The sequence below is a fragment of the Lissotriton vulgaris genome, chromosome 11 (assembly GCF_964263255.1).
Source record: "Lissotriton vulgaris chromosome 11, aLisVul1.2, whole genome shotgun sequence".
NCBI classification, from domain to species: domain Eukaryota; kingdom Metazoa; phylum Chordata; class Amphibia; order Caudata; family Salamandridae; genus Lissotriton; species Lissotriton vulgaris.
In genome coordinates, this window is record NC_141699.1 from 1,065,726,978 (window position 1) to 1,066,749,706 (window position 1,022,729).

At 45.6% G+C, this 1,022,729-nt stretch overlaps 3 protein-coding genes across 8 annotated transcripts in view; 1 reads left to right on the plus strand and 2 right to left on the minus strand.

The window, feature by feature from the left end:
• The first annotated feature begins 59,140 nt into the window (after positions 1 to 59,140).
• CLCN2 (chloride voltage-gated channel 2) lies at positions 59,141 to 591,183 on the plus strand. Of its 3 annotated transcripts, none has more exons than XM_086944441.1 (24): positions 59,141 to 59,498; positions 255,851 to 256,007; positions 332,052 to 332,183; positions 378,536 to 378,664; positions 386,255 to 386,388; positions 387,800 to 387,877; positions 399,318 to 399,396; positions 412,569 to 412,694; positions 413,647 to 413,731; positions 418,074 to 418,175; positions 419,123 to 419,207; positions 423,285 to 423,440; positions 467,148 to 467,217; positions 477,973 to 478,083; positions 480,688 to 480,901; positions 494,932 to 495,065; positions 527,159 to 527,343; positions 528,508 to 528,622; positions 539,422 to 539,492; positions 541,070 to 541,135; positions 546,443 to 546,481; positions 571,079 to 571,183; positions 585,637 to 585,723; positions 588,995 to 591,183. In XM_086944441.1, the coding sequence occupies exons 1-24, from the start codon at positions 59,448 to 59,450 to the stop codon at positions 589,187 to 589,189; spliced, it is 2,706 nt and encodes a 901-aa protein (XP_086800567.1). In that variant the 5' UTR covers positions 59,141 to 59,447; the 3' UTR covers positions 589,190 to 591,183. The 3 variants fall into 3 exon arrangements, with proteins under 3 accessions (XP_086800567.1, XP_086800569.1, XP_086800568.1); XM_086944442.1 differs by having other exon boundaries at positions 59,177 to 59,498; positions 541,073 to 541,135; XM_086944443.1 differs by lacking the exon at positions 541,070 to 541,135 and having other exon boundaries at positions 59,165 to 59,498.
• A 6,442-nt stretch (positions 591,184 to 597,625) lies between these two features.
• Positions 597,626 to 650,999, minus strand: LOC147684088 (heat shock protein beta-7-like). Its single transcript, XM_086944444.1, has 3 exons — positions 650,334 to 650,999; positions 599,282 to 599,430; positions 597,626 to 597,970 (listed from the first exon to the last, which is right to left on the minus strand). The coding sequence occupies exons 1-3, from the start codon at positions 650,515 to 650,517 to the stop codon at positions 597,797 to 597,799; spliced, it is 507 nt and encodes a 168-aa protein (XP_086800570.1). The 5' UTR covers positions 650,518 to 650,999; the 3' UTR covers positions 597,626 to 597,796.
• An 88,803-nt stretch (positions 651,000 to 739,802) lies between these two features.
• Positions 739,803 to 1,022,729, minus strand: part of FAM131A (family with sequence similarity 131 member A) — a 469,936-nt gene continuing 187,009 nt past the window's right edge. For 2 of the 4 annotated variants that reach the window (XM_086944446.1, XM_086944445.1), the window contains exons 2-6: positions 996,791 to 996,930; positions 854,630 to 854,723; positions 849,708 to 849,890; positions 786,942 to 787,070; positions 739,803 to 747,663 (exon numbers count right to left, since the gene is read on the minus strand). In XM_086944446.1, the coding sequence (XP_086800572.1) occupies positions 747,161 to 747,663; positions 786,942 to 787,070; positions 849,708 to 849,890; positions 854,630 to 854,699 (885 nt within the window). In that variant the 5' untranslated portion in view covers positions 854,700 to 854,723; positions 996,791 to 996,930 and the 3' untranslated portion in view covers positions 739,803 to 747,160. Of the gene's footprint in view, positions 747,664 to 786,941; positions 787,071 to 849,707; positions 849,891 to 854,629; positions 854,724 to 910,567; positions 911,810 to 996,790; positions 996,931 to 1,022,729 lie in introns of those variants that run through there. The other 2 variants (XM_086944448.1, XM_086944447.1) reach the window with 2 other exon arrangements.

The following is a 1,022,729-nucleotide window of genomic DNA, read 5'->3' on the forward strand; positions in this document are numbered from 1 at the left end:
ATCCTGCTCGACCTCTATGCAGCCTTCGACACTGTCTCCTGTAACAGGCTCATCAGCAGACTCCATGAGATTGGCATACAAGGATCCACTCTCAAAAAGATCTGTTCCTTCCTGAAGTGAAGAATCCAAAGGGTTAGGCTTCCACCCTTCACATCAGAGACCAAGAAATTGATATGCGGATTCCCACAGGGATTGTCCCTCACCCATGGTACCACTCGCCAACATCTTCTGATCACAAGACATCACCGTCATCTTCTACGCTGATGACACCCAACTCATTCTCTCCCTGATGGACAAAAAAACCACCACCAGAACCAACTACACCAACTGCATGACCATGGTAGCAGACTGGATGCGAACCAACTGCCTGGAGCTCAACTCCAAGAAGATGGAAGTACTGGCCTTCAACAACAAGACCTCCCTATGCGACTCCACCTGGTGGCCATCAAAGCTAGGACCAATACCCACAGACCATGCAAGAAATCTAGGGATCACCCTAGATTACAAGCTCAACATGACGGCTCAAGTCAACGCAGTGGGCACCTCCTGCTTCCACATCCTATGCGTGAATAATCTTCAAATGATTGCCTCAGAGCACCAGACAGACCCACACGCAAGCACTCATCACAAGAAGGCTGGACTACAGCAACCCTCTCTATAATCAAGTCTCCAAACAACTCATACACAGACTCCAGGCCATCCAGAACACCGTTGCAAGAATCATACTCGACCTCACACTTGGCACCCACATCACACCGCAGTCAGGAAGCTTTACTGGCACCCCATTCGCAATTGCAGCCAACTCAAACTTTTGCAGCACACATACAAAGCCCTACACAGCACAGGGCCAGAATACCTGAACAGCCCAATACACTTTCACCAACCCACCAGACACCTACCCTCTGTCTCACTCTCACTCGCACACACTCCCCGCATCCACAGAAGCAAAACTAGAGGTCGCTCATTCTCCTACATCGCACCCAAGACATGGAACAACCTCCCTCACCCATCAGAGACTCCTCCTCACTTCTTGAGTGCTGCGAGAAGCTGAAGACCTGGCTCTTCATACAATCACCATGGTTACCATAAACCTGCACACCTGCCCAAGCGCCTGGATACCCTCTTGCGTGATTAGTGCGCTATACAAATCAACTTAACGCCCTCTGCTGGTCCCATTCGGTCATAGTTGAGATGAGGATTGGGATGAGAGAGACGGTGAGGGGGAGAAACAGGTACTGAGAGGAAGCAAGTTTTATTTTTCTACAGCCCTGTTTCTTTGGAATCACTTGGGGTGGGGATGGTGATTGATTGCTGGTCGTCCATCCCCGCTTCCGTGTATGGGGGGCAGGAAGTGGGAGCTGTAGGATCAAGGTAGATGATCTCAGCTTTCCCTCATTGCATTGGAGTTGGGACATGCTCTTTTTAGGTCTGGCCTAACAGCACAGCTGTCGCCAGACGTAATGTGATCAACCTAAATGAGTGCTTTCAGGAGTACTACAGAGAGGGGCTTTGTCTCTGGTAACATGTTGGTAGTCAGGAGTACATGTTGAGGAAGACAGAGAGCCACTGCCTCAGGATGTGTGTCAGCCCATATATTCCATATGGGGGTGTGGTCGCTTCTAGACCTTCCTTCTTGGAGGTGCCAGTGGTCTCAGGGAGAGCCCGCAAGCAGACCACTGTTAGATGGGAACCTTTTGAGGGTCCTCAAACTCATGGCTTGATCAAGGGCCAAAAATCAGACTGTAGGCTATACAGACAGTACTGGCAGCAGAACAACTGATCAACCCTTCATCAATCGTATTTAGCAATTTTGTGTAAACCAATGTCTGTCGACATTTAAGTAAGGTTTGCCCCTTGGAATGATCCAATCTCTTGAGTGGTCACATTATTGTGAATGGCGCTTCACCACTTTTCTCCTTTCTGCAGGAACGAATCAACAACCTCAATCCGCTCTTAACCTACGTCATAATCCGTCGACAGCATCCTCATATCCCCCACTAGTGGAGGGCGTCTGAGGTGAGGCAGACCCCTTGGGTGCAGTCTGTCCTGGCCGACCCCTGCTCACAGAGTCAGCAGAGGCTGAGAGGGAGTAGTTACAGCTGCCACAGGAGCATCCTCTGTGTTGGGGGGTAAAAGGACTCCTATATCCTTCTTGACATCCCAGAACAACAGAAAGTACAACTGAGGCCTTCCCTCTTCCGACATATGCCTTAAGAGATCATGAAAAAACAACAGTTGATGGACAGAATGCAGAACAATGTCATACATTCACCCCAGTACAGAGATCTGGGCCTAAATCCATCGTTTTGTGCTCACCACACCACCCCAGTTCAGACATGGCCATATTCAAATCAGCTTTGACCCTGTGCCTCATGGGAACAGTCCAGCCCGAACTGCCAAGCCTTGTCTTCCCTGGACGGGAATCAAGCATCCTAGGACCGTTTTCTGGCTATCAGCCATCTTTAGCCAGGATAGCTTGACTCCAGTGGCGTGGAGAGCACAGGACTCCCGTCTGAGCATACTCGTCCCACTTGGGGTGACAAATGCAAAAACAACAGTTGATGGACAGAATGCAGAACAATGTCATACATTCACCCCAGTGCAGAGATCTAGGCCTAAATCCATTGTTTCTTTGCTAACCACACCACCCCAGTTCAGACATGGCCATATGCAAATCAGCCTTGACCCAGTGCCTCATGGGAACTGTCCAGCCCGGACTGCCAAGCCATGTCTTCCCTGGACTGGAATCAAGCATCCTAGAACTGGTTTCTGGCTATCAGCCGTCTTCAGCCAGGATAGCTTGACTCTAGTGGCGTGGAGAGCACGGGACTCACGTCTGAGCATACCCGTCCCACTCGGGGTGACCAATGCAAAAACAACAGTTGATGGACAGAATGCAGAACAATGTCATACATTCACCCCAGTACAGAGATCTGGGCATAAGTCCATCATTTTTTTCCTCACCACACCACCCCAGTTCAGACATGGCCATATGCAAATCAGCCTTGACCCTGTGCCTCATGGGAACAGTCCAGCCCGAACTGCCAAGCCATGTCTTCCCTGGATCGGAATCAAGCATCTTAACAGCGGTTTCTGGCTATCAGCCGTCTTCAGCCAGGATAGCGTGACTCCAGTGGTGTGGAGTGCATGGGGCTCATGTCTGAGCATACCCTCCCACTCGGGGTGACAAATGCAAAAACAACAGTTGATGGACAGAATGCAGAAAAATTTCATACATTCACCCCAGCACATTACCAAAAGAAATATTGCATTGCTTAAAAAGCAATCACAGACATGGTGGTCTACTGACCCCAGCAGGCCACCATCCCTGTGATTTTAGCCAATCATAATGGGTCAGAAATTGCGACCTGCCTCATGAATATTGATGAGGCAGGTCCATTTGTGACCCACTGCAAATCGCTAAGTGTCAAACACACTGTTGCATATCACAGTTTGAAATTTCCTAATAGCGAATTGCTAAAATTCGCTATTTGGAAATCACAAACATGCAATGTCAAACATCTGTCCCTTACCTTGGCAGAGATTGCAAGTCAGTTGCCCATCATAGTTGCATCACAGCTCGAAGTTTACCCCCTGGTGCATTGCGCACTTTCGCACTACATTTCTGACACCACCAGAAATCTTCATCCAGGTCCAGCAATTGTCCACTGTGCAGACGGCAACAAAGATCAGCCTGAATCTGCAAGCATGTGTGTTGATCTGATAAGCTCACAACACAGAAAACTGCTGGTATTGGTGACACAGGCCAACCTCACCAGCAGCCACAACACCCACAATTGTATCACTCTGCTGTACCACACAGAGCCTTGACAACTTTAACCCCTTCACTGCGGCGGCTATTCCGCCGCAGTGCTAAGGGGGCGGGGAGGAAGAGCGGCGGGCGCATGCTGGTGACGGAACCGCTCCGTCACCATCGTCGGTTGTGCTGTGCTTATGACGGAGCGGTTCCGTCATGGCCCCGCCCGCTCAATAGATCGCTCAGCGCAGGCGTGGAAATTCGCGCCGCGTATGAGCGGCGAGCGTGTCATAATGGAATCGCTCTGTCATCAGCACAGCGCCACCGCAGCTGATGACGGAGTGGTTCCGTCATCAGCATACAAGGGGTTAAGTGAAGGAGGAAGCCAAGCAGAAGCAAGATCTGAGGAGGGATTAAAAAACAAGGCTGTGTGCAGCCAAAACTGCACCCCACATTATTGTGCCATGTGTGCTCCTGGTCCCAAATGATCAGATTCACCTTGCCTGAGGAGGGGAATGAATGAGGTAATGGAGCTGGGTCTAGACTGGTGGGGTACAAGCGCCCCTTGTGTACAGTGCCCTAAGGCGTCCCCCTATCATAAACAACAAAGGTCCTAGTTGTTGTTTGGATAAACACGCAAATGATTTATAGACTAGAATCCGTACAATAAATTAAATTCCTATGCCCAGCCGGCTAAGGAATATTTATTAGATCAGGAATATAGTGACCCTAGAGGGGTCATACACACACATTAGATGGGGCACAATCCTGCACCTATCCAAGGAGGAAGAAACATAAATTGAGGAAAGAATGGAAATTAGAGAAAAGAATATCAGGCAAGAACGTTGGAGCCAATTGCTGCTTGCAGAAGGTTACATAATATGGCAAGCTTTCACACACAGTATCTACAATTAAGTAAACACAATGGTACTATTGCAGAACTGTTTAACGGTCGACGTTTCGATCCCCTGGCTCCTAATAAACCGGGATCATCATCAGGACTATTAGATTAATTGCCTGCTTGTGAAATTGAGCCTGACCGCGGTGGAGACAAGGAGTCGGTCTGGCAAGGACAGCGATTCCTTGCTGTCAGGGGTTGGCGTGTTGAGGTCTCTAACCACATGCAGGGGGACCTCCGGCAGATTGCAGTGACCTTGCAAGAGTGAGCTCTTCCAATTGTGGTGCGACAGTACAGCCGTACTCTCAGAACGTCTCTAGTGTTGCGGGGATGGTTTCTTGGAGTAAATTAGGCATATTGGCCTCGGTATCTTAATCCTTGGAGAGCCACATTGTGGCGGTTCCCTCTAGGGCTAAACTTCTCTCTGGTCGCGTTGTGATGAAAGGATGATGACACAATGGTCTCTCCTTGGCAGTGCGTGTGGTTGGGGGTGCGTCCCCCTAGTATCTCATTTTAGTCGGGATAACCCTAGCTTTTTCCCTAATCAGCAAGGAACTGCAGAAGCACAACACAAAGAAAACAAAAAAATATATACATGCCCCAATCTATGTGGAAATTGCAAAAAACACAGTTGATGGACAGAATGTAGAACAATGTCTTACATTCACCCCAGTACAAGGATCTGGGGCTAAATCCATCGTTTTTTTGAACTCCACACCACCCTGGGTTAGACACTGGCTATATGCAAATCAGCCTTGACCCTGTGCCTCATGGGAACAGTCCAGTCCATCTCATTGCTGCACTATTGAGCTGCCTTCATGCCTTATGCTAACAGTGTAGCGGAAAAACTCCACATGTCATGCATGTCTGTAACTGGCAACGCGGTGTCTATGGCTGGTCAGTCTCTGGCACATGCATCAGGGTAGGCTTTTGCGATTCCTTAATTGCGATTATTAAGGAATAGCAATTAAGGAATAACAAAAGCGTATGCATGTAGGCATAGCTATACAAATAGTGATTCCTAAACATTCCTTAATTGCGACTCGCAAATTGCGAGTCGCAATTAAGGAATGCCTTCCCATTCATTCCTATGAGCCTACAGGAATGAATTGGAGATTGCATTCGCAATTTGCGAGTACCAGTCGGTACTCGCAAATTGCTCATGCAATTTCAAGGGGGCAAGGGTGTCAAAATGACACCCTGTTTCACCCCTGAAATTGATCTGTGCACAAATGTTGCGCACCCATGTGTGTGTGTAAGCTACGACTTTGCACTTTAGTGCATTTTTCAAAGTTGAGGCAAATTACCATGAAGTTCAACTTCATGGTAAATTGCGCCCCCTAGTAGCGAAATCGCTACTTCAAAGTGGATCTTGCATTGCATTTAAGGAATGGCAAAATGGGATTCCTTGAATGCAATCGCAATTAGAGAACTCGCAATTAATTGTGAATTCTCAAATTGTGAGTGCCTTGACCCTTCATGCATCGCAAATGCCCTTTTTGCGGGCGCAAATGGACGACTTTTGCGAATCGCACAGTTTGCGCTCACAAAAATGGTTGATGTATGTACCTGTATTAAGTATGGGCGGAAAATCCGTTTCGCTCGCGGATTTTGCGGATTTTCGGTAAATTCGCAATCCGCGAGATTCGCGAATCTCCCGCAAAATCCGCAAATCCGCGAGCAGCGGATTTTATGGCTTGCTCGCACTGTTCGCGTGAGTTCGCGGCTTCCCAGTACAACTTCGCGCCCCGCGAATAAGCGCTAAATTGCAGAAAAACGATCTTAGCAAAACTGAAACTACTTACCAGGTTCAAAAGTTCAGGCTCATCATTAGTAGCCATTTCCTGTAGTGCTTCCTGAGGGGCCCCTCCAGAGTTCAGTTGCCTACTTGCAACTATTATGTGACCCTGCTCTGAACCTCAGAATAGTTACACATATGCCACAAAGGTCCTGAATTACAGCTAAGGGAGACAAGCAGGAGCCAGGCTGGAAGTTCAAATCCATTAATCAGCCCCTAATTCATTATTGTCAGTTGGGGCAGGGCAGGTGTTGTAACTAATTTTGCAACAATGAAAGCACTTAGCAAGTGCAAAAGATCACTAATCAGGAAGCACTAAGGAAGCAGGTGCCAGCTAAAAAAATATTCTGTGACACATTAATCAGCCCCAAATTAATTCAGGTCACTTGAGGCAGGGAAGGTGTGCTTTGCTTTGCCACAATAATGTACACTGACTGGACAACCAGAGGGTGCTGTGATGAAACAGAGGGTGGCATGGGTGGGCCAGAGGGTGGCATGAGTAGTCAGAGAGTGGCAGTGGTGACAGAGAGTGGCAGTGATGAAGAAGAGTGTCCCAAACAGGCTGGACACGTAGAAACAACAAGTTCGCAAAACTTGCGACCCGACAGGTAAGTTCGCGTTTGCGAAATTGTACAAAACCCTCGCGAACTGGCAGAAACCCGCGCGAACACAAAAAAAAAGAAAATCCGCAAATTCGCGAGAATTCGCGGATTTTGCGAATTGCGAGTTCGCAAATCCGCAAAATTCGCGAACGCGAGATTCGCAAAATTCGCCCATGCTTAACCTGTATGTGAATTACACTCACCTAACAGTAAACAGTATACATACAGATCGCATTAGCTCTGTGAGGCTGTAAAGCTGACTCCAGCCAGACCTAAAAGTGCCAAGCAAAAGAAACAAGAGTGATAATAATACCAGTTTAACTCAGTGCATGAACGTCATTTTGGGGTCTCCAAATGTCACAGCTGCAACTCCTGGCTTGTCCCTTGCAACCCCTGTCACTGCATTGCGACACCTAGCCTCAGAGGTAGCAAAATAAGTGTAAGGAAGAACACGGGGCAGCTCGTCCTTATGGACATAGGTTGGGGTTCCAATCTCCTTGTTTTTGTCAATTTTTTATTGCACTAATAGTGAATAGTAATATATTATTCACTATAAGTGCAATAAAAAAATGAGTACAATTAGCTGGAATATCATCCTCCCTGGTAGAAGAGGTAAGAAATAAATGCACGTTGTGTGCATGCAGGTGACAGTTTTTTATCTGAGAGAGAGAGAGTATGTGTGATTCTGGGAAACAACACTTACAACGCAACTTTTACAACGCACTACCTTTACAATGAAACTTTTACAACGCAACACCCATTACAACGCATGCCATTACAACACAACCATTACAACGAATGTCACTACAACGCATACCACTACAACGCATGTCATTACAACACAGTCATTACACCGCATACCATTACAACGCATACCTGCACTATCTAACACTTACCCTACTGTTGCACCCCCTGGAGTTAGAATAGTACTTTTTACCCCTACACTATCCAATACTTACCAAACATGCAATGCAATGGTATGCGTTGTAATCGTATGCGTTTAAAAGTAGTATGCGTTGTAGTGGAATGCATTGTAAAGGTAGTTTCAAAGAATTCGTTGTAATGGCATACGTTGTAATGGAATGCGTTGTAATGGATGTTGCGGTGTAAAAAATGCGTTGTGAAGGTATCCGTTGTAAAAGTATGCGTTGTAATGGAATGCGTTGTAAAAGTATGCGCTGTAATGACATACATCCGTGATTCTGTGTGTAGGTGTAAGCATGTGTATGTGAGTGAAAGTAAAGGTCAAATGATGTAAGATGTCACTTCTGTTTCCCCTGGCCTTTTGGTGATTGATGTTCTTGACCCAGTAATCTATTAATAAGTGGCAGGCCAAACATTGTGCAGTTACTCTCACCAGGACAAATCCTTTCCAGACACCCCTACTCAGCCCCTGCTGTGGTTTCTCCTTCACGCTGTCAAATAAACCAACTTCCAGTTGACAGCAGGAGGCAGGGTGACCATACGACCTCTCTAGTTTCTACTCTGAAATGGAGTCAGAAAAGGTCACTGGGACTCATATGAATGCAGATGAGCTTCAAGGAGCTACAAGTCTGTCTTGTAAAGTTATTCATCCTACTGTTGACAACTGATTGTTCTTCAATTCAGACAAACACCCCTTTGGAAACCTCAACCACATGGAATAGCCCTGTGAATTTACAAGGCTGGAAAAAGAGTGGACTTTTCCGCACACAGAACTGCAGGGCCAAAAGTAAAATGGGATGTTTGGGTCAATTCACAAAGGTATGTAGGAGAACATTCAGTAGTGCTAAAGGAGCACAACTGGACCTGCTCTTAATGCTTTTGAAAATTGGTCAAAATATCTAAAATGAGAATGAAATAGAAATATTTATATAGAATGAATGCAAATAGAAAGAACTGGGTCCGTCTTGGGCTTTTATTAGATGGATTTGGGCATCCCAGGGCTCAGAAACTTTTTAAAGCATGGGCAAAGTGGGCTCCAGCCCTTTAGGGGGGGGCTCTGATAGAGCCAGCTCCGTCCTGATGAGTCTTGCCCTGATGAACTTAATTCATTCTTAAACTTATTATTTTAAATAGCCGTTTTCTTCAATTTATTTTTAACATGAGTAGTGTTTGAGAGTCTATTGCAAAAGCCACTTTGATGGACAGAATGCAGAACAATGTCATACATTCACCCCAGTACAGAGATCTGGGCCCAAATCCATTGTTTTTTGCACTCCACACCACCCCAGTTCAGACATGGCCATATGCAAATCAGTCTCTTCCTGTGCCTCATGGGAACAGTCCAGCCCGAACTGCCAAGCCATGCCTTCCATGGACAGGAAACAAGCTTCGGAGGACCAGTTTCTGGCATTCCAGCCGTCTTCAGCCCGGCTTGCTTGAATCCAGTGGTGTGGAGAGCATGGGACTCACGTCTGAGCATACCCATCCCAGTCGGGTGACAAATGCAAAAACCACAGTTGATGGACAGAATGCAGAACAATGTCATACATTCACCCCAGTACAGAGATTGCAGACATTTTGTTGAGAAATGTGTTTATGGTTCATGGAAAATCCATAAAAAATGGTTTCTTTTAGATCACAACAGGACCTCACATATGAGAAATTGAAGGGTGTCATAGAGATTATTTGCATTCATATGAGTGAGCTGCTGCTGTATTACAATATTGAAAACACACCTCACGGTCCTTGAAGACTCGATGTAAACACATTTAGCAATTCAACGAGTGCGACTGTGCTCTGTCAGTGACCTGGCCAAAGGCAGCATGAAAAACGTGAAATTGAATCATAAATTTAAAGCTGTTCTAAATAGGGGCTCGAAAAATACATTTAGCACAGGGTCCCGAAATCCTAAAGATGTCCCTGCTAGGGCTGATTCTCATAGGGCATGAAATGTGACTCGGTAATAGCCACATTCTCTTTAATGACTTTGTGAATCAGCGCAATTGTGTTCAATTTTTAGGCGGGCAGATTTATATAGCTCAAACTCGACCCGAAGGTATTGGAGCGCTTTACACGAGCACCAGTTAAGTTACACAGGGACACATTCATTTTTTTGGTAGGCACGAGGAAATTAGGGGGCATATTATCAAGACAGGTGATGAAATTATCGCTGTTTTAGCGGCATAAAACTGCCACAAAAACTGCGATAATTGGCTTGATAATATGCTCTATGGAATTCCAATTGAAGCCCGTGTTAGATGTGAAGGACATCTAACATGGGCTTCAATTGGAATTCCATAGAGCATATTATCAAGCCAACTATCGCCGTTTTAGTGGCAGTTTTATGCCGCTAAAACTGAGATAATTTTATCGCCTGTCTTGATAATATGCCCCTAAGTGATTGAACCTTGGTTTCCCAGCTCCAAAGTCGGCAGTCTAGTCGTACGATCACATCCACTTCCCCCAAAACAGCTACCTGCCGTTGTACTTTACAGAAAGGGACCTATCCAACAGGGCTAATGTCAGAGGCGATTAGGTTAAGTTGGTTGTAGATTACGGCAGGCTGTAGATTCTCAATAGGGCTTACCTTCTTGAATACAATTCTCCCACGATTCGGGGAGAAGGCTACCTACCAACAGGGGGTTTGAGATAAGAGAGTACGTATATACACTTTAATATTTTTCATTTTTTTTTTTTTTTTCACTAAGTCACTCTTTAGTTGTTTAACAAAATTTGACAGGGGTATAGTAGTGATTGTCCACGCCCTTACTCTCTAGTTGATGTTCTTGTATACTTACCAACAGATACTGAGAATCACAGACCAGTTTTAGAACCAGCATCAGCCCAAAAGTGTATAAACTTTTCTGCTTTAGATGTTGCTAATAAGGATATGACATTGGCGCCTAAGTTGGAGCCGTTTGGTGCCAGTGAGTAAAACAAAGCAGCTCTACTCCGCCAAGATCAGGACCTGAGCTCAGACGAGCTTTAATTACAGACTGATGATGTGTTTTGAAGCTGTTTTTATTGCAAGCTGGGAACAAACACCATTAGAGCACTGAGGTCCAGTGGGGGATGCATTTAACAGGTCAGCACACCTCACCCTAGACTTCTGAGAACACAGTTGTGGAAAGTGGATTATTATGGGCTGTCTCAGAGCATTCACTAACTCTGGCTGAGCAGCAGTAATGCTCTTGAACTGTATACAAGAGCTGTGCTAGGACGAGTTCCACAAGAAATGTTATCAAGTCAATAAAACACAGTGCAAGTTTTGTTTGTGAATTTATTACTGTAGTTTGAGCTCTGTTTCTGACAACGACCACACCGTACTTCAATGAATATTTATGATTTAGCGATTTATAAAGCACGAACAAATGCCTAAAGGCATCAAGGCGCTAATATTAACTCCAAATAACTGACATCCATAATGTTAAATGTATGTTTGTTGATAAGTTCATAGTCATATAATAAAAAATAAAATAAAAAGGTGATAAAAAATCAAAGACACAGTGCTCTCAATGATTGTCTATCGAACACCTACTAAAACTGCATACACTTGACCTGGCCCTCATGCCAACCATGTTGGAATTATCAGGTGGTAACAGAAAACCACCCAGGAAAATGAAGTTAACACATCTTGGCAATCATTACGAGCTGTCCGGTGAATGGTATCATATTTATTGCACCAGATAAAATCTGACTCTGCCCAGTGAGAATTGACATTTGTGACCCTTTTGGGGAATAACATGCAGATTTTGTTGCTTATACTCTGGTTACCAAGTTTCAGAGGTCAGGTTGAGGGTTAGTATTAACCCCTTTGGTGCGGGGGTTAATCCCCCGCTGTGCTGGGGGGGAGGGGGGCGCGCACAACGCCCCCATGCTCATGACGAGCTGAGCTCGTCACAGGTGTATTGCCTCCCGTGGAACGCCCAGCACAGCGGGGGGAATTCTCACCGCACCTGAGCATTCCACGGGCCATGACGAGCTGAGCTCGTCATGAGCACCGGAGCGCTGTGGCTCATGACGAGCTCAGCTCGTCATGAGTGTCCAAGGTGTTAAAACTCCATGCTTACCCTCTTTCTGGCACGTTTACTCCAGCTAGTACCTCTGTTCAAGCAGTTTACTCTCGTGCTTAGATCCTGCTGCCTCCCTGGATACCAGGAGCCAGCACAGAGTCCAAAGAGATAACCACGCATCCACCTCTTACTGATGTTTGCCACAAGGACCTCCTACGTACTATGAACATTACACTAATCGTAGATGCTGTGCTGCTGGGGAACAGCATAATAATCAATCAATCAACCAATCAATCAGTAGATTTGTAGAGTGCTACTTGTCACTAATGAGGGTATCCAGGCTCTGGAAGGGTCCCGATGATTAGCCGAGGGATGTATGACGTTACAACGCATACATTTACATCACAGTACATTACATGGCGATTTTTACAACGCAAGTCGTTGTGTTGGAGGGCACTGGACTTAGGAGTAGTATAATTTACTCTTCCAACTCCAGTCTACATACAGTAGGGAAGGTGTTGGATAGTAAATTATACTATTCCTTGTCCTAGAGCGTCATCGAGCGCAAGTCGTTGTAACGACTTGCGTTGTGAAAACCATAATGTAATAGCATTGCGATGTAATCCCCGCGTTGTAAATGATGTTTCCCTTAGCCGAGTAGCCAGGTCTTCAGGGACTATTGGAACTCTGGAAGAGTCGGGGAGGTCCATAGTGCTCTGGCACAGCAGTCACAGTGGTGCACGCCCTCTGTGCAACAAGATCGATTTCCTGCACGAGCTCTCCTGTGTTAGAGTCGAGTCCACCTTGCAGGTCCACCTGTCTGCACACCTCTTTCACCAGAGGTGGCCACCCCAACAGAAGATGGGAAGACTATATGCACACAGCATGGCATGTCGGCCTTGCAGAACAGCAGTACCAGTTCTTTAAGAGAACAGAATTCATAAACCCAGAAGAATTTAAGCAATACTTGGAGCAACAGAAAGAGAAAACATTGAACATTATACCTACAAAAAAAGAGACAATGAAGTAACAGACACAACAGCTACAAGGAGAACAAATCAGATAGGTTTCGCTACAAGGTCGATGAGGAACATAAATTTAGTAGCACCTTCAGGATCATGCCAGAGGAGGCCAGACAGTAAACAAGCATTTGCAATGCAATAGGTCTCGCATTTGTAATGTTTAAAGTTGTTGGTATTGTAAATGGCAATGTTTTTTGCATGGTCTGGTCTGTTGTGCACCTTCACACCCAATGAAAAGCCCCCCACCCGAGAGCATGGTCTGGTTGGTGGTGCACTGGTGCACTCAGACCCCATGTAAAGGCCCTTCCCCGTCAGAGAGCATGGTCTGGTCTGTTGTGCACCATCAGAATCCATGTGAAGCCCCCGCCCCCCCCACCTGAGAGCATGACGTGGTCTCTTGTACACACTATGCCCCATGTTAAGCCCCCTCCCCCATCTGAGAGAAATATAATGTGGATATTAACGTTCACCCCAACGGGGTCTCTTGGCGCTGAATAACAGATGTTTATTGCTAAAAAAAAAGCTAATAAAAGCGCCACTTGTGAGAAGTGTCTATCACCTACGTCTAGGCCTCCGGATTCAAAGCTCCTTGTGGCGCAGAATGAAAAAGCAAGTGGGTGATCAGGTGCCTTAGTCTGTGGATAGATCCTGCTATGCCCCTTCCCCTCTTAGCAGTGGGTGCTCTCAGAACTGGGTCCACGAGGCCTGTAGGGACCCCCGATAAACACACACATATGGTTACACATTACCTATTTACTTATGACAGCGCTGAGGAGGGAGAAAGAAAGAGGACGGATCAAGAGACGGTATTCTATGGTGTAAGTAATAGTGAGGCAGGAAGCAGGAGACTGAGGAGTACGGGGTTTAGAGTGCACTAGAGGAAAGAAGGTAGCCAGCAAGAGAAAGGGTAGGGAGCAAAAGATAGAGCTAGATAGCATGAGACATGGGTAGGGTGCAAAAGACACTAGTATGGAGAGTAATAAAGAGGTAGAGGGTAAGAGAGCAAGGTACACTGGGGTAGCAAGAAGCAAAGTGTGGGTAAGAGACGAAGTGGTAGAGAGTAAGAGCTAGAGGGAGGGACGAGAACGGTCTATCCGAAGCTGTATATAATGCCCCTTCTGTCGTTACACTCTGTGTCCTGCAAACCATTGAGGCAGAGGAACTCCTGGAAAGAGGAGACGGGACAGGTGGGCACCACACTTCGCTTTTGGGGGGAGGCTGGTTTACTTAACTCTGGCCTGCAGCCTGAGGGCTCTTCACCAAGGAGAGCATGTGAGCACTGTGGGAATACATCCAGCTGAACTTGGGGCATTTGGGGAGGTGTGGGGAGAGGGTACTAGGCACCCACGGGAGCCCGCCAAAACCTCCCACAAGATCGGGTGCAAATCTCCCCATGCGAGGAGCCAGGCCTGCGCCGCCTGTTGGAATCTGAAGCCAGTCCAGGTGTTGGCCATGTTTGCCTGCGTCCTCACATGTTGCGACCTGTAACATGACCCACGCACCACACGACCATGAGGCCCTTCAGGAAACTTTCGTCAGAGGGGCTTGACAAAAAAAACTGAAACAGAAAGCGCGTGCCCCTGAAGTGGATACTGCCACCCCCCCAAAAAAAACAAGCAGGGAAGGGAAGTAGCGCTGCGGTACTCACTAGGTCCTTGGGGGTGCTGAGGCGCTTCAGCTGGTCCAGGGGCAGCAGCTGGTTGGAATCCCCTGCTACATGGCGGCAGGCTGATAATGGCGAGCTACCAATGCTTGTGAGCCTGCTGCAGTAGTGTTACGAGCACCCTGCGGGCAATTTATCAATCAAAGTGATAGGCATTGAAAGGCAATGAGGGAAGGAACGCATGTAGAGCGTGCAGTGCATAAAACCAAGGAACATCGCTCAGCAGCAGAATACGGAAGAAAAGCGTGCAGTTATATTTTCAAGTGAACACAGTGTTTATTATTAATGTAGCACAATAGTGCTCAAAGGACTACCATAATTACAGCACTAACTGCTGATTAGATATAACACATTTAGATCTGCAGTTTTAGTGGTCGGGATTTTTCCTGGAGAATGCGTGACTTATTTACTACATAATGTTTACAAGGTAAAACAGGCTGCTTGGTTCCTTAGTTACACCAAGCGCAGAAGCCTCACCACCAATCAGACAGCCGGATTCTAGTGTCCATTTTAGACGCTTATGTCGCTGCCTGGGATAGGTTTAGGTACTCGTGAGAGGGCGGGCTGCAGAGATCTTCTCCTATGTTTATTAGCTTCGCGCCTTTAGAGCCTGGCTTGGGATTGGCTAGATGCATATCTGCAGGTTGTTCATTGACTCAAGGGTCCCGGGCACTAGAAGGGGTCTATTACTGCATCTCCAGTGGGCGGTTATCGATGCTCGCTCTTTGGAAGGCGCATGCCCGGGCCTGCAAGCCTCAGTAGACCTGGCCCTTGCTCTACAGGCAGCCGGAGGGCACGTTTAGCCGCGTGAACCTCTGCGGCCAGTGGGCACACAGTTCAAGCTCCGCCCGCAGCGCCTTCCCTGACGCCATCCGCTGCCATTGAGGAGGATCCTCCCCCCGCAGACCGGGTGAGTGGGGGATTCTCAATTTGTGCCAATGAAGACACAGTATCAATGTCTATTTCTTGAGTGGACCCGCTCCATCGATGGGCTGAAAGTTAAACTGCATGCTGGTTTGCCTGCGGGACAGGAGATGTGCGCAGGCTGAAAGTGAAACTGAATGCTGGTTTGCCTGCGGGACAGGAGATGTGCGCATGCCTGTACGTGCGCGTCCACAGGCACCAATCGGTGGTTGACCTGGTCTGTACAACTTGGCAGGCAAAACGACAACAATAGATCTCGCTGGCGACAGCGCTATCGCGCTGCATCACCAGTGAGACCTAAAAAGGAATGAAATTCAGAATAAAATCCAGGCAGCAACTATGAAGAGCATTGCAGCAAATGCATAAACTCCCGACAGAGGAGAGATTGGCTTTTGGAGCCCGTGAAGCTGCTCCAGGTGATGAGATCTGGGAGTGGTACGATGGAGCCCGAACGGCAATCGAGTCGCTAAATCTGCTATAAATTGAAGGCATCATACTGGAAAATGAGGGCGGCCAAGGCAAAAAACATTACAATAATCCACCAAGGATCAAACAACAGCCGGAATCACAGAAATTCACAGTAATCAAAACTCTGGAGGAAGAAATAGAAGAATACTTTTCAGACCTTTCCGGTGGACAAAACAAAATAGAAAAACTTTTGAAGAACAGTGAGACAGACCCTGGTCATAGGTAAAGCCTGGGTTGTGGATTGACCACTGTTGATGAGAAAGTGGCTTAGATTGGGAGGCCAGAAGCTGGTAGGCAAAACAGAAGAAGGGCCATCAACAATCATGACCTCAGTCTTTTCTGAATTCAGTTACAGGCAATTGTTGTCCATCCATTTCTATACAGCAGGCGGCAAAGGAAACTTGATTTGGACCAGTTGTAAGTTCCCGTCCAATCACAAATTGAGTTGCATATCATCTGCATAAGGCATAAAAAGAGGTCAAAAGCCTTTATAACTCTAGCAAGTGAAGCAACATGGAGACTGAAGAAAGTAGGTCTGAGTGAGGAGTTCTGTAGGACTCCGCGGCTCAGAGACTTCAGCGAAGACTGAACCAGGGACAAAGTAAAAGCTTCAGAATGAGCAAATAGAAAAATAAAGAGCCAAACACTTTGTATCTGATTCAAGCCTCACATAGGGCCCAATTCACAGAACTAACTTAAGACAAAATCCTAAACGTACTATTTTTGGTATTCACAGAAGGCATTTAGTAGGTGTAAAATTAGGATGTTGTCTTAAGTTTGACTCAAGACAAATTTAAGACACACTTAAGACAGACTTTAGACAAACTTAAGAAAAACTTAAGACAAACTTAAGATATACTTAAGTTAGAATTTTATCTTAATTTTGTCTTAAGTCTGTCTTAAGTCTGTCTTAAGTTTGTCTTTAGTCAAACTTAAGACAAAATCCTAACTTTACTACTACTAAATGCCTTCTGTGAATACCAAAAGTAGTAAGTTGAGTATTTTGCCTTAAGTTAGTTCTTTGAATCGACCCCATAGACAATAAAGAAGGACTTTGTTAGACTGACACAGCATCAAACGAACAGAGAAGCAATGTTGCCCTTGTCCATAATCAATCTTAGCTGATTCAGAACAGATGCAAACATAATCTCTGTGCCTTGTAATGGAAGCCTGCATGAGTGGGGTCAATCAATTAATTAATAAGGAGTTTGTATAGCCTGTCTACTCACCAGTGAGGGTCTCAAGGTGCTGAGGGGGTTGGAAGGGGGCTGCTGATTCGTCTGGGCGTGGAGGTTCAGTCAAAGAGCCAGTTTTTGAGGGCCTCCCTGAATTGGGTCAAGAAGTTAACAAGATTACAAGCGTTTATAAATGAAGAGAATTAACAGTTGACTTCCATCTCTGCCAGCTGGGTGTCAAAAGAAAGCATGGAGATAGACCAGTGCTTGCAGGGCAAAAGTCACGTCACCAGAAAGGATTTTCAGTGAAGGAGCAACGAGTTCCTTCTTCATTCAGAGGGAACTAAGTACAGAAAATGAACAAAACGGACACTGCTATGCGGTGAATGCCCTTAACGCGATGGAATGTGGGTACTTAGCAAGGGTTATGTGGTTATTTATGGTTACACTGATGTTTAGACTGAGAAAATCATTTATTGAGAAATGTAAAGTCTCATACAAACATGTTGATGAGAGTGGAGTGAATGGTCAACAATCACCAAAGGTAGGTGTTCTAGAATGTTGCTTTGTTTGATGATGTCAGCTGGGGGTTTGAGATGCATTGTGACATCACTCACCAGCTGTCTCTATTAAGAAAAGCACTAGACAGGGATACATTTAGTCTCCTCTGCTCTTTCTCTTGGCTCTGGAGCCAATATTTATTGTCAACTGATACAACCATTATGGGATGCGGTTTGGCTACGGACACAGTGGCGTAACGAAAGTTTAAGGGGCCCCCCTGCCACGTACATGGAGGGGCCCCCACTCCGGATTTAATCCGGAGCTCTTTGCCCTGAGTATTGTGCTGACGGGGCCCCCTGCAGCTCGGGCCCCCTCACACCGCGGGGGCTGCGGGGGCCTGTGTTACGCCCCAGTTCGGATAGAGATGGCTGCCATTTGAGTGAGCTCCATTGCAGCAACGGCGGAGAATCAGGGCATTTCCACCAGAGAGCTCACTGGAAACACTAGGACAGCAGAAAATGCAGGGAGGGCCTTTTTCTCATTCAACCGCTCACCATTGATTCTGCTTCTCCTTCAATTTCGGTAATTACTTTTAGCTGACATCGGGCTCGCTAACGGATTGTCACACCAGCCATTTTGTTTAATAAATGGGGATGATTCCTCACAGTATTAGTCCTTAAAATTATGTATATTTTCAAGGAATTTCACATATCACTCCAGGTAATGGATTCTTCATAATTTAAACACAGTTCTGACATTTACTTAACAATATTCTTTCAGTCAGGAGTCTTTTGTCTGGTATTCATTTGACTTTCATTCAACTTTCACCTTATGGGGAAAACTAAAAATTTGAAATTGCATATGCCTGTTTCACCTACTACTTCCAACTCCTCTGCAGTTGATACTTTTAACTCTTTCCCTGCTTTGGATACCGTCATGGAGGGTCCTACAAGTGCACTCCAGGATTCTTATTCTTCTTATGCAGCAAATGGCATTCCAACTAAGGGTGGGCGTAGATCGCGAAGTAGCACTACGCGAAGTGCACTTCGCACTACGCGAACTTCACCTGGCACTACGCGAGCTGCGTAGTAGCATGTTCGCACTGTGCAAGATGCGTTTTCAATGATTGCACAGTGCGGACAAGCATCCGGCACTGTGCAATCATTGAAAATGGCATCTTGCACAGTGCGAGCTGTAGTTTTCTGCTGCTCGAGTAGATTTTTACTCGAGCCGCAGCTTTCTCAACGCGAACTGGTAGTTTCTCATTGGGAGCGGTCGCGAGCATGTGCAACCACTCGCAATGAGAAACCTGACCTCTCCGCATTGAGAATCTCGACGAGAAGTCATTTTGCTTGCTCGCGGTCGCGAACATGATGTTGAGGACCGCGAACAAGCAAAAAATTACCGCTGCACTACGCTACACTGCACTACGCGTGTTCGCACTGTGCTAAGTGCATCTCGCGTAGTGCGAAGTTGCGCAAACTTCGCAAACTACGCAAGCGTAGCTAGTGCTTCGCCCAGGGTTAATTTCAACCATTACTACTAAAATGGCCTCTAGAGGCAATTAAACAAATATATCCAAAATAAAACAGCAAAAAGGCCCTCTATCATGCATTAATATGTAAATGTAAATGTAAATGTAGATGTATTTGTAAAGCGCACTGATACCCCGGCAAGCAGTGTGTCCTGGCGCTGTACTCATACTGCTAGGGAACCCGTCCTGGCTTTTCCCCGTGAAATGTCCACTCCTGGGCATCCCCGGGGTGCAACCAGGCATCCCCAGCGCTGTAGGGGGCCGTTGTGGAGGCTAAGCAAGCTATTGCCCAGAGTTGCAGCGTGGGACTCATGCTCAGAGTAGACACCGAGGCGAGAAATCAGGTCCGAGGAATTATGAGCCCAAGAACCGCCAATATCAGCCGATATCAGCCGAGGCGGGATTTGAACCCTGGTCCCGACCAGACCTCTGTACCAGGGACTGCCGCTCTAAGCAGTGAGCCACACTCCTCCACATAATAATACCCCGCTTCTATTTCAGGGGACCTTTTGCTTGAAGAAATACGAGCCCTTAAACCCCATATGGAAGAAACTAATAAAAAGCTCCAGCTTTTGGATGATAAGTGATCACTTATGGATGACAGGGTTACATGAGTGGGACAAAATCTCCAACCTGAGATGACGCTCTTGGAAAAGAACATTGACGATTTGGAAAATCAAAATAGAAGAAACAACCTTTGTATTTATGGTCTGGCGGGAGGGACAGAAGAGCCAGACCCCATCTCTTTCTTTCATACCCTTTATTAAATATACAACGGGTGCACAGACTTGGTCATTCATCTTGTCGTCCATCTTCTTCTTCGAAACCAAGAGGAGTCATCATTTTCTTTCTAGAGTACATTGAACTTCTTAAAGTTAATTAGGCAGCCAAGGCAAAAGGTCATATTTCATGGTCTGGATCTAACCTTCTTTGCTCAAGATGTCTAGGTTCTCGTGGAGTAGTTCGGAGTGGGGTACAGTGTGGTTGATTGGGGTAGAATGGAGTGTGGTGGATTGGGATGGATTGGAGGAGTGTAGGTTGGGTGGGGTAGATTGGTGTGGGGTAGATTGGAGTAGGTTGGGTGGGGTAGATTGGGATAGATTGGGGTGGGGTAGAGTGTAGTGGAGAAGATGGGTTAAATTGGAGTGGGATACAATGGAGTGGGGAAGATTGGAGTACATTGGGGTGGGGTAGATTAGACTGAGGTAGATTGGAATGGGGCAAGCTGGATAGGGATATATTGGAGTACATTGAACTTCTTAAAGTTAATAAGGCAGCCAAGGCAAAAGGTCATATTTCATGGTCTGGATCTAACCTTCTTTGCTCAAGATGTCTAGGTTCTCGTGGAGTAGTTCGGAGTGGGGTACAGTGTGGTTTATTGGGCTAGAATGGAGTGTGGTGGATTGGGATGGATTGGAGGAGGGTAGGTTGGGTGGGGTAGATTGGTGTGGGGTAGATTGGAGTAGGTTGGGTGGGGTAGATTGGGATAGATTGGGGTGGGGTAGAGTGTAGCGGAGAAGATTGGGTTAAATTGGAGTGGGATACAATGGAGTGGGGAAGATTGGAGTACATTGGGGTGGGGTAGATTAGACTGAGGTAGATTGGAATGGGGCAAGCTGGATAGGGATATATTGGAGTGGGGTAGATCGAGGTAGGTTTGGTGTGGTAGATTGGGGCGAGGTAGATCGGGGTATATTGTGGCAAGATAGATTGGGGCAGATTTGGGTGGGTTGATTGTAGATGGAGGTGGGGTAGAATGTGGTGGGGGAGATTGGGGTGGGAAGATTGGAGTGGGGTAGATTGGGCGGTGTAGATTGGGGTGTACTGAGGTAGATTGGGGTGTGGTAGATGGGGTGGTGTTGGTTGGGGTACAATGAGTGGGGTACATTGGAGTAGGGTATAGAGTGGTAAATTGGAGTGGGGTTGGGAGGGATAGATTGGATTGGGGTAGGTTGGGGTTGATTGGAGTAGGGCAGATTGTGGTGGATTGGAAAAGGGTAGGGTCTAGAGTGGGTTAGACTGGGTGGGGTAGATTGGAGTGGGATAGATTGGGGTAGATTGGAGTGAAGTAGATTGAAGAAAATTGGAGTGAGGCAGCTTGGGTAGATTAGAATAAATTGAAGTGGTGTAGATTAAAGTGATGTAGATTTTAGTGGCATAGTTTGGAGTGGGATAGATTGGAGTGTTGTAGATTAGGGTAAAACGGAGTGGGGTAGATTGGAGTGGGGTAGGTTGGGTGGGGTAGAGTGGAGTGGAATGAATTGGAGTTTGATATATTGATGTGGAAAAGATTGGGTAAATTGGAGTGGGGTAAATTGAGTCGATTGGAGTAAAATAGAAAGGTGAATATTTTAGTGGGGTAGATTGGGGTAACTTGGAGTGGGGTAGATTTGAGTGGGGTAGGCTAGGTGGGTTAGATTGGAGTGGGATAGATTAGAGTACGATATATTGGTGTGGGATAGATTGGGGCAGATTGGACTTGGGCAGGGTGAGGTAGATTGAAGTGGGGTAGATTGGGTCGATTGGTGTAAATTGGAATGGAATAGATGTTAGTGGGGTAGATAGGGGTAAATTGGAGTGGGGTTGTTTGGAGTGGGATAGATGGGGTAGACTAGAGCAGGCTATATTGGGTGCAGTAGATTGGGGTTGGTTGGTTGGGTTTGATATGGGTAGAGTGGGGCAGATTGAAGTGGGGTGGAGTAGGGTGGAGTGCGATATGATGAAGAAGGGGAGCAGTAGCTCGTGGAGGAAAGTGGAGCAATAGTGCCATGAAGATGGAGGAGCAGTGGCGCCATGATGAAGTGGGAACATTATTGCGATGAAGTGTATGTTTCTCTCTATTATCAATAACTTTGTAGTTAATTTGTCTTGAAAAGTGAAAAAAACACTTAAATGGTCCCGGAAACATTCACCCCATGATTGCAGGTACACAAAGAAAAACCCAACTATCCAGTTCCAAATGCTTGGGAGCTATTTTAAGTGTGGGTATTTTGTTAATAAAACGTATTAATTTAGTGTAATATTTTGACTTTGCAGAAAATTTGTGTTGCTCCAGGTGAACATCTGCAATATTGACAAATTCTGTTTCACTGCTTATCACGTTAATTTCTTATTAGTCCGTAACTGCATAGTCCAGAAAGCCATTCCAGTGTTTATGTGCATGCCTGTAATGAATGTACAATGGAATCCCGCATGAGTTTAGTACGCATGCCTTTATCCCGCTGGCATTAGAACGAGCGCATCGTTAGCACGCAAGTCGTTATAACAACTTGCCTTAGAGGGACGCTGGACTTTGGAATAGGGTCATTTACTATTCCAAATTCAGTCTGCGTAAAAGTAGGGAAGGTGTTGGACTTTAAATCCAACACTATTCCACCATTGTGCCCCCTCTAAAGCAAGTTGTTGTAATGACTTGCGTGCTGAAGGAATGCGTGCTAACGACACGTTTCCTGCCCGTAATGCAGTGGGCTCTAGTTGCCGATTTGAGCTGGTTTCTCCTTTTTGATTGTCTTTTAGCCTCACCAGCAATAGGTTTGAAAGTTGCCAGTAGACAGTTCAGCGTACATGGGCAGTCGGTCCTGTTTTTCAGGGCAGTGCGACTGGTACGGCCGCACTGGGTGCAGACCTGGGGGGGGGGGCTGCTGACCTCGGGGAGGGCACTGTGTTTAGCAATAACTTGTGATTTAAAACACCTTCAGCAGAGTTCCTTGTGCATCCAGTTTTCAGGAAGCATCACAAATGTCAAAGTAGCTCTTGTGATTAATGTTCCTGCTAGGGAGAGAGATCAGAGTTTTGTCTAGGGGCAGTTGTGACTCACCGTATACTAGGGCAGAGGGTTAATATGACTGCTGCAAAGAACAGATCTGTTTTCATGTGGATAGCTGAGTGTATTACTGCTTTTGTCACAGAGATCCTTTCATTACTGCAGTTCATAAGATACAACCCTAATATAGAACAGTGACTGTCACAAACTTTCATCAAAGAGCTGCATGCAAACGCTTAAAATAGATTAGGACGTTCTGTTTTTTCCCCCTAAGTCTTTCATTATCTCTTCCTAATGTTGCTGAAAAGTGTTTCTTTGTGTAGATATACATTCTTCTAAAGTCAGCCTTAAACTTAAATGCTTTATAACAAATTAATTGCATGTGAGAGAGGGTTATGGAGAGATGAGGGGCACTTTTGCCGAGGGAATTCAAGGAGATGGTCATGGGGGCGAAGGGGGCAAAAATGATTGTCACAACAGGTGCCACCAGCGCTAAAGCCGGCCCTGTTTCAAAATCACTTTCACTTTAAAATTGTTTCAGATTAGGGCTTTATATACTGTTCTGTGCAAATTTGCTGTAGCTCATGTTTTGCCTGCAAAACATTGCAGCTTCTTCTGCTTCCACGTGAGAAGGGGAAGCAACGACAGCTATTGAGAAGGAGGGTGTGGAGGGTTGAGGGAAGCAATATGGAATACTGAGTCAGTGGCATTTGTTTGTTTGTTAATGTGAAAGTAATAAGAAAGGAACCTGACTCGTATGGAGTGCTTAAACACAATTAAAGGACGGCAGGGTTGGGGGAGGTAAAACGGAAATAAAGCCACACAGATGGGGAAAGGAGCGAGTGAAAAGACAAGCACTTTTGTGGAGTGCGTAAACACAATTTAAAATGTTGCTCCAAAAAACGGTTCAGTGGATGGACACAAGTACTTGGTCCATGCTCTAAGGGGAGGGCCAAACACCGGAAGAGGCGTGACACACGCATGTCATGGCAAACTGCAACGAATGATATGAGAGTGATGTTGCAGGTAAAAAATGGTAAGCCTGTCGGCGGGCTGTAGCCCACTAACTGTAAACAACATGTCTCGGCTAGACAGCGCATGCGCTGTCTAGCCGAGACATAAAAATGTTAATGGAGGTTACCAAGTTAAAAGCGATGGTTGCCATCCTCACAAAACAGGATCAACAAGCTAATGTGCTTAGTAAGAAAGGTGCACATCACTCGTGTGCAGCCCAAGAGGTATTGCTCACAAGATAGAGTTGTCTATGTACATGCAGCGCTAGAGGGAGTGGGACACGCTGCTCACACTCTGTAGCAAATATATCACCGCTACTACCTTCAATTGTCATTAACTTTTGGGATCCTATGATACAAATTTAGATGTTGACTTGGCGGGACTCAACTGTGAGTAACAGAGTCTTGGCCCCCAGATTAAGGGGCTTACTGATCGCAAAACACAGTTTGGTAGATGTTCAGGGAAGGGAGTACAAGAAGCTCATCTGAGATACCCACTCCGACCAGCCAGGGAATTAGGCGGGACCGCAATGAGTAGTTGTGAAGTTGAGTCTTGTTCTGTATTTATGGTGAATGTAGCTAAAACCTCCTCCCAGAGTGGAGAGAATGAAGATTCCCTGATTAACAAATATATCCATTGGATATGCACAGTCCGCAAGTCCAATTCGTTGATTTGATTTGATATTTTGTAGGGAAGGCACATTCCCCAGTCGACTACCAGTGCAAACCTTTTGGACTATATTGAATTAGGGTTAAAAAGTGGGAAACTGGTTGATGGGCTCATTGGGATGGCCATATGTACAAGCTCGCCTGCAAACTCTCTGATACAATTTAAGTGCAATCGATCACTGGACCTCACGTGCACTAATCAACATAATATTACATGTAGGGCATTCACAAGCTCCTCCCTAGCATGGGATTCAGGGTGAAACACAGGTTGACTGGCTGGACAGAATAAGTGCAGAAGCCATTAATCAATTTAGCACGCATGTTCAGCTTTGCGTAAAAGAGCATTCACAACAATACAAGGTATAGGGCACCAGGGTGAAGTGACTCTATTAGGTACAGATGCGAGGGTGCACATAAGTCGTGCATGCGTTCAAGCTGAAACCCCAATCGAGACCTTGAATATCTTTCTGGAACTTAGCAGATATACAATCGAAAGTAGGAGTACCAGAATGAGGGTCCTAGATATATCAGTAAGAGATATGCATTTTCCAAGAGATATGAAGCACAACACCGATTTTCAGACCAGTTAGCCTTTTACACCAGCTCAAACAATGATAAAAATGGCATGCTTTAAAAAAAGATTTTTGGGGGGGAGTTTTATATAGCACGAACTAGACCCGAGACATGGGGTATCAGAGCGCTTTACATGAGCACCAGTTGCGTTACAGACGAACACATTCGTTTTTGTTAGGCACTGGGAGATTAAGCGATTTGCCCAGAATTATAGGATTTTGAGCTTCGTTCCCGGTTCCCCAGCTTCGAGGTCGACCACTCTAGCCATCCTCGCCCGAATTAAACTGCAAATTCAAACAATTAAATATAAATTAAATATAAACTCCAGAGACATCTTAGGTGTCACTAGGAACCCCCCCCCCCCACCCTTTAGGGGACATATATTTAATATGTATAATTTTTGTAACTCTAGAGGGAAGAGGGGAATCCAAAACGTTAAGCAAAATGAACTACATAGGTACATATAATCTGAACCAGGACCCAACATTATTACAGGTGGCTTTAATACCACTTTTTTAACCCCTGGATTGTAATGAAATGTCGATTACACTTGAGGGCGTTGAGAGATTGGGCCATACCCACCTCACGCAATAAAAAAACAGGCCACCTCTGATCTCCAGTTGATTTCCTTAACATTGGTACACAGGAAGTCGTCGTACAATGAACATTGGTGGTAGCCATACCTTCAACAAGAGTAACGGCACAAGCAGAATTGACTATATCCTGTTGATGTGATCGATATTAAGGTAACAGATAGATGGGACAGCGACCATCATGCCTTGCACTTTTCTATGAAGGACATTACCAGGGTTGGGCATGGACCGGGTAGTAAGTCGATAACCTGGAATTTACGGGTCTTGAGCAACAAACAATCCAGTAAATGGGCACTAGTAGAATAACAATGAGAAGTGATAGGTAACATACATAGAGATCTGATTGCAGCCACTACCAAAGCCATTGCTGCATCCAACTCCAGGAACAGTCTTACAGGTAGATTCATCAAGCCTAAATCAGCTCGCAAAGGGCCACATTCTGAGAATCTGGCCCTTAGCGAGTGCTATTTTTGCATTTGGGATTCATCATCCCAAATGCAAAAATCGCAATTCTAGAAATTGCTAAATTGCGATGAATTGCATTTAAGGAATCTCAATTTGAGATTCCTTAAATGCAATTCATGAACAATTTTAAAATTGCGAATTCGCAATCTGGGGCCGCTATTTACCGCGAAGTCTAACTACGTGGTTAATAGCAAAAACTTAGAAAAATGCACTTTAGTGCATTTTTCTAAGTTGTATGTTACACACACACATGTCCTTTGGACATGTGTGTGCGCAACACCAGTGTACATTACCTTTCAGGGGTGCTACAGGGTGTCCTTTGGACACCCTGGCACCCTTGAAATTGCTTCCTTATTTGCGATTCGCTAATTACTAATCGCAAATAAGGCCCATAGGAATGAATGGGAAAGCCATTCCTTATTTGCGATTAGGAATTAGCGAATCGCAAATAAGGAAGCAGTATAAATCGCATAAAATATTGCGATTTCTACATGCATCCCGTTTTGCGAGTCTTTAATAGCGATTCCTTAAAATTCGCTATTAAGGACTCGCAAAACGTTACTTTGATGAATCTGAACGTTAATGCCTTGGTCTCCAAATATTCATATTTATTTGCCTCTTTAAGAAAGATCTTGCATAGAAACGCTGGACCCACCCCTAAAAATGCCAACATAAGCTGTACTTGGTTCATTAAGGAATGCAAAGGGGCTAGAAGCAATTTAGTTCAGGCAATAAAGAGTAAAGACCAGTTATGTGCAGTGGGGTAGCAAGGGGGGGCGGTCCGCCCCGCGGGACGTGTTCTGGGGCGGCAGCCTCCCCCCTTACCTGTGGACATTCCTGGAATCACCAGCATCACCCGAATCTCCCCCCGCTATTACCTGGGGTCCTCGCAGGAATTGCCAGCATCCCCCAGCTTTTACATGCCGCCGCAGGCGTAAAACTCAGGGACTGTCACGGGCGGGACATGGGCTAGCTACGGCACTGGTTATGAGTAAGAGAAACTAGGAAAGCATGCAAAACGTCTCAAGTAGTGGCTCAGAGGAGTGGTACGAGCAACATTGGCAAGACCTACTTATAGCAGCAAAAGCATCAATGGCAAATTGCTCTGGCATAAAGTGTCTAATTGGGAGCCATAATTAACAGAAAACAATTTATAATTTCCATCAACCAAGGATTTGGTACAATTCCTTTACTGAGCTGTAGAAATGCACTTAGTAGAACATCAGTCGAGAAGCAAACCAGGGACTGGGTGCGCTGTCTCAGAATGTGGAGCATCTTGTAATAGAGCCCAAAGACACTCTGCACGCAAATAAAACATTATACGACGTAAAGCGCCGGACCCCGATCGAGTACCCAGCGACTTTTTCCTAAGGGACACTGAGGGGCGGGCAATTTACATAAATCTTATAAACAATGCCTTATTGAGGGCACCACCATACCCAGTACTTGGGGATGTACGTTGTTACAACACATGCTTTTACCACGCATGCCTTTACAACGCAGGTTTTTCAACGCAAGTCGTTACAACCACTTGCGTTGGGGGGTGCTGGATAGTGAATAGTTTAATTTACTATTCCAACTCCAGTCCCCGTGGATAGTAGGGAAGGTGTTGGATAGTAAGTCAAACTATTACCTATCCTAGAGCGCCCCCCAGCGCAAGTCGTTGTAATGAAAAATCTGCGTTGTAAAGGTACTGCGTGGTAAAAGTTGCGTCGTAAAGGGTGTTTCCCGTATTTGGCATTGTGCTGAAATAATTTCATTATACAAGAAGGGGGTGGGATAATCCATTTTATTATAGACCCATTAGCCTGATCGACAGTCTACAAAACATTTTCTGTCGCCAAGTCCTTGATAAATTGCATTATTGGATGGAAGAGGGCAAAATTCTTTCAATCTTGCAGGCTGGCTTCAGAAAAAATATTAGTACTGTCGACCTGGTTTTTAGTTTTCTTACCATATATTGGAGTACCATGGTTCTCAGCATCGGTCATCTGAACATTGCTATTGTGGACTTAAAATGGCATTTGATCTGGTAGCACATTAAAAACTTTGGTTAGTTTTGGAGGGGATGCGGTACCCAGTAACATAATATCAACATTAATCCATTTACACAATATGAATGATGCCAGTTGCAGCGGGGCAGCTAGGGCGAATTGGCAGAACGCATCCCCATAAGAAAGGAGTGCGGCAGGGATGCCTTCTGGCCGCAACACTATTTTCCTTGTATCCAAATGATTCTTTTCCATTTTTAGATGTTTAGGTAAATGACTATCCAATGTTCACAGGTTAGTAAAGTCCCTGGATTACTCTTTGCAGACGATACTCTGCTGCTCTCAAAAACCCAAGAGCGACACAACTCTTAATATACAGTTTTTTCGTGCTCAGCACTGAGCGTGCATTGAGCGCGGATTGGAGATAAACTCTTCTAAAACAAAATATATGACCATCAGTCTGAACAAATCATATCCACAGAGTGCAGAGGGTTAATGTGCCTGCTACAAAGAACATGTACCTAGCAGATCACAGAACTGAGTGTGAGTAAACTATGAGTAGCACTATAAAAGAAATGTTTGTCAGAAAGGTGCTACAGAGAGATGAGTGCATTGTTGGTGAGTGGTAGTGAGGGAATTTATGGAGGAGGAGGAAACAGGGGATGGGCACCAAAAAAAGACTGTTGCGCCGTGTGTGACCAGTGCTAGGGCCAGCCCTGCCTGGGAGTGTAGGCCCTCCGCGAAGTTTGGTTCTAGTGGCTTCCCTGCTTCTGCCTATTACTGTTATTGTTTAAATTTGTAGTGTGCTACTGTTACCAAAAGGTGTCCTGGGGCTAATTGTCATCTGCTGCTGGAAAGCAAATGCGGAACATACAGAAGGGGGAGGAGAACCAGCCAAATGGGGTGACCAACAGAGAAGAGCCAGATTTTTATATCTTCCTAAAGGATAATAGATTCTTGGTGGAGCGAAGCAAGGGAGGGTGCAAGTTCCATAACGGTTCGTCTTGCACCAAAACAGCGAGACAAACAACTCATGCCTTCTTGAATTAGGGAACAAGAAGCAGAGTGGCACAGGCCAAGAGGAGCACACAGGTCCCACCCGTGTGCTCGGTGAGAAGAGATGAGAGGATGAGAAAGGACAGCAAGGGAGTGAGAGAATTTGATGGAAGATGTCACGGATGAGGAGAAATGTGAAGTGCCGAAGGGAAGTGCCGACACGCAAGAAGTGAGTGTAAGGGAAAGTTGAGGGCACAGAGGAGGGCTACTGTCAGACTGTGAGAGAAGATAGCTGAGAGATGATCTGTGACCTAAATAGTAATTTGGTGCGACATATGTGAGGGACAGCAGCGAGAGGGGAAGAGAGGGAGTACTGGGGTGGGTGCTGAGCAGTGATTAATTTGTAATAAAACATGTGCTAGGGACCTCACCCGTAGGACAGTGCAACTTTACCTACCCACCCATTGCCTTGCCAATGACAATACCTATGCAACTACCAACCATAACAATGTACAAGTGTGACTATTTCAAGCCCCCAAAGCTATAAGAATGGCATTGATGTCAGGAGTTTATCGTTTTTAATGTATATAGAATTGATAAACAGTTGTTCTGCGCACCTCTAAATTACACAGACAGAGCCACCATGTGGCAGACGGCCATAGTGCCAGTGTGCACCATTAGGTGCCAGTACGGAGCATCAGAAGCCACCTGCTCAAATTAAGCACTGGTGCTGAGGTGACAGGGGAGAGGGACATCGGTTCAAGAAGGTGTGAAAGAACAAAGGAGAGATGTGAAAGATGAATGGGAGGACTGGAGAGGTGTGAGATACAAATAGACAACAATTTGAATGGAAAGACTTGAGGTGAATGAGAAGTGCTGAGTGGCCAGGAAGGAGACAGGGCCAGAGAGGCCATGAGATAAGTGCTGGAGTAAGTTAGAGATGAGGGAAGTGAAAAGACAGAATCGCAAGAGGTGATTAAGGGTGAAGTGAGAAGTTGAATGGAGAGAGTGCAGGAGTTGTAAAAAGGGGTGAAAGAAAATGGCCTGCAAAGTGAGGCAGGGATTCGGGATTGGGAGAGGAGAGGAGAGAGGGATGGAAGGGAGGGGTGAGAGGAACGCGGCATGGGTAAATTGCTTAACTCTGCACAAGACCGCCAGGGTTTTAAGGGACCAGGGCCAGGTGAACTTCTAATGTGGCAGCACATATTCCTGCGGAGTGGAAGGCCCATCACAAGGTTGACTAGACATCTTTCTGATGTTAATTGCTGTATTTTGGTTATAAACTGGTCCTGATGGGGTGAAATCTTTCCCCAGTGTTACTGTGTGCAAAAAATGTCAAAATAATGAAGCAATTCTACCCGAAAATAACGAAGCATCACATAACATTATTTAAATTTTCTTCCCACACAATGTAGTCAAGCCTGTCGTGTAATTTGGTCCTCACATGCCTCGTAATTCCAGAAGCCCTATCTAGAGGTTTAGAAATGTTTGGCAGGAGGGGGTCCTTACGACTGAAAATATTGACAGGGGAGTCTTGGCACCTAAAAGTTTGAAGACCTCTGCCCTAGTGGGGAGTGGTTATTCACGATTTGCCAGTTGTTGGGGTGAATCAACATGTATCAAGAATATTGAGATAAGATACATGTGAAACCGCAGTATGTTGTTTTGCAAAGTACCTATTTAGTGCCTGGTGTATAAGAAGAAAGTTCACCAGCAGCAGGTCAACTGTACAAGGATCATGATAACAACGGCCCATCAGGAAATACAGGTGACTTTTGCATAACAGGACGTGTATTACTGAATGCTCATACACATGTCCTATATTGGTTTATCAATCAGTTTTTATTGCAATATTGATATGAATTTTATAAATGGTGTTTTAAACGTTTTAATTACACCTGCAGCCGGATATGAGGAATCTATCCCTAATGGTTTACCTGTATTTGTTATTTTTTACCTTTTATCATTGTAAATAACCGGAATAAAGATTTATGGCTGGCTGAAATTCCAACGCCCTACACGTCACCCTATGTGTCACCATCACCTCTGATGCCCCTAAGGATCTGCAAACGTTTGCCAGGGAAAGGCAGAGGCGCCCTCTTAATTCAATAGAAAGGAAAGAAGCAGAAGCCTTCTGCACCACCCCTACCCTCAGTGCCCACTGACGCTGAATGACAGCTGATGCGGGGACCACGCATGCTGACACGTGTACCGCACACTAGGGCTGTCGGCAAGTTACAGTTGATGACTGGGGAGGAAGATGGAGGAAGAATCCAAGAGCTACATAGAGGACCTGATTCACAAATTGCCTCCGCACTCTTGGTAGAGGCTCCGCAGTCATGGGGGAGAGTCTCCTCATTCGTGGCGGAGGCCCCGGACTCATGGGGAGAGTCTCCTCACTCGTGGTGGAGGCCCGCAGTTATTGGGGAGTCTCTGCACTCATGAAGGAGGCCCCGCAGTCGTGGGGAATCTCCGCACTTGGATAGAATGTCCGCAATGAGAATTCTCATTGCGGAGATTCCGCCCGAGTACGGAGACTCCCCAACAATTGCGGCGCCTCCACCACGAGGGCGGAGGCCCTTTGTGAATCAGGCCCAGAGTGTTTTGTATACCAGATACATCTGTGAATGGAGTCTTATTAGACTCTCTTGCCCAAGGAAGTGGAATTTCTTAGCAGGAGGCCTGAGCAGGGTTCGTGGAGTTCCACTACGCGGAACTCCGTGAAATGACATAAAAACTCTGCGGAGTTCCGCAAGCGGTGGAGTGCGGCATGAACTGCTGTCCGCGCTGATCTTCCTGCCGCTCGGGTAGAAACTCTATCCAAGCAGTAGCTTGCACTCGGCAACTTACCGTTGGTGAGCGAGAGCAGGGAAAAATTCTGCTGCGCTACTCAGAGCTGAGTTTTCTGCACTTTGCAAGCTCCGCGGAGTGCGGAATGCAGAAAACTCCTCAAACTCTGCAGACGAAGCGGAGTTCACCGCCCAGGCTGGCTTTACAGCTTTGTAGACTATTGTAGCAGGGCAGTACCAGATATTAAGCACCAGCTGTGTTGCTATTGTCAGGAGTTGGCCCTTAAGGAGAGGTTTAAATGACCTGCTGAGTTGGTCACAGGATATAGTGGTGTTCATGTTAGTGTTAAATGCAACTGGTCCTTGGTCCCTACCTCAGGTTTTTGTGAAATTCTATAAAGGTCTTTATAAAGATTCAAAATTGAAGAATATAGACCAATTAAAATTCATAAAGTTTCAGCTGATTGGTCTAGAGTGGATGCAGCTTGTTTCTTTAAAACCTGGTAAGTTAGCACGTCACATTGCAAGTACTGGAGACCGCATATTGTTTTGCAGGTATTTTAAATTATGCTTTTGTATAAGAGGGTCTCCCATGGACTAGGAAATGAAACAAAAATGTGACTAAGCAGAACCAGGATTAGAATCATAGATAACATTTTGGCCACGCAATTGTCTTAATAAATGTACAAATAAGATTTGTGAAATGGTTGACTGATAGATTATTTGGTCTACTCTCTTGGTTTGTTCAAGACAAAAAAATCAGATTCACTCCTGGATGAAACTGACAAATTGGTTTACTGAACATGTTTTTTATTTTAGGGCAAAAGGAAATACAAGAAAATAATGGTACTTTGGCTGCATCAGACATGGTGAAAGCATTTGATGCGCTGCCTTGAGGTATGGGACTCAACAGAATGTGGTGCAAAATACCTCAGAATGGTCCATTTAGTATAGCATGTTCCCAACATAGATATTTCTAAGTAACATTATGTTGACTAGATAAACTGGCAACACAACACTCATCAGGGGTTTCCTCTCTCACAGCAAAAATGTTACTTTGCAATGGAACCTTAATTAATTAAATTCTGGGCCATCAAAACCTACAAGGTAAAAGAGGGGATGGTGGAACAAACCCTAAGTTGTTTTATGAAAATAAACGCCTTCCCTTCTTGAAAAATGTTAATTTTTTCAAATACTGGATTGATGGCTCTATTGAACTCCTTTTCGTAATGGCTGTGCCTTGAAACAAATATTAGAAGACCACAGATGATGTGGTTATAGCCAAACTTTGTAAATGCAAATGTTGAAATGAACAGCCTTTCAACTGATAGCATAGCGTATCTAGGTGTATGTATGTATACTACTCCAGATAGAAAGAATTTACCTGAGCTGAAAATGTGTTAATTGTTAAATGAGATCGGTTTAAAAAAGTACTTTAGGTAAAGGATATAAAGAAGAAATGGGAACTAGATCAAATGTAAGATTTATCATTGATGGCTGATTATATTTTTGGGCATTAAGGATTGTAGGACTTTTACATTTTCCAATAAATTGATACAAGTCAGATTCATCAAAGGAAATTCGGCTCGCAAAGGGCCAGATTCTAAGAATCTGGCCCTTTGCGAGCACTATTTTTGCATTTGGGATTCATCATCCCAAATGCAAAAATCGCAATTATAGAAATTGCTAAATTGCGAAGAATTGCATTTAAGGAATCTTAATTTGAGATTCCTTAAATGCAATTCATGAACCATTTAAAATTTGCGAATTCGCAATCTGGGGCCGCTATTTACCGCAAAGTCTGACTACAAGGTAAATAGAGAAAACTTAGAAAAATGCACTTTAGTGCATTTTTCTAAGTTGTATGTTACACACACATGTCCTTTGGACATGTGTGTGCGCAACACCAGTGTACATTACCATTTCAGGGGTCCTACATGGTGTCCTTTGGACACCCTGGCACCCTTGAAATCACTTCCTTATTTGCGATTCGCTAATTGCTAATCGCAAATAAGGAATGACTCCCCATTCATTCCTATGGGCCTTAGGCGAATCGCAAATAAGGAAGCTGTAGGAATCGCAATATATATTGCGATTTCTACATGAATCCCGTTTTGCGAGTCTTTAATAGCGATTCCTTAATAATTGCTATTAAGGACTTGCAAAACATGACAATGATGAATCTGGGGGTTAGTTAGTTAAAGGTTTTACTATTAGTGCATCCGCACTTAGAGCAAGTCAAGAACTTTCTGAAAGACATGATGGTTCAAGAAGGGAAGAAATGGTTCTTGCGCTGTCAGGCAACATGTTCGAAGACCTTGTGATCACGGCATGGCGGAGCAACAATTTTTTCCCCTTTAAATTGTTAGCCCCCCCCATACCCCACTTCATTTACTTCCTGGCATTGCTTATCACATCCCCACAACAATGTGCATTGAATGATACATTCTAGCAACTGAAGTCTGCCATCAATAGGGGGGTTCATCCATTGTCCTCACAACAGTTGCAATGTTCCATTTCCAAGCTACAATGTTGCCACATTCCCACATTGTGTCGACCAGTAGCAGCCGGGGTCTCATACCAAAGTAAATGAGATACAGCCTCACCGATAGGCTGTCAGCGAGCCAGTAGGAGTCCAAGGGCAGTGGCTGAGTATCGTGTCACCTCTGGTCTTGGTATGGTTTTACTGCTACTGAAGATAAGAGAATCCATAATAAATAACTTTTACATGTGCGCAGCCTGTCTAAAGGGCCAGTACATGTTGGTCTTTCATCGATTCCTACAGTGGCGACAAGCTGGATGAGGGACTTGTGGACTTGGGCCAGGTCACAAGAAGCAAAAAGTACTTGAAATGTATGTGGCTCAACTGTATCTTATCAACTTCAGAGGGATGGGCAGGTGACTACACCTGGTGACCAATTTCCAGAGTAGAGGGTACCGCTAGGCGTGAGAAGGGGTAAGGAAGCTGCTGAATGGAAGAGCAACTTTTCAGAAGAATAATAGAAGGTGATGCCAGGTGGGAGTAAGAGTGCTGGAACACTGGAGAGAAGAACCCGCTGGAAGAAAGAGCTACTTCAGGAAAATGGACCTTGCAGTGTCCTGCACCCAATTCCACCCACCGGCGACAACGTTTGGATGCTAGTCGGGAGCCGTTGGAGGGGGCTGCAGTCCCACTTACTCTTACTACAGATTGTATTTGCACCAGGAGCGATGGGTGCCAATTGTGGAGAGGTACTGTATAAATGAATCAGTGTGCCCTTGCGGGTCTGATTAGGTGTGTCCGCTGAATGTTTCTTATGCATTGGGATACGCGTGGGATTGCGTAGTTTAAAATGCACTCCACTAGGTGGCCACAGTTTAAATTTGAAAAGTGCAAACAATTGTATTACTTTTTGTTGTGCATGGGTGCATCTGAGGGCTTGCTATCCTGGGTCTGGCTTGCATCTTGAATGAGCACCATGGGAGCCCACTTTTAATAAGCATGAGTGGACCTTAGGGTGATGTATCCAGAGTGCAGCCCTGCTCTAAGGCTGATGCATGTGATGTAAGGTCCAGATCTTGGAATGAGATGTATGCATTTGAGTATATTATAGACCAAAACATGCATAATAAAAGCAGATTCATCAGAGATAGGACGAGGAATATATGTACGTATGTAGATTAATGGATTTGTTAGAAGTGAACCTAGCTACAAAGCAGTAAGTGCTACAGAAAGCTGTGAGTAAAGGTGATGAGTGAAGAGGGGATGACTGTGTCTCTATAGTCAGGTTAAGGGTCCCTATCAGTTGGTGATCCTCATCCAGGGGTCTACACACAGTTCTTAATTTGCGCTGGTGTTTTCCAGTGCTCGGCACCGGCAGTCATTTGTTGACCCTGGCACTTATGACAACTTGCCGCATGATGGCGCTGTTTGTCCTCTTTTTGTGAGGCACACAGCAACAGTTGTTTAGTAATTCAATATACATTTAAATTACTGATGCTTCCACCCAAAGCTATAAGAATAGCTTGGGCGGCAGGTATTAGGCATTTTAATGTATATTTAAAGCCTGAATAGTCACACACGTGGGAGTGTACTTGTTACTAGTGTTGACACACTCACTGGCAGCATTGGCGGCGGCAGTGGGTGGTGCAAGCTTCTGTGTCATCCTCACAAGGGCCCTAGCACTTCTTGTTTTTACAAATTCAGCACTTGCTACATCTGGATGTGATGCTTCAAAGGGAGGGACTTGAGTTCCAACATGAAGGGAGCCCTGACAGTCTAGCCAGATTTGTATGGTGAGAGAGTTTTTGGTCCTAGCGGCACAGCAGGGGGCGGGTTGGTGTCTTGTTTCCTCTCCTTGCATTGTTTTGCCTTCAGCCTGATGGGGTTACTGCTGCGAGTGTCTCATGCCCGCGCTTGCCGGACACGGTGGCGCGCTCAGGGTACCACTTTGTAGGTGTTGCAACAGAGTTTGAGGGTGATGAGGGCTGGTAGAGGGAGCCAGTTCCGTTTTTTGACTGTGGATGAAGTTATGTCCAGTTTCATAGAGATATTTAAGTAGATACATAAATTATGCATTTTGGGGGGTGACTGGTGTGATTGTGGGATGCCAGCGAGCAGGGTGTTGCCTCTGTTGGGGTGACGTTGGCCCTACTATATTATACCTGATCTTAAGTCTGTCCCGATGCTACAAATGCTCTGGGCTAGCCTGGGGACTGCTGAAGAAGGGTGAGGAACTTAACTTACCTCCAATCGATGTCACTGTTGAAGGAGTTAAGTGTCACTGCCTTTGTGATGGAGGTTTAGCTAAGTAGGATCTTGACCCTTCAAGAGATGCTCCCAGTGGTACCTTGTTTACTGTCTAGAAACAAAAAGTGATTGTTTAACGAATACCTCTTACAGCCATTCTGGCCACGTTGGGGTATATATTTTATGCCCCCAAAACCTTTTTTTTAATGTTACAAGTAACATTATGGGTGCACTTGAACAATAAAGTAATCTGGGTCTGGCGGATTAATGCATCTACAAAAGGAGCCTGTGGACAGCATGGTCCTAGGTTCAAATCCCAGTGGGTCCACTCAGCCTTTAATCTTTCTGAGGTCCAAAAAAATAGCACAATTGAGTTGAGTAACAATTTATTATTCAGCACCAGGATACCCTTGGGTGAACGTGTGCTTTACAAATATGCGTTATGTTATAAAACTGTTATGATAGCAGTTTCAATACTTTAATCCGGGTCATGGATAATCCACAATTACCCTGAATGTTAATAGCATAGGGTCTCCTGTGTTTTGAATATGTGGCGAGGTCTTTACTCAAAGAAAATGCTTAAAAGGTGCAAGTGTTGGCCGAAATGTGTTATTAGCGAAGTTATGTTTGTTTTCTGGTAAGCCATTTGTAGGTCATGGTGGATGCATATTTGGGTTCCATTTAATTCTTGTGTGCCTTTTGTGTTGGCGTTTGATATAGTGCACGTTATTGAAATGTTTGACTAAACTTGGTACCTTTCAGTAGTCATTATATGTAAATGTGTCCTCATATTGAAATGCACAGTGTGATAGAATTATTGCAAATTGCTAATGATGCAACATTATGTTGTGTGTGCAGAATTTCTCTTGGAAGTGGGTGGACAAGGGTTCAAAAGATAGCCATTTCCCTGCCTGTGCAAGATTCCCATATTGAGAGGGCGAGCAGGGTTTGCAAGGATACATAGGGGCTGAAAATGGGTTAGATGGAATTCCGCTGTGCCTGATTGCAAGTGGGTAGGTTTTCAAAGGCCTCATTTATGAAAAGTGTTGCATCGCTGGGGGAAACCAGCGATGCAACACTTTTCAGTGCACCCTCCATGTGACACCACAGATGCGCCATTTTTACTGTACGGCCCTCCATGTCGCAAGGATTTACAGACACGTCAGTATTCCTGACGTGTCTGTAGGTGTAAAATTGGCGCATTGCTGGAGTGTGTCTGAAAACTGACGCAACTCCGGCAATGTGTCCTTTCACATGGGGCAAGCCCCATGTGAAAGGGCTTGCGTCAGTCTTATGCCTGCTGTGAGGCCGGCGTGAGATATTGACGCAGTAACGTCCCGGGAGTGGTGCAGTGAAATCTCACAGATTTCACTGTGCCCCTTCTACTAGGCTTTCTTGCGGGGGAAAGCCCACCCTGAGTACATTATACCTGATGCAGGTATAATGTAGCTCAGGGCTTTACAAAGTGACACATTTGCCCAGATGCATCACTTTGTAAATAGGGGGCAGTGTGGCCATATTTTTCACTGCCACTCCCGCTCCCGCGCAAGTGCATTTCTCGCAAGGCATGCACATTCGTGGGCGCGCGCGCATGCATAGATCACCCTGAGACGCAAGGAAGACAAGGATGGCAGCCCGAGGACACCGCAGTGAAGGTAAGTCTTTTTACTTTACACTTTATTGTACTTTAATACATTTTAAATATGGGGGTGGAGGCGGGCGGCGGGCCAACTCCGCTACCCCGTGGAATGTGCGGAGTTTTGCCTACTCTGCAGTCTCCGTGGAACGCAGAGTAGACAAAACTCAGCAAACTCCACGGGCGGAGCGGAGTCCTCCAGTCACGGTTAGTTACAACATATTTATTAATGTTAAATAAGAAAGGCTGATTTTTTTCCTTTAAGATGCAGCTACTTTTCCCAGAGTAATCTCCCTCATTATGAGCTGCTACCTCAACCAGACACCAAAGAGAGGCCTCACAAAAAGTTCGGCCGCCTGGCCCACAAAAACTTGTGACATGCCTGTTTGTAACCAATTATGTTCCACTGCTCTTATCTGGTGGGTCCACGTGGTGCAGGGGTTCAGTGGTAAGGGAAGATCTGGTGTGTCTGTGACTGGGTGTGGGGTAGTACCCATGTTAATGTTCGCCTGTTACCTGCTTGATGTTCCTTATTAAGTAGTAAGGTGTGTCCTGTGTGATGTCTTTCTGTTTCAGCCTGTCACTGGTTCTGTTGGTTCTGCAGGAAGTACGTGTTTCTGTGTTAGCCATTACGGTACGGGGTGGCAAGGTAGGGTGAGAGGTTTCAAAAAATATTGCACTTACCTGATCGCCGCGTTTCTCCTCCGTCTCTCCCACGTTGTCACTCTACTCCAGCTTGAAGAAGAAAGCTCCCAGGCTCCCCTGAGCCAATCACAATGCTGGAATGGAGCATTGTAAATGGACTGAGCATCGCGATTCGGCGCTCAGATGGGGAATGGGAGCCTGGCCATGTTCTCCGCCCAGGCTGTAATTCAGCCTGGGTGGAGAACATGCAAAGTGCTCATGGCGGTTTGGCTGGCTCAAAAGGGCCGACCAAACCATCATGCGCACTTTAGAGTGCAGCAACCACTCCTCCTCCCTCGACCGCGAGATTTGGATATCACCTTTTATCGACCTCAAGAGAGTTTTGAAACCGAAGCGATCGTTTACACGATTTAGGTTTCACCCAAATACATGGAGTTTACGACTTTCAGGACCTTAAGTCCTCTGATGAAGGGCTAATGCCCGAAATGCATTGGGCAAAACGTATGCTTTTGAAACATTTTATAAAGGAATAAAATGAATTTAAGAAAATAAATCGAAATTTCCACAAATACCATTTAAGATGTTTATTGTTCCACCAACGTGAAATCGTATTCGGAGTGCGCCGTGGAGACGACACTCCTGAGGGAAGTGCCGCACTTTGAACATGCAAAGTGCTCATGGCGGTTTGGCCGGCTCAAAAGGGCCGACCAAACCATCATGCGCACTTTAGAGTGCAGCAACCATTCCTCCTCCCTCGTCACAGGAGCCCGGCCCTGCCCAACCTGGCAGATACTAAAAATAAAATTATCATAACTTACGTTATCATCATTTTATTTTCTCTTTTACACTGCTCCACGGGCAGTGGGGCAACACCCCTCCGCCTTAGTGGAGGAGCCAACACTGGTTGTCATGTTTCTGATGCGCAACTGGTATCGTTTAGATGCCGCCGCAAGTCTCAAATCAGGAACAAGTGGTGGATGTGTTCATGTTAATGCTGGCACCTACAGGGAGATGTACACAATTTGCTCTCCCTCCTGTGTCTATGAGGCCAAGTACAGCCAGATCTCACCTGGCACTAATCTCTTTCCACACCACAATGACAGCAGTAATAACAGACACAGTCTGGACACAAATGTTGTTAGTGCACATTATACCTCCTTATGTTTATGTGTAGGTGTACATCGAGTGCAATGACTCCTACAGAGCTCCTTGTGGATGTGGCCGAAGGGAGTCTATAGGCCATGTGGGCCTGTGGCTGGGTTTTACGTCATCATTGGTCCTGATGGGAATTTAATTCTATTCAAGACACAGGTAACTGGAATAACCAACCTTCACGTCGAGCTTCCTGTCTTCAGGCATCTTTCTACGCAGACTGCGGACACTGACACTGACTCCTGCACCAGGCTCCGGGTTGGGTGGGACACTGACCTCCTGTCCCAGGGCGACAGGCTCTCTGCCGCCTTCTGAAACTCCACCCTTGCTCAAAATGAATTAAGAATGTGAACGATGAATGTCGGCACCATTTACAATGTAAAGTCTCTCTCTCTCTCTCTCTCTCTCTCTCTCCTTCTCTCTTATCTCTGTCTCTCCCTCCCTCTCCTTCTGTCTCTCTCTTTCTCTCTCTCTCTCTCTCTCTCTCCTTCTGTCTCTGTCTCTCTCTCTGTGTCTCTCTCTCTCTCCTTCTGTCTCTGTCTCTGTCTCTGTCTCTCTCTCTCTCTCCTTCTGTCTCTGTCTCTGTCTCTCTCTCTCTCTCTCTCTCCTTCTGTCTCTGTCTCTCTCTCTCCTTCTCCCTCTCTTCTCCAGGGCACAAGTCCTAAAAAAAGGGGGGGGGGGGGGGACTAACCTAGTTAGGCAGTATGCAAGTGACATCAAGGCACATGACATCATGACGTGTGACATCATGGTGCATGACTTTACATGTGGCATCACAGGAATTGACATCATAGGAAGTGGCATCACAAACCACAACATAATGATTATATTTGATGTAAAGTGCTCTGACACTCTGCTTTGGGATGAGTAGCGCTATACAAGAAAAAAAAGTGATACTTTCATTATTTCAACACCTCCTCAGGGGTAGTAGGCGCTATATAAATTACAATTATTTTGTCTACATACTGGGAGACACCAACACATCTGACATTCTTAGAGTGCATGCATATCTATTAAACAGAGCCTGAACAAGGTGAAAAGCTGCCTCTCTTAAGTATGCGTGAAGTGCTAACCTTTGTTTCCCCTCTGCTGCATTTGCTTCTAGGTGTGAGGCTCCTGACTGCTCCCAGCAGGAGACTCGAACAAAGGAGGCCTGATGACCCCTCAGATTCGGCCTTTGTTATGTGCCCAGCACGAGCCTGAACTAAGAAAGCCCCTGCACGTTGTTGCGGATCGAAAGCAGACAACGTGCAGATGCTTCTGAAAGTGTCCCGGTGTTTGGAAATGACACCGGAACGAGTTCAGCACATCATTTAGTGGGGTCTGTTAAAAGGGGTTCAAAGACAACCAGTAACCAAAGACCCCTTTATGTTGCCCGGCGGTGTCGCCTCTATGACCCACCAATATTAATCAATGAAGAAGCAGGCGCTGGAGACTGGAAGGCAGGAAACGAGGATTTTATTCTCTCCGGAGGAGAACACATCAATTCAGACAGCAAGTATCGTCACGAGGTGCTCTCTCCACATCTCTGAGGCCTGGCCTCTTATACTAGGGTTTATGACCTTTATTGCACGTAACACATTCTCGCAACACTTTGATATTTGAAAGAACATCCTCGGAATCTCCCCTTCAGGCCCGTTCCCACATACATTTACAGTTGAATTCCCCACCCCGGTCACAACAGGTGATGATTGTCGCGCAGCAGGGCATTCCGCCGATTCACGGAATGCGTAGAGTTGATCGGATCTCATAGGGTGGGGGCTTTGATCGGCTCGAGGGTCTTTTGATGGGGAGGGGAAGCTTCCTACTGTACGGGGTAATAAACAGTATCCGCAGGACCAGGTGGCGGCCTGGGAACAAGGAAGACAAACGGGGACACAGGGAAAGGGGGTTTGCATCAAAAGGATCTGAGACCATGAAAGGAATGAGGGGAGGTGTCGCGCTGGGAACAGGATGGGATTCTGTGGCGGAGCTGCGCTGAAGAGGGGTTTATGATCCAAGGCATGAGAGAGCGGGGGTTGTCAGCGTGCGGGGGGATGCTTGCGAGGTTAGGAGAGAGAGAGAGAGACGCGCTGGCTATCAGCGAGGGGCAGGGAGGCCATGGTGCTCAAAATGGCTTACGCGCACGAATGGGCTCGAAAGGGGCAAGATGGCGCCGATAATGTTGACGTTTGCAGTCTAATCTTTAACAGTCCTCCCTTTTCAACATATCTCAGCCAACTTGCTTACTCAATGTCAATCTTCATCAAATTCCTAACCTCGGCATCATATATTGCTCTCATATGTTCGTTTCCAAAGTCCACAGTCTTAGGGCAAATACAATTTACGCATAATGTACACAGAGGTGGCAGACATTGAATTCCTAAGCATAAACCGCATATTACAACTACAGGAATCAGGATAATGGTGAATAGTCTCCAGCCCCAGTTCTTAACGGTGCTCCAGAACCAACCACCAAGCGACCATTCTTCTTGTTCTTGGTGGACTTCTGAAGAGAGTCTATGAAGATGTTCGATGGCTTTGTACACTGAGGGTGAGTTGTCCGGTATGTACGTACAGCAGCTGGACCCAATAATGCGGCATGCTCCACCACGATCCGCAAGAACCACATCTAGGACAAGGCGGTTCTGGAGGGCCACCAAGCGGACCGCTTGAAGTTCAGCGGTGTTGTTAGCAAGGATACCAGCCGTGATGTTCATTGTTGTCTCAACTGCTTGAGTCAGATGTCGGATGGCACGGCTGTTTGCCATCGGGCCCCAGAGGGGGACAAGTCCCTTCATAGCATCGAGGAACTGCGCTCCTGTTGAGTCGGCTTGTTCAATGTCCTTGGCTCGTTTTTGTCTGTGATGATTTGCTGGTGCCACATAAGTCGGAGGAAGGATGAAGGAAATGAAACAAGTGCCCCCCCAGCCTTTGGGGAGCCAGGTGTAAGCCTTCGTGCCGCAGACGAAATACGTGTTTGGAGATGCCACAAAGGAAGGTGGGTCGGTGGAGTCCAGAGTTCTGGAAAACCGGCAAGCACTGCGGCCTACCAGCTGAGTCCCAAGCCCTTCCATGCACATGTGGCCGGTGACGTTGATGACTGACAGGGCCACAGTCAGAGTGGCAGCCGTTCGTTTTTGCAGGTAGGAGAAGGTGGTTCTGGTTGGATTATTGAACATTTGCATTTCAATTTGTTCTTTAGCAGGGATGTCCAAGTGCATTGTGTTGTTGGTGGTCTGCGGGCAGAAGTGTGTCTTTGTTCTGTTCCGCCAGACCCCGTGGTAGAAATGCGTTACGGTTTTGCTGGAGGTGGCATTGTCCTTAAAGCTTTCTTGCAGAAGCATCAGCCAAGCAAGACAGGAGCCGTGAACTGAGAAAGGTGAAGGGATGAATGGTATCGAGTGTCCAGTGGCGTGGGGTAGCAACCCACAGATCCAACAGTTGGTGGCATTGGTGGCAAGGTTGTGCTGGTGAAGTAGTTGTACGAAAGAGTTATTCCAAAATTCCTTTCGCCTCTCTCTGAGTTGGGGAGAGAGCGAGATCAGATAATGTTCCTTCATGGTGGTAGGCTGAGCAGTGGTCAGGAATGTTTCGTGAGCAGGTGCATTTTCTTCCACAATCCAGAGTGTGGTCATGAGGAGAAAGCAGAAAAGGATTGTGATGAAGAGCGCAATTGTCTTTGAGCTGTGGAGTCTGTCTGCTTTTGGGTTTCTGTGGTGGGTATTTCCTGTTGCCTCCATCATCTTCTTATTTGGCGCTTCCATCATCTTCTTATCTGGCGCTTCCATCATCTTCAAGGTGCTCGGTAGCGGGCAGAACCACAGACTTTGTTTTGCTTCTCTCCGGGTAACCCTTGGTAGTGTTTAGGTCACCGTTCTGAGATTTAACTTAGTCCGTGGTCTACTTAGCCGAAGCTCCCTCCTTTCGACGCAGGAAATACCCTTCTCTCGATGGCACAGTGGGATCAGAGAATTTTGAAAGTTCAAGTGTTTCGGTATCAGGATAGCAGGTTAGTGACGGTCGGTCCTTGTTCAGGAGCTCTTCTTGGTTGTCGATGTTTTCGGTCGAGGTCAGGGTCGAGGAGACCTTCTTACAGTGGTGTGCATGCAGCCAGTTGCATTTTCCCTCCACTCGAAGTGCTGTTCGGGTGGTGATGAGGACTTGCCAGGGGCCCGTCCACCGGGGTTCCAGACTCTTGGCACGCTGGAAGTTCCGGATCAGGACGAAATCCCCAGGCTGGATGGTGTGTCCGGGACCCCTGGAAGTGTCAGGGATGGCATGCAGCACCTGTTGATGGATAACAGACAGTGTTTTAGTCAACTGGCATAAGTAATCAGACATTAGGACGTCCGGGACGTCATGAATGGAAGTTGGTTTCGGTGCAGACCAGACATTCATAGGCCGGCCGAATACAACCTCGTATGGTGTCAAGTGGTGTTTGGTAAGGGTGGAACGCATTGAGAGCAATGCCAGGGGGAGTGCGTCTGGCCATTTCAGTCCTGTGGTAGCCACTATTTTGGCCAATTTTAGTTTCAGTGTGGCGTTATGCCGTTCAACTAGTCCAGCAGATTGGGGGTGGAAGACTGCGTGGAACTTTTGTTTTACACCCAACCCCTTCAAAATGAGTTGGATAACTTCGGCTACGAAGTGGGGGCCATTGTCGCTCCACAAAATTCGACAAAGGCCGTAACGGGGGAAAAACTCCTTTAACAGTACTTTTGCTGTGGCCATAGCAGTGTTGTCACGGGTTGGGTATGCTTCCACCCATTTGCTAAATGCGCATACCACAACAAGTACATATTTCAGGCCTTGACATCTGTCTAGTTGGATGTAGTCCATCTGCAGGACTTCAAACGGGTGATTTGGGACCCCAAACCCTCCCCGGGGTACTACAGTTCCTTTCCCGGGGTTGTGTTGCAGGCATATCAAGCATTGTTGGACCAGACGCTTGGCGGACTCTGTGATCTTATCATTGTGCCAAACTCTGGAGACAAGTTCAATCATGGGGGCTGATCCTATGTGGGCAGGGGAGTGTGCCATAGTCAGTATGGGAATCAGATACGAGTCAGGTAGCAACCATTTGTTTGTGTCTTTTGTCCGCCAGCAGCCTTCGTCATCTTTCAATCCCACCCGTGTCCATTCAGTCAGTTCGTGTTGTGTGCTAGCCATTTGAATGTCTCTAATAGTGTCCCTAGCGTCAGACCATTTTTCTGCTTGTGACCTGGTCACGTACATGCGTGTTGTCGTCCTATTTTCAGCTGTCGTTCGGGCAGTGATGTCGGCTAGTGCATTTCCCTGTCCAATAATGTCTGTCACCTTTTTGTGTGCCTGGCATTTGATGACTGCAAGCTTTTTGGGGAGAAGGACGGCTTCGATCAAGGCGGAGACTAGATCCCCGTGCAAAATGGGGGTGCCGTGTGAGGTCAAGAATCCCCTCTCCCTCCAAAGGAGCCCAAAATGGTGAACCACCCCGAAGGCATACTGGCTGTCGGTGTAAATGTTTGCTGTGGTTCCTGCTGCTAGAATACAGGCTCGTGTCAGGGCAATCAGTTCCGCTGCCTGGGCAGATCGTTGCGTTATGCGGGCTGTCTCGACTACAGTTCGAGCCGTGGTGACTGCATAGGCAGCTGAAGTGGTGCCATCGGGGAGTTTGATGCAAGAACCGTCCACCCACAGCTCTCCATCGGGGTCGGGAAAGGCCGTGTCTCTGAGGTCAACCCTACTTCTGGTCTGTTCGTCTGTGAGGGTCACACAGTCGTGTACAGGGTGCGCATTGGGATCGTTTTCTGGTAAGGGCAGCAGGGTTGCTGGGTTCAGTGTGGTGCATCTCTTCAGAGTGATGTGGGGTGCGAGCAGAGTCAGTTCGTATCCAGTCAGTCGTGCACTCGTCAGGTGTTGCGTTTTGGTTTGGTTTAGGAGGGTGTCAACTGCATGGGGTACCAGTACTGTGAGGGAATTCGAGAGCACGATCCCCTCACTCTGTCGGATAGAGATCGCAGCAGCTGCTACAGCTCGAAGGCAAGCAGGCAGGGCTCTGGCTACAGGATCAAGAGTGGCTGAGAAGTAAGCGCATGGTCGTTGCTTTGAGCCGATGGACTGGGTCAGGACAGATAAAGCGCACCCCTCCCTTTCGTGAGTGTAAAGGGAGAAGGGCTTTGTGTAATCGGGGGTACCCAACACAGGGGCCGAGCAAAGGGCATCTCGTAGTTGCACGAAGGAAGCCTGACACTCAGGGGTCCAAGGGAGTGGGAAAGGGATATCCTTAGCTAGCAGTGAAAGCAGTGGTTTTACTATGAGGCTAAAGTTGGGTAACCACTGTCGGCAGAAGGAGGTGAGGCCTAGTAGGGATCGGACCTGTTTCTGGGTCCTAGGGATGGGGGTGTCGAGAATGGTTTGGATCCGGTCAGGAGTCAGTTTCCTTCCGTCTTTGGACAAAAGGTGGCCTAGGTAAGTGACCTGGGGTTGGCAGAATTGCAACTTCTTCTTAGAGACCTTGTGGCCATTTTCTGCAAGGAAGTGCAGGAGTTGAATGGTGGCTGTGACAGCTAGTGGAGTGGTGTCGGCTGCCAAGAGGATGTCATCGACATATTGCACTAACACCACTCCATCGGGTAACTGGACTTGATCCAGTTGTCTCTTGAGGGCCTGGCTGTAGATGCTAGGGCTTTCTGTGTAGCCCTGGGGTGCTCGGCAGAACCTATATGAGCGGGCTTTTAGGGTGAAACCGAAGAGATATCGGCTGTCTGGGTGGATGGGGATGGAAAAGAATGCGTTTTTGAGGTCAATGACAGTGAAGGTGGTGGCAGTGGAGGGAATCAAAGTCAGGATGGTGGTAATGTCCGAGACCACAGGGTACTGGGGTACCACCACTTTGTTGATCTCTCGAAGGTCAATGATGAAGCGGTATGCTTTCTCATCTCCTTCTCCCTGTTTCTTAATGATGGGCAAGATTGGGCTGTTGCAAACGTTGCTAACCACTTCCTCTACCACTCCTGCGTCTATCAGTGATTGGATGATTTCTACCAATGCCTTCTCGCCCTCGGGCGATATCCGATATTGTGGAAGTTTTGGGAGTGTTGCATCTGGTCGAACAGTAATGTGCACTGGGTCGATCATCATGCGCCCTACATCCGAATCCGTTTTGGCCCACAGATACGGAGGCAGAGTGTCAAGCAGGGAAGTGTCAGCGTCGGTGATGGAAAACATGTGTCTGGGGGGGCAATGCCTAAGCAGAACGGGATTGTCGTAAAGGAAAACTCGGACTCCATCTTGGGAACATCTAATCGTTGCTCGGAAGTGTTTCAATAAGTCGAGTCCCATAATTGCGTCAGGGCTATTGGAGGAAAGCAAAAACGTGGTGTCAGTGGTGTTGTTTTCTAAGTCAAAGAGGATCGGGGCGGACAAAGGGTTAGTGGAGGGCGTTCCATCGAAACCTGTCGATGTTATTAGTGAGCCAGACAAGGGTGCCCTTGGAATCAGTCGTTTAGATGATGCACTACGTGTTGCGCCAGTGTCTACCAGGAATGGTGACTTTGTACCCAAGACCTTAGCAGTGACATAAGGGCCTTGCTGGTCAACATGGAGCTCGACTGGATCCCTCCCTTGCCCTAGGCAGTCCTATGCAAAGTCATGAACATCATCGTAGTCAGATTGCTGGCATTGGTTCTGTCGGGGTCGGTCAAATGTGTTTGGCCTACCTGATCTATCATTAGTTGCGTTGTTTGGGGGCCCTCGCTGTGGTCCCCTATTTCTTGGTTCACTTGCTGTATCCCTAGGATCTCTATTTCTGATGAGTTCCAAAAGAACTGGGCACTGAGATTTCCAGTGGCCCGTTCCTTTACAGAAAGCACACTGGTCCTCTCTGATGTCTGTACGTCCAATGTGGGGAGTCGAAGTACGGTCCTTGGGAGGTGCAGTTTTAGGGACGTTCATCTGATGGTTTCCCCGGTATTGGTCTCGTCCCATAGTCACCCCTTGCAGTTGAGCCATCATCACCCTCTCCTTTAAGTCTTTCTTCTTTCTCTCTGTTGTTCTATCGTTTTCGTTTTTCTGATGTTCATAATATTGGGCCATCTGGAGGATAGCCGTAGGTTTGGAGGCTGCCCAACTACTTTCGCTGGCCTGCAGTTTCTGCGAGACCTCCGGTGATAAACCATTAACGTAATTCTGGACAAACAGATGGTGTCCGGTTGCAGTGGTCAAGTCCTGGCCGCTGTAATCGGAGAACACCGTTTCAAACCGGGAGAAGTATTCCGATACATCCTCCTGAGGTTTCTGGCGACAGGCCGTTACTATCGACCAGTCCACTTTCTTTTCTGGGATCAGGGTTTTTAATTTCTGTACGATTTTATCCGGGAGGTCTAAAATGGCTTTCAAAGGCTTTTGTCCGGGTTCTCGTTGTCTGTCTATGCCATCGAGTTGTGACCAGTTATGTCCAAACAGCTCAGAGTGGTCGACTTTCCGGATTTGCTTCCACACATCAGCTGGTAGACATAACCCGAAAAACAAGTCGATGTCAGCCAGGGTCATAATCGTCGATCCTAGGGCTGTACCCAACTCAGTATAGAAGGCAGTGGGGTTTTTACGTAGGTCAGGCAGAGATTTCCGGAAGGTCAGAATCTCTTGCCGGTCCCATGGTTGGTAGACCCAATTGTACACTACCCTTCCCTTTGCATCTTTGTTGTTTGCGTCATCGTGAGTCCCTTCACCTCGTGGAGGAACCCAGTAAGGGGCAGCCTCTCGTATCGGCATCATGGTGTTAGATCGTTCAGTTTGTGGTTCGGTTGCTACGGATGTTGTGGATTCGATTTTCGGCTTTTGTTCAGTGAGGTGGCGGAAAACCTCAAGCGTACGCGTAAGGAGGTCCGTCACATCACTCTCACTCTCATCCCCGATATCGACCTTCCGGTACAGAGTCGTTAGGCTCTGGGGACCTTTTTCTTGATATCGGTCCTCGTATGCGTTTAAGACGTGATAACACAGTGTAACAGTAAAGTGTCGTCTGTGACTCCCTGTATAAGAATTAAACACATCCGTGACGGACTCTTCATCTTCCCTCTTTTCTACCAGTATCTTTGCTATCTTGTCGACCCCTGCTCGCTCATTTTTGCTTAGTCTGTATGTTTTTGCAGGACCAACCCTTCGGGCCTCTGGGTCGCCCAACGTTGTTGTTTGCGTAGCATCTAATACAAGGAGTTCAGCCGGCACAGAGGCCATGGGGGCTGAAGCCGTGGTGCTACTCTCGCTTGTACCTGGGGGTAGTGGGTGCTGTGCTAAGGGTTGGGAAGGGGCATATGGAGGGGGCATGTGGATGATCGGAGGACCTAGCAGCAGATCATCGTTGGTTCGCTGTTTCGAGTGTAATTCAGGGTAGAGCGTGGAGGGTGTTCTAACCAGACACTGGCTTGACGTTTCTATTTCTAGTTTCTGTTTGGTATCCTCTCTTTCTTTTATCTCTTTCTCTAGTTTCTGGGCCGCTAGGTGGGCTGCTTTACGCAGCTCTTTTCCCAACCTACTCTCAGTTCTCTTTTTACGTTGTTCAGCTTCTTTTCGCCACATGCCGAAGCTGTCAAGCATAGTGGGCGTCGTCTTGCTTTTACCAAGGGCTGTTTCTAGTGTGTTTATTTTATCGTCTTCAAAGGATCCTATCAGTGGCCACTGACTTTCTCGATCCTTTTTCGTATATTTATGCCACAGCTGGCTATAGGCTATAGCGATTAATCCATGCTTCATGAACATGTCCTTATTAGGGGTGCCTTCCAGCGGAGCCGGATGGTTCATCTCTAATAAGCGGTCCGGGCTAAACAGGCTACTAACCAGTGGGGAGAAGACAGGCATGACGGATCACAATGGGGATAATAGTCAGCACTACCTATCTTATCACTGCGTGCAAAGACTAGACAGAATATTTCTATTCTACGTTGTTTGCAGGCAGTGAATACCTCATGAACCAATCTTGAGCAATCAATGTTAGGTCAAAAATAAAAAATCAATATGGTCAATGGGGAGAATAAGTAGGCTCGCAAAGGTCCGCGTCACCTACCCTTTCACTATCTGCAAAGAGGGGACCTATTCTTCCCTGTTTGCAGACAGAGAATCTCCAGAAAACAATCTATAACAGTTAATCAATGGGGGAGGGGCAATTGTTCAGTGGGGGAGAAAGATAGGTCCGACGGATGCGTACCTATCCTTCACTGTTTATAAAGGGAGAGCCTGTTGTTTCTCCGTTTGCAGACAGTGAATCTCCAAATAAATTAACAAAAAGTAATACTAGTATTTTCTCATCAATTATCAATCACTTTCGCAATTCGTCGTGTTTACACGACCTTACCCGGACCGCATGGACAGTTTCTTGTCTTCCGAATCCAGCGCCCGATCGTCCTCTTCTCTTCGTACTCCTTGTGGCACTCCTGATGGTTCCCAGTCAGGACCGCAGATCACTCGAGAGAGGTCTGTTCGGAACCAGTGAAGTTCGGATGATCGGCTGTCAGACGAGGGTCTATCGGACAGGGTACCTTCCGATCGTTGCAGTCGTTCACTCTGTCGTCAGGACCTCTCCCACTGGATCCACGAGTCGCTGATGGGCCCCACGCTTGGGACGCCAATTGTTAAAAGGGGTTCAAAGACAACCAGTAACCAAAGACCCCTTTATGTTGCCCGGCGGTGTCGCCTCTATGACCCACCAATATTAATCAATGAAGAAGCAGGCGCTGGAGACTGGAAGGCAGGAAACGAGGATTTTATTCTCTCCGGAGGAGAACACATCAATTCAGACAGCAAGTATCGTCACGAGGTGCTCTCTCCACATCTCTGAGGCCTGGCCTCTTATACTAGGGTTTATGACCTTTATTGCACGTAACACATTCTCGCAACACTTTGATATTTGAAAGAACATCCTCGGAATCTCCCCTTCAGGCCCGTTCCCACATACATTTACAGTTGAATTCCCCACCCCGGTCACAACAGGTGATGATTGTCGCGCAGCAGGGCATTCCGCCGATTCACGGAATGCGTAGAGTTGATCGGATCTCATAGGGTGGGGGCTTTGATCGGCTCGAGGGTCTTTTGATGGGGAGGGGAAGCTTCCTACTGTACGGGGTAATAAACAGTATCCGCAGGACCAGGTGGCGGCCTGGGAACAAGGAAGACAAACGGGGACACAGGGAAAGGGGGTTTGCATCAAAAGGATCTGAGACCATGAAAGGAATGAGGGGAGGTGTCGCGCTGGGAACAGGATGGGATTCTGTGGCGGAGCTGCGCTGAAGAGGGGTTTATGATCCAAGGCATGAGAGAGCGGGGGTTGTCAGCGTGCGGGGGGGATGCTTGCGAGGTTAGGAGAGAGAGAGAGAGACGCGCTGGCTATCAGCGAGGGGCAGGGAGGCCATGGTGCTCAAAATGGCTGCCGCTTACGCGCACGAATGGGCTCGAAAGGGGCAAGATGGCGCCGATAATGTTGACGTTTGCAGTCTAATCTTTAACAGGTCCAACTTCTTGGCAGGGTGGACGGCGTTCACAGTGTGAAAATTGTGGGTGGACGCCTTCCACCCGCTTATACCCCCGACATGTGCCTTGCTCCTCTCTCTCCCTCTCTCTCTCGCCTTCTCTCTCTCACACACTTTCTCCATCTCTTCTCTCTCTCTTTCTTCCTCTCCCTCTGTCGTTGTCGCTACCCCCCTCACCCCCCCCCCACCCTGCTTTATGTTTTATCTGCCAGCATTTGGACAAGCGAACTGGAAACCATAATCAACCACAGCAAACATGTTCAAACAAGACCCACATTCCACCAATCACCTTGCAAGTGAGTGAAATAAAGAAATCCACCCTTCTTCGAGTGGCATGCCGGAGGTACCAGGGGCTGTGTTCTACCCCAAAGTAACATTCTGCATCACGCATTAGCAAAGTCAATAATTCCCTCATTTCAAGTGTGTGTGCAGAGCGACTGGCTTGCCAATGTTTGTTTGATTGGGATACTTCATAGCCAAAACCATTCAAACCACAAAACCCATGCAACTGTATATGCTTGAAAGGGTAGCAATAATGGACATTTTTTTTCAACCATTCCAATATGGCTGCCGATGCTTCTGCATGTCTGTGCTTGCAATGGCGGCCATCTTGGAATTGTTTTTTATCCTCTTACCATACCATGAAGCCACGAATGTATCCACATGCCTAGACATGTATCCACCACTATCATGGATTTATTTACAAGCTATATCAAAATAATTCCAGGGTAGCCACTGGTGTTTCCTCATGAGTTAACGTGTACGCTCAAGCAGAGGGGCCATCTTGTTCTTTTTTTGTTATACTTTGTTATTAATTTACCATGCCAAGATGGCCTACAGCCATTTTGCGATATTAAATTAAGAAATAAAATGTGTGTGGGGATGCTTCGCACTTACACAATGTGCGAGGCTGGAGCAGTGTGCACCTGCCAGACCTCGGCAAAAAATGTAAGCAAACAAGTAAGGAAGGTGGAGACAGGGGGCTTGTTGGCACGCAGAAACAGAGTGTGGTGGTGTGCATTTAATGGGTAAACAATGGACTAGGAAAAAAGTGTAAAGAAAAACATGAGTGTCAAAATACAAATGAAGCAAGCATTGGCAAAGCCAATTTGTATCGCTTATATGAGATCCAATGGCTTTGTTTGAGTAACTAGGAGTGGCGTGGTGTGGCATGGAATGGCATTGTATGACGTGGAGCTGCACTGTGTGGTGTGGCATGAAGTGGCATTGTTTGGCATGCACTAGCATTGTGTGGAATGGCATTGTGTGGCATGGAGTAGAATGGGGTGGCGTGGAGTGGAGTGGCATTATGTGGAGTGGAGTGGGGTAGAGTGCAGTGGAGTGTTGTTGTGTGGCGTGGAGTGGAATGACACTGTGTCACATGGCGTGGAGTGGTATTGTGCTGCCTGGCGTGGAGTGGAATGGCGTGGCATTGTATGGCGTCAAGTGAAGTGGCACTGTGTGGCATGGATTGGAGTGGAGTGGCATTGTGAGGCGTGGAGTCGAGTTGAGTAGAGTGGCATTGTGTGGTGAGGAGTGGAGGAGCATTTTATGGAGGGGTGTAGAATGACATTTTGTGGTGTGGAGTGGAGTGGAGGGGAGTGGAGTGCTGTTGTGTGGGTGGAGTGGAATGGCACTGTGTGGCGTGGAGTGAGATTGTGTTGCCTGGCATGGAGTGGCATTGTGTGGTGTCAAGTGGAGGGGCACTGTGTGGCGTGGATTGGAGTGGAGTGGCATTGTGTGGCGTGGACTGGAGGGGAATGTCATTGTATGGCACAGAATTAAGTGGCATTGTGTGGCGTGGAGTGGGTTGGCATTGAGTGGCATGGAGTGGCATTGTGTGGTGTGGCTAGAGTGTCATTGTATGGTTTGGAGTGGCATTAAGTGTCATGGAATTGAGTGATATTGCATGGAGTAGAGTGGCATTTTGCTGTGTGGAGTGGAGTGGCATTGAGTGGTGTGGAGTAGCATTGTGTGGAGTGGAGTGGAGTGTCACTGGATGGTGTGGAGTGGCATTGTGTAGCGTGGAGTGGCGTGGCATTGTGTGACATTGTATAGCGTGAAGTGGAGTGGCATTGTGTGTCATTGTGTAGAGTGGAGTGGCATTGTGGGATATGGAAAGTTGCCAAACACAGGGAGGGCCAGAGGAGGCTTAGAGACCTGCAGGATTTGATTCCCCTACTCAGAAACCAACAACACAAAAGAAAACCCCCCTGGGTCTACTAGATGAGGAAGAGTGCTACTGGAGTATCCCTTTTAAAGGACGGTTTTCCGCACCCACCCGAAGGTTGCATGCTTCATAATAGGGTAACCTCTTCGCATTATGAACCTAGTCATAATGCGGGCTACAACTCCCTCTCTGAGAGGAAGGAGCTTAGGGATGTTTTATTGTAGAAAGAGCTATACTAAATACCTTAGATGAGCTGAGTGTTATGAGGGGTGCAGAGCAAAGTGAGTGTGAAGTAAAACTAGCTCCAGGGTACAAAATAGACTTTATTGGGGTGCCCCTAGACCAGGATTAAAAACCAAGCTATAACAGGAAGTAACTCAACCTGCCATGGGGTGAAAAATAGGTTGACATGTTTCGGCCTAATACCCTAAACAGAGGGGTGGCGGCCTTCTTCAGGATCATATGGAAGCTACTGCAAGGTATGTTTAAACAACAGTGATAGAAAACAAAAAGCTAATTTGCCATCTAGAGAGGGGCTGACCTGATTGTCTGGCAGATCTGCGCAAAGTCCATCTTATGAAGGGTCATTGTGGAGCAGGCTGAGCTGTCCAGAGGCCTCAAGGAGAGCTGACTTCCTTGCTTCCCACACTTCAACTGGTCAGGAACGAGAAGTAAGACAGAGTTCTACCACTATGTCAGGCCCAGCCACTGAAGTTGTGCTTCTCAGGCAACCATTTTTAAAGTAACGGTGGGTCTCCACCTCTATGCTACAGCTACCAGGGAGGAATGGTGAAGTATTTGGACCCATTGAACTATCCCTACTTCCAGCACTGTTTCTATAATTGGAAAGCAGGGTCAGGCTGGGACAAAAAGTAGGTGATGCCGCAAAATAAAAGCGTTGGTCCCTATTTTCAAAGAAAGAGTCACTTCTATACAATAATCATACTCTAAGTAGGTAGTATGTCTTTTGTCCAGCCGGACAAGAATGTATTTTACAAATATATATATAATTAGTTTGTTGGCAACACTTAATGACAAGTGGGCACAGCCGTGACCCACGAAACAATGAGACAAAACAACGAAGTACAGAATGGACCAAGGGCAAAGTGAAATATGTCTGTACACTCCTATTTGAAAATTTCAACAGACTTAAATCATTCTCTCATGCACCATTGCACATTACAATATTGCATAATCATATTGCATATGGCGTTTTTTGGTGTTGACGACGACACCAAAAAACGCCATATGCAATATGATTATGCAATATTGTAATGTGCAATGGTGCATGAGAGAATGATTTAAAGGAGTGTACAGACGTATTTCACTTTGCCCTTTGGCCATTCTGTACTTCGTTGTTTTGTCTCATTGTTTCGTGGGTCACGGCTGTGCCCACTTGTCATTAAGTGTTGCCAACAAACTAATTTTATATATATTTGTAAAATAAATTCTTGTCCGGCTGGACAAAAGACATACTACCTACTTAGAGTATGATTATTGTATAAAAGTGAGTCTTCCTTTGAAAATAGGGACCAATGTTCTCTATAACATGATACTGCCCAAGGTCCCTATACTATACCTTTTGGGTTCCCTTGTTTCTTGTAACAGCAAAATAAAAGCGGCCTCCATTAGTGGAGCAAACAACTAAAAATACAATTGGTGATATGAGGGAAATCCACAGGGACAACCAGCCCACCTGAACATCAAACCAGCCCACCTGAACATCAAACCAGCCCACCTGGCCATCAAACTGGCCCACAACTGCTAAAAAAACTGCCTCAAACTGATCTGTCAGTCCAGTCCATCGGGCACTGCCTGGTTGTCCTATAGGCCAGTCCGAGCCAGCTGAAAACATTTGACTATCACTAGCCAGTTTAATGACAAAGGCCCCTAAACATTGGTGCCCTAAGGAATTGCTATGGTGGGGACTGACCATTGCTACCTCTGCCCCCCTGTTCAGAACAGTGAGGCCAATTGGGGCATTAATTGGTCTGGAACTGGACACCTTCAAATCTCAATTTACTGAACTCAGGTGGTACCATCGGGTTAAAGAAATATGTGACAATTTATAATGGAAACTCAGTTCTGAGCTTTCGTCCCACTGAGCTGTCCAGTCCTGCACTCAGAGACAGAGACCATGGATGAAAAGGATGCCCAGACTTTCAAAACAATATGGCTACAAGGTATACATTGTGACCCCCTCAGTTCCATTCGCTACAGAAGCGTAGCCAGGACGCCATTGGCCCCGGTGCACACATTGAAAATGACCCCGTTGACTGCTGTTGGGGTAGTCAAATACAGCGATTATCGGGTTTCAATGGGTCTCCCAGGGATTTGGACCCTGGTGCAACTGCACCTGCTGCACCAGTGGTAGCTACGCCTCTGATTAGCTGAGACCTTGCTTATAAATGGAGCTGAGTGGTGAAGTTTCCAAAGCTCGGCTTCATAGGACAGCATTGGCTATAGCGCCAACCTGACTGAGAATCTGTGACTAGAGCAGGGGTCTCCAAACCGGTCCTGGAGGGCAGGATCCATGCCAGAGTTTTAAAATAACTACATGTATCTCAATGGGGATATCCAAAAAATCTGGCATGGATCCGGCCCTCCAGGACCGGTTTGGAGACCCCTGGAGTAGAGTGTAAACACTAAAAATGTTGCATTATATCATGTCCCTGGTTCTGCTGATACCTATTGTTTATCGCTGTGTGCTCTGGGGCATAAACTGGTGGGACTCTGTTAAATAGGAGACCGGGCAGTTGGGGAAGAGGAACTGCAGGAAAGGCAGGGGCGAATTAGTGGGTGTTGGAAGGGCAGTGCAGGCGCCAAAAGGTGTAAAGAAGAGAACACCCAAACTCTTCTTACGGTTCAGTCGTGATAAAACCAAATTCCTTGTGCAGTGCACAGAAAGGGCCATAGGGTGGGTAAGAGAAGTGCGGAGGGCATGAAGAGCAGGGGCGTGACATCAGGTGGTGTTTGGGGCGTTACTCCTCCCTAATAAATGTCTTTTCTGGAAAGTAATTGGGTACAGAATGATGCTTTCAGTCGGATGCTTTGAGGTGTCTGTTGGACAACAGAAGGAATTTTTCCATAAACACAGAAAAAATCACACACACACCCTCTCCCTCTCTGCTTTAAAGTCTTCAAAAATGTTGGCTATTTTACAAAATATTATGTTTTCTCTCGCTTAGTACTCCTACCAACCTGCATTTGTCTCCCTTTCCACTTCTTCTTTAGCCCCTCTCATGAACACTGCTTGTCATATATTGTAATTTGAAATTATAAACCAGCCTGATTGTTGGAAAATCTCAAACACCCCCCCCCCCCCCCCCCCCCCACACACAAATGTTACTGACAAAGCTACTCCCCTGATGAAGCAATACAAAGTTGCCAAGTTTCACAGGTCTATGCCTGACTATATTTGGTCAGTCAAAGTTTTTTTCTCAGAATTCTGGGACTTGTAGTTTTATTTAACTTAGCATAAACAAGGTTTGCAAGTCCAAGAAATGTAAGATAAAAGAGGGCCTGGCCTAACTAGTCACGTATGGACCTGGAAACTTGGCAGTTATGGAGGTGGGGTGGTGAAGTAAAGAGAGGAACAGCAAGGGAGACCGGAGGGGCAGTATCTGAAAGGGCAGAGCAATGGCCAGGCTGAAGACGGCTGATAGCCAGAAACAGGTCCTTGGATGCTTGATTCCGGTCCAGGAAAGACATGGCTTGGTAGTTCGGACTGGACTGTTCCCATGAGGCACAGGGTCAAGGCTGATTTGCATACAGCCAGTGTCTAACCCAGGGTGGTGTGGAGTGCAAAAAAACGATGGATTTAGACCCAGATCTCTGTACTGGGGTAAATGTAAGACATTGTTCTGCATTCTGTCCATCAACTGTGTTTTTTGCTATTTTCACCCCATGACAGATCCGGCTCTATTCTCCACACAGCTCTGCCCTGATGCCCTTGATTAATTCCGAAACATAGATCGTTGTAAATACCATTTTCCTTTAATTTATTTCTAATATGGGAAATGTGTGGCTGTCTATTACAGACATTTTGAAGAGATCGGTTGTTTTTATGTTTTTCAGCACCATGCAAACTCCATTAAAAAAAATCTTTTTAGATCACAACAGGACCTCATGCATGAGAAACGGAAGTGGGTCAACGAGATATTTTGCAACAATGTCAGTCAGCTGCTGCTGTGTTACAATATTGAAGACACAAGGCACTATATCTGAATATTAGATGAAAACCCATTCAGAGTTTGGGCCAGTCTGCCTGAACATTGTCAGTGACCTGACCAAAGAGGCGTGAATGAGCTGAAACCGGATCATAAAATCACAGCTGTTCCACAGGGGCCCCTAAAATATGTCTGGCCCGGGGCCCTCAAAATCCTTTAGATCTCCCTTCACAGAAAGCGATGATGGTGCAGAGTTAAAAAGGGTGGGAGGGAGGGGTGGAAATGTTCGGGGTCTCTTAATTCCAAGCTCTATGCAAAAGTAACTTTTTTTGTTGCAGTTTTATCTAGCGCGAACTCGACCCGAAGGTGTCAAAGCGCTTTACATGAGCACCGGTTGTATTACAGACGGACAAATTCATATTTTTAGACAGGGGGAGATTAAGTGATTTGCCCAGGTTCACAGGAAGCTTGAGCCTCCTGGCAGATTCGAACCTGGCTCCCCAACTTCAAAGTTCGTGCGCTAGCCATTACGCCACATCCTCTCAAAGAAGTTCATTTTTTTTTACCCTTTCCAACCTGGTAGTTGTCGTTTTGTGTGCACCGTCGTAAGTTTGGGACTACAAGTGCCAGAATGCATTGAAAAAAAGTAAACTCTGGAGTTCCTCGCCGGTGGGTCATGAAAAGCGAAAGTTCTGGGTGACAGCGTGTGACAGCCCGGGAGAGGCTGCCACGTGGGTTCTACGCATGCAATGTGTGACACTTTGCCCCAGACCTGGCTTTGTAGTGCACAGCCCGGTGCATGCTGGGATTGCATGCTGATATGTGCACTGTGTCAAAGGACAAGTCCCAGAATGCCCCGTTCGTGTGGCTTAAAGGCCAGACCGGCTGCGGTGGCACGCATGGCATGGGGCACTTGACATCTGGGACAGGGTGCAGAGGTGTGCAGGAGGCGGGCCGAGGAGGGGGGCGGGACCCCGGGGAGGGGCAGGGGGACTGTGCCCAGCACAGCTGGGAGGTCCCGGGGCGGTGCTGCCCGGCCCCGGAGCCCCGCAGGCAGCAGAGAGTTGGATCCGGGAGCGGGAGAGAGGGAGCCGGGCAGAGCGCGGCCGGGAGGGAGGTGGGGACAGGGAGCCCAGGGAAGGAGGAGAGACGCTGCTACCGGAGCGAGAGGCTGGGCCTGGGCAGGACGGGAGCTGCAGCCGCCGGAGAGGGAGCCTGAGCCTGCGGAGGTGGACTGGCTGAGCCCGGCCAGAGGGAGCCGGACAGCACCGGGGGCAGAGAGGTGCCCAAGACCGGGAGAGGCATCACACCGAGGCGGGCGCACAGCTCAACATGTCCGGGGACGGGATGGAGCCGCGGGCGCTGCAGTACCAGCAGACCCTGGTAAGAGACCCCCAGCGCTGCTCGCACTTCTGCTGTTCGGGGACCCCAAACCAGCACTTCATGCACGTCTACTGGCAGAACCCGAGAATTATTAGCACCTGGTGCACGTCCACTGTCAAGAGAGCCTTGCAGCGGGCACAGCAGTCTCTCACTCCCAGCCCCCTGCACACCGGGCCCTGGGGTCTAGATACCACTGAGCAGCCCAACAGAATCGGCACTTAACACACACCAATTGTCAAGAGACCCCCAGCAGCAAGGATCACACCAGCCTCTCTCACCCAGCAACCTGCACGCCGGATCCTGGGGTGAAGATACCACTTAGCAGCACCACATAATCGGCACAACGGCACTTAACACACACCCATTGTCAAGAGACCCCCACCAGCAGACAACACACCAGCCTCTCTCACCCAGCCACCTGCACACCGGACCTCGGGTGAAGAGACCCCCAGCAGCTCCCACCTGCACACAGGACACCGGGTGCCAGGGGGCATGATAGCACCCCCCCCCCCCCCCCCCCCCGCCATATCGAGCACTTCGCAAACTTCCATTGCCAGGAAACCCTAGCAGCAAGCAAGCATCACACCAGCCTCTCTCACCCAACCCCCTGCACACCGGACCCTGGGGGTCAAGGGATGCCAGAGCAACTCCCCCAAATCAGCACTTCACAAACACCCACTGTCAAGAGACCCCCAGCAGCACCCTCACACCATCCTCCAGCACACAAGACCCTAGTGTGAAGAAGCACTTAGAAGGCACGACGCCAGCCTCTCACACCTAGCCTCCTGCACACCGGACCCTAGAGTCAAAAGACCACACAGCAGCACTTAGCACGTGTCCCTCGTGAAGAGACCCCTTGCAGCCCCCAAAGCATCCTCTCACACCCAGCCTCCTGCACACAGGACCTTGGTGTCGAGGGACGCCATAGCAGCACCCCAAAATCAACACTACACACAAACTCTGTGAAGGCACCACTAGCCGCAGATCCCTTACATCACCACAAAACCCCTTTACTCCCTAAACTCACACCAAATCATAAAAACTGCAAATCACCCGTTAAACTCATCACTCATTTGAGGGACCCTCCTGAGTAAAATAAAGAGTCCCTCATACTTAGTGCTGCCGAGACACTCCCGGGACAGGTCTCCCAGGTGAGTCCATGTCACCTGCCCACCTCAAACCCAGTCCTGGATTTCATTAACCAGGGCAGTGGCATCTGGGAGTTGAACCTTTTGAACCCATGCACCTGAAAACAGTGATTTGTAAAAGGGCCACCTTGGCCAACAACTTGGAAGGAAGTTGTGCCAGAAAACATGGCACCAAGTGGAACCCTAGCCTGGCAAATGCACAAAGGTAATCACTAACCCTGGGCGAAGTACTACGCTAGCGTAGTTTGCGAAGTTTGCGCTACTTCGCACTACGCGAATTGCACGTAACACAGTGCAAACACGCGTAGCGGTCATTTGTTTGCTTGCTTACAGTCCTCCACGTCATGTTGGCGACCGCGAGCGAGCAAAATGACATCCCGCTGATACTTTTTCCAGATTGCAAGCGTGGAAAATAAACTTCCCGGCGAGATTCTCAACGCAGGGAGGTCGGGTTTCTCATTGCGAGTGGTCGCCTATGCTCGTGACCGCTCGTGATGAGAAACTACCAGTCCGCGTTGAGAAAGCTGCCTCTCGAGAACAAATCTACTCAAGCGGCAGAAAACGACCGCTTGACTGTGCAAGATGCAGTTTGCACTGATTGCACAGTGCGGACAAGCATCCGGCACTGTGCAATCCGTGCGAACAGCATTTTGCACAGTGCACTACGCAGTTCGCGTAGCTCGCGAAGTGCACTTCGCGTAGCTACACGCAGCGCTACTACGTGAACTACGCCCTGGGTTAGTAATCACTCATGCTCAGATTCCTCAACCGTGTGACCTGTAAAGAACTCCTCCAAAGTAACCCCAAAAGTTAACACTTTACATGTAGTTTCCCCCAATAGAGCATACGTTCAACGGTATACCCCGTCAAAGATCCCCGCCAACATCCATATGCAACTACGTTCACCCTGCCACACAAACGTAACCACTTTGCACAAACCCAAACTAGCCCCCTAAACTTGGTGACATCCCACTCCTACTTCTAGAATATGACATAGTCATCCAGACCCAAGTGGCGTCATAGCGTCACCTCCTTAAAGCCAGTACCTTAAAACTGTCCCCTCATTGCAGCTCTGAGAGCCAAGGCACGTCCTGAAGGCTAACCAGTTAACCAACTTTATTTCACGTCACCTTGATGCCATACAGTGGAGAAGTGTGGCACAATGGTTAGAGCGGCAGACCTTGATGCAGAGTGCTGGCCAGGGACCAGGGTTCGATTCCCGCCTCGGCGGGATCGGGCTTAAATTCCTCTGACTGGATATTCTCGCCTCAGTGCTGAATCTAAGCATGGGCCCCACGCTGCAACTCTGGGCAATAGCTTGCTTAGTCTCCACAACGGCCCCCGATACACAAGGGATGCCTGGTTTCACCATGGGATGCCCAGGAGTGGACACCTCACAAGGAAAAGCCAGGAGGGGTTCCCTTGTGGTAGGAGTACAAGCGCCGGGATACTTACGGGTGACTGTTCGCGCTATACAAATACAACACACATTTACACATTTACATACTGTTTTCCAAACAACCCTCCCAGCCCCATTCATCATCCTGACCCATATCCCCCATTATAAGGGTGACCAGACCACTCCATGTCACCAGGACTCTGTTATTGGGAAATAGACTTATTTTACAATTTTTTTTTTTAAATGTGTTAGTTCAGATGATTCAGTTTAACTGAGCTGGACTACATCTCCCACAATGCACTAATTTTATAAGTGAGAGCATGGGATACTCTCCTGCGGTCAGGTAGCTGTCCTGCTAGTCTTCCATTCAACCATCTTCATTTTTGTTCAACTCCCCTCTGCCACAAAATAACACACATTTCCTTATAGAAACCTTTCTTCTCTCACCCTACTAAAAATCCTGTACAAATCCTCTCTAGATATTTGACCTTTGTGCACCATGACCCAGCACTCTGGATGTCCACCTCCCTGTACCATCAACATCTGAACGTTGCTCCTTCCAAACCCTTGTCCGTCATGTACCATGTCCACTACGCTCATACAAGGATGAATGGAATTTGAGAAGGTTGGGTTGTTATCTTCGTGGCCAAAAGCTTCAAAGAGAAGTCCAAATAGAAAGCCCTGAGGGTGGTGGAGAGAACCAGCATGGGAACAGGTCTTGTCTGTACTGGTTTCTGGAAGCCGGGTCCCAGTTCCGCGAAGTTCCCAGATTCATGCTTTCCAGACAATTTGATATGATTACCAATGTGATCTCCAGTGTGACCAGCTGTGGTTTCTTTGATGGGTTGTTTGATTTATAAATGAAGATTTTGTTCATGTCGCTTTAGTTGTAGTTTTCGCCCTTGCAGGGTACGAGCACGCAGTGAGATATGTATAATTTACATGCTTAAAAAGTTAAATCTCTGCTTACAAATTCCAAACTATAATTTACAAAAATAAAATCTATGAAAAATTCAGTGCTGAGATTCCATTTAAGACTGTCGGAATTTTGCAATGTTTGGGAATTTAACTGTAATCATTATAGTGGCCAAAAGGTGGAGAAATGTGTTTTCCCATAGGAGTGGTCAATGCAGAGGTTATGACCCATGTCATGGATTCATTAAAAGTCTTACATGAAAATCAGTGCAGTAATCTCGACCCAGAATTACTGATGCTAAATGGAACAGTAAAAACCTGTTGAAGTCTTTTGAGATTCAAACATTGCAATGAGGATTAAACATGGGAAGTGTTTGCTGTAGAGTTTCTGAATGATTTCCACTCATTCTGAATACTTTTGTCTGCACACATTCCACCTACTTTTGGGGTAATGTCTCTGGGGGAAACCCCCAAAGTTGTGAGTTTAAGTACAAAACCAGTATTTCGAATTTAGTTTGAATAAGGATGATCAGGAGACGCACATTGAGGGATAATGTCAAACATTTGTGAGAATTTACAAACCTTTTCAATGGCGTTCCAGTACTTCCTACAATTTTAAACTTGCGACATACCTGGGTGCTGATCAGAAGGGGGGAAAACGTGTTATTAGTAGGCTGCACACCACGCCAAGGACCAAAACTCAGAATGGTGTGGAAAGTGCGCACTTGGCGTTGTTGGTATTCGCAAAGACGTGTCCATGTGTGATTGCTGATGTTCAGTGTGAATCAGTCCTGATGGATCTACTGGGTGACTTCGCTGAGCACTTCAGCTGTCCACCTCTCCTAAAGGGAAGGTTTAATCTCTGGGCAGGGTGTTGAGAGCAGCATCTCTTGGTTGTGGGTGCTTTGCCTTCAGACGCTCATTCTTGGGTGTTGAGAGCAGCATCTCTTGGTTGTGGGTGCTTTGCCTTCAGGCACTCAGTTTTGGGTGTTGAGAGCAGCATCTCTTGGTTGTGGGTGCTCTGCCTTCAGACGCTCATTCTTGGGTGTTGAGAGCAGCATCTCTTGGTTGTGGGTGCTTTGCCTTCAGGCACTCAGTTTTGGGTGTTGAGAGCAGCATCTCTTGGTTGTGGGTGCTTTGCCTACAGACGCTCAGTGTTGGGTGTTGAGAGAAGCATCTCTTGGTTGTGGGTGCTTTGCCTTCAGACGCGCAGTCTTGGGTGTTGAGAGCCCTCAGCTCTTGGTTGTGGGTGCTCTGCCTTCAGGACGCTCAGTCTTGGGTGTTGAGAGCAACATCTCTTGGTTGTGGGTGCTTTGCCTTCAGACGCGCAGTCTTGGGTGTTGAAAGCAGCATCTCTTGGTTGTGGGTGCTTTGCCTTCAGACGCTCAGTGTTGGGTGTTGAGAGCCCTCAGCTCTTGGTTGTGGGTGCTTTGCCTTCAAACGCGCAGTCTTTGGTGTTGAGAGCCCTCAGCTCTTGGTTGTGGGTGCTTTGCCTTCAGACGCTCCGTCTTGGGTGTTGAGAGCCCTCAGCTCTTGGTTGTGGGTGCTCTGCCTTCAGGACGCTCAGTCTTGGGTGTTGAGAGCAACATCTCTTGGTTGTGGGTGCTTTGCCTTCAGACGCGCAGTCTTGGGTGTTGAGAGCAGCATCTCTTGGTTGTGGGTGCTTTGCCTTCAGACGCTCAGTGTTGGGTGTTGAGAGCCCTCAGCTCTTGGTTGTGGGTGCTTTGCCTTCAGACGCGCAGTCTTGGGTGTTGAGAGCCCTCAGCTCTTGGTTGTGGGTGCTTTGCCTTCAGACGCGCAGTCTTGGGTGTTGAGAGCCCTCAGCTCTTGGTTGTGGGTGCTTTGCCTTCAGACGTGCAGTCTTGGGTGTTGAGAGCCCTCAGCTCTTGGTTGTGGGTGCTTTGCCTTCAGACGCCCAGTCTTGGGTGTTGAGAGCCCTCAGCTCTTGGTTGTGGGTGCTTTGCCTTTAGACGCCCAGTCTTGGGTGTTGAGAGCCCTCAGCTCTTGGTTGTGGGTGCTTTGCCTTCAGATGCTCAGTCTTGGGTGTTGAGAGCCCTCGACTCTTGGTTGTGAGAGCTTTGCCTTCAGACGCTCCATCTTGGGTGTTGTGAGCCCTCAGCTCTTGGTTGTGGGTGCTTTGCCTTCAAACGCGTAGTCTTGGGTGTTGAGAGCCCTCAGCTCTTGGTTGTGGGTGCTTTGCCTTCAGACGCTCCCTCTTGGGTGTTGAGAGCCCTCAGCTCTTGGTTGTGGGTGCTTTGCCTTCAGACGCTCCATCTTGGGTGTTGAGAGCCCTCAGATCTTGGTTGTGGGTGCTTTGCCTTCAGACGCTCCATCTTGGGTGTTGAGAGCCCTCAGCTCTTGGTTGTGGGTGCTTTGCCTTCAGACGCTCCATCTTGGGGGCTCAGCCTACTGACTCCACAGCTGGGGGTCCAATGCACGGACCTCACTCCTCAGCTGCACATGTCAAGTACGGAGTCCTCACCCTCAGCTGGGAGTCTTGTATGCATGGGTTTCAAGCAAATCAGCTGGTGGTCCCCAGTTTAAGGTCTTTAAACACTATGCCTGGTTGTTGGGTCCAGGATTCATCAGACCCGGGTGTCTGGTCCGTAATCTTCAACTTATCAACACCGCTTCTAGGCAGTGGCATAACGGAAGTTTAGAGGGCGCCCCTGCAAGGTACAGAGAGGGGACCCCGCTCCGGATTTAATCCGGATCTCTCATTTCTGAGTGCTGTGCCTAGGGGCCCCCGCACCGCGGGTGCAGGTCTTCGCACCTCATTTACTGGTCTGGGCACATGGTCTTCAGATCCATCTGTTGTGTGTCTCTGGTGCACAGAGATTCATCAGCTCTGGGTCTCGGGTACACACAGATTCATCAGCTCTGGGTCTCGGGTACGCACAGATTCATCAGCTCTGGGTCTCGGGTATGCACATATTCAGTAGCTCTGAGTCTCGGGTACGCACAGATTCATCAGCTCTGGGTCTCGGGTACGCACAGGTTCATCAGCTCTGGGTCTCGGGTACGCACAGGTTCATCAGCTCTGGGTCTCGGGTACGCACAGATTCTTCAGCTCTGGGTCTCGGGTACGCACAGATTCATCAGCTCTGGGTCTCGGGTACACACAGATTGATCAGCTCTGGGTCTCGGGTACACACAGATTCTACAACTCTGGGTCTCTGGTACGCACAGATTCATCAGCTCTGGGTCTCTGGTACGCACAGATTCAACAGCTCTGGGTCTCGGGTACACAATGAATCATTACCTGTGGGTCTCGGGTACGCATGGATTCATCAGCTCTGGGTCTCGGGTATGCACAGATCCTTCAGCTCTGGGTCTCGGGTACACACAGATTCATCAGCTCTGGGTCTCGGGTACGCACAGATTCATCAGCTCTGGGTCTCGGGTACGCACAGATTCATCAGCTCTGGGTCTCAGGTACACACAGGTTCATCAGCTCTGGGTCTCGGGTACGCACAGATTCATCAGCTCTGGGTCTCTGGAACACACAGATTCATCAGCTCTGGGTCTCGGGTACGCACAGATTCTTCAGCTCTTGGTCTCGGGTACGCACAGATTCATCAGCTCTTGGTCTCGGTTCCACATGGATTCTTCAGCTCTGGGTCTCGGGTACACACAGATTGATCAGCGCTGGGTCTCGGGTACGCACAGATTCTTCAGCTCTGGGTCTCTGGTATGCACAGATTCATCAGCTCTGGGTCTCTGGTACGCACAGATTCAACAGCTCTGGCTCTCGAGTACACAATGAATCATTACCTGTGGGTCTCGGGTACGCACGGATTCATCAGCTCTGGGTCTCGGGTACGCACAGATTCATCAGCTCTGGGTCTCGGGTATGCACAGATTCATCAGCTCTGGGTCTCGGGTATGCACATATTTAGTAGCTCTGGGTCTCGGGTACACACAGATTCAACAGCTCTTGGTCTCGGGTATGCACAGATTTTTCAGCTCTGGGTCTCGGGTACGCACGGATTCATCCGCTCTGGGTCTCTGGTACACACAGATTCAGCAGCTCGGGGTCTCAGGTACACAATGAATCATTACCTGTGGGTCTCGGGTACGCACAGATTCTTCAGCTCTGGGTCTCGGGTATGCACAGATTTTTCAGCTCTGGGTCTCGGGTACGCACAGATTCATCAGCTCTGGGTCTCGGTTCCACATGGATTCTTCAGCTCTTGGTTTTGGGTACGCACAGATTCATCAGCTCTGGGTCTCGGGTACGCACAGATTCAACAGCTCTGGGTCTCTAGTACGCACAGATTCAACAGCTCTGGGTCTCTAGTACGCACAGATTCAACAGCTCTAGGTCTCGGGTACACAATGAATCATTACCTGTGGGTCTCGGGTACGCACGTATTCATTAGCTCTGGGTCTCGGGTACGCACAGATTCATCAGCTCTGGGTCTCGGGTACGCACAGATTCATCAGCTCTGGGTCTCTGCTATGCACATATTCAGTTGCTCTGGGTCTCGGGTACACACAGATTCATCAGCTCTGGTTTTCGGCTATGCACATATTCAGTTGCTCTGGGTCTCGGGTACACACAGATTCATCAGCTCTGGTTCTCGGGTACGCACAGATTCATCAGCTCTGGTTCTCGGGTACACACAGATTCATCAGCTCTGGGTCTCGGGTACGCACGGATTCATCAGCTCTGGGTCTCGGGTACGCACAGATTCATCAGCTCTGGGTCTCGGGTACACACAGATTCATCAGCTCTGGTTCTCGGGTACACACAGATTCATCAGCTCTGGGTCTCGGGTACGCACGGATTCATCAGCTCTGGGTCTCGGGTACGCACGGATTCATCAGCTCTGGGTCTCGGGTACGCACGGATTCATCTTCTCTGGGTCTCGGGTACACACAGATTCAACAGCTCTGGGTCTCGGGTATGCACAGATTCAACAGCTCAGGGTCTCGGGTACACAATGAATCATTACCTGTGGGTCTCGGGTACGCATGGATTCATCAGCTCTGGGTCTCGGGTACGCACGGATTCATCAGCTCTGGGTCTCGGGTACGCACGGATTCATCAGCTCTGGGTCTCGGGTACGCACGGATTCATCTTCTCTGGGTCTCGGGTACACACAGATTCAACAGCTCTGGGTCTCGGGTACACAATGAATCATTACCTGTGGGTCTTGGTCAAACTGTCTTGCCTCAGCTATGGGTCTCCATCGCTTTCTCAGCTCCTGTATTCAAGTGCATTTTCCTGATATTCTTAAGTTCACTCTAGATCTTGGGTGCCTGCTCTTTGCTTATTCGCTCTGGATATGTTACGCTTCATCTTTCCTCCGCTTTTGGTCTTGGAGGCCTAATGTCCACTTGCAGTGTTTCCCAGGTGCATGTTGTCAGGATTATCCGCTGTGGGTTTGTGACCTTGTGCTAGTCTGCTGTTGATAGGTAGATAGAAAGATTGATTTTATTGCACCATTACTTAAAATCATTGCAATACGCTGCTTGACTAATAAACTGATATTACCTTAAAAACACGTTATAGTCCAACTCATCATAAAACATGCGTTTAAAAGTAGTTTAGAAAAGTGCCCGGAACTGGTGGGCAGATGACCTTAAAGTTAAGAGATATATTCGGACTTCATCAAGATTATTGTCGCTGTCATAAAATGTGCAGCCATTTGCACCGAGTCACCTCTCGTGCACTCTCTCAGTGCATCTTGATATCTTGTCTGCTGTTCTTTCTCGGTATATGCTCTTCACACATCCACCACACATCTTGCGTGCAAGGCTCCATCACCTGTTGTGCCTTCAAGATTCATAATCTTTACTCATCCATTTTAGTCTTCACATCATAATCATGTGTTTACTCATCTGAGGATTTTTGAGACATTATCTTCCAGTTCACCTGTGCTTGGCCTTCACTTAGCTGACTTTATATATTGTATGGTCGTCTCTAATCCACTGTGGGTCTTATATGTAAGCCTGGGCGGTGAACTCCATCCCGTTTGCAGAGTTTTTCACACTCCGCAGAGCTTGCGGCGTTCTACAAAAACTCTGCACCGTGGAGCGGAGTTTTTTCCTCACTCACGCTCGCCAACAATAAGTAGGTGAGAGCGAGAAAAATCCACCGCTAGACCACCCCCCTGCGAAATTTCTCAATTCTCAATACGGGTGGTCGCGGATTGGTGCTACCGCTCGCATTGAGAAACCTTCTGTTCAAGTTGAGGAAGCCGCTGCTCGAACTTCTATTCGAGGAGCAGAAAGAAGCAGCGCCCTCTTGCACTGTGCAAGATGCCGTTCACACTGATTTTACAGCTCGGGGCAAACACCTGCCACTAAAAATCAGTGCTAACCGCTCGAGGTAACCCACTCTGCTGCTCACGGAACTCCATGGAGCTCTGCAACTTTTTTTGTCACTTTGCAGAACTCCATGAACTCCACTCAGTCTTACTTATATGCATGGTCTTAACTCATCTGATGTAGGCTTCAGATGCATGTCTACATCCAATGTGGCTCTTAGGTGCAGTGCGTGTCTTCCCATATCCGCTCTGGTCTTCAGAGCATGGTATTTACTCATCCGCTCTGTGTGTTGGGTGAATGTCCTAGATCATCTGTTCTTGTATTTATATAGCGCTTACTCCCCATGATTAGGTGTCTAAGCACTTTTTGGCGAGTGGCACTCTACTCCGGAACCCAAAAAGGATTTGTGGTGGGTTAGTATTGGGAAATATTTGTTAAATTGAGCGGTGGACGTGGAATCTTGTTGTTGAATTGAATCAGATAATAAAGGGATAGAAGATTGAAAAGTCTAGAAAAAGTTATTTGGGAGAACATAGTAGTAAGGTGAGACTTGGGATGAGTAAAAGGAGAGATGGAGGTGGAACGAGTCTCTAGAAAGTGAATCGGAAGATCATAGTAGGAAAATGAGTCCTGGATGAATCATAGGAGGGATACATGAAGGAAGAAATTGGAAAGGGTTGCTTGGGATGTCATGGTAGTAAAATAAGGTTTCAGGAGAGCCAAGGAGGGATAGAGTGGGAATGAGTCAGAGAGTGGAGGTAGAGGATATATTGAGAGAGGTATAAAGTGAGATGGTAGAGATTCAAGGTTTATTGTTTTCTCTCTTCTTCTCCTTCTAAAGTAGGAGCAAAGTGATACATTTATAGATACATAACTACATAGAAAGGGTATACATTGTATATATTTTTTTCTTCTTCTACCGTAGGAATAAAGTAATAAATATATAGGTACAGAACTACACAGAGAGGGTATACATGCATAAGGAAGATAGTATATTGAGAGATAAAGTTGTATTGTACAAACTTAACGGTAGCTGTACTTGAAGCTAATTTATTATTGTAATGTTATCCTTTCCTCAATATTTCAATAGTGAAGCACTTTTTGTGGTCTACCTTCATCTGATGTGGGTTTGTGGTGTTTAGCCTTTTCTCATCTGCCGTGTATCTTCACTGTAGCCCTTTATTCATGCACTGTGGATCTTGGGTGCATGGTTTTCACTTATCAGCTGTATTGCTTTGTGGCATGTTTTCACTCATTGGCAGTGCTTAATTTGCATAAAAAGCTAAATAAAATGTTTAAAAAACGAAATGCCAGGGCTCTCGTCAGGAGACCTCTGAAGCTTGCACCACACATTGCCCCCCTATGCTGCCAATGATAGTAACAACAACATTATGAATCCTCACACTTCTACAAGTGAGACAATTGAGACTATTTCTGGCCCCCAAGCTATAAGAATGGCTTGGGCTTCAGGTGATAGTCATTTTTAATGTATGCTGAATTAATGATTGACTGTTGTTGTGGTCATCACGAAATTAGCCAGATAGCGCCACCCTGTTGCAGACTGTTTCAAGAGCCGGATTAAGGGCTGGTGCTGAGCACCCAAAACCACTGGCTCAAATTAAGCACTGCTCATAGGCGTGATCTGTTGTTGTGGTCATCACGAAATTAGCCAGATAGCTCCACCCTGTTGCAGACTGTTTCAAGTGCCGGATTAAGGGCTGGTGCTGAGCACCTGAAACCACTGGCTCAAATTAAGCACTGCTCATAGGCGTGATCTTCACTCATCTGCAGTGGGTTTTGAGTTCAAGTTTTCACTCATTTGATCTGGATGTTCTGTCAATGGCTTTTATTTTTCTGGGGCTATTGGAAAATTATGTTCACTCGTGTTACCTATGTCCTGTTGGTGATCTATCTTTACTCACCATGATAACTCTTTAAAAAGCTACGTTTTTTTACCCAATTGCAGTCCATAGACTATCTGATCCAAAACAACCAATGCTCGTATGAATCTTTCAAACACTTTTAAGGGTGTCATCATAAATAAACCATAGATAAAAATGTATTAAGCTATAGTAAAGCAGAAAACTTGTATATCACCAGTACAACACGTGTTAGTACAGGAAAGGCATTTTAGAGTTGCAGTTTTAGGATGAGAGAGCCTAGGAAAAGGTAAACCCCTTCCTTAATCGCCACACTCCGAAGTGTGTGGCACCCAACAGTGACCTCCTGCAATAGCACTGAGTTAAAAGTGCTAACAATTATTGGTGAATCTTCACATTCTTGGATGCTTCTCAGGAGGAGCCTGATAGCTGGACTTACCTTGTGTTCTTGTTTACTATCTGGTAGCACCACAGATTAGGAAAAGATTAGGATTGAGTTGTCTTAATTAGCTGGTTTTTAAGTGGCATTGCTGTGGGATAAATTAAGCATGTCCATTGCGAGTGTGCATAGACTAGTACATGACCGCAGGGAAGAGATGTGGCATAGTGGCTGGAGCTGCTGACCTTGAAACCTCTAGGTTCAAATCTGTAACTCATCTTTTGACATTGTGTGATTCTGGACAAATCGCTTAATCTCCCTGTGCCTAGAAAAAGTTATCTATAAGTGTGAGAAAAGTAATACAAATGTGTAATTCTCGCTTGATGTACACAATCGTGTCACTACACCCCACATAATTAAAAGTACTCTATTGTTCCCCAGCAAAGATTATATATTTGTATATACAAGTATATACATCTACACGAAGACACTTGAATATATAGAGCGTCACTAGGTCTAGAGGCTTACTTGAGTTTAATGGTGCTTTACTGTGGGGTCCTGGAGATATAGTTACATATTACACAAGGTGCCCTGGGGGCGCAACAGACGTTTGCGTGCCCACGAGGCACTTTGGTATTACAGAAGGGCTGCGGACGCTTATACGTCCCATTGTGTAATACTGAAAGTGCTGGTGTACAGGCAGTGCCAGTGCTTCCTCAAGAGGGTGTTCCCTCATTTGCATGGGGCGTGTCCATATGCAAATGAGGCATCTCTTTGCCTCTGCACTCGCGCTGTATTATAGGCACAGGAGCAAAGGTAAAGAAGCTGTCAGTGGGGGCACTGACACTGCGCCACCTAAAATTTCTCTTGTCCCCCTTAAAAGTGCCGGAAGGCTGCCACCTGCATCCGCTCTGTATTTCACATTAATGCGCTGCCCAGGGCAGCACGAGTTTCCAGCTGCCCCGGGGGCAGCGCATACTATGTAACAGTGCGCACTTTCCCTGTTTGCGCCCGGCACCTGGAAAGTGTGCCTTATACATAATCTGGCCGCTGGTGTCCTAACAGCTCCAAAGGAGAACGTATCTTTTATACACACCTATCTGACGCCGTAGAACCCACCAACCCTATCCTAAACATCCATAGTGCCTAGAGACCATTCACCCCTAAATCGTTTCTGAGTGCGAACACTACACTAAAATGGGCGAGTCTAACCCCTGATGCGTGGTACTTGGCAGGGTTGAAATCGCTCCCGTGTTGCACGCACCACACACAGCCCAACAAACCTGCTCAACCCACCTCCAATGCTTCTGTACGTCGAGCGAATTTTCTATAACCTCCGACCTATTGTGCTGTAGTAACCTATTAAAAGAGTGCAAAGGTCAGTTTCTTCCTTCCTGGGAAGATCAGAGGTCAATTTCTCCCTCCTGGGTGACGTAAAGTAGGTGAGAGTCCCCTACAGGTTTGCTAATAATCTCGCTGCATGGTATTTATCGCAGTAAACCCTTAAGCTCCACTGGGGCATTCAACTGACCAACAGCTAATAGGCACAACAGGGCTTTATTAATTTTTAACTAATTAATCTAATGGAGGAGGCTGTGAACCTGACATCCAGGCAGACGACCACAAATCGTTTTAATTTGATCGCATACATTTTAACTAGTTTATTTAATTTTTATTTCTTTTCACTTGTTATTTTTTGTTTTTAAATCATAGAAAAATGCTATAGTTGAAAAACAAATCGTGCTTTTTAAAATGTATTGCGTTCTTTTTATTGTCGTCTTATATTGGGGGCGAAGACCGTTTCTTCTTGCTCAAAAATAGCTTTTTAGGCACCCGAAAAGTTCAGATTTGGCAATGAAAGAAGTTGTTTGTAGGCATTGTCTCTGTTTCACGGTTGCCAAGTAATGCAGCTAATCTTTGCTATACATTCCCCCTGCCTAGTACATTTTGTTTCAATTGGTGTGTAATATGTTCCTTTGCTCGATGGCCAGTTCTGTCCAGTTTCAGGAACAGCGTGCACATTTCACGATCTTTGCATGTTGTGTTTTCACACGTGGCTTCAAAGTCTCAGCGGGAGTCATCTGTTCAAAGTTTCTTTCTTCTCCGAGTCCCTGAATATTCATCAGAGACTTGTTTGTGAGATGGCTTCCCCGATGGGGTGTCTCTTTGCTGTCCAGTTTGACCTGTTAAGCCAGACATTAAATTGTTGCAGCCATGACCTGTTTCTCTGTCACTTTGACAAATGCTGGCAAAAGCTGCGATTGTCACAACTTTTTTTTTCTCATTAGTTTTTTTTTTTTTTTTTTTTTTTTTATTGAGATTTCTGAAAATTGCTCCTGCTTTCCCACTGATGGCATAGCTCATGGTAACTGAAGATCGATTCTGCTGTCCTGTTGATTATCGCACAGCTGATCGTGCAAAAGTTGTGCAAATGGTGATTACACTTTTCACTATTTGTTGCCTTCTGTGTTTGACATGGTGGGCAAATGATCAGAAGTCCCGGAAAATATACAAAGATGCACATTGAAGGGGAGGGGCAGCCATGGTGCTTTTAAAGGAGAAATATGGCCTACTAACGGTCACCATTGCAATTCCTGCTGTTTCTGGTGCCCTAAAAAGGTACCTTTTTAAATGCCACAAAGTAAAGTGCAGTATTTTTTCCATTATTTTATTTCAGCATTTCGGAGTGGGAATAACACAGTAAAATGCTTGTTTATCTTCATTCCGATGTGCAAAAAGCAAAATCGTTGGTATTTTCCCAGCTCAAATTCTGCCAGGTTTATGTGAAATGTGTCCGTTGGTGAAAAACTGTAGGGTATGCCAATGTCTGTGAACCTTGTAAACTTCAATTCAGGCACAATTTCCCACTCGAGTGGGGTCGGATTGGGAACCCATTGCAGCCCTAGCAAATTTTGTACGACCAGCCCCGGTAGAGTGCATAGTACCATCATGGCAACACTCCCCACCCCAAAGCACATAGCATGCATGCAAATCAGTACACACCACACAGATTTTGTTTTGGGAAAATTTGCCTCAGGTTTTTTACATACAACATTATGTAATATGGTGGGTTATCTTACGGGCGATCCAAGGGCAGGCCGCATTCTCGCCACCTGCCCGCCTAATGAGCCAAGCAGCACTGGGACGAACCACATCTGTGCTGCCCCTTCTAGTGATCCTCCTCCCGGATCACGTGACACCTGGTCCCTTATTACTCACGCCCCTTTCAGGGCGAAGAGTAGCAAGGCAAGCCCCCGGTTGTTCAGGCCCACAACCGCCGAAGGACTAACGGGGCGCCGACACGGTTTCCAGGAACCTCCCATGAGGCTCCTGGGCTCTGGCACACCTATGTGCTGTGCAGAGGTACCCTTCTGTACCCATTTGCTTCCAGATCTCCCTGTAACAAAAAAAGTACAAGAGTACAACATTCTCACCATACTTCCTACCACCATCCACGCCGAGTAAGCAGTAGGGTGGGAGACGGCGTGTCCCGCGAGGCAGCGGCTATGGCGTGTCTGGTGCGACAAAGAGGTCGTCAACGTGGTGATGGGGGACCTATATACCCCTCACCCCACCTCGCGCACTGGACATGACGTGGCACTGCCCAGGAAGGGGACACCACCAGAGTCCCTGCATCCTCAGGAGGAGGGGGGTTCCCGATGCCACTAGAGGGCCGCCATCTTGAGTGGCCTCCTGCGGTGGCCTCGGGCAGCCGCATAGTGAGTGCAGCGCGTAAGCATGACCACAACAAGGGGGGTTTTGAGGCAGCGGCGGCCGCTCCATTAGAGCGGGAGAGCACCACCAGCAAGTAAAACGATAATAAAACCGGTTTTAACCCCGTTTTCTTTTTAGCCCCTGACCTGCCCCCAAAGTCTGAGCCTTGGGAGCCGTGGTGGGCGCTCCCTTAACTGCGCATGAGGGTTTGACTTTGCTGGAGAGAGCAGGCACAGGCTCCCAGTCTGCCTGGGAGCACAAGTTGCCGGCGCTCAGGTCCATCCCGACGCTGCTTTCATGCTGCGGCAGTATTGGCCGCAGTGCAGTCTGGGAGCCTGTGCCCAGAAGAAGAGCCGAAGAGCACGATATGGCAGTGGATGCTCAGGGAAGTTATTAAAAGCAGTAACCCACTGAGCTATGCGCACAAAACGCTGTTCTGTGATCTGCTTGCTACACATCCTTTGCAGCAGGCATATTAACCCTCTGCGCTACCTTAGACAAGTCAAACCTACCACTCTGCTGACTCTACAGCAGGTGAAATGAAAGCAGTTGTTTGTATGCATTGTCTCTGTTTCACGGTTGCCAAGTAATGCAGCTAATCTTTGCTATACATTCCCCCTGCCTAGTACATTTTGTTTCAATTGGTGTGTAATATGTTCCTTTGCTCGATGGCCAGTTCTGTCCAGTTTCAGGAACAGCGTGCACATTTCACGATCTTTGCATGTTGTGTTTTCACACGTGGCTTCAAAGTCTTAGCGGGAGTCATTTGTTCAAAGTTTCTCTCTTCTCCGAGTCCCTGATTATTCATCAGAGACTTGTTTGTGAGATGGCTTCGCCGATGAGGTGTCTCTTTGCTGTCCAGTTTGACCTGTTAAGCCAAACATTACATTTTTGTAGCCATGACCTGCTACTTTGTCACTTTGGCAAATCATGGCAAAACGTGCAATTTTCAGAACTTTTTTTTTTCTCATTAGTTATTTAAAAAAAAAAAAAATTAAATTGACATTCCTGAAAATTTCTCCTGCTTTCCCACTGTAGGCAGAGCTCATGGTAACTGAAGATCGATTCTGCTGCACTGTTGATTATCGCACAGCTGATCGTGCAAAAGTTGTGCAAATGGTGATTACACGTTTCACTATTTGTTGCCTTCTGTGTTTGACATGGTGGGCAAATGATCAGAAGTCCCGGAAAATATACAAAGATGCACATAGAAGGGGAGGGGCAGCCATGGTGCTTTTAAAGGAGAAATATGGCCTACTATCGGCCACCATTGTAATTCCTGCTGTTTCTGGTGCCCTAAAAATGTACTCTTTAAATACCCACAATGTAAAGTGAAGTATTTTTTCCATTATTTTAGTTCTGCATTTCGGTGTGGGAAAAACACAGTAAAATGCTTGTTTATCTCCATTCCGATGTGCAAAAAGCTAAATCTTTGATATTTTCCCAGCTCAAATTCTGCCAGGTTTTGGGGAAATGTGTCTGTGGGAGAAAAACTGTAGGTTATGCCAATGTCTGTGAACATTTTTCTTGAGCGGGGCCGTACTCCCAAAGCGATTCAGAAAAGGGGGTGGTGATGGACAGAGTGTCTGAATTAAGCAGACCACTCCTACCCAGTCCAAAGATCAGGGCTTGATCCATCACCGTTTTTTAGCTCACTGCACCATCCCAGCTCAGAACCTGGCTACATGCAAATTAGTCTGTCCCTGGCCCAGTGCATCATGGGAACAGGGCAGACCAAACTACCGAGCCAATTCTTATACTGGGAAGGAAACAAGCTTCCGGGGACCGGTTTCTGGCATTACAGCCGTCTTCGGCCCGGCTTGCTTGAATCCTGATGGTGCAGTGAGCAAGGGACTCACATCTGAGTATACCCTTCCACGCTTATGGTGGACAAAAACGATTCAGAAAAGGGGGTGGTGATGGACAGAGTGTCTGAATTAAGCAGACCACTCCTACCCAGTCCAAAGATCAGGGCTTGATCCATCACCGTTTTTTAGCTCACTGCACCATCCCAGCTCAGAACCTGGCTACATGCAAATTAGTCTGTCCCTGGCCCAGTGCATCATGGGAACAGGGCAGACCAAACTACCAAGCCAATTTTTACACTGGGAAGGAAATAAGCTTCCGGGGACCGGTTTCTGTCCATCACCACCTCCTTTTCTGAATCGTACTCCCAAAGCAGCCCAGTCAGAATTTGTACGACCAACCCCGGTACAGTGCATAGTGAGTGCAGCGCATAGTGAGTGCAACGAGTAAGCGTGACCACTACAAGGGGGGGTTTGAGGCAGTGGTGGCCGCTCTATTAGAGTGGGGGAGTGAAGCCAACCCCCCCCCCCCCACCAGTTTTATTTTTATCCCCTGGACCCACCCCCAAGACTCTGAGTCTTGGGGGTAGGCCAGGGGGATGACACTGCTGGTGGGAGAGTGGTGGGGAATCCCTTCACTGTGTATGAGGGTTTGGCCGGCCGTCTTAGACCAGCCCCAGTGGCATTGCTGGAGCTGGAGGGGACAGGCACAGGCTCCCAGTCTTCCTGGGAGCACAAGTTGCTGACGCTCAGGCCAATCCCGACGCTGCTTTCATGCCGTGGCAGGATTGGCCCCAGTGCAGTCTCGGAGCCTCTGCCCAGAAGAGCACAATGCGGCAGATGGCAGTGGCGATGCACAGGGAAGTTGTTTTTAAAAGCAGTAACCCAGAGCAGTAACTCGCTGAGCTATGCGCACAAAATGCTGTTATGTGATCTGCTTGCTACATGTCCTTTGCAGCAGACATATTAACCCTCTGCGCTACCTTAGATGAGTTAAACCTACCACTCTGCTGTCCCTCCAGCAGGTATATTAATCAGCAAAGCTATCTTGACACTTTTATTTTTGCCTGAAAACTACTGGATACACAAGGAACTCTCCAGCGAGTCCTTTCAAAAGTGCTGCACTGCTACAAAAACGCCCCCAGTAACAAAACCAACCCCCCCCCACCCTTCCAGCTTCCTGGGGAAACGCCCAATGCCAGGTACCAGTTCCACCATGCACTTGAGAGCAAATCTAGATTACCCCAGGAAGTAAACTGTGTGCCTGTTGTCAGATTGGGACTGGTTTTGTAACCTTGCATTCCTACTCTGACCAAATTGAGTGAACATTGGTGTAACCCCTCATTGCACCCATCTTACATAGCAACATATTGAGCAGTTAGATGCTCATGAAACCTCAGTATCAGGTTCTGCAAGAAACAGGATATGCGTAATATTTGAATAGACTCCAAAGCGCTTACGGACAGGTACGCAGAGTCGAGGGGAAGAGAAGGTACTGGTGGGGTTGCAGTCACATTGTGGTGCCAATCACTAGTGTCTGTGAGTTTCACCCCAGCTACATTGATTCCACTAACTCTACTTACCACTGCATGGACACCACAACATTGTCTCCCTACACCTACATATCTCTTCCCAGTCAATCCTACATTGACCCTGTAAAGCTAAGCTGCGGGGTAGGGGTAGAATTAATGTTTCAGGCTTGGTAGGGGCTCGACTTGATGTTGAGGTTCATGCTAGGATAAAGTTTTCAAGCTGGGAGTGAGGTTGGGGTATTGCTTATTCAGAGAGGTGTTGTGGGCTAGATACTCCACAAAGTGAATACCTTCGGTCATTAAATCATTGTCCAATCAGCTCTTTTTCTTGAAAGGAAAATTACTTTCATTCCACTCGCACAACTCCATATTGTACATAAAAGTTCAGATCCACCAGAATGGACTGCATAATCTCTGGGTTATAATCAGAGTGTTAGGGAGCCCACCGGTATTGGGTAGAGGGTCCCAGTAGATACTGGACAGTTTGTGCAAGATAAATTGACCTTAGGGTACTGGGACACTGAAGAATGCTCTCTTCGCTCTCGGGCCATTTTTTGGGTCAATGTTGTATCCCAGTGGCCTGCGAGTTGCCCTTTCCATTGTTTACAGTCTGTGCACAGTACCAATATGGAGGTTCCATTGGCATTGGCTGTCCTCACCTGCCGCGACGGGGGCTACGCTACTCCTTCCCACCTACGTTGGTCTTCGGGGTGAGGTTGCGTTGACTCTGTCCTGGCAATGGTAGCGCCATTGCTGTCCCCTTGCGTCTGTCGCTAGAGGGCAGGTATGCCCTCAGAAGAAGGGAGCGTTGGAGCAGCCCGTGCCAATGAGCATCGATCGCATTCCATTACCCGTGATCGGAGACGGTGGATCCACTCTCCCAGCAAAGCAGGCTGAGGGAGTGAAGGAAACAAGGTAGCGGTGAGGGGAGTGGGTGGGGCGGTTCCATTTAAGGCTATGAATAAGCAGGCCGGTGCTTAGTGAAGGGTTGTAGTTGAGGAGCAGGGTCTTAAGGTGGAGTTGGAGGAAGCAGACAATATCTCTGACTGGGTGTGACGCCTAGGGGTGTACATTGTGACAAGGTGTTGTCGGAGGTGGCGGGTCTTTAGATGTTTCTTGCTGTGGGAAGAGGAGAGCTGGTTTTTGAGTGATGTTGCAGTTTGTGTTTGAGAAACTCATTTCCAAGGCCTCTCTGGTGCCAGAGGGGACTTTCTGTTGTGGTTGTTAATTCATGTCCCATGTGCATTGATTTGTTTATTTATGTTGATCTATCTAACTCTATTATTTATCACTTAAGATTTCGAATTCAGTGGATGTTTTTCTTTTTCTACTCAGCTGCTCCCAAATAAAACTTCAGCCATAAAATATTATTCGGAATCTACTTGGAAGGAAATGGTTGCATGAAAAATAAAGCAAGTGAATTGCGTAGAAGGGAAATACAAATAGATCTGTCAATTTTAAAACTACCCGCATCATGTGAAATTACCGATCTCCCATTTTTGAAGTGCCTCAGATTCTTTGCCACTCATTTGAGAAATTGTATTGAAAATAACATTGCCTGGGCACCATTTGTTAAAAAAAAGGTTTTCTTGGGGAAAGTGAACCTCCAAACATTCCTGTAAAGATCAGGCATGCTGGCACATGAAGCGGGTCGAATAATTGAGTACCCGATCAGAACCCAAGGCTTCTTGGCCAGATTGGTTTACCCATACTTTGTTTGCAGCATATGTTTCATGCTCCACTGCTGACCATGATGCCCCTTGGGCAATGCACCCACACTGTACAAAAACCTACCTCTGCCATGCCAACCCTACACAAGCAGGGCACACCTTTGCCCTGCCAGCAGCAATGAATGCTTTGTTAACTTCACTGTCTCCCCCACTCAGGCTCTCAGCACCCACCACACCGGGATCTTCTTCTGGACTTTTTGGCGGGCCCGACACTGCCCGCTCTTGAACACACAGTGTGGCTGACAGCATTGGGCATGGATGGCTCTGTGGTGTGCACTGCCACACTGAAGGTGTGATGGCAGAGCCATGCCCATCTGCAATAGAGCCTCATTGGTGCCACTAACCTAGTGTAATATACCATAACTTGTGCTGTGCAGTATTGGGTCTCTTGACGTTGAAATAACAAATGTTTGTTTCCTAACTCAATGGTGCACCTTCTATCATTCTTGGAAGGATGAGTGGCTTAGTGGGCCCGCCAGGATTTGAGCCTTTCACCATAAGGTCAAACAAGGATCCCTGGAGTGGATGCATTAGTCCATTGAGCCGCCAACCATAAGTTTCAAAATGTGAGCACTAGAATGGAAACAAGTTCCCCGCTCTGTCCTATCAAATCAGAAGTGCAACGAGGGACCAGAAGGAAGTCGCGAGAGCCGTTGTCCAATCCCTCTGTTTCAGCTGCAGCAAACATTGTTCTACCCACTAGAGAGCATGGATCTTCTGTAAGAATAGCGGTGGAGTTCCAGAAGACTGCTAAGATATCCAAAATGTTGACCTTAGTTGGAACTCCGGCGACCCCGTTCCAAGGAATTGTTTCCAGTTATAACCCCACTTCAAAGGCTCACTAATGGAAGCTAAATCAACGTTTTCACCAAATAGTAGGTTAGGCATCAATGATATGAAGAGATGGAATAGACACGTTTCAAATCACCAGTGTACCTGGAGACTTCTTCAGGAAAAAAGAGTGGATGGAGATCTCTGAGATTTCAACTGTTTTCTGCAAAACATGCCAGAAAAACATGCTCAACAATTGGAAAGGATGCCATCTCGCCTCACCTCCTTCAGCTTTAGGAACAACCTCCTTTCTAGAAGACAGAGCTTTATGATCAGGGCGTCAATGTATTAACCACTTTCACCTCCCTGAACCTGCCCAGGGTTGCAGGCTTTGTGAGGGCGACAAATCAAAATGCAATGTGTCATAATGGCATTGGAACTGTAGATACCTTTTCGAATGAGAGCTGACATCGATTCTATAAGCCTACGTGCTCTGCTAATGTCTCTTTCGCAATGCGCCACTGTTTTGGCATTGGAATCCCTGTCGACTTAAAGGGCGCGTGTTGCACAACCATCTCTTTGCCAACGTGAATACTGAAACTGAGCACTGCCTGTCCTTTAATGTGCTGAAACTTGTCGACGAAGCAGGACTCCTTGGAGGAAGATGCTATATGCTGTGCCTGAGTGATACCATCCAGCACCACCCGATGAGTTGGGTGGACCACATCATAGACGCTGTGCAAACGCCTCTCCACCACAAGCCAGCTACTTGTTTGGCCCATGGTCCTCCGCTTTGACTGTTCATGCAGAAGAAAAATGTGTGACTGTAACATAGACACATCAATATGTTGACTTGGCTCCTTCCCCACTGTCCAGCCTAGTCATCCTTTACTATAACTTTAGAGGAGGGCGTTACATTTACAAATGTGTCTTAAATAGACTTACTGAAGGAAGCTCTGAGGAAATGTGGAGTTGCGACAATCAATTGCTCATATTGTGCTGCGGCTTACTTTTTTTGCAGATTTATAAAGCGCAAACTCGACCCAAAGGTATTGGAGCGCTTTACATGAGCACCAGTTACGGTACACAAGGACACATTCATTTTTGTTAGGCACGGGGAGATTAAGTGATTGGCCCAGAATCACAGGATGTTGAGCGTCATTGCAGAGACTCTAACCTGGTCCCCAGTTCCAAAGTCTGCAGCTCTGGCTGTAGGGCAACATTCTCTCCCCTGGTGAAGGCAGTGGGCTAGGCCCTCGTTCACTCTCCGAGGATCATTGTTTAATTGTTTTCATTCTTTTTTCATCCAAACACGTGGTTCGAGGCCAGCTGAGATGCTTAAGCACCATGGCAATTCTTTTTCTGGAGTAGTTATTTATTATTGAAAGTCTTGGAGTTTTTCCAAAAACCGCTACAATTGACTCTATTTCTGTTTAAGCAATAGCAAAAATGTTGGAACCTCAATCGTTTTTTTTAAAAAACAGATCGTAGATTAAAGGCCATATTTAGAATTTGGTGGCTGGGATGCTCCATCAAAATATTACAGCTACTCCATCCACCCTATTGTATGCGTCATAGATTATAATGCACGTTATATCCTGTCTGCCATAATACGAGTGCCATAGGCTGTAATGCACATGTGTAATATCTCGTCTGCCATATTACAAGTGCCGTAGACTGTCATACACGTGTAATATCCTGTCTGCCGTATTGCAAGGGCCATAGATTGTGATACACCTGTATTATCCCGTCCACTCTTTTACAAGTCTTATGGGCTATAATGCACATGTAATATCCCGTCCACCCTATTACAAGCGTTGTAGGCTATAATGCACATGCAATATCCCGTCTGCATATTGCAAGTGCCATAGACTATAATGCACATGTAATATCCTGTCCACCCTATTACAAGTGTTGTAGGCTATAATGCATATGTAATATCCCGTCTGCCGCATTGCAAGTGCCATAGACTATAATGCACATGTAATATCCTGTCCACCCTATTACAAGTGTCCTAGGCTATAATGCACATGTAATATCCCATCCACCCTATTACAAGTGTCATAGGCTATAATGCACATGTAATATCCCATCCACCCTATTACAAGTGTCAAAGGCTATAATGCACATGTAATGACCTGTCCGCCCTATTACAAGTATCATAGGCTATAATGCACATGTAATGACCCGTCCACCCTATTACAAGTGTCCTAGGCTATAATGCACATGTAATATCCCATCCACCCTATTACAAGTGTCATACGTTATAATGCACATGTAATATCCTGTCTGCCGTATTGCAAGTGCCATAGACTGTGATACACCTGTAATATCCCGTCCACTCTTTTACAAGTCTTATAGGCTATAATGCACATGTAATATCCCGTCCACCCTATTACAAGCGTCGTAGGCTATAATGCACATGTAATATCCTGTCTGCCATATTGCAAGTGCCATAGACTATAATGCACATGTAATATCCTGTCCACCCTATTACAAGTGTCCTAGGCTATAATGCACATGTAATATCCCGTCCACCTTATTACAAGTGTCCTAGGCTATAATGCACATGTAATATCCCATCCACCCTATTACATGTCTCCTAGGCTATAATGCACATGTAAAATCCCATCCACCCTATTACAAGTGTCATAGGCTATAATGCACATGTAATGACCTGTCCACCCTATTACAAGTGTCATAGGCTATAATGCACATGTAATGACCCGTCCACCCTATTACAAGTGTCCTAGGCTATAATGCACATGTAATATCCCATCCACCCTATTACAAGTGTCATACGTTATAATGCAAATGTAATATCCTGTCTGCCGTATTGCAAGTGCCATAGACTGTGATACACCTGTAATATCCCGCCCACTCTTTTACAAGTCTTATAGGCTATAATGCACATGTAATATCCCGTCCACCCTATTACAAGCGTCATAGGCTATAATGCACATGTAATATCCTGTCTGCCATATTGCAAGTGCCATAGACTATAATGCACATGTAATATCCCGTTCACCCTATTACAAGCGTCATAGGCTATAATGCACATGTAATATCCTGTCTGCCATATTGCAAGTGCCATAGACTATAATGCACATGTAATATCCTGTCCACCCTATTACAAGTGTCCTAGGCTATAATGCACATGTAATATCCCTTCCACCCTATTACAAGTGTCCTAGGCTATAATGCACATGTAAAATCCCGTCTGCCATATTGCAGGTGCCATAGACTATAATGCACATGTAATATCCCATCTACCCTATTACAAGTGTCATAGGCTATAATGCACATGTAATATCCCGTCCACCTTATTACAAGTGTCCTAGGCTATAATGCACATGTAATATCCCATCCACCCTATTACATGTCTCCTAGGCTATAATGTGCATGTAAAATCCCATCCACCCTATTACAAGTGTCATAGGCTATAATGCACATGTAATGACCTGTCCACCCTATTACAAGTGTCATAGGCTATAATGCACATGTAATGACCCGTCCACCCTATTACAAGTGTCCTAGGCTATAATGCACATGTAAAATCCCATCCACCCTATTACAAGTGTCATAGGCTATAATGCACATGTAATGACCCGTCCACCCTATTACAAGTGTCATAGGTTATAATGCCCATGTAATATCCCGTCTGCCGTATCACAAGTGCCATAGACTATAATGCTCATGTAATATCCTTTCTTCTCTATTACAAGTGTCCTAGGCTATAATGCACATGTAAAATCCCATCCATCCTATTACAAGTGTCATAGGCTATAATGCACATGTAGTATCCCTTCTGCCGTATTACAAGTGCCATAGACTACAATGCACATGTAATATCCCGTCTGCCGTATTACAAGCGCCATCGTCTGTAACATACAGGTAATCTACCACATTTGTGATGGGGGATCTTGTCCTCCAAACTGTAACTGAGGCCCTAAGTCCTTCAAATCCGGTTGTAGGAAAGAGTGTTATCCGTTCTGTGTCTCTGGCGAAAGGAGGTGTTAAAAAAGGCCCAAGTTTCTGCTCTTAGTAACAGCTACTCCAGGGTGTGATTAGACCATGAAAGTGATTAATTTGTGGGAAAATATGAACTTGTCTTGAGAAATGGAACGAGCAGCATCTGTTAAAATGACTGCCCTCAGTCTGCTGACTAATGTACGTCCAAGTGGCACTAAATGTCCTAAGACGAGGTAGTCCACGGTATTATCTGGTTAGTTCTTATGTAGACGAGTTATTATGAAAAACAATGGTCCATAGGATTAATTTTCACTAACACAAATGTAAATATAGACTCCAATCAGTACTATATTGACCAGTTTATTCAGTGCCCAGCCGGGTCTGAAATTTTATTTCCAAATATAAACAATCTTAAAAGACCACCAAAGAGGTCTAATACGGCATTTGATAGGGTACAAGCCTGTACCTATCCAAAGTACACTCAAAAAAGATTTCGAGGGTAAGGAAGTAAAGCAAAGAAAAGGAGTAAAGAATATCAGGCAAAAAGAACATGGGAGCCAATTGTCCCTTGCAACAATAGCATATTCGCAAGGCAAGTTCAGACAAACAATTCATGTAACAGTGTCAACACAATGGAGAAGTTACAGAATTGTACAACGTGTCGACGGCGTTTCGATCCCCGGCTCCTAGTGAACTGGGATCATCATCAGGACATAAACAATGTATTGCCTGTATGTACTTTTTCAAAAAACAACCTGTTGAGAATGAAAGTTTACAGAAATGGGAGAAAAAGGAGAGAAATGGTAAATTCTGTTTAAATACAGCACTATTTTCAGGTACACTGCACAAAGTATTCATTTATGCCATGCCAGTTGTGATCATGTTGGTTTAACTTGCAAGCAAACCAGTGTTCCAATCTCATGCTTTTGGAAGGTGCGAGAAGTTTGAGGCCGAATCGAATTCTTAAACCGTGAGCCTTTAGACGCTATCGTGGTTGTGGCTACTTGTGTCGCTTTCAAAAGTGGCGCAGTGGTGATAAGTCATGTGAAGTACTTATTATTTCGAAAATATAACCAGGTGCGCTTAATACCGGTTTGCGACGTTTGGAGCTGTGGCTACTGTATCATCTGGTGATTTCGAGTTATGGTGACTGCGTACACATGCGTTACGTGAATGTAGACGAGACCAACTAACAGGTTGGAGTTAAACACCGGGATTTCGAATGAATCCAACTTTGAGCTCTAGTTCAAATACATTAAGCTACATCCGACAATTGTGCAAGTCCCACTGAGGCACTAGAATCTGGGAGGCCAGGAAACAGAATTTACATAACGAAATATTTCAATATCTAAAATTGTGATTGCAGCAGAATGCAAGACACAGGCCCCTGCGCTTTGATTCAGTGTGCCCTGGTCCGCCCCTGTGCCCAGAGTTCCACCAACAGGCTAACATTCTCCCTGCACCTGCATTCATCTAAAGCTGGTTAAGTTTCCCTCATAATCCTCTGAAAATGCCAAGAAATGCAGCAAATGGCTTTTAACAAACACATTCTCCACAGTAAATACGTATAAAACTGTGGCTGCATTCTATAGTGAGATAGGGAGATATTTGTTTTTACTCTATTTTAAATTTAATTTAGAATCCTGTGTATTTTATAATGTTTCTTTAAAACATGTCTCACCCCACAAAAAAAGTGCTCTACATACTGTACTAAAACTTGAATTGCTACATATGACTGTATCTAAAAAAAATATTAAGCCGTGTGGAAAGTCAAGCTTGCAGTGGGACTAAAAGAAGTTGAGATGTGCAGAGCAGTCAAGGTCAAGTCAAGGTCAGATAGGACCAGGTCCCCTTTTAAGGAACCGCGCAATATCACACATCTGCAACAGGCCTTGGGTGCAATGGCCTAGGGTTCAATCAATCAAACATTTGCAGAGAGCACAACTCACCCATGAGGGTCTCAAGGCGCTAAGGGGTTGGAGTGGGGGGAGCATGCTGCTACTGCTCAAACAGCCAGGTTTAAAGGAGACTCCTGAAGGTCAGCAGGTCCTGGGTCTGTCGCAGGTGGATGGGGAGGGTGTTCCATGTCTTGGCTGCGAGGTGGGACACTGATCTGCCGCCGGTGGCGTTCGGTGGATGCGTTGGACTGTGGCGGGGTCGGCGGAGCAAAGCTGGCAGTTCGGGGTGTAGAAGGGGAGTCCTTTGTTGAGGTATGTTGGTCCGGCGTTGTGGAGTGCTTTGTGAGCGTCAGTAAGGAGCTTGAAGGTGATCCTATTGTTGACGGGGAGCCAGTGCAGGTCTCTAGGATGAGGCACGCAGAGACGTTCTGTATGCAGTGGAGTCTTTTCTGGAGTTTGGCCGTGATTCCCGTGTATAGGGCTTTTCCGGAGTCCATCCTGCTGGGCCTGGGTGACCGTCCTTATGGTTTTGGAGGGGATCCATCTGTAGATCTTACGAAGCATGCGGAGGGTGTTGAAGCAGGAGGAGGAGACCTCGTTGACTTGCTGGGTCATTGATAGTGATGAGTCCAGGACGAAATCCAGGTTGCGTGCGTGGTCTGTGGGAGTCGTCCCAGGTGGAGGGGGTGGAGCCAAAGATGAGGACCTCCGTCTTGTCAGAGTTCAGCTTCAGGTGACTGTTCTTCATCCATTCAGCGTCGGCCTTCATTCCTTCGTGGAGATTGGTCTAGGCGGTGGCTGGGTTTTTGGTGAGGGAGAGGATCAGCTTGGTGTCGTTGGCATAAGGGATGATGTTGAGGTCATGCCATCAGATCTTGGTGGCTTCGGGTCGGAATGGAGGGTTGAAGAAATGCACACTTGACAAGGACTAAACATTGTATTTCTGAGTCCAGTGGGCTGTCAATCAAGTCCTTGTTATATATGGCTTGGCCTTTTACCCTGTATTAATTTAAAACACTACAGGCGGTGTCACGTGGACATAGAGGCTCATTTCGGGTGCATGTTTGTGCAGTGACCCCCCGCAGCTGTGGCTGGGCTGACATATCTTAAAAAAAAAAAAATGATGATAGTTTAATAAAGAGCCTTTTTTGTACTCTAGAAGCGTTGATGTGACATTTTCCTGGAAATGTTAATTTGAGATTTAAGTCTCTCCTACATGATTTTGATGGACTAATGTATGTATTCACTTATGGAGGGCTCCTCCGCTATAAACATTCATGTTAAAAAATTCTATATTGGGGTTCTTTGGCGACTGGCCAGTTAGTGGGTTTGATATCATGATATGTAATGCCATGAATGCAGCAGGTACAAGGTGTTCTTGCCTTAGTTGCTGGAATTTTGAATGTAGTACCCTCAGATTATGACCACATGTAAAGGGCCGTACTGAAAAATGCACGGGCGCACGAGGGAATCAGCCGTGCCGAGGCGTTTTGGATGCATTGTGGTCGTTTGATGAGCTTGGTCGGGGCTCCCGCATAGAGGGCTTTTCCGTAGTCGAGTCTGCTGCTGATGGGAGCCTGGGTGACTGTCTTTCTTGTTTCTGTCAGGATCCATCTGTAGATCTTGCGGACAATGCTGAGGGTGTTGAAGCAGGAGGAGGAGACGGCCTTGACTTGCTTGGTCATTGAGAGCTTTGAGTCGAGGATGAATCCCATGTTGCGTGCGTGGTCGGTGGGTGTCGCGGGCTACCCCCAGGGCCGTCGGCCACCAGGAGTCGTCCCAAGCTGAAAGGTTGGAGCCGAGGATGATGACCTCCGTCTTGTCCGAGTTCAGCTTCAGACGGCTGGTCTTCATCCAGTCTGTGACGGCCTTCATTCCTTCGTGGAGGTTGGCTTTGGCAGTGTTTGGGTCCTTGGTGAGGGAGAGGATCATCTGAGTGTCGTCGGCATAGGAGATTATGTTGAGGTCGTGCTGTCGAGCTACGTGTGCGAGCGGGCCATATAAATTTACACATCTGTACTTGAAGAGAACTCGTGCACAAACAAGTACTTTACAGATCATGATAGGAGGCTCTGAAAAAGGCCATGATATGGTAGGCACACACTATAGGGTATTTGTAGAACCTGGATGCCTACCAAGCATACACTTGATCAAGTTCCTTTGTGATGCAAACCTGTGCTTCCTGCACAACGGATGCATATCGTATGGGCCTGTGGCTGACCTAAAATCAATCTAATGGGTGCAATGGCATTCCCCCATGGGTCAGCAGTGAATGGAGCAGCAGAAATCTGGTGGGAGCCATATACGAGCCTCTGAATTGAGGAATGTCAGTACATACAAAGTGTTGGATCCCACACCCCAACAGTGGGCATAGTGCCCATATCGGCAACTCCCCCCCCCCCCCCCTTCATACAAGAAGTATGCCAACGTGGTGGGTTAACTTACGGGCGATCCAAGGGCAGGCAACGGTGACTAACCTTATATGCCCTTCCTGCCTGATGAGCCAAATTGCACCATGGCCAACCCAATCGGTGCTACCATTTATGTGGGGATTTTCCGCCTTCACATACCATGGACCACCAGTCCATAACTTTACTCATACCTTTTAGGAGCGGAGCGTTACAAGGCCAGCCCCCGGTTGCTCAGGCTTGCAGCCGCCCGAAGGACTAGCGGGCGCCAGCATTTTCTTCCTGGGTCCTGCCGTAAAGACTCCTGGGGTTTGGCATATGGCACCACTCTGTGCTCCTGAAATAGTACCCCTTTGTACCAATCAGCCTCCGGGTCACCCTGTAACTCCGCCTGCAACACAAATTAATACATTTAAAACATTCAATTCCTATGCCCGCCGGCACGCAGGGTAGGTGGTTGGGAGGGTGACAGCATGTCCAGTGGGGAGCAAAGAGGAAGGGCAAAGGGAGGGGGCAGGTAAAAATACCTGTCCCCAGCCCCACTGTGCACCAGAAGTGGTGCTGCACAGGCGCCGGACATAGGCGGGACTGCTGAGACAAAGAACCCTGGCAGCTGGTGCACGGGGACTTGCATATTGCTGCACTAAGGGGGCTGCCCTCTTAAGGGGCCCACTGCATGCGTCGTGGGCAGCCGCACCTGCTAAAGGTTCACACCAGCACCATCCATGTGATGACCAGGAGGGGGAATGCAGCTGAAACAAGTCTGTGACCCACTAGAGGACTTTGGAGTGTGCCCGCAGATGCAATACCAACCCAACAACATCCGATGGGAGCAAGTTGCAATAGTGAACACACCCAAGCCACACCAGATGATAAAAGCACTCTCATATAACATGATAAGACATAAAAACATGGACTTAAGACCTTGTTCCTAGGACATGTCAGCAGACCACCAGAAGGAAAATGGAAATGGTGTGTAAGAGACCTCGAAGAGATCTCAACATCAATCTGTAGGAACTGGGGGGAAGGCAGGCCCAGAAAAAATAATAAATCCTGGAATTCATTTTAGTTGCACACAACTGACTTAACCTCAATAGGAGGGTGAAGAGCTTTCCCAATCAAGGCACTTTTTGGAGAGCTTAAGTCAAAGTTCATAAATGTTTTCTTTTTAAAAAGATGTGCAGCCAGTTTGACCTGACGAGGTTGTGCCACCAGAGATGGGGCTAACTTTTAAAGAATTAAAGTTTAAGCTGAGTTGTAAACTGTGTCTGTATGTTGTATTAGAAGATAACAGAGGGCAACACACTTAGCATTGGAGCATCCCCAACACCCTTTTGGACTCTGCCTTGACCTTTCACCCACACACAAATCAATAAAAACAAACACAAGGTTCCAAACCCTCATATAACCGGTACAAACATTGGTAAAGCCAAGCCGTCCTGGCATCGGATGTCAGCCTTTTGGCTTTGTCAGCATTTGTTTTGTCAGGGTTTCTGCAAATCCTTATTGTTGGGGATGCTGCTGGGCCCTTGTCATTCTATTAAAAAAAAAAAAGAAAATTTAAAAAAAGGACAATTGCTAAAACAAAAATGTTTTAGTTCCTAGAACCACACATTGCCATAGTAGTCACTGGTACTGAAAGGAACTACTTTGTGTGTGGATGTGCTCATTGTGAAAGGGCAAATGCCATCATTCACTGTGAGGTTACCCAGTGGTTGAAGTGGCCCGGTCCATTGCCCCCATGCTGTATGCTGTAGTGCTTAGAAGAAAAATGTGAATGACACAATAACAGACTAGAGAATGAAGATTCAGTTGAAAGCCCCTGTAATTAAATATGCTGTACATATAATTTTATACAATTCTAACTTTGGGCCTAACACAAGACCTAAAGTGTCTCCTGTTAATCATGCCCGAACATGAGAAAAATTCAATTTTTGTTGTGGGCCATAACAGTTGCATAATCTCAAACGGTCCTGTGTCACCCCAGTGATTGTCAGCCACATCTCTTCAGCCAAAGGTAGAGAGCATGCTGGGACTTGTAGGCCCATGCATCAAAGGCAAAGCTTAAATGTAAGTTCTAGGATGTGTGCTGGAAAATAAGGAACGCAGTTAGGCTGAATGTCACTGTCCTGACATGGGTCAGTAGGCAGCTATGGGTTGTATAGTTGTATCATGGAGATGTGCCTTCTGAAGATGCATATTTAAGTGGTATGGTTGCATAGTTTAAGGGGAGTAACTCTTAGATTCCTCCATTGGCTGCTTGTGTGAACACAATAAGCGTCAGCCTGTGAGGCCCCACTTCCCCCTCAAAATGTTTGGTCATTACCAAACCACGAGCCCAGATCCAACATAATCAAGAGTCTAACAAAGGCGCTGTAGAGTCGGATGCACATTTATTACAGTGGAAATTTGGAACGCCTTCACCATCACTATTAGAGAGCATAGCAACTGTCATCAGACGTTTCCTAATCATCCGCAGACCAATCGTACTGAAGAGTGATAAATAGTGAACCAATCACAAAATTGCTTTAAGATGCACACTCCTGTGGCATTTAAACCTGTGTATAAATGTATTATGGTAACTTGTCAGGGTTGAGGCCCTTGCTCGCTCCAATTCTCCAACCCCCGAACTGTAAACCAGCTGTAAACTTTTCCCAAAGCATCCTCTCAGCATCATGTGGTACCCGACCCAAGAGATGCAGGCGGTAATACGGAGACCAGCCCAGCTAACCTCCTAGCAACAAGTCAACCTGGTGACGGAATGAGTTGCACAGGACTAGTTAAGGTGCAGGGTATGATGGGGAAGTACTCCCTGAGGTGTCCAGCACTGGTACACGGCTTCACGAGTCATGCTAGGTTTTCTGGATATCTAAGGACTATGTAAGTTATTCCCATCTTATCATTGTGAAGCTTAATGCAAAACCGTGCCCAACTGGTGGATCTAATGTTTTACCTGGTACCTCAAAGCCCTGCCCTTCCTGTGCACACTATACCCTGCATGTTACCTCAAAGCCCTGTCCTTTCGGAGCACATAATAGCCTACAGGTTGGTTCAAAGCCAGGTCCTACGTGCAAGCATCCTACGAGTTGGCTCAAAGCCCTGCGGTACTGTCGGATGGAATACTTTGGTAGTGGGCTCAAAGCCATGTCCTATGTGTAAGTATGCTACAGGTTGGCTCAAAACCGAGCCCTTTGTGTTTCTCTACCCCGCAGGTTGGCTCTAAGCCCTGTGCTGCTGTCGGATGTAATACCTTGTTAGTTGGCTCAAAGCCCTGTCGAAGTTGAAGTTAAAATACTTATAAAGCGCCCGGCTACCAGGCGGTTTCTTGGCGCTAGGGGTGCAAGCCCTGGATGGCAGAAGTGCAGGTGTTAGGGTGAGAAGGCTTGTGAGAAGAGGAAGGTCTTCACCGCCCTGCAGAACTCAGAATAGGAGGCGACAGACCTGATGGTGATAGGAAGGGTGTTCCAAAAAGTGGGGGCCAGGACAGAGAACTTCCTGCCCCCAGATTTTTTCTTCCGAAAGCGAGGTACAGAGAGAAGGAACTGGGAGGAGGAGCGCAGCTCTCTGCTGGGTGTGTAAATTTTAATTTCGGAGTTGATGAAGGCTGGAGCCGTCCCAGCGCAGGCCTGGAAGGTCGTGCAGCCCAACTTAAATAGAGCACGTTCTCTGATTGGGAGCCAGTGCAAGGCTTTAAGCAGAGGAGTGACGTGGTGTGATTTAGAAAGGCCATAAACGAGGCGAGCAGCTTGGTTTTGGACCAATTGAAGGCGCCAGAGGGCATAGACGGGAACACCATTCTACAAAATGTTGCCATAATCCAGGCGCGACAAGACAATGGCCATGAGAATGAGTTTCAGAGCCGTGAGGGAAAAAAAATGAGATATCTTACGGATAGTGCGGAGGATAAAAAAAACAAGATAAAACCACTGTGCTAATCTGGGAGTGCAGAGTGAGGTGTTGGTTAAGTGTTATCCCCAGAGTTTTAGATGAGGGGGGGGGTACCAAGGGAAGGGGGCCAAAACAATGAGGTCCAGGGACTGGAGCTGCCACCTGTTAATACCAGCTCAGTTTTGTCGGGGTTGAGCTTAAGGTGGTTGCAGTTCATCCAGTCCCTGATGAAGGTCATTACTGCTTGAAAGTTGTGAATGGAGTCAGGAGAGTGGGAGAGGTTGAAAATGAGCTGGAGGTCATCGGCATAGTTAAAGACTGTGACCGCCATCTTCTGTAAAGCAAAAATGAGGGGGGAAATGTATAAATTAAACAAAAGAGGGGAAAGGGAAGAGTCTTGAGGAACACCACAGGAAACCTTACGTGGGGGTGCAGAGAAGTCGGCCAGGTGGATGGCCTGAATGCGGTCCCTCAAGAAGGAAGTGAGCCAAGCCAAGGTGGGGTCCCTGATGCCGGCCGCCTCGACACGGCTGAGAAGGAAGGAATGATCAACCGTGTCGAAGGCGGCCGACAAATCAAGGAGGACCAGTGCTTGGGGCAACTTGGCATCCATCCCCCCTCTGAGCTTGTCCATGACCGAGATGACTACTTTTTCAGTGGAGTGCGACGGACGAAAGCCCGCCTGGCATGGGGCTAAACAGCCGTTGTTCTCGACAAATGTGCTAAAAACCTTGGTGACGTGGCACTCCAGGACTTTACCCAAAAATGGGAGGAGGGAAATGGGGCGATAGTTCGAGGGGGAGGAAGGATCAGCGCCGGGTTTCTTTAGAATGGGAACTATTATTGCTGATTTATGGGGGTCGGGAACTATGCCCTGCTTGAGAGAGTCATTGAGAAAGGTAAGAGGAGGCAGAGGACAAGCCAGAAAAATTTCTCTCAAAACATATGCAGGGCAGATGTCAGTGGGTGATCCTGACTTGACATGAGCAAGCAGGGTGAGAAAAAAGTTTCCCTAGTCAGGGGGGATATTTGATCCATCTGAAAGGCATTGGGCGGAGGCTGAGGGTCAGTAAAAGTGAGGGAGGGCGGTGGTATGTTAGACTTAATTACCGCGATTTTCTCAATAAAAAAATCGTTGAGAAAATCACAGAGGGATTGGGAAGGGGAGGGTTTCAGGGTGGCTCTATCTGAGGAAGTCAACTCATGGACAGTGGCAAAAATGTCCCTAGGTTGGTTTTCAGCCGAGAGAATTTTACAGGAAAAATAGTCGGTTTTAGCTAGAAGAATGGCTTTTTTACTATTCATTCAGGATAGATATGTATTTTGATTTTAGCGTCGGACAGTAGGTGCGCCTCCAAGCGTGCTCAACCCGACGCACTGTAAGTATTTTTGTCCCTGAGATCCGCATTGAACCATCTATTGGCGTCGTGGGGGCGTTTAATTCTGACACGCCTAAGCGGGCCACTTGATCACACGCTCTGGAGAGCCAGTTGTTGATAGCGTCCGCTTGGGATGACGGGGTTAGGTCTTCAAGGTTGGGGCAGGAGGCTAAAAGGGAAGAACAGAGGGAAGGCACGTCTACGTGATTCCAGTTGCAAGACCAAGTGTTCCTGGGAAAGGAAGGGGTTTTTTTTTAGACTTAGATCAAAGAAGAACGAGATCAGGAAACGGTCAGACCAGGAGCAGGGTGTGACAGTAGGGGGGGAAACCGGGATATTAAGTGACCAGATTTGATCCAGGATGTGACCTCGGACATGGGTGGGAGTGTGAACGTGTGACAGGAAATTTAAACTAAGGAGAAGTTCAGTAAAATCTTTCGACATGGAGTCCTCAGCGGGATGAGAGGGCCAAAAGTTGAAGTCCACAAGCACCAAGACAGATGAATTGTTGACTGCTAGGGTTGCCAGCAGGTCCTGGATGGCCGAGATGAAGTGCGGCATTTGCTGAGGAGGGCGATAGATTAGAACACAGGTGATAGGAGTTTGAAAGGAGGCAGATCGCACATCCAAACAGTCGACCGCCGTGATAGATGGAGGAGATAGCAGTTTGGAAATGGAGTCCTGAGCGGACAATCAGGGCGACACCGCCTCCTGTCTTCCCCGCGGACCGATCGGCGCGTAGAGCATAATAGGAGGAAGGGAGAGCAGCTAACACATTAGGCAAGAAGTCGAGGCAAAACCAGGTTTCTTTGAGGAACAGAAGGTCTGGTTTATAAGTGTCTAGGAAGACGAATAGTTTGAGATGGTGTTTAACTGCAGACCTGGTGTTGAGAAGAAAGGCTGAAATGGTGGGCGCGGGACAGGGTGGAAGAGGGGATCCTAGTGCAGTGGTAGCATGGGGGAGTGATGATGGCATGTTAGCAGGAAAAGAGGGAGTATGGTTGGCTCGACGAAGGCCAAGTTTAGCAACGTGGGCAAGAGTTGGGGCGCTCAGCGGCCAAAGGCCCTGGCATGAGCAAAGTTGTTCGGGAGAGTAAGTAAACAAATGGGCATAGTGGGGTGCCCTTTGCCCTGGCCTGCCGCGGATGGGCGCAGACGGGCTTGCCTTTGGCACGCCGCTGGCGCGCCTGCGTGCGTCCGCTGCGTGTGCGCATGGAGCGTCCCCTAAGTAGGTCAAGAGCACGGGGGATAGAGCGCTGACCTCTAAAGCCTATAGTGCCCCTCTCCAATATGGCGCCAGCAACCCCGTCAGCCCTCAGGATTCAAGCGGCACACAGCCGTGCCGGAACGGGGCTAGGGGAGCTGGCCGATGACAAGTGAGGCGAACAGTTTAGGTGAGCATCACAGCATACAGTTTAAAAATTAGCAGTTTTATGTGTGGACGTAATTCCCTTCATGGTAAGTCTATATGATGGTCAGAGCTCTCCTCACCTGTGCACATGATATCCATCCGGCAGGCTAGCTGTGAGCCCTTCCGCATAAGCGATCATGAGGTACTGTAAGCTAGATACAGGTTCTGGCCAACTTATAGGCATGATGCAATTGTATTCGCTCTAAACGAGGCTCCGCCTGTGGGCATTATTTTCTACGGTTAACCAAATACACTGTCCCACTGCAACACCTAGACATAATGCACTGCCATTCCTGATGACATGGGGGCCTGAAGACTAGGCAGCCGCCTTACACCTCTCCTCTCCCCAGCCCACCCCCCGCCCCCGTTCTTCACTGAGAAGCTTCTGCAGGATGCAAAATCCTTCTAGAACAGGGAGGGAAAGAGTTCCACAAACCCTCAAACACATTCATTGCACAATAGCTAAACGGTTTTCAATTACATTCCAAACAAGCATTGGTAAAGCCAGGCGTTCTGACCTTTGCAAGCATGCATTTAATTTTTAAACAAATGCAATAAAAGTGTGACCGCAACAAAATTATAATACCGCCGCCTCATGGTGGAATGCATGTTTGCCAAAAATAGAGCAAAAATGAACCATTGCAACAATAACTTGAATAAAAATGAAATGAAAGCAGAAATTGGCGTGCTAGCACTGAGCTGCACTACTTTTTAGGCACGTGTTCAACGGCAAAATGATATCGCTCGCAGTGAAGAGAGCCTATAGCTGAAGTAGGCTGTCTCCCTGCCCTGTCCTACAGGCTCTGTGCTGAAAGCAAATTGTGAATGGCACTTAGAATGCCTTTTAGTGGGAAATATGAGGCTGGAGAGACAACTAAAGCTGTTTCCAGGCCAGACCCAAAATAGAATAGTAAAATGTACAATCAGACTATCCCATATTCAATATTAAGATTACATGTTGCCAGATGTTCCCCTTCCTCTGATTTTGTTTAAGAATCACCTGCTCCCCAAAGAGCTTCCTATAACTTCACTCAAGTTCACCAAAGTTCACTCTAACACTTTGCTGCTCTCCTAGGGTGAATTTCTGCCCAGCAACCCTCTGTCCCCCTCATCCCTCCCCAGGTGGACCTAACCTGGGACTGGCAGCAGAGCAGACACAATCATCAACTTGTAAGTGCCATTCAGATACTGGGTCATGTCCTAGTCTCTCAGCCTCGGGGTGTTGCTCACAAATGTTGGTTATAGTCAACCAAAATTGGGAATCGCATATTAATTAATTAATTAATTATTGTGGGTTTGTAATGCGCTAGAATCGACTCCCGAAGGAGTATCTCTGCGCAGTAGACCACTGGGGAACCCGTCCTGGCTTTCCCTGTGAGATGGTCCATACTGGGTACATATCTATACAAATCTATACATATCTATACAAATTCCACATATATACCCTACTAAGTCTGTTTCATCCATTGCCGTCGCCAATGGCGCATGATCAGGGATCCTAGAAATTCGCAATGACCACTCCCTCAGCAGCGGAAGTAACATATCGACAGATCTACCGTTTCTCAATAGTTCTGCCAATTTAGCCTCCAAAAACCACAGAGCAGCCTTTTATCTCCCAGTTGCTGCTTTATCTGATAAAAGCGCATTCGCATCACTTTCCTTTCCCTCGAAATTGATACTTTTAGGAGATAATGAAGTTTTGAACAAAAAAAAATTAACCACAACTTGTAGAATTTGACCCATGATTTGCGGTGCAAACTGCACAACTTCCAGGAGTGCAGGTGTGTAGTGAATTCTTACCTGCTCTTGTTTGTAAACACACCAGAATGTGCTGCAGCTTGTTGTGGGGTCAAAAGTTGTTATGGGTGCCGGTCACACACCCCAACAAGCAAGTGGGTGCAACTCTGTCCATTTGCGGTGCGAATGGTGATGGAGAGGTCGCAACCCTAGTTGGAAAGTGTAACGTACAAGGGTGGAAAATGTAAGAGTCACATCTGACCCTCTAAGCAGTCAAGTGCAAGGTGTCGCTGAAGGCTGTGGTCTTTCTGCTTTAGGGTAGGTCGAAGGTTCCTTCTTTGTAGGGTCAGTATCTTTAATCTGAGCATCACTGTCCGGTGCCTCAAGAGGGGCCAAACGAGGTTAGCTTTGCTTGCCTAGAGGCATGACCACTGATTGCTTCTCCCATTGGTTTATGCCTCAAACCCCTAACCAAAGTCAACAAAAACGCCTCCCTCCCACCCATGGTGGAGATGCGCCACTCTGCAACGGGCGCCACTCTGCAACGGGCGCCATTCTGCAACGGGCGCCACTCTGCAACCGGCGCTACAGTGTAAGAGAACCAGCAACACAAGCAAGTGAGACTGAACCTGAGAGAATTGAACGTTCACCTCTGCATCCTGGAAAAAATTCTATAGATTCTTCATATATGGTAGAAACTAATTTTGGTCTCTAATCTATCTTAATGTACTATTAAAAGTCCTACTCTATTCTAAAAGAACTAGAACAGGCAGGGAGTGGCATGGGGGCCTGTTCTCCAGCACAGCCCACCACTCTGCCGGTGGTCCGGGTAACCAGCACAGCCCAGCACTCTGCTGGCCACCCAGGTCACTGGTACAGTCCAGCACTCTGCTGGTGGTCCCGGTCACCGGCACAGTCCAGCGCTCTGCTGGCCGCCCAGGTCACCGGCACAGACCAGCGCTCTCCTGGTGGTCATCTACCATTCATGGCACTCTTCTCAAACGCATGTCCCTCAGAAATAATGCTCAGTGACTTTGAGGATGCTATCAGTATCCGGGTGGCAGAGGGGTCCTGTGTCCAGCCCTCTCCACCCTACAGACCGCCGAGCTTGGTCGCTCATTGCACGTGAGTTCATCTGAAAGCCGTTCCCGGGGCTGCCTGTGGTTCCTCGCCTGGCCCTGTCTGGGCACCACCACAGGTGCCTTCTTACCTAAGCTCGCTGTGCAGGTGCCTTGGCATGGAGCCTAGCTCACACAGCTGCAGGTTGCCTGCCCACTAAAGTTCCCTGTGTTTCTTTGAAGCTATTCTTGGAAATTCGATGGGTGATGTAAGGTCTCACGGTTTTGCTCACGGTCTCAGAATGTTTTCAGAGAGGAGAACAGGACTTTCCCACTGATGGCTAAATTGAGATGCATATATCCGAAGCAAAACCAAGTACCTGTGGAGAAAAATAAAACAAAGACAATATTACTTATAGTCATGATACTTCTTGAGTTTTTTTCTGATATATAATATGTTCCCTGGTTCCTCTTGAGTAGGGTCACCCTTGTTTCTCCTGAACGCGACATTGAGTTGTGATGCAGACATTTATTTATAAGGGGTGTTCCTTCCAATCTCGGATGGATTCGTGTTTGAGGGAGGGACAAGATATCCTAGCGCCAAGGGACCCTCTCTCCTAGAACAAGCGCTTCTAAAACGTCATTAAAGTAACGCAGCATGGGCCGGAAACGCTTTCTTGGTATGTTCCCTCTTCTGTCTTTTTTTGGGACTCGCTTTACATTTCTGTAGATTTTTCCACATATTTCACACCATATCTGCAACTTCGGCTTTCAAAAGCATAAGGAGAACTTTAAAGTTAAAGTGAAGTTCAGAACATGCTGTTTGTGTATGTCAGGATAAAGTGCCCTGTGTGATTCTAGTGATACTGTATTGGTATGTTAATTAAAACAGTTTCTATTTTATCATAATTGGCAAAACAGCCTTTATTTTCGTTTTTCCATGCATTACATTTTAGTTACATTTACTACTTTTATTTACTTTTATGTTTAAAGATTACGATCATATTAAAGATATCTTTGACTTGACTTGACTTACTTTTATTTTGTTGCTGCATAGGACTTGAAAAGCACCCACACTTTCCCATCATACTGTTATCCATTTACTGTTATATTTTCCATATCCTCTGTTCTTCTCTTTGCTGGTGATTTACCAGCCCAGCTTTGTTGGTGCCTGATAAAGCCAGTATCCGCCCTTCTTTTCTTATTATAATATGGCGGATTGCTTTTTTTCTAGTGAATTGAGAGAATAAGTGTTCTGTTAAAGTGCTGTGCAGCAAAGTGATGCCAGTTCACAATTCATGTAACCCTTTTTGGCCATGGCCACCTTGCAGCATCAGTTGTCTTGGTCTGCTGTTATTATGTGTTTTGCTGTTGTTGGGTTGGGCGGAGCCGCGCATGGGCGTTTGGTAGGTTTTAGTTTCATGCAAGAGCGGTGCCTTACACAGTCAACATTGTATGATACCTGCCAATCAAAACCAAAATCTTACCGTGTGAGGAGGGAACAAGGCCTTGGAGGGGGTGGGGCCTCGTGCCAAGAAGCACCCCAAGCCCCCTCCTCCCAAAAAAAAGAAAAACAGTTTGCTGAGGCTGGTGCCAATGTCCTGTAGTGTTTTCACACCGCTTAATGGATGTCTTCTGTTCATAGCCTCTGAAAATGAGCCGGAAAACCAATATTTACGGTGATTTTCAGCTCGTCTTCCCTGCCACCATGTGATATCGGCTCCTCACCAGGTGACCACGAGATGGGAGCCGATATTGTGTGTCACGTGCAGTTATCGTTGCACCCACTGGGTTCACTCTGAAGGTGGCTTCCACGGTTTCACTTGGCACTGAACCCCACGTGGGATCTAAGCTTTAAATCAGTGGTTTCTTCTCACCTTTACAAGCAGAAATCCTACTCCAAATTGACAGACTCTTACTAAGGTGGTCTGTTTTCAGATCAAGTATAACGCAAGTTTGATTTTCTGCACCGTTCCTTCCAATCGCTGAGAATACTTTTTGGCGTCTGCATAATTTTATAACAGCTGAGTGGAAGCTGTTGACATTTCAAGTACCTTGGAGACTTCAAAACATAAACTGTCTATGAAAGACCCTTTCACTGAAGCACATCTCATGAACTGGGGGGATGAGAAAATACCTCCAAATAGTGGTCATCTATATGGCCAAAAGTGACCGTCATTTTCCTTATCCTAGCGGACTGGAATTCTACCTTTCTACATGTTGCGAGGAAGGGAGGAGGATCGCTTGCACCCCTCCAGAGGCGGCAGGGCTAATCTTCCTGATTCCGGCATCTTCAGCTGTTCCTGCATCTTCAGCTGTTCCTGCATCTTCAGCTGTTCCTGCATCTTCAGCTGTTCCTGCATCTTCGGCTGTTCCCCTATGGTCCACCTGTGTTAATATTATCTCCCCTTCTTCAAAACATGTATGTCAAAAGTTAGGGACTGATTACGATCTTGGAGATGAGATACTGCGTCACAAATGTGATGGACATCCCGTCCGCCATGATACTATTCCATTATATCCAATGGAACTTGTAATACGGTGGACGGGATATCCCTCACATTTGTTATGGCGTACCCCATCCGCCAAGATCGTAACCAGGCCTTTGTTCTTGATCGGAAACGGGCCAGTATAAGCATCATGCAATTTTGCAAACAAAAATATTTTGCGTACCCAGCAATCCAATACCTGCCCAAACTGACTTTAAGGATAAATAACAACGGGGTGACCCTGTATCCCTCAGAACCTGGGTATGGGTATGCAAACGAGAACAGTGGTTCTGGCCGGTGTACGCACTATTACTTCAGTAAAGAAATTATTTCTTTTGTATATTATTCGAGAACAATCATGATGGATATCTGTAGGTTTAAGGAACACATTGAAAGGACACAGATGCACAAATTGCTTGTTCTAGTCTTTTATATAAATTTAGGGCATTTATATACTCAAACGTCAGTGAACAAGGCTGTCAAAACAAGGTGAAACGTAAAGTGATATGTGCTAAAGTGACTTCCATGCTCAGTGGTGAAATATAGTGCATATATTATGTACAGGGTGATTAAAACTACAGTATATACAAGGGAAAAAAGGCAGAATAAGACGAGCCCAGATATTGTAACAACAACAATAACTCTGGTACGTATACAAATTATTTAATCATTTGCACCCGGAGCCTTGGTACAACTGGACCCTAGAAGATCGTCGACGTTTCAACCCTATCAAGGCCTAATTAAGCGGTCAAGGCAGGTCTTCATCAGGCCTGGTGTAGGGGAGGAGATGACGGCTCTCGAGCGACCACCTTTTAGTTGGGTCGGTGGGGGATCGAAACTCCAAGTGATGCGATCAGCCGTAGGGTTGTTGCCGACATGGAAGATCTGTTAGTGTAACACGACTTTCAAAAAGGAATCAATCGGGAATTGCATAACCGGCCGTGAGTCCCGGTAGTGCGCTGTTAACTCATTGGTGAGAAAAAGATGAGAACAAGTAATTTGTGCATCTGTGTCCTTTCAAAGTGTTCTTAAACCTACAGATATTATTCATGATTGTTCTTGAATATTATCCAAATGAAATGATTGCTTTTCTAAAGTAATAGTGCGTACACCCGACAGAACCACTGTTCTTGTTTGCAAACTGACTTGAAGACATTGACTGAGGCTTCATGTATCACACCTCAAGGTAGCATCAGTCATATCATTAAATATTTTCCTTCGAGAATGAGTTATGCTTGGGCTAATCTACCCTTAATGCAGGTCTGAAAATGTTTATTTCTTTCGAATGCCCTTGACCAAGCGCGCCAAACCCAAGATCCTGATATGACCCGTTGGGCGGCGTGCTCTTCTTTGAAGAAGTGGGGAAAACAGGCGTGCCACCCTGTAGTTATCAAAAGTGAATCTGAGAAAATACAAATATAATGTTTTAAAATTGGAAGGGTTGCTTTCCATGGTTTGAGGGTTTCTGGCTATTCTTTGATTACAGGCATACTTCTTTAGGGCAATCGCCTAATCTTAAATAAGATAATCTGGTGTAGTGCCACAGTCTAGACATATATGTGTGTACCACTAAGTGGCTCTTCAGGCTGTCACCTCACCTTTAGGCAAATTAAACACAGTAGTGTGAGTCTTGAAAATGTCTGCCAAGATTCTCCTATCAGGCCATTTTGTTATTGTAATTTGTATAGAAGATATTCATAACCCATCAAATTACCATGGATAGCAACAGAAGTTCTTATTATCCAAATCCAAATAAATTCATATACAAAATCCCCTGTATTTACTTTATAATTATTTTACGTCTTAAGATGAATACAGGTTTCACATCCGAGGTACTACTGCAAAGATTGTTCTAGTGTCTCTAATCAAGATATATATTACTGGTATCCCATTTCTAATACACATGCCAGGGAGGATTGTTTTGAGAAGCTGTCTTTCTAGTTAGTTCCGTAAAGAACAAAATGTGGGAAGTTTTTTGTTTGAATAGATGCTCAATCATTATAAGATATCTTTCTTCTTCCATTCCTTCACATGCACGCGCCCATATCAAATTTATCCTTGTGTAGAGCGTTTGGAAGTAATACACACAACACTCTAATCCCACACTCCAAAGAAATATTACTTAGTATACAGGCTGGTGTTATAGTGTAATACTAAGTTGAGCTCTGCCTGTTTTTTGCCCATCTGTCTTCAGTGCCTGATTCAACATTTTTCTATAACAATTAAAGAGAGGAGAGATGATTCCCCAGGAAATTTGGGAATACAAACCCTTATCTTTCCATTACTCTCTATGGCCCACATGCATCAACATTGCCATTTGCAAGTCCTTATTAGCGAAAAATAGGGAATTGCTAAGAAGGAATCGCAAATGGCTATGCATGAAGAAATTGCTAAATGAATTGCGATTTCTTAAAATTCCCTAATTGCGACTCGCAAATTGCGAATCTCAATTAAGGAATAGCTCCCCATTCATTCCTATGGGCCTAGAGGCCCATAGGAATGAATGGGAAGACATTCTCAATTTGTGATTTGCAATTAGCGAATCGCAAATTAAGAATGCGATTTTAAGGGTGCAGGGGTGTCCTGTTACACCCCTGAAATCAATCTGTGCACATATATTGTGCACACACATGCCCTAAGGGCATGTGTGTGCAAGACATGAAACTTTGGAAAAGGCACAAAAGTGCATTTTTCAAAGTTTTCGCAAATTACCAGGAGGTTCAACCTCCTGGTAATTTGCTCCCCCTAAGTGCGAATTCGCTAGTTTTTTAAAGTTTCATGCATTGCATTTAAGGAATCTCAATTTGAGATTCCTTAAATGCAATCGCAATTTAAGTAATCGCAATTTTGCAATTTCTTAAATTGCGAAAATAGCAAATTATAATACATCCTAAAAATTCAAATTGCATTCGCAAACGGCCGACTTTTGCGAATCGCACCATTTTCGAATGCAATTTGAAATGATGCATGTGCTCCTATGTGTTGTACCGGCTGAGTCTGCGCTTTTTAGGTCTCGGCGTCAACGCGCGGAAGCGCGTCTCCGCCGGAGATCTTTTGTCAGCGACTATGCTTCCCAGGAGACAGTCCTGGCCATGCGCATCCTTCCAGGCGATTTGTAACTGGAACGCGCGCTGTGGCCAGGCGCTGTCTCCTGGGAAGCGCAAGCACCACACACGCATGCGCATACACACACACACAAGCGCCCATGCACGCACGCACATACATACATACATACAGAGACACCACCCCTGACACATACACACACACGCGCGCGCGCACACACACAAGTGCACCGAGGCCCCCCCTCCCCCCTCCCCCCCCTCCCCCCCCACAGACACACACACGAGCGCTCATGCACGCACGCACCCACACATACAGCGAACCCACCCCCGCCGCTTTTCCAGCCACTAAAACTACTGAGCGTGTTTTTGTATATTTGACTCCAGGAGCAGAGTTTAACAATCACATGTATTTATCTATGTTTGCCCATGGCTGCTTGCTATTTTAAACAAGTCCTGATTGTTCTAGACAATACGTGTCCATACTTATTATATGCAGTACTGCATATTTAAATTAGTTAAGTAGCTAGTTCTTCCTTTTTTTGCCCCATAATGTGTACCGTACACAATCAAGTTTTCTTTAATTACACCACTAAACCCCAATAGAAATTTCAATATAAAATCAGAGGATTATAACTGTCTCACAACATGCCACCGGCTGCTTGGTGGACCATTTCACTTCTTACTTAGTGCCTCCATTCAGATGTATGAGCGATCGGTCATTACATATTCAACTATTTACCTCTTCCATGCATGTAATACAGAAAGCCATTCTTTTTTTGCATTTTGATTTTACTGTAATAGGCTTTAAAAAAAAGAATTGTCAGGAGAAGTCATTACCATTTCCACCAGTGCTTAATTTGTAAACAAAAATAAGTACCACGCGCGCACACACACAAGTGCACCGAGGCCCCCCCCACAGACACACACACGAGCGCTCATGCACGCACGCACCCACACATACAGCAAACCCACCCCCGCCGTCGCATGCATACACACACACACACACGTGCGCCGAGCATACCCCCCACCCCTCCCCTCCGCCGTCGCACCCCGCCCCCCACCCCTCCCCTCCCCTCCGCCGTCGCACACACACACACGCAGACATACAGGCATTCTCTCCCCCCCCCCCCCCGCCCCGCTCACCGGTCAAAGGCCCTCCGGACACGCAGACATACAGGCATTCTCTCCCCCCCCCCCTGCCCCGCTCCGCTCCGCTCACCGGTCAAAGGCCCTCCGGACTTGTGCATCCTCCGACCGCGGGGCTCTCCCTCGGTGCTCCTCCAGGCACTCCGTGGGCGCGGGCTTCACAAAATGGAAGTCCCGCCCCACGATAGGTTTCGTTTTCTCAGTCCCGCCCCACGATAGGTTTCGCATGCAGCTCGTCTGTCTGCTGGGCCGGTGTCGGCTCGGTTTGTATCCTCGTACTAAACACATTTTTTATCATAAATGTTTAACTTGCTGCAAAAGGGAAAGCTTGTTTGTTAATAGTGCACCCGTCAGCATTATGGAGCTAAACACATATTTTATCAAATTTTTACTTGCTGAAAAGGAGAATGTGTTTTGCAGTGCATTTATCAGACTCACGTCACGCCGCTTGCTGCGGGTCGGGGGCGCACCGGCTTTTGTTTTCCCAATCATGACCAAACTGGCAGTAATATTATTTTTAATGGTAAAACAGTTGATTTTAAAAGTTTGTCGAGCGCAGCCATGGCCATTGCAGAGAGTGGAGTGCCGTGCTGGTTTAATGGACCGACAAGCAACACGCAATGCGGCTTTAAACATATATAATAACCACGGGCATATTGGTATCAGAGATTATATTTAGTTAGACTAAAGGGACAGGTGTAGTGAGTGCAGAGTAGTGAGTGCAGAGTAGTGAGTGCAGAGTAGTGAGTGCAGAGTAGTGAGTGCAGAGTAGTGAGTGCAGAGTAGTGAGTGCAGAGTAGTGAGTGCAGAGTAGTGAGTGCAGAGTAGTGAGTGCAGAGTAGTGAGTGCAGAGTAGTGAGTGCTGAGTGCAGAGTAGTGAGTGCTGAGTGCAGAGTAGTGAGTGCTGAGTGCAGAGTAGTGAGTGCTGAGTGCAGAGTAGTGAGTGCTGAGTGCAGAGTAGTGAGTGCTGAGTGCAGAGTAGTGAGTGCTGAGTGCAGAGTAGTGAGTGCTGAGTGCAGAGTAGTGAGTGCTGAGTGCAGAGTAGTGAGTGCTGAGTGCAGAGTAGTGAGTGCTGAGTGCAGAGTAGTGAGTGCTGAGTGCAGAGTAGTAAGTGCTGAGTGCAGAGAGAGTGTGCAGAGAGAGTGTGCAGAGAGAGTGTGCAGAGAGAGTGTGCAGAGAGAGTGTGCAGAGTAGTGAGTAGAGAGTGTGCAGAGTAGTGAGTAGAGAGTGTGCAGAGTAGTGAGTAGAGAGTGTGCAGAGTAGTGAGTAGAGAGTGTGCAGAGTAGTGAGTAGAGAGTAGTGAGTGCAGAGTAGTGAGTAGTGAGTGCAGAGTAGTGAGTAGTGAGTAGTGAGTGCAGAGTAGTGAGTAGTGAGTGCAGAGTAGTGAGTAGTGAGTAGTGAGTGCAGAGTAGTGAGTAGTGAGTAGTGAGTGCAGAGTAGTGAGTAGTGAGTAGTGAGTGCAGAGTGAGTGTGCAGAGTAGTGAGTGCAGAGTGAGTGTGCAGAGTAGTGAGTGCAGAGTGAGTGTGCAGAGTAGTGAGTGCAGAGTGAGTGTGCAGAGCATTGGCAATGTTAATGACAATGCCATTTATTTTTGATTTAAAGAAAAAAAAATGTCATGAGCAATGCCAATAGCTCTACCTTTAATGATGCCGAGACCATTGGATTGCAAATGCTTGTTAGAAGGTTGTCACCTCGCCCAGTGCATTGCTAAGGAACTTTGCTTCAGTTTCCTCAAATGATGAACATGTAAAGCACCCCTTTCAAAAACCTAATAATTTCAAAATGTGTCACTGCTCTAAAACCCTTTCTGTTTAGCTACCCAAGTTTGAAAGGGCTGTGAGTGGACAGCAAGAAAGATTTTAAGCTTAGGAGTTGGTAATGACCTAATACTTTAGTCTCCAAAACATGCCAGGGGACCCCCATTGCAACCTTTCACCAGTAATCCTACGTGAGACCATGCTGCTTTTTTGAGGGGTCACCCCATTTTTGTGCTGCATTTTATTGTTGGTGTTTAGACTCTGCTTTCTGGGGAACTGCTGTCCAGCTTTTATTCAGACCCCACAGTTTTTCGCTATTTGCAAAAAAAACGAGAAATAGGCGCATTTTTGTAAAAATGCTGCGATTTTTGTAAAAGTGTCCCCAAAATATGTTTTATTTAAAACTGCAGTTCACCCTCTCTTTATTGGCTCTGTGCTACCAGTGAGCCAGTAAAGAGAGGTCAGCAACAGGCAAGCAGGCAGCAGAGCTGTTAAATGCCTCTGCTGCCTGCCTTTGCAATGTACCTAGCCCCCTCCTGAGCAATAGCCTGCCGCCTCACATGCTTGCGTGCCCCCTGCGGACTATCCCCTAACCTCCCACATGTCTCCTATTGTTAATTTTACCTACCCTCCACCTTCTCTGCTGCCACCCTCTCCCCACCCACCCTTCCACCCATGCTGCCCTGCACTCATAGGTTGTCTGATGCCATAAAGAGCAGGTTTTCTTATTGTAATCTGCTCTCTTTGACATCAGACACCCTCCGATTCCAGGCGCTGTGCTGCTGGAGACTGCAATGTTACAGACTGTGACATACCACAGTCTCCAGTAGTGACGGAGCACAAGCTTTCATTATTTTTTGCGGCGGGCACATTCTTTGCCCAATGCAAAAGTACTGCAAATTTTGAAGTTTTGGAACGCCAACTTTGCTTTTTTCTTTTTTGCTGTGAACTTTGCCACACAAAGCCGCAAAATCCTGGTGGTCTCCTTATTGTAGGTGTTTTGACCCTAAAACATGTCAAAATTGTCTAGTCCCTGATTTACATATTTAACTCTCCTGTAAGGCCATAGTATAAAGTATAGATTTTGCACCGTTAGCATGGAGAGTGACATGTCCGCTGTGATCTGCAGCACTTGTTGTGCCGTCCATTAGTGTCACATGAGGCTCATGGCTACAGACCTGTCGATGTTGCCTGACTCCCTGCATTTAAATCCACATCCTGGCCTGTCAAAAATGACCCTTTTGAAAAGGGGAAAACCTACATTTTAAATAGAGATCCTCCCTATTTAGACCTTGTAGTTCCCAAGGTAAGGTGCATGATATTTAAAAGTGGGGCATGTAGAAGTCGAATTGTACCATGGCCATGCAGTGATAACCTTGCAAATGTTGTTTTCCCTATGAAAGACTGTATCAGTCCTATGAGAAAAACTTAACTACATATTGAAATATTAATGTTATCTTGGGTTTGGGACAAGGTAGCTAAAGAGGTCCACCTCTGTTTAGAATATTCATCACAAATCTAAATCAATGGTGAATTTCGGTTTTTACTAAACATTTAGGGAAAAGTGACTTTGGAAAGTTACCTTTTTCATGCCTGATGCTGTTGGGGGGTGATTTACATGATCCGGTCAGTAGTTGCCCTGTCGATGTTTACCTTAGTAAGATGTTTAAACTATTCCAAGAGCAGAATAATGGGTTAGCCCTAGTAACACAGGATGTGTTGGGTCTGGGGCAGGTTATCGTTATAAGTTCAGTAAGTGCCTGGGCAGCTTCCAGAAACTTCATTAACTTAAAATGGACAGATGTGAAGCCTGCTGATTCATTGTTTAGTGAACCGGGAGACTTGAAAGAGGAGAAGCCGTTCTTTGTTTAGAGCCCAACTCCAGTATTTAACAAACAAGCTATATAATCCTATTTTAGTTGGCAGCTTATTATCGACCATAGTTGTGGGTAGCATTGACATTTCCTGATAGTATAGGGCAAATGTGGCTTTTTCATAATGTATGGTGGCAAATCTAGGCACAGTGATTACCAAATTTAAGATATTTTTATCTTGATGCTTTTTAATGGTTTGTAATAAATTAAATATTTTAGATTTAAAAAGAAGAGTGTACGTGTCACCCTACTGAGGTCGTGTTCATCTTAGCATGGCTCCTTTTTCCTTACATGTCTCGTGTCTTTCAATGCAGGATAACGCCTACCCTGCTTAATAAGCAGCAGCGTGCAATTGTCTTCTTGTTTAATCAAAACACCCATATACAGTTTCCTTCCCTTCTCGTTTAATCAAAACACCCACATACTGTTTCCTTCCTAGTATTTCTCTGCATTACTTAATTTAATTCGCATTACTGTAGACTCAAGTTTCAAATTTAAGTTTATTATATATAGAATATAACCAATATACCGTGAAGGTTTTTCACTTGTATCTTAAGCTGTCTGCATTATAGTACAGTGGTATTTGTTAATGTCATAATCTAGACACTGTATATATATCATTATATATTGAAAAAGGTACATATATGGTATGGGGAATCTATAAATCAAACCTGAAGCATTAGTTTAAATGGCCTCCACCAACATACTTTATAGGTCCTTATTCTAATTAACCAGCCTTGCAACACAAGAAAAGTGTTTTGCATTGTTTTGTTGACCAGCAGGTATGCAGAGGGGTGGAAGAAGTGAGTACCTGTCATGTTGTGTGAGATGAACAGAGTTGTGCAATTATGTGTTTTTCAAACTGAATACAGTGCTCCCTATGGACACATTTAAATAGTTATTAGTGTTTTACTGCCGGACTCTTCTTACTATTCTTATTAGAAAATAAAGACAAAAGCTTCAACTAATTTAGTTACTCTGGAAAAAGCTCAGGCCATGATATTTGTTTAAAAAAAAAAGTTGGTTTTCCAGTTATTTACATTATAGACTGCTTACAGAATTTTTAACGTTCTGAAGGGGTTACAAAGAAGCAGCGCTGTAGTAGTGTTGAGGTGTGTGTGTGTGTAAGTGTGTGTATATATATGTGTGTGTGTGTGTGTATATATATATATATATATCTATCGCACACAAAGGTTCAGATTTAGAAACAGATAATTCTTAATACGTTTTTTAAAAATTACAGAATGACAAAAATCTAATTAATAGAGACGCGGATATTCAATGTGAATATTTTTTGGTCAAAATAGCGCCAAAAAGCCCCAAGTGCTAACTGGGGATTTATGGTTGCACCAGACCGGAACAAAGTCACAAGTTCAGGACGACCACAATGGAGCATGGGCTGGCTACAGGGACCCAGTTAGAACCGCTGAACAAAGTACCTTTAGTCCTGGTTGTGGAGCGTTGCGTGGATCCGCATCAAAGATGGACCCCACATCTGAGTCATGCATCAGTTCACGATGCGGCACGGCTGCAGTATGAGGTCCTGTTGCATCATTGTTGAGTATCCCATTGATGGAGCTTGCAATGTGAAATCCAGCATTGGGGATGCCAGCGTGCAGCTGGCAATGAATCGGTTCCGAAGAGCTGTGAGGATGTGATGCAACGGCAGATGTCATTGTTGAGGTTGGAACGCGGGTCTTTGCAACTGGTCCAATCTACGCATCAGCAGTGATGCGTTGGTTCTGCTCAGGGATGTGCCGTTCAGCAGAGATGTCTCTTTCTGTTGGCAAGCCCCTCAGGCCCACTTCCCAGGATCCAGGACTGTGGTGGCACCACTTGGCAGGGTAGGCTCACAGGTGGCAGAGTCCAGGTGCAGGTGCAAGGTCGTTGGAAGCCTGTCATGTCAAGGCTTCAGATCAGGAGGCCAGCCATCCAACCCTTGGAGTCACTGAGTTCAAGAGATGCAGATTCAGTCCTTCTCACCCAGTCCAGAGGGCAGCAAGTAGTAGTTCAGCACAACAAAGCAGGAGTCCAGAAGGGTGCAGTCGAGCAGAGTGGCAGTCCTTCAGTAGCACAGCAGTCCTTTTTCCTGGCAGAATAGCCACAGGTCCAGAAGTCTATTCGAGTGGTTATGTCGGAGGTCCTTCTTTAATACACGTGTGCCTTTGAAGTGGGGAAAAGCCCCTAAAGGCATCCCTTTGAAGTGCACAGATGACTTACTCTGGGTCCAGACTTACTACAGGGGGTATGCAGCCCTTTGTGTGGGGACAGGGCAGTCTATTCTGGTGTTAGTGAAGTTGGGCCCAGCTCCTCCCTCCCATCCTGCCAGTGATGGCCCACTCAGCCACACCTAATATCCCATTGTGTGTGGCTTTCTAGGATGGATACACAAAGCTCAACTGCCAAGTACACCCACTCATGTGACCAGAGACAGATTGCAGTCACCAAATAGCTAAGGGAAAAAAACGCCAAGTTTCTAAAAGTGACATTTTCAGAATTGTAATTTAAAATCTGAAACCTAACTTAAGTTAGGATTTTAAATTAGGATTCAAGAAAACCTAAACCTGTACCAGTTATATCTTCCCATTTGGTAATTACTTATAAGATGGAATAAGGCAATCCCAATGTTGTACTATGGGAGAGTTAGGCATTACAATAATGAAAAACTGATTTAAGAGTTTTTCACTACCAGGACATGTAAAACTTAAAAGTACATGTTCAACTTTTAAAATACATTGCACCGTGCTCTCTGGGCTGTCCAGGGCCTTCCCTAGGGGTGACTTGTATGTATTAAAAAGGAAGGTTTGGGCCTGGCAAAAGGTTTATTTTTTTCAAGTTGAAATATGAGTTTAAACTACACACAGGCTCTGCAGTGGCAGGCCTAAGACTTTGTTAAAGGGTTACCTAAGTGGGTGGCACAATCAGTGGTGCAGAACCACTAGTAGCATTTAATTTACAGGCCCTGGGCACGTGTAGTGCACTGTACTAGGGACTTATAAGTATATTTAATATGCCAATTGGGTATGACCTGATGCTACTATGTTCAGAGTAGAGACCACATGCACTTTAGAAATGGTTGGCAGTGGTAAAGTGCTGAGTCCTAAGGCCGGCAAAAAGACATTCAGCAAAAAGAAGGCAGAGGAAGGCTAAAGCTTTGGGTGGAACCCTGCAAAAAGGACCCTGTCCAACACCCATTCATTTAGCACCACCACCTGCACCAATTAAGCACTGTGGGCGTTCTGTGACTGTTACGGCTATGTATACGTGTGTTTGTCTCCTTCTCTTTACAGTAGAGTGTATACTTCTACTTTGCTACAAGATTAACTCTGGCACGAAGCTCTTGGGTAGATCCACGTAAGACCAGCCACATGACAGAAGCAAATATTTTTATTGCACAGCAACAACAGCCTGACTGCTGCCCAGGTCTTTGTTTGTGGATAGAGCTTGTTGGGGGGGGGGGCGGGCCATAGGTCTAATTCCAGGGATAGGGCGGAGGAAGGTGGGGGGAGGGGTACCTGCCGCCCCTCGACTATATCCTCCTGGCATACCAATGCTTAGCTCCACTTATTTCCACTAGGGTCCGATTCCTGGAGCGCAGGGTGCTGGGAGGCAGAATAAAGCTGTCTGTACTAAGTGTATTAAAGGCTCACTGCGCTCCCAGGCCCCTCGATTACCAAATCAGACGGGCTATGGCAGCCAGCGGCATAGAAGGGGCCAGGGAGGGGGTGCTTCGGATATGTACCCCCTACCACCACTAATCCCCGACTGCCGCCCCATGTGCGGCTGGAGCGTGCTTAGCCCCCCGAGGCAACCCCTGGGGCCGCTGTCCAGCCGAGGGCCAGAGGAGCCTGCTGGACCATACCACCTGCAGCAGGTGCTCTGGGTGAACCAGACCGCACCAAACGGAGACGTATGGAGGGGGGTGACCAGTGGCGCCATGCCAACGGGATACCACTTTTGTAATTAGTGCGTTTTGATTTTACAAATTATTATTGGATTTATTTTCCATTAAATTCAAATTAGCTCTATCAGACTGCAAATTGCAGAATGCACTTAACTGTTACGTGGAAGTCCAAAACTGGGCACGAGGCCTGCTTCTTGGCGCTATACGTAGGTAGGTAAACTTGCCCGAACAGATAGCTTGCCTTAAGGGTCGCTGGACTAAAGCATCCACTGGACGGGACTATGTTTGACCTCGTGGTCGGTCAGAATTTGAAACGCAGATGGGGTTACGTGTCCTGTCAGGGCGGGGTTTCTCCAGTTGTAAAATATTTTCCACCTGATGAACCAAAAAAAAAATAGTGTCATTGCACGCGAGTGTAACACTTTTACGTCCCCATCTGTACATGTTGTCTAATTACGCAAGTGGGAATATCTTTGCATAAGTTTAAATGGGAATTACAGAGTTTTCATGGACTATTCCAGTAAACGGACACCGCTTTCTGTGACTAATCCTCTGAAAATTCCACAACTTGCCAGGATAGACTCCCAGATGGCAGAGTCCAGGTGAAAGGTTGTTGGAAGTCTGTTATGTCCCTTAGGCTTCAGAGAAGGTGGCCAACCAACTAGTCCTTGGAGTCCTTCTAGGTTCTGGATTCAAGAGATCCAAGTCCAGTCCTTCTCACCCAGTCAAGACAGCAGCCGACAGTAGGTCAGTACAGCAAATCTGGAGTCCAACAAAGTGGCAGTCCTTCATCAGCACAGCAGTCCTGCCTGGCAGAGTATCTACAGGTCCAGAAGTGTACTGAAGGGGAGGTGTCTGAGTTCCTTCTTTTATAGACAGTTGTGCCTTTGAAGTGGCGAGGAGCTTCTACGGCATGCCTTTGAAGTGCACAGATGACCTCATCTGGCTCCAGTCCGACTGACTACAGGGGATATGCAGCCCTTTGTGTGGAGACAGGACAAAACCTATTCAGTGTATGTGAAGATGGACCCAGCTGTTCCCTCCCATCCTGCCATGGGTGGCCCACTTAGTCACACCTAAGCTCCTATTGTGTGTTGCTATCTATGGTGGATACACAAAGCTCAACTGCAAACTACACCCAGTCATGTCACCAGAGACAGACTGCAGGCTTCAAATGGCAACAGCAAGAAAATTACAACTTTCTGAAAGTGGCATTTTCAGAATTGTAATTTATAATCTGACTTCAGCGTAAGTTAGCATTTTTAAATTTGGATTCCTGAAACGCCAAACTTGAACCAGTTTTCTTCCCATTTGGAAATTACACTTATAAGATGTAATAAAGGAATCCCAATGTTATCCTATGGGGGAGATAGTCCTTGCAATAGTAAAAAACTAATTTCAGTTTATACCACAGCATGTAAAACTTAAAAGTACATGGTCCACTTTTAAAATAAAGTGCACCCTGCCCTCTGACCTGCCAAGGGCCTACCCTCTAGGGGACTTATATGTATTAAAAAGGAAGGTTTGGGCCTGACAAACAAATTATTTTGTCAAATCTAAATGCCAGCTTAAACTTCACACACAGGCTCCGTAATGGTAGGCCTAAGCCGTTGTTAAATGGTTACCTAAGTGGGTGAGACAATCCGTGCTGCAGGCCCACTAGTTGCATTTAATTTAAATGCCCTGGGCACATGTAGTGCACTATACTAGGTACTTCTAAGTAAAATAAATATGCCAAATGGGTGTGAGCCGATGTTACTATATATATATATATATATATATATATATATATATATATATATATATATATATATGAGAGCACATGCACTTTAGCACTGGATAGTAGTGGTAAAGTGCTCATAGTCTTAAGGCAAACAAAAACACATTCCGCAAAAAAGAAGGCGGAGGAAGGCTAAAGGTTTGGGTGGGACCCTGCAAAAAGGACCCTGTCCAACACCCAGTCATGAAGAACGGGTGCAGTCACCCACCTCCGGCACCAATTAAGCACTGTGGGCGTTCTGCGAGTGTTACGGCTATCTATACGTATGTTATGTCTCCATCTCTTTACAGTAGCGTGTATACTTCTACTTTGTTACAAGATTAACTCTGGCACAAAGCTCTTGGGTAGATCCACATAAGACCAGCCACATGACAGAAACAAATATTTTTATTGCACAGCAACAACAGCCTGAGTGACTGCCCAGGTCTTTGTTTGTGGATAGAGCTTGTCAGGAGGGGAGGGGGGTGGGGGGCTAGTTCTAACTCCAGGAAGGAAGGGGGGGGGGGGGGGGAATACCTGCCTCCCCTCGACAATCCGGTCCTGTCATTCCAATACTTCACTTATCCAGTAGGGATCGATTCCTGGAGCGCAGGGTGCTGGGAGGCAGAATAAAGCTGTCTGTACTAAGTGTATTAAAGGCTCTTACCAGTTCAGACGGGCTCTGGCAGCCAGCGGCATAGAAGGGGCCAGGGAGGGGGCTGCTTCGGATATTTACCCCCCTACCACCACTAATCCCCGACTGCCGTCCCATGTGCGGCTGGAGCGTGCTTAGCCCCCCGAGGCAGCCCCTGGGGCCGCTGTCCAGCCCAGGCGCCAGAAAAGCTTGCTGGACCATACCACCTGCAGGTGCCCGGGGTGAACCAGACCGAACCAAACGGAGACGTATGGAGGGGGGTGACCAGGTGGCGCCATGCCAATGGGATACCACTTTTGTAATTAGTGCGTTTTGATTTTACAAATTATTATTGGATTTATTTTCCATTAAGTTCAAATTAGCTCTATCAGACTGCAAATTGCAGAATGCACTTAACTGTTACGTGGAAGTCCAAAACCGGGCACGATGCCTGCTTCTCGGCGCTATACGCAGGTAGTTCAACTTGCACGAACAGATAGCTTGCCTAATGGCTCGCTGGACTAAAGCATCCACTGGACGGGACTATGTTTCGTGTCGGTCAGAGTTTGAAACGCAGATGGGTTTACTTGGCCTGTCAGGGCGGGGTTTCTCCAATGGGAAAATATTTTCCACCTGGTGAACCAAAAAAAAAATAGTGTCATTGCACGCGAGTGTAACACTTTTACGTCCCCTTCTGTACATGTTGTATAATTACGCAAGTGGGAATATCTTTGCATGAGTTTAAATGGGAATTACTGAGTTTTCATGGACTATTCCTGTAAACGGACACATCTTTCTGTGACTAAACCTCTGAGAATTCCAACAGCGTTCGAACCTACGACCGGAACGATTTACAAGTTTTCTTTCCTTTTCTTATTTAAGTATCGGGCCATTGATGTCCGTGTAAGGGTGATAGCAGCGCCGAACAGACGCCAAACTGACATAACTCACCCTCTACATGGAAGAGGCAGCTGTTGGCAGATGTGTAACCCGAGTCTGCTCAAGAGAGTACAACTCCCCAAATTCATTGGCACTAGGGGCTGTGCAGTTCTGTGTGTAAGCCCAAAGCCACAATTCAACAGGCAACAGGCCAGACTCGGGAAAAGAGTTAAAATATTGGGGCATATTTACAATAACTGGCGCATCCCTGCATATCAGCAGGGATGCACCCGTTATTGTGCGCCGCAGCTCCGCCACCCTGGATGCGCCGCATTTACAATGCGTCGCACCATGGGGCAAAATCGCCACAGATGCGTGACGCATCTGTGCCGTAAAAGTGGCGCATTGCTGGAGTTGCGTTGCAAGCGCGACGCAGCTCCAGCAATGCTCTGGGGGCCCTATCTAGTTAATGCTGCGTCAATCCTTACGCCTGCTTCAAGCAGGCGCAGGGTTTTGACGCAGCAACGGCCTAAAAGTGACTGAGTGAAATCTTGTAGGTTTCACCCAGCCACTTTTAGGAGGCGTTCCTGCATCGGAACGCCCCCACCCTGCGCAGGAACGCCTACATGTGGCGCAGGGCTTTACAACGTGACGCATCTCCCAGATGCGTTGTAAGTACCCAACACCATGGAGCAGGATTTGCGCCGCCGCTGCATCACAAAAGTGACGCAACAGCGGCGTAAATGAGGCACAAGGGGCTTGTAAATCTGCCCCATTGTTATTTGGAATTTCGGGACATGTTCGTAAAACATAATTTAAGGGGTTCTCACAGTACTATGTTTTTATTTACAATGTTGAACTACTGGGGACGGTGCTCAATATTATGATGATGTGAATTTGAACATAGATTTGCAGAAGGCCAATGGTCTGACAACTCTAAGGATGCTGGACTGAGTCCACCGCTCCTCAACGAAGGAATCCGATTATTATGCTGTGGCCATCTGGTGTGTCATCAAATATTTGGGCCTACTGCTCCCTTCCATTGAGGTCAATCAAGGCCAATGTGCTGGAAGAATTTATGCAGCCTAGACCGGCATTTACAGAGCCACTTCTCCCTTTTAGTTAAGCACTCACTGACACGTTAATGGACACCTGGGCAAACCTTGCTCTTGCCTCCTGGTACATAGGGAAGTGGCCCGATGCCGCAGACCAGCCCCTGGAGACCTTGTCTTCCTGACCCAGCATCTAACACCTGAAAGCCTGGTTGCCCAGGCCTCCACAAGCAGACTCCATTTCATCTTCTTTCCTACAACTTCTCCTGCCCGAGAATCCAGATGAATGGAAATACCAAGAAAACAAGTATTTTCTTCTGCCAGCCTAGCCCTTTACTCTTGTCAATGCTATTTGCCTCCTTGTGAGATAATCACACTCATTTTGGGATGTGGACAGGGAGATCTTGCAATTGTCCCTGAAGAGTTTTGTACCAATTTAGAGCAGATCATTCAGGTTTGTCAGGGACCATCCAAGTATATGACTCATTCTGGACTGAAACCTACCTGACTGCTTGGGCAGGGCAGTGGATACGAGCATGGCGCGTCAGAGCTAGAAGAGGATAATACCCGCAAGCTTCACAGGTTGTTGATGACTGTGCCATTTGATGGCACCCTCCTCTTTGAAGATAAGGCAGACTCATCACAGGAGCACTTGAAAGACAGCAGGGCCACAGTGCGCTCTCTAGGCCTTTCTGTCCCCATGCAGCAGTAGCCCCATCAATGTTTCCCCTATTAAGGCTTCTGAAGGGATTTGGCCCACAGACCGTGTCAAAGCCCCAGCAACAGACCCTCCAGTCCCTTTGCTGACTGGGTTAGGTGATCTAGCCAACAATGTCCAGGCCAGCAATGGCTGCATCCTGTTCAGTCTCTTGTTGTTGTGCTTCCACTTCCGAGCTGCTTTAGTTTGTCCTCGGGAGCACATGGCCACCCTGTGGGAGGCAGGGTATGTTATCACCTCCAAGGGTGGCAGAGCATCGCATCTGACAAACAGGTGCTCCAAATCATTCAACCAGGATATGCCGTACAATTCTTGTCAGACCCACCGCATATCCCACCCTCCTCAGAGCAGTTTTAGGTGGGTCATTTGTCCTTTCAGTGAATGGAAGTCATGGCTCACTTGAACAAAGAAGCCATAGAAGGGATTCTGGTATTGGAAATAGGGACTGGATGTTAATCCTGCTATTTCTGTGTGCCAACAAGGTCAGTGTCTTCACCCTCTCAATTTCTTCCTGATAAAGTACAGATTTAAGATGCTCATGTTGGCCCTGGTTCTCTCTGCCCTGGAGCCAGGGGACTGGATAGTAGTGCTGGACCTACAGAACACTAATTTCCACATTCTCAGCCTGCACCCCAAGAGGCACTACCTATGGTTCAAGGTCGGCCAAGAGCATTTTCAGTTTTCTGTGTTTTCCTTTGGCCCCCATCAGTCCCCCCAGGGTGATCAGGAAATTGATGCCAAAAGTGCGGATATCAAAAAAACGATAAAGAAGTACTGGAACCTGGTGGCGAGTGACCTACAAATGGAGGAACAGCCACTCTTCGCATTCAAACGAGGACGGAATATCAAGGACGTAGTTGTTAGCGCCTTTCTCAATCCACCCAAACAACAAGACTTAAGAAGTATGTTGAATTTGCCTCCTGTGATTGGCAACCACAAATGTGGTAGTTGCAAGGTCTGCGATCTTTGCCAGGAAGGACCCAGCTTCACGCATAACCACAGAACATACAAATTGGCACAGTTCACGAATTGCAACAGTACACATGTGATATACACCATCACTTGCCCGTGTGGATTAATTTACGTGGGTCAAACTACCCAAAAAGTCAAACAAAGAATATTGCAGCATATGAGCCGAATTAGATGCAACACTATTGGGGCCCCATTAGTTGAGCATTATAACACCCTTAAACATAAGTATGACGAGATCAAGTGGAGGGTGGTGGAAAAGGTAACCATAGGCCCAAGGGGAGGTTCCACAGCAAAGGCAATGAGCTATAAAGAGTGCAAATGGATACATTCTTTGAACAGTGTTTCACAAGGGCTTAATGAGAGAGAAGAAACAGCGAGGCAAATGGGACAATTGTGAATTTCTGGCTATGAATTTATCTGTTGCCTTACCTCTAACCTTCAAATATCTCGCTGTATGTTTAGCAAACACAATGTACAAGGATCAGTTTGGCGTTTTATGTTTTTAAAATACTATGTACTTGGAACATGCTAACGTTAATTGTGACTTTGGTAATGCTGTGACTTTGCCATTGAGATATTTTGATAACGCTCTGGATCAGGTTGGCGTTTTATATTGTTCAAATACGCTAATTGTGACTTTGGTAGTGCTGTGACTTTGCCATTGAGATATGTTGTTAACACTCTGCGTCTCTTTTAGAAATATAGGCAGCAGTCCCAACACCGTTATTCAATACCCCCGAGGTCAGTTTAGCTTCCGGCGTTCTGATCACCTAGCAACCCGTAACTGACTCGGCATACCCACAACTTGTACGGACTGACGTCATTCTGACGCGTGCCGTGTCTTGCGCGTGGTTGCCATGCAACCGTAACGCTAACGTCCTCGAGGCAAACGAGGAAGTTTATAACTGCCGCCGTGTAGGACTCGTTCACAACTATTCGGCACTGCTCTGCCGAGCGGACGAGTTCTGATTCCCGATCTGACGACAGGAAACCACAAAATTTAAGTAAGCACTGCGAAAATATAGACCTACACGATTATCTAATTACGCTAGTGAGGTCTGGGCAACTGACGGATTTTTCCGTTTCATTATTACAGAAATCCTGCCCCGTAAGCAAGTGGGCTTAATTGATTGCAGACAGCTATATGGATACCTACATATGCAAATGGTGAGTGCTGCCCAGTGAACTGAGTGTGGTGATTTATCATGATTAGACACTCCCCATGATCTTCCTTTTTCAAAACATTAATGTTTTGTAAATGACATTAATTTGCAGATTGTTGGAAATAATGCACAACGATCGTGGTGACTAGAGACAACAGTCAACCTACAAATAGAAACATCCTTAAATATGGCCACAAGATACACAGAATAGGTGAGTGTAATACACCCGTGAGGTCTAATCCAATTCCTAGTATGGCCAATATTGAGCAATCAGTCCATTAATACTCATTTTTTGGATTATTCAAGATCAAGATTGTTGAAGACACCCACACAAAGTAAAATACATGGATGTCTGCTCGGTGAAGACCTGGTAATGATTTTAACCACCTTTTCCAATAAATGAATCCATGTGCAACACCTAAACCTGATGGTTTCATTCCTTTTAAACCAACAGGCGCAATAATCCTTTCCCAGTCCCCGTCCTGAAGAAGACCCGCCAGTGACCCACAAATTAGGTGTCCACAGGGTCGAAACGTCGACAGAACTTTCAAAGGACCAACCTACCTAGTCCAACACATTACAGCTAAATTGAAATAGCGTGTTGGTCCTTGAGTACTATTGAGATAGGAATTGGCCTTCTCTAACCTTTCCCCCAGTCTTTATAATCACTTTTTCACTTGTATATAGATTTTCACTTTTATATGTCACAATGTCACTATATGTCACACTCAGTCACTTCTTATATTGAATTGAATTGTTGCGCCGTATTTTGTATTTTAAGAAAAAGTAAAAATTTCTGCTCTTGATGTTCTAACGGAAGGCGTCAGTTGAAAAACTAAAAAGCAGAAAAATAATTGTTTAATTAAAAATCATGTTGACCCTTCCTCTATTGTTTGGTGTTGCACTTTAAAGATGACTAATGTAGCATACTTTTGAAATTATATCTTGTTTATTGCTGAAAGCATACGGATGATTTAAAGCAATTTTTCAGAAACCCGAAAGAACCACTGTTGATATTACTATTGTATTGCCCAGGTTCTCAGGGATACTGGGTTACCCCGTAAGAATTATTTTTTTTTTTTATTGGTCGCAGCACAGCTTCAGGGGTTGGGTACCCAGTCTTGCCCCTACCTCAACAACATACAGCTGACAGCCGCTCGCCACAACGAGTAGGGGTCCACCTTTAGATGATGATGGACTTCTTGATATCTTTGGGTTTCTCGATCAATTTGCTGACGTCACACCTGACTCAATTGCTGTGACGCCAGTTCATTGGAGCCGTTCTGGATATGGTGTAGTTTCGAACCTTCTCTCCGGTTCTGTGACTCCAGGACATTTGGGCTATGATGTGAATTGGGAGTGGCTCGGAAACCTTTTGTTCTCTTGGTCTCCTGCATCCTGCTTGTGGACCATGCCAAATCGCAGGAGGGCTCTGCAGTAGTATCTGGAGTCTCAGTGGGCTTGGCACCAGGGGAACCGGTCTAATTCAATCCAGGTTTAGGAGGAGACTGTAAAAGTTCTGCAGTTGTGGCAGTTTGACAGTAGTTCATCCAGCGGCAGACCTCTCTCCATACCTTATCCTGACCTGATGGTGGTGATGGGTAAGCATGGGCGAATTTTGCGAATTCGCGATCCGCAAAATTCGCGAATTTGTGCGAATTTGCGGATTTTTGGTTTTTTTGCATGTTCGCTGGTTTTTTTGCGTGTTCGCTGGTTTTTTTGCGTGTTCGCGAGGCTTTTTGCGTCTTCGCGAGCCGCTTGCATAGCGAGGTTACCCATGCAGTCGTTTATGGGAGAGGGAGGGAGAGAGAGATAGATAGATGGCTAGCTAGATAGAAAGAGAGAGAAAGAGAGAGGGAGAGAGAGAACGAGAGAAAGAAAGAGAGGCCGGATCTCTGAAGGGCCAGATTCCTGAGTTGCCCCTAAAGAACATACAGCTTTTTATTTTTAGCAAAATGCATATGAAAATTGTGCAGTAAAGGTCTCTTTTAGTTTAACCCCTCCTGACAACTCAAAATGGGTGTATTTGCCATCCTCTCCCTTCTTCCTGTTTTTTTTTTATATCTGTAAGTGCTTCCTGATGAGGTTTAATTCCTTGGACAGGTGCCTCATTGCCTACTTGTAACTATTCTCTGACCCTGCTTCAAGGGTCAGAGCAGGGTCAGAGAATAGTTGCAAGTAGGCAATGAGGCGCCAGGAAGCAATTAGCAGCAGGTGTCCAAGTTGAAGTTAATTTGTTTGTAACACTTTTGTAAAAGGTTACAAAGAAATTAGGTTCAACTTTTGCACCTGCTGCTGTAACCCTTGCTTGGCTGAAAATTCGTCCCCCCGTTGATTTGCGGATTTTACCGCGATTTCGCGAAATCGCGGAAAATCCGCGCGCGAAACGGATTTTACACCCACCCTTAGTGATGGGTGCATGACTGTTGGGTTGCAGAAGCCACATGAGACCGGTAGAGACCAGTGAACTCCTGTCTGTGGCAGAGACCACCTCCACTTCAATCTTTTGGCGTTGTGGGCTAGTTACTAGGCATTGAAGGCCTTCATAGCATCCATCAAAGAGAGGCTGGTACAGACCTCTTTGACAACACCATGTGGTACTGAAACAAGCTGAATGAAGTGGGGCTCTGGGCCCTGTGCCTCTGTAACTGGCTGAATTGTTAGTGCATCTACCTGTTTGAGACCCACCTGGGGGTCTTGGAAAGCCAGGAAAGATAAACTCCGCTTGCAACGCCTAGCTGATCATGAATGGCCGCTTCACCCAGAGGTGGCACAGGGTGTCTTTCATCAATATGGAGAGCCCTGGCTCGATCTCTTCACCACCGACAAGAACACGATGTTAACACTTTTGCGTGCTGGAGATCCCTGCATCCGGCAGAGAGTAGAGCATGGTACACCTGTATGCCTTTCCACCTCTGCCTTCCCATCCTGAGTCCTAGAGACTCGGAGCTGAGCCCGGATAGTGTATCATTTGGAACTTGTGGGCATAAACATCTGTCCTACAATTGGGCTGCCACTCCGGGAGGATCTTCTGTTGCAGCAGCAGGGCAGGGTCCTGCACCCAGGAGAGAGCATCTATGCATCCAGGCATGAAGATTGACTGCAACAGTTGACTGCTTTTGAACTCCCACCACAGGTCGTTGATGCCACCTTGGCGGCCAGGGGCCATCCATATAAATTTTGTCTTCTGGGTGCTGGGATTTGTTTGCACATTTTCATCACTTTGGACACAGAGGACAGAATGCAATTGTGCATATTGACAATATAAGGCAAAAAAGGATGACATTTCCTGATAAATCTTAAATTGCTGCAGTGATGTACATATGCTAGCACTGCAATGGTTATGTTCTCACGCAAATGTTGTGATTACGTAGCGCATTAAAAGCGCGCTTAGTAGCTAAATAAGGGTGCAAATGAACTAAAGGCAGCTTTATTTTTTCACTAGTGTTAACATGAAAGTTTGATAAATATCAAGAACATGAGTAGAAAGGAAATATGGATAAATAGAATTGGCAATGTAAGAATAAATAAATACCACAAACTTGGAAGATCCAACTTTCAATATAATGTATTTGTTTCACCGTCCAGCTTCAGGGGTATAGTCCCACCACTGCTAAAAATGTTACCTCCCACCAGTTTTCTGTGCCTCAGAGTATCTGTTTGCGTTGCTAATAACGTTAAACACATATTTAGGTAAGATACACTGTACAGTGCTTAATTTGTGAAACAAGAAAAGAAAAGTTCCAGGTCCCTCGTCAGGAGGCCACTGCAGCTTGCACCATCCATTGCCCATTCCAGCACCACCAAAGACAGAACTAACACAACTACTAACCATCACACTGTACAAGTGCGACAATTCAGACTATTCCAGGACCGTAATTTTTTTTAAATGGCTTGGGCAGCAGGTATTCGTCCTTTTTAATGTATATTGAATTAATAAACAACTGTTTTTGCATTCATCTCCAATTGAGAGAAACAGTACCACCATGTGGCAGACTGGCATAAGTGTCGGTGTCGAAAATGATGTGCCGGTGCTGAGCACCGGAAACCACCGGCTCACATTAAGCACTGGATGAAGGTGCAAATATTACTGAATTTTTCTTTTGAGTGACCGTGTATCACTTCCTCAGAACCTGTCTTCCCTATCTCTAAAGATATCCCTGTGTAATCCAAATTAAATTATTGAAACGCAAGTATCCCGGCTTTGCACCTTGTTGAAAACGTTAACACTTCTTCCTAATTTGGGATTGACTATCCTATGTTCACTTTGATACCGCACTTGTATCCTCTTCCATTGTGTAATATTTTAATTTACTTGTGTACTAATTTCTAAATCATTTAAGATTACCTGAAATGATTTATCAATTTACACCAAATTTACTGCTAACATTCTGCCCCCCACTCACCCACGCCTGTTACTTTATCTCACTGTCTTTCTTCCTGCAAACAGATGGTGGTGCCTGTCTGAGGTTCGGGTTAATGTAAATTGATTCTTGTATAGCGCACTACTCACCCGCAAGGGTCTCAAGGCGCTTGAATGAATACCGCTGTGGAACCCATCCTGGCTTTCCCTGTGAGGCGTCCACTCCTGGGCACCCCCAAGGTGGAGGCCAGGCATCCTTAGCGTTGTGGGGGCCGTTGTGGAGATTAAGCAAGCTATTGCCCAGAGTTGCAGGGTGGGACTCCATGATTGGAATAGGCACCGAGGCGAGAATTATCAGGTCCGTGGAATTTTGAGCCCAAGACCAGCTGAGGCGGGGAATTGAACCCTGGTCCCGGGCTAGATCTCTGCATCAGGGTCTGCCGCTCTAATACTTGAGCCACACTTCTCCAATCAAGACCTGATTTCAGAGATCAGGATATGATGGGGCAGTACTGACCAGCACACTGCACAGCTGGCTTTTGCATTTTCAAACTACACATATTAATAATCAGAGGCACATGTCAGAAGAGTGATTTGCCCAGAATCCCATGCGATCAATGGCTCCTTTGTTCTGCTCGGTCTTGGACACAAGTTCAAAGCTTGCATTCAAAGTTTTGTTGTATAAAGAGTTTCTTTTCATCCCATGACAACAAAATTATGATTAGTACAGTGAGACCTTTCTGCCTCTATTAATCAGTTGTCTCTGGACAAGAAACCATAAATCCAGCTAAGTTTTCCCAAGTAATTTGTTTTCTTAGAGGCTAATATTATTTTTGATGAATTAGTGGGACTGGAATGGATAAAGTCAACTGAAGATGGAGCAAACCTGATCTTTGTACTTGGGCTGCCTTGAAGGGATGTACTCTTCTGAGAGGTGATGATGAAGGTTGAGCATCTTCCTTTGTAGAGCTGGGGTGCACTGGACTCCCCAGTCCCTTTGGAAGAGTGGAGATCGAACAAACAAACCTGGTCTCTTGCCATGCAGCGTTGGGCACTCATCCGAAATCCACTCATCGAGTTCTGAAAGTGTAACACTTTGAAGAGAGAGCGGATGCACAAGGCCCTAAAACTAAAATCCTAAAATAAAACTATGGGGAAAGAGGTCTGTGTATAGCTCAGCAGTAGATGCACTCTGGATCCATTCAAGTCACCTCCTCTGACCTTGAAAGACCGCACTCCTTCCAAACACAATTCTGACCCTCTGAAGTGATGACTTTAGGTTTAGTAGGGCGACCACTCTTCACAGGTCCTCATGATTCTCTGTGGTGGATGAAGCGGGGAGTAGGAGGCCTGCTCGAAGGCTCACAATACTTAAAGCCAAGTGTGCAGTTAGAGGATCAGAAGTTTGCAAGACTTGTGTTTAGAAGGGCGTCTGGGCTTGGTGGCCATGATGGAGGGCAGTGATAGAAGATGCTCATGCTAAAGATAAAATGAACTGGTCATGATGGTCAACAAACTTCCTGTTGACTAGTACCCGAGCATCTAGCAGGGTGAGCAGTTGGTCAGATTTGGTCAAGTCTTGGCTCCTGATTGGACCACAGGTGTCAACCCTTCCACCCATGGGGCACATGCTGCTTGTGTGCCTTGGATACAGAAACCTGAGGAACCGGGGAGATCTGCAGACTGTTTCCATGTAGTTCTGACCCTACATCTATGTGGATCCAATAACTGGAGCCCCTCAATGTAGACCCAAGTGGTATTCTTTGTTTAGAGCCAGGTCACTGAATAATATGAGGACCTTTATCTGGCTCTTGAGTTCTGAGAGAACTTTGTTTGCAGTGTCTGCTGACCTCAAAGTCTGGGAGTCTGGGTACTCCGTATGGGTAGAATGCTCTTGTGAATTCTTGCGTCGTCATCTGCACCCCACCATACCACAAGGCAACCCTTTGTTGTGGCCCGGTCTCACAAAGACTCCCTGTAGGGCAAATAACAAGAAGTCTGGTGTTTATGCAGCCAGACATCCTATCAAGTGTGTGGTGTATTGCAATGCTTATATCCTGCACTATGTATGTGGCATTGACTCTTGGCCTCAAGCACACATTGAGTATTAGTTAGAGTACAGTTGTGGTTGTTTTCACCGGTTAGACAAACAGTATGGTATTTAGGCCTTTATCTAGAGTTTAGGGTTGCAAAGAGATGGGTTCTGGAGTTGAGACGTTGGGTGGTTGGCCAAAGACATGCCTAATCATCCTTGTCATTGGATTGCCTGACCACAAAGTTGGCGATCAAGCAAAGTGCCTTCTAGGTTTGTTTGTGGTGAGCCAACTGGAATGGGAGGTTGGGTGCAGCTGTCCTCCTCTATCAGGAATGTATATATTATAGGGTTTTGAAGGCGGCCTTGGTTTGGATGAAAACAGACTGCAGACCATTGTAGGAGCCAGAGATTGGGGGGCCTAATGACATCCAGCAGTTGGTCAAATTTGTGGTTGCTTTCACTGTAGTCCAGTTTCATGTTGATAACCAAGCATTTCTGTAGAGACCAGGCCTCAATATCTGGAACATGTTGCAAAACTTGCAGGTGTGGTGAATTGGATTATTTACTCAACCTGCAAGCAATGATCTCAACAATTGGGCAGGACCTAAAATTGATTTATTGAATAATTACCGTCTGTAATGTTCTCAAATGATATGGTTGGTTAGCTGGTGCTTCCGCTCTGAGAGTGTGTGTCACTCTCTTGCTGTGTCTGTGTGTTGTGTTACTTTCTGTATCCCTCTTTGTCTCTCTTTTTCTGTGTGTCCGTTTCTGCCACTAGATCACTATCAGCTAGATTCATGAAAGGAAATTGCGCTCGCAAAGGGCCAGATTCTGAGAATCTGGCCCTTTGTGAGCGCAATTATTGCATTTGGGATTCATCATCCCAAATGCAAAAATCGCTATTTGCGAAATCGCATATTTGCGAGGAATTGCATTTAAGGAATCTCTATTAGAGATTCCTTAAATGCAATTCATTAACCAATTTTAAATTGCGAATTCGCAATATTTGGCCGCTATTTACCACGAAGCCTGACTTCGTGGTAAATACCGAAAAAATAGATAAATGCACTTTAGTGCATTTTCCTCTGTTGCATGTTGCACACACACATGTCCTTTGGACATGTGTGTGTGCAACACCTGTGTAAAATTGCATTTCAGGGGTGCTACAGGGTGTCCTTTGGACACCCCTGGCACCCTTGAAATCGCTATCTTATTTGCGATTAGCAATTTGCTAATCGCAAATAAGAAATGTGTAGGAATCGCAATTTATTTTGCGATTCCTACATGAATCCCGTTTTGCAAGTCCTTAATAGCGATTCCTTAATAATCGCTATTAAGGACTCGCAAAACGCCTCTTTGATAAATCTAGCTGTATATCTGTCAGTATTTCTTTTTGTGTCTCTCTTTGTTTCTTTCTCTCTTCTGGGTGAAAGCCTTGTCTGTGGAAGAGCAGTGTTTAAGCTGGGCAGGGAGCTAAGCTTGGATGTCAACGTTTCTCCACAAAGTCATTTTATGCTGATGATGATAATTACATCTCAAAGGGATGGGTGATTGGATTGATGATTGGTGGTTGCGGGAGTCTTTAACATTCTGAAAGAGTTTATGGTGGTTTTCTTTATGGCTCATTGACCTTTTTAGTCCATGTGGAATATGGTGTTTCTATAAGTTTTGAAGGACTGACGAAGCATTATTGTGTAATTGTTTAGATCCTCATCATCGCTATTGAGAAAGGAACAGGAGTGGGTTGGTTGTTTTTGGGCTGTTTGATTGGTGTTCAACCATCTGTGGTGGTGAATCTTGCTGTAGCTCCACTTGGAGGTTTTTATGTCAGTTGCACTGGAATGTGGTAGTAATGATCATGTTTTCAAATATGGATGGGCAACTTCTTTTTGTGATAATCCTGGGTGAGATTCTTCAATTTAAACGACAATAAGATCATTGTAGAGAGTCAAGGAAGGTTCTGTAATGGTCACGAGGCGTAAATGAGGATAGGATAAGAAACCGAGACGTGCGTCTTGAAGATTGAATTTGGTGCAATAACAAAAATCTGCGGGAGATGGAGGCTATCAAATAATGCCATCTCTGCATTGGGAAGGAAAGAAGATTCTCCTGAAACACCCGGAACAGCTCTAGGATTTTTAGGATAATTGTTTCAGAAACTCAGATTAGGGGGGATGGTGATCCTAATGAATCTAATAATATTGGTATATATTTCTCTAGACGTTATTTTTTTGAGCGAATGTTAGGCGAAGATCGGGGAATGTTCTCCATTATAAACCAGGTTTCGATCATGAAGAGATGGTCCATGTTCAACCGCTGTCTTTGTAGAAGGGAAGAGATGACTTTTATATATGTCGATACAATGTGGTCTGGGAACGTTGAGGTGAGTTGGGTGTATTTGTTGAAGGATGTGTGGTATTAAGGGTCCGTTGATTGTTAAAACAATACTTTGATGAGGGATCAGCCAGATATATGTAATTATTCCATATCAATATTAATACGTTGCTAGGTTTATAGTAAAGACTGGATGGTGACTGCCACACACTTAATTGGCATCAACTTGAGCTCATGGTGGTTCAAAAATCATCTAGAGACTCAACCATTTTAATGGCCAACTATTCGTTGAAGGAGCCTGCTGGGGTGCTCGCAGGCCACAAGGCCCCTACCAGTGGCGTAACGATAATTGAGGGCGGCCCCCCTGCCAGGTACGTGGACGGGCCCCCTCCGGACTCTATTAGGAGCTCTCAGGCCGAAGTGCAGTGCTGAGGGGGCCCCCTCGAGCTTGAGTGCCCCCCGCACTGTGGGGGATGCGTGGGCCTGTGTTACGCCCCTGCCCCCTACCTAAAAATCTGGAGGTAACATTCGAAAGTGCACCTGGTATATCTATATCTACAATCCTGAATCAAAAGGTTTATTCTATAAAATATTATTGTTATTTTACTACCCGAAACTGATCTGGTCATAGCTGCAACAATCAATCACATGGTATTCTCTTTATTTTCTTTGGTCTTTAGTGCTTAAAACAATAAAATACCACTGCCAAGGCATAAAAACCAGGCTTCTTGATGCTGAGCTGCTCAAGGCATACCACTTGGGTCCCCAAGGTGTATCACCTGTGCTCCTAGAGGCCTGGCCCGCTCACAGCATATCACCCAGGCTGCTTAAGGCCTACCGCAAAAACAACAGTTGATGGACAGAATGCAGAACAATGTCATACATTGACCCCAGTACAGAGATCTGGGCCTAAATTCATCGTTTTTTTGCTCCCCATGCCATTCCAATTTGAACTCAGCCGTATGCAAATCAGCCTTGCTTAAGGCCTACCACCTGGCCTCTCAAGGCGTGCCGGTGCTCGTGGCGTTTGAATATAGTTAATTATATATGCATGTGCACTATTAGGACACCTTTTATGGTAACGGGTAATGAAGTACTTTGGTCTGCATAGGAGGAGCTGAGTGGTACTAGCTCAATCCTGCAGAACCAGCTTCTGATCCTGGCTTCGTGTTTCATGTTTTTGAACCAGAAATCCTGCAATTCTGGGCAGTTAACTATTACTCCCTTTGCCTTGAAGTCGAACTATACGCAACATTCAAATTTGCGGCATAGGCAAGTAAAAAAAAAAACAACAAAAAACATCTAGGGCAAAAACTTCTGTTATCGTCAACTTTGATGCCTAGTCGCTGAAGGATTCCCACTTTGCTGAATGTTTATTTCACCTGAGCAGCTCTTACACAAGGATTTTGGGAGTCCTAAGGCAAAATTACAGTTTGCTCTCCTTAGTAAAGGGCCATTTTTGAGGCCATTTGTTGCAATGTGACTCCCTCTTGTGGCCTGATGTGGTGTTGCAGTAAGACAGTTGCCTACAGTTGTCTTAAAATATACTGCCTCTCCGTTCACCGCAGCGATGCATCGTTCGTAACCCTGCAGACACCAGCATCCTCTTTCTAGTGATTATGACTCAATGCCACATCTCTCTTGCTTCTGCTTTTCCTTCTTGGTTGTTGCTTCTCTTCCCGGCCTGTGGTTGGTTGGTCGAATCTCTGCTACTAGTCATTTCATCTGCTGTGCTGTGATTCACCCTGTGTAACACCACTCCATGTGCTTGCTTCGTGTAGTTAGCTGTGCTATATATAGATCAAAATGCAAATTGAGTTCTGTTCTCCTAAATGCTAATATTTTTTTTCATCTTGGTACGAGATGTATCAGAATTGTAGGAATAGCACAAAAAAAACGACTCTGTAGAAGAACTTGAGCACCTTATATTGCTTCCTCCACCTAAGATTTGAGATGTCATCCAGATTTATAAAGCACAAACTTATCACCCCTAAGGGTATCCAGGCACTGGTGGCCACTGGGGAGTGTAAGTGAGCTATTGCCCAGAGTCACATGATGCTGAGCTGGGCTACCTCCGACTCCGGGTATCAAACCGCGAGCTCCGCGCTCCAGAGTCAGCCGCTCTGGCCGCTGTGACACACCTCTCCCATAAGAATGTATTTGCGTTATTCTCCCTCTAATTGTATCTTTACTCTATTCATACATTTAAAATGTTCATTCAGTTCCAGAGCTTGTTCAGTTCTGTGTCTTTCCATTGAGGGAGGAAATAGTTACTTTTTGACACCTCCTTGTTGTCCTTTGTCCCAAACACACAAGGGCACCCCAAGATTGGAAAAGTCACCGTAGTCTAGTTTCTGTCAATGCTTCTTACACCTCAGTTCTGTACATGAAAGCTAGTAGTGTCCATTGTAATTTAGTATCCTACCAATGAAGAGCACTCTACAGTATGAATTGCATAGTTTGCTATTTTGTTATTTTATACAGTGCACAAATGTGACCAGAGTGGTCATGAAGCTAGTTCTGATTCCTGTTTGATTAGTGACAACCCTGTACTTGGGAGAATGTGTATGGCCCATGTGGGAAGTGTGTATGTGGTATTTGTACATCACAATCCTAGCAAATAAGAGTGAAGCGCTGCATTGGGTGCAAGGTTTGGATACAGTCAACCAGTGATTTCTCGACTCGTACGGCATCATGATGCAATGTTCTTCGATGCGTTGCACGGGTTTAGGGTGGTCCTGATGGATCCAGGGATGTTGCTACAGATCCAAATGCTGGATCTCATGCATAAGGGCCAGTATTATAAGGGAATTGTTTGAAAGAGAAGGGACCAATGAATGGAGACATCTGATGGTCTGAAGGACGTCCATGTTGGATTGAAGGGGGCAGAGCCGTGCCAGATTATAAGAAGAACCGTTCATTCTGTAAACAATGCACATTTAGTCTTATTTCATCTAAGTATATCCGGAGCATCTTTGCAGCTATGTTTAGACTATGGCACCAGAAGACCTGTATTTTAAGCCTCGCTTCACCATTTAAGTAAATGTGTATTACCAAACGTATCACTATCTCCTTTAACTTAGTTCCCACATCTGGCAGCTTCTCAGAAGCAACGTGCACACATATGATGCCTACCTCATAAAGTAAAAGAATACCTTTCTTTGCGGAAGTTCAGTTTAATTATCACTCTTGTATCTCTAGCTCTAAAGCAAGACCACCCAACTAACTGATCTAAAGGAGAAACTACTGAAGATCTCCCATTTTTCCAGACTTGTTTTCATGGTCACAGCTGGACCATATTAGTTTCTTCAAGTGAATATTCAGTCGATGACTCTAGGAATCTGGCTCTTTATGTGATGTATCAATAGGTTGATACCCCGTGTAAGAGTCCAGGGGTTCCCTTAGTAGTGGACATGGGCTTGCTGCTCTGTTAGGGGTTAGTGTGGTTGAGCAGCCTTAGGCTTAACACATAGGAGTGCAAGACATTTTATAAAAATAGCAAGTATCTTTATATAGGCTTAGGCATCAGAGAAAAATCGTTCAGGTACGTTTTCAGATTATTTATTTATTTATTATTTTATTTTATCAATTTATAGGGCGCAACAGCTACCCAAAAAGGGTTTCCCGGCGCCTAGACACAGCAAGATTGAGGGCAGAAAAAAGAGGTGACTGTTAAAGTGGTTATTGTTCATACAGCCAGGTCTTTACAAGCTTTCTGAACCTACAATAGTTTTCTTCCTTCCGGATACAAGGGGGAAGCGTGTTCCAAAGGGAGGGTCCCAGATAGGCAAAAGATCTGCCACCTGTTCTTGCGCGTTTAAACCTTGGTATGCAGAAACGGGCTGCTGTCTGTGACCGAAGGTTTCTCTTGGGCGTATAGAGGCAGGCAAGAGATTGGAGATATTTAGGTGCTGTTCCTGCTTTTATTCTGAACATGTAGTTCAGGGCCTTGAAACGGATTCTGCTCTCGATCCTGAGCCAATGAAGATTCCGACGATGGTTCGAGACTCCAGAGTTCTTCGGAATATTGCAGAGGAGTCTGACCGCAGCATTTTGCGCTACCTGTAGTCGTCCGATCACAGATTTGTTTGCGCCCAAATAAAGGATGTTGCCGTAGTCAAGCCTTGATGTGATAAGGGCATTGACTACGGTCTTTTGCGTTGACACTGGCAGCATCCACAGGATCTTCCTCAACCATTTGGCTATGGTGAGACAAAGGCCGGTTACTTTGCTGGCCTGTTTGTTCATGGATAAGGCATTGTCCAGTATAAAGCCCAAATTTCGAGCATGGGACACCGGGGTAGGAAAAACGCCCATCTGGTCCGGCCAATGTGCAGGGTTCCAGAGAGCTTGGTCCTTTCCCAAAATCAGTATTTCCGTCTTGTCGCCGTTCAGTTTTAACTGGTTTGTTGTCATCCAGTTCAATATTTTTGATAATCCTTCCTTAAGTAACGAAGGAGAGTGGGGACAAGATTCAGATAGGGAAAAAATGATTTGGGTATCATCGGCGTAGTTCATAAGCGTTAGACCTAACTTTTCAACAAGATCGGCCAGAGGTTTAAGATAAATATTAAAAAATAGAGGGCTCAGGATGGACCCCTGAGGCACTCCATGTGATGCAGGTAGGGTATCTGACACGGCTAGTGTAGATGCGATCTGAAAGGTTCTATTTGCCAGGAAAGATTTGATCCAATCCAGAGCCTTTCCTCTTACACCATTTGAATATAGCTCTTTAGTGAGAGTTTCATGGGAGATGGTGTCGAACGCCGCACTTAGGTCCAATAACACTAGTGCGACAGTCTGGCCTTGGTCAAGCAGTTTTCTGATGTGTTCAGTGACACCTAATAGTGCGGTTTCAGTCGAGAAGCCAGCCCTGAAGCCAGATTGCGAAGGATGGAGTAGGGAGTTTTCTTCTGCAAAAGTGGCTAAAGTAGAGTGTACGTGTCTCTCAAGACATTTGGAAAAAGCTGGGAGCAGAGATATGGGCCTATAATTGGCCAGTATTTCTGGGTTGGCAGTTGGCTTTTTCAGAAGGGGTGTCACCATGGCATGCTTCCATAGCGCAGGGACAGTGGCGAGGTCGAGGGATGAGTTTAGGAGATTGGCAATGATTTCCAAACACTGGTCATCCAATTTTTTAATAATTTTGATAGGGATGGGGTCCCTAGGGGAGCTGGATTTGACAGTTTTTAGGATTTCTTTCAATTTCTCTGTTGAAAGAGCCGGCCAGGATTCCAGTAAATTTTCACCTAGAGAAGTGGGTTGAGTCAATATTGGGTCAGAAGTAGGGGGAAGGTCTGGATCCAAAATTTTTGTCTTAATGTCTGAGATAATTTTATCGATTTTCTCAGTAAAGAAGCATGCTAACGCCTGGCATTGTTGTGTGCTTAGTGGGGGTGCAGCAGCTGTGGTATGTGCGCCTGCCAAATCCTTGACTTTGGAAAAAAGAGTTTTAGGCATGTTAGTTGCTTTGATAATTGTTTTAGAGACAAAAGCAGCTCTTGCTTTTGTGCAGGCAGCGTGATAATGATTCCTGGCTTCATGATAGCATCTTTTAGCATTGGGGTCGTACTTTTTACGCCATTTGCGTTCTAGTACTTTACATTTTGACTTTTCAATTTTAAGGCTGTCATTAAACCATGGGGCCGGAGGGCGATGCCTACTCCCTTTGGTGCGAGTAGAAGGCAGACATTTGTTTGCTGCATTAGTTAGCTTGTTTTGTGTTTCAGTTGCTACGCAGTCCATGTTGGAGTTTAGGCTTGGAGGGTTTTGTTTTAGTGCTGCATTTAATGCATCAATGTCTACTGACTTCCAATTTTTTCTGTATGTGGCGTCCGTGTTTTGTTCCAAACTGGGGGAAGGTGGAAGGGTAATGCTAAAATTAATAAGATGGTGGTCGGACCAGCCGGAGGGTAAGGTGGCAATGCACGTAAGTTCCCTGATGTTGGATATTATAGGGTCCAACAGGTGGCCCGCTATGTGAGTGGGGCTAAAAATTTTTATAGACAAATTTAGTGCTGCTAAGTCTTCCAACAGATTAGAGCATGAGGGAATGGTGGAATCTTCTAGATGCAGATTTAGATCACCCAGCAAGGAAAAATTGCTTGATGACATATAGTAAGGAATAATAAGATTTGCAAAGTTTGATACCCATTTTGAAGGGTTGCCTGGAGGTCGATAAATCAGAAGGCCTGACATTGTAAAATTGGGGTTCAAAGCGATTTTAAAAAGACCCGCTTCACAGTCTAGAAGCGATACAGATTCCAAAGTGCATTTGAGTTCTCTGTTAAAGATGATAGCTATCCCACCCCCTACCTGTTTTTCCCTGTCTATTCTGACAATGGCATAGTTATCGGGGAGGGCAATAGCAACATCCGGGCCGGCGCGGTCATGCAGCCATGTCTCGGTTAAGAAAAGAGCACTAGGGCTTTTTTCGGTGAGGAGATTAAATATATACATTGTTTTGATTTTAAAAAGTGGACGTCGTGCAATTTCTGAGTTCAGCAATGTTATCCTACGGAAGGAAGAACACATTTTTCCAACAGGTACAGAACATGGACATACAAGACCAATCTCAGAGAATTAAGGTGAGTGGTAGGCAGGGTCCAAGGCAGCACCAGCAGTACACCACCTGCAGCATGAAGACGGGAAGTTGCAATGTGCAAAACAGCATTGGGTGCCCAGTAGGTTGCAATGGAGATCGGTCCTTGCAGAAAGTGACTGCAGGCTCTGACTAGGATGCCAGTCGGGCTGAACCAGGAAGTGGGCCCATGCCTTGAGATGCTCGGGACACCTTCGGTCCTCTTCACCTCGGCCTAGGGGTGACTGGTGCAGAGGTGTCTTTAGACATTGGGTTTTCTTACCGGAAGCAATCGCGGTAAAGGGGGCCTGGGTGCAAAGGCTGCAGGCCTGGAGGGGTGAACCCATGATGGACTCTGGCTCCGAAGGGCTGTCGAACCTGGGTGGCACTGTTTTCCAACTTCAGCACGGGCCATAGGCCAGAGGTGACCGGTGCAGTGGTTGCTTCAGGAATCAGGTTTTGGTGGTTCCGGAGGCCTCTGAGTCTCTTCTTTGGAGTTTCTCCTCAGCAGATCCGCAATTCTCGTGAGGTCTTGGTCTTTATTGAAAGCAGGCGGTCCTCACAGGGTTTTGGAGGCACACAGCTGCAGGACGAGACTTCTTTAGCGTAGAGTAGACAGAGAACGACAGTGAGGTCTGCGGGTTGGGGGCAAGTCAGGTTCTCTCTTCGTAAGTCATCAGGATCTGCTTCTCTGGTGCCAGGGGCTCCCCTAAATACTGAATTAGGGGAGTGTAGGGTAGTAGCCCATGGGCTTCTGACCCTTGGGGGTCACTAAGCCCCCTATACGCCCACTTTCTGTGGGAAGTGGCTTAACCCAGTCCCAGAATTCCTAGGCATGCCATCACAAAGAAGACTACATTTGAAAAATTGTGTTCACCTCATAGTAGCCCACCTAAGGGGTGGTACTAGCCTGGAGGTTGCAGGACTACCTGACTAGCTAATGTTCCCACTTGTCCAGCTGCCAAGGGGGCTCTGGACGGGGGGTGGTTTCCTCTCCTGTGAGGGGAGACAGATTTGCGATCCAAAGGTGGCGGCTTCTTTGAAGCTCGCCAGCCCAAGGAGGCTAATCAGCAGGTCATCCTTTGGGAGGGGGTGTTACACCCTCTTCCTGGACAGGCCTTTGTTCTGGACCTTCTTAGAGGAAAGGCTGCCACTCTAGGAGGCCAGAACAGTGTCTCTGGTGGCCGCATGGCAGAATGCAGTCAGCAAGCATACCACAGGCTGGTAGGCTTTTAGGGGGTACCTCTAAGGTGCCCTCTGGGTGCATGTATTGATAAATCCATCACTGGCATCAGCGTGGGTTTACCAATACGAGATGTTTGATACCAAACATCCCTATTTTTAGTTAAGCTATCCTCTAGCCGGGGAACTAGTTTTTACCAGTGTCCAGTGCATGTTTTAAAATGGCTTCCCTGGTCACTTGTGCTGGAAGTATCGGGCTGGCCAGCACGGGGGCTTATCTGCTCAAGGAGGTAAGCCTCCACATGTGATATTGAGCACCCTGCCTTAGAACTGTCAGGCCTACTGTAGGGTTGATTTACACTGCATGTAATATTTGTTTTGGACATGGCACTCGGGGGTGCGTGGCAGGTCATGTTTTTACTTTTGTCTGCACCAAGAGAAGAAGCCTGCAATGGGTGGCATGCATGTGCTGTGTGAGGGGCCCCTTTGGGTGGCACAATTCGTGCTGCAGCTCTTAGGGACCATCTTTAGTACCTCGGGCGCTAGGTGCCAGGGGTACCATTTACTATGGACTTACAGAGGATGCTAAAGGTTTTTGCCAATTCTGGGAACAATTGTACAGTTTTGGGAAAGAGCTCTGACACTGGGGATCTGGTTAGTAGGAACTCTGTGCAATTTCAGTTGAAATAACATCATGTACCCGGCAACATGTTTGGGTAACCATGTCAAAAAGGGGCACTTTCCTACAATTACAGTAGAAAGGCAGGTCGAATGGTGTGGGACATTGGAAAGGTGGCATCTGCTTAAATAAAATGAAATGGCAGTAGAACCCACAAGGGGGCAGAAAAAAAAGGAGACAAGAGGAGACTACAACACTAGGAGAGGTGGGCCATGAAGGTAACACCAGACTGTGGAATAGAAAGTTTGACATACATCAGGATTGTAAAGGACTAACACTCTCTGATTAGGAGTACAACTGAGCTAAGAAAATACTACACTATGAAAGACCGAAGTCCAGGGCGCGAAGGTGGAAGGAAGCCCTTATCAGCAGAACAGTAATAGTACAACATAATTAACCTTTGCTACATACTTAACAAGCCAATTGCAAAGGCAATGAAGTCAAAACACCCACAGAGAGAATTAGGCACAGCTATGAATTCAGGGTGTAACCTTACTAAACATACCAACTCCAGTATTTAAACCTTATTCCAGAGCCAGCAAGTTTTGTGTTTAATTAGAATTGGGTTAGGGCTTCCACTTTAAATTAAAGTCACATTTTTCCTTCTAATCCCTGAGAAGGACAGCCCAGAGCCATGGCTTAGTTGATGACTAAGACTCAACTTCCCTATGGGAGAGCTGGTAATTGGAGCTGAAAGGCAGCCTTCTAGGAAGAGAGTTGAAGTTCTATTGGGTGGATGTGCGAGGTGAAATTGGAATATGTGGACTTGGGGCTATCTCCATTGGAAGCAATTACCAAGGGACATGTTGTGGGCATTCTGGTGTCCTGTGGAACTCCCTTGGTATGCTGTTAAATATGTCCTCTAAACTACTTCTGAAATCTCTGCCTTCTGGTGAGCATGCACATACCGTGTAAATCCCAGTAAGCTCCGGGCCTTCATAAGGGAGTTTTTAGGTGTCGAGTTCCTACATTCTTGAAGCCGAAATCCCTGTTTTTGTATGATTTTGTTCAACCCAAGGCGGTTTTGATCATATAATGTGATCATTTTTATTTTACGTAATTAATATGAGAAAGCAGAAGGGTCTTAGGTTTGTCCCAAACCTGGCTCACGTCTAAATTCACCTCAGATAGTCACATAAAAATAACCAGTGCAGTCACATACAAATAACCAGTGCTTCTTTAAAGAACCCACAAGTTATAACTGTGAATATTAGTATCAGTCCAAATTAAGGTCTTTCTGTTCAAAGTAAATGAGATCAGTTAAAAAAAAAAACAATTGAAATTATTATTAGAACAAACAAGATACCTACATTTAAAGAAATGTAAAATAACAAGGTAACTTAAGCATCTAAAAACAAAAAAACTCTGGCTTTGGTTATAATGACCAAACCGCCCTTGTATAACAAAAATTTGGACCAAATGATAAAGTCCGGGACAAGATACTGATGAGATAAAACATGTTCAAAAGCATAATCAAGTGGAATCATAACACTTCCAGAAGAACATAGTAGATTAACCTGGACCCATCTCTGGGCTGTTCCTGAGCACTCTGGTTTCAGGCCGTTGAATGGCCCTAGTGGGATGAGACCTCGTCTCGGGCAAGGTTGAAGTAGAACAGAGTGATGCGACCTCTGGATGCAGAGCAGATCCTGGTGTATTGAAATTAGATTATGACCAATCGCTCATCTCTTTGAAGAAATTAGGAGACACATAGTCTTAATGGCACCAAATCAAGTTACCTGGAACCAACTGCCAAGGGATTCTTTGTTTGATTAAGACGTGTGCTTTTTCCCCGCACACAATCTCCATAGTGCAGTTTCTTTGTCAACAACCTACAGACCCACACTTTTGGGGTGGGTGTTTGTAGGATAACTAATCAGCAGAGCCTACCATTGAAGGGGAATTTAGATATATTGTATCTGAACACTACTGGGGGCATCCTATCTGAGGTTCAGGTTTAACTACAACTACTTAGAATTTTTTTTGTGCCAAGTCTTTCATATACTTGGCCGTTGACTCCTCTTGTCTTCAAAATAGCTCATGGCCACCTCAATCTGACTTGGTTGTGAGTTCTCGTTTGGGGCTGGGTTGACTCAATTGATAGAAGTTGCAATTATTTTTTGTTTGATGCTTGGTTCTCCAGGATCAACCTTGCCTCCATCAATCTAGTGATGTGTAGAATGGTGTCCTGAAAGGTTTGCGGAATAGAACTTGGAGCTAAGTGCCACTAGATCTTGGTTGCTGCACGGGCGCCAATAAGTCACTCAAGATCATTGGTTGGGAGTGATGGAGCCTTTAGCAGTTCAGTTGAGGAACGAGCCTCACTTTTCACCAAGTAGGGATTCAGGCATCAGCAAACCTCTGATTCCTGGAGTCATATAAGTTCTTGAGAAGAGATTAGTCTCAACAGCGACTTCAAGCAGTCACTCTTCCCATACTCCAGCATCCTATAGGGATACCGAAAGCCGCGAACAATTCAAAAATTAACTCTCAAGAGCCACCAATCAGGCTATCACCTTTTCTCGAACTGTTGGCTCTGTAGGAAAGAGAGGAGAAAATATCTTATAGGCTGATCCCACTTGATATATTTCAATAGAGTTCGCTACCCTGATAAAGAAACAAAATGGCCCGTAAGGAGCAGAAACCTGGTCAATATTGTCCCAAAAACAAAACATCGAAACTTAAGCTCCTCTACATTCACTCCTCAGTCTCAACTCAGAAAATATATGGGAAAGGAGTGAACTAAGAAATGGCAGAAAGAATGGGTGTATAGGAGACACCTTGGTTGTTTCTACACACATGAAATCAAGCACGACAAAATCCCTCTAAACATAAAGGAGGTACCTTCTCAAATAATAATCTCCATTTTTGGTGGAATTGTAACCACTTCATGTGTGATCTGGGTACTACCCTGAAGAACCATTGCTCAAGGAGTGAAGGTGCTTGCAATGCAGTCTAAATGGATGGAGGGCCATCACGTGGGTTATAAACCTGTATGAAAATGTGGCACATTTCAGGGTAGTTGCAAAGGCAGAGGGCCTTCCCACACCCAGCATTCAAGGCTCAGGACCTCAATACTGCAATATCCTGGGAGCTGTGTATGAGCCATGCACACTTTACCCTCTTCTCAACCATTAGAAACAGTTTGTTTTCTAGAATGATGGTACTTTGTTCTTCACTTGGAGCACGGAAGAGGGACCAGCTGGAATTTTAGCATAGTTCAAAACCGATTCCACGCCATCTATCCGGCTTATTCCTTGAGGAGATTGAAGCCTCCTGATACCAATGCAGTGCATTCAATATACCCCTTTAACGGTGTTTTGTGTTTTTTTAACCGCTGCAGCAATTCTGGCGCGGAGCAGTGGTTTAGCGGAGTGGGCGGGGCTGCGTCGGCCAACGGACGTTCGCAGAACTACAGAGGTAGTGCTTGCGACGGCCGTTGGACGGCGAGCACACGCAAGGGATTATGCGGCTAACAAAGAAGTACCTTAGCATAGGTGATGTGGGACACCCCTTGGAACTCCTTAAGTAGAATGCTTTAGTCACCTAAGAAAAGCCTCTATCTAGCACTAGACCAGGGCTAATTCCTGCCTCTCCTCAGGGTCACATGCAGGGCAGCTCATTTTAGGGAGTCATTCTAAACTATATTTCTGTCTCTTGGTGGAGGTGCACCACTTCCATTTACAACAGAAACCTAAGTTAACCGGCCTCCTTGTAATAGATCTATCCTGGGGCTTCCCCTATTTTCAGTGCTCCATTGTTCCTCACCTGGGATTGCGCTATATAAATACTACTATGTAAATGAAGTTCTGTTTTATAGTTGAGCTGGGTAGATTGGCTGGTAAATACCAGAGCATTGCTTCTTCCAAAATTGAGGGCAGTTGGCCAACCATGTATCTGTTGTGAGTGTCAGTGAGGACAGTGAGTGGGCCTCATGCTGAGGCATGTAATATGTAGGGGTGGGTGGAAATTGCATAGTCGCGATACGCAAAGCTCTGCAAAACGGTAAAAAATCTCTGCGGGCACGCAGAGTTCCGCGAACATGCGGAATTGCTTGTTTCCTGTTTGTGAACGCTGTTTGCGTGCTTGGGGGGGGGGGAATATCTTCTGAACACTCATTTTGAAAGCGCGAACAAACAAAAAATTCTGTGAAGCCGCAGATCGCAGAAATTTTGGCAATTCCGCGTTCTCCGCGGAACGCAAAATTACCCAAATTCCACGAGCGGATCGGATTTTTTTCACCCAGGCCTAGTAATAAGGGCACATTTTAGTTGGTCATGGTGATCTCTGATTAAAAAGGAGGAGAGAGCACACCGCTTCACATCCCAGCGCGCAGTTCACTCCGATGCATTATGGTAAATGCAGTGCCTGGTAATACTTACTTCCGGAAAAGTCTAGTTTTTACCATTGTTGGTGCAGCCTGTGCTGTGTATCTCTAGACACATGTTTTAGGATTGTTGTCCTTTTTCAGTAGAGAGTAATACGTTGTTGTAGAAGGGCTGAAAATGCTGCTCGGAGTCTTCTTGGGTCTCTGTACCACTCACGGTGCGCAGGCGCATTAACCAGAGCTCGTCAGCTCATCAGCTCAAGGGAGCCTTATCAAACAAAGGAGGAAGGAGCACACTGCCTCACATCCCAGCACTCTGTTCACTCAGATGCAATATGGTAAATGCAGTGCCTGGTAATACTTACTTCCGGAAAAGTCTAGTTTTTACCATTGTTGGTGCAGCCTGTGCTGTGTATCTCTAGACACATGTTTTATGATTGTTGTCCTTTTTCAGTAGAGAGTAATACGTTGTTGTAGAAGGGCTGAAAATGCTGCTCGGAGTCTTCTTGGGTCTCTGTACCACTCACGGTGCGCAGGCGCATTAACCAGAGCTCGTCAGCTCATCAGCTCAAGGGAGCCTTATCAAACAAAGGAGGAAGGAGCACACTGCCTCACATCCCAGCACTCTGTTCACTCAGATGCATTATGGTAAATGTAGTGCCTGGCAACACTTAAGTCAAAATCTTCAGTTTTCACTATTTAATGTGCAGACAGTGTTGTGCATCTCAAGACGTGTTTGGGATTATTGTCCTTCTTTAGTAAAGAGTAACACGTTGTTTTAGAAGTGCTGAAGCACTTTTCTGTTAAGTGTTTGACAAGTTCCCGAGTATATAACAAAAGTGATGGCTGGATTGTTTGAATTAATTTCAGTCACTGCCTGGTAATTACTCAAGGCTGCATCCCAATCCATCGTTATTTTGTACACCAAGCCACCTCCGTATGGACCACGCCATATGCAAATCAGTCTTCTCCCTGCTCCAATAGGAACAGTCCAGTCTGAACTGCCAGGCCGGGACCTCCGTAAACCGGAACACAAGCAACCTTGGACCGGTTTCACCCCGATTAAGGCTCTTCAGCCGGTTGTAGCTATGTTCCAGCGGCTTAGTGAGCACAATATAAGGAAGACATCAGTGAAAGGTCAAAGTGCAAGAGAAATAGTCAGGAATTACTTTATTATGATGCTGTATACTGAACAGGAGGCGTCAGCCATAACATTGTTTAACGATTCAATAAAATATTGCTCAAAAACACAATAAAACATCGTTCAAGGATACAAACAAATCTTTTCAGTGACACACGTGATCACTGTTCAGAAACAGGCAATGCCTAAACGCACTAACAAATAATTCTCAAAAATTGACAATAAAATCCTACAAAAAGACTAAAAAGTAAAGATATGCAAATACAAAAATAAAATATTGCTTAGCGAGAAAATAAATGCTACTTATAGCTGTATACCTTAAAACACTGATCAAAGTTCTAACCTTAATCCTGCTGAAAAACACAAATCACTGCAAAAAAAAAAATGTAAAATATTAACCCACTTAAAAATTCAAGTCAACACTGCACAATAATTGCATAGCTTCAAAAATGAAAAGTGCTATCTGAAAGTTTGAACAATACCACACTCATTAAAGACACAAACATGAATCAAATGCTCATTAAAACACTGATAAAGGTGCAAACGGTGCTCGAAGATTCACAAAAACAAGCAATAAAATAGGACTCCAAGACACAACAGATGAACAATCAAACAAAAATACCGCTATCAAAAGGCAACCATGAACACGGATTACAGATACTACCAAAAATACTTTTAATGGGTCCAAACAGTCCTTGGTCAGTGAAACAAACGGTAAAACTTCTTAAGAACTACCCGGATGCTGCTCACTGCTTAAAAAACGAAACAAAAAAAAACTAGAGTAGCTCAAAAATTAATATCCCACTGATCAGATATAAACAGTTAAGCACTAGTCAATGACACATACAGTAAATCACAGCTCAAAGGCCAATCACTGATCAGAGACTAAAACAAAGAAGACACAACTGTAAGAATTTAGGAATTCCCTTAACCGCAAGTGGTGAACCCCTTTTTTTGATGCTTGGGTCTCTTCACGCTTCCACCTTCACAACCTTTTCTCCACAACAGAGATCCAAGCCAAATTTGCTTCAATTTTTCACATGTTGTGAGTTGTAAAGGTGCCCACTGTTTGTGGTTTCCTTGGAGAGACCCCAAAAGATTGCCCGAACGTCGCAATTTTGACCCCCTCAAAACGGGGGCCAAGTGTGGTATATTGAGCTGTGTTTTATTTCTAACAATCACCGCAACAAACGTTTTGCTGTGCTAACATCATCTTCCTCACTTTTAAAAACATTCAGAGTTTCAATTGCTGTATTTGCAGTTTTTTAAGTCAAGGCCAAAATTTGCTATTTTTAAGATTTCTTCCCAATTGCAGTTTGTGAAGGAACACCTCTTCCAGACTCTTTTGGTCGTTGAGAGGGTTGTCCAAAAGCTCAAGATACCCAGAACCATCAACCAAGCTGTGGCTAATAATGATTTTTCATTGTCTTTTTACCATGCATCAGTTTTTAAGGTAAAATATATTGAATACAACATTTGTATTAAGGAAAGCGGTCAATTGTTTAAAGGTTCCCAAGAATCTGAGTTTAGCAATAGAAGTTATTCATACCACTCCGAATTTAGCTTTACCCATAATATTAGGATATTCTGATCGTGTTTAGATTGGCCAGTATAACATTTGGGAAATTCGGTATCCCTCCTTGGGGTATTTGATATAGTGTTAAGCACCCGGAGATGCAGCTGGTTGTCAAGAATACAGTCTATATCTGCCAAAATCCAACTACTTCCATGGTGTTGGGAGACTACCTGGGACATTTCTGGAACCTCCCCTCTTATGATGTGGCAAGACTAATTAAATTTGCCCATAGTGGTAGACATCCTGAGGTAGACCTTCTTAAATTCACTAAAAACATGTCCAAAAAGATGTGCCCTAACAAAACAGAATGTTAGCAAGCAGGCCACAAGTGTCACCAACACGTACTATTTTTACTTGCACCAGTGCAAACGAAACTGCTTTTATCTACATATATAAAAACGAAAGTATGTCTGTCTGTCTGTTTGTCCTTTATGCATTACTACACCATTCATCCGATCGCCATGAAACTTTGGCAAGTTGTTGAGTACACTCCCGCAAAGGTTTCTGTCAAATATTTTTTGAAAATCGACCCCCCAGGGCCCTCATAATCTTTCGAATACTGAAATAGACAGCGAATTTGCGAGCATCGTCGACAGTTATGCCCCCCAAACGGAAATCGATTGGTCAATCTACATCAGAAGCACGAAAGAAAAAGGCATTACGAGCTTAAGAAACAGACGAGCAACGGGAAACAAGATTAGAAGCTGTTCGAATACAAACTGCTCAAGCCCGTTCTTCTCAAACAAACAAGCAACAAGAATCAAGATTGGAAACAGATCGATTACGCCCTGCTCAAGCCCGTTCGAATGAAACAGGAGAGCAACGAGAATCAAGATTGGAAAACGATCAATTACGCACTGCTCAAGCTGGCTCAAATGAAACAGGAGAGCAAGCAGAATCAAGATTGGAAGCCAATCGAGGACACACTGCTCAAGCCACACTTAGAAATGTTTTAAAAAATAAAATGAATAAGTTTCAATAACAATGACACAATGTAAATTTAATTTTATCATAATGAATTTCCTTGAATTTCCTTTCACCTGAGATCGCAGCAACGCGCAACGGGTAAGCTAGTAAGTAATGAAGAAAAGATTATGGATGATGGTTATTCTTTGGGTAAATACTTTATTTGATTTTCCAGTTCAGATGGAGCAATTTCAAATGTAACATAGGGAAGTAAGAAATATTGTCTATGGAAGGTATCTATTCGTGCACAACCATGTCTTCCCTGGACTGGAAACAAGTATCCTGGGACCGGTTTCGGTTTCATAACCCTCATCAGCCAGGCTATCTTGAATCCAGTGGCAGAGAGAGCAAGGGACCCACGACTGGGCATACCTCACCAACTTAGGGTGAACAAAGCTATACCAAAGGGGATGATAGACCGAGCGTTTGAGCAAATCAAACACTCACCCCCAGTCAACTGATCTGGGTTTAATCCATCATCATTCTTTAGCTCACTCCACCACCCCAGTTCAGACATGGCCATATGCAAATCAGTCTGACCCTCTGCCTCATGGGAACAGTCCAGCCCGAACTTCCAAGCCATGTCTTCCCTGTACTGGAAACAAGCATCCTGGGACCGGTTTCGGGTTCATAACCCTCATCAGCCATGTCTGAACTGGGGTGGTGGAGTGAGCTAAAGAATGATGATGGATTAAACCCAGATCAATTGACTGGGGTGAGTTTTTGATTTGCTCAAACGCTCCGTCCATCATTCCCTTTGGTATCACCTGGGTACATGGGTAGCATATACTAGGGACTGACAAGGGTACCCCAGTATCCAATCTAATGTGTACCCAACATAAAAGTTTAGGGAGAAAGCAGATAGACTGGGGTCCTTATTAGCAGGATCCCAGTCAGACTAGTCAAAAGCCAGCTTAGCACCAGGCAAAAAGTGATGGTACACATGCAGAAGGATACTACTTTCCTACAGCGAGGTAGAGGTTTCTCCTTCCTAGCATGTAAGCTTTGGAGACCGCCATAAGCAAATCAGTCTTGACCCTAGCTTGAATACAATGGCACAGTGAGTAAGGGGTGGCATAGTGGGCAAAAGAACTGGGGGAGAATGCTTGCATTGTCAGCATTCCTTCCATCATTTGTTTGCTTTAACACTTTTTGCCCTAAGTGGGATGGGATGCCCAGACGTGGGTCCCTTGCTCACTGTGCCACTGGATTCAAGCTAGCCTGGCTGATTAAGGGTGACATACCCTGAAACCGGTCCGGTCCAGGGAAGACCTGGCTTGGCAGTTCAGTCTGGACTGTTCCAATGAGGCACAGGGTCAAGGCTGATTTGCATATGGCTGGGTCCAAACTGGGGTGGCGTAGTGGGCAAAAGAGCGATGGATTTAACCCAGATCTTTTGACCGTCCATCATTTATTTACTGTTATATATAAAGTGGTGTCGGGGCATTCTGTCGTTTTACATCCAGAAGCATTGTGGGACTTGTCATGCCATTATTTACTTTGCATACAGGGGCCATTGTAGAAACTGGCATGTTTTTTTTTTAATATGGAGACAATGTGCCTGTAAAATCTTTCTGCTTGGATCATATTTAACCTAGACCTTCTACACCACACTGAGCAACTGGGAAGAGGGCTGGGTGCACTATTTAGCTCCTTCCATGCTCGTGACGGAACCGCTCCGTCTAAAGCATCGGTTGAGCTGTGCTCATGACGGAGTGGTTCCGTCATGGCCCGCTCGGCAAGCCTGCGCGGCGCGAATTCTGCGCCTGCGCTGGACGTTCCATTGAGCGGGCGGGGCCATGACGGAACCGCTCCGTCATGAGCACATCTCAACCGAGGCTCGTGACGGAGCGGTTCCGTCACGAGCATGTGAGCGCCGCTCGGCCCCCCTCCCCCCTAGCGCTGCGGCGGAATTGCCGCCGCAGCGAAGGGGTTAAAGCTGGTGTTTCTTCCACTACCGGAATGTTGCTTCCCATTCTGTGGAGTGGGGCTGAGCTACGCATGTGTGGTGTCTTCATCTTTGCCATGCATTCTCCTCCTAGTGTGAGGTCCCCTACTGCTCAGTCAGAGTGACTGTGATGTGATTAGAATGCTGGTGTGTGCCTGGTTCGAGAGAGTGTCTGTTGAGTGTGTGGGCTGAGCTGCAAGGATGCTGCTCCAGGGGGGGGAGGGGCTTCCTTCATACCTGCTTTACCGGTAAGCTGAGACTCCTACCTTATGAATAAACCTGATCCTGTTTCACCTTACGACTGGCTACCTTGCATCTCCATGTACCACAATGGCGACGAGGCTTTCCAGGATTCGGATGGAGCCGAGCCATCCGAAGTTCCGAAAGCTCCTTAAAACCTTTTTGTTTCCCCAGGACCCCTAGACGCTGGTACTGTCTCTGGCATTCCTTGTTCTATAGCGCTGGGACGCTCTCGGGCAGCCATGCGCTTTATAAATCCAGTTTCATTTCATTCATTTCCTTGGTGCAGGCGCTGGTGCTTAGTATCGACAGCAAGATTTTCCAAAACTGGAATGTCGATTTGTCTCCATCTCTGTTCGCGCTCTATAAAAGCACTAAAAAAAAATTAACTAAATAAATTAAGTGACTGTAAGACCCACATTTATCCAACTGTGCTGTAAAATGCGCCTTTTAGCTTTAAATATTCCAAATATTTTCTTGGCGGGAGAAGCTCTCTCCCCAGCCCCCAGTGATGCGGATGGGTGTGGCTCGCTGCAGGGACACATACCCAGAGTCCACCTTGTGACCCCTGTGTGCATCACAAAATGTGCATTAAGCTGGCTCTGTGTGGGTCAGTGCAAGGCTTGTCTTTATACAGGTGCACATGAACTCTGGTTTACTTATGTCAATCAAGGAGTCACTTCCCTGCTGAGCGGGCACTTCAGTAGGGATAGTTCGACACCAGTCTTAGGGCAACACTCCAAGTGGCAGGCATTAAATTAATGGCAAAGAGCCAGAAATGTTCAATGTTGTCATTGTACTGGGAGCTCTCCAGTAGGGAAATGCTATTTTGCTTAGTTAGTTTGCCATCAGTGCAGCGCCAATTCCTGTTCCTCGCTGGTCCACATAAAGTTATTTTTTGCTGATCACCATATTCCAGCAAAATGGCTGAAATAATTCATGTTTCTCACTGTTATCTGCTGGTAACGAGTTTCCAGCCAACTCAGCATGATAAATTCGCATACCGTGAAGTTGGGTAAGAGTAACATCTTTTTATTACAGCTCCTAGGAACAACAGCGGTACCATAAGAAGCGCTATGTGGAAATACTACAAGGGAATATGTTTCCTGCCCCCTTATGCCCCCCTTTCTGTGGTTGGGGGTCATGATAACTCTATTCTTACTCTTTGACCCCCGGCTGCCCGCTCCTTTATCAAATTTATTTTCGGATCCCGTGTTTTGATTCCCTTCCGAGAGATGCCGACGCCTCTCTGCTGAGTTTGACATAAAAGCGCCTTTTTAAAGCACCAAACAAAAGTGGCATTGTGAGGTGTGGGCAGAGAGGGCGCTGGCGGCCGGGCGCTGGCAGCTGAGGGGCAGGCGGGTGGGCAGTCGGCAGACCAAGGCCTTTGTAGTGAGATAACATATGAGCAGTTTGTAGCGTCACCCACGGACCTGGGCTCCGCCGACCCTGCGTGACCCCTGGGCACGTGGGCGCTAGAGACGCGTAGGCGCTGCGCCCACGCTGGCAGCTGCGAACAGCTGGGAAACGGAGGAAGTTTGGGACTGAACTGGCGCATAATGGACGAATGATTTGCATGTTAGCAGAAGGAGAGAAAACGTATAGTGGAGAGAAAGGAGAGAGGAGGACAGACGTGGGAGAAGTGGGGAGGAGTAAAGAAGGGATTGGCACATGGGCAGAAAATAAGAAAATAAGAATAAAAAGTTTTGGTGGAGATGGATTTCTAGGCGCATTAACGGCATTTCTAGGCAAATTAACGTGCAGTTTTGATAGAAAGTATCGTTTTATGTAGTGCCTACTTTAAAATAAATTGAGTCTTGGCGCTAGCCATTTCCCTGGGAGCCCAGATAGCTTTTTTCTTGAGCTAATGTAGGTAAAAATCTACATTGTGCATCAAAACATACGGGCATGGCCGATAATTCCATGCCCCGAGAATTAAAGTAAAATTCCTAAGTGTATTTTTAATACCTTGCAGAGGCAACCTAGAAATTCACCACAACATAACTCTAAATGCCATTGTGGGAAGCATAGTTGCTGGGAAAAGTTAAACAGTCTCCCTGCACCCATCAAGGCCGAGAGGAAGAGATCTTGACGTCGCATGATATTCCGTCAATTCTTATGACTGTGTTTGAGGCATCACAATATCGGGGCTTCTCTCATGCGATCATCACAAACTGTGCAGCTTTGCGGCACTCGTAGTACAATGTCACTAACTCAACATAGTGTAGACGGTGGTGCATTCATTTCTTTTATAAAACTTTCGCATATTGATGATGGCCCTGCTTCTCCTCTCCTACTAATCCAACCACTTTCTACGTGACATCTTCCTTCCACGCTCCTCTTTGTGAATTCATGAAGCTAGAAGACTCCTGGGACTGGGACGGGAATCAACCGTTGCAACGCAAGCATTACAACGCATGCTTTTTCCCCGAATACCATTACAACAAAATGGTTTGCTGTAGGGGGTTTAAGGTGTTGGATTTAACTCCAACACCTTCCCTACTGTTCAAAGTTCAGCGAAGGGTTATGAGAGTGTTCAGAAATATGGAGGCGCTCAACAGGTAGTGGTCCGGGGGTAGTTTGTGAAGTTTAGGTGGTTGTTGCTTCTTGATCTGAGATAACCCTTGTCTCAGAGAAAAGAAGTGGAGAACATCTCAACCTTCTGTGTACGTAAATGCAATGTCAAGCGCACACAACCTGCATCAGTTTATAAATTGAGTTTGGTAGTCATTCAATGAAAAGGATAAGATCCAACTCCAATGTTTTTAACGTATTAGGTGTTTATTCATCCAATGTGAGTATTTGTTTCACAAGAAAACCAGTTGACACGTGTTTCGTCAAAACCGGGGTAAACCCGTGACTCTTCAGGGCTGAGGAGTAAAATGATGAGAGCTGTGTCGTCGGACCGGTGATATTTCCAACCCAGTCCTAATCGGGTGTGTACAAGGGAAGAGGTGTGGAGGAAGTGCTTCTAGTGCGTCTTGGTGGTGTAGGGAAGGGGGAAATTCCGCCGCCGGGTGAGTGGTCGGAGGGAGCAGGGAAGCAAATCCGCTTGCCCTCGCTTGTGAGCTTTTGGTCATTGTATCGAGGTGAGAGGAAGTCAGTGAACGTTCGGGTATCTAAGTATGGGGTTTAAGGTGTTGGATTTAACTCCAACACCTTCCCTACTGTTGCACAGACTGGAGTTGGAATAGTAGATTATACTATTCCAAACTCCAGCACACCCCAACAGCAAGTCGGGGAAAAAAATTGCATTGTAACGGCATGCGGGGTAAAAGCATGCGTTGTAACGTCACACAACCGACTGGGACTATATTCCATAGTAATTTCTTCATGTAATGTAATGAGATTTGTAAAACGCTACATATGTTCAAAAAGAGATTCTGGGTGCTGGATACCCAGTGAACAAAAGAGACAGGAGTTGAAAGCGTAATACAGAAGAGGCTTAAAGTCTAAGTCTGTTGAAAATCACAAGATTTAAGACTATTCATCAATCTTGAGCGGTCAGGTGTGGCACGGACGGTGGGAGGCAAGTGACTGCACAGTTTCGTCCTCCCACAGCGGCGTAGGTATCTTCTCTCATGGTATTGTGGTTCATGCTTTCACTGGTGGTAGGCCTGAATGCAGCTTCACTGTTGTTAGTTATGGTGTAAAGCAAGGAAGCATGTTTACTTGTAACTGTAAAGTTGGCGAAGGAAGCTTGCTATAGTGCTGCTCAGACTGTGAGTGTGGAAGATGCTTGCACTAGTGCTAGATGTGAATGAAGATTCACTGTTGAGTTCCTGGTGTGAATCACCAAAGGTCTCATGGTTCCAGGTGGTAAATAGATCTGTTTTGAGGATTTTCCCCTAAAATCAGCCTGGGAAATGGTGAGTTTTGGGAGCAGTTGAGGGCATTCCAAACATTGAGGTGCAAGAATGGAGAAAGAGCGTCCGCCCAAAGATTATTTATGAGGGATCTTGAGGAGACAGCGATGGTTAGAGTGAAGAGATGGAACAATAAGAAATCTGGAGATTGAGACCAGAAAGGCAGGGGCGGAACTTAAAAGGCGTTTGTGTAGGATTCATGAGATTTTGAGACGTGTTCTATTACATATGTGAAGCCAGTGATGCTGGCCGAGGCTAGCGTCTACCAAAGCAATGATCTCAGACAACTGATCTTGTTTGATGTTGTATAGAAAATGTTTACTGTGTTGCTAGGTGCTAGAAAGTGCCCAGCGATGAGAGGTCAAAAATAAAGGGATACTAAATACCTTAGAATTACTGCGAATATTTGTAACATCAACTAGTTGCAGCATACTTTAAGAACTCCTTATGTTACCGCTTCATAGTACAGACACGCGTCCTCATACACATTTTTCATTTTCTATGGCAAGTCACCTTGGTGGCCAATGCGCTGCCCATCTCTTCCCCGAGGAGTACCCTTAAAGTGAGTTGGTTCTTGGAGAAGCTTCTATCCCTAGTTGACTATATTGACCAGGGCTTGAACACAAATATTATACAAAACAAGCTCAAGTCGTACCATTGGCACTGAAATAGCAGAACCTAGGCAGCAAAACGTCCTCAAACATCCTCCATTCATAGATGTTTTAAGACGACCAATTGGGGATGGATGTCTGCTCAAAGACATAACTTATGGTAGGTCGCATTTTAATTTTGTAGATTTACTTAACTTAATTGAAAAAAATTCTCCCTATAGAGTTAAGGGTATTGAAAAGCGTCAGCGTGCTCCAGGGCTTTATCACCGAAATATGTGCAGTGTAGTTTGGCCACTTAGATCGCTAAAGAAGTTTTTTCTAAATCGACACAATTTCTTACCATTTTGAGTGTCTCAGATACCAGTTGTACCCCATCCTTTTTCTTTTTTTTTTTTCACCCCAAGGCTAAAATGTTTATCTTTAGACCATTATTTTCCGCATAATTATAGAACACCCACAAAGTTCTCTGTAGACCTAATGGAGCAAAGTCAAATAGAAATACATTATCTGCAAACATAAGAATATGCATATAATTTGGTCCTAATTGGGGAGAAAAAGTATTAAGAGGCGTAAATTTGATATGGAAAGTCAAATAAATGTATTCAAAATAATAATGGTTCCAGCAGGTAAGACCGTTATTGGCAGGGATAGTAGGAAAAAGACCTTTAGTGCCCGCCAACAAAACTTTACAGCGTGCCGATGGGTATAAGGAAACAATTAACTGTAATAAATTGTCCATAATACCTATTGCCGACAGTCTTAACCGTACTGTCGGAAAGTCCAACTGATCAAACGCTGTAGCCAGATCAATAAAGTTGAATATACAATTACTTATTTTAACCACATAATTATCTAAAATAGTCTATAATACATGCAATATTGTCCGTGACCAAGCAGTTCGATCTGAAGCCAGATTGTTCTAAGATGATAATGTTGGCCTCATAAGCCCAAGTTCTCCAGATGTTACAAAATACTTCTGGTGAAGATCTTTCCTGTGGCATTGAGTAAGGCAATTTCACGGTAGTTTCCTGAAAGGTTTTTTGCACCCCTTGGTATGGAGCGGCATAAGACTCCCTTTCCAAGATTTCAGGAGAGTACCTGTTGTAAGGCAATAAGTAAATGGACGTCTAATGGTTTTGGCCGTCAATTCTTGATACGGTTTGAACTCAACTATTGTAATTTCTTCTGGACCCATCGCAGTTGAGGCTCTGACTCTTTTTTTATAACTGCCAATCGGATTGCAGCTAGGGGACATATATAATTCCTCAGTTAGTTATTAAACAGAAACACTTGTGTCTCTGTGTTATTTTTTTTAGCTTGAAATGTATTCAACCCAAATTAAAACATGTATCACGTTGAAAGTAGCCTTCTTTTTAAAGCCACAGCTATGGGCAACCATATGCCAAAAAGTCAGTGGATTTTTTTCGAGCGCTGTTCGAGCGCAATTGAGATATAACTGTCGCTGCTTGTATGCTGAAGGATTTCTATTTGTATTTTCCGGAGTAATCTTGTTGTTTTTATACGGGCAGAAGAAAAAGATAAAAACTCTTTTCAAATTAGGCTGTTTATTTCTACTGATTATCGAACCTCTCAATATATTTCCCTTCTCACTCAGTACAAATTCTATATTTGCCCTTAGTTTTTGTGTGTGTTTAACCAGATTGCCCATGAACAACTAGATAGTGACTGGGACTCCCCTGATAGTGTCCTGCAATGTCATATCTAACGACACAACCACATTATTCTAATAAACAAGGTTACAAGGCGGTTCCAGTGTAGTCTACCATCTAATTGTTTGATACCTGCAAGGCTGGAGCCAGTGTTTAGAGACCAATCCAAATTTGTTTTAAGAGGCAGATTCAGGAGTGTTCAAAGAGAGGCGTGATCACAGTAGGGTGCATTTATGACGTTCATTTTCAAAACCAAATCAAATGTCGTGTAAGATACAATCAAATAATTGATGATGATAGAAGTTCCATGAGGGCCTTGCCTTGTCATCTAAAATGGAACGCCGGGGTCCTTTCATCCATTTAAATGTATTGCACCCAAGGCCCTCATCTAAGAAGGCTCCACGTTTACCCACTCTACTTGTTTATGGAAACTGGGTCTCTGGAATATTCCAGCTTTCCTCAATTTCTGTATTCTTCAAAAATTGCATAGATGAATTTATGATCTCGGCATTCAAATCGCTTGCAATAATAACCTAGGTAAGTTTCTCTCGTAGCTATTGACTTATTTCTGAAATCAAATGCAGCAACAACAGTGGAATTATTTTGTTTGCTGGGGAAATGCAACTTGAATGGAAGGAGGGAATGGCCTTGGGCTCTATTTGACAACAGAAAGATGATAAACCTTGAAGATTATTGTTGCAATATGAAATACTGTGGATTTTCTAATATAAATCAATCAATAATAGGATGGCAGTAACATAATAGGAATCAACTGCAAGATCATCCTATTTCCAAGTTTCTTGAAGACAAGTAATTGTTGAATTTTGAGACCTCAGATGCTTTATTTCCCAATTGTCAAGTCCCGCCATGTTCATTGAAAGAAGGTATATTTGTTTCGTTAAACAGACCGATGTGCTTGAGAGTAAGATCTATTCCTAATTAGTGCCACTGTAAGCCAGGACCATGAGAGGTCTGTGTTAGACTGCTGCAAATTTACTCTTGATCGTCCATTTTTATAGATGTCCCAACTTTGTCTAACTCTACTACAACTGGCAGGAGCAGATTTTGTAAGATAAGTAATTGGTCAAAGCGGTTACTGGATTCTTGTTCAAGAACATCAAGATCCGGTAACTCCACAGCCCGACTCTCTCTACACTTTCTTATAATCCATTACTGGCAATATTTCATTCCAATTTGTTCTGAAAAAATGCAGTGCCTAAGATAAGCTCATGAGAACTGCATCAAGAGCTTTTGTTGACGCCCAGGTCAATGCCTTAGTTTGCCGCGTAGAGCCGGTGAAAGCCGGGGGTGGTGGGGGGGTCTGGTGAAAGACCACGATGAGCTTAAAATCAGATCAATAGTCACATTCCCCCCCCCCCCAAAAAAAGTGCTGTCTCAGGGATGGTCGCCAGTGTATTGCAAAATGCGGAGGTGGCCCCATGCAGAAGGTGGCGGCTGACCCTAGAAACTTGTTTGTCTGTGTTGTTTCTTAAAGATAGTTTTAACTTGTTCGTTTTTTTTTTTATTTCAAATCGTTTTTATTGAAGTAAGAAAACAAAGCAAAAGACATTACATTAAATCTTCCATCAAAAGTGAATTAATACAGATGTTGTCAGACCAATACAGAAACTACAAATGATAGAAATAAAGAGAATAAAGAGAAGAATCACTCTTGCTTGTCACATGGTTATTGATCAAGTTGTTAAACACTTGACGTGTGGATGAATGGGGATAGTTCTGACATAGCAACTAGGATCACACCCATATATCCAAGGTACTACTACAAGGTCATATTGCTTCAAGGCGGTTCAAAGTGGAGGGATGAACTGTCTAGTGACTTCCATAATTTCTTATTGGATGGACACCACGTAGAGGACTGTAACGCCTGATTCGTGGCACCTCTCAGGAAAGACAGCCATTCCTGCCAAATTTTGAAATTTACTTCCTTAGCACATTTCCACTTGCACAAAATAACCTTACATGCCAGTGTCAACATTAAATCCAAAAGCTGGCGATCATGCTCATTTGTTAAACGCGGTTCCAACCCCCCTAGAATGACATATACAAATTCCTTTATTGGCTTTATCTTAAACACATGATGAATGCATACAAATATTTTCTCCCAATAATCTTCCAGCAGGGGACAGTTGAATAGCATGTGAGGAAGATCACCAGTCCCTGATTGGCAATTCCAGCACTCCGGAGAATCACGTAATTTGCATTTAAATAGCTTTTCCGGAGTCCAGAACGACCTATTTATGAGCATATACTTCGTCTGGAATAGGATGGGTGATACTTTGTGGGCAAGTGCTGACTTATGAATCAATTCCCAATCCCACTCTATTCCTGTGGAGTTAGGTTCCGCTTCCCATTTCGCTTCCACTTTTTTGTGAGATTTGCTGGGCAGTGGTAGCAACAGTTTATACACCTTGGAAACGAAGTGACCTGAGTGCATGATGCGTGGGAGATGTGTTATCAGCCACGGAGTGTAGGGTGTGAAATTACGGTTGGTTAATGTCGCCTTAACTTTTAGAAAATTATAGAAGTCTATCGGGGCTAGGTCAAACTTCGTTTGTAGGCTTGAGAACGGGATTGGTTCGCTGTTGTCATACAAGTCTCCGGCCAGGTTAATACCTTTTTCGGACCATGACTCCCAGAAGAGTTCCACACCCGTGTGTTTAAGGTAGGGGTTTCTCCATAATGACATGCATGATGATTTAGAGAATGTCAATTTGGTTTTATGCGTTTGGTCAAGTCTAAGTAGGGCCCTTCTGGTATTTAACAATATGTATCTGGAGTGAGGGGGGTGTGACAGATCCATGGTGATTAAAGACTCAAGAGGAGCCTTGCCCACTATTGATCTCTCAATGTCAATCCACACAGGAGTGTAAGTTGGTGATTTCATTAACCATTGAGCACCTTGCTTACACAGAAAGGCTGTCTGATAGTTTCTGAACGATGGTAGCCCCAGGCCACCTTTATCTTTTGCCAGTTGTAATTTCTTTAGAGATATCCTGGCTTTCTTGCCCCGCCACAGGAAGTTACCAAACAGCTGGTCTATTTTTAAGACAACATTATTAGAGAATGTCATAGGGAGCATACTGGCCATGTAGTTAACTAATGGTGTTGACATCATTTTGAGAGTTTCTGCCCTGCCCCACCATGAGAGAAACTTTGGGGACCAACTTTCTAGAAGAGTAGATACTTTTTTCAAAGTCGATTCTTCATTTATTTTTAGAGTGGAGACTAAATCCTTATCGAAGTCCAACCCCAGGTACTTAAAGCATTTGGGCTGCCATGTAAGACCAGAATCCCCCAAGATTCCCTTATCCCCTATGTTATTTAGCAGCTTGACCTCCGTCTTGTCTTTATTGAGCTTCTAGCCCGAAACCCTCAAAGTCTTCAATGTCCGACATGAGTGCAGACACTGCCTCATCCGCCCTTTCAGACAGGACAAGCACATCATCTGCATATGCTGTCAATTTAACCGTGCAGTCTCCAAAGGGTATACCTGCAATTTTAGGATCTTCCCTTATATGATGTAAGAATGGTTCAATTGCCAACAAAAATAACGAGGGTGATAAAGGGCACCCCTGCCTCGTACCTTGCTTTAAGCAAAAGGAAGATGAGAACGATCCACCAGCTCTAACTCGCGCCGAGGGGCAGCAATAAAGTGACATCACTAGCCGTGTAAATGTTTCCCCCAAATTAAATTTATTGAGGACTGCTTTGAGAAAGACCCAATCAACCTTATCGAAGGCCTTTTCGGCGTCTAACGTTATTGCTACTGTAGGGGTTTCTAGAAGTTTAGATTTCTCCAACACATGCGCCAAAATCCGTGTGTTATCACTGGACAACCTATGCTTTAGGAAGCCCGCTTGAGATGGATGGACTAATTGTGGGAGCACCTTTTGAAGACGTGCGGAAAGTATCATTGCTAGAATCTTACAGTCAATATTAATTAGCGAAATTGGCCTGTAGTTTTTTGGGAGCGATGGGTCTTTCCCTTCCTTCGGGAGTACTGCAATTGTTGCCTCCGCCAGGGTGCCTTTTACTTCACCAGAGCTATTTATTTCTTGGAATAGGTTTATCAAGGGCCCAGTTAACATAGTTGGGAATGTTTTATAGAATTTTGCTGTAAAGCCATCTGGGCCTGGTGCCTTCCCTGTTTTCAATTTTTTAATCGCGCTTTCCACTTCTTCAGTACTGATTGGGCCATTTAGACTAATCTGGTCTTCAGCGGTCAGCCTTGGGAGGTCACACTCATCCAAATAACTCTTAATTTTATCTTCCTCCACCTTTGTATTTTTTGCATACAGGTCCTCATAGAACACTCTAAATACCTCAGCTATCTTGTCTGGATCAGAATGTGAGTTCCCTGAGGCGTCCTTAAGGATGTTAATACAGTTTTTTTGCACTTTAAATTTCAAATATGAAGCGAGACTCTTTCCCGCTTTATTGGATTCGCAAATCTTAAACCTCTTTCCTTTGTCTAGCCAAACTCCCGCCCTTTCACTTATTAACTTATTGTGTTCATATTTCTTATTTGCCAGAGCATAAAGAGTCATATCGTCTCTTAACCTTAAATGCTTACTTTCAAGATCTCTAATTTCACTTTCAAGGGATTCTAATTTCGCGTTATAATTTTTATTCATGGCAGACCTAATCTTGATACATACTCCCCGTAATGTACTTTTCATAGCATCCCATCTAATAAGATCAGATGTGTCCCCTTCTTTATTAATTAGCAGGTAAGAGACAATGGCAGCTTGTATTGTAGATCTGTGTTGAGCGTCGCTTAATATCTCATCATTCAGGCGCCAAGACGTCTGACGGGGAGATGAATTGGCATTTGCAATGGACAGGGAAATACAAGAATGATCCGACATCACACGAGGCTCTATGTTGGTAGACTCTATTCTGGGTACCCCGTTCTGTGTTATGAGGATGTAGTCAATCCTGGAGTATGAGTCATGCGGTGTAGAATAAAAGGTATAATCCCTCCCTGTAGGATTCTGGAGCCTCCACGCATCCACTAAATGAAAGCGTTCACACAGATTATTGAAGGCTCTATGAGATTTGTTTGGTTTGAAAGGGCAGTGGGAGTCCCTATCTAGCGTTGCATCTTTTGGAAGATTAAAATCACCACCCACTATGTGAACAGCGTTATCTGGGATATTTTCCATATGTTTATTTAAACCCTCCCAAAACTTAAGGTCACTGGTGTTAGGGGCATATATGTTTGTAACATAAAATTCCGTATTTTCTTTGCTTAGTCTGGCCGTAACCCACCTCCCGTCCGAGCTAGCCTCATGAGATAAAACCTCCACCTTTGATTTCTTCGCGACAAGAATCGACACCCCATTCTTTTTGTGAACAGATTCTGCACCCACAACTTCGTTGTAAAACTTGTTCCTCAAGTGATAAAACAGCTTAGCTTCCAGCTTCGTCTCTTGTAGCAAAACAATATCGCCTTCGTTTTTTGAATGAGGAACCTAAAGCTGTACACAGGGGGTCTCCTCCACTATGGTGGTGGAGCGTCGCCCCATTGCTGCCACCCAGCAGAGGCACCAATGAAAAATGAAATAATAAAATCTTATCATTTTATTTTTACCTGTTGCCTCTGCTGGGTAGCCAAGACACAGGGCAGGGCCATCCTGGGCTTCAGGGAGGAGGAGTGAAGAGCACTGCTAAGTGCGCATGTCAGTTTGGTCGGCCTTCTTAGGACGGACAAACTGACATGAGCACTGAACATTTCTCCCACCTGAGCTGTGTTGCACAGCCGGGTGAAGAACACACAGGCTCCCGGGCCCTGTCTGAGCGGCAAACCAGGCTGCTCAGACCAATCCCAGTGCCTCTCTCGTGCTGTGTAATACCATTCCCAGCATGAGAGCAGTGTTGGGATTGGCAACTGGGAGCCTGTGCACTGTGCTCCAGTCGAGGATCTAGAGAGGAGCAAGACGGTAGACACAGCGTCAGGTAAGGGGTAATTTATTTTTAATGATTTTCTTTGTGTTTTTATTTTTGTACTCGCCCCGCACAGGTGCCCTGCCACGTGGCAGTGGGAGCAGCCGCCACTGGCTATATGGCTTTCAAAGGAAACATTAAATCTGCACCTCTATAAGCACACGACGGGCCGTGGTTGATCTTCCTCCTCCCAACTCCTTTCACGGGGTTCACTTCAGCATAATTGTACGGAGTTATTTATTTATTTATTTTCAGTGAAGTTTTTTTTTTTCATTAACACCACATCCACAAGGAACAAGGGTCTTAGGGAATGTTTACCGACCACAGAAACCAGATTCAATCCCCAGCTCAACTAGTCGATCTACAAAAAAATCTGGTGGTCCATACTAATATAGAAAAGAAAGGGAGCCTAAGTCAAGCGTGCCTTATAATAATAATAAAAATAATAATAATAATAATACGGCATTTTATAAAGCTCAAACAGCTACCTTACACGGAGGTGTCCCGGCGCTATAAGAACAGGCTTGACCATGAGGACCAGAATTAGGCGCCTAGCGCGGTTGGGTGAAAAGCCAGGTCTTCAGCATCTGCTTAAAGCAGGACTCGGAGGGGGCCTGCTGAAGCGCTGGGGGCAGGGTGTTCCACAGTGCCGCCACATTGGCCGAAAAAGTTCGTCCTCCCAGTCGAGCCCTTTTTGCTCGAGGAACTGCAAGCTGAACGTGGCAGTTGGAGTGGAGAGAGCGGGCCTGGATGTATCTCGGCAGCCGAGCTTTCAGGTAATTTGGGCGGTGCCATACAGAGATCTAAAGGCCAATGTGAGTGCCTTAAATTTGATTCTGCTGGCTACTGGTAACCAGTGAAGTGAAAAAAGGTGCGGAGAGACCGAATGCTTAAAAGGGATCCGCATTAACAGTCTCACAGCCGAATTCTGGACCAGTTGCAACCGCTGAATTAGGTACTTCGGTAGGCCCAGATATAGGCCGTTTGCGTAATCCAGCCTTGATGTCACTGTGGCATGGATTACTGTTTTTCGGCAGCCCTCTGGTAGAAGTCGCAGAATCTTCCGAAGATTCCTCAACTTGCACAGACAGCAAACGACTACTTGCTGGATGTGCGAGGCAAAGGACAAACTGTCGTCCCACCGCACCCCCAGATTTTTTGCCGTTTGGCTAGGCGAAAGGGCCTGTCCCATCTCCGACGGCCACCAAATCTCTGATGGTGGAGGGGAGCCTTTGCCAAAAAAGATCACTTCCGTATTGTTTGCATTAAGTTTTAATTTGTTTGTGTTCATCCAGCACACAACGTCTTGGAGACAGCCCTTGAAATTCGAAAAGGACGCCTCCGACACCTCTGAATACGGGAACACCAGTTGGGTGTCATCGGCATATGAGATTGCCTTGACCCCCCAATTGGCAATCAGCGTAAAAAGTGGAGCCAGGTAGATATTAAATAAAAGTGGGCTAAGTGCCGACCCCTGAGGGATGCCACAGCTGAGGACCTTAGGTGTTGAAGAGACGGTCCCCAGCGCCACCTTCTGTGTTCTCTGAGTCAGATACAACTGTATCCACCCCAGCGCCTGGTCCTGGATGCCTACCTCAGCCAGTCGCTTCAACAGCCTTGCGTGGTCGACCGTATCAAAAGCAGCTAACAGATCCAGGAGCATCAGCATCGCTGAGTCTCCTGAATCCATCGACCACCTCACTTACTCTGCAACCTCGATCAGCGCTGTCTCAGTGCTGAAACCGGGTCTAAAGCCTGATTGCGTCTCATGCAATATCCTATTTTCTTCAATGAATTTACGTAACTGGCGCTGGATTACTTTCTCAAACATTTTGCCCGGCGCTGCCAGCAGAGAAATCGGACGAAGATTACTAAGGTCCGTGGGATCCCCATTTGTTTTTTTCTTTAGCGGGAGGAGGGTGGCATGTTTCCATATCTTTTGGAACACCCCGGAGGAGATGGACATATTCCAGATATGCTGTATTGTAGGAGCCACAAAGTCAGCCAAGGTGCTCCAGAGCTTAGGTGGACAGGGGTCGTAAGGTGATCCTGACTTACAACGACTTAGTTCCTGCATAACCGCGCTTAGAGCTATCGGCTGGAATTGTGCCAAGGTTTCACCAGCCACCACTTTGGCAGCCAGATCCGTCTTCACCGTTCTCCTCTCTGGACCGAAGGACTCATAAACTCGCTTAATTTTGTCATCAAAGAAATCTGAAATGGTATCGCACAGTGTGGCCGATGGGGGGACCTCCCTCTCAATACACCTGGGTTTGAAAAAAGACTGTACCACCTTAAAGATTTCCTTACTCGAGTGTTTTGCCTGCTGAATTGATTCTGCAAAGAACTGTTTTTTTGCCTTTCTAACCGCCTTCTGCAGTTTTTTGGAGGCTTCCTTAAATCGGGCTTTTTCTAGAGTCCCGTAGTTTACCCTCCAAAGCCTCTCCAGCCTTTTTGCACGCTGCTTTCTCTACTCTAAGGTCCTGTGAGAACCAGGGAGCTGAAGGGGAGTCCCGCTTGGACATTGCGCGTTTTGCCGGTGCAATGGATGACACCATATTCCCGATCCAGTCATTAAACAGCTGTGCATCTAAGTTGACATTTGAGGTTAGAGTTGGTATATTCTGAGCCAGAACTGGGCCCATAGTGGCAGGGACTAGCTTCTTCCATTGTCTCTTCATAAAAGAGCACTTGCTTGTCGTAGGTCTATCAGCTGCTATATTTAATTTAAATGGAATAAGCGAGTGGTCTGACCAGACTAACGGCAATGGCGCTTCTGCCGTCACATTTTTAATATTGGAGAAAATTAAATCAAGCGTATGACCCGCTCTATGAGTAGGGCCATCGTTGATCAGTCTCAGATTGGCTGCATTTAAAGTGGCCCTCAGTGACTCTGCAGGGACGCAGTCCTCCTTATCCATATGGATGTTAAAATCCCCGACAACGAGGAATTGCGGATAGAGGAGGGAGCTCTGAACGATAATATCCATCAGAGTTGTCAGGTTGGGATCATCCCCACCAGGAGGACGATATATAACTAATCCCGCTAGGGATAGCTGAGGTCCCACCTGAAAGCAGAAGTGTAGCCCCTCCAGTCCCGGAATCCGGGTAGGAGCGGAGGATTCAAGTGTAAACTGCTCTTTAAATATAACAGCCACACCCCCTCCTCTTCTAGCGCTTGTCCGGTTAGAAAAACATTTTATACCCTGAGGGTACTGCCAGCGCGATGGCGGACATATTGTCCTCATTGAGCCAGGTCTCTGTTAAAAACAGAGCATCCCACTCATGACCTTCCAGTAGCAGCCAAATGTCATCTGCATGCTTGGCTAGAGATCTACAATTCAGAAGGCCAGCTCTGAAACCTCTGCTAATGGGTGGATTGGGTTTAGTATACCGCTCAACCCTCACATCGCCCAACGCTCCCATTGATTTCCAGCAAGCCTCACATGCCTCAGGGAGGGCGCTAGTCCATAATGTTAGTTAGGGTAGATCTATATAAAGACCAATATAGAGACCAGTACGGACTAACCAGATCTCCATCAACTGCCCCCTGTGGCCAGTGTCATCATATGGATATCTTGTTGTCCTTCTGCACTCAACACTCTTTATGCAAAAGGGAGTGATAGGGTACAAAATCCGTATGGATCTCTATAACCGGTGTGCGAAATCTCAATGTATAGACCACCAGATTTTTTTTGTAGATTGAGTATTTTTCTTGAAACAATTATTTTTAATGCCATTTTCTTTGATCTAAATACATCACATCTTTATCAGTTACCGTAATAAAAGAAGAGGCATCACATTCATTTTACATCATTGCATAAGGATGGATAACATTGAAATTAAATGAAAATGAAAAAGAAATTTCTAAAGCGCACTGCGGCCAAGCGGCTTCCTGGCGCTGAGGAGCACAACAGTATCTACAGAGGGTCCCATGAGAGGTTAGCCGGGAAATGCCTCAAGAAAAAGAAAAGTTTTAAGGGCTTTACGAAAGTGAGAAAAAATGGGGATAGAGCGGATGGAGAGAGGGAGATTGTTCCAAATCTGGGGGGCCAATACAGAAAATCGGGTGCCCCCGGTTCGGGATTTGCGGAAGCGGGGGACATGAAGGAGAGAAAGAGAAGAAGAGCGGAGAGATCGACTGGGAGCGTGGGAGGAGATTAGAGAGTTAATGAAGAGCGGGGCAGAACGAGCGTGCGCCCGGAAAGCCAGACAGGCTAATTTAAACCGGGACCTGAAGAGAACCGGGAGCCAATGGAGGGATTTGAGGGCCGGGGTGATGTGGGAGGATTTGGGAAGACGAAGGATAAGGCGGGCCGCCTGGTTTTGGATGGCCTGGAGACGGCGAGTTTCGTAGGTGGGGAAGCCTACGTACAGGCCGTTGCCATAATCCAGGCGGGATGTAATGAGGGCCGTGATAATGGTTTTAAGGGCATCAGTAGAAAAGAACCGGGAGATCTTGCGAATAAGGCGGAGGGAGGAAAAACAAGAAGACACAACGGAACTGATTTGGGCGTGGATGGAAAGATCATTGCTGATCTTGATGCCCAAAGTCCAGACTGAGGAGACAGGAGAGGGGGGAGGACCAAAAGAAAGGGGCCAGTGAGCAGAGGACCAGGGATTAGACGAGCCGCCAGTAAGGACGAGCTCCGTTTTATCGGGATTGAGCTTCAAATGGTTGAAGCTCATCCACTGAGAGATGAAAACAAGGGTAGAACAGAACTTAGGGAGAGAGTCAGCTGGGGAAGAGAGATCGAAGACGAGCTGGAGGTCGTCTGCGTAATTATACACAGAGACCCCCAGCTCGAGAAGAGAGGAGATGAGGGGGCGGATGTAAAGATTGAAGAGAAGAGGGGAAAGGGAAGAACCTTGAGGGACCCCACAGGAGACCGGGAGTGGGGGAGCAGAAAAATCAGAAAGGTGAACTGCCTGTGATCTGCCTTGGAGGAAGGACGCGATCCAGGAGAAGGCAGTGCCTTGGATGCCCGCTGCGCTGACACGGTCGAGAAGGATGGCATGATCGACCGTGTCAAACGCAGCGGACAGGTCCAAAAGGACCAAGGCCTGGGGGAGGTTGCTATCGGCCTTGCCCTTAAGTTCATCCAGGACCGCGAGGACCACTCCCTCAGTGGAGTGGCCAGGACGAAAACCCGCCTGGTGGGAGGCCAGAAGATGATTCTCCTCAATGTAGGCGGAAAGGCAGGATGTCACGTAGCTTTCAAGAATCTTCCCTAGGTAGGGGAGAAGGGAAATCGGCCTGAAGTTAGATGGAAGGGAGGGATCAAGGCCAGCCTTTTTCAAAATAGGAAAAACAATAGCAGATTTAAAGGAGGGGGGAACACAGCCCGAGACCAAAGAAGTGTTAAGAAAAGTGAGGGGGGGGGCCGGGCAACTAGTGTAAAGAGTTCTAAGGATCCGTGCGGGGGCACAGTCTGCAGGAGAACCGGACTTGACCTTAACGAGCAGGTCAAGGAAGAGCTCAGAAGAAATAGGTTCAAAATGATCGAGAACAGAGGAAGATAGATAAGAATGGTCAGACAGAGCAGGTTGGGACACAGTGGGAATATTGGCCTTAATGGTGATAATTTTATTGATGAAATAATCGTTCAAAGAATGACAGAGGGATTGAGAAGGAGCAGGGGAAAGACAGGCACGATGGGAGGTAGCAAGACTGTGAACTAGTGAGAAGATCTCACGGGACTTGTTGGCCGATAGGGCCACTCGCTCAGTAAAATATTTAGATTTGGCCGCTAGAATGGCTTTTTTATAGTTGTTAAGAAGGGCTTTGTATTTGAGACGGAGGGTAGGGCAGTAATTGCGACGCCAATGACGCTCTGAGCGCCTGAGCTCTAATTTCAGGGATTTAAGGTCACTAGAAAACCACTTGTGAGCGTCATGGGGGCGAGCCGATTTAATCTTTTTGAGTGGAGCGACCTGGTCGCAAGCAGATGAAAGCCAGGTGTTAATGGCGTTCGCCTGACTTTCCAAAGACAGGTCAGTCAGGGTAGGAGCGGATGAAGACAATAAGGAGGAAAGGTCGTTAAGATCGGTCTTATTCCAGCTTCGGGCCAAGATGTTTTTAGGCAGGGGAGCTTTCTCAACATGACCTAGATGGATAGAAAAGGAGATCATGGAGTGGTCCGACCAGACACAGGGTAAGATAGAAGTGGCCGAGAGTTGACAGCGTAAGGACCAAATTTGGTCTAAGATATGACCGTGAGTGTGGGTAGGGGCCAAAACATGAGGTAGGAAATTAAGACACTGAAGTGTGGCAGAGAAATCTTTGGAAGAGGAATCTTCCCTCGGATCACCCGGCCAAAAGTTGAAGTCGCCTAGCAGGAGCAGCGAGGAATTATTTACCGCCAAAGTGGCCAAAAGGTCCTGCAAGGTGGACACAAAAGATGGCATGCTTTGAGGTGGGCGGAACACGAGGACCACCGTAAGGGGTACCGGAAGATTAAGAGAGCGCGCCACCAAGAAGTCAACACTGGGTATGCGGGGGTGCGGAAGAAGCTGGAATTTCATGGAAGAGCGAATTATCATCGCCACACCCCCTCCAGTTTTTCCGTCAGGGCGGTCAGCACGAAGGGCATAGTAGGTACTAGGGAGAATAGCGAGAAGGTCAGGGAGTGAATCAGAAGAAAACCAGGTTTCGGTGAGGAAAAGAAAATCCGGGGAATCGGTATCCAAGAGATTGAAAAGGGCAGTTTGATTTTTGGTGGCGGAGCGGGTATTAAGAAGGATAGCAGAGGCGGCTGGGGGACCGGGAATGAAACCAGTAGCAGAGGGCATGGAAGAGGGTGAGGAAATAGGGGAAGCAGGGGAAGAGCAGGGAAAGTAGGGGACATAGATGCCATGCGAAGATAAGTGTTGGACTACAGAAGGAGAAAGAGGAGCAGAGACAGAAAGAGACAGTAGCTGGGCAGAGGTGTACACCAAAGGAAGGGCAGGGTCAGGGGCCCCGGGTCCCGGCCCATCGCGGACGGGCGCAGACGGGCTTAACTTAGGCACAACTTCGGCGCGCCTTCGTCGCGCCCGCTGTGCTCGTCCGCTGCGCTGCCGGGACTGGCCCGCCATTATGTAGGGACACATGAGAGGGAGTGGCTAGGGGGGAGTGGCCCAAACGCTGCAACGCTGACCCAGAGCCGCCCAAGATGGAAACTCGCCCGTCTCAGGAGGAGACGATCAGCGGGAGGCGCTCTGGGTGGCGTGCAGGAAGGAAAGAATGGAGGCTGCTAAGAGGTGCAGTGCTGCCGTGCGCGGAAGTCCAGAGCGCAGCTGGGGGCACAGCGAGCGATGACCAGGTCGGTAAGAGCTTTAAAAAGTAAACGTTGCTCCCGGCGAAGCCTCGGGAGTTCTGAGAGCTGAAGTGGAAGGCGCGATGTCCAGCGTGCGCCTGAAGTACTTGTCTTGGGGGGAGGGGCCCAAACGCTGCAACGCTGACCCAGAGCCGCCCAAGATGGAAACTCGCCCGTCTCAGGAGGAGACGATCAGCGGGAGGCGCTCTGGGTGGCGTGCAGGAAGGAAAGAATGGAGGCTGCTAAGAGGTGCAGTGCTGCCGTGCGCGGAAGTCCAGAGCGCAGCTGGGGGCACAGCGAGCGATGACCAGGTCGGTAAGAGCTTTAAAAAGTAAACGTTGCTCCCGGCGAAGCCTCGGGAGTTCTGAGAGCTGAAGTGGAAGGCGCGATGTCCAGCGTGCGCCTGAAGTACTTGTCTTGGGGGGAGGGGCCCAAACGCTGCAACGCTGACCCAGAGCCGCCCAAGATGGAAACTCGCCCGTCTCAGGAGGAGACGATCAGCGGGAGGCGCTCTGGGTGGCGTGCAGGAAGGAAAGAATGGAGGCTGCTAAGAGGTGCAGTGCTGCCGTGCGCGGAAGTCCAGAGCGCAGCTGGGGGCACAGCGAGCGATGACCAGGTCGATAAGAGCTTTAAAAAGTAAACGTTGCTCCCGGCGAAGCCTCTGGAGTTCTGAGAGCTGAAGTGGCATATGGTCTCCCTCGTAGTCCCAATATAATTGTACGAAGTTATGATGCACAATTATGCATTATTAAATGCCTGGTATCCTTTGGTGGACCCTTGAGAGGCTGCATTTTTGGTCATTTTTGTATTTTTTTTATTTTACAGAATTTTAGATAGTGCAAACTTGACCCGAAGGTATCGGGTTTCAGAGCGCTTTACACGAGCACCAGTCGCATTACACAAGGACACATTCATTTTTTTTTTGTTAGGCACGGGCAGATTAAGTGATTTGCCCAGAATCACAGGATGTTGCGTGTCCTTGCCGAGACTCGAATCCGGTTACCAAGATTTGAGGTCGACCTCCCTAGCCGTTAGGCCAACTCCTCTCATAAAAGTGACTTTGTTATTTGGACCCACAAGGTCAGTATATGATGGAATGGAGAAAGGCAATGTGGCATCAAGGGCAATCATTTCTGATTAAAAAAAGAAAATTTAAAAAAATTGGGAGGTGCTGTGTGGAATGAGACAGATCAAAAGAGCAACAGAATTGTGCTTATTATTGGAGAGCTAGACTGTCAAACAGCCCTGGGAAATGTTTTAATCCCATTACCATATTGCCCCCAGCTCCAACCCCTCCCCCAGAACCTTACTGACTAAGCTACACCCCTGAGGACAGGGGCCTTGAGTTCTTGTTGGCATCTCATGCTAGCTCAGCCCTCTGTGTAGAGGAGCCTGAACCCACCAGGCTGTGTCAGGAGGTCATGGAATGTTTTGTGTTGAGCCGTGCCCTGTGCGGACAGCACTCCCTGCCTACCTCATCCTCTCCCACCATCACAGGGACGTGCGTGACTATCACTGTGATCCATTTTGTCCCTGTTTTGCCAGGGCCCACCGCTGTGCTTATTTCCTCTCTCTTTGCACCTCTTCCTCCTTCTCTGTTTCTGTTCACTGAGGCCTCTCCTCCTTGGCAAGCAGCTTCCCTCCTGCTCTCTACATAAAGCGAGTTCTAAAGACCTGTCCATCGGCTGGGAGGACAAGAAAGATGTCGTCTGGATTCTTCCCTCCTGTATCCCTTCTTAGACTCATGTTATGTTAATGTTATGTTAATTTCGATTTATATAGCGCCAAATCACCGACAGGTCTCTTAGCGCTTGCTTTGGGAACCCGTCCTGGCTTTCCCTGTGAGATAACCCCTACTGGGCATCCCCAAGGTGAAACCAGGCATCCCATCGCGGTGGGGCCGTAGTGGAGATTAAGCAAGCTATTGCCCAGAGTTGCAGAGTGAGAACCCATGATTCGAGTAGGCACCGAGGCAATCGAGTCCGTGGACATTTTGAGCTCAAGACCCTGCCGCGTCGGGAATTGAACCCTGGTCCCGGGTCTGACCTCTGCATCAGGATCTGCCTTCTCTAACCAGTGAGCCACACTTCTCCACTCATCCCGGGCCTCATTTTACTACTATGATCTCCCAAATAACCCATTCTAGACTCTTCCCTCCTCTATCCACGGCCGGACTGGGAACAGCAACCAGCCCTAGCAGATTGCTCCACGACCGGCCCTGGGAGCGGAGGGCCTCAAGTGACAAAACGGGCCCCCACGGGCACAAAACTGGCCCCCACCCCACTGGCCCACTGAGGAAATACCCAGTGGCCGCCGTGGCTAATCCGGCTCTGCCTCTATCCCTCCTCTGCCTCTATCACAATTACAATAAAGTGATGCACTAATGATGCACTAATTCTGCACGCAGGAATCAGAGCACGGCTGTTTGTGATGTGTGTGTGTGTCAGGTGAGTGTTCCTTCACTTTCAGACACCTCACCCCCTCCCCTCCTCTGTGACTGGCTCAGACCTGTCCTGCGGCCCTATGTCCTGTGTCTCTTTAATAATGCTCACACCTCCCTTTTGATGCCCTTGGGAAGCCAGGGACAAAGGTTATCACAGGCACACAGTGCTTGAGTAATCACAGCAGTAACTGCAGGTGTTTTATAATACCGTGGTATCTGCTCTGCGTGTGACACGTGGGGCTTGTGAAACTTTGAGAACTATGTGATAATCTGCCCCAAAGTTCAAGGCTGCAGATTTCACACCTGGTGACGTCACCCTTTTTTTCTCCAGCAGTGTTGGACTGATTGATTCGGGCAGATTGCCACTGCCAGAGAGCCAAGCTTGAAGGGGCCACTGTGTGGGAGGAATTTCTCTTTAGTGCCCCATCACGGCCCATGGAACGAAGAAGGGAAAAAACAAGCATTGGCAAAGCCAAAACGTCTCATGCAAGAGTTATCGGCTTTGCCAAGTTCATTTAGCCATGTTGTAGAGCAGCGCATCTGTTGTGCAGCATGGTCAAAAGATGTAAAAAGAAAATTGCAATGATGCGCTGGCAGTGTCATAGCGCTTCTTTTCTTATGGCGGGTGGGGCAGGGCAATGACGGGCAAGGGTCGATAGGGTGGGAATGACCAGGCAACACACTGACAGCAAGAGGGAAGGAGGGAGGTTAAGGGCAACAGGAAAAAAATCTATGATGCACCTAGAGCTGGCTGCTTTATAGTGTTTTTTTATTCTTATGGTGGGTAGGGCTAGTTACCAAAGACACTAAGAGGGTGGGGGATGGGACGGGAAAAATAAATTACAAGAAATGGATTGTAGAGGTAAGAAGCAACACAGACGATGTGGGGGTAGGAGAAGAAGGAGCAACATGGACAATGGGGGTTGCGGTAGGAGGAGGAAGAAGCCATACACGCAAAGGGGTGGGATTGAAATGCAACACATGGGAAGAGGGTTAAAGCAACATGGATGAGGGTAACAATGAAGAAGAAAAAACAAAAGAAATAGTACCTCAATCACAACGTGATCAGCAAAAGGACAGCAATCAAGCTAAAGCACTCAGTACTTGGTCCATGCTCCAGCCAAAAGAAGAGGAAGTGAAGCAGGCATGTGTAGGGCAATGAAAATGCAGCAAATAAGGAATGACACCAACAACGGGTAAGCAATCGGAGGGCTGCAAGACACTTGTATACAATATCCATCGCAAGTAAAAGAACATACAGCTAAAAAGGCGTCTTACACACAGACGCTTTCAAGGTGTAGTGACAAAAAAGGGGGAAGAGGTGGCCCAACAATAAGGGCAGATTTAGTGGACCACTTTGGCCATATGGTTGATACTGTTTGTTGGGCAAGGTGGTCCTCTGGAAGAGAAGCACATAAGAGAACACAGGCATTAGGAACGAGAACACATAACGCTCAGTGGGCTAGGCGACTTCATGCGTGTTCCAGCCCATGGCATGTGGTGCATGACAATAGTGTGTCTCAACCCTTGATCCACCACCCTCTACCGGGTTCCAGTCATAACCAGGAGTGGCCCATGCAGGCAAAAGCGATTGGATTCGACAGACAACGCTTGCTCCGCTGCTATTACCTGCACGGGCCGCTCCTGGTCATACACCTTCCTACTAACGTTTTGCGTCCTGGATGTGGCGGGCTGGCTTCAGTGAATCCACTCCCTGAGCCTACTCTTCGCCCACAATCCACCGAGGAACAGCGGTTCTATCATTGGATGGCTATCAAAGCCATATAACTTCATTTTCAGCCTAGAGGTTTCACAGCTGTGGTGCAATAATGGTGTTTTCAGCCTTGACCATTGTTACTGGCCCTACACCTCTGCTCTCACTGCCTCACACTATTTCCACACTGCCTTCAGTGCTGCAGACCCAACTACACACTGCCTCTTAAAAGCTCCACTCTACCTGCAGCTCAGGAGCTCCGCCCCTGCCCGGCCTCGCCTCGTGACTACATCACCTAGAAGTGTTACTACTGCGACATGGCTGCTCACTATTTACACATTGCTTCTTACGCGTTCCACCATGACGTTTTCACTACAGCCAGGCTTCAATGCTGCTCTACAGTGCTTTAGTCTCTGCAGCCCCACACTCCTTCTGCCTGGTTCCACTTTGCCTTCAGCACCACATGCTTACTGCCTTTCACTACTCCTCTCTGCCTGTAACACTGCTTCTCTACGCATTCATCGTTACCGCCACACTGCCTCTCACTACCGCCATTGTTTCTATTGCCTTACTATCAAAAACTACTTCCACTGGTTCTAGCACAGAAGCCCCACTTCCTTAACACTTCTTTACTACTACACTCTCTCTTCCTGCTGCCATTACTTCTGCCCCCCTATTTTCTGACCGTCACAGCCACCCACTGGTTTTAGCACTTTCACCTTCTGCCACACCAACTTACTGTCACTTGCTATTGCCACCTTGATGTAAGCTCTACCTTCACATAAAACTCACATCTTTACACCCTCTGTTGCTACCTTCACAGAAACCTCACATCTTTACTACCTCTCTTACTACCTTCACAGAAACCTCACATCTTTACTACCTCTCTTACTACCTTCACAGAAACCTCTCATCTTTACTACCTCTTACTACCTGCACAGCTGTGTGCTGTGGATTTAAATCTCAATCCTGGACTGATTGCACTTTAGATGTTATATGGCAATGATAAGGACCACATTGACCTCACAAAAGCTTAAATGTATTGTTGTGGTTGCAGACACTGATGTTATGAATATTGTGTTAGTTGTTAACAGAATATTCTCTGGGCAACCACACACTTTCTCTTACTCCATTGCACTTTCTTTCCTTCTTCTTTCTTTCCTTTCTTTTTCTTCGTTCTCTTTTCTTTTGTTCTTTCTGTCTTTCTTTTTCTTTCTTTATATTTCCTTCCTTTTTCTTTTCCTCTGCATCTTTCTTTCTCTGTTTCTCTTTCTTTGTTTCTCTCTATCTTTCTTTTCTCTCTTTCTCTCTTTGTTCGTGGATGTTGTAAATACTTGCAAAATCTTGTTCTTGGTGGCAGTAAAGCTGCGATCTCACAGACTGGTGTTCCAGGAAAGCTGCTGCCCACGGTGCCACCCTGTGCCCGGCACTCGCCACTGTCTATAATGCAGATTAGGTTGATTTGGTGACGCTGCATAAAACCTGCCCATGTTGCACTGGTGGTGAATAGGAATGGTATGCAGAATAAATTCTCAGCTCACCAGGGTCACAGGCCTCCTCTTATAAAATGAATTAATGTACATTTGTGTAGTAGAAACAGCTATCCGCATGTGCAATTGTGACAACCACACCAAACTGGCCGCTTAAGTTTAGTCCTTAAAAAGAAAGTTTGTAAGGCCTCTCCTGAAAAGGGTTTTAGAGCCTGCATTTCTTCTGTCTGCCAGAGTATCCCATATATTTGTCACCAGATAATTAAAGGGGCAACCACCCCACCTGCCTTTTCTTATTCTGAGGATTGTTAACAAGCCCTGCTTCAATTAACAAAGTGTTCTTCTGGGGACATATTTTCAACACCTTTCCCTGGAGTAGGCTGAACCCTTTTTGTGTACAGCCCTGAATATAATCATTAGTGCTTTGTAGTGAATTCTTTTGTGCACAGGTAACCAGTGTAGAGATCTTAGATGCCTCTGATATATTGTCTTTGTAGTAAGGTTTAAAACCAACATGGCGGCTGCATTCTGCACTTTAACCCTATGAATGAGGCCAACCAAGTCTCCCAGATACAGGGAGTTTGCGTAGTCCAATCTGCTAGCATGGACATCTTGAGGTTTTTTGGGGCCCTGAGCCAAATGTATTTTTGGGGCCCCTGTTAAGCTAAGCATTGCATTTATGATCTAATTACAGCTCTTTCATGCCCTATTTGTCCAGGTTCCTGACACACTGGCAGGCACACGGGTCCAAATTCTAAATGTGTTTTCATATAATATTCAGGGATAGAGGCGTGCTTTAAAAAATGTGAGGTCCTATTTTGATCTAAAATATTTAGGGATGTTGGATTGTGTTGAAAAACATGAACACAACATTTGTCTGCAAAATGTCTGTAACAGACTCCCACACATTACTCATATTGAAAATAAATGAAAGGAAAACAATATATAAAACCATCTATGTTTAAGAGTCATTCAAGGTCATCAGGGTAGGACTGCCTGCAGAACAGAACCAGCTCTGTCAGGGGGCCCCCAGAAAGGGTTGGGCCCTGGGCCAGAGCCCACTTTGCCTATGCCTTAAAACGTCCTTGTCTGGAAGTTACCATTGCATGTTTAATTGTTTTATGAGTGTATTTAAGAGTCTTTTTTAATGCTTTTAGAAGTGCAAACAGCTAGAATTAAAGGTTTGAAAGATAGCTCTTGATCCAGTTTCAAGCCCACAATTCCTGGTCTGCATCCATCTAGCAGCTGTACTCAAACAGCCCTGGAATCTATCAGTGTTGTTTTTTACTGCTTTTTAGGCCGAGCATTCAAGGCCTCTTGTATATACTTTAGTATATATTTTTTTATATATTTATATGTGTATGTACTTTGTGGGCCCTGGAGATCAGCCCTAGGACTTGTCTGCTTCCACTTAGGGACTTTTTTTCTGTTCAATTGCCTCTATTTAACTGTCTTGATAGAAAACGACCAGCAGAGGCCAGTAAAATACCAGAATTGCTTTCTGCTGAGAGACTTTCTTTTTTTCGTTTTTCTGGCAACTGCCTCTATTTAACTTTCTTGACAGAAAACGACCAGCAGAGGTCAGTAAAATACCAGAATCTTTTTAGCATTCTCTAGATTCCAGTCCATAGAAATTGTCTTTCACGAGCACCCGTAGACAATAATATTTTTTTCAAATCTTTTATTTTCAGGGTTATGACCACTGAAGGCCCAGATTTTATATTAAAAACAGACCTTTGGACTATACCATTTCCTGCTGAAAGGCAATATTTATCTCCATGTGTTCCCATACCTGGTGTGTCACCCAGTTTGGTGCTTACTTTCCATCCTTGTTAAAAAACAGAATATGTTTCAGCACCTCGGCTAATGTGCTGCATAGACCGATTACATTGCAAATGCTTGTTTAAAATGCTTTTTTCTGTGTGTGGGTCTAGGTTGATACCCCAAGGTTCTACCACTCGTGACAGCGAGGCCAAATGGATATTGAATAAAGTAGGGCTCAACCCTGAGGGACACCGTGACCCAACTCCCTGTTGGACGAGAAATAAGGGGGGGGGACAGATCGATGTGGGTTTCAGAGATTGTCTAGTCTCCTTCTCCCACTTCGTTCAACCGTTCAAGGAGGATGGAATGAGACAGTGTCGAAGGCCATTGATGGGTCAAAAAAGGATTACCACAGCTTTCAGGCCAGGGTATAGATTAGTCTCTATGAATTCAGCTACTGCCTGCAAGCTAATCTCTGCTTCAAAATGTGGGCGGAATCCTGTGGCTTTTTCTTCCAAAAATAATCAATCAAACCATCATATAATGCTTGAGATGGAAGGCTTTTTTGTTGGCAAGCCACGAGGGAGCCTCCCTAGGGCCAATTCTTGCCATTGCAATTTGTGTAGAGAAAGCCTCCACATTGGCTTTCTGAATGGGCTTCCTAAAGACCTTAAACTCTAAAAACAAAAAAAATTATGCCTCGTTGTCATAATGTTTCATCCAGCGCCTTTCTAAGTGTGTGCAATTGTGATTGGTCGCTCCTACTTAGGGGAACCCAAGGGGCCGATGGTTTTATTCTACTCAAAAAGCGCCTTCTTAAGAGAGTAGTTTTGTTTTCGGCCCTAGGAAGGACCGTAGATATAATTCTCGTTAGGTAACAGTTTCCATAGGAAGAACATTTCTTGTTTTGCTAATTACTTTGGCACTGTTTGACAACCTGCACTAAACATTCGTAAAAAAAAAGGTCATCTATCTCGGCTCCTTCTTGGATAGGTTCGGTGCCGATCTATTAAGCTGCGGCCACGAAGAACAAGAGTTCCAAAACCTTGTTTTCCCATGTTAATTCCCATAGGACAATTTGCTGCCCGATACAGGAAAAAACAGCTTAACGGAATTGCACCAAATATGGCAAAAATGTAGAACTTTACTTGGAATGCATGCTTTTTTTATGATTTGATGTAAATTCGTTCAGCTGTTTTCGAGAAATTCGCATTTAAAGAGGTACTCTGGGACATCCTAAAGGGGTTAAAAAGTTAGGTATTTCTTAACAGTTGGTCCCATGGGAGTCGTGCGGTACAAAAAATTTAAAGAAAAAAGGACCCTCTGATTAGCCGCGGGTGCTTTTTCTCCCATTGGTCATTTCAGTACTGCGGGACCGATACTGAGAGATCAAAATGGCAGGTCACAACTTGAATGAAAATGTTGCGACCACCAGTACAGGGCTCTGTCCCCGTGTCCTGAAAATGTTTTGGAAATAATGCATAAGTGGGCAGGGCTAGAGATACCCTGCCCCTTGGCACTTGTAGGGTGAATCCAGAGGAACCCCCACCACCACAAGGGCAGTGAACTGGCCAAACAGAGTGTGGCCATCCCCTGAGGTACTGCAGTACTCCGACGAGATACGTCGCTCAAGCTCTAACCTCACGGTACTGTGGTACCACATAAACTTCCTCTTGGGAGGTTTGCATGGTGTTGAAGCTTGAGTGGTTGCTGCCTCGTACCCACTGAAAAAATAAAAAAAATAAAAAGTAAAATGCGAGTTGTGTGTCCGCTGGGGTTTTGGCCGCCGCCACCCCCCACTGCCGTAGTGTCATTTAAAATGTCAGTAATGATAGAATATGTGGTGTAATATGTAATATAAGCAGTGCATGGTGGGGATCTAAGCTATAGTTGGCTCAGTAAACTACAAATGGTAAATGTCAGTGTTTTTATTTTTTTATTTTTTTTTAAAGCTCAGGTTTTATCTTATTTAAACACTTAAGTATATCCTCATTTTAAACTTTGTTTTTTTTTTGTGAAGACACTTTCTCTCTCTCTCTCTCTCTCTCTCGCACCCCCTTTTCTTTTTTCTCTTTCTCTCATTCTCAATATCTCCCTCTCCTCTTCTTCATCTGCCGGTCTGATCAGCATACAAAGTTTCACGTCTGTCCATCCACTTCAGCCGTTGTCTCTTTTGTACTATGAGGGACTCACTTTTTCTGATCCCATGCACATCCACCTAAAAAGAAGTACACTTCTCTGCCTAGTCCGCTGGGCCAATATACTTTGACAATAATTTATATTTATATTCTGTACTTTTTTTTTATTCATTCTTCTGTGTTTAAACAAGGTCTTCTTGATAAGTACTTTTTTTCTTTGCACCAGTAAGAATTATGTGAACCTTTAAAGTGCATTAAAACTAAAAAGGCTTTCTTTCCATGTTCTAAGCACACCTAAATGTCAGGAATAATCTGTAGTGCTCTATTAAAACTATGTACAGTGGTTACTTTATTTATAATTTTAATGTGAAGCTTTTATTGCAAACCTAAGTCTGCCGCGTTCTGGCGGTGCTTTGTTTAATCTCTTTTGTCTCTTTATTTTTATGTCCTATGCTTGCAATAAAATAAAAATAGAAATGTAACCTCATTGTCCTAACTTGCCAAGACCTATTAACTTTTGCCAGTGCTTTTTGCAATTTGGCATGCTAGACGTGTCTTCAGTGTTCTTACAAATGTTTATTGACACTGTCCAGCTAAAGGTCCCACGCTGGAGTGTGAGAGGGGAAGGAATTGCCAAGGGTTTTGTTGAGAGCCCCCACTTTGACTGAGACACAGTGGAAGTATAATTAATGCTTTATGAGACCACTTCTGCCTGTTCTTTATGAGGATGCTCATAAATGCAATTTAACTAGAATGTTATGGCAGAGGTGAGAGGTGGTAGTCCAAAGATGTCAGTGGAGCAAAAGTGATGTAATAGACAAAAACAAATCATGACAAACTAGGAAGAAGGTAGAGAGAGATAAAGAGAGGGGAGAGAAGAAAACAAGTATGTAAGTGAGAAAAACATGCATAGAAATGAAAGGGAAAGATAGTAAAGGACAGAAACAGATTTCTTAGAAGCAGTATATCTCTTCTGGCCAACGCACGCCTCTTGACAACTCACTCTGTGCCTTGGAGGTATGGTTTAGGTGGGGACCATTTTAATTTTCTGGCAACACCATTACCTGTCAGACACAAAATAATTTTTTTCTTGAAGTGTCACCACAACTTTTTTTCTTTTTAGGTTGAGTGTACCAGCCAGGGCAGAGGTTGGTTTGGAAAGAAATACTGAGGGTTTGTCAAAATCATACCAGGCTTAGCGCCCTCCCATTGCTTACCATGGTTGATTTTCCTCTCACTGTTATTTGCCTGCATCTTATTCGTGTCCCGGCTTGTCAGTTTTCTGTTTGTCCCTCCCATGGAGCACAGCCTCTTTACCTTCTCTTTTGATTGTTTGTCTTCTATGCTTCCAATGCTTGCTTATCAGCAATACTTTTTTGGTTTTGGATTAAGTACTCGATTAGAGTGCATGTTTTTCCAACTGTCTCCATTGTGTAATCTTTCTCCCTCTACACTCAGTGTTGCTGTCTGGTGCTGCGTGCTTCTCCCTTCATGTTGCACTCACCTCCATTTCTTTATCACCCATTTGCCAGTCTCATTCTCATCAACATGTTGCTCTCTCGCCCATTGGTTCTCCTCCCCATCCCAGCCCCATGTGTTGCTTCTATCCCCTCCCCCAGCCCCCCTGTTGCTTCATCCCACCTGTGCCCACTGCGTTGCTTCCCCTCAGTCCAGTCCTGTGTTATTCCTCCACACAGACGCTTAATAAAAGAACGCTTTTGTACTACTTAGTTTTTATTTTATCTACTATTTCATCTTGGCAAATATATACTTTTTAAATGTGTCAAATTTTTTAGGTGCATGCATGCTTGGTGTGCCCCAGTAAAAAATGCTGTGACTGTCTCATCATAGCGCCTTTTTAGGTCTTGCCTGAGACAGCGCATGTGCTTTTGCTCTCAAGATCTTTTGTTAACTTAACCTTCAAGGGGGCTTAGACTGCCCAGTACATAAAATTGGTTAGCTTCATTGTCACTCATTTCTTTGCTTCTGTTTGGAGCACATACAGTTTTAATTTCTCTTTGCTTGTTGGTCCATGCTCCATCGAAGGGACAAAGTACTGATTATTTGCTTTATTATTGTCCTTTTGCTGCTTGCGCTAAATTCCAGTATTTTTTTTCTTCTTACTTTTCCCTTTTGTCGTTCCTTCCTCATCCGTTGTTACTTGCAACTGCTCGCCACAAAAAAGTTTTACACATGTGTTTTTCAGCTTGCTTGCCTTTCAATTCCCACCAAAAAAAAACAAACGCACCTAACACAATCATCAAATGCTTGAAATCCACAAATAATCGAGTTCCCGATACGACGGGTCGTGTCTTCGCATTAAGGTTGAATGGCCACATGACTGGTGGGCCGTTCTGGTGTACACACTTTTTGGTAATATAAAATACTCCAGCTCTGGATGAAGACTGAGCTCTATACCATTGGACTTTCACGGATACTACTTCCTTGAGGGTTTATCATTACCCTCGGAGAATTGTTAGGACCACAGGTCGAATTGAACACTACGGGCTCTTTTTGACTCTTTCCTTTTTTAACTGGATCTCAACAGTTCATACGCGATGATAAGAGGTATATGTGCCAGGACTTGGGGCACCTCTGAGATTTATTGATGAAACTGATGCAACCTTCCTTGTCTATTTACACAAAGACTGTGTGAAGGTTTGTGTGCCAGAACTCGGGGCACCGCTGGATCTTTCTGCTGAAACAGATGCAATCTTCCTTGCCTATCTATATAAAGACTGTGTGAAGATGGAGAATTTGAATATGTACGGTCTAGTATGACCTGGGACCTCATGCACTAAACCTCAAGAGATTACCGAGCCCTGACGAAGTTCCATTGGAACGAAACGCGTTGGCTGAGGCTTTTTTTAAAAGATTGGAATAATAAAGAACTCAATAACTGGAGATGTTGGAAGTTCTCTGAATTTTGCTTCTTTGTGCACCGTCTCTTTTCGAAAAAAATCCACAAATAATCCCCTGCTTCATCTCCTGCCCCTTGCGGAGTGCAAACTATTTTCCCTCATGCCTCGTATTCCCTTCTGATGCCGTTGGCCAGTTTGATGTAATCTAGAATTTACCAGTTTGAATTGTCCTTGAACTGGACAGGCGATGCGGGTCTAAAGTTTACCGTTAAATTCACTGGTGTAACAAAACGTGAGGGGGCTCCCCTGCAAGGTACGGTGAACGGCCCCCTCCGGATTAAGTCGGGAGCTCTCCTGCCAGAGTTTTGTGCTGAGGGGGCCCTCTTGAGCTTGTGGGCCCCACCGCACTGCTGAGGATGCAAGGGCCTATGTTACGCCACTGGTAAAACTTCAGTTTACCTGTTGAGTAGAATTAATACGAAGGAGCTGGCCGCCATCGAAATCCTATTCCTGGTTAAATTCTAACCAATATGAAAAGTACAATAAAATTAAAAGGGAGTGGGATAGATGTCTACAGAGCCCGGCAACCCCAACAGCGAACTCTACAGTGATGTATTCTTGTGATCACAACTTATTGCCACCGCCCTCTAACACCCCCCACCCTCCACCCTGCATGCACCACACCCAACACATTGGGAATATTTACAAAGTGTATGTCTCTTCTTCAAGCTGCTTAGAGATGTCCCCCTCACGGCCGTTCTCGGAAGGGGTGTCGCCATTTTGGGAAGTTGTATTACTCACCAGAGAATTTTATATAGTTTGGCGGCCAGCCTAATGCCTGAAACGTAAAACAATAACCAGCATTGGTAGAGCCAATACGTCTCACTTATGCAAGAGCAAAAAAATCTGCTAGGGCGCCGTCAACGCTGGCCCCAGCATAGCATTTGTTTTTAACTTTCAGCCATGCTGCACTACTACTTGCCTTTGCTAATGGTTTTTAAGCCATGTTGTACAACAGCGTAGTCCGTGTCGGCAGTGTCATTGCACTTTTTTTTGTTTGTTTTTACTTTCAGCCAGGCTGCACAGCAGTTGTCTTGCTCTACAGGTTGGCTAAAAGGCACATTAAGATAGCCAATAGATCTTGCATAGGTGGGACCTATTGGCTTTGCCAATGCTTATTTTGTTTCCAGAGTGTTTTCTTTAGCCACGCTGCAAAGCATTTGGAATGCTGTACACCATTGCTAAAGCCCATTGGCAAAACCAATAAGTCCCAAAGGGCAGGCCTGCTGGCTTTGCCATTGCATGTGTATGATAGCAGAGTGTATGGTACAGTTTTAGGCATGTCCTCTGCAACCTTGGTCCCTTTGAATGCGACACGTTTTACCTGGAGAATAAATGGGAGAATATTCATCAGCATTGGTGGAACATGAGACTGGAACCTCAGACTTTCTGTACCTGGATTGCAGGAATTCAGGTCTTTGATTTGGTGACAGTTGTGGGAAGATTGCAAAAACATCAGGCCTGACTTTGTCTGTCAGTCCAGGCAGACAGAACGCACCGATAAACTGAATCTCGGCCTTGTCCCCATTCAGCTATAGATAGCTCCTCGTCGCCCAGTCATGGACAGCGGTGAGGCTATTCTAAACGTCCACTGCTATCTGAGGACTGTGAGTCAAACCTCAGTAAGACTTGAAGACCAATTTAAAAGGAGAGTGCCTTAAAGACAAAACCCATAATTCCTTCCCAGACCCCAAGGCTGGACATAGACATTAAGAGTTTGAGGAAGAGAGTGCCGACCCCTGTGAAACACCACAGTCAATAGTGCACCTCGCCGAATGGAACTGGCAAGTGACACGCTCTAGTTCCAGCCATTGGAAAAAAAAGATCTGCTCCAGCTAACCGCAGATCCATCCAGACCTCTGCACCTAAAACGTTGACCAGGAAATCATGATTGACTGTGTCAAACGCCGCTGAGAGATCCTGTAATATTAGGTCAAAATAGTCGGACTGGTTGCTTGTAGCAACCAGTTCATCATGAGTGGCTACCATCTCAACCTCCATACGCTGTCTTGAATAGAACCCAGAGAGAGATCAGTCCAGTGGGCTATGCTATTTTGCATGCTGGGCAGCCATGTGGCCAAATCTTGCTTAATGATATTAGCAAAGGCGGGAAGCAAAGCGATTGTCCTACAGTTTTCTAGGCCACTCATGTCCAGCTTGCATGTCTCCAGGAAGGAGGGGATGTTCTATTATCAATTTTCTTCAACCACTCCTCTACTGAACCAGGTTTTTAATCAACGCACAGAGAAGAAAGGCGATGGCAGGTGTCGCCCTCAATAATTATTTGCAGGAATTAGCAGAAATGACAACTTCCGCATGCAATGCAGATTTAAACCACTGAAATGCATAGGAATAAGTATAACATACTATGTTATACTGAAGTATTATGTGATACTATTTTTAATGCACATTTTCCTGTTAGAAAATACAATGTAGCAAACAAAAAACATGTCCAGTCACATTATTGGGTTTGTGTGACATTCAGAAATCAGTCGACCTCTGGGATTGTGGTTTATAAGCATGTTAAAAGAACTCCTTGCTGACATCAGAATACCGTAATACATGTTTATCCATTATTAATCCATTTTCCCACACTCATTCGAGCCTTGTCCTCCAGTTCAGGCTGTTCAGCAGCTTTATCTTTCAGACCAAATATGACATTCGCTGTACGTGTCGCGTACATTTAAAAATGGTAACAAAGGTCTAATCCTTCTAAGAACAAAAGCTCTTTGGAAGTGTTTGGGATTTCTCCTTGGTTTTGTACATGGGCAGTTTTTTAGTTCAGTAGACGGCGAAGTTAGAACCACGGCGGCAACAGGTGTTGTTCGTACTGGATATTGTGACGCGTCACAAAGGTGTTTTAAATGGTTTCAAATGGTTATTATGTATCAAAAAAATGGACCTTCATTAGATATCTGGAGGTCATGGAACTGAGCATGTAATGTACTGTAATGATGTCTTGTAAAGCGCCTGAATCACCCCACATGGGGTATCTCCGCGCTGTAGACCGCTGGGGAACCCGCCCTGGCTTTCCCTGTGAGATGGTCCCTCCTGGGTATCTCCAAGGTGAAACCAGGCATCCCCGGCGAATGTGGGGGGCCGTTGTGGAGATGAGGCAAGCCAATGCCCAGAGTTGCCGAGTGAAATCCCTGGTTCGAGTAGGCACCGAGGCGAGAATTATCGAGTCCGCTGACCCTGGTCCACGACCCTGCCGCGTCGGGAATTGAACCCTGGTCCCGGGCCGTCCTCTGCTTCCGGGTCTGCCGCCTCTAACCAGTGAGCCACTCCACTTCATGATCAAAGCTCATTCGCTTTCACTAATGTACCTTAGGGAAAGTGGATGGATAGTCCTGACCGCCAATGTACCTTCACCCAACAGAGGTTCATTCAGTCTGATGTATGTACTATCCACGTTTTTAAGTGGGATGAAAAAACTAGGGGGTCTCTCCAAGGGCCGTGGCCAATGTAATTAAGGCGTGGCTTAAAACACGTAAGCTTAAAAATCTGTGCTCAGCATAGAGTGCCGCCCGACTTGTATTTTGCTTTTTCTGTCATTGTGTCCAGATATATCATAGAACAAGTAACCTCATACCTACAACAAGTCAGGACTATTGGCTTTGTCAATGGTTGTTTGTTGCATAAGATAAATAGGCAGCAACTATGGCTATTATATAATATTGAAAAAGCTTCCACTTAAAGCCCGGGGGAATCCAGGACAATGTTGCTGCTCCTGAGTTTCAAAAAGAGAAGGGAAATCCGGAGAGAAAATGACTCTTTAAAGGATTTCCCTTCCCCTACAACGCTCACCTGGCATGACGTCATGCCGTAACTTCTCCACTAGTGAGAAGTGAGCAGTGTGTGCAGCGCACATCGATGAGCCTGTGGTCACTGCAGTCTGGGGAAAACAGCACAAAATGGAGCCCGATAGAGACCCGTTTCGAGGCCCCCCTTTAAAAAACTGCTGGTGCTCAGACCTGGTGAGACCCGGCCCACTTAAAGCCTTGCTCGCTCTTGACATTACGGCCACTTTCTCTCTCCTGACGTTCTGCAAATCTTTAGAAACCTGGTCCTTCAGGAACTAGCTCTGATGGTCACTCCTTACTGAGTTACACAGCGCCAAGACGCCTCAGGGTAATTGTTTGCGCTTTACAAAAATTCTAATCAAATCATATCCATTCTTATGCAGTCATTGATGTGGAAGAAATATTTAAGGGAGTTAATGGAAAACTGCCTGTCATTGCACCCCTTGAAAAGGGATCGCTCAAAGGTACTGCGTTAAATTTGTCAAGGATCTTATCAAACAAATCTCGTGAAGGTGTTCTACTGATTCCTGAACACACTGCACTGTCACCTGACACCAGATTTGAGGGTATGTTAAGGATTTTGTGTAGCACTAAGAAGAAACTTTTTAACTCGTATATTTCAATGTTTTTCATTCTTTTCTTGTTTGGCATGCCTGGCATCATTCATCAAAGACATATTGTATTCTGTAAATAACTTGGGGGTCTTTGGAGCAGCCCCCCTAAACCATTGGCTTTTTTTTTGGGCTCCGAAGAATTCAGCAAGAAATTGTCCCACACATCTCGGATCAGCCCACGTGTCCTCTCCCATAATATTCTTGGTGTCACACCATGTAGATTTCCTGAACTCCAAAGGGAAATGCTGCCTTTTCAGAGAAAACGAAAGTGACTGGTGTTACAAGAAATTATTTTGGGCAATACCACATGGCACTCCACACTGGACACCATGTTTTTGTTCCCTGAAATCATTGGGGTTGAGCACTAGCATGAATAAATTACCTGGCATTTTGTAAGGCAATTAAAACGCACTTCTTCCCTCCGCTTTAGACCCTGCCTTCTGTTAGTAGCCTCCTAATTTCTGCTGTCAGTGCTGGGATGCCCCTTTGCCGGGGCAGCTGTGCGCTTTATAAAAAGTATAACATAACATAACTATAGATCCCCAAAGCCTCAAAAGAAAATTGAGAAACTTGTAAAAGGAAGAAAATCTAGCAGGTGTGTCTCGCCTTTCTCATTGAGTGATGGTCAGGTATGGAAGGGTGTTATGAGTCCGAGAGTCCTGTCAGTGAGTGTCCTCTGCAGGTGATCATGCAGAGCCGGTCCTGAACCTCAATAGTACTCCACAGAGACACACCCATGTACGTATTTGTGTTTTGCAACAAACTAATATTTATATGCGTTGTTCGCCTACTGAAAGAGTAAGAATTATCACCACAATTATTGGGGTGTCAGTGCATACATGCAATAGATAGAAGGGTGAAGGCCTGGGTAATCCCCATATCATGTTCATAACCCGTCCCTAACCAATTAGTCAAAACCTACTTATGTTGTACTAAGCTGATTTACAGCCTGATCATTTTCGAATATCTTACTCTGAGTCATTTAAAGCTCCCACATCCCTTCATGACACCGGGGCTAAACTCTGAGACCCATCTTTCACCAGCCCAGCGGCAAAGCGTCCATCTGCCTTTCCCGGTTCCCTTCACCGGTATATTTTATACCTATATCATATAACATAATGTGTATTTGTAAAGCACAACTTCCCCCAAGGGTATCTTGGCGCTGAATAACAGATGTTTATTCTTAACCAACTCAATGGTACTCGTTTTATCAACCTCAGAAGGATGAAAGGCTGAGTGGACCCGCCAGAATTTGAACCTGTGAACATGAGGTCGAACGCAAGCCCCTGCAGTGGACACATTAGTCCACTGAGCCACCAGACCTGGTTATATAGGGGAGTTTATGGAGCGAAGATGGTGTTGTTCATTCTCTGAGCCTTAATTCCTTACATTGGAAGGTGAACAGTACCTCCATGTTGATGTTAGTATGCACAATTAAGCTGGTGCTGTTCTCTCTCTCTCCAGCAGAAACCACAAGGTGATAGAAGAAATGCCTAATGTCATCCCCTGCCAATCACCCCATGTCATCCCCTGCCAATCACCCCGGCCACATTCCAGACCATCGTTTTCACCCACTGTGCCATTCTAAACAGAGAACTGCCTTATGCAAATCAGTCTTGGTCCAGCCCAAATAGGACCAGTCCGACACGAACGACCAGGCCATGTCCCCTCTGGATGGAAACACAAGCAGCCCCAGACCGGTTTTAACCTACTTGGGTCTCATCAGTGAGGGATAGCTTCAGTCCTATGGCTCGGGGAGAACGGGACCCACGCCTGGGCATACCCAACGCAGTTAGGGGTGTACTACAAGATATAAAAGGTGATGAAGTAATGCTTGAATTAATCTCAGCCACTGTCAATAACTCTGGATCTCATCCAAGACCATCATTTTCCAACACTTCCTATATAGACCATTCTATCGCCCCAGTTCCTTTTCTATGGAACCTTTACAAGGTTGGGTACCATGTACAACAGACCATCAGCCTCCCTGAAATATAAAATGCATCAGAAAATGGAAAAACAATCCTCAATCTGGCTTGTTATGGTGACCAACAGAAACATATCTGGTCACAGAGCACTTGCAATTTGAAAATTTGATGAGCGCCAACATCTGTAATGAACCGATCTTTCTTCTAATCCCAACATTTAGACCATGCACCTAAATTTTCAGTGCACAAAAAAATGTTCATGCTAGCCTACAGCAAGGCCTACATTCTATGCAACATTATAAAAAGCCATGCCCACACGCCACAAAGAAGTATTTTTTATTTTATTTACTTATTCATGTTAGGTATTTTTATATACTGCGAACCTGACAGGTCAGCAGAGCTCTTTACAGAGAAATTGAAATGCCCTGATCTGGCAGGTTAATCAGTGGTTTAACATAACCCCCGCGTTGCGGGGGCCTCGAGCTCGCTCCAGGGGTCCCCCTCAGCAAATGTGATAGGTGGTGGTCTGGGAAGTGAGGGCCCCGTACTTTGCACAAGGGCCCCGTACTTTGCACGAGGGCCCCTCAAGTTTTGTTACGCCACTGAGGTCAATCGGGTATGGATGGGGACATATGACGGAGTCTGAGCACGGGTAGTTGGTCCAAGATCTGGAAGAATAGAAGATGCTTTTTGAAGGGATGAGTCTTGATGTCTGTCCTAAATTAAAGGCGGTTTGAGTTCTTGGGAGTGCATAGGAGATAGAGTTTCCAGGAGAAAGCTTGATGGTTTGCAGTTTAACATTTTCTTGATTTGGGGATTTGTGAAATGTTTTGCCTCGCAACGTTTCTGTTGGCTGTTTTGGTGTGCCTCACATCCATTGGAATGCACAAGAACTATTTTATATGATGAATGGGACAACAATACGTAGAATACCATTCCAACATGGCCCCCATGTTTACAATCCATTGGCAGCCTAGCAGTGACAAATCTGGAACATACATGCTACAAATAAAAGGTTGTTTTCTCTGTGGTGTTCATTCTTCGGGTGCTGGGCCAGCACTTGCAACCACTGCTGCTGTGCCGTTTGCTGGCTGCTTGTAAAAATACCCTATTATTCTTTTAGTTTTCAAAGAAAGCTGCCATGTTTCTAATCTGTTGGCAAGCAGCCTGGCAGCACTGAGTTAAAGCTTACAAAAGCATCTGAAAAATGTATGCTACAGAAAATAATGCGGCTATTTTTAGGCCTATTGTGTTCAGTAGACATAGTGTGCTTTGGGTCACCCCCTTACCCATAACTAAATGGTTTTTTGTCTAGCTAGTATTCCTGCTCACCATTTGCTGACTTTCTTTCATATTCGTGTGATTGTCCTCCCCAAGAACATTTCTGTCCCTGTGTCCTTATGGGATCTTTGTACTCTATTGGGATCGGCTGCGATACTGCTGCTAGATTTAAGCGCAGCATTTGGCACGGTGGATCGTGGGTTGCTGGCACAGACTTTGTGAAACGGGCATCCAGGGCAAAGCATTGGAATGGTTAAAATCCTTCCTGGAGGATAGGTCCTTTCAAGTCGAGGAGGACGACTTCTTGTCTGACAGCAAACGCCTGACCTGCGGCGTACCACAGGGGTCGTCACTAAGCCCCACATTGTTTAATGTTTATATGCAGCCATTAGCTGGAACATGGGATCTCAGTTACTTCTTATGGTGACGACACCCAGTTGGTAGTGTCATTGGACTCCTGGACCAATGGGGAGTCATGTCCGCTGGCCCCTTGCCTAGAACAAGTAGTCAAATGGATGACCGGGAGCTGTCTGAGATTGAACGGGGATAAGACCGAAATGATGGTCCTTGCTAATGCAGAAATACCTAGGCCCCTAGTAAGCTGGCCCGACTGCCTAGGGATGGCCTGGCCCACACAACGGCCATTAACACCATTGCTGCTATTGGAATTTTTCTTCAGTGCTGAAAGTGCTTGATTCCCATTGTTCATGACGAGCTCAGCTCGTCATGAGCACACGAGAGGTGTACCTCATGACGAGCTGAGCTAGTCATGAGCATCGAAGGGGTTAAGAATCTTGGTTTCTGGTTGGATCAGGAGCTGACCATGGAGACCCAAGCAAGGAAGGTGGCAGGCACGTGCTTTGGGCTATTGAGAATGCTTCAGAAGATCCTCATGCTTATCCCAGTACAGTTAAGGAAAATGCGCACACATTCCTTGGCCACCTCACGACTGGACTATGGGAACTCGCTCTTTCTGGGATCAGAATGCAGCGGTCCGGCTCCTATCTCAAATCCCAATGAAAGAATCAGTCTCAGAACACCGTAGAAACTTACATTGGCTTCCGATTGAAGCGAGACTTAGGTTTAAAACACTTGGCCTAACCCACAGAGCAATAAATAATAAAGGGCCCAGTAAGATTAGGAAACTGGTATGCCTACATATCACCAATAGATGTCTGAGATCAGGCTCTGAGCGCTTACTAAAAATCACCAGAATAAAAAGGGCCAAATGGGGGGGGGGAGCTTTCTCCCACCTGGCGCCGAAGCTGTGAAAATCACTCCCGCAGGAGATTAGATTCACATCCTCAGAGACATCATTCAGAAAAAAGCTGAAAACATGGTTGTTTACTGGGATCTACTAACTGCCTGTCCCTCGCTGGTATTCATCAGTCCACTGCTGAGCGCTGGGAAGCCTTTGGGTAGCTATGCGCTCTAAAAATCCGATTAACATCGCTGCTGACCATGCTTGCATTTGGAGAGCTGCTTTTTTTCTTTCAGTTTTAGAGCTCATTGGAAGGGTATGTCTTCTAGTTACTCTCCCCCCTTGTGCTGCTTTCCCGTACACTTTCCACTTTCCCCTTCCTCTCTGTTGCTTCCCTACCCCTTTCCCAGCTAGCCTGTTGCTTCTGTCGTCCCCTATCCCATTCAATTAATTTGTTCATTATCCCCCTCATGGCGGCCATCTTAGAATCCGTTTGTAGTATTTTACGGCCAGTTCTAAGATGCCCGCCGCACATGCATGCATATTCCCAGCGGCTGCAATTTAACTTTAAATTCTTTTTTTTTTGGTAGCTATATGTTCTTTATATGAAGTTCAATATTAATTCATGAATTTCTATTACCAGATGTTTAAGGAAGCAGCACATGACGGAAAATGCTGTCATATTTGATCACTAGAATGATTCCCATGTAGTCTTTTCAAACAACTGTAGTGGGCTTTACGCACAGGATGCTCGCCTACTTACTAGTCAAGCAATAGAAACTCTCCTATTGGGTGGATGTTTGATACAAGATTGCGGACTGTATCTAGGTTTTCATCTTTAAAAATTCAACTTCAAAGGTAAGCAGTAAATGTATGAACATAGCAGGTGTTCTAGTTGAAACTTCACTTCTTGTAATTCCCAGACAATCTGAAATCCTAGATTGGGGTAAAAGAATTGCTTTGATTTAAGGAAACTCGGCTACTTCTGTTCTGGCTGTCAGGGAAAAGACGTGTGGTTGTCTCCGGTCTTCTCCTGTTCTCAGCCCACATCCAATAGTTTCAAGGGTACAAAATCACCCTCTAAACTTAAGCCTCCAATGGGAAACACTTACAAATATGAACATACCATGTGCTTCAGTTGATGCTGTATTATTGTTAATTCCCAATGATCTGAAATGATTGATTGTAATAAAGGTGTTAGATTGACGTAAGCAATGTCAAACAACTCTGTTCTAGCTGTAGTGGTGAAAAAAGTATGTACTCTCACCTTTTACCCAGTTTTGATCTCAGAGCTGATAGTTCCAACTTTTGATCACTTCATAATAATGAAGGATGTCAAATCACCTAAAAACTATGGCCTCATTTTCCCACCATACTGCAAGGCTGAACTATTTCATAGGATAACATTAGGTTACCTCATTAGATTTAGTAAGTGATTATGTTTTCCTCTGGAACAGGTAGAAATGTCATGTTTGGTCTCTAAAGGATTATTTAAAACCCTCTTTATTGGTGAAGTTGGATTTTAAGTCACAATTCTCAAAATGCATCATAATGCGTCATAATCATTCGGTGCCTGTAACCTGTATCCTGGGTTACATGACTAGGTGAAACTGGCAGTTGACCTTTGTGTATTCCTCCAAGACAGTAGCACAAAAGGGGGACTGGGTGTTGGCAGTATGTGCCACCCTGACCTGATACAAGGGGCAGAGTTGTCACCTACCATACTTTCTCTTCAGATGAGCTGGTTCAGCACACACACAAAGATCTTCACACTAGTGTTCTCTTACTCTCTTGGAGGAGTGTGGCTCACTGATTAGAGCGCCAGACCCTGATGCAGAGGTCTGTGCCTGGACCAGGGTTCAATTCCCGACGCGGCAGCGTCCAGAGCCCAAAATGTCCACGGACTCGATAATTCTCGCCTCGGTGCCGATTCTAATCATGGGGTCCCACGCTGCAACTCTGGGCCATAGTTGCTTAATCTCCACTACGGCGGCCCACCCGCTGCGAGATGCCTGGCTTTCACCTTGGGGATGCCCAGTAGGGGTTATCTCGCAGGGAAAAGCCAGGACGGGTTCCCAAGGCAAGCGCCTTGATGCCTTCGGGTGATACGTGCGCTATATAAATCGCAATACATTTACATTTACTCCAGAGAACCTGGAGCCAAGGGAAGGACGGAAATTTCAAAACCAGATGTTGGGGAGTGTGGGGGGGTCCAGAAGTTTCTCTCCCTTTAAAGCTGGCACCTGATATAAATATTGTACCCTAAGACTAACTCTTCAGTACACTCCTGGACATGTGAATACTAAAGGACTGCCCTGCTGCCAGAGAACTGCCCTGCTTGCTTAGGCCTGTCCTGCTGTCTGAGAAATAAAACTTGATCTGCACCTTCATCCCAGGCTACCTGAAGTGACACCAAGGTTCAGCTGACTCCCCTCCTGTTCAGAGCTACAGGGGCATAATACACTCCATAGACCTCCCAGCAACCGCCCACCTGATCTGCAGCACCGGACCTGCCTGAGCCCCGCTGGAGTGAGTTTCTGATCCCTAAGAGGTACTTCCCAAGCCCTGGATCCTTGGTTTGGCATCAGTCAAGGTCCTCCTGGAAGAAAAGAAGAAATCCTGAGGTTTTGGTCTCTTCTCAACCGCACATTGGCCTGTTGGTGCCAACGTCTTGCCACTCGTGGAGACCGCCAACGCAAAGCTCTGCTGAGCCAGACTCTTCACGCTTCAGTGACCAGCAACCCGAGATCTGCTCGTAGTGCTACAGCATCGACAGTCTGTAGTGACCATCACCGCAAAGCTCCTGCAGCGACCGTCTATGACCCGAGACAGATTCTTAGCGCTTCAGGGATGGCTGTCGGTGACGCCTGACCTGCTGTTCATGCTACAGCCATAACCATCCACAATGCTCTCCCTGCCTCCTCTACCACCACAAACTGGATTATTCACTTCGGACTTTGAAAAGATAACTTTTTCAGTGGGACTAACCTGGTCCCTGTTTCCGACCCACACTCCATCGCGGTTGGCCTGAATTTGTGACTTATCCTCAGTCTGATACGACCGGACGACCGCGAGTAGCCCATTGTGCTTTTAAGCTTATACCTATGTAAATATATGAAATTGCATAACTTCCTTTTTACTGACTGTATTTTTGTCATTTCTGGTGTCAAGTAATTTATTACATTCTACTCCATTTTTCTTAACTTTGATAGGATTTTATCTTGTTTTGTGTTTATACTTTATTACTATTTCAGTACTGCATAAATACTTCACACATTGCCTCCAAGTTAAACCTGACTGCTTTGTGCCATGCTACCAGAGGATTAAGCACAGGTTAATTTAGGGACGTTTTGTGGCTCACCCTGGCAAAGGCCTGTGGTTGTTGCCGGAGTAGGTTTTCACCCCCTCAACCAATAACTTAATTTCTTACAATTCGCATTTTTTTTGCGAAGTTTGTCATGATAATGAGCAGAGCTGTCTCAATGTGTTTTTACGGAATTGTTGATGTAATTTTTTTCCACCCTCCCTTTTTATTGCAGGCGCAATGTGTGCGCTGTTCCCCCTTTTTTGGTATGCTTCAAGTAGAACAAGCGAACTCCAGGAGGTTGGTTGAATGCATGAATAGTTTATAGCTTTATAGTGCAGTAAACCAGGTTGCTCGCTGTCGGCATCTGTTGCGACCTGCAAAGGCACGAGTGAGAGTGCTGACGGTCTCAGTTAAGTCTTTCATCATTCAGAGGTCAATTAAGTGACATTAAATTGTGTGATACTAGCAACACCATTGACTAGGATGAAAATGGGAAAACTGTGGTATGTCATGATTTTTTTTTTTTTAAATATAATACGCCATCGCATGCAAGGGGATGTGACTGTTTTCATCTGAGGAGTTTTTGATCAGCATAGTGGTATTTACTGCATCTCCACCAAATTAACAGAGTAACATTGGTCAAACCTGGTAGGACTTGAAGGCCTCTGTTTAACCCCTTCGCTGCGGCGGGACTTCCGCCGCAGCGCTAAGGGGGTGGGGGGCCGAGCGGCGCTCGCATGCTCATGACGGAGCCGCTCCGTCATGAGCCGCGGTTGAGCTGTGCTCATGACGGAGCGGTTCTGTCATGGCCCTGCCCGCTCAATGGAACGTCCAGCGCAGGCGCGAAATTCGCGCCGCGCAGGCGCGCCGAGCGGGCCATGACGGAGCCGCTCCGTCATGAGCACTGCTCAACTGAGGCTCATGACTGAGCGGCTCTGTCATGAGAATAGAAGGGGTTAATGGAATTTGGTGGATTACCCACAAAGTTTTTGAGGGAGAAGTGTGGCGCAGCGGCTAGAGTGGCTTACTTCGAAGCGCAGGGCTCATGGTTCGATCACCGGTCGCAGCTCAGCACAGCACCATGTGACTCTGGGCAATAGCTCACTTAATATCCCCGATGGCTCCCAGCGCCTTGAGACCCTTAGGGGTGAGTCTTTAGCGCTTTAAAAATACCGAATTTAGATTTAGTACAGTTTAGAGTACATAGTGAGGCGTGTTTAGGCACATTACGATAGTAACGTTCAAAATTAGGTTATAAAGACTATTTTACAAGGGGATTTTTGAAGATTCTCCCAAGGGTGATTTGAGAAAGACGCTGAAATAGGCATGGAGACATTAACACCTTCGCCGTGGGGCTAATTCCCCAGCGAAATTGGGGGATAGGGGAGCGCGCGCTGCGCCACGGTGCTTGTGACAAGCTCGGCTCGTCACGCTGCACGGTGGCGTGTTTGCCCATGACGAGCTCGTCATGACCACGCCCGTTTGTTAGATTGCTCAGTACCGCAGGGGAAATAGCCCCGCCTGTGAGCGCCACGCGTGTCATGATGAGCTGAGCTCGTCATGAGCACGGAAGGGGTTAAAGACTATTTACACCAGGGCTAAATTGGACTATTGTTTGCATCAAAGTTAGCCCATCATTTCAGATGAAGACATTTATGCCAGTGAATAGCATTTAAGTGACCATCATTTGGAGCTTCTAGCCGCTACCTTCATTAAAAAAAAACAGTTTTCAGTTGGTGACATCCACACCCTCGCAGCAGGCACCTGAGTCACTGTACTATCTCATTAGGTTTGAAGATGCTTAGAGGGCGCCCTGTTGCCAAGAGTTTAAGCAGTTTTAAGGTTTGTTTTCCACCATGGGGTTATCAATTTCCATTCAATCCGATCATGTCAGACTGTTTTCCTGTGCAACGGGAAGCCAAGCCAGACCTGGAACTCGTGAAGCGTTTATATCCGATTTTCCTGCCAGAGTTGTGCTGTGAAACTTACTACATTTTGCATTATGGTGCAGAAATAGCTTTTATGAAGCAGAAATACCACTTCTGATTCCACAAGTCTTTCCATAAAACCACCAATTCCCAATCAAACGCAGCCCTGCCCTGTCAGGAAGGGTTCACATGAGAATCCTGCTTTATTTGGGCTGGCATTCATTTTTTGGGCGACCAAGGCCTATTTTTCATCATTAGTAGAAGAGACATAGTCTGAAGAAGGAGGAAGAAAAAGATGAGAAAAGAGTAACAAAGGGAGGACGCAGAGATGAACAAACATTGGCAATGTCAATCTGTCTAGCCTGGCGTAGTATACTTGGTTTCTTTATTTCCTTTTCCCGGTAAGGGAGGGAGATGTGTAGTATACTGGTGATAGTCACAAGATGGCCACCTATTGTCATTAGTCCTTCCTTTATGTTCCCACCTCCCCAGCCTCCCAGAATACCTTTGTGCATTCTACCTTGTACTGTTTGAGAGTTCCACTCTTGTCAGTTGATGTCTGGTCAGCTGGCGAGGTGTGCGCTCTGCTGTGTTCTTAATAAACCTATCTTGCAACTACAAAATAGTGTCCTGCCGCCTACTTAATCACTTTACAACACTTGGCTTGGCTAGACAGGATTCTCACACTGCCCCTCAGTGGACCATAATAGTGTTCAGATTACATGCTCAGCCAATACTTGGCCTCTCATCAGCGCACTTACTAACAGTCCCATATATACCATTTGTAATGACCCTTTCTAATTATTCACTACAAAATCACTATTGTTACTTTTTTGTATGAAACTACTAACAAGCCTTTGCAAAGCCAATAGGTCTGGCTTGTTTTAGGCATGTGTTTGCTGTTGTGTAATATATCTGTACCCAGCAATAGAACTCTCACAGAGCAGCGCCAAAATACTGGCTAGGTGGCGTGCTGTGTGAAGCACAGAGTTTTAGTTTGCATGTTTTAAACGACGCCCTTAATTGCGTAGGTCCTGCCCCTTTTATAGACCCTCACCTTTTTCAACCCACTTAAAGTTCTGTGGTCCAAATAGGTTTGTGCCCACAGATAGATCCCCACGCACCTTCGGACCATCCCCTCACTTCCGGAATTCCAACTGGCCCTCAAGACCAGGCTGTTCGAATAAGCCTCAGGGGCCTGCAAGCGCCTCGATATCCTATTGGATGACTAGCCGCACTTTATAAATTGCGGTCGATTAATTGAGATGGCTAAAAGCTTTCTGGTAGGCAAGACCTAAAAATTGTGATGTTGTAAAACTGTGGTGCTCTTAGTCGAATCTACTTTGTAAATCGGTGGGGCTCACTCCGCACCGTTTCTGGGGAGGCGCGAACGCAGCTGCTGTTACAAGCCGGAGAGGGTGTTGTGCACTTCAGTAAAAGTCAGCAGGGAGCTGACACCCCGCACTGCGACACCACAAGCCATGATTGTGAATCTTAGGACTTTCTGTAAAACTGCGACCCTTGGGAAGTGGAGGGCCAATATTTGTTTCTTGGCTAAGTTGAACCATAAGCCATGCAGGTCTTCCGCTCCCTGGCACACGGCCAAGGCTGATTTGCATATGGCTGGGTCTGAACTGAGGTGGCAAAGTGAGCTAAAGAATGATGATGTATTCGGCCCAGATCTGTGACTGGGGGCGAGTGTCTGAAAAGCTTCAGCGCTCCATCCATCATCTCCTTGTGTTTGCTTTGTTCGCCCTAAGTTGGCAGGGTATGCCCAGACTTGGGTCCCTTGCTCCCTTTGCCACTGGATTCAAGCTAGCCTGGCTGATGAGGGCTGTTTGCTCGAAATGGGTCCTAGGATGCTTGATTCCGGTCCAGGAAAGACATGGCTTGGCAGTTCGGGCTCGACTGTCCCATGAGGCACAGGGTCAAGACTGATTTGCATACAGCTTTGTCCGAACTGGGGTGGTGAAGTGAGCTAAAGAATGATGATGTATTCAACCCAGATCTGTGACTGGGGGTGAGTGTCTGAAAAGTTTCAGCACTCCGTCCATCATCTCCGTGTGTTTGCTCAGCAGGTCAGCTGCCATGTGCCTATCCTCAGCTTCTGTGGCAATCAAGCAGTAGGGAAGAGTGACTCTTTGTCAGACGGCAGACAGAATTACTCCAAAGCTGGGGACCGAACTCCTGGTCTTGAGAACACGAAGCGTACTATGGTGCACGCGCTGTGCTAAGTTCCATCTCTCAAAGGCCATTGTTAAGTAACATAAAAAATAAAATTAATGCATGAATTTCACCAAATGTGAGAGGCACGTGTCCTACTTTATCTAATCTGTGTGACAGACAGGCTAGGAATAAGGGGCGTAGGAGACACTACATTTTTGGACAGGGGGACATGGACAACCTTGAGTATAGCTTGGCAGGGCTCTGGCTCTTAAAGCCAAGCGCAAGCCGAGCCATCAAAGGATGTAAAACAGGCAACAAATGTCATCAAATAAAATGATAAAGACATTAAAATGAAAAAAAGAAATCCGCATTTCCCAGTGTCAAGTACATAAGATTATATCAGTGAATGGAGTGACATTTATTGGAAGTAATATTATTTTTAAACATTAAACTTTCAAGTATACTCCCCTGTCCTAACGATGTTGCCACGAGTTAACAAAAATGTGTCTGTCATATTCTTTATTTATATAGTCTATTGTTATAGAATGTGAAGTCATATTATTTTATGCTAACCATATATGTTAGGTTTTTAGAGTGCAGACTCAATTACTTCAATGTGCACTCAGATTGGATTGTTAAGAAAAATTATACCTTGTGAAGTAAAGCAGTAGCCGATGGATCACACAGTTTGATCAAGTGAGAAGCTGGGATTTGAATCCCAGACTGCGTATTGTACAGTTCAGAGACTGTAGGATTACATCTTTCTCTCTTCCGTTGAACACCTAAGGTCAGTGCTTTGTATTCTGTTTTTCAATTAGTGTTATTACACGGAGTTCAATATGTACACTTAGAACACCTTTTATCAAACTGAAACTATATATATACAAACACACACACACATCGCGGTCAGAGCGGTGTCTGCTTGGAATGACCTTCCTCTGGTTCTCCGGTCTAATCCGAACTTTGGCTCATTCAAAAAAGCTCTGAAAACTCACTTGTTTAAAATGGCGTTTTACGCTCCCCCGTCGGCTCTATTTTCCTGTTTTCCTCTTTTTGGTCACTCCGCGCCAGGATACTCCGGTAGTAGTTGAGCGCGTTATAAAACAGCATATAACATAACATATATATGTGTGAAGAAGGCGTGTTACACAACAAAACATGTTGGGTTGTTCGGCATTGAGTAAAATAAACTTCATGAGCTAATTTGGATTATGATCTCTGTTTGAGGCGAGTGTGTGTCCCATACGCTACCCATGGGCATCCGCGGGGGGTGGGCAAGGAGGGGTGCTTGCTTGTGAAAGGGTAGATGGATGGATGATGGATGCGTAAAAGGGTGGATTGAGGGATAGATAAGTGAAATGTTGGATGGAAGGAAACGTGATGGATAGGTTTGCAAATAGATGAATGTGGACATTGTTGGGCAAACAGATGGAAGGACAGAATGAATGGTGAAAGACTGAAGGATGGATGAAAGTATAATTACACATTGTAAGCCCCATTATCTTAAGCAACATTTCCTAGGCATTGACTTTCCCATTTATATGAGCGATTGTCTCTTTATAATATGTGTGTGTTGTAACACACTCCAACACTCTGCCCCACATACTTGGGATGAGTAGCACTATAGAAGAAATTAAATACACATGAGAGAGGGTCTATGTGAAGATGAGGGGCGCCATTGGAGGGTGGTATCAAGGCCAGACTGGCTGGACCGGGCATCATGTGTGTTCTCTGGTAGCTGGAAAGGTGGGGGCGGTTTTGTAACCACAAAAAGACCTGCACAATTGCTTAAAGCTGCGCGTATACTGACAAACCATGAAGTGCACAATTGTCTCAATCTAATACAAACTTATTTTCACTTGAACTTTAGTGGTTATCTATTTACTGACTTACATCAGAGAAGGTTGCACAATAGTATATATCTGTAAACCATACCTTTTGTACTGAATTTTGACCCGCTGTCCTGAATTTTTGTCCCCAATTTTGACCCGCTGCCCTGAATTTTTACACTCACTGTCCTGAATTTGCACCCATGCCAGTTGGCTTTTAAATCTGCCCTGTAGCGGTCCGCTTTTGGGATGCCAGTGGGGTAATTTTAGGGTTTAGGGTGGGTATGGGTTTTGGGGTGGCAGTGATAATTTTAGGGTTCAGGGCGGGTATGGGTCTTGGGGTGCTAGGGTAAATGTTAGCGTTCAGGGTGGATATGGATTTTGGGGTGCCAGGGGTCATTTTAACGTTCAGGGTGGGTATGGGTTTTGGGTTGCAAGGGTTGACATTTTAGGGTTCAGGGCTGGTATGGGTTTTGGGGTGCCAGAGGAACAATTTTAGGGGTCCGGGCGGGTATGGGTTATGGATTTTGGGGTGCCAGGGGGCTAATTTTAGGGATCAGGGAATGTATGAGTTTTAAGGGGCCAAGGGGGTAACATTAGGGTTCATAAGTGTGCTCTAATTGTTGTCCAGTTTCAAATGCAGAATTCACCACTTTTTTTTCTCAGCTTGGCCTGAGCATTACCCGATCCTGATTGTCTGCCATTTTAGCCCCGCCCCTATTGATTAACATTAGCCACGCCTCTTCATTTGTCAGGTTAGCCCCCCCCTCCTGGAAAAATTTCTGCGGATGCCCATGACGCTACCTGCAGCGATTGGAAGTGGCATGGAAAGTAAACAAAGGCTCCTCAACCCTGACGCACACCAGTGTCGGTCCTGGGTCCCAGCTCTTTGAGGACTTCTGTAATAAATATATGTATCTATCTATCTATCCAAGGCCGCTTGTACTGCCGAAACGCATCATGGCGGAAGGCGAATAAAGCAAGGAACGAGTAACTGCAGTGGTGTATGCTTCGTTTCATTTTAGAGGATTTGAGAGCGATCGTAGGAGCGATATAGATATATAGATATATAGATATGTATAGATATATATAGAGATATTTAACAGTATGATTTTTCATTGGAATGCTTACACAGGCACTGATGATCAAACACTGTACCAGCACTTGCCTGCCTGAAATTCTTCAAAAGTTGTACCCTAAGGAGTAAACTCTGTGGGGGGCTCTGATTCCACCTATTTTATTTGCTAATTATTAATTTGCGGTCATTAAGGTGCTGAGCTTCTCCTAAAATTGGTCAGCCGAGCAAACGGTAACATTTACATAAGCGGTCCTTTTCATCCTTCTCTTACTCCGCTGGCTTCCCTGGCTTGACTAACAGAGCCATTTTAGGAGAGGCTCAACACCTCAAAGGCTGCAATTAAATAATTGACAAAACAAAGAGGTCTTGGAGCCCCCACAGAGGCTGCTGCTTGGGTTACAGCTTCAAGGTGACACAGGCCATGGCCAGCAAGGCTTCAAAGAGAATTGTTCTGTCTCCCACTGTGTGTTCATCAGTTTACACTTCAAATTTGGGAGATATTATCCAATGTGCCCCTCCCCCACTCCAGAAACTGATGGGCATAAATCCCCTTGTCCCTTATGGTTCATAGCCTATGCTAGTAATTGCTCACTACCGGGCGCGTTGTGTGTGAAAGTAGGGACCGAATATTATGAGGCTTCAGGAGTGGGGGACCGGGAGCCAGGCATCAAGGCTATTACTGCAGCCCAGAATAACTCCTGCTACATAGACAGTATGTAACAGGTGATGTCAGAAGGACACATTAGGAAGAAAATAGTCCAGTCACATCAGCTGTGGAAGGATACAAGGCATCCATTGCGAAAAAAACTTCTGGAGAGTGAGCTTTTCTCCAAGAGCGGGATCAAATACAATATGTTATGTTATACATTTTTAACCCCTTGCATGCTCGGGACGGCCCCCGGCCATCATGCGTCATGGTGGGCGTGTGCCGGGGGGCGTCCAAATCCCGCCCACTATTCAAATCACCCGCACAGCGCGAAAATTTGCACCACATGCAAGGGGTTAAATCGCAATGGTTACTCCAAACGGGGCGTCCCCGCGCTAGGATCGCCCTACACAAACATCAACAAAGACCGGAAAAAGTGAATCTGTTGAGAAAAGGGAGAGAGAACTGAGCCGGGAGCAAGAAAGTGAGGAAAACAACAAATTGAAAGCAGAAAAGATAAGGAAAGCAGCAATGAGAGAGGCTAAAGCTGGTGGAAAGGTATAGGGTGCAATGCTGCCGGCCACACACCGCTTGTAGAGAGGCCGCAAAAGAAACCGCAGTGCAGGAGTGAGTTAAAGAGACAGGAAGTGCAGGTGGTGAAAGAAAGGGGCATATGGCTCAATCAAAACCAGGCACTATGGGTATTTGCCAACCCTAGCCAACGGCTAGGGTTGGCTAGCCTAGTGATGGGTTACTAAGGGTGGGCCCTGCACCTATTTATTTATTTTTTGAAGTTTTATGTATCGCAAACTCCACCCAAAGGTATCGGAGTGCTTTACATGAGCACCAGTTGCGTTACACATGAACGCATTCATTCGGAAGATTGATTTGCCCAGAATCACAGGATGTTGAGCGTCCCTGCCGAGACTCAAACCCAGTTCTCCCAGCTTCGAGGTCTGCCGCTCTGGCCGTTATGCCACATCGTCTCCCCTATACATTTGCAGATTGAGCATTTTGTGGGTAGAGTGATTCCTGTTGTCTTTCGGTCCCTTTGAGAATGTTCTGCATTCAAACATTTAGCATTGAAAGACTAATCTTTCTAGTGTTATAGAATTAGGTAAGTAAGTGCAGTTTCATATTTAATGGAAAATATTTATATTTTTGTAATAATCACTTTCTGCATAATTGCTCAAGGTGCTTTGAGGAGCAGGCGGTGTGAGGTTGTTCTTTACAAGTTCTTGATAACGGTTGCTTTTATCTTTACAGAGTTGCATTGATTTCTCTACATTATCTCACAATTAGAAATCCTTTTAAAGACTTTGCAGAGACTTTAACCTTTCCATTATTGCTCAACAGTTCTCCCTTATTGGTATGTTCTTTCCAATCTTGCTAATCTACCTGGGTGTGTCTCAATTCTTGCAAGGACCCTGCACTTTGCTGGATACAATTACAATTTCCTGTAATCAGTTTTATAGGTTGCTGAAATTAGAGATGACCCTGGTGACACACTTCAAAAATATGTTTGTTTTCAAGCCATTTGCAATAATTAGTAACTTCCTCCAAGTGGCACTTTATGGAAGCGCCTTGCCTGGAAAGTAAATCAATCAACATAATCTGTTAGCGCAAAGCTGTATCATTGGTAAATCCTTATATGTTCCTGGCTTGTGCCCATCCCTGAACCCTAAATTCACCCCTACCTTCCTTTAACTCTACCAAACCCTGAACCGTAAAATCACCCTTTCAGGGGGACCCTTGATAGAGCCTTCCCTATTCTGCTGAGTCTTGCCCTGATGGCCTTGAATAATTCTTCAACTGATTGTTTTAAATACCGTTTTCACTGAATGTATTTTTAATATGGTTTATATATGGGAGCCTATGACAGACAGAGAAAAGTTTAATTTTTCAACACAATGCAACATTCATAAAAAAAGTTTTCTTTTAGATCACAACAAGACCTCACATATAAGAAATGGGAGTGGGGGGTGGTCACAGAGATTATTTGCAATACTAGTGAGCTACTGCTTTATTATAATATTGAAAAGACGCCCCTATCCTTAAATATTAGATGTGTAAACATTTAGAATGTGAATCAGTTTGCCTCTGCCCTGTCAGGGACCTGGCCAAAGAAGGCGTGAAAGAGCTGAGATGTAATCATGAATTCAAAGCGGTTTCAAACAGGCTCCCCAAATTTTGTTTGGCCTAGGGCCCCTTAAGTCCCTGCCCCTGAGCCCTCCAGTCACCCTCACCACCGTTTCCCTCTGCCCGCCCATGAATCTTAAAGTCACTCTTTCATCCGTTTACCTCTACCCATTCCTAAACCCTAAAATCCATTTTTTTTTTTTACTGAAAACTTAGGTTTTAAAAACAAATACTTGTGTGGTAAAGGCTGCGTTCCTCTCCGGCAGTACACCTCTCCGTCCCTTCCTTTAACATTCTCCTGCTTTCAACTTTGATCCTGTAAATGTTTTGGAAGCACCGTTGGTTGTTTTATGCCCTTCGGTATCTTTGATGCATACCTTCGCCTCTTCAGCATTATGTCCCTTCCCTCCTCCACACCCTGTACTTTAGGTCTCTCACTTGCAAGACTATTTGTTTACTTACAGGGGAATTAGAGCCCACCCATTGCTTACCATTGATTTTCTTCATCATCACTCTCGTTTCCTTGCTTCTTTTTGGTCTGAGAGAGTCGGCTTCACTTTCTCTTGGTATATGTGTCTCTACCCTGGAGCATGGCCCAAGTACTACTTCTCTATCCCATTATCCTTCTACTGCTTGCACTTTCAGAGGTACTTTTTTCTGTTTTACCTACACCCCCTTCCTCCCACACTCCCTCCTGCATTGTTGCTTGCCATGCCCCTTACCCTCCTCCTGCGTTGTTTCTTGCCCGTTCCGTCTTTGCTCCACCCCTCCCCCTTTGGTGCTTGCTTCATCCACCTAGCTCTCCATCCACCTACCACCACCTGCCCCTTTGTTACTTACCCCCTCCAGTCCCACAGAATACAAGGGCCCAAAACTCATGCAAATGGGTTTTAAGACACTGCAAAAATGTAGATGGTGCTGCTGTTCTTGCTTTGCATGGCCTTATTGGCGCTGTCTGCATGCACGGCCAACGCGGTGAACTTCTGCTCAGACATAAGATAAATAAACCGTTTCATTTGTGAAGGCTGAGAATAATCCCATATGAAGAAAATGGATCACTGCCACTCACGGTCATCGTTGGCCACGTTATATCGCTTTTTAGTACGAGCCTGTGCAGCGCATGTGCTGCTCTGTGGCGTGCTGTATTGGAGTCTGGAATAGAAGCCCCGCCCACTCTCTGCCCACATTTATCATTGGCTTGTGTCCTTGTCCTTCTTAAATGCTGGCTTCTGATTCGGTATTCAGCTTGTTAGTCCCTCCTTAGTACCACCTTGTCTTCATTTGTAACCTCCCATGATGACTCGCCCTTTTACTTTTGTTGTTACAAGGTATGTCTTATCTAGACTTTAAGCACTATTTTCTTTAATGAGTTTCTCCAACTGAAGGCACAACATGCTTTCCTGCAACATTCAGCACGCCATGCGCACTTTCACTTTCCAAGCAGCCCGGAACAATAGCGGCTGCTTCTCTGAACAGGTCTCGCATTTCCAAGACTTTGAGCTATTTGCATTGGAAATGACAATGCCTTTTATTTATGTGTTAATTAGCAAAAAATATCAATAAAAGGCACTGTCATTTACAATGCCAATAGCTTAAACTGTTGCAAATGCGAGAACTCTTGCATTGCAAATGCTGGTTTGTTCTACATTTAGGCCATGCTGCACAGCATGGCTAAAAAAATGACTAAGCCAATAGACTCTCCATAGGCGTGACCTATTGACTTTGCCAATGCTTGTTATTTTTTTGTACATTACATTCCTTGCCCCTCCCCAGATTTCATCAGCAGCAAATAGGAGGCCGTTGAGGGTGCAAGGGAGAGCCTAAAGGGTCAACCCTGAGATGTCATCAGGTATCCGTGCGGGTGATGTAAACTTTGGGGGCGTAACAGCATTTATAATTCGGGCCAGAACAACGGCCTATTTGGTGCTGACTGAACAAATTGTTCAAATATTATAATAGTGAAGAGAGGAGGGGTTTCAAAACGTGTGGATTTCAAAATGAACATGAGTTTCCCCCACTCCCCAGTAGACTTTAGTTGTAAGGTTGAAACCACTGGCCGAATGTCCTCACATTTTAATGGACCAGCATCTTGCCACCTTTATGTACTTTTCTCAGTTTGATCACTTTTTGTCCAGTCTTTCCTCGAATGTAAGCAACATTGTAACTGCCTAGTCCAAGCCTGGTATGTTTCATTAAATGCTTGTGTAGTCCATCACGAACTAAGAAAAGCACATCCTCCTGAGCTGAAAATATTAATTCGCAAACATCTTTAAAAGACCAACAAAAAAGGTAAACAGAACTGGAAAGCTGGTGCTGTATCATGCATATCATGCATATGGGCCCAATCTTTTATGCAGAACTCGCCCCTGCAAGTCACACAGACCTAGAAGAGAAGTACATGAAAAAGGCTCTTTAACCTCCGTTCTCCTGGTCTCATCAGGACCAGGGGCGGTGATACAAATGTAACCCTCCCTGACCTGGTACTGTGGGCCTCCAGGAATGCTTACGCCCACCCTGCCTCGCCCAGGGATGGGCGTGGAAGACGTGGAGCAAAGAGCAGCTTCCAGCTAACCTGGTCATCCCCAGCTCCCTTCACCCCAAGCCAGGGGCCTGGTAGCTAGTTAACTATCCCTCCTTGCCGTCAACAGTTTATTGACCGCAGCCTCGCCCGTGTCTAACCGAGTCCCTCCATACTTGCCAACACTTTGGAATAGCAAAGTGGGAAATTTAGTAAAAAAAACAAATTTGGGAAATTATTTTTTCTTATTGACTTCTATTGATGAAAGTAAATTTAGGCGGGAGACAGCTCAAATACAGCATTTCTTTGGCATTAAAAAAGCCTGTTTTTTTTGTTTTCTTTTTTGGGGGAGTTTTATATAGCGCGAACTAGACACAAAGGTATCAGAGCGCTTTACAAGAGCACCAGTTGTTACAGACTGACACATTCATTTTTGCTAGGCACGGGGAGATTACGTGATTTTCCCAGAATCACAGGATGTTGAGCGTCCCAGCCGAGACATGAACCAGGTTCCCCAGCCTCGAGGTTGACCGCCCTAGCCGTTAGGCCACATCCTATTTGGGAATCACAGGGTTGGACTTGTGAATAACTCTGTTGGATGTGAAATCAATTCTGGGGGTCTGTAGCATGGACTGTGAGTGGGAGATTTTACTTGGCAGTGATGGCCCTGGACTGGTTCTAGGCCTGGGCGGTAAATTTCGTTCCGCTTCCGGAATTTGCGATATTTTTACATTTTTGCGTTCCGCGGAGAGCGTGAAAATGTCAAAACTTTCGCAATCTGCCGCGAAACGGACGTTTTTTCCTGTTCGCGCTTTAAAAATGCATTCTAGTGCGCGCAGTAGCGACTTACCGGGTCCCTGCTTTTGCCGACGAGTTTTCCTATCTGTTTGCGTGCACCACGAGATGTTGGATTGTTGGTAGCCGGTCGCGCTATCCCGCGCGAGTTTGCGATTGCGAACACGTCATTCGACCTGGAAGAGGAAATAAGCATCGCGAGTAAGATGCAGTCAATGCAGGGCGGTCCTACCTTACAGTTCATGGTCAGGAGGGCTCAAACGCAGTCGATGCAGGGGGGTCCTCTCAAGCAGTTCAAGGCAGGGACACTTTTTTTGCAGCCAATGCAGGGTGGTGCTATACGGTTTTCTGTCAGGAAGACCTCTTGTGCAGCCGGTGCAGGGTTGTCTTTCCTTGTAGTTAATTGCATTGAGGCTTCCGTGCAGCCCCTACGGGATGGTCGTCCATTGCAGATACGGCATGGAGGCCTCATGTGCATGTAATCCAGGGTGGCGTCCCTTGCAGTTAATTTCAAGGTCATCCTTGCGCAGCCCATGCAGGGTGGTTCTTTCTGCCGCTCCATGCTATTGTTGCCCTATCGTGTAGTGCATTTTAGGCTGGCCTCGCATGCGGCAGCTGGGCCTCCATTGGAGCCAATGCCAGGGTGTTGCTTCACCGTAGTTCATCGATTCAGAAAAGGGGGTGGTGATGAACAGAGTGTCTGAATTAAGCAGACCACTCTTACCCAGTCCAAAGATCAGGGCTTGATCCATCACCGTTATTTATCTCACTGCACCATCCCAGCTCAGAACCTGGCTATATGCAAATCAGTATGTCCCTGGCCCAGTGCATCATGGGAACAGGGCAGACTGAACTACCAAGCCAATTCTTCACCAGAAAGGAGACAAGCTACCGGGGACCGGTTTCTGGCATTTCATTTGTAATGCCAGAAACTGGTCCCCGGAAGCTTGTTTCCTTCCCAGTATAAGAATTGGCTTGGTAGTTGGGTCTGCCCTGTTCCCATGATGCACTGGCCAGGGACAGACTAATTTGCATGTAGCCAGGTTCTGAGCTGGGATGGTGCAGTGAGCTAAAAAACGGTGATGGATCAAGCCTTGATCTGTTGACTGGGTACGAGTGTTCTGTTTAATTCAGATACTCTGTCCATCACCACCCCCTTTTCTGAATCTTTTTGTCCACCATAAGCGTGGAAGGGTATACTCAGATGTGAGTCCCTTGCTCATTGCACCATCAGGATTCAAGCAAGCCGGGCCGAAGACGGCTGTAATGCCAGAAACCGGTCCCCGGAAGCTTGTTTCCTTCCCAGTATAAGAATTGGCTTGGTAGTTTGGTCTGCCCTGTTCCCATGATGCACTGGGCCAGGGACAGACTAATTTGCATGTAGCCAGGTTCTGAGCTGGGATGGTGCAGTGAGCTAAAAAACGGTGATGGATCAAGCCCTGATCTGTTGACTGGGTACGAGTGTTCTGTTTAATTCAGATACTCTGTCCATCACCACCCCCTTTTCTGAATCGTTTTGTCCACCATAAGCGTGGAAGGGTATACTCAGATGTGAGTCCCTTGCTCATTGCACCATCAGGATTCAAGCAAGCCGGGCCGAAGATGGCTGTAATGCCAGAAACCGGTCCCCGGAAGCTTGTTTCCTTCCCAGTATAAGAATTGGCTTGGTAGTTTGGTCTGCCCTGTTCCCATGATGCACTGGGCCAGGGACAGACAAATTTGCATGTAGCCAGGTTCTGAGCTGGGATGGTGCAGTGAGCTAAAAAACGGTGATGGATCAAGCCCTGATCTGTTGACTGGGTACGAGTGTTCTGTTTAATTCAGATACTCTGTCCATCACCACCCCCTTTTCTGAATCGTTTTGTCCACCATAAGCGTGGAAGGGTATACTCAGATGTGAGTCCCTTGCTCATTGCACCATCAGGATTCAAGCAAGCCGGGCCGAAGACGGCTGTAATGCCAGAAACCGGTCCCCGGAAGCTTGTTTCCTTCCCAGTATAAGAATTGGCTTGGTAGTTTGGTCTGCCCTGTTCCCATGATGCACTGGGCCAGGGACAGACTAATTTGCATGTAGCCAGGTTCTGAGCTGGGATGGTGCAGTGAGCTAAAAAACGGTGATGGATCAAGCCCTGATCTGTTGACTGGGTACGAGTGTTCTGTTTAATTCAGATACTCTGTCCATCACCACCCCCTTTTCTGAATCGTTTATTCCACCATAAGCGTGGAAGGGTATACTCAGATGTGAGTCCCTTGCTCATTGCACCATCAGGATTCAAGCAAGCCGGGCCGAAGACGGCTGTAATGCCAGAAACCGGTCCCCGGAAGCTTGTTTCCTTCCCAGTATAAGAATTGGCTTGGTAGTTTGGTCTGCCCTGTTCCCATGATGCACTGGGCCAGGGACAGACTAATTTGCATGTAGCCAGGTTCTGAGCTGGGATGGTGCAGTGAGCTAAAAAACGGTGATGGATCAAGCCCTGATCTGTTGACTGGGTACGAGTGTTCTGTTTAATTCAGATACTCTGTCCATCACCACCCCCTTTTCTGAATCACCGTAGTTCATGGCAGAGTGCCCTTGTGTGTAGCTATGCAGTGCTTGGCATTGTGGGTCATTAGCTTGACACGGAGTCCGTTGCAGGGTCTTCCTCCTCTGCCAATATTTATTTGATGGGCTGCCTGACTAGCCACGTGTGAAGTTGCAGCGCATGGCTTTGGGAACTTCTGAAGCATTCCAGAGGAGGATTCCTGTGTCCTGGATGGCATGGTGGACCTCCTGTGTGGTAAGTGGCATGGTAGACCTCCTGTCTGCTGGACCTCCTGTATGCTGGATGGCATGGTGGACCTCCTGTGTGGTAAGTGGCATGGTGAACCTCCTATCTGCTGGATGGCATGGTGGACCTCCTGTGTGGTAATGGCATGGTGAACTTCCCATGTGCTGGATGGCATGGTAGACCTCCTGTATGCTGGATGGCATGGTGGACATCCTGTGTGCTGGATGGCCTGGTGGACCTCCTGTGTGCTGGATGGCATGGTGGACATCCTGTCTGCTGGATGGCATGGTGGGCCTCCTGTATGCTGGGTGGAATGGTGGCCTCCTGTATGCTGGATGGCATGGTGGACCTCCTCTGTGCTGAGTGGCATGGTGGACCTCTTGTGTGCTGGGTTACCTGGTGGACCTCGTGTTCGCTGGATGGCCTGGTGGACCTCCTGTGCGCTGGATGGCCTGGTGGACCTCCTGTGCGCTGGATTGCATGGTGGACCTCTTGTGTGCTGGATTGCATGGTGGACCTCTTGTGTGCTGGATTGCATGGTGGACCTCTTGTGTGCTGGATGGCATGGTGGACCTCTTGTGTGCTGGATGGCATGGTGGACCTCCTGTATGCCGGATGGTATGTTGGACCTCCTGTGAGCTCAGTGCCATGTGGAGTGGTGTGGCTCACTGGTAAGAGGCGGCAGACCCGAGAGCAGAGGACGGCCCGGGACCAGGGTTCAATTCCCGACACGGCAGGGTTGTGGACCAGGGTCAGCAGACTCGATAATTCTCATCTCGGTACCTACTCTAACCAGGGATCACACTCGGTAACTCTGGGCATTAGCTTGCCTCATCTCCACAACGGCCCCCCATATATGCCGGGGATGCCTGGTTTCACCTTGGAGATACCCAGTAGGGACCATCTCACAGGGAAAGCCAGGACGGGTTCCCCAGCGGTCTACAGCGCGGAGATACGCCTTCGGGAGTCGATTCTAGCGCATTACAAACCCTTAATTAATTAATTAATGGTGGGCCTGTTGTGCACTGCATTCATGGCATGGTGAACCACCTGTGCACTGAAGGCCATGGTGGACTTTCCATGCATGCGATCGCTGGATCAGCATTACACAGTATCACGCCGACAATGGTTCCCCTCCCATTGAGGAGCTCGATGGATCTCTAAATCGAAATTTCCTTTCCTAGGAAAGTTTCCACCTCAAGTCGCCGGACACCCTCCACTTGACGCCTGTGCTCGCCCCCTGATCTACTGACACCGGATATCCATGTCCTGACACCGGTTAAACTAATTGAAGCTGGACTCGAGGCCCCTGGCATCCATATTACCCTCCAGGATCCATTTTTTCCTGTACTGGTTCTACATCCAGTCCAGCATGAAAAAACTGTAACCTTGTCCTGAAGACGACCTTAATTTACTACAGATCCCAGCGCAACTCTTGGTGCAAATCTACGGTTCACAAAATTGTCTATCCACTGTAATTTAATTTCTGTACATAACTACTTATAAACTGAAAAGTATCTTGTAAATATTGTTGTTGTCTGTTCTGGGCCACTTTCTGCTGTGTCATTTCTTACTTGCGCCATTCACCTTTTGTTTCACCAGCACTTATGTGCACACGTTTTTTTGGGTTACGCTCACTTCAATTGTAAACAGTGCTGATACTGTTCTCTTGTTCATACCTGTTCTAAATACATAATGCTCCTTGGATCTGTCTTAACCCCTTCCATGCTGATGACGAACCCCAGCCGTCATGCACTACGGTGCTCGACGGCTGGGGTTCGTCACGGCCCGCCCCTGTTCGTGTTGTCTACAGCACACCAGGGGAATCGCGGCCACATGGAAAGGGTTAAACCCTGTGAGTTTTCCTGGTCTTCCTTTTTGCGACTAAAATGTACATGTTTTATTAATGGTCTTCCAAATATTACCTGTTGAAACGTTTTTTTGTTACATACGTTCATCACCCAGGTCTCAACCGGGTATACGGCTGTTCTCCTGTTGTCTGATACCACGGTGAACCACCTGTGCACTGAAGGCCATGGTGGACTTTCCATACATGCGATGGCTGGATCAGCCGCTTGTGAACCTACAGCAGTGTGCACACCCCCCACCAAGACAAAATTGCCATGCGGTCCATGTTGGGTAGACCAGTCGTGCACCCTGTAGTGGGGTGGACCAGCCTACCTCCAGTCTGCAGGGTAAGCCAACTGTGTGACCCATGGTTGGATGGACCAGCCGTGCACGTCATGGCTGGCAGGATCTGTCGGTGCACCAATGGCTGGGTGGTCCAGCCTTTTCAGCCCATGGCTGAGTGTACCACCCAGTCCACCCCATGGTTGTGTGGACTGGCCATGCACTCCATCGTAGGGTAAACCAGCTGGTGCACCTCATAGCTGGGTGGGCCAGCCTTCCACCCCATGGCTGAGTGAACCAACAGGTCCACCCCATGGCTGGGTGGGTCAGCCTTCCACCCCATGGCTGAGTGAAACAACAGGTCCACCCCATGGCTGGGTGGGCAAGACTTCCACCCCATGGCTGAGTAAACCAACTGGTCCACCCCATGGCTGGGTGGGACAGCCTTCCACCCCATAGCTGAGTGAACCCAACAGGTCCACCCCATGGCTGCGTGGGCAGCCTTTCATCCCATGGCTGAGTGAACCAACAGGTGCACCCCATGGCTGGGTGGACCAGCGTTACACCCCATGGCTGAGTGAATCAACCGGTGCACCCCATGGCTGGGTGGGCCAGCCTTCCACCCCATGGCTGAGTGAACCAACAGGTGCACCCCATGGCTGGGTGGACCAGCCTTCCACCCCATGTCTGAGTGAACCAACTGGTGCACCCCATGGCTGGGTGGGCCAGCCTTCCACCCCATGGCTGAGTGAACCAACTGGTGCACCCCATGGCTGGGTGGACCAGCCTTCCACCCCATGGCTGAGTGAACCAACTGGTGCACCCCATGGCTGGGTGGGCCAGCCTTCACCCCATGGCTGAGTGAACCAACACGTCCACCCCATGGCTAAGTGAATCAACAGGTCCACCCCATGGCTGAGTGAACCAACTGGTGCACCCCATAGATGGGTGGGCCAGCCTTCCACCCCATGGCTAAGTGAACCAACAGGTCCACCCCATGGCTGGGGGGGGCCAGCCTTCCACCCAATGGCTGAGTGAACCAACAGGTTCACCACATGGCTGGGTGGACAAGCCTTCCACCACATGGCTGAGTGACCAACTGTTGCACCCCATGGCTGAGTGGGCCAGCCTTCCACCCCATGGCTGAGTGAACCAACTGGTGCACCCCATGGCTGGGTGGGCCAGCCTTCCACCCCATGGCTGAGTGAACCAACAGGTTCACCCCATGGCTGGGTGGACCAGCCTTCCACCCCATGGCTGAGTGAACCAACTGGAGCACACCATAGCTTGGTGGACCAGCCTTCCACCCCATGGCTGAGTGAACCAACTGGTGCACCCCATGGCTGGGTGGGCCAGCCTTCCACCCCATGGCTGAGTGAACCAACTGGTGCACCCCATGACTGGGTGGGCCAGCCTTCCACCCCATGGCTGAGTGAACCAACAGGTGCACAGCATGGCTGGGTGGACCAGCCTTCCACCCCACGGCTGAGTGAACAAACTGGTGCACCCCATGGCTGGGTGGACCCGCCTTCCACCCCATGGCTGAGTGAACCAACTGGTGCACCCCATGGCTGGGTGGGCCAGCCTTCACCCCATGGCTGAGTGAACCAACACGTCCACCCCGTGGCTAAGTGAATGAACAGGTCCACCCCATGGCTGTATGGACCATACTTCTACCCCATGGCTGAGTGAACCAACTGGTGCACCCCATAGATGGGTGGGCCAGCCTTCCACCCCATGGCTGAGTGAACCAACAGGTCCACCCCATGGCTGGGGGGGGCCAGCCTTCCACCCAATGGCTGAGTGAACCAACAGGTTCACCACATGGCTGGGTGGACAAGCCTTCCACCCCATGGCTGAGTGACCAACCGTTGCACCCCATGTCTGAGTGGGCCAGCCTTCCACCCCATGGCTGAGTGAACCAACTGGTGCACCCCATGGCTGGGTGGGCCAGCCTTCCACCCCATGGCTGAGTGAACCAACTGGTGCACCCCATGGCTGGGTGGGCCAGCCTTCCACCCCATGGCTGAGTGAACCAACAGGCCCACCCCATGGCTGGGTGGACCAGCCTTCCACCCCATGGCTGAGTGAACCAACTGGAGCACACCATAGCTTGGTGGACCAGCCTTCCACCCCATGGCTGAGTGAACCAACTGGTGCACTCCATGGCTGAGTGGACCAGCCATTGCACCCACAGCTGGGAGGAACAGCCAGTGCACTCCATGGCTGATTGGACCGGTCCTGCACTCCATCGTAAGGTGGACCAGACGGTGCACCCGATGGCTGGGTGACCGGCCAAGCAGTCGTGGCTGGCATGACTCGCGGGTGGGAGGGTCACGCGAGTGTTCTCGCGTAGGGGGAGGAATTTGATTTAAAAATAAAATAAACTTACCTTCCCGGGTCCCATGCCGTCTCTGCTCATAATTTTAGGAATTTTTTTTTACTCCAACAAGCTATTTCATTCTGCTTTAGTTTTCACAAACATCCTCCTTATTTGTTTTATCAATTTCATGTTTGCTGTAATTTTTGAATCAATATTTTGCTTCATTTTTATTTTTATTTTACTTTAACCTCTGTGTGGGCATTGTTAGTTCATTATTTCTTACCATACTGTTGTAATGCTGGTATATTTTGCACGCTACATGCACACTCTTTGTCTGAGGTTTGCCTTGTCATTCTGGCTAAGCTACCACAGATGAGCAAAGGTTGCTGTTACACACGTGAGTATTTCTCTGGACTGGACTATGGGGCCATTAGCAAACAGAATGGCTTCTCACCGTGTTCAGTATCAATGCCTTCACACTGCAGACACAGCTCAAAGTATAGGAAACAATTGCACGTCGTCTGACATAAAAATGAATGTTTTTTCAGTTGCATTAATCGCGGGTGGGGGGGGGTCGTGCGGGGAGGTGGTGGTTAATAATTTTAAAAACTTACCTGTCAGCCTGCAGGCCAGGTCCTGCATTTTCCTGCTGTCCTGACTCCGGCAGGAACAGGAAGAAGCAAGCCTCCCTCCCCTCCCCTAAGCCAATCGCAACGCTGCAATGGCAGAGTTGTGATTGGTCGGGATGCCGACCAGCCAGGCGTCTATGGGTAGGCCATTTTTTCCATGTAGGCTGCATGCAGCCTATGTGGAGAAAAGGCAGAGTGCCCCAGAGGGGAAACGAAACAGTCAGGGCCAACAGCATTGGGCGAGCCACTCCTCCCCTGCCCTCGAGCAGGCCCACTCACCCGCCCCAACCAAACCCTTCTGCTTTCTTGCAGTGCGAGAAGCGGAAACATAAAATGGTAGCTTTACCATGTTATGTTTCTGCTTCTCGCACTGAGAGAAAGCAGGGGGGCAACACTCCTCCACCCTAGTGGAGGAGCCGTCTGGCCGTGCCCTTCATGGTAGGGTCGTGGACCAGCCTTCCACCCCATGGCTGGGTGGACCAGCCGTGCACTCCGTCGTAGGGTGGACCAGAACCCTGATCGACAACGGGGAAACAGCGGCCCTCATCCTCCTGGACCTCTCTGCCGCGTTCGACACTGTCTGCCACAGCACCCTAGTGAAGCGCCTCAGCAACATTGGAATCCGATAGAAAGCACTGGAGTGGATCATCTCGTTCCTCGCCGGAAGAACCCAGAGAGTCCGCCTCCCCCGTTCAGATCCGAGGCCACCAAAGTCATCTGCGGCGTACCACAAGGATCTTCACTCAGACCAACCCTCTTCAATGTCTACATGAGCCCCCTCGCGGCCATCGCACGCCAACACAACCTCAACATAATCTCCTATGCCGACGACACCCAGCTGATCCTCTCTCTCACCAACGACCTCACCACCGCCAGAGCCAGCTTACACGAAGGGATGAAAGACGTCGCCGACTGGATGAAGAACAGCCGCCTTAAACTGAACTCAGACAAGACGGAAGCCTCATCCTGGGATCATCACCCTCCGCCTGGGACGACTCCTGCTGGCCCTCGGCACCGCTCCCAAGCCAACGGACCACACACGCAACCTGGGCTTCATCCTGGACTCCTCCCTGTCGATGACCAGACAAGTCAACGCTGTCTCATCTTCGTGCTTCAACACCCTGCGCATGCTCCGCAAGATCTTCAGATGGATCCCCACTGAAACCCGGAAGACCGTTACCCAGGCACTCGTCACCAGCCGACTGGACTACGGGAACACCCTCTACGCCGGAACCACAGCCAAACTTCAAAAAAGACTCCAACGCATCCAGAACGCCTCCACACGACTCATCCTGGACATCCCCCGACACAGCCACATCACCGGACACCTGAGAGACCTGCACTGGCTCCCCGTCAGCAAGAGAATCACGTTCAGACTCCTCACCCACGCACACAAGGCTCTCCACGACCTGGGCCCCAAGTACCTCAATGACCACATGACCTTCTACACGCCCACCCGCCAGCTACGATCGACCAGCCACGCCCTCGCCACCGTACCACGCATCCGCAGAGCCACCGCCGGAGGAAGATCCTTCTCCTACCTGGCAGCCAAGACTTGGAACTCCCTTCCCCACCCACCTTCGGCGAACCCAAGACCATCTCTCCTTCAGGAAGCAGCTCAAGACCTGGCTGTTCGAACAGTAACATACCCTCTCCCCCAGCGCCTTGAGACCCTCCCGGGTGAGTAGCGCGCTTTACAAATGCTGTGATTAATTGATTGACCAGCCTTCCACCCGATGGCTAGTCGGACCGGCCTCACTCTCCATCGTAGGGTGGACCAGCATTCCACCCCATGGCAAGGTGGACCAGCCGCACACTTCATCGTAGGGTGGACCAGCCTTCCACCCCATGGCTGGGTGGACCAGCTGTGCACTCCATTGTAGGGTGGACCAGCCTTCCACCCCATGGCTGGTCGGACTGGCCGCACACTTCATCGTAGGGTGGACCAGCCATCCACCCCATGGCTGGGTGGACCAGCCGTGCACTCCATCCTTGGGTGGACCAGACTCTACCCCATGGCTGGGTGGACCAGCTGCACACTTCATCGTAGGGTGGGCCAAACTCCACCCCATGGCTGGTCAGACCGGCTGCACACTTCATCGTAGGGTGGACCAGCCTTCCACCCGATGGCAGGGTGGACCAGCCTTCCACCCTATGGCTGGGTGGACCAGCCTTCCACCCCATGGCAGGGTGGACCATTTTCCACCCCATGGCAGGGTGGACCAGCCTTCCACCCCATGGCAGGGTGGACCAGCCTTCCACCCCATGGCAGGGTGGACCAGCCTTCCACCCCATGGCAGGGTGGACCAGCCTTCCACCCCATGGCAGGGTGGACCAGCCACGTGCTTATACACTATAAAAGAGGGTGTGCCTGGAGTGTACTCCATGGCACCGCTTGCTTGCGTGGGCTTATGGGACCCCTGTAGCAGATGCTGCACCTACCTCGGCGGCAGTGCGCTTGCGGCCTTCTATGCGCCCTCTGGCACGGCAGACCCTCTGTGCACGGGGGTGCACGCACAGGGGAACGCCCCCACGGCCTCTCAGAAGCGAGCTTTGGAAAGGTCTTGAATGCTCGCGTGCCACAATATTGTTCTGGAAGAATGAGGCCCACTTCAGCAGGATGTTTTTTTTTCGAGGCTCGCTCCTTTGCGAGCCAGACTGCGCTCAGACACGGGAAGTGGTGTGTGCGGAGGGGGTCCCTTATCTCGGGGATTGTTCGGCAGACAGCGGGCCCTGGGCGTGCGGGCCCAGGGAGGTTTATTTTTGAAGGATCTTTTGTTTAAAAATATAATGCAGAGGAGAAAGGCTGGGCAGGGACTAAGGGCTCGCTGGAGTGGGGGTAGAAAACCTGCTGACACCCCCACCCACCCCCGTCCCCTCTGTGGTGCCGTCCGTCACACCAGGGGCCAGGGTCAGCCCAAACCACTCCTCTGTCGCAGCGCCTCGATTTGCAAAGCGCCTAGTAATGTGCTTGAGGCAAAGACGCTCTCTCGGAGCTATCCAGTACATCCAGGAATTATGAGGCGAGGGAGGGCAAAATTAGATGGCAGAATTGAGTACATATTGCGGCAAGAAAAGGACTTTATGCGGTACATTTTGTGAGAGTATTACTCAACTGTGTTGTGATTTACTCATTAACACTGTCTGGGCACCGCTTTTGACACATTAGTAACTGTTCAATGCCGAAATACAGCAATCGGCAACTAAAACGAGAACTTTTACAAAGTGCGTGCCCCTGCGCGCCAACAGCTGTGGCAGCGTTTAGTCAATTCTGACCCCTTCAAACTAGAAACAATTATTTTTGCGTAAACATCTGCAAATTGCTCAACAGGTGATGATGGATTGTGTGGCAAATCCATAATCATGCAGAAGATGCGACTGAGTGTCCTAATTTCCGTGGCCCCGCCAGTACCTCACAGGTTGAAGTTTGGTGACCGCGGCAGAGCCAATCCATGCAGCATTCGGTACATGCGGCACATGCGGCAGAGAGGCTAGGTTCACTTTCGAGTCCATGGCCGAGCCAGTCTGTTGCAGCTCCTCCTAAAACAGACAGGGCAGAGGTCACACAGAGTGTCTGCAGTAGTGAGATTAAGCAATAGCTTGCTTAATCTCCACAACGGCCCCCACAACGCTAAGGATGCCTGCCTCCACCTTGGGGGTGCCCAGGAGTGGACGCCTCACAGGGAAAGCCAGGATGGGTTCCACAGCGGTATTCGTACAAGCGCCTTGAGACCCTTGCGGGTGAGTAGTGCGCTATACAGGTATCAATTCATTCACAGTAGAGCTGTCTGTGCTTTCTTTACCCAGTGACACGACACAGACAAATATCAAGTGCTGGGCAGTAGTTTTAATTGTGACCAGTAAAATGGCCAAACCCGAGGTTGCACCACTGCCTACATGGTCAAGCAGCAAATTAGGGGTTCCCAGTGAAGAGGTATCAAAAGTACACAACCGAACACTTATTAAAAAAATCCAACAAAAACAAGTACTTCAACACACTGTTATTTAATCACAATGTGCTTGTTCACGTTACATATAACGGACTGATAGCACAATTATCATAGTGCAAGCAATAGTATCAGGGTCTATTTCGTCCTGATGAAGACCTACCACTGTAGTCTGGGGGTCGAAACGTCGACGGCTACTACCACACACCAGCTAACGCAACCATCATTATAACTATTAAATATTAGCGTCAATAGCATGCTATTTTATTAAATTGTTGAGCATTAGTTGCTCCATTATTCTACTGGCTCAGTGCTCTGAAGCCAGGTGTATCAGTCTCTCATGAATTCTTATGTATTGATACTATTGCTTGCACTATGACCTACTTTGTACATCCCTCTCTTCTTACACAAACACCTCATCCTACCCTTCCTCTCCCTGGGGCACTATGATAATTGTGTTATCAGTCTGTTATATGTAACGTAAACAAGCACATTGTGATTAAATAACAGTGTGTTGAAGTACTTATTTTTTTTATAATTGTTTTTAATAAGTGTTCGGTTGTGTACTTTTGATACCTCTTCGCTGGGACCCCCTAATTTGTATCATACAGCACCCAGGTCCCTAATGACTTTATTGGGTATAACCCCCTTTGTTTAATGTTCGTAGTCGAGCAGGGCTGTGTGTTGCACACGGTACTAGAGGCAGACATGACGTCACCACAGTCTGTAGTTCGGCGGGTCTGTGTGCTGCACGTAGTCCCACAGGCGGAAGTCACACCAGCGTCCGTGGGCCACAGGGCTCTGTGCAGCACCCAGTAACACAGGCAAACCTAAGGTCACACCATTGTCAGTAGTCTGGCAGATCTGTGCGCTGCACATTGTACAACAGACAGACCTGGGGTCGGACAGGTGCTCTGTGCTGCACCTAGTCCCACAGACTTGGGGCCAGACGGCTGTACAGCAGACAGGGCTTTAAGTGGGATGAAAAAACTGGGGGGTCGCTCAAAGGGGCGTGGCCACTGCAATTAAGGGCGTGGCTTAAAACACGTAAGCTAAGCATCTGTGCTTGGCATAGTGTGCCGCCCAGTTTGTATTTTGCGGTTACTGTCATTGCATCCAGATAAATGACACAATAAGAAACATCATACTTTCAACAAGCCAGAACTATTGGCTTTGTCAATGGTTGTTAGTTGCATAAGATAAATAAGCAGCAACTATGGCTTGTATATAATATTGAAAAAGCTTCCACTTAAAGCCCTGGTGACACCACAACAATGTTGCTGCTCCTGAGTTTCAAAAAGAGAAAGGAAATCTGGAGAGAAAATAACTCTCTTTAAAGGATTTCCCTTCCCCTACAAAGCTCACCTGGCACGATGTCATGCCATAACTTCTCCACTAGTGAGAAGTGAGCAGTGTGAGCAACGCACATGGATGTGCCTTCCGTCACTGCAGTCCGGGGAAAACGGACAGCCTGTGCCAGGGCAGAAAAACGAGACCGGTTTCGAAGCCCCCTTTTAAACACTGCCCGTGCTCAGCCCCGGTGAGACCCGGACCACTTAAACCCTGACAGCAGAGCTCGTTTATTTATTTATTTATTTATTTATTTATTTTTAACACTTATAAAGCGCTACTTATACCCTTGGGCGTCAAGGCGCTAAAAACAATTATTGAAGAAGGTGAGGAATGAAAGAGTAAACAGGTTTGACAGTTGAGAATGGGTTACTGAGAGAAAAGCCAGGTTTTCAGGAGTTTGCGGAACTGGAACAGCGTAGCACTTCGTCTGATGTTAAGAGGCAAGGTGTTCCAGAGTCTGGGGGCCGCCACCAAAAAGCGACGGTCACCCCAGGACACTGTTTTGGTGCGTGGGACAAGCAGTTGGTTAAGGGTGGCTGAGCGTAAAGCTCTTGTAGGCTTGTAGAGTTGAAGTTTGTCTCTTAAAAAATATGGTCCTTGATTATTGACTGATTTGAAGACTATACAGAGGGCTTTGAAGTGGATTCTTTTTTGTACAGTCAGCCAATGGAGGTCTTTTATGTTTTTGGCAATGGGTTCGAACTTTGTTTTGCCGGTAATGAGACGGGCTGCTGCATTTTGTATAGTTTGAAGTTTTGTAGTAACTCGGGTTTGCGCATTGAGAAATAAACCATTACAATAATCCAAGGATGAGAGGACAAGAGCGGAAACCAGTGTCTTAATCGCAGATTCGGGAAGAAAAGGAAGTATTTTGCGAATCATTTTTAGTTTTAGATGCGCTGTGGATGCTGTCTTGTTGGCGTGATCCATGAAATTCAGTCCATCATCGAAGATAACCCCCAAATTCCTGACCTTCGAGGTCGGTGTGGGAGGGGTACCGAAGGTCTCTGGCCACCAACTGGTGGACCAGGCTGGGGATAATGGACCGAAAATGAGTACCTCAGTTTTTTCTGAGTTTAGCTTTAAGCAGTTTGTCGCCATCCAATCTCCTATATCTAGGAGCCCTTTCTTGAATTTTTCAGCTACTTGCTCTCCGTCACCTTTGATCGCCAACACTAGTTGGGTGTCGTCGGCGTACGAGGTAAGGCTCATCCCATGTGCTTTGATGGTCTTAGCTAGGTCCGACACATAGATGTTAAAGAGTGTCGGACTAAGGGATGAGCCTTGAGGAACACCACAGGGGGTGGAGAGTTGTGCTGATTGAAAGGGTCCTAGGATGACCGCCTGCGTTCTATTGGCAAGGAAGGAGGCTATTAGGTTTTTGGCCGTATGACAGATGCCCAATCCTTGGACACGGTCGACCAAGATGTTGTGGTCGACCGTGTCGAAAGCTGCTGATAGGTCTAGCAGAACCAGTATGGCAGTGCCACCTTGGTCCCTAATAACCCTGATGTCATCAGCGGCTTTGATCAGGGCTGTCTCGGTCCCGTGATATTTTCGGAACCCAAACTGCGTGTTGTCAAGGAGCTGGTGTACTTCAATAAACTCAGAGATCTGGGTGTTCATGATCTTTTCGATGGTCTTTGCAATGAAAGGTAGACTGGCAATTGGTCGGTAGTTTTTTAGCTCATTTTTGTCGAGCGAGGTTTTTTTTAACAGAGGCTTTAGCAAAGTGTTTTTGAGCGGATTAGGGTACTGTCCTGACCGCAAAATCAAATTGCAGACCTGTGTGAGTGCCGGTATGATAACGTCTAAGACTGGTCTGAGAACAGATAGAGGGCAGGGGTCTAGTGATGAACCTGATTTGATGGTCAGAAGTGTGTTTTTTATTTGCTCCTGGGTGACTGGTTGAAAGCACGGGAAGGCATTAGCTGAGGAGGAAGTGACAGATGATATGGAGGCCGGAAGTGATTTGGAGGAAAAAGCTTGATAAATGTCATCTACTTTAGTGTAGAAAAAAGCTGCAAGAGAGTCACACAGAGATTGTGACGGGGGGCGTGAGATCCGGGGAATTACCTGATAAAGCTTTGGTAATGGAGAATAGTTGTTTACTGGAGTTCCTGGCCTGCTCGATTTGGTCAGTGTAATATTCTCTTTTAGCTTGTGCTATCATATTTTTATATAGGGCTACGGCTTCCCTATAGGCAGACTTACTACCGGCATCATAGTCTTTTCTCCAGGTTCTCTCCTTGCTGGGGTTTATCTGTTTTTGTGTCCTAAGTTTATCGTTATACCAAGGAGCCGTGGGTTTAGCTCTGTTACTGGAGTGTTCCTTGGAAGGAGCTGATTGGTGAGATGCCTGGCCAATCCAGTCATATAATTGCTGGAGAGCTAAACCTTTATTTTTAACTTTGCTCTCCCCTGAGGCGGAAGCCGGGGGACCTCTTCTCTATCCCTGTTGTAGCTTTTAAATATCGTACTCTGCACTAATTGTGGTTACTGTCCGTTCATTGGGCTAGAACCTTGTAGATGTATTTTTAAATACATTATTGGTGGCTAAACACTGAGATTACCTTCTGGAAATCATCGCGCGCTGCATTGCGCGACTGCAGCTCATTCACATCAGCGCTGCCCTTTCGGTCGCGGTCACGTGACTATTCGTGACTCACCCGCCATCTTGAGCAGGGAAGGGCTGCGCTCCAGTCTATCGAGCGCTCCCGCCCCCTGTGTGTACTTAAGGGGCGTCTTTCCTTAACCTCGGTAAAACCTTTATTTTTAACTTTGCTCTCCCCTGAGGCGGAAGCCGGGGGACCTCTTCTCTATCCCTGTTGTAGCTTTTAAATATCGTACTCTGCACTAATTGTGGTTACTGTCCGTTCATTGGGCTAGAACCTTGTAGATGTATTTTTAAATACATTATTGGTGGCTAAACACTGAGATTACCTTCTGGAAATCATCGCGCGCTGCATTGCGCGACTGCAGCTCATTCACATCAGCGCTGCCCTTTCGGTCGCGGTCACGTGACTATTCGTGACTCACCCGCCATCTTGAGCAGGGAAGGGCTGCGCTCCAGTCTATCGAGCGCTCCCGCCCCCTGTGTGTACTTAAGGGGCGTCTTTCCTTAACCTCGGTAAAACCTTTATTTTTAACTTTGCTCTCCCCTGAGGCGGAAGCCGGGGGACCTCTTCTCTATCCCTGTTGTAGCTTTTAAATATCGTACTCTGCACTAATTGTGGTTACTGTCCGTTCACTGGGCTAGAACCTTGTAGATGTATTTTTAAATACATTATTGGTGGCTAAACACTGAGATTACCTTCTGGAAATCATCGCGCGCTGCATTGCGCGACTGCAGCTCATTCACATCAGCGCTGCCCTTTCGGTCGCGGTCACGTGACTATTCGTGACTCACCCGCCATCTTGAGCAGGGAAGGGCTGCGCTCCAGTCTATCGAGCGCTCCCGCCCCCTGTGTGTACTTAAGGGGCGTCTTTCCTTAACCTCGGTAAAACCTTTATTTTTAACTTTGCTCTCCCCTGAGGCGGAAGCCGGGGGACCTCTTCTCTATCCCTGTTGTAGCTTTTAAATATCGTACTCTGCACTAATTGTGGTTACTGTCCGTTCATTGGGCTAGAACCTTGTAGATGTATTTTTAAATACATTATTGGTGTCTAAACACTGAGATTACCTTCTGGAAATCATCGCGCGCTGCATTGCGCGACTGCAGCTCATTCACATCAGCGCTGCCCTTTCGGTCGCGGTCACGTGACTATTCGTGACTCACCCGCCATCTTGAGCAGGGAAGGGCTGCGCTCCAGTCTATCGAGCGCTCCCGCCCCCTGTGTGTACTTAAGGGGCGTCTTTCCTTAACCTCGGTAAAACCTTTATTTTTAACTTTGCTCTCCCCTGAGGCGGAAGCCGGGGGACCTCTTCTCTATCCCTGTTGTAGCTTTTAAATATCGTACTCTGCACTAATTGTGGTTACTGTCCGTTCATTGGGCTAGAACCTTGTAGATGTATTTTTAAATACATTATTGGTGGCTAAACACTGAGATTACCTTCTGGAAATCATCGCGCGCTGCATTGCGCGACTGCAGCTCATTCACATCAGCGCTGCCCTTTCGGTCGCGGTCACGTGACTATTCGTGACTCACCCGCCATCTTGAGCAGGGAAGGGCTGCGCTCCAGTCTATCGAGCGCTCCCGCCCCCTGTGTGTACTTAAGGGGCGTCTTTCCTTAACCTCGGTAAAACCTTTATTTTTAACTTTGCTCTCCCCTGAGGCGGAAGCCGGGGGACCTCTTCTCTATCCCTGTTGTAGCTTTTAAATATCGTACTCTGCACTAATTGTGGTTACTGTCCGTTCATTGGGCTAGAACCTTGTAGATGTATTTTTAAATACATTATTGGTGGCTAAACACTGAGATTACCTTCTGGAAATCATCGCGCGCTGCATTGCGCGACTGCAGCTCATTCACATCAGCGCTGCCCTTTCGGTCGCGGTCACGTGACTATTCGTGACTCACCCGCCATCTTGAGCAGGGAAGGGCTGCGCTCCAGTCTATCGAGCGCTCCCGCCCCCTGTGTGTACTTAAGGGGCGTCTTTCCTTAACCTCGGTAAAACCTTTATTTTTAACTTTGCTCTCCCCTGAGGCGGAAGCCGGGGGACCTCTTCTCTATCCCTGTTGTAGCTTTTAAATATCGTACTCTGCACTAATTGTGGTTACTGTCCGTTCATTGGGCTAGAACCTTGTAGATGTATTTTTAAATACATTATTGGTGGCTAAACACTGAGATTACCTTCTGGAAATCATCGCGCGCTGCATTGCGCGACTGCAGCTCATTCACATCAGCGCTGCCCTTTCGGTCGCGGTCACGTGACTATTCGTGACTCACCCGCCATCTTGAGCAGGGAAGGGCTGCGCTCCAGTCTATCGAGCGCTCCCGCCCCCTGTGTGTACTTAAGGGGCGTCTTTCCTTAACCTCGGTAAAACCTTTATTTTTAACTTTGCTCTCCCCTGAGGCGGAAGCCGGGGGACCTCTTCTCTATCCCTGTTGTAGCTTTTAAATATCGTACTCTGCACTAATTGTGGTTACTGTCCGTTCATTGGGCTAGAACCTTGTAGATGTATTTTTAAATACATTATTGGTGGCTAAACACTGAGATTACCTTCTGGAAATCATCGCGCGCTGCATTGCGCGACTGCAGCTCATTCACATCAGCGCTGCCCTTTCGGTCGCGGTCACGTGACTATTCGTGACTCACCCGCCATCTTGAGCAGGGAAGGGCTGCGCTCCAGTCTATCGAACGCTCCCTCCCTTCCCGCCCCTTTCATGCATAAAATCAAAGGTACTTTCCGTCCGCGCAGCGGGCGGGCGCAGCGGGCGCGCCGGCGGCGCGCCAGAGGCGCGCCAGAGGCAAGCCCGTCTGCGCCCGTCCGCGCCGGGACCGGACCCAGGGCCATAAACCCTGCTAAAAAATTATCAGGAAATGCCATAACCTACTCCAGACACAACTTACTGGCCTTATGTCCACTCGACACGTCCAATTGTCTAAAAATGAACCCCTTAGAAATCCATAAAGACATGGCCACCGCCTGTCCTCACTGCCTCTACTCTATCCCCCTTCTTCCTCCCCATCAAATCATCGGCACTCCAATTAACCAAGACGTAGGTGCTACTACCTCCATAGCCCTTATAAATGCGCGCTCTCTCGGCAAGCACAGGCAGGAAATATTCGATCTTATTACTGACCATGCTCTGGATATTTTGTTCATTACTGAAACTTGGACAGATGACTCCTCACAGCCAGATCTAGTCATCGCCGTGCCACCGGGATTTAAGGCTTACTGTCAGGACAGGCCCAAACAAAGAGGGGGTGGGCTGGCCATAATTGCCAGAGATGTATACCCTGTTAGAACAACCTTCATTCCTTCTACCGCCTGTGAGGCTATGCAATTTTCTATTAATATCTCCCCTTCATTCAATTTTAAGGGTATATATACCGGCCCCCGGGATCAAAAACTACTTTTCTGTCCAACATAAATACCATAATGGAATCTGTAGCCACAGAAACCAGTATCACAGTTCTCGGTGACCTGAATTTTCATTTAGATCTCGATCACCTAGCCGACTCCATTGCCCTCACCACTGACTTAGGCAACCTAGGGCTAAAACAGCTTGTTATGTCCTCCACTCACCAAGCAGGCCACATTTTGGACCCCATTTTTTCCAATTTAGAAGGACTCCAAATCACTAACATTTTGCCCATGCAGTGGACAGATCATTTTGCAATCTTTGCTAATATTGCCACTGGCAATGACTGTAACAATAATCCCCAATCGGTACCTAAATTACCGTTTAAAGACTGGAAAAATATAAATCTAGAAAACTTTAGGCTCACACTCATACAAACCTGCCCAGAGTTCGCTGCAGACCCCAATTTAGCGTTGCTGCACTCAGCCCCACGGGCAGACCTGAGGTCAGGCTGCTGTATAGCAGAGCTCTGCCTGCACTCTACCCAGACATGCAACGCCCATTGGGCTCAACGGGCTTTAGCCCCACCCCCGTCATGTATGTCAGCCCGGGCAGAAACAGCTTCCCGGGCACACACATGGACAGTATCGCCAGGTACTGCCTAGACCCCCTCTTCCTTTGACTTACACCCCTAGGTGATACCCCCTTCCCGGTGCCAAAGTTGCTCACCTCCCATCTTCTCCTAAGGCAAGAACTCCATTATCAGAAGGGGTTTGGATTAGGGGTCGTTAACCCCGGCCGTGTTTATTAAACATTTAATACTCAAAACACTTTTATATACATTATATACACAATGCGCAGAAAGTCCAGTCTGTTACATTGATAGAAATATGTTAAGGATAACTAACAAGACCTATGTACCTAATACATAGACATTCCTATCCTAAGCTGAGCATTCGACAACAAATACATTATCTTTCTGTGTATCCCTGCTCGACCCTTTGGCAAGGTCAACGACTGGTCCCAGATCCTGAACAATCTATGCCCGCACTCCAACCGGAGTGCCCATGCGCAAGAGGAGGGTACTCCCCTATGAGAACCCCCTTTTTCACCCCTTCTTAGAGCCCCAGCATCTCCACTCTGCCTATGACTGGAATAATTAGCCCCCCCCTCCCACCCCCGACATTTTAATTCGCCCGAAATGTGGGTCTAGTTGCGCCTCTGACTCTGCCCGATAGACCCGGGGACAGACGGCTGTACAGGAGGGCTCTATGCTGCACTCAGCCCCTCGGGCAGACCTGGGGGCAGACGGCTGTACAACAGTGTGTGTGCTGCTCTCAGCCCCTCGGGCAGACCTGGGGTCATATCCGAGCATGTCCTAGACAAGAAGGCAGTGTGAGAGCCCCTACACCGGTATGATCATGAGTCTTGAGTGAATGACAATGGTGTCTTTTCTCACGTAAAGAGCACGTTCAGTTGCAGGGAATAAAAGGGGGCTTGTTCTTCCAGAGAACATCTACAGAGAAGAATAGTGAGGGGCTGACGTACCCCAAGTGATCAAACTGTGGAACATTCCAGGGGAGGCGACTAACACAGCAGGAAAACCACCAAGGCATTACTACCAGGAGGTGCCTGGCCACAGAAAAACTAACCAGGGAGAAGAGAGGAAGGAGGTGACCTCCCGCACCAAAAGGGAGCTAGGCTGCAGGGCTGGGAGAGTTGCCTTCCACAAAAAAATGCATTTAGTAGGTATGCAAGGAGAGAGACCACCCATAGAAAAGTCTGTATCAGGCAGGAGTGCAAGGCGAGATGAAGGAGAGATGGCCATCCACAGAAGAGTGTATGTGGAGCAGGTGTGCAAGGAGAGATGGCGAAGAGATGGCCATTCACAAGAGTGCATGTGGAGCAGGTGTGCAAGGAAAGATGAAGAAGACATGGCCATTCACAAAAGAGTGCATGTGAAGCAGGTGTGCAAGGAGAGATGGCCATTCACAAGAGTGCATGTGGAGCAGGTGTGCAAGGAGAGATGGCCATTCACAAGAGTGCATGTGGAGCAGGTGTGCAAGGAGAGATGAAGGAGAGATAGCCATCCACAGAAGAGTGCATGTGGAGCAAGTTTGCAAGGAGAGATGGCCATTCACAAAAGAGTGTGTGTGGAGCAGGTGTGCAAGGAGAGATGGAGGAGAGATGGCCATTCACAAAAGAGTGTGTGTGGAACAGGTGTGCAAGGAGAGATGAAGGAGAGATGGCCATTCACAAAAGAGTGTATGTGGAGCAGGTGTGCAAGGAGAGATGGTCATTCACAAGAGTGTATGTGGAGCAGGTGTGCAAGGAGAGATGAAGGAGGGATGGCCATTCACAAAAGAGTGCGTGTGGGACAGGTGTGCAAGGAAAGATGAAGGAGGGATGGCCATTCACAAAAGACTGTGTGTGGAACAGGTGTGCAAGGAGAGATGAAGGAGAGATGGCCATCCACAGAAGAGTGCATGTGGAACAGGTGTGCAAGGAGAGATGAACGAGAGATGGCCATCCACAGAAGAGTGCATGTTGAACAGGTGTGCAAGGAGAGATGGAGAGATGGCCATTCACAAGCGTGTATGTGGAGCAGGTGTGCAAGGAGAGACGAAGGAGAGATGGCCATTCACAAGAGTGCATGTGGAACAGGTGTGCAAGGAGAGACGAAGGAGAGATGGCCATTCACAAGAGTGCATGTGGAACAGGTGTGCAAGGAGAGATGGAGAGATGGCCATTCACAAAAGTGTATGTGGAGCAGGTGTGAAAGGAGAGATGTAGGAGAGATGGCCCTTCACAAGAGTGCATGTGGAACAGGTGTGCAAGGAGAGATGGAGAGATGGCCATTCACAAAAGTGTATGTGGAGCAGGTGTGAAAGGAGAGATGTAGGAGAGATGGCCCTTCACAAGAGTGCATTTGGAACAGGTGTGCAAGGAGAGATGGAGAGATGGCCATTCACAAAAGTGTATGTGGAGCAGGTGTGAAAGGAGAGATGTAGGAGAGATGGCCCTTCACAAGAGTGCATGTGGAACAGGTGTGCAAGGAGAGATGGAGAGATGGCCATTCACAAAAGTGTATGTGGAGCAGGTGTGAAAGGAGAGATGTAGGAGAGATGGCCCTTCACAAGAGTGCATGTGGAACAGGTGTGCAAGGAGAGATGGAGAGATGGCCATTCACAGAAGAGTGCATGTGGAACAGGTGTGCAAGGAGAGATGGCGGAGAGTTGGCCATCCACAGAAGAGTGTATATCGAGCTGGTGTGCAAGTCTGGCCTCACTTTAATAATCTCATATGGGGGCGATACCCAGGTTGTCTTGTTATAATTCATACTAAGTTTAGGAGAAATATTGCTTATTTAGGTTCTTTCTTACCAGAGTACACTTGCTGCCATGGTTGTTATTTCATGACTTGTCTTGAGGCATCTGGTCTTCTGTATCAATAAAGCTTTTATGATATAATCCCAACTTTTGGCTGAGCCCGAAGCGTGTAAGATGGGTTTAAAATATCCTGTATCTGAAGCCCAGATGCCTGTGGTGGTCCAGTAGCACCACTTCAGGAGCCTGTAACATGTGTCCTTCTCTGCTGGCTGCAGCCTCTGATTGGGATATTTCTATATCTTTTATTTGCTCCTCCTGCCTTCTTTGAAGACACTCAGCTGTAACCTATGAAAGAGAATCTTATAGGAGGGGGTGGATGGAACAATGAAGTGAAGAAAGATGCTTCATGGATTTTAAAAAATTATGGACAGTGATTTTTTTTTTTTTTTCTCCGCCAGATTTTTTAAATGGCCGTAGTGACCACAGCTTTTTGTCCAACTTTTAGGGGATTGAAAAGTCTACTCTTTTGCCGCCATACATTTAAAGTTTTCTTTGAGAGTACCAGTCCCAACACCCAGGGGAGATTAAAGGCTTTCCTGGCACACCCAAGCCAGTTTGAAAAATTCACATGGCCATTTTCAGAATATATAGATTGTACCATATTTATGTGGAAATTCTGTTGGAAAATGCACCATTTGGCCTGTTTGAGACATTTTTGGGAAAAAGACCTTCTTAAGCAAATCAGGGTCACTTGTTCCAGTGAAAGAAAGGTGTTTATGCCCCACCACTGCTTCTTGCAAAGACTGGACCACACATCTTCCAGAAATACATTCCCAGGACCAAGTCCTCATATCTTCAATTACGTCATCCGTTGGGATGCTCTACGTCCATGCACGAGTGCATGTCTCTCTCTCTCACATTCCCACTCTCACAATCACAGTTTCTCCTCTGCCCCCCCCCCCTCACGCAGTGGCCTACTGGTATATCATAGGCCCTACAACATGGAAGGAAATGCCCCCCCCCCCCCTCTGCCCCTGCAGCAGGTGACTTCTTGTAAACAGCAATATTTAAGGTGCACAGGGCCTTCAGGCCTTTGGGACATGGTGCCACTGCACCTGCTACCCTAATTAAGCTACCCCTCTGTACCCCCCACGCTCCCCCCCCCCCCCCCCTCGGTTGTTCTCTACTAACACTACACCCTCTTCCCTTGGCACACACTCCCTCACCTGCCACAGCAGATCACAGCGTCCTCTCTTTGTATCCTGCCTTCGTGGCGCTGGTTCCACACTTTCCCCTTTTCCCCGATCGCCCCCCTCTCCAGCTATCAATATTGCCCTCACGTCGCTGGAAGTTGCAAGTTTTGTTGCCATGGGGTTTTGGGTTCATTCCTCGTTTTTTCTTCGGTTTGGGTTTGTTTGCTCTGTGTGGCCGGTCTGTGTCCCCAGATAACACGTGCTGTCTGCATTCAGTGCCCGTAGCTAGGAACAGTGAGGGACAAAGATGGCGTCAGGCTTGGCAGAGAGCACTGTGTGCAATAGTTTAACATCGGCATCCCGGAAGGAAGGGGTGTCCTCTCTCCTCCAGCCGGACGTGTGTCCCCTCACACCTCCAGTCCCCTGCTCCCCAGCCGGACGTGTGTCCCCTCACACCTCAAGTCCCCTCTCCTCCACCCCCATCCTTGTGTCCCTGAACCCTTTCTCGCTTCCAGTCCTTCAAATCTGTGTCCTCTCACGCTCTATTGATCCCCCACCTCCAGCCACCAGATCCTTTTCCTGGGAAACAGCCATTACATCGCATGCGGTACAACGCATGCGATTACAACGCGGACATTACAACAACCGTGTTACATCGCAGTACCATTACAACGCAAGTCATTACAACGACTTGCTGTAGGGGGCGCTCTAAACTAAAGAATAGTATAATTTACTATTCCAACACCTTCCCTACTGTTGCACGCACTGGAGTTGGAATAGTAAATTATACTATTCCTTAGTTTAGAGGGCCCCCTACAGCAAGTCGTTGTAACAACTTGTGTTGTAATGGTACTGCGATGTAACAACGCGGTCGTTGTAACGACCGCGTTGTAATTGCATGCGTTGTAAACGCATGTGCTGAAAACACCTATGTTCCCTTTTTCTCTGCTCCTCTCTCCCTTCTTCTGCTCCCGACCTCTCCTTCCCCACTCCACTCCATTTCTTCCATCTGCACCATCTTTTCCCACTCCTCCTTTCTGCCTCCCTTCGCCTCCTCCTGGCTGTTCCTTACCTCTTAACTCCATCTCTTCCATCCGCACCATCTCGTTCATACACACCAGCTCTTGTCCTTTCCTCCTTTCTCCCCTTTATGTTAGGTTATGCTATCTTTATTTCTAAAAGTGCACTATCACCCAGGTGGGTATCCTGGGTCTGAAAGTGGGAGGAGTCTGACCTGGCCCAGGGCTAGGTAGTGAGACCTATTTGAAGAGATATGTTGTCACCTTCTTGCAAAGGTTTGCAGTTGAAGATTCTGCTCTGATGTGAAGCAACTCTGATGTACAACGACAGGTCGCTCCAGGCTCTGGGAGCAATGTAGGAGAAAGTCTGACCGCTGGATCTGGTTCCTTGCATGTGTGGCATGTGTGCAAGCAGGAGTCTGGCTGAGCGGAGGTGGGTGGTGGATTTAGGGGAGGTGATGCGGTGGTTGAGGAAGGCTTGGACCTTGTTGTGTAGGGTTTTATTAGTATGCAACTGGATTTTGAGCCAAGCTTGTTTCTGTATTGGAAGCCGATGGAGCTTCCGGAGGTGAGAGGTGTTGTGTGTGAGGCATGGTAGGTTGCGTGTGATCCTGACTGACGAGTTCTGATGATTTGGAGTTGTCCAGCCAGTTGTTGCTTGATTCCGGCATAGAGTTCCCATAGTCTAGTTTCCTTGTGATGTACGCTTGAGTGATGGGTCTGCGGATGCTGAAGGGGAGCCATTTGAAGATCTTTTTCAGCATCTTTAGGGTTTGGAAGCAGGAGGTGGTGATGGCATTGAATTGGGCGGTCCTGACGGGTTATTTGTCAATTACATTGCTGAGGTTGTTGGCATAGGTAGTGCGGATGGGAGTGGGTCTGAGTTCAGCCGGCTACCAGGTGGAGTCCCACAGTGAAGGTGTTTGGTGAAGATCACGACCTCTGTTTTGTCGGTGTTCAGTTTCAGACAATTCGTGTTCATCCAGTCTGTGACTTGGGTCACGCAGGTGGGAAAATTCATCAGGCTGTTGGCTGTTTTTTCCGCGAGGGAGCGTACCAGCCGTGTGTCATCAACATAGGATCGGGGGTTGATTTCATGGGGGTGGATGATTGAATCAAGCAGAATCATGTAGGTGTTGAAAAGGGTCGGGCTGAGTGAAGTCGTGTGGCACCCCACAAATGAGGTTCTGGGATTCTGAGCAGTAAGGGGGACAGACAGACTGACTGGGTTCTTCCGAGGAAGAAAGAGCATATCCAGCATCGGAAGGGTCCTTGGACGCCAGTTTCATGTCATCATTGGAAAAGGGTGGTGTTGTATCCTTTGCAAGAGCTGCGGCGAGGTCCAGGAGGATGAGGGTTGCAGGGTTTGCTCGATCTTTGATATACGGATGCCATCTGTTGCGGTGATGAGGGCGGTTTCCCTGCCGTGATTTGGTTTGAAACTTGATTATGAGTCACGGCGGAGGAGGCTAGGCGTCGGTTGTTCAGCTTCTCTTGGACATTGGCTGGATTGGGCAGTAGGGAGATGGGTTTGTATTTGGCGTTGATTCTGCAGAAGGTTTTAGGATGGAGGAGTTCTGTGGCATGTTTCCAGGTGTTGTTGTAGGTGCCTGACCTGATGGATGTATTGTGGATCAGGTCAAGTGCTGAGCCAATGGGGTGCAGTCTTTTGGTAAAGAAATGGTGGGAGCAAGGGCCCGATGGGGCTCCCGTGGTGGATGGGCTGCATGACGCAGGCGGTTTAGTCCGCGGTGATGGTGGGCCAATCAGTCAGCGTGGTTTCTTTGTTCGAGATTTGAAGACATGTTCCGAGGTTGGCAGGGTGCGGATGGGGAGCAAAGTTGTTGTAGATGCTGGTTATCTTGTTTGTAGAAGAACTGGGAAAGCTTGGTGCAAAGGTCCTGTGAGGGGGTGGTGTTGGTTGAGCTGAAATCTTTCGCGAGGGCGAAAGTCTTTCTGTTGCTGTTAGTGCATTGTTTACGTACTTTGGCGATAGTCCAGGCTTCCACCGAGACCCTGCTCCAGTCTTTCAGGCAGGTTCTTCTCATCCAGCCTTCTCTATCCCCTCTTCACTCCATCTGTTCTATGTGCACTGTCTCTTTCTTCATTCATTTATCCCTCACTTCTTTTCCAGCCCTCTCCTTCCCCACTCATCTCTACCATCTTTCCTCCCCTCGTTTGTCACTCACTTCTCCTCCTACCCTCTCCTTGCTTCTCACTCCACCTCTTACACTCACACCATCTCTTTTCTCTCCTCCTTTCTCACTCATTCCTCCTCCTCGGTCCCTCTCATGCACGGTTTGATCGCTCCCTGTTACTTTCCAAACCATCTTTTTGCCTCTACCCCTTTTCTTTTGCCTCTTGCTCTCGCCTTCCCTCTGCTCTCAGTAGTCGCCACTTTCACAGCCTCCCATTTCTCTTTGATGTTTCCTCTCCTGATGTCTCCCCTTCTTTCCATCGGTCTCACTCACACCTGCTCGCTCGTTCTCCGTCTCATTTTTGTGTTCATTTAAGCAAGACCGGTCTAAAGCCTCATTGGGGAAGTGGTCTTGTGGTGCCCCAAACCAGCTCCCCTCCATTGCTTTTTTTGGGGAAACAACCTTTACAACGCAGTCTTTACATTGCACTACCTTTACATAGCAGTCATTACATCACCACATCCTTTACAAGGCATGTCATTACAACGCAGTCATTACATTGCATGTCACTACAACGCATGACACTACAACGCATACATTACGTCGCAAGTCATTACAACGCATATCATTACAACGCACAGTACCCTTGCACTATCTGAAGCTTACCCTACTGTTGCACCCCCTGGAGTTAGAATAGTAATTTCTACCCCTACACTATCCAACACTTACCTTAAATGCAATGTAATGGTGTGTTATGTTATGTTATGTTATAACAATTTATTGTGCGCACAGCGACTCCAGCGAAGGAGCATCCCGGCGCAGAGACACGAAGCAGTCATAACACAACATGGAGATAATACTACAGAAGAGTACTAAAACAGGGAAGCTAAAATAGGAAGGTTTTTATGGCTCTACGAAACGACAGCAAGTCCTCTATCAGCCGAATTTCAACTGGGAGGGTGTTCCAGATTGACGCGGCTCTCACCCTGAAAGAACGGCCCCCCATCCTGCTGAGCCTAAATCTGGGGACAACAGCAAGGGCCTGACCTTGAGATCGAAGATTACGGGTAGGGACATAGAACGAGATGGAGTTGGCCAGGATCTCAGGGCCTATGCCTCTAAGGATTTTGAAGGTCAGACACAAGACCTTGAAGAGAATACGCTTCCTAACCGGGAGCCAGTGCAGGGAGCGGATGACATGAGACACCGGGCAGAACTTAGGAAGTCCAACGATGGCTCTCGCCGCGGCGTTCTGCACCCGCTGCAGACGGGTTAGCTCAGCCTGGTTAGCCCCCGCCTGCAAAGAGCGGGGGCTATGATGGTTGCCTGGACCACAAGCTGTCTGGTAGGGGCGTCGAAGAACTTGAGCACCGGCCTTAACCCTCTTAGGAGACCGAAGCAACAGGCTGCGATTTTTTTGGTGTGCCCTATAAATGTAAGACCAGCGTCTAACCAGACCCCGAGGTTCTTCACCTCCGACACTGGGGTCGGAGTGGGGCCCAACTCCGAAGGCCACCACTGATCGCCCCAGAGCTCCACTCCCTTCCCGACAACCATAACCTCTGTTTTTGTGGCATTAAGCTGGAGACAATTACCTGTCAACCAGCTAGCCACCGCCTTCAGTCCGGACTGAAACCTGGGGGCATCCTGTTCCGCATCCCCGCTGAGAGTAACCGCCAGCTGTGTGTCGTCGGCATAGGAGACCATGGTTAGGCCCCACTGCCTTGCGACATCAGCCAGCGGTCTCACGTTGAGGTTGAACAGCGTGGGACTCAGCGAGGATCCCTGCGGAACCCCCATGACCAGAGGCTGGAACCTGGACTTGAAGGGAGGGATGGCAACACAGAAGGAGCGGTTGTCTAGGAAGGAGCGGAACCATTGCAACGCCTGGCCGCCGATACCAATCTCCTCGAGCCGCCTAAGGAGGATGCTGTGCGATACAGTATTGAATGCGGCGCTGAGATCTAACCAGATCAGCGCCGCCGTCTGACCAACATCCAACCTTGCACGGAGATGTTCCACCATCACCAGAAGGGCAGTCTCCGTGCTGTGGCCAGCACGGAAGCCATTCTGTGTGGGATCGAGGGCATTGGACGGGGCTAAGTGTTCAGACAGGGCCAGATTGACATGGGCCTCTGTCATCTTAGCTGGCCAGGGCAGCAGCGAGATGGGACGGTAGCTCTCCGGCTTAGACGGGTCAAGAGATGGTTTTTTAATGATCGGAGACACCACCACCTGCTTCCAGCTGATGGGGACAACCCCAGTCTCTAGGGAGAGATTGACAAGAGAGCGTATAGCCACGCGCCCCACAAAGGTCTGGTCTCGAAAGAGGGCAGGCCTCACTGGATCGGATGGGGACCCAGATTTAACTTGCGCAGCAAGTTTGTCAAACCCTTCCAAGGTAAGGGGGGGAAATGAGAGCAAAGCGGGTTGGTGAGGTGTCTCCTTAGGGCTACCCAGCGCTATACCAGTGTTCGGGAAAGTCCGATATATGGACTGGACTTTTCCCAAGAAATAGGAAGCGAGGGATTCACAGTGTGTGACAGAGCTCTCAGCCGTAGAGATAGACCGCTTAGACATAAGATCTTTCACCGCCTTGAAGATGGCCTTCGACGGGTTAGTGCTGTTCCGGAATTCCTCGGCATAAAATGCCGCTCGGGCACGACAGATGGCCCGGTGATAGAGCTTGACGGACGCGACATATGTAGCTTTTAACTCAGCCCCATATGTCTTCCGCCAGGCCCTCTCCGCCCGTCTACAGGCTCCCTTCAAAGCGCGCAAAGCGTCGTCATACCAGGGGCTTGACACTCGAGGGTTGATCTTTGTTGTTACAACAGGTATCAAAACATCCAGAGCCCTAGTGAGCCAAGAGCAGAAGAGATCATAGCCCTCCTCTACGTTGTTAAATGGGCCCAGAGGTTCCACTGACAGAAGATGGTAAAAGTCATCCAGCCTGAGTTTACTCCAGGGTCTCCTGGGTACCCGCTTGGCTGAAGAAGTGGAAATGTTGGTAGTCATAGGGCAATAGATGGATACCAACGAATGGTCAGACCACTCTACAGGAGCCACCGACGTGACTTTAGCCTCGGTCAAGTTGGTAAAAAAAGGGTCAAGAATATGTCCCCCGGAATGAGTAGGCTGGGAGACCAGCTGAAAAAGTTGAAAGGCCTCTAAGTCCATAAGAATACTACGTGCTGTCAGACAGGATGGAGCATCGAAATGCAAATTTAAATCGCCCAGAATGGAAAAATTAGCACAGTCAGTGACCAAGGTGGCGACAGTGTCCGGGAAAGCATTCCTGAACGCCACATCACTGCCCGGCGGACGATATACCACCATCCCAGAGAGTGTAAATTCTGGGCTGACAGAGACTTTAAAAGAGGCGCTTTCACAGCCAGCGATCTTAAGAATGGTCCACACACAGGAAAAACTAGATCTCACTATCAGGGCTATACCCCCACCTCTAGATAGCCTATTCGCAATATACATAGAGTAGCCGGGAGGGCAAACAAGATTGGGAATGGCAGTGTCGGCTTCCTGTAGCCATGTTTCGGTTAAGGCTAAAATATCCGGGGCTTCATTTTCAATCAGGTCGTACACATTTTGTTGATGTTTAAGGATCGACCTGACATTAAGATTCAAAATCCGCAATGAGGGCGGTAGCCCCCTGTTGTGCCGAACGGCAGAGGGACGAAGCTGGGAAAGAAGTTGCGGAGGGTCAAGCACCAAACCATTGCAGGGACAGCGGTAGGGGCCGCATAAAGGATGAACGGGCTGAAGAGTGCAATGACCGCTCACCTTGCCGATGGAGTACAAGCGCTCCCTGGAGTATGTAAGCATGGCAACAGTGCTGGGTAGACGAGAGCAGGCTAGAGCCCGCCACGTCCCGCGCGTCCTTAGCGCGGACGGGCGCAGACGGGCAGGACTCTGGCACGACTCCGGCGCGAGTCAGGCGCTACTGCTGCGCGTCACCGCTGCGCGGGAGAAGTGAGCATTAAGTAGATGCTCAGCTGGTCTCCTCTCTGAGCACTAGAGCGCTCAGGCAAGTATCAGGGTGAAGGAACAGCAGCCCCAAGATGGCGGCCAAGCGCCACTAGTGGGCAATAAAGAGCCGATTAAGTATGCGTTGTAATGGTATACGTTGTAAAGGTATAATGCGATGTAATGGAATGCGTTGTAAAGGTAGTTTCTTAAAATGCGATGTAATGGCTTGCTATATAAAAGAATGCGTTTTTAAGGATGTTGCGATGTAAAAACTGCGTTGTAAAGGCATGCATTGTAAATGTATGCGTTGTAACGTCCTACATTCCTTTTTTTGTACTCTCTCTCTCCCAAGTGGCTAGCTGGTAGCTCATAAACCTGGTATAGGACTCCTTATGGGGTGTTAGGTCTGTCTTTCCCGTTCATTTCACTTTTATTTTAATGGGGAGCACTTGGCTCCTTTTGGCAAGGATTTTATTTGATGTATTTATTTATTTGTTTGTTTGTTTGTTCACTTATTTCACCATGCCACACTCGAAGCCTGGTGAACATTCCGCACAGGCCTTGGCCCGACCGGCTGCATTTCAAGGCGCCAACGAGTGCCGGTAATCCGAGTGCGCCCGGAAGCAGAGAAAGTGGAAAGTCAGCGCTAGGAGGATCGATGCAGTAAGGCGCAGTGTTCGGTTTTGTGTTCACGCTTTAGCTTCCAAAATAGATGGGTAGTCGGGGGTTAAATGCTTCGGAGAGGACAAAGCCACCGAGATTGGGGTGAAACCAAAGTGGGGGTTTAAAGAGATGATGGTTGAACACTGGGGAGACAGTCTGGGGCGCGTTTGTGCTGCGCTGGTAGAGTTTCTGAAGGTCGCAGCTTTGATACAAACGTGCACTTCACTGCTTTTCCAAATGGCTTTTTGAGAGCCATCCTAGGCGGCCTGACCCATCCTGCTTTAGAATGCACCCCCGCCCCCCCACGGGCAGCTCTTTATTCGCGGTCTCCAGACCGTGCCAGTTCTAATCACATTGCCAACTGCATTTAATAAAAGTTAGAAACCAGACAGGGCCTCCTGTCCCCCAGTTTCCCTGCCCGCCATCACCCCCTGGTCCAATCCCACTGCAGCCAAAATTCTTTCTGCCTTTGCCCAAATCTCTCAAGTGACCAGCCCCTGCCTCCCTCGGGCTTTTCAGCGCACCCCCTGCAGCCGTTTCCCCCTCTCCTGACCCCACAAAGCCCTCTGTCTTTCAGCCGGGCCCAGTTCCCTTCACCTGCCATCTGTGAAATACCAAATGCGGGGTTTAGTCACTGACGTGTTCGCAGGGAACAAAGGCGGCCTCGCAGCGCCGCATCCGTGCGTGGCCTCGTCCCAAACTAACCCAGTGGCCGGACTTTGTCGCCAGCCGGTCAAGCATCCGCTTTCAGTGGCCCAAGCTTCTCCGCTTCTCTTAAAAGCCAGGCACTAGTAAAATAAAAATAAAAAATACATGATTTTTTCTCTTTCTACACATATATATATATTTTTGGGGGCAGAGTTTTATATAGCGCGAGCTTTCTGGTATCAGAGCGCTTTACATAGCACCAGTTGCGTTACATGAGGGGACACTTCATTTTTGTTAGGCACCGGGAGATTAAGTGAATTGCCCAGAATCACAGGATGTTCAGTGTCATTGCCGAGACTCGGACCCGGTTCCCCAGCTTCGAGGTGGACCGCCCTGGCCGTTAGGCCAACTCCTCTCCCCATATATTCATTCATACACCCGCAAAGACTGAAGCAAGAATGATGTATACTGTGATTGAACCCTGGCCAAAGTCCCACTCACCGATGGACACCAGAGCAGCATCCTGATGGTACCCAAGAAGGAGGCGCACAGTTGCTCATACATCACCGTTGGTGGGCAATATGCCCCCATACTACGCATTGTTTTTCCACCCCACAGGCAATTACAACGCCGTTGTTACATCGACCGCGTTGTAACAACCCATACCATTACTCCTCAAGTTGTTATAATGACTTTCTCTGGGGGGGCCGCTGGATGTTGGAATAGTTTAATTTACTATTCCAACTCCAGTATGTGTAACAATAGGGAAGGTGTTGGATTTTAAATTCAACACCTTATAACCCCTCCTCAAGTCGTTGTTCGACTTGTGGAGTAATGGTATGTGTTGTTACAACACGGTCGTTGTAACAACCATGTTGTGATTGCCTGCGGGGGAAAAGTATTTACGGTAAACGATGTTTACCGTTGGTGAATATGCCACCTTACTACGACCGCGTTGTAATTGCCTGTGGGGAAAAAGGATTCATGGAAAACAATGTTTACCGTTGGTGGGAGGTAAATTACCGACACATATATACATGGATGATTCCCGTCTTTCAATTTGAAAACTCATAAAAAAGTTTTAAGAAAAAAGAAAAAAAAAGAATTTATTTGGGGTTCCGAGAGAGGAGAAGTTGTTGGGTACATTGAATCCCCCGAGGTGCTGGAGAGGGCCACTGGTCAGAGATAGTGCTCTTTGACCTTCGACCCGCTGCTTCTTCTGTGCGGTTGACCAACTGCCAAAGTCTATAAACTTACACTCTGCGCTTCATTAGGCATAAAGGTGTTGCACTTTCGCACTTTACTTCAGTTTGAGTACTTTAAGTTTGCCTCTTTTCTCACCATTTTATTACTCGCTCTCTGATCCGCATTCTAGTTGTGGTGGGAGCGCATTTACTGCCCCCATCTTGACTGTGCCATTTAGAGGCGCCATTTTCTTTGTGTGTGCTCTAGTTGGCCACCACTGTTTATTTACCATCCTTGCCTTAAAAATGAAGGGTGCCGAATGGATGAACCACTGGCCCACCAAAGGAGAGCCAAAGGCAAGCCTATATGCATCCTGCAATGCCCGGCCGGCACCAGGGACCATGGTGAATTCAAGAGTGGCTCCATTGGTTACTCATCCAAAGACCACTTGGCTTTCGGGGTTAGCTGTTCTACCCCTTGTCTGCATCTGTCAGTCTTGCAGATAATGTCTTCATGTATACATTACCAGACGCGGCCCATGCAGGTAAGAGTGGTGGGTCAGTGGGGCCGGGTTGGGAGGGGATTCGACATATGACCACAAGGCAAACTTAAATAAATAATTTTCCCTCGTCGTCTGTTGAAATCCCCCCAGCCGGCCCCACCGCTCTTTTCTGCACGGGCCGCTACTGTACATTATCATTACTCTTTAACTCGAGCAATTTCACTGACCAAATCTACTAATAAATTAAACGGTCTTATCCATCAATCAATACATTATTCGGTTAAATAAAAACCACAAAAGTACATCACATGGATAAAAAAAAGGATTTCTCTTTTCCTTAACTGCTGCTCTATAGCAGAAAACAAACTAGAAATTCTGAGTTTTTTTGAGGACCACCCCCGGACGCCTTGTTTATAACTGAAATGTGTCTTAGTGCCAGTCAAATGTTGGCTGTTGTCCAAGCAATTCCATAAGGGTACTTTATTATTAGACCGGATCTGAGTGACAAAAGAGGCGGCGGAATTGACATAATTTTAAAATCAAATTTAGGATGCTACACAGCTGAATTAGGAGTACCAGACTGTAAACTTGATTTTCTCATTCACGATTTCCACAACTTTTTCTTTTTCATGTTGCCTTAATCTATCGTCCACCTCTGGCTCTGCCGCCTACTTTTCTCAAGTGTTGCTGGAGGTCTTGGCAGCACAAGCTCTTTAAATTTCCAAGTTTTCTGTACTCTGCGATCTGAATCTTCATTTTGCGGCGACACACCACCTTGTGGCAGTCAATCTGATTCAGGACCAAGAAGCTATTGAATTAACAGCTGGTCAAGAACTACACACCTATATGGCTGGGCATTTTTACATGCAATATTTTCAAATCTGTTGTGGCTCAAAGTTCACCCTCCTATTCCTCTTGTTTGGACGGACCACTTCACCGTTGCCTCCCGGCTCCTACCAAGGCCACTCTTCCAAACACCATTAGATGATGGTCCAAGTCTATTCCTTTGGAATTTTGCTTTGTTCTAACCTTTACCCAACCATATATTGGCCAGTCAGTCGCAGAAACTGACTCCATCATAAAAGGGTGGATCTTGGCTTCTTTAGCTATGTTGGCCCCAGTGACTGACCTTCCTAGAACCACTGCTAAATATTTTGAACCCTGGTTCGAGTCACATCTCCTCGACCTCAAAAAAGGGTGTAAAGTGCTGGAAAGAGAATGGCATAAAAATAAGGATCCCACCTTTAGAAAGAAGTTGAGAGGCTATTAAGGCCTATCATAAAGTCATTGAAAAATCACGTCGCAGTTTTTGCAGCCAATATTGATGGTGATTCCAGTTGGCCAAAGAGATCTTCTCCTTTGTCAAATCTGTTGGATCCCTCTGCTAGAACTCTGGAGGTTGCTTCTTCAATATCTCGTTGCAATTAACTGGCAAGATTTTTCTCTAAAAAAATCTCTGACATCTGTGCTGCTTTCTAAACAGATGCTTTCAACTGTATGGTTCCAAAGGGGTCCTAACTACCACATCCTTTGCCTGCATTTAAGCCAATTAATGCAGGTGACTTTGAGACCTTAGACAACATGTTAAAATCAAGCTCTCACCCGGAACCTGCCCCCGTACCATCATGAAGACCGCCTCTGTTACGTATCCAGTAGTTTGAAATCGTCTTAATTTCTCTATTTCTACAGCAGTGGTTCCTACGGCCTGGAAATATTTGTGGTCAAACCACTCATGAAAAAACATAATTGGACCGAGTTTTCTTGGAAAACTATCGACTGACCGATATCTCTTCTTTCGTACCCTGCTAAGATCTTGGAGTAGCATTTTAATCATCAATTGTCAGATAATCTTAACAAGAATAATCTTTACTTGACTCAGTCGGGTTTTTGCCTCACCACAGCACAGAGTCAACCTTGCTAGTAGTGTTAGAAGATCTTAGAGGGTCCACTGATCGGGGCCGCTCATCTGCTCTATTGCTTGATATCAGTACTGTCTTTAACATCGCGTCATATAACGTCCACCTTGGAAGACTCCTTGATGGATAGATTAATAATAAGGCCTGGGAATGGTTTGCTTCCTTTTTAAAAGACTGATGTTTCCAAGTCTTTGAGAAGCCCCTTCTGTTCTAGCATTCTTCCACTAACCTGTGTGATTCCTTAGGGATCCTCTTTAAATTCAATTGGAGAAAGACCGAGGCGATGGTGCTGGGTAATAATCCTCAGTTTTGGGCTCCAAAATGGTATCCCAACGCTCTTGGCCCCATTTCTCAACCAAAGTCGACAGTAAAGAATCCTGGCGTCTGGTCTGATGATGAGCTCTCTTTTGAACTTCACATTCGGAAGATATCTGCCGGCTGCTTCGACCTTCTTAAGACTCTTAGGAAGATGTTATGGACTCTTCCCCCATCCACCCAGAAAACTCTGGTCCAGGCAATAATTACTTCTCGCCCGAATTACGGTGGTATCACTCAGACCTTGTAAAAATGATTGCTGATCATACGGAATGCGACTGTGCTGCTGCTATAATGAATGAATGAATGAATATGCACTTATATAGCGCATGGCTACCCTAAGGCATCCCAGCGCATCTTATGACACCTAATCATTCTTCACTAATCATGGAAAAAGAAAGGTTTTCAGCTGTTTCCTGAAGCGGAGATAGTTAGGTTCAAGACAAATAGGGTCAGGGAGCTGGTTCCAAAATTTAGCCGCATGGAGAGGGAAACGTCGGCCACCCATCCGTGCCCGTTTAATCCTCGGACTGCCAGAAATGTTTTATTGTTGGATCTAAGTATTCTGGTGACATGATATAATTGCAGCATAGGCTGAATCAAAGGGGGTCCGTTGCCGGTAATGGACTTCTGAACAGTGCACATGGCCTTAAACCAGATTCTTTGCTGCACTGGTAGCCAGTGCAACTGACGAAGTGCTGACTTAGCAGAATTCCGCTTTGGAACATTCATTAGAAGTCGGGCCGCACAATTCTGGACAGTCTGTAGAATCTTAATAGTTCCCTTAAGAATGCACTCTTAAACGGCAAGCCATTTCCACTCATTTGCCTGGCTACCTATAAGAAAGTGGATTCAATTAGAAAGCATATTGAGTTGAATTCCTCTGTTTCGCCCACTATTCCATTTCTGATATTGGTCCACTATTTTTGAGACACTTGATTAAACCTTATACTGCCACAAAAGCCATGAGGTCCTCCAATGGTAATCTGGCCTGGATGCCCAAGATTGTCAAAACCAGACGGTGAGGACGCCCAGTCTGTTCCTGGGCTTTGAAGCTCTGGAATTCTCTCCCTCATCAATTGCAACTGTCCCAGCAAAATATCTTCCAGAAAGCAATTGGAAGACATGGCTGTTGTAACCATCTGAGATCTGGCTGTCTTAAATATTTAAGATCTTGGTTCACTGTGGTTTGCTTGCAGCAATGGGTAGCCCATGTCGGGTAGCCCTACGTGCTGCAATCAAATGAAATGTCTGAAACCACTTACATGTTCTCACAGTGTTAACTTGAACACCCGCTCTTCTTAACTTCTTGGTGACCTCGAAAACTGTTGTACATTGTTTCATGCTTGACCTCCTCCAGTGAGTTTGTATCCAAATACCATCCCCCTGCTAGACAGACTTGTTCAAGTTTTTTTTATTGACAAATGGTAACATGTCATTATACTCCAATACAAAATACCTAAAATTAGAAAACTTCTAAAAAAGAGAGATAATGGGAGTGTAAGACAGAAAGTAAATAGTTAATCACCAAGTGTATCGTACAACAGCTGTTTTTCTACACTGTATCTAAAAATGTTAGCTTTAAGGTGAAAATGTCTGGCAGGGTCTGACAAATCATCTTTCTTAGTTCAGACATTATATTTATTAAATACCAGTTTTATCAATAAATAGTTTTTGCAAACCCACCACATTTGTTCTTTTAGACCATAACCACACAGTAGCTTTTGCCTTCTAATCCCTTAAAATGAGGTCTCCCTGAGTTCTTCACATTCTTGGGTTGGACCTAGAGGCGATACTTGGCCTCTTCAAGCGATACCTGCAGGAGATCGAACTTTGGATGGACAGGAGCATTTAAAACTCAGTTTATCAAACCTGAAATCCTTCTGTCAAGTAAATGAGCAAAGGTCAGTCGCATTCTGTCCAGAAGCGATTGATAATAAACCTCCTTTTATGATCCAGATTTAACCCAGCTGGTGACGGTGACTCTAAGCACACACTTCATACACAGGCCGGTACTGCGCTTATTTTTGTCCCAGGTGAGAATACCAGAAGTGTTTTCCATTCCTGGCCTTCCACTATAGGGTTGATCTAATCAGTGCATTCATTGCTGAGGGTCTAGACTACCTCAATAGTAGATACTTTGGGATGTCGAAAGAACTGTGCCGCGTACAGAGAAAGCCACATTTTGACTTTTCTCGCAGTTTGTCTGGTTCAATCACGTCGCCCGCAAACCTTCCTCTCCAGGGAGTCCCATTTGAGCAGTAGGTTGGATTTAAGGCCACACACTTGGTCTGTAGAGCACTAGCAAGGTTGGAGCCATCCCACCTGCAGAAAAAGGTTTGCCAGATCTGTTCCATCCAGATCTCTGAGATCAGCAAAATAATACTCATTGGCTGCAGCGTTGTTCTCCCAATCACATTTTGTACCCGTTTACGAAGGTCTGGAACACTTTCCTCATCTACGTTCAGAACTTCATTGGCATATGGGGTTTCACTGTACCATATAATTCTGGCTGTTCCCATAACTGACCTTGCTTTGTTCTTACCTTGTTTTGGTGCCAAGGTGATTGTAGGCAAATGTTCAGCTCTGTAAAACTCGTAGAGTAACGCGACTCGTTACCCCAGCAGGGAAAATACTGAAGCAACCAGCATTATCGAGCAGAGCATTTTCCTGATTCTTTCTAGTATTACATACTTCTTTATGTAATGGACCACTCCTTGTGAGATGTGAACCACACCATCCAGCTCTGTGTGGTTTAAGCCATTCTAGGTATGTCAGAACCCCTTTCAGAAGGCTACGCGACAAGTAGGGATTACTGGGACGAACCATAAGGGTTGCAGCTTTTTACTCCTGATGTCCTGGGGCCTGACCCACTATGAACTCTGAATAATTGGGCCAAGTACCCCTTCTGCGCTTGACTCGCGGGGTTGGGTGTGCAGAGCAGTCCAAGGATCTCTTGGCGGGGTTGGGGAAGGGGGGGGGGGGGGGGGATTATAGTGAACACAGGCTCAGAACTCAAAATATGTGCAGCAGCAGCAATAAATCGTTGTCTCACTTTTATGAAAAAATAGAAGTATTTTATTTCTACTGCATACCACACGAAAGAGAAATAAGATATTCACAAACAGTTGCCCACACACCATTAAGGTGTGGCTTCTAGTGTTTCTATGGCAATTCACTGTCTCACTCTCTCTTCATGTTGACGATAGTGGTTATTCCCCATTCATTATTGGTAGCATCCGGAATATGCCACGTAAGTATTCTGAGTCTCAAGCATCCACTTTGACTCCAATTTGAAGTCAATAGTGTTCCAGCGCTATCACGCTAACTTAGCAATGAGTTCCCCCAGGGCCGACAGGCCGAAACCAGTCTTTCCCGCACTGACAGGCATGAGGCGTCTAGAGTTCATGAGTGCCCCTCATCCACGGGAGCTCGCCGTGGCTGTAGCTGAGTTTAGGTGGGCCGGCCACATGTGGCCCAGTCTGCTATACTCTGTGGGTGCAGAGTCGGTCAATCGCAGTTGTGTTCCCGAAGCGACCAGAGACTCTCTGTGGCTTCTCCAGCGAGTTCAGAGCCCAACTCCTCTCCCGATGGGGGTTGGTTGCCATGATCTTGTCTTAATCCTTCGATGCTCATGACGGAACGGTTCCGTCATGAGCATCGGTTGAGCTGTGCTCATGACGGAACCGTTCCGTCATGACCACGCCCGTTTTCATTAGGGCTCAGCACCGGCGGTAAATCTGAACCGCACGGAAGGTGTTAAGTCCCTCTCCTAGGGGATGATATGTAGGGGCTACCATGGCATCCTCACTTCTTTGGTGGGAGATGGCAGATCAGGTTGGAGTGCTTGTTAATCCCAGTGGCCCCCTCTGGAATACGGAGTCACTTACAGCACATGATCTCCTGCCCTATCGGCATGGTAAAATCCTTTACGGCGGCCCCTCCTGACATACGGGGTCGCCGCCCGCTACTGCACAAGGCTACAGTCCTTACCCTGCAGCAGCTTCTTCACGGCGCCCCCTCCTGGCATATGGGGTCACCGACTCGCCACCACAAACATGCTCCATTCTTTTTGGCACAGCATGGTACAAGACTCAATTCACAGCAGCTCACACCTGGAATACGGGGACCGTTGACTCTCCTGCACAAGGGCAACAACTCGATCGGTGCAGCAGCCATGATGTGATAGGAGTCGGACTAAACCATTCTGGAAAATGTGCACAGGTGAAATTAGGATTATCCCTCCACCATTGTGTCTAGTAGTTCCACACTTCATCTGGTTACGATTGAAACACTCTGATTGGAATAAGAGTAACTTATTCTCCGGGGCGAGAAAGACTAAATCACTTTAGGGGAGAGGATGTAGCCTTATGGCTAGATCGGTCGACCTCGAAGCTGGCGAACCAGGTTCGAGTCTCGGCAACGACGCTCCACATCTGTGATTCTGGGCAAATCACATAATCTCCTCTTGCCTAACAAAAATTAATTTGTCCTTCTGTAACAAAACTGGTGCTATGTAAACGCTCTGATACCCTATGTCTCGGGTCTAGTTTGCGCTATGTAAAGAAAAAAACCTCAAATTCAACTTAAGACTAAGTGTGAGCGTAAAATCCATTCCGCTCGCGGATTTTGCGGATTTTTGGCAAATTCGCAATCCGCGAACTCCCGCGAAATTGCCGAAAATCCGCGAGCGAACGGATCCGGGGGCAAAAGTTCAAGCTTCAAGCTTGTAACTATTTTAGGATGGCGCCGGCAAGCTGCCAGCGCCATCCTAAAACAGTTACTAAGTTATCAGGAAGCACTAATAGATAAAATTAAGCAGGTGCACCTGCCTTATTTTATCTATTAGTGCTTCCTGATAACTTAGTAACTGTTTTAGGATGGCGCTGGCAGCTTGCCGGTGCCATCCTAAAATAAAACAGGAGTGGGGCAGAGGGCAGAAGGGCAGAGGGAAAAAGGGAACAAAAAGTAAAAACGACCCCCCCCGCGAACACGCACAGCGCCCCGCGAACACGCAAAGCGCCCCGCAAACACGCAAAGAGCCCCGCGAACACGCAAAAATAAAAAAATTCGCGAATTTTGCGGATCGCGAATTCACAAATCCGCAAATTCGCGAATCGCGAATTCGCAAAATTCACCCATGCTTACTTAAGACCTGATTAGTACTCATCTAGTCCAAATGGGTTACACCTACCTTGCTGCAGGCAGGCATAGGGGTGGACGTCTGTGGTTCAGGATACGATTGAATGACATTGAGCAACAGTAGGGCCAACCTCTCTGCGTGGGTAAAACATGAAAAACACTTGGGACACAGTTACTGCCACCATGATTATGACTGTGGTTAGGACTAAACCACGTGGATATGATTAGGGTTGAAACACACTTTGTGGAAGTTGGGTTGACCCATTAGGGATGTTTTAGGGAAGATCACATGACTCAAAACAATATTAATATTACATGGTTAAGCCAGTGGTTTCAAAGTTTGCATTTTACAGATAAGCGGCCCCAATTGTGAATTATTTTCCTTAACTCAGTGTGGATTCATTTGTAGGATATTTAGCTTCCCTAAGCAAATACAGCTAAGTGGGTGATTAGCATAGCATAAAAAACTCCAGTGCTGCTGTCAGAACATTATGCAGCACACCTGACAAGCTCTCCCTTGCAGGCACATCCCTCATGGCAAGCATTTACCTATGAATACACCCCGGGTTGTGAAAACAAGCTTCGTAAACACTGAACACAGCAGCAAAAAGTTACACTGTCCCATCTTGCACTTTATTTCAATTCCTTCTAAATGTCTTCTTAAACCTATACTAGAATGCCAACGTGCTATTAGAATGCATGTTTTTAATTTCCTTACAATGCACTTTCTATTGTAAACTTGACTTGCAATAATACGCTTTTTTTGCATAAAACAAATTTTAAATATGAACACACTATCCCCAACAAAAAGACACATTTCTCAAAACATTGACCGATATGTCAGTAGTCTCTGGCCAACAACCAATACTAAATTGATGATGTTCGACTGTACTAAAATCAATTACTCAGTTGTGTAAAATAAAAACGCGTAATATGCTCATATATTGCATCTTGGGGTCCAGGTGACATTACTAAAGCAGTCGACCATTGGCCTCATGTTTTACAAATGTCACCAAAACCCCTCAATCTTAGCTCACCATTTTCTTTTATCTGAAGCCTTCCTTGGTGCCTAGAAGACACCAGGCTCTACACATACCCTGTTGATGCTGAGGACGTTGGCGTCCTTGACGCGACCGGCCACGCGCGTTGGTGCCAGGGTGCTCCAGCCCGCTGCACAGTGTCTTGTTCTCGGTGCTGTGATGGGAGAAGCTTAGCAGAGCAGGACAATGGCCGCGGATTGCACAATGCCCCTTATCTGCCTGGCATTGTTGTCTACCAGGCACTGGGGACGCCTGCAGCAACCGTGGCCGTGACCTTCAGGATGTCTTTCTCTCCATACATTGATTTGTTGTGTTTTTCACCTTTTGTGAGTGGGAATTCACGCCAATATGGATCCACCCTCCTGGTCTATCAGGGTTTCTGTTGTGGTTACAGATAAAGGTTAATGTGAATGTGTCTGACTCTGTCTGTCAGTGTATGTGTGTCCCAGTGCTTCGTCTGTAAAAAAAAAAAAAAGGCGGCCGCTACAGCGTGCACCACACATTGCCCCTGCTATGCTGCCAATGAAGGTAACAACACAACTACTAACCATCACACTCCTAAAAGTGTGACAGTTCAGGCTATTCCAGGCCCCCAAAGCTATAGGAATGGCTTGGGTGGCAGGTAATAGCCTTTTTAATGTATATTATATTAATAATTAACTGTTGTTGTGGTTATCTCTAAATTAGCCAGACAGCGCCACCATGTGGCAGACTGTCGCAAGTGCTGGTGTTGACAATTAAGTGCTGGTGCCGAGCACAGAAACCACCGGCTCAATTTAAGCACTGGTGTGTCTTTGTGTTCTCATTTGTTTGTGATATTGTCCCCAAATAAGTGTCTGAATGTATGTTTGACTTACTGTGTTTATGTATGTGTGTTCATCCGGGTTTGCGGGTATATCTCCCTATGTGTGTGTGTAAATTGAATGTCTATCTGTGGGTGTGCCTTTATTGATTTTTCGAAGTCCCTTATTACCAGAGGCCTGATGGTTTCTATTCCCTGCTCAACCCCCCATTTTGTCAACTGTCGGAATTAGAAGTTATGCAAATATTTTTACACCCAGTAATTACTTGATGCATTAAAGTTCGACCACCCTGTTAAAGTTTGGCAGGCCAAACCTCTTGCACTTTAACAAAGAGAGAAGGCAGGTGAATTACCGTAACATGCCGATTTTGGTGTATAAGCACGACTTTCTTTATTAGTCGATATTATCGTGTCAAATCTGGAAATACGTGCCGTTTATTGTCCCGGATCACTGTGGAATCGAATTTTATCAGGTGTGATAAATGTCTCACTCCCATCCGGGCCACTTGTAATGATGGCCTATATGTCTAGCATTACGCCCCCAGTGGCGGGCACTTAAGTCTGATGCTGTGTGCGGTTTGTGGGTGTTTGCCATTTTCGAGGCCGTATGTTTTTTGCCTGTACATTAAGAGGAAAAGAGGCTTTTGAAAGTGGGGGCAGCCTTCATGGTTTGTGTTTTGGTAGGTCTACATTTGTGGCTGAGGCCTCAATTAAAAAGTGCCCCCTGGAATCTGGGCTAATTATCCCTCCCATTGAAATCTGATACCAGTAGCGGCTGATGTCAGGGAAAAGTGGTGAGGGTGGAGGAGGAGGTGGACGACCATAACACAAAAAAAACAATAAAAAAGAATATACCTGTTGCCCGCCTTATGGCCGCTCTTCTGCTCCTCTCGCCCCACTGCAGCACAGGGTCCCAGACTCCCCTACAGCCAATCCAGGTGCTGCTCTCATGCTCCTCTCAGCATGAGAGAAGCGCCACGATTGGCCTGAGCGGGCTGTAATTGCGCTCCCAGAGAGACTGGAAGCTTGTGCTCACTGTCTCCAACCAGACAACGCAGCTTGGGTCGGAGACCTCTCAGTGTGCATGTCAGTTTGGCTCTCCTAAGACAGCCGGCTACTCCCACATGCACACTTTCAGCAGTGCCTAACACTCCTCCTCCATGCCACTCATCGCAATTGCCACCCCCCCCAAGATTCGGCCGTGTGAAGAAAAATAAAATAATTATAAACCTTTTTTTTTTTCTTCAAGTTTTACATCTTCTGATGGGGGGGGGGTGATGCTATTCCACCATAACGGAAGAGCTGCTGCTGTCTAATACCCCGGAGTTCGGAATTCATCCGTTCATAGAACCAAATGCAAGATTGTCACCAAAAATGAGGAGTATAGTATGCAGATTTTTGTACTTTTATGCACCAAAATCTGTTTGTACCATTTACAGCGCCTTTTTAACCCTTTACATTTTGTCAGACTTAACCTGCCAACATTTAAAGGAGAAAAAATCTTGAGGATGCAAACTTAATTGCAATCTCTGTGCAAACAGATGTTTGTGCATTGGCCAAAGTTTGAAGGCACCCCACCATTCTACACCCCACCACTCTAAACCCCCCACTCTTCAACACTTTACTCCAGTATGCTCTACTCCCTTCCACTCTACGACATTCTACGACACTTTACTGTACTCTAAGACACTTTACTTTACCCCCACTCTATGCCTCTCTACCTCCACTCTACGCCACCTGACTCCACTCTGTGCTACTCTACTCCACATCACTCTGCATCAGTCTACTCCACTCTAGCCTATGACAATCTACTCCACTCTGGGACACTTCGCTCTACAAAACTCCACTCTACGACACACTGTTCCACGACACTCTAACTCCTCCATGTTACCCCCTTTCAATCTACGTCCCTACACTCTAATCACTTCCACTCTGACACCCCAAAACACTCTACGCCACTCCACGCCACTTATCACACATCACTATACGCCACTCTACTCTGGCGCTCCACAACATTATGCCACTCTACTCCACTCTGTGACACTTTAGTTTATGACACTTAATTCCACTCTACGTTACGCCTCTCCACTCTGTGCCACACCACTCTATGCCACTCTATGCCACTCCACTCTATGCCACTCCACTCTATGCCACTCCACTCTATGCCACTCCACTCTATGCCACTCCACTCCATGCCACTCCACTCCATGCCACTCCACTCTATGCCACTCCACTCTATGCCACTCCACTCTATGCCACTCCACTCTATGCCACTCCACTCCATGCCACTCCACTCCATGCCACTCCACTCTATGCCACTCCACTCTATGCCGCTCTATTCCACTCCACTCTATGGCACACCACGCCTCTCCACTTCACTTTAGACCAGGGGTCTCCAAACCTTTCAGTACCAGGGCCACATCATATATTTTACAAATATTCGTGGACTGAAAAAAACTGTTTTATATCTAATGCATCTATTACTAGGGCTGGACTGAAAAACCAAAGCAGCCCTGGCAAAGTTTGTCAGAATAGTAGCAAGGGAGTGGAGTGAACGAGCCTCCACTATAAGGGGGGATGTTACATGAGACACAGGGGACTGCAAGGTGTAGGCAGTTCTAAGAGTGCTTGATTTGGAAAAGCACAAACTCAGGATTCAAAACATAACACAGTGGTAAGGGTTAGCTTCACTAATAAGAATGTATTTCTTCCCAAACCAACCCCTTTAAAAGCAACATTAGGATGATGAAAGACTAGGAAAAAATATACGTTTATAACAACCTGTACCATGCAGTTTGCATGCAGCTCTAATGGTAGTTAATTGCTCACTGAGCTAGATTACGATTGCATTTTATGAACTGCACAATAATGAAAGGATCTCTGTGACAAAAGCAGCAACCCACTGAGCTATGCACATAAAATGCAGTTCTGTGATCTGTGTGATACTCTTGTTTAGCAGCAGGCATGTAACCCTCTGCATTGATGAATCAAAACTCCTTTCCCTCTCAAGCAGGAATATTAATCACCAGAGATATCCTGACACTTCTATTGTTGAAGAAAATGTTGTTTCTTCATCACATGCTAGCATTTCAAATTTAGAACATCAGATTATGATTGCATCACAGCATTTACTAAAAGTGGCAGTTTTCAAGTTTATGCCCTTCACCCACCATGACGACAATGATGTTAGTGAATTGAGCTGTCATATGTGCATCCTATATGTGCGGCTAGGGGGACCATGCCTCCTATGCACACATTAATAGCTGGACCAAGAGCACCTATTCTGATGCAGGAACAGCTGGGCTATGGGCGACACCAAGCCATGGGCAGCCCACAGCTGCAGCCACTTCGCCACGGCATGGGTCGCCCGCCCTCTGTTGTGTCCCCATGCTTCGGTAGGGTTGAGTATGATTATTTTTTTTTAATCTATTCGTGCTGGGCCTTTGACATCAGCATGCTGGGCCGAGGCCGCCAATCTCGGTGCCACACAACTCCGAGCAAAGCAATTTTGTGCCACCGGGTATGTCCACACGGAGTATCATAAAATACACAGTATTGGCCACTGGTAACACACCCAGGTACAGCAACATGTACCACGGGTAGTTGTTGCCAGGGCTGAACTGGGAACCAAAAACCCCTGGAGGGAGGGGGGTGCAGCCGAGCTGTTTGCGAGGGCCGGTTTCGGACGATTTTGTTACAGTGGGACGATATTGCCGACCCCCGGTAACAAAAACGCCCCCCCCCCCTAAGCGCAAAACCAGCCCCCACCCTTGCGGCCCACTGGGGAAATGCCCAGTGCCCACTACGTCCAGTCCGACCCTGGTTGTTGCTCGGTACTGGAGGAGTAGCCTCAGACCAGCGGCTGGAATGGCTTTTTGCACCACAGGATACAGTCCTAGCACTAGAGGCCGTGCGGCGTGGTGATGAGTCGAGGCACAAGGGAAGAACTTTCAGGTCGAAAGGGAGGGGAGCACGGGGCAGGCAATACTATTTTACCAGGGCCGCTATTGGTATCACTTTTGTGCTCTACTATTGATTGATGGCCCTGTGAGTCAACACACTCCTGTTTGCTGTTGTTTTGAAAGCGTTCTACCATTTAACATCACCCCTTAGGCTAGAGATAGTGTTACATTTAATAATGCTTTTCTAAACAGTAGCAGTAGAGTGCGTGTGTGAAGTGTTCCCTCTGGGATGCTGGACACTTGCAAAAGAAGCCGCTGTCGGAGAGCAGCAGCATATTACAGCCAGGCTGACTCTGGTAGCCAGATGACGTCTTGCATGCAGGTTGATGGCTGGATAAAATGTGGTAACGGGCCATAGTTTGGAGACCCGTGCTCTACACTATTCCACTCCATGACGCTCTACGACCTTCCACTCTGCGACCCTCTACTCTACTTCATCCCAATCCATGATGCTCTATGCTCCTCCACTCCACTCTGACCCACAACACTGTATTCCACTCGCCACCACTCTAAGCTACCGCACTCTACTCCACTCTGTCCCTCCACCCTGTGCCCCTCAACCCTGTGCCATACCACCCTGTGCTCCTCAGCTCTACATCCCTCCTCTCTATGCCCCTCCACTCTATGCCCCTCCACTCTTATGTCATCCGTTCTACGATACACCAATCCATGCTGTTCCACTCCACACCATTCCACTCTATGCCACTCCACTTTGACACTTCACTTTACAACACTCTACTGTCCAACACTCCATGGCACTCTATGCCACTTACGCCACTGTACTCCACTCTTCAACACTTTACTTCATTGTATGGTCATCTGCTCTATGCCCCTCTGCTGTACACCCCTATGCTTCCCTCTGCTCTGCACCACTCCACGCCGCTCCACTCCACTCCTCCACCACTCCTCTCTATGACACTCTATGACACTCCACGACACTTCACAACACATCGCTCAACTCCAGTCTGCAACACTTTGCACCATTCTACGCTACACCACTAAACTCCACTCTACTCGTCCATTCTAAACCACTCCAGGACACTCCACTCTATATCTTTCCATGACACTCTAAGACACTCCACTCTACAATACAACACTTCACAATACAGCATTCCACTCTACAACACTCCACTCTACGACACTATACTCCTCTCTGTGGCTCACCACCGTACTCCACTCTGCGTCCCTCCGTTCTGCATCCCTCCACTCCACGATACACAGCTACTCTACACTGTACTCACTCCACGATACACAACGACCCTACACGACACACTATGATCCTCCACTCAACTCTGACACACTACAACCCTCCCCTCTGACACTATATACTTCTCCATTCTATGCCACTCCACGACACTACATTACAATGTATGCCACTACACGACACTCCACTTTATGCAACACCCTGTATGCCACTCCTTGCCACTTTAGTCCACTCTATGCCACTCTACTCTGACACACTACTCCATTCTACGCCACTCCACTCTTTGCCACTCTGTGCTACTCGACTCTACAACTTTGCAGCCCACTCTATGCCCCTTCACTCTACACTGCTCCACTCTACTCTGACACTACTCTAGGACTCTCTACGACTTTACACTCCACTCTACGCTATATTCTCCACTCTGACACTCCCCAACCCTCCACTTCATTCTACACCACTCCATGACAGCCTTCGCCACTCCTCTCTACGACACTCTTATATCTAGGACACTCTACTGCTCTATACTCCACTCCATGCTACTCTTGAGGTCACAAATTTTTAGCCATGCTGTTTAATAAAATAGCTAGAACACGAGACCCATTGGCTTTGCCAAAGCTTGTTTTCATGGCTTTTCACTGCAGCAGGCATTTTTAAACCTATTTTCTCCATTTTTGAGTCTGAACATCGGTGCTTGGTATTCTTAATCTTTTCATTGTATATTATTGGTGGTTCTGTCATTAATACTCTGCAAGGACAAAGCTGATTGATTGCTGGGAGTTTACGGCTGTGTATCAGAAAGTCTGTACTCCAAGTCTGTAACCGAGCACGCGGGCAGCAGTGCGCGTCATTACCCAGCATGCTGCCCACTCTGGCTTTAACGCAAGTGTCTTAAATCACGTCAGCTATTCTACTCCAGTCAATAAATGGATGTCTGTCTAGGGCCCTTAGTATATGAGTTGTGCCAAAAAATTAATTTCGTTTTCTAAAATATACATATTTAAAGTTTCACTGGGCTTACAAGAGGACAATAATATTTTCCCATGCAGTATTTTTCTGAATAAACAAGAATAAATATCAAGCACTGAATCACAATTATCTTGGCCTTCTCCACTTTTTAATAATCCCTTTGGGTATGAGGCATTGACACATCCCCTAAATGTCCTAAAAATGTATTCACAGTTTAAGAGCCATAGATGTATGCACATGCATTAACCACTCCTATTTTCAAATTCCACAACATATCTAGACAGAAAATTTACTTTCATGTTCCTTAGAATCTGCAGGAGTATTCGAGTGTGCCTATGCTTGTTCAGTCGATGATACAAATTCTAGCCGGTATTTTCTGGCCGAGTTACTAAATTGGTTGGCCAACCGCAGCGTACAATAATTATTGATGTGGATGTGTTCAACCGTAAATTGGTGACAATGAACCATGATGGCATCAGAAACACCCCAACACCAACCAGTAAGCTCCCCAACACCCTCCCACGCTGCTCACGAGACCTTAAATCATCTACTGAACGTGCCCCTTCCTCAGTAGGGCTAGCAGGATGTGGACACTGTGCAACACAATCTTACCACTTATCAGATGCCAGCGCTACCGCATAAACAACACTGTTTCAGGGTCTGTCTGGGTCAGTTTTGTCCTTTTTCATTTAGACATGAGTGAGTCCCAACACTCTTCTCAATATTCCCTTAAATGTTGCAAGATATATGAACCCCTCAACTGTATCCTTCAAAAAAGAAGTAAAAGACCTCCTTATGAACAAATGTCTTCCCTAGACACTAAGACACGCTTCTCTCCTCAATCACACTCATGACTTCTTCTCACCGGCTACTTCAGTGTTTGCGACTTATCCGTCCTGACTTTGCCCTCCCTTTTCTCGACACTGCCCGTTCGTGTAGTTATCTTGACTAGGATATTTTGGTTTATTATAGGTTTATCTCCTCTGCTATCTGATCATTGTACAGCGTACCCTTTTCTGGTTGCCACCTTTATCCTCATTTTTTTTTCCTTAGAATATGATCTTGTTAATATTGCTCTGCACACTGTAAATTTGTAAAGCGCTCTGATACCCGCAAGAGTCATGTTTGCACTGTAAAAAACTATCAAAATAAATAAGATAATATATGTATTTTCAGTTGTACATTACGAGGTAGGTGTACACTTGAAACATTGTAACCACTAACTCTCAGGATCTGGGTCGTCCGTTGCATCCAGTTCTTGCTTTGTAGTCAGACAGTCTGTCTCTCATTTAATTCCTGGGGTCTTTCTGTCTGAGCCTCTTCAGCTAATGTGTGTCTGGGTCTCCTACCCCTGTTATTTTGTTCTTCTCTCCCTGTCCATGGACCTTTCGGTCTGTCTACAATCCTTCCTGTGGGGCTTGCTAACAATTAGTCATTCCGTCTGCCCTCCCCGCTTGAGAGTCTGTTGTCTGTTTCTGTTTCTCTGACCGGGAGTCGGCAAGTCTATCTGACTTTCCCTGTTGGAGGCTATGTCTGCCTGTCTGTAGATTAGGTATTTTGTTCGAAGGGTCTTTCTAGCTCTTCTTCTCTCTCATCTCGCTGTTTGAATGTCTGTTCTTCCAGGTTGTACGACGGTACAACGCAGGTAAAGACATCGTATGCCTTTACCGCGCATTTTTTACCACTCATGTTTTTACCGGTAACATGCTTTTACAACACATGCCATTATCACACAATGCTTTTATTTATAAAAACAATGTATTTGTGGGGGGAGACCACCCCCACAAACCCAACTTACCTTAAATCCGAGGTAAAGGCATGCATTGTAAAGGCAAGCACGTGGTAAAAATATGCGTGCTTAAAAATGCGTGGTAAAGGCACAACGAAGTAAAAACCTTGTTGTAAAGGCTGTTTCCCGTTCTTCCATACGGGTCTCTCTGTCCATCGGTATGTCATGCTCTCTTAGTTTCACCTGGGCCTTGGTCCTTCGATCTCCTGACACCTCTTCCATGTGATGTTTCTCTTCCAGATGTATGGTCGCTACACTCAGGACCTCGGAGTGTTTGCCAAAGAGGAGGCTGCTCGCATCCGCCAGGAGAAGGAACAGTGGAGGACGATCCCGCGAGAGCACCCGCGGACAGCTGAGTTTCTGGAGTACGACAAGAGCCGCTGTGCGAAGTGTCGAAGTAAGTGCCCCCCTCGCAGCTCACTGCAGGGAGTAAACAATGAAGAAAAGTGTGGAGCACTTTCTGTTAACTGATGCTATGTATGATTTCTTTTATTTTTTTTATTTTTTTTAGTAAAAGTGACATTTCAAAGAGGCTAGGAGGGGCTAGGTTCTATGCGTTGGCGCCTTGCACTTCGAATTCTCTTCCCCCGACATTAGATCATCTACCAATTGTATGGGCTTTAGAAAGCTTTTGATAATCTGGTGTATCAGACAAGCCTATAATTAATTAATTAAATCTGACTGACAGCTGCTTTCTCTGTTATCTTAGCGCCAAGTGACCTAATGGTGTATGTGCACTCTATAAATTCCCTTTAACATAACAAACAGAAAGATTTTGCGAATTAAAATGGCGGAACATAAAACCTTGAGAGTGGGGTGGTGAACCTAAATCTGAGAAAGACGCTATTGAGGTGTGGACTCACTGGGTCACTTCAATGACTATCATAGGGCCATGTTAAGTGGGGCAGAGGAACATTGGGGTGTGGGGGCTCCACAATAGACCATTAACCTAGTCTAGAATGCTGAGCACCAGTGAGCCGAAGAGTCATGGCTGTGTTGAAAGGGGTGTGCGGGTAGATCTTGCATCTGTTCAACAAATCCTGTATTTCTGTGCTGTATTTGTTGTTCCTCTTGTATTTTAGGTACATTGCCTCTTTGTTGGTGTTTTTGCATTGAGTGCACACATTGACTCCTCGGGGCCTCGTGATTTGCCACCCACACATGTATGAAAGTGCAGTTAGCCGAGCTGTGAGAACATTCATGTGTTCCTGAGTGTTCACGCGGAATTGAATTGCTATACCTGAGTAATTCTTCTTGACCAATATGAAGACGGCCACCCTTCAGCACGTTTGAAAACCACAGCCGCAAAGGAGGAGATTGGAAATTGGAGGCTGGCTTTAGGGAAGACACTACAAATGTTCTCTGCTGGGAAGGCGCTACTTGTCTCCCTGTGATTCCACTCTGTCATCATCCTAGGCCTTTCCAGAGGGAGCTACCGATTCCACGATGAACCAGGCAGGGTGGAATTGAGCCAAGCCTAAAATATGGTGGAGGGCAGAGATCCAGCATGGGGAAGGCGAGGTAGACCGTAAATTTGGAGAAGAGATGGCCATGGGGGCAAAATTGATGCTACAGCAGAACTGAGGCCTAGCAGAAGAATGGAGGAAGAGGGAGGGAGTGTGTGTGTGTGTGAGCGGGGGGTGTGGGGGGGGGAATGGAGACAGTACAGACCTGCTGTGTTGCAAGGACTTCCTGGTTTTGGCAGGGGAGAGTGGTTGTGGATTGGTGGTGTAGGAAGAAAGAAAAAAACCTTACATCAAAGGAGTAAATTAATGTAGAAAAAATAGATCGATGGAGGACCCGATGGAAGGGGTAAAGCAACACGTAGAAAGGTGGGAGAAGAAGAAACTGGAAGAGTATAGAAGTAAGCCCTGGAAAAGATAGGATAGGAATGCGCTCGGTGCAGGGGCTGGTTAGAATTCGGAGGTCTGCAGTTTGAAAAGGACGGGCGGGTTGCAGAGACAATGGATATTGTAGGTGGGTGTCTCTGGTCTCATATGAGCCCTTAGACTGCAGGACCATGGGGTTGTCACTGAAAACAGTTTGAGAATGTACATGCCAAGCATGGGTAGAAAGGTGCCATTCTCAGGGAACTGGTGAACATGATCAGTCAGGCCCTGGGATAAACCGAGCTGGGAAGAGGTGTGGCGCCGCGTCTAGGGCGACTGACTCCAGAATCTGGGGATCGCGGTCCGATCCCCGGTGCCAGCGGCAGATTAGCCCAGCACCATGTGACTCTGGGCAATAGCTTGATGCACCATGTGACTCTGGGCAATAGCTTGATGCACCATGTGACTCTGGGCAATAGCTTGATTAATCTTCCCGACGGCCCCCAGCGCCTAGAGACACTTACGGGTGAATGTGCGCTTTACAAATGTGGATTATTATTATATTATTATTATTATTATTATCATTTTGGATCAGTCTCTCTTTTACTATTGTTTCTTGATTGGTTCCTCCTCGAGTCCTTGGTGGGATATGACTCCATGCTGAATAATCATCCATCAAGAATTTTTCATGTACCATCACAGCCTTTTCCCTAATAAATATACTGGCAGACATAGGTAACGTAATCTGCTGTGGTGTGTGGTCTTAAAAGTACTCTTAACACACAAGGGAGAGGAGGAGTTCAAGCCACCGAACGTCCTCCTAAAACATACAACTATCACAAATCGGTGTGGCAGCTGTAGGTGGAATACGAGTTACAGTAGGACAGTGGCACCAGGGCAGACTCAACCTCCTGTCCTGCTCGGAGTCCAACAGGAGTACGAGTCCGCCCTGGTGTTACGGTCCTACCAGGGTGGGGAGAGGTCACCGATGATGAAGCATACGTGTGTGAGGCTTCCTCTTCCATAAGGATGATCTTCCCTTCCCTATGCACTTGGACAGGAATACTCTAACGTCCAAAATTGGACTAAGATCTGCATATTTATGAAAGGTATTTAACCCATTCCCCGTGGGGCTAATTCCCCCGCAGTGCGGGAGAAGGGGAGCCGTCGTGCAGCACGGTGGCGCTGTGATCATGACGAGCTGAGCTTGTCATGACCATGCCCGTTTAATGGAATGCTCAGCACAGCACAGCAGGGGAATTATCCCAGCGTGGCCGTCTGCGACAGTCATGACGAGCTCAGCTTGTCATGAGCACAGTGCCACTGTGCCTCATGACGAGCTGAGCTCGTCATGAGCGCCCAAAGGGTTAATACCCAGTCAAAGGTGGCCTTTTGGCCTCCTCTGAATCCCAAAATGCACCAGGACACAGACTTCACTTCCGATTGTTTTTTTTTTTCCACCTTCAGTTTCCAACATGTCCTAGAGTGCTCAGTTCTGCTGTGCCTGACTGGTATCATTTATTTGTGTAAATGTAAAATTGATACTTGTATAGCGCACTACTCACCCGCAAGGGTCTCAAGGCGCTTGTACGAATACCGTTGTGGAACCCATCCTGGCTTTCCCTGTGAGGCGTCCGCTCCTGGTCACCCCCAGGATGAAGGCCAGGCATCCTTAGCATTGTGGGGCCGTTGTGGAGATTAAGCAAGCTATTGCCCAGAGTTGCAGAGTGGGACTCCATGATTGGAATAGGCACTGAGGCGAGAATTATCAAGTCAGTGGAATTTTGAGCCCAAGACCCGCCGAGGCAGGGAATTGAACCCTGGTCCATGGCTAGACCTCTGCATCAGGGTCTGCCGCTCTAATCATCTGAGCTTTGCTGTGGAAGACAGAAAAGTCTTTCTGGGATATACTTAAACAGCTGAAGCACATTTGCGCCAAGTACACCTCAAATCCATCAAGTGCTTCGGCACCGAGTCAACAGAAGTTTGGATGAGAATCCCACCGCTGGTGAGGGGAGCATGGGGAACACACCCTTTAAATTGCACTTGTCCTGTAGTAATCATACATTCCCGTTGTCAGACAATTGGTGGTCGGTAGTTTGGTGCACTGTGTGCTTCAGGGGGCACCAGTCGCCTCGAAACCGAAACTCCAGCGTCAAAGCTAAACAACGTATAACGATTCAAGCCCAACAATTGATAGCAGGAGTGTGCAAAGCATGTGAGTCTATAGCACTACAGGAGCAAACTATTTGTTACAGCTAAGTAAAACTTTGCAAACTTCTAATCAGACATTTGTCTAGTGCTGTGTACATAAAGGCTAATACTTCAGGCACAAATGCATGATTTAAAATAATCGGCCTTAAGCCATCCTAAATGTAAGTGGATGGGCAGTTTCTCTGAAGCTTGGTTACTTTCTCCGGGCATTGTCCTGGTTTGTAAAGGCTTGTGCGTTTAACAATTTGCAATTACAAAATGAACGCGATTAACCTGTCCAGACACCCATTGCTGCACCCACGTAATCCATGCTTTTTTTTATTAAGCACCGTATCTGCTGCGGAACTTTGGCGCCAAAATCCGTGCTGGAGGTGGGCACCTTATTAGACAAGATGTGGCGTCACTGTTCTCTTTCCTGACATTTGAAAATCACATTTTTCATGTAAGTAAAGAGTAGACCCTCAGACTTGATTGGAACTTCAATCTTATCCCCTCCTCGCTCGCATTCAGGCTCCCCTGACAGCTGTGATCCGATTCCCGGTTGTGCTTCTGTCCAACCCATCAGTGGGCTGTGCCATCCAGAGATAATACCGAACGAAAATGGAGAAATTGTTGTTGGTACCCATGCAATGCTACAAATAACCACTAGAGGGCGCTCCTGCTCTGTGTGTTTCAAGCCAAGCACAGCAGGCTACAAATCCGATGTTAACTGTAGCTAAATCTATAGATGTGAACAAAGCATGTGCAGCCAAAAAAAAGTAGTGTTGTTCCGCGATAATGACGAACTAGGCTGTATATGAGATGAACACCTCCGGAAAAATATATATTGACCTAGTTCAAGTAGTTTGAGGTCCCTTTAATCCTTAGGGACCATAGGGGATGGCAACCCTATAGTAGATAATAGGATCCAGCAGTGTGGTGTCTGTAGATCCCAGTAGTACGGAGTCCGATCAAACTGAATGTTATGTTGCTTGTTTTTTAACTTGTTTATTTAGTGCCTCTCTGCGCCTATATTCGTCTCAAAGCTCAGAGTGGGATAGTGACCGGCAGGGCTTTAAGTGGCCCGGGTCCTGCCAGTGCTCAGCACCGGTAGTTCTAAAAAAGCAGGTGCTGAGACGAGTCCCTATCCGGCTCTCCATTTTTGCCCTCACCCTCAGGATCGTAAACTTAAATCTTAACTCTGCAGCAGCGCCGCCCTTCACCGCCTTTGATGCAACTTCAAATAGACTCGTTAGAGTTCATTCACAGCCTCATCATTTCAGAACTGAAGCATTTTCAATATTATTTACAAAGGAGCTAAAGTTGTTGCTTATTTATCTTCTGCAAATAACTACCATTGACAAAGCCAATAGTCTGGGTTGTTTTAGGTGTAATGTTGCTTGTTGTATTATATATCTGGATCAGTGCTTTAAATGGAAAAAAATAAGTGCAGGTACTCACCAAATTGAGATGTGGACGAGGGGGTGGAGTTTGGGGCGGGGCTTCTGGCAATGCTAAGGGACCCGGCCAGAGGCACACATTTAATTTGACTGAGATTCAATTGATGCGCAGATGTGCAGAATGATACTGAGATGAAAAACATACATTCACCTGAACCACTGAATGCAAATTTGCTTCTAATCTAGACTGAGAACAATTTGATTACACTTCACTCAATGGGCCAACAATCTTCACAGCAACTAAGTCTACTCGAAAATCCAGCAAAAAATGAGGAAAGCAGATTAAATCTGAGTAATTGTTCAATTACAGGGTCGCCCCTTAGGCTGCAGTGCCAGTGTCTCTTCCTTCTCAGAAGAAAGAGTGGGTGCCAAAAATAATACTGTTGGACTACAGCACTCGATTTTCACCATCTCCGTGCAAGTCACAGGGGAATTTTGGGGGCCAGAGAGATGCACCAGCTGGGCCACAATATCAAGGAAGCTTCTTGTACTGAAAAAGTAAAAAAAAAAAAAAACAAGTCCAGAATTTAGGCAATTTTTAAAAAAAAATCCAAAGGACTTTGGTTTATAAACTCTACGTTCTTTCCTAGATCAGGTGGCCTTGTGAGTTCGAGAACTTTAAGGTACAGACTGCCAACTTATGGTTTTAGTGAACTTAGGATATTCGGAGAAAAACAATTCACAAAGTGTTCTGTAGTAGGGTTTGATCATAATTGAGGTAAAGTGGTTAGTTTCTATTTAACTGGAGCATTAGACCTTTACGATCAATTACCCAACAAATAACAAAACATTTGCTTTAGGCAACACACTTGACACACAAATGAAGCAAACCTATTTGCTGGTTCACTCACACAGAATTATTGCTGTACTTCTGAACACAACCTCTTTTCCCACAAAGCAAACTGCACTCTCTATGATAAAGTTTTAATTCCAGCTCAGAGTATTTATTACTGAAAAAGGAAAATGTTGCTTCTGGTTGTAATGCCCCCTGCACCCTTCACATCTAAGGGACATGACAAAGGACAATGTTTCAAATGTGCCACGACTCTCCGGGGACTTGCATTTTGGGAATTTCTCATCATAAGCTCTTTGTGGTGGATTCGATTTCGACGTGCTGGGCGAGCAGGAAATCCTGCTCAGAGTCCCTGTGCAGCTAGCAGAAGTGGTGACAGAAATCTGCATCCTTGTCCTGTCGATGACGTGTCTCCATCAGAGTTTAAGCACTATTCAATACATATTCAGATCAACCAGCAATTGTGCTGCCAAAGGTTTTGCATTTCCAAACTGAGTGAAATTTAGCATATACAAAAAAGAAGCGTGACACAGCTGACCAGTTGGTCCGTTTTTGTGAAGCACTCTGGTGGAGTGCCAATCTCCCCTCCTGCTGGCATAGCAGGACAGGGCAGCATTTGTTTGGAGTCCGATAAAGGTAGTCTGCCACATTACTAAGCCTTGATTCCCACCGGCTACAGCGTCACTATCACCACCTTCCTCCTTTATCGGACTCCAAACAAATGCGGACGTATTCTGCTATGCCAGCAGGAGGGGAGATTGGCACTCCACCAGAGTGCTTCAGGAAAACGGACCAACTCGTCAGCTGTCACGCTTCTTTTTTGTATATGCTAAATTTCACTGAGTTTGGTCTGATGCCCCATGAGTACCGGTACTCTCTTTGTACAAGGAAAAGTTCCGGTACTCAAGGGCCGAAAATTTAGAAGTGCCGGTACTTAGTACCGGTAAATACCAGCCCATTTAAAGCACTGATCTGGATGCAATGTCAGAAGCAGTAAAATACCAGCCAGGTGGCACACTGTGTTCAGCTCTGGTTTTTAGCGTAGGTGTTCTTAAGCCACGCCCTTAACCCCTTCGCTGCGGCGGCTATTCCGCCGCAGCGCTAAGGGGGAGGCAGGGCTGCGCGGCGCTCCCGTGCTCATGACGGAACCGGTCCGTCACGAGCCTCAAGTGAGCTGTGCTTGTGACGGAACGGTTCCGTCACGGCCCGCCGCTCTTTAGAACGCCCAGCGCAGGCGCGGAATTCGCGCCGCGCAGGCGCAGCGAGCGGGCCATGAGGGAACCATTCCGTCATCAGCACGGCCCACCCGAGGCTCGTGATGGAACGATTCCGTCACGAGCATGGGAGGGGTTAATTACATCGGCCACGCCCCTCTGAGAGGCCCCCCCCCCAGTTTTTTATCCCACTTAAAGCCCTGGTGACAGTGGAGATAAAAGAGAGGTTCCACGATGAATGAAAAAGTGAGCAAGATATCTGGGCTAGAGGGGTTGAGGAGGGAAGGAGTCGTCTTTGTGTATGAGGTTCAGGACCATACTGAGCCCTTAATCGCTTTGTCCTGGCTAGTCTCTGCTTTCCTACCCAGCTGTAGCTGTCTTCTGACTTCAGGGCTGCACTTGCCATCTCGACTTAGCTATAATCCTTAGAAAATGTCATCTTTGGCCATCTCTAGATCTTCATTGTCCTTTCTGAGACTTACAAGATTCATGCTGACATAATTTTAGCCTTTTTTCACATTTAGCTGTAGTCCAACTGCAGAGCTGTTTTCATTGATCTTGGCAATCATTGCTTTTAGATGTTCTGCACTTTACGCAGTCCGGGTTGTGTCATCAGCATACTGTCGTTGTTGATTTTTCTGCCTCCAATTTTGATTCCATTCTAGACATCATTAAGTCTGGATTTTTCCATAACATCCTCAACGTAGAGATTGTGCAAATATGCTTATAAGATACAACCTTGTCGAACACCTTTTGCAACGTTGATCCGCTTTATTTCCACATCATCGGTCCTCACTGTCCCTTCTTGGTTGGTGTATAGATGCCTCATGAGGCTGATCAGGTGGGTTGGCACACCCTTATCTTTTAATACATTCCACAGTTTTCCGTGATCAATACAGTTGAAAGCCTTGGTTCAGTCTATAAAGCAGAAAAATACATTGTTCTGACGTTCTCTGGCTTTTTCCATTATCCTTTGCATGCTAGACATCTGGTCACACATTCCTCTTCCTTCCTGAATCCAGCTTGTACATCTGGCAATTGACTCTCCATGCTTGGTTGGAGTCTTGTTTGCATGACCATCAGCATGAACTTACTGGTATGTGATTCTTTTTAATCTATTGTGCGTTTTTTTTAAGCAATCTTTTGCAGCCCCTTTCTTTGGGATTGGTACAAATTTGCATCTCTTCCAGTCTTTCAGCCATTGCATCCTAACCCATGTCTGCCGACAAACATCCATCATTACATTGTTCGAAGGTACTCTATTTTTGTTTAACAATTCAGTTGGTATTGCATCCATTCCAGATGTTTTGCTCTTAGCTATGAGTTTCAATGCCCATCTAATCTCGCTTTCCAGGATATCAAGCTCCAGCTCTGAGATTTGATGTCCAAATATCCCTGACATGATTTCATCTCACTTGTATAGTTCTTCTGTATATTCCTTCCATCTTCTTTTTATGTTGTTTTCGGTCAAGGGGTCTTTCCATTCTTTGTCCTTCAATGTTCCATTATGTGTGCAGATTTTTTTTTTCTTTATCCCCTTGATCTTTGTTAGACCTGGCATCCTTGGTGTGGTTTCCCCATTTTGCCTTCAGACCTCCTGTTTTTGGTGATTTCGTTTTTGCTGGTCCTAGGACTCCAAGCACTTTAACACTGCTAACCAGTGCTAAAGTGTTCTCTCCTTTAAACATGGTAACATTGGCTCATCCCCAATTGGCATATTTAATTTACTTTTAAGTCCCTAGTAAAGTGCACCATAAGTGCCCAGGGCCTGTAAATGAAATGCTAGTAGTGGGCCTGCAGCACTGATTGTGCCACCCACTTAAGTAGCCACTTAAGCATGTTGCAGGCCTGCCATTGTAGAGCCTGTGTGTGCAGCTTTAAACTGCCATTTCAACCTGGCAAAGTAAACCTTTTGCCTGGCACAAACCTTCCTTTTTAGGTCGAGACCTGCCTAGGCTGCGCTTGCGCAGTCTTGCAGGGGAGATCTTATGTTTAGAGTGTGGGGGCTTGAACCCGCCCCTCTTCTCCATTGGCTGGCTTCCTAAACGGAGGCCAGTCATTGGAGGAGAGGGGCGTCACTCCGTTCAAGCCGAATTTGTTTTTGTTTTTTTCGTTTCTTTCTCTTTTCTTTCTCTCCTCTTCCCATTGGCTGGAATTTTACCTTCCAGCCAATGGGAAGAGGAGAGAATGAAAAACACGCCCCCGAATCCCAAAATGACCGTGTGTTTCTCCGAGGCATTTCTGCCTCGCCTCGGAGAAACGTTTTGGTGTCATGGTGGAACTCGCTTTTTTGACTCGCTGCAAACCGACCCCAGCGCCTCTCCCCGAGTTCCTAAAGTTAACACTTGAAGCGTCAGGGTTACATGTAACCAGACACGGGTGCCTACCCCGTATTCTTTCGAGTTTTGCAACACGGGTGCCCACCCAGTTTGATATCTTAAATTACTGCGCGTGCCCACCCCGCTGTTCATCTTCATCCTCAAGGGAGCCTACACCTCATTCGCCGCTGTTTGAAAATCACCGCAGCGACCCGGAAGTGTCCCTGCCCGGGGCCGGAGCTACGCGCCCTCCGAGCCGGCCTTCACCGCGAGAAAGGAAGTTGCCGGCTAGAGGGAGTACGGGAGCCTACCCCGACTCCCGGGACGTCCCGGTGCCGAAGGAGAGGTGCAGTCGCCAGCGAGGCTCCTGTGAAGGAGAGCCCCGCTCGCAGCACCCGTGAAGCTGCTGAGGCTCCCGCAAGAAGTCGAGAGCTCCGGCAGACCAAGGAGACAGCCAGCGTCCCCCGCCGCCTCCAGGAAGCAGTCCAGTGAGTGGAGTTGCCAGGGAGGAGTGGGGCGCAAGAGCGAAGCTCATCGTCTGAGTCCCTTTCCGGAGCGGGACTCCCACCCGCATTGTTCTGTTTTTCTGCTTCTTTTGAACCTGCTGCACACTACGCCACCTGAAGCGTCACTGCCTCCACCCTGTCCTCACTGAACCGCGCGCCTCCCTCTGCGTGACCCGCAACATTACTGTCTCACACTTCTTCACCTGCACTATCACTGCACTACCTCAACCCCACTGCCTCCCAGTATGCCACAGGCAGTCTCACTACACCCCTCGCGCTGTACACATAGAACACTCACCGCCTCACACTGCACTGCATGGTACATCTACTTCACAATGAACCGCCTTCAACATCAAACGTTCCCAGTGCACAACCTGTGGCCCTACTGATTCCATTACGCCACTGGAATCTAGCTGTCTCACACTGCACCACTGCTTCACACCGTAATAGTGCCAAGAAAGCGGTCTCCTATGCAACTGCACGACATGCAGCCCCAATGCCTCTCGCTGCACACCCTGCAGCCTCACTGCTTCCAATACCACCACTGTCTGGCACCCTCACTCTCACTGTGCGCCGCTGGAAATATAATAGCCTAACACAGAACCATCTGCAGCCTCACTGCCCCAGTGCCTGACATGCAGTCTCGCAGCTTCTCACTGCATAATCTGCTCACTCTGAAATATCCGCTCCCTCCCTACCTCCAGAACACGACCTGCAGTCTCACTGCTTCACACTGCATCACCTGCAGAGCCACCGCCTCCCGCTGCATTACCTGCTGTCTCATTATCTCACAGTGCCCCACTGTCAGCCTCACTGCCTCACACAGCACTGCTGCCCTCCCTGGATAGAACTGCACCACCAGTAGTCACACACTGCCCCACTGGCAATCTCACACCGCACCTCTGCAGTATTAGTGCCTCTTACAACCAGGCACTGCATGGCTCGCAATATCATTGCTTCATTCTGCACACCTGAAAACTCACACTATACCTGCTGCACCATCACTGTATCACAGTATACCGGGGACAGCCTGCCCTCGTGCAGTCACACCCTGCACTTCTTTCAACATGAGGGTCTCACACCGTACAACCAGCCTCCGTGACCGCCTCTCTGGCTTGCACCTGCACCAATCGCTGCCTCAAACCACACCACTGCCAAGCTCACTGTTCCGAATTGCACCGCTCTGGCCTTGCTATCTCCTGCTACTCCTTGATTCATTCTCAGTCCTATACTTACTCACACAACGCGTCAAGGCAGTCTTGATATTTACACAGCCACAATTTGAGTCGGTGGCATAACACTAAATAATAGAGCCCCCCATCCCTGAATGTGTAGAGGGGGCCTTGAGTCTCTTGTATCTCTTTCATTGGCTTTGGGCTGATTGTGTGTGGCTGTGTGTGTGTGTGTGGCTGTGTGTGTGTGTGGCTGTGTGTGTGGGAGGCTCTGTGTGTGTGTGTGGGAGGCTCTGTGTGTGTGTGGGAGGCTCTGTGTGTGTGTGGGAGGCTCTGTGTGTGTGGGAGGCTCTGTGTGTGTGGGAGGCTCTGTGTGTGTGGGAGGCTCTGTGTGTGTGGGAGGCTCTGTGTGTGTGGGAGGCTCTGTGTGTGTGGGAGGCTCTCTGTGTGTGTGGGAGGCTCTTTGTGTGTGTGGGAGGCTCTGTGTGTGTGGGAGGCTCTGTGTGTGTGGGGGGGCTCTCTCTCTCTGTGGGGGGCTCTCTGTGTGTGTGGGGGAGGCTCTGTGTGTGTGGGGGGGGCTCTCTGTCTGTGTGGGGGGGCTCTCTCTCTCTCTGTGGGGGTCTGTGTGTGTGTGTGTGTGGGGGGGTCTCTGTGTGTGTGTGTGTGTGTGGGGGGGCTCTGTTTGTGTGTGTAGGGGGCTCTATGTGTGTGGGGGGGCTCTCTGTGTGTGGGGGGTTCTGTGTGTGTGTGTGGCTCTGTGTGTATGTGTGTGGCTCTGTGTGTGCGTGTGGCTCTGTGTGTGTGGCTCTGTGTGTGTGTGTGGCTTTCTGTGTGTGTGTGTGCAAATGCAATAGGTCTCGCATTTGCGAGAGATTAAGCTATTGACATTGTAAATGACAATGCCATTTATTTATCTGTTTACAAAACCAACACATAAATAAAAAAATTGCATTTACAATGAGAATAGCTCTAACTTTGGCAAAGGCGAGACCGTTGCATTGTAAATGCTTGTTAATGTATATGTCACCCCTAGCGTAGCCTCTGGACTGCCCATTGGGCAGGGTGCAATGCATTTAAAAAGTAGGATATGTGCTTTTAAGTTTTACTCCTCCTGGTAGTGAAAAACTCTTGAATTCGTTTTTCACTACTGCAAGGCTCGCATAGGATAAGATTGAAATTGCTTTATTAAAATTTTATAAGTGTTATGTTATGTTAATAACTTTTATTTGGCGCACAGCTGCCCCAGCGAAGGGGCGTCCTGGCGCCTGATCAGGTACCACAACATAACAGGTAGAGCTGAGAAGCAAAGAATCAATTAACAGAGGCGAACAGGTGGGTTTTGATGGCGCGTCTGAAAAGAGTTAGGCTGTTTAAGGCACGAATGTATACAGGAAGGGAGTTCCATAAATCAGCCGCCAGAATACGAAAAGAGCGTCCTCAAATCCTACTCAGTCTGAATCTTGGCTTAATCGCCAGATGGTGAGATTCAGACCTGAGGGACCGCGTAGGGACATACGGAGAAATAAGGCCCGCAAGGGCGGGAGGGGAGGAAAGCTTCAGGATCTTAAATGTCAGACAGAGAGCCTTAAATTTGATTCTCTGTCTGACCGGAAGCCAATGAAGGGAGGTCAGAACGGTGGAGATGGAGCGTCGTCTCGGAAGGCCCACAATGGCCCGTGCAGCGGCATTCTGCACCCTCTGAAGCCTGGTAGCCTCAGCCTGGTTGACTCCAAGCAACAGGGCACTCCCGTAGTCCAGTCGAGAAAGGATGGAGGCCTGGACCACCAGTTGCCGCGTGGGAGGGTCGAAGAATTTGAGGACAGGTCTCAGTCCTCGCAGAATACCAAAACAGGTAGCTGCTGTCTTCTTTGTATGGCTGGTGAAAGAGAGGTTGGAATCCAGCCAGACCCCCAGATTTTTAACTTCGGCCGCTGGAATGGGAGACACCCCCAATTCAGGAGGCCACCACTGGTCTCCCCAAAGTTCCGCCTGCTTCCCTAAGATCAGGACCTCGGTTTTCTTAGCATTAAGCTGTAGGCAGTTGTTACGCATCCAATTAGCCACAGCTATGAGTCCTGCACGGAATCTGGGCGCATTCACCTCAGGGTCCCCACTGAGTGTCACCGCCAGCTGCGTGTCGTCGGCGTACGATGTCATGGTAAGGCCACATTGCCTGACGACAGCGGCCAGCGGTTTCACATACAGATTGAACAGTGTGGGGCTTAAAGCAGAGCCCTGAGGGACTCCCAGACCCAGAGAATGGAAAGAGGACTGGCCAGGTGGAATGGCTACTTTAAAAAACCGGTCCGAGAGGAAAGAGCGGAACCACTGAAGAGCCTTCCCAGCGATACCTACTTCCTCCAAGCGCCGCATCAAGATGTCATGAGACACCGTGTCGAACGCGGCGCTCAGGTCTAACAAAAGGAGCGCCGCAGTCTGCCCTGCATCCAGCACTGACCGCAGATGTTCAGTCATAAAGAGCAAAGCAGTTTCAGTGCTGTGCTGCGAGCGAAACCCATTTTGACTCTCGTCAAGAATATTATTACGAGAGAGATGGGCAGACAGGATGGAGTTCACGTGTGCCTCAGTGACCTTAGCGGTCCAAGGCAGGAGGGAGATAGGCCGGTAATTCTCCGGGAGCAAGGGGTCTAGGTTGGGTTTCTTCAAAATAGGGCTGACCACAGCTTGCTTCCAGGAGGAAGGAACCACGCCCTCACTGAGGGAGAGATTAATCAGGTCCAAGATGGGCTCACGACAGAGGGGCGGGAGGAGAGTAAAAAACTCCAGCTTCAGCGGGTCTAAGGGGGAACCAGATTTAATTTTGAGGCTAAGAGTGTCGAATACCTCGTTAGACATGGCCGGCAAGGAGGACAGAGCTTCAGACACCGAGACCTTCACAACACTAGGAGCATCCCCGGGAACAGATGGTATAAATCCTCGATAAATTGTCTGCACCTTCTTGACGAAAAAGGATGCCAAGCTTTCACAGTGCGAGTCCGTGCAGATTTCACGCGAGGTAGCCCGTTTCCCCATCAGGTCTTTAAGTACCTTGAAGATTAATTTGGAAGGGTTGGGGCTATTGGAGAACTCAGCTGCGTAATAAGCAGCCCGGGTTTGACAGATAGCTCTGTGGTAGATCTTGAGCTGGGCAAAGTACAGCGATTTTAACATGGGATCAAAGGATTTCCTCCAGGCCCTCTCAGCTTGCCGGCAGGTTCTCTTAAGCTCGGCAAGAGTCTCATTGTACCAAGGGCTGCGGGTTTTGGCGTGACATTTAGACCAACGCAGGGGTATAAGAGAATCGAGGGCAGTGAGGACCCAGTTGCAAAACTGTTCGTATCCCTGTTCCACATTCTGTAGTGTGCCTAGGGGCTGTGCCTCCAGTATCCTAACAAACTCCTCCAGCTTGAGTTTACGCCAATTGCGCTTTAGAATCTGTTTATCCACAGGTTTAAGTTGTGGGTTATCTAAGGGACATGACACTTTAACTAACATATGGTCCGACCAACCCACCGCCATCGGGTCAGATGTTCTAGCCCGGACTAGGGTGGTGAAAAAGGGGTCAAGTATATGTCCTCCTATATGGGTGGGAGAGGTGACTAGTTGGTTAAGTTGCGTCGCTTCAAGGTCCGCTAGTAAGGAGCTGACGGATAGAGATGACGTCTGATCAAAATGTATGTTTAAGTCACCTACAATGTTAAAGTTAGCACAACTAGGAACCAGCGAGCTAACCACATCTACTAGGGCTGCCTTGAAGGTGGTGTCATTCCCAGGTGGACGATAGATAAGCATGCCACTAAAGGTAAATTGATGACTAACCTTTACCTTAAAAGAGGCGCTTTCACACATAGAAAGATTAGATCATGTTCGGTGCATCTACAATCCTAATTTAAAATCCTAAATTATGGTGAAGTCGGACTTTAAATCAAAATTCTGAAAATTCCCCTTTTAGAAAGTACTAAAAACTGCAAAATCCATTGCTAACTAACATTTCACAAGAAACCATGTTTAACAATGTGGTTGTGCAAATTACTGTGCTCAGCCGTTTATTTTCATCTTAATCCAAAAAGATTATTTTTTCACTAATAATCCTAGACTATGGACCAACAAATAGATACACATCAATATATACATTTATTTCATTGCATGATGTTAGGCAACCTCAAAAACATTGGACAAAACATATCCAAATAATATATTATTCTCAAAAAATGAATAATAGTGCATAGCATGCCAACACAATCGACAAGTGTGCAGCAGTTCTGAATTTTAACCCCCAAATGGAACTTCAAAAACTTTTATCAATGTTAGTAGCTCCTGCCTATTGGGCAATAACCAATGCCACTTTTGGCCAACCTATTCCCTGTTTGCCAGTGTTGTCTTTTAGGTGCACTCTCTGGATCTGAACTCGACTGACGCGTTTCAAACCCTTGATCTCCAAGAACCGGACACAACTGAATCAACACAAAGAATGAACCAGCTCAGGCCATGTGAGCGCTATAAATCTCTGTAGTAATGAGCCTGAAAAAGAAAATGTGTAAGATGTCCTACCTGGAACCCTGAGCCTCAAGGAGCTTCATGTGAGCTATAAAACTGCACAGTACAGCTCCAGAGCAGCCAGGCCTGAAAATATCCTTAACAATGAGCCGTAAGAAGAAGTACTTGAGCTGTGCAGCCTTTAATGTCATTAGAGGAAGACTTTAATGGCATATTTTCTTTGCCACCCAGATTTGCCTACCAACGCTCAAAAAACATCAAAGAGTTGTTAAACCAACAACAAAATGTTCAAACAGAAACATATAAAGGAACGTTACCTTGCCACAATTGTGGCAACTGCAACGCTATCATCAAAGGAAAAGAGTTTCGACACCCCAGCCAAGGAACACCTATAAAATTGAAAGTGAACGCTACCTGCGACAGTCGAAATGTCATATATATGATTAAGTGCCCATGTGGTCTAGCATATGTAGGCAAAACGGAAAGAAAAATCAAGCCGAGATTAACAGAACACAAGAGTAACATACGAACCAAAAGTGTTAAATCCCCCTTGGCAGCCCATTTCAACACGCATAATCACACAGCCAGTCAAGTGAGATTTTTGATTTTGGAACAACCAGTAGTTCTACCGGGGAGAAACAATAGTCAACATTTATTGAGAAGGGAGATATTTTGGATGACTCTCCTGAACACCATTCAGCCGAAAGGACTTAATGATCGGTGTGATTTAAGCTGTTTTCTATGACATGTTTTATAAAATAACATATGTACTGTAATTAGTTTTCTATGACAGGCTGTACAATATTACAGATGCACAATAACTAGTCTGTCTTCTAGACTTGTACAGGGTTGTTTTTGATGAAGCGTAAACATTTCTAATACCCATGCATATAAATTGCCTATTCTCGGATAATCACATATTTGCTTAATTACACATACTTTAGAACCGCGGGTCGAACAGTCATTCATTTATTTATTTCTTTTTTGCACCCTTCGCGTTTTACGCGATTCTATCAGTCTTTTTTCCGATGTTGACACCTATGATGGGAGTCTACCTTCTCTATTCACTAAATTCGGATGTATTTACTTTCGTATTTCACTAATAGCGTACACTTCCGGGTCACGCTCCGTCGAGATTATGGCGGCGCTGGACGCTGAACTTTGGTAAGATACGTAACACTCGTATTATAGATTCCAGGGTACCGTTATCGGTTGATTTACGTGGTGACTTACAGGGACTTTGTTATTTTTACCTCTGCAGAATCCATTCGGGTTCGCGTCGTAAACGCAATCATCTAGTGGACATTATGACACGTTAAGGTACGGCTCTCTAAATCTTTTGCCAGATAATGGCGATAGTTCGTGTTTACACTCGTTTGTTTACCGGTACACTTTGGTATTCCAGATACACTTTCGTGATCGAGAATCTAACACGTGCTTATGAAAAATACTAAAGTCATATTCAAAGGTATTCAATTTTTTCCATTTTTTGCTTATATGTTTCCCACATTTTCGATACCCTATTCTTTTTAACGCACACTTATATATTTTCTTTAGCTTGAAACTCGTTGATGACATTTATAGTGACGTTTCTATGTCGATGTTCTTGTACATGTTGAATGTTTGGTATTAATTTTGAATTCATTTCCAAATATCGTTTTACTTGGCACCAGTTGAAGGACTGGGTTCTTTTGGACCCAGCGGTGCCAGGGCACAACACCTGAAACCTTCGTGGGTAACCTGCTCCGGCGTACAAGTCACAGAGACACGGGACACTTCCTCTGACGTCAAAGATTCAAGGTTTATTTTCTGCAGGGAACGCAGAAGTCACAGGAAGTACATCGAGTGTAGTTCGGGGAGACTGCTTCAAATTGGTTCTGTGGATCGCTCCTTTTATACAGTTTTTACCCATAGGATAATATTGAACACAAAAGTTTACAACCCGGTTCCCACATTTAACTCCCAGTGGGGTCACTTTGGTCACTTAGAAACACATAAGGTCCGGAACATAAGTGCGGAAACATTTGGCGGTTCCCAACTGTAAAAACCCATCTTCCCACCATCAACGAATTCCAATCGACAGTAGAATAGATCGAAATAGGAACAAAGACAGGTGCAGAGGAAGACGGAGACAGTGGGGAGATCGGAAAGGGTGTAAAAGGGGAGGTATCGGAAAGCACGAGATACAGGCATCAAAGGGACGTGCCTAATGAGATGCACGGCTGAGACAATAAGTCTGTGCGGCAAGATGAGCCTCGAGCGGCGCCACCTGCCTTACAGCAGCAACCTCCTCGTCATAAAAACACTTACAAAGAACATGTGTCTTCCGCAAATATCTTGGGAGTCCCGGGGTCGCGAAGCGGACAGCGTCCGTTCGCTGGCTACTTGAGGGCAAGAGACAAAATGGATGCCGTATCTAAGATGGAACCCGTGGGTACAGATGAAAAACCCACATAACAAACGAACGGTTTAAGTTAGCACAGCAAAACTGCGCACACTTACTAAACTCGTCATTTGCGGTTCATAGATACCAGACTCGACCATATTCGTGCGAGTCGAAAGCACCGCTTACAATTGTCACGGAACCTCAGACGCTCCTTTTGCCCTCATGTAGGCAAGCACTAGTCGGAATCATATTCGATATTCATCAGACCATCGAGATGTTGTTGTAGCATAGCTCTGTCCAACCGAGTCCCCTTGGTAACAGATGGTTGTCTCATACACGTTGTAGCACAGAGGCCACATAAGGCAGGACCACACTGCACACAAAGGCAACACGTGAACAGGAACACTACCACAACTCCGATGATCATCAGAATCTTCCAACCCCAAGTCGACATCAGGCCCCAAAACCATCCAAGTAGCGTCCAATCCCCTACATCCACGTGTATGGATTCGGAGATCTTATGCAACTTCGAGATGGCTTGATAGACAGTGGGAGCATTATCTGGGATGAAAATGCAGCAGCTCGAATGGATCACTTTACATACCCCACCGCGATCTGCTAAGACGACATCTAAAACCATACGGTTTTGTAACGTCATAAGTCTCTCCGCCTGAAGTTCTGTGGTGATATTACCAAGGGCACTGGCAGTAACATTAGCTGTCGATTCTACCACTCGAGTCAACTGTCTCAGGTTCCTACTATTAACCATAGGTCCCCAAAACGGGAGGAAACCCTTGAAAAAGTCTCCTGCCTCTTGACCGGCAGTATCTTCTTCGCTAATTATGCCTCGTACAACTCTAGTCTTATGATAATCGGCATCTACAGTGAACGTCGGAGGCAACAGATTTGCAATGAAACATGTACCCATAAAGTCTGTGGGCAACCATGTGTATGCACGATCATGACAGATAAAGTATGTACCCTTGGCAGCCAGAAACACAGGGGACGGGGTCATCGGCACAACGTAGGTTTCAGTGCAAGCACTGTCTCCAAATCGGGCTTGCGGACCTTGGCCACGACCCATGAGACACAAATTACCAGTGTGGGGTACGACCCATATTGGTGGCGAGTTTTTAAGCTGCTTTTCACTAGTGAACAAACTGTATTCCCCTCTACTTAGGACCTTATAAGCTCGTACCTCTTCTTCAGGGATAAGAAAAGGATCATGGATCTCATCTTCCATATCCTCTATTGCCATTGATAGCAGCTTCTGATACGAGGTAGGACCAGAGTTGGGGGAACGTGGTTCTCGATTGGGGTGGAAACCCAGTGCGCTTCGAAACATTGTTTGAAATGCTCGAGCTGACCCTTGGGAACTATACGGTAACACCAAATATGGAATTCCCTTACCCGTAGTATGTGGCATCAACCCACACACCCAACAATTAGTAGTGTTAACCACTAACTGATGCTGATGGAGGAGCTGAATAAAGGAATTGTTGCGGAATTCTACACGTCTAGCCTGCTCGTGTTCCGGTAACATGTGAAAGGAATGGGGAGAAGCAGTAGTGGTAATATTAGGGTGAGGAGTAGGAGTAGGGGTAGCAGGTAAGAAGTAAGACATAGTGTAATACACCCCACCTGTCAAAAATGCAGAAGCAGTCAGAAATAACATAAACAATTGAAATATAAAACATTTGGTACGACTGAGTTGCTGCAGCTTGAATCTGTAGACTTGAGCTCCTTCCAAATCATTTAGCTTTGAGAATGCCATTCCCTACGACCGTCCGCAACGTTTCTTGACGCACTTCGTTCCGTGCAGCAATAGTCAATCCCCAGGAGTTCCTAGGAACCGACGGCCTTTAACCTAGCGTCAAGACCCACTGTCCAGAAGGAAGTACGCGCGCGGCCCTACGGCCTTTGATACACAATATGTATATATAGGCACAAATGTCTCTCAGCTATGAAAGTAAAAAGATACAAAGAAAAAGCTTGACATATGCACAGAAGATTTTCAATGTTACGAATGTTCAAAGTTGATCATGGGAAACGAGAATATTGCAGTTATCAATTTCAACAAAACAAGGAAATTTTATTTGTCCTTAGTGTGAGATCGCAAAGAATATCGATGTTTCCCGGGACGTGTCTGCTCGTCGAACAAAGGATCTGTTGAAGAGACAGCGTCCTGCTGATCAGTTCGTTGATCTGGTCTTGAGTCTTTTGCTGACAAATGTTCAACAGTGGCTTTCTGCTGCGCTGAGGGTTCTCCAACAAGCTGTGCGTCGCTAAACGGGACAAACGCCGGCAATGTTTCTGTTTCTGTTGACGCAATGCCTTTCCTTACCCACGGGTCTGCCGGCAGAGGAATAGGGACTCGCTTACAATGGGTAGCATGTACCCAATTTTTCCGCCCCTCGAGACGAACGGCAGTCCTCGTGGCCAGTAGTATCTGGTAAGGTCCGGTGAATCGGGGGTCCAGATTATTCTTGCGTGAAAAGTTACGGGTAACCACCCAATCCCCGGGCTGGAGCTGGTGGCCTAGACCCTCCGTCTGCGTTGGCAAGGCGTCGTAAACCTGTTGGTGAATTAACCTCAGTTTAGCAGTCAAGTCATGTAAGTAGTCAATCAACATCGGATACTCAAGATCAGAGAATATTCCTGGCCTAGGAACCCCCCACACATTCGCAGGACGGCCGAACACTATCTCATAGGGACTGAGCCCTATTCGGGAGTGTACAGTCGCCCTAGTTGACAGTAATGCTATAGGCAAAGCATCAGGCCACGAAAGTCCAGTCGTAGCCTGAACCTTCGCTAGCTTTAGTTTAAGGGTACCATTGTAACCCTCAACCAATCCAGCTGACTGGGGATGATTGGCGCTATGGAATTTCTGATTAATTCCAAGGCCCTTACACACACTCTTCATCACACTTCCGACAAACTCACTTCCGTTATCTGACCACACGACTCTAGGCATTCCATACCGAGGAAAGTATTCCTTCAGTAGGATTTTCGCAGTAGACAAAGCAGTATTATCTTTGAGGGGATAGGCCTCGATCCATCGGGAGAATGCGCAAACCACAACCAAAACGTATTTTAGGTTATTGCATCGCTCCATATGGATGAAGTCCAATTGGATCACCTCAAAGGGATACGAAGGAGGAGCAAAACTGCCAGGGGGAGTTGGGGTTCCTTTGCCAGGATTGTACATTATACACACCATACAATTCTTCACCAGACGTTCAGCACATTTTGTAATTCCATCATTCTTCCACACAGGCGACAACAACTTACAAATACCTTTCGCGCTAATATGTGCCAACCCATGTGCCATTGTCACAACGGCCAGTACATACGCGTCGGGCAACATCCATCTTTTCTGATCCGACAAATCAATCCAGCAACCACTCGCATCTAACTTTCCCGTACTCTCTTTCCACTTCATCTTTTCAGCGTCGGTGGCCTCATTCTGAATTGCTTTCACGCTCTCAACAGTATCTTCACACATACTTGATTCTGTAGGCCACCTAACCGAACTCGTCACATACATTCGAGTGCTAAGGTTCCGGGCAGTCTCCTTAGCAATCTCATCTGCAAACGCATTACCACGACCAACATCATCCGTCACTTTACGATGCGCACTACACTTAACAATCGCAACTTGTGCAGGCAAAGTCAATGCATCCAAAAGATCGTTCACAAGCTGGCCATGCTGGATTTTCGCGCCATGCGACGTCAAGAAACCACGCTCTCGCCACAATCGTCCAAAACTATGCGCTACACCGAAAGCGTACTGGCTATCGGTGTACACATTCACACGTTTCCCTTTTGCTAACACACATGCTCTGGTGAGAGCAATCAATTCTGCAGCTTGGGCAGAATTCTGATTCAATCTCGCAGTCTCAACAACAGTATTCAATGTTACCACAGCATAAGCAGTGGTCACATCAACATTCGACAACTTAAAACATGACCCATCCACATACAGAGTGCCATCCGGGTCTTCCAATGGGGTGTTTTTAAGGTCCACTCGACCTTTTGTTTCCTCTTCTGTCCGCAAGTAACAGTCATGTTCTGCTACTTCATCTGACTCTGAGCTAATCGGTAACAAAGTTGCCGGATTTAGGACATTACAACGCTTTATCTGAATATGGCTTGCCAAGAGCGTCAACTCGTACCCAGACAACCTCGCACTCGTCAAGTGCTGAGTTTTCGTACGATTCAACAGAGTATCGACTGCATGCGGAACCATCACCGTAAGCATATTATCCATGACCAATCCTGCTGATTGTCGGATAGAGACCGCAGCTGCCGCAGTTGCTCTCAAACAACTCGGCAATGCTCTAGCTACTGGGTCTAAGGTCGAGGAAAAATATGCACATGGACGTTGCTTACCACCAAAAGGTTGCGTTAAGACACTCAAAGCACAACCTTCCCTCTCGTGAACATATAACGTGAACGGTTTACTGTAATCAGGGGTACCTAACACAGGGGCCGAACACAATGAATCACGTAATTCAGAAAAACTTCTCTGACATTCTTCCGTCCATGGTAAAGGAGTTGGAACATCCTTGCACGTAAGAGCCACCAATGGTTTCGCTAGTAATGAAAAATTAGGAATCCACTGCCTGCAGTACGATGTGATACCTAGGAAGGCACGCACATCTCTTTGGGTTTTTGGCACAGCCATTCGCGCAATCGCTGCAATTCTCTCTGGGGTCAATCTCCTTCCCTCCTTTGACAATAAGTGACCTAGATAGGTTACTTCTTGACAACAATATTGGAGTTTAGAAGGTGACACCTTGTGATTTAACTCACAGAGATGTTGCAGCAACGACACCGTAGCAATTTTGCAAATGTCCTGAGTATCAGCAGCCACCAATAAGTCATCGACGTATTGGATTAAGGCCGCACCAACCGGCAACCTAAACGCATCCAGTTGACCCTTCAAGGCTTGACTGTAAATCGATGGACTTTCACAGTAGCCCTGAGGAGCGCGTTTGAACCGGAAGCTACGCCCACCGAGAGAGAAACCGAAAAGGTCCCTACTCTCTTCGGCAATCGGGATGCTGAAAAACGCATTCTTCAAATCAATCACCGAAAACCATGAAGCAGTAGCTGGAATCAGAGTTAGTAGCGCCGTGATGTCAGGCACAACAGGAAATTGAGGAACCACAATTTTATTTACCTCCCGTAAATCGATAACAAAACGATAAACAGGCGGTTTTGTAGGATCAGTACGTTTAAGAATGGGCAGTACAGGGCTGTTGCACACGTTTCCCCGAGTCTCCTCAATAACATCTTTCTCGATCAAATCATAAATGATCGCCAACAAAGCTCGCTCACCATCAAGGGAGATACGGTATTGGGGAATACGTGGCAATCGCACATTCGGTTTCAACTGAACAACATAAGGGGAGATATCAAGTAGGCCCACGTCATTTGGACCCGTCGCCCACAAAGACGCAGGAAGAGAACTCAATTCCGGTGGAAGCCTATCGAGAGACAAATACATAGGAGAGACAACCCTTTCTCCTAACGTAAGCTTTACACCCGCAGGAGAACAATACAAAGTTGCATACAGACGTTTAAGCAAATCCAGACCCAAAAGATTTTCGCCACAACCAGTGGTCAAAATCAGCGGAGCTTCGAGCTCACGTGGCCCAATTTGAAGGGGCAAAGGGCGAGAAACTGGATTGCTAACGGGGGCGCCAGAGAATCCAACGGATACATTTGTTAAGCCAGACAAAGGTGCGCCAGGGAGTTTCGAATGCATGATAGAACTTTTCGCTGCACCAGTGTCCAACAGAAAAGGCTCAACGACGCCCGATGTAGCAACTGCGACGTAAGGCCCTCTCTGATCAACCGGAACTGATACCACTCCCTCCCCTTGTCTTTGGCTGTCCTAGTAATTACTGTCGTCAGTTCCCTGATCGACGTAATAATCGTCTACATTGTACTGCGCAGATCGTCCTTGCGACGATCCACGTTGATCGAAACAATTATTAGAATTTGATGAATTGTCAGAGCGATCATTCTGAGCACCACGACCTCTACCACGTGATGCGTGCTGTGAACCACCACGGCCTCCTTTGGATGAGTTACCACTATTACGTTCGTTTAAAGCGGGACAATTGAATTTAATGTGTCCCTCCTGTCTACAATAAGCACATTGATTATACCCTAACGAGGATCTTTGGAAGGAGGAATCGTTACGCGACTGCGATCGATTCGATTGCGACTGCGATCTATTCTGCTGGGACGCATTCTGATTAGAACGCGGCGGATACGCTTGTTGCAACAACACTTTAGTTTTTAACTCTTTCGTCTTTTTGTCAGCACGGTCATTCTCTTCTTTCTCCCTATTTTCGTAATATTGTGCCGTAGCCAATATCTGAGCTGAAGTAGAAACGGCCCATGCACTTTCCGAATTCTTTAATTTATAGCCCAAATCGGGCAACAAGTTCGACACAAATTTGTCCACAAACAACCTCTGTCCACCCTCAGTACCCATATCCTGTCCACTATGATCAATGAATGCTTCCTCGAACCTCGTGAAGAAGTCGGAAACACTCTCATCCTTCTTTTGTTTACAAGCTGACAACTTATCCCAATTTACCCTCATAGCTGGCATAAGAGTCTTCATTAACGTTATTATCCGCTGAGGAAGAGCAGCAATCAATTGATCGGGCTTGGTAGCAGCCACTTGTCCAGCATCTGCCGCTGTAAGGGCAGCCCAATCACCACCTAATTCATTCGCGTGATCTTGGTGGCGAATCTTAGCCCATACCGGTTGCGGTACGACGTTGCCAAACAACATATCGATATCGGCAAGATTCATCACTGTAGCATCTACGAGCTGCGATAATTCCTTATAATACCCAGTAGGATTTTTACGAGGATCGGGCAAAGATTGTTTCACCTGAAGCACTTCCGAACGTTTCCATGGAAGGTGTATCCATACTCTCTCAAAATGCGCCGGTACTGGGTGGCCAGCATTAGTGTTATCAGCTGGTACCCAAACCGGCGGAACTTCGCGCATAGGATATTGGCCAGACTCGTCTTGTTTTTCAATATCTTCAACAAACAGTGCATAAGGAATGGGAGCGGGACGAAGGGATAACAACTGCTCAATAGCACGTCGGACATTAGTATCTACTATTAGTCCGGTTGCGAACTGAAGCCGGAGGTTAGACAGGGCGGTCAGCACCTCGTCAGGCGCATTGGCCGCTATCTGATCATGTAGTAACTTGCACATTTCGTCAAACACATATCTCTGAGTTGGTATGTTGAATTGACTAAACGTTTCAAGGACAACTCGGGGTGGATTTCTCTGCGGATTGTCCATCCAACCCATCGCCATATTATATAGCGCAGCGCGTTCCCTGTTACCAGGAAGCTGGCTACGTCTCTGAGGACCATCAGAACCAGCAGACCCAAAAACAGGTCCAAGCGACTGGAAAAAACTTGGTGCAATAGGAGAATTACGACTACGAGTAGAGGGAGAGAGATAAGACACAGGACTAACAAGAGAAGGAGTAGAAACAGTAGCGGCAACAGGGGTTAACAAAACAGGAGCAGTAGCGGGAGCAGGAGTATGTGGAAGCGGAGGAGCAGTAGGAATAGAAACAGAAAAAGGAGCAGGAATAGTTGGAAGAGCGGGTGCAGGTTGAGGAACTGGTGGAGGAATAACAGGTGGGAGAACAGGTACGGCAGGGGCCACAGGAGCTGCGGTACCCTGAACGTACGGAGGTGGCGATTTCATTAGGTAGGACAGTAAAGGATCCTCAACTGCCTCTTCCTTCTTATCCGACTCCGTAGGTAAAGCAGGATAACATTTATCTATGGTCATACGCTGTAGTCTCTCAAACACTTCCTTATCCTTATCCTCCTTATCACGCTGAAACTGCTCAGCTTTCTTTACAATGGTAGCAACATTATCTCGCTGACTACGTCTATTTTGTCTGATTTCTTTCTGTCGGGCTTCTTTACGCCACAACCGAAAGGCATCAAACATGGCCGGCCTTGATTTACGTTCGAACAACTTCATTTCTAGATTATCTAAGATCGACGCCTCGAAGCTACCGTGAGGTGGCCAACGAAGGTCGCCGTCTTTCTTTGTATATTTAATCCAATAATCGTTAAAAGCAATCGGGCCTAGCCCATGTTTGCTATATAAGTCATAAGTAGGAGTTCCAACTGGAGGTATCGGACACGAGTCCTCCAGCAGGGAATCCGCACCACAAGGTCTGAAACAACTAAACAAAGTACTGCGACCAGGCATCTTGCACACTAGCCGAGTTTCACAAACTTCAAGGGTTACGGGATTTACCAAGTCCCAGCAAAGAACAAAACCCTCGGTTTTTGGCGGCTGCAGTCGTCAAACAACACAACAACAAAGTACGCTAGCAAAGTGTCACCGACAAAAACACTCACACAGCGTGCACAACAAAGACACTCGCTAAAGTGTCAACAACCAAGAACTCTGGGAGCGACCCACAAATACTTAACTCAAAGATCGATGGCGTCACCAGGAAGGCCCGTCTATCGTCTCGCTATACCAAGGTCTACGCCAGGCGCCAAAACAGGTCTACAGTCAGGGCAGCAGTCCGTCGCAGCCGTCAGGAGGCGGGAATCTTCGCGGGAAAAGTCTTCGGGCCACTTATTTCGACAACAGGATCGATGAAGCGGAGTGCACCTTCCCTCGGAGATTTCACACGAAGTTCCTCACGATCGTCGGGCTTGGACCGGTACCACTGATGCAGCCCCACGTTGGGCGCCAACTGAAGGACTGGGTTCTTTTGGACCCAGCGGTGCCAGGGCACAACACCTGAAACCTTCGTGGGTAACCTGCTCCGGCGTACAAGTCACAGAGACACGGGACACTTCCTCTGACGTCAAAGATTCAAGGTTTATTTTCTGCAGGGAACGCAGAAGTCACAGGAAGTACATCGAGTGTAGTTCGGGGAGACTGCTTCAAATTGGTTCTGTGGATCGCTCCTTTTATACAGTTTTTACCCATAGGATAATATTGAACACAAAAGTTTACAACCCGGTTCCCACATTTAACTCCCAGTGGGGTCACTTTGGTCACTTAGAAACACATAAGGTCCGGAACATAAGTGCGGAAACATTTGGCGGTTCCCAACTGTAAAAACCCATCTTCCCACCATCAACGAATTCCAATCGACAGTAGAATAGATCGAAATAGGAACAAAGACAGGTGCAGAGGAAGACGGAGACAGTGGGGAGATCGGAAAGGGTGTAAAAGGGGAGGTATCGGAAAGCACGAGATACAGGCATCAAAGGGACGTGCCTAATGAGATGCACGGCTGAGACAATAAGTCTGTGCGGCAAGATGAGCCTCGAGCGGCGCCACCTGCCTTACAGCAGCAACCTCCTCGTCATAAAAACACTTACAAAGAACATGTGTCTTCCGCAAATATCTTGGGAGTCCCGGGGTCGCGAAGCGGACAGCGTCCGTTCGCTGGCTACTTGAGGGCAAGAGACAAAATGGATGCCGTATCTAAGATGGAACCCGTGGGTACAGATGAAAAACCCACATAACAAACGAACGGTTTAAGTTAGCACAGCAAAACTGCGCACACTTACTAAACTCGTCATTTGCGGTTCATAGATACCAGACTCGACCATATTCGTGCGAGTCGAAAGCACCGCTTACAATTGTCACGGAACCTCACAGTGGGCTATAAGGTTCTACCATTGGTGAAACATATCAATCATGTTCTCATAAAAAATGTATATACTGATGAGTAACTCATATGTGATGGTCCTAAAAGATTGATGGATACTTCCTTTGTTTGTACAGAATTTCGATCCCCTGAAGAAGGGCCTAGTGCCCGAAATGCATTGGGCATACACATAGAATATTGATATAAATGTTTGGATGTGACTGCAACATCACAAAGAAAAAACTGAAAAATGAAAATATAATCAAAAAGAACTTCGAATAAATCTTTATTTGTGCAAATCAAATTACATCAGCCTTGCAATTTTCTTTATTGTGTGCGTTTGGGGACGTTACCCTCATTCAGGATAATGCTACAGTGAGTTTATAGGACCCCAATACTCAGTGGGGCACACCAAACAGCACCTACCTACTTGGATTAACATATTACCTTTATTTTTGAACCAAGGAGTGCGACCGTTCTTACATTTTCAAACTTTTAATACTGAGCCCAGACAGATCATATATGATCTGTAAAATCCGCCAAAACAGACTATGTGTCCTCTGATACTGAATCAGGACAGCACAGGCCATATAGGAACTGTCAAGACCCTTACCCCTGAGCCATACCAGACCGAGCTATATATTCCTTACCACTGATCTGGGACATGCCAGATGTGAGCTGTTCAACCACATAATATTGACCCACAACAGTCCTGCAGCCAGTAATACTGACCGACATTGCATGGCATGTGACCTCCCTATGTGAGATGCACGGACCAGTTGTATGAGGAAGGCAAGCTTAGCTAAATCATGCGTGCCTCTACAACTCTGCCCTACCCACATATGAGTCTGAACAACACATTCCTTTACCACTCAATTTTGTGGTAAAGGCATGACTGGTAAAGGGGTATGTGTGGTACAGTTCACACTGACCCCCCCCCCCGCATAGCCCTAAAAACTAACCTGAGTGCTAAAAACTACCCTGAGCCCTAAAAACTACACTGCCCCCTTTTGACCTAAAAACTAACCTGACCCCCGAGCCCTAAAAACTACCTGACTCCTCCCGCCAAGCCCTAAAAAGTACCCTGACCACCCAAGCCATAAAAACTACCCCACAATGCCCTAAAACTAACGCAACCCACCCTGAGCCCTAAAAACTACCCCCACCCCTTGAGCCCTAAAAAGTACCCTGACCCCCTCCAGCCCTAAAATCTACCCCGACCCGCCCAACTCCTAAACTTCCCCAAACACCCCAGCCCTCAAAACAACCCGACCCCCAGCCCTAAACACTACACCCAACCCTTAAAAACTAGCCTCCACTCCCCAAAACCCGGCTTCAGCCCCACTTACCTCACCACGCACGTCCACTCATGATTCTTCCTGTTCCTGGGCCCACCCATTCCAACATCTAGACTGCACGTATGCCTTAACCACACAAATTTGTGGTTAAGGCAAGCATCGTTGTGCTTGTGGGCCCCACACCCACACTTCACCACACAGCTGTTGGATAAAAGATCTAATAAAAAGTGCCCCAACCAAAGGGAGCCTGTTTGGTATTGCACCACTGACCCAACGAGGAACAGCCCAGATGACGAAGCATGACACGTGAAAGGGTGTGTGAGGACATTACAATCCAACATATGGATTCCCAACTCTGACCCCTGCCGTGGCACGGTTGATTCCAGTCTTCTTGGACTCTGCAAACTCTGACAGTAGAGGAACAGCATAATCCCACTTTTTGGATACTTGTGGGGAAACGGCACGCGTGGCTTAGCCCGCTCTGTTCAGGCTGTTTCCCGTACAGTCCTCTCCATACTAATAAACCCTGTGAGACTAAGGTACGGCACTCGTATATGAGCGGGTCAGCTTCGGGTTCGAGCCGCTAATCCTGACCCCAGCCAGGCAGTGCGAGCCGTTGAATCATGTACCACTGAAGGAGTCCAGGGCATGTGTGTACTGTACATCCTTGTAATGCTGAGCCTTTTTGTGCTGTGTGAGAGCTGTATTGTCTTGTGACTGTGACCCATCGCAGGCTAAACTTGGGCTGCATGACCCTGCACCATAGCCGCGGACACTGAAATTATGCGGCTGGGGAGCACCACATTATGCAGTAGGGTGTACTAAATTATAGGACCACCAGCTATTATGTGGCTGGGGAGCACCACATTATGCAGTAGGGTGTACTAAATTATAGGACCACCAGCTATTATGTGGCTGGGAGCATCAACTTATGTTGTAGTGTTTACTAAATTATACGGCAAGAAAAGACAAATTATACGGTGTAATGTGGCACATTTTATGGTGGTATTATTATTATTATTATTTTGTCTTTGTTACACATGTAAACACTACCTGCACAAAGCTTTTACCTCCGAACCAGCCTGACACCCAAATGCAGCAATAAGCAACAGAAATATGACCAGTCAACCTTTGCGGAAGACCTTCCACTGTTTTGCCGTTTTTTTTAAACACCTTTTAATTGTCATATTTGTAATACAGCACAGGGCCCTGACATCCAGGGGACCTGTAACAATAAGCAGTACACCATTATCAGCAAATGACATCTTTTGTGTAATATAAGCATATAAAGTAGGGGGATAATCAAGATTCTGCCACACACCCAGTCGGGCGCTACCAAGCCACTGGAAACATTCACTCCCCCCCCCTCCCCGCGCCAGTCACCCCAGCATAGCACCCCTCACATATCCTGAGGCAAGTCATCCTGCTCCATAGGCGGCTCCAGCCACACAGCCCTGTATTCTGCCCAGCGTTTCCAAATTTTGAAGTGTTTCCGCGGGCAGCCTCTAGCAATAAAGAGTTTTTTGTTGTTGTTTTTTTTTGTTGTAAATTTTGATCGTTTTAGTTGGAAACACATTTTTGTTAAACTCTGCAGGTAATGCAGCAGGTGATGGATTTTATGGTAAATCCATAATTAAGCGGGAAATCCAGTAGCTGCTAAATCGCTTCTTCTAGTGCCCCACACCAGGTCATGTGAGCTGTAGTGAGCTGTACACCCTTGTAATGCCATTGTAAGGTCTTGTTAATGTAAAGCAGATTATACCTTATCTGAGCTGTTCAGCCTTTCTAATACTGTGACCGTACAACCTTGTATTACTGTGCCAGGCCAGGGCGGCATCAAGCAGCGGCCTTTTAAGGCATGGGCAAAGTGGGCTCTGGCCCAGGGACCACCCTCTCGGTGGGGGGGGGGGGTCATGAAGCTAGCGCTGTTATGCAGAAGAGTCTTACCCTCATTACCTTGAACAGTTGTTAAACAAATCGCTTTAAATACTGTTTTCCTTTATTTTTTTGGAATGTGAGTGAAAGGCCCATGCATAAACTAAGCTTGTTTTAAATCAAAAAAGGACCTTGCTTATGAAAAATAGGAGGGGGTCACAAAGATTATTTGCATTGCTGTTAGTAAGCTGCTGCATTATTTGGAACAAGCACGTCACTATCCCTGAATTTTAGATGCAAACAGGTTTCGAATTTGGACCAGTGTGCCTGTGCACTGGTCCAAAGAGGGTGTGTATGAGCTGAAACTGGATCATAAGTTTAAAGCTCTTCCGAACAGGGGCCCAGAATTACCTTTGGCACAGGGCCTAAGAAATCCGCAAGATGTCCCTGGGTATCATAACGGCTCTGCGCAGAGCGGAACTATATATATATATATATATATATATATATATATATATATATATATATATATATATATCCCTTGAGGTGTAGACCGAACCAGTCGGAAACAGAGACACCCAATCTCTTCTCACAATTTCGGATTTGTTCTGTTTTTAAGTTAGTGCATTTATTCAGAGAAATATCGAGTTATACGTATCCTCTAGCGCCATAAACCGGGCGCTGCGCAGTGGTCATGACACGGCCCCAGGCCTTGTGGGAGCTACATTGCCGTGTAATATAGAGGCTTAGCAGGTCTCCGTTGAGCTGTGAGGATGAGAAAAGCTAGTGGCTCAGTGAGCTGTAAAGCCTTGCATGACTATGACAGACCAGCTCTTATGTGAGCTGTGCGTCCTTAGTGTACTGTGACAGACCAGGCCCTATGTGAGCTGTACAGCCTTAGACCATTGACAGACCAGGCCCAATGTGAGCTGTGCAGCCATATAGTACGGTGACAGACAGGCCCTATGTGATATGTGCAGCCTTAGAGTACTGCGACAGACCAGGCCCAATGTGAGCTGTGCAGCCATATAGTACGGTGACAGACCAGGCCCTATGTGAGATGTGCAGCCTTAGAGTACGGTGACAGACCAGGCCCTATGTGAGATGTGCAGCCTTAGACCATTGTGACAGACCAGACCCAATGTGAGCTGTGCAGCCATAGAGTACTGTGACAGACCAGGCCCTATGTGAGCTGTGCAGCCTTAGACCATTGTGACAGACCAGGCCCAATGTGAGCTGTGCAGCCATATAGTACGGTGACAGACCAGGCCCTATGTGATATGTGCAGCCTTAGAGTACTGCGACAGACCAGGCCCTATGTGAGCTGTACAGCCTAAGAGTACGGTGACAGACCAGGCCCTATGTGAGCTGTACAGCCTTAGACCATTGTGACAGACCAGGCCCAATGTGAGCTGTGCAGCCATATAGTACGGTGACAGACCAGGCCCTATGTGAGATGTGCAGCCTTAGAGTACTGTGACAGACCAGGCCCTATGTGAGCTGTACAGCCTTAGAGTACGGTGACAGACCAGGCCCTATGTGAGATGTGCAGCCTTAGACCATTGTGACAGACCAGACCCAATGTGAGCTGTGCAGCCATAGAGTACTGTGACAGACCAGGCCCTATGTGAGCTGTACAGCCTTAGACCATTGTGACAGACCAGGCCCAATGTGAGCTGTGCAGCCATAGAGTACGGTGACAGACCAGGCCCTATGTGAGCTGTGCAACCATAGAGTACGGTGACAGAGCAGGCCCAATGTGAGCAGTGCAACCATAGAGTACGGTGACAGAGCAGGCCCAATGTGAGCAGTGCAACCATAGAGTACGGTGACAGACCAGGCCCTATGTGAGCTGTGCAACCATAGAGTACGGTGACAGAGCAGGCCCAATGTGAGCAGTGCAACCATAGAGTACGGTGACAGACCAGGCCCTATGTGAGCTGTGCAGCCTTAGACCATTGTGACAGACCAGGCCCAATGTGAGCTGTGCAGCCGTAGACCATTGTGACAGACCAGGCCCAATGTGAGCTGTACAGCCTTAGAGTACTGTGACAGACCAGGCCCTAAGAGAGCTGTGCAGCCTTAGAGTACGGTGACAGACCAGGCCCAATGTGAGCTGTGCAGCCTTAGACCATTGTGACAGACCAGGCCCTATGTGAGCTGTGCAGCCATAGAGTACTGTGACAGACCAGGCCCTATGTGAGATGTGCAGCCTTAGAGTACTGTGACAGACCAGGCCCTATGTGAGATGTACAGCCTTAGAGTACGGTGACAGACCAGGCCCTATGTGAGATGTGCAGCCTTAGACCATTGTGACAGACCAGGCCCAATGTGAGCTGTGCAGCCATAGAGTACTGTGACAGACCAGGCCCTATGTGAGATGTGCAGCCTTAGAGTACTGTGACAGACCAGGCCCTATGTGAGCTGTGCAGCCTTAGACCATTGTGACAGACCAGGCCCTATGTGAGCTGTGCAGCCTTAGACCATTGTGACAGACCAGGCCCAATGTGAGCTGTACAGCCTTAGAGTACGGTGACAGACCAGGCCCTATGTGAGATGTGCAGCCTTAGACCATTGTGACAGACCAGGCCCTATGTGAGCTGTGCAGCCTTAGACCATTGTGACAGACCAGGCCCAATGTGAGCTGTGCAGCCATAGAGTACGGTGACAGACCAGGCCCTATGTGAGATGTGCAGCCTTAGACCACTGTGACAAACGAGGTCCTATGTGAGCTGTGCAGCCTTAGAGTACGGTGACAGACCAGGCCCTATGTGAGCTGTGCAGCCTTAGACCATTGTGACAGACCAGGCCCAATGTTAGCTGTGCAGCCATAGAGTACGGTGACAGACCAGGCCCTATGTGAGATGTGCAGCCTTAGAGTACGGTGACAGACAAGGCCCTATGTGAGCTGTGCGACCTTAGGGTACTGTGACAGACCGGACCCTATGTGAGCTGTGCAGCCTTAGAGTACTGTGACAGACCAGCTCCTATGTGAGCTGTACGTCCTTACAGTACTGTTGCAGACCTGCCCTATGTGAGCTGTGCAGCCTTTATTACTGTGACAGACCAGGCCCTATGTGAGCTGTGCAGCCTTAGAGTACTGTGACAGACCAGGCCCTATGTGAGCTGTGCGACCTTAGGGTACTGTGACAGGCCAGGCATTACAGGAGCTGTGCAGCCTTACAGTACTGTTGCAGACCTGGTCCTATGTGAGATGTGCAGCCTAAGAGTACTGTGACAGACCAGGCCCTATGTGATATGTGCGGCCTTAGAGTACTGTGACAGACCAGGACTATGTCAGCTGTGTGACAGAGTACTGTGAATGACCTGACTGACCAGATCCTATGTGAGCTGTGCAGCCATAGAGTACGGTGACAGACCAGGCCCTATGTGAGATGTGCAGCCTTAGAGTACTGTGACAGACCAGCTCCTATGTGAGCTGTGCGTCCTTACAGTACTGTGACAGGCCAGGCATTACAGGAGCTGTGCATCCTTACAGTACTGTGACAGACCAGGCCCTATGTGAGCTGTACAGCCTTAGAGTACTGTGACAGACCAGGCAATATGTGAGCTGTGCAGCCTTAGAGTACGGTGACAGACCAGGCCCTATGTGAGCTGTGCAGCCTTACAGTACTGCGACAGGCCAGGCCCTATGTGATATGTGCGGCCTTACAGTACTGCGACAGGCCAGGCCCTATGTGATATGTGCGGCCTTAGAGTACTGTGACAGACCAGGCCCTATGTGAGCTGTGCAGCCTTACAGTACTGCGACAGGCCAGGCCCTATGTGATATGTGCAGCCTTAGACCACTGTGACAGACCAGGCCCTATGTGAGCTGTACAGCCTTGCAGTACTGTGACTGACCAGGCCCTATGTGAGCTGTTCCCCTTACAGTACTGTGACAAACCAGGCCCTATGCGAGCTGTGCATCCCTAGAGCATTGTGACAAACCAGGTCCTATGTGAGCTGTGCGACCTTAGGGTACTGTGACAGGCCAGGCATTACAGGAGCAGTGCAGCCTTACAGTACTGTGACAGACCAGGTCCTATGTGAGCTGTGCAGCCATAGAGTACGGTGACAAACCAGGTCCTATGTGAGCTGTGCGCCCTTAGGGTACTGTGACAGGCCAGGCATCACGGGAGCTGTGCAGCCTTACAGTACTGTTGCAGACCTGGTCCTATGTGAGCTGTGCAGCCTTTATTACTGTGACAGAAAAGGCCCTATGAGAGCTGTGCAGCCTTAGAGTACTGTGACAGACCAGGCCCTATGTGATATGTGCAGCCTTAGAGTACTGTGACAGACCAGGCCCTATGTGATATGTGCAGCCTTAGAGTACTGTGACAGACCAGGCCCAATGTGAGCTTTGCAGCCGTAGAGTACTGTGACAGACCAGCTCCTATGTGAGCTGTGCAGCCTTAGAGTACTGTGACAGACCAGGCCCTATGAGAGCTGTGCGCCTTACAGTACTGTGACAAACCAGGCCCTATGCGAGCTGTGCATCCCTAGAGCATTGTGACAAACCAGGTCCTATGTGAGCTGTGCGACCTTAGGGTACTCTGACAGGCCAGGCATTACAGGAGCAGTGCAGCCTTACAGTACGGTGACAGACCAGGCCCAATGTGAGCTGTGCAGCCATAGAGTACTGTGACAGACCAGGCCCTTTGAGAGCTGTGCAGCCATAGAGTACGGTGACAGACCAGGCCCAATGTGAGCTGTGCAGCCATAGAGTACTGTGACAGACCAGGCCCTATGCGAGCTGTGCAGCCTTAGAGTACAGAGACAGACTATGCCCTATGTGAGCTGTGCAGCCATAGAGTACTGCGACAGACCAGGCCCTATGTGAGCTGTGCGTCCTTACAGTACTGTGACAGACCAGGCCCTATGTGAGCTGTGCAGCCATAGAGTACGGTGACAGACCAGGCCCAATGTGAGCTGTGCAGCCATAGAGTACGGTGACAGACCAGGCCCAATGTGAGCTGTGCAGCCATAGAGTACTGTGACAGACCAGGCCCTATGAGAGCTGTGCAGCCATAGAGTAAGGTGACAGACCAGGCCCAATGTGAGCTGTGCAGCCATAGAGTACTGTGACAGACCAGGCCCTATGCGAGCTGTGCAGCCATAGAGTACTGTGACAGACCAGGCCCTATGCGAGCTGTGCAGCCATAGAGTACTGTGACAGACCAGGCCCTATGAGAGCTGTGCAGCCTTAGAGTACAGCGACAGACTATGCCCTATGTGAGCTGTGCAGCCATAGAGTACTGCGACAGACCAGGCCCTATGTGAGCTGTGCGTCCTTACAGTACTGTGACAGACCAGGCCCTATGAGAGCTGTGCAGCCATAGAGTACGGTGACAGACCAGGCCCAATGTGAGCTGTGCAGCCATAGAGTACTGTGACAGACCAGGCCCTATGTGAGCTGTGCGACCGTACTATACTGTTACATGTATTTAAAGCAAAGGAGGTGTGTCAAGTGTTTACAATGCTGACATCCTAACATTTACAAAGCTGGTGGAAGAAAGTGATAGAATGTTGAAATTGGTATGTAGGAGTTTGTCTGGGAAAGGTTTAACACTGAAGGGAGAGAAAATCAACTGGTGCCAAAATGTGTGGCATGTTTGTGCCGCATAAAACTGGAGGATTGAATCCGAGCAAGATGTTCATTAGTAGATGCTATCGATAAAGCTCCTTGTCCCACAAGAACAGACCAGCAGAGGCCTTTTCAGGTCTTCTGACCACTATGGGAAATATTTACACATAGGACAGAGCTAACCAGCAGGATGTTGCAGAAGGTGCAGAAACGACCTGGGTCAGAGAAAGGAGATGTAATTTACTTATAAAGGAAGTAATTGTGTCTGCCCCACACTCAGACCCTTTGATGTTGAGGGGTCTTTCTGGGGTTGGTGGATGCGAGCAGGCGTGGTTTGTATATGGTCTATTTCTGGAGAGTCTGGTAAAGTGTCACGAGGTTTAGCTTTGATGTCCAGGATTTTAACAGGCACAGAACCGAGTATGCAGTTACTGCACCTGAGCTGCTGGGGGCAGTGTGGGTGCTGCAGCTCGTTGGCATTATTTGTGGCAATAAAGATTCCAAAGTGTGCACTGATCATCAGCCTCTAATTCACATTTGTGCTGTGGGGGGCACCAGAGGACCCCCACCTAGGAAAGCAAAGTTGAGATTGAATGACCATGAGTACAGGTTGGTGATGAAGCGTGTACTGCAGAAGTGTCCTGCTGCAGAGGAGTGCCCACCTCACTTCCGGTCTAGGCGGGTCGGTGGACGGATGGACAGACAGAGACAGATGTAGGGGGAATGTGGGGCAGTGGCAGAGAGAACAACAGTGTGTTGGAAGAGGTGAAGGAGCTTTCAGGAGGGTAAAAGAGGTGGAGGCGATGGGCCACACAGAAGAAGGCTTGACTTGAGTGTGGATAGAGAGGTGGTCACAGTGGGGACAGATTTGTTCCACCTCTAGGAATGAGGAGTGAAGTTGTGGAACAGGCCGGGGAGGTCATGATGTACTTCTGGTGGATTCTTTTTCCAAGTGGCCTGAGGTTTTTTACGCCAACAGTAGAGGCCCCCTTGTCTTCGCTGATCACTGCCTCAGGCACTGCCCTGGCAATTCTGCCAATGTCTCACCATCACTAGCCCCGAGCACTCTGGATGGGCTGTCCTTTGGCTGCTGAACACCCAATCCTGGGTAATATTCCCCCTTACCCTGAGTAATAACTTCTCCTTACCCTGAGTAATAACTTCTCCTCACCCTGAGTAATAACTTCTCCTTACCCTGAGTAATAACTTCTCCTTACCCTGAGTAATAACTTCTCCTTACCCTGAGTAATAACTTCTCCTTACCCTGAGTAATAACTTCTCCTTACCCTGAGTAATAACTTCTCCTTACCCTGAGTAATAACTTCTCCTCACCCTGAGTAATAACTTCTCCTTACCCTGAGTAATAACTTCTCCTTACCCTGAGTAATAACTTCTCCTTACCCTTACCCTGAGTAATAAACTTCCCCCTTACCCTGAGTAATAACCCCCCTTACTGAGAGTAATAACTCCCCATTATCCTCAGTAACAGCTTTCACTTATCCTGAGTAATAACTTCCCCTTATCCTGAGTAATAACTTCTCCTTACCCTGAGTAATAACTTCTCCTTACCCTGAGTAATAACTTCTCCTTACCCTGAGTAATAACTTCTCCTTACCCTGAGTAATAACTTCTCCTTACCCTGAGTAATAACTTCTCCTTACCCTGAGTAATAACTTCCCCCTTACCCTGAGTAATAACCCCCCTTACTGAGAGTAATAACTCCCCATTATCCTCAGTAACAGCTTTCACTTATCCTGAGTAATAACTTCCCCTTATCCTGAGTAATAACTTCTCCTTACCCTGAGTAATAACTTCTCCTTACCATGAGTAATAACTTCTCCTTACCCTGAGTAATAACTTCTCCTTACCCTGAGTAATAACTTCTCCTTACCCTGAGTAATAACTTCTCCTTACCCTGAGTAATAACTTCCCCCTTACCCTGAGTAATAACCCCCCTTACTGAGAGTAATAACTCCCCATTATCCTCAGTAACAGCTTTCACTTATCCTGAGTAATAACTTCCCCTTATCCTGAGTAATAACTTCTCCTTACCCTGAGTAATAACTTCTCCTTACCCTGAGTAATAACTTCTCCTTACCCTGAGTAATAACTTCTCCTTACCCTGAGTAATAACTTCTCCTTACCCTGAGTAATAACTTCCCCCTTACCCTGAGTAATAACCCCCCTTACTGAGAGTAATAACTCCCCATTATCCTCAGTAACAGCTTTCACTTATCCTGAGTAATAACTTCCCCTTATCCTGAGTAATAACTTCTCCTTACCCTGAGTAATAACTTCTCCTTACCCTGAGTAATAACTTCTCCTTACCCTGAGTAATAACATCCCCTTAACCTGAGTAATAACCGCTCCGTATCCTGAGTAATAGCTTCCCTTTTTCCTCAATAATAGCACCCCCTTGTCCTGAGTAATAACTTTCCCCATTTTAGGTCGCGCCTTGGCAGTGCGTGCGCTGCTCTGTGGCATGCTGTTTTGAGGTATGGCATACAATCTCTGTTCATTTCCCCGCCCATCTTTTTAATTGGCTCCTGTTACTGTCCTTGCTAAATGGTTGCTTTTCATTTGTGAATAGGCTTTGTTAGTCCCTCCTTGGTACCGCCTTGTCTGCATTTGTTACCTCCCATTACGAATGGACCTTTTACATGTCTTCTTACACGGTCTGCTTTATAAGTCGGTGGGCACTATTTTGTTTAATAAATAATGGGGACAATGGTGGCTGCTACTTTTATTTGCAGCGTGCAACACAGCAATCGCGGCACAATGGCGACCGCTTCTCGTATGGAGCACTATGCTCGCTTCAACTTTAAAAGTGGCTGCGCCCCCCCCCCCCACACACACACACACACACACCACTCGCAGGACAATGGTGGATGCTTCTTGTTTTTAAAACGTTTGTGCTGAACGTGGCACCCGCTTCAGGGACACCATGCTTTTTTTTTTTAAACTTTAATATTGAGCGCGGCACCTGCTTCAGGGACACCGCGCTCTCTGTAATGCTATAGGCATTGCAATTTCCAAACTTTTACCTATTGGTATTGTAAATGGCAATGCCTTTTATTATTGCAAGTTTAACACATAAACAAGTCACTATTGCATGGCAAATGCTTGTTCTGAGTAGTAACTTCACCTAGTCCTGAGTTCCCTCTCCCTCGTTGTCCTGACCTTTGACCTCCTATTTATTGCTGATTGCTGTCTTTGAGCTCTCTTCGATGTGATGGTTCCCCCTCTTGGTTCCTTTTTTTTTTTTTAACCCTCTCCTTACTGTAGCCGGACCCCGAGAAGGTCCGAGTGATTTGACTTTTCATGGGTGAAGTAATTGTCACCTCTCTTGTGTAGCCTGGGAGTGAAGGGCTCTTCACACTCGTATTTCTGTGTCCCTCGTGCGCTCACCATGGAAACTGCATCCTCCAACCTTTCTCGCAAATTGTTTCTATGGAAACAGAAACCTCCTGAACATCGGACTCCACCAAAGCGAAAACTTTCTCTGATTTGTTACATTTTTTAATTATTAGATTTACAGACCTTTGCAATTAAAATGCAGTGTTACTCCTAATTTGAACACAAAAGACTGTGATTTAAAGGGGCACACCACTATTCTGTTTCCATTTCTTTCGGCGGTTTATACAGCGCTGTCAATCTGCTTTTCACCCACTTCAGGGCACTCTAGACATTGTAGGCAAACTGTAGAAATTGAATACATTTGGCCTGAACCCAACATGAACACGTGTCCTTTCTGTAAAATCTTGCCAAGTTAGGCTAGGAAACGTGCTTTAACTTGCTTAAACCCTTTCTGGTAAAATTAGATACACTGTTTGGAAAAAAAATGCAAAAGCAGTCGCAAGATTCAGAAAACGTAAAAGCTGCTGAAAAGAGAGCAAGCATCCAATATCAACGGTGTGCCTCTTAGATGTATGTTGGACTTGGCCCTCTGTGCAGGGTCAACGCCAGACTTTATACCTTCACCATCCTGTTTTTCTGGACCCATTTATGTTGGCTTTTCAGGCTTTGTGCAATTTAACACCGCTAACCGGTGCTAAACTGCTTGCGCTCTCTCCTTTAAAAATAGTTTACACTCAATTGGCACATTTCATTTTCTTGCAGCTACTAGTGGGCCTGCATTATTCATTGTGCCACCAACTTAAGTAGCCCTTTTAAGCATGTCTCAGGACTCATTGCAACCTGTGTCCAGTTTTGAAGTGACATTTCAACATAGAAAAATAAACCTTTTGCCAGGCCTAAACCTTCCTTTTTTAGTACATATAAGTCACCCCTAGGGTAGGCTCTAAATAACCCAAAGGGCAGGGTACAGTGTATTCAAAAAGTGTGGCGTGTACTTTCAACTTTTATATGTCCTACTAGTGATGGATGGGAATGCAGAATATATCAAAACATTCACCCCAGTCAAGAAATCTGAGTTAAATCTATTGTTCGTTTACTCACCATGCCACCCCAGTTTAGACCCAGCCATATGTAAATCAGACTTAACCCTGTGCCTCATGGGGATAGTCCAGCCAGAACTACCAAGCTAAGTCCTCCCTTGAACGTAAACAAGCATCCTAGGACCGGTTTCAGGGTTTCACCCTTCCTCAGCCAGGATAGCTTGTAACCAGTGGCACAGTGAGCCCATGATCCACGTCTGGTCATATCCGGTGCACTTAGGCCAAGAAAGCAAAAGGCACACAAATGATGGATGGAAGTCTGAATTAATCAAAACATTTACCCCCAGTCAAGAGATCTGGGTTAAATCTGTTGTTCTTTTGCTCACCATGCCACCGTAGCTTAGACCCAGCCATATGCAAAATAGTTTTGAGCATGAGTCCTATGCTCCCTTTGCCACTGGATTCAAGCTAGCCTGGCTGAAGAGGCGTGTTACCCCAAAACTGGGCCCAGGATGCTTGTTTCCGGTCCAGGTAAGGCCTGGCTTTGCAGAGGAACAAGCTCAAGAATGATTTGCATATTGCTGGGTCTGAACTGGAGTGGCAAAGTCAGCTAAAGAACGATGATGGATTCAACCCAGATCTGTGACTGGGGGTGAGTCTGAAAAGTTTCAGCGGTCCGTCCATCATCTCCTTGTGTTTGCATCTTTCAATTGGGAGCAGGTAGGAACGTCAAGTTTGGTGTCTAAAGAATTGTAATTTGAAACCCTCTTTAATGGTAAAGTTGGATTTTAAATCCCAATTCTGAAAATTCCACTTTTAGAACATTGGCATTTTCTTGTCCTAACCATTTGGTTCCTGCAGCCTGTATCCTGAGCACATGACAAGATGTAGCTAGACGTTGGTCTTTGTGTGGTGCTCCCAGATAGGGAGAGAAAGTAGGGAATAGGTGTTTGCATGATGGGCTATCTTGGACTTGATGAGGGGAAAGAGCTGTCAACTAACACACATGCACATCACAAAGCCTCTGCCTGAGCACGCTCACAAAGTGTCTGACACTAGTCTTCAGTGCCCCTATCCAAGCTGTGGCCTGGGCAAGAAGGCAGGAAATCCAGACACCTCTAGGGGTGGAAGAATCCAGAACATTCTCCTACTTCAAGGTGGGCACCAGGTATAAATAGTGGACCCTCAGAACCAACTCTTCTATAAAATCTGGTTCTGTGGAAGACTCAGATGAATGACTGCAGTGCTGCAATTAGGACTACTACTTTGCTGCCCTGCTACTCTGCTGCCTGAGTGAGAAGAACTGGACCTGCATCTTAAACCCAAGACCGGCAGAGTGACTCCAAGGGGTAGTTGGCTGGCCTCTTGATCAAAGCCTCATGGACAGAAACGCCTCCAACTCTCTTGAACCCTGCACCTGAACTCTACCTGCTGTAATGTGTAGTGGTGTCCTTCCAGTTGTTGACCTTTGGAAGTGGGGATAGAGATGCATTGCCAGCTCAGCTGTGATCTACACCAAATCAGGAATGAAGTGACGCGATGCTCCGCAAAGCATCCCCAGACAGCTTCAAGCTTTTTCAGAACTGATGCCGAGTGATGCAGAGCCTCGCTAAACTCAACTGAATTGACGCCCAGTGACTAGTAATAAACCAATGTATCCACTTATAAATGCGCTGAGAGGTCTTAATCCCTCAACTAGATTTCAGGTATTTGTTTATAAAAAAAGAAGCAAATGAAGAGGAAACTGTTTTTGAGTTTCTTTCCAGGCCTAAAAATACTTCTGGACTCAATTTAGGGTGTAAAAGTGTGTAATGCACTTCCTATTTTTTCCCTGAGTAACAATAACTAATCATTCTCTACATTCGTGTGCTACTCTGGAATGCATACTGTCTGACATGCTGCTTAGTCATGTGTATCATTAATTAGAATAACTCTGCTTGAAACCAATGTGCACAATTCACAAGAAAAATAATATCACCAATTTATGTCAATGTCATCAAACTGATTTATATTTTTCACTTATCTCTGTTCATGAAATTTTGAAATTCAATTCTATATGTTGGTGATCACATATAGTCAGTAACCCCGAGTGGGTAACTCCGCTCCACTATCGGAGTTTACAGAGTTTTGCTTACTCCGCGTTCTGTTGTGAACTCTGAGTTTAGGCAAAACTCTGACTCCGTGGCGGAGCGGAGTTAGCCGGCCCCTCCTCCTCCCAAAGTAATATAATGTAAAAAAAGCCACTTACCTGCCGTGGCTGCCTCATCCTTGCCATGGCCGCTCTCCTTCCTCGTCCTCACCATCCTTCTTCTATGATAACCCCTACGAAGTACCTAGTTTATTTAACTGTGACTTCCTGAGTTGCAGCCTTAAGGATACACTCTCCATGCGATATATTTATCAATCACTTCTAGAAACCATCAAAGCCACACCAGTCAATTCATTGAAGTCACTCAACAAGTGGAAAGAAAATCTAAAATTATACTGCATATTCATAGATGGAATTTTTCTTATCTGGACTGAATCAAAAGGAAAAACTTCAGCTAAAGATCCAACAGTTGAACACATATGATTCACGGATTCAGTTTACTCACATGATTGATACCAAGATCTTCTTCGTCGATGTATTTATTCGTAAAACAAACTGGTCTGCAGAATCTGGTACATAGGAAAGCTGCAGATAAAAAAAACAATGCTTCCCAATACTAGAGTTTCCATCCGAAGAATCTTATATGCAATTTACCATACTCCCAATTCCTTAGGAATAAAATAATTTGTTCAGATAAAGGAACTTTGGAAGATAACATAACAGCACAGAAACCGAAGTATCTATCAAGGGGATTCTCGATTAACATTCTAGAGGAGGCCATACAAAGGACAGCAACCATCGATAGAGACAAGTTGCTGGGGAAACAACCGAAGACACAGCACAACGACAAATGTTTGTTTCTAGATATTCAACCAGTTCTACAGCCCTTTGAAAAATAATCAATTCAAGATGGGATCTGCTTCAAAACGAGCCTGAGTTCAAAGACATTTTTAGATACAAACCATTGCATGCATATACAAGATAAACGAACCTAAAAGCACTGTTGACTACATCCACCTATGAAGACAAATGAACACCACAAGGGACAAAAAAAAGTCAAAATTGCACACATTGTAATAATGTGATAATTGGAACAAACCTTGCTCACCCTAGATCTGGGGAAATAATCAAACTAAATCACACCATGGACTGCAACTCAAAGAATTTAATCTATAACATCAAATGCCCATGTGGATTATTATATATAGGCAAGACAGAGAGAAAAATAAAAACCTGAATAACAGAACATAAAAGCGCCATTCGTGCTCAAAACAAAACTTCAAATTTGGCAGTACATTGGTCAACCGCCAGACATTCTATTTCACAGTTACTTTTTCTCGGGATAGAGACATTAAAACCAGCTCCTGGTAAAGATATAACGAGATCCCTATTACAAAGGTGAAATTTATTGGATGAAGAGATTAGATACACAACATCCAAGAGGCCTTAATGATAAGGTTGATATGAGTTGCTTTTTATAAAGAGTCAGACTGGGCATGAGGAAGAAGTAGACATTTGACCCTAAGCCTATATACACAAAGTTGCTCGTGATCACGTCACACATGAAGATCAAAGAAAAAATGCGTACATTTATAAACCTCCTTTTAATGTCAATGAACATGATTTATTGAGAAACAATTCACTGTGAGAAACCAAGATATTGTGAGAATTAATACACTGCATGCATGGGATATCACCCACAATATACTCACTAATACATATTATTGAACAACATATAAGGAAGTATTGTGACCAATGACTGCGGGTTATGAAAAGAAGGGAACCAGTCAGTGTTTGGCTACAAGTGAATATAATCATGGGATGATGCGTTGTGATCTCATAAAATTGTAGAGTATCATTTGGGTTATTGTAGAAATTGGATGGGTTGCGATAGGATTATATTGCATTTGAAGTACGTAAATGAGCAACATGGTGATTGGAAATTGTTTTTTTTCTGATAAGAGCTCCAAATAATGGTTTATAGGAACATAATGGAGAGTATGCATCATCCTAAAATAGCGGCTGTTATTTTTAGGATTTTCTGATTTGTGATGTGGTAGTCCATTGTGGTCAGTGAATTCCCGGGTACATTCAAATAAGTAGGATCTCGGTTAACAAAATTGCAATGGGCGTTTACTTTCCTTTGTGAGCAGAATTCACTATTCTGAGGTGTGTGGGTGGCGGCTTTTAAATAGAGAAAGATGTGAGGGATTTACCAATTATTCAAATGAAAATACTCGCTTTTAGTTTGATGGCAGACAGTTTACGCTTCCGTTGAGTATCTACAAAGGATAATCAGTCACATTATTGATGTATTATAGGAAATCTTGATTTTTTTCACAGAAACGTGTACAAGTGACATCGCGCACTGGGGGAAATAGGATCACAGAATATTAGAAGCTTAGCCTTACCATAGTAAACAAGGTAGTTGACGCACAATGTGACTTCAGTGAACTGAATGGTGTGTCTTTGATGGTTTCTAGAAGTGATTGCTAAATATATCGCACAGGAAGTGGTTCCTTAAGGCTGACACTCCGTAAGTCATAGTTAATTAAATAAATTGGGTCCTTCTTGGTGAGAAGGTTGTTTTCCTCATTACTTAATCTTAAATGAGTTAATATAATAAATATGGAACACCTGACAGAAGCAGCCGGTACACGAGGTGACATTTGGTGTATCATGGGAGATGACATTCACATCTTGTTGTGGCATTCGAGACTTTGGGTTGATTAAAAAGAGAGAGACAAATATTGTGCACAAACCACTAAAACTGGTATCGCACTTCCTCACCAGCTTTACTAACATTACATACTTTGCAAAAAGCAATGTTGTTTCTACCCATCCCTGTACGTTGTTATTTTTGTGTTACTACAGATTGGCCCCTGAGGAAGGGACTTAGTCCCGAAATGCATTGGGCATGAGAAACAAACTTGTATGTCAAGCCAGCAATTTGAAAGCTGAAGATATGTATATGTGATAATATATGTATTATGTACTGACTATATGTGATCACCAACATATCGAATTGAATTACTAAATTTCAAGAACAAAGATAAGTGAAAATAAATAAGTGTAAAAATAAATGAATTTGATGACATTGAAAAAAAGTCTATTTTTCTTGTGAATTGGGCACATTGGTTTCAAGCAGAGTTACTTGAATTAATGATACGCTCAGCTTAGGGTGACTATCTTTTTAGGATCAGATGGGTTCCTTGCTGACTTCATGAGCAGGGGTTGTTCAGTTTTCCCCTTTGGAGTCCTGGGGACTTCAAAGGGGAATACTGGAGAGGGTAGAGGGGGGTAGTAGCACTCATGGCCATGCGGCAGTCCCCAAATGTTGCCAGACCAGGTCTAAGAATTTTTATCTCACCTGGCAAATTAGCTCTTCCTCCTGGAGTTCTCCCCATACCCTAAATAAGAGGCATACTGCTGTTTTTTCCAGTACTTTGGTACAACCAGCAGGTGATATCTTTAGGCAGCTTCTTTCCCTCGTAGAAGCAAAAACCCTGGCCCTCCCTGACATTTCTATATATTTGCTAGGCTGGGTGGAGTTTGCGGAGGTCTACTCCGGAGAACTCAGCAAAGTACCGGAAAAACTCTGCCACACTCTGCAGAGTTCCACCTGCTGTGGAGTCTGTTTAGTCACGCTGCTCGCATTGATATTCAGTGACGGAAGTTTTGCCGGTGCTATAAAATCAGCGTCAAACTGCACAATGCGTTATGCCAGAGGGCGCTGCTGCTTTCTGTCACTCGAGTAGAAATTCTACTTGATCGGCAGCTTCCTCAACGTGAGCGGCAATTTTCTCAATGTGAGCGGTTGCAACCTATCACGACCGCCGAAGTTGAGAAATCTAGCAGGGAGGAGGTCTAGCACACGTTTTTTTTTCTTGCAAGCGCTCTGCAACAACATTGGCGAGCCGCTCGAGAAAAAAAATTCTGCTCCACTTCAGAGTATTTCGCAGAACTCCATGCAGAGTGGGCAAAACTCTGCAAGCTTTGCCCGTAGAGCGGAATTCTTCGGCCACTCTTAAATATTTGCTTTTTGTTTCACCCGTGAATCCCACTCCATTTGCTATTGCATGTACCCGGATAAGACTAGGCTGCATCTGAAGCTGACAAATTGTCCTGGGGAGGATGAGAACATTCTATGGTGTGTGACAGCTGCCATGGGTTCCCCACTTCCCAACCCTTCTCGATAGGTACTTACTGTACCCAGTTAACTCACCTTCATGCCAGATCTACTGCAATGTTATGGACACAGGACTCGTGGCTCAGAGTATTGACAAGCTCTACAACCATTTACAAAGTCAATAGATCTTGCTTTTTCAAAATCCATGACCGTCACTGACTTAAAAAGACTACATGTCTCTATGAACTATATATAGTGCAGCAAACATGAGGTCGTCCAGACAACTAAAGTCATTCGTATCTAAGCCTAAAAAGGAGTCAGAACCTCGCTTTCCTCGTTCACTTTGGAAAGCATCTGATTAACCATGTTGCCGCAGGCCTTCACTTGTACCGGCTACCTATCAAGGATATGGCATTTAGTTAATAAGGCAGTCAGTATGGACAATTGTAAGACCTCGCTCAGAACCTCGCTTTCCTCGTTAACTTTGGAAAGCATCTGATTAACCATGTTGCCGCAGGCCTTCACTTGTACCGGCTACCTGTCAAGGATATGGCATTTAGTTGATAAGGCAGTCAGTATGTACAATTGGAAGACTTCATCTTTCATCCCTACAAGCCAACAGATGCCTAAGGTTGGCTTAACATTCAGCATCTCAACATATTTGTACAAGTGGTTGGGTAGAAGATGGTTCTGTACAAAAACTCTTCCATCTGGAACTTAATGTGAGGCTTGAAGCAGACTTCCTGATTGATGTTTAGGACAGTGGCATAACACAGGCCCCTGCACCCCTGTGGAGTGGTAGGGCCCCAAGCTCCAGGGGGGCTCCTCAGCACAATACTCTGGCCGGAGATCTCCTGATTTAGTCCGGAGCTGGCCCCTCCACGTACCTTGCAGGTGGGCACCCTCAAGTTTCGTTATGCCAGTGGCTCAGGACCTTTCTTAAACCTGATCTTCTTTTTGATGTTTACCCTACTTGGGCTGAAGAACGGGCACCTCTGACCGACAAGTGAGCGGAAGCCTCAGTCTTATCTTGAAGTGCTTTGAAATGACTATGAAACGACAAAGGACCTATATAATCGTATTTATTTTTTAATCATATAGCACTTTATACTGCACGTCTGCCAATTTCAAATTAAAGGCGTTGCTATTGCACAAATTAACGGCACTCAGTTTACCAGCGGGGTATGGAAGACGGAATGGTCAGTTGGTAAGTTTGGTAGGTATGCTATATTGGTTAGTTTAGGTTAGATATGTTATGATGGGTGTGGGAGGTAGGTTTGGTATAGTAGGTTAGTTATAGTCGATTAGGTTTAGTAGGGTAGGTGTAAGAGACCGGTATATAGGGTATAGTAGGGTAGGTATGATAGGTTACGTATATTTGGCTACTTATAGTAGGTATGGTAGGTTAGATACAGTAGGTTTAAATCTGTTAGATCTGCGAGCTAGATATTATAGGAAGATTGAACGGATATGGCAGGCAGGTTTGATAGGTACTTTAGGTCAAGCAATTTGATATCTCAAATTAGGTATGGTAGGTTTAGTAGATTATGTATACTAGGTTTGTATAATAGGAAGGTAGGTATGTAAGGTTAGATATTGTAGGTTAGATGTAATAGATACAATAGGTAAGGTATGGGAGGTAAGAAATAGGTCTGTTGGATATAGTTTTTGACCAATATTTAAAATGTTGCAGTATTATATTTCTTGGCTTCTTACTTGTGAATCATAGCATTGTTAATGCACAAATGTATTAATAATGCATACTTTTTTGGCTTATGAGTGAGTGGATAATTGCATGCTTGTGGTGTAAATAATGTATGCGTGTTGCTTACAATTCACAACAAGGAACACAATTCCAGTTATATCGGAGAAGGGAAGGATAGTACAGTTGTATTTAGGTGATTTTCCCTAATACTTCAGCTGCTACTAATGCTACCAATAACAGTAATATTTTGTATAGGGCTTCTTGGCTGAACAGGTTGCATTAGCAGAGTTATGCTGTATCTCCAGAGACTAGAGTTATGAAAAGGAGTCAGTTGAAGAAGTTTGTTTTGAAAGTGGTGAACCCACGACATAGCAACATATTACATAGTCATTACTTGTATCAAAAGGCCACTATGCATGCTGGGCTTTAAGACAGCCTGGTTGCACATCTTTAGATTGTGAAACAAAAAAAACTGTAAATCCAAGTTTATGGGTACAGCAAATGATAGCAAATGAGCAGGCAAGGGTGATTAGTAAACATCACTCTGACTTTAATTTATGGCGGGCTTAGGCAGCCAATCAGCCCCCAGTATAGCCATAAATCAGCAATCAGATTTACTGTTTCGCCATCGAAGTATCTACATCAAAGATCACAAGCTGGGTGCCAGTTTCAAGGTCTAGTCATGTTGCATCTTCATTATGACAATTAATTTAAATTCAAAAATGTTTATTATGAGCCAAGCTCAAAAAACAACAAACATGCATACACACAGTGTACAAAAAATCCAGCTAAAAATATAAAAGCTTATAAATGATAAAATGCATATATTTAACACAGCGTAAATGTAAGTACAATATTTTATTGTTTTTGATTAATTAAAACCATTACAAAAATACATTTAACACAACGGAGATAACATCTCAGAAAAGTTATGTTGTGTGCAAAATACCGTACTAGACAATATCACATTAAAATGATGGATGATGGTACCTCGTTGCCATTAAAAGAATGATTAATGATCCTGCCCTGCTTTCTTCCTGGTAATCCATACACTGTGCTAAAATCTAAACAGACAGAACACAATTAAATCCGAGGAGTCTGCCTGCTTGATCCTCAATGCCTCTAGGTATGTCCTGAGGCTCACATTAATGCATAGGGGTCAGATCCATCCATCTTCTGCTGGCAATTTGGTGTGCAGTGCAGAAGAAGTGGACACGAGGCACTGATTCACAGGCCTGGCTATTGTACATTACATATAGCATTTTATGTGCTACCACTCGGTGCTTAATTTGAGCCTGTGGTTTCTGGTGCTCGGCACTGGCACAGGCACTTTTCACAATCTGCCACATGATGGCGCTATTTGCCTAATTTTGGGCCAAGTGCAATAGTTGCTTGTTTATTCAATATACATTAAAATCATCAATACCTATTGCAAAATACATTCTTATAGCTTTGGGGGCCTCGAACAGTCTGAATTGTCACACTTGTAGGAGAGTGATGGTTAGCAGTTGTGTTGTTACTATAATTGGCAACGCTGGCAGGGGCAATGAGTGGTGCAAGCTGCCTTGGCCTCCTGACGAGATCCCTGGCCGTTGTTTATTTGCAGATTAAGCACTGCTACCAGTAAACCAGCTAGCAGTTTTGTAACAAAGTTTACTTGATTCGTTTACTAAAGTCAAATAGGAACACAAATGAACTAATGAAACCATAATAAAAATGCTATGGACCAAAGGGAATAACTTGTCTGACCTATGGGATATGTCTACGCCACAATAGCTGGACGCGTGATATAAAGATGCTGATGTATCTTTAGCTCTTGTATGCTGCACACTAGACTTTTCTTTTGTTTTGCTTTGTTAAATAAAAAAAACAAGAAAAGGTTGTTTTAAAAAAAATGCTATGAACTTCAGTGCCAGGTCATCCAAGTGAGGGTAAACCATAAAAAAAAATAAAGAAGGCTGCCCCAAGCACGCTTTCTCCGTCTCTTTTTACTTCTATTTGATATATTGATGGCAAGAGCTCTGCAGCGAGATACACAAAGGTTCTCCTTTCATTACTGTTTTGCTGTCACTGCAGTGTCAGAAACAGTAAAATGTTTTAAACTGACTGAATGGCAGGTGCTCACTGGAAGTGCTTTGTCATTGTTGATTAGACCACTAGATGGCGCACTGTGCCAGCAATTGCTATGTTGGGTGAAACATACAACCCTTTGCAACAGCGGTTCTTTACCTTTTGACTTTTTTGGACCCACTGAAACATCCTAGAATTCTGGGCCATCCAGTGAGTTATTATTGGAAGTCGGGGCTCAGTAAATTCTAGGATTTCAAAACACAAAAATACAAAAACAAGTCCACACCAAACCATTCCTCAAGTAGTTAAGCATTTTGTGTAATTCACAATCAAATACAGAAAAGGTTTTATTTGTATATACTTTTTAAATTTTAGTGTATTCATTTTAAAATTATTTAATTTTTTTAAACAGCCGGGGACACCATGAGTAAGCCTCACAGACCCTCTGGAGTCCTCAGACCACAGGTTAAGAACCACCTCTTTAGAATACATCTAACTCTTGTTTTGGCTACTCTGTTGTACCTTGTGAGATAAACTGTGGGCAGGATCACGAAAACATTTTTGACTGGTGCTATTTCATGTCCTTGGTGGTAAGTTAAGGTAGTGCTTGCTCCAAGCACTTTTTGCTACCGGATTAGGACAGGGGGTCTGGAAATTGTGACAAGAACGTTTGTAGATATTTGTTGTGTGTGGGTTTCGTTATACTGGTGATGTGTTCTATTTTTTTTATGCTGCTGCGTTTGTGCTGCATTATTGTAATGTGAGGTTGTTTTGTGCTGTAGGAGTTATGTTGCGTCTGTTTTGACTGTTTTGTTGTGGGCCCTTGTCATATTTTCCATGTCCTATACTGCTGTGTGTAGGTTGCTATGTTATGTTGTTTTGTTTACTTTGGATATGTCAATAAATGTAGCTTACATTTCCAGCCAAACGAACCACATTTATTTAAAATTCCAATGGTAAGCCGCCATTAATCATTACTAGGGCTAAAGATATCAGTCCTGCTTTTAAACTACTTAGGCCGAACAAAGCAAACACGAGGAGATGATGGACGGAGCGCTGAAACTTTTCAGACACTCACCCCCAGTCACAGATCTGGGTTGAATACATCGTCATTCTTTAGCTCACTTTGGCACCTCAATTCAGACCCTGCAATATGCAAATCAGTATTGACCCTGTGCCTCATGGGAACAGTCCAACCCGAACTGCCAAGCCAGGTCTTCCCTAAACTGGAAACAAGCATCCTGGGACCGGTTTCTGGGTAACACCCTTCATCAGCAAGGCTCAATCAATCAATCAATCAAATACACTTATAAAGCGCGCTACATACCCGTAGGGTCTCAAGGCGCTGGGGGGGGGGGGGGTGCCGCTACTGCTCGAACAGCCAGGTCTTCAGCTTCTTCCTGAAGGAGAGGTGGTCTTGGGTCAGGCGCAGGTCGGACGGGAGGGAGTTCCAGGTCTTGGCGGCCAGGTAGGAGAAGGACCTTCCTCCTGTAGTCGCTCTTCGGATGCGGGGGACGGCGGCGAGGGCGTGGTTGGCTGATCGGAGGTGGCGTTTGGGAGCGTAGAAGTTGACTCGGCTGTTGAGGTAGCTCGGGCCTTGGTCGTGTAGGGCTTTGTGTGCGTGGGTGAGGAGGCGGAAGGTGATTCTTTTGTTGACGGGGAGCCAGTGAAGGTCTCTCAGATGTCCGGAGATGTGGCTGGAACGTGGTATGTCGAGGATGAGTCTGGCTGAGGCGTTTTGGATCCGCTGGAGTCTCTTCTGGAGCTTGACGGTGGTCCCGGCGTAGAGGGCGTTGCCGTAGTCCAGTCGGCTGGTGACGAGGGCCTGGGTGACGGTCTTCCTGGTCTCTGTGGGGATCCACCAGAAGATCTTCCGTAGCATGCGTAGGATGTTGAAGCACGCCGAGGAGACGCTGTTGACTTGCCTGGTCATGGAGAGGGAGGAGTCCAGGGTGAAGCCCAGGTTTCGTGCATGGTCTGTCGGTTTGGGTGCGGTGCCCAGGGCGGGAGGCCACCAGGAGTCGTCCCAGGCGGAGGGTGAGGAGCCCAGGATGAGGACCTCCGTCTTGTCCGAGTTCAGTTTCAGGCGGCTGGTCGTCATCCACTCGGCTACCTCTTTCATCCCTTCGTGCAGGTTGGCTCTGGCGGCGGCGGGGTCGTTGGTCAGGGAGAGGATCAGCTGGGTGTCGTCGGCGTAGGAGATTATGCTGAGGTGGTGTTTGCGTACGATGGCCGCGAGGGGGCTCATGTAGACGTTGAAGAGGGTGGGGCTCAGGGATGATCCTTGGGGGACGCCGCAGATGACTTTGGAGGCTTCTGACTTGTACGGTGGTAGGCGGACTCTCTGTGTTCTTCCGTCCAGGAAGGAGATGATCCATTCCAGCGCCTTGTCCTGGATTCCGATGTTGCTGAGGCGCCGTACTAGGGTAGCTTGAATCCAGTGGCAAAGTGAGCAAGGGACCCACATCTGGGCATACCCTGCCAACTTAGGGCGAACAAAGTAAACACAAGGAGAAGACATCAGTCAGCCCACAAATTGTGGCAGAGACTGGCCCAGTGTGGGTGGGGGCCTTTCTAGAAGGCACCTGGAGTAAGGATTCCACAGACATTTACGCCACCCTAACCTGTTTTGATTTCACCAACCCTCCTTTTTAGGTCTCACCTAGGCATCACTTGCGCTGTCTGTTTGAGACATGTTGTATTCTGAATATTGGCTTTAAGCCCCACCCATGATCCACTCATATTTCTATTTGTCTCCTTTGACTGTCTTTTATAAATGCTTTGCTTTCGTTGGTTAATTTATTCATAAGTCCCTCCTTAGTCCCTCCCTTTCTACTGTTGTAACCTTCCTCTGGCTCTGTAACATGTAATCTTACTCGGTATGTTTTATCTACAGTTTGTCAGCACTATTTTGCTAATAACTTTTTTCATAGTTGGCGTTGCAGGCACAACAGCTACACACTTCCCCTACATGTTGGTCATGTAATTTAAATTGTGTTTTTGTAATTGTTTTGGTTGTATTACCGTGCGCTGCTCCGTAAAAGTGTGCACAGTAAAATTCTATATATTTTTTGTCTTCACCTTTAAGAATGGAGGCCGTGCACCTTTTGTTTTGTTGTGCGCTGCTTTCCCAAATCTAGTTGTACAACATGCAAGGCAACATTCTAATATACTTTTATTAAGCAGCACAACACACTGCACTTCAATGTAATAAATGGAAACTGCAGTCTTGTTTCCATTGCATTACCGTGCGCTGCTCCATAAAAGTCTGTACATAGAAACATTCTATCTTGTTTTGGCAGCACGGCACGTGGCGAATAATCTTTAACAATGATAGGCACGCATCTTTTGTTTTGTCGTGCGCTGCTTGCACAACTCTATTTATGCAGCATGGAAGGCACGCGGCATGCCGCGCTTCAACTTTAACAATGGTGGTCGCACCTTCATTATTTTGTTGTGCGTGGGTTGCGGAAATATACAACTTTGTACATCAATCACAAAACACTGAAGCCCTTTGTCTCCTGCACTGTTGCCACTGTTAACAGTTCAATTCAATTCATAAAGCTTTATTCGGAAAATTTAAAAACATGTCCATAAAAGCACATACAGTTACAGATACAGACATTTCATTAAACATTAAACATTTCATTTAAAGAAAACACATAATACATATATTATCCAGAGGGGGATGGAATAAATATTTAAAATATTTAAAAACACATACTTTTCCTGGCGCTAATAGCTTTAAGCAAAAATGTGGCAGTAAAAAAGCAAATATCCGGATGGTGCAAATTAAAAAGCAGTTTCATAGCGTCCATAGTTAACAGTTCAAAAGCTCGCGTTGTTGGCATCCTGTTATGCCCAGGAGATGGGTATTGCCCATCACCTGGCAAACCAGCCTCTGGCCCGTCATTACGCTTGCGCATTAAACACCCGCGCAGGTGACAATGATATCAAACATCCATTACAAAACAGCATAACTGCAGCATTCCTACCTCCCATTCCTACGCCACATTTCTCCATTCACACGCTCTGATTTGCAGACCTTTTTCCTTGCATTATTTATTAGGGTTTAAAGCCAAATAGAGCGCAACGTTCCACTTGTGGCCAATTTCCGTTGTACCTGCTGTTAATTACTTGCCCTCCAAACTCTGGCTGCAGCCTCTTGACAGCTTGGGTTCATAAAAATACAAAACTGCTCTGCCAACTCAAGAGGTTTGCTTCCTAATCCCTAAAAGGCAAACTCTTGAATTAAATGCTATGCTTATGTAAGCATTTTTCATAGTATGTAAAAAAAAATCAGGAACAATGCTTCTCTATACAACCTGGTCAACAAAGCGCACATATATGCGTCTTTTATAAAATTACTTTCATTAATAAGAGTACAAAACAGCAGTGTTAAAGGCTTCAAATCAAAGAACATAAGTAAAAAACATTCTCATTTACAACACCAATAGCTCTAACTTTCACCAATGCGAGACCTATTCCATTGCAAATGCTTTTTAATCTTAACCGAGGCCTACCCCCTTAAAGTTGCTGCAAGACCAACTTTTGTTGTTGCAGTGGACTGTCAGAGGGTTGATTAAAAACTGGTTATTTCCAACCTAACTTTAATGTCCACCCATTGTGCCACTGTCGCATAGACAGTAAATTCAGCAAGAGGTCTGGCTTCTTAATCCCAGTGTCAGAAACACGGTCCAACTCACCAAAAACCTATAAGAGAATACATTCATCCTAGCAGTCCACCTGTTTCAAGCAGATATCGAAATAATTTAATATATCACTCACTTGTACCTATAAAATGTTTCTTCCTACTGTTTTGACTTAGTCATATTGCATGGTTTCTTAAAGAGCTGCCTTCCATTGTATTCCTAAAATTCTAAATGAAAAACACACTTTGACTTAAATGTTTAAATTGTTTCCTCTCCTTTCAGTCTTTTGAATGACCCTCTCCTTACCTTCTATCCTATACACCCCTACATCTACCACTTCCAGGAAAGACATAGCCCGACTAATGATCACACCTAACTCTTCATTTAATCTACCAGAAAGTAAGTGGAGTAAACCAGTGGAACGGTTTCCATGGGAACACAGGACGAATATCACTAAGCAACAATAACCAATAACTTTTTAATTATTGACTAAGCTTAGATCCCAGAGTAGCAAGCTACTCGCCATTAAGCACCAGAATGGCTCATTAGGGGTAGTAAGTGGTACATACAAGCAGTGCTTAATTTGAGCAGGAGGTGTCCGGTGCTCGGTACCGGCACCTTATTGTCCACACTGGCACTTATGGCAGTGTGTCACATGGTGGCACTGTTTGTGTAATTTAGAGGTGAGCACAACAACCATTGTTTATTAGTACAATGTACATTAAAACAACTAATAGCTGCACCCAAGCCATTCCTATGGCTTTGGCAGCCTGGAAGTGTCTGAATTCTCACACTTGTAGGGGTGTGATGGTTAGTAGTTGTGTTGGTTTTGCCATTGGCACTGCTGGCAGGGACAATGGGTGGTGCAAGCTGCAGTGGCCTCCTGACGAGGGCCCAGGTACTTATTGTTTTTACAAACTAAGCAGTGCAAGCAGTTGTAAACAATACAACACAGTGAGAGTGGATGTAAAAGGTGACAGTTGTGCGCGGTAGGTGACACAAAGCGATGACCTCGATGTTGCCACGTTATGCAACATGTAAAGTAAAGCCATGGCTTGAATAAATGTGATAAAAAGTGGAAGGTAGTCATGAATCAGTGGTGGGCATTTCAGCTAAAATACAAATGTTATTGACCTGTGACCTTTTATAAAGAAACCTGAGTATTGTTGATTGCTTATCAGTAATCTTCATTACTCTGAGTCCAGCTCTTGGTTTTCACCGTCCTAGATTAGCCTCCAACACAGACCCAGCCACAGGTGGGACTTGGTAGCAGTAAGGATGAGCGTCAGGTACCGCCCCCTTTATGGTGGGAGGAGTTAAACATGGAGGAGAATTATTTCTCATTAGCAGCTGAAGAGAGGGAGGCAGAAAAGGGAGAAGGAAGGCAGAAGAGAAAGTTATAAAAATGGCAAAGGGAAAAAGCAGGGCCATAAAAGAACCTAAAAGAGAGACAGGAAGCGGGGGATGGTGGAGAAAGAGGCATGGGGTGGAGGCAAGAGTAATCCGTGTAGGAATCTGCGACCCCGGCATTCGGTGCCAATGATGGTGGATTCTTGAGAGCTCTGGGAACCTGACATGCTTTTTTTAAAACAAATTTGCAGTGGCAGAGAAGAGCCATAAGCATCTGTGCTGACCCCCAGCAACAGAATCATGAATGATGGCCAGGCACCTCAGCCCTCTGTTGTGCTTTCAGTGCTTAATTTGTAAAAAAATAAGTGCCGGGGCCCACATCAGGAGGCCACCCCAGCGTGCACCACCCAGTAACACTGCCAGCATTGCAAATGACTGTACCTACATATAACGAGGGCATACCAATCGGACAACTAACTGCTACACTTAAAATAACCAACCTACATGAACGTAATATGGTCCATGAGCATGAAGGTTATACCTTAACTGGAACATAGGCCTACAAAGCAAGTTGAATACTCCACATTGGAATAATCTTATTATATCCAAATATGATGTAATCTGTTTGCAGGAGACGTGGTACAGAGAACCAGTCTACGTTGATGGGTACACTACTAATTGGGTTAGAGCGGTTGATTCTACCTCTGGCTGGGCAAAGGGAGGTCTCGTAATACTTGTCTCTAATAAATTAGTCAAGTGTAAAATCATTAGCTGTACAATTATAACTACCAATTGTCAGCTAATGAGATTCGGATTCAATAGGGGTAATGACCTCCTGCTCATTAATTTTTATAACAATAATTTTAGCAGTAATAAAGGAGGGGCCATTTATGATATTGGAAAAGAAATACGCAGCACTGGAAATGCCAAATAGATAAGCAACCATCCTATGGATGGGAGACTTTAATGCTCAAATTTGCCCATTTGCCCTTACTAAAATATGCAACAAGGGGTGGTGAGGGACAGAGTCTCTGAATTAAGCAGAAAGCTCTCACCCAGTCAAGAGATCAGGGCTAGATCCAACACCGTTTTTTAGCTCACTGCACCATCCCAGTTTCAGAACCTGGCTGTATGCAAATTAGTCTGTTCCTGTCCCAGTGCATGATGGGAACAGGGCAAACCAAACTACAAAAGCCAATTCTTACACTGGGAAGGAAACAAGCTCCCGGGGACCGGTTTCTGGCATTACAGCCGTCTTCGGCCCGGTTTGCTTGAATCCTGATGGTGCAATGAGCAAGGGTCTCACATCTGAGAATACCCTTCCACGCTTAGGGTGGACAAAAATATTTACAACAAGGGGTGGTGAGGGACAGAGTCTCTGAATTAAGCAGAAAGCTCTCACCCAGTCAAGAGATCAGGGCTAGATCCAACACCGTTTTTTAGCTCACTGCACCATCCCAGTTTCAGAACCTGGCTGTATGCAAATCAGTCTGTTCCTGCCCCAGTGCATGATGGGAACAGGGCAAACCAAACTACAAAAGCCAATTCTTACACTGGGAAGGAAACAAGCTCCCGGGGACCGGTTTCTGGCATTACAGCCGTCTTCGGCCCGGTTTGCTTGAATCCTGATGGTGCAATGAGCAAGGGTCTCACATCTGAGAATACCCTTCCACGCTTAGGGTGGACAAAAATATTTACAACAAGGGGTGGTGAGGGACAGAGTCTCTGAATTAAGCAGAAAGCTCTCACCCAGTCAAGAGATCAGGGCTAGATCCAACACCGTTTTTTAGCTCACTGCACCATCCCAGTTTCAGAACCTGGCTGTATGCAAATTAGTCTGTTCCTGTCCCAGTGCATGATGGGAACAGGGCAAACCAAACTACAAAAGCCAATTCTTACACTGGGAAGGAAACAAGCTCCCGGGGACCGGTTTCTGGCATTACAGCCGTCTTCGGCCCGGTTTGCTTGAATCCTGATGGTGCAATGAGCAAGGGTCTCACATCTGAGAATACCCTTCCACGCTTAGGGTGGACAAAAATATTTACAACAAGGGGTGGTGAGGGACAGAGTCTCTGAATTAAGCAGAAAGCTCTCACCCAGTCAAGAGATCAGGGCTAGATCCAACACCGTTTTTTAGCTCACTGCACCATCCCAGTTTCAGAACCTGGCTGTATGCAAATTAGTCTGAATCGTTTTTGGCCACTATAGGTGTGGCAGGGTATACTCAGACATGAGTCCCTTTCTCACTGCACCATCAGGATTCAAGCAAGCCGGGCCGAAGAAGGCTGAAATGCCAGAAACCGGTCCCCGGTAGCTTGTCTCCTTTCTGGTGAAGAATTGGCTTGGTAGTTTAGTCTGCCCTGTTCCCATGATGCACTGGGCCAGGGACAGACTGATTTGCATATAGCCAGGTTCTGAGCTGGGATGGTGCAGTGAGATAAATAACGGTGATGGATCTAGCCCTGATCTTTGGACTGGGTAAGAGTGGTCTGCTTAATTCAGACACTCTGTTCATCACCACCCCCTTATCTGAATCGTTTTTGGCCACTATAGGTGTGGCAGGGTATACTCAGACATGAGTCCCTTTCTCACTGCACCATCAGGATTCAAGCAAGCCGGGCCGAAGAAGGCTGAAATGCCAGAAACCGGTCCCCGGTAGCTTGTCTCCTTTCTGGTGAAGAATTGGCTTGGTAGTTTAGTCTGCCCTGTTCCCATGATGCACTGGGCCAGGGACAGACTGATTTGCATATAGCCAGGTTCAGAGCTGGGATGGTGCAGTGAGATAAATAACGGTGATGGATCTAGCCCTGATCTTTGGACTGGGTTAGAGTGGTCTGCTTAATTCAGACACTCTGTTCATCACCACCCCCTTATCTGAATCCTTACTAAAATATGCGGCGTTACCAAAGATTATAGCAGAGAAGACAATAAGGAATTGCTGCATTTCCCCCATGGCAAATATGGCACAGCACTAAATACTTTATCAAAATACGATCTTGAACTTCTAAGCTGTACTAGGAATAAAAACAATATTATATGTCCAACTTTTACTGGGAGGGGTGCGTCAACAACTATAGATCATATCTTATTATCTCATAACCGTGATTATAACGAGTTATGGATTACGGAACAGGTGGTCAGCGACCACAATAGTATTTCCATAGCCCTGCTATGCTGGGGAAAAAAACAGGTAAACACACCAAATTGCATAACTGATATTTCTCCCGCAAATGGCATGAGATTAAAGTGGGTAAGTGTTGACCCAAATAAAATACAAAAGGAAGTCATCACCCACTGCAAAGAAGAAAGACTATTGCCTGAGCTTTCCGTGATCTCTAACTTCCAAAAGATTAATGTATTTATTGAGCAACTCCTCACCAAAAAATATAAAGCCAGGAAACCGGTACATACGGGATGGTTTAACAAAAGCTGCACTGAAGCCCTGCATGCTTTAAAGCTTGCTTTGGGCATAAAACCCCGAAACAAGGAGAACATTAGAGCGCTACGCCTCACTTATAAACATATCTTCGGGGCACGTAAAAAAGAACTACAACAGGAGGCATGGGACAATTTTAGCTTGGCGGCCGCAACTAATAATAGTAAACTATTTTGGGAGACGGTCAACTGTCTAGTCTTAAAAGATGATAGCCGACCGGAACTAACCTCACATATAAATAGTGATAAGTGGATCGAACATTACACATTGATTTTTAACCCAGATAAGATCGATACAAATCAACTAACTACCTATACCTGTCCTATACTACCTTTAATGATACAAATAGATGAAGTTTATGAAGGATTATCTGACAGTAAAGGTGGAAAGGCACCAGGGCCCGATGGTGTGCCCATTGACCTATATAAAAGTGAGGAGGATCTATGGGCACCTATTTTAACTGTAATTTTTAATACTGCAGTTGATGGCCAAATCCCCCAAACATGGGGTCAATCATTAATCCCCCTTTTTAAAAAAGGATCCAAATCTGTGCTCAGCAACTATCGCCTGATATCGTTGCTGGACTCGTCACTCAAAGTAATGAGCAGGGTTATGCTGAAATGACTCGAAACATGGGCCGAGGACAACACAATTCTTTCACCGGCTCAATATGGGTTTAGAAAAGGTATATAAAGTAAAGTAAATATACCATGGCAAAAGGGCGTAATTTATATCTATGTTTCGCAGACCTAAGCAGCGCTTTCGATCTGGTGGATCACTCTATATTGTGGCAGATACTTCTGGACACCGGCGCCCCTAAGGAGATTGTTTATTTTTTAGCAAGGGTGTACGAGAAGTTGTCCTGTAAAGTGCGCTATGGTCCCGCGGGAGAGTGTACTCCCCTGTTTAGTGTAAAAGGGGGCATCCGTCAGGGATGTGTACTCGCGCCATTTTTGTTTTCGCTGTTTATTAATCACGTGGATAGTACACTAAAACAAATCCCTGCTGACGCACCCTCTATAGAGGGTAAGGCTGTCCCCATTTTACTAAACGCAGACAATGCGGTTTAAATTTCACGTACCCCGATTGGCCTTTAACGTCTTATAGATCATTTTATTCTTTTTATAAAGGGCAGGAAACTTTTAATTAATAAAACAAAGACATTTGTTGTGTCATGTGGGAAATCAACAACTAAACCGAGAAAGTCCTTTTACCTAGAATGAATAAAAATGCAATCAGTCAAATCCTTCTGTTACCTAGGGGTAACTTTTGCGGGAACTGGGAAATGGTCACATGAATATGCGAACATCCGCCTCAAAATGAGCAGGAATGTGAATGGCATTTTCCTTTTCTCCGTAAAAGTTGGTGCACGAAGATTCAAAGACATGGTATCTATATATAACGCCAAATGTGTTTCATCTGCATTATATGGTGCTGGAGTTTGGGGTCACCACTCTGAACAGTCTTTACAGCAGGATGAAAATAAATGTATTAAACGCCTGCTGTGTGCCCCACCTTCAGCCTCAACAGCAATGATACATCAGGAAGTGCAGTACAAAAGGGGGTAGTGATGGACGGAGCATCTGGCATTCCAGCCATCTTCAGCCCGGCTTGCTTGAATCCAGTGGCAAAGTGAGCAAGGGACTCCCGTCTGAGCATACCCTGCCACACCTATGGCGGCCAAAAGCAGTACAAAAGGGGGTGGTGATGGACGGAGCATCTGAATCAATCAAACACTCGCACCCAGTCAAAAGATCTGGGCTTAATCCATCACCGTTTTTTAGCCCACTCTGCCACCCCAGTTCAGACATGGCTATATACAAATCAGTCTGACCCTGTGCCTCATGGGAACAGTCCAGCCCGAACTGCCAAGCCATGTCTTCCCTGGACCGGAAACAAGCTTCCGAGGACTGGTTTCTGGCATTCCAGCATCAGGAAGTGGGCCTAAAATATATCTAAGACTTGGCCGGCCTTCGCCCCCTTTTATTATGGCGCTCCATCTGGGCTAAACCTGAAACCGCTTTTACCCAAAGCATTATACGAGATTGCATTAAGCTCGACCACAATCTTCGTATTCCGTGGCTGAGATATATTCGTCACTGGTACAGTCTCTTATTTAAAGGTGACATTTTTATCGAACCAGAACACGCAGCCTCCCTTGCCAAAAAATACCGTAAAGGAGTATTTCTCGCCCATAAAAATGAGAATAGGGCAAATTTAACCGGGTCTCAGCCCACTGTTGCATTTTACAAAGAATTAAACCTTAAAATTGACTTCCAGGTATACTTGGACGAAGTAACCATATCTTCCCACCGCTTCGTTTTAACACGTTTACGGTTAGGGATTGCACATCACTTAGTGGCTTTCCCAGAAATGAAGAAAAGCACAAGTGTAGTATGCCCATGTGACAATACATCTATGCAAAGCTCCTGCCATTTTTTATTCTGTAAATTTGACTATTTCTTGAGGAAATTTTATTCGAAACCATTGTTTTTAAAATATAATGTTTCATCCACCAAAAATGCTATGAGGTTGTTCTGCCTACTGGAAAGTCCCGATGTTTGTTTCTATACGGCTTCCTATATTTTAAAACGCATCTCCGCTAGGAAATCAATTACATTTTAAAAAGATATATCTCTGGAAAGTCCTTGTTTTGAAGAAATTCTGCACTATATTTGCACTAAAGGAAACAAAGAAAATAAAGGGCAAACAGTGATGTATTTGGAACATCTATATATAAGATTAACAGCTGCAATTGCAATTATTCATTGTATGCACAATTCACTTTACACTTGACACTTTAGCATATTTTGCACATGTTTTTATAATCAGCTAATAGCCTTGCTGCCATTGTTAACTTGATTATGCAATGTACCAGTATTGGAACTCCGAAACAGAACAATCACATGCACATATGATTGTATTAATTGTATACATTGTGTGCTATAAGCACAAGTCACTTTTGTATTTATTGTATTGCAATTGTGCTATGCTAACTTAATTGTTCTGGTTTCCATGTTTAGCCTATTATTCAGCAAGTAATAGGAAATGTAATTCATGTTTTATGTATGCTTATATGGTTGTTGTTATACACCGAATAAAGCTTTTGAAATTGAATTGACTGTACCCAAACAACACAACCAGGGCACTACTACAAGTGTGACAATTCAGACTATTCCAGGCCCCAAATCTATAACGGCTAGACCGTGGCGGCTTAGAGGAGTGGACGGGGCCGCGTCGGCCAACGTACGTGCGCATCACTACGGCGGTAGTGCTGGTGACGGCCTTTGGCCGACAAACGCAGCGAAGGGGTTAAGAATGGCTTGGGCCGCAGGCATTAGTTATTTTTTGTCTATACTAAATGAATAAACAATTGCTGTGCTGCTCATCTCTAAATTATAGAAACAGCACCACCATGTGGCAGCTTTGATAAGTGCCGGTGTAGACAATTAAGTGCCGGTGCTGAGCACCGGATACCAACAGCTCAAATTAAGCAATGGCTTCGAGAGATGCGAGCCATGTAAATGGGTGAAGAGCCATTGACTCTCAGGGAGTCCTGGGTACCATGGTCCTGCTGTAAGAAAGGTTGGTTACACTTCCCAAGAGGAAGTGCTGTACACCAATCAGGAAGTAGAACTTCACTGTACAGAATTTAACTCCTTTGATTCTCTTGCTGCCCCTGACACAATGGAGAGGCAAACCTAGAATTACGAAAAGTTAATGTTTGCAGCAGGAGTGTTTGGAGGGGGAGGATCACATGAAAATTGTGGTATTGTTGTGGAGCCTATCTTGAAGCCCCCCTACCATTTCAAACAATTGATAGACCACCACAAATTATTAAACCATTGTGTCAGGTTTATATAGCATGTTCCTTTCCAGAACTGATTAATACAGAGTACATTCCTCCCCATTACTGAATGAAAGCAAACTTGCTCCATTTCAGAATTGATACTGTGTACATTTCACAGAATGAAAAAGAACTTGTCACATTTCAGTGCTGATTAAAATAGCACCATTCCTTTCCATTCTTAGGCATAAACAGACACATTCATTGTCAACTACAACATCTCACATTGATTTTCAATACAAAATAAAACAACGCTGAGTTCATTCCATTACTGGAGCAAAATGAATTTCCATTATGGAAGACGGAGCAGACACACATTAATTTCGGTTTCACCTTCCGCCCCATAGCGGAGCAACATAAAGAAGTGTACTTGTAGAGCGCTCATTCACTCACAAAGAGGTCTCTCAGCGCTTTTGTCCAATAACAAATGTGTAGCCTGTTCGCTTGTAATCTTCTTATCCTACCAAAGCTGGAAGGACGAAAGGCTGAGTGGACCTGCCAAGATTTCAAACTTGCGGCCATGGGGTCAAACACAGATGCCTGGAGTGGGTGCATTCATGCACTGAACCACAACCCCATGCATGCTATTTTTATAATCCTGTTTATTCCGGGAGAAATTGTTTTTACACCTTTCTACTTACTGACTACAACAGCCTCCAAAACTAAACAAAACAGCATAGTTCATAGCCCGCTGCCGAGGAGGCTATACAAGTTGTTAAAGGCCCTGAACCTGGGTTATATGCCTGAGCACAGGGGAGAGGGCCTTTAACAACTGGTATAGCCCGAGGCGGAAAGAAGGGCTATACGGCTATTAGAACATTCCACCCGTGAGGGTTGAATGTTCTAAATTAAAAAGGGAGAAACAGAAAGACAAACTTTAGAATGATGGAGCTCCATTGTTAGCTTGGAGCCACATCATTGTCTTCAATGGTTCTAATTCACATTTCTTTCTCTTATTTGAGCATAACAATTTACATTTATTAAAATTATAGAATAAACATTTGGTACACTGCCTCTCTTGAACAGAGCAGTGCCTGTTATTGAATAAAGTGTGTGCATTCCATTCTATATACAGAGACAATAAAACATTTGATTACCATACATGTTTCCAAAACTGGAAGGTTGAGTTTCTTATCAAAATTTCCCCTTTTGACTTTGCAATTGTCTTTCTAAAAAGATTTCTCTAACCTAGGAGCACTGTGGCCTACTAATTCAGTGACCGTAGAGCAATAAGCATCGTCTATTGGCTGGGAGTCCTGTGCCATCCATGGGCATCTGGGCCTGCTCATGCACTGTGCACTGTGCCATCACCCCTGTGGTCAAGACAGTATGAACATTTGCCAGTCCAAGTCATGCTGAAATATACAAAAAAGCGATGGATGGAATGTTTGAATTATTCTCAGCCACTGGTAATTACTCCGCTCCGCTTCTCAGTCCACCCATATTTTGCCCACCAAGCCACTTGAGTTTGAAGCCAGTCATATGCAAATCAGTCTTGAGGACGCTGCTCCAATAGGAACAGTCCAGCCCAAAGCTGCCTGAACCAGAGCACATTCAAACTCAGGACTCATTTTGTCCCTTATTAGGGCTCATCAGATGAATATAGCTTGGTACAAGTGGCACAGTGCACACGGAACCCACATCTGGGCATACATGTCCCACTTAGAGCGTAGCACTGATATATGCATAAAAGTGATGGATGGAATATTTGGATTAATATCAGCTACTGTAGTGACTCAGGCCGCATACCAATTATTCATTGTTGTGCACACCTTGCCACCCAAGTCAAGAGCACTCATTAAAAACCCTTTGCCAGAACCTTGGAAGCCGAGACTCAAAATTTCAAGTGTGTGTGCCAGAAAGAAGGGCCCTGTATTGGCTACAACTAAAATTGTCACTTGGAAACTTCACACCAGGAGTTTGTCGCTTGCCATCACCACCATCACTATGGGAGTTGTTGTGAGGTATCAACGCTTGGTTTCCTGAAGACTGTGCAACAGTGATCTAACACAAGCCCACTCTCATGTTCAGTGGCACACTCCGCCACCGAGACTGCTAAGCACTGTCACTCAGTCCGCTGTGCACATAGGTACACAGTCACAAACAGTTATACACAAAGTCACTCAGAGCTTTCCTCTCACGCACCCTTATGTACACAGGCCGGTGGATCCAGGGCTGGCGGTGAGATGTGACACATGATTAGATAGGAAAGAAGGAAAGATTACTACCCCGTTTGCCTGACACATGTCAACGCATATGCGTACAGCTTCTTCACTGTCCTTTTTAGGTACTACCATTATGGGAGACAACCACGGTGTGGGACCCAGAGACTGCTCAATGATATCAGGCTTAAGTAACAATTCAAGTTCTTTTTTAACACCACCTTGTAAATTAAAAGCAATTTGTCTATGTCTTTGATGAACAGGATGGACATCCTCATTAATGTGCAGCTTTACTTTCATAGTCTTAAGCTTTCCTAAACCATGAAATATTGAAGGGAATTGACTTACTATGTCATGGTGAGCATTCATGTTTTAGTTTACGTAAATCAGTCCCATATCAGCTGCTGTGCTGAAACTGAGTAGAGAAACACTTGATGCTGTACCTTGCCATTCTCGCCACTTGAAGACTGAATCAGACGTCCTGAGCATAGCCTCCAAGTGATCGCTAAGACGGCACTTACTCAATTTCTCCACCGACTGGTAAAGAAATTCTACCTAAATTACATGAGATTTCTCTGAATAAGGAAACCAATAGAAGGGTGTAGGCTGACACCTCGTTCTCTAAAGCATCAGAAGATACCTTTAGATTTGCAAACTCTCATTCTGTCCTTCCTTTTTTGTCCTGATGAAGACCCATCCTGGATGCAATTAATTCTGCACCACAGCGTAGGTTCGAAACGTCGACGTTGTGTATATCAATCCGTCCATGAAAAGTTACAACAAAAGTTACAACACAAGAAAGAAAAATAATTCAGTTTGTTGTGACTATTGAATCTTAAATGGACTGATGATAATTTGTGTCCCGTATTATTGTATGTCAATATGTTATTCTCCACTATTCCTGTATAGCACAGTCATCACTTGTCACTACCAGTCACTAAAGCACTCCAATTTGTATGTGATTTTACATCACGTTTGTCTTGGATAGCCTTCTTGTATATTTGATTGATGCATGCAAAAGATTTATAATAAGAAAAATCTTCCAAATTGAAGAAATGTGTTGTGTCTTTACAGTTTGTTGATTCAATGTCTCCATGATATACGTAAAGAATACCTATATACATAGCTAAGCAAATAAATTGCTGTATACCCGACAGAGCCACTATTTTTGTTTATCTTTAGGACCCAGGTTCTGAGGGTCACTGGGATACCCCATTATAATTAATGGCTGTACCTTGAAGCACATTGATGGATGTTTTCACCTTCTTCTTCTTCTTGTGTTTCATCATTGCCTCAAATGAACCTTGACTTTTTAAGGGCATCAATGCAGCCCATGAACACACATCAGTTTCAATGTCGTAAATTGCGATGATGGAGACTGTTATTTATATTTCTCTTCAGACATATTTATCATAGCACCACTGTCGATGATGAAAGTTATTGAACAGCCATTTATTTTCAGTGTAATCTTTGGGCAATGTTTCAATGACTTTGGTGGAGATGGGAACAAGGAACAGAGAACAACAGTAATAAAAGAGGGAAGATAAATGGTGAAAGGCAGAAATTGAAGATAAAAGGACTGCAGCAGGACAAGGGACAGGGAAAGAAAACCTGATATGTGTGATACAGAAAGGAAACTGTTCTGATTAGCAACTGGTAATCTTCATTACACAATTCCAGCTTCTCTTCGTCGGTCTAATTTCCCTCCATCAAGGTCTCCTGCGCAGTCTGTCTTGTATCATTGGGGCACAGCTTGAGTATTATGAACCACTTCTGGTCTAAAGGCCAATATAATAATCTGGATCAGCATTCAAGCGTTCAACTCGGCAGGACTTCATTGACAAACTGGATCATCCCATGAAGTGGAGGTGCCAGAAGTAAGATAGCATTGCGTTCAGTTGGATATGACCTTTCTGCCCTTTGGTAGAAGACAGAAAAGGTTGAGGATCCTGCTGGGTCTAGTTAGTGGGAGATGTTGTTAGTTTCTGTCCAGGTTTTTGCTTCATTGAAAGACTCTCAAATGGTTTGTGGTACTGCAGGGTGAGGCAATTCCAGAGGGCAGGTTTGAGGCACCTAAGAAGATCTGCTTGGGTCTAAGCTCTGAAAAAGCAGAGCAGTTGCAGATCAGTATTTTTTTTATTTAAATAACTAAGCTTTATTGTATTAATAAAAAATGTTTGCAATAAATATGTTTAAGAAATACATTTAATCGTGGTTTAAAACATAAAAACCACCAAGAGAAGGTTCTTTCTAAAATAACAATTAACAATTAGATCTAAAAATGCAGTAGGCCAAACCCGAAAAGTTGCATAAATGAAGGAACCTGATTATTAAAACAGTGTTTAACAGATCAGTGTTTGGCCATGTCTTTTGGGATACGGATGGCTCCGCAGAGCAGTATTGAAGTGCTTTGGCAGAGCTGCAAGGGTTCAGGTCCAAACAGCAGTGTTGGAGGTCCGCGTTGTGCGTGATTTCCAGCACCGCAGTAGCAATGGGTTTTGTGGCCAGGTCTCAGGTGGACATGTGGAGATGTGGATTGGTTCAGCTTTAGAGTGGCAGATATCTTACAGCTCAGAATGGAGGTACACCGGAGGAGCTGTTTGTGGGTTCTATCAGTAGAACAGCTTGGGATACTGCAGGTTTGTTGTGCGCGGCATGAATCGTTCGCGGCTCTCTGTACGGAACAATGGAGCTGCATCGCAGGAGTCAAGTGCAGTCTCTGTTGCATGCTTACAGAATTCCAGATCTGGCTGCCGGGAGAGATTAAGTTACATTTCCGGAGTGTTGAATGAACCCCAGCAGTGGTATGGCAGTGACTGCTATGGAGCATGGTTGGAGATGAATTGTCAACGTTGTGTGCAGAATCGATAAAGCAGATGGCGGTATGGACCTGAAGTGAGTTTCATTAGCGGAATTGTGTTGGGTTTCATTTCGGAAGGAAGCTTTTGGCAGAGCTGTGTCATTTCAGGTAATGGGATTGCAAAGGGTGCTCCAGGCCAGAATTGGATTGAACAGAGACTCAGAACTAATTTCCTCCATGAAACAAGCAGAGCCAACGGGTCTGGCTTTCATTTTGATTCCAGACTGAAACATTAAAAAACACACTGCTGCAGTAATAAAAAAAAACACACAAATGTTGTTTTCTGTATACAATGCACCTATGAAATAGACCAAAATTAATGTGTAGCATTTCAGTTCGCTTTTGAGATGTAAAATAGTCCCTCATGCAGTGTGATATCAGGACTCCATAGGAGGTGGAATGAAACACCAAACAGCCAGTAGAATGAGGTAAGAGGGAAATACTTTTTGGGAAGGATCCAAAGTCCATTCCATATACAAGTTAAAGAATTGATAACAATAGGACTTACAGATAGCTTCACTGTCAAGGCAGGCTTCAAAAGATTTTTGTCACACGAGTACTGCATTGGATGCTTACTTTTCCACACTGCATGACACGTGGCGAGAAAGTTTAAACACCAATGCATTTCACACTTGAAAACAATTTCACTCCTGGGTAGAAAATAAAATAGCAGTGACTTCACAAAACTTGATTTAGGCGTTCACCATGTAAGCTCACAACCAAACATTGGGCACTACATGAGGAGCTAAAAGAAGTGGCAACCTTGTTTATGAAAACTGTGCCAAGCCAGACTTACATGACTGATGAGTGGTCCATAAGTGGTGCTTTAATTAGAGTGATCATTGCCTTTTAAATCTTTTAAGCACTTCCGGGTAAATTTGTTTCACTCCCAGCTTCATACTCCTGGGAGGGTTATTGTGTGCGGGGGAGGAATTATCACTTCCGGCTCCAAGTTATCAACTTCTTGGTCAAACATTGCATCCGTAATATTTTCTTCTCTATCACTTTGCTTTTCTCACCTGGTTCCAGGCCAGCTCAGCACTTCTTCAGTGACACTTAAATTATCACCTTGGGATTGGAGTGTCGTCACCTCCTTCCCAGCCACCTCTGCGCTGAAAGCATGTGGCTTGAACTCTAGACTTATTGCAGGTGGTCGCTACCAATTATTACTTTACGATTATCTGTAACTCAATCTGCTTAATTTGCAAAATAAGTGCCAGGGCTCTCGTCAGGAGGCCACGGTGGCTTGCACCACCCATAGCCCTTGCCATGCTGCCAATCATGGCAACAACAAACCCTCACACTCCTACAAGTGTGACAATTCAGACTATTTCAGGTCCCCAAAGCTATAAGAATGACTTGGGCAGTAGGTAATAGTACGTTTTTAATGTGTATTGAATTAATAATTAACTGTTGTTGTGCTCCTCTCTAAATTAGCCAGAAAGTTCCGCCTTTTGGCAGACTGTCACAAGTGCCAGTGCCAAGCACCGGAACCCACCAGCACAAATTAAGCACTGTGTGTAACAGAGTAGAAAATACAATGGAAACAATATAAAGGGCAGTGACACAAGCACTATAAGCCCTCATATGTACTCAGCTCGCTAAGAGAATAAATAACCACAAAGCAGGTCTAAACTACTACTCATTTGGCAGGACATGCAGGTAAAAATGGACCTTTCTGCTGTGAGTGTTCTTCCCAGTGGTTACACCCTCAACCACCCCCAACAACAACAAAAAAAACTGGTTATATAGGCAAATGTGCAAAACCATCAAAGCAATCCCTATTCTCTCCTTGATCCATGTGTTTCCTTTTATGTTGAGGTCTGATGTTAGCCAAGACCTTTTGTTTTTACTTTAATTGTATGTAAAATATACTTACTTAAAAGGATTTTCAGGCACATGTGTTCATCCATTGGTCTGTTCTTGGCATTCACATTTTGATTCCACCTACTACAACATATAGCATGGGGCAATGGGTCAGCCTACTTAACCCACTGGCTAACTTCACTGTGAGTGAGTGCATTTAGCACTTTCACAAGGAAGACGTCTGTATACAAGATAGTTCCCTTCAGTGCCAATGTTTTTGTTTTTTATTTCATTATTACTTTAGTGATTCCTTTGTTTGTAGAATCCGATGTAATAGCTTGACACGTTTTACCAGATGTCAGCACAGAGCACAATACAGCTTCATCCGTTCCTGCGTTATGCAAAGCTTTTTTAAATTCCTTTGTTTATCCGACTGCTGCTTTGTCACATCACACCAGCAGCTCACATGAACTCTGAATGTAAGCTCATGAGGGTGCTGTCTTTGCCACACCGTCTGTCTGTTATGCTTTCTTTCTTTTGATCTTTCTGTCCTTCCTTCCTTCTTTCTTTCATTCTTTCCATAATGCTTTCCTTGTTTGTTACATACTTTCTTGTTTTCTGTCTCTTGTTTTCTTTCTTTCTCCTGCTTTTTTTCCTTTCTTTCTTTCTGTCTTTCATTCTCATTCTTTCTTTCTGTCTTTCTTTCTTTCTCCTATAGGGTTTTAGCCAGATTTCACCTAATAGTCTGTGGTTCTGTCATTCACTTGTTTCTTCCTTCATGTCATGATTGATTTAATCTGTGATGTCACTATGTCATAAGTGATGTAATATGTGAGGTCATAAGCAGTGCATTGCGGATGCGTAAATTATAGTTAGCTCAGGTCACTCTAGCTGCTGAATTTGTATGGTTTTGTGCACATATAATCTGAGCCTAACTAGAACGCCCCTGTATACTTAGTTTCTTCATTGAATTAATGCGTTTGAAAAAAATCATTTTCCTAACTCTAACGTCCCTGTAACATTTGTTTTTTCCAGTGGATATACACACATTTGCATATTGTCAAGGAGTTAAGTATAGCGAGACAGTGCTTGCTCATAGAAACTTACTTTCACAGTATTTTTGTTCTTGATATTCTTGACACACAACATTTTTCCTCTGATATTTTGTCAAACACCCCTGAAGGGACTTCGTTTCACCCGGCAGATTCCTCTTTGACTTGAAATTAACATCCTTTGTTTAAACCAGCACTGAGAAAGGTACTTCACTGAAACGCGTCTGCTGAATGTTTCATAAATTACACATTTTTGTACCCGTTGAGTGCTCCGGATTGTTCTTATGGAACTGTGATGTAAGGTTTTGTGTGGCCACTCTCAACGTTGGAGGCACCCGTCTCTAAGAGTTGAGCAGTTTGGAGTGTCACTGGTAGTGTTAATATACACACACATATACATTGTCAAGGTACACATAAGTGGAATTAGGTATGGTCAGACTTTACTTACCTATAGAGACTTATTTTTACAATATTTTTGTCCTTGATATTCTTGACACACAATATTTTTTTTTCTCTGATATTTTATTTAATTCTCCGGAAGAGACTTTGTTTCACCTGGGAAGATTCCTCTTTGAGGACAGAAAACATGTATGTATGTATTTATTTATTAATGAATGTATTTGTTTGAGTTGAGAAGCAGACCAAGCTCTTTGACAATATGCCATCTGCTGTAGACAGAGTCCTTTCAGGTGATATTTCTGAAGTGTCTCAGAGAGAACTTTGGGGAGAGATTTTTGTGGGTGATAGTTTTTGAAGGAGTGTCAGACAATTTAATGGAGGCATAGAAGTGTTGTTAATTTTAAAATACAGCATAAGTAAGAATCCATTTCTGCATTTAGCACTATTAATGCTCCTTAATATGACAGCAAGCTATAAACACCCATAGCAGACGGATATATATTCTTTAACTTAACTCGCTACAACAACGATAACGCACAATTTCCCAATACTGGAATACACGAATGAGCAGGACCCGACTACTGTGTCCGTGCTACCAATGAGTGAATACTGAATAACTACCTTAATCTTAGCTCTTCCAAAACTGAGATCCAAACCCTGAGGAGACTGTAAGACCTACCAAGCTATAGCAATGTGGGGCATGGAAGTTGATAACCTACCACTAACATCAAATAAAGTTAGAAGCTGTACTGTAATCTTTCCTTCATCCCTTAAGAGAACTATGTTACAAGAAGGGCCTTCTGCATTTAGTAAACTATTCAGCACATTTTTATTCACTTCTACTTTCATCAGAAACTGCGGTGTACCATCACTGTCGCGACCACTGTATGCAAACCGTTATTACGCAGGGGCTCTACTATTCCACTCATTGCTCATCACTAGTGCTTTTCTGGATGTGTTGACAAGATCATATGTACTATTTTTATATGTTTACATAAATAAATAAAATGATTGAAAACATTTGATTCATTTTGCCTTTCATTGCCATATAAATTGAATGTCTTCATCGCATAATTTATTCAACCCTGCCACATAATTTGATTTACACCCTGTAAGGCGTCCCCAGATTGTCCTGCAGTAGGTTTATTATTGAACCATGTGTTGTCCTTTAGCATTCTGTATTCCTGAATTTGTTTGAATTCAGCACAGAACGTTTTTAAGCATTTGTTGTTTGGATGTTCAGGTTGTTGTTAGGAGTATGTACCAATATGGCAAGACTCTGTTAACAGCAGGATTTATTTTTGTTCTGTTATTTATCTTCCTGTAGGGATTATTGATTGAACATTTCGAGTTTTTTTGTTCTCAAGCATTTTGTACTATTCCTTTTTGTTATATCAAATAATGATTTAAGTGTTGGTTTCAGGTATGGGTTCTTTGAATGTTGCTTTGCATTTAATGTGCATTGTTTGTTATTGCAGTGCGATCTTATTACTGTTGGTTCAGTGTTAACATCTCTGTGCACTTTATCTTTTACGTGTATTTTAAGTAGTTACTGTATTATAATGGGTTTGCTTTATTTTAAATTTGCATTGTTGGCCTGTGGGTTTTTGTTTAAGTGAATGTGTAGTTTCTACTTTTCTTTGGTACATTTTATGGTGAGATTGTTTTCTCTTTTCTAGGTTAAATATGGGGAGGATGCCACTTTTTTTATGGGTATGAATGATTTCGGAGACATTTGCAGTGTATGGGTTTAGGATATTTTCTCTGAGATATGTAGTTTTTTCTCAGTGGCATAGCTGGGGCGCGGGGGGAGGAGGTGGGGGGTTTGTGGTCTGGCCCGGGTGGCACTCTTTTTGGGGGCGGTGGAGGTGATAAAGTTGTGTTCGTCGACTACCACCATTACCATGCCCTAAGAATAAGTCTAAGGTCACAAAAGAACCCCTTTGGACAAATACGTACTTTCTACAGCATTCATACATACATTGCCTCTCAACCGTGGACAAGCTATGGACACCAGGGATGCTGCAAAAAAAGAAGAAATCTAAAAAAAAAATTTTTTTAAAGTAAACAAATGTATTCATAATTAAAATACACAATGTAATTCACAATCCATCCAATGATGTAATCCTCATTAAAAACACAAATGCATCTCTACATCAAACACATAAATGTACATAAAAATATATTAAACACAGAAAAATAGTATTGTACAGAAAAAATCATATAGTTAAAAGTTGGGAACATAGAAGGAAAAAATAAATCCTATTTCAGAAAGAAACCAATGAATCATAGACAAATCAATTGTGATAGCTAGTATTCGTTTTTTGAAATGCTGTAATTCGAAACAATTGTCACCACAGATTTAACATGGATTTCTCTTGAGAATAAGTCGGCCATCGTCTGCCACCCTGCCGCCGAGAACAAGTAGTCCGTCTGCTGCCCCTTCCCTGAACAAGTCGTCGAACACTCTCCCTGGAACAAGTCATCCATCTGCCGCCACCACCTCACCCCCAACCCCATTCCACGTTCTTACCTGCACCGGGTAGCACCGCTAGGGGCCTCCCTGGGGGGTAGTAGGTCTAGCTACGCCTATTCAGGGTTGATGGTGCATTTGTATAATGTAATTTCTCTGGTGATATAACTTTGAAGCTTGTTGCTATTGGAAACTACTTTCCCGTGTGTATAGTTTCTAGAGATGTTGCCAAGCTTATTTTGACCTTTTGAGGTTTATAGTTGCAGTTTCTGTGACCTAAAGCTAGTCATGGGGGAGGCGCCTGGAAATTCTCTTCTACTTGTTATTGTTGGGGTTGGTCTTGATGTGTTTTCTCTCTTTTATGATTAATTCTTTTGTGATTCATTTTGTGTTTGTAGGTGTTTGATGTATTTACAGAAATGATTTAAGGAAAGTTGTAAAAGTGTGTGATATATTTTCAGACATGGTCATTGTAACAATTAAGTCCTTGAATCCAGTATAATATAATAGGTTTGATTTTTTTGTAGCTTAGTTCAGGTTAAGTTAATAATAAAGTGATATATAGATGTAATAGTAACCCCACCAGGAGCAGTTCTCCTGTTGCTCAGCCTGTCTGCCATCAACTGCCATTCCACACACAAGCCAAGCACCATACATTCTATGATGTCATCAGGCATTCTACCACTTACACTAGCTAAGCAACAGGGAAGTATAAGCAAGGGAAATGAAAGACATAAGCCAGATGTAACAGTCATCCTTTTAGGGCTGTTGTGAAATGTGTTTCTCCTTATTTTAGCTTCTGTGGTGGTTGCAATTCGATAATGTGTTGTCACTCTAAGTTTAGATTCATCGGTTACAACTGTGTTCTCTACTTTGCTTGTTTGTTGTTGCTGCTGTGCGTTTGACACAATTTACATTTTATAGAGTTCTTTGTGTGCTTCTTAAAGATGCAATTTTTGGGATGGCTTTTGTGTATGGGGATGATTTGTTTGGCAGATTGTCTGTTTTGCTGCACTTGTATTAAGTTTTCTTTCTTTTCATGGTGTCTGTGCTTTCTTTCTTGTAAATGTAGTTTACATACTGGTTAGAGAGTTTGCTGTGTGTTTCCTTCGCATGCGACTGTAGATTCGATGATTGTTTTTGTGGCATTTCTTTTCTCTTTTATGGCCTTAACTGTATCTTTTTCCTTTTTTTCAGTCTGTGCTGTCCGTTGTCAGAAGTTCCTGATCTCCAGAGTGGGTGAAGATTGGATATTCCTGATTCTCCTTGGCCTGCTGATGGCGCTCGTGAGCTGGGTCATGGACTTTGCCATTGCTACCTGTTTGCAAGGTGAAGGCATTGGAGGGAGGATAGGAGGCATGGCCTCTCCAGCCATGGTGCAAATTCACATATGTCCAATTCAAGTGCTTCGTGTGACGTTCCATGTGAATTTGATGCACTTGAGATATATCGCGTTAAGCCCCACTGCAGCTAGATATATGTTAGAAAGACCAGACATAAGCTCCAGTTCATCTAGAAGAAAACAGACCAACCTAATTGTTTATTCACACCATCTTAGAAGGTTTCCTGAATGTTAAGTAACAAGTAGGGGGTGGGCGGCGCTTGTAGAGTAGCACTACGCGGAATTCCGCAGAGTTGCATAAAAATTCAGTGGAATTCTGCGGAGTTTCGCTCTGCCCTAGTTTACATATCGCTGGAGTTTCCAAACATCCGCAGAACTTTACTGAGCCACCACTAAGGTGTTAAGGCTTTCAAACCCACCTTTTTGTTTCCAGTTATTCTGAGGTCAAAAGCATGTGGCCGCGACAGAACCTTCTCCACACTGCGGCGTTGACCTGACATCCCCAGTCACTCTGTCACTCTGCCAACCCCACAGCAGTTCACTGAGCCGCTACTCACCCTACGCTGCCTTGGACTCTTTCGCTCTCTGTTGTGTGCACGTGCAGCTAGGTCTCGTCCAGCAGTGTGGGTCTCCCCTCCTAGGGGCCGAGCCAAGCCCAGGCAGCTGGGCTCCGGAATTGACTGCAGAATTTCCTTGGACAGTCCTTTAAGCCTTTCAGTGAGACTAAAACATATTTTATCAGTCGCACAAAAGTATAACGCGACCCGTAATTGGATGGAGAAACTCCTGTTTGTAGGACTGGGCTTGATTGCTCTTATCAGTTATTTCTTGGCTATGAACCCGCAAAGGATGCATTGTGATTTGGGATTGGCTGATAAAACTTGTAGTTGTTCATTGTTAGTGAGCACATTGGCAGTCACTCAGTGAACTAACCCTGACATTTCTGAGGCAAGCACCAACTTGGGCAGCAATGTATTCCAGATGTGTTGTTACATTATGTATGTTTAATGACTCAATTAGTGCACAGACAAAACAAATGATAGACTCAGCTACGCTACGTGGCTGGTGGAGTTTTTCCTGAACTCCGCGTACCAAGCGGAGCGCAGAGTAGAAAAGCTTTGCAAGCTGCGCCAGCCGGGCCGAGTTAACCGCACACCCTTGGTAAAGAGCCAAAAATCTTATCTCATATAATAAGATGTTCCTGAGGTCACAGTTTTGTTAGAAGAACCCACTTCCCAACTATGCATGCTTATTATAAGCAGGAAAGCGTCCCACTTGGAGCTGATCATAAAACATATTTTTAATGCATTTATGTGCTTGACTGTAATTGACTGTGTACCAAAGCTGATAACTATAGCCAACGTGTACGCTTTAAGGCTCCTGTCAGTGCGGTAGACGAGCTGAGCACTTAAGGTTTCTTGCAATGACTTCTCCATCCTGCTCTCCCAGTAAAGGTTTCACCCTCCCTTGCACCTTTAGATAATGGGATGATTGCAAATAGCTGCACTGACTCTTGTCGCCATAGAAATGGACAGTTTTAGCATCCTCCAACCTTGGTAACAGTTGCCAAGGCATGATTCTCAACAGTGGAAAAAAAAGATTTGGCTTCAATGTAGCAGATAACTTTCTTCACTTGGAAGGAGAAATTATGTTTTTAGGTATTAGCCAATTCAATATTTGTTAGATGCAAAACTGAATTCAGGTGTAGAGGTCACAAAGTGTTTTCACACCTCTTGTAAATGTTGGCTATTTAATTTATAAAATAATAGGCTAAGTGAGAGGTGACAGGTTGGTCTAAAAAACAGCACAGGCACACAAGAACCCTGCAGCGCCCACATGCAGCATAATGTAGACTGGCCTAGCTTCTCTATACAAATATATATTGACCGCCTTGGTACATAGGAGAAAAAAACAATTTAAAGCGTGTGTAGATACTTCATCCACTACCTCTATGAAACTACACCTACAATAAAGAAAACTAAAAACATCCACACCACAACACCGTCTGATAATGCACTGAATAGGACTACATAGTTATCGCAACGCTGTTTTGGTGCCGTGACCTGAAGCCAACCTTGTCTGCTGTTCTCTATTTATCAAACTTTAGAAAGATATTTTAGAAAAGTTCACTTTCTCCTGGATTTTCAAAGAAAAGTTATTTCCTGCTGGTTGGCGATTCCTTGGCTCATTTGGTGTAATAAGAAAGCTCTTTTACCTTTGAAATACAGGAATTTTACTTTCTTGAAACCTAAAGGGGCACTATTGGCTGAGGTCAATACACAAAGGCAAATACAACCTTTGGAAATTTAAGGACAGGGAGATCCTGACAAAAAATAAGGTTTGGTGACTTTCATCACATGTGTGATCTTTTTCGTTGATGTGTTGGTACCAGTAAAGTAGATGTGTTGCTGGAGTTTAATTGGTTGTCCAGGCATCACAGATGTGCTTTGGCTAAGAGATAGCCACTTTGAGAGTAAATGTGGGTCCCATGGTTGGTTTAGGTTCCCTGGGCTTCTGTTGACAATTTATGAAGGAAAATCGTTTTTGGAGCAGATTTGGTGGGAGTTATTTTGCAGTCCAGACCAAATTCTGGATTGTGACCTACTGTGAATTAGAGTATCTTGTTTGAGTTCAAAGGCTGCTTGAAAAGCAACTTTTTTTGTAGTAGACCTGACCTTTTTATTATTTGCATCATCACGCTCTTCACTGAGCTTTTCAGATGTGCCCTCTTTTAAGGCAGCTTGCCCCAGTCATCTGCACACCTTTGAGCATCAGGAGTGATTTGCATTTTATGCAGTCGAATTTGGTATTTTGATTTTGGTTATTTTTAAAGAGCAACATACATCAGAAACTCCTTGTTGGTTTTATCTTAACGCCTTAATCTCATCTTAACGGAGGAGTCGAGTGATCCAAGCCAATCGTGCAATCAGCAGAATTGTAAGTGTTTCAAGGGCAGAGGGATTATTTGACACAATCTTTAGCGAGTCCCTCTTCTGGGCCGCAGCACACGCGGCAATAGTAAAAGGCATGTTTCCAGCTGCCTACTCGGCGGTCACATCATAATATGGCGGGTGGAGACGCCGACAACTTGTCTGACTGTCTCCATCCGACTACGATGGCGGTTGGATTTAATTTAATTGTGGGTTTCTAACATGCTAGAATCGACTCCCGAAGGAGTATCTCTGCGCAATAGACCGCTGGGGAACCTGTCCTGGCTTTCCCTGTGAGATGGTCCTTTCTGGGTATCTCCAAGGTGAAACCAGGCATCCCCGGCGTATGTGGGGGGCCGTTGTGGAGATGAGGCAAGCTAATGCCCAGAGTCGCCGAGTGTGATCTCTGGTTAGAGTAGGCACCGAGGTGAGAATTATCGAGTCCGCTGACCCTGGTCCACGACCCTGCCGCGTCGGGAATTGAGCCCTGGTCCCGGGCCGTCCCCTGCTCCCGGGTCTGCCGCCTCTAACCAGTGAGCCACACAACTCCACTACTCGTTCGACTACCATCGTAATGAGGCCCCATGTTTGGGGTTGATGGGTGAGTTGGAGAGAATGAATATCCCCTATTGTGGTGTTCCACAAGGGGGTGAGGGTTTGCTGTCTTCCTGTTTAACCCAATTGAGTGTATTATGGGCACTTGTCCACAGTTGCAGGGTTTGCATCTAGCTTCATTCCATGCCTAACCGTACCACCATGGAGAACTCTGTATTAGAGGGCTTAACTTGAGCAGGTCTTTTAATTCATTAGAGGCATCAACCCATAAATTACCATTATTGAACTGATCCCCTTCCTTAATATGGTCAAGCAAGTCTGTTTCAGCAAAGGTAATTTAAAATGCAATTAAATTAGATAGTAGCATCACCAATCAGTTCAATTGTGAAGCATTTAATTGTGCCTCATAATCTATGAATAGTTTTGGAACCTTCCATGCTGGAAATGTGGCTGTCCATGAGAACTGGAAGTTTTCCAGGTAAAGCAACCATTATGTGGGTCCGGTCCTGTAATCCGGCATGTCAGCCAGAAGATCCAAGGAAAAGTAAAAACTCTGATAATTTCTAAAAGAAAGGTGATTATGTAAGTCAGAGATGGACAATTTATTTTTTCATGATTGTGATCCTGATACGTATTCATTGAACTTGACTGAAAGCTGATCTTATATCACGTCAGCAAAGTTAATGTGATAGGCTCGTGATTTCTCGTAAGCGCTCGAAGATGAAACTTCATAGTGCAGAATGTATAAATGAATACAAATATTTTATACACAGTTTTGTAATTTGGTTATGATTTTCAGTGCCACGGGAAATTTCAGAATAGGTGTAAGTGAAATTTGCATAGTTGAATTCTGCAAACTTTCTAAAGTTTTTTTTATTGTGTTTTTTTAAAGTCTTTTATTTTCAAAAAGTTTGAGAAATTTAAGGGAAAAAAGGACTTGAATATCATAAAACCTACTTTTTGGGCTGAAGATTTCTCCCACAAAACTCTGTGGGAATCATCAACAGGCCAAGTTTTCCCATGGTGGCAAACTCCGGACATTGGATCTCAAAAGAGTGTAGGAGAGAGTACTTAGGGGGTCATTAGGATGGTGGCCGGATCCTATCGTAAAATGGGACCACCCGCCATAAGGGCGGGAGTCCCGTGGAGGCCATTAGGATGGGCTCGCCACAGTGGCGGGAGCATCCTGCATTCCTGACATTGTGGCGGGCGGTACACTCAGCACCGCCAGCCACAATGCCAGGAAGGCATGTTGTGCATGGAACTGCAGGGAGGTACCCCCCATGTGCACCCCCCACCCCCAGAGTCCCGGGGCCCTGCAACGGGCCCCCGTAAGCAATTCCTGAAGGCCTTTCAGTGGCGGCAATGCCGCTACTGAAAGGCATGTTTCCGCCCCCATAGTAATATGGCTGGCGGTGTCTAACAGACACCACCAACATATTAAACTCTTTTCCGCCCGGTCGACTTGTTGACCGGGCGGAAAAGGGGCGGACGGAAAGACCGCTCGCCGCCGTCCCCCGCCATAGTAATATGGTGGGGGGAAATGGGTGGTGGGGGCGGTTCTCGGGCGGACCGCCCTCGCCATGCGGGCGGTGGCAGTGGCGATCCGCCCAAGATCCTAATGGGCCCCTTAATCTCTGGAAAGGATCAGGGTATTGGCACTATTTTATGGTGAGTCTTATCTAGCTCTTGCAGAGATAGTCGAGGTTCTGAAGAGGTGTACACATGGTAGAAGGGGAGTGAACGATGTGCCATTTGTTTTAGAAGAGAACTTCACATAAAAATAAACTAAGGCTTGTTGTGAAATAGCGGTCGTGGAGCTGCATTGAGTTGAAGTTGCGAGAAAGGGAACATGTCCACTAGACTGAGTATAACGTGGTTATGCTGCAGGTGAGAGTTTAATATGCCTTGAGTAAAGGGGAACTAAATGCGGACATAGTCTAAGAAAGAGAACAATGGGAGATGATGGTAGATTTCACCCACAAAAATCACCATTCTGCTCATAAAATGGCAGAAAGAATAAAGCTCTTCCCATCGTCGGATTAAGATGAGGGCAGCTAAACTGATGGAAACAAAAAAAGGAATGGTTATAGTGCTGAGAGCTGCTTCTATAATGGCAACTTGTGGAGAAGTATGAGAATAGGTGAATCGCTTCCTTTGCGGACGCTGTAGGGCATGGTCGCAAGTGGGTAAACATTTCCATTGCTGACACTTCAGGGCATGGTCGGAAGAGGTGAATCGCTTCCATTGCTGACACTGCAGGGCTTGGTCAGAAGAGGTGAATCCCTTCTATTGCTGACACTGCAGGGCATGGTCAGAAGAGGTGAATCCCTTCTATTGCTGACACTGCAGGGCATAGTCGGAAGTGGGTAATCATTTCCATTGCTGACCCTGCTGGACATGGTCGGAAGAGGTGAATCGCCTCCATTGCAGACGCTGCAGGGCATGGTCAGAAGAGGTAAATCTCTTCCATTGCTAACACTTCAGGGCATGGTCGGAAGAGGTGAATCACTTCCATTGCTGATGCTGGAGGGCATGATCGGAAGAGGTGAACCTCTTCCATTGCTGACACTTCGGGGCATGGTTGGAAGAGGAGATTCTCTTCCATTGCTGACACTGCAGGGCATGGTCAGAAGAGGTGAATCACTTCCATTTGCTGGCACTGCAGGGCATGGTCGGAAGAGGTGAATCACTTCCATTGCTGACACTGCAGAGCATGTGCGGAATAGATGAGTTGCTTCCATTGCTGACGATGCAGGGCATGGTCGGAAGAGGTGAATAACTTCCATTGCTGACACTGCAGGGCATGAACAGAAGAGGTGAATCCCTTCTATTGCTGACGCTCAGGGCATATTCGGAAGTGGTTAATCATTTCCATTGCTGATGCTGCTGGGCATGTGCGGAAGAGATGAATCGCTTCCATTGCTGACGCTACAGGGCATGTGCAGAAGAGGTGAATTGCTTCCATTGCTGACACTGCAGGGCATGGTCATAAGAGGTGAATCGCTTCAATTGATGACACTGCAGAGCATGGTCAGAAGACTGAATTGCTTCCATTGCTGACACTGCAGGGCATGGTCGAAGAGGTGAATTGCTTCCAATGCTGACGTTGAAGGGCATGTTCAGAAGAGGTGAATCGCGTCCATTGCTGACACTGCAGGGCATGGTCGGAAGAAGTGGATCACTTCGATTGTCGGCGCTGTAGGGCATGGTCGAAGAGGTGAATCGAATTCAATGCTGACACTGCAGGGCATGATCGGAAGAGGTGAAGTGCTTCCATTGTGGATGCTGCAGGGTATGATCAGAAGTGATGAATCACTTTCCTTGCAAACGCTGCAGGATGTGGCAAGAGAAGGTGGTGAACTTCAAAAGCTGGCACTGCAGGACAATTGCACCTGAACTATATAGCCTTCGATACTTCCATGCACTGCTATAAAACACAACTTCGACTTGACCACTATGGGGTAGGATGATGGACAGGTGTTACAGCAAGATTAAGTTTTGTGTTCTTATTAGATAATTTAGTTATGTCAATGAGGTGACTAAATCATAATCGAGAATTTTGTTTTCTCTCTGAGATGTAATTGCATCCAGATATATAACAGAACAGACACATACCTAAAACCTGTCAGTAGGTATGCCTTTGTCAATGGTTGTTGGCTCTTTAAAAAAATTAATAAAAGAAATGATTTGTTATATATAATTAACATTTGAAAGTATTCAATTCTGAAATTGCAAGTCTGTGAATTAAATAGCATTGAGACCTTTAAAAGGAGCTTCGGCCTCCAGTTATGTGTGCTTATCTTAGATATGTATCCTCTTTTTGTCTGCATATCGCGTCCATCTGCACATCTTCCACCACCTCTTTTTCCTCCTCAGTCTCCTCTTTTAACTCTTCTTCGAATGCACTTTCTTACATCTCCCTCACGTCACCTCTTCCAAAAAAACAGAGTGAACTCACGCGCATTAAAGCACTTTATTTCGTTTTGATTTTTCCCTTGTAAATATTTTGACATCAGTGTACCTCCTTCACAGACATTTTCATAGAGTTTCAATTGCAACTGTAATACCTGACCATTGTTCTGTGTGCTCTGCAGAGAGGCCAACCCACTTACAGGCTCTTTGCTTTGTGCAGTGTTTGCTTGGAAGTGGTGAAGGGAGGGAGATGTGAGCAAGTGCATTCGGGGAAGAGTTAAGAGGCTGCAGAAGAGGAAAAAGATGTGGTTGAAGATGTGCAGATGGACGCAGATATGCAAAGCTATTTAATTCGCAGACTCACAATTTCAGAATTTAAACAAATCCAATGTTCATTAATTATAGAAAATCAATGTTGTTAATCATTTATCTTAAACAGCCAACCACCATTGACAATGCCAATCGTACTGCCAGGTCTTACGCATACGTCAGTTGTGTTATATATCTGGATGCAATTACATCTCAGAGAGACACCAAAAAATCTCTTGGTGGCACACTTTGGGAATCACAAAAAATTATTTTACTTGTTTCTTTCTAGAGCCCCCGCTTTTCCCATCCCACTTAAAGACCTGCCTGCGCATATTTCTATATGACTGATTGCAGCCAGCAGCTGTTGGTGCCTCTCGAAGCCTGGTTACAGCATTTTTTCCCAAGTTGGTGCCACCGCACTTTAAAGGGCTGAAGTTGTCCCCTTGTACAATTTGCACATTTTAGTAACTGTTGAACATATTAATGCAGTAAGATATGGGACTGTTTTTTAATGTGTTTAATATTTCAAGACTGTACGTTCCCACTGATTTATAAGCCTTGCTTTTATCACAAAATTAATTTGCTTTTAAATGCACCATTTGACAATCTTTTTTTTTTAAATTCTCACGAGGAGGATTCACGCTGGACCCCATGTTTGCCCATTAAGATTGTTTGCATCCTTCGCTATATAAAAGTCATGCCCAACTTTCACGCCTCACCACTTTCAAATGTCACCAGCCGCCACCGATATCAATGTCTTTTTATGTTTGTTGTAATAACTCTGACTATATTAGCACTGGTGTCTGATTTCACAATACAAGAATGGGAAGCAGCTGGTGGGGAGAGATGAATTGAATTTGGCATTGCATACGAGCCTCATTTTGAGTAATTCATGTTATAATCAAGTGCTTTTTTAAAAATAAATATTCTTCGAAACATTGGGGCATTCCTTACCCTATCATGTAATTGATAATACATTAATTTATGAATAGAAATTGAAATAACACAGGTAAAAGTTTTTAGAAATAAATGCAAATCAGGATCATTGATTTATGGTTGATAGGAGGCACATATTTGCTGCATTGATTGGCCCCACCTCCAGCGACATAGTTAAGGGCAACACCCCTTTCCTGCTCCTACATGAAAAGTAGAACAACACAGAGAATTATCTGCAAATCTTCATGTTCTGTTGGTATTTCTTAATTACTCAGCCAATAAAGTGTCCCAGACCAGCAAAAAGAGGTGTTAGTATTGATAAAAAGGTGCAATTTTCCTTGGCAGGTAAGGACATATTCCATCATCACCTTCTATTTGAGACACTGTCTCAGTTTTTGAAGACCATGGTCTTGTTTTAAAAAAAATTATAATTCTTGCTCTTTATTGTTTATATCCGTAACTCTCACAGATCCTAACATGTTGCAAACTTGTAATAAAATATTGTTTTGTATCTTTGATTTTTAGAAGCATTACTCACAGCATAAGCATATAACTTATATCAATCTGCTACATATGAACCAACAACCATGAAATAGAAAAAAACACTAGAAATCTAGTAAGCAGGTTGTGTCCTTCTTTGTTACCTACACCGCGCTCATACATAAACACACTGCTCATTTACTTTTCATTGTTTCAGCTTCCGCCCACATTCCCACCCGCCATCACCCGCACGCTCATTTGCTCAGTACGCGTCCCCGTATCTTCCATGTTAACGTTTCTTGTCTTTCCACTGCGGTTATTCATTTTTGCATTAAATAACAACTATACAGCTATCAATGTCTATACTATTGTCTCAAGGTGCATTATTCAAGGTGGTCTCTCATCCATTTTTGATTGACGTGCTATTAGGATCATGTCCCAGTCAGTTGATGGGTACCCATTCCTTGCGTCTTCCTTTGAGTTGCCATGGCCACTATCCCCGGCATAGTCCATTTATTCATATCCCATAGGTATCCTTTGACATTGGGGGCTTTAGATGCTTTCCAGTCCATAGCTATAATATATTTCTCAATAATAACTGCTAGACCAATAAACTCCTATAGGGATATAACCATGCCCAATCAACAGGTAATCAAGCTGTTCTCTCAATATGTTGATAAGTCAATCCAGCTATAAGATATATAAGATATATGATTGGCGACCAGTATTTATGGCTGTTTGGGCTGTCTCATACCATATGAAAAAAATGTGCTGTCTTCCTTATATCTGGGACCAGTGGTAGACATTACTGGGTAAATTTTTGCTAGCTTCGACAAGAGGCAAGTGTGCAGGTCAATGCATTGTAGAGTGTCGCGTCACTGCCTGTTTTTTTTGTGTGTGCTATGTGCAGGGCCACTGGAATTAAGGCATTCTGCTGCCACGTGTTTTTCGCAGAATTGGGGATTTGCCACATAAACCTTCATCTGCTACATAATCTGCAGATTTTAAAAAACCAATTGTTTCTAGCGCAAACGGAGAAAAGGGTACAAAATGTGGCTATAAGTTTTTGCGTGCTTTGGAAGACTTTTTGCCAAGTTTAACTGGTCATCTTTCAGTTGCCTATTTACGTATTTGGTTGTTAAACTAGAACGAATAGGATAGGATGAAACTTGTAAAGTGCAGTCAAGGTTGTAGTGAAACACCAGGACCAGCCGAGGAAAGGCGGCCAATAAAAAGTTACTAATATATAAAGAACCACGTTTTCAGATCTTTTTTAAAGGCCAAAAAAGAGTCTGCATATGAAATATAGTTAGTTAGGGAGTTCCATAGTTTGGCAGCCGCTACCGAAAAGGAGCGAACACCCCATCTAGTCCTACGAAATGTAGGGATCATACGTTTTTTTGCAAGAAGAAGATCTAAGTTGCCTCCCCGGAATGTGCCATTGAAAAAGCGACTTCAGATGTTAGGGGCCCAAGAGGTGAAATCTTTTCCCAGACAGTATTACCATGTGAAAAAATAAATGAAGTAAAACTATCAACAAATGTGCCGCATTATGCCACAAAAATTGGCTTTTCTTTTAGTCCACCCTGCTGCACAATTTGGGGCTTCCCTGACGCATAATTCTAATTACCTACCTATGTCAGGAGAGTGTGTAATACTTAAGATTTAAGGGTGTGGAATTAATTGCCCTCTTTACCCAGGTAAGTTTAATTGCTCGCCCTAGGGCACTGTATGTTAAAAAATGGCCAGGGCTTCTTCCGAAGTCCTTTCTTAAAGTTTCAATTGTACACGGCATACAATTCACAAATACATCCCCCACTGTGATGATCTCGGCTTGTTCCCTTGGGTGTATAGTATGTGTCCTGAGCTCGTATGGTGACACCGTTATGCTCAAAAAGTATATTGGGTATATATAGTGTAGATACACCCAATTTCTTTTTGTTTCAGCCAGCATTCTCTGCACTGACCTCATGCAATAACTTAGGGTGTGATCTATTTAAGGTTACCCTTCCCAAAGACATTGGTCTTGCTTATCTGTGACAATGCAGCCTCTGTTGCTCAGTTTTTGCCGCTGACCTTAGCTCCATCCATTCTGTTCTCTTGCTTAGAGTCCACTACTTTGTGTCAACTTCTGAAAACCAGCATCTACATAGTATTGGATCTGGAGCCTGTGTGTTTGTTGAAGATAATGGACTTTCCCCTAGTTCAACCTCTCTACCACTAATAAATATTTTGCTTGTATCAAGAGTTGTTTCTTCATATCTGTGAAATGCAATAGATCTCTCTTGGCCTAATGGATCTGTCCAGGTTCAATTCAATCTCTATGCTATCAGTTGCAACCGAACCTTCGAAGAGGTGAAGGCCGTCCTGATGAAGGGTTTTATTGAGATCCCGACTGTTTGGACCGCCACCAAGTACGTTTTTGTCGACTCTTGTCTATGAAGACAGCACTGATCTGTCTTGAGTTTTTTGCTTGCTTGTGCCTGTTGTCTGCATTATCACTATTTTGATTGATGCATCAATGACCTTTGCACCATCAGCCATGCTATTCTTCTTAAGCACCCTATAGCAATCCGTCTGGCTGGACAAGTGCTGCCATAGATGTATACATTTTTAGTGGCTCACGTCCAGGTGAGGTCCACTCTCTAACCTACTGACCAAGCCTACTCTATCATGCTTTTTTTTCTTGGCCCCTCAATCCCATGTGTCCTTTTGAATGCCCACATCCAACCTCTTGCAAAGCTCTTCATCTGCTGTAGGTTTCTATTTTACAACAGTGCTCTTCTCCTGACAGATTGTTACGTGGTGGCAGAGGTGTCTTTTTTACAAGTAAGTTTGATTCACGCGTAGATGAGTGTCGACGTGTTGATCCCCGATGGAGTAGAGGTGTTGTTCGTGGGGATAGCATTGAGCTTTGCAGCCTTACCTTCTTCCTTTATGCAATTGGTAGTCCCTTAAACCTGTGCTCAGGCCAAGAAGATTGGTTTAAGGTTTTCATGCTCCTCTGACCCTGAAACCTCCTTTGACAACATGATTTTTATGAACATGCTTAAATAGATACTATAATTTCTGACTTCTGCATCCAACCTTCCCTCAAACGAATGCTCTGTAATCAGGGCTTCCTGTGTTTCTTCTGCACAACTCCTCCATGTTTTGCAAAATCCCACAATCCCTTTGCAAGTTCAAGAACCCTGCCTGTTTCCTCCACTCCTTGGATTCTCTCCAGGTGGTCCTCTGAGCCTTGTTTAGTTCCCTGAACATGACTTCTTAAGAAAGCAATGTCACTCCACCTCTGTTAAAGCACTTTAAACTGGTGCCCTATAATGTAGGCTGTGCTCTTTGATCTGTCCAGCCCAATCTTCTTGTGGCGCCTAGCGCTAAGAAGGAACACCTTGAGGCACAGCATTAACCTCACATGGTCCTTTTTCTGGAACTCTTGGTGTCTGCTTTTCTGTCTGCTGCCTCCTTCTCTTTAGTCAGCAAATATCCTAGCTCTGGAAGCTTCTTGTTGAGCATTTCAGCTGTTCCCAATCAGTGCCAAGAACCTCTGAGCTTTTTTGAAACAAATTTGTAAACATTCATTGACCTCTCATATCAGTCACAGGCCAATGAAACCAGTGAATCAGCAAAACTAAGTGCAGATGAATCCATAGATTCAGATTTGTGGAGCCTGAGTTAAACCTGGACAAGGCTCGCTGGTTATTTCAGCTTACAACAAAGAAAACCCCCATTCTCTTTATTTATATTTTTATATATTTCTATCTATTTCTACATCTTTAGTTGTGCATATACATATCCCTCTATACATCTCTATTTATTTAAACTTTCTTTATTTGTATATTCTCATTTATCATCGATGTATTTTTCCACCTACTTACACTTCTTTATTTATTATTACCCTTGTTTTTCCCTCCCCTATTTACGTTTATGTATATATTCCCCTGTTCACTTATTCATCCATTTCTTTACCTCTCATTGTTTCACTGATATTAATATATTGCAATATGTATACCTATTATCGTGTTATATCTGGTCCATTTTTCTTAACATCGTCTATATTATATGAGGTCCCTTATGTAATTTTATTATCTTCATTTGTTGAGATAATATTCTATATACTTAAACCGTTAATTGATAATAGTATGTAATTATATTTATATATTCATTGCCAAATTTCTCAATAAAAAAATTGACAAAAAAGAAAACCCCCATTCTCCTAACCCCTAAAATTACCATCTATTACGAGGCCCCTTCGAATACCTATACAATTAGGGCGATCCCCATAAATGGATGTTCTAAAGCGCTTTAGTTTTCTGAGCAGCCAGGCGCTAAGATACTCCTTCCGTAGTGAGTTGTGCGCTATATCAAGATCAAATAACATAACATAATATAAACTTTGGGGTTTTCAACTAGGTGTGGTGCGGATGAGGACAATGTGTTCGAGGGATATGGGCTGCTGAATTCATATCTGTGCATAGATCGCCGCCTAGTGTTGGGTCCGGATGATTGCACCTGTTGTCCTGAAAGAGTCTTCGAAGTATCAAGAGATAGGTGACTCCTCCCCTGGACTACAGTGCGCATGGGCATCTTCTCCATCCTCAGATTTTTTTTTTCCGCCATTGGGTTTGAATGTTATTCCTGTACTCCAACTTCGGAATCAAAACTAAACTTTTCTAAAGGCCAAAAGGCCTTCGACTTCGACTGTATTGTTCTCGCTCGGTACTTATTGACTCGATCAAACTTTCCATCTCGGACCGGTCGTCGACACGGGCTGTTGGGCCTTTTCAATGCCACGTGGGCCTACTGTCGATGGAAAGGAGCCCGTTCAAAAGGTGCCCACAATGCCACTCCAAGTTCCCGCATACTGACAAACACTCAGTATGCAACAAGTGCCTATCACCAGACCATAGGGAAGAAACCTGCCCAGCCTGTGCCCAATTCCGTTTGAATAATACCATCCGGATTCGATGGGCCGCTAGGCAAGAGATGCAGCGGCAGGATCCAGAACCAGACAACATCTTCTAAGATGACCAAGAACTTCCAGAAGCTGCAGATTCGGACCTAGAGATCGTCACCGTCGAGGACCAATCGGACTCCGATGACGAGATCCCACTGGGGAAAATCGTGAGTACACTGCCCCCGACACAGATTACCCCGTTACCGAAGGCACCGGTCGAGGCATCGCCTAAAGGCCTTAGCCAAGATCCAAAGAAACATTCCGCAGCCCCGCCGTCCGGCTCGGCTCCGAAACCAAAGACTAAGCCTTCAGAGACGCCAGGGCTGAGTAACGTTATCTCTAAGATTGTTCTAGAACCCAAAAAGGTCGTCCACCCGAAGGGCGTCGAACCGAAGAAGGCCGTACAGCCTAAGGGCGTCGACCCGAAAAAGGCAGTCGAGCCAAAGGGCGTCAAACCAAAGAAGGCCGTCGAGCCAAAAAGCGCAGAACCGAAGAAAGCCGTTGAGCCAAAGAAGGTCGCTGAACCAAAGGGCGCCGACCCGAAGAAGGCCGTCTAGCCAAAAAAGGCCGCGGTGCTGAGAGCCGTCGACCTGAAGAAGGTCGCCGACGCAAAGGGCGCCGTACCGAAGCATGTGGTCCAGCCGGAAAAGGCTACCGAACCAAGGACAAGTGCTCCAAAAAGACCGGTCGTTCCAAAAAAAGACATCGACTCGACAAAGGACAGTCAACCGAAAAAGCCTATTGAGCACAAAAAGCGTATCGACCCTAAACACCCGGTCGATCCGCAATCACTCGTCGACCCGAACAAGGGGGCCGAACCGAGAAAAACCAATAAGGCACCGAAAGCCGTCGAACCAAGAGAGGTTGTCGACCCGGAAGCAATAGTGTGGAATTTTAGTTTGCGTTCTGAACATTATCTGCGCCAGCTTGTCACCTATGTACTACGTGCACGGCAGCCATTTTAGATATCATGGTCTCCCTGTCCACGATCGATCGCCAACACGTCCTTCTGACCCAGCAAGCATCCTCCGCGCACCCTGGCTCCCCCTCCCTCCTCCTTATGAGCATGACCCTTCTGCATGACCCTGTCCTTGGGAGTCACGCCAGCGCCTGACCAACACCTCCTCTCCTCCCATGAATGCCCCTCTGTTGATAAACCTCCCTCCTGCGCTGGATTGTCCACGCAGCATGAATACCACTCCATTGATGGCCCCTCACCCCGTGTCCGACTGTCCACACAGGTCCGAGGCCACAGCATAAGCCGGGAGATATCATTTACTGACCCTTATTGTATGAGGTCGCTCTCCTTCAAAGGACCCTCTATTGATCCAGGCTTCCCCACCCCCCTGTGATATGATCAGGCGCACACGTCCTAAGACTCGACGAAACACTCAGCTGCGTGATGACCCCCTCTCTTATCAGCAGGTTGAGGACCTCTATTGTGAAGGTATATGGGGGTGGGATTAACACGAGGATTACGGGGATGTCTTTTCCTTGCGTTATAAAGATCTGATTGTATTAAAGGAAGGTCACATGCCATAAACCAGTGTATAAGAGGCCAGGCCTCCGAGAGGCTGTTAGAGCACCTCGAGACGATACCTTGTTGTCTGATCTGATGTGTTCTGCTCCGTCGGAATAAACTTCTGTTTCCTGCCTTCTGGTCTCCGGCGCCTGCCTCATTGCTTGGTAAACTTGAATGGTACAAGGGCGGTTAGCGCCGGGCAAATCTTGAGAAAGGTCCTAGCCTTACCTTTTTCTACAATTTGGCGTCCCAAAGCGTGGGGCCCATCAGCGACACGTGGATCCAGTGGGAGAGGTCCCGATGACAGAGTGAACGACTGCAACGATCGGGAAGAGCTCATGTCCGATAGACCCTCGTCTGACAGCCGATCATCCGACCTTCACTAGTTCTGAACAGACCTCTCTCGAGTGATCTACGGTCCTGACTGGGAACCATCAGGAGTGCCGCGAACATCACGAAGGAGAGAGGACGATCGGGCGCTGGATCCAGAAGACAGGAAACCGTCCATGCGGTCCGGGTAAGGTCGTGTAAACACGACGAACTGAGGAAAATTGTTTGTTTGGATAATACTAGTATTACGCTTTGTTGAAACCTCTGGAGATTCGCTGTCTGCAAACGGGGAAAAACAAACAGGCTCTCTCTTTGCAAACAGTGAAGGATAGGTAACGCAGACTTTTGTCCCCATTGTAATCCGTCGTGCCTATCTTCCTCCCCCACTGTTTCCCGAACTGTCGTTCGTGGATTATTGTCTGGAGATTCTTTGTCTGCAAATAGGGAAGAACAAGGTCTCTCTTTGCAGGTAGAGAAAGAGTGGGTAGCGATAACTTTTCGTGCCCACTTATTCTCCCCACTGAATTGTTTTGATTGACCGATTGTTCGGTATTGGTTCGTTTGAGGTATTCACCGCCGGCAAACAACGGAGAATAGAGATATTCTGTCTAGTCTTTGCCCGCCGTGATAAGATAGGTAGTGCAGACTTCTTGTCCCCGGTGTAAACCGTCATGCCTATCTTCTCCCCACTGGTTGGTAGCCTGTTTAGCCCGGACCGCTTATTAGAGATGAACCATCCGGCTCCACTGGAGGGCACCCCTAATAAGGACATGTTCACTAAGTATGGACTAGTCGCTATAGCTTACACTAGACTATGGCATAAATACACGAAAAAGAACCCTGAAAGTCAGTGGCCACTGATAGGTTCCTTTAGTGAAAATAAAATAAAAACATTAGAAATAGCGCTCCAGAAGAATAAGACCACGCCCACCATGCTCGACAGTATCGGCATGTGGCGCAAAGAAACGGAACAACGAAAGAAAAGAGAAGAAGCAAAAATAGGGAAAGAATTACGAAAGGCAGCCCACCTAGCCGCAAAGCAACTAGAAGAAGAAATAAAAGAAAGAAAAGAAGCTACACAAAACCAAGAATCAGGGTCAACAGGCCAATGTCCTGTTAGGACCCCCTCTGCGCTCTACCCTGAACTACCCTCCAAACAACGGGCAAACGATGAGTTATTGCTAGGTCCCCCAATCATCTACATGCCCCCTCCATATGCTCCCAGCCAACAAAACCTGCAATCCCCGAGTGTGAGTGAAAGTGACCCTAGTGCTAGTGCACCGGCCCTCACGGCCTCCGCACCAGCCACATTAACAACTTCGTCAGACGACCCCGAGGCTAGCAAACAATCATCGGCCAGATTAAGTAGGTTAAGCAAAGATGAGCGGGATGGGATCAACGAAATAGCAAAGACATTGGTAGAACGAAGGGAGAGCGAAGAATACACAATGAGCGTATATAATTCACATGCCGACAGCCACAGACGGCATTTCATTTTGCGATTCAGCTACCACACCCTGAACGCGTATGAGGATAGGTATCAGAGTAAGGGTCCCGCTAAACTGACAACACTGTATAGGAAGGTTGATGTTGGAGATGGGACTGAATGTGAGGTGACGGAGCTCTTCATGCAAATGCTTGAGGTCTTCCGCCACCTCACGGAACAGAAACCAGAAGCCAAGGTTACGGTCCCTGAAACAACCTCGGCAGAGGTAGCCAATACTATGATGCCTATCAGAGAAGCGGCTCCTTACTGGATCCCGCCACGGGGCCAGGGAACGAGCGATGATGTTAATAATGAGCATGCGAAAGGGAGGGTTGTGTACAATTGGGTTTACCAACCATGGGACCGACAAGATATCCTAACCTTCAAACAAACCCTGCCCGATTTAAGAAAGAACCCGACGGCATTTTATACCGAATTAGGTACAGCCTTAGGGTCAACAATAATGACTTTAGCAGACATTGACTTGTTCTTTGGGTTATGCCTGCCAGCTGACGTGTGGAAGCAAATCCGGAAGGCTGACCACACGGATCTGTTTGGACATACCTGGGACCAACTCAGTAAACTAGATGGACAAAGAGAGCCTGGGAGGAAACCAGTAAAAGACATACTGGAGCTCCCAGATAAAATAGTTCAGAAATTGAAAACCCTGGTCCCGGAAAGAAAAGTAGACTGGTCGATAGTCACGGCCTGTCGACAGAAACCCCAGGAAGATGTGTCAGAATACTTCTCCCGATTTGAGACCGTGTTCTCCGACTACAGTGGCCAAGACATGACCACCGCAACCGGACAGCACCTGTTTGTGCAAAATTATGTAAAGGGACTAACACAAGAAGTCTCCCAAAAACTGCAGACGAGTGAGAGTAGTTGGGGGGCCTCCAAACCCGCAGCTATCCTTCAGATGGCTCAGTATTACGAGCACCAAAAGAATGAGAATGATAGGGCGTCCGAGAAAAAGAAGAAAGATTTGAAGGAAAGGGTAATGATAGCCCAGATACAAGGTATAGCGTTAGGACGGGAACACCAAAGGGGGAACTACCAATCAACCACCCCCAGAGATCTACCACCTAAAGATCACACCCCGGCACCCCACACTGGACGTAGAGACGTTAGCAATGACCAATGCGCCTTCTGCAAAGGGCTCGGTCATTGGAAATTCCAGTGTCCAGTTCTGCTAGAAATGAATAGAAATAGGGATTCCAGGGATGTGGCGGGTGGTCCGAGGAATAGAGTACAGGGACGAGGGAGCCCCAACGACACCAATAATGACAGATCAGGAAGACTGAACACATTTGACCGTCCCCGACAGAACCAATATCAGCTATCTGAAGGTGAACATGCCCCCGACTTTGCATAGGACTGCCAGGGGCAAGGGAGGGATCCAGTCGAGCTCTGTGTTGACCAGCAAGGTCCTTATGTCACCGCTAAGGTCTTGGGTACAGAGTCTCCATTCTTGGTAGACACTGGGGCGACACGTAGTGTGTTATCAAAACGACTGATTCCAAGGGCACCCTTGTCTGGCTCACACATAACGTCGATAGGTTTTGATGGGACGCCCTCCACTAACCCCCTGTCCGTACCTATTACCTTTGACCTAGAAAACAACACTACTGACGCGACATTTCTACTCTCCTCCAACTCCCCTGACGCCATTATGGGTATTGACTTACTGAAACATTTTCGAGTTACCATTAGGTGTTCCCCAGATGGAATACGAGTCATCCTGTACGACAACCCAGACATGCCCAGATCCCCTCCCCCACGACACATGTGCTCCATTACTGATGCTGACCTGTCCCTGCTTGACACCCTGCCTCCGTACCTGTGGGCCAAAAATGACTCTGATGTGGGGCGAATGATGATTGATCCTATTCACATAACTGTACGACAGGACGCTATGCTCCCGAAACTCCCACAATATCGGATATCGCCAGAGGGTGAGAAGGCACTGGTAGCGATCATTCAGTCTCTGGTAGATGCAGGAGTGGTTGAAGAGGTGGTTAGCAACGTCTGCAACAGCCCAATCCTACCTATTGTTAAGAAGCAAGGTGAAGGAGATGAGAAAGCGTACCGCTTCATCATCGACCTGCGAGAGATTAACAAAGTGGTTGTACCCCAATACCCTGTGGTCTCTGATATCACCACCATTCTGACCCTCATCCCGTCCACTGCCACCACCTTCACTGTTATCGACCTTAAAAACGCGTTTTTCTCTATCCCCATTCATCCGGACAGCCGTTATCTCTTCGGCTTCACTTTAAAGTCCCGCTCGTACCGATTTTGTAGAGCTCCCCAGGGGTACACTGAAAGTCCCAGCATTTACAGCCAGGCCCTCAAAAGACAGCTGGATGCCTTCCAGCTACCAGAGGGAGTGGTGTTGATCCAATATGTCGATGATATCCTTTTGGCGGCTGACACCACCCCGCTTGCAAGGACAGCCACCGTCCAACTCCTACACTTTCTTGCAGAAAATGGCCATAAAGTCTCCAAAAAGAAGTTACAGTTCTGCCAGCCACAGGTGACTTACCTAGGCCATCTTCTGTCCAAAGAAGGGAGGAAACTTACACCCGACCGAATCCAAACCATCCTAGACACCCCCATCCCAAAAACACAAAAGCAGATCCGCTCTTTGGTTGGCCTAACCTCTTTTTGCAGACAGTGGTTGCCTAATTACAGTCTCATTGTGAAACCATTACTTGCCCTACTTACCAAAGATGTCCCCTCCCCGCTTCCTTGGACCGCTGAGTGTCAAGCCTCCTTTAAGGAATTACGGGATGCACTCTGTTCAGCGCCTGTCCTAGGGACTCCGGATTACTCCAAACCCTTCTCCCTCTTTACCCACGAAAGGGAGGGATGCGCATTGTCTGTCCTAACTCAATCAATTGGTCCTAAGCAGCGCCCTTGTGCCTACTTCTCTGCCACTCTTGACCCTGTAGCCAGAGCTTTGCCTGCCTGCCTTCGAGCAGTAGCTGCCGCTGCTGTCTCTATCCGCCAGAGCGAAGGAATTGTACTTTCAAACTCCCTCACTGTGTTAGTACCCCATGCAGTTGACACCCTTTTGAACCAGACAAAGACCCAACACCTGACTAGCGCACGACTGACAGGGTACGAGTTGACTCTGCTTGCACCCCACATCACACTGAAGAGATGTACGACTTTGAATCCTGCCACATTGTTACCCCTGCCCGAGAATGACCCCGACATTTCTCCCACCCATGACTGTGTGACCCTCACGGACGAACAAACTAGGAGTAGGGTTGACCTCCGAGACACTGCTTTCCCTGACCCCGATGGAGAGCTATGGGTAGACGGCTCATGCATCAAACTCCCAGATGGCACCACTTCAGCTGCCTATGCAGTAACGACAGCCCGAACAGTAGTTGAGACAGCCTGCATCACACAACGATCTGCCCAGGCAGCAGAGCTGATAGCCCTCACCCGAGCATGCATCATAGCCGCAGGGACCACCGCGAACGTATATACGGACAGCCAGTATGCCTTCGGAGTGGTCCACCATTTTGGGCTCCTGTGGAGGGAGAGGGGATTTCTGACGTCCCACGGCACCCCGATCCTCCACGGAGATCTTGTCTCCGCTCTGATTGAAGCAGTTCTCCTCCCCAAACGATTAGCGGTAATCAAATGTCAGGCACACAAAAGGGTGACAGACTTAGTTGGACAGGGGAATGCGTTGGCCGACATCACTGCACGAACCACGGCTGAGAATAGGACGGTGACACGCATGTACATGACCAGGTCACAAGCAGAAACATGGAGTGACACAAGGATAATGATCAGAGACATACAATCGGCCAGCACCCCTCACGAGCTGACTAAGTGGGCAAGGGTGGGTTTGAAGGATGAGGAGGGCTGTTGGCGAACGAAGGATGCAAGCAAATGGTTGCTGCCCGACTCATATCTGATTCCCATACTGACAATGGCTCACTCCCCCGCACACATAGGATCCGCACCCATGATCGAACTCATTTCCAAAGTCTGGCATAACGACAAAATCCCTGACTCAGCCAGACGTCTAGTTCAGCAGTGCCTTATCTGCCTGCAACACAACCCCGGGAAAGGAACTGTAGTGCCCCGGGGAGGGTTTGGGACCCCCAATCACCCCTTTGAGGTCCTTCAGATGGATTACATCCAACTAGAGAGATGTCAAAACCTGAAGTATGTACTAGTCATCGTATGTGCCTTCAGCAAATGGGTAGAAGCCTATCCAACCCGTGACAACACTGCCATGACCACTGCCAAAGTACTACTGAAGGAATTCTTCCCTCGCTATGGCCTTTGCCGAATTTTATGGAGCGACAATGGCCCCCACTTCATAGCTGAGGTTATCCAACTAATCCTGAAGGGGTTGGGGGTGAAGCAACGATTCCATGCGGTCTTCCACCCCCAATCCGCTGGTCTAGTGGAACGCCACAATGCCACACTAAAGCTGAAACTGGCAAAAATAGTGGCCACCACTGGACTTAACTGGCCGGATGCCCTCCCACTGGCTTTGTTATCAATGCGCTCCACTCCCACCAAGCACCATTTGACCCCCTACGAGGTCGTGTTCGGGCGGCCGATGAATCTCTGGACTGCTCCCAAACCGACCTCCATTCATGACGTCCCAGACGTCCTACTGTCTGATTATTTGTGCAAGTTAACTAAAACGTTGTCTGTCATTCATCAACAGGTGCAGCAGGCCATCCCCGATGCTTCCAGGGGCCCCGGCCACGACATCCAACCGGGAGATTTCGTATTGATACGAAATTTCCAGCGAACCAAGAGTCTGGAACCTCGGTGGACGGGCCCCTGGCAAGTGCTGATCACCACCCGAACGGCACTCCGAGTTGAGGGGAAGAAGCACTGGCTGCACGCGCATCATTGCCGGAAAGTCTCTGCAAACCTGGCCACGACAGAAAACGTCAGCACCCAAGAAGAGCTCCTGAGCAAAGACCGACCGATATTGGACTGTTATCCTGATACTGAGGCACTCGAACTTGCAAAATTCTCTGATCCCACTGTGCCATCCAGAGAAGGGTATTTCCTGCGTCGAAAGGAGGGAGCTTCGGCTAAGTAGGCCACGGACTAAGTTAAATCTCAGAACGGTGACCTACACACAATCAAGGGTTACCAGGAGAGAAGCTAAACGAAGTCTGTGGTTCTGCCCACTACCGAGCCCCTTGAAGGTGATGGAAGCGCCAAATAAGAAGATGATGGAAGCGCCAGATAAGAAGATGATGGAAGCAACGGGAAATACCCAGTATAGAAATCCAAAGACTGACAACCTGCACAAATCAAAGACAATTGCACTCTTCATTGTCTTCCTCTTCTGCCTCCTCCTCATGACCTCCTTCTGGATCCTGGAGGAAAGCACACCGGCTCATGAGACATTGCTACCTACTGCACAGCCAACACCCCTGAAAGAGCATCACCTAATCTCTCTGTCGCCTCAGCTCCGAGAAAGGCGCAGGGAATTCTGGAACAATTCCTTCGTGCAACTGTTGCACCAACACAACCTTGCTGCGAATGCTACGAACTGTTGGATCTGCGGGTTGCTCCCGCATGCCACTGGACACTCCATCCCCTTCATCCCTTCACCCTTCTCAGTTCACGGCTCTTGCCTCGCCTGGTTGATCCTCATGCAAGAAAGCCACAGGGACAACGCCACCTCCAGCCGGACAGTGTCACACTTCTACTCTGGGTTCTGGCTGAACAAAACAGGAAAGACCCCAGCTGCCCTGTGTCCTGCGCTCGCAGGCGCCACCTTCATCAAAGACATTCCAGCCAAAGAACGAGTCGAAGTACAGGTGCTCCACAATCCGGCCAGAACCACCTTCACTCATCTGCAAAAACAAACTACCGCCACTCTAACCGTGGCCCTGTCTGTTATCAATGTCACAGGTCTCGTGTGTCTCGAAGGCCAGGGAACGCAGCTGGTGGGTTACAGCGCCTGCCGAATCACCAGAACATTGGACTCAGCTGAACCCCCTTCTTTTGTTGCTTCTCCAAACATGTACTTTGTGTGTGGCACCAAGGCTTACACCTGGCTCCCGAGAGGTTGGAAGGGCACCTGTTATATTGCCTTCGTTCTTCCACCCACATATGTAGCCCCTGCCAACCACCACCGGCAGAGGCGTGCAGACGACCTTGGACAAGCCGACTCCACTGGAGCACAGTTCCTGGATGCAGCAAAGGGACTTGTTCCTCTGTGGGGCCCAATGGCAAACAGCCGTGCTATCCGACACCTGACCCAGGCAGTAGAAACAACAATCAACATCACGGCTGGCATCCTCGCCAATAACACTGCGGAGCTTCAGGCGGTCCGCCTTGTGACCCTTCAAAATCGACTCGTCCTAGACGTGGTCCTAGCCGACCGAGGAGGAGCATGCCGCATCATCGGATCCAGCTGCTGCACCTACGTGCCAGACAACTCGCCTTCAGTCTACAAAGCCATCGAACACCTCCACAGACTTTCCTCGGAGGTTCACCAAGAACAGGAAGGATGGTCGCTTGGGAGCTGGTTTTGGGACACTTTGAAAAATTGGGGTTGGAAGTTGTTTTCCTTCGTACTGATACCTCTTGTGATATTATGTGGGTGTTGCCTAGGTATCCAATGTCTGCCACCTTTGTTCGGCCTTGTTTCTAACTGTATGTGCCCAAAGACTTTGGACTTCCGAAATGAGCACATGAGCTCCCTCTATGAAGTAGAAATACGTGGCCTTATGGGGATAAATCCAAACTGACAAGTTGGCGAGACATGTTAAAAGGGAGGACTGTGGAATTTTAGTTTGCGTTCTGAACATTATCTGCGCCAGCTTGTCACCTATGTACTACGTGCACGGCAGCCATTTTAGATATCATGGTCTCCCTGTCCACGATCGATCGCCAACACGTCCTTCTGACCCAGCAAGCATCCTCCGCGCACCCTGGCTCCCCCTCCCTCCTCCTTATGAGCATGACCCTTCTGCATGACCCTGTCCTTGGGAGTCACGCCAGCGCCTGACCAACACCTCCTCTCCTCCCATGAATGCCCCTCTGTTGATAAACCTCCCTCCTGCGCTGGATTGTCCACGCAGCATGAATACCACTCCATTGATGGCCCCTCACCCCGTGTCCGACTGTCCACACAGGTCCGAGGCCACAGCATAAGCCGGGAGATATCATTTACTGACCCTTATTGTATGAGGTCGCTCTCCTTCAAAGGACCCTCTATTGATCCAGGCTTCCCCACCCCCCTGTGATATGATCAGGCGCACACGTCCTAAGACTCGACGAAACACTCAGCTGCGTGATGACCCCCTCTCTTATCAGCAGGTTGAGGACCTCTATTGTGAAGGTATATGGGGGTGGGATTAACACGAGGATTACGGGGATGTCTTTTCCTTGCGTTATAAAGATCTGATTGTATTAAAGGAAGGTCACATGCCATAAACCAGTGTATAAGAGGCCAGGCCTCCGAGAGGCTGTTAGAGCACCTCGAGACGATACCTTGTTGTCTGATCTGATGTGTTCTGCTCCGTCGGAATAAACTTCTGTTTCCTGCCTTCTGGTCTCCGGCGCCTGCCTCATTGCTTGGTAAACTTGAATGGTACAAGGGCGGTTAGCGCCGGGCAAATCTTGAGAAAGGTCCTAGCCTTACCTTTTTAGGGCTCGCACTGCGACGCAATCGCGAAAGCGATTGTCGCAGTGGAGTCCTATTGCAATCATTCTGGCTTTCAAGGACTAACGAGGTTTGGGACAACAGACTGGCACGCGCACGCACGCAGCCTGCCGGAATCGGATCAGGTCGCGCTCCGATTCCGGCAGGCTGTTCACAACACATGCACACGCAGGCAGGCGCACACACACACAGAGACAGACAGACGCACACACACAACACACACATACAGCCGCACGCAACCGCCTTCACCCCCACTCACCTCCACTCACCAGGCTCTTTCAGCGTGTTCTGTGTCCCCAGCGCTGGTCTTCACCCGAGCACCCGGGCCCCCTCCTGGGACCCGGGACTTCAGATTCCTGCACTCTGCGTTGGCGCCGGGGGCGCGCATGCGAGGACAGCCCCCGCCCTCTCACTGTAAACCCGGGCTGCTTTCGCTGGTCACGTGCCCATAGCCACGACAACACGCGGCGCGCTTGCGCGGACCCCGAGAAGGAGCAGAGAAGCGGCTGGCAAGTGGCATCCCGAGCGGAGGACCGGAGCAGCCTACATAACTGAGTGGCGTAGCTAGGGGGGTGCGGGGGGGACGGGACGCCCATTTCGGCCTTTATAATTTAGTTGGGACCTGGAACGATCGAACACAGTTTCCCCACTCCTCCCTAAATACATTATATTGGCGGCCGCGGCCGCAACGAGCCTCCAGTGCCGCGGCCGGGCCCAGTAGACAGTAAAAGTGCATGGGGACAGAGTTCACTTTGCCAATGGCCTGTCTTAAAACGTCTCTGCTTCCTGCCGCTTAATTTTACCCCCCCATTATCTCATCTGCATGCCTCACGCGCCTCCGCAGAGAAAGTGACAGGCAGGTAATATTTCGTATCTCTGACATCGCAGAGATGATTTTCGTACCGCTGTAATCCCCTTTGGCAGTCCTGTCATTCAAGTATAACGCTGTAATCCCCTTTGGCAGTCCTGTCATTCAAGTATAACGCAGTCGATGCTGCTATCAGTCAACCGTGGGCGTGGCACACCATGGGGGCCGGGATTAATTATCCGGATGTGCCGGGCGGCGGTAAAGTTTGCTATCATGTCCGAAGGAAGTCAGAGGAAGTAGGCAGCAGTAGACTCATCTGAGTCAGTGGAGTACTACACGAGACTCGAGTCTCTCATGGCTGCCACCACGCAAAAGAGCATGATCGATTGCGGGGGCAAGCAGGAAATTCTGAAATGAAAAGTAATTGTGCCATCGATGTGCACTCTGCCTGCCTCCAGGCTGCTGGCACTCGAGTCGACTCGTCCCGACCCGCTGCAGGAAATTCTGATTTGAAAAGTAAGTGTGCATCGATGTGCACTCTGCCTCCAGTCCAGTCTTCACCCCAGGCTGCTGACACTCGACTCGTCCGGTCTCGGCCATCGACTCGAGTGCCAGCAGCCTGGGGTCAAGCCTGGAGGCAGGCAGAGTGCACATCGATGGCACACTTACTTTTCAAATCAGAATTTCCTGCTCGCCCGGCCTCCAAGATTTCATTGCCCCCCTGCGCCAAATTAGATAATTACAGGAGGAGTTCGGTGGCCGGCCTGTCACCTCCTGACCTCGACACTTCCTGCCTTTTTATTAGTCTCTGTTGTGGAGGATCTCTGAAGGTTGTGTCCCACACAGTGTGAGTCTGAGAGTAGGTGCTGTGTGTCTTTAAAAGGCACAACAAGCACGGCTCTCGAGACAACAGTGCCATTTAGCAGAATATATCACGGCCATCACTACCTGAAATGTGTCCAGATTGCCAGCAGCTGCCTGCGTCCAAGGAGTGTGACAGACTCGGGACCCATCCCCAGCAGTCTTTAGATTTTCCGCTGCAGCACTGTGACTCGTTAAACTTGGTAAGAGTAAAACATGAAAGCTGCTGCCATTTTAAATGTTCATGCTAAGGTCAGATTTGAAGTTTTATTAGATAGCTGCCAAGGTTTTAGATTGCTACGTGTGACATTTTCATAATTTTAGTAAATTTTTTGATATGTATATGTTTCCCTCATCTTCATTGCTTGATTTTGCTCGCAAAAAGTGTCACTCATATTTGTTGAAATGTCACTCATAATTGCACTACAATTATAACAATGTCACACATAGCAATCTGAAACCTTGGCAGCTATGCTTTGGGTGGAAACCGTGAGGCGTGAGCGCCAGTTTCATGTCACTGCACAATATCGCCAGTTTTCACCACACCATAGGATCTTGGGGAACTGTCTGCCACTTTTTTGCAGGCTCCTCAGTGGGAGATGTGCAGGGTGGTGAGGAACCGGGCATCAGTTACAGCATCTCACCAATGGTTTAAACCCCAGTAGTTTGTCCGAAAAGTGAAACCAATGGCATGTTTAGAGGGGGGATTCCCAGCTGACATTTGAAAAAGCCATGCGTAATATTAAACATCCTATTAAAAAGTTAATTTATACCCAAAATAACTTTGTAGCAACATTAGGATAATGAAAGACTGGGCTAAAAAATAATAATCTTACCTATACCATGCATTTTGCATGCAGCTTTTTGATAACAGTCCAAAGGAGACTGCTATATTAGGATTGTAACTTATGAACTGCAAATGACAAAAGGATTTCTGTGACCAAAGCAGTAGCCCATTGATCTATGCACATAAAATACAGTTCTGTGATCTGTATGATACATGTTCTCTGCAGCACGGACGCTAACCCTCTGAGTTACTTTATGATGACTCAAAAACTGCCTCTAGACACAACCCTGATCTCTCTCAGCAGAAACATTAATCACCAGACTTATCTTTACTTTTTTATTGTAGCCTGAAAACTACTGAACACACAAGCAACTCTCCAGCAGGTGCTTTTAAACCATAAGTTACTGCTATTATTTCCAAACACAGCGCTCCCTGTGGTCAGCGCCTGGTGCACTGCCTAGGAGGCAGAAGGTGGAGAGATGCACAAGGAGGCGCCATACAAATGTATTTGCCTTTGCTTTGTTACAATATGGGCCGGAAAATAAAACGCACCGGGCCTTTTTTCGAAATGTGACTTAGCATTAAAGATGTGCTGACTTTTCACAATTTAAATGAAAATAGACCAGTGCTTTAATTAAATACCCCCTCTCCCACTTGTGATAAAGTTACTGGGAAAGCTTTCAAGTGCTCACCGTCCTTTTTCCCCAGCAAACCCCCTCCCCCCGAGGGGCAGCAATCTGAGGGATAGCCCATTTGTTGCAGCTTTATATAGCACCAAATAGATCCAAAGGTAATGTACACTGGTCCCTCTCACCCACTTCTTGTGGCGAGGTTAATGCATACTCGAATTTTATTTTGGTGTGATTACTTTCAAACCTTCCCCCGTCCCATTGCTGTTTTCAATGCCATCATCCACCTTCCCATTATTGTTTTAAACCCCTCACCCCGCCACTATTTCCAGTTCTCCCCCACTATCCCTCTGTGGCTTTCTCAATTCACCCCCACCCCTCCTGCTGTTGCTTTTAAATCCCCAAAACCCTCCAGTTGTTTCTGTCAGACCTTCCCCTCCTACCTCGCCAGAAAAAACATCACCCGCTAGCCATCCCACCAGATTGCCTTTGACAATGCTTCTTTACTTAGATTTCTGCCGTGCTGCGCTTGGGCAATATGCATTTCTGAGAATGACAGTCCGGCAACTAGCCCAGAGCGTGCTCGGAGTAAATAAATACAAGTTAGAGTTAGAGTCCTAAACAGCACGGACAGTGTGACTGACTCGAGACGGGGTGCTGCAGTTCCTCAATGCTACTGTCTGTCAGACCAGAACATGTGCGCGTGGGACAGCAATGCACCGGACTTGTTCATAAAGCTCTTTGCCACCGTCCCATATCTTTGTAAACCGGCTTTGCTGCATGAAGTGACTGTTCTGCATGCCGAAACCTAAATCCCACGTGCCTTTATTATTTATCGCTCTCTCTCCTTTATTGTTATTTATCTCTCCCTCCCTCTCGTTTATTTATCTCTCTCTCTCCTTTATTGTTCTTTATATATCTCTCTCTCTCTCCTTTATTGTTATTGATTTGGACTGATCAAAGTGAACAACACTGCTGGAGTCCTGCTCACACGTTGTCATTGGTGCCTGAATCTTGTTTCCCGTGGGTCTCAGCCGGTCGGTCATCCCTTTGTTTTGAATCTGTGCTTTGTACATATGGATGCTGACAAAAAGGGGAGGTTCACAATAGGCTGCAGCATCACAGTCATGTGTTTTGTCTTGTTTTGGGTAATTACAACATGACTGTGGGCTCCGTCACTGCTCATGCGTCCACGTAGCAAGACTAATAAGCATTTGCAATCCAATAGGTCTCGCATTACTGAAAGTTTGAGCTATTGGCGTTGCATCATTATTTGCAATGCCAGTAGCTCAAACTTTAACTACTGCGAGACCTATTGCATTGCAAATGCTTGTTCTACAATTGTTGATCCACAACAGACTAAGCCAAAGAAGTCAAAGACACAGCCACGGACAGTGGAAGAAGAACTCTTCCATCCAGATGCATCAGACGGCCAGGCAAAAATATATATAAACCCTGAGACTGGTAAAATCACAATACTGCACAGCAAGAAGACACCATTGGACACAGGCTCTCATTCCCCCATTCCTCTAAAGAAGAAGGACTTTGGGACTTCTCCCTCTAGACCCTTCATTCCTTTCTATCCTACTATGCCTACTACACCTTTTGCTCCTTACTCTCCTTCTCAGTCTGGGGACAATGAGGGCGACACAGGGGAAGATCCTCAATATGATTATAACTACCCAGAGGATCCTAACCCTCAAAATGAACCATGGGCAGAGCCAACTGATCCATATGACAGGCATCCCATCCCTGACGTCTCCTCATACCCAACAAAGCCATCAACTACTGACGACACCATTGTCTTTAACCAGCTAATTGATAGGGCAGCGCAGTACCACAATGTAGATATGCACAATGACCCTATAGAAGAAGACTTCCTATTTGACACATTCCCTACTTCTGAGAAAAATGTCAGGACCCTTCCTATGCTAAAGGGGGTATTAAAACATGCACCTGATATATTTGAAGATGCAGCCAGGGCACGCATAATCAATCTCAGGATTGAAAAGAAATATAGAGCTGCCCCTACAGACCCTACCTATATCAAAGGTCAGTTACCATTAGACTCACTGGTAGTGGCTAATGCACGCATAAGGGCCAACTCACAGACAACAGGAGAGGCTCCTCTTCCTGATAAAGAGTCCAAAATACTAGAGGCCTCAGGTAAAAGGGTGGCATCACAGGCCTCCAATTCTTGGAGAATTGCAAATACACAAGCTCTACTAGCTCATTATGATATGGCACACTATGACCAGCTTGAAGCCTTAATGCAACACCTGCCTGAGCCTTTCAAAGCCCAAGCCAATGACCTCATACAAGAGGGGAAATGTATTACAAATGCCTCCATCAAATGTGCGCTTGACACAGCTGACACTGCAGCCAGATCTATTAACACTAGTGTTTTACTACGACGACACGCATGGCTGCGTATTTCAGGCTTTAAGAATGAGGTGCAGTCCACCATTCTTAACCAACCAGTCAATCAAGACTTCCTTTTTGGGCCGGCAGTGAACACCATTTTAGATGAAATGAAGGATACAGAAACTGCAAAATCAATGGGTGCATTGCAGTTTCAACAACACAGAGGTTCCTTTCGACGCTCATCATACAGAGCAGCTACACAGGGCATTACTTCAGACATCCTACATACAAAGGCACACCCAAGGTTCCTTTAGTAAGAACTCAAATAGAGGAGGTTATAGGGACAACAATAACAAGGAAAGAGGACGTCGAGGGAATAACACCAGAGCCTCCACTGCCACAAAACAGTGACTTCATCACGCTACCTCCGGACCACCCAACACCGGTCGGAGGCAGACTCCAACAATTCCTACCTGTCTGGAATGCAATTACCAAGGACAGGAGGGTGTGACAAATTATCCAGTATGGTTATTGCCTAGAAGTCACTTCTACTCCACCAAACATACTACCCAGACACCGTCCTATGTCCAAAGAACACATCACCCTGCTACAACAAGAGGTGAAATGCATGCTGGAAAAGGGGTCCATAGAGCCAGTCCCTTTCCAACACCAAGGGACAGGAGTATACTCCCTATACTTCCTTATTCCCAAGAAGGACGTTTCCCTCAGACTAATATTGGACCTCAGACCCCTAAATTAATACATACTGTCAGAGCACTTCCATATGATCACACTACAGCAAGTGCTCCCATTTCTACAACAAGGGGACTTCCTGGCAACATTGGACCTCAAGGACGCGTATTTTCACATACCCATCCATCCAGCTCACAGAAAATATCTCAGGTTCACAATAGAAGGTCAACACTACCAATTCAAGGTTCTCCCCTTTGGGGTAACCATGGCTCCAAGAGTGTTTACAAAATGCTTAGCGACAGTGGCAGCACATCTCAGGAGGCAACACATCCATGTGTTCCCGTACCTAGACGATTGGCTAATACAAGCCAAACCGTACGAACAGTGTGCAAGAGACACGTCTCAAACACTTCAGCTGCTACACAGCCTAGGCTTTTCGATAAACTACCCAAAATCGCATCTACAACCATCTCACACACAACAATATCTGGGAGCTATTATAGATACCTCAGTGGCAAAGGCATATCCAAACTCAGCGAGGATAGCCAGCATGCAGATGCTCATTCGCAAATTTCAGCCACAATACTCTCTGCCAGCTCGAGTCTTCATGCAGCTCATAGGCATGATGGCCTCCTGCATATTCATTGTCCCCCATGCCAGACTTCAAATGCGTCCATTGAAAGAATGCCTAGCACTGCAGTGGAACCAAGCTCATGGACAACTAAAAGACCTAGTGTTGGTAGACAGTCGTGCTCACAACTCTCTGCAGTGGTAGAACCCACAAAACCTTTCCAAGGGGCGACTGTTCCAAGAGCCGGTTCCACAAGTAGTACCAACAGCGGACGCATCACTGACAAGCTGGGGAGACCACCTCCTTCATTGCACAGTACAAGGGCTCTGGACAAACAAACAAAAGAAACTGCATATCAACCAACTAGAGTTGCTAGCGATATTCCTAGCCCTGAAAGCATTCCAAAAATACTTGTACAGCAAGACTGTTGATCCGGACGGACAACATGACCGCAATGTACTATATCCAGAAACAGGGAGGAACACACTCTCCACAACTGTCCCACTTGGCACAGAGCATATGGAAGTGGGCAATTCCAAAAGACATCTTTCGCCTGGCAGAACACCTACCAGGAAAAGACCATCAAATAGCAGACCTGCTCAGCAGGCACAGCCAGCAACTACACGAATGGGAGATTCACCCTCAAGTTCTCCAACCATTCTTCAGGCAGTGGGGGCACCCAGAGATAGACCTGTTTGCCACAAACGAAAACTCAAAATGCCAGTACTTTGCCGCCAGGTTCCCACATCTGTTGTCACAAGGCAATGCGATATGGATGAACTGGTCAGGCAGATTTGCTTACACTTTTCCCCCAGCACCACTGATTCCGCTGGTGGCATGCAAACTGCGGCAACAGTCACTAACACTGATCCTAGTTGCTCCCACATGGGCGAGACAGCCATGGTACACAACGTTCCTGGAGCTTTCAGTAGTTCCTCATCAAAGGCTGCGCCTTGTACCCCATCTTCTAACTCAGAACCATGGAGAAATCAGACACCCAGATCCCATCAGATGAACCTAGCGATCTGGCTCCTGAAGTCTTAGAATTTGGATACCTTAACTTACCTCCAGACTGCATGAACATCATTAAGGAGGCAAGACGACCAACTACCAGAGCGTGCTATGCAGCGAAATGGAAGAGATTTTTTTATTTACAGCAACAATAGCCAAATCAACCCATTAGATGCTTCCATACAGAACATTATATGTTACCTGCTGCATCTTCAAAGATGTAACCTAGCATACTCTTCCATAAGACTACACCTCGCTGCTATAGAAGCATACCTTCAAAACGGGCAAAACCTGTCACTGTTTAGAGTACCAGCAATCAAGGCTTTTATGGAGGGTCTTAAAAGGGTGATCCCTCCAAGACACCCACCTTCCCCAGTCTGGAATCTAAATATAGTACTTACCAGACTTATGGGACTTCCTTTCGAACCTCTACACTCATTCAAACTGCAATTCCTAATGTGGAAGGTGGCATTCCTGATTGCCATTACCTCACTCAGGCGAGTTAGCGAGTTACAAGCACTAACAATTCAAGAACCCTTCATGCAGGTACATGCTAACAGGGTAGTTCTTAGAACAAACCCTAAGTTTATGCCAAAGGTCACATCCAATTTCCAGATTAATCAATCAATAGAACTGCCAGTGTTCTTCCAAAATCCACAGTCAGTGGCTGAAAGAGCCCTACACACACTGGAAAGTAAAGAGAGCTCTGCTTTATTATGTGGACAGAACGAAATCATTTAGGAAAACAAAGCAATTATTTGTTGCTTTTTCACCACAACATAAAGGGAATCCAATATCAAAGTCAGGAATAGCCAGATGGGTAGTTAAATGCATTCAAATATGTTATCAAAAGGCTAAACGCACTTTAACTGTCCCCCCAAGAGCACACTCTACGCGAAAAATGGGGGCAGCCATGGCTTTCCTAGGAAATATCCCTCTTGAAGACATATGTAGAGCAGCCACATGGACTACTATACACACTTTTACAAAACACTACTGTGTAGACTTGCAAGCAAAGCAGCAAGCTGCTGTAGGCCAGGCTGTCCTCAAAACTCTTTCAAACTGCTGCAGCTGGTACAGGGAACCACCGCTAGAGGAGATACAGTCTATGCACAGATATGAATTCAGCAGCCCACATACCTCGAACGGAATATGCTACTTACCAGTATGCATCTGTTCTTGGCATGTAGGGCTGCTGACATTCATATCGCCCGCCCTCCTCCCCCGGCGCCTGTCACAGCTGCAGGGTTACCTTCTTAACATACATTTACATGGTCATCTCTTACTTTTCTTTACTCCATCTTTGCCACAATGGCTAAAAATAATCTGAGGATGGAGAAGATGCCCATGCGCACTGTAGTCCAGTGGTGGAGCCACCTATCTCGTGATACTTCGAAGACTCTTCCAGGACAAAAAGGTGCAATCATCCGGACCGAACACTAGGCAGCGATCTATGCACTGATATGAATGTCAGCAGCCCTACATGCCAAGAACAGATGCAAATGGGTTAGTAGCATATTCCTTATGTACAAATAGGAAGTGCCTCAAGGAGGCAGCTACAAGAGGTCTGTTGGATTGTGCTACCAACTGACTGAACTTCTCATCATTTGCACTTTCCTATACATGCTGTGTGTAGGAGAATAGGGATGTTCTTTGTTTTCTTTGTTGTTAGCCTGTGAGTGAAAGGCACCCCAGTTTTATCCTTGTTTTTCCCACTGTATTGGCGACCATCCGCTACCGCCCGCGTTTAGAAATCTCGCCGGGAGGCGGTCTTGAGGCAGATTTTCCTCGCTCAGCAAACTCCACTCCGCAAACTCTGCGATCGGAGCAGAATTTCATGCCCAGGCCTAATTGTGGGTAGGACCATCATCCCAGTGATAACACTATAGGCAATATTATAGGGAGGGACACAGGAGCAGTTTTATAGGTTTTGCCTCAACCCTAGTGCCGACCCTGTGAGCAGTATTATTGGGTGGGGCACCAGGGCAGTATTGTGGACTGGGTCATCCATTCTGCTACAATGTTGATCTTGATAAGTAGTCTGCAGTGTATCATTTTAATTTGTGTATTTCCTGCTTTTACAGATGTTTATATTTTGGCTTTGTTTTTATATGATAAGAGATTCAGGCCTTATACTTTGGAATTTCTGCTCTTTCCATGTAAATATCAGAAAATATTATGGTATTCTGAGCGGGAACCTAGAAAAAGTGAATTACCACAGAAAATCTTTATTTTTACTGCACCGCACTCCCATGTTTATTCTGAAATTTGGGCCATTTCGCACCTGGAAGTTTTGCCAGCTTTTTGCTGGTCAATGTATTGTGCCCATGCATTCTCCTTTTCTCGTTTTGCAGTAGTCTCTTGCTTCCTCTTTTACCTGTTGATGCTATGTGAAATCATATTATCAAGTACAACATTCACCCCAGTGCTTAATTTGAGCTGGTAGTTTCCAGTGCTCGGCACAGGCACTTTATTGCCAACACCAGCATGTATGACAGCCTACCACATGGTGGCGCTGTTTGTCTAATTTTCTGAAGCGCACAACAGTTGTTCAATAATTCAATATACATTAAAATGAGTCATACCTGCCACCCAAAGCTATAAGAATAGCTGGGACGGCAAGTATTAGTTATCTATAATGTGTATTAAAAATCTGAATTGTCACACTTGAAGGAGTGTGATGGTTTGTATAGGCAGCGCCGGCAGGGGCAATTGGGTGGTGAAAGCTTCGGTGGCCTCCTGACGAGGGCCCTGGCACTTACTACATTTAGAAATTAAGCACTGATTCACCCAAGGGTTTCCTGGCGCTTACTGACTATTTCCATTAAGTCACACCTCATTCCTGTTATCCAGTCCCCTACCTTTTGGCTCTCACCTCTCGTGTCCTCAACCTCCTTCAGGCCTTTTGAACGCATCTCTTTTTTTTCTTCATTTCCAGTGCTTTAAATGGGGTGGTACTGAGTACCGGCACTTCCGAATTTTCTGGCCGTCAGTACCGGCACTTTTCTTAGGTGAGGGAGAGTAACGGTATCCTCATTGAGAGCACAGCAGGCTCAGGTTCGGTACTCCAGCTCAGGGCAGATGCCGCTTTGCTTCCGAGGAGCTTGCAAGTCACTGAGCCCCGCCAGTGGCCTTTTGCAGAGTTGGTGTTAGAGATTCCAGCAGCGCCCACTTGAATGTCCCCAGACTGCAGGGGGTTGAGAGGGCTTGCCTTGCGTCATGCTGTGATCAACAGGCCAGAGTCTAGACAGACCCTGCACTGTTGATCAGGTGCGCAATGGCTATTAGGCTTAAAGTGTTAAGGTCCCCCACCCCCTTCTTCCATCAGGCGTCTGAAATGGGCTGTGGATGCCAGTCAGTAATCTTGTCCCATTTAAGGAAACGTACTGGCCCTACTAAAGTGAGCGGCAGCAAAGACTTTACCTTCCCCAAAGCCTTTTTTTCTCAATCTTTTTGCTCAGCACAGAGGCTGCTTTCCTTTGTGTGCCCCTTTGTTGAAGCAGGAAACGAAGATGTAAAGAGGATGAATGATGTTTATTCAAGTATTAAATCCAAAGGGGATGATGGATGGCGTGTTGAACATTGCAAGCACTCACCCCCAGTTTATTCAAGTAGTAACATCATAAGGGCCCACACACAGGTGGAAACAGTAATGTGTGAAGAACCGCTCTCAAAAGATCAAATCCGCCGAACATTCTATAAGGTTATTTAAATAAGATAAATGATCGTTCCAACAGATGACATAATAAACACAAGTCTACCAATGAAATAAAGATATGGAAAAATATTAGATGAGTATATACAAAACAAGCATAGAAGGAAGGGGGAGGGATGAATTAATAGAAGTGAGATTCCAGGTGAAGTTAGGATTGCCACTTTCTTCACATAAAAATACCATATATTTTTTGAGTTCTGGAATCATGAATGGACTTTGAAATGGTATTTTAACACAAATTTGTGTACAGTCGAAAAATCCTGTGCATTTGTTGTTAACTTTAATAATCGTGTGTGTGTGTGTATGTACTTATGTATGTATGTATGTATGTATATATATTTTTAAAATATTTTTATAAGAACAATTTGTACACTAAATATTTTGACAAGGGTATGACGATTTACATACATACGATTTAAATATTGTGATTAATTTCTGGGACCAACTGAAGAAAAGTATCCTTGATGCTGATGTATGGGTATATAAATCTTAAATGAAAATAGAGAAGGATGGTTGATGACAAAAAGTGGTTATGAAATAATGCTTAACCTCATGCGCGCTAGCGGAATTCCGCTTGTACGCTGAGATTTTTAAAAGCGCATGTTACGTGACGAGCTGGGCTCGTCATCAGCGTGCGAGGAGGCTACGCCATGACGAGCCCAGCTCGTCATCAGCGTGGAAGGGGTTAACAAAGAATATGACTCAACATATAGAGCCATTATTAATGAGATGTGAAAAGATATGTCTATAGAGAGAGGTACAATGACAAAATCAGAAAACTATAACTCAGTGGATTGTATGGAAAATAACAAATATGCAAAACCAATAAATATGATTTTAAACCACTTGCACTTTATAAGCACAATGTAGATGAACTTGCTATGTACAATGGCACAGCTCTCTTTCGACAATAGAGAAACTGAAATAGTTATTGTATTTTACAATTAACTACTTTTGATGATAACAAATTATCAATTGCCAATAAGTTTAGAATACGCAACAATGTATTTTACATGTATTTTAATGTTGTGCTCTAGCCTGAACTTAATAAATTGTATATCAGTTTAATCAGTTGAGAAACCGCGTGAAAATTGAAAACGCAGAGAGTATTTTGTTCATGTTCATACCGAAACTCTCACGTGATTCCATGAATCAACGCACTGTCACTTTAAATAAGCCTCCTGAGTGAAAACAAACTGTCGAGTGAACAAGCGGCGTTCGCGCTGCGAAACGCGTCTCAGACGACTTGGGTGAATAAAATTTGAAAAGGCACACAAGTTTGGGTCCGTGTCCTGTTTTGCTGATACCGCGTGAGCAAAGACGCAGCGGCTGTGCAGGATTTATTCATATATATATATATATATATATATATATATATATGTGTGTGTGTGTGTGCTTGCTGACCTGTGTGTGCTTATCTTTGTGTGAGAGAAACAGGACACTCTCAGAAGATATTTTAAAGGGAATGGTTGGAATGCTTTTTTCAGCTTGTTTCCCTCTCTACGTGTGTGCACGATTGAGAATATATTTTATTTTCCAAAGAACAACAAATAACATATGGCATTAGGACACAGCAAATATTACAAAACAAGGGAATGTTCACATATAATTCTGTTTGGCTTTCTTTTTGTGTAATAACCTGTTTTGTTTACATTAAACACATTTCTCATGCGTTTTGATATGTGCTGTAACTAGGGATGGGCTGCAAATTCCGTTCCGCTCGCGGAACTTGCGAAATTTCTGCATTTTCGAGTTCCGTGCGGAACGCGAAAATGCCAAAACTTCCACGATCCGCGGCGGAACGGAATTGTATTGCACAAACGGTGGATAAAATGCAGGGCAGGGTTCTTTCTGGCACAGTGCTCCTGTCACAAAAATTAAACCTCAACAGGAAGCACTTACAGCTATAAATAAAGCAGGTGCTCGAGTTTAAGCTCAAATTCAGTTACTCATTAATCAGCCCAAAAAAATCATGAGCTTTGTCGAGGCTGGGCAGGTGTGCGTTCTCCCCATATCTACCCTCAAAAATTAGCTGTGATGCTTGATGGAGCCCTTTGCATCTTTGACTTTCACAAGCGCAATCCCCGTGCACTTCGTGTGACTAGGAGCTTCTTTCTCCTCTTCTGCTGTTCTGATCGGCCTCTGGCCTTTTATAAACACAAGAGGCATGTGAACTCGCAAAGAAGCCCCGCCCCTGAACTCTCCGCGAACACGCGTAATTCCACGTGCTCGCAGAGATTTTTTTTGCCGTTTTGTGAAATTTTTGCGAAAGGCAATTTTGCAAATTCCGCCCACCCCTAGCTGTAATTGGTACAGAGGTCAATATGTATCATCATAACTTGCCCTTAGCCCCGCCCATTTGCCACACCTCCAACTCATTTTTAATGAGTACCTGCACTTATTTGTTCCCATTTAAAGCACTGTTCATTTCTTTTTTTTTTTCTTTTTTTTTTTTTTGATTTCTGTAATTTTTTATTGTATATAAATCTAATCTACCTTCTTTTATCTAGTCCTGGTCCCATGGCTCCTCCTTTTCTCTTGTATCTCCTTCTTTCCTTTTACCCCCCTCGCCCTTCTCTCCTTTCCTCATAGTCGTGCAGTCTATCTTCTCCTCTTTTTCCTGGTCTCGCGCTCTTTTCCTTTATATCCCCCCCCCCCCCCTCCCTCCCCGTCTCTCTCTGACCCCTCCCCATCTTTCACTCCTCTCTTCTCTAGTATGAGTCACGCTGCTGTCCAGATGAATCCACTTTCACATCACACAAGCGTCCGGGGCTGCGCCGGGTGTTCTCAGCCCATTTCACGCTCAATTTCAGATTTCTTTCCCTTTAATAAGTGTTCGTTTCCTTGTTTTCATTCCTGGAGAAGCCGCTTCTCCCTCCCCCCTCTACCCCCCTTCACTCTCCCTTTTTTTCCATTTCTCCTCTGCTCTCTCTCCGTGAGTCATGGGGCGGATTGACAGCTCGGGATCTGCAGCAGTTTATTAAAAATGCTTCCAAGGTGCCGAGAATGCACACAGGGAGCTCTGTGAAAGGTGGGGGCGACGGTGAGAAACAGAACTGAAAGGAAAAAGAAATGGGGACATTTACAGAAAACCCTTTGTGGAGAAGCCCACTTGTTGCCAGGGTCGAGCCTTTTCTTTTTAAGTTCAAAATGATTTTATTGAAACAATATGCAAACAGAAGAATTAGACAAATTCAATACAAAAGAATAATTCACATATGCGTAAATGATGAAATTGCGAATATAAAATGCAATAATCGAAGGAATAAGAAAGGGGGAGAATAAGGGAGGGAAGGGACGGGGTAGGGGACATATCAGAGAATCGTAAAATACAACAATATAGACTGACAGCATTTTTTCTTGGTGCTTTTATTCTTTCACTTCAACATAATTTGCCTCAATGTATTAACATGCCTTTCTCTGATGTCTATTCTTTTGATTATTTTTTTTATTAAACCTATCTATTGTAAGCTCCTTCACCCAAGTATCTCCGCTGTTAATAAGGGTCTCCCCTTTCGCTCGAGTGTCTCCTCTTTGGCCCCTTTCTACTTCCGGTTCGCCTCCTTTAACCCCGGGTTCCTTCCTTTGCCAGGAGCTGGCCATTGGTTTGAGTGGGGTCACCAGACTGCCAGCAGCTGCCCCTGGGCATGGTTTATGAGCATGGCTTGGCTAGGGTGCAGGAGTGCAGCTGACGCAGAGCCCTGGCTCCGCCTGGTGATTGGACAATGTTAGATTTCCTCTGGTCTCACCCGGAAGTAAAAGAAAAGGAGCATGACCTTTGTAGGACAATGGATTGACTAGGAAGAGACATTCTGCAGCACACAGAGGAAAACGCCTTGCTGGATTGTTTTTGTGCATGAAGGTGCCCCTTCCTGCACAAAAAACAACTCTACCTCAATGGATGCATGATGCAAGGGTGCTAGGTTGGCACAAGGCAGGAAATTGTGCCCCAGCGCAGGGGGAAAGGACAGGAATGCACTGTATTTAATAAATTACTGTCCTTTCACATTGGCGTAGGGTAGTGCCGCAAGAAGACATGCAGCTCTGCTCTATGCCAATTCCTCATAAATGAGGCCCATAATGTATTACGGCATCTGAATAATACGCTGCTTTCAAATTGAACCTAGGCCCTGTGATCGACCAGTTGCTTTACTACCATACCACATTATGATTGTATGTCTCGTGTGGGTAGATCTGTGGATGAACTTGACCCACAGGACCATTGTACTAGATATAACGATCGGACCCCGGTTCGAGTCTGGGTGAAAGGATCTGTCCTTGTTCGTGTACATATACATTTGTTAGGGTCTTGGCTCTGACTGTGGTGGTAAAAGGTTGGATTTCAGTTTGTGAATGCCCACTAATGCATATGCTGGTGGGTGCTCAGAAACTTACAAGGGTAACCCCTCTTTGTAAATCCACTTCATCCCCCTTTATGTGGGTTTTACAATTGCAGATTTCTCTGTACTTGTGGCAGAAAATTCTGCAGTGCTAAATTTATTTACACCTGCCAGAAGGCCTTTAGTGAATACCTGACCCGTTAAATGAAGACATTTTCAGTGATAACCCTTCTCTTGTGAATTTGACCCTAAAAATTTATATTAATGTTTTTTTTAATAGATGAGGCTCAGGAGACAGCTAAAGCTGTTTCTAGCAAAGTCTTAAAAAAAGACCAGAAAAGGTGCATGTTTTAATGTCCATGACACTAGCATGGTAATTTTATCTCACATTAACAATGATACTAGAAAGCGAGTTTGTCCAATTACTGACCTCACAGATCCTCCTAACACGTGCAGAAAAACCATAATGGGGATTTAAGGACTTAAAATGAAATCAAAATTCACAGCTTATAAGAAGAACGGTTAACACATAATTGAAATCGTAATCTCAGAAATGAGTTTTCCTGTGGTGATTAGTAGTTTAATTATCCACTTTGAAATTAGCCATCCAATTTTGTCCCAAAATGTGGATGGCATTGCAATTTATTGAAAGCCAGTGTAGTTCCGTATTTAAAATGTGGAGATCAAACGACTTCCATGAGAGCAACGCTGACGTTCATAGGCTGGTTCGGAATCAAGCGGAATCCTCCGCCCTCCATTTTGGGTTTGTTTAGAGCCCGTTGGCTTATTCTCATATTCACTGTCTGACACATCCACAGGAACACTCAGACCAACACAACAATCCATGAAGAAGCAGTTAAAAAAATGTAAACCAGCATTGGCAAAGCCAATTGGTCTCACCTCTGCAAGAGCTATTGGTTTTGTTTACTTTAGCTGTGTTGGACAGCACTGTGATTGTACAGTATGTTTAAAGTTTTATTCTAGATTGCTAGGAAATAGACATTATACTTTTGTTATTGATTAAAGTGTGAGGGATGGTATAACGTTTTGAAATAAGTATTAGGATATAGTGAATATTGCACTTTTTATGGGGGGTTGGCAGTGCTTAATATAGAGAATGGGATGGGTAGTGGTAGGATAATGACTAGTGTGATAGTAAATCTTCATTGTGTTTAGCGGAAAGTACTGTTTAATTTTAATTCATGAAATATTTGAATTTAAATTGATGGAAATGGTGCAAATTAAGTTACATACACATGTAGAAATGGTTAATGACATTTCCTCCATAACATTACAAGTGAAGAGAGGTGGGAAGCACATTTTTGATCGCAAAGGAAACGGAATGCGACAGAGTGTGTGTTTAACAGGCAAGCAGTTCCCCAAATGTTATAACATGTGCTTGAGCTAAGAATTAATGTTATTAGTTTGAAAAGCACAGCAAAAGTGTGTCCTTGAAGCTCGTTTTTTGGCAGAGTAAAGTTCATAATAAAACTTAGGTTGTGGGTGAGCTGCAGTTGCTGTCTAACCTAACAAATGAAAGGCAGCATTGTCCAAGGTGGAATAACAGTAACTGTATAGCTGAATGTGAATGTTGCCCTCTTTGTAGATCTGTGGACACCCATAAGGTAAAATAAGTGAAGGGTAATATTTTTCATGTACCTTGCAAACATCCGGTGTTTTTGCAGTCACAACTAATGTTTAAAGCTGTCTAACAAAAGAATTAAAAGGCAGCATTGTTAGAGGGGAGTAAAACTTAGATTGTGGTTGAGGTGCAGTCACAAATATTATTTAAAGCTGTCTAACATAAGAAATGAAAGGCAGCATTGACTGAGGTGAAATTAAGGTAAATTTAAAGCCGAAAGTAAATGTTGCCCTCTTGGTCACTTTTTGGACACCCATAAGGTAAAATAAGTGAAGGGTAACAATTTCCATGTACCTTGCACCCATCCTGTGCTTTTGCAGTCACAACTATTGTTTAAAGCTGTCTAACATGGGAATTGAAAGGCAGCACTGTTCGAGAGGAGTAAAATTTAGCTTGTGGTTGAGATGCAGTCACAAATATTGTTTAAAGCTGTCTTAACTTAACAAATGAAAGGCAGTATTGTCCGAGATGAAAGGATGTATGACATTACAACGCATGCTTTTACCACGCATGCCTTTACATCCCAGTTTTTACAACGCATGCTGTTACAACGCATAGCGTTAAGGGGTGCTGGATAGTGAATAGTTTAATTTACTATTCCAACTCCAGTCCCCGTGATTAGTAGGGAAGGTGTTGGATAGTAAATTAAATCTATTCCTTATCCTAGAGCGGCGCCCCCCAGCGCTATGCGTTGTAATGACATGCGCTGTAATAGTTGCGTCATAAAGGCACTGCGTGGTAAAAGTTGCGTTGAAAAGGATGTTCCGCAGATGAAATAAAGGTAAATAAACAAACCCTCACATGCAAGGTGGCTTTAGTTTGAGATAAGAAAATGTGTTTCCCGTACTGCTTTCGCTTGCAATGTTTATAGGGGAAGGGGGACTGGATTATTCTGTTTTTTATGTATCCAAATTAGCTAATTTGCACCACAATCACAAGAAGTTGCGGCTGGGACTTGAATGGGGTTCTCTAGCTTCAAAGGCCACAGCTCTGCAAAACCCACAGCAATGCGGGTCTCGTTATCGGCAGAACAGTGGCCTTTGAAGCTGGGAAACCAGTAAAGTCCTTTAAAAAAGATGAATGAGAAATTCCCTTATAACATTGCAGGTAAATAAAGTGTTGGAAGCACATTTTCTAATCTGCAAGGAAATGGAATGTGACAGGGTGTATATAACAGGCGAGCATTCCCCTTAAAGTGATAACACGTTTACTTGAGCTAAGAATGAACAAAAACACTCGTGCAAGGTCCCCTCACAGTCACGCCTTAAATACATAAACTCAGGCAAATTAAAATTTGTTTTTAAAAAAATCAAAGTGGGGCTGTGACCAGACAACAGTGGTGGATGCTAAATAAACAAGGGTGGGGGCAAGGCATTGGGGGGGGGAGGAGGGGGAACAAGCAAACACAGACAGACAAGGGATGGAGCAGATGACAGAGACAGCTAGAAAAGATGCGCTCTGTAGAGTGGCTAAAAAAAAAACTAAATAAATGGGTCCCAAAAGTGGGAGCAGTGTAAGGACACAAGTACTTGGTCCATGCTCTACGGGAGGGTCACATACAAGAAGAGGGAAGTGCCAACCGCAGAACAGACCAGCAGGAAGCAAGCAATTGAGGGAGGTATGCGCCACCAATAGTAAGTGATGGGAGGGCTCTGAGCCCACAAACAGTAAACAAAATGTCTCAAAGAGACGGTGCATGCGCTGTCTACACCAGACCTAAAAAGGCAGACCTGTTCACTTTGTTAGTGCCAGTTTCATGTTTGAGATCAAAAGGGAAATCAGATTACCCAACTGATTATGTGAAAGTTCCAGTCTTGGCATAGGGAGAGAGGTCTAAATTCACCATGCGATGGAAAATAAGTTAGTGCTGAGTGCAAGATTTCAGGTTCATATTAGTGGAGAGTAGATATATCTCATATTAGCATAGAGTAGAAGATTTCTTGCTGATATTAGTGGTGAGTAGAAGATTCCTGGCTAATATTTGTATGGGGAGATGATTCCTAGTTCAAATTATTGGAGAGCGGACGATTCCTACCTCATGTCAGTGGAGAGTAGAACATTCCTAGATCATTGTAGTGTAGAGTAGAAGATTCCTACCTCATATGAGTGGAGAGTAGAAGTGTCCTGCCTCATATTAATGCTACATACTAGGTTCCTGGCTCATATTAGTGGAGAATAAGATTCCTACTTCATGTTAGTGGAGGTATGTTGTCTTTTTTATCATTTTGCAAACATTCTAGAGGGACTCCACTGATGCAGTAGCAAGAATGAGGCAGGTAGCCAGATTGATGAGTGAGTGGTCCATCTTACGATTATCCTTTCTTGTGACCTGAGTCCCTCTCCTCATCACATGAAGCCTTGAGTGGCTTTTACTCCCAATCGCAACCCTCAAGAGCATAGACTATGACACCGCACCGGACAGGGGAAAAACCTCTTGACCACCTCGCAAAAGGGGCCATCCTAGCAAGTTAATGATTCATTCGACTCAAAGTGCTGCCGATAGTTCATTCCATGCAAGCGGACTTGTATCTGGCCCGACATGTACTATGTGTAAGGGAGGGACAGGAATGTGATGCTATCCAGACCTTCTGAGGACAAAGTGGAGAAGTGTGGCTCACTGGTTAGAGGAGGCAGACCTGGAAGCAGATGTCAGCCCGGGACCAGGGTTCAATTTCCGGCTCGGCAGGGTCTTGAGTCCTAAAATGTCCATGGACTCGACAATTCTCACTCCGGTGCCTACTCGATTCACATGTTCACACTCTGCGACTCTGGGCAATAGCTTGCTTAATCTCCACAATGGCCCTCGCGGCGGGATGCCTGGCTTTCACCTTGCGGATACCCTGCCGGGGTTATCTCACAGGGGAATACCAGGATGGGTTCTCTAAGCAAGCGCTTGGAAACCGCTTGGTGATTTGCGCTATATAAATTCCTGTACATTTACATTTACATTTACAAAGTAGGCTCTCATCTCTCTTACATCCTTAGAGGGGAGATAACTATGACCCCACGCAGTGTCACTTTGGGGCATGTGGGAACCTTGACCGATACAGATGTAAGTTGACATTTTGTGCTATAGTATTGATGGCAGATTGAAGGCGTGTGAGTTTGGAGTGGGGCTGTCCCAGGATGTCACATGTAGACCTATTAGGCCCAATTATGTGGCTTGTGAACACATGTAAGTCCCAGTTATGTGGTGGTGTGTGCCCTCTATAAGTAATCTATGAAGGAACAAGACAGGCCAATACTTTTCTCAAACTCTGCAACTTTTAGCAATGCTTTGGCTTAGTATAAGGTGGAATGAAATCGAAATGGGGTTGGAGTCTCAGTAGGATGAGTTGACGTGTCACCTGTTTCATGTGTTATTGGCTAGAAGTGGAACTATCTGTGTATCATTGAGTCCTCCATTTGACCACAACACGGAATGTATGTGTGCTTTTTATCTATTGTTCATTTGCATTGCTTTGGTTGTGAATTAAATAAAATGCATTTATGGAAATAGAGTACAAGCTTCTATAGAGACAACTTACCTTGATAATATATTTCCAGGTGTATCTTTCTGAAGATTAGCACCAATGTCTCGCTCAGCACTAGACCCGGCCCTATTGGTTCTGGTGTTAAACTTAAACCCACGGTTTGGTTAATCTAATCAGAATCTTTTTTTATTTATAATTGATAAAAATAGATCTTTAGTTACTGGCTGTGCCAAATGGGTATGAGAATTAAGAAAACATTGAGTAGTGTTGACACATGAACTACATGATGTCTGTGCTTGCCTATGTCTGTTTCACCACTGAGACGTTTCCACCTTTTTGTCTCCTCACAGCTCAGAAGTGGATGTACAGAGGTCTCGATGCCAACATCTTTCTGCAGTACATGGCCTGGGTCACGTACCCCGTGGTACTCATCACCTTCTCCGCAGGATTCACGCAGATTCTTGCTCCTCAGGCCGTGGGTAGGTGGCTGTTGGAGAAGGCTGTGCTAATGGTGGTGACGGGTGACTTCTAGGTTTCAGAATAGGTAGGCATCCCCTGCCCCCCTTGACAGTTTGCATGGGGTGTCTAGCACAGGTCCATGTTATATCTTTAGAGTATATACCTACTAGCATTCCCTGTGATGCGCCACTGTCTGCAGTCATTGTAACCTCTTCTGAGCCTGTGCTCTTAATTCCAAAATGGCGCCCTGTACCACGTCACTTCCTGATCAGTTAATCAGGGAATTGTACACTCCCAGATCGTCCATTTTGTAATCCCTTGGGGTCCACTTGTCTGTTAGGGCTGTGTTACTCAGTCCTACAGACTTCATTGTCCGGCTGCAGCCATGGAAGGGGGAGACTTTTACAGATTCATAAAAGCTGTCACTGCTTGGAGCAAAAAGAGTTTATTATTACAAGCAATAGTTTCTGTTTGTGCCTTTTCCTTTGACAGTTCATGCAGGAGAGCCTAAGACAATGCTACTGGGATGGCATTTAGTAAAGGGACTTTGCACAGTAATCTGCCAGTTCACTGTACAACTTGCAAGTCATTACCACCAGGCCCCTAGAGTAAAACTGTAAAATGTGTCATTAGCAAACCCATGTCAGAGACTCTCGCTCTAAGCCCAAAATCAATGCCTTCTGGCCAGCTCTCTATCTTAGTTGAATGCCTGCATATGTTCACACAGTGGAAATTGATGATCAGACTGCACAGACTAGGGGCCCGATGTAGGTAGGGCTTTACCGATCGGTATTGGCCGAAAATACCGATTTTTGGCCCTTACCGATCGGTAAACAGCCATCGAGATGTAGGGAACCAAAAACAGAACGAATCGGATAGAAAACCGATTCGGAATGAGTACCGAATGGGAAAGAATCCGATACTTACATACCGAAAATCGGATATGTAACGAATCGGAAAAACACCGAATCGGTTACAAAGACCGAATCGGTCCTTGTACCGATTCGTTAGTGACACCGAATCGGAAAATCACCGATTCGGTCCTTGTACCGATTCGTTAGTGACACCGAATCGGAAAATCACCGATTCGGTCCAAGAACCGAATCGTTAGTGACACCGAATCAGAAAATCACCGATTCGGTCCAAGAACCGAATCGTTAGTGACACCGATTCGGAAAATCACCGATTCGGTCCATGTACCGAATCGGAAAAAATACCGAATCGGACATGAGCCGAATCGGAAAACATGCCGATTCGTATGAATCTCCGATCGGGAAATTCCCCGATTCCGACAGTTGGGGAGATGTAGGGAGGCACAGAAACACCGAAATCGGCTCAAAATCGGTAGAATTCACTCGGTATTTACCATGGATTGCAATCAGGTGGTAACCAACTCCAACCCATATAAACAGTCCCAAAATGCATTGCAACTTGCAGGATGGCAGCTTTCTATGTCATTGCGAGGCGGCTACGGCTACAGCAGGAAGGACAGAGGGAATGGCTAAGAAATGAACAGGTCTACAGACAGAGGATAACCCTGTTCATGCTCACTGAGGCTGAGATCCTACAGAGATACAGGCTGGACTCTGACACCATACTTGAGCTCATCAGGGACCTTAAGCCATACTTGGACCACCACACCCCAAGGGCACACGCCATCCCTGCGCACGTCCAGGTGCTATGCAGCCTACACCTGGTAGCGTCTGGCAGCTATCAAAGTGGAGTAGCAGCAGCAGGAGGGGTGAGCCAGAGCAGCCTGTCAAGGTTCTTCCACATATTCCTTGACGCCATGATAGACAGGATGGACCAATACATCTCATTCCCTGCAACCCACGCAGAACTGCTACAAACCAAAGCTGACTTCTACCAGATGGCACAATTTCCCCAAATCATCGGTTGCATAGATGGCACGCATATTCCGATTTGCCAACCAGCGGACACCGAATACATATACCGCAATCGGAAATCTACACACACCATCAACGTGCAGGTGATCTGCAATGCCAAGTGCACCATCACAGACCTGGTAGCAAAATTTCCAGGAAGTACCCATGACTCCTATATATTCCAACAGAGCGGCATATATGCACGGCTGATGGCTGGCGATTTTGGAGAAGGATACCTCCTAGGTGAGCCACATCATCAGACCCCCATAACACATAGTAGGTAGGTGTAATACATGTATGCATGTGTCTAATGTGACCCCTTTCTCTTCCAGGCGACCGTGCATATGCCCTCCGCTCATTCATACTCACCCCCTACCTCAACCCCTCCACACCCAGCCAAAGGAGGTATAACCGGGCCCACATACGCACCAGGAATGTTGTTGAACGGACCTTTGGCATCTGGAAAAGTAGATTCAGATGCCTGCACAAGAGTGGATGTGCAAGGCAGTATACCCCCATCACCTGCTGCAAGATCATAGCTGTATGTGCAATGTTACACAACCTTGCGGTCAAGAAGGGCACTGAGGTGGAGTTGTCTGACTACGAGGACTATGACGACGACGAAGCTGTGCCACTGACACAGCCAGCTGGGGTGTGTACGCCAAGTGATGGCAGATACAGACGTGAGGAGATCACTGAGAACTATTTCTGACTGAGTACAGATGCAAAGACAGCTAAATGTTGCTTGGAAATTTTTTTTTTTAATAGTGATGCACCACAGTTACAGCACTGATGTGCATCAAAAAATGGAGATTGTAAACTCAAATAAAGTCCAGGGTTCTGGTTTGCTCATCCCCCCTTGCCAGGCTATTTTTTGGCCCGCTTTCCAGACCCACTGGGGTGTCCCTCGGCCCCCTCCGAATGCCCAGCAGCATCAGCGGATCGCCTGGTGCTCCTCCGTGGCTCTGATGCAGCGCTGGCCGGGCTGCTGCGGCTGCTGCTGTCTCCAGCATCACCCAGGTCCAGGGCAGGATTGGAGGCGGTGTTTGATATTATCATGGCCTCCATGGCCGTGGTGATCCTGGCCATCCCCCTAGTCAGCTCAGCCGTATGCTGACTGAGCACAGATTCTTGATTGGAGCTGCGATGGCACAGCTGTGCGGTCGCCGCTGCAAGGCGGGCCATGGCCCGGTTGAGCACCCGGGCATCCCTCCTGCGCGCAACCTCATGCTCCTCCTGCCTGGCAGATGAGTGGGTGATGGCAGTGGTCAGCCTGCCCAACCCTGCTGCCACCTCCTTGTTGCTGTCCACAACAGCCTGGAAACCCTTCACCAACTCCCCCATCTGCATGTTGTGCTGCAGGAGCTGGCGTTGGCAGGCCATGGTGGATCTGGCCTGTTGGCGCTGGATTTTAACCATTTGCCCCTCCAGGCCCAGGAACACACTGCCCTCCCGTGCTGGTGCAGCAGTGGTGGTGGTGGTGGCACGGCGTCGGGCACTGCTGCTTCCGGCCTGCTGAGTGGGCTGGGGTGCCACTGGTGGGGGTGTGGTGCTGGCCGGTCCCTGAGCCCCTGCTCCCAGGACTGGTTGGACAGGTTGCAAGGCCACGATTGTGGCAGGAGCTGGTGTAGGCAGAATGGTCTGCCTTGTAGGGGAGTTGTCTGGTGAGAATTGCAAGGGGGGTGTGCTGGGCAGTACTGGGGAGTGCACTGCTTGGAAGTCAATGACCAGGACTCCCTCCATTCCTAGCCCTGGGGTGTCTCCTTCCTCATCCTCCTCCTCCTCCTGGCCAGCCTGGCTGGTGCTCGGCCCTGCGACTGCAGTGTTGGACGTTGCTGCTCCCTCTGCTGTCACAGGTGTGCCGCCTGATGGTGCCCCTAGGTACAAAGAAGCATTTGTAAACTGAGTGCCGATGTATTACAGTCAGTACAATTATGGCATTCCACATGTCCTTGCATCTCCTTACACCGTGTCACACTGTTTCCTGTCTTGTGATTCTGCACTGACATATTTGGCTAACTTCTGCTGACTACATGTACCATGATGCTTGTCTCTTGTATGTTGGTGACAGTACAGTGCTGGTGTTTGCCTATGCATTGTGTCTAATGGGGAGGTGTCTGGTAGGGTGTGTCATGATGCGCATGCTTCTTACCTGTAGCTGTGGCTCTCGCAGAGCTGTCCAGGGTCCCGATTCCTACGATGCTCTCCCTCTCGATGGTGCTGGAGACAATTTCCTCCAGCTCGGTGAGGGGTGGCGCCGGGTTGTTGCCTCCTCCGGTGAGTCCAGCCTGCCTTTGGATGTCAGCCAGCTTCCTCTTCGTGAGGCTGCGGAGGTCGTAAAACCTTTTCTTCAGTTCCTCAATGGACCTGGGGGTGACACCAGCAGCATTGACCTTCTGGGCGATGTCGGCCCACATTCTCCTCTTGGTGCTGTCTGGCACGTTGAGGGACAGCTTGCCAAACAGCTGGCGGTGCACCCTCACCACCTCCTCAACCAGCACCTGAAGTTCGGTGGTGGTGAACTTGGGCTTCCTCTTTTGGGAGGACTTCTGGCTTCCTGCCTGATCTGCCATTTTCTCCTGTTCAGTTTGCAACCTCCTTCTCCCACTGCTGCTAACTGTGTGTGTTGGGCTCAGGCAGGCTTTCCAGATATTTCCAGAAACTTCTTAATTAGCTGCACCTGCCAGGGTTGCCACTCCCTGTTTGGGTGGGGGAGGGGGAGCCACCTCATTGGCTGAATCGCCTATTGCCGATTCGGCTTTTACCGATTCGGTAATATCCGAATCGGTAAAATCCGATTCGGTATTATCCGATTCGGTAAAAGCCGAATCGGTTCTTTCAATGCATTCCTATGGGCTTTTTCGCCATGGGTCTATGATTGCCGAATCGGATTTTACCGATTCGGCTTTTACCGAATCGTTATTCGCCGAATCGGGAATATCCGATTCGGTGGTAGCCGATTCGGTGATTTCCGAATCGTTGTTGGCCGATTCGGTACTTTCCGATTCGGACCGAGCAGAATCGGAACGTACCGAATCTCATTACCGATGCCGACTGAATCGGTATTCATTCGGTTTTTTTTCCCCTACATCTCGTTTTCCGATTTCAGAATACCGATTCGGCCCGCCTCGGTATTTTGAAATCGGAAAATCGCGTTTACCTACATCAGGCCCTAAATCTCCTGGTGTAACAAGATCTGCCGCCTTAGCAAGCTAGATTTGTTCCTTAAAGGCACTAAATCCTGATTCTTGAATAGCGTAATTTTTTCTCTCGAAAGTTCATGAACATTTGACAAAATTACACTTTCATGAAGAAATGTGGTTTGCAGGCACCGTTCATAAATTGTTTTCCCCATGCCCGCACCTCGTGTAAAAAAAGTCATGCAAGCTCGAAATTGGGCACCATGGCTCATAGGCTCGAACATCTGCTGGCAGTGTGATGAAGAAACTGGGAGCTAGAAACACATGCATGTGAACTCTATTAATAATGTAGTTTTTTTGGAAGGTATTAGTCGAAAGAAAGTTTAATCGCCGAATTGCAGGCAAGATTTAAAAAAAAGTTTTAGTGAGTTTCTAACGTAATTTAGACACATTTTGGGTGCAAAAGCAGAGTTGATACATAAGAAATCGAACTTTAAGGCATGGAAGTGAGTGGAGCATCAAGTTTGGTTGACGTGGTATTGAGCTAACACAATTGGGAGCATTGAAAAGAGTAACTTGTACCACAAGAAAGAGGAGATTAGGAGGGTGGCAGATTGTAATCAAAGGTAGTAAACTATCAAATGTTATTTACCAGAGTTTGAAAAAGAAAAGAGACATTTTTTACCGAAAAAATCATGTTGAGGACATGGGTGGATAGTGCGAAATGAAACACACAAGATGATGGACGGAATGTTGCACAATGGCAAAACATTCACCCCCAGTCACAGATCTGGGTTTAATCCATCGTTATTTTGCTCACCAAGCCACCTCAGTTCAGACATGGCCATATGCAAATCAGCCTTGGCCCTGTGCCTCATGGGAACAGTCCAGCCCGAACTGCCAAGCCGTGTCTTCCCTGGACCAGAATCAAGCATCCAAGGACCGGTTTCTGGCTATCAGCCGTCATCAGCCAGGATAGCTTGACTACAGTGGCGTGGAAAGCACGGAACCCACGTCTGGGCATACCCTTCCCACATAGGGCGAACAGCAAAACACACAAGATGATGGACGGAATGTTGCACAATGGCAAAACATCACCCCCTGTCACAGTGGATAGTGAGAAGTGAAACAATGTTTGGCTTCACGGTCAGCGTGAGGTGAATGAAAACAAGGACCCAGTAGCATATAAAAAAAATTTCCTAGGAGGCTGAATGTGATCGCTGGTACATCATTAAATGTACAAAGCAACCCTTGTTCTGGGTCGAGTATGATTGAGTCTTGATCATTAACACGGGCAGAGAGACTTAAATATGCTCTTTATTTAATGCGCTAAAAAGATCATAGCACTACTGTGGTGGGGTCAAGCAGATTTCTAAGAACGGCTTCCAAGAATTGAACCTTGACTAATGATCATCCTGGGAAAAGGAGAGTTTGTAGATTTGAGCAAAGTTAATGAAATGGAAAATGCTATGAAAGAGGACGGATGATATCGTTGCGATAGCGAACGATTTGTTGTCCTGTCTAACTTCAGCAGGTGCTTATTTTTTGCCACCTGAGTCTGACTAGCGACATTTAGTTGTTAGTCTATCTAAAATCATCACAATCCCCTCGCTTTAATGTACATATTTATGTTGCTGATTTTCACCATTACATGCGTTCTCTGTTATGGTTGCGTGAGTGGGTACCATCACTGGGGTCCTCATGATTGCTTCAACCCCAGTCTTCCATCATATAATGCTTGTGGCCATGTAACATCATGCTTGTCTTCTTTCCTCCCTTTCCTGCTGATTTATCTATTTACTACACATTTTTGTTTGATACCATTTGAGATTTCACAGTGTGATCAACATGTGGTCTGATGTTAATACCTTTCCAGTCAAGCGTGGCTATTACAAGACTGAATGACATGAGACTTAATCTCATGGCATGGGGCATCAAGGGTTTTGGGTAGCTCACAACTTGTAAGAGTACCTGCTCACTCGCAAAGGCTTAAACCTTACATAGCTTTAAACAGGCGTTGGCGTTGCATCAACCAGGTTTTAATTCCAGTGGGTAGGTGACATTTTCTACTTCAAAGCTTGTCATAGACAAGGTTTGAAGGAGATCGAGCGATATATTTTAAGATACAAAGATATCAGCCAAATGATTGACTTATGTGAGCAGATACTTTTTATGGCGTATTGTCAGAATACATCCTGTTGCTAGCAACCAATATACTGCCTTGTGTCGGAAAATCCTTTAACCTGTTCACATTCTTGCTAATTGATGAACCCACTAGTTTTATCTCTTGATTGAATGGTAACTTCAAGGTTTGCTCTCGGGTCAGGTAGACGCATTGTCTATTTTGGGTGCGGGAAGAGGCGAGGTGTCTTCTTGGTTATGGGAAAGGCTGCAAGACCACGGATGCTGGTCTAGCTCCTGGATGATGGAAGATGCAAGGTGCCCCAGGGTACAAATGTTGAACTAAAACAAGACCCCGCTGTTTGCTGGTCAGGATGAGGATTTTTCTACCTCAGCTGATATTGTGTTGGGACCACACTTGATGGCCATTGAATATCTTGACATGGCTTCACTTTTCTTCCAGGTTCTGGAATCCCTGAGATGAAGACCATCTTGCGAGGGGTGGTGTTGAAGGAATACCTGACGCTGAAGACGTTCGTGGCCAAGGTGGTGGGCTTGACCTGTGCCCTCGGGAGCGGGATGCCTCTTGGGAAGGAGGTAAGGGAGCCGTCGCCGTGTGCTGAGATGTGACCCCCATTTGGCCATCAGGGCACCAGAAATCACCACACTTACAAGTCTTTACAATTCAAAAATGCAAAACTGGGCCTCCAACTCTGGAATCAATTGAACCACCAATCCCATCAAATAACCTCTCAGTACCTGGAAGATAGAATTTAATAAAAATTAATTCACACTTTCTTAACCAGATGACAATTCCACTTCAGTCGACAGTCAAGATTTTCTGCACAATTATAGATAAACTTAAGTTTGATAACTCCTATGTTACTTATCTATCTGATCCACATCAGATTTAAAGAATATCCACATAAAATACATTTGCACATACTGAAATTAAAAGTAAATCATTTAAAAAATCTGTCTAAATATTTTCAGGGATCTGTGCCCTGTGCACTGGCGTTAAATGCTTAGACATAAGAATAGTGATGTTGGATAAGAGCCGGAGTCACTTTAAATCTTAGGGTTTGATTCAATAAAATAAGTTACTCTTTTGAGTAAGTTTACACTCTGGAGTGTTATTTTTGGTATTCACAAATTACTACTGTAAACTTATTGCAAAAGTGTAAGTTACATGTCTCCACCCCAGAGTAATGCAATTGGCTTACTCTTGTGTGGGATGATGACTCCACTCACTAAAATATTCCGATACCCACCCTTATCACTTCTCCCTAACTCCATCCATTTTAGTAGTAGGTCTGCCCCTATCCCAACTACTGATGAGGGGGATGAGTGAGAGTCCGCTGACATTTTAGAGACTAGTGATGTGTTTCATCATGGTTTCCGTCATCATTGGATGTGTAGATTTCATCTCCCGCTAGAAGTCGGCACGAGTAGGAATTGGATGTTAATACACCGTCTAAAGTAACAAGATTCTGTAATTCTTGAAAGACTAAGTTCTCTTAAGAATGTCGTGGCACATTAGGAGTTAAAGCGCTTGCATTCCACTGTCTACCCCACGCCATTGGTGGAACCCACTGTGTGTAGGAAGTGTCGGACCCCATCAGTTGCATGTCAAAGAGGACCAAGTAATCAGTCATTGTTTTTCTGCTTCGCCCCCTAGTGGAGTTTTAGAGACCATTGTGTGCCCTGAAGAAGGTACATGACTTTTTGGCCGGTTTATACCGAAACATGTGTCGGCACGTGCACACACTTGTGCCTCATGAAGACATGATAGATTATTAAAAGACTGGATTTAACAAATATGTATGGTGATTTTATGTCAAGAAAACAATACTACGTAATATCTGAATAAGACAATCTGATTTATTCCTGTAAATACAGTTTGCTGCTGTGTGAGATCAGCGGGGCGGCATGGGTGGAGCTATGATGTTGCACCTGAGGTCTTGGTAACGTTGCCCCTGAAATTGCTGCTTGTGTTTTCTTTTTCTAGGGTCCCTTCGTTCACATCGCCAGCCTGTGCGCCACACTCCTCAGCAAGTTCATGTCCCTGTTCGGAGGAATATACGAGGTGAGTCCAGTATCTGCCGCAGTGGGGTTCTGGGCTGTCCACACACAAGCCTGGTTCCCTGAGGACCAGGGACTGTTGTTCTCGTTCTGTGAACCGAGGGATCTGCAGCTGTCCAGCCTGAACACAGGCTTCAGCGAATACACAGGGTGTCCGTGTGCACAGGTGCCTAGTGTGCCCCCCTAATCCTACACTGAGTGAAGCTTCCCTCTACACCCAAGTCTGTCACAGTCTTAGAGAGTTTGTGTGTGTTGTTTTCTTGCACAGATTTTAAATTATCATGCAAGTAAAGATTCATTCATTCATTCTAAACCCACTTGGTACAATGTGAGGCTGGAATGAACACCTCTTCCAGGACTGCTTTTAGCTCCCCTGACGATGCTCAGGAATCATTCTATCTACAGATAGAACACCTCTGGTGGTCGGAGGTGTAGGCAAAGCAGTGCACTGGGCCTTGCCTACACAACCATTCACTGGATTAAATTTTTTTTTAAAGAAAATCTGTGTTAAATTATCGTCTGCATAGGACCCTTATGCTCGTGGGTCCCCCGGACAACTGCCCCGCGTACCCATGCGTTAAGACAGCACTGCAGCTCGCAGCAACACATAAGCGGGGTTCTATGTCAGCAGACTGACAGCTGTCACTGCGGTGTCTTAGTTACATGGAATATCATCTATCTACACAAACATTATCCCTGCTTGACAAATTTTGAATTCTACCTCCAAAGCAAGGACATAGTGAAACACCCCTTGAACTAGCTTGAGGAGGGGCGACACCGTACAGGCTGATTTTTATTTTTTTGCCCTTCATAACTTTGAACTTGTCACCTCCCAAGTCAGAAAATAGAAGCAGAAGCTAATAAGGCACATAGCAAGGAGGAAGATTGTGTGACGTAGGTGTGGGTGGAGCCAAGCAGTGGCCAAGGAACCAAACATGGCTTCACAGAGAAAGTCCTAGAGGAAAAAGTGAGAGCACGAAACAAGTGTGTGAAGAGAAATGCATAGGAAAGCAAAAGATGGAAGGAAAAAGAAAACAGGAGGGAAAGAACATTGAAAAGGACGAAAAACAGTGGAAGAAAGAATACATGGAGAGGAGATAAAGGAAGGAAAGTAAGAAGGAAGGGAGGGAATATTCCTTGGTGGAGCAAACCTGCAGACCTTCCTTTTGGAATCAAGAAATCTGGATCCCAAAATTACATTGCAACATGGCAGCCATAGAGTCTGCACTGCAGGTGTTGTATTTTTCAAGCTTTTCTTTTACACTTTGGACCTCAGATTCTTATAGAGATATTGGCAAATGGAAGGAATCGCCGGCATCAATATCAATGTTGACCTTCGCACTCCTCCACTTTGTAGCCCCATCGCCTTCCTGTTTACTGTACAAAGTTGGAGGTCCAATGTCTAGACTTTCTTCCTATATCCGGCTTCTTCATACGTATAGTGGCCCCTACTTCCAGTACATTATCTCTCTCCACGTTGTCTTCGATCTTCTACAGCTTGCCATGTCCATGTTTGCTCACACATGTCACTCATTCTCCTGCACTCATTTGTGGATACTAGTCGTGCTCCCCCCTTCTGAATTGAATTGGAGCTTTCCCTGTCTCAGCGTGCATGGCTGTGCAGTCGGCCCACAACATGCCCTGTGGTGCTTGCATCAAAGACCCTCCCCCACCGCAGCCGACTGAATACATTGCACAGTCACTATTCACGCCTTCGCTTCGACACTTCCATTGAGGAGGGTACAATAGCGCCAGCTCTCGCTTTGTTCCCCACCGCCCGGAATGTTCCTTCGTTTCATGTGAAATTAATTGTCCCTGACAGTTTCAAGTATGGAGACCTCTGGAATAAAGAAAGACCCAGCCAGGAGTTGGTGCCAACACGATTACAGTTTGACAACTCGGAAAGCTAGTGATCCCTGAGAACTGCGAAGAAGGCACAATGTTGTAAACCGCCAGTTCCTGCCAGGATCCACCAAGGCGTCAAAGTCACAGGGGATCTCCATGTTTTTTTGCCGGTCGTAATACAGGACACATGTCCCTCTCCCAGATGCTCTGCTTCCTGATCCGTGCTTGACCCGCCAGTGCTCGGTCAGAGTTTCTTCGGATGACTAAAATGCTCCATGCTCTTTCCATGAACTTAGCAGTACAAAAGGGGGTGGTGATGGACGGAGCATCTGAACCAAACAAACACTCACACCCAGTCAACAGATCTGGGCTTAATCCATCACCGTTCTTTAGCCCACTCTGCCACCCCAGTTCAGACATGCCATATGCAAATCAGTCTGACCCTGTGCCTCATGGGAACAGTCCAGCCCGAACTGCCAAGCCATGCCTTCCCTGGACCGGAAACAAGCATCCAAGGACCGGTTTCTGGTATTTCAGCCGTCTTCAGCCCGGCTGATGGATTAAACCCAGATCTCTTGACTGGGTGTAAGTGTTTGATTGGTTCAGATGCTCCGTCCATCACCACCCCCTTTTGTACAGCGTTCCATGGACTTGGCAATTTAAAATTTAGGTGACCCAAATCTATACTGAGGTGTTCCAAATGGACCTTCTAAGAAAAATTCTTCTGCAGTTTTACACCATAGCTGAAAATGATGAGGTTCAAATTCTCCCAATTTAAATCCATGGTCCCTTATCCTCCACCCGCTCCTGCTCGAACAGCTTGTTCGTGAACCACGCTAGTCATTAAACTCTCCAGATCATCCCCAACCGTCCATTCACCTTTCTCCTCCGTTGCCTTTGACAACTGTGGGTGACGGTCCACTGTCCCATTCTTCTGGTCCAGAATGTATTCCTTTCTTATGTGGTACTCTCTTGGGGAGCCACCCTTACTTAGGTGGTACTCACTCAGGTAGCCACCCACTAATTTGCTTGCACCTCTATGTGGCAACGCTTACACCAGCGGCATGTGGTGTTTGCATAGCGAGAATTTCCTTCCTTGCACAAATGTCCAGAATCTCCGACACCAGCAGATTTCTCCATCGCTGAATAGTTACTATCAGACTACCTTAGTTTTTGGGGTGCCAACATCACCATCCATTTTCCCACCAGCGCCTTCTGAATTCCTGCTGCACTCTGCATAGAGAGTTGATGTATTCCTTTCCTCTCTAGAACAAATTATTAAAACATTGAAGCCACAAGTCTGTCCTCTTATGTTGTCCTGAGGTGCACGTCCATGATTTTTCTACCCCTGCACTGCGCTAATTTCTCAGCTCCCTAACCTCTCCCAAGTGCATAGCTTAAATCTGATGTTTAATCCGCTTCAGCTCAGCGAGGTCCTTCCCAAGGACCACCTTGGGCTTTTCAGAGATTTCTTTTACCCACTTAAGTGTTCCAAAAGCCATCATAAGGGTTCAGCATAAGGAAACTGTACCATTCTGGGTGCTTTTTAACTTTTTATATTCCTTTCTAAACCACATGTGCACACAATGTCTGCATTCGTGTGCTGTATCTCCTATGTCTGTCTCTTCTTCACAAAATTGTAGACACTTCTTCAGGAGCAATGATGCAGATGCATCCAAATGAACACAAAATTAAATTTTCAGACCATTCATAGTGATAAGACCCTACAAGAGCATTGTTCTATCCTACAACTAGTAGTAATTAAAAATAAACCTGAGCACAGTCCTCTACCTGGCTTTGTGCATTCTTGGGCTGTTCTCTCTCACACCCTACAACAGCATGCACAGTGTCCCTGTTTGCACAGGTGCAGCTGGGGTTGTAGGCATACTGCGCTAGACCCCTGCGGTCTGACAATGTCCTTTAAAAATCAATTTTTGGTGCGAGGATTACCAAGAAGGTTCTCAATCCCTTGTCGTAGAGGACAGGGTAAATAACCATGCCTCAGCGGGCTCCACAGTGGAAACCGAACACCCAAGGCCCATCACTCTTGGGACAATCGGTATTAGTACCTCATACTATCCACCCTATTTGGGGTGGATATTCTGATATCCTTATTAGGTCGAGCCTGGGCAGCGCATGCGCTGCTCTGTGAGGCATGCTGTTTTGGAGTATCGACTTGAAGCCCTGCCCATTTTCCTTTGTCATTGGTGTGTCATTGTGCTTAATAAATGCTGGCTTCTGATTCGTGAATCAGCTTGTTAGTCCCTCCTAAGTAAAGCCTTGTCTTCATTTGTAACCTCCCATGAGGACTGGCCCTTTAACTTCTGTTGTTACATTGTATGTCTTATTTAGTCTTTAAGCACTATTTTCTTTAACGAGTTTCTCCTACTGCAGGCACAACACGCTTTCCTGCAACATTCAGCGTACCATGCGTGCTTTCACTTTCCATGCAGCCCAGGACAATGGCGGGTGCTTGCTTGAAAGGAAATAGGTCTCGCATTTACAAGAGTTTGAGCTATTGGCATTGTAGAAGAAAATGACTTTTATTTATGTGTTAATTATCAAAACAGATAGATAAAAGGCATTGTCATTTACAATGCCAGTAGCTTAAACTCTCGCACCCAGCGAGAACTATTCCATTGCAAATGCTTGTTCTTTATCTTTTCAGGATGGCAAGAAAATTCTGATGGGCCAGAACAGTAAAAACTCCCAGGGTGTCAGGGTCGTTAGTGTTTTCTTTGCTTGTGTGAAATAAAATAGTTTGCTGAGGGACTGTATGAAACACAGTGGGCGGTCAGCAGATTTTCTGTGGCTTCAGTGGAGCTGTTGTGGTGGCTGTTCCTCTGAAGGCATAGGGGACTCCATCGGTCAGGCGGTATATCTCAATATGGTGGGCTGTGTCAAATGGGGCAGTGGATTACATCCCTCTGCTGCCTTTTCGGAACCAAGAACAGCCCTCCAGGGTCTAAATGACCTAAAATGTCTCTAAACTGTATCCCTTTCATATGTGCTTCAAGGTTGCAAGAAAATGTGGCATAACAATACTAAATCAATAGAAGGTTGTCACATAAAGAATTATTTGAAATGAGACATTTCTGATCGGTTTTATTTTCCTCCAAGTCTTTGTTGCCAGAAGTAAATTCAGAATCTCCAGTTTTCTTTGTTTAGTTTAATGTCATCCTTCTTGCTACAATAGGGTGTTACAAGCCAGACAGCCCTTAATGTTTGAGAAGATGCCTCAGGCCTCACTCACAGTTCTATACCCCTAGGTGTCACTTCCCTTGTCCTCTTTGCCTTCCCCACATACATTTTCATAAACTTCTTGTTTGCTGCGGTTAAAAATGTTGTTTATTTTTCAGAGGAGTAAAAAAAAAAATATACAAAAATACATTTACATTATGTTCCTAATCATGAGAACAAATGAGAAGCAGGGTGACAATGATGTCGCCATTGGAACACAGATGGTCATCTCCGCTTTGTTGTGGCAGTAATGGGTGTGGATCATAATTATTACTATCAGGTGGCCTTGTTCACAAAGCTGTGTCCTTTGTTCCATGGTAGCTGCAGGAATGTTGACTTGCAAAGTTTTAGTGGGACATAGTTACCTTTTTGCACAACAACAGCATGCCTCCACCCATCTGATTCTGAAAACCTTTAGAACAAGTAAGGTCCACACACAGGTACTCATAGTACGGCCCGCGGGCCGCCAACGGCCCGGCAAGCCTTCCGTGGCGGCCCGCGGACCTTGAGACATCGTACCGTGTTTTAAAAAATTATTTTTAAAGAGTGTCTGCAAACACTGCCGGTTGCAGCAGAGACACTCTGAGAGACTCTGCTGCTCTGTGGGGGCCGGGCGATTCATTCCAGCGAGGTCAGAGTAGAGCTGCAGGGCGCTAAGAGGAGGTGAAATACGGCAAAGCCCCATTAATATGCAAATGGTCTTTTAAAGACCTGTGAAGTGCTCTGGTGCGGCTGTGTGTGTGCCCGTTGCGGCTGTGTGTGTGCCCGTGCTGCCCATGGCCGCTGCGCATGGATGCCCAGCAGGCAAGAAGAATATTCTAATCACAGAACCAGTATCTGATGGGGTTGGCCACTGCTGATAGGCTGCTCCCAAGCAATCGTAACTACTTAACCGTAGGTTGATTCAGGAGTTCTGCTTCGCTGACCTAAACCAATCAGCCCTAGTCACTGTGGTTAGGTTATTCTGAGTGGCTATAGAAGCGATAATCAACCAATCTGGATTTATAAAGCACGGCTAATCACCCAATAGGGTATCCAGACGCTTGCAGGACCCGTAGGCTCATTCGAGCAGCCTGGTCCGATTCGTATTGCCCAGGCCTGCATATCCTGTTTTGTTTGAGCCCACAATCTCACAGCAGCTTCTTTAAGTGGCTTTGCAATCAAATTTCTGAAACGGCTGAGTTGCCTAGTGATTCGCTTCAACATGCTGTCGGCAAAGAAATTAGCCCGCCCCTAGTTTTGCCATAAAGTAATGGGACTGTCTGTCCATGCGGCGAGCTTGTGAGCAGAACAAATTAAATAGTCCTACAGCTATTTACTAGTTATTTTGAGGCGGTAGTGATGTATTTTATCGTCCGGGATCAAAGCGGATCCATTTTGCACTCCAGTAGAGCGGAGTTATGTTGCTTTGGAGTGATTGGCCTATTGTTCCCCGGTGTATAACGAAGATGTATTTTCCCAGTAACCAGAAAGTGATGACTGTTACCAGCTTTGATGTAATGATTGAAGATCCCATACCGAGGTTTCCTTTTGATTGGTCAATTTTTCATGATTGATCAATTTTTCCTTATGATTGATCAATTGGCTTAGACTTACACGAAGCACAGCGGTGGTGCTGCTTATTACTGAAAGCTCAATTTGCGAAAAGACTGGTTGCAAAAGTGTTTGCATGTTGTGCACTGATTTTGCAATATGACCCATGTATTATTAGATTGCATCGCAAAATCTAGAGCCATGGGGGCGGGGGGTTGCAGCACGATCTACCTAATGAATTGTGAATTAGCAGGTCCATTTTTGCGGCCCCATGTGATAGGCTACAAGCACAGGAAAGGTGGCCTGCATGAAACAGCTGATCACCATTCCCAATTGTATCTCCACAATTGAGATATTTATTTTTGTAAAGCAGCCCATGACACCTGAAGAAACTGGTGCTGTGTGTGTTTTTTTTTTTTTTAACTTCGGTTTGGGAACACAGGAGGCAGCTTTCACTTAGTGAATGTGTTGCCAAATTTTTGAGGAGTTACTGTTTCATAGTTTTCAACAAACCATTGAGAAATACCATTCCGAACACCAGTTTGGAGGGGACACCCCTTTTATGTCCCTTCCTAAATTTGATTTGGGTCAGTAAACCATTTTGTGATTTGGAAATGTTTTTTCCCTAGTTGTTAAATGTGTTTAGTAAATAGAAAATAACAATGTTATGGTCACAAAAACTGTGGGTTGAAATCATTGAGGTTGTCACCCCAAAATGACTTTTTACATCCGGCCCTTAATCACCAACTGGGTGGTCATGATTACTTATGACCTGATTAACCCCTTCCCTGCTGATGACGGCCGGGAGCCGTCATGGCACACAGTGCTCGTGTGCTGATGACGTCTCCCAACCGTCATGACCACACCCGCGATTGGAATGTGCCGCACAGGCGCAGAATCGCGGCCGCATCCAAGGGTTTAAAGTGTTCGGTGGTAACTGGGAAAACTTCCAAAATCTGAATGAAACTGAATAACTGAGTTGAATTTTTCCGATGAACTTCCATTTCTATACTATCTCCATGGCAGGGCAAATGAAGCCGGTGGATTCTTCTCTGTCTGTAGAGTTTACTCAAAAAATTTTAAGATTTTCATCTACCACCAAACTCTAAATCAAGACCTTAATATCTTCATCTGTAAATTGATGATATTATGTCGAACAGCCGAACTAAAAACACAAATACTTCCCTAGGATGGGTGTGGTATACTCCTTAGTTCGGCTGTGATGAGCTGTATATTTCCCAAAGCTTAACTTAAAAAATCTTTGGCAAAGCCAACCGGTCTGGCACTGGCAGTCAGCCTTTTTGTTTTTGTCAATGCTTGTTGTTTGTATTATGGTTTTTGAAAACTTTATTTTGGGCAAAGCTTTCCGGCACACATCAGTTTAAAAAAATACATTGGGTAAAAGCAAACATTTTGGGGGGATCTCAAAAGTCACCCATAATAATAGTCCCTGGCACTTGGGGGACTACTTTTTTGTGCTCCTTGTGAAAGAGCAGAATGCTGTCAATCACAGTGAAATTAGCCAGTGGCTGAAGTGGGCTGACCAATTACCCCAAGCTGTATAATGTAGGTGATGGAAGAAACTCATGAATGACACAATAACAGACCAATGGATAAAGGGCAAAAGTCCTTATAAGTAAATATATTATAAATGTAATGTTAGGAAAATCAAAAGGTCTTGGCCTGGCCGGACCTTAAAAAAAAGCCCATAAAGGCCTGAAACAGGCTCTCCGCTTGAATTTCCTTTCCATGGCCCTTATGATCAACCTGTGGTTTGTGCATCATGCATTTGTGATCTGCGCGTGTTTGCATGATTTACTCAAATCTATTACTTGCCTGGAAAACCTTGGACTGCCCACAAAACTGACTGGTTGCCAGCCTTTTAGTCACAGAGAGCATGTCATACTTTTCATGCCACTTTGATGCTGTTTGCAAGGTATGTGATTGGTACTGCAAACAAGCACAAGACACTTAATAGGCCCAGTTCATGCTGGAGTCCAAGCGATTAAGGAGCCTTAGACTTTTCGTCCTGGGGTAATAAAGACTTAAAGGTGTGTTTTGTTTTTTGCATCCCAAAAATTGTAGACTGGGGGCATGAGGGGCCAGTAGAAAATAGGTGGTCATAGAAAAATAGAGTAATGAGGGCTGGAGCCATGAAAAACAGAGTCAATGACAGTCAGCTTATAGTCTGCTACTAAATATACATTATTTTATTTTACCAGCTCTACCCCAAAGAAATTAATTGACAACAGGAAAAAATGATATAGTAGGGCTGTTCTGACTTATTTTCTTGATCACCGAGTATGTTTTAAGATATCTTAAGGGGTAACGCCACTGGTCTTAGACGTCTGTATGTAATCTCTAGCTACAGGCTTCAGTTACCATAACATAGCGAAGAAGGTTCATGTGCCTTGGAAGAAACTCATGAATGACACAATAACAGACCAATGGATAAAGGGCAAAAGTCCTTATAAGTAAATATATTATAAATGTAATGTTAGGAAAATCAAAAGGTCTTGGCCTGGCCGGACCTTAAAAAAAAGCCCATAAAGGCCTGAAACAGGCTCTCCGCTTGAATTTCCTTTCCATGGCCCTTATGATCAACCTGTGGTTTGTGCATCATGCATTTGTGATCTGCGCGTGTTTGCATGATTTACTCAAATCTATTACTTGCCTGGAAAACCTTGGACTGCCCACAAAACTGACTGGTTGCCAGCCTTTTAGTCACAGAGAGCATGTCATACTTTTCATGCCACTTTGATGCTATTTACAAGGTATGTGATTGGTGCTGCAAACAAGCACAAGACACTTAATAGGCCCAGTTAATGCTGGAGTCCAAGCGATTAAGGAGCCTTAGACTTTTCGTCCTGGGGTAATAAAGACTTAAAGGTGTGTTTTGTTTTTTGCATCCCAACAATTGTAGACTGGGAGGCATGAGGGGCCAGCAGAAAATAGGTGGTCATAGAAAAATGGAGTAATGAGGGCTGAAGCCATGAGAAGCCGAGTCAATGACAGTCAGCTTATAGTCTGCTACTAAATTTGAATTATTTTATTTTACCAGCTCTACCCCAAAGAAATGAATGGACAACAGGAAAAAATGCTATAGTAGGGCTGTTCTGACTTATTTTCTTGATCATCGAATATGTTTTAAGATAACTTAAGGGGTAAAGCCACTGGTCTTAGACATCTGTATGTAATCTCTAGTTACAGGCTTGAGTTACTATAACATAGCGAAGAAGGTTCATGTGTCTGCTGCACAGCATTGCTTCTAACCTACAGGTCAGATGCTAGTGGGATAGCTTACGACATTTGTTGCAGAGATCTGTTATTTAATGTACGTCACACGCTGCATTTTTAGCGTAATGGTGCAGTAGGTTAAGCGTCCACTGCAAACATCTATATGTAACCTACAATGGAAAACTTGCAGGTTTTAAGTAAATTCTGTCATTTATCTTGAATTCGTAGAATGGTAATTATTTAAACAGTACTTAACAACATCTGCTGTTAAGTTCCAAGGGGAAATAGTGAGCTATACAAATGGTCATTTTAAGTGTATTTGCACAAATAAAATTGTAAAGCTTGCTTACTTACAGACCTTAAGAAAAAAAAGACACCTTCTTATGTAAGTTTACTTGGTGAACAAAGTGTAAAGTGTCCAGCAAAAGGCCCTATACACAAACTTTCATTTTCAAGCGTCGACTCTTAGTAAATTTACTTTAACACCTTGTAGTAACTCTACTGCTTTTCACTGCTCACCATTTCCACATGTAAAGCCACTCCAAAGTGCAGACTTTTGTTTTCCCACTCCTGACCAGAGACCTGATCAATTTCTTATAATTAGGGTCCTGGTTTTATGGTTATTATTTTTTTTAACATTTCTGTCTGTATTTATCCATATTTTATGTTGGCCCTTTTTATTGCTATTTATCCATATTTATTTTATGTTTTGAGAATTAATGGAGTCACAAAGTGGTAAGTTTCCACATTTATTTAACTGTTAAACATGCACTCATACTTTGATGCCTGTCACGTTTTAGCAAATTACGCCGCCAAATATAACAAAACACTGCACCAACAGGTAAATGTTAGCATTATGTACAAATATATGTTAACATATGCCTGTATTTAGGGGAGTTACCTCCTGTTTTTAGCTGCTTGGCAGTTGGTCTGGAAATCATGATGGACAACAAGGAGAGTCACTCACAAGAAGCACAATTAACTATATTTTCACATGTTCAAAATAAATACAGACAGGAAATAGATGGGTTTCTGTCTATATTTATCTGTAAAAATCAGAAAAACGGAAAACTGGAAGCCTTACTTACTTTGCCCCATAATGTTAAAGATCTGAGCACCCTGCACACGTGATTGTAAGTGGAGAGGATTCCTTCTATACTTTGGGATTTCTCTACTTTGACTTTTACATTGAGGCAACATTGTTGGTGTTGCACCAATGTTTAATCATCACCAAACAAAGCAGCATAAATAAAGTGTGTTTTTCGGTCCTATCTTTCCAGAGTGGTCCTGGTGACTTTTCTTTTATATCTTTTTTATGGTGTTCTGGTACACACGTGGCTCCTTGTCAATCTGTCGCCCTTACCATCAATAATCTTCTTTCTCCTTCTTGCTGCAACGATCTGCTTATGAAGCCCTTTCCTCTCCACAAGGACATCTCCATAAGGTCCAAGGTTCATTTCTTCAAGTAGCCAGACCTAATCAGCTGCTTTTGAGTACCACTCCATTATGTGCCCATCTCTGGAGACAAGAGGCCTCTCACAGCACACTCAACTCTTGATTCCCTCCTGCTGTTTCTTCTCTTTCTGCAGAACGAGTCCCGAAACATTGAGATGCTGGCCGCGGCCTGCGCTGTTGGGGTTGGCTGTTGCTTTGCTGCTCCTATTGGAGGTAGAATTATTAATATTTTGTTTATTATTATCAATATTATTATTGTTGTTTTGTTGTTATTGCTATTATTATTTTATTTTGTTATTCATTTAATTATAATTGTTGTTTTTTCATTATTGTTGATTTTTTTGTTATTTTTATTATTGGTTGTAATATACATGTTCCTATTTTTATAATTAGGGTTCTTCTTATTATTGTAATGTTTGTGTTACAGTTAAATCGGTAATAGCGCATTATTATGAAACAAAGGAACCAACGGCGGACTCCAAATGCCGCACTTTCCTTTGTGTGTTCCCCAGGTAACATTTTAAGTGTCAGTTGATGGTTGGTGTGCACAATCCGCTCCTGCACCCGCCGTTGTGGGATGCCACCCGCCAGGCAGGAAAACAGAACTGTAAGGACAATGGAGCGATGCACTCCCAAGACGGTATTGCGTTAATAAAGAAGCTCGATCAGTGTCTTCGTTGTATCAATGGTAATTTTTGACAATCTATGTCATTGCTAAAATACATCAGCCAACGCGTTTCGTTCAAGGATTGAACTTCGTCAGGGCTGGAATATCGTTCTCGGCGTGTCAGCTACCCGTACAGCAAGTGTATTATTATATTTTAAGCAATGAAACTATAGGGAACAAAATCTATAGGTAGCTGTACAGTTTTTCCTTTCCTGCCATTGTGTTCTTTGTTGCTGTACTTGCACTGTGTTTAATCGTTTTTTTGGTTGAGTTCCGGGACCCTCTATCGCAGAGGGCTGCAAATCTAGTCCCCCTTAGGTCTTAGGTACCTCTTTGTTGCATCCTAGGATAGTTGAGAACCTGTGTTAACCTCTACACACCCTATGGAATCAAGAGGTACCCCTGAAGTTCACACTGGTCCTATCTTGAAATGCCATTGTTTCATTTTCGATTAATATCGACTGTCCTTCCCTACACAAATTAAATCGTCTGGATCAAATGTTATGTGACGTCATTTTTAAAGCTCACATGCACCATAGTTTCTTGGCTGCTAGCAGTTGAACAGATGAGTTTTTGCCAATTTCCTGAACCGGCCCAGGCAGGATTCCATTCACAGCAGCAGTGGAAAAAGAGAAGCCACCAAAAGTAAGTGTGTTACCTCTAGGTGGGCAAGAAGCCACTGCTGGTTAGATCTTACAGATCGACAAGATTTGTACCACGTGAACTTAAATACCATGGGGCACGTGCATCAACATTGTAAATTGCCAATACCTAATTGTGAATTTCTGAGAATCGCCATTAGGTAATCGCAATTTTCAATGCATGAAACTCAGCGTTTCAGATTGCGATTCCTAGGAGGTCGCAAATCGCTCTACCTCATTAATATTAATGAGGTATATCGAACTTTGCAACCCATAGGAATCGCAGAAAAATCCCAAAGATGGCCAGCTGAGGTCAGCAGACCACCATGTCCATGATTGCTTTTAAATAAAGCAATTTTTATTTGTGATGCTGCCCGTTTTCCTTAAAGGAAAACGAGATGCTTTACAAAAAGTAACATGAAAAGTTTTCTTTTCATTTTTTAAGAGCAGGCAGTGGCCCGTAGGACCACTGCCTGCTCTTGAAAATGCTTTTACAAACATTCACAAAGGAGGGACCCCTTCCCAATTGCGAATGGGTTACCACCTACTTATGCAAATGTTTTGCGACCGCATTCACGGTCACAAAACATTCATGCATACTGTTAGGATTCGGTATTTAGAAGGGACGCCCTTAACACTCCCCTTCCAAATACCGAATCTCAAAGCCCAATTTGCGATTCCGTAACAGGTTACCGAATCGCAATTTGGGTTTGATGCATGTGAAAAGCGTTTTTTGTATTCGCAAACGGGCCGATTCTGAGAATCGGCCCCTTTGCGAATACAAAAATACTTCATGCATGTATCCCCAAATGCCTTGATAAACAACCGCTGTAACATCTAAAAATTGAGGAGATGGGACAGGATCTGAAAACTTCTCAAATTGGACAGGCAGCTGGATTTGGAATCAGTGGGAGATGTTTCAAGATTTTGTTCTGGGTCAAATAAATAGATAGCATCGCCGTAGGCGAATTGAGATTGGACGAGGGAACTCATTACCCAAAGATGATTTTTGTTTTTCAATTAAAAAAAAAATGTGTTTAAGAGCCTTTAATTGGAAAAAAACAAGTGCTCACAATTTTTGCTACCTGAGTTTCCAACTATAGATTAGAGTCAGGATGAATGCCCAAATTAAGAGCCGCTAGTGAGTGAATGACCCGTTCTGGGTGACCAGGAGAGGTTTTCTGGAGCCTTGGCTGTGCAAGGGGTAATACGTACCTCGGTTTTGGTTGGGAAATTAGTGCCATTACAATTTCAGACATCCGCCAGCGAACCACAGACTTGCTGCCATAATCGAGTTCTGAGAAATCCCTGAAAACGCAAAGATAAATCGAGTGTGGTCATATAAATATGGCACAAACTTCATCAAGAAGCCAGATGACACATGTAGATGTTGAACAAAGTTTCGTCCATATCGACCCCTATGGGATACCACATATAAGGTACTTTAGATTTATGTTTAAAAGGGGAAGCATGGCCAAATGGCGCCACTCTGTCAGATAGGATGTCAGCCAACTAAGCACGGTACCAGTCACACCAGAATTATTGGGTTTGCTGGAGAAGATGGTATGGTCAATGGTGTCAAAGGCCGTAGAGCAGTCCAAAAGGACCAAGACCCCACAAGCCCAGTCTCCAAAGGTCATCAGTAACTGAGTCCAACCCTTGTTCTCTGCTTCTGCCTGGGCAGAAAGCCCCCATTTGGATTAATCAAATATGGCATTTTCTTCCACACGTCTCCGAAGTTGAAAGAAAGCTAGTTTCTTTAATAGCTTGCCCAATATGGTAGGAGGGGTTTGGGTCTGAAATTATTTTATATCCCAAGGACTTAAAGATGGCGTTTGTAGAAGTGGTTTGACAGTGGGTTTCCAAATGTCAAAAAGGGAAACCTTAATTTGTATTTTTTTTTAATTATCTGTGTGCCTGGCCTCCACAGTCTTTTTGGTATGGTCTACTGTCTGCACCCTCCTCTCGTAGGAGGGTAACTGTGCTCCTGTAAGGGTTTTGATGGCATATCCTAAAGGATTCTTGAAGTTATGGTTGTTTTTTAACTCCAAGGATGCACCAGCTCTCACTGGCACTGAGCTGCTATTCAACTTGCTGTAGACTGGACTTCTAAGTAGGGCTCCCGGTTTTATGGTATTTTTTTTTAACATTTCCGTATGTATTTATCCATATTTATTTTGTGTCGACTATCTGTATTTATCCATATTTATTATGGGTTTTGTGAAAAAATAAAGCCAAAACTGGTATATTTCCACATTTATTTAACCAATAAATATACAGTCATGTTTGAATACCTGCCAGGTTTCAGTGATCCAAACACCTGCAGAAGATAAAGCAATGCACTTATATAAAAATATATGAAAATTTCAGCATCAGCCTTGTGCATATCTACTGTTGTTTAAGCCTCTTTACTAGAATCCCTTTCTTTTTTAAACCCCTTACCTATCAATCCACACAGTACTTGGCTTGGCTGTCATGGCAAAGTGTATTTAGGATCACTCAAAAAGCACCCAATTTCCGTTTTTATCCACATTTAAAAATAAATACAGAAAATAAAATAAATGGTTTTCTGTCTGTATCTGGAAAAATTAGTAAAAACTGAAAACAGGGAGACTTACTTCTAAGCAGGATTCCCTACTTCAGCAACTGTAAGATCTACATCAACTCAGATCTGCCTGGACCCTACTGGAATGCATCCCAAAGTGACTAAGCCTGCTGTTCTTCCGAACCTCTGCTGGCCTCCCCTGCTTCTGACCTTGCCTGTCTGGAAGATTTTAACCAATTTAATGTGTCCAGAGTTCATGGACGCGGACCTGTTGCGCCAAGAAGTCCTATGTACCGCTCACTATAGACCAAATAAGGGATGCCCAAGAATCATCTACAAAGGAGCAGGTGAGCTGAGTGGTGACTCCAGCTGATGAGCACACTAACTCCCCATGAAAAGGTTGCTTGGTGAGGTTTATGGGGTCCACACTCGCCTTTCGTTGGCGCGGTCTAGACTTCTTCTGGTGAGGTGTAGTAACCGGCTTAGCAGCAACGTTTGTCCCACTTTTAAGGAATTATCAACAATATTAAAATACAGATTTCTATGGAATAATCTACCTAATTAGTTCAGATGTATCTTCTCCTGCATAAATCAATGGCTATAGTTTTATCCTCCTATTTCTGGTAACGCTAGGCTCTGTTATGTTTCTTTATTTGAGGGAAGTACTGCCTAAAAAGGCTTCCCTGTGCTGAAAAGAAGAGTACAGGGGAACCAAGCTTTACGACTGGGAAACTACAAGAATAGAAAGATTTTCAACGTCTTATCCAAACGAAGGTAGCTTTCAATTTTCCTAAAATTGTAAGCCACAATTTTGGCATCAAGTACTGGAGAAAATGTCTGCCGATATGTTCTATCTGTAGTCAAAGGTGTGAATGATGGGCTGTTTTTCTGATTTCCAGGTTGCAGGCATGGGTACGAATGTACCTTTTCCTGCTGCAAGCCAGAAAGCACACCAGGGCTTCACAAAGGGACTTAAAAGAGCTCTCTCTCCACCCTCATTTTAGACTATTCCAGACTGTCGGAGAAGTCGGTTCTGGAAAGCATATGTGCATTTGTGTTGTTCATGTCTACCATGTTTACAGTTCTAGGACACTTTTGGAGTCTGGGCGCCTGGCGACGGTCTGGGATTTTAGCATCGGTCTCCTGATTGTCCTCTTCAAAGTGCGTTCACCATTTTCTAGAAGATTGAGCACGTCTGCTGTATCCGAATAGCTGGGGGGAATGTTCCACAGTGGTGGACTCCGTTTCTGGATACCCTCTCGGGTGATTAGCCGCGCCTTATAAATCCTGATTGATGAATTGTTTTCCAAATGATCTCTTGTGACGTTCTTCACTTTTCACTCTGAATTCCCCAAATTTGCTCTTAGAGGCAGGATCAAAAGGACGAAATGGTCTCCCTACTAGTCAGTGATTGGTCTGTCAGCTATGAAGTCTACACCTGCTGGAAGGAAACATTAGGTATAGTTTGTGGTGAAAGACTCTATGCAAATATCACTCCTCTCTCATGATCTGGGTTGCCAGGGATTTCCGAGGGTAATACCTAGATCCGTTCGACTAAAGCCTTGGAGTACAGAAGACGATTGGTGAATTTTATGGACACTGGGACTAGAGATTTTGACTTTAGTTATTGAATCATACCTGTACACAAGACTTGGGCTTAGTGTTATGTGACATAATTTGCTGGCATAGTTTAAGGGGTGCCTGAGCAACCTAAGGAAGGACACCCTGTGCTTGTTTGTATAAATTCAGATAGCAAGATGTCAGAACTTCAGCCCAACCAACTTTACTACTACTACTCCTATTTCTCCTCCTCTTCATTTTTTTGTTTGATCTGTTTATTAGATTTTTTACTTACATAGTACAGTTGACAAGCATATTCATTTCCATATGGAACCAGTAGGCAGTCTACGAGACAGACATAGCACCGCAATGACATGAGTACCTATCTATCTTCAGTTCTTGTTTACAGCATTTATAATACCCCAAGCTTCTCATACAGTTAAAGACACTTCCGAATAGTAGTTTTTCCTGGTTGCAATACAATATAAACGTACTTTGCGTGTACATATTGATTACATATATACAACTCGTATGGCTTCACTCCACCATGTCACATCAATTAGCTAATCAACCTTATTGATAACATTAAACCAATAACACAACCAAAAAGAGGGGTAAGGGAAGAAAGCAGGATCCTCATATAGGTGGGTAAAGATCAGTGCAGAAAAGTGCCATTTATACAATCATACATTTGGATATTTTATCTACATAAAATTAGTAAATGGCGGTTTGAGGTATATATGCAACATATCATACTGTCCAGGTCACAATTCGGGCTTCTCCTCCTCTTCATTGTGTGGTTGATAAAAGCCATTGCAAAAAAATATAACGGATATTCAAATAATCCTGATAAAAAAGTTTCGAAGAAGAATAAAATAGAATACCGATTGACTTTGTCCATACCCGCAGTTCAGTTCTGCATTTTTTTGCATTGAGACAGTTGCGAACAACTTCGCTAAAATTACTTTAGACATTTTCAGAAAGCCACGGTGTGGTGTTGTTGCTACTTGCGTGCAGCAGAATGGTCTAAAGCCATCATGGTTGTGAGGTAAGGATGGAATTATATGTATGTAATGATGGCGGTTCCATGGATGGCAGTTGAAGTTGATGGTGTTGCACAGAGGGAGTGGTTTTCGCTCTGTGCGGTGTTAGTAAGAAAGGCGGTTACTTACCAAAGTGACGTTGCATCTTCGCTACAAATTGGCAACAAACTCAACTCTGTGGAGTCCCTGACTGGCAGTGCAGGGTTTATCCGAAGGAACAACATAGTTAAGAGCGGTTGTTGGGCGGGATAGACAACAGTGAAGGTTTCCAGAGGAGGATCATAGGAGCTTGCTACAGTTCACGGCAAGGGATTGAAGGGCTGTTTACAGTGAAACGTATGGAGAGGCATCTCTTTCAAGATGGTACAGGGTGCTGTCTGCAGCGAGGAGCGGCAGGACGCGCTATACGGCAACTATATGCCAAAGTGCCATTGCATCTCCACTACATACTGGCGAGTTGCATGTCCGATGGGTTGAAACGTGGCTTTAATCCTGAAGAGCAGAATCTGATCTTTAATTGTCTGAATGACGGAAATAAAGTTTGATTTGTTCTTTCGTCGCGAAGCTGTGCCTACAGCAAAGTACATGGACCAGTGATTCCTTCCAGTAAGGACAAAAACGACAGATTTTAAGGGGGCGAGCCTATTTCCTTATTTGTTTTAGCTCACCTAGGTCAAATAGTCCAATACTCAATCCCGCAAGATCACATTTCAATTTGTCTTCTTCAAATAGGGTTGCACTGAGTCTTGGACATAAGGATTCAGTTACGTAGGGACATGCTTGAAAGGGAGACGGCATCATGTGGCTTTAATTAGAAACCTGTTAAATTGCACGCTAGTTGGTAAGGGCTGCGACAATTTGATGTTATGAGAAATTTCAAGGAGGGCTTTTGCTAAGAGTATTTTGCAGTAGCTGCTGACTTTTTTTGCTTTGTTCTCACAGACAACATTGCCACATTGCTCCTGGTCTGCAGGGCACCATGTTTCCTTTACAGGGTTTTGATTTCAAAGCCTAAAGCGTTCTAAAATGGACAAACTCCTTCATTCGATCTAGTAATGCACTTGACAGCAATGATTCGGAGAGGTCTTCTAGTGGGTGAGCTTTGGAGTTCAGAAGCTGGCGAGCTAAGTCCTAATCTCAGCGTTGGTGCTTGACTTAAAATTGTGTTATTGTGGGCAAATCACTTAACCTGCCTTTGCCTAGAATTGTAACTGTGAAACATAACGGTGCTGTAAAAATGTAGCATAGCACAACCATGTAATTCTGTACTTCAAGATCTTGTATTGACTCCCATCAATGTACAGCGCCCCTTTGCTCTCGTGTTGGGTTCACGGTAATTCAGTGACAAAATGGTGTAAGCGACTAGGCCTATGGAGAATATAGTGATGGCTCTAGCTGTGTTTTTTTCTGTTTATGCTACCAAACAGTTGTGAAGTTATTGTTTCCTGTCACAATTGAACTTTGAGCCATCATGAAATAGATGAAAGATATTGGAACCAGTTTCAAAATATCTCTCAACCAATGCCCTGACATCTGAACTTCTCCTTGAACCCTGCCTCCGAGTTATCGAAACAGAGTGGAATCTACAGATACTTTCAGAGTCCATATTCGAATCATGTTCAGAACGACAAGACGCGTAAAGTGCCAAATTCAAAACCTATCTTCAATCAAATAATACATATTCCTGTTTTATGTTCAATAAGGCAATTCTATATTACAGAATGACCAGAAGGTGGTTTGTAAAAGTAGGAAGCTCGGTTTCCCTTCTGGTACCCAAACAGGACGATAACCAGACAAACACGCAGTTCATTCCGTATTCAATGACACAGAGCGAATGTAAAAAATCTGCATCAGTGGGAAAGTTCTCAATCGAAACAAGAAGGACTCAAAGGGAAAAAAATTCCTGTAGTGAAGAACATATTCCAAGAATTCAGCTTGGTGCTCTGAGACCACTAGCCTGTTCCGAGCTAATTTTATATTCAGTACTAAAAGGAAAACTACAAAAAAAATAAAAAAATGCGCCAACTCCAACCTGAAGGCATGCCGCTAACTGATCAATTATTCATCCCCGCATAACACATTCTCTATAAATTATGCAAACATAAAATAGCCGAGCTTAAATTTTAAGTTGCACCGCTCTCCCAATTCTCTGAAGAGCGGCAGCCGCTCTGGATCCCTTTTTCGTTTCTCTCATTAGTGGCGGAAAGGAATGGGCCGGCTGGATGGCCCTGACATTTCTTATGTGCGTCAAATTCTGTGTTTCAATGTTCCTTCCTGTGACCCAGTCCCTGTTCGCCACATGATCAATGGAATTTTAGATCTTACCCTAGAATCCCAAAAGCAAAACAAATTTAGTATCACAGGCGATGAGATCTTCACCTGTTTTCAAAATTATTCCTCCTGCAGAGGATTTCTCTGATTAATTCAGGATATGTCTTTGCAACAGAATCATTGCAGAACACCTTATGTTGTGTCTTTCGCTTCCCATTCCAAGTCTCGGAAGAATGAAAATAGCATATCTTTACATTATGCTTCTATTTTTCACTGGTCTCTCATTAGCTGCATACAACACTGCAGGCTCCAGGTGTGTGCATTGTATATTTTTCCTGTCACCCACCCTAATTCCCTCCTCTCTGATTTAGGGCCATATGTAAGAAAAACACGTTTTTCGATTCTCAAATTGCGATTTTTAGGGAATCGCAAATAGAGAATCGCAAAATGCAATGTATGTAGGATTTACTAAATATTTTGTGAATCCTACATATTCCTTATTTGCAAATCGCAAATTGAGATTCGCAAATAAGGAATACCTTCCCATTCATCCCTATGGGCTAGAAGGCCCATTGGAATGAATGGGAAGACATTCTCAATTTGCGAATCCCAATTAGAGAATCGCAAATTGAGAATGCAATTTCAAGGTTGCAAGGGTGTTAATAGGACACCCTGTTGCACCCCTGAAATAAGCATGTGGGCACATGTGGCGCACATACATGCCCTAAGGGCATGTATGTGCGCCACATGGCACTTTGAAAAATGCAAAAAAGTGCATTTTTCAAAGGTATCGCAAATTACCGCCAACCTGAGGTTGGTGGTAATTCGCGATTCCTTAAGACAAAATCACACAACTTGGGTGCTTCTTACACACTGCCTAAATTGCAATTTGTCTTCTTACATATGGCCCTTAATGCTCTAATTGACCCAGATCAAGATAGTGTATAAATGTTTTGATCAATAAACTTTGCCTTGTTCATTTTGCAAATCACAGCAGTGAACTTGTTTTTCTGCCTCACGTTCACACCTTTAAATTAATTTGCCAATAGATGTATGAAAAATATTTTCAGTGGAATTCCTTTCTATCTGCAACCCTGGCTAATACAATCCTCATTTTGCCTCCAAAATATGTCCAAAACTCTCCTTGGTAATCTGAGCCTGTAGAAGTGTGCCATCTTTGTTCATTCAGATTTGTATATTCAAAAGTATGTGCTTCATCACATAAGTGCATGTGTTTTACTTTGTAAAATGAAGGCTGCATATCCTTCCTCTTCATCAGTAATGGGTGCTCACAATTTTCTAGGTTTTCTTCTTTGTGGAGCACCGTCAATAGTTCTTGGCCTAATCTGGGTGCCACCTTTCTTTGAAAAGGATTTACAGCCACCATATCAGCATAGATGTGCAGTAAATTGGGCTCTCATAGCTGAGAATTAAAAAAGCATTTTTGAAGGAAGCTGACAACTGCTGACAAGTGTGGCTCAATGATTAGAGCGGCAGACCCTGATGCAGAGGTCTAGCCCGGGACCAGGGTTCAATTCCCCACCTCGGCAGGTCTTGGGCTCAAAATTCCTCGGACCTTATAATTCTCGCCTCGTGGCCTATTCCAATCATGGAGTCCCACTCTGCAACTCTGGGCAATAGATTGCTTAATCTCCACAACGGCCCCCACAATGCTAAGGATGCCTGGCCTCCACCTTGGGGGTGCCCAGGAGTGGACGCCTCACAGGGAAAGCCAGAATGGGTTCCACAGCGGTATTCATACAAGCGCCTTGAGACCCTTGCGGGTGAGTAGTGCGCTATACAAGTATCAATTTACATTTTACATTACATATCATTACATAATGTACTTAAAATAGCAGTGTGTTGTCTGCCATTGCATACATCTAAAAGGTGCTTCATTGGTCAAGCAAGATTCAACCCATTCACAAATATGGTAGCTCGTTGGCTTAATTTCCATAAAGATGCTCAGCTGTGAGTCATATGAACATGGTACAACTGAAGTAAGTTTTCTCATCCCTGGTTCTAGGCAGAGTGGTACTCCAAGTGCTGAATGGCAGATCAGGCACACTGCCCCTGTTGGAGTCACAGCACATCCTTTAATTTGGTGTAACCAGTGCAGCCACGAACAAGCGCCTAGACTCGGAAGATCTCATTCGTAAAAGGGGAATAGGTAGTTTGAAGCAGCTGGTCTGCCTTTTATTTATTTATTTATTTTGGAATTTTGTAAAGCGCTTGGTTACGCGCTCCGGCGTGTCCCTGCGCTGAGAGGGAGCCTGTGAGAGGGATAGGAAGTTACAGCAGTGCTAGGCGGAAAAGGTGGGTTTTGAGGGCTTTACGAAATTTGGTCTCAGAGGGTTCGAGGCGCAGTTCAGCTGGGAGCAGGTTCCAATGTTTGGCTGCAAGGAGCCTGAAAGATCTGCCCCCCATCCGAGCTTTATGGATTCTGGGGACAACAGCCAGACCCATGCCAGAGGATCTAAGCATCCGCTCTGGTCTATAGGGGGTGATGAGGCTGTTCAAAGGGCCGGGTGCTCTACCTCCAAAGATGCGATGGCACATGCATAAAGCTTTGAAGGTAATCCTTTCACGGATCGGAAGCAAGTGGAGGGACCTCAAGGCGGCTTTAGAGGGTGCTCTCCTAGGAAGCCCAGCACCATCCGGGCTGTGGCGTTTTGCAGTACTTGGAGACGGTTGAGACTTTTAGCCGTAATACCCAGATATATTAGGTTGGCATAATCAAGTCTTGATGTAACCAAGGCATGCACTGCAGACTGACCACCCTGACTCCCTTTCAAGTGAGTGCAAGGAACCCGCTGCCGAAGGGAATCAAATGTGACTGCTCCAGCCTGCAAGAAGATCCCTGTGGAGTTCCTGGGACCATCTTTACACCCGCTTAGTGGACTGCCTCTGGGGTGTGCTGACCGTGCACCCAGTCAAGGTGCCTCCCTGTATTATTCTAACCTCTGGGTCTCTACCTGTAATGTGACAAAATAGGTGCCGGGCCTCTCGTCGGGAGGTAGCTTGCACCAGCCCATTGCTCCTATTAGCGCCGCCTATAACAGAACTAACTGCTAACCATGAAACCCTAAAAGTGGTTAGAGGATGTGGCGTAATGTCCTGAGATGCAAACTTTGGAGCAGGTTCCAGTCTCGGCGTGGGCTTAACATCCTGTGATTCTGGGCAAATTGCGTAATCTTCCCGTGCCTACAAAAAATGAATGTGTCCTTAACTGGTGCTCATCAAAGCGCGTCAATACCTTTGGGGCGGAGCTATAAGCGTTGGTGTTGACGATTAAGTGCTGGTGCCCAACATTGGCTCCAATTAAGCACTGCATAGGAGCAAAGGGTTCCCTCATTCGCATGGGGTATAGCAACATACAAATGCGGGAACACCCCTTTGTTATCGTGCTGGTGCGATCTGTACTATAGACATCTGAGGAGCCTTCTGTAATAAAGTGTCCAGAAGCGTAGAAAGGAGGCAGAAATGCCCATTGCACCCCTGGGGCACTTTGCATCAATGGGCCCAAGGTGAGTTACTGAATGTTAAGAAGTAATTCGGAAAAGACCATATGCAGCAATGAGGGCCACGCCAAGACACACTACTGCTAGATTCAAACGGCAGAGGGACAAGAAGCGTGGTGAGGTACTGGAGTACAATATGAGACAAGAAAGCAATGAGGAGATATTTTATTTGGGTATCAAGGAACACTTCTGCTAAGCAAGTGCACATCACTAGGCATTAAAAAGTCAGCATGTGGAACATTTTGTTTATGAATTCTTATCAAGTTTTGGGGGACACAGTTGCTAATGAGTTGCCCTACAGAGCAGACTGACCATTGTTACAAGTTGGGCAGAATATGGTGGTGTATTTCAATACCATAAACCCAGCATATGGTATTTAACACTTGTGGTAAATACCTTCTAATATGACCTTTCGCCTTCAACATTAGGCGTATCATACAGAATCGGTATTTAACACACGAAATAATGCATGTTTTGCCTTTAAATGTAGAGGTACTTGTATAGCGCATGACTAACCGGAGGCCTCTTGGCGCTTGTACGAATACCGCTGAGGAACCCTTCCTGGCCTTTCCCTGTGAATAGCCCACTCCTGGGCACCCCCACGGTGAAGCCAGGCACCCTAGCGTTGTTGGGGCCGTTGTGGAGATTAAGCAAGCTATTGCCCAGAGTTGCAGAGTGGGACTCCATGATTGGAATAGGCACCGAGGTGAGAATTATCAGGTCAGAGGAGATTGAGCCCAAGACCCGCCGAGGCGGGAATTGAACCCTGGTCCCGGGCCAGACCGCTGCATCAGGGTCTGCCGCTCTAACGTGTGTGTGTGTGTGTGTGTTTTTTTGATACTTGTATAGCACAGACCTAGCAGGAATGCGACAGAGCTCTGAACTAAGGACAAGAGTATGGTTCAGATTGCTTGTAATGAGAGAGGTAATGGGTAGTACGGGTGGGTGTGTAATGCTCCTTGTTGAAGGTATGTGTCCCCCACAAAGGGACATGGATCCTGACGCTTGCTACATGTCTAAGCTCCCTTGCATTTATTACGGGGCACTGACTCCTGCAATGCTTGTCTGTGCAATGCTATTAAAGTCCTATGCTCCTAAGTCATTCTCTGTTGTCTGCACTTTTTCCCACTTCTCCAGGCGTCCTCTTCAGCATTGAGGTCACATCCACCTTTTTTGCTGTAAGGAATTATTGGCGTGGCTTCTTCGCAGCAACGTTCAGCGCTTTTATCTTCCGCGTGCTGGCCGTGTGGAATCGCGATGAAGGTATACAGCTATTTTTTACGTCCATATATATTTTACCATCTCTGTAAGATTACTACAGGACATGGGATGTTCCAAAAGATATTACAGAGGAGAGTGAATGTGGGACAAGACATCTAAGTGGGAGGAGGTGTTCTCCAGAGCAGGATTTTGTGACTTGAGGAATTGTCTCAGTGGAGAGGTCTTCCTTGGTATAAGAAAATCTGAGAAGAGCTGGCAGTGGGAGAATCATTACCAGGTGTGAACAATATGATGGAGCATGAAGGGTAAGGATGATAGCCTGAGGGGTAAGACCACCCAGCAGGACAGTGAGCCTTGGGTGGGGATAAAGGCTTCAGTTGGAAGCCGAAAGCCCTACGGTAGAGCCCTAAGAAGGGAATGGAGCATCGAAGGGAGGAGGTCTGTCTGGGAAGAGGGAGATTCAGTGTGGGAAAGACTTTCAAGGGAGGGAACATTCTAAAGGTGAGGCCTTATGGGATCTCGGAAGTGATTTCTCGCAGAGATAACTTATTGAGAAACGCGGCATGAGAGGGTAGATTAGGATCTGGAGGGAGAGCTTTGATGCTGAGACCTTCGACAATCTGATGCCTCATAGCTGACTACATATTGTGTTGATAGAGGCCTCATGCCTCGAGTCTGGGTGGGGGCGCACTGTATGACTGGGGAGCATGAGAATTTTAAGGGCATCTTTACGATGATGGTGTAGTGAGGGCAGAAGCCCTGCAGGGTAGCGTGTGTGAACGATCGAAGGCACACATTAACAAGGGAGGGCAGAAGGACTAGTAGTAAATTAAAGAAGTGGTGCAATAGAAAGAGGACAAGGAGGCTTTTCAAGGTTGATCTGATTGCCAGTAGTCATCCTCTTTCATATTTGGGTCTTGTGAAGCCTCATCCATAGACAGGTTTTCTCTGCCTGGTAACATTCCTCAAAGAACTACTAATTTTTGTCTTTCAGAGACCATTACAGCTTTATTCAAAACCCGATTCCGTCTGGACTTCCCGTTTGACCTGCAGGAGCTGCCCGCCTTTGCTGTGATTGGGTGAGAGGTGTAGCTACTCTTGATGACATCACCAGAAAATCACAACAAACTGATGATGAGCCCCCACCAGAACACAGGAGAGTGCCTATGCACGTGGGTCAATTCACCGTAAAACGTAGAGCATTCCGAGTCTTATACAGCCATCAATAATATGGATGTATCAAGACTCATCGAGAAATCAAACAAATGTCAAAGTAAATTCACCACTAAAAAATGAATCGGAGAATCACAAAAACATAGGGCTCATATGACAATCCACTTCATAGCTCAGGAAGATTGACAGTAGCTCGCCACCAGAAGACTTGGGATTCTGAATATACCCAAGACAATCACCCACAAAATACTGGTTGTAGTAGACATCATAAAGACATCCCGCGCTGCATGAATAGGGGAGGAATTCTCCTGGAACACAGTGAGGTAACAGGGCTGGCTATATAAAGCACTTGAAAAGAGTAGAGGTCCTAGGCACCTCTACTTCAAATGGCGGAGAAAATCTTTGAACTTTTGTTATGAGATCTCCCCCTTCCAAAATTAAACACAGGGGTTTGCTAGAATAATCAACAGCCACATGTGACCTAAAATTTGCCAATTTACAGCCAGACAGATACTAGTAACTTCAAAATCCCTATCAGTAAATTTGGTTGGCTGCTAATATTTCTTAAACTCATAGATAAATGAATAACCGAGCTCACACCCCAAATCAAATAATCACAAAAAAGGCAGATAGATCAGATGTAAGCCTGTGTTGTTGTTCATCCCACCAGGGAAAATACTGGTAGTGTGCAGAATACAGAATGAGTCCTTATGTCTAAGATTCCAATCGATGTCCCTGTCAGAAGAGCGTATAGTATTGTGTGTGGTGGTAAAGAAACCTGGACTTTCAAATCCACTTTAATAAATAATGATCAAGCTTTCAATGTTTTCATTGCCATTATATATTCAGAAATCACCGAGTTATGGGAAAAGCAGAGAAAGTGCAATACTTTTTCACTCTCCATATGAACCATAACCATGGATGGATAAACATCTGTTGTCATCGACAAGTAGTCCGTGTTGAAGTCAAAGATGTTGGCCCGATTGGGAGTGATGCGGATTTTTGTGTTGGAATAACATGTCCAACCAGTATCCCTGTACATAAATCCAGGCATTACAAATGAATCCACACGAAATAAGGAACAGGAAATAATTGGGCAGACCCGTTTGTTGGGTCGAATTTCATGCCCCGCCTTGTGATATAAAAGAGGATCTGCTGGGGGTCAGGGACCGCATTTTTTTGGCCATTAAAATCGGGTAGGGCCGGAATATAATTGAGTGAGTGGTATCCGTCCCCGTATAGTGGTCCGTCCAACTTGCATTTAGAGCCATTATCTGAACACATGTTGGCCTATTGTAAAGTGTGAGAGGGCCCTCTGGCCGCCTGTCTTTTAGCAAGCCACAGAATCAAATCGCTGAATGACAGAGAGATTTCAAGGTCATTTAGTATGCCTGGTGAAATTATATGGGAATTTCTTGATCCCACCAAAGAAGAATTCCTTCCTGTAGAGAGGGAAACATTTAGGACCACCAAGCAATCCAGCCTCACAGTTTATGGGAGGTTCTGTGCACTTTGGGTACAGAAAATAAGGGATATCTGTAAAACTAGGCAATCCAGACCCATGATTGAATGATAAATGAAGAATTGATAGACATCCAGCCCCTGTATGCAAGGGAAGGTGACCACCCACACACAGCAGTGAGGAAATTCACAACATCAAGTAACTTAGTATTTGTCTAGTATTGTACACTAACTAGTCCCAACCTACATGTTCAAGACCACCAGACATTCCAGCTCCAAACTATAAGGGAAGTTCAAAGCCTTTAGAAAATCTAACACTGGAATAGATAATGCTTTGGGTTCACTAGGTAATCCAGCAGCAGATACCGGGGAGGCCCTGGTTCACCTGACATAAAGACTGCTATTCACATTACCCCAAAACATGAGTATCTCTCTTACACCAAAGGTTTTAAAATCTATGTTTACCAGAACAGTTTTTATAATTCAATATCCTGGTGTGTAATTTGTATTTTACATGGTGTGGTTGAGAAATTCTAAAATCCACCAGTTCTAGAAGTAGAACTATACGTTTGTAATTTAGGTTTGTTGGTGTTCTTGCAAATTAACCCATGTTGGCAATAAGTCTTCTGGAGTTTCATGAAACCTACATGACACCATACATAACAAGAACCCATCTCCAGTGGTGGGAATTCCCCAAAGATTACTTTGAAAGACTGTAGTTATTTGTATTTCTATGCACCGACTGAAGCTGACTTTAGTGGAAATAAGATTGTTAGCTTTTGGGTACAGATGGTCACCAAGGATTAAATAAAGCACAAAGCAGCGATTCTACCAATATTCAACATTTAGAAGGTATTATTTAATTCATTGATATGACACCCCTGGACATCTCATGCCTTTTTGACTTTTGTGCATTTGTGTGATGTCTCCCCAAACCGTACAGAAGACAATAAAATGCCAGATAGTCCCAGCATAGGATCAATTTAAAAATCTTTCATGTAACATTGTTCATACCTTGGACCAATCGGACATTTTTGCTGAATCCCATGGCACAGACCTGAATGAATGTCGTGTTCCTGGCATTGGGTATCCCTTAAGTACCAGAAATGCAAAAACAACCAACATTAGTTCATGGAACATATGAGGAAAGAAATAAGGGGATGCAGTGCATTCATCTCTGTAGTGCCAGAGAGGTTGCAGAAGTGATAACATTTGATCAAGCACTTCAGCAACACCAGACTGGGTATCCTGGCACTTCCCCCAAAACAGAGCACACTTTCATTACTATTTAATGGAAGACAATAAGAGCCAGAGTTTAAGAGCCCAGTGGACTGAGAAGTGATCAAAATATTACAGATATTTGGATGTAGAGAATTCCATTAGTTAGTTGCCAGGTGTGAAAAGGTTAGGGCAGCTATCCGGGCCCACTGAAACCAAGGAACAACTAGAAGATGTGCAGGCGAGGACCTCAAGAAGCATAATGGGGAATACCTCTTTAACCTAGAGCCTAGAAGTAGGGGTGCATTAGCAGATAATTCCATCTGTACAATATACGAAGAATTGAAAATAGCCTGTCAACAGTCAATGAAACTTAGCAGGATGGTTGGCGGTGATTCCTCTTTTTGAAATACCAACAATTAGCCAGGCTGACATGTTTTGGCTCCACTGCACTACCATATTCCAGTTGTGAAAATGTTAAACTTAAAACTATTGGTTTACAGTAGATGATAGGCAGGTGAGGAACATTTTTGTAAGAGATTTCCAGATGAAAAAGCAAATCGAAGTAAGTTTAAAAAGCCGACGAGGAAAAGTTAACTGATTCCAATCGACAAAATGCTGGAAAAATTTCGATATTATGTGGATGGCGAGGGTACAGTGCCCATAGAAATGGGCTACCAAAGGCTGTTCCAAACTGAATGAGTACCACTGAAGTTGATCCCTTAAGTCTTATCAGAGTGGAGTTTAAGATGGTTTAAGCTCATCTAAGTGGAAAAAACCAATAGACAGATTAAAAACATCTGGTGGATAGGGGTGTTTGATGGCTGGTGAAGTTGAATGAGTAGCCGAGTGTCATCTGCGTAGCAATGGAAGTCAAATTCATGATCCCTAATGCCATGCACCAAGGGTGGGACCGATCACAAGAGTAGAGCTTACAGCAAACACCAGCACCACTAAACAAAACATGTTACCCAAGTATAGTGTTGGTTTTTAGATAAATCAGTCCAAGAACTCTGGAGAAATTCCCAGCCGAGGGGACGAATGGCCAACAGCACCAGAATTCAAGATATTTTCCAGATATTCCTTCACCATAATCATTGTATCCAACAAGAAGTTGAGAATGGCCCCACAATCTAGTCCATATCGCAGGAGATTTAAAAATCAACATTTAATATATTCATGAAGTAGAGGAGACATTCATTGTGACCAAGAAATCCACCCTAATCTAGGACAATTTCAGTGTTCAATTTCATGACTGCCCAAGAACACAGGGGAATTCAGGTTAACCAGCCTGCGTATCCCTCAAACTCCTGGGGTGAGTTGTTGATCACAGGTGATTCAATTGAAAGCAGAAAGAAGTGTAGCCCCAACTGGAATTTGGTCCCAATAAAAGTATCTTCACATTTGCAAAAAGGCTTAGGACCCTAAGACCATCAGTTTAAGAAATTTGACTAAGTAGACCTTTTCTAAAACTGTCTCTCTCAGTTCCTTGGGGGGCTTTCGTACGTGTTCAGTGGAGCTGGGTAATGTCTCGGCAAGCCTTCAACAGCTTCTTCTTTCTCCTTGCAGGCTTGTCAGTGGCTTCGGAGGGGCACTCTTTGTGTATTTGAACCGCAAGATTGTCCAGTTTATGAGGAAGCAAAAGGTCATCAACCGGTTTCTGATGAAGAAGTACGTACCCTGCACTTTTACTACTAGTTGTAACTCACATTTCCTTTGCTCTGTTCACCTGATAAAATACATGCCCTTTCAATCTCGTCAATTTACCACCTGTTGTGCCCACTGTATATCTTCTCACCACCTGCGGTATGCTCTGCCAGTTTCCTCCCCTTCTCATGATGAAGTAATCACCTTCTTTATCTTCAACACTTTATGAAGCATATGTCCTCCTTGTCTGTCCCAATGTTTGTACCAAATGCAGAATGTCTTCTCCCATCACTTCATCTCCTGATGGAGTAAATCTGCTTCTCTTCGCGGTCTTCTGATAAACATCGTCTAATCCTCTCCTTCACCTGATGGAATAAGTCAACATTTATTTCACTCCTTCACTTGTTGACATGTGTTCACTTATTGCTCAATGAATCATGTTGTTCAGAGATCTTATGATGAAGTCTCCCCCATCTCCTTATCACCTGATATGAAGTTCTTGAACACTATTTCCTCTTATCAATCAACCATTATCCTCTTTGTTTTCATGTCGGAATACTCCTCTGTTTCGTCAGTAGTGCCACTTTCTGTAGTTGATGCCACCATGAATGTATTTTGTTGTTGCTTCACAGATGTCAGCCTGGATTCATGTGCTCTTTTTCCACAGGTATTGCTCGTGGTGGATTTGCTTAGCTTTTGCTGTCTGCTATAGTTCATGTGGTTGTTTGTTGTGCCCGCCACAATTGGGCACTGCGTTTCTGGTGTGAAAATGTCAGCATGTGTTGATTTCTTTTATTACTTTTGTTACCAAATGTAAAGTTTTTTTTAATATAGTTATTGGTGTGTAGGTGGCCGGTTTGATGGAAGTGCTTTGTTTTTTGTAGTGTGTTTGGTGTTGTCTCTTCCGTGATTTTTACTTTTTGTTGTTGCTTCATCCTTAATTGATGCTTTTTGTATCTTTTGTTACACAGGCGTTTACTGTTTCCTGCACTTGTGACTCTTCTGATTGCAACCTTCACTTTCCCTCCTGGCTTCGGACAGTTCATGGCTGGACAGGTACATTTATTATCCTGGATACGATCATAAATACCCTATGTTGAATTCAATTGTTGCCATAAAAGATGCATGTTTTTTACTGTTAGTTTTGTTATGTGTTCTTGTCAATGTGTTTCATTTGTATAATTCATTGTGTCACTTAGTGGAAATACTGTATAGCATCTTTGGTGTAAATGTGATTTTGGTAAATCTTTCTAACTATATCATTTTGTACTACTAAATTGAAAAAATATATTATCCTTGCAACAGCATGTTATCATGTCTTTATAAATAAATAATAAATAAATAACAGTATGCACACATTTATGTTTTAATTTTGTCAGTATTAGTTAGCCCATGGAGCCTTTGCAGGCCTACAAAGAAGTAATGCAGGTCGCATGGGAGTTTTTCTAGCTTTCATAGTTTTTCTTCCCGTCCCTCCCAAACCTCAAATTATTTGTAGGGGGTACCTTTCTCTTTTTAGTGTTCAATTGTGTTAGAGCCATTCTAGAAGATGTGTTATGCGTACCGACCCACCTTTGGATAGATTTGGGGGGCAGTAATGTTCTTGGGTTGGTCACCTCTACACTAGCCCAATGTTCTAGGCATAGTGGTCCTGACCCCCTCCAGAAAAATACCAGTTTGGGATATCCTCTAGGATTGGCTTCAAGATATATTTGAATTCTTCTATGGATGTATTGCAGCCACGCTCTTAGATGGCCGGTTGCTGGTTAGATGTCTTTTTCCCAGTGGATCTTGAGATAAGCTAGTTTATGTGTGCAGGTCTAGGGGAGTCTCAGACCCTTCTTATGGGCACCAGTGCTGCTTCTAAAGAGGTTGTCTTAGTAGGCCTAGCCTTCACCCTTGGAGGAGTGAATGGGCTTCAGGGGTGTGACCCTTTCATGTCTAGGTCCTCTGTGTTCCTGCGGTTAAACTATGGGCAACCATACACCAGAACCTGTGCCTTAGTAGGCATCGTGTGTGTGGCAATGACTTGTCCAGATCACAGCTGAAATGTCATGTGTGCCTCTCACTTCAAGTTGGTCTTACCACTGCGGAGGACTGGGGTTGCTTTTGACCTCTGCTTTGGTTTTGAAGCATGCTTGTTTTTCCAAGTATGCTGGAAAGCATATATAGCACTTTGAACATTTGCAGTATCTAGAGAGGGTCTGTTACGAAACCAGTGCGCATTTCGAAGGCACCGAGATAATTTTGTCTGACTTATCACTTGACCTGCATCTGCTCGCTGTGACGTCATACGGTCAGCTCCAACGCGGTTCACACATTCCTACAAGAGCTTCTCTGTCAGGAATCACTTCTGATGGAAAAAGTGTCCAAGGGACTCTTTTACTTCGTTTTGACACACCAATGTCCTGCAACTTTAGACCCAATAGCACCAGCTGTAATACAAGGGTCAACAATGGCTCTGAAGCAAACTCACTGTCACAAGTGACCATTGATTATTCAACTATGACACAGCCCTGAAAGTGGGACTGTGATGTAATACTCTCAAAGAGGGGGTGAATATTTTGCCCCTGTCTCCATTTATGTCTCCATAAGGAACTCCATACCTCAGTGTATCAACAGAGCTTCCACTGAAACTACTCATCGAAGATAGCAACTGCTCATTGGGGTGTAACCGAGGAAGAGATAGGTGCGGCTATCTCCGAAATGCCATAGAACAAGACTCTGGGAGATTATAGTTTCCCCAGGGGGTTTTACAGGCAGAACAAACAAATTGTGGCCCCAATCCTGCACCAGGATTTTAAGGAAGGCCGAAGAACGTAGTGGATTCCCATTGGAATACAACAAGGCCATTGCTTGCCTCATTCTGAAAGCGAAGAAAGACTTTACTAACTACAGCAGTTACTACCCAACATGAACCTTTTAACCACAGTGCTGAGCAACCCGAATTAGGACAGTCCTGCCTAGCCCAATAATTCACTCACAGGTGGGGTTTGTCTCTGGCCGCTCTTCGTGAAAGCACATGCCACATTGGTGCACACACTGTGGCTGCTACGAGATCGTAGAGACGAGAAGATATTACTCTCGCTTGACGTCAAGAAGCTGTTCGATCATGTTGAATGGGGAAATCTATTCCACAAGCTGGAGAGAGCAGGACTGTGTCCATGTTCAAAGCTAAACTTTTCTGGATATGTTTGAATCCTTTCATGCAAGTAGACGGTGGAGGATTTATGTCCTAAACCGTCCCAATACACAGAGGTACCAGACAGGATTGCCCGCTGTCTCCTCTTATTTTAGCCCTGGAATCCTTAGCGCGGGCCATGAGGCAGTGTGGTAGAGTCTGGGGCATTGCTACGCCAGTGGCGGAAATGAAGATACTATTGTACGTGGAAGATATCCTCCTCTAATTTTCCAACCGAGTTCATCTGTCCCAGCGCTAATGTCCCTCGTAGATTCGTTCTAAGCTTTCTCTGGGTATAAAATCAACTTGGGGAGGAGTGAGGCCTCCCCAATCATGAACTACCTGCCCAAACAACCTTACAGAGCCTTTGGTTTCAAGTGGAGGACAGACAAACTAAAATATTTGTAGATTCTGGTGGAGAGGGCTTGAGAATATGACGATGGACAGCTTGCGTTCTTTGAGAGCGACCACACACCTATATTGGACGATAGATCTGTTCACACAAGGCATGTGCGAGGGAAGTATTTATAAACTGCAAGACCAGCTCCCGAAGTTTGATGATATGTGGGGACTTTTCCTGCACCTTATAGACCCCTCTATACCCCACAGGAGACGTGTGGATTCAAAAGAGATGGGATGACCAAGGCAGGACACTAGGTGAATCGCAGTGCTATTGTAACTTTCGCATTGACATTGATAATTGTAGGTTATATTTTGTTCATACCCTGATGGACGATGCATGCACATACAAAACCTGTTCGATTGTAATATCTTTGGAAAAATCAATAAATAAAAGTTCCAAACAAAAAACAGAGCTGCTACCAAGTCCGCTCTCAGGACCCATACTCGGGCACTGGTAGACCCAGAGATGGATTTGCTCTCGTTCAGATCCACCATTCAGTGCTCTAGTATTTTTCACTCCAGTTCATTTCCAAGAGTGTTCAGGAAAAGTCCAAGGCTTCTTACCGGTTTTCTAGTTTCGTGCAGTAAAATGTATTAAAATGTTTTCATTGCTTAGGACTCCAAAGAAGCACGCATGATAGCAGTAAAAGTAGAACCAGTGACTTTAACTTGGTTCCATGCCTATACCTTGTCGATCAACACCAAGTCAAAGGAACAGAGTTTTCAAATAGGTGTAACCATGTTCTTCCTTAGTAATGAGATACCATAAATCGTTGACATTGCAAATTACTTTGTGGGTCAAATCAGCGTTTCCATGAGGTCTACTCCAGAAATCTTACCCGGTCTTCTGTTTCTGTCATATCTTTGACCTTCGAGTTGGTACCCCTTCTCCTTGTCAATTTCTCCTTTAGAATTAAAATCTACAAGTTTCCATGGAATTTGCACCCTCCCAAGAGCTGCTTTATGTGCAATAAGTGACCTTTTTCAATCTTGATCATTTTCTAATGTAGTGGTCACTTCTCCCCTGGTGACCGCCCTTAGATTTCTTTACCTATTGCTGAAACAGTGAATTACTTGGCTTTTGAAATTGAAGTCTCTTTCGTCTTTCGATGCATCTCCCATTAACGTTTTACCTTCTGTTTCCTTGGCAATGGCTCCTGCACCACTGCAGGTGATAAATGTATCTCTCCCTTCTGTATCAGGGCTGCTTGCCTTCAGTATTGCCTTTCTTTCTCCTCTGCTGAACAGATCTGGGCACCGGATCCAGCTAATCCCTTTAAATGTTGTCCTGTTATTCTTTTACAAATGTAGACCAGAGATCTGGAGAATATTTTGCAATCTCTGTTTCACACATAGTTGAAGGATTGTGAAAGCTTTGATAATTGCTAGATTGGCTTTTGCCCTTAATTAGCATTTGCGAATGGTTAAATGCAGAACAGTGTAGCACTTATTAAGAAATGTGTTAATTCCATAGGAGGGGGTGGTTTTGATGAGTCAAAATATTTGAGAACTAGTGGCAAAGCTAATAAAACGTGAATTGTCTGTTACAGTTGACTCAGAAAGAAACGCTTGTCACCCTCTTCGACAACCGAACCTGGGCGAAGCAAGGGGCAGTGGTGGAGCCAGACTATGCTGGGATTTACGAAGCCTGGAGGCACCCCCAGTCCAATGTCTTTGTGACCCTTGTGGTGTTCATCCTTATGAAGGTGAGTCTATTACCTGCACCTGAGGCGGGAAATTAGAGGCAAAGGATGTTAAAGAGGTCTGTATTGTTCCCCCTTTTATCCACCAGTCACTGAGCATCATTGAATTATGTTGTATTGCTGGGCAACTAATCCAGAAAGAACTTTAGGATGAAGGGTCAAAAGGCATTTGAAAAAACAGAAAATACAAAAGATAAGAGCGGGGAGGAAAGACCTTCTCTAGTCAAGTCAACATGCTCTTGAATTCTCCTCCTGCACATCTGGGACTATGTCAAAAAAACACTTCCATTTAGGAAGTCATTAAACCCCTACCTATTCTGGTAGAGATATATGGACTGCCTGAGAAGTCCTTGGATACTTATAATGCAGCTCGATTTAAGTTCTCTGATTGATTGGTTGATTTTTGATGGATTGTGATTGTTTTTTCTGCTTTGTAATGCCAAACTAAGATTTCTTGGTTGATGAACTGCTGCACATGCTGCATAGATTGAAGGCAATGTTTCTGAAGCTCTTCTAAATCCATAGTTTGCAGCTTATTGACCCTATTAGTGTCGGTGGGGCTTTGGAGTGACCCAGTGAGGCACACTTTACTGGAGGTTTGCAGACAGATGGGACCAACAATTGAAGCGTATCAGTAGGATGCTGTAAGTGATGTAGTGTATCTTCTTTGCCTGTTCCTGTTTTGATGATGGAGCTTAAGCCACTGGGCCTGATCACTGTGGTGTAGCGCTTCATAATGGTCTTTGTCACAGCTTCCCAGTGAGGATCTGAGTACTATGAATGTGAACATTTCTCTGTTGATGTTGCCAATTTGAATTGTGCTTTCTTAGCACTTTACGAGAAAAAAATGTATGGGTCGCATAGTGATTCGCAAACATATTTCTTGATTGAGAAGTTACCCACTTAGAATCAGCCCTTATGTTGTTTTACTAAGAAGTCTGAAATGGCAAGTTCAGCCTGTTGCGGTTGAGGTTTTTGGTATATGGGTTCGCAAGATCAAGAGCTAATGGCTGAACCAGTAGCATGGCCTCTTCAGGGACCACTGAGTCTGAAAGCTCAGGTTCAAGACCATGGGTCACTCTATAGTAAATTACAGGTTTTTGTGGAAGTGGAGGGAGCCTCTTCCTTATCTCAATAGAAGGGTGTTGCGATTGGGGTGCATTGTGAACATATGGAACGGTGTCCTGCATTGGGCTGGTGTAGTCAAGCCTACGTCAAGGTGCAATTAGTTTTCTTAGTCCAGAGCCAAGTAATGTTGACCTTAGGAGAATGCTCCTACCCTTGAAGGTCATATATGTGTTCAGTGAATAGCAGTTTACCTAGAAGTTGATTCACCAAATGAAGTAACACCCTGGACACTTTGGCAACTGATGTAGGGTGACATCTCCTTCCACGTCATCGTGGACACTGTTTCATTCCTGGACTTTGTGTGATAGCTTAATGCATTGTGGGTGCTGTAGTCTTCTTTTGCTTCCATTGAACTGAAATCAGTGATATACAGGTGAAAAGGTCTGGACTGGAGATAGTTCCCATAATGACATAATTGGCATTATCACTTGCCTCACTCTCATCCCATGGCCAGCTCCCCATTGCTTTTGAGGGGGTAGAGCAGGGATACTCCAAGTATGGCAAAGGGCTGCTAACAGACCCTCCTGACCGAAGCAGGCAGTGCCCGGGTGAGCAGTGGCAATGGGCTGCTGTTTACTTGTCTGAGCACTAACATCTAAACAGGCATTTGCAATACAATAGGTCTCACATTTATGAGAGTTAGAGTTATTGAGATTGTACATGACAAGGCCTTTTATGTATGTGTTGTTTTTAAAACAGATAAATAAAATGCATTGTCATTTACAATGCAAATAGCTTAAAGTCTCGAAAAACTGCGAGACCTATTGCAATACAAATGCGTGCTATAAAAATAAAAAAAAGCGTTAGGAGAGAGCGTGACCTGCCTGATAACGCTATTTGAGAAAATAGTGCTCGGAGGATGTGATTAAAGCCTACCAAGCTACAACACACGTAACAGGAGGTATCGCCGTGGGAGGTCACAAAATGAGACAAGCGGTATGAAGCCTTTTGACCAATGAGCAGCCACAGTTTATAGTGGACAATGACACAAGCCAATGAAAAATGTGGGCGGAGAGTGGGCGAAGCTTCAAGTCCCTACCTCAACGTAGCATGCCTTGCAGAGCAGCGCGTGCGCTGCCCAGGCTCAACCTAAAAACTGTTAAACAGCCATGCATTTATTTGCATGCTAATTCAAGTAAATGAAAAGAAGCAAAGGTGTCCTGTACCACTTATCTTTAGATATGCCTTCATTTGTAATGACGTCATGCAACAAAAAAATAAAAATAGGATAAGGTGTCTGCAAAATTCAAAACATGTATTTCATTAACATGCAGTACTGTTTCGCCTTAGTACAAGAGAATATATCACTGCATTTAGATGCATGTATTGAAAGTGATAGCTTTCAAACATGCACTGTGAAACGTTCCTGCCTTCACCTGCCCTGATAACAATGCTATTAGTGAACCAGGAGGCAAGGCAGTTGTCAAGTGCACCCTTTGGGTGGCCTAGTTTGTTATTATACATGAAACAACATTATAGTTTAATAAATCAAGCACAAGAGAATGTTTTGTACAGCGCGCTTCCAGCTTTTGCATTTCAAGGTGCTCTCTCGTGTGATTATGAAGAAAAAGGAGGCAAAGTGAAATAAAACAATTGCCTAGGATCACACATTTTCGTGAAGTGATAATAGGTTGTCTGTTTTCATACTGTGGAATTCAGCCACTAGATGGGTATCTCTTTCCCTCTCACTTTACATCAAAAGTTAGTGCTTTGTCCTTAATTCTTGGTGCATGAGTTGACACCGTGGGTGGCAGACAAAAGCCAGATCATGAGGCTTGTCTTTGTTTCGGTTCGAGGATCCAAGATAAACTCGAGCTGACCCCGGAAGAGGTATATGGCTCAGGCTTGGCTCGAGCCTTTAGTTGCTTGCTCCCTTCTGTCACAGAATAGCACTTAGGGGTCAAAGGCGTAGGAAGGATATGATTTGACGATCACCAAACAGTTTGTGGAAGTAGGAGCAACAATACCACGGTGCAGGACATCAGGGGCGGCTCTAGGCTCATGGCGGCCCTGGGCAGGGAGAGTAGGTAGGGGGCCCCGGAAGACGGGGTCCGGGCGGGGCGGAGCGCGGAGGCCAGTGAAGAGTTGGGGGTCAGGGTGTTTGGAAGTGGAACAGAGCCGGGGGGGTGCCAAATCCCCTGCCAGGGGCCACCATGCAAATATGTATCCATCCTCAGAGGATTATTATATTAAGGATATATATGGGCGTGGTGGCCCCTGGGGTTTGGTGTCCCTGTGCAGGTGCACAGCTTGCACATGATGAAGGCCGCCCCTGAGGACATACAACAGAATAGGTAAAATAAAATAAAGAAATAAAGAAAAACATTTACCTTGTGCTCGCCACATTACCGACTTGAGCTCAATGTATGTGATTTAATTTAAATTTTTTTACATTCCCTATTCCATCGTCTGTCGACTATCCGCCCTACTGCTCTTACCTGCACCGGCCGCACCTGTTTCTAGAGTCATAACTTTCTCACTACAACATATTTTTGTGTGAGTGAACTAGGAGACTGGGCGCTTTCTCCCGCATGGCTAAAATCAAATGATTGTTTGGTTACTGTCCTGTTTTTTTTATCACATACTTACTACCGTTATTTAATTTATTTTAATTACATTATTCCAGTCTCTGTTGGAAAAAAATGGAGCTGAGAAACATGTTCAGAAACTGATAACCCTAAAGCGCACAATTTGTTACAAGGGGAAGACGAGAATAATACAAATAAAATACCTTCTGATTGTATTGTTTCCATCTTGCTCCTTACAAAACAACTGTGTTGTGATTGGTTCTAATTTTGAGACTCAAGGACTACTCTCAGCAGAGAAATTCCTCTGTGCCACGGAACCTGATCAGACGTTAAATACAGAGTTCACAATCAGCATAGTTTAACCCCTTGCTCGCGGCCGGAATTCTGCTCCTGTGCGGCACATTCCGATCGCGGGCGAGGTCATGACGGCTGGGAGCCATCATCAGCACACGAGCACTGTGTGCCATGACGGCTCCCGGCCGTCATCAGCATGGAAGGGGTTAACACCGAGCTAAAACCAGGATTAAACATCAAGTCTTGTAGTGACATGGCTAAAACTTTCCCACTGTACCATGTCTATTGGTGGAGGTTGGGGGTTTGTGAATTGCGCACTTTGTTGGGGTGCCTTTGTCACAGATGTTTATACTGCCTTCTACCTTAACTGAGCCTGCTTCTAAGCACTCCTAATCTTTACAAATAAGAGACAAAGCATAAGGAGATTGCTAGGCCCAAGATTCTATTTCATTCCAATTCAATAATGTTTATTTCATTCGTACACTTGTCTTGCCAAAGGTAGTGACAGCAAGCGCATAAGGCTCACCCCAGGGTGCAGTAGAGGGATGGCGACTCGTATACAGCATAACAAGCATTGTCAAATCTATGACTCTTCTAGGGACTGGGGGCTTAATTTAGAAGGAAGTATGGAGTGAAACCCTCGCCATAACTCCACAATTCACTCTCTACACCATGCACATTCTTCGCTGCCCCTAAGCTCAGCTTATACTCCTACCCCCACTTTGTTGGCATCCATGCGGCCCTTGTTCACACCAAAGAGCACATTGCGTTTCATTGCATTTTTAGTTTCCCCCATGCACGAGGCAGTAAGTCTGGACCCAGGGAGAATGATGCTCGTTACTATGCTGTTTGAAGGAGCTCTGCGGGCCTGTCCCCTGAGGCCGCAGAACCTGCGACGTCATCAGTCGGCTTCAATCAGCCTTGCTCCCAGTGATGGGCCCGGCGAGGATGCTGACCGGCCACTTCTCGCTGCCGCAGTCCTGCTGGGTGCAATAATCAATGAAAATGTAGCTTCCATTTTATGCGACAGCGGTCACCCTGTCCTGGCTAGCCTTCCGCCCGTCCTTTCTCTGAAAGACAAGCGAATCTGTGCTAACCAGAGCGAGGACGCCGCGGTTCTAGGAAACTGTTCCTACAACCTGGGCCTTGTATGGGACTCCAAACCCAGGCATCTATTTACCTTCTGTTCCAGAGACCCACTAGACAGACAGGGAAAGCTCACTTCCTTGCTCACAGCCATTGATTAAGACAAATCTCTGGTTACGAATTAAAAATAAAATCAATGCACGCATAAAAATGTCGTTTAGAATAAGCCAAACATAGGCGTGCAAAATAATATTACAAATTTGCCTTCAAGCACAATGAAGAACATGGAAATATCTAATTACATTAAAAAAATACCTCTTTCGATGTCGGTCTGCAGACCATTACCTAGTGCACAAACCACCTTAATTGGTCGGCTGTCTGAGGGGTCACTCCTGAAGCCCCCTCACCAGTGCTTTAAATGGGCTGGTACTCACCGGTACTGAGTCCCAGCATTTCTTATTTTTACCAAGCGGAGTACCGGCACTTCTCCACTGTCAAGGAGAGTACCAGTACTCAGGAACAGATTGATGAGTTGGGCACTGGACTGGAGCCCAAGTGCCAACTATGAGCCATGTATTTTTTCAGCATGTTTGCCGTCTGTCAGTATTATTCAGCTGTGGCGGCCTATTGGAGGCATGCCGTAAGGACAAGAGAGCCTCTACTCCGTTCCTACGCAAATGGAAGCTCTCCTTAACCTCACCACCCCCCTTCCAGGTGTCGATGCTGGGTCCTCCTGTTAGTGTTTGGGACATTGGTGAGGGCCTGTGCCTGACCGGCCAAGGAGGAACGCAGGTAAAAAGAGCCATTTTCACCACTTGGCCTCCCACTGGGGTCTGACTTTATACTGACTCACTTGGCCCTTCAAATCCACCACCACCCCGCCAGCCCGAAGATTTGAGTCCATGATAGGCAGCGTTGAGGTGGTGAAAATGGCCTACGCGGCCTCCCTAGTGCCCAGGTTACGTGGGAGGAGGTCAAATGGCCTCCCCATGGGAGCCCAGTATTGTTCTTCCCCTGACCCCTATCCTGCTAGCCTCTGCACGCGCTCGGGACCCTGCTTTGCTCCCTGTCTGCCACTGCAAGCTCTCCGGCCATGGGGCTTTCTGCCGGGTGGAGAGGAGGGAACATGGGAGTGAGTGAAGGTGAAGAGTGAGGTGGAAGGAGCAGAGAGTTTACAGTAGGAAAAGATAGAGGGGCAAAAGGGGTAAGGGCAGATAGATAGGGGAGAGATCCAGACGGCTATTGATAGCAGGAGAGAGGCGTGGAGATGGCAGATTAGAAATAGAAAGAGTGATGGTAGAGAGAGTGATGAGATTCAATTGGGTAAAGCGAGTGGGGCAGAATTTGCTACAAATGGGAGAGAAGTGAGTGTGGGGGGGTTCTCGAGGTTAGAGATGTGAAAACAGAGAGTGTATGTTTGTCTCTGAGAGAGAAACAAACTCATAGAGGAAGAGAATCAGCAGGTATTTGAAAAGAAATGCATGGAATGTTATCGTTTGTGTGTGTGCACTCTTGAATATATAAGGATTGCTCCAAATACAGGCAAGAAGGAACATTAGAATTATTATAATATTAAGAAGCTGCAAACCTTACAAAACAAGAAAATATGAACATTTGGTGTTTGTCCTTAATTTTGTGTAAAGAGTTAACACATTTTGTTTACATTCATACATTTCTAACATGTTGTTTTCTATGGCGCAACCTGTGTAAGCGCCAAAGTCTCTCCTGTCCTAGACATTGACTTTGAGCCTGAAAGTGACACTAGTATGGTTGATGGCTCGGCTCATTCAGGGTTTTAGCTGTTGATTTGCACGTAGGGGAAGTTTGAGACCACTATCCAGGGCAATGCAAGGGCAAAATGAATACTCAATAGAAGTGATTTGTATCACTCCGCCTCTAACCCCGCCCACTAGCCACGCCCCTAGCTCAATTTAATGAGTACCTGCACTTATTTTTCCCAATTTAAAGCACTGCCCCTCATCGTTGCTTCACTGTCTTAAGAGTCTTCCCAAAGTAGTCCCTGTCTTGTTTGGAATTATGAGTTAAGAGGTGTTTGTGGGTTGAGTTTGGGGCTTGTTGGTGCTATTGTTCCATAATGAAACCCTTTGTCTTCTCCCCTAGCCTTTTGTTTATCCCCTGGTCATAGAGTTGCGATATTGAAGGTAGATTGTCCCCTATCAAGAATCATGTTCATTGTGATCCTCCCTCTTGTCCACCAGCATCCATCTTGTGACTTCCAAGTCATGAAGTTATAATTCTAAAATGGATGCCACCCACATGTTTCGGTGAGCTGAGGGAAGGCCACTTTGAGGGACATAAACAAATGGCACAATATATAGACTCGTACCAGGAATTACTTCGTTTCCTGGCATCCTTCAAGAGAGACTGGGTGCAAATCTGTGCTCCACACGGCTTTGGTCCATCTGCCCCAACACTCCACCCACATTCACCCTCCATGCAGGCAATCCTCAGTTCCTCACCATTAAACTGGATAGCGAATGAGATTCTTCGTCTGTTCTCGTAACACAAGTGTGTTTCACCAGTGCCTCCCCAGATGAACCCTTCAAAACTCATATCTCCCTCCTACTCGGGGGAAATGGTTCGGTGATGACTTTTTTGAACAGCCTCCATCTTTTAAGGACAACTTCTAAATTGTTACGATTCTATTCTATAGGAGCTTATATAGCGCCTAGCTACCCGGAGGCGTCCCAGCGCTGTTAGTGCACCACAGAAAATAATTTAAAGAGAGTTACAGCGAATCATTCTGTAAAAGCCATTTCTTAAGTGCTTTTCAAAAAGAAAGGATTGCTACTTGCAACCAAGCAGGAACGCCATTTAGGTGTTTTACCCTGCACGTTTTTCACCAGGTATAATACGGAAATTGTGTGGACTAAAACAGCAGCGTTCTGAGTTTGTGCTCCTTGGAATGGAGAGCGTGCACTGGAATATTTTTCCACCCCCCTTTGCCCCCCCACCCCCCCACCACCCCCTCCCCCCTCACTAGGTGCGGAAATGGATGAAAGGGCAATACCACACCCGGTAAACACTGCGCACGGCGGGATTACCCATCAAAGTTCCAGAGTGAGGTGTATGAGGAGAGATAGCTCAGCATATACAGGATACCAGCCAAGGATGTTCTGCACAACCAGCTCATGGCAGAAAAGGCGAGTCTCAACTTTACCCAGATCCCAGATCCCTCAGAGAGGGACCTCTCACACCTTTCTGACCGGTCACGACCCTGTGTAAGTCACTAAGGGCCAGATGTAGCAAGCAAATTCTCATTCGGAAAGGCCGAAATTCTGCAAATTTTGGCCTTTGCGAATGCGAATTTGCTAAATGGAATGTATGAAGCAAAATCTGGTGCAAAATAAGGAATAGCAAAATTTGCGATTCTTTAAATGCAATGTATGTAGCAAAAAAAATTTGCAAAATGCCCTTAAGGAATCGCAAATTACCACCAACTTCTAGTTGGTGGTAAGTTGCGAATTTCTTGAAAAATGCAAATTTTTGCATTTTTCAAAGTGCCATGTGACGCACATACATGCCCTTAGAGCATGTATGTGCACCACATGTGCACCCATGCATATTTCAGGGGTGCAACAGGGTGTCCTTTGGACACCCCTGCACCCTTGAAATTATTCTCAATTTGCGATTAGCAAATTGAGAATCGCAAATTGAGAATAACTTCCAATTCATTCCTATGGGCCTCCTGGCCCATAGAAATGAATGGGAAATTATTCCTTAATTGCGATAAGCAATTTGCTAATTGCAATTAAGGAATTTTAAGAAATCGCTAAAAAATAGCGAATTTCTACATACATCCCAATTTGCAATTCCCAAATAGCGATTTCTAAAAAATCGCTATTTGGGAATAACAAATGATGGTAATGATACATCTGCCCCAAAAAGAACACCGCTCTTTTCACACCTATTTGCAGCTCACTATAAGCATTCACCGCTTTTCACTCATTTCTGCAAGTTCCACTAAGCATACACTTTCACACCTGTGTACATGTCACAAAAAGCATTCTGCTCTTTGGCACCTTGGTCACAAAACAATACAGCTCTTTCACAACAGGGTCCAGATGAGAATCAGCATGCAGCTTTTTTAAAAGACACAGAGGGTCTCTATAAGTGGTGTTTGCGCATATGTCCAAGTCAATGCACAGGCAGCTATTTTCATACCAAGGTGCAGTTCACAAGAAAGATTCAGCTCTTTTCACAGCTTCAGAATATGCTGCCACAGTAAGGTTCCAGCTGTATTCACACCTAAAAAGGGTGCAGGTCACAATAAGGGTTCTGCTCTTTTCAAACCTACAGAATGTGCAGGTCACAATAAGGTGCTACCACTGTTTACACCTACAGAATGTGCAGGTCACAATACGATTCGAGCTCTTTTCACACCTACAGAATGTGCAAGTCACAATAAGGTTCCAGTTGTATTCATACCTAAAGAGTGTGCAGGTCACAATAAGGTGCCAGCACTGTTTACACCTACAGAATGTGCAGGGCGCAATAAGGTTCCAGCTCTTTTCACACCTACAGAATGTGCAGGTCACAATAAGGTTCCAGCTCTTTTCACACCTACAGAATGTGCAGGTCACAATAAGGTTCCAGCTCTTTTCACACCTTCAGAATGTGCAGGTCACAATAAGGTTCCAGCTCTTTTCACACCTTCAAAATGTGCAGTGCACAATAAGGTTCCAGCTCTTTTCACACCTACAGAATGTGCAGGTCACAATAAGGTTAGAGCTCTTTTCACACCTACAGAATGTGCAGGGCACAATAATGTTCGAGCTCTTATCACACCTACAGAATGTACAGGGCACAATAAGGGTTCCGCTCTTTTCACACCTACAGAATGTGCAGGTCATAATAAGTTTCGAGCTCTTATCACACCTACAGAATGTGCAGGTCACAATAAGGGTTCTGCTCTTTTCACACATACAGAATGTGCAGGTCACAATAATGTTCGAGCTCTTATCACACCTACAGAATGTACAGGGCACAATAAGGGTTCCGCTCTTTTCACACCTACAGAATGTGCAGGTCACAATAAGTTTCGAGCTCTTATCACACCTACAGAATATGCAGGTCACAATAAGGTTCCAGCTCTTTTCACACCTACAGAATGTGCAGGTCACAATAAGGTTCGAGCTCTTATCACACCTACAGAATGTGCAGGTCACAATAAGGTTCGAGCTCTTTTCACACCTACAGAATGTGCAGGGCACAATAATGTTCGAGCTCTTATCACACCTACAGAATGTACAGGGCACAATAAGGGTTCCGCTCTTTTCACACCTACAGAATGTGCAGGTCACAATAAGTTTCGAGCTCTTATCACACCTACAGAATGTGCAGGTCACAATAAAGATGCAGCTCTTTTCACACCTATAGAATGTGTACGTCACAATAAGGTTCGAGCTCTTTTCGCACCTACAGAATGTGCAGGTCACAATAAGGATGCAGCTCTGTTCACACCTACAGAGGTTGCAGATTACAATAAGATTTCATCTCTTCACACCTACAGAATGTGCAGGTCACAACAAGGTTCGAGCTCTTTCCACACATGTGCAGGTCACAATAAGGTTTGAGCTCTTTTCACACCTACAGAATGTGCAGGTCACAATAACGTTTGAGCTCTTTTTACACCTACAAAATGTGCAGGGCACAATAAGGGTTCCGCTCTTTTCACACCTACAGAATGTACAGGTCACAATAAGGTTTGAGCTCTTATCACACCTACAGAATGTGCAGGTCACAATAAGTTCGAGCTCTTTTCACACCTACAGAATGTGCAGGTCACAATAAGGTTCGAGCTCTTATCACACCTACAGAATGTGCAGATCACAATAAGGTTCCAGCTCTTTTCACACCTTCAGAATGTGCAGGTCACAATAAAGATGCAGCTCTTTTCACACCTATAGAATGTGTACGTCACAATAAGGTTCGAGCTCTTTTCACACCTACAGAATGTGCAGGTCACAATAAGGATGCAGCTCTGTTCACACCTACAGAGTTGCAGATTACAATAAGATTTCATCTCTTCACACCTACAGAATGTGCAGGTCACAACAAGGTTCGAGCTCTTTCCACACATGTGCAGGTCACAATAAGGTTTGAGCTCTTTTCACACCTACAGAATGTGCAGGGAACAATAAGGGTTCCGCTCTTTTCACACATACAGAATGTGCAGGTCACAATAACGTTTGAGCTCTTTTTACACCTACAAAATGTGCAGGGCACAATAAGGGTTCCGCTCTTTTCACACCTACAGAATGTACAGGTCACAATAAGGTTTGAGCTCTTATCACACCTACAGAATGTACAGGTCACAATAAGTTCGAGCTCTTTTCACACCTACAGAATGTGCAGGTCACAATAAGGTTCTGTCTCTTTTCACACTTACAGAATGTGCAGCGCACAATAAGGGTTCCGCTCTTTTCACACATACAGAATGTGCAGGTCACAATAAGGTTCGAGCTCTTATCACACCTACAGAATGTGCAGATCACAATAAGGTTCCAGCTCTTTTCACACCTTCAGAATGTGCAGGTCACAATAAGGTTTGAGCTCTTTTCACACATGTGCAGGTCACAATAAGGATTGAGCTCTTTTCACACATGTGCAGGTCACAATAAGATTCAAGCTCTTTTCACACCTACAGAATGTGCAGGGGACAATAAGGTTCTAGCTCTTTTCACACATGTGCAGGTCACAATAAGGTTCGAGCTCTTTTCACACCTACAGAATGTGCAGGTCACAATAACGTTTGAGCTCTTTTCACACCTACAGAATGTGCAGGTCACAATAAGGTTCTGTCTCTTTTCACACTTACAGAAGGTGCAGGGCACAATAAGGGTTACGCTTTTTTCACACATACAGAATGTGCAGGTCACAGTAAGGTTCGAGCTCGTATCACACCTACAGAATGTGCAGGTCACAATAAGGGTTCTGCTCTTTTCACACATCCAGAATGTGCAGGTCACAATAAGGTTCGAGCTCTTATCACACCTACAGAATGTGCAGGTCACAATAAGGGTTCTGCTCTTTTCACACATACAGAATGTGCAGGTCACAATAAGGTTCAAGCTCTTATCACACCTACGGACTGTGCAGGTCACAATAAGGTTCTGTCTCCTTTCACACTTACAGAATGTGCAGGGCACAATAAGGGTTCTGCTCTTTTCACACATACAGAATGTGCAGGTCACAATAAGGTTCGAGCTCTTATCACACCTACAGAATGTGCAGATCACAATAAGGTTCCAGCTCTTTTCACACCTTCAGAATGTGCAGGTCACAATAAGGTTTGAGCTCTTTTCACACATGTGCAGGTCACGATAAGGATTGAGCTCTTTTCACACATGTGCAGGTCACAATAAGATTCAAGCTCTTTTCACACCTACAGAATGTGTAGGTCACAATAAGGTTCGAGCTCTTTTCACACCTACAGAATGTGCAGGTCACAATAACGTTCGAGCTCTTTTCACACCTACAGAATGTGCAGGTCACAATAAGGTTCAAGCTCTTTTCACACCTACAGAATGTGCGGGTCACAATAAGGTTCTGTCTCTTTTCACACTTACAGAATGTGCAGGGCACAATAAGGGTTCCGCTCTTTTCACACCTACAGAATGTGCAGGTCACATTAAGGTTTCAGCTCTTTTCACACCTACAGAATGTGCAGGTCACAATAAAGTTCCAGCTCTTTTCACACATGTGCAGGTCACAATATGTTTTCCTCTCTGTTCACACCTACAGAATATACAGGGCGCAATAAGGGTTCAGCTGTTTTCACACCCACAGAATGTGCTGGTCACAATAAGGTTCTAGCTCTTTTCATACGTGTGCAGATCGCAATAAGGTTTCCGCTCTGTTCAAACCTACAGAATGTACCGGGCACAATAAGGTACCAGCTCTTTTCACACCTACAGAATGAATAGGTCACAATAAGGTTCCAGCTCTTTTCACACATACAGAATGTGCACGTCACAATAAGGTTCCAGTTCTTTTCACACCTACAGAATGAATAGGTCACAATAAGGTTCCAGCTCTTTTCACACCTACAGAATGTGCAGGTCACAATAAGGTTCCAGTTCTTTTCACACCTACAGAATGAATAGGTCACAATAAGGTTCCAGCTCTTTTCACACCTACAGAATGTGCAGGTCACAATAAGGTTCCAGTTCTTTTCACACCTACAGAATGTGCAGGTCACAATAAGGTTCCAGTTCTTTTCACACCTACAGAATGTGCAGGTCACAAACAGGTTTCCGCTCTTTTCCCACCTACAGAATATTCTGGACATAATAAGGTACCAGCTCTTTTCCCACCTCCAGAATATGCAGGTCACAAGAAGGCCCTAACTCTTTTTACACCTAACTTCAGGTCACAATAAGGTTCCAGCTCTTTTCACACCTAACTGCAGGTCACAAGAAGGATGTAGCTCTGTTCACACCTACAGAATGTGCAGGTTACAAGAAGGATGCAGCTCTTTTCACACCTACAGATTGTGCAGGTCACAATAAGGATGCAGCTCTTTTCACACCTACAGATTGTGCAGGTCACAATAAGGGTTCACCTCTTTTCACACCTACAGAATGTGTAGGTCACAATCAGGTTTTGTCTTTTTTCACACTTACAGAATGTGCAGGTGACAAGAAGGTTGTGTCGCTTTTCACACTTACAGAATGTGCAGGTGACAAGAAGGTTTTGTCGCTTTTCACACTTACAGAATGTGCAGGTGACAAGAAGGTTTTGTCGCTTTTCACACTTACAGAATGTGCAGGTGACAAGAAGGTTTTGTCGCTTTTCACACTTACAGAATGTGCAGGTCACAATAAGGTTTTGTCTCTTTTCACACTTGGAGAATGTGCAGGTCACAAGAAGGATGCAGCTCTGTTCACACCTACAGAGGTTGCAGGTCACAATGAGGTTTCCGCTTTTTCCACACCTAACGAATTTGCAGGTCACAAAAATGAAGCAGCTCTTTTCACACCTTTGTGCACTTTGCACTAAGCATCCAGCTCTCTAGAAGGTGAAGAGTGAGGCCGGTGTGTTAAAGGGAGGCATGCATTTCTTTGCTTATCTTAAGGCCCCTGGAAATGTTACTATGGCCCTCATATACCCTTCCAGCTCTCTTCCTATCTCCCTTTACTCTTCCATTGCACTCTCCCTCTCTTTCACCAGTCTGGTCACCTCCCCTCTCTCCTCCTCACACACCCCTCGCCTTCCTTAATACACTGCTGTACCAAGCAGCCAGGGCCCCCTGCTTTAGCCAGAGGCTCGACTACTGCTAATCACACACACACGTCACTGTATTATTGATCCAACATTACTCACAAACCCGAGGCTGTTTTCCTTTTGAAACCAATTTGTTCCATTACTGACTATTTCTGTGACTGCTTACTAAACAATGTCACTGTTAGGGCAAGTAAGACAAATTGGAAAACCGCATTTCACAGAACTTGGACCATTAAAAAGACATTATATTATGACCCTCTAAAATCTTTCTTCATTTGTCATGTAGTTAAGGGTCAGCTCTTCTGAACTTCCTTATTAGGAGACCCAGTGACAGGGCTATTGATAACTTTTACTGCATGTTCATGTGGGCAGTGCTTAATTTGAGCAGGTGTTTGCCAGGACTCAGTACTGAACACATTAGAGCACCAGGACCTATTGAGATGCTTACACTCATGATTTCAGTGAGTGTGCAGCCGCCAGACTGCTGTTCATTTCAGGAAAGTACCTCTGCAGCTGGGCAGCATTATTAACCCTGAGAGGGACACTCATTTTTAGGTCGAAGCCTACTAGACCAGCCCAGCTCTCTTCTTTGCTAAAGACTACTTGGGGACATTCTGAAATCTTCCCTGGGAATGTATTCCACCGATTGCTTACCATTGCCTTTGTGTATTTAACTCACAGTTGCTTCCTTTCTAATTGCTAACTTTATTTATTTTAGGCTGTCCAGCTAGAATAAGTCCCTGCCATGGAGCCTATCTTCTTTAATGTGTTCTTCTACGAGTTCTCACTTGCTCTAAACAGTCCTTTAAATGTTTTTCTTGTCATGTCACATTTGCTGTGCATTTATAGACTGAGGTCAAATGTCATGCTGTCTCTTCTGAGAGAGCTTGGTGTTTCCCTTTCCTTCCCTGACATCAAAGTGAGAAGATTTGTCTAACAATCTGGGGGTGTGAAAGGAAAGGTTTTTTCTAGCAGCCCATGACATTTTAATGTTTGTCAATGAATAGCGCAGATATTTCAGAGTATATTAGGATTAGGAAAGCACAAATGAAGCACACTTGTGTAATGCTGATCATATAAAATCAATACATTACGTGATGCCAGTTCCACACATTATAGTTTGTGTGCTGTATAGTTTTAGTAGTGTCTGTACAAATGTAATGGTCATTTAAATTTAAAAATGTGTTGTCTGTAGTGGCAATGCATTACAACACCATTCATACTCCACACTACACCACTCTATGCCTCTCCACTCTGCACCACTGTACTGCACTCTACAACATGCCACTCTACTCACTTTGACACACCCCTCCATGCTACGATATGCCACTTTACTCCACTCTGCGCCACTCCACTCTTCTCCACCCTACCCTACCCCACTCTACTACTCTTTACTCCACTATACGGCCTCCACTCTACTCCCCTCCACTCTATGCCCTTCCAATCTAAGCCCGTCCACTCTGGCTCTCTGTGCCACTTCACTTTATTCAACTCTATCCCACTCTACTCCTCTCCAGAACACTCTTTGCAACCCCCTCTAAGCAACTCCACGCCACATTATTCCACTCTCCTACACACTACTTCTCTCTACGCCACTCCACTCTATAACAGTCAACTCCACACTGTGCCACTCCACTCTGACACTCTATGCTACTCCACTCTGACTGTCTACTCCACTTTACTGTACGACACTCTTCTCTGACACTTTATGCCACTCAACAGCACTGTACTCTTCTCTATGCCACTCCCTCAAAGCCTCTCCATGCCACTTTACTCCACTCTTCACCATTCCATGACACTCTACAACACTGTACTCCAGTCTATATCATTCAACTCTATTTACTTCTACCCCACCCCACCCCCTCCACTCTACAACACTTTAGGCCTCCATGACACTCTACTGAACTCTATGCCACTCCACTCTGACACTCTGCTCCACTCCATGCCACACCACTCAATGACTACCTACTACACTCTGCGCTACTCTGGCACTATACTTCACTGTTTGGAACTCCCTCTGACACTCCACACCACTTTACTCCACTCTATGGCACTCCACTCTACATTACTCCTCTCTAAGACACTCTATGCTAATCCACTGTACCGCAATCTACTCCACTCAACTCCCTCTATGCCACTCCACGTCTTGCCATTCTACTCAACTAAGACCCTCTAATCCATGACACTCTACACCACTCTACGCAACTCTACTCTATGCCCCTCCATGCTACGGCACTCTGTCTCCTCCAAGACACTCTATTCCACTCCATGCCACTCCACTGTGATAATCTACTAAACACTCTATGCTACTCTGACACTCTACTTCACTGTACGCAACTCCCTCTCTGAGACTCCTCACCACTTTACACCACTGTATGCCACTCCACTCTACTCTACTTTTCTCCACTCTACGCCACTCCATTCTACTCAACGCCACGAAACTCTACTTGAGACTCTGTCCCCTCCAAGACACTCTAGTCCACTCTATGCCACTCCACTCTATGCCACTCTACAACACGCCATTTCACTCTACGACATACCACTTCACTCAAAGACATGCCACTCTACTCCAATCTATGCCAGTCCACTCCACTCTTATTCACTCTGACTATTTACTTCACTCAATGCCATGCTGCGTCCCTCCACGCTGCGTCCCTCCACGCTGCGTCCCTCCACGCTGCGTCCCTCCACGCTGCGTCCCTCCACGCTGCGTCCCTCCACGCTGCGTCCCTCCACGCTGCGTCCCTCCACGCTGCGTCCCTCCACGCTGCGTCCCTCCACGCTGCGACACTCCACTCTACGACACTCCACTCTACGACACTCCACTCTACGACACTCCACTCTACGACACTCCACTCTACGACACTCCACTCTACGACACTCCACTCTAAGGAACACTATGCAGCTCTATACCACTCTACTCCACTCCACTCTATTCAACTCTATGCCAATCTAGGAAAACTCTCTGCAACCACCTCTATGCCCCTCCATGCCACTTTAACCCACTGTACTCTAAGACACTACTCCACTCCACTCAGGTGTGTAGCTTTGGTGGGGTGTTGCTACACTCCTCTAATAATTGTATTTTCAGGTAACTAGTTGGGTACGGGTGCTTTCAGTCGTTATGGTGAGATGTCTGTTGGATTCACAAGTACGTTTTCCATTCACACAGACAAAAACACACCCTCTCAGTTCTGCAAGTCTTCAAACATGTTAGTTACTTTACAGAACATTGTATTTGAACATATGCAGCGTGATTGTTGGAAAATCTGAAGCTCACACACCCCCAATCTCACTGACCTGAGCCTGGTGCTACTCAACTTCCACTTCTACTCCACTCTACAACACTTTATGCCACTCCATAACACTGCTCCACTCTATGCCACTCCATTCTATGCCACTCTACGACACTCCACTCTACGACACTCCACTCTATGACATTCCACTATATGCCACTCCACTCTATGCCACTCCACGCCACTCCACTCTATGCCACTCCACTCTATGCCACTCCACTCTATGCCACTCCATTCTATGACACTCCACGACACTCCACGACACTCCACTCCACGACACTCTTTGCAACCCTCTCTATTCCACTCCACACCACTTTATTCCTCTTTACTCTACTCCACTCGACTCTACAACACTCTATTCCACTCTATTAAACTGTGCTTCACTCTACGCCACTCCACAAAACTCTACTCCAGGTAAACGTCTGTTGAGAGCATATGGTCTTACCATGAGATCGGTCATGAGGCCCTCTTTTCCAGCCTAAAGAGTTCTCTGGCCCATCCCAATTTGTGGCTCTTGTGAAAGAGTGTCAAAGTCTTGGTGGAGCCTGGCAGACACCTTCAGGAAAAGGTGTATACTCATTCTGTACCCTTGTGCCCCTCGCCTGATGGAGTTCATCCTGGTAGGTGTCCGATGCTCCCGCCACCATGGCCTTCCCTGGCATGAAGAGATGGGTTAGTACGGTCTTCAGAGAACTCATTCGAGCTGCTGCCTCCCAGAGCAGCACCCACCAGACCAGGAAGAGGCGGCAAATGGAGCGGTCGGGCAGAGATGAGGTAGCTGCCGAACTTAGACCTTTTCAGTATTCTCATAAGGACTACCCTTTAAATCCTCCTCTCTTTGAGTAAATGTTCACCCTCAAAGAATGGCATACATCCCCATTTCGGTTGTATCCAAATAATTATAGTCCTGAACAAGAGCATCCTTGAGCTAAGAGAAGGGACATTTCTAAGCAGTGGGTCTCCGCCTCTACTTCTGCATCATCAGGACCATTCTAGCTTGTCGGGCAGAGAGAGGATCTCCCATCTACCTGCAGGAAGCACTTTCTGGGAGGCACTTTCAATGGTCCACCATGAAAGTGTCAGGTTTGAAATACTTGAAGTCACCGCTGACTTGCGCTCACGTTCTGCCCTTTGCAAAGGTGTGGGTTCTGGTCCAGAAATGGCAGTCCAGTTGTGGTTCTCGGGAGACTACAAGCTCTGTGGGTTCAGGTGGCACTGGCTTGTCGGTCTCAGTCGAGTCCAACGCTGGGGTACCAGGACGCAGAGAAATGGCCTCACGCTGCTCCACTCCCGGCAGGTGGAGTCGAGACTGGCAGTGTTTCTGAAGCAGAGTCCATTGTGCCTCTTCTGGACTGATTGCTGTGGAATGTTACACGTGGTCAGTTTATGGGACATTTTGAGAAAGTGTTCACATGCAGCTGGAGTTCATGGGCTTCCTGTTGAGAACTTTGGATACCAGTTTGAGATGTCATGCCCTCTGCTTGCATGGAGCACACATGGGTACTGTGCTCCTGGGGAGGCACCACGTTTTCTGGATGCATTGGTACCCTGACCACAGGCACATGCTTTGTGAGTCGCGGCTGGGCATCTGGGCATAACACCTATCAGTGATGGCTAGACTTCAGGCAGAAGAGCTTCAGGGCACATCTGATTGACACGACCTGTCCCCTCTGCTGTTCCAGTATGTGAGATGCTACTCTGCCCACCTTGGTCTTTAATATTTTAGTGGAAGCTGTAGTGTCGGAGTGCAGTTAAATTATACATTGGCATATTATATTGATATTTAACTCCTTAAGCATTTCATTCAGAACACAAACTCGTCTTGCCCTATAAATATCCAACTTTTCGTCAACCCTTTTGCCTTCCTTTTTCTTACCACGGTACAGTCGTTTTTACTTTCTCTCAGCCTTCCTATCTCTGCTCCATTTTTCCTGCTCTCAATCTCCCTCTTTTATTTTCTCCGCCTCCCTTCTATTTTTGACCCATTATTTCTCCTTCCCTTGTTTTAAGTTGCATTTCCTGTCCACTTCGTTCACTTAGCCCTCTTTCTCCATTTCCCCCTTGATTCTCTCTCAGCCTTCCTTCTCTCTGTTCTCCTCCTCCCCATATTTTTATTCTATTTTTCTTGTATCTATACTTCTTTATTACTCCTAACTCTTTTCGTTCGTTCAGAGGTTTACCTTTGTCTTTTTCGTCCTCATCCTTCGCTCCTTTCCTCCCCTTCGCTCCTTTCCTTCCCCTCGCTCCATTCGCTCGCCTTTCCTTCCCCTCACTGGGGTCCCTCCTGTTCGCTCCAATCCTGCGCCTTCACTCTTTCTCTCCTCCTCTCTCCAATATCTCCTTCTTGCGTTCCTTCCCCTTCGCCATTCCTCGCTCCTACTTTCTTTCACTCAGTTTCCTTCTCCCACCTTCGAATTCCTTTCTCCTCGCGCCTATCCTGCACTCTTTCTCTCCTCCTCCCATCTTTCTCTCCTCGCTTTCCTTCCCCTTCGCCACCCCTCCCTCCTTTAACCCCAGTTTCCTTTCCCCCATCCTCTCATTCCTTTCTCATCGCTCCTTTCTGCCCCCCTCCTCGCTTCCCTGCCCCCTTCCCTCGCTTCCCTGCCCCCTTCCCTCGCTTCCCTGCCCCCTTTATTAGCTGCAGCCTCCGGGATGAGGCGGAGGCCCCGTGGCCGGGCTCATTAGCCTCGCGCCGCTCCTGGCCCGCGCTTGGCCGCGCGCCGGGCTCCGCGGCTCGCGCGCACTGCGCACTCCATCAGCGCGGCGCCAATTAGTCATTTAATGGGCCCGCTCTGTGTTTGTAAACGTGTGGTTGGCCGGGGCTCCCTGCAGGTGGCGCGTGGGCGGGTGAGGCCGACGCTGTGGGGCTGCGGCATCTCGTGCACACGGGATCTCTGCCCGGGAACTCTGGGACTCCACGTGCAGGGCCTTGGCCTGCTACCCACCAATAGATGCACGTAACACATGGCGCGACGCACTGGCACGCGGCGACGTAACACGCAACAAAGCGGCGTGCTGGCTCGTAGTGACATAGCATAGTGAGCCACATAAACTAACCAGGTGACTTAACAATCAGTGATGTTGACACTAATGTACTTGCATACAGTGACATAGTGGCACCTAGTGAAATACTCACACAGTGACAATAATACAGATGTGTACTACTCAGTGACCTAATGAAATGCAGTGACCTGCTAACAGTGACCTAGTCTCATACTGGGACACACTGACATACAATGCCTTACTAGCAGTGACAGAAGAACGCGCAGTTAAAATACCAAAGCAGTGACGTGATAACATCTTAAGCGAGGCACAGTGACGTGATACAGGGCCATGCTGCTACTGCGGCATAATACATTTACACAGACCTATTTGCATGGTGATAAATATACTGTCACATAGTGGTAAATTGACATATGATATCACGCAGTGACATACTAACCGATATACACACGGGTGCACAATCACAGTAAAACATATCGACCAGTCAGCATTTATATTTATATAGCGCAGCACTGCCACCCCTAGGGGTATCTGGGCGCTGTGTCTCCGTCGAAGAGCCTGTTCTTGGGTCTCTTTCTGAAGTTTCAAAAAATGTGGGTACCGCTGCACTCCCTTGTGATCCGAAATTTCAAAAATGAAAATTGATTGTGTGGGTCAACTTCGGGTGCTCAGGGTGATCACCTCCTAGTCCATGAGGTGCGAAATCAAAATAGTGAGGGGAGCCTCACGCCGTGTAAGGTCAAACCTTGAGCACGCCAGTGGCGTCTAAGCGCGTAAATCAGGTTAATCAATAGTGAAATGGAGCAATAAGTAGATCAAGTCTTCCGGGAACTTTAGACTTTTTCACGCACATCTATGGACGAGCACCTTCTTACAACTGAGCGGGACTCCCCCTGATGAAGTGCTTTGCACGAAATGCATAGGGGATAATGCTCGCCTTTTGTGAATGTCTAATCATTTTGGAAATTTATACGACCGACATATGTATATTCATCCAATTTAAGGATATTTAATCATATGCTGAGATATGATGATGATTCTTCAGGAGAATGTTGTACAATAAAAAAAACTACTTGATCTACTTATTGCTCCATTTTACTATTGATTAACCTGATTTACGCGCTTAGACGCCACTGGCGTGCACAAGGTTTGGCCTTACATGGCGTAAGACTCCCCTCACTCTTTCTGAAGTTTGCCAGTGAGGGCGCTGTTCGGAGGTGGAGGTCATTCCAGGTCTTGGCGGCGATGTAGGACAAGGAGCGGCCACCGCTGCGACGGATGAGGGGGGTGTGCGAGGGTGAGTGAGGAGGAGCGCACGTGTCTTGCGGGCAGATGGAGGAAGTTCACTCGACGGTTGATGTAAGACGGTCCTTGAATGTGCAGAGCTTTGTAGGCGTGTGTGAGGATCTTTAACTGGCATCTATTCTGGATGGGGAGCCAGTGGAGGTTTCTGAGGTGGGGGGTGATGGGGGTCCGTGCCCGCAGTACAGTAATATACTAGCACATGAAATAAAGAATGACATAAAGACAAGCAATAACATAATAACACTGAGACATACCAGTATACTGTGAAATAACTTCCAGTGATAAGCCAACACGGGAATGTAGTGAGACTAAAACAGTGACAACATGACATTGCTATACATCGTGATGTGCTAGTATACAGTAACAACATGCTAACACACAGTGATACACACAGCGATAGACTAACATACGGTCACACCAGCACAGACTAAAATTAATCTCAGCCACAGATATTTGCTCAGGACTGCATTCTAGTCCATCCAGTTTTTGCCCTTGGTGCACAGTGCCGGCTCTCTAACCCCTTACGGGGGGAGTAGGTATGGAGGTGGAGAATCAATGGTGCAAGTAGGAGCTACAGGCCTCAGGATGGGCACTGGGGTCTTTTGCCTCCTATGTCCAGGGGTCCGTCCTACTATGTTACTGCAAATTGGTCCAAGTGCATCCCCTTCATCACTTGGTCATTAGTGGTAGCGGTGACGAGGGGTCACAGTCTTCTCGAGGTCGTGTGGGGGTGCTTAAAGTTCAGAACTCAACCATGAGCCAGCAGTGCAAAAACTGATTGTCTAGCCCAGTTCCTATTTTTTACATATATGAAAAAAGTACTTGTACTTTAATAAACTAAAAAAATGTAAATACTGCACACTATAAAATACAGGTACTAAGCAAACTGGCTTGCGACCACTGTACACCAGAACCAGGGTTCTCTCTTCCCCCTCTCCTCTCTCTCTTAAACTTTGGGTTGGACTATGTCAGGTTTAAGTCACAGGGTCAGTGCTACCCCTCTTATAGAGTTTGTCCGCTAGGTTAAAATTCTCGGTTTCAATGTTCCTCTCTCACCTATGCAAGTTCTTAATAGGTGCTAGTCGTCGCTAGGACCCACAGAACACTTCTTGTTCTCCTTCTTTCCTCTGGTTGGAAATACGCCGGTTCCAAGTGGTTTGGCACACTGTTCCAGTACTCTGAAGCAGCAGTGGAGGTCACCACCTGCCATCTGTTCTGGTGGGCAGGCTCTGGCATCTTTGAGGGCATCCGGCTGGTTGCACGCCCACTTCTGGGCATCGGTTGGTGATTTGTGGGGTCAGAGGTCATGGGGCGGTACATCTGTGGCGTCCGCCCAGCTTCGGCTCAACCTACGGTGATGGGACAATGGCACAATCTACCCAGGTCCAGGCACTCATCACAGAGGGCTAGTCTGCTTTAGCCACACTTTCCAGACTTGCTGCAGCCTGGCCTACTTAAGCACTCTTTCAAGGTAGAACCGCAGCGATGGCCACTTTAGGATCACCGAAGCGCAGTCCACTTGCGCACACTTCAGTGCAAAGCCACAGTGTAGGCTGCTTAGGCACAACTTCCAGGTTACAGCTGCTCCATACGCTAGGGCACCCGGGGCAGTGCCATGTTGTAGGCCACTTGGGTGGGAAAGTCTGCACTCCTTCACTGGGAGTAAAGCAGGCCGCTCCCTTCTGAATCTCTCTGGGTGGTCGGTCGCTCCAGCCGTAGGATTGTCCACTCCTTCCTTTCTTGCGGGTACATCAGCCTGCAGGCTCTCCTGGGCAGGGAGGCAGCTCCTCTTTCCATGTCATACTCCTGGTGATGTCCCCACATCTCTGAAAAGCTGGCTGTCTGGCACACACCAACTTTTGTTGCTCTACAGTCCACCGAATACTCTGTCAAGCTCCCCTTCTGAGATCAAAGAGAACTTGGAGCTGAAATTCCAAGTGGGTCAGCAGGGCCCACTTTTATACGGTCAAAGCAGGAAGAGTATGCGTATTATATGTCTGCACTCTGAGAGCTGCTTTGGGGAGGTTCCTCTTTCATGTGTCCTTTCCAAGATGTCTTTCAGACATGCCCTTTATGTAGGGTGATGTTGCTCACAGCATGATCAGCTCTTGTTTGGAGCACCCGCAATAGAGGCACATAGAGGTGTGAGTTTTCTGCACCTGGCTATCAACAGCTGCACCGGCCAGTGACCAGGAAAGACTCATCTCTCTCCCCTCTCAAGAGGGGGGGCCCTGTCTCCAGTGTGGTCTCCTTCCTTCATGCTCAAGAATGTCAGCAAAACACTACCACTGTGTAGGAAAGCAGCCTCACCTCCATCTTGTGCACATGGTAAGCAGGGGCTTACAAAATGGAACCCACTGGTCTCCATTACTCTTGTTCACTTGGTACACATTAAGATACTCCTCACACAGGCTACATGCATGCACATAACATGCACTGGGAACACTAGGACTTGGATTAGCGCAAGGGAAGTGGATCTCTAAATGAGTGAGCCAGTTGGCTTCCACTCCAGTGACACAGATTAAAAGGTCTGGTTACAGATATGGATTTACAATAGGAGGATTTTGCAATCACTGCTCTGCATGCTAAACCAAGGACAGGGATGGTAGTTCACTGGCATGCAAATTAGGGCATGCTTAATGCGCCCCTCCTGGCACGGGACCTCACTCATTTCATGGGACAGGCCTAGGTCTTTGCACACTCCCTAGACTAGAGTGAGGCTGGGGCCAAAATCAAAAACTAGGATAGCAGATACTCGAAGTTGAGCACTCAAGGCAGGAACCCCACCTGTACACCATTACCGCCGCAACAAGTAATTTGTAATTAGCCTTTGTCCTGCTCCAGACATGGGTCCTGTGTGCGCTGAGTCACAGGAATAAAGCGGTGCTGCCAGGCGGGCAACTAGAGCCAAATTTCAGGGGGGGGGGAGCTGAAAAATATTTCAGGGAGGGGGCTAATTCTTCCGAACTTAGACAGAGTGGCTATAAGAAGCAGTGAACACACAACAAAAGCCTCATTTACAACTAAAAGGTATTTTAAAAACCTGTTAAGTACTCAGGTGCGGCTGCAATTAGATGCTTGCCAGCCCGTGAATCTGTGTCAGCCCGGGCTGACACAGACGACCGGGGGGGGGGCGAAGCCCCGTGAGCCCAATGGGTGTTGCACGCCTGGGTGCTGCGCGCCTGGGTGCTGCACTGATCAAACCTAATTAAGCTGAAACCATTCAAAGGTTGCGCCTTTTCCCATCTGGGTGGAGCCTAGCCTGGCAGCTCGGGCTGGACCTCCCTTATTGGAGCAAGACCCAGGCTGATTTGCATGTGTCAGGGTTCTGCCTAAAATGGCATACTGGGCACATGTATGAGTAATTTCCTATGGCTGAAATTAGTTCAGACATTCCTCCCATCACCTTTGTGTTTCCATTCTGGTGCACAATAACATTCTATCACGGTGCCATACGGACATACTCTGATATATTAGCATGTTCTTGAACACACATGGTCATATGCTAAGACTGTGACCTGAATTGCCTCATGTGTTATAACTCCTGTTGAAAAATTGTTGTTTGTAAAGTCAAGAGCGCAAAAAAGGGGCCCGATAGACACAATTTAAATTTGAGGTTTTAATTACTGCCAGTTCTAAAGGGACACGCTCCTTTTATTGCCCTGGTGGTAATGAGAAACTATGGAAGGGAAAATGGGCTTTTAGGGCCTCTTTACTTATTTTTCCTGCTCCCGCCTTTATGACTTGAGACTAGGGGTAGCATGTTTAGTGTCACAGGTGCCAAACACAAGCCTGGGATAGCATCTTCTGACATGTAAAATCTTCCCTTAACTCCCTTCTCTGTTTCACCCCTACATCTGTTTCTAAGTGTGACATTAACCAACCCCTTTTGTTTATGTTAAAATTGTATGTATAATATACTTAGTTATAGGTCCTTTCAGTCAGCCTTTTTCTCCAATAGTTTTCTGTTCGCATATTTTGTGCCCTCTACAGCCTGCCCTACACCATGGGGCAGTGAGTCAGCCCTCTCCAGCAATTGGCTGTCATCCCTATAAGTGACAGCATTCTTCCCTTTCACAGTGTGCAAATACACAAAGTAGATCCCTTCAGTGCCAGCGAGAACTATAGAAGTGGGTACTTTTTTAGAGCAATTTTTATTATTTTGCTTTTCTTTTTAATTATTTATTTATTTTATTTAGATTGACGGGACACAGCACTTTCCCGATCAATATCGTTTTGGAAATCCAATGACAGGAGAGTAGACCAACATTGGCAAAGCACAGAGGTCAGCAGCGGATGCTGGGCTCCTTGGCTTTGCCAATGCCTGTTGTTTACGTCTGCAGTCACGCTCCTTCCCTGTCCCCCCTCACTCCCCGGCTCAGCGCACCGTCCCAAGCCGAGCTGCGTGTCTAAGCCGCGGAGACAGGCACCGGGAAACGGTTTTGGCGGGAATCCGAGGCGACACCTGCCTGCTGCCGCCTGCACCTGCCGGGACCGGGCCTCGCGCCCCCGGCCGCGCGCCACCCCCCACCTGGCTCGCGCCCCGCATGATCCTGATGCGCGCGGCCTCCTGTCTCGCGGCCGTTTCCCGATTTTCCGCTGAGCTGTTCCCCTGTCTCCTCGCGGTACCTCCTCGGCCCCTGATGGATATGCATCCGTTCCGGGCCTCGCGCGCCTTCACTCTGCACGAGCATCACTGCTACATCTGTCCCGAGCACAAAAACAATGTTTAATCTGAATTATCGGCTGCCGCTGCAATTAGCTGTAGCGAACGTGTGATTTAATGTCTGCAGCCTGGACGCATTTCACGCCCTGCGGGCGGAGGTAATGAGATGTGATGGCGTTGTGGTCGATGGAGGTGGCGTGCCAAGCCATGTGACGTCACCGAGCTCACTCTTTCTTTACATTAAATCGAAATCTCATCAGACGCTCTGTTTGCAGGTCCAGAAAAGTGTTTTAATTAAACCAGTACCCTAGAGGTTTCTGACCACTGCATTAGGGACACGTGTCCCAAATACTAAAACTTTGGTTGAACTATATATTTTTGGGTAGGATTTGTACTTGGACATATGTTTGACAGCGGAAGCTTGGTGATGCGCCTTAGAACAAGGTGCGAGGCACACCAGAGGAGGCCTGCGAGCGCCGGATTCACCCAAGAACTGAAAGCAAATGTATAGGAATCCGACCAGACTTTCCATTGCCATCGAAACTTTCAAAGGCCTAGTCACAAATGCATTTCTGAGTTTGTGAAATACAACTCCAGGAAGACTCTTTTACCCACTCTCACATATTACACACTCTCACATACCAGGAGGACTCTTTTACACAGTTTCACATACCAGGAGAACTCTTTTACACGCAGTCGCATACCAGAAGGACTCTTTTACACACTCTCACATACCAGGAGGACCCTTTTACACACTCTCACATACCAGGAGGACCCTTTTACACACTCGCATACCAGGAGGACTCTTTTACACACTCTCACATACCAGGAGGACTCTTTTGCACACAGTCACATACCAGGAGGACTCTTTTACACACTCTCACATACCAGGAGGATTCTTTTACACACTCTCACATACCAGGAGGACCCTTTTACACACTCTCACATACCAGGAGGACCCTTTTACACACTCTCACATACCAGGAGGACTCTTTTACACACAGTCACATACCAGGAGGATTCTTTTACACACAGTCACATACCAGGAGGACCCTTTTACACACTCACATACCAGGAGGACCCTTTTACACACTCTCACATACCAGGAGGACTCTTTTACACACAGTCACATACCAGGAGGACTCTTTTACACACTCTCACATACCAGGAGGACTCTTTTACACACTCTCACATACCAGGAGGACCCTTTTACACACTCTCACATACCAGGAGGACTCTTTTACACACTCTCACATACCAGGAGGACTCTTTTACACACAGTCACATACCAGGAGGACTCTTTTACACACTCGCACATACCAGGAGGATTCTTTTACACACAGTCACATACCAGGAGGATTCTTTTACACACTCTCACATACTTTGTGAATCAGCCCTGTAAAGATCAACTCTTTTAGTAAAAGTGAAAAGAGACCACAGTCCTAACTAGATATGAATATTACCATTTTTGGATGTTTTGGGGTCAGTTAACTAAGGCATTTAAGAGTACGTAACAAAGCGTACTATATGAGTGCGACTGTATGTATTCCAGACTACCTTTGTAAATAAGTCTGTTGGTCTTTGCTTGTGCAGACAGGGATGTTTCTTTCTATAGAGGCCAGTTTTATCCGTTTAACTCAGTTTAATTGTTTATTGCGTGCTCTTTTTCATCTGTATGATTACAATCTGTTTACTCAACTGTCTGTCCCAATTCCGCGCTGTGAGGATTGCTCGACCCTCATAGTGTGGGTTAACCCTGTCAGAACCAGACAAACACTATCTTTGTGAGGAGCCTTCCCCGTAGTGTGTTTAGGTACTTTCGAGAAAGTAGATCAACAAAGTAAAAGCACAGTTAGAATTGCCTCAGTCCGCTTTATAACCTACCCTACTATCAACGCGCACCTGGAGTTAGAATAGTAATTGCACTCTTCATCATGGTCGATTGACAGTCCTCATAATGATGGGTATATTATGTTGTGAATGTGCAGTGGTGGCTTGCAAAGGTAATGCTGTGGGGCAGGGAGGCGGGGCGGGGTCAGGGCTGGGTGGGGGGGGGTAGTGAAGTCCGACATACAATAGCAAAGGTGAAGGTAAATAAATAATCCGCCGTCGTATGTCTGGCTCCACTACCCCACCACCCAGCCCCCCTGCCTGGCTCCCCACCCACAGCGTTCCTTGCGAGCCGCCACTTTGTATGTGTTCGATATAGAGATGTGATGCACTGTTGGTCATAGGTAAGAGATAGGAATATAACTATGTTTGGGGCTACCAGGGCCTCACCCACTGTTTTGGTCGTCTTAGTTTCCCACTGTCAGCCTGTGGTTGTTGTCAGGACTTGATTTCAGTATGAAATCCCGCCTATTGCGTGCATTCCACAGCCGCTCACAGTGGCCATATTCTCGTTTTAGTCTGTTAACAGTTGGGACAGCGAGCCCAATGTGCCCAGTCACCGTGAAATAATGACACGCACGTGCCTGCGTGCCAAGCAGGGCCTGAAGTGTGACCATCTGTCTGCTAGACTGTCTAGTCACTCAGGCCTGGGAACAGGCATTGCTTCCTTGTCCAAGCCATTATCAAACTCACAGCAGGAGGGGCATTTATTTTGACTGTCCTGGGCATTCTGGTATGGTACACTTTCTGAATATAGAGTTCTCTAGATTATGCTACAAAAATATCTTACCTAGCGTATCCCCTACCAAATTATTGTGACAGTAAGCATTAATAGGTGAGCACTATAATGGGGAAGGTATTACCTAAGTATAGTTAGGTAGGTGTGTGTGTGTGTGTATATATATATATATATATATATATATATATATATATATATATATATATTTCACCACACGTTTTCTTTTCCAGAAAATACGTAGACAACACACCAAGAGTTTGCTGTGCTGTGGAGATTTATTGGCAGCAAAAACAAACAACGCGTTTCACCTCACGGCTTGCTCACGTTTGCTGTGGATTCTAAAACGTAGTCCTTTTACATTGTCTATACACTCGTCATAGAAATAGGACTATCACATAAACACCCAAAGTGCAAAGTGTGGGGGACATTTTGGGATTGGAAACCTCATCAATCCTTTTTGGTTTGGTAAGTGTCAAATATAAGCCAAAGTATATAAATATCGCTTATATAACATGACATGATAAGGCATTGGAGTGCTTACAACAAACATTGCACCATTTGCGTTTGTAAATATCCATTAATCTCTAAATAAGCATGTCAAACTTCAATTATAAGCATGAGCATACCGCCTTATGCAATTGTGACAAATATGCTGATTGGATACCAATATAGTGTCATTTATAGGACCACTGAAATTCTGCCCAAGTGGGCATAGTCTTGGAGTTTGTTTAAGTCCATAATTTTCAAACCATAATTATTTAAAACATAGTTATCGAATCAAGCCCAAGTGGGCAAAGCCAAAAAGTCTTGTTAGTTATATGCATATGTTTACAACACATTTAGAAGATCCGAGTCCATAGTTAGATCTTTGCGGACTTTCCCTTGTAATACATCATTCAGAGTGTCTTGCATATCTGTCTCCATGTGTGGTTGCATTATCTCGCCCCAGTGGGCTAAGTCCGTAGTTTTTTTTTACTTTTATGCATATACTAGCAATAAATCCAAAGTAACTGTGTTCATAATTATCTTTCTCCAGACTATTCATTATTCTGTTTCAATCCTCCAAAAGAAAGGTATTTTCTCCTTGTCACATAGATTTACTGGTTATACCTGACACTTCTGTGAGTTAGGGTTCCAATTTCCAACATCATACAAACATATTCTGTGAATTAAAACATGAAAAAATTATTTTAAAAGAGACGACTTACGTTCAGCAGCTGAGTATTCATCTATAAATTCATGTTCAGGCTAATTCATATTTACATTTCTCTCTCAATATTCAAGGTGTACAGAAAGTTCCTCATGATTATTAAGACCCCGAGGAAAGGTGGTTTCAAAGTCAATAATATATCTCGATTCCATCTTTCTAAGACTCCTAGTCCTATCCCCACCACGTATCCCTAGATCGATCTTGTCTAGCACTACCATTCTAAGCAAATTTTCATTTTGGAGGTGGTATTCGAAAAAATGCCTGGCTACAGGGTATTGTATATTGTGGTTTTTAATTGCCCTTAGGTGCTGCAGCACTCTTTCCTTTGCTTTAAGCGTGGTGCTTCCTATATACCACTTATCGCATGGGCAGATAAGTAGGTATACACAGTACATTGTATTACAGTTTACATTCTTCTGTATTGAGAACACCCTGCCAGTGCTTGGGACAGTCACCTATTTGCAGTTAAAGCTGTTGCGACAAGCTTTGCATGATTTACAACATTTAAACCCAGGTGTATCCATCGGTTTTTTAGTGCTAGTTACTGAGTTAGGGCTGAGCTCGTCTCTCAAAGATTTGCCTTTTCTGTATGTAACCTGTGGATTGGGGTTTAGGTGCGATTTTAGATGTTGATCTGTCAGAAGCACATGCCAGTGTTTCATGAGAATCTGTTTCACATCTCTAGCTTGGCCTGAGAAGGTAGTGATGAATCTAATGTTAGACTCCGTATCCTTGGTCTTATTGGTGTCTAACAGATCTTTCCTTTCTTTGGTGTTCACCCTTTTCACCGCTCCCTGTATAGTTTTCTGATTATACCCACGGTCTTTGAAGCGTTTGATCATGACCTCCTGTTCCTTTTCAAAAGCTTCCTTAGTGCTGCAATTGCGCTTGGCACGTAGCAATTCCCCATAGGGGATGCTATCTACGAGGTTTCTGGGGTGAGCACTCCTGGCATTTAGTAGGCTGTTGCCTGCTGTCATTTTCCTATAGAGACTGGTCACTATTGCAGTCCCTTGGATCTCAACATTGATGTCTAGGAATTCTATCTTGGATTTATGTATATGTTCAGTGAATCTGAGGTTGATAGCATTGTTATTCAGCTCACACACAAATCTTTTCACGGATTCTTCCGTGCCATCCCAGATCACGAAGATGTCGTCGATGTACCTCAGCCACAGGAAAACATTGGTGTTAAAATTGGCGACCTCGCTGGACACCTGCTCCTCCCACCAACCCATGAAGAGGTTGGCATAACTGGGGGCGAAGCAGGTGCCCATCGCCGTGCCCTGTGACTGTCGGTACATCAACTCATCAAAGATAAAAAAGTTGTGGTGTAGACAAAATTCGATGAGTTTAAGCAACATTTTGGAATGTTCCAAGTATGCAATGGATCTCGATTTTAAGAAGTGTTCCACTGCTTGTATGCCTATACTGTGTTTTATGCATGTGTACAGGCTATTTACATCCAGGGTAACCAGGATGTAAGTCGGCTCCCAGATGATGCCCTCAATGCTTTTCAAAAAGCGCGTTGTATCTTTGAGGTACGTGGGTAAGGCTGTTACAAAGGGTCTCAGATAATAATCAATGTATTGAGATGTCTTTTCGAGCAGTGAACCAATTGACGATACAATCGGTCTCCCTGGTGGATTAGTGGAATTTTTATGCACTTTAGGGAGAAGGTATAGAATAGGGATTCTAGGATGATCACATTTTAGAAATACATATTCATCCCAGGTTAGCAGACCTTTTTCTTTAAAGTCATACAGCATATTTTCAAATAAAACCTTGGTTTCTCTGAAATCAGCAAATGAACTTAATGCATAACAACTTTTATCTTCCAGCTGTCTGTGCCCTTCTGCCAAATAGTTACTTTTGTCAAGAACAACCACATTGCCCCCCTTATCCGCATAGCGAATAACTATGTTCTCATCTTCTTTGAGGCTAGCAATTGCATTGTACTGTTCAGAAGACAGATTCTTTTTTCTATTAGGCATACGATCATATCTCAGTTTTTTCAGGTCTTGCAAAACACCCTTTTCAAACACTTCCACTGCATCGCATGCAATTTGGGGGATAAACTTAGATTTTACTTTAAAATTACTCCCCGGATTCTCATAAATGTTAACATCATTATCATACAAAAAATCACTACTGTCAACAGTGCCAGAAGAAATGATTTCCATAAGTTCAATGTCATTCAAATCCAAATTACTCCCAGGACTGTTTTCCACCCTCGGTGGGGGCTTGGTGGGGATGTGTTTCAAACCACTTTTTTAGTTTGTTTCCTTGCGAAATAAAACAGGTCAATTCTAGTTTGTGCATAGTCTAAATTATTACTGGGGCAAAACGATAGTCCTAGAGAGTGAACCTCATGCTCATGTACAGTTAACGGTCTATTAGATAAATTCATTACCGTCATAGTTGCGTCTTGCTGCCCCTTGTTTCCATTCCCATGGGCTGTTTTGCGGCGTTGTTGCCTGATTTTTGCTTTTTTGTTCCTTTCGGTCTTCCTCGAATCCCTTTCCCTCGTCCTTTTTGGTTTCCTTGGTCCTGTTGTTGATCTGTCCGTCCCTGATTTATTACTTGGAACTGCAATAAAAAACGCTTCCTTATTTCCTCCTGATCATCCACAGCATTCTGGTTAAGACCTGCAGTAGTGAGGTCCTGCAGACTTCCATCTGAAACATCGCTTTCTACTGGTTCAGCTTGTGCTGTTGGTGAAGCATTATTGGACTTTTTGGATTTGTCATACAAGTGATCGTATCTTCGGTGAAAGGTGAGAGTGCGTCCCGCCTGGTAATCTTTATAGTCCCTTAGGAATTTGCGTTTCTTTTTGGCTGTTATTTCTTCCTCCAGTTTTTCCATCTTTGCTTCTAAATTCTTCGCGTATGCATCAAACGCCTCCTTGCCCATTATAGGAATAATTTCCGCAATCAGTGCCTCAATCTGTTCCAACAGTTTTTTCCGATCTTTGAGTGCATATTTAACCAAAATACGCATCATTGTTGTGGAACACGCCACCGAGTTGTTCGACCAGTCATCCAGCATATCTGGGTCCGGGTCCTCGAAGGTGGGAACTGTGAAGATTCTTAAACCTTGCGGTACTCTTCCTGCATCAATGTACCGTCCCAAAGATTCTGCCTCCCACCATTTACCAAGTTCTTTTTTATTCAGTTTCTCTAATTTTGAAAGTAATGTTTGCAATTGAACCTCTTTACTCATGTTCACTGCTTGCGTTTTCGTATCATCCATTTTGCCACCTTGCATAAAGAACAGCTTGTCCGCTGCCGCCTTGCGTTTCGAATCCATTGCTGCCATATTTGTTATTCCACACTTGTGTAGTTAAGCAAACTCCCGCTGATTTTAGAGGACGCCTCCTCCTTTGTATAATCAGCCTCTATCTCTACTCAAAAATGTCCCGTGTCCCGTGTCAGCCCACCTTCCTTCGCTGCACGTACTCCTAGAACACCGCCACAGTCTTACCCCCGCAAGGAAGTGCCCAATAGTGCGAGCGTCACAGGACCGCAGTCCCGTTTCCACCCGCACCAAAGACACACTCACGTGTAGGCAGTCCGCGGTCGGTGACCCTTTTTCCGCGCAGGAACTTCCAGCGGCGTGGAACTACGAGGACCACAATCCTTTGCCCCTCACTCCGTCTTCCCAATGTTGGAAATTGCCGAGTATTTTTAGTTCAATGACCAGGCGCGGCTCCGTTCTCGTTGGTGCCGCTAATGTCAGACGTACGTTGGGGTTAGCTTTGAGTAGATGAGCGGACCAGCGAAGATAATTTGACAAGCCCAGATTTCCGGTACAGGCTAGTACCCGCTCTCGAGTGGGTCGTCCCAGGAGCCCCGGAAGCCCAATATATTTCACCACACGTTTTCTTTTCCAGAAAATACGTAGACGACACACCAAGAGTTTGCTGTGCTGTGGAGATTTATTGGCAGCAAAAACAAACAACGCGTTTCACCTCACGGCTTGCTCACGTTTGCTGTGGATTCTAAAACATAGTCCTTTTACATTGTCTATACACTCGTCATAGAAATAGGACTATCACATAAACACCAAAAGTGCAAAGTGTGGGGGAAATTTTGGAATTGGAAACCTCCTCAATCCTTTTTGGTTTGGTAAGTGTCAAATATAAGCCAAAGTATATAAATATCGCTTATATAACATGACATAAGGCATTGGAGTGCTTACAACAAACATTGCACCATTTGCGTTTGTAAATATCCATTAATCTCTAAATAAGCATGTCAAACTTCAATTATAAGTATGAGCATACCGCCTTATGCAATTGTGACAAATATGCTGATTGGATACCAATATAGTGTCATTTATAGGACCACTGAATTCTGCCCAAGTGGGCATAGTCTTGGAGTTTGTTTAAGTCCATAATTTTCAAACCATAATTATTTAAAACATAGTTATGCGTGCCAAGCAGGGCCTGAAGTGTGACCATCTGTCTGCTAGACTGTCTAGTCACTCAGGCCTGGGAACAGGCATTGCTTCCTTGTCCAAGCCATTATCAAACTCACAGCAGGAGGGGCATTTATTTTGACTGTCCTGGGCATTCTGGTATGGTACACTTTCTGAATATCGAGTTCTCTAGATTATGCTACAAAAATATCTTACCTAGCGTATCCCCTACCAAATTATTGTGACAGTAAGCATTAATAGGTGAGCACTATAATGGGGAAGGTATTACCCAAGTATAGTTAGGTAGGTGTGTGTGTGTGTGTATATATATATATAGAGAGAGAGATATATAGATATGGATATATATAATATATATTATATATATATATATATATAATATATATATTTATATATATATATATATGAAAATATATACATACACACACCTACCTAACAATACTTAGGTAATACCTTCCCCATTAAAGTGATCAAGGCCGTGGAAACGTGGCATGCTGTTCTTCACGCAACAAAAAGCACATCCGAGGAGTTGGAGTTATATATATATATATAGTATGACTCGGGAATAGAGTGTTCTATTATACTATTGTTATAGTAGTTTATATTAGTTGGTATTAAGATTATCTCTCATTTACTATATTTTCTCGCTGTGTGCTTTCTTTAGATTTAGATTTTTTCAATTTTATGGATTAAGTACATTACAATACTGTTCGTCTATTATGCTTTTTCAACACGTTATTTTTCACCACATCTCCATGTTAGATCATTTTTACTAGACAGACAAGTTATCTCAGTTTGAATTTCACAATGTGATCATTGCTCTACTATGAAATAGACACTATGTCACAATATAAGCTGTGCTGTTTTTCAATGAATTTTGGTGAATACCTTTTGATCTTTTCTATTTAAACAGGCACTATGCCGGTATTTTGTTGAAAGGAAATTTCTGGGTTTTGTCTACCTCTTAAATGAAATATTCAACATTTATTTGATTATATCATTGATTAATGAATTTTACATCCAGTGTTTATTTTTATCCTTGGTTATTTTTTGATCACATTTTCACACATGAATTATGCATTGTTCTTGTGAATAGCAGTCTGTTTTTCCTCATTTTCTTGCACTTGCAATATATTCAGTCTTTTTACTATTTCTACTATATAATGCAAAGAGGGTGTGTACACTTTTTTGTATTGTCCCACCTTTATTTTCACTATATATGTGTCTAAAATGGCTCTGAGCGCGCTATGTGAACAAGCTCCCTAGTGGAGTGAAACGCGTCATCTCTTATCGAATAAATCGCCATTCTGCAACTCACTTGAGGCTTGATTGGTTTCTTGGCTTGATTTTCGCTGCATTCTGTGGGGCTATTGGAGGTCTAAACCTACTGTGTTCCGCCGATCATTGACGGAACAGGGACTGCTTTTTTCATATATATATATATATATATATATATATTTCACTGAAAAAACCATAGGTTATAGACCATATATAGTTAGGAATTAGCATTTACTAAACCTTATTTTACTCACACAAAACCATTGAAATTCGCATATATAGTTAGTTGCACTAACTCTATATAGCGCACCCGCAATCCACTGCTGATGATGTCACATATTACATCATTCATGACATGGTCAGTGACATCACTGATGACATCACTGATGACATCTCAAATGACATCACTGATGACAACATCCAGTGACTGTATGTTTCTGTAAAGTTAATATATGTCTTACATATTGAAGAATGAGTGGATGTATAAGTGTCTGGATGAAGGATTTAGTAGGTGCATGACTGACTGTATGAGTGAATGATTAAATGTGTCTCACTGAGTGCATGGGTTAGTGACTAAACTGTCTTAATTTGTGCATCATTATGTCTGTTGTTCTGTAAACTGCTGCATGTGTTGATCAGTAGCTATATGAGTAACTATATGGGTTATTGATTGGTTGCCCAAGTATTTGTATGGGAGACTGAGTGTGTGTGTGGGTGGCTGGGAGGTGTATGACTCTGTGCATAGATGTGTGAGCAGTTGATTCACTAGATGTATGGGTTCAAAAGTGCATGTGGAAACAGCTGTATTGGCGGTTGACTGTGTGCATGAGTGTATTGGTGAGTGAATGGATATCTCAGTGCTACATGTCAAAGTAAGTACATATGTAAAACACAGTACATGTGAGAGTTGACATATATAAATAACTGTGCATAAGAGCCAGTGAATGTGTGAGTGGCTGTATGGATCATTGTGAACTTGTATCAGGGATTGTATAAGAGAGTAAATATGTGTTAGTATATGTTTGAATAAGTAAGGTGTGTATAACTGTATAGTTGAGGAAATGGAAGTGTGATTGATTCTTTGCATGACTGACTAGGTGTGTGAGTAACTCCATGGATGAGTGACGGTCTGTGAGTGTCTGTTTACACTGAGTGTATCTAAGGTTATATTAGAGTCTGAAGAGGTTCATCGTATTATCACATGAATGATATCATCAGTGATGTGATCAGTGATGTCACTGACCATGTCATGAATGATGTAATATGTGACATCATCAGCAGTGGATTGCGGGTGCGCGATATATAGTTAGTGCAACTAACTATATATGCGAATTTCAATGGTTTTGTGTGAGTAAAATAAGGTTTTGTAAATGCTAATAACTAACTATATATGGTCTATAACCTATGGTTTTTTCAGTGAATTTCAATAGTTTTTTCGTCTTGAATTCTTACCATATGGTACACAATAGGGTGACCAACCGTCCGTAAATTTCACAGACAGTCCGTAATTTGCACCTCACGTCCGTTGTCCGTGAAGAAACTTTTTACGGACGCCTTTTGTCCGTAATTTTGACCATCACAGGGAGCAGCACTGCTCCCATGTGAGAGGCCTCACCTTCCTGAAGGGGCGCCTCGTGCTCCTCCTTGAGCAAAAGAGCAGCCCCTCCCCGCCCATTGTCATTCTGTATGGGGCTGATGATTGCCACATACAGAATGTCAATGGGGCAGTCTGGGCTGGTAAATCATGTGGCGGCCTCCTCATGCCTCGGTGTACAGCAGGGCGTTCTGTAAAATAAAAGGCAAAACGCTAATGCTGCAACTTTAGCAACGTAAGAAAACAGTTTATAAAAAAAAGCCTGTAAAATGAGTTAAAAAGAACGGGTTATCGTTGTTTCACTGTCTCATAATTTTTTAACTGAAGTATTTTCAATATTATATCCAACTAAGCCATGGTTGCTGCCTTTTTTTTATTTTAAGCAACTAACAACCATTGACAAAGCCAATAGTCCTGGTTTTTGTTGGTGTAATGATACTTGCTGTATTATATATCTGGATGCAATGACAGAAACAACATAATACCAGCATTTTACAAAAGACCTAACGCCTTCCTGGAAACGAAAAACAGAAAGTGCAAACTGCAGACTATGCGGATATAAGAACGAAACAGTGCAACACATACTATGTGTATGTCCTGCGCTGCAAGCCTTAAGAAGAAGATATCTGCGTGCAAACTTCAACACACTGAAAATCCGCACATGCAGACAGGCCGTCATAAGGTGGCTAAGCGGTGGCTCCCCCATACTCTCATGTCGGAGAATCAAATTCATGTCAACAAAGCAGATACTAGAAAAGGAGCAGACTTAAGGAACATATAACGACTAAACTGAAACCAACGGACTTAACACGCTTTGTCCGGGGACCATGACAACCGTAAAGACTATTGATAGACAATTTTCAGACTTTACGACATTCTTTAACTCGTATTTTAAAACTTGTTGCAGTATTGTTTTTATTATCTGTAAACACTGTAAAGATTTTAATTAATCAAACAATAAAACCATGATGATGATGATGATGATAATACCAGTCGGGCGGAACACTACGCTAGCGCTGATTTTTAGCCTAAGTGATTTAAACTACGCCCTTAATTACATCAAACACCCCCTTTGAAGAGACCCTCCAGTTTTTTCACCACTTCAAGCCCTGGAAACAACACCATGTCACAGTCACCTCACATCCTGGCACTGTGCATCATGTGTGACTCATGACATCTACGTTTTCAGACTGCCTATGTGCAGGGGCATAGTGAACTTTCCCCCACCCCACCCCACCCCTTGCTTTAGGAACTATAATGAGGGCGAAGTTCTTGATGGGCCTCTTCTGTCTGCACCTCTGTAGACAAAGGCTCAGCTCATAATGTGAAAAGGTGGGTGAGTAAATAAGTGAAGGAATGTGTGAATGGCTGGATGGATGACTGAAAGGATGAATAGATGAATGAAAGGGTGAATGGATAGATAAAAGAAAGGATGGATGGATGAGTGAAAGTATGGATGAGGGAAAAGGTAAATAGATGGATGTATGGGTGGATGGGTAGATGGATGGGTAAAAGCGTGGATGGGTGTATGAAAGGATGGATGGATGAGTGAAAGCTTAGATGATGGGCGAGTGAATGGGTGGATAGATGAGTGAAAAGATGGATGGATTGAATTGATAAGTGAAATGGTGAATGTATGGATGGATGAGTGAAAGGGGTAGATGGACAAAAGGATGAATAGATGAGTGAAGAAGTGAAAGGGTGGATGGATGAGAGAATGGATAGATGGATGAGTGAAAGGATGGATGAGTAATAGGATCAATGGATGGAATAAATGAATGGGTGAGTAGATGGATTGGTGGATGATGGATGGATGGATGGATGGATAAGTGAAAGGGGGATGGAGAGAGAAAGGGAGGATGAATGACTGAAAGGGTGGAAGGATAAGTGACTGGGTGGATGGATGAGTAAGTGAATGATGAATGGCTGGATGGGTGAAAGGGTAAATGGCTGGATGGATGTGTGAATAGATGGATGGGTGAAATAGTGGATGGATGACTGTACGGATGGATGGGGTGAAAGGGTGGATAGATGAATAATGGATGGATGACTGAAAGGGTGGATGGAGGGATGGATGAGTAATGATGGATAGAAGGATATTTGGTGGATAGGTTTGCAAATGGTTGAATATGTTTGGCTATAAATAGGAACATAGATGAAAGGACAGAATGAATGGTGAAAGACTGAATAATAGATAAAAGGATGATTACACCATGTAGCACCCATTATCTTAAGTAGCATTTCCTATAAACTGACTTTCACGTTAATATGAGTCATTGTCTCTATATAATGTGTGTGATGTAACGCACTCCGACACCCTGCCCTACATAATTGGGATGAATAACACTATAAGAGAAATTAAATACACATGAGAGACGGTCTAAGTGACGATGAGGGGCACCATTGAAGGGTGATAGCGGGGCAAGACTGCCCGGACCGGGTATCAGGTGTTTCCCTGGGAGGCTGGAAGGGGGGGGAGCGGTTATGTTACTGGGGGCTGGCACTCCAAAGTTCCTTATATATCCAGTAGTTTTCAATCAACAATAAAAGCGGCTTCACTTATATTCAGGTGTGGTTCACCATCTGCAGCGAGCCACGAGCACAAGGTACATTTTGCGGTGGCGGCTTCTCCGCTAAGGTGGAGGAGCGTCGCCTCACTGCTCACGGAGCACTGTAAACGAAAAAAGAAAATGATAACTGAAGTTATTATCATTATATTTTTCGTGTCGTCAGGCTAGGGCAGGGCTTGGCTCCCCTGACGTCGTGGAGGAGGAGTGGTTGTGCACTCTGTAAAGTGTGCAGCAATGTTTGACCAGCCCTTTCAGGCCGGCCAAACAGTCATGTGGACTTCGTATGTTCTCCGTGCAGGCTGTACTACAGCCTGCGTGGAGAACATGCCCAGCTGCCCATTCCCTGGCTGAGCGCTGAACCACGGCGCTCAGACCTGCAGCGTTGTGATTGGCTCAGGTGAGCCTGGGTGCTTCCCAGAAGAGACTCACTCTACGTGGGAGAGACGCAGTGAGATCAGCAAGTGATTTTTTTAAATTCAAACCCAGCTCCATACCTTACCGGCCGTGACTGAACTCTTGTTTGATTTTTTTGTGTATTCTACCTCCCGGCCTTTGGCACAGCTCAATGCCCCTAGCTCGTTGTCGCCTGCACTCTTCCACCCTCACTCTGCATGGTCATCCGCCAGCACTCCCCCACCCCCAGCTCTAACCGTCACTGGGCGGTTGCAAATTGATGTTTCCCCTCAGGCGTCAAAAGCCCTAGCTCTGCCACTGATATTCAAGCACCTTAAATCGGGTTCCATAAATGCCCTCTAAGCCTTACTCAGGCCCTAACCTTTTCGGTGCTCATGAAGGCTCCCGGCCGTCATGAGTCACGGTGGGCGTGTGCTCATGACGGCCGGGAGCCGTCCAAACGTTGTCGCTCCTCCCACGCACTGTTAATTCCCCGCCTGTGCGGGCAAATTAATTAGTGGGCGGAGTTCGGGTGGCTCCGGGCCGTCATGAGCACATGCCCACCATGATGTATGACAGCCGGAAGCCGGCATGAACACTGCTGCTGTTAATGGGGCAGGAATCATAGTGCCTTAAAAAGCGCCGCATTGTGTATAGAGAGAACCACTGTTATTATGCGATTGTGCAGCTGCTGCGATTTTTGCATAATTATAAATTTTTCAGCCGCAGCCAGTGCAGTGGGTCCAGTGGGGGAGGAGGGATTTCGACAGACGATACCAAGGGAAATGTATTTATTTATTTATTTTTTTCTTCGACATTGTCTGTGAAAATTCCCCCCAAACAGAGCCCCACCGCCCCACTGCTCTTACCGGGCCCCACCGCTCTAATCTGCACAGGCCGCGGCTGACTTAATCCATCATCTGATGCAGAATCTGCAGATTTTCACCTCCAAAAAGTTTATCCTAGTTTAAACTGTTAAAAAAATTACTGTGATGCAGAAGGTCCTTAGCAAAGATTGACTGGTCACTTTTCTGTCGCTTATTACGGTATTTGGGCTTTGAACTGGTACAAATGAGGTGCAACCAATGCTGAGACACTGTGAAGAAGATACAAAAATGACTAAATAATGAAATAATAGTATCACTAAATGTGGCGTATGATGCCGCATCAATTTTGGCTTTTCTTGCTGCACAATTTACCCAACCCTGACACATAATTTGACCCTCCCCTGCCGCATAATTCCAGTGGCCCTGTGTATAGGACACTTGGGGGACCTGTCAGCAGTACAGGCTATGCCAGCTATTTGCACCTGTGGGGTGTAACCTGTCATATACTAGCAGCCTACACTTTGCAAATGGTCGCTGCCTGCCCCTGGAAGTTGGAAATAATTCCATGCTTTAGTTGTTGCAGAACATCTGCGAATTACCTTGCAAGTCACAAGAAGGGTGAATGTAACTTACCCCCCCCCCACGCCTCCCCTTTAGGACTTAGGTGTTTCACTGTGTGCATTGTCATTTACGAAGGCAGTTGTAAATTGTAATGTGCATTGGGAATTGAGACTTTGCATTTTCTTTTGCATTTACTTTGCGAATGCAGAACACTTGTGTAAATCTGATTGGTCTCCCCTGCACCGACCAGAAGATCTCTCAAGCAATGTGGTACTAATCTGATGATTTCTGCTTCTTTAGAGTGGTGGTGATGTGATCAATGCTTAATTTGAGCCGGTTCTTACCGGTGCTGAGCACCGGCACCTAATTTTCAAAACCACACTTAGGGCAGTCTGCCACATGGTGGCGCTGCTCATGTAATTTAGAGATGAGCAGTATAACAGTTGTTTAGGAAACAATATACATTAAAAAATCCTAATACCTGCCTCCCCAGCCATTCCTTTAGCTTTGGGGATCTGGAATAATCTGAACTGTTGCATTTACATGCAAGAGAGATGGTTAGTAGTTGTTTTGGCAGCGATGACAGGGGCGATGGGTGGTGCAAGCTGCATTGGCCTCCTGGTCAGAGTACTGGTACTTTATATTTTACAAATGAAGCACTGGATGTGATCCTTTTGTGGCGGTCGACATGACGTATGACATAGTAGTTATGAGTCCCAAGTTGTAATATGATTTGCCTCCCTTGAATGTAGTAGCTTTAGAGTTAAATGTCCATAGTTCTCCCTGGGATAGTACATGTGAAGTTACTTCCATTGCCCCCTCTAGCGTCAAAGGGTGTTGATCTGCATTGGTTTTGCACTTCCTGGATTTTATTTCAGGTTCTAGGGCAAGGCAATTGTAGGCAGCCATCTTGAATGTGTCCTGCCGAGGCTGCAGGGATTTCTTCCTCAAGGAACAATTGTTTTGCCATTCCTGGGGAGGTGGCAGCAAAATGTCACTTTACCGAGAGCCCTAAATATCCTTGTAGTGGATATGAGAGGAGGTGGAAAATGTTGACTTATTGTTGTCATCGCAATTGATGAAAGCTTTTTAATATCATTTTTTTTACAAAGAAATGAAAGTTTATAACCGTTATTTTCGTTCATTGTTTTCCCATTTCCACTTTACTGATACTTGCTTTACATTATCATTCATTTTATCTTGTGACCTTTTTATGCTTATTCCCTGTTCTTTTCTCTTATTCCTTTCTTTTCCTACCCCCTTTCTATTTCACTCTGTTTTTAACATTTCCCTTTCCCTTACCCTATCTCTTTCTGTTGTCCTCGCCACCTGGCCTATGATTCTCTTGTTCCATCATCATTCCCAACTCCTTTGATCTCCTTTTGTGTGGTTAACTCTTCGTTTGTTGTCGTCCCTCTTTCTGATTTTGTGCTTATGTTTTATCCTCTCCTTGCTCTCACTTTGGCCCATCTGTGGCTGTCTATCGATCTACTTGTCTGTCCGTGTCTATCTATCTACCTATCTCTGTTGGATATCTCTTTTACTATTTATCTACAAGACTTGTCGCACTGATTTCTGTCCTTCTTCCTCGCCAGTGTGGCTCTCTCATTGTCTCTCCCCACCTCCAATTCCTAACTCTTTTTCTTCCTCCTCTAGTTCTGGATGTCCGCCCTGGTGACCACCATCCCTGTGCCCTGTGGCGCCTTCATGCCTGTCTTTGTCATTGGTAAGTTTGAAATTCTTTAAACTAAGTTTGCACCTGCTATATTAGCATTGAGCCTCGTTATGCACTCACTGTGGCACCTGAGACCAGTACTTAATTTGAGACAGTGGTTTCCGGTGCTCGGCACCAACACTTAATTGACAACACTGGCACTTATGACAATCTGCCACTTGGCGGCACTGCTTGTCTAATTTAGAGACGAGCACACCAACAGTTGTTTATTAATTCAATATGCTTTAAAAATGAATAATACCTGCTGCCAAAGCCATTCTTATAACTTTTGGGGGCCTGTAATAGACAGATTTGTCAAAACTGTAGGAGTGTTATAGTTAGTAGTTGTGTTGTGTCTGTAGTTGGCAGCATGGTGGGGGCAATGGGTAGTGCAGGCGGAAGTGACCTCCTGATGAGGACCCTGGCACTTATCTTTTTTTTTTACAAATTAAGTACTCATTGAGACTGACTGTCATGGGATTGCACTGACTTAATTTTGCCAAAATCACTGAGGTCATGTAAGTGACATTTATGAGGACCGATTAAAGTGCAGCAAGAATCATCACATGACTTTGGTCCACTGTTAACCTGTTGTCCGTGGTATTGTATAGTGTTAGACCTTGGAATAAGTAGAGCCAGAGACATTATGGAATCACTAATAAAAACCCTTTCATAAGTATACAATTATTTTACATGACCAAGTATCTGGTACCCTGACTCTTTGTCAGCATCGATTTGCTGCTATCGTAGCCCCCTTTGTTTTACAGCAGTCTTTCTTTTGTCAAGCCTGGGCAGCACATGCTCTGCTCTGCAAGGCATGCTGAATTGAGGTAGGGGCTTGAAGCTCCGCCCACACTGCACCCACATTTTTTATTGGGTTGTGTCTTTGTTCAATATAAACTGTGGCTGTTCACTGGTCAAAAGGCTTAGTAGGCCCTCCTTAGTACCACCTCCTCTCATTTTGTAACCTCCCATGGCGATACCCCCTGTTTCATGTGTTGTTACTCGGTAAGCTTTAATTACAACCTCTGAACACTATTTTCTGAACTAGCTGTGTCCTTCCTGCAACAGCAGGCGGGATACACTCTCTCCTAATGCTTTTTAAAAATGTTATAGCACACATTTGCAATGCAATAGGTCTTGAATTTTCAAGAGTTTAAGCTATTGGCATTGTAAATGACATTGTCTTTCATTTATCTGTTTTAAAAACAACACATAAATAAAAGGCATTGTCATTTACAATGCCAATAGCTGAAACTCTCATAAATGTGAGATCTATTGCATTGGAAATGCTTGTTTAAATATGGTAACAGTCACTATCCCTTTACTTTTTGTAGAGTATCTCACCGCTAACTATGCATTTTTATTGTAATTACCGAGTTGACTGTTATACCATCTCTCTTTTCCACCATTACATCCTGCAAAATGTGTAGTCTTACTGATTTATCGTACTGTGTATTGATCTAAAACCACGTGCACTCCTGAAGCCAGAGGCACGTGCGCAGTCTTTGTAGTTCTGATTGACACTGATTTGCACGTGCATGCACAGATTGGTAAGTTTATGAGGTTTTAGTTCCTTTTCTGAGTGCTGCTGGTACCCAGACGTTTGCACGTTCATCTTTGTTTAACATTCATGAAGTAATCTGCAACCAGGAGCAAAAAGAGACAGACAATCTCCCCAGTGAAATCATTTACGTTGGTATTTCCTGACTTAATGCAAGATTATCAAAAAAGTAAACCATTGAAACCTAGAAATGGTATTTGCACCCGTCTCCTGCATATTATTAAATTATTTTGCTGTTATGTGCTTAGTGTTAACGAAGAGTCGTTATTAGCAAGTGTAGACTCCGAGCACGTGCAATTTGCATTTAACGGGCTGAATAGTCCTTCACTAAGAGAACTTGATAAGGGTTCAAATCTGTGCAGTCAGAAGAAATGTCAGTCAGGGGCGGCCTTAGGCATGTGCAAGTTGTGCACCTGCACAGGGCCACCAAACCCCAGGGGCCACCATGCCAATATATATCCTTAATATAATAATCCTCTGGCTCTGTCCCACTTCCAAACACCCTGACCCCCCCCCCCCCTTTTCACTGGCCTCCGTGCCTGCGTTCCTCCTGGTTCATGATTGGCTTCTTTTTTTCCCAACCCACTGCTGGCCCGCTGGTACCTTCCTGAGCTCCGGGGGGCTCCGCCCCACCCGGACCCCCTTTTCCAGGGGCCTCTACCTATGCTCCCTGCCCAGGGCCGCCAAGAGCCTAAAGCCTGTATCAGTGCACGAGCCTTCTTCAGGGTATGGTAATATTGGTCCAGTCTGCAAACTCAGAACGTTTTTCCCCCCTACACTGATGGCTCTGCGTCGCAGAGGAGCTACGTGAAGTTCATTGCATCATCAGTCGCTGTATATTGTCCAGTAGACATGATAAGTAAAATGAAGGTGAGCTAACTTATTTAAAAAAAATAGGGTATGGTTAATAATTCATATTAATTTCACTGACTCCAAATACAATAAAGTTACGCTTGTGAGTATGAATTTATTGTAATGTAAATTAGAGCTGTTCAATATCATGGTATTTAATTTAATACAGTTATGTTTATTTGAGGAATGATTAAATATTTCATTTAATTGCGTGTATGTAATATACACAAAGAATTTTTCATATTTTGTTAGAAAAATAATTTTTTCGAGCTATTTGATGCTGAGAGAGATAGATGTGTATTGAATTAAAAAAAAGATGTATTTTTATTATAAAGATGTTATGTTTTTGGTTTGATTTTCGGACTTTGCAAAGGCTTTTCATTTTACTCGGATTTATTTTAATGTAAATAAATTTAGGGTTGAGTTTAAAACACATAAATATTTATTATCAAATTTACATTTTTTTAATAAAACCTAAAATTATGCTGGTTGAAGTTATTTATTTAATTTTATTCTGAGTAAAGGGTTTAGGTTGGTGTTTTTTTTTTTTAGATTAAAGTTACATTTAAATTACAATAATATCACAGTAGGGAGAAATGGGGCTAATATTAGAGAGAAGTCATGGATAATAATGACCCTAAGTAAGTTTACCTAAAGGCTAAGGATTTAATTAAATTACAATGTAAATTATTTATGTATTTCGATGAGAGATCCTTTATGTTATTCTTGCTTATTTAAATGAAGGATTAGAGTTAATTGTTTAACACAAATTAGTTTTAGTAGTGAGGAGTGAAGGTTACGTTTGGTATTAATAATTAAATTAGGGTCTGGGTAGTACATTGAATCTAGCAGTAAAATACAATATCAAGTCCTTCGTAATGTAAGGGCACTCAGCGGAGTGGGGAGGATGCAGTTGTACCTTACTATAGAAAACCATCAAGGTAATAGCATATAACCTTCAAATTACAGTTTCAAGTTACAACTCGAAACAAAGAGGAGGAAGATCTTTCTTCGATATGACAAATAAAAGATTGGAACATATGGTGTAATGGCGAGTCCATAGCACCAGAATGCGATTTGTTAATTCCTGAGTTGTATTACAAATAAGTAATGTGACTAATAACGTGTGAATGATGGTCTACTAATATAAGGTAAAGAGTCCAAATATAAATTGTGGATTCAGGTTTTCTTCTGATGATTGTAGGAAGGACCAAATTATCGTTTTTTTCTGATTGGCCTGTTAACTTATTACTGATTGTAAGTCCTCACAAATACATTAAATACATCTGTATGGAAATTAAATGGAAATTTGTCAAAGGTGAATGCATTTCTCTGGCCTCCACTTAATGTACATTTCTTGTTATAACCCCTGCACAACACATCAATATATGTAAGACCTTGTTCTTGGTCATGTATGCTTGATTTCCATACACGTGCTCACCTCAATGGATACCCTGGCACGGTCTTTCTAAATACTATGTCACTTTGTTTTGTATAGAAATGTTTTCCAACATTTGTAAAGCCCTTCTAACACACAGAGCTGAAGTTGTAGATTGCTCATTAAAAAATAAATTATAGCACACATTACTCTTTTTCCTCATAACCCACCTCTCCACCTCCCGCTTGTTAACATACTGAACACGTTTTTGTCTCTGTGATTCATGAAATATGCTAATGTCTTCTCTGTTTGGTCCTCTTTACTACACTGTGTTCCCTGCTTTACTGTTTTTCAAATATGTATGTGTGTCTGCCCAGCTGTTGCTTGTTTAGTGAATCTTTTTGCCCGCAGCCCTAATTTACTTTTCTTATATAACTTTGTTTCTGTTATTATTAATTTTTTTTTGTACCTACCTATTTTAAAAGTATGTGATCTGAATAATGGCTCTTTCCATTGGTCAGGTTTAAGCATCTTTGGCAGACTCACCCCATTGTCTTTCCTTAAGTCCTGATCCTATTGGTTGACTAAGTGTTGACTGGAATGCTGCACTTGATTTGGAAAACGTTCTTCAGTGGTCTCAGGGAGCCATATGGTCATTTATCTCAAAGTCTGTGTCCATGTGGTTATTGGCGAGAACTACGGGTGCCTTGTTCTGAAACATTGATAGGGCAACACTTCAACATGTCAGACAAGAACATGGTGGTCATACAACAACTGATGACATCTGTGGTCTCAACACAGATTTCATTATGAAAAAGAAAGTGTTTTTCATTTTGAGAGGTGAGAGGAGGCCTGTTTGCATCCTACCCGGCTCTCTTTGGGGACTTTTATTATTTGCCATTTCTAAATTCTAATATGATAGTCAAATGCCGCCAGTGGAGTGGTTGCTTGGCAACAAAAGTGACTTGATAAACAAACATGAAGTACTAATAACTGTGTTAAAAAGATAACTTTTTGTTCATTTTTTTTTTTAAACATAAAGTTAAATCACTGTATTATTGCCGTCCATGCAAGTTATTTTCAAAGCTACATCAATGTAACCCCATTATATTGTATAAGTCATGTAGGTTTATAGCTACAGTACTGTGGGTAGTGTTAGTACTCTCATAATCTGCTCCTTAACTTCTCCACTTCCAAGAGCGAAACAGCCAAAATGAAAAGATTATTCCTACGCCCATATAAGGCATATTACTCAACGTTTCGGGTCTTCGACTTAGTAGTAGCATCCTTCATCAGGAGTATAATTAATTTGGTGTGACCATTCTTATCATGCAATATGTGCCAAATCCACTATAATCAAGCTATGTAGATATAGGAAATTGCTGCTTCTCTGGTAATCCCGCAGTTCATTCTTAATGCACAAAGGTCCATCTAGAAAGGTACGAAAGTGCATCCATTTGTTCTATGTATATTGCATGTACCTTCTAATATTGGAATAACCCTCTCTAACAGTCAAGTGGTTTCTCACAGGCAAAATTATAATCCACCACCATGGGCTGGCTGAAAGTACACCATTAACCATGACACCATTATCACTTGCTATAGCAATGGCCAAGATTGACCTTGCTTGTCCAAGCAAGGCTGGTGACTGAGAAAACATCTATTAACTATGAGCAAAAGAGATCAGTGTTTGAGGCCAACTAGGAAACTCTTAATCACAACTTTTGGTGCTAATATACACAGCTAGGGGATTAGAGTGAGGGATTGCAGAGAAGACCGATTCCTTTATTGATTTGGTTTGATGATTACCACGTAATAGGTTGTCAATTTTCCATGTTTTTCCATGTGACGCATGGATTATTTTCTCCAAAATTTTTATATCTACAATAACACTTATTCATATAATCTACACTAGAATGAGCTTTAATGTATTAGAAAGCCTTTTAAAATCTAAATTGTGGATTTCTTGCGTGTCCATCTTTTGAGGTACGGCATTCCAGAATCTGCTAATATATACATTTACTCCTGGCAGTCCCTGATAGAATGGATTCATCCTTACCCAATGCATGTTCTCTCACGGTAAGTAATGGGAGAAGTGCGGGTTACAGCCTGTCTGTCATCTCAGCTCAAGTTGGTAAAAGAATCCAATCCTACACTACTCACAGGGCCTGGGGAAGTCTCTCTGAGAGGTATTTACACACAGACATGTAAAGACATTTCACACAAACTGCTGGAGGCCAGAAATCTACAGGTTTTTGCTATTAAGTGGATGCCTCAATCTATTTGGTGACCTCACATCCAAATACATGTTCCTCAGTAAGTTGTTCTCTGTTGAGGTACATTTTGCCATAATGCCTGGTCAGGTTTATCTTATTTTTGGTACTTTCATTAATAATTAAGTTTCTGTGGAAAAAAAATGAGGTGTTGGTCATGAGAGACGAGATGTTTTCTCCCCTCTACTCATACTCAAATCTCCTCTTTTGGAATAATCATTAATATTGCTTTTTTGTGAAGAATATTACTTTGGATGTGAAGGGAAGCGTTAGGAATATTTGTAGAAAAAGCTGATACCACTGAGTAAGTTTCCTAAATCTGGGTAAAAAATATTATTTGTAAATAAACTTTTAGGAAACAAATACAAAGTGGATCTATACTAAACATTAACAATATGTGACCAGAAAAACTATTACTCAAAAATATTATTTTATTGATTTTTTTATATAAAAAGATCTGATATATATATTTATGTTATTTTTGGTAATAAATAGAAAAGTGACAGAATACATTTAAAATATAATATATAGACTTAAACAGACGTACAAATGAAATAAATTGATACAGAATTTATAACAACAAAATAATTGTGGATAACATTATGGAAATCAAAAGAGATAAACCATTTCAAAATTTTAACTGATTTCCAAACAAAACAATTATGGCTAACATTATTAGAGCAATGTATACAATAATGTAGATAAACCTGTTGCTGATGAGATTTGTAAACAAATATTTGCATCCGCTGAAAGCGATTTTGAAGACGTTTCCAGAGCACAACTACTTGTTCACAGGCGCCTCCATGCTGGAATTGGAACCCAGAATTAACCTTCTCAGGCCACAGTGTTATTATTCATATGAAGCTGCAAGTGAGAATTGTCCTAGAAAGAGTGTGAGATCTTGCAATGCAGAGGTGTGTCCATTCATTTGAACCCTTCATGCATCTCATATTTAGAACATCAGGGGCTGGAGAGTTTTACATTGAACAGTTTCAAAATAAAAGCTTGAGGAACCGGAAGTAAAATGTGACCCTGTGACTGGTAAGGAGAGGGAAAGAGATCTGTGAGGAGGCGAGGATATTGTGAGAGAAAAGTGGGGTGAAGAGACGAGAGCTGTGAGGAAACGAGTGAGGTAATGAGGAAAGTTTAAGACGTTCCATTCAAACTAATTAATTTTTCAACCAGCTGAATGCTTTTCAAATTAAAGGTTTCGAACAATATGTGCAATACTGGACAATGAATGTCGTCGTAATCTTTTCCCGCCGCAAGGCAAGGGATTATACAAATTGCAGGCGTTGCTACCACAAAATCCTTTCATACATTCGGGTCCTTTGTCTTTTCACTGACTCCCCAGACACCAACCCAATGCACCTCCCTCTGGAGCGCTCATGATCCCACACCTTCCTGCAGACACTCCATGCTCCAGACCTTCCTGCAGACAAATCGTCCTCCTCCAACTCCCTGCAGACAACGCATCCTCCTGCAACTTCCTGCAAACAACCTGTTCTCCTGCACCTTCCTGCAGACGACCCGTCCTCCTGCAACTTCCTTTAGACAACCCGCCCTCCTGTACCTTCCTGCAGACAACCTGTCCTCCTGCTCCTGCACCTTCCTGCAGACAACCCGTTCTCCTGCACCTTCCTGCAGACAACCCGTCCTCCTACACCTACCAGCAGACAACCCATCCTCCTGCAACTTCCTTCAGACAAAACATCCTCCTACACCTACCAGCAGACAACCCGTCCTCCTGCAACTTCCTTCGGACAATACGTCCTCCTGCACCTACCAGCAGACAACTCGTCCTCCTGCAACTTCCTTCAGACAACCCGTCCTCCTACACCTTCCTGCAGACAACCCGTTCTCCTGCACCTTCCTGCAGACAATACGTCCTCCTGCACCTTCCTGCAGACAATACGTCCTCCTGCACCTTCCTGCAGACAACCCGTCCTCCTACACCTACCAGCAGACAACCCATCCTACTGCAACTTCCTTAGGAAAATACGTCCTCCTGCACCTACCAGCAGACAACCCGTCCTCCTGCACCTACCAGCAGACAACCCGTCCTCGTGCAACTTCCTTCAGACAACCCGTCCTTGTGCAACTTCCTTCAGACTACCCGTCGTCCTGCAATTTTCTGCAGACAACCGGTCCTCCTGCACCTTCCTGCAGACAACCCGTCCTCCTGCACCTTCCTGCAACCAATCCATCCTCCTGGTTCGCCCCAGAGCCTCTGTGTCTGCAGATCTGGTGAATCCGGATCAAAAGGTTGTGCCAGCAGGTGATGCTTTTGGGCAGCACAGCTCAATTTAACTGTACAAATAGTGTAAAGTTACACAGAGCCTTCTGGGTAAACAGATAATTAATTTGGTTTTCCTTCAACCCACTGTTTTCTACTTCGTAAGCAAGTGGATCCGGAGAGACAGGGCAACCTCTAACCAGGGGCGCAGCTTCAAGGGGAGTGTTAGGGGTGTTGCACCCCACTAATAAATGGATTCTCTAGCAAATAGTTGGGTACAGGTGCTTTCAGTCGGGTATGGTGAAGTGGTTGTCCGATTTCACCTAATATTTTTACCATTCACTCACAGACTGAAACGTACGCACACAGCCATACTCTGTTTTGAAGTTCTTAAACTTCTGATTATTCACAACATATTGGGGCAGATTTACCAACATTTTGCCCTGTACTACTATCACAAAAGTGACCTAAACCTGCACAAAATTTCTTTTTTAATCATTTAGTTTCCAGCACAAAATTTGTTTTGTGATCGAAATTGCCTTAAAAGTAACGCAAAGTAGCACTTGGCGTTTAAGGGGGCTTTACATGTCGTTTGCCGCTTGATTTTTGACGCAAAACCCTATATACCAAAAACCGGAGACCGGGTTTTGCGTAAGAAAGTAACTTTTGAAAGCAGCCGTTAAAAGGAGAAATGATTTCCTGTCTCCTTCCTTTTCCGACTTTCCATTTGCGCTGCACTGTACAGCACACATACAAAGTAGGAAACGTTTTAAAACTTGTCTAGGCGTAGTATTTTATAGGGACGGGAAGCCTTCCAGTACAAAAACCATGCTAGACTCACACACAAACACTCTTGCACTCTGGTGTAAAAGTGTGCATGTGGCGCACTGCAACAAAATTTTGCGTTCCATGAAATGTTGTATTGTCTTTTAAGTTACCCTAACAATCTGCACTACTCTTGTTTCAACGGCCACTACCCCCCTCATGCCCTCTTGCTAATATAATATATTTTAGCAAGATATGCCAGTGTGATTGTTGGGAAATTTGGACCTCATCAATCCCCCCCCTCAATTGAACTGACCAAGAAAGACCTCTGCCTCGACCCTCAAAGAGCGGGAACATCGCCTGGCTATGGATTTGATTCAGAATGTCCCAACTTGTATCCTTCCTTTCATGTCATCACAAGGACCACTCTATGTATACTTTGAATTAATCCTGCTATAACTTGTTAGTCGACCAGTGCTTATTGTAGCCGCCATGTTCAATATGTAGCTCATAAAAGATTTTTGTAGATTTGTTTGTTTCTTCTCTCCTCGTGATTGTAAAGATATAGACCTTGCCTTGCTCACAGCCTTTATGTGGAGTATTTCTGTGTCTTGTGTGCTTCTCCTTTGTTCTGCATTCTGTCCATCAACTGTGGTTTTTGCATTTGTCACCCCGAGTGGGAAGGGTATGCTCAGACGTGAGTCCCATGCTCTCCACACCACTGGATTCAAGCAAGTCGGGCTGAAGACGGCTGTAATGCCAGAAACCGGTCCTTGGAAGCTTGTTTCCGGTCCAGGGAAGGCATGGCTTGGCAGTTCGGGCTGGACTGTTCCCATGAGGCACAGGGTCAGACTGATTTGCATATGGCCATGTCTGAAATGGGGTGGTGTGGAGTGCAAAATAACAATGGATTTAAGCCCAGATCTCTGTACCGGGGTGAATGTATGACATTGTTCTGCATTCTGTCCATCAACTGTGGTTTTTGCATTTGTCACCCCGAGTGGGAAGGGTTTGCTCAGACGTGAGTCCCATGCTCTCCACACCACTTGATTCAAGCAAGCCGGGTTGAAGACGGCTGGAATGCCAGAAACCGGTCCTCAGAAGCTTGTTTCCGGTCCAGGGAAGGCATGGCTTGGCAGTTCGGGCTGGACTATTCCCATGAGGCACAAGGTCAGACTGATTTGCATATGGCCATGTCTGAACTGGGGTGGGGTGGAGTGCAAAAAAACGATGGATTTAGGTCAAGATCTCTGTACTGGGGTGAATATATGACATTGTTCTGCATTCTGTCCATAAACTGTGGTTTTTGCATTTGTCACCCAGAGTGGGAAGGGTATGCTCAGACGTGAGTCCCATGCTCTCAACACCACTGGATTCAAGCAAGCTGGGCTGAGAACGGCTGGAATGCCAGAAACCGGTCCTCGGAAGCTTGTTTCCGGTCCAGGGAAGGCATGGCTTGGCAGTTCAGGCTGGACTGTTCCCATGAGGCACAGGGTCAGACTGATTTGCATATAGCCATGTCTGAACTGGGGTGGTGTGGAGTGCAAAAAAACGATGGATTTAGGCCCAGATCTCTGTACTGGGGTGAATATTTGACATTGTTCTGCATTCTGTCCATCAACTGTGGGTTTTGCATTTGTCTCCTAACCCCGGCATAGGTTCACCCATCTACAATCACGAAGATGCCTTCTCTTTTCAGGGGCAGCTTTTGGGCGCTTGATTGGCGAGAGCATGGCAGCGTGGTTTCCAGATGGCATCCATGCAGATGGCAACACATACCGGATAGTCCCAGGTGGCTACGCGGTGGTAGGTAAGGACTCTGGCTCACTCAGACATGCCAGCTCTCTTTCCTCTTATTAGGTCTGCTTTTCTTCCCAGCTAACATATTTCATATCTTTCCTTTGCATTTTCTTTTTGTTTCTCTTGCATTTTGTCTCTCTTGCTCTCGCTCTCTCTATCTCCACTTCAGCTTCTTTTTCTCTCTTGCCATCTTATGCAAACATAATGTGATGCTAGATGATGACTTGACATCTACGTCGTCATCCAGCGTCCGTGTATATGATGACCATGTGTAGAGCACAAAGTCTGTAGCTTTTCCTTTGTTTTTCTTTGCATTATTAACAGTACTGCTTCCCCAAGTCTACACAAAACATTTCTGAGTTCATGGATAATTTTTGTTTCCATCACCACTATTGGTGAGAGTTGGTGGTAGACAGGGATAAGAGTTTTTCATTGGAAAACATAATTTGAAATGCTAATCTCTCAAACTCGCACTCTTTTGTTTCCCCTTTCATGTCATCCTCTCTGCTAGTTTTTTCGCTTTTCACTCTCTTCCGGTTTGCGTGTTTGTCTCTTTCCTTTCTTATTAAGAACAATCCTACAAAGTTTTAAAAAACTTTAAAATTCTCAAGTACCATAATCGACCAAAGCACAATCCTTAGGACACAAACTGGCAAAAACGTTATTCGGTAGGCAGGTTAATGTAATCACCGGGCTATCGAGCAGCAATGTTGGACTAATCATTGTGACCCCTGATTACCCTTAAACTATGTCCAGATGAAGAAATCAGCAATGGGGACCCTTGGAAATATTGGAGAACCCTCAGTATGTGTTTGAAGGATTTGTCAACCAATGCCCGTGAATCTTTAGCCAAGAAGTCATTTTAGGTGCTTCATTTCTGACCACGACAAATCACTCCAGGGCAGGACAGAAGTGCCAGCCTCCTATATATATATATACATCATACCATAGAATTGTAAACATTCTGCAAATGGCACTTTAAAAAATTTTTTTTTGCATTAGTTGAAATCACTCTAGTTCGACCCTTCTTGTAGTTCTGAGCATGCGCAGAACCAAAACATGCCAGTTTTTGGGATTTGAAGAAGCACCTAATCATAACACCCAATTTTCTAGACTTACATAAATGTTTTTCTCTCTTCTGTGAAAGAGAAAAAGATTCCACACATCCAGTTTAGGTGCTAAACTGAACTAATGCGCTACTGCTTGACATTGTAGCGACACCCTATATACTTCACCCTTATCTCACACTAGTAAATAGCTTCCCAGGGCTCCAGGTGCAACCAAGGGCTAGTTGTGCGGACAGTCCTCACACATCTCTCTTTTGGGCACTAGTTTCTTTTGAGTAATGCCCTGAAAATAACTTTAAACAGTCATCTAATGAAATATATGCCCTCTAAAAATAAATGCAGGAGATTAGAACACTTACACTAGATCAATGAAGTGACCGGAAGGTTACTTGCACCAGCAACACACTATAAAAATACTCAATAAGTAATTAAATAAATATTGTGATTTTCTTCTGATTTTCCCAGCTAGTAGCTGCAGGATGGCCAGAGAACCCGCAGATTTACCGTAAATAAAATGAATTCCACTGACTCGTGTAGGCACCCGTACACACTCTTCGACCAGCCGAACAAACCTGAATCTGAACATCGCACTTAACAGCTGCAGGCAATTCACAAGGGGTGCTGGAGAAAAATCTTCTTTTATCACAATCCGATTTTCTCAGTCTTTTCTTCGACTGTTTATCATTCATCCTTTGTCACCATTTTTTTATTTCTTTTCTTTGTCGCTCTTCTGTTTCTTCTCCACTTCCAGGTTTCTCGCTTCCCATCTCCCGTTTGCATGTTTCTCTCTCCCCTGCTCATCTTCATTCTGGGGTTGATCTTGTTTCGAATTTTTTACTGGAAATCTACATTCCTAGGTTTTGAACTAAGCCTGTGGGACATCAACATGATGAAAATGATGATGAAAATACAAATTTTCACTCTAAAATCGATGCATATACATACAGATGATCTTGTAAGCACAATTGTTTCTCTCAAAGTGTTGTACGCCTGTTATTTGCTTATGATCGTGTCAAACTTACTGTACTAAGATTAAAAATATGTAAATGTGAAGCGCTCTGATACCCTCTTGGGTCATGTCTGCGCTATATAAAACACTGAATAAATAAAAAAAATAACATCCTACCTAGGTGAGGCTTCCCCCTCCTCATGTGTATTTGAGAAAGGGGTCAACTTAAGTAGCATCTCTTCCACTGCTAAACATCTCGGTAGGGCTCTGGGCCCACCTATAAGAGATCCCTCTCTCAACTCAGTGGCGTAACATCGGCCCCCGCAGCCCCCGTGGTGCAGGGTGGCCCGAGCTCCAGGGGGCCCCCTCAGCACAGTACCATCCTGAGAGCTCCTGGTTGAGTCTGGAGGGGTCTCCTCCATGGACCTTGCAGAAGGGGTCCCCTCAAGTTTCATTACTCAACTTGTCCATGTTCTTCAATCATCACTTCTCTCCTACTGAAGCAACCCTACACCATTTGCCCGCTAGGTTTGTCTCATGCGTGTCTTGACGTGCACATGCTTACGTACCCTGCACCATCTGCTTCTTTCTACATCAGGTGCCGCCGCTCTCTCCGGCGCTGTGACCCACACTGTGTCCACCGCGGTCATCGTCTTCGAGTTGACGGGTCAGATCTCACACATCCTACCGGTGATGATAGCGGTGATCCTGGCCAACGCGGTGGCCCAGAGCCTGCAGCCGTCGCTCTACGACAGCATCATTCGGATTAAGAAGCTCCCATACCTGCCGGAGCTGGGCTGGGGTCACCAGGAGTAAGTATACCATGGACAGAGAAGTCACATTTGTTTGGCAATGCGAGGCATAAGATGATGCAACATTAGATCTCACTATTAATAACTTGAGTTATTTATACAGTTTTACTTTCGGGATTCAGTCTCTCTGAAAAATGACAGATATTTTGGTTGTCCATAGTAGTGCTTAATTTGTAAAAACATAAGTGCCAGGACCCCTGTCAGGAGGCCACTGCAGGTTGCACCACCCATTGCCACTGCCAGCGCTGCCAATGGCAGTACCTACACAACTACTAACCATCACACGGCTACAAGTCTGACAATTCTGACTGCTCGAGACCCCCAAAGCTATAAGAATGGCTTGGGTGGCTGGTATTAGATGTTTTTAATGTATATTGAATTAATAAACAACTGTTGTTCTGCTCATCTTTAAACTGCACAAACAGCGCCACCATGTAGCAGCTGTCATAAGTGCTGGTGTTAACAATTAAGTGTAGGTGCTGAGCACTGGAAACCACAGGCTCAAATTAAGCACTGGTCCAGAGGGTATGTGTTTGGAGAGAATGCTGCAGAAAAAACATTTGCTATAGGAATAACGACCAGGAGACAAAGTTACCTTTTGCCTAATTAATTAGCAAGTACAATGACCGAAGGCCAGGGGGTAAAACATGTATTCACTAAAAGTTCACCGAACAAAAAAGTATAGGGAAATTAAATAACCCATTAGATAGACATTTGCTGGTAAATAATTTATAGTTCTTTAAATGGTGACACTGCTTTGCTGTAGCAAAAGCTGTATAAATAAAAGACCATCATTCTGAGTATGTAGACCTCTTTATGGAAATATTAATAAATTACCCTGATCGTGTAAAGAGAATTGCGCATTTCTTTTCCACGTAGCAGATAAAAGCTTTATGGCAATCCTTTAGTGAATGTCCACAGGGTTTCCAACTGGTTCATTTATTGTCACTGGTGGTTGATTTGGTGGGGCAGCATTAGTGATCTCGGCTGGGCTGGGGGGGAGAGATGGTCTTTTGGCTAAAGTGCAAACTTCTGATGTAAAAGCTGTGTGTTTGAATCCCACCTCTTCAACTTGGCCACTTTCAATTATATTTAAAAAAGCTTTGATATTAGCTTTTCATGCATAGCTTGCAAAATATTTAATTACGCGTAAAACGCGAATATTAAACACCCCAGCTATAAAAACACTTTAAAATATCTGCATAAACTGAAGCAAATGAGCAAATTATCAGCACTGCACAAAAGCTGAAAAGTTTCACCAGGGCCTTAAGTGGGATGAAAAAACTGGGGGTCTCTCAAAGGGGTGTGGCCAATGCAATTAAGGGCGTAGCTTAAAAACACATAAGCTAAAAATCTGTGCTTAGCATAGTGTGCCGCTCGACGTGTATTTCGCTGTTTCTGTCATTACATCCAGATATGATACAAATAACATCATACCTAAAACAAGTCAGGACTATTGGCTTTGTCAATGGTTGTTTGTTGCATAAGATAAATAAGGAGCAACTATGGCTTGTATATAATATTGAAAAAGCTTCCACTTAAAGCCCTGGGGACTCCAGGACAATGTTGCTGCTCCTGAGTTTCAAAAAGAGAAGGGAAATCCAGAGAGAAAATGGCTCTCTTTAAAGGATTTCCCTTCCGTTACAACGCTCACCTGGCATGACGTCATGCAGTAACTTCTCCACTAGTGAGAAGAGCAGTGGGAGCACAGCACATGGATGTGCCTGCCATCACTACAGTCCGGGAAAAAACGGACCGCCTATGCCAGGGCACAAAACAGAACCCAATAGAGACGTGTTTCGAGGCCCCCTTTAAAAAAACTGCCAGTGCTCAGACCCGGTGAGACCCGGCCCACTTAAAGCCCTGAGTTTCACCCTTCTTTCTCGTCTGTGATTTTATAAAACTCAGGCGATGAATGCACTTTCTGTGACATAAAAGTGCAATACCGACAACCAGGACGTAAAATGCGTCTTTCTTTGCCATTTTTATGATGGTTCACTTTTGATCTTTTTAAACTGAGGCATATTTGTGAGCCCTTGCTGAATAAAATCGATAAACCCAGGCTTTAACAACAAAATCAATCGCACCACCTGCAACCCCCTCCTTTTCTAATTAAACTGCATTTTACCAAGAATTGTTTTGTTTATGATTGGGTGTAATTTGTTTATCTGTTTGCCATGCTGAAAACATTTCTGCTTACTTAATTTCAGAGCGGCTTGTCCAATTAATTGCTGTGTCCTTGCCTATTCGTAGAATTTGTTCGACGTTACCTACCTTTGCTTTACATTTAAATGTTACATCGTATGTATATATTTGATTTGCATTTATTGAAAGGATATGGGCTCGGCCAGTTGGGGCTAAGAAATCAAACACTGATAGTGCTCTTAATCAAATCCAGCTAACATAACATAACATTTCCTTCTGTATTACATTATAAACACTTTGCCTTATTGTATGTTTTTCTTTTATTTCAGCTCCACTTCTCTATTGTTCACCTTAGGGTAATGTGTAGAATGTTAAAATGGTTCTAAGATTAGAATTCCTTTACTAAAGGTTTGTCAATTTTGTTAGTGTCAAGGATAAAGCCAACACGTTTCGTTCAGTTAATATTTGCTGGTGGCAACCTCTGGGAGTATATGACGATGTGAAGGGAGACACGGATTCATGTGTTATAACTGGGGATTAATTTCCAATAAGGTGGCATGCATCAAAATGGAGTCTTTGTGAAATTTTCTGAAAAGAGACGTATTCGATATAAACTCAAAAATAAGCCCTGATGAAGTTCAGTTTAGCTGAACGAAACGTGTTGGCTCTAACCTTGGCTGTATTTTAAGAAAAGAAAATATAACATTCCCAATAGAGGAGGTAACCAACATACAAAAAGAACTTTGGACTTTGTTGTGAGTTCACCATCCTGTGGTTTATTTTTTATGGATTTCTGCTCAGCCGGGGTATCAAGCAACACCTGACACCTTGGATGTAGTGCACAAGTATGAAAGGAACTTTGTGGGAGGTGCGGTTCCGGGAGTCCGTTGTTGCAAGTGTTGGTTGTATAGTTTTGTTAGTATTTTCTGCTGACATAGGAAGTATGTTTGTCTCTGGTTACGAAACAAAAAGAAACCAACTTCTCCTGGTGTGTGGTTGTACGAAGGTCTGAATTAACAATCTCTCCACTGCATGCTTCAGAATTTACTCAAGGCACATAGCTTATGATTCTGGACTTGCAGGGCCTAGTTTGAAACTAAACACTTGGACTAAAATGGAACACATTGTGAGGACTTTGGTTATGCGTTGCACTTTTGAGTGGCGGACCCGTGGTTGCCAGCACGCGGAGTGAACATTCCCATTCAAGTGAATGGTCAACGACTGTGAGTTGTAGTTCCATGCATGGAAAATAGGTACCTGTGAAAACTTCCCCTTTAAATACAATTTACTACAGAGCGTTGAGTGAAAATAAAGCTCAACACCTAAGCGCTGTAAGCGTTCTAATAACATTTGGGATGAGATTTTTTAGTTTTTTATGTATCTATATTTTCTGTGTAGTATTTCGGTATATGTGGTTTTCTTTTTTTACCACCAAAAGCCCTGACCGCAGCCATTGACCTATTTAGTGGAATTGTTGTGTGATAATGTGGTCTCAGTGTGTAACTCTTTGTGCCGTACCTCAAAGTACCAAAAGGTGCTAAAAACGACTACTTGGTGATCCTGTTTGGACTCCAATAGAAAGATGGTCGCAGGACGACGTTGATAAAACACTGTGATTTCCTCATTTGGAGACCAGTTACCTCTGAAAACCTGGTACCACCGGAACCTGGTCTAACAGTGACCAAAACTGATTTCCTTAGAGCCCTTCTTTGTATAAAGCATCTTTGTTTTTTTTTGTTTTTTTCTCTAGCATGACCATTATTTAATCATTGATCAATTATCTTTGTGAAGCAATGTGAATTCAAGTGTGGTGAAGCAGAATGATCTACAGACACTGTGCGTTATTGTGTACATGTTTATGTATGTGGTATTTGTATAGCACAAACCGGTCTTTATGGCAACGGAGGACTGCACGGGGTCAAAGGCAAAGATACAGTTAATGTATGCTTAGGTCTATAATAGGTGGTGGATGCTGCATAGTGATGTGGTGTAAGCATTGGTGAATTTTGTGAATTGGCAAGTCGCGAATTTGCGGATTTGCGAATTGGCAATCCTCAAAATTTGCGAATTCGCGCAAATTTGCGGATTTTTTTATTTTTGCTTGTTCGCGGGTGTTCGCGAGGCGCTTTGCGTGTTCGCGGTTGTTCGCGAGGCGCTTTGCAATTTCGCAGGGTTTTTTTTTTGCCTGCTTAATCACTGCCTCCCTCTAGTTTTTTATGCCCATCTGCCCTCTGTACCACTCGTTTCTGTGCCCTTCTGCCCTCTGCCCCACTCATTTTTGTCCCCTTCTGCCCTCTGTCCCACTTTTGTGCCCTTCTGCCCTCAGCCCCACTTAGAATGGCACTGGCAAGCTGCCAGCGCCATTCTAAAATAGCTAGAAATAGCTTCAACAGGAAGCACTAATAGATCAAGTAAAGCAGGTGCTCCAGTTGAAGGTCAAATTAAGTTTCACAATCATTAATCACCCCAAGTTTGGGGTGATTAATGATTGTGTAACTGAATTTGAGCAGCACCTGCTTTACTTGATCTATTAGAGCTTCCTGTTGAAGCTGACTTTTGTAACTATTTTAGAATGGCTCTGGCAGCTCTAAAAGAGTTACAAAAGTCAGCTTGAACTTTTGACCCAATCCGTTCTGCTCGCGGATTTTGCGGGAAATTCACAAATCTCGCGGATTGCGAATTTACCGAAAATCCGCGAAATCCGCGAGCAGAAGGGATTTTCCGCCCATGCTTAATGTGGTGTTCTTCAAAGAGGCGTGTCTTCTGCTCTTTGCTAAATTGGAGCAGACCACCATATCACAGGTTGCCCTCCAGCACCCCCATTGTCTGCAGCACCGAGCCTGCCAGCATTTTTCTCTGTAAAAGCACTTGAATGATTTTCTGGGAGGGTTTTCATGCCTTTCCTAAAATGATGTATTACACATGCTTATTTTGTAAACCTATGGTTTTGTCAGTGTAGGATAGCGTATTGTCCACTTACAGTTGTATACTCACAGTACTTTGTAGGGTCATCTTTCACGTGAAGTCTGTTTCTTTGCCGCCATTTCTTTTCTTGAGTCAGTTACATTTAGCCAAGAATTGGCTGACTCCAAGGTATCTGACTTGCTGTGTCCCAAAGGAATCTCCTGGGCCTGAAATAATGAACTTCAAGGCGCCTGATGTAGAAGTTCCTCACTATTCTTTCCCTAAACCTTTACAGCTTGGTGCCATATTGATTGCCTCTCCAGCACTTGACGCAGCCTGATCCTGACCTTTCCTCAGCTTGAACTGTGGTATTTGATGCTCTATTGATTGACTCCGCATCACCCGCCGCAGTCTTTTGCTGACCACTCTATTCTTTGAGCCTTGGCATTTGATGCGTCCGGAGCTCAGTCAATGGATTGCAGACGCGCCGGAAGCTCGAATGCGAGCAGATTCTTTTTTCGTATTTATTTATTTAGATTTTGCTTCAAAGCTCCAACACGTCCCAGCGTGGCCGCCACAGAGACCCTTTCAACTACTTTTGCGTATTGTAAGAAGACGTGACGCTGTCGGGTTCAGCGTGCTCATTGAAACAGTGCGTACACTTTTCCGCATTGCTTCTGGTAACCATGCCGCTGGTGCTTTTATCAACAGGATGCTGAACTATTCCATATAACCCGATGTTGATGGCTCTCGGTCACAAAGATGCCGGCAGAGCTATAGACATCTCTTGAATAGATCATTGGAAAAGGGAGTTGAGAGCCAACAATACCCCGCGGGCAAACGGCCTTATTGAGTCCATCCTCTTGCGGATCTATGATTGCCCACCGTGTTGACGTTTGCTCCAGGCCCTTGCCAAGCGCTGAGGTAGTCAGGGATCCCGGGTAACCTTATCTCCTCTGCTTCCTTCCTCTCAAAAGCTCTGGCTATGGGCAGGACTTAAAGAAGTCTGTGCTTGCTGCAGCTCTTAACTACTGGTAGAAGAACCTGGGTTGTTGCTGCTGGTGTTGGGAAGGAAAGAGAATAAAGGTTGACCATCATGTCATTGGCACATTATTCAGTTGTCAATTCTAGTCCTCAGTAAATGAAAGTATCTTTTCAAATTTGTCCAGAGCAATAGCAAACGTGATTCCCAGGTGCTATTGCGGTATTGTGGCTACATTTTAGGAAAGGTATTTGGGCTGTTCAATGTTTTTATGTGTAAATGCACACATGCATTATTCCATGATTGGAAATGAAAAAGGGACAACTCCCAACATTTGGACTCCTTTTTTGTACACGACTCACATGCTTTTGTGTTCCAGTAGTATTTCCGGCATCTTACCTTATTTTCACTCCGGCATCTTATCTTATCTTACCTTATCTTTCGGGAACCACGTTCCGAAAAAAACATAAAACTTGTTTTTTTAGAACATTGTAGTAGCACTGGAGTAAGTTGTGGAACCCTGGTGGTCTGTGGAATCCTAGCACGAGGGACACTCCATATAGAGTAACCATGCGCTTTATAAAACCCCCTAACGTAACAAAAAGAGTTTTTATTTTCTTTGTCATATCAATCCTGCATTTACCACTTTGAATCTCCTGATCATCAACAAGCAGAGTGCTACACATTGGTAAAACTTTTAGAGAAATCACCAGATTGACAAATATTTGACTATGTTTGACTGAGTGGGGGAAGAGTTATGGCAAAATCAAGGATTTTCTGCTTATCCAGTAGCTCAAATGATTTGCAGGCCCACAACTCCACCGCAACGTGCACTTAATCTTATTGTTTTTTGGGTCTGGACTGTGTCGGCACAATTGCCAAATAGACCTACTGCTAACAGGATACATACAGTGGTCTTTGTGTGTGCCCCTTTAAACCATTGGCTTTCTTCAGCCAGACTCTTCCAGCTATTGGCTGGAGACATTATGAGCCAGGTCTAGGCTCATCCTAGTGGTAGATGTATCTCTCACCAAATGCTATTGGCTGTATGGGCGTATCCTTCTGTCCACACTCAGTTGCTTCCATTTCTCTGCTTGAAGCACTTTTTAGAAACAATTGTAGAACTCTCTGACCACCCCTGCTGTCTGCCTTTGTTTGTCTCAATCGAAGTCTCAGTCTGTTGTGATAATGCTGCACATATTGGCACGCTAAGCTCAGACCTGTTGGCTTTGTCAATGCTTGTTTTCATTGATTTGCCACACCACTGACCTTGCAATGCTAAAATGAGTGATATGCAACATTATAAATTCATTGTAAATATACAAGTCCCTTTTCCTGCCGCTCAGATATTGGTGTGTTATGATATGAAAACGTACACATACACCCAAGGGTTTCTTGGCACTGTGCCAACCAGGAGGGCCCAGGCTGATCAAAAGCTTGCTTGGAGTTACCTGATCCTTTTTCTTTTCATCCGTTTCATTATTCCAATCCACTAAACCCCCAATAAGACCTTTAGAGCAACAATGACAGCAACTCGACAACCCTGATCGATAACCTCGCCAACCTTGGACTGAGGCAACCTGTCACAACACCTACCCACTCCACTGGCCACACGCTTGACTCCCTCTTCTCCACTAGCCCCCACGTCTCCTTCAGCCACGCTACCGAACTCCTCTGGACCGACCACCCCTGCATCCACTTCTCCTTCCAGAAATCCACCATACACCACCGCACCCAACAGATCCCTCGCCGCTACTGGAGAAAAATCACCGAAGACCAACTACACGCAAACCTTGCTCTCAGCCCACCCACCGAACCCTCCAGCACCGACAATGCTGCCCACAGCCTCACACGCTGGATCGACGACTGCGCCAACATCCTCGCCCCGCTGAAGAAACCCCCCACAGAGACACCAGCAAGAGGGCCAGCTGGTTCACCCCAGAACTCCTAGCCTCCAAGCGAGCCTGCCGGAAACTAGAGAAGAAATGGCACAGCGAACAGACTCCGGACAGCCACGCAGCCCACAAGAACGCCATCCGCAACCACCACCACCACCACCACCTCATCAGGGCGGCCAAGAGGACCTCCTTCAAAGACCACCTTGACAACAACACACACAATAGCAAGGAGCTCTTCAACATCGTGAAGGAACTCTCAAACTCCAGCTCCAACACCAATGGCATCCCGCCATTGCAAGCCCTGTGCGACTCCCTCACCACTTTTTTCCACCGCAAGATAGCAGACATCCACAACAGCTTCATCACCCAGACAGCCCCAACAGACAGCAACACAACAGACTCTCATCACACCATCGACCACGACCCCCTGCTAGCCTGGGCCAGCGTGAGCATCGTTGACACCATCAATACCATGATCACAGTCCACTCCGGCTCCCCGTCAGACCCATTCCCGCACCACATCTTCAACAAAGCCAACAGCTCCATCGCACCCCACCTGCGCAACGTCATCAATCTCTCCTTCAAGACAGTGACCTTCCCAGAGAGCTGGAAACCCGCCGAGATAAACGCCCTACTCAAAAAACCCAAGGCAGACCCTAGAGACCTCAAGAACTTCCGACCCATCTCTCTGCTCCCGTTCCCGGCCAAGGTCATCGAGAAGATCGTCAACAGACAGCTAACCCGATACCTCAAAGAAAACAGAATCCTGGACGCTTCCCAGTCAGGGTTCCGCAGCAACCCCAGCACCGAAACCGCCCTCATCGCAGCCACTGACGACATCAGGACCATGCTGGACAATGGTGAGACCGCAGCCCTCATCCTCCTGGACCTCTCCGCGCCTTCGACACTGTCTGCCACCGCACATTACGCACACTCCTCCATGTTGTGGGGATCCAAGACACAGCCCTGGAATGGACCACCTCCTTCCTCTCCGGCAGAAGAAAGAGCATCTGCCTCCCCCCCCTTTCTGATCCAAAGCCTCTGAGATCATCTGTGGCGTATCACAGGGATCCTCCCTCAGCCCGACATTGTTCAACATTTACATGGCCCCACTCGCACACGTCGCCCGACAGCACGACCTTGGCATAATCTCCAATGCCGACAACACTCAACTGATCCTCTCCCTCACCAAGGACCCCATTACTGCCAAAGCCAACCTCCACGAAGGAATGAAGGCCGTCACCAACTGGATGAAGATCAGCCGGCTGAAGCTTAACTCGGACAAAACGGAGGTCCTCATCCTCGGCTCCAACCCATCAGCCTGGGACGATTCCTGGTGGCCGACGGCACTGGGGCAGCCCCGACACCCACCGACCACGCACGCAACCTGGGAATCATCCTCGACTCAACGCTCTCCATGACCAAGCAAGTCAACGCCGTCTCCTCCTCCTACTTCAACACCCTCCGCATGCTCCGCAAGATCTACAGGTGGATCCCGACAGATACAAGAAGAACAGTCACCCATGCCCTCGTCAGCAGCAGACTCGACTACGGAAACTCCCTCTACGCAGGAGCCCTGACCAAGCTCATCAAACGACTGCAAAGCATCCAAAACGCCTCGGCACGACTGATCCTCGATGTCCCACGTCCACATCACCCCCCACCTGAGAAACCTGCACTGGCTGCCAGTCAACTAGAGGATATCCTTCAAGCTCCTCATCCACGCACACTAGGCACTCCACGAGACCGGCCCAGCCTACCTCAACAGGCGACTTTCCTTCTACATCCCTAACCCCCAGCTCCGCTCCGCCGACCTCGCACTCGCCCCCGTCCCACATCCGAAGAACAACCCCTGGCGGGAGATCCTTCTCCCACCTCGCCGCCAAGACGTGGAATACCCTCCCTCTGAACCTATGACAGACCCAAGACCTGCTGACCTTCAGGAGACTTCTCAAGACCTGGCTGTTCGATCAGTAGAGGCCCCCCTCCCCTGCCCAGTGCCTTGAGACCCTCACGGGTATGGAGTAAACTCTACAAATGGTTGATTGATTGAAGGGTTTCTTGGCACTGTGCCAACCAGGAGGGCCCAGGCTAATCAAAAGCTTGCTTGGAGTTACCTGTTCATTCGTCTTTTCATCGGTTTCATTATTCCAATCCACTAAACCCCCAATAAGACCTTTAGAGTATATTGACAAAATCCCATACTTCCCTTAAGTAATAAAAAAAACCTGCAAACCTCAAATTCTTTCGATTTGACTTAACATCATCCAGATGATATCATGATCCAGCATTCCTACTTTTCTATTCATCTCTGGACTAGTCTCTTTTCTATTGATTTAGGAGGTAGAAAAGATGTTGGAGTGCTTAAGCCTCTGTAGTTTTTCTGGTTATAATATTTATTTGAAAAACAGAAAGATGTAAGCGGTTGAGATGGAAGCAGCTGCATTGATCGTGTGTTTTGCTTCAGTCACCATGCTCCCGGCCTTCATTTGCTTCCACACTGCTCCAGGTAACATGAGGTCAAAGTAAAAAGAAGACTGGATTGTGGTGTGGTGTGATGGTGGTGTTAGTGTGCAGTTGCCTGCTTGTAAAAACTAGCATTGCTACCTTTCACCTGCTTGGTCCAGCTGTAAGGCCTGGGCTTGTTATCTCCATCCACCCACAGGACTGGGCTGAGAAGATAAAATGCAGCTTCCTGTAGCACTGCTGCCATCTGGAAGGCAGAAGCCACTCGAGTGAGGAGAAACCAGCTGCCCTGTGAGTGGGTGAGGCACACTTCATTGGTTTGAGTACAGAATCTGCTGTGTTGCTCGTCCTTTTGCCAGATGGATTGCAGATAAAGAGTGGCCATCGCTCTATATAGGTACACAAATCATTCCAATTATCACAGCCTCCTGCAGGACTGAAATATCTTCTTCTTTTGAAACAGATGTTTTTCTGTCTTGTCTTTCATTTTACTCACCTGGGGTCTACGCTTCAAGGCAGCACATTTTGTACCCTGTGGCAATATGTCTATTTTGTTTTCTTCTTCGACCTGATAGGATCTCTCTTTGATAGCTTCTGTGTGTTGGCAATGTTATTTCAAGATTAAATTATTGCTGTGAAAATAAATCAATAAAATAAAAAAACAGTTTTGGGAAATTATTTTCTACATCTTTCTCCATCACAAGCCCAATAAACGTTGGCTACAGCTACTCAATCACTTGTACGAGGACAGGAGACATCATAGACCTGTAACATACCTTTCCATCTGGCAGATGATTCTCAGAATAGTTGGAAAGCTTTTGAAAAGACAGTGTTGAATCGAAAGCTTACATGGAGTGCTTAATTTGAGCCGGTGGTTTCCGGTGCTCGGAACCGGCACTTAACTGTCTGCAATGGCACTTATGTTGGTGCTGTTTGTGTAAGTTATTGATGAGCAGGACAACAGGTGCATATTCATTCAATATGCATTAAAACCAACTAATATCTGTTGCTCAAGACATTCTTGTAGCCTTGGGGGCTCGAACTGTTTGTATTGTTGCACATGTAGCAGTGTGATAGTCAGTAGTTGTGTAGGTGCTGTTATTGACCGCGCTGGCAGTGGCAATGGGTGGTTCAAGCTGCGGTGACCCCCTGACTAGGGCTCTGGCAGTTGTGCTTTTACAAATGAAGCACTACTTATATGTACCCACATGGTATTGTAAACTTTGCGCTTACTTCACTGAATTGTCCCTAGCCTCCCTTCTCAATTCTCTATTACTATTTGAATAATAATACGCATCTCATTTCTTGTATAGTGCTTCATATCACACCGCTGCTATTTCTAAGCGCTGTAAACAACAAGTTTGATGTTTGGGGGTTTTTATAAAGCGCACTGTCACTCCAAGGAGCATCCTGGCGCTGCAACTTCATTGCTAATAGATTATCAGATGTTTTAGCTGAATTGTAGATGTTGTATACAGTTTAAACAAGAGATTTGCATATTGATTCGGCTAATCCATAAATCCAAGTTTTTTGAGATTTTTTGAAGATCTTGAAGATTTTGAAGAGTGTTCCAATTACCCAGATAATAGTACTCACTTTACCATCTTCGAAAGTCTGGACGTTTGAGTTGTCCTTGCTTGGATTCAAGTCAAGGAAAGCTTTATTCAACTGTTGTATTTAACAATCATAAAAGCACATAAAACGTACAGATAAAATTACATTTAGAACTACACAAATTAATAAAATAATAAAATCACAATATTTACAGAATAAATAAAGATTAAGTCGAATCTGCTAAAAACCACACACAAAAACAGGGGGAATAAACAGCAGTTACAATTCATCAGGTAACCTACTCTTCCTCAAATTAGATTCAAATGTGTGCCTAGCACCACATGAAAGATGGCCTTGTCAACGCTTAACTCACTGAGCCATCTTGACGGCTAATAAGGCATTACTTTCAACCTTTAATATGGCAACAGCCCTGAGGGTCGAATGTTCAATAAATATCTTTGGAAACAACTAGATAAATTCCTGCATAATACGCTTTGTACAATTTTAATTAATTTAGTAGTTTGCAGGCACGCGACGATTACAAATAGTAAGTGTTTTGTTTTGAAATGTCAATGTTTTATCCTTTCAGTCTACTTCCACTTAATTGTATGTGAATGTTTAGTGTCATGTTTTTTTTAACGATAACTTTGAAAATTCTTTAAAAAGGTAGCTCACCTTGTTATTGAATTTATTGTTAGGGTTAACGTTCAATTTTTGACATGAAAACACTAGTTAGAGTTCGGTATGGAAATCTCTTGGTCTTCCAATCTTGAATGTTTCAATTGCATTTACTACATTTTTTCTACAAATAAGAAAAAAAAGTTGCTGTCAACAAATTTTAGGTCAAGAATGACTTATTATAACCCTCTCATGTAGCGAGTGGCGGCCGGCACAGGTAAGAGTGATGAGCCAGTGGGGTGGGGGTGGAGGGAAGTCGACAGATGACATGGTAGGTAACATTAAATAAAACCACTTACCTTGCACTCAGCTAGCCCACAAATCTCTGCATTGAAGAGAATTGTGGGCCGGTTGGCGGTGTCATAGTGTGTGCTTCTTGACACGCCTTAGGTTGATGCAAACTTTTTCCTTTCACTGAAAATCAAAGTGCCGGCCCAAGCATCAGAAGGCCACAGTCTGCACAGCATGTGCATTTATACTGAATAGGTACTGCAAAACTACTGCTACCGGTAAGTAACTTTTTTATCCTGTAGCCACGTATCTTCTGGAAAAAATCTTTGGCTGTAATCTGGGGGGTTTAATATATGCATATTCATTTCATAGATTTGTGCAGCTGTGATGTAATATCAGAGGTGTGAAACGTCTGCTATTTCTCCCTAATTCATAATCAGATGAAATGAGAACTGCATCCAGACTGCCTTAGTCGCTGCAAGTAAAGTGATGCTTTGTTCATAGTCCAGCGGCGGCCCGTGCAGGTAAGGGTGGCGGGGCCGAGTTGGGGGGGAGTTCGACAGACTGCCACAAGGGAACATTAAATAAATCATTAATTAATTTTCCCTCTTTGTCATCTGTCAAAATCCCCACCGGACCCCAGCTCCCCACCGCTTTTAATTGCATGGGCCGCTGCTGTCGGATCTCTTAGTAGTGCTTAATTTGAGCGAGTGGTTTCCGGCACTTAATTGGTTTACGGTGCTCGCCACCGGTACTTAATTGTCAACCCCGCACTTATGACGGTCTGCCACATGGTGACGCTGCTCATCGAATTTAGAGATGAGCTGAACAGCGGTTGTTTATGAATACAATATACATTAAAAATTACTAATACCTGCCTCTTCAGCCATTCCTTTAGCTTTCCAGACCTAAAATAATTGGGACTGCCACACTTGCAGGTGAGAGAGATGGTTAGTAGTTGTTTTGGCAGCGATGACAGGGGCGATGGGTGTTGCAAGCTGCAGTGGCCTCCTGGTCAGAGCCCCGGCACTTATTAGTTTACAAATTAAGCACTGCTCTTAGTGGGTTATCCAGCATCCAGTCCATTGGGAGTTGGGCTGTATTGCTATGTGGGAGTCCAGGCATGTGGATAGGTTCCCAGGATGGCTCACTTCTATGTTGTGCGCTTGCAGGAGGTATCACATCCGGGTGGAGGACATCATGGTGCGGGACGTGCGCTACGTCACCCTGAACTGCAAGTACCGCGACCTGCAGGACCTTCTGCAAAGCTGCAAGCTGAAGACCTTGGCGCTGGTGGAGTCTGCTGGTAAGTTCCCACCCCTCTAAGGAAAAGGTAAACAAGACCATTTCCTTTCAAGACTAGAAGTAAATCTAATGTTGATATTGATTATTTTTTTTTGTGCACAAGTGAGATTGAAAACGAAACCCGCACATAAACCCCTCCCCTCCTTCTCCCACCTGGCGTAAAAAGACCTGTGGTCAGCTTACCAAGAACATACAGCCGGTCTAAACCCACCCATTAATTACTATTGGCTGGCATTATTGTCACTCATTTGCTTGCTTCTTATTCAATGGCTTGCCTGGCTCATCGTGTATTTGGGTCAGCCCTCTACCATAGGTTCTCTACTTGTGTCCTTCCAATGCTCGCCCTTTGGGAGCACATTTGTACTTTTTGCTGAAGAAGAGGTCATGGGTTTTCCAGCGGTCTCCTGGGCTTCTCTACCCCTTGCATTTCATTTTGTGCTCTCTCTTGTCCGTGTGCTTCTCTCCCCACTGTGCTCCGTGTTGCTCTTTCTCACTCATGTGTTTCTCTTCCGACCATGCTCCATGTTGCTCTCTTTCGTCTGTGTGCTTCTCTCAATACCATGCTACGTGTTACTCTCCGTCACCCATGTGTTTTTTTCCCCACCATGCTCCGATTTGCGCTCTCCCACCCTTGTGTTTCTTTTCCTTGTGTGCTCCATGTTGCTCTCTTTCATCCATGTGCTTTTCTCCCCACCGTGCTCTGTGTTGATCTCTCACCCATGTGTTTCTTTCCCCACTGTGTTCTGTGTTGCTCTATCTTGTCCGTGTGCTTCTCTCCCCACTGTGCTCCGTGTTGCTCTCTCTCTCACCCGTGTTTCTTTTCCTACTGAGCTCCTTGTTGCTCTTTCATGTTTTTTTTTCTCTACACTGTGCTCTGTGTTGCTCTCTCTCACCCATGTGTTTCTCTTCCCATCGTGCTCCATGTTGCTCTCTTTCATCCGTGTGCTTCTCTCCCTACCGTGCGCCGTGTTTCTCTCTCACACATGTGTTTCTCTCCCCATCATGCTCCGTGTTGCTCTCTCTCACCCATGTGTTTCTCCCTCCGCCATGCTCTGTGTTGCTCTCACCCACGTGTTTCTTTTCCTTGTGTGCTCCATGTTGCTCTCTTTCATCCATGTGCTTTTCTCCCCACCGTGCTCTGTGTTGATCTCTCACCCATGTGTTTCTTTCCCCACTGTGTTCTGTGTTGCTCTATCTTGTCCGTGTGCTTCTCTCCCCACTGTGCTCCGTGTTGCTCTCTCTCTCACCTGTGTTTCTTTTCCTACTTTGCTCCTTGTTGCTCTTTCATGTTTTTTTTTCTCTACACTGTGCTCTGTGTTGCTCTCTCACCCATGTGTTTCTCTTCCCATCGTGCTCCATGTTGCTCTCTTTCATCCGTGTGCTTCTCTCCCTACTGTGCGCCGTGTTTCTCTCTCACACATGTGTTTCTCTCCCCATCGTGCTCCGTGTTGCTCTCTCTCACCCATGTGTTTCTCCCTCCGCCATGCTCTGTGTTGCTCTCACCCACGTGTTTCTTTTCCTTGTGTGCTCCATGTTGCTCTCTTTCACCTGTGTGCTTTTCTCCCCACCGTGCTCTGTGTTGCTCTTTCACCCATGTGTTTCTCTTCCCATCGTGCTCCCTATTGCTCTTTCATCCGTGTGCTTCTCTCCCTACCGTGCTCCGTTTTGCTCTCTCCCCCATGTGTTTCTCTTCCCAACGTGCTCCATGTTGCTCGCACTCGTACATGTGCTTCTCTCCCCATTGTGTTGCTCCCTCACCTGTGTATTTCTCTTCCCACCGGACTCTGTGTTTGTCTCCCTCATGTGCTTCCCCCATGCTTCCCTGTTGCTCCCACCTCAATCCCCTCCTCCACAGCACTTCTCCGTTGACCCCACTTCTGCTGTTACATTTTTTTAGAGGGCCAAGCAGCAAATTGCTGCTAACCATCATCAAGACTGCTTTCGCACACTTACAAGTTCTTCTTTTTTTATTGACCCATCTAAGTAAGTGGTGCCTGCAATCTTGGATCGATCAATAAGAAAAGAAAAGGGTGCCTTTGTGATTTTGTAGGCGCACACATGCGTCATCACTCCAGAATGATGCAAGCAGCTGCATCAATGCCTCCCCCTTTTTAATCGACAGGAAACAGCTTCAGTATAAACATTTATTTTTACAGATGCTGCTCAGCATTCACACACCTGGACCAGTGCTTCTACCATACTGCCATGTCAGTACTCCTCTGATGACACACATTTTATATCAATGCTGCTGTAGCCCAGTTGCTGGGATGCTGCAGCTGTGCTAATTATCATTGAACACTCAGTGCTTAATTTGAGCAGGTGGTTTCTGGTGCTCAGCACCTGCACTTAATTATCAACAGCCAGCGCTTTTCATGAGCACCAGTTAAGGGCACATTTATGGTAGGCACGGGGAGATTGAGTGATTTGCCCAGAATCACAGGATGTTGAGCCAAAGCTGAGACTCTAACCTGGTTTCTAAGCTCTGAAGTCGGTCACTCTGGCCATTATGCCAGAACCCATCCCCACATTCATGGTTAGTAATTGGCTCTGTTTTAGGCAGTGCAAACAGGAGAAATGGCCTGGTGCAAGCTGCCTTCTGACGAGAGCCCCGGCACGTATTTAATTTTTTTACAAATTAACAACTGATACCATTACTCATTGCATGTTACAGCTCTAATGTTACTGCAATGACATTTAACTGCCGTCAGACAGCACTACTAAAGAAAGCCGGAGGATAAGAGTTCAGCGTAATCCAATAGAAAAGTGATATGGCAAGTGAGCTCACAGTTTGTTAGGAGGAGGGGCAGAGAGCCTGCAAATACACAATTTATCCAAGGGCTGCAATGCCCAAGCACTCATTAAAAGTTTGTCAATATATTTAATGTTTATGTAACTCAAGTACCTGTATAACGTTCTGCTGGTTACAGTGCTTAATTTGAGCCGATGGTTTCTGGTGTACAGCACAGACACTTAGGGGACGATTCTGATCTCGGTCGGAAGGGCACCGAATCGGGGTCGGCAGTAGCGGTCCCGAATCGGAGGCTGAATTTCCGTACGGTTCGGACACGGGTCTGGACGCCTAAGTACGATGCGAACAAGCGCATAATGTCCGTCCGAATCGTTTCCGGGTCCGAACCGCTCCATACAACTTGGTTGTAAGCAAACCATGGCGCGCAATTAAGACGATTCACGACCGAGCTAGTACGATGCTCGATTCGGAAAGCCTGATCGAGTCGGAGCCTCCGGCTCGCAATAGCTCCTGTAGATGGACTTTGGGGGTCCGCATCAGACTCCCTGTTACCCGCAGCCTTACGACTTGGACACAGGAGGAGACCCATGGGTCTCCACAACACAGGTATGTACGGTGCAGATGGCACCGACGCGTACCCACTGTAGGGGGCGCACTTGTCCGCAAGGTACCCATTCAGTCAATGGGAGCCCATGTACGCGTTGTACAACCGAACCGAGTCCGACAGCATACGGCCGCATCGTACTCGCTCAGTAGGACTGCAGGAGTCCAGATCGTTCGGAAAACACCCCGGATCTGGCTCGGTCGGAGTGATTTCCGACCCAGATCGGAATCGGCCCCTTAATGATCAACACCGGGGCCTTTCATGAGCATCAGTTAAGGAGTCGAACATATTCATTTATAGTAGGCACAGGGAGATTAAGTGATTTACCCTGAATCACGGGGTGTTAAGTGATTTGCCTAGAATCACAGGATGTTGAACCAACGCTGAGATTCGAACCTGGTTCCCCAGCTCCGAAGTCGGCAGTTCTGACCATTACGCCACATCCTCTCCCCACTGACATGATTAGTAGTTGGTTCTGTTTTAGGCAGTTCTAACAGGAGAATTGTGCTGGTGCAAGCTGCCTCCTGACGAGAGCCCCAGCACTTATTGTTTTCCAAATGAACCGCTGGTTAGTTGTTTTATGTGCATGTGGCCAATTGTTCTCCTTTCACTTGATGATTGAATGGTAAAATGCTAAACACTGGTCACAAAGCTGGTGGTACTCCCCATTCACGTCTTTTAGAAGCTTTTGTTAGGCCCACAGCAACAACCAGTTATGGGGCCCTGATGCAGGTTCAGTCCCTGCTTCCCAAGTTGACCACACTGTGTGACCCTAGGCAGTTTTCTTGCACTGTGCTCCCTTTTCAATGATCATTACATTTGAAATCACCTGGAAATAATTCAGATCATGATGCACATTGTACAAAAACCTCTTTGTTTCTCCATCTTGAACAGCACTAAAGGCATAAACAGATGTCACTAAACAATTGACTAGCCTCTTGATTCACCAATAAAATTGTTGTCAGGGCTGAAGGGTGGTTCAAAATAAATTCAAATAAATGCCACTCCTTACTGTGATATGATGTAATGTGCTGAATTGAAACAACAAATCCATACCCTGACTATGTGGCAATCAGCAACACTTGCTGGGCGAGAAGTCCAGGATGAACTAACAACTGCATAATAAAAAGATAAAAAATAAAAATATTTATAGAAAAAAAACAATTGGACCTCATGACTCATCTTTCTTCACAGTAAAGGTCTTGTAGACAGAGGAGTCCTGTCGCAGGAGGTAACAGAGTTGTTAGGGAGCATCATCAAGGGGTGTGTCCTGAATGTGCTGTTATAGTCCTGTGTGACCAAGGACACCTCAGACTCATCAACTAACCAAAGTAAACAAACATTGTGATACATTCGAGTTTCCACAGTCTGATTAAAAACCCAAACCCTTGGCCCTTTGACTAACATGGGCCAGAGGGTCCATGCTATTTAGGGCTTTGATATATGTGCTCTATTAGTGTGTGGGTGATACTTCTCTCCATGTGTATCTCTGTGCATCCTGATGTTAAATGCCCTGACTTTCCTGCATGTAAATAAAGACCTGTTCTGAAGCTAGAGCTCTCAAGGGACATTTAGTTTATTAAGCTTAATTACTTCTCCAGTACAGCATCTGAATTCCAAGCTTCCTCCCATCACTTGCAGTGAGCACTGAGTGCTTTACTCACTCCATGGGGAGAGTCTAGGTTACCCAGAGAATATCTTGGCTATACGACTAGAGGTCAGTAGTATCTGGGAGCCTGGGGAGCTAGTGGTAGCGAGAGCACAAAGGGACAAATCTAGGGGACCAGCCGAGGAAACCGGTCCACGCAAGGACAGCATTTGCTGCTGTATCACGCGCAGACCGTTGGATTCCAAATGTAATAAGGAACCTGTGGAGGCTGATGGGTGTGGACCTGCTGACCACAAAGACCGCCTGATCCGCTCTCATGGTCTATACATGTTGACCCTCTCAAACTCTTGCAAAGCTCTTTCCCCCTCCTCGATCTCAGCACCTGCCCCAATTGTGTACCGCTCCAGGGCCGGACTGGCCGTAGCAGGCACCGGGCATTTCCCTGGTGGTACGGAAGCGTGAGTGGCGGTTTTGGACCGGTGGGAGCCGGTTTTGCCACAGTGCTGCAAAATCGACCCCTTTTAACAAAAGTGCAGCAGCAGTGTTTCCACCACCAACACCCCCCCTCCCCCAACCCCCACGTTGGCCGGTCGGACATAATTGCCGGGGCTGGTTTGCGATCCTAGTTCGGTACCACCTCCGGTTCCGGTACTCCTTGTGATAATATAGTCTGCTCCTTTGAGGAAGTATTAAGGCTAGAGTGGAGCATAGATTGTTGATGATGCTGCCAGGGATCTGACTAGATGAATTTTTTAGGTTGTTCTATTATTTAGGCAAGTTTAAGAAGGGATGCTCAGCTGACGCTGCTGTTTATCTGTATACCCAGTGCCGGAGTAAAACCTATGGAGGCCCCTAGGCAGTCGAAATTTCGCCCCTACCTCGCAAATTATCTCCTAATACATTTTTAGTTTTACCAACAATTTTATTACACCCATTTTTTAAACAATTTAAGAAAGCTTGATTGTAATTTTCTTTCAATATCAAATCAATATTATTTTGATCTGTTGTCACGGGGCCCCTAAAAGGAGTGGGGCCCATAGGCCGGTGCCTACTTTGCCTCTTTGGTAAACCGGAACTGTGTATGCCAGTTTTTTCTCTCCCCTTTCAAATTGCTGAGCCCTTGCATTCACTTACAAATTCCTTATCACTTAATCCTGACGATCATCTACCTCACGTTTTCTCTCAACTCCTTTAAATGTCTGATCCGTTTTGATATCTTCCCCGACCTTTTGATCTTACCCCCCGACCTTTTGATCTTACCATCGGTGATCATACTCCTTTGTGGCCTATTTTGCCCATCCACCCCATGTTCTCTTACCCTATGACTTCTTACCCCGTTGTTATTTTACCCTTTCTCATGTCTTATTCCCTTATAATTGAGTACTTTTAAATTCAGTGATAACATCTGTAATTAGTTTTAGAAACCGAGTGGGTGAACAACCATATAAAAGAATAAGGCTAAAGGCCAATATCCTTTGAGTTAACAAAATTCTGAGATGAAATGCAACATCCTTATAATGTGCAATTGGGGGTATCTTATTCCTTATAATAGATTGTCAGCAAATCACATTTTTAGGTCTCGCCTGTCGATGCGCATGCGCATCGAGCAAGGCGAGAGAATATTGCGAGTTATCCACTCTTTATCCACACTGCAAGGAATCGTGGCGATTCCTTGCAGTGCCCGTGACTTTTAAGGTCAATGCGCATGCGCATTGAGCTTATGCGCATGCGCATTGACCTTAAAAGCGCGAGCGCGTGCACGTCCGTCTTTGTTTACCCGCCCCCTCCCCTTCCCGCCGTGTCGCATTTCTCCTGTCGCACTTCTCCCCCCTCCCCTCTCTTCCCTCCGTCTTGTTTATTGTACCCGCTCCGCCCCCTCCCCTTCCCGCTGTGTCGCATTTCTCCTCCCCCCTCCCCTCCCCTCTCTTCCGTCCGTCCGTCTTGTTTTCTTTCTCTCCTGCCTCTTGTTGACAGTTGTCTCCAGACACCGCCCTGGAGGGCCCGGGTGCAGGCAGCGGCCGTCGGCGCTTTTACCACCGACTGAGGCGCTTTACTGTTGTCACTCATTCACCTAAGTTGTAGCGCATTTCTCTCAACTTACTTTGGGGTAAGCACCCTGTTTCCGCTGTAAACAGAAAGTGACTGGAGTGTTTTGGTAATAATGTGCATTCTGAAATATCCCACTTAAGTGTATAGTGCCCGAGCCTTTGTTAGACCCTAGATATCACTTCCCACCATACAATCATTGCACATTGCCTAATCTCAATTGCAAATTTTTCAATACATGGGCTGCTCTAGACGTTTGACAAAGTGCATTATACTAATCTCCCCATAGATTAAGTTTAGTAAAGTGTGTTATGATGGGACTGTAAGTGCTGTGAACTGCCTCGCTGTATTGCAGTCTTATTTTGTGTCACTCCTGTCCTCTTTGCTTTTGCCGCTTGCTACAGACTTCGCCTCTCAGTCCTGTCTCAAATGCTTTAACTTCACTGCTTGCTTGCTTTGCACATTGCATTTTTTGTATTCTCCTGCACATTTGTTTTTTAAAGCTCTTACTCATCGCCGTACTGTGTTTGTTTTAATCCATCTCCGCCTTCCCGGTCTGACGCGGCTGTGCTTTTTTTTAACATAATACGTTCCCGAATTATAAATAGTTTCCCCACGAAGAAAGCGAAAGTAAAATACGATGGGCGGAACAGACAACTGTTTATTTGTCAACATCTATTTCTGTACCTTTATTTTTACCCCAGAGACACAGCAAGCCTACGTCACTTCCCACCATACAATCATTGCACATTGCCTAATCTCAATTGCAAATTTTTCAATACATGGGCTGCTCTAGACGTTTGACAAAGTGCATTATACTAATCTCCCCATAGATTAAGTTTAGTAAAGTGTGTTATGATGGGACTGTAAGTGCTGTGAACTGCCTCGCTGTATTGCAGTCTTATTTTGTGTCACTCCTGTCCTCTTTGCTTTTGCCGCTTGCTACAGACTTCGCCTCTCAGTCCTGTCTCAAATGCTTTAACTTCACTGCTTGCTTGCTTTGCACATTGCATTTTTTGTATTCTCCTGCACATTTGTTTTTTAAAGCTCTTACTCATCGCCGTACTGTGTTTGTTTTAATCCATCTCCGCCTTCCCGGTCTGACGCGGCTGTGCTTTTTTTTAACATAATACGTTCCCGAATTAGAAATAGCTTCCCCACGAAGAAAGCGAAAGTAAAATACGATGGGCGGAACAGACAACTGTTTATTTGTCAACATCTATTTGTGTACCTTTATTTTTACCCCAGAGACACAGCAAGCCTACGACAACGCTCCCTATTCCAGCAGAATCAAATCAGAGGGGGAAGAAATGGGCCGAGGGGGTACATTTTAGTGAACGCTGTCAACAGCATTCGTTTGGAAATGCACTATAAATTATTCGAAGCCACCGGCTCAAAAAATATGAAAGTAGGCCGAACGAGCTCCCGTGACAGGCCGGGCCCCGAGGACAGACCGACGCCACAGCTGAGGCGAGACGAACTGTCCGGGACTGAACCACCCCGGAGCCTGCCTGACTAATTCTTTTTCCCGTTAGCGCCTTCTTCCCTCCTCTAGCACCTAGAAGTCTGTCTTCCAGTCGACATGTCAGTCTAGTCTCGGCATTTCCATTAGTTCTGTTTACTTCACAACTTTTCTCGATGCCCGTCTTTCCTTCATTTCGTTTTCTCATTTCCTTTACAATTCTCCCTTCAGTCACTCACTCTCTATGTCTCCCATTTCTTTAGCTCATTTGGCCTTAGTTCCTTCCCTGATCTCACCCTATTTCCGCATTTGTAATCATATTTTTTCTTTCTTTGCTATGTACGTGGTTCGTGTGTTTTTCTCCCATATTAACATTTCACTGTTCTTCGGTCCACTTTTTATTCGCCGTTTGTATTCGCGTTTCCGATCTTTGTATTATTGTAGTCTCACTCGTTGGTCCCGCACTTCTAAGGCTGATCGAAGACTTGTCATTTCTCTTCTTCTCTCAACACCACGCCCCACTAATAACCGTTCTTTTTGTTTTGCGTTTTCACTCATTTTCTGAGTCTTTGACCATGAATCGCTCCCTCGAGTTTTAAAATATGTTATGGAATTCGTTCTTCCCCATTCGGTTTCTGACCGTCTACGGATGCGCGCCTTCACATCATCACCCCCTCATCCTCACACACCCTCACTCACCCTCAACCCCTCACCCTCACTCACCCTCAACCCCTCACCCTCACTCACCCTCACCCTCACTCACCCTCACTCACCCTCACTCTCACTCACTCTCACCCTCACTCACCCTCACCCACTCACCCTCACTCACCCTCACTCACCCTCACTCACCCTCACTCACCCTCACTCACCCTCAACCCCTCACCCTCACTCACCCTCACTCACCCTCAACGCCTCACCCTCACTCACCCTCAACCCCTCACCCTCACTCACCCTCAACCCCTCACCCTCAACCCCTCACCCTCACTCACCCTCACCCTCACTTACCCTCAACCCTTCACCCTCAACCCCTCACTCACCCTCACTCTCTCACCCTCACTCACCCTCACTCTCTCACCCTCACTCACCCTCAACCCCTCAGCATCACCCTCACTCACCCTCACCCTCACTCACCCTCAACCCCTCACCTACCCTCACCCTCAACCCCTCACCCTCACTCACCCTCAACACCTCACTCGCCCTCACCCTCACTCACCCTCAACACCTCACTCGCCCTCACCCTCACTCACCCTCAACACCTCAACCTCAACCCCTCACCCACCCTCACTCACCCTCACCCTCACTCACCCTCAACCCCTCTCCTACCCTCACCCTCAACCCCTCACCCTCACCCTCACTCACCCTCAACACCTCACTCGCCCTCACCCTCACTCACCCTCAACACCTCACTCGCCCTCACCCTCACTCACCCTCAACACCTCAACCTCAACCCCTCACCCACCCTCACTCATCCTCACTCTCACTCTCACTCACCCTCAACCCCTCACCCTCACCCACCCTCAACCCCTCACCCTAACTCACACTCACCCTCACTCACCCTCACCCTCACTCACCCTCAACCCCTCACCCTCACACAGTGCAATAGGTCTCGGAGCATTTGAGTTAGAGATTTTAGAAATGTTTATGGCTTTTTTTTTTTATTCTTTAGCATTGGCTACAGGAAACAAAAATGCTAAAGATTTACAAAAAAACCCATAAACAATTCTAAAAGCACTAACTCTAATGCTGCGAGACCTATTGCATTTCCAATGCTTGTTAAATCCTTTTATTTGGCTCCCTTTTAAAGAAGAACTGTGTTTGCCACTATGTAAGATGAATGTGTAATCTTACTAAAATGAAAAACAATGTGTAATTTGGACTTTGTTGTAAAACTCTTTTGAAGCACTACCGTGACGTCACTCTCATATCCGGTTGTAGTTCAGAAATAGAGCAGATGCACATAGATGTGGCGGTATGTCACAATTTTGAGCAACAACACATGAGCCTACCATAATATTGTGTGCAGGACATAATTTACCACTTACATTGTTAAGGTATGTATATACAGGTAAGGATAGTTTAACTATTCTTAGCTCCACATACATGCAGTTTAATCTAACTATGTATATCGACAGGGTGTGTACATGTGGCATTACATAGTAAATCTGTCCTTACCCAAATGCAATTTCATTCATCATAATATGATCACGAAATTCTGGCAGGACAATATTTAAAGCTTGGCATTTTAGTGGAATGCCAGCAGAGATTGATGCTTTCGTGTTACAAACTCACTATGAATTTCTGGGTAAAGTGGTTCATAGGAGAGAGAATCGTAAAGCCTGTTATTATTGTAATTGTTTAAGCTGCCTCTGTAATGCTTTTCACACTGTCTTCTGGCTGTGACTGCATGCATTGGGACTTCAGACTTCATCTCTGATAACTTACTAAAGAAGAGTAACTGTGTTGCTTTTGTATTACGGGTGATTACCTGTGGCACACGTAGACTGTAATAAGAAAATTACACACGCTTTACCCCCTTATTTTGGGATATCATATTTTCTTTGTACATTTAGTATTAATGATGACCCCCAATCATTACAACCATGACCTCATGACCTCTTAGCCCCATATGATCTCTCACTACCTGTTTTATTTCATTTTTTCTCTCTAACAACTCCTGTTTTATTACCTACTTCTCGTTTCTTTCGCAGGCCTCATCCCTTCCTCTTCTAATCCACCCCCTCTTCGCCCTTTTCTCCCCGCACTGTCGCCCACCTGCACCTGAGAGATCCAGTAATCTCTCATCAGCTTGTTTTGAATATATGTATCAGAACCCTTTTCCAATCCCTGTCCCTGCCCACGCAGAAAAAAAGTCCCTGAAGGGATATTTTTAGTCCCGTGACATTTATCTGCGATGTCCGCTTCATCGGTCTTCAGTTGCCATGGAAACAGGGGATGCTTTGTTGTCATAGCGACCAGTTAAGTTTTAAACAGAAAAACAAGGACCAAACTCCTGAAATCTAATGAGGTAAGGATTAGGGGACGAGGAGGAAAAGATACTGGAGAACGTAAGACATGCAGGAAAGAGTTCAGGATGAAGAAGCAAAAGAGAGGAAAAAACACACGAGAAGTGAGGGAAAAAGAGATAGTGTGACGTGGAGAAGAGAGGATGGAGAGCATGAAAAGTTAAGAGGGGAGAGAAATAGGAGTGGAAGATAGTATTTCATTGAAAGAAGAGATGAAGCGAAAGAATGAGAAAAAGGAGAAGAGAGGGGAAAGGAGAGAGGTGTGATGAAGAGAAGAGGATCGAGGGTAGGGTGCGAAGGGGCATAAGTGGTGAATGTGGGCAGTGACAGGGAAGGGGCAGATAAAAGGGAGAAAAAAACAAAAGAAAAAGGGTGGAGAGGATTTTTTAAAGAATCGGAGAGAGTGAGGGGGAGGGGTCCGCTAAGGTGAGGGTTAAAGTGAATGGGCAGTAGAGTTTTTTCTGTATTTTTTCCAGTCGTGGACCACAGGTGGCGCCAGTGGCCTGAAAGGAGCTCTTCGGCAAAACTTTTATTTTTATGCAACTAAGCGCATGATTAGAGTCTAGGTCAAGACTGGGATATATGGACATGGCTGTCTGTGTGTGCCATCACTGGATCAGTGAATGCTGCTGTGAACCAGGATAGCGGATAGGCGCAACTAGACCTGAACTTTAGGGGGGTCTAACCCTCCCAGCCAGTGCTGGCCCTAGCACCGGTCGCACACGGTGCAACAGTCTTTTTTTTTGGTGCCCCATGTTCTCCTTCTCCATGAATTCCCTCACTACCACTCACCAACAATGCACCTCATCTCTCTATAGCACCTTTCTGACAAACATTTCATTTTTTAATAGCGCTACTCATAGTTTACTCACACTCAGTTCTGTGATCTGCATGGTACACGTTCTTTGTAGCAGGCACATTAACCCTCTGCGCTGTGTGGGTGGCAGGAGTGGTCATGTGAGTGCATGGTGAGCGATGCAACAGTGTTAGAGTAGGGTAAGAGGATGGCTGCAGGGGGAGTAAGGTGACCATATGAATTTGGGTGTGGATGGAAGTGCAGAGTGTGACAAATGAAGGCATAGTTAGTGATGGGCTTGTTGGAGTGAGATTGCAGTTTGAGCAGTGAGGGGGAAAGGTGAGTGAAGTGTCACTTGAGTGCAGGGTGAGTTACAGGGTGAACAGCACAAGTGCATTGTGAGTGCAGAGTGATCACTGTGAGTGCAGGGTGAGTATGAAAGTGAAGGGCGAGAATAAGGAGTGCATTCCTAGACACTTTAAGTAACTCAGCATGTTACTGATGGTGGCATAGGTTTCAGATACAAGTTAAACTATTGCTATTATGGCATTAATCAGGGAACGAGGGTGGAGGAAATAAATAATGTGCTGACCCTGCAACATACTTCCAGTCTTATGATTAGGGTTGGCAGCTCAGTATTTTGATGTCCCAGATGATACAAAAATAAGCAGTCACCTAAATCTGTATTTTCAGCACTTATCTGTGCATACTTCGAACAGCAAATATAAATAGAAAGCACTTTTAATTGTGTTCTAGGGCTGCCTGAATGATCCATGACTGATAATTGAAGGGAACAAAAACCGAAAAGTCACATTACAAATCAATGCATTCTTTTTTATTTATAACCCTATTTAGTGTCAAGACAAGGTCTCTGCAGTCTCTTTAAACAGCACATGGCTGGCATTTTTCTGTTGGCAACCCTACTTTATATTCCTGTTCATGAAATGCATTCTCACACTATGGCAAAGGAATAGGGAGAGTGGGGGCTCAGGGGGTACAGGAACCAGAAAAAAAATCTAAGCCTCAGTAACCAGTTTACAAAGGTATGTCAATATGCAAATGGTCTTTAAAGACCTGTGAAATATTCGGGCGTGATGGCGATAAGACACTGCAGAGCTAAGCTCACAGCAGCTCGAGCTGAGAGACCCAATAGGGGGGGGGGGTACTGAAGTCCTATGGGTGTTTCCCACCTGTTTGTGCGCCATCACTAGATCCATAATGGCTGCTAGGAGCCAGGATTGAGGTACCTTAGCAGAGATGCGTGTGTGTGCCATCTCTAGATCAATGATGACTGCTATGAGCCAGGATTGAGGTGCCTTAGCAGAGAGGTGTGTGCCCCATCTCTAGATCAATAATGGCTGCTGAGAGCCAGGATTGAGGTTCCTTAGCAGAGAGGTGTGTGCCCCATCTCTAGATCAATAATGGCTGCTGTGAGCCAGGATTGAGGTTCCTTAGCAGAGAGGTGTGTGCGCCATCTCTAGATCAATGATGGCTGCTATGAGCCAGGATTGAGGTGCCTTAGCAGAGAGGTGTGTGCGCCATCTCTAGATCAATAATGGCTGCCGTGAGCCAGGATTGAGGTTCCTTAGCAGAGAGGTGTGTGCGCCATCTCTAGATCAATGATGGCTGCTATGAGCCAGGATTGAGGTGCCTTAGCAGAGAGGTGTGTGCGCCATCTCTAGATCAATGATGGCTGCTGAGAGCCAGGATTGAGGTTCCTTAGCAGGAAGGTGTGTGCGCGCCATCTCTAGATCAATGATGGCTGCTGTGAGCCAGGATTGAGGTGCCTTAGCAGGAAGGTGTGTGCCATCTCTAGATCAATGATGGCTGCTGTGAGCCAGGATTGAGGTGCCTTAGCAGGAAGGTGTGTGCCATCTCTAGATCAATGATGGCTGCTGTGAGCCAGGATTGAGGTGCCTTAGCAGAGAGGTGTGTGCGCCATCTCTAGATCAATGATGGCTGCTGTGAGCCAGGATTGAGGTGCCTTAGCAGAGAGGTGTGTGCGCCATCTCTAGATCAATGATGGCTGCTGTGAGCCAGGATTGAGGTTCCTTAGCATAGAGGCGTGTGCACCATCTCTAGATCAATGATGGCTGCTGTGAGCCAGGATTGAGGTGCCTTAGCAGGAAGGTGTGTGCGCCATCTCTAGATCAATGATGGCTGCTGTGAGCCAGGATTGAGGTGCCTTAGCAGGAAGGTGTGTGTGCCATCTCTAGATCAATAATGGCTGCCGTGAGCCGGGATTGAGGTTCCTTAGCAGAGAGGTGTGTGCGCCATCTCTAGATCAATGATGGCTGCTGTGAGCCCGGATTGAGGTTCCTTAGCAGAGAGGTGTGTGCGCCATCTCTAGATCAATAATGGCTGCCGTGAGCCAGGATTGAGGTTCCTTAGCAGAGAGGTGTGTGCGCCATCTCTAGATCAATGATGGCTGCTGTGAGCCAGGATTGAGGTGCCTTAGCAGGAAGGTGTGTGCGCCATCCCTAGATCAATGATGGCTGCTGTGAGCCAGGATTGAGGTGCCTTAGCAGGAAGGTGTGTGCGCCATCTCTAGATCAATAATGGCTACCGTGAGCCAGGATTGAGGTTCCTTAGCAGAGAGGTGTGTGCGCCATCTCTAGATCAATGATGGCTGCTGTGAGCCAGGATTGAGGTGCCTTAGCAGGAAGGTGTGTGCGCCATCTCTAGATCAATGATGGCTGCTGAGAGCCAGGATTGAAGTGCCTTAGCAAAGAGGTGTGTGCGCCATCTCTAGATCAATAATGGCTGCTGAGAGCCAGGATTGAGGTTCCTTAGCAGAGAGGTGTGTGCGCCATCTCTAGATCAATGATGACTGCTATGAGCCAGGATTGAGGTGCCTTAGCAGAGAGGTGTGTGCTCCATCTCTAGATCAATTATGGCTGTTGTGAGCCAGGATTGAGGTTCCTTAGCAGAGATGCGTGTGTGCGCCATCTCTAGATCAATGATGGCTGCTGTGAGCCAGGATTGAGGTTCCTTAGCAGAGAGGTGTGTGCGCCATCTCTAGATCAATGATGGCTGCTGTGAGCCAGGATTGAGGTGCCTTAGCAGGAAGGTGTGTGCGCCATCTCTAGATCAATGATGGCTGCTGAGAGCCAGGATTGAGGTGCCTTAGCAAAGAGGTGTGTGCGCCATCTCTAGATCAATGATGGCTGCTGTGAGCCAGGATTGAGGTACCTTAGCAGAGAGGTGTGTGCGCCATCTCTAGATCCCTAATGGCCGCCGTGAGCCAGGATTGAGGTGCCTTAGCAGAGAGGTGTGTGCGCCATCTCTAGATCAATAATGGCTGCTGAGAGCCAGGATTGAGGTGCCTTGGCAAAGAGGTGTGTGCGCCATCTCTAGATCAATAATGGCTGCTGAGAGCCAGGATTGAGGTTCCTTAGCAAAGAGGTGTGTGCGCCATCTCTAGATCAATGATGACTGCTATGAGCCAGGATTGAGGTGCCTTAGCAGAGAGGTGTGTGCGCCATCTCTAGATCAATGATGGCTGCTGTGAGCCAGGATTGAGGTTCCTTAGCAGAGAGGTGTGTGCTCCATCTCTAGATCAATGATGGCTGCTGTGAGCCAGGATTGAGGTGCCTTAGCAGGAAGGTGTGTGCGCCATCTCTAGATCAATGATGGCTGCTGTGAGCCAGGATTGAGGTTCCTTAGCAGAGAGGTGTGTGCGCCATCTCTAGATCAATGATGGCTGCTGTGAGCCAGGATTGAGGTACCTTAGCAGAGAGGTGTGTGCGCCATCTCTAGATCCCTAATGGCCGCCGTGAGCCAGGATTGAGGTGCCTTAGCAGAGAGGTGTGTGTGCCATCTCTAGATCCATAATGGCTGCTAGGAGCCAGGATTGAGGTACCTTAGCAGAGATGCGTGTGTGCGCCATCTCTAGATCAATGATGGCTGCTAGGAGCCAGGATTGAGGTACCTTAGCAGAGAGGTGTGTGCGCCATCTCTAGATCCCTAATGGCCGCCGTGAGCCAGGATTGAGGTGCCTTAGCAGAGAGGTGTGTGTGCCATCTCTAGATCCATAATGGCTGCTAGGAGCCAGGATTGAGGTACCTTAGCAGAGATGCGTGTGTGCGCCATCTCTAGATCAATGATGGCTGCTAGGAGCCAGGATTGAGGTACCTTAGCAGAGATGCGTGTGTGCGCCATCTCTAGATCAATGATGGCTGCTGAGAGCCAGGATTGAGGTGCCTTAGCAGAGAGGTGTGTGCGCCATCTCTAGATCCATAATGGCTGCTAGGAGCCAGGATTGAGGTACCTTAGCAGAGATGCGTGTGTGCCATCTCTAGATCCATAATGGCTGCTAGGAGCCAGGATTGAGGTACCTTAGCAGAGATGCGTGTGTGCGCCATCTCTAGATCAATGATGGCTGCTGTGAGCCAGGATTGAGGTTCCTTAGCATAGAGGTGTGTGCCCCATCTCTAGATCAATAATGGCTGCTGTGAGCCTGGATTGAGGTGCCTTAGCAGAGAGGTGTGTGCCATCTCTAGATCAATGATGGCTGCTGTGAGCCAGGTTTGAGGTTCCTTAGCATAGAGGTGTGTGCGCCATCTCTAGATCCCTAATGGCCGCCGTGAGCCAGGATTGAGGTGCCTTAGCAGAGAGGTGTGTGCGCCATCTCTAGATCAATAATGGCTGCTGAGAGCCAGGATTGAGGTGCCTTGGCAAAGAGGTGTGTGCGCCATCTCTAGATCAATAATGGCTGCTGAGAGCCAGGATTGAGGTTCCTTAGCAGAGAGGTGTGTGCGCCATCTCTAGATCAATGATGACTGCTATGAGCCAGGATTGAGGTGCCTTAGCAAAGAGGTGTGTGCGCCATCTCTAGATCAATGATGGCTGCTGTGAGCCAGGATTGAGGTTCCTTAGCAGAGAGGTGTGTGCTCCATCTCTAGATCAATGATGGCTGCTGTGAGCCAGGATTGAGGTGCCTTAGCAGGAAGGTGTGTGCGCCATCTCTAGATCAATGATGGCTGCTGTGAGCCAGGATTGAGGTTCCTTAGCAGAGAGGTGTGTGCGCCATCTCTAGATCAATGATGGCTGCTGTGAGCCAGGATTGAGGTGCCTTAGCAGGAAGGTGTGTGCGCCATCTCTAGATCAATGATGGCTGCTGTGAGCCAGGATTGAGGTTCCTTAGCAGAGAGGTGTGTGCGCCATCTCTAGATCAATGATGGCTGCTGTGAGCCCGGATTGAGGTACCTTAGCAGAGAGGTGTGTGCGCCATCTCTAGATCCCTAATGGCCGCCGTGAGCCAGGATTGAGGTGCCTTAGCAGAGAGGTGTGTGTGCCATCTCTAGATCCATAATGGCTGCTAGGAGCCAGGATTGAGGTACCTTAGCAGAGATGCGTGTGTGCGCCATCTCTAGATCAATGATGGCTGCTGTGAGCCAGGATTGAGGTGCCTTAGCATAGAGGTGTGTGCACCATCTCTAGATCAGTGATGGCTGCTGTGAGCCAGGATTGAGGTGCCTTAGCAGAGAGGTGTGTGCGCCATCTCTAGATCAATGATGGCTGCTGTGAGCCAGGATTGAGGTGCCTTAGCAGAGAGGTGTGTGCGCCATCTCTAGATCCATAATGGCTGCTAGGAGCCAGGATTGAGGTACCTTAGCAGAGATGCGTGTGTGCCATCTCTAGATCCATAATGGCTGCTAGGAGCCAGGATTGAGGTACCTTAGCAGAGATGCGTGTGTGCGCCATCTCTAGATCAGTGATGGCTGCTGTGAGCCAGGATTGAGGTTCCTTAGCATAGAGGTGTGTGCGCCATCTCTAGATCAGTGATGGCTGCTGTGAGCCAGGATTGAGGTGCCTTAGCAGAGAGGTGTGTGCCATCTCTAGATCAATGATGGCTGCTGTGAGCCAGGTTTGAGGTTCCTTAGCATAGAGGTATGTGCGCCATCTCTACATCAATGATGGCTGCTGTGAGCCAGGATTGAGGTGCCTTAGCAGAGAGGTGTGTGCGCCATCTCTAGATCAATGATGGCTGCTGTGAGCCAGGATTGAGGTGCCTTAGCAGAGAGGTGTGTGCGCCATCTCTAGATCCATAATGGCTGCTAGGAGCCAGGATTGAGGTACCTTAGCAGAGAGGTGTGTGCGCCATCTCTAGATCCCTGATGGCCGCCGTGAGCCAGGATTGAGGTACCTTAGCAGAGATGCGTGTGTGCGCCATCTCTAGATCAATGATGGCTGCTGTGAGCCAGGATTGAGGTGCCTTAGCATAGAGGTGTGTGCGCCATCTCTAGATCAATGATGGCTGCTGTGAGCCAGGATTGAGGTGCCTTAGCAGAGAGGTGTGTGCGCCATCTCTAGATCAATGATGGCTGCTGTGAGCCAGGATTGAGGTGCCTTAGCAGAGAGGTGTGTGCGCCATCTCTAGATCAATGATGGCTGCTGTGAGCCAGGATTGAGGTGCCTTAGCAGGAAGGTGTGTGCGCCATCCCTAGATCAATGATGGCTGCTGTGAGCCAGGATTGAGGTGCCTTAGCAGAGAGGTGTGTGCGCCATCTCTACATCAATGATGGCTGCTGTGAGCCAGGATTGAGGTGCCTTAGCAGAGAGGTGTGTGCGCCATCTCTAGATCAATGATGGCTGCTGAGAGCCAGGATTGAGGTGCCTTAGCAAAGAGGTGTGTGGGCCATCTCTAGATCAATGATGGCTGCTGCGAGCCAGGATTGAGGTTCCTTAGCAGACCTGTATTCCATTCCACTCTTGGAGTATGTCAGGATGGGGTGCCTTGGCAGAGGCATGGCATTACTAGTTCGGTGATGGTTGCTATTGGTCACGATTGAGGTGCAGTAGCAGAGAAATAAGTCTTCCATTACTTGACCAGTGATGGTTACTGAAGGTCAGGCTTGGTGTGCACTGGCAGAGATGCTTGTGTGTTACCTTATCATGTTTGTGAGGTATGCACTGGAACAGCATTGAGGTGCAAAGGCAAAGCAGTATGTATGTGCCACAAAAGATTTGTAGCGGTTACCCTGTCAGGGCTGAAGATGTGATGTTATCACAGCTGTTTGTGTGTGTTTTTTGCTAGATTAGTTGGGATTGCTTTATGGTTTAGTTTTGGTCTGTTGACTAAATCTCTGGACCCTGGGAACTTAGGCCCAGCGGGACGAAGCCATGTAGCAGTAGGAAAGACTGCGATTCACTAGATCACAGGGTTTGCAACCACTAAATGGCTTTTTTAATGGTACTAAACCTATTTTTCAATTTCGTGACATGTTACCAAATCACAAAATGGGTTATAAATGCATTTCAAATCACAATTTGGAAGGCACAGGTCCATGGCATCCATTGAAATTGGATTCTCTATGATTTAAGAAACCATTTTCGATCCAGATAATTTCTAGGATACAGACTCCTCAAGGGAGATGGCGACCCATTCACAAATATAAATGAAAAAAAATGTTTTGGGGGCTTGTTGACCCAAGCAGGCAGGTGAAGGCATACAATCAGAGTAGTTGCTGTATGTCGGAATGATGCAAATTGGTAGGGTAGATTATGCTTTCTGTTACTGTACTGGCATGAAATGTTCTAAGTCCGCATTGAGGTGCAATGATAAAGCCCTGTGCATTCACCATACTTTAATTACAGCTAAGAATTGCATTGGAAGAACTGTGTCAATGGAATCAATCAGCCAATCAGGGTTTTGTAGAGTGGAACTACTCACCCGTAAGGGTCTCAGGGCGCTGGGGTGGGCTTTCAGTCGAACAGCCAGATCTCGAGGTCCTTCCTGAATTGAGGCAGAGATGGTCATTGCCTGAGATGCAGACGAAGGGAGTTTCAGGTCTTCTCGGTGAGGTAATAGAACGTTCTTCATCCAGCCGGCGCCCTGCCGATCCATGGGAAAGTTGTTAGGGCCTCATGAACAGGGAGGAGAAGTCTGGTTGGGGTGTGGAAGAAGAGGCATTGGTTGAAGTATATAGGCCCAGAGTTGTGGAGAGTTTTATAGGCGTTGTGAGGAGCTTGAAGGCAATTCCTTTGTTGACCGGAAACAGTGGACGTCTCTCAGGTGATCAGTGATGTGGCTGCGGCGAGGGATGTTCAGGATGAGCTTTTTTGGGAGTTTTTTGGTGTTGACATAGTAGAGTCTGCTGATGAGTTACTTGACGTTTCGCTGTCCGACAAGAAGGGCGTCATAGAGGCATATACACTAAGGGGCGGATATACAATTTTACAGCAAATCATGAGTCTGGCTGTTCGCGACTGTAATATCTGTTTTTAATATTACAAACCCCACTTGTGACTCCCTAAGGAATTGTTGTAGGCATTACTTCCAAATAGAGATTCTTTAGGAGATGTACTAGTGATTGCAAAACATAAAAAAATGTAAAGACTCCTGAGCTGGGGTGGTAAGCCATTAGCAAAATCAAAATATTCCCCATTGGGCCACTTTCCCCTTTCTGATTTAAAAGAAAAAAAGTTTTTGGGAGAGTAGATGAGTGTTCCAGGGTACCGCTGCCAACTCTCACCCCCATCTTGATGGCCTCCATTGCCGGCTTTTGCCATCCATACCATCTTCAAAAGCAGCATCATCAATTGCAAACACATCATGGCTAACACCTCTGTTTATTGTGCAGAGAAGTACACAGTCTCTGGTGCTTTGTTGCACAATTGCAGCTATGACCACATCAGACTGTAAACTAAGAAGTGTAAAAAAAGAAAAAATAAGAAAGCAGGCTTTTTCCGTCTGTGCAGTCCGGATCTGTTACGACATCCCCATGTCCATCAAGACGTCCCCAACATTGCCCCAAATTAGAAAAGAGTTACGCATGCCCCACATTTATAGAACACTACACTGCAATGCATTGACATTACACAGACCAACTAACTCTCCTATTACCCATGAACTTTATGCTTATCTTTGACCCTATATGTTATGTTATGTTATTAAAATGTATTACACACACAAATTAGCCAGGGAGGAGTATCTCGGCGTTGAAGCCATAGAGACAGCAGAACAAAATCAGTTCTAATAGATTGGTCTTAAGTAATTTTCTAAATTGCCAATGGTCCTTGCACATTTGCAGTTGAAGAGACCGCTTATTCCAAAGGGATGGAGCTAAGAAAGAGAACGGACTGCCCCCTAGCTGGGATTTCCTAACCCTAGGGACCCAGGGCAATGCTTTGTCTGAAGATCTTAGAAGTCTTGGAGGGGAGTAGTGGGTGAGCTTAGATGAAAGATAGGAAGGCCCATTTCCATATTGAGCTTTACGAGTTAAGCAGCAAAATTTGAAAACAATTTTGTTTTTGACTGGTAGCCAGTGTAATGCATGAAGAAAAGGCAGGGAAGCTGTGCTAGAAGGGAGGTTACAGATAAGGCGTGCAGCGGTGTTCTGCACCGCCTGAAGTTTGGATAATAGCGACTCGTATGCTGAGGCCAAGAGAGCATTCCCATAATCCAAATGGCTGATTACCAGTGCCTGAACTAAAAATGTTCTTGCTGTAAGTCAAGGTATGAGGTTTATAGGAAAGAAAATCTGAAAGCCGTTTTAGCTCTGTTCTGTAGATGTCCATTTCATGAAGCCTCCGCAAGTAACCTAGGGTGAGATACAGTGTCAAACGCTGCGGACAAGTCCAGCAATAGATGGTAAATTGGCATCGAGAGAGCATCTGATGTGGTCAGTGGCCACCAGAGCTGTGTCTGTGTTATGTGATGTTCTAAAACCAAACTAGGATGGGTCAAAACGAATATGTGATGTTACAACGCGATGAAAATGATCGCGGTATGTAACATTGCAGTTTTTTCAACGCAAGTCATTACAACGACTTGCGCTGGAGGGCACTGGACTTAGGAGTAGTAAGATTTACTAGTCCAACACCAGTCTACGTACAGTCGGGAAGGTGTTGGAATAGTAAATCTGACTATTCCTTTGGTTATAGCGCCATCCAGCGCAAGTCGATGTAACGCTTGCGTTGCAATGGCTGCGTTCTAAATGCATCGCAGGGTAATCACTGCGATGTAAAGGATGTTTCCCGGTCAAAACCCACGCCTGCTCTTAGGTCAGAGTATTTCGTGAAATATGGAGCAGCTGTTTGCAAGCCGCTCCATGTTTCACGGTGCAGGCAGCATGCTGCTTGCCCTTTACAGAGCGGAGAGACCCCCTAGCAGGCAGGTGAAGTGAGTGACTGCACCTGCCTCCAAGGGAATGTCTGGGGGGGTCCATGGGACCCCCTTTAACCCCTTTAAAAGGGGATAAAATCTGTCTCCCCTGATAATCTCATTATTTCTTGCATGGTGCTCTGAGTCATTCTGCAAAATGTTGCTATAATTACTCTATAGCAAATTATGCACATTTTTCACACCCCTAATTCTTTTTAACACTTTCCCTCATGTTCCGTGAATCGGGAAACGGTTCAACATATGGTGGGTTTACATCTTTATATTAGAAGTCTCCGTCTCATAATGTCAAGGAAATCTCTCTTTGTGAGTCAATTATAAAAACAGGACGCTGAATCAATCACGCACCATTATCGCCTACATGCCACATCCAATTGCTCCCTCACTTTCAACTAAATTTCAGTGCTGCAACCTCTAAAGTTTCTTAAATACTTAATGTTGCATAAATCACCCACTTATTACAATTTTAAATAATGCAAGAGTTAAAAATGTTACAGCATCAACACCTGTCCAATCAATGTGATTCCAATTTTTTTTCAAAACAATATGTGCAACATATAAAAACCACCATCATTTTAAAAACACACAAAGAGTCTTTTCATGGCATGACACAATTAAGACTAGGGAGAGAACATAAGAGACAACAATATCTATCTTTCTATAATACTAATCCGTTCAAATCAATGTGTTGAATGCCTGATTTTGCATAAAATCCTCTTTTGATGCAAAGTCAGGCATCCAGCACATTGAATTGCTGTGACATTTTTAAATCTTGCATTATTTCCAATTGTAACGTGGGTGATTTGTGCAACATTCAATATCTAAGAAACTTTAGACGCCGTGGCACTGAGATTTGGTTGAAAGTGAGGGGACAATTGATGGTGGCATGTTGGGGATAAGTATGAGTGATTGAGCCTTCTGTTTTTATAATTGGGTCCCAAAGGGAGATTTCCTTGACTATAAGCCACTCCCTTTAGCTTTTAAGGACCCCTCTCTACATATTGTAGCAGATAAAGCTCCGTCTCCCCAGATACCTGCTAATCTCATTATTTCTTGCGTGGTACTCTAATTAATGGCCGATCAGCGGCAAAAAATCTTACCACTGTGCACTGGCTACCTACCTTGAGATACCTATCTCACGGTAGATATCCGGTGTATCACTGAAGCTTGGTTTCATGATGACAAGCCGGATATTTTAAACGATATCCCTCCGCAAGGTTACTCCATGCTGTCCTTCCTCCGCCAAGGGAAGTGAGGCGTCTGTTTGGTTTTTATCTATACAAATGCTTCGAAATGTTCTGCGCTTTTTGCCTGCAGCCATCTTTCTTTAGAAATGATGACTGAAAAAGTTTTGTCACATTCACAAGTGTCCTGGACTTTTCTCCTGGCCCACAGACCACCTCGGAGAGGTTCAGAGGCTAACAAACTGCTCACCCACCGCCTTCTTAGAATCAAATTTTGAGACATCTTAAGTAATCTTCTTAGGGGATTTTAATATACCCTTTGAAAATTCAGCTTTCTCATGGACGAGTAATTATGTTGATTTATTTAAAACTTTTAATCTAGCTATAAGCACTCCATACCCCCTTTGATTAAGGGGCGTGCGTTACACACATTATGCAGTTATTCCCCTCAGGTGCTGTCTTTTCTGCCACCCTCTGTTCCCTGGGCAGACAATTTCCACTTACCCTTTGTCTGTTCTCTCCTAAAAGCCTTGCAAGGAGGAGTGTGCCTACAAAAGTCAAATTGGAAAGCTGCTTAGCCCAAAAATCGAGTACCCATCATGCCTCGCGAACTGCGGGAATCTGTGAGTCACTCTCACTTGGGACTGAAGTCATTATATCAGCCTGAGCATCTCATTAGGTCAAGTAGTTCCATTTTGAGAAAGAAGCATGCAACTTCACGCGCCTCTCGTAAGTGCCTCACATAAGTGCTAGCGGAGAGAAGTACGACTTCACTTTTAAGGCAGAATGGAAACACCACAATTCCATCTATAAAGCTCTATACAACAGTAAAAAATGTGTTTCCTCTCTACTCAGATTTTTTCGCCTCTCCCCGCCACCCACAACATGGCAGCAGCCATTTTCTCTTCACTTAGTGAGCTACGTGGCCCGCTACTACCATCCTCTGATTATGATTCTGGCAATTAGGGTAACCCGATTACAGATTTTTTGAAGAGAAAATATGGCCATCATGAACAGCATACCGCCATATTTGCCTTCTTATGCAAATTTTCTGGCCCAGGATCCATTGATAATTGCTGGGATTTAACACAGTCCTCCCTTTTGATGAAAGAAAAGTTTCTTCAACTGGTGAACGAAAGTAATAAAATGAAAATATAATTTATTGAGCGCAAACATACGCTCTCGAGGGAGCTTCTAGGTGCCGCAAGTAAACCTCTCAGTTCTCCTAAAGATCCCCTTCTTCTTTTGAAAGATATTCCTAAATTGGATCCTGGCCCATCTAAACCTCTTCTTATTGTGTCTCCGATATCAGGAGCGGTCAACTCTGAGTTCAAACTTGCAGCATTTACGCATCTGCTGAAGAAAGTGTGCTGGACTCTGAAGTTCTCACCAACGGTTTACTTATAGTTCAGGTTCCTTACATGGCTAAACTATTGGATTGAGCAGTTTATTCCCAAATGTTTGCTTTTGTTGAGTTGCATCCCCTCCAAGTAGGCTTTTATCCAGGGAGAAGCATGGATATCCTTTCAGCATTAAACGATCTACGACTGTGTTCAGATGCTAATCTTCCTGTGACGCTAAATCTTTTTGGCCTGTCCGTGGCCTTCGATACCGTCAACCATCAGATGCTATTAGACCATATTTGTTCCTGATTTCAAAGCTTTTGTCTAGAAGGAATTTACAATTCTCAATGGGAGACTTCACTTCCATAGTTTGATCATTATCCGGCGGGGGCCCTCAGAGGTCAATATTGCCCCCGTTTTAATCTATACATGCCCCCCGGCTCAGCTAATTCAGTCATGTGGGTTTAATTTGCAGTATGCTGAAAACACTCAGATTATTAAATAAATTACTATTGATCCAGATGCCTTATCTAGTCAATTTCACTTCTAAGGGTTCTGCCGTGGATGAATGACAAGCATCTTAAACTAAATTGAATCAAAATAAAGGCGCTTTGCCCGTTGAGGCTGTCACCTTTTAAAAACTTCTCGTTTTAGCCATCTTTTATAGGACCTAATTCTATTTCGGTTTCTACCGTGAAGAATTTAGTGGTGAAATTTAACTCTGTTTTGTCCATGACTGATCAGGTGAAGACTATGGTCAGTTTTTTCTTTTCACCACAGAAAACTGAAGAGGATTCTTGACTTGTACTTCTTTTCCCAGAAAGGGATGATTTAGAATGCTTATATTTTGTCCCACCTTGATAATTATAACACCCTGATTCTTGATCTCCCTTAAATAAGGGCTTCTGGTTTTATGGTATTTATTGTTTTAATATTTCCATCTGGATTTATCCATATTTATCTTTTACCCATCTTATTGGTATTTTTCCCTATTTATTTTGTGTTTTGAGAATAAATGAAGACATAAAATGGTATATTTCCACATTTAATTAACTGATAAACACAATCTCATTCTTTGATGTCAATCATGTTTTAGCCAATTATGCAGCCGCAAATAACAAAACACTATACCCACAGGTAAATATTAGCATTATATACAAATATTTGTTAACTAATGCCTGTATTTAAGGACATTTAATCCTGTTCTTTTAACTCTCCATTATGTCTATCTGCTCAGCTGTTGGCCTAGAATTTATCGAGAACAGCACGGAGAGTCACTCACAAAAAGCACAATTTTCTGTATTTTTCCACTTTTAAAAATGAATACAGACAGGACACACATTGTTTTCTGTCTGGTTTTATCTGTAAAAATCAGTAAAAACTGAAAACTGGGAGCCTTACTCATAAACCTCAAGGGTTTCAGAATGATGCTGCCAGATTGGCTGTAGGGTTAAAAGCCAGAGCACGCATTTCACGTGCTCTAACCTCCCTGTACTGCCTGCCATTGAAGGAGCAGGTGATTTTCTCAGTAATTCTGCGTAGTGCATAAAGCTGTACATACCCCCAAGTGGTCCTTTTTGAGCCATTGTATCTCTTTTTACCAACTTCCATGCCAGTTGAGATAGTGATCTCTCCTGATAGGTGGTTCCTGCTTCCAGAGGTCCTTGCTTGGAGGACACGCCTTCTCAATAGCCACAGTACAACATTCAAATAAATTGTCTGCACACCTTAGGCAGGAACAAAATCTCTTTGGGTTTAGAAAGGCTCTAAAAAGCTGCTTTTTATGAAAACATCATGATGGCTGAGTTACAGTTCAGGTATTTGTGTCTCTCAGTTTCTCACTTCTATGATTTGGTTCTAGCACCAGTCTATCACATTTTGGGGTGACTGTTCTGCACTTTAAAAATGCACATATACAAACATAAACATGTCTTCGCTCAAGTCAGCAGGTACATAGACAACTCATGGCTATAGTTTGGCTACAGTGGCCACGCCTTGCAGATAAAGCCTGTGTCTTGCGTTTTGTTACATCCTGTCCCTATGGCTCTTTCCTGTTTTACAAAGAATTCTGGGAAACGTGACCATGCAGGATTGTTTTTGGTCAAAGGAATATGACTTGCCTGGCCTGAATACAGTAGCCAACATAAGCTAGAGGCCTTGAAGGCTGCACATTTTTTGTTCCCATTAGCTATAAGTTGGTTTTAATTGTGGCATGTGAATAATGAGTGTCTTATTAGTCAGTACAGTAGTAGGAAAGACTTGTTGGTCTAAAGATAAAGATTCTACCTCAGCACAGTGTGAGAAAGTTTCACTAAATGGCATCTTGGCTGTAAATTACTCCAACACATGTAAGGTCACCCACAAGGGCTAATTAATAAAAACAAATTGGCTCTAGAAGGCCTTATAAAAAGGTTTGTGACCCGCAATCAAAGAACAGATGTCAGAAAAAGTCTCTTAGGGTATGGTCACCAGCACAGTTTTGGACCGATGCTGCAGTTTCCTGACTCTGAGATGGCACTAAGGCCTGCAAACCCCACCTCACTGCCAGTGCCCTGAGCCCATACCATGGGTTTTACATTGGCTATACCCAGTTGACATAGGCTAACTTGCCTGCAGTCCCTGGTATATGGTACCCAGGTCATGTAAGTTAGAGAGTCACCCCAGGGATTGCAGTACTGGTTGTGCCACCAGTAAACCAAGTCTCCCAGTCCGCCATTGCAGACTGGAAGAGCAGTTTGAAACTGTTATCCGGACTTTCTCATTTAAATCAATGGCAAAGTCAAACCCTCCCTCTGTAATGTGTAAATCACCCATATGGCAGGCCTACAAAGCCGTAAAGCAGGGTGCAACATTTCACACGCAGAACATGTATTTTACATGTTCTGGCAGTAAAAATGTGTAACTGTAATTTTTACTACGGAGAGACTTGGTCACCCCATTGGCAAGCACAGGGTTACACGCTGACCCCTCAGGTGAGCTACTCCCTGAAAGGTGCGACCAAAGTTGATACTCCAAGGTATGAAAATACTTGTTATGTTAAGCCCGACTTGACTCTCAAGTTGAAATGAATGTAAGAATTAACGGTGTGCAACTTTTACAAAGCTGCTACGTTGTTGCCTTCAATCCCCTGTGCCCTTAACATTTACACCAGGATCTTGAGCCCGAGACAGCTTTCTGCCCTCTGAGGAAGATGTGCTAACGACTCCCAGGAAAGGAGATACTAGAGAGAGGTGTTACCTCCCTACTGAAGGAAGCCATGCGGATATCGGACGAAAAGGCGAGCTTCAAAGCTGAAGCCGGCTTTGAAGTGCAAATGGGAAACGCTTGGGAGAGGGGCAGCCCCAAGGTTTAGGTAGACTACCTGGCACCTGGGAAGGAGAGGAGAAATGTCTCGTCATACCTGGTTTTCAGGGGCGTGAAGCCCCCTTGGTAGCCACAACTCTGAGCTGGGCTAGGGTGTTCTGGACGCCGAGAGAGTGGTTCTGCCATGTCATGAGTTGGGCAGAATGGTGCATCTTGGGATAGCCAGATGCCACACTTCCCAGGAGGTGATTTTTGGGAGGACGGGAACCTTGTAGTCCATCGGCTACCAACCACATACTACACTGCGGGCACTGTCTGAGCATAAATAGGGGACCCCTGGCACCCAGACCTCGATTAGACTGAAGAACAACTGCCCTGCTGCACCATGTAACCGGTAATGGGAAGCTGCACTGGCGTGGACTGCACCTGCTGAACCTGGTGACTAGCAAAGAAGAGGGACTGTACCTGCTTTGTCCTGCTTGTGAAGAAGTCATCTCTACAGCCCACCCGAAGCAGAGACTCCAGGGGTTAGTTGGTTGACCTCCTGTTCATAGCACATGGCCACAACAGCTGAGAATCCTTCTGGGGCATGTTGGAAGCCCAGAATCTCCAGACCACCTCCAAGCACCACTATGCAGCACCAGAGACAGGACCCGATGCTTAAAGTTGCACCTGAGTTTGCTTAGCACGGTAGAGTTGTCGGAGTGTAGCTTAGCAATCGTGAAGCTGAGTTATGGTCCAGGGAAGGATTTGGCTGTAAGCATTATACCGGTGTCTTACAGTCCAGCAGCAACTGGATTTCTACCAACACCAAGTGGTTTTAAGGGATGTCAACCCTGTGACCAGTCCCACTTCACCTCCTTTGTAACCGAGGAGTAGCTCCAGGAAGACCCCTGCCAACCTCATCTCATTGCCAGTATCCTTGAGCATCTTTAGCACACTTCATCCCTTGCATCAGTACCACTTCCATACAAATCCATTGCTAAGGAGATGAACTGCCAGGAACTGCCTGGAGACTGCTTCATCTGTGGAGGTAACTAACTGAGGACCTTGCTGGTCACCCTGACTGGCCTAGCTATTGGCGTTAGTCACCTAAGTGACCGCAATACAACTAGCCAAACTTTTGGTGAAAACTATTCGAAGTGTTACATTTATTGAGTTTGCCAGTGCTTGTTTGGGGTTGAGTGAAATGCTTTGATTTACAATTCCTTGTAAATCCTGTATCCCTGGAGCCCTCTGGTTGATCTTTTTTCATTGTGGTGTCAAAAAATACATTAAAAAAAGCATATATGTATAAATTGGTGTCGGATTTCTTGAGTGTCTTGTCCGTTTGTTCTTCTTTACACGTGTTCCTTTGTGGACGTCTTGATGCTCAGAGCCACAGATTCCCAGGGCTGAGCTGAAGGTTTAATAAATGAAACCTACTGGTCCTAAAGGGTTGGTAAGTGTCTTATACGGTGAGGTCGCACAACCACCCCATGTAATGCAATCATTTCCTCACAGTAGAAGTGGGAGTTCCTTCCATTATTGTTGGAACCAGACTCTAACAAGCCGCTCCACTAAGAAGGGCCCAGTTAAAAAGCAGTGTATAAAGCAGTTTAGACATTAGAAACAGAGTGTGCGACTTAAGAGGTAGATTAAGTATACTGAAGATGTTTAGCTAGAATGCACCCGGGTCCCTGCAAATAAAAGGGTCTGTGTATCCCCTGAGGCACCAGAAGCCAGTTTGTCCCCTGCTGTGCCTCAGAGAATGAGTTAAAATTCCTATTGGGGCTTTAACTCCACTGGGTCCTCTCCAGTGCTCAGCACTGGCTGTCAAAATAATTACACCTTAAAACGGGTCTCAAATGGCCCAACATTTCTATCCTCAATGATAAGGAGAAAAAAACAAAAAAAAATGGACTGGAGTTTGAACATAGTGGCCTTTATCTTAATGTGTGCACAGCTAGAGATGGCGAGAAGCCCTCTCAATAACTGGTTAACTGCTTGCAATTACTTAACACTCTTTCTAAATTGTATTTTGTAAAGTTGGGTATATATAACATACATGCTGTGGCAGTTAAAATCAGTGCAAAGGTCATATTTGAGTTTATTACCACAAAACAGCAAACCTGACATTACAAAAATGTATTTTACTTCCTATTCAATGTGATGTTACCATACTGCACAAATGTAACTCTTTGCATCTTGGTTTTTGGTTAAATACCTTTTGTTAAAACAAGTACACATGTAAAAAAAAACTTGTCATAAACTGTATGTGCAAAGGGCTGAGTGTATTAGTCTGTGCATTATTTGTAATTTCAGTGTATTATTTGCAAGGGTGTAGTACAATTTTCCAGACTGTAACATTTGGTATCCAAATTGTTAAAGTCTCAGTGATGTATCTTCCAGTGCTTTTCACTGTTCTTGTGATAGATGTTCAATATCTTTGAGGAGGATCGAGTTATGGTCTGCCAATAATTTAATTGTTGCATTTTTCATAATTTATCATGCCAAATACTCCCCCCGTTATCCGCCCTTCTGATTATTATGTTTTTATCACCTTGGATACTTTTATTGCCTCAATGTGGCTCTTGTTGGTATTTGAAAGATATTTTTGACAGTCATTTCTATCCATGTCTCCAAAAGTAAATTTCTTTAATGTACTTAAGTTGTCTTCATTGGGCAACTTTGGGCATAAATCAGATTTGATCATCAGACTGCTTTCATGAGTATCTGAATAATCAGTATCCATACCATGAGTAATAGTTTGAAGATCGAATTTGTTAGAATTTTATTGATATGGTCGTCTATATATCAACCTGATCCTTATATTGTAATTGGAGATTTCCAAAGGTGGGGATTTGCCTAAAATCCTTATTTGGTTTCATTTAAATCATTTATTTTAGTTTTAACTGTTTAGCAAATATAAAAAAATCAATGTTAAATTAATAAAGTTAACATGTTCCAATGAAACATAACTGAAAGTTATTCAGTATTTTTATTTCATACATTGCTAAGGAACACTCTAAAAATGTAAACTATATTCATGTATTTGCTTCTTGTCTCTTTGTGATCTTGCTTTCATTATTTCTGTGTTTACCTATCTCCTCTCATTTCTTTTCTTTCCTTCTCTTTCCTTCCACTGTTGGTGTTCACCTATTTTGATTGATTCCGTAATGATTTGTTTCTCTGTATTCAATTCATATTTATTTCTTCTAAGACATAATTTGTTTAAGTATTGTAGCTGTACTGGTATACAATTCACACACTCTAGTTGCACTGCCACATAAATAGTTGGTTTTACCTGTTGTATTCTTGTTAAGATTAAAAGTGTCATCTGTTTTTAGCTAGAGTGTATGTATCCCAGCTTGTCTATCACATCTTTTTGAAGACTTTTTGTAAATTTCTCTAGAATATATGTTATTATCTGCTACATTATAGAGAATTAGATTGTTCTCTTCCTTTATATCTGTGATTTCTAATTGAAGTTTCGTAATGTGTACTGTAATAAATATTTCTAAACAACAAGTACATAAAGCCTTCCTCTTTAAAGGTGCAAATTGTAAGCTCTGTACCATGCACACAAACATTTAAAGTGTAAGTGCATTATGGTTTATGCTACTAATGGAAGGTAAAAGAGAAAGCATGACAATTGGAGGGAAAGGGACAGACCGTGGACAACTCCTACACTACCACTCTTTGTAACACGCAAAGTAATTCCTGGGTGATGGAGATTAAGGTGCAATATGGTGAAAAGACTTCTTGCCATTGCTACCTTAATCTAGTTCTTAATATTACAGATTTTGTAGAGCAGTAAATGTCCATCTCAGCAGACTGGCATGTGAGAATTCCTTTGTCTCACTTCAGAGTCCATGATCTTACTGGGATCTATTGAGCGGTCGCAGCTGGTCTGCCTGCTCCGGGCCCAGCTCAGCACCTACCGGCGCCTGAACTACCTCAGAGAAAAGGTCCTGGCGGAGAAGAAGGCCACGTCAGAGAAGAACTCTTCGGATGAGAACCATAAACCCTCAGATGTGGGGGTTCGCTTCCAGGTAAGCCACCTATCTTCTATTGTTTAATGACATCTTGCTGCTTCTTGTCGGTTGTATAATGTTACAACGGGAAACAACCTTTACAGCACAGTCATTCCATCGCAATATCTTTTACATAGCATGTCATTACAATGTAGCCATTACATTGCATGTCACTACAACACATGTCATTACAACGCATGTCACTACAAGGCATAACAGCGCAAGTCATTACAATGCATACCATTACAGCGCATTGTACCCTAACACTATCCAACACTTACCCTACTGTTGCACTCACTGGAGTTAGAATAGTATTTTTTACCTCTACACTATCCAACACTTACCCTACTGTTGCACTCACTGGAGTTAGAACAGTAATTTTTACCCCTAAGCTATCTAACACTTACCCTACTGTTGCACCCCCTGGAGTTACAATAGTAATTATTACCCCTACACTATCCAACACTTACCCTACTGTTGCACCCCCTGGAGTTACAATAGTAATTATTACCCCTACACTATCCAGCACTTACCCTACTGTTGCACTCACTGGAGTTAGAATTGTAATTTTTACCCCTACACTATCCAACACTTACCTTAAATGTGATGTAATGGTATGCATTGTAATGGTATGTGTTGTAAAGGTATAATGCGATGTAATGGAATGTGTTGTAAAGGTAGTTTCCGAAAATGCGATGTAATGGAATGCAATGTAAAATAATGTGTTGTTAAGGATGTTGCGATGTAAAAACTGCGTTGTAAAGGCATTCATTGTAAATGTATGCGTTGTAACATCATACATTCCGTTAGAATGCATGCTTTTACCTCGCATGCCGTTACATCGCAAGTTTTTACAACGACTTGCTTTCGGGTGCGCTGGAGTTTGGAATAGTACAATCTACTATTCAAATTTCAGTCTGTGCAACAGTAGGGAAGGTGTTGGATGTTAAATCCAACACCTTATACCCCCTCCAGCAAGCCATTTCATTGTAATGGCATGCGGGGTAAAAGCCTGCGCTGTAAAGTATGTGTTGTAACGGTTGTTTCCTCTTCTTGTCTGGTGTTATGCTCTAAATGCTATTATAGATGTCAATGCTGTGGTTGTTCCTTGAGTACTTTAATCCACCACTGACCTTTCACTCTATTTCACCACAAATCCATCTTCTCTCTTTTTCGATACAGATCTCTACCGATGAGTCCACGTATTCTCCAACACGCGGGGAGTCGCGGAAGCCTCTGAAGCCGGCTCTGAAGAGAATCTCTAGTACTACCAGTAACATGATGGAGATCCCTGGAGGTGAATGCTGTGACCCTTGTGCTGTGGGAGGTGTTCTGTGTTTTCTTCTTGGTGAACTGGTCTCCGTTACCCATCACAGGGCATGCTTTCAATTTATACCCTAGGCCTGCGGGGGACCACATTGGCTGCCATAGTGGAAAAAAAGTAAAGGAAGACCAAAGACCCAATTTCAAGAGGGTGTTTTTTGAGATTTTGACCTCTAGCCTTGTAGTGGCCATATTAGCACCGATAGGTTATTGTGTCTACTAGAGCTCATTTCCAGAAAAGGTTAACTCATTCTTTGTGGTGCTAATTTCCCCACGGTGCGGGGATTTGATTTGGGAGCGTAACCCCTTGCGTGCTCAGGACAGCCCCCAGCCGTCCTACGTCACGCTGGGCATGTGCACAGGACGACCAGGGGCCGTCCGAACTCCGCCCACTAATTAATTCTCCAGCGCAGGCGCGGATTTCACACCGCGCTGGAGAATTGGCGGTGTTCAGACAGCCCCCGGTCATCCTGAGCACACGTCCAGCATGACGTAGGACTGCCGAGGGCCGTCCTGATCATGCAAGTGGTTAAGGGCCTATTTTATGTATTTATTTATTTATAACGTTTTATAAAGCTCGAACATGACCACCGGGGGTATCAGAGCGCTTTACAATATATGTGTCAAGAGGGTACATGTAAACAACCAAGAGTAACCAAAGAGAGGGAATCATATACATTAAATATCACAGCAGGAGAAAATAAACAAAGTGATAATTACACAGTCATAGGTGTCCGAACATCCTCATGACCCTTAAATGTCCAACATGGTAAACACAGCTAAAATTTCACAGTCAAGTGATCAAACATTCTCCTGAGTCATAAAATATCAAGGCCGTAATATACAAAGCGAAAATTCACAGACATGAAAAGACCGACCATTCAAATGGTCCAGGCCGCCGGGCCACGGATCGACAGTTAGGCCACGGCATCAAGTGGCGAGGCCATACTGAGGTAATAATTTCTTATTAGGAGCCTTTTGGCTTCTTTCTTGAAAAGGAAAGTGGAAGGATTCGTCCTGAGTTTGGAGGGGGAGGAAGTTCCAGATCCTTTGAGTCATACCAGAGAAGGCACGTATGTAGGTATTTTTTCTTGAATTTATGGGCCTAAAAGTGATATTGGCGCAGTTGCGCCGGCTTTCCGCGACACAGCTGAGCCAAAGCCGTGCAAGGACTACCTGCCGTATTACGAGTTGAACTCGTGTATGGCGGACGGTCCTTCGCCTTTCCCATGGCGGTGCCTGGAAAACAAGCACCACAGTGGGAACGGCAGTGAAGTACCAGCACGTTATGGACGGTGACGTCCATGCTGTGCTGAAATTTTAGGGGAATACAGACCTGAATGTATACTCATGACGAGGGGGACATGGGAGCCCTGTAGGGGGCCCCCATTGATTTTCCACCGCCAGCCTTTTCAGGGTGGGGTTCCCCCCATGAAATGGCTGCCGGTGGCAGAACTTGTAATATGCTGAGCGATACTGCGCCAGTCCCACTCAGCATGTTCCATTGTGGCGCAGCCCCGCTACCGCCAGGGAACAACTTTTGAAGTCGTAATCAGGACCTTAGCTTTTGCTCAAGCTACATATATGTTTCTAGATGCTTGAAGTTGGGTCCTGTCTACAAAAAACATTAAGGTAGAGAATATGTGCGGAGGCCACTATGATCGCATTAATGCTCCGTTTTAAGGTCCATTATGTGCATCGAGTACAGGGCTCCCTCTGATGTCTGCTGTGCCAGGCAGTACATAAGAGAAGCAAGTAAATAATGATTGGAAAGCAACTTGTGATCTTTTCATCGCACTCCATGTCGTTGCATCTTCAGATTGCATTTTTTTCCAGCCTCATTTATGGCTTTTCATCACATAAGCCATATCTCTGGAAATGAAAACAGTTATTATGTGGTACAGTAGATCTCTATCAGCTCTGTATGCAATAAAAAACTTGGCAGAGCAGGTAGTTCAAAAAAATGTTAAATAAGCCTTGATATGGCCTAGAAAATATTGTGCCACATGTCGGGTAGGAGCCTTTTTATATCTCACCCATAGACCGCTTCAGCTCTCTATTGTGGAAAGACTTAGTTAATAATACCAATACTAAGAGTGGGCTTTCGGTTATTCCATTGTTTATCATTGGCTGTCTTTCTTCTCAAAATTATTTGTTTGCTCATGTGCAGTGTCTTACCTTCCCCTGCTTATCTTTTCTTACCAGCCATTTGACTACATGCCTAGTATATTTACACTGCTGCCTGTTCTTAACCCCTTCGGCCTTTTTATTTGTATTTTTAGGTGTTGCCTAAGACCGCCCTGTATGGTGCGAAACATTGTTCGCTTATAGTGGGCTTAGAAGCCTGCCCTTTGCTTACCATTGGTTGGCTTTATTGTCACTCTTATTTGCTTGCTTCTTATTCGTCAGCTTCCATGGGCTTTCGTTCCACTCTAGTGTTTGTCCCTTCCCAGAATCTGCTCACCTTTCGGGCGCTACTTTTTTTGTTGTTGTGGTTAGCTACTCTACAAAAGTGCATGTGTTTTCAAGCTGTCTCCTTCAGTAATTTGTTACTCTTTCTCATCCATGTATTTCTCGCCCTCCTTCCCGCAGTTGCCGTTATTGCTTCCTTCGGCCTCCCTTTACCTTTCTTGCTTACACACCCTCCTTCGTCGTCCATGTGCTTCCCCATCAGCCTCCTGACCAAATTCCAATTCCAATGTCTATGTTCTTTCTCGGCTGCCCACACCAACGTTGTGTGTTTTTCCTTCCCCAACTGCCCACCCTCCATTTCACATTTGATTCCTCATGGTTGTCTCTCACTTATCCAACTCTCCCCCACCTGGATCCTTCGGTCTCACTCTCTCTTCCTTCTTGTTGCCTAATCCCTTGCCCATTTCCCACCCAAACCCCCTTTAAAGAGTACATTAGTACAATATCAAACAAATGCATTAGCCTATCTCAAAAAAGTGCCTTGGTGCAACTTTTTATTTCCTTATCCATCTCGGATTGGTACATAAAAAGTACAAAGACTCACTGCATTTTGTGTTGGCGCATGTCTACAAACTGACGCAGTGGCTGCATTGGCTGCACTGGAGCAGTGGCGAAGTGTGGCTCAATGGTTAGAGCGGCAGATGTTGATGCAGAGGTCTAGCCCGGGACCAGGGTTCAATTCCCGCCTCGGCGGGCCTTGGGCTCAATTTCCTCGGACCTGATCATTCTCGCCTCGGTGCCTATTCTAATCATGGAGTCCCACTCTGCAACTCTGGGCAATAGCTTGCTTATTCTCCACAACGGCCCCAAGAGTGCTAGGATGCCTGGCTTCACCTTGGGGTTGCCCAGGAGTGGGTATTTCACAGGGAAAATCCAGGAAGGTTTCCACAGCGGTATGCGTACAGCGCCAAGACACCTCAGGGTATAAGTGCGCTATACAAGTACAAATTCATTTCATTTCATTATAGCACTTTTTGGTTTACATTATGTGTACATCTATGCTACTGTATAGCATGCCTAAAAATCATTGCCAAAGCCGATAGGTCTGAAAGGGGAGACCTATTGGCTTTGAAAATGCTTGTTTTTCCTACTGCCACTTCTCCATTGCTTACTTGTCCAACTCTCCCCTTTCCATTTTAAATTTTTAATCTTTAACTTTTTCCTTCTTGGAGGGCCTGGTAGCAATTTTCTATTTACTGTTCCCAGATAGAGGTCTATCATCTTAGAATAGTATTTGAAAAATTAGTTATTACAGATCAGCAGTGGCAACAAGTATTATTATTGTCATTTTTTTATTGCTGATGCTCTTCAATACCGTCAACAAGCATTGACAAAGCCAAATGTTCGAAATGCCAAATCACTGAGAAAAGTAGAAGAAAAAATAAAGCAATTAATATCTGGAAATATTCTTATCGAGAGGGGATTAGGAATCAGGTAAAAAAAAGTAAAAATGAGACCTTTTGGAAGTTTGCTTATTACTTTTAATCATATTTAGAATATTGGAATGTTGGTAGCTCCTTTGAAAACAATTGAGTGCTCCAGTCTCATAACGGCTGGTATAAGCCTGGAGCTCCAACATTCCAATGTTTCTTTGTTCACAGCTCTGGCTGTGAACAAAGGCTTCAGTGAACCTGAGGGGATTTCAATCCCCTTGCGCTCCTTGAAGGCTTTCTTTTATGTGTTAGAACATTCTGCCCTCTAGTGGCAGAATGTTCTAATAGGCTTATAGCCCTTCGTAGCAGGGCTATACCGGCTTTTAAAGTCCCGCTGCCTTGTTAAAGTTCCTAGCTGTCGGCTCAGGCCCGTTAACGCTGCAGCGGGCCTTTAATAGCTGGTATAGCCTGCTACGGTGGGCTATAAGGCTATAATAAAGTGTCATGGGGAAGGAGAAAGGAGAAAGGAGAAAGGAGAAAGGACACACTGCCTCGCTCACTTGAAGTCTATATGGGATTAAATCCCTGACTCGCAAGACGAGCGCCAATCTCTGTGTTGGTTGGCCCATGAGGAGTCGAGTACCGAACTCTACAGTTAATGCATGTTCATCCAGCTCCCTCAAGTAAGAACCACTCTCGGAAGGCCTTTTCTGTCCATAAATGGCTTCCACTTCTGTGCAGATTGGTAACTCTCACTGGGGCGCGTGTGCCTAGACTCCTGAGGGGAGTCCATCACTGTGTCTAAATGGGGTATAAACAGAGCCACTAGAACTCTGCGGGGGGGAGAACCAAATTATGTGGCAGTGCTGACTAAATTATGTAGCAAGAAAATGCAAATTATGCGGCATAATGCAGCACATTCTGTTATAGTCTTAGTTCGTTATTTGTCGTTTTTATACAGATTAACACTCTGTGGCAAAGGTTTTACCTCATTACTACCAACCAGTATAACACCCCAATACAGCTATAAGCAACAGAAACGTGGCCAGTTACCTTTTGCCAAGAACTTCAACTCACATCAACACATGCTTCTGCGTTTTTAGTAACTTTTGATCAGTTTGAGTTAGAGAGATTTTTTTTGTTATAATCTGCAGATTATGCATCAGATGATGAATTATGTCCCAAATGCAGTGGCCCTGGGTATAGCCCGTAATCTCTGTTAAGACGGGGCCATTTCTTGCCTTTAATGGTTGAGAGGCTCCCAGCTTTCTGTCAATCAATATAGTACGCCTGGAGTCCTTTTGTGAGCCCGATGAAGTGAAACCCCACTCTACTGGTAACGCAGGGCTTTAAGTGGGCCGGGTCTCACCGGGTCTGAGCACCTGCAGTTTTTTAAAGTGGGTCTCGAAACTGGTCTCTTTCAGGCTCTTTTTGTGCCCTGGCATAGACGGTGCGTATTTTTTCTGGACTGCAGTGACCGCAGGCACATCAATGTGCGCTGCTCACATTACTCACATCTCACTAGTGGAGAAGTTACGTCATGACGTCATGCCAGGTGAGGGTTGTAGGGGAAGGGAAATCCTTTTAAAAGAGTCATTTTCTCTCTGGATTTCCTTTCTCTTTTTGAAACTCCGGAGCAGGAACATTGTCCTAGTGTCACCAGGGCTTTAAATGGAAGCTTTTTCAATATTATTTACAAACCATAGTTGCTGCCTATTTATCTTATGCAACTAACAACCATTGACAAAGCCAATGGTCCTAACTTGTTGTGGGTATGATGTTACTTGTTGCATCATATATCTGGATGCAATGACTGAAACAGCAAAATACAAGTTGGGCGGCGCACTATGCTAAGCACGGGTTTTTGGCTTATGTTTTTATAAACCACGCCCTTAATTACATTGACCACGCCCCTTTTTAGGACCCCCCCCCCCTGGTATTTTTATCCCACTTAAAGCTCTGTTGTAACGCTCCTTGACGCTCTGCGGAATCTCACCGCAAGATTAGATTTCAGGAGTGCCTCTGAATTCTGTCTGGAACAGTCCGGTAATTTTGTATACATATCACACTGATTTATATTTGTTGCAATTTTCATATAGTCCAAATTTGACCTGAAGGTATTGGAGCGCTTTACATGAGCACCAGTTACATTACACAATGACACATTCATTTTTGGTAGCTGCAGGAAGATTCAGTGAATTGCCCAGAATCAAAGGATGTTGAGCCGACTCTGAGACTCGAACCTGGTTCCCCGGTTCCAAAGTCTGCAGCTCTGGCCATTACGCCACATCCTCTTATTGCACTGTTGACAATGGTGAAGCCACTTATTCGAGACAAGACTTGATCCTCTTGTAGCTGTTTGAAGCGCCTGTCTTCTCCCAGGCACTACTTCCATTAGCCTGTTTCCAAACTATAGCGCCTTCGTCATGAGGTACTCCAATATCCATTCCCTTCCCTCTACAACCACAGCCAAGCAGAAGAGAAGTTTTGTCTCAAGGTATAACACCTGTGAGTCCCTATCCGTTATACGTGCACCTCTGCAGTTTTATACTTGGCACTTAACGAAGCTTTGTACATCCGTGGGTCATGAGTTGCCCCATCCTGCAGAGGGCGCTGTATACGAACCCTTGGTCTCATTTCATCCCACCCATGTTTAAACCGGAACCAGTTCACCTTGTACAAGCGTAACATTTCTTGGCTGACAGTGACCCCCAAGGACTACAATATACCCTTTTATTTATCTATTGTTGGTTCCACCCCGAACTTCACGACATCCCTAATTTCCCACAATCCAATAAGAACCTCAAAATGAACTTCAAGGAGTGTTCTAACCACGAATCCTGTGTACGCTTCTATATATTTTGTCCAGTGGCGAAGCAAGTTGGGGGAGGCGGTCCGACCCAGGCGGGATTAGTTTTCTTACCTGCGCTCATCGCGGGTGGCAAACACAGGGATCGCCAGCACTTCCCTCCCCTTACCTGCTCCCATCGTGGGGTGGCAAACACAGGGATCGCCAGCACTTGCCACCCCTTACCTGCGCCCTTCACAGGGTGGCAAACACAGGGATGGCCAGCACCTTCCCTCCCCTTACCTGCGCCCGTCGCGGGGTGGCAAACACAGGGATCGCCAGCACTTCCCTCCCATTACCTGAGCCTGTTGCAGGGTGGCAAACACAGGGATCGCCAGCACTTCCCTCCCCTTATCTGCTCCCATCGCGGGGTGGCAAACACAGGGATCGCCAGCACCTTCCCTCCCCTTACCTGCACCTGTCGCGGGCTGGCAAACACAGGGATCGCCAGCACTTGCCTCCCCTTACCTGCTGCCATCGCGGGGTGGCAAACACAGGGATCGCCAGCACTTCCCTCCCCTTCCCTGCGCCCGTCGCGGGGTGGCAAACACAGAGATCGCCAGCACTTCCCTCCCCTTACCTATGCCTGTCGCGGGGTGGCAAAAACAGGGATCGCCAGCACCTTCCCTCCACTTACCTGCGCCCGTCGCGGGGTGGCAAACGCAGGGATCGCCAGCACTTTCCTCCCCTTACCTGCGCCCGTCGCGGGGTGGCGAACACAGGGATCACCAGCATTTCCCTCCCCTTACCTGCGCCCGTTGTGGGGTGGCAAACACAGGGATCGCCAGCACTTCCCTCTCCTTACCTGCGCCCGTCGCAGGGTAGCAAACACAGGGATCGACAGCACTTCCCTCCCCTTACCTATGCCTGTCGCGGGGTGGCAAAAACAGGGATCGCCAGCACCTTCCCTCCCCTTACCTGCGCCCGTCGCGGGGTGGCAAACGCAGGGATCTCCAGGACTTTCCTCCCCTTACCTGCGCCCATCGCGGGGTGGCAAACACAGGGATTGCCAGCACCTTCCCTCCCCTTACCTGCGCCCGTCGTGGGGTGGCAAACACAGGGATCGCCAGCACTTCCCTCCCCTTACCTGGGCCCGTCGCGGGGTGGCAAACACAGGGATCGCCAGCACTTCCCTCCCCTTACCTGCGCCCGTCACAGGGTGGCAAACACAGGGATTGCCAGCACCTTCCCTCCCCTTACCTGCACCCGTTGCGGGGTGGCAAACACAGGGTTCGCCAGCACCTTCCCTCCCCTTTCCTGTGCCCGTCGCGGGGTGGCAAACACAGGGATCGCCAGCACTTCCCTCCCCTTACCTGCGCCCCTCGTCGCGGGTGGCAAACACAGGGATCGCCAGCACTTCCCTCCCCTTACCTGCACCCGTCGTGGAGTGCAAAACACAGGGAGTGCCATCACTTCCCTCCCCTTACCTGCGCCCATCACGGGGTGGCAAACACAGGGATTGCCAGCACTTCCCTCCCCTGCGCCCGTCACAGGGTGGCAAACATAGGGATCGCCAGCACTTCCCTCCCTTTACCTGCGGCCTGTCGCGGGGTGGCAAACACAGGGTTCGCCAGCACTTCCCTCCCCTTACCTTTGCCCGTCGCGGGGTGGCAAACAGAGGGATCGCCAGCACTACCCTCCCCTTACCTGCGCCCTTTGCGGGTGGTAAACACAGGGATAGCAGGCCCCCCCCCCCCCCCCCCCCACCGCTCTTACCTGCAGCCGTTACAGGGCGACAAACGCAGGGGACCGCCACGGCAAAATGGTCTAGCTACGCCCCTGATTTTTTAAATGCTTCTCCCTCCGAGCTTACCTCGCTCTCCGACGCCCTCCTCCGCGCCTGCCGAGGGTTAAAAGACTATTTTATCTCCAGGTCCACTTAGGTCCCCTTTAAAAAAAATTACAATTAGACGAATGTAAATGTCATTTATTAAAAGAGCAACAGAAAACAGTTCTAAGAAGGGAAATGCTGCACATGCATTTTGGAATGACCCCTGCAGTGCGCTTGAGCCACACACAGGTGGTGTACTACATCCTCCGATAAACCTGGTCCCCGTGGTGATGCTAACATCCGTGCACAATCGTCTGTGCAAAAACCGCCTACACAGACCTGCATAGACACTTGTGCTTACCTTGGGGTAGAAAATAACTGGATATTAGGCTACACTTTGGCTCTAGTCTCTGTTGGTCATCAGGATCCTAATGTTCACCTGCGTTCCTTCGACACAGGTCTGTTTTTCAACGCTAGCTAGCTGACTCTATTTGACCAACATGAAGTGGACAAAATGTGCAGTAGAAAACAGACCTTGGCACACTGATCCCATGGCAAATCATGAAAGCCCAGAATCACAGGATGTTGAGCCGACGCCAAGTCGCTTCGCCCCCATGTTCAGTTTCTTATCCTGCCACTCCTAACACAAAAAAGTGCTATGACGAGGCCTGCACTGGCCGCATCATAGCACTTTTTTCAGTGACTTTCAGCCATGATGAACAGCAGATGTGCTGCTAGACAACATGCCTAAAAGACATTCACATTGACTAGGCCAATAGCGCGGGCATTGCCAATATCTATTGGCTTTGCCAATGCTTGTTCGGTGATGACAGGGCCTTTCTGAACAAATGTGGAAGTGATCGTGGGAAACAGTTGAGGAGCTTTGAAATGAAGCGAGGATGTGGCGTAATGGCCTGAGTTGCCGACAGGGGAACTAGGGAACCGGGTTTGAATCTCAGGGTCGGCTGAATAATTTGATTCTTGGCAAATCACTTACACTTCCCCTGCCTACGACAATGAATGTGTCATTGTGTAATGTAACTGAAAGCGCTCCAATACCATCGGCTGGTGTTAGCCCTATGACAAGATGGAGGACTGAACAAGGGGTCAAATAAATCGTAAAAAAGAAACGAAAAAGCACAAGCGACAAGCGAGGTAGTGGGTGGACGGGTCAAGCGGGGAGGGGATGGGGAGATGGGCAAGCAAGAATGGGGGAAAAAAACCCTAGTTGAAGCAGGATCAGCGACAAAAATGAATGTCATTGTGTAATGTTACTGGTGAGCACTTAAAGCAATCTAATACCATTGGCTTGTTTTTGCGCAATGGCAAGGCGGACAACTGAGCGAGTGCGCCAATACCATCAGATTGAGCAAAAATAAATAAGCAAGTGCCATCCATGTTTTAACAACTTTTAAAGAAATGCATTAGTTTACTTTAGGTCCTGCACTGTTTTGTGATTATACTGGCACCTACAAGATTGTTTTTAACATGTAGAGGATTTTAAATTTCGGCGGTCTTTTTCAGATTTTGCTTTCTAAACATAACTGTGCTAATGTTGATATTTTATAGCTATGGTTTTAATTAACTGCGCTAATTCAATAAAACCAACCATTAGCTTATGTACACGCACATGTATTTTAGTAGTATATGTTATTATCTTTTATCTTGAACTTAGATCGAGGCCCACCTGACGCAAATAAGTAATGAATCTGTTCCTCATTGAAACAGTGTATTGCAAACCTTGGTCATCCCTCCACCCTTCGGCGTACTGTTTTTTAATTGGGAAATTTACGATTCACATCCCGGAATCTTACTTACTAAACTACGGTCCTGAGTGTAGTGTTTTTTTAAACTCATGTTGGCATAAAAATTACGGTCTCTTCAAGATACTATGCTTTATCTTTGTGACCCAAGTAATACTGCTTGAATTTATCCTTTTACTGATGTCACGGTCTGTGCTGTCCCATTTGCACTGTCTTTTTCTTCATTTTTTAAAACATTTCTGACCTAGTTAGTGCAGTGTAAGTTCTTTCTGCCTTCTCACAGTGTAATCTTTGGTTGACCCCATGGTAGCATATTTTTTTGTTCTCTTCCTTTGCTCATGTTCTTTAATTACCCTATATTTGTTTTACCTTTAGATAGGATTACATTGTGTGTTTTTTAACTGCCTTCATTTACAATCAGTTTAGTGTTGTATTCTCTTTTTTACCATGCTAATGCAAAGTTGTACATTCTAATGTTGAGCTCAAGCATTTGCCACATTACCTCGCCTGCCCCTGACTTCTTGTTTTTCTTCTCACCCTCTGCAGAGAACCTGACTCACTCCGGGAGCTCCTTGAAGAACCTCTTCTGTGCCCAGCCGGTCATCGACCCCGATGAGGTCAGTTCTCATTGTCTTCCTTTGCACCCATATTCTCTGCCTCTTCTCTCCTCTGTCTTTTGTTCCTTTGAATCCCACTTCATTCCACAACCACAGGATAGTGTGAGTTGGAGAAAATTACAGAGGATTTGTCCTGGTTCAGGTTTCCACGCACCAGGAGATGGGAAAGAAAAGGCTTCTGTGAGACCCACGTTGGAGTGGGCACGGACCAGTGGGCCAGTAGGAGGCGGGGAGTCCGGTCCCTTTAAGGAGTGGGGTGAGAAGCAGCAGGGGAGCCCACTTAAGTGCAACTGAGAATAAGAGAGGGGCTGACCATTGGGAAGGCCATCCACTGCCCAGTGATCCAGTGCCTTTGAGAAACCAGTTGAGGATAGGGTCATTCACATGCAAGGTGGAGGGTGATGTGACCAATCCTTGCACAGAAGCTCCAACCCTACAAGGGCCTTTGAAGTTCTGCAAATTATGAGAATTCCTTCTAGACCAGTCAGTCTCTGCCAGATTTATTGGATGATGAGACTATACTAATCTGTGGAGGTTAAGAAGTTTCAACAGTAAAGTTAACTAAAGCATCAACGACCTCCCTGCATCTCATTGAGGTTGTGTGTTGGCTACGGGTAAGAGCACCCGCCAACCATCTGGTAAGCCTCAAGATGGCCCTGTCTGCCAACATTTAAAAGTCAAAGCCACAGTGTGGAGTTACTCACCCTCAATCACTCCTACAGGTGATTGAATCAGCCATGACAGACTCCCCCACTGAGCAGAGAGAGCTGCTTGTTAACCGCCATGCCAACCACATGCTAGAAGGTACGCCTTGTGCTACTGTAGACTAACTCCCTGTTGGCGTTTACCAGATATTAATATTATACAGCTCTCTTGGCACACTACTAGTAAACAGAAGAGGTAGGAAACTGTATAAAGAAAAAGCATTGGGTGGCAGGTAACAACACATGAACAAAGCAGCTTCCTTCATCTTCTTCCACACCCTAAAAAATGATTAGTGGTGGTGAGACCCTTCTAGTGAGAAGCAGCTGAGGTGATGCTCAGGTGCCACATGCTTGGAGGCTGGGTACCTGCAGCATCTTCTGTTGTCCTCTCCAACATGATACCTTGGGGAGAGTAGAATTGGCCACAAATGTCACGTGATACTTGATGTGATGACCACTCTCTTCTGACTCATTAGAAACTCATCCTCCCTATGATGCCTCATGGGTTTGCCAACACTGTTCCCTTTCCATCCGCCTGAAAATTCTAAACGGTATGCCACCATCTGGTGTGGTAGAGCCAAAAGGTTGCCCAGGAGGAGACCTGTTGAACCAGGCACAAGTCATTGATGTTTGAGACAGGCATTGGTGGCTGTAAATGTCTTCATAGCATTATTTCCTCTTCTTCTTTCCCCAGTTTTGCATAAATGTTCGGTTCTATTGTGGTGGCACTTGAAACTTGGCAGTAATGACATGTGTCCTCTTCTCCAAGCAGAAGATTAGCAATTCTCTGTCTTGGACTTGTCCCCTTCCTAGGTTCCATCCTGTCTGGTTTGTAACTTGTTCTGTCTTTTTCTTTGGGGATTGATCAAAAAGAAGGATGTTGAAAAAGCAGATTCGCCCGAAAAACGCAAGGGCAAACGAGTCCGCATATCCAAGGCGGTAAGTCACAACCCCTCTCAAAGTCTCAACCCCCACAAATCGATGCAATGGCCATTGAACCCTTCTGATGGTCTCCCGCTCTGTGCTGGCCAATCCTTGGAACAGAATGCTAAAGGCGGGATCCTGACCACCCACCTCATAGAGAGAAATGACACCCCCGCGCCGCCCCCCCCCCCCCCCTTCGTTAAAAGCATATCATTTGCCCCTCTCCTCCAAATAACAATTTCAGAAGGAGATACTTAAAAACATAAAAACACATTGTTTGACTGGAAATAAATGAAAATGCAAACTCCTAAAACACATGTTGTGTTATTTCATTGGCCTTTGTCCATGCACATCATTGCCCTTTGCATCATAAGATGGCAAGAAGTCATAGAACTAGTCAAACACAGTAGGAATGAATAATTATTTTAATATGTCAGCAGGGAAAAATTGAGGAATTTGCTTTCACGCATTTTTTTTACTTGTGTAATAGTAGACAGTGGAAAATCTGTTTCTTCGCTTTTTAAATGTGTAAAATATAATATAATTGAGGCAAATTCTTTCAACTCAGTTGTTTGGTGTGTAATGTCGAAAAAAAGGCCCCCAAAAGAATAAACCATATTTTTATTTATTTAGGAGATTTGTAAAGTGCAGTGTGCCACCTGGGCCACTTCACAGCAAAGGAAAACAAGCATTGTCAAAGCCAATATGCCTGGCTTGCATTTTGAGTCTTAGCTCAAATATTTTGGAAAACCCTGCTGCAGTGGAGAAAAAAGCAACCGATGTATATATACATTATTGACACATTTTACTGTGTGATGATTTAGTGCGCTTTTGAGATCTAAGATAGTCCCTCATGCATTCCAGTGCAAGGAGGTGGAATGATGCAGGAAACATCCAATAGCATGAGGTGAGAGGGTAAAAGTCCAGTGGGGATGAGCCAATTAACAAGGTTTTATGGTAAGAAATGGCCTAGAATAGAAATGTAATATATTTTAATGAAAAAACACTCTAAACAGCTGGTGCAAATGACTACCTGTTCCCACATTTATTCAGAAGTCCCTTTCCCCTCCTCTCCGACTCGCTCACTAGAACAAGCATGTGTTTATAGCAGGGGTGCCAGGTCCTTACTGTATTTTCATGATATCCGTGTGAGATACATTTATACACAAGCTATTTAAATAAATCTAATGTATCTAGTCTGTGGTTACCATGGCGACATGGCAAGGATTTGGCACACCTGGTGCAAAGTTTAATCCACTTGGTTTGAGATGTGTAAAAAATAAATAACTCCTCATTCCTGTAAGAGTTGGGTAGGGTCCTCTTTATTCCAGTATGGCTCTGTTGGGTCTGGCCACCCTTTATGGACTATGGCATATTAGTTACACCTGGGTACCAAGGGGCTACCTGCAGATGAAAAGGTCCTTTAAACCCTGAGGTCCTTCTCTGAAGGACTGGATCCCCCAAACATCCATGTTCCGTGAGGATTTCCCAGCACAGCGCGAGTCCAACAGATCTATGCAATGCTGTGTTCCTAAATCAGAGCCAAAATAATATTTGAGCCACTTGCCTGTAAATTGATTACGATGGCCACCAAATCTATGCCTGTTTTATCCACAAATCAGACAATCCTTCCCAGGTAATCATTCCCAAAATATTCTGAAGCAAATCTAGCCAATCAAGCATCTGACTTAATTGGCCACGTATATTCATGTGAAAGAACCAATCATGCGACGCCTGCTGCTAATTGGTCAATCCTGCAGCATGCCAAAGCCAGTGATCCAATGCCAAGTGTTCTTTCCAAGCCATGACCTGCATCATGCCAATCAAGAAATCCAATGGTAATTTCCTGCATTTCTCAAACGTCAATCAACCAGTCCCTTCTGCTCCCGCCTTCCATGATCAGCTGAAATCAACCAACAGCTTATAATTGTCAGTGGAGCTCAGTGGCCAGCAATTGACCAACTTCCACCTTCCAAGTCACGCACAATTGCAATCAGCCAATCAGAATCTGCAAATTTCTGATGATGTCTTTTGATCCAAGCCATCATTAACTTGATTGCCAAATGAGCTCTGTCCAAGTTCTTTATTGCCAACTGCGATGCCTCTAGCTAGCCAAATTGCTTTCTTGACTGCAGCCAGACAGTGCCCAGGTGAACAGAAATGAGGGGCACAGCAATTTTAATTATAGGGTAATTCCAAACAAGTAGGTAATGTGTTTAGCATTACAGGTAAGTGTTGTGTAAGTGGTTGGGGGTGCATTGTAACCTCTCTGGAATTGACAGATGGGCTTGCTGGTAAGTGACGTGCAAAAACAGAGTGGTTTTGGGAGGAATGAGATGCAGTCATGAAAGGTTGTATGTTGTGGTGCTTTGTTGGCACGTACACTCCATGGAGAGCATTCTTCGGTGAAAGAGAGGCTCTCTGGTAAGTGCTGTGCACCGTACAGGTGAGAAATCCCAGACAGGTGTCATACATGTATTTCCTGGGAAATGATATAGAGTGATGGAGTTCTATGGCATGAGTCATCCGGAGATGGGGATTCCATGATAAAGGCTAGCACGGGATGTTGAGATCCTGTGGAAATTGGATTGCAATGGTAAATGGCATTCAATTATTGGACTCCTTAATAAGTGACACGCAGTGACGGGTCCCTGCTCCGCGGACTGCTGTGACAGGTAGCTTTCATGGTTGCTGGCATGCAGTAATGGGGATGCCCATCCTAAATGCCATGCATTGATGGTATAGGATCCAATGGTAAATGACTGTTGAATTTCCGGATAAGTGATCAGGGATTTTTTTGGCTAGAAGGGTTGCCAGGTAAGTGCCATTCAGTCTCTTAGGGTTGGTTTCCAAAAATTGGCATTTCGCGATAGAGCGTTCCTTAATAAATTCCATGCTAGGATGGTGTTCCTTGGTAATGGCCATGTCCTGATTGCCTGGGAACCCTGGTAAGAAATATTGATTGAGAAGAGGGTTTCTAGGTAAGTTCTTCATTGTGACTGAGGCACGTTCCGTGGTACTGTGTGTGCAGTAAAATCTGCTCACTTGTTAAATGGCATGGAGTGACAATGGATTTCCTAGGCACTGGAATGCATGGATATCTATTCCTCAGTACGTTAGATTACCAGCCTTTGTTTAGTTAATTTCTAGTATTTGGAGCAAAGTGTTGGAGTTAGAACCATTGACGTGTTGTTTGATGTCTGTGTCCTGTGTGTCTGGCTGGATGCGGAGTCGGAACCATTGATGTGGTGTTTGATGATGGTGTCCTGTGTGGCTGGCTAGATGTGAAGTCGCAACCATTGACATGTTGTTTGATGAGGGTGTCCTGTGTGGCTGGCTGGATGTGGAGTCAGAACTACTGACGTGTTGTTTGATGACGGTGTCCTGTGTGACTGGCTGGTGCAGAGTCAGAACTATTGATGTGTTATTTGATGACGGTGTTGTATGTGGCTGGCTGGCTGCGGAGTCAGAACCATTGACGTGTTGTTTGATGACGGTGTCCTGTGTGGCTGGCTGGATGTGGAGTCAGAACCATTGACGTGTTGTTTGATGACGGGGTCCCTGTGTGGCTGGCTGGATGTGGAGTCAGAACCATTGACATGTTGTTTGATGACGGGGTCCTGTGTGGCTGGCTGGATGTGGAGTCAGAACCATTGACATGTTATGTGGTGACGGGGTCCTGTGTGGCTGGCTGGATGCAGCGTCAGAACTATTGACGTGTTGTTTTATGACGGGGTCCTGTGTGGCTGGCTGGATGTGTAGTCTGAACCATTGACGTGTTGTTTCATGACGGTGTCCTGTGTGGCTGGCTAGATACGCCCTAGGGCTTTGGCGTTTAATTCATACAATGGAGTGGAAAAGTCCTTGGCCCAACAAGCGGTGTTCATATCAAGGAGAGGACCCTTTTGCCAGTTCTACTGTTACAATGTGTTGTGCGTGTGGGTGTTTTAAGCACTAGCCAGCATGTTCTGTTTGCTCTGTTTGATAAGATGGAGCATGTGGTTGTGTGTCAGCGTGTACCTGCACACATGAGGTTGAAGTTCTACTTGCTCTGCAAGGAAGGTTTGCGTGAGTAAGGGGCCTGCTGTTGGGACGTCAAAGTCTGCCAACCATATGTCTTTGGTGCTATGTTGTGTGACGAGGGCTGTCTAATGGGTTTTGTTGACTTGGACCTGAATATTTATCATAATTTACTTTCCAACCACCAATGCCCTGGTGGTTGGTAGGTGATACAGGATCTTGGTAGCCACAATGTGAACCTTGGGAAAACTTGATGACCTCAGAGGCCTTGCTAAGCCACATAATGCCAGAGCAGTGCAAACCATGCCTTCATGAGATTTGTTTTTGCAGCATGCAGGGTGCGGGAGTTCAATAAGTGTGGTGGGGCTGTGTGATTAGTAAAGGACGCTGAGTCCATGATGGCATCTTGGGAAGACAAGGGTGTGTAGGAGAACATGACCAACCATTTTTGCACCCTGCATCCTGGAAAAGTGCTGTATTTTGATTGAACTGACCTTATTTGTGGAGTCTGTTAGGCAACACATGTGCCACCCAGGGACAGAATCCTTCATACTTTGCATACAGTGACAGGGGAATTATGGTAAGGAGCATTATTTGGCAGAAGGTAGAATGGTGAGTGTATTGTATGAACGGACGGATTCCTGGGGGCTAGCATACCATGACGGCAGCCTGCCACAATACATGCCATGCCATGAGAGTTGCACACTACCATCCCCAATGCACTTGTCGTACATGCCCCTACAGGCGCACACTTCCTTCCGGGTTGCTCTTTAACCCATATACACACCGCATGCTGAGGTGGTGTGGTCCTGTTTAGACATGGCCACATTGATGCATGCTCCCTAGCATGCTGCACCTGTCCTGGGTATGCAGAGATACATGCTCCTTTCAGTGTTTCACTTGTTTTAGATGCCTATTTCCTGTCTTACCACACCTGCCCTACATATACACAAGCAGGGCTCTCTTAACAGCATTATAGGCCCCCGGCCAAAGCAGTGTCCTGGGCCCTGCTACACAACCACTCACAGGAATAAAAATGTTTAACGGAAAATGTGTGTTAAATTCTGGTCTTCATGGGACCCCCTATGCTCGTGGGCCACCCGGGCAACTGCCCGGCGTGCTAATACGTAAAGACGGCACTGTACACACATGAATATTGCTTGCCATGCATAACACACAGAGGTGCATGTTGTACTGCAGCTGTGCTGTGATACTTAAGAGGCTCGGAAGTCGGCAGTAATGCTGTGGTTATAGCCAGGAGCACCCATGAACTCGCTCATCCCCTGTCGTTCTCTCTTACAGAAAGAACGGGACTTTGAAGACGGCATGACCGCCTCAGAGGTGAGTACATTACTAACACCTCCTTGCTCTTCCATTGCATGGCTGAAGGTAGGGAGTTATCACACTAAGCTCTCACCAACCAACTAACTTTGTGTGGGTATCACTGAATAAGGAACTAAACATTTCAGTGGACTCTTGTACCTTGTTTTGTGGAGGGTTCCTGGCCTTTGAACAGTGCATGTGACTGATGTGGACATTATGGTAGTGCTGTTCCTATTTCTCTGAAGTTTGAGTAAGTAACGCCATTTTTGTTGATCACGCCACAGACCAAACCGCCTGTTTGGCATTGACCGCAGGATTTGACCAGGTACAGAATCTCTGACTCAGGCTACCAGGTGGCATTTAATAATTTTCCTGATATGGAGTGGTCTTAAATTAGAGTTTGGTGGGCAGGGAACATATGGCTGCAGCACCCCATACCGAGATCACCAGTTCCGTACTACCAAATAGGCAAAGTAGGCACTGGCCAATGGGTCCTATTCCTTTAAGGGGCCTTGCAACAACAGATCAAAATAATATTGATTTGATCTTGAAAGAAAATTACAATCAAGCTTTCTTAAATTGTTTCCACAAGAAAGAAAAAAACGAATCAACTCAAAGAAACGAAAACTTTACATTAAAAGACTCTACAGAGAAAATACTGTATTAATGTAGTGTGCCCATTAACATCTTAGGGCCGGACTACAATGCGGTTAGGAAGGCATTTGCTCCTTCTGAATCAGATCGGGAACTTGTCTTCCCGACCAAGGGCCCGATTACGATGGGGTAAGGAACATAGGCTCCCATTGAAGTCAATGGGAGTCCAATCAAATTATATCTGGAAGCATCCGGATGCGTCGTACTCAGTTGGTCGGACTCTCCCGATCAGTGTGGGTCGGAAACCATTTCCAACCGATTTGGTCAGGAAGATTTCCTAATTGCTTCGTAATTGGGCCCTAAAAGTATATAAACCAGAGACATCAGACTCGTATAACAGTTTGTCTCTTATAAGCTCATCTTCTGGTAGCTGTCAGTTCGTGAAAAAATCTAGTGCAAACTACGTTTGTGTTAATTATTAAAATTTCTGGTTGGTAAAATTAAAAAGGTATTAGGAGAGCATTTGTGAGGGGGCCCCTGAAATTTCGACTGCCTAGGGGCATCCACAGGGTTTAATCCGGCCCTGGAGATCACCTTGCTTCCACAGTTGTCCATCCTCAACACTTGAGTGCAAGTTATTTCTTAATTGAGATTTGTCCTCAACCTACCAGAGATGAAGAAGTGGGCTGCAGGTGAGTGGCTTCGGGTGGTATGCAAGATGTCACGTCGAAAAGGCTGGCTGCTGGGATGTCATAGGGAATCCTTGTTGTGCCGCACATGGTGAGAGCAAGGCAAGATGGGAGTGGCATCATTTTCTACGACCAAAGATGCAGTTAATGGGTGCATTTTCTACTTCCTGTTTTGTGATGTGAGATTGCTGCATTATAACTTGGTTGCTTGGTCCTTTGGGAGACTGAGCAGGCTAATTTAAAGGTGCATGCCTTCTAGCCAGTTTATAATGGATTTACGAAGCATGCTAATCAGTAGTGGCTCTTTAGTTTTAGAAATGGTGCGGCGAGAGCAAATGCGCCGTCTTCCACCCATCCACTCACAAGCTCAAAAACACACATTCACATGCATCAGTCCACAAGCACAACACCTCACACTACATCCATTCACAAGTGTGCACACTTACTCCCCTCTACCCATCCACACGCACACTAACATCCATCCATTCACAAGTGCACACTCGTACTCACACCCACCATTCACAAGCACAAACATGCACATATTTGCACACACTCATTCACTCATGCACAAATACACATACATTCATATACACCTACACACACCCAAACATTCACAAATCCCTTACCAGGCTTCAGCAGTGATGCCAGGACCAGTGGGTGGTGGGAAAGAGAAGCAGGAAGGCACCGGAAGGCGCTTGATGCTTCAGTGAGGGGAGGCAAAAACACAAGACCGTTCCCGCCCCTCTCATTGGCTAACCTTGTCAGTCAGCGAATGAAAGGAGGTGCTTCCGTAACTCGTCACAGAGTTCAGGGGAGTCAGTGAGACTTGTTGTCCCCGCCCTACTCTGTGGCAAGGGTCATTGATAGACAGTCATCCCTAGGCACTTCAGGGCTTAAACCTGAAACTCAGAGAGCGAACTATTGGGGAGGCTCTTGCTCATAAGTGAGAGGACCTCAGAGGGCGTTGCTGGGTTGATAAGATCACTGCCCTCGGGGCTGTCATACCTTCAGCCTGGCCAATCTTGGCACAGGCTGACGGGTACCTGCACATGTAAAACCCCTGGCTAGCTAATCCTGACATTGTGAGTGCTTGTCAGGCTGACCTCTGCTTAGCCTGATACACCCTTCTCATACTTTGGAAAATGGAGGAGGGCAGAGCTCCACTGCCCAGAATGGCGGGCCGCCACTGATGCTAATTTTATGGTTTAGATCATGGAGACTGGTGAGGTGGCTAACGGGAGGTGTGTTATCAGTTTATGAATGGTACAGTACCTGGAACAGGTCATTAAACCATTAACAATGGCAGTATTGGCCACTCGTAACTGAAAGCGGCTTTGCAGTCATTGCTGACTTAATGCAGCCAACAATGTGTCTTACATACTCAGTCACTCATCCTTGCACTCATGCATTCAATGTATCTAACACCTTTCTCACTCATGCATTCACTCACTGTGTGGCTCAATGGTTAGAGCGGCAGACCCTGATGCAGAGGTCTAGCCCGGGACCAGGGTTCAATTCCCCGCCTCGGCGGGTCTTGGGCTCAATTTCCTCGGACCTGATAATTCTCGCCTCGGTGCCTATTCCAATCATAGAGTCCCACTCTGCAACTCTGGGCAATAGCTTGCTTAATCTCCACAACGGCCCCCACAACGCTAAGTATGCCTGGCCTCCACCATGGGGGTGCCCAGGAGTGGACGCCTCACAGGGAAAGCCAGGATGGGTTCCACAGTGGTATTCGTACAAGCTCCTTGAGACCCTTGCGGGTGAGTAGTGCGCTATACAAGTATCAATTTACAATTTATATTTACTCACTCACCCATGCATAATAAAACACACACAAACTCAACAAGCATATGCAAGATAAATTGCAAGAACACATGCAGAAAAAAACGATCCCTAAATGTGGTAAGCATATGGTAAACTGTGGTGGACCTGGTTTCGTGCTCTGGGGCTGGACGAGGAACTATTTCTGCGCAATTCTCTTACCCCGCGGCTGGCACACTTCGATGTTGGTTAGAAGGAGTTGTGTGCGAAATTCATGTAATTTGCTTTCGCATAATTGCTCCATTTCAGCAAAATGGAGCGTAATTATGCAAAATGCACATCTGTCATTTTGAGCTACATGTTAGCATGAAATGCGTCCCTACATCAATTTTCTGGCACAAAGACAAATTTTCCCAGTTAATGCTAAAAAAAAGTGCAAAAGCACTGCAAACAATAGCCGCTCACATTCCGTTGTTCCCATGCGTTTGTTGTAAATGTTTATTGCAAATGATACTTTTAAGATACATTGTTAATGCATGTTGCTTGATTATGCGAAGTGACATAAAGGCATGATCTCACTTAACAAGCATACTTTGAAATTCCCGAAATTATGCAAATTACACCAGCATAATTTACATTTACCGCAGGTCCAGTCATAAACTGCAGCTGCAATGCTAAGCTCTCTGGAGGAGCCTTGTACTGCCTGCCCCTTGCCTCGCCCCTTGCCTCGCCCCGCCCCTTGCCCCGCCCCGACCCTTGCCTGCCCACGTCAGAGGGCAGAGTGAAAGATTCTTGCCTCTGCTGCAGACTTGAGTGTCCACTGCTCTGTTTTCTGGGTCTCTATTTTCTGCAATGTTTACCGAGAGCACATAACTCATTTAGCCTCCAGGGTGGATATCGATTTTCCATCAGGGGAATAATTCCTCAACCCTGACTCCCCCCTTTGCCTGCAAGTGAGAAAAGATTTCGCTGACTGAAGCTGGCGCTCTCCATCGCCATCAAATCAAGCAAAGAGCAACCTCTGTTCCAGCATTATTAGACCTCCGATGACCCCCACACAACCAGTGCCAAGTGAGGGTAAACAAGTAATGGCAAGCGCAAAGGATGGAAGGTGACAGGAGGGGAAGGGGGAATCGGAGGAGAGGGTGGGAGATGAGACACAGCAAACGCAAGGAGATGATGGACGGAGCGCTGAAACTTTTCACTCACCCCCAGTCACAGATCTGGGTTGAATCCATCATCGTTCTTTAGCTCACTCAGCCACCCCACTTCAGACCCAGCTATATGCAAATGTCTTGACCCTGTGCCTCATGGGAACAGTCCAGCCCGAACTGCCAAGCCATGTGTTCCCTGGACCGAAAACAAACATCCTAGGACACACCATGTAAATGAGTAGAAAAAAGATGGGGGGAGTAAACAGTAAAAAGGGAACTAGGGAGGAGAGACTGGTAGAGCCTGAGATGGGGCAGGAAAGGTTAGGAGAAATAGAGAGACAAAGAAACAGGAAAGAGGGGAGCATGGAAAAGACTGGTGGGGGATGTGGGCAAGTGTAGGTGATAGAGAGATGGGACTGACAAGAAGAGGAAGAAACAAACACAGGTGGACTTGGAGATATTCTTTGAAATACTGAGGAACTACCTAGAGGAGTGTAAGAGACAGAGGAGGCTACAATGGGTGGATGAGGCCCATCCCACGGATGTCATTTCCGCCTCTGCCCCCCCCTCGAGAATGTCCCACACGGTGAACAAGTGCATCTTGTGTTATCCACCAGGGGCGCCTTCTCCATTTGAGCAATGGAGCATCGGCCCACAAGCCCCAGAGCTGAAAAAAAAACGCAAATAAAGTTTATTTATTACTGTTTTATTTTTCAGCAAAGCATCCGAAAGACAGTCACTCACGCCCTGGTCACCAGCAGACTCGACTACGGCAACGCACTCTAAGCCGGAATAAACAAAAACCTCATCCACAAGCTACAGAACATCCAGAACGCCGCCGCAAGACTGGTCCTCAACCTGCCAAAACACTGCCACATCTCCCAGCACCTGCGCACACTCCACTGGCTCCCAGTCGAGGCGAGAATCACCTTTAAGATGCTCACCCACGCACACAAGGCCCTCCACGGCACCGGACCAGCATACCTGAACAGCCGACTCAAATTCCACGCACCTCAAAGGACCCTACGATCAGCCCAGCTTTCCTACGCCGTGGTCCCCCGCACCAGAAAGACCAGATCGGGAGGCCACTCCTTCTCCTTCCTCGCGGCCAAAGCATGGAACGGCCTTCCGCTCCACCTCAGACAGACAACATCGCTCCCCATCTTCGCAAGAAACCTCAAAACCTGGCTCTTCGACAGACCCCCTCCTTGATGGAATGGAACCTGCACCCCCTCCACCCCCCACCCCTAGCGCCTTGAGACCCTTACGGGTGAGTAGTCGCACTTTAACAAACTCCTGATTGATTGATTGATCCTGAACTAAGTGGCCGGACGCTGAGTGGCAGCAGCATGGAGCTGTGTGCTTTAAAATGTGCATGTCTGTTTCGCCGGCCGTCTTGAGCCGGCTAGCCAGATATGTGCATTTTATGGTTCGCTAACCCACCTGTCTTAGACAGCTTGGTTAGAGAAAGTGCAGGCCTCCTGTGCTCTTCGGGAGTAGTGGGAGAGCCTGCTCTAGCCAATCCTGGTGCTGCTCTCATGCTGTGTGAGCAGCGCCAGGATTAGTGCAGATTGGTTAGTGCAGTTTCCTGCATCTGGAGCATCCTGGAAGACACCCAAGGGAGAAGGATACAGCGCTGCGGAGATAAGTGCATTCATTTTATTTTCATTGTTTGTGTCCAACCACCCTTGGTGCAAGCCAGCCACCACTTTGGTCCACACCATCCGTCCTGAGCCCACTCTGGGTGTTTGCACCCGGTGCTGATGCTACCTGCGGCTACTGCATTTTCCTGAGCTCACAGTGATAATGTGACTTCTGATAATGTGAGACAGAAAGTCAGACCCTATTGTGTTGTTACCTGCTATAATAACAAGATCTAATAATATTAGTGGAGAGAGCTAACAGTATTATTTAAGTATCATTCAGTGTTTCACAAAATATGGGATATCACAACAATGTATTACTAGCGTCACAAATTACTAATACTAAAAAAAAACAAATTTCAGAAAAAAAGGAGTAATTTTATTCAGCTCCTCCCATTGGGTTACAATCTAATACACATCAAATTACTCATAATTTAAAATATGTCATTTTATCAGTTGACCAATGACATAAGGTACAATAAAATGTAAGTAAAATAATCTAATAAACTAAACTAATAACTTTAGGGGTATCTTCCTACCTTTTGACCACTTCTGATAATGTGACATTACATTAATGGGACTTCAAGGTAAACTTCCTGAAGTTTAATTTTATCAAATGTTGGAATAGTCACAGTACCAACTATGAAAGAAGGCTATGTCACCTTAACCCATGGTTTATTATAATACAGTAAAAAATCCCACCTTTGAACCAATCTTGTTTAACCAGTTTATTCTCCTGCACTGCAGAAATGATCCATGGATTGGCTAACCCTTTCCAAAGTTCAGGTACAAAATGAATATAAGTGTGATTGTCAATATATGTGCCTTGCTCTGCCAGTTGCGGACACAGAAGTTGCGCATACACATTGGAAGGAGAAAGAGGCAATCAGGAACCCGTGTTAGTCATTCAACCATTGCGACCGAAATAGCCTTAGAGCGGCAACAGTTTTTCTGTCATCAAGAAAGGACACAGTTGACTTCGCACACTCTTCAGCTGTTGAAAATGGACAGTGTGGTTCAGCTGCAGAGAGGCCTAGCAGCATTAGAAAGAATGCCTCACCCTGATGGTGCATCCAACAAAGTGATGGAAGGGATGGAGAGGATGTGGCCTAACGGCTAGAGCAGTCGACCTTGAAGCTGGGGAACTGGGTTCAAGTCTCGGCAAGGACACTCACCATCCTGTGATTCTGGGCAAATTACTTCATCTCCCATCTGTAATGCAACTGGTGCTCATGTGAAGTGCTCTGATACCTTCGGGTCGAGTTTGCGCTATATAAAACTCCAAAAACAAAAAAGAATCCTCAAATTAATGTCAGCCATTGATGATCGCTCTTGCCACACTCCAGACCAATTTTTGTGCCCATTTTGCTGTTCTAGACAGAGGCACGTCATGTGCAGATAAAGTCTTGGACCTTCCTCCAATAAGAACAGTCAATTCTGAACTGCCAGGTCACTAGGGATGTGTGACATTTCTTCAATTTGCTTTCGCTCAGTTATGTGACATTTTCTGAAAATCATGCATAATTACTTAAAATGCAAATCTGGTATAAGCACTATTTTTTAACATGAAATGTGTACGCACATCTGTTTTGGGCACAAAAATGCATTTCACAGTTAAAAAAAATAGCATAAAAACAAGAGGGGCGTGAACAACGGCTGCTCGCGTTCTGGCAGTGCGCGTCGTTCCCTTGCTCCGGCACTATAATTTTACTGTGAACTTGGTGTAATTACACAACACGGTGTAAAGGCATAGTTTGGGGAATCATTGAAATTCTACATGTACAAGTGAAACACTTGTGACTCTTTTGGGCTGGAAGAGGGTAGGTAGGTATGCGCTCCCAACCAGATAAGGGTGGTATTGAGCAGGTCAAGGGCCTTGCTGAATCGCTACGTCCCCGGTCCTGGAATGCTTCTCCTCATGTCCTCAGACTTTTTGTTGTGCAGATGCTTTTGCGTCAGTTGTGGGCAGCTGGGCAGGTTGACCCTTTACAACGCTCTGCTGCCATTTGACTAAATTCATGCTATAGAAATACCATATATCTAGGTACATTGGCTGTTATGCATCTCCTTCCCTAGCGACATAACGTGTGTTTGTAAAGTGCACGTTCACCCGTAGGCCTCTTGGTGCTGAATAACAGATGTTTTGGTTACCCAACTCAATGGTACTCATTTTATCGACCTCAGATGGATGAAAGGCTGAGTGGACCTGCCGAGATTTGAACCTATACAAAAGGGGGTGGTGATGGACGGAGCATCTGAATCAATCAAACACTCACACCCAGTCAAAAGATCTGGGTTTAATCCATCACTGTTCTTTAGCCCTCTCTGCCACCCCAGTTCAGACATGGGTATATGCAAATCAGTCTGACCCTGTGCCTCATGGGAACAGTCCAGCCCGAACTGCCAAGCCATGTCTTCCCTGGACGGGAAACAAGCTTCCGAGGACCGATTTCTGGCATTACAGCCGTCTTCAGCCCGGCTTGCTTGAATCCAGTGGCAAAGTGAGCAAGGGACTCACGTCTGAGCATACCCTGCCACACTTATGGCGGCCAAAAGCGGTACAAAAGGGGGTGGAGATTTGAACCTAGACACTTCGACCAGATATCTAGATGCTATCTGTTCCAGCCACAAAACGGCAGCCCTATCTTGGTGCTCGCAGCGACAGTTCACTCCTCCTGCAGCTTTGTCTACCCGGGGCTCACCTCATGCGCTGTGGGTAACCAGTCACTGCTCGCGACTGCCGGTAGGGGTTGCCCCCGACACGGGCTACACTCCCCTCCCTCGCTTCCCAAACATCAGGGCTGCTGCACACGCGGGGCCGACCCGCTCATCGTCAATGTAAGGACCGGGCCCTAGGCCCCCATGCAGTTAAAATGACCACGCAGACACAGTAGTATACTTTCTGGGACCGGCCCAGGGCAAGTGTGCTTGCACCCTTTTATTAGCAGGGTCACATGACCTGTGAAACCTGTGATAGACAGGTGTGGGGTGAGTGTGGAAAACAGCCCTCAAGGAGTGGCTGGTGGATCACATTACTTAAAACACTAGACCGTGACCAGCCGGTAACTACACACAGGACCTGCGGAATGTAATCACACCCTCACAGCGCAGGGCATGCAGTCCTGTAATAACACCCTCACAGCGCAGGGCATGCAGTCCTGTAATAACACCCTCACAGCGCAGGGCATGCAGTCCTGTAATAACACCCTCACAGCGCAGGGCATGCAGTCCTGTAATAACACCCTCACAGCGCAGGGCATGCAGTCCTGTAATCACACCCTCACAGCGCAGGGCATGCAGTCATGTAATAACCCCCTCACAGCGCAGGGCATGCAGTCCTGTAATAACACCCTCACAGCGCAGGGATTGCAGTCCTGTAATCACACCCTCACAGCGCAGAGCATGCAGTCCTGTAATCACACCCTCACAGCGCTGGGCATGCAGTCCTGTAATCACACCCTCACAGCGCAGGGCATGCAGTCCTGTAATAACACCCTCACAGCGCACGGCATGCAGTCCTGTAATAACACCCTCACAGTGCAGGGCATGCAGTCCTGTAATAACACCCTCACAGCGCAGGGCATGCAGTCCTGTAATAACACCCTCACAGCGCAGGGCATGCAGTCCTGTAATAACACCCTCACAGCGCAGGGCATGCAGTCCTGTAATAACACCCTCACAGCGCAGGGCATGCAGTCCTGTAATCACACCCTCACAGCGCAGGGCATGCAGTCCTGTAATAACACCCTCACAGCGCAGGGATTGCAGTCCTGTAATAACACCCTCACAGCGCAGGGCATGCAGTCCTGTAATCACACCCTCACAGCGCAGGGCATGCAGTCATGTAATAACCCCCTAACAGCGCAGGGCATGCAGTCCTGTAATAACACCCTCACAGCGCAGGGCTTGCAGCCCTGTAATAACACCCTCACAGCGCAGGGCATGCAGTCCTGTAATCACACCCTCACAGCGCAGGGCATGCAGTCATGTAATAACCCCCTCACAGCGCAGGGCATGCAGTCCTGTAATAACACCCTCACAGCGCAGGGCATGCAGTCCTGTAATCACACCCTCACAGCGCAGGGCATGCAGTCATGTAATAACCCCCTCACAGCGCAAGGCATGCAGTCCTGTAATAACACCCTCACAGCGCAGGGATTGCAGTCCTGTAATAACTCCCTCACAGCGCAGGGCTTGCAGACCTGTAATAACACCCTCACAGCGCAGGGCTTGCAGTCCTGTAATAACACCCTCACAGCGCAGGGCTTGCAGTCCTGTAATAACCCCCTCACAGCGCAGGGCTTGCAGACCTGTAATAACACCCTCACAGCGCAGGGCTTGCAGTCCTGTAATAACACCCTCACAGCGCAGGGCTTGCAGTCCTGTAATAACACCCTCACAGCGCAGGGATTGCAGTCCTGTAATCACACCCTCACAGCGCAGAGCATGCAGTCCTGTAATCACACCCTCACAGCGCTGGGCATGCAGTCCTGTAATCACACCCTCACAGCGCAGGGCATGCAGTCCTGTAATAACACCCTCACAGCGCAGGGCATGCAGTCCTGTAATAACACCCTCACAGCGCAGGGATTGCAGTCCTGTAATCACACCCTCACAGCGCAGAGCATGCAGTCCTGTAATCACACCCTCACAGCGCTGGGCATGCAGTCCTGTAATCACACCCTCACAGCCCAGGGCATGCAGTCCTGTAATAACACCCTCACAGCGCAGGGCATGCAGTCCTGTAATAACACCCTCACAGTGCAGGGCATGCAGTCCTGTAATAACACCCTCACAGCGCAGGGCATGCAGTCCTGTAATAACACCCTCACAGCGCAGGGCATGCAGTCCTGTAATAACACCCTCACAGCGCAGGGCATGCAGTCCTGTAATAACACCCTCACAGCGCAGGGCATGCAGTCCTGTAAACACACCCTCACAGCGCAGGGCATGCAGTCCTGTAATAACACCCTCACAGCGCAGGGATTGCAGTCCTGTAATAACACCCTCACAGCGCAGGGCATGCAGTCCTGTAATCACACCCTCACAGTGCAGGGCATGCAGTCATGTAATAACCCCCTCACAGCGCAGGGCATGCAGTCCTGTAATAACACCCTCACAGCGCAGGGCTTGCAGTCCTGTAATAACACCCTCACAGCGCAGGGCTTGCAGCCCTGTAATAACACCCTCACAGCGCAGGGCATGCAGTCCTGTAATCACACCCTCACAGCGCAGGGCATGCAGTCATGTAATAACCCCCTCACAGCGCAGGGCATGCAGTCCTGTAATAACACCCTCACAGCGCAGGGCATGCAGTCCTGTAATCACACCCTCACAGCGCAGGGCATGCAGTCATGTAATAACCCCCTCACAGCGCAGGGCATGCAGTCCTGTAATAACACCCTCACAGCGCAGGGATTGCAGTCCTGTAATAACTCCCTCACAGCGCAGGGCTTGCAGACCTGTTATAACACCCTCACAGCGCAGGGCATGCAGTCCTGTAATAACACCCTCACAGCGCAGGGCATGCAGTCCTGTAATAACACCCTCAAAGCGCAGGGCTTGCAGTCCTGTAATAACTCCCTCACAGCGCAGGGCATGCAGTCCTGTAATAACACCCTCACAGCGCAGGGCATGCAGTCCTGTAATAACACCCTCACAGCGCAGGGCTTGCAGTCCTGTAATAACTCCCTCACAGCGCAGGGCTTGCAGACCTGTAATAACACCCTCACAGCGCAGGGCTTGCAGTCCTGTAAAAACACCCTCACAGCGCAGGGCTTGCAGTCCTGTAATAACACCCTCACAGCGCAGGGCCTGCAGCCCTGTAATAACACCCTCACAGCGCAGGGCCTGCAGCCCTGTAATAACACCCTCACAGCTCAGGGCCTGCAAGCCTGTAATAACACCCTCACAGCGCAGGGCCTGCAGCCCTGTAATAACACCCTCAGAGCGCAGGACCTGCAGCCCTGTAATAACACTCTCACAGCGCAGGGCCTTCAGCCCTGTAATTATACCCTTCACAACACAGGGCCTGAAATCTGTAGTAACACCCGTCACAGCGCAAGACATGCAGAATGTAATAATACAACTCGCAGCGCAGGATCTGCAGACCTATAATACAACTCACAGCGCAGGACCGGCAGCTCTGTAGTAACACCCCTCACAGCACAGGACCTGCAGACCTGTAATAATGCCACTCACAGCACAGGACCTACGGCCCTATAATAAGGGAACTCACAGCACAGGACCTACGGCCCTGTAATAAGGGAACTCGCAGCACAGGACTTGCGGCCATGTAATAATACACCTCACTGCACTGGATCTGTAGTGCTGTAATACGACTCACAGCCCATGCCCCGCAGTCATTCAATAACATTCCCTCATATAAGAGGTCCTCATTCCTGTAATAACACCTTTACTCCTTGCAGCATAGTGGTTGCACTTCTACGAAACCTACGACCAGTGTCGCTCCTCCTCACAGCGCAGGGCATGCAGTCCTGTAATAACACCCTCACAGCGCAGGGCATGCAGTCCTGTAATAACACCCTCACAGCGCAGGGCATGCAGTCCTGTAATAACACCCTCACAGCGCAGGGCATGCAGTCCTGTAATCACACCCTCACAGCGCAGGGCATGCAGTCATGTAATAACCCCCTCACAGCGCAGGGCATGCAGTCCTGTAATAACACCCTCACAGCGCAGGGATTGCAGTCCTGTAATCACACCCTCACAGCGCAGAGCATGCAGTCCTGTAATCACACCCTCACAGCGCTGGGCATGCAGTCCTGTAATCACACCCTCACAGCGCAGGGCATGCAGTCCTGTAATAACACCCTCACAGCGCACGGCATGCAGTCCTGTAATAACACCCTCACAGTGCAGGGCATGCAGTCCTGTAATAACACCCTCACAGCGCAGGGCATGCAGTCCTGTAATAACACCCTCACAGCGCAGGGCATGCAGTCCTGTAATAACACCCTCACAGCGCAGGGCATGCAGTCCTGTAATCACACCCTCACAGCGCAGGGCATGCAGTCCTGTAATAACACCCTCACAGCGCAGGGATTGCAGTCCTGTAATAACACCCTCACAGCGCAGGGCATGCAGTCCTGTAATCACACCCTCACAGCGCAGGGCATGCAGTCATGTAATAACCCCCTCACAGCGCAGGGCATGCAGTCCTGTAATAACACCCTCACAGCGCAGGGCTTGCAGCCCTGTAATAACACCCTCACAGCGCAGGGCATGCAGTCCTGTAATCACACCCTCACAGCGCAGGGCATGCAGTCATGTAATAACCCCCTCACAGCGCAGGGCATGCAGTCCTGTAATAACACCCTCACAGCGCAGGGCATGCAGTCCTGTAATCACACCCTCACAGCGCAGGGCATGCAGTCATGTAATAACCCCCTCACAGCGCAGGGCATGCAGTCCTGTAATAACACCCTCACAGCGCAGGGATTGCAGTCCTGTAATAACTCCCTCACAGCGCAGGGCTTGCAGACCTGTAATAACACCCTCACAGCGCAGGGCTTGCAGTCCTGTAATAACACCCTCACAGCGCAGGGCTTGCAGTCCTGTAATAACTCCCTCACAGCGCAGGGCTTGCAGACCTGTAATAACACCCTCACAGCGCAGAGGGCTTGCAAGCCTGTAATAACACCCTCACAGCGCAGGGCTTGCAGTCCTGTAATAACACCCTCACAGCGCAGGGCTTGCAGTCCTGTAATAACTCCCTCACAGCGCAGGGCATGCAGTCCTGTAATAACACCCTCACAGCGCAGGGCATGCAGTCCTGTAATAACACCCTCACAGCGCAGGGCTTGCAGTCCTGTAATAACTCCCTCACAGCGCAGGGCTTGCAGTCCTGTAATAACTCCCTCACAGCGCAGGGCTTGCAGACCTGTAATAACACCCTCACAGCGCAGGGCTTGCAGTCCTGTAATAACACCCTCACAGCGCAGGGCTTGCAGTCCTGTAATAACACCCTCACAGCGCAGGGATTGCAGTCCTGTAATCACACCCTCACAGCGCAGAGCATGCAGTCCTGTAATCACACCCTCACAGCGCTGGGCATGCAGTCCTGTAATCACACCCTCACAGCGCAGGGCATGCAGTCCTGTAATAACACCCTCACAGCGCAGGGCATGCAGTCCTGTAATAACACCCTCACAGCGCAGGGATTGCAGTCCTGTAATCACACCCTCACAGCGCAGAGCATGCAGTCCTGTAATCACACCCTCACAGCGCTGGGCATGCAGTCCTGTAATCACACCCTCACAGCGCAGGGCATGCAGTCCTGTAATAACACCCTCACAGCGCAGGGCATGCAGTCCTGTAATAACACCCTCACAGTGCAGGGCATGCAGTCCTGTAATAACACCCTCACAGCGCAGGGCATGCAGTCCTGTAATAACACCCTCACAGCGCAGGGCATGCAGTCCTGTAATCACACCCTCACAGCGCAGGGATTGCAGTCCTGTAATAACACCCTCACAGCGCAGGGCATGCAGTCCTGTAATCACACCCTCACAGCGCAGGGCATGCAGTCATGTAATAACCCCCTCACAGCGCAGGGCATGCAGTCCTGTAATAACACCCTCACAGCGCAGGGCTTGCAGCCCTGTAATAACACCCTCACAGCGCAGGGCATGCAGTCCTGTAATCACACCCTCACAGCGCAGGGCATGCAGTCATGTAATAACCCCCTCACAGCGCAGGGCATGCAGTCCTGTAATAACACCCTCACAGCGCAGGGCATGCAGTCCTGTAATCACACCCTCACAGCGCAGGGCATGCAGTCATGTAATAACCCCCTCACAGCGCAGGGCATGCAGTCCTGTAATAACACCCTCACAGCGCAGGGATTGCAGTCCTGTAATAACTCCCTCACAGCGCAGGGCTTGCAGTCCTGTAATAACACCCTCACAGCGCAGGGCTTGCAGTCCTGTAATAACTCCCTCACAGCGCAGGGCATGCAGTCCTGTAATAACACCCTCACAGCGCAGGGCATGCAGTCCTGTAATAACACCCTCACAGCGCAGGGCTTGCAGTCCTGTAATAACTCCCTCACAGCGCAGGGCTTGCAGACCTGTAATAACACCCTCACAGCGCAGGGCTTGCAGTCCTGTAATAACACCCTCACAGCGCAGGGCTTGCAGTCCTGTAATAACACCCTCACAGCGCAGGGCCTGCAGCCCTGTAATAACACCCTCACAGCGCAGGGCCTGCAGCCCTGTAATAACACCCTCACAGCTCAGGGCCTGCAGCCCTGTAATAACACCCTCACAGCGCAGGGCCTGCAGCCCTGTAATAACACCCTCAGAGCGCAGGACCTGCAGCCCTGTAATAACACTCTCACAGCGCAGGGCCTTCAGCCCTGTAATTATACCCTTCACAACACAGGGCCTGAAATCTGTAGTAACACCCGTCACAGCGCAAGACATGCAGAATGTAATAATACAACTCGCAGCGCAGGATCTGCAGACCTATAATACAACTCACAGCGCAGGACCGGCAGCTCTGTAGTAACACCCCTCACAGCACAGGACCTGCAGACCTGTAATAATGCCACTCACAGCACAGGACCTACGGCCCTATAATAAGGGAACTCACAGCACAGGACCTACGGCCCTGTAATAAGGGAACTCGCAGCACAGGACTTGCGGCCATGTAATAATACACCTCACTGCACTGGATCTGTAGTGCTGTAATACGACTCACAGCCCATGCCCCGCAGTCATTCAATAACATTCCCTCATATAAGAGGTCCTCATTCCTGTAATAACACCTTTACTCCTTGCAGCATAGTGGTTGCACTTCTACGAAACCTACGACCAGTGTCGCTCCTCCGCTAAGGCGCAGGAGCGTCGCCCCGCTGCTCACGGAGCAGTGTAAACGAGTAAATGAAGTTATTATCATTTTATTTTCGTATCGACAGGCTAGGGTGGGCGCGGCTTGGCTCCCCTGATGTCGGGGGGAGGAGTGGTCGTGCACTCTGTAAAGTGCGCATGAATGTTTGACCGGCCCTCTCGGTCCGGCCAGTTATGCACACTTTGCATGTTCTCCACCAAAGCTGCATTACAGCCTGCATGGAGAACACTCCCAGGCCCCTATTCCCTGTCTGAGCGCCGAAACACAGTGCTCAGACCAATCACAATGCTGCATTGCAGCGTTGTGATTGGTATGCATCCAGGCTCCCCTGTGCCAATCACAAACCTGCATTGCAGCGGGGAGCCGGAAGAGACTCACTCGATGTGGGTGAAAGGAATGAGAGACACGGCAAGATCAGGTGAGTGTTTTTTTTTTTATTCAAATCCTGACTACCCCCGCCTCGCCACCCTTATACCTTACCAGCCGCCACTCCCTGTGACAATACATGGGATGCATTTTTAGAATGAAGGCTCCCAGTTTTCTGTTTTTACTGATTTTCACAGATAAAAACAGACCGAAAACAATGTGTTTTCCTGTCGATGTTTATTTTTTAAAGTGGAAAAATACAGGAAATTGTGCTTTTTGGGAGCGACTTTCTGTGCTGTTCTTGGTAAATTCTAGGCCAACAGTTAGACATAATAGAGATTAAAAAAAATCAGGATTACATTTCCTTAAATAAGGACATATGTTAACAAATATTTGTATATAATGCTAATATTTACCTGTGGGTGCAGTGTTTTGTTATATTTGGCTGCTTAATTGGCTAAAACATGATAGACATCAAAGAACGAGTGTGTGTTTATCCGTTAAATAAACGTGGAAATGTACCATTTATTCTCAAAACTCAAAAATAAATATGGAAAAATACCAATAAGACGGGCAAAAAATAAATGTGGACAAATACAGAGAAAAATGTTAAAAATAAAAAATAAAGAACCATAAAACGGGGAGCCCAATTTACACCCTTCACAAAACAGGCCCGCAGTTTTAGAACACCTCTGGCAGTGTAGAGACTGCAGTTGTATAACACCGTTGACAGTGCGGGTAATAACAAGGCCCCCGAGAGCACATCGCCTACAGTTTCATGATTCCGTGACATAAAGGGAAGTTTCATTGTACCCCTGACAGGCAATAGAGAGCGTGCAGCTATATCTCAACGCCACTGCCAGCGCGAGGCCTGCAGGCCTTCACTCCCTCTCACAGAGACGGCATATGAACAGCAGACTCCTCTCGCTTCCGACGCCGCGCCTTCAGGCCCTGCACAGCTGCACGGGGCCGGATGTCGCAGATCACACGGTGTCTAGCAGATTGCTGTGCGCTGACGCCGAAGCTACGGTTTCTCTGTCCCCGAGGGTGATCTGAGAGTTGTCTGCAGTGGTCCCCGAGCCCGGGCCGGGGAGGGGGCTCATCCGAGTGCAGAGCCCCCCCCCCCACGCTGCCCTCCAGATGCATTTTAAGAGGCCGAGCCAGGAATAGATGCCGCCGGTCGGAGGGCTGTCAGCGCCGCGCTGTGCTAATGACAACCCCCAGCCTGGGTGACGCAAGGCACGCTGGGAGTCGTGGCCGCAGGTGGGGCGCGTGACGTGCGGACCCGGGCCTCATCGAGGGGTGCCCGGAGGCCTGTCCCAGTCAGGGGGTGATGAGGAGCCATGCGGGGCAGGAAGGACTCTGGCAGGTCTTTCCATGGCTCTGCCCCAGATGTGGGGCAGGCTGACGTTGGAAAGGGCAGGGCGCAGCCTCCGATGAGAGCTATAATCTTCAACACAAAGAAGGGGGGTGGGGGAAGGCAGGCTGTTCTTTGAGGAGACTTCAGACAAATACTGTATTTTTTTATTTTTTATTTTGTTGTCAAATAATTCACTGTGAGAACTGCCTGTGGTTTCAAGCGTGCAGGTCAATTCACCAACATGCCAGAGGTACATGGCAGCGGTAGCGGAAGTGACATCATACGCCCTTTGACCTTCACTTTCCGTCACACACACATGCATATTTATACACACACATTCACACTTCTACACACACTCTCACATAAACACAGTCACAGAACATCCATTTAAAGCATTATTTTTTTGTACATACCTCAGCTGCCCGAGATAGTCATAATACAGCTAATTGAACTCCATTTTTACTAAACTATTAGTATATAAAAAAATTATATACACAAACACATATATAAAATCCACTATTAGTGTTATGATATAATTCACAGAATACAAAGAGAGTGCAGTCCCAACTAACGTCCATAAGCACAAGCTGCCCCTGTGTTCTTGGCACTGATTTTGCCACCTCCAAGGACAGGGGTCTCGAAGGCTGAGCCAGGGGTAGCAAGGGGCAAGCCAAGGGTCGCAACTGCTGCAACCCCTAAATGACATCCATGGTTTCAAGCCCTCCGAGGTAGGAGGGACCAGCAGAGTTGACTTTATAAGGGACAGGCTACAGCCAGATCTGAGGATTGAGTGTGACATGTTTCAACCCAACCAGACTGGGGCGAGAGAGTCTGACGCAGGATGGACAGGCTGTCTTAGACAGGTGAGGTGGCAGCCACAGTCGTGGAATTTCTAGAACACTTCTCAGCAGGGGCGAGCTGGGCTTATCTTCGAAAGGACAGGCTACTTGCGTAGTCAAGGGAGGCATAGGGCGTGTTTTACACTAGAGGACAGGAAACTTATTTACCTTAGAAAGGACACACTGCCGCCGCAGGCGAGGAAGGCGAGGTCCGGGCTTTAAGAGGATAGGGGCCCTACTCTGCTAGCCTTCGAAAGGACAGGCTCTGGTCGAAGGCGCAAATGGCGTAGGCCAGGCTTTAAGAGCATATGAGCCCTGCTTTGCTAGCCTTAGAAAGGACAGGCTCTGGTCACAGACGAGGAAGGCGTAGGCCAAACTTTTAGAGCGTATGAGCCCTGCTCTGCTAGCCTTAGAAAGGACAGGCTCTGGTCACAGACGAGGAAGGCGTAGGCCAAACTTTTAGAGCGTATGAGCCCTGCTCTGCTAGCCTTAGAAAGGACAGGCTCCGGTCACAGACGAGGAAGGCGTAGGCCAGACTTTAACCCTTTAACCGCAGCGGAAATTCCGCCACAGTGCGGGCGAAATAAAAGGTAGGCGTTGTTCGGACGCCCCCCGGCTGTCCTCCGCACACGCCCACCGTGATGTCGGACGGCAGGGGGCAGTCTGACGCATCCAAGGGTTAAGAAGATATGAGCCCTGCTCCGCTGGCCATAGAAAGGACAGGCTCTTGCCACAGGCGAGGAAGGCATGGGCCAGGCTTTAACCCTGGTGCTCCCTAACCCAGAATTATAGATATAGGGAAGCCTCTTCAGTGATCTTAGGGATGCATTCCTGGGCTTAGACTTGTGTTCAAAATACCAGCATCAAATAATGCAGAGAATGCCGCCTTCACTTACTATCAAAACGTGCCCTTTATAACAACTTTATGAAAAACGTTGCCTTGGTTGCAACTATGATGACCTAATTTAATTTAATAATCATTACACTGTCGCTGACAGGAAGGCTGGCTTGACGGGCGGCCTGCAGGTCAAACTGGGCTCAGCAGCGAGCGCTTATGACATCACTTCCTGTGACATTACTTTGCACTCTTATGCTAATTAGCCACCTCACTTATTTGTTAGGGACTTGTGCCCGGTTTGACATTGAGATGAATGAATGCCCGAGGCAGTGTCAGGAATGCTGCGTGATGACAGGTGTCACTCTCACCTCACTCCCCAGCCTTCTAGCCTCCATTTCCCATTATTTTCTGACAATGTGGAAAAGCAGGTGCAGTTTAAATGTTCTCTTAGTCAATCCACAGTCCAACTCCCTTGTCACGGAGGTGGGGTAAAGAATGGTTTCTGAACTTGTTTGACCTTGTTTTCCAGATGGAGAAAATAACCGAAAAATTACAAAATGCCTTAAGCCACTCTAAGTGCCTGGGTAAGATGTAAAGTGTTCGGCAGAAACCGTGACGAGCTTTGGGCTCTTCACTGGTTGTTGTTTGTATTTTAACAAATTAAACACTGTAAGGGCATTTAAATGTAACCCTGGGCGTAGGACTACGCGACGCTTGCGGAGCGTGCGTAGTTTGCGCTACTACGTGCTACGCGAATTGCACATAGAACTGTTCAAAATCACGAGCAGGCATTTTTTGCTTGTTCGCTGTCCTCGACGTCAAGTTGGCGACTGCGACGAGCAAAATCACCATCCCGTTCCTCGTTCGCGATCAGTAACATAAAGTTGCCAATCGTGAGCATGGAAAATATACCTCCCAGCGAGATTCTCAACGCGGGGAGGTAAGGTTTCCCATTGCGAGTGGTAGTCTATGCTTGCGACCGCTCGCGATGAGAAACTACCAGTCCACAATGAGAAAGCTGCCGCTCGAGTACAAATCTACTCGAGCAGCAGAAAATGACTGCTGGCACTGCGCAAGATGCAGTTCGCAATGATTGCACAGTGCGGACAAGCATCCAGCACTGTACAATCCGTGCGAACAGCATTTTCCCTACTTCATTACGCACGCGTAGCTTGCATAGTGCGAAGTGCACTTTGCGTAGCGCTACTACGCGAACTACGCCCATGGTTAATTAAAGGGCAACCTGGAGCTTAGTTTTTCAGGATAGTAGTCCTAGAGGTGGGTTATCGGGTCACACCCTGCATCATGCTCCTCAAAGCAAGCAGCCTATAGGCAGGGCCACTGGAATGACGTAATTTTGTTTGTGTGGTATTTTCCACATAATTATGGATTTGCCACATATACCAGCCAATGTATAATCTGCAAGTTTCAGCTCAAAAAATTGGTTGTAGCTCACACAGATCAAAAGTTACTAAAAACGCTCAGTAGACGGCCCCGCGCAAAGGTTGACTAGCCACCTTTCTCTTGCTTATTTCTGAATTTGATTGCCAAAGTAGTACTAACGAGGTGAAACCTTTGCCCAGAAAGTGTTTACATGTGTACAAATGCCAAAAGAATGAGGTAATACTAACATAAAATGTGCCACATTACCATGCATAAACAGGCATTTTGTTGCTTCAAAATTTAGTAAACGCTTCTGCATAATTTGGGCTCTACCTTGCCGCATAATTCCAGCGGCCCTGCTTATAGGTTTTAGATATGGATTGTGATGAGGAAGGGAATCTTTTGGAGATGCTAGTTCAGTGGTAGCTCAGACCGGTAGACAGCTCAGTAAGTATGGGCGGAAAATCCGTTCCGCTCGCGGATTTTGCGGATTTTCGGTAAATTCGCAATCCGCGAGATTCGCGAATTTCCCGCAAAATCCGCGAGCAGCGGATTTTATGGCTTGCTCGCACTGTTCGCGTGAGTTCGCGGCTTCCCAGTTTAACTTCGCGCCCCGCGAATAAGCGCTAAATTGCAGAAATACGATCTTAGCAAAACTGAAACTACTTACCAGGTTCAAAAGTTCAAGCTCATCATTAGTAGCCATTTCCTGTAGTGCTTCCTGAGGGGCCCCTCCAGAGTTCAGTTGCCTACTTGCAACTATTATGTGACCCTGCTCTGACCCTCAGAATAGTTACACATATGCCACAAAGGTCCTGAATTACAGCTAAGGGAGACAAGCAGGAGCCAGGCTGGAAGTTCAAATCCAGTGACACATTAATCAGCCCCTAATTCATTATTGTCAGTTGGGGCAGGGCAGGTGTTGTAACTAATTTTGCAACAATGAAAGCACTTAGCAAGTGCAAAAGATCACTAATCAGGAAGCACTAAGGAAGCAGGTGCCAGCTAAAAAAATATTCTGTGACACATTAATCAGCCCCAAATTAATTCAGGTCACTTGAGGCAGGGAAGGTGTGCTTTGCTTTGCCACAATAATGTACAGTGGACAACCAGAGGGTACTGTGATGAAACAGAGGGTGGCATGGGTGAGCCAGAGGGTGGCATGTGGTGACAGAGGGTGGCAGTGATGAAGAAGAGTGTCCCAAACAGGCTGGACACGTAGAAACAACAAGTTCGCAAAACTTGCGACCCGACAGGTAAGTTCGCGTTTGCGAAATTGTACAAAAACCCTCGCGACCTGGCAGAAACCAGCGCGAACACAAAAAAAAAAAATTCGCGACAATTCGCGGATTTTGCGGATTGCGAGTTCGCAAATCCGCAAAATTCGCGAACGCGAGATTCGCAAAATTCGCCCATGCTTACAGCTCAGGAGTTAATGTTGAAGAGTTCCCTCTGCAAACGTGTGAGCTCCAAAGGTGCCTTTCTCCTGCACTTCCTTGTAGCTGGTTCAAAGCATCATGAGACGCCATCTTGAAAGTGTATTTATTAGCATACAGGGACTGCCCATGCAGATAGCAGTGGACGTGGAGAGCAGGGAGAGGCAGGAAGTGACGCACCTGCCCTCCATCTCAACCTAAGAGGTTGCCATCCCCTGTCTAAAAATATTGAGACGCACCACCAGTCGTGTCCATCCGCCAATCGCAGGCTGCGCTGATTACTGGGCTCCTGCATAGATATCCGTTCCAAGACAACTACCAGGCGCGTGCTTTCTGCTGTCATCACCTGGGGGCGGGAGAAGAATGCACCACGCTGTCAGTCATTCATTTGATCGAATGTGATTGGTGGGTGGGTGTGCCTGAGGGTCATACAGGCACACTGGGATGTTGTGGAGAGATATGGGAGTGAGTCTCGAGATCCTAAATATTTCATAGCGCTCACTCTTTACCCCTTCCATAGAGAGCGCGTGAGTGTATGCGCATTGGACAGTTTCTCATCATTATAAGCAGAAAGACAATTTAGCAAAATATGTCGTTTTGGATTGGTGTAAATCACTTTCTTGTTTTTGGAGATATTAGCGAGTAAACATTATTTACTGCAATTTACAGAGAGGTAGGAAATGCTCTCTTTCTTAAAAAGGTTGCTCTTGTTGTTTGGTAATAACTGCGAAGTCCATATTCTATTTTCACTCCTATCCAAGAAACATGTGATGATCACAGCCATGTATCATCCACATACCTTTTATTGTTTGGTGTGAAATAGTGCTATGGATTTACTATGATTTTGGTGTCTAGTTTTTTCCAGTCTAATGATAGCATTACTAAAATTATAGTCAATAAAACTCCCAAAAATACACAAAAAAACTTTGGTTGCAATCAATTAAAATATTTCTTTGAAAAAAAGAAAGAAATCCCAGGATATGTTATTAAAAAAGGATCTAGCTTTTAAAATCATTTTTAAATGAGTCTTTCTTTCATGTCTAGCATGACTGAAACAAAGAGTACACGCCTAAAGAGGAAAGGAGAAAAAAAATCTGACAACCAATGGCAAGAAAAAGATAAGAAACATTGAAAAGGTGCCTAGGTGGGGTAAAAGAATGAGGTTGTGGTAAGGTTTGTTGCCTTCCCTCTCTGTAAAACTATCAACGACCACATAGTGCTTCAGTGACTCGCCAGTGACAGCAAATTCCTGCTTGTACCCAGGATGACCAGACTTTTCAGCTGAAATCTAATGGCCGAGTAATTCTATGAAGTAGATATTACTATTATCCTAGATTTGACCCTACCTTGAACATAAGTGAGATAAAGCAAGAGAAGCCACCCCCATAGAGTCCAATAATTGTGACCTGGAATTCACTGTAACAAGACTGAGTACAATTTCTACTGGGAGTCCAGCTGTTGTGTCCGATTCTGTTAAAGCCCAATTACCTGTTTCTGGGGTATGGAAACTTAACCCAAGGCTTATACTGATGAATATTACTGATTTTTGCTGAGATTTAATATCTTGAAATAAATAGCCACCCAAAACCGTGGAGATTTGATTTTGGCACAGGCTGATGGAAACCTACTCTGGCACATTTTAGAAAAATATTTCTCCCATCTAGAGTATATAGTATTGATTAAGGATAGATTAAGAAGAAATCTAGTGAGGGCCTGGGCTCCCCCCCTACTTTCTGACTGGGATCTGACCCTGACTGGTGCCTGCAGACAGGAAAGAAAATCTATAACGCAGAGGTTGCCCGAAGAAATAGGATAAGATCTGGGGGGCATGGCAAGCATATAGGGGGTTCTGAAGTTGTTAGGGAAGGTGGGTGCAGGGTTTTGGTCTTGTCCAAGGGCTGTACAAGGGTTTTCATAGTTTTGATTACTCTGCTGCTGTAGGAGTTAGATCTCTGTTGTTTGTAATGTTGGTACTATGTTATTCGACATGTCCAAATGTGCATTCTTCTGCGCTCAGCAACTTTGTAATAAAAAGAATAAAAAAGATAGAAGATAACTTAATACAAATCTGATTCTGAGAAATAAATTCATTGTAATAATCCCAGTCCTAAAACAGATGAGGAGTTTCTTCTGTCTTTCAGTGTCCACTTTCATTGGAAATTAATTTTGTAATGGTTATGAAAGATTTTCTGGATTTTTGAACAAAATAATGACCATATATTTGGTAGCTCATGCTTCCCATTATATCCCTTTATGTGCGGATTGGCAGTGGAGGGTGCCAGAGTGCGGGGTGCATTCATCGCAAGCCAATGAAGCTTGCTACTGCATTCATCGCAAGCCTATGAAGCTTGCTACTGGTTGTGTTACCTTATTGTAATCTTGCTTTGTTGCCTTTTTGCAGTCTAGTTTTGGTAACTTTTTGCTTCCCGTTGTAGCTTCTTTTTTGGTGTTTGACCGGGTTGCATTGTTTTCTTCTGTCTCTCTTCCCTGGTTGCTTTCATGAATAACTGAGCTTTGTATCAATCTGTATGTGTTGAATTTTGGTTACCAGTCTACTTACCCTAATTTCTGACTTTGCTGCCTTGTTGCTTGCTTTATGTGTGTGCGTTTCCATGTTGATTGGTTACTGTGGCGGCCAGTTTATGACTTCTTAACTTGTCTTAATTTCACTTTCAGATCGTGGAATGGGAAGAAAGTCAGTTGGATGAACCAGTGAACTTTGGGAGCTGCAAGATTGACCCCGCTCCGTTCCAGCTGGTGGAGCGCACCTCGCTGCACAAGGTATAGAATAACGGGGAGCCCTGTATGCAAACACAACCTCCTGTTCAACACCTAGAGCTTGAGACACTGAGACAAGCACGGCTTTGAAACATCTCCCTCGCAACATACAACACAGCAGACATAGGCCCTTATTACGATGGTGGTCGGACGAACATCCGACCGCCATCGCAGCAGGATTGGGAGCGCCCGACAAGTAGTCTGTTGTCCCACCCTCCATATTTTGATACAACCGTCCTGTAGGTGGTTGTAAACATGCCTTTTTCTATTGCGGCTTGTGCTGCACCCTGGAAATGGGCTTCAGCACAAGCCGCAGTAGAAAAAGGCATGTTTTTAAACATCCATGCACTGTGTGACAAACACCATATGGTGCCTGGCTCACAGTGCATGGATGTTTGGGGGCCCCCCATGTTCCCTCCTGGCCACATTCCAGTAGCCCATGGGGTATGAGGGCCCTTCTTAGGCCCCCAAAGTCCCTTTTCGGCTGCTTTTACATGGCAGTGGGACCGCCATGGAAAGGCTGAGGGAAAGGGACATCGTAATCCATATGACCATGCATGCGCAGGCACCGCCTCCATTGTGGGGATCGCAGTCTGACCGCCGCCTCCCCGCCGTCTCCTTGAGCCTGTCAGAGGCGGCGGTCTTTCCCCCGCCATCTGTGCTCCAACCAACGGTATTGTAATCCGGCAGTTGGCCCGCTTCCATAGATGTCGGGCAGACCGCCGCCACCAATGGCCTCTCAATGGAGGTCATCCCCACACCGTAATGATGGCCTAATGACAAACACTAGGATGGTTTCGGCTGAAGTCCTAGTACCGCACAAGACAGACCAGGTACATACTGAGTACTCCTTCCTACCAAAGCAACAAAAGAAGAGTCGCCAGCGAGTTTCACTCGCACTCTCACCACCCTCCTATCCGCCACATGCAACCCACCAACCCAACACAATACGTCAACCCCACACCAAACCACAGCAGACCCCTTGCAGATGCAGACACAACATTAACCATTGCCTCTGTGCTCAATTCCCATTATGGAAATGTGTATTTGTATACCCTTTGACAGCATCTGTGCAAAATTGCGAGGTCATTTACCCATCATGGAGAACAGACGCAAAATCTATTATTTTATTAGTACATTTTTAGTTTGAGCAAAACTCCGGTCCTCGAAGCATTGTTAACAGTAAGGAGAAAAAAAAAACAAAGGATGAAGCAGAGGTCTATGAAAAAGACAGCGGACATGAGAAAAGCATACTTTATCAGCGGTCGACACCACTAAAATTTGTGTGAGCGAAGTACAATGTATACGTACAGATGACAATTGTGTTGGAAAAATGGAAATAGCGGCACACCTGCCGAGATTACCAAAAAATGTAGGTTAAATTAGTCTAGTGATTGAATGCTTGACAAAGGAGATAGCTGGACATTAACCCTTCACCTTCAGGATCAGAGGCAGAGACCTTAATCACAGGCTATAAGTGAACAATAGTGCTCCAATGATGATATCCATGGTACTTATTGATCGTTCAGAAGGCCAGTGATTGTGCGGGTGATACAAGATATACGTGCACAGCAATTCATACCGAAAAAACATCATAAACATGCAACCTGTATGTCTAAGTTTATCCTGGGAAAGCTGCAAACTAAATATGTTTTTTGATCTCCAAAAAACAGGCACCCCTTTTCCCTACAGCTGCCCCAATAATGTAACTTCATTATAGTGGAGTGATGCAGTTCTGCTGGCACAGCTATAGAGATAAGTAGGCTGCTGTGACGCACATAAATGTTTTAAAAGAGGTGAAAATGCTGCAGACACCAAGGATGTGAGCTGCTGACTCACTCCCAGTGGGCTTTCCCTTTCACTAGGCTTCCATATACGTCTCCTGCTGACCCTCAAGCACAAATGCATAAGGGCGGTGAGCAATCTGAAATTGCTTTGAATGATGCTGCTGGCCTGGGCAGATATGTTTGCACTCCCTTGCTTGAAAAAGGAGAACCAACTGCCCTGCACAAGAGTTGGCACCGGCAGCCCTGCACAAGAGGTAGAATCCGTTACCCTGCTAAAGAGATAAAACCATCTGCCTTGCATACAAGTTTGAAAAGACTGTCTGGCACTCGGGAAAGAACTGGCTGGCCTGCACAAGAGATGGGACCAGCTGCCTTGTACAAGAGATGGGACCAGCTGCCTTGTACAAGAGATGGGACCGGCTACCTTGCACAAGAGTTGAAACCAACAGCCCTGCACGAGAGATGGAACCAGTTGCCTTGCACTAGAGATGGGACCGGCTGCCTTGCACAAGAGATGTGACCTATTGCCTTGTACAAGAAATGAGACCGGTTGCCCTGCACAAGAGATGGGACCAGCTGCCTTGTTTTAGAAATGGGACCGGCTGCCTTGCACAAGAGATGGAACCAGCTGCCTTGCTTTAGAGACGGGACCGGCTGCCTTGCACAAGGGATGGGACCGGCTGCCTTGCACAAGGGATGGGACCGGCTGCCTTGCACAAGGGATGGGACCGGCTGCCTTGCACAAGAGATGGGACCGGCTGCCTTGCACAAGAGATGGGACCAGCTGCCTTGCACAAGAGATGGAACCAGCTGCCTTGCTTTAGAGACGGGACCGGCTGCCTTGCACAAGGGATGGGACCGGCTGCCTTGCACAAGGGATGGGACCGGCTGCCTTGCACAAGGGATGGGACCGGCTGCCTTGCACAAGAGATAGGACCGTCTGCCCTGCACAAGAGATGGGACTGCCTTGCACTAGAGATGGGACCGGCTGCCTTGCACAAGAGATAGAGCCATCTGCCCTGCACAAGAGTTGGAACCGGCTGCCTTGCACTAGAGATGAGACCAGCTGCCTTGCACAAGAGATGGGACCGTCTGCCCTGCACAAGAGATGGGACCAGCTGCCTTGCACAAGAGATGGGACCAGCTGCCTTGCACAAGAGATGGGACCAGCTGCCTTGCACTAGAGATGAGACCAGCTGCCTTGCACAAGAGATGGGACCGTCTGCCTTGCACAAGAGATGGGACCAGCTGTCTTGCACAAGAGATGGGACCAGCTGCCTTGCACTAGAGATGAGACCAGCTGCCTTGCACAAGAGATGGGACCAGCTGCCTTGCACAAGAGATGGGACCAGCTGCCTTGCACAAGAGATGGGACCAGCTGCCTTGCACAAGAGATGGGACCAGCTGCCTTGCACTAGAGATGAGACCAGCTGCCTTGCACAAGAGATGGGACCGTCTGCCCTGCACAAGAGATGGGACGAGCTGCCTTGCACAAGAGATGGGACCAGCTACCTTGCACTAGAGATGGGATAGGCTGCCTTGCACAAGAGTTGGAACCGGCAGCCCTGCACAAGAGATAGGCCAGCTGCCTTGCACAAGAGATGGGACCAGCTGCCTTGCTTTAGAGACGGGACCGGCTGCCTTGCACAAGGGATGGGACCGGCTGCCTTGCACAAGAGATGGGACCGTCTGCCCTGCACAAGAGATGGGACTGCCTTGCACTAGAGATGGGACCGGCTGCCTTGCACAAGAGATAGAGCCATCTGCCCTGCACAAGAGTTGGAACCGGCTGCCTTGCACTAGAGATGAGACCAGCTGCCTTGCACAAGAGATGGGACCGTCTGCCCTGCACAAGAGATGGGACCAGCTGCCTTGCACAAGAGATGGGACCAGCTGCCTTGCACAAGAGATGGGACCAGCTGCCTTGCACTAGAGATGAGACCAGCTGCCTTGCACAAGAGATGGGACCGTCTGCCTTGCACAAGAGATGGGACCAGCTGTCTTGCACAAGAGATGGGACCAGCTGCCTTGCACAAGAGATGGGACCAGCTGCCTTGCACAAGAGATGGGACCAGCTGCCTTGCACAAGAGATGGGACCAGCTGCCTTGCACTAGAGATGAGACCAGCTGCCTTGCACAAGAGATGGGACCGTCTGCCCTGCACAAGAGATGGGACGAGCTGCCTTGCACAAGAGATGGGACCAGCTACCTTGCACTAGAGATGGGATAGGCTGCCTTGCACAAGAGTTGGAACCGGCAGCCCTGCACAAGAGATAGGACCAGCTGCCTTGCACAAGAGATGGGACCAGCTGCCTTGCACAAGAGATGGGACCGTCTGCCCTGCACAAGAGATGGGATGAGCTGCCTTGCACAAGAGATGGGACCAGCTACCTTGCACTAGAGATGGGATAGGCTGCCTTGCACAAGAGCTGGAACCGGCAGCCCTGCACAAGAGATAGGACCAGCTGCCTTGCACAAGAGATGGGACCAGCTGCCTTGCACAAGAGATGGGACCGTCTGCCTTGCACAAGAGGTGGGACCAGCTACCTTGCACAAGAGGTGGGACCAGCTACCTTGCAGTAGAGATGTGACTGGCTGCCTTGCACAAGAGATGAGACCAGCTGCCTTCCTGACGTTTTGAGGCAGCTGGAAGGGGGGGGGCTCCTCCGCCATAGCGCAGGAGCCGCCGCTGATAAAGAGAATGGATGTATAGGCTGGTGGAAGAAAAATATATATGGAATCGCGATTAGACAGCCATGGTATTCGGCAACCCTTGCACTCACCAGCATGGGAGGCTTCTAGAAAAAACTTTGGGCTGTTAGCACTTTTTAACATTTTTACAAATTAAGAACTGCCAGGGTTCTAGAAACCTATGATGTCCACCAGGAATCAGTGCTGTCTCCAATTTTGTTTTGTCCATCCACCCTTAAACCAAAATCATTTTCCCTATGAGTCTAACTTTAGAAAACAGAGCTGCACTTTACAGAATGGTGGCGCCTCTGATCACCAGAGTGCCAGGGCAATGGGAGGGAGCCACTCTTGTGTGGGGGGATGCGTGGCTGTGGTTGGGCCTGGGAGTTTTGTGGAAGGAACCACTTACTTGGTGGGGAGGGGGGGCGGGGACAAGCTTTCGATGGGCTTGTATATAGTTTACTGAAGTAGGGCGCTAATCTTTAGCCCCCATCAAGTTGAGACAATCTTCTATGCTTGCTCCATAATTGTGCTACAAGTGGGGTTTTGTCCTGCACTGTGGCCGGGTAGGACACTTATAGATTCAAAAAAGAAAGGAACCCGGTCACTGTTTTTGTTCTGCTCACTTTATTGTTAAGGGCAGAATCTAACCTTAAGGTATTTAATCCTTAGGTGTTATTTATATTTTGATCGTTGTGAAACTGTAAAACATTTTTTTACATTCTTTTGACAGTCCGAGGTTTACTTGCTGTCTTGCGCACAGACAATTACATTTACAAGTGCTGAAAACAATTATTACAGTGAAAAAACAAAAATTGAACAATTATGACAATGTTTATCAAATAACTTTCATCAAACAAAATTCATCTTCGTGATGGTACCCTGTCCACCTCTTCTGTAAGGCCACTAGGATGCAACTGTTGCTAAATGTCTGGCCTAATAGCGCAAAGGCATGCAATACATTAAGATTCAATTCAATTCAATCATTTGAAAAGAGCCTTATGCGCGAATAAAAAACATTCGGATTTAAGACGAATGAATGATTAGCCGACGCGTTTCCGAGCCTGTCTTTTACTTGTCAGGCTCTTCTTCAGGGCTTCGGGCTGGGTACCTATGTAAATGTAAGCGAAGGGCATACTTTAGTTTGGGACCTTCACCTATGGTGTCTCTGACATTGATACGTGTCTTCGTTATTATTACCTTATTGTCGGATTTACAGTTGTATAAATCGTCTCTCTGAACTCTTGGTGGACTCACTGTGTTCTGTAATAAAAACAGTGATATGGTTTTCTATTTATTCTCTGATAGAACTGATTGGCGCTGTTTTACAACGGTGGTTGTGCGCTCCACTCACGTGATTATTAGGCAGTACATGTAGTCCAGTCTGTATTTTCTGTATTATTCAATCGACTGTCGCCAAGGCTGTAAAATTAATTGAACATTTTTGTAATTGGCTTACTAGTGAATCTGTGGGCATCGGTCATCGGCAGGTTGCTGGGATTACAGACACTTACTTGTTTTTGTTCGTTAGGGCGTGGAGCACCAGGCTTTTCAGCGAACGGGGCGCCACCTCTGTTTAAATAATCAATATTTGTGCTGCGGGGTTAAATGTAAGTTTTATTTTAGCGGGATGTTTGTTGAATCATCCTACATTGTTTTAAAGTTGCAGCTTACAACAATGTCATGCACTTACTTGAAGTTGATTCACTGGCGTGCTGAACGCCGAGCGTTTGGTAGATGGGGCGTCACCTTTTTCTTTACTGTTCCGGGATTGCCATTAGTGCTACAAAGTAAGGGGAACATGAGTTTTAGGGATTTGGGTTCCGCATGTCTGTGTTCTATATTAATGGACGCGTGCGGCAATTTACCTGCGGAGTCATTTTAGAACGCTGCTATCTGCTTCAAGATCCCTCCAGTGAATGAATGTTGTGGTCACATGGGTGCTTAAAGACTGGACATGTGACTTGGTGCATATGGGACATGTAGTCCTTGATGCTGATAATTGTATCAAGCGTTTTTTCTGTGGTCTATTTTACATTGGACCCGTTTACTGATTATGGCATTCTGTGTGTTCGTTCAACCCTGCACTCACGCAGTCATATTTAGGATCAAATAAGCTTCCCTCTTCAGTAACAGTGCTTCTACATTACCTCCTCTTGGAGGAACTTTGATTTTTGATAGTACTGACCACTTCAATTCTCTTTCTGTGTGACCATGGTCTATGCAGTGTTGGACCATTGGTGCATTTACAACCTTTTGTTTTATCCTAGATCGGTGCTGGGCCAATCTTTGTGAAACTTGTTGTGTAGTTTTGCCGAAGTAAAGTTTGTCGCAGGGACAAATAATTACATAGACTAAATTTTTGCTTTTGCAATTTGTGAATTCTGTGTGGGTCCATCTGATGGTGTTGTGTTCAAAGATGGAACCTTCAATGGTACTTGTGCACGATATACAATTTCCACATTTGTGGTGTCCTTTCACTGGGTCTAACTTCCACAATGTGGGTAAGTCACTTTTTGGTTGACAGGGTACCATCACGAAGATGAATTTTGTTTGATGAAAGTTATTTGATAAACATTGTCATAATTGTTCAATTTTTGTTTTTTCACTGTAATAATTGTTTTCAGCACTTGTAAATGTAATTGTCTGTGTGCAAGACAGCAAGTAAACCTCGGACTGTCAAAAGAATGTAAAAAAATGTTTTACAGTTTCACAACAATCAAAATATAAATAACACCTAAGGATTAAATACCTTACGGTTAGATTCTGCCCTTAACAATAAAGTGAGCAGAACAAAAACAGTGACCGGGTTCCTTTCTTTTTTGCTCCATAATTGTAGCCAGATCAATTTATTGAGCTATTTTCAGCTTATACATTTTAGCTTCAGTTCAAAAATCCTATCCCCAGCTCAGTTTTTGACCTTGATGTTAAATTATCTATACTGCTCAATACTGTTTGTAGCTTCATTTTTTGTATTATATACATTTTTGTATTTTCTCTTACATTAGTCCATCTCTTGTGTTAAACTATTTTTGTTTCAATTGTCCTCCTCGAATATTTACACAATTTAGCTTGAAATGCAATTCTGTTCTCTTGACTCATTTTTTATATTCATATATAGATTTTTTGGTTTTCTTTCTTATTTTGCACCTTGCTCGCTGGTCGTGCTGCTTTAATTTTCTATTCACCGGCTTCAGTATAATGTCAAAAGCAGGCGCAATTCTCAGCGGACAGTTTCAGAGACCTCACTTGGAGCTGGTTGTTTTTGTTCCATGTCTTTTCTTCTCCATTTGATTTCCCCTAGATGCCTTCTTCTCATGGGTCTCTTGTTCAAGTTCATTTCGTGTTAAAAATGTAGCACTGTTGCCTATAGAGACGGATCTTTTCCAGTGTTTGTACTAAAACATGGAATTCGATTCCTGTAGTCAATATTCCTTGATTCAGTTTAGGAATCTGAATCTATTCAATAAGCAATCAGCCAGGGGTGGCTACATTCAAAATAAAGTGGGGAGGTGGGAGGGGGCAAGTAATAATTAAAAAAGCACCTACCCGCTGCTCCCAGCTGCCTTGGTACTCCTCTCCCGGAAGACGTCCAAGGGCCAGCATAGGCCCTCTGACTCCCCATCCAATCCAGATGTAGCTCTCATGCTATGAGAGCAGCATCAGGATTGGTCTGAATGGCCTGGTTAGGCACTCCCTATGGGACTGAGAGTCTGTGCCATTTCTCCACCCAGCTGTACAATACAGCAGAGTTAGATAAATCTAAGTTTGCGTGTCGGTTTGGCCGTCCTAAGACAACATGCACAAAACCAACATGCGCACTTACAGTGCTGATGTCTGTCCGTAGAGGATGGCCCAGCCCCGCCCTAAACTCAGCAGCATCGGCTGTCAGTGAAAAATAAAACCATAGTGAAATTGTTTTATTATTGTTTTATTTTTCATCTGCAGTGGGGCAGCGCTCCTCCGCCATTACGGAGGAGCCGCCGCTGCGATCAACAAATAGTCTCCCTTATAGACAAGTAGCTCTATGCGAAAGTTGCACTCTATAAATTCCTATAACATAATATCACAGACATGACGTAACATGACGTGTGAAAGCACAGGCTCCCAAAGCATTGTCTACAGTGACCTCGGCCGTCAACATTTCCACCCCATGGATATCTCGTTGCGGAAGCTTACACCTGTATAATTTCTAATTATAGCATATTTGCTCGCCACACATTATATATTACAGGCCCTAATAATTCTTTCTCCATAATATCATAGTAGGAACCCAGTCTGAAGAACGCGGATTATGGTCTTCAGTGAATGCATGAAAGATATTCCCAATTTGGTGACCCGTTACCCTTGGGAAAAAGTGATCACAAAAGCAGGACTTCCCTTCTTCAGTCTAAAGTTTTTAAAAATTCCCGCTCAAGGACCTGTTCTAGGATTAATGGCGCTCTGGAGGACCTCACACCGCCCCCCCCCCCTTCCATTAACAGACTTAATTCTTGTCGCAATAGGGGTATATTCAGGTCCACTGGAATTATGCAGCAGAAGAGAGCTGAATAATGCTGCAGAGTTGAGTAAATTTTGCGGCAAGAAATGTCAAATTATGCGGCACATTTCGGAATGATATTACTTAATTATTTCCTCGTTTTTTTACTTGGGAACACTGTATGGTCATTGTTAGCACCTCATTATTATCAGTTTAAACTCCAGATATAGCTTTAAGCAACAGAAACGTGATCAGTCAGCATTGCAAAGGACCTTCCACTGCGTGGCAACACGTGCTGCTGCATTTATACTAACTTGAACCGTTTAAGCTAGAAACAACATGTTGTTTTTGTTAAAAATGCAGATTCTGTGGCAGATCAGCAAATAGTCTCCCTTATAGACTAGTAGCTCTATGCGATAGTTGCACTCTATAAATTCCTATAACATAATATCACAGACATGTGATGGAAAGAAGCGATTGTCCTCCCCATAAAAAAAAGCCGAATGTGAATGAGAGTCAGCTGGAGAATCTTCGACCAGTCTCACTCCTGCAATATTATGTAAAAATAGCCGGAAAAGTGGTCAATATACAACTGATGGACCACATTAATCGGCACAGCCTATTGCACTCGACGCAATCAGGTTTTCGAGCAACTTACTTGACTGAGTCAGCACTGTTACTGTCAACTGAAACAATTCGTAGACAGGTAGATCAGGGCCAGACGGTTGCGCTGGTCCTCTTGGACCTCAGTGCCGCTTTCGACACTGTAGCCCATACACTATTCTTACAGCGCCTCAGGATAAGCGGGCTGAATAAACTAGCCCTTGATTGGCTGAGGTCCTTTTTACAGGATCGTAGTTTTCATGTGGCTCAGCGACCTTACTATTTCAAAAGCATGTCGCTTGCTCAAGGGTCCCTCAGAGCTCTATACCTAGCCCCACACTTTTTAATCTCTATATCGCCCCACTGGCAGAGATTATTACTAAACATGGAATCAGTGTTGTCATATGCGGATGACACGCAACTGGTTGTCTCATTGTCACAATCCCATGGAGAGGCAGCCAGCAATTTTTCTTCCTGCCTACAGCAGCTGGCTACCTGGATGACGAATCACTGTTTAAAATTAAATGTCAGCAAAACTGAGGTTCTAGCGGTGGGACACGCTCCCTCGTTCTGGTCCTCATCATGGTGGCCGCAGACTCTGGGCCTGACCCCCTCCCTCAGTAGTCAGGGCAAGAACTTGGGGATGTGACTGGACTAGGGTGACCAGGCGTCGCCGGATTTGTCCGGACGGTCCCCGTTTTTCACCAGCTGTCCGGGCAGATTTCGAGAAATTTAGCTCATGTCCCGGTTTTTGGAGAGGGTCGACTAAAAACGGGGGGAGGTGTTTTTAATGTTTTACAAAGCGGGGATAGTTAGCAGTTGTTCCAAGAAAGCAAGTTAATTCACAGGCAAACTCCTGGGTTTAAAAATAGCATCCCATTTATGTTCTTAATTCCTGTTTTGTAATTCTCTGCTAAGGAGTGCTGTCATTCTGTGCGCTTGCTTGACGTAAAACTAAAGTCCTTCTTCTATTTGTGTGAAATGTCCCGTTTTTTTGCTTTAAAATTCTGGTCACCCTAGACTGGACGCCAAGCTCTCCTTTGAGAATCACGCCAGAATTGTGGCCGGGAAGTGTTTTGGTGTAATGAAAAGACTCTGGAAATCTTTAGACATGCTGCCGATGGCAGCGAGAAAAACCCTAGTCCATGCGCTTGTAACTTCCCACCTGGACTACGGGAATGTTCTATACCTGGGAGCAAGTAGCAAGTGTCTGAGGAGATTTCAATGTATTCAGAATGCGGCAGCCCGCCTTGTTTTAATGCTGCCCAGGAGAACTTCCTCCAAGAATACCCTCGTCGCCCATCACTGGCTTTCAGTGAGGGGGAGAATACTTTTTTAAAGCCCTATGTATTAGTCACCATATTCTGCGGGGGAAAGGGGCGAGCTATCTACATGACCTATTGTCCCCCTATACTCCATCCCGTCATTTAACATCTTCGGGGACTGGACAGGTCAAAACCCCTGCTATCAAAAGAGCAAGAATGGGGAGCCCGCTCCTGCCACTACCTAGTCGCGAAACACTGGAACAAACTCCCTCTCACACTCCAAAAGGAACCTTCTGAAATTATTTTTGGGAAAAAATTGAAGACTTGGCTCATCCGCCCACAGGCTCCCCGTTAGCGATGTCACATTACCGCTCTGGATGCGGTCTAGCTGCAGTGCGGGGACACACTAGCTAGTGTAACCATGCGCTTTACAAACTTGTTTATTATTTGTAGATGATGGATTATGTGGCAAATAGATAATAATGCAAAAATCGCAGTACAATCGTATAATTCCAGTGGTCCTTGTGTTGCTTCTCTGGCGCCCCCGAATGGCGCCATGTGCACCTGCATAGAATTTCCTGCCCGTAGAAGCTGCCCAGGATAAAATGGAGAAGGTGTCAGTGGGAGGAAGGAACAAGGTGGAATCGAGTCCCGCGAGTCACCGAACATTTACACTATGTTCTGTCTTCCAAAGAGAAAGCAGAGAAGGCGTGAAAGGTGGTCATGAATATTTAAAGGTTTTGTAATTGGCAAGGAGGCCGGTGAAACAGCACGCGGGGCGCTGAAAGCCGGTGTTGACTTGGCAACGAGATGTGGCACACAAGAACTTCCAGCGCTTTCGAAACTCGTTCTTCTGTTCCGTGGTTTCACATTTATCCGTGTTCTGTGAACGAACGTTCAATTGGAACTAAATTGCATAATGTTTTATGCATGTGAACACTATTTTTTTACTTTAAAAAAACTACAATAATTGGTTTTGCCAGTGCTAGTTTTCTCCTAGAATAGATGAGTTTCCCAAAGATCGATGCTCTTTATGACTCCAAGTCCATGGTTGAGTTGTCGCCCACCCCGGGTCTCCTCTGATGTTCCGACTATGCACCTCGTGCTCTGAGACTGTAAGTCTCTCTTCTCTGTTTATTCTCATCTCCAAGCCAGGAGGCAAAGGCCACCTTCTCCTTTGCCAGCTGACCCTGCACAGTGCTATTTGCTCATTATTTCACCAAACCCTACACCAGTGCCTCGTCTGTCCACTGCTTTGCTTTTGTAATGGGCCTGAAAGTCCCTGTTAATGTGATCATTTGCTTTGTTGTTTGTATGGGGCGCGTATCGCTCTCTATTTTTTTGCAGTTGTATATAGCGCCAAGACGGCCCAAGTGAATTGGAGTGTTTTACTTGAGCAACAGATTGCATTACACAAGGTCAGATTCATTTTCCTAGGCCTGGGTAGATTAAGTGATTTTCGCCCAGAATCACAGGACGGTGAGCCGACGCTGGGACTCGAACCTGGTTTCCCAGATCCAAAGTTGGCAGCTCTGGCGTTTAGGGCACATCTCCTGTGAGTGTGAGACACAGGAGAGTGAAAGGCTGAATTAAGAATGGGGTGCACAGGAGTAGGAGACAATGCAAGAATATGAGGCAAAGCTAGGGAGTGAAGGAAAAGTGAAAATGTGCTGGGTTTAAAGGAATGTATGATGATACCACGCATTCCATCACAACGCAGTATTTTACATCGCAGTTTTGACAATGCAAGTCGTTACATCGACTTCCGTTGGAGGGCGCTGGACTTGGGAATAGTGTGAATTACTATTCCAACTCTAGTCTACTTACAGTAGGGAAGGTGTTGGAATAGTAATTCACACTATTCCTTAGTCTAGAGCGCCCTCCAGTCCAAGTTGATGTAACGACTTGCATCGTTAAACCACAATGTAACCATTACGCGTTGTGATGGTTGCGTGGTAAAGGATGTTTCCCATTTAAAGTAGAGAACATACAGTGACAATAAAATCCCTAGAGAGTATAGTAGGGGTGGTGCATGTTATGGGGGGGGGGGGGGCAGTAAAGAGGGAGGAGAGGGCCTATAGTATTGTTTGAGACATCTTCTGCCTCTCTATAATTTGTACTTGTACCTGAAGAGTCTATAGAGGGATAGTTTGGCGGAAGGAAGGATGAGGTACTACTAAGTGCAAACCCTATTATTCACCTCAATCATTGGGTTCAGTGTGATAGTGATCTGTGTCACAGAGCAGGGATTCAGTGTGATAGTGATCTGTGTTACAGAGCAGGGATTCAGTGTGATAGTGATCTGTGTTACAGAACAGGGATTCAGTGTGATAGTGATCTGTTACAGAGCAGGGATTCAGTGTGATAATGATCTCTGTCACAGAGCAGGGATTCAGTGTGATAGTGATCTGTGTCACAGAGCAGGGATTCAGTGTGATAGTGATCTGTGTTACAGAGCAGGGATTCAGTGTGATAGTGATCTGTGTTACAGAACAGGGATTCAGTGTGATAGTGATCTGTTACAGAGCAGGGATTCAGTGTGATAGTGATCTGTGTCACAGAGCAGGGATTCAGTGTGATAGTGATCTGTGTTACAGAGCAGGGATTCAGTGCGATAGTGATCTGTGTTACAGAGCAGGGGTTCAGTGCGATAGTGATCTGTGTCACAGAGCAGGGATTCAGTGTGATAGTGATCTGTGTCACAGACCAGGGATTCAGTGTGATAGTGATCTCTGTCACAGAGCAGGGATTCTGTGTGATAGTGATCTGTGTCACAGAGCAGGAATTCAGTGTGATAGTGATCTGTGTCACAGAGCAGGGATTCAGTGTGATAGTGAATTGTGTCACAGAGCAGGGATTCAGTGTGATGGTGATCTGTGTCACAGAGCAGGGATTCAGTGTGATAATGATCTCTGTCACAGAGCAGGGATTCAGTGTGATAGTGATCTGTGTCACAGAGCAGGGATTCAGTGTCATAGTGATCTGTGTCACAGAGCAGGGATTCAGTGTGATAGTGATCTGTGTCACAGAGCAGGGATTCAGTGTGATAGTGATCTCTGTCACATAGTAGGGATTCAGTGTGATAGTGATCTGTGTTACAGAGCAGGGATTCAGTGTGATAGTGATCTGTGTTACAGAGCAGGGATTCAGTGTGATAATGATCTCTGTCACATAGCAGGGATTCAGTGTGATAATGATCTCTGTCACATAGCAGGGATTTAGTGTGGTAATGATCTGTCACAGAGCAAGGATTCAGTGTGATAGTGATCTCTGTCACAGATCACAGATTCAGTGTGATAGTGATCTTTGTCCATAGCAGGGGTTCAGTGTGATAATCATTTTCACTACAGGTCAAAAACAGTGTAATTAGGGGTCCTTCCAGAGAGCAGGGATTTATGGTGAAGAAGCTCATGTGATGGGAAATGGTTCAGTTTGGTAAGGCCAGTGTGACAAAGAATGATAGCTGGGATTTAGGGTTAAGCACCATACAAAATTAGACAGCGCTGTTTTTTCCTTATTGACTAAACAAGAAAAAGAAAGTTAAACGTCTACTGTTTTTTTACATCGATATCACTGATCGGGACTACTCTATCGTTACTAAATTAACCATTTCTTATCTTCTGTTTCCAGACTCACACAGTGTTCTCTCTTCTTGGCATTGAGCACGCCTACGTCACCAGCATTGGCCGCCTCATCGGAAGGGTCTCCCTGAAGGAGGTGAGTGAGGTTGTCGTGAGAAAGCCTTGATAAACCTGCCCAGATTCTTATTACCAGCCCACCTTAGCCAATTTTGAAACCACACATCCTAGCCAAGCCACAACATAGCCAATCACACCCCCTGTCTGCAATAGTGAGTTTTATCTCAATTGACATCGTTTTTAAAAGCACCACTAAGTGAATCAAACTTGATGGATAACAGTGGTGTAAGATGCAACTTACCTCTCCAAATGTACGTTGGGGTAAATGAAAGGGCGCCTGTACCCACACAACTGGTCCCTACACCAGAGTGGATGGACATAGTGCCAGGGTACAGGAGGCCCTCCGAAGAGTAGGGTGAGCTATGTGTTAGACAGAGAAGAACATTAAAAACAAATAGGCAAAAACTACTTATGATATTACAAAAAATGGTATCTTTATTATGATAACTTATATTTCGGTTATTGGCTTTCCAGACCACAAGGGCCAAGACTTCAGGTCATTATTGCTTCTGGACAAGGGCCTCCTGGTGGAAGAGGCCATGTCCACAGACAGTTAGTTTTAAGGAGTCCCTTCTCCTCCACTGAGGTTTCCTTGAAGCTAAAGCTTATCTGCTGCTTAAACGATCCAGCATACTGGGCATTTCACCTATCCTACTATCCGCGTACCTTGAATGGAGTAGGGGTGAAGTTTCCAGTAGACGTAGGCGTCAAGGCTAGTAGTGAGTTTCTACCTGTATTTGTCATCCATACCGATTGCGTTGAAGATAGTCTTATGTTTGAGAAGGAAGTCAATGATTATATTGGTTTCCACCAACCATCTGAGCTCCGCATCCATCTTGGCCTACTTAATGAGCACCCCTTCCAAAATGGACGCTGACTCGTACGCAGAAGTAACGTCTGAAGACGATAGGTAGCCTGTCCTTTATAGCTTAAGGAAAGAAGTATGACAAGCAGACTCCTATTCACTTTTACACAAGCTGCTGTAGGCATCATTTCTGGACAGCATCCTCCTTGGCCAGTGGTGGATGCTGTTCTGTACCATGGGGTCTCTCACCTTCCTGCTCATGGTCTGATCAGCTCAGAGAAGAGGACAGATGTGCACGTCCTTGGTTACAAGTCCTTCCTGCCACCTGGCGCGCTCTGGGTATAATGGCAATTCGCTGGAGCGCCCTCACGCCCCGCTACCATCTTTTTATGAATGAAAGAAATAGTGTGACAATAAAGCAGATAGCTCAAGAGAGAGAGAGAGAGAAATATAATTCCCATTTAAGTATTTTATCTTCCCTCTTACAAACATAGGCAACAACCAGTGGTTAATTTGTGAAAAAATAAGTGCCAAGGCTCTCGTCAGGAAGCAGCTTCCACCAGCCAATAACAGAACTAACCAAAACCCTACAAGTGGGGAGAGTATGTGGCATAAGGGCCAGAGCTGCCGACTTTGGAGCTGGGGAACCAGGTTAGGGTCTCGGCATAGGTTCAACATCCTGTGATTCTGGGCAAATCAGTTAAACTCCTAGGCCTGCAAAAAATGAATGTGTCTTTAACTGGTGCTCATGAAAAGCACACCTTTGGGTCAAGTTTGCACTATAAGCATCAGTGTTGACGATTAAGTGCCAGTGCTGAGCCCTGGAACCACCAGGTCAAATTAAGCACTGGAAGCAAATTATACTTTTATCCCCACTACCCTGTACTTGATTCTCCAGTCATTCCATACAAACACCTCCTCAATCTTCTAATAGGAGGGGGGTGGGCGCACACTGCCTCAGACTCCAGCACTCAGTGTGCCCCGATGCATCATAATAAATGCAGTGCATGATAACACTTTCTTCGGTGTCAGGCTTTAGTTTTTCACCATTGTTGGTGCAGCAAGTGCTTTGTATCTCTAGACACGTCTTTCAGGATAATTGTCCTTCAGTAGAGAGCAACATTTTTTTGGGGGTGCTGGAGATGCTGCCCAAAGTCTTCTCAGGTCTCGGTACCACTCTCTGGGCGCAGGTGCATCAACCAGAGCTTGCCAGCTCGTTAGCTCAAGGGAGCCTTTTCAAATAGGGGGGGGGGGTGCACACTGCCTCACACTCCAGCACTCACCACATAATACCGGTCAGTCTGACGGGCTTATACTAACATACACACTTACACCATATGCCCTATCCTCACTCAACAACAATCCCTCATCAATCATCATTCATATAGTACCTATTCTCTGCCGACATAAACATTATTGTCCATATTTGTCTCTCCAGCTCCACACTTGTATAGGACTTGGTCCCCTGCCCCCATGTGCATTCCAAATATCTGATTTCCTGCCGCCCATGCATGCCCAACCACTTGCTACCTCTTCTTCCCTTCTTAGGAAGGGCCCACTCAAGCGCAGCCCCTCAACCCCACATACCCACACTAAGTATTTGGTCCCCTTGCCTCTCTCTCTCTCACAAGTTGCCCCATCGCTAGCAGAGCGCATGCAATAGTCTGTGCAAGCATCAGTGCCTGATGGGTTCATGCACTCCGCTCAATGCCATGAGCTTCAGAGCGCTACAGAGAGGAAATCGATGCTGCTTCACCGATGCTGATACCTTCAAGCATGAGGAAGAACCAGTACTTAATTTGAGCCAGTGGTTTCTGGTGCTCGGCACCGGCACTCAATTGTCAACTCCGGCACTTATGGCAGTCTGCCACATGGTGGTGCTATTTGTCTAATGTCGAAATTAGCACAACAACCATAATTATTAATTCAAAATAATTTAACAATGACTAATACCTGCGGCTCAAGTCATTCTTATATCTTTTGCGACCTGGAATATTCTGAGCGGGCACACTTGTAGGAGTATGATGGCTAGTAGTTGTGTTTGGTCTGTTTTTGGCAATAACAGTGCATGGTGCAAGCAGCAGTGGCCTCCTGACGAGGGCCCTGGCACTTTTTTTTGTTTTTTTTTTTACAAATTAAGCACTGGGAAGAACAAAATGCGAACTATCCCTCTTCCAGCCGCCGATCTGGCTCTTGCATCCAGATGCCCTTGGCAGCCATCCAGCTGGATATGGGTAACTCCACAATTGCCATTTGCAACATTCAGTGCTATACATGCCTTGAGAGAATATCAAGAGTTGTCTAAACTTCCTTGGGATTGGCCAAGGCCTGGAGATCTGTTTGCTTATTGGCCCCTTATTGTTGTGGCCCAGATAACAATGGGCATCATGCCTTAGTCTGACCCCTCACTGCAGAATCTATGCAATAACAGTCTCAGAAATGAACACAGCTAACTGTTTTATTGTTCTCTCTCTTTTAACCACAGCTCAGGAAAGCCATTGAGGGCTCAGTCCATGTGAAAGGGGCAAAAGTGCGCCCACCGCTCGCCAGCTTCCGAGACAGCGCCACAAGCAGCAGTGAAACAGAGACCACCGAAATGCACAAACTCTGGAGCCGCCAGGAGCGGCATGCCATCCCTCGCGATTCCAGCCCTTCCGACACAGACGACAAATGTCAATGAAAAGAACACTGGGGGACATTGAGCGATAGCTCCCTGCGAGAGCTTCCAGCGAGCAACAGAACGAGATACCCCTGGGACGCCCAGTAACTTTGCCCAAGCCCCGGGTGTAGGTAGCAGCTCCGTGCACCAACAGAGGATTCTGAGAACAAGACATGTTGCCTAACATGGACCATCACCGAGATGCCAAACCTTCATTTTTGTTGTCTCATCTCCCATCAGTCTTCCTTCTTAGTTAGACACCTTCTTTACTTGGAAGCCAACAAACCTTCCCTCATCCATGTAGAAAGTAAAGAAGGATTTCTGTACCTTCCGTGATACATTCCTAAAAGGACCATTTCTGTGGGACATCATCTCAGGAAGGTTAGCTTCCCGTTATAACTGTTGCTACCAGGTCCCCATCTGTTCAACCACACTCTTCTTTCTTCATGTCTCTGCCACAAGTTTGTTCTGTTGACAGGAGCAAATGACCAGTCCTGCTGCCTTGAATTCTGGATTTGTGCTCCTGTAGTGATTCTTGCAGATCTTGATTCATGTTGCTGAGTTGATTTAGTCTAATTCTGTCCGGCCACTAAGGAAGCCATGGTGCCGCCACCGGGCAGTGAGCAGTGGAAGAACAGACTGTCCTGGTGATGCCTTGAATGCCCTTGAAAGCGTCATGCCTCTGCTGATGGGACTAATTGCTCAGAAGAGGTGGTAGAAATATGGATTGTTCTATTGCCCCGATAATGCTCCGGTTGCCTCATTACCTGGTTCTTGAGAACACGCAGTGACTATTCTTGTTCCTTCCTATTTATATTCCAAGGTACATTGAAAGTGGAAAAGGTATCTCTAGTTGGCTTGAAGGTCTAACCAGGGCATTCCAAGAATGACTTAAATCTTTCAGGGTGTGCTATGTTTTCATCCCACCAATACTCTCTTCTCAAGCATTCTACTTTAAACCAATGAGCAAGTGGCTGGGGACCTGTGTCTCCAGAGAAGGAGTACATTAGGAAGTGAATGCCTGAGCCAGGTTTCCAGAAGGGGGGGCTACCATTGGGACCAGTGTGTGTCTGATTCCATCAGTCATGGATTTGTTGAGATCTGTGCTATTGAGACATTTACTTAAGTGTGGTATGCCTCACCTGAGGTATTGGCAGAAGCTGCGGACATGAAGGCAGCGTTGTTCGGTGTGCCGTGTAAAGGTAACCGGTTCTAGGTATCCCTGATCAAGTTGTATCTGTGAACAGAAGCAGCCTTACAATCGTCATATATATTCTGTTCACCAGTAGAGGGAAATAATCTTAAAATATACAAGTATTTTCTGATCTCTGGGGAGTGGCTGTGGTATGGGAATGTCCAAGCATTAAATTGCAACAATCCTACCATGCCCATGTATCGGGGGTAATTTGCCTCCATCAGCTCATCTGTTGACACCAGTGACCTTCAGTCTGTCTACAGAGGGGTACCAGCACTGAGATAACTTTAACCAAGTCTTTAAAGCTAAGGTTATGCAAATCCCTATACCCCATGACCAGTATGGGGCAGGAGTGTACAGAGTGCTCTCAATGTCAGGAGATCTAGAAGCAGCAGTTTTCAGGTGCTTACAGGACTGCTTGGCCATCACGGTCAGCCATTTTGAACTAGATATGCCTCAGTCTGTCCTTTACGGCATTTCAGTCTTACAGATATAGTCTCTGAGCATTATTTGTAAAGAGTAGGTTCTCTGTTTGACCCCAGAAGGTAGGTAATGGCATGATCTTAAGGAGAATAGTGCAGAGATTACCATTCCAGTGTGTCAGAAAATATTTCTTTCCCTCCCCTTAGAGGTTCTTTCCCAGCAGCTTGGTGGCATCTCTTTAAGGACTCTGTTGGGAATTGATTAATGATTTATTATCTATTAAATGGATCTGAGATTGAGTGGCCTCATGATATGTGATTGTCACAATCCTGGGATCTGTCTGGATGTACATAACAAAGAATTTTATATTAATTTAATAAAACAGAACTTTTTAAAATATTACGCGGTGCTTCTTCAATGTATCTGACCAGTAATACACCATGTTTCTACTCTAAGCTCTTTGGGTGTTAAACATGCCAAATGCAATAAACTTTGTGCCTTTGCAAAATTGGGTGGGCAGGGAAACCAGAATGAAAGCCAGAGTCTCTTTTGTGATGCAGTTCCTGCTCTCCAGCCCCTCCCCCGCCCCATAGGACAATGTTTCTAGCAAGTTTGTATTGAAGATCAACCTTCTTCAGGTCTTGTGGTGTTTTCTCGAATAGTGTTCTGTGGACAGCAGTCATTACTTTAAATGCAATGCATGTCTTCACTATATCCCATTGAAGATGACCTGGAGCAGAGTTCATATGCATCATCTTCCGGGTCCCAGTGTCCAAGCAAGCTGCCTGACTTTGAATCATCTGTAGCCAATGGAGCAGAGCCCAAGGCAGCTCGATATATAATGCAATACAGTACTGAAGCCTGGTCCCTAAATTGACTCTGGCCACTATCAAAGGAAGCCATATGGCACGCACGTACTGATTTTACAGGATTGAGAAAATGCATTGTAGAGCTGAATACGGAAGTGCCGTGAGTGATTAACCACAAAGTAAAGAATGACAACTTCCTGTTTTAACTTTTGAAACATTTTCAATTGCCTTTTACTGGTTACAGAAGAATATATTTAATTAATACAGTTGAAGTTTTTCCATGCTAGAATATTTGTATTAATGTAAACAAAACAGGAAATGAGACAGGATCACCCAGGAGCTTATGGGTTAGATGGATGTTGTCAAATTAGGTAAGAAACCAAACACCATAACTTAAAAGTAACTTGTGCAAGGGTTATGTATAAATCTTAAACTAAGGAAGCAAAAGAAAAGTGTCTTGAGAAACATCACATCTGAATGGGTCCTAGTCAAAAGCGCACCGTTCTAGTCTGACACAATTCACTCTGCCGGATACAAAAAGCACACCTATATCCCATATTCACTAGTATTGCCCGCCAGAAAACACAAACATTTTAACTGTAAGACTACAAAATATATTCAGTCCAAGACATTCAAACAAGCATTGGCAAAGTTATTCCGTCTGGTGTTGGCTGCCCACCTTTGGCTTTGCCAGTGCTTATTTGGTTTGTGAATGGTTTTGGATGAAGACACACAAGTCGTTTGATAGCAGTGTTGGGTGAAATACATAAATATACATAAATGTATATATATCTCCAAACACACTAAAAACAAAAGTGCTGCAAATATTTCATTTTTCTCAGCCCGAAACACGCGTTTCATTCTTCATGAGCATTTCGATGGAGCACAGAAGGTATTGATCGCCCAACTTTTTTGCAGCATAGCATTCAAAGACCAGTGTCTTCTTAACGGTCCAACAAACAGCATATTACTGCAAGGGTCATCCTACGCTGGTGTAAGCCTAACCGTTTTATGCAAAACAGCCTCCATGTGGCCAAACTCAAAACCGGGCTGGCACTCGCCACGAACCGTCAGCTATGAGGTTCAAGTGACACAAGAATCAGCAGCCCTACCAGTGCATTCTGGTCCATGTGGTCTTTCTTTGCTAAGTTGCAGTTCTTCCAGTGGAGCAAAGCTTGATAATGACCTTGAAGTATTTCATATTTCTCAGCCTCAGACACATCATTTCGCTATTCATGAGCTCTTCACTGGAGCAAAGAAGGTATTGAGCGCCAAACTTGTTTGCACCATAATATGTGAAAGACAGTCTGTCGATAGCAGTCCAACAAACACCATGTACTACGGGGACCATCCCTCACTTGTGCAAGTCGTTGGGGCGGAGGACCGTTTTATGCTAAAAAACCTCCATGTCGCCTCACTCAAAACAGGACGAAACTCACTAATAGCCCACTGATGTGAGTTTCAAGTGACACTAAATTCAAAAGCCCTCCCAGTGCATTCTGGTCAGTGTGGTCCATATTTGCAAAGTTGAAGAACTTCCAATGAGCAAAACTTGAGAATTGGTCATTTCTTGCAAATATTTCATTTTTTTTAGCCCCATACATGTATTAAGCGTATTTCTGTTTTTTTAACATATGTTAAGATTTTATTATTTATGAGACCTAACTGTAATGTCACTTCAATATATTGTTTACTTTCAATGAATTTCTGAACATATGATTTAGATCATATTCTAAATGGAGCACACACTCAACCCCTTTGGGCGACCTGTGACCAATCCCTGGCTGCGCACGGCCAAAGGCCATGCCCAGCAAGGGGTTGGTAGCAGGACCTGGCCTCCTGCTAGGGCCTACACCCAACCGCCCATGGCAGCGTCAATCGTCTGCTGCACAAGGCCAAATGCTGTGCATAGCAGGGATTGGCCCTTAATTCTAGCCTTTAGCCATGCCCTGTACCCAACCTCCTTGAGTGACCTGCACCCAACCCCCTGCTGGCTGCAAGTCACCACTATCTCCGGCTGTTCACAAGCTTTGTGTACTGTGTGCTGAAGGCCATGCCAAGTGAGGGGTCTGCCATAGGCCCTGCACCAACCCCATGCGAATAGCCTCCTACCCCCACCACCTCTGTGCACAGCCAAAGTCGGTGTAGCTGGGGGATGTCTGCAGCTCCTTCCCTCTGAACCAGCCCTTTTGCCCAACCCATTTTGGTGAACTGTGCCCAGCTTTCCTACAAACAAACCACAAACAACCTGCTCGATGTTCATGGCCTTACAGCCATGGCACTCGCCAGAACCCAACACCCTGCAGATGCCCAATCTCCACCGCCCCCCCCCCCCCCCCCCAATTGTGTATGGCCTTTGGTCTGTGCAGCAGTGGGTTGGCCATAGGTCCTGTCTTCTTTTTTTTTAAGTTCAGAAATTTTATTAGAGTAGGTTCAAACAAAATAAGCACAATAAATCAATAAAGATGTTACATAAGATCAAGCAATAATACAATAGCAAAAATCATAAGACTGGGTAAAAGTATGAGTTAGAAAGAGAAAGAAAAGGGGAAAATAAATTTAAAACAGTAGACTGTGAGCATGACGGAAACATCTGAAAATATATACCCCATAAACCATTTAGGAAGTTGAAAACTGTAATATGAAATATACAATTTGTAAAATACACAAGTAGAATATGAAATATGAAACATATGAAGCAATGTGAAATAATGAGGCATTTATGGAGGTTTAGGGACTTCTTGCTTTCGGGGAGATAGGGGCAAAGAGCGACTGGCACTATCATTAAACAGGGAAGTAACAGGATCCCACAGTTCCTTTCGTTTTGTAGCCAGAGTCAGTGGATAGACAAAGGTCGTGTCCAATCTATGATTGTAGCAGACAGCATACCACCAAGCCTGATATGAAATTTTCGTAAAATCTTTCCAGTTTTTGGTGATTTGTTGGAAAGCTACTGCTAAGGTCCTGTCTTCTTGTCAGACCAAGTGCCCAACCCCTCCATGGGTGGCTGGCCGACTCCCAGAGGGGACCTGTGCCCAACCCTGCAAAGACAGCCAACCCGTCACTGCACATGGCCTTTGGTAGGGCACAGTATGGGTTTGGCAGCAGAGCCCAGCCTACTGCAGTGGTGGCCAACCTCCCACTCCCCCTTCCAATGCAGATGGCCAATACCCCTCTGGGTATGGACTTCTCACATGCACACTGGAGGTTGGTCCAGCCCCCAACCCACTGCAGGTGACCAACCCCCAATGTGAAAACTTGCACAGGGTTTGGTCTGTAAGCGGACCGATCTAACTTTTTTTAATGTTTTCTCAGTACCATCTCACTGGGTTGGAACTGCTGTACCACATATCAGCACCTCACTAGGTACTGTGGATCGATCTACTGGACCCTTAGCTCTTGCAGCCAAAAGTAATTTTTTTAAATTTTGGCCTAAGGGGAGGTTTCATTTAGGATCCCACCACATGGGCCTTAAGAGGGGAGGTGGGCGGTCAGGCTCTGCTCACCCTGCAACTTTATATGGCCCTTTTAAAAGATTTTCGGGACCCGGAACCAAGTTCCCGATTCCCATAATGGTAGCCAAAAACATTTCTTGTTAGTCTTCCTGTGCCCTTGTTGTTTGTCTGCCTTAAAAGGGACCCCCCACCAACACCACACTCCCTTCTGGCTCATGCTGTGACTCAGAGTATGGCTGAACTAGTCTAGGATAAATATTTAAAAGGTATAAAATATCTGAATCTAGTCCTAGAACCAGATCTATGGAATCCATAACTCAGTCTGCAAACTTGATGTGATTATGGAGCATAAACCACCAGTCATTGTGCCAAGATTTTTCACCAACCACAACCTCTGGTCGCTCAGTACTGGAGACAGGGAAACTTTTCTGTGCTCCTGAGTTTGCACTGATGACTGTCAACTCCCTTTTGCCAGGTTTGGCAACTGGAACCTGGAATTTCTGAAACCTGTCTGGCGAAGAGCTTCTCTGAGTCTGTTTGAGGGAGCACAATGACCTGAGAGCTGAGGAGGGGCTTGGGAGATTCCCTTGCATGTAGTAGAGGCTCCCAGAACAGAACACAGCTGTGGGTACCCCAGAAAGGAATCTGCCCTGCAGTACTGTGTAGTCTGGGGCAGCTCCTCCGTTATGGCGGAGAAGCATTGCCCCGCTGATAAGAGTGAGTGACAGAAAAATAATAATAAAAGCATAATATCATTTTCTTTATCTGTGACTGGCTCTGGTTGGCATGCCTGGGTAGGGTGGGCAGGCAGTGCCATGAAAGGGAGGAATGTGGACACTTAGATGTGCGCATGTCATTTTGGCCGCCCGTCTTCACAGCCGGGTTTGAGAAAAGTCGCTGGCTCACAGGCACTTTCTGATTGGCAGACCAGGCCGCTCTGACTAATCCTAATGATGTTCTCATAGCATGAGAGCAGTGTCTGGATTGGGTGGGGAGCCTGTGCTTTCTAATGACTGCAGGTCAGAAGCACTGAGGCGGCATCAGTGTTGGTGGCAGGAACAGGTCCTTTTTTTGTATGATTATTTTTCCCCTCATCCCCCACTTGCGTTTTGCACCGGCCGTCAATGCGTGTAGGGAGGTCTTGAACCCCTTCTGTCCCAGCACCATGCCCAGAATATGAAGCGCCTTAGTGTTCCTGAAATCATATTTTATGGTTTTCCCAAAGGAAAACAGTGCTGGGGACTAACTGGCACCTGGAAAAATGTGCATTGGCCTGTCACCTGATTCAGTTAGTCGAACCCTAGGGATTATGGCTGAATGACTGCTGGATGAGCGTATGGTTCTGTTGGGAGACGAGTGACATATCCTGTATGACTGGTAAGCGGGTGAGAGTGATTCATTGCTCTGTGCATTAGGAGTAGGGTCTTAAATAAGACTCGTTTATGCACAGGGAGCCGAAGCAGGTTTCTCAAATGCGGCAAAACATGTGCATCAGCCTCCCTTGGCTCACCAGTGGAACTCTGGGTGGGCTGTTCACTTTGCCTGGGTGATGGGCTTGTGTTTGGGCCAGAGGACTAACTTAAGGACAATAGCCACCTGATACGCCAGCAGAAATCATCATCATCCCGCCCACCTCTCTGTGTGCTACCCCGGCGCCCTAGCCAGAAGCCCGCGTGTGAACACGACTCTTAGATTTGTAATTCTGGGACAAACAGGTAGTACAAGAACCAGGAGACAAACAGGTAGTACAAGAACCAGGAGACAAAGAAACACATACAAATTGTGAGAAGCATGGGTGACATGCCCGGCATCAAGCATGGTGGTCAACAGGACTGTAAGATGGACGATCACATTTCAGCAATACATGGGTTGAGCTTGTGTCCGTGTGGGGTGCTTGAGATGTGCACCTTTAAGCCAGGGGTCTCCAAACCGGTCCTGGAGGGCCGGATCCATGCCAGATTTTTAAAATAACTACATGTGTCTCAATGGGGATATCCAAAAAATCTGGCATGGATCCGGCCCTCAGGACCGGTTTGGAGACCCCTGCTTTAAGCTATAGGTATGAGGTGCATCTGCAAATAACATGTGCGAAGAACACCGGAGGAACTCGTATGATGAAAATGGATGTTGGATCATTTGTGAATTGGAAATAATAGCCCTATGCTCTGGAACCACTTCCTTAAAAAAAGATACTGGCTTATGAAGGACTGACTACCCACTGAGTCACCTTCACTGTACGAAGGAAGAGCGGAATCACAAATTAAAATGCGTCACCCGTCGGTGATGAGCAAGATTTGTTGATTGTCTTTTCGTAGGTGTATCCTACATCTCAGCGGGATGCATGATCATACTCAAGTATGTGGTCTTTTGTCCTAGCCCAGCAAAGGGGTCCCCTTTAGTTTGGGGGCATTCTACTTTTTCATCTTTGCACTCTACACTATCTCTCATGCTGCCCTGAAAAGGACCTCCCACAGAGGAGGTCCAAAAAGACATACATCACATAAAAGGGTCTGTTACCTGGGCTTATTATCCTGGGTCTTCCACCTTCTCCGGTGCTGCAAAAACGTACAAGATTCCCAAGCAGACCGGGGCATTTATTACAAGTTGATGTTTAATTGACATTTATGGGTGCATTTGAATTGACAACAATCTTCATGTGGGGTTGTTGGATTCATAAATATTAGTTGATCCCCTCTGTCCTCTGGTTGGGGGCACACTTATGTGGTGACACATGATCACACCTCGATCAGAACTTGACTTCGCTGCGGTACAAGGGCTCAGCCGGCAGGGGGTTGCGCTTGGCGGTGATGACCAGCATGCCATTGTCTGCCATAGAGCAGCTCACAGACATATGGTCCATGTCCTCCGGGAGCTGGCACTTGTGGGTGAAGGTGTTGGTGATGGTTCCATCATCGGCCATCTGGAGAAGAAAACAGAACAACCAGAATCGGCGTTAGAAAGCATTACAGCAAACAGTAGCGTGCCACGTCTGAGGGGCACTCATGATTATACTCCGGTATCTGGTCTTCTGTCACAGCCCAGCAATGCAAACCCAAAGAAGGAACAGGCAGAACGTGAAAGACCCCCCTCTATAGACCTGCGTCGCTAATCCCAAGACTTTGTATGTTTCTAGATTTAGGGCCAGTTTAGCAAATGGAGAGCATCTGAGGTTCCTAATGCTTGGAGACGATGCAACAAATCCTTAGGCTTGAGGTCAACACCCAGACAGTTCCTCTTTAACCCCTTCGATGCTGATGACGAGCTCAGCTCGTCATCTAACGCGGCTTTTAGAAAAAAGCCGCGCAGCGGAAAAATAACCGCCGCAGCGATGCGGTTAAAGAGATAACAAAGGAAACCATAAGGCTTCAGTGTGTCCATGTTTAGAGAGGTAACAGCAGCAAATCAAATACTGATGCCGAAGGTGTAACTTTGAGAGTACTTATGTCGTAGCACGTTATGTAACATTGGGAATGGGAACTCTTGCAGGATTTCCAAAGCTTGGAGGAAGTGCCCTTACTCTAGACACTACAACTTCGAACAAGCATCCCTAAGTATAACAGCAGAACGTGAAGCTACGCGGGTCTGATCCCGGGAATGTCCGACATAGATGCAAAGAGCGCATCCCAGATCCAGAGTCTGAGTCACGCTCAGGTATTCTGAGTCCAATCCTGAGTGTCTGGTGTCCGCATGCTTGGGGTCTGAGCCGAAGGCTTTGCTTACCTTGGTCATATCAATATTTGGTCCTCAACCTAAAATTTTCCGAAGTATCTCCATACGTGATAACTCCCAGCGTGTGTCCCATCATAGGATTTTTTCTACAAACGCCATTTGCAGCGACTAATAATAATCTGGATGACATCCTGACAATGCACTTTGCCCAAGTATCTGAGAGGAGACCTCGGTGCAGTTCACAAGTTTTACATTTCTAAATAGACATTGAAGACCGATGGGACCCGCCAGGCCAACGGGGCACCCGTTCCGAAGTCTCTCAACACTGTAGATCCTTGTGGCTCCAACTCTATTTAGTCTCTAGCTCCAGGTGTCCAACGACAGAGCCTACTCATGTCAAGCTTTTTGTTCTTCTCTTCCTTTATCTTCTCCCCTCCCTGCAAACACTTGTGCTTTCCAATATCAGATTGGTCCACATTTTTCTGGCCTCCCTCAACCCACCACATTCTTCTAGGTGATCGCTCTTCCAGCTGTTTGAACCCTGCCCCCACCCTGCTCTTACCTTTTCTGCTTGGATGACAATGTTGAAGTTGTACGTCAACACCACAATGTCTTGCGGCTCGAAGGGGCTCACGTCAGCAGTGACCTGGTAGGTGTCGCCCACAGTCGTGACTTTTCCAAGGCCAGAGGGGCACGCAGTCACTGGTGGATCTGCATGGGGAAGAAAAGGAGGAAAGTGGAGTGATGTAGATAAATTGAAGCAAAGCAGGTTAAGCACTGAAAGATAGGCCTCATTGTCGGAGAAAGACAAACAGATGAGGAGAAGGTAATGGAAGCAAGAGTGTAAAATATGAGGTGTAATAGAGGAGTGGAATTGAAATGTGTGTATGAAGTCAGTGCGGAATGAGGACGTGTGAGGAGCAGACAAGGAGAAGGAGGAAAAGAGAAGACCCTCAACTCTTTAGAGTTCAGTGATATTTCAGCATGCTTAACTGTGAGACTATTGCCTAGGCTTCTCATTACCCACCAACTTTATGTCTAGTGCGTGCATTGTATCTCGACCAAGAGAGTGATTCCCGCCGCCACTCACACAATGTATACATTCAACTTTTTAGTGATTCAGCCTTACTGGAGAACTAGCGTATCGCCTGTTCCAGATCTCCAAGTTGTAACCCAGAAAATTGACTTCCTGGCAACTGTAGTTTTGAAATCCACAGATGACCGACCTCACCGGTCTCCGGCCAGAACTTGCTGAACATTCCATATGTAGTCCAACCATCCTGTTGTGAGAACGGTCTACGTCTTAGACTCCACTTTGTGATAGGGTATCCAGGAACCTCAATCACCCAAAAGAACAAGCATTTGCAATGCAATAGGTCTCATATTTACGCGAGTTTAAGTTATTGGCATTGTAAATGACCATGCCTTTTATTTGTTTTAAAAACGAAAACAAAAATAAAAATAAATAAAAAAATAAAAAATTGTTATTTGCAATGTCAATACATCAAACTCTCGTAAATGCGAGACCTATTGCATTGCAAATGCTTGTTAGATTAGTGAGTAGAAACGCTCCCTTTCGGCCCACGCAGCAAATGAATTAAATAAACAAGCACGGCAGCTAAAGTGAAAGCGGACCGCGCTGAAAAAAAAAATAGTGCTTTCCAACTTATGAAGGAGACCGTGTAACGCCACAAGTAAAAAATCCAGTCCTCATGGGAGGTAACAAATGGCGACAGGGCGGCAACAAGGAGGGACTAACACGCCTCATTATCAATCGGAAGCCAGCATTAACCAAGGTCAATGGCACCAGCCAATCAAAAATATGGGCGGAGAGAAGGCGAGGCTTCCACAGCATACTCGACTACTGCTCGCCTCGCAGAGCGAGCAGTGAATGCGCGCTGCCGCTAGGCTCAACCTAAAAAGGTTAATTCACTTCTAGGTAACTCAGTCCGTCCGAGTTGGAGAAAATTGTAGTCGTATGAGTCTGAATGCGTGGTGAAAGGTTAACTTTTTTTGTAAGGGTCTACTTCGCCACAGTGCCACAGGATGGTCAGGCAGTCTCAGTCAGCCCTCTACCACCTCCAGGCGCTTGTGTGCAGTGGGTCACCTGCTACGAACAAAATACTCCTTTGCGTACTTGTTTCCTTTTATTTAGCACTCCAACTCAGATCAGTAAATTAAAAGAATAAAAGCTCCTGAAACATTTTGCAGGTGCGTGCATGTGTGGTGCGCCCGTCTACAAAATGACATGACATATAGGCTTTTAGAACTTTTTCTTTAGCCAGGCTGCACAGCTTCTCTAAAAAAACATTGGGAAAACCAACAGGTCCCACTGGCGAAACCAATTGGCTTTGCCAATGCTTTTTCCCTTTTTTACTTTGGCATGAGCTCTGGCAAAAAGCTAAAGCGTCCTCTAACCAGACCTAAATATGGCTGGCAAGAGCTGCTTCTGCAGTACATTTGCAGACCTAAGGTATCTTGGAAAAGCATCGCTTTGGAGGTAAATATTTTTGCCAACTCTGAAAAAGAATGAATACAAGGAAGCAATAATTATAGACACAATGGAAACTATATTGAGTAGTGGGACTTGTCCAGCTGGACAGAGGTCAAGAATCTTTACTATACACTTAATCAATCAATAAAATACCTTACATTCTTTAGAGTAGAACACAAGCCTGTGCCCTCACGCTTACAGATTGGCAAGGTGAAGAAGTAGTAAAAGGACAGAGAAAAGTGTTTTAGGCAGAAGTGAGCGATTTCTGTAAATACAACAATGACAGAAATTCAATTTACACCATTATAAGCATAGCACATTCGGTATACATTTTAAATATATGTTGTTTCAACAAGTCGACGGCGTTTCGATCCCATTTACATAATCCGAGGGATCATCATCAGGACAAAAAATATGCCTAAACAGTATGAGCCACAATAGCCTAAGGGGAGAAAGAAAGATAGAAAGATATTTTCAGAAAACATTCAAAGGACTAGTGTTTGAGCAACAGTGAGGGTGATGTCTAGTGAGCGTGAGATTAAAATGCACGAATTGTGAAGTATTCATTACTCATACATTCAGTAACCGCAAGAATCCACAAGTACTATACATACGCGTCAAGTGTCTAGGAAGTGTCTGACGCGTATGTATAGTACTTCTTCACCTTGCCAATCTGTAAGCGTGAGGGCACAGGCTTGTGTTCTACTCTAAAGAATGTAAGGTATTTTATTTATTGATTAAGTGTATAGTAAAGATTCTTGACCTCTGTCCGGCTGGACAAGTCATACTACTCAATATAGTTTCCATTGTGTCTATATTCATTGCTTCCTTGTATTCCTTTTTGCATGGGACCACTGTTGTTTTGAAAATATGTTCCCCGAGGTCCTGTGCTGACTCGTATGGGTGCCATTGTTGTTTTGGATATATAACTCTGAAAAAGAAGGCACTTTTGTAACTGTGCTGCTGAGGGGACCCATTAGCCAGTGTCATACTGGACCTTCAATCAATCAATCAATCATTTGTAAATCACAGCAAATCACCCGCGAGGGTCTCAAGGCGCTGGAGTTGCTAGCCGCTGCGTGGTGATCTGATCATTCGAAGATCCGGGGTTTTGAGACCTTTCCTGAATTGCTGGAGCGATGAGGCGGTCCTAGTGTGTAAGGGAAGGAGGTTCCAAGCTTTGGCCGTCAGGGTCCATATTACAGATGACTGCGCCGGCGCTAATTGTGGCTGTTTGCCAGAGTATGTCTGTGTTTATGTGGGTTTGCGTCTGTGCGTTATTACAATATGCGCACAGATGCAAATGCACATACGCACAGAGTTTAAAGTCTGCGCCAACATCACGGCGCATCACAGACCGATCCTCTGTAATGTGTTATCAAAAGAGACTAGCTTAATATGACCAATATTGTTTAGACTCTGATTAGATTTGTCATGGGCACCTCGTTGGTGGGTTCATGAAGCCCTCACCCACCAACCTAGTTGGTGGCATGCTTCATCATCGGGCCCACCACAGTGACACCGAATGTGTCCCGGGTGTGCTGCGACGCCTGATTACAGTGGAGCTAGTATATTACTGAGAGTGCAGTGTGAGGTGTAAAGTGAAATGTACTACCGGAGTACGAGGACGGTGCAACAGGTACAAGGCAGGCTCTGACCAGAAAAGCTGGTCAACCCCTTACCGCTTCACTCCTGGAAGCATTGGCTGCAAAATCTAAGCGCATATATGGGAAGGGAATCCCCTCTCGCACTTAGAGAAACACCTTAGCAAGTGTAACACATAGCCTGGGTTACATTCCTTTTAACTTGCACTACACACTATTTTAAAAGGTCCTGAGGAAAAGGGATGCGGATCGTAGGTGTCTGGTCAGTTGGTAGAAGTCTACTCTTAGAGTGGAAACAAGGCTGCTCACAGTTATACGGTAGGAGAAGCATGCAGCCAGCATATCCGCACCAGTAATGCTTTGTGAATACTTGCAAATAATTGTGATTATTAGCACTTACAAGCAAGTACTGTTTGCCTCAGCCACAGCTGTGCATCTCTAGTTGTGTGCTTCTTGCCGCTTGACATTCAGCAGCACAGAGTAGTCTCTTTTTTGCTTGGGGGTGCTTGGCATCCTGCTTGCAGGTGTTGCTGTCAGGGCTGGGTGGGCTGTCAATGTGCCACACTTGCAGCCCCTTTAGGTGGGACAGAGTTCACTATATGTCCTTCTGGTCCAGTCCATCCAGGCAGGAGGATTAGGACCTCCCTAGGCCTGCAGCTAACACGTAAGTAGTTTTGAAAATGTGGTTGCTGTATTTTGAGTTATCTCAGACCAAAGACAGAAGAACATACATACTTGTCATTGAGAATCACAGGCATATTAAGATGCAGATAATTTGAAACAGGTGGGTACCAAACTTTTATCGCGCCCGGGAAGAAATATTTGACTGGTCCCCCATATTTTCAGTTTTTTTCTTCCTCGAGCATAGCACTCATGCACACCCCTTTCCAATGCCCTTATTCCCTCCCCATTCACCTCTCCTCTGCATCACTGCAAGTCTGTCTGTTTTGTTTATTTAGACACATCCAGGTGCCATAAGATTCCTATCACCTGCAGAGTCCCACAGGCAGGAACCACAACCGGTCCTGGCAAAGTGCTCGGTGGGGAGGGGGGTTGGAGGAGCTGCCGAGCTCTTTGCCGGGCCGATTTTTGACCGATTTTGGTACAGGGCTGATTTTGCAGCAATCAGCCATGTAACAAAAATGGCCCCCAGGGGCCCAAAACCGCCCCACCCGTGCCGTGCACCAGGATAATGCCCGGTGCCCGCTATGGCCAGTCCGGCCCTGCCCACAAGGCTCCACACGGTTTCATGTCATCTTCAACCTCTACATAGACCCATTGGGGCTCTTCCCACATATTACAGCATCAAGATTCACCAATAAAACTAAAATAAACAACTCTACCTATGTGTCCTCTGCTCCAGACATTTAACTCCTCAAACACTCCCTGCATTTCCTTCAGACCTGGATGTCCAAGGCCTACCCGTAAGTCAACCCAACCAAGACCGAATGCCTGTTATTTGCCAAGGACAAGAAGTAAACAAATATTCCCAACTTGACTCAATGATGTGAACCTTGACTGCTTTGAACCTCAAATTTCCGCGAATGCGAAGTCATTTGGATTCACCTTGGACACCAATCTCATCCTCAAGGAACACATTGCCCCCTCCCCCCTTCAAAAAACAAGCATTGGCAAAACCACTAGGTCTCTGATTTGTGGTGTTCTGGCTATGCCTGTCACTGTTAGCTACACTGTTCAGAATCCTTGAAGCTGTGCAGCATGGCTAAAGTGAAACAAAAAACATTGGCATGGCTACCTGTGTAATTCTGGAGGCTCATGCACCATGCATGGGCATGCCTACAAAATCACATGTAAAGTATGCAAAAAGTGATAGATGGAATGTTTGAATTCATCTCATTTAACACCAAGTGGTGGTGATGGACAGAGTTTCTGAATTAAGCAGACCACTCTTACCCAGTCCAAAGATCATGGCTTGATCCATCACTGTTATTTATCTCACTGCACCATCCCAGCTCAGAACCTGGCTATATGCAAATTAGTCTGTTCCTGTCCCAGTGCATGATGGGAACAGGGCAAACCAAACTACCAAGCCAATTCTTACACTGGGAAGGAAACAAGCTTCCGGGGACCGGTTTCTGGCATTTCAGCCGTCGTCGGCCCGGCTTGCTTGAATGGTGTGGTAGGGTATACTCAGACATGAGTCCCTTTCTCACTCCACCATCAGGATTCAAGCAAGCCGGGCCGAAGACAGCTGAAATGCCAGAAACCGGGCCCCGGTAGCTTGTCTCCTTTCTGGTGAAGAATTGGCTTGGTAGTTTAGTCTGCCCTGTTCCCATGATGCACTGGGCCAGGGACAGACTGATTTGCATATAGCCAGGTTCTGAGCTGGGATGGTGCAGTGAGATAAATAACGGTGATGGATCAAGCCCTGATCTTTGGACTGGGTAAGAGTGGTCTGCTTAATTCAGACACTCTGTTCATCATCACCCCCTTTTCTGAATCGTTTTTGGCAACTATAGGTGTGGTAGGGTATACTCAGACATGAGTCCCTTTGTCACTGCACCATCAGGATTCAAGCAAGCCGGGCCGAAGACGGCTGAAATGCCAGAAACCGGTCCCCGGTAGCTTGTCTCCTTTCTGGTGAAGAATTGGCTTGGTAGTTTAATCTGCCCTGTTCCCATGATGCACTGGGCCAGGGACAGACTGATTTGCATATAGCCAGGTTCTGAGCTGGGATGGTGCCGTGAGATAAATAACGGTGATGGATCAAGCCCTGATCTTTGGATTGGGTAAGAGTGGTCTGCTTAATTCAGACACTCTGTTCATCATCACCCCCTTTTCTGAATTGAATTCATCTCAGTCACTGGTAATTACTCAGGCCACACCCCAATCCATCGATATTTTGCACACAGTGCCACCTCTGTTTTGGCCCAGCTAGTTGCAATTCAGTCCGGACTTTGCTCCCGGTCCTGGGTTCCATCTGTTCTGGTTCAGGGAGGACCTGGATTGGCAGTTCGTGCTGGGCTGTCCCTATTGGATAAGGGTGAAGACAGATTTGCATATAGCTTATCACGATCTGTCTTTATGCTTGTCCTTGACCCTGTCCAGCTCCACGCTGCTTTGTGGCTAGGTTTGCACTATACAAATTCCACACTCGTACAATTCATGTGCGTCTCACATTCAGTTCTCTTTAGCACTCCTCTCTTCCACACATCTCTCCTCTCTGCACTTTTCTTCTCCCATCTTTCTCTCTACTGCCCTGCTCACCTAAGCCTTGGCCAACTCTCATGCCCCCATCCTGTGATACACCAGAATGACTCTCACCTTTCCAGACTGGTACAAAGTGTTCCAGAGCCTCTGGAAGAGTTTAAGACATGCGCGCCTCTGCCAGTGTCCCTCACTACTCCTCGGTAGCCCTGCCAAAGTGCCTTGGTTCTGATTAGTAGCACACATGCCAGAGCCCCTCATTTCTGCCTAGATTTAGGCCATGCTGCCCCATAAGTGAATCCCACACAGACCTCTGGCAATGGCAGTGGTGTATGGAGGGGGCAGTCTGCCCCGGGCGGCACTGTTCTTGGAGGTGGTGGGAGTCATGTTTGTTGACTCCACCCCCCCCCCCCCCCAACGAACAAGTCATACATCGGCCGCCACCCCCTCCCCCGCCTCCACCCCGGGAACAAGTCATCTGCCGCCCGGGAACGCGACATCCTGGTGTTCTTATCAGCACCCAAGCTGCAAACTTAGGGGCCACCCCGGGTGGCAGTAAGTCGAGCTACACCACTGGGCAATGCAGGTCAGTGCAGAGTGGATTTACAATCTTTAAATATGTAACAATCCCGATAAATAATATTAACAGTTTACAATGTGGACTGATAAATTGTCAAAAAATGTATTTTTGAAACCTTCCCTTAATTCCCATAACTGTGGCTGTGCCTCTCTGTTCAGGGAACATGACTGCTCCAATAGGGTTCCTGCTAGGGATGGGCAGAACTTGCAGAGTTTCACTCTGTGGAATTCAGTAGAGGGACAGCAAATCTCAGCGAGATCCCGCAGAATTCCACCAAAAGGTGAAAAATGTGCCGCTCGTGCTGCGATTTAGCACCGTTAGCGCAAGCAGCACTGAAAATCAGAGTGAACGGCACCATGCATTGTGCAAGAGAGCAAGGCCATTCAAGTTGATCCTGCTGCCGCTCGAGTAGAGAATGTACTCGAGCTGCAGCAAATCTACTCGAACGGCAGCCCTCTGACCACAAACGCTCGAGAATGCCAGCAAACGCGCTCATTAGAAACTCGCACTAGGGGATGCCAAATCTCGCTCGCCAGCTTGCATATTCTGGAGCCTTGTAGGAGAAAAATTACGCCACGCGGCGACTAGTGGAATTTGGCAACAACTCTGCATTAAAAAGTACGCGGAGTGGCCAAAATTCTGCCAATTCCGCGGGCGAAACAGAGCATTTCGCTCACCCCTAATTTTTGCACATATCCCTCAACCCCTACCTCCCAGGGTATGCAGGGATTCGGTCAAAAGTAATGCTGTCCTTGCACAAAAATGTGCTGCAAGTCACAGGATTTTTTAAAATTTAATTAAAGGAGGCAGTGAGGCACTTCAAAATAACTGGGAAGTTGGTAAACCTGCAGGGAATGGTCTGTGCATGCAAGGGCCACTCCAGTCTCGAATTTGCAATGGTTTCAGAAAACCCAATCACCCCCTTTAGCCACCACTCCTCATCACGCCTCCCTCTGCCCTTTCTTGTGACTAAAATCGCAATGTCACTCAAATTCATTGCTACCGCAGCTTTATCGTTATCACTAATGTGCGCCTCTCTTGTGAGACGAAGTGCAGGCCCAGGTCGGCTAGCCCCTGCTGCGCCCCCTTGTGGTGGACCGGACTTGAAGCAGCTCTTTGCTCCTGTCTGCTGAGCTCACTGCTAGGTATGTGCCTTGTTTCTGAATTTCTCCCTTCAGACAATTTCCAGGCTACCTGAATTTAATTCACTTTCACCCGTGCAAGTTTTTTCCGCTCACTGGGATGTAATGTTCACCACACTGTGAGGCAATATTTTACGTTAATCTCAGTCAAGATCAAAAATGAAACAAGACTTTTTCTGTGAAGATTCATAAATATATATTGCCCCCCACCACAAGTTTACTTTTTGAGACGTAATCTGAACAAAATCACAATTTTTGTGCAAATTTGGAAAATTGTAAACCATAGTGAGCAGTTTCACATGTTTTTGAGTTTGCACCCAGGAAGGAGAGCACTTGTGATCTCTGATTGACAGAGTAAAATGAATCTTTTCTTGATGAAATTAAAAAGTAGCAGGGGTTAACTGGGACCCAAAATATGTTCCATAGCACAAGAGCTTAATTTGAGCCGGTGTTTTCCGGTGCTCGGCACCTGCACTTAATTGTAAACACTGCATGTATAGCAGCTGCCACATGGTGGTGCTGTTTTGTTAAGTTAGAAATGAGCACTACAACAGTTGTTTATTAGTTCAGTATATAATAAAATGACATATCTGCCACCCAAGCGGTTCTTATTGCTTTGGGGGCCTGGAATAGTCCGAATTATCACACTTGTAGGAGTGTGATGGTTAGTAGTTATATTGGTGCCGTCATTGGCAGCGCTGGCAGGAGCAATCTGTGGTGCAAGCTGCAGTGGCCTCCTGACAAGGGCCCTGGCACTTACTTTTTCACAAATTAAGCACTGCATAGAAATAAACATAGCAGTTTCTTTCGAGGTGGAAAAGTGGTCGCCTTCTTGTGTTTTAGTTCTCCTTTCCTTCAGAGTTGCGGGTGGGGGCTGGGGGGGGGGGAGGGGATGGCACTGAGGGGAGTGGTAGTGCACTCCCTTCACCGCCCATGATGGTTTGGCCAGCTAAACCATCATGCGCAGTGAACCTCTCTCCAAACCCAGCTGCATTGCTGGGGTTGGAGAAAGCAGGCACAGACTCCCAGTCTGTGCTGGAGCACTAATTGAGGGTGCTCAGGCCAATCCTGAAGCTGCTCTCATGTGAGAGCAGGTCCATTATTGTCCGCAGGGCATTCTGGGAGCCTGTGCCTGTCTGGAGCAGAGGAGCGGGACGTGGGACGGGCCGGCTGAAGGTACCCTTTTTTATTATTTATTTTGCCCCCCTTCTCTTCGTGGCCCCTATGCCCCCTCCTCACCCCTCCCTGCCCACCCCGCCACTTGTCCCAAACATGAGCTGCTACTGAAAAAAGATACCACCCTATTGCCACTACAGCTGCTGCATATTCTTGGTTCTAGTCAGGGCTGTCGTGTAGTTCCTATAGTACCCATGCAGGATCAGGGCGTTTGGATAACATAAACTGTGGGATTGGAGACAGACTACCACTGAGCACCCCCACCGCGAAATGTTAGCCCGTTTGCATTTATGCTAGCTCACAGTGCCACTAGTGTCTCCTCTATTCTGGCAACCTCAGAACATGACAACCATGATCCCTCAAGATCCTGGAAACAATGTACTTCTTTTCGCTCAGTCACTCGTGCACGTTTAGTTTATCTCAGAGATACACAGAATGAATAGTCTGGGAGTTTCCATAAGCATTTATTGAACAGTTATTATTGTGTAGAATATATGTGCTGCAACAACTATTAGACAGTAGCAGAGATATATGATTAACAGTACTATAAATATATAAAGGATAGAACAGTTCTATCATCTTGCATTAACCACGAATAAATACATGAATGTGAAATGCATTTATGAAAGTGTGCGTACTCCTAAAATGCGTATCTAGATGTACCTAAGTGTACCTAGCATGTGAGTAGGTGTAAAAGTAGGTGTAAAAGCAAAGAATCCCTCTAGGATTAAGTTAAACTCCATTACCTTAAGTGTGAGAACTGTTGGAGCCCTTCTTGGTTTCCAGTAGGACACCCCGCAAGGGATGTTCAGACCACTGTCAGCTGGAGCGTCTGCATGCAGCAGCCTCAGCGTCTCTGGTCAGCGTGTCGGCCTGGAAGTCTCGGTTCCCTCTAACTACTGCTAGCAAGAGGTGCTGTATTTATACAGGAAAGTATAGAGTCCCTTTGTCCCTTGTTCTTGTGCCATTGTTGGGTTTGAGGATGACGTATGTGAGGAACATTGCGCGTTGATATTCGGAAGGTGGTGTTTAGCCCCTGCCTGGTTTCCAAGTATCTTTATGAATATTCATTTATGCTTTGTCAACATAAAGATCTTGGAACACTATTGTTCAGGGAAAAACCCTCCTTCTGCACCAAGGCCTAGAACTAGGTAAAAGGCGTTCAATCCGTAAAAGGCGTTCAATCCGTAAAAGGCGTTCAATCCTTAAAAGGCTGGTTTCTGTTTAATGTAGGGGAGATGATGTAGGTGAAGGGATATGATGTTACCTGGGCCTATATTAGGGTACCTATATGAAACATAACAGCGCCACTGGAATCTTCAGCCGCTGCTTTCTTCGCATAATTATAGGTTTGCCACATAATCTATAATCTGCTGCATAATCTGCAGACGTGAACAACAAAAATCAGTTTCTAGCTCAAATGCATTCAAAAGTTACTAAAAACGAGGCAACATGTGTTGACGCGCTGTGGACGGCCCTCCGCAAAGGTAACTGGTCATCTTTCAGTTGCTTATTTCTGTTTTTGATTGTTACACTGGTTGTAAGGAAGTGAAAATGTTGCCCAGGCAGTATTACCATGTGTACAAATTACAAAATAATGAAACAATACTATAAAAAAGTCTCGAATTATGCCGCATAATTTGGCTTTTCGTGCTGCATAATTTAGTGAACTCTGACCACAATTTGGTGGTCACCTGCTGCATAATTCCAGTGGCCCTGGTTAGAGTTGGATTTGTAGGAACGGCCACCCCTGGGTGGTCGTATTCATTCACCCATTTATTCATGTCTCGGTTTCACGCAGAGGGCATAACTGACCTGCACAATGGTGAACTATATTCTTTTGTCAGAAATCTTCCTAAACAGTCTCCCTGCATTGGCGTTTGCTTTTATAATATTTGTTCATGCAAATCCACCTGCATATAGTTCCGCTATAAAAGAGATATTTCGGTGCGTAGTGGATTGTCGATACTTTCAATTGATCAAGAATAGAACTTACCAATGGGAGAATGATATGGACAAAGCGATGGTAGCCGAAAAAGCAGTTTACACCCATCGAGGTTGCCCTAAAAAGTGGACGCGAATATGGGGGAAATGGAATGAATCCCGGGGGAATGTATGTGAACCACCATGTGCAGCACTGACCCCTGAAAGTAGCCCGTAAAAGGGGTGGAAATACATGCTACGGTTGGAACCACCAATATAATGAGGGGGGAGGGGGGAGGCGAGAGAGGGTGATTTGCGGGGTAATGAAGTTGGCACGATATTGCTGAACCTTGTGGAGTAAACGTTGCCCAAACATCTGTAATCTATTGATGTACACGGAAGAGACTGTAGTTAATTGTTGTATTAATGTATGGATAATACAATGAAAATAAAAATTGTTTTTAAAAAGACAGCAGTGCAGGCACATGTCATACCCAGACATTGTGGAGAAGTGTGGCTCAATGGTTAGAAGAGGCAGACCATGAAGCAGAGGTCAGACCCGGGACCAGGGTTCAATTCCCGACGCGGCAGGGTCTTGAGCCCAAAAATGTCCACGGACTCAATAATTCTCGCTTCGGTGCCTGCTCGAATCAGGGGTTCACACTCTGCAACTCTGGGCAATAGCTTGCTTAATCTCTACTATGGCCCCCGCGGCGGGATGCCTGGCTTTCACCTTGGGGGTGCCCAGTACGGGTTATCTCACAGGGAAAAACCAGGATGGGTTCCCAAAGCAAGCGCTTAGAGACCGTTGGTGATAATGCGCTATATAAATATAAATTACATTTACATTTACATTAGACTTCAGTGACACCATACTAGGTCTTACCATATCCAAAGACTATTATTGGCACTTTGTATCACTAATTTTACTTAAAACCTTTAAAATTCACATCGCCATTTTCCTTAATAAATGTGTGTGATTTGAGAAGAAAAAGAAAAAAAAAAAGAATTGCACTTACACTCAGAACACGCCAGAGTGGTGTGAATAATGCGTGCGCACCGTAAACGTGTCGGGATTCGAATGGGTAGGTTGTCAGGAGTGGGGGGAATCCCCCACAGAGCTCTACCACCTCATACTTCTGTAGGGTCCTTCCGAGACCCCCCCTATGGCCGTCTTAACAGCATTATAGGCCCCGGGCAAGCAGAGCACTGGGCCCTGCCTACACAACCACTCACAGGAATAAAAATGTAAATTATCGATAAAAGAAATGTATTTTTACAGTAGGAATTTAGCATGGGGTCCCTATATGTGTGGGGCCCCCAGGCGACTGCCCAGCATGCCCATGCATTAAGACATCACTGCCCCCCTCACGTGGTTCTTTGCACTCGCTGCGATCCTGGGGGACACTTTGGCCCGCTCAGAATTGTTGATATCTCACCTGGGGCTCTTACGTCACTCCTAGGTCACCCCACAGCTGGAATCCTCTTCACATTACTCCCCCCCCCCTCCCTCTCATCTTCTCCTGCTCTCAGTCTCTACCTCTCCCTATGCCTGCTGCAATTAACCCAGGAGAGCTGCGGAAAGTAGAAAGGCCCTGTAGGCTGCGCCAGGTCTTGAAAAAGTAGGTCTCCGGTGGGTCCATTAACCCCGGGGTAATGCCCGGTGGGATCAGTGGCCAGTCTGGCCGTCTGCATCTCCTAACTCCGCCGCTTTGTCGTCGCGGCGCGCTGTGCCCTCGTCTTTGACGTGCATGTTTAATCGTAAGTCCCGGCAACAAGCCGCATTATCCCCAGGGCTCATTTACATTTCTGAGAGATATGCAGAAATAATTAATCTAATTAGATTTCCGACCGGCTGTAATTTGCCTGCGCAGATGCATGGAATCCTCTCGTTAAGCTTGGGAGGAGTCTGTACTCCACCCTCCCCATCCGATAAGTCTGTCGGTGGCCCTTGTAGTGGGGGCCTCTAGAGAGACGCGGGCACTTAACCCCCACCCGCTCACTTGCTGTCTGTACAGACCCATTTCGAAGGGTGTAGCGCATGGACTCCCCTCCCACCCGGGACCCTCTCAATCACCCTAAGGCCTATCCGTAAAATACAGGTGCCTCAGGGGTCCCTCAGCATATTCTGCAGGGGAGGCGAGATATAATTACAGTGCTTAATTTGTAGTAAAATAAGTGCCAGGGCTCTTGTCAGGTGGCCACTGCAGCTTCTACCACCCTCCGCCCCTGCCAGTGATGCCAATGGCAGTACCAAACCAACTACTAACCATCACACTCGTACAAGTGTGACAATTCAGACTATTCCAGGCCCCCAAAGCTATAACAATGTCTTAGGCAGCAGGCATTAGTCATTGTTAATTTTGATTGAATTAATAAATTGTTGTTGTGCTTATCTTTAAATTAAATAGATAACACCACCATGTGGCAGACTGTCATAAGTGCCGGTGTTGACAACTAAGTGCCGGTGCTGAGAACCGGAAAACACCAGCTCAAATAAAGCACTCATTTTGGGTTGTGCTACTGCCCCTTTCTGCATTTCTTCTCTCTTGCCTCTCTTATTGCTTCTCTTTTTCCTCCTTATAGTGTGTCCTATTTCATTCTTCACAAGGTGTACAATGTTGGATTATTCCAGCTGGTTTCTGTTGGGTCACCTCACAATCTCATCCACAGGGGGCTCACACTGCACAATTCTGTGGCTCAAATGTTCCCCAGCACACAGAAGTGAAAGCTGAGGCATAGGTGGAACAGGTAATGGTCTCAAACCAACCATAGGTTTAGTATCTGCACTCTTAGTTTGAGCACAGATTGAACATGTCTGAACATACTATTTTACACCTGCAAAAAGAATTGACAACAAAAAGTACCTTCTAGCTGCTGATGTTTTAGTTAGTCCAGCGGTTTCTGATTTGCTCAGCCAACTCATAGCCTGTAGTCCTAACTGAACTGAAAGTAAATACAGATCCCTTGACTCCTTACCACTTCTCTCTTCCTTTTGTCTGGTCAGACTGTGATGTTTGTGATCAATGTAAACTCCATCGTGTGTCTGACTCCCAATACATCATTCCTCCATTCTTCAAAAGAATTGCCACATTGTCATTGTCTCTAATAGTGTCATTTAATCCTGGTAGGAAAACCATCTAGGAAAGATAGGCCATCGAGTGCACCTGTCCTGTTGTTAGATTCCTCTGGGACATAACTCCTCCCATAGGATAATATGAAGCATCTTTTAAAAGAATAAACGGAAGCTCAACATTTGGGAGTTTATTTATTTATTTATAAAGTTTTATATAGCGCGTACATGACCCATGAGGGTATCAGAGCGCTTTACAGTACATAATTAACACGTTATACATACCATCGGGAATCGCATATAATACAAATGAGGTAGACATTGCTGTTTGGTTAAAAGCAGTGGCAAGTAGGCTTCAGGGAGTTAAAGGTTTAGGCATAGATTCATCAACTGAAATTGCGATCGCCATAGCTGCGAAACAGCTATTGCGATCGCAATTGCCACTCCCGCAATTCATGAACCAAAAAACCACCAAATTGCGAATTCGCAAACATAAATTCGCAGAATCAATGTGGAACCCCCTTTGCGATTCTGTAACAGCGATTTCCCACATTTTCTGCGAATTATTTTGCAAATCCACAAATAAATCGCGAATTCAATTCATCAAAAATCGCAAATTGCGAAAAATGCAAAAATCGCAAAATGCGAGTCGCAATTTAAGGAGAAGTCAAACCAATTGGTAACCATGAAGTTCAATTGGAAAAAAAAATCTCAAACAAGAAACAGGTGCGGGGTAAATCAAACACACTTAAGTAGACACAGTAGGAGCATGAGGACATTCACAATGCCAGGTGTCTACATCGTGGCAAGGAGGCTGAGGCTCCAGGCTGCAGCCCTGAACCGACGCAGGATCCAGGAGCGCATCTTCCGGCTGCGGATCACACTCCTGGGCCCGACTGAAGAGGAGATCTACTTCAAATACAGGCTGAATGGGGCAATGATAGCTAAGCTCATCAGAGACCTTGACCCCCTGATGCAGCACCCAACAAGGAGGACCAATGCCGTGCCCACCCATGTCCAGGTCCTGTGCTGCCTGCACCTCCTGGCCTCCGGAAGTTCCAGGGGATAGTTGCATATGCAGGGGGGATATCCCAGAGCACACTGTCACGCTGCTTACGGAGTTTCCTGGACGCCATGCTGAGCAGGATACACCACTACATAACCTTCCCAACAACCCAACAGGACTTAACCCAAACAAAACTGGACTTCTATAACACCGCCCAATTCCCCCAATGTAATAGGCTGCATTGACTGTACCCACATCCACATCTGTCCACCCGCAGAGATAGAATACATGTACCGGAACCGCAAGTCCTATCACTCACTCAACATCCAGATTGTCTGCAATGCGAAGACCATCATCACCGACATTGTGGCCCAATACACGGGGAGCACGCATGATTTGTTCATCTTCCGGCACAGCGGCATACACACCCGCTTGGCCAGGGGTGACTTTGGCGAAGGACATCTCCTAGGTAAGTACACATGCCCACATACAGTGTGTCAAGACCATGTAGCTGCGCACAACAGGCACTGACCCTCTGCTCCTATCCTTTAGGTGACAGCGCCTCCGGCCTCCGTGAGTACCTCCTCACCCCATACCTGAACCCTGCCTCACCACAGGAACAGCGTTACAATGCTACGGACATTCACACTAGGAATGTCATTGAACTGACATTGGGATGTTAAAGAGCCGATTCCGCATCCTACACAATACTGGTGGGGCCCTCAAATACCAGCCTGAGGTCTGCTGCCGCATCGTGGCCGTGTGTGCCATACTCCACAATATTGCCATCAAGCGGAGGATACCTGTGGAGGTCTCTGGTATTAAGTCGGAGGGGGACAACCTGCCACCTGCACATGTGCATCATGCACGCGGGGAGAATCCTGCAGAAGGACCAGTCGCCGCAGCAACATCACACTGAACTATTTCAAGTGGACCCATACCCCTCACACAACACTGCACTCATGCATGCCACATGAAATAATGACATGAGGAAGATTTGTGTTCAAAATAAATTTTTATTATTATGTTGAACAGATCTAGAATTTTTTGGATTTTTCAAACAACATAACTGTCTTGCGTCAAACAGCCTCTTGTGTGACATGGACGGGACAAAGAAGACAGAAAAAAAAAATGAACAAAACAGAACTTGCCTGCCGCATCGCGCCCGCCTAAAAGCCGCTCTTTTTTTCTTCTTCCCTGCAGCCAATCCTGGCACTGCTCTCATGCATGAGAGCAGCATCAAGATTGTCCTGAGTGCTGTTGATTTGTGCTCCCAGGGAGTCTTTGAACCTCTGCCTGCTCTCTCTCCAAACCCGGCAATGCAGCTTGGGTTGGAGACAGCTTTTTTTTTGTTTTTGCATATTTATATAGCGCAAACTCGACCCTAAGGTGTTGGAGCGCTTTACATGAGCACCATATTTACATTACACATTCAGGCACAAGGGATTCGCCCCGAATCCCAGGATGTGGACGCGACCCCGAGGCTCGAACCCTAGTTTCCGGCATCAAAGTCGGCAGTCTAGCCAACGGACCACATCCTCTCCTGCCAGCCTGAGACAGAAAGCCAAACCCACATGCGCAGTGAAGGCAGTGCCCACCACTCCCCCTCCTGACTGGCCTCACCCCCAAGCCTCATTAAATGAAAAAAAAAAACCAATAATAAACAAGTTTTATTACCGTTTTATGTTTAACCCCTCCCATGCTGGCGACGAACCCCAGTCGTCACACCCCGCGGTGGGCGTGTGCTGATGACGGCTGGGGTTCGTCACGGCCCGCCCTGTTCTTTTGTTTACCGCACAGCGGTAAAATCGCGGCCGCAGCGAAGGGGTTAAAAATGTGATGCTGGCGGCGGGGTGGGCGACGCTCCTACGCCATAGCGAAGGAGCCGCCACTGTCCTGCGCTCTCCCTATTGTGGCTTGAGAACTGCAATTGTAGTTCTCGACCCACCATAATTGTATACGTCAAAAGAGATTTTAAAAAAAATGTGAAGCACCTTTAAAAAAAAAGAAGAATTTTCAACTAAAGTCTGAGCCCTAATGAGTATTTCTGTTTATTACTGCCTGGCGCAATTGAGGCTCAGCACTGCCTGGGGACACCGCTGCTCATTTCTATCTGAAGCCATTAAGGCCCATCACTGCCTGGGCCATTATTGTTCATTAGTGCTTAATGCCTACCATTCTGCAGGTTAGTGTCTGGGGTCACTGATGCTCATCTCGATTCGGAAAAGGCAAGTTCCCAAGGGATTAATTTAGGGCAAACATAAGGTTTAAGCTCATGTACTGGCTGAGTAAACCCCTTACCCACCCACTCCTCCTGAGCATCTTGGCGGTTCTATGAATAGCACCCCTCTGCTCCCATCTGTGCTGTGTAGATTTACTCATGAGTAGTTCATGTTTCACTGCTCTTTGCCGCAGAAGAATCTTTCCCAGTGCTTGGGTGTCAGCACTCGAGTGGTTTACTTGTCAGTATCTTACTGATTTACAGACCCCAACCCACTTCTGATTGGGTTCATTCACTGTTAAGTGTGAGTGTTGTGTCTTATAGTGCCCCATATTCCACTCTTCTAACTTTATCTGTGCTGTGTGTCTAAGATCACACAATTACCCTTCGCCTCTTTTATGGTCTGTGGCTCTTCCAGCTCCTTCAGCAACCCAAGATGATATGTTATTATATGAGATGTCATGTTATGTCATGCCATGAGAAGTTGTCATGTTAAGATATATCATGCTATGTCATATGTCATGGTATGATATATCATGTCATGTTAGGTCTTCCTATGTTATGTCATTTTATGATAATTTGTCATATGTCATGGTAGGATATTTCATGTCATATTTTATGGTATATGTCATGTTATGTAATTATATGTCATGTTATGTTATTATGTCATGTGATATTTCCTGTTATGTCATTATCTGTCATGTTATGTCATGTTAAGTCATTACATGTCATGGTATGATATATCACATCATGCTTTCATATGTTATGTCATGTTATATGTCACGTTATCATATGTTATATGGGCATCCATAAAGTAGGTTTAATAGAACAATTATGTTCAATACAAAACCCTAAGAAACTTGTTATTCATGCCTCAGGTACCCTGTGAATGAAGGAACCTTTTGGGTGCACCTGTAGGTATTTGTAACCTTCTAATTCTCTTTGAATCCCTCATTATCCAGTCAGATGTAATCTAGGAACTCCCATTGCTTTCTGGTTGAGTCCGCACTGGTGGTATTATCCTACTAGGGTGTGGATAGGCGCCGATGATGAAGCATATCACGATAAAGTGAGTGAGGGGTCTACTCCAATATCTTTGGATACGCAAGAGATACTAGGAAAGAGCTTTCTTCCTAGAATAGGATCCAAACTTGTATTATTTCTTAACCTATTCCAATTGCTCTGGTGTGTGACAACTGATTTTGGGAGAATGAAGCCGGTCTCATAGCCTCTCGCTCTCCAGTTTTGTGACAACGTGATATGTTCTCTTATGTTACATTACAGCATCTTTAAAGCTCAAAAAACCACCAATGCAGACGTCCTGGCGCTACCAGAGCCTGAAAAGAACTCACAGGAGCAAAGAAGGATAAAATAGCTCCTAAAAGGCCTCTTCAAGGAAAATGCAGCAGCAGAGGGATCTTACGAAGAGTGAAGGGAAGTTAATTCCAAAGTTTAGCTGCCATTACTGAAAATGACTTGCCCCAGGAGCAGACCACTGGACTCTCGCGATGGTAAGTAGAGGAGCCTCCTTAGACCGAAGAGGGTGCATTGGTCCATAGATGGTAAATTTCTTTCTCAAATAATGAGGGCCGATATTGTGGACAGCTACGATGACATGTCAAAATTGGTATCTAGCATAATTTTGGTGGCGGCTCAGTACTGTGTATCATTCGAAGGGTATGCAAAATATTCTTATTTTGTCCACTGTCATAAACTGTTTGCTAGCTGTCTTATGTGTACGGCCCGCAACATCAGGTGAATTAAGTTTTATACTGAAAAGTATTGTTCTTTCCTTTTTTTTAAAGTAATTTATTTTTTATTGCAGAGTAGGTAGCATGAAGCATCTCCCTTGTTTTGAGCACCTTTTTAATGTTTTTATGTGGTTTGCATACAACATTGTGAAAATTCTGTAGTCCTACTTTGAATTTAAGTGGTTGTTGTTTTTATTTTTTCCAACTCGATAATGCTTCTTTGGTGGTCCATTCAGAACCTCAGAAATGATGTTTGAGTAATTTAATACCAATATATTCAACTAGCCTGTGAAATCACTGCAGGTATGTTTCTCTTTCAAGTAGAATGGCAACACCATATTAGTGCTGTATCACCTGAAGAAGGCTCAGTCCAATTATTGACAGAAGGGGTCGAAACATTGACAAAGACGACACCAACAGGTCACTAAAATACAAATAGTTCTTAACCAGCATTATTGTTCTCTTACAATAGCGGCCGCACGAAACGGATATCGGTGGGACCAGGGGGGAGACATAAAATAAACAAAACGTATCTTCAGCCGGACGTCCGCCCCCTCCTCAGCTCCGATGTTCGCACAGGCTCTCAGAGTCCCCTGCACCAATCCAAATGTTACTCTCGTGCTGGTTTTACCCAGCATGAGAGAAGAGTTAGGATTGGGCAGAGCTCGCTCCACCAGAGACTTAGAGCCTGTGCTCCTGATCCTGCAGATATTTCCTTCAACAGCCGGGAGATATCCAAGTGCGCTTGTCGGTTTAGCCGTCCATGGATGGCCGGCCAAAGCGGCATGTGCACAGCACTCCTTCTGCTGGCCCTGCCCTCAATACTCAGCTGCAGCTCAGCTCTGGAGTAAAATAAAATGATAATAAAGCAGTTTTATAACTTCTTCATTATAATTTTATTTTACATAGGTCTGCTGGTTCCAGCAGTGGGGCTGCCATATCTGTTATCTGCCATAACGGAGGAGCCGCCCCTGTACTCTTAATTATCTTTCTGCAGATACTGTTGCTTTTTTAAACTGAATTCATAATTGTTTTATTGTTTTACCCACTAATCCAACAATCACTGCATCAATAACATGCACACACACTGGATTGCACTGCCCTGCTGGACAATCTGACCGTGTCAGAAAGGCTGGTCTTGACGGACAGTGCTTGGGCCAGTTTTGGGGATGAGTGTGGGGCTGGTTTAATGGTGTGGTGAGTCGGTTTTGTAGGTGTGTTGGACCTGTTTTGTGAAAATCTTTTCATAATGAAAAGGTTGCAGCAGGGAATACTGTGCAGGCAATGGTACGAAGTACTGGGTATATAGAAAAGCATAGTCTAGGCGGAGCACAAGGTATAGAGGAAATGCCTCAGGTTACATCAGATGGGTGCTGAGGCAGGCGGTGCAGTGGTAATTTAAAAATAAATGAAGGGCCATCCAGGTCACAATAACTGGCAGACACACCTTCTCTAAATGTCCCAGACCATAGCTCCACCCTGCCCCCAGACAGGGGGCGGGGCTGAATGCACCAGTCAATGCATCATTGAAGTGCCTAGTCTCACCTCATGCATCTGTAGCAGCTTATTGTGGGAGGTAGAGGGGTGGTGTCATCAGTGGCGGCCGCCACACAACGAAAGTGGAGAGGAATTTACAGTAAAATGAATCACTTTAAAAAAAGTTCCCGACGCTGCTGTGACGCCAGTGGCCACCTCGATGCTTCACTACCGGCAGTCACTAAGAAAGTACAAGCTCCTCAGCCAATCCAGACCCTGCTCTTATGCTATGAGAACTCTGCCAGGATTGGTCTGAACAGCCAGGTTTGCAGCTCTGACAGTGCCTGGGAGCCTGCGGCTTTTCTCCTATCTGGCTGTGCAACACAGCTGGGTTGGAGAAACAGAAGTGCGCATGTCTGTTTGGCCGGCCTAAGACGACAAGTGGTGCAACGAAAGAGTAGCTTTTATTTATTCCAATGTCTTTTCAGTTCTCTTCCTTGAAGTTTTAATTTGGAAAGGTTAGGCTTCTGAGAAAGTAAACCGGTACGAGTACAAATGACTCTCTTTTCTAGATGTACTTGGATTTTCTCGAATGCCTCCAAATTGACGGGAGGTGTGTTCAGAAGCGGGTGTGTGAAATCGGTAGGTTGGAATGTAAGTTTCTGAGGAGGGTAAAGCTGCAGGGCAAAGAACCAGTTTTATTACAAAATGCACTATCAGTGGAAACCTTTATTTAGGCTGTAGTGTGACCAAGATAACTGTTGGGCACCGATAAGATGGATCTCCAGCATCATGGAAAATATAGGAGGAAGTTGCTCTCTCCTGGGTAGGTTAGGACATTGACCCTTTTGGAGGTGCCAAGGGTGTCAATTTCTTCTATGATGTTTTGGCTGTGCAAGTTGAAAGGATTATTTGCCAGATATGCAGTCATGAGCACACTATGCCAGCCTGCAGCAGTGTCCCAGTATTGACACCTGACTGGTAGTGAAATGTATAGAGCCTTAACATAGGTGCCAAGGGCCCTCGAGTAAGTAATGGAACCAATTCCACATGCCAACGATTGAATATCGCGATAGACCAATGACATCTCCCCAGTGCATTCCCGCACCCCTCCTCCTCGCCTATCTTCCCAAATTGCTTCTCCCCATGCCTTTCTGTCTCTTCATCTCCTGCCTCTCAGCCCCCCGCCACTGAACATGATTTCAGGATTGTAAAAGTGCTTAGCCTGTAGACCAGTGTAGAAAGAAGAACAATTAGAACATTGGAATGTTGGGAGCCTCATTGAAGACCATGGATTGCTCCAGGCTTCAAATGGGAGGTAGACGCCCGAAACACCAACATTCCAATGTTTGTTCACAGCTGTTGCTGTGACCAAAGGCCTCACGGAGCCAGCGGGGATTTGAACCCCCTCACGCCCTGGGAGGCCGTTGTTTTATAAATTAGAACGTTCTGCCCTCTAGGGGTGAAAATTTCAAATAGCCTTAGAGCCCTCCATAGCGGGCTCTAGCAGCCATTAAAGGCAAGCTTCCTTGTTAAAGGACCTCACCTACGGCTCGGGACTTTAATGTAGGAGCAGGGCTTTAGTGGCTGGGAGAGCCCGCTAGGGAGGGCTCTAGGGCTATAGTAAAATCCTCCAGCACCGACTCCTACTTCCAGGGAAGCCTGAGTACAGTGTTACTGCCTTTGGTGTGGGAGTCCCACACATATAGAATATGCCACAGTGGGACCTCTCCTAAAATCCCCTTCTAACTACCCATTGTCAGGTAGTGGGAGACACATAACAATAATATGACCGCCTCCATCAATGCACTTGCAACGCTGTTGCCCAGTGTTGGATATCGCTAGGCATCCTCTTGCCATTTCCACTGCTTACTATACTCTTGGAGACGATGACAATAGAACATGCAGCCAATCCATGGAACGCATACCAGTTTTACAAGATGGAGCGGCCCCAGGCAACTTGACCATTTTTGAGCGTTGTTGCATTAAGACAACAATGTTTTCCTCCACTCTGTTGAGCAACTGGCACACGGCCCATGCGCAGCCACTACTGCAAACACATATTTCACAAAAGTACGCGTGTACTGTTGAACCAGTACCTCCCTAACTAAATTGTCATTTTGTTCAACTAGTTTACACAAGTGAGGATTTATCAGTCTGATTGAAAGAGGTGGAACGAAGAAGGTGTGGTCTGTGTCACCCACACACCCGCTCTGCCTCTGCTTTCTATCGTCTTAAGAGGCAGCTGGCACCAACATTCACCTTTATAGAAGATAGAAACTGAGGACAAGCCTTTACCGCAGAGTCATGTGGCATACTCCTCAATCTTGGAAATATTCACATGGTTTCAGTTTCAGGCTTACCAGAGGTTGGGTTGGCCCTTTTGCTGAAAGTGAAATCTGGAGATTAATATTTGCCCATGTGGAGCACTCCATTGTATTATTAGTAGGTGAGTATATAGACACATACATCTATCTTTACTTGTGTTTCTTTTCACCTGCTACTATAGTTTTTCAGTTTAATAGCAATGTTAATGAGTTAATGATACCCAACTAAGGAGGCTTAGTTGGCAGCAACACGATTCAACCATACTATCTTGAGATTGCCCTCTGATTCCGATAAAACCTTGTATAAAAAATATTGTGTTTCGCAAATATTGTGTCAAAATATTGTGAGAGAGAATATAGAAGGTAAGTATATTGTGGTTATACTTATTTATTATCTTTTTAAAATATGTTTGGACATAACATGATTTTATTTAATATAGACATATTAAATAACATTCTTAAATCGGTTGATAAATGTTATTTTAGTATTATAATTAATTAGTATTAGAATAAAATTTGTGTTTGAGTATAGGTTGTACATTTTTTATATGAATTTAAAAAGTTTTAACTTAAATTCGAAATTGTTAATTTAGAAGTGGGTTGCTGGCTTTTTAGAGCATTAGGGTGGGAGTTTTTCAAAAGGTAAATTGTTGTTTTTAATTTAATATTGTTTACCTAATTAATTTGTTTAGTTTATTAATTATGTAAATAAATTAATTCTTATCTTAATTTGTTGTTTTTTAATTAATATTTAAATGGTTGATCGGCTTTACTTGATTAAACTGTTTTAATAAAATTTATATGTAATATTTGCTTCAATTTTAATTGTTTTATTGACATATTATTAATGTTTTATATTTCTTATTAATTGCCTCTCAGTGTTTGATTTAGAGGAGTAGGGAGAGAAATGTTTTAATTCAAAATATTTTAAATATTTTTAAAAGTTGTATTTTTTATTTGCAATGTAAAAGTTGTATTTTTTAAATGTAATTTATTTTATATTTAATCAACACATTTATCCTTTCAATTATGTTTTGCATTCTTTTGGTATTTAAACATTTAGGAGTGGGAATAGCATCTTTGATATCTCAAAAGTCAAACACTTTCCCTAATTTTGGCTGGGTTGAAGTGGGAATAGTAAATTTGACCCCTTCAAAGTTGCACACTTTCCCCACTGTTGCTCAGAAAGGAGTAGGAACAGTAAATCTGACCACTACAAACTCAAGCACCTCACCTAATTTTGCCTACATTGGAGTTGGAATAGTAAAACTGACCCCTCCACAGTCTAACATTTTTGCTACTGTTGCTTAGATTGGAGTGGAAATTGTAGATCTAATCTTTAAAGGATCCAACCCTTTCCCTACTTTTGTTTACATTGGAGTAGGAATAGCAAATCTGACCCAGCCAAGTCCAATACAGCTTGGAGTGGGAGCAGTGAATGTTATCTCTCCAAGCCTAATTCTTCATAATTTTTAAAAGTTGTTTTCATAAACACCCTTTGTTTTAATTTTAAAATTAGTTTAAATTATTTGTCTTATTATTTTTTTTGTTATTTTATTTTTACATAGTTGACTGAATATATCATTTATTTTTCAATATCTAGTTTTGATATATTAACGTTATTTGTAATGTTTATTTATAACTAATGGGATTAGTATTATGTTTATAAATGTTTTAGATTATTTTAATGTATATATATTTTTATTTAATTTTTGTAAGTTATAACTTTTATAGATTTTTATGCTATAAGTATGTTTTATTAAAATGTAACATTTCGATAAGCATTTAATATATGATTTAAAGGTAATATGTATAAAAGTTCAAATGTAACACACTTACCTTTTTTTAAATTATATTGTGGTTTTCTATTTTTATGTTGTCGATATCGCAAGTTTGAATAATCAAAATAGCTAGAGGTGCCTGCTGTGAAGCACTGCATGTAACCTTCCAATTATATATTCGAACTCAGGAAAGATGAAGCAGTCACTTCAAAGTACTGAGATGGGCGATTGAGGTGAAAAGGTAGTTCAAGGAGAGAGGAAAGGAGGGGGGATTGGGAGAATGGGGGAGATGCACTTGGATACTATTATCTCCTCCTAGGCGGCTTTGACAACCCTGACATCTGGAGGCAAGTGGACTGACAAGGCAATAAACGTTAGAGGTGGGAGCTCATCCTCCCTGCTGGGGTCTCTGCCCCCCCCCCCGGTTCTCCATCCCCTTTTCGTCGCCTCTTCTCATACTGCATAGGGGAGCGGCGTCTGTAATGTCACTGTAAGATGCAGCAACCATAATTGTGATGGAAGCTGGGCAGAATTTTGATGTTCATTGTTATACGGTCCATACGTTCTTCTTAATATTGCAGAAACAAGATCACATATGTGCCCCTAATTATTGAACAATATGTTGATAAAACACATGTTAGTATTCTGGCGCAGACACTATGTAACAGGGAATGCTTTAGCACTGGTAGCGTCCGGTGAGACAATCTTTTGTGGCGACCCCCTCCCCCATATGTTCTCTTCGTAGGATTTTTTCACTACCACCGGGCAAAAGTGCCCCTCATCTCTCCATAGCCCCTCTCTCAAATATACTTAATTTGTTTTAAAGCACTGGCAAAGGCTGGCTTTACTAATCCACTCAACTATCCACCTAAAATGCAGATCTGTTCTTTGCAGCAGGTATATTAACCCTCTGTGCTACTTTGTGGTGAGTCAAAACTGCCACTAGTCACAACTCTGAACTCTCGCTCAAGCAGGAACATTAATCACAAGTTATTTTGACATTTTTATTGCTGCCTGAAAGCCTGATGCAGAAGAAACTCTGGATCAGGTATTTTAAATAGTGCATTATCACTAAATAAAGCACCACCCCCTGAGGTGAGTGCCTCCCTCCAGGTCAGCACCCAGTGCGGCCGCACCGGTCGCATCGCCCAAAGCCGGCCCTGGTAACAAAACTGAAGATACATGTCATCGAAATTGTATGAATGTCATGATTGGAAGGCCGAGTACTGTACTTGCTTCCGGCTATAGTTCATACATACTATATATTAAGCATCAGTCAACTGACTGTAACACCAGCGATTGGAAAACCAAAAAATAAAGTGTTTTGAAAAAGCAGCTTTGACAGGGCAATACAATGCTGCAGGCAGCACAGCAGTGGTGTATGAATGTGTTTGTCTTTTTGACCAGGAAGGAGCATAGTGAATTTCACTATTGGATTTTTCCCTAATATTAACACAACCATTGGCTGTAGCAAGCACAAATGCCTGGGGCTCCCCTTTCATAGACCACCTAGGCAGCATGTCCTAGAACATTAGAGTTTCCTTGAAATTCAAATGTAGTACCTTGTTATTAACACTCTATTCACAAAGAAGAACCAGTTTCATTTTGCTACCTGGCCCTATTTTCTGTCTTACTCCAACTCTGCATGTACACATTCATCGTCTGTCACATTTTCCCAGAACAAATGACAAAAGATTGTTTCTTTTAGAAGCCTAGGTTTTGACAAATTCATTGGCTGTTCTTATTAGCATGAGTTCTGTTTTCCTAGTTTTTAAATATGTATTGCATATTTGCACGGTGTTATATATATATATATATATATATATATATATATATATATATGTATGTATATATATATGTATGTATATATATATATGTATGTATATATATATATGTATGTATATATATGTATGTATATATATATATGTATGTATATATATATATGTATGTATATATATATGTATGTATATATATATATGTATGTATATATATATATGTATGTATATATATATATGTATGTATATATATATATGTATGTATATATATATATATGTATGTATGTATATATATATGTATGTATATATATATATATGTATATATATATATACACACACATATATACAATTCCTTTGAAAGCCTTCAAAAATGACAACACTTAGATGAGACTCAAAACTGCTTTTATTGTCAACCTCGAAGCTATGCGTTTCGGCTGACTCGCAGCCTTGTTCGCCAATAGTGAGACGCTATTTTTACAACGTATTTACACCTGTGCAACAAATCACGTGACCTAATAAAAACTGTAAACAGACTGACCAATATTCCATAAGTTAGCATACTTTTTTATATTTATTTCTACATGTTTTAATTTTTTTTTAATGTTTCTACATTTAAAAAAAATATAACTTTAGCAATCTTTTGGACACCATAAATAAAGTAAATAAAGTGCATTGTGTGATAAGGTGCAATAACGAATGTTGAGGGTAATGCAGTCCATCGAACACCACAATGGTACATTCACATCAATGAAACATATGTCCCGATTCCCACATAGTGTGAGTTATGGACTCATATATTCAGTCACTTGGAAATTCTCAGTATATATAAAAAACATCATGCATAGAATATGTATATATAAAATATAGGAAAAGGATAAAAAATGTATAAAAACGTTGACACTTTCAACAGTCCTATTAAAATGATTAATATTTCTAAAGTGTCTTTGACAAAAACATTCATTTAAGGGTCATTGATACCTATCACTGAAGACTTTTAGCACTGGGAGTCATTGATGCTCATTAATGCCCAAGTATCTTAAAATCTTCGGTGCTCAGGACGGCTCGCGGCAGTCATGAGTCACGGTAGGAGTGTGCTCATGACGGCCGGGAGCCGTCAGAACGATGCCGCTCCACCCATGCGTGATTAATTCCCTGCCTGTGCGGGCAAATTAATCAGTGGGCGGAGTTCTGACGGCTCCCGGCTGTCATGAGCACACGGCCACCGTGATTTATGTCGGCCGGGAGCCGTCATGAGCACTGCGGCGCATGCCGACCCGTAGCCCCGCCCGCACCACAGCAAAATTAACACCGCAGCGAAGGGGTTTAAGCTTATTATTGTTATGAGTCTTTCATGTAGTGCTGCAGGCCATTGATACTCTTTATTGCTTATAGCCATTCAAATGAATTGCTTTCTGAGTCCACCAAGGCTCTTTGGCCCTGGGGATGTTGATGTACGTTAATGCCTGGGGCCCTTAAGGCTACGAGACTGAAATTGTAAACAAAATTTGTCCCAAATTCACATGAAAAATATTTGTTACGGTTATGTTAGCAATGAGGGAGCTTATTTTGGCTACAACACACAGCTTAAGAAGACAGGAAATTCACCTGTTAAGGTAGTAATATAGCAAATACAAGGAGACGATGGATGGAGCCCTGAAGCTTTCAGACACTCACCCCCAATCACAGATATGGGTTGAATCCATCGTTATTCAGCTCACTTCGCTACCCTGGGTCAGACCCAACCATATGCAAATCAGTCTTGACCCTGTGCCTCATGGGAACAGTCCAGCCCGAACTGCCAAGCCAGGTCTTCCCTGGACCGTAAACAAGCAAATTGGGACGGGTTTCAGGGTACCACCCCTCATCAACTAGTCTTGCTTGAATCCAGTGGCAAAGTGAGCAAGGGACCCACGTCTAGCCATACCCTGCCAACTGAGGGCGAACAAAACGAACTCAAGGAGATGAGTGTTTGCAAGTTAATATTATAACCTTATCTCCCACCCTTACTGTCAGGCAATACTGATGTCCACTGAAGCTCATTACTTTAGTCTATAATTGTATTTACTTTAACAGAGAATTGTAAACTATAAAGATTTTATAATAAAGTAAAAACTAATAGCATTTCACCCCATTCAGCGTTACATTCCTTAAACAATTCAGACTTTTTTTTTAAGTTATCAATTATAATATATCTCATTTTAGCACAAGAAAGGAAAGGAAAAATCATACCTTTGCTCCAAGATTTATTTTACACCAATGACATTGATGGATTCATGTTATTAATCTATCATACTGGGACTTGGTGCACAATATTAAAAGATGCTCTATAGTCATTACTGTCATGGGGCATTAATACTCGTTACTTCATGTGATTAGTTGACCGGGGTCACTAATGTGTATTACTCCAAGGGGCCAATATGGCTCATTACACCTAGGTTCATTAATATGTTGGGCCATTACAACTCCTTACAGGCTGGGGACATTATCACATATGAAACCCAGAGGTTATTCCAAGTGCTTCCCAATTAGATCCATTGATACTCACAGGAAGCTGCCATTAACTGCCAACAATGCCTGGAACCATTCATGCTAATTTCTATATAGAACAAATAAAGTGCAGTCCTAAAGGGACATTGACCCTCATTAAGTCCAGGATTAATGCTATGGGATTGAGTTTGGACCCTTAAAAAAGCAATTAAAATAATTGGAAACATCTTCAGTTAAAGTTTCATTCATTAAGCTTGACTTGAAGTGGCATGTATATGCAACAGAAACACAAAAGAAATGCAACTGTTAAGCTAATAAGTTAAACTTAATTCCCACCCACAAGAAGCCATAGTTATAAAATCATTAAGAAAGAACATTGCATTATGTGTAACACAAGAAATGTATATGCCTTATGCTTAAAATAATGGTAAGACAATTAAAATGGATGAAACAGCAGCAAACTATGTCAAAACTACAAATATTAACTGTTATGTAATAATTTTAACGTATGATAACACTCATTAGAATATGAAGAAACCTATCCATAATTTTGTCAACATGAGCTGCTTTGAGTAAACAACATATACTAAGAAGAGAAATGCAACTGTGCAATCACCAGTTAAATGTATCATTCCTCCTGTTTCATATGTGATCTGTGAAAGTGTAGCACACTGAGCGACACATTGAGTCTCTTACGATGAGTGCTTAACTCTTGCACACATGAAGGCTGGGGTAGGAGTTTAGGTTGTCTCACTCCTGTAACACTTGTATTTCCTATTCTTTTAATTTTGTTGGTGTTGTGTCACTCTCTGTACCCATACCTCAACCTTAACTAGAGATTTACAATGAACATACATATTTGTGTAAACATAAATCTTTATTGATTGCATTCTATTTCTTTCTTGTACCATCACATTATCACTAAACTGTGGTTTTCACTTTATTTATTCCCACTTACTGTCTCTTTTTTGTTTTGTTTTTAAAGTTGTTCTTACTCCTTCTTGCACTCTCTCATGTTTTCTCCCACTCTATTGCAATCTTCCTCCTCCATGTAGACTTTTGTCACTCCTTCTCCTTCTTCTCGCCCTTTTTCTCCAGTTCTTTTTCTTGACCTATTTATACGCGCTCTCTTACCCACTAGCACAATTTAATTATTTATGTGATTGTATAGAGCAAGAACATGGCCTATCAGCATTAGAGCACTTAAAATGAAAAAAGGAAAAGTTACATAATGATTGAAATGACACTAGAGCAATCATTACAAGTGGCCCTCATAATTCCAGTATGAGAGCTAATTAGTGTTACCGTATAAACTGAGTTTGTCGGATAACAATGTACTGCTGTTTTTTACCCCTGGATAATTTCGTTAAGTCGTTCTGGAATTTATTGGGGAAAAATGTCTGATAATTACAGGGACACGCGGATTTGATGTGGTAAGCATCAACATCTTCAAGTTATTCCCCATTAGTGGGGACACATTCCTAATTGGGTGCTGTTTATTGGACCCAATTAATTCCAACCCAGTGGTGTTAGATTACATCTGATACTATAAATATAGGCCCAAAATATCTGGCTACTCCTATTTGGGCCTGTATGTATAACATAATAAAACCTATGAGTCAATAATAGCACAAAATATAGGTCAATGTGGGTAAACATAATATTTAACAAGGTAGAATGATTTAAAAACCTGAGCTGTATATAGAATACTAAATAGTCTACATGTACCCCAATCTGTTCTTCATCACTGTCTCCCAAATTCTCTCAGTTTCTTTGACTCTCATTATTTCTTGGTCTTTCTCAAATACATTAACTTAGAGGCTCATTCACAAAGGTAAATATATATGTGTATAATTATTAATACACCTAGTTGTTACAGTGTAACTCTACCAATTTTAACTATTCACCATTTCTGAATGTTAAATTACGCCTTGGTGTAGGCTTACATGCCTTTACACCGCCAAATCGTGAGAGGAGTGTCCTACAACAGGATTTAAAAGTGTAAAGTTATTAATAGTAACTGGGGACATTTAGGTGGAGATCTATACCACCATAACTGATATCTCCCAGCAGAAAAGAATAGCAAAACTATTTAAAGGTTAGTAGTGTTTAAAAAAAATTGAAAAATCTTTTAATATAAATGTAAATTACTTTTACATATTTTTTTCATTTTGGAACAAATAAAATAAAGTGTTATAGCAGACTAAATATTAAAATTAGATGTGTATTATATAATTCATCAATGTAAACATACGATTGTGATTTATAAATGATTGTTGACAATAATTTCCATCCACTCAAATCTTTTTACTTTTTATTTAATATGTAGTACACTACATTTTGTTAGAAATTGTGTTTAATTTAAATGATTTTAATTTTTGAATACAAGTTTAAAAGTTTATTAATGTTGATATTAACTTTTGAAATATTTATAGATTTGTTTGACAGTTATATATATGTGTATATATATATTGTGTGTATACGTATATATATATATATATAGATATATAGATATATATATATATAGATATATAGATATATAGATATAGATATAGATATATAGATATATATATACTTTTTTTAATGGAAAAATAATTTAAGTACTTTACCATTATTTACTATCAGGTCTCATTTCCCTGCCTCCATTTTTTTCTATGGGAGTGTGTTGCAGTGCCAGTGGTTGGCCATGTGTGGTGCTTGACGTATGCCCAGACTGGGCTGGAGTAAATTTGAGCCTTTTTAACACCTTTAGTGCTTCTGTAACTCTTTCTACACCTTCTACTTTGCATGAAATAGTACAATTCTTTATTTTTCGGCTGGATGAAGGTCTTATTACTCCAAACTCTATCACAAAACGCAGCAGCCAGCATGGTCTTGGGGCACCCTCATTTCCCTCCAACCTCTTTGGCCCTAAAATCACTGCATTGGCTGTTGGTAATAAAGAGGGTGCTCCTAAAGTCCCTTTGTCTGGTATTTAAAGCAGTTTATAGCAGTGGCCCTCCGTACTTGAGCCAGAAGCTTGGCAATTATACACCATCACCCAAATTTTGCTCATTCGAACTGGTTGTGCCCAGATTTAAAGAGGGTTGCGCACATGTCAACGCCTTTTCAGTGAGGGTGGTAAAGCTCTGTAAATAACTACCCGGTCCCGTACAGCTATCCCCTTTCTTGCTAAGGTTCAGGAAGGCTTTGAAGACCTGCCTTTGCAAAAACTATTCAGAAAAGGGGGTTTCTGAAAAACGGTGATGGATCAATCCCTGATCTTTGGACTGGGTAAGAGTGGTCTGCTTAATTCAGACACTCTGTTCATCACCACCCCCTTTTCTGAATCATTTTTGCAAAAACTAGGACCTGTTGGGCTGGTCTCCAGCTGGTTGACAGCGCTGTCTCTGTGCTCTGATTCGGACGCTTCCTTTCCTGTGTTTATTTAGTGCCAGGACACCTTTTGGGATATTTGCTGCTCTTGTGAAATCTGGTAACGTAACGTAACATAACACAACATAAACATACCCATTAACATAACATAACCATAAACATTAACCTTTACAAAACAACATGGCATGGCATGACATAACCATAAAAATTAACATAACATAAACATAATTTTGAGAATTGAAATGGTCTTACATGTTTTGTCCGTGTATGTTTTGTTTTAGCATGTATCTCATAAATCTCTCCTTAAAACCCTCCTGTTTAGTGCTAAGTATTCCACATTTTTCAGCCACCCCCTCTGGCCCCTCCCACATTTACTACTAAAACGTACACCCACGTGTGCTACTGTAGTGGGCACCTCTGCACAGAAAAGGTAGGAGACATGAAGGCACAGGTCTCTGACTAAATCACAAAATAAAATGATGGACGGAGTGTTGAAAGTTTTCAAACATTCACCCCACGGTCCGAGTTCTGGGTTTAATCCATCACCGTTCCTTTGCTCACTCAGCCACCCCAGTTTAGACCCAGCCATGTGCAAATCAGTCTTGACCCAGTTCCTCATGGGAACAGCCCAGCTCAACCTGCCAAGCCAGGTCCCCTGGGCTGGAAACAAGTATCCTCGAACCAGTTTCTGGGTAACACCCCTTATCAGCCAGGCTTGCTTGAATCCAGCGGCGCAGTAAGCAAAGGACCCACGTCAGGGCATACTCTGCCAACTTATGGCGAACAAAGCAAACACAAGGAGATGATGGACGGAGCACTGACTTTTCAGACACTCACCCCTAGTCACAGATCTGAGTTGCATCCATCATAGTTCTTTAGCTCACTTCGACACCCCAGTTCAGACCAGGTATATGCAAATCAGTCTTCACCCTGTTCCTCATGGGAACAGTCCAGCTTGAACTGCCAAGCCAGGTCTTCCCTGAACAGGAAACAAGCATCCTAGGACTGGTTTCGAGGTAACACCCCTCTCAACCAGGCTAGCTTGAATCCAGTGGCAAAGTGAGAAAGGGACCCACGTCTGGGCATAACCTGCCAATTTAGGGCGCAGAAAGCAACTGTCTCCGGCTGCCTGGTCTCTAATTCCATCTTCCCCTTTCTCTCTTTCAGTCCTAATTTTGATACTCCTAAATGCAGTTCATCAACAGGCCCTCAGACTCACTCACACTCACAACGTTGTACTTTTCCAGCTCTCTAATTCCATCTCCGTCTCTTGTACGCTCCCGCCCTCACATTTGCAGTATCATTGTATTGTATTGTATTGTAATTGGATTTATATAGAGCTTACCACCCCATAGGAGGCGTCGAAGCGCCTTTTCGGCAAATAGCACACTACTCCGGAACCCAAAAAGGCTTATTGTTGAATTAGTTCAGTGAAATATGAAAGTAACTTGAGTGGTGGATAGGTTAGTCAGTTATTTGGATTCAGAAAGATAGCGGAGGGATAGAAGAGGGGAAAAGGTTTGCATTTATATAGCACTTGTTACCCCTGATGGAGTGTTGAAGCGCTTTTTTTCAGCAAGTAGCGCGCTACTCCGGAACCCATAAAGGATTAGGGGTGAATTAGTAAAGTGAAATATTCTCAATCTCTCTACTTTCCAACATTTTCTATGCCTTGTTCTCTTCTCTCTCCGTTGTCAGACTCTCTTTTTTCCGATCAATAATGCTTTATTACCAGGGGTTAGTGGTTTGAGAGTGTTGCAAGAATTTTGTTTTCAGTTCTTACCACAGGTGCACCAACCCGCTGATGGAGAATGATTAACGTTTCTGTTTGTTCTCGCCCCTAGCCATGCTCTTCTAGCGCCCTGAAGCGTCCATCCGTCGCCACATAAATCACATTAAACAGTTTTACAGAATAGCTTCTTGACTCTCTCTCTCCGCGCGCCACGTGCGCCTGGAGTTGCGCGCCCACGCCCTTCCCCCATGCCCCGCCCCCTCCCGCAGCCCCGCCTCCCTCCCTCTCCATTTTCCCCCTTGCTTTAAGTCTCTGGATTGTTTCAGTCCATTTCCCTTTATGGCTGTGACTGGAATACAAGTGTTTCCAGGCCCCGCGCGCCTCGATAAGATTAATGATTTGGAAAATCGAATGTCTTATCACCTGTGAAAATCATTCCAAACACTCCCAGCCTCTCTCGAGGGGGTGAAGGGGCCAGCTAGCCAAGGGCAGATTACAGTGTCTCGGCTGGCGCAACCCCACCACCCCCTCCCCCCCCCCCCCCCCCCCCCCCCCCCCCCCCCCCCCCCCCCCCCCACGCTCATCGTTTACCTCACGCGCGTTCAGGCAATCTTCATTTGACAGTCCCTGATGGGCGCCCCCCGGCACCGCTCACTCTCATCAGCACCGCCGTCCAGCCCTGCCTGTTCCCTCACTCCGGGCACTTATTCTCTCGCTGACACCATAAGTCCTGGCTTGAACCTTTAGCGCCCTGAAGCATAGCTCCTCAGCGCTCCTGCACCGCCGAATAGCCTCACAGATCTCCAAGCCACTCACGCAGGCCAGAGCTGTACACTGCTCATGAAGCGCCAAGAAACCACACAGCTCTCCAAGCCACTCACGCAGGCCAGAGCTGTACACTGCTCATGAAGCGCCAAGAAACCACACAGCTCTCCAAGCCACTCACGCAGGCCAGAGCTGTAAACTGCTCATGAAGCGCCAAGAAACCACACAGCTCTCCAAACCACTCACGCAGGCCAGAGCTGTACACTGCTCATGAAGCGCCAAGAAACCTCACAGCTCTCCAAGCCACTCACGCAGGCCAGGGCTCGACACTGCTCATGAAGCGCCAAGAAACCTCACAGAGTACACACCACTCACGCAGGCCAGAGCTGTACACTGTTCATGAAGCGCCAAGAAACCACACAGCTCTCCAAGCCACTCGCACAGGGCAGGGCTCTACACTGCTCATGAAGCGCCAAGAAACCTCACAGAAGAACACATCAGTCAGGCACCTCCAACCATGGAACTTCACACAGCTCCTTGCATGCAACTTCAAGGCGCATCAAAGAGCTCCACGCCATTGAGGCAACTCCAAGGAACTCCGCAGTGCTCCAAACTACTCGCACAACTACAAGGAACCTAACGGCACTACAAAGTACTCACGCAGCACCATAGAACCTTCTAGTGCCCCTCGCCACTCATGCAACTTCAAGGAACTTCGCAGAGCTCCACGCGTCTCCTCAAACTCCAAAAACCTCATAGAGTACCAAATTACTCACCAAATCCCATTGAGTTCCACAGCGCCATTTACCTCCAAGGAACCTCAGAATGCTCCATACCCTTCAATCGGTTTCATGAAACCTAACGAAGCTCCCAACCAATCCGGTGATGTCAAGGAACTTCAGACAGCGCCATCCCGCTCAAGCAAATCCAAGGAACCTCACGGAGCTCCACAGCCCCTTGAACCTCCAAGGAACCTCAGAACACTCCACACCCCTCAAGCATTTCCATGCAACCCAACAGAGCTCCAGACCAACCGGGTAATGTCAAGGAACCGCCGAGTGCCATCCCGCACAAGCAAATGCAAGGAACCTCGTGGGCGCTACACCGCGTGTGCATCAATAAGGAACCTCCGAAAGCACTATGCCACTTGTGCATGACCAAGGAACCTCGGAGAGCCCAACACGGTCCCTCAACCCAAAAGACTCTCACAGAATCCCCAACCATTCTTGCAATGCCGATGACCCTCACAGACCTTCAGATCCCTCATACAACCCAAATGGACCTCATGGAGGATCACACCGCTCACACAGATGAGCCGCGGGAACCTCCCACGGCTCCACAACACTCACGCAATGACGGTGAACCTCACAGAACTAAGCACCACTCATGCACCTCGATGGAATGTTTCAAAGCTCCACCCCACTGATGAGTGGCCAAGAGACCCCAGGGAGCGCCACACCACCCGTGCACAAATCCAAGGATCCTTGCGGAGCGCTACACCGCTTGTGCATCAATAAGGAACCTCAGAGAGCCCAACACGGTCAACCCAAAAGACTCTCACAGAATCCCCAGCCATTCTTGCAATGCCGATGACCCTCACAGACCTTCAGATCCTTCATACAACCCAAATGGACCTCATGGAGGATCACACCGCTCACACAGATGAGCCGTGGGAACCTCCCACGGCTTCACAGCACTCGTGCAATGACAGTGAACCTCACAGAACTAAGCACCACTCATGCACCTCGATGGAATGTTTCAAAGCTCCACCCCACTGATGCGTGGCCAAGAGACCGCAGGGAGTGCTACACCACCCATGCACAAATCCAAGGAACCTCGCAGAGCGCTACGCCACTTGTGCATCAATAAGGAACCTTAGAAAGCTCTACGCCACTTGTGCATCACCAAGGAACCTCTGAGAGCCCAACACGGTCCCTCAACCCAAAAGACCCTCACAGAATCCCCAACCATTCTTTCAATGCCGATGACCCTCACAGACCTTCAGATCCCTCATACAACCCAAATGGACCTCATGGAGGATCACACCACTCGCAAAGATGAGCCGCGGGAACCTCCCACGGGTCCACAGCAATCGTGCAATGACGGTGAACCTCACAGAACTAAGCACCACTCATGCACCTCGATGGAATGTTTCAAAGCTCCACTCCACTGATGCGTGGCCAAGAGACCCCAGGGAGCACCATACCACCGTGCACAAATTCAAAGAACCTCGCAAAGCTCCACATCAACCATGGAACTCCAGGAAACCTCACAGAGCTTCACACCATGTGCGCCTCTCCAATGAACCTCACAGACCCCCACATCAGCAGGAAATTCTAAGGAATCTCAAAGAACCACACCCCCCATGCAACTTCAAGCAGCATATTAGAGCTCCGCATCAATCCTGTAACACCAAGGAACGGCTGAGGTCCGCACAACAGAAGCGAATCCCATGGACGTATCACACCCACATAATACTGACGCAAACCCATGGATCGATGCAGAGCTCCACTCTACAGATGCAATGCCTGCCAAGCTTGCAGAGCTCCACACTACTTGAGCAACTCCAAGTAACCTCGAGAACTACACACCACTCAAGCAACTCCATTGAACACCAAGGAGCTCCACACCACTCAACCAACTCCAAAGACCCTCATAGAGCTCCACGCCACTCAAGCAACTCCAAAGACCCTCATAGAGCTCCACGCCACTCAACAAACTCCATTGGACACCAAAGAGCTCCTCACTACTCATCAAACTCCAAAGACCCTCATAGAGCTCCACACCACTCAACGAACTCCATTGAACACCAAAGAGCTCCACACCACTCAAGCAACTCCAAAGACCCTCATAGAGCTCCACGCCACTCAACGAACTCCATTGAACACCAAAGAGCTCCTCACTGCTCAAGCAACTCCAAAGACCCTCATAGAGCTCCACGACACTCAACAAACTCCATTGAACATCAAAGAGCTCCTCGCTACTCATCAAACTCCAAAGACCCTCATAGAGCTCCACGCCACTCAAGCAACTCCAAAGACCCTCATAGAGCTCCACGCCACTCAACAACTCCATTGGACACCAAAGAGCTCCTCACTACTCATCAAACTCCAAAGACCCTCATAGAGCTCCACGCCACTCAACGAACTCCATTGAACACCAAAAAGCTCCTCACTGCTCAAGCAACTCCAAAGACCCTCATAGAGCTCCACGGCACTCAACAAACTCCACTGAACATCAAAGGGCTCCTCGCTACTCATCAAACTCCAAAGACCCTCATAGAGCTCCACGACACTCAACAAACTCCATTGAACACCAAAGAGCTCCTCAATACTCCTCAACATCCAAGAAACCTCACAGAGCTTCGCATCACTCAAGCAACTGCAAGGAACCTCACAGAGCTCCACGACACTCAACGAACTCCATTGAACACCAAAGAGCTCCTCACTACTCATCAAACACCAAAGACCCTCATAGAGCTCCACGCCACTCAAGCAACTCCAAAGACCCTCATAGAGCTCCACGCCACTCAACAAACTCCATTGGACACCAAAGAGCTCCTCACTACTCATCAAACTCCAAAGACCCTCATAGAGCTCCACACCACTCAACGAACTCCATTGAACACCAAAGAGCTCCTCACTGCTCAAGCAACTCCAAAGACCCTCATAGAGCTCCACGACACTCAACAAACTCCATTGAACATCAAAGAGCTCCTCGCTACTCATCAAACTCCAAAGACCCTCATAGAGCTCCACGACACTCAACGAACTCCATTGAACACCAAAGAGCTCCTCACTGCTCAAGCAACTCCAAAGACCCTCATAGAGCTCCACACCACTCAACGAACTCCATTGAACACCAAAGAGCTCCTCACTGCTCAAGCAACTCCAAAGACCCTCATAGAGCTCCACGACACTCAACAAACTCCATTGAACATCAAAGAGCTCCTCGCTACTCATCAAACTCCAAAGACCCTCATAGAGCTCCACGACACTCAACAAACTCCATTGAACACCAAAGAGCTCCTCACTGCTCAAGCAACTCCAAAGACCCTCATAGAGCTCCACACCACTCAACGAACTCCATTGAACACCAAAGAGCTCCTCACTGCTCAAGCAATTCCAAAGACCCTCATAGAGCTCCACGACACTCAACAAACTCCATTGAACACCAAAGAGCTCCTCAATACTTCTCAAACTCCAAGAAACCTCACAGAGCTTCGCATCACTCGAGCAACTGCAACGAACCTCACAGAGCTCCACGCCACTCAACGAACTCCATTGAACACCAAAGAGCTCCTCACTACTCATCAAACACCAAAGACCCTCGTAGAGCTCCACGCCACTCAAGCAACTCCAAAGACCCTCATAGAGCTCCACGCCACTCAACAAACTCCATTGGACACCAAAGAGCTCCTCACTACTCATCAAACTCCAAAGACCCTCATAGAGCTCCACACCACTCAACGAACTCCATTGAACACCAGAGCTCCACACCACTCAAGCAACTCCAAAGACCCTCATAGAGCTCCACACCACTCAACGAACTCCATTGAACACCAAAGAGCTCCTCACTACTCATCAAACACCAACGAACCTCACAGAGCTCCACGCCACTCAACGAACTCCATTGAACACCAAAGAGCTCCTCACTACTCATCAAACACCAAAGACCCTCATAGAGCTCCACGCCACTCAAGCAACTCCAAAGACCCTCATAGAGCTCCACGCCACTTAACAAACTCCATTGGACACCAAAGAGCTCCTCACTACTCATCAAACTCCAAAGACCCTCATAGAGCTCCACACCACTCAACGAACTCCATTGAACACCAGAGCTCCACACCACTCAAGCAACTCCAAAGACCATCATAGAGCTCCACGACACTCAACAAACTCCATTGAACATCAAAGAGGTCCTTGCTACTCATCAAACTCCAAAGACCCTCATAGAGCTCCACGAAACTCAACAAACTCCATTGAACACCAAAGAGCTCCTCAATACTCCTCAAACTCCAAGAAACCTCACAGAGCTTCGCATCACTCGAGCAACTGCAAGGAACCTCACAGAGCTCCACGCCACTTAACGAACTCCATTGAACACCAAAGAGCTCCTCACTACTCATCAAACACCAAAGACCCTCATAGAGCTCCACGCCACTCAAGCAACTCCAAGGACCCTCATAGAGCTCCACGACACTCAACAAACTCCATATAACACCAAAGAGCTCCTCAATACTCCTCAAACTCCAAGAAACCTCACAGAGCTTCGCATCACTCGAGCAACTGCAAGGAACCTCACAGAGCTCCACGCCACTCAACGAACTCCATTGAACACCAAAGAGCTCCTCACTACTCATCAAACACCAAAGACCCTCATAGAGCTCCACACCACTCAACAAACTCCATTGAACGCCAAAGAGCTCCTCTCTACTCATCAAACTCCAAAGACCCTCATAGAGCTCCACGCCACTCAACAAACTCCATTGAACGCCAAAGAGCTCCTCGCTACTCATCAAACTCCAAAGACCCTCATAGAGCTCCACGCCACTCAACGAACTCCATTGAACACCAAATAGTTCCTCACTACTCATCAAACTCCAAAGAACCTTGAGAAGTACACACCACACATGCAAACCCAAGAGACCATGCACATCTCCACATCACTGAAGCAACTCCAAAGACCCTCATAGAGCTCCACGCCACTCAACGAACTCCACTGAACATCAAAGAGCTCCTCACTACTCATCAAACTCCAAAGACCCTCATAGAGCTCTACGCCACTCAACGAACTCCATTGAACACCAACGAGCTCCTCAATACTCCTCAAACTCTAAGAAACCTCACAGAGCTCCACATCACTCGAGCAACTGCAAGGAACCTCACAGAGCTCCACGCCACTCAACGAACTCCATTGAACACCTAAGAGCTCCTCGCTGCTCATCAAACTCCAAAGACCCTCTTAGAGCTCCACGCCACTCAACGAACTTCATTGAACACCAAAGAGCTCCACACTACTCATGAAACGCCAAGGAACCTTGAGAACTACACAACACAAATTCAAATCCAAGAGACCATGCACATCTCCACATCACTCAAGTAACCCCAAAGAACCTCACAGAGCTCCACACCACTCAACGAACTCCACCGAACATCAAAGAGCTCCTCACTATTCATCAAAGTCTAAAGACACCAATGGAGCTCCACGCCACTCAATGAACTCAGTTGAACACCAAAGAGCTCCTCACTACTCATCAAACTCCAAAGAACGTCACAGTGCTCCGCGCCACTCATCAAACTGCAAGGAACCGAACAGAGCTCCCCCCCCCATGAAACTCTAAAGATCACACTGAGAGCCCCACCCTCATGCAATTCAATGCAACCCAAGAGAGCTCTGCACCAATCATGTAACACCAAGGAGCCTGATAGACCTCCACATTCCTGAGCAATTCCATGCAGGGAAGCTGAGTTCCACATCAGTCATGTAAAGGCAAAAATGTCACATAGTTTCACCCCCTGCTTGCAATGCCGATGACCCTAACGGAACTATAAGAAGTACCCAACTCTGTGGAATCTTGTAGACCTCCCTCCACAGACACAAAGCCAAGGACACCTCTTGCGTAACTTCAAGGAGCCTCACAAGGTTCCACACCATTCATGGAACTCCTAGGAACCTCAGAGCTTCACACAACTTATGCAACTCCAGTGATCCTCACAGACCTCCACATTCAAATGATACTCTAAGGCATTGCATAGTGCTCCATACCCCTCATGCAACATCATGCACCATAACCCATCTCCACATAAGTCAGGTAAGTGCAAGGAATCTCAGAGAGTTCTTTATCACTTATACAAATCCAGGAGGCGTCACAGAGCTACACGCACCAGCAACCACCAGCAAGCAACCTCAGAAAACTCCACACCATTCATGCAACCCCAAAAAAATCACAGAACATTCTAAACCATTTTTGCAATGCCAAAGAACCTCACAGCGCTTTAGCAGCTGATGCAACACAAAAGAACCCCAGAGAGTGCCCCACGCCTCATGCAGCTCCATAGAACCACCCGGAGCTCTACTCCACTCAAGCAACACCAATCAACCTCACAGAACTACACTCCACTCATGTAGATCCAGTGAATATTAGAGTTCCACACCACTCTTGCCATACAAAGGAGCCTCGCAGAGCTCCAGAACATTCATGTAAATCCAAGAGACCTCCTCGAGATGTGTCCCACGCGGACAACTCCAAGGACCTCACAGATCTCCTTACAACTCATGCAACTCCAAGGGGGCTCTGAGAACTTAAACCTCACCCACCTCCAAGGAACCTTAGAGTTTCACAACCTTTGTGCTTACATGTCTAGTCACCACCCATCTAACTCCAAGAAACTCACAGAACTTAAAATCATTCCTACAACTGCATTGAACCTCACAGAGCTCAGCACCGCTCATGCAACTCCAAACCTCTCTCGAGTATTACACACTAGCTGTGCAACTTCCTATAGCCTCACGGGCTCCAAACCACTCATGCAACTCCAAGACGCCTTACGGAGCACCACATCACTCACGTAACTCCAGGGTAACTCACAGAGCTCCACAACATGACATCCTGGATCTGCAAACTCCATGGAATCTCACACAGCCCCACTCCACTCATACTACTCCAAAGTACCTTACACAGCTCCACACACCTCACACAGCCTACAAAACCATAACAGAGCATCACATCACTCCAGAAGGTGGGGTGGGCACATCAGCCAGTCCTGGATCTCCAAGAAACAGGAAGATGATGGAGACAGATTGTTCCGCCCATATCCACCAATTCTTAAGAGTGTCTTCCTGCCTAACAGACAACCACCTTTTAGGCAAATTGTCAGTTTGACTTCACTTTGATGTTTTGTTCAAGAGCAAATACTAGATCTGGAAGAAAGAAGAAGGCCAGCAGCCCTGATATTAGTCAGGATGCTTTTGAGACTGTGGACCGCTCGATTTTCAGATAATGCCTCGCCCAAACAGACGGGGTGTGGTAGAGGATTAGTTATTGGGCCTTTCCACCATCTTAAAGATGTGTTCTATTTGATGGTCCCCATGGATTTGCATTATTTCTCATTCTGCTCAACACCTATGTGTTTGCTTTAGTTGGGCTGGTCTCTGAGTTTGGTCTATGGTGTCAGATTCACATCTTTTGTGTAGGGTCACCAGATGCTGTGGCAGTTGCTTAGTGTCTAGAGGGTGAATAGAAACAGACAAGGGACAACTGTATTCACCTTAATTGTAATAAGGCTGCATTTGTCTTAGTTGGGTGCCCTTCTCTGGTAAGCCTCCCTTTGACATGGCCTGACACAGGTTAACAATATCCCCAAGTAGCCCTTTATCATCTGTACAACCTCTTTTAGATGTCCTCTCCCTGCACCAGGACCATCATAGAGTGCTCATTCAGGCTTCTGTAAAGTCCAGAATGCAATACTGCATGACAGTGTTTATTGGACTTGCTTACAAAGATATTGTTTGAATTGCAGGCCATTCAAAATTAAATTGAATTCCTGATTTCCCATCTTTAGGGCATCCATCCGAGATGCAGTGTAAATTGTCATGGTTACCAATCGATACACTTGTTAAGATGAGGACACTCTCAAATAAAAATGAATTAATATGTCAGCACCTGTCCACCTGAATACACTTATGACTGTTCATAAACTCAAAAAACATCTGCTTTTCTGTTTAGATCTGATGCGCATACTAGCCAAATGAGCTAAAATATTGGCGCGGTAAGCCAAGGTAATGATGGCCAAATGATGGTACGAGGTCGCCAAACAGATCTGCTCCTGTTCCCATTATGGTAAATTTAATACCAAAGTGAACAAGGACATTTCTGAGTCTCTTGTTTTTCTATTTGCTGTGAAGAGCCGACATGTTTGAGGCTTTTAAATCTGATCGAATGAGTTATTTGTGTTATTAATTTTATGTCTGAATTTAAGTTTTGTGGTAGCACCTCGAGGCTGTCACGGCAGCCAGTGCTGTATTAGGGGGGGAAACAAACCACACACATCGCATGAATGACACGGACATCCAAAAAAGCCGCATTCCTACCTATTACCGCATTGCAGTCATTGCAGCCAAGACCTGGAACGAGCTACCAGCAGACATCAGACGCGCCCCCTACCTAAACACCTTCACGAAGACCCTCAAGACCTGGCTCTTCAGCTAAACAGATCTGCGGACCCTCCCCCAGCGCCTTGAGACCCTCACGGGTGAGTAGCGTGCCTACAATGCCAATTGATTGATTGATTCCTTCATTTACCTACAATTAAGCTCGGCCAAGTGGACTTCTGTTTCAATTTTTTTCACATGAATGGCATTTGTATATCATGAGGCTTCCACTGTCTTCTAAATTTTTGGAGATTTATATTTCATTATTGAAAAGTCATACTTTCTCCACCATTCATGACCCTCCCTCTTCTGCTGGTGCTAAGTGGGCCAATGAGCAGATTCCATGCTGCCCAATTTACCGACTAGGCAGTACATCAGACACAGCCCATGCAGGTTCCCATAGACGAAGTGTCATCACCCCTGGCCAATGAATGGCTTTATCGATGAAGCAGCATCAGTCCCAGCCCATGGAGGTCCTCATGAGTGATGTGTCACCGGCTTGATGCTCGACGAGACGTTTTGTAGGGCCTCCCCAATCAAAGTCCTTTTGGGTGAATTGCCATCAGCCCTGGACCATGAATGCTCTTGTAGATGAAGTCATAAGTCTTTGTCCTTGAATTGGAATTTCTGAACTCCCGGCCCTGGCACCAGCTTGTAAGTTTGCTGAGGAAGAGTCTTTGTGATGTGCAAGAGTGGTAGTTGACAGCTATACCCCCCTATTAAGTCAGAGATTGCTCATCCTGCAATCACCTATTCCCCCAAAACCAACTGCCAGCTCCACCTAGTCATGTGACCCAGGATATAGTCTGCAGGCACCAAATGGTAAGAACAAGAAAATTCCTACTTTCTAAAAGTGGCATTTCCAGAATTGTGACTTTAAATCAGAATTTAACACTAAAGAGGGTTTAACTTACAATTCTTTCAGATAATAAACTTGGCATTCCTACTTGCTCCTAATTGAAAGTTAGCACTTATTAAAGGTAATAAGGTGGCTCATTGTTATCCTATGAGAGAGGTTGCCCTTGCAGTAGTGAAAAACAAATGTAAGAGTTTTTTTCTACTAGGACATGTAAAACGTAAAAGTACATATTCAACTTTTTAAATACACTGCACTGAGCTCTAGGGCCTGCTTAGGGCATACCTAAGGGTGACTTATAGGCATTAAACATTTATTTTCCCAGGTCGAATGGCAGTTTAAGGCGGCACACACAGGCTGTGATGGCAGGCCTGAGACGTATGAAAGGGCTACTTCAGTAAGTGGCACAATCCGTGCTTCTGGCCCATTAGTAGCATTTAATTTACAGGGCCTGGGTACATGTAGTGCCACTTTACTAGGGACATTGAAATAAATCAAATATGCCATTTGGGTGTAATTACATTGTACCATATTTAACCGCATCGATGCTGCGGCGATTTTTGCGCTGTGCGGCTTTTTTTTAAAAGCCGCGTTACATGACGAGCTCAGCTCGTCATCAGCACACGCCACCCATGGCTGATGACGAGCTGAGCTAGTCATCAGCAGCGAAGGGGTTAGAGGAGAGAGCACAAGCACTTTAGTTTTGCTTAGCAGTGGTAAAGTGCGCAGAGTCCTAAAAGCCAACAAAAACAGGTTCAGAAAACAGGAGGGTGAAAGCAAAACGTTTGGGGGAGACCCTACAGAGAGCTCCAGATCCAAAATTAACCTAATAGTGGCAAGAAAACACCCTTGTGGTCCCACTTCTGGGTTTTACCAACCAGCAAAGCCCCCTGTCACCCAGTGATTCCACTCACCCCGTTGTCATCGCTTTCCCTGCCCACCTCTGATCAAGATTTTTTTATCCTTCCTATAACTATCTTCCTACTTTCTCACCAACCAGTAGTTCAAAGATACAGCATGCACTGCGATAGTCATGGATTTGTCAATTGCCTCCACCGTAAATAAATGTCAACTATGACAATAAAGGTTATATCCTCCAGCAACCCACGTGGCATATGTTTGATGTTATAAACATTTTTATGTGAAAAAGCTGGAGCAGACAAATAGTTGCTGACTCATGCAGTTTACAAACTCATGCAGTTTGTAAAGTGTGTACCTTGTTTCTTCTCAAAACCAAAGTATTGAAATATACCTCTGAAGATGGTTTTCAAACAAAATCAGTCCTGGCTCATAATGGTTCTGTTGGAGGAGGTGTCCCCAGCCTACCTGGTGAGCACAAGATTCTTGAAGAGGAAGGGTATCAGCCCTGGTCCTTGGTGGTCCTAGCTGAGGTGTCACCAGCCTGGCCTTTGTAGATTCTTCTAAAACAAGGCACCAATCCCTCACCTATCATATTCTTCCCGGGGGCGGCTCCCCACTGGCTCCGAGGCAGCAAGTGAAAAATAAAATATGTTACTATTGTTTTATTTTTCACTTACTGGCTCTGAGTAAGCGTATGCAGGGAGGGGCGGGGCCAAGGCATGGGAGGGATTAGGAGGAGTGCTATGCGCACTTCTAAGTGCACATGTGTGTTTGTCCATTCGTCTCAGGCCGACCAAAATTCACATGCGCACTTAGGTTTCCCCAGCAAGGCTGCATTGAACAGCCGGGCTGAAGAAACCCCACAGACTCCCTGAGCGGAGCATCTTCTCAACCCGCTCAGGTCAATCCCCGCACTGCTCTGATAGAAGACCAGCGCAAGGATTGCACGGGGAGTCTGTGATGCTACCCCAGTGCCTGCAGGGAAAAGCAAGTACACTGAGGCGCAATGCAACGCTGCAGGTGACTGGATGTCAGGTTAAGGTAAGTGTTTTTTTTTCTTTTTTAATGATTACCTCCCACCTTGCATTCCCCCTCCCCTGCACTCCTTCCACCTGCCCCACCACCTCCTAATTGTGTCAGCCGTCACTGATTCTTCCCGATAGCGGTGTAACACATTTTCCCAGCCCCTGTCTCTTCAATCCCTATTGGAAGAGTGGGTGTTGTGAGGCCCAAGCTGGCCCTGCCAGATGGTGTTTCTAAGTCTAGTCTCGTCTTGTCTCTCCTGGAGTTGGTTTCCACTGCCCAAGTCCATACTGGTACTCCTGGGAGAGGTTTTTAAGCCTAAGATTATCTTTGTTCTACTGGAATAGGTTTCCACTGCCCTGGTCCGTGATGATCACGCTGGATGATATTTCTAATTATAGAACCATCCTGGTCCCACTGTAATAAGTTTCCACTGCTATTGTCCGTGCAGGTCATGCTGAAAGACATTTCTAAGCTTAGGATCATCCTTGTCTAACTGAATGGGTTTCCATTGCCCTGACTCATGCTGGAGGATGTTTCTAAGCGAACGGTGATCCTGGTCCTTCTGGAATTGGTTTCCACCACCATGGCCCATGCTGGTGGACATATCTAACCCTAGGCGATTCAGAAAAGGGGGTGGTGATGAACAGAGTGTCTGAATTAAGCAGACCACTCTTACCAAGTCCAAAGGTCAGGGCTTGATCCTTCACCGTTATTTAATTCACTGCACCATCTCAGCTCAGAACCTGGCTATATGCAAATCAGTCTGTCCCTGGCCCAGTGCATCATGGGAACAGGGCAGACTAAACTACCAAGCCAATTCTTCACCAGAAAGGAGACAAGCTTCCGGGGACCGGTTTCTGGCATTTCAGCCGTCGTCTGCCCGGCTTGCTTGAATCCTGATGGTGCAGTGAGCAAGGGACTCATGTCTGAGTATACCCTGCCACACCTATAGTGGCCTAAAATGAGTCAGAAAAGGGGGTGGTGATGAACAGAGTGTCTGAATTAAGCAGACCACTCTTACCCAGTCCAAAGATCAGGGCTTGATCCATCACCGTTATTAAGCTCACTGCACCATCCCAGCTCAGAACCTGGCTATATGCAAATCAGTCTGTCCCTGGCCCAGTGCATCATGGGAACAGGGCAGACTAAACTACCAAGCCAATTCTTCACCAGAAAGGAGACAAGCTTCCGGGGACCGGTTTCTGGCATTTCAGCCGTCGTCGGCCCGGCTTGCTTGAATCCTGATGGTGCAGTGAGCAAGGGACTCATGTCTGAGTATACCCTGCCACACCTATAGTGGCCAAAAACGATTCAGAAAAGGGGGTGGTGATGAACAGAGTGTCTGAATTAAGCAGACCACTCTTACCCAGTCCAAAGATCAGGGCTTGATCCATCACCGTTATTATGCTACCATGGCCCATGCTTGAGGATGCTTCTGAGCTAACGGTGATCCATGTCCTTCTTGCATAGGTCATCACTGCCATGGTCCATGCATGTCATGCTGGAAGGCGTCTCAAACCCTAGCCATATCCTGATCTTACTGGAATTGGTTTCCACCACCATGGCCCATGCTGGTGGACATATCTAACCCTAGGACCATCTGGAATAGGTTATCACTGCCAAGGCCCATGCTGGTAGACATATCTAACCCTAGGTCCATCTGGAATAGGTTATCACTGCCATGGCCCATGCTGGTAGACATATCTAACCCTAGGTCCATCTGGAATAGGTTATCACCGCCATGGCCCATGCTGGTAGACATATCTAACCCTAGGTCCATCTGGAATAGGTTATCACTGCCATGGCCCATGCTTGAGGATGCTTCTGAGCTAACGGTGATCCATGTCCTTCTTGCATAGGTCATCACTGCCATGGTCCATGCATGTCATGCTGGAAGGCGTCTCTAACCCTAGCCACATCCTGATCTTACTGGAATTGGTTTCCATCACCATGGCCCATGCTGGTGGACATATCTAACCCTAGGACCATCTGGAAAAGGTTATCACTGCCATGGTCCATGCATGTCATGCTGGAGCAGGCGCCTCAGTCCATATTCAGGCAAGACCTCCTGGACAAGGCCCAGGCGTCACCATCCATGACAGATTGAGGTCCTCGTAGCTGAGGTCACCCAAGCCAGGGTCCCTCGTGTTCACCCTCGGATCGGGAATTGCCTGTTTGGGATCATCAAGTTATTCCAGATTAGGTTTTCCCGCCCATGGCAGTAAAAGGTTTTTCTGGATAATGAGTTACTGATCACGGACCATTCAGATCACCTCTACTTGAAAAGTCCTCGGTCCTGGCCTATGAAGGCCCCACTGAGAAGGTTTCTCCAGGTCTGGCCAATAAAGGATCTTTCCCTTGAAAATTCCTCGGGAGAGTTTCCCAAATTTGCTCCTCAAAGTCCTCTGTGGACGAGGCTTCACTAATCTGGGCCTTTAAAGGCCAGCTCGTGCTGTTGGTTGTCCTATTGATTCCTCACCCTGGGCCATGAAGGTCACTCCCAGTGATGCAGCTACCATTAGTGCATCTGGTGCAGTAGCACCGGGGACCTTATTTTTTAGGTCCCAAATGTACACTGTATATAGCTGTCTGAGGGGATATGGGGCCCATTTAACGTGGATCTTACAGGGCACAGGTTACAACTGCTATCTTGACTCAAGGTCAACTGTTGGTTCCCTGTGAATATCATAGAAGGTTGTATATCTTGCAAAAAGTAAATTGTCCTGAGGATGGTCTAAAGGACTGATGCCACACAGACCGAAACGTCGACAGTCTCGCCAACTCCAAGAAAATCTTCATTTTCTCAAGCAATATTTATTTTGGGATAATATTTGCTTTGTTATTTTTAGGAGCTGACGCAGGTTATGAACTGTGTCTAAATTCATCTATACATCCTTGTCATAAGTTTATTTGCGGATATTTACTTTGTCCAATTGTACCCTTCTTAATTTCAACATGTCAAAATCAGATACATTCATTTTATACGATTAGGATCTTCCGTGTGCTTTGTTTTCTTTGTTCTTTGTAAACTGCATTTATTTTGGTTGTCTAATTGGACACTTAGGAGTCTGATTGTACTTGGTTGACTCAAAAATAGTTTGAAACAGAAAATATTTTTAGTTCAAGTGGAATCCCTTTTAGACATCTTTACTTTGAATGATTTATTGCCCATGCCTACAAGGGTCTATTGGGTTAACCAATTTTTTATAAACATTACTCCATGGAGGACACCCCTAAACATGGGACCCTCAGTTCTGGTCCCTGAAGATCATCCCTGGCTGGAATACTTCTACGCCCCCAAGAAATCCCAAAGCGTTAAAAGCACGTGAACTGCAGGTCCCGAGTCCAAAACCCAGGAAGTCCAGTGCATTATGCTGAGGTTCATTATTTGGGAATCATTAACCCTCATGATGACAACACCAGCCATTTAAAGTACGTAAAGATGGCAAAAATGACGATGCGAGTGCTACCTAAAACAAGCATATTGGCAAAGGCAGTAGGTCTGGCTAGCATTTTGAGTCTTGAATAAGATATTTGTAAATATTTGCTGCGGTGAAAACACAAAATGTAAAATGATTTTTTTTTCTCTCGACAGAAGATCTGTGATATAAAGATATGCAATGATTAATTGTATTTTGAGATGTTACGTAGCACCCCATGCATGACACTGCAAGCACTCCTTTGGAGCGCGGAAGGATACATCAAACAGCTGCATCTTGAGGGGCAGAACGGCTATTTCCCCGAGCAACCCCAAAGTCCACTCTCTGTATTTTTTTAAGAACTATTAACTATAGGTCTGACAGCTGTGCTTGCCAAGCAGCCGGACCTAAAAAAAAACACAACTTCTTCTGATTTGACCCACCTGAGTACCTGAAGGGCTCCCGGGGCGGGATGCCGAAGGAGCTGCGGCGCAGGCCGCCGTGGTCCAGGGCCCGCGTGCTCTCCATCAGCGGCTCGAAGCAGCTGGGCTCGCCCGAGGAGTTGGAACCGAAAGCGCTGTAGCGCTGAGAGGAGCGGTAGGTGGACGAGGAGCTGCGGGAGGACATGACGAGGGGGAGAGTGAAGGTAGGAGACGGGGGAGAAGAGAGGTGAAGGCAGGGGAAGAGAGGAGGGGAACGAGTTTAGGAAAGCCGGGCCACGAGGGGCGGGCGAACGGGGAAGTGTCAACAGAGATGTGCAGCGGAAAACACAACGAGAGATGGAGGCAGAAAGATGCGCAGGGAACAGGAGACGCGGCGAGCCTGGCTGAGAGACCGTGAAAGGGCAAGTCAGGGGCGCTGCTCTCGGGGAGGCACCTCTGGGAGAGATCTGCGCTGGGGGGCCTCGACATGCCCATACTTAGAGGTGGCACTCCGCAGAGACTGCTCCTCTTCACAGAATCAGAGTGAGGTGCACGCGTCGGACTCCGAGGAATGTCAGATAAGGGCCTCGCTGTGGTGATAGGCAGAGTGGCAGGGTCTGAGGCAGGGGGGGCGGGGGGGGGGGGTGACAGGGGTCGGTGTGCACACCACTGCTGACGTTCTGTATTGATCTGTGGAGCTCAGAACTAAAACGTGATGGATGGACTGGCTGAATTAATCTCGGCCGCTAGTAATTACTTGGGCCCCATTCCAGTCTATCGTTTTGTTTGTGGGCAACATGCCACCTCAGACAGGAGCTAGCCATATTCAAATCAGCCTTTGCTCTTGCTACAATAGAGCAGTCCTACGTGGCAAGGTCCTTTGATATCCGAACACAGGGCCAAGATCTGGGCATAACCATCGCACTTATGTCGTTACACTGTGGAAAACCAAAAAGTGATGAGTGGGATTTTTAATTTAAATTCAGCCAGGGCTCGAGTCGGGGTACCACTTGGGTGGACGGCGTCCCCCCACTTATTTGACCTGGAGCTCAATACCTGGAGCAAATGGAGCCGCACATTCACTCTTTGGCCTCTCTGGGGCGAGATCGGAGCTAATTCAGAACGCTGCTCACACGCTGGCCTCTCTGAAAGATAACTATAACTTCAAATACAAAGAAGCATTTGCAATGCAATAGGTCTGACATTACTGATAGTTTGAGGTATTGGCGGTGCAAATAATAATGCAACCCCAATAGCTCATACTTTCAGTAATGCGAGACCTACTGCATTGCAAATGCTTGCGTAGTGAGCCAGGAACCGGCATTGTATGTTTCAGTGCATTACCTCAAGCTGCTCCTAGAGGTCCCTAGTGAGCAAAGCACCAGCACTGCATGTCTCGGTGCAGTACCACAAGCTGCTCTTAGAGGTCCCTAGTGAGCAAAGCACTCGCACTGCATGTCTCGGTGCAGTACCGGAAACTGCTGCTAGAGGTCTCTAGTGAGCAAAGCACCAGCACTGCATGTCTAGGTGCAGTTCCGCAAGCTGCTCCTAGAGGTCCCTAGTGAGCAAGGCACCAGCACTGCATGTCTAGGTGCAGTACTGCAAGCTGCTCTTAGAGGTCTCTAGTGAGCAAGGCACCAGCACTGCATGTCTCATGTCTTACCACAAGCTTCTCCTAGTCGTTCCTAGTGAGCAAGGCACCAGCACTGCATGTCTTGGTGCAGTACCACAAGCTGCTCCTAGAGGTCCCTAGTGAGCAAGGCACAAGCGCTGCTCCTAGAGGTCCCAAGTGAACAAGCACCAGCACTGCATGTCTCGATGCAGTACCTCAAGCTGCTCCTAGAGGTCCCTAGTGAGCAAGGCACCAGCACTGCATGTCTCGGTGCAGTGCCTCAAGCTTCTCCTAGAGTTCCTAAGTGAGCAAGGCACCAGCACTGCATGTCTCGGTGCAGTACCGCAAGCTGCTCATAGAGGTCCCTAGTGAGCAAGGCACAAGCGCTGCTCCTAGAGGTCCCAAGTGAACAAGCAGCAGCACTGCAAGTCTAGGAGCAGTACCGTAAGCTGCTCCTAGAGGTCCCTAGTGAGCAAGGCACCAGCACTGCAAGTCTAGGAGCAGTACCGTAAGCTGCTCATAGAGGTCCCTAGTGAGCAAGGCACCAGCACTGCACCTAGAGGTCCCTAGTCAGCAAGGCACCAGCATGGCATGTCTCGGTGCAGTACCCCAAGCTGCTCCTAGAGGTCCCTAGTGAGCAAGGCACAAGCGCTGCTCCTAGAGGTCCCTTGTGAGCAAGGCACCAGCACTGCATGTCTAGGTGCAATACCTCAAGCTGCTCCTAGAGGTCCCTGGTAAGCAAGGCACCAGCACTGCATGTCTAGGTGCAGTATCACAAGGTGCTCCAAGAGATGATATAACATTAGTGGCAGCACTCCCACTCTGAAAATGGTTCCAGCATCACTGTCTCTATCCTCAGTCTAAAAATTCCCTGCAGTCCCACCCTTCCTCAGAAAATGTACAAAGCCGGACCTGAGTGTGTGAGTGAAGGCACGATCCTCTGTGCAGGCACTCCTTTCTGGCTCAGCACAGGCTAGGGTGCTTTGAGACGGCCCATGCGGCTGCTTCAAGAGCCTACTGCCATATGGACAAAAGTTCCCTTTCTCACAAAGTAAGGTTTTAGATTTTTTATTAAATTAAAAGTATGGGGACGCCAATCCCAGACGTTCCCAACCACATCATTTTTCAGTACAAAATTTTCAGTACAAATTCCTTAGAAATTGCCAAAGAGCCATACTCTTTCATATAAGGTCTGCAGAGGACCTTGGGAACTATTCCTTAATTTCTAAGACTGGTGTAGCACCCAGGAGTAGCATTATCTGCTATAGTAAATCACTTTGTGCCTCTCTGAAGACTTGGCGCCCAGGCTAAATTCTGGGGACCTGGTTTGCTTTTGTTTTGCACAAGAAAAAACCTGACACTGAAGAAATGACAGCTTTGATCAACTTTCTCAAGCAAAAGGGTTTTTTGAATCACGTTTGGAAGCAAGTACAGTGCTAAACTGCATTGTGTTTTTTAATGCCCCACCCCATTAATTCAGGGAAAATGGGCGTAATGGGGTGGGAGCAGCGCAAACCGCCCAAGGCTTCCATGTAACCCAATCAACTAACGTCATGCGGAGTAGTGCAACTTGGCTTTGCGTATAAATCTAGGGCCCAATTAAAACAGGCCCAAACGATGGGCACAAGGAAATCGTATGATATTTCCATGCCTGAATTCAAACAGTCGGGTCGGCGTGTTGCAGCCCCCTCAAAACATCTGCATTGCCATACGTGATGCCAATAAAACAAATGTGTTCCAAAAAATTGAGGTGCACTCATTAATTACTCTATAAGCAGCTTTATGCACAAAAATGCAAAGCTTGGCCAATTCTTCTCACAATTTACATAGCTTCTGCAGGACCTCAAATAGTTTACATATTCTATATCCAATAAAACAATAAAATGCATAATAAATATATGAAATTATATGCACTCATAACATATTGCCTATAATGTCAACATTTTATTTCTTTTTTTGAAATGTAACATTAGGTATAGAAAAAAATCTATTTATCACTCATTTATTCAGCACCGATAATACACAATAGACTGAAATGACAAGTGTTAGAACTTTTACTCAGTGTTAACATCCCAATACTCAAAAGAACAAATAGATTAATCATATTAGCTTCACCTGCATATATCGATATTGTTGTTTTTGCATCCTCTAATACTCTTTGAATAATATCACAACATTCTCAATTTCAAAAGATATTATGAATGTATAAATAAGTATACATTCATAATATCTTTTGAAATTGAGAATGTTGTGATATTATTCAAAGAGTATTAGAGGATGCAAAAACAACAATATCGATATATGCAGGTGAAGCTAATTGGATAATATGGCTGTGCTCTTTGTATACATAAAACTAAGCTGCCCATCGCCGAATAGTCCCAGCATGTATATACTCAATATTTGTGTACCATTCTATACGTTTTAGAGCAGTTTTATTGACATTTAATGGCAAAAGAAGAGCTACAATTTCACATTCATAACATCTAATCTGCACATTTATTTTACCATAAAACCTGTTGCTATGGAGACCACTTATTTCAAATTCTAATGTTTTAAGGTTCAAGCTATAGTGTTCTGTAAGACAGAGTCGAAAATTTGTCTGAAATGCACATTCCCAGTATGGAATAAAGAGCTTCAATAAAAAGGTCTGGTCTTCAAAATATCTCACTCATTAATTGTTACTAGTCAGGATCTGTCCCATAATGTAATATATAGCTTTCACTTCTGAAGCAATCATTGATTATTTTGCTTTAGTCTAATAGTTCCAAAAATCCCATAATTAAGTTGGTCTATTATCAGTGACCTTCCAATTCAGTTTTAAGGCAATGTAAGACACAATGGCGGATACAATTTTATATTCATAATATAAAATTTTAAAAATATTTCTTTACAAAAGTTGAAAATGTCAGTATACTATGTATTTTCAGTGTTGAATCAATGAGTGATGTTACCCTGCAGCATCTTAAATGAATATATATATATATATATATATATATATATATATATATATATATATATATATATATATATATATATATATGACAAAGCAGGTAAATAGGTTATTAAAACCTACACTTTTATGAAAGAATTATGTTTTATTGTTTTTTTTACATGTAACGTCTTAACTATATGAGGCTCTGAGGAAGTTATGTATATTGCAAAACACATTTTTCTATGCATATCCTTTGTCATTTTTCAAATATTGCACATTACGCAATTAATTTTTAGGTGGTTGTACACATAAGGATATTGTATTTATTGATGTTCCGTGAGTACAAAACTCCCACAAGGCATCATTCACTCTGCCTTTTGCATTGCGTTGTTGAGCATCATGCAAACATGACTTTATCTTGTTTGCGAAATGCACCGCTAGAAATCTTCACACAGCGGTTCATGAATCTTGGTACATTTGCCTCTGGGTGTTCTATGCGAGAAGTCGTGCATCACAGGCACAGCACGCCGCTGCCCCAACACAACAAATGTCACTCATAAATCGCTTGTCAGGAGGAATAACATCAAATTTCACACCAGGAGATATAAATGTCCCTCATTGTTCATCTTCCAGTTAAAAATTCATCAACATTTCAGTGGCAGAATCCCTGCTCTATCATGCCATATTCTACCCATGGAAGTGTTACTCTAAATTTCCCAGGAGGCTGTAAATGAAATCCGGATGTGCACATTTGTGTACAGCCTGCTTGCCTTGGTGCACTTACTCAAAAATCGTCAAATATTCTATGTTAGCTGTTAATAAATATATAACAATATTTATAAAGACACCAATGTAAGAGGTACAGTACCAATAGAGATCCAAAATGCAATTCCATTTTAAAGGTCTTAAATTTATTGTTAAGATTATGGTGTAATGCAATAAACCAGGGTTCCCCAAAGTTGATCCTGGAGGGCCAGATCCAAGCCAAATTTTTAAGATAACCACATTTATCTAAATGGGGATATGCTAAAAATATGGCATGGATCCGGCCCTCCAGGACCAACTTTGGAGAACCCCGCAGTCAACAAACCGTTAATTTGAAGTTCTACAATTGTAAATTCTTTCACATCTGTAGCAGCGAGTGTCTTCATCCATATCAGCAAACCGACAGAACAAATATAAAGATAGCAACGGTACACCCTCTTACATTAGGGTACTTGCGACATTCAGGGAACTTGTATTAGAAGAGTAAATATCACATTAGGGTGCATCTGATAATGTACTATAGCTCAATATTACCGCCCTCTTTTGTGCTTTATAAAAAATATGCATTTACGTTCTGTGATGCATTCAGGGGACCAGATCGCAATCAGCAGGATTTCGGTCCAGGTATACCAGGTTAGGGGAATTAAAGGAATTATTTAGTTATTCTGGAATAACCTGGACCCGGTTTTACCAAGTCGAAGACCACATGTAAATCCCTATTCCAGGGTGAGCAGACAATGGCCCCTTTTCCACTCTCATTTACCACTTGTTTTGAGCTTGTGGTAAATGGATAACCTTGGGCCGGAGGAATGGGCTGGAGGAATGGGACGGGATCTCGGAGAAGGCTATGCGTAGGCTTGGGAGAGTGTTCCACGCTCCCCCGTTGGTGTGGATGGTTCATCATTTAGGGACCGACCTGAGAAATGCAGTGACCCAGAGGGCAATTAATAATATTGTTTATATTGGAAGAGTGTGAACAGCCACCCCAAAAAGGGTGCCCTAGGCCAAAGAGGACATTCCAGAAAGGATGACTAAAAAACACAAATTGGTTACTAATGAAAAACCATGATTTTATATGTTTTTAAACAAACCGAAATTGGACAAGAGATGAATGGAAGAAGGAAGTGAGTTTCAGTTTTTGGCTGCCAGATAGAAGAAGGAGCGGCCACTGAATTTGCATAGATGAATCCAAGGGATGACTGCATGATTGCGCCCACTTGGGTGATAAGGTACGAGTTTTTTGTCAAGGTAAGCTGGGCCAGTGTGATTAAAGAGCTTGTGCACAGAGCACAACATTTTTAAAAGAGAGTGCTGGCCAAAGTGTTTCTTAATCTTGCCAAGGTGCCTGGGCAGAGAGTTGTTCACTCTCCCTTATGTTTTCTTGTCTGTTTCTAGACTCCGCCTTTACACCTACCTCCTTTTCATCCTCTTCTCCCCCTGTTATGGCATGGGAGCTGGGCTTGTGCTTATTTCTCTCTTCTTGGGATATGAGATTTATATGATAAGCACTGTGAGATCTGTGTTTGTGCTTTTTTATGCAACTATTCTCAATTTAAGATCGGTGTATGGTATTTAATCATGCTATCTTTTTGGGTATTTTGTTCAATTTACACTTGAAAGAGAACAGGTCTATCCCGGCGTGTTCAGGCATTATTCCGCTCCTTGATAAATAATTTCAATATTCATAGGACCCCTTAAACAGAGTTCCTCACAGTTGATATTAAGAATTTTAGTTAAATATGTCAGGTATCCAGGTACTTTCCTATTTAAATAAATTATGTACAGTAGCTTAGTTTGTAGCTCAGGTGCATATGAATTCATATGTTAGGCTACCTGCAGAAAGGGCTATTGCTCGCCAAAGATTGTGACTAAGAGGATGACTTAACAAACTTAAGGATAGATTTTTAGGTAATTGTAGTAAAACCTCAGGAACACTTGATGTATAAATAATCTGGAGTGTATTGATAACCTTGAACAGCTATGGTATTAAGGTGTGATTGCATCCTCTGCTACACCGCATCTGTCGCACTAACATTTCTAAGCATCATACATGACATTCCTAAGCATCATATAGAACAGAGAATACACCAAACACTCTATACTCTAAATTCTACTACAAACCCATTACTACACATCTCTCTTCTTTAATAAAAAAAAAAACCTACTCATGTCAACCCCCTCATAAACATGAAAACAAACAACAACAAAAACAAGAATAATAAACCAGGGCGAGAAAGGAGATATACAATGAACTTAAGTGTTATAAACATAGTCTTCAAATCTTTTTGGTATGACGATGTTTCTACCAAAACTGCAAATGTTACCTTTTTCAGAAGAAGTAGTATGATTAACAGGACAATGGACAACATTACTATCATTGCAATGATCCAAACTTTGATCTGAAACATTGCTGGTATTAGGAAGTACATCTTGATCGCTCGTGGGGTTAATGGTAATCCGCCAATATTTGTCTGACCCAACACAAACATTAACATATTTGTGTTTTTTTTACAATAGATGGGGTTTCTAACAATAGCTAATTTATTAATGAGATAAATGGACCCATCTTCAAGTTGCACTGTGTTCTTATTCCCTTTTACTATTTTTTAGGCAAGCTGAACCTATTTTTACCTTTCAAAAATGTTCCTACTGGTCTTAATTCGTAGCATCTGTCCTTTGTGAATATTAACATCTTTAACACCATTTTTTTTGTTAAAGTACATTTTGTTCTTTTGTTGAGAACTCAACAAATATTTCTACACGTTTAACCAGCCATTCAACTTTATTTCCTTTGTTCATCCAACCAGGATTAACCTTTGAAAGGGGTACTCTCCCTCTCATAATGCCAAAAGGACTATTGCCAATAGAATCATGAATGGTGACCCCATAACTCCACACCATTTTCATCAATTCAACATCCACATTTTTTCTGTTTTGCATTGCTAATTGCAATGTACCTTTAATTACTCTGTTTTTCCTTTTTTCAACAGCATTTCCCCAAGGATGATAAAATGCTGCAAATGTATGATTAATACCAGCATATTCCATGACGTTCTTCATTTCTAAGGACTTAAACTGAACACCATTACCAGTAAGTAAGGATTTGGGGAAACCTTCTCTAAGAAATATGTTCTCCAGAAATGTGACCATGGAACTGGTATTAACTTTCACTATTACCTCTAATTCAAGCCATTTAGAAACAAAACATATCCATTAGGACAATGATGTATTTCGGTGAACCATTATTCAATGACACAGGTCCCATATATCTAAGGCAACTTCTTACCATCGCAAACCAGGGCAAGCTAAAGAACCCAAAGGAGGATTTAAGGTTTTCTGTTATTTGTCTGCTGATTCACATTCTAAACACGATTTGACAAAACATTCAGTTTCAATATCAATCTTAGGCCACCAATACAATGATTTAATATTTTGTTTCATGTGTGCAATACCAGAATGTCCCTCATGACAGAGTGAAATAATCATATTTCTTAACTCAGATGGTGGAATAATTTTTTCCTCTCTCACCAAAAACATACCTTCGATTCCTAGTTCATTTCTTACTTCCCAATATGCTTTTAGTTCACCGAGAAGTTCAGTTTTGATACATCCTTCCTAACCATTCGCAATTTTGTTTTGACATTTTCTAAAACTAGATAATTCAACTGTGCTTCCTCCCATTCCGTTTCTTGTAACCCCTTTACAGTCATCACTGACAAAAATTCCGGCAACATATACATCATTCCATGCGTTAACATCAATTTCTGTTAAGGGCAAGGACATTCTGTTAAAAAAATCTGCAGTAATGTTCAATTTCCCAGACAAGTATTGCACTTTGTAAATGAAATCCTGTAACCGCATGGATAATCTGGAAATTCTGGCAGATGCTCTTGATAAACCCTCGGTGGTTAGCACATTTGTCAAAGTTTTGTGGTCTATTGTCACTATAAATTTTCTTCCCCACACAAATTTTCCGAAGTGCTCAAGATTCCACAAACATACCAATGTTTCTCTTTCTATAACCGAGTACCTCTCTTCGGTTAGTGACAATGATCTGGAAGTGAACACAATAACATTTTCACCCCCATTCTCATTACCTTGAGTAAGGACCGCCCCCCAATCCTTTTCCACTAGCATCAGTGGTTATGAAGGTTGATGCAGAAGGATTGAATCCTTTCAAGGTGGGAGACTTAGCAATGGCAGACTTGATAGCTAAAAATGAAGCTTGACACTGGCTTGACCAATCAAATCTACTTTTGTTTTTTAACAAAGCACGCATTTCGTGAGTTTTTTCTGAGAACTTCTCGACAAACTTGGAACAATATTCTGCTAACCCTAAAAATGAACAGAGTTCATCTTCATTTTGTGGTGGAGGAGCTTTAACAATAGCTTCAACAAGTTTTTCCTTTGGTTTGATACCATCATGACTAATTTCATGTCCAAGATATGTTCAATTAGTTTCTGCAAATTTGCATTTGTTAATTTCACCAGTTAAACCTTTTTTGTCAAGTACTTGTATAACCTTCCTCAAGATATCGTCATGGTGTTTCTTGTCCTACCCATGATTAATATGTCATCTTGGAAAAATACCACATCTTGGATGTCACCTAGAAGTTGTTACATGAGTCTTTGAAAGACAGCTGCCGCCGATGCCAATCCGAAAGGCATACAGCGGAACTGGAAACACCCAAATGGTGTACAAAAAGCAGTTAAGTGTTTACAATCAGAATCCAACATTATTTGATGGTATGCTGAGGATAAATCTAATGTGGAAAACCACTTAGCATCTCTAGTCATTGACAACATTTTGTCTATGTGAGGCAACGGAAATTGGTCAATTATAATGTTGTTGTTTAACCCTCTCAAATTGACACATAAACGAACCTTGCCATTGGCATGCCTAGCGACGACCAATAGAGAGATCCATTCAGATGATTCTACTGGTTCAATTATGTGTGCACTTAACAATTTATCTAATTCTGATTTTACTTCATCTCCTACAATAAATGGGATATTCCGTGTCTTGTGAATTTTAGGAATTGCATTTTGTTCCAACTTGATGGAATGAGAAAATCCTTTTAACTTGCCAATCTTACCATTGAATACATTAGGAAATTCTTCCAACACCCATTTCTTTGTGTCTTCAGCCTCACATGCTACCAATACCTGTTCAGGACTATTACGATCTAAAATTATATTCAGTTTACGTTGATCTTTCCATCCAAGAACAGATGGTCCATCCTTAGCTAAGTATAATTTACACAAAGCATGTCTACTCTTGAACATGAAAACAAGTTTTCGAAAACCAATGATGTCTATTTGTTCACCTGTAAAACTTTCAGGGTTAATGTTGGATTTTTCTAATTGATTCCCTATGACAGAACTAAAATGATGCAATATTACATTTTTTGCAATGATAGTATAAGGCGAACCAGAATCGGCTGCCATTTGCAAGGATACACCTCCAAATGAAACCCAACACAAAGGTTTTACTGTCTCCTTCAACTGATATTTTTAGGACTACTTTCTTCTTTGTATCACACTTAACGCTATTATCATCATCACAATCCTCAGAAGAAGATTTGTCAATGTCACTCTCTCTCACGCAAGCAACTTTGTTCATTTTCTTACAATCTTTGCGTCTGCACGCTTTGGCAAAATGCCCAATCAATCTGCATTCTAAACACTTAGCGGATCTAGCAGGACACTTACTATGTTGAGCAGAGTGCAAACTACTGCCACAACGATAGCAAGCAAAATTAGATTGTTTGTGTTTTGCAAAACGTTCACCTTTTCTTGAATCATAATTTTCATTTTCCTTTTTAAAACTCTGAGGAGGTTTGTTTTGACTTTCTGAAATTTTGTTTACTGTATCACTACGCTCCTTTTTATCAGAAGCTAAAGTTTCTTACTCTAAAGTTCCACTCACAGAGGTACGTTATTAGGGGTCAGTTTGCCTCTGGATTTGGTTCATTCCCAAGTCAGAATACACAAAACTGCTCCCCTTGCATCTGAAGTGCTCAACCCCTTTAGATCACTATAGGTACCCTCTCTCCCCAAGCATGGAAGTGAAATGTACAACCTTATTATAGATATCAAACTTTATTTAATTTTATAACTTAAACCAAGCTCTGAAATACTTGTATACCTGATGGTCTAAGATTCATATAAGATTCTACATGAGGGCCAGGAAAATATGGTAGGAAGCGGGTGGCTATAATTTGCAGGTAGCATTTTAAGATATCTCAGATTGAATTGATTAGTAGCTTACAAACAGGAGTTCTCCTCTTTAATTTACATTTTGCCCGCATCTAGTTTCTTTAGTAATGGCTGTACTAATTTGTCACCCTCCAAGTGCGGCAGTTAATTTCAGTAATGCTTTACACTCATTATTTCACTGTTTGTTCTTTCTGCCTCCTAGCTCCATATATTAGGAAATTTTACTATCAGAGCACTTTTTTTCCTCTTCAGTTGTTGACGGTCTCTTGGATGTGTGTGTGTGTGTGTGTGTGTGTTTGTGTGTGTGTGTGTGTTTGCTTCCTAAAATCTAAATCCACTGACTACATCACCCACCACCAGGAAGGTTTAGTTAATGACCTTATTTGTATATTCTCTCATCTTTTGAAACAGCTAAATAACTTCTCTTTAATCTGGACTGATATTTATCTCTTTATGTTCCAATTACTCTTCTAGAAGACGTTTCTGAGTCTACTAAAAGAAATTACTCAAAGGTAACTCTGTCTATGCTTCTTAATTTCTTACTCTTACTAGAAACTCCATATTTAAATGCAATTGTTGAGGCTTTTAATACCAGTACTAATGTATGGATGTCTGAGGCATTTGATAAGAAGGCACTATTGAGGAAAGTTAAATCGTATAGGGAAATATCTTCAGTCCCTTGATATCCACAGACTTTTAGAGAAGATAAATGCTGAAATTAAAAAAAAGAAGGACTTTGGTGTAAGGAGTAAGATTCAGCGAGCAGTCAATCCATAAAGAACTATAGAACTATTGAAACAAGTTTGCAAAGAATTTTACGCTGCACAGCTTACAGCAGGTACTAATGCAATGAGTTCCCTCATTACAGTCATTTGAAAATGTTCTGCTTTTCTTCCCATCTAAAATGAGAGCAGATATGATAGCGTCTTCACCTTCCATGGATGCTTCTTGGCTGGAAAGTATAGAACTAGTTGATTGAAACACATACTCACTAAATTTGTGTGAGTATTGATTACGTATGAACCACTGGTGTGGCCTTTAAGTTGGGCTCAGAAACATCCCTGGTCAGTGAAAAATTAAATGCAATTGCTCCCTTCCTTACCTCTCATTTCTACTTCTTTTTCCAAGGTTTCTCTTCCTCCTTGTTGGAAACAAGCACTGCTGTTGCTAAAGAAGCCCATTGCTGACCCCATTCTCTCTAGTAACAAACCATCTCTCTTTGGCATTCTATAGCAAAAATTGCAGTTAGATTTGAATAAACTGTCTACACATTTCCATGAAGCAAATGTTGTCTTGGGTGAGGCACAAGATGCTTTTCGTTCAGTTCACAGACCTGAAATTGTCCACATAGTGCTCATGGACCGATTTACTGATGATTAAAGATGGGGGCGCATAATAAAAGAATTGTTTTTAACCCCTCCCATGCTCGTGAGGGAACCGTTCCGTCACGAGCCTCGGGTGGGCTGTGCTGGTGATGGAACGGTTCCGTCACGGCCCGCTCGCCGCGCCTGCGCGGCTCAAATTCTGCGCCTGCGCTGACGTTCTTAAGCGCGGGCGGGGCCGTGACGGAACCGTTCCGTCACAAGCACAGCTCACCCGCGTGCCGTGACGGAGTGGTTCCGTCATGAGCACGGGACCGCCGCGCGGCCCCGCCTCCCCCGTAGCACTGCGGCGGAATAGCCACCGCAGTGAAGGGGTTAAAGATGGGGGCGTATAATGATTCTTATTCTCTTAGATCCATCGGCTGCTTTTGACACCCTGTCTCATTCAGTCTTAATACCTTGATTCCTACAGTCTGTTGCCGGGATGATGATATAGGCTGGATTAGATTCATTCAGTCCAGACATACCCAATCAAAACATATATCCCCCTTCATTAACGAATTTTGTAATCTGTTTTATAGAGAGCCACATGTTTCTTCCTTGAGCCAAACACTATTTAACATATATGTCACCCCTTTAACAAAGCTAATTGGAACCTTAATTTGGAAGTCATAGCGTGTTACACCATTTTGTTTTTTTCTCTTTTATTTCCTCAGGTGGACCAAGACACAAATGGTGGGTCGCCCTATTCTGTACCTGGCTCACTAATTTAAGGCTTGTATTTTATGAACATATATTTTGTTGCAGAATGACACTTATTAGCAGTGGTCCTGAGGAATGCCCACTAAATTAAGAGAGAGAAATTGGCAGAAACATGTCGACCTTGTCATAAGTGAACTGTGCCTTTGATGCACAGTCCTTTATCGGTTTTTGACCCTATCCACTGGGGGCCCCAGAATAAAGTATGATTTTTGCCCAACACGGAGATAGTTTTACGTCATCCCTTGCACTCTGCCCCTCACTCAGATCCCCCATATTGCTCATCTGACAGAAAACAACTATGCTCTTTTTTTGACCCCCCCCTTGTGTAATTGATATACCCTTTTATTCCCAGGGCTCTTCTAAGACACATATTTCACTGGGCTGAGAGTATTTTGAATGGACGTGCTTGCTTCACTTGCAATGATTGGACCCTTCCTCAGGCACCATTTAATTTGATTTGATTTTGCCCAGACCTTACTGTTTATTTAGGATGGTGCTTCTAAACATCCATCATTTTCTAATTAGGTCACTTTTGGTCTACTCTGGTGAACCGGTAAGCCCCTTCCATTACTTACTTTATCTACGCACACTTCACTTGACTTAACCTGACCATAGTGACTAAATACACTTTATTTTTTTTCTTGTTATACTCATTGCATAGCAGCTGACCACACTCTTGTGCCCCGAGGCTGACCCAACAATTAATATGAAGATGTTGACACTTGTTCAAGTGCACAGAGGGCAGTCCACCTGTTAGCTCACTTCAGCTTTTATTGTATATATTATTCGATAAAGTGGGGCAAAACAAACCAAACTGCTCAATATTTATTCTATGTAAAAGTAGCCAAATTCCCAAAAAGTTGATATTCTCAAACTTCCCATGCCTTTCAAAATATTTGTATTCTCTTGATTTCATTGTGTTTCAGCTTTTCAATATCCTATCATAGATGATTTCACACCCTTTGTTACCACTTTTCACCATGGTCTGTGGGCCAGATGCACCAACATCTGGAATCTCATTTGTGATGGGTTTGTGGTTGAGTGCACATGTGTGTTTGTGTTTTCTTGACCTACAGGTCCCTGTTCACAGTCTTTACCCAAGGCAGGGCACAGTTCCAGTTTAGGTGCAAAGTTTCCACCACTGTGTTCCTCAACCCATCTTGTAGAAGGGGCAGCAAGCACAAACGCCTCTTCCATTACGGATTGGCTCCCTTTAACCAGGCGGGTATGGGTGCAGGCCTGTTGATGTCAGGAGGCTCCTAGTGCTTCTTCCACTTCATTTATGGCTGTGGCATTGACAACTATGGGCCTTAAGCATCCTGTAAATCTCAATGCATTAGTAGTCTATGCCTAAATTAGGGGTGGTCATTTCAATCTGAGCTTCACTGCTAATGGATTGCTTGAGCAGTGTTATACATGGCTCTTGCCTCTTTGGCAGGGGACATTACACATCCCCATTCTCCTGACCTGCGTTATAGATGGTCGACATAGAAGAAGGATTAGACCTTTGGAATGTTGAGTGCTCCAATGGAGACAATGGAATGCTCCGGGCTTCTAATGGCCGATAGAAGCCCAGAACTCCAACATTCTAATGTTTATTCACATCTGTTGCAACCCCCTCGGGTTTGGTGAGGCCTTTGTTTCACAAATTAGAACATTCTGCTCTCTAGAGGTTGCTACGTCGGGCTCTAAGGCTATAATATGTGACAGGCCTACCTTCCACTACATTCATTTGTGAATAAACAATACAGTGAGATTTGCACCGTTCCACCACTAACTCCATCCCAAAAGCATTTTTAGTATAGGGGCGGATGCAGGGAAAGATGCAAATTGGCAACCTTTGTGAGTCATTTCCCCGGTGGGCTGGAGGGGTGGAGGCCGGTTTTGTGCCCGTGGGCGGCGGTTTTGCAGCAGTGCTGCAATATCACCCCCTGTAACAAAAGCGGAAGCGATTCTTCTTGCAGCGGTGGCCGGCACAGGTAAACGAAGTGAGACGGTGGGGTAGGGCGGGAGTGGGGGAAGTCGACACGCGACGGAATAGGTATAATTCAATAAATAAATACCTATTCCGCCATCTGTTGGCTCCCCCCGCCACACCCTGCCCTTCCCACCACCTGCCACACTTACCTGTGCCGGCCCCTAATAGATTCTTGCTAGCATGACCAACCCCCATTCCCCCACCCCCATTCCGGCTCTCAGGGCCGGTCGAGCGGCAATCTGCCAGGCCTGGTTTCTATTCCTGGTCTCCACCTGTTTCTTCATTTTGGTAGTTCTGTTTCAGCTCAGCTGAATGTTTTCTGTCCCTTTAGGTGCCCATTTTATTTGCACTTCTGTTCTATTTATTACCTACATTCATCCAGTCTTTCTATCCTGTTCATGGCTCTGACTTTAATTTCTGTCCTATTGCTGCCCTGGTCCAAGGAGACTCTAGTTTCCTCTCTGATGGAGGGCCAGGTGCATGGAGTGGTGCTCTGATTTCATCAGAACTTCCATCCTTCTCCATTAATTCTATTAAATTGGATTAATTCTCCTTTCTAAGACCGGTACGTTGTTGCAGGTTTTTATTCATAGTTCACCCAACGCGCCTTTGCTTTTTAATATGTAAATCAATGCTAGATATGATAATGCTGATAAACATCTTGCATTTATCCATAAATAACACCACTGACCTATCTGAGAAATTATTTAAAGTAATCTATGCAGAATACTGTTTGAGTTTTTATGAAAAGCAGTATAATCTTCTTTGCCCCAGTGTAATATCCTTCAGGTGCTTTTGAGGTCTATATTTTATATTATTCAGTAGAGTTGTTCACTGATTTTATGGACCTGAAGTACAAAAAAACACTGTTTTTTGGTTCCTTATTAGCAAAAAAAGGCAATTCAATAACAAGGAATTAGCAATATGTACTGAAATAGTGATTGTTAGGATTCTCTATGTAAGAATACGAATTCTCAGGGTTTCAGTGTCATTCACCTATTACAAATGTCGCTCTGTCTCGCAGTTATGACATCATCGAACCAGGAAGTGAAGCTGTGGGAGTGAAGCAGGCCACAGCGGAGAAGCACTGGGAAAGTTTGGAGGAATCCACTGCTATCCGCCCCCATCCCGCACCATTGCTAGCCAGAATCCTAAAGATTGTGGAAGTAGGAAACAAAAAAAGAAGTTTAGTTATCAATGTGGCAGAGGAGTGTGTTGCTAAAATGCTAAACTGTTGGGCAAGGCTTCACTAGCTGTGCCTGAGACTACAAAAAGATAGTCATGGCCATGTAAACATCAGAGGATAAATACAACTGCTGTGACTAGTTGGACTGTTGAAGAGATACGCAAAAGATGGTAGGACCTACGTTCACGCACAAAATAAAGAGTTGCGTTGTGGAGGCAAGAGGCTGCGGGTACAGGAGGTGGCCCGACTAGAACCGCCACCAGCCACATCCCTGGAGGAACTCATCGAGTCAACCCTTCAGCCAGAGGCTGTAACCGGTGTCTGTACCTTCAACTCATCAGCAACCACTGCAAGTTCAGGAGGTAAGTGACACGCTATGAGTGCTACATTGGATGTATGCAAGTTAATTCGCTTTATATACACATAACAAAACATACACACATGCAACACAGCTAGTCACTGAAATTGTTTTAAAAGAAGGTGAATCTGTGTGCAGATTCATTCACATGTTTTGCAAACTGTACTCTTGAAATGCATTTTTGTACATCTAGTACACAGTATTAAAGATGTTGTATTCTATTAGGTCAAGCTATGTAAGGATGTTTTACATTTTCCATACAACTAATCTTTGGAGGTGTGCATATATTTAGCAACCCTAGAAGCAGCAAGACCCATTAAAGTGTTGGCTACTCGGACATTTAATACTGCTTCACTGTGCGTGGGTGGGACAAAGGTGTTACTTACTGGGACATGTATTGATGTTGAGTTTTGGTGACACGTAAGGGTTTGAGGAGGTTTTGAGATTTGGTGGGGTGGCATGTGCGTGTATCTTACGCATGTGGTTGTAAGCAGAGAAATGCAGAAACAGGAGTAAACAGTGAGTACAAACAATACATATTTAGTTCTGAGAGTCAGCTGAGTCCTAAGTTAGGCAAAAGCCTGTTTTTTATTTCTTTTTTTACTTCTTGATGTTTGCTGATGGTCTTTATTCTCATCAGGTGGATATTCCACAGTTTACATATCTGTAATGCGAAAGCGTTTTTTGGGGTGAGAGTGGTTATGAGTCCTGGGTCCATCCTTGATCTGAGCTTTCTCCATCCGATGTATACTCTGGGTTTAATTTGTAACAAGGTTGGCCCATCCCATGGATCACCCGGTGATCAATGGAGTGGGTTTCTCGCTCCGGTGCCTTCTCGACTCACGGGTTCACACTCTGCGACTCTGGGCAATAGCTTGCTTAATCTCCACAACGGCCCCTCGCGGTGGGATGCCTGGCTTTCACCTTGTGGATACCCTGCCGGGGTTATCTCACAGGGGAATACCAGGATGGGTTCCCTAAGCAAGCGCCGGGAAACCCACTGTGGGTAGCTGTGCGCTATATAAGCTCAAATACATATACATTTACATATTTCAAGGATATTGTTTTGGCCACTTGTAACCAGCAAAGAGCTTCAGAGCAAGGGTTATGAGGTTCCATGTCTTTGGGCTAAAGACTTGTCTAGCTTCTGGGCATTGCAGTCTATGTAACTTTCCCATTTGCATAGGGCAGGCTGGCTATCACTAGTGTCAGTGACACCTGTACCTTGTGTAAGAGCCCTCGGTAGGCAAAGAGGCCACTCATTAATCTTTTATAGAATAAAGTCTCTTGCCACGTTCTTGATTAAAGTGAGAGGTTCAAGTCCATCATTACGACAAGGTTTAAGAAGATCTTAGTATTGTTGGTCTAGTTGTAGGATGTGTGATTGAAAAAAATCACCATGTCTTGGAGAGGGGGTAGGTAGACTTAAAAAGTAGGGCTTCGATTTTTGTGCCTTTTAGGAAATCTGTTGAAAGATGTAGGGTGACGAGTTAAAAGGAGGTAGTGACACAATTTGGAACCGGTCTGTAAGGTCGGATCTTATATACTTGAGCACAGTGCCCTGGATTCCAGTGTCATAAGTTCTTTTGGCTAGTTTGTGGTTGGTGGTCGACCATTCCAAACCCTGACAGTAGGTTAAGGTACAGCGGTGATACCATTATTGTCTACGGAGTTCTTTAGGTCGCCCCAGTTGGAGATCAGTGTGATTCTGTACCTTTTCTGGCTCTCAGACCGCTCTGTCTATCTGATAGGAGTCGGTACTGTATGATTAAGGAAGAGCTCTAGATGAAAGCTGAAAGGAGCCATTTGACATTGGTCTGCCATGTGCTTGGTCAACCAGGTCAAGCCCCTGTTTCTTGAGTTCCCTCTGAAATGTCAGCAGGAAACCCAAGGAGAATGGTTTTCAACATGCTTGAAGGGTAAGGATCTGCCTTTGATTCTGTTTTTAGATTCTTTTTCAGCCAGTTTACATGCTTGGAGTAGACCTTTGTTGCAAGGAATACAGTGGGTGTCTCTTATTGTTTCTTTCTAATAGTGGTGCCTAGTTAACTTACGTACGTGGACCAACCACCAACAGGTAGATGGTGGTGGTGGGGTAATACTAGGAGGAAGAGGGATACAGGGATACCGCTCTTGCGGAACTAGGGTCCTCACACACCCAGCAAGCTAGGTGTCATGCTTCATCACCTGGACCTGCTCCTCTTTGGGTCAGCGAAGAGGGAAGGTGATCCACTGCGGTCCCCCAACTGGACATGACACCATACAGGGAGCTGTCTGATTGACTCACCGTACTGGCAGAGGCGATAGTCCCGCAAATGGGAGGTCTTCGAATAGCACTACTGGAGCGACTTGATGTAGTATTTTACTGTGGTAGTTAGCAACTAGCTGCACCATTTAGTGTAGATATATTCAACTTTGACATAGTAGGTCCTGAAGAATTGCCACGGTATCAAGCAACCATCAGGCAAGAAACATGTTGACCCCATGAGATGAGCATAGCTTCAACTGAACCCCCACGTCAGGGGAGCTGCCACTCTACACGTTTTTAACGAGGTGGATTACCAACCGGAATAAAAATATTATTTGGAATATCTAACCTTTTTTAATGCACTCACTGTACTTCACTATATCTACACCTTCACGGGCCACACCCTCCACTTCATCATACGGCTAAGGAACAAAAGATCTCCGACAAAGAGCCCCTTCGCGGGTGCCCGTTTGGTATTGCAGCGCCAACCCAATGAGGAGCAGGTCCAGATGATAAAGCATGACACCTAGCTTGCTGGGTGTGTGAGGACCCTAGTTCCGCAAGAGCGGTATCCCCGTATCCCTCTTCCTCCTAGTATTACCCCACCAGCACATCTACCTGTTGGTAGTTGGTCCACGTACCTAAGATAACAAGGCAACACTATTAGATGAACCGCATCCACTTTTGCTAAAGAAATATTATCTCATTGTTTGCCTTTGACTGGATTTCAAGTTTAGAAGCTTTTTCAATGTAATGTTTTTCTAGGGTGGTGTCACAGATTTCTTTAGAGTGATTATGCTAATTGAAGTACTGTTAGGATTACAGAATTATTTAGATATTTGGAAGAACACTTTGGTTGGACATGTCTTGTTATTAACTGTTTGCATATAGTGGGAATTCTTAGCCTTTTTAATGATGGTTTTGTAGATTCTGCATTGCCCTTGAATCCGCTTTTTATCAAGAGGATGTATGTTTTCTCCATATTCTTTTGATGGATTTAGTTTCTATTTTTGAAGGTTTATGTCAGAATTGAGCCATTCCATGTTCCTTCTGTGAGGTTCTAGCCCTGGTATTTTGAGAGCGATCACAATGTTGAATGCCCACGTTATGCATAAGTCAATCTCTTTTACTGACATTTCCAGGTCCAATGGAAGGGAAGAGAACATTTTCTTTTGAAATAGGTTCTTCCAGGTTGAATTCATTACATGATTTAATAGCAATGGTTGTATTGAATTCTGATGGTGCTTGCATTGCCAAAGGGAGGTTAAGCAAGACATGGATGATGTGGTGGCCACTCAATAATGAGCTATGCTTCTTGTGAAAAAGAACTTGATATCTTTGGCAATTAATAGTATGGCGTGCACCACTTGTGGATTGCTTCCTGTAGAATATGTGCTGCATTGTCACCAAACCAGGGATCTGTAATTATAAGGTGGTCTGGTTTGCAGCTGGTTAGAAGGCCATGGATGTGATTTCTGTCTTGTCTTGTGATCTAGCATTGATTGCTACTTTCATAATATTGCCTCTTAGACAATAGTTTGACTTTGGTTATTTTTTGGAACCATTTTTCTGCTTTTCCTCCGCGTTGTGCTTACTTTACTATCGCTGTTGGATTAGTGCCCTTTTCACTTTAAGTACTGCATCCAGAGGGGCGTTGCCTGGGCCACATTGCCAAAATGGACGTATTTTAGGGAGGCCTCCCTCGTCCACATCTAAAATCCATAAAAATATAGCCCAAGTGCTGAAATTGTTAAACACATTTAGGCAATCACTGTCACTGCCTCAATTCAGGAAGGACCTCAAGACCTGGCTCTTAAGTGAACCGCAGATCCCCACCCCCACCCCCGACAGCACCTTGAGAACCTAAGGGGTGAGTAGTTGCTCTATACAAGAAACCTGGTTGATTGGGCATGTAGCAACATGCCCAGAGCAATAGTGGCCAGGTCTTTAAGTGGGTTGACCACAGGAAGTTAAAGGGTTTTCCTGAGGACGGTATAATGTAAAACAGCGTGTGGCATATGAATGCCTTAAAGGAGTGGCAGCACTTTAAGGGCCGATATCTGGAAATGTGATTCTTAACTTTTAAATAATTCCTTCATTAAACCATATAGTGCCTTATCACAAAGGGTTTTAGGCTAATACTGCATTTTTGTTTGGAGGGATACAAATATTTCTTGATGTCCTGAAGAAGGTGGTTATATTCCATAAACCTACCGAAACGCGGCAACGCCAACTTGCGTTAAATTTGAGGAACAAAGGGTTATATGTGGAAAAGACCTCAAATCATAGAATTATTCCATTGATTCCTTCAAATAAACGAATGTTTAATGACAAATGTATATGTCTTTTGTGTCTCTATTGTTATAATATATTTGGGAGATCATGTGCAATAATTTTTAGGATGAGGAATTGAACGGTTTTTAATTGTATGAATGTATACTGATTAATATGGTGTTATATTAAAAATTGTCTATAAAGAATTACCTTGTCGGTCCCTTTGAAAATGGGTGTAGCGGTGCATATGATTTAGTAAAAGTGAAGTACATGAGTGGTGAACGTTTTGAATTCTCTAAGAGAAATTATTTGTGAATATAAAGTCTTATATGGAACCCTGTCTCTTGTAGTAGTGGGGTCTCTCTCTTTTAGTTTGACATCTACATGACCAACCAATGGCTATGGTTAAGATGGGCAGGGTAATATCAGAAGCGTGACAGGTTGAATGAAAGAGTGACACTGTAGGGATGTCCGCATTCCCTTCTAATGTTTCCTCTGGTGATGAAGCTGTTGTTTGCAAATTTATACCGAAGGCAGAGAACTGGAGGGTCAAGAAATGTCAAGAGATAACTATTATTTTACTATATGCTGATGAAGACTTATTATATTGGAGACAGGCAGACAAGAATTTGGATCAGGTAGTTAGTGTGCTACAGGATTTCCATTCAGTGTTGGCGTTAAAGGAGAATTTTTACAAGACATGTCTTTACCAAATGTAGCAGCAAGAGGAGAAACCCAATGATGCTTTCGAGGATTTAGGTATTGAGTGGGAAATTGATCTATTTAAGTGCCTGAGTGTGCATATTTACAGACGAGAGATGGATCTATAAGTGTGTAACATATAGAGAGCTCTGACAAAGATGGGAGTGTCTATTGGATTCTGGAAGAGGCTACCTATCTCTACGTAGGGTAGGATCACCATAGCTTTGCAGTACTACCCATGAAACTACCAGTGAGTCGGTTTGGTCGCCTTAATATTCTAATAGCAGACCTGATCAGGGGAGGCAATCGACATAGGTGCTTACTGGAAAAAATACATCTCCACAAGTCGAAAGTGGGTTGGAGGCACCCATTATGGAGTTCTGTTACCTTGCAGCATAGCTTCAGTGGGTGGACCAGTGGCTGTCTGGTGTGGTGAGTGAAGACTTATGTATGCTCAAGCAGGTCATGAAAGTATTTATTTGTTGTTCTCTTTGATGGAGCTGTAGTCCTGTCATATGCCGCATTAGTGACAGTTGCATGATATTATATGATAGAATGCTGAATTGCACGGGGACTGGATTACCCTACGGTCCAGAGATGCCGCTCGGATCCATAGCAATGTTTGATAGAGTAAGGGAGAGTGTGGATGTAAGAGCCCGGACCTCACTAGGGGGGGGGGGGAGGATATTCGGTGACCGTATCGAGGAGCTTAGGTTCAACACGTCTCAAGCGCTCAATACATGTGGGACAATTTTTGTCTTTTAATGTGGTGGAGAAGGCAATACAGAAGACATGGGGCTCCAGAACTGATTCTCCTAAGGTGCACACATTAATGGATGCATTGCTGAAAATGGGGAACACCCGTAGAGCGGTGACACAACTTCATGGGATGTTGATGTCTAATACCAAGATGTGTCTGACCAGGTTGAGAGTGATCAGGGTGAGGATGTTAGGGGCAATATCACGACCAGTGACTGGTGGAAGGTAGTTAAGGTACCTAGTACGGTAGCACGCAATGCAAGGTTTAAATCGTTACAATGTAATGTGTTACACTGAACATATTTGACTCCATGTAGGTTGTACAGAATGTTTCCCGTATCACCGGATAAATGTCCTCGATGCGGTACATCAAGAGCAGATTTATGCGATTTGTTTTTGGCTTGTCCCAGACTCCTGAACTATTGGGCTACTGGTTTTGAGAACATACAAGCGATTACTGACCATGCTTTGCAGATGGTGCTGATTGTGTCTCTGTTGGGACCTTTCCTGAGGCCGAAGCATTATAAGACGGCATGTAAATATGCTGTTTCGGCTTTAGTATTCGCTAAAAGACAAACAGCAATGAGCTGGAAGAGTGTGGATGCCACGTCTGTGACCAGATGGTCTGCAGAATTGCGCAGATGGTAAGCGGCAGAGATGATGACCCTGGCTGCTCTGGTCCAGATCAGGGCTGTGTGGCAGGGGAGGGGGCCAGGAGGGGAGCAGTGATTGGGATAGGGATTGGCTGAAACTGTAGGACAAGAACGACAGGAGATCACCAGGGGTGTTTAAGCTATGGTCTTGAAATGTAGAAAAAGCACAATATAGATCATGTGATGCTATCAGGTGATTCAGAAAAGGGGGTGGTGATGAACAGAGTGTCTGAATTAAGCAGACCACTCTTACCCAGTCCAAAGATCAGGGCTTGATCCATCACCGTTATTTATCTCACTGCACCATCCCAGCTCAGAACCTGGCTATATGCAAATCAGTCTGTCCCTGGCCCAGTGCATCATGGGAACAGGGCAGACTAAACTACCAAGCCAATTCTTCACCAGAAAGGAGACAAGCTACCGGGGACCGGTTTCTGGCATTTCAGCCGTCTTCGGCCCGGCTTGCTTGAATCCTGATGGTGCAGTGAGAAAGGGACTCATCTCTGAGTATACCCTGCCACACCTATAGTGGCCAAAAACGATTCAGAAAAGGGGGTGGTGATGAACAGAGTGTCTGAATTAAGCAGACCACTCTTACCCAGTCCAAAGATCAGGGCTTGATCCATCACCGTTATTTATCTCACTGCACCATCCCAGCTCAGAACCTGGCTATATGCAAATCAGTCTGTCCCTGGCCCAGTGCATCATGGGAACAGGGCAGACTAAACTACCAAACCAATTCTTCACCAGAAAGGAGACAAGCTACTGGGTTCCGGTTTCTGGCCTTTCAGCCGTCTTCGGCCCGGCTTGCTTGAATCCAGATGGTGCAGTGAGAAAGGGACTCATGTCTGAGTATACCCTGCCACACCTATAGTGGCCAAAAACGATTCAGAAAAGGGGGTGGTGATGAACAGAGTGTCTGAATTAAGCAGACCACTCTTACCCAGTCCAAAGATCAGGGCTTGATCCATCACTGTTATTTATCTCACTGCACCATCCCAGCTCAGAACCTGGCTATATGCAAATCAGTCTGTCCCTGGCCCAGTGCATCATGGGAACAGGGCAGACTAAACTACCAAGCCAATTCTTCACCAGAAAGGAGACAAGCTACCGGGGACCGGTTTCTGGCATTTCAGCCGTCTTCGGCCCGGCTTGCTTGAATCCTGATGGTGCAGTGAGAAAGGGACTCATGTCTGAGTATACCCTGCCACACCTATAGTGGCCAAAAAAGATTCAGAAAATTCATCACCACCCCCTTTTCCGCTATCAGGTGATAGCAAGGATTTACACCGTGCCCAAGATTAATGCCTTATGATGTTTTAGTGACCCCTATGAGCAGTAATGGTCGGATTTGTACGTCATGTCTATGTTAATGCCCTGTACAAACCTGGATATTTTATGTGAAGTTATGTAAACTAACATGTGAAATAACAACCTAGGCAATCTACTATTTGTTTGTCTTGTCTAGTAACAGAGAGGAAAAGGAACTAATAACAATTAAAATTCAGCTTTTTATTAATTCAATCAAAGAAATATATATAATAACACATTGCTTAAAAAGATGTATAACTCAAATTCAGTGAGCCAATGACATCAAAAATTAAAAAAAGACATCATAAATTTATACAGCAAATATTTTGTTAAAAAAGGAAATTTTATAAAAAACACAGTGGCACAATAATACTATTGACGCGTGTTTCGGCGACCAGTGCCTTCTTCAGGAGTAACCACGTATTACCTATAAAATACAAAAAATCCACAATAGATACTATTTAATCAATACACAAAAAAGACCAAAATGGATATAATACATAAACATACAAGCAGTTATGCATAACCTTAAAACAGAACTGATACGGTATCAGTCCATACACCTTTGGCCTCTAAACATGAATATTAGGATATGGGAATAGGAGTTTATCACAATATATAATGAGGGAACATTTAGGTGTATCATATGCCTAGTTTTGTCCGCCCTCTTTCTAAACTAATATAGCTGTTAACACTGATAAAATGAGCAATGAAATAAATATATCTATTAGACTAGATATCACTAGTCTGTTCTTTGCTGCTTGTCAGAAAATGAGAGGTTTTATAATTGTTGATGTTTTGACAAAATGTCAAAAAAAGCTGAATTTTAATTGTTATTAGTTCCTTTTCCTCTCTGTTACTAGACAAGACAAACAAATAGTATATTGCCTAGGTTGTTATTTCACATGTTGTTATGTCCCTGACCTAGGAATTGATAAAATCAGTCACTCAGGGGGTCCTTGTTGTTTACACCTAAGTTATGTAAACTACCCAATATCAGAATGGATGAACCTACCTTCTCAAGTTTGTGAGTTATACTAAGGGCCATTGTTTGAAAAAGTGGCGTACCACAGCAAGTCAACTTGCGGTGCCGCACGGCTTGACAGGGAAAGGGCAGGAATACACCATATTTACCTAAATTCAGCCAGGGCCGGACTGGGAACCAAAACCGGCCCCGGCAAAGTGCTCGGCCGCCCCCCCTGGAGGGGAGGTCTGAGCTCTTTGTCGGGGCCGGTTTTCGGCCGATTTTGTTACAGGGCCAATTTTGCAGCTATGCTGCATAAACAGCCCTGTAACAAAACCAGCCCCCAGGAGCCCCAAAACCGGCCCCCACCCTTGCGGCGCACCGGGGGATTGCCCGGTGCCCCCAACGGCCAGTCCGGGCCTGAATTCAGCGTATTTCTGTCCTTTCACCTCTGCTAGTGCACAATGGGCTGCCGAGCGCCAACGCAGGCACACTTGATTTATTGACCCTTGCACCACGGCGCAAAGGTGCCAGCGTTGCATGCAGGATCGTTTCTGTGCAGGAAGGGGCACCTTCATGCACAAAAACAATCCTGAGAGGCTTCATCCTCTTTCTATGTGTGCAGCAGAAGAAAAAACAAGGAGAAAAAAACATATTTCTCCTCGATATGCCTCTGCTGGGGGAGGCGTATCTTTTTAGCGCATTCTCAGGTTTACAGGTTCTTGTAAATCTGGGAATATATCAAAATCCATGGATGCTGCGTGGGACACCCATGGAAATTCCTCCCTGGAGCAGAGTAATGCAACGCAGCGGCCACGTGGGCATTGCAAGGTGGACTTGCGTGGCTTCATAAATCTAATTTTTTATTTGTGTCGATCTTGCGCCATGTTGCCAGAGTGACGCAGTGGGCCTCAAAAGTACGTCCCTCAGTGTTAGAAACATTAATAAAACATATATTTTTTAAAGAACTCCATACAAACATCTTGAGTTTGCAGATTTCCAGTTTGTTGCCTTCTGTTCTTTATTCGGGCTGGACTGTTCCCATGAGGCACAGGGTCAAGGCTGATTTGCATATGGCCATGTCTGAACTGGGGTGGTGTGGAGTGCAAAAAAAAGATTGATTTAGGCCCAGATTTTTGTACTGGGGTGAATGTATGACATTGTTCTGCATTCTGTCCATCAACTGTTGTTTTTGCTTCTGTTCTTTATTCAGCAATGTTGCAGTCCAGGTTTTCTTTACTTCCCTTAAGTGTAGTTTGTGCCTCAACTCGCTCTGCATTTTATTTACATTTTTAATTTTCTTTTTCCCCCCACAGGCTTTAACAGTGAAGTTTGTCTGGCTGTTATGTGTACCCCTCTATTCCAGCTGGAGGTGGAAGACCTGAGGCTCACATTTGTGGTTCATGATCATCTTCTAATATCTTTTGATTCTGGTCTGGCCCAAACTCTTTGGTGCTGATGCTGTTCATCTGATGGTGGGTTGCTGTACCGGGTTGGGTGCCATCCTCTTGCGGTTGGTTGATTTATTTTCTTCATCCCATTGTATTGCATGATTTTTATTGTGTTCAGTCTATACCAGATTATTCTCCAATCCTGATTTGGGTTTTTATAGGTTTTCTATTTCAGTGACAACTTTATTATCGGTAATTCAACTTTTCCTTTCTCTCTTGACTGCAAGTAAAGAGGGGTGTCAAACTAGGTCTTTTTAGACCACAATACACAGACCATCATTATCTTTATGACAGGTTATTTGGTTGACAGTTACAGTATGGTGGATTCTAATGTCTCCCCTAATAACCATTCCTAGGTTTTTGTAGTAAAGGTTTTAACCATTCTGGGAAATCCCATACCCAAAGTTTTTGTAGGACAGTTCTGAGTTTGGTGTGTGATATCTATATCTATATCTATCTATATATATATATCTATCTATATATATATATACATATATATATATATATATATATATATATATATATATATATATATATTTGTTTTATATAGCACATACTCAACCCAAAGTTATCAGAGCGCTTTACAAGAGCACCAGTTGCGTTGCAGACAGACACATTCATTTTGTTGGGCTTGGGGGGATTAAGTGATTTGCCCGGAATCACAGGATGTTGAGCGTCCCTGCCGATGCTCAAGCCCGGTTCCCAGCTTCGAGGTTAACCGCTCTAGCCCACATCCTCTCTCCATCTATATCACATACTCTCCAATGTGTTTGCCTCCAGTATCCCCAGATGCTGCTACAGTGCTCCTAGCTTCCCCCCTCCTCTGCTGGACAAAGGGCGTGGTTTGGTAGAATGCACAGCTGTCCCAGATCTGGTTAAACAGGTCCAGGGAAGGGCAAGGAGATCTTGATGAACTCCACCCTAGCACGCCCTGGTCATGCAGAAAGCCTGCAGGCATGATTGGATGAGGCTCTACATTGTAAACACTGAACAGGCTCATTGCTCAGCCAAAAAATACATAAAGGCCTGTCGTACTTTATGCTGTGTTCTCATGGACTAGAGAAGGGGCCTTGGACTAATTTGAGGGAAGTAGCCAGCTTCCTGCACAGCGGGTGCTTGAGTGTGTCCCTGCAGAAGGATCCTGATTATAAAAGGAGCCTAGCTTCCTAGAAGGAAGCAACTGGACAGGGAGAGCTGGAAACCACAACATCTGTGGTCCAGGAAGCTTCAGCACTTCAAGAATGTTGTGATGAGCTCCTTTTGTGTCAATGTGGACAGTTTGCACCTAGTTCACTCTAAACTCAACCTCAACCTCAAAATGAGTCACTCCTCCGATCAGGCCTCAATGTGTGTTTGTGGGTCCTCTTGGTGAAGACAGCTGAGCTGAACTCCACAAACTGCATCCAGTTCCACAAAGCAGTTGCAGAGTTATCTGCTAAAGAAGGTCCTACTTGTGGGATACTATGTTGTCCAACTGACTGCTCCCCTGGAAATTGCTGGCATAGAACAAACTGAATGTGAACAGTGGTTTACTAGCCCTGTGCCTTTGCAGTCCAGCAGTGCTGCAAATCTGTAACCGGGATCAGTAGTTTTAAATAAGTTGGGGGCTAGCGACAAACTGCATTTTGTTTTACTTTTTTTCGTACTACAATAGTACTACAGGTGTTCTACAAAATGCTATTCACAAACCTACCTGCGGAGTTTCAGCCCCTGCCTCTCCTTTATTCTTCTGTGCTTTGATCCTTGCGCCAACAGTGGAGCCTCCGCACACGCAAGTATGCGTTTTAGTAATAGACATGAGAGGTATGGGGACATGGGAGGTATGGGGGAGTGGCTGCAAAATGGGGAATATTTACTACTAAAGGGGTGGGATTTACGCAGTAGTAAGGAGGGATTACAGTAGGGTTAGGGAGGGGTTTAGAGAGGGATGTGCACCCACCCATGAAAGAGTAAGCCCACTGAAATTCACCAACTGTCCTTCTATAGTTACTACAGCCAAAATGTGACTCAATAGTGTGGTAAATTACTCTAGAACAGAGTTGAAATTTGTCCAGCACCAAACAGGGCTCAACCACTGGTATTGCAACACCATCCTATTGATTTCAATGGCGGTAGGGACTTAAAATAAAACCCATTAGGAAAGAATGTTAAATTAATATACATTTCGTAAAGTAGTTACAAATATTAATAAATATATTTTAATGTAAAAAAAGTAAAAAAGAATTGCATTAAAAATTAACATAACATTACATTTGAATAGTCTTTAAATTACTTTTAATAAAGTCTATACACCACTATTAATAATGATTAATGCCTAATATATATATATATATATATATATATATATATAATTCACTGAAAAAACCATAGGTTATAGACCATATATAGTTAGGAATTCGCATTTACAAAACCTTATTTTACTCACACAAAACCATTGAAATTCCATATATAGTTAGTTGCACTAACTATATATCGCACACCCGCAATCCACTGCTGATGATGTCACATATTACATCATTCATGACATGGTCAGTGACATCACTGATGACATCTCAAATGACATCACTGATGACATCTCAAATGACATCACTGATGACATCTCATTTGACATTACTGATCACATCACTGATGATATCATTCATGTGATAATACGATGAACCTCTTCAGACTCTAATATAACCTTAGATACAATCAGTGTAAACAGACACTCACAGACTGTCACTCATCCATGGAGTTACTCACACACCTAGTCAGTCATGCAAAGAATCAATCACACCTCCATTTCCTCAACTATACAGTTATACAAACTTTACTTGTTCAAACATATACTAACACATATTTACTCTCTTATACAATCCCTGATACAAGTTCACAATGATCCATACAGCCACTCACACATTCACTGGCTCTTATGCACAGTTATTTATATATGTCAACTCTCACATGCACTGTGTTTTACATATGTACTTACTTTGACATGTAGCACTGAGATATCCATTCACTCACCAATACACTCATGCACACAGTCAACCGCCCATACAGCTGTTTCCACATACACTTTTGAAACCATACATCTAGTGAATCAACTGCTCACACATCTATGCACAGAGTCATACACCTCCCAGCCACCCACACACACACTCAGTCTCCCATACAAATACTTGGGCAACCAATCAATAACCCATATAGTTACTCATATAGCTACTTATCAACACATGCAACAGTTTACAGAACAACAGACATAATGATGCACAAATTAAGACAGTTTAGTCACTAACCCATGCACTCAGTGAGACACATTTAATCACTCACTCATACAGTCAGTCATGCACCTACTAAATCCTTCATCCAGACACTTATACATCCACTCATTCTTCAATATGTAAGACATATTTTAACTTTACAGAAACATACAGTCACTGGATGTTGTCATCAGTGATGTCATCAGTGATGTCATTTGAGATGTCATCAGTGATGTCATCAGTGATGTCACTGACCATGTCATGAATGATGTAATATGTGACATCATCAGTAGTGGATTGCGGGTGCGCGATATATAGTTAGTGCAACTAACTATATATGGAATTTCAATGGTTTTGTGTGAGTAAAATAAGGTTTTGTAAATGCGAATTCCTAACTATATATGGTCTATAACCTATGGTTTTTTCAGTGAATTTTCAAGGTTTTGTAAATGCTAATTCCTAACTATATATGGTCTATAACCTATGGTTTTTTCAGTGAATTTTCAAGGTTTTGTAAATGCTAATTCCTAACTATATATGGTCTATAGCCTATGGTTTTTTCAGTGAATATATATATATATACATACATATATAAACATATATCATCTGTATATCTATATAAATACAAACATAAATGCATGCATACATATACTTATATGCATACAGATGCATGTTATTTACATGAAAGTTGAAAAAACACTAATAAAAGCAAAGCTAAAAAGCCACCTCATTACAAACAGAATGGCTTTAACTTAAACGAGGGCGAGATCTATTGCATTTTCAATGCTTGTTTACTTTGGTTCCATCAAGAAGGCATTCAGATGTGTCACACATTTGCCATAAATTCTGAATGTTAGCACTCTAGCTGCACATTAGATCACTGTAGTAAAGCCTCAATGCTGAGATTCCCTGGGAGAACGCTATCTTATAGGTATCCCTAGCCACTATCTTTCGATGTACTTAATATATAACCTATGTAGCTGCCCCTCCCACTGTATACCCCATAGGTTTTTCATAAATTTAGATTACTCTATTCATTAATCAATCCCAAATTAGCTCTAGATCGAATCGGGGCATTAGCTATGGATGGAATAAAGGCTGCCTATGTAGTCACCTTTCCATCGGTATACCCTACAGCTCTAATTAAAGTTCTTCTAGTTGTATTTTGTGACAACTAGTGGCAAGTTCAACTATGCTGTTTATCACTTTCAATATAATCAGTACAGTACATCCTACCTTTTTATCAATGTATTTACGTGCCCTCTTGTCTAGGGCTAACACGCATCGGGGTGACATCAGCCATAGATATACTATAGGTAACCCATGCAGTTGCCTGTCTATCCGTCTGTATATCCAACAGCTTGAATTAAGGCCATATTAGTTTCATCTATTTTTTTGATAACTGGTATTAATTCTAAATACGCTGCTTGTTACCCTCAATGTAATACGTATAGTGCATCTTACCATCTCTGCCATGTATTTACGTGCCCTCTTATTTGGGGCATAAACGTATTATCGATATAGCTCTTATTGAACAGCATAAGCTACGGATACTGTTCAGTTTGAATATTCTTCCGAAGCAGCTCTAATTCCGAAGCAGAACGGGATTTATATATATGTGATGATGTATACATCACATACGATACTGACAACATAAAACGCGGGGAGCCCCCTGTTATTTACCTTTTTTGAGCACTTATGAGCGCCATTTTGGAACAGGATCGGCTTGTATGACTTTAGTCCTACTTCGATTATACCACCGTCATCACTATGTCTTTTTCCCGCGTTAGACAGTTCCTTTAAATACGGAAGGTTCCAAACGTTGGATACTTTGTATCTTGGAGGAGGACGAGTCCCCACACGCCGGAACACGGAGCAGCTACATCTTGCTGTCCGCGAGTAATCTCTCGCTTCCCGGTAAGAACCTCGCTTTGGCATAAATTGGGAGAACGCTTAGATCGTAGCAGGCTGTTTGGTGTGTTGCAACTTTGCAACTTTGTAACTATAATCAACGTAACTAACTGCGTACTCTGATTTCATTCTTTCAGAGTCTACCTTTTAATTCAACATCACAAGGCGCCTTTCCAAGTCGCCCTTTCCGAAGTGTGTTTAACATAAGCGCCGCTTCATTTTAAATTAAGGTAACCTCTAATAAGGATTGTTTGGGGCACGCTACTATATTTAAACAGCCCGGATTTGTTAAAATGTCTCAATATGCAACTAACAGTGAGACTACTTAAAGATAATTTGCCATTACGATTTCCTTATTTCAGAGCCCATTTTATCAGTTTTTGATTGACGAGCAAAAGCGCCATAAATAGCTACTTCGCTTCAAGTATCAACTCTACCAGCCTATGTAGCATCTTGATGAAGGTAATTACTATATTTACCGTTCTTCAAGAGTAATTTTATCTTAAGACCCATGCTGTGACAATGGGCATAACTCATGATGAATAAGCTTATTCTTCTTTCATTTTTATCCATAGTGTATTCTCTGTACCCATTGATATGGGACATTTTCAATATGGTCATCGTATGCCTATATAAAGAATAAACTTCATCTAGAACATTCAAACATCACATGTGGAAATATAAGGTACAAGGTTGGCACTATTATATTCTAGTCTCTTGGTATACTACATCCCTTTTGTGTTGGTCTCCCATCGTGTTCATTTGCCTAATAGTCAGTGGACTACATCTGGAAGTCTTCAGTAATCACTTGAGATCCCTGAGGGTCTTAACGTTATCATACATAGGTAGTATGACCCGTATCTTAAGACAAAGTCATTTAAAGGTTACATTCTGCATGAACATGCATATTTCATGTCCCATCCTTCTATAATTATAAAATTCTGCAGTGCCATCCACATGTTAAGAGCAAGATGTTGAGCCAATGTGTTTTTATATAGATGAATAATTCGGTATGTCCACCCGTCACTAATATTGAACTCTATCAATAGGAATTCCTCTATCAAAAAATATTGAGTAAACGCATCATTATTGCATGAAGATTCCCCTTGGATGTTTTTTGCTGCATGGATAGAGTTCTACCGTTGTGAGTATACCCGTGTTAATTGAGTACTTATGCTAAAGGCCTGGTAGGATATCCTTTTAACAAACAGTTTTCTTAAAAGATAATCTGTAATAAGCATGGGCGGAAAATCCGTTACGCTCGCGGATTTTGCGGATTTTCAGGAAATCCGCAATCCGCGAGATTTGCGGATTTCCCGCAAAATTCGCACGCAGCGGATTTTTTTGGCGGCGCGCGGCGTTGGTGATACAATTTTTGCGGCGCGCGGCGTTTATCATCGTTTGCCGAGTTGTTTTTTTCGATAGTTTGCGAGTGCTGCGCCATTTTGGATCTTGCTGTGTGATCCCGCGGGAATTGGCGAGCGCGATTACGTCATCGCGGCTTGCCAGCGATAGTTTGTCAACGCGAGTACGGCGAGATCACGTCTCGCGGTACTTCGCAATTGCGAGATTTGAGATGCGGCGAGCGAAAATATAAATTTGCAATTCTGCACAAGAAATCCACCAGCAAGCAGCATAAACCTTCTAGAAATGATGATTTTTATCTGAATAACTCCTTAGTTTGACATTTGCCTGCACTTTTTTAGCGAGGAGTCCATTTTGGGGAGGGGGGCAGGGGGGTGGGAGGAAGTAAGTGCCCCACAGTCTTCAACTTCCTGTTCCTGTTCAGCAGGCTCCTCCCAGTGCTTTGTCCATCTCCTGGTCACTTTTCATTTGGGTCTGGAGCTGGAAGGATTACTTTTTGTGGATGCTGCTGGATATTTGGATTTGAGGCCTTTTTGACTTTCTTTGGATCACTGTTGGATTAGAAATTTTACAAGTAAGTTTGTTTGGGGCAATACAGTTGCTGCAATTAAAATTTTGGAATTTTCGATTTTTGGGCTGTTTTGGGGCCTTTTGCCCAGGGGTACTTAGTGGTGGGTGGACTGAGTCTTTCTGTGGGGTGTCTTGAATTTAAACATCATGGAGGGGCTGGATGGCTTGGGATTGTGCTTATTTTTCAGTGATTTTCGTTTTTTTGGGCTGTACTTGTGGCCTTTTCACCAGGGGTAGTGAGTGTTGCATGGGCCTAGTCTTTCTGTGGGGTGTCTTGAATTTAAACATCATGGAGGGCATGGATGGAATGGGATTGTGCTGATTTTTCTGTGTTTTTCGATTTTTGACCTGTTGTTGGGGCCTTGACCAGGGGTAGTGAGTGGTGCATGGGCCTAGTCTTTCTGTGGGCTGTCTTGAACTTTAACATCATGGAGGGCATGGATGGAATGGGATTGTGCTGATTTTGCAGTGTTTTTCGATTTTTGGGGGTGTTCATGGGGAGGGACATGCCATGTGGCTGGTGGCCATTTTGAGTGCAGCTACAGGCACTGGCCATGTGCTGGCAGGCAAGTGGCCATTTTGAATGCAGGCTTTGTTGTTAGGCCTCCAACCATTTTGCCTACTTTTCAACCTTTATTTATTCCCAGGGGTAGTGAGTCTTGCATGGGCCTAGTCTTTCTGTGGGTTGTCTTGAATTTAAACATCATGGAGGCCATGGATGGAATGGGATTGTGCTGATTTTGCAGTGTTTTTCGATTTTTGGGGGTGTTCATGGGGAGGGACATGCCATGTGGCTGGTGGCCATTTTGAGTGCAGCTACAGGCACTGGCCATGTGCTGGCAGGCAAGTGGCCATTTTGAATGCAGGCTTTGTTGTTAGGCCTCCAACCATTTTGCCTACTTTTCAACCTTTATTTATGCCCAGGGGTAGTGAGTCTTGCATGGGCCTAGTCTTTCTGTGGGTTGTCTTGAATTTAAACATCATGGAGGCCATGTATGGAATGGGATTGTGCTGATTTTGCAGTGTTTTTCGATTTTTGGGGGTGTTCATGGGGAGGGACATGCCATGTGGCTGGTGGCCATTTTGAGTGCAGCTACAGGCACTGGCCATGTGCTGGCAGGCAAGTGGCCATTTTGAATGCAGGCTTTGTTGTTAGGCCTCCAACCATTTTGCCTACTTTTCAACCTTTATTTATGCCCAGGGGTAGTGAGTCTTGCATGGGCCTAGTCTTTCTGTGGGTTGTCTTGAATTTAAACATCATGGAGGCCATGGATGGAATGGGATTGTGCTGATTTTGCAGTGTTTTTCGATTTTTGGGGGTGTTCATGGGGAGGGACATGCCATGTGGCTGGTGGCCATTTTGAGTGCAGCTACAGGCACTGGCCATGTGCTGGCAGGCAAGTGGCCATTTTGAATGCAGGCTTTGTTGTTAGGCCTCCAACCATTTTGCCTACTTTTCAACCTTTATTTATGCCCAGGGGTAGTGAGTCTTGCATGGGCCTAGTCTTTCTGTGGGTTGTCTTGAATTTAAACATCATGGAGGCCATGGATGTAATGGGATTGTGCTGATTTTTCTGTGTTTTTCGATTTTTGACCTGTTGTTGGGGCCTTGACCAGGGGTAGTGAGTGGTGCATGGGCCTAGTCTTTCTGTGGGGTGTCTTGAATTTAAACATCATGGAGGGCATGGATGGAATGGGATTGTGCTGATTTTGCAGTGTTTTTCGATTTTTGGGGGTGTTCATGGGGACAGGCAATGTGGGTGGGGGCCATTTTGAGTGCTGGTACAGGCAGGCCCTGGCCATGTGCTAGGAGGCAAGTGGCCATTTTGAATGCAGGCTTTGTTGTTAGGCCTCCAACCATTTTGCCTACTTTTCAACCTTTATTTATGCCCAGGGGTACTAGTGAGTCTTGCATGGGCCTAGTCTTTCTGTGGGTTGTCTTGAATTTAAACATTATGGAGGGCATGGATGGATTGGGATTGTGCTGATTTTGCAGTGTTTTTCGATTTTTTTTTGTGCTCTATAACTGAACTGATGTTCCTCTGTCTTCCATTTTTTTTAGGTGCACAAGACTCAAGAGAACCACCAGTGCCAGGAAGAAGTCCTGCAGCGGTGTGTGTGTGCAGCATAACGTCACGCGACGTAACGTCTGGCCTCAGACAACTCTACAATTCGTGCAACTGCGGCCTGCTGTCTGACCTGCTCTGAAGAAGATGGCCCCGCCCCCAAAGAAAGTTCTCCGTAGCTCCTCTAGCAAGAAAGTTGCTAGTAAGGAGCAGAAGAAGCAAGTTACCAAGGAGGCTGGTGTGCCACCCGCCACGTTTTTTGGGAGCAAAAAAAAAGTACGCCTGCTGCAGCAGGTTCTGCTGGGGACCAAGCTGGGAGCAGCACCCCTGCTCCATTGGGTTCAGTGCCTCCACCACCACGCCAACTTAAGTCAAAGCCCTTGAGTGCTTCAGAGGCAGTCAGTGTACTTCTCCAATCACCATCGACCAGTGATGTTGGCTCATCGCAAGAAAGTAGCAGCAATGTCCCTGAATCAACACAGGTTGTTGTAACTCATCTGACAAGTGTTGAACAACCACAGCCGCAACAACAACACCATGTGCAAGTACACGCCCAAGTACATGTGGAAGGAGAGGCAGCAAAAGGAGATGCGCAAGCAAAGGTGCATGGAGGTTCACAAGTGCCCACAATAGTTGTTCCTCCCGAAGTAGGGGCACATCAGGAAATCGACAATGAAGCCGAGGTATCATTGGAAGCCACTCCTCCTGATGATCATTCATTGTCTTCCACATCCCTAGCAAGGAAAAGATCAAGGGGGGTGTCTACATCTTCTTCAAGCCCACCTCGTTCTGATGCAAGTGATCTGTCTTGGGAACCACAACTGCGGTCTGACAGTGAGGCACACCATGATCTGACACCGGTACCTAAGCGTAAAAGGAAGGTCGTCCAAAAACTCAAACCTATGGAGTGTGATGAGGCTCAACAAGAAGTGACAGATACTGCTGGTGATGAAGCCTCTCACGATGACGACGAGCCAGTCATCACAAAGGTCACTGCAGCCCCACCGGGCATGCAGCAAAGAGACATTTTGACCCTATCCCGAGAAGCTGCTGAGCGTGATGATGATGTCGGCGAGGAGGCAATGGAAATGGAATCATTAGATTTGGAGTTAAGTAGTACACCAAAACCTAACGCTTCCATATTTCTTCGCAAGAAGGTACCCACCTCGTCCTCGACCTCAATTTGTGGTGGTGAAAGTGCAAAACGTACTGAAGTTCGGCAATCCACATCCTCCACTTCATCTGGCATTAGCAGCAGGACCACCACCACCAGTATCGCCGCCTCCTCCGGCCCCCGAAGACATTTCAAGTCTCCAGTTTGGGACTTCTTTAGTGTTTGCCCAAAAAAGGAAAACGTAGCCATTTGTAGCCTTTGTAAGCTTCGAGTTAGTCGTGGTAAGCTTGGTTCTAACTATGGTACCGGAGGCCAGAGAGGTCATCTTGAGAGAAGGCACGCTGTCCAATGGTTTCCGCACCTAGAGGCGGTCAAGAAAGCCGGAATTGCACGTAATGAAAACGTTGATTTTTCATCTGCTGATGACGAGGAGGTAGAAGAAGACGATTCAAACACTTCACTTACACCCAGTTCCCATGTCAGCAGCACACCCCATGGGAGCCACACTAAGAGTGTGGGAGAGAGTGAGACATCAATGCGGAAAAGTTCATCAGCGAGCGTAACTGGGTCGAAGAGATCATCATCATCCCGTAAATCATTGGTCCAGGGCAACATTAAAAAGATGTTGTTTACAGAAGCGCAATAGAGGAAATGGAATGGAATGGAATGGAGGAAAGACCGCTCTCAACCTAAAAAATTGGAGTACAGGGCAGTTATAAAGCACTACAAGAGGGAGATAAAACTTGCTCAAGCCAAGTTTTATGAAAATAAAATTAATATGGCAGCTAATTCACCAAGGGAAATTTTTAAGATCGCTAAATCTCTGATATCTCTTCCTGTTGAAAGACCTATATCAGAGGGGGCGCAGGCCCGCTGTGAGGATCTTGCCACTTTCTTCTCACAGAAGATTCAGGCCATTTATTCCCAATTAGCAGCAAATGATGGGGACACTAATCCACTGTCCACCTCAGATTCAGATTTGCCCCCTTCTTGCTCCTTGGCTACCTTTCCACTCCTGGATCCTAATACCTTAGATTCTCTTGCTCAGAAGGTTACCTCTGGATCCCCAAATGACCCGGCTCCACCCCAGACCTTAGTCAAAGCAATGGATACCATTCGCCCCTGTTTGCTGGAGGCTCTTAATACCTCCATTACCTCCAACTCTGTACCAGCCGCCTGGAAGTGTGCAATGGTAAGGGCCTTGTTAAAAAAACCGAATTTGGACCCTAACAATCTATCCAATTTTCGCCCTATCTCGCTGCTTCCATGGATGAGTAAGTTGCTGGAGAGGCATATCAACAAAGCCTTAGGGGAATATTTGGAATCCAACAAATTGCTTCAGGTCTCCCAAACAGGGTTTCGCCCACAACATGGCACTGAGACCGCTCTTTTAGCGGTCACGGAGGCAGCGAGAGCCATAATGGACCAAGGTGGTAAAACAGCCATCATACTCTTGGACCTCAGTGCCGCATTCGACACTGTGAACCATGCCACATTATTACATCGCCTGAGTGGCTTGGGAGTGTCGGGTGCAGCCCTGTTGTGGCTGACCTCCTTTTTGGAGGAACGCTTCTTCCAGGTATTTGAGGGCGAGGTGACATCATCAAAACATCTTCTCAGTTGTGGGGTTCCTCAGGGCTCCTCCCTGAGCCCCACGCTGTTTAATGTTTATATGCAGCCTCTGGAGAAGATCGTTCTCCCCTTTGGTGTGCGGATTGTCACCTACGCTGACGACACCCAACTCGTGGTCTCTTTGGACCACGAGGGGGGTTCGTCGAACTCCTTGGGTCCATGTCTGGAGGCTGTAGCTGGGTGGATGCAACTTTCCTACCTCAAGCTCAATGGGGAGAAGACCGAGATCATGGTGCTTGGCAATTCCTCCCCTACCTCCTTCCTGGATGATTGGCCTCTGTGTCTCGGTACTCCCCCCCCTCCTAAAGAGCAGATAAAGAGTCTGGGAGTCTGGTTGGACAGAGCGCTAGACTTCTCGTCCCAAGCCACTATCACTGCCTCGGTATGCATAGGGCTTATGAAAATGCTCCGGAAAGTGCTCCCTCTGCTCCCATTCCAGGCGAGGAGGGTCATGGTCCAGGCCCTGATTCTCTCCCGCCTGGACTACGGAAATGTTCTATATCTTGGGGCCCCGGCATCAGTGACAAAAAAACTTCAGGTCACTCAAAATTGCGCCGCCCGCCTACTGTTTAATATCCCCCGCTGGCAGTCAGCGAGAAATGCCCTGAAGGAGCTTCACTGGCTTCCAGTGGCCTCAAGATCACTATTCAAGGCCATGTGCATTCTGCACAAATCCCTCCATCAAACTGGCCCGGCAGTACTGTACCCTTTAGTACAGCCGTATGTACCGCTTAGAACCCTACGTTCAGCTTCACTGCACTTGGCAACAAAAGTAAAAATCAAGAGAGCTCGATGGGGCGGCCGCTCTTTCACCTATTCAGCGGCGAAGGCATGGAACTCCCTACCCCTGTCCCTCAGGAAAAACAGCAACCTGATGTCATTTAGGAGAGAACTGAAAACCCATCTGTTCTCAAAAGCGCATTAATCTTTCCCTGCAGTCGCACACAGAATTCAGTCTCTAGCGCTGCGAGGCCTTTGGGTGGTTATGCGCTATATAAATGGAATTTTCAATTCAATTCAATTCAATATGAACGCAACCACCCAATGACCCGTCTGTATAACACTAAGCTGGCTAAAATGCTAGCTCTGGACCTTCTCCCTTTTTCTTTTGTAGAAGGGGTTGGTTTTCTAGAATTAGTGACAGCGCTCTGCCCTAAATGGAAGGTTCCTAGCCGGTTCTATTTTGCCCGAGTTGCGGTTCCAGCACTACATGAAGATGTTCTGAAGGTGATTGGGGCAGCTTTGCAGAAGAGTGCTGTTCACTCTATACATCTGACAACAGACATGTGGACCAGTGGCGCAGGCGCTGATTACATGTGCATCACTGCACACTGGGTCTCTTTTTCAGGGGCTAAAGCAAAGCTAAACTCAGGTGTTGACACTAACATTGTTTTTAAAGGTGCTCGGAAACATGCAACACTAGCCATGTTTGGTTTGGAGAAACGTCACACAGCAGAAAACATTTTGGATGTCTTTAACACAAAGGTCCTTAACTGTCTGTCCCCACTAAAACGCAAGGTTGGTTATGTTTCCACGGACAATGGCGCCAATATAGTTAAGGCCATGAGGGACGGTTACTATTTCAGAGTGCCGTGTTTGGCGCACTGTATAAACCTGGTTGTCCAAAAATTCTTGGGTAATAAAGGCAGTGCAGCGTACGGTGTATTGGACACCTGCCGAAAAATGTGCAAGCATTTCAGCCATTCTTTTAAGGCCCGGAAGCAGCTGAGGAGCCTGCTATATCAACATCAAATGCCAGTGAAAGCACTCATCCAGGAGGTGGTAACACGTTGGAACTCAACCTTCTACATGCTTGAGCGTCTGTATGAGCAGTATACGGAACTCGATCAATATTTCCTTAAAGAGGGTGCAGAGGAGCTGAGGATGGGTGGGCCGCAATGGAACATAGTTGAAAGCCTGACACGCATGCTTCGTCCTTTTGAGTTCTTCACGCGTGCAGTCAGCAAGGAGGACTCTAATTTGGGAAAAGCTATCCCATTGTTGTACATGCTGGAGGACCAACTGAAGGAGGTGTGTTCTGTGTTTAGAAAAGATAAAAACCAAGACTCTTTGCTTCTGGCCGAGCAATTATTAGAGCTCCTACAAGGTGATGAACGTCTTAAAAAGATCCACTCAGAACAGCATTACATTTGTGCTACTATTCTGGATCCACGCTACAAAAAGGCGCTGGCAGGCCAAGCATTCTTTCCTTTTGATGATGAACATGTTCTAAAGTACAAACGTTGGCTAGCCTTGTCAGCCAAGAAGTTTGAAACAGAACGGCTGGAAATTGAAGGAAATGGCAGTACATCAGCAGGCCATCCCCAGTCAAAACAATCCACTTCTGCACCTGTGGCTGTGGCACAAGTGACCTCTCAGCCGTTAAAAACACCGGCAACCGGATCATCTGCACGAAAGACAACAGAAACATTGGAGGCTGAAGAGGATTGGCTAGCTCTGCGTGGGTTTGGTTCTCAAAAGGTCAGAGGCACAGCAAGAGCTAAGCAAAGTGGAGGAACCTTGGATGAGGACCTTGAGTCGATGGTGAAGGACTATCTGAATGACTCAACAGAGGTCTATGTTAATTCTGACCCATTGGCGTATTGGCATGGGAAAAAAGAATTGTGGCCACAGCTCACCAACCTGGCTTTAAACTACTTGTCTTGCCCACTCGCAAGCGTGTCTTCTGAACGGGTTTTCAGTGCGGCTGGTGGGATTGTAACTCCCAAACGGAGCCGCCTCTCGCCCAAAAATGTGGAGAGGTTAACAATGATCAAGATGAATCAGCACCTCATACCACCAGATTTCAGAGTACGAGAGAGCGTGCCGGATGAAGAGGAGGTGGCCAGCAACATAGATGAGGGAATTTCTACTCTGTCAGGTGACACTGAGCTCTCCCTGCCTGAATTCGCAGAGTATGATGACGAAGCCTTATTCTTATTCCTGGACCGTGATACCGACTTCGAGCCCTGAAAATGAGACAACGAATCAATAACTTTCTTTTTCATCCTTATTCACTTTTATTCCTGTGTGTCTGTCTTTCTTTGTTGTGCACAGTTAATATAATTCAAACTTTAATCAGATAATCACAAAAACAAGCCCATCAGCAGAACTGTCTTCACTTGTTTGCTAATTTATTTGAAGGTGCCGCAGTCTGCATTCCTCAGGTTCACAAGTTCAGAAGAACATGCTCCTCTATCCTCCTCCTCCAGACTCCTATTTCCATCAAAGCAGAGGGCTGGTTTACGCCCAATGAAGAAAGACTCAGCACTTGTGGGGGTGTTGTTCTACCTCTTTGCAGGTGAGTTGACGGGTCTGGGGCCATTGCTGGGAAGCACTAAAAGTGGTTTGGACCAAATCCGAGGCGGAATTTTTTGTGTGTTTTTGATGACTTGCTTGCCTTTGAGGTGCTCTTAGGGGGGGTTCCGTCTGTTTGTGGGTGAGTTTCGTGGTCTGGGAGCATTGCTGGGACACTCTAATCTTGATTGCATTTGCTTTTCAGGAAATCCGTCGTGCCAACCCCGACTTATGGCCTAGCTACGCAGCGCGTTTGGACCGAAGGCCCAGAAATATTGCAAGTATGAGATTTTGCTTTTGGCCTGTTTGGGGGTGTTATGCTTCTTGGCGGGTGGGTTGCCGGGTCTTGGGGCATTCCTGGGAAGGTCTAATACCGGGTAGAAGTGGTTGGGACAAAATCCAGGCCGATTTTTTTTTGTGGCTATTTCTGACATTTTGCTCTATGTAGCGTTTTCGGGGGTCCTGTTTGGGGGGCTTCCTGGTGTTTGTGGGTGAGTTTCGTGGTCTGGGAGCACTGCTGGGACACTCTAATCTTGATTGCATTTGCTTTTCAGGAAATCCGTCGTGGCAACCCCGACTTATGGCCTAGCTATGCAGTGCGTTTGGACCGAAGGCCCAGAAATATTGCAAGTATGAGATTTTGCTTTTGGCCTGTTTGGGGGTGTTATGCTTCTTGGCGGGTGGGTTGACGGGTCTTGGGGCATTCCTGGGAAGGTCTAATACCGGGTAGAAGTGGTTGGGACAAAATCCAGGCCGATATTTTTTTTTGCTATTTCTGACATTTTGCTCTATGTAGCGTTTTCGGGGGCCTGTTTGGGGGGCTTCCTGGTGTTTGTGGGTGAGTTTCGTGGTCTGGGAGCACTGCTGGCTATATATACTTTACTTTGCAAGAGGTTTGAAGCAAATCCATGGTGGCAGAGGGGACTTAGGGCCTAGCTGCAGAGCGCGCGCGGAGTGATTTGGGAAATTTGTGAAAAATTGACTAAGTGCCCATTTTTGTACTTTTGCTCTTTGGCTGTTTGGGGGTCTTCTACTCGTTTTCTCCTGGGTTGACGGCTCTGGGGCCATTGCTGGGAAGCTCTAATACCGGATAAAAGTGTTTTGGACCAAATCCCAGGCGGAATTTTTTTTGTGTTTTTGATGACTTGCTTGCCTTTGAGGTGCTCTTAGGGGGGGTTCCGTCTGTTTGTGGGTGAGTTTCGTGGTCTGGGAGCATTGCTGGGACACTCTAATCTTGATTGCATTTGCTTTTCAGGAAATCCGTCGTGCCAACCCCGACTTATGGCCTAGCTACGCAGCGCGTTTGGACCGAAGGCCCAGAAATATTGCAAGTATGAGATTTTGCTTTTGGCATGTTTGGGGGTGTTATGCTTCTTGGCGGGTGGGTTGACGGGTCTTGGGGCATTCCTGGGAAGGTCTAATACCGGGTAGAAGTGGTTGGGACAAAATCCAGGCCGATTTTTTTTTTTGGCTATTTCTGACATTTTGCTCTATGTAGCGTTTTCGGGGGCCTGTTTGGGGGGCTTCCTGGTGTTTGTGGGTGAGTTTCGTGGTCTGGGAGCACTGCTGGGACACTCTAATCTTGATTGCATTTGCTTTTCAGGAAATCCGTCGTGCCAACCCCGACTTATGGCCTAGCTACGCAGCGCGTTTGGACCGAAGGCCCAGAAATATTGCAAGTATGAGATTTTGCTTTTGGCCTGTTTGGGGGTGTTATGCTTCTTGGCGGGTGGGTTGACAGGTCTTGGGGCATTCCTGGGAAGGTCTAATACCGGGTAGAAGTGGTTGGGACAAAATCCAGGCCGATTTTTTTTTTGGCTATTTCTGACATTTTGCTCTATGTAGCGTTTTCGGGGGCCTGTTTGGGGGGCTTCCTGGTGTTTGTGGGTGAGTTTCGTGGTCTGGGAGCACTGCTGGGACACTCTAATCTTGATTGCATTTGCTTTTCAGGAAATCCGTCGTGCCAACCCCGACTTATGGCCTAGCTACGCAGCGCGTTTGGACCAAAGGCCCAGAAATATTGCAAGTATGAGATTTTGCTTTTGGCCTGTTTGGGGGTGTTATGCTTCTTGGCGGGTGGGTTGACGGGTCTTGGGGCATTCCTGGGAAGGTCTAATACCGGGTAGAAGTGGTTGGGACAAAATCCAGGCCGATTTTTTTTTTGGCTATTTCTGACATTTTGCTCTATGTAGCGTTTTCGGGGGCCTGTTTGGGAGGCTTCCTGGTGTTTGTGGGTGAGTTTCGTGGTCTGGGAGCACTGCTGGGACACTCTAATCTTGATTGCATTTGCTTTTCAGGAAATCCGTCGGGCCAACCCCGACTTATGGCCTAGCTACGCAGCGCGTTTGGACCGAAGGCCCAGAAATATTGCAAGTATGAGATTTTGCTTTTGGCCTGTTTGGGGGTGTTATGCTTCTTGGCGGGTGGGTTGACGGGTCTTGGGGCATTCCTGGGAAGGTCTAATACCGGGTAGAAGTGGTTGGGACAAAATCCAGGCCGATTTTTTTTTGGCTATTTCTGACATTTTGCTCTATGTAGCGTTTTCGGGGGCCTGTTTGGGGGGCTTCCTGGTGTTTGTGGGTGAGTTTCGTGGTCTGGGAGCACTGCTGGCTATATATACTTTACTTTGCAAGAGGTTTGAAGCAAATCCATGGTGGCAGAGGGGACTTAGGGCCTAGCTGCAGAGCGCGCGCGGAGTGATTTGGGAAATTTGTGAAAAATTGACTAAGTCCCCATTTTTGTACTTTTGCTCTTTGGCTGTTTGGGGGTCTTCTACTCGTTTTCTCCTGGGTTGATGGCTCTGGGGCCATTGCTGGGAAGCTCTAATACCGGATAAAAGTGTTTTGGACCAAATCCCAGGCGGAATTTTTTTTGTGTTTTTGATGACTTGCTTGCCTTTGAGGTGCTCTTAGGGGGGGTTCCGTCTGTTTGTGGGTGAGTTTCGTGGTCTGGGAGCATTGCTGGGACACTCTAATCTTGATTGCATTTGCTTTTCAGGAAATCCGTCGTGCCAACCCCGACTTATGGCCTAGCTACGCAGCGCGTTTGGACCGAAGGCCCAGAAATATTGCAAGTACCGTATGAGATTTTGCTTTTGGCCTGTTTGGGGGTGTTATGCTTCTTGGCGGGTGGGTTGACGGGTCTTGGGGCATTCCTGGGAAGGTCTAATACCGGGTAGAAGTGGTTGGGACAAAATCCAGGCCGATTTTTTTTTTTGGCTATTTCTGACATTTTGCTCTATGTAGCGTTTTCGGGGGCCTGTTTGGGGGGCTTCCTGGTGTTTGTGGGTGAGTTTCGTGGTCTGGGAGCACTGCTGGGACACTCTAATCTTGATTGCATTTGCTTTTCAGGAAATCCGTCGTGCCAACCCCGACTTATGGCCTAGCTACGCAGCGCGTTTGGACCGAAGGCCCAGAAATATTGCAAGTATGAGATTTTGCTTTTGGCCTGTTTGGGGGTGTTATGCTTCTTGGCGGGTGGGTTGACGGGTCTTGGGGCATTCCTGGGAAGGTCTAATACCGGGTAGAAGTGGTTGGGACAAAATCCAGGCCGATTTTTTTTTTGGCTATTTCTGACATTTTGCTCCATGTAGCGTTTTCGGGGGCCTGTTTGGGGGGCTTCCTGGTGTTTGTGGGTGAGTTTCGTGGTCTGGGAGCACTGCTGGGACACTCTAATCTTGATTGCATTTGCTTTTCAGGAAATCCGTCGGGCCAACCCCGACTTATGGCCTAGCTACGCAGCGCGTTTGGACCGAAGGCCCAGAAATATTGCAAGTATGAGATTTTGCTTTTGGCCTGTTTGGGGGTGTTATGCTTCTTGGCGGGTGGGTTGACGGGTCTTGGGGCATTCCTGGGAAGGTCTAATACCGGGTAGAAGTGGTTGGGACAAAATCCAGGCCGATTTTTTTTTTGGCTATTTCTGACATTTTGCTCTATGTATCGTTTTTGGGGGCCTGTTTGGGGGGCTTCCTGGTGTTTGTGGGTGAGTTTCGTGGTCTGGGAGCACTGCTGGCTATATATACTTTACTTTGCAAGAGGTTTGAAGCAAATCCATGGTGGCAGAGGGGACTTAGGGCCTAGCTGCAGAGCGCGCGCGGAGTGATTTGGGAAATTTGTGAAAAATTGACTAAGTCCCCATTTTTGTACTTTTGCTCTTTGGCTGTTTGGGGGTCTTCTACTCGTTTTCTCCTGGGTTGACGGCTCTGGGGCCATTGCTGGGAAGCTCTAATACCGGATAAAAGTGTTTTGGACCAAATCCCAGGCGGAATTTTTTTTGTGTTTTTGATGACTTGCTTGCCTTTGAGGTGCTCTTAGGGGGGGTTCCGTCTGTTTGTGGGTGAGTTTCGTGGTCTGGGAGCATTGCTGGGACACTCTAATCTTGATTGCATTTGCTTTTCAGGAAATCCGTCGTGCCAACCCCGACTTATGGCCTAGCTACGCAGCGCGTTTGGACCGAAGGCCCAGAAATATTGCAAGTATGAGATTTTGCTTTTGGCCTGTTTGGGGGTGTTATGCTTCTTGGCGGGTGGGTTGACGGGTCTTGGGGCATTCCTGGGAAGGTCTAATACCGGCTAGAAGTGGTTGGGACAAAATCCAGGCCGATTTTTTTTTGGGCTATTTCTGACATTTTGCTCTATGTAGCGTTTTCGGGGGCCTGTTTGGGGGGCTTCCTGGTGTTTGTGGGTGAGTTTCGTGGTCTGGGAGCACTGCTGGGACACTCTAATCTTGATTGCATTTGCTTTTCAGGAAATCCGTCGTGCCAACCCCGACTTATGGCCTAGCTACGCAGCGCGTTTGGACCGAAGGCCCAGAAATATTGCAAGTATGAGATTTTGCTTTTGGCCTGTTTGGGGGTGTTACGCTTCTTGGCGGGTGGGTTGCCGGGTCTTGGGGCATTCCTGGGAAGGTCTAATACCGGATAGAAGTGGTTGGGACAAAATCCGCGCGGAAAAGCCTTTAGTTTTGGCACTTTTTGTAACTTAGGGTTCGTTAGGGTTAGCCCTAGCAGCAGGATTGCATGTGTTTCGGGGTGTTCTAGATTTTTCCAACTGAGTTCTGGGGTCTTAGAGCACTCGTGAGAATGTGTAATTTTGGTTGCAAGTCATTTGAAGAAAATCCATGGTGGGAAAGGGGGGATTTGGCATAGTTAAAGAAAGCCTTTGCCACTATTCTTAACTTAGGGTTCGTTAGGGTTAGCAGTATTTCTATTGCATGTGTTTGAGTGGGGGGGATTTCGAGTCTTGGAGCGATGCTGGCTATGGCTACTTTTGCTTGGTTGCTTGCAAGTGGTTTGAATGCAATCCACGGTGGGTAATGGGTAATTAGGAAGGGGGTACTTCGGCCTACTTTTACTTTCAAAGTAAGTTTTGTCACCAGTTTTCTGCTAGGCCTCGTTTTTTGAGATTTGATTGGGGGTCTTCTATATTTTTGCGACTGGCTTTAGTAAGGGTCTGGGTGGGAGCACTGCTAGGAAGATCTAATTTTGTTCTAAAACACAGTTTACAGTACACCTAGCTTGAGGGGCAAGATCCGCTACATTAATTTGCCCATACTTATTTATCCTTCAAAAGGTGACTCAGAGTACGCACTTTCAAAAATATTGTACTGTCTACTAGGAAAATCAAATTGTGACTTTTTGCACTCCACAGCCTACATACCTTATATTTATTTATCAGTGGTGTTGTAATATTATATCACTTCCTGTTTTTCGTTGAATAATTACAGGCCGGGTTTCAGTCTCTGCAATGGGGAAAAAAGGATGGAGTCAGGCTTCACAGTAGCGAGCCACAATTCAGCATCAGGCTGACAGGGTGTCTTCTGGTGACCAACATCGATGGACGAAGCGTCGGCTGCAATGGAGGAGTGCCGCTAATAGGAGGATTTTTTTTCTGCAGGCAACTTACTTACCACTTCCAACAGGACCACTACAACCACATAGATACAGTATCCCTTGCCTTTTTCTCTGACTGTGACTGCATTTCTTGGCTCTCTCTCGGCTTCTACATTGATCCCTTAACACATCACTTAGTCCACTCCACTATCACATCTGCACCACACATAGTCATTTGTAAGTGCTCCTACGTAATTCGCAAGTCGCAGCACGCCCCAGGCCGTAGAGGACTGGGATGGCCCCAATGATGAAGCATGTCACCAAGGGGCAACCCTGGTGAGTGAGGGGACACCTAGAAAACAAGCAATTTCTCCTTTTCTATCTACTATACCTTCCAGACCAACCCCACTGAGTGTTGTTGTGAATGGATTTATAGTGACCAGCAAGGCTCTCGGGTATCTGGCTACAGAGACCTTATGTTGAATATCGTTATCAATAATTTACACATAGGCCCTTTACTGTTGCATTCTTTCTTCCACTGTTGTCGAATGTACTACTTACTTTTCACTGACATGCATGCAGTAGTGCATGCACTTTCAAAGATTGATGGATAGGTTTGTACCCAAAGAATTGTTTATGTTCAATTGTTTGTCTATGCTGTGCTTTTTTTTACAGGGTGTCTTCTGGTGACCAACATCGATGGACGAAGCGTCGGCTGCAATGGAGGAGTGCCGCTAATAGGAGGATTTTTTTTCTGCAGGCAACTTACTTACCACTTCCAACAGGACCACTACAACCACATAGATACAGTATCCCTTGCCTTTTTCTCTGACTGTGACTGCATTTCTTGGCTCTCTCTAGGCTTCTAAATTGATCCCTTAACACATCACTTAGTCCACTCCACTATCACATCTGCACCACACATAGTCATTTGTAAGTGCTCCTACGTAATTCGCAAGTCGCAGCACGCCCCAGGCCGTAGAGGACTGGGATGGCCCCAATGATGAAGCATGTCACCAAGGGGCAACCATGGTGAGTGAGGGGACACCTAGAAAAAAAGCAATTTCTCCTTTTCTATCTACTATACCTTCTGTCAGGTTACGCAGCCCCTAAGCGCCTACCGTACTATGAAACTACATTTCCCATGAGTAGGCGGGAGACTTGCAGGAAGTTTATCTGGGGAACAGACGCGCTTCCTGTTGCGCGTTATTCTGGTTTCTGTTCTGCACCGGCATGAGAGCGAACGCTCTGCATGCTTTTCTATCGTGTCTCCTGTGGACTATCACCTTCCCCCCCCATCCCCCCCCCCCCCCCCTGAGGCTCAGTGGGGAGCGCTTCCGTGTTCTGTCCTTGGCGGTAGACGGACTTCACGCGTCTTCAGGTAAAGCCGCTCTAAACTCTTCGGCCGCCCGTGCGGTCAGCTGATTACTGCCTGAACGGATTGTTAAGGGAGGTTCTGTGACTGTTTTCTAACAGAATTCTACCTTTGATGAATTCCTGTTTGGTTGAATTGTGTGTGGCGGAGCACAGTGGCGGTCTATACCACGTGTTAGCGTTCACATCGGGGATCGTTTTTGTACTATTAAAACGGAGCGCGGTAGTAAGGACAACTACGCGTCTCCGTTGTATAACTGTGTATTTCAAAGGACCTCCATAACTGGGCATGTAGTGAGGTAACTACAGGCTACCCCAGTTCTCTTTGTGTAGTGCACCGTGGGGTGTGTTGTTGGCAGAATTCAGTGGTGGTCGCAACTACGTTTTTCTGTTTGACCTTCACCAAAGATTCTCTACTGGGTCATTACTTAGAGAGCGCAGTGTTGTAGTTCTTGCTTCCTACACACTACCGTTTCCCTCTTCCTTTTTGTTGGACCATACATCTTTGCTTTGACTATTTGGAACCCCCTTTGTACATTGAGTCCTCTACCAAGTTTGTGGTATGTTGTGAGTAGTGGGTTTGATGTCTTAGTATAACGCGAGTGTGTTTGGTGCGACAGGAGTGTGTTCGTTAACTATATGTTTATGTGTTTCTTAGGCCTTCCTCACAGATTGTGGCAGAAGGGCTATAGTATTTCCTATCCAAGGTCATGTTTTCTTGGTGCTCAGGTACTTGTCTACTTCCTTGGTTATTTAGTGAGACTATATGAGAGTACCCTTGTATGTTAGGACAGCACTTCACTGATGCCTGTCTTGTCTTCTGTTACAGGTATCCTTTCCCTGCTGACCCTACCTTTACCCATCCCACATTTTTAATTTTAGTTTGTTATTTTTCTCCCCCGCCTAATGGCTCGAACACCCTGTGTTTACACTTCTGGGTGTTGGTGACATTTGGAGGTGGAACCATATTTGCATCGACTGGATCCCGGGGAGTAAACCTGACACCTTCCAGACCAACCCCATTGAGTGTTGTTGTGAATGGATTTATAGTGACCAGCAAGGCTCTCGGGTATCTGGCTACAGAGACCTTATGTTGAATATCGTTATCAATAATTCCACACAGGCCCTGTACTGTCGCATTCTTTCTTTCCACAGTTGTCGAATGTACTACTTACTTTTCACTGACATGCATGCAGTAGTGCATGCACTTTCAAAGATTGATGGATAGGTTTGTACCCAAAGATTTGTTTATGTTCACAATAGTTTGTCTATGCTGTGCTATTTTTTCTTGTCTCCCAAAACCTTTCCCAAAAACCCCCGTACCCATCCATTTTTCAAACCCTAACCCTCTTCCCCCGGGCTGTGTGGTTTTGATTGATGTGTGACTAAATTATTATTACAGCAATAAATCCACACACTTGCTGGGGAGGATAAGGTGATAGCAACAGGCTGGTGAAGAAATCCGAGGATATATTCTTACTCTGCTTCACAAAGAACCATTGCTAATGTGAAAGAACTTCAACCGAATTAGTAGTTATACTTTACCATTTGTTAGGCTACAATGTGGCACTGCTCTACTGTACTTCTGTCACCTGCTATATTCTCAGTTGTACCGTTGAATTGCTCAGGAGGACAAACCAGATTTCATTTTCTTTTTTTTCATAGGCATGCAACTGCCACTGTGTCACACCACTAGTACCACCGCTATGAGGAAATTTTATCCGACCAAGATTGCCAACCTTATTCGGTGTTTCCCGTGGAGCCAGCCCTGGGTCTAGCCCTACTTTCAAACACAAATTACAGGTAAGATAAGCGTTTGGTGGTTTGGGGGTATAATGGAGTATTAGTACGAGAGACGAGAGACTGAAGGTAGTACTACTAAAGTCCTAGGACTCTTGGATTCACTTCACTTAGTCTGTGAGAGGCACTTAGTGTTGAAAACATTTGGGCATTTACACTTAAAGGAAGAAAATGGAACTAAACTTTCAGGAAAACAGTCAACGTTAAACTCCCACCCACCAGGCAAGCAGTAAAAAACAGGTATGCTCAGATAAAGTTTGAAAAAGTATATTTATATCCCTAACAAAATAATCTCCCGCAAGACCCTCCCTAACCCCAACGATTGTCCTTCAAAAGTCCCCAAAAACCCAACTCCCAATTCCCACCCCCCAAAAGTCTCTAAAAAAGGGGCAAGGGACACTATGGGTGGATGCTGTTAACTTTTTGGGCCAGGGCATCATGCTCCTCGCGGAGCAAGGCGAGCTCCTGCTGAAGGCGGGACACCATCAGGGTAGTGCGGCGCAGGCGTGCCTTCACTGCCTTGCAGGTGCAATGCCTGTGAGAGGCAGCTGTTGGCCTTGCTGCTCGGCGGTGGCGTTTGCCTTTGGCAGCCCGGCTCAGTCTGGGTGGACCACTGTGCTGGGTGGCAGCCCGTGGGGCCACGGAGGCCGATGCAGACGACGTTGTTGTTGTTGTCGACTGCACACTTTCCTCGTCCTCCAGGGCCACCAGCCGCCGATATTCCGCAACAGTGGCCTCGATCCTCCGTTGCCGGGCCGCTCTAGCCAGCTCCTTCCTCCTTGTTCGTTTGGAAGGAGAACCTATATGAAGAAAGAAAGACATAGTCTGTAACCAATGCTCTTTAAGATTAACTCAATCATTCAGCAGAAATTTGTGTTGCAGTACAACTAGCAACTTGCAAGCGCATTACATAACTATTGAGGCCAGTATCTATCTAACCTCACACTTCTTCATCCTTGCTCTAACATTAGTGGGAGTTTAAGGAACAAATTCTACGAGCACTGTGGACTTCCATTAGAGTCGACTATGAAAGTACACCAGTCTTATTCTTCTTCTTATCTCTTGTTTTGGAAAATTGGTACGTTATTTTCTGCAAGCCGGCATAATGCCAGCGCAGTAAACTTGCACCCGAGAAAAAGAGACGCACGCCATGAGGAGTGACCTAGACTTGCGTTGCCGTTGCGTTACTGTACCCGTCCAGTACATGCAGGTGGTGAAGCTCTTACTTTTCTAGTACGGGTGGCACTGAGAATACTCTGTTACAACTCAAGGGCTACTGCTTAATTAATTTAACTTTCACCCTACAGTGGAAATGAGTACTAGAAATGGAAAATTGAAGAAGATAAATAATCTGATTATCTATCACTTCACATGGGATGTTTTTGCTTATATATGGGATGACTTTAGGTGCTTTGCTTTTTATTGAGTGACCAGTGATACATCCACACATGAATGACTGAGTACTACTAAACTTATTAAGAGAGTTAGGGAGTGGCCACCATAATAACCGGATCTATGCAGTGCTTGCAATACAAACTACTGCTACTATTTATGGTAGTATTTGGACAAAATTAAAAGTTCTTTTCCTTGCCTTTCCTACACTGGAACGGACGTGCGGTGCAGTGTTACATGCTCTTCAAAGTTACACTTAGTTCATCCACTGACCGTCTACTCTCTCTAGATCATGGGTACTCACAAACTTTCTCTCAGGGGCTACATTTACAGTGTAGTTTGGGGCCGAGGGCCGCACTGGTGGGGGCGGAGTCAGAGGGGGCGGGGCTAAAGCAAAACGATAACTTGTGACCATGAGGTTGCACACAGGTCCCTGCAGCAGATGCCCTCATCCACTGAGCCACCAGACCCAGCATTTACATACATCTCTCTCCCTCCTGCTCTCCCTCCTGCCCTCCCTCCATCTCTCTCTCCCTCCTGCCCTCCCTCTCCCTCCCCCTCTGTCATCTCACTGTGTGTGTGTCTATCTGTGTCAGCCTTCAGCCCGGGTTGAGACCGCTTCCTCAACGCGCACACACAGACAACAACACCAAAGTACTTAACAGGTCTTTAAAAGACCATGAACGGGAGCAGTTAGACCTTTGCGCAGCTCTTCATTTTAAAAGTGCATTTCTGTGTTTTTAACCTGCACCCACCTTCACTTCCTGACACACGAGTACAGTGTGCAGGCACCCTTCTGCAGCAAAAACGAGCGCTAGAAACGGGCGAAAATCGCCGATCCACTTCTCCCGCCATTGTCCTCGTTGCGACAGGGACACGCCCACTTCGAGGCCACGCCCCCTCACTTTATACATGTGTATCTACCGGAAGCGCAGCGGACGAGCGCAGCGGGCGCGCCGATTGCGCGCCGAAGGCGCGCTTAAGGCAAGCTCGTCTGCGCTCGTCCGCGATCATGACGCGACCGGGGCCGGTTCCCCTGCCCGATTCACCAGCACTACCCCCACAATCCATTCTCGGACCATGTTGCTTTCTCTGAGACCCCCTCCTTGCCCCACCTGCCTCTGGTCTATCCCGGACGCCCAGAGCCACATTTACGTATGTGAAACCTGCCAGTTCTCACTACCCTCTCTGGACTCAACTCTTGGCCCGGCCCTCGCTCGGTGCTCTGCTTCCTCCCATGGAGCCGACCCTTCTCTTTCCCTCAGAGCGGCACTGATTAACTGCAGGTCTCTGAATAAACATGCTATTGACATCTGGCAGTCCCTCCAGGACAACAACTGGGATCTGCTTTTCTTAACTGAAACCTGGTTGAATGAGACCACTAACCCCACCATTACTCTTGCCTTGCCGGACGGCTACAGCATCACCTGCACCAATAGACCAAACGGTAAACAGGGGGGTGGTGTTGCCTTAATCCACAAATCCAAATGGACGGCTTCCTTCCCTACATATGACCCTATTGACTGCATAGAGGGTCTACCTTTTACTATCCATTTTTCCTCGTCCACCTCCTGCTCTGGAATACTTATCTACCGCCCTCCCCATTCCAACCTCTCCTACCTGCCGGCCTTGACGGATTACATCATCCAGCTTAGCACTCGCTACACCAACTTCACTGCTTTAGGAGATTTTAACCTTCACGTAAACGATGAATCATGCTCACATAGCAATAATTTTATTTCTACACTGGCGACCTGCAATCTAGAGCAAAAAATAGATTCCCCCACTCACAAAGCGGGACATACCCTTGACCTGATTTGTTCCAACCTACCTAGCATTCTGGTAGCCTCTCCCATCCCGGTCACCTGGTCAGATCACTTTCTCATCTCTTTTGAGATCATCATCTCCCGCTCCATCAGACCTACCATCGCCCCCAAAGCATCAGGCAGAAACTGGAGTCGTATCACCCTTGAAACGCTCCAGGAACACCAGAATAATTTTCTACCCTCCCCATCATCTGATCCGGATGGTGGTATTGACCATTTCGACGCCTGGATCGGCCAAGCCCTAGAGGCTATGGCCCCTCTTAAACCCATCAAAACCTACAGGGCCACTCCATCCGCACCCTGGTACTCGGACATGCTTCGCCAGAAAAAGGCTTCATGCAAAGCCCTCGAACGCTCCTGGAGGCAGAACTATTCCCTCGACAGTAAAATCACCTATAAAACAGCTCTAAAAGAATACCGCAGAATGATTGAGGATCATAAAAGGGACTTCCTGGCTTCCAGAATTAAACATGCCAGTAACGGCGTCAGGGAGATTTTCAACATAGTCAGATCCTTTACGGACCCCAGCGCTCTGACTCGAACTCAACCAGCCTCCCAGTCTCTGTGTGATAAACTTTCACAATTCTTTGAGGAAAAAATCCAGGCTATTTACTCCTCCTTTCCCATCAGCAGTAGTGCAGGGTCGGGTGAGGAATCTACTACGTACCCGCTACAGTCACCCTCATTGCTAGAGTTTGCAGATATCTCTGAGGCTGACACACTGGTAGAATTACTCAACTGTAAATCTGGCTCCCCCAAGGACCCTTTGCCAGCCAAACAATATAAAAAACTGGCACCCCTGCTCAACCCATTCCTTAACCATATCTGGAACGAATCCCTAAGAACGGGCATTTTTCCCGCAAAATGGAAGCATGCGTCCCTAGTCCCCATCCTTAAGAAACCTGATCTTGACCCAGATAACCCTAGTAACTACAGGCCCATCTCTCTCCTGCCTGCCCCAGCTAAGATCCTGGAAAAACTGGTGCACGCCCAGCTTGCCAACTATATTGAATCCCATGGGCTCCTGCATGACTCTCAGCACGGCTTTCGATCGGGCCACAGCACGGAGTCGGCCCTTGTTGAAATGGCTGACTCGGTGAGATGGACGCTGGATCGAGGGTCGAGGGCGGTGTTAGTGCTGCTGGATCTCTCAGCAGCATTTGACACCGTCTCTCATAAGATCCTGCTGAGAAGGCTGGGAGACCTGGGTATTGGCGGTACAGTGTTGAGATGGCTCTCTTCCTACCTGGGTGACCGTACTCAGCAGGTATACACCCCTCCCTACACCTCCACCGCTAGACCACTTAAATGGGGAGTTCCACAGGGCTCCTCCCTGAGCCCGCTCTTGTTCAATGTTTACTTTTCCCCCTTGGCTAAACTGATTGCGCAAACTGGGATTAAATCCACCTCCTACGCTGACGACATTCAGTTACTCTTCACCTTTGATACCCCCACTGCCTCTGCCTTCGACCCATTGAAAAACTGTCTAAGAGACATCTCTAGCTGGATGGACTCCAATTCCCTCCGACTCAACGCTGGAAAGACAGAGATTCTGTTTTTTAACTCATCATCCCCTCTTGATTCTAATTTATGGTGGCCGGATGATCTCAGCCATGCCCCCACGCCTAAAGACTCGGTGAGAAACCTGGGAGTGCGCTGGGATAATCATCTCAGTTTCAACGCCCAGGTTCAAACAGTAGCAGCATCCTATTTTGCTAAGATCAAGACAATTAGACGGCTCATCAACTACCTGCCGATGGACTGCCGTAAGACTGTGGTACAAGCCCTGATAATATCTCACCTGGACTACGCCAACGCACTATATCTTGGCATCACAGCAGGCCTATGCCACAAGTTACAGACTGTCCAGAATGCTGCTGCTCGGCTGGTGGAGAGAATTCCTGCCAGACATCACATCTCCCCACACCTCCGTAAACTCCACTGGCTCCCCATTTCCAAGAGATGTATTTTTAAGGCCATGACCCTGGCTTTCCGGGCCTCCAAGGGCAAAGGCTCGGCCTATCTGTCTGAAAAGCACTCTGAGACCGTATGTCAACACCAGGACATTACGCTCAAATTCCCTACTTCTGCTGGAAACCCCTAGATTTAAACGTACTCGCGCCGGAGGGAAAACATTCGAGGTCTGTGCCACTCGGTGTTGGAATAACCTCCCGGTTGCATTACGAGCCTGTCAAACCGAATTAGCATTCCGAAAGTCCCTGAAAACACATCTCTTCCCCATATAATGCCCCATTGGTGCCTAGCCTCTAAGTTCCATGATTTATCAGCGCCGGGACGCCCCGTTGGGGCAGCTGTTGCGCTTTACAAAATACACAAATAAATAAATAAATAAATGAACATATTATTGAGGCTTTGTTTGTTGTAGCGCCCCTGCTTCTCCACCCTGACAATCACTGCTTGCCCGGCCCCACAGAGCAGAGGCTTTGTTCTATTTCACCTCTTTGTGGCCTTGCATCTCCACTCTGCTCTGTGGGGGCCGGGGGAGCAGTGATTGTCAGAGTGGAGATGCAGGGGCGCTAACAGGTGAAATACAAAAAAGCCTCTGCTCTGTGGGGGCCGGGGGAGCAGTGATTGTCTGCAAGGTCTGCGCACCGCCAAGGAAGGCTTGCCGGGCCACCACCGGCCCGCGGGCCATACTAGGAGTACCCCTGCTCTAGATACACATATGCTATCTAAGAGTCAGATAGTAGCATGATCCAGGTATATGGACACATACAGTTTCTGTGTCACCCACCCAGGCTGTTGTCCTTCCACCCATCATTGCTTCATCATTCACCCAGCCATGCATCTCATATTCTTGCCTTCCCAGCTAGTCTTCAATCTCAATAAGTAAGGAATATATAAGAGCTTACCTCTGGCCGCCACCACCACCGTCTCAACTCTCACAGCCGCCGCCTCCTCCCCTGAAGAATCGCCCTCCGCCTCCGTGTCGAGCACCACCACCTCCACACTGGCCCCGCCACCAGATGTTCCACCTACAAAGTACATTTAAGAATGTTAGAATAAAGCACTCACTAGTCTTTGGTCTAGGAATGAAGACATGTGAAAACAATGTAATTTGTGACTGTCTACGTTAAAGTTAAAAAAAATGTCCCTTTTTCCAGGGAAGGTTGTCTTGCTGCACTTTTTGGCACAACTGATGAAGGCTGTTTTTTTAACACGCACCATTTTTCTCCACACAGACAGAAGATGGACTTCTAACAACAAGATCAAGTTGAAACCAGGTGAGAGCTCGGCTCGACCACAAGAAATGTCTTCAATTAATCGTCAGCACTAACCACTTTTCCATTATCAGTTAAACGTTTAGTTTTACTATGACTTCATTTTAATAAATGTGTTTACTTTTAATAAAGCTTTTAAACTTAAATACAATCTGTGTTTTTTGGTCCAGACTAGAGTGACTGAGCGAAAGGTTTTGCAATTTTTGCAAGCATGAGTCCAGATAGAACACTTCAAAAGACATTATGGACAATCCCAGAGGACTGCACTAAGTTGATAGAGCTTGATGTAAATAATTAATTTACTCTCTTAATTTCTATGCAGGTAAGTACTTAATCAATAATAACTCAATCGAAATGAAGGAAAACAGAGTCCGTGGTGTAAGGGTTTCTAAGGGTTTTATTCCTCATAAAGGAATCAGGATATCATGTTCTGACCACCACACAGGGTGTCAGAAGGGATAGATGAGCGCGCCGTCGTTTATTGACAATACATAGCTTATATACTTGATTTACATCATAATGTTCAATGTAAGAGGCGTAACAGCTGAGAGAAGACAAGATAACAGTATACACGTGGTGCTAGTACATCATCAAGAGGCGTAAACTAGGCGTGTGTGCTAGAAACGTCACTGATAGGTGACGCAAGTGGGTGGCACCAAGGGGTGGTGCTAACAGAATGTTGCAATGTCAGCGGAAATCGGAAGCTTGGATGCGCGCGCAGCTGCATGACGTGTGATAGACGGGGTGCAGGGGACTTGACATTTACACTGACGGGGAGAGACAGAAGTCTGGCATGTCAGATCAACTTGTGCTTCTATCATATCTGATATCTGATGTTTAGGAACTAAGCTATCTGGGCAGAAAGGTCTCTAGAGCAGAAGCTATTCTATACTTGCTGTGAGTGCGTGTATAAGCGCCTGAGTGTCTGTATGAGAAGCGTGGGGGCACGGGGCCTTCCATGGAAAAATGGCAACAGAGGCTATGAATTACTTACATAAAGACAGGTCGGCCCTTTAGCCCTGTAGCTGAGGAAGGATGTTTACTGAAGCTAGTAGGCTGGAATGTATCTTCGGGGAGGAAAACAGATAACTCGAAGGTTATAGTCAATCTTGGCAGGCAGCAGGCTGAGCTGAGCACGGAGGGCCGCGCTAGAAGTAAGTCAGAGTTCACGGGTACGGGGGCTGCTTGGGCAGAGGCCCTCGCAGTCAGAAGTCAGAAAAGAGGCTCGGTGGCAGAGATTCAGGGCCTACTTTCAGCCAGGCTGAAAAACGTAGGAGTACACTTCAAAAAGACGTTGGCATAGCATACTTAGGAACGGACCATCAAACCCATTCGTGGTGGGTCTGAAAGAGGACAAGTTAACGTTGGACGCAAATGTATTTGCGTCTTCATAGCTGGTACAGGAGGGAAGTTACATGCACTTTTAACTCGTACATGGAGTCGGTGGGGTACTCGCTAGGGAACACAACATGACCATTCTAATTTATATTACCTCATTCCCTCCTTGTTCCCTACGGACCCTTCATGATATATCGATCCTCATAAATCGATCGGTTTGTTCTTGTAACATTATATGTTCGTCTTTCTTTCTTTGACTGTTTGAGAGGCAACTGGAATGCTCAATGCAGGATGTGGCACACAGTCCACATATCGCTGGCCCACACTGCAGGCATAGGCAACAACTGAATACTATAACAAGACCAATGCCTAGGAAGGATAAGATCTTCCATCCCCAAGCTGTTAACGTAGTCCAGAACCAACCGGACCAAGTCCAGGTGCCTGGATTCTGATGTATCTGATTTGCAATTTTATGTAAACGGGTGATAGCTTGATAGACAGATGGTGCGTTTTGTGGAATGAAAACACAGCAACTTGACCCGATGACCTTACAAGCTCCACCTCTATCTGCCAAGATGACGTCAATCACGAGACGATTTTGAAGGACAACAGTCCGTATAGCAGACTGCTCCTCTGTTAAGTTACCTAGAGCGGAGGCAGTTTCGTTCACTACTGCTTCAAGTGTTCTCGTTAATCTGCGTATTAATTTACTGTTTTGGACAGGTCCTAGGAAGAAAAAGAATCCTTTATTGAAATCAGTGTACTGTTCCCATGCCGTTTCTGTGTAGTCGACAAGGGGAATATCTCTTTTGGGTCTATTCGGTGCTAGATTCGTATTTCTATGGTAATCAGGAGGAGCTAGGAAAACAGGTGGCAGAAGGAATGCAATGTAACAGGTACCATCCCAGTCTGGAGGCAAACGTATGTATGCGGTATGACCGCAAACAAAATAGGAATGACTGGTAGCTTTAAAGGACGATTTACCATGGTCACTGAACTCGACCACAGTAGTGCATTTACTATGACCTAAGTGTACTGAACCTTTCTTGCTAACACATAATTCACCTGTGACTGGTAACACTAACATATGGGGCAAAACTGGAGCAGTTTCAGATTCAACAGTGAGGATCATAAGGCTAATTGTGTAATTACCTAATCCATATACTTCATTTTCTAGATCAGTTCCTATTCGAGTGGGAAGTCCCTCTTTATCAGGATAACAGACGTTGAGCAGGACTAAGTTCAAGTTTCCCCAAACCCAGCCCCCGTCGAAAACAGCAATATCAGGATCTAAAGAATTAATTATTTTAAACCATGCTCCACAGGAGCCATTGTGAGTGAATGGGTACGGAAAGAGAGGCAGAGCTCCCTTGTAATTCTGGTAGGGAGGGAGTCGGCCACATATCCAACAGTCTGTAGCATTACTTGTCTGATGGGAATGGTGTAACATACTAATGAATGTATTGTTGCGCAGCGCAAGTCTGTAAGAGAGTTCATGTGCAGGAAGTTCACTAAAAGTGTGTTCAGCAGAGACATTGTAAGCAGATTGTTTACGCCAGAAAATAGGCCAGTACATAGGAAGCAGAATGCTGGCAATAATTATTAGAATACTCAGAATAAACATGATTATTAGTGTCACTATGCAGTGACTACGAAGCGATTTGCAATATGTTCTTTTCTTTTCCTCTCTCTCTCTAACTCGATCTAGGGGATACATGTCAGAAACTATTTAACCGATTCACCTAAGGGAGGACTTAAACAATTAAACTGTCTGACTTGCTAGATCGAAGCTTCATACGGTAAAGTTCTTGAGGAGTCTTTTCTCTTTTAGGCACAGTAACGTCTTGTGCTTCAACACAGTCTTTGGTGGGGGTGGACGAGTCAGAGTCCTGTTTCAGTCCGTTTTTTAGTTCATTGCATAGCTTGATGTGACTCGTGTGGACCCACCCCTTTCTCCCCTCGATTTTCACGGCGGTCCTGGTGGTAAGCAGAACGGTCTTCGGAGACTTCCAGCGGGGCTCCAGCGGACTTTTCCGGTCGAAATTCCGGACGACTACCAGGTCCCCTGGACGGACCTCATGCGCCTTTACATCGGTGTTGTCAGGGAAGGCTGCGGCAACCTGTGAACGACATGATTGGAGTGCAGACATCAAGGAGGCAAGGTAATCTGTCAACATGTTACAGTCAATATCAGTGATCTTTTTCGGAACGGGCGTCCCCCACATATTCGGCGGTCTGCCAAAGACCACTTCGTACGGGGATAGCCCTGATCTTGAGTGGGCGACCATTCTCATATAGAATAGTGCCACGGGCAGGGCGACTATCCAGTCGACCCCTTTTTCCTGACAGATCTTGGCAAGACGGATTTTTAGTGTCTGATTATGCCTTTCTACAAGGCCAGCTGCTTCGGGATGTCGGACACAGTGGAACCTCCACTGATATCCTAGCAAGAGGGAAACTTGTCTCATCAGCTCGGACGAGAACGGCTGTCCATTATCTGAGTACACGACACGGGGCAAACCGTACCGTGGGAAGAATTCACGAACCAACTGTCTGGCTGTGGTCGGAGCAGTGTAGTCTGGGACTGGGTATGCTTCGGTCCAGCGGGACAGAGCACAAACGATTACAAGAACATACTTAAATCCTCTACAGCTATTCATCTGGATATAATCCATCTGGAGGACTTCAAAAGGGTGATCGGGAGGATGGAATCCACCTTGCTCAACAGGGACGCTTTTACCTGGATTGAACTGACAACAGATCATGCAAGTACGCACTTTCTGTTTTGCTGCTGCTCGTAAGTGTTTGTTGTACCAGAGATTCTGTAAACTGTCTAACATGGCTTTCTCTCCAAGATGGGCAGGACTATGTGCTGTATTTATCATGACTTGAACCATTGAGTCGGGGAGAAACCATATAGATTTTCCCTTCGTCACCCAACCTTGGTCTGTCTGAATCCCTCCTAGTTCAGTCCATTTCTTTATCTCCTCTGGAGTAGCATGTGTCTGGATATCAATTACATCTAGGGTGGGATCTCTAACTGCCATACACTGGGTCTGGACTATTGTCTTTGTCACATCAGTAGTCTGGGTATGAGTCAATGCTGTATGTTTTGCTGTCTGGTCTGCCAGGTCGTTACCCTGGGAAACAGAATCTGTGACTTTAGTATGTGCCTTACACTTCATGACTGATATGCCCGAGGGCAAATGTATTGCTTCTAACAGTGCTTGAATGAGGGGGCCATGTTGTATCTTGGCCCCATGGGAAGTCAGAAAACCTCGTTCTTGCCAGAGGACTCCGAAGTCGTGTACAACTCCGAAGGCATAGCGGGAATCTGTGTATATGTTAACATTTCTGTTCTTGGCTAGAATACAGGCTCGAGTCAGAGCGATGAGCTCTGCTGCTTGAGCAGACAGGGTGTCAATACGATGTGTTTCTTTAATTTCAGTTTCAGTGGTCACGGCGTACGCGGCCACTAATTCTCCTGTACTTGTTCTCATGCATGAACCGTCCACATAAAGTGTCAGGTCTGGATTTGTCAATGGGACATCTGTTAAGTCTCGTCTAGGCTTAGTTACTGCATTAATTATTTCTATACAATCATGCGGAGCTGGATCTGTCATAACTGTAGGTAACAGTGTTGCGGGGTTCAGGATGCTGCAACGTCTGATTTCTATGTGTGGCTGGAATAGTGTTAATTCATAACCTGTCAGTCGTGCTATAGTTAAGTGTTGAGTCTGGGTTCTGTTTAACAAAACCTCTACAGAATGTGGTACTTGAACTGTTAACTGATGACCTAAAACAATTGAATCACTTTGTCTTATTGCTAACGCTGTTGCTGCTACTGACTTTAAGCACGCAGGGAGTGCTTGAGCTACTGAATCCAATGTACTAGAAAAATAAGCACAAGGCTTGTGTGAACCTGCTTGGTCTTGAGTGAGGACAGACAACGCTGTACCATCACGTTCTGTAACAAAAAGTGTAAACGGTTTGCTGTAACATGGTGTCGCTAAAACTGGTGCTTGGCATAAAACTTTCTTTAATTCTTCAAAAGCTTGTGTGTGTTCCTGAGTCCAAGGGAGGACAGTCGAAGTTGCTGCCTCCTGTGTCGTTAACTGGATGAGTGGTTTAGCTAGAAATGCATACTGGGGAATCCATTGTCTGCAGTACGAGGTGAGGCCTATGAAGGCCCGCACTTCCTTTTGTGTCTTGGGTTGCGGCATGTTCACAATTAACTGAATGCGATCGGGAGTGAGCTGTCTCCCCACTTTGGACAGCAAGTGACCCAAGTACACAACTTGCTGAACACAGAATTGTAGCTTCGAAGGAGACACCTTGTGTCCCTTGTCGGCCAGGAAATGTAAAACTGTCAGTGATGCTTTTTCACATTCGGGCTCACTTCGTGCGGTGATCAGCAGATCATCGACGTATTGTAGTAAAGCGGTGTTAACTGGCATTTGAATACAATCTAGTTGTCTTTTCAGTGCTTGACTATAGATGCTGGGGCTTTCTGTAAATCCTTGAGGTGCGCGCGAAAATTTGAAACTGCGTCCATTTAAACAGAATCCGAAGAGATATTGGCTCTCGGGATCAATAGGCACGCTGAAGAAGGCGTTCTTGAGATCAATTACAGTAAAGAACGTTGCTTCTGAATCAATAGCAGTCAAGAGAGATGATATATCGGGGACCACAGGATACTGTGGGATAATGCATTTATTCAATTCTCGAAGATCAATCACCAGCCGATATACTGGCGGTGCATTGGGATCAGTACGTTTAAGAATCGGAATGATGGGTGAGTTACAGATATTGGAGTCGGTCTCGACGACCACTCCTTGGGCAATGAGCTCTTCAATGATTTTCAGTAAAGCCGCTACAGCATCGGGTGGTAACTTGTATTGTCTGATTCTGGGTAATACAACACCTGCCTTGAGGGTAACGCGGTATGGTGTAATGTGCATACATCCTACATCAGTTGGGCCTTTTGCCCACAAGTAATCAGGTACATTTTTCAATCTGACGTCAAACTCACGAAGGACGTAATGACCCTTGAAATCCCGTAGAAAGAGTCTAACCCCCTCCGGGGAGCAGCATATTATAGCTCCTAGAGCCTTCAATGTTTTAATTCCTAATAGATTCTCCGGACATGATTTTGTTAGTAACAGGTCTGTAACGCGTGATAATGGACCCACAGCCAGGGGAACTGGTTCTGATACTTCATTTACAATAGGCTGTCCTGAAAAACCAAGGGAAACATTTTGTGAGCCTGAGAGGGGTGCCCCTGGAACTTCGTCATGACTTATTGTAGTGCGACTTGCCCCTGTGTCAATTAAAAACTTTCTATCTTTCCCCAATACTTGACTGTGTACATAAGGACCTTCTTGATCTACAGGAATCTCGATAAGAGGCAAGCCACCTTCCCTCTCTAGGCTGTTTCATGTATATCGGGAATATTCGGGGTAAGCAGACTGAGCATACTGGTACATCTGTTGTGAGACTTGCTGAGTTGCAGCAATGGGCTGTGGCTGTGGTACTGCTACGGTCTGTGCTGTCTGTGCGGATGCATGCATGGGCTGTGTATTCTGTGTAGACTGATGCTGGTTATGGTCTTGTCTAGGAGGATGCGGTCTCTCTTTAGTTTTTCCTGTCGCTATGTTATGTTTCAGAACTGCGCATTCGTGTACGTAGTGACCTGGCTGCTTGCAATAATTGCATGTCCCTTTCACAGGAGCTGCAGTGTGACTTGTCTGGGTCGTACCTTTTCTGTGACTGTCGGATGGAACCGTCTGGGCTACTAACATTTTCATTTTCGTGTCTTTCATGCGCTTCTGTTCCTGGTCTTGTTCTTCCCTAATTCTATTCTGGTGATATTGTAACATTTGTAACATCTGGGATGGCGTATTTGCTTGCCATGTACTCTCGACTTTATACACTCTATTTTTAACTAACGGTAGGGAATTCTCGACTAACTTTGATACGAAAAGATGTGGGTACGACTCGCTACTTGGCTGGAGGCCACTATTGATAACAAAACATTTCTCGAATCTAGAATAAAAGTCGCTAGTATCTTCATCATGTTTCTGTTTACAGGACGAGATTGCGTCCCAATCCTCCTTTCTAGTTGTCAATAATCTGGGCAGGACCTGTACTATTAAACCTGGTAATGCTTTAGTTTTGTCCCCAAGGCCTAACCCTGGAACCCGTTTCTTTTCTTCATCCTCTATTTCTGCCCAGGCAATCTTTGCGTCTCCCACCTCCCAGTCCTTTTCCTTTAATTTCTCGAATATACCCGTAGGCAATAATACTTTCAACATTTTCATGATATCATCATATGTGTAGTCCCCCATCAGTAACATGTCTTTGAGCTCTCTATGAAAACCTGCAGGGTCTTTATCATGGCACGGTACTAATTTCTTCATTTCTAACAGTTCTAACTTAGTCAGAGGCGTGTGTACATACACGCGTTTCAAAATTTTATCCTCACCCATAACAGGGTGCACTTCTCGCAAGGGGTTCTGACTTTCTATACCACTCCCGCACTGCATATGGTACATTTTTCTTTCTGGAGGTGGGGCGGGGACATATTCAGAGCTTACAAAGGTGTCATATCTGCGTCGTTGTTCTAGAATTATTTGGACTAATTTAGTGCTTAGGCCTCTCCATCTATCCATCAGTAGTGCTTCTAGTGTCTCATGTAAGGGACCTGGATCGGAATAATGTTTTCTGTATTTGATGAGAAGGTGTTGAATCATATATATCCCTGCTAATTTCTGTTCGTCGGGGGAGAGGTTCAGAAATGTCTGTGCTACGGTGTCATCATTATATATGTTTGCATTTTCGGCCCATGATACCGCTGATCGGGCTAGTTCTTGTTCATCCATAGAATTGAGTACATGGTACCCAGCTCGATCTCGAAGCCGTTTATCAGTTTCCTGGAACTGATGCTCAGCAGAATTCGGATTCGTTAAGGCAGAGAAGAAAACTCTCTTGCTTTCCGGACGGACACCTTTCCTAAGGTAGTTTCCCCTACCTACATATGCTATAGTGCTTGTAATTGGTTCTAGTTCTTCAGATTCTTCTTCCTCCTCGGAGGGAGCCTTTTCTTTCTCTTTCTCGTGTACTGCTATCACTGCTTTCTTGATCTTTTTATACATGGCCTCTATGCAATTTTGTCTGTCATGTTTTCCGTCGGCTATATTTTGACCCCACTTGTTCAATGCATCTAATTCACTCTGATCTGTTCCGGGCCTGTCTCGTTCTCTTATTAGACAATTTATGAAAAATCGTAGTATCAGTGCTTGCATGGTAACTTTCTGTTTCTCCAGGGCATCCTTAATACTGTCGGGGTCCTTTCCCGTTTGAACGAACTCATATATTCTATCTAGGTGCTCCTTCATTCCTGCATAACATAACAAACTATCAGTAGCAGATCTTAACCGTAAAGACGCTAATATCATTAAGTCGTCCTGTCCAGGTTCTGGATCATATCTACAAACTGACATATTTTCTTTTAGTGCATCAAGACGGGATGAATTAGAAGAACGGGGGGATCTGTGCGTAAAAGGACTCTGCATACCTCTGAGATTTAATCTGTGAGTCGGTGGCGGGGTCTGGAGACCCGCGGTCGCACCTCCTGAAGCGGAAGCTTGGGCATTATCTCTGTGTGTAGTCAGTATCTGAATTTGTCTCTTAGTAGGATCTGATTGAAGTGGTTTCGGTAAATCAGTTTTAGGTGAGGGAAGTGGCGGAGCTGGCGGAACGGGACTAGTCTTTTTCGGTGTCGGCTGAGAGTGATCTTGGGGGGCAGTACCACCCCCGGCCCTGTCAGTAGGCAGGGCACGAACAGGCAGATTGGTGTAAGCTGGCGCTACATCTTCGAGATATGAATTTAGGAATATGTCTTTAGTAGTCTTATGCATTACTTTAGTTGGAACTAATGGTGACGGCAAATTTTTCGGTATTTCTGAAATGGCGTCAGGGGTACCATCGGCCAAAAGATACATGTTGTTCACTTTGCCATTTAGGATACGATCTATTTGTTCTACTTTTACTCGAATTCCCTCAGTAACTAATTCGTTTTCTTGGGCCTTTTCTGATTCTTTAAGCCTGTCTTCTCTACGGAGTGCTCTATCAGCACGCTTACGTGATTCCTTACGCCAAAATTCTATGGCGTCTTTCTGAGATTGTCTAGCTTTCTTTTTCCGTAATATTTCTTCTACCTTTATGATGCACTCGGCATCCCATGTTCCGTTAACTGGCCATCGGTATCTTTCCTCTAAGTGCTTGGTATAATCGGTCCATAACTCTAGATACAGGATGGCGTCTATGCCATGTTTATTATACATGAAATTACCTGGAGTGTCCCTAGGGGGGATTGGAATTTCTTCCTCTAACATCCCTTTCCTAGTTCCTATCTGCTTTAATTTGTTGAAAAACGGCATTGTGCCTACTTGATACTGAAATGCTTGATCCTAAATACTTAATTAGCATGTAACTATTTAAACAAGAAAACACAATAATGCACAAAAACAATCACATTCATACCACGACACTAATCACATGAAACATTTAAAGACATAGCTAACTTCCCCCTACTCTGAATGTACCGCTCAACGATACAGATACACTGCTGTAACAGTGCAGAAATTCGGAATACTTTATATACTGCTAAACAGTACAGATACACTGCCTAAAAACAGTGCAGACCGGACTTGCGTACCCAAACCCGTCTAGATACGACCCAGCAATGGTACTCACCGGGAAGCACGGAAAACAGAAGGCCTCGGAAAACTCGACTGGACTCGACTCGGAACTTCGGAAAACTTCGGAAAACTTCGGAAAACTTCGGAAAACTGGTGGGCCTCTTCACACCTCGGACCTTGCTTCCTTCGGCTGGGCTCTGGTCGGGATCCTCCGCACTCCTCACCGCCTCGTCTGGGCACTGATCGCAGTCTTCGTCACCTCCGTGTGTCAGAGGGGAATGCAGGAAATCCTGCCAGTACACGTGTTGTCCGTCTAACTGATGGCAGGGGACACGGATTGCAACGCACCTTCCGGCGCGTGAGGTGGGGGAGGGGTCCCTATTCGGGCGCCAAAATGATGTAAATAATTAATTTACTCTCTTAATTTCTATGCAGGTAAGTACTTAATCAATAATAACTCAATCGAAATGAAGGAAAACAGAGTCCGTGGTGTAAGGGTTTCTAAGGGTTTTATTCCTCATAAAGGAATCAGGATATCATGTTCTGACCACCACACAGGGTGTCAGAAGGGATAGATGAGCGCGCCGTCGTTTATTGACAATACATAGCTTATATACTTGATTTACATCATAATGTTCAATGTAAGAGGCGTAACAGCTGAGAGAAGACAAGATAACAGTATACACGTGGTGCTAGTACATCATCAAGAGGCGTAAACTAGGCGTGTGTGCTAGAAACGTCACTGATAGGTGACGCAAGTGGGTGGCACCAAGGGGTGGTGCTAACAGAATGTTGCAATGTCAGCGGAAATCGGAAGCTTGGATGCGCGCGCAGCTGCATGACGTGTGATAGACGGGGTGCAGGGGACTTGACATTTACACTGACGGGGAGAGACAGAAGTCTGGCATGTCAGATCAACTTGTGCTTCTATCATATCTGATATCTGATGTTTAGGAACTAAGCTATCTGGGCAGAAAGGTCTCTAGAGCAGAAGCTATTCTATACTTGCTGTGAGTGCGTGTATAAGCGCCTGAGTGTCTGTATGAGAAGCGTGGGGGCACGGGGCCTTCCATGGAAAAATGGCAACAGAGGCTATGAATTACTTACATAAAGACAGGTCGGCCCTTTAGCCCTGTAGCTGAGGAAGGATGTTTACTGAAGCTAGTAGGCTGGAATGTATCTTCGGGGAGGAAAACAGATAACTCGAAGGTTATAGTCAATCTTGGCAGGCAGCAGGCTGAGCTGAGCACGGAGGGCCGCGCTAGAAGTAAGTCAGAGTTCACGGGTACGGGGGCTGCTTGGGCAGAGGCCCTCGCAGTCAGAAGTCAGAAAAGAGGCTCGGTGGCAGAGATTCAGGGCCTACTTTCAGCCAGGCTGAAAAACGTAGGAGTACACTTCAAAAAGACGTTGGCATAGCATACTTAGGAACGGACCATCAAACCCATTCGTGGTGGGTCTGAAAGAGGACAAGTTAACGTTGGACGCAAATGTATTTGCGTCTTCATAGCTGGTACAGGAGGGAAGTTACATGCACTTTTAACTCGTACATGGAGTCGGTGGGGTACTCGCTAGGGAACACAACATGACCATTCTAATTTATATTACCTCAAGCTATTGCTGACTAGAATCATGGGAGTTTTGCCAACCGTGCAATCTTAGTTAGCTACACAGACAGACTAATAAGAATAATCTAGTAATACCACAGGGAGTCATAGTAGAGGCAGGATAAGAATTTAGATACAGTCTACAAGAAGAGCAAAGACAATTTTGAAAAAAGTCAAATGAGGAACGCTAGGAAAAATAGGTACTAGTCTAAAATGAAAACTTACTGGGGCCAGCAGAGGAGCCCTCGCCTGCCCGATCCTGGCCCTGTTGAACAGCATCCGCCGCCTGCTGCTCCTGTGTCCTCCTCTCGCCCCTGGGGGGAGCTGACGGACAACATGAAAGAAAGAACAGAAAACATGGATGATTGTTGCTTGTCAATGTCAACCAAATCAAACATTTCAAAAGAACAATAACAAAATATTTCCGCGAAATTATATTGATTATGGTTACTTTTCATTTATTTGCGGACCTGTGACTTCGAAAGTCACGTAACTCACTAAACAAAGTACTGAAACGTTCACCTAGGACTGGCAGGCAGCAGTCCGCAGGCAAGACGCAAAGTGACAGACAAACTCCATTGTGATTTCAGTCAGATCAGTGACACTAACAGTTGCCTGCTACATTACCAGTCATTTAAATAGTCAAACTATCAATCCACCGCCACTATTTTTCTTATTGTCAGGGGTACAAAGGAAGGGGCAGATTTAAGCCCTTGCGGCTCTTTTGCGCCGTTCTTGCGTGACTTTTGTGACGCAGCAGCTAAACAAAAAAGGGCGCCATGGTGCGGCGTATAATATTATAACAACGTGACGCATTTGGGAGATGCATCCCGTTATAAAGCCCTGCGCCATCAGGGGGCGTTCCGGCGCAAGGGAGGGCATTCCTGCGCTGGAACACATCCTAATAGTGGCTGAGGGAAATCTACAAAATATCAATCAGTCACCTTTAGGACAATGATGCGTCACACAAACCCTGCACCTGCTTGAAGCAGACGTACGGCTTGACCCAGCATTGGGGAGATAGGGTACCCCAGAGCATTGATGGAGCTGCGCCATCGTTGCGACGCAACTCCAGCAGTAAAGCTTCGGTGACGTTTTGGGCCCATGGTGCGCCGCATTGCAAATACAGCGCACCATGTTTGGTGGTGGTAGCGGGCCGCACAATTAATGGCGCATCCCTGCTACTTTGCAGGGATGCGACGGTAATTGCAATTCTGCCCCTTAGGGGCATACTTACTTACGCGTTCTGGCGCATCTCCAGAGATGCGCCAGATCAAATGCGTCACGCAAAACTACCCTTGCGACACGGCAGATGTGCCTCATTTACAAAGCGGCGCGCCCTGGCGCAAGGGTAGGCACTTGCGTGACGCATCTCGTCACGTAAGAGCGGCGCATCGCTGGAGTCACGTCGCCAACGCAATGCAACTCCAGTAATGCTCAGGGCCACCCAATACTTAACATGCTGTGTCAGTCCTTTCGCCTGCTTCGAGCAGACATAAGGAATTGAATTGACGTAGCAGCGCCGCAGAAGTGCCTGCGTTAAATCTTGTACATTTCACGCAGGCAATTTTGCGAGGCGCACAGCCGCTGGACCGCCCACCCTGCGTACTAGGAACGCACCCATTGTGGTGCAGGCCCATGGCTTTATAACGTGACGCATTTCCCTAGATGCGTCATGCTGTAAATGACTCGCAGGGATGCGGCACGTTTACGCCGCTGTTGCGTCACGCAAGGCAACGTAAACGTGGCGCAAGGGGCTTGTAAATGTAATCTGCCCCCTAGTGTCTAGCATTACGCAGTTCTGTAAAGTACACTCATACATAATAGTTACTCAGGCCAATGAGACCACGAAATAGAAAACAAATAAGCATAGTAGCAACGCCACTGAGAAGGAGAGCAGTGCACCTGAAATGCACAGAAGATTTTGAAATATAATTTAACTACAATGTAATCGTCATCAGCGGCATTATTGGCTTGCTCCATGTAAAAAACAAATATTTGCAATACAACAACACAGAGCAGGAGAAAACATCATAGTAGTGAGTGATTAAATGGCTACTACTACTCACCAAGCCCGGGGATCTCCAAGCCAAGCTGGTCCAGCAGGTCGCGCTCGCGGTCCAGGAGGTCCGTCCAGCGATGGGTGACCTGGCTGTAGGTGCGCTGGACCCCGTAGAGGTGGGATATGGCCCAGCACACCTTCTCCCACCGCTTCCGGCGCTCCCGCATGTTGTAGCCGCCGGCCGCGATCCTGCCGCCTCCCGCGATGGTCCTGGGCAGGCGGCGCTGGACGAAGTAGACCAGCGCGCCCACTTCCTCCGGGCTGAATATCTCCCGTCGCGTCACCTGCTCCCCCCTCAATCTCCCGCATGCTGTCCTGCCACTGGGTCCAGCACTACTCCCCGCCGCCGCTGCGGCCCTCAAGTGCCTGGGCAGCTTCACGGCGCCTGGCTTGACCATGGTCTGGGAAGGTGAGGTAGGAAGAAGTAGAAAATTAAGAAAGAATAGGATAGGGAAGAAGAAAAGAAAAGAGTTTAAAAAAGTAGTTTAAAAGTAAAGAAAAATAGCAGAAAAGACAAAAATATACAGCTAGGAAAAGAGATGGATAGATAAGAAGCAAAATCGTAAAAAAAAAACTGAAAACAAGCAAAGGATGGCAAAGATACCAAGAGGATTAAACACCATGCCCAGACACAGGAAATGAATGAAAAACAAGATGGCCGGCGCCCGTTCACGAGCGCGAAAGTAAGTTCGCGCGAGACTTTCCTCGCGATCTCGTGCGAACCTCTAGATTTCCCGCGCGATCTCGTGCGAACCTCTACTCGCAATGCGCTTACTGCGCGAGATTATACATAGCGGGCGGAAACGGAAATACGTCACGCAAACAAAATGGCCGCGCCCGTACTCGACCTTGGGGTAAATTCGCGTGTTGCGCTGCAAGCGGCTCGCGAATACTGCAAAAAAACTCGCGAAACAACAAGCCGCAAAAAAATATAATGCTCATTCGCACGAATTGGCGGCTTCCGCGGTCGGTTTCGCACGACGCCGCGCCCCGCGAATAGCGCGAAAAAAACCGAAAAACGATTTCAGCAAAAGCAAAAGCAATGAGCAGGTGCAAAAGGTCAACCTCATGATTTGTAACGATTCTTTGTAGTGCTTCCTGAGGGGGCCCTCCAGAATTCGGTTGCCTGCTTGCAACTATTGTGTGACCCTGCTCTGACCTTAACTGTATGCCACAAAGGTCCTGATTTACAGCTAAAGGAGCAGACAAGCAGGTGCCAGGCTGGAACTTTAAATTCTTTCAGTGACACATTAATTAGCCCCTAATTCATTATTGTCAGTTGGGGCAGGGCAGGTGTTGTTAATAAACTAACCCCAAATTAATTCATGTCAGTTCAAGCAGGGCAGGTGGGCTTGCTTTTCCCCCCCATCTTCTACAGTGATGATGAACCAGAGGGTGGCATTCATGTAACAGAGGGTGGCATGGGTCAAAGAGAGGGTGCCAGTGGTAAAACAGAGGGTGCTGGGAGGCTGTGATGATGAACCAGATGTAGAAACAACATAGTCGCGACCGTTGCGAGCCGACAAGTAAGTTCGCAATTGTGAACTAGTACCAAATCCTCGCGAACTTGCAGAAACAATTGCGAACACACCCAAAAAAAAAATCCGCAAATTCGCGGATATTCGCGGATTTTGCGGATTGCGAGTTCGCAAATCCGCAAAATTCACGAACGCGAGATCCGCAAAATTCGCCCATGTTTAATCTGTAACTGATGCATACCTTTGTATGCTTATTGTGTGCTAACAGCTTCTAAGATGGAGTCTGAATGTTATAAATTTAGAAGTGATTCTACTTCAGTCCTTAAATAGGAATCTGATTGTATTCCTCTTCATTGTAAAATGGTACTCGCGTAGACCAAGGGGTGCTATTCTTAGTTAAGTCAGATACTGTACAATCGTCAGACAATATGTGGCTTATCAAAGGCCTTTAGTGTACATAACAATAGTCATGGTCAGTCTTTGAGTTAGGAATGAGGTTTTAAACATGTTAGTAATAATAAATGAAAATGTTGTTTTTACAAATTCTATGTATGCTTAGATAACAGAAATATTCTTTTATAACTGTATGTCAGGAATTATATTGTGTCTCCTGAAGAAGGCGGTCCCCTGCCGAAACGCGCGTCGAGTTCTTAGGCTTGTTTTATTTTTGTGATTACCTGTATATTTTTGTCAATATATTGCTTTATTTTGTGTATTATGAATTTTATGTTAACCTTTTATGATTATTGCATGTAATGTTGTCTAAGATATTTTTACATATCCATCATATTGTTTGACTGTTGGTCATTTCCAATATGATTTTTAAATATACCTAATAAATATATACTTTTTATATAACTTTGCCAATCCCTTCCACTGTTCCTTCTTGATAACTGGCCCGACTTATATGTACACTGATATACCTAGACGTCCTAGGAATTTTTCTGCATCTGTAAAGCTACTGCTCACCAGGGACGTCTGCTGCTGGTATTCAAAGTGCATGTTTCAGTCTACATGTCAGAATTGTTTTAATGAAATAGAAGAGGATTTGAGAAGTCACTCAAAATGATCCCTAATTTTTCTTTCTGAAGCACTAATCATACTTTCTATGGCAAAATTAACCCCCTCATGTTGTTCCTTTTTAAATTGAGTGTTTTCAGACTTACCACTTCATTCCAATCAAGATGGCTTCTGGTGTGCCATACTTTTGTCATAAGTAAGACTGTTAGCGCTCTAGTTGTTCTTTAGAACACTCTGGGACATTCTGTCATTGGGCTATGCTTGGGGTACACCTGGGTGATATTTGGGCTACATTTAGGCTCTTTTGTCTCTGGTTGCCATCTTGGGAGACTGTATGTCAGAATGTTTTAATGAAATTGAAGAGGGTTTGAGAAGTCACTCAAAATGTGCCCTAATTTTTCTTTCTGCAGCACTAATCATAATTCATATGGCAAAATATACCCCCTCATTTTGTTCCTTTTTAAATTAAATGTTTTAAGAGTTACCACTTTATTCCAATCAAGATGGCTTCAGGTGTGCCATACCTTTGTAATAAGTAGGACTGTTAGCGCTCTAGTTGTTCTTTAGAACACTCTGGGACATTCTGTCATTGGGCTATACTTGGGCTACATCTGGGTGATATTTGGGCTACATTTGGGCTCTTTTGTCTCTGGTGGCCATTTTGGGAGACTGCATGTCAGAATTTTTTAATGAAATAGAAGAGGATTTGAAAAGTCACTCAAAATGTGCCCTAATTTTTCTTTCTGCAGCACTAATAATACCTTCTATTGCATAATATACCCCCTCATTTTGTTCCTTTTTAAATTAAATGTTTTAAGAGTTACCACTTTATTCCCATCACGATGGCTCCAGGTGTGCTATACCTTTGTAATAAGTAGGACTGTTAGCGCTCTAGTTGTTCTTTAGAACACTCTGGGACATTCTGTCATTGGGCTATACTTGGGCTACATCTGGGTGATATTTGGGCTACATTTGGGCTCTTTTGTCTCTGGTGGCCATTTTGGGAGACTGCATGTCAGAATGTTTTAATGAAATAGAAAAGGATTTGAGAAGTCACTCAAAATGTGCCCTAATTTTTCATTCTGCAGTACTAATCATACTTTCTATGGCAAAATATACCCCCTCATGTTGTTTCTTTTTAAATTAAATGTTTTAAGAGTTACCACTTTATTCCAATCAAGATGGCTTCAGGTGTGCCATACCTTTGTAATAAGTAGGACTGTTAGCGCTCTAGTTGTTCTTTAGAACACTCTAGGAGGCTGCAGTAGAACACAAAGGAATCAACTGACAGTCTCTGTCCTTGTTGGATGTACATGTTTTACTGAGAATGTCAGACTTCATTTTCACATGACTGAGAAAGATAATGTGAATTTACAGAAAATATGCTTTCAGTTTAGCTTATAGATCCCCTTCCAAACCACTGTGGGAAAATCATGAGATATTAGTTTTCTTTCAAACAATATTCATGATATCACAGCAGAAGGTTTTTTCACATGGTAAAATCACCTTAGAACCCACCACAATTCCTAAAACGAGTATGGTACCATCAACAAATGATTTATAATGTAACTAAAGTCCTAAAACCCTCTATTAACTACAATGCTTTTTAATGAGGTGCTATCATGTATATTGGTCCCAAGATGGCTGCCAACACTTCTTGGATGAAGTGCTGACAGCCAATCAGATCAGATGTGTGGTTAGGCTCCGCCCAGATATATATCTTTTTTTGAACCTAAATTACTCAAAATCCACTGGAGCACATATATTGAGACCTAGCAAAGGCACATCGGGCTAACAGTCCCTACAATTTTGCCAAGTTTTGTGCAAATCCATTCAGCCGTTCGAGCTAAAAGTGAGGCCAACCGCCCTATGGAAATTAACATGGGAAAAACGCGTTTTGGGACCCCCCTTTTTTCTCGGCCCCCCCCTTGATGAAACCCCCCCAAATTGTCAGGGGCTGCTCAGAAACAAAATGTTCCATTTTCCTGAAAATTTCAGCCAATTCCGTCCACAAACGCCAAAGTTATTAGACATAGAATTTTCAAAAATCCCATAGAGAAAAAATCCTAACTATATATACCTACTGGCGACCGCCAGTAGGTAATATATATATATATATATATATATATATATATATATATATATATATATATATATATATATATATATATATATATATATATATATATATATATTTTTTTTTTACTTTAGTTGGGAATGTACTTTTTTATTTAAACCTGAAAAATAATATTTTATTTTAATCAAATATAAGTTACTTGTGCTGTTCCATTGTTGTTCTTTATTTCTACATTTAAAATAAATATATAAAATGATTCACTTTTATATTTAACATAAAAATATTTTAGCATTTTTTTCCAAGTTTAATAAACTTCTTCACTCTTCCCTATACTTTGCCCTAGGGAGGCTCGGCTGTCGGGGAGGTGATCTCCGTAACGTAAAGTAAAGGCCTGCACAAGTTTTTAGGCCATAAATGCAATTATGTTATCAATCTCCCACCTAAAATAACCTTTGCTTCAATATAAGTAAATGCTTCCGCGATCTATTTTTCAAAATCTGCCACTTTCCGGTTTTAAAATGTTGGCATATATGGTATTCTATTAATATTTCTATTGCTTAGCATTGTTCTACTTGTTCTTATGCTTGTCATCTTTGCTTCTTATTATGTCAATGTTCTGCTTATGAACGCCATGTAAATATTTCTATGTAAAGTTCTCTGACGTGGTTGGGACCTCTACGCACTATACAAAACTAAACATTGGATACATTTTGTTGCATTGAACTGTGATTGCTGTATTTTCTTGGATGAAAACTAGGTTCTTTTTTCTGTGCACCTTGTGTTTTTGGTTAACATGTCTTGATTGCGGCATATGCTCCGCTGCTTTTCTAAACTTGATCTAAATTCGAATTCGAATAACGACATTGCCAAAGGTGCTTTAGGATCTGCCATTTTGGACTAGTTTTGATATTCATTATCGATAGGAGAGCCATCATGCACCTCCACCACCGGGCTACTTCAACCACAATCCTACTTAGGTACATCCCCTCGTTATTGTGCGGCACTCACAGAAACCAAATTAGAGAGAACACTCATCAATCAATCAATCGGGATTGGTGAAGCGCAACTACTCACCCGTGAGGGTCTCAAGGCACTGAGGGGAGTGGGGCGGCTCTGTTGAGTGCTGCGATCATCCAAAGAGCTAGGTCTTGAGGTCCGACCTCAACTGGGGCAAGGTTATGCTTATGACTCGATCACCGCCAAGCCTGTCCTATTCGAAGGAGAACAGGTTTTCTGTTTGTTACAAGAGCACTCGACCTGGTGGTTCATTGGTAATTTGTTTAATTGATATAGTGATGCAGATCTTCAGTCAAAAGAGTGTTTTATATAAGAGATAATGCTGCAGATCAGGGGAATAGCTATCAACAGTGCAGCAGGTGCCGTGGCACCAGAGCTGGGTGGGTGAGGGACCCAAAGCATCTCAATTGAAGCTAGTTTTGGCTAACAAACAAGAGGAGGGAGGGACCAATAACTTGCTTTCATTAGGGCTCATTGAACCTTGTCTGCGTCACTACTGCAGACATGGCTTTGCCAACAACCTTAAGGCTCCTCCCAAAGAAGCAACATTTGTGCAGGTAGAAAGGGATACTCAAAGTTGTCGCCCACCCGTAGTAACAAAATAGGCTATATCTCAGCCAGCATGTACCCGTGGGTCAGGGTGGAGGCTAGACTAAATAGCTGTAAAGAGCCTAGGTTGTCAAAACACAATCCCTATTGGAAGTATCGAGAACATAGTTAACGTTTATTATTCTTTGGAAACAATTAAAAAAACATAAAAATGAAAATTTAAATTAATAAAAAATTATCATTGTTAACCTGGAAAAATTATAATTTTATAGCACATTACCTCATTTAATTAAACCTGTAATAAATAACTGAATAAATTAAATACATTAATGTAACTTTTAAATATTTTTTTTAAAGAATAATACAAAGATTTACTCTCTTGCGCTAACATTTCTATCTTTATTTAATATTGAGTAAACTTAGCTAAAAGTTATGCATTTAATTAGTTTCCAAAATGTTAGTTTTTTAAACAAGCTTAAAAATTGAAAATATTTATTTATATTAGTAAAAGTTTTTTTTAATTAAATCAGGACACTTGCCTCTCTCGTATTCTGCATTGCTGTATTTAGGATCGGAGAAGGCGTTCAATTCCTGTCTTGTGAATTAAGAGTGAGGCATCGCAGACGTGGCCTGCACCGTTCCAGGTGCTAGCACCAAATGTACTGGCAGGGACTGTGCTGGCAAGGAGCAGGGGAGTATTAGTTCCAAAAGCGTAAGAAAAAATATTGCAACATGGCACTTTTTTTTCCAAATGAAGCAGTGCTTCTAGTACAAAGATGGAAAACTGCTCTGCCAACCTATTAAGGTCTTTTCCTGCAGGTTATCTACCTATTGCAGGACAGATATTCAAAGCATGGGTTCCTTGGGCCCTGGTGCATACAAGGAAAATGGGACCTTCGTCCACTGGTTGTGTAATAAAAGAGTTATTATATGGGTTCAGTGGGAGCCTAAGGCCGCAATGCCACTTCATCTGATGCACTCTTTATAACTATGCCCTGAGAATAGTATGCCAACAACGTGCCACTCACCCCTCAAACGATCACCCCTCGCTGCAATGCTCAAGGAAAAGATTAGATCCATTTGTGGTTATCCGCGGCGTAGCCTTTTATTTACAGCAGCTTCCTTTGAAGTCTGAACTTGCTGCACCGCCATTTTCTTCCACAGTCACTGTATAAGAGTCAATGGTGGTAGGTAGATTGCCTTCTGCCCAAGCCCTGCACCTTTAAGCTCAACCACCCTCTCCACTTTACCTTTCCAACTTAGCTTTACACCAGGACATCCATTAATTTCAGTGAGAGACACCTGAGGCCATATCGCAGAAAGTGGCTTATTTACATTCCAGCGGGCAGGTTACTCCATCACAAATGTAAGGGATATCCCGTCCGGCATATTACAAATGCCTTAGGATAAAATGCACTGGTAATACAGAGGACAGGATTACAATAGCAGCGTTGCGGAAGTGCCTGCGTGAAATCTTGTAGATTTCACGCATGCACTTTTGTGAGGCGCACATGCGCTGTAACGCCCACCCTGCGTGGGAAAGCCCCCATTGTGGGGCTGGGCTTTATAACGTGACGCATCTCCCTAGATGCGTCACGTTGTAAATGCCTCGCAGGGATGCGCCACGTTTGCGCAGCTGTTGAGTCACGCAAGGCGGCGTAAACGTGGAGCAAGGTGCTTGTAAATCTGCTCCTTAGTTTGTGCCACTGTTTTGGTCTGACTGGTGTTGAAGAGCTGGAACTGTCCTATTTACGACCTAACTGATAAATGTTAGCTTGACACTGGAACTTTCAAGGCCTGCTCTGTTCTTAGTTGAAAAGTACTGGAATTTGTTGACCTATCTGAAGTAAGCAAGAGACCATTACACAATAAAATACACAAAGCAACAGAACAAAATAATTAAAACATAACAGGGCACAACAAAACAAAATATTCAAAACAGAATGCAACTCACTAAAAACGCATTGCAGTTATGCAGCACAAAATCACAGCAGTATAAAAACTCCTGCAACAAAATTCTACACAGCACAATGTGCACAAATGTTCTCCATCACACTTTGCCAACTCCAGAAACCATCTTTCATAATACCGTGGTAAAAGGTATTTGGAGCAAGCTCTGCCTTACCTTAACACCAAGGACATGAAATCGCACCAGTCAAAAAAGTTGTGTGATCTGGCCCTGGGAGTAGTCTGGGATGCCTGGAGATTCCTGACCGCACAACACATTGGAGCAGCATTCTGGCAGTCCTGATGGAGATGGGGATGTTGTTCCAGATCTTAGGTGAAAAGGCCTTTTCTATATTGTTTCTGTTTTTTCTTCATTTAGTCTGCAGTCTGATGGTGTCCTTTCTGCGGGTGTGCTGAGACCCACCGGTGTCCTTTCTGCGGGTGTGCTGAGACCCACCGGTGTCCTTTCTGCGGGTGTGCTGAGACCCACCGGTGTCCTTTCTGCGGGTGTGCTGAGACCCACCGGTGTCCTTTCTGCGGGTGTGCTGAGACCCACCGGTGTCCTTTCTGCGGGTGTGCTGAGACCCACCGGTGTCCTTTCTGCGGGTGTGCTGAGACCCACCGGTGTCCTTTCTGCGGGTGTGCTGAGACCCACCGGTGTCCTTTCTGCGGGTGTGCTGAGACCCACCGGTGTCCTTTCTGCGGGTGTGCTGAGACCCACCGGTGTCCTTTCTGCGGGTGTGCTGAGACCCACCGGTGTCCTCTCTGCGGGTGTGCTGAGACCCACCGGTGTCCTCCCTGCGGGTGTGCTGAGACCCACCGGTGTCCTCCCTGCGGGTGTGCTGAGACCCACCGGTGTCCTCCCTGCGGGTGTGCTGAGACCCACCGGTGTCCTCTCTGCGGGTGTGCTGAGACCCACCGGTGTCCTCTCTGCGGGTGTGCTGAGACCCACCGGTGTCCTCTCTGCGGGTTTGCTGAGACCCACCGGTGTCCTCTCTGCGGGTGTGCTGAGACCCACCGGTGTCCTCTCTGCGGGTGTGCTGAGACCCACCGGTGTCCTCTCTGCGGGTGTGCTGAGACCCACCGGTGTCCTCTCTGCGGGTGTGCTGAGACCCACCGGTGTCCTTTCTGCGGGTGTGCTGAGACCCACCGGTGTCCTTTCTGCGGGTGTGCTGAGACCCACCGGTGTCCTTTCTGCGGGTGTGCTGAGACCCACCGGTGTCCTTTCTGCGGGTGTGCTGAGACCCACCGGTGTCCTTTCTGCGGGTGTGCTGAGACCCACCGGTGTCCTTTCTGCGGGTGTGCTGAGACCCACCGGTGTCCTCTCTGCGGGTGTGCTGAGACCCACCGGTGTCCTCTCTGCGGGTGTGCTGAGACCCACCGGTGTCCTCTCTGCGGGTGTGCTGAGACCCACCGGTGTCCTTTCTGCGGGTGTGCTGAGACCCACCGGTGTCCTTTCTGCTGGTGTGCTGAGACCCACCGGTGTCCTTTCTGCGGGTGTGCTGAGACCCACCGGTGTCCTTTCTGCGGGTGTGCTGAGACCCACCGGTGTCCTTTCTGCGGGTGTGCTGAGACCCACCGGTGTCCTCTCTGCGGGTGTGCTGAGACCCACCGGTGTCCTCTCTGCGGGTGTGCTGAGACCCACCGGTGTCCTTTCTGCGGGTGTGCTGAGACCCACCGGTGTCCTTTCTGCGGGTGTGCTGAGACCCACCGGTGTCCTTTCTGCGGGTGTGCTGAGACCCACCGGTGTCCTTTCTGCGGGTGTGCTGAGACCCACCGGTGTCCTTTCTGCGGGTGTGCTGAGACCCACCGGTGTCCTTTCTGCGGGTGTGGGTGTGCTGAGACCCACCGGTGTCCTTTCTGCGGGTGTGCTGAGACCCACCGGTGTCCTTTCTGCGGGTGTGCTGAGACCCACCGGTGTCCTTTCTGCGGGTGTGCTGAGACCCACCGGTGTCCTTTCTGCGGGTGTGCTGAGACCCACCGGTGTCCTTTCTGCTGGTGTGCTGAGACCCACCAGGGAAGGTGAACTTGTCTGCAAGATAAGCATGGGTGCTGGTTGTGATGGGTTTGTAACTTATGTTTACATTTGTGAAGATGGCACACGTGGCACGGAGATGCAGGGGAGTTCCATCAGGGTTGGGGTGATGTGCTCACATTTCTTCAGAACCTGATTGAGACGTGCCGTGGTGTGTAAGGTGTCCCAAAAGGGTGCCAGTGCGGAGTCTAGGAGGCAATAGGAAAGGGCATTACCATCATCAAGAGGCAAGAGTACAAGGTCTTGCACAGTAATTCTGAAGTCACGTTCTGGAAGAAACAGTTTAACTTTCTTTAGAAGAGAGAGCTGGTACCAGGCCGTCTTTGTTTTGCTTTTTGCTAATGTGTTCTTTGTTGAGAGGTTGGTGTCCAGGGTGAATCCAAGTGATTTGACATTTGGCTGTTTGGTGTCCAAAACCATCAAGGATGATGTCACTGAGGCAGGTTTGTACCGTATCTTGCATCTTATTCATTCCGGGCACATTATAGAAATGCATTTTTGGTTGGGTTGGCCTTGAGGTAGGTGGTAGACATCCATATCTGTATGATGTGGAAGCTGTGTTTGAGCCTTGGATGTCTGAAATAGAGTTGTGTATCATCAGCTTTTTGGTGAATCTTGATGCTGTTATCTGTGAGTAGAGTACCAAGATGCTCCATGTAAGGGTTGAAGATGCCAGGAGACAGTATGGAACCCAGCGGACTCCATATGTAATAGGGATCTTTTGTGCCCTTGGGGTGCCCATGTGAACAAACTGCTGTTGATGGGAGAGGTAGGAGGAGAACCAGTGAAGGGCATTGCCGTAGAATCCCATCTGTGTCTCATGGGTGCGTATCAAGGTGGGACAGCCGACTGTCGATGGCAGCTGAGAGGGCCAGCAATATCAGGAGGCAGGGCTCATCTTCATCCGTGGTGAATAGGGCATCATTCACAATATGGAAGGTGGCATCTCCATGTTGTAGTATGTGCTGAAGTCGGCCTGGTAGACATGCAGGAAAGGGTTAGCAGTGATGTGATCTTCGTGTTGAAAACTTTTTGAAGCATATTGGCTCTGTAACGCGAATTAAAACTGGATATGTTTCAAATGTAATATTACAATATAACTGTGGAATGTGACACTCCATCTCCCAAAAACACCTGAAAAAGAAACCCACAAAAATGCATTTTAAATTATAAACTGAAGGCGACGGTGATTAGTGTGGCAGAAGCTTCCCCACAAAAGCAGCAGCCACAGCCTGGGCAGATGTAGTGGAAGCTTTTCTTACACATAAACAACAAGTTACATCACAAGAGCAGCAGTGCAAGCTTCCTCTATATAAAGCAAGGGCAGCAGTAACAGAAAGGTCAACACACACAAAGAAACAGCACAGCAGCACAGAGACAGCAATGCATCCCCAGCCACAACAGGTACAGCACAGGCAACAGCAGTGCAAATTACCCTCATGCAGAATTCAGCCTTTCTCACACACACACACACATTCTGTCTCTCATACACACAAGCTGCAGACGTGCAAGCTTCACTAAGAGAAGCTATAGGTGTAGCACCATTGAACTATTAACTTACACATACATCAAAGACGCAGCTTGGACACCAGCACTGCAAGATTCATGCACCAACAGCATAAAACACAAACAGCCGCAGAGCGATCAAACACAACAAACAGGCACAGCAGCAGCAGGGTCCTTACCCCCCCCCCCCTCCTGCAAGCATACATCTGGTACCTTATCAGTAGTAACAGTTTGTACGTATGTGGTATTAGTGTATTGTGAACCTTGGCAAAATGCAGCAGATCGCTGTACAGGGTCAAACGAGTGCTTGGAGGGGTAGCTGGGTTGTGAAAGTTGGTTGATACTTCATCATGTGGTAGTGTTCCTTTCAGAAGTGTGTGGTAAGCCCTTTCCCTGTATGGAGGTGGTTTGGGCAGACTTGATGGATATAGGCCTGTCATTCCAGGGCCTAGTGCAAGCATCCTTGCATCCTGAACTGAGGCAGTGCAGGGAGTGCATGCTTTCCTCATGGAAACACCGGTCCGAACAGGTACAACATGGCAGCAGTTTAGTCTTCCCTCACACTTAGAAAGCAGGTACACTAGCGGTGGCAGCAGTGTGAGCACAGAAATGCAGCACAGGCTTTCCTTGTGCACAGACCATCTGTATTCGGAAGCTTTTCATTGTCTTTCATGCACTTCATGCTGTAGTGTCTTGCGAATTAGAAATGATGGAACCCTTTTGGCTCCTGATGGACTCCGTAGAACTGTGATGTAAGTGTCAGAGCTTTAGAATGTTGAATTTGTGGCTACATGCAGATGAATAAAGACGTGTATTACTGAGCTCTGTGTGTGGCATAGTCCTTTGCGGGTACCCAGGCTAGAGAGGACACTACACATGCCCACAAGAAATACACTGATCAAAGAGGAACACATCCCCTCTGTTTGAATGTAGGCAAGATATTCATTCATATTTTTGGCAGCCATCTTTGTTCCCCGCTGGTCTGGGCACGCCCTTCTGATTTTGGGTCTCCACCTCAGTTTGTACAGTCAGCGAGGGACCTGGCTGTTATTTTTCATACTAATTTGTCCTTAGAGCAGAAATTATTTGCAAGCTCGAACTCTGCCGCTTAACTTTAGGTCGGTGTAAAACTTTTGTTGTTCCAGTGCAATCTGATATAATTACTGCCTTTAGCTTAATTGAAATACTCCCCACTTCCCAAAACGTATAAATGTGTGTGATTTTTGCCTGCGGGAGAGGGGTTTGAGTGGGGAATGTCTTGCTGAGAGGCATTTTCTTCTCCAATAAGAAATCTTCTTCACCAACCAGTCTCCTGCTGGTACCTCAATTGACTTTCTGATGCATTCTATTCCCTCACTGAGAAAAGTTACTCTATAAATAATATCCTGGTATTTGTAAAGCGCAAACTAATTCTCCCGTGAGGGTCTCAAGGTGCTGGGGGCCATCAGGGAGATTAAGTGAGCTATTGCCCAGAGTCATATGATGCTGAGCTGATCTGCCTCCTGTGCTGGGGATCGAACCGTGAGCCCCATGCTCCGGAGTCAGCTGCCCTGGCCGCTGCGTCACACCTCTCCCATACTTGGGATGCTGCTAAATGTGTTTTGAGTAATATTGGTAATTTTGTGAATATTATCCGTATTTCATGAAAAAAAAGTTGTTAATTTCTGACTACCCTACGTTTATACACTCTATGAAAAACATATTTTTTTTATTGAGTTACTGCTCTCACGCCATGGCACATTGGTGATATTTTTCAGAGTTTTATTCAGCTGTATTTCTAAATCTGACCTAATTCTCTATAGACAAACTTCAGTGCAAAATCTTTCTGTCCGAACAATATTTGCCTAAGAATATTGTCATTTTCCTAAATATCGCGGACAGTTAGAGCAGCTTCAATTTCACTATCCGATAAAACATGAATGGTCTTGTGTCACCTCTCGGTAAAAGATATGACGTGGCAATTCTAATTCAGCAACATGCCAGAAATGTGCGTTATGTTGTGGATTGCAAAATGGCAGAATTGTGGGCAGATTTATCAAGGTTTTGCATCACCCTTGCACCACGCAATGGGGCACAAGGGCGACGCAAACCCTAAGTGAGATTTATCGGGCCACGCAAGGCCACCTTCCGTGGCCCCGAGTGACTTGATGAATCTAGAGTACCACAACTAGTGCGAATCTCTACCGTGCGTTACTCTGCAGCAGGGGTGCATTCCATGGGTGGAGAATGGATGTTCCCACTCATCCACTTATGGATTTTTGTGCATTCTGAGATTTATCATTACTCGTAGAGCTGGGAATGCGTCAAAATGCTACGCCTCCCCAGGTGAGGTGTAACAAGCAGAAATATCTTTATATCTCCTCGGTTTGCTGTAGCACAAATAGAAGGAGGAAAAGGCCTCTCAGGATTTTCTTTTAGCAGGAAAATGTCCCTTCCTGCACAAAACCAATACTGCCTACAATGCAGGCACCCTTGCAATGTGACACAGGGGTGCCTGCGTTGGCTCGAGGCAGCGCTGGGAAAGGTAACTGGTAAATACAGCGCATTCCTGCCCTTTTCCTTTCACACAGCGCAGCAAAGTGACTTGCTGTGTTGCGCTGTGTGAAAGATTGATAAATATGAGCTGTATCTGGAAAAAAACTCCGAGCCATATTTATCAAAATATTGCATCACCCTTGCACCACATAACGTAATGCAGGGGCGACGCAAAACCTAGATGAGATTTACCAAGCCGCGCACAGGGATGTATGTTGTTACAACGCATACTTTTACAACGCATACCTTTACAACGCATTTTTTACACCGCAACATCCATTACAATGCATTCCATTACAACGCATGCCATTACAACAAATTCTTTGAAACTACCTTTATAATGCATTCCACTACAACGCATACTACATTTACATTGCATACCATTACAACGCATACCATTACATTGCATGTATGGTAAGTATTGGATAGTGTAGGGGTAAAAATTACTATTCTAACTCCAGGGGGTGCAACAGTTGGTTAAGTGTTGGATAGTGTAGGTATGCGTTGTAATCGTATGCGTTGTAATGACATGCGTTGTAGTGGTATGCGTTGTAGTGACATGCATTGTAGTGACATGCGTTGTAATGGTTGCGTTGTAATGGCATGCATTGTAATGGATGTTGCGTTGTAAAAGTTTCGTTGTAAAGGTAGTGCATTGTAAAAGTTGCATTGTAAGTGTTGTTTCCCCGCGCACAGCCACCTTGGGTGGCCATGCAATGCTTAGTAAGTCTAGAGTAACGCAAGGCCGCGGAAGTCATTGGCTTGCATTCCTCTGCCCTGGGAAGGTGTACCATGGGTGTAGCGTGGGTGTTCCCATGCATCCACCTATGGATTTTGGCACACTCCTAGATTTACCATGAGTGACAGATCTGGATATGCGTCAAAATGTTACAACGACCCAAGGAAAAATATCTTTATTTCTCCTTGTTTTTCCTTCTTTCTACATGTGATGCATTCTGAAGCCCACTTAGAAAGAGGAAAAAGCCTCGCAGGATTGTTTTTGTGCAGGAAGGTGTCTCGTCTTGCACAAAAACAATCCTGTCTGCAGCGCAGGCACCCTTGCACCATGGTGCAAGGATGCCTGTGTTAGTGCCAAAGTGAGGACAGGACTGTACCATAGAATGTTAAATACAGCGCATTCCTGACCTCTCCCTGTCATGCCATTTAGCGCAGGAAGGTGTCTTGCTGGAATAGGACACTGTACCCCACATTTTTTATTCCACATGACTTTACCCCACATTTTTTACTTCGCAATAACTTTTACAATGGAGGGTTTTACAACGCAATCCGTTACAACGCATTCCCCATTCTAATGCAATTACTATTCTAAGTCCAGGGGGATGAAACTTTGGGTAATGTTTTGTAACAGTTTTTGCGGTGTAAAGCCCTGGGTTGTAAAAGGTATTGCAGAGTAAACAATGCAGGCTAAACCCATGCGGAGTAAAAAATGTGGGGTAAACGACTTTTCCCGTCTCGCTGTGCTATGGTGCATGACACTTTGATAAATATGCCCCTCAGTGCTGTAGCAGTTGTATAACGGATTCAGCTACCTGCACAAGTCACCTCACTGCTTTGAAAGGTTTGTTGTATTTCTTGTGTTAACTTTTCAACTATAGTTTTAGGGGCAGATTTACAAGCCTCTTGAGACACTTTTGCGACCCCGTTGCGTCACTTTTGTGACGCAGCATAAAAATTTTAGCCAATTTACAACATGAGGCGATCTAGGGAGATGCGTCATGTTGTAAAGCCCTGCGTCACATCATACCTGCGTCAGGTATAATGTATGCAGGGTGGGCGTTCCCACACAAAAAGCCATGTAGAACTGACGCAGTGAAATCTACACGGTTTTACTGCCTCATTCTATGCCTGCACTGCGTCAAAATCCCTGCGCCTGCTCTGACCAGGCTTAAGGAATGGCGCAGGGCTTTTTGAATGGGACTCACCTATCTGTTGTGGCGCATTGCTGGAGTTACGTCACTTTCATGAGCAACTCCAGCAATGCGTCACTTTTTTGCCAACAGATGCGTCAGATTTTCTGATGCATCTGTTAATCCTTGCGCCATGGAGCACTGTACTGTAAATACAGCGCATCCATGGTGGTGCAAGGACATTCTGCACTGACGCAAGGAAATTGATGCATCTATGCAGATGGGTCAGTTCCTTGTAAATCTGCCCTTAGTTTCTACTTCATCTTTGGTGTTCAACGCTTGTTGTGTTTTCTTTGTTTTTTCTGATAAAATTAAGGGTCTTGTGTGCAGCGTTATGTTGCCAATTGCAAAAAGGCGGAATTGTTGGCACATATATTAAGGTTTTGCGTTGCCCTTGTGCCGTGCAATGGGGTGCAAGGGCAAACCAAAACCGAAGTGAATTTTATCAAGTCATGCAAGGCCACCTTGCTTGGCCCTGCATGGCTTTATAAATCTAAAGTAGCGCAAACCACTGCCTTGCGTTACTCTGCGGCAGGGGGACGTCCCGTAGATTGAGCATGGGGTTTCCCACGTATCCACCTATGGATTTTGGCACATTCCTAGATTTCCCATGAGTGATAGAGCCGGAATGCATCAAAATGCTACAACCACCCAAGGGAGGCGCAACAAGCATAAATATCTTTATTTCTCCTCGTTTTTTCCCCTTTCTATGTGTGCTGCATTCAAGAAATCGGAAAAAGCCTCAGAGGATTGTTTTTTTGCAGGAGGTGTCCCTTCTTGCACAAAAACAATCCTGTGTGCAGCGCAGCACCTTTGCACCACGGTGCAAGGGTGCCTGCGTTGGTGCTAGGAAGCACATTGTGAACACGTGCAAAGCAAGGACAGGAATGCACAATAGAATGTTAAATACGGCGCATTCCTGCACTCTCCCTGCCATGCAACTCAGTGCAGTTAGGTGTCTTGCTGTGCTATGTTGCATGACATTTTGATAAATATACCCTTCTGTGCTGTAGCAGTCGTATCACCGAATCTTCTACCCGCACAAGTCACCCCACTGCTTTACAAAGTTTGTTTCATTCCTTGCATTAACTTTTCAATTATAGTTTTAGTTTCTACTTCATCTTTAGTGTGTTTTTTATTTTTTATTTTTTATTTTTTTTTATTTTTTACTGTTGTTTAATTTTCTACCACTGAACCTTTTATCATTTGTTGTCCAGTAGCAGGGGAGGATTTCCTGTCATTGATGTGTTCACATTTAGGGCCACCTCCTATAGTTGAGACGCACTCAGGATGGACGGTCGGATGTGGTGCTCTGGTCCTCTCCATTCCCAAATGTTTCTGAGATGGTTCCTGTAGATGAATTTTCCCAGACTACATCGAAAGGATCCTGGTGCCTGGGGAACCATTTCTTGAAAAAGGCGGGAAGCACAGATTTTGAGGTGAGTGAAAAATGGCACAGAAATTAGAGCATCCTCTAGTGGTGCCACACTGGAACCACACCTAGAACTTTGAATGAGTTCAGAAAACAGAGTGAAATACCATTACTAACTTTTATTAGACTGTGACAGGATAGGCTGTCGTAACAAAGAGCATGTTCTTCAAAGACAAAATATATTCCCATCTTGACGGCCAATGAAAACAGTACAATGTAAACCATTCACGATATGAAAGTGCAAAGGCTAGGAACACTTGGATCAGAACCAAAGAACTCACAGTGACAATTCCCAAGAAACAGAACCCTGTGAAAAGTGAGGCTTCACTGGCCCCATCTCGTGGCAATGTACACGCTCCACCGTGCTCTGGCTTGCAGACCGCATCAGATTCCTCTTCCTCCTGCGGGTTTGCACGCGTACCTTCGCGAACGTTGGAGCCCGCCAGCCCTTACTGAAGGACGCTGCCTTCCCACAGCCATGCTTCTGCTACGTTCACTGCATTCTCGCGCACACGCGTACACACACGGTCATGGAGTGGAAGGTAGGTTGAATCCTTCCTTGAGGGCTCATGCTGCAGGTAAGAATGCGAAGGTGAATGGCTTCCAGAGTCGCGGCACCAGTGGTAGGTGGCGTGGTTTTGTTCAAAATACATATGGACAGGTGTGAGTGTAGACTGAGAAGGATATAGGCATCTGGTGGCAGAGAAACCTCTGAGAGTAGTGTCCTGACCCACACAGGCTGAGGCCACCTGAAATGGGAGTGGGTATTCATGGTCTACTGTCAGAAATACGTTTAGTGTATTAGAAACTCTTACGATAAACCTCTCTGAACTTTTCAAAATAAGCACTGGCTCTTAAAGTCACGTATGAGCGAGGGAGGTTTGTGTGATGAGTGGGACATTGTTCAGTGCAGCGCTCAAGTGTATGTGGGTTGGAGCACATTCCTGTCATTTGGGAGGCAATGTGTGGTAGGGCATTGTACTCAGTGCTTGCATGGCATGATCAGCGATACATGGCATTATCAGAGCTTCACGGCGTGGCTTCTGCCTTATCCTTATGAGAACAAGCTACTTAACCCCTTCAGCGCGGCGCGAATTTTCGCGCTGTGCTGAAGGTTCTAAAGAACCAATAGAACCATGATGGAACGGTTCCGTCATGAGCACAGCTCAACCGACGCTCATGACGGAACCGTTCAGTCATGAGCATGGAAGGGGTTAAATACGATGAAACCTGGTTGTTCGTCCATCAGTAGGTTGTTCTACAAGACTGATGCCAGGCTGACCTGTGACCTTGTGACATTTGTCTACTTACTATGAAATATAATTGGACAGGAGTTGTGTGAGATTGTAGGAGAAGGGTTGGTTGGATTGGGTGGAAAAAATACTCTTATTCCAGAAGTGAGTCTTGTTGGTTGTACAGTGTGGCTTGACTCCACCTTGTGTTTGTGTTTTTAGGAGGGATTAGAGCAGGTCTCCAACTCTACTTAGATTCACAGCATATCCTAGTTCTGGCTGTCCTTTTCAGAGGGAAGATGAAGTTTCTTGCAGGCGGAGAAGGACAAACTCATGTCCGTGTAATGCGTTAGGAAGAGATAGGACTGAGAAGGAGAAGATTTCACATTGACCACAGTTGGTACCAGGGACTTGTGGTTGGGAGTGGAGCACTGAGTGCAGGACTTACTTTGTTGCAAGGATTGAGCTTGGGATGTTCTTAGGATGAGGAGGATGGAGGACTTACTCTGGTTCTTCTTGCAGGTGGTGATGAGAAATACCAGGTTGTTTTACAGAGAAGACTTGTGTTCCTACAGTTATCAAGCAAGGAAGATGAGGGGCTCTGTTTCAGAGAGTATGGGGGTTGACAGAACAACATTTCAGACTGCAGATACAGAGGTTTATAGACTGGAGCTCAGGATGAACCTGCGGATATGAGGATAGCAGAGCTCAGGCAAGACGGGCCTTCGATTGAGTCAATACTGTAGGTGAGAACAAGGCTGGAGCTCAGACTCACCTATTGAGTGAGACAAGCTAACCACTGGCTGTTTTTATGAAGATGATGCCAGTAGTCAAGCTCTTTCTGAAGATGGTAGTGAAATGAGGCCCGATTCCAGAAGAGAAGATGCATTTTGAGCTGAGGCTGACCTATCAGTGAACCAAAGGCAGGGCTGGTGCCTGAATGTGTGTGGCTTCAAGGGAAGTGGTGTCTTCACACTCCAGTAAGTTCTCAGTGAATAACAGGTCATCTAGGTGTGCTTTAAATTGGTTTCTACTGCCAATAAATCCTACCTTTCTGACCTACCTCCTAGAAATGTACTACTATGTTGAAATCTCTTCCCATGACTCTGCGGCTCTAGTGTCTTCAACTTACTGATATCTTGAGGCAGCTCGTGGAGCGCCCCCTTTGGTGACAAATCAAAAATGAGTTCTCTGAATAGACACTTGGCCCACCTGTCTCGAAAGGACTCGAGTCAAATTGCATTTTTTACCCATAAACAATCTCTTCAGCCTGGCCATGAGAAAGAAAACATATTCCTTAAGGATGGTCCAAGTTGTGTGTTCCTAAGGCAAGCGAGTGCAAACCAGACCTCATGATTACAAGTGCCAGATGTTGTTGTGTTGTATCAAGGCACGGTTATGAGTGGCCTGGACCTCATGGTGATGAAGGTAGGTGTGAAGAGCAACGCTAAAGAGCAAGTAGGATCTGTGCGTTACAGCAGATATGACAAGCCGAAAGTAACTGAGCCTGGGCCTAAGCACAAGCTCAGCAAAATTAACTTTTTGTTTATTTTCTTGGGAGCTATTAGCTCTACGCGCGTTACTACAGCTTAACTGACCAATGGTCCCTAGAAGACTGCCATTTGGAGCCGATGGTGATGTTTGTGAAACTACTCTGCATCCCTTGGGAGCATCCAAGGAAGCGTGGAGCCTTTTTTGGTGCAGACGTCACAGTCCATCTGGATAATCGCAAAAAGCCAACTGGTAGACCCACAGCACTTCTGTCCATCAGACTGGAAGGATTCATAGCTTGTTTACGGGCTGAGGTTTGAAATATTTTTCTTTGCTTTTTAAAACTAAATAAAAATGACTTCTGGCTTAGACTGGGGGTTATAAAAGAGGTCGGAAGTAGAAGCTGGTGTTAGTGGCATGAGATGTTTGAAAGTCTGAGCTGATAAAGTGGAAGGGAAGAGAAGGGAAGGCAAAGCCAGGAAAGCAGAGGTTTAGGTGAAGAAAGGGAAATGGTAGAAGCAGAATTATTAGAACATTGAAGAGATGTGTAACAAGGATAGTAAAATGCAGCATGTGGATAGATAGGAAGAGAACTAGGGTAACCACAATCATTAGGACATGGAATGGTTGTACAAACAAGCATAGGAAACATAAGCAAATACACATTGAGTTTGCGGCTGGGCTATTAAAATTTTGACTCTTGTTTGAAGATGGTTCTGAAACTGAGAATTGTGCTCGAAGCTTGATTTTTCTGGGAGGCAGGAGACTGAGTTTGAATAGAATACAGAAACGGAGATAAAGAATTGGATTAAGGAGTGGTCACTGAGGATCAAGGTATAGAGTAGGTATGCAAGATAGTTACAGTTTTAAGGGCTATAGCATTGTTGTGGTCAATATTAGGTGCACTGTAGTTGGAACTATTATCTTTATTAGCCCAACACATGTGAAATATTATGACTCAAGAGGTAACAATATCCAATCAAGCACATGCCGCTGAAATCCACCGGTAGCTCGTATCTTGGAGGATAGTTTGATGGGTTTGACGCTTGGGTAAGGAATGTTAGTGGACTCTATGGTAACAAAGATACTAGGATAACACTGACTGAGTGTTAGGTTAGGGCATTGGATGACTCTGGGTATTTTGGTGTTTAGTGCTTTGTGATAATCTAGTGATAAATGTCAGGTTTTGGTGCTGGAATCAACTATGGTTGTAGAAAGGGCATTTTGAAATGCACCTAATATATGTGGTAAGTTTCTGAACACCGAAGAAGGATATGGTTTATGACAGATGTTTTGATAAAGCGAGACTGGCCAGATCATTATGGTAAAAATGTGTTCTTATGAGGCTGCAGGACAGAAGAGGTTAATCACAGAGGGAGAGTGGAGATATTCGTACAGTGGATTAAGGAGAAAGTAATGGAAGGGGAAGAGAGCATTCAGTGTTTGATCAAGTTGAGATTAGATGTGAGGATAAAGTAGGGTTGCATTTTTGGATGGGTTTATTGGAAGAAAACCTAAAATGGTTGCTGACTGGTCAATTATAAGCAGACCAGGAAAGAAAGTTTGGATCAAGGATTTTGTAGATATACGCTTGAGCTTAGTGCCCTGAGCACCAGCCTTACTATGGATCATCTTTAAAATAAAGGCATCTTTGAAGCACAGACGGACTTGAAGGCCCAAGACTAAGCTTTTGCTAGAGAAGCTAGCATTGGGTTACTAGTGGAGGTTGCGATGAGGCAACATGACATTATGAAACAGAAAGTAGTACAATGGTAAAAGGAGGGTAGTATTGTGCTTAGTGTTGCTGAAAGGACAGAGCTGGATATAGTATGGCAAGCATTCTTTGCTGAAAAGACTGAATTAGTTTATGAAGGGCGGTGAGTTGTAGCTTGGGAGATGTTGGCATAGTGTTACATATGAAAGTTAACTTGAAGGACAGGTTCATGGTTTCTTGGAATATATATATTTAAGTTGTATCCTGAGTTTAGGGTTTAAAATAGCAGGATTGAGTGAACAATACAATGAGGATCCGAGGTGGCTTCGAGTTGTGGAAATAGTATATTTACAATCAGTCTGGGGTTATGTCAACCATACAATAAGGGATGCCCAAGCAGAGAGTTAGGTTTCATTGTTGGGCTTCCAACAACAGTGAGTAGCATTATAAGTAAATTCTGGGTCACATACTGAGGATCAATGGAGTGAGAGTAGTGTTATAGAAAATGATTGGGTTCTGCGTGATATATAATCTGAAAGTGGAAACTAGTGTGAGGGCTGTTGCATGATAATCTTAAATTGAGGTCTGTGTCAACCAACAAAAGTTTTATTAATATGTTGGTTAGGCTTGTTCATAGGGTAGGACTGGTTAGTAGAGAGGTGAAGTAGCAGATGGATGTTATGTTTTAGTTGGAAGATGGCAGAATACAGGTAATAGTAGTTGGTTGATTGGGGAGGCAGGGATAGAGATATGAAAGCAACAAATTCAAGAATGGAGTTATTCTGACTGCCTGGAAGAATAAAGGACTAGTCCAAGATTTTTTTTAGAAATAAGGGATGTCCTGTTTTAGTGGAACACAAGGGGAATCATGAATCGCGAGTTTGAAATCCTGTTATTATTAAGATTGAAATGGGCTAAAGAATCTAGCAGGATCAGCCAGTTAAATGCATGCTACTGAGAAATGGGATGACATATAGATCACAAGGTAGGACCCTGGCCAGGTCATCACAGGTGAGTATGACAATAGAAGGGAGTTTGCATCTAGTTCATGGCTACCGTAGGTTGTTTTTATAAGTTAAATGATCATGTGAGATTGCCTCGTTCATGGAAAGTGTAATGTTCGTACGAATATATTTCGCTATAGAACTCGGCATTATGAGCCAAGCTCAACGAATGAGAGTGTGGTATACGTTTTGACATTCCTCCCGTTGCACATCATTCCATTACTTAAAGGTCAGTCAATGTTTGAGCTATATGGAAACATGTTAAGCTTCGTTTGACTGCATTGTGTGAAGCCATTTGACAATATGGGCCGGTCAGAGCATCATGCCATGTTGACCATGTCCTGACATTCTTGATGGCATGTGTCAAAAGACAAGAAAAGGAAGAATTTCTCTTCTATCCAAAGCCCTTGAACTGAGTCCTGGAGCCTTCTTCTCCTCAAATCTCTTGTGGAAAATGTTAGGAGGAGTGAAGGAAAGGAGCCCTTGGTAGAATGATTTTCAAGTGGTCAACTGACTATTAGACCATGAAAGTCATGCAGACTCTGGATGAATAAAGGTGTCTGGAACAGGAGAACAATGGTGAAACCACATTGGATCCCAACCCCACGCTTCCCTTACCGCACCCACCAACACCACCCGCCCACCACCATCACCACTTAAGAAGACAACAGGAACCACTTCATGAAAAAACCCAAACACAACCAAAGAAAAGAAGAGATCAAAAATATCCATTCCTAGCAAAGAAAGAAATAAGGAGGGGTTTGAAGAAATAATTTACGTTGACAGCACCCAAAGCATTTCGTGCAACCATCTGAGACCAATGAAAGCAGACACCAATACAAAAATATAGAGGAAAAAAGATCCGACTCTGGAAAAGGAGGTGGGCTGCATCCCCCCCCCTGAAGTTGACCACACTGGTCCTCCCTACTGCTTTCCAACAAGTCCCCAGACCTCACTACCAAAGGGGTGTAATGAGGGAGAGGACCAAAAGAGGTTGTAGGGATGGAGACAAGACCAGTCCTCTAGGTGTGGCAGGGAGATCCCCCACTTTCTTAGTTTGTAAACTGTATCGTGTTCTTATGGCCTTCTTGTGAAGGCGCTTTCCCTCTGCAATGCGTGCTGAGAGGAACGTAGACACCTGCTTCGTTATTGGCCAGACTTCTTTTTCAGGACCTCAACCCACGTTGGCATGCAATATATAACAAGAGAAGCCCTTGGACAACGACTTTCCGTGGTCGGATGCAGCAAGGTTTGTCACTGAAGATCTCTCCTCCATGTCCCATCCCCTGACTTTCTTCCTTTCTTGTTTCAACCTTTAATCAATATCAGACGTCCACTTGTACTTCTCCCCAACCTGTTACAAACTAGATATCGCCACCATTGCGTACAGTCGAGACAGCGGCCCAATCCGGCACTACTGACCCCCACTCTTTTTCCGAGGCATTCACCAAGTATTCAGGGCTGGAAGAGGAAGAGTGATTACAAATATATGTCCTCATTTTGAACCCACATCTTGCTTGGATTTCCTCTTAAGACGGCAGCATTCCACAAAGCCATGCCAAACAGCCAGTGCCAATGCACTCCTCCCTGTGGAAAAAACAAGCAGGTTGCCTACTGAGCTTGACCCTTGGGCCATTCTGGCAAAAAGTCTTGGAGGCAAGGCATTTGAGCAAAATTCACCACATGCGAAGGACAGACTTCGGCCATTCCGCTGTGTCTGATCCCACGAGGCTCCCACAGCCACCACGCCTTTCATGCAAAGGACACAAAGGTAAAGAAGGTGGAGGGGCGACCACTGTCCCCGGACCACCATCGTGGAACCTCAAGGCGCAAGAAGAAGTGTGGGCACCAAGGCCGGTGCATTGCTCCCACAAATGGAGGTGCCTGTATAGCGCCTCTCGGAGAGGTTGGAATTTGCCCCTTTCCTGAACAGTTGGGTTGGGACTGCGCTGAGGATCTTGAGGTTTGTAGAAGGGGAGGTGGTGACAGGTGAGTAAGCATGCTTAAAACGCACGAGACGTTCAGTGTTCTTCAGCCTCCTCCTCCTCCTCTTCGTCTGCGGCTTCCTCCTCGTCCAGCGACACGACGCCGGAGGAGGCTACGTCGGAGACTTTCCGCCTCACCTGGCAGTCCTCCCCACCCATTTTACAGACTGTGTGGTAGTCCTGGCAGGAAAGAATGTCCTCCTCGGTGGGGGAAAGGCAAGATTCGGTGAAGGACATGGAATAGTTGGAGTCCTCGCACCCTATCTGTCCCAGGCTGCGGAAGGTGTCGGCTGGCGCAAGCTTGGACAAAAGGCCTTCCTCTGCCAGCAGCTTAGCAGCCAGTTCTGTTGGAGATCCCAGTTCCTTAAGGAGGGGGTGGTCTTCCAGACTGCATAGACTGGAGCATAGAGTCTCGGGGGAGACAGTCTGGGAGGTGTCGCTCTCTGGCTCCCAGGAGTGCTGCCGCACGGCGAGTTGGCACAGGCGAGACTGCAGGAAGTCCTTCAGGTAGTTGCTGGCCTGGAGCTGTGTGGCGTTATCTGGAAGAGAAAGGAAGACCAAAGCTTCAGTAAAAGGAAACAAGATGGATGTCCTACCATCATCATCACCACCACCATCAGTGTTTTCAAGAACCCCCTGTGTAATATCTTCATACGGGTCCAATTTAAACCAATTTTCAGAACTCTTTGGATAAAGCTCCCCTTAGAATCCCTCAAAGCCCCCTGTCTAGCATACTCCTTGCAGGTCCTCTGCATACCACCATTCTTAAAAAGCCCATTATACAATAATCTCTTCTAAGACCCTCTGTATAACACCCTGCTCAGAGGCCTTCTGAATGAAAACCTCCTCGCCTGCCTTTGGCAAACCAAGAGAGCTTGCCTCTGCGGCCCTACTTTGATGAAGCTCTCCAGCTCCCCCCAGAGGTCATCTGTATATCACTCATCTAATTGGCCTCAACCAAAAACCTAGGGTTTTTAATACTCTCTGTATAACACTCCCTAGAAGGACATTCTGCTAATAGGCATTCATAGGCATCCTTAACATCCTCCCCTGATGCCCTTTGTTTACCTCTATCCTCACAGACCCTCTTGAAAATGTGCTGTTTGTGAGACCCAGTGAATGACACCCTTACACCTCTCACCTCACAAGGTCACATGTACTACAAAGTCCTTCTGGATTACACCCTTCAAAGGTACCCACTTCGCTTTGGCCGGAGTGGTCGCTCCCAGTGCCCCTGGCGTCAATTGGTATCGTTGGGCAGCGCTTATTGTCGATTTTGCCTCATTACTATTGCCTACAGCTCTGCCTGGCTGCCGCTTTGCTTTTAATGCGCTTTTGATTTTACATCGTAACTTTAACTGCTGTGTTAGCGCGTTTTCCCCAAGCGCTCTGCTGTGCTCCCCCCTCCTCCATTTTGTTTGTTGTTGTCGTCTTGTGCAGCCCGCCCCGCCTCCCAGCTGAGCCGCCCTCCCACAGACTACAAACAGCGCTTCCTTACCTGGAAGCGCTGTGACTCGCTCTTCGCTTTGGCCGGAGTGGTCGCTCCCAGTGCCCCTGGCGTCAATTGGTATCGTTGGGCAGCGCTTATTGTCGATTTTGCCTCATTACTATTGCCTACAGCTCTGCCTGGCTGCCGCTTTGCTTTTAATGCGCTTTTGATTTTACATCGTAACTTTAACTGCTGTGTTAGCGCGTTTTCCCCAAGCGCTCTGCTGTGCTCCCCCCTCCTCCATTTTGTTTGTTGTTGTCGTCTTGTGCAGCCCGCCCCGCCTCCCAGCTGAGCCGCCCTCGCCCCTCCCCCTCCACTATCCATATATGACAGGAGTTCCCGCGCGCAGCGTTTACGCGCAGCGACCGCGCCCAACTCGCGCCGAAGGTGCGCCAAAGGTAAGCCTGTCTATGCCCGTCCACGCCTGGACCGCGCCCAGCGCCATACCCCCTGGCCCTCGCTTTGCCCAGCCCTCCCGCATTACCTACGATGCCACCACCCTCCTAGCCCTCAACCCCGGCCGCTCCTCCAACTGCGTCCAAGCCGCTCCTGGACACACTCATGGACCTTTCTCATGCTACTCCTGCAAATTCATCAGTACCGTCACCAACTCCGCTACGCTCACACCTCAGATTCCCAACCCTAACCGCCTACAATGCATCCTTCTCAACACCCGATCCGTCCACAGGCACGCCATTGACCTATGGAATCTACTAGACACCATCTCTCCAGACGTCGCCTTCCTAACAGAAACATGGATGAACGCTTCCTCCACCCCAGACATCACCATTGCCATCCCTGAAGACTATAAGATCACACGCAAGGACCGTACCGGCCACACAGGAGGAGGAATCGCTATCGACCATAAAAAATCAATCCACATCTCAACCAGCTCCGACGTCAATCTCGCCAACTCTGAACACCTTCACTTCCAGATCCACATCGACCCCAAGACCACACTCAGAGGCACCCTCCTATACAGACCACCAGGACCCCGCGCACAATTCAGTGAAGACATCACGGAGTTCATCACTCCACACGCGCTCCCCTCCAAAGATTACATCCTTCTGGGAGACCTCAACTTTCACCTTGAAAAGCTCAACGACCGCAACACCACCACCCTCTTGGACAACCTCGCCAACCTCGGACTCAAACAACTGGTCACTTCCCCCACCCACATCGCAGGTCATACTCTCGACCCTATTTTCACCTCCAGCAATCACGTCTCCTTCAGCCACACTACGGCTCTCCTTTGGACTGACCACAGCTGCGTCCACTTTACCTACAACAAGCCTAAACCCATCAACCACCCCCAACCAACTCTGCAAAGAAACTGGAACAAAATCACCATCGACCAGATCTCCTCATCGCTCCTTCTAAACACCCCAGCCCACTCTTCGAACCCAGACCAAGCCGCCGCCAACTTCACCCTATGGTTATCCAACAGCGCCGACATCCTAGCACCACTGAAAAAACGTCAAAGCAAACCTGGCAGCAAGAAGGCCTCATGGTTCAACGATGATCTTAAGAAGTCCAAGAAACTCTGCCGCTCCCTTGAAAAGGCCTCGAAAAAAGACCCAACCACTAGCACCAAGGACGCCTTCAAAAACGCCACCCGCATACACTACCAACTAATCCGAAAGGCCAAGAAAACAGCATTCAAGGATCGGCTGGATAACTACGCCCACAACAGCAAGGAACTTTTCAACATCGTCAAGGAATTTACCAATCCCTCGGCCAACTCCAACGACATCACCCCCTCTCAAGCCCTCTGCGACTCCCTAGCTTCATTCTTCCACAACAAAATTGCAGACATCCACAACAGCTTCGACAACCAACCCGGAGACCAACCCACCCAACCATATGCTGAACATTCACCCCCCTTGAACACCCTTAACGACTGGAACCCAATCTCCACTGAGGACACCATCCGCCTGATGAACTCCATCCACTCAGGATCCCCCACAGACCCATGTCCTCACCACATCTTCAACAAAGCAGACTCCGTCATAGCCCCGCACCTCCGAGACGTCATCAACTGCTCCTTCAACTCCGCCACCTTCCCGGAAAGCTGGAAACACGCTGAACTCAGCGCCCTCCTGAAGAAACCCACAGCTGACCCCACCGAACTCAAAAACTACCGCCCTATCTCACTCCTTCCATTCCCGGACAAAGTCCTTGAAAAAGCGGTCAACAACCAGCTCGCCGCATTCCTCGAAGCCAACAAATCCCTCGACTCCTCACAGTCTGGATTCCGAGCAAAACACAGCACTGAGACCGCCCTCATCGCAGCAACAGACGACATTCGAACTCTACTGGACAATGGAGACACAGTCGCCCTCATTCTCCTCGACCTCTCTGCAGCCTTCGACACAGTCTGCCACAGCACCCTTTTACAACGCCTCAGAAACATCGGAATACAAGGAAAAGCACTTGAATGGATCACCTCGTTCCTCACCGGAAGAACCCAGAGAGTCCGCCTTCCATCATTCAAGTCCGAGGCCACTGAAGTCATCTGTGGCGTACCACAAGGATCCTCACTCAGTCCCACCCTCTTCAACGTATACATGAGCCCCCTCGCGGCCATCGCCCGCCAACACAACCTCAACATCATCTCCTACGCGGATGACACTCAACTGATCCTTTCACTCACCAATGACCCTAGCACCGCCAAAACTAACCTACACGAAGGAATGAAAGAAGTTGCCGAATGGATGAAACACAGCCGTCTGAAACTGAACTCAGATAAAACAGAAGTCCTCATCTTAGGTACATCCCCCTCTGCATGGGACGGCTCTTGGTGGCCAGAGGCCCTTGGAAAAGCACCCATCCCGACAGACCACGCACGAAACCTGGGCGTCATCCTGGATTCCTCACTCTCGATGAACAGACAAGTCAACGCCGTTTCTTCATCTTGCTTCAACATTCTTCGCATGCTCAAAAAAACATTTCGCTGGATCCCCACCGAAACCAGAAAAACGGTCACCCACGCTCTGGTCACGAGCCGACTGGACTACGGAAACACCCTCTATGCCGGTACCACCGCAAAACTCCAGAAAAAACTCCAACGCATCCAGAACGCTTCAGCCAGGATCATACTAGACATCCCGCGTAAAGAACACATCTCTGGTCACCTGAAAAACCTCCACTGGCTCCCCGTCAATAAGAGGATCACTTTCCGACTTCTAACCCACGCACACAAAGCACTCTACGAAATCGGACCAGAATGCCTCAACTCACGTCTGTCCTTCTACACCCCCTCCCGCCAACTACGATCTTCCAGCCAAGCCCTCGCCACTGTACCTCGCATCAACAAGACCACCGTGGGAGGTAGATCCTTTTCATACCTGGCAGCTAAAACATGGAACTCACTTCCCACTTACCTTCGCCTTACCCAGAACCACCTAGCATTCAGAAAGCAACTTAAAACGTGGATATTTGACAAGTAATCCTCCTCCCCTCCCTAAGCGCCTTGAGACCCTCTGGGTATGTAGTGCGCTATATAAATTTTATGACTTGACTTGACTTGACATCTCTCTACAAGAAGAAGCATATTTACCAATATGTCATTCAGCGCAGCAAGTCTCCTTCTGCACTGCGTGATGGCGAAAGGGCCAGAATGCACCATATTTAACACAATACGGCACATTCTAGCCTTTTACCAGCGCTGGCGCACAATGAGCTGCCAACGCAGGCACTCTTGCACTATGGCACAAGGATGCCTGCATGGTAAGCAGGATTGTTTTTCTGCTGTACGGGCCACCTTCCTGCACAGAAACAATCCCCGGAGGCAGTTTTCTCTTTCTATGTGTGCTGCAGAATGCCTCCCTGCGGCAGAGAAACGCAACACGGTGATTTGCGCTGCGTTGCGTTACACTGGATTTATCAAGACACTCCGGGCCATGCAAGGTGGCCTTGCGTAGATTGATAAATTGCATTTAAGAGTTGGGTCGTGCATGCACCCCGCTGCGTGGTGCAAAAGCAACACAACCCTTTGCAGAAATATGGCCCAAACTCTTTGTTTAACATACCTTTGGGGGGTTTCTGTACTGATGCTTTCCTCAGGTCCTCTGCATAGCACGTTTGTACAGTCCCCCTAAGGCACGCCATGTTGTGTCTATCGTAATCTTTGGAATGATTCTCTTCCACAAGAGAGATTCTGTAATACAGAATATTATGTCCAGATCAACCCTAACAATTAGTACTCACCAGTCGTGCCCCTGCCACTAAGCGTTCAGCCGGAGGCAGCCTTATCTGCTGGTGTGGTGAAGAAAGTGCCCCATCAGCCAGTGCTTTGCAGGGATCCCCCATGTGTTTGAGCAGGGTATAGGTAGATGTCTGAGGGTATTAAGGTATAGGTATATGTGTAGAGGTATTAGAATACAGGAAGGGCAGATGTGCTAAGGTATACGTAGGGCTGAAGTTCCAGGGCAGATGTTTGCCAGTTTTATGCAGGATTCTCCCTGTTAAGCCAGTACTGTCCAGGTGTCACCGCTTTGAAAAAGTATTGTACAGGTGTCACCTCAGTTGCAATTATGAGATATGTGGCGTAATGGTCGTACCTCAGGTAGTATTTGTAGGGGTGTCCCCATTCTTGGGAAAGCCGCTTCTCTGCAACCTTAAGCAATAGTCCAGTACCAGGCACCGTACCTCTTTAAAGTCTCAGACTGGACCTCTGATGGAGCACAAGGGCTATTCCATCCCAAGATACTCCACAGTCAGTACTACTACTCAAGTATTTGAGGAACCAATGCTTGGTTACAGTAACTTGCTTGATGGAAAGTTGCACTTTAGAGAACCATTCAGCCAGATTACAGCCAGGATTGCACCCGGGATCCGCTGGAACCAGGCACTTTGCTATGTCTTCTATTGCTTTTAAGACTTTTTTTGCAGTAATCCCATATCTTGGCCCTTCTCTCAATGCAAGGATCTAATCCCTTCAATTCACGTTTTACTCGAAGGGCCATTGAGCGGCAATGCATGCGGCCTCAAAGTTCAGTGAGAATTGTTTCCTAAACTAAGTGGCTTTGCAGACGGCTTCTTCTCTGAGGCATTTTTGGTGTCCGCATTCTAGCATTGTAATAAGTGCCTCTTTGGCACTTTAGGCTCTCCTTGCCTTTTAGGTGCTATTTGGGCCATTGCTTGGAGGACGGAGGCAATAGTCTTAGCTGCTTAGTTCTGACGGAGGCAATAGTCTTACCTGTGCTTAGTCCTGCTCTAGCGCTGGGACGCCTCTTTGCCGAGGCAGCCATACGCTTTACAAGTATTTTAATCTAATCTAATCTAATCTAATCTTAGTGTCTGATTAAGTTTGGACTACTGTAGTCTCTGTAACGTACACCCAACATATTACGACTTTGGAGGTTGGACCACCACTGGACCGCTGCTTCTGCCAGGGATCCGTAATCTGCAGCAGTAGCACAGCGGTCAGAGGAAGTAATATGCTGGGGGTGCCGCAAGAATAAACTCGTAATCCGGCGGGCGGTCTGATTACGGATTTGGCGGTCTGCCTGCAAGGAGCTGATGTGGTTAGCCCCCAGGAAGACCATCAAACTCGTAAGCACGCCCTTAGTAATGAAAGCTATCGATACGCTATAAAATGGGCCACTGCACGTATGGGCCAGTTGGGGAGCAAATGATGTGGAAAACACAACAAGCACGTTATGCGGCACAAGGAGGCATATTCCATGGCAGCATTACTTCGCTATTTTAACACTCATTAGTGCTGCATGGATAAAAGGTTCATCTTACTAGGACCAGTTTAACACATAAAACGAGAAAGCAACAAAAAAAGTTGACTAGTTAACTTTTGTAAAGGGCTTGACACTGTGTGGCCCTTTTATGTCCTTTTTTTACCTTTCTTTTGGTCCCTATGAGCTAGGAACAGTTTTTTTCGTTAACATTTTAAATTATGCAGCAGATGGTGAATTAGGTGCAAGACAAATACATAACTATGTGAAACCTCTCCAGAATCACATAATTCCAGTGGCCCCGGCTACAAGGGAATGAGCATGAATCGATACAAAGGGCCATATAAAAAAAAAAAATACACGCAACGTAGCGCAGCACCCAAAGAGGCTTTACTGCGTTGCGTGACAGGGAAGGAGCAGGAGAGCGCCATAGCAACAGAGATATGTCACTCTCCTTTCCTCAATCTAACGCCAGTGCTGATTTCAGCTGCCGAGCGCCAGGCACAAACTTTAGCGCCATAGCGCTAAGAAGTGTGCGTGAGTCTTGCATAGGTTATGTTCAGGAAGAGTATTCTTCCTGAACAAAATAGCACGCCTAGACAAGTCTAAAAGTTCTTCCCACTTTAATGTGTGCTGCACCGTGCAGCGCGCATTCAAAGTCAGAAAAGACAGGAGAATTAAAAACATCTCTCCTGTTAGCGCTTCCTCTGAAGGGGTGTTAACTTTTGGCGCTATACCCGGCGTACAATTCTTTGTAGATAGGGTTTTGCGTCAAGAGGCATGGGTGGTTGCATTTGAACGCCCATGTAGCACCCATGTAACACCCCCTCAGCGCTTCGTAACGCAAAGCAGTGCTTCGCGCTACTTTTAGGGAACTTTCAAGCGCAAAACAAGTTTTGCACTGGAAAGTGAGCTTGTTAGCATCATTTTTGTGAAGCTAACCCAGTGCAAAATGTTTGAAAATCTACACCCCTAGCCTCTAAATTCTGTGAAATAGACATCCAAATTATATGAACTACTTTAGTGCAAAAGGATAAAACGGGCATGTCTGAGAAAAAACCCACTTTATTTCTATATTTTCAATATAGAATATGTTGAAATGTTTGATGAAATATTAGGGTTATAACACAGTGACATGTTTTCAGGTGTCATGGTATGCCTTAATAATACTAAAGATTGAGTGGTGAGATTTTTTTTTAATCATGCATTTTAAAATGAGAATTTTGTACAATATATTACTTTGTTCCACATTTATATTAAAAAAGTGATTTATTTTTAGCTCCCAGGTAAAAAGTCCAACTAAGAGTTAGTCAGGCTGAGACACAGATATTGAAGTCACAGACCCCTAAAACATTTATCTGAGACTAAAGTTCTTGCGGAGCTAATATTAATATCTTTTAAGTAGTCCCAGGTTTTTTTTGTTAACACAAATGTAATCTTGCCTCAGTCCCGATTATTGGGTTATGCATATTTTATATACTTTTTCTTGCTCTCACACTTTTACTTTCTGCTTAAATTTCCCTGCAGGAAGAAGTGTTGGAGAACAACACGTAAAGTTGGCTATGTGCTTTGCCTGATTGCGCTTGCAAAGATCCCTGCGCGACATTAAAAAAAATACTGAAATGCATCCCGTTTCCCTTTAAGGAAAGCGGCTGCATTTGAAAAACAAAATGCTTTATTTAAAAAGCAAAAACAGACATGGTGATCTGCTGACCCGAGCAGGCCACCATCCCTGTGAGTGCAGGCCATTCCCAATGGGTCGCATAGCGAGACCTACCTCACGATTATTAGTGAGGTAGGTCTATTTGCGACCCACTGGGAATCACAAAATGTGTCTAAGGGCCATATGTATCATCATCACCATTTGCGATTTCTAAATAGCGATTTTTAAGGAATCGCTATTTAGAAATCGCAAAATGGTATGTATATAGAAAATCGCTATTTTTTAGCGATTTCCAAATATTCCTTATTTGCGTAATCTCAATTTGCGAATTCGCAAATAAGGAATAATTTCCCATTCATTTCTATGGGCCAGGAGGCCCATAGGTATGACTGTGAAATAATTCTTAATTTGCGAATTCAGAATTAGCTAATCGCAATTTGAGAATTATTTCAAGGGCGCAGGGGTGTCTCAAGGACACCCTGCTGCACCCTTGAAAATTAAATGTGTGTGCATATGGCGCACATACATGCCCAATGGGCATGTATGTGCGTCATATGCCACCCTTAGAAATGCAAAATTGTGCATATATACAAGAAATCGCAAATTACCACCAACTACAAGTTGGTGGTAATTTGCGATTTTTAAACCTGAATTCGCAATTTTGAAATGCTTCATACATAGCATTTAAGGAATCGCAATATTGCGATTCCTTAAATGCTTAAGCAAAATAAGGAATCGCAATTTTTTGCGATTCCTTATTTTGCTAATTTTTCTTACATTTCAAAATCGGTAAAAAGGACGTTTGCGATTCGCTAGGGCTGAAATTCTGCGAATTTCGGCCTTAACGAATCGCAAAAGTCTTGATACATATGGCCCTAAGACACATTTGTACATGGGTGTTTGTGATTGCCTTATTACGAATCACAACAATTCGCAATTAGGAAATCACAAACTGACTTTTATGTACAGCTGGCCCTTATTACCCCTAAATTAACAAGACCACAAAGAGAAGTTAAGCACAATATTTATTGATAGTTCCATATAATATCTATGCTTGCATGCTATGGCAGGCCTTGACCATCACATTTGTAAAGGAACAGAGTACACATTTTAAAACGCTGAAAAACTGTTCTGAAATCAAAAATATGGCCTCATAGGTGTGTCTTGACTCCTGCTCTCCGCACAGCTTTATATTGACACAGCTTTGCAGTTCCCTTTTGCAATATTTGCACAGCTGTTGCTGCTTAATTTGCCTCCTCCTGAGCCACTGTAGCTGTGAGACTGAGGACAACCTGTGTAGTTTGCCTCTATTTTTCATCTTTTGCACTTTTTAGATTATTTTTAAGGCTGTACTGTTATGCGCCATATCGTTTTGCAGCCGTCAGTGCGGTTTTTCAGCAGCACAAAAATATGGGCCCAGTGGTTAATTTGTAAAAAAAAAAAAAAAAGTGCTGGAGCTCTCGTCAGGAGGCAGCTTGCGTTAGCCCATTTCTCCTTTTAGCACTGCCTAAAACTGAACCATGAAAGTGGGGAGAGAATGCCGCGTGATGGCCAGAGATGCCGACTTCGTAGCTGGAGAACCAGGTCTGAGTCTCAGCTTTGGCCAAACATCCTGACATTCTGGGCAAATCCCTAAATCTCCCTGTGAATGAATGTGCACTTAACTGGTGCTCATGAAAAGCACAGGTGTTGATGATTAAGTGTTAAGTGCTGGTGCTCAGCACCTAAAACCACTGGCTCAAATTAAGCACTGTATGGGCCACATGTGTCAAGTTCTTTTCCGGTCACAAATGGGCTGATTCGCAGAATCGGGATAAACTCTATTCCCAATATTGCTGCCTCAGCCCTCCAAGAATCGATCAAAATAGCACAAGGGCACTATTTAGCAACATTTTATATGCTGCTAAAAATTTATATAAAACTTGGTGCAAATTTATATAAAACTTGGTGCAAATTAACACCCCCTGGGTTCTTTTTTCAATATAGACTCTACAGTCTTGGTGAACTATAGCCCCTGCAAAAACATTTTAACAGGCTCTGAATAGTTAAAAGCTGTTAAGAAAAAAGAGTTAAGGAAGCTAAAAAAAATCTGTGGAAGTCACAACAGTGGTATATAAGAATGAAGAAAGAATTGTCCTAGCAGGAGAAATGGCGCGGAGATCCCAGAGAATGAGTTTGTGATTGACCCATAGCGCCTGATTGAGTTTGGCAGACAGGTTACTCCATCACAAACGTGACGGAAATTCCATCCGCGATATTTGAGTGCCATTTTATCCAATGGAATATAACGGAACTCGGAATATGGGTGGATGTGATATCAGTCACGTTTGTGATGGAATAACCCGAACGTGATGGATATCCCATACGCCATATTACGAGTTCCATTATATCCAATGGAATATAATGGAACTCGTAATATGGGTGGACGGGATATCTGTAACGTTTGGGATGGAGTAACCCGAGCGTGACGGATACCCGTATGCCATATTATGAGTTCCATTATATCCAATGGAATATAACGGAACTCGTAATATGAGTGGACGGGATATCCGGTGTCGGCAGCAGGGTAGGTCGTACGCTTGAGAGCGTTGCACACGCTGGACCCAATCGGTGTCCTTATACCACCGGCTACTGTGGCAAACAATATTTGTGGGCAGTATAGGTCTACTATGAAAGTACGGAGTATGTAGTTTCCACTTACCTTGTAGTGTAGATAGTGTGACGCTGATCCTGAAGAAGTGTCCTGATCAATTCGACATTTGAGACACGAAACATGTTGATCACTTGAGAGTAGGGCTCATACCACTAGACACTTTACGACTAGTTTTTCGGCACTCTCTATCTTTTAATTAGGCAGTTTACCTTCAGAATAAAGTTTGGCTAGGACTAACTGACCTATTTTAACTCACTATTCCCTTACATCTACACACACTAGGCCCCTCACCCCTACTGCACCCACCGGCAGGAACAAAAGATCCCCGTTAAAGAGCCCCGGTTCCGGGTGCCCGTCGGGTATTGCATTGCCGACCTGACGAGGGGCAGGCTCAAATGATGAAGCATGACACCTAGCTTGCTGGGTGTGTGAGAGCCCTAGTTCCGACAAGGAGAATTTCCTCTCCTTCCCTCACACATCAGTGGTCCTCCAGTGACCCTACTACCTTCTCATGCTCTAACCTTCCTACATACTAACCCAGAGGAACTTCGTACCTATCTTGCAACACAGCTTCCTGGGGCATGTATGCTGGACTTCGGTAAATGGGTAGACGGGATATCTGTCACGTTTGTGATGGAGTAACCCGAAAGTGACGGATATCCCGTACACCATATTATGAGTTCCATTATATCTAATGGAATATAATGGAACTCGTAATATGAGTGAACGGGATATCCCTCACGTTTGTGATGGAGTAACCCAAACGTGATGGAGATCCTGTACGCCATATTATGAGTACCATTATAGCCTATGGAACATAAGGGAACTCGTAATATAGGTGGATGGGATATCTGTCACGTTTGTGATGGAGTAACCCGTCCATAAAACTCGTAATCGGGCCCTAAGTGTGAAACAAGATTTAAGAGTCCAAAGGAGAGAACCACCCATTCTCTGAAGATGAAGTTGCGCCAATTTCACACTCACACGTCGAATTAGCTACCATTGTTATCACCTGGTGTAAAAACACAAGTGCCTACTACATTGTTTTGGCACTTGATTTATTCACCATTATTTTAACAGATGGTGAATAACATTTCAAACTATATTTGAGCTAATTAATTTTCCACATTAATACACCCATTTTTCTTTTGCCATTACAATTACCGCCAGCTTAACCTAGTATTTACCGCTGATGCAAAGTCCTAAAAATGCAGTTCCCTCTCAGCTATATACAGGTTCTAGTGTAAACACGGATGTACATCCCATTTGCACCTATTTTGGTCCTAGCTTCAGGTTCAAAAGTAATGCGATAATTTTATAATACTTCTGTTGAAATATGTATAGGTATTGCATCATTTATATGGCAAAAATATTTCATCATTTTAACTGTTCGTCGATATCCCTCTTCTTTTACAACTTTGCTATAAAAATTGTTTTTCAACTACATGTCTTTATTTGTATTTACTTTTTCTGATGTAACATCCTATTGTTTTATCTACTGTGATAATGTTTTTCTGCCCTATCAGTTCAAAGTAAAACAAAATATCATGCTAAATCGTGAATATTGTATGAACTCTCAATTTGCCGTTTTTTGCGATTCCCACATGAGTTGCAAAGTACCTGCCTCGTTAATATGCATGATGCAGGTCGCAATTTGCGACCCATTGGGAATTTTCCGGCACTCACAGGGATGGTGGCCTGCTGGGCTCAGCAGACCATATTGTCTGTGACTGCTTTTTCAATAAAGCAGTTCTGTTTTTTTTTTGTTTAAACGTAGCACGTTTCCCTTAAAGGAAAACAGGATGCATTTATAAATAAAACGTGAAACGTTTCAGTTTCATTTTTTAAGAGCAGGCAATGGCCTGTAGGACCTCTGCCTGCTCTTAAAAAACATTTTCACTGCCAATCACAAAGGTGAAGGGGTCCCCTTTGGGGCCCCTTCCCGTTTACGACTCGCTTACCACCAATTTGAAATTTGTGGTATATGCCATTGTTTTGCAATCTCGTTTGCAGTCGCAAAACATTCTTACATTCCCCTGCTATTGGGAAAACCTATTTTGCCAGTTAGTAACCGGTTATGCCTCACAAAATAGATTTGGTACACGCTACAACCCTTTTTAGCGGTCACAAATGGGCCGATTTGCCGTTTGCGACCACTAAAAATGGTCGTATATCTGGCCATTAGAGTCCCAAATAGGGACAGTTTGGTAGTGGGGCCAAGGGCAGAACAGATGTGGCGAGGGCTGCAGAAGTAACAGCTGCAAAAGCTTCTTTCAAAGAGGTCTGGCACAGTGACCGCCGCCGGCTCGCTCGCGCGAGCAAAGAGAGTCAAGATCAACACAGCTGTGCGGAAAAGCACTATGTAAATGAGCATGGTAGGAAATATTGCTGTACAGCACATTTCTAGAGACTTAAATAATGTATGAGCTTTATATAAGTTGTAGGTGCCAACATCACAGCCTCAGCAGCAGATAAACACACTGGCTGCTGCGTTTAAAAATGTTAACTTATCTATGGGGAAGCAGCTTGGGGCATGTGTACAAATAAAAAGCATATTTCACAAAGAGTATGTTTTGGAAAAAAAAAACATGCAATGCATTGCAGGGCCAACATAAATGTTTATGTTCCTGGTGGTGACCAAAAGGTCAAAGAAAACCGATGTACTTATATGATTAAATATTTTTAGCTATAGGCAAAATTCAACCTGGCTGGCAACATTTTATGAAGTAGACAAATTGGACCCCTAGGAACCTGCAACATTTGTAGCTTTGAAAAAGATTTGCGTGCGGGTGAAAGTTCCTGCCAAAATACAAAAATGAAGGTCATTCATTGGTCCCTCAAACTTTTTTTGGGGGTAGGAGAGATCCTATTTAAACATTCACAAACCTCAAATTTCGAAAAGTTTTAAAAAGTGTGTAAAATCTAACAAAACTAATGTTTCTAATTTACAGTGTTCCAATATATTTATCAAGTGGGCTCTATCTTGAACAAGGCTCTATTTAGTTTTGTGGAGGTGTGGGTGTGAAGTGTCAACTGGTGCAACAGAATTTGAGGGGCCCCCCTGTAAAGTACATGTAGGGTGCACCCCACACTCCACACACAGTCAGGAGCTCTCAGGCCAGGGATATGGCGGGCTGTGCACGGTGCCGGCCCCCCCTCCCACGCTGTGGGGGCTTTTGTTACACCACTGACTTGAACTTTAGGGTTTCCCTCAACGGTACATGTTTATGTGCATTTCAAAAATTCTAAGGTGAACCACATCTTGGAACGCCTTCTCCCACTCTTGATTGGGAACTATTACTTTGTATTCATTGGGGCGGAGAAATGCACAGCATTCCCTTTGTGAAATCCTGCCAGGCATAAACAATATATTTTCACCTGGAAGTGTAGGCTTACAGCTAGAACTACTCTTGTGAACAGAACACCTAACACTCTAACTCCTATGATGCCCCCATCAAAAGCCGCCTTTACTCTAGGATCATGCTGTCATGTCCCGGACTATCCTTTGTGTAGTACTTTGAATGGGAAAAGATAAGTGCAGGTATTCATTAAAAAGAGCTAGAGGTGCTGCGAGTGGGCGGGGGTAGGGGCAGGGCAAAGCACATGACATGGTGATACCTAATGACTTCTAGACCAGTTGCAGCACATACCAAAACACATGATAAACATGTTTATATAAACAAAACATGTTAACTTGTTAAACTAAATGAAGGCCAAATGCAATGATATGTTAACATGTCCTTGTTTTGTAATATTTGCAGCTTCTTCATGCCATACTGTTATTTGATGTTGTTTTGACACAATACTATATATTCTTGAGTGTGCACACACACAAGAAGAAACAAGCACACAAAGAATTCCACACATTTCCTGCGAGTGTCCACATTCTCTTCCTCTTTCTCTCGCTTTTCTCTCACTTAAAAAAAAAAAACACAGAGACAAGCAGGCAAGCACACAGACATAGTCAGACACTCGCACAAAAGACTCAGGTGGGATTAAAGCCATTTTTAGGTCTCGCGACCTATCGATGTGCGCAAGCGTATCGAGCGGAGCGAGAATTCATGTGGCGAAAACATCTTCAAACCAAAGGGCTTTCAGCCCCGCGGTTTTCATGAAGTTCACGTGAACATGCACGCGCATTGCATGCAAGCCCAGCCTCTCCCCCCCCAGCACTCCTCCCACACCAGCAACTCCCCCCTCCCACACCAGCACCTCCCCTCTCTCTCCACGCAATCACAGCCTCCCCCTCCCACACCAGCACCTCCCCCCTCCCACACCAGCACCTCCCCTCTCTCTCCACGCAATCACAGCCTCCCCCTCCCACACCAGCACCTCCCCCCTCCCACACCAGCACCTCCCCTCTCTCTCCACGCAATCACAGCCTCCGCCTCCCACACCAGCACCTCCCCCCTCCCACACCAGCACCTCCCCTCTCTCTCCACGCAATCACAGCCTTGCCGCACTGCCGAGCCTGTCCCAACAACACAACACAGCTCCGTCACATGGCTTCTGCTTTGCTCACTTTCGCTCTCCTCAACCCTTCCACTCTTGTTTATATTTTACTCGGCCTCAGCACGTTGTGCAGGCTTGTTTCGGTACTTGGTCGTCTTTCAGGGTGGTGCTCTTTATAACATGCTCATATCTGCTCATCATGGCCGATGTTATCGATCCAAACTGCTAAATCATGTCCACCATGTGATGTGGTAAGTTTGAGTGCGCTGTATCTAAATATTCAGGCACCTCGTCATTCCTTACACGTTTGTATCTTCCTGTATTATTTTTTTTATCTCAGAAGCGTGTTTTGATTCTGTTGCATGTGTTACAGAATGTCAGCACCGCCTTGAGCCAGTGCAACAAAAGCACTCTTTCATTATTCCTCCACAGTGTTGGCCGTTTCCTGTTAAGCTTGATCTGTTTCATATCTGCATCCGTAGTGATTTCTGGTGTGTGTGCTCACTTTACAGTCAGTTCCACCAAGCTCTGACCTTAATGCAGGATCGTACAGTCATGTTCATTAAGCAGCATCCCCTTCTCACCTACCATTTTCAGAGGGGGTGTTAAACCCTTCTGTAATTCTACCCTGGTCTGTTTTTGTTACAACATTCAATTTTGCGATTGAATTATTGACGTCTTCCCCCATCGCATGCAAGCCCAGCCTCTCGCATTCCCAGGCTCTCCCACCCCCATCCGGCATCAGGCACTCCTCCCACACCTCACGGACATCTGTTCACTTCTCCTCCCCCTCCCCAGCCAGCTTCCCCCAGGCCCCTGCTGCTTCACACTCTCATTGCCGTTGGCCCCCTCCCATGCCCGCCGTGTCGGATTTCTCCTCCCCCCTCCCCTTCTCTGCCTTGTTTTTTATTGTCTTACTCTCCTCTGTCCTGCCAAACCTATTTCCTTTTTTCCACTCATCCTCTTCAGTCCCCTTCTGCCCTCTATCAAGCTGACTCCCGCATTCACTCCTCTCCTCTCTGGCCCTCAACTTACCCAGTATTCTCACCCCCTCCACTCCATGCTCCCCTCGGCCCACCTCACGCCTCTTCCTGGTGACTGCTCTCTGCTGCTTGCCCTCAGCTTCCAGAATCTCCCTCCTCTCTCGCTTCATAGACTGGACTGGCATCCCGGCAAATCCCGACAGCCAGATTCACCACGTGCCTGGGTCGAGCAGATTAAAAAATCACTGCACTGTGCCTGGATATCTTTTAAAGGGTCTTAAAGCGCTGTCGGGCACGCTCAATGCTGCAGACAACCAGTTTGTTCATCTTTACAGATTTCATTCGTGTGGTATTAATATTAACATTCGTGTGGTCTTTCTCTATGCGCCTGAAGACTAATATTTATCAGACACTAAACCTTTCATCTGATTTCAAATGGATACCACGCTTTTTAATGTATATCCTTAATTTCCATTAGCCTTTTTTATTTATTTTTTTCCCTTCATTTCTCCCTCCGTTTTTTTTTATTATACGCCACTCAACAACGCAACGCCACACACACATGCAACGCCACTCGCACATGTAACGCCAGTCACACATGCAATGCCACTCACACATGCAACGCCACTCACACATGCAACGCCACTCCACCATGCAATGCCACTCCACCATGCAACGCCACTCCACCATGCAACGCCACTCCACCATGCAACGCCACTCCACCATGCAACGCCACTCACACATGCAACGCCACTCACACATGCAACGCCACTCACACATGCAACGCCACTCACACATGCAACGCCACTCACACAGGCAACGCCACTCCACCATGCAATGCCACTCCACCATGCAACGCCACTCCACCATGCAATGCCACTCCACCATGCAACGCCACTCCACCATGCAACGCCACTCCACCATGCAACGCCACTCCACCATGCAACGCCACTCACACATGCAACGCCACTCACACATGCAACGCCACTCACACAGGCAACGCCACTCACACAGGCAATGCCACTCACACAGGCAACGCCACTCACACAGGCAACGCCACTCACTCACGCAACGCCACTCACTCACGCAACGCCACTCACTCACGCAACGCCACTCCACCATGCAACGCCACTCCACCATGCAACGCCACTCAACCATGCAACGCCACTCAACAACCCAACGCAACTCAACAACCCAACGCCACTCAACCACGTAACGCCACTCAACCACGCAACACCACTCAACCACGCAACGCCACTCAACCACGCAACGCCAATCAACCATGCAACGGCACTCTAACACGCAACACCACTCTAACACGCAACGCCACTCTAACACGCAACAACACTCTAACACGCAACGCCACTCTAACACGCAACAACACTCTAACACGCAACGCCACTCTAACACGCAACACCACTCTAACACGCAACGCCACTCTAACACGCAACAACACTCTAACACGCAACGCCACTCTAACATGCAACGCCACTCTAACACGCAACGCCACTCAACCACGCAACGCAAATCACACATGCAACGCCACTCAACCGCGCAACGCCACTCACACATGCAACAACACTCACACATGCAACGCCACTCACACATGCAACGCCACTCACACATGCAAAGCCACTCACACATGCAACGACACTCAACAACGCAACGCCAGTCAACCACGCAATGCCACTCAACTACGCAACGCCACTCACCCACGCAACGCCACTCACCCACGCAACGCCACTCACCCACGCTACGCCACACCCACGCAACGCCACACACATGCAACGCCACTCGCACACGCAACGCCACTCAACCACGCAACGCCACTCTAACACGCAACGCCACTCTAACACGCAACACCACTCTAACACGCAACGCCACTCTAACACGCAACAACACTCTAACACGCAACAACACTCTAACACGCAACGCCACTCTAACACGCAACGCCACTCAACCACGCAACGCAAATCACACATGCAACGCCACTCAACCATGCAACGCCACTCACACATGCAACGCCATTCACACATGCAACAACACTCACACATGCAACAACACTCACACATGCAAAGCCACTCACACATGCAAAGCCACTCACACATGCAAAGCCACTCACACATGCAACGACACTCAACAACGCAACGCCACTCAACCACGCAACGCCACTCAACCACGCAACGCCACTCAACCACGCAACGCCACTCAACCACGCAACGCCACTCACCCACGCAACGCCACTCACCCACGCAACGCCACTCACACATGCAACGCCACTCACACATGCAACGCCACTCGCACACGCACGCAACACACACATGCAACGCCACTCACACATGACACGGAACTCACACATGCAACAACAATAACCAATGCTACGCCACTCACACACGCAACGCCACTCACACAGGCAACGCCACACACACAGGCAACGCCACTCACACACGCAACGCCACTCACACACGCTACACCACTCACGTTCCCAATAGGTATCGCAGTAGGAAAGTTGGAGCCATTACTATTGCAAATAACAATGCCTTTTATTTTTTTATCATTTTTAAAACATAAAGGGCTTTGTCATTTACAAAACCAATAGCTCCAACTTTCCTAATGCGAGACCTATTGACAACGCCAGTGCTTGTTAACTCCTTACTTCCCATGGCTTTATCAACTGCTGCTGTCAGCGGGCTGCCTCGATTCCCTTGTTTGCTCAAATTCACTCAATAGTATGAATGTTATTGACAGCACAGGGCCTGAATGGATGCTGCTGTGTCAAACACAGGGTGCTGGTGAACATGGGACTTAATGCAAATAAGCCCATGTTGTATAGTTCAGCGGCGGCTCAGATCAGGGCTACAGAAGCACCATGGCTGTCAGAGACAGGTTCCGCTCTGGTCGTGCTCGCCACTAGCTCGCAGGAGCCTGTGCATGCGCATTCCTGGTGATAAATGCGAATGCGCGGGCTCCCCGCTTGTGCAGTTCCCAGAAGAAGGCACGATGGACACGGATGCGCTGCTGATAAGGTAAGTATTATTTTAAATGTTATTTTAAGGCTTTTTAATGTTATTTAAACTGCGGGCGGGCGGCGGGCGGGCGGCGCGTAACGGAACTATGTGGAGAGTGCGGAGATTGGTTCAATCTCCATGCCTCTCCGCGTAAGTCCCTTACTCGACTTACGCCCACCCCTAGTATAAAGCATCTCCTTGCAGGATTGGAGCCGCTGTTGAGTTGGAAGCCATCTCTTTGCCTCTGCAGCAAAAGGCATCACCTGCACAGGTTAAAAAATCACTTGTGCCATAAGCGAGGTGGACAGTGGCCTAGCTAGAACTTTTGTGGCCCGGAGCAATCCCGGAGTTTGCCGCGCAGTGATGGCCGGTGCAGGTAAGAGCGCAGGGAGGAGGTGACAGACAACGACAAATGGGTTGGCGGGAGGCAACAAATGACGACAAGGGAGAATAAAAAATGTTAAAAAGAAAACTTACCTTGCGCACGCTGCCTCTTCCAAAAAGTGCCCCCCCCCCCCTCCGCTACACCCCTGGAGGCAGATATGCGTTTGTGGCGGGTGGGTGGATAGACGAGGGAGTGATGTGGAGAGATGTAGAATTTATTCAAATCCAAAGATATTTGTTCAAAAGAAATCACTCTTCAATAGCTTGAAGAAAACCACATTGGGAATAAGAGCACTTCAAAGACCGTTAAACAGGCAGCAACACTTTTGCTGGTGGGTCATGAGAAAATGCAAACAGAAATGCTCTCAGGCTAATCTGCATAATCAATGACCTTTGAAGCACAGCTATGGAAGGGATAAAAATCAATTATACAAGTCCTTGGAGAGAGGTATAAACTCAGGGCAACACTACTGCTTACAATATCTAAAGACCTCAGTTCAGGACTTGAAGATAAACTCTCTCCACTCACCCACACACACACAATAAGGTAATATTCCTGGAGTCACAGCTCCTGTCTCTGCAGAATATAAGTAATTGGGAAATTGTATGCAATCATAAATACTATCTTCTTTGGGATGAAAATTTGTAAAAATGCAGCACCTGTAGCAAATCTCACAGACCCTATTCACCCAAAAACATAATTTTACTCTTGCAGATATATACTTATATTTGTAGTAAATTAAAAAAGGCTTGGCTCTTAATTCCCTGTCCATTCATATTAACTTTCTATACTTTACTCAACAGCCCTTGATTATTGTATTAGAACATTGATTTTTTTATTGATGTGATTTAAGTCTACCAGGTAGACTAGTCCAGCTTTGTAGTTCTGTTGTCTCTTCTCGAGCTTGATCTGCCTTCCCTTTTCATCAATTCAGAGCAAATTTTATAGCAATGCAAAGGGTAATATTATTCGGACAATTAGTAAAAATGCTAACAAGTACCGGTCCCAGTAGTGACCCTGCTCCACTTGTAATTTATGTGTGAAGCTGCTTCAATTATTCCTCTGGCCACTCAAACCACTTCTACACCTTACCACCGTGGAGCAGCTCCAGCCAGTTCTCATGTTATGTTGTCATGTAATGGTGTCTACTTTACTAAAGTCAATCCAAACCAAATCAACCATTTTTAAAAATAACGGCAAATTGTTCTAAAAAGCGCTTGTTGATTTTTTAGTATAAAGCTGTATGATATCTTTTTAGTAATTTGCCTTCTTCCAGGTGCTACCAAACAATGCTTCTTGTTATTTTTTCAAATGATTTATAGGTGTGGTGACAGTCAAAACCTTTTGATTTAAGTAATATTACATATATATTTAGGTATATGGGGCCCGATTCACAGAACTAACTTAAGATAAAATCCTAAACTTACTACTTTTGGTATTCACAGAAGTTAGGATTTTGTCTTAAGACAAACTTAAGACAGACTTAAGACAAAATCCTAACTTAAGTTTGTCTTAAGTTTGACTTAAGTCTGTCTTAAGTTTGTCTTAAGACAAACTTAAGACAAAATCCTAACTTCTGTGAATACCAAAAGTAGTAAGTATAGGATTTTGTCTTAAGTTAGTTCTGTGAATCGGGCCTAAGGGCTTTCAGCCATCCTTCTTCATCCATTGGTCTGTTTTTGTTTCATTCATATTTTCCTTCCGCCCAGTACAGCATACATTATGGGGAAGAAGGTCAGCCCACTTCAGCCATTGGCTAACTTCATGTGAGTGACGGCATTCTGCTCATTCACAAGGAGCACATACACACACTGGTTAATTCCCTTCAGTGCGCTGAACTACTGTATGTGCTTTTTAAGACCAAACTGTTTATGATTTTTTTTAATGTTGGTGAGGGCCCAGCAGCTCCTCCAACAAAAGGTTTTATAATCACATTAGAAAACAAAACAAGCACTGACAAAGTACAAAAGGCTGGCAGCCAACGCCCAACCGATTGTTTTTGCCAATGCTTGTTCAGATATTGAAGCCAATGTCGCCCGATCTTAACTTCCATGGAATCTTATGTTATCTTTTTGATACATTTACCACTTCTATAAATATCGTTAAGGACCGAAGTTGCAATTACTCTGTTTTGCACAGCAAGTGGTTTGCAACTAAGGCTTACTTTGTGGTGCTGTGGATGTATAATCTATCAAAATGTAAAATAGACTTTTAGTAGGATTCATATAAATCCTGTTTCTTACATATTAATGAGCCTGGATTCCCTTTATGAACACCAACTAAAATGGCTTTGAATACAAAGATGGAGGTCTGAGAGGCAACGTAGGTCTTGACTCTATTACTACGTTTGAAGTCACAAAAAGCTAAAATTGTATCTCCTCCCACTTAAAGGGACAGGGATTGCAATTTAAAAAAATGTGATGATGCAAATTACCACTGTAGGCTCCACTGATTGCCAAGAGCCAGCACTCAAAAAGTGCAAGTTGCCCCTTACGGACAGCTTCCACTTTGCAAATTGAGACACGCTTTCGACTAGCGGTATCCGCAATCATGGGTTTACAATTGAAAATGAGATTGCTAGCCATTCATAACTTTCATCATGTTTCTCTAGTGGGGGGACTTCGATTTTATGTCCCTGTTTCCTATCGATTGATCATGAGTTACAATGTTTACATTGTGAGTTGCAAAGACTTTGCACCTTGAGTACATTACAACTTTGGGCCGAATTACGATGTGAGTCGGTAAGCTTTCAACCGCTTACTGACCTACATGGCAGGTTTAAATTCTGACCGCCGAATTAAAATGTCGGTGGTCGGAGTGTAAACTGGCCTGTCAAACTGACTGGGTTCCGGAAGGCTCAAGGCCAGCCCGAAGCAGTGATTTGCACTGCGCTGCGGTTCTGCATCTGCTCCGATGTCAGTCGGAGGGAACTCTGACCGACATCGTAATGAGCCTGTTTCTGTTTTGTGGGTGAAAAGCCAGCACTTTTACGATTTACAGACTTTGCGGCCCCAAAAATGTTTAGTACATTAGACCCACAGATCGGTACGACACATGCTTAGTGTGCATGCTCTTGTTCTGTTTAATATTACAACAACATAGCAATTGCACAATTCTGCTATATCTGAGTTATCATTTACATATTAGTTCCTGCCTTGTAGGTCCCCACTCATCTGCCATATCAGGCCAAACCTTTCCTCCCTTCGACAGATCTGGCATGATTTGGCTTTGACAAAAGAAAGAACGGGGATTGTGGTCATACACTATTGCACCTATCCTTAGTACTGTTTAAGTAGGTGATTTCTTCGGTGCCACGGACCGGAGATTCACTTGCCCCTAAATCTCCTAAGACAAAAAGTCTTCCTCACAATTTATGATACACCATGGTCCAGCACACTATTTTTTGTAAGTACATACAGTATTTCAACAAAATTCAACAAAGCAACTTGTTAATGTTCTGGTAGATGAGGACAGCAATACAGTGGAGTTGTTTGTAGTTCACTCTTTATTTGTCTTCAATTAAAACCGTAGCCGCAGGCAATGCGTTTCATCCAACACTGACTTCTTTGGGGCAAAAACAGGTTATAATGATTGAATTTAGTGCTTTCACAAGTGTTATTGTAATTTGTTTGTATTCTCAGTAAGACTCCAGAACAAGGTGCTCCAGTATCAAGGGGGGCCCTATGCCCAGAGACTGATCCTATCTTGAGTTCCTTGGTATATGTTTTTGAGCCGGCTTGGTGGCGTGGCGTCCTCAATGGTCGAGAGCCTTGTTCTGGAGTCTTACTGAGAATACAAACCAATTAAAAAGAAGAAGAGACAAAACATTTGCAATCTGAACTCAAGTTGGACGTCAGTGATGTGAGATCAATAACACTTGTGAAAGCTCTAAATTCAATCATTATAACCTTTTTCTGCCCTGAAGAAGTCCGTGAAGGACGAAACGCGTTGGCTGCGCGAAGGTTTTAATTGAAGACAAATAAAGAGTGTACTACAAACAACTCTACTGTATTGCTGTCCTCGTCTACCAGAACATTAACAAGTTGCTTTGTTGAATTTTGTTGAAATACTGTATGTACTTACAAAAAATTGTGTTCTGGACCATGGTGTATCATAAATCATTTGGCTTTGCAACATCACAAACACAAGACTGGGCAAAGTGAACCACTGCACACATTTTGCAAACTATAAAAGCTCAGTTCCAGCAGCCTGACATCCATGAAAAACAATTATATTTCACTGAATCTATCTGGCTCACAAGCTCAGCATCTCTGATGGCTCCTAACCCACCGGCAGCTCGCTCACAAAGACACTGGAGGGAAGGAAGTGTCAAAAAATTTAAAAAGCAGAAGCCATTTCCATCTAAGCACCCAATATCTGTAAGAACATCACAGTATTTATCAAGACTGCACCAATCCTGCTTCAATTTGGGAACGGATTCAAGACACACCTCTTTAAAGAATGGGTTCTTCAATCCGGTCCGGGAAGGCCAGTTCCTTGCCAGATTTTTAGCATATCCACATGTAGATAAATGTAGTTGTCTTAAAAATCTGCCATGGAACCGGCCGACCAGGACCTACTTTGGAGAACCCTGCTTTGAAGAACCCTACGCCAAGATGTAGTAACAGTCCACTTCTGCTCCCAGAACCCAGGTAGCTCTCCAACCACTCGTGGTCTGTGGACTTGCCATTGACCCTATAGTGCTCTGCTGCCTTTTAGTTAGGTTTGTGCTACAAAAATAAGTCAAACATACATACAACCTGGTGTGTTCCTGTGCTGAAGAAATGTGGTGTAATGTGTGAAAGGTTTGTGCACTTGAATTTGTCAACGCTCACCTCTGCTTACTTCTTGTTACAAATGCAAAAATAACAGTTGATGGACAGAATGCAGAACAATGTCATACATTCACCCCAGTACAGAGATCTCCTCCTACTCTCAAGAGTTTGATTTGGAAATGGCCATCGTTTTTTTGCACTCCACACCCCCCCCCCCAGTTGAGACATGGCCATATGCAAATCAGCCTTGACCCTGTGCCTCATGGGAACAGCCCAGCCCGAACTGCCTAGCCATGTCTTTCCTGGACCGGAATCAAGCATCCTAGGACCGGTTTCTGGCTATCAGCCGTCTTCAGCCAGGATAGCTTGACTCCAGTGGTGTGAAGAGCATGGAGCTCACGTCTGAGCATACCCGTCCCACTCGGGGCGACAAATGCAAAAATAACAGTTGGATGAGTGAGCTAAAGAACAGTGATGGATTAAACCCAGATCAGTTGACTGGGGGTGAGTGTTTGTATTGTCAACGCTCCATCCATCACCCCCTTTGGTTTTTCTTTGTTTGCCCTAAGTTGGCAGGGTATGCTCAGACGTGAGTCCCTTGCTTACTCTGCCACTGGATTCAAGCAAGCCTGGCTGAAGACGGCTGTAATGCCAGAAACCAGTCCTGGGAAGCTTGATTCCGGTCCAGGGAAGACATGGCTTGGTAGTTCGGGCTGGACTGTTCCCATGAGGCACAGGGTCAGACTGATTTGCATATGGCCATGTCTGAACTGGGGTGGCGGACTGAGCTAAAGAACCGTGATGGATTAAACCCAGATCAGTTGACTAGGGGTGAGTGCTTGTATTGTCAACGCTCCGTCCATCACCCCCTTTGGTTTTTCTTTGTTCGCCCTAAGTTGGCAGGGTATGCTCAGACGTGAGTCCCTTGCTCACTTTGCCACTGGATTCATGCAAGCCCGGCTGAAGACTGCTGTAATGCCAGAATCCGGTCCTGGGAAGCTTGATTCCGGTCCAGGGAAGACATGGCTTGGCAGTTCGGGCTGGACTGTTCCCATGAGGCACAGGGTCAGACTGATTTGCATATGGCCATGTCTGAACTGGGGTGGCGGAGTGAGCTAAAGAACGGTGATGGATTAAACCCAGATCAGTTGACTGGGGGTGAGCGTTTGTATTGTCAACGCTCTGTCCATCACCCCCTTTGGTTTTTCTTACTTCTTGTTACAAGCAGTGCTTAATTTGAGATGGTGGTTTCCGATGCTCGGCACCGGCACTTAATTGTCAGCACCGGTACCGATGACAGTCTACCACAAAGTGGCGCTGTTTCTCTTACTTACAGATGAGCACAACAACACTGTTGTTTATAAATTCAATTTACATTGAAAATGACTGATACCCGCCACCCAAGTCATTTTAATAGCTTTGGTGGCCTGGAACAGTCTGAATTCTCACACTCGTAGGAGTGTGAGGGTTAGTCGTGTGTTTGCGATGTCATAGGCAGTGGTAGCAGGGGAAAACGGAAGTGGCCCCTTGGCACTGGAGCAGGCTCGGGGACTGAGTGGTCCATTGCTCTTGGGTACCAGATTTGCACTTCTTTCAGTGGTGTGTCGAGAGCTCCCTTAGGGCCCCGAGACTGCCCGAGCCCCTTGTGCACTGAGACTCTCGTCTCTTTGAAGGAGTGAACTATTATTGGTGGCTGCAAGTGGTTGGTTGTGGCTCCAGTGGGATCCTCAGTGCACCGGAGTCAACAACTCTACTTTTTAGTGCACAGCTGCTGTAGTTATATTCCAGATGCATGATTTCTGCCACTAGAGAGGTGCAGTGCTCTCACTATGGTAGTCTTTTTTTGAATGGATGAATTTGTTTTTATTGCGAGATTGATTAAAATCATTGCAATTCCTTCTCAATAAACACTACTATTGCATTTTATTCAGCATCTTTCCAGCTTAGATCCTCGCTGTCCTTATTTCTTGCTCTTTTTTTGTACATTTTGGTCTTATTGAATTTGGTGCTATTAGGAAGGGGCGTTCCAAGGGCATCCCTTCCTAATAGCGACTCCAAAACCAATGTATGAATGTTTTGCGACCTCAATTGCTGTTGCAAAACACTCGCAGTTTGCAACCTTTCTCAGAAGGGTAGTAAGGCACTTGCAAATGGGAAGGGTTCCCCATCGGGAACCCTTCCCTTTAGTGAGTGGGTGTGCACTGTGCAGTTATTTTTTAAGGGCAGGCATTGTTCCCACGGACCACGGCCTGCCCTTAAAGAATTTTACTTAAAAGTTTCATTTTTATTTTTTAAATGCATGCCGTTTTTCTTTAAGGAAAACGCGCTACATTTTTTTTTTAACTGCTTTATTTAAAAGCAGTCCCAAACGTGGTGGCCTGCTGACCCCAGCAGCCCACCATCCCTGGGAGTGCTAGCCATTCCCAATGGGGTCGCAAATTGCGACTGTCTCATTAATATTCATGAGGCATGCAATTTGCTACCCATTGGGAATTGCAAACATTGTCTCGGACACTGTTGTACATAGCATTTTGTCACTCGCAAATTGCGACTCGCAGTTTATCGCAATTTGTGAGTCGCAAAATGCTGTGGTCGAACATCTGGCCCCTGGCCCCTTAGAATAGTGAGCCTGACGCTAAGGAGGAAAAGTTTTAATGGCACCCCTCGCCTGTTGAACATTCAGTTTTAAGCACAGCTGCTTGTTTACCTATTGAACATGATCTTTTGTTCTTTTTCTAGTTGTTATGAAGGACTTTATTATTATGCAATGTTATGCCTATATATTATTTGGTAATTATTTGATGGAAACGGAACTGGAATGCATATATCGTAGCACGTTGTTTACATCTCTGAATTCTGTTCGCTTTTTATTATGTAATATTGTATTTACTGAGAAGGCATTGCAATAATTTTAACTAATCATGCAATAAAAACATTCATTCATGCTCTCACTATGGTAGCACTTACTGTTCTTGGCTGCTGTGCTATTGCTGTGTGCGGACAGATGCCTTTGCCTGGTGTAATACTAAATGCAATTATTTCCATCCAGGTGTTGTTTACTGATGTTTATTCCCACACTAATGATTTAAAGCCTCCCTGGTAATGTCTGCCAGAGCTCAACACAGCAGCTGATCACTCATTACTGCTGATAAAGACCTGGAAAACCTGCAGCACCCCTCTCCAGGCTGATGAATACCTGACCGTGAACCGGCGGGACTCTTGCAATACGCTGCAGCCTCAAACTAAGGGGCATATTTACGAGAGCCTTGCGCCACATTTGCAATGTGGTACATGCGTGACGCATGGCTCTGAGTCAGATTTATGAAGCATGCAAAGTCGCATGTCGTGGCTTTGAGTGACCTCATAAATCTTGAGCAACGCAACGCCGTGCAAATCGCTGCGTGGAGTTACTCTGCCCTGGGAAAGCATTTCATGGGCATTGCATAGGTGTTTCCACGCAACTCCCATGGGTTTAGGCGCGTTCCTAGATGTACAAGGACTTTAAACCTGGGAATGCATCAAAATGTACGCTTCCTCGAGGCATGCGTAACGAGGAGAAACATCGTTAGTTCTTGTTTTTTCCTCTTTCTATGTGTGTTGCACTCTGCATACACTGTATGCAATGTTTTTGTGCAGGAAGGTGATCCTTGCTGCACAAAAACGATCCTTGCGTCAACGCAGGCACTCTAGCACCATGATGCAAGGATGCGTGCGTTGGCGTTAGTTCTGAAATGGTGCAAGTGCAGGGGGAAACGACAGGAGGGCACCATGTTGGATAAATACAGTTCATTCCTGTCCTTTCACTTTGACGGAGGGCAGCGCAGCCAGGTGATACCCATAAGTGAGGCCTTAAGTAACCACCTTTGCCACTTGCACACACTATTCTCTTCCCACATATATATGCATCTCTTCTACCGACACAAGCCTGGCACGTGGTGCGCTAAAACACAGGTCTCGGTTTGAACGACTCATGCTGGTTATTCAGGCAATGCATGAACCCCTCCAAATGTCCTCTCAAAACCCCTAACACCAGGCCCCACCACACTCACTTCCCTCTAACCAGCCACAATGTTCTGTCTGTCCCCAAACTACCCGGCGTCTCATACACATTAAAGTCCTTCAAACGTCTGAGACCCCTCCACTGCGATGCACCCCTAGCAAAATTAGAACCACTCACATGTGGAAGAGGTGTGGCGCAGCGGCCTGGGCAACTGACTCCGGAACCGGGAGGCTCACGGACCGATCCCCGGTGCCGGCGGCAGATCAGCCCCAGCACCATGTGACTCTTGGCAATGGCTCGCTTAATCTTCCTGAACCCCCCCCCCACGCCTTGACACCTTCAGGTAATTGTTTGCGCTTTACATATACTGAACATTTACTCCCCCACATCCTCAGTTCAAACCTGTCCTTAAAGCACCTTTATTCTGGACTGAGCCCAGGTGATAACCATTTGTCGTTTTTCATCTCTTTATCTTGGTTACCCTATAAAAATACAGAATGTAGTGAATATTTGCTCTATATGGCATAGTCTTTGTATGTGCATCACTTACTATAAACCATGTCTCATCATGGCCTCATCTATAGGTGACTACCTACCCACCAATGTCCTTGTAGACATAGGCAATGTTTCTGATCAACACGGTACTGATCTCATTCAATAAATTCTATTCAATATAAGCATATCCCAAACAACAAATTTCACATGGTGTTCAAGTGTCTCCTCTCTATGTAAACGTCTCTCACTGTTCATGGGTGCTCAAGGCCCAATAAAGGCAAATGGTTCACTCTTCTATTCAGCCATCAGAGCCTCATGTTAACTTCTCTGGAAGCATGAAGGTTCTTGATGAACATGACTAATGCCTTTGTTGCCAACAGGGTTGTTAATTTTTTCTCTTCTGTTGTCTCCTCTCCTGTTTTCTTCTTCTCTGCCATTTGTCCCACTGCCAGTGACTTTGGTTCATTGTTCTTATGGCTCTGACTCATGCCCAGGGAAGGCTGACTCAGTTGCACAATGACGATTGTAATAAGTCTGTAATAGAGATGATTTCTTTGTTTTGCTTTTCAAGCACTGTCCTATTTCATGATCAGTTAGGGTGACTCATGGTGACTAATTCTCCCCTCCTGATTGATCTGAGCTTATCAGTACATGGCTAGTTTGTGATCAGTGCTGCCTTGGGCATGTTAGCGCGTAATTACTGGAGTCAGAGCTGCAGCTTTCTGGCTCATGTGCAATCAGTGCTGTCGCCTCCTGGGCTATGCCTTGTCCGATTCACATCTTGAAGCTCAGCACAATGCAGAGCCTTCAGGCCCCCTCTTCCTAACACATTTTTTTTTTAACTCTGATTGGCAAGCGCTGTATTAAGCAATTCAAAAATATCTCACACACAATCAAGGATCCAAAAAAGAGCCATAGGACTGAACTGCACCTCACTGATGAGGCCCAACACTTCCAAAACCAGCCAAGTATTGTTTGTGGTTCTGTTCAGTGGGGTAGTGGCTCAACAGGTTACAGTGGAGTGTTCCTTTTGAGGCAATATGAATACTGATTTCCATATGTTGGTCCGCGTGTAGAGTGAAACGGGGAGCAAGGAACAGTGGACTGGAATGTAGCCAGAGTAATTACTGGTGACTGGGAAATGAGCATTTCTCAGTGAGATGCCCTATGGATGATGAATGCTCCTCTGCAAGGATCTGGTGTTGACTGGGTCACAAGACTCAATCTGCACCTCACTGATGAGTAGGCCTAGGCAAGAAATTCTTCTCCGCTTGTGGAGTTTGTCCCACTACGTGCAGCGTGCAGAGTTCTGTACGTGGAGCAGAATTTTTCCTCGCTTGCCAACATTAGGTGGACGAGCAAGGAAAATCTTACTCTAGATGAGTTATTCCCAGCAAGATTTCTCAACGCGTCGGTCCCGGATGGCTGCTACTGCTTGTGTTGATAAACCTTCCGTTCACTTAGACGAATCTGCTGCTCAAGTACAGCATCTACTCGAGCGGCAGAAAGAAGCAGCGTCCTCTTGCGCTGCGCATGGTGCATTTATGACTAGCGCCTCCTCCCCACGGCTCATGAATGGGCGATGCTGCAGTCCTTTGATTGAACGGACTCCGTGGCTTCTACCAATGGATAGCCGGCGAGCTCTCTCTTGGAATGCGGTGCACCGCTTTGGCCTAGTCATTGCAAGACGACAGCTGTTCATCATTATGGATGTCTGGTCCTCTCATATTTTACCAAGCAGCCTCTCCTCTCAGAATATTTTCCCCGACCACTGATGAAACTTAATCAAGGTGTCCTCTGGGATAAAGCCCTAACACCACCATCTCACTTATAGCCAGTTAAAAATGGCAGTTAGCAAACATTTCAACTCAGGAGAAGTCTTTCCCTTCGTGCGGAGGAACTAGTGTGCAAGTCTTAGTTGCTGTTGTAAAGCATCCTGGGTCTATTGCAACACCATTTGTGGAGACCTGTCACATGAAAACCCCATCTCTGGTCCATGAAAAATCGGCCCCTACTGCGGTGGCCGACAGGCACTCTATGGACGCCCCCCAAGGTATGATTTAAAGTGTTCATTCTTGTCTTCAAGTGCTTTGATCCAGCCAAAAGGCAGCGGAGCGCTGTACATGGTCAAAGGCAAGCTTAAATACGGCAAGTAATAGGCGCGAAAGCTGAGTTGTGAACAGGTGATGCATTGTAATTTAGTGTTCTTTAAAGAAGTAAGTCTTCAACTATTTCCTAAATTGGAGCACTGTTGTGGCTGTCGTCATGGATGTGGGTGTGTTGTTCCAGTTCTTGGGTACATAGATGGGTAATGCCTCTTTTTTTCTTTTTTACACTTCTGAGTCTTTAGTCTGATGGTGTCCTGGCTGCGGATGTGCCAATAACCACCAGAGATGGTGAGCTTGTCCGTAGGATAAGCAGGAGTGCTGGTCATGCTGGCTTTATAAATGATGCAGCTGGGTACCAGATGCTGCAGGATGGAACCAATGGAGGCCCATCAAGGTCAGTGTTATGTGGTTATTTTTGTTCAGGACCTGCTGTGGCATGTAGGATATCCCCACACTTTGACCCTTATATAGTAAAAGATGTGCAAGTAAAGTGAGTGACAACAGCTCTTCCTATGAAGAGTCATGGGAATTGTACCCTTGGGAAAGATTTGTACAAAATGGTGCAAATTTACAAATCTTACAGAAAGATTTTAAAGGAATTTAGGCAAAAAACACACTTTTACCAGTACTGGCTTATTTCTCTCATTTATCCATTCCATCTTCTTTCTTTACTTTTATGCTCCCTTCCTTTTTTCTTTCAATCATCTTTCCTTTGTTTTTATGCATATATCATTCTTTCTTTCCATCCTTCTTTTGTCTATTCTTCTCTCATTCCGTCAGAACTTTTTCTAGTTTTCCATCCTTCTCAATATACCATTATTGTTATCATGCTCATGTGTTTCCTTCACACCTTATTTGCATCTTTTCTTTTTATAATCCTTCAATTCATTAATTATTGTATCTCTTTCCTTCAGTAGCCTATCCTATTATCTCACATCTCTTTATTTCCGTACATTTTACTGCTTTCCTTTTTTCCCGACTTTCATGTTTCTTATTTATTTCGTTGTACCTTCCTTTTCTTCTTTCCACCCTTCATTTTTTCTTTTTTTTTTCCTTCCTTTTTCTTCTCGTACAGATTTTTTCTTCCCGTGTACTTTTGTACTTTCTCTCCTGCATGCTTCTTTTACCTTCTTTCGTTCATTATTTGCATTGTACTTTCTTTCCTTTATGCTGTCTTACTTTATTTGCCTCTATCTTTTATTTTTCTTTGCCAGTTTAATATTTTTCTTTCTCTCTGTCACCCTTTCTCCTTCTGGCTTACTTTGAGCTGCGAGCCTGAGATAAAAGTTAAGATGGGCCATAAAACAATAGAATCTGCTTCTGTAGCACCCCCGCTTAAGCTGATAGAGCGGGTGGTCATAAAACAATAGAATCTGCTTCTGTAGCACCCCCGCTTAAGCTGATAGAGCGGGTGGTCATAAAACAATAGAATCTGCTTCTGTAGCACCCCCGCTTAAGCTGATAGAGCGGGTGGTCATAAAACAATAGAATCTGTTTCTGTAACACCCCCGCTTAAGCTGATAGAGCGGGTGGTCATAAAACAATAGAATCTGCTTCTGTAGCACCCCCGCTTAAGCTGATAGAGCGGGTGGTCATAAAACAATAGAATCTGCTTCTGTAGCACCCCCGCTTAAGCTGATAGAGCGGGTGGTCATAAAACAATAGAATCTGCTTCTGCAGCACCCCCGCTTAAGCTGATAGAGCAGGTGGTCATAAAACAATAGAATCTGCTTCTGTAGCACCCCCGCTTAAGCTGATAGAGCGGGTGGTCATAAAACAAAAGAATCTGCTTCTGTAGCACCCCTGCTTAAGCTGATAGAGCGGGTGGTCATAAAACAATAGAATCTGCTTCTGTAGCACCCCCGCTTAAGCTGATAGAGCGGGTGGTCATAAAACAATAGAATCTGCTTCTGTAGCACCCCCGCTTAAGCTGATAGAGCGGGTGGTTATAAACCAATAGAAACTGCTTGAGAGGCACTGTTAAAATGTGGTGGAGAGGTAATCCATGATGGAGGTGGTCACCATCCCCACCGCGGATGGGGGGGTACCAACAAATATTGTCGCACCGGGCACCACCAGCGCTAAAGCCAGCCCTGATTATTAATGTTTCAAAAAGGGTGGAAATTGATTTTTATTATTAAAGAGAACCCCCAACTATGGTGTTCCATTTTCAATTCTGAGTCTGTGCTTCTCCAGACCAAGCTCTCTTAACCTATACTGTCTACCAGTATGGATGACATGTGACTCCTAAAACCTTGTAGTCCTCTGTTTTATGTAACATTTCCTATACACTGATTTACACAGGTATGATTGATTGTCTCTGTGTAATGTGTGTGATGCAAAGAGCTCTGATACCCTGCCCTGGTATGAGTGACGCTATAATAACTAATTAAATGCATCTGAGCAAGAGTGGGTATGGAGACTTGGGGGCACGGTTAAAAGGTGGTGGTGAGGGAATCCGTAGTGGAGGTGGTTCCCACCTCCACCACAGATGGTGGGGGGGGGGCGGGGGCGACAACAACCATTGTTCCACCGGGCGTCACCAGCGATAAAGCCGGCCCTGTTGACGTGCACAGGAAGTTGCATGCTGAGGCGATCACACGTGGTCTCGCTTGCAGCAATACCCGCACACAGAAAGTAACACTGGGGGATATCACGCACTACATGTTACATACCTGCCAACTCACATGGTAGCACGTGTGACACACGATATCGGCTCCCATCACACGGTCACCAGGTGAAGAGCCCATATCATACTGTGCCAGGGAAAACAAGTTGAAAACCACTGAAAATAGTGTTTTTCAAGAGGCTTGGATCTGTGTACGTCCATTAAGGGGTGTGAAAAAATAGGTGCTTGGGGGCTGCATCGGGTTCAAAAGTGCCTCCTAGGACTTCTTGGCATAAGGCGCCGCCCCTTCAAGGCACGAGGTCCTGCCCCTTTCAAGGCCCCTCCCCCTCCTCACACTGTCAGATTGTTCTTGAAGTTGGTAGGAATGTTAACCCCTTCGATGCTCATGACGGAACGGTTCCGTCATGAGGCACAGTGGAGCTGTGCTGATGACGGAACCGTTCCGTCATGACCACACCCATTATCATTGACCTTCAGCACCGGAGGGGAATATGTCTAGCAGCGATGAGGTTAAGAGCACAGCGAGTCGCACTTTTAGGCAGCCACACGTGCACGCCACAACATACACTTGACGTCACGTTTATAGCGCACCCCAGCCACCTGCGAGGTTCAGCGCCTCCACAATGAACATGTAATTACGAACATTACAGCCCCAGTGTAAAAATATCCATCCCGCACGTGGCCGACCACCGAAGTTTCCATCGAGCCGAGGAGTCAGGCGATGAAAGGCGCGCGCTGCGCTCCCCCTTTCATGCTAATTATACCAAACGCAATTAGAACTTTCTCTGAGCACACAGGAAGGGCCGTTACCGCTCGGCGCCTTTGAAATGCAAATGAGACCGGATTAGCTGTCATCTAATTACAGGCAGATTTAAATACAGATGGGCAGAAGGGCACAGATTATAATATTTTTAGAGGCAGACGCACACGCATGTTCTCCCAGGAGACTTGATGGGCCAAGGGTGCGCGTTTCCCTAATGATGGCCATCGCGTGGCCATGTTCTTCTCCGAGCGACCAGCAGGGGGCGGTAGGTGCTTCAGCAACTCTGGGAGCGGGAAAGTTAGGATTCAGTGATGCGGAACTTCTCACCTCGAGTGCCCGAAGGACCAGGGTCATGAGGACTTACGGGGGGGGGGAGAGATATACAGGGGAGAGGCACAAGCGAAGGAACACAGTGCTTTAAATGGGCCGGTACTGAGTACCAGCACTTCCGAATTTTCTAGCTGTCAGTACCGGCACTTTTTTTTAGTTAGGGAGAGTACCGGTACCCTGACAGATGGCATGGCAGGCTGAAGTTTGGTATCGCCTCCAATGCGGGACAAATGCCGCTGTGCTTTTGGATCTTGCAGTTGCACGGAGCCCCTGAAGGAGCCTTTTGCGGAGATGCTGCCAGGGGCGGCCTTAGGCATGTGCAAGCTGTGCACCTGAACAGGGCCGCCAAACCCCAGGGGCCGCCATGCCAATATATATCCTTAATATAATAAACCTCTGAGGATGGATACATATTTGCGTGGCGGCCCCTGGTAGGGATTTGGCGGCCTCCGGGGGCCCCTTACCTACGCTCCCTGCCAAGGGCCGCCACGAGCCTAGAGCCGCCCCTGATGCTGCTAACGTTCAGTAGTGCCCATTAGAATTTCCCCACACTGCAGGGGTTAGGGAGGGCTTGCTTAACGCTGTGATTAACAGGGCAGGGTCTAAGCAGACCCCGCACTGTTTATTGGGCGTGAAACGACCATTATGCTGTTAGGGCTTTAGCCCACCCCTCCCCTCGTCCCCCTCTTTACACCTTAGGGGTGTAAAGTAGCCAGGCCTGGGGCTGCTGGTCAGTAAGCCAGTCCATCTTTCCCAAAGCCGGTTTTCTTATGTTTGTTTTTTTAAGCACAGGAACTGCTTTCCTTTGTGTGGCCGAATTTACATAACAGCGAGGAATCCCTAGGTGTGAAGGCAGCCCTGCCCAAAGAGCAGGGACCGCTGCAACACTCCAGAAAAGAGCTCCCGCGACACCCGTGATGAAAATAGAAGGAACGGGGAGGGAGGATTGTAAAAAGTGAGGTGACAGCTTAAGTTAGAATTGCCACTTTTTTCAGAAAACAATACCAGATATTGGTTTAGTTTTGAAATGGGTGCTTAGGAATTGTATTTTAATACAAATTCAAATCTGCTGTATTTCTTGAAGTAATTGGTTTAGCTATTGATGAACCACGTGTCTGAAATTCAGTTTAAAACACTGCCCCACAGAATTTACAGGGCGCGGCGGAGAGTGCACGCACACAGTCACACACACACGCACACAGTCACATGCACGCGCATACAAGCGCGAACACACACACACACACACACACACACACTTTCACAGCTTGGAAATAGTTTTGTACGTTTGAAGCGAATAAATGATTTATGCCTTTAATTACTGGAAAAATATTTAAAAATACATGCCTCAACAGTAAGCGTGCTCGATCAACACAAACAATGAAATATAGGACAACAAATTACAGGACAGGTGGCAAATTTAGGGTATGGGTACATCATGGAGGGGAGAAGAGGAGACAAGTGGGGGAAAAAACTGACAAAATGTAAGAGACTTGTGGCCAAAGTAAGTGAGAGGTGGAAGTAAGAGGGGCAGAACCAGTGAGAGAAGGTTAGAGGCTGGGTAGAAATGAGAGGTTAATGGTGAATGGAGAGTAGACGTGGCTGTAAAGACACTGAACCAGAAAGGGACAGGAAGAGCCGGGCCGTGGGGAAAATGGCTGAGGCAGTGCTTTAATTGGGCCGGTACTGGCACCTCTTATTTTTATCACTGTTAATGCCGGCCCATCGCCATTGCCTAGGAGAGTACCAGTACTCATGAAAGGTAGGCTCATTGGCTGCTAGTGCTGGTGAGCACCAGGCTGTCCGAGAAGAAGCTGTCTCTGACAGCCAAGGTGCTTCTGTAGTCCTTAGCTCAGCCGCTTTTGTGTACGTCTGCCTATTTCTTTGTGTGTGTGCACGCTTGAGGATATATCGCATTTCTGTTGTGTTTTGATATGCGCTGCAAATGGTATAGAAGTCATTATGTATCATCATATCTTGGCCTTAGCCCCACCCATAGCCCCGCCCACTTGCCACACCTCTAGCTCATTTTAATGAGTACCTGCACTTATTTTTTCCCATTTAAAGCCCTGAAGGAACGCATTTCATCATTAGACCTACATTGCTCTATGGTTTGTGAAACGGGTGCCAGACTACCTCTACAAAAGCATTGCTCAGAGGACTGGCGGTGGGGGTCTCAGCATTTCACCTCTTGGACTTTATGATTACAACAGTACAGATGATTTCCGGGGGCATCGCGGGCATTGGAAACGGCAGCCTTTCCCTGTAGGGCTTGACGCATTTGGGTTATTGTGACAGGCGACAGCCCACAGAATGAATGAGTCAGTTAATGGTGCTTCGAGGACTCAATGGCATTTCATTCCCCCCTTCTGTCTTTCCTCTTACTTCCTCCTGCACTCTGATGAAGTTTTACGGTTCGCCTTCTCGTCTTGTTGTTCTTCTCTCGATGTATCATCTCACACTTGTCTTATTCCTTCCTCGCTGTCCCCTCTGTACCCCATAGCGCCCCCTCCACAACCTTCTTTCCTGCCTTCTAATGAACTTTTATTGTTTACTTTCTCATCCTATTGTTATCCTTTCAAACCATAACATGATCTAGGGTTATGTTTTTTATCTATAGCGCCTAAAAGCCTCTGGGTGCTACATACAAATGCTAAATGAATACTAAGTATACGCTTCAGGAGCTGGCACGAGGAAACAAAAGATTTTTAGACCTTCAAGACCCCGAGGGCCAGGGCACAAGTCCTAAAAAAAGAAGTGAGGGGACGCTGACGTCACGACAGGAAGTGACGTCACGAAAGGTGGCTTGCACCATCACTCGTTGCCTCCCCTTGCTGACCAGTGCACACTCAGCCCCGTTGCTGACTCTACAAACAGAGGGCCCAATCCACCGAGGTAATCTTAGATGTCTGGTCTAAACTTAGACCAAATGTCTAAGTTTATGACTTTGGGAATTCACAAAGGGTCTTTACGAGTACTCTCTGTATGTCCACGCTCGGGGCATGAAAGATAGTACTTGTTCAGATAACACAGCCATCTCCAGCACTCTCTGTCTCAGAGCAGAAACCCTCCTCTATGCTCATACCCCAAAATGGTAAGTTGGAGGCTGAATAACAGTGGAAACAACTTAACTTTAAACCACAAACAAGATTAGGGAAAACAGGCCCAACTTTCCAAAAAAAGGATCTGGTACAACTTGAAGCTACTTTTCTCAATGACTCCTTACGGAGTCGCACACCGAGATAAGTGATCCAGGTCCTCCCTCTCCTGAGCTCTACGAGAACCAGAATACAGATACAATCAATATTTCTTGAGAGAAGAGGTGCTTTAAGGTTGATGTGTCCCAAGTGACTACTCTCTGGACCTACAGCAGAACAGATGCTGTCAAAAATTTCTAAAACCGCGAGCCGGAATTGGCTGCATCTCTGCTCAAAAGAGCATAATATAATGACTTTCCTGCCCATATGAATCAGGTTTCTCATCACCCAGAACAGCTGTGCAGGATGAGCCTTTGATGAGGGGATCCCCAGGGCACCACAAAGCCTCCTCCGCGTTGCACCCAATTAACTGGCCATGCGGACAGTCCCATTGACAGCCTATCAAGGGATCTCAATGGCTCTCCTTGTGAATTTCCTGTCTTAGATCTCTATAGACCCCTATAATGCCACTAACATCCAAAGGGGTACCACTGGGCATGAAGAGACATAAACCAAGATACATGCGAAGAGCAAAGCTGTTCCTAGCCACAAAATCATTGCTACCGTCCTCCAAGGACCGCTGGTAAATGGGGGCTCCGAAGGCGGCATCGAAGCTACAGGGCTTGAGCGCTCTCTCAGGTTGGACCCAAGATTCACCAGTATGTCTCTTCCAGTTAAGATGAGTGAGTGGACCCACTGCCCACAACAAATCTGTCTCTTCAAAGGACACATGATGATATATTATCTCTGAACTTGGAACCTGAGCAAAGATAAGATCTGTGTGTGTCTGCGTGCAGGAGTCTGTCCACACATTATTACTAACCACAGTGCTTGATATTTCCATGGGAACACATCTTTCTCAAACCCACCTGCCATAAATCACCTACTTATGGCATGTGTACACCACCTTATATTCAAGAACACGTCATACTTTGCTTGGTTGCTTTAAGCCATAAAAAGAGGGTCTACATAGCCAGACCTCCTGGCTTAGGTATTGGCGCTTTACACGATAAACCAGATCTTCATATGACTTATCTAGTTTTTTGTATCATTTCATCGACTACTTTCACTATGCCCCCAAGCAATGCAATCCACCCTGTGTTTCTCTTCTGTCTCCAACTATTGTCTCTTTATCACTCTATCTTAAAACTTCAATGTCTAATTTCTTATTTCCCGCTCCCCTACCACATAAATATTTACCGGCTAGCTGCGTGCTGTCACTGGTGGATGCAAAGTCCTCATCATACGAGTCATCGTTGGAATCTTCCCCGTCGACCGATGACCATGCCCGCAGCTTGGCTTCCGCGATGGCAAACTGTTCAGCTACCCCTACGGAGAACACAATGAGAGAGAGACAAAAAGCAAGAGTGTGAGAGGGCAACTGGTTGTGATGCTCTATGCAGGAACATGATTCTGTGCACGCCTGGAAAAACATGGGAAAGACAAGGAAATATCTCTGCCTTCACATTGGAATAATAGGACAACAGGTAGAGTCATCTGGGAAGAGTATGGACAATACCCTCTCTAAGGATTCCCCTGGGAACAATGTACATATTACCTTTGCCTATGGAATTTTAGGTGACCTCAGCTTCTTTCTTGGGAGTACATTTCAGTAGCATGGACCTCACCTTAGTTTCCTTCATGTTAACACATGGGATGGTAATCTCAACTCACTGCATGAAATTATATGGGAAAAGCAAAAACCTCACCTTCCATTTGGGACTATGGGAACAGCATGTACAGCTTACCCCTTCATGAAATGACATGTACTTAAGGCTTGGTCATAGAATTGCATGGGGTTTGTATGGGAATATAATGGACTTCTGTTCTCCTATTGGAATACCATGGACCTCACATCAACTACATTCTTGGGGTCACATGAGAAGAACATTAATGTTATCTCAGCCGCTCATCCATAGAATTATGTGGGAATCACAAGAGCGTCATCGTCCACATGGAATCAAATGGATATTTCATTAGAACACGAAAGTGCATAGGATATTCATAGGTACTGCCTGTGCACATGAGCTCACATAGCTATGTCATGACCATCACTTTCCAAAATGTAATATCTGTGACTATCGTGGGCATATGCCCCCCCCTCAAAAAAGTGAACATGGCAACAGCATGGACTATCCCCGTGACATCCTATGGGAATGACAACGGGGTTCCGCCCCATCATGGACTCCAGTGAGGACAACCTGAGCATCAATCACTACCCCACCTGGACTTACATGTGACAGACAAGGACATCACCGTCTCTCAATGGATGACAAGGGAACAGAACAGACATCATCTACCCGCATGGAATTCCAGGGGAATGACAAAGTCATCACTTCCCCCAATGGAATCACATGGGATTTAAAGTACATCACCTTCCCCCGCGGAATCATCTGTCAATAGCATGGAGGTCACCTCCCCACATGGAATCATCTGGGAATAGAAAAAACATCAACAGCCCTCATGGGATCTCACGGTGATCGACTACAGCAGCAGCACCTAACCTCGAATAACGACCTGGATCTAAAATATGGATCAATTCTTGGATTGGAAACACTTAGGAATGGAACATACACTGGCCCTACTCTATTTCTGATTGTTTTGTAGGTCATCTGCCCTCAGTAGATGACACAGGGAAAACGCAGTGGCCACACTCATGGAAAATTTTGGGAATATCCAATACTAATTTGTGTATGCCCAAAGTTATTAAAAGAACGGAAGTCACTATTAAAAGTACTACTGAACAGTATGAAAATACGAATGTGTAGCGAAGTAGTAATCTTCTGGCTCGGTGGGTCCTCAATCCCCCTAGTATGCAGAGGGGTAAAACTTTTAAATTTGTATTTAAAGGAAATTCGTTGAAACTCTGTGGATATCGAAGTTGATTTTTAAAACTATTGGACAACCATAAAAATTCGGAAAAGCAAAATGCCATCTTATATATGGCCTGTTATAAATACATGGGCTTTCCAAATCTCAATTTTAAATAATTGTTGCACAGACGTAGTTTGTAGATTAACCGTGTAAAAATTCCACCAATGATGTTATCTTATTTATATAATATGTAGTAGTACTATTCGAAAATGTCGCTTGGTGTAATGGTTTTGTTTTTAAAGACCGATCACTTAAATAAATTGAAATTGAAACAATACTAATTGACTCCCAACATGAAACGGCATTGGGATTACAAAGAATCATCAGCCACATTAAATCCTGTATGAAGATGGATTTCCCCCCCATGTACAGATTTCGTCTTTCCACATGAACTCATCCCGGGATATCGTGTCTATTACATCGTCTCATAGAATGATGCTAGTGTGTTATGCAACTCGTAAGGATTGACCTATAAGAGCAAGGGCATCGCGGTGAGATGGCCGGGACGTAGCACAGGCAACTCCTGCTCTCATGGAATCAAATGAGGCTAGCAACCCATCACTCCACACTCATGGAATCGCATGGAAATAGCATGAAACCCTCCACAATGGATCCAGCTTCAATCGTGTGCACCAGCACTTGTGCAGACATTACTGGCTCAATGGAGCAGACCAAGCAGAGGTACTTGTCCTGACCATTCATCAATGGTCAGTCCATCAACCAACAACGATTTGATGTGCGGCTGCCTCGTGGCCGGCCACTATGTGGTTGTTGGAATTTATTCCACACTTCTATCCATACTTCACCTGGTAGTCCTTCAAATAGACACCTTCTAAAAGTATAAGCATCTCTTTGTAGTTGTAGAAGGTGAGAGCCAGGCAGGTACCCTGCTCTTAGATCTAATTTAATGGTGCCAAATCATATAATAATGCTCCCACAAGGCAAGACTATTTTCTTTATTTTTTATTTTATAGTTTTTATAGAGCTCGAATCAGACCCGTGAGGGTATCAGAGCGCTTTACAGTATTAAGGGTGGTGTACAAAGCGTTGGGAAGGGAGGGATCAATTGGGTAAAATAGGGGATATATTATGCAAGAGAACACGCAGTCTAAAGTCCCGGCAACATGTGGGAAGGAAATTAAAAAAGGTAGATATATTGTACAACAAGACTACTCCATCCATAGAAAACACAGTAATAGGGAGTGATAACATCAGGTCACAGACAGCTTTGTCCAATCCCAAGTTGACAGGAAGTAATACCCAACATGCTGCAGAATTGTAACATAAATCTGGTTCCCTGAAAAACCCCAAATTATTTAAAATGAAATACTCACTGTAGAGCTTACCATTTTTTCTTTGCTCGTTTTACTGGGAATGAAAATGCTCAACACATTTTTGAAGCCTTTGAGTAGTTTATTGTAAAATGTGGTGAAGATATTGATTTTACTGGGATTATTGGGATACTATATAACTTCTCTTTCTAGGAGAAATGGGTTATCCAAATGTTATGATTTCCAAGTAAGCCTTTTATCTTTAGACACATACATTCTTATATTAAGGGATTTTAAGGTAAGGACTGATTTTAAATATTCCCTTGAAAACAATTTCTGGGCTTTACTTGATATTTTTGGACTCATTTAATTTACAGAGGACTCTACATATGAAGCAGACCCCTCGAGGCTTCATTCTTGATTCTAAACTCTGGCCTATCAATCAATCAATTTCTTCTTTATGACCACACCCTGCTTTGATTTTTCATTCTTTAGATCTGTGCCCCACAATTAAGTCCGATCCTATATTTCAAATAAAGGACTGGGGGGGCACATCAGCAAGGTGGCGTTATAAAATTATCGCCACTTTTGCGTCCGTTTTCGGCCGAAAAGCATCTATAATTTTATCGCCTTATCTGCAAAGTCACGCTATCGCCATGTAATCCAATGGGAGGTGGATTACATGGCTAAATCCACCCTGCCCTATCAGCAAGGTATCGCCTGTCACAGTGCGATTATCGCCGGTTTCCCAGCGATAATCGCACTATTTTGAAGCTAACGCTTTGATTTCTATCGCTTTGGAGATATGCTTTGCTGATAGCACGATATCTTCGCAATAGGAACCAGCGATAGCCGGCGATAATTATCCTAGAGCTAAGTGCGCTTAGCGATAATTCTCCCCGGTTGTTGCTGATATGCCCCTTGGTGGTCTGTTCGGTAATATCTAAACCTACATTATCAGAACTTAATACACTTTGGCTGGCGCCCCATTGGGATGTTGCGTGTGTTGTTGAAAAACTGCACAACTCAAATTGCAATGATGGCATATTTCCTGCATCTTCAGAAAAGAAAAAGAAAACTTTATACTGTGACATCTTTAGCCTAATTAACACCTTTGATTCTCATGACGAGCTCAGCTCGTCATGAGCCACGGTGCTCGTGTGCTCATGACGAGCTGAGCTCGTCATGACCTTTAGAACGCTCGCACGCTGGGCTAATTCCCTGCTGTGCGAACGTTCTAAAGAAACAGGCGTGGTCATGACGAGCTCAGCTCGTCATGAGCACACGACCACAGTGGCTCATGACGAGCTGACCTCGTCATGAGCACAGGGGGGCTGTGCGCACCCCCTCCCCCCAGCACAGCAGGGGAATTTGCCCAGCTGCAAAGGGGTTAAAGCCTTTCTTGATCATGTGTTCCGTCTAGCATTCTTAAGAGAGCTACTTTGACTCCCCTAATTAAAGATGTTTGGACCCACAGCTGTTTACTAATTACAGGCCTATTTCTAACTGGTCCTTCCTGGATAAAATAAATGAATCATTAGTGATGCCTCAAATCCAGGATGATCTGGAACATAATAATCTTTTGTCTACTAATCTATGTTCAATCTCAGGTTTGGATATCAAAGCAGCTTCACAGCTCCCCGGTGAAGGGTGGACTTATATCTGCCACTGCACCCAATGTTACTACATCATCACCAACAAAATAGGATGAACTATTTTGTTATAAACCTCAAATCACTTACCAATGTGCAGCTGTTCCTAACATATCTGATCACAAATATAGATTTAGACTTGCAAACGACCAATGGCAACTTGTTGCAGCAATTTAACTCCAAATGTAAGAAAGATTACTCTGGATAGCATAGCCCATGCTGACCTGAAAATGTGATTAATAATAGATCACGTTCAAAACAGTAGCAGCTCTCAATATTGAGCACAAGGCTCCGCCCTACTATTAATGTATAGAGCATCATAGAGTGAAAAAGAAATCAGCCTGCTGGTACGCAAGCAAAGATCTAATGTTACTTTACGCTCCTCCGTGCAACGTAGGACAGTGACTTAACAGAACTTGATGAGGAGGAGTGGATGGAGGTGGTGGCATCCCCGAGGGAGGGGGTGATATCCCCGAGGGAGGGGGTGATATCCTCAAAGCTAAAACTGGTGCAGCTGAAAATACTGCATAGGATATATGTTACCGGGCCGGCTTCGGTCACGATGGGGAATGGAAATGAACCTAATTGCAGACGACGATGTGGCCGGGAGGGCACCTTTTTTCATGTGTTGTGGGAATGCCCTCACATAGCGAGATATTGGAGGGCAGTCACCTCATGTATGGGGGAGGTTCTGGGGCAGACAATAACAATGGAGGCCAAGCGGTGTCTCCTAAATATATGGGAAATGACTGACTTGGGCAGTAAAGAAAAAACCTGGGTAACGCTAGGATTAATGATCGCTAAATGGAACATTGCTAGGAAGTGGGAAGTCCGCACAGCCCCGACGCTGGGGGAATGGGAAGGAGACATGGACTGGTCCATGTTTCGAGGAAAAAAATGGTCTATGTTGCAAGAGGATGCCCTAGAAAATGGATACAAATATGGGGAAGCGGAATGACTATAGAGGTACTATATGTGAGCCACCCGTGCTACCGGCACAGCCGCCCCTGGAGGATCTAATACCCTAATGTTCTATTGTGTACTGTAATGTATACTTAGCAGGATACTGTGGAACTGTGTGTAATGTGTCACTAACTACCATGCCTTGTGATTTCTATCAAATGTAAACTGTGTTATAGTGTTTTAATTAACAATAAAAAGAAGTTAAAAAAATAAAAAGTATGTTACGCCCTTTGCTTAAACGTGCAGGATCCACAAACAAACTGTTTCTTGAATAGGACATTTTACATCGCATGCGTTTCCATTGCATGCGATTACAACACGGTTGTTACAATGACCACATTGTTACATTGCAGTACATTACAACGCAAGTCATTACATCGACTTGCTGGAGGGGGCGCGCTGGACTTAGGAATAGTATAATTTACTATTCCAACTCCAGTGTGCGCAACAGTAGGGAAGGTGTTGAAATAGTAAATTATACTATTCCTTATGTTAGCGCGTCCCCTACAGCAAGTCGATGTAACGACTTGCGTTGTATTGTACTGCGATGTAACAATGCGGTGGTTACAACAACCGCATTGCTGTTTCCCCTGTTTGTTATGCGTGTCAGGACGCTCTCTTCGCCATCCCTAAATCACCCAGGGAGGCAAAGGAAAACAGGGAGGGGAAGCAGCTCAGCGTAACAGAAGCTCCATGGGCACTCGGCGTATCAGCCCAGCATCATACTGATGACGTTGAACGTTTCCCAGCCCAGCATCATACTGATGACGTTGAACGTTTCCAACCTTCAGCACAAAAAAGAACTCTCGACTACCCTTCCTGGTGTCGTCATGGAAGCCGGTCACAGTGACGATTTGTAGACAACGGCGTAGCGCAAACTGGTCCCCTCCCCCCTTGCAGAATGTGATGAGAAGCCCCTGAGTCTTCCATATCTCACAGATATTCATTGCCTTTGACGTGAATGGGGGGCCCCAGGAAGTGTTTGGGAGCCCCTGATAGGGTGGGGGTCCTGAAGACGTAGGGGTGGGGCCCCGGCACCGCAGGGGCTTGTGTTACGCCACGGTTCGTCGACGCGGAGCGTTTCAACAGCTGCAGTCTGAGGCAGATATGAAGGTAATGAGTTAGGGTCCCTGTAGACACTCACTCCATAGCAAGGGCGCACGTGCTCTGCATTGAAAACATTAACAGCTGTTATTGGCCCTGTTGAATTCAGTTACGTAAAAAAAATTATAATGTCAAAGACCGAATGAGAGCGCGCTCCCTTAGTCATAAAAACAAAGCTTTTTTCCTAATCATCCATTTACACAATCGCTTTGCTGAGAGATTTCCGTCAGCAGAAATGATTTTGCTCTTTGCCATGTACCGAGCCTTTCAGAGATAAAATAATTGTAAATTAATTTTTAATTTGACTGAACTTGCCGTGAAGCTTTCCACTCTGCGAGTGAGCCCCGGTGGCGGCCTTGTAACTACAAGGGTAAAGACAGATTGGAAGCCCTCTAGAGGCGGATGTTGACAACCGTGTCTGGATTCTGCTTCCCACCCACGCTCTCCCCCATCCCCCAGAATTAAAGACAGAGCATTAACCTTTAATGCAAAATGAGTGAGAGAAAGAGATGGCCATCTAGTGGCTGAGTTATACTACGTGAAATCTGACACACTATTTGCAAACCCAGTTCACCCACTTGGCCAAATCGTGTGACCCTGGGCAATTATTTTATTTTCTCATGCTTCCCTTTTCGTCATTATCACTACTCCTTAATGGGTTCCAGAGTAATGTTCTACTTGCCAAAAAAAGCGCTTCAAAACCCCATCAGGGGTAGCAAGCGCTATATGTATGCAAACCTTTTTCCTTCTTCTATCCCTCCGCTACCCTTCTTAATCCAAATAACTGACTAACATATCCACCACTCAAATTACTTTCATATTTCACGATACTAATTTTCAAGACTAATCCTTTATGGGTTCCAGAGTAGCATGCTACTCATCCAAAAAGTGCTTCAACGCCCCATCAGGGGTAACAAGCGATATATAAATGCAAATATTTTTTCCCTCTTCTATCCCTCTGCTATCCTTCTCACTTTAAATAACTGACTAACATGTCCACCACTCAAATTACTTTCATATTTCACTATACTAATTCAATACTAATCCTTTATGGGTTTAGAAAGTAGCGTGCTACTCGCCAAAAAAAAGCGCTTCAATGCCTCGTCAGGGGTAGTAAGTGCTATATAAATGCAAATGCAATGTAATGCAATATTAGAGTATTGAGGGCATCTTCAAATACATGAGTTCAAGAGGAGAGCTTACAAAACCTGTCTTGTCTTTAATCGAAAGTGTTGCTTAATGTACAATAACAACTTAGGGTGCGCACAACTAATGTACCCCTTGGTTCACTACTTACAGCGTCATCAGTGGAGGGGGAAACTAATATTTACTTAAAAACTATCACTTCTAATAAATGCCTCTCAATGTACTGATATAATCAATCAATCAAAATGAGCTTTATTCCACTTTCATGAATAAAAACCATATAAGCATATAATGCAGATATAAAGTGCACAATCAAATACAAAAAAACTGTGAAAATCAGTTAAACACTTCGATGCTGATGACGAGCTCAGCTCGTCATCAGGCTTACCTGCTGTGTGCTGATGACGAGCTGAGCTCGTCATGTAATGCGGTAATTTCAAAAATACCGCACACAGCGGGAAAAGCCGCCGCAGCAATGCGGTTAAATATTAAAAGTGGACAGTAACGCATCACTGCTGAACAGTCAGTTTCTTCCTTATTCGTATCACTGACCACAAATGGCTGGATATCCTACAGCAAATTGCAACAGAGGACAACTGTTGTAAAAGCAACAATGCTGGGCTACAGTGTTTAAAATTCAATTCACGAAGAATTGGCACTATAAAACGTCTTCGAGGAATGTCATCGAAGGTACAAAAAAAGGTAATGTGCAAGGTGCCTTGACTAGATAAATTGTCACAGTGGCATTTAATCAGTGCGTCTGTCCAGTCATTGGTGACAGGAAAGGTAACTAAACGATAAGAGATGTCTGATCTAAAACACGTTAACACAAACCTCTGCTGACAATTCTGCACAAAACTGAGGTATGATTGCACACCGTTTGTAACAAGAAGCATCTGGTTTTTGGAATCACTAGGGACATATTTATAATGCCCCTGCGGCACTTTTACGCTGGCGGAACGCCACTTTTGTAACACTCCGGAGGCACAGTGTGCCGGTCCATATTTACAAAGCCAACCTGCATGGCTTTTCACAGCCTTGTAAATATGGCCCCTTTTCACGCATTACTCTGCATGAAAGAGACATTCTACCCATGGAATCTGATGCATTTTACAGATTTAAAAGTTTTCGTAAGCCTGGGAATGCGTCAGAGTCTAATGCCTCCCCAGAGAAGGCGTTTAAGGGGTGCAACAAGGAGAAATACCTTTTTTTCTCCTTGTTTTTTTATCTTTCTATGTGTACTGCATTCTGCAGCACACACAGAAGGATGAAAACACCATGAAGTATTGTTTTTGTTCAGAGAGGAGTCCCTTTCTGCACAAAAATAATCATACCTGTAACTCTGCACCCTTGCACCATGGTGCAAGGGTGACTGCGTAGGAGCAAGGCAGCCAATTGTACGCCGGTGCAGAGGAAAGCACAGGGATGCGTCCTATTGCTGTAAAAACGACGAATCCCTGCATCTTCCTAATGATGCAGCTCGGCACAGCAAGATGGTGTGCAGCGCCGCACTGCGCCATTTACTAGGAAATAAACCCTAGGTTTCACCACTTCCTGAGACAGAATTTGGTCTCAAGTAAAGATAAATATTGTTTCTTTAACTCCTTGACCACAGCGCGAATTCCGCCGCGTGCGGGAGTTCGAATGGGTGGGCGGGGCTGCATCGGCCAACGGACGTGCACAGCACTAGCGAGGTAGTGCTTGCGACGGCAGTTGGCCGACACGAGCACGGAACGGGATAAATCGTTTTAACTATCATTTTGTAGTGCTTCGGAGTAGTACAATATTCTACATGCCCAACAACTAATAAGAACTGTTTGACAAATTTAAACCAGGGAATAAAATGAGACCCGGGCATCTAACGACACTCATTAATGAACATGCGATTTAAAACAGTGAATTCGGAAGGCCATACTTTATGCCATAATAGGATTGGCTGAATTCTGATAAAATCAGATAAAAATGAATCCCTGAGTTCAGAATGACATACAAATGTAGACCAACTTTTAGGGATAGACAAAAGGATTCTTTAAAAAGGCGTTCTCAACCATCTGGAGCTGATTAACATTAGGGCGGCCCAAAAATGCCAGCCCCATATAAAGCTGCAGAAAAAAAATGCATTGTACATTGTTAGCATCTCTCTCACTGGTTTGTTGCCTAATTTAATGGTAAAATTTAAGAGCGCAGTCACAGATTTATTAAAATGCAGCTTTCTGTTATTTACAGCTTAGGACCATGGGTCATATTATCAAGAAACAGCGTTAAAATTATCAAACTGCCGCTAAAGCGGCAATAATGGGCTTGATAATGTGCCCTTGTGAATTCCCATAGAAGCCCATGTTTTGGTGTGAACATGGATTTCTATTGGAATTCTCAAGGGCATATTATCAAGCCCACTATCGCCGCATTAGGGGCAGTTTCCTGCAGCTAAAGTGGCGATAAGTTTAACGCCGTTCTTGATACTATGCCCCAAAGTTCCATGTTCATCAAATAAAATACCCAAGTAGGGGAAAGTTGAGGTACAACTTAGCTTAGCGTCGCCAGCCATAAATTCCCAACACTTTCCTAACTTTTCTCCCACACCTCATGATAAAGGTCTTACTTTTGTTAGCAATCAAACCACGTTCTGATGTGTTAATGAAACAGGTAAGTAACCGCTGCAAACCCAGGGGGGTGCGTGACATGAGGACAGCATCGTCGGCGTGAAGCAGACAAGGCATGGGTCACTCTATTGCCAATTTGTGCAAGATCTTTGCAGTTTTTAATTAATGCAGAGCCCAAGCTGTTAATGTACAAGGTGAATAAAAAAGGAGCGAGAACAAAGCCCTGTCTGACCCCTCTTTCGAGATGAAAAGCACAGTACAGTCGCAGCTTTGGCCAAAGTGCTCCCTAGCCTTTCCCCCTGAGTATATTTCTGTAATGAGGACGATTATCTGAAGATCCACCCCAAGCGCAGATAAAATTGCCCACAGTTTTATAAGAAGGACACAGTCGAAAGCACTCAACAGATCGACAAAAGCCGCGATCCGCTGACCTTTTTCATGAAAGTATATTTACCTATAATTAAGTTAAGGTTTAGACCCTGCTCAGTTGTTCCCAGAACTCTGCGGAAACCATACTGCAGGTCTGAGAGAAATTTGGTGGTTTTGGCCCACTCTTCAAGTCGATTCAATAAAACGTTCCCAGTGACTCAACCGTGAGTCGAGCAATGATATGGGGTGATAACTGGCTGGATTTGAGTGATCCCCTTTCTTAAAAATTGGAACGATAACGGACTCTCACCGGGAGTTCAGTATGCCTGAACGCAACAGGCTTCTAACACTCTAGTTAAAATTGGTCCCCACAGAGGTATGTTGGCCTTAAACAGATCAATGGGAATCCCATCCGGCCCTGGGGCTTTACCTCCCTTAATGCCCATGAATGCCAAAATGATTTCATCCGGGATAAAAGATAAATTTCTAGAGCCTTGCGACACCATCAGCTATGACAAGGCTTGAGCCCTGGATATAAATGTTAGAAGTAGAGTAAATCTCCTAGAACCGAGCAACCCAGTCATACTCATTAATGGCCAACTCTAATCTGGTGGCGCTGTCATTCTGTAATAAAGGGCCGTTAATTACATACCAAAAAGCTCCAATGTCCTTTGTCAGGCTAGATTGGATCAAAGATTCCCTTGCCATGAACTTCTTCTCCTTCTTCCTGGTCTTCAATACTAAATTATACTCGTGCCTACACCTTCTCACTTCCACAGGACGGTGCGGAGTCTTGTGAAGGGCTGTCATAAGAAGCTTGTGGACTTTAGTACAATTACTCTGGTTAACGATTCTTTAATCCCAGGGGAAATCTTAAGGAAAGCCACCTTATCATCGACTGAATCATCTAAACAGATATCAAAGGCACCCCTATAAGAAGTGATCGATTTTTAAAGTAAATTATCAGACTTAACCCCTTAAGCGCTGCCGTCGGCCAACGGTCGTCGCGAGCACTACCTTGCCAGTGCTGCGCACGACCATTGGACGACGGGCCAGCGCTCGTCATTCGAACGTTCAGCACTGGGTAAAGAACGTTCGACGTAGCAAAGGGGTTAACCCACAACCAACGTAACGAGGTACCATAAGGTGCGGCTCTTCCACTAGGGAGGAGGAGCATCGCCCCACTGCTTCCTCGCACTGCGTGAAATCAGAAGTGTTTGGTTGGGGTGGGCGGGAGAGCAGGTCTGCTCTAGGGCAGGGGAGGAGTGGCTTGCCCACTGCTGAGGGTGCTGACTATTTGGTCAGCCCCCTGGAGCCGACCAAATCAGTCATGCGCACTCTGACCTTTCTCCATGTAGGCTGCAATGCAGCCTACATGGAGAAAATGGCCTCCCCATAGGCGCCTGGCTGGTCGGCGTACCGACCAATCACAACACTGCCATTGCAGCTTTGTGATTGGCAGAGGGGAGGGGAGGGAGGCTGCCTGCTTCCTGTTCCTGACAGAGGCAGGAGAGCAGGTCTGGAGCAGAGACGACGCGGGACCCAGGAAGGTAGGTTTATTTTTAAATGAACCGCACCCCATGTGAACCCCCGCGTGAACCGCTCCCGCAAATCATGCCAGCCGCAACTGGGTACCATTTTGGGTAGGTAACAGGGTGATATCAAAAGGACGATCAACATGATTACTTTTCGAGCCCCACACCTCTTTTACATTTATACTCCGAGGGTTGTGATCACTCATAAAGATGGGGTGGGTAATGAAATCACATAATTTTTCAAGCTTGTGAGAGACAAGAATGTAATCAGTAACAGTGTTGTGGCAGCGGCCAATAAAGGTGGGATACAAAAGGAACTGGTGGGGTACATTATTCATTAGAAAATACAAGATCAAACTTGATCAATAGGTTGGTCAATTTCATTCCATAATCACTGTGACTGAAATGAGTTTGGTCATTGTCAAAAATATCCACCATGCCACATACCCTTTTGGGGGAAAAATGACAAACAAGTATTAAAATCACCAACCTATATTTAAAAGGTTTTTTTCCCTTCAGCACAACATAACTTGTCCAAAACATGTTTAAGTTGGGATATACAGATATCAGATAACGAAGCATTATTGTACATAGAAATAATGTGTCCATCACCTGCCATGAATGTATCACATAGAAGTAGTGTGTCCATCACCTCCCGTTATAGGGTCATATAGAAGTAGTGCGTCCATCACCTCCCGTTATAGGATCACGTAGAAGTAGTGCATCCATCACCTCCCGTTATAGGGTCATATATAAGTAGTGTGTCCATCACCTGCTGTTATAGGATCACATAGAAGCAGTGTGTCCATCACCTCCCGTTATAGGATCACATAGAAGCAGTGTGTCCATCACCTGCCATTATAGGATCACTTAGAAGTAGTGTGTCCATCACCTGCTGTTATAGGATCACATAGAAATAGTGTGTCTATCACCTGCCATTATTGGGTCACATAAAAGTAATGTGTCCATAATTTGCCGTTATAGGATCACATAGAAATAGTGTGTCCCTCATCAGCCATTATGGATTTACATCTGAAAAGTACAAACATTACCAGGCCTTATAGGCAAATAGTGCAAACACCACCTGCTATTATGGAATTACATGAAATTAGTAAATAATTCACCTGCTCTTAATGAATATCGTGGGAATAGTGTGAACAGAACCTGCTATTATAGAGACCACTATTATATGAACTTGGCTTCTGGGGCCCTGTGGCAGCGGTAAGGGCATGGCCTGCCCTAACAGAAGGACCATCTAATCTTATGGACAGCACCGACAGGGTGCCAGGGAAGTCGGTATTTCTGGTCCTGGTTGCCCAATATTTACCTAGTATTTCACCTGTTCAATCAGTAATAGTGTTACCATGCCCAGCAATAGTGATATTACAGCACCAGATAATAATCGTGATAGTTCCATACCCGGCAATCATGATATTACCGCAAATTATGTTTTAAATAAAGAATAATAGCATTGAAAGCAGTAGTTAGCACCTCTTTAGTGCATGAATACCCCTGGCGCAATAAGTAGTATTTTAGCACTTTTAGTGCATGAATATCCCTGGCCCAATAAGTGGTATTTTAGCGCTTTTCTGGTGCATGAATATCCCTGGCGCAATAAGTGGTATTTTAGCACTTTTTGGTGCATGAATACCCTATGTGCAATAAGTGGTATTTTAGCACTTTTTGGTGCATGAATATCCCTGGCCCAATAAGTGGTATTTTTGCACATTTTGGTGCATGAATATCTCTGGCGCAATAAGTGGTATTTTAGCACTTTTTGGTGCATGGATACTGCTGGCGCAATAAGTGGCATTTTAGCACTTTTAGTGCATGAATATGCCTGGCGCAATATGTGGTATTTTAGCACTTTTTGGTGCATGAATATCCCTGGCGCAATAAGTGGTATTTTAGCACTTTTTGGTGCATGAATACCCTATGTGCAATAAGTGGTATTTTAGCACTTTTTGGTGCATGAATATCCCTGGCGCAATAAGTGGTATTTTTGCACATTTTGGTGTATGAATATCTCTGGCGCAATAAGTGGTATTTTAGCACTTTTTGGTGCATGAATATCCCTGGCGCAATAAGTGGTATTTTAGCACTTTTTGGTGCTTCAATATCCCTGGCGCAATAAGTGGTATTGTAGCACTTTTTGGTGCATGGATATCCCTGGCGCATTGAGTGGTATTTTAGCACTTTTTGATGCATGAATATCCCTGGCACAATAAGTGGTATTGTAGCACTTTTTGGCGCATGGATATCCCTGGCGCAATGAGTGGTATTTTAGCACTTCCTGGTGCATGAATATCCCTGGCGCAATGACAGGTATTGTAGCCCTTTTTGGTGCATGAATATCCCTGGCGCAATAATGGTATTTTAGCACTTTTCGATGCATGAATATCCCTAGCGCATTAAGTGGTATTTTAGCACTTTTTGGTGCATGAATATCCCTGGCGCAATAAGTGATATTGTAGCACTTTTTGGTGCATGAATATCCCTGGCGCATTGAGTGGTATTTTAGCCCTTTTTGGTGCATGAATATCCCTGGCGCAATAAGTGGTATTGTAGCACATTTTTGGTGCATGAATATCCCTGGTGCAATAATGGTATTTTAGCACTTCTTGGTGCATGAATATCCCTGGCGCAATAAGTGGTATTTTAGCACTTTTTGGTGCATGAATACCCCGGCGCAATATGTGGTATTTTAGCAATTTTTGGTGCATGGATATCCCTGGCGCAATAAGTGGTATTTTAGCACTTTTGGTGCATGAATATCCCTGGCGCAATAAGTGGTATTGTAGCACTTTTTGGTGCATGAATATCCCTGGAGCAATAAGTGGTATTTTAGCACTTTTTGATGCATGAATATCCCTGGCGCAATATGTGGTATTTTAGCACTTTTTGGTGCATGAATACCCCTGGCGCAATATGTGGTATTTTAGCACTTTTTGGTGCATGAATACCCCTGGTGCAAAATGTAGAATTTCCCGTTTTTTGTGGGTCAATACCACATCACACTAAACAGCAACAAGCATTGGCGAAAAAATAGGTTTCCCCTATGAGAGATTTATTGGCTTTGTCAATGCTTTTTTACACATGATGCACAGCAGCCGGCTCGTTCAGCGAGGCCCAGAAATAAATTCAGAGGCAAGTGTCTGAAATGGCTAAGAATGAGGTGCAGGAAGACCTCGATTGCAGCATCAAAAATGCAAATATTGCGTGAATCACTGTGATTAGCCTCGCGAGACTTTCTCCCATACCAGTGCCAGTTTTGCCCAAAAAGTTTCAGCAACCTGCTTTTTGCAGCCCTGATGCCCCATGCAGCACTGTCCTTCACTAGTTCTTACTCTCAGCTGATGTGGAATCTATCCAGATGTTGGGTGGGAAAAGACCCAGGAGTCGATGAAATTGACCATTATGGTGAGGCAGTAAGTTCTAGCCTGTGGGACCTCATCCATCAGTCAAACATATAGTGTTGTGACCCCTCTGCCAAAAAGAAGCCAGGCACCGGCTCAGATCTGGGCAGGCTATGGGCATGCCACATATGACGTGCATGTGTATGCGGCACCGGTCCACAAACGTCTGAACCGTTTCTGATTTCACAGCTAGGAGTTAAGGTATCCACAAGCCTGTGATGGGAATGAGCTTTGGAGTCCCTTTAAAGGTAACTTCTTTTCCTATTCCTCTGGGTTCTTCTAAGAATGCTCCAGTAACATGTTTATCACACAACTGCCTACGATAGAGTCCCTTGGTTGGAGCACAACTTCCGGTATGTGCAGTGGCGGCTGCTGTCAATGAAAAGTGGTGGGGGCAACGCAGGGGAGAATAACACAAATAAATAAACAAGTACTTACCTGCTGACGCCTCGGTGCTCTTCTGTTTCTCTACTCCTGTCCCGGCAGGCCATGGGCTGGTGCACACTGCACAGGCTCCCAGGCTCCCGTACTCCAATCCAGACACAGCTCTCAGACTGGAAATAGTATTACCCAGCATGAGAGAAGCATCAGGATTTATCTGAGCGGGCTGGTTTGGTGCTCAGTGGCGTAACAAGGCTCGGGGTAAGGTGGGTGGACGGTCCACCCCGGGCGGCATGAGTTTTGGGGCGAAGGCCTCCCCCTCGCTCTTACCTGCAGCTGTGCGGGGCGGCCGTCACGGGAATCGCCAACACCCCCCCTCGCTCTTACATGCGGCCGCCGTGCGGCAAACGCAGTGACCGCCACGGACGGCACAACATCTAGCTATGCTAGGGAGCAGGTGCCTGTTTTTCAACTGGCTGTGCAACACAGCTCAGGTTGGAGAAATCTACGTGCATGTGTCGGTTTGGGTGTCCTAAGACAGTTGGCCAGACTGACATGCGCACTTGCAGTGCCCACCACTCCTCCCTGCTGCTGTCCATCAGGATGGCCCCGCCCGCCCTAAGACTTGGCTGGATCAGTGAAAAATATAATGCTAATTAAATTGTTTTATTATCATTTTATTTGTCATGTTTGCATCTGTTGGCTCTCAGCAGTGGGGCGACGCTCCTCCGCCCTTATGGAGGAGCCGCCGCTGGTGCCAGCACCGGGCGGGGTACCGTTCCCCTCTTTCATGACTCTTCTATCGGACTATTGTGTGCAAGCTGTAGGACAGAATGGGTAAAGGTGGGGGGCACCTCAGAGATGACATAGGGAGGTAAACACAGCAAGAGAGGGGGCAACCTATGGGGCAAGGTGGCGGCTCGATGGGGAGGGGGAGAAATTAGAATCATTGTTTGAAACATTGATTACCTCTTTGTTTACCTGCGAATTTATCTTCAGTGCAGGAGAGCTATAGAGTCAAATTGATGGCATCTCTTGCCCTGGCCCTGCCACAGGACTACAATCTTCTTTCACACAAAACGATGTGGGCTGGTTAAAAAAGTTGCAGCCGAAAAAATCATAATAGTAGAAAATTGCACGTTTTGGCAGAAACGTGTTCAATTCTCAATATCTTATAAAGCAATTTATTTAAAGTGGCTAATTAACAGTAGCAGGGAAGGCGAAAGCAAGACGAGGGAGTGGGACACGATTGTAGAGATATGCATTTTGGAAATGTTCAAAATGTTGTGGTGTGCGCTCTAGCCTATCGGCGCATACGGGATGACGCGTTGCGCCGTAGGCTAGAGCGTGATAGGCGCGCATGCGCACGGGAGAGAGAGAAACGGCGCGAAGGAATCAAATCGGCAGTTGGCGACCGGAGCAAGTCGTTGTTGGACGCTCGGCGCCCTTAGCTCATTTCTTAATGTTGTAACCTAAATAAAAGAAGACCTTTCACCTACCCTCTGTGTGAGAGCATCCTGTGGGGGTACAAACATACGTTACAGTGGCGACGAGGCTGGGACCCGGGCACCATCGGGTACAAGACGACGGCAAGGGAATTAACCCCCACACCCACGAGCCAGTGAAGGCACAGGACCGACAAAGGAGAGCAAGGGCGTGGCAGCAGCGCAACAGCACGACCAGAGACAAGCCACCAACCTCAAAAGCCAGGTCAGTGTGGCCCAAGACTCCACAAGCCCCCAGGCGGCAACCTGGCAACCAAGGGAGATAACCCCGAGCCAGAGGAAGGGGAGCCAGCGCAGGCAGCGCACGTTTCGAGGGACAATACCCCAGGTAGCCCAAGGGGTCAGGGAGACACGGCAGGCAGCGCAGGAGCGCCCGGTGTACCCACCAATAGGACCCAGGAAGAAGGACCTAGAGGGGAAGCCAGAATGGCGAATCAGGCATCAGCCCTAATGGCACCAGTCCCATTCCTAACCAGGCCAGGGGAACCCCAACTAAAATGGGAAGACTGGAAGGAATATTTCCTAAATTACATCGAAGCCCTAGAAGACGAGAGTGAAGTGGAATACAAGCCGGAAAGGAAGAAGAGGCTTCTGCTCCACAACTTAGGCCCAGAAGGGGTCAGAGTGTTCAAGAACCTAGTGCCCAAAGAGAGGGGCGCGGAGGAGACGGACGTCTTTGTGAACGCATTGGACGACCTGGACAGCCATTACCGCCCAGCAGTCTGCGTCTCGATAGACCGCTATAATTTCCAACAGAGGAAACAAGAGGCGGGAGAATCCATCGACGACTATGTGGCAGCCCTACGCAGGTTGGCCATCACGTGTAGATATGGAAATCTACAGGATGAATACATAAAAGACCAAATAGTGATGCACACCACCAGCAGAGCAGTCCAAGACAAGCTATGGGCAATGAATGAAACCACCCTGAAAGAAGTAGTGGCGATGGTCAAGAAGGCGGAAATGTCGAAGAGAGGCGCGGACGCGGCGAAAAGAGAAAGCGGGCCCAGACAGATGATCAACAAGATAGATGAAGCGCCGCAATCCAGCAAACCAAAAAACACGCACGGAGATCCGAAGAAGGACACAAGAGGACCTGGGAAACAGATGCATCGCCCCAGCCCAGGTGCAAAATTTGCGTGCTACAGATGTGGCAGTACCGCGCACGCTGCCCAGGATAGGCGCTGCCCCGCGTTCCGCACCAGGTGCTCATTCTGCGGGTTGACCGGGCACTTTGAGAAGGTCTGCCGAAAGAAAGGAACGAAATCCACGGTCAAGTGCATCGACTCTGCCACGGCCAACGTCAGTGAAGAGGACGAGCAGGAAGAGGATGACCTGGTGCTATGCATCGAGGATCAAGTGCTGGACGTATCCGGGAAGCGCAGAGACAAACCCCGCACCCACATGCACATAGGAGGCATCAAGGTATATGTGGCTGTGGATTCGGGATCCCCATGGACCATAATACAAAGATCGATATGGGAAGAGGACTTCGCGCCAGTGTTAGGTCCTGACCTGGATCCGCCGGACATCAGACCCATCTCGTACACGGAAAATTCCATTCCATTGGTAGGATGCAAGGACTTGGTGTTCGAATTTAGAGGACGGTCAGCCACATGCACCTTGTACGTAGCGGAAAAGGGCCCATCCGTGCTAGGATGGAGAGACGCAGGTGCCCTAGGTATCGTTCTCAACCCCGGAGGGAAGGAACAGATCCTGCTAACAGACGAATGGCCCCTCTCGAGGGAGGAGGACTGGAAAGCAGCATACCCTAAGGTATTTGAGGGCACGGTTGGAAAACTGGATAAATTCGTGCATAAGATGATCCTGAAGGAGGGAGCAGTTCCAGTAGTACACAAAGTACGGAACATACCGATCTCCACAAGTGAGGCAGTGCGCCTGGAACTACAGAAGCTGGAAGAGCTGGAGATCATCGAACCAGTCGACAGTGCAGAATGGCTATCGCCCTTAGTGGTGGTTAAAAAGCCCAATGGGAAGGTCCGGCTCTGCGTGGACCTGAGGGAGCTCAACAAAAACCTCATAGTGGAGAGGTTCCCGCTCCCCAGAATTGAAGAGATGCTAGCCAGGACAAAAGGCATTACTCACTTTTCCACCATAGACCTCACGTCTGCATACTACCAAATAGAACTCCACCCGTCGAGCAGGAAGTACACAGCGTTCATAACGCCCTTTGGATGCTACCAATTCAAAAGGATGCCCTTCGGCCTGGCATCCGCTGCGGCCGTTTTCCAGAAGTTGATGCACAGGTTGTTTAAGGACATCGCGGGAGTGCAATACTTCCAAGACGACATCTTAGTGATGGGTTCCGACAAAAGTGACCACGACGAGAAACTGCATAAAGTTCTGAAAGTGCTGCAAGGCAAGGGAATGACGGCGGAGTGGAGCAAGTGCAGAATCGGATCTCGTACTGTGACCTACCTAGGGCACGAGATAGGAACACGAGGAATCTCGCCTAAGGAGCAGAACGTGAAGGCGATAAAGGACGCCAAGGCCCCATCCACCAAAGAAGAAGTGCGGTCATTCCTAGGAATGGCCGAGTATTACAGCAGGTTTGTTAGACATTTTGCCACGAGAACACACAGGATGAGACAACTGACCAGGCACAATACAAAATTTGAATGGGATACGGAAGCCCAGGCCGAATTTGAAGCCATTAAAGACTGTATCAGCCATGCCATTCCCCTGCAGGGATTCGCCCCCACAGAAAAGTCCATAGTAACAACGGACGCCAGCGATAAGGGCTTGGGGGCTGTCCTGGCGCAGGAGAGGGAGGACGGAACAAGAGAAACCATCAGTTTCGCATCCCGGGCGCTGTCCCCGACGGAACAGAGATACAGCGTAATTGAAAAAGAGATGCTGGCGGTCACGTGGGCGTTGAGCAAATTTCGCCAGTTCATATGGGGCACGAGATTCAGGCTCCAGACGGACCACAAGCCACTCATCAAAGTATTGACGTCATCAGGTCATGACACAGCCACTCCGAGAATAGCAAAAATGACCCTGAAATTGCTGGATTTCACATACGATGTGGAATATCTCCCAGGTACGCAGAACAGGGTGGCTGATTACCTCAGCCGGGCAGCGGCCATGGAGGAGGCACCGGGAGAGTCTCCGGACACAGAAGAGATGGTCGCCAGCATGGAGGATCATGAGTCGTCCATCAGTGCGCAGGAATGGCAAGCAGCATATGAACTCGACGAGGAGAAGATGGAGATAAAGAAACATCTCACGTCGGGGTGGCCGGATAAGAAGAAGCTAACGGAGGGGGTCAGGCGCTTCTACGAGATGAGAGAAGAATTGTCCCTGAGTGACTCGGGAATCTTCTTGTACAGAGGAGAGAGAGTGGTGCCCCCAGTGACGCTGATACCCCGACTGCTGAAGGTGCTTCACGAGGGGCATCTGGGCATAGTGAAAACCAAGGCTTTGGTCAAGCAGATGTATTGGTGGCCAGGAATGGATACCCACATCGAGAGACAGGTGCGGGAATGTGAACAGTGCCAAGGAGCGGACAAAGTGCTACGCCCACTCCGACCTGCATTAGGGAAATTCGACACCCCACATGGCCCTTGGGAGGAAGTGGCCATAGATATCCTGGGGCCCATCCTGGACAACAGAGGCGTAAATAAGTACATATGTGTGGTAATAGACAAGTATTCCAAGTGGCCAGAAGCAGACATACAAGAGTCGATGGACACAGACACGATCTTGAAGTTTCTGACAGGGCTCTTCCTCAGGGAAGGAATACCCAAAACTATCCTCAGTGACAACGGACCGCAATTCGTGTCGGATAAGTGGGAGAAATACATGAAGAGGAACGGAATCGAAGTGAGACACACGGCCGTCTACCATCCGGCGTGCAACGGCCAGGTCGAAAGGTTCAATAGAGTGCTCATGGGCTCCATTCAGGCAGCCATATCGCAAGGAAAGGACTGGGAAGTAGAAATGATGAACATGATGTGGGCCTACCGGATAACGCCCTCAGTAGTGGGGTACAGTCCGTTCCAAGTGTTAAGAGGACGGCATCCCTTCACACGGGACAACGTGGCATGGAGGGAGAAGACCATCACCAGCAAGTGGTCCCCGGCCGTGGTACAACGCAATCTGGAGAAAGCCCAGAAGATCTATGCAGCACACTACAACAAACGTCGTGGCGCTAAGGACACAGAACTAGAAGAAGGGGAGTGGGTGAGGATCAAACTCCCTACTTTACAGAGGAAGGGCGAAAGCAAATTCAGCCAGCCGCTACAAGTCAAGGAGGTGCGGGGCAGGGCGGCACTCCTCAGTGATGGCAGAGTCTGGTCGCAGGATCGCATGGCCAGGGTCAACAAAATCCTAGTCTGGCCCAAGACGGAGGAGATCGAGAGAAGCTTGGATCACCAGGAGGATCTCGCGCTCCCCGAGTGCGGCACAGACAACCAAGAGGAAGGCACAAGGGAGGACCATGATGAAGCAGTATTGAGAGCCGGTCCGACTGATGGAGAAGCAAGACAAGTGAGTGCGGAGCCAAGAACAGGCGGGAGAGAAACTGAGGTGTCCCAAGGAGAGACAGCGGTGAGAGAGAACATACCGGTAAGACACACCCGCAGCGGAAGGGCAGTTGTAGTGCCCTCTCGTTATAATGACTTTGTGATGAATGGACACTAGATTGGTGCCAGCCCCCCGGGCACCCCACATAGACTATGGACACAGTTGGAGGACATTCACATTGGGGAGGAATTGTTATGTTTAAGTATGGTGTAAAGGGGGGAGATATGTGGTGTGCGCTCTAGCCTATCGGCGCATACGGGATGACGCGTTGCGCCGTAGGCTAGAGCGTGATAGGCGCGCATGCGCACGGGAGAGAGAGAAACGGCGCGAAGGAATCAAATCGGCAGTTGGCGACCGGAGCAAGTCGTTGTTGGACGCTCGGCGCCCTTAGCTCATTTCTTAATGTTGTAACCTAAATAAAAGAAGACCTTTCACCTACCCTCTGTGTGAGAGCATCCTGTGGGGGTACAAACATACGTTACAAATGTTAACAAAAAAAGTACCAGAAGCAGCCTGTGACCAGTGAAAGTACACTGGCCACGGAGAAGAAACTGTACTTGGTCCAAGCTCCACAGCACAGACTGGACGCTGAAGCACCAGGAGGAGGCAGGAGGCACTGCCCAATCAGAATCAAGGAAACAAAAGCAATGTGGGAGCCAACCAATGGTAAGTACTGGCAAGAATGGGCATGCTTCAAGCACATTTTAAGTTTTTTTTCCCCTTTTTGTTTACACGAGATGTTGCACGCACACTGTGCAGGCAAAGCTCAGAAAAGAAAGCGTTAGCTGTGCTTCTGCTGTGCAAGGCAGTAATCACTGGCAACGCCCAGCCTTGAGTGTCAGGCTTGGCAAAACCCAGCCCTGTCCCTTTAATGGTTTGATGGCACTTCCTCTTTCGCAGAAAGGAAATGCTGACATTTCTTGAAGCTCTGACAATATGAGGCGGGAGGAGAGGGGGTGAGAGGGGGATTCCAGCCAAATGTCCCATTCACTGCGGACTTCCATCATGCATAATTGAATCGAACAGGATAACTGCTGACCGAGCAGTACATGCCAGTCTTAGCCGTGCATCCTCATGGAGAAGACATGAAGGTCACCGTGGGAGTCCCTGCAGCCTGGAGCTGAGCGAGAATAGCTACAGCTCGGTTACTGTACAGGCTGCCATAGGACCCTGCATCCTGTGGAAGACGCTGTGCAGACGAGCTGTAAGGCTGGGTTAGTACACAACCTACCATAGGACCCTGCATCCTGTGGAAGGAGCCGGGCAGACGAGCCGTAGAGCCGGGTTAGTACACAGGCTACCATAGGACCCTGCATCCTGTGGAAAGAGCAGGGCAGACGAGCTGTAGAGCCGGGTTAGTACACAACCTACCGTAGGACCCTGCATCCTGTGGAAGGAGCCGGGCAGACGAGCCGTAGAGCCGGGTTAGTACACAGGCTACCATAGGACCCTTCATCCTGTGGAAAGAGCAGGGCAGACGAGCTGTAGAGCTGGGTTAGTACACAGGCTACCATAGGACCCTGCATCCTGTGGAAGGAGCCGGGCAGACGAGCTGTAGAGCCAGGTTAGTACACAGGCTACCATAGGACCCTGCCTCCGGTGGATGAGCCGGGCAGACGAGCTGTAGGGCTGGGTTAGGACACAGGCTACCACAGAACCTTGCATCCTGTGAAAGACGCTGTGCAGACGAGCTGTAGAGCTGGGTTAGCACACAGGCTACCACAGGACCATGCATCATGTGGAAGGAGCAGGGCAAACGAGCTGTAGAGCTGGGTTAGTACACAGGCTACCATAGGACCCTGCATCTTGTGGATGAGCCGGGCAGACCAGACGAGCTGGAGAGCTGGGTTAGTACACAACCTACCGTAGGACGCTGCATCCTGTGGAAGACGCTGTGCAGACGAGCTGTAGGGCTGGGTTAGTACACAACCTACCATAGGACCCTGCATCTTATGGACGAGCTGGGCAGACAAGCTGTAGAGCTGGGTTAGTACACAACCTACCGTAGGACCCTGCATCCTGTGGAAGGAGCCGGGCAGACGAGCCGTAGAGCTGGGTTAGTACACAGGCTACCATAGGACCCTGCATCCTGTGGAAAGAGCAGGGCAGACAAGCTGTAGAGCTGGGTTAGTACACAGGCTACCATAGTACCCTGCATCCTGTGGAAGGAGCCGGGCAGACGAGCTGTAGAGCCAGGTTAGTACACAGGCTACCATAGGACCCTGCATCCGGTGGATGAGCCGGGCAGACGAGCTGTAGGGCTGGGTTAGTACACAGGCTACCACAGAACCTTGCATCCTGTGAAAGACGCTGTGCAGACGAGCTGTAGAGCTGGGTTAGCACACAGGCTACGACAGGACCATGCATCATGTGGAAGGAGCAGGGCAAACGAGCTGTAGAGCTGGGTTAGTACACAGGCTACCATAGGACCCTGCATCTTGTGGATGAGCCGGGCAGACCAGACGAGCTGGAGAGCTGGGTTAGTACACAACCTACCGTAGGACGCTGCATCCTGTGGAAGACGCTGTGCAGACGAGCTGTAGGGCTGGGTTAGTACACAACCTACCGTAGGACCTGTGCATGAGCCGGGCAGACAAGCTGTAGAGCTGGGTTAGTACACAGGCTACCTAGGACCCTGCATCCTGTGGATAAACGATTCAGAAAAGGGGGTGGTGATGAACAGAGTGTCTGAATTAATCAGACCACTCTTACCCAGTCCAAAGATCAGGGCTTGATCCATCACCGTTATTTATCTCACTGCACCATCCCAGCTCAGAACCTGGCTATATGCAAATCAGTCTGTCCCTGGCCCAGTGCATCATGGGAACAGGGCAGACCAAACTACCAAGCCAATTCTTCACCAGAAAGGAGACAAGCTACCGGGGACCGGTTTCTGGCATTTCAGCCTTCTTCGGCCCAGCTTGCTTGAATCCTGATGATGCAGTGAGAAAGGGACTCATGTCTGAGTATACCCTGCCACACCTATAGTAGCCAAAAACGATTCAGAAAAGGGGGTGGTGATGAACAGAGTGTCTGAATTAATCAGACCACTCTTACCCAGTCCAAAGATCAGGGCTTGATCCATCACCGTTATTTATCTCACTGCACCATCCCAGCTCAGAACCTGGCTATATGCAAATCAGTCTGTCCCTGGCCCAGTGCATCATGGGAACAGGGCAGACCAAACTACCAAGCCAATTCTTCACCAGAAAGGAGACAAGCTACCGGGGACCGGTTTCTGGCATTTCAGCCTTCTTCGGCCCGGCTTGCTTGAATCCTGATGATGCAGTGAGAAAGGGACTCATGTCTGAGTATACCCTGCCACACCTATAGTAGCCAAAAACGATTCAGAAAAGGGGGTGGTGATGAACAGAGTGTCTGAATTAATCAGACCACTCTTACCCAGTCCAAAGATCAGGGCTTGATCCATCACCGTTATTTATCTCACTGCACCATCCCAGCTCAGAACCTGGCTATATGCAAATCAGTCTGTCCCTGGCCCAGTGCATCATGGGAACAGGGCAGACCAAACTACCAAGCCAATTCTTCACCAGAAAGGAGACAAGCTACCGGGGACCAGTTTCTGGCATTTCAGCCTTCTTCGGCCCGGCTTGCTTGAATCCTGATGATGCAGTGAGAAAGGGACTCATGTCTGAGTATACCCTGCCACACCTATAGTAGCCAAAAACGATTCAGAAAAGGGGGTGGTGATGAACAGAGTGTCTGAATTAATCAGACCACTCTTACCCAGTCCAAAGATCAGGGCTTGATCCATCACCGTTATTTATCTCACTGCACCATCTCAGCTCAGAACCTGGCTATATGCAAATCAGCCTGGCCCAGTGCATCATGGGAACAGGGCAGACCAAACTACCAAGCCAATTCTTCACCAGAAAGGAGACAAGCTACCGGGGACCGGTTTCTGGCATTTCAGCCTTCTTCAGCCCGGCTTGCTTGAATCCTGATGATGCAGTGAGAAAGGGACTCATGTCTGAGTATACCCTGCCACACCTATAGTAGCCAAAAACGATTCAGAAAAGGGGGTGGTGATGAACAGAGTGTCTGAATTATTCAGACCACTCTTACCCAGTCCAAAGATCAGGGCTTGATCCATCACCGTTATAGACGGCTGTAATGCCAGAAACCGGTCCCCGGGAGCTTGTTTCCTTCCCAGTGTAAGAATTGGCTTTTGTAGTTTGGTTTGCCCTGTTCCCATCATGCACTGGGACAGGAACAGACTAATTTGCCTACAGCCAGGTTCTGAAACTGGGATGGTGCAGTGAGCTAAAAAACGGTGTTGGATCTAGCCCTGATCTCTTGACTGGGTGAGAGCTTTCTGCTTAATTCAGAGACTCTGTCCCTCACCACCCCTTGTTGTAAATATTCCTGTGGATAAAGCCAGGCAGACGAGCTGTAGAGCTGGGCTAGTGCACAGGCTACCTAGGACCCTGCAACCTACGGATAAAGCCGGGCAGACGAGCTGTAGAGCTGGGTTAGTACACATGCTATAGGACCCTGCATCCTGTAGAAGAAGCTGGGCAGACTAGCTGGAGAGCTGGGTTAGTGCACAGGCTATAGGACCCTGCATCCTGTGGAAGGAGCCGGGCAGAGGAGCTGTAGTGCTGGGTTAGTACACAACCTACCGTAGGACCCTGAATCCTGTGGAAGGAGCCGGGCAGACGAGCTGTAGAGCCAGGCTAGAACACTTGCTACCATAGAACCCTGCATCCTGTGGAAGGAGCCAGGCTGACCAGCTGTAGAGCCGGGTTGGTACACTTGCTACCATAGGACCCTGCATCCTGTGGAAGGAGATCGGCAGACGAGCTGTAGAGCTGGGTTAGTACACATGCTATAGGACCCTGCATCCTGTGGACGGAGCCGGGCAGACGAGTTGTAGAGCTGGGTTAGTACACAGGCTACCATAGATCCCTGCATCCTGTGGAAGGATGCCGGGCAGACGAGCTGTAGAGCAGGGTTAGTACACAGGCTACCACAGGACCCTGCATCCTGTGGAAGGAGCCGGGCAGACGAACTGTAGCGCTGGGTTAGCACACAGGCTACCACAGGACCCTGCATCCTGTGGAAGGAGCCGGGCAGACGAACTGTAGGGCTGGGTTAGTACACAGGCTACCATAGAACCCTGCACCCTGTGGAAGGATGCCGGGCAGACGAGCTGTAGAGCCGGGTTAGTACACAGGCTACCACAGGACCCTGCATCCTGTGGAAGGAATGGGCAGACGAGCTGTAGAGCCGGGTTAGTACACAGGCTACCACAGGACCCTGCATCCTGTGGAAGGAGCTGGGCAGACGAGCTGTAGAGCCGGGTTAGTACACAGGCTACCACAGGACCCTGCATCCTGTGGAAGGAGCCGGGCAGACGAACTGTAGAGCCGAGTTTGACGACTATATTATGCCCGGTTCCTGTGGAAGCAGCTAGTCAGAGGTGCATTGGAAACGACCCTGTATACCAGCCTAGTTATCCTGTCTGACTGCTTACACAGGATGTGTGTATCTTATAGTAGCCTGTATACTGGCCCAGTTATGCTGTCTCTCTGCATGGTTGCGGGGATCCTATGTCCCAGGTCTGGTGCTCCTCTGCCGTGCTGCTTCCATAGGGTACAGGGATCCTTTGTTATCCTGTATACTGTCCCAGATCTGCAGCATTTCTACCTGACAGCTCACACAGGATGCACGTGCCCTGTAGTAGCTTCTGTACTATCCCAGCTCATCTGCATGGCTGTTTCCCTGTGGTGAAGGGATACTATTGTAGCCTGTATATTAGCCCGTGCATCATGTGGAAGTCCAGGCAGTGCAACTGCATTATTGGGCTAGTGTACAGGCTACCACAGGATACCTCCACATTCCATGGAAGCAGCCAGACAGAAGAACTGAACAAATAGATTAAAATACAGGCTTCAGTAGGATCCCTGCAACTTGTGCAAACAACCAGGCAGAGAACTGTAAAACAGAGCTAGTACATAGGGTACCACAGGATCCCTGCATCCTGTGAAAGCTGCAAAGCAGAAGAGCTGCATAATGGGATAGGATGCAGGCTCATCCCATGGAATCGTCCAGACATAAAAGATGCATAAATGGACTAATATACAGGCTACAACAGGACCCTTGCACATTGTGGAAACAGCCAGGCAAAGAGTTGAAGAGCAGAGCTAGTATATAGGGTACAATAGGACCCCTGCATCTTAAGGAAGATGCAAGACAGAGCAGCTGCATAACTGGGATATTATACAGGCTACCAAAAAATCCCTGAATCCTGTGGAAGCAGCTAGCCAGAGATATAGGCCTCCAAGGGCCCTTGCAAACCAGAGACAGGCTGTCCAGGATGTGTCAGAAGCGCTCACAGGATGAGTTACTATGCATGAGACGACTTTTTCGCATCACCCTTTGTCAAAGGCGCTCACAGGATGAGTTACTATGCATGACACTCTCTGTTCGCGTCACCCTTTGTCAGAGGCGCTCACAGGATGAGTTACTATGCATGACACTCTCTGTTCGCGTCACCCTTTGTCAGAGGCGCTCACAGGATGAGTTACTATGCATGACGCTCTTTCTTTGCGTCACCCTTTGCCATGCTGTCAGAGAAGCTCACAGGATGAGTTACTATTCATGACCCTTTCTTCACGTCACCCTTTGCCATGCTGGGAGAGGAGCTCACAGGACGGGTTAGTAAACACCAGCTCTCAGCTCACCCTCTGCCACACTGTGCTGTGAGAGGAGCTTACAGGGCGGGTTAGTAAACAGCAGCCCTCAGCGCGCCCTCGGCCACGCTGTGCTGTGAAAGGAGCTCACAGGACGGGTTAGTAAACAGCAGCCCTCAGCCACCCTCGGATAAGCTGTGCTGTGAGAGGCACTCACAGGACAGGCTGGTAACCAGCAGCCCTCGGCCACCCTCTGCCACGCTGTGCTGTGAGAGGCGCTCACAGGACGGGTTAGTAAACAGCTGCTCTTAGCTCACCCTCGGCCACACTGTGCTGTGAGAGGCGCTCACAGGACGGGTTAGTAAACAGCAGCTCTTAGCTCACCCTCGGCCACGCTGTGCTTTAAGAGGCGCTCATAGGACGGGTTAGTAAACAGCAGCCCTCAGCCACCCTCTGACACACTGTGCTGTGAGAGGCGCTCACAGGACGGGTTGGTAAACAGCCGCTCTTAGCTCACCCTCGGCCACACTGTGCTGTGAGAGGCGCTCACAGACCGGGTTAGTAAACAGTAGCTCTCAGCTCGTCATCAGCCACGCTGTGCTGCGAGAGGCGCTCACAGGCCAGGTTAGTAAACAGCAGCCCTCAGCCACCCTCGGCCACACTGTGCTGTGAGAGGCGCTCATAGGACTGGTTAGTAAACAGACGCTCTCAGCTCACCCTCTGCCACACTGTGCTGTGAGAGGCGCTCACAGGCCGGGTTAGTAAGCAGCCGCTCTCAGCTCACCCTCGACCACGCTGTGATGTGAGAAGCGGTCACAGGGCGGGTTAGTTAACGGCATCTCTCAGCTCGTCATCAGCCATGCTGTGCTGTGAGAGGCGCTCATAGGACGGATTAGTAAACAGCAGCTCTCAGCTCGTCATCGGCCACGCTGTGATGTGAGAGGTGGTCACAGGGCGGGTTAGTAAACAGCAGCTCTCAGCTCATCATCGGCCATGCTGTGCTGTGAGAGGCGCTTATAGGACGGGTTAGTAAACCGCAGCTCCCAGCTCGTCATCCGCCACGCTGTGATGTGAGAGGTGGTCACAGGGCGGGTTAGTAAACAGCAGCTCTCAGCTCATCATCGGCCACGCTGTGCTGTGAGAGGCGCTCATAGGACGGGTTAGTAAACAGCCGCTCTCAGCTCACCCTCGCCACGCTGTGCTGTGAGAGGCGCTCACAGTCAGGGTTAGTAAACAGCAGCTCTCAGCTCATCATCAGTCACGCTGTGCTGTGAGAGGCGCTCATAGGATGGGTTAGTAAACAGCTGCTCTCAGCTCACCCTCGGCCACGCTGTGCTGCGTGAGGCGCTCATAGGACGGGTTAGTAAACAGCAGCTCTCAGCTCACCCTCGGCCACGCTGTGCTGTGAGAGGCGCTCATAGGACGGGTTAGTAAACAGCCACTCTCAGCCCACCCTCGGCCACGCTGTGCGGCGAGAAGCGCTCACAGGCCGGGTTAGTAAACAGCCGCTCTCAGCTCACCCTCGGCCACGCTGTGCTGTCAGAGGCGCTCACAGGACAGGTTAGTAAACAGCAGCTCTTAGCTCACCATCGGTCACGCTGTGCTGTAAGAGGCGCTCATAGGACGGGTTAGTAAACAGCCACTCTAAGCTCACCCTCGACCACGCTGTGCTGCGAGAGGCGCTCATAGGACGGGTCAGTAAACAGCCACTCTCAGCTCAGCCTTGGCCATGCTGTGCTGTGAGAGGCGCTCATAGGACGGGTTGGTAAACAGCAGCTCTCAGCTCGTCATCGGCCACGCTGTGCTGTGAGAGGCGCTCATAGGACAGGTTAGTAAACAGCCACTGTCAGCTCACCCTCAGCCATGCTGTGCTGTGAGAGGCGCTCACAGGCCGGGTTAGTAAACACTAGCTCTCAGCTCGTCATCAGCCACGCTGTGCTGTGAGAGGCGCTCATAGGACGCATTAGTAAACAGCAGCTCTCAGCTCGTCATCGGCCACGCTGTGCTGTGAGAGGCGCTCATAGGACGGGTTAGTACACAGCCACTCTTAGCTCACCCTCGGCCATGCTGTGCTGTTAGAGGCACTCATAGGAAGGGTTAGTAAACAGCCGCTCTCAGCTCACCCTCGGCCACGCTGTGCTGCATGAGGCGCTCATAGGACAGGTTAGTAAACCGCAGCTCTCAGCTCATCATCGGCCACGCTGTGCTGTGCTGTGAGAGGCACTCATAGGAAGGGTTAGTAAACAGCAGCTCTCAGCTCGTCATCGGCCACGCTGTGCTGTGAGAGGCGCTCATAGGACGGGTTAGTAAACAGCCACTCTCCGCTCACCCTCAGCCACGCTGTGCTGTGAGAGGCGCTCACAGGCCGGGTTAGTAAACAGCAGCTCTCAGCTTGTCATCGGCCATGCTGTGCTGTTAGAGGCACTCATAGGAAGGGTTAGTAAACAGGAGCTCTTAGCTCACCCTCGGCTACGCTGTTCTGTGAGAGGCGCTCATAGGACAGGTTAGTAAACAGCCACTCTCAGCTCACCCTCAGCCACGCTGTGCTGTGAGAGGCGCTCACAGGCGGGGTTAGTAAACACTAGCTCTCAGCTCGTCATCAGCCACGCTGTGCTGTGAGAGGCGCTCATAGGACGCGTTAGTAAACAGCAGCTCTCAGCTCGTCATCGGCCACTCTGTGCTGTGAGAGGCGCTCATAGGACAGGTTAGTACACAGCCACTCTCGGCTCACCATCGGCCATGCTGTGCTGTTAGAGGCACTCATAGGAAGGGTTAGTAAACAGCAGCTCTCAGCTCACCCTCGGCCACGCTGTGCTGCGTGAGGCGCTCATAGGACGGGTTAGTAAACAGCAGCTCTCAGCTCATCCTCGGCCACGCTGTGCTGTGAGAGGCACTCATAGGAAAGGTTAGTAAACAGCAGCTCTCAGCTCGTCATCGGCCACGCTGTGCTGTGAGAGGCGCTCATAGGACGGGTTAGTAAACAGCAGCTCTCAGCTCACCCTCCGCCACGCTGTGCTGTGAGAGGTGCTCACAGGCCGGGTTAGTAAACAGCAGCTCTCAGCTCGTCATCAGCCACGCTGTGCTGTGAGAGGCGCTCACAGGACGGGTTAGTAAACAGCAGCTCTCAGCTCACCCTCGGCCACGCAGTGCTGTGAGAGGCGCTCACAGGCCTGGTTAGTAAACAGCAGCTCTCAGCTCACCCTCCGCCACGCTGTGCTGTGAGAGGTGCTCACAGGCCGGGTTAGTAAACAGCAGCTCTCAGCTCGTCATCAGCCACGCTGTGCTGTGAGAGGCGCTCACAGGACGGGTTAGTAAACAGCAGCTCTCAGCTCACCCTCGGCCACGCAGTGCTGTGAGAGGCGCTCACAGGCCTGGTTAGTAAACAGCAGCTCTCAGCTCACCCTCGGCCACGCTGTGCTGTGAGAGACGCTCATAGGACGGGTTAGTAAACAGCAGCTCTCAGCTCACCCTCTGCCATGCTGTGCTGTGAGAGGCGCTCATAGGACGGGTTAGTAAACAGCAGCTCTCAGCTCACCCTCGGCCACCCGGTGCTGCGAGAGGCACTCACAGGCCGGGTTAGTAAACAACCGCTCTCAGCTCACCCTCCGCCACGCTGTGCTGTAAGAGGCGCTCATAGGACGGGTTAGTAAACAACTGCTCTCAGCTCACCCTCGGCCATGCTGTGCTGCGAGAGGCGCTCACAGGCCGGGTTAGTAAACAGCAGCTCTCAGCTCGTCATCAGCCACGCTGTGCTGCGAGAGGCGCTCACAGGCCGGGTTAGTAAACAGCAGCTCTCAGCTCGTCATCAGCCACGCTATGCTGCGAGAGGCGCTCACAGGCCGGGTTAGTAAACAGCAGCTCTCAGCTCGTCATCAGCACGCTGCCAGCGGACCCCGGCTCTCATCAGTATGCAGCTCTTGCAGACCTGCTTGGGATGGAGGGCACGCACACTGCAGGAGGGACCTCGGCGGAGGAACTGTACAGCAGCAGAATACTAAGGAGGCCGCAGTCCTGCTGGAGGTTCCTTCGTATGTCCACGCAAAGCCAGGGTATTTTTTTAATTTAAAAAAAATACCCTGGGCTTAGTTTAAAGGCTTCACGCAAGCCCTGTTGGTAAGCATTTCTTCCCAGTCTTCCAGTGAATCCCAGCTGCACCGCACACGCACAGGCACCTTGCACCGATCTAATATTCCATGATGCACAAGCTCTCTGCAGCCCTCACTGGCACTGTAATCTTCTCTGCATGAAACACTAGTGCAATCCTCTCACACAGAAACCACTACAGACCCACGTGCCAACAATAACACCACACCCAAGGCCATCCTGCACTGCTGCCTGGAGCTTCCAAACCCAGTGACAACTGCCAACCTCACTTGGGTTACACGCGGTCCTTTGCTGTCTCTTGATGCGGACATCAATTTGGCTCGTCTTGGGGCATATTTACAAGGGGATAGCACCATCAGAACAGGACTTGTAGCGGCATTCTGGTTGCGATATGTCTTTCTCCATATTTACAAAGCGGCTTGTAAATAAGGCCCCTTTACAGGCATCACTTAGCGTGCAATGGGTGTTGCTGTGGGCGGTCCACCGCAACACCCATTGCGTTTGTCACTGCCCCAGATTTACAAGGAGGTGTAAATCTGAGGCAGCACGAAAAACAAACACAATGGGCTAGCAGGCGTTAGAATGGCGCAACGAGGAGAAATACGTTTATTTCTCCTTGTTTTTGCTTTTTCTATGTCTGCTGTATTCTGTAGCACACATAGAAAGAGCAAAACACCATCAGTGATTATTTATGTGCAGGAAGGTGTTGTTTCCTGCACATAAACAATGATTAAATAATGACAATTTGCTACTTCTATGTGTGCTACTTAATGCAGCACTCATAGAAGTGACATGTTCACATTAGTGATTGTTTATCTGCAGGAAGGGGGACCTTCCTGCACATAAACGGTAATTCCCTGCAACACAGGCACACAAGCACTATGGTGCAAGGTTGCCTGCATTGGGGCTAGTCAGCTAAATTTAGCGGCAGCGGTAGGGAGAACAAAGGGGTGCGCACTATCCTTGTGAATACACCGCATTCCTGCATTTTGGAATTGTCGGAGCAGGGAGCTACCAAATTTGGCACAGCTCTGCGCTCCAACATTTTCTTGTAACTATGCCCCAGTATTCTGAGTATATGGAAAGGCCACTGGAATTATGTGGCAGACGAGGACCAAACGATGCAACAGGATTGACTAGATTATGTGGAAAGAAAAGGCAAATTAGTTAACTTAGTGCTGCACTTTTCGTGATAGTATTACTTTGTTATTTTTACATTTCCACACAGATAAACACTGTCTGGACAAAGGTTTCACCTCATTAGTACCAGTTTAACACCCAAATACAGCAATAAGCAACAAGAAAGGGAACCAGTTAACCTTTGCAAAAGTACTTCAACTGCGTTACAAAACATTTACATTTTTTTGTAACTTTTGAAACTTTTGAGCTAGAAGCACTTTTTGGTGCAAATCTACAGACTATGGAGAAGATTATGGATTATTTGGTAAACGTGGCAAGTCGATAATTTTGCGGAAAATACAGAGACTGCAAAATCAATTCATTCCACTGGCCCTGGTATGCGGTCAGTTTATTGGGCACACCAACAACCGTTTACAGATGAACGTGGTTCCCATTAGGCCTGGGCAGTAAATTCCGTTCTGTTCCGCTTGCGGAATTTGGGTAATTTCGCGTCCGCAGTAAAACGCAGAACTGCCAAAAATTCCTCAGCTTCGCGGAAGTTTTTTGCTTGCTCGCGCTTTCAAAATGCGTGTTCACGAGATATTTCTCCCCGGGCATGCAAACATCGTTCACAAACAGGAAAAAAGCATCGCGAACGGGCGGAACAAGCAATTCCGTGCGTTTGCGTAACTTTTGCGTGCTCACTGAGGTTTTTTACCGTTTTGCGGAGCTTTGCGTAGTGCAACTACGCAAATACCACCCACCCCTACATCCCATGTAGCAAGTCACGTCATGTAAAAACAAGTGATTGGTGAAGCCAGCACTCCTGTGGTCCATACCGGAGTGCGGGCAGGATGCGGTCTTCTCCTAAAGATAGATGAATGTGCTGAATTAAACCCCTTTGTTCTTTCAATGAGGCCCATTGCAGCTGGGAGAGGAGGACAGTGGCTTCTAGGCAACCCCCACCTCTTAATATCCAGTCAGGGGTGTCCCACCTGCCCTTGCAGAGGGCTGTGTGTCACTCAAACAATCCATTGTAATTGAAGATGTTATTGCTTCAATAAATCGCTGAACAGAGATCTCTCAAGGAGGCATCATTTCTTTGACCCGAAGTCCTGGGTTTCTGAATTCAATGCAGGCAGTGTTAAGGAAGGAAAAAAAATTCAAAAAAGAGGGGGGAGGTAGAGGAGAAAGCAGCTAGGTTCGCCCTCCACAACTTAATGTACGCAAAAGAAATCTGAAGGATTCAGATCAAGAAAACCTAGCTGATAGCTAAGACATTTCCAAAATTGGATATGTCTTTAGGGTAACAAATTGGGCAAGGGAAAAAAACTTTTTTTCTCTAGTCCCCTCACTCACCGGAGTTTCCTCGCGGTGACATGCTTCATCATAGGGGCTTCCCAACCCTAGTAAAAATTGACCTTTTTACTAGGGTACTGTTTTTCATAATAGAACCAGCCCACCTAGTAAACCACCCCACTTTTAATATATCCGCTAGGCGCATGAATAAAGTTTGTTTAGCTCACTAGTAGGATATTTTTAACCCTCACCACTCCACTCACTTTCCCCTTTTCACATGACACGACACATAGGCCACACAAAAAAAGTGCTCCTACGCAATATCGTTAGTCGTAGCACGCCTCAACCCGCAGCGGGTTGGGAAGCCCCTATGATGAAGCATGTCACCGTGAGGAAACTCCGGTGAGTGAGGGGAGTAGAGAAAAAAAGTTTTTTCCCCTTGCCCAATTTGTTTCCCTAAAGACATATCCAATTTTGGAAATGTCTTAGCTATCAGCTAGGTTTTCTTGATCTGAATCCTACAGTGTTAAGGAAGGGACATTCCAGCTTTGAGGTCCAGCTGTTGGGCCATCTTTCTTTATTTTGCCACCCACATCCCTCCAGACCCCATTCCTTAAATGATTAAATTTAAATATAAGCATCAATATCCTCCATAAATTCAGCATGTTGCTAAATATGCACCCTTTATAACTACTAATAGCATTATTTTCAGTTTATGATTTTGATTAAATGTATTTACCCGTCAATCCGATATACCTGTCGAGTCTCCCACAGGTGAATTTAATAATTAATATTAAATGAACTCTCCGTGATCTCGCTGTTTCTAAGGCACCAGACCTTAGCAGGTACATTGAACATGTATGTGCATTTTTTGCATATTTTCCTGTTGTAAAGGAGGCGCGTGTCATCCACCATATCTTTAGAGTTACTACAATCCTTAAGTTCTCAGGGGGAGATTAACAAGGAACTGGTGCATCGGCATAGATGTGTCAGTTTCCGTGCGTCAGCGCCGAATGTCCTAGCGCCACTATGGATGCGCTGTCTTATTAATACAGTGCTCCATGGTGCAAGGATTATCAGATACGTCAGAAATTCTGCCGGATATAATGGCGCAAAAGTGACACATTGCTTGAGTTGCTCATGAAAGTGACGCAACTCCAAAAAAGCCCAGAGTTGTTCCCTATGCCTGGTCTGAGCAGGCGTAGGGATTTTGACGCAGTGAAGGCGTAGATTGACAGTGAAATCTTGTAGATTTCACTTTGTCAGTTCTGCATGGCTTTTTCAATGGGAACACCCTCCCTGCAAACATTATACCCGACGCAGGCATAATGTCACGCAGGGCTTTAAAACGTGACGCATCTTCATAGATGCGTCACATTGTAATATTGCCGAATTTTTAACGCCGCCGCTGCATCGCAAAAGTGACGCAACAGTGGCACAAAAGTGTCACAAGGGCCTTGTAAATCTGCCCCTCAAAAGTTTCATTTCTTTCTACCACAACTAATTAAGGCTTCTTACATTCTTAGGAAGGATGCTTGTTCTGTTTTTTATGAGATAAAGCATTGAAAAGGGGTTCAAGACGTTTTCAAGAACAATGTAACGCCCCTCTGCTGGTGAATTTTCTTTTAGCTAATATACCAGCCGAGGAAAACAAGCATTGGCAATGCCAATAGATCTGGCTTTAAAGGACCGTTGTAAGGTAATGTGAAGCATTATAAGTAGATAATGCACAAGAATGGATAACTATCTGTGTGGAATCAAAGAACTGCATAATAATATAGGTTAAGGTTAAGAGGCCAGATGACAGTTGCACTTTCAAGCATTATGTGGACTGTGGAAGGAGAGGATGAGGAGCACAGGGTTTAGTAAAGTTGGTGGGTTGAAAGAACCCGGGAAATGGGTAGTATTCACAAGGGCTGGACAGGCAGTAGCGGGCATCGGGCGTTTCCCCAGTGGGTCGACAGGGTGGGGGCCGATTTGAGGCCCCTGGGAGGCCGTTTTTATTAGCGGGCTGGCAATATCGGCCCCTTTTTACCAAAATGGCCAAAACCGGCCTGAGCAAACAGCTCGGCCGCACCCCCTACTCCCCCCAGAGTGGCCGGCCGAGAAGTTTGCCAGGGCCGGTTTCGATTCCCAGTCCGGCCCTGGTATTCATATCTTTCTGGACTCGATGTAGTACCAGGAAGGGTCTGAGATTTAGTGTCTGCTGATTCCAACAGTGTGGCGCACATGAGGACAAGGCCATTTTCCATGTCTATTATCTATGCATTCTTTTTTTATTCAAGGGACCATATCATGATCGGGATCTCTGCACCGACACAGAAGGGTCTGCACGTTTTTGTTTCCCATCTCCAGCAAATATATTCACTCAGAAAATCTCTGAGTTAGTGCATGGGCTGCAGACAGCAGAGCTCGAGGTCAGAGGGCAGTAACTGCCTCTTCGTGTGGTTGTGCACGAATTCGTCATCCTGTGCATTAAACAAGAGATTATTCAAGTTAATGTATGCGCTGTAGATCGAAAAAATAAGTGTGCATACCCCTTCTGCAGCCTAGAGGCAATTACTGCCCTGTGTTTCTGAGCTCTGCTGTCTGCAGCCCATGCACTAACGCTGAGATTGTTCGGTTAATGTATGCAACGTAGACGGAGAGACCCCATCTGCGTCAGCGCAGCACAAAGAATGGGATCCGTATAGGGCCCAAGGTCCTGCAAGAGAAGGGCAGAGGGTTATTTTGCTGGAACCAGTAATGTGGTTCTTGCATGCTCTGAGTCAGGTCTGTTTTTGTGGCAGCGTGCAGTTTACCAAAAGGTTGTATGACACAATCACACTTTCCTTTCCCGCGCGTTCCTTAACAACGCAGGCGGAACAACGAATGTGTCTGAACCGCTCATTACATTTACATCAAGTAATAAAAAAAATGCACGTCGTTACGACAACTTGTCTTCGGGGGCACTGGACTTTGGGATAGTATAATTTACTATTCTAACTCCCGTCCCCGCAACAGTAGGGAAAGCGTTGGACTTTAAAATCCAACGCTGCTTTACCTAACGCATGTTGTAACGACTTACGTTGTAAATGGAATGCTTGGTTCCGAAGGATTCATTGTTCCGTCTGCTTTGCAAAGGCAACGCATTGTTCGGCGGTCGTGGTGTTTGCTGTTTCCCTACCCGGTATGCTTCAGGTGTGCTACTGTCCAGTAGAGGAAGCCCGCGCAGATGTTTCAGACTTGAGGTGATGTGTTTTGAATATGTGGCAAACCAGCCTGTAATGCTTTTAGTGTGATGCTTTGCAGGGAAAGGTGTTTCAGAGCTGGGGTGATCTAAATTCCCTCGGTTAGTGATCAGAATTCTGTATCATGTTTTTGGGGGTACCAGGATGGTGTCTAGGAGCACTGCACTGCCTCACATGTGGCTGACAGAAAGACCGACAGGGCAGGGGTGCAGCCGGACCTTTAAGTGGGCTGGGTCTGAGCACCGGCAGTTTTTTAAAGGGGCCCTCAAAACGGGTCCCTATCGGGCTCTGTTTTAAGCCCTGGCACAGGCGGTCTGTTTTTTTTCCAGACTGCAGAGACAGCAGTTTGCGGTCACTGCAGTCCTGAAAAAAGTGCCAGGGCACAAAACAGCCCGAGAGAGACCCGTTTTGAGACAGCAGGCACATCAATGTGCCCTGCTCACACTGCTCACTTCTCACTAGTGGAGAAGTTACGGCATTTTGTCATGCCAGGTGAGCGTTGTGGGGGAAAGGAAATCCTTTAAAGGATCATTTTCTTTCTGGATTTCACTTCTCTTTCTGAAACGCAAGAGCAGCAACATTGTGGTGGTGTCACCAGGGCTTTAATTGGAAGCTTTTTCAAAATTATATGTAACAAGCCATAGTTGCTGCTTATTGATCTTATGCAACTAATACCCATTGACAAAGCCAATAGTCCTTACTTGTTGTAGGTATGATGTTACTTGTTGTAACACATATCAGGATGCAATGACAGAAACAGCAACATACAAGTCAGTCGGCCAGAGGCACAACTAGAGTCAAATTTCGGGGGGGGGGGAGGCAAAAGGCAGAGTTGAGCTGGAGGGGTTCTAAGCAAGGGGGAACATCAATGCCTTATTAACAAGCAAAAGGTGTTTAAAAGACCTGTGAAGTACTCTGGTGCGGCTGTGTGTGTGTGTGCCCGGGAAGCTGTCTCATCCCGGGCTGACACACACGACCGGGCGGAGGGGGGGTTGGGGCAGAGGCACAACTAGAGTCAAATTTAAGGGGGGGGCTAAGAAAAAATTTCGGGAGGGGGGGGGCTGAATCTTTAGGCAATCGGCAGAGTCGAGCTGCAGGGGCTCTTAGAAGGGGTGAAACAACAACAAAGCCCCATTAACATGCACAAGGTATTTTAAAGACCTGCGAAGTGCTCGGGTGCGGCTGTGAGCGGGCCCGGGAAGTGTCTCATCCCAGGCTGCCACACACGACAGGGGGGGAGCTGAAGCCCTTTGAGGCCAATGGGTGTTGTGCACCTGTGTTGGGGGCGGGGCTGAAGCCCTTTGAGTCCAATGGGCGTTGCGTGCCTGCCGGCAGCACACTAAACTAAACAGAGATTTTTAGCATAAGTGTTTTAAATCCACGCCCTTAATTACATCGGCCACGCCCCTTTGAGAGACCCCTCAGTTTTTTCATCCCACTTAAAGCCCTGGTGCAGACGTCCTCGCGCTCTCTGCGGCCCGGAAGCGGCATGGAGCAAACCAGGCACTCACCGAGCTGTGTGTAAACCGCGCATGCGCACACGCTGGCGCTCCCGGTAACATTCGGAAGTGTTGGAATCTATTATGAAAAGCACCTGAGTGTAAAGAGCGCGGTAACAAGTCGTCTCGGGCGCAGGAGGAAGCGTGACTGATGTGTTCTGACACATCACAGACACAGACCTCACAACCCTTCAGGGAGCCAATAAAAACAAAGGGCCGAGATGACAGCTGAGGGCTGCACTTTGATGTGCAAGATATACTAATGTGGAAAGATAATTGGACTCCCTATGCTATGCATTTCAGAAATAGATATATGCTCCGTGGCATACCTGGATTAATGCAGCTAAAATTAGAAAATAAAAGAGCGGGGCTGCTGTGCACAGAACTGCAGTGAGTGGATAACCGGAGGCCAAGTCACTGCTGATAAATGAGGCTTGTGTGGAACATTTATGGCGCATTTCATTTGCTGCCTCGGTCTTTGAATAATTTATTGCAAGTGTTTGCAAATTCGAAGAGCTGATGATTAGAATATTAGCCGTTTACATAGCTCTTACACAAACAAAATATTTACTTTGGGATTTGCCGACTATTCTTGGTGTTACGCGACTCAAAGGTCCTCGTGTTAGCAGCCTCAGGAGGATGAGAGGCCGAGAAGGCCCTGTCCAGATTCGAATCGTTGCCATGCAGGTCACACACAAATCTCTGAGGTGAGGAATCAACAGAAGACACTTTCTTAACCCCATGCATGCTCATGACTGAGCCGCTTCGTCACGAGCCGCGGTTGCGCTGTGCTCATGACGGAGCGGTTCCGTCATGGCCCTGCCGCCGCGCCTGCGCAGCGCTGATTTCGCGCCTGCACGGCGCGTTCTATTGAGCGGGCGGGGCCATGACGGAACCGCTCCGTCATGAGCACAGCGCAACCGCGGCTCGTGACGGAGCGGCTCCGTCACGAGCATGCGAGCGCTGCTCGGCCCCCCCCCCCAGCACTGCGGCGCAATTGCCGCCGCAGCGAAGGGGTTAAGTGGCAGTGAAAGATAGGAAGGCAGTTCATTCAGATTTGGTTCTATATATTCTAAGGAAAATTAACGTGATGTTCGTTGCATGATCTATCCAAGCCAGCTATTTCCAGGACTCGGCTCGTGCATGGGCTCTTAAAGCCAGAAACGACCCTTGGCTCGGCTCTGGCTCGGGTCTCTTGTTAATTTGTTGGCTTGCCACCTCTAATAAAAAGTAAGCTGACATCTTTCTAACAGACCGGTTTACTTTCTGCGTTTCTTGGCCTTTACGTTAATACCCGAGCAGTAAAGTACGAGGTTTCTGGCTGGTTATAGGATGGACCTGTGATGTCACAGGAAGGACCTGTGATGTCACAGGAGGGACCTGTGATGTCACAGGAGGGACCTGTGACCTCACAGGAAGTCAAAGGGCGTGTGTGATGTCACGTTCGCTACTGCAGTGAGTCGACTTCCAAGCATAAAGCCCATTGTGGCCCTCTGCCAGCTCCTGAGATCGGAGCAGAGAGAGGCTGGAAAGAGCTCAGGTGAGGCTGAGTCACGTGGGTGTGAGTTTGCAAGGTATGAGGAGGAGAGAGACTCACACTCCCATCACCCCCTGTCTGCCAGGAGTAACACGTAATGGAGCGTGCCGCGCGCCAATATGGAGGCATGCAAAAATAGCATCGGGGTGACTCAAGCCCGTCAGTGTGAGAGAAAAGGAATTCGTTTAGGGTATGGACTGCGACAATCAGTGGAAGGGTGGAGGTGAAGTTGTAGGAGAAACAGTTCCAATCGTGGCTTCTCCAGATAGAGTTCCTGGCACCCCAACTAAGTGGAACCAACCAAACTGCCCTCGTAGGCCCCCAAAACTCCTATTGCCACAGCTCACACATCTAGGGGGTCCCTACTTGTGGGGGTCAAACCCACCCAAACGGTTTGGGGGGAGCCTGTCCCGGTATTGGGCTGTGCCGCCACTTAAGAATGGACGCAACAGTCTTGCTGCTCTTATGGGGGTGGGTTGCCTTGCTTACCCAAATCTGTCTCCTGAATTGGGGTGAGGGGGAGCTGTGTCTCCACCCCAGAAAGGGCCCAACACCCTGTCCGCCGGCCCAGACACAGACAGGGGGAATTTACCCTCAATCTGCTCCCAGGGAGTAGAAAGCCCAATAGAACATAGGGAAATATATGGTAAAAAAAGAAGGTGTTGGGGGCAGCCCACCCAGGCGTCTAACCTACACCCCAATCCAAAAGTCTTTCTCCCCACCCAGGGCCAGAGTATTCCCGTCCTCATGGCAAGCAAGAACAAGAATTAGAAATGCAATGGGTCTCGCATGTTTTTTGAGTTCGGGCTATTGGCACAGCTCAACAGCTACCAGACAGAAAATGCCACTTTACAGGTGCCGAACAGAACATTGCTCCGTGAAACGACCTGATGCCTAAAACGATGTTGATAGCCTACAAAATAAAAAGGCAGATCAGGATGACCAGGAGGAACCAAGGACATATTGGGATGGCCAACGCAACCAAACAAAGCGTGAAATTGCCTGGGCGTGACTCAAGCACGCAAAGGCAGGAGAATCGGACCCAATGCACCAATACAAACCCTGCATTTGTAAATGGCACCACAACGAACAAATGGCAATTCATGGGCATGCCAAAAGCTGATAGAGGAAATAACAACAGGTCTTGCAGACATCGCATGCGTGCTGCCTAGACTCGACCTAAAAAGTGTGGATTCTTTTGAGGGGTAGAAATGACAAACAGGCTGGCAGAGTGTTGGTAAAATCCAAATTTCCTCTCACTTGCCATGATCAAAGACTGCTCTATTTGGGTTTAGCGTTATCCGGCAGCATGGTCTTCACATGGTCCCAGGTTTGATCCTTTTCTTTCGAGGGCACTCTGTTGGTCCACACAAGTGATGGAATCTGCCTTCGCTCGCCTCACGGATCGGTACTAGGGGGCACGACTCTACCTCCCGAGCACTGATCAACACGGGAGAGGCAATGTCCTCGTTCCAGCGCTATCCATCACTAGCTCTTCCCCTGTTCAACTCTGATCACCAGAGACATCACTAGAATCAAGGAGGATAATTGGAAAAACCCTCGCCGGAGGCGACCAATCAACGGAGGACATTGTCTTCACTAGCACCAACTCTTGATGTACTGAGAGTTATAATCCATCGCTAAACCTCTCCTGCTCAGTACCAAGCCCTTCTACAGAGTGCTTAAAGAAAGAAGGAGCGAAGATCGGTTATTGGGAGATGCTGTCCAAATCCACCATCCAAACTCACTGCCCAAATTACATGAATCAAAATTATTATAAAAATATTTAAGTTTCTCCTTCACAGCTTTGCTATCACCCCAATGTATTTTTGTATTCTTGCAGGGCCACTGGAATTGTGCGATTAAGTTTCTGCTGCTTTTTTTTCATATAGCTATAAATTTGATGCAATTACCACATAATTCATCATGTGCTGCATAATCTGGAGATTTGGTTTGAAAAAAATGTTTCTATCTCAAATGAATCCAAAGTCACTAAAAACGTGGTGATATGTGTATTTGTGCGCAGTGGAAGGCCCTTCGCAAAGATTAACTGGTCATTTTTCAGTTGCTTGCTTCTGTATTTGGTTGTTAATCAAACTGAGGTGGAATCTTTGCCAGACAGTATTACCATGTGCAACAATGACAAAATAATGAAGTAATACTATCAAAAAATGTGTTGCTTTATGACACATCATTTTTTTTTTGCCGCATTATTTAGCAAACCTGCCTCATAATTTGACGCTCCTCTGCCACATAATTCCCGTGGCCCTGATTATTTTGTGTTTCACAAATGTTCTTAACTGTACATTCAAATTGTCAATGTAGCCATTTCTGTTTGTGAAAGGCCCCTAGCTGAAAAAAATACCAGAGCCTATTGACAAAAGTAAACTTACATGTGAGTACATTTGCTTGTGTAAGGTTTCTTTCACACCGCTGAGTAACTTTACTACTTTAGGCTGTTCACCATTTACAAGTAAAAAAGGTAATCTAAAGTGCAGACGTACACGCGCCCACCCCTGAATTGAGGGGGTGGAGTCTAATCTACAAGTGTAAAGTTACAACTTGTAATTTGTCACACACAGGCTGAGATATCCCTTTGGTTAAATGTGGGCTTTAGCTTTGGCACCATTTCTGGTTTTGGCATTGAAATTCAGAGTTCGTGTATTATTGCACTACAGAAGTGGATCAAGAAACAGGAAGTTTCAGACTAGCTCACAATGTCTACCTCCACAAAAGAGTTATTACTGTACATCAAGCCGTAGTATATATAATTGAGGTCAGAATCCCAACATGTAGAGCCAGCTTAAAAACAGGACAGGCAGTGTGACTATTTATACATCAATATCTGAACTATGAATGGAATCTCCACCATATACTCATCTCACTTATAACCTATGCTACCCCTCTAGCCCATACTAGACTTACACCACTAAAGATTCCAACATACCACCTGCCAACCGTACTTCTTGTCCACCTATGCCGAGCACGCCACCTACAACCAATGCCGCAAGCATACACTTTACACCAATCACTTACGCCTGCACAGCCAACATTCACCCACACCGCAAGTTACACCCTTTTCACCTACCTCCGATATATACACCTCCGCCTAGGCCCACCCCACACTTAACCCCATCGCCTGCAGCCTATAACTAGCACCGCCTACTTCTTACACTAAACACGAGTCATAACTCTTAAACTCCCTACTGCCTTTGCTCACTACAAGGCCATGTCTACCCATCCACAGCAGTGGTTGCTTCTTCTCCCAGACTTGCATAAGACACTTGTGGGCCTAGGTTGGAGTAGACAGGCAGCACTAGTTAACTTGCCGACAACCCAGGTTTTTAGTTTTTTTTGCCGTATCTATATAGCGCGAACTCGACCCGAAGGTATTGGAGCGCGTTACATGAGCACCAGTTACATTACACAAGGGCACATTCATTTTTGGTAGGCACGGGGAGATTAAGGCATTTGCCCAGAATCACAGGATGTTGATTGAGCGTCATTGCCGGGACTCGAACCTGGTTCTCCAGCTTTTAAGTCAACCGCTCCGGTCGTTAAGCCCCCCCCCTCATTCCTCCAGAGCAAGTTGCTTCCTCCTCCCTTTCACACTCCACTACAGTCTGACCCCCAAACCAGCACACATATCCAGGGTCATTGTAATTATTTAGAAATGAAACACTACATTCGCCGACCAGATGACTGATGCATGCAGCAAAAGCAATAAACTATTCAACATATTATTCAATTAGAAGGCAAATGATTCTGCTGATTCTATGGCTCTGCCTAACAAGTTTGACAATTGACACTTATGGGTATTGATACACAATGGATCCTCCTGCTATCGACATTACCAATGTTTATTAAAATGGAAAACTGTATGCCTTCACCATTGTCTGTGCGACAATCAAACCTGGCACACCCCAAGTTCAAAGGTCACATTAAATAGTGGCAGGAGACTGTTTAGAACAGAAAATGTCCCGAAGCAAAAAATAGTTTGACAGTTTCCCTGGCGCCTTTTCTCCTTACTATGCTCTCTTGCAACAAAAATACGATGAAAACTGTAACCAGGTGAATCAAGAAATGATAAAAATAAAATATGCATAAGCCTATTGACAGGAATTACAAGAAGCTATGCTCGTAAACACAATATCCCTCCGGTGCCTAGCCTGCACAGTTCTTGGAATAAAAGTTGCACCTCTTTAATTTTTCCCTTCCCAGATAAATGTTAAAACGTGCCTTTCGGAGCTCAGTAGCAGATTTATTTTAAGTGCACACCATAGGTTTTGTGGAATCCTCTCTTCCCACCAGATAATGCTCAACAGGACTGTACATTGCATGTTTACTCTGAATATTTCTCTGAACGGGCACTTTCAGATTCAAGACTTCAGAGATTAAAACAGAAGCATGTTATGTTATGTTATCGGCATTTGTATAGCGCATGGCTACCCGGAAGCATCCCAGCGCTGTGTAGATACGGGTGGGTGGGAGGGCTCTAGATGAACAGGCAGGTTTTCAGATGTTTACGGAATTTCAGGTAGTTGGGTTCACCACGTCGCTGCAGAGGGAGAGTGTTCCATAGTCTGGAGGCGTTGAGGGAAAAGAGCCGGGCCCCGCTTCTGGCCTTCTTAGTCCTGGGAATAGTTGCTAGATGAAGTTCCTTCGAGCGGAGTGCCCTATTTGCTCTGTAAGGTCGGATCATCGCCCTGATGATTGGTGGCCCATGGTCGTGGATGGACTTGTGTGCTATGCAGAGTGCTTTAAAATGTACTCTCTGCTGCACAGGGAGCCAGTGGAGGCAGCGAGTGGTGGTGTCAGTAAGCAGTCTTGCAGCACAGTTCTGTATGACCTGTAATTTAGAGATGACCTCCTTGGGGGCCCCTACTCGGGGTGCCGCGCAGTTTCAGACTGGCCTTGCAGCGGTCGCGCAGTGGATGACCACTAACTGCTTGCAACTCAATGCTAACAAATCAGAGGTGCTATTGGTAGGGACTCTGGAGCAAACATTGGTGGCCGGATTCCATGGGTAGTGCTCCCACCCCTAAGTCGGCTGTGAAAAACTTAGGGGTCTGGTTCGACACCAACTTGGATTTCACTGGCTCCTGCCTCGGTCTTCTTCGAGGTCTACGACCTATGCTTGGTTTCTTTGACCCTCCCACCCGCCAGCTGATAGTCCAAGCAACTATCTTGTCCAGGCTGGACTATGCGAATCCACTTTTATTGGGAGCCAATAAGGCGGAAGTCACGCGCCTTCTAAAGGTCCAGAATGCAGCTGCCCGAGTCCTTTTGCGGCTCCCTAGAACGTGTTCTGCGACGGGCGCACTGCGGCGCCTGCACTGGCTGCCTGTGCCTCGACGGATTCATTTTAAGGCACTTTGTTTGACCTTTAAAATTCTAAAAAGGTCCTCTCCTGAGATTCTGTCTAATCTGCTGATCCCCTATGTACCTACACGCCAGCTGCGCTCGGCCACGGTTCCCCGGGTGAAGCGTCTTAGAGCAGGGGGTCGGTCCTTTCGGTATCTTGCTGCTAAATTATGGAATTCCCTTCCCCTGTGCAGATCCGCCGTCTAGACTGCCTTCTGTCCTTCAGTAAAGCTATTAAAACTTTCTTATATTCCAGGGCCTAGCTTCCACTCCTGGGGCCTAGCTTCCACTCCTAGGGCCTAGCTTCTGTACTCTGTTGGCATGACTACACGTGCCGGGATGCCACTTCGATGAAGCATCTGTCGCGCTATATAAAATTTCCAAATACATAAATAGGTAGAGGGCATTGCCATAGTCTAATCTTTATAAAAAGAGGTCCTGGGTGACTAATCTATTAGCGAGAGGGCGTAAGAGAGGGAGGACCTTACGGATAATTCTGAGAAGGCCGTAACATGAGGCAGCGGTCTTTCTTGCCTGGGTTTTAAAGGAGAGGTTCTGGTGTAGCCACTGTTGGTCACCCAGGATCATGAGTTCTGTCTTCTCCCCGTTGAGTTTCAGGTGGGAGAGACTCATCCACTTTACTACCTCCTTCAGGCAGGGTTGGAGGCCCGTATCCTGTTGGCCGGGATGGCTCAGTGCTACGACCAATTGGGTGTCGACCGCATAGGTAATCACATGTATTCCAAATGGGGCTTCTATATCCGCTTGGGGGGCATATATGGATTAAAGTGGGTGGGACTAAGCAAGGAGCTTTGTGGTACTCCGCACCCTTATGACATGGTTTGTGAGGTGAGGTTGTTTTGGGAGACCTGAAAAGATCTTCCATCTAGGAAGGATTGCAGCCATGTTTGTGCTGTTCCCGACACTCCTGCCCTCCTAAGGCAGTGGATCAGGACACGTTGGTTAACCGCGTCGAAAGCCGCACTTAGGTCGGTCTAGGAGGATGATTGCAGCTGTAACTCCTGCGTCCAGGATTTTCCTGGTTTCCTCAATTACTGACAGTATGGCGGTTTCCGTCCCCTGACTGGGACGGAAGCCCGTTTGAGAAGGGTGAAGGGCTCCGCTGCTTTTGAGGAAGGCCGAAAGTGCCCGGTTGGCATGTTTTTCTGCTATCTTACTTATGGGTCGGTAGTTGCCTAGATCCGTGGGATCTAGGTTGTTTTTTTTTAGCAGGGCGCGAACCATTGCCCTTTTCAACTCGGGGGGAACCCTACCAGTGTTGAAGGAGGTATTGATTATTTGAGTTGCCATAGGGGCATTGGTAGGTGCGACTAAAGCTAGAATGTTGGGGGGTGCCGGATCTGAGGGGGAGCCACTTTTTAATGCTTATAGAGAGGAGAGGAAGGATTCCTGTGTAAGAGGTGGGAAAGTCCTCTGCATACTGCCTGGGAGCCTTGTAAACCCTGTGAGCCTTGTTTACATGTCCAATTCCTTAAAGGTAAAGTAATATAAAGATGAATTGGCACATTAATAGTGAAATATAATACTATCTTAACAAAGAAAGAGTAGCTATTTCCACTTTGTTTCAGTTGGATTCAAAAGGATAGTAATTATTAATCTTGTCTTGACAACATCGCGTACTTCCGCCTTTGAAGGTCATCCTTTGCAGCGTCCCACAACCTACAATACAGTTGAAAGGCAGTGCTTTTAGAGAGCTGTTCTGGGTGTGAATATAAAACATATTTTCTCTTTGAAATCTGCAGATTTGGCAGCCAGTGGTGAATAAGGTGGTAAATTAACCATATCCAGAACTAAGCAGAAAATGGTCCACCCGTGAAATCACAAATTTCTAGTGGTCAGGCCTAAATCATAACCCACTATTTACAAACTCAACCATCGAGATTCTACACAATAATTATACATCAAAACCTCCCAATCCAACAACTACAATCTACTCCATCGCGTACAATAAATACCATTACACGATTAACAAATAACTTAGGGGCATATTAGCAAGAACCTCGCCGTGCAGGACATCTAACCTGGGCGTCTATTGGAATTCTAGAACGCATATTAGCAATTCCATTATCGCCATTTTAGCGGCTTTTTCCTGCCGCTAAAATGGCGATTATTTTAACGAGGTTCTTGCTAATATGCCACTAAATTCAAGAAATCTACCTACCCAATCACTTACACATGCCCTATGCCACTACTACACTTTGCAATACAAAGTGCCCCCTGCATCATCGAACCCGTAAATTCCTTACACCCTCTGTCCTGCAATACGTAGAACCATTATAGACCCACACCACCACACGCATACCACCCAATGACCCATACACACGGCGGTTGCCTACATCTTGCACCACTACATTTTTCACTTCAACTTGCACTCTACAAGCCCTCCTAAATCAACATACAACCTGTACATTCACCACACCCAACATTGACCACACCCTAAATCCCTTACAAACGTCATACGCTGTAACAAGTTACCTGAACCTTCACGTACGTCACCATATCACTCTACCCCACCACAAACACACTACACACCCACCTACATCACCTACGTACTACTCACACCACATACACCCTACATCACACTGTACACCCTACAACACCACTAAACTACAGCCTACATAGGTTACAACTACAAATCAACTGCACTGCCTAAAATCTGCACTACACTACATCAAAACACTAACACCCACACCACTACATACATGTTATAGTACCTACACCCCACAATCCCTGTACTAACAACCCCACCCTAGATAACCTATGACCAATGACAAAAAAACACACAACACACAACACATGTATGTATTAGACCACCACCTACATCATGTGCCGTCACCTAAGCGCTACACTATACCACCAAATACCCAACATACGCACAGTTTGATGAAATCGAGTGCTTAATTTTTACATTTTCTAATTACCTACATTTCCCCAGTCTCGTGAAAGAAACCTGGCTGTCAGAGGTTTCATTGAAATTCCCCTGGCATTGCACTGATAGAATGACCATTCCAAGATGGCCGACTGCGGGCAGAGGTAATATGCTGCAGCTGCCAATCATGTCCTTCTATCTCCACTGCATCATGTTGAACTGTCATGAGTTTATCAATGAGGGATGTGCATCAGACACCATCTGACATTTTGTGCGCGGCCTGTCAGCAGTTATCGCGAAGCGTGGATCTGGGTGGGACCACGGACACGGATCAGTTTCCTGGGTCGACGTTTTGCCGGAAGAATACTCTTTGAAATGAGGACACATAACCATGTGCCTTGGCAAGTACCGGTGTGTAAGGAAGGAGAACCTTTGTGGGTTCTTCCCTCTCACTTTTAATTCCCCAATGGAGTGGCCAAGGCTCTTCTGGAGTAGTGATCAGCATTGACCATATTTTCTGTTTTATTCCACTGTCCGTTGCACACTTTCTTCATTGTCCTTGCTGGCTATGAGTCTTGGTCAATTGGGCGTACTGGTGCTTTTACTTCTTTCCCATCAGGGGTCTGCACTCTGGTTTTCTGTGGTGTGTGTGTTTGTGTCCATGCGTGTGTGTTGATACTGCCAATAGTGCATACACTTCTGTGCAAGAGAAAGAACATTCTACTCATGCTGCAACTGGACTAGTGCTATGCAGGAGTGTAATTTGCATCTCTGCTACCAGTATTATGCCTGATCTGTGTGTGTGGGAAGTTTGCACTACTGCTACAAGTATTATACCTGAAGTGTGTGTGTGTGTGTGGGAAGCTTGCGCTACTGCTACCAGTATTATACCTGAAGTGTGTGTGTGTGTGTGTGGGAAGCTTGCGCTACTGCTACCAGTATTATACTTGATCTGTGTGTGTGGGAAGCTTGCACTACTGCTACCAGTATTATACCTGATCTGCTTATGCTACTTTTGCGGTACTTGTTCTGTGTGTGGGAAGCTTGCACTACTGCTACCAGTATTATACCTGATCTGCTTATGCTACTTTTGCGGTACTTGTTCTGTGTGTGGGAAGCTTGCACTACTGCTACCAGTATTATACCTGATCTGCTTATGCTACTTTTGCGGTACTTGTTCTGTGTGTGGGAAGCTTGCACTACTGCTACCAGTATTATACCTGATCTGCATATGCTACTTTTGCGGTACTTGTTCTGTGTGTGGGAAGCTTGCACTGCTGCTTTTAATGTACCTGTTCTGTGTATGAGGGAAGCATGACCCGCTGCTGCCTTTGCTGTCACTGTTCTGTGTATGAGGGAAGCGTGACCTGCTGCTGCCTTTGCTGTAACTGTTTTTTGTGTGAGGGACGCCTGCACTGCTGCTGCCTTTGCTGTAACTGTTCTGTGTGAGGGAAGCTTGACCCGCTGCTGCCTTTGCTGTAACTGTTCTGTGTGAGGGAAGCTTGACCCGCTGCTGCCTTTGCTGTAACTGTTTTTTGTGTGAGGGACGCCTGCACTGCTGCTGCCTTTGCTGTAACTGTTCTGTGTGAGGGACGCCTGCACTGCTGCTGCCTTTGCTGTAACTGTTCTGTGTGAGGGAAGCTTGACCTGCTGATACTTTTGCTGTATGTTTTCTGTGTGTGAGGTAAACTTAACCAGCTGCTCCCTTTGCTGTAAAAAGTTCTGTGTGTGAAGGAAGCTTCACCCACTGATACCTTTGCTGTAACTATTCTGTGTGTGAGGGATGCTTGCACTGCTGCTGCCTCTGCTGTAAGTGTTCTGTGTGTGGGAAGCTTGCACAGCTGCTGTCTTTGCCGTAACTGTTCTGTGTGAGGGACGCCTGCACTGCTGCTGCCTTTGCTGTAACTGTTCTGTGTGTGGGAAGCTTGCACTGCTGCTGCTGCATTTGCTGTAACTGTGTGTGAGGGAAGCTTGACCTGCGGCTGCCTTGCTGTAAATGTTCTGTGTGAGGGAAGCTTGACCTACTGCTACATTTGCTGTAGCTGTTCTGTGTTTGAGGGAAGCTTGACCTGCTTCCCTCTTTGCAGTAAGTGTTGTGTGTGTGAGGGAAGCTTGACCTGCTGCCCTCTTTGCAGTAAGTGTTGTGTGTGTGAGGGAAGCTTGACCTACTGCTACATTTGCTGTAGCTGTTCTGTGTGTGAGGGAAGCTTGACATGCAGACCTCTTTGCTGCAAGTGTTCTGTGTTTGAGGGAAGCTTGACCTGCTTCCCTCTTTGCAGTAAGTGTTGTGTGTGTGAGGGAAGCTTGCCCTGCTGTTTCCGTATTGTACTCATTCTGTACACACTCAGGAGAAACTTGCACTGCGACTGCCATACTGTACCTTTACTCTGTGTGTCGGTGACGTTTGAGAAAGCATTCTTCCTATTTAAAAGCCCAAACTATGTCCGTTGTTTCTACCTGTCTCTTATGGCCACAGGAGAATGGCGGTGGATCATTTTCTTGGACAATATTGCTGGAGGGAGGAGCCTGCACTTTACCAGTCCTATAAAAAGGACTCACTACCTCCCCATATTCCATATTCCATGGTCTGAGTCCAGTCCTCACTGACCTTTCCCAGGTCATCCAAGAAAACAAGGGTGCCACCTCCATAGGGAGCTACAATGTATGAACCTATCTTGTTACCTGGAACACCCGCACCTGTCAAGGGTTCACACAGACCATTAGGTAGTGTGGGTAAACCCGGTCACCTTGTATCCAAGCTACATGCAGGGAATCTTAAGGGGAATTTTTCAAAAAAAGATCCCCTGTGTCCGCATTTGCACGTGACCCTAGAAACGTGCTCTAATACTCTGTTACATTTGCATTCAAAACCTATAAAATAGACAGTATTTCTGCAATGACTCGGATCTGCCTGCAGGTGGCAGCCTTTTCTTTTTAAAATAGTTTCTATATTTATGCTGGCCAACATTACCATTGCCCAATGTACCTTTTACAAAGCCTGACTCTTTAACTCGTTCCTGTTTTCCAGCATTCTCAAGTTTAACCCCTTCGCTGCGGCGGCTATTCCGCCGCAGCGCTAAGGGGGTGGGGCGGCCGCGTGGCGGCTCCATACTAGTGACGGATTCGCTCCGTCACGGCTCGCGGGTGAGCTGTGCTTGTGACGGAACGGTTCCGTCACGAACCCGCCCGCCCATTAAATCGTCAGCGCAGGCGCGAAATCAGCGCCGCGCAGGCGCGGCGAGCGGGCAGTGACGGAACCGTTTCGTCACAAGCACAGCTCACCCGTGGCTTGTGACGGAACGTTCCATCACAAGCATGCAACGGGTTAAGGCAAGACAGAAGGCTAGCAGTGTGCATTAATCTTTTATTAACTCACCTTAGCATCAATATGTGAAAGTTTCCAGAATCAGAACTACATCACAATAAATAGAACTTTCAAGTCCTCTTAAGTCCCTATGTCCATCATGTTCTTCCTTTTTTTATTTGCTGCTTCTCAGCAGATAAGCCAATAGCATTCAATGTACATTATAGCTTTAAAGATTAAGATGTATTTTATTGGATTAATAATTAAGATGTGTATAGGTTTTACACATTTAGGGGCCGATTATGATGGCGGACGGACCGGAGTCCGTCCGCCACCATTGAGAAGGAGGGACCGTCCGCAGGGGCAGCGGCGGTCCCTCCATGCAGATTAGGATGTGACCGTCAGAGTGGCGGTCACATCCTCTATTTTTAACATTGCGGCGGGTGCAGCTTCAAGCTGCACCCGCCGCAATGTTAAAAATGCATGTATTACATTTACATGCACAAAGAGGCAGGCACCGCGCGGTGCCTGCCGCTTTGTGCCTGTAAATGTTGGGGGGTACCATAGGTACCCCCCATGTGCACCCCCGACACCCTGGGGGCCCGCAACGGGCCCCCAAAAGCCAAAGTCCACATGCTTTTCCACGGCGGAAAAGCCGCAGCGGAAAAGCATGTCTCCGTGCAAATCCTAATTTGGCTGATGGTGTCTTGCAGACACCGTCACCAAATAGCCCTCCCCTCCCCGCGGATCAGTGGCGGACGGACCTACAGTCCGCCGCTGGTCCATCCGCAATCCCACCGCCATCCTAATCTGGCGGTGGGTGTTCTATGTGGCTGCAGCGGTGAATCCGCATACTCCGGGACGGCGGTGGCTTCCGCCGGCCCGGAGTATGCGGATTCACCGCAATCATAATGAGGCCCTTAATCTGGCCAATATTACCATTGCCAAATGTACCCTTTACACAGCCTGACTCTTTACCTCTGTTTCCAGCATTTTGGATTCTCCAAGACCATATATTTGTCAATAACCATGCCTGTGTTCAAAAGAGACACTGGACTGTCAAAGTGGTCTCTTTCTCCCGGGAGGATAATAATAATTTTTGCTATCTTTATAAAGAGCGCCAAGTATTTTTTATTTTTTATTTTGACGCTGACTTTTGTTAGGATTGGGCGGGTAACATTGAAATAGACTTTAATACATTTCCAGTGAATCCATCTTCACTTCTGGTTTTCCTCTTTTAAAGAGTAAATGGCATTGTGGTGTCTTGCAATCTAACATCTTATCTAGGTATTTTCTATTTGCATAGCAGATCCACTTCAGATTCATTTAAAAGTGTATAATTTTATTTAGGAGATGCTCTTTTCCTCTACACTTACCTTCATCGATTTGTCTATATTGGCAACTCCCCTTAACCGTTTCCCTCCGATAATTACCCTCTGAATCTCATACACAATGCACCTAGGTACATGTGTTCAACCTTTCTGTATGTTTATATGTATGTATTACACGGTATTTCTATAGTGCGCAGGGGAGTCTGTGAACTAAAAATGTGCTACATTTAACAGCACTTGCCCAGTTAATATGAAAAACATAGCAAAGGGTATTGTAAGGGTATTACAAGTATCCTACGTGTAATGCCTGATGAATTTTTGTATTTTTTTTTTTTGCTTTCCGCTTGTTTTCTAACGCTTTTTTAATTGTCCGCCTACTCCAATAAATGCATGCAGTAAGATTTCTAGGTATTTTAGCTCCCTCATCTACATAATACATTTAGAAATGTAATATTATCATACACCACATTCAACAATTAAGATTGATTGCCTTTGTCTCCCAAATTTCCATAGCAACCTCCTGAGCTCCAAGGAACCTCACTCCCTCCTGTTCTCTTTAACTCCCAAATGGCTCCAATCATGTCTTTTCTTAGCAACCACAAGATCAATTACTATTTTTACAATAACAATGCGCAGTTACGTGTTAGACAGCATAAGGATATGGATGCCGCCGTTCTGTCGCTATTTGCTGCTCACATAAGTATTAACTGGTTTTGCCACCATGAGGAAAAAATAGCTCCTACGACTGCATAGTCGGGACCCTACGGTGCTCCTATTACAGTGGCGCCCCAGTATTCGTGATCTTCCAAACCACATAGGTTTGGTTAGAAACCGGGGGATCATTTTTGACCCAGAGCTCTCATTCATCCACTGATAGCTACATCACCAAAAATGTGTTTCACCTGCTTCGATGCTTTCATTGGATCGGCCCACTTTTTCTGGCAAAAACAGAGAACTGGCGTCAACCTAGAAGCGGCTTGTTTGCCCATCAGATACCGCAATGAATCTAATGAGGATCTGCTTATCAAAACACTGACCAAGCTCCAAACAACACATACATTTGATGGTCCCTCATTCTCCGCTCATGGCGATAAGCTCATTCTACCATTTCATTGTAGCACTTTCGGAAGTCCACACACCAGAGTGCAAATCGGCATGGGAAGATGTGCTAACAGTAGTATATTGTATGGTTCTATTCCAGTTTAAAGACACTAAAACCAATTTGGCCAATTTTACATAGTTCCACATTACAATAAAGTTGTTTTTTTATTGAAATTACCTGGGTCAATTACCATTCACAATCTGGTGGAAAGGTTCCTTTAATACCCATTATCCATTTAGGATGTGATAACAAGATAAAAATCCTTTCCTAATGTAACTGAAGTTCCGCAGCAGTCCTCCCTAACTTGTCCAGGCATATCCAAAATAAAATTGTAAAGTGATGTTCAGCTCCTAGCGAATTCGAAGTTTCATGTTATCCCTTTTATCATCAGCAATTCTCTCCTATTTATCGGATAAAATAGGTGCAATATGTTCCTTTTCGAATCCATCAGGCGCAGGGCAAAGATATATCGCATGAGCATCAGACAGAATCCCACTCTTGCAGTGTCGGCTATAGCTATGTGGGTTTAGGTATCACACGCTGGCTCTCATCGCTGCCCTTCCTGATTGCTCCATTCGCACTCAACATCTGCTCAACACCCTCACGATGCTGCACTGCGAGCCTGATTCTGCATAACACACCGTATTGCTAGATTTCCTCCTAGAGAAGACCTTGAACTTCCAATTGCATATTAATGTGATCCCAAAGGGGGACTGGGCCAGAATCCTACAAAGAATAATAGCCCTCAATCCTGAATAAGACGTCAATCTAGGAATTCAATCTCTAGTGCTATCAAGGTTGGACTATGGGAATTGCCTGCTCATAGGATTCCCCAAGGTCCACTTAGCCCTGTTCATGGTGGTTCTACACGCCGCTGTCAGGTTGAATAGGGTTATGAGGAAATAAGATCCCAATAAACCACATCTCATTATCCTCAAATGGCTCCCTGTAGAAGCAAGAAGCTTTCTCAAAGGTACCTGCCTCACCTACGGAGTGATCCATGTAGCTTATCCAAAATACATCACTAACACACTTTCCTTATCGGGAAGGATATGCTCCTAACGGAGTTTTGACGCATGCCTATTGGAAACCTCTTTATCTACACAGAAAAACAATAAACAATATTTTCTGCACCCATAGTGCGGAACGATCCATCTCTTGTCCATGAGAGGAAGCATTGCGTATAATCCCTTTAAAACAGAATTGAAATGCCAGGGTCTTCCCGCCGCCTATCTGGCGGTCCGCCCGCCCGCATTAGATGCTGGAATTCAATGGGTGAGAAGACCACCACTGTCCCGTCAACTCCGCCGGGAGATGGAGTTGGGTCACCAGCACAGAAGACCGCCACTGTGGCGGTCTTTTGTGTTTCGGGTATACATCTAAATACGGTGGGTGGTACTCCACCAACCCAACAGAGTACTGGAGCCCGCCACTGCTGCGGGTTGGCGGTTCCAACCACCAAGATTTAAATCAGGCACAGAATTCCTATTATTCGTCAAGAACTACAAGCAACAGCTAGTCAAAACCTGGTTCAATGACATGAAGCTTGATGGCTTCAAACCCCAACTTTCAGCAATGTCAAGTAATCTAACATCAACTAATATCGGAAGTACATCTCACCCCCAAGGAACACATGCCCTGGTAGCACTTCTCCCTACTAAATAAGGTGACCTCTTTCCTCCCATGAAGGCGACATCATAACTTATCAGAAGTTCTGTTCAAGCCCTCTCATATCTGAATGTGGGGCAGCGTGATGCTCCAGGGTCTCCCAGACTCCACACTCAACCCTTTAAGGACATCCTACATGCTGCAGTAGGTGCCATCCACGTCCTGAAGACATATGACCGCATGACCTCTTCTTGTGGACCTGTACCATTCTCAAAACCATCTACATCATTGACAGAGTCCTTGTGACTTGCACACTTCCTATTTGGCCAACAAGCTCCCGATCCCTGGTGGCTCTCAGCACGGCTGCAGCCAGGATACCATCAGACTACAGGCAAAGTAGTGTAAAAAAAATAACCAACAAGGCAGCTGCCTTTTCCATTTATGCACAACAACATCACTGATCCCATCACAATTGCCCAGCCCTGCTCCAATCTAGAAATAAGCTAAATATGCATCTCTATAAAGAACACTACATCACAACATAGTAAAACTTTACTTCTGCACTTAAAACCCATCTACCTCGTCAATCATTCGCTGACTGTATCTTTGCCTTTGACCATGTACAGTGCTCATGCTGCACGAATACCACAAACATGCCCACATTTCAAATTGTTGTAAGTATTTTATTTAATTGTTATTAATGTTATTTACCAAAGTACCTGTAATATCAATAAAAATGCATTATATTATATAAAGGGCCCCCATTTTTATGATGTTTATTTTTTCACATTTCCATCTGTATTTATCTGTATTTATTTTTGCTTATTTTATATGTGTTTACATATATTTATTGGGGTGTTTTGTGAAAAAAAGGCTGCCGATAGTATATTTATTCAACCAATAAATGAACATTCATACTTGACTGGTTTTAATAGTATCTGATGTTATATGATACATCAATATATATATACACAAATATTAAAACGATGGGCCTCATTACGATGTCAGGCGGAAACTTTCTTTCATGTTTCAAAAACCACCCGACTTGCAGTTGACTGCTCCACGTGACTATGATGCGATCGAAAACTGTTTGACCGTGGCCCATTGTTCCCTACGGGAGCCCGTGTTCTGCCTGACAACACAGGCTCCTATGGGGAAATTGTGTGTGTGGAAACCCCTTCACCCTGTTGGCACCCCACGGTGCCTGCCACACAGAGCAGGGTTATAAAGGGGGTTCCCTTAGGTACCCCCTCGGCCTCCAACCAGAGGCCGCAGGATGAAGGGGGCCCTGCTAGAGGCCCCCAAAGTCACTTTCCGACAGCCGTTTCGTGTCGGACAGGCCGACTCGGAAAGGCTGTTGGAAATAGACATAATAATCGGTCGGTTGGAAACGCTGTTCGTAGAGGTGCACAATGCAGTTCTGACCGACACGAATTCTCCGAGAGCCAGTTGGAACCGATTTGGAATGACCTAGTGGTTTACTTTCCGACCGCAAACATCATAATCGGTCGGGCAAATTGTAAACCCACCCAGTCGGTCGGAAGGGTTCCGACGTGGTCTAGGAAGTTCCGACATTGTAATGAGGCCCTATGTTTTAATAGTATGTGAAATCTCAATATATTCACTTGAAAGCATGAGCATTGTTGTATGTACACAATGTGCACATTAGCTAGCTGCTATGTAAGCTTCAGTAGGCAACACTGGCCTGCAAGCTTGGCTGAGGGCATTGAAAATCATTTCTAAATATCTACTTTCGGTTTTATTCTTTTTTTAAAGCAATTACAGGTAGGAAAAAGAGGTTTTCATGGCTGTGTTTATCTGTAAACATCAGTAAAAAAGTAAAACTAACAGTCTTAATTGTATTGCAAAAAATGGCAGTAACATTAAGAAGTGTGCAGTATACTGCCAACAAATCAAAATACTAGCAGCTTTTACTACTGGCAAATTCAGGTAATGCTGACATAAATTTGTTAATATGATACAGCCAATACTGCGCTAAATTCCATTGATGAAAGGGATGCAGAGGAAAAAAGTGCATCACATGGAAAAATGGGATTGACACACTACTACAAAGCAAAACACATACATAAGAGCAAGAAAATCGTTATTCTCAAAATACACATTTAAATCGAATACATTCATGCTAATATCAAAACAGGATGAAATTGATTCCTGTGGCAGTGAAGGTAGGCAATAAAATGAACACACAAGGAAACATAACATAAATGAAATAACATTTAATCTAACCTTTATGTAAATTAATTTAAATTTAATATGAAACCTTTTTTCGACGTTATATTACATTATATATGACTATATGATTAAATGAAATCACAAATAAAATAATATTTTGTTTGTATCCAAGATTGTGACAAAAAATTAACCCAAATGATAATGCAAGAGAATGAAAGAGGAAAAATACCATTTAATATATTAAAAAAAATAAACATTAAAAAATAACTAGTTTAAAATGTATTAATATGTCACATTTTAGTAGCAGGGTGTTGTCCCTGGTTACTGTGGTAGTTGCAGGTAAATAGGAATTATGGAAATGTATTTTAGTTTTTTATAATTGAAGAAATAAATTGGATTTATTTGTATTCATTTACAATTAATTTTGTTACAATTTCCTATTACTTTTTACAGGGCGGTCTCTGGCCCTGTGGTACAGAGCTCTACAAACAGGTAGAAAAGGACTAAAGGTAACTTTTTCAGAAATAACTTCAGTCACAGGACTCTCCGCCCCTCTTTTGAGGGGGCGGAGACTCGTAAGCCTACAACCAGGTGCAGATCTACGTTCAGAAATAGTGAATTCCGTCGATGAGGAAATTTACACGCGTATGTAGACGTAGACTTCAGCATAAGGCGCTCTACCGTGTGAGCTTACCTTGGTGAGTAAGGCCCCACATAACCATTTGCATCGACAATGCACTGCGACACGGTTAGTGGATTTACGTATTCACCACACTTTTTTTATGCATTAATATCCTCTAAAGCAATTTCCTCATAACTGCGATCCCTTCTGCCACATATGGGGCAAAGCCTGCCAGAGTGGTGCATTCATTATGCAGATGTAAATAACTCTTCTGCATGCCTAATGTAACTCTGTGAATGTCATTAACATTACCCATGCTTCTTTGATGACTCATCTCGCAAGTCACTTTATTGTTTTGACAGACCTTAACAAAGAGAATGTGTTGCATGTTTCAATAGGACAAGGAGACAATACCCATAGAACACAATGAAAAGCTGAATCAGACTTCGTGAAAAGTCAACGACTGTCATACGTGCCACAAGGCCTTACCAGAGGCAGAGCGTGCGCTATACCGTTGTCAATAACAACGCAGCTACCCCATCCCCCTCCTTCAGATGTGCTTCATATTCCCCCATCCCCTCACTCTGTATTTCAGCTTCTGAAAGTATAGCAGTTATATGCCCTAACGCCTCATCCCTAACATGCGTTCCTACTTAATGTTCCAGAGAAGCCCGCTACTCGCACAGGGCCGGACTGGGAACCAAAACTTTGCCGGGGCCGATTTTCGGCCGATTTTGTTACAGGGACGATTTTGCAGCTACGTCCCTGTGACAAAAACGGTCCCCAGGGGCCCCAAACCGCCCCCCCTATCCGTGCGGCGCACCTGGGGATTGCCCGGTGCCCGCTACGGCCAGTCCAGCCCTGTACTCGCCGGGAAAGCGCTTCAACGCCTCATCAGGGGTAGCAAGCTCAGTATAAATGCAAACCTTTTCCTTCTTCTTCTTCACTAGCCTTCTCAATCCAAATAACTGACTAACATATCCACCACTCCAATTACTTTCATGTTTCACTATACTAATTCACCACTAATCCTTTATGGGTTCTGGAGTAGCCTGCTACTCGTCTAAAAAACGCTTCAACACCTCGTCAGGGGTTGCAAGCGCTTTATAAATGCAAACCTTTTCCCTCTTCTATCCCTCCACTATCCTTCTCAATCCAAATAACTGACTAACCTATCCACCACCTAAACTACTTTCATATAAACACAAATCTTGTATGGGTTCCGAAGTAGCGTGCTACTCGCCGAAAAAGGGTTAGTAAGCAGTATATAAATGCAATTACAATACAATACAATACACATTGAACAATTAACTCACCCTGTTCCCATAGCATCACTGTGTTTACTTTTGTCACATTGCCTTCCTAATCAATGTCATTTGCATGGGTAATGCTGCTTCATTTGAAACACAGATGACCAAACTTCAGCCACTGTGATGTTAAGATTCAGCTTGCAGCTGCTGTCGGTGTAAATAGTTGATTTAAAATGAAAAGGCCAGTGAGTAACAATAAATGGTGCAGCAGGTGCAGGGCTACCAAGCTCAGATTCTTCACCCTAAGTATGTCTTTTTTTACCATTAGAGCCCACTGCACTACTGACAAACACCAAAGTACTCCCAGTGCTGGTAAAGAATCGTACTTACACCCACAACCTTTGAGAAATCTGGCCAGCGAAGAGCCTAATCGCAAAGGCGAGTAACAGTACCTAAAAGAGTACTCGTGTAATACTACTGTCCATACTCCTCAAGGTGTTTGTGAATCAGCCACTTAGTTGCCACATATCTCCAATTCGGCTAAAAACTGTTTCTGAAAACACACATCAAATGACAACAAAAATGACAGGACATAAATGACCAATGAATGTCTTCATATTAGCAACAGCATCAAAGATGACAACGTTAGATAATTTACATCTCACAAATCCAATGTGAACACTCCTTTCCATCTTCTCCCCTTCTATAACTTGCTTCAAATGTTCTTCCTTCCTCTCTCACACGGTCTCCCACTTTTCTCTTTATACCGTCCTCTCTTCTTTTTTATCCTTTCTCTCCTCTCTTCCTTCCTCGTTGTCTTTCTGATTTAATTGTCCTATTTTCTTACTCTCCCTCACTTTCGCCTTTCCTTCCTTCCTTCCTTCCTCAATTCATTCCTCCCTAGTTCCCTTCATCACTCTCTCATCCTTCATGTTTTCCTTCATTTATTTCGCTCCCTTCTCTCCTTTCCTTAAATAACTCCCCCTTCTTCTTTCCCCTTCTATCCTTTTTTCTCCCTTCCTCTCTTCCAATCCTCCATCCTTCTTTTCTTCATTACTTTCTAACCTTTCTTTGCTCCCTTTCCTCCTGTCTGTGCATTCCTTTCCTTCTCCCCCCTTTCTTCTTTTCTCTTTTCCTTCTCTTTCCCCCTATATTCCCTCCTCCCATTCTACTCATACAGCTCTCTCATAGTTCCTTTCCTTCTTCCTTTCTCTATCCTTTCTTCAGATATTTTACTCATCACTCTCTGGCATCCTTCTTGCCGCCCTTCCTGCCGTCCCTTATTTTCCTCATCCTTCTTTCCTTCTTCCATCCGTTTTTCTTTCCACCTCCTTTTCTCAACTTCCGGCCTCCCTCCTACTTCACTGGCTTTTCCTTTCAATGTCCTTAGGGCATGCACCTCGCCTCCTCCTTCCCACCCCTCCTCCTCATCCTTACCTCCCTTACTCCTTTTTTCCTCTACATCCTTACTCCCTCAAATCACAGCCTTACCTGCTGCAAACCTCGCCTCCTGCTCCCCTTCGCTCAGGTCGGAGTAAGAGTTGAAGTCGCTCTCCAGGGCCGCCGGCGAGTCCAGCGGCTTACACCAGCCTTTCCACTCGATGAGGTGAGCCACTCTTCCCTGCGCCATGGCCGTGGGCTTGGTGACATGGTCCTTCACCACCTGCGAGATACCTGGGGGCCAAAAAAGGGTGGGTCAGTCTCCTGTGGACGCCATCTTTGTATGGTCACAAGATCCCTACTCTACGGCAATATACCACTGCCACAGCAGGGTTTTCAGCCTCACCTCTTTTCGATATAGGGTAGGGTCACTCCACCTCCCCACCATTTCCAGGAATCCGTCTTCAGCAACAAGATTCCTCCATTTCTAAAGACATCCTTGTGCTTAATTTGCGGCAGTGGTTTCGGGGCCCGGTACAGGCATTTAATTGTCAACACCGGCCCTAATGACAGTCTGCCACATGGTGGCGCTGTGTGTCTAATTTAGGAATCAGCACAACAGTTGTTTATTTATTCAAAATATAATAAAAGGGACTAATACCTGCCCCCAAGCCATTCTTATAGGGCTGGGTGCCTGGAATAATCTGAATTTTCACACTTGTACGAGTGTGATGGTTAGTAGTTTTATTGGCACTCTCATTGGCAGCACTGGCAGGGGCAATAGGAGGTGCAAGCGGCATTGGCCCCCTAACAAGGGCACTTGCATTTTTTTTTTACATATTAAGCACTGTAATAACAGTAGGGCTGCGCGTACCATCAGACACCCACCTCTAACACTTACAGACACTCTGATACTTTCACCGCTCCCACCCGCGTCTACGAGGCGTGACCCCATCACACATGTATACATCCATCTTTACAAAGACATCTTTATCATCACAGTCAACTTACTCATGTCACAGACACTCCCCTGCAAGTACCCCAGCACACTGGTCATGAACACAGGAGCCCAACATGCCTGGTCCGTTGCAGCCCTGCATACAAGGAACATGGCCCTCCCGATGGTGAGTACACGGCAAGCAGTGCTTAATCTGACAGAGAAAATAAGTGCCAGACTCAAAGATTTTCCAAGGAGGTCCTTACTGGTCTGTCCTCGTACTGGGACATCTTACAGCCCCAGCCTGAGATGCCATTCTCTTTCTGTCTCTTTCTGTCCTATGTAGTCCCTGTGTTTGCCCCAGTGCTGCGTACAATGCTCCAGTGAACCCTAACAAAATTCCTGCAGCCTCCCAAAAATATTGATAAGTACATTACATGGCCTTGCCGAATCAAACTAAGTATGAATGCATGTCCTGGGAAACACATACAAATTAAGCACTGGACTATGGCCACGCTCATGCTGGTGGGAGCTGTGAAAGTATCAGAGGGTCTTTGTAAGTGTAAGAGGTGAGCGTCTGATGGGAGGGGGCGGCCTACTTTTATTGTCTCTGCCTTCTTTCCCCAAAGGCAGCGGTTCCCAAGCTTTTTCGACAAGCGGCTTCCTAGGCCCATTGCCCGTGGCTCCCCACTGTTACTTTTTTGGAGGGTGTGGGGATGTAAGCCCGGCCTCGTGAGCACTTGCATTTTTCTGCCTGAAAATAATAGGGATGACGCTGATGAAGGTATTATAATCATATACGCAGGGTGTTTCGTATTACTAATGGGGCGCCTCTAATAAAATATTCTTAGTTACATTTCTTGGCCCATGCCTTTTTAGAGTACACTCTCAACTTTTTTATCCCACTCACAGTGCTAGATAGCACCCATATGCATGTAGGCCCCAGTGCCAAAATGTTTCTGCGCTTGAAGAATATTTGCATGCACTTCCATTTCTGTCCATGTCATACGTGCCAACACAACTGTCTCAGCAGGGTGACTCACAATTTTTTAAACCACATACAGCTTTATTTTTGCTGTCTCCTCTCTAAAATTGCTTCCAAATCAATGCAAGTCAAATACATTCCTCTGATTTTTTTTAATGTCCCTCTTTCTTGCTTCCAAATGTTGGTATTATGCTGTATATGGTGTTTTACTTCCCTGTGCTCAAGGAGAGAGCAGGCCTGTCTGGAAATGTGTGTGTACTGAAAGAAATGTGTACTGGAAGTACCTATGATTAGAGTACACATGTCAATACTTAATAATACTTGGTGTGTTTGATAGACAGGACAACTGTACTTTCCTGATAACTTGCATTGGTGTAAAATGCATTTGGAAAAAAATGAAACTATTAACAAGTCCAACAAATAAATCAGGCATCTTCCGCTTACTTTGGGAGTGTTGGAGCATGGGAATCCAGAGACATATGGAGGTCATCTCTCTCCACATGCCTTCAATTAAGCACTATGTTTACAGCTCTAGGCATGTCACTTACAAATCATCTACATCATGCGTTTAAGTCTAATTAGTTTAACTGAAGCCAAGAGACCCTTCAACATTTAATGCATTGAAGTGCTTGGCGCGTGGCTCCCCTGGCTAGTTTTGACGGCTCCCCAGGGAGCCACGGCGCACAGTTTGGGAACTATTGCCCAAAGGAATCACGTGATTGGGTTTGTCAGCTCCTGAGTCGTCAGAATGACCCGACACCCGGCCTTTCCTTCCAATGGAACAATCAGTCAATGCTACAATAAAGAACGAGTATTGATAAACCTGGGGTCAGAGGTCACAAGTGAAGAATGGAAGGAGGCTTGAATGGAGCCAGCCTGCCCCAGGAAGTAGTAGTTCAGGCAACTGCTGACGCCCACTTTGATTCAAGTAGGTGATTCATGCATGTGTAGGCAATTCTAAAGCCTGGGCCAGATGGATAGTAAGTCAGTGCCGTATCTCCATATATATTAAAAGTTTGAAGATGTCGGGTGTCTGCTGGGATCTGGGGGTGCTCATTCGGATAATGTGATGTCTGATGGAGTAGTAGATTGTGAGAAATGTCATATGGTGTTAGAACACCCATCGGTTTGGGACATATGACGGTGAACTGCGTCCAAGGGTGCTGGCTGATCAGAGGGCCAGGAGGAGGAGGACAGAGGTGTCAGAGATGACCAGGGCAGCATCTGTGGCCAGGGTGGTCACTGTTGCAGTGCTGCAGGCTAGACTGGAGCGTCAGTCAGCACCCCTAGCAGTGGGGGTCACTGACAGTGGACGTTGGGTTTAGGCAATGACAATGTATTGCAGCTAGTAGGCCTGGACGGAGTTCGCGGAGTTCCACTGAACTCTGCGAAGTGACCCAAAAACTCTGCTGCACAACGCGCAGTTCTGCTAGTGGCGGAGTGCGTTTGGTCATACCGTTTGTGTTGATTTTCAGTGCTGGGTGTTTGATCCGCGCTGTATGGCACCAAGTGCCGTGCAAGCGGCCCTGCTGCTTTTTTGCCACTCAAGTAGATTTTCTATCCGAGCGTCAGCTTTCTCTACGCTAACAGAAGGTTTCCCAACGCGAGAAGTCGGGGCCATCCGCGCTCGGCCGCGTAGAGAAATCTGACTGTCCGCATTAAGAAATCTCACCAAGAGGTGGATTTTCCTTGCTTGCACTTGCAGAGCGAGGAAGATTTTCGGAACTCTGTGTGCACAGCGGAGTGCGGAAAACTCTACGAACGAAGCGGAGTTCACCGCCTGGGTCTAGCAGCCAGGGCACATCAAATATGATATATTTATTCTATATGTAATAATTTGGAAGAGAACACCTGTCATTTATCGAGCCAGGTTGTCTAGTATGTCTTTCTTTTTCCTTAGCTCCAACTGTGGAATGCCCCGCCCCTCGTGTATCGCTGCAAATCGAATCACACTTTCTTCTGCAAACTTCTATAATAATAATAATAATCCACATTTGTAAAGCGCGAACAATCACCCGTAAGGGTCTCCAGGCGCTGGGGGCCTTTGGGAAGATTAAGCAAGCTATTGCCCAGAGTCACATGGTGCTGGGCTAATCTGCCTCTGGCGCCGGAGATCGAACCGTGATCCCCAGATTTCAGCGTCAGTCGCCCTGGCCGCGGCGCCACACATCTCCCCCACACACCTCTTCCACTGCAGGGGTTCCTGTTACCAGCCTTCATTCCTTCATCTCCTCTCCACTCAGGTTTCACTTTGGATCGGTAACTCTAGGATAACTTTTGGGGACACTTTAGCAGTGTGGCTGACATATCATAGGAGGAGGATGTGGCGTAAAGGCCAGAGTTTACGACTTTGGAGATGGGTTCGAGTCCCGGCGTCGGCTCAACATCCTGTGATTCTGGCCAAATCCCTTAATCTCCCTGTGCCTAAGGACAGCGCCTGGATACCCTCAAGGGTGATAAGCCAAGATATACAAATCCGAGTATTACATTACAGCCCTTAATTTATTCATTCATTCCAAAGAAGGGGAAACAACGCATCCTGGATTTAAAAGAGTAATCAAAACAACCCCGGTACTGACTCTCTCAGATATCCCAGGAAAGCACTCAAAACTCACCACAGACACCCAACCAGCCACCCAACCTGGCTGTAGAAATAAGGACTGTGGTTTCACTCTTCTTAGCAGTGCTAAGAAGCTGGGAGCCTGCTTCTTAGCACTGCTGTTCTCATTGGACGGCACAGCAATGCTGTTCTCATTGGACGGCAGTGACTGGACCCCTTCCTTCCACTTACTGTGCACAAGAACCCAACATTTGATACAAGAGATTCAAAGGCAGGGGGAAGGGGATTGGTGGTCTGTGGAGGGGGAAGGAGATTGGTGGTCTGGGGAGGGGTGGAGGAAGGGGATTGATGGTCTGGAGGTGGGAGAAAGGGGTTGGTAGTCTGGAGGTGGGGGAAGGGGGTTGGTAGTCTGGGGAGTGATGGGATTGGTGGTCTGGGAGGGGGAACGGGGATTGGTGGTCTGGTAGGGGGTGGGGCAATGGGATTGGTGGTCTGTGGAGGGGGGAGGGATTGGTGATCTGGGGAAGGGGTCAAGCAGAGGTCCAGCTCACCGTGCAGGGACGATCTGGCCAGCGCAGCGATCTCCTGGATGGTGAGAGCTCGACGCGATTTGGGCAACATTTCAACTGTGTCTTCAACATTTACCTGCAACGAGAGAAACAAGACAGATATGATTGAACTCTACGTCGATAAAGCGTTAAAACGAATGTCAGTTTCAATGCATAGGACAGTGCGCGTTTCAAACATTAACTTTTATATCAAAAGTCGGCATGAGTTACACTTCGCCATTTTAAGAAAAATATACAGAAATGGGTTATTTAAAGTCCTACATGTATTGCCTCTCGTTCCTATGCTACTGGGGCATAGCCAGGGTCGCTGGGCAGATGTGGCAGGGGTTGACTAAATTATGTGGCAGGGGTTGACTAAATTATGCAACAGAGTTCACTAAATTATGCGGCAAGAAAAGGCAAATTATCTAGCGTAATGCGACACATTTTGTGATAGTATGATGTTGTCATTTGCACACAGGATAACTCTGTCTGAGCAAATGTTTAATCTTATTAGTATCAGTTTAACACCCAAATAAATACACAATAAGAAACAGGAAGGGGATCAGTCAACCTTTGCAAAGGGCCTTCCACACTGTGCGGCAACACGTGTCACTGCGTTTTTAGTAACTTCTGATCTGTTTGAGCCAGAAACAAGAATTTCATTTGCTAAACTCTGCAGATTAAGTGACAGATGATGGATTCTGTGGCCACAAAATCGCATAATTCCAGAGGCCCTGGGCATAGTTGGCAGCCAAATTAGATGTGGCGAGAATCAAATGAAGCCTCATTGATATTTCGAATTCCAGCATCAAGTCCTGTAGCCCTGGTATCACTGTATATTACATTTGTTCATCAATTACAAGACCGATAAGAAGTGTCGCCTCCAATCACCCTTTCATCTGATATTTATCAAAGAATGCCCGTATGTTCTGTTGATGAACTCCCTGCCACACAGGCAGATTCCCTGTACTGCGGCAGTGAACAGTTTGCATATTCCATGAAGGAGCTTAAACACTGCACATGGCAATCCCACTGCAACAGTGCAGACACTGCACATTCCATGCTCTTGCACATTCCATGCTCACTGCAACAGAGCAGACACTGCACATTCCATGGTCTTTGCACATTCCATGCTCACTACAACAGTGCAGATACTGCACATTCCATGCACACTGCACATTCCATGCTCTTTGCACATTCCATGCTCACTGCAACAGTGCAGAGACTGCACATTCCATGCTCTTTGCACATTCCATGTTCACTACAAGAGTGCAAACACTGCGCATTCCATGCTCTTTGCACATTCCATGCTCACTACAACAGTACAGATACAGCACATTCCATGCACACTGCACATTCCATGCTCTTTGCACATTCCATGCTCACCGCAACAGTGCAGAGACTGCACATTCCATGCTCTTTGCGCATTCCATGCTCACTACAACAGTGCAGATACTGCCCATTCCATGCACACTGCACATTCCATGCTCTTTGCACATACCATGCTCACTGCAACAGTGCAACGACAGCACATTCCATGCTCTTTACACATTCCATGCTCACCGCAACAGTGCAGAGACTGCACATTCCATGCTCTTTGCACATTCCATGCTCACTGCAACAGTGCAGACATTGCACATTCCATGCTCTTTGCACATTCCATGCTCACAGCAACAGTGCATACACTGCGCATTCCATTCACTTTGCACATTCCTTGCTTACTGCAACAGTGCAGACACTTCACATTCCAATCCCTGCTTACTTTAGGAGCGCAGGCACTGCATAATCCAAGCTCACTGCAACAGTGCATACATCGCACATTCCGTGCTCACTGCAGCAGCACAGATCACGCACATTCCAATCCCTGCTTACTCTAGGAGTGCCAACACTGCACAATTCAAATCTACTGCAGCACTGCAAATCATTTGCATTCTAATCCTATTCCAGCAGTGAAGACACTGCATATTCCAAATCTACTGCAGCACTGCAAATTATTTGCATTCTAAGGAGTGCACAGACGGTACTGCCTAAATTTAACGCAGCAGTGCACAGAAGGATGGCTCAAAAAGGATAATTAATGGAAACAATAAAGGCATTGGGACCTTAAAGCAGTGGCGTCATCAAGTGAAAAGGCAGGATTCTGTGAATTATGTAGAGGAGGAGCCCAAGATGTAGCCCATGTGTTGTGCATTTGTCTCAATAAAGAACTGGTAGAAGCTTGGCATTTTTTTAAAAAACCTATATGTTTTAGATATAATCTCTTAACTACTGGTGACCTGATTTTCTTAATTAACCCCCCCCCCCCCAATAATCTTTTTTATCATAATTTAAAAAAGAAATTATGTATATGGTCTGTAATCTTTTTTTTAAATGTATTGGTTGTGTATTCAACTTAAATTGCTGATCTCTGAAGAGGTCTAAATCTGTAAAACTGAATTAATTTGCGGCATCATCATCTCTGGTACTGAAGTGCATTTCTTTTTAGATGGAAGTGCACATCTGAGCGGGAATATTTCCTCCCTCACAGTGCAAGAGAGCCAGTGGCATAAGTGGGCGGACTCAAAGCTCGATGCTGTATGGTGCGTGGGTGGAAGTGAAACAGGATTGACAGGTGAACAGACCAATGACTGAAGTGGGCAAACCCAAACCCCTCTAACCATGCAGAGATACATGTACTTTTTGTTTATGATTTTTTTTTTTTATGACATGTTGCTGATTAAAAAGCTAAACCTGTGTCTATGTCAGACCTAACAAGCATTTGCAATGCAATAGGTCTCGCATTAGGAAAGTTTGAGCTATTGGTATTTTAAATGACACATTTTTCATTTATGTGTTGGTTTTGAAAATAGCGAAATTAATAGCTTTGTCATTTACAATGCCAATAGTTATAACTTTCGCAAATGTGACACCTATAGCATTTGTAATGCAATATGTGTTGTATTTACGTGACTTAGATGTATTGATATTACAAATATCAATGGCTTTTCATTTTTTAAAATAATTAATACTTAAATAAAAGTTATTGTAATTTATAATGGCAATAGCTTAAACTTTTGTAAATAACTTTTGTGAAGATTATGTTCAGTGTATTTCATTGTGACGAAAATCCAAGAACAGAAGTGAACATCTTTTTGTGACATTTGTAATAAAGCTCGAAACATTGAGAGAACATATTGAACCAGTTGTTGTTGAATGGTTGCACAGATTGATGCTGTGGTGGCGCTGAGTGATGTTGTGGTGGTGACGAGTGAAGCTGAGGGGTTCAATTATGCTGAGGTAGCACATAGTGATGTTGTGGTGCTGAGGGATGCTATGGTGATGTGATAGATAGAGTGAGTGCGGTTGATAGGGTGAGGGCGATAGCTAGATAGAGGGAGGGTGATAGATAGCTAGATGGAGGGCGATAGAGTGAGGGCGATAGATAGAGTGAGTGCGATAGATAGATAGATAGATAGATTGATAGAGTGAGGGGCGATAGATAGAGTGAGGGCGATAGATAGAGTGAGGACGATAGATAGAGTGAGGGCAATAGATGGATAGATAGAGTGAGGGTGATAGATAGATTAATAGAGTGATGGGCGATAGATTGAGGGTGATAGAGTTAAGGCAATAGATAGATAGATAGATAGATAGATAGATAGACAGCTAGAGTGGAGGCGATAGATACTGTAATTATGTGGCCTGTAATTATGTGGCACTGAGGGGTATTATGAGGAGTGTATGTTGTATTCAGTAGAGTGTAATTGTGTGGCGTGTAATTATGTGGCACTGAGTGGTATTGTTTGGAGTGTATGTTGCATTGAGTGCAGTGTAATTATGTTGCATATAATTATGTGGCACTGAGTGGTATTGTGTGGAGTGTGTGTTGCATTCAGTAGAGTGTAATTATGTGGTGTGTAGTTATGTGGCACTGAGTGGTATTTGGAGTGTATGTTGCATTGAGTGCAGTGTAATTATGTTGCATATAACTATGTGGCACTGAGTGGTATTTGGAGTGTATGTTGCATTGAGTGCAGTGTAATTATGTGGCGCGTAATTATGTGGCACTAAGTGTTATTTGGAGTGTATGTTACATTCAGTGCAGATTGGTGATGATTAAAAAGCTAAACCTGTATCTACGCCACACCTAAAAAGCGCCAGTAAAAGCTACAATCAGCCGGAACACGCTCTGAATGACTCAAAACTCCAGTCTATTAAGATGCCCTTGACACAGTCAAATGTAGGGGGTTATGGGGAAACAGTAATAAAATAAAACTGTAGTTTACGGAACATAAAAATACTGAAATTCCTGACAGTTCCTTTTAACACAGCAGCCTCTAGAGTTCCAACTCATGCACAAAAAAATAGAGACCATATCATCACTTTACTATGATTCTATTACTTGGTAAACAACATGCAAACGTAGAACCTGCCAACATTATTAGAGCAGAGCACAAAGGGTTACTTTTATTTTTGGGGGGACAGTAGTAGTCAAACTTTTTGCCAAAAAATCTAGAAAACCCATTAATATTCAGACCATTTTTTTTCTGGAGTCCTGGGTTGAAATTAAGACTTTCATTTTTGCTGCTCAGAGGGGAACTTGTGTTTTTTCTTTAAATATACTGAGGGGCGGAGTCAGCTCCGACAAGACAGGGGATTTGACACCACAACCTCATTTGCATTGACATGAGAGACGTCCTCTTATGCCTACAGCTCCGCTATTGGCAGAAGTCTGTCTATTATGTCCATGAAGGGGGAGGACCAAAGACAGATGGCGTATGAGATGTCACAGACCAAAGATCTTAAGTTCAATGGGTCAGAAATAAGGTAGCTCACATGTAGTTAACCTGAGCATTCTTACACCCCTACAATAGGAGCTTCTAGGCAACCTAAGTCTGGTGGGAAATAACTATATAACCTGCCCCAGGAACTAAATTTTAAAAGAATAGTACAAATATAATTTTCTATATAAAATCAAAGACCAACCAAAACAGATTAAAGGTGCAGACATCGAGGCATACTATGGAATACTCTTACCAAGACACTGAATAAATGTAACAGAGTTTTAAATAAGGCATATAGGGGGCAGGACCGAAGATGCTTGGGTTTCTTTAGTGTTCCTGCTAGGTTTCTTATCACTGCCTGGCCATATACATCAGGTGATTATGGTGCGCAACCTCCGTCCATGCACAGTTCCCCCTCTCCCAAAAAATAGAAAACCTTGTCCCCCCCCCCCTGGGCCCTGGACCACAGGGGGGTAAAAAATATTGCTATGGATTTGCGGATCCTCCGCAAATTTGCTGCAAAAATAAAATAAGAAAAAATCATTTTTGGCCCCAGGCATAGGAGGTCAGGGTATCTCTACAATGCCCCCCTTATGTCTTTCTTAACCTTTTTTTTAGGAGTCAGGACTGAGTCCCAAGTCCTAAGATGGCTGCCTCCACTTCCTGGTTCAGATGGTGGCAGCCAATCAGATCTCACATTACAATCCATTGTCTCCATGGATCATCCGAGGTGTGAAATATACAATTTATTTAACCTTAAATTTCTCCAAAACTGCTGAATGGATTTACACCAAAACACAAAAAACACTCTTTCTGGACCAGGATCTAGCTTTCTGTCAAATTTGCTGTAAATCATTTCAGCGGTTTTGGCTGTAGCGGTTTCTAAAATTCCAATGGGAAAATGAATGGGGAAAATGCGTATTGGGACGCCTCTTTTCTAGGCCCCGCTTGACGGATCACAACAAAACTTTCCATTCGTAAACTCACCAAAAAATAGCACTTTTTTGGAATGTTTTGTGGAGATGTGTCAAACAGGGCTAAAGTAATTAGCAACACAAAAAGTGCATTTCCTATGGAGCCAGCAGGTGAACGCACCAGCCTGAGGTTCATCGATGTGTTACATTCCAACCTGGAACCGACCTCTGCCAACATAGAAACTGGCATACGAGCCGTGGAAGTAAAAACGTCAGGCTTATCGAACCATCTGGGGTAGGTGGAGCAGGTGTCCACAGAGTCGCCTGCTGTGATGACAAGGCTTGAAGGCCATGAACACACCAGTAAAGCAGCCTTGACGGATTGTGAAATGTTAGGTCTGTGCTGCGAGTGCTTTGGAGAAGTTAGAACAACGCTTTGAGCTACTGGATAATTGAAGGCGAGGCACTCAGCGTTGATTCCTGGGTATACCAAAATCTGTGACTGTGGATACCTTTGGGGAGATTTAAAATAAAATGCTGGAACACAGTGTTATGCAAAAATTGGTATCGCCGCGCTCCGACATTTTTAAAATGCAGGGATGTACCTTATTTACAAAAATACGGAGCACCTCTGCATTTCCCCTAGCGGCCTTGTGCCAGCGCAGGCACCCTTGCACCATGTTGCGAGGGTGCCTGTGCTGCAGGGGCGGTTGTTTATGTGCAGGAAGGGACACCTTCCTGCACATAAACCATCTATAAAGGTGATTTGCTGTTTCTGTGTGTGCTGCATGGAGAGAGCAAAAACGAGGAGAAATTAATTATTTCTCCTCGTATCAACATCTTAAGACCAGGTTTTACCTGGTCTTAGTTTTAGGGCTGCCCCATCCTTGTAAGTAAGGGGTAGCGTCAAAACGTAATGAGTGTTGCGGTGGAACGCCCACTGCAACAGCCTTTGCACACCCCCTTGTCTGTAAGTGAAGTGCAAAAAGGGGCCTTATTTACAAGGTGGCGTTAAGCTACGTTAAGTGATCATGAGAAGGGCGGACCCAGGAACAGGAAGGATCGGGAGAGGGCGCGGTAAGTGGGGCTAGGGCAGGGTTTTAGGGGGAGGGAGACATTCAGGGTAGATTTTAGAGCTCAGGGGGTCGGGGTAGTTTTAGGGCTCAGGGTGGGGTCATGGTACTTTATAGGGCTTAGGGGGGTCAGGGTAGTTGTTAGGGTTTATGGGGGATTGAAGTAGTTTTTGGGGCTCAAGCGGGCCAGGTTAGTTGTAAGGGCTCAGGGTGAAGTCAGGTTATTTTTAGGAATCAGGGGGAGCAGGAGAGCTGTTAGGGCTAAGGGCTGGTGGCATAGGGTATTATCTGTACTACACATCTCTATACTAGTCATGCGTCTATCACAAAATTGCATGGTAACGGCATGCGTGGTAAAGGAATGAGTTGTTCATAGGCATTTGTGGCTTAGGCAGCGTAGTAGAGGCACACATGGCTTACCTATGCATGCCTCTGTTATGCAACTACATGTGATGTATCCGAGTGTGAGAGAATAGATGCTGTTGCACTTTCAAGTACTTAACAACTCCATGATGGAGAGTATCAAACAGAGAGCCTGCTGTTAATGTGCATCAGCTGGCTTCATTATGGTGAACAGTGGCGTAGCTAGCCCTATGGGCGCCCATGGCGGTCTCTGCGTTTGCCGCCTTGCGGCGGGCGCAGTGAGGAGCAGGGGTGCTGGTGAGCTTTTTCTCTATTTGCTGCTCCGCCACAAACGCATTGAGGTGCGGGGGCGGTGTTGCTTTTGCCGCCCTAAGACGGCAGGTGACAGCAAGGGAAGGCCGCCTCCCAAAAACTCGTGCCGCCCGGGGCAGACCGCATCTCCCACACCCACCAAGCTACGCCACTGAGGGTGAATTGAGTCGAAATGAACACCAATGAGAGAAAACCCTTTGGGGGCACTGTTCAGCCACAAAGGTGGCACCATTTGGCGTCTACCTAGAATCTCGACGCAAGCACATCTTTGGAGGCCCACACACACCACAATGAAACTGGAGTGCCAAAATACCCCCATACAGTTTGCTTCACAATATGTCTTGTTCATTTCCCAGTTGCAAGGACTTTCAAGCATGATACCCCTATATGTCATGGAATAACCTAGAAATGCATACAAGGATATAGGAATAAAAAGCATTGCATTATGATTACAGTTAGAATCAGATGTGTGTTACTCAAACATTTTTTTATTCTCATAACTTTAGGCCCCTAAATTTACCCCAAAGAGTGAAAACATTTTGCTTGATACAGTCTAAATTTGTCAGCCAAGTTTGCCGTTCATCTGTGAGGGTGAGTGCGAGGGACGTTGAGCCAAATTTGTGGCTCAACATGGCGAAGAATAGACATTTCTCGGCCGCAGCCCGTGCAGGTAAGAGTGGTGAGAGGCAGGGCTTTAAGTGGGCCGGGTCTGTCCGGGTCTGAGCACCAGCAGTTATTTTTAGGGAGCCTGGAAACGGGTCTCTATCGGGCTCTATTTTCGGGCCTCGCAGAGGTAGTCAGTTTTTTTTTTTTTTTCTCTTGGACTATTGTTACACACATACTTAAGAAAATCAAGCTAATGCGCCCTCAGTACCCCTGGCATCCCCAGACCAGCTCGATCAGAGGCGCAACTAGAGTGCCCACAACTCATTATTAGCGTGCTTTCATCGGACCATTGTGTCGATCAATGGTAACTCAAGTGGGATCATTTAGCAGCTTAAACCACTTCGTGCGAGAAACTGCCTACATTTTGATATCTCTTCTTTACTTCTGATCATGGGAAACTTGCTTGTGAAAGTCCAGTCAAACAAAAGTTAGACGTGAAATAATACAAACATGTTTGCACAGAAGGAAATTTTATGTGACCGCATCATAACGAGGATGTGAAAGCCATATTTTGCAAGTGTGAGAACAGCAGGCTGATTTTGATCGCTGCGACGCTGGCCTGCAGCATCGCCCAGTTGTTTGGAACAACACAAGCCTCTCGCGTGTTTACCGCCAGTGTTAAAGCCACAGAGGGGCCTATTCAGTGTCCTTGCGACAAGCACCCACTGGCATACCCACAGGGCGACGAAGGGGAGGAGGAAGCCTTGCACTGTTGAACAAAACGCCTGTGGGCACAGTAGTAGGAAGTGTAGAGATGCAGGGGCTCTAAGAAGGGGTGAAAAAACGACAAAGAATCATTAACATGCAAATGGTCTTTTAAAGACCTGTGAAGTACTCGGGTGTAGCTGTGTGTGTGCCCGGAAAGCTGTCTCAGCCTGGGCTGCCACACGTGACGGGGGGGGGCATTGAGGAGTCCTAGAGCTGACTGCTTGTCAGAGCAGGGGGTACTGCTACACTAGTTATCTTTAATTAGACCACGCCCCTACGTATATAGGCCACACCCCTTCAAGGTTTGGCCCGCCCCTTTTAGAGCACCCCCAGTTTTTTTTCCCACCTAAAGCCCTGGTGAGAGGGATTTTGACGGACGATAAGGGGAAATTAAATAAACAATTTCCCCTCTTCATCGTCCGTCGAAATCCTCCACCGGTCTTACCTCCACGGGCCGTGACTGACATTTCTACGCCTGGCAAAGACCATTACGAAGGGGTGAGGTATTTCCCGCGGTGTGGTAAATATCTCATATTTTGAGTTACCAAGTAAAAATTGAGACATAGCATGCAGAATCGGGACGTCACACACAGAACTGTCCATGGTTCACTTTTAAGATAATTATTACGCAACTCCTTACACTGTACACACAAGGATTGGAATTTATCCCTGACCGTGTAATCACTGCCTTATTGGAAATTTATAAAAAAAACAAGTTCCCTTCCAAACCTACATGAGACTCAGTTTCACAGTGTAGCTCAGAAACAGCCCAGATCTACCAGGCACCCCAAGAGGGCTTCACACCTTGTGTTTTATTGCAGTGATGCTCCTGGGTGGATTGCTATATGTAAGAATAATGTAAATCACATTATTTCCAGATCAGATGTTAACTTTAATATATGCATCTGTAAGTATTTTAACTGAGTAAGCTTTCCAAAAATCCCTTATTTTGCATATTTTAGCAGTACACAGCTGAGCTAATGAGGCTTTCTGGGAGAACAGACGCACAGACCTGACATTGTCATATGTCATAAAGTCTGGAAACAAACCACACACCATCTCATGTCACATTCAAAAGAAAATCGCACAATTTAATACTTCGTGAGGCCGCACTGTTGTTGGGCGTGATATTTTATGCACACAATATACGGGGAAAACGTTCACATCAATGCTACACATTTTGAAAGTTTTTGTCTGTTTCTGACTTTATGCACTTTTAAAATGCTCTTTTTGAAAAATGGGCAGCAAATGTCATTCATCTCTTTGTCCCACCCTCCTCTGGATGGTTCTACTTTCCCCGCCCACTCAACCATCATCTCTTCCTCTGTGCAAGAAAAGTACCCGGCATTGTTGCTGTCAGCCATCAGTGGGTGAACCAGCCCTACCCATGGGCATGGGGGAAACTGTTCTCCAAGAAGCAAATGTAGCAAAGCCGGACCTTTTTTTTTAAGCAGAAAGCAAAAATGTGCTCCACAATTTGCTTCCACCATTTACAAACAAAACAAGCATTGGCAAGGCAAAGCAAATACATCTGATGTTGGCTGCCAGTCTTTCGGATTTGTCAATGTTTTTTTGTTTAACCATGCTTTTTGTAAAACTATGGGGCATATTAGCAAGGAGTAGCGATATTTATCGCAAAACGCGCTTAGCACGTTGATTTTTATCGCTGCCTATCGCTGGATATGTTAGTGGAAAAAACATGCTATTAGCAACGTTTTTCTCCATTGTGCTAAAATAACCAACGATATCAGCAAAATGCGTGAATATCGCTGGAAATCCAGCGATATTCACGCATTAACGCCAATTGGGACTTACCTGTTTATCCAATGGGAGGTGGATGGTCAGGTTAAGTCATGTTTTTAGGAGGTGTTGAATTATAGCGATAATCGCGCTTAGCATGATTTTTTTTATCGCTTCGCCTCCCTTGCTAATAGGGGATGGCTGTGTTAACGACTGCTTTCAGTCGCTAACAGTTTGGGTACGCCCACTTTGCATGTCATTAGCGATAAATATCGCTGACATGCAAAGCGGGCCCTAAACCTGTAGCTATCGCCTGAAAGCTGTCGCTAACTGCTGTTAGCAACAACTTGCTGATAGGGCGATAAAAATATCGCCGCTTTAGCAGCAAAAAGTGCCGCTAAAGCGGCGATGTGGCCCTTGCTAATATGCCCCTATGTTTTTCTTTAAAGCTGCTATGCACTCAACAATAAAAAAAAAACGTTAAATAAATATTGGCAAACAGCAAAATCCTTTTATAGTCTCCAAAAGCACGCATATCCGTAGTAGAACCTGGACCTTGAGGAAATTACTTAGTGTATATGTGTGGTGTAAGGTATGCTCCTGGTGAGTTGGAAAAATGCCATCACCCACAGCATGGCTGAGGTGGGCTGCCCACTGTCCCTTGCGGTATCATGCAGTGGGCGGAAGAAAACTGTGAATGACACAATAACAGACCAACAGTTGAAAGGGGCTGGGTGAAAACCCCTATAGGTAAGGATAGTATACATACAATTTAGGTATATCCAAAAGGTATTGGCTACTGTAGACCTAAAAAGTTCAAGCTGTTGTATTTATTAAACAGGGCAGATGCAGCACCTAATATGCAGGTAAAAAAAAAAAACAATTGAAGGAATCAAAAACACTGAAAGAATATTTTCAAAGTTTGTTTTAGGTTAAATGCAATTACTAAAAGAAAGCGATAAGTCAGATGGTATAAGCCCGGTGAGACAATATGGCAGATCAGAGAGGCAGAAGGGACTACAAATGGATTAAATAGGAGTCAACTTTTGCAAAAGGCAACATGTGCCTTTAAGTCTTTGAGCTAGAAACTATTTTTTGGTAAAATCTGAAAGTTATGCAGCAGATGATGGTTTATGCGGCAAAACTATAATTATGCGAACATCAGTGTGGCTGCACGACCGCGTAATTCCAGAGGCGTCTATAAACCAGACTTCTGTATTTCAAATTTCAGTGTCCCTCGTTCTGATCAATGCTTAAAATTACCCCACAATTAACCCCATTGGACGAATCATGGGGCTCCCCAGTGGCGATTTTACTGCCTTAGTCTGAGTTTTACAGGTTGGAATGGGGAATAACATGTGTCATTTAGTTTCCTGTACATGAACTTCACGCATTTCCCCTTGTTCTGACCGGTCATATGTCAAGTCTCGATTAATCTGAATGCCTCTAAAAAAAATGGGGTGAAAGCGCTGCTCGAATGAGGCAGCTCTTCAACCAACTTCTTACATGTTTTTGTAACTTTTGCACGAAGGAGTAGTGTTTTTTTAGGCGAAGAGGAGCGAAGGTTTAAACGTATTGGTCGAAGAGCACACATTAGCCTACTTTTCCTTTCAAAAAACAATCTCACAAAAGTGGTAAATTTAGTATTCATGTTTTCATTCCGCCAGGGGATTCAAGATTAAAATAACCCAGATCTGTCAAGTCAAATTGAAAATTCATGTTCCCTCTCTGGCTCTTCTGTAAAACCCACTCGGAGGCAAAGAGACATTTAACAAGAGCGGATTTTGTTTTCATATTTTTTCGATCAGGGTATTTAATGAAACCAGAGAATACCCTTCAAAGGCAGACAAAGTGGAAAACAACCTTAATGTCACCAGCAATTCTCCCAAAGTAAAAAAAAAAGTTGAAATATATCACATACCTTGCCTTGCCCATTCTCATATCAGAAAAAGTGAGACTACAAGTCCCAGCATGCTTGGTGGTGTTGTCTATGAACTACAAGAGTACCTGCAGGTCACCCACATAACATGGGGTCAGGCAGCTTTAACCCCCTTGTTGAGGTAACTCAGTGGCAGTTGGACAACAGTGGAGAAGTGTGGCTCAATGGTTAGAGCGGCTGACCCTGATGCAGAGGTTTGGCCCAGGGTCAGGGTACAATTCCCGCCTCGGCGGGTCTTGGGCTCAAAATTCCACGGACCTGATAATTCTCGCCTCGGTGCCTATTCCAATCATGGAGTCCCACTCTGCAACTCTGGGCAATAGCTTGCTTGATCTCCACAACGGCCCCCACAACGCTAAAGATGCCTGGCCTCCACCTTGGGGGTGCCCAGGAGAGGACGCCTCACAGGGAAAGCCAGGATTCCACACCGGTATTCCTTCGTACAAGCGCCTTGAGACCCTTGAGGGTGAGTAGTGCGCTATACAAGTGTCAATTTACATTTTTTTTTACAACATGGTGCAATAGTCTTTTTTGGTGCCCCCATGACTTTCCTCTCGGCCACCTAGCAAGAGTGCCCCTCTACTCTCCATAGCCCCTCTGTCACATACATTTCATTTGTTTTAAAGCGCTGGTAAAGGCTGGTTTTACTAATCCACTCAGCTATTCATGTAAAATACAGATCTGTTCTTGACAGCAGGCACATTAACCCTCAGCACTACTTTATAGAGTCAAAACTGCCACAAGATAAAACTAACATCTCTCTCGCTCTGTCTCTCTCTCTCTCTCTCTCTGTCTCTGTCTCTGTCTCTGTCTCCTGTCTCTGTCTCTGTCTCTGTCTCCTGTCTCTGTCTCCTGTCTCTGTCTCTGTCTCTGTCTCTGTCTCTCTCTCTCTCATATTAATCATGAGTTATCTTGACATTTTTATTGCTGGATGTTAAAGCAACTCTGCAGCAGGTGCATTTTAAATTGTAAGTTATTGCTAAACACAACCCCCACCCCTTTACGTCAGTATTCCCCCCGCCCCCTCCAGGTATGTGACCGGTGCGGCTGCACCAGTCGCACCGCCCTGAAGTCCGTCCAGCCCTTAGTTAAGGTAGGAAGAGGCCTCCTTTATTTGCTCCTCCCCAAAGGGGATTGTGACGTCAGAGGGCCCCTGTACTTCCTTAATGACCACGTACTCAAAGTCGTTTACAGATGCTAATTGCCTTTTCCTTTTTTAAGTGCAAACCTTTGCCTCCAGATCCCTAATTGCTGAGTGGGAAGTTGAAAGAGGTCACTTTCCTTAGCAGGGTCCATTAACGCCTGTTAATGCCCAGAGCAGAGGTCAGGAGACTTAATTAACACAATACTGGAAGCATAAAAGGCAGTCACTTTCCACCGAATTCAGTCCATAACTGCTCACACAGGACTGCCCTGAAATCTGTTTGGGAAAACATGAACCAATCATACCTCCGGCAGGGGGCAGAGGAGGCATTTTTGGGGATGGGAGAGAGAACGAGGTAGGAAAAAAAAAAAAAAAGTCACAGAATGGGTCTGATATTCATTGTCGCCACATTCCATGCTCCTGACACTGCTAATTTCAGAGACAGTCATTAACTAGCATTATCGACCGCTCCCTGGTCAATAATATATTACAGGCCAGCTGTGACATTACAAGAAGGTTATAGAATGGAAAACTGGTGCAAGAAATGTCAGCCCCCCGTGTGTCATGGAGTTACACTGCTGCTGTAAATTGGAATATAAATCTATTTTTTTACATTTTCCGGCCATCCATACACTAAACCTCAGAAAGTCAAGTTCCTGGACTCCATTTTAGACTCCTTTCCGCTTCCTTACAGGCGTTTGAATGAGAGACCCAGCCAAGGGATGCCCTCTATTAGCACCCACTGCAGACTCCATCCCCAGGGGCACCTCAGGGCAGAGCTGCAGGGCAGAAAATAATGGGAGGGCAAAAAGTGAGGGATGGAACAGTATTGCATTTTCAGGGATTTGTTAAAAATAGATCTCACACGGTTGCCCGGTGACCCCATGTCACGCATGACAGCTTCAATCAGTGTTTTTTTTCCTTTAAATGTATATGTATAGTGCCAACCTGGCTCCAAGGGACATCACAGCACCTCACAACGGAACATTCTCATTGGAGCAGGGACATCTCACATTTGGACATACGGTGCATGGTCACAGCTCCCAGTTTCATGAATGAGAACTTCATCCAGTCCAGGATTATACCTCAGTTCCTGTTCTTTGTAGCCTTATTAACCCTTTATAAACTCAGGACTTCACAAACCAGAAATAAAAAAATTATAATAACTGGATGAGCTGAGTGGTCATAGTGTCAGAAAGCTTTAGAGATATGTGACGTCGGCCGCGCCACCTCATCAGGGACACTGCTTCCAGTCCTGGAGTATTCACTTATGAGTCTTGGGATTGGCTGTGTTTGACTGTTTAGTTCAATTGAAGCAAAACACGACTACAATACCCAGAATACCTTATGTTGTCACACTACATCCCAACACTGGAGCATGTTATCTGATATGGCATGGAGTGAGATAACCAGCCCCAGCTCCACACTCAACAGTACAGTGTGTGGGTGGGTCTGGCTCAGGTCAAATCAAGGTCATGATGGAGCCGGGGGTGATAAAAGGGCGTGGTCTTGGAAGAGTCCTACAGAGAACACTGGACAGCAGGATTTGTACATCTTTACATTTCAGAGATTTGCACCTCGAGGGAAAGGAGTGGACATAAAGCAATTTGCCCAGACCAAGAATTATCTCACTGTTACCACTTTTCTTTTTAGGACTTGTATTTTTTTTCAGAGAGGAGTCTTTAATTCCCAGCATGCATTGGGTTTTTGACTAAAGAGCCAGGATTGGCTGAAGATGTCACACATAATGCGTGAGCCCAACAGCAGTGTGCCCTACGTCACTCATGCGGAAGCAGAGAATCTGTGTAGCTCATGGTTTTTCCAGATCTCTCCACAATCGCAGGGTACCCCGATTCCAGTCCTTAGATTTTATTTAACTAATAAGTGTTTTCTGGGAGTTGTGCTCTTAATTTACTGTCACGTAACAATTTGTGGTTACAGAAATGTATAAGTATGATTTGTGAATGGAGGGCACAGGAATGGAAGAAAGTGACCTGCTGACATCTTTTTCTTAACTATAAGAAGGGTACCAGTTTTACAGCATCATCTAGTATATAAAAAGTCATGATTTTATTTCTAAGAAATAATTTTATAGAAGTATAAAATAAAGAGTACATTTAAATTCAATCAAGAGAACTAGACAGACTAGAACTAATCAATAATTACAGTCACGATTTGAAGCTGCAAATTAATTACTCTAGTCACGGTAAAAAAATATCTACAATATAGTAATCATTAGGCGTAAAAGAATTTCCTAAAAGTCACAATTACAGTCTTAATTTCATTTAGCATAAAATAGACATTCTAAGAAAAGCAATTACAGTCTTGAATTTATTATTGCATGTTAAAAAGACTTCCTCTGAATTTAGCCAATTAATCTAGCAATAGCCACGGTAATTACAAAATTTTCCATGGAAAACAAAATAGATAGGGCTTCCAAGCTGCCGAAGAAAAGGCGCATTCGGCATTAGCTGACCCTCAAAAATACAACGGTTGTTAGTCAAATGAATCCTACCTTTTAGTCGGTGGATTCTACAAATAGAGTCAACTCCTATACGCCTAAGTAAATTTCTATCCCCTATTACCTGATTGGAAATTTTTGCAAATATGAAAAAACACAATTTGTCACCCAAATATTTAAGAGAATACATCACACATTATTTCATGGTTACATAAGTTGTATCTCTTTGTTCACTTAGATCTCTTACCCTTTCATTTAGAAGCCCCTGTAACTTGACCACTGGGACATTAATCTACATTGTGGTTGTGTCTATATCAAGAGTGGAATTACACTTAGGGGTTGACAAGGTATCTACAAAGCTTTCAATTTCCTCTGATAATTGGGTAAAAAGTGTATCTTTGCGCGCACTTTCTCTTAATGAGAATATGAACTGTACCACATGAGAACGCGCCATCAGACCTCAAGAATGCGGCCTCATTCCAATTCTCAAGGCCTCAACATGGAGTTGGTTGAAATATTAAAAAATCTCTTTAAAGCTCAGTTTTCCCTCATCTCTGAACTCTTAGTGCAACCTAGGATAACAGCTCTGCTCCTTAAAGGGTCGGTTGGGGTGATAGCCCTAGTGTAGCTTTTTTTACGGTTTGACTGATAAGCCACCATTCCGCATGTCAAAACTTTTCAGTACATTTGCTGTTAACTTTGCAGAGGTTTTTAAGAACTAAAAATGCCTATCCCATTTTAAGTTTTCAGCACAGTCAACCGCAAGATACTTATAGATTCTTACCTGATCAAATGACACATTAAAAAAAAAGAAAAACACAAAATTCATTGGTCTCTTTGAGAAAATCAGTCTTTGTTTTATTTACTTTCACTGTAAGACCATTGGACTCACAATCATCATCTAATACTATAAGATTCCTTTGTAGGCCTATTGGCGTATAGCCCATTAAAACTAAATTGTCCGCATACATAAGGCACTTGATGTGTGATTCACCTGTTTATGGGGAGAACAAATTTGTCTTAGTTAGAGTCATGGGGAGAACAGACATAAAAAGACTGTATTATAATAATAATAATAATAATACTGATGCTTGTAAAGCGCGAACAGCTACCTCACAAGGAGGTGTCCCGGCGCTAGTAGAGAGCTTACAGCTTAAGACAGAAGCTATGACAAATGTCTAGGTTTTTTGCATGAAAAGCCAGGTCTTCAGGAGTTTCTTAAAACTTGCTTCTGTCGAGGTGGATTGAATGGCCAGAGGCAGGGCGTTCCACAGTTTCGCTGTACCGGCAGAAAAGGATCTACCCCCAAGTCTGGCCTTCCTAACTCTTGGTATAGTTAGCTGAAGCAGGGAGTTGGAGCGTAAATGTCTGTCCTGATGGTAGCGGGTGAGTCTAAGTTTTAAATAGTTAGGGCAAGTACCTTTTAATGCTCTAAACGCCAGGGTAAGAACTTTAAATTTAATTCTGCTCGCCACTGGAAGCCAGTGCAGTTCGCGAAGGTGCGGAGAGACATGATGTTTAAATGGAATCGGTTTTATAAGTCTCGCAGCCGCATTCTGCACGATCTGCAGGCGCTGCACCAGATACTTGGGGAGACCAAGGTAGAGGCCATTCGAGTAGTCCAGTCTTGAGGTAACTGTTGCGTGGACTACCGTTTTACGGCACTCAGGAGGTAGGAGAGATAGAAATTTGCGAAGGTTCCTAAGTTTGTGAAGGCAACCTGTGGAGACCTGCTGAACATGCGAGGAGAAAGAGAGATTCTCGTCCCATCTTACTCCCAAGTTCTTCGCATTAGATCCAGGGGCTGGAGCTGGTCCCATTTCCGGGGGCCACCATAAGTCTGGAGTAGGACGCGTATTTTTTCCAAAGAATAGCACTTCCGTTATGGATGCATTCAGCTTAAGTTTATTAGTGTTCATCCAGTTGGCTATGTCTTTAAGGCAGCCCTTAATTTTACTGAAAGCAATCTCAGATACTTCAACAAAGGGGAAAACCAATTGAGTATCATCGGCATATGAGATTGCCTTGACCCCCCATTTGGCGATCAAGGTAAAAAGTGGGGCTAAGAAAATATTAAAAAGTAACGGGCTGAGTGCAGACCCCTGGGGGACCACACACCAGAGCCGTTTTGGTTTGGAGGAGAAAGTGCCCAATGCAACTTTCTGGGAGCGATCTGTTAAGTAGGATTGAAGCCAGTTCAGTGCTCTATCCTCCAGACCTGTATCTCTTAACCTTAACAGCAATCTTCCATGGTCTACTGAATCAAAAGCGGCCGATAGATCCAGGAGCACCAGCATAGCTGACGCCCCTTCGTCTAATGACCATCTAATTGACTCAGCAACCTCGATAAGGGCCGTCTCGGTGCTGAAACCAGTCCTGAAACCCGATTGTGTTTCATGAAGGATACCGTTATTCTCTATGAAACTGTTTAATTGGCGTTGAATCAGTTTCTCGAGCATTTTTCCGGGGGCTGCTAGCAGGGAAATGGGGCGTAGGTTGGTCAAGTCGTCTGGGGCACCATTTGGCTTTTTTTTTAGAGAGAGGAGGGTGGCATGTTTCCAGCAGTCAGGGAACGTACCAGTTTCAATGGATGTGTTCCAGATATGGAGGAGAGGTGTAGCAATAGCTGACGACATCACTTTCCAGAGTTTTGGTGGGCAAGGGTCGTCTGGGCCTCCCGATTTGCATTTGCTTAGCTCACTCATGGCCTCATCACGGGAGATGTGATGGAATTGGGCTAGAAGGGAAGGGGGCGAGTCTTTTATATTGAAGTCCTCCATTACAGTGGGCGTGGGGTTTGAAAAGGTCTCATAGACCTGGATAATTTTTTTATCAAAAAAGTCCGAGATATCTTCGCAGAGTCTCTCTGATGGAATTATCTCAGTGTCAATGGCTCTTGGTTTAAAAAAGGATTGAACAATCTTAAAGACTTCTTTACTAGATTGCTCAGCTTGTTGAATGGAGGTTGCAAAGAATAATTTTTTGGCTTTTTTTATAGATTGGTGTAAACGTCGGAGGGCTTTTTTGTAGCAGTTTTTTGCTGCTTCACAATAATTTGCCCTCCAGAGGCGCTCCAACTTTTTGCAATTTCTTTTTTTCTCCATCAACTCTACGGAAAACCAAGGAGCGGTAGGGGATTCTCTGCGAGATGTGGCAGTTTTAGCAGGAGCGATAGATTCCACAGTGTTGCCTATCCAGCGGTTTAGCAGCACTGCATCGGAGTTCACATCCGATGTCAGTGTGGGGAGGGCCACTGCAAGAGCCGGACATAAGGTGTCAGCAGATAATTTATCCCAGTTTCTACATATGTTGTATGTATAACAAAGGTGCCAACACACAATCTTGTTGCAATCCATTATATACTGGGATTTGTTTAAGACAGGTTTCCATACCCCAAAAAATAAACCTGTACCCAAAAGCAGCAAAGTTTGCCTGATGTATACAAGGATTTCCACACAATATATGGTACCGCACCATCCCACACGACCTATATGACTTCATAAGGGCCTATTAGTATCTCCTGTTGCTGGCCCTTTGTGAATTACCCACTATGATAATACAAATAGTCTCTTTTTTATCAAATTATTTTCTTTTATTATTCTTTTACTTTGTTCGATCTCTTTATACATTTTACAGATTTCAATCGAATTATACATAAAACATGATATAAATACATATATTCTGTACAACACAGGACAATATCGCCAAAGCAAACAAATGTTTGATGCTTTCTTTTCATTTCAAATAGAACAGTAGTATCTACAACCCTTCGGGGAAGAGACATACAAAATTACACAAACAATTGTTTTGATCAAAAATTAATACATCCTACCATTCTTGCAACCAATAAATCTACTCCCTTCAATTCCAAACACCACTCTCTCCTTACATCTTCTTACATTCACTTATCACAATCACTGATCCCAACCAATCGTTACAATCACTATCCATAGGCAAGAGGAAACGGATTAGTTTTTCAGCCATTGTTGTGTTGTTTTTTTGTTTTTGTTTTTTTAGAGTTTTATATAACGCCAACTAGACCCAAAGATATCGGGTATCAGAGCGCTTTACATAGCACCAGTTACTTTACACAAGGACACATTCATTTTTATTAGACACGGGGAGATAGAGGGCTAGATGTAGGTAAATCAGATTTACTGATTCATAAATACCGAATTTTAACAATTCGGTATTCATGAATCAGTAAATCTGATGTAGGTAATTATTCGGTAACAAATACCGAATCGGTAGGATTCGGTATTTACCGATTCGGTAATTACCGAATCGGTATTTGCCATTGATTCCTATGGGCCTTGAAACCCATAGGAATCAATGGCAAATACCGATTCGGTAATTACCGAATCGGTAAAAATACCAAATTGCCAAGGGGGACAGGGTGTCACTTTGACACCCTGTTGCACCCCTGTTTCTGGCTTGTGTGCCATGTGACACACATACATGCCCTTAGGGCATGTCTTTGTGCCACATGGCACAGGTGTACATGCACAGATGTGCATGTACACAGGAATTCGTTATTTACCATGCAATAGTATTACATGGTAAATAACAAATTCTTAGGGGCCTGTGGCACTGTTTCCAGTGCCACCTACATATAGATTTACCGAATTGGTAAATTTACAGATTCGGTAAATTTACCGAATCGGTAAATTTACCGATTCTGTAAAATGTAGGCACCCACATCTCAATCACCAAATACCGGTTGGTAACGGCCGAAATCGTCTGTTACCAACCGGTATTTGGTGACCTACATCTGGCCCTAAGTGATTTGCCCAGAATCGCAGGATGTTGAGCGTCGTTGCCGAGACTCGAACCCGGTTCCCCAGCTTCGAGGTGGACCGCTCGAGCCCTATGGCTAATCCTCTCTGTTGTGGGTTGGAATCTTCTTCGCTCCAGTCAAAATGTCATTGAGGACTTCATCGCCGCCGCCTTTAGGACTATACAATGATCAACAATCTAATAATTGGGAAAGAAAATGCTTTGTTCTCTGGGGATTTGACTGAACAGAAAGCCTACCTCTCAATTTTTTTAATTAGAGTTTTAGCGGAGATCTTAGATTTATTTATTTTTAGAGTTTTATATAGCACGAATTAGACTCGAGACATCGGGTATCAGAGCGCTTTACAAGAGCACCAGTTTCGTTACAGATGAACACTTCCACTTTTTTTGTGTTTTTTTTATTAGGCACAGGAAAATGATGTGATTTGCCCAGAATCACAGGATATTGAGCGTCGTTGCGGACGCTCGAACGTCGTTCCCCAGCTTCGAGGTCGACCGCTCTAGCCGTGAGGCTACATCCTCGTCTATGGGTGAGATTAATTTATAATTCCGGGATTGCCCCGGTTGCCTTTCTTATAGAGTGGTTTAATGATGGCACCCCAATAGTAATCTGGAAGAATTCCTATGGAAGAGCCCCGATTCAAAAATGGTCTAAGTACACCACCTATTGGTGATACCAAATTACTGCAAAAGTCAGAGGAATGTCCTTTTGTGAGTGAAGTAGTGTGGCTCACTGGTTAGAGGCGGCAGACCCGAGAGCAGAGGACGGCCCGGGACCAGGGTTCGATTCCCGGCGCGGCAGGTTTCTGGACCAGGGTCAGCGGACTCGATAATTCTCTCGGCTCGGTGCCCACTCTGATCAGCGATCACACTCGGCAACTCTGGGCATTAGCTTGCCTCATCTTCACTAACGGCCCCACCAGACCGCCGGGGATGCCTGGTCTCACCCTGGAGATACCCATTAAGGGACCATCTCTCAGGGAAGCCAGGAAGGGTTTCGCAGCGGTCGAAGCGCCTTGGGACCCTACGGGTAAGTAGTGCGCTATATAAATGCCTATACATTTACACACACACTTTTTCTGTGTATGGGAAGCGTTCTAGAAAGCATATTTCTGTTCTACCTGAAGCACCGATAATCCCTGCATCATGCCGGCTGATGTAGCGCCATTTAGCAATCTTAGGTATATAACCGATCGTTGTAGAGCAGCGCGTGCGGTCCCTTGGGTAGAGGAAGTATAAATGATTTTCGGTATAAAGCATACCCTAGAAGGGGCAGGCAAAAATATGTATAGATTTTTATATAAAGCATACACTATAGCCAGAACTGCCTGCCCTTTAATAAAACAAAGGATGCTGGGACTTGAAGGCCAATATGTATAAACAATGCGAAACATGCCCCAAGACGCGTAGGGAAATGGATCAAAGGTCATAAATGACTGAAAAGCGCCTCAAGGCACTGGATCAGGCAACATATATACTTGTATACATATATATGTATATGTACATATATGTAATTATGTACTCATGTATTGGCACGTGATGGTGGCTACAAACTTCAGGGGCTTGTCTGGTGATTCCTGCCTTAGATTTGACAGAAAAGCTGTGCTGAAGAGTAGCTTCATGCTCCATTCAACTCTCACAAAGAGCTTTTTCAATTTAATAACTATCTATTTTGGGTGGAAAAAAAGCCTGAGGTCATTGAAGATGGCTCCAAAGGTTACCACATGTTCAAACGTTATTAAACAGTACAGGATATGACGTAACACTCAACAGAAGTAAACTACATTCCAACAAAAAGAGGAGTGGTTTTTCTCGAGAGCAGCAAGGTACACCGAGATATGATCCGGTTCATCTACACACAGTGATTTGCTATACTAATGCTGATGTGATGGTGCGAGTTAAGGCCGTTACATATTCATTCCGAGGTACACTAATTGAAATTGAATAAGGAAGGAAAATTATTGTTAGTCCTGAAGAAGGTGGTCCTATTCCTTTACACCCACCAAAACGCACCGACGCAGAGAGCTTGGTTAAATTTGATATGGGACAAGAACTACAGGAATCAGGGATAGTTGTTCTCTGCTAAGTCTTGTCAACATAAGGTTCAAATTAACACTTCAAAGGCATAATTTTATTGCCTTTTTTATTTCCCTTCCATGTGGTGTTTTCTTCTTTTCTTTTTAATGATGATATATTTACTGTATTAGTCATGAATTTGTGATTGTGTTCTTAATAGCCCTCTTGGGTATCATGCTATTCTCTGATGTGTCTTTATTATGAATGTTTATGTTGTGACTAATCTTTGTGAATTTCATATTAGATGCATTAAAACTTTTTACTCTAAGTATTTTCATATCTGGAGTGGAGTTGTTCCAAGTGTGTGATGAATCTGGGCTGAGTGGTGTGAAATTGGATGTTGGGTAGACATAAACCTTCCTAGTATAACTGAAAAGATCATATAGTATAGGTTCAAAGGGAATCTTTATAACTATACAGTTGCTTAAAAAGATGACAAATCCGGGCCAGATTTTCCAATTTCCCACAAAGTGCATTACAGCAGTTGCAAATGTTGTGCTGCGTGAAGAGAGAGCAGGAGAGCGCCAAATTACTGAAATATGCCACTCTTCTCCACTCTCCCTAGTGCCAGCGCTGGAATTAGGTGCCAGGCACCACAGAAACCCCTTTGCGCCGTCAATGGCGTAGCAAGGGGGTGCAGGGGGCGGCCTGTCCTGGGCGGCATGAGTTTTGGGGACAGCAGGTTCCCCCGTTATCTGCAGCTGCATGGGGTGGTAAACGCAGGATTCGTTCGCAAGCCCCCCACCCTCGTACGGCCACCGTGAGGCGGCAAAGGGTGGGACCGCCACAGGCGGCACAAGGCCTAGCTAAGTCACTGTGCGCCACAGTGCAAAGGTGTCTCTGTGATTCACGGATCGGTTTCATCTTGGAAGGATACTATTTCAGTACAAAATATTCTGTTTAGACTAAGTTAAAACATTTTCCCACTTTGTATGTGTGCTGCACAGTGCTTTTCTCCTTCATGGTGCCTGGTTGAAGGGTGCGCTATTTTCTGACGCTAAACCCTGTCTTCTTTATTTAGTAAATTGGGTTTAGCATCAGAAACCTTGGGTGGTTGCATGGGAACGCCCATTAGGTATGGGCGAATTTTGCGAATCTCGCGTTCGCGAATTTTGCGGATTTGCGAACTCGCAATCCGCAAAATCCACGAATTTGCGGATTTTTTTTTTATGTTCGCACGGGTTTCTGCAAGTTCGCGAGGGTTTTGTACAATTTCGCAAATTGCAAAATTGTACAAAACGCGTGCGAACTTTCAGAAACCCGTGCGAACACAATGTGCCCAGTAGGGTATGTGCCTCGTCTTGTGTGAATAAAAGGTCAGAGAAAGATCAGTTCAGCAGATGAAGAGAAAGAAGCTCCTGGTCACAGGAACAGCAAGGGTATTGCGCTCATGAAAGTCAAGGATGCAAAGCCTATCCAGCATCACAGCTGATTTTCCACGGTAGATTTGGGAAGAAGGCACACCTGTCCAGCCTCGACGACGCTCACAATTGTTTTTGGGCTAATGAATGAGTCACTGAATTTGAGCATCAAATAGTTCGAGCGTCCATGTGTGTGTTACTATGCAATCGTCCCGAAGGGCGCAGGGGTCCCTTGAGTGAGCTGTGAGCTGTAACTATTTTACAATGGCGCCAGCAAGCTGCCAGCGCCGTTGTAAAATAGTTACAAAGTTAGCTTGCACAGGAAGCACTTAGATAAAATAAAGCAGCACCTGCTTCGTTTTATCTAGTGGTTCCTGTGCAAGCTAACTTTGTAACTATTTTACAACGGTGCTGGCGCCATTGTAAAATAGTTGCATGAGTGGGGGTTCAACTTTTGAACCCGTTACGTTCGCGGATTTTTTTTTGCGGATTTTGCAGGAAATCCGCAAAATTCGCGGATTGCGGATTTCCCAAAAATCCGCAAAATCCGCGAGCGTAACGGATTTCCCACTCACACTTAACGCCCATGCCTCACCCATGGTATGCCCCCTCGGCACTAAGTAATACAAAGCAGCACTATGCGTTGCTTAGCATAACTTTCATGTTATTTTAAGCGCGCTGGAAATAAAATCGAACAAAAAGATTTTGCAGCGATCTGCATCACTTTTGTGACGCAAACATGGCGTAAAATCGTAGTAAAGTCATCAAACTGTGGTGAAAGGCTGTCCGTAGACAAAGGATGTGGTGCCTTGTTTGAGATTAGAGCAAACACAAGACGATGGGTGGAGCCCTGTACCTTTTCAGATGCTCACCCCAAGTCACAGATCTGGGTTGAATCCATCATAATTCTTTAGCTCACTTCGCCACCCCAGTTCAGACCCGGATATATGCAAATCAGTCTGACTCTGTGCCTCATGGGAATAGTCCATCCCGAACTGTTATGCCACATCTTCCCTGGACCGGAAACAAGCATCCTGGGACCAGTTTGGGGTAACACGCCTCATCAGCCAGGCTAGCTTGAATCCAATGGCAAATTGAGCAAGGGACCCACGTCTGGGCACACCCTGCCAAAAGTTCCAGCACTCCGTTCATCATCTCCTTGTATTTGCAATGCTTTTGCCACTGGATTCAAGCTAGCCTGGCTGGTATGGGGTGTTACCCTGAAACCGGTCCCAGGTTGCTTGTTTCCGGTTCAGGGAAGACCTGGCCTGGCAGTTCGGGCTGGACTGTTTCCATGAGGCACAGAGTCAGACTGATTTGCATGTAGCTGGGTCTGAACTGGGGTGGCGGAGTGAGCTAAAGAACGATGATGGATTCAACCCAGATCGTCCATCATCTCCTTGTGAATGCTTTGGCTGAGATTAGCAGAATATATGTCCCGCATACTCCAGCTCAGAGGGCCGTGCACTGGCTGGTGGGGGAAAGAAAGAATAACATTCGAGGTCCTACCTTTGGATATTCCCACCATATACTTAAAAAAGAGATGACTGCTTATGGCCTCTGTGCTTGAGTTATATTAACCTCATCACTGCGGCGCAAATTCCGTAGCAGTGCTGAACATTCCAATCGCGGGTGTGGTCATGACGGCTCCCGGCCACCATCAGCACACGCCCACCGTGACTCATGACGGCCGGGAGCCGTCATGAGCATCGAAGAGGTTAAATACCTACGTAAAGAACCAAAGTTTGACCGACGTCGAGCTAGCAGCTGGGCCTGTTCTTGAAGCGCCACTGCCCTTTGGAATAATCCACCGGGCACTTCAGAGATATGAACCAGCATATGTTCTCCAGGAAAGCATTAAACGCATTTCTCTTCTAGAGTCATTGGGGAAGGATCACTCCCAGCGCTTTGAGTCCGGGGGTAATTAGCGCTATACGGATCCATCTTGGTGCTGATGAGCCCTGAGCACTCCTGCTGGGGCCTGGTCCTCGGATGGAGATAGAGATTAATTAATCATTCTGTTATTTTTCCAGCAGAATCCCCACCGTTCTGGGGATTCCCACAGCATATGCCGGTCGTTACCAGCCCCACTTCCGTGTTCTCACATGTACCTGTGCCTCTGAAGAGGGACCTGGGAAGCCACCTGTAGTACAACTTGCACACACAAAAATATTGAGGGGCTATTTAGGAGCCCTTGCATCACTTTTGCGCCACCGGTGCATCACTTTTTGTGACGCACCAGCGGCATAAAAAATGCACCATGTTGCGTCATATTTACAAAGTGATGCATCTAGGGAGATGGGTCACTTTGCAAACCCTTGCGCCACATTATACCTTCGTCAGGTATAATTTATGCAGGGTGGGCGTTCCAACGCAAGTAAGCCTCGTAGAAGTGACGCAGTGAAATCTATGAGATTTCACTGGGTCACTTCTAGGACGCAAGTGCGTCAATATCTTACGCCTGCCTCACAGCAGGCGTAACACCGATGCAGTCACATTTAAAATGGGTCTTGCCCATGTGAAATGACCCATTGCTGAAGGTGCGTAACTTTTGTGACACACACCAGCAATGCGTAATTTTTGCGCCTACAGATACGTCAGAAATACTGACGTATCTAACTCCTTGCGACATGATGCGTCATGCTGTAAATATGACGCATCCAGCATGTCGCAAGGAGAGCGCAGTGAAAAGTGACGCATCGCTGTTTTCACGCAGCGATGCGTCACTTTTTATAAATGAGGCCGTGATTATTTTGCACTGTTTCAATCTCGATGCAAATATTTGCTCTCTCTTTCCTAAATATCACGTTCTTGTTCTGCGCCAAGTGCAGTCTAATAATGCCCCCTTCCCTTCACCAATTAAAAGCTCATAATAATTGTGAGACAGCGCTTTTCACTAGTGTGCATGTCTGCTGTTTTAGTGCTCCACTGGGTTTTGTTTTGTCGAATTATGACGTCATATAAGTGCCTTGAAGCAGAAGATTTAACCTGTTACTGCAGAGAGTTCGAAATTAATTTAGAGGACACAGGTGTTCAAGAAATCTGACAAAAATTGTTGTACACCCCGTCCGCTGACCATGTGCTTCCGGCTTCATTTCCGGTGCTGGTGCCCGGGCAACAAGCCATCACTGCAGGACCAAAATCACCATAGCATCGGGGGCCACTGAGCCGTTCATCCTTCCGAGGTCGAACAATCGTCTGCTTTTTTCAGCTTCAAGATACCGTTCATTTTGAGACTGAGCTTATAAATACACATATTAGTTTACTCTGTGTCTACGTGGCCTTGTTAGGACAAGTAAATCGACGCAATGTTATGCATAACTTCATGCCAGACAACCACCCACGTGACACACTTAAATAACCCAGTGATGAGGTTTCACTTGCGAATGTAGACACTTCTTGAAAGGAGGTCCAGCTCACGAGTGTGCACAATCGTCTTGTAATCCAGAACTAGGCAGGGCATGAGCTCAGTTATGAGTGCACACAACCGTCGAGGGGAGTGCTGAACAAATTAGTGCACATAGTCCTCTTAGATGGGCTCCATCTTTGTGTGGAGGCAGTGCTAGGAGGCAAGGTTTCACTAAAGAATGTGCACTGTACTCCTGGTAAGGTATCTTTAGTGAGTGTTCACAATACTCCTGGTGAAACAGTGAAACCTTCCTCGTGCATGCAGAGAGTACACACGCGGTCTCAGTAAGAAGTGCACACAATAGTCCAGGTGAAGTCTCACTAGTGACTGCACACAATTCAGCAGATAAGGCCTCACTAATCAGTGCAAACAATATTCAAGGTGAGCTCACTAATGTGCACAAGCAGTAGAAAAGGTGAGCCCCCACCACTGACTGCATACCCTACTCTGAGTGAGGTCTCTTCAATGAATACACACATCATCCTAGAAAACATCTCACTAATATGTGCAAACAGTGCTCCTGGTGAGGTCTTACTAATCAGTGTAAACAATATTCAATGTAACCTCACAAATGGAAGGTTAGATCCCACCAGTAACTGCATACATTACTGTGAGTCAGGCTTCTCCAAAGAACATACAAACATTGCTCTAGAAAACATCTGACTACTGTGTGCACACAGTGCTCCTGGTGAGCTATCACTAATCAGTGCAAACAATGTTCTTTGTAATCTCACAAATGAGCAGAACCAGTAAGGAAGGGGCGGTCCCGCCAGTAACTGCATACAATACTCTGAATGAGGTCTCGCCAATGAAAAAACACACCACCCTAGAAAAGATCTCACTTTTGTGTGCACAGAGCGCCTGGTGAGGCATCACTAATCAGTGCAAATAATATTCAAGGTGATCTCACTAACGATCACCATTGAGCACAGGCAGTACGAAAGGTGAAGTACCACCAGTGACATGATTCACTTCTTGAGTGAGATCTCACCACTGAATAAATACAGCACCCTAGACAATATTTCACTAAAGTGTGCAAACAGTTCTGCTGGTGAGATATCACTAATCAGTGCAAACAATGTTCAAGGTGATCTCAGTAACGATCACCAATGAGCACAAGCCGCCCGAAAGGTGAGGCCTCAGCAGTGACTGCATACAGTACTCTGAGTGAGGTCTCTCCAATCTATAGACACATCACACCACTAAAGACCTGACTACTGTGTGTGCACACAATGCTCCTGGCGAGGTCTCACTAAACAGTGCACAAATATTCAAGGTAATCTCACTAATGAGCACAAGCCGTACCGAAGGTGAGGTCCCACCAGTAGCTGCATCCAATGCTCTGATTGAGGTCTCTCCAATGAATATACACATCACCCCAGAAAATATCTCACTAATGTGTTTACACAGTGCGCCTGGTGAGATCTCACACAATCAGTGCGAACAATATTCAAGGTGATCTCACACTACTGTGAGTGAGGTCTCTCCAATAAACAGACACATTACCCTAGAAAAGATCTCCCTAATGTGTGCACACAGTGCTCCTGGGGAGATCTCACTAATCAGTGCAAACAATATTTAAGGTGATCTCACTAATGAGCACAAGTGGGATGGAAGGTTGAGGCCCCAAACAGTGACTGTATACAATACTGAGTGAGGTCTCTCCAATGAATACACACATCACAGCAGTAAAGATCTGACTACTGTGAGCACACAGTGCCCCTGGCGAGGTCTCACTAATCAGTGCGAAAAATGTTCAAGGTAGTTTCACTAATGAGTACAAGCAGTAGGGAAGGTGAGGTTCCACAAGTAACTTCATTCACTTCTCTGAGTGAAGTCTCTCCTATAAATACAAACATCGCCCTAGAAAGGATCTCACTACTGTGTGCACACAGTGCCTCGGTGAGGTATCACTAATCTGGCAAACAAATGTACAATGTACTCTCACTAGTGAGCACAAGCAGTAAAAGGTGAGGTACTGCCAGTAACTGCATGCACTTCTCTGAGTGAAGTCTCTCCAATAAATACACACATCACCCTAGAAAGGATCTCACTACTGTGTGCACACAGTGCCTCGGTGAGGTATCACTAATCTGGCAAACAAATGTACAATGTACTCTCACTAGTGAGCACAAGCAGTAAAAGGTGAGGTACTGCCAGTAACTGCATGCACTTCTCTGAGTGAAGTCTCTCCAATAAATACACACATCACCCTAGAAAGGATCTCACTACTGTGTGCACACAGTGCCTCGGTGAGGTATCACTAATCTGGCAAACAAATGTACAATGTAATCTCACTGATGAGCACAAGCAGTAAAAGGTGAGGTACTACCAGTAACTGCATGCACTTCTCTAAGTGAAGTCTCTCCAATAAATACACACATCGCCCTAGAAAGGATCTCACTACTGTATGCACACAGTGCTCCTGGTGAGGTATCACTAATCTGGCAAACAAATGTACAATGTAATCTCACTGATGAGCACAAGCAGTAAAAGGTGAGGTACTGCCAGTAACTGCATGCACTTCTCTGAGTGAAGTCTCTCCAATAAATACACACATCACCCTAGAAAGGATCTCACTACTGTGTGCACACAGCGCCTAGGTGAGGTATCACTAATGAGTGCAAACAAATGTACAATGTAATCTCACTGATGAGCACAAGCAGTAAAAGGTGAGGTACTACCAGTAACTGAATGCACTTCTCTGAGTGAAGTCTCTAATACATACATCACCCTAGAAAGGATCTCACTACTGTGTGCACACAGTGCTCCTGGTGAGGTATCAGTAATCAGTGCAAACACATGTACAATGTAATCTCACTGATGAGCACGAGCAGTAAAAGGTGAGGTTCTACCAGTAACTGAATGCACTTCTCTGAGTGAAGTCTCTAATACACACATCACCCTAGAAAGGATCTCACTAATGTGTGCACACAGTACTCCTGGTGAGGTGTCACTAATCAGTGCAAACAAATGTACAATGTACTCTCACTAGTGAGCACAAGCAGTAAAAGGTGAGGTACTACCAGTAACTGCATACACTTCTCTGAGTGAAGTCTCTCCAATAAATACACACATCACCCTAGAAAGGATCTCACTATTGTGTGCACACAGTGCTCCTGGTGAGGTATCACTAATCAGTGCAAACAAATGTACAATGTAATCTCACTGATGAGCACAAGCAGTAAAAGGTGAGGTACTACCAGTAACTGAATGCACTTCTCTGAGTGAAGTCTCTAATACATACATCACCCTAGAAAGGATCTCACTACTGTGTGCACACAGTGCTCCTGGTGAGGTATCAGTAATCAGTGCAAACACATGTACAATGTAATCTCACTGATGAGCACAAGCAGTAAAAGGTGAGGTTCTACCAGTAACTGAATGCACTTCTCTGAGTGAAGTCTCTAATACACACATCACCCTAGAAAGGATCTCACTAATGTGTGCACACAGTGCTCCTGGTGAGGTGTCACTAATCAGTGCAAACAAATGTACAATGTAATCTCACTAGTGAGCACAAGCAGTAAAAGGTGAGGTACTACCAGTAACTGCATACACTTCTCTGAGTGAAGTCTCTCCAATAAATACACACATCACCCTAGAAAGGATCTCACTATTGTGTGCACACAGTGCTCCTGGTGAGGTATCACTAATCAGTGCAAACACATGTACAATGTAATCTCACTGATGAGCACAAGCAGTAAAAGGTGAGGTTCTACCAGTAACTGAATGCACTTCTCTGAGTGAAGTCTCTAATACACACATCACCCTAGAAAGGATCTCACTAATGTGTGCACACAGTGCTCCTGGTGAGGTGTCACTAATCAGTGCAAACAAATGTACAATGTAATCTCACTAGTGAGCACAAGCAGTAAAAGGTGAGGTACTACCAGTAACTGCATACACTTCTCTGAGTGAAGTCTCTCCAATAAATACACACATCACCCTAGAAAGGATCTCACTATTGTGTGCACACAGTGCTCCTGGTGAGGTATCACTAATCAGTGCAAACAAATGTACAATGTAATCTCACTGATGAGCACAAGCAGTAAAAGGTGAGGTACTACCAGTAACTGCATTCATTTCTCTGAGTGAAGTCTCTCCAATAAATACACACATCACCCTAGAAAGGATCTCACTTCTGTGTGCAAACAGTGCTCCTGGTGAGGTACATAATGCAGCTGATACAGTGTCACTAACACGAGCACACAATACTCTTGTAAAGACACCCCCTCCCCCACTCTAAATTGCTTTACACTCCACAAATGACAGGTTTCCTTTTCTGATTGGAAATACGATTACCCGAAGGCCAAGCTAGGAAACAATTGCAGCATTTATGGCTTTCTGCCTGAGACAACAGCAGAATCCTAAAACCCCTTTCCCAGACTGTCACTGGTCCTTACTGGTCTCGGTGAAGGAGGAGGGAAGGTTTGCACCCATCCCCTCTCTGTGGTAAGCCAGTCACTGTTGCCCTTTACAGACAATGTTATGTTATGTTAGTATGAATTTGTAGAGCGCACGTTCACCCCAGGGTTTCTTGGCTCTGTGTGCCGCTGGGGAACCCGTACTGGCTTTCCCTGTGAGATGGTCCCTATTGGGCATCCCCAAGGTGAAGCCAGGCATCCCCGGCAGCGAGGGGGCCGTTGTGGAGATTAAGCAAGCTATTGCCCAGAGTTGCAGCGTGGGACCCATGGTTAGAGAGGCACCGAGGCGAGATTTATCGTTCCATACCCTGCCGCGCCGGGAATTGAACCCTGGTCCCGGGCCAACCTCTGCTTCTGGGTCTGCCGCCTCTAACCGGTGAGCCACACTTCTCCACAATGCCTGGCATCTTTGGAATTTCCACAGAGCCAGCTTGCCCTTGCTCACATTCTGCAGGCAGCCCCATAACATAAAAATATACCTTACCTGGAACAACATGACAGATCTTGACTTGTCACAGTTGTGTTTAGAAAAGGAGGTTTATTAAACCTGTGCAGCACATTTGGGACAGTTGGGCTGCAGACACAATTCGAAGCCTAATGTAAACCTTTAAGCAGGGTCATAACATCTTTACAGAGCTATTGCCTCTATGCTAGAACTATGCAGTGGCAAGACAGCTCAGGGGCATTCTGGAACAGAGATGGTTGTAAGAGGGTCTGAAATACCCAAGGGAAAGGGACTTGGATGAGATAAACAAAGAAAAGGAGCTGCTGGGGTCAGCAGAGGGCAGAGGGGTCACCTGCATGTTGGTGAAACAGCAGATAAACCAGTGATCACACAAATCCTTCCTATATCCTGACATCCCTCTCTGCAGGGGTGTGGAGAAGCCCCTATGGGGGGGTTCAGAGGCAGGCATGGAGCAGCAGGAAGCATGAGATGTGTCCACTCTGGACACTGTGGTGGTTGAGGAAGAGATGGTTATGCAGCCAATCAGCCCTTGTCCTGTCTCTGCAGGCTTCTTATGGAGAGGCAGGAAATGGCATTAAGGCAGAACAAGTAGGCAGGTGTGTGCATTTTGAAATAGGGATGACCATTTGGGGCTTTTCAAATTCCAGATTAAGGGGCGCCAATGACATGACTGAAACCTTCAGACAGCCATCGGGCTGTAGCCATCGGCACTGCATGCTGGGACCTGTATGCCCACTGGTAAAATGGGAAGGGCGAAAGTACAAATAAAAATACTACAATACAAAATAAAGATAAGGCTTGCTTGAAAGTGTTAAAAGCATCATATAACGATTTATCAGCACTGCAGTTCTTCCTTTTACGCCAGGCTTTGTGAGCCAGGCACTGATGTCTCTCATAGATCAACAAAGCAAACACAAGGAGATGATGGACGGAGCACTGAAACTTTTCAGACACTCACCCTCAGTCACAGATCTGGGTTGAATCCATCATTATTCTTTAGCTCACTTTGCCACCTAAATCCAGACCCAGCCATATGCAAATCAGTCTTGACCCTGTGCCGCATGGGAACCGGCCAGCCCGAACTGCCAAGCCAGGTCTTCCCTGAACCGGAGACAAGCATCCTGGGACCGGATTCTGGCTAACACCCTTCATCAGCCAGGCTAGCTTGAATCCAGTGGCAAAGTGAGCAAGGGACTCACGTCAGCCAACTTAGGGCAAACAATGCAAACACAATAGGATGATGGACAGAGCACTGAAACTTTTCAGACACTCACCCCCAGTCTCATAGATCAACCACCATCACTGACGGAGAACAGCTTCACTGATAGTCCAGTTTAAGGATCTCTGCAGAAGGCTTCTACCTAACCCGAAAGGTCCCTCTACCGGTATATAAGCATCATCATTGTCGCTTCTTAGTGCTTCTAGTGCCAACTACTCATGAGCTATACATTATGTGCTCAATACTTCAAGGTTTACTCAACACACCGCGTAAGTATGTACAGAGCCCACTACCTCGTCTAGCCAGTACACATTTCTGCCAACCCAGCACATGTAGCACAAATGTCTAGTTCACCATATCATGACTCAAGAATGGCTTTGGTCCTCAAGCATGGCATCCAACTTTTACAATGGAGAACACCTACAAGCATGCGCCTAATAACTGCATGAAGCGCTAGTCTGCTTCTGTCCGCGCCTCGATCTAAACTACCACAGTTTGTTGCAGCATCAACTACATTGGGACACGTTGGAGCACATCTGTGGCCCTTGTTCATGACAAAACTTTTCCCATAGTAAACACCCACAAGTAGGGTCCTTCCACACTTGTCCATGACAGTACTATCCTACGCTTTATCGCAACATCAACTTCACTCTTTATCACAACAGTAACTTCGCTGCGTCGCTTTAGAGCACATCTCTGGCCACTCATGCACCCCACTCAACTGTTGCCCTGCAGCCAGGCTGCTAAACATGCCAACATAGCTTGCAATGCCACCTGACAGCGTAACAACACCTTGGTGCCATGTAAGTGGCAACAGCGCACTATAGGCTTGGCTGTTGACTACAGCCACACACAGTACAGCGTACCAACCACTATACAATCACGGCCAATAAAAAAACTTATGATGAGTGACCCAACTGCCAAGGCGGAATGTATCAGGTGCGATGAATATCCTCTAATACAAGTTTTTGGGGAACAACATGAGAGCTTTGGTACCTACTGCACCAAAATCTGCCTGTGCTGGTAAAACTGGGCTTTTTTGGCCCAATAAATATCGATAAATCAAAAACTCATAATTGCTTACATGTGTGCAGTGCTTAATTTGAGCCAGTGGTTTCTGGTGCTAGGCACCAGTATTTAATTGTCAATACCGGTGCTTATGACAGTCTACCATATGGTGGCGCTGTTTATCTAATATAGAGACGAGAACAGTTGGTTATTAATTTATTATACCTTAAAACGGCTATTACCTGGCTTACAAGCCATTACTACAGTTTGGGGGGCCTGGAACAGGCTGAATTGTCACACTTGTAGGGTTTAACGCGTACTAGTTGTTTTGGTACTGTCATAGGCAGCGCTGACACGATCAATGGGCTAGTGCAAGCTGCAGAGGCCTCATGACCAGGTCCCGGCACTTATTTTTCCACAAATTAAGCACTGCATTTGTTGTGACATAAATTAGAGTATATAGGTAATTAACCGGCCACTCGTAAAGAGAGACGGCCTGCGTGTGAAATACTGCACACCACAAAAGTACACATGGAAACAATGCAGGTTTATCTGGCATGCTGCTTTTTGTAGGAAATGCAGCATAAAGGTTCTAGAGCCGAGGGCGGGTCTGGTGAAAGAGATACAAAACTGTACAGTGCATTAAGCACATGAATGTATCTTTTCTACTGTGCCTTACAGAGGATAGGAAAAAAAAACTTGGCCTCCAAGGCTGCCATAACTTTATCAGCGCCATTTAAAAAGCAAGCATGGCTGCTGGGCGCGCTGACAGCTGCAGGCATTCACGACACCAGACGCCTGCGCAGCAGCACAATAAAAGCCGGCTAATTGCCGCTGCTTATGAGGGGGGCTTGACACAGATGCAATTATCTCTCTGTGCAGGCGCCCCCCTCTGCCAGCAAGATGTAAGAGGGTGACAGGGCCGGGGAGCTGCCGGAAAAAACAGGCAGTCACTGACTGCCGCCCTGCGCAGGCAAGGCTCGCTACACGGCTTAGGCATAGATGCATCAAGGTAAAATCCGCTCGCAAAGGGGCAGATTCTCAGAATCTGCCCCTTTGCGACCGGTATTATTGCATTTGGGATGCATCGTCCCAAATGCAAAAATCGCAAATTAAGAAATCGCAAAATTGCGATTACTTGCATTTAAGGAATCTCAGATTGAGATTCCTTAAATGCAATGCATTAAAGTATAAAAAATAGCGATTTCGCTAATAGGGCACGCAAATTACCATGAAGTTGAAATTCATGGTAATTTGCAAAAACTTTGAATGTTGCGCACACACATGCCCTAAGGGCATGTGTGTGCGCAACATATGTGCACAGATCAATTTCAGGGGTGCAACAGAGTGTCCTTTGGACAACCCTGCACCCTTGAAATCGTATTCTCAATTTGCGATTCGCTAATTGCGATTCGCAAATTGAGAATGTCTTCCCATTCATTCCTATAGGCCTCTAGAACCATAGGAATGAATGGGGAGGTATTCCTTAATTGTGACTCGCAATTTGCGAGTCGCAATTAAGGAATTTTAAGAAATCGCTATTTTTTTAGTGATTTCTTTATGCATTGGATTTTGCTATTCCTTAATAGCGAATCGTTATTTTTCGCTATTAAGGAATAGCAAAATGGGTTCTTGATGCATCTGGGGGTTAATTTGTAAAAAAATAAATAAGTGCCGGGCCCTCGTCGGGAGCCCACCTCAGTTGCCACACATTGCCACTGTACGTACACTACTACTATCACACTGCTACAAGTTAACAATTCAGACTGTTCGAGGCCGTCAAAGCTTTAAGAATGGCTTGGGTGGCAAGTATTAGTTGTTTTTAATGTATATTGAATTAGCAAACAACTGTTTTCCTGCTCATCTTTAAATTACACAAACAGCGCCACCAAGTGTGGTTTCCGGAAATTAAGTGCTGGTGCCAGCAATTAAGTAATGATGCCGAGGCCCGGAAACCAACGGCTCAAATTAAGCCCTGTGCTGCTACCTTTTACAGCTAACCAAGCACTGTCAAAGCCAGCAGGCATAGCTTTCGCACGTACACCACAGGACAAAGATTTGTCACGTGTGAAGCCTGTTTCAAGTGATGCCTTTATTCATGGTCTTGAAATTATGTGATTCTGTGGATGCAGAGTTTTCCTGCATAAATATGGATTTGCCACATTTGCCACTTATGTCTTGCAAAAGAAGGATGGATTTAACCCAGATCTCTTGACTGGGGGTTAATGTTTGGTTTGTTCTGCATTCTGTCCATCATTTGTGTGTCTTTACCTTTCCCGCCCTAAGTGTCCAGAGTATGCTCAGACGAGGGTCCTGTGTTCACTGAGCCACTGGATTCAACAGCATTGGTAGGTTTTCTTTCTTTATTTATTTTAAAAACTTTTTAGAACAATAATTCACAAACATAAAAATCACAAAAACCGAAACACTGCTTTGATAGTTTTACATTTTAAAAGTGATTTGTGATTTTGGTCAAATATATCATTGTGATTTTATGTATGTGAGTTATTGTTATAAAAACAATTATAAAAAAACGAGAATACATGCCAATGTTGTTCGGATATTATATTTGGTGTGTATAAGAATTGTACAAAGATATTTTGGCGGTACCCTGTATCTTTAAACTGCCGGTGCATGTCCATGGCGTTTTTGAGCATAGTGCCCAATCTTTGATTTAGTATATATGGAAAGAAAATTTATTTTTTGGCCAAAAAAAAAAATAGACAGAGTATAAAGGATGATGATATCAATTCAACGACCTATGTGGTATGGACATTCCTATTACATAAAATGATGGTGCTCAATGGCCTTTGAAAGACATTTGGGTACCAAAGACATCTTTTATAAAAACATTCTGATGAATATCCTTATGCTGAATGTAATGAGTGGTAATGTACACAACTGATTAACTATTGTTTTTCCTATTCCATCTTATATACCTATCAGCACCATGTTTCTGTTTTTTACATCTTGATACAAAAGTTGTGTTGTATTGTAATTGCATTTATATAGCGCTTACTACCCCTGACGAGGCGTCAAAGCGCTTTTTCAGTGAGTAGCACGCTTCTCCGGAACCCATAAAGGATTAGTGTTGAATTAATATAGTGAAATATGAAAGTAATTTGAGTGGTGGATATTAGTCAGTTATTTGGATTGAGAAGGATAGTGGAGGGATAGAAGAAGAGGGAAAAAGGTTTGCATTTATATAGCGCTTGTTACCCCTGATGGGAATACATAAATACAAAATCAAACACAACGAGAGCCTGAGTAAATAGAGAGCTTGGAATTAGTAGGGCTGATGTAGTTAAAACTGGGAGAGAAGTGTGCAGGCTAGGCAGGCCCTGAATACCTTACTTACAATCAAAAATGTTTATGTTACAAAACAAATATGGCTGCTGTTTTGCAAACTGTGATTCAACAGTGACCTGAATAACCGTTTCACAAATTGATAACTATAAAACTTTCTGGGCGAGAATTTATCCCCTCCACCCTCCCGACATCGGCAGTCTGTACTTTTTGGGTCTGGCTACAGGAAGTGTTATCTGGATGTAGACCTCATGTAGTCATTTTTTTCAAAATGTACAATAAGTATCCGTACAGACAGAGTAGGTTTTTGGATAGCTCATTTTAGACATTGGATTTCACAGGTGTCTGTTCAAGGTTTGGCATTGCTTGGATGGGCTGTCCATCAAGGGCACAGCAGTTCAAGTATGTTAAAACTCTTCTGTTTTTGATCCTGTTAGATTTAGGAAGTCGTCTAGAAGTCCTTTCGGAAGACTGCATACTTCATTTTAGTTTTTTTGGGTCATTTTTGGATGTATAGTGTTTTATTGCCATTTTCATTCTTGGAAGACCAATACTTACATATTTTAAGAAAAAACGCAATCCCTTGTTACCCCCCCTTCCGCCCCACCCCCGCTGGCTCCAATAAAGTTACATTGCAATGTCTGAGTTCTGTACATTAATGAAGGGTCAACAAGACATCTCAAAGACAGAATTTCTATTATAGCCATTGCATGATGTATAGCATACCTCTTCTTATAACCCCCACCTTGTCCACGCAGTCGCCGCATCTGTAACGACACGCGCATCTTAGGGGGTAACTCGTTCGGGAGAGCAAATGATTGGGTGAGCGTCGCTGCCCAGGCCTGTGGGTCATCCACCAGCTTAACCCCTTCGCCACAGGGCTAATTCCCCCCCAGTGCTGGGGAGAGGGGGGCGCGTGCAGCACCACGGTGCTTGTGACGAGCTCGCCTTGTCACGCTGCACGGTGGCGCAGAGCTCACGACGAGCTGAGCTTGTCATGACCACGCCCGTTTCCGTGAAATGCTCAGCACAGCAGGGGAATTATCCCCGCCTGTGAGCGCAGCGCAGGTCATGACGAGCTCAGCTCGTCATGAGTACAGCGCCACCGTGCAGCTGAGCTCGTCATGAGCACGGAAGGTGTTAATTTCACTACGCGGGCAGACTTCTTACTTGTAATTTGGATCAAGAATGAATTCTTTAGTTCATTTACTTTGGTGACAAATTGTATTTTATTTGCTGATTGTGTTTTTAAGGCATGCTTTCATTTTGGATGTGCAACTGTGGGAGAGGATGTGGCCTAACGGCTAGAGCGGATGACCTTGAAGCTGGGGAACTGGGGTTTCGAGTCTCGGCAACGACACTCAACATCCTGTGATTCTGGGCAAATCACTTAATCTCCCCGTGCCTAACAAAATAAATGTGCCCTTGTGTAAGGAAAATAGTGCTCATGTAAAGCTCTCTGATACCGGATATCTTGGGGTCTAGTTCGCGCTATATAAAAAGGGTGAAAAGCTGTCTTAAAAACAGTGAAATGCACCAATCCCCTCTGCGTTTGTTACCCTTTGCTCTCACTGTAACTTATTAGCTTAATGGATTTTTTTGTTCCTAAAGTAAACGCAAATGTAGCCTTCTTTAGAGATGCTAGAGAAATGCTGCCCCTTTGTTGAAAGAATCTACTATTTAAATGTTTGTCATGTAAGACTTTTCAGCTCAGTTCATCACTTCATCTTCTGTAAATATGTAAATCCGTATTTGTAAAGCACAAACTACTCACTCTTACGGGTCTCAAGGCGCTGGGGCCGTTGTGGAAATTAAGTGAGCTATTGCACAGAGTCACATGAAGCTGAGCTGAGCTGCCGCTGGATCGAACCGTTATGTCTTGTTATGTTATGTTAATTTTGATTTATATAGCGCCAAATCACCAACAGGTCTCTTAGCACTTGCTTTGGGAACCCGTCCTGGCTTTCCCTGCGAGATAACCCCTACTGGGCATCCCCAAGGTGAAGACCAGGCATCCCATCGCGGTGGGCCGTAGTGGAGATTAAGCAAGCTATTGCACAGAGTTGTAGAGTGTGAACCCATGATTCGAGTAGGCACCGAGGCGAGAATTATCGAGTCTGTGGACATTTTTGAGGTCAAGACCCTGCCGCGTTGGGAATTGAACCCTGGTCCCGGGCCTGACCTCTGCATCAGGGTCTGCCGCTCTAACCAGTGAGCCACACTTCTCCACAACCGTGGACCCTGTGCTCCGAAGGCAGCTGCCCTGGCCGCTGCACCACACCTATCCCTTTCATTACACTCTTCTTTGAGGGTACCCCTAAACTCTGCTCATCTTGTCTGTTCGATATAGGGACCCGGCTCCCAGTAATTACACTTCAATAGACCAAGATGCTTCTTCGTTACGAGGTTTTATTTCTAGGACATCTGGGGGCAGCACACACAAAGTCACTCAACTATTACCAATCACTTCTCTTGGCTAAAAGCCAGGCCATCTGCTTTGCAAAGGCTTGCTTATACATTACTTTCATTTCCAACCCTTGCTACATTTTGCTACCTTTTCATTTATTATATCAGATAGATAAGCCCTGTGCAATACGAAATTCACTTTTTTCCCTTGACGGTGCATGTCACCTACCAAGGGAGGACACTCCTGATGGATAGAAAAAGGCAGATGGAATGAAGAGGTTTCTCTTCTGTTCATATTATTGTGTTTTGTTAAGAAATGTTTCCTAATACCATAAAGCCAAAACTCTTCAAATGATGCAAACAGACATAAAATATCGAATAAATCGTGTCAAAGGGGAGGTTGTGCCACCGCAGTCAATGTTGTACTGGAGGGATGAAAGTTTGAACTGTTATGTTTGTCACTGCTCTACTGCAGCCCATGCTGCATCAGTGTGTGAAGGAAGCTTGCCCAAGTGAAAACCATGCTGTACTCGTGTGTAAGGGAAGGAATGTACTGATGGAGTGCAATCTTTTCCTTTGCCTCAAGGAAGCTTGCACTGCTGCAGCCCATGTGTTAGGGGAGCTTCCACTGTTTCAGCCTGTGGTGTATAAGTGTGAGAGACGCTTGCACTTCTGCAACACATGAGTGACCGAAGCTTTCACTGTTTCAGCCTGTGGTGTATAAGTGTGAGAGACGCTTGCACTTCTGCAACACATGAGTGACCGAAGCTTTCACTGTTTCAGCCTGTGGTGTATAAGTGTGAGAGACGCTTGCACTTCTGCAACACATGAGTGACCGAAGTTTCCACTGTTTCAGCCTGTGGTGTATAAATGTGAGAGACGCTTGCACTTCTGCAACACATGAGTGACCGAAGCTTCCACTGTTTCAGTCCATGGTGTATAAGTGTGAGAGACGCTTGCACTTCTGCAACACATGAGTGACAGAAGCTTCGACTGTTTCAGCCTGTGGTGTATAAGTGTGAGAGACGCTTGCACTTCTGCAACACATGAGTGACAGAAGCTTTCACTGTTTCAGTCTGTGGTGTATAAGTGTGAGAGACGCTTGCACTTCTGCAACACATGAGTGAGTGAAGCTTTCACTGTTTCAGCTTGTGGTGTATAAGTGTGAGAGACGCTTGCACTTCTGCAACACATGAGTGACCGAAGCTTCCACTGTTTCAGTCCATGGTGTATAAGTGTGAGAGACGCTTGCACTTCTGCAACACATGAGTGACAGAAGCTTCGACTGTTTCAGCCTGTGGTGTATAAGTGTGAGAGACGCTTGCACTTCTGCAACACATGAGTGACAGAAGCTTTCACTATTTTAGCCTGTGGTGTATAAGTGTGAGAGACGCTTGCACTTCTGCAACACATGAGTGACCGAAGCTTCCACTGTTTTAGCCTGTGGTATATAAGTGTGAGAGACGCTTGCACTTCTGCATCCCATGAGTGACTGAAGCTTTCACTGTTTCAGTCCATGGTGTATGTTTGTGTGAGAGACGCTTGCACTTCTGCATCCCATGAGTGACTGAAGCTTTCACTGTTTCAGTCCATGGTGTATGTTTGTGTTAGAGAAGCTTGCGCGGCCGCAGCCCATGAGTGACTGAAGCTTTCACTGTTTCAGTCCATGGTGTATGTTTGTGTGGGAGTTTGCTTGCACTGCTGCAGCCCTTGAGTGACCGAAGCTTCTACTGTTTTAGCCTGTGGTGTATAAGTGTGAGAGACGTTTGCACTTCTGCAGCCCATGAGTGACTGAAGCTTTCACTGTTTCAGTCCATGGTGTATGTTTGTGTGGGAGATGCTTGCACTTCTGCAGCCCATGAGTGACTAAAGCTTTCACTGTTTCAGTCCATGGTGTATAAGTGTGAGAGACGCTTGCACTTCTGCAACACATGAGTGACTGAAGCTTTCACTGTTTCAACCTGTGGTGTATATTTGTGAGAGATGCTTGCACTTCTGCGCTCTATCGGCTCTTTCGACTCACCCCGTACATTCTATGTTGTGAGGAAAGCTTGCACTACTGTCACTGTGACTGTTCCCGGTCTTCGTCTGTGCACGTGTGAGAGTGCAGGAGCGTCTTACACCAGTTTATGATCAGGGCTCGAGTCGGGGTACCACGCGGGTAGACGGCATCCCCCCACTTATTTTACCAGGTTTATACCAGGTGGACGCTGTCCCCCCCACCCATGCCCAAAAGCTGGACTTCCCTCTTTGGCCTCTCTGGGGCGAGATCGGAGCAAACTCCGCATGCTGCTCACGCACTGGCTCCTCTGATGCAATCTCATCTAAGGGGTGAGCAAGGGGATGCAATGAGTCAGATGGTGCAAGCCACCTTTCGTGACGTCACTCCTGTTGTGACATCACTTCCGGTGACAGCGTCCCCCCACTTCTTTTTTTAGGACTTGTGCCCTGTCTATGATACACTGTAAATGTGAATATTGTAAGTTTTCAACTGAAAATATACAAATGTTGTCCTTTAGAGCATTGTCATAAAATGCTTCTATGCCGGAAGGCATAGAGAAAGAGTGATGGAGGGGATTGCTTTTTTCTCTTATGATGCCCAAGTGCAGGAGGAACTTCTGTGGTGGGAGACCTCGTGCCGACTGATGTCACAGTAAGACAGGTGCATTCGACTCAAAGAAATAACAGCAGCGCCAGGACTTTAAATGGGAAGAAAAAACTGTGGTGGGGTGGGGGAGGGGTATTTTAATGGGGCGTGGCCGATGTAATTGAGGGTGTGGCTTAAAAACATGTAAACTGAAAATCTGTGTTCAGCACAGTGTGCCCTGACTGGTAATTTGCTGCTTCTCTCATTGCATCCAGATATATAATACAACAAGTAACATTACACCTACAAGAAGCCAGAACTATTGGCTTTGTCAATGGTTTTCAGTTGCATTTGATAAATAAGCAATAACAATTCTTCGTTGTGTATAATATTGAAAATGTTTCAGTTCTGAAAGGAGACTGTGAAAGAAGTACACCGAGTCTCTTTGAAGTTATCTCAAAGGCTGTGAAGCGTGGCACTACTGCAGAGTTCAGATTTTTTTTTTCACCCTGAGGGTGAGGGCAAAAATGGGGGGCCCGATAGGGTAGAACTGCCTGTGCTGAGCACTGGTAGGAACCGGCCCACTTAAAGCTCCATGCAACGCATGCACGGCAACGGGGGCTGGCCTAGGGCCACTGAGAACTGTGCAGTCCGGTGCATGGCAGACACCCACCCTAGCAGACACCCCGACTAACCGTTCATACAGTGTCCATGACCCCTACAGACCCTGCCACACAGCAACCCAACCCAGTGGAATCTCTCGCACAAACCCTGCGACCTAACTAAAAGCCCAGACACCCCCCTCACTACCAGGGCCGGACTGGGAACCAAAACCGGCCCTGGCAAACTGCTCGGCCAGCACCCCCTGGGGTGACGGGGCGCAGTCGAGCAGTTTGCGAGGGCCGGTTGAAGCTGATTTCGTTACAGGGGGCCGATATTGCCAACCCCCGGTAACAAAAACGTCCCCCCAGGGGCCGAAAAAAGGGCACCCACCCTAGCGGCCCACTGGGGAAACGCCTGGTGCCCGCTACGGCCAGTCCGACCCTGCTCACTACGTGTCTCCTGACTCCAACCGTCTGACCGACAGACACAATGTTCTCTGCTCCGAACTCCTGCCCCCCAGCTTGACTCTCTCAATGTATTACTGCAATATTTATTTCGCTTTATGTGAAGTAAGTGGTTCACAGCGCACACACAACGTACTGAAATCCCCACTGCCCAAGGGCGTACAGCACTTAAGACAGTGCTTTAGGGGGGGCGGGGGGGGGGAGTTACTGTGCAAACGACAGCAACCTTCACACCACTGCGGCAACGCCGGCACCTCCACACACCGAGTAGCGGGGCCAGCCCCTCCACACACCGCTCTCCACCACACACCGGGCTGTGCCTTACTTCACATATGGTCCTGCACAATGCACATCTCATAAAAAACACAAGTGGGGGGACTAACCAGGTTAGGCAGTATGCAAGTGAAATTCTGACTCATGCCGTCACAGCGCATGATGTCACGACGTGTGACATTGCACGTGACATCACAGGAAATGACCTCACAGGAAGTGACATCACAAAAAGTGACCTCAGATATTAAGACCTCACACATATGTTTATCAGGTATATCATGAGTACATGTAAGCGCATTACGAGATTTAACAAATGAGATTTGGCGTTGGGGTTGTGGCAAAAAAGTGGCGCAATCCGGACACAAAATCGGGGCCTCAACTAATACATTTATTTTTTTAAACCCTTCCACAAAGAGATTGCCAACAAGGAGAAGCATGGCTGTGGATTTGTTATGCTTAATTGGTTGCAAATTCTAAATTTAAAAATATTTGATTGGGTTCAGGCATCTGCGGTGAAGGTGCCCAGTAAATCCCAGGGAATAGTAACAATGGTGAGATAACTCTGGAGTTTAACGCATTTGTTGGAGAGATCTGTGTTTTGTGAAGCCCCAGATTTGAACCAAAGTAGTGTAAGGTTAATGTGTCTCCTGCAAAGCACAACACATTACATGCAGATGACAGATTTTTATTGTATGTAGATAGTAAAGTGGGTCACTGCTTTTAACACAGAGGTCCTTTTGTTACCTGCAGTTCATACATTGTAATCCTTGTAATATAGCACAGTGAGCTATGGACATGTGACTCCTACACCTTTTAACCCTGCCTCATGTAGCTAATCTTGCATATTGATTTACACATGTGTATGATTTATTGTCAATGTATAGTGTGTGTTACATAAAGCACTCTTTTTAGAAAAGGGGGTGGTGATGAACAGAGTGTCTGAGTTAAACAGAACACTCTTACCCAGTCCAAAGATCAGGGCTTGATCCATCACCGTTATTTATCTCACTGCCCCATCCCAGCTCAGAACCTGGCTATATGCAAATCAGTCTGTCCCTGGCCCAGTGCATCATGGGAACAGGGCAGACTAAACTACCAAGCCAATTCTTCACCAGAAAGGAGACAAGCTACCGGGGACCGGTTTCTGGCATTTCAGCCTTCTTCGGCCCGGCTTGCTTGAATCCTGATGGAGCAGTGAGAAAGGGACTCATGTCTGAGTATACCATGCCACACCTATAGAGGCCAAAAACGATTTAGAAAAGGGGGTGGTGATGAACAGAGTGTCTGAGTTAAACAGACCACTCTTACCCAGTCCAAAGATCAGGGCTTGATCCATCACCGTTATTTATCTCACTGCCCCATCCCAGCTCAGAACCTGGCTATATGCAAATCAGTCTGTCCCTGGCCCAGTGCATCATGGGAACAGGGCAGACTAAACTACCAAGCCAATTCTTCACCAGAAAGGAGACAAGCTACCGGGGACCGGTTTCTGGCATTTCAGCCTTCTTCGGCCCGGCTTGCTTGAATCCTGATGGAGCAGTGAGAAAGGGACTCATGTCTGAGTATACCCTGCCACACCTATAGTGGCCAAAAACGATTTAGAAAAGGGGGTGGTGATGAACAGAGTGTCTGAGTTAAACAGACCACTCTTACCCAGTCCAAAGATCAGGGCTTGATCCATCACCGTTATTTATCTCACTGCCCCATCCCAGCTCAGAACCTGGCTATATGCAAATCAGTCTGTCCCTGGCCCAGTGCATCATGGGAACAGGGCAGACTAAACTACCAAGCCAATTCTTCACCAGAAAGGAGACAAGCTACCGGGGACCGGTTTCTGGCATTTCAGCATTCTTCGGCCCGGCTTGCTTGAATCCTGATGGAGCAGTGAGAAAGGGACTCATGTCTGAGTATACCCTGCCACACCTATAGTGGCCAAAAACGATTTAGAAAAGGGGGTGGTGATGAACAGAGTGTCTGAGTTAAACAGACCACTCTTACCCAGTCCAAAGATCAGGGCTTGATCCATCACCGTTATTTATCTCACTGCCCCATCCCAGCTCAGAACCTGGCTATATGCAAATCAGTCTGTCCCTGGCCCAGTGCATCATGGGAACAGGGCAGACTAAACTACCAAGCCAATTCTTCACCAGAAAGGAGACAGCATATGCCTGTCTTAACCCGTTCCATGTTGGCCGACGCGAGCACTACTTCCCTGGTGCTGCGCACGACCGTTGGCCGATGCAGCCCGCCGACCTAATGAAATACCCGCACCAGGGCGGAATTTGCGCCGCGGTGAACGGGGTAAGTACCTGTGAAGAGATAAGCTGTGAGTGGCATTTACATTTAAGTGTGAGGTTTCAGGCGGCTCCAGTCAGGATATTCAAATAAAAGGAGGCCCGCTGGCCCCTTAACTGCGGCTCAGCTGGAGGTGAAAAAAGCTCCCTCGCTGCCTGCACGTTGCTGCTGGGAATGAAAGCAAACAATGTGCAGGCGCTGCTGACGGGACACGTTCAGCATATTTCTGTGGGGCCCAACTTCTTGGCATGGGGGACAGTGTGCACCCTGTGGAAAGAGTGGGTGGACGCCGTCTACCCGCGTGTACCCCCGACTTGTGCCCTGGTCCCGCACCACCCTTCACACACGAGGCACTAAGACTCCCACCACCTGAGTAAGAATGCTCCCAACTACTGCAACTGCTTCTAGTGTGGGAGCTGTAATGAGCATTGGCACAAGCAAGGAAAATACCCCCCCCCCCCCGAGTGAGCTGGCTGGGTAGGTACATACAGCTATAATTCGGTTCACTTGGTCTATAAGGTCTCCGGTCCCCGGTGCTACAGCACACGCTGAACAATTGATAAATATGTCCGGGCTGTGACAACTTCCACAGCACCTCATCAGGGGTAGTAAGCGCTATATAAATGCAATTACAAAATAATTTTATTCTTTTCTATCCCTCTCCCTCAACCGCCTAGTTACGGCATTTATATAGTTTAAAGTATTGCACACTTGATAAGCCCTACTCAGCCAATACCGTTACATTCTTACTTTCAATTGGATGATCTTGTATTTGTATCCACATATTACCTTTTCGATATGTAAATGTATTTATTTAATGAACTGTGTAATTTAATGTATTAGCAAATTAATACTTTCATAATTTCAGATTTCAACCTTTTTTTTTGCATTACGTTAGCTTGACACCTAGTAGTCACATATTTAATATTTAATGATGATTGTTTTATTTGTGCTTAATATCATGATTTATCCTTATCCAGTCCTCACTTACATTACTATATATATTCTGATGCATTCGTTTTTTTATATACAATTGTATTTATCAATATTTCTATACTGCAAAGTGCTATACATTCTGCTACTTTATGATATGATTTCTGTTCTGTATTTATGAAATGCTAATAAAAAATTTCGACACAAAAAAAATAAATGCAATCACAGTCTACTGCAAATCACCCCAGGAAGTAGCAGGTTCCAAACAGAGGGCACACTTTCCACTCACCAGGAGACAACAACTCTCACACCAGGTTAGTGCCATCAAAGTTTTCTGGGGCCAAAGAGGAGAAATATGTTCAGGCCCTTCCTCAAATCAGCTTTAAATGTATTATCCATTTTATGTTAACTTAAGTCCTCGTGCTGCCAAACAACAATGAATTATTCATTGTATTGTATTGGAATTGCATTTATGTAGCACTTACTACCCCTGAGGAGGCGTCCATGACACTTTCAGAAGTGGGGGCACTCAAAAAAAAAGTGGAAAGATCCGGCTGTCTGACATCTAGCACCGGTGAGCATCAAAAGTGAGCCTGAACAACCATTGGTAAAGAAATTCATCTTTGCACTGGAATCTAGATTTTTTTTATCTTGCAACAATAACATTTTGTGTGGAATTCAGAGTCTCACCAGCCTGTTCCTCGCGCTGTAGGAAAGACATGCTCTGATGTCACCGTTAAATAGGGTGGCATGGAAAGAACAAAGATGACGTAAAGAGGCAGAGGTAATGTAGAGACAGGGGTGAGGCTGATTCAGAGGTGAGGCTAAATCAGAGGGAGAGAGAGTAAGGGGTGAGGCTGATGCAGAGGGAGAGAGAGTGTGAGGAGAGAGAGTAAGGGGTGAGGCTGATTCAGAGGGAGAGAGAGGAGAGAGAGTAAGGGGTGAGGCTGATTCAGAGGGAGAGAGAGCGTGAGGGAGAGAGAGTAAGGGGTGAGGCTGATTCAGAGGGAGAGAGAGGGAGAGGGAGAGAGAGTAAGGGGTGAGGCTGATTCAGAGGGAGAGAGAGCGTGAGGGAGAGAGAGTAAGGGGTGAGGCTGATTTAGAGGGAGAGAGAGTGTGAGGGAGAGAGAGTAAGGGGTGAGACTGATTCAGAGGGAGAGAGAGCGTGAGGGAGAGAGGCTGATTCAGAGGGGGAGAGAGTGTATGAGGGAGAGAGAGTAAGGGGTGGGGTTGATTTAGAGGGAGAGAGAGTGTGAGGGAGAGAGAGTAAGGGGTGAGGCTGATTCAGAGGGAGAGAGAGTGTGAGGGAGAGAGAGTAAGGGGTGAGACTGATTCAGAGGGAGAGAGAGCGTGAGGGAGAGAGGCTGATTCAGAGGGGGAGAGAGTGTATGAGGGAGAGAGAGTAAGGGGTGGGGTTGATTTAGAGGGAGAGAGAGTGTGAGGGAGAGAGAGTAAGGGATGAGGCTGATTCAGAGGGAGAGAGAGTGTGAGGGAGAGAGAGTAAGGGGTGAGGCTGATACAGAGGGAGAGAGACTAAGGGGTGAGGTTGATGCAGAGGGAGAGAGAGTAAGGGGTGAGGTTGATACAGAGGGAGAGAGACTAAGGGGTGAGGTTGATGCAGAGGGAGAGAGAGTAAGGGGTGAGGTTGATTCAGAGGGAGAGAGTGTGAGGGAGAGAGAGTAAGGGGTGAGGTTGATTCAGAGGGAGAGAGAGTGTGAGGGAGAGAGAGTAAGGGGTGAGGCTGATTCAGAGGGAGAGAGAGTAAGGGGTGAGGTTGGGAGAGTTAGGGACCCGAAGGTATCCGGGCGCTGTACAAGTGACCCAGCTGGGTAACATATGGACACATTCATTTTTGTTAGGTTCGGGGACATTAAGTGATGTGCCCAGAATCACAGGATGTTGAGCGTCCCTGCCGAGACTCGAACCTGGTTCCCCAGCTTCTATGTCGACTGCTCTAGCCATCAGGCAGGGCTATAACTGGGATGAAAAGAAGGGGGTTGGGGGTTCTCTCAAAAGGGCGTGGCCGATGTAATTATGTGGAGGGCTTAAAAGCACCTACGCTAAAAATCTATGCTTAGCTTAGTATACCTCCCGACTGGTATTTTGCTACTTACGTCATTACAGTCAGATATATAATACAGCAGTAACATTATAATTACAACAAGCCAGTACTATTGATTTTGTCAATGGTTGTTTGCAGCGTAACATGAATAACCAACAACTATGGCTTCCTTGTATATCAGGGGCATAACACAGGCCCCTGCAGCCCCCGCGGTGCGGGGGGGGCCTCAAGCTCCAAGGGGCCCCCTCGGCACTGCACTCTGGCCGGAGAGCTCCTGATTGAGCTCGGAGGGGGCCCCCTCACTTTTCATATCGCCAGTGTTGTATAAAATAATTGAAAATGCTTCAGTTCTGAAAGGATGAACCTGTGACTGAACTCTAACGAGTCTCTTTGAAGTTACGTCAAAGACACTGAACGGTGGCGCTGCTGCAGAGATAAGATTTAGGTTTTTGATCCTGAGGGCAAAAATGGAGAGCCGGATAGGGACTCGTCTCTGCACCTGCTTTTTAGAACTGCCGGTGCTGAGCACCGGCAGGACCGGCCCACTTAAAGCCCTACCGTTGGGCCACATCATCTCCTCTACAGTTATGTCAACAGACTGTACTGTGATGGTACTCCACGCAGCCTTTCTTGGCTCCATCCACTCACCTGTTTCCACAGCAGACTACACAACTTTCCACAGACCGGCTGCAGCACCTTTCATCCACCTTTTGCCCACTTTGGCAGCAGCACTTTCCCACATGAGTTGACAGCACTTTCCACACAGGCAGCAACAGGGTCCACAGCCTTGGCTGCAGCACGCACCAGACTGTAGCGCGCCCCCCCCTCCACACACACACACGCTGGTACAAGCTAGGATTCACCCATCAACTGCAGTACCCTCCATGCACCGGACTGCAGCATGATGCACGCGCCAGCCTGCAGCACCCTCAATGCACCGGACTGCAGCGCCAGTCTGCAGCACCTTCCATGCACCAGACTGCAGCATGATGCACGTGCCAGCCTGCAGCACCCTCCGTGCACTGGACTGCAGCATGATGCATGCGCCAGCGTTGCAGCACCCTCCATGCACCGGACTGCACCATGATGCAAGCGCCAGCCTGCAGTACTCTCCATGCACCGGACGGCAGCATGATGCACGTGCCAGCCTGCAGCACCCTCCATGCACCGGACTGCAGCGCCAGCCTGCAGCACCCTCCATGCACCGGACTGCAGCATGATGCACGTGCCAGCCTGCGGCACCCTCCATGCACTGGACTGCAGCATGATGCACGCGCCAGCCTGCAGCACCCTCCATGCACCGGACTGCAGCATGATGCACGTGCCAGCCTGCGGCACCCTCCATGCACTGGACTGCAGCATGATGCACGTGCCAGCCTGCAGCACCTTCCGTGCACCGGACTGCAGCATGATGCACGCGCCAGCCTGTGGCACCCTCCACGCAGCGGACTGCAGCATGATGCACGCGCCAGCCTGCAGCGCCCTCCATGCAGCGGACTGCAGCATGATGCACGCGCCAGCCTGCAGCGCCTTCCGCAGCATGATGCACGAGCCAGCCTGCAGCACCCTCCGTGCATCGGACTGCGGCATGATGCACACGCCAGCCTGCAGCACCCTCCATGCACCGGACTGCAGCGCCAGCCTGCAGCACCCTCCATGCACCGGACTGCAGCATGATGCACGCGCCAGCCTGCAGCACCCTCCATGCACCGGACTGCAGCGCCAGCCTGCAGCACCCTCCATGCACCAGACTGCAGCATGATTCATGCGCCAGCCTGCAGCACCCTCCATGCACTGGACTGCAGCATGATGCACGCACCATACTGCAGCATGATGCACGTGCCAGCCTGCAGCACCCTCCATGCACCGGACTGCACCGCCAGCCTGCAGCACCCTCCATGCACCGGACTGCAGAATGATGCACGCGCTAGCCTGCAGCACCCTCCATGCACCGGACTGCAGCATGATGCACGCGCCAGCCTGCAGCACCCTCCGTGCACCGGGCTGCAGCATGATGCACACGCCAGCCTGCAGCACACTCAACATGCACCAAACTCCCCGGCTCAGCCCTTTCCACACCCCAGGCTGCAGCGCACTCCACATGCACCACAATCCAGCTGAGCACTTTCCACCCCCCATCCTGCAGCACCCCACACTAGATTGCAGCACTCCCCACACACCACGGTGCAGCCCAGTTCCCACACTTGACTGCAAGCCCTGTAATGCCCCGGCAAGAACACCCTCCACAGACCAGGCTACAGCACCCTCCACAGACCAGGCTACAGCACCCTCCACAGACCAGGCTGCAGCACCCTCCACAGAACAGGCTATAATAAAAAACACATACACAAGGCTGCAATACCCTCCACAGACCAGCCTGCAGCACTCTCTTTACAACAGGCTATAACAAAAACCACACACACGAGGCTGCAGTATCCTCCACAGACCAGGCTATAACAAAAAACACACACAAGGCTGCAGTACCCTCCACAGACCAGCCTGCAGCACTATCTACACAACAGGCTATAACAAAAACCACACACGAGGCTGCAGCATCCTCCACAGACCAGGCTACAACAATCACACACACAAGGCTGAAGCCCCATCCAAAGGCCAGCCTGCAGCACTCTCCACAAGCAAGATAAAGCAAAGTCCACACACACGAGGCGGCAGCACCCTCCACAGACCACCCTGCAGCACTCTCCGCACAGCAATATGAAGCAAAGTCCACACATACGAGGCTGCAGCACCCTCCACAGACCAGGCTATAACAGAAAAAAACACACACGAGGCTGAAGCACCCTCCACAGACCACCCTGCAGGACCCTCCACAGACCACCATGCAGGACCCTTCACACACCAGGCTACAAAATACACACACACGAGGCGCAGCACCCTCAACGGACCAGGGTGAACAGCAGTTCACATATACTAGGCTGCAGCACACTCCACAGACCAGCCTGTAGCTCCCTCCACATACCAGGGTGAAAAGCTAATCACACATTCTAAGCTGCAGCAGTTCCTACATTTCTGGCTCGAGCACCTCACACACACTGGCCGCAGCGCACACAGAGCAGACTGCAGCACCCCCCAAATAAAGGGGTGCAGCACATCCACACACTCTGGGCTGCAGCACCTCACACACCAAACAACATTCTTTGCCACACGCCAGCGCCTTTCACACACCAGACTGCAGCCCCGCCAGACGCCGGAACATACCACATGCCACACACCGGACAGCAGCTTCCGTCCTAACACATTCCACTCCGAGGCGACCCCCTGCACACCTGGGCTGCTGCTCCTTCCCAACACCGGGCTGCTGCACCCACCCAACACCGGGCTGCTGCACCCACCCACCGGGCTACTGCACCCACCCAACATCGGGCTACTGCACCCACCCAACACCCGGCTGCTGCAACCACCCAACACCGGGCAGCTGCACCCACCCAAAACCGGGCTACTGCACCCACCCAACACCGGGCTGCTGCACCCACCCACCGGTCTACTGCACCCACCCAACATCGGGCTACTGCACCCACCCAACACCCGGCTGCTGCAACCACCCAACACCGGGCAGCTGCACCCACCCAACACCGGGCTACTGCACCCACCCAACACCGGGCTACTGCACCCACCCAACACCGGGCAGCTGCACCCACCCAACACCCGGCTGCTGCAACCACCCAATACCCGGCTGCTGCAACCACCCAACACCCGGCTGCTGCACCCACCCAACACCCGGCTGCTGCAACCACCCAACACCGGGCTGCTGCACCCACCCAAACCCGGCTGCTGCTCCCACCCAACACCGGACAGCTGCACCCACCCAACACCCGGCTACTGCACCCAACCAACACCGGGCTACTGCACCCACCCAACACCGGGCAGCTGCACCCACCCAACACCCGGCTGCTGCACCCACCCAACACCGGGCTGCTGCACCCACCCAAACCCGGCTGCTGCACCCACCCAACACCCGGCTGCTGCACCCACCCAACACCCGGCTGCTGCACCCACCCAACACCGGGCTACTGCACCCACCCAACACCCCCACCCAACACCGGGCTACTGCACCCACCCAACACCCGGCTACTGCACCCACCCAACACCCGGCTGCTGCACCCACCCAACACCGGGCTACTGCACCCACCCAACACCAGGCTACTGCACCCACCCAACACCCGGCTGCTGCACCCACCCAACACCCGGCTGCTGCACCCACCCAACACCCGGCTGCTGCACCCACCCAACACCGGGCTACTGCACCCACTAAACACCCCCACCCAACACCAGGCTACTGCACCCACCCAACACCCGGCTGCTGCATCCACCCAACACCGGGCTGCTGCACCCACCCAACACCCGGCTGCTGCACCCACCCAACACCGGGCTACTGCACCCACCCAACACCCCCACCCAACACCAGGCTACTGCACCCACCCAACACCCGGCTGCTGCACCCACCCAACACCGGGCTGCTGCACCCAGCCAACACCGGGCTACTGCACCCACCCAACACCCGGCTGCTGCACCCACCCAACACCGGGCTACTGCACCCACCCAACACCGGGAGAGAAGGGCTGTCCTGACAGACCTGTTCGAAGACCCTTTCAGCACCTGGACAGCTCCAATGGTGCACGTGCTAGAACAATGCCCCGGCCACTCGATGCCATGTCCACCCTCTGGTGCTCCCAGCTCAACTGCTCCCACCCAACACCGGGCTGCTGCACCCACCCAACACCCGGCTGCTGCACCCACCCAACACCGGGCTGCTGCACCCACCCAACACCCCCACCCAACACCAGGCTACTGCACCCACCCAACACCGGGCTACTGCACCCACCCAACACCCCCACCCAACACCGGGCTACTGCACCCACCCAACACCCGGCTGCTGCACCCACCCAACACCGGGCTACTGCACCCACCCAACACCCCCACCCAACACCAGGCTACTGCACCCACCCAACACCCGGCTGCTGCACCCACCCAACACCGGGCTACTGCACCCACCCAACACCCCCACCCAACACCAGGCTACTGCACCCACCCAACACCCGGCTGCTGCACCCACCCAACACCGGGCTGCTGCACCCACCCAACACCCGGCTGCTGCACCCACCCAACACCGGGCTACTGCACCCACCCAACACCAGGCTACTGCACCCACCCAACACCCGGCTGCTGCATCCACCCAACACCGGGCTGCTGCACCCACCCATCACCCGGCTGCTGTACCCACCCAACACCGGGCTACTGCACCCACCCAACACCGGGAGAGAAGGGCTGTCCTGACAGACCTGTTCGAAGACCCGTTCAGCACCTGGACAGCTCCGATGGTGCACGTGCTAGAACAATGCCCCGGCCACTCGATGCCATGTCCACCCTCTGGTGCTCCCAGCTCAACTGCTCCCACCCAACACCGGGCTGCTGCACCCACCCAACACCCGGCTGCTGCACCCACCCAACACCGGGCTGCTGCACCCACCCAACACCCGGCTGCTGCACCCACCCAACACCGGGCTACTGCACCCACCCAACACCCCCACCCAACACCGGGCTACTGCACCCACCCAACACCGGGAGAGAAGGGCTGTCCTGACAGACCTGTTCGAAGACCCGTTCAGCACCTGGACAGCTCCGATGGTGCACGTGCTAGAACAATGCCCCGGCCACTCGATGCCATGTCCACCCTCTGGTGCTCCCAGCTCAACTGCTCCCACCCAACACCGGGCTGCTGCACCCACCCAACACCCGGCTGCTGCACCCACCCAACACCGGGCTGCTGCACCCACCCAACACCCGGCTGCTGCACCCACCCAACACCGGGCTACTGCACCCACCCAACACCCCCACCCAACACCGGGCTACTGCACCCACCCAACACCGGGAGAGAAGGGCTGTTCTGACAGACCTGTTCGAAGACCCGTTCAGCACCTGGACAGCTCCGATGGTGCACGTGCTGCAACACTGCCCCGGCCACCCCATGCCATGTCCACCCTCTGGTGCTCCCAGCTCACCTTCTGCACCCGGCGGTGCGCCCCACAATCAACACACTACCAGCGAGGCACCCTCTGCTCCCCACGCCTATCCCCCCCCCCCCACCCCCACCCACTCCCCACTACGCTGCTCGCCTGACAAATGTGGACGGCTGCGGTCTCACCTCAGAAAACCAGACGGGCGCCCCCGGCAGCTCTGGCACCTCCAGCTGCACAGAGCTCAGTGGCTGGATCCGGCTCTGTCAGAGTGCTATATGCATCTCCTTGGTTACGGCAGCTGTCTCCATCAGGGCGCTATACGCAGCTCCTTGGTTACGGCAGCTGTCTCCATCAGGGCGCTATATGCATTTCCTTGGTTACGGAAGCTGTCTCCATCAGGGCGCCATAGGCATCTCCTTGGTTACAGCAGCTGTTTCCATCAAGGTGTTACATACAGCTCCTTAGTTACAGCAGCTGTTCCCATCAAGGCGCTATGTGCAGACGCTTAGTTACAGCAGATGTCTCTATGGGAACCCATCGGTTTTAAAAGAGGTCTCGCCGAGACCGCCGACAGCGGGATGTTAACTACCCCAGACTAACCTTTGCAGCTTCTCGAGAGTAGGGCTCGCCTCTCACAGGGGCCAGGCCTTGTCTCTAGTCCTGGGGTACATGCTCTCACATTAGGACGGCGTCTCTCCGGGATGATGCTTGTAGCGCCTCGTGGCCCGGATCTGTGCGCCCCAGGCTGGTCCCCAGAGTCTCCGTGCTTCCACACAGCCTGCAGTTCAGGGTGGCTCTCTCCGGAGTGGCGAGTGCCGCTGGCATTCGTTCAGTGCGTCCCTAACTACAAGTTCTGTTTCCCGCCGGATGGCATCTGTTGCTCAGCCCCCGGGCACAGGTTCGGTCCCTCACAGGCTGTGTCTACAGGCCCGGTCCCTTCAGGGCAACCCCCAGTCACAGGTTATTTTTTCCGCAGAATGTCCTTTGCAGTTCATGTTCTGTCCGCGCAACCTTCAGGGGCGGGGTTTGGTCTATCACAGGATGGGGTCTCCTGTAGGGCGCCCATGGGCTACAGGTTCCGGCTCTCGCGGGATTCTTGTTCGGTCAGTACCTTTACGCTGGGGAAGGTTCTCTCTCTCCAGGGGGCAGCCCCGGTTCGGTCAGTGTCTCGGTCAGCGACAGGCCTCGTCCTCACAGGCTGGCCCTGTGTGTGAACCCGCAGTCCTAGAAAGATAAATGAAGCTCCCCCGAGGACAGGCGCCGGCTCTCCAAGGGTGGGTGGACAGGCGCCCGCTCTCCAAGGGCGGGTGGACAGGCGCCCGCTCTCCCAATGTGTTATGGCCAGGCTACCACTCTTCCACGCTGGTGTGGACAAACTCCCGCTTTCCAAGGGTGGTACAGGCAGACTCCCCCTCTCCCAGGGTGCTACAGGCAGACTCCCGCTCTCCCAGGGTGGTACAGGCAGACTCCCCCTCTCCAAGGATGGTACAGGTAGACTTCCCCTCTCCAAGGGTGGTACAGGCGGGCTCCCGCTCTCCAAGGGTGGTACAGGCGGGCTCCCGCTCTCCAAGGGTGGTACAGGCGGGCTCCCGCTCTCCAAGGGTGGTACAGGCGGGCTCCCGCTCTCCAAGGGTGGTACAGGCGGGCTCCCGCTCTCCAAGGGTTGTACAGGGCCAGGCAGACTCCTGCTCTCCAAGGGTGGTGCAGGCGGGCTCCCGCTCTCCAAGGGTGGTACAGGCGGGCTCCCGCTCTCCAAGGATGGTACAGGCGGGCTCCCGCTCCCCAAGGATGGTGTAGTCGGGCTGCAGCTCTCCTATGCAAAGCCCTGCACAGCCGAGGCCCGAGCTCACTTCCTAAAGCCACGTCGCCTGCACAGAGGAGATGCTCGGGTTCCCAGTCTCCAACAAAGGTGTATTTCCATGGCAACCAGTCACCATAGCCCGTGCTCTCCCGGGATACAGACGGGCTCGGACGTCACCGTCAGCGGCGGCGGCGGGACTGGGCATGCGCAAACAGGCATTTAAATGAGAGAACTACAAGTGAATACAGAGCACCCGAGCCAGGGAGGAGGAGGAGGAGGAAGATGCTGCCGCGTGGAGCGCAGCTGGACTGGTCCAGGGACCGGGGGAGCCTGGCGAGGTTCACGCCAGCCATCTTCTCTGAGCGGCTGGGCACCGTGGGCAGTGCCCCCAAGGAGAGTGGGTGAACTCTGTGAGCTGGTGCCCCCCAACAGGGCAGGCTGCATGGACATGCCCCCTCACGTAGGGAGGGCTTCGTGGAAATGTACCCCCCAGTAGGGTGGGGCATGTGTCCACCAGCTGCTGCAAAACTGCAGATTTTAACCTAAACGATAAATGGTTTCCAGCTAAAACGAAACAAAAGTTATTCAAAATGCAACCGACACGTGTTGCTGCACAGTGAAGGCCCTTAGCAAAGGTTGACCTTTCACCTTTCTGTTGCTTATTGCTGTATTTAGCTTCAGACTGGCACGAATGTGGTGGGATCTTTACCCAGACAGTGTACACCTGTAAAAAATGACAACATAATGTGGTAATACTGTCACAAAATGTGCAGAATTATACATCATTTGCCATTTCTTGCTCCATAGTTTAGTAAACTGTACCACATAATTTGGTCCTCTCCCGCCACATAATTCCAAAGGCCTCAATTATTTGGTGCTGCCCGTACAACCAAGGTGCACTTAACTGCTATTGCCTGCTTAGGCGCTGCCAGTAATAACCCATCAGCTCTCATTATGTCACCAGTGTAAATCTAATGTATCCGGAAACACAATTGCCTCGTGGCCTTAAAGAGAGACCAAGAAATGCTGCTGGAAGGTGACTAGTGGCACCCACCCCTTTGTTTAAGGAAGGTCATTTTTGTAGCTCTCTCGGTGGACAAATATTTTGTGGGGTGGGTTAGATAGATTTTTATTCGATCAAAAGTATGATCATTCTCATCATAAAAACAGTACATCAGAATAAAAACAAGTAATACTACATTAAAAGAATGTTAATTAAGATATCCATTAAAATTAAAAGTTACAAGTCTCATAAAATCATAGGGCCCGATTCACAGAACTAACTTACAAAATCCTAAACTTACTACCATTTTCGTATTCACAGAAGGCACTTACTCATTTTGGTATTCACAGAAGACGCTTACTCATTTCGGTATTCAAAGAAGTTAGGAGTCTTAACTTTAGGACTCCTAAATGCCTTCTGTGAATACCGAAAGTCTTACAATTAGTATTTTTCTCAGTTTAGGAGTCCTAACGTTAGGACTCTTAACTTTACTAATACTAAATTGAGAAAAATCCTAATTTTAAGACGTTCAGTATTCACAGAAGGCATTTAGGAGTCCTAAAGTTAGGAGTCGTAACATTACTACTACTTAACTGAGAAAAACCCTAATTTTAAGACTTTCGTAATTCACAGAAGGCATTTAGGAGTCCTAAAGTTAGGACTCCCTCCTTAGGAAGTTAGCACAACCTCAGCATAATCTCCTACGCCGACGACACCCAGCTGATCCTCTCCCTGACCAACGACCCCGCCGCCGCCAGAGCCAACCTGCACGAAGGGATGAAAGAGGTAGCCGAATGGATGACGACCAGCCGCCTGAAACTGAACTCGGACAAGACGGAGGTCCTCATCCTGGGCTCCTCACCCTCCGCCTGGGACGACTCCTGGTGGCCTCCCGCCCTGGGCACCGCACCCAAACCGACAGACCATGCACGAAACCTGGGCGTCATCCTGGACTCCTCCCTCTCCATGACCAGGCAGGTCAACAACGTCTCCTCGGCGTGCTTCAACATCCTACGCATGCTAAGGAAGATCTTCTGGTGGATCCCCACCGAGACCAGAAAGACCGTCACCCAGGCCCTCGTCACCAGCAGACTGGACTACGGCAACGCCCTCTACGCCGGTACCACCGCCAAGCTCCAGAAGAGACTCCAGCGGATCCAGAACGCCTCAGCCAGACTCATCCTCGATATCCCACGAACCAGTCACATCTCCGAACATCTGAGAGACCTTCACTGGCTCCCCGTCAACAAAAGAATCACCTTCCGCCTCCTCACCCACGCACACAAAGCCCTACACGACCAAGGCCCGAGCTACCTCAACAGCCGAGTCAACTTCTACGCTCCCAAACGCCACCTCCGATCAGCCAACCACGCCCTCGCCGCCGTCCCCCGCATCCGAAGAGCGACTACAGGAGGAAGGTCCTTCTCCTACCTGGCCGCCAAGACCTGGAACTCCCTCCCGACCGACCTGCGCCTGACCCAAGACCACCTCTCCTTCAGGAAGAAGCTGAAGACCTGGCTGTTCGAGCAGTAGCGGCACCCCCCCCCCCCCCCCCCCCCCAGCGCCTTGAGACCCTACGGGTATGTAGCGCGCTTTATAAGTGTCAATGATTGATTGATTGACTCCTAACTTCTGTGAATACCGAAATGAGTAAGTGCCTTCTGTGAATACCAAAATGGTAGTAAGTTTAGGATTTTGTCTTAAGTTAGTTCTGTGAATCGGGCCCATAGTGAGCAGGATCAATCATAAAAACAGGTAGAGCTTAATAGGCACAGCAATGTTCAAAGACTAGTTAACACATTTTGACCTCTTCCACCAGGCAAATTTGCTGGAATCTTACTAACCAACTTGTGGTGTCCGATTTAAAAATGCGTGTGGGTTTTTTTCTGAAGCACTGGGGGTCTGCAGCAATCACAACAGGAAATTGCAAAATAGCATTTTTATGCCAGCAGTGTAATTTTCATGATAATTATGCAAAACTGCATTAAAAAAAAATATAGTAGGCAGGGAGCTGGCCTGAAAATTTAATGTATGGGCTTTACTCACATAAAAAGCCACATTGAGAGACTGCTTCAAGCAGAACATGTCTCAGCAGCAGTTTTACAGTTTCAGTGAGACATTTTCTACATCAATCAGTGTCTCGTAGAAGCAAAGGCCACACAATGTGTGTGAATCGGTCCTTTAACCCAGTGTATCCACTAAAAATAAGCACATTACTATCTCTAAATAAAAAATAGGTATGTACCCAATCCCTAAAACGATTCGTTTCAAAGATTAGTCACAAATTGTGCACCAAAACTTTGCGACCAGTTTTTAATTTTTATGAAACGATCTGATGTACTGATAGTTCCCATTGCAAAATGTCCAGTTGCAGAGTATTTCAGAAGGACCTACTTAATGAATATGATTTGCAGTGCCATGTGACTAGTTACAAACATAGGGACGGTGGCCTGCTAGGATCAGCAGCCCTCCATTCTGGTCTTTACATTCCCAAATAGATTTATTTTTAAATTGAAAACAGCACCATGTTCCGTAAAGGTGCTGCTTTAACCCCTTCGCTGCGGCGGGAATTCCGCCGCAGCGCTAAGGGGGCGGGGGCCGAGCGGCGCTGGCATGCTCGTGATGGAGCCGCTCCGTCAAGAGCAGCGGTTGAGCTGTACTCATGACGGAGCGGTTCCGTCATGGCCCCGCCCGCTCAATGGAACGTCCAGCGCAGGCGCGGAATTCGCGCCGCGCAGGCGTGCCGAGCGGGCCATGACGAAACCACCCCGTCATGAGCACAGCTCAACCGAGGCTCATGACGGAGGGGCTCCGTCATGAGCACAGAAGGGGTTAAAGATAATTGCATTTGGGAACATATCGGGGGTTGGGGAGCACAGGAACACTGCCAGCTCCCCTCAACCTTGACCAACAGAATTCCCAAAGGAGAAGCCGTCCAACTGCTCCTCTTGCGACCACAACTGCAGCAACAAACCATTGATACATACCATTCCGACTCACAACTAGTAGTGGGGGGAGGGGCTCTCAGTTCAGGCCTCTTCCGAATTGTAATTCTGAAAGGGTTTGTGAACCTATGATTTGAGCCAGAATTATTGTTCTGATGTGGATTTGTAAATTAGTGTAGTATATAGTGAACGCCACATTTAATTTATGTGGTAGCAAATTCTGTCATTTTGCAAAATGCAGGGTTTACCACTACAAAATGGCTTTGCACATCTGGCCCCTAGTGCTGTGAGTGTTATCACATTGTATTCTACTTCCTCAGTATCATCTATATATCTTTTTGCAGTTTTATATAGTGCAAACTCAACCCGAAGAGCGCTTTATATGAGCACCAGTTACTTTACAGATGAACACATTCATTTTTAGGCACAGGGAGTTTAAGTGATTTGCCCAGAATCACAGAATGTTTGAGCCTCCAGGCTCGAACCTGGTTCCCCAGCTTCAAAGTCGTTGTTCTAGCCATTAAGCCGCATCCTGTGCAGCGTTACACAAATGATGGCAGTTTATGTATGTTGAAACAAATGTGAGGATATTCATTCCACAGACACAGTATAAACTTTTGAAGAAAACGTGATTTGAATGGAAAACTAAGATGCAGCAGACTCCATTGCCACTGGATTTTACACATACACAAAGTTTATTTGCTCAGTCAAAATAAGACCAAAGAATTTGCATACAGTGGCCGCAAGGAGATTGATATGGAATATTTTATCATTTGCAGAACTGAATGCATAATATATGTTATTATTTGACTCTAAAATAAAATATATGTAGAGAGCGCCATATACAACGCATGGGACGGAGTAACTCAATACTCAAGAATCACAAAGAAAAAAGAATGAGGAGGTTTTCTTGACCTGCATTTTGCAAGTCACTCTCACCAAAACGAATCCATTTATTTTTGCTAAGCATCACAATAATGCAGTGAGGTGCCCACCATACTATAAAGCATAAGACAATGCATATGGATGTTGTACAGAAAAACCAAGAAAAAGAATGCAAACAATACAGTGAACAAATGAAAAGACGTGTCTTAGAATTCTGATACAATTGAAATATTAAACTTCTGTTTCAATGAAATAATTATTTATTCTCTGTCAAAGAGTGTTTGCATTTAGTGTATGATTTTGAAAATATTGGCTAAAGTTGTCTATAAACATGTTTATCTTTCTAATTTCTGATTTCTCGAGAAATGACAGGTAACCTAATTGTAGAATGTTAGTATCTAATAAATATGCAAATATTATAGCATCCACACCTACCAGTATTCCCACTACGAACTACTGACAGCTCACGATAAACATATATATATTTTATACAGAGACAACTGTGAACCTGTAAACCTATCAACCAGTCTCTCTTTAATCAAAAACATCGCCTGGAATTCAGAAAACTACACAGCTAAAGGTTCTCAGTATCTAAAGCTCTTTGAACTTAAGAAATATTGTAAAAAGTAAATGTGGACCACACTCAATGCAAGTATACAAAATTAAATATTAATGTCTCGTAAAGGGGTGACATTTGAGTAACAAATAGGTAAGATGACTACCAGATAGTTCAGATCTTGTGTTTATGGCCATTACCTTTCCTTCCATATGCACAATTTGTGTGTAAATAGCAGATATTCAAGAATACAAACAAGGTAGGGAGTGGAGCCATTCCTAAAATATTGAATCCTATATTGTTTGATCTTTTGAAACAAATGTGTTTCATCTGCTGAAGACACACTGCTCAGGCACTTAGTAAAGTTGTATAAGGCAGATGGCAAAAGCGGCAACCAGGTAGTGATGGGCAGATATGAGGTCTACATGATGTTGGCACAACTCAAACACGTGATAAGTGCTATGGTCAGTGCATAGCTGAAATTAATATGAGGTGAAACTGAAATCCTTAGTGAAATATCCTCATTCTAATAATAATATGTCCACGTTTTCAGAGGACTCAATTTAGTTAACACACTTGTTAATACAATGGTATATCTGGTCTAGGAGATTCTCCTAAAAAGTTCTATTTGTGTTTTGGAATTATAAGAGACAGTCTAACAATTTGTGAAACTCTGGTAAACACATAGGACAGTCTTCACCTCATGCCTCTCTCTCTATAAACCACAATGCAATGCATCCACTAGAGGTTCTACAAACAGTTCTCCTTGTGGTACACTACTCCAGGGTCAATGCAGATATCCACTCATCATAAGTAATACTACATTGGTTGCAGTGGGTCTAGGATGTACTTTGCATTTAATTGACAACCAGATGTGAACCCCAGCATTCAGAAACACAAACATATCTCAACTTAAAATAAATTCTATGTTGAATGCATCATTGTTCGGAACTTAAACTAATAACTCAGCTTATCTATTAAACCATCCCAAAATTTTCTCACACCATTCATGAATCAATCCATAAAACCACGTCATGTAAGCTGTTCCATGTCATCACACTAGACAAGATCTTTTTTCAAACACGTCCATAAATTGGTTACCATAAGCGGGAACAAACATGGTGCCCATGTTTGTACCTTCTTTAGGAACAAGAATATTTAAACATTAAATACTTTTCCTCACAAAACTAATTAAACTAACACCTTGATTTAGAGTTTGGTGGATAGGTTGCTCCATCACATATATGACTGATGTAATGTAAATCTTATTACAAGTGCATTATATACTGTGGCACTTGTAGTAGGGTGGATGGGATATCTAAAACAGGCCCGACGTCACCTAGGAATCTTACACATTAAATCTGTATAAAAAAACTCCTGCTACATTAATACGTGATGTGTGTCTGATGGATGCAAATTAATAGTGAACTCTAGAATGACCAAAGCACAATCATGAGAACATGGCATTTGTTTAAGCTTGTTCTGACTGTGAGCTACATGCCTGAAGGGAGTTAGAAAATCATTGCAAGCAGTATAAAATACTTTAGATCTACAATGTGGTGTTTCAATAATACCACAAGAAGTCGAAATCACGGCATGCATCTGGCCCTTACTTTAATTGGAATGTAAGCCCCCTTTTAATAAAAGTGTATACCAGTATATAGTGATGTGCCATTGTTATTCTTACATACATTTACATACATTTCCATACATTTCCAGGTCCACCGAGAGAAGGCCCTGAACTGTCTGAAGACTTTCAACTCATTAGCTTAGGTAATATTTTACATTTTAGGCAGTCAATTAGAGTTTGAGAACAAGAAGAATGGCTCCAAGGAATTTGATTGAGAAAAAATTATACATTTTGATTTGTTTTGACCATTGCAAGCACAAGTCCCTTATTGCCTGTCAGAAAAACAATAATATAATATTGAACATGGAAATTGTGTAAGAATAAGGTATCCATCAGGATATACAATGCTTTGGACTGATCATGGAGTTCATTAGAACACAAACAAAAATAGGGTGGGGAGGGGCCTACAGGGAGTTTAGAGACCTAGCGATGACATGTTCCCTAATAGACTCAAAATACAAATAATGTCACCGGGTCTAAAGAAAGAAAGTGGTACTATCGTCGATGTATTAGAGAAATTACATCTATGTGTTTGTCAAGTTAAGTGGGCACCTCGTGATCTATAACAGGGTTCCCATCAGTCACCACTCGGAACCGCCCTTCATCATTTGGGATTCCTGTATAGCCATTCACCAGGAACCGGCATAGTGGAGGAGATATTAAACCTCTGTTGTTACCGATGCCGTCCTTGATGGACTGAGTCTCACAGGCTATTTTAAAGCTGGAAATAAAGATGAGAGTGACTGATTGTGCAGTGCATATGGTGAGAGTAAAAGTGAAGAGTGAAACTAAAATTGGGTGAGGGGGCAAACAAATTACTTTATTCCGTGTTTTGCCTACTCCACCAATGTTAAAAAGCAGTGGGGTAAATTAAACAAATATTCAACCAGAAATTTCGGTCAACATGTTTCTGCAACTAAAGGACCAAAGAGTCCAATGCATTCATCAGGACCAATCTATTCTTAAGCTACTGCAATAGTGAGGAAAAAAGTGACTACAAAGGTAAATCTGCGACCTTAATGGAGATAACCTGGATCCTTTGAGTGTCATCTGGTTCCGCAGTTTGTTGTATGTCACTACTGAAAAGACAAACATAACAGACAATAGTGACCACATAAATTTACATGCAGTTAAAATGAATACACATATAACTACATAGCCTTATCCTCTTACAAGGGAATATGATTAGGTTTAGCAGTTTTTCTGACACATAAAGACTTTTACTGATCTTTTATGGCAGGTTACTTCATCTTACCATTATAGACAAAGTAGAAGGCTGCGCCTCGCCTGGCAACGGCTCAGGACTCGAGGGAAGCACCGCTCTAGAGAGGGAAAGGAAGCAGAGAACAGGAAATGTCACTGCTCCTTTGAATAGTCCAATATTAGTGTAAAGGCAACTGTAAGGCGTTGTCAAGTATTTGCAATAAGAAGAAAAACGGCCGACCGTTATATCCCTCAGCCATATGCAAAACTATCCAGTTGGTTGTTTTGGTTATTTACTGAGTGCTATGGAAGACACACTTAGCGTGTCTATGCAACTCGCGCTGCCAGTCTGCTGCAGGCGATATGAGAGTAGATCAGTAGAACATACTGAAAGCGCCAAAACTTAAGCAAACCATGGGGATTAAGCACCCAAAAAGATAAAGTGTCTGTGGGCATGTGTAGCGCTCACCTGTCCGTCGGTACCTCGCCGCCTTCCTCTGAGCCGATGGGGAGGTAGCGAGGTACCGCGGGCGCATTGTTTAAGAGCGCATCACTGATTGGACACGCGGCGGTCACGTGGTGTCCAAAAGACCAATAGGCGTGCTGCTAATATTTCCGTGTAAGATACGGAGCTATCTGCACTGCGATTCGCTGACGCCCAGTCACGCGGTCCGGCTTTAGAACGAGTGGCTTATTTGGCTAAAACCTTCGTTCCTATGGGAACGGGGAGTAAACAAAAACCCGAACTATTCCTAATCAGTTATCAGGACGAGAACGGTTATTCTGTGACCGGTAGTCACTGTTAAGAGTGAAAACGAGCCAAGAAAACAGATATCTTAGTGTGGTTTGCTTCATATAGTGATGTTCTTTTGGAACAATGCTAAAGGATCTTGTCCTGTGATAGTGTTGGATGGAGACACTTTCCTGTGACGACTTTCCATATGGGGTGTATGTTAGCGAGATTTGTATAGAGAACCTGGCTTGATCATTTGTTCAGGGGGACAAATAATAATATGTGTTTTCTCATGATGAGTCTCTCGCTGGTATACAGATGTAGAGAACACATACACCAATGGTCTTATTAATTAAAGTGAGGACCAAGGGATCTCATCATTAAGGCCACCTCTATTCGTGCCCAGCCTGAACACCCATTTTTGTTCTCTCCGTATAAGAAAAGTAGTTCGATCTGTTACATGTGGTGGTATGTACGGCTGTTCAAGAACAGTCCACATAAATGCAGTGGGATCATGACTTCTCTCTATGAAGTGATTAGTCAGTTTGGTGGCTTGCCTTTTTCGTCGGATAGTGCTTTTATGTTCAGAGATTCGAATCTTCACCTTGCGGGTGGTCATTCCGACATATTTTAGCCCGCATGGGCATGTGATCAGATAAATTAAATTGTCACTGTTGCAATTTGTGAATTTATCTTGTCTCCAAGGTTTGTCGGTGCCAATGTCTATCTCCGTTGATTTTGTAGTTTGGGGACAGGCTTGACATGTGCCACACGGATGGTGGCCTCTTACTGGTGGCAAATCCCAGATCGTTCCTAGAGCCCTAGGTGTATTGCCCCGTGGTCTGGTGTGGACAATATGATCTTTTAAATTCGGACCTCTCTTGAAGGAGAATAGGGGTTTCTCAATATGGTCCCTCCCAGAATTGAGAATAGACCAGTGATTCCGAATTATCTTTTGGAGATCGTTTGAGAGAGTTCCAAACGTGGTGACACACGTAAGTCTGTCCAGTGTGGTTTTTTCTACAGGTGGTTCTAGCAGGGCCAATCTGTTGTTGTTACTGGCACGCTTCATAGACTTTTTGACCAATTTGGGAGGGTATTTGCGGTTTATTAGTTGTTGTTGTAAGGCTTTGGCATGTGTTGTGTAGCCTTCTTTGGTAGAACAGTTTCTTTGAACTCTCAAAAATTGGCCATATGGCAGATTCTCTTTAAGCGATTTCGGGTGGTGACTGTCAAAACAGAGTAAAGAGTTTTTGGCCATTGGTTTTTTGTAGAGCTCAGACTGTAAGCCTGCCGGGGTGGAGAAAATTTTTAGGTCTAAAAAGGCAATGGCTGTCTTACTTGTTTCAACCGTGAAGCGTAGAAAGTTGTTTCTGCTATTGAGCCAATGATGGAAAGTCATAAGATCCTCTTGTGTCCCTCTCCAGATTACCAGTATGTCATCAATATACCGCTTCCATATGATTATGGAAGCGATATACGGATTGGTGTCTTTCAAGATGAACTCCTGTTCAAAATGATGAACATAAAGGTTCGCCAGGCTGGGGGCAAAAACGCTCCCCATGCTGGTACCAGACGTTTGGAGATACACTGTTTCCTCGAATCTAAAGAAATTTCTCTTCATGGCTATGGTGGCACAGTCCATGATGAAGCTTATAGGTGTTATGCTGTTTAGATCCCTTTGCCCCAGGAGAGAAGAGATGACTTCTAATGTCTCATCCTGGGGTATGGACGTATACAGTGACTCCACGTCAAATGAGACAAGATGGTCAGTGTCTACATTAAATTCAATTGCTGGAAGGAGGCGCAGCACATCAGTTGTGTCTCTGAGATAGGTGGGCATCTCTAGGACCATAGGGCGCAAAAAATGGTCCACAAAGGTGGACAGTGGCTCAAGGACAGACCCAATGCCTGATATTATTGGCCGTCCGGGCGGGGGTCTTTGTTCCTTATGCACCTTGGGAAGGCAATAGAAATAGGGCATCACCGGATGTGCCGTGCATAGAAAAGATGCTTCATTCCGAGTTATCCAGCCTTCAGCCAGTGCTTCCTCCACCATTGTTTTAATCTGCCCTTGTATTTCTTGAGTTGGGTCTTGTTCGAGAGGGCAATAGGCGTCTCTGTTGTTCAATTGTCTCAAACACTCTGTGCGGTAGTCGCTGGTGTTCATAACGACTATCGCACCGCCTTTATCAGCTGGTTTGATGGTTAACTCATTGTTGGCAGTCAAAGTTTTGAGAGCTTGTTGTTCAAGCTTTGAAAAATTGTTGTAGGTCTCCTTATTGGTTGAGAACAACCTCTCAATATCTTTCTCAACGGCTTGTTCAAATGCCAGCACTTGCACAGGGACCATCTGAGGTCCTGGATTGAATTTCGATTTGTTCTTCAGACCTGTATTAGTTTCTTCTTGTATTGAATCACCTTGGTTGTTTTTGGAGAAGAGAAAGTGTAGCCGGATTTTCCGGAAGAATTTTGCCATCTCGATGTTTGTTGCAAAGTGGTCGTTCTTTGTTGTAGGTACAAAGCCTAACCCTCTGTTTAAGACTTGTTCTTCAATCGGGGTAATAGAATGGGCACTCAGATTGATGACGAGCCCGCTTCCATGTTCGATTGTACCGTTGTTTTGGTCTTCGTTGTTGCACTCCTCAGGTTCCTCGTTGCTGGTGGTGGACTGAAGTGGACCTGTGGCTGTGCACCTCTTCTTCGTCCTCGAGATCTCCCTCGGCCAAACCCTAAAAAAGGCGGTTGGCCTGCAAACCCATTTCCAAATTGTTGTACAGGGAATGGTCCCATTTGTTGGGGATAAGGACCCATTGGAGGAAACATTGGCCCTCCGAATTGCCAGGGAGCTGGTTGCCACCATGTTTGATTCTGGTGTTGATTACCTCGCCAGTTCTTCTGTGATCGATTGCCTCGGGTCTTTTGTTGAAAATTACCTTGGTTAGATGAATCTGAATCTGTGGAGTTTCCATCCGAGGAGCTGGACCCATACGAGGATCCAGTTTTTCTTCCTCTATTATTTGAGTCGGGAGGTACATATGAGCTACTTGTATAGGGATATACTTTCTCGAAGCTGAATCTCTCAAGATCTTTTTTGAATTTTTCCATTTTTGTGAATAGAGTGAACTCTTTGAATTCCTGGTTGTTCTTATTGGACTCATCTTGACCCTGTTTGAAGAGTTTGGATGTTAGAGTAGTTTTAATCTGAGACTCAAGAACCTGTATCTCTATGAGAATGGTGTCTGCTATTCGCTGTGATGTTTGAATGATCAGCACCAACCAGTCTCTCGTGCACCTCCATGCTATCAAGGACCAGTTTTTTAGGAATTCTTTATCGGTGAGAAATAGCCTCGGAGTGTTAGTGACTATCAAACCTGATGGTGCGCAGTTTTTCCTTAGGTACTGGGCCATGACTACCCCATGCAAAGACGTGCGAGTTTGAGATTTTTTCAATGCAAGGATTTTACCCCAGTCGTCTGTATTGTTGCTGGGGGCTACGGGTACAGAATCCAATAGGTTTGGATGTTTATCTAAAGCATCCTGTACATCCTCCTCGCCAAAAGCTAGTCCATGATTATCCGCCATTACGTGAGAGTGGCAGGCGATTCGTGTGTAATTATTTGTTTGGTAAGGAAAGTGTCAGCCAAAGTTACCGAACTGTATTGGACTACCCCTGTCACGAGCGAATCAATCTCTCTTTTCGGGGGATTGAAAGAAACATAGGATGTGTTTCTTTGAATGGCAGGCCCGCAGCTAAAAAGCTGCTCTAAACATAAACAAAAATAGGGTGGGGAGGGGCCTACAGGGAGTTTAGAGACCTAGCGATGACATGTTCCCTAATAGACTCAAAATACAAATAATGTCACCGGGTCTAAAGAAAGAAAGTGGTACTATCGTCGATGTATTAGAGAAATTACATCTATGTGTTTGTCAAGTTAAGTGGGCACCTCGTGATCTATAACAGGGTTCCCATCAGTCACCACTCGGAACCGCCCTTCATCATTTGGGATTCCTGTATAGCCATTCACCAGGAACCGGCATAGTGGAGGAGATATTAAACCTCTGTTGTTACCGATGCCGTCCTTGATGGACTGAGTCTCACAGGCTATTTTAAAGCTGGAAATAAAGATGAGAGTGACTGATTGTGCAGTGCATATGGTGAGAGTAAAAGTGAAGAGTGAAACTAAAATTGGGTGAGGGGGCAAACAAATTACTTTATTCCGTGTTTTGCCTACTCCACCAATGTTAAAAAGCAGTGGGGTAAATTAAACAAATATTCACCCAGAAATTTCGGTCAACATGTTTCTGCAACTAAAGGACCAAAGAGTCCAATGCATTCATCAGGACCAATCTATTCTTAAGCTACTGCAATAGTGAGGAAAAAAGTGACTACAAAGGTAAATCTGCGACCTTAATGGAGATAACCTGGATCCTTTGAGTGTCATCTGGTTCCGCAGTTTGTTGTATGTCACTACTGAAAAGACAAACATAACAGACAATAGTGACCACATAAATTTACATGCAGTTAAAATGAATACACATATAACTACATAGCCTTATCCTCTTACAAGGGAATATGATTAGGTTTAGCAGTTTTTCTGACACATAAAGACTTTTACTGATCTTTTATGGCAGGTTACTTCATCTTACCATTATAGACAAAGTAGAAGGCTGCGCCTCGCCTGGCAACGGCTCAGGACTCGAGGGAAGCACCGCTCTAGAGAGGGAAAGGAAGCAGAGAACAGGAAATGTCACTGCTCCTTTGAATAGTCCAATATTAGTGTAAAGGCAACTGTAAGGCGTTGTCAAGTATTTGCAATAAGAAGAAAAACGGCCGACCGTTATATCCCTCAGCCATATGCAAAACTATCCAGTTGGTTGTTTTGGTTATTTACTGAGTGCTATGGAAGACACACTTAGCGTGTCTATGCAACTCGCGCTGCCAGTCTGCTGCAGGCGATATGAGAGTAGATCAGTAGAACATACTGAAAGCGCCAAAACTTAAGCAAACCATGGGGATTAAGCACCCAAAAAGATAAAGTGTCTGTGGGCATGTGTAGCGCTCACCTGTCCGTCGGTACCTCGCCGCCTTCCTCTGAGCCGATGGGGAGGTAGCGAGGTACCGCGGGCGCATTGTTTAAGAGCGCATCACTGATTGGACACGCGGCGGTCACGTGGTGTCCAAAAGACCAATAGGCGTGCTGCTAATATTTCCGTGTAAGATACGGAGCTATCTGCACTGCGATTCGCTGACGCCCAGTCACGCGGTCCGGCTTTAGAACGAGTGGCTTATTTGGCTAAAACCTTCGTTCCTATGGGAACGGGGAGTAAACAAAAACCCGAACTATTCCTAATCAGTTATCAGGACGAGAACGGTTATTCTGTGACCGGTAGTCACTGTTAAGAGTGAAAACGAGCCAAGAAAACAGATATCTTAGTGTGGTTTGCTTCATATAGTTCCAAAAGAACATCACTATATGAAGCAAACCACACTAAGATATCTGTTTTCTTGGCTCGTTTTCACTCTTAACAGTGACTACCGGTCACAGAATAACCGTTCTCGTCCTGATAACTGATTAGGAATAGTTCGGGTTTTTGTTTACTCCCCGTTCCCATAGGAACGAAGGTTTTAGCCAAATAAGCCACTCGTTCTAAAGCCGGACCGCGTGACTGGGCGTCAGCGAATCGCAGTGCAGATAGCTCCGTATCTTACACGGAAATATTAGCAGCACGCCTATTGGTCTTTTGGACACCACGTGACCGCCGCGTGTCCAATCAGTGATGCGCTCTTAAACAATGCGCCCGCGGTACCTCGCTACCTCCCCATCGGCTCAGAGGAAGGCGGCGAGGTACCGACGGACAGGTGAGCGCTACACATGCCCACAGACACTTTATCTTTTTGGGTGCTTAATCCCCATGGTTTGCTTAAGTTTTGGCGCTTTCAGTATGTTCTACTGATCTACTCTCATATCGCCTGCAGCAGACTGGCAGCGCGAGTTGCATAGACACGCTAAGTGTGTCTTCCATAGCACTCAGTAAATAACCAAAACAACCAACTGGATAGTTTTGCATATGGCTGAGGGATATAACGGTCGGCCGTTTTTCTTCTTATTGCAAATACTTGACAACGCCTTACAGTTGCCTTTACACTAATATTGGACTATTCAAAGGAGCAGTGACATTTCCTGTTCTCTGCTTCCTTTCCCTCTCTAGAGCGGTGCTTCCCTCGAGTCCTGAGCCGTTGCCAGGCGAGGCGCAGCCTTCTACTTTGTCTATAATGGTAAGATGAAGTAACCTGCCATAAAAGATCAGTAAAAGTCTTTATGTGTCAGAAAAACTGCTAAACCTAATCATATTCCCTTGTAAGAGGATAAGGCTATGTAGTTATATGTGTATTCATTTTAACTGCATGTAAATTTATGTGGTCACTATTGTCTGTTATGTTTGTCTTTTCAGTAGTGACATACAACAAACTGCGGAACCAGATGACACTCAAAGGATCCAGGTTATCTCCATTAAGGTCGCAGATTTACCTTTGTAGTCACTTTTTTCCTCACTATTGCAGTAGCTTAAGAATAGATTGGTCCTGATGAATGCATTGGACTCTTTGGTCCTTTAGTTGCAGAAACATGTTGACCGAAATTTCTGGGTGAATATTTGTTTAATTTACCCCACTGCTTTTTAACATTGGTGGAGTAGGCAAAACACGGAATAAAGTAATTTGTTTGCCCCCTCACCCAATTTTAGTTTCACTCTTCACTTTTACTCTCACCATATGCACTGCACAATCAGTCACTCTCATCTTTATTTCCAGCTTTAAAATAGCCTGTGAGACTCAGTCCATCAAGGACGGCATCGGTAACAACAGAGGTTTAATATCTCCTCCACTATGCCGGTTCCTGGTGAATGGCTATACAGGAATCCCAAATGATGAAGGGCGGTTCCGAGTGGTGACTGATGGGAACCCTGTTATAGATCACGAGGTGCCCACTTAACTTGACAAACACATAGATGTAATTTCTCTAATACATCGACGATAGTACCACTTTCTTTCTTTAGACCCGGTGACATTATTTGTATTTTGAGTCTATTAGGGAACATGTCATCGCTAGGTCTCTAAACTCCCTGTAGGCCCCTCCCCACCCTATTTTTGTTTATGTTTAGAGCAGCTTTTTAGCTGCGGGCCTGCCATTCAAAGAAACACATCCTATGTTTCTTTCAATCCCCCGAAAAGAGAGATTGATTCGCTCGTGACAGGGGTAGTCCAATACAGTTCGGTAACTTTGGCTGACACTTTCCTTACCAAACAAATAATTACACACGAATCGCCTGCCACTCTCACGTAATGGCGGATAATCATGGACTAGCTTTTGGCGAGGAGGATGTACAGGATGCTTTAGATAAACATCCAAACCTATTGGATTCTGTACCCGTAGCCCCCAGCAACAATACAGACGACTGGGGTAAAATCCTTGCATTGAAAAAATCTCAAACTCGCACGTCTTTGCATGGGGTAGTCATGGCCCAGTACCTAAGGAAAAACTGCGCACCATCAGGTTTGATAGTCACTAACACTCCGAGGCTATTTCTCACCGATAAAGAATTCCTAAAAAACTGGTCCTTGATAGCATGGAGGTGCACGAGAGACTGGTTGGTGCTGATCATTCAAACATCACAGCGAATAGCAGACACCATTCTCATAGAGATACAGGTTCTTGAGTCTCAGATTAAAACTACTCTAACATCCAAACTCTTCAAACAGGGTCAAGATGAGTCCAATAAGAACAACCAGGAATTCAAAGAGTTCACTCTATTCACAAAAATGGAAAAATTCAAAAAAGATCTTGAGAGATTCAGCTTCGAGAAAGTATATCCCTATACAAGTAGCTCATATGTACCTCCCGACTCAAATAATAGAGGAAGAAAAACTGGATCCTCGTATGGGTCCAGCTCCTCGGATGGAAACTCCACAGATTCAGATTCATCTAACCAAGGTAATTTTCAACAAAAGACCCGAGGCAATCGATCACAGAAGAACTGGCGAGGTAATCAACACCAGAATCAAACATGGTGGCAACCAGCTCCCTGGCAATTCGGAGGGCCAATGTTTCCTCCAATGGGTCCTTATCCCCAACAAATGGGACCATTCCCTGTACAACAATTTGGAAATGGGTTTGCAGGCCAACCGCCTTTTTTAGGGTTTGGCCGAGGGAGATCTCGAGGACGAAGAAGAGGTGCACAGCCACAGGTCCACTTCAGTCCACCACCAGCAACGAGGAACCTGAGGAGTGCAACAACGAAGACCAAAACAACGGTACAATCGAACATGGAAGCGGGCTCGTCATCAATCTGAGTGCCCATTCTATTACCCCGATTGAAGAACAAGTCTTAAACAGAGGGTTAGGCTTTGTACCTACAACAAAGAACGACCACTTTGCAACAAACATCGAGATGGCAAAATTCTTCCGGAAAATCCGGCTACACTTTCTCTTCTCCAAAAACAACCAAGGTGATTCAATACAAGAAGAAACTAATACAGGTCTGAAGAACAAATCGAAATTCAATCCAGGACCTCAGATGGTCCCTGTGCAAGTGCTGGCATTTGAACAAGCCGTTGAGAAAGATATTGAGAGGTTGTTCTCAACCAATAAGGAGACCTACAACAATTTTTCAAAGCTTGAACAACAAGCTCTCAAAACTTTGACTGCCAACAATGAGTTAACCATCAAACCAGCTGATAAAGGCGGTGCGATAGTCGTTATGAACACCAGCGACTACCGCACAGAGTGTTTGAGACAATTGAACAACAGAGACGCCTATTGCCCTCTCGAACAAGACCCAACTCAAGAAATACAAGGGCAGATTAAAACAATGGTGGAGGAAGCACTGGCTGAAGGCTGGATAACTCGGAATGAAGCATCTTTTCTATGCACGGCACATCCGGTGATGCCCTATTTCTATTGCCTTCCCAAGGTGCATAAGGAACAAAGACCCCCGCCCGGACGGCCAATAATATCAGGCATTGGGTCTGTCCTTGAGCCACTGTCCACCTTTGTGGACCATTTTTTGCGCCCTATGGTCCTAGAGATGCCCACCTATCTCAGAGACACAACTGATGTGCTGCGCCTCCTTCCAGCAATTGAATTTAATGTAGACACTGACCATCTTGTCTCATTTGACGTGGAGTCACTGTATACGTCCATACCCCAGGATGAGACATTAGAAGTCATCTCTTCTCTCCTGGGGCAAAGGGATCTAAACAGCATAACACCTATAAGCTTCATCATGGACTGTGCCACCATAGCCATGAAGAGAAATTTCTTTAGATTCGAGGAAACAGTGTATCTCCAAACGTCTGGTACCAGCATGGGGAGCGTTTTTGCCCCCAGCCTGGCGAACCTTTATGTTCATCATTTTGAACAGGAGTTCATCTTGAAAGACACCAATCCGTATATCGCTTCCATAATCATATGGAAGCGGTATATTGATGACATACTGGTAATCTGGAGAGGGACACAAGAGGATCTTATGACTTTCCATCATTGGCTCAATAGCAGAAACAACTTTCTACGCTTCACGGTTGAAACAAGTAAGACAGCCATTGCCTTTTTAGACCTAAAAATTTTCTCCACCCCGGCAGGCTTACAGTCTGAGCTCTACAAAAAACCAATGGCCAAAAACTCTTTACTCTGTTTTGACAGTCACCACCCGAAATCGCTTAAAGAGAATCTGCCATATGGCCAATTTTTGAGAGTTCAAAGAAACTGTTCTACCAAAGAAGGCTACACAACACATGCCAAAGCCTTACAACAACAACTAATAAACCGCAAATACCCTCCCAAATTGGTCAAAAAGTCTATGAAGCGTGCCAGTAACAACAACAGATTGGCCCTGCTAGAACCACCTGTAGAAAAAACCACACTGGACAGACTTACGTGTGTCACCACGTTTGGAACTCTCTCAAACGATCTCCAAAAGATAATTCGGAATCACTGGTCTATTCTCAATTCTGGGAGGGACCATATTGAGAAACCCCTATTCTCCTTCAAGAGAGGTCCGAATTTAAAAGATCATATTGTCCACACCAGACCACGGGGCAATACACCTAGGGCTCTAGGAACGATCTGGGATTTGCCACCAGTAAGAGGCCACCATCCGTGTGGCACATGTCAAGCCTGTCCCCAAACTACAAAATCAACGGAGATAGACATTGGCACCGACAAACCTTGGAGACAAGATAAATTCACAAATTGCAACAGTGACAATTTAATTTATCTGATCACATGCCCATGCGGGCTAAAATATGTCGGAATGACCACCCGCAAGGTGAAGATTCGAATCTCTGAACATAAAAGCACTATCCGACGAAAAAGGCAAGCCACCAAACTGACTAATCACTTCATAGAGAGAAGTCATGATCCCACTGCATTTATGTGGACTGTTCTTGAACAGCCGTACATACCACCACATGTAACAGATCGAACTACTTTTCTTATACGGAGAGAACAAAAATGGGTGTTCAGGCTGGGCACGAATAGAGGTGGCCTTAATGATGAGATCCCTTGGTCCTCACTTTAATTAATAAGACCATTGGTGTATGTGTTCTCTACATCTGTATACCAGCGAGAGACTCATCATGAGAAAACACATATTATTATTTGTCCCCCTGAACAAATGATCAAGCCAGGTTCTCTATACAAATCTCGCTAACATACACCCCATATGGAAAGTCGTCACAGGAAAGTGTCTCCATCCAACACTATCACAGGACAAGATCCTTTAGCATTGTTCCAAAAGAACATCACTATATGAAGCAAACCACACTAAGATATCTGTTTTCTTGGCTCGTTTTCACTCTTAACAGTGACTACCGGTCACAGAATAACCGTTCTCGTCCTGATAACTGATTAGGAATAGTTCGGGTTTTTGTTTACTCCCCGTTCCCATAGGAACGAAGGTTTTAGCCAAATAAGCCACTCGTTCTAAAGCCGGACCGCGTGACTGGGCGTCAGCGAATCGCAGTGCAGATAGCTCCGTATCTTACACGGAAATATTAGCAGCACGCCTATTGGTCTTTTGGACACCACGTGACCGCCGCGTGTCCAATCAGTGATGCGCTCTTAAACAATGCGCCCGCGGTACCTCGCTACCTCCCCATCGGCTCAGAGGAAGGCGGCGAGGTACCGACGGACAGGTGAGCGCTACACATGCCCACAGACACTTTATCTTTTTGGGTGCTTAATCCCCATGGTTTGCTTAAGTTTTGGCGCTTTCAGTATGTTCTACTGATCTACTCTCATATCGCCTGCAGCAGACTGGCAGCGCGAGTTGCATAGACACGCTAAGTGTGTCTTCCATAGCACTCAGTAAATAACCAAAACAACCAACTGGATAGTTTTGCATATGGCTGAGGGATATAACGGTCGGCCGTTTTTCTTCTTATTGCAAATACTTGACAACGCCTTACAGTTGCCTTTACACTAATATTGGACTATTCAAAGGAGCAGTGACATTTCCTGTTCTCTGCTTCCTTTCCCTCTCTAGAGCGGTGCTTCCCTCGAGTCCTGAGCCGTTGCCAGGCGAGGCGCAGCCTTCTACTTTGTCTATAATGGTAAGATGAAGTAACCTGCCATAAAAGATCAGTAAAAGTCTTTATGTGTCAGAAAAACTGCTAAACCTAATCATATTCCCTTGTAAGAGGATAAGGCTATGTAGTTATATGTGTATTCATTTTAACTGCATGTAAATTTATGTGGTCACTATTGTCTGTTATGTTTGTCTTTTCAGTAGTGACATACAACAAACTGCGGAACCAGATGACACTCAAAGGATCCAGGTTATCTCCATTAAGGTCGCAGATTTACCTTTGTAGTCACTTTTTTCCTCACTATTGCAGTAGCTTAAGAATAGATTGGTCCTGATGAATGCATTGGACTCTTTGGTCCTTTAGTTGCAGAAACATGTTGACCGAAATTTCTGGGTGAATATTTGTTTAATTTACCCCACTGCTTTTTAACATTGGTGGAGTAGGCAAAACACGGAATAAAGTAATTTGTTTGCCCCCTCACCCAATTTTAGTTTCACTCTTCACTTTTACTCTCACCATATGCACTGCACAATCAGTCACTCTCATCTTTATTTCCAGCTTTAAAATAGCCTGTGAGACTCAGTCCATCAAGGACGGCATCGGTAACAACAGAGGTTTAATATCTCCTCCACTATGCCGGTTCCTGGTGAATGGCTATACAGGAATCCCAAATGATGAAGGGCGGTTCCGAGTGGTGACTGATGGGAACCCTGTTATAGATCACGAGGTGCCCACTTAACTTGACAAACACATAGATGTAATTTCTCTAATACATCGACGATAGTACCACTTTCTTTCTTTAGACCCGGTGACATTATTTGTATTTTGAGTTCATTAGAACACACCACAAATAGTGCTTTGTGTAAGTGATGCAGTTGTAATCTGCAAACTGAGACATAGTTGGAGCTAAGTATCAACAGATAGGATAAAAACATCCCTGATTGATTTAATATCTGAAGGCAGGGACAGCCAAGGAAGTTACATTTTTGTAAAGATAATTTGCCCCAGTATCTCAGACCAAAATTAGGGACTCCGTTGAAATTTCCTCTTTGTCTAGTTCTTCAGGGCATCAACAACATGGCAAAGAATAGCATCCTCGTGGTTAAAGGGCGAATGGATCAAAAATTCTCCTGGCATGGCACAATTCCTGGCAGGGTCTTAAGAAATAATTTTGAACTGGGCATAGTGTTCCATTAGGCAATATGTATTATCATGAGGAGACACAAGGACAGTCACCAGGGGGTTGTATGTGATTTAATGGAAAAAACATTTGATAGAATAGCATTACTGAAGAACCATTTCATCTAAATGGTTTGATAGACACTTTGAGGATGAATGGCATTTACCATTTCATAGAAACCAATTCATAGAATGTCTTATTTTTCAAATTGGTTTCTGCATACCTATTTTTAAGGTGTAAATTAAATGGGTGCAGTTTTTACTTTCAGAAACATTGTTGTCAAAGGTATTTCTTTAAATCCTTTGCGTCAGGGAACATTATGTCAGATTCATATCTTTTACATTGTCAAACAAGTACTTTGGATGATTTTAATTTGCTTAACCCTCACCCCCCTAAACTCCATCCATCTCTGCCTCCTAAAAATGCCTATCCAAGCATAAAATCCACCCATCCTTGACCTCTAAACTCCACCCATCTCCGAAACCTAAAAACCCCTCACCACACCTAAACTCCACCCATGTCTGACCCTTAAACTCTACCATCCCTGAACCCTTAACGCCCTATCCACTCCTAAACTCTACCCATCCCTTAACCTATAACCCCCTCACTACTTAAACTCCACCCATTCCTGAAACCTAAAAACCTTTTTCTATGCCTAACCCCCGTCTCTGATCCCTTAAAATCCTGCACCAGCCCTAAAATCCACTCATCCCTCAACCCTATAGTAGCCCTCACCATCACTGAAAACAACCCACTCTTGACCCCTAAAACCACTCACCACTTCTAAACTTCCCCATCCCTGAACCCTAAAAACCCTTTCTACATATAAGCTCCATGTATCCCTGGATCCTTAAACTCCCACGCCACCCTAAACTCCACACATTCCCAAGCAGAATAGACCATTTACCACCACCAAACGTTACCCATCATTGAACTTTAAAACTCTCCTCAGCCCTAAGCTGCACCCATATGTAAAACCTAAAACCACACAACACCCCTACACACCACCCATCCCTGAACCCTAAAAACCCCTCACTATTCATAAACTCCACTCATCCATGAACCCTAAAAACCCTCACCATCCTAAACTCAAACCAGGCTTGATCCTTAAAAACCCTCCCCCCCCCAACTCCACCCATCCCTGAACCCAAAAAACTCTCACTACCCCTAATCTTCAACCTAGTGTGTGATTATGAATGTTTTCTTCAAATTATGTTTCCTTTAAAATGTTTATTTTCATTTTCTGATTTATTTGGATTTCTTTAAAATTGTGTTTCCTTAAAATCGTTTTTCCATGATTTGGCTTCCACCAATGTGGTTTCTCAGTTTTTGTTTTTTCCATTAATCCACATAAGTCACACATTGGGTCATGAGGGATCACATGGAACATTAATGTCAGCCGCATTGCGGAGGGCAACCATCCCTGTCAGGAACTGAGCACCTGATTATTTTCCAGGTCTCTTTAATAGAAATATATGTTAGCCCTATTTTTAATATAACTTTTCAGGCCAATAACATATTTGAAGTTATACATTGTGAGCCCTAATTAGAGAGGTGAGTTTACAAGTACAGATTTACTACAAGTAAATTCTGAGTAACTTTGCTAATTTATGAGTGTAAAGTTACTCACAAGTGTAGACTTGTAAGTCCCCATCCACTAAATTCAGAGGGCGGAGTCTAATTTATCATTTTTAAGCATGGGCGAATTTTGCAAATTCGCGATCTGCGAATTTGCGGATTTGTGAATTCGCAATCTGCTAAATTTGTGAATTTCGGCGAATTTGCGGATTTTTTTATTTTTGCGTGTTCGCGGGGCACTTTGCGTGTTCGCGGGTGTTCGCGGGGCGCTTTGCGTGTTCGTGGTTTTTTTTTTTGCCTGGTTAATCACTGCCACCCTCTCATTTTTTATGCCCTTCTGCCCTCTGTACCACTCATTTCTGTGCCCTTCTGCCCTCTGCCCCACTCATTTTTTATCCCCTTCTGCCCTCTGTCCCACTTTTGTGCCCTTCTGCCCTCAGCCCCACTTAGAATGGCGCTGGCAAGCTGCCAGCGCCATTCTAAATTAGCTACAAAGAGCTTCAACAGGAAGCTCTAATAGATAAAGTAAAGCAGGTGCTCGAGTTGAAGGTCAAATTAAGTTACACAATCATTAATCACCCCAAGTTTGGGGTGATTAATGATTGTGTAACTGAATTTAAGCTTCAACTCGAGCATCTGCTTTACTTTATCTATTAGAGCTTCCTGTTGAAGCCGACTTTTGTAACTATTTTAGAATGGCTCTGGCAGCTTGCCGGCGCCATTCTAAAAGAGTTACAAAAGTCAGCTTGAACTTTAGACCCAATCCGTTCCGCTCGCGGATTTTGCGGGAAATTCGCGAATCTCGCGGATTGCGAATTTACCGAAAATCCGCAAAATCCGCGAGCAGAACGGATTTTCCGCCCATGCTTAATAATTTTAAAGTTACAGCTTGCAATTTTTCACTAATGGGCCCGGATCTCTATCTTCAGGCAGAGACATTCCTATGGTAAAGCATAGGGAAAAGCTTCAAACTTTATTAAACATAAAACATTTATGAAAATATATTCAATTTGAGTATTAATGAAATGTAAGTACATTTTTAATTTAAATCTAGAACAGAATTAAAAAAACAGCATTATGAACTTGATTTTCAATTAAATTAGTAAGTTTGAATATATTAAAATATTTGAAAATTATTTTTCTAAAGATTTAAATGAAAAAGTCCCACTTAAAGTATAAATCATATATACATTTATTATGTAGCAACAATGATTAAAATATATGTAGAATTAATGTAAATTCTTTATTTAAAAATACATTAGTTTAATTAATTTTTAAATTAAAAAAAGTTATCAACACATTTTCTAATAAACTAATAATTATGTTTTTTAATATATAATTTAGCATTAAATTAAATATTTTTATAATTTTAAAAAGTTAAAATAATGTAATTTAATTTAACATAAGGTCCTATGGGCTTTTTTTTACCTCTCATCTTCTTTATTTTCTATGGGTGAGTATTTCAGTATGAATGGTTGGGCATGTGTGGTGTTTGACTTGCTCCAGCTCTAAGCTAGTGTACATCTACTACTGTTGTAGGTCAGTTTTAGCTGTAGAAACTATTGAAGTGGCGTTTAAGAATGGCAATGGTTTACTGTTTAGTGGGTGGGTTCATGTCCCACCGTAACCCCTCCTTCCTTCCACCTCCCCTAGCTCCTTTCATTTGGTAGTAAGCATTCCCTGTTTTCTAGTCCCTTCCCCGTCACTCCCACATTCACTACTAAAATCTATACGTGCATGTGCAAAGATCCCTGCAGTCGGGGCAGAGATAACCGCACATAAAAGATAGAGTTCAAGGTGTAGACCTCCATACCTAGGTCGGTGAATAGCATTTCTTCGTTATGTCACTACTATTGTACTACTGCTGAATGTACTACAAAATGCAGTTTGTGAACAGACCCCTGTGTACACAGGTGGTGTTGGAAATGCCCTGGATGCAAGTATTGGCACTGGGTTAGTAAAAGCAACAGCGCCACCCTGTCTGTCAAGCCATAAAAGCATAATGAACCGGTTGAAAACGTCTTTTTGATTCGCAGGAGCTGAATCTTAATGCATGGAAATAAATATGGAATGCAGTGTATGGAAATAAGTGTACTGGAAAATATTAAAGCAATGCCCATGATATGCTTTGGGCATTTTTTGATATCTCCGACCTGGGACGGTCATGGTTAATATGATTAACATGGACAGAAAAAAGTCTGGAGAAAATGGTGGAAAATGGGTCCCCTCAAACAAAGCGCCCCACCCCAATGAATGCCACCCTTAACAGTGGTTCTACTAGAGTGAAGGTTTTTTCGACAGCAGAGCTGCTGGTGGCCCCAAAAAGGCCATAAACAAACAATGCAAAAGTGATCCCCCAAGACTTTCAGTGGGCGGGCTACTCAGTTACTAAGTTATTTGGAAGCATTTTTAGGTTAAATAACCACATTTTTTAGGTTACAAGATAATAACACCTTTTCAGTTGCCTTTTCCCCACCCAGGGGCACATCAAGGTCAGTAACATTGGGGGTAGAGGGCCAAGGGGGGGCTTCAGATTTCCTACAACCAGGCGCGCATATAATGTTTAAATACATTATACGACAAGCAGTAGAATGTGAATTAGTAGGAGTAGTATGAGAGAAAACACAATATTTTGTAAAATAACCAATATTTTTGAGGACTTTCAAAACAGAGAGGGAGAAAGTGTGGGTGTATTTTTATCCATGTATGTAGACGTTACTGTTTAAACCAGAGAGACACCTCTCCATACTCAACTGGAAGCACCTGTACCCAACTATTTATCAGAAAGTGTATTTATTAGGGGTGTAACACCCCACACACCTCTCCTGAAGCTAAGCCCCTGTCCCTACTACTGGAACTGGGACAATTGCAACTGTAGCTTGCAGCTGCCCTGTCATCTTCGAAAGCTATTATAGTGTATAAACTTCCATTTCTTGAAAGAAGGTTCTCAGGTATCTTCTGTGTTGCGTTTTTTAAAGATAGGTTGACTCAGTTCACAGTTACAATTGTGTAAATTAAAATATTTATCTACAAGTCAAATTTGAATTTAATTTACGTCATTTTAACATTTTATCTGTGGCTTACAGACAGCTTTAAGTGCATCGCCAGCCTCATGTAATAAAAAAGTCTAAATTAAGAAATGCATCCATATATGCATACAAAGGCTTTGGGTATGCCCTCTTCATCCATTGGTCTATTCAATAGTCATTCACATTTTACTTCCTACCACTACATCATATGGGTCTGCCCACTCACACCTTTGGCTTTCTTGTACTGCGAGCGATCACATTTTGTCTGGTCACATGACCCATAATCTAAAAAGAAGTAGTGCCAGGGCTGGGAGACCAGGACTTTACTTTTGTACTTCTGTTCATTCTTCATACATTATTTTTTTACTCATCCTTGTGTGTTTAAACTATTCTTTCAGGTTACAGCACTATGTTTACAATAGTACCTTTTATTTGCATCTATAGAAATCCTGCTTTCCTTTGATCTGAAAATAAAAGTAAAAAGAGTTTCTTTACCTGGCTAAAGTACATCTGGCATCCAGGAAGCCTTCGTTAATTTTTTGTGAAATTTAAAAAGTGTGTTGCAAGGATAAGGTGGCCTCATTTAGGCAGAGGTATGTTTTCTTTCTTTTCCATTTTTGTGGCATACGCTTTGAATAAATACATAATGTAACCATCTTAATAGCTTTCCAAGTACAGACATATTGGCTTTGCAAATGCTTGTTTAGTACACTAGCATGTCGACTTCTGGCCAACTTCAGCCAGTTTTTACAATCGACGTTAGCATGGAGCAGGTAGCTAAAAAACAGAAGCTGTAAGACGTAAGACATGCCTTGGCTGTGACCCCTGTTGTAACTTATACCTTGTCTGGTAAGATTGTAAGGTTCAAATGAGAAAGTCTGTAGTGAAAAATAACTGCACCCACTAACACAGGGGTCTCCAACCGTTCCACTAATAAGAGCTACTTATGTTCAATAAAGTCATCCTGAACTACAAACAAATATTATTGTTGTAATAGTGACCACATCAGACAAGATAACATTAGTGGACGCGTCGTGCAAGATTACCAGTACCAAGGACCTTGGTACATCAGTAGTATTGTCAAAACATGCCCCCTCATCATGGGTACCACCGAACAACCGTAGCAGCAATGCCCGTATCACCAACGTAATAATTTTAGCAATAAGTCTTCCTAATGAAGGATTATTTACCATAGAAATATCAGCTTTGACTATTTTTCAGAAATTCAAATATTTTCTACAAATATCAGCTTATGAGTTCTGCACAGATTTTTAGCGAAAAGTGAGACACCGGGGAGTCCCGATGTCTATGGTAACACCTTGCACACTTTCACGTGAACCACTGGGTTCTCCTCTGCTGTATGTGTATACCAAAATAATGATAATTCAAACTTTTTCATTTGTATCAATATTCTTTGTTTATTCTTTCTTTTTCATTCACTTAAATCCTTTCGTTTTCAAAACAATCTTGGGTCTCATCTCTCATATACCCAATGCATTTCGGGTCTATGACCCTTCTTCGGGGGTCTCTATTAAAGAAAATCAAGAAAAGGTCGCAATCAGCCCTTAAACTTAGATTACATTAATGCATATTATACTGTGTCTAACAATGTGAACAAACATCTGCGACTCTCCAAATATCCTCATAATCACTATTTACATTACACATCCTTGTTTGTGTCAGCGCTAGAAATTTTCAAACACCAAAAAAGCTGTATTTAACATAAAATACTAAAGTCCCATGTTAAAGGATAAAAATAACATTCATTCAACTGTGCCGCTTAAATAACACGGAGTTTTACTAGGGCAAACATTTTAAGCGCGCATTCTAACCCTCCTTCGTGTTATGTACTTACTGAGAAATGAAAACTGAAAAGCGTCCCTCGCTCACATGTTCTCTACGAATCCGCTGTTACCTGACATACTGGGTGTCGCTATTTAAAGCTATCTATGCGCTGATTGGCTTAGTTAGCGATCACATGATCGCGACCTCGGACTCTGTAGCAGTCCTTATTCTATATTATTTAAATCCGTGTAAATGAGGATCCTCTCTCACAGACTTTGCGCAGCTATGAAATTAATCTATTAAAAAGCAAACTATATTTTCTGAAACAGTTAAATTTTCTGAAACAGTTAAATTTTCTGGAACAATTAAATCATGCTAAAAGTTATTAATATTGCGGTAATGTTCAGCATTATATTATATGACTGGGCTCACACATGGTCAAAACTATATTAAATAAAAATATATTGAAATGAATCAAATTAACTTTGGTGTCGGCCATTTTGGATAGGGAAAGTCTCATTGTCATGCAGGAATTAATAAACTCGGCTTCCCACAATGTCTTTATAAGAAGCAGGATAATTCTATCCTGTCATTGAGTCCATTCGGTTGTAGGCTGCACAGATTTTCAAATGTTGCATACATATCTTTGCAACTTCGTGGAGTTCCGTGTAGCGCAACTCTGCAAACTCTGCCCAATCAAAAGCTTCTATTTTAATAGGCTGGGCTGCACAGAAGGGAGCTGCTTACTGATAGATGGAGACCTACCTGCAGCTCACGAGCTACTGTTAGGAGAAGGTGGCACTGACATATAATTGGAGAATCATCATTACCAATGCACCCAGAATCGAAGCCCATGGACTGGGAAGTCCCTGCTGGAAGAGGCCTTGGCTTGGTTAAACAGCAAGGCCAGGAACTTGGGAAACTTGGAGAGGATCTAAGTTGTACAATTGGGGCCACTCAAAAACTGTGGGCCTAAATCACAAAAAAGGTGAAATAGTATGTGTCGCATCCACTCCAGCTCTGGAACACAAAAATGACCAAGCCACACACGGAGCTCGGTAGCACACATCTTTGTTCATCAACACCCAACCGTTAACTGAACGTATTGCGTCGTAAACATCATTGACCACACCCAGACGCACCCCAACCAATTACGTAACTGTAATCAGTCGTGGACCACATGGGTCCTACAGCACATGATCACACGACACTACAGTACGTATTTATATCCACAGCTCTCCTTGGGGATACTTTTACACTTCTTTTTGCAATTCACAAACAATATCAGCCGCACATCTCTAAAGCTACCCAAGGCGCGGGTTTCCGTGCGCACTACTCAAATGTTACCCAACATTTTTCCCAAGGACCATTCTCCAGTGCAGAATTGCACATATTGTACAATTCTACGGTGTGGAAAGACAGCCCGATATGCGTACTCTGAAAACCTGGATTTCCAGCTTCCTGACACCTGTGCTAGAGTACTAGTGTGATAATCCTGGCTGAATTACCAATAGCAGCCAGACCAGCATTCAGATCTTCCTGGTCAGAAGGGGCGCCTAGATGCTTCTTGGAGCGATAGTGCGCGATATAAATACCAGCTTACATTACATTACATACGGACACTGCATCACAGCTGGTCCACCCAGCCTTTCATCCTTCTGAGGTCAATAAAATGATCACCACTGAGTTTGGTATCAATAAACATCTGATATTTAGTGCCAAGATACCCTTGGGTGAACATGTGCTTTACAAATACGTGTTATGTTCTGTAGCATGTTGATCAGTTCGCTTTTCCAAGCGGGAAGGATGCTACTCCATAAATTTGGTGGACTGAAACTGTTGGCTCGGAATGTTTGTGGATGCCTGCAAACACATATATTGTCGCTATACTCAGTTTACAGGGCTCACCTGACTTGTGCCACTCAAATCTCACAACATATGTGTAACTTACTATGCAGATAAATCAGCACTTGTGGTGGAGAAATCAAAAGCAGTAAAATGATTTACGCCTGCCAGGATTTCCTCTGTAACTTCCTGAAAGATGAGCATTTTCAAGCTTAAATACATTCTTACAACAAAAAATGAGCTTGGGGTTTGGGTATATATGTTATCTACTGAAGTGAAAGTAACACGTGCAGTAGGGAATAGAAAAGAAAAGGTATCCCCCCCAAAACTTATTAATAACTCTACTCGCACTCCTGGAAAAATGATTGATGGATTAGCACAGCTAGATTCCCCAGGTTCACCACAGATTAAGACCAGAAGCTAAAAACAAAGGACTGGGCTGCGAGACCGCTTTCTTGGCTGTCAGAGATCCTTATTTTTGAACATTTATCTCTACTTGTACCTTCTTCGATTCATCTGCACTTCTTTGCAGTGTCCCAATTCCCTTTCCCCCCATCTTTGTTGGAATTCCTCTTATTTACTCAATCCTTGCTAGTTTCTAGAAGCACAACCTATCTTTTTTATAGTGTTATCTGACTGGTCACATAGAATTTATGTATCTTTTTCTGATACACGCTCCATAAGTGCTTGATAATGAACTTGAAATGTAATCCTAAATGTAGTATTTATCAATTTTAACAATATTGGCGTCTTTGCTGCTGAGGTCTATACTGGTTGTTAAAGGCCCTGAACCCAAGTTATAGTCCTGAACTACCAGTGAGGACCCATTACGTTGGAAAGGGGCTTTAAGAACCGGTATAGCCCAAGGCAGAAGGACTAAAAGGCTATTAAAATATTGTTGGCAGTTCTTTGGTCCTGGGGATCACAGACACTGGTGACTTGGAATATTCGGCCACTTGACTTGTGAAAAGTGAATATTTCTGGTAGCAAAATCTCTCTTCAAGGAAGAGAATCTTGGCTTCTGGAGCAGAAGCATGATATTGTAAGAAAATGTTAGCATCAATCCTTCAATCAGTAGAGAAACATAAAAGAGTGCAATGATAAATAAATGAGGACAAGTGACTGGCATTGCTCCTGTCTTCCCCATCCCCAGATGTGCAGAGGCCAGAGCCTAGCGTGAACGTGTGGATGGTCTGCCTTCTTCTCTTGCCTTCCCCAGACATCATGAGACCTGAGGGAAGCTTTAGAATGGTGGGTGGTGGTCTTGCATCATGGTCCACCCTTTCTGCTGCTTCCCATGGGTATGTGCATACCTGTGGAAGACAGTAAACCTGTGCAGTGGACCTACAGCTCAAATGTGACAACAGCTGCTGGTCACGGAGGATGCTACCAGACTCCCAGAGAGTCAGAACATGGCTCAGGTAAACAAGGAGGTGAGAGAGGGCAAGCGTGAGGTTGGGGAGAGCAGAAGGATGTAGGAGGATACAGGTTTTTAAAGATATTTAGAGAGGGCAAGGGACTACAACAAGTAGATGGTGGAGAGTAGCAGAATGGCAAGTATTTCTTTAAACATAGGGAAGGAGTGGAAGACAGGGAAAAGTAGGGGAGAGTGACAGAACACCAGTTTATTTTTTATAAATAATTGAAGGAGTGGAGGGGCAGAAACCGTGAGGCACGTAAAGAAGAGCGACAGTATCTCAGGAATTTTGTATTCATATAGTAAGCGGGTTGGGTGGGTGGGTGGATGGGCATGGGCCAATGGGGACACTGGGAAGGGTATCAGAGAGCCGTATTTGATTGAAGGAGCCCATCTTTTGTATAGCTCTGCAATACTCTGATACTGCTCCACAGCAGGTCTCCTGTGTCAGCTTGGGAGGCACTCTTGGGAGGGGACCAGAGAATGCACAAGATAAAGTTGTACATCTGTGTTGGACATGGCCCTTCTTAAGGGAATTTACCCCAAAATGTTTAGCTTTTTCCTTCTAGTATTTGCCGACTCCCTCCATATGACCTTAGGAATCTGGGCACCTTTCCCCTGTACCGCATTAGGCAGGGGGTGCATATGAAATGAGTTTAGGTACTGTACCTCTATGTGCCCAGTAAACGGGTACACCACACACCCGGGGAGGGTATGGTACTGGTTAGTAATGGCACATAGCAATGGGGAGAGGAGTTAGCCTAACGGCTAGGGCGGTCGACCTCGAATCTGGGGAACTGGGTTCGCGTATCGGCAATGACGCTGAACATCCTGTGATTCTGGGCAAATCACTTAATCTCCCCGTACCTTACAGAAAAAAATGAATGTCCTCCTGTAATGCAATTAGTTCTATGTAAAGCACACTGATACCCGCTTCGGATCAAGTTCACGCTATATCAAACACTATAAAATTAAAAAAATGAAAATATAGTGTGCCATCTACAAGATAGCCTGTCAACCATGTATTGGGCCTGTCATTGCAGGCCTGTGTGGCGCCATTAACGCCCTGACTAGGTTGGCATCACCAACCCTAAGGGGTCATCCCATACCCAGAGGGCACTGCCCAGGAAACCTGATGGGCGCGGGCGTGGTAGCCTAAAGACCAGACGGGTACATATGGATGTTCCCTGCCAAGATCGGGAGGAACCCCCAATGTGGGACTTCCACTGCTTTGGAGTTCGGCTCTTCCCAGGGATACTCCTGGGGTGTTGCTGATTTTCTTGTGTGGCTTCAGGGATCAGAGCACATCCTCACTGTCCAGGCAGTGGGTAAGTGCGTGTGCCCTCCTACAAGACTAGGAGGGGGTGCTGACACAGTGTTCTGAAACATGGGCCAGTCTGCCAACGCAGACCTGGGAGTGCGCATTTGCACCTGTGGTAAGTTAACTATACGCTCAGCCTGGCGTTGCAAGCCTGGGTGTGCGCACTGGCCCTTATGCTTTTTCGAATACATTTCCAGCTAGCTGTCACAGGCTTGTGGATGCGCTCTGGCACCGATGGTATAGTCAGGCCTGATGTGAAAGGCCTGTGCCTGCGCACTTGCACCCATGGTGCTAGTGGCAAGGTGCCCGGTCTACTGTTGCAGGCCGGGTGAGTAAAATTGCACCCGTAAAGGGGTCAGCCTATGTCCGGCTGACTCGGGAAAGGTGGTGTGCATGCACTCGCATCTAAGGTGCTGGGGCCTGGGTAAGCCCTTGTGTCCATCCTGTGTGTGCACACTGACATCTATCACGATTAAACTCATGACCAGTCTGCCACTGCAGGCTGCTTTATGTGCGCACCTGCACTTATGGTGCCCATGATTGTGCGTGCAGCCTGCCATTGCAGACCTGTGCGTGCACACCGACACCTGTATTAGTAAACATGTGTCCAGTCTGCCGTTGCAGGCTCATGCGGGTGCAATTGCACCCATAGTGCTGGGGACTATGTGTCCAATCTGCTATTACAGGTCTGTGTGCGTACTAGAGCGTGTGCGCCCAGGTAGTGAGGAATACCTGTGTGTGCTTTCACAACCTATGAGGCTTGCTCTTCCCATAGATTAACATGGGAAAGTGGTTGACATTACTTTGGGCTGAAATAGTGGATTGCAATGGAGCAGCCTCATGTTGTTTCTCAATCAATGGATTCACCATGGCAAACCCTTTCCAGTGGTAAAGGTTTTTTTGACATAACTCACTTAGAAATGCCACATATAGAATATGGACATTTCTATGCTTTAAGAGTTTTGTACCCCAGGATGCCTGGCTCCCGTGGACACCAGGGGTTGGGGAGCACATCTCTGCATTCCCCAGCGATAGCTGTAAACCATGTAATCAGTGATGTCATCAGTGATGTCACTGACCATGTCATGTAATATGTGAGGTCATAAGCAGTGCATTGCAGGGGCAGGAGTTATAGTTAGCTCAGATAGCTATCATTGTTGAATTTCACTGGTTTTATGCTAGTAAAATCTGAGCTAAACTATAACGTCCTTGTAACATTTGATTTTTTAAGTGAATTTTGAAGGCTTTTTAAATGTGTTCCCTAACTATAACATCCCTGTAACCTTTCTGTTTTTTTCAATGAATTTCTATGGCTTTTTAATGTAATTTTCTAACTAGAACGACCCTGTAACCTTTTTTTTTTTCTAATGAAATTTTATTTTTTTTATTTTTTTTAACTTCTATCTTGAACCTGTAACCTTTGTGAGTGGGTGTGTGAATGGCTGTATAGATCGCTGAGTGGGTGTGGCTCTATAGGTCTGTGAATTAGGTGTGTGAGTGGTTTTCTATGTGTGTGAGTGGGCATATATGTGGCTGTTTGGGTCGATGATAGGATGTATGAGTGGCTGAAGGGTCTGACAGGCTGTGTGAATAGCTGTGTGGGTCTGTAAGTGGCTGTATGGGTCTGTGAATGGGTGTGTGAGTAAGTGTATGGGTAGGTGACTGGGTGTTTTACTGGCTGTATGGGTCTGTGAGTGGGTGTCTAAGTGGCTGCATATATCTGTACTTGGTGGAGGCCATATGGGTGCATGAGTGAAGTGGGTGGGAATAGTTTTCTGGGTGTGTGAGTGTCTGTGTGCGTGTGTGAGTGGCTTTATGCGTCTGCGAGTGGGTACATGAGTCGCTATGTGGGTTTGTGACTGGGTGTATGAGTATGTATGAGTGGTTCTATGGATCTGTGAACGGGTGTGTTAGTGGTTTTGTGGGTGTGTGAGTGACTGTATGGGTATGTGAGTGAGTTTCTGTGTCAGTAGCTGTGTGAGTGACTGTACCAGAGCACCTGCCGCTTTATCTAACAAGAGTCCATAGTTTTACACAAAATTTCTACCCAACTCTTTCTACTTCTTAATTACTAAGTGCTACCTTCTTGGGGGAATGTCCACTGAGCATTCTACATTACATCTATGTAATGGTCCATGAGGAAATGTTGCCAGGAATCTTCTGTGCGTTTTGGCAGTGTGACTGTTCTTTGTGTGTTTTCATCCAGAAATCTGTGATAACATGAGTCCTTCCATAGAGAAGTGAACAAGACTACAAAGAGGTAAATATCCACCAAACAAGGGTGTTTTCTGTTAATCATATGAAGTGAGTGCATTTTTTGTTTGGTGGAGGAGATGTCTTCATATTCTTCAGCATCAGGAACACATCACCACACTTGGCGGGAAATGCGCCGGGGTATCTTTTAGTAAGCTGTCCATCATCTTGGCAAAAGACAGGAAGACCTTTGCATAATACTAAGGTAGACGGGGCACGGTCAAAAGGGCGGAGCTTCCAGGGGATTTGCACATTTGCACACTCATAGTAATTTAAAGGGAGAACCACCTACTCTGATCTCACCAGGGGAGGCCAAGAAACAACTGACTGCAGAATGTTTTTCCAATGGAAACTAGGTCCTAAATATATATATATATATATATATATACTCGTACACCCAGTCCAAAACCACGAGCTCCCAATCAGCTTGGTGCTCAAACACGGTGGGGAAAGAGGAGCCGACCCAGATTGCAGTGAGCAACTTAGAAGTTTATTTCATGAAGCTCGCCCGCCAGCATTACGTTTCGGCCTGCACAGAGGCCTTGGTCACATGACGCCACCTTGGGAGGGAGTTCTATTTAAAGTGCAAGTGCTCTTAAAGCAGGGATTGTCATTGGTTAATAAAAATCAAAGCCACAAAGAAAGGACTATAAATTACATAAATGTAAAAACATCCCCGTATTTGCAGCAAAAACAATGATTGACATAGACATCATGTTAACACAGGAATTACTACTAAAAACGGAAAGTCTGTTCGTTTAAAATACAGTCATATTCCTCAAAATCAATTGTATATACATGATGTTGCATTACACCCAATATTGTAATATCACTATGCAAATCGTTTTTTTTGTAATCTCAAGTGCTATGCTGACACCAATCATTTGGCATATATATATAGTACAAGTGTTCAGTGGCTTGATCTTACAGATGGAATAATGCCCCAATAGGCTGGTCTCTTCTGCTAAAACCCTTTACAACTACCCTGCCGGTGCAGCAAACGTGTCTAATGAATGTGATACTTTATTAAAAAAAAACATGTACCATTTTTTTACCCATTTTTTTGGTTTTATAAAAAAACACAAAATTAACTAAAGAACTGCGGCAGTACAAATGGCAAAAAAGTAAACCTGATTGTGGTCACTTGGCCAAAAACCCAACTGACAAAATGAATGAGACTATTCATACCCATATTAGTCATTTAAAGGCAAGTGTAAAAATCCTCTGTAGCATTAAGGCAGACAGGGGTCTTACTATCTAATTTAAGGATGTACTTTGTCTCTGTCGAGCGCAGGATTGCCTCTCTGTTGCCACCTCTCCTCAGTGGGCCAATCGCATCAATTACATAATATCAAAGAAGATCACTCTTGTTATCGTGAACCTCTTTAAAATGTCGTGCGACCGGATATGAAACATCACTGGTATTAATGGCCCTTATGCGCTGGAGTATCCGCTTGTGAACCTGCAGTTTGGTATTGCCAACATATCGCAGGCCACAGGGACACTCCAGAACATAGATTGCAAACTCGGTCTTGCATGTGAGTTGCTTGGTGATTTTAAAAGGGATCTGAGAGAAAGGGGTTACCACTTCAGTTTTGTTGACTCTATGTCTACAGGCTTTGCAACTTGAGCATTTACGAAAGCATTTGCTGGCATCAAGCCAATTGACAGGGGTGATAATCTCAGGGCTAGACTTCACCAAAGCATCGCTCATTGAGCGAGCTTTTCTAAAGGTGATTTGTGGTTTCATTGGCATACTCTCCCCAATAGTTGGATCATTGCGGATGAGGCTCCAATGGTGGTTGACAATTTTCCTCAGCACCCCATGTTGTTTGTTAAAAGACCAGATTAATCTGGTTGGCTGCTGAGGCTCACCTTGAACCTTAGTCTTGTCCTTTTTGTGAGTAAGCACCTTCTGTCTAGTTAATGCATTGGCTTTGCAGATTGCAGTTTTAATGTCTTTTTCTTTATAGCCTCTAGCCAGGAATCTGATCTGACTGGCTTGCTGAGCAGCAGCGCACTCCTGTTCTGTGCTGCAGATACGCCTAATCCGCAACATTTCCCCGTAGAGAATGCTGCGTATGTATATATATGTATTGCCACAATGTAGCCCCACTGAGTCGCCGCCGGCGCTCTCATCCAAGGCGGTGCATCTTTTCCGGCAGGGTCACGCCGATTTCAAATAAATCAAGTACAACTCTACTGCCTCACGACAGTTTGAATTGTTAAGAAAGACGCACTCACTTGGGTTTTCTGAAGTTCAAGGCGGCTTTATTTCAAAACGTTGCCGGCAACGTTTTGAAATAAAGCCGCCTTGAACTTCAGAAAAACCGAGTGAGTGCGTCTTTCTTAACAATTCAAACTATCATGAGGCAGTAGAGTTGTACTTGATTTATATATATATATATATTTTTGTATGGCAAAAAACGTACGCCGCACTCAGGAACTGTGATAACTCCTTTTATTTGGCAAACTTCACAGCAAGAATAGTCTGTCACATTGACGCGTTTCGGGCACACGCCCTTTCTCACGGTGGGCGGCACTACTTTTCTCTTTGCTTAAAAAGGCTTTGCATTACAGCCCACTGCCTTTGGATTTCTGGGACTTGTAGTTCATATATATATATATACATACAGCAAAGTGACACCTTTTGTGACTGTTGAATATCTTTGAGTCAAGTTGTCTTCATTTTAATTGGTTAGTGCAGGTAATTTTTGTTTTTATCTAGAGATAAAATCAAAAATTACCTGCACTACCCAATTTGTTGTGTACGTCATCCAGTGTGACTGCGCTCAGATGTACATAGGAAGCACAATCTGTACCTTGAAAAAGAGAATATTAGAAGATATAAGAGCGGTAAAAAACAGGGATATGAAGTATGCTACAGCCAAACACATGCTTGAATGCCAAGGAGGAGATTGGCAGAAAATGTGCTTCTTTGGAATTGACAACATCACAGAAAATGAAAGACTGGGTGATCGAAAATTAAAATGAAGACAACTTGAATCAAAGTACATAATTCGGATGAAAACTAATATCCCGAGGGGGATGAACCTCGATGAGGAACTCTTTGTACACTTGTAAATAAGAACTTTGCCATTGAACTGAAACCAAAATCAGAATTGTGATTTAGAGTAAAAACATTTTGGTGACAAACTATAAAAGCGTTATATAATGAGGTGGGGGATAGATTCAGCGCAGAAAAGACGATGGTCACATATACAAGGATATATGAGAGGTAACTAAGGGTACTACACCTTGAAATACGAGATAATGCATTATCTTACATGATGACATGTGACAAATAGGCAAGCCGTGCGATTGCACTAGTATAAACTTACACATGGTTTTAATTTGGTACTACACCTTTAAAATGCAAGCACATTAAACAAACAATGTGTACAATCGCAGTATATAAAAAAACGTGCCAAAAACGTACCAGAAAATGTAACTTTAAACAAAGATATACAACTGTCACAAAAGGTGTCACTTTGCTGTATGTATATATATGAACTACAAGTCCCAGATATCCAAAGGCAGTGGGCTGTAATGCAATGCCTTTTCAAGCAAAGAGAAAAGTAGTGCCGCCCACTGTGAGAAAGGGCGTGTGCCCGAAACGCGTCGGTGTGACAGACTAATCTTGCTGTGGAGTTTGCCAAATAAACGGAGTTATCACAGTTCCCGAGTGCGGCGTACGTTTTTTGCCATAAAAGATTTACCGGACCTGTGGTTGGTCCCACGCACGCACCCGCCGAAGAGCGCTCTAGCTTCAACCGCCATTGTTTGTGTATATATATATATATATATATATATATATATATATATATATATATATATTACCTACTGGCGATAGCCAGTAGGTATATATAGTTAGGATTTTTTCTCTATGGAACTTTTGAAAATTCTATGCCTAATAACTTTGGCGTTTGTGGACGGAATCGGCTGAAATTTTCAGGAAAATGGCACATTTTGTTTCTGAGCAGCCCCTGAAAATTTGGTGGGGTTTCGTCAAGGGGGGGCTGAGAAAAAAGGGGGGTCCCAAAACGCGTTTTTTGCATTGAGTTTTCCATAGGGCGGTTGGACTCACTTTTAGCTCGAACGGCTGAATGGATTTGCACGAAACTTGGCAAAATTGTAGGGACTGTTAGCCCGATGTGCCTTTGCTAGGTCTCAATATATGTGCTTCAGTGGATTTTGAGAAATTAACGTTTAAAACAAGATATATATCTGTAACAGCGCTCCGGGCAGCGCTCCGGTTCGCGAACTTTTCGCGTATCGGAACTTTGCGAAGCGAAGCTGATTGGCTCTCCGGTGTCTGTCAACATTCTAAACAGTCCGGAGCGGCCGCCATCTTGTCTCTCGGTAGGATCGAGAGACAAGAGGAGGCCAAAACAAAGGGGGAAATGAAGGAAAGGGGGCAAGGTAGACCCCTTCTGACCCCCTAGGATTGATGAGGGGGATATTATAGAGCCACGCCGGGCCCAAAAAAAAAAAAAAAAAATCCGATTTTTTTCGCCGTAGAGACGCGTCTTGGTTCGCGAACCGGGCAGCTAACCGGGCAGCTAACCGGGAAGCTAACCGTCAGTGTAACCCAAAAAAAAAAAATAATAAATTCCGATTTTTTCGCCGTAGAGACGCGTCTTGGTTCGCGAACCGGGCAGCTAACCGGGCAGCTAACCGGGAAGCTAACCGGCAGTGTAACCCAAAAAAAAAAAAAAAAATCCGATTTTTTCGCCGTAGAGACGCGTCTTGGTACGCGAACCGGGCAGCTAACCGGGCAGCTAACCGGGAAGCTAACCGGCAGTGTAACGGGAGTCTGAGGAGTAGCTGATTGGCTGTCAATATTGTAAACAGTCTGGAGCGGCCGCCATCTTGTCTCTCGGTAGGATCGAGAGACAAGAGGAGGCCAAAACAAAGGGGGAAATGAAGGAAAGAGGGCAAGGTAGACCCCTTCTGACCCCCTAGGATTGATGAGGGGGATATTATAAAGCCACGTGGGGCCAAAAAAAAAACAAACAAAAAAATCCGATTTTTTCGCCGTAGAGACGCGTCTTGGTACGCGAACTGGGCAGCTAACCGGGCAGCTACCGGGAAGCTAATCGGCAGTGTAACGGGAGTCTGAGGAGAAGCTGATTGGCTGTTATCATTGTAAACAGTCTGGAGCGGCCGCCATCTTGTCTCTCTGTGGGATCGAGAGACAAGAGGTGGAAAAAAAAAAGGTGTAAATGAATGAAAGGGGTAAGGCAGACCCCTCCTGAACCCCTAGGATTGATGAGGGGGCTATTAAAGTTCCCTGGGGGGTGAAAAAAAAAAATTTGCGATTTTTCGCGGTAAAGGTGCTTCCTGGTACGTTAACCGGGCAGCTAACCGGCAGCGTAACGGGAGTCCGACATATTGTGTTTTTTGAACGTTTGTGATATGTGCACGTGTGGATTTTGTCTAATTAAGGTTAAAAAAATATATATATATCTTTAAGCGTGTTCTGGCGCGCTTACGTTTTGGGTTTGGTTTGCGCTGCAGAGACGATACGTCACGGTTATGCGATGCATCATGAGGCGTCTCACGGGCTACGTGATACGTCACTTAATAAAGAATATATTTTACAGCTATAGATATTAGCTTTTAAAAAACCAATGAAATTCACAGAAAAAACCATAGGTTATAGACCATATATAGTTAGGAATTTGCATTTACAAAACCTTGAAAATTCACTGAAAAAACCATAGGTTATAGACCATATATAGTTAGGGATTAGCATTTAAAAAACCTTATTTTATTTGCACAAAACCATTGAAATTCCATATATAGTTAGTTGCACTAACTATATATCGCGGACCCGCAATCCACTGCTAATGATGTCACATATTACATCATTCATGACATGGTCAGTGACATCACTGATGACATCACTGATGACATCTCAAATGACATCACTGATGACATCACTGATGACAACACCCAGTGACTGTATGTTTCTGTAAAGTTAAAATATGTCTTACATATTGAAGAATGAGTGGATGTATAAGTGTCTGGATGAAGGATTTAGTAGGTGCATGACTGACTGTATGAGAGAATGATTAAATGTGTCTCACTGAGTGCATGGGTTAGTGATTAAAGTGTTTTAATTTGGCAATCAATATTTATGTTCTTCTGTAAACTGCTGCATGTTTAAATCAGTAGCTATATCAGTAACTATATGGGTTATTGAATGGTTGCCCAAGTATTTGTATGGGAGACTGAGTGTGTGTGTGGGTGGCTGGGAGGTGTATAACTCTGTGCATAGATGTGTGAGCGGTTGATTCCCTAGGTGTATGGGTTCAAAAGTGCATGTAGAAACAGCTGTATGGACAGTTGACTGTGTGCATGAGTATATTGGTGAGTGAATGGATATCTCAGTTCTACATGTCAAAGTAAGTACATATGTAAAACACACTCCATGTGAGAGTTGACATATATAAATAACTGAACATAAGAGTCAGTGAATGTGAGAGTGGCTGTATGAATCATTGTGAACTTGTATCAAGGATTGTATAAGAGAGTAAATATGTGTTAGTATATGTTTGAATAAGTAAGGTGTGTATAACTGTATAGTTAAGGAAATGGAGATGTGATTGATTATTTGCATGACTGAATAGGTGTGTGAGTAACTCCATGGATGTGTGACAGTCTGTGAGTGCCTGTTTACACTGAGTGTATCAAAGGTTATATTAGAGTCTGAAGATGTATTATCACATAAATGATATCATCAGTGATGTAATCAGTAATGTCAAATGAGATGTCAGTGATGTCATCAGTGATGTCATTTGAGATGTCATCAGTGATGTCATCAGTGATGTCACTGACCATGTCATGAATGATGTAATATGTGACATCATTAGCAGTGGATTGCGGGTCCGCGATATATAGTTAGTGCAACTAACTATATATGGAATTTCAATGGTTTTGTGCAAATAAAATAAGGTTTTTTAAATGCTAATCCCTAACTATATATGGTCTATAACCTATGGTTTTTTCAGTGAATTTTCAAGGTTTTGTAAATGCAAATACCTAACTATATATGGTCTATAACCTATGGTTTTTTCTGTGAATATATATATGTATATATATATATATATATATATATATATATATATATATATATATAACATCACAAGGGGCGAATGGAAGGCAATAATGAGTCTGAAAAACGATGATAACTTGATTGTAAAACCATCGGACAAGGGAGGGAATATTGTCCTCATGGAGAGAAAACAATACCAAAAAGAGGCATGGAGACAAAAACGAATAAAGAATGCTACAAACTATCACCAGAGCGGTATATGAGAAAAGCATCAAGGATTTTCATGAGATAATTGATAAATGGCATGACAAGGGAATATTAAAAGATTTGGATTACAAATATATTCGCTGTGAAACACCAGAGATTCCGACTTTCTATCACTTGCCAAAAGTTCATGTGTATCAAAAATCCACCGGGGAGTCCCATATTCTCCTCATTGAACAGTCTACTTGAAAATACATCCATGTACATTGATTGTTTCCTGAACCCATTGGTCCGAGATTTAAGTTCTTACATTAAAGACACTAAGGACTTCCTGCGAATAATATCTGGAATTGAATAGGAGGCCGACATGCTGACGCTAGACGTCACAAGCTTTATACAAGCATTCAACATGACAAGGGACTAAAGGCGATTGAGATATTTTTGAAAAAACGTGATGCAAAGTACTATGAGCATAACTTAATTTTGATGGAACTCATCTCATTCTGCCTTAGGAACAATATTTTTCTCTTCGCAGGGGAGCTTTACCATCAAGAACAAGGGACCTCAATGGGCAAGTGCTTCTCCTCCTGCTACGCGAACTTGTTCTTGGGCTGGTGGGAGAAGCACATGGCCTGGGCGGGAGAACACGAGACATGGCTTGCGAACATTGTGTTGTGGGCACGCTACATTAATGATCTTTCCATCATTTGGAAGGGATCACGAACAGATGTTGAAAACTATGTAGCAGCCCTCAACAACAATGATTGCAATCTGGAATGCATTAGTGAAACACAAGTAGCATACTTGGATTTGAGGGTGTATATTGAAGAAGGGAACAAACAGACAGCTTTGTACCGCAAACCCACAGGAGGGAACAGCACGCTTCACGTGGGTAGTTTCCATCCAGACAGTGTCATCAGAGGGATTCCATATGGAGAACTTGTCCGAATAAAGCGGAACTGTATGACAGAAATTTAGTTTGAAAAAGCCAATGGGGAATCATTCCAAAGATTGAGAGAGAGAGGGTACAAGGAAAGGGGGCAGAAAAGAAAGAACAACTACAGAGGAAGAACCTGATGATGGGGAGAGTATAGGTCGAGACACCAAACCCAACAATGAGCTGAGAATAATGACTGACTACTCAGCACAATCATCAGAGATTGTTCAAATCTTCCGAAAGAACTGGAAAGTGCTAAAACTAGATACCATCATAGGAAAGCACCTACCAGAGGCACCATTGATTACCTATCGGAGAGAGCCAGCGCTCAGAAACCATTTGCTAAGAAGCCATTTTTCTAAGAATCCCGAAAGGAAAGATGCAGTAACGGGTTTCTTTCCTTGTATGAGCTGTAAAGCGTGTAGGAATGGGCAGGAAGTGGAGGAATTCACTATCCCAGTCAGAAAAATGAAAAGAAAAATAAACAAACTCATGAACTGCAACACAGACTTTGCAGTGTACTGCCTCACGTGCCCCTGCGAACTTAACTACGTAGAGAGCACGATTCACCCGGCAAAGAAAAGGGTGCTCGAGCACATGAGTGCGATCAAAAATCGTGACAATACATATCCGTAAGCACGCCATTTTCAAGAGCACCATAAGTCCAACTCTAATCTACTCAAATATTTTTGTATGGACTACATCCCAAAAGATGAAAGAGGTGGAGACAGAATTAAAGAATTGCGGAAACTAGAGTCAAAATATATAATAGAAATGCAGTCTAAGAGTCCCACAGGATTGAACAATGAGGAGGAACTTTGGATACACATTACTTAAAGTCAGTACAAGGAAGAACAGGCTAACAGTAAATATGATCAGGATGATAAACATAAAATAATAGCTTAGGCACTGATAAAAAAGAAAGGAGTAACACCCAACACAAGGTGCGAGGGCAAGATGGGGGATACCACAGCAACCCTTTAGAAAGGTTTGGGTAATCAGATACATTTGCTATTAGGATATGCCCATCCAGGGCTAGATTGTTGCAACAGGGAAAGAAATTCTCTGAATATACTAAATTAATAATATGGTCACAGAATGTGTAGATATAGACAGAGAATAATTATCTGTCACAATAACAAACTGTATCTAATAATATAAGATATACACCAAGTGACGCAATATGCCTAATGTGGAAAATGTATATAAAATGTATATAGGTGCAAATAATTGTATATAAGGGTTGCATATTGGTAGAAACATAGAGAATGTAATGAATTGTCTATACACTACAAAATGGCCCCAGTGGAAACTAAAAGTGAACTGACTCTTTTGCCCCTCTTTGATTTTAACGGCATGAATGAACTGCTTGTGAAACACAGACCCATTATTTTCACGGTAATGAACTTTATTGTTTGTTTATAAAATAACATGAATCAGTTACCTCCTCGACATTGACAAAGGCGTGTAGCCGAAACGCGTCTGTCGGGTTTTGTGTTTGCGGCAATAAACTGATGAAAATTCCCCCTGGTGTGCGCCTCGATTTTTGGTCCGGAGAAGGGAGCATTGTTATATAGATAGATAGATAGATATAGATATATATTCCAAGATTTCGTCAAAGGATTTAAAGATGAGGCGGCATACTAGCTCCTTGCAAGGATTCATTGCACAAAAGAACAACGCATTTTGGCTATGCAGTAGCTCTTGTCAAGTTACAAAAAATACACGTATACACCTTCATTAAAACCCGAGAATCATGCATGGACATAGAAGGCATACTTTTTATCTGGACAGGAAACATGACTGAGCGATGCACATGATTATTTCATACCGAGAATTCATGAATATATACATATTTTCTACATCAGTTTTCGATAACTGTTAATTAAGCATGCAAGTTAATAAAAAGAATAAAAAAGAAACATCAGTGCTTCATTGAAATAGACATGAGGCCGAAATCCAGCCCGATCACACAGTGTGAAGCCATTAGCAATGCATCAGAATATATAATACAAGTTCATAAGTACATGTATTCAAGGGCAGTGCAAATCACCTTCAATAATATTAGATAACAAACATAATGTTCTAGTTTGTGAACAAAGAGATGGGACTGTACATAGCCCAATCTCACTCACAGAGACTGATGCATAATGGCATTCAAGTTGATAACATTGAGAACCTTCTGTCCTAAGTGATTTATGAAACAAAATACTGACACCAGTATCCAACCTCAGAATTACACCCCCTGGGTATAATAGTCCTTGTGTATATACTTGCTGTTCCTACGGGATCTGAAAAAGACATTACTAATAAATCAATTATAAACGGTGTGGTTCTAAAAGTGTGACTCACAATCAAAATATATATGTTTTTAAATCAGATTGGAAAAAAAAACCTTTTCCCGAAAGACCCTAACAGCCATGTGAATAAATATGTGAGAAACATAACGCAAACAACTGGACAGGTCCCAGGGGCATGTATACTAAAATAATACTGGATATAGAGTCTGAATGAAATGTATGCGGATAGATTAAGGCTGGCATGACAATGTACATACAGGTACTGCCTGTGCATGCCTGGATAGATAGGATCATACATCATAACTAACTATTAGGGAAACGTTCATACTGCAGTAAGGAAGTAAGTTAAACATAAATGCATTGCATGTCTATTCCCTAAAATGGCCCTTGGAGATACTAATGTCAAATGTAGCATAACCGATCTGTCCAAGGAAGGATAAAAATAATCAGGTGCAGTTCAGGTAAGTGAAAAGAACAAAGGAAATGTTGCAGAAAAATTAGCTTGGAAGAGCGGGAGCACTAGCTACCTGACACGGAAACATGGGTGGAGGTAAAACAGGAGCACTAGGTACCAATGTGTACAGCTAATTCCTCGTCAAAGTTTAATCCATAGGGAAACATGGAATTCAGCTGAATTACATATCTTGATTCCAAGATTCCCAGTGATTTTTCGCGATTACCCCGTCTGGTGGTTTTCAAGATTCTGTCAATGCCCATGTATCTCAGTAGGCTACTGTCACTGTTGTGCTTCAAATAGAAGTGCTGTGCTACCGGATTCATTTTTAATGGCTCGGAGGTGCACATGAGCCATTTTCTTGACCTGTAGTTTAGTACTGCCCAGATAGCATTGATCGCAAGGACATGTTTTTCCAAAAGTTTACAATTTTATTGTGAAAGTAATTAGAACGAGTGCAAGCCGTTGCTGGCACACGCGTCGTCTGGCAGAAAATGGCACTCTTGCAACTTAATGGATATATATATATATATATATATATATATATATATATATATATATATATATATATATATATATATATATATATATATATATATCCTACTGGCGGTCGCCAGTAGGTATATAAAGTTAGGATTTTTTCTCTATGGAACTTTTGAAAATTCTATGTCTAATAACTTTGGCGTTTGTGGACGGAATCGGCTGAAATGTTCAGGAAAATGGCACATTTTGTTTATGATCAGCCCCTGAAAATTTGGGGGGGTTTCGTCAAGGGGGGGCCGAGAAAAAAGGGGGGTCCCAAAACGCGTTTTTCCCATTCATTTTTCCATAGGGCGTTTGGCCTCACTTTTAGCTCGAACGGCTGAATGGATTTGCACGAAACTTGGCAAAATTGTAGGGACTGTTAGCCCGATGTGCCTTTGCTGGGTCTCAATATATGTGCTCCAGTGGATTTTGAGAAATTAACGTTTAAAAAAATTTATATATCTGTGACAGCGTCCTGGGTACTTTTCGCGTAACAGAGCTTTGCGAAGCGAAGCTGATTGGCTCTCCGGTGTCTGTCAACATTCTAAACAGTCCGGAGCGGCCGCCATCTTGTCTCTCGGTAGGATCGAGAGACAAGAGGAGGCCAAAACGAAGGGGGAAATGAAGGAAAGGGGGCAAGGTAGACCTCTTCTGACCCCCTAGGATTGATGAGGGGGATATTAAAGTGGCCCGCAGGGCAAAAAAAAAAAAAAATTGAGATTTTTTGTCGTAGAGGCGCAAATCGGTACGTGAACCAGGCAGCTAACCGGGCAGCTAACCGGCAGCGTAACGGGAGTCTGAGGAGAAGCTGATTGGCTGTCAACATTGTAAACAGTCTGGAGCGGCCGCCATCTTGTCTCTCGGTAGGATCGAGAGACAAGAGGTGGTGAAAAACAAAGGGGGAAATGAAGGAAAGGGGGCAAGGTAGACCCCTCCTGACCCCCTAGGATTGATGAGGGGGATATTAAAGTGCCCCGCGGGGCAAAAGAAAAAAAAAGAAAATTGCGATTTTTCGCGGTAGAGGCGCTTCCCGGTACACCAACCGGGCAGCTAACCGGCAGCCTAACGGGAGTCCGACATCTTGTGTTTTTGGAGCGTCCGGTTTGTGTACCGGGTAGCGTTCCGGTAAGCATAACAAGGGGAAAACCAAGAGAAACAGTAAAATAAAATTTAAAGGAATAGATTTCCACCAAACTTGGCAAAATTGTAGGGACTGTTTGTTTGATGTGCCTTTGCAAGGCCTCAAGATATGTGCACGTGTGGATTTTATCTAATTAAGGTTAAAAAAAAATATATATATATCTGTAAGCGTACTCTGGCGCGCTTACGTTACGGGTTTTGTTTGCGCTGCAGAGACGATACGTCACGTTTATGCGACGCGTCATGAGGCGTCTCATGTGGCCATGAAAATTCACAGAAAAAACCATTGGTTATAGACCATATATAGTTAGGGATTAGCATTTACAAAACCTTAATTTACTCGCACAAAACCATAGAAATTCGCATATATAGTTAGTTGCAATAACTATATATCGCGCACCCGCAATCCACTGCTGATGATGTCACATATTACATCATTCATGACATGGTCAGTGACATCACTGATGACATCACTGATGACATCTCAAATGACATCACTGATGACATCACTGATGACATCTCAAATGACATCACTGATGAAAAAACTGATAACATCTCATTTGACATTACTGATCACATCACTGATGATATCATTCATGTGATAATACGATGAACCTCTTCAGACTCTAATATAACCTTAGATACAATCAGTGTAAACAGACACTCACAGACTGTCACTCATCCATGGAGTTACTCACACACCTAGTCAGTCATGCAAAGAATCAATCACACCCCCATTTCCTCAACTATACAGTTATACACACCTTACTTAATCAAACATATACTAACACATATTTACTCTCTTATACAATCCCTGATACAAGTTCACAATGATCCATACAGCCACTCACACATTCACTGGCTCTTATGCACAGTTATTTATATATGTCAACTCTTACATGTACTGTGTTTTACATATGTACTTACTTTGACATGTAGCACTGAGAAATCCAATCACTCACCAATACACTCATGCAGACAGTCAACCGCCCATACAGCTGTTTCCACGTGCACTTTTGAACCCATACATCTACTGAATCAACTGCTCACACATGTATGCACAGAGTCACATACCTCCCAGCCACCCCCACACACACACTCACTCTCCCATACAAATATTTGGGCAACCAATCAATAACCCATATAGTTACTCATATAGCTACTGATCAACACATGCAGCAGTTTACAGAACTACAGAAATAATGATGCACAAATTAAGACAGTTTAGTCACTAACCCATGCACTCAGTGAGACACATTTAATCATTCTCTCATACAGTCAGTCATGCACCTACTAAATCCTTCATCCAAACACTTATACATCCACTCATTCTTCAATATGTAAGACATATTTTAACTTTACAGAAACATACAGTCACTGGATGTTGTCATCAGTGATGTCATCAGTGATGTCATTTGAGATGTCATCAGTGATGTCATTTGAGATGTCATCAGTGATGTCATCAGTGATGTCATTGACCATGTCATGAATGATGTAATATGTGACATCATCAGCAGTGGATTGCGGGTGCGCGATATATAGTTATTGCAACTAACTATATATGCGAATTTCTATGGTTTTGTGCGAGTAAATTAAGGTTTTGTAAATGCTAATCCCTAACTATATATGGTCTATAACCAATGGTTTTTTCTGTGAATATAGATATATATATATATATATAGATATATATATATATATATATATATATATATATATACAAATCACTTCTGATAGCTTCAAAAAAGTACGGAAAGTGCACTCCCCTTCAGCAAAAATAATTGCTTTCTCCAATTTACATATATATATATATATATACATATCACAGAAAAGGTTGCCCTCAAATGAAAGTGCACACACAAACCAGGTTTGTAATTTTATTCCGGGCTGCAGCAGAGACACATAACCTGCAGGGAATTCATTTTTAGAGGCCTTGCCCGTTTCAGACATCCCTGTCCTTGATCACAGGCCAAATGCGTGGCTATTCAGAAAAGAACATTGTGAGCACCTGTTAACATTCTGCCCTTAAGTATACATTGAAGAACTTCAACTACCGACATGCACTGACTTGTACTCACTATGGAGGCCCACTTAAGGGCAGAATGTTAACCGGTGCTCCCAATGTTTTTTTCTGAACATGGTTAAAGGCAAGCCGGTTGTACCTTTTTAACAGCCTCTCATTCTTTGCTCCTCGCTCAATGGTTCACCCATCTGAATGGTCCCCCTTTGTAATGTCACGGTTGAGTGATGAAACGCTGGACTGCAATCGAGTGGTTCGGCTCAATTCTAGCATTCCATCCATCACTTATTTGATGCTGTTGCGAGCTGGCCTACATCCCTACAAGTTGTGACTGTGCCCAGACAGCAGTCCCTGTAGGGTTTAGTGTCCAGCACGTTCTCTGAATTTAGTTATACTGGAGTGGGAATAATTAATTTGTAGGGTTTAGTGTCCAACACCTTCCCTGAATTTAGTGATATTGGAGTAGGAATAGTAATTTGTAAGGTTTGGTGTTCAGCACCTTCCCTGAATTCAGTGATATTGGAGCAGAAATAGTAATATTTAAGGTTTAGTGTCCAGCACTTTCCCTGAATTTAGTGATCCCGGAGTACGAACAGTGCCCCAAAGAACCCAAGGTGAACCTCAATAATGAGTTCCAACAAGGAGTTCTTTGTCTTCCCGTTACACAGGGTCATGTGCTGGCAGATCAGGCTGGACCGCTAGTTTCAGACAGGACCGAAAATTATTGCATATAATTGGTCCCTTTCTTTAATGGGATAGATGAGACAAAAGATGGGTGTGGGATGCGTGTACAGTACCTACCACTGGTTTACAATAATTCAGACATTTCCATCCATCAATCGATTGCTAAGTGACTTGCTCTTTCAATACAATTGCAAATGACCGGTCAGATCAATGTATTTCAGTGGTGTCATTTCAGATTTTAGAAATGGTTTGATTTATTCATATTTAGAATTTCCAGCTATTTTCAGCTAGTACATTTAAGTTTTATTTACTTGGCTGTTGAATGCAAAAACAGGCACACTCGTTCTCCTAAGAATGGCTTGCAGTTGCATTTTTCTGTGGTGATCTTACAAAGGAAAGCTATTGTATGGCAGGATTAGTCAAATTTGTGTTTTGTGCAATTTTCTGTTTGCTGAATATTTCCTTGGGGCATGTGTGTCAACGCCCAGCGACAAGTCCTCAATCAAAAAACACTTTGAAACTGACCTCCCGGGAATCTTTACAAAGATGATTGGCAATAACTGCCCGTACTTGGAAGAAATGTGATCTTGCCACAAAGGCGAGATGTGGAAAATGAACTACAACCAGCTGCAAACCTAGGGGGTGGTGGATAAACATTTATGGCAGTGTTCACCTCCCATATTATTAAGGCATTATGAGCAGCATTTGCAATCAGAACACAATCAATATTTGCAGTTAGTAACACATGTATCCATATAACAACCAATTAACAAAGCAAGGGGAGCAGAGACATTATTTACATTAAAAAATCACTATTGTAGGAGAATTGCTTTAGCTCTTGTTGGTGGGAGCAATTGTTTTTTCAGATTTGGGATGGAGTGAATTTGGGTAGAATGAAGTGGTGTAGATTGGTGTGGAGTAGATTGGGGTGAAGTGGGTTAGATTGGGGAGGATAAGTTAAAGCATTGATTGCTTTCAATATGCCAGGCATACAGCAATGTGCATAGAGACACAGAGGACAGCAATGGAAGCCCCTGTGAGGCTGATTAACTGTGATGGTTAGCTAACCACATCCTAACCTGCTATCACTGATTGTTCCCTGTTTTCCTGGTATTATTTGATTGCTTTATGATGTTAATTAACCAAAACCTACTTCTTGTAAAGCACTCTAATGACTTTGGGTCATGTCCTCGCTATATAACATTTGCAAAAATAAAATAAAAAATGAGGCATATAGGTACACATGCATCGAACGAAATACCGGTTGCGACGGGTATTTTTGCATTTGGGTTGCCTCTAGGCCCGTAGAAATTTATAGACTAATTCCTTAATTGCAACTCGCAATTTGCGAGTCGCAATTAAGGAATTTGTAGGAATTGCTAATTTATTAGCGATTTCTACATGCATAGCAAATCCTTAATAGCAATTCCTTAAAAATAGCACTTAAGGATTCACTATTGGCTATTTTGATGCATGTGCTTATGTGCTAGATAACACCCCTATGCATGGAGGCCCCTTGCCAAAGTGTTTCTACGTCCTGAGCTCCTCAAAAGCGGTCGCTCCTCACGCTGCTCCCTGCTCTGACCCAGAAGCTGGTATCGTAGCGCTATACTGCCAAATTGCTCTTTGCTTTAAATCAATAGCGCTTAGCTCGCATTACTTCTGCTTTAATTTGTGCCTGATTGATGAATAAATTATCGTAGCGCTATATTGCTGAATAATTTTATCATAGCGCTATACTGCCAAAGTGCGCAATAATCATTAATCAATTTGCTGCCTTTGACTGTGTAATCGATTTGTGCCTGATTGTGCTGGTGCCATCTCCATTGCCATTGTGCCCCAATCTCGTTGTGTTAGGCTTTTGGCTTGCTGCCATTTTGTTTGTTTGCTCCTCCCTCGCCCCTCCCCACTCCACTATCCACATATGACAAATACCTTTACGTGCAGCGCTCACGCGCAGCGATCGCCACCCATGTGCGCCGAAGGTGCGCCAAAGGTAAGCCCGTCTACGCCCGTCCGCGCCTGGACCGCACCCAGCGCCAGACCCCCTGGCCCCCTCAAAATCCATTCCACCAGCATAACATACGACGCCGCAACCCTCTTTGCCCTTAACCCTGGCCACACACCACAATGCTACCAAGATACCCCAGGACACACCCATGGACCCTTCACCTGCCACTCCTGCAAGTTCGTCTGCACCAGAACACACTCCAAATCCACAAACTCCAAACAGAGCTGCGACTCTAACCACCTAAAGTGCATCCTGCTCGACACCCGCACGGTCTACAGACACTCCATTGAACTCTGGAACCTACTCGACACTACATCTCCGGACGTTGCCTTCCTTACAGAAACCTGGATGAACGCCTCATCCGCGCCCGATATCGCCATAGCCATCCCAGACGCCTACAAGATCATTCGAAAAGACCGCACCAACCAAAAAGGAGGAGGCATCGCCATCGTCCATAAAAACACCATCCGCATCACGACCAGTTCCGACGATAACCTCGCAGCCGCCGAACACCTTCACTTCCAGATCCACACCGACCCCAAAACCACACTCAGAGGCAGCCTCATCTACAGACCACCAGGACCCCGCACACAATTCTGCGAAGACATCACTGACTTCATCAGCCCACATGCCCTCCTCCCCGAGAACTACATTCTACTCGGAGACCTCAACTTCCACCTGGAAAAGATCAACGACAGCAACACCACCACCCTCCTGGATGACCTCGCCAATCTCGGACTCAAACAACTTGTAGACACCCCCACCCACTCTGCCGGACACACGCTCGACCATATCTTCACCTCCAGCAAGCACATCTCCTTCGATCACACCACAGCTCTATATTGGATGGACCACAGCTGCGTTCACTTCAACTACAAAAAGACCATGACCCACAACCCCCAACAACCCATTCCTCGAAGAAACTGGAACAAAATCACCACCGACCAGCTCTTCACATCGCTTCACCAAAACCCTCCTGCCAAATCATCGGACCCAAACCAAGCAGCCACCAATCTCACACAATGGATCACCCACAGCGCCGACGAACTAGCACCCTTGAAAAACCATCTAATCAAGCAAGGTAGCAAAAAAGCCCCCTGGTTCAACGATAACCTTAAGAAATCCAAGAAGCTCTGTTGCACGCTAGAGAAAGCCTGGAGAAAAATCCCAACCACTGACAACCTGGCTACCTTCAAGAACGCCACCCGCAAACACCACCAACTGATCCGATCCACCAAGAAATCAGCATTCAAGGATCGACTTGACAACAACACCCAAAACAGCAAGGAACTATTCAACATCGTCAAAGAATTTACCAACCCCACCGCAGGCACCAACGACATCACTCCCTCCCAAGACCTCTGCGACTCTCTATCCTCATTCTTCCACAACAAAATCGCCGACATACAGAACAGCTTTCAAAACCAGTCCGAAGACCAGTCCACTCCACCCACCTCCGAACCAAAACTGCACTCTAACAACCTTTGCACCTGGAACCCAATCACCACCGAAGACACCATCCGCCTGATGAACTCCATCCACTCAGGATCGCCAACCGACCCATGTCCCCACCACATTTTCAACAAAGCAGACTCCATCATCGCACCCCATCTCCGCGATGTCATCAACTGTTCCCTCAACTCCGCCACCTTCCCGGAAAGCTGGAAACATGCCGAACTCAGCGCCCTTCTGAAGAAACCCACAGAAGACCCCACTGAACTTAAGAACTACCGCCCCATCTCGCTCCTCCCATTCCCTGCCAAAGTCATTGAGAAAGCAGTCAATAGTCAGCTCGTCGCCTTCCTTGAATCCAACAGATCCCTCGACCCCTCACAGTCCGGGTTCTGAGCCAAACACAGCATCGAAACCGCCCTCATCGCAGCAACAGACGACATTCGAACTCTACTGGACAACGGAGAAACAGCTGCCCTCATCCTACTTGACCTCTCTGCAGCCTTCGACACAGTCTGTTATAGCACCCTCATACAACGCCTCAGCAACGTCGCAATACAAGGAAAAGCATTGGATTGGATCATCTCGTTCCTCGCCGGAAGAACCCAAAGAGTCCGCCTCCCCCCTTTTAGATCAGAGGCCACCGAAGTCATCTGCGGCGTACCACAAGGATCATCACTCAGTCCCACCCTCTTCAACGTATACATGAGTCCCTTCGCATCCATAGCGCGTCAACACAACCTCAACATCATCTCTTACGCAGACGACACCCAGCTGATCCTCTCCCTCACCAAAGACCCAAACACCGCCAAAACCAACCTACACGAAGGAATGAAAGAAGTAGCCGAGTGGATGAAGAACAGCCGTTTAAAACTAAACTCGGACAAAACAGAAGTCCTCATCTTAGGGTCATCCCCCTCTGCCTGGGACCACTCATGGTGGCCACCGGCCCTGGGAACCGCACCCATACCTACGAATCACGCACGTAACCTGGGCTTCATCCTGGACTTCTCCCTCTCGTTGACCAGACAAGCCAACGCCATCTCATCATCATGCTTCAACATCCTACGCATGCTCAAAAAAATCTTCCGTTGGATCCCCACCGAAACAAGAAAGACGGTCACCCACGCACTGGTCACCAGCCGACTGGATTACGGAAACACCCTTTACGCCGGAACCACAGCCAAACTACAGAAAAACTCCAACGCATCCAAAACGCCTCAGCCAGACTTATATTGGGCATCCCTCGACAAGCTCACATTTCCGTCCACCTGAAAGACCTCCATTGGCTACCCGTCAACAAGAGAATAACGTTCCGTCTCCTCACCCACGCACACAAAGCCCTCTACGACCTAGGACCCAAATGCCTCCACAAGCGACTGTCCATCTACACCCCCTCCCGCCAACTACGATCATCCAATCAAGCCCTCGCCGCAATTCCGCGCATCCATAGATCCACCATGGGGGGAAGATCCTTCTCCTACTTAGCGGCCAGGACCTGGAATTCTCTCCCCACCCACCTCCGCCTTACACAGAACCACCTCTCCTTCAGAAAGCAACTAAAAACTTGGTTATTCGATAAGTAAAGCACCCCCCCTCCCTCAAGCGCCTTGAGACCCTCTGGGTGAGTAGTGCGCTATACAAATTTCTGAACTTTAACTTGAACTTATAAAGAATATTTGCATGCACTTCCACTTCTTCCCATGTCATACATGCCAAAACTTCTGTCTCAGCAGGGTGACTCACGATTTACTAAACCACATACAGCTTTATTTTTGCTGTCTCCTCCCTAAAATTATCTCCAAATCAATGTAAGTAAAAAAAATCCCCAGAAGTTCAAGAAAGTCCTTCTTTCTTGCTTCCAAATGTTGGCATTATGCCATATATGGTGTTTTACTTCCCTGTATGTGTTCAAGGAGAGAGCAGTCCTGTCTGGAAATGTGTGTGTACTGAAAGAAATGTGTACTAGAAGTACCTATGATTCAAGTACAAATGTCAATACTTAATAATACTTTTTAAGCAAAGGGTGGCCCAGCACTCAAGCATGTAGATCATATGTAAATGGAACTTATTAGTAATCCATGAATACAAAAAGACAACAAGTAGACAGTGTGTCAAAATATACCTAAACAAGGATAAGAAAAACACCAATACATTTTTGATTGTAGATGTGAATGTTCTTTATCCTTATTTCAATTTGTTAAAATTCAAGATTGCCGACGCGTTTCGTCCTCATACGAACTTCTTCAGGGCTAAAATATGTACAAAAAAGGACACTATTTACAATAAGTAACATGAATTGAATATAAAAACACATAAACCAGACAAAACAATAAGCCCCAAAAAAATTATTATATAATACAACCAAGCAGAATGTACAGTTAGAGCACTACTGTTCCATAACATAGTTTGGGAAAAACAAAATGCAACCGGTACATAAAATGACAGCAGAAATGGACATTATACATTAGAATACATAAGGATGGCTCTGGAGTGAAAGTGCCTGCTAGAAAGAAGATGATCCGGTTGATAACATTGTTAAAAGTATAGCCTTCCAATAGGAGCACATTGAAATTAAAAGACACAACAGAAGGATTTCAAAGTGACCATCCACAGTCGCCAATTTACCTCTTGGCTATAACCTCCAATTGGAGATAGAGATGTGTACACAAGGTAAATGGTCATATAAAACAGTTGTTAGAAATATGTTACATTTCCACAAAAACACATTTAATATTGTTATAGAGCATGGTGGGTCCATTGGGCCCCTAGACAAAAATCAGAAATTACAGTTCAATACAAGCAGAAATCAATAGTTTTCTTAGATTAGCTTTCTAGTCACTTTTGTTAATTATATGAGTTATTGAGATCCTAACATAAATATAAATAAAAGTAAAGATAGTAAACAGAGACGATTGCGACTTGATAGTCAAAATCGCACCATCACATCTATTGGTATCTGCAATGCTAATACGTTATAGGTTATTCAGAAATTTGATAATAAGTAAGCACACATATAGATATGCGATGTTGTAACACAAACTAACCTTTAAGATGGATAATGCAATTTTGACTATCAAGTCGCAATTGTCTATAATCTTACACCTATATGGGGACTAAGTAAATATAGACATTGTTGAAGAATAAATTGTTTTAGCCATAATTGAAAGCTAGTGTTGTCTTTCATTCCTCTTTTTCAGATTGTCTTGCAATTCCATTTGATTTGATTTTACATAAGAATTTTCAAGTCAAGCAAAGATCTTGAGTATAGCGGAGGTATGTCAGTATTATTTAATGGTAGTCGTAAGGATCATGATGATCTACAATTGTGGGGTTCTCTGTCTACTATCTTTGTTTTTATGTATATGGGCTCTATCCCGAATTGGACGTTATATGAAATGAAATGAAATGAAATAATGTATTTGATTCAGTTCTCTCACGAGAACAACACATTTTTAAACAATAAAAATTACAGTGTTTACTGATAAAATTATCGCTCCAATATAATTTTAAAAAGGATTTTAAAAATTGGACGTTATAGTCAAAAGGTAAATTGGTGACTGTGGATGGTCACTTTGAAATCCTTCTGTTGTGTCTTTTAATTCCAAAGTGCTCCTATTGGAAGGCTACACTTTTGACAATGTTATCAACCGGATCATCATATTTGTAGCAGGCACTTTCATTCCAGAGCCATCCATATGTATTCTAATGTATAATGTCCATTTCTACTGTCATTTTATGTACCTGTTGCATTTTGTTTCCCCAAACTATGGGGCCGATTAGGATTGCGGTGGAAGCCTCCGCCGGCCCGGAGGATGCGGAATCACCGCTGCGGCCCTCCAAAACACCCACTGCCAGATTAGGATGGCGGCTGGATCAGCGGCGTACGGCAGGTCCGTTCGCCGCTGATCCGCGGGGTGTTGGCCGCAATTTGGTGGCGGTGTCTGCAAGACACCGCCAGCCAAATTACAATGTGTTCCAAAACATGCTTTTCCGCGTCGGATTCACTGCCGTGGAAAAGCATGTGGAAAATAGCTTCTGGGGGCCCTTGCGGGCCCCCAGGGTGTCGGGGGGTGGGGGTGCACATGAGGGGTACCTATGGTACCCCCCATCATTTGCATGTACAAGGCGGCAGGCACCGCGCGGTTCCTGCCGTTTTGTGCATGCAAATGGAAGAAATGCATATTTAACCTTGCGGCGGGTGCTGCTTCAAGCAGCACCCGCCGCAATGTTAAATATACAGGATGTGACTGCCAGGGTGGCGGTCACATCCTAATTTGCACGGAGGGACTGTCGCTGTCCCTGCGGACGGTTCTCCACCTCGGGAGTGGCGGACGGACGCAGGTCGGTCCGCCATCCTAATGAGGCTCAATGTTATGGAACAGTAGTGCTCTAACTGTACATTCTGTTTGGATGTATTATATAATAATTTTTTGGGGCTTATTGTTTTGTCTGGTTTATGTGTTTTTATATTCAATTCATGCTACTTATTATAAATAGTGTCCTTTTTTGTACATATTTTAGCCCTGAAGAAGTCCGTATAAGGACGAAACGCATCGGCGATCTTGAATTTTAACACATTGAAAAAAAGAATAAAGTACATTCACATCTACAATCAAAACCTATTCGTGTTTTTCTTATCCTTGTTTGGGAATATTTTGCCACACTGTCCACTTGTCTTTTTGTATTCATGGATTACTAATAAGTTCCATTTACATATGATGTACATGCTTGAGTGCTGGGCCACCCTTTGCTTAATTCATTTTAGTGGTATTTGTGCCACTTTCTTTTTGGGACATATGGCGGTCATGTTTCTTGGCCCCTTGCACCTTTGGATAAAGCATTAGACTTAGCCTAGATGGGGTATCCCTGACTGGTGCGGAATTTTAGCCTTGACTCTCCTTTCTTTTGAATTTCATTACTTAATAATACTTAATAGAAAGGACAACTGTACTTTCCTGATGACGTTCATTGGTATAAAATGCATTTTGGAAAAAAACAAAACTATTAACAAGTCTAGCAAAATAAATCAGGCATCTTTCTCTTACTTTGGGAGCGTTGGAATGTGGGGATCCAGTGAATTATGAAGGTCATCTCCCACAACATGCCATCAAATAAGCAATACATTTACAGCTCTAGGCATGTCACTTACAAATCATCGCAAATCCAGATATAGGAAGATCCATGCACTCACATGTATAAAAAATGCTATCCAGTATTTTTGTAGTTGGTGCAGAATGGTGTAATCTTCTGTGTAAGAGACTTGAATATATGAACTAACACAGCGTTTTCCAAGCCAGTGGAAAATATCCCCAATCTGCAACCACTGCAATCTACCCCACTCCTCCCCAATCTATCCCTCTCTACCCCACTCAACCCCACCCCAAGCTACGCCACACCACCCCAATCTACCCCACTCCACTCCAATTGACCCAAATCCAAACTACTGCAAATGACCCCCCCACTTCATTCCATTCTATCCTAGTGTAATCTATCCCACTCCACTTCAATCTACTCCACACCAATCTACCCACCCTAACCCAATCTACCCCACTCCACAACAATCTACCCCACTCATATCTACCTCAATTTACCCCACTCCAACCTACCACACTCCAATCCACCATATCTACCCAACTCCTCTCCAATATGTCCCAATATGTTGCATTCCAATCTACCCCACTCAACTCCAATATACCCCCTCCACCCTAATCTACTCCACTTCACCCCAATATACCACAATCCAATCTACCCACTCCTCCACTGCAATCCTTACCAATTCAATCTTCTCCCCTCCACTCTGGAGTAGATTGGGGTATTTTGAAGTGGGGTAGATTGGAGCAGAGCAAATTGAATTGAGGTGTAGTGAAGTAGTTTGGGGTAAAGTGTGGATAGATTGGTGTGGGAAAGGAGTGGATTATAGTGTGGTATATTGGAGTGGAGAGGAGTAGATTGGGGAAGAGTGCAGTGGATTGGGGTAGATTGGAGTGGAGTGGGGTAGAATGGAGTGGGGTTGATTGGTATAGAGGGGGGTAGATAGGAGTGGAGAGGAGTGGAGTGGGGTAGATTAGGATGGAGTGGAGTAATTTGGAATGGGATAGATTGGTAGCTTATGGAAGGGTAGATTGAAGTTGAGTGGGGAAGTTTGGAGGGTTGTGGGGTAGATCGGGATGGGGTGGGGTATATTGGAGTGGGACAGATTGGGTTAGGGTGGGGTATATTGGAGTAGGGCAGAATGGAATGGGGTAGATTGGGGTGGAGTATGGTACATTGGGGAGTGGGGTAGATTGGGATGGGTGGAGTGGGGTAGATTAGAGTGAAGTAGATTGGGGTAGTTTGAAGTGGTGTAGATTGTTATGGGGGAGTGGGGTAGATTGGGATAGAGTGGAGTAGGTTAGATTGGAGTGAGGTGGAGTATATTGGATCGTGGAGGAGTGGATTGGGGTAAATTGGGTTTGAGTGTGGTAGATGGAAGTGAAGTAGATTGAAGTGGGGTCGGGTAAAATGGGGTGGGGTGGGTAAATTGGGGGGTAGATTTGGTGGAGTGGGGTGGGATAGATCAGAGTGGAGTAGATTGGGGTACATTGTTGTGAAGTGGGATGGGGTACATTGGGGTACATTAGAGAGAAGCGGAGTGGCATAGGCTAGAGTGGTGTTTTGTGACGTGGAGTGTTTGGTTTAGATTGGAGTTGCATGGATTTGCGTGGTGTGTCGTAGCGTATCTTAGAATGGAGGATCGTAGAGTGGAGTGGCATATCTTGGAGTGAAGTGGCGTAGAATGGAAGGGCAAAGAGTGGAGTGGTGCAGTGTGGAGTATGCATGGTGTGATAGCACACTGCAATTACAGACTACACATTTTCAACTGAAATGACCATTACATTTGCTCTGAAAACCAGTGTTTCTGCACACAAACAATGTTTGCAAATGTCATTACCTAGTGTATTGATATTTTGATCAAATTCAAATATTTGTTTCCACCACACTCCAGAATTACAAAAGAAAAGTGCTTCATTTCTACTAATTCTGATATTTTCTGAAACAGCAGCACAATTCGTTTATTTTTATGGCTAAAAAGTAAAACATCCTACTCCCTCTCCTCTTACATGGATACTCAGCAGCATTATCATATAAATTCTCTCACTTTGAAGTAAGAGCAAGAAAAGTAAACACCAAGCTCCCTCGGAAGACAGAGCCTGACAGTTGTCCTCTGTCTTTGAATGCACTGCAAATATGATAAGATAAGAACAACATAGAAAGACCTATTTACAGAAAGCGAGTTTGTGCGATCAAACAGTGCAACAGGTTTGGGCAATGGGAGGGACGAACTCAAGCTTGACAGCCTAAACCAAATAAAGCCAGCAAATAGAAAGCAAGCAAATGTGAGTTACAAAACACAACACCAATGATAATCAATGGGCCAAATGGATTCCTCGGTCAGCTTACTGAATGTCCCCAAGATGTCTTTAGCAAACCAGCAGGCTTCAATATAAAAAGTATACAAATTTAATTTTTATAATTCGCATTTACAAAACTTGACGGTTGATCTATGATTAGTAAACCCTAAACTGGATTTTCTCAAATATCCTGCAGCACTGAGCAAACAATGGGACAGTTTTGTTATATAAAAAAAAAGACATTTGGAAATAGACCGAGGAGAAAGTTCCCGTTCTGAAGGTGTGAAGAAGGCAGAACTAGGTAAGCACAACTGATGACCCAAAAAAATCGATTCAGACAAACCAATTTATATAGGAAATGGAAGTAAAATTCTAAATCCAAAAAAGGACTCTAAAATTCTACTTCAAGCCCGAAGAACAGAAACACCTGAATATCATCAGATCAATAGCCCCGCTGATGAGCCCGAGAAAGACAGACCGGAAGCAATATTCTGAGACATAAGATGGATTGCTTTGTTTCTGTTATTTGACTGTAGTTAATTTTTTTTCCATGCCATACGGTAATACCAAGTGTTTGTTTGTGCTTTTAAGTCATTTAAGGACTACGGGCCAGATGTAGGTAACTTCCATTTAGCGAGTCCTTAATAGCGATTTTTACTGAATCCCTATTAAGGACTCCCTAAATGGAATGTAGGTAGGAATCGCTAAAATATTAGCGATTCCTTAACATTCCTTAATAACGAATAAGTAATTGAGATTCGTTATTAAGGAATACCTAGTTATTCATTCCTATGGGCTAGGAGGCCCTTAAGAATGATTGGGAAGAGTGTCGCTATCCGCGATTCAGAATTACCAAATCGCTAATAGCGGGAGCTATTTCAAGGGTGCCAGGGTGTCTGTTGCACCCCTGAATGGTGCATGTGTGCACATGTGGCGCACATACATGCCCTAAGGGCATGGATGTGTGCCACATGGCACATTTCAAAAAGCAAAAAAGTGCTTTTTGAAAGGAAATCGCTACTTACCACCATCTTGAAGTTGGTGGTTAATAGCGATTCCTTAAGTCTGAAGTGCACTGTTTTTAGTGCTACGTACATTGCATTTAAGGAATCGTTATTTCCGATTCCTTAAATGCAAGAGCAAAATAAGGAATTGCTATTCTGCGATTCCTTATTTTGCATGTAGGTTTAAAAGTCACCTACATTGCACTCAGCCAAATACCAGTCGGAAACGCAGAAATTTAACGAATTTCGGCGTTACCGACCGGTATTTAGCCACCTACATCTGGCCCTACATTTCTTGATTGCTGTAGTTCTTGGACCTGCTCACATGGGCACACGCGTAAAAAGCGAAGAGAAGGGAGAAACCAAGAGCGACGACATGTCTAACATGTCATGTTGACCCAAATTAAATCAACATTTTTCGGTCAGAAATATATACAATGCCCAATTAAAAATGAATCCTGTGCGAGGTATCACAAAAACACATAGTCCCTTGGGAAAATCAAGGCCTGCGCTGCTCACACTCCCGAAAAGGATGTATTCTGAAGGAATTTCCTAGGTTTACCGTCTCTCACCGTAGAGCTTCTATGTACAGTCCACGCGGGAGACGCTAAAAGTGCCAATTGTCGTCCTTAATAGCTCTGGCTTGTCAGTTTCCCACCTTGTACGATGTCTCTCGCGGGACACAGCGTCTGGTGGGAAAACTTTCCCTCAGTTTTTGAACAGCACCTTTTTTACGGCAGCTCACCCCAGAGACTTGTTAATCGCCCATTTATGGACATATGGAATGGTGGTTAAAATGTCTACTGAGGAACCCTTGAAATTGTTTTCCCTGCTTTTGGAGAGGTAACGGAAGTGACGCCACTCACCCAGTGGATGCTGCCCCCGTGCCCCACCCATAGCAACATCCTATGAGCCACTGATACTCTTGGGTGGAGTGCAAAGAGATTAAACTTTATTATTTATATTTATAAGTTTTATATAGCGCTTGCTAGACCCGAAGGTATCAGAGTGCTTTACAAAATTGTGACCAGAAAATACCCTGGCACTGCCTTCATGATCTACAGATATGAGGTAGCAAGGGCAGTGTCAGGCTGTCCAAAGGACAATCAGGAGCACAGCTACCCCTAATTGCCATCCATGATGGCTGATCCTGTGCACATCGCTTTATTGTCCTGCACATCAATCCCCTTCTCTGCAGACATGGGATTTCTTGCAACCTTTTATAGTGCTTCATAAAAACTGGATATTTAAATTCAAAAGCTATTACGCTTAATTTGTTAAAAGTTAAGTGCTGGTGCCAAACAATGTACACAGGACTCTGCCATCCGATGGCACCACTGGCACAGGCAACTTCGATGACTGGCATGGCCCATGTTTCATGGGCCCTGCTCAGATGCTTGGGGTTCTCACTATGCCGGTGGTTGTTGCTAGGTTGGCGCAAGTGGTCCAGGGTGTGTGTGTGGGCGCCTTCATTTTTAGCCCAGAGTCATGAATATTGTGATGCCAGTTCACACTACAGTGTTGCCTCTCACATAACAGCCACAAATGAACTGAAAGGGCACACATAAGCTCAGCTTGTGAAGTGTCCAAGATTTAGCATATTTCCCCTGGTGATCTTTGAAAACGGTGAGTTGTAATTACTGACTTAAATCTGAATAAGTGAAGCCAAGCCATCCTCAAGTGGGGCTTGAAGGTGTTCTCCTTGAAAGAAAATGTTGAAAAGACGGGGTAAAACAGTGCATAAAATTACTAAAATACCATACATCCTTTGAGGACCCTCATGAACAATTTCTGAACCCTCATGTCTTGCCAATAACCCTGATCCCCGCCACCCCTAGGAATGTTGCAGTTTCGCCAGTCTTAAAATAATTTTGAGAAAATTGTGTACTTTACTAAAAGTCCTACATTTTAGAGCGCTGTAAAAAGTGAGAAAAGCTCGCCCGGCTATGATAGCAATTTGTGATCAGTTGCCGCATCTCTCCGCCTTTTACAGACACAAACACTCGAGTGCTTAAAGGCAATTCAGAGGGCGGTCCATGATTGATTCAATGTATGATCTAGTCATTGTACGTTTAGTTGAGCAATGCATGGAACGCTGGAAATACCCAGTACACGGCCAACGAAGCCGGCCAAGAGGTCAACCGTAGAAGGACCGGGTTGTTCATGGTGACCCCGTCAGCCCAATGTCTAGCAGTAGAGGTGGCGGTGAATGGGGCAGTGTTATTCAGTAAGAGGGTGGCAAAGGGTAGGACATTTACTAGGGGTTGGGGGGCATTTATGGTGAAGCCATATAGGGACCCTGGTTAAGTAGTCTTAAAAGTGGGTTAAAAAAAGGACAGGCAGTAGCGTGCCTCAACAACGATGCCCGAATATGTGATTGTTGTGAATTTTTTCTTGGGATTGACTGTGGTGACTGAGAAGTCGACAAGGATGTTGATGAAGAAAGTTGGTTTGGAGGGCGCACCCGTAGAGCATTCATGTGAAAGATCTGAGCTTTTTTCTTCTATTGTGCGGATTCATAGTAGGTACCACGACTAAACACTGCACACAAACAAATACGACGACTCAGGCATGCAGGGAGTTTTCTCAATGTGCATGGGGGCTATTGGGTGATTTCCCTAACTAAGACCCCCATGCCTCACATGGTGGTCCCAAGCAGGGATATCTGATGGTGGTTGCCCTGCCGTAAAGAGGGCAGATTACTGTCACTACATCCAGACAGCCCTTCATCAAACTCTAAGTGATCCTAGAAGTTCTTTATAGCTTAACTCAGTTGTTTTATGTGCCACTTGTTACACAAGTTAGGTTAAGTTTAAGGTTTGGTTAAGATTGTTTGGACCTGATAGGACTTAATTGCCTGCTCACCTCAAGACTCATGGGTCTCACTTACCAAAGCCTATCCTTTTACTTCCCTACAAAGGTATTGTGGGACTGGGTAATGTGTTGTATGGTCAGAGTATTCGAAGTGCATCAACACAAAAGTGTTCTGCTTAAAATTGACGGGGCTTCGTGCAGCAGCAGAGCAAGTCACCAGAGGTGGGATATGTAATTACATTACCTAGTAAGCTGTCAGGTGTAAAGGTGCCACCTACTTGGATCAAAATCTTTATTGGCTGACTTTTGCACTTTGTGCCTAGGGAGGGCTTGGTGTTGTTGAGGATGCTTACTTGTCTGTTAATTTCATTTTGTTTACTTGGTTTCATAATGTGCTTGCTGCATATGGAAGCTGAATATTGGTAAGGGTGATTTGCAGTGGAGGATGGAATGCGTGATTTGGAATGTGACGATTATACAGTTGCAAAGACAACAAATGATGGACGGAATGTTGCACAATGGCAAAACATTCACCCCCAGTCACAGATCTGGGTTTAATCCATCGTTATTTTGCTCACCAAGCAACCCCAGTTCAGACATGGCCATATGCAAATCAGTCTTGACTGTGTGCCTCATGGGAACAGTCCAACCCGAACTGCCAAGCCATGTCTTCCCTGGACCGGAATCAAGCATCCTAGGACCGGTTTCTGGCTATCAGCCGTCTTCAGCCAGGATAGCTTAACTCCAGTGGTGTGGAGAGCACGGGACTCCCGTCTGAGCATACCCGTCCCGCTCGGGTGAGAAATGCAAAAACAACAAAATCAGTTGTCACTTATAGGATCAGGCGCCATGGCGTAGCTTGTTCGTGGACTGACTGAGTTTCCCATATTGGTCCACAAAATCTTGGTTTTCCGGGCAATCGTGTCCACCAACTGTCCTTGAGGGACTCGCGCACTAGGCTCGTATCCTTTATAATTCCTGCCCATTACTCACTATCTTAGGGGGGCATGTGTGGGCAGGGGTTCACATCATTATTAAAAACAGGGTCAGTTTTTCATAATTAATAAAATAATGGAGATTTTAGTATCCACCCATCAGCTACTTATTCCATGTGTTTGGGAAAAACAAGTTATTGACTTAATTGTTGAATATGACCCACAAATACTCAAATGACAGTTGTTGATTCTACTTGGAGAGAGAACTATTTCTTCAAAGCGAAAAGTCTCAAGAGCAGAGAGCTCAGGGGCAAGGAACCACTTGAAGGTCACAAACCAGTTGCGGAAGATCCAAGCTAGAGGCATTGGATGAGGACACAAAAACATATACACAGAGTACATGGCAGAGAAATACTAGTTGTGCAAGTAGGAGCTGATGCCCACTTGCACGACTGAACCAGGACTTTATCTGGACTTGTTTGAAAGGACTTGAGGTTGTGGAATCTTCTACCGTCTCCATCTTCTCAAGATGTGCTCTTCTCCATTCTCTCATGCCTCATACTCCAATCCATCCCCCTCTACTCCACTACCCCACCCCATCCCAATCCACCCCACACAACTCTATCCAACTCCACTGCAATCTATTCCACTCCAATGTACCCCACCCCTATCTACCCTAATCCAAACTACCCTACTCCTATCTCACTTCAATCTACCCCACTTCACTCCAGTCTACCGTACCATAATCCTACCAATCTATCCCACTCCAATCTACCCACTGCTCCCTAATCTACCCCACTCCACTGCTTTCATATCCTTTGTTCCGGTTTGTCATGGCATGCATGCGTCATACCTCTTCTTGTTTTTGTCCCTCCCCTAGAGCATAGACCAAGTACTAGCGTCCATCCACTGCACCGGTTTTTGGAGCTACTTTTTTAGTTGTGTTCAAGAATTCCACATTATTGCTCGTGTTTTCAGTCGCTCCTTACCCCCTCCCACACACCCCCCCCCCCCATCTATGTTGTGCATTTTTTGCTACTTATTGGGCAGTCGTTTTAATAGTTCCTACCTTACTGTAAATGTCAGCTTTAGCTGGAATCTATTTTTTGATAGAGGTTTGTCTTACTGGATATTGTGAGCATGTTTGTATTTGTGCATCCTTGGGCACTTCTGCTGTCAGGTATTTGCTCTCCTCTTCCTTCATGTGTGTTTTATGGTACGCATTGTGTACTAATCTGTATTATTAAGGCACTCTGCTATATGTTTACATTTTGTGGATTTTATGAGTACATGTGTACCAATTATGTATATAATGTCGAGGGTGATATTTAATAGGTACTTTATAGGGCTGTCATAATTCACAATTTATTTTCTTCGTCGACGGTGGAGGCAAAGGTACATGGAGTGCTGAAGCTGAAAAGACATCTGCATCCAGCAGCATCTGGTAGCTTTCACGGTGTTGTTTGCAGTTCCCAGCCTTACAAATTCCTTGGGGCCTTAAGCTTGTGTTTTTGTTGGGGGAGGAGACAAGCTTTCCCTTTCTCCTCATCATTTTACGTTTTAGACAGAAAACGCAGGGCTGCAACACCCCAATTTCTAAAAAACCGAAACCCAGATGGATTCACTGACTAGTCCTCTTTTCGCCTAGACTGGGTGATTTAACATGAACATTACAAGACTTTACATATTCTGTGTTTTTTATGTGGGATTCCATGGAATTCCAAATCATAATACAATTAATTGACTTGTCTGTGGGATGGTGTCTGAGCTCAGCACTTCGCCCAACTGATCTTCATTCCCAAATTATATAGGAAAAACACTTGTGCTGAACCTCTGTTTAAAATCTCAACGGGGGTGCAAAGAGGTAGCAAGAAAGAGGGTGATTTCCAATCTTTTCGCCAATCTTTTCCGCCTAATATATTGTCGTCCAATGCATGTGGGCATCCCGACCCCCATCGTGATGCTTCTTGTCCCCTCTCACTCACCCGCCCATCCGTGTTGTATTGTATTGACACTTGTGAAGTGCACTGTAACCCTACAGGCATCCTGGCGCTGAGATACACGTACATTGCTATCGAGGTGTGTTACAGATTACAATATGGATATTTATGCTCTATGAAGAAGCCAGGTTTTTATTTTTTTGCGGAACAGCATCAACCCCTAGATTCATCAAAGTCCTGTTTGCGAGTCTTTAATAGCGATTATTAAGGAATCGCTATTACAGACTCGAAAAACGGGATTCATGTAAAAATCGCAATTTATTTTGCAATTCCTACAGCTTCCTTATTTGCGATTAGCTAATTGCTAATCGCAAATAAGGAATAACTCCCCATTCATTCCTATGGGCCTAAAGGCCCATAGGAATGAATGGGAAGACATATCAATGTGCGAATCACTATTAGCGATTCGCATTTTGAGTTTGCGATTTCAAGGGTGCAGGGCTCTCCAATGGAAACCCTGTTGCACCCCTGAAATGAAATTGGACGCTGGTGTTACGCACACACATGTCCCAAGGACATGTGAGTGTGTAACATAGAACTTTTCTAAGTTTCCGCTATTTACCACAAGGTTTGACTTCGCGGTAAATAGCGGCCCAAAATTGCGAATTCGCAATTTTTAAATGTTTCATGAATTGCATTTAAGGAATCTCAAATAGAGATTCCTTAAATGCAATTCTTCGCAAAATTGGGAATTCTATAATAGCGATTTTTGCATTTGGGATGATGAATCCCAAAATGCAAAAATTGCGCTCGCAAAGGGCCAGATTCTCAGAATCTGGCCCTTTGCGAGCCGATTTTACGTTGATGAATCTAGCCGCAAGTCTTGTAACTGTTGCAGTTCAGTGGGGTGACCATTCCAAAGTTGTTTCTCTCCCCCTCCCTCCCCCCCACCCCACTTTCTGTATGTTGCAGCTCACTTCCTTGTCCCACCCGCCATAACAAAACAAAGCGCCTTGGAGCGGACACGCTGGAAGCGTCATAGGCTATAGCGCCTTTCTTGTCCCTTCGCACTACTCGTCCTCCCGTGTTGTGTTGCTTGCCCCACCCCATGTTGTGTTCCTTATCTCTTCCCTCCTGCCAGACAAAAAAGCATTATCACACGGCCAGAGCTGAAAAAGGCATTAACACACCAATAGCTCTCCCATTGCCGAGACCTGTTGCCTTTGCCACTCCTTGTTTTATTTTCTACCCAGTTTCCATGCTCCTCCGTTTCTCCCCTGCCTCTTCCTGTGCTGTTTGTTTTTCCTCTTTTTTTGGACTGCCTGGAAACTGCGATGTGCTAATGGGATACATCTTTATAATCTATAATGTCTTGTTACACACTTTTATTTTCTCGTTTAATTTATGGCATTTGACATTTAGGAACCTCAATGTAAAAGTAAAAAAATACGCCCACCACAGTGTCATGACGCATAGACGTGCATATGTGGTGACGCATGCGCTATTGTTAGCACACCTATGAATAACAAATGTGCTTAGTTATCTTTCCGCACATGTTAGTTGTAGATGCCTGTTTGTGTCTTATACTTTTATGCACCTTATGGTTCACACGTGCACTGCACCTCCACACAGCTTGCACGTGTCGCACCTTTTTGTATTATTTCATTCATTCTGTAAGCTTTACGTATAGACAAGCATTGGCAAAGCCAATAGCTTTGGCTGTGAACAGCGCACTGACACAGAGTCATGAAACATATGGACAACATTACAGACGCCCATTCACACAGACCAACAAATCAATCAATCATATCATTTGTAAAGCGGACTACTTACCCATGAGCGTCTCAAGGCGCTGGCATGCAGGCACCCATGCTCACAGGCCAAGGAACAAACGGGCACCCAAAAACACAGATCGACAAAGAAACGCATGCCCATTCATGCAAACCGTAAGGGATCGATAACCCTTTGCAACAAGGAATGGCTAGTAATGTGCAGCAAAGGAACATGCTTAAAACTTTTCTTTTTAATAAATCAGGTTAACCCCCTACTTGTTCTCTACTGGAGGGTATTGAGTCTGTTAGCGCCTGGATGCCTCAGCGCAGCAGCCGCGCTTAGTAAAAGTCTTTTTCATTTCATTCATTCATTTCATTTCATGGTATGTGTTGAAAGTAAATACCTCACAGGAGTCCAAGTAGTAGTTCCAGGTAAGAATCTTCATTCAGGATGAGTACAGAGGTGGTAAGTAGGTAGCCAGGGTTGTAGGTGGGCCAATAAGTAGGATGGTATGAAGGCCCCACCAGGAGCTGTTTCCTTGAGCTCAGCTAGGAGTCAACTGTCGCACATCAGTCACAGCACATTCTGTGACAACAATGAACATTCCAAGTGTTCCCAGACTGAACAAGTAAGGAAGACCGGGTGGACAGGAGAAAGACAAGGAAAGACCTTATAACAGTTTGACATGTAACAGAGATGAAGAGGGCGTAAAGCAGATCACCGCCTTTACGAACATCAATGACTTGGAGGAGTTTGAGTCCCAAACATCCCAGAAAGAAGATGGTTTGTTTTCCCTAAAACACTGCTGGATCTGATCACGAAGAGTGGTGAAGCCACCAGTCATCTTCCAGCCTGAGGAACCCTTGAGGAAGGCATAGCGCATTCTAATATCAGTGACACAGGAACGGAGAGTCCGCTGAGCACCGGTAGATTCCAAGGAGTTTCTTCTGCGGTCCCCCCTACACCTCAAACAATGACTTCAGGTCAATTCCAGGTAGGCATTGGCAATTTTATTTTTGGTTCTTGGTAGGTTAGAGTGAATGCTAGGGTGAATCTTCCTTTTCCGGGATCCATTTCCACTTCCTCGATACTGAAAAAATTGGACCTGCGGACGGTACGCTGGAGCGGTCCACAGACCACTGCAACGTTGCCGCAAGCATCCAAGTTACTAGAAGTATAGAACTATTCTGATCACCTCTTTCAGCAGCTCAGATTGTACACCAGGCTTCTCCAACCAGTAGCTCGGGAGCCGCAGGTAGCTCTCCAGCTGTCAGTAAGCTGCTCCCCTCTGTGCAGCCCCCCGGCCTATTCACATAGAAGCTTTTGCTTGGTTTAACTAAGAAATGTATGCACAATTTGAAAATGTATGTATTTTCAGGACTCATAGGCTGATATTTGTAGGAAATATTGGAATATCTGAAAAATATTCAAAGTTAATATTTCAATGATGATACATTATCCTGCATTAGGAAGACTTATTGCTAAAATTATTACGTTGGTGATACGGGCATTGCTGCTACGGTTGTTTGGTGGTACCCATGATGAGGAGGCATTTTTTGACAATACACTGATGCACTGAGGTCCTTGGTACTGGTAATCTTGCACGACGTGTCCACTAATGTTATCTTGTCTGATGTGGTCACTATTACAACAACGATAATATTTGTTTGTAGCTCTGGATGAATTTATTGAACATAAGTAGCTCTTATTACAGAAACGGTTGGAGACCCCTGTAGTCTATCAATAAGAAGAGGTCCCTGTCTTAGGACCAATATGTTTTGCGGTCTGTGTGGGCACGGTTAGCCCAACCACAGTGACACCCTTATAGGACGGCATGTCCGCGGTCCCTGAAACCCCTAAGCATATGTTCCTCCTCACCTTTCCTGATCCAAGCAAGCAGATGCTCTTCACCTGCTTGCAGCTCTTCACTACTTGTAACTCCTCACTCACTGCACCATACATGCCAACTCATAGGGTGCTACCCTGTGCCACACAATACCAGCTTTCTTCACACAGTGTCCCAGCAAAGAGTTGACATCACAGTGGCACCAAGTGATCTGGAAACCCCTGCAGAGAGAGGGTTTCCAACTCGTGTTTGGAGCCTCTGGTCAGCTGACATCCATCAGGGATTTTACAACCTCCACTGGGCATCAGGAACAACCTCACAGGCCTTTGTTTTTGATTTTCTGTGGTGAGTCGGCTTGGGCAGGGCCGGAAATCTAAGCTCCGCCCATTCTGTGGTTGGCCAGTGGGTGATAGGCTCAAAGCCCTGCCCCTCACTCCAGACCTTGCCCTTTCAACGCCTCGGCCACTCACAATATAAAATTATTTTTAATCGGTAGGTCGCTTCACTAACGCCATTTCGAATGCTGAAGCCCGTGACGCTCCCCTGACTGCTCCTGTGTTCAGACTGTACATCAATTTAAAAAGTCAATATATAGAAACTGCCTGCCCTCAGAAAGTTATTTGATCATTTGATCTGAAGGGTAGAAGACTAGAGGTGGGGGAAAGGAAAACATAGCACTAGAATACAGCATCCTGTGCCTACAACACTTTATGGAATGTATGCCTACCCATGATCCTTTGCAGAATTAACATTTTAATTATCATGAAAATAAATCTGCCTTGTACTGTGTGAACTACAGAAGAATCTGCACAGTGATCTTCTGTCCCTTTGTTTGAAGACTGATGTTCCATCAGCTCTTCCGAATATAGTTCATTTTTACTCATGGGGGGTTTGCTTGAGGGTAATTGACATCATTGAGCGAGTGACATCATTCGTATAGCGCCCATCACCTCTTCAGGGTTTATTGACACTAGTCTAAAACACTGCCCACCCAAGCAGATAAGACTTCAGATGTTTGCATTATGAAACTGAGGGGAATAACAGAGAGGGTTAATTGTAGTGATGCAATTTATATAGCATAAGCTACATAGTAGAGTAGACAACATAACAAAGCTCCATGGATGCATAAGTTACAATGCAGTTGTGTTGTACAAGAAAGGAGGAGCCAGGGGTGGGCGGATGAGGCTACAATGACCACGCCCAGAAAGGTTCAAATGTATAACGCACCGGTGAGGCAAATATTAACACGTAGATTATACAAAATAATATATAGGTGAGGAATATGACATGTGGGAGAAGAGGATAGGTGGAATCAAGGGGTCAAACAGACCCCCCCACCCCACCTCACACATACGCAGAAGTAGCGCTTTATATTTCTAAGACTGACAGGCACTCTCTTGACTCCCCAAAAGGGCCTGTGTGCTAAAATTACGTTTTGTTCATTCATACATATATTCTTTCATGCAGGCATGTAGTCCGCCATTATGAATGACGTGAAAAAAAACAGAATGCCTTCCCAGTTGAAAACCCTGTAAATTTTAGAAAAATAAACTATCACTTTAAGATTTATTTCAGTTTTTAGGCCTCACCTACAGATAGCTGTAGTTGTCTGATGAAAAAGAGTTTGTGAACAATACAATACTTAGGGTGGGCTTTGGGTCAACCCCTTGCTCATGATTGGGTGGCTTTCTTGTTTCTCTGTTTCCTGCTCTAAAATCAAAGGCGTTCCCTCCTATTCTTGTTCTAGTCCCGCCCCTGGAGCAGAGTTCATCTGCCATGCTTTTAGTTGGATGGCTTGTGTCCTTACTCTGCTGACACAAGGGAACTAGTGGTTCTTTTTACTTTTTTTCACTCTAGAAGAGTGCATGGCTTCCTCCACCTTGTCTCGCTCCCAACCACTTACCACCACCCGGCCTCCTCCCATCCGTTGTTCTCCCACTCCTCCACGGCCATTCTCCCTTGCTTTCTTTATACATATATTTTTTGATAATCGATTGAGCGGGTGCATGGCAGCAGCACCTAACTACTGGAATGTTTGCTTCTCCACTCGCCTCTTACACTTTGCTCAAGCTTACTTTTCTTTTTTTTCTGTATTGACACAGACAGTTGCACATTGCTACAAGGCCGCTAGCTCCTTCTGCTTTGTACGTCACACATGCATATATATATATATATATATATATGTATATTTACATCTCTAAAATCGCCGTTGGCTATCTTAGAATGGTAAATTAAACTCCCAAAAAAATTCAAAAATGGCCAATGATTTGTCACAATGCAGGCATGCACACACATAAATTGCTAACTTGGAATGCTTTTTATTCATAAGAAAGAAAATCCAAGATTGCCACTTATGGGTGTGCCTGAGATCACACGTGTCATGACACACTGGTGGCCATTCTAGATCTTTTGTTTATGCCAATGTAAACAAGCAATAGCAAAGCAAATAGCTTGCCAATCATTTTTAGGTCTCGCCTGCGACAGCGCAGGGGCTCTCTCTTGCAAGAGATATTGTATACAACAAGTGGCTTGCAGCCCACCCATTTCTTAACATTAGTTAGCTTCCTTGTCACTCTTATTTACTGCCTTCTAATTGGCCAGTATGCGCTGGCTTCACCTCTTATTCTTTCAGCTGGAGCATGAACCAAGTATTAATTACTTCAGCTTCATGGGTGTCCTTCCGCTGATCACTGTGTGATTGAGGGACTACTTTTAGTTTTTCTACTTCCCTCTCGTCCTTTTTGAACATCTTGCCATTTGTAGCTTTTTTCTATGCCACACACTTTTCAAGGAAGCCCTTTTCTTCTTTGAAATGGATGTTTATTGTGACAACAGATGTTATCTGCTCTTATTGTTACAACAGATGTTATCTGCTTCCAAATGTATTTTCACTAAGACACAGACATGAGTGTAATTGTTTTCTTTATGTGAACAGTTTTTTGTGTGAGATTAACTGACTTGCTCAGAATCACAGAGGTTTTGTGCTAAGACCCATCAAGCATTGGCAAGGTCAATAAGTCTCGCCTTTGAGACTATTGACTCTGCCATTGCCTTTTGTTTATGCTGTGCAGAAATGGCATTGCTGGTGTTGGCAAGGATTTGTAGCCATGCTGTATAAAAGACTATGATGCACCCCATGCTAAAGCACTTCAGAAAAAAGCGCATTAACCCTGGCTGCATCATGGCAAGATCAGTTTTAACCACACTGCAAACCATCTGCGCTGTTGTACAACATAGGTACAAAACACTGCCATAGCCAATAGCTCTCATAAGCAAGACCCACTGGTTTTGCCAATGATTGTTAAAATTGACAAGTATTGGCTTGTTGTTTTCTTGGGGGCAGCCAACTGAGGCTGGAGATGTGTTGGTGTTGATACATTTAAGCTTCCACATCAGTGTTAATAACACAAACATTACATTACCTTAAGTGACCTCCTAACTCCTTTCTCACTGTCTCCCATCCCATTTACTGCCAGTCCTGCAAACCTCAGCTAATCAGCCAGCTGTAAAACATTAATGCTGTTTCCAGAACAGAGGTAAATTAAAAAAAAAATCTTAATTGAATTGTTGGGCAAATTGCTGCATTAAAAAAAAAAAGAAGTGTAACTCGAAGTGCTGGGCCACAAATAAGCACAACATTGGCGACCGGGGATGGCGCTGGTTCTGAAGAATCCCCCAGTGATGCCACTGCAAAAATGAGGGGCAAACAGGGCCTAAGGGGGCATGCTTATGACTAAATAAGCTGGACCACAGCTCTCCCTTCAATCCAGGCATCAATTATTTAATCATCCATTGTCCTTCCAGCTACCCTCCATCTCCACCATTGAGCAGCGGCCAGAGAGCCTGACTCCAGACTACGGGGTTCACGGTTCGATCCCCAGTGCAGGCGGCTGTTCGATCCCCAGTGCCGGTGGCTGGTTAGCCCAGCACCATGTGACTCTGGGCAATAGCTCGCTTAATCTTCCCGAGGGCCCCCAGCGCCGGGACACCACTTTGGAGGTAGCTGTGCGCTTTACAAATACTGGTATTTCATTTATTTATTTATTTCAGGGTGGAAGAGCGGGTAATGGGGTACCAAATACTACATTTTTGGGATTAAGGAAAGAGCAGTGGATGTGGTCAACATCCCACAAATGAATTATATAAGCTCTTGTGGTCCCCATCGCTCCACAACACTACAGGGAAATAACCCAGCTCCTGAGCTAAACCCTCCTCTGAAAAGGCCTGGATGGTCAGTCTGGTCATGGAGAGTGGTTCTCGCCCTATTTCGCTATCGAAACAGAACTCTGGTTTCAGTGCAGCATCAAAGGAGGGGCAGGGAACACTGATTATCAGTCAACAGATGCCCAGTAAATTAGTGCCTCCTCTTCACACATCCCTCACAAACTGGTGTGTTCTGCAGTCCAGATAGGTGTAATAATCAATCAATCAATCAAACATTTGTAAAGCGCGCTACTCACCCGTGAGGGTCTCAAGGCGCTAATTTCAATCTCATTTATTTGAAAAAGGGGTGGGGGTAGGTGTTCCAAGACTTTACACCTGCACAACGTCACGCAAAGCAAAGCACAGTCTTGGAAGGGTAATTACTTTTCAGCAGAGATATTTTGAACTAAAAAGGTGCCCTTTTCTCTGTGCAAATTGCACTTAGCACTGATTTGTACCACTATGCGTTAAGAGGGCGTTACTTGGGTGTGAAATGCGTGAAATACCACAAACAGACAAAACCTGATCTAATAGGATAGACAGTGCTTTGCATAACAAATGGCAACTCCTTGGAACAGGCACAAAGTTGCAGCAAGGTTTCAATTCCTCCAAACATTCCACACATTACATGCGCGCTGCACTTTGCAGCGCACACCCAGTGTGTGGATTCTATTAGAAATTGTCTAAAAATAAGATTTTGTGTTGGGAGGGTATACATCCAGTACAAAACCTGTGCTAGGCATCAAACACACACCTTTGCTTCATGGTGCAAAGGTTGTTCACTGCACTAAGCTGGCTGTTTGTGCGCCAGCACAGGGGATGAGTAAAGCATCAGTCAATTTTTAGGTCTCGGACCGACGGCTGGCTTGCCAGCCGTAAGTCGGAGAATTATTGTCTTTTAGTGAGGGGGCTTAAACCCACCTCTCTCCTCGTCTCTCCTCCATTGGCTGGCTTCCTAAACGGAGGCCAGCCATTGGAGGAGAGAGGCGTCCCTCGAAAGAAGCTCCATCTCTTTCGGATTCGGGGGCGTGTTTGTGCTGTTCTTTCCACTTTTTAGTCACGCCCCTTTTAGGGACGGCCAAACACGCCCCCGAATCCGAAATTTGCGGAGCTTTGCGGCCGCCATTGCTCCCCGACCGCCTGACGCGACAAACATGCAGTGTAATTTGGTGGTGAGTTAGTGTGTCATGACATTGTAAAGAACAAAAGGGGTAGAGCTTATTAAAAGCAAATGGCACATTGTCTGCTTGGTTAGTTCTTCTGTCTCCATAACCCCAGCTTTATTTCCCTGATCAAGTATATTTCCTGCTTCTCCGCTTGCTAGTAAATATTGCATAGTCATTTTAGCACGCAAACCCGGGCATGGGACTAACGAGTTGGAAAGAAAAGTATGGTCAAATGTTACAGATCAGGCTAAATACATGCCCCTGGTCTCCCTCTCTCATTCCTTTTTAGCCCTCCCTCTTTCCAGGTCTCTCGCCCTCCCTCCGTGCGATAATTCTTCATCCCCCCCCCGCCCCCACACTGCGCGGAGTTGATCACATCTGCAGCCCCTGGCTCGCTCACACATGACACCCCAGTAATCCTCATTAGAGCTCCGGAAGGCGCGAAACAGACCGGGTGGGAAAACTAACAGTGCAGAGGACTGCGGAGGAGGAATGTGGGGTATCCCAAGGGACTTTGGGATTCAGTGTCATCACTGCACGGGATGCAGAGCATCCCAAGGGATGCCTGTTCTTTCGTCTCACTGCACAGGATACACAGCATCTTGAGGCAGGTCTATCCTTGCGTCTCACTGCACCACTGCATGGGATACAGAGTCTTTCAAAGCATGTCTATCCTTGAGTCTCACTGCACGGAGTGGACAGAATCACTTCATCACTACGCGGGATACAAACATGGGGAAGCTCTGGCCCACGTAAGCCTCGCGGACCACGGCTAGCATTTGGTCATGTACATAAAAGAACATGGCCAAAAAACAGCAAACAAAATATGAGCAAACATGAAATTGTACTAAAACCTAAAAAAATACTTGCTGTGCCCAAAAACGCAATTTACTATTTCGAAAATATCGTCTTAGTATGTATCCGGAAAAAAACACTGGCATTTGAATCTACATTATGTAATCTCGTACTCACTGATTTCTCATCTTTTCCCTTATATGTGTCTGACACTATTACTTATGGAGGAGAGCTAGTGCAACATATGCGGTGCAAAGGAGCGCTCCTGTAACAGTACAGAGGTGGTCTGGGGTAACGTTCCAAGCCCAGTGATGAGCTGATGTATCTTATCAAGTACTGAGTTTGTGCTACTTGTCAAGGTACAGAGATGTGCAACACACCAGCCACGGAGGTGATTTACTGTGCTGCACAAGTGAACGTGTATTATCTATTGAGGAAGGGAGCTGAACCAATGCAACTTTCCAAAGAACCGAGGTGAGCTAGTATTATACAGCAATGTACACACATCACATAGCATTACATAATCAAGAACAGTAATTGGGTGCTATTAATAAACAAGGTACGCAGATGAGCTGGTATTAAATAATAAGACATAGAGAGGAGCCAATGATGTAAATCAAGATATAAAAGTAATTGAACGAAGCATATCAAAGTATAGTGGTAAACTGGTGCTACATATCTGGATATAGAAGTTAACTAATTATGCATATCAACGTACAGTGAGGACTGGTGCTAAACTGGCATAATAATTTAGCAAGATATGCTGGTGCAACATATAAAGGCATAGAGGGGAGCTGAGACTGCGTTTTGAAGAATCAAGGTGAGATGTACTACGTATCAATGTACAGAGATGAACTGGGATTACATATCAATAATGAAGGTGAACTATGCTGTATATCAATGTGTGGAGGGGAAATTGGTATTACCTATCAGTGAATGAAGGTGAGCTGTTCTACATATCAATGTGCAGTGATGACCTGAGATTACTTATCAATGAATGAAGGTGAGCTGTGATACATATCAATGTGTGGAGGTGAGATGAGATTATATATCAACGAATAACGGTGACATGCAACATATAGTATGCCTCAATATCTGGGAGGCTGTCCCCCTGGCTGTGCCTGCTCTCCTGCCCCCTGGCTGTGCTTGCTCCCCTGCCCCCTGGCTGTGCTTGCTCCCCTGCCCCCTGGCTGTGCTTGCTCCCATGCACCCTGGCCGTGCTTGCTCTCCTGCCCCTTGGCTGTGCTTGCTCTCCAGCCCCCTGGTGTGTGTGTGTGTGGCTGGGTGTGTGTGGCTCTGTGTGGATAGCTTTTTTGTAGATGGCTCTATGTGTGGGTGGCTCTGTCTGTGTGAGGGTGGCTCTGTGTAGGTGGCTCTGTGTGGGTGGCTCTGTATGTGTGTGTGGGTGGCTTTGTGTGTGTGGCTCTGTGTGGGTGTAAATGCAATAGGTCATGCATTTGCGAGCGATTAAGCTATTGGCATTGTAAATGACAATGTCATTTATTTATGATTTTTTTTTAAAAAAGTCATGAGCAATGCCAATAGCTCTACCTTTAATAATGCCAGACCATAGTATTGTAAATGCTTGTTATAACTATGGCTCTGCCCTACTTTCCCCACTTGTGCAAAGTAGGACTGCAACTTTGTACAAACCTATCGCGCTCAGTTGCTCAAAACAAAAAATAAATGGAGAGTTTTAACCTAGGTGTACTGCAACATTGAGCAGGGCAAGGGACATCCTTTTTCTAGTGGGTGTATCTAAGTCACACTGCCCTAGGAGGGATCTCTTGGTCTTTTGCAATATATCTCCATGTAGTGACATTAAAATGCAAACTACTTTTAAAAAAATACAAAGGGCTCTCATCACTGCTTCCATTCAAATATTCCTGTATCCCAGTGAAGATAAGAATCAAATTCAAAGTATTAGGCCTGGCCATAAAATGCCCTTTTAGCACTGCCCCAGGCCAGCAGACACACTGAAACCTGCTGCTGCAACAAACTTCTCTAGTCAATCTACAACCCACCTCAGTCCCTCCACAAATTCATTCAACCATCATAAGCTAAACGCCAAAGTGAATGAACAATTTCTTAGATGCTCCGAGGATTCTCCAAGGAGGAAATGCTGGAAAAAAGAAGAGGTGTAAATGGTGCTAGTGATACTAGACAAAAAAAATGCATTTTTTCGAGAGTAACTCACTTTACAAAAGTGACTGATAGTTCTCCCTTCCACTAGATATTGTTAGTGTCAGAAATACCTCAGTAAAGTATATTTTGTCACAAAGTCATGCCAGTCTCCACACAGCCCAATAATTGGCATACTGAAATGCCAGAAACCAAAATGCCCTAGAAATGCAGATGTTACTCTGCCCATTTTCAAGCTTCTCGGTGAAGCACATATTATATTTCCAAGCTGGTATTCAGATATTGTTCAGGACAGCTCAAGACGTCATGCCATTATTTAATGACACTGTCCAGCATAGTACACACACATTTGAAGGGTATGCCTGTTTCCACAGTGCTCCATTAAAACTGTATATAGCCAACTCTTCCATAGAGCAGACACAATAGGTTTGTGATGTAATAGTTCACGATAAGAGGTATGATGTAATATTTCACTCATAACAAAGGTGTATCAGCAGCAGTAAAACAAGCTTAGGAAATATAGAAAGTAGCTGACTGACAAGAAAGTTAGAGGATAGCCAAGAAAAAGGCCGTGTCATGCCACCGTCCACACTGCCAAGTAAAACCACATGCTCAAGACACTTTTCACACTGCCCAGCAAAATCACATACTGTTGTCCAAGTAGATGTGCCCATTGGTATACCAGTTGGTATGCCAGTTACATTACTGCCAAGTAATCACACGTCATGCCAGTTTTCACTTCAGTGTGGAGGTAACGTGTATTTCCAACCAGTTCAGAGATATTACCACTGTCTACATGGCCAAGTATTCCTATATTGACAGGAAACAGCCTGTACTATGCAGCTAGAACTATGCAGTGCCATTACAACGTGGGCAATACAACAAACGCGTTGTTATCATGCTTTCCATTACCACGCAAGTCATTACAACGACTTGCATTGGGGAATGTGTTGTTGGGTTTTAAATCCATCACCTTCCCTACTGTTGCACAGACTCGAGTTGGAATAGTAATATATACTATTCCAAAGTACAGCGGTTCCCTAAGGCAAGTCGTTGTAACGACTTGGTTGGTAATGGAACGCGTGGTAGCAACGCGCCCGTTGTATTGCCCGCGTTGTAATGGCATGCGTTGTAAAAGCATGCATGATTTTGTCATTCATCCGTATTGACATTCTCCACAGTATCCAAAATGTCACATATTGACAGTTTCTGCATCTTCTAAAGTGCAAACATTGTTCTCTTTACACAGTGGCACGCATACAATGATTATCGGATACTCTAAATCGATCGGTTTTCTGACACTGCCATTCCAAAGTGTCCCATTTCACAGATAAAGTGAGATTATAAATTCCAGTAATATAACTTACTCAGAGTTGATGCAGTATCACAGTTTGAAAATTTCCATTTACCTTAATTTCCCCAGTTTTTTTTTGTTTTTAACTTTTTGGACTTATTAGTGTTTTACCTCTTTTATAATCTGATGCCCCCGACCAACCACCAGCCACAAATGCTGTGTTTGAAATGTGTTCCCTTCTGCATTACAGAGCTGCTGCAGCTAACCTGAACCTGGCCTGTCACCAGGCTGTTTCCAAGATGGGTGAGAGATTAATAAGAATGCTGCAGCTGAATGTGTGCACCATCACTGTGACTCAGTTACATTTTGGACCTATCAGAGGCCCACACGTGTCAACGGATGATCTCCAAAGAATGACATGTCTGCAGTGGCCGCGTGTGAGTCACTCAGAGAGCTGACCACCTCTGCCTGCAGCTCTCTCTATCTTTCCTAAAGAATGAAAACAAAGAATGTGCTTTGAATTCATAAAAACGTATTGTGAATGTTCCCTTTTCAAGGATCTATGCTGTTTTGGACGATATGACCAAACCTAAAAAAGTAATTTAGCCTTTATGTATCAACACATGTCCACAGAGAATACGTGAAATCGTTTGACGGTTTTTAAGATATGGAAGATGTCACATTTTGCACCTTTTTCCAATCGTGGCAAACAAATGCTACTGTATTTCTGCTTGGGAAGAAACTGACTTCATATAACCATCTTCCAGGGACCATCTGTGCCACGCGCATCATCAAAGACTTTGTACAGAAAGCCAGGTGAGAAGGGGGAGGAGTCTCATGTCCACCTCACTAGAAGGTGTGAATTATTGTCCATCACCTCCTTGGATACAGCTTTGGGTCCCTCCCATGCATGACGTCAGCCCCCCCTGTGGTGCTACTGGAACACACTGGGATTATTTTGCCGCGGAAAGGCCTTGACTTGGTGACCATGAGAAGGTTTAGGGTTCGGAAAGAGCTTTGTCAAGCCAATAGAGGCTTCTACCATCTTGGATTTTTATGAAAAACACTCTGGCTTTAAATCAATTCTCGCACAAAGAAGATATACAGGCTCTGTTTTAGACATTTGCAGGGGGGCCCTGTGGAAATAGCAGGACAGTTAGTGTTTACTTCAAGGATATCTTTCAGTGACCACGTGGTCTGATCATTTAAGAAACCACATATCTTTATATTGTGATTGGAAAGGGACTTTCCTAATGTGATTAAACAACAAATTCTGCTTTTCGTGTTGGACGAAAACAGGTTATCCTGATTTTTTTCCATGAATCTCTTCTCCCAAAGACTTTCTACGGGATGGGATGAATTACAGAGACTAATTTTCTGCTGTTGACATCCTGTTCTGTCTTCTGTGGATTTAGTTGTGTTGGGAGGTGCATGGCGGGTGCAAAGCTTCTGAATCGGAGAGAAGTCGCTAATCATTTTGGAAATTGCCGGTTATGTGGTGAGCTACTGTGAAAGCTTGGTACAGTTGTAGGGAAACACCTTGCACTCGTTCCCGGAGAATACGTCCTAGAATTGGCGTTAACGCAACTGATGAGACAATCTAACCATATCAAACCATCTACCATAACTTAAGTTGGATGCCCAGAGCATCCAACTTAAGAATTCTCAACTTTGTTGACCTCGTGATAGCCGTGTCCCTCTCTGAGCTTCTAAATCCCTTCAAAAGAAGTGTTTTCAAACTATGAGCTCGCCTTGCCCAGTACAGCCCACTAATGTGACCTTGAAGAAACTCACAGAAACATAACCAGGTGAGGGAAGGTCTAACTCTCATCTAACATTATTGCATCAGGCATCCCCGATTCATCACATAAATCGAAGGCTCGCCCAAGAAGGTCTCACAGTTATCCTGAACATGGCTTCATTTTAATTCGCCAGACATGATTTTTGCTTTGGAGGATGTTTTTAGTCTCACAGTAGAAGCTTTGACTGGGTCAAGCCGACTCATTGAATCCAACCATGGATACGTGTGGGTGAGCCACACTTCTCAGTACATTTTTCCAATTGATTTCTATAGGATAATTGTTCCTTTCTAAGAACTTTTGAACTCCTTAGCCACTATTTTACATTTTTTTACATTTTCTTGGGTCATTTTCATATTCTAACCAACTGTGGGTTGGACCTTTAAGTTCTTTATTTTGCTAACTGAGTCGTATTTAGTATATTTGTTACACACACATATTCGAGGCATATTTCAAAGAGTATAGCCTACCTACTCAGACCATGCTTACTCGAGGTGAGCAATGGTTACTATTAAGGAACCGTCATTTACCTTTGTGAATTTTTCTGTATAATCATTGAGGGAGCCAAGGGCCAGAATTGGAGTTTGATGGATTGGTTACTTCATCACTAATATGACAGATATCCCGTCCACCTTATTACGCATGCATTATAACATGTTGCATTAGTAATAAGGCAGCCAGCATAGTCGTCACGTTTGTGATAGAGTAACCGCCTGCCAAAATTGGAAACAAAAGAGACTTTCCAATTCCCCCTCAGCCTAACAGTTGGATTCCATATGCCCAGTATGTCAATACTGGCCCTTTCTACAAAGACCAATGGATGCAGGTCTTCCCTGGTTGTTGCCTATCTTTCCTCAGAAGCTTTTTTCAAAAGCCAGATGGGTGGAATATGCTTCTGTTTGTCCGTGGGTGGGATGGGGATCGAGGGCCCTTCTCTATTCTGGCTGAAGAGTCCATAATAAGGACGAAACCGGTTCTAGGTTGCTTGTATTCCGGTCCAGGGAGGACCTGGCTTGGTAGTTTGAGCTAGACTGTTTCCATTGGTGCAGAGTCAATACCGATCTGCATATGGCTGGGTCCAAACTGAGGTGGCATGGTGGTCGAAAAATGAAGGATTGGGATGCAGCCCGAGCGATTGTCAGTGGCTGAGATTAATTCAAGCATTCCATCGATCACCTTGTTGTTGCTGCAGTTGACCTCTCTAATCTCCGGCATAGGAGCAAACGATGTGGCTACTGCCCGAGTTGTCATCTCTTCCTTCTCATGGTGTGCCACAGCTATCCACAAGCCAAGGCCGGGAACCTTGTTGAGAGTGAGGCGAGGGGCGAGCATCCACCACAGATTGTCCAGTGCCACCTGCCGACCATTAGCTAACGGCTATGTTCTAAGGGTGAATTTGAACACTGCAGCACAAAAGCTTTTCGAGTGGTCCTGCAGCAGTCTTCCTGTAATATTGCTCTTGCCTGAAACCTCAGAGATGTCAAACCTCATGGTAATGCTGTTTCAGTGGCATTCTGATGTTTTTGCCACAGGACAGCCCTGGCCCTCCCAATTATGTACTTGTAGAACCTTAAACAACAGGGGTTCCTTCTGCCATGTTCAACAATACTCATTTTGCTGAACCGTCTGGTATCTCACACTGTGGCCTTCAGATTGCACAGTGTCAGGAAAACATCCTCACAGGAAAGACAGACGGATCTGAAAATAGCCCCTTGGATAGATTTATATAGTTAATGGACAGCGCAATGCAGAAGAAAACCTCTCCTACCTCTATTGAGTCCTGGCTGTCTACAGAAGTCTGGCGAGCCAGTCTCCGCACAAGTGATGTTCTGGTCTGTCCCAAAGGCACCAAAGCTGGGCTGGTACTCACTTCTTTCCACTCCACCTGGAGAGTCGTGTCCACTGCCACTAAAGGGGAAACAAGAGACAGAGATTATTCATCAGAGGACAAAAATCCAACTGCTGATAAAATGTCTTCTCACATATAAGCAGGGCCACTGGAATTATGCGATTGTGCGGCCGCAGCATTTTTTTTGCATAATTATAGATTTGCTGCATTTGTCACACAATCCATCGTCTGCAGCATAATCTGCAGATTTTAACAAGAAAATGTGTTTCTAGCTCAAACAGTTCAAAAGTTACAAAAAATGCAGTGATGCATGTTGCAGCACAGTGGTAGCCCCTTTCAAAACTGGACTGGTCCCCTGTTTTCGCGTATTGCTATATTTGGTACTAATGAGGGGCAACTAATGCCCGGACATTGTAAAAAAAATGACAAAATAATGAAGCAATACTATTACAAAATGTGCTGCAATATGCCACATAATTTGACTTTTCTTGCTGCATAATTTACTAAACCCTGCCACATATTTTTGCCCTATCCTGCCGCATAATTCCATTGGCCCTTCGTATAAGCAGATCAGCAAAGGGTGCAGCACTCCAAAGGTTGAGGCAAACCATGCAGAGCCAAAGCCATCCAGGCATTGCTTCCGAGCAAAGTAATATTGCCATTGGGCATTATATCACACAATTCATCAGATATTAATGACATTTGATGACAAGAGTGACCCGATGGTCACACCCAGGCAATCTTCAGCTACTCTAAAGCTCAAGCAAGTATGGAACTTGTGGGCACACAGACACACAGCTCTCCAGTTACTACTTTTGAGCTTTGAAGAAGAGTCAATAAAAAGACTTACATCAGTTTTATCATGTTTTATGGAAAATATATAGAGAATAAAACAGCAGTGCAGCCCTCACTCACTTCCGGAGCTAGCGCTTCAAAGCACAGAAAAGAATGAACAATGCGCACAACCGAGAGACGTCGCTCCCACCAATCCTGGCGCTTCTTTCATGCTGAGAGCAGCGCCAGGATTGGTTAAGTAGTTTAGCTGGGGTCCTGGACGTGACGTCGGATATAGAGGAGGACCGGAGCAAGGAGGAGGTGTCTGCGGAAGCAGGTAAGTGTTTTTAAAATCTATTTAATGTATTTATTTTGTTGAGTGTATTTATTTTATTCTCCCACCCATTTTCTCTCCCCTCTAATTGGCTTACTTGCCAGCCGCCACTGTACTTGAGCTCCATAGTAGGTTAAGTCTGCGCATCCAAATATAACATAGAGGCTGCCCAAAGTTCCGGCTTGACGACTGGCTAGAGCTACATATAGAAAAAAGATATCCAAGTAGAATATGATCTACGTTAAGGGCTAAGAGACAGAAGTATAATGACCTCCCAGGGTTACCTAATCGAGTATTTTTCAAAATGGGAAATAAAGAATTGTGGAGCAAAAACGTAATTTTATTCTCACAAAAAATCAATTAATCAGGATATTGTAAATGTGATCATGGGCTGTCAAAATAAAAATATCATATGAAAAATAGGTGCCTAGAAAGAAAAGAACATCACAGTATAGGAAATGTTGTAAAAAAAAAGAAATGTAATACAATAAAAAAAATCCCACTGCTATGTGAAATCTTAGAGTTGTCTGTGGTTGAGGAACACATTGGTCTTTGGCATACTATTGTAACAAATCTATATAGCTGTTTCAGTCACAGAGCAATCGGGCTACCCGGCCTTCTCCAGGACAACAGACTTAACTAACATGAACTTAAAATACAGAAATAAAACTCATGAACTTGTTTAATGTATGTAACCATTAATATTGTACCCATGGTTGCCAGTAGTTAACAGAGTACAACCAAACAATAATTGACAATTTATTCTAGTGTAAGAGACGAAATGCAGTCAGTGAAAAGAGAGGAAGGTTAAACAGTCTGTTGAGGAAATAGGGGTCCATGAAAATTGTGGAATGGAAATTAACAGTTTAGCAGATTAAATATACAACCATGTGTCAGAGTTAACTCTCTGGCCAACCCATTCACATTCAATTCTTAGTGAACATGTGTATTGGCTGTCTCTGCTTGCTAAAAAGATGAAGTTTACTACATATTTGGAGTAGAGACAGGTTCACTAGGGGCGCTCCTCAGATCTCAAGTGAGGCAGGTGTGCACACAGAGCATCCATTGACGCCTAACCCAATCACAGCCTTCGTAGCATTTGATTGTTGAATGTGTAGGGCTCTAGGAATGGTGCAGTCTGAGGATCTGCTTGTACAGTAGGATTTGTGCACAGGCCAATGCAGCAGTGTTCAACCTGCTAAAATTCACAAACGCGATTGACATGAAATGGGGGCTTTTATTCATTTTGCCATAAGGAGATGCCTCAGGGAGGGCAGAACAGTGAACACTGATCATATTCTGTCGATGCATTTTCGACACAATCCCTGAATGACTTAAATCAAAGTGGGGAGGTAATGGGGTTTTCCCAGAAGTACATCTCTCAATGTTACAGTGTTAATGTCCCTGTAGTGCTTGACTGGCCACAACACCAGAATATCACGATTAAAATATTGTCTAAATAAGTATCATGTCTTATGTATTGTTTACAAAAATATTGCCCCGTTGGAGTTAATAATAGAAACTCTACACACAATGTATTGTTATTTTTATCAATGATATTAAACCCCTTGTGTGCGGCCGCGATTCTGCGCCTGTGCGGCGCTTTTAAAGAGTGGGCGGGTTCATGACGGCCGCCAGCCGTCATCAGCACTCGCCCACCGTGCTGCATGACGGACGGGGGCCGTCATCAGCACGTAAGGGGTTAAGACATAATAATTTGTAAGATAATAGTTTTGTTAACAATATTCTGACACACAACCCATGTTGGCCCATCACAAACATCTTTTAACTAAATGTACGCCTTTCTTTTTGTCTTTTGCTATGTTCCCATAGTTCGCGCCCATGCAGTGGTGCTGAAGAGAGGACCTCCTGCCTCTACAGGCTATATTTGGTCATGTATGGAACTGACCAATTAAGCTACATGGAATACGTAGGAGGCGGAGCATGCCCAAGAGGCAGATGAGCAGAAAGTGTTTATGTAGTTTTTTAACTATGTATGTCTGCTAGCCATGCCTGTATCTCAGAAGCAGAACAATGACTGTTAAAAAATTAAAAAGAGGACAATGCTGAGTAATGTAAGATAACTATACAGCAATCAAATACCACTTTGCCCCAAAACTTTCCACCACTTCTACCCACCCTGTTCTGAAACTGGGAACATTGCTTTTCTAACTCCGGTCCTCAGAAATCAAGAATATGAAGAGTCAGTAGTCTTACTTTTATTAGGGAACATGTTTGATCATAGTTGGGTGGTTTTGTGTGTGCAAACCCCAGATGTTCTTGAAACAAAATCTCAGAATGAAGCACCATTTTAGGACACAAAGATATGGAAGTACAGAGTAGGTTTTGTTTAGCCCACCAGATTCCACAAGCAGAGCAACAGCGTCAAAGGGAGTCAGGAGATGATGTATGCGTTGTAGCTGGTGAGACTAGAATACATATACTGAAAAATATTGCACAATAGATACTTTTGACCAAGGGACAGTAGTTTTGTTGCTTGTTATGAAAGCTTAGGCGCCTACACAGTTTTCGTTTTGAACAAGTGTGTTGTAAATTGAACAACATAATATCATGAGTGTCAAGTAAAATACACGATAGGCTAAGGCAGCAAAGCAGCAAGCAATTCCTTAACAAATAAAACATTAATTGGCAATGAAAATGTCATTGTGTCAGCAACTTTCGAGAAGGCATGGAGCCGTCGCCAAATGGATGAATAACAGCTGCCTACAACTAAACACCAACAAAACGGAAGTACCCATCATGGGCCCAAACCACGATTCCTGGAACGACTTGGCCCCCCCACCCTCGGAAGGACGCCCACCCCCACGGACCATGCACGCAACCTTGGAATCATCCTGGACTCAGAGCTCAAAATGGACCGCCAGATGAACTCTGTCTCGTCCTCCTGCTTCCAAACTCTCTGCCTCCTACGTAAGACCTTCAAATGGATCCTCCTCGAACACAGAAAGACCGTCACTCACGCCCTGGTCACCAGCAGATTCGACTAAGGCAACGCACTCTGCGCCAGAATAAACAAAAACCTCACCGCAAGCTACAGAACATCCAAAATGCTGCTGCATGACTGGTCCTCAACCTGCCAAGACACTGCCACATCTCCCAGCACCTGTGCACCCCTCCACTGGCTCCCCATCGAAGCTAGAGTCACCATCAAGATGCTAACCCACGCTCACTAGGCCCTCCACGGCACCGGACCAGCATACCTGAACAGCCGACCCAATTTCCACGCACCCCAAAGGACCCTACGATCAGCTCAGTTTTCCTACGCCGTGGTCCCCCGCACCAGAAAGTCCAGATTGGGATGTTGCTCCTTCTCCTTCCTCTCGGCCAGAGCCTGGAACTCCCTTCCGCTCCACCTCAGACAGACATCGCTCCCCATCTTCGCAAGAAACCAAAACCTGGCTCTTCGACAGACCCCCTCTTAGATGGACAGGAACCTGCGACCCCCCCAGCGCCTTGAGACCCTTACAGGTGAGTAATAGCACTTAAAAAACACCTGATTGATTGATTGACTGATTGAAAGTAAATACATCAAAGAACATACACTAGTTGAAAATTACAAGCTACAATTCATGTTGCATCTTCAGTCTATCAAAAGTACCACTTGATTCTCTATCGCCATAACCTATGGGGATCACAATGGACAGACAATTAGGGGTGGGTGGAATTTGCGTAGTCGCGCAATGTAAAGCTCCGTGAAACAGTAAAAAAGTTCTGCAAGCGTTTTTTCCTGTTCACGAACGCTGTTTGCGTGCTCGGGGAGAAATATCTCGTGAACATGCATTTTGAAAGCCTGAACAAGCAAAAAATTCAGCAAAACCGCAGATCGCAGAATTTTGGGTAATTCCACATTCCCCGTGGGACGTGAAATTACCCAAATTCCGCAAGCGGAAAATAATTTACCGCCCAGGTCTACAGACAATACATGCATCTAGAAAATACCATGGCCTTGATGACTGCCCATCCAAGCAATGCCAAAAACAAAAAACACATGAAAGCTAGTGACTGAAGGGGGTTGACCTAAAGTCCACTCTCTTTGTGTACTTCTTATTTTATTTCTTTGAAGAATTGATAATGTAAAGAACTAAAAGCAGTCTTGAGAAAGACCTATCTAACCATCTACTACATTAACCCCTTCCACACTCATGACGAGCTGGGCTCGTCATGGCGTAGCCTCCTTGCACGCTGATGCCGAGCCCAGCTCGTCATGTAAAGTGCATTTCATAAAATCTCAGCGTGCGAGCAGAATAACGCTAGCGCGCATGAGGTTAAGGGAGTACAGTCTCATTTCTAATCATATGGCCTCAATCCTTGCAGAGTGCAGAAAAGAAAATGCATTCTTGAGGCTTTTGTTCTGTAAGGGCTTGAAATCAGGGATTTGTTGAATATCAATAGAGCAGCTCCATATAAAGCAAGGTGGCGGGGGGGCATCTTTGCCAATAATTTGAGAGCTAAAGTGAATCAGCCCATTTGGTACAATTCGGGTTTTAGAACAAATTCTATCTCCTCTGGCCCACCATATCAAAATTAACCCCGGGCCGAGTACTTCGCTCCGTCAGCGGAGTTTGCGGAGTTTTACCAACTACGCGCTCTGCTAGGAACACGAAGTTGCAGCAAAACTCCGACTCCGTGGCGGAGCAGAGTACGCCCCTTCAAAACATTTTTTTTTTAAAACACTTACCTTCTCTTCTGCCGTCTGCAGGCCGCCCTCCTCCTCGCCGGAGTGTCTGCTTCTTTTCGTCGTTCTCCTGTTTTTAAAAAATTGTTTTAAAGCTTTTGCGGGAGCGGAACGCAGTTCCACTGACTTTTTTTAAACTGCGTGGAACTACGCGGAGCATCACTCCGCTTACTCCGCCCAGGCTTAATCAATAAACCCTCAAATGTTATCCTCCGGTATGCTGGCTCAATAAAAAATATAGAAGGTAACTTCACCAAGCCTCTACTTGTATGGATTTCTTCCCCTACCAGAACCCTGTCTTTTAGTGAACATGGAGTTTGTTAATCTCGCAATATACCTCCAAGAGGTTTAACTGATGTTGGTGCTCTAGAAAGTGCAATCTAAGATGACCAGATTGTCTGCATATAATTGTAAGTTTATATACATACCACTGGCTGTTGCTGTGAACCCTAGTTTCTTACACAACAAGTGGCGTTTAAACACCAATCAAGCGAAAAACAATACTCTGACACAGGTCTCTGCTTGAGGCCATAAACAAATGTCTATTCAGTCATAAAGTTGTCCCTCATTCCCCTGTTGCACTTAATTCCAAGCCACCTTTCCAGAGTTAACACTTAACACACCTGGTGGGTTCCACCTGCTTGCCGCCATTTTATTAAATCTCAATATCAATGCAACAGCCATCTTAGGTGTGTGAAAACAACACTAGAAGTAACTAGATTATTGTAATCACACTAAGGTTATTATTACAAGCTACCCACATCTTTAGCCCTGGGGGGTGAGTGCGGGGGGGGGGAGTGGTAGCTGTTTCTTGGCCCAACATTACTGGCTCTGGAAATAACTGACCTGGTTTTACTGAATATAGATTCACATCAGCTAAAAACACCTGTAAAGATGCAGATCGCTATAAAGGAGGAACTAAAGCCCCTTTAATAAACTTTTTAAGACCATATGAGCTCCGACACACCGCCAATGCTAAATTTAGGCAGACCTAAAAATGGAGTCATATTTACCAGTGTAAAGGTAAAGTCAACATGTTTACCTTGAGGCATCCGCGTGGCTCTCAGCCGCCCACCTGGACGACAGATTCTAAAGGTGGCCGGGTGACTCTATGCTTCTTGTCTGCACTTCAGATCCCACACGTCTGAAGCTTCAAAGTGCAAGATATTGTTTATCCCAGAGTTAGAGCAAGTCCATCATTAATGTCTTTTATTTGGCATCTCTTGGATTGGACCGCAAATATAGCCCGTGTGTTCGGATATTCTGGAGAACCTAACGAAGAGCGGGTCAGGGAGGTAGGGGAACAGGGGACGACGGAGAAAAATAGAAAAAAACATTTTTTTAAACTTGCCTGCCGCCCACCAGCATCACGTCGCGCTCTTCTGTTTCTCTCATCTTCACTGCAGGAAGGCACAGGCTCCCAGCCTGCCATGCGGCCAGTCCTGAAGCTGCTCTCAGGCATGGGAGCAGCTTCAAGATTGGCCTGAGCGCCGATGATGCGCGCTCCAGGCACAGCCAGACTGGGAACCGAAACAATGGCAAAGTGAGGAAGGTAGGGGGGTTGTGCGGCCAAGCTGTTCCCAGCCCCGGTAACAAGAACGGCCCCTCAAAGGCCCCAAAACCATCCCCCACCCTGGCGGCCCACCGGGGACACACCCAGTGCCCACTACTGGCAGTCCGGCATTGGCTCCAGGACAGATTGGGAGCCTGTGCCTGCTGTCTCTAGCCCCACCAATGAAGAGAGCTTCACTGCACATGTGGGTTTAGCAAGCCTCAGACAGCCTGCCACATCCACATGCGCAGTGAAGGCAGTGCCCAGCACTGTCACCACCCTGGCCCCGCCCCCAAGCCTCAGCACAAGAAAAATAAATTGATAAAAAAACATGTTTTAAGTCCGTTTTATTATAGTTTTATTTTTCACATTTTTGAAAGTACTTCTGGGGGGGAAGGACGCACTAAGCCACCACTGAACCCAACCCGAAATATTAGAGGTTCATGCAAATAGTGAGTGTGAAACGGTGCTCTAGTGAAAGTGAAAGTTATATTCAACTATGTGAAACATGTCAACACTCTCTGTATTTGGGTGAGAACATAACTTTAGACCAGGTGTACTATAAAAGTGGTATCAATAAGTGTTCGCAAGTTGCATACTGATTTCTTGTGACTGTTTCATTTTACGAACTGACATACGCTCTAATAGGTCAGTTGTTAAAATAATGAATTGCAGTTGGCTGCAGAACAACAATATTCATTGGGAAGAGCACAATTTGAAAACCACTATGATTAGCCACGGTCACAGGAGTGGTGGCCTGCAAGGACAGCAGACGATCATCCCAATGACCTGCATTTCAAAATATAAAAATGTATTTTTCAAAGTAGCCTGCGTTCTCTAAAGTAACCAGGGCTGGTAAAAAAAGATTTTGTTTTGGAATATTTCAGTGAGAGCCTGCAGTGGTCCCTAGGGCCACTACCTACCCCCTGTGACACTGCCACCCTGAATAACAAAGAGGAAGAGGTCCAAAGAGGACCATTTGCACTTTGGGACACACTTACCACCCCAACTTGGGCGTCTGTAACTGATCAATGCAAAAGTATTGAAATTATTACATCAAGCTGCAGTTCCACTAGTCGTTACTAGGTGTCCCTCATGAGCCAAATGCAAAAGCATCGAAACCCTTTCATGAAGCTGCAGTTCCACTAGTCGTTACTAGGTGTCCCTCATGAGTCAAATGCAAAAGCATTGAAACCCTTTCATGAAGCTGCAGTTCCACTAGTCGTTACTAGGTGTCCCTCATAAGTCAAATGCAAAAGCATTTGTCTTGAGGGACACCTAGCAACGACTAGTTGAACTGCAGCTTGATGTAATAATTTCAAATGCTTTTCCATTTGACTCGTGAGGGACACCTAGTAACGACTAGTTGAACTGTAGCTCTTTGTAGAATTATTTTGATATTGGATACTATAACATTCACTGCTCACTGCTAATCTCGTTCCATAATGCTTTGCAGGGCCATTGGTTGGGATTGTATTTTTGCCCATAAATGTGCTTGGGGTGGTCCTAAGAGGAGGAGACCACCACTGAATGTTCAGCATGATATGCTCATTGTGTTCAAGGCATCTGCTTGGTCCTCCCTCTAGGTTAGGGGGGACCCCAAAATCATCCCCTCTCTCATTGCCTGATATTTTTTACATTCAAAGTTTGCTTTTGTGAATTGGTTATATGCTTTTTGAGCATGGAAAGTTGCTTTATCAAAGCATTTGTGGGTGCAGTTTAGTAGCGGACTCGTGGAGGAACAGTTGCCTGAATTCCGTGGTTTTAATGGAATGCGTAGTTAACAAATCTCCGCAAACGCGAACTCCGCCTGTTGGACGCCCCCCCCATCCCTAAAGGTTGAGCTTCCAATTCATACTGAGCTCTTCGTGATACACCTGCCTGCGGAATGACGAGGCCTTGGCTGGGCTTATGCCAATGCCAGAAATCAATATTTGGCCTGTCTACAGCAGAACACGTTAGCGGGGTACACCATGTTCAGCAGGCATTGTTTACGTTTCTCGTTTGTCTCTTTATTTTATTATTTATGACCTCTATGACTACTGCTATGTACACGTATTGTACAAATAAATCAAATACCATTTTTCTGTCTCGCTACAGGCAGCTTTCGCTATCTGATAGACCGCTTGTTACCATTACTTAATAAAGGACAGGGAGAGAGGGTTTGGGGTCAGCTCATGACTCCCATGGGCCTGCATGCGTTTTCAGTCAAATGAGTGTCCACCAAGGCCTTGGCATTTCACAGATTTTTAAGTTTTGCCATTTGTTTTCCCATTGACGCATTTACTTTACTGACGTGATGCTGTTTTAATGGCTGATTTATTGTTTTTCTTTGTTTCTGAACGCTACCCTGTTCTGTATGGCTGGTTAAGGCTATTCACTAATCACCCTTACAAGTTAATTTGTTTTACTTTGCATGTCTTCATAACAAGTTGCTAAATTATAAGCAATTTTCTTCACAAAGTTTTATCAAATGTATCTAAGTATCTACTATAGCATTAGAGCCCGCGGTAGCCGATTCTACCAACCTTTAAAGGCGCGCTGCAGCTTTGTCAAGGGAGCGGGCCTTTAATGGCCGGTAGAGTCCGCTACGGAGGGCTATACGGCTATTAGAACATTCTGCCCCTAAAGGGCAGAATGTTCTAATTTGTAAAACAAAGGCCTCTCGGAGGCTGAGAGGGTTGAAATCCCCTCGGGCTTCTTGAGGTCTTTGTTCACAGCAACAGCGGTGAACAAATATTGGAATTCTGGAGCTTTCGGCTTCTACCGGCCATTAGAAGCAGAGAGCACTCAATTGTCTTCAATGGAACACTCAACATTCCAGTGTTCTAAAATGCAATGTTTTGCTGCTTGAGGCTTTTAAGTTCCACAGTAAACTTCATCTGTTGAGTCCTTTTTTAATGGCACTCTTCTTTGAGGGCTCAGCTTTAACTTTGCTAATGCCGTCGGATAGAGGACACTTCTCCCAGCTTCCATAATGTTGTTGCCCAATCAGTTGCTTCATTATGGTATTTTCTATCTAGGACAGCAGGAGGTAACACATAAAAGTCATCCAACTTTTGTCAAGCACTTCCCCCAAGAAAAATCCTGGAAATATTAGCTTTGCCACTGCATGTTGACCTTCTTGCTTTGGACCAGGGACTGGCACTCGTTTTTTTAATCATTAGACTTTGACCCGGAACAAGAGAAAGAAAGTCAGAAAAAAGAAAAAAAGGAGAAAGAGAAAGACTAAAAAACAGTGACAAAGGGAGAAAGCAGAGATGAAAAAGAATCTGCAGAGTGAGCTAGAGGGACAGGGAGTGTACTGCGATGGATGAAAGAGGCATGAGGTGAAATCAAGATTAGACCGCCTTGGTAGTTGGCATCCCCAACATTCAGCAGGGCCGGCCTCAGACTTCTGAGAAAAACTTTGGGCACCGGCACTGATTATTCTACACTGGTGTCTGCTGCCCTAACGTAGCCCCAGTAATGTGGGCATTGGCTCTCACCTTCTGGGCCAAAGCTCCCACAAACACTGCAAACAGGAAATGGGTGGGAAAGAAGACCATATACCCCTAGTCCAGCTCAGAGAGAGATATAACCACAGAACCATTTGCAAAATTTTTCTCGAGACCCAAAGTGTCTCTGAGTTTCTATTAGGTATGGCCAGTGTAGACCTATTGAACACCTTTTCAGCATTTATATCAACCAGGAAATCATTTTGGAGGGTTTTCTGCACATCATCTATAATGTGAAGTACCCTAATCATGGGTCTACACATCCCCTCTCAGAAAAGAAGCCCATCTGATCAGGATCCGCCAGACCTGGCATATAGGGTTCAACCTGTTCGCCAACACACCTATGAAGGTTTTTGCATCAACAGTGATAGGTAAGATGGGTTTATATGATCTGTATTGAACTTTATTTTTGCCTGGCTTGGGGATGCCTGCTAGTCTTTCAGTGCAGCTGCTATTTGTTCATCGCCAGCAGTAGACGCCCCTAGCTGGGAAAATCGGTGAGGCAGGAGGAGGAGGAATAAAAATAAATAAAAACTTGCCTGACGTCAGCCACCTTGCCACCTCTTCAGACGATGCTCACACAGGCGTCGAGAGTCCCCATGCACCAATCCAGACGCTATTCTCATGCTAGTATTACCCAGCATGAGAGAAGCGTAGGGATTGGACGGAGCGGACTGGTTCCATGCTCTTGCACCGACATGCGCACTTGGATATCTCCTGGATTGGATGGAGATATTGGCAGGGCTCAGGAGCACAGGCTACCAGTCCCTGTGCCTGTGGTAGCCTGTGCTCTTGAGCCCTGCCAATATCTCCATCCAATCCAGGAGATATCCAAGTGCGCATGTCGGTTTGGGTGTCCTAAGGTGGTGGGCCAAAACTACATGTGCACCGGCAGTGCCCTGAGCCCACCACTTCTCCTGCTCCTGATGACCCTGCCCTCAAGGCTCGGTGGTGACTCTGGAATAAAATAAAATGATAATAAAGTAGTTTTATTAACTGCGTTATTATCGTTTTATTTCACATCAGTGGGGCAACGCTCCTCCACCATAACGGAGGAGCTGCCACTGATTCACCAGTGACGTCTTTCTCTCTGTGGTTCCCATGGGATTTTACTCTTTCCCTGGCTATCTGGTTGCAGAGTCTACGGGCCAGCGATTTCCTACTTGTGCTGCATTAGCAGGGTGTTAAGGGGCTAAATGGTGAACAAGAGATCAAACCTCTGAATAAGGGCCAAACCGCGCATGATGTCACTTCCTGTACCCCATTCTATTGAATTGATGTCCATGCCTTTGCTCATGCCTTTGGTGAACAGGCCATTAAAAGGATGCGCACAGGTGGGTCACAAAAAAGGCTTTTGGTTTTTCACACTTGTCGGGCGGCCCCCACCTCCCCCCATGACCCCCCCAGGGAGCTTGCAATTCATCCTGAGCCTTCCTGATACACCTGCCTGGGAATGACGAGGCCTTGGCTGGGCTTGTGCCATAAATCAATATTTGGCCTGTCTACAGCAGAACACGTCAGAGGGGCACACCATGTTCAGCAGCCATTGTTTACGTTTCTCGTTTGTCTCTTTATTTTATTATTTATGACCTCTATGACTGCTGCTATGTGCGTGCACTGTACAAATAAATCAAAAGCCATTTCTGGGTCTCGCTACAGGCAGTTTTAGCTGTCTGGAGGACCTCATGTTACAAATACTTCGAAAAGGACAGAGAGAGAGAGAGAGGGGGGAGTGGTCAGCCCATGATTCTCATGGGCTTTCGTGTGTATTTTTTTATGCTTGCCACTGCTTGGAATGAGTGTACATCAAGGATTTTTATATTTTGTAATTTATTTTCTCATCGGTGATGGTGCTCAAGTTGTCTTTTTGTGAGACTGAGTAGCAAAATGGGCTATTGCTTGCAATTCAATCAGTGTGTGTTCGTTGAATTATTTACTGCACTGACTCAATTCCAATTTAATTGCTGATTTATTGTTTTTTTAATTTCATAGGGTGTCCAGTTGTTCTCTATGGCAGGTTCATTCTACTCACCCTTGCAAGATCATTTGTTTTTACTTTGCAGTGTTGGTAATGTGTTGTTGAATTTCCATTTATTTTCGACACAAATAACTGTCAAATGTATCTAAGTATCTATTACGCAGTAGGTTGCTTCTTCAGGCTTTAAAGTTCACTGGTAAATTGTATCTTTGTACTCCTTGTTTATACTACTCTTCTTTGAGGGTACATCTTAACTTTGCTAAAGTAGTCAGTTAACAGAAACTCCTCCCAGCTTCCAACTTCTTGGAGCCCAAGCAGTTGCTTCGTTATGGTATTTTATTTCTAGGACACCAGGAGGCAAAACACACGTCACCCAACTTTTAATAAACACTTAACAAAAGAAAAATCCCAGAAATATTAGACTTGCCACTGTTTCTTGAACTTTTGGCCTTGAAAGATTCTTTTTTTTGGATCAATTCTGTTTTATGAACACATTTTTAGTACATATCAAAAAAGCAGATAAATCCGCTAAGAACCAGGAGGTCGGCCAGCAAATTAAATCAAAGTTGTTACGTAGCCGAAACCTCTCACCCCGCCAACCCTATTACTCGCGACAATCGACAAAAGAAAAACACTCCATAGATTTAGTTATACCCCTGAGGTGGCTAGAGTTCGGCATCCGTCAACTGCTGCTCAAAAAAACTCTATGAACCACTTTTACCCTGGTGCTTTCGCCCGCCAATTCATTAATCCAGTACATGCAGTATGTTCAGGTATTTAGGGCAGTGCTTAATTTGAGCTGGTGGTTTCCAGTGCTCAGTACTGGCACTTAATCCTCAACACCGCTGCTTGAGCACGTTAAACACATTCATTTTTGATTGGCATTGGGAGATTAAGTGATTCACCCGGAATCACAGAATGGTGAACCGATGCCAAGACTCGAACCTGGTTCCCCAGCTCGGAAGTCGGCAGCTCTGGCCACTATGTCACATCTCCTCCCCACTTGTAGGGTTTGTTGGTTCTGTGTTAGGTTGCACTAACAGGAGAAATGGGCTGGTTAAAGCTGCCTCCTGACGAGAGGACCAGGCACTTCTTTTTACAAATTTAGAGCAGGTTAGTTAGCAAAACTCAGTGGGCAGATTAGTGATAAAAGGAGTCCACACCTGTCAGAACTCTTCGTACTGTGTTCGAAGGACATTGTCAGCTTCTCCATGCCCAGCAAGTCCCATCATTTGTACAAACAGTTGTTATGTTCCAGGATTTAATCAGTTCCCCACTGAGAGAGAATCTCTTGCTGTACTGCACACAGTGCAAGGGCGAATAGTCAGTCTTTTATTGATCTTATGGGAATGTCTGCTTATTGGGAAGGCCAAGCAATGAGCAAGCAGGAAAGAATGGACCTGTACCTTGTATATCGTGTCAACGCCGTCAAGGATAGTTTTCCAATTTCTAGTCAGGTTAGGGCAGTTCAAAAGAAATGGAGCGGTGACCATGTTCTGTATCTCCTCCAAAATTCCAATTTCCTCTCTGGGTACCATTTATGCAGCCTGGCTGGTGTGTGATGCCAGGACAACATCTTGGTCATAGTTTCTGCTCAATACACATTGCTGTGTGACATGTTCTCCAAAAGACATCCTTCCATTCCATATCTGTGAGGATGCGCCCCAGCTTATTCTCCCACTTCTGCTAGCCTGCTGACTTCTTTTTTGGGGTGGGCTCTGTCAATGAGTTGTATATTTCAGGGAGCAGGTGCCTATCAATGTTTCTTGATAATATACACCTATCAAATGCTGTTAATTATTTACTTACTTGGGCCTTCCTAGAGCAATTAATCGCCCAGTGTATGATACGGTCTGATGCAGTGAGGACATAATCTTTCTTCAGCTCCTGTCGCAGGAGAAAATATCCTTTGCATCCAATATATTGAACCATCTCGTACAAACCGCCTTTTGCCAGTTCCAAAATGGATCCCCAGACATGGCGGGAGTAAAGTCAGAGTTTGATGTCATTTACGTAAGTGGTGACAGGAACATAGTCCAGCCTTTCGTTTATCCAGTTTTATCCCAGACAGCTAGGGTGGGTCTGGTTACTGGAGAGGAACAGAGCCCCAGGCCCTGTGCCTTCTGTGCAGTCAAGGGACTGTCCATAAGTGTGACCTGCACCAATGTTTCTCCAACATGTCCCTCCCCCACTCTACCATGTAGCTCAGTTCGCTAGCTTGATACTATTGAGTGGTGTTAGGCACTCCCAGCCCTCCCTCCTTTGGTGTCTGTAAGCCAGTCCATATTACACATGTGGTTTATGGCCTCTTTGGATGAATCTGTTCAATTCTTTTTGCAGGTCGGTAAAGAGAGGCTTGGGGGGGGGGGCTGCCTGAAACCCAACCAGAATTTTAGGGAGTTTTTTTGTTAGAGGTGCAGCTCTTCCAAGTAAGGTCAGTTTCTATTGCAACCAGAGGTTGAGATCCTGCCTTATTTGTAAGAGGTAGGAAGTGGTAGCTAATGTTAGCTGCTATTGAGAGGTTGTTTGTCACCGGTAGCCCGAAATATGGAATAAAGTGCTTCGCCCATTCTGTTTGGAAGTAGAGGCTGAGTGTCTCCTGTTGTTCTTCAGGGTCAGAATGCTTGAGTATTTGTAATTTCTGCAGGTTAAGTTTAAACCTTAAAATGGAGCCACATTTCTTAATCCCTCCCACCAGAGCAGCCAAGGATGACCTACCCAGTTGCCATCTTGTCCACGCCTTTGCTGTTTTTATTTTTTAATGAGTGTGTAACACAGGCGCACAGGAGAGTCTGTTGTTGGAGATTTCATTAGCTGGTGTCAGTGGCAGTTCCTTCATTATGGCGGAGGAGCATCGCCCCACTACTCAGAGCCAAGAGATAAAAAAAAATGATAATAAAACTATTTATTATCAATTCAATTCCCTGGCTGAGACGAGTGGCCCAAGTCTAGGGCAGGGACATCGTCTATTATGATAGCTGCCTGAGCAGGGAGGAGGGGAGTTGTGTACTCGAAGTGCTCATGTCGGTTTGGCCGGCCATCTTAGGATGGCCAAACCGACATGCGCACTTATATTTATCTAACCCAGCTGTATTGTACAGCCGGGTGGAAAAAAAGGCAAAGCGAACGTCAGTCCAACCCGCTCAGATCAATGCCGGCGCTGATCTCATGCATGAAAGCGGCATCTGGATTGGGTGGGGAGCCTGTGCAGTGGGCAATCGTGGATGAAGGCAGGTGAGTGTATATATATATATATACCCTCACCCCATGCTGCCCCAACACTTGGTTTTGGTAACAGCTTCTACTAACAGGTGTTGTTTCTTTCTGATGCTTTGTGATAGTTTTAAACCAATACTGCATGGGGACACTGTTAAGCCTCCCTCGCATGCTGTACAGTGGAAGAGTCCAAACCAGTGCCTGAAGGGTAGTTCATTGTATATAGAATGAGATAAAAAGAGCACCTGCCAGCAGCCTGTCCACAGCAAGTTGATAAGACATCTATGTGTAATATGGAAGCCACAGGTTTAAATCCCTGCAGGGTTGGTCAGTTACTTATCTTTTGTGGGTTCATAAACGAGCGGCAAGTTTTTTTCTGGATAGTATGTGCTGTTTTGAAGTTCGGAAAGCATCAAGGCGTTTCGAAGGAAATAATGTGTAATGCATTAGAAATATAATACACCTTTCAAAAATATATTGAAAAATCTAATTTAGAACCTGATTAATTTGTTTGCTGGCGTTCTGTCTAAATCGTTCTGCTGATCTTCCTGGCTGCATGGATGTCCAGCATGGAATTAAATGCCGAGGAGAATGGCCTAGATTTTGTGCAAGCAAATGCAGGGCCGGACTGTGAACCCAAAGCAACCCTGGAAATGTTGCCGGACCAGACCCCACCGCGGGGGATAAGGGGCCACGTGAAGCACTACTGCTAAACCGGCCCCCAGCACGGCTGTTTTAGTTTCTGGGGGCCGATATTGCAGCATTGTAACAAAACCGTCCCCAGGAACAAAACCGGCCCCTGCCATTGCAAAACCAGCCCCTGCCCTTCCAGCCTCCCGGGCAAACGCCCGACGCCCACTACAGCCAGCCGGGCCCTGGGAAATAACTGCCTGGTGATTGCTGCTCTGTGCTGAAGGACCGGCCTGGTTGACCCAGGAGCAGGGGTAGGAATGAAGTCCAGACAGAATGATGTAGCTCAAGATGATTTATTGTAGATATGTAGATGAGCCCCACCAGGAGCAGCCAACATTCCGTAATATAGCCTTATATCCCGCCGTAGAGGGCTATACCGGCTATTAAAGGCCCTCTCCAGCGTTAAAGGCCCAGAGGCGAGGGCCTTTAACAAGGGAGAGGGACTTTAATAGCGGTATAGCCCATCTACGAAGGGCTATAAGGCTATTAGAACATTCTGTCACTAGAGGACAGAATGTTCTAACAAAACAAACAAAGCCTTTTGGGAGCGTGAGGGGAGTGGAATCCCCTCAGGTTCCCTGAAGCCTTTGTTCACAGCCAGAGCTGTGAACAAAGAAACATTGGAATGTTGGAGCTCTTGGCTTATACCGGCCATTATAAGCCCAGAGCACTCCATTGTTTTCAATGGAGCTCCCAACATTCCAATGTTCTAATCCATCATCATACCGTAATATTCCACTGGCTGAGCATGTGGCGGAGAATGGCATACACAAGCATGGACAGTAAACTAGGATACCACAGCAGGGCACAAGTCCGGGGTACACGTGGGTAGGCTGCGGCTGTCCACTATTTCCACCCTGCCAAGAGAGTGGGTCCCACAGAAATATGCTGGACTTGTACGGGTGAAATTTGCAGACACCTGGACAATTTCAGCAGCTCGGGCAGCCACATGCCGGCAGGACGGGGCTAATCAGATTCCAGCTGGGCTCATAACATAAGCCAAAGTTAAGGGGCCGCCAGCCTCCTTGTGTTGGAATATCCTGGCTGAGGGCTATCTGGAACCTCACACCGGGATGCAATGGAGGGAAACAAAGGCACACAGCTTGTTATCACTTCACAGGTATGCTTTTGACTTTGTTCAGTCCTTGTACATTACAGATATGCATGCACTGTAAGAATGTTAGATGTGTTGTTCTGTCCCAATATTTACACAAATAAAATTGTAAATACCACTGATTTGTTTTATTTCTTTTATAGCGCTATAGAACTCCTCATCTCGATGTAGGGTGTCATAACGCTTTACATTACACGTACACATTATTCGTTGACAATAAATCATATGTGTGTAAATCAATGTACAGGTTGTGTTATATAAGACAGTGGGAGTTACAAGGTGTAGGAGCCACATGTCCTTCATAGCTTAATGTGCTGTAATAGAAGGATTACAATTTATGAGCTCCAACTAAAAAAAGCATCTCTGTATTAAAAGCAGTAACCACTCACGCAATTACAGAAAATAGAAATCTGTCATCTGCTTGTTACACAATGTGCTTTGCAGTAGACACATTAACCCTCTATGCTACTTTGATTAAAATCTGGAACTAGACAAAACACAGATCTCTCCAGCAAATACTTTATCCTTCATAGTTATCTTACTATTATTATTATTCCCTGCGATGTAGCTGGCACACAAAAATCTCTACAGCAGGTACTAATTAAGCAGAACAGATTTACTGCCACATTTCTCTTTGTTGCCAATTTCTTTGTGGCAGGGTATCAAAAAATAAATGTACAAGTTGAGGCCCAGATTTTGCGTCGGGGTTGTGTCAATTATTTGGCAAAAGACCGATGCAAAATGTAATTTGTTAAATATTTTAATGCGCTCATATGTACTCATGATAGACCTGCCAAACAGATGTGAGGTCTTAAGATCTGATATTTCTTCCTGGGAGGTCATGAGTTGTGATGCCACGTGCGATCTCACATGCTGTGATGTCACGCACCATGATGTCACTTGCATACTGCCTACCTTGTTTAGTCCACCAAATTCTTTTTTAGGACTTCTGCCTCTGTTCAGGAGTCTAGGGCTAGTCACTCAGAATGTGACAGAGAATGCCTGGGAAGGTTGAGAGGGTGACCACGGGTTATGCATGGAGTTGGTTGGGAACCAAGACTAATGCTGACGTTGCTTGCAGGCGGCTTGCTGTGGGGGAGCGTGCCGGGGCAGGGTCAGAAACAAGGCCCGCCATGATGAGTGGGTTGAGTAGTGTTGGGAAGGAAACCTGAGCTTGTGGAGGGGATTGTGTCCTGGTAGTGTTGGGAGGCCTGTCCTGGGGTAGTGGGGTCCTGACACTATTGGGAGGAGGCCTGTGTGGAGTGGAGTGGAGTGGAGTGGAGTGGAGTGGAGTGGAGTGGAAGGAAGCCTGCAGTTGGAGAGAGTGTCCTTCCAGTGTTGTTAGGAGGCCGCATGAGGGGAGCGAGCCTTGGAAAGAAGGTGAATGCTTATGGTGGGGTACTGGCAGTGTTTGGGAAGAAGCCATTTTGAAGGGCATTGGACCCTGGTAGTGTTGTGAAGGAGGCCTGCCATCGGAGGTTGGTCCTGACAGTGGGGTATATGTACAAGGAAATGGCGCAGCGCTACACTGCGCCATTTCCACCGCATAGGGTTGCACCATTATTCTAAGAATACGGAGCACCTCTGTGTTTACCCTAGTGCTAGCGCTAGAAATAGTTGCCTAGCACCAACACAGACGCCCTTGTGCCATAGTGCAATGCTGCCGCCGTTCCAGGAAACGATTGTTTATGTTCAGGAAGATGCCCCTTCCAATAATGGCGATTTGTCAATTCGATGTGTGCTGCATTCTGCAGCACACGTAAAAGTAGGAAATATTCATTATTTAATGATTGTTTATGTACAGGAAGGAACACCTTCCCGGACATAAACAATTTTAAGTTGTTTTGCTCTTTCTAATTCTGCAGCACACATAGAAAAAGCAAAAACTAGGAGAAATAAAAGTATTTCTCCTCGATGCACCATTCTAACACCTGCTTTTCAATGGCGTTAGTTTTTAATGCTGCCTCAGATTGACAGAGCCTTGTAAATCTGGAGCAGTGTCAAAAAGCAATGGGTATCGCGTTGGAACACCCACCCCAAGCAACACCCATTGCACGCCCCTTTCATGCAGAAACCTGCGTGAAAGGGTACAATATCTAAAAAGGGGTGTTAAGCCACAAAAAATCTACTTTTTACATGAGGAGCAGGGTATTGCACCACAGGAAAAGCTGTGAAATTGATGTTCCAGTGGCGCAATCCCCTTGTACATATGCCCCAGTGTTTGTTAGGTGATCGGTACTAGTAATTCAGCCATAGTGAGAAAATAGGCCTGCCGTCAGTGGTTGATTTGTAAAAAATAAGAGCCGGGCTCTCGTCAGGAGGCAACTTGCACCGGCCCATTTCTCCTGTTAGCGCTGCCTAAAACAGAACCAGCTACCAACCATGAAAGTGGGGAGAGGATGTGGCGTAATGGCTAGAGCTGTTGCCTACAGAGCTGGGGTACCAGGTTTGAGTCTTGGCTTCAGCTTAACATCCTGTGAACTCAGGGCAAATCACTTAATGTCCCCATAAATGAATGTGCCTTAAGTGGTGCTCATGAAAAGCACCGGTGTTGATGACTAAAAGCCAGTTCTGAGCACAGAACCCAACGGCTCAAATTAAGCACTGCATGCAGTGGAGTAGAGCTTCCAAAGGGGGTGTGGAGACATTCTGCAAGTCTTGGCAGTGATGGGAAGAACGCCTGTAGAGGACGAGGGCAGCTATTCATGTTGGATGATGGTCTGTGCAGGGGGAGGGAGCTGGGAACTTTGGAAAGGAGGCCTGTGCTGTGGGTGTGGTGCCAGGAGAAGTTGGGAAGACCTATAATAAAGGGGTAGGCACATGTAAATTTGTGTAGATGTGAGAGTACAGGTCAGTTATAACCTCCATCAGATGCATCACAGCATTTTGACAGGAGGTGACACTTTTCAGACAGATGTCGCTTCCCCTTGCCGTAAATCCCCCTCCCCCTCCCTCAATAAAATCCCTTTGAACTGTGTAAATAACCTCTGCAGTTTTGAGGATTTCGTATCTCATCTGAGGCTTTCATTTAAGAAGTCCGTGCTTTTGCCACCAAGCTGCCATTTTAGAAGAGGTTACACCAGTTGTGTGGCAGCCATTTTGGGAAGATCCTAACTCCATTCTAAGGCATCTTGCATCCTTTACCAAAAAGGAAATTCAAGAGTCCATTCCTTGCCTACCAACATAGCATGGGTGTGATGTTTATTAGGTAAAATGTGGTGTAGAGTGGAACATAGGTGTAACCCCCACTTTTGAAGATGTTTAAAGCAGAGGTCACACTTCGGGGGACGGGGAAAGACAACGCTTCCCCTCCAATAATAAAAGGGTGGTGGGTCAAGGGACACTGGCGTAACAAAACTTGTGGGGGCTCCCCTGGAAGGTACCTGGAGGGGCCCCCTCAGGACTCAATCAGGAGCTCTCCAGCCAGAGTATTGTGCTGAGGGGGCCCCCTGGAGTTTGGGGCCCCCCGCCACAATGCGGGGGTTGCGGGCCTATGTTACACCTCTGGCACAGGAATCAATGGCTCCTTTCCCCTTCCCCTAAAGTTCATCCGTTCACTCCGCACAATCCGGGGCTGTTGAGTCACGAGAGGCCGGACGGCCTTAGGGTGTTTGAGGAGCGACCTGTTCCACAGCAGGAGCCATGAGCCACTGGACCCAGGGCCGGACTGGCCATAGCGGGCACCGGGCATTTCCCTGGTGGGCCGCCAGGGTGGGTGCCAGTTTTAAATGCCTGGGGGCCTTTTTTGTTACCAGGGGCCCTGTAACAAAATCAGCCGAAACCGGCCCTAGCAAACAGCTCAGCCACCCTCCCTCCCCCCAGGGGAACTGGCCGAGCAGTTTGCCAGGGCCAGTTTCAGTTCCCAGCCCGGACCTGACTGGACCTATGAGAAGAAAGAACCCAGATCCCTTGGCACACCGTGTGCCTTATAAAGGGCAGAGTCCTGCAGCTGATGCCAAAACTCACAAAGAGTGGGATCCCTGTGATGAGTGTTTGAAGGTATCTTTGCCCTGTATCGTGCGGCACTGCAGGGGACAAGGGCTAATCAGCCTGATCTTTGAAGAACACCCCCTGCACTGGACTGATGAGTCAGACCTTGTTTCTCAGGTTATCACCGACCAAACCTTCCTCATGTCTACTGACACCGATGTAACAGAAAAGTTCCAAAGTCCAAGGCCGAATTAACACATTTTGCTACAGAGCACTTGTGCAAACAGGAATGAAGGCCATCTCGAAAGCAAAGCAAATATCAGGATACTTATTGTACTGTTTCTATGGTGGCACCACAACTAATGACACAGCAGTAGTCATCTGTTTTTTCTAACACTGGTACTTCATGTAAATATTGGGTCCGCTCCCAATCACCTCGCACCACCCCAAGCAGAGCAAAAGCCTGCACAGGAGACTGTGTTTGGGAATATATATATGTGTGTGTGTATATATATATATATATATATGTGTGTGTGTACATATAAATGTGTGTGTACATATAAATGTGTGTGTACGTGTGTACGTGTGTACGTGTGTGCGTGTGCGTGTGCGTGTGCGTGTGTGTGTGTGTGTGTGTGTGTGTGTGTGTGTGTGTGTGTGTGTGTGTGTGTGTCTGCGCCCATTCTCTTCCTCCAGTGACACAAACCATTGTATCCGTTCACCTCCACCAGGCAACACCCAAAAACCCAGCTCACTGGTCTACCTTCGACTTATACGATGACTACATCATCTCGAAAATCTTAGCATCCATTAAACCAAACAACCACTTCAATGACCCGCTACCAACCAACTGCTTGTCCGCAATCAACCAATTTATCATACCCATTTGGACCAAAATAATCAATGCTTCTCTATCGCAAGGGTCCACACCTGACTCTCTAAAAGCTGGGCAAGTCATCCCGATCTTAATAAAAACCACCCTGAATCCTGCTGAACCGACAACTTCAGACCTATATCCAATATTCCACTTCTAGGTAAAGTTCTCGAAAAATGCGTGCAACAAGAACTTAACCAATACACCGCCAAATTCAAACTGCTAGACGTATGTCAATCAGGCTTCGGGCCAGATCACAGCACTGAAACTACTATTCTCCACATAGTCGATGACGCCAGGACAAAACGTGTCTCTTAATTCTTCTGGACCTATCATCGGTGTTCGACACAGAGAACTTCTCAACCATGAGAAGCTATTAGAACGTCTTGAAAACAGGATTAGAATAACGGGGGTCCATCCTTGAATTATTTAAATCCTTCCTTTGTAACTGCTCCAAAAGATTCTTAGTTAAGCAATAACTATCCAATCCTTCTCGAATCACAATCTAACTTCCCCAAGGTTCAACTCTCTCCCCCACGCTTTTTAATCTCTATCTGGAACCGTTAGCTGAATTTGTGCGTATCGTCAACATCCCTTTCCACATGTATGCAGATGACACGCAGATTAACATCAAAATCTCATCTCTAGAAGAGATCAAATCAATGAATGAGGCTCTAAAGCTAACTGTGCATTGGGTTGCTAGCAACCAGCTCAAGCTAAATGTGCAAAAAACTGAATTATTGCTAATTTCCCCCCCTAAAAGTTCAACTGACATTCGGAAATGGTCCAAATCGATCACTGCGCCATAGTGGACTCAGCCAAATCACTAGGAATCACACCGGACAAGAAATTGAATATGTGAGCCCAGATCAACACACTAGCCAAAAATGCAAGGTTTCACCTGAGCTTCCTGAGAAAATTAACACCATTCCTAGATATATCGGACCTTAAAATGTCAGTTCAGGCACTAGTTATTTCTAGGATCGAGTATGGATGCTCTCCGGCCTACCCAAGATTTCAACGGCTCCCCTAAATGCTTGTCTCAATGCAGCCAAAAGACTCCTAACAGGATCAGAAAAATTTCGACCACATCTCTACGCACCTCAAACCGCTGAACTGGCTCCCGTACGTAGCCAGAATACAGCTCAAATTGGCCTGTGTCACACACAAAGCACTATACTCCGCGTATTTCGCCCAGAAAATCGTGGTCTCCGGAGGAAACAGGCACTCCCGGTCCACCAGGGCTTTTATTCTGAAACCTCCCCTCTTCCAGAAGAAGAAAACATACAACAGAGCCTTCTCTGGGGCCGCACCCAGTATCTGGAACTCGCTGCCACCCTACATCAGAAGAATACTGTGCTTGGCTAGATTCAAAAAAGAAGCAAATACCTTCCTATTGGGCAAATTCCTTCCTTAACATTCTTAGCACTTATACGGCTTGCTGCCTAACGACATGCTTTCTTCTTGACCTGTACCTATGTATGCCAATCTAGACTTCCTTAATGTAGTCTACGCGATCTCTTGTACCATGGCTGTCGCTATTTCCTTCTACCTCATTCGTAGCTCACTGTTCACTTTATGGGGCTGAGTCTAGTGCTGTACAATCTGTCTCTGCTCCTGGTAATGTTTGTTTTTCCCCGGTAAATTGTACCCATGTTGCCTATTCCCTCTCACTGCTTTACTCTGCTTCTGACGGCAAAACGCTTCTCATGATTTCATCCGTCTTGAATTAGTTTGTAAACATCTTGTTTAACTCTGTAAAGTGCTCTGATACCCTAACGGGTCACGTTTGCGCTCTATAAAACAATTTAAAAAAATATATATATATATGTGTGTATTTGTATGTGTGTGTGTATATATATATATATATATATATATATATATATATAAAATTCATGTTATTTGGACTAATCTGTGCATTCATACATTTATTACTACAGTGCAAAGGTCAAGCTCAAGTTTATTACCACTGAACACTAACATTGCATGAGAAAAACCCTTTGGGGTTGCCTCTTATTCTTGTGTTCGCTGCTTAGCCCTTGATGAACCCGCGTGTATCTGAACAGGTCTTGTTTATTCAGACTGTACGTGTGTTCGAGGTACTCATCAGATGTTCTGTGTTTTCAGTTCCTTACCTGTCCCACTCACAGAACCCTTCCTGTCCCACAACACGCCCTAACCCCTTCTTCAGGCCAGCACCCACTGCCTCTTCGCCCCATCTGTACCCCTCCCTTGCCTGCACGTGTACTTTCTTCCACCCTCATCCCATTCCTTTCTAGCCTGTCTCTTTCTCGCGCACAAATGCCGGCCCCTCTCATTCTCTCTCACTCCTGGCATGTGCACCCTCTCTCGAGCTACTTTAGAAGCATCCCACACCTTCGTCCCTTTGTTCTTCTCAACCACGTGCACCATTTCCGCTCTTTTCTCTCTATTTCTTTCGTTTTGTCCCTTCCTTTGCAGCCCTCTGTCTCTCCCACCCCTTGCCTGCTTGTTCCTTCCCTTGTTGCACTCTCTCTCCCACCAGTTGCTGCTGGGCCCTCTGTCTCCCCCACCCCTTGCCTGCTTGTTCCTTCCCTTGTTGCACTCTCTCTCTCTCTCTCTCTCTCTCTCTCTCTCTCTCTCTCTCTCTCTCTCTCTCTCTCTCTCTCCTCTCTCTCTCTCTCTCTCTCTCTCTCTCTCTTTCTCACCAGTTGCTGCTGGGCCCTCTGTCTCGCCCACCCCTTGCCTGCTTGTTCCTTCCCTTGTTGCGCGCTCTCTCTCTCTCTCTCTCTCTCTCTCTCTCTCTCTCTCTCTCTCTCTTTTTCTCACCAGTTGCTGCTGGGCCCTCTGTCTCTCCCACCCCTTGCCTGCTTGTTCCTTCCCTTGTTGCACTCTCTCTCTCTCTCTCTCTCTCTCTCTTTCTCACCAGTTGCTGCTGGGCCCTCTGTCTCTCCCACCCCTTGCCTGCTTGTTCCTTCCCTTGTTGCACTCTCTTGTTGCACTCTCTCTCTCCTCTCTCTCTCTCTCTCTCTCTCTCTCTCTCTCTCTCTCTCCCACCAGTTGCTGCTGGGCCCTCTGTCTCTCCAACCCCTTGCCTGCTTGTTCCTCCCTTGTTGCACTCTCTCTCTCTCTCTCTCTCATCTCTCTCTCTCTCGCTCTCTCGCTCTCTCTCTCTCTCTCTCTCTCTCTCTCTCTCTCTTTCTCACCAGTTGCTGTTGAAC

Bases quoted from the DNA above. Each gene is read 5' to 3' on its own strand.
- CLCN2 (XM_086944441.1), top strand. From the start codon at position 59,448: ATGTCCGGGGACGGGATGGAGCCGCGGGCGCTGCAGTACCAGCAGACC. The intron at 386,389-387,799 runs GTAAGGGAGCCG...TTCTTTTTCTAG, and splicing joins GGATGCCTCTTGGGAAGGAG to GGTCCCTTCGTTCACATCGC. The intron at 412,695-413,646 runs GTATACAGCTAT...TTTGTCTTTCAG, and splicing joins CGTGTGGAATCGCGATGAAG to AGACCATTACAGCTTTATTC.
- LOC147684088 (XM_086944444.1), bottom strand. From the start codon at position 650,517: ATGTCCTCCCGCAGCTCCTCGTCCACCTACCGCTCCTCTCAGCGCTAC. The intron at 599,431-650,333 runs GTGGGTCAAATC...TTCCCCATGCAG, and splicing joins GGAGCCCTTCAGGTACTCAG to ATCCACCAGTGACTGCGTGC. The intron at 597,971-599,281 runs GTAAGAGCAGGG...TTTCTTCTCCAG, and splicing joins TTGTCATCCAAGCAGAAAAG to ATGGCCGATGATGGAACCAT.